We start from the raw sequence: 1,153,433 nt of genomic DNA on the forward strand, positions 1-1,153,433 counted from the left end.
CCATTGCACCCGAGTGCATCAGCTAGTTCAGGGGGGCGAATGTTCCCTGGTATATTTTGTAACTGTGCTCCGTAATATATATATATTTGTATGTTATTTTCACTAACATACCCATTTTGATACACACATGCATTTTTGTACATATAACTTGGCTGCAGAACTGCACTGCAAAGTTCAGAGAAGTGTGTATTTCAAATGATGGTTGTGTTTTGGTTCTCATTTCTGAAAATACACATAAAGTAGGTACCCCTTCAAATGCAAGCTGAATTTATTTTCTCCTCCCATCCCTTAGGGGGAACCTGCCTCCATGGAAAGAGGACAGCTAAACTGCTGCCTGCAATATCTACCCTGAGTCCGGGGTCCAAAGAACTGCAAGAATCCCAACTGTCACAGCTATGTGGCTGCTAAATCCAAGAACATTTCTTCTGAGCTCAGCCTCATACCTCACCCAGGTGAGCACGTAAATGGAGCAAAGGTTACCACATCAAATTAAAATAAACAAGATCCTGCTCAGAAATAATGGAATTGAGGGCTTTTTAAGCATGTGTTGAGAAAACTGAGAAAGCCAAGAGGAGTGGCAACCAGCCAGTTGTGGTACCACTAGAAAAGAGGGCTGGTTGGGGTTTTATTGACCAGGATCCTTAAATCATGGAAGTAGACCAGCCTAGCCAATCATTACTGTGGGCCCATGTACTGGAACCCTGTCTAGAGGCCTAACTCAACTGCTGTAGGTCTCTTCCACAGCTGGCTCTCAACTTCTGTAAGATTTGCTTCTTTTATGAACTCCATGTTCCCTCTCATCTTCTTCACCACCACCATCCCAGGCTTCACTTTAGGGATATATTATCAGAATCTCTACTTCTAAATCCACTGCTGTAATTAGAGTGCTATAATTGTTTCTCATTGATCTTTTGCATTTGCCATCAACACAGGTCAGAGCGACATTGGCTGTTAAGTCCTTTAATTTACACTTCCTTTCTCTTACACACAAAGATGCAAAATTATGTTAAATTAACAGGCTATTCCACAGTGGTCTGTGCAGTGGCCTCCTGCATGCCTAAACTAGTGTTCTATAATAAACAAATGCAAGAGAAGCCCTGCTGGATCAGACCAGAGGCCCATCTAGTCCATCATCCTGTCCTCACAGTGGCCAAACAGATGTTTACAAAAAGCCCAAATGCATGCATCGAATGCAAGAGCAGCCTCTCACTTCTGGAGGCAGAACTTGGGCTTCATTCAGACAACACTTTATTCTGTTTCCATGTAGTTTTATTATACTCTCCACATTCTGTGTGAATTCTCTGGAAAGCAAGTGGAAGTTTAGCACTCATTTCGATGATTTTGTTTCCAGAAAAACAACAACCCAAAACCATTTGCAACTCTGTTAACCCAGAAAAATAGAGGGAGTTTTGCACTGTAATTTCATGTGATGAAATTTAGGATGTTATCCCAGAATACAGTTCTTTCCCACCATTTAAAATTTAGTGTGACACTGTGGCACATCTATAAAAAAGCCACAGTTCCATAATGCACCAGGTAAACGTGACCCCTGACCGTTAGGTCCAGTCATGGACGACTCTGGGGTTGTGGCGCTCATCTCGCTTTATTGGCCGAGGGAGCTGGCGTACAGCTTCCAGGTCATGTGGCCAGCATGACTAAGCCACTTCTGGCGAACCAGAGCAGCACACGGAAACGCCGTTTACCTTCCCGCCAGAGCGGTACCTATTTATCTACTTGCACTTCATGCTTTCGAACTGCTAGGTTGGCAGGAGCTGGGACCGAGCAACGGGAGCTCACCCCGTCGTGGGGTTTGAACTGCTGACCTCCTGATCAGCAAGCCCTAGGCTCTGTGGTTTAACCCACAGCGCCACCTGCCTCTCTGATGCAACAGGTACTGCAACATAAAACAGACCTTAGAAATGAGGACAGAAGCACTAGCATTATAACCAGTAAAACTAACTCAATAAATGACCGTAGCCATAGTTAGTTCAATGTCTTTGCTTTCCATTCTTCTTGGACTAGGCAGCACTCTGTGTGTGCTGTTGGCCATGCAGAGACCTGGTTTGCACCATTCTTCTCCTTAAAATGTCCAAAGAGAGGCGAGCACCCCAAGTGGGCCTGCATGCCATCACATGTACAAATAGATGCCCAGTTCACATAGGAAACTGTGTGATGGAGGAAAGGAGCTTGGACCACTCTGCCACCACACTGCTACATATGTGGCAGAAGAGATGTCTGGCTGATACAGGGGTAGCCAAGGTGGTGTACTCCAGATGGCTCCAGCTTCCAGCAGCCCCAGTCAGCAGGGCTGAGAGTCAGGGATGATGGAAGTTATAGTCGAGCAGCATCTGGAGGGCAGGCTATTGACTACCCCAGGGCTGGTATGCTTGTGTAACTAAGCTAAGGAGTGGTGCAATTTGCTGGAGGTGTTTGGGAAACAGCATCAACTAGTAAATATTTGTATTCCATTTGCACGGTTAATGGATTCCTACCATTAACCTATTTAAAAGTGAGGCAATTATACATAGATGATCTACCTTTAAAATGAAATTATAACATGAGTTGATCCATAAATATAACATTTACGGATATTTATATGCTAGTGCTTGGAGAATGCCTGATTAATGAATATGACTGGCAAGAGAATACATGTCTTGTTATCCAAATGGTACTATAAAGGCAGCGGTAATCAGGCTTAGGAAAACAACACATTCATTTGATAGTCTCCAGTCTTTAGTATAGCCATTTCCCCCCTAATCCCAAGGCGTCACATATGAAAGGAGGCAGAATTTTGTCTACATATAAGCTAAATAGGATAGGTATCCAAAAGCATGCATACAAGCTGTCTTAAGAAAATGTCAGCATGGGACAAATGGGGTGGGGAGGGGCACTTTCTGCAGGAAGAAACAAATCACATACTTGCAAGTCGTAAATAACCGGAGTGGTGGAATGCATGTCAGAGATCCGGTTGTTGTGAAGATAAAATAGGGAGGAGTAAATATGCTGTCCTAAGGTTCTTGGAGGAAGGACAGGATAAAATATTGCAGTAAAGAAATAAGATGGCTTGGGGGTAAAAAGAGAGTGGAAATGTCACTACGAGTGTTGAAAGATTAGGTGGGATGTGGGGCAGCAGGGAAAGTCAGGTGTCTAAATCAGGAATCACGGAATAGGACCAACCCTGCTCTCTTTCACTTGAAATTCTGCTAAAGTTCACTTTAACCTCCAGTAGATTGCCTAACTGCTTATATATTTTCATTCCCATCTCTGCTCAATCATGAGGGCTACAAACTTTTTCTTTTTTTAAAGAAACCTAAGAAGTTGCTGGTTTAATTCAATATACTCAAATGAATATGACTTCTATTATAGTTTGGCCTGAACATTCTAGTAATGAAATAGTAGAAAGTTGGGGTAGTCAGTGGAAACAGAGTAGAAGGAACTACTTGCTGCCACAAGCGCATGATGTCCATGGTGCGGTGTGGGGCAGACCATGAAATAAACCCAGGAGATTGATATTTGGGTTGCAATAGACTGATGCCAGTAGGCTTGGCAAGGGCATTGGATATGTATCCAGTATCAAGCAACCCGCCTGTTGGTTGATAATCATGGGGAGGTTGGCCCTGAAGTGGGGCGTCTCCCCTGACATGGTCCAGGTGCCACAACCCCACCCTAGGTTGCCATTGGGAGGGATGTTTTTGCCCATTGGCCCCCAGACAGAGTCACTCCTCCTGCACTCATTTACCTGCTCAGTTAAGGATCCAACCCAATGTCTTATCTGCCAGAGTTGTGACAGTTGCTATGAGTTTGGTGAAAACCTGCAGACCGGCAAATTTATCTGCTGGAAAAATTCCTCCTTGGCCCTGAATACGCTGACTGAATAATACCATAAAAGGTAGAGGTAAAGGGACCCCTGACCATTAGGTCGGTCGTGGCCGACTCTGGGGTTGCGGTGCTCATTTTGCTTTATTGGCCGAGGGAGCCGGCGTACAGCTTCTGGGTCATGTGGCCAGCATGACTAAGCTGCTTCTGGTGAACCAGAGCAGCGCACGGAAACGCCATTTACCTTCCTGCCGGAGCAGTATCTATTTATCTACATGCACTTTGATGTGCTTTCGAACTGCTAGGTTGGCAGGAGCAGGGACTGAGCAACGGTAGCTCACCCCATCGCAGGGATTCGAACTGCTGACCTTCTGATCAGCAAGTCCTAGGCTCTGTGGTTTAACCCACAGCACAACCCACCATAGCAGGATCCTAATACCATCCTGCCCATTCACCTTCTGGCAGACCCCTTCCAACCTGGATGGGTGAATCCTTCACTGACCTCCCAAGAGGGTAACCTACATGAGGCCATCCTCTTAAATACAGTGGGGGCAGGCTTGGCTCACCCCGCTTCCATGTGACCTGCTAGACAGATCCCCCCTGTTGTTCTGGCATGGAACCTGGCTTCCCTCTCACCGAGACCAAGCAGAGACTGTGCTGTGCGGCCATTGCCACTCCCCCAGAGCCGCAGGTGAGCAGATATTCTTCATGCAATGCATAATTATCCTATGTTATTAATTACCACAGAACATTGCTTTAGTTACTATTGTAAATTGTTTTAATTAAATAATTAGATAAATACCTAGAGGGTAGATCTGTAATCAGAAGCACAGACTCTGTACTCAGCAAAGGTATATTCCTGACTATAATGGAAGCAGCTATGTTAGCATTCCCTCCTTATGAATATCCCTAGGGTTTTGCTTTGGTCGTTTCTCATGAAGTGGACCATTAGTTTGACTAGCATATCAATTCATCTGAGTTCTTAGTTTCAGTTTAATAAAGATTTTCAAAGCATTCTGCCATTCTAGAGCAGACTAGTGAAAAAGAAAGCTGAGGAAGTTGTTTGTAGCTGACTGAGTTTTACTCAGATTAGACAAATTGAAATTAATGGGCCAAAGTTGGTCATCTTCATTCTTTTTAATGGGCTTAATCTGAGTATGACTGGAAACAACCCACAGTTTCCATCTGCCTTCCCAATCACATTGCATCATCTATAGTGGGACTGATGACCTATGATTTTCCAGATGTTTTGAACTACCTTCCTTCATCCCTGACCACTGAACATCATGTTAACTCAGATAGAGTGTAGCAGAAGGAGGGGTACATCAGTGCTTCTGTATCCTGGCAACTGCATGTCTTCTGTCAGCGACTGGGCAGAGGAGGAATGGTGGACACTGCCGCCCCCCGGCTGTTCCAGGGAGGAGGAAGAGGAAGACAGTATAGATTTACAACAGGGGGTTGAGAGATTTCGCAGCTCGGAGGCAGATGAGGGGAAAAGTTGGGAAATCATGGGAGAGCCAGAGCAGCTGGCTGTCACATTGTCATTAGCAAGCATTCCAGACCCACCACCTTCCAGAACCTGGAGAGCCTCAAAGGTAGGAGAGCAAAGAGCTTGAAGGCAGAGGGCACTTAATGGCACCCATAGAAGAGGTGATGATGATGATGAATGAGGAAGTGGGAGAGACGGGTGGGTGGGTGGGTGGAGATTCACTCGGGACAATGCCAATATCCAGGAGGCTGGGGTCTATAGCCTCTCTCTGTAAAGTTTGAAATAAAAAAAGGACTGTAAGAAACTTTTCCTTGTCTTTATACTTTCCTGGGCATCCTGACACTTTCACATTTTCACCACCCACTTCTCGACTGAATTGTCAGAATGAACTTTGCATCATTCTGAGCTCGTTCAGGGTGGGTGGAAATTGACTGAACCACATTTCAGGGTGCTGGATTCTGCTAATGGTGGCCAGCTAATGACCCATCAGTTACGTGGTGCCAATGTTCTCAGATGTACATCGAAACACCTGCTTGTCAGATGTGTGTGTCAATTACTTTGGCAAATTTGCATAGCATGTCACCTGGAACTGCAGAGGGCCTGGCAAGTATGATTGACTAACATATATTATTGGATCAGGCAGGTCTGCTTTGCCATCCTACACACTTCTGCACTATCTTTCACCTGATACACATTTGCTGAAGGGAATAAAGGGAAATATTTATGCTTCAGATTGTATGCAGTGAATATATCAAGAGTGAAGCAGCTTCCTGCTGGGTATATTTGCATCTGTCAAACAGGAAGGAAAGCAAGAAGAGACAGCAGAAAAACAGAGAAGGACTGCTTTTGATCATTTCAGGTTTGTGACTGAGCGCTACTATGTCTCTCCAGGTAGATGAACACAACCATCTTGAGTTCAGTTTCCATCTGGATAAAATGATCTGTAGGCTACCTCTGATGATGAATTTCTTCCCCATAAAGGTAACGAATGCAAGAAGATTTAATGGAAATGCCTAGCACTCCACATATCATTGTTAGTAGCAAAGTTTGCTTGGCCTTCCAAGATTTAAGCCAGTTGTGACCAAGCTGCAAAACAGCAGCAGCCATTGTTCTGCAGCTCAAGTGATCATTATCAGATGAATTGGGCCTGTCTGAGGGTTTTGCCTAACTCACAGCAGTCGTCACAACGTTGGTGTATCTGGCATTAGGTTAGTTCTTAGTCTTTGGTGGTGGGGGACCTGTGACCCTCTGCTTCTCCCTTCTTGGTGGTGGGATATCTTGATAAAGGAATCCACTTGGAGGTGCTTCTGTGCATATGCCCAGGTGGGGACTAGGGCCATAGCATTCCCCAACATGGCAAGTCTGTGTGGGTTGTATCTCTTGCATATATGGCATAGGTCAACCCCAAATTAGGCTTGATCCACAGTATCCCTCCAGCAGGAGGGCTGGAGCCAATGGAACCCACCCAATGCCAAGCCAAACTCACATCTGTAATCAATAAAGTTGTGGCCTAATTTAACCCCACTAATGTTATCTGTGGTCCTTAGTTTTACTGATAGGGCCTGATGAGGGTGAGTTTATGGTGCCTGGGCAAGCAAGTGATCATCATGAGTCCTGAAACTTCATAGGGATAAAGTGACTTCCTCACAAGCTTTCTGGGCTCATCTGTAGCTTAGAATGAGAGCTGCATGTCCTCCAAAATCTGGAAAGGACCAAAGGTTCATTTCAAATGCCAACTCTTCAGTAGATTGCCTAAGTGCTTATACATTTTCAGTTTCTTTCCTCTTCAAGAAACAGGGCTACAAACGTGATCTTTTAAAACACACACACAAAAACAAACAAATGCCAGAATACACCAGAAGCTGCAGGTTAAAGTCCCTCCCACAGTATATTTTTTAATGGGATGTATATTCAAGTAAGTTCATACAGAATTCAATGAGAGACAGGAAGGAAAACTTAATAGCGCTTGCCATAACTATACATTCAATTTTAAAGAGATCATAAAAATCAAATAAACAAAAAGAAATAGAAAAATTCCATTAACAAAGATATAAAACCGTAACCAGTAATTATCCTCCATAGCTCAATCAGCATGAATAACAACACCATTACACATTAACAGGTTTCATAAACAAAATAAACAGTCTTTCATAAATTAGCTATTGGTTTCCAGGTGGATCATAGTTCCATGACTATTAGAATGTGATAAGACCTGTTTACTGCTTTAAAAGCACTGATGGTTCTTTAGGTTTGTTTTCCATAGGTATGTAGTTTGTAGTTTGGGGATTTTGACTATTACTTCCACGCTTCTGATGATATTCTCTTTCTCTCATGTCACCCACCAGTTTGGTGGGTGCTAGAGGCAATGTTCTGGCTATTTGCTGTTGGTTCGTACAGTGGGACCTGGGGTTACATACGCTTCAGGTTACAGACTCCGCTAACCCAGAAATATTACCTCAGGTTAAGAACTTTTCTTCAGGATGAGAATAGAAATCGTGCTCCAGCGGCAGCAGTGGGAGGCCCCATTAGCTAAAGTGGTGCTTCAGGTTAAGAACAGTTTCAGGTTAAGAATGGACCTCCAGAACGAATTAAGTACTTAACTCCCAATATACCACTGTATATTGAATGAAGTCATACAGAATGGCACTTGTTCTTTGTCCACTTACAACTTTCGTTTTTCTCCATTAATCTTTTCCCAGGAAGGCAACATGCCAGATTTAATTATATGAAACATATGGGGTGGAATTTAACGTTGCCCTACGGGGAGCATTCCATTGATACATTTCTGCTGGCCACATGTAATGATCTGCTGTCCTGAGGGTTCTCCAGACCCATCTGCAATGGAATTTGAAGGCTCCTCAGGGGGCACATGGGGGAAGGGGGAGCCCTGTTGTGCCAGCAGGACTCATTGCACTGTTTCCGGATAGCGCAGCTATTTAGTTGAATCTACGCCATGATCCTTTAGGTTTCCCCGCACTCTGACTATGACTGATCTTGCTGCCATTAGTATATGGCAGTAATAAATGGAATATTAAGTTCTTATTTTTCAAACTCATGTTTTGGTTGGTATATAAGTACCAGTGTGGTACCATATCAATATTCTGCAGGCACCAGGTTGCCAAAGGCTATCATTGGCCCGTTGGGCAACACCGTGTTGTGTTCTGGTCTGATGCCGGCAGATCCACAAGATGTCGTAAGATCACAAACAACGCCAAGTAAACAACTTACTCTGACAAAGGTTAGGCACAGACCGTTAAGCATAATTGTTTAATTGTACTGAAATATACTCGGAGTCGAGAGTGGATTTCATGCTCTTTATTCAGCTCATAGTGGTGAGGAGGAATGACTCTTCCCCCCAAATATCTGCTTTATAAACATTATTTACACAATGGGCTGCACGTGATTGGCTAATTCCGGGATTCTCCTGTAGGCCAATCAGATTAGTGGATTCACTTCCACCTGGAGCTGGATTGGATGGCTCCTGCGGACCAATCATACTGCTGCATTGTTCTAGGACCAATCAGCCTGCTGCATTTTGGATCCTATTGTTCTAGGACCAATCAGACTACTGCATTTTGGATCCTATTCAAAATGACCCTGTGTATGCCTATATGTGTATTGAAGCTAAGAAGAGCTCTATGAGCATCTAAATGGGTTGATAATTAACTTAGGATGTTAAGGCAACATTTGGGGAACTTATGGCCCTCCAGATGTTGCTGGACTTGGCCACTAGCCATTGCGGTTCAAGCTGGAGTCCAACAACATCTGGAGGGCCACAGGTTCCCTGGCTTGAAACCCATTGGAAAAGAATGCATTTGAAAAACATTTTCCCCCTCTAGATCTGTTAGTTAATACAACATGAAGTTCTAATCCATCTGCACTGATTGACAGACAATGAGGCTATACTCCATCTCAAGGCCACATCCAGAGTTCACATATACTAGATTAGGAATAAGAGAGGTCAGGAGGGATTCACCTTTCTATTAACAGAAACCACTACTTTCTCAGATAGGTTTGCTTCGGGTCAGCCTCACATAAGACCTGTGAATTTAGATGGAACTATATGCTGAGTTCTCCTTCTCTCTCTGTCTGTCTGTGATGTGAAGCAAAGTCATGACATCATCATGTTGTCTATTTCTTTGCCCCTGCCAATAGCACCCAGTGATGTGATTCGGGGGATGGTAAACTGCACTTATTCTTATTCTTATTCTTATTCTTATTCTTATTCTTATTCTTATCTTTTAGGAGACATCTGAAGGCAGCCCTGTGCAGGGATTTTTTTTTACTGTTTGATGTTTTATTGTGCTCTCAATATTCTGAGTGGCTCAGGCAATTCAGTCAGTTGTGCGGCATATAAAATTATTATGATAATGAAATTAAAGAGGGAGAGTAGACGTCAACAAGACAATGCCCATTTTGGGTGGTTGCACCATTATTTAGCATAATGTGTCAGTCATTAAAACTTCCCAAGACTGACAGCGATGGGCTATCTTTTTATTGGTCATTTCCCAAGGAAAAGAAATGTGCACACTGTGGCCCACAAAACTGCACAAACAGCAGCCCAGTAGGAATTATTAAATTCAAAATGATGATCATCACAAGCCTAGCTGAGTGATAGAAATTAATGCGCCATCTGAACAGTTCCCTTTTTTTATCTCCCTGCTCTGCACTGATGTTCCTCATTTGAAATGAATCTCTCTAGACCTGAAGGGTATTCGGAAACAGCTGATGAGGCCCATAATAAGGATTCCAATCTTTGTCTCTGCTCTGAAATTAGACATATGTCCTGGTGTGTTGACATTAATTTGCCCTGTTGTAGCTGCTATAGGGTTTATTTTGGAGCATTTTAATAGAATTGCAGGGGAGATAGCTGCTCTGTTGAAAAAGAAACCGGGGGGGGGGGGGGGGGGGGAATCTGCTGAGAAAGCGTAATTCCAAAGGTTAATTTGAAACTGCTTCACTTGTCACAGCTTTTCTCTGTTTTAATACGTTCAGAACAGGTATTGCAAACAGGTATTTCACACGGAATAGTGTTTCAGATGAGGTATTGCACTCTGGAAAAAGAAGGCACAGCTCACTGATAATTCATGTTACACTGTATTATTGCTTACAGGAGGAAGTTTGGTCGGTATTGTGCTATAAGCTGATCTAATGGTATAGTGCTTGTACACATGCACATCTTGCCTCAAAGTAAGCCCAATTAAACACAATGGGATTTATTTCTGTGTAGATATGCACAGAATTGCCTTCTAGGAATCTGATTTGTAAACCAAATTTTGCATGGCACTATCTAAGTCTCAGATCTGACTTGGCATAATAAGGTTAATATATTGACCTACCTTACAAGTTTATTGTAGTACTTACTAAGTTAATGGGTATTTGAATACTCAAAATTGCTACATACATGCTTAAGAAGAACAGCTGCACCAGTAATGTTTGTCCTCTTTAGACACCATAGATCCATCTGAAGGATGAGGTATTTTAAGGCTTAGAAGTCATAGGGAGTAATAAGAACCCACATGCAAAGTGATCAGCAGACAAATACTGTATACAGGATTAGCAATACAGTGGTACCTCGGGTTAAGTACTTAATTCGTTCAGGAGGTCCATTCTTAACCTGAAACTGTTCTTAACCTGAAGCACCACTTTAGCTAATGCCGCCAGAGCACGATTTCTGTTCTCATCCTGAAGCAAAGTTCTTAACCTGAAGCACAATTTCTGGGTTAGCAGAGTCTGTAACCTGAAGTGTATGTAACCCGAGGTACCACTGTATACATAAAACAAACAAAAAGTTCAAAATTAGTGTGGGTAAGCAATGGTACCAAAATGGTATTGTGTCCAGAAACTATAAACAGCCTTTTTCAGCCTATTAATGGCATTGGTATTATCTAGCAATGTATCAGGACCGGCTCTATCATTAGGCAGAGTGAGGCAACTGCCTCAGGTGCAAATGCTTGGGAGCAGCAAGGGCAGTTTTCATGGCTATTGCTGCTAAGACCCTTCTGTTGAAAGGCAAGAGTTGTGTATATCATAACTCAAGGGCAGTGAAGGACATTGTTCCATTGCCAGTGTCAGCACACACGCCAATCCAGTCAGCTTTTGTGTGTAGTATGACAGGGGGCACCATCTTGTCCTTTGCCTTAGGAGGCCAAAAAGTCTTGGGTTTGCCTTGCTTTATATGTGAACTTGCTCAGTCGATAACACTCAGTTCCATTACAAATGAAGTGTCATTTCCCCCAGAAGGTCTTCTGTTACTCAGAGTAGTAGAAGAGATTCTGCACCTCCACAATCAGCATTCAGCAGACCAGGCATTCCAAAAGCCAACAGCTTTGTAGCTGGATGTGCAAAAGTCCTTTTCATGTCCGTCCTTTACTTCCAATGCAATTTCTGTTAATTGCTGTGAAACTATGTGAATTGCAAAGTCAGCTTCTTTGTAGAGGCAGCCACAGAAGTTCTTTAATATTAAGCCTCGCTCTTGACAAAATACTCACTAATTACTGTGAACTATGTGACCGTGCCACCCAACCAAACAGCCTTTTATTTGGATGGATATATATATATATGGGTCAGTTCTTTGAATTGTTTCCTGAACAATTTTGATGTAGAGTCATTTGCATCCCACAAAACTTGGGAGGACAATTTATTGTGACTTTTTGGTGTGATATGATATCAGAGACCTGTTCTTGTTGTTGTTAGGGTTCTAATTATTTATCTATTTGAAATGAGAAATCGTCCATCATCCAAAAATGGATTTGGAGGTGGAGGGGAAGTCAAAATAAAAATTACAATAGAAAACAAACCATCAATGCTAAAAAAAATGCGTAAGAAGAAAAACCATCCAAGCAGCCAAAAAGTCATAATCTAAACTGGGCAAAACCAAAGGGTATATCAGCGGAGGATTTAGTCTTCTTCTTTCTGAGCTGAGTGTTTCCATTTGTTGCAGAAAATTGCCCATAGAAATCAATTGGGGCCATCCAAGATTTTGATATAGTTGAATTAGATGAGGATGTGTTCAGAGGAGACAAATCACCATCCTCACCCAGCAGCTCCTCAGCCACATGCTCATGCGTACATAACATGGATACTCTGCAACATTTGGTCACAGGGTCCTACTATCAAAGAGGATTTACTAATCCAGGGCCAGACTTAGACATTTTGTTGCCTGAGCCAGTACAGTAAATGGTGCCCACTCCCTAAAGGATGGTACATCCATATTACCCCAAAGTAGCCAAGTTATTTTCGTACGTAAGACAGAAAATTCCACAAGCACCTCCATCCCCACCTCCATTTTTTTAAGCAACAATACTAAATCAGCTAATAATTTAATTGCTTTTCCTGATACCGAAAAATCAGCTGCCTTAGGTGGCCAGTTCATTTTGCCTAATGGTAGGGCTGGCCCTATCTGAACCCAATGAGCAGCAAGACGGACTTCCCCTAACTCATTTGTGGATGAAAGTAGGTTCAAACATTGACTAGTTTGGTCCGCCACCCACCAGGGCCCTGATTGGCCCAAAATATTTGAATTTTAGCAGGCAGGCTGTGATTGTGAGGGGACTTTCTGCCCCCAGGCAGACTACCCATATTCCAATGTTCCCTACAGGAGTGGAATTACGGTTCAGCTCCTTTCCACCCCCAAAGTTTTCCACCCCACATTTCCAGTTAAAAATCATTTTAATAGGAAGCTTAACCGCTCAAGCTGACATGCTACTGGAAACTGAATGTTTGTCATTTGAGCTAGATTGTCCATTGATTTAACCTAGGAGTAAGAGATCTCTTTATTGGCAAACTCCTGCTTTTACAGTGAGGATGTTTTCCTTAATATTCCACTTAGGTCTATACCATTGCAACATATTCCATACAAACAAGGGAATCAATAGCTTAGTTACAGAACAGCCAGTGTTCCACCACAGCAACAAGAACGTAAAGTGTTGATGAAATCTCTAAATCAGATCCCCTGAAATGAGAGCTAATCAATTCCATTCCAGCTGACTAAATTTATGTACACAAGAAGAAATTATACTGCAATCTCCTCTTTTGAGACTGACAGAGAGAGGGAGAGACAGAGAATCCTCAGCAAAACATAAGAGGGTAAGCTCTAACTTTTGCTCTTCATGTAGTCTGGTCTTTTATGAGGCCTAATATTGATTGAAGGCTTTCCAAAGAAAAAATGGTGCAAAAGGTTCAAAAGAATACATGAATGGAAGTAAGAGCAAAATCAGGATTGGTTGCAAAATAAGGCAGTAGCAAGTGGCCTGAGAACTTACTTATATCTTTACTAACTGCATACTTGGGGTTATTGCATTGCCTGTCACTCACATCTAAACTAGATGTGATGACTGCCATGTTTCAGGATGTTGTGTAGATGGTTTTTGTCATACAAACCCCATAAGCCCACTTATAGGATCAATTTGATCAGCAGTCATAAGAGACAATGTCTTTCCTGTGCTGGCCCCCAGATTGTGGAACTTCCTGCAGAGGTGCAGATGGACCCCAGCTCTGCACATTTTAAAGCAGGGTTTAAAAACACATTTATTCCGGGCCACTTTTATTTATTTTTATATTTATATCCCACTTTACCTCCAATGAGTTCAAGTCCCCCCCCCCCCCCATTTTATCGTAAGAACAGCCTTGTGTGGTTTGGCTGAGACACGGTGACTGGCCCCAAGGTCAACCAGAAGCTTTGTGGATGTGTGGGGATTTGAATCCTCATCTCTCAAATCCTAGTCTAACACTTTACACACTGCGCCACACCGCCTCTTAATAAAGGCTAGTTCTTTAATGGATGACATTTGTCTTTCACTATTTCATTGTTTTGTAACTTCCCTGTTTTTAAAGACTCCTACCGCTGCTTTTAAAGTGCTGGTGTTTGACGTTAGTGTGTTTATATGAGATGTATGCTTCCTTGGGTGGCCTGTTCCACAAAAGACAGACTATAAACAATTTTATAAATTAGTAAGAATGGATAGGACAGGAGAGCTTGAGCCGATTCGAGACTGGGGCACCCATGGGAACTTCTCTGCTATTGCGAACAACAGGCGTGGGGAAGCTGGGCAATGAAAAAGAATTCAATCCTCAGTTCCTATAGGTGGTATATTTCCATTCATAATATTTCATGATGTGTTCAGACTACACTGTACAACATTTCTGATGTAAGAGAGCATTTTATGGGACATAAAGTATCTCAAAATATTAGGGTGCTGTTATAGTTTGTTACGGCATTTGGCTTATTAAGTCTGCAATCCTGGGTACCTGGGAGGAATTTTTATTTTTTGCTAAGCCAGCTCCAGGCTGGTGTAGCTGATGGGCACAAGGACTAGGTCCTTTAGGAGATCCATTCTCTGGATCCAGAGCCACTGATGCTGTAGCCCTGTCCTGCTTCCTTTAAAAAACCCCCAAACCAAACCAAAAAACAACAACACTACCTTTGGGGACTTTCTACTTACCACCAGCAAGAGAACCACCCACCTCTTCAAAGCTGGTTCTCTGATGTAGCAGAACCCCCTCCAAACAGCAGTGTTTGCTCCCATCCACTGATGGAGGCCAGTAGAGAGGAGACCACATGCAATCCTTTCACACAGCCATCAACACCAGGGGGGATTAATATTGCACTCTCAAGGTGGAATGTTATGCACATTTACCTGGGCGTGAGCACCCTTGAACTCAACAGGCCTTATTTTCAGGACTGCACTGCAAGAAGCAATTTGCTCACCTCTCCTGGCTAAGTGCAGTTTATTTTTAGAGGAGAAGGCGCTAGTGTAGGAATAAGGACCTCAAAGTGCTTGCATTATTATTTATTCAGTCCAACACACTCTGATTAAAGTCTTTGTTGGGGGCACAGCAATCTAGATACATATAATGGGAATTTTCAAGCAAATTTATTAATGGCATTGCTTACCCTTCCTGTGTTCTCCCGGTGGGCTGGAGGGATGGCTTCACATCTGCAGCTCCACCACCCAGGGATGGGAAGAAGCAAAAGGTCAGATACACACTGCAGTTTTCACATATTAAAACAGTCGTCAAATAGGTGCTGACATTACAAGATAATATTCCTTCTGGTGTGAATGTTCTTTATAGTTGTTACCTTATAATAACTGCTACTAACCAGTATTACAGTGAAAGCAATTAGGACTGTTAACTCCTGGCTCCCAAAAAGGAATGCTTATGGATTTTTAGATACAGGGATGGGGGTGAGAAATTCAGCTAGTGTGACTTACCGCTTGAATTTTCTGCAGAATAAGGACACCATTCAGGGATGGCAGTGGGGAGGGTCATCATTAGTGAGGGGAGCAGACGGGCTATCTTGAACTTCCCCCTACTGCTGGGGAAGCCATGCCAAAGTTTCTCAGAATATTTTGTTCCCCCTGAGAATACAGTTGAGATTTTTCTTTTTTGCACTCCCATTTTGTATCCTTTCCAATGCTCTTGAATGATACTAGATCCAGAGCATTGTGGGAGATGCAAAATAGTGGCCTGGTTACCAATGCAGGTGCCGATATATATATATGGGGGGGGGGGAATAAGAAGAAGTGCTACTCTCACCACTAATGGTGAGCCTCTCCCCTCAGAAACTATTGGAGAATTTCTCCCTGACCCACCCTCCTCACCAGAGAAATTGGTAAAGTGGTCTCCTCAAAAGAGGCCATTGGCTTACATCTTGATCACAAAACAGATGACCAAAAACCTCCATCGTTATCAGGAATGCTTGGATCTGTAGCTTTAATTTTACCTTGCTTAATCAGTTGGGGAAAAAAGGAAATAAGCAGTGCTTATTATAATGAATACTTATCATAGCTGGTGGTGAATGAAGCTGGCTATTGAGCATGCACATAACCTTATATTTTGTCACAGAGAATGCTCACCAGCTTCCTCTCCCTCTCCATTTCTCCACACTTATATTGATGTGGGTAAGAAGAGGAAAATGGAAGAAGGAAAGCTGAGTTCTGTACCTCCTGAAGGAAGCTGATTATGTGCCAGCCTACACTTTGGATGGGAATTTGGATTGGCTCATAACTGAACTGGAGAAGCTAGCTTCTGATGTCTGATCCGATGGGCATACAGAGATTGATGCACCCAATGTGGCGGCTTAGATTTTCATGGCACACTTCAGCTCCTCTCATGGAACAACAGGGTTTCTAGTCAAAAGATATGCAGCCTCCTGGATCAAGCCAATGGCCCATCTAGTTCTGCATCCCCAAGGTGGCTAGCAAGGTACCTATGGGAAGCCTGCAAACAGAATCGAAATGCAACAGAACTCTCCCTCTTTGTGATTCCCAGCAACTGGTGTACAGAGCCATACTGCCTAAGAGGTAGAACATAGACTTTGTGGCTATTAGCCATTGACAGCCTTATCCCCCATTTGTCTAAGCTTCCTTTAAAGCCATCCAAGTGGGTGGCCATCTCCACCTCTTGTGGGAGTGGGTTCCATAATTTAACTGCATGCTGTGAAAAGAAGTACTTCCTTTCATCTTTTCTGAATCTTCCAACATTCCGTCATGCTTTGAAAGCCATTGCACAAGGTTAACAGCAGCAGAGGGTTGAAGGAAGGGGGTGGGGGAAAAAAAACCTTCTCTCATGTTTGGCAAACTTAGCTGGAAGGAAAATGGAACGCCGACACAATCCAAATTGTGATCTTTTGAGAAATGAAATTTATTTGGAAGGCAGAGCTGGTGCAGGTGAGGCCACCACTGAAAAATAACACTATATTTTATTATTCTAGAATTGCATATGAAGGGGGGGGGGAGCCAAAAAAGCACACAAACTGTCACATTATGAAAAGCAAAAATAAATTATTATATGAAATTGTAGTTCCTGCGTTCCATATGGAAGTTTCAGCTGGGGTGGAGGAACCAATCTTTTGATTTTTATAATGCGTCTGCAAAGAGTGCACAATTCAAGTGGATTTTTGTGGCAATTCCCACTGTCTCCTGCACATTTCTGCTCTCCCTTTTGCAGTCTGCAGTTGTTTTGACTGTTTAATTAACTGATTCTCACTGCTCAGGTTAGGGTCAAGGGTGCCACATTGTCCAAAAGCTGCCTCTGTTGATGGGGAGAGGAGGCAAAGGGTTGTTTATCTGCAGGAGCTGTAAAATGCTTTTCTTTTCTATACTTCACAAGGCTGCAGAGTACATTCTTTCTTTTTTACCCTTTTTCCTTTTTCATAATTCTTTGAGAGCTGATATACTGCTAAGGCACTTGAACTCTATTATGATGTCAAGCATCTGCTACTTCTTTTATCCTTGGGACAAAAGCAAATCAAATCCCAGATACGTTCTCTAAGACTGAATTCCTCTGAGGTAATTGTGCCTCTTGCCCCGTGTGCCACCAAACCTATACAAATTAAAAGAGCTTAGTACCATATATATTTATGAACCAATATATTTCGCTCTCCTTCCAAATAACACAATTATGAGCATATAGCTGGTCTGCTGAGGACTCATTTTACCATCTTATTTCCTTCCTCGCAAATCCCTCAAGAAAAGATAAAGCTCTCTCTTTTTATCGACTGTGATTTGGATTTAATGACTTCTCTCTCCTCATCCTCCCCTTCCTTTAGGTCAGTTAAGAACACTCGTGTGTGTGTGTGTGTGTGTGTGTGTGTGTTGCCTTCAGTTTCCCTCTTTTATTATCCATGTTCTTCTGCACTATATTTCTTATCAGGTCAAGAGAAGAAACAAAACCCAGGACAGTAAGGAGTGAAGCCTCTCCTCTCAAGCATCAACATATCGGAATCCTACTCATTATTTTCTGGCTTAATGGCACAGCTAGTTGTAAGCAAAAACTAGTCTGTGTCTAGGTCACATCCACACCATGCATTTAAAGCACTCTTGTACCACTTCAAGCAGCCTTAACAAATTCATGATTCATTGGGGGGAAGCCATGCCTCTTAAACTGGTTAAGGGTTCTTTGGTATTGATGTGACCCAGAGCTGAGCTGAAACCACCCAGATCATTTGGGTGGCATTTTCACCTGCGGGGCAGGGATAGGAAAATGCCACTTTGTTTAATTTTATTTTAGGGCAGCTTTTTCCATGTTTTTTTTTTTTTTGCCAGCATTTAGCCATGCAGTCTGCAAGCAAGCCCTAAAGGAGTGGGACAACTTTTGCCCCATGCCCCAGGTGTTATGGGACTCCAACTCTCATCATCATCAGACAGCATTGCCAGTAGTCAGGAATAATGGGAGATGTAGTCTTAACACCTTCTGGAGAGCGGTAGGTTTTCTACCCTCTGCCCTAAAAGGATTTGCTAGGAGAAACTGCCCAGCCTTCCTTCATCTTCTTCCCCAAAAAACTCTTCTACATAAGGTAGCAAGACAAAAAAAAAAAAAAAAAGGTTGGAACTCCTGCATCTTTTTTGTTGTTTAGTCATTTAGTCATGTCCTACTCTTTGTGACCCCATGGACCACAGCACGCCAGGCACTTCTGTCTTCTACTGCCTCCCGCAGTTTGGTCAAACTCATGCTGGTAGCTTCGAGAACACTGTCCAACCATCTCGTCCTCTGTCGGCCCCTTCTCCTTGTGCCCTCCATCTTTCCCAGCATCAGGGTCTTTTCCAGGGAGTCTTCTCTTCTCATGAGGTGGCCAAAGTATTGGAGCCTCAGCTCCAGGATCTGTCCTTCCAGTGAGCACTCAGGGCTGATTTCCTTCAGAATGGAGAGGTTTGATCTTCTTGCAGTCCATGGGACTCTCAAGAGTCTCCTCCAGCACCATAATTCAAAAGCATCAATTCTTCGGTGATCAGCCTTCTTTATGGTCCAGCTCTCACTTCCATACATCACTACTGGGAATACCATAGATTTAACTATATGGACCGTTGTTGGCAAGGTGATGTCTCTGCTTTTTAAGATGCTGTCTAATAGTTACTAAATATCCATTGAATGTGCAGGAGCCCTTAACTCTCATCCCTCTCATCTGGCTAGGTTTAACTTCTGCACCTACTTCTCCTCCACTGCAGATATGCACAATCTTCCAATGCAGAGGCACTTTCTGCACCTCACCATAAAGCAAAGATGGGAAAATTCTATTTTGGATAAGGAGGCTGTTCTTTCTGTGCTTACTGCTGGGTCCAGGTGTCGAGCAGCCTTTGGGCACTGTGACCTGCACAGACTTGCCTCTTTCTTATTGCTATTGCACTGCTCGTTTGTTTTTGCAATATGACTCATAGGAGAGGGCAACACAAGAAGCGATTGCTGCAGGACCTTCTTCTTGCTCCTTGTCACTGGTTACATGCTGTCAGGCACGGAGAGTCCTCCCCTCCCTTTGGTAACGTCAGAGGTAAGAATTAACCAGCAGTTGATAGATTTATAGACTTTTTATTACAGTGTCATGTTGCAAGCACAAACACACAGCTCTCCGCAAGGAGAACGGTTGCCTAGTTTAATCATCCTTCTGGCTTCCACAGCCTTTTGGGTGCCAACAGGAAGTTCCTCCCTCCCTCTGACTCCTTTGTTCTCTGGTACATTCAGACTGTGGGATGTAAGAATCAGGTGCAGTCAAACACAACATTGCTAGAGTAGATATGAAGGTTGTCTCAGTCCTCCAGCCAGAACTTCATGCTTTCCAGGACTGAGATGTGTAACTTAAGATGGGCAAGTAGACAGAACCAGAACTACAGGCTGACGATCATCTTGTCTTTCTTGTCTCTATCGATGTCATCTTAACAACAGCACTACTAAGATGCACCCTTGGCTCCAAGCCAAGAGAAGAAAAGGGGGGCTTCCATATTCTTTATGGGAATAAGGAGATAGTCACCACATTTAAACTATGTTCTAACCTTTTAAGTCTGCCTTCTGGGAACCTTTTTGTGAACAGATGATTACTTGTGAGTAAAAGTTTCATACTTTACAGAAGACTGTGTAGCGTCTTATTTTAGGAGGGATGGCCCAAGTAGGAGGGATTAAATGGGGAAAATACCAGGAAATATTTACAGAGACTCTAATGAGTCTGAGCAAGCTATCTGCTGTGCATGTGTTTAAAAAGGGGAAATGTTAACTCTGCTGATTTTGTTGAACTTGTAAAGACAAGTTGGGATAGGATATCTTAGACAATATATTCTCCCCTGCATCCCTAAATATTCCCACACGGACATTCGAGTCTGAGGGGAGGGGGGTTCCCCACATTCTCAAGAGACATCTCAGCTAGCTGCCCCCTCCCTTCTGGTCCTGTCGTCATTATCTCATAACTGGGTAACTCCCCCCTAAGCTGTTTAGCTTCTGCCTGACTCTCTGCTTCTGAACACGCTGCGGACCGGGGGGGGGGGGCAATTCTTCCCCTTCCAGCTCTCCATCACAGAGAAGCTGGTCTGCCATAGAATGCATTCCCCAGTCCTCGACTTCAGAACACTCCCTGACACATGTTTAGAGAGGATATATGAACAGTCAGTAATAGCCAGAAGGAGGGAAAACAGCTCAAGGGAGATCTAGAAATTTGCACTGGACTCTTAATGAATTGTGGGCCTTGGCAAATGCCCAGTGACTCAGACCTATGACACCAGCCCTGTCTGCGTTATATCCAGACCCTTATGCCCTAACCCGAAGGGGGCAATGACAATAAAGATATTATTATTATTATTATTATTATTATTATTATTATTATTATTATTATTATTATTATTTTACACCTCTCCAGCTTCTCCTTTTAAGCAAACTATAGTAGAAATGTTGCCACAGGCCTAGGTTAGGATCTCTGCTGAGGAGCTATATAAATTCGTAAACAAACCAGTTAAGTTACCAACACTGGTTGCAGCTTGCATGCAATAATCAAAGGTTAACAGACACTTTTACAATCTCAAATTTGCCTCAAGCATTGTAAGGGGGAACAATCAGAAATGAAAGATAATAGGTAGGCTAGATTTCTGATTTCTTCTTCCATATTCCTCCAAAAGGTTATGGTTTAAGGTCTATTAAATCTGTATATCACCCTCCACTAAAGAATCCCAAAGTGCTTTACTGTAATTTATTAAAAGCATGCCATATCAAGTGCTCAGGGGAAAAAATGTTGGTCTCCTATCTATGCAGAGTGGAAGTGACACCAGACGTTGCTCATATTCTTGTGATTAGTTCAGAACATATTCAAAGTCATCCACCGGTTCTTTTCTTTCTTCTGAGTCAATAGCTTCTCTTTCTCCAAGGTGGCCAGGCTCAGATCACATGATGAAGGGGTGGTGTCAGAAGGCCAGTGCTTCTTTCATGTAGCGAATGACTACAAGATCTTATCTCCTGGTATACTTGCAGGTAGCAGGCCTTTTCTTGTTCTGGTTGCCAAGGAAACATTGGCTTTACCGACTTGAAACAGAAAGGGAGGAAAACAACAAGAACATAAATAAGCAAAATGGAGCAAATCCTATATGTGCTCTTTGAGAGAGGGTCCTTCTCTCTTCTTCTGTGTGCTAGAAGACTGGTGAAGAGGGGAAAGCTAAGGTCCAATAGAGAAGGTGAACTTCTACTCAGTCAACAGCCCCTTGGTTGCATGATAGAAGCCAGATCTGTTTACAGTGGTACCTTGGGTTACATACGCTTCAGGTTACATACGCTTCAGGTTACAGACTCCGCTAACCCAGAAATAGTGCTTCAGGTTAAGAACTTTGCTTCAGGATGAGAACAGAAATCGTGCCCCGGCGGCACAGTGGCAGCAGGAGGCCCCATTAGCTAAAGTGGTGCTTCAGGTTAAGAACACTTTCAGGTTAAGAACGGACCTCCGGAACGAATTAAGTACTTAACCTGAGGTACCACTGTATTTATTTGTTTTCATTTAAAAACACTTCCTATAGACTTTGTGGGTGACAGAAAGCAGCTGATTCGTGGTGCCTGAAAACAGCCTTTGGCTCAACTCCTTCTTTTATCCATAGGGCAGGTGGGCATCGCTTGGTCAAAATGGCCTCATGGACTAAACAGAGAGGCTCAGAGGCCAGAGATTCCCCACCCCTTTTGTAAATGGATTTGTTTGAGAAAGGCAAGTCACACGGAAGTGTTCCAGCAAACTGTGAAAAGGCTACAGCAGACTTGAAACTATAATGGAAAACATGGACCCCATCTGCCTGTAATAGAGTTTAGGTGCCATCTGTCGATAATATTTTGTCTGATATTTCTGTTGAAAAAGAATCCATTCTCATGTTCCTTAATCCCCTGACAAATCACATTTGATTATTTACACCACTGGCTTAGCACAAAAGGAACTGTGCTGCAACCATATGTGGGCGGAAAGAGCAGAGAGGTTATTATTAATGGAAAAAACATTGTCTTCCTTTCCCTTCCCCCCTCCCCATCACAATACCTTAATTAGCTTCAATTAGTGAAGGAAATCTGCAGACATTTTCCTGTGCAGAGCGTCTACCACCATGTATAAAAACACAGTGGCGTTTTAATAAGTGGAAGATTAAAGTGCTATGGCATTAGTGGTTAGATAGATCCTGGTGGTTTCAGTTTGCCTTGGTGGTTGGAAAGAGTTCCTGGTCACCTAGGAAAGAGCATGGTGTGGTTTAGGGCATCTTGGCCGCATGGCAAGAGTTACTCTGATTATTGTCAATATAAACAAAAGGGAATATGCAGAGTGAGGAAGGGCTGTTGAGATGAAGCATCATTGGGGCTATTATTAAAGAATCTAGAGCAGGGATGGGGAGCCTCTATCTGCCCAACATTGCTTCTGGGCAATGTTTGGGGGTGGCATGTACTCATGGTATGCAAAGCCAGTGGCAAAAGTGAGCATAGCAACAAACTGAATTTTATCTTTGTACAGCAGGCAAAGCTCTTGCTGTCATAAAGTTCTTCCTGACATTTAGTCGGAATCTCCTTTCTTGTAACTTGAAGCCATTGGCTTCAGAGCAGGAGAAAACAAGTTTGCTCCATCTTTCATGTGACAGCCATTTAGATATTTGAAGATAGCTGTACAGTGGTACCTCAGGTTAAGAACTTAATTCATTTTGGAGGTCCGTTCTTAACCTGAAACTGTTCTTAACCTGAGATACCACATTAGCTAATGGGGCCTCCTGCTGCCGCCGTGCCGCCGCCACACGATTTCTGTTCTCATCCTGAAGCAAAGTTCTTAACCCGAGGTACTATTTCTGGGTTAGTAGAGTCTGTAACCTGAAGTGTCTGTAACCTGAGGTACCACTGTATTACCTCCTCTCAGAAAATAGCCTGCTGTACAAAGATAAAATTCAGTTTGTTGCTATGCTCACTTTTGCCTCTGGCTTTGCATACCATGAGTACATGACATCCTCAAACATTGCAAACAGTGGAACAAACTCCCTTGGGAGGTTGTAGACTCTCCTTCATAGGAGGTTGGATGGCCATCTGCCATGGATTCTTTAGCTGAGAATCATGCTTTGCATGGGGTTGGACTAGACTCTTGGGGTCCTTTTCAACCGTACAATTCTATGATTCTTCATTTCTCTATTCTTCATCCAGGCAAGCAGGAAGCATGATCAGAGTTCAAATACACATTCTAGCTAAGTAAAACCCTCAAGGCGTATGCAAAGTAGAGCCGATAAGGGGTGTGGCCTGAGGAGGGTGGATGTGGCTGAGAAGGGGTGTGACCTGGGGAGACTCCCAAGGACCAGACACCAAAATTTTGCATTTGGCCCCCAAACCTACCTGCAGTTCCCCATCCCTTGAGAGCATGTACCTGCATTTGCAGATCTCAGAGCACTCTTTCAGTGCCATTAGGCGAAGATTTTGTGTCTAGGGCAATTTTTTCCCTTTGATTTAACCCCCTGAACAAGATCAGTTCTATCAAAGGCTCCCTCATTGCTGGAGCATCATAATCCAACAGTAACATACGCACATAATTCTCTCCCTTTCCTTTCCGAATATCTGGCTTCCGTGCATTCAGCAGAGTTGAACTGATCATAGAAAAGTATTTTAGCAAGCAGATCCCATTCTCTAGATGCGGGCAATTATCCATAATTTATCCAATTTTCATTCCCTTTAACTGTCTCTATTTAACCAACATGGTATCTGTTTTCTAAGAAGTAGGAGGATGTTCAGTTATTCCAGGATAAGGCTGTGTACACATTCCTGGCTTGAAACAAAGCTAGGTCATTTCTGTTTTGAATTCAGATCGAAGCTGGTTTGGGGGGAAATGCATGAAAATATAGCATTTCATTAAAATTGATGTGGATTGTGGTTAATGCCATGTGCACACGGCTTCCCAAACCAGCGGTAGATGCAGAGTAAATGGAAATGTGCAGAGATTAGAATCTGTACACATGCAATGGCGCGATGGGAGCAGGCAGAGTGGCCAGTCTCTGACCTGCTTGGCTTGCAAACTCTCTCTAGACACAACCTTTAGACACATTATGGAGCCAGCTGCAAAATTAAAATGCAAGACCTAACTGGAGTTAAGGCTACAATTTTATTCAATCTGAAATATACTCGAGGTCAAGAGTGGATTTCATGCTCTTTATTCGCAGGTGGCGCTGTGGGTTAAACCACAGAGCCTAGGAATTGCCGATCAGAAGGCCGGCGGTTCGGATCCCCGTGACGGGGTGAGCTCCCGTTGCTGGGTCCCTGCTCCTGTCAACCTAGCAGTTCGAAAGCACGTAAAAGTGCAAGTAGATAAATAGGTACTGCTCTGGCGGGAAGGTAAACAGCGTTTCTGTGTGCTGCTCTGGTTCTCCAGAAGCAGCTTGGTCATGCTGGCCATATGACCTGGAAGCTGTCTGCGGACAAACGCCGGCTCCCTCGGCCAATAAAGCGAGATGAGCGTCGCAACCCCAGAGTCGGTCACGACTGGACCTAATGGTTAGGGGTCCCTTTACCTTTACCTTATTCAGCTCATAGTGGGAGGAGGAATGAAAGTTCGCCCAAAGTATCTGCTTTATATACATTATTTACACAATGGGCTGCACGTGATTGGCTAATTCTGGAATTCTCCTGTAGGCCAATCAGGTTGTGGATTCACTTCCATCTGGAGCTGGATTGGGTGGCTCCTGCAGACCAATCATACTGCTGCATTGTTCTAGGACCAATCAGACTGCTGCATTTTGGATTCTATTCAACTCAGTACATAACACAATCCCAGGCATCAGAAACTGAAGTTAACTAATGCAACAATAGTATTGCTGACAAAGGGGGCAGGGCACTGGTCACACTCTCCCGCCTCTCTCTTTAGGCAACACCCCCCTGACTTCAGGCAACAGATCAGGGAGTTAACTACCAGTGCCTTTGCCTGCTCATGTGAAAATGATGCAAGGGAGGACATCAGAGAGGTTCATATCTCCCCTGCCAACTATCCAGCATTCAAAGGAATAAGCCTCTCAGGGACCCAGAGGAGCCCCCTTCCTATGCAGCCAATAATCTTTCCCACAAGGAGGTGACCTTGGGTGCTTACAAGGGCAGCTCAACTGAACCATCTCCATACTTGTAATCCCTGCCACAAGGGGGAGTCAGCATAAGCTTGGTCACCCCAATTTTCTTGGCTTAATTTTTGTCCTGGGTCAAAAATGGAGAATTGATGGTCATGGAGGGGCTAAATCTTGTCTTTCACAGACATTAAAAATCAGTATGTTTCCATGCCCCTTTTGCTTCTCCCTCATTTCAGGACACAAAAAGTAATTTACACATTTCCAAGCTAGCACAAGAGACTCTCTCTCCAGATCCTGTATTACGTGGAAGAGCAATCTCCAATTAAATTGGGCCCACTGGTTTTATCTGTGTGCAAGTGGTCCTGGGGGATAGCGGACCTGTCCCTGGAGTCGGCATCTCTCTCCTTGTGGAGACAGAATGTGATAAGAAGAAGAAAGTGGTCTTCCTTCTCAGTGGGATCCCAAGAGATCAAACTCAGTTTGTTGAAGAAATGAAGAGAATATTCGAAGTGCTAAATATTCACTTCCAAATCAGTAATAACTTGCAAATCTGTCAGTCATGAAATATGCAAAGAGACTGTTGTCTCTTTTCTTTCCCCTCCCCTTGTTTTATACTTGTTATAATACTTACAACAAAAGGTGGAGGAAAAAATGATTTGTAACCTCAGAACCTTTACCTGATCTTTCTCAGTTAATTTATTTCCTCTAGTTCCTTCCATCCATTTTTTGTTTTAGTAGGAGATTTATGGAAGGCTGTATTTGTTACTACATTCTTTTGGTAGAGGGGGAAATATATCCTTTAGCATTTAGACTAGAAACTATTAAGATTTAGGAAACTATGTCAAATACGTTGGCCTTGTTCACATGTCTAAGCCAAATCATACCTTAGGCTGAATTCACATGGCAGTTTATTTTATTTTCACAACTTTCACTGGTAAGTTCTGAGCTTTCGCATAGCATAAAAGCCACATCTGGAACGATAGTGGAAAGCAGTGCAAACTGAGTGCTGATTTGCATGTTATTTGCTTCCAGAAAATAATCTGTTCGTAAATAATATGGAACTGAGTGCTAAACCACATTCTACTATAGTTCCACAATATTCCACTTTCGTTCCAGAAATGGCTTTAACATTGTGTGAAAGCTCAACTATAATGTGGAAACTAACAGTCAGGGAAATGTCATGAAAAAGGAATAAATTTCCATGTGAATGCAAGGCCAAAAGCGTGGCCACTTTACACCTCCCTTGGTTGTGCTGCTGCCACACTTCCGGGAGGTGGGCCCTAGTCATGCAAATCCAGGCTCATGGTTTGTCTCACTCCCAACATGCCATCAGCAGGAAGCCAAGAACAAACCTTGATTACAAATTGCAAACAATGACTTAGTTCTGGGTAGTGCAGAAACAGCAGTACCAAGGGAGGAGTGCAGCAGCTTTGACCTTGACTCTGAGTAGCCCCATGCTTGCTCTTTCTTGGTGATCCAAGGTTTGCCTTAGCATGATGTGTGAACTGAGCCCACGAAGTAAGCATTTGCTTAGATAGAAATTAACTGTGAAATTGTGCGAAACTGAAATTGTATGCCCGAGGTAGGGTCTAAGGGTACAATTATTGAGGGGAAGACATGAGCCTACTTTCAGCCTCTTCCTTTTGTTTGTTTGGCATGTGAAGATGTTGGATTCAATTTTGTATTACAGAAGGAGATAAATAGGAAGTTTGGTTGTGCCTGGTGAAGATTTAGCCAGAGCTGAGTTGAAAGCAAAGGTTTTTATGAAGCCATTTTGGGGCTTCCTCCTTTTTGCTTTTTTTCTTAGATCACTGCAAAAGAAATGAAAATGTCCACCTATTCCAGAAGCATTACCCTCATATTCTAGACTAGCTAGAATCACCAATGCAGATACACAACGTTGCCTTCCGTGATGTGAGCATGTTGATGAATTTGATGAACTTTGCACTGCTATGACATCATCACATTCATTTTGTGGTTCCTGGTTATCTGGGTTGGTGAAGCATGATTTAACAAATGAGCGCTCTGACTTTAAAACAAACATATTTCCAATTTGAATAGAAGAGGAAATGAAACAATGAGTAGCAAAGATACTGCTTTTATTTTTTTCTCTGTGCTTTAAACTTTATGTCCCCCCCTTTTCAGGGGAAGGGGTTATCCACAAAGTGACATAGATAATTTTAAACTAACTATTTAGTCACATGTGTGTGCCGGAGGGAATTGTCACCTATGCTTTGCTGTCTTGTTTCATTATTTTGGAGAAAGAAATCACACCTATTTGTAAACTAGCTGCTTTTGTTTGATTCTAACACTTCTAAATAACTGCTGCTTTAACATCTGCAAAAATACAATAATCTAAAACTGGCTATGGTGTCTCAGGAAATTCACCATATTTCACACTATCTATGACAACATGAGGGACATGTAACCTTCAAAGGTACTTTTTTCTTTTCATCACCATTTGCCTACTGCCCAGACCTGAGTTTGAGTCTGTGTCAGGTCTCATCAGAAGCCTGATTTGGGTTCTGGGGTGCTGAGATAAGAGGGTAGTCCTCTTAGGCCGAAGTATCTGGCTAAGCCAAATTTTGTAGGATTTGGGGTGAGCAGGGCAGAATGAAACTGGGCAGCTGTCCATCTCCCTGCTCCCCCTGAAGAATGTCCCTGGGAATGACTGTGTGCCATCACATAAGAGGTATTCAGGTATTGCCTTCAATGCCTTTACAATCTGTATATCCAGGAACAGAAACCGTTGAGCGTTCTTTCCTGCAACGTGGCTGGCTGGAGTAGTAGTATTGCCACTTGATGTGGTAGCAGTTGTTGGCTAGCATTTGGAGAGCAGGACCGTCCCACACATGAGGCAGACTGAGGCAGACATTTTCGGCATCGAATCCCCTTTGCAGCTCCAGCGACTTCCCGCAAGATCTCGCAAGATCTCGCATGCTTTGTGAGATGTCGCAAGAGCTTTGTGAAGTCTCGATAGAACCCACTGCTGCAGTTTTGCAGATGCTACTGCGTGACCTAGGTAAAGGAGGCTTCAGCAGAGGGGTCTTCTGTGGCAGAGTGGCACCTACTTGTTTGACTTCAGGCGGCGAAACAGGATGGCCCTTTCCTGCTGGGGGGCCTGAAAGCTTGCAATCCCAGATGTATGGAGATAGGATATGTGGTTCAATGGACTGAGGACCATACTAGGATCTGAGAGAGAGGGATTTAAATCGCAGTTCAGCTGGTATTTGTCAGCAAACTACTGCCAGTCTTCTCATTTTCAGTTTTCCATGTGTGAAAAGGGAATAATGATGCTGAGCTCCCTTGTGCAGTTACTATGCATGACACTAGGTACCATAAGTATTAGTTTTTCCTGACTCCTGTTAATAGTGGAAGAAAATTGATTAATATTATTATTTTATTGATTGCATTTTCCCCCTCTTACCATTCCTTCAAGGAGTTCAAGGTGGTCTGTGTGATATAAGGACAATATCCACTTTATATAAGTTTGTATGTCCTTGGCATTAAAATTAAAATATATTTTTCTGTCTACATAAAAGGGGAAAAAACATGAAAGTTTACAAATAGAAGGTGAATCTTGTGTCTGGACAAGTTGAACACCACTCTTCTGTGTTATGGGAGTTAAGAAGAACAGAGCTTATATCAGTGATTAAATTATTCTTTCTAGTTTTCTTTTACTTTGCATAGATCTAAAATATATATTCTAAAATATATAACACAGCATCATCAGAAAATCCACCCGCAGTCCTAAAAACAGTATTGCTATCATGAGAATATAATTAAATGACATGCTGTGAACAGTGAACTTCAAATATTTATTTGCTGAATATCTGTGTATTTATGTACCCAGCCTTTTGATTTGTTTGCAGATAGAAAAGAATGGGAATTGATATAAAAATGAATGGGGAAAGGCTAGCACCCTTATGAGCTGCCACCCTTGTATTTTGAAGCACAATTTTCCATGCTGTTTCCAGTGCAGAATAATTAGTAGATTATCCCGACAAATGGAACTATACAATGGCACAATGGTTTTCAATAGCGAGTCACATTAGTGGCTTAGGTTTATTACACATATATGGGCATTATTAAATCTCTCTCTCATAAAATCTTATAACGAGGTAATAAACTTCAGAAGAAAAATTCATTTCGACAAACCTGTCTGCGGTTTCTACCATGTGTAGTCTGAGATAATTGCTCATGAGCCAACTGCTGAGACTCTGAGCACAGCAGAAATGGCACCAGGCTTGCTCCAGTCAGTTTTTATATGACAATGGTGGTTAACAGATTAGGAATCAGGCTTAGCAAATCCCTTTTCCTTTTTAACAGGTGCCCCCCTCTCAAATGTGTGAGTTATCTGTATAACCAAGGCCAGAGATGTTGATTCAGCAAGCCTTCAGTTCAGGGAGTGCAAATGTGATGCCCATGATCACCCATAGAAGTTTCCTTGGTCAACTCCGCCTCCAGAAATGGGGTGGGCTATGTTCCTGTCCATTCCCTCCAGTCTCCGTTTTTACCTAATGATGGGAACTATCTTTCATTTTAAATTGTCCACAATGCCCCAGAACAACACGACACTGTGGCATTGAGGGACACTTAAAATAATGGGCAGCTTGCAGTTGAACATTGCATTTGATAACAATGATTGATTGATTGATTTGAATGATTTTTACACTGCCCATTGCACAAGACAGAGGGTGGTTTACAACAGACAAATAGAGAAAAGATCCATAACATAACACAATCCCTTGGAAGCACCTTCCTAAAGAACCACTGCTAACGGGAGCAGCAGCGATCAGGTATCTCCTCCTCTACCTACACATCGAAAATGATGTGTCTCTAACTCTCTGCCTAAAATCCCTCTTCACCTCCCCACCCTCCGAGTGGCCATACAGCATCATAAAGCAAAACAATATAATTAAAACGTGACAAAATTTAAAACTGCTTAAAAAAAACCCCCACAATCAACTATTCAAAATATATTCAAGATTAATTTCCAGTTGTATGCAATAATCATGGCACTGCTGCTGCCATTAAGCTGCCAGGAAAGGACTCACAGATGTCCGGGTTATGAGTGCCAGATGGCACTTTATCAGAAGTCCACTTGAACCAATAATTGGCTTTGCTTCCCCCTCCTTTTTTTCTGACTAACCTATTTTCCTATATGCTCTCTTGCTATTTTCAGTTCTCTGGGGGATTAATAGATAGTTGTCTATCTTTCTGTATGCATACTGATTATTGGATTCTCTTGTTGATCAATAAAATACTATTATGCACGCAGGTGAGGAGAGTTTACTGCTGATGGAATGAGGTTGTCGCAGGCCCTTTCTTCACTAAACAAATCCAAGGTGTCTGGTCCCCCCCCCCCCCCCCGCCAAGTGATAGGATGCCAGTGAGCAATTTTGTAACAAAGAAAGCAGGCAACAGCCCAGTGAAAACCTCACTGAAAACTTCCAACAATGTGGAGAGGCTTATGTCAAACATGCCAAAAATAATAAAAGGAAAAATGCAGGCAATTGCCACAAATTATGCCCCTTCTCCAAAACCACATAAAGTCCAATCCAAAAGAAAGCAGAACAAGTCTGCAGTACACACAGTGAAATAGCTGTGTTTAAGAATTATGATTATACTGCAGAGCAAACAAATGATGGATGGTGTACAATCTCTAAAGAGAAACGTAAACATCATTTCATAGAAAATGCCTATTTCAAGTCGTCCCCCCCCCACTCCTAATGCATGATGACTTTCAATAACCAGAGACAAGAAAATGAAGCTATTCATTCAAGCAGATGTAGAGGGAAAGGGAAACAAGAACTAGAAAGAGAGTGTGTCATGGGTATTGTTCTCCCTTGTTTTGAAAAAACTCCTCTACAGGCACCAAAGAATTGCATTCGATTGCAATTTTAAAACACCACAAGAACTGCTGTGCCTAGATACATCACACAATTTAGCTGGAAGTACGGTAGACACAACATAATTTTGGGTGACCATAATCACTTTTAGCATTTAAACAAGGTTGCACGAGATCTCTTTGCAAAAATAATGTGAAATAAAAAGCCAGGTAAAAGGTGTAGCCCATGTTCCAAGTGCTAATGTAGCTTCCTCTTTTTCTGGGCCTGGAATGGAATCATATTATGGCTGTGGAAGACTGACAACAGGGATAGATTGCACTATAAAGAAAAAAACTGCATATGCCTTCAGGAGACTTTGCAATACTTTATTGGTTATGAAAATAAGAAAAAATAAATACATGGGATTGAATATTAAATGTATTACAAATAAAGTGGTGCCTTGGTTCTGGAACGGCTTAGTTGTCAAACAAATTGGCTCCTGAACGCCGCAAACCCGGAAGTAAGTGTTCTGGTTTGGAAACGTTTTTCGGAAGCTGAACGTCCGACGTGACTTCCTCTTGAGTGCAGGAAGCTCCTGCAGCCAATTGGAAGGCGCGCCTTGGTTTTTGGACAGTTTCGGGAGTTTAACGGACTCCCGGAATGGATTACGTTTGAAAACCAAGGTACCACTGTACTCAGCATTATGAAACTGAAAGTTTCTGTTCATTTGAGGGCAAGGTTAGACCCTGGTTTGATTCAACTAACTGAAGTTAATAAACCACAGCTATCCAAGTTTACATGTAATGGGAAATTGTGGTTTAGTAAAAAATGAAAGCAACTACACTCAGCTTTTTTTGCTGGGGAAGAACGAGAAAATGCACTCTCTACAGGGAAAGGCTTCAGAACAAACAGGGGAATAAGCACCAGCAATGAGGAAACAACATATGGACACCATAATGATTTTTTATTTTTTTTTCACGTTGGTTCTGTTCAAGATGGCACTTCTGGATCTAGTTCAAATGCTAGGGCAGGTACTAAGCTGCTTGTTAGAGCTACAAGAGAAGAGTGTTACCCTTTAGGGTTGTCTTGTAATGCTTTAACTTCTAGTGTTCAGAGAAAAAAACCCCTAACAGATTGCTTCCCACCCCCCAATACAAGGCGGGGAAGGCTGAAACTTGGAAAAAGTTGTCTGTGTTGATTGATGTCTCTGTTCTGAAATATTGATTGGATGTGCTGAAAACAGTCAAATAAAAAAGTAGCATTTGGCTTAGTTCAGATTGAAAAATTAATCTCTTGCAACCTTTTACTGATCAGCTCAGAGTGCATTATCTTTTGCTTCTTTGGCCTGGCCTGATATTAAAATGTCATAGATCCCTGATGAAAAGGCTATCTTGACATGTGTGGCGGTATTTGCTGAAACCCATTAACTTTTTTTTTTTTTTTGCCAACCTACTCTTTATTTTAAATTATATATTTCCAATTTTTCTATCAAGTAAGGACCTAAGGCAACATCTGCCCCAACCCAACCAAAAGTAAAATTTAACCACTGATAAAATGCCACCGGCATAAACCATAGCCTAATAGATCATTCAATTTTAGGTGACGATCCAGTCCAATGAAAGTTAGCCCTACCAAAGTCCAACCAAAATCTGTGGGTCAAGTTTCCTCTGTTTAAGTTAAGTCCCATTGACTGAAGTGGAAAAGTTTGCACCCTCACATCCATGAACTTCAAATGCATGGAAGGGGAGTGGAGTTGTACCCCTGACTTTGCTCATTAATGGAAGGTGAGACTCTATGGATTTTCATCTGTAAGTGCAACTTGTATTTTATTTCTTTATTTTGGAAAGAAAAAGAAGTAGGCAGTGTACATAAACATTATGTGGCAGTTCTGCAGATTGAAGCAGTTAAGTAAGTAGATATGGGGCAAGTTTTCAAGAAAGCTGGTTCTGAGCTGTTAAATTCGGAACCCTGTTTGCAGCCCCCCAGATCATGATCCACACTTTCATTGTGCTTTTCCCCAACTGGAAATTGTCCTTGGACCCTGATGATGCCTCTTGCTTGCTTGGATGGAGAGATGTTGGGGCAGGGGTGTAAAAACTTTTAAATTTGTGGGGCTGGAATAGTTTACAAAACAAAGGTTAAAACTCCCGTCTGTTGCCCTTGTCACTTGTTACCTCTGGCAAGTGGCTCCCAGATCAGTGGTCACTACAGTGTGGCTCTTAAAAGGATTCCCAGCTGTGCTCTATCCTGGGGCCTGTTTCTTTACATAGGTAAAGGTAAATGGACCCCTGACCATTAGGGTCCAGTCGTGGCCGACTCTGGGGTTGCGGCACTCATCTCACTTTATTGGCCGAGGGAGCCGGCATACAGCTTCCAGGTCATGTGGCCAGCATGACTAAGCCACTTCTGGAGAACCAGAGCAGTGCACGGAAACACCATTTACTTCCTGCCAGAGCAGTACCTATTTATCTACTTGCACTTTGATGTGCTTTTGAACTGCTAGGTTGGCAGGAGCAGGGACCGAGTAATGGGAGCTCACCCCGTCGTGGGGATTCGAACCTCCGACCTTCTGATCGGCAAGCCCTAGGCTCTGTGGTTTAGACCACAGTGCCACCAGCGTGTTTATAAAAGTCATTTACCATGTAGAGTTAACCAGCTGACAGATACCCCAGAGGAATTGTTGCAATTGGTCTGAAACTTGTGGCAGAAGAATCTCCTTCCTCCCACCAAATGGAGCTCCATACATAATAATAATAATAATAATAATAATAATAATAATAATAATAATTCATTTTGTGATAGCCAGAGAGCTGCAGATACCAGGAAATGCAATTAGGGCTGTGCTGAATGTTTGCAGGCTGTTAGCTGTGATGGTTATATGCAACCTTCAGGTTCAAAGTACACTTATGGATATCAGTTGTAGCATCAACAAGAGAGGCTATTGCCTTCAGACGCTGTTGCTTGTGGACTTTCTGATCACCTTGGAAGCAGAGAAAGATGGAGCTTTGGTGTGATCCACAGGGCCTTTCCTGTGTTTTAATATATTCAGTTTGACAATGTTTCTTGGAGATGATGAAATGCTGTATTTTTGCTGCTGTTCAATGCTCAATTAGCAGCTGCTTTGCCACTGATTAAAAACAATGAGGCTGCTTCATGCTGGCTAGGAAATGTGAGCCTGTTGATGATCATGCAGTTATCTTGAGGATATTATGACACAACAGTAGTGCCACAGAGCCAATGGCATTACAGTGTAACAACGCCACAAAGCCAATTTGGAGTGAGGACAATGCTTCCCACTTTCACTTGGAACGGGCAAACATTTTTTGCCCCTGTTTGCTGCTCCCCTCCAACTGCTGAAAAGCAGGTGTGCTTTTAGCAGCTTGGGGGAGTCTTTCAACCCATGTGCCTCTCTGCTTCAGCTAAATGTTAGCAGGCCATTACCTTGATTATATTTATTACTGAAGCGTAGCTGTTTTTCCCATCTCTAATTGGCTTTCTTCTTACATTATAGAAACATAATCCATTTGGTGCCTCTGAAAATTTTTTAACAATGTTATTGCACCATCTTACAGAAATGTAAAACCTTTATTAGGGTTCAATAAATCTAGGTGGGAAGCACTGCCAAATTGGGATAAAGGAATTCTAGCAAACATTTTGCAGCACTGACTGCATCTTAATTATTTGTCTTTGTTGCTGTTGTGGAAGAGACTTTCTCTGCTTTATCGACTGCAAGAGCGTGGATTTCCCTTTGTGTCTTGCTCTGTATTCTCTGGCCCCCTCCCCAAGCATTACCTCATGAAGCCATGATTGTGTTCAGTAAGGAATTTATTTTTATTTGGCAATATTGTGCAAATGTTTAAACTTCTCTGAGGAAGGGATGTGGAAGGAAAGCAGCCTAATCCAGATGAAGAGCTTTCTTGCTAAGTACAGTCATTTAGCTTTGTTATGATGGCAGACAAAACTAGTAGGTGCCAGGGTCCTGAGTGCCTCAATTACTCTTTTGCTTCAAGATGTTGCATGGAAAGGCAGAGGAGTTATTACATCGGATAGAAATGTACATCAGGAAAGTATTGCTGTAGCACACAGAGCCCCAGCTGGCCTATTTGGCTGCCTGGGATTGGAGAGCAGTTAGAAAATAAGTTCTTGTTGTGCTGCTGGTTGCTCTTTTTCCGTTAAACCATTCAGGGACATAAAATTACTTATCAGGTAGCTTTAGCATTATATAGCCACAATACCAGAGGAAAGAAAATCTACAAAACTCCAGCAGATTTATGACTGATCCCTTCCTCCACGTCGTGCTAAACTCACAGTTCTGACTTTCAGCCTCCAAAATGTCATTTGCCCTATTCAAGTTCCTTACCTAAAATCTGAGATTGCCCACTTGCTGGGTTTTGTAGAGAGTTAACCCATGTTGCATATATTGTTTACGTAGAAATGGTGAAGGCAAATGTAAATGCTGCAAACCATTCCTTACTTCACCTGCCCCAACACACGCGACTGTGATGGAGCACAATTGGAATTCCTTTGAGGGAGGAGTGTGGATGAAGAGAAAGGGGGGGGGGGACAGAGTAAGATCTACAGCAGTTCCCTCCCTACGCAGTGTTCCATAGTAGGTAGCTCCTATTTTGAGTTAAGGGACCTGCCAGTCAGAAAAACAACAGCAAACCTCTGAATTATGGACTATATGTCTACCACGGCAGGACTGAGTGAATGGGTGGGGTACCTTTGGTCCTTTGGATGCTGTTGGACTCTAACTCCCTTCAGCCCCAGATAACATGGCCAATAGTAAAGAATGATGGGAGTTGCAGTCCAACAACATCTGGAGGGCACTGGGATCCCCATCCTTTATTTACTGTATCCCACCCAAAAACATCCAAAAAGCACTCCCATAGCCCAAGGCAATAAGACAGTAATGAAGAAGAAGAGGTATCTAGCCAGATAGTGAAGTCCATAGGTAAAGGTAAAGGTACCCCTGCCCGTACGGGCCAGTCTTGACAGACTCTAGGGTTGTGCGCCCATCTCACTCAAAGAGGCCGGGGGCCAGCGCTGTCCGAAGACACTTCCGGGTCACGTGGCCAGCGTGACATCGCTGCTCTGGTGAGCCAGAGCCGCACACGGAAACGCCGTTTACCTTCCCGCTAGTAAGCGGTCCCTATTTATCTACTTGCACCCGAGAGTGCTTTCGAACTGCTAGGTTGGCAGGCGCTGGGACCGAACAGCGGGAGCGCACCCCGCCGCGGGGATTCGAACCGCCGACCTTTCGATCGGCAAACCCTAGGCGCTGAGGCTTTTACCCACAGCGCCACCTGTGTCCCAGTGAAGTCCATAGCCATATGCTTTTGCTTTGTTTGCTTTTAGAGGAAAATGTCCAAAAGGTCAGGGGGGAAATGGAGATCAATACAGACGTACCTTGGAAGTTGAACGGAATCCGTTCCGGAAGTCCGTCCGACTTCCAAAACGTCTGACTTCCAATGTTTGTTGTTTTTCTGACTGGCTCATTGTTAAAACCGTGTTTATGGAAGACAATCTTACTTGGCTACGAGTGACTGCCAAAGAAGAAGAAGAAGAAGAAGAAGAAGAAGAAGAAGAAAAGACTTCAGAGAAACTAACTATGGACTGATTAGGTTACAGTTTCCTCTGTGAATGTATGCAGCCAAGGATATAATGGCAAGAGTGCAGAAGGAAAACCTGAGTGATGTGGCAATCTCATTTGCTATATAACTTCCTGTCCCAAACTAGATAGATGAGGCCTTTTTCACTTAACATAGGACAGTGTGATTCTATGCTTTTCACTTTGGTGTACCCAGATCAAACTTTTAATTCAGTGGGTTTGTTTTGAGATACTGTTGCTGGTGTATTATGAAATACACACTTTTTTCCAATGGGGTAGGGACAGAAGAAAATGAAGTATGACATGGACCCATAACAGTGCTCAGACAGACAGCATGGATACTGTGAGATTGTGTTTTATCTGCTCTTCTCCACCTAGCTATCGTTGTCCTGTGCACAGAACACAAATCTTCTACATTTGAAATTTACATGTGGTCCTCGCATGTTCAGAAATGAAATGGCTCTTTAAAGCATGTAAGCCATTTGTGAATGTCCACTATGAATAAAAAACCTCTTGCAAGAGCTTATTAAAAACCCATGTCCTCCCCCCCCCTCTGAAAACTGTCTAATAGATGTTAGTTCAAGAATTTGCCAAGGTGGTCCTTCATGGTAATTATGCATCGCCTTCATTTCTCCAGGCTTATGTCTAGATGGTAGAAATCTCAGAGACAGCTCTCTAAGGTGAACCCTATAATTACATTTCAATTACTCAAGCTGGGTGTTTGTATTTTTGCTTGAAGCTGGTAGGTTACCTGTCAAGCACAGCCTTTTGAAGCCGAAGATAAATGGGAAAAGGTCAGTGCTCTTTTGGTGTTATTGGCTGAGCTTGTCTACCACCCTCAGTAAGATGTTGGAGAAATGATTTTACTAAGATAATCGTTTATTAAATGCTTTATTTAAAATATATTTCTGCAAGTTAAAAAAAATACACCACTACCACATGCTGAAGTTAATTTCTTGTACTTGATAATCCCAGATTTCTATATTAACAATCATTTACACTATCTTCTTCTTGTTCTTCTTTTGATGGGCCTCTTCAGTCACCTAAAATAGCTTATTAGTTCCTAGATTATAGAAGGAAGATGTGTTTTGATGCTGCTTTTTTTTGGAACAGATTCAGAATCTACATGGCCAGGCCTATCAGTAGATATTTTGTGGTGTGTGATCTCTAAGGATTGATGATGGTGTGTGTGTGTTTAGGGAGGGAATACATCAATACAGAATGGCAAGAGCTTAAATCGAGATAGCTGAAAATGTTTAAAGTTCATTAAATAAGCTTGTCACCAACTTCTTCCAGTTTCTTCCTAAAGTGGCATACAAAATTCACACCAGCACATAATCAGTAAAATATCAGTTTAAAACCTTTGAAACATCTGCTTCAAAATACTATGGAAAAAGTCAACATAACAGTAAATCAGCATAGCCTAAACAGGAACTGAGTCACAGCACCATTTGTTCAGCTTCATGTATAATCATCCACTGAAGTCCACAGTAAAACATTGATCTTCAAGGCTCATTGAAAACTATTGCAGAATGCAGCCTCCCTGATCTACAGTAGGATTGAATTACACATCACTAAATTGTTTAATTTGATTAAATATTAACAAAATAAATGACGACAACCTGAAATCAAGGGAGGTCCAAAATAATACATAATTCCCTTTCTCCGCTGTTGCAGACACAGACCACTGAACGCTGTCCCAGTGTGTACATTATCTGAAAGTGCCATATTCTATATATATGCCTACAAATACGCCTAGGCAGAATTTTCGGGATGCTTGTGAATTTTTTTCTGGGATTATTAACATTTGCAGTAATCATGATATTTAACAAATTTCAGACATTCAGTGTAGATGAATAAAATAAAGCTGAGTTACCAAGTGGTTTTGTTTGCAGGAGCAAAAGTGATTGAAAAGAATCCAGGTGACTTTTGAAAACTTCAAAAATCCCATTAGCCTTTTTGTTGCTCTTCTTGTACCACAATATTCAGAAGATGTTTACTGTTCCTGTATCACGTTATGTGGTTCCATCAAGATGTTTGTGTACTCTGGTCACTGCTTAGGGATGATGGGAGCTAGCGCCATAGCAACAGGAAGGCATAAGGTTGACTATCCCAGCTCTGTTACATAAACAGGGTGTTGTCTGCATGCATTTCTGTTTGTGGTAAATGGGATCATCTTAATAGATGATCCTGGTTGTGGGCAGGCTCTCAACCTGGTTCCCCCCACCCTGGCGTGGGTGAAGCTACTGCCCTCATGCCGGGGTGGTCCCACAATCACCCAGGGCTATTGCCCAATCATGCTATTTGGTGATGGTGGGGGAAAAGTATAAAAGCGGCAGCGCGACATGTGCCTGGCTCCTGCTTCGTGCTGCCAAACACCTGCCCACCCTCCCTTTAATTTAGATCCTTTGGCTTTGCTTTGGGCTTTGGTTGGTTGCCCATCTTGAGATAGGTGCTGGGTGGGAATTTTTTCCATTTGGCAAATTGGCACGGGCCACTTGGTTTTTGCCTACCTCTTAGCAATTGTCACAACTTTGTAAGGTTTGGCGGTAGGCATTGGCTTATGGTGAATGGGGGAGGGGAGGTCGGCCATCGCCGGCCCTCCATTTCAAGGGTATTCCATTAAAGGAATCCATGGCCTGGATCCTGTCCGAAGTCCACTTGAGGGGTAGGGCCATGCCAGGCCTCTGGGAACACCAGGGGAGATGCAGGCAGGTTCCCCCAAAGCAATTTTCCTTTGGGTGGTTTACCCTTACAGACTTCCTGCAAAGCAGGCAGGAGTCAGATATAGTCTTGCCAATGCCTAAGCCAATACCGCTCTCATTCCTGTAATCAATAAAGTTGTGGCCAAATTTTTGCCCAAAACCTTAAACAAAATATCCATTTGTGGTGATCATACAGGGTCCCGGGATGTTTGACGGTCTATTGATCCCTGTGCCACCACTGTGATTGCTTTCCCGCTGCCACCAACCCGTTTCTCTCGGGTACACATGGAGTCCAGACAGTTGTTAAGATTAACAAATAATCAAGTTTATTTTATAAGAGCCAGTGTGGTGTAGTGGTTAGGAGCGGTAGTCACGTAATCTGGGTAATAGGGTTCGCGTCTCCGCTCCTCCACATGCAGCTGCTGGGTGACCTTGGGCCAGTCACAGTCTCTCAGCCCCACTCACCTCACAGAGTGTTTGTTGTGGGGGAGGAAGGGAAAGGAGAATGTTAGCCGCTTTGAGACTCCTTAAAGGGAGTGAAAGGCGGGATATCAAATCCAAACTCTTCTTCTTCTTCTTCTAAGCATGAACAAGTTTATGGTTTCAGTTAATTTTTCTTAGCAGTTTCTTAATCTTAGTTTCTTTATTGACCTATACGTTCCTAACAACTTCAAACGGGTTATCCCAACTATCTGACTCCACCTAACAGTTCCTCTCACTCTCTCACAACACAACTTGACCAACCCACAGACTTATCCTCCCTCTTCCTTCTCCAACTCCCAACACTCAACTGACTTCCACACAACTCCAACTCTAACTCTAACTCCTCCCCTTGGGTTCCCACTGGCCAATCACTTCACACTCATTCCTTATGACCCACCTAGGAGGCAAACGCCACACCGTATCTGTGTGAATTTATTTACCTTAATGGGGGGTTGGCTTGAGGGTTTTGCTACACAATTATTAGGCTAGTGCATGCTATGAATTGCTGGGCAATTAAAAGAATCTAGCATCCGAGAGGCAATACAGCATGTTTATATCAGTTTATGCCTATCTGAATGCAGATCCAGGAAGGTGTGCAGTGCATAAATCAGAGGAGGACAGTGCCCTGAAATATGATTCAGAAGTTGCCTACTCTTCAAAGGAAGAGGCATCTGAAGGTGAAAGTTTAAAGCTTTTCTTTAAACAGAGGTGGGCACAAATCTGTCCCTGTTTTGAGACGGGGAGAAATTTATTTCAGTTTGCATTTAAAGGCAAACAAACCTCATTTGACTGTCCCGAAACAACCAGCAGACTGAAATGTAGCCTTCTTTTGACATTCGTACTTCTCCAAATATTGCAGTGCAGTTCTCCAGCAAAGTAAATTGTGCAAAAATACATATATTGGGGTCCATACTAACACCCCTATTAGTGAAAGTAACATTAAAAACACATTATATTAGGGGAAATGGCTTGCCGAAGATGTGCACATTAGACACAATTGGATACAAAAAAATGTCTTTCTTAGTAGAAATTCACAGTAAAAAAATCTGGTGAATTTTCACGAGGACTCTTTAAAAAAGACATTCACAAACTGATGTGAAAATGTGGAGAGCTCAAAATAGATTAACTTATCCCTACTGGGCATTTAAATAATTGCTAAATTTATTTTTTTGTTTTCTTTTCTTTTGTACTTACCTGTGCACTTAAGAGGTGCACAGTGAAGAACTCTTTCAGCAATAAGAAATACATGGTTTGGTTTCTTTAAAACATTCCTCTTCTCCAAGGCCTTTGGCTAATGAAACAAGATATGGTCTTTTAACTCCTGCCCACCTAGCAGTTCGAAAGCACGTCAAAGTGCAAGTAGATAAATAGGTACCACTCCGGTGGGAAGGTAAACGGCATTTCCGTGCGCTGCTCTGGTTCGCCAGAAGCGGCTTAGTCATGCTGGCCACATGACCTGGAAGCTGTACGCCGGCTCCCTCGGCCAATAAAGTGAGATGAGCGCCACAACCCCAGAGTCGGCCACGACTGGACCTAATGGTCAGGGGTCCCTTTAGTTTACCTATGGTCTTTTAAACTGGGGGGGTTAGATTGGTTGTTTCGTTTATTATTATGGGATGTATTTTTTGTGTTTCTATATTTTAAACCGCCCTGTGATCTTCAGATGAAGGGTGCTATAATAATAATAATAATAATAATAATAATAATAATAATATAGCAGCAGCTGTATCAAACGTCCCTTCTTTTTGGGACATTTGGCAGATATGAGTTGCTATCAGTACATATAGATCTTGGTGCTTTCTTTATTATATTACTTGCTTTCTGGCTTAACACCATTCTCACTTGCTGCCAGAGGGCAGCACTTCCCCATGGAGATCTTCACTGTACCCTTGAAAAGAGACACAAATGAGATCTGCGCCTGTAATGATTCTCAAAAACTGCTTTATAGTCTTTCCATCATATATGTTTCAAATGATCTGTCCCAGCCAAATAAATTGTCCGAGCCCAATTTCCAGGAGAAATCATTGTCAGAATTGCTGACCCAGTTTAATGCCAAAGCATACATTTATAGCAAGCTGTACAAATCATATTGCCAAGCATGGGTTACAAATCGGACCGGGGGGGGGGGGAGTTTAATCAGAAACGAGATTAGATTTGAAAGTGTAGAGTGTTGGTGGCTGCTGAAACTCATATAGGCAGCTGTGTCGTATATTCTTTTAACGGGTTTTAGAATGAAGCCTCTCTGGCTCCAGTCTAAAGAGCACTTCACATTTTGTGTTAAGGGTTGTGTTAAGGGATAGCAAAACCAGAAGTCCAGTCATTCTCAGTAGATACGTCCCAATGGGGAATAGTAACTCTCCAAAACTAGAAGGACAGAGTGACACAACCAATTGAAAACCAAAGTGTCCACGCTTTAAAGTTTTAGCATGTGGAAGTCTTGTAAAATCGGATTATAAACTTTAGTACTATATCACTGAAGGAGAGATGAAAAAAGTGGTTAAATAACACCAGGAAGCTTTTAGCAAACTCTGGAGCAAAAGTGAATCAGTTAGAAAGTTGGAGATGATCTCCGAGGGCAAGATCAGAGAAAGAGAGACCTAAGTTGTATTTTAAAAGGTAGTCTTTAGTACAGTATAATATCTGAAGACCAAATGCCTTTGTACATTTTGTGAGTGTTGCAGGTGTTCCGCAGTCAAGTTGAATGTTCTGACACAGCTTTAGCCAATTGTTGTTGGCACATCATCTGGGAATCAACTGTGCACCACTCTTTGCCTTTCTCAGTGCAGCGAGCATCATTCCACTTGTAGTTCACAAGAGCCTTGTGCCCTGCAGCGATAGCAGGCTCCATGTCCTTAATGCTGCCCCCAGCTACAAGCCACACTAGCTGTTTGATCGTCTAGTTTTGGAGATTGGGGCCCACCCCTCCTGTTTGGATGTTTTGTTGGTTGACATGCAGATCACTGCAACTTTGTGCCATGTCTGAAAGAACACATGCCTCCCATGAGGAGCTGAGGTACCAAAGTGTGGTGCAATTGCAAGGAGAGAGAAGCTCGTCTCCACACAATTTCTGCATGTTTTGAATGGACTGTGGAATAAAGTATGGTGTCTGTTGCTGAGCTGACCCAATGGAAAGAATTTTGTTGACATTTCTTCAGTCCTAGAAAAGTGATCTCCAATTACAGCAAAAAAATTAAAACCAAAGATTTGAAGATATCGACAGAGGGGAATTTTTATTGTTTAAATCCAGGCATCACTGTGCATCAGTGCAGAGCAAAGAGGGTTTAACAAGTATGTTAATGCACACTAGCACACATCAACAGGTTTTAAAAGAGTGCTTAACATGCATTAGCAAGCATGTTGTTGATCAACAACAAGCTCTAAAAAGCACATTTTAATGAACATTAGCTCATATCAAGATTACTCTTTTAATTCCACAAATGTTTTTTAACCATTTTAACAGTACACAACAAGATTTTAAAAATAATATATTTTAGCTCGCAGCAATGGGGCTGAAAAAGAATTGCAAACAAAGTCCTTTCCCACACAAAAAACCGAGCCCAGCACTCTAAAGACCAGGTTGAAATTGATTCTTCAAGAGTGCCCCTGAGGAAGAGCTCAGTTTGAAACTTGATGGACTAAAACAACAACAAAACACTTGTGCCCTTGGGAGATCAATTTTTACTTTTACACATGTGCGTGTGCGCGCACACACATACACACATTCTGACAAAGTAGATTCTATTGTGTGTAGCTGGGAAGGGGATTTCCACTGACCTTTCTGAACTCTTAAATTCAAATGGCAATTTTTGCACTGCAAACAGAACATCATGAAAATTCAGTGCAGCAATTATTTACTCTTGACCTTGTCCCCACACGGCAAAACAGGCTCCCTACACATGTAAGAACCTTGATTTTCCCAGTGATGGGGCTGGGGGAGCTAATGTGCTTATTCTTGATGCTACCCCCCACCATGTTTACTCCCAAGCATGCACCTGAAGATGGCTTCTCTCATGCTAATCCAGAATATACCCACCAGAATATCTCTTGAAGAACAAGGAGAGAGGGAGGAAGAGGAAGAGGATGAGGAAGAGAAAGAGAAAGAGAAAGAGAAAGAGAAAGAGAAAGAGAAAGAGAAAGAGAAAGAGAGAGAGATCTGTAGACTTAAATTTAAATTTAAATGTAATGGAGGGGGGAAATCAATTCAGGGATTACACTGTCACTTGAATGTAACATAAAATTATTGAGGCATCTAAATAGTAATACATCATTGAATAGACTTTGTGTCATGATGACATAAAGCAAAATGATGTACAGAGATGATCAGGACAAAATGGTTGATTCTCCAAAATTATATAAACCAAACCTGGAAAAAAAAATGTACAGGAGCATGATACAGTAGCTACAGTGCAGGATGCACCCCTTGTTAAGAAAGAAGGGGAAGGGAGGGTTAGTAGCAGACTGGAAGCTCAGAGAGTCAATGGATTCAGGACCATTGAATATGACTGAGGAATTTGGATATAGCTCAGAGATAATCATTGTATCCATGATATATCCCAGAGGGACCCATTAGTCAGTAAATAGTGTGTCACAGATTCACTGCATTGGAAATAGCTACTTTGGAGATAGTATGTCCTGTTCTTGCCAGTTACACTGACAGAAATTTAGGGCCAGGATTGTCTCTGAGGTCTCACAACAAGAGAATTGGTGTACAATTATGTTGCAGTGCTACTGATTCAAAAAGGTTCAGATATGTTACTGGGATAAAAAGGTAAGGTAAAGGACCCCTGGACGGTTAAGTCCAGTCAAAGGCGACTATGGGGTGCAGTGCTCATCTCACTTTTCAGGCCGAGGGAGCCAGCGTTTGTCCACAGACAGCTTTCCGAGTCATGTGGCCTGCATGACTAAACCACTTCTGGCACAACGGAACACCGTAACAGAAGCCAGAGTGCATGGAAATGCTGTTTACCTTCCTGCCATAGCGGTACCTATTTATCTACTTGCGCTGGCGTGCTTTCGAACTGCTAGGTTGACAGGAGCTGGGACAAAGCAACAGCAGCTCACTCCATTCCGTGGATTCAAACCACCAATCTTCCAATCAGTTTAGACCACAGCACCACCCTCTCCCTCACAGATATGCTACTACAAGCCAAGGGGCCCCACATGACCACTCAAATATGGCTGCCTTGCATTCTGCTACTACAGTAATGAGAAAATTAATTTAATTATCCTTTCTCTTCCACTGTGCTCTAGGCTCTGAAAAATTATAAGGGAATGAAAAATATTTATCAGTTGTTCCAGCATGTTAATGCAATAAGTAAATAAAACAAAACAAGTATTTCGGCAAATTAGGATGCCCAACACTTAGAAATCATTGTAGTGCATAATATTTAAATATTAAACTAATATCCCTGATCAGAGCTAAGACTTTATTATACATCTGCAGTGTGTCTTAGGGTGCTGATTTGGGGGGACCCAGATGGAAATGTAGTCCAGGTTTGAAGACCATCTGGCCACCTCATCAAATAGTAAATAGAAAATCTGTAGTCCTGTACTCATTTATCTCATAGAAAGCCCTACTGAATCCAGTGCAACTTACTTCTGAGTAGGCATGTATAGGACTGTGCTTACAGTATTCGTCTTATTCTTCCACTCCTTATACAAGCCCTTCTCAGTTCATCTGAAAACTCCCTGTGCAACCACAACAGGTTCTTTAGATGCCTCCCACTTTCCTTTCCTGTTGGAATTGTCTACGTTTGTGCCTTCAATGTTTCACCTTCAAGAGACTCCCATCCATCTTGGACTCCCTTCTCTTTGGGTATTTCTGACAATGGGACTTCACCCAGTAGCTCCCTAAGGTTTTTGAAATTGGTCTTTTTAAAGTCCATAGTGCATGTCCAACTGCACTCAGCTTTCCCCTGCCTATGTATAATGAAACCCAAGAGTCCATGTATGAGTCACCCTGGGACCTTGAGATGAAAGGCAGGCAAAATGATGATGATTGATGTGAGCAAGCTGAGATCCAACTAGCTTTTGAGTATTTGTGTGCCTACCCCCAAAAAAGATTAGGATTCAATCAGGTTTCACAATTCCCAACTGCCATTGTTATTGGACCCCATTTGTCTTGGTTTATAATCCTACATTGTGATCTGCACTAACTGAAGTAATTGTTTCAAGTGTGTGCATGTATGTGTGTATGCATGTACACACACACAGAAAGACACACACGCACACACACGGCATATGCTGACTAATGAATGTTCTCTTTCCAGTGTGTAAGAGGTGCATGTGAATTTGCTAGATCATGCTGATCTGATAGAATGCCATCAGCCTGACAGAGTTCTTTATGACAATTCAATAGCTGGAATAGATTCAATAAATATTCTGAGCCCTGTAGCTCAGAACACATTATATACTCATCTATTGCTGGACTCCTATGGTTGTAACTATTGACAGTTGTTTAAAGCAAGCAACCCTGTGCCATTCTGTAATGTCATTCCACAGCAATGTGATTTACATATACCAGGTGTAAGTGGTAATATCTGCTTGAGATATACAATGATTTTTTTTTTTGCTTTTATATCAAAAGAAGAGCAAATCTGACACCCAAATGGTATTTTATGACAAAATCTCTCTCTCTCTCTCTCTCTCTCTCTCTCTCTCTCTCTCTCTCTCCGTGTGTGTGTGTGTGTGTGTGTGTGTGTTTATGTCCACACGGCTGTGCAGAAAGCCCAATGCCACCTTTATTTACAGTCTGATCCGAAGAGAAATCATTCTGCCGGTTTCAGGAGATGCAACCACATTTCTGTCGGGGCAGAATGAGCAACACTGACATTTATGAGAGAATAGATGTTTCTAAATGGGTGTCGTATCAGCATGGCTCTTGTTACTTTTCTCCTTTTCCTGACATTCAGAGATGCTTTGAAGACAGCAGAAGCTTTGATTTGAGTCACACCAAATATATTGTTATGCCCATCCCAGTTTTCTGAATGGGGAGACATTCTAGGGGGCTGGAGCACTTACTCAGGTTGGGGTTCCTTTGGAAGGAAGTCACTGGAAGTATGTCCAGCCAGCATGTTGGAGAAAAAACAACCTGATCTGCACTTTCCAGACTAATATATGGATTAGGGCAGTTATCCTTTGGTTTTTGTACTTTTCCAGCAATACAGTTCTTGGCTCACAAGATGCATATAAAATGCTTAGTTTTAGGCGACAATGCATACTAACATCCATGTTTTATTATAAAATGTGTACATGTATATTTAAGGATAACATTTGTATAAAAATGTATTTTTCTGTGTTCCCCCCCCCCCCTAAAAATTGCAGATTGATGCAGACATGGGGTGGGATGAACCTATGAATGAGTTTGGATGGCCATCTCTCATGGATGCTCTGAGATTCCTGCATTCTAAGGGGTTGTAAGAGATGACCCTTGAGACTTTATAACTTTATAATTCTATGAACATATGTGAAATTGGTGCACATCAGAAATAGGTTTATAAGCCCCACCATCTCTGACCACCTGCCATGGTGCAGATGTATCACATCTGCCGCTGAGGTTCTTTTGTGGTCTCTATAGACATGAATGAATCTGGGCATATCATCTGGGTTTGATGATGTTAGAAAACAAGAAGAGCAACATAGCCCAGGCAATGTCTTCATAAAGATTTGGGAATTTTCCCGTATCAGTTTTAATAGCTAGCTCAGTTCTACTGAAAAGGGGGCCTGGCTGCTTGATGCATGCTGACTTTGAGCTCCTATCCATGACCATTTAACTCCACAGCTTGCCACCTGAGCCTGATCTGAGATAAAATCACACCTACTCCATCCTTACCATGCATTTGCATTTAAAGTATTTATAGTTCAGCTTTCACCAATACAGATGATCAGGGCAGGGTGCAGAACAGAAAATTAAAAAAACCCAGCCAAATAAATCTAAAAATAAACAACAATGCATCCTGAAATGCACCACCAAACAAATAAAAACAGCTAAAACATTTATTATTAAGACAACATGCCTCTGAGGAAACATTATACCGTATCTGCTTCTCACTGCCTGAATTTCATCACATGTTTCTGTTATTTGTCCATATGAGTGAAGGCTTTATGCCATCCCTTTGTGAGGGAGGAGTTGATTCAGCAGGAAAAAAATACCATATATTAGAACTCTTTGTGATGTGTAATAGCGCTCATTTTTAACTTTACCAAGCACTCTGTCAGTTTAAGTGATGGCAACGCGGTACATTTTAGATAAGGAGAAGAAATTAATTAAAGAGAGAAAAGGAATTCAACTTCCTCGGCTAGGATAGCTTCTCCCAAATTTAATCTGGATCCCATAGGCAATCTTGTCTCCTTGCTGCTTGAATCAGTGCCAGTTCTCCATTCTGGCTGTGCCCCTCAAAGGCACTTCACTTTATGAGGTACTTTGCCAACTTGAGGACCGTAGCCTGAGGAAGCAAATTATGCTCTTTTCTTCTTGGTTTAACTGGCATTAACTCATCGTGGACATTGGCTGTTAAGCTGTTCATGCTGGTGCAGCTCTACAGGCATGGCCTGGAGATAAGAAAACATCGAGAACATCTTCAAGACAGTTCATTCTCCTATAAGGCTAGGATATTTTTCCTTCAGAAATTGGATCAGTTTTGTCTTAGCTACAGGCCAGTTACTTTATTTCAGAAACTCTGCTGAGCATGCTCCGTGAGCTTTCTGGGATTAATATGTGAGAGTGGATTTACTCATCAAAGAGAATTGTCTTTGTAGCTGCTGAATTGAATAAGGATAACACAAGAGTGTTCTGTGTGCTCCAGGATATTTTTAGCTATGATAAAGCAACATGTTGTGCTTCTAAGGACAGAGGGAGAACAAATCTGGAGTACTATAGTGAGAATGTTTGGAAGGGAAGCATGGAATTAAGAGAAATGCTCTCATCATCAAGAAAGGCTAGCCAGTCAATGACATGGATTGGCAACAAATTTGGAACAAAGGGAAGTAAGTACTGTAGTGGAGAGCCAGAGAGCTCTCTCTCTGTTTGGGAAGATGCAGATCTCATGCCTTCAAATATGAGGTATGCTCACCTGAGCTCCAGTTTTGAAATTTGTTGTTGTTTAGTCGTGACCGACTCTTCGTGACCCCATGGACCAGAGCACGACAGGCACTTCTGTCTTCCACTGCCTCCTGCAGTTTAGTCAAACTCATGCTGGTAGCTTCGAGAACACTGTCCAACCATCTCGTCCTCTGTCGTCCCCTTCTCCTTGTGCCCTCCATCTTTCCCAACATGAGGGTCTTTTCCAGGGAGTCTTCTCTTCTCATAAGGGGCCAAAGTATTGGAGTCTCACCTTCAGGATCTGTCCTTCCAGTGAGCACTCAGGGCTGATTTCCTTAAGAATGGATAGGTTTGATCCACTTGCAGTCCATGGGACTCTCAAGAGTCTCCTCCAGCACCATATATCAAAAGCATCAATTCTTCAGCGATCAGCCTTCTTTATGGTCCAGCTCTCACTCAAACGCCAGCCAATTAAAAAGTGTCTAAATCAGAGCCCCTCCTGATTAGCCCTAGGCATGGTACAAAAATATAAATTGAAACCAATATTTGTTGTTGTTGGCATTGTCATGAAAGAGAATGGAGTGTGCCTCCAGGGGTGAAGTCAAACCGCTGCATTAGCAGCACTGAAGTGACCTCATTGGAGTGCAAACTTGGGCTGCGTGTATGGAGACCTTGGGCTGCCCAGACGACAAGACCCCTCCCTCAGCCTCGTTGATGTAGTCCAATGGAAAGCAGAGCAGTATGTTTGGCACCAGCTTGGCTGCAGGAGTTGCCAGAAGGAAGTGTACAAGGTGCCATCCAAGTGTCTGAGAGACTCCACTCTGGATTTGTGTAGGATTTACTCCTTAGCCTTTTCTTCTCTCAAATATATCCCATAAGGCAGCAGAGGTTTAGGATCAGAGTTTTGCTTTTTCTAGATGGGCTACGTTCCCAGGCTGATGAGCCCCATGTGCCCCTCACTTCCCTCAACAGCATGTGCAGAAACCACATTCTTGTTGGTTGGACCTACTATTGATCTTGTCCCCTCAATCTGCCAGAGTCTGTCTTCAGAGTGGTGTAGTGGTTAAGAGCGGTAGACTCGTAATCTCGTGAATCGGGTTCACGTCTCTGCTCCTCCACATGCAGCTACTGGGTGACCTTGGGTTAGTCACACTTCTTTGAAGTCTCTCAGCTCCACTCACCTCACAGAGTGTTTGTTGTGGGGGAGGAAGGGAAAGGAGAATGTTAGCCACTTTTAGACTCCTTCGGGTAGTGATAAAGCGGGATATCAAATCCAAACTCCTCCTCCTCCTCCTCCTCCTCCTCCTCCTCCTCCTCCTCCTCCTCTTCTTCAGATGCTGGAGAAGTCCCTCACTCACCAAGGGTTTGAGACCCATCAGCTACCCTCACCTGGTTTAGCCGGGCAGTCAGAGTCATTTCCTGGGGTGTAGACACTGTTGCATGTTGACAGATTCTATGAGCCACAGGTGAGAGCTGAGTGCAGGATGGGAACTAAAGGTGGACAAACTATCCCAGAAGGAGCACAATGTGTCCCCCACCAGAGGCACTACCCCTCCCCTAACACTCCAGACACCCCAATCAACCATAATGATAAAAACTATAAACCAATCAACATAATTATAATTAGAAATATTAAAGAAGTAGATAAATTACTTCCTGACAGTAAGAGCTGTTCGACAGTGGAATTTGCTGCCAAGGAGTGTGGTGGAGTTTCCTTCTTTGGAGGTCTTTAAGCAGAGGCTTGACAACCATATGTCAGGAGTGCTCTGATGGTGTTTCCTGCTTGGCAGGGGGTTGGACTCGATGGCCCTTGTGGTCTCTTCCAACTCTATGATTCTATGAAATTCACCCCCTTCATGGATCAGTGCCTTGTCGTGGCGAAGAGGCTTCACTACCCCAAGAAGCAGTGAGCCATGCTGTGCAGGGCCACCCAAGACAGACAAGTCATAGCCAAGAGTTTAGACGAAATGTGATCCACCTGGAGAAGGAACTGGCAAACCATTCCAGTATTTTGCCAAGAAAACTCCATGGACATAAAAAAAGGAGAAGCTCTGAGAAGAAAGTGAGAGTTTCCAAGGCATGCTCTGTTTCATGGGGTCACGGAGAGTCAAATATGATTAGGATGACTAAACAACAAGAAGAAGATAAATTCACAGCACCAGCAACAACAATAATAATAATCAAAATCCAGCCACGTTGTCAACCCATAGATTGTTGAAATAGGTAGGCCTTTAATTGATGCTGAAAGCTCATCAGCACTAGGGACATTCTATAATCAGGGCACCCTCACAGAATAAGCCCTTTCCTGACTTGCCACCTAACAGATGTCCCTTGGATGCAGAATAACCAGAAGGTCGTCAGCTGCTGATCTTAACACATGGGGCTGTGTACAGTCTCTGTTTGTGTATGTGCTTAAAAGGAAGCTGTGAGTTCTAAGCACTTCACAAGGGTACAATAGAGAAAAGCTGGCGTTCTGTCATCTAATCCAGGTTTTATTCACAAGGTCAAAGTAAATGGTGTCTAGTTCCTTAGCTGAACTTTGCAACTGAAGGAAAGAGGCCACAGACAGACAAAAGGCAGAACCCTCCCAGGACTCACATAATCTTACCTGCTGAAATCTCTTCCTATTATGATGCTGATCATCTTCATTCCTGTTCAGAACAGAGCAGGGCATTGGGGAATGAAGCAACATGAATGGACATCCCTCGTATAATCCTGTGAGAAATTAATTAGTCAGTGTTTGTAATTCACTCAGTGCTTCTCTGATGAAAGGTGCCAAGAAAGAGTAAAATATTATTATTATTATTAGAAATATCCCACATGGAAAATATTGTGTGTATATAGATGAGTGATTTACATCGATTTACATATAATTTGCTCCTCGTTTATTTAGCTATAAAGGCTGTATAAACTAAGATTTAAAAATCACTTTACATAATATCTGTAAACTAAAGCAAGCAAAATTATGCACCAAGAATAATTTATCCAGCAAATTTTCATTCCTTTTGTGTTCACGAGTTATCTATGAAAAGACTTTCAGCTTTATGAATTTATCCATTATTCATAGACATTTGATAACACTTTGGACAAACTCCTGGATTGGTGTGCGTGAGTTTAGCAACCACTGGCAGCTAAGAAGCTGTAGTGACCTACATCCATGGCAGATTAGCCTCATTGTGCAAACAAATTTCTGAGCTGTCTGTTGACTTCTCACTGATAAATTAATTGATGAAAGTCAAATTTTGTACCTGTTTTGCTCTTCAGTGTGTATGAAGATGAGACTCTACAAAGTACATATTCAGGATTACTTTAGACACAATTTTCAATCTAAAATAAAATTAAATTGGGGGAAAAAATGGCCATTTGTTCCCCAATCAGGAAGGGGAAAGGACATGTCTTTGCTGAAACTGCTTTGAGGAGGGGCAAATCCTACTGTGATAAAAAAAAAGTTTGTCAGTAGAAATTCAACTGGATTTATTTATTTATGTTATTTCATACCATTTATTTGTGACTTGATTGTAGGGGGGTGGGACTCAAAGCAGTTTGTAGGGAGAGATGTAGGGTTGATAGAAAAATACCCAGATTTTATCCAGTCTCTTTCAGTGTTTGAATCCAGCTTTTAGCTTGAACTGTTTTCTGCTACAATTTATAATGTGCTCATTATACAGCATCATTATTCCAATTGCTCACTGATGAGAGCCAATGAGTCACTCTTATGGGGTTGGGGAGCAACTTGGATTTGTTCCTGAAGTCAACAAGTCCATTAAGACTATAAAGTCACATTAAGAAGCAAACTGTATATTTGCATTTCTTTCTTTCTTTCTTTTGGCAGGGAGCTGCAATGTCATTGGGCTAGTTACAAAAACTGAACCTCCCTAAATAGCTAGTGATCTGTTTGTTCTCATAATTATTTGAGGGCGTAATTTATTTTTTAAAACTGAATTTTGGTGAGGTAATACATTGCATCCAGAAGAATCTCAAAATTCTGTTACATTATTGAAAGATCATCTCTTTGCTTGAATACCACGGAGCTTCAAATTCCACCCTGTGCGACAAAAATCAGGGAAGAACAAAGAACGCTGGATGACCAAAAAACTTGTGGAAACCTTAACTATCTCATTTGAAATTGAAATTTGAAGTGCCAAAGTCTTGAAATGGACACAGCCAATTAATAACACCTCTCTCCTTCTACTCCTGAACTCTTTTTTTACCGTGTGTGGTGCAGAATACAATGTGAAGGGTTGTCTAATGATCCAAGGAATCAGAAAGCTCTCCAGTGGTGTTAGAGACAGACAGTGAGGTCCAGATAGGCTGGTGCTTAAATTCCAGAGCAAGTGGACAAGGGTCCAAAGTGTCAGAGGAAGATGACATGGTCTAGGATGGACTAACAAGGGAGCATGGAAAGTGAGTTTAACCCTTTCTTTCAGACTGGAGACCAACCCTTAAAAGGGTCTTATATGAGGCCAGCAAGGCCCCTATTGACTTTCCAGGTCACCTGGTTCCTTTAATTGCAATCTCCCTTCTTATCACTGTCAATGTGGAGCGGCAAGGCTCACGCCAGCCAGTTCCGCTACCTGTGAACAGAATGCTTTTGGAAGGGCTGTAACCGAGAGGTAGATCACATGTTTTGCATGCAAAAAGTCAGGTTCAGTCCCTGGCATTTCCAGGGCTGGAAGAGAATCCTGCCTGAAACCTTGGAGGTGTTAGAAACCCTGGTCAGTGTCAATAATAGATGGACCAACAGTCTAACTCAGCATAAGGCAATTTCCTGAGCTCCAATGTCCCATTATGTAAGCACTGACACAGATAATGGTAAGGGTTAACCAGGGTTATAACTTATACAGATTGTTTACTCAGAAACAAAAATCAAGGCTGCAACAGGGAAAACATGCAACTCGGCTTTACTAACAGCAGATAGCAATAATAAAATCTGTTTGCCCACAAAGCTGCAATACATTTGCATACAAGACTCCAAGCACAACAGGGGAAACTTGCTGAACAAATACGGCTCACTGTACCTGAACCTTTCATTTCAAATAAGGGGAATGCCAATCCTCTGATATTTGGGTGAAACCAAGACTTGGCGTTTCCCAGTTATTCTAAGACAAGACTTCACTGATGGAACATTGATCCTATGATTCAGTTTGGGGAAGGGCAGTAGCTTAGTGGTAGAGCATCTGCTTTTCAGGCAGAAGGTCTCAGTTTCCATCCCTGGCAGGGTTGGGAAAGATCCCTGTCTGAAACCTTGGAGAGCCATTGCCTGTTCATGTAGATCAGTGTTTCCCAAACTTAGGTATCCAGGTGTCTTTGGAGTACAACTCCCATCATCCCTAGCCAGCAAGACCAGTGGTCAGGGATGATGAGAATTGTAGTCCAAAAACAGCTGGAGACCCAAGTTTGGGAAACACTGATGTAGACAATGATCTGTATAAGGAAGCTTCCTACTTACCATCCTGAAATCAACTTGTAAAAGCCTAAATGCAATATTAAATCAACCCAACTGAAGCTAACTCTCTTAGACAATTCTCACTTAACTGCCCCTTTATCTCTCCCCACTTGTATAAACCATTTTCCTGCGCAATGTTTCTTTCCTCCACCTTTTTTTAATTAAACGAGAGAGATAAATGACCTTATTCTTTGTACTATTTTCCATTTAAAGGCTGTATTTATTATGTGACATAGGATACTGATATAAATGTCTTTGTAAGCATTTGCCTGAAAGCTGAACCCTCCCATAAAATATGGAACAAGGGCCATAGTATTAATTTCAATTAAGATTTCACTGGACCTCCCAGCCATGTGGTGCTAATATCACATACAACCCCTTGCCCCCAGTAATCACCTTCACAACTCTTCCACGGGACCATACATCCGCTTTTTCTTACTGTTCCTTCCAAGTTCTGCCAAGTCTGCACAGCCTTTTCAGTTCAAACTATTTTTCACCTGTCATCATCTGATCAGAGCCTCATTTCTTAACCACAGGTCACTGACCCATAGTACATCACCCATGCTTGTATTCTATTAACTGCAAGCATAAGCATAATGTTTCACATGAATTCAGAACAATGGCTTCACGTCTGTCAGGCCCATAAGTGGTTTGCTGGGTGGGTCAGAGTCATGATGCTAGCTTCTCACCAGGGGGTTGCTGTCCCTTAACAAGAGGGAGATTGGGCAGGGTGAGGAGGAAGGGAACAGACATGGTTCAAACACACCAGCAGGAATGCAAGCTTGGTTCTGCTGGTGCCTGAGCACCTCAGTAATCCCCCATCACCTTGCCCAGTAAGCAAAAGTGACCCTTCTGGCAAAAAGCAATTGCTGTGACTTCTTCTTCACAGTGGGAGAGCCAGTGTGATGTACTGGTTAAGAGCGGTAGTCTCATAATCTGGTGAACTGGGTTCATGTCTCCGCTCCTCCACATGCAGCTGCTGGGTGACCTTTGGCCAGTCACACTGTTTTGAAGTCTCTCAGCCTCACTCACCTCACAGAGTGTTTGTTGTGGGGGGGGGGAGGCAAAGGAGAATGTTAGCCGCTTTGAGACTCCTTCAGGTAGTGATAAAGCGGGATATCAAATCCAAACTCTTCTTCTTCTCTTCACCCAGAGAGCTTCTAGGCAGGCAAATATTCTTACCATCCCAGAAAGGCTTTTGATACTTTTAACAGTATGAATGGTGTAACACAAGATGCCTCATCAAAAAGACTAGTTTTGAAGGTGCACAGATGTGAGATCGCTCTCATGGTTGTGCTTGTCTTCAACAATGTCAAACAATTCAATGGGGCTGACTGCAGGTGGTTGACAATCTATCACACAAGAGATCTTGGAAAAAGCAGGGTTGCAGTAGTTACAGAGCTACAGTTCCCAGAGTTCCCTGGGAAGAGGGGTTGATTGTTAACTCAGCCTGGGAACTGTCACTCTGTGAAGGTAACAGGGGTCTCCTAAGAACTCTCAGGACCTTTAACAAACTACAGTTCCCATGACTGTTAAAGTAGCATCAGCAATTCAAATGTAGAGTGGCACGCCACCTCAGTCTCCAAGCGGTGCGGCGTTCCAGGGTTTCCTGCACTTGCCCAGGGTGCAGTTAACTTGGAATGAGGGACAGCGCAGACTGGTGTCTTCACAATATATGGTTCATTTATAGCTGAGTTATGATGGAGGGGCTCACAGCATCAACGCCCCAGAAGGTCTTGCTTCTTCCATTGAAATCAAGCATGGCTCTCACTATGGCTTCTGCCAGCTTCTAGTCCAGCTCTCACATACCCTTGCCTTTTTTCTTTCTCACTACTCGCTAGGTGAGGTAGAGGGCCAACACATTTGCCTTCTGACACAGAGCACCTTCCTTTGTCAGACGAATAACCATACTTAGGTGGTAATTATGAGCCTTTCCTGGCTCATTCAGCAATGGATTCCTCCATTAGATTCTATCCCTTGGTGGACCCCAAGGATTAGAAGGGGCTCAGGCATCATGCAGCTGACCCCCACCCCAAATTCACAACAGTGTGGATGTGACCTATTTCATACTTGCTCAGCTACTGTAGTTGTGAGGAAACCACTTCTTTAAAACAAAAGTAAGGTGCTAGTCCTTGTGGAAATGGACAAAAATGAATACACACAATTGCATGCTCGGAAGGGGGCGGAATTGTTTTGTTTGAACATTTGATTGTTTTAAAGCAGTCTCACAGACTCTCCAAGTGTCCCTGTTTTCCAGGGACAGTCCCAGATTTACAGAAGCCATCCCAGTTTCTGATTTGATCCTGGAATGTCCACTTTTCCTTAGGAGGTTCCTATTTTGATTGGAGAAATGTTGGAGGGTATGAAGTTATGTGACCCCCACACCAAGGAGATACAACCTTTAGAAGACATCTGAAGGCAGTCCTGTATATGGAAGTTTCTTCATGCTTAATGTTTTATTATGATTTATATATGTTGGAAGCTGCCCAGAGTGCCTGGGGCAACCCAGTCAGATGGGCGGGGAAGAAGAAGAAGATTTCCCTATTTTAATCAGTGAAATTTTGGAGGATATGCTTTCATCAGAGTTTAGCTCTTGCTTTTGAACATAACCCTGCGTGAACTTGCAGACTTTTGCCATTCTGGCAAGAGATGCAGCAGGTGCAGGGAAAGATGAGAAGCGATATCAAGTGGCTAATCAGTCCTGTGTGGAATGCTGGCAAGCGCTCAATTATTGAACACAGACATATTCTCTTTCAGATTCCATATTGTGCAGGTCCGTGTTGTATATGCCTTCTATCTAAATAACTCACTGAAAAGTCAAGCTGAGTGAATGAAACAGCTGTGCCCCAAAACAGTACACTGTGCATACATAGATCCTTCAGAACGTTTCCTTGACCTCCCACTCCTTAAGCAGTTATCCGTCCCAATGGCTGGAAAGGGTCTAACAAGCTCCATGTGGCTGTTTAAAGACAGAAGGGAACTTAATGAGTCCTATATGCCATGAAGAATTGAATGTGGAGATCAGGCCCTCTGCTGGTTGGAGGCATAAGAGCTGAGAGTTGATGTTCCAGCTGCGAGATCAGCTCTTGCTTCAAGGAAGCTAATATAAATTCTCCTTTATGTGATTTATCTACAGATTTGAGAGCCAAAGGTTCTTGCTTTGGGATGAAGGAGGAATATATTTCTCATGCATGCCAGTTCACAGCGAAGAAATTGAAACAACTGAGAGAAGAAGATATGCTCAGCTACTTAATTAATCATATGCTCAAATCCCTGCACCTTAATAATATCTTAGTGTCCTTGTTTTAAACAACAACAACCCAAAAGCAGCCATTAAAAAGGAGTCCAGAATATTATCATGGACTCCTACTGATAATTATTCAGGCATTTTGCTAAAGGTAGTAAATAGGATTCACTCATGTGCCCTTTGAGACCTTGAGACAATTCAGTATTCATAGTAAATATATCACTGAACTTCGTAAGAGAACAGTTTTTTAAAAACAAAGCCCAGCTAGCTACTTAATAATTTACCAATACCGATAGCAAGGAGAATATCTAATAACGAGCTGAGATTGACTTTCAAATAAGATTTGGTTTTTGCAACAAAAAAAGAAAAGAAAAGAAAAATGTTTAGTTTTGTTTAGTTTTTAAAAATCCTAAGCAACTGACCATTATTACAATTAGAATCAGGTTCTTGTGACATTACTAGCTTGCTTTACGGACATTTGGGGCTGGCAGAAGCAGGAAACAAAGGCTTGTGCTGGAGGAAGTTGCAGAGCCTCGTTCATATATATTTCAGAGCATTTTTTTTTATATAAAAAAAATTCAAACAGCCCTTTCAGCAGCTCTGTGGAATCAATGCCTTCAGTGAGCATCTTTGTTTATAACCATTCCTTCACAGAAGCAGGGAAACATGGCCTTGGTAGAACAGGGGGCCATTCAGCATCTCTTATAGAACCATTACGAAGCAACCTTCACAAAAAAGGGAAAGACCCCACAGAGGAGAAGAATGCAAATTAATGCTGATATTTATATGGCGCTCAAATTATTTCCCCAAGCATTGTACGAGCATCCTCCTCCCTGTCAGCACTCCACTGGTTTCTAATAAAAGAAATTAAATTAGTGATTTATCTGCTAATTCCTGCCATTATTGGATCCTACAGGGAAGGGAATAATAGATGCTTTTTTGAGTATCAGTGACACTGGATTGGGCAGGGGGCACCTCTACATCATTCTCATTCATTATGGATCTCCAAGGAAACAGGAAGGTAGACTAGATGCACCTTTGATCGGATCCAGCAGCGATGCTCTTATGTTCTTATGATGGCCAGGCACAAAACCTCCCAGGAGACCGTGAATGAGTTGCACAAGTAAGGAAAGCATTTATTTGTAGTCAGTTCTGAATCTTCCCTGAGATACTCAGCTTTGACTCTCTCTAAAGGAGCCTTTCTCAAGCAGGTTTCCATCACCATTGCTACCACAACAGGAATGTAGAAGCCACACAATGAGAGGTCCTTCAGTCACATTACCTTCCTGGGGAAAATGCTAAAGAGTTTGGTTATGTTTATTGAATTCATGAATTGCTTCCCACAACAAGAAGTCTCAAAGCAATTCGTGAGATTAAAATACAGTAATACAAATATGCACACCTTAAACATAGTTAGAATAACAACATCCAGTCATTGGTTCTGTCCAAATGCCTGGGGAAACAAAACAAAAAATGCCTTTGCTTGGTGCTTCTGAAACATGGATAAATGGATAAGGGTTGGAGCCAGCATGGCCTCTCTGGTGAGATCATTCTACAGAAGGGGAGCTACTACAGAAAAGAGCTGCTCCCTTTGCACCACCCTCAGTTGTAGGAGGCAGAGAAGGGCATCGGATGACAATTTCAGGGTCCAGGCAAGTTCATATGGAAAAAGGTGGGTCTTTAGGTATAAAAGTAAAAAGGTAAAGGACCCCTGGACAGTTAAGTCCAGTCAAAGGCGACTGTGGGGTGCGGCGCTCATCTCGCTCTCTGGCCAAGGGAGCCAGCGTTTGTCCACAGACAGCTTTCTGGGTCATGTGGCCAGCATGACAAAACCAAAGCTCACGGAAATGCTGTTTACCTTCCTGCCACAATGGTACCCTATTTATCTACTTGCACTGGCATGCTTTTGATCTGCTAGGTTGGCAGGGGCTGGGACAGAGCAATGGGAGCTCACCCCATCACGGGGATTCGAACTGCTGACCTTCTGATCGGCAAGCCCAAGAGGCTCCCTTGGAATGAGACCAAGAAACAAATTGGCAGGCAGCAGAGATCTCTGAGCAGGAGTGCCTCAATCCTGTCAGCAGTCACACTGCAACTTTCTTGTAGTTTCTTGACCAAATGCAAGAGGAGCAACCAGTTGATCTCATCAGGTTCTCGAAGGCTCCAGGAGTCCTTCTGCCTCCCACATTGGAAGTCAGCAGCCTATGGACCAGAAAGAGTTCTGATGACCAGCTACTAGAGGATGCAATGCAGAAAACAAATGCACTCTCCTAGCCGACTGCCCAGTCACATGGTCGGCATGATTATGTGCACTAACCTGTACTCAGCTGACTTCAGAGTTTGACTTGTGCTCTACTCTTCGTCCAGCTTGCTTCAGAGCCCATAGCTTTCTAAAATATGAAGGAGCCATTCAGACTTCTGGGTATCGCAAATGGTTGTTGGCAATAAGTTGCTTTTTAAAAAGTGGGGATCTGGATTAAATTGCTCTTTGCTTCCTGTTTTTAATGATATGTTAGGTCGTAAAAGAAAACCAGTCTTCTCATTCCATGATGGCAACGTTTACTTACTCATTTTTGGTGAGGTGTTTTGTTAAAAGCTTTTTTGGACATCCAAATATATAATGTCTGTTTCCCATGGAAGCGGGCACTCACAAAGAACCCCAAAGATGTGCTATACGAAGGGATAATCAAATGGGTGAGTTTTTGTTTATCTCCATTCCTCTACCAATCCACATTTCCCCATCAGTTTGCAATTTTGGTAAAAGTCCCCATGAAAATTCATCAGCGATTTGGTGGACAATTTGCTAAATATATACATTTTTGCAAGCAAACATTTCCCTCTAACATTTTTGCATGTTATATACACAATAATACACATATTTTTTAGAACAGCCCCTCCTCTAATTGCATTATTGTACAAATTACTTGGTTGGAGAACTGCAAAATTCAGAGCAGTGTAGATTCCAACAGAAAACTGTTTTTCAGTTTGCACGTATTGTTTCGAGAAAGTGTGAATTAGGTAGTTTCACGTTAAAATGAGAACTGAAATAAATCTCTTCCCCATCCCTTGTCTAAATAGCAGCTTCACATGGGAGAACTGGGCTGGACTCAAGAGTGGCTACATCAACGAATACTGAGAAGTTCTAATTGACTAACCAAGGAATAGGGCAGCTTCCATTCTCCCTTATTAGCCTATTCAGCAACTGACAATGTGCTGCCCATCTGTCAACTTAGAGGTGGGATGGCAGGTGGACCTGAAGAGGTACAACCTGCATTACTCCTAAATGCTCAGTGCACAACATAAAGAGGCTGAGGGGCTCTGAGGATGAAGAAATGACGAGAAATGGAAGGAAAAGGCTCACAAAGAGTGACATAAACACTTCAGGACGACGGGGTTTGAACAGCCTAAGTTGTCACAAGATGGAATGGGCCAAGGGCTATTCTAAGAAAAGCCATCTGAAGGGCATGCTGATCTGTCGGAAAAATGAAGTTTTATCTGCATTTCCAACAATAGTGGGATAATTTTTATCACTGCGAGTAACGACTGTAGCTACACTCACTGAGATAATAAGGGTAATCAAATCTCATGCTTCAGGGCATAAACTGATCGCCTGAGGGGATCAGGAGGAAACTTATTCCCTCTTTCCACCTACAGCATTGCATATTAACATTACAGTGCGGGGGGGGGGGGATGTACCTCCCTCTGAAGCATCAGTGAATGCTGGAAATAGTCGCCTTGTTGAAATAGCCTAGGGAAATAATCGTAAACCAGTGACAATCATGCAAATCCTGCAGTCCTGGAAGGGACCTAAGATTCTAAATATTAAAAGCACAAAAGCTCTGTATTAGTACAGTTTCCAAGAGACATGTATCTGAAGGAGAATGGGAAAGCTGTTTCCTATTAACATTCCACTACAAATTTGAATTCTCATTTTTAGAAACATCAGCATTATGTGATTCGAGCGGCCAGAGGATTGAACTATAAGCCAGCAGAGCAGGGTTCAAATTCTATATGCTGAGTGATCATGAGGACTAGTGTGATGCTGCCGAATGGAGCGTAGATTTTGCTCTTTTCCTCAGGAACTGAAATGTGGGTGTTTGGATTTTCTGGTGATGAATGTGAATGTGAACTCATGCTTCCTGGTGCTATAGATAGCTGCTGCTGCAGCAGCAGCAGCAATAAAATGACTGTTTCTTCACAGAAGTTTATTGTGAACACAGTGTCTGGATTTGCTGTTCCCAACTTTTTGTTTTAATAGGTTTTCCACGAAGGTGGTAAATTCAGATTAAATGGAGAAAAAACACAGCACTGACCACAGTGTGTGAAGTGTGGCACCACCATTGCTCCATCCTCTTGGCTGTGGCAGCGCTGCCACTCACAAAGGTTGTGATGGTGGCGTCAGGGGTGTGGGAAACACTGGGTTGGTGACGGCAGCATTAGAATCTAAAAAATGACACCCCCCTTCAATTATTTTCAAATGCCATTTTCTTCCTCATGAATTGATGGAGAATGGCTGCATTGAAATGTGGGGGAACGTTTGGCACAGTGATGGAGTTTGTCCTGGCATGCTTGATTTTTTTGAAAAAATGTGGGTGAGGGGACTGGATTAGGGTTGTGGCATGGAAGGGGGGGGGGCATCAACATTTTCTGCCCAACACAGTCCAGATTGAGGCCTTTCCCTCAACTGTCACCAGGGAGCAGCCATGCCATCAGTTTGCTTCAGCAGAAGAGATGGGAAGTAGGGCTCTTTCCATCAGCTTTGCTGAAACACCAGCTCCATCAGGTACTGCCTACCCTTGAAATGGGCCAGCAGGTCATTATAAGAACAAATATTTAAGAATTGGTGCCTGGGTTTGCCCCGTCCCCATTCCACCCCCTCCCGTCCCCTTTCCCTCGTGTGTCATTTTTTTGTTAAGTCTGTGGGAAGGGAGTGTCTTGTTTTAATTGACTGTGTGTAAATCACTCTGGGAGCCTTTTCAGCGTAATAGTGGGGTACATATGCTCCACATAAACACTAAAGTAAAGAAATTGGAATTGATAGGCCTCATGCCAGCTATTTGAAATGGCAGGAAAGCGCCCAGTGGAAGCTGTTCTGCCATTGCTAACAGCAGACACAGGACAGTGGATACTGACTGAAACTTTAGCTGAGACTAAAGGTTCAGCCCTGCCTCATCTCACACCAGGGTCCTGATCTGACTGACTAGTCTCTCAACCACTCCCAACATTGGCTATGGATGGGACATGGACAAAAGCATCATCAGTAGGGAGTGGGCAGGCTGGTGTGACAGTACAGAGGCCCTTGGAAAGCCTTAGGTGTAACTAGGTCATTGCATTGACTTCCCCATATGCAATGGAACTTCCCCTCCCTTTCCTCTGCCTGCATTTCCTCTAAACTACCCTGTTCCTCAGGGCTGGGGCAATCCCCAGTCAGATATATTCACCTGCACAGTGACTTCACTGGATGCAATGGAGCTTATTATCAAATTCACATAGACACTGGTTCTATATTATTGCAATCTAGTACAGTGGTACCTCAGGTTCAGGTTACAGACGCTTCAGGTTACAGACTCCGCTAACCCAGAAATAGTACCTCGGGTTAAGAACTTTGCTTCAGGATGAGAACAGAAATCACACGGTGGCAGCGGGAGGCCCCATTATCTAAAGTGGTACCTCAGGTTAAGAGCAGTTTCAGGTTAAGAACAGACCTCCAGAATGAATTAGGTTCTTAACCCGAGGTACCACTGCATTTGTACTGACCAGTGTAGCCCCAAACAGTCTCCTAGATTTGAAGCATTCAGCCCACTCTGTAGAGATTTTTTTTAAAAAAAGAAATCCTGTTGCAAAGGTGAAGTTGATATTCCTGACTTATTGATGCACGGTTGCTTAACTTCTCCCTAGGCAAGGAGGAGTATATTAAGGCAAATGGTATGTAGGAGATCAGTGCCAATGTGTCAGACATCTATTAGCAATTTCATATTGCAGCCAGATTTTTAAAAAGACAGCTGGTATCTGTGTTTATGCTCATACTTAGCTGCAAATATGCTAACAACTCTGGGAAGAGAAGTTGAGGGGGGGGGGGAAGGCAGTTACTTTCAAGGGTCTTGAGTGAAGGCAGGTGGTTCAATATTCATCCTGCTTGACTTCTTTTCATTTGCTGGCAGGAATTCAGGAAGTCAAATAGTTCTGGACAGTTGTTCTTCTGGATGCTTCTTAGTGAGAGACAGCTCTGTAAAATCTATTCTATCTGAACATTTGCATTTTCTGATATTTTGGCGGGGGCGGGGGGGGGGGGGGAAAGAGCAGCTAACATTCCTCTAAAATTCCTCACCGGTGGGTGGGGCATAATATCTTTTTTTACTAGCTTGAGCAGCTGCTGAGCCAAATCTGCGTTTGGCTTCTTCCGCACAGAGCAGCTGAAGAAACTAAGAGGAGTAAGAAAGACGTTCAAGGCAGATCTCATCTCTTATACTGCCGGTGAGATGGGGGAAGTTGGAAAGAGATCTCTGCAGAGCGTAATGGGAAGTCACAAAGCCAAATATATATTTAACCAATCTGGAAACCTTTGCTGCAGGCGCAAACAGTTCAGTTAGAAGAAGAACACATTCACTTGCACTGGACATACACGCCGGCTAGACCAAGAGACGTAGGGGCTTGCCTTATTCCAAGTCAAACTATTGGTTCACTTAGCTCAGATTATCTGATAGCAACTCTTCAGGGTTTCCCACCCCTATCTGGGATTGGACCTGGGACTTTCGATATGCAACTCAGATTCTCTTCCACTGAGCTGTGGCCCTTTCTCATTTTCAGACAGAGGAGACTGCGTACTGACCCAATCCGCCTCTTGATTGTCGCACACATTAGAATAATTATTTAGCTCCAGTGTAACAGAAAATAAAATGGGAAGCCCTTTTTTAAAGGCTTTGTGGTTTAATTTTTTTTTTTTAAATATTTTTTACTAAACATCTCATGGGAAAAAACACTTTAACCTGCTGTTTGCAAGACATAGGTACAAACAAAATTAGTCCAATTCAGACAACAGCAGCTGTGGCTCAATGTCAAAGGCAAGGGTTACTTTTCTCCTTTATGCAATTTTTAAAATTAGATGTCTTTTGCTAGGGCATCAAATTTCTCCCATTGTTGAATCATGTGGAATGGCAGCCTGGGTGTGCATGGATTAAATGCAAACATTCCAGTATCAGAAGAAAACATATTCTAATTCCTTAATTGGATACAGCATGTCAGTGTTACCTGTTTTAAGCTGCAAATCTGATGCAGGCTTACTTGCGAGTAAGCCCCATTGGACAACATGCAACTTAAATCTATAGGATTGTGCTACATGTAATTTTTTTTAGCAATCACTTGGGATTTATATTTTTAAAAATAATGCATGAATAAAGTGAGTCGCTCGTACAGCATTGCACAGGAAGATGAGAAAATCTTTCTGAGTGCATTCATTAAACACGTCATCCAGTGCTTACAAGATGCTGGGCTTCCACCCACAGCCTGTGTTAATTCCCTGCCTGTCTGTCCAGCAGATGCTTCATGCTGGGAACTACGGACCGTGCAAAAGAAGAACAGCAGCCAACAAAGGGGATTATGTCATGGAAACGCGCAAACCCACATGGTACGCTGTCCATTCTTTTTCCAGATATTTCTCGTTTTGAACTAAAATAAGAGTGGGGAACCTGTTGCCTTCTAGATCTTGTTGGACTCCTGGTCCCATCAAGCCTAGCCAGTGTGGTCAGGGACGATGGGACTTCATAGAGTTGGAAGGGACACCAAGGGTCATCTAGTCCAACCCCTGCAATGCAAGAATCACAGCTAAAGAATCCCCGAGAGATTGCCATCCAACCTCTGTTTAAAAAAACCCAGCTGTGAAGGAGAGTCCACCACTATCAAACAGCTCTTACTATCAGAAAGTTCTTCCTGATGCTTAGGCGGAATCTCCTTTCTTGAAATTTGAATCCATTGGTTCAGTAGAATATGAGTTTGCTCCATCTTCCATGTGACAGCCCTTAAGATATTTGAAGATGGGTTGTAATCCAGCAACAACTGGAAAGCCACAGGTTGCCTTTGTCAGAACCAAAGCAGGGTTAAAGATTATTTATGAGTATTTCCGGTCTGCATTTGTAATGGAATTATCTTTAAACTGTTTGTATTGTTTGATCACTTGTTTTCTACCTTGGGGTCCTTTGGAAAGACAGTGCATAGATTCAATACTAATAATAATGCTAATACTCAGTGCTGTTTTTTCTGGGGGGTACACAGGGGTACACATACCCCTTAACATTTTGTGAACCTTTGTACTTTGTTCCATTTACTGTATTTATTTTTCCTGATTTGAACTATAAAATGGTGATTTTCTTGAGTCAAAATGAGAGTACTCCTAAATATATATTTTTTTAGAAAACAGCATTGCTAATACCAATACCAATACCAGAGTAGGGTGCACCTGCTGAAATTCCCACTTCTGCATAACTATTAAAGGTGCAAGAGTCCTGTTCTGTTATGCATCTGGCCACCCTATTTACATGGTGCACTATGAAATTAGTAGCACATTCCTATACATACTTAAAGGTAAAGGTAAAGGCACCCCTGACCGTTAGGTCCAGTCGTGGATGACTCTGGGGTTGCGGCAATCATCTTGCTCTATAGGCCAAAGGTGCCAGCATTTGTCTGCAGACAGCTTCTGGGTCATGTGGCCTGCATGACTAAGCCACTTCTGGTGAACCAGAGCAGCGCACGGAAACACCGTTTACCTTCCCGCCGGAGCGGTACCTATTTATCTACTTGCACTCTGATGTGCTTTCGAACTGCTAGGTGGGCAGGAGCTGGGACCGAACAACGGGAGCTCACCCCATCACGGGGATTCAAACCGCTGACCTTCTGATCGGCAAGCCCTAGGCTCTGTGGTTTAGACCACAGTGCCACATAATTACTTGGAAGTAAATTCCATTTTAGCTAGTGGACGTTAGGAAGGAAAATAGGGAGCTTCCTTATAGTGATCATTGGTCGATCTAGCTCAGTATTGACTACAGTAACTGATACTGGCTGTACAGGAACTCAAGCAATGTTATCTTCCAGATTCTTGTTTTGTTTTTTAAATCACTATCTAATTTCTTTTCTCCCCATTCTCCCTTTCAAGAGCTGATTCACACAACCGAATTTGGAGTCTATTTCAAGCCGCAATGGATACTTTTTTAAAAAAAATTAAGCCTCCTCTCACAATGCATGCTGAAGTGGCCATCCTGCTTTCCAACTTGGAAGCCATCTACTTAGCTTTACCGTGCCACAACAAATGTTCATTTGGAAATATTCACAATGGCACACTCTACTGGAATATGGATATATATGGTGCTTAGATGACTGCTTCAGTGGACTCACATTCAAGCCAAACTGATAGATGAGGAAAGCAAGCCTATATCCATATTAGAACTCCTCAAAAGATTCCATCAAAGGTGTCTCCAAAAATTTTTACCCATCATTTGGGAAGACAGGCAAACTAATGCCAATGTACTGGAAGAAGCAAATATCACCAGTGTTGAAGCAATGATTCTTCAACATCAACTTCGTTGGACTGGTCACATTGTTCAGATGCCAGCGTAATGCTGGTGGTCAACAAAAACAGTTTAAAGATTCTCTCCAGGCAAAAAAAATAGTAGTATAAACACTGGCCTGTGAGCACTCCAATTGGAGAACAACCTTTACCAAAGGAGTCATGGGCTTTGAAGACACCTCGAACTCAGGACGCAAGGGAGAAATGTGCTAAGAGGAAGGCATGTTTGGCAAATCCACACCGTGATCAGCTGCTCCCCGGAAACCTATGTCCCCACTGTGGAAGGACGTTTGGATCCAGAATTGGCCTCCACAGTCACTTATGGACTCAGTGTTAAGACCGTGTTCATGGAAGACAATCTTACTCGGCTACAAGTGATCACCAAAGAAGAAGACCCATTTTAGAACTGAGCTGTCCTGAAAGTATTAATGCTTTTTTTGTGAATATTTGCAGGGGGAAAAACATTCCTTTATTTGATAATTTGAAGGTAGGGTCACTCTTGGGGTGTGTGGGTGTGGAACCTTAAGGAACAATCCTATAGCAAGATCTATTGTGATGAACCAAAAGGTGCCCATGTGGGGATGTGTGGTTCGCAGCCCTTCAAAAATTGTGTGTTCATGGCCACGGCCCCCCTGGCACCTCCCCCCCCCACTGTGCCCCTGCATCCACCCACTGCTAAGATCCAGGCAGAGGACAGGGAGTGGCGGTGAGTGGCACTCCTGCCCACTCAGACTGGTATGGGGCCTTCTGAACCCCTGGTCAGGCCAACCCCTTGTGCTTGGCCTGTTGTTTACCATATGATTGCTAACTGGATAGGATAACCCATGTGATTACTCTAGGAAGGAGGAAAATGAAGCTGAGGGATAGCTCATTTGGGCTGGGGGTTCAAGCCCCACATTGGGTGAAAGATTCCTGCATTGCAGGGGGTTGGACTGCTAGAGGATCCTCATAGTTCCTCCTGACTCTACAATTTTAGGAAGCATCCAGAAAGAGAAAGTGGCAGCCAGAAGCAGCAGCCAGCGACACAATAGTGCTGAATAAGACGTTTTAAAACAAACAAAGCATGATGATGACATATATTTTCAGAGAAATTATTTGGGATAGCTTTTGTCCCCAATGAAATGTCTAATTTTAATCTGCATGCTGAAAAAAGATTATTCCGCATAGCTTTAATTGAAATAATAAGCCCCAAGAGTGGTTATATGAGTTTGCCATGATACAGAATGGTGTTAGTTTCATTTTAAGCTGAAATGAGCCAGTGTTCTGTAGTGGTTAGAGTGTTGGACTAGGACCAGGGAAACCAGGTTCCAAATCTCCACTTGTTCATGAAGGTCTCATGGGCCAGTCAGTCACTGTTTCTCGGGCTGCCCTACCTTACAGGGTTGTTGTGAGAGTAAAATGGGGAAAGCGGAGAACCAATGTGCCACCTTGAGTTTCTTCGAGGCGGGATATAAACAATAGCTAATGGTTAAAGGAGATTAGAGTAGAGGTTCAAGATTAGGAAGAGCAAACTTTAAAAAGGATGATTGCTCTCCTGGATAGCTCAGTTGGTTAGAGTGTGGTGCTGATAATGCGAAGGTTGCAAGTTCGATCCCCGTATGAGATAGTTGCAAGTTCCTGTATCCAGGGGTTGGACTAGATGATCCTCAGGGTCCCTTGCAACTCTATAATGCTGCAATGGGACTGGTTATAATTCACGGAGGCTCTGAATGTGCACCACACAATCCACTAATGATGAGAGGTCTGCTTCTTCTGCTCCGAGATCATGCACTTGTGTGAAGAGAGTAGGCTTTTGTATTATGGAGCACTAGCAGTTCCAGTATTTTCAGAAGACACATTTCAAGGAAGTGAAGTTCAGAATGTCATAGAACTTAAGGTATATTCAGCTGCAGTGCAGACCTAATGGGGAATGTGTCAGCACCATTCACAATAGATGTAGGTGCAAAAGAAACAGAGAAAGGTAGATTTTCCTCCTAACACTTCAACACCTGCGAGTAACCTGAGATAAACTCAGGGGTCTAACACAGCTGTCTTATATAAACTGTCTTTTGTACTACTAGCTGTTGCAATGAAAAGGCTTTTTCACCTGTTATAATTTAGAGAGTGATCATGATGAATAAGACTATGGACACCTACTGGCTGCTGCACAATCCTATGGATACCCACTCTGCAGGGAGCCCCAGTGAATTGTCTTGCATAATGCAAGTTGTGTTGGCTGCCTGGCTGCTGAGTCCCAACAAAGTGTGCCGGGAACCACAACCCTAAAATAGCACCAACCTTTCTGACACAGCGTCTCCTTGCTGGCTGGCACCCATTGAACTAGTTGTGACAGTTGCATTCCGCGCTCTTTTTTCATTTTGTGGTTTTTGCACAGAACATTGGAAGCTGCCTTCTGCTGAGTTGGACAGTGGCGTAGCGTGGGTTGTCAGCACCCGGGGCAAGGCAAGTAATTTGCGCCCCCTAACCCGTGGATTTGCACCCCCTAACCCCCAGATGTTGCGCCCGGTGCGCCCGCCCCCCCCTGCACCCCCACGCTACGCCACTGGAGTCGGACCATTGGTCCATGTAGTTTAGTACATTGACTGGCAGCTTCTCTCCAGCGTTTCAGACAGAAGTTTCTCCTGGCCCCACCTGGAGATGCTGGGGATCAAACTAGGGACCTTCTGAATATATGGCAGATGCTCTGTCACTGTGCTATATGGCCCTTACTGAGACAGGGAAATTCTTCAGACTGACTCTTCTAGTTGCTTTTCATTGCTATCGGCCAGCTTCTTGAAATGATTTAAAATTAGCTTATCCCCCTGGGTGGTGGATGCAATTTCTTCCACTTTGGTCTCACCTATAAATCTGGAGAGCAGTTCTCTGCTGCATTACTTCAGCGTTGACAGCTTTGTAGTCCAGGGTTTGGACTCCAGTGCTACACCAAGCTCTCTTATTATTTCACCTGGGTAATGTTCTCTGTCCTTCTTCTAAAATTGCCAGTCTACCCATACGTTCCTCATCTTTTGATTTCCTCCTCTCCCTGGCACTCTGCCCCCCTCGGGTTGCTGAAGGGGTGGTGGTGTAATATGGAAATGAGTTACTCTTAATGCAACAGTACCCCCTACTGGCCACGCGGGGAGTACCGCCGTTCCAATACACGGTAATCCATCCAGTATATTCGAATCAAGTTGCTGTGTGAAATTAGTGCCGTCGGCGGGGGGTCTTTTTGAGAAGGGAAAAAAAAAAGGATGGTGGGGAGGTGGGGATGGAGAGGCACTGTAGAGCGACGGTATGAGGCAGGATTATTAACAGCGCCATTAAAATAGCCGAGGAAGCTGCGCTCGTTAAATCGGAAGCGCTTTGACTGAAACGCACGCAGAGACCCCCACAGAGGAGCGCAAAAAAAGGCGTCCTTTGAAAGTTAAGAGATGCCATCAGAAACTCATCTCCCGCCGTGCCGCCGATGAAGCCGGGAATGGGGTGGGGAGAACTAGGGGGCTCTTCGGCGGCCTTTCTCCCACCCTCTTTCTCTCTGTAAACCCAAGATCGGGCGGCAGATGCGTCGCCACAGAGGTTCGCATTTGCGCGCTAGCTAGGTGACTGGATGGAGAGGTGCCGAGCGAGGCGTCCTCGACCACCCCGTGCACCCTTTACTTTCCGGAAAGCCGAGCAGGTCGTGGGCCACCTCGCCTTGCCTCTGCGCGGCTGCTTCGCGGGCGCGCGCGCGTGTGTTGTGTTGTGTTGCGAAACCTTGCGAGCGCGTGATGCCTCGGTCCCCGTGTGCGCCTGCTGAGCGTAGGTATTTAGCAGCCAACTCTATCCGAAGTTAAGTGAATAATGACGAAAATTACTATTTTCAACTGGAAATGTCTGTAAGCGCTTTAGAAGATTTGATCTAATAATGGCCTCCCTGGAAACCTTGCATTTTGGTGACTTTCATGCTCCTAGCAGGGGGGCTCATCTTCTCTTCTCTCTCCTTAGCGCGGCTTAACCGCAATCCTTATTATGCTCTGGCTGAGCACGAAAGGGGTGTGTGTGTCGGCGTGCGCGCGCGCGCGCCAGCGGGAAGGTTGCTCCCCCCCCCCCCCCCTTCATCGCTTTCCCTTCGCTCGACGTTTCCCCTTCTTCGCCACCACGAGAATCACCAGGCGGCTCTTCAAAGGAAACCCACCTCAGCTGCGCTCGCAGTTGCTTGTTGTCGCTGCTGTTCCGTTACAAAAGCAGTCGAGAGAGGCTCTTGGCACCGAGGTGGCACACAACGCAAACACGCTGGGTGGGGAAGCAACACCCGGGCACTCTTCCATTGATTTCGCTTTTGCGAGTGCTCCAACTCCTCTGCCTCCTTGCAGGAGTCCTTTCTTCGGCGTCGAGTTCCCGTGCAGAAGCATCATCTGCTTAATTACATTGATCTCCCCCTCCCTCCCTCCCGGATCGCCTTGTGCCAAAACAAGACGGGATGCATTATTGGGGTTTTTGCAGTTGCTGAGGTCAAGGCAAGTGACGGGAGCGAGTGCGTGGCATCCGCCCTCCCCTACTCTGAGCGAGAGACGGCGAGCGAGAAAAGGCAAGCGTTAGGACTCGGGGGAAATCTCTCTCTCTCTGCCCCCTCTTCCTCCTCCTCCTTCCCCCTTCGCTTCTTCAATCAGCTTGTGCTACTCATCAGATCAGGGATAGCTGAGGCTTCAGCTGTGTGCGCCAGAGAGCCGCTCTCCCAACTCCTCGGTCTTTCCAATGCAAGGGATGTTTGCAAGGCGCGCGGAGAACCACCGGCTGTGCTGCTGCTCCCGCTACCACCCTGGGCAGGGGATGTGAACTCCCTTAAAGAATGACTAGGATTGCCACGATTGCCATTCTTTTGCAGCTGTTGCAAAAAACCGGGGGACAGGTCTTCGCAGGTAAGGGGCGTTGGGCTCTCGTCGCGTGCCTCTGTGCAGCGGGAGGAGGTGGGTGTCTTGAACTCCGAGCAGCGCTCCTCAAGACGACCGTGGGTTGCGCTGCGTCGCGTCCTACCTTTCCTTCCGGGTGTGTAGCTGCGAGTGTGAAAGGCTAGGTCAGATGGCCATTCCTTGCACGTTGGAAGCTGGACTCCTGGCCCCGTTTACTTGGGAGTCCGCTCCATTGAACTCAGTGGGACTTGCTTCTGAGTCAACCTGTATAAGTTTTTTAAATATATATATATAAATGCATTGTATTGGCTGGCTGTCTAGGCTTGTGGGAGATTGACTTCGCATGATGGGTGTTCAGAGCTTATCTGGCAAGCTCTAGGTAGAAGCTGAGCTATAGGGAATATAGGCGTTTTGCGTTTTCCTTGCCCATCTTGTTACACACGCGCAGCCATAAAACGCCAATCAGGAGGCAGCCTCGAGCTTATTTACCCGGGAGTAAGTCCCATTGAACTCAAGGAAGCTTGTTTCTGTGTAGACATGCATAGTATTGCACTTTCTTCAAGTGTGGTGAAGACAGCTGAGGAACGTGGCTTCCACAGGCAACTGAAAATAGGGAAGCAGGTTAGAGTATTGTTGGCTTTCAGTATCAGAAATGGAACTTTCAAATAAACTCTGTGTTGTGTTTGGCTTCATGGGAATTTTTTGTTGGGGGGGGCACCATTAGACATGTTTTTATATTTTAGGGAGCCTGTTTTTTTTTGTTTTTTTTAATGTTGTGCCTTGTGTGATATTTGAAGGCACTCCTTCCTTTGCGGAGTCAAGGCTCTCCAGTCCTTTTTATAGTAAACAGTTGGTCTCCCATCAAAGGAGGAGGAGGAGTGCCAAGTGTTTCAGAAATGTGCCACATCAGGTTAAGGAGTCCGGCTGTACCTTTAAATCACAACTTGGGAATGTTTTAATTGAAAGTTCATTGGGTAACTCCTCCACCCTTTTCCCCACCAACCCCTGGGATCTAAAGGGCTGGAATAACTTTCTTTGGATGGCTGACAAGTCTGATTTGTTCTTTGACACTTGTCCCATCGCTGTCATTTTAATCTTGAGAGAGGTTGTGTCTTGGAGCATACACAGCCCTTTGGAATCTCATTCCCTTCATTCTTCAGTTGGAATTTCCTTGTGAGAGATGATTCCTCACATGGTTTCTTTATCCTGCTGTAAATTTCTCCCCCTCCCGCCGCCGTGTAGATTCCTCACATGCTTTCTTTGTCCTACTGTGGACTTTCTTTTATTTTTAAAAGTCTGTCTCAAAAGTAAATAATAATTACCTATATTTAAGAAAATGTCCATCTCACCTACCCAGTTATTGAAAATTATTATTTTAAATACCTACAATCCATTTATGGAGACAACAGCTGTAAGGCATGGCTACTTGGGTATTAGAAGTATTGAGGCTCGACTCCAGCAACCTTCAGGCTTGAGCGCAATTCAGCAGAATGGTCTTTTGGGCTAAGAAGATGCTGAAAGATCAAAGAACTCTTGGCTGCTCTGTGAAATATACTCCTATTGGCAGAGCATGCAAATAGGGAGATCACTGTTCAGAAGCCTGCAAAAAAATCTCTCCTTGAAGGCTTCTACTGAAAATGTTAAACTTAACTTTAAAAAAGGAGAGAATCATAAGAATGGAAGTGACCCTATTAAGCTCTGCAAAAGGCAGAGTGATCTGCATAACGGGGAACAGAAAGTAGCTGACTGAGTTACTGTATTCTGGACTTTCCTGGTCTGGTGTTGCTCAGATGTTTTGGACCACAACTCCCATCACCCCTGACCATTGTCCACACTAGCTGGGGCTGGTGGGAGATGTAGTCCAAAAGTTTATCAGATTGGGAGGGCTGCTATATCATTGTGGGAAAAGGAATAAAAAACTGACAAATTCACCATTGTGACACTCCTCCCACAAGAAGGGAGTTCGCTCAAATATCATTTCCACTGTTTGTGGCTGCTGAACAGAGGACTTCTGAGATGTGTAAATTTCAAGACAAGTTAAGTTTAGACTAACATCCTGTCAACATATTGACATGGAAATAATCCCCCATTTTCAGTAGACTTGCTTCTTCCTCTTTTAGGATTGTTACATGAATTATCAACTTATGCTTGGATCTTTACCATGTTGGATTCTGTAGAACTTGTTTCTTGCTTGCATCGTCAAAAAGCGGTGATCGTATGAGCATTTGTTCTGCACTAAGTTCCACTTGACTCAGCAGAACTTGCATAATATTTGTGTGTTGCCCGTTACCATTATTGGTAACACAGCTTGCCAATGGCAGATCCCCTACCTGGAGGGGCAGCCTGGAAGGGGGGGGGGAGAAGAATCTGTCAGATGGGGTAAGGGGGTAGATTGAGAGTTCATTATCAAACAGTAGCACTGTGGTCCTTTAATCTGAGTTTTGGTTCCACTGTCCAAACTTTTATAAAGCGGAGGTGGAGACAGAAATGGGAGATGGCGAACAAATGTAATTATAAAACTTAAAAGTGAATTGGGCCCCACAGATTATCCAACGGGTTAGAAGCTTCCATTATCACTGTTTGTTAAGGAAGAAAGCTAGTGTTTGCTTTCTGTGATTGTGAATGCCACCTTTCACCCCCTCCTTCAGTTGCCTGCTATGCTGCTGAAAAAGATAAAAGAATCTTATTTATAGAAATAAACATGACTTGGTGAGCCACTTCTGCAAATGAGGTTATGGGAAGCGCTGCCTGTTTTATTTTTAAGATTACACTTAACCACCGAAGACTTAATGCCCTGTAACCAATTTGCACAGCTAATACTCTGATAATGAAAGCAAAGATGAAATAAACGTTCACGAACGCCTCACCTCTCTGATGGATTTTCATGCCTAACCACATGAAAGCTTCCATCTGTTGCAGCCAGTGTATTTTCCCCGTTGTCCATCAGATGGTGCTGCCTTCATAACTATTAGATGCAATTATAGACTTGTCCACACAGGCTTTCCCATTGAGCTATGCTTTCAGTGCCTTTCCGTCTTCTGTCAAAACTTCCAGGGTGTCCAGTTCTCTGAAGCTGGCTGTTGGAGTTTTGTTACTTGTTTGCAAAAAAAAAATTGGATCGCAGAATGTGTGATCAAGATTGAAAAACCCAAAACTGAAGTGATATCTTGGTACTGCTTACATCTCCATGTTCCATAGAAGCCAGCAGAGCTGAGGCAAATGCTAATTACAGTCTTGTTTCTTGTGAAATTCTTCACCATCAACTAGTACTTAGGCTGCAGTCCTAACCCCACTTACCTGGAAGTAAGCCCCACCAAATTCAATAGGACATACTTCTGAGTTGACATGGTTAGGATTGCACTCTTAGAGCAGTACAGTGGTACCTCGGGTTAAGTACTTAATTCATTCCGGAGGTACGTTCTTAACCTGAAACTGTTCTTAACCTGAAGCACCACTTTAGCTAATGGGGCCTCCTGCTGCCGCTGTGCCACCGGAGCACGATTTCTGTTCTTATCCTGAAGCAAAGTTCTTAACCCGAGGTACTATTTCTGGGTTAGCGGAGTCTGTAACCTGAAGTGTATGTAACCTGAAGCATATGTAACCTGAGGTACCACTGTAGTTTTAAAACTTTGCTGCTACAGAGAACACATTCCACACACATTTATCTGCTGATGAACTGTTGTCTTCTGTGGACATTTTTAGGGAGGCAATGACAGCTTGTGCAGAGAATATGTGTGAACTGAAAGTACCTTCTAGAGGCACTTCTGAAAACCTCCACAGCTGCATATTGCATGGGGAAGATTGGTAGTGATGAACAGAGTGGGAATCTTCTCCATCATTACTGATTTTGTCACTGAGAAGCCCTTGGTAAGCTTGAATAAGAACAATCCAGCAATTTTTTTTTCATACTTTTGGAAAGACCACAAGTGGGACATGAAACCCGTAGCTTTCACCTGCTGTATTTGCCTCCAGTATTCTGTGGCCTGCTGCTTCTGCACATAAGAGATCCCATTTAGATCTCTCAGTGGCTATTAGCATTGATAGCTACCCTTCATGAATGTGTCTATTCATCTTACAAAACCATCTAAGCCAATAGCCATTACCACGTCTTGTGGCAGTGAATCCTACAAATTACGCATTGTGCGAAGGGCTTTGTTCTGCTGGTCCTGAATCTATAGCCAATCAATGTCTTTATGTGAGTTCTAGGATGACGGGCTTTCCAAAGTTTGGAAAGCTGCGTCTTAGCACTTCACATTTTGGGTGGAAACAAATGACTGTTTGCCAAATGGGAATGTGTCACAATTAGGATGCAACTGACAGCAAGCCAGGACAGTTTCCCCACACATCGGTGGAAGTTCTCACTTTGCTGTAAAGTGATCACTTCTCACATAGTTCTGTGTACCAATTGTTAAACAATCATCTGTACTCATCTACTGTTAGAAGTTCCTTGCCAGACTGCTGCTGATATTTCCTAACATGCATACCACTTGTGGCGAACAATCAGTGTTTTCTCTGCAATTGCTTGCTGGAGCAAATGTGCTTCTGCACTTAAAAAAAACAGCAAAAAGCATGTAGCTCTTCCCTTAGGACTTTCAGATTTGTTCCATGGGTTTTCTTTGCAGGTTAGAATAGTAGAATGTTTCTTGTACTCTTTACATTGGAGTAGTCCATTAGCTTCATAGTTGACATCTGTGGGGAGTGAAACACAGTATGTTTCATAAGTTCCCCTCAGACAGCAGTATTCCATTTCAGCATATATTAAATCTAACCACTGGCAGAATTCTTATTGGCACATGCAGTTTGCTTGAACTTCACCAGTAAAGAATGGAGGGGAGTCTCCCATGCTGTTGTTTACAATTGATACTGCTTTGGACTTACATATGAATATGTTCTATGGAAGATCCCTGAATTAAGCAATCCGTAGCATTGGATAACCACTAAGGGCATTGAAAATGGGTCGAGGATGGGTATTGCAGCATACCAATGACCCAAAACACATGGCCAAGGCAACAAAGGAGTGGCTCAAGAAGAAGCACATTAAGGTCCTGGAGTGGCCTAGCCAGTCTCCAGACATTAATCCCATCGGAAATCTGTGGAGGGAGCTGAAGGTTTGAGTAGCTACACACCAGCCTCGAAATCTTACTGACTTGGAGAGGATCTGCAAAGAGGAATGGGACAAAATACCTCCTGAGATGTGTGCAAATCTGGTGGCCACCTAAAAAAACCCTCTGTAATTGCCAGCAAGGGTTTTGCCACCAAGTACTAAGTCATCTTTTGCAAAGGGATCAAATACTTATTTCACTCATTATAATGCACGTCAATCTCTGACTTTTGTCTTCTGGGTTTCTGGGGGTTTTCCTGTTGTTATTCTGTCTCTCACAGCTACAATAAACCTACCATTAAAATTATGGACTGGTCATTTCTTCGTCAGAAGGCAAACGGGCAAATTTAGCAGGGGATCAAATACTCCCCCCCCCTCAATGTATATGTAAAACCATTCAATCTTCTAGCTACCTAACGGGTACTTACTTGGTGCCCAGCCCATCAAGTCATTTTCCTGATTTTTAAGATAGCTTCCAAAAAGCGTTGCTAGACTTTTGCCTCTTGGGGATTTTATTGTTTTATCTGAATAGCAGTTTTTAGTTTCACTGTATGTTGATATATTACCATGTGTGTGTGTGTGTGTAGTCATATACACAAATTTTTGAAAACCACTTAGAAACCACTTAGAAACTTAGAAAACACATTATTTTTTGCCTCTTAGAAAACGTATTTTTAATATGAAAAAATATGAAATTCTATAGGTATGAATTAAATAAATAAATGCAACCCGGTGCCTTGTTATCATCCAGAATGCAAGAGCGTCTGGGGGGAACTTTGTATGCCTCGAGGTTTGTTTTGCCCTTTTCTCTGACCTTTGCTTTACATTACAAATTTTAGCTGTAGCAGAGGCGTCATTTTCCTTCCAAATGTGTAGAATGATATGAACGCTTGGAATATTATCAGATGGACCATTGCGAAGAAAAATACCACATCATTGTATGAGGCAGCAGTTAAGGGCATTTTTGGTGGTAGAGGCAATGGAAGTTGGAAGTGGGTGGGGGCAGAAATGCAGAGAGATTTGGGAGTACAGTTAATTCACATTAATAGCCCCCTCTTTGGTATGTTGGTCCTGTGCAAATGTAAGATGCTGAACGTGGCAACTGTTAACAATATAGCAATTTAACTCCAAAATCACTTTCCCTTTCCTCTTGGGAACTCTTAGCTGTTCAGTCCAATGTTGTTTTCCTCTTGGCTGGCTTGATTTGTTTTTGCATAAAAGAACAATTAATGCTAAAAAGGCACTTGGAAAATAACAGCAGGAACTGGGTCTTTGCGTGTAAAAAGGCAAATGGTTACTGTACCTCCAATTTTGCAACTGTTTAGCCTTCTCTCTACACACTGTTTTGTCTTGTGTTCGTTTGAGGTAGCCCTAGAGCCTGCCACCCCATAAATGGTGTTTGGAACAATGTGTGTGTATTAGGCAATTATTATTGAATACTGAAGTATCCTTTCTTTAAAATAAGGGATCACTGTTAGTTGCCATGGAAACTACTGTGCTGTCCAAAAAGGTAGATCTTAGTTTTGTGGAGCAGAGATTGGAGCAAAGGTTATTTCTTCTGGCAACTACTATTTATGATGTGTATTAAAACCTTTTGCAGCTAATAGACAAAATAAGATAAATTGATTTTGAGTATTTGTGGCTTTGAACGCTCCCTTAGTTCATGGATAGTTCATAGTCCTTGCCTTTAGCTTTTTAAATGTCTTACTTAGCTACCCCTCTACAAACAACTTACTTCTAGAGAAGCTGCGCTGAAGTCCAGAGGGTTACAGCAGAGAAAGAGTAAAAAAAATTTGCTGTTGTTAAGCACATCCGCGGAAGAATGCAGTATCTGTTTCCCTTACTCTTGTGAGGACAGCAGGTCACCTTTGAATGAATGGTGCTAAGCTTGGCAAGTGCCCACATCTGGCCAGGAACAGGCTGTAGCTCAGTGGTAGATCATCTGCTTTGAATGTCAAGGTCCCAGCTTCATTCCCTATCTCTTCAGGTAGGACTGGGCGAGACCCCCTGTTTGAGATCCTGGAGAGTTAACTGCCAAGAATTGTAGGCAGTGCTAAGCTAGATGAACCTGGGATCTGATTCAGTGTAAGGTAGCTCCCCATGTCCCCATGTCCTTGGCCTAGGCCATGGTTCATTCAAGGCAAGTTCTTCCAGCTGAGCCGTTTGCCCCCAAAGCAGATGATGCCTCTGAGCAGACAGAAGCTGTGGTAGGTATGCTTAGACTGAAGTCCCGAGGGCCTTCTAGTGGATCCCTCACTGTGGGAAGTGACGTTACAGGGAACCAGGCAGAGGGCCTTCTTGGCAGTGGTGCTCTCCCTGTGGAATGCCCTCTCCCTGTGGTATTTATACCCTGCCCATCTGGCTGAGTTTCCCCAGCCACTCTGGGCGGCTCCCAATCAAGTGTTAAACACAATAGAGCATTAAATATTAAAAACTTCCCCAAACAGGGCTGCCTTCAGATGTCTTTTAAAGATAGGATAGCTGCTTATTTCCTTCACATTTGAAGGGAGGGTGTTCCATAGGGTGGGTGCCACTACCAAGAAGGCCCTCTGTCTGGTTCCCTGTAACCTCACTTCTCGCAATGAGGGAACCGCCAGAAGGCCCTCGGTGCTGGACCTCAGTGTCTGGGCTGAACGATGGGGGTGCAGACGCTCCTTCAGGTATACTGGACCGAGGCCGTTTAGGGCTTTAAAGGTCAGCACAAAGACTTTGAATTGTGCTCGGAAATGTACAGTATAGGCAGCCCTATATTGGGAAGTTTTAAATGTGTGGTGTTTTATTTAGGAGTTTTTACGAGTGTTGGAAGCCGCCCAATAAAAATAAGTGATGGAGACTGCAACAGCTATTCCTATCATCTTTTCTTCTTTGGTCCTCTCTCCTTCCACACCAACTTGTGGAATATCTGTAGCCCTGTTTGATCACACATGTGGGAAGGGAAGGGAAACCTCTCCTTGGAGGTGAGAACCCCATGGCTTGATTCAGTGCTGGGAGCTAAAGGAATTCCTGGTCACAGCCCTGCCAACAACTACCTGCGTGACAAAGATGGAAGCAAAATGCTTGGTTCTTTGGTCTCTGACCTTAAGAATGGTTTGCCATCTGGATAAGGTGGGACAAACTTTTTTGACGGCTTATTATGATACCACTTAAATAGTTACGTATTAATGTATACTGCTTATTATATTGCCTGATGGAGTTTTTTGGTTTATTTTAATAGAACAGACTGGCCGCCTTCTTTGCATCGTGTGCAGTCTTATTATATGCACTTTCCCTTTGTTCGACTCTTTTAATAAACTCCCACTTCTCATCATGTGGCGTCATTTAGTGTGTGGAACTTCCTCCTCCCACTGGCCATTTTAATAAAGGTTATGCCTTTTCCCTTTGGATAACCTTCTCCTTGCGGATGGACTCTGCTTTTGCCGTTGTGGGAAGGTCATACCCATTAAGACACAGCCATGCTGTTTCTAAATGAACAACACTCTGCATATAAACGATGACTTTCTCATGAGTCAGAGCTCTGTAGTCTGGCCCTGTGGGGTGCTGTAACAGCCTAAGCTCCCGCTGCAACTTGCTATTACAGCAGCCAAGGATCATATTTCCTTTATGGGGGGGGAGAGAGAGAGAGAGAGAGAGAGAGAGAGAGAGAGAGAGAAATGTTCTGTCTAAGCTAAGCATATCACATGCATCTTTTAATCAGGCCTTCTGTTTTCTCTCTCTCTCTTCCTAATAGCAGATAAGTGCATATAATCTTATCATGCAGTGATTCTGAAATGCAAAAAATGCCTAGAACCAGATCCTGGTGCATTAAATAATATCAGAAGAGAGACTGTGATGACTTTATTAATATATAATGTAGCCCTTTGCTATAAAGTGAGCCGGTACTTATTTGGTGTCTGCCCTTGCGCAAGGAAAGCAGAGCTTAGATTTTAGGTATCAGTTTTCTGCAAACAAGGCTTTGTAATGAGCAAAGCACAGACCTTGAGTCAGATCATTCCCCACTCGCTTTACTCTTTGTGTTAATGCTGAACTCTTCTCCTTGCCTTTTTATTTCACTCAACCGCACTGGAGCAGTAGGTTTTGCTTTACTTGTCTTGATTCAGAGTTAAGAATGGCAATGCTGGTGTTCAGTAAAACAAAGTGGCTGGTGGAACAATCCTGTGCACAGCTGCTCAAAAGTCAGTCCTATTGAGTTCAAGGGGGTTTATTGGCAGGTGACTGCATATAGGATTGCACCCTCAGCCATTTACTTGACACATGCGTTTTAGATGATGTGGAGTTTGATTGTGGTGGGAGAAGTTTGGTAGGGGGGCTGTTTGTATTGAGTAAATTAGTGAGAACAAGACCAAAATCAATATATTTCTATATGCAGGGTGTCGTGTGACACTTACTGTAACAACTTAATGGTTAGTAATGGCATATATTTTTCTAGGGAAAAAAGCACTGGGTGTTTTATTATTATTATTATTTATTTAAAGTTTTTTTATTTATACAACAAGAAAAACAAACAAACAGAAAACACAAATACCAAATTATACACAAATTACAAAAATAACCATAGACACATAATATTCTTAGCAAACAATAAAACATCTATTGGTCTTAACACTAAAGACCCAACCTCCCGTCTATTCCATACTTCAAATTCATATTACTTATTGTCAATACACATTTTTTTTTCATAATTAAACTTATTCTCATTAAATCTAATTTCTTATATCTACCTTACAACTATTACTGAAGTTCCTTGAATGCTGCAACTGGGTGTTAATCAGCTGGTAACTGTGGCTCAAAAGTGTTGACTTGCTTGCATGAATGAGCCAACAGACCACAGAGAATTTCCATATCCCCTCCAGCACAGGACATTTAAAACACCACTGCTAAGACTGTCTCTCCACCTGCCCTTCCTAAATGGGTTTCCAGTTACCTGATATTTGCACCTGTTTTAAAAATTGAATGGACTCTATGTGCTGTGCAGGAATGGGGAACCTGTGAGCCTAAAGGCAATCTGTCAATATATGTCTAAATCAGTCAGTTTTATTTTTTAAAAGTTCAGATTTCCACATTTCTGCATTAGTTTGTGCTTTTCTGTAGGTCTGCATAAAAATTCATCAGGATTTAGTGCAAATTTATAGTACTAATAATTTTCATTTTGCAAGGAATTTCGCCAAAATATTTTATATGCTGTTTTCACTAATATATGCATTTTTTACACATACATATTCACCAGAGCTTTCCAAACTGTGTGTCGTGACACATTAGTGTGTTGGCTGCAGTGTGTAGGTGCATTGCATAGATGCTCCCCGCGCTCTTTCCAGGGCTAGAATGGGGTGAGTTTAATCTCTGGTTTGCTAGTTACCATATTTTTCGCCCTATAGGATGCACTTTTCCCCCTCCAAAAATGAAAGGGAAATGTGTGTGCGTCCTATGGGGCGAATGCAGGCTTCAGGAAGCTATCCCCCCAGCCCGGCAAGCTCCCAGAGCGATGCCGAAGCTGCACGCAGCTTCGGCATTGCTCTGGGACCCGTTCTGGAGGCTGGGGCCTGGGGAAAAAAAAATATTTTCCCCCCTTTATTCCCCCCCCAAAAAAATCTAGGTGCGTCCTATGAGCCGGTGCATCCCATAGGGCGAAAAATATGGTAAACTGAATTACTGTGTTGTGAAATAATGCATGTCTAAAAACGGTGTCACCAACATGAAAAGTTTGGAAAACTCAGATATACACTACTCTGGTGCACATTATTTGTACGTAGAACTGTGGATTGCAAAATTCAGAGAAGTGCAAATTTCAAAGGAGAGATGTTTTTCAATTTGCATATTGTTTCAAGAAGTGCTAATTAGGTAGATTCACATTAAAATCCTGCCAAATGAAATTTCTCTCCCATTCCTGGTGACAATATGCAAAGATACCAGTTTGGAAATGTATGTACAGGCAAGTCGCTGGTTGCGTATTGTAAGGGATGCGGGTGGCGCTGTGGTCTGAACCACTGAGCCTCTTTGGCATGCTGATCAGAAGTTCAGCAGTTCAAATCCGCACAACAGGGTGAGCTCCCATTGTTTTGTCCCAGCTTCTGCCAACCTAGCAATTTGAAAGCATACCAGCATCAGTAGATAAATGGGTACCGCTGTGACGGGAAGGTAAATGGCGTTTCCATTTGCTCTGGCACTTGTCCTGTTGTGCCAGAAGTGGTTTAGTCATGCTGGCCACATGACCCAGAAAGCTGTCTGTGGACAAACGCCAGCTCCCTTGGCCTGAAAGCAAGATGAGCGCCGTGACCTCATAGTCACTTTTGACTGGACTTAACCGTCCAGGGGTCCTTTACCTTTTTACCCGTGTACTGTAGGAAACTGAGAATGGATGCATGAAGATCCCCAAAAAGAAATGAGAGAGAAAACGACTGTTTTCTCAAAGCATGCCAAATGTTACTGGTGACTTTTTACAAAGGATTCTTTTATTTTTCAGGGGGCTGATTTCAAAACTGACTTCTTCACTCAAAGGCATCTTTGGTCAAAATTACGTTTTCCTGTTACACTTTTGTGGTTACTGATTTTTAAGATGTAGGGAGCTCAGATGAAGGCAGCATCTGAGTCCTCCTTGCTTCACAGACCCCCTTCACTGAACAGAGATAATAGGCGTGTGTGTCTGTGTGCTCCTGACCTCCTGGTGTTCAGCAAGTGACATGAATGAGCCTGCTCACATACACTTGTATGTGCACAGAATACTATTTCATGATGGGGAACTTTGCTTTTCCTGAATTGTCCAGAGTTATGTAAAAGGTAAAGGTAAAGGTACCCCTGCCCGTACGGGCCAGTCTTGACAGACTCTAGGGTTGTGCGCCCATCTCACTCAAGAGGCCGGGGGCCAGCGCTGTCCAGAGACACTTCCGGGTCACGTGGCCAGCGTGACATCGCTGCTCTGGTGAGCCAGAGCCGCACACGGAAACGGCGTTTACCTTCCCGCTAGTAAGCGGTCCCTATTTATCTACTTGCACCCGGGAGTGCTTTCGAACTGCTAGGTTGGCAGGTGCTGGGACCGAACAGCGGGAGCGCACCCCGCCGCGGGGATTCGAACCGTCGACCTTTCGATCGGCAAGCCCTAGGCGCTGAGGCTTTTACCCACAGCGCCACCCGCGTCCACCAGAGTTATGTAGAAACAAACAAATAGAAAGCACCTGTCTAAGAAGTGTTCTGCTGGATCAGGCCAAAGGACAATCTAATCTAGCATCCACACAGACCAACCAGATGCCTACAGAAAGCTCATAACCAGGACAGCTCTCCTCCTTGTGAGTGCAAGCAACTAGAATTTCAAGGCATTCTGCTTCTGACAATAGAACATAGTCATCATAGCTTTTAGTCATGAATAGCCTTACCCTCCATGAATTTGTCCAATCCTCTCTTAAAGCTGGCCAAGTTGGTGGTCATCCACCACTATATCAAGTGGCAGTGAATTCCATAGTTTAACGGTATGCAGTACTTTCTCTTGTCTGTCTCAAATTTTCCAATATTCAGCTTCCTTACATGGCCCTGAGTGCCAGTGTTATGGAAGAGGAAGAGAGAAAAACTGTACTCACTTTCTTCACACTATGCCTAAGTTTGTATACATTTATCAATTTCTCTTATACTTGTCTCTTTTTCTTTGAACCAAAAAGGTCCAACTTTTGTAAGCATTGGGTAGTTGCTTCATGCCTTTTGTTGCACTCTCCATTCACGTTTCTGTGGTACCAAAATTTAGTCATCTCAATCCTATTTACTGGCTTATCCTTATTCACTGGCTTCTGGCAAATGTGCCACACAGAGAACTTCTTGTCAAAAGCTTCTGTAGGCTTAATAGTTGATCTAAAACTTGATGACACTCAAGCATCACTTCTGATTAAAAAAAAAAAGTTTTGCAAATGGTTTGCCCTGGAGAATTAAATTCTTTCTGGAGAAGCAAATATCTTAACAGCGCAGATAAACATTTAGCCTCGATACAGTATATTGGACTTCAATAACTGTAGGATATAGTTGTGATGACTCCCTCCCCTGTTAGATTTGTGTAGGCTTTGGAAGTTTTGATTTATTTAAAATCATTTAAACCTGCTCTTCAGCTGAAAAAGACTCCTAGCTTACAGTAATCAATAATAAGTTTGTCCCTGCCTTTGGAATTACAATGTAAGAGACATGACACAAAAGGAAAAGGAATTGGGAGGGAGGAGGAAAGCTTGGGCACTTCTTAGTTATAAGAATTCTATAAAAGTTCTCTCCCCCACCCCCGGGAATGAGCTGTTCCCTGTAGGAGTAAAATAACCTCCACGTATGGCTTATAATACATGCTTTGATTAGCTACAGGGTTTCAGACTGAGTCAGGTGGGTCTCTTTCTTGCTGTCCCTTGGTCCTCTGGCAATAGGTATAGAGGTGTCCTTCAGATATTTCCCTGCAGTACTCATTTGCTTCACTTTGTGGTGTGTGTGTGTGTGAGAGAGGGAGAGAGACGGATGGCTCCATGTTAGAATTCTAACCGAGTTTTAAATAGATTTTTTTTCTTTATAAATTTAGTTCTCGTTAAAGTCACAAGTGATTAAATTCACGGAGCGGTCTCCAATTAAATGTAGCTTGTTTGACACTGCGTTCTGTTAGTGTGACTGTCTGTAAAGTGGCCTTTGCGCATAAGTATCAAGCATTCAGCCGGATATCAAAGAGGTTATGCCGTGGAATGTCTTCCTCCACAAACTACTTCCATGCCAGTAGAAGATCTCCCTCCCCAGCTTCAGCTGTTTGCTGGATTTTGTTAAGTTTCTACAAATGGATTTTACACAGTTGGAGTTTTAACTTTTTGATTTGATTGTGCATACTATCTGGCATATTTTGCACGCCATAATAAAATGAGAACCTGAGCGAGCATGAGGATAAACTGGAACACGTTGGATACCAATTTGGGGTGGCAAACTCACCAATAAGCAAGCATGCTTTTTTATCTGGCACAGAATTAACCCCAGAGGCTGCCAGTGCCAGGGCCTGAGAAATTAGAAGTCAGCGAACAGCCTCTGAATAATTAGTTGTCCTTACGTGAACTTGCTAAGTAAATTGTATCTTTGCATAAGTATGTTTGTATAATACTATACATATGCATGGCTGTGCCTTCCTTCTCCCTTTGGTACAGCGATGAAATACCCATTATTTTAACAGTAGAGCTTGGTAGCGAAGTTGGAGAGCAGACGTTTTTAGCTTGGCAGTTTGCAAAATCTTGGGATCTAAATAAAAACAAGAGACATGGTTTTGATTAAACTCAGCAACAATAACCATCATGGCAGCTAAGCACTAATAATTTAGAGAGCGCAATTGTAGGTATGCCTATACTAGTCTTGATATCCAAATGGAAGGCAGACATCTCATGAACATCCCAGCCTCTAGCAATTGAGAAAAGACAAAAGTCCTCATTGTTTAAGGGATCAATTACACACCCACACTCACACCCACACCCACACAAATTTAAACATCTTGGTAGTACTGTATAGGATTTTAGAAGAATGTACCATATTCTCAGAGCAGTGGCAGTGGACTATAAGGACTGTAAGGAACATCTCCCCCTGAAATAAACTCTTTGCTGCCACAATATTTTGGAGGAGCAGAGCCAGGAGCCCCATGACACTGGATCTCACCCATGTGCTTGTGTAACAAGAATGTTTCTCCCCCGCCCCATCAGTCCTCTGTACGCCCTCACTATTGGCTCTGGAGGGTTGGGGTTGTCAAGAGCAGATTTTGAGGGCACATAGAGTGGTTTGTAATGGGCAGAAGGGAAACTGGAATACCCTTTGTGCAAGTGACTGGACATCACTAGAAGTTGCTCATTGTTTGTTGCCCTTGGAAGCACCTGGTATTCTTAAAGGTAAAGGTAAAGGGACCCCTGACCATTAGTTCCAGTCATGGCCAACTCTGGGGTTGCGGCACTCATCTCGCTTTATTGGCTGAGGGAGCCGGTGTACAGCTTCCGGGTCATGTGGCCAGCATGACTAAGTCGCTTCTGGCGAACCAGAGCAGCGCACGGAAATGCCGTTTACCTTCCCGCTGAAGTGGTACCTATTTATCTACTTGCACTTTGACATGCTTTTGAACTGGTTGGCAGGAGATGGTATTCTTAATGCCCCTGAAATAACAATACAGTATTATCTGCGTATTAATAGGAATTGGTTAGTGCAAAGTGTTGTACGTAGGATTTTTATACGGCGAATCATTATGATTGAAAAGCAGTATACAAATACTGATAATGGATCCCGAGTAAGTTGGTTACCCAGAGTGAGTAAAGTGCCACATTGAAATCAATGTGAAAAGTGAGTCATGACTAACGGAAGGCCAGTTAGCTTCAATGAGAATTAAGTGCAACTAACATAGGTTGCAGTTCTGTATACAAAGTTGTTGTCGTGGACATTATGTGGATGTGTCTTTTGATAAACAATATAGAGTAGATGGCTGGGTAGAGTGTGTGTATAAATTCAATGGTGGTTAGTTTATTTTTTGGTTGCTATTTTTTAATTTTGTCAGTATTGGTTTACAGATTATGAATGTTGTAGTATCCTATAATACAACTTTTGATGTAATTGTGCTGTTTAGCTTATTTTTTTAGTTGCTTTACTAATAGATTGTAATTGTTTTACTGATGGTTTGTCAATAATTCTATATGATTGATGTTGTATTTTTTGATGTTGTATTTTGTTACTGTCATTTATTGCTTGTAAGCTGCTTTGCCATTCATGTGAATGAGAAGTGGAATAGAAATTTAATAAAGTAGTCAATTAATCAAAACTATGGCTTCTTCCATAAAATTCTGTGAGTTGTGGTCTGGTCTGGTCTGGTCAGGGTGCTGAGTTTTGTTAGGAGACCCCCATTCCCCCCTCTGAGCTACAATTCCCAGAATGGCCCAACAACCAATCCCACTTCCCAGGGAACTCTGAGTATTGTAACTCTGTGAGGGGAATAGAGCTCTGATAACTCTCAGCATCCTTGGGAAATTACAGCTCCCATAAATCTTTGGGGGAAGCCATGACTCCTAAAGTGGAATAATAGTGCTTTGGATGTGTGGTGTGGATGTGACCACAAATATCTCTAGGAAGCTGACCAGTAGGACATGATGGTGTTAAGCAATTTACCATTGTTTGTTCCCAGTATCTGGCAATTAGAGGCATACAGCGTATGAACATGGAGTTAATGTGATAATGCAATTTTCTAAATTTTAATTGAGAGGTGCAAAACATTCTCTCCAGTGTAGTGAGATACTCTGCATATTCTTTGGAATAATTTGTGTGGTTTCCCAAAGTTAACAATGGCATTTGCATGATGATGATGTACTGCAATCATGACCCAATACAAATGCATTATCTATAATATGTAATTATATGTGGAAGATGATTAAAGAGTAATGCATTCCAAGATGAATATGAATTGAGGACATTTCCCTCTGCTTTCCTTAGCAGCTCTTTGTAGTGTTCACCATTAATTAGTCTCTAAGTCAGCACATTCTAGTTATTTTGAAAAATGAATCTAACATGTTTTCTTCAGTATCAGAGCTGTACTGAGATTATTTTTTGTCATCAGAGGGGGGGGGGAATGAACTGCTTGCTTTTCTTTAGCTGAATATGGAGTGCAGTTCTCTTAATACCCAGATAGGGACTCTGTGGGGCTCCAGATCTTATTGGAGTACAACTCCCATTATCCCTAACCATTGGATGTGCTCACTAAATCTGCTGGGAGCTGGGCACCAATAAAGTCTTGAGGGGCACAGCTTTCCCATCACTGCCTTAATGGACATATCTGTCTTCTGAATATATATTAAAGCTGTAAATTGTAGAAATAAGTTTCTACATGCAACTATTAAGCATGCACAGCCTTTATTTCACTAGGTAATAAAGAATGGTCTTCAAAGTTTTGAATGTGGAGAGTGAAATGCCTGAGTCTCTGGGCAGACGTTAGCCAGTGTGGTGTAGTGGTTAAGAGCGGTAGACTCGTAATCTGGGGAACCGGGTTCGTGTCTCCGCTCCTCCACATGCAGCTGCTGGGTGACCTTGGGCCAGTCACACTTCTTTGAAGTCTCTCAGCCCCACTCACCTCACAGAGTGTTTGTTGTGGGGGAGGAAGGGAAAGGAGAATGTTAGCCGCTTTGAGACTCCGTAAAGGGAGTGAAAGGCGGGATATCAAATCCAAACTACTCTCCTCCTCCTCCTCCTCCTCCTCCTCCTCCTCCTTCTTCTTCTTCCCCAACTTGTAAATTAGGGCTGCATTCACTGGGCAGTTCATTGAATTCACCTCACCTTCCCTAACCACATTATAAACCACTTCTGGGAAACTCATAGAATGGAGCACACAATTAGGGTTCATTTCTGTGTTATTTGATTCCATTGGGAGCACCATACCTCCAACACTTCTCTGGTGAAAATAGGGACGTCCTATTCCATCATCAGCATCATGAGAATTGTTATATACTGAAGTTCTCATCCTGGGCCAGCAGGGGGATACTGTAGATAGTTTTCACTCAGGTCCACATATGCAAATAAGGAATTGAAAGTGATGTTCAGTGATTGGATAGTTACAGAAAGTTGTTACTGTTGCTTTGTAGTTGAGCTCTATATAAGCAGGTTGGCTGAACCCCTCAGCCCAGTTCTGTTCTGGGCCTGTGAATAAACAAGAGCTGTTTGAAGAATCGGTGCGTCGTCTGATATGTTCACCCACAACTTAACAAGAATCATAATGATGATGATATTATTTATACCATACTCATCTGACTGAATTGCCTCAGACACTCTGGGTGGCTTCCAAAATATATAAAAACATAATAAAACATTAAACATTAGAAAACATTCCTATACTGCCTTCAGATGTCTTCTAAAGGTTGTATAGTTACTTGTCTCTTTGTCTCGGAGGTCACATAACCTAGAAAATTGTGGGAGGGAAGGGACGAAATTTGGGGTAGTTTACTGGTATATAGTTCTTTCTTGCCATTTTCATGGAGGAATCATGGGGGAGCAGAAGCACAGGTGTGTAAAGAGTAGGGAATAGCGATGTCGTCCAGTGATGTTTATTGTAGTGACACATCCCCCCCCGTGTGAATAAAATTTAGCATGACATCCCGGTCAAAACCCCACATTTCCATAAGACAAGAGGTACTGCAGTGTGAAAGTCAGGAAAACTAATTCAATATTACCCACATCTGAATACACACTAGATTATCTGCCTGCCTGACTTTAATGGACCTTTGGGGTAGAGGACCTGCTCTCTGATATTCCAGGCCAATTCCTAACATGTTTAACTTGTATTTTAAAGATACTAAGCTTCAAGCTTTTTTAATTAGTGAGATACAGGAGGGGGAAAAATGCACACAGCATCCTACTCAGAAACTTGCAAACCTGTTTCTCCTTTCCAAAGTTTTGCCAATGCATGCTTTGATCACTGCGATGACTAGGATGGCCCTTAATAATGTAATATTGATAACATTGCTAAGTATTAATTAGTATTTATTTAGGGATTCCCCCCCCCCAATTTTGCAACAACTCATAATTCACCTCTGCCCCAATGTGTATCCTGAGGCCTCCCATCATCATAAACACCAGAAGAAAAAAAGTCAGGCTTTGGGTATGCAACCAGTGAGTGACATTCTCCTCTCTAACGGTCTGGAAAGCCTGACATTCACATAGCTTTTAAATAGATGTTTTATTCTCTTCACCTTTGTCTGATAAGGGAATTTGTTTCAGGAATAGGAGTGGCATTTGTTGAACTTTAGGTTTACTGAAAATGGGTGGTTTTCCCCGCCTTTGGTTGGTTATCTCCTTAAGACATGTATGAAGTATGAGACATATGCAAATGTTGTTGGCTTTTGCGACAGAATACAATGGCTGTTTGAGGACAGTTGACAAAGTTATGCAGTGACATTAGTATCTGACTTAATGTGTCATATATGCAATGTTCACAGTTGTTGATAGTGGTCATGGAATAATGGTGGGTGTGCAAAATCATTGATGGGAAAATGGTAGGCTGACTCCCACCCAAGGCTTGGGCAAGAGGGACATCTTCATGTCCCTCTTGGAATGTCTTTGCTTATGGTGTTTGACTGTGTTCTGTTGCCTGGTGAAAAAGACTCTCTTTATTCCATCAAATGTTTGCTATAGTGGACAGATAATATTTTATCCAATGATTCTCACTTTTCATCTGCAATGCCTATTTCTGCATTGCTTTTTTTGTATCCTGTTAGTTTATTATGAAGTTGTGGTTTTAGTTATCATAAACTACTCTATGCACCATGAGGGTGGGATATATTCCCTCATCATCTGCAGGTTGTTGGTTTTCTCCCAAGTTGGTGAGGCTTATTTGACAACAGGATATCAAACTTTGCAGTACTATGGAACATTCTGCCAACAGAGATTCAGCAGACTTCTTCTGTTCCAACTTTAAAACACCTGCTGAAAACTTAACTATTCTGCCAGGCTTATGCTGGCAATTAAATATTGTGGAATAAACATTGTGATATTCTTATCTGATTTCTGATTTTAATTTCTTATATAGTTTTTATTGTATCTGTTTTCTTTATAAATTAGCAGTGTCTCCCTCCCAGTGTATAAATTTCAATTTAAAATAAAACAAATGGAGCAGTTAATGGTTTGCGGCACTTGATAAGTAACAGTTTTCAAAGGAACCATCTTTTTAAACCGATGATAGAGCTGATGGACCCAGTTAAAAGAAATTAAAAGAAACAACTTTTATTATTATTATTATTACTACTACTACTACTACTACTACTAATAATAATAATTTATTTATACTCTGCCCATCTAGCTGGGTTTCCCCAGCCACTCTGGGCAGCTCCCAAAAGAATATTAAAAACATGATAAAAGATCAAACTTTAAAAACTTCCCTAAACAGGGCTGCTTTCAGATGTCTTCTAAAAGTCAGATAGTTGTTTATTTCCATGACATCTGATGGGAAGGCATTCCACAGGGCAGGTGCCACTACTGAGAAAGCCCTCTGCCGGGTTCCCTGTAACCTCACTTCTCGTTTATATATCTTGCTGAGTAAGTATTTCTGTATTTCTAATAAAGGGGTAGCTAACCTTTGGACCTCCAAATGTTGCTGGACTACAGCTCACATTAGCCTCTGACAGCCTCGGGTATTATGGAAGTTGTAGTCAAACAGTACCTGGGGGGGATACAGGTTAACCACCCCAGCTCTAATGTCTATGATTGGTAAAGTCTATGAACAACAAGAGAGCCTATACAATACTCTCCAGATAACAGAATATCCTATTTGAATGAGGAGTTGAAGCACACCTTAATAGTCTTAATACGCTCTTATAATACTGCAACCCAGGTTCATCCAGCGAAGTTGACAAAAGAAAACCCTCATGCACAGCTTGGTGAAGACTTTAAAAATTCAGCATACATTTTAAGTGCATTTTCTGATTTTATGGTTAACTGGTTTCATGCTATGTCCACCACTGCATCCTTTTGGTTTCCACATTGTAGACTGCTTAAAAACTATAGTAGTGAGTAGTATACAAATTATTTTTTAAAAATGTCTAAACTATAGAATTCACTCTCATGTGATGTATTGATGGCTGCAAACCTGGATGGCTTTCGAAGGGGATCTGACAAATTCATGGGAAATAAGGCTGAAAGTGGCTGCTATTCATAATGATGGCAGTTTATGACCTCCAGTGTCAGAAGTGTTATGCCTTTGGATATCAGATGCTGAAGACCATGAATGGAGAGAGTGCTGTGGCACAGATGTTCTTCTTGTGTGTCTTCTTCTTCCTATAGACATCTGTATGGCTCTCGGAACAGAATGTTGGAATAGATGGGTTTTTCCCCCTGAACCAGCAGTGCTGCTCTTACGGGCTCTCCTCGTAAATGGATATGTAAGGTTTTTTTTTTGCACAATGCCCAGACCTCTATCCTCTCCTCTCTCCAACTAGCAGTGGCTCAATAGAATGCTTCTGGAACATTTAGCAAGTGTGAGTTCACTAGTTTAGAGCAGTCAGCAGTAATATCTATTTGTGCAATTACTTTTTAATTTGTTTTCCTATATACAGCACTGATCTATTACTTCAGGGATCATTCTGGGTTAATTAATTAGCAAAGGCATCCTGGGCTATTAGCAGCTGCTGTTTTCTTAGGCTGCTTCCTAGGTGGCTCTAGCAATTCACGTACAGAATATGCTCTACGTTAGAGAACCCTTGAAATGGTTGCATGTAGTGGATTCCTATGTTTTTTTCCTGATGTCTTCATGCCTTTTTTGATACGATGGTGTTGAAAATCTATTTGGAGTTTGTACATGCAAAATCTTCACTTGAACCCACTTCAGCTTTAGAATTGTTGACGAGATCTTGGAAGCATTCCAAAACAAATCAGTTGACTTAGTAAGAATTAAAGGCTCTGGAGAGAAGTAATTAGGTAAGCCAGGGATGGCCAGTGTTCTCAGACAATTCTACCAGGCATTATTCAGGGGGCCAGAACCATAAAATTAATGGTTGGCTGGTCAGGTTCTTGTTTATTAAAATATTTATATTTTAATAAATATCCTTTCCCCAAGGATCACAGTGGCTAATATAAAGCAATTTAAAATACAGTTACTTCTTTAGGTAGATTGAATGTTAACAGCCCACAATGGTTCGTCATCGTTTTGTCAATGTAAGCAAATCATAGAATCATAGAGTTGGAAGAGACCACAAGGGCCGTCAAGTCCAACCCCCTGCCAAGCAGGAAACACCATCAGAGCACTCCTGACATATGGTTGTCAAGCCTCTGCTTAAAGACCTCCAAAGAAGGAGACTCCACCACACTCCTTGGCAGCAAATTCCACTGTCAAACAGCTCTTACTGTCAGGAAGTTCTTCCTAATGTTTAGGTGGAATCTTCTTTCTTGTAGTTTGGATCCATTGCTCTGTGTCCGCTTCTCTGGAGCAGCAGAAAACAACCTTTCTCCCTCCTCTATGTGACATCCTTTTATAGATTTGAACATGGCTATCATACCACCCCTTAACCTCCTCTTCTCCAGGCTAAACATGCCCAGCTCCCTTAGCCGTTCCTCATAAGGCATCGTTTCCAGGCCTTTGACCATTTTGGTTGCCCTCCTCCTGACACGTTGCAGTTTGTCAGTGTCCTTCTTGAACTGTGGTGCCCAGAACTGGACACAGTACTCCAGGTGAGGTCTGACCAGAGCAGAATACAGTGGCACTATTACTTCCCTTGATCTAGATGCTATACTCCTATTGATGCAGCCCAGAATTGCATTGGCTTTTTTAGCTGCCACGTCACACGTCAAATGATTGAAAGAGAGTTGGGACGAAAACCCTGTTTCACACATCTCTTTCTAGGCATCCAAGGATGGACTGTCATACTAGATGGTGTTATGCATGTTCTTGTGGCAGGACATCATCACCTTGTGAAGCCTGGGTGGGCATCCTATCTTATTGAGCAGTGTGAAGAGTCCTTTTCAGCTGAGGAGGTCAAAGGCCTTTGTCAGGTCTTTGAAGGCGACGTCAGGTCTCTGCTCTCAGCATTTCTCCTGCAGCTGGCACAGTGAGAAAACTATGTTGACTGAGCACTCTAAAGCTGCACTGTGACTCAGGGTAGACCCTGTCCATGATTGATTGCAATCTATTGAGAACTACACGGGTGAAGGCTTTCCCCACAGTACTCAGCAGGGAGATTCCACATTAGTTGTTTCAGTCATGGCCGTCACCTTGGTTCTTGTAAAGGGTCACAGTGCTGGACTCCCACATGTCTTGTGGCATGGATCAGAAGAAGCCCATCTTCTCCAACACCGCAAGAGATAGCTGTGGAGGTACATCATGGGAAGGAGTTGAGGCCAGCTTTCAGCCCTGTGTTGCGATTCCATCCTGTCCCGGGGCTTTCGGACATGCCTGAGAGTTGATGGCATTCTTCAGTTTGTCAAGGGAGGGAGGGACACCCAGCTTTTCCAAGACAGGCACAGTCTGGATGCTGCCAATTGCTTAGTTTGAGACCATGTTTCCCCATGAGGACAGTGCTTGATAGTGCTTTGCCCATGGGCTTCCTCTGCTTGCTGCGGTCTATGATCGTCAATCCAGACATGTGGTGTAGTTTTCCTGACAGTTGGTGCAAAGGCTTTCTTCATGCCTTCGTACATTTTGCGAATGTTACCTTAGTCAGCGGCATGACACATAATAACGGAGCTGTTACCGCTCTTGGCTGGGGTTTACATTTGCATCAACAAATGCAGTGATCTCTAATTAACCCAAGGAAAGTATGGCTGAAAACACTCTGAAAGTCTTTGCACAGACATGAGTAGCATTCTGCCGATAGCAGCTTCCATCCGCACACCCTATAGCTCTAATTCTGACAGGAGCATCCCGCAGTTGCTATTTTTCAAGAAGAAAAAGCAAGGCATGATAAATGCATTTAACATATCCTCTCTCTTTTGGCCCTTAATCATCTTAAGCTGTGGCTGCAGCTTTGTTGTTTTTAGATTGTATAGTGGTTTTAAGAATATCATGAGCTCTCTTTTTTGTGTTGTTGTATAAAAAAGAAGAAGATACAAATCTTTTGGAGTAGAGGAAGCACGGTTGTTCTTAAACTCCTGTCTGTCAGTAGGCAAACCACTGCAAATTCAACATCAGCAGAGAAATTTCTTGCTTCTCTTTTAATCAAGTAAATGGAAAGTGGGATCACAGGCAGTGGGTGTGCCAGTGAGAGAGAAATAAGAGCTTCATGGAGAACAGTGAACTATATTCATATCATGGTTAAGGAAGGGCAAGAGGATTGATGGACTTCCCAGGTGCATTTAGCCACTTTTGGACTTTCTGTTCAGGCAAGTGGGGGAGGGAGATTTAGTACTTGAGGTTGTTAGGCATGAAATGTTGACAGTGTTCCATCTAAACTGTGCATGGCTAACTGCCTGAGGATTTATTTTATCTGTTTTAAACTGCCTTGAGTTCTTTCTGTAGGAAACGTGAGATGTAAAGAGACAGGTTGCATACACACTATAGATTAAAAGCACATGACTTCTCCCAAAGACTTCTGGAAACTGTACTTGACTCCCCACAGAGCTACAATTCCCAGCACCCTTAATAAATGACACTTCCCAGAATTCTTTGGGGCAGTCATGCTTTAAATGTATGCTGTGTGTGCAGCTGCAGTGTGGTATAGTGTAGTGGTTAGAGCATTGAACTGAGGAGACCAGGCCTCAAGTCCCCACTCAACCATGAAGCTCTCTGGGTGACGTCTCAGAGTTGTTCTGAGAACAAAATGGTGAGGGGGGAAGAAACATGTCTGCTGCTTGAGCTCCTTGGAGGAAAGGTATGATAAAAATATATTAATACTTGTGGTGATGCTTCCCAAAGGGATTCTCTTTGATTACAAGTTTCACTTCCTTCTTACAAGGAGTCACTTCCTTCTTAGGAACAGATCTCCACTGCAGTAATGTACTTCCCTCCTACCCTGAAGGTTCAAGCACCTCTGCCCCCATACCATTTTAACATAAAAATACTCTTACCTAATCCTACTCACTAATCACATCGTTGTGTTCATTTTGAATCCCTATTCTGTCATTTGTAGCATTGGCTACTGCTTTGGTGTCGGCTGCAAATGTGATGACCATCCTCTCAATACCTTTACCTGAGTCATTTATAAAGACATTGAACCACAACAGGCCCAGGACAGAACCCTGCAGCACTCCACTTGTCACTTTTCTTTTTCTTTTTTAAATAAACTTTTTATTAGATTTTCCACAGTGATAACACAAACCACAAAGCAAAATGATACACAAAAACAGAAAAAGGGGAAAGAGAAGGGAAAAAAGGGGGGGGACAATAAACAGATAAACAATAATAATATATACCGATAAATTCACACCCAAATATTTAACTTTTTTCACAGAAACAAGGCCTGTCCTTTCAGAAAGGGTTTTCTTTCCTCATTATCTAAGCCCCCCCCCCCCCTAAAACTTTGCTTTTGCTCTTGTTTAATTTAAATCCTACTACCTGCCCAAACTCTTGAATCAGCTCCAGTGCTTTTATTGCACTGGTTTCTGGATCTTGTAAAGTTAAAACCAAGTCATCAGCAAAGGCTTTTAATTTATATTGCTTGGATCCTACTACAATGCCTTTAACCTCCTTCTCTTTCCTCAACATGTTTAGCAAAACCTCCAGAACAGAAATAAATAGCAGAGGGGAAAGCGGGCACCCTTGCCTGGTTCCTTTCTCAATTCTGATTTCCTCTGAGACCACGTTATTAACTATGATTTTTGCTTTTTGTTCAAAATAGATCGTATTAATACCATTTAAAAATTCCTGGCCAACCTCAATTCTTTCTAGGTTTTTCATCATAAATAACCAAGAAACATTACCAAAGGCCTTTTCAGCATCAATAAACATTAACATTGCTTTGCAATTTCTTTTCGCTTCCAACCTTTCTAGTATATCAATTATATTTCTAACGTTATATTTCACATGTCACTTTTCCCCAGGACATTGATGGACCATTAGTGAGCACTTTTGGGGGTCGGTCATTCAAGCAGCTGCAAATCCACCTAATGATAAGCTCATCCAGCCCACATTTTACCAGCTTATCTGCAAGAATACAATGGGGAACTTTTTCTGAAGCCTTACTGAAATCAAGATACACTACATTCACAGCATTCCCCTTGTCTACCAAGCTTGTAACTTGTAACTTGTATATATAAAAAAAGAAATGAGAGTGTGTGACATGATTTGTTTCTGAGAAACCCATACTGGGCCTCAATAATCACAGCATCCTTTTCTAGGTGCTCACAGACCAACTGTTTAATTATCTGTTCTAGGACATTTCCTGGGATCAGCGTCAAGATGACTGGTTGATAGTTACCTGAGCCTCCCTTCTCCTTTTGCAAATGGATACAACATAGAAGAACACATGGGTACACCCACAAACAAACTCACATTCAAGCCTCTGAAAAAAATGTCAAGTAACTGGCCTTAATCCCAAAGACACAAACTCACTCTCTTCAGTCTCTTCCAATAATCCCTCACATTAATCACCCAAACATATTGGGAGATTAAGTTTTGCAAACTGGTGGGTCATTTCCTGTGGCTTGGCATGCTGTATCTGGTCCAAGGGCTGTGGGTTTGTTTTACAGCAACCCTGGTATAGCACAAGTTCATTTCTCTGTGGATGCCAACCTCTGTGGATTTTCCGGCCAAAAATATCTCAAGTCACATGTGATCCCGACAGCTTTGGGGCGTTGGGGAAGAAAGTAGATACTTCCTGGGCAAAGAGGAAGATAGCTATGGCTTGTAGAAAGTACCCCTGCGATTTTTGTTTTTCTTGCTAAGCAAGATTTAATTGCGAACATTGTGTGATTGAGAAGGGACCTGTCTTCTTTACGAAGTTTAATTGTGGAGCAAGAGACCAGACTTTACCACTATGCTTTCACAATTTTGGCATGTTTGTGTAATCCTGTGGGTGTTTGATGCTCCACTTGTGAATGTAGGGGCTGGCTTTCTCCTCAGAAGGATCGTCAAGTGATGTTAGAAGAGGATTCTGCCGAGACAACTCAACAAAGTGCCCTTTAAAGGACATTGTGATAGCAAGCGCATGAATGCTGGTAAATGCGGTAGTATTTGGAGAGGGTTGTAAAGAATGGATTTCATTTATGAGACTATCTCTTTCACATGTGACAATTTCTACTTTGTAGTGGAGGGAAAAGGTTAATGCATTTCTTCTGAGTGGCAAGAGCACTTATAATGGATTGGGGTCATTCTTCATCCTAAGTTTATGTACTTGACCATTTGCCACTTTATTCAGAGATGTTTTTCTTTTGATCTACAGAAGGACTCAAGTGCAAGTGTTGCTTCTTTGAGTCTTTTTCTTTTTTTAAGTGACTTCTGTTTTTGTTGAGTTCATCTAATTGCAGTAGTATGGCCTGCTGCCTATGGGTGAATTGTTTGCCTTTGCTGGCTATACAGTGTCTCTCTTCTTGCCATGTCTAAAGTAAACTTTGATTTTGGATTGTAGTTGAAGACAGCCAGTGAGGATCTTGATTCCCAGAAGGTTACTTGTCTTATAAAACTTATGTGCCTCTTGACTTGGCCTGCATGATGGCACATTGTGTGCTTCCAAACTGATTTACTGTCTTATTTCTGTCTGTCTGGGTGAGGAAAAATAATGCAATGTCATTGGGGATTATGCTGAAGGTTTTTTCTATAAAAAAATTAAGTGAAGTGACTTGGAGGGAAAGAAAGAGAAATATTTTATTAACGTGTGAGTCTTTTTGTTCAGAAACTGCAATGCTAATCGTCCAAAGCAGGTGTAAGGAACCTTTGGCCTCCCAGTTCTTGCTGAACCAGAACCCCCATCATCCCTGAACATTGGCCATGCTTACTGGGTCTGATGGGACTTGTAGTTGAGCAATATCTGGTACAGCATTGTATGGTACAGCAACATTGGTACAGCAATATGTCTGTACCAAACCAATTTGAAAAGACTAGCACCACTGGAAATGAGAATACATAATATGAGATTATGAGCAGTTGGCACTGAGAAAAGCAAGTACTGTAAAAAAGTAACAATAAAGTTTGTTTTTGGGAAGACAAGGAGACCTTGGAGGAATGAAAAAGAATTCCCGCCTTGTTTGGTGCCCTGGAACAAGACTCCATCTTGAGGCAAGGTGGATCTGGAAGCATTCATCAAAAGTAAATGGATCATATGTGTAATCAGCTGTTTTCAAAAGAGATCCCCTTATTATTGAATTGAAGAGCCTAAGAAGAGCCATGCTGGCTCGGGCCAGGGACCACCGTTCCAGCACTCTGTTCCATCATTCAGCCCGGACACTGAGGTCCAGTGCTGAGGGCCTTCTGGTGGTTCCCTCACTGTGAGATGTGAGGTTACAGGGAACCAGACAGAGGGCCTTCTCAGTGGTGGTGCCCACTCTGTGGAACGCCCTCCCATCAGATGTCAAGGAAATAAACAGCTATCTGACTTTTAGAAGACATCTGAAGGCAGCCCTTTTAAGGGAAGTTTTTAATGTTTGAAGTCCCCCCCCCCCATTTTTTATATTCTGTTGGGAGCTGCCCAGAGTGGCTGGAGAAACCCAGACAGATGGGCAGGGTAGAAATTAATAATAATAATAATAATAATAATAATAATAATAATAATAATATTGTTACAGTGGCCAACCAGATGATGTGACACCTGTAAGTAATACCTGAGTGCAACTCTCTCTCTACCTGTGATTCCCTACAACTGGCATTCAGAGGCATATTGCAGTGGAGTCAGCACATAGCCATCATGGCTAGTAGCCTTATCCTCCAGGAATTTGTCTGTTCTCTTCTAAGGAGGCCTTTTAGGCTTGTTTGATTTTCGTATTTAGAAAGCTGTTTGAAAACAACTTTTCCGCTAACAAAAGCTCTGGGGCTGGATTGGTAAATATTGCAGAACTCTGCTCGGAGTGAGGGGAGGTGGGGTCTAGCCTGCTGGAAGGCAAATGCCACCTCTGTGTGGTTAGAGAGCTATCATTGGCATATTTATTCATGACATTTTTATTTTGCTCACTCAGAGAGGTTCACACAAATCTATATTAATGATAACTGCTACTTACATGCTTACAATATTTAATAATAATAATAATAATAGGAGGAGGAGGAGGAAACGTATAAAATTAACCTCCTGACATTTCCTCTATTGAGTGAGTGGTTAAACTGCATTTTAAAAAATAAAACCACTTTTTGATGCTTAGCTCATTAGACACACAATCAACTCATTGATGGCCCAGGCAGTTTTTAGGGGACAAACTGTATGGACTACAAGCTTTGTTGAATCCTCTTATCTCTTCCACTAGAAGGAAGGTAGTTCAAGGTAATATTTCATAACTGTAAATGGAACTGCTGTAAATGGTTTTTTTTTTTAATCAGTAGATTCGGCTACTTTTTAAGAGATGTGAACCGTTGAGTGATGGTTCCAATTTGATTTCCTCCTCAAATTCCCTTTTATTGTTAGGGCTCTGCGAGTGGTAAGAAGTTATTTGCTAACCATAAACGGGAAAAGAGGCTTGCTGCAAGGATTGCTGGGGTTTGCACTTTTAGAACTTAGTCTTTAATTTATTAGTGACCTAGAAACAGTGCAAGGATTCCTTAACAGGAGAAAGTAAAGGGTGATTTTAAGTTTTTGAGATCTAGCATGAGTAGTGCCAGCACCTCGTGTCATATGTAATGCACCTGAAAGGTCTCTAATTTCAATTGCTAATCACCTTGAGGGGACCACACTGACATTTGACTTTTTCTTCTACACATTAATAATATAGAGCATTCACTTTACGGACATTATATCATTCACATTATCAACAAACTTGTAAAATGCATGACACTCTCCTCTGTATAGCTAGAGAACTGAAGCTGTGAGTGCCTTACCAAGGCCAACTAGGGAATTCATAGCATGATATGTGCCTTTGGACAGCATTAGGCTTGGTGGTCAGGTGCATGCTATGAATGATGATGTTTAATCCCCTGGCATCTCCAAATCTTTGGGAGCAAGGCTGAAAAAACCTGTGTGATGCTGAGAATCTACTAGCAGACAGAGTAGGTGATATTTGGTCATGGATGGACCAATGATCTACGTTGATATAAAGCACCTTTCATTTTATTGTGCCATCCATTGGTCTCTACACTGTTTACTCTAGGTATGTGAACCTCTACTGCTAATCTTGGTTACTCCCTTTTCATTTTAGTTATAGCATTGTACTAAATACACTTTACATGCATTTAATTTAGAAATGCAAGGAACTGCCTTATACAGAATCAGATCATTACCCCATTTGGTTCTGTATTGTCCACACTACAGTTCTCTGTGTGTCTACACTGGGTGGGATGTAATATGAGTGGGCATGTTTATATCAGTTTTTTTTTTTACAGTGCAACACCATCCCATGTCTTTTCTAAACTTCAGTCCTGAAGAATTTGTACAACCACACCACTAAGCTTTCAATGTTCTTTGTAAGAGTATCATTGTGTTTTGGTTACATAGTTAACATAGTTCCCCCATTCCCCAACCAGTATTCAGTTATTTTGTGCTATGCCACGACTGGACCTAATGGTCAGGGATCCCTTTACCTTTTTATAATAAAAGCTAGAATTTTACTTCTGCTTGTTTATGGAATTTAATCCAAGGCAATTAAGTCAAGTTTCACCTTTTCTCCAACATGGAAGTAAGGTTGTGATTCCTGTGCCTTGATTTCCATTCTGGAGGCATTTTATCCCCCTCCCTGGCACTATTGTTTTGCTGCTACAGTGGGTTAAGCAGCAGTTGCGACAGTGCTCCAGAAACCCTCCAGTTCTGTCCCTGAAGACATAGCTGCTTGCAATGAAGCTGGCAGCAGGAGCAGCTCATGTGCTCAGTACTGCTAGAGGAAGCAGCTGAGCTCAAGGCTTTAAATTGCTTTTGTTTGCTTTTATGGTATTTGGATCAGCTGTGTTGGCTTCTACATGTGGCTCCCCATCTGCTTTATCAGATTTCTCCTTAAATCTGCATGCATATAGTTGCAAGACAAGGACTAGAAATTAGCAGGATAAAGAGTCTTCATTGTTTTCTCTTGCAAAATTGATATTGATACTTGATGGATTTTAAGATTTCTCTTTCCTTTGGAAATGCACTATGGCGTGGCCTGTAGGAAAAATTCAGTCGCCTGCTGTTTTCTTTATAAAAACTGAAAATGTTTTTATAAAAACTGAAAATGTTGGGTTTTAGTATGACTACCTTATAGCTGAATCTTACAACAACCTTATAGCTGAATCTCTGTTTTAGAAAATTGAGAGCAGACTTAGCAGCAGTATCAACAGCACATGTTTTTAAAAATTTCCCTACAATTTACTGAACTGTCCTAGCCTCTTCCAAACGATGCAAATACAAACCTCTTAGCTTTTATAGGTAATTGGGCAGAGAAGGCTGAGAATATGAAATGAGAAAAATGGGTGGCCAAAAAAACAGAGCAGGGACAAGATAATCAAATTAAGCACACATCTGGCCATTTGAGAGCAGCTTGTAGGACAGCCTATCTCTATTTTATGTTTGAATATTCAAAGTGAATACAGAAAACACACACACAACAACTCTTGAGTGCCTGTTCAGTGTTAAGCTCTCACCCCAGAATCTTCCGTTTTACCTTTGGAGACTCATCTTGAATTTGGGATTGCTCAGATTCTTACTAAAGGTGGAGCTTGCTTTCAGTCCCAAATGTAATCCCTGCTTTCGACCGAGATCACTTGGGAGCTTGGATCAGGAGTTCCTGTGCAGAATCAGTCCCAGTAGGGTTTGTGTTTGGTGCCAAATGCAAGTCCCACTTGCAGGGGAACAATTGGGAGTGCACTCTGAGGTTCCCAATTGTCCTTTGCAGCTGAGAGCATTCATGTCTTAAGGCATCAGGTGTGGGGCAGGTGAGCTACAGGGGAGAAAAGAGGAAATTGTGGGCCAAATAAGGACCACTGTAGGGCCAAATGTGGTCTGCAGGCTGGAGGTTCTGCATGTCTGATCTAGAGCACTGCAGGTTCCCCATCCCTGCTAGAAGTTATCATGCCTCAAGCTCTCTCTCTCTCTCTCTCTCTCTCTCTCTCTCTCTCTCTCTCTCTGTGTGTGTGTGTGTGCGCAATATATACTGAACTTATTTCCCACCATAAAAGTTATTGTGAAAGTCTGGGATCATTTCTCCTCGCTGTATCATAGAGCAGATTTAACAGCTCCTTCTCCAGAGATTTAGCGCTGTAAGGAACACTTTCATAGACATGAAAGAAAACGCTTTTGATCAGGAGTGAAAGGGAAAGGGGAGGAGGATGCAATCCTGAGCTTTTCACTTTAGTCTCAATGAATTCTGAAAGCTTGTCCTGGTTCTCGTTCCCATTTGAAAACCTTATTTAGGTGGAAGGCGGACATTCTGTATGCTGATAAATGGACCTGTGGAATTCACTTACAGAACTACTGCGGGGAATCCTGTGCATTTTGTGATGGTGCGTGATGTAGGCTGAGGATGCAGCAAAGCACTTAGATGCAAATAAAAGTCAGCTAGAGGATAAAAGCCATAATGTGAGAGATGCCACTTAGCATGATTGAGGAGTGAAATGAATTCACTGTCTTCTTAATCCTTGTTAGCTCAGGGGGTTTAGAAATATAAGGTGTATCTTGCTAAATCAGACTAAGGTCCGTCTCATCCAATATTCTAACAAAGGATGGCCAGGTGCCTCTGGGGAGTTTCTAGCATGTCCCCAGCTTCAGCTGTTTGCAAGTACTAGTCTTGGTCTGCAACAAAATGTTACAGTATAGAATGCTTCTGTTCAAGTTTCCAGCTCCTGCATTCCACTCTCGCCCATTTCCCCTCTCTCACCTCCCTCTTAGTCAATATTAAATTCCTACTGAGCATGCTCAGACCTCATTGGGAATTCAGTTTCCCCCTCCCCATTTTTGCTTTTTTTTTAAAAAAAAGGAATGTAAGAGCCCTCTTGGATGAGACCAAAGACCAATTAGTCCAGTGTCCTTTTCCTATAGTAGCCAACAAGCTAACAAAGTTCTTATTGGGTTGTTTTGCAGCTATCTCCTTCTTTGGGATTTTTCTCATGACCTTTTTGTGTGTGTGCTTCTCTAAACCTTGGGATTACTGGAAATCAGAAATTCAGATGAAGCCTGACCATCTCATATGGAATCCATTGAAAAATGTAGAAGCGGGGAATTTAAGAAGCATCACTAAACTATTAAGCCAACTATTAACCCATTTGTGGTTTCTTAATTGGCTGTGCTTTGAATACAGTCAGAGTGAAGGGAGCAGAATCCTTTGAGGAGGTCTTAAGAGGGCCATTCTATTTTTTTTTAAAAAAATTAAATATAATAGATTGCAAATTGTTTAAAGGCCACTTAAATAAGCAACGTGGCTAGATTTTGAATACATTTGCTATTAATCATAAAAAGTAATGCTTTAAAAAGAGACCGTATACAGGCTACAGTCCCCCATAGAAGCTTTTAAAGCTAATAGGAATTAAATAGTTTAACTGTGTGCTTCTGTATAGTAATCAAAAAAGCTTTGCCAAGTGGGTCTGTTTTGATGGCCAGCTTGTGTTAATGGCACCTAACACAGTGCCCTGCAGTTCAAGATTAATGGAAATTGACAAAGACACTGGAGATGGGGCTCATAAGGGAAACCCCCCTTCTCGAAAGAAAAGTTGCAACCCGTTCCATGTTTCTCTAGACCAGGGATAGGAAAATATTTTTCAGCTCAAGGGCCATATTCGATTTTGGGCAACTTCCTAGGGGCCAGAAGCAAAAGTGGGCAGAGAAACAAATGCCAGTAGGCTAATTTCTACAGATTCGTATGTACTTCTCTGTCCTCTATCCAGGCAAGCAAACACACGTTTGGTCTGAACATGGTTTGTTCCTTCTGCCTTGGAGTTGAGCGGATTGCAGAGAACAATCTATGCATATTACAGAGCTGTGTGTGTAAGTAATGATGAACTGAAATAGTTACATTATCATTAACCCAAAAGTTCAGCATTTAAAATGTTCAGAGCCAGTTCTGCAAATTCCTGCTATTGAATTCTTGTTTTTATCTAGTTTCAGAATATTGTCTCACTGGATTTTATGTTCTGTATCTCTTTTTTTATGAAGCTGGGTTTTTGGTGTTGTATTTTTGTATAACATTTAGAGATTTTTAAATAGTAAGTGGTTTAAAAATGCTGTTAAATAATACAAAAATCATTTACTGGGGCCCAGTTTGCTGAACTCCTTCCAGTTACAGAAATTCTTTGCAATTACGCTACCCTGATATTAATATAGCAGTGTGCTATTCAACCTGGTATATATCCTTTCCTAGTGATGAAATGAGTCAGAGATTCTTTTCCTTTTCAGCCAGTTAATTGGTTTAGGAAGGCATGGACTTTGAGGAGGCAAATCATTTTGAAGTGGGTTGATTAGGTAGAAAATCATCTCAGCATATCGCGTCTTTTTTGGTGTTGGATGAATGTAAAATGAGACAACAGCAGCCAGCTTTTGCTCATGTAAAGATATTGCATGGGAATTACAGGCTGTCGCAGTCTGAATGGCACAGCACAGTCTTGGCTTAACAATGCAGGTTTTACAAAAAGAATCCAGTACCAAGAAAAGGAAAGGAGACATCTTAAGATATCTTGTGCGTGTGGGTATCTTGTCGGCATGCCATTTGTGGTAGTCTGTCATAGCACTTTAGAAACTTTACTTGGATCATCAGAGGTTCCAATGGAAGTCTAAAAAGATTGTGTAAGTGATAAGTTTTGCGGTACATTTTATAATTTATATGTTAAAATTAATAAAAAATATTATAAAAGAAGAAACTTTACTTTCCGTTTGTTTCCCACCTTCTATACACTTTGATTTAATAGTTCTAGGTTTTAACAGGAATCAATAGGGTTAACACAGCATTGCAAAAACAAAACAAAAACAAAACCAGTTCCCAATTATGTGAAGAGTGGAACAACAGTGGTACCTTGGGTTAAGAACTTAATTCGTTCCGGAGGTCCGTTCTGTACCTGAAACGGTTCTTAACCTGAGGTACCACTTTAGCTAATGGGGCCTCCCGCTGCCACCGCTGCCTGATTTCTGTTCTCATCCTGAAGTAAAGTTCTTAACCTGAGGTACTATTTCTGGGTTAGCAGAGTCTGTAACCTGAAGCGTCTGTAAACTGAAGTGTCTGTAAGCCGAAGTACCACTGTAATACTAAAGCCAGCCCAAGAATACTCTTATGGAAGACATGCAAATGATAGACGTGTGGCTTGACCACTCACTTTTTATGATCTCCTAACTCTTTCCTCATCCTCGGGATCAGTTGCAGAATGTCAACCATCTATTGCCAACAACACAACACAACACAACACAACACATCTGACCAGTTGCCCTCACTTCCCTGTACTTTCAGTGTGCATGCACTGTTTATTTCTCCTCCTCCACCCAAGTGTTGCAATACACCTTGACTACCTTTATACCACTTCGCCATAAGGCAAACTGCTATAAAGTAACCATATCACTCTCTGTACCGGGGACTCTGATTTCGTTATTTTATGCACCCTGCCAAATAGCTTCCAAATCAATGGGGGACATTTTGAGACCACCTGTCAATACTGTACGGTGCAAGAGCTGCAATCCATAATAGGAACTAAAGTAGGGTTACCATATTTCAAACAGTGTACAGTGGTATCTCAGGTTACATACGCTTCAGGTTACAGACTTTGCTAACCCAGAAATAGTACCTCGGGTTAAGAACTTTGCTTCATGATGAGAACAGAAATCGTGCTCCGGCGGTGTGGCAGCAGCGGGAGGCCCCATTAGCTAAAGTAGTGCTTCAGGTTAAGAACAGTTTCAGGTTAAGAACAGACCTCCGGAATGAATTAATTACTTAACCGAGGTACCACTGTAAATCCGGACAGAAAAGTTGTTGTGTTTTTTAGCAAAGTTGTTGAGCTACTTTTATGGAAAAGCGGTACAGCCAGCATTGGCTGCTAGATGTAGGGTTGCCGGGTGTATCTCAACCCTAGACAAAAGGCCTCATTGCATGGATGTGGGAATTGGCTTTGGACATCTGGTAGGATGTTAGCTTTAATGATTCCCACTCTGTGTGCACCAGTAGATTAAACTCAGAAAGGAATCCCATTGGAATAAAACTATTGTGCTTGTGGAGAACGGTGGTGTTCTAAGAATTCAGGCTGAGAGTTCTTGTAGAGTTCATGTCTGTGGTTAAGAAGATGAGCTGGAAGTTGTTAAACTCTCAGCTCTGTCATGAATAGTCTTAAGACAATTATTGGCTTGCAGCACAATCCTAAATGTGTCTAGTCAAGAGTATGGACTCATCACACTTCTCCTTGTCCCATGCTTAGAAAGCATGGCTCCAAGTGGTTATGCCTTTGCCTTGCTTCTTTCCATGCTTCTGTTTGCCCTACCACTTCCCCCCAGGAAAACCCCCCTGTTTATTGCTGAATTGGAACAAACGGGAATTGGGTTTTCTACGGATTGCCTTTTGTTCCGATTTAGTACTAGAGAGCGGGTTTTCCAGAAGGGAGTGGTAAAACTACTCAAACCTGTGCCTAGAAAGGACAGCACAAGCAGAAAACTGCTCAGAGGCATGTTTTCTAGGCACAGGACAAGTGGATAGGTTCAGTGGGGTTTGCTGCTCAGAAAGTGTACAGTGAGGTGGATGATACTGGCCTGCCTTGAAGGAGTGTTGCAAGAAGTACTGCAATAATGCATGTTACCCTTTTTCAGCTCATAGTAATTATATAAACACTCTTCTTAACTTCAACTGCTGTGTGGGTTCACTGGCTTTATTGATTTGACTCTTATGTTTATAAAGGTCCTTTCTGTTAAACACAGAAACCTAATATAATCAGTGCATCATTGGCCATGAAAGGAACTCTGTGGAGTCGGAGATGGCACAGTCAATAGAACAAAAAAATATGAGCAGATCAATAACAGCGGATGGCTCTTGTGATCCAAGCAGCTGCGAAACATTGATTTGCAAAGAAGAATATGTGCACAGCAGTGAAAATATGCCGGGTGTTTGCACTTTAGATAATAAAATAATGTGAAGCGCCCTGCGCCTCAATCAAAGGCAAACTGTAAATCAACAAATGGCAACATGCATGCATCCCCTCTAAAGAAAGGAAACCATGAAGCATGAAAATGAATATTAGGGCCTTGCAAAATAAAGTGACTGCAAGAAAGAGACTTAAATCCAGAAAGGCCCCCCCCCTCCCCATCAGTTTAAAGCTGAGCTGTCCTTGGTATTTGTGATGTCTTGTAAAAGGTAGAACATTAGCCAGCCCAGACTGGATGCTGAATTCAGACACCGTGCTGAATTAGCGTCTTTGAACCTTGCTGGGAGATGCTGAAGGTCTGCAGCGATCAACTAGAAAATCTATCAAAAGAGATTTGTCTTTGCATCAATCTGTTGGGTGTGTGTGAGGGCAGGGTTACAAGGACTCATTCCAGTGGGAGTTTTTCTAGCGCAGGCTCTATTTAAATGAATGGGTCTTCCACAGTAGCCCTTGAGTGAAGACGTGCCTACTGAATTGTGTCCAATATCTTTGTAAGTGAATGCAATATTTTCAGTTTCACTTGAGGGCTGAGTCCTCCACCCAATCACTGCCCCATTGCTTTTATGGCAAAGGTCAAGTATTTATTTTCTTACACAGAATCAGGAAATTCTATTTTTGCTTATTTAGAAGCAAAAGTTCAGACCTGGCTTTCACCCCTCCCTGTTGAAACTGAAAAATAGTTTTTTGGGTTTTTTTTAAAGTTGATACTTGACTAACAAAAGACATCCAATTTAGTAAACCCTGAAGTTGGTCACACTTGCTATGTAGTCAAAAACACATATCTTCAAAGACTTTGTAAGTGAAAATGCAGGTCTTGCCATCAAAAGAAATTGCAAATGTTTCAGTGCTGACATTTTTGGCAGAAGTGTTGCCTCCAGTTTTTGTTTAAAAAAGGAATAGACACCTTCTGTATGTGTGACAGGAGTCAATCAATAAGTGTTGATTGATCAGACATTAAATGTGGATTTGACATATTTATGAAGGGGAAAGCTGCAAATGTCTGCTTGTCTTGGAGGATATATGTTACTTCCAGTATTGGAGACACTAGGGCTCTGAATACCAGTTAAAGTGGAGAGCTTGAGCAAGAGATGGCTATTGTGTTCATTTCTTGTATGTGGGCTTCCAACAGATCTATGGATGTCCATTGTGGTAACAGAACATTGGACTAGATGGGACTTTGGTCAGATACAGTAGTGCTCTCACGTACTAACATAATGGATGTCAATTTAGTGGTGTCTTGTTGTGCTGGGCAAAAAACAAAAGGGGTCAGGATGGTGCACATTGAGTACACCCATTTTGGAAGCATGGGTAGGGCATGCCATCAACATCTGGAGCTTAAAGAGGTGGCACCTTGGGCTGGCTCACCCAAGTGTTTCCATCATTTCTTTAATGCATGATGTTAGTGGTCAATGGTTCCTAAAACTCCAAGCCTTTTCAGACTTGTGGGTATTTATGCAAGGGTATGCTGATGGTCAAAAGGGACGTGGGTGGCACTGTGGGTTAAACCACAGAGCCTAGGACTTGCTGATCAGAAGGTCGGTGGTTTGAATCCCCGCGACGGGGTGAGCTCCCGTTGCTTGGTCCCTGCTCCTGCCAACCTAGCAGTTCGGAAGCATGTCAAAGTGCAAGTAGATAAATAGGTACCGCTCCGGCAGGAAGGTAAACGGCGTTTCCGTGCTCTGGTTCGCCAAAAGTGGCTTAGTCATGCAGGCCACATGACACGGAAGCTGTACGCCGGCTCCCTTGGCCAATAAAGCGAGATGAGGGCTGCAACCCCAGAGTCATCTGTGACTGGACCTAATGGTCATGGGTCCCTTTACCTTTATGCTGATGGTCTGATTCACATGCCATACATTAAACCACCTTTTAAAATAAAATGGCTTATTGTGAACAAATAGCATGCTCATGACGTAAGCCCCATGCTATTGGGCATCTGTGCCAGCCGAGTTTGGGCAGCGACTGGGGCGATGGAATAAAAACTTGCCTACAATATCTTTGCTTACTTTTTATTTTCGAATAGATAATAAATCAACCGCTGCAAAAACACCCCTTCTCACCACCATTCCTCAACAGTTCACACTACACCACCATACAAAACATTTGGTTAACTTAAATACAGTTTTCAAATATTCAATTACCCTATCACATTGCTGCATTCCGTGCAGCAGGTAAACTCCCCCTCTAATTAGTTAAATTGTTAAGATACCAAAGGTGTGCTGAATTGTCAAGAGCTCTTGCAGATTATGATTAAATGAAACAGGCCATGGTCAGACTTGTCATGTCATAAGCCAGGAAGAGACCTTGGCTAACACTGTAGGTTTGTTTGGGAGAGAAAAAACCACGGTCCCAGGTTTGGATGATGTAACAAACCAGACTGTGGCTTGTTTCATCCAGTGCAGCAACAGGAAGTGGCCATCTCAGGCAGAAGATGCTGTAGCCTGCATCGGGTGCCCTAAGCAAGACTCAGCCACCCATCTGAGTGTCTTCTGTACGTGAAATGGTGTGGGATGTCATGTCTTACACCTCAGGGTTCAAAATATATTCTGCCCTGAGAAAGATTCAGATTACAGCTGTGCTGCATGAGATGTGCAACTTGGAAGCCTCTGTGGGAATGCACATAAGTACTGGAATAGGAAACTGAAAATTTAAACTTTGTTTAAACAAAACAAAGGTTCTCTTTTGTGGTCTTAAAGAAGACACAAGGCTTCAAATATATTGCATTCCTATGCTTAGGTCTCCACATCCCTCACAATGTGTACAACTCAATACATGACATGGCATGATTGTCACTGCAAGTTTCTCTACTCCCAGTGATGTATGCATTCTTAGGTGCTTTATACATTTAATAAAAAACAAAACAAAACAGTTATGGTGGGTGCTGGTGGTGGACTACCTCCAGGGATGCCAGTTGCAGCTTCAAACAGTTTTGCCACCTAACACTGAAAGTAAATGGGGGGGGGGGGAATTCTCATAATTACTTGGAAAATATTGTCTATCATAGCAGTGGTTTTGAATGTATTTCTAATTTTGTGCATGCATGCACACAGCAAAAAGAAAAGGGAAAGGGGCTTATTAAACTCTGGCATTTATATGTTTACAGTATGGCTCTGGATCAAAATGATTAACTGATGGTAATAATATGATACACAATGGAAGGTACAGTGCAATGTATATGTGGCCAAGTTAAAATTCAGGCAGGTTGCAGTGTGAGCCATTATATAAATAACTTATTAAGAAAGGCACAAAGATGTTTCTCTTAGCAAATTTAAAATAATCATTAGACTCCTTCAACAGATTGCTGTTAATTGGATTGGGAATTAAACAGCTTTGTATGAGTGCAGTTAATTAATAGCTCATTACTTTTTTAATAAGGCAAATTCACTTGTAAGTAAGGACGATGCCATGGAATTTATCACAGATTGGATATTAGACTGGGATTTAACATATCCTTATCCATGGAGGGAATTAATCTGTAACCTCGGAAGGCCTGGACTGTGTTTAGAAAGCCTTAAATTAGCTCATCTCATCCCCCAAACATTCATATCAAAGGTTTCCTAACTTTATTAGTTAAATCTACCACGGAGAAGGCAGTTTCTTTTCTTTTGTTGGTACATTTAATCTATACAAGGAGAAAACGATTGAATCAAGAAACAAATAGTCCTTCAAAGATCGGCTTAAAGATGGGAAAGATATATGATCAATATAGGAGGATGTTGCCAAACCAACAAATAAATGGTCTTTTCCGTTTATAGCTGCTTAAATGCACAGTTTGTGTGTATATGTGATGTGCATTTGAAATCTCTTATCCAGAAAGTGCTGTGAGGAAATAACTTGCCAGAACTGAACCTCACAATACGTTTGCTTGCTAGAAAATTTTGTATCAAACTATTATACTGCTTTTCAACAAATGTTCTCCAAATGGAACCCACATAAATTACTAATTGCAATGAACATTTATAAAAAGTTCTAATCTAGCTAAATCAATCAATCAATCAATTGTATAAGCACAGGACTAATGGAACCAGCAAGAATCAAGACCCCAAAGCATAACGACATCAGAGCAAGAGTATCCTCTCCAGAATAATATCTGTGAGGGAGCCTAATAAACAACTCATGTGGATGACATCCCAGAGTTCCAATGATACTAATGGAAAATGCATTCCTCCAGCTGCCATGTAAAATGTGGCTGGTAGTTACTTTGATCCTCTGCATCAAGGGAGGTTTTATTGAGGAGTGGTTTTACCGTTCCCTCCTCCAAGCAGGCAGGGATGACTTCCTCTCTCAGCACTCCCAGCTGTCCCCTCCCTGCTAGTTTTTAACCAGACAAGAGGGGCAAGGCTCCACACCCATCATTCAGCCTGAGATCCAGCTCCGAGGGCCTTCTGGCAGTTCCCTCATTGTGAGAAGCAAAGCTGCAGGGAACCAGGCAGAGGGCCTTCTCGGTAGTGGTGCCCGCCCTGTGGAACACCCTCCCATCAGATGTCAAAAAGATAAACAACTACCTGACATTTAGAAGACATCTGAAGGCAGCCCTGTTCAGGGAAGTTTTTAATGTGTGACATTTTAGTGTATTTTTGGTCTTTGTTGGAAGCTGCCCAGAGTGGCTGGTGAAACCTTGCCAGATGGTCATTGTACAAATAATAAATTTATTATTATTATTATTATTATTAGTAGTAGTAGTAGTAGTAGTAGTAGTATAGTGGTACCTCTGGTTAAGAACTTAATTTGTTCCGGAGGTTCGTTCTTAACCTGAAACTGTTCTTAACCTGAGGTACCACTTTAGCTAATGGGGCCTCCCGCTGCCACCGCACGATTTCTGTTCTTATCCTGAAGCAAAGTTCTTAACCCGAGGTACTATTTCTGGGTTAGCGGAGTCTGTAACCTAAAGCATCTGTAAGCCGAAGTACCACTGTATTTTCACACATGACTAGTCTCTCTCTGAAATGTCCCAGGACGAATTCACATATGTACAATCGTAGGGTCTATATACAGCTGAACAATCCAGAGTAGCATATTGAATGTGTGTGACGGTACCCTTGATGGTACAGTCTTCTTCATATCCATAGGAACAACCTGTAGGAAGTTGCTCTATACTGACTCGGATCATTGGTTCATCTAGCTCAGTTCTGTCAATTCAAACTGGCAGTGGCTCTCCAGAGTTCGGCAGGATCTTCTCAGCCCTGCCTGGAGACAACAGGGATTGAACTCAGGACCACAGTATCTGTGGCAGATGCTCTATTACTGAGCTACCATCCTAATAATAATCAGAGGTGCAGTTGAAACTCATTCTCATCAGATGCACAGTCAAATTTCCAGCGCCTGGATAGGAGGGTTTCCCAGGGAGGGAGAGCTCGAAATATCTCCTAGAAGAGATTATTAGGGCCCCCCAGCTTTTATTAAAATCCCTTTCCTGCTTCCCCAGGTGGTGACAAGCAGTTGTGGGGAAAGCAAAGAAGGTCTCTATCTCCTTTTTCTCTTTTGTGTATTGGGTACTGACTTGTAGCATGCCAGGACAGGTGACCATTTTGTAGCTCCAAACCAGGCGTTGAATTCCAAATTCTGTCGAAATTTCATTTAATCAGCGATTAAACTGCTTGACATAGAACTTCTGCACTGGAAATCCTACACAGTGTACAATTATCTGGTATATTTCTAACTTCAATGAATCTAAAATAAATTGATTCATTAGTAAGCGCCATTGATTTACTCCCTCCTCCCATTCCAGTGAGACTTGCTCATAAATAACAGTGTTTTGGACTTCAGGCCAAAATCTTTTGGGCTAAGTACAAATATTGTAATGTCCTCTGGGTTAATTTTCTCTGTGTAAAACGCTTTCACCACAGGTGAAATGGGAAGTATTGATGAGAACAGTGGAAAGCAAAGCATCATATTGTTCTACAAACTTCAGGAAAGCACATTCAAGCAGAAAACATCCGGATTCAGTTTTTCTTTTTTAAATGTTGCAATGGACCCCTGGACAGTAAAGTCCAGTCAAAGGCGACTATGGGTTTGCGATGCTCATTTTGCTTGCAGGCCGAGGAGGCCGGTGTTTGTCCACAGACAGCTTTCTGGGTCATGTGGCCAGTATGACTAAACTAAATTGTTTTGAACATTTACCTTTTTGTGCAAAGAGAATTGTGCCGTGTTCATTAGTCTTACTGTTGGAAAAATCATCTTTATTATAATACTGTTCCTTCTCCCTTCAAAAAATGCTGGTAGAGAATGTGTAGTCTCCTTTTCTTCTTAAAGCAAACATCATTTAAAGTGATGAATAACTGGGGTGATGATATTTGCAACCTCGGCAGGCTCTCTGCCACCTCCCACGCACCTCCAGCTGCATATAAATCTAAAAGATATTTTCCCCTTTGCAGGCACTGCTTCGAGATGTCCCTGTCTTTTTTTCCAGCAACTTCATTACACTTTAGAATTGCTTCAAATAAATCCTTTAAACAAACAAACAAAAATAAGGGCAAGCTTACAATGCTGGAGAAGGTCTTTCTACAGGACAACCTGGTTTTGTTTGCAGTATGTATGTGTCTTTATGTATGAGTGTGTGTGTGTACACACAGAGAGAGACAGCTAATCTGGAATGTTTGTGTATTTTAGGTTTGTGTGACGCAAGCAAGCTAAGTTCTAGTGGACTTGGGCCGACGATATTTTTCTTCCACGTCTTAGGGAAAATATTAGACTATAATAGGGAAAGATGCAACATAGGTGCCAACTCTGGAGGGCCCTGGGTACCAAGGCACCCACAATTTTTTTCTGTGGCTGCCCAGCTGGTTGACCCAATGTGATACATGCATGATGTCACACGGTATGCCAAGTTTTAATAGGGCTCATCACAGCTGTGGGAGTGTCGGACAGGGCCTGTTGCGCCCTCCAAAAGGTGTGTGTATAATATTATATGGCACGTTGAAGCCCAATGGGGCCTGTTGCACCCTCCAAAACACGGGCCTTTTGGAGGGCATGATGGTTACCATCGGGCCCTGTGGTGCTGTGTCATGTCATGTGTGTGCCGCACTGTGTGACATCACACACACACCGGGCACTGACAATGTGTGGTGAACCCGGTGCGCCTGAGGTGCAAGGTTAGGCCTTGACTCCAGTAGTTCCAGCTACTGAATATGGCAAAGGGGGATGCTATTTGAAAGTGCATTGTGAACATATGAAGCTGCTCCATTGGTCCACTATGATTATGGGAGTTGTAGTTCTACAACTTATGGCGGGCAGCAAGTCAGGGAGACAGATCTAACCCATTACTGATTCTTCTGAACAGCAACAGCACTCTGAGGTTTCGAGAAAGGGTCTTTCCTCACTCTGCTACCTGGGATCCTCTTTACTGAAAATGGTGGGGAATAAATCGGGGACCCTTTGCCTGTGGAATATGTGTTCTGCAGAGCTACAGGCTTGCAAGTTTTCCGTTTTGTTTTTAAGTCTAATTTTAAAAGTGAAGACGAATGCTTTAATGCTTTGATTTCAAGTGGGGAGGCAATGAAGCTGTTGATTGAGTCTTCAAAGGACAGTGCTGGAAACCATTCTGCTCCCTAGGGAAGGAGGCAGTGAGCAAAGCAAAGTAACTTGAGGAATCTAGGATAGCAGTAAATTTAGCTAAATGTGCACAACTCAGGTATCTGCATTATCATCATCATTATATTTATAAGGTGGGTTGCAGATCTGTATAAAGCCTTATTATCCAATGGGACTGAAGTACTTACTTTGATGGTCACAAATGAATGAGTCAAGTTTTCATATGGTAATGTCACTGGTGTGAATGTTGTACTCCCGAGGTTGCATAAGAATGTAAGGAGAGCCTGCTGGATCAGGCCAGTGGCCCATCTAGTCTAGCATCATCCCACCAAATTTTCACAGTGGTCAAGCAGTGGCCTGCGGGAAACCCACAAGCAGGACCCAAATCCTCTTGCGGTTCCAGCAACTGGTATTCAGAAGCATACAGCCTATGGCTGTGGAGGCTGAGGGTAGCCACCAATGGCCAGTAGCATGTTTTGAGAACTATATCACATGCTGAAATCTGGCTATTTAAAATTATGTGTTTCATGGGAAAAGAGAAACTGTTCTTGCACATTTGCTTCGTATGGAACAAGTTCTTCCCTTTGCCCTTTTGCCCTGAGGGTAGCATTGGAGTTGCACATAAGGCAAGTAGACTCTTTCTGTCTATAGCTATCGATGTGGTTGGGGAAACCTTTGGCTCTCCAGATGTACCAAGCATGGACAATGGCCAGGGATGATTATAATTGTAGTTTAGCAACATCTGGAAAGTTAAAGGTTCTCCACACCTGCTTTAGGTGATGAGAAACAGTGCAGTATACTGTTCCCTTACATTTTTTAAAAAAATGGTGCATGTTTATATATTCACCATAAAATAGGCTCAACGTGGCAGGGAACCCAGCCAAATTCCAGAAACCAACTAAAAAAAAAAAAAATTTTTTTGCATAAACTTTAACTGTTCCTGTCTTGCTAGACTAATATGGGCATGGCTTTAGGGAAGCATATGGGATGCAGGTGGCTCTGTGGTCTAAACCGCTGAGCCTTGGGGTTGCCGATCATGATGGGGTGAGCTCCTGTTGCTCAGTCCCAGCTCCTGCCAGCACCCCAAAGCACCCCAAAATGTGCAAGTAGGTTAATAGGTACCGCTCCGGAAGGATGGTAAACAGTGTTTCCTTGTGCTGCTCTGGTGTTGGTGTTCCATTGTGCGAGAAGCAGCTTAGTCATGCTGGCCACATGACCCGGAAAAACTGTCTGCAGGGCAGACAAATGCCGGCTCCTTCGGCCTTTAAAGCAAGATGAGCTCCGCAACCCCAGAATCGTTCATGACTGGACTTAACTGTCAGGGGTCCCTTTACCTTTAGGGAAGCAAATGCATCTGATACTCCAATTATCCCTATTAACCAGGACAGATCCCTGTTTCTTGTTCCCTTTTTTAATTTGACCTAATTTTTGGCTTATTGGGTGGATGCCTTGCTACATTTTTGGTACCGTGCTGTGTGTGAGTTGTCTGGCTTCAGGGCTGCATTTCTGGTTGGAGGGTCAATTCATTAGTGCACATGCATGTGCAGGCACATGTGTGAGCCTGAGAACGAAAGCACCAGGCAGTTGCTTGGGTATATTTTGAACTTTGATCACACTTTATCAGATAATTACATGTTTTAACCCCAGGAACAAATTCTGTCTTGGCTTTTGAAATCAGTAGGGGTCAGGGATTTGCAGAGAAAATGAACACAGCAGAAAACAGACAGCTTAGAGCTTTCTGGAATGTGTAATAGGCTGTCTGTGTATGTGTGGGTGGTCTGAGACTTGGGAAATGATCTTCCGTATGAGAATAGTGATGTTAACAAAGGTGCCCCAGTTTTCATCTATGAAATATTGCAGGGTACGTAGTGTTTGTTCAAGCACTGTCAGTGCTCATAAGAACCGCAAACAGAGAGATTCTTCCTCCTGAATTCAGCACCTTTACCCTTGCCCATACCCCCCACTCATTACATGCCTGTCATTTTTATTTTACTAAAGCCACACAGTGCATATCATTTTATAGCTGTTGACCTCTAGTTGTATTTTTAAAAATAAAAATAAATGCATTTGAACCCCCTCCCCACCATTTTATCCCATCTGGGAGAAGAGCTGTTGTCTTTCTGCCATCAAATTCCCATATCTATTTAATGCCACTTCCAAGCTGGCTAAGATGGTGTTGGATAGATCTCTGATCTTGTCATTTCTCATGTCAGTCTGTTTCTTCTCAAATGCATCTTTTGACCATTTAGGGAGTTAGTGCTATCCTGCCTTTGCAGCTGGTGCAAATCTATTGCCATTCAGATCAGGCACGGCCAAGATTCCCTGGGTGTTCTTGCCAAAAGGATCTAAAGAACAGTTTTAAAATTGCAGGGTGGTGATTCAGGGTGGGGGACCCCTCCTACTGGCAACTGGTTGCTGCAGAAATGGGCTGCTCTCATTTCTAAGCAGCCTTAGATCAGATCGTCTCATTATAATTTATTCTTTGACTATTTCCCCATTCCCCTACCCTAAACAATACAGGTGACCTCTTTACCTGTATGCCCACTGTGGTGTCCATGAAAGGATTCAATAAATATCCTCTAAAAAATGCACAGTGAATGAGAGATGGATTGCTTTTCCTGTTCCATTCTGTTAGAATTCCTGCATCATGATTGCAGCCATGGGATTTTTGTCTTTCACATGACGGTATATGTTTTGACTCCACAGAGTGGGAAGTGACGGAGACAGGATGTTTGTGTTATTGTGTTCCATGAAGTAGGACTATTGTCCTTTGTTCTTTTTTCTCTTTGCTGTCTTATGCTAGAGAGAGAGGAAGCCATGTTGCAGTGCTCCGTGTGTGTTTATATGTAAATAAAGTAGATTAGTCAAAATGCTGAGTTGCTGAGGTCTGTTACGCAACTGCGCAAACTCTGTGGATCCCTAAGTGTGCCGGTGTCAGTTGGCATCGGTAGCTGTGATGTTCGGGCAAAAGAAAGCTTATGAAGCTCCCGAACGATCGACCAGGAGGGAGGGAACATGCCAGTCGGGCATGCATCTCAGCCAGGGTCCTGTTCGAGTGTAGGCTGAACTCCTGACACATTCCTCTCTTCACAGCTTGGCTTCTCCAACATTGAACATGCCCCCTTAAACAGGCCCACATTTTATTGGATGCTGGAATTGAACACCCACCCTTCCATTCTGAACAGAGGAGAAGTTCTTTGAACTTCTCCCTAGGACCTGTTGTGGCAATGGCTGATATGGGTGCCCTTTGAAGGGGGTGAGGTGGGGATGCCTAAACCATTTTGTGGTCCTGTCTCTTTTTTGTTCTTTTTGAAGAGGCATCCATTTTGTATTCAGCAACACACACATACAACTGGCCATTTTGTGACTGACACAAACAGCACTTTCTTAAAACGTGCTCAAGGGACCCAAGAGATTAGAAACTCCTGCTGCAGAAAGTCTTGCCTGTTTAGAAAGAAGAAGAATTGGAGAATTGATGTCTGCTTGCTTTTTTGGTTGTTTGGTGCCTTTTTTTTCTAATTTCTTGAAATCTGATTTGTATTTATAGGCAGGGAAGAATAATAGCTCAGTGCCTTGCAGGCTGGAGGTCTCTGGTTCAATCCCTGGCATCTCCAGGTAGGTTTAGGAAAAACTCATTGCCTGAAGCCCTGGAGAGGCTCTGCCAATCAGTTTACACAAAACTGAGCTAGATGGACCAGTGGTTTGACTCAGTATAAGGCATCTTCTTATGTGGCAGTGAAGTAGATATGTACTGCACTACCAATGCCCTTTACACTGCCTCCTTTGATGTAATGTCAGTTCTTCTGTACCAGTGATGGCCATACTTGGCCCTCCTGCTGTTTTGGGACTACAACTCCCATCATCCCTAGCTAACAGGACCAGTGGTCAGGGATGATGGGAATTGTAGTCCCAAAACAACTGGAGGGCCATGTTTGGCCAACACTGTTCTATGCAGTCTGGCCACCAAAGGCCTAACATTAGTTCACATATGCTTGCGGGGCCTGCAAATTCTGTCAGCAACACTGGCTTCTGTTCCTGGAACCTCAACATCTCGGGTTTTTTATTTGCCAGTTTTCAGCCATAGGTTTCCCCTACTAGCCTTCCTAAGCGATCTGAGGCTCCTTTGTCTTGCCTGTCTTTGCTCCACCCTCTTCAATTCTCTGTATGTTCTGGTAGACCAGCGGGGAGTAGAGCTGGTCACAGCAGGAGAGGGAGACTCTCTGGCTTCTTCAGCAGCCTGCCTCATCTCTGTCTCCTGCCCCCCCTCTCCTGCTTGACTGGACTTCTTTCTGCCACAACCTCTTCCTGCTCACTAAACCTTCTTCCCTCTTCAGCTTCCAACATCACCTCCTCCAAGTCTGCTCCTTCTTCTCCCTCTGACCATGCATCATAATCCCACCACCGTTCTCCTAGCTCTGAGCCTTCTTCCCCTGCGAGTTCCCTTGGGGGTTCCCTTGCTCCCTTGTCTCCCACCACTCCTCTCCTTCCATCCAGTCCATGACAGAAGAATGTAAAAAGGCATTGTTCTCCATTGTACCCTGTATTAGTTGCATGTAGCGCTGGTTCTGTTCTGCTTCCGTTCACCTTCCACCAAAACCTATGTTATTCACCTCACGGTTGGCTGTGTGGAAATTACATGAGTAAATTATGTAATTATGTCATCATTACATTATTATACCCCATTCATCTCAGTCCAAATGAAGCACAATGCAATTTGGTTGAAATGTACTCAATCACATATTGTTTGTACACTGAAAGTGACAACAACAGCAAATACCAGTCATATTTGCTCAGTTGATTTACATTCCAGATATGGGACAAATTCTGTTCCTTTTTGTATTTTCATGCCAGGATTCTTTACTGCAAAGGTTAAAACTAGTACTGTTATTTGAATTGTATTCAGTAGTATACTGGTCACCAGTGAAGTTGTTTTTGACAAGTAATACAAAAGTGAAACAACAGCAGCCCTGAAATGAAACCACTCGGTGGGATTAGTATATCAGTGCTTGAAAAATGCAGGGCCAAATAAAGCATTTCTTTATAACAAATGTTTCTCATGCTATTGCAATAAACTCACTTTATCAGATAATGGTTCTTGGTTCTCTCTGTTGCAGACTCAAATAAGCAACTGAAGTATATTCAGCAATATTTCAAGTGCAATCGTGAGTAAAATTCGGGGATGCAGTTTGACTGCTACCTTCTCCAGCAGCCGTAATAAAAGGTTACAAACTCCAAAATCGAAAATTACATCTTCTGGCAATATTCAGAGAAAAGCGCATCAAAAAGCTGTTAAACCTCAGCATATGTCTTCAGCCATTAGCAATATAAGCACATTCCTTGACAATAGGCTGTGCAGCCTTACACAAATCCCCTACATCTGTATGCCAATGCCAGAAACAAGAGCTCCCACATAGAGATGGGCAACAGCTTGCTTTCTCCTCCAGGGGTTTTGACAGAGAGCTGATTTGGGAGGGGCCCTAACTCAGTGGTAGAGCATCTGCTTTGCATGCAGAAGGTCTGAGGTTCAACCCCCAGTATCTGCAGGTAGGGCTGGGAATGCCCTTCTCTTGAAACCTTGAAGAGCCACTGCCAAGTCAGTGGAGAAAATACTGAGCTGGATGGACGAATAGTTAGACTCACTATAATGCAGCTTCCTGTTAATCTGTTCTGACCTACCACTTGCTAGGGGTGGGGGAAGAACTCATTTTGTCTGCTTTTCACAGTGGACTGGCCTGATCCAGCATCCCAAAACTTCCTTGTGGATCAGAAGACGACTTCCAGTCAGAATACACATATTGCCATGCATTTTCTGTGTGCAAAAAGCATGCTCAGAGATACACATTTTATACAAAAGGTTCACACCGATTGTGTATTTTACCCATGAATGCATTGGAAAGTGCATATCTTATATAATAGGGTTGCCATACATCTGGAAGCAGAGTCTGGGTGGAAGTTGCTGAAATGTCCAGGAAAATCTGGATGTATGGCAACCGATGTCGGAAGTCTAGATTTTGGTGAATTTCCTTAAAAAGAGCTAAAATGCTTACTGCAGAAAAAGCTCAACAAGTTTGGGCAAAACTAAAAAAAAAAAAAAAGCTGAACAACTTTTGTGTCTGGATTTTTTTAAAAAAAAATATAGCAACCCTATTATATAAGAAAAATGCACAGAAATGCATACTGCAGAATGGAATGGGAGAGAATGGACCTCAGACTAAAGCAGAATCTCCACCACAAAGAGTACAGATCTGAGTACAATCGGCATGTGCTAATTTATATGTAGCTGTGCACATTTAGAAATAATTACTGTAATTAAAATAGAAATACGATACATCTCATAATGCCAAAACTCATGTATACAGTGGAAATCAGAAAGCAGTACTCGGTAGTATAAAATGTACACTCTTCTTTATTGTTTTTTTGACAGTCGCTAAAGACGTTCATCTTTCAATGAGTTCTCTAAATAGAGATCTTTATCCCAGTTGGTATCTTTGTTGGCTTTGAATTGATTTTGCGTATGTGCTATTGGTGTTTCAAACTGCTTTTATATATAATTGTTTAAAATGTTCTTTATCCATTTTATTTATTGTTTTAACTATTTTTATGCATGAAACAGCATTATGTATGTTATTTATTACTGCTTCGGGATGCCTCATGGGGAACAATTGATAAATCAAATAAACAGTGCAGGAATCCAAGGGTGAAGTAAACACCACTGCTTCAGCTGAAAACAGCAAATTCGAGGCAATCATAGGCTACCATGAATGTGCCCTTTTCTCCATTCTGAACACACCCATGCTTCTACCACCTGCTCTCGCCTATTCCCTCCACAAGGAAGGAAAGCTCTACCTTGGGGAAAAGGATTGTGGTAGCAGGTTGCACAGAGGAGAGTTCTCAGGCTTGTCTGCTCCCTGGAAAAAGAGGCATGTGACCTCTTTCACTGGGAATTATGGGACTGAACTAGAGTTATTTTCCAGCTGGCAGGGAAACCTGAAGCCTTTATCATGCAACAGAGCCTTCTACCACCTCCAACAGATTGCTCCTTTGTCCTTGGGAAGAGGGACAAGGTGTTCCAGCAATTGCAACGGTTACGGTTAAGAGTCCAATGCTGGGGTGACCTGAGCCAATAATCACAGCAGCGTGGAAAAGCTTCGATTTATTCAGACTGCAGAAAGAAGGTACAGGGAATGGATTCCAAAGACTGCACACCTTATGGGTGCCCGGGATATATTTTTTATACATTTTGCTTACATCAAGCCATCAGGAGGGTAAATTGTGTTACGTTCTGATTGGTTACAAAGCACTGACGTATATGTTGTCATAGAATCAATATATTTGCACACTTCAACTTTTTCTACTTCTTCAGCTCTGTAGTCAGTGTGGTGTATCGCTTCCTTATCTTCACCCTTGTTACAGGGGTGTGTGTGTGTGTGTTCTGATTGCTGCTCCTCAGCAGTACATGCCAAAGGAAGATTACAAAAAACAGAGCAAGCAAGACGTGACCCTTTCACTTTAGCATAGTGGCTGCTGCTGGTCTAAAGTGGTGTTTGTCTGGTTCTGATCCTCTAGACCAGGGTTTCCCAAACCTGGCTCTCTAGCTGTTTTGGGACTACAACTCCCATCATCCCTGGCTAGCAAGACCAGCAGACAGGGCTGATGGGAATTGTAGTCCGAGAACAGCTGGAGACCCAAGTTTGGGAGATCCTGCTCTACACAATCCACGAGTAAATGCTTGTTGGGTGCCCACCTAGGTTTGTGAGCATGCCCCAGTAATGTTTGCAGGACACAGTTGTCATTGTTGCACGCGCAGTGTTCTGCATTGTACTTGCTCATCCTTTTGCATGGTTGAAATCTACCTTTGGGATGGATTCATATCAAAGAACTGGTTGCATTTAACTGTGTTTAGAGGTGGTGAATGAAACTCTCACAGGGGATTACTTTTTTCATCTTCTGCTTTGTGGCACCTATTCATCATGTGCAAGTGTTGCTTGTTAGTGAAGAGTTTTCACATGATCATTTTATAGTAATTGGTACAAATAATGTGACTGACAAAGCGTGTTCTCCAATAAATGAGAGCACGTGTTGCGGTGTGGGCCACCGGGCCAGGCCTCTTGTTGCCAGGCTGGTTAATAGTTATTGCCTGGCATTTGTGATTGGAAACCCGGGTTGCTGGGGCAAATTATATGTTGCAAATTGGGTGGGTGGGACCATAGTCTTTAAATATTGGTGCACTCTGGTTTCTCTTTCTCTTTGCAGAGTGCATCGGATCACCCGCCCACCCGCCCTCTTTTCCGGTTGACCTTGCTTTGCCTGTCATGGGGGTCGTCTGCCTTGGCGCAGGGGCCTAGTAGGAATTTTGCCATTTGGTGATTGGCTGTGCCATTTGGTTTTTGCCTACTACTCTGCAATTCGTCACAACTTGTAAGGTTGCGGTTAGGCATTGGTTATAATATGCTGGTGGTGGAGGGGTCTGAACAGGCGGTGCCTGCCCCTCCTACTGCGCTGAAGGGAATTCTGTTAAAGGAATCCTGGGGCTTGCCATGTTTTCGTCCAATCCCTGTCATGGGACCAGGGCCGCCCAATCCCTGTCATGGGAATCCTTGTCATAGGACCGGGCAATCCTTGTCATAGGATTATGGCAAGCTTTCGGGGAGCTGCTGGGGAGAGCGGCGTGGGTCCGACGCTTAGCTCAGGTGACCCCCCAGTTTGACTTTCTCTTCTACTGGCTACCGATCGGACCTCGGGATGCCAGTTCTGTCCCAGGCGGGGGGACAGATAGTCATAACCAATGTCTAAACAACCACTCACTGATTTTGTATTTTAATAAAGTTGTGGCCAAAATAGTGCCCAAAAACCAAAACTAAATTACGTGTTATGTGTGAAGTTATTTGAGGGGTGGCCTGGGGACCTACACGCGCAATGTTGATAGTTGTTTTTGAGAATATTTGTACTGCATATGTATGTGATATTCCTTTTTTGATGGTGTTGATTGCAAACAGATTTCATTCTAGGAAAAAAATGCTGCTAAAAATGCATTAAAGTTTATGCTTCAAATTAATGATGCTGCTTATCTTTCCTGGTCTATAGCAGCCTTGGTGTAAACGAATTGTGAGTTTTATTGGCTAGCGGTTGGAAAACATCAATAATATTTTTGTTGGCAGGAAAAACTGGCAGAACTCTCTCTGTGTGTGTTTGCATGTAAGCACACACATTTGTATTATAGAGGGTTTTTTTTTAACTCCTGCAATTTTTGGTTTCTACAATTTCTGTTTTCTTCAGAAACTGAACTAATATTTACACCTCACAGTAGCTTTACTGCCGGGGAAGTGTATGTATGGGATGAAAAATCAGTTTCCCCGCTTCCTTTGTGAACGATGGAAAATGTGACTATTCCTTGACCATTCCTAGATTTTGACTTTCAGTAGTGCAGCTTTTGGCAGAGAGTGTTGTTAATTCTTCCCTGCCACGTTCCTGACATTGACCTCAAGAAACATCTAGGAAATGCCAATTCCTTTGTTTTCCTCAGCTGCAGAGCTGAGTAAATTGGAGGCACCTGTGCTGTTCTCTTGTATTCTGTCAGAGCTGCTACCACAGCTGGGCAAGGATGTAACTATAGAAATCTTTACAAGGAAATGTGTGGGTTAAAGGAATGTGCACACATACACACAGACACCAAGTTCCCTTCCACTGTCCCTGCTAGAAAATAAAAGAAAAACCCAGTGTATGCTTCTTCCTTCAAAACTTGAGTATCCCCACCTCCAGACTGTCAATATTTTACAGAAGGGATTCAAGTGCATGCTGGAAATTTAGGTTGGCGCAATTAAAGTGGATTAAAGTATTCTGTCTTCCTGGCACAACAAACTCACTTTGCAAACAAACAAAAAGCCTTTTTGCGGTCAGGAAAGTGTGGGATGAAAGAATGATTAACAGGAAGGCATATAAACATTGCTCAAGCAAATAGGAATGAATGCTGGGGAAAAGACTGGATACAGTCTAAGCCAGGGGTCAGCAACCTTTTTCAGCTATGGGCTGCTCCACTGTCCCTCATACCATTCCTATGGCCCACAAATAACCCAGAGATGCATTTTAAATAAAAACACATATTCTACTCATGTAAAAACATGCTGATTCCCGGAGCGTTAGTGGGCCGGATTGAGAAGGTGATTGGGCTGCATCCGGCCCCTGGGCCTTAGGCTGCCTACCCCTTGTCTAAGCTCTGTGTAAGCTTTATGGAGGAGTCCCCCACCATCCACAAATGCAGCCCCAAAGTTCTTATCCTGCTTAGTTCTCCTCACCTAAAAATGAGGTTCTTAATTTGCCCCAGCGGACGAGAGGGTGGTGACCAGGCTGGACTCAAGAAGCTAAAATCTAGAGTTGGAAGAGACCCTGAGGGTCATCTAGTCCAACCCCCTGCAATGCAGGGATATGCAGCTGTCCATATGGGGATCAAACCTGCAACCTTGGTGTTATCAACACCACACTCTAACCAACTGAGCAATCTGTTTGGAAATATTTATTTTAAAGATATCAGCAGAAGACGAGTAAATGTATTTCAGCTTATGTATTTATTTAGTACAAGCTATGCACTGCTTGTACTATGCACTGCTTGTTCGGTCCCAGCGCCTGCCAACCTAGCAGTTCGAAAGCACTCCCGGGTGCAAGTAGATAAATAGGGACCGCTTATTAGCGGGAAGGTAAACAGCGTTTCCGTGTGCGGCTCTGGCTCGCCAGAGCAGCAATGTCACGCTGGCCACGTGACCCGGAAGTGTCTCCGGACAGCGCTGGCCCCCGGCCTCTTGAGTGAGATGGGCGCACAACCCTAGAGTCTGTCAAGACTGGCCCGTATGGGCAGGGGTACCTTTACCTTTACCTTTTTATGCACTGCTTGATTGTAATTTTTTTTAAGAGAATCAAACAATAAAATTAGGACCAGAGAAGGAATGGCCACTGGGAGGAGTGGGGCAAGAAGAATTGCCTAAGATCGTTCAAGAACAGCAGCACTTGTGCAGTTGACTGGCTCAATTTGGGGAATATTGCCACCCTCAGTTGGAATGGGAGCACAATATTCAAAGCTTCTCATTGCATATGGCCTTATTTGTAGGTGCTATGTCATGGACTTCTGTAACTGGAATTTTTAGAGGTATCACAAAGTGTACCCACTTGCTGCTAGTACACATAGGATGTTTCTCTATAAAACTGTGTACCCAGTGACATTTGCAGGCAGAAAGAAAGGAAAATGTCTGAATAGTCCATCTGAGTTTATCCGTAGCTATAATTGGTGAGGCTTCAGCAACAATTTTGCTATGGCTTATCGTAATGGCAGATCTGAGAATTCAGTATGAACGGGAGAACCTGGAATACAAACAGTAATGTGGGCTTGCTTGCTGCTCATTCACTGGTGATTTGCAAGCCACTGATGAGCATTGGGTCCCTTTTCGTTAGTGGGGCCACCCTTCCCTAATAAACCTAATAAATAAGCTTTTCTGCTGTGCTCATGAAACTGACCCTGCTCCCCCCCCCCACCTTGATCCCATGTCCCAATTCCCACAGGCTCTGTCGTCTGGGTTGTGTGGCCTCTACTTAATAGATAAGCATGGGTTAGGAGGCTGCAAGTTCCAGAATTAGGGACTAATTAAGTTCTTGGACACGAATCACTTCACAAGCTCCACTTAGAGGATTTGTCTAATTGACTGAGGAAATAGTTTGAAGTGGAAGAACATTTCTTTTCATTAGTGTTCAAATGAAGTGCAAATTATAGAACTTTGGAGCCTTCATATTTCCTAAAGATAAAAGCTATAAAGTGTGGGGTGGGGGGAAAATCGGCAAATAGAGTTTTGTTTTCAAATTAGAAACAAATGTATCCCCCCCCCCTTTAATTTGGTTATTTTAAAAAAGAGTTTGGGCAATTTTCTGCATGAACTATATGAAAGGAGCTGGCCTTTGCTGTAGTAGGCAAAAGCATAATTTGAGGTTGCTTTTGCTTTGTGCACGTTCATAGATGTGGGTCTGGACTTGAGGGGAGACAGACTAGAAAGCGTTCTACTGTGGTGTGGGATTGACTTCTAGCTGCTAAAGTCTCTGTCTCATTCTGGAGAGAAGAAAGAGAAGGACAAAGGAAGGCTGTGTATTCCTTACCATCTTAAAATGCAGGGAGGTTGCCCTAACCCTGTGGCTTAAGTTGCATTTGCACCTTGTGGTACACATCAGTATGCTTTGATGTGTTTCCAAATCACCTAGTGCCTGTCCACACTAGTGGGAAGAGAGGAAGCTGAGATGTCTTCTGTGGTGTGAACTGCATGGATTGCATGCAGAAAAACAACCAGGAAGACAGCTCAGCATTTTGGACAATGTCATGTGTACACTGGTGGAAAACCAGTGGTGGGAGCACTAGTGTCAGAGTAAATGGTAATGTGAGGCCAGACAGTGTGTGATCTCTTTCCATACGCCATGGATGGAAGCATCACTTTTATATGAGAACAAGGCCATTGGTAGATGCCTTGCCACTTTGTGTGTGGTTGTCTTAAATTGCCTAGTAAATCCATGCCCAAACTTTCCTCTGAAGGGCTCAGATTTGGGCAGGCACTCACCTTGGATCTATGGAAGCTGTCCAGTCAAAGTGATTAAGGCAAATTTTCTTTGTACCACCCTGTGTCCCAAACGCATCATTGCGGCTAGAGGCAAATCTTCCCTCGGTAGAATTACAGATCCGACGTAGGACACTTATGTGAGGGGGACCAGAGCTTCTAGCATAGAAAGTAGCTGACTGGGGTCTTTGATTTATGCACACTCTGCATACACAGAGGGCAGAAGGCCAATTCACTGTGTTTACTCTGCTGTGCTCAGAGGTCCGAAGAAGCAGAGATGCGCATCGCAAGCCTGCCGGACCATTACCCGAGCATTCTCCAACAGCTTAACTATTGGCTTCGCCTAAACTCAAATCCCCCCGATCTAATATCCCTAGTGCGGCAAGACTGTCACAAGAGCGCCTGGACTAAAATTGTTTATCAAAAACTTCACTCTTGTGCTTTGTCACCACAACTGTTATGTACTGAAGTTCTCACCCTGGGCCAGCAGGGGGATACTGTAGATAGTTTTCACTCAGGTCCACATATGCAAATAAGGGATCGAAAGTGACGTTCAGTTATTGGATAGTTACAGAAAATGGTTACTGTTGCGTTCTAGTGGAGCTCTATATAAGCAGGCTGGCTGAACCCTTCAGTTCAGTTCAGTTCTGGCCTGTGAATAAACAAGAGCCGTTTGAAGAATCGCTGTGTTGTCTGATATGTTCACCCACAACTTAACAACAACAGCTACTCACTTTGGGTTTTAGTAAAGCAAACAGTCTAATTTGTCAGCGCCTAAATGATATTGAGCGTCAGAACAACTTGGCCACAATAAGGAAATTTTGCCCATGGTATGACTATGCCCATGGGCTTCCCATTTTGACTCTCTGGCACCCTATCTGCATAACCTAGCAATTCTATAATTTAGATGCGCTTTTACTCTTGCAAGATTGAATGTATTGCCCTCGGCTCTACTTGAGGGACGATTCCAACAAATTCCATATGAAAAACACTTATGTTCCTGTGGAGATGACAGTACCGAATAGGTGGCGCATGCCCTTCTGGCTTGCACTCTTTATAAAGACTTGAGGAATAGGATTATCACCCATCTTATATTGTCCATCCCGGGTTGCACAACCACTGCCACAGTGTCCTTTCTCTTGGCAGATCAAGATGAGCAGGTGACAGCAAAGGTTGCAAGATTTTTAGCTGGGGCAATCAGAATAAGATCCACTATTTGACTATTGATTCAAAACCCTAAAATGTATTTTATATAATTGACTTTTTATCTCTATTCTTTGTATATCGTATTGTTGTTTTATTGCTGTGGCCGATGGCTGATGCAAATAAAAATTCATTCATTCATTTTCATCTGAATGGTACTATGATAGCGTTGCCTCACAACCTTGACTGGAAGAAGGATGTGGTTGACTGGATTTATAGAGTGGACCAACAGGCTTAGCCAATGATGCCTTATGTGAGTTAGTTTTAAGTGTGACTGACCAAAACTGTGAATTTTCTATAGTTGTTGTTGAAAGGGCTATAACTTGATTGTAAAATTTAAGCTGTTTTTACTTAAGCAAATCCATCCTAATAATAGATTTACTGTATCAAGTCTAGTTTTCTTTCAAGATCCTATTAGTTTAACATATGTTCTCCATCAGTGGTCCATTGGCAAGGCAGATGTACTTCTGTGATTAAATACTGTTATTTGTAACATGGGGGTCACAGTTTCTTGCTGCCATGAAAGAATGTGGATGTTTTAGTATAATGCAAGTGAGGTATCTTGGCTATTATGGGCCAATAAAAAATTCCTAGATGTTCTCATATACTTGGAGACATTACTGATTTTTGTGCTGTTGTGATGGGACAGTGAAACAAGGGCATCTGACTTTTGAGCAGTCTTGCTTGATTCCCCCCCCCCCCCAATCCTTTCAGTATGTTAGTTTCACCAATGTATGCATTCTTGTTTACTCATTGCCCTAATATATGCATCATAGCATATTATTTCATTGGTACTATCTATGAGATGAACTCCCTTTGCTGCCAGTTATCTTCCTGCATTTTGCTGGTAAACGTAAGGAGTTTATGCTTTTCTTCCCTAACCCTTACCACAGCTTGAATAGAGAGGGAGGGAAGCTATGTGTTGTTGTTTTTTAAAAAAAGGTTTTGTGATTATTTGCCCATTTCTAATGTATTCCTCATAATGAGGGATGTACTTTTGGAGACTCAACATCATGAGAGATGTGATCTTCTTATATATCCAGAATGCTTACTGATGTATACTGTGATGATGATGATGATGATGATGATGATGATGATAAAAGAGTATGTTTTCATTAGTGGGAGAAATGATTGTGCTGAATACCACTGATGTAGCAATTGTAAATATTAAAAGTTTCTGTGATTTCTCAGAGTAGGCCAAGAAGTTATATATCCCACATTCAGTTACTCTATATCCATTTTTCAAGAATCTATATTGCTAGTTGCTGTTCATATTTATTTATTTAAAAAAACTATTGTGGCAACTTTTCTTGTACAGTATTTTGGTCTTATTTCTTAACCTTCGGAAGTATGCAATGTTATCTGCTTCAGTCTAGTGATACCTAGGTTCAAGCTTCCTGCAGTTATGTGTCTGCTAGCTCTCCGACTGAACATGGCAGGAAAAGGTTTACAGAATCTCTCTGGGCTGTATCACTTCAAGGGATTGCATATTTGAATGTGTTGCGATGTTTGAAAGGCAGGGGAAAGACTAGAGTAGAACTCTCGCCCTCACAAGCTGTCTTCCCAGGGGAAAGAAGCATCTGATGTATGGTAGAACATTAGAGCATGTTGGCACCTCCAACAAACTGAATTAGTACATTCCCAGGCCTGGGCATTGGCAGGATTTTTCCCAGGGGGGCAGTGGTGAATTTTAATATTGAAATGGGAAGCAGGGTAACCTCACACAAAAAAATGAGAAGAATCGTGTCCATTTATTTTGCCTCCTAACTCATGTTGTACAAATGCTCAAAATGTTTTAAAAATGTTTTTTTAGTAATCTGAGGATTAGGAATGGAATTCACCACAGGGAGGGGGCAATGTTCCCTTTCCCCAGTGGACACCCAAAGGTCCTCAGAAGTGTGCATCACCCTGTTTGTGTAAATCTGAAAACAACCTCTAAAATGTTTAGCTTCAGTGTAGAGGAATATTTCTGTCACTATAAATACATTTTTCATTTGCATAAGAGCCAAGGGGTGCCTTCAATCCAGATACTATTGTTGGCATTTGTTGTTTATCAGGGGAGGAGGAACATTAGATTTAGATTTAATATTTCATCTCCAGAAGTCTCTCAGGTCTCCTCTACCTCATTCTGCTTTCCTGAGATCAGGTTTCAAGTAATGTTTAATATCAATTGGGAAAAAATATATAGTCAATAATAAGTTGCAGAGTTGTGTTTTGCAGAAGTTAAAACACCTCAATGCATATTTATTTCTTTTATTAAATTTCTGTCATAGAACCCAAGCTTAGGTCCATGTGGTCCATCCAGGTATTGACCAGACCTAGTGAGCTTTAACCAGGTGGAAGCCTTTGAAGGTGACTTGGAAGGAAGGGGGCAGGGATGTAGGGAGTTGTAACCTAACAGCATCTGAAAACCCCCGAGTACCCTGCTGCATTTCACACTCTTCCAGGTTTGGGATGCAAGTGTGCTTAATTATGGTTTGTTGTGCTGAGAGTTGGGTGAAAATAGGATAAGAAGCCACATTTTAGTAAAGTATACGATGTAACAAACAAAAAGCATTTGCAATCTTCTACAAAACTAGATGAGCGAAGTCTCTGCCATGGGTGTCTCTGAATTTTATTAAATCTGTTTTCTGTGCTGATTTTTAGTTGTTTTCATTGTACATTGTCTTGAGATGCATGTGTTGAAGGCAATAAATAAACATTTTTGTAAAGACATTACATCGAGGTACAGGAAAAATTCCCAGCATTGATATTCAACGTTAACACACAGGCAATATCAAAGTGCAGTGTCAGCTGGATCAAGCACTTTTCCAATTGAATCTCTTCATCCAGACTCATTTCCTTTCAGTCCAAACAATATATTTGTAGCATTGTAGCCTGCATAGTATTTGCAGAGGCAGGGGGCTGGTTTGATCGTTGCTTCCCTTGCTAGAATTCCTTTAGGCAGGAGAACTTAATTTAGGCTGCAACCCAACGCATGCTTACTGTAAGGTGCATAATTTGCTAGTATCCCGTAATTTTTTATACCGCAAACATTGGGCAGTGTGTGTCTTGATTTTGTTGTACTTCAGTGCAGAAGTGTATTTGCAGACATTGGAGAACACTGGAGAGGAATCGCAGTCCAACTAATAAAGCAAAACGATGTGCGGATGGTCTACTATAAATTCACCACTTGTGCACTTATTATTGTGTCAGTGATATGTTGATCTGGAAAAAACCCACCAGTCTGGAGAGATACTAACCCAGCATTTTAAGGCAAAATTTGAAACCTCCTGAGCTCCATTGAAAACTAATTTGAGACACCTTGACCAATGTGTGTAGCTCTGTCAGTACTACATACAACAGTCACTGACTTACCCTACCAATACATTTAGATTGATCTGTTATAAATGGCTTCATTATAACCAGATTTCTTCGAGTACTGTGAGTGTACAAGATTTCAATGAATTTTAAGCTAATATGAAAAGCGTGCTCTATTATTGCTAAAATGATTTTGTGTGAAAGAAACATGATCCATTTTAAAAGCTAATCTGAGCTTACAATTGAATTATTGGATTTAGTTATAAATTTGCAGAAAAATTAATTCTGCACTTCCAGTCGATGTTTGAAAGGGATCTGTGTATTCTTTGCTATACTTGTGAAAATGGTTGAAATATTATTTCAGGAGCACGACAGAACTGAATGTGTATATATTGGACTGTGCTGAATGTTTGTTCATTTCATTTCAAAGCATTTGCCTCTTTTGATTGTTCTATCATACTGTTTTCCACCTCTGCTGCGTCAGCACCATCTTCCAGCCCTAGTTACTGGATTCTTCTTCTTCAGCTAGTCACATGGGCAGTCAGAACAAAATTTAAAAATTGCTTCCAGTAGCACCTTAGAGACCAACTAAGTTTGTTATTGGTATGCGCTTTTGTGTGCATGCACACTTCTTCAGATACCTCACATGGGGAGTGTGAGCCAACTGGGGAGGTTATAGTAAACAGCACAATGCAGTAAACTCACAACTGACACACATTTAACTTGTGCACATTCACCTTTATGTGCTTGGCAAAAATCCCACACAAATCAATAAAAACGGGGAGGACACCTTGGAAAAAAGACTTAGACATTGCACCCAATGTGGTTTGACTATATGCTATTTGGGCTTTAGGTTTGATCCCCAGAACATAACTCCACTGTAAGCTGAGGGCTTGCTGTATTGGATTTGGTTAATGCTGATGCCACTGATTGCAAGCAGAGCCAACTGCTGAAGCGCTGTCTTAGCTCTGAAGAGGTGCGCACAAAAATGCCATTTACCTTCCTGCCACACCGATACCTATTTATCTACTTGCACTGGTATGCTTTGGAACCGCTAGATTGGCAAGAGCTGGGACAAAGTAACGGGAGCTCACCCTGTCACACAGATTCAGATGGCCAACCTTATGATTGGCAAGTCCAAGAGGCTCAGTGTTTTACACCACTTCACCACCCGTGTCCCTGTTTTTGCAGGACTGACTTCAGGAACGAGGGACACTCTTTGCAAAATGTCTCCCATAGCCCCTTTCTGTGTTGATGCCCATCTCCCCCCACCCCATGGTTTACTATTAGGTCCTACCATAGAGCTGGTACCTAGTTTTTCTTGAACTGCAGTTCACATCATCCTTGACAAATGACTGCATTGGATGGCACTGGGGGAATTGGTAGTCCAAAACAGCTGGACTAGATTGGGGAAGGCTGACTGATAAAAATGAACAAAACACAGCTGCTACAGGCCCACAGTAAATCCTGAGGATTCTTGATTTCAGAATATGGTTTTGGACATACCTAGACTGGGCATACCTAGTTTTCAGTTCAGTGCTGTGGTGTAAATGTTGAGAGTGTAGGAATTGTCACAGGCAGTACTAATGGACCTGTGTGAATGCAGGTTGACTGTCCAGACAACTATCAAATAGTTGGCGATTCCCAGTTCTCAAACATCTGTTGTCTTATGATGGCACAGGGGCTTCATGCTCTGCCCCAGGAGTCCCGGCCTAGAAGGCCATAGCATGTTACGAGTGCCTTTTGTTGTTGTGTAAGTAGTCTGACCAGATGGAATTATCATGTTAACAAGGCATAATTACACACACTGTTTTGATGGCACAGATCCAAACTGCATGCCGCACACGTCTTTTAAGCTTCTTTTGAAGAGGAAAATGGGGCTCTTGATGCTGTTACGGTACAAATATATTTGCCTAGTATGGCGGTCCTCAAAGAAAATTAAACAGCTTGTGTTATGAAAGCTGCATGTAGTGAGCTGGGTCAAGAAGAATATCTTCCAACCTCTGTCTTCCTATTTATTCTGTTGTAGTTTACATGCCAAGTTTAGAAACCATCTGTTGGCCATATTCTTGGACAGGATTTTTCTTTGTTTCCTCTGCTCAGAAATTAAAATACATGCTTGAAGGCAAATTTGGAGCTAACTAAATAGGGTCTGGCAACTTGGTAGCTGGATAACTAACAATCAAGGGAACAGTTTGTGAACGTTTATGTTCTGCATTAAGTCTGAAAGCTTCTGAGATGGCAGTGCAGAAAATGTTTCGGGCTCTCAAGCGTTTTAATCTTTGATTAGTGTAGTGAAAGTAGAGTGACACTTTAAAAGGGAAAGTGCCTACAAGTTTGTTTACTCTGTCACATGCTTTATCAACTCTCCACTTGATGTATGATAGATGCACCTCCCGTGTAACACTTGGCAGCATAATACTGATGACCAACCCTAAGCTGAAAGAGCTCACCTGGAGGGGCTAGTGTATCATCATGTGTAATGGGCCCGTGTCATCTCTAAACATCTGGGCTTATGGGACAATAACGTTCATTGGGCACCAGAAGCCCAGGAGCAGATGTGCTAAGCCTTAGTACAACTTGAATTTACTCCAGAGTCATGTTAAGATGCTCATTTTATGTTCTAGGGTCATTAAGGCACCCAAGGGACAGGTACATTGAGCATCCACGGTTGCCTTGGTGAGTGAACCAGGTGGAAACAACCTGGATTGGATTCCCAAGTAAATTAAACAGTATTTCACTGTAACAAGTAGACTCCCGTCAACAATGCGGCAAATATTGGGGAAAAGGACTCACCAGCAATGACACTGGTCCATCTCAATGGTAAAGTCTTTGTCCAACAAATACCGTTGATTTTGCATACCTTTTGGAGTATATCCTGTGATAAATATAGTTGGTTCTCCACTAAAGGTCCTGTACCAGTATTCAACTAATTAGTTGTGCTAGTGCAAAGGGGTCCCCCCCCCACTCTCTGCTGCATGCCCACATCTCACCCTAATCTGCTCCAGAGGCTTGGAGGAACCCTAGAATAGATTTGTGGGTACCTTAGAGGGACAGATTAGGAGGGAGGAATTTCATTGCATATGGGGAAATCCTTGTGCTGACAGATTTATTTGCTGAACACTTTGTTGTCCCAAAGTTATACCATTGTAGGACACAGAGATTTATATATCTTTAGATTATGTGCCAGGAAAACCATTTCTCTACTGAATAACTCTTGTTGGTGAGTATTGACAGATCTGTTTCTCTGAAATAGTTACACACCCCTCATTATAGATTATTACTTCTCTGCACATATTGAGGTGATGAAGCTTAAATATAATTTAACTATGCAAGTCCTACATAGTGAAAATCAGGCTACAGTGTTCTCCAAAGGTTTGCTTCATTGATGAAGCTTTTATTGATGGCAGCATCCTTTTATATCAGTTGCAGATGCCTTTAATGGTGTTGTCCTAGTATTCTGTTATGTTCTGCAGAGTTGCAATTTATCTAGAGCAAAAGCAGCTAACTCCCTGTTTGGGGGTACAGCACAGTACTCCAAGTATTTTCCTCCCCCATGCAAGATCCTACTGATCTTGTCAGTAGGAGCAAACACACACACACACACACACACACACACACGGTAGGTAGAGTTCATAGGTAGAGTTCATTTAATGAGCAGGGATACATGATTGTCCCCAGCTCCTCAGCTGATCAGCAAAATATGGGGGGGGGGCATGTGTATGTGAGAGTGTGAGGTAGTCACACCCAGTTTTGGCCACGTTGTGTGTGTAGCCTGTCTTTTTAAGATACATGTCTCATTCTAATAGAAGCTACCCTCACCTCCATGAGTAGCTTTCCTTTATAGTTCAGTGGGAGCTAGTTGAATCTTGGTCTTAGCGGTCTAGCAAGTCCAAGCTGCCATGCTTGTTTATCGGAGTTGTTGTTCACAAATATATACAGCTATTGAAGTTTACCTGACTTCTTCAGTCACGGTATTAGGCAGACCCATTGGACGGTTTCCTCACACAGTTGGTACCCTTCCCAAACCTTACAGAACACTACTTGCCTGCAGCAACCCTTTGTGCTACCATAATGGATGGATATAAGTCCTGATTCTGAAGAACCCCATTCACGAAAAGTGTGCCTTTTAAATAAACATGTTTATTAAAGAAGCATCTGAAATATTTCATATTGTTTCTGGCAAAACATATTATGTGGCAAAGTAATTTAAGTGGAGTTTGTATCAGACCATAGGCTGGAGAATTTCTTGTTGGCCTAATGCATTTCCTTTAACTTGTGTAAAAACTCAAGAGCAGATGATTAAATGTTTTCTCTGTAGCAGGCGTAGAATGAGATTGGAAAGCATTCCTAACAAGAAAGAAATCATGGACGTTAACACAGACCTGATTTCAAATCTCGCTTGGAATAATCAATTTTTTATTCAGTCGACTGGCAACTCTCCATAGCCTACAAGAATTTACTCTCAGAAAGTGGTGATATTTTTGGAAAGAAATGTTTCTTTTCATCTGATAGCTAAAGGGTTCCTTTCACAGAGAGCAGTAGCAAGCTGAGCCTGGGAGTTACTTCTTAAATGCTAGGATACGTTTTATTGTGATTATAATGATACCTTGCTATGATATGATATGCTAATAATTATTCATGTATGCCTTATTTTTTACCACATATTCATGATACAAATGTTTAAAAACACACTTGCCAATGCTTTAGGGATGGTTTTTCAGTTTTAGTTACTAAATGAGATGTGATTGATGGTTGCTCTGCTGCTCTGTTTTAAATACTTCCTTCCTGGAGAAGGTGATGGAGAGGGTTGTGGCAAAACATCTGCAGACATTCCTGGATGGTACTGACTATCTAGATCCATACCAGTCTGGGTTCAAGCCTGCATTTGGGACTGAATCAGCCTTGGTCACCCAGATGGATTATGGTACATGCAGCCATGCTCCTTCTGCTTAGTCTCTCAGTAGCCTTCACTAGGGCTCAAGTCCATAGTGTGGCAAGCCCTGACCCATGCAATTCCCTGCTTGTAATAATAATAATAATAATAATACAGTGGTACCTTGGTACTCAAACTTAATCCCTTCCAGAAATCTGTTCCAAAACCAAAGTGTTCCAAAACCAAGGCACACTTTCCCATAGAAAGTAATGCAAAATGGATTAATGTGTTCCAGTCTTTTAAAAACAACCCATAAAACATCAAATTAACATGAATTTTACTATCTAATGAGACCATTGATCCATAAAATGAGAGCAATAAACAATGTACTACAGTCACACAATGAATCAATCAGTAGCTGAACTGGGTTCCACACAGTCACAAAAACAAAACAAAAAGAGCCACAAAAACAAAAATGCAAAATAAATAGCAAAAACAGATAGACCTCAGCGTAACACTCAAAACGGAAGTGTGGCACTCAAATCAGAAGTGTAATACTCAAAAGGGAGCACATTCAGCTTCCAAAAAAAGTTTGCAAATTGTAACACTTACTTCCGGGCTTGCAGTGTTTGGTTTCAAGTTGTTTGAGTACCAAGGCGTTTTAGAACAAGGTACCACTGTAATAATTTATTATTTACACCTCACCCATCTGACTGGATTTCCCCAGCCACTCTAGGTGGCTCCCAATAGAATATTAAAAATACAGTAAAACATCAAACATTAAAAGCTTCCCTAAACAGGGCTGCCTTCAGATGTCTTCTAAAAGTCAGATAGTTGTTTGGCAGCAGTTGTCCCTGCTTTCTTTCAGACATCTTCTGAAAACTGTACTGTTTAGATCAGCGTTTCCCAAACTTGAGTCTCCAGCTATTTTTGGATTACAACTCCCATCATCCCTAGCTAGCATGACCAGTGGTCAGGGATGATGGGAATTGTAGTCCAAAAACAGCTGAAGACCCAAGTTTGGGAAACACAGATTTAGATGGGCAAAAAAGCCTTATTTTGTTACTCCTCTTTGTGTGTTCCTCCTTCTTCTAAGGATCTTCATTCCTCTTCATCCCTATGCCTTTCTACAAAACATAAGGGAAATGTTAAGAACACAAGAATTACAAGTGCTGAATTATAACTCTCCCCACCTGTGGTTCCCAACACCTGGTATTTAAAGGCATACTAGCACCAATATTGGAGGTAGTATACAACCCATCATGGTCAGAAGGCATTTATAGCCTTATCCTTCATCAATTGGTCTAGCTACCTTTAAAACTAACCAAGTTGGTGGCCATCACTACATACTCTGGATTTTCTCCCTTTTAAAAATATGTATCAGAACATTATTTTCTGAATAATTTCAGATTCTTGCACTGCAGGGGGTTGGTAGAGATGACCCTTTGGCTCCCTTCCAACTTTCCAGTCTATGATTCTACAAAATGTTCCCTTCCTCTGATAGAAGGAATCTTCCTCCAGCGGAGGAAGAGAACTTTTTGAGTGCAACCCACAGGTGATGGCACATGATGTACCCTTTACATTTTTGAGGGTGTGATCTTATTGTTGGGATACTGCCAGGGAGACAAAGTCCATCTTGACTCCACGTCGTCTCCGGACATCCATCAATCTCCCGTAGACACACAGTATCAGCAATTAGCGACAGGAGCTCCAGAAATAGCTTGCCCCATTCCAGAGCTCTTGCACACGCTTATCAGCAGATAATGCACAGCAAAAGATGCACCCAGGAGAGCATTATATAGAAGTTTATTCAGCATTGATCAGAACAAAGAAAACCATGACTGCCTGCTTGAGAGCGGCAGTGAGAGAGAAACGAAAGCAAAGACACAACATAAACATCCTGTGAGACAGGAAATACGCAGACTCTGTGACTCAAAGCCTGCTCCCTTTTAAGGTGGAATGGAAATATCCTAACACTTATGCCAGTACAAGTATATCCTTGATTGCTCAGAACTGTAACACAAAGAAGAAAAGACACTTTTAAAAAAAGGCAATTCACACTTTGTAAGCTTATAACTCTAGCACCTGTTAGGATGAACCAATTGCCTGAATTTTGGTTTTGGTTTTTGTTTTAAATTGGAAATAACCAAGTTGTGGAAAAGCTAATAATCCTGAGATCCTTTTAAGTTAGGCACCATGTTTCATACTGCTCTTATTTAAAGTCAGTGAGAGATTTACTGGTGTTGTCAAAAAAGTAGGAAGAGGCCAGCTGAAGATACACTGCCACAGTAATGAATTACATAAAATGGACAAGGACCATCTCTTATATCTAATAACATACACATTTATAGCTTGCTGGGAAGGATTTTGAACTGGCAACAAGTACCCTCCATCTAATAGAGAAGAACTGTAAAGCTTCAACTGTGAATAATTTATTGACAAAATGAAGGATTCCAATTGCAAACTAAGCAAACTTGGCTTCATTCTTATGCTTTCTTAGTTTCAAATCAGTTCCATTAAAGTTAATGGTATGGGACTTCCAATTAAAATTTGGGTATCAAAGTGTTGGTCTTCTGACGATTTGATCCCCCAAATTTAATTGGAAGTCCCATACCATTATTCGAGAAACACTTAAGATACATGCAAATGACATTCGTATCCATGTAAAGATGGCCCTTTATCATCCATATAATTATACATTCCCCCATAGATCTTAAGTATTTCTTGCAGACACCCAGGGAAGGAATGTGAATTAGTGAAATTCATAATGGAATTTTCATTGTTTCAAAAATGAATCTTGCATGGTGCCAGAGCATGCATGTGTTGCAAATCAGACACCATTATGCTACTAGTTTCCATCTGGTTTGGTTTTAATTCACTCCTACCTCCCATTTCCACCATTAATTGACCTGGTTGCTTTTGTGACTTCTGTTGCTGTGGCTGGGAGATCTTTTTCTTTTCTCCATTCTCCCATGCAACTGGAACACCACTAAGGGCACAGTGGCTCTGGGGAGTGCATTTTCCCCAGGGCAACCACATCATATTGAACATTGTTGTTGTTTAGTCGTGTCCGACTCTTTGTGACCCCATGGACCAGAGCACGCCAGGCACTCCTGTCTTCCACTGCCTCCCACAGTTTGGTCAGACTCATGTTGGTAGCTTCGAGAACACTGTCCAACCATCTCGTCCTCTGTCGTCCCCTTCTTCTTGTGCCCTCAACCTTTCCCTACATCAGGGTCTTCTCTACTCATGAGGTGGCCAAAGTATTGGAGCCTCAGCTTCAGGATCTGTCCTTCCAGTGAGCACTCAGGGCTGATTTCCTTCAGAATGGATAGATTTGATCTTCTTGCAGTTCATGGGACTCTCAAGAGTCTCCTCCAGCACCATAATTGGACATTATGGAACCTAAATATCCCAGGGCTCCTGGGGCCTGAGATGCTGTTTGTTTGTCAAATAGTTGAAATAGCAAGCAACATGAACTGGTTGTGGGTGGCAGATTTGAGGGCTTACAGGCTATAGATTTGCTCTGATTCTGTCCCACTCCCATTGAGGTATTCAGAAATGAAATGGATTTCCTATTGGGATTGGCATAAATCAAATATTTCCCAGGTTGAAGTGGGAGTTTGGATTTCCAAGCCCAAGACTAGAGGGAAACGGTTTTGCATCATCACCGATGATAATTCTTCAGTTATCTGAATCAATCTGATATATAAAAGAAGGAAAATTTCCCTGTCACACATCCCAAGTGGTGTTTTATGGGAGACTGCCTTGAGTATATTAAATAATATGCACCTAAAATAGGAATATATTGCTTTTCCATACTGCAAATGCAGTTGTTAATGCAGTTAATAAAATCCATTGCTCTCAATACTTAGAGCAATCTTTGCTTCTGGGCAGGGTTTTTATGGACAAATGATAAATTTCTAGTTTCTTATGATTCTGTGAGAATCCTCTGCCAATAGTACGTCATTCTTTAACAGCAAGTGTCCAGTGGCAATTAGTGTCTTGTGGCACTCTGGCCTTAAAGATGATTCCTGCAGTGCAAGTCTCAAACATTCCAGCCTATTGGACATGCTTATGCTAGCTTTCTATGTGTTTTATGTTACAGAGCATTTCAGTTTTCTCTTGAATCAAAGAAGAATCATGTGGGCTTGGGAAAGAGTATTGAAAAATCACATATACCTGGGTCCTTGAAGCACAATAGTACAGCTGGTGAGCATGGCAGTGGATGAAGGGAGATCTGGGATACTGTCCTCATTTTGCTCTACACCCCACTAGTATTCTCAGTACAGTGGTACCTTGGTTTGCATACGACTTGGATTACAAACACGTCAAACCCAGAAGTGTGTGTCCTGGTTTGCAACCTTTTTTTGGATTACAACCCATTTTTTTTGGATTACGAACAATTTTTTTTGGGAGGCCCCATTGGCGAAAGCGCGCCTTGCATTACAACCTGTTTTGGTCTACAAATGGACCTCCAGAACAGATTATGGTTGTAAACCAAGGTACACTGGCTCTGTTATAGCTTTTGTGCAGCTTTTCCTGCTCTTTTCCTCAGGAGCAGTTTAAATACCTGCTGGAGCAAAGCATCAGCAGTAGATGTGGCATACATGTCAGTCAACCTTGTGAATGTGTAAAAGAGGTTTCCGGCATTCACCCAACTCAGTGGCATATATGCCACTTCAGGGTTTGCAAAAAAAAAAGCACTGGAAGTGAACAATGTTAACATTCAGCCACTCATCTGCTGCATCAAGGCATCAGCATGGAAGGGGTGAGGAACTTCACTGCTTCCACCTCTTCATGGATGACCTCTTGCATATCCTGGAATGCTTGACCAATAATATGATTTATAAAGTACTGTAATTTCTGTGAACAGAGTGATCTTCTGCAAATGCCACTTCACCGTCATGTCTTTGCTGGGCGTGAAGTCTGCCAGTCTGTAAGAGACACCTGATTTGTTGAAGTGAATGCTGCATAATTTGCGTTGAATGCAAGTTCAGTGACTGATTCAATATGAAGCACTTAAGGGATGTTTCTTTACTGAGCTTTTTTTGGGAAAACGGAGTGGGCTATAATGCAACTTAACCAATCAGTCCCATTTTAAGATGCGACTGTCATCACTATTTATTTTTTACATTGGCATTGGCTTATGGCAATAGCCATATATACATTTGAAAATTAGGGATGCCTGGGAAATTAGTTGGGTCCACATTTCGAAGAAAATCAGCCTGATCTTTACCCCACCCCAACCCTGCTTTTCTTTTAGGTGCTATGTTACCCCTTGAACTTACACTATAGAAGAGTTAACCAGTTTCCTCTTTGGAAAAAGAAGGCTTAACTTGTTAATGCATATTCAGAAACAAAGCACTGTTCAAGTTGTCTGTTCAGGATTTGCCTCAGAGGTGTGAAATCTCAAGCATTCTAGTTGGCACTGCTGAGTTGGCACCTGGAATATAGGGGTTCTGCACATAATAAAATAAAGCCAAGACTACTTCAGCCAAGTACAGTGGTACCTTGGGTTAAAAACTTAATTCGTTCTGGAGGTCTGTTCTTAACCTGAAACTGTTCTTAACCTGAAGTACCACTTTAGTTAATGGGGCCTCCCGCTGTTGCCACGCCGCTGATGTGTGATTTCTGTCCTCATCCTGAAGCAAAGTTCTTAACCCGAGGTACTATTTCTGGGTTAGCAGAGTCTGTAACCTGAAGCGTCTGTAACCTGAAGCATCTGTAACCTGAGGTACCACTATAATCTCTTGTTTAATGTCTATGATGATAACTAGAAGAGTTCTCAGTCATCTGTGGCTTGGTTTAATGTGAACCTTCAATGAAAGAAATCTCTCTTTGTGTGTGTGTGTTTGAGCTTGTGTGTTTGTGTACACACACACACACACACACACAAATGAGAGAGGAAATGATAGTCCGTGCCTTTAAATGAAACCAGGCTGCAAGTGCAACTCAAGAAAACTCAGGTGTGACAGAGAATATTCTGAATGCATCTTAGAGGAAATATGACAGCAATATGAAGCCCACAACAAGTAGAAGCAGATCTTAACTGAGAAGGATGCTGCCTCCACTTAGAAGGGGGGCAAATTTGCTGTACCCACCTCCCCCTATAAACAAGCTTCTCGTGGTTTCTCCAAGGATGGGTATGGAGTTAAACACATGTGCACTCTTTACCCTAATTGGGAAGAAGTGAAGATCAGGCTCTGCACTCTGCACTCTTCCTTTCACTGCACTCTCCCTCCTTTTACAAAGTGGCTTTGCTAGTTGCCCATTTTGGGGGTGGGGTGTTGAATATGATTTTTTTTGGGTGGGGGGGAAGCCCCTCGTTGCCCTTGGAACTCTATTTACTGTCTGTTTTGCACAGTTGGGAGTTTGCAAGTGTGACTAGAGAGGCTGCTTTCTGAGTTTGGCTCAAGCCCAGGCAGCTGAGAGGGTTGCATAAACACCCAACCCATTATTGACACTCTCTGGTCACTTTCCATTGCCTCTGGTTTTCAGTTTGGCATGCACAGCAGGGTGAACACTGGCCTGCAGGGCCACAGTGCACATGTCAGGCTCATGTACCCAAGGTGCACAGCAAGGATGGAGGAGCTCCGTTCAGTCCTTTGCTCTGTGGTTATAAACATGCTGAGTAGATGGGAACTACTGTATTTTCCCTCCCCACTTAGTCAATAACTCTCCTGCCTGGACTACTTTGATTGGGCTAACTGATTTAATTGCACATCCCCTGATTTATACTTTGATAAATATAACCTGTGTTCACCATATTTTATACTTTATGAATCTTCTTGATGAATGTACTGGCAAAAAAAGTTAGAAGGCATCAATACACCTTGTTCAGATCATGGCTCAACATCTTCCACATTACAGACTCATGCTAGGAAACAGTAAGACCCTGCCTTTACAAACAATTAAGCTTACTTTTGGGTAGCAGTTTTGGAAATAACTAATTTCTTCCAAGTATTATTCAGACTAGATAAGGAAAAAAGAGGACCACCCTTGAGCCAAGCCGGATATATGTTTTTCATTGTTACTAAAATGTAACATGTAGATATGTTGGAATAGTAAATATCAATCTGTGACTACTTTAGAGCCTAGGATCAGAGATGGAAGAAATCAAATATTGGCTAGTCTACTTCATTGCTCAACAGCATGAGAAACCATGTACCTCTTTCTAGACCAAAATTGCAAGGCAACAGCTCCAGGGTATTTAAAGCACAGGAGCCCAATATGCTCTAGGAGTAGCCTCTGAAACAGTACACTAGTCATTCATGGCTGTTAGCTCACTTGGGCTCTCATTTTATACGGACTCCAGATAGCTGGCCAGACGAACCCTGTATGAGAAGAAACCCTTCAAATGATGTATTATATTGGAAGCAGCACCTGGCATCTTGCTGCTTCTTGCAGTTTGGGTTCCATGGATTGGCTGGTTAAGTGTCCCACTGAGAATCAAATCCAACATGCAAAAGACCTGATACTACATTTTGAAATGCAATATTCTTTTATTGAAATAATGAGAAGAGGGGTGCTGGGGCCAATGATATTACAACAACATCCTTTCAGCTGCACAGAAATGCAGGAGGTTGGACTAGATAACACTCAGGGTCCTCTCCAACTCTCCAATTCTATGCTTCTATGACTTTGGGATCTGCAAGTCCTTCATGCCATGCCAACATCCTTGTTCTGCCAGAATATTCATCCACTGGTAATGACTCTTCTGTGTCATACTTTCCCAGAACAAATGAACCACAGTTATATTAGTCATTCTTTATCCATCAGTCAAAGTAATTTGTTGGAGTGCAATGACCATTTTGTTGCAGGAAGCTCCCAATGTTTATAAAAAAAGGGGGGGGGACCAACTTTGAAACACCCTTGCTGAACTGGCTTGCATATGACAAATGACATTAACTTTACCCTGAAGATTATCAGTTGATTTCTTCCTGCCTCCTGCTTAAATATGCAACGCTGCTAAAAGACTATTTTTGCTTTAACTATCCCTGGGCCCTTTTGTGTCCTAATTTATGCTACATTTCCAATTAGGCCACAAGAAGCTAGAAAAAAAGTTGCATTTATTTTGTCCTATCTGTTTAGATCTTCTATCTTAAAGCCCCCAGCCACTGCATTGAAGTAACCAGCTCTTCAGTTCTCTGAAAGAAAAAGGTCAGGGCTGGCCCAAGACATTTTGGCCAGGGAAGAAAGAGTGAAGATCTACATCAGGAGCAAGACAGAGAATCAAATCAAGCTTACTTGATGGTTGAAGTGGGAATCAAAGGTTGTTGCAGGTGAGGAGAACGGGCCAGCTCTGATCATGCCAGGTGGGTGTAGAGCCCAGGACACCCTAGAAAGCAGTCCCCAATGTATCCTTCCTAAAGTGTGGGAGGGGACCAACAGTGCCCTCTATTTGCCAAGAGGCCACTGTAGAGGTGGCACTGCAGGTGGACTGCTGAGAAGGCAGCAGATCTTAGTAGGTATCCGTTGTAGATAATGATTAATGATCAGTTTGGAGAACCCAGCTCTCTAATCCCTGGGACCTTATTTCACTGGCTTATCATTGCATTTGCCCCAGGACCACCTTTCAGAGGGAATTTGTAGGAGGCTACCTAGTGAGATCCAAAACCCTAACCTCCAGCCCTCGCTTTACTTATATCAAGGCTTTCCTCCCTATGTAGCCTAAGAAGATAAGCTATGAAGTACATAGCAAAATGTAATGGAGCTAAACCCCCTTTTTCTGCCCCATAAATTGAACAGTGTCTTGTTATTACAAGTTCTTGTAGTGCTGGCTCAGAAATGTCTGCATTTAGAAAAAGATACATTTTATATTCTGAATACAGAAAGAAGACTCCTTTTTTGGGCACTCGTCCTGCCTTGGCCCTCAGATATCACCCTGCTGAGCATTAGTTCAAGTTCACAACTCATTCATTATTGCTTAGTCTTCAATTTGCATTGTAACTCTAGGAAATGAGTGAACCATTGGAATGCTTGAAAGGCCTTCATTGCTGATTCACCTCCAGCCGCCTAAACTACAGATGAATTAATTATAAGCCGTGGTGATGGGAGAAAAATTAGACAGCAAGGATAAAAATCCAGGAACGGGAACAAAGCTTTGAGGGAGAAAAGGCAGCATCTAATTTTGAAGATATTTTCCTTTTTCTCTGTGTCTAGAAGTGTTCTGCCTAATTTGAATAGGCTCCCTTGCCACCAACTGTTTTGGCACATTTGAAATGTTATACTGAATTAGGATTAGTGTTTCAAGCAAAACCTGCAAGACTATCATCTCCCATTGAGTTCTAGGAAACGTTTCACAGTATTTCACAAGCCCCATTGATTTAATGATAGCATAACTCCCTGTAGGGGAAAGTTAGTGTTTTTGGTTTTTTTAACTGGACGTCTATAAAAAAACAAATAAGGACCTTAGCCCCACACACTGTTTCCCATAAAGTATTTGTTAAACTTCCTGCAACAACCATCAGTGGTCATTTATAACACACCAACATATAAAATAGGGTATGACATCTCTGTATTTTAACATTTTTAATGTGACTTGAAGTTGTTGATTTTTATAGGCTTCTATTGCAATGGTTTGTAGATAGACAGGTGAAGCTTTTTAAACTTGGCTTCCTTATAGTATCCAATTAGAGACTCTGTGGCCTTGATAACTCTAAAATTATTCCATCTGAATTAGGAAACATCTGCCCCGTCAGTTCCCACAGGAACACTTTGCAGTAAGGATTACAGAACAGATACTAGCTTTTTTTTAAAAAAGCAGTCACACAGGAATGATGCATTCTGGGAAGCTCTGTTTTAACCTTCCTTTAGAAAATAAACACTATAGAAGAAGAAGAAGAAGAAGAGTTTGGATTTGATATCCCGCCTTTCACTCCCCTTCAGGAGTCTCAAAGCGGCTAACATTCTCCTTTCCCTTCCTCCCCCACAACAAACACTCTGTGAGGTGAGTGGGGCTGAGAGACTTCAAAGAAGTGTGACTGGCCCAAGGTCACCCAGCAGCTGCATGTGGAGGAGCGGAGACGCGAACCCGGTTCACCAGATTACGAGTCCACCGCTCTTAACCACTACACCACACTGGCTATACTGTAAGGAAAGGTCATTGTATTCACCCTCTGCTCCTGAACTGGTTGATACCCTGGAGACTTACAGCCAATCAGTGTAGACAAACCTGAACTTGATAGCCCAATGGTATAACTCAGTATAAAACAGCTTCCTAAATCCCTATGCATACAGTGAGAGAATTTCAATTTTCAGTGATTCGTGTGCTGTATTCACTCACAGGATTCATTGTTTCCAAACAGTGATTACCATATCGAGTACTTTCATATAATATAATTTTAGAGCAAATATACCAATCCTTTGCACAGTGTGTAATTAAGAATGGCTACTGAGTTAGCAGATCCTTGCAGTTAATGACTGATAACATGGGCCAATCCAATTTTCAGTTGGTTTTCTGTGGTATTCCTGCATAGCACAGGGGTATCTCCTACTCCTGGTTCAATTATATAGTGGTATATAAAAAGTAAATAAAGTAATATTACAAAGGGTAAGCCTGCATTGCACAAACTATGTCAGACTGCGTAGCCAGTGCTTGCTTTGTAAAGTCTGTGGCACACGTGAGGAACACTTGTAATGGGTCCGGATCCTGTGAATTCCATGTATAATGGGTTTGCCTTAAACTCCCTCATACCTGTACAATGTTTGCAAAATATGCAGCAGTTCAAAATGTTGTCACCCTTGCAATCTGTCAAATTCAATAAAAAACAGAAATTTTCAGCAAACTGATCTTCTTTCAAACAGCTGCTTCGCCATTGAGCAAACACATTATCATCCTCAGTGAATTCCCTGCAGTTTGTTGTTGTTGTTTACTGTTGGCCACAAGAACCACAAATCCAGCCATTCTGTTAAATCATTTATTCTGAGGACTCTTGAGTCTTGCCTCTCTGACAGGCCAGTGTGATTTCTGGATTAAATTCTGTACGTTTCTCATCTCTCGCCCCCTTACCAGGCTCCTAGCTCTGTTCAGTGCAGCAGGCAGCCACCGGTTCCTGTATATCGGTACTCGGGCCTTACTGTTCAGGAGATGGCCATGATGCATCTGTCTGTCAAAGTGACAAGCACAAGACGGCTAGCATGAGGCGGCTGCTTATACTGCCAGTGTTCTAGGGTCAATGGATGTGGAGAGAGACGACCCTCTTGTTTCTGTTGCCTCGGTAGTTTGTATTTTTTGATCCTGTCATCTTTCCTGATAAGGCCTGAAAAAGCCCTTCATGCTATCCTCTCCCCAGCCCCAACCCAACTCCCCCCGCCCCCCCGTTAAAGCCGTGGGTAGATGAAGGGAATGCCTTCTCAGGGTCTGTCAAGGCAGGCTAGTGTGGGACTCTGAAGCTTTGATGGTATTAATTAATATCATTAATATTGTATTAGCTCATTATTTTTAATGTTAAGCCTAAAGTAATAGTTAATGATGCTGCAAAGTACACTAATAAAATTGCTTGTAGTAATTAAGGGAGAAGTAGGGAGGGTCTCGTGAGTATTCAGTCACATACAGTTACAAATAAATCAAGGCCTGGCTCACAACTTTGGACGGTATTTATTCTCTACTTTGCCACATCCTTCAGTTGTTTTTATCGTGGGTCCTGAGTCCTGATAGTTCCATATTGGAAATGCCGTTGAGGGCCTTACATCACCATGGGAATAGGGCCCATGCACATGATATGGTGGCCTTGTGGAACCTGCTTCAACATCTGCCTGGAGACACGTACAGAAGTGCATATTACTGTGCAAATTTGTACAGTAGTATCAGTAGTGATAGGTTGGCCACCGGCTTGATCTGGAAGGGGCTCAGGTAAAATGGTTAATTTTCTTAACTTTAAGCCCCTGCTAAGGTTCAGCTTGGCATGTTCCAGTGATGTCATAGGAGGCCTGATGAAACTTAAAGGTTTCCTCAACTTCTGTAAATTTCCCTAGTGTTCACACCTGCATACCTCTTCCCTTTCCCCAAAGTGCAAGTCTGGCAGCATGAAGGATGCAATTACATGCACACATACACATTGAAGTTCTCTTATATCTGGGATGTCAACATTCATGGGAGCTATGTTTTTCATCATGGAAGCATGCAGCATTCTCCTGGGTGTGAAGGTTCTATAGAAGATGTTGTTTCTACATGTCTCAGAAGTAACATCACGGGATATATTTTGCACATGGACTCTGGGATGGGAAAGTAAATGGGACAGCCAAAAAAATGAAAGAGTTACTATCTAGGCAAGAATGGAATGAATTTTTCATTTTAAATGAATTGGAACTGTCCGGGAATGGGTGCTATCCAGTAGCTGAATACAGTGTGGTTGAAGTCTTCACTATCCTCTCAAATAAGCAACAATTCTCCTGTTTTGCTACATGAGATGAACCTATTCCAAAATGGGTCTGAAGTTAGGGAAAGGTTGGGCTTGTATTTACTGGAATGGGCTTGGGAGGCAGAATATTTCAATTCACGTTCACTCTTTAAATGTGGCACAATAATAATTTTGGAGCTTTAGCACGTTGTTTGGATCAATAAACCACATAGATGAGTATTGTGGGCTGGCTGAAGCATGGGGCTCTAAGATGATGATGGTGGTGGTGATGGTGATAATTTTTAATATGTAAAATGTTACTGTATTTCATCTTTTCAAGAGGCAGACATAGTGTATATAATATATTGATTATTCTTTTGGTGATAAGATAATGTTACTTAGCACAAATGCCACTGTCCCTTTTTACCTTCCCCCTGCCCTCACAGAGTGGATAATTTTTGGATCAAGTAATCTTAATGCATTGAATAGATTTTATAATAGATAACAGGAGAATATAGCTGAATACCCTTGAGAGAGACATTTTTTGTTGAATATTCAAACATGTTTTGTAGCTTTAAGAATCACTTATTAGTATTTATGGATTCATCAGATGTCAATGGTAGCTGATTTTAGGTGAAGGGCAGGAAGGATAATTGAGGATGGAGAAAAGAACAGAGGACAGTATTTCAGCAGAAGGGGCACTGGTTTCCTAAAGCACAGGTTAAGTGCAATGTTGGATCTTACTGCCCTCCTCTTTTTTGTTTTAAAAGAAGCTTGAAATGTACAAAAGATAGAAGTGTTGTCAGATAAATATCTTAGGTTGTATTGTTAATCCTGCTTCCTAGACATTAAGTCCTCCCATTGGATTTAGTGTTGCTTATTTATTATTGTTTATCATTGAATCATTGAGTAATGTGTTTTGCATGCTCAATACTCTGCGCAAAATTTGGTATAGGATGGGTGGCCCAGCCTAAGGCCATTCAATGTCAGTTTCAGATTCACCTAACCAGCGCTGTCAGTAGAAGCCCTGCAGAAGGATTGCTCTTTTGCAGCAGAGCTTTCCCCTCTCCTACCTTCTCCCCTGCACACCTCTCCCCTCCCCCAAAAAACCTGGCTTTGTGGGGTTAGGAAGAAACCTCAGCACAGCATGTGTCAGGAGGAGAGGAGGGATTGTTCCATCTGGCAAGCTGTGGTGCTTGTGCAGATGGAATGATTGGAAGAGTGTGACACTCAATTCCCCTGTAACTTTTGAGAATTTCTGACAGCATGTTTTTGAAGGAGAAAGCTGTTTTGACCACAGCACCAACCTAAGACATTTTGGCACCTGAGGCAAAGCTCAACATGGTTCCTCCCTCCCTTCCAGAGAAGAAGGGGTGAGTGAAGAGCTAAATCAAGAACAAAGGGGTATAAAGATGTACATCAGGATCTGCTGCCCCTGTTGACCCTGATGCCTTATGGGTGAGCCGGCTCTGCTTGATCACTCCATGGCTTCCATGTTGCTTCCTTTCTCTAAACTCAGGTTAGTATTTGTGGAAGCATCTTTCACGGTTTATATGTTCTTCCAGTGAAATTCCCGGGAGGGAAAAACATCTTTTTATGTCTATTCTGAGACAGGAAATTAGACCATATTTTCAAAATAGTGGGGGAAAAGGCTAATGCTGAAGCAGTGGGAAGTGATATTTATTTCTAAGCCTATTTAGCACAGGGAGAAATTTGGAGCAATTGGCATTTTTTAAAGCAAACAAATAAACAAAACACTATTGAGTTGGCTTCAACATTAGCAAGAGAGATCGGGGTAAGGAGGACAACCTGGTTTATGAAAGTGCTGTCTGGGCAGATTGGAGTCTCACTTAATATTCATTGAACTGACAGCAAAGTCACACATTAAGATAGCACAAAGCTGACCTCGACATTCTTGTCTTGTTCTGCTTTAGGATCAATGAGTCGATAGTAACGAGCCTGATGAGAATCATGGGCTGAGTTCTAAACCTTGATTATGACATTTTTGAAGAGAAGATGTGTAGCTAATTACGCCGCGCTTCTTCCATATAATGATATGCTCCTAAGGACAGTGATTCCACTCTGTTATGGGGTTCGGCCATAACCATGGAATATATTGATAGTGGTAGCCACAGACATCACTATTGAGCTTCCAGGAAGATTCAGGTGCAAAACCCGGGAAGAATGTGTAATGTTCAATCAATATTGATTAATATTTTCTTTCTCCTTGCAATGTGACCAATGTGGATACCAATTCGTATCCACACTACCTCTTCATAGCTGTATTTTCCTACATGACTGATACTGTTTTTGAAGTGTTCTTTGTTATTGGAAAGGGGTGCTTTTGATGCAGACAAACACTTAGGTGAGTGCAGCTAGCTGCTTTCTTGACATATTTCTGCAACATTAGAGAACTCAGTATTCCTCACCAATTTGCAGAAAATCATGTCCTCCACTAACTGCTGGAGTATACATCTCAGACAATGCACCAATACCAAGAGCATGAATAGTGGACTTAATGTGGATTCTACAGAAATCTCTGCTCTATAGAGTCAGAGAAAATAAACTCTGAGGCAGAATAGAGAAAAATCTATTAATGGAATTTAAAAAGTTTACATTGAAAGGTTTAAAGTAATTTTCTCCTTTGCAGAGTCCTTTGTAAATAAAGCCTAAGCATTCCAGTGGCATAACAATAAGCTGTTTTAATGTGCTACTTTCATAGTCTTTTGTAAACTGGCACAGAAGAGCCTGTGCTCCAAAGGCATTGACCGCACAGGCCTTGAAGCCAGATTAAAAGTGTGTGTGTGGACTTCGAATGTTTTAATCAAATAATGCTAAAATCATATAATAACAGCACAGCTATGCTATGGCATTTTTGCTACATCAGTGTCATAAAAGCCATGTCTTGTTACTTATCCAAAACTAAGGCTCTTCAAACAAATTCTTTGTATTCATTAAGCTCAGTTTCGTATGTCTAGATTTGAGTTACTCTACTTTATCCTTAAAACAACCCCATCAGCTGCTTTTGTTAGATCACAACCCTTATCTGCTCTTTGGAATTGCTAGGCAATGGCCTATAAGAGGCAATAGAATGTCTTAAAGTTCCCTTTTTCCTTCCCCACCAGGGCTCATAATTAGTTTGTGTCCCAATCCATATCAATAAAGAGGCTTTGGCTTCTGTCAGCAGCTAGGGTTACTTCTTGGGCTACCTTTGTGTATCAGCTGTAATTACCAGCATTGAGCATTTTCTTCCACAGCATGTGGAGGATTTGTGGGTCTGTTAGCTTCTTGCTATGGAATTTAAGTGTCTTGTCCTTAGCTGCAGAAGGCCTTGAATTTGAATGCCAAATTATCGATCTTTGGTGCAACAGTGACCACATAAAGCTACAATGGCATTTAAATGCAAATGAGCAAAAACAGGTGAATAACTTTGGAGTCATGTGCTGCTGGCGACTGTATTGATTAGGCTTGGATTTAAAGCATGCTGTATCATTTACTGTGAAAGGCAGGTAGTGCAATCCAGAAAACTGAATTAAAAAACCAGGAAATGTGAGTATATATAAAATAACTATCTCTTACACACATTGGAATCAATACACTTCCCACTCACTCAAGAAGATATTTGGTGTTCTTATAAACTTCCTGAACAGGGGTAGCCAACTGGTGTCATCCAGCTGTTGTTGGACTGCAACGCCGATCATTCCCAGTCAGCATTGCCAGTGGTCAGTGATGATGGGTATTGTAGTCCCAACAGTATCTGGATGGTGTTGCATTGGCTACACCTGCAGTAGCGTGTGTGTGTGTGTGTGAGAGAGAGAGAGAGAGAGAGAGAGTGAGAGAGAGAGAGGCGAAGAAGAAGTTGACTCAATGTGAACTCACCGTTGTCCTTAGCATTTTGAAGGAAGCCTTAAGAGGCTTGTTGTTATGGCTTGAGTTATCGTTCGGTTGTGTAAATTAGAGCAAGGCAGTCCCTGCCGTTGTCTCACAATGCTTACGTTAGTAAACGTGTTTATCCTGCATTTGTGTTCTGGGCTGCTTAAAATAATAATAATAATAAAAATCCTGTAGCTTCCAAAAGTAATTGTGACATCCTTCTTGCTTTGCAACATTATTGCTTTGGGAAAACACGAAATTGCTTCTACTGCAATGTGGAAATTTTTCAACCTGCCTGGGTTAGATTTGAGGCACATGGTAAAAGAAACATACTGTGTGCTCTTCACCTTCACTAAGATTATGTACAGCCCTCCTCAGACATCATCAAAGCATCTACCATTGGCATGGTCAATCTGTGGCTCTAGAGATGTTGTTGGCCTCCAACTCGCATCATCCCCAGCCAGCCTGGCTAATGGCCAGGGATAATGGGCAGCATCTAGAGGTTTCCCACCCCTAATCTACAATGAAAGATATGGAGGAAGAAGGGTCAAGCTTGGGAGGCACCATAGTTTAATGCTGGTGGACATACATAGATATCTCCAGTTAAAAGAATAATGTTTCAGGTGAAAGGCCTCTGCTTGAAACCCCAGAATACTACTGCCAGAGTAGGCAATACTGGCCAATATGGACAAAGAGTCTGACCTGATATCAAGCTGTATTACATATTCTGTGCCCTGTTCCTAATTTCCACATAATGGTTGATTTTCAAACTGTGCGTTGGGATCCACTAGTGTAAATCATCATGTGGAGCCACTTTCAGGTGGACCTCAGTGTGGCACAACCTTCGCAATGCCTCCTCACCTCCATGCCATAGTCTATAGCTTGGAACAGTGCCAGCACCAGCAACTCCTTACATGTTGAGTAAAGGTAGCCGGAGACACAGAAGTTTGGGCAGGGGAGAAGATGCTGACCAAAATAAGAAAAAGATTAAAGCTTAATATTTGTTATTATTGTTTTCCTCATTGTTAATAAATAGAACAGGGAAAATGATTGTTATACAAAGAAGAAGTGAATGTAAAAGACCATGGAGCAGGAATGGAAGAATCTGGCAGAATTCAAATTGAATGTGAAAGGCAAACAGGAGAAGAAATAGCAGACGATGGGTAAAAATAATTTGAGAGTGTGGCTGGGAAGAGAAAATGTAAACAACAACACCCCACCCTTTTCCATTTACAGTGATACCTCGGGTTAAGTACTTAATTTGTTCCGGAGGTCCATTGTTAACCTGAAACTGTTCTTAACCTGAAGCACCCCTTTAGCTAATGGGGCCTCCTGCTGCCGCCGTAGCACAATTTCTGTTCTCATCCTGAAGCAAAGTTCATAACCCGAGGTAATATTTCTGGGTTAGTGGAGTCTGTAACCTGAAGCGTATGTAACCTGAAGTGTATGTAACCTGAGGCACCACTATAGAGCCCATTGATCTGCAAATTCTGCCTAAAATGGGGAGGTTGAGTCACAATACCTCCAGGGCAAGTGTCTATACTTAGCCTGAGGAAAGCTGAGCTAGGGAATTCCTTGCCACAAGCAAGTATGCTATGGCAAAGAATTTCCAAAGATGGATTCTAGCCCATCAGTGGAAAGTGATGTTAGCCATTGCCTGTGGATTATGCCCAACTCTGCCTGCATCTCCCACCATCTTTTGATGGGCTCTGTCCCTGCACCGCTATTGTGCGTCTGGTAGGCCTCAGTAATTTCCAGCCATCTCAAGTGGAAGTTGAAAGTTTGAGAACCTGTGTAACTGGGGACACTGCATAGGCTCTCTCCATGTGCTTGTGGTATTCACTTTCATGCACAAAAGAGATGCCACATGTTGGGACAGTCATTAGCAGACTGACTTATTCTTGAACGCCAGAAGGTGAAAACATATGACTTAGATGGTATTATGAAGTTGAATTTTATAATAGAGTTTAGGGATTCTGTAACATTTAATCCAGCACTGCTTGTGAAATATCTGTGCTCCCTCCTCTCACCTATCCACATTTCATGCCTTTGAATATTAGGGGACACTGTGTCCTATATTTTCTGTCCAGCAGCTAATGCCTTTATTTTATTTTTTTGGTCTTTTCCCATCTAATGTCTTACATATGCTGAATTCCTGGTAGGTTTGTTAGTAAGAATTTAATCCAAATTACCTTATTAATCCTCCTTTTGTAAATACCACAGGGGAAAAAAAGCAAATTTCATATTCATACGTCTTTTCACTATTATGGTAATGGCTTTCAAGTTATGGCTAATTAATGCTGCTCTGTACCTAACCTACCCCTTATTAGCAGCTGCAAACAGGGGAATCACTGTGTGTATGAATGGCTGTTGCTGACGTGAGCATTGGCAGATGAGTTACCTAGCTGCCTCCATTCCACAAAGGTGAAGAGGAAGAAAAATAGGCAGGGGGGGGGAGGGAGATGGAGCTTAACTTGTCATGGAAGTGCGTAAGACGCTTGCATTCACCACATCTGTTCTCAGCCACAACGACAGCAGAGTTTGTGTTGTGCTGTGATTTGTGGGGAGGAAGGGTGAGTAGTTTGGATGTCGGCTACTAATTAAATGCAACACACTTAGCAAATGGAACGTTATGAAATGCAAGCCAGCCTTGTGGAATGAGGAGGATGTAGAGAGAAGGTGGGTGGGAGGAGGAGGAAATATGATAATGCGGCACACAGACGCGCTTTGATCTTGGGTATAATTCAAAGCAGTCTAGTCCCACTGCCAGTGGCATTAGATAAAAGCACCATATTCCCTAGGTGGATTTTACTGGCACTGCAAAGTAATTAGCTTTTGCCTGTTTGTAAAGTGAACATAAACAGGTACTGGGAGAAAAATCACACTTTCCCTTCTGGATTAATTAAAGGCTCATCTGCCAAAGGGATCAACAGTGGTGGGGGCTTGTTCCTTTTTTCATTATTGTTAAGAAATTTGCTAAAAATGGGACATCAGCTGGTGATGGACAAGCTCTGAAGGTTCAGCACACTGCTCCTACTCCAACTCTCTTGATATTCAGATTACAGCCCAGGTTGACCATTACAGACAAGATCATGGTGCATGCCTCTACACCTGTGTTTTAATTGTGTTTTCCATTTCTAACATAAAGTATTAACTTATTAATGTTTTTATTTTATATTTTAATTGTATTTTTAATTGTTGCTGCCATGAGAATTTATGGGGTTGCCATGAGAATTTATGGGAAAAATACATCAATTAGGTAATGAATAAATGTCACCTCAGAATTAAGTTCCATTTAATTCAGTGGGATTTACTCTTAGTTCTGAGTCTATAAGACTGCAATGCTACCCTTATTTACCTAGAAGTAAAGTCCTTTGAATTCAATGGATTTTGCTTTGTGCAGATATGGTTAGGATTCTAGCCTCAGTCACTAAGCAAATCCCCCTACTTTCCTAAATGGAGGCATGAGAATATCTCTCTTAGCTAGGCTTACATGGATTTGCTGACCAAGAAGTAGCAATAGTTTGCATATTGGGGGCATGTTTGCAGGTGTATTTGATTCCCTTTCCTTTCTCTGGCTTCCAGAGTAGTGCTGTGCTGAAAATCCCCGCTCCTTATCATTCTGCAGCCAATAAATTATTATTATCAATAATAATAATACCCTGCCCATCTGGCTGGGTTTCCCCAGCCACTCTGGGCAGCTTCTAACCAAATATTGAAAACAATACAGCATCGTTGAGAAAGCTTAGATCCTTGCATGTTATTCACTAAGTTCCCATTCTGAAATCAACAGATCTGTCCTATGGTTGCAGCACACACTTGGGAAATACTGGAATAACCCTGATGTAACCCTAGTGGAGGGTGGGATAAGGGTAGTTCCTGACATATACTTCTAAAGGCACAGGTGTTTTAAGATGTGCATTGGTATCAGTGAAGAGTTTGTGTAATATAAATTAAAATACATAAGACAACCCTGCTTCTTTCTGCTTTCTGAATTGTGTTCCTTATTGTGGGTTTTGACATACTGTCCCTGAATCTCTTTAGTTTTTTGACATTGGTTTGGTTCAAGTTTGGGAGGTGGTGTGGAAAAATAGCCATAAGTTGTGTTTGGATCAGAGCAGCCTGAGGCCCTCTTATAACAAGGAAGAAGTAGCCATTTAACAGGGTTTTCTGACTGGGTGTCACTGGCCATACACTGAAAGATTGTCAGTGAACTACCCTGCATGTGGGGATATGGGCTGGGCTGCCTGCGTACACTTATATCTCGCAGTGTACCCCCATATCCCATTTATCCTGATGAGCCCCAGTTCCCCCCAGCTGGGGGGCTGGGAGGGATACACGCCGAAGGCCTAAGCCAAGGTCTTCCTACATTTGGAAATTGTGGCCTAATTTAGTTCCATATAATGTTGACAGAGTCTTTATTCCTTTCCTATGATCCCTGGGGGCTGGGGCTGTTGTGGCCTGGTCACACAATGAGGCAAAAAGCCCCTTTCTCTGAGAAAGAAGGGCTTTGAGAAAATGGAGGCTAGATTTCAGCACCATACTAGTCTTATAATTGTCTGCCCTACAAGTTTTTTTGTGTTGCTTGTGGAGAAGAAGAATGGTAAACATGTGAGCAGGAAAATTGGGGAATATTTTTGATGAAGGTCAGTTTTCAAGATAGTTCCCTGTCAAGTTGCTTCAGTTTTCTGTCTTTAAAATGCATTGCGATAATACTCAAGCGGAGGTGTTGGCTATTCTCCCAGTCATTGTGGCTCATGGGGTGGGATATTTTGTGCATCAGGAGAAATCATTGAAATCTCCACACCATATGCGGTGTAATATTTCTTTCATCATTTCATATTCTTTGATGGGGAAATTGAAACACCTGTACTTCTGCACATCCAAGAATTTGGAATAAGTTCAACAGTAATGATAACTGTGTGCATTTGTTGGGATTTGTCTCTGATGATTGTCAAACGAAATTTCACAAAGAAAGTCTTATAGTGAGGTCAGGCAGACTGTGCTCTTGGTGAAAACAATATTTAACATTGTAAAGGATTTTTTAATAGTTGTAGTAGAATGTGTATATTATCCCTTTTAGAAGAATCACAACCAGCAATCCAGCCTGTGTCTTTTCCCTAACATAAGGCTACATCTCCACTATATATTTAGAATATTAACATACCACTTTAAAAGTTATTGGCTTCCCTCAAAGCATCCTGGGAACTGAAGAGAGAGGGGAGTTGTTAGCAAGCCTCTTTTCCCCTCACAGAACTACAGTTCCCAATCAATCCCTCTTCACAGCCAACTCTGCAGATGGTAGCACTATGAGGTGCATACAGATCACCTAACACCCTTCTCAGCACCCTTAGCAAACTACAGTTCCTAGGATGTTTTTGGGGGAAACCATGACTGCTTAAAGTGGCATGATAATGCCTTCAATGTACAGTGGTACCTTGGGTTAAGTACTTAATTCGTTCCGGAGGTCCATTCTTAACCTGAAACTGTTCTTAACCTGAAGCACCACTTTAGCTAATGGGGCCTCCTGCTGCCGCTCCACCACCAGAGCACAATTTCTGTTCTCATCCTGAAGCAAAGTTCTTAACCTGAGGTATTATTTCTGGGTTAGCGGAGTCTGTAACCTGAAGTGTCTGTAACCTGAAGCATCTGTAACCTGAGGTACCACTGTATAGCACAGCTGGGGCCATGAAATTCCCTGTGCCCTTCAAAAATCTTCAAGGAAAAATATTCTATAGACTTATGAAGCAATTGTCACTGATGGATAATTTTCATAATGTGAAACCTAAAACTGTTACTTCCTTCCCGTCCTATTTTTCTAACACTTCTGGGGTTAAGACTTTAATTACAGATACCACAGAGAACAGATGATCATGCCAATGAAACTTTTGCAAGTCTGAATATTCACCTCATACTTCTACCTCCATGTTCATTTGTCACCATAAATTATTTAAATCAATATTGCTAGCCAGATCCTTTTCTCTCCCACAAAAGTGGTTTTTCTCTGCCTAGCTGTCAACCCTCCTCTCAGGGTCCCAAGATGGCCACATTTGTGGTGGGTGGGCAGCAGTTAGACTTTTGAGTGGGAGCCAAGTTTGGCTTCCAACCACAGCTGGCAACCACCATATTAATGCACCCAAAATGTTGTGTAGTCGTTTAGTCGTGTCCGACTCTTCGTGACCCATGGACCAGAGCACGCCAGGCACTCCTGTCTTCCACTGCCTCCCACAGTTTGGTCAGACTCATGTTTGTAGCTTCGAGAACACTGTCCAACCATCTCGTCCTCTGTCGTCCCCTTCTCCTTGTGCCCTCAACCTTTCCCAACATCAGGGTCTTTTCCAGGGAGTCTTCTCTTCTCATGAGGTGGCCAAAGTATTGGAGCCTCAGCTTCATGATCCGTCCTTCCAGTGAGCACTCAGGGCTGATTTCCTTAGGAATGGATACGTTTGATCTTCTTGCAGTCCATGGGACTCTCAAGAGTCTCCTCCAGCACCATAATTCAAAAGCATCAATTCAATGCACCCAAAATACATATACAGATAAATGTAATTAAGTGCTTTCTTTTGTCCCTCTGAAATCTGCTGCCATTCAGTTTTATATGAATTGCTATGTGAAGAAGAAGCAGCAAACGAGAGGCAGGATATAACAATAACCTGCAACACCCTTCGCCCACACAGCTTTTCTTTGTTGTGCTATGGCATCCCACGATAGTTTTATAATTCCAGGTACTGGGGTGTGCAACATTTCAATTTTTCAATTTCAATATGATCCTACCTTAGAGATTTCCGTCATATGTAGGAGGTAGTAGCCTTTTTATGATGACCTTTTGGAGCCTGCAAATTAAACATTCTAGTCACCGCTGCTCATACCCTTATCACCACGAAATAGTTTGCTGGGGTGGGTGCAGGGGGGAAAGAAGAATCAGCTTTTGCAAGCTAGTTTGGCCATTTGCCGCTTCACAGTGTAATTGTGCATGACTCTCCCTCATTAGACAGCAGTATTTACCTCTGGGAAATGGGGCTTTGCAGAACAAGATGAATTAAATTGAAACTTTGGCAAATGTTGCTGCAATTGGCAGCTCTGAAATAAATGAGCACTTTCTCTGTAATTTGGTAGGGCTGGGAAGGAACAAGCAACGCCTGGGCTTTTTCTGATAGGCTCCAGAATGTACATTATTAGAGGGTCAGCTGGGAAGTTCAATAGCAAGAATCTATGGGAGTAAAGGGTTTGTTTAAATAAGAATTAGGGCATTTAACCTGCCTTCGTTGCAGTGAACCAGAGAGACACTCAGAAGGCTTCTTAGCCAAGAAATCTATTTGTGCCACTTTGCCGTATCATGTTATATAGAAATACCAAGAGATTGTGGGTTGTCTCTTAGGGGTCCACATCTGTGATTCTGACTCAGACATGCACTAATAGCCTATCTTTGTTTGAAGCCAGAAGATGCCCTTTTAACTTGAGAAGATGCCAGCTGTGGATTCAGCGGTTCTTTTTAAGCTGCTTTATTCTTGTCGTGTGATGCAACAGGGTTGCCAGTTTGTAAACAGACAGTGAGAGGCAGGATGGCAATGCCCTAGGGTGGACCAAGATGGGATGCGATCAACAAAACAACAAGCCCCCGCTGAGTTCCTCTCTTCAGCCCCAGCTACATGCATTTATGGAAAAATGTGGTGTGACATCAATCACATTACAATCATGCTGGCTCCATGTTATTGGACGTCGCACCACACACTTAAAATAATTTCATGTTATAGGACAAGGGAGGAAAACAACAACATGAGTTGCTGTTTGTGGTGGCCATCCCATGTTTGTTGTCTCGTCTCATTCCAGCCAACATGCAAACACTGAGGCCATTTCTGACTCCTGAAGATTTGCCAAATATCCTGTTTTGACTATTCTGTTGTTTGCCAACCAGGTGCTTCAACATCTAGGCTGGCAAGGGCTGATAGGAGTCATCGCCCCAAACATCTGTTTGGTGAAGGCTAAACTATTATAATATTACCTTTAACAATGGACCTGCCTCCCACTCCTTTGAAAATTTATTTTTCAAAGTTCCCTTTGTTGCAGTGCTTGACTATTTGTTGAGGTTGATGTGGTTTTATTACAACGGTTTGTAAAAGGAAGGCGGCTTCACACAGCAAAATGATGTGGCAAAACCAACAGATGTGAGATGCAGTAGTAAGCTGGCTTTGAAATATTCCCATGTGTTTACAGGGAAGGTGCAACCATTGTGTTTTAATTCCTATGTGAATGGATTTCATGTCTAACTATTCTGCACTATATTCATTTTTCCGTTCTCTCAGAGGAAGAATATTTTATGTTTAAAATATATACTGTGAAATTTGCAAACCGGCTTAATTAACCTTCTTTGCATTTGTGGGTTTTGCCTTCTCATCACTTATCAGTTAAGAGAAGTGTTGTGAAGCCTGAACTGCTAGGAGTAAATGTGCTCCTTTTGCAAATGTCTTAGAATTGGCGAGGATCCTGCTTCTATCAAGCAAAGGATACTACTGGCTGGGAGGCTATACTATAACTGTAGCAAACCTTAATTGCTCCATAGGGTCTCCCAGTACAGATTTTCCCAACAGATTTTCAGGGTGTGCAAGGAACTGCAAGGGGAGTCAGCAAAAATCTTTTATAATCCATAGAGTTCCTTTAAACCTGAGCTTCTTGATCTTTGTTTTTTAAACATATTTGGAAGATCTAGTAACTTTATCAAAGAAAGCTACAGATACTTTGATTATAATTTGCACAGTTCACCTAACCCAGTGTTTCTGCTTTCATTTAGCATATCAGAATGTGATCTGAATGAATTCAAATATCAGTACTTGTTGAGTTGTGCAGTGGTGGGAAATTTGTGGCCTCCCAGATAATGGTGGACTTCAGCTCCTGTTGTCCCTGACCATTGGACATACTGTCTGAGGCTAATGGGAGATAGAGTCCAATGGCATGGGGGGGGGGCACAAGTTCTTCATCTGTTTGGTAACGGGAACAAGTGGCACCAAGGGAAGAGTCTAAACATCTCCTTAGTATTTTTAAAAAAGAATCTATACATCAGGAAGGGAACAGAAGGCTCTTCCCTTCTGCTATCTAGTCCTTTAGTGAAGATCTACTTTGCTTACTGTAAAAAAGGTAAAGGACCCCTGAACGGTTAAGTCCAGTCAAAGGCAACTATGGGGTGCGGCGCTCATCTTGCTTCAGGCCGAGGGAGCCGGCGTTTGTCCACAGACAACGTTCCGGATCATGTGGCCAGCATGACTAAACCACTACTGGCGCACAGAGAACTGTGACGAGTGCCAGAGCGCATGGAAATGCCATTTACCTTCCTGCCACAGTGGTACCTATTTATCTACTTGCACTGGAATGCTTTTGAACTGCTAGGTTGGCAGAAGCTGGGACAGATCAATGGGAACTCAACCGTCACACGGATTCAAACCGCCAACATTCTGATCAGCAAGGCCAAGAGGCTCAGTGGTTTACTGTATGGCCTGTTAACATCTGTGTTTAAAAAGATTCTTCTTCATGCTATGGGTTCCCATCCTCTGAATTCAGGCATGACAAGTTAATGAACAATTTGAGCTCCAATAAGTGATGATCTCCACTTAAGCTGAATAATGTGGCTGCAGCTGTCTGTGTTCCTGCCGTCAGCACTGATGGAGATGAGAAAATAGGGGAGGAGAAGTCTAATTTTATAGAAAGAAGCCAGGCAGGCTTGTCACAAGGAGGTTCTTAAGACTGATCGGTTTATATACAGGAGTGTGACTGATGGTGCTCATGCTTTGGGCTACTAAAGTATCTCTTTACTCAAAGCTGCTTCTTGTGACAACCGTGAAGACACCGGATGCTAGAAGGGGAAGAAGAATGAGATAGGAAGCAGAATGAAATCTGCTCTGCTGATCTGTCAGAAATACGTTCTTGCAATTAGCTCTGTGCAGTGTAATGCATCTGATACTGAATGGCTTAGGATCCATCTAATATATTGGGAGAATTAACTGTTTGGATAAATGGGAGTGCTGTCGACATAGGATGCATCATTGGCTTAGAACTATGTGTAGGATGCAGAAGGAAAATCAGGAGTTTCAGATCAGTGAAGATTGGATAACAGAGATCGATCACATTTATTCTATACTATAGTGACCCTGCACATGTTGTTCAAATCCCATAAGCCCCAGCTAACATGGCCAGCAATCAGGGATGATGGGATGTGCAGAACCACATGTTTCCCATTCCTGCTGTACATCATGCTTTTGGAATTGGCATAATTCATTGCCATCTGTCATGTATGATTTAGTTGAGATTCCTGCATTGCAGGGGGTTGAACTAGATGACCCTCAGAATCTCTTCCAACTCTACAATTATACAGTTCTATGATTCATTATTTTCCAGCCACATATTGAATGAATGTAACACTTCTTTGAATTATTATATTTTTTTTACATAAGTATGCCTGGCAGCACAATCCTGCACATGTTTCTGCAGAATTAAGTCCCATTTAGTTCAGTATGGCTTGCTCTCAAGTGGACATTGCATTTGATAACAACAACAACAACAACAACAACACATTTACTGTCATTGTACAACCTGTGTACAATGAAATTAAACAAGCCCACCCCTCCCAAACACTCAATCTCTTATCAAACAACACACCACCTCGCAAGTCAATTCCGCTATGTTATTTTTCGTTCAACAGCCTAACAGCCCATGGATAGAAGCTATTTTTTAGCCTGTTGGCACTGCTGATTATACTTCTATATCTCCTGCTCAAGGATAGAAGATTAAAGAGGTGATGGCTGGGGTGTGAGTCATCCCTGAGAATTTTTTTCGCTCTCCTAAGGCAATGATCCCTTGAGATGTCATCTAGCGGACTCAAGGGACAGCCCATGATATCATGTGCTGTATTCACCACCCTCTGTAGAGACTTTCTGTCCGTGGCTGTCCGTGGCTGCAGCTTAAATGGGGCAATGAGGCATAATGTGAGGTCTAAATGCTCCAGTTTAGGGTTTCAGGAAACGTCAGTGAAGTCCAGTGGAGATATCTTAGTAGGAACTGTCAGAGTAGGAGAATGAATGGGATGAAAATGGAGAATCGGAGTAATGGAATCGTGGGGAGGGTCTCAAACAGTTGTGGGGCACTAATCTGGATCCCTGGACTGACATGTGACCTGTCAAGGGGAGAGCCCACCCTGGTGCTCCCAGATGCCCAAGGCACCACATTACAGCAGACTGTTGTGACCTCAGCATCATCTCCTGTCAGCAAAAGGCCTTCCCTCTCTGGGGAGGTGGTTTCAGATGACAAAAAGTACAGCATAGGTCGCTAAGTGAATTGTAGTATATTTTGGCGTGATTTTTGTGATGTTTCATTCTCAGTCTATCACAGGCTTATGGAGCTGAAAAGAAACAAGAGCTGCAGCAGCCAGCCAGCATTACAAGTGTTGTAAATATTATTTATTAACAATTCAAAGTGCTCCCGGGAGGGCCCAAGTCAGTCTACTAAACCATGCTGTGAACATAGATTCCTGAATTGTATTGAGTATGTGGAGCAGATCAAGGCTATTTGACATGTGGAAAGATGGTTGTAGGATTCCTTTGCCATGGATGGAATCTTCTTGTTGTTGTTGTTACTACTATTATTATCCTACCTTTCCTCCAAAAGGAGCCCAGAGAAGCAAACAAGCAAATAGTTAAACAATTATCACCTAGACACAATTCCAATGCAGACTGGGAAAGAGCTCTACGTGTTGGAAGAGGAAGGTAGGCGCCAAATGGAGAACAGCCTTCTTAAGATTTAACAGAAGAAATTTCCAATGAATAGGTGCCCCCCAACCCACATTTAGCATGTTGCTGCTCAACCAACAACCAGGAGTTTTGTATTAATGCAACACCAGGAAATTGAGGATCGCCGCCCTTATCTGTTATAGCACTTGATTTCCATTTCTCCCAACATGAAGTATTATTTATAGCCTTTTATTACTAGATTTGCAGAAGGATCCAACAGGGAGAAAATGTCCTCTCCAAAATAATCAGAGGAAATGCTTTATCATGGTGGCTCATTTTGCTGTAGCCACACATAGGTTTAAGTGATGTTTTGTTTAGTTAAACGTCATAGATTGCACTGGTGACCTGTTGGCAGAAGTCTCCTGACAAAGCCAGGTTTGATGTGTTTAATATTTATATTTTGAACTTTTGTTTCAGCTTATTGGGCTTTGGATTTGCTATGGTTCTTGGCTAAACAAATAAGACTCTTGATGGGGTAGATTGCAATCTGTCCACATGGAGAGTAGGGAATTATACCACCAATTTACACTGTGCAGTACAGATCCCATCCACCTTTTTCCCTACCAATGCATCAGGTTGATTGTATGTATGAATTAGTCCTAATTCTAAATCATGGGAGGTGCTGAGCATAAGGCAGCTTCATGTGTTCATCACATTATTATACGGGAGCTGAATATTGCCAGGTAATTTAATTACAGGACAATCTTTTGCTGTTATAAACAGCTTTAACCCATTTCTAGCACATGGTGTAGTGTTTCAACAATTTCCACATTCCAAGTAGTCTGTGTAAAATATAGGTTTGTTTGAAAACAATCCTCTTTCCGCCTTTTTACAAAGCCCAGATTTGAAATATAGGTTTATTAATATTCACAAACACTGCTTAGCTAAGCCTGCTTTAATTTCTCTGTGTGTATTGTAAACAGGGATTACAGGGATGTTTGGATTTTGCATGCCAGATTTCTGGCTATTGTGTAAATCCTTATTATTTTCATACAAAAATAAATGTGATCTTTCAAGTCTGCCTACCCTGCTCCCTGAAAAGTATGACATTCTTATTTTGTCTCCTCGCAGTGTTGTTGCTGGAATGCTTAATTCAGTATTAGAAGCTGAGCCGCAGAGATATTTGGGGTGACTTGGAATCCCAAAGGCTGGAAACAAGTTTTTGCTCTGTGAGATAGGCATGTTTGGCAGGGATAGTGTAGCATTAATGCTAGGAAAATGAAGCCTTCACAGTTTGGAAAGCATAGCCAGTCTCGGAGAAAAATACCCCTGTTGTTGAATCTTCCATTAAACTGTAACAGTTGTAGGCATTTGTTCCAAACCTCAATAACCCTGGCCAAATGAGCTGGAAAGTGCAGCAGCTTTTTCTAATTACGTTCCACTGTTGGACGTCGTCTTGCAGTGAAACATCTGCAGTCTTAGCCAGTGGCTGGGTGCAGATGAAGGTAAGCAAAGCAGAACGTTAATCCCTAGCCCCCTTTTCTATCTATTTTCTAAAATAATAACTGTTTATGAATGTGTCATATTAATAACAGAGTTTAATTTGAAGTATGACTCGCTATAGCCATCCCTCAAGTCTGTTTTGATTGCCTTGGCTTAGTCTTGGAGCAGGCAAGATAATGATAAAAGAGAGTACCATCGCCACTGGAAAACCATGGGCTGCTGTCACTCAACTCAGATTAAGGACTCAGCTCCACAGCTGCATATAAAATGTTTTAAATATGTTGCAAAGTGCAATATACAAATGTGACACTAGATGGTGAAAGTGAGCTATGCAAAATTCAATGCATTTTTCAATTTATTTATTTTTTAAATGCATTTTTACAATGTATGTAGATTCCACATAGGATGCAGAGTTACCAGACAGAAAGTATGACTTCTGAGCAGGCCCGAGACCCAACATAGCTTTGCTGGTCAAACCTCTGATTTCTTGCTTTCTTATTATTGGGTCCAGCACGTTTTTCCTTCTAGTTCCTTCTGCCCCTGGTATGTTGTGCCTCAAGAACATTTAGTTTAAGAAGCCTTCCCCAGCTTGTTTCCCTCCAGTTGCTATGATTACCCTGACTTAGTACTGGCTTGGGCTGAAACAAATTGTCCAAAATGTCTGATGATGAACAGGTTTGGAAAGGCTGCTTTAAACTCTGTTCCTTTATGCCCTGTTACTGTACAAGCCTATTCATAGCTCCACAGAAATAAGTCTCATTGACTTCACCAGAGCTTATTCCCAGGTAACTGTGTATAGGACTGTAGCCTTAATATAAATTCAACATTATGGATAGTAGCACTTGACTTGCAGCTTGACCCAAATATGTAGGAGTGTAATCATGACTTCAGGACAACCTGACCCAGTTTGTGGTGGGGTTCTATCAAGGGCATCTGGATTTGCGATTAGAATATCCTTGGAAGAAGGTGAAATCAAGAAGTGTGAAATATGGAAAGTTCATTTTTCATGAACCAGCCTAGGTCTGAGCCTTTCAGTTATATGCTGGTGTAGAACTGACAAATACAAGCACAAAATGCCTAGTCGTCTTTTCTTGGATTTTTTCAGGGTTTAAGTGAAAATGAGTACATTTTGTACCCCCCAATTCTCCAGCCCCTGACGAAAATGAGATCCATTCATTTTAAAAAACAACATTTGTATGAAGCAGTGCCATTGCTATATTATGTGGTGGAAATAGCATATGAACTGCACCATCCACACCAGTTTCTGATTCCAGGAAGGGACAAAAATCATAAGCGCAGGCCCATAGTTATTATTCCAACATTGCTACTTGCGATGGTCAGTGGGATTTTTACTTCTATGTAGAGTTACTTAGATGTGGCCTAAGATTGTGGGTTTTGAGAAGGATATTGCGTGTCTATTTTAGATATGAAAATCAGAAAATAGACCAGCTTTATACCCTTCTGCAGAATCAGGGGGAAGTAGCCTGAAATAAACCCCTGGGCCAGTTTCTGAATGAGATATTGAAATGAACTGCCCAGTTGTGATTCCTAAAAGCTTGGTATCATTAATGAAAAGTGTAAAAACAGATGTTAGAGTTCAGGAGGCTGCCATTTGTTCAGAATCCTGATGAGAAGTCCCACCTCCAGAGGTGTCAAGTGTTTCCCACTTCATTCTGCTTCATTGTTGTGAGTGTTTCAGCTCTGGTTTGATGTGAGAAGGTGTTTGTTTCTTGCTTGCTTGCTTGCTAAATAATTAACTGCCTTAATCTACATTTGTCTGTCTGCTTGTTGGCTGTGTGTTTAGTCCATTTGATGTGTGCTGCGTGTGGATAACCAGCCTCATATAACCAACATGCTTAAGTCTAATTAATGTATGAAGGGATTAATACCATAGACTAAGCTGTCTATGGAGGCAGTGAGAGATTTTACCTTCTTGGGCTCCATGATCACTGCAGATGGTAACAGCAGCCACGAAATCAAAAGATGCCTGTTTTTTCGGAGAAAAGCAATGACAAACCTAGACAGCATCTTAAAAAGCAGAGACATCACCTTGCCAACAAAGGTCCGTATAGTTAAAGTATGGTTTTCCCAGTAGTGATGTATGGAAGTGAGAGCTGGACCATAAAGAAGGCTGGTCAACGAAGAATTGATGCTTTTGAATTATGGTGCTGGAGGAGACTCTTGAGAGTCCCATGGACTGCGAGAAGACCAAACCTATCCATTCTTAAGGAAATCAGCCCTGAGTGCTCACTGGAAGGACAGATCCTGAAACTGAGACTCCAATACTTTGGCCACCTCGTGAGAAGAGAAGACTCCCTGGAAAAGACCCTGATGTTGAGAAAGATGGAGGGCACAAGGAGAAGGGGACGACAGAGGGCGAGATGGTTGGACAGTGTTCTCGAAGCTACCAGCATGAGTTTGACCAAACTGTGGGCAGTGGAAGACAGGAGTGCCTGGTGTGCTCTGGTCCATGGGGTCACGAAGAGTCGGACACGACTAAACGACTAAACAACAACAACAAGCTGTCCTGCCAAGTTTAACTATGTCCTTCCCTTTCCTTCGGAGGAAATGGGTAATCAAACCTGTTATTGTAACCTCGGTCTACCTGTGAAACTCAAGGTGTGAAGAGGTTTGAGCTGGTTGCTCCAGTTCAAACAGCATGGCTCTCATCAACCATTCTTGAGTTCCTATACCAATAATTTAGGAACTTTTGCCACTTTGTAACTAAGCCAAGTTTTACTGCCTGTGCAGATGTAGGGAAAAACACAGGAACCAGAGCTTTGAAGAGTTTGCAAGTAAACCATCTTCAACTTACTAAATATGTGGTCTCTTTTGCTATGCAAGGAGAAGAGGGGAACTTGAAAAGATACATTTTAAGGTTTCACAGCCACACTTTACTGCATGTTTTGTGATTTTAAATCTCTGCTGAGGTTCTCTCACCAAAGAGTACTTGCCCCAAACTTGGATCTTGACATCTAGGGAATTCTCGTTTTCATACCTATTTTTTCCCCTTGCACCAACATGCTGAACTTCCCATCTACAGGTTTAAAGGGTTGATGATTGTGAGCTGATTGGCTACTCTTGAATATTCAATAACTTCTAGACCTAACACTGTTCACTCAATCATTTGATGGCTGAAAGGTCTGCCCCTGGCAAGAGCAGGTGTTTGATTTAAGGTGTTTTAAACTTTATAAAAGAAGCTTTATTGTATTATTTTAGTACTGACACACTTGCTGCCCAGGGCTGCTTTGGAGGAGGGTGCAGAATATAGATTTAAATAATAATTCAGATGGTGATGATTATTATTCCAGGCCAGACTATTTCACATCTAGTTCAGTTTTGTTTACTTGGATGGGCAGCAGCTCTCTTGGGTAGGGTTTTCCCCATCACCTACTATCTATATTTGATCCTGGTCCCTGGACATTTTAGGGGTTCAGCCTAGTAGGACCTTTTTGTCCTTCCCCCACATTGCATTTTGATACAAATTCATTGTACCACAAAAGCTGCATTACTTTGCTACGTCCCAATCTCTTAAAATATATTATAATATTTCAAAAAAGAGTTGCATCATTATACGTTTAGAAACAAAGAATGTTCCAAAAATGCTATGAAATGTGTTTATATGCTCCCATTTGGTTTCCAAATGTCTTTCCTTGGGGAATTCTAAGATAACTTCAATAATTCTTAGTCCCCCCACTTTCCTTTCAATCTTCTAAATACATCTTTTAAAAATTAAAAAATGAGGTGTCTTTGTGTGTTTGGTGGAGGAAGCAGAATAATAGATATTTTTGAATACATTTTCAGAAGCTGAATTCATCAGAGATAAAAATTCTAGTTCAATAAAGCCAATTGCTGCTAAATTAGTCATATTCTGCAATCCCTCTAGGTGTTGCAAATAAGCTTTTGATTTAGAAACTATTTTAAAAAATAATAGATAATCTATTTCAACTACCCACTAACCTAAAAGTTCAGAAGAGCTTGGGACTTGTTTGCTAAAGATTTTGTGCTATTAAGAGCCAGAAAATGTCATCCCTGGTGCCTTTTGACAGTTTGCAGTTCAAATTACAAATTTATTCCAATAGATTAGCACTGTATACATTTGCTAAGTCACCTTTACCTTGGAATATTATACAGCCATGAGTGTGGGTCTAAAGCAAAGTCAGGTTTTTCTTATTATGTTTTAAAACACCCTACCAAAATACGGCATCAAAATTTCCATTTTTGATACCAATATGTTTCCTTTTGGAAGCCATTCCACCCAAATTAGCATGCTCCATAATCTGCACCATTTCTCTAAGATTTCTCAGAAAGATGCTGGCTATATAAATTTTTTTACACAGCAGCTTTGCTAGATAACCCGCAGTTAGGCTTAACAAGGGGATTTACGCCAGGCTCACTGATGTCCACAGATACTCATATATATTAAAATTCATTCAAAACTCAGCAGTAGAAAAGTGAGTTTTCTGCCAAATGCGTCACTGAATTCCAGGGAGCGGCAGCTGTGAACTTGACATAACAGTGTTTCATGCGTTTTCCCCAAAGTGCTCTAATAGCACTTGACATCTGTGGACCGCTCTGGGTTGCCAAAATGCTACAAGCCCACAATGAGACCACATGCACATAATGGATGCCCCATTTTTGCGCTAACCTCCAAGAACTGCATAGTGATGAGTTGACCACTGATACTTTATTAGTGCCAGCCGTTAAAATGGTCTGTTTCCACCCCCACATCCTGCTGCCACCTTACTATGCCCATTTTTCACTACTATGCCCATGTGGTATAGATAAATTTATGATTTTGCTTGTTTGTTTTGATTCATTTTTTGTGTATGTTCTAAACTCTGAATGACTAAAACCAGTGCTTTTTTATTGGGGTACTCAGGAGTATGCATGCCTCTAAACATTTTGTGAATCTTTGCACTTTTCTCCATTTACTGTATTTATTTTTCCTGATTTGAACAATAAAATGGTGGTTTTCTTGAGTCAAAATGAGAGTACCCCTAAACATTTTTAAAGAAAAAAAAAACAATGACTAAAACTATATAGGCCTGAGGAGAACTTTGTTAGAGGCCTGATTTTTTAAAAAATAAATAAATAAATGTGTGAAATAGATACTGAAACCATTATTTGAACCGATAATTTCCTTTACACGAGAAAGTAAAATCAACCTTAGGGAAATTAAACGAGTTACTACTGCTTCTTTCTCATAGAAGAGTGACATAGGAACACAGGGAGCTGCCTCATATTGAGTCAGATCATTGGTCCATGGAGCTCTATATTTTATGATGGGAACCATAGTCCACCACCCATCCCTGCTTTAGCTGATGTTCATATAATTATGCAGATATTGGCATACACATGAGGCCAAACTTTGGTGTGTGTGTAAAGTGCTCTACTCAGTTATTGACCTAAAAAGAGAGACAATTATCTTTCCTCTATTGCAGACATGTCCAACCAGCTGATCGCAGTCGACCAGTAGATCGCAGGAGAGATCTTGATTGATCACAGGATTAAATAAAGCGGCAAGGAATGTCACCGCCCCCCCCCCCGCCCCCAGTGCTGGGTCCCTCTGCCATTGTAGCAGGGAAGGCCAGGCCATGTGGCCCAGCCCAGCCTTCACGGCTGCAGCGGCGGAGCCCAGTGCTGGGTCCCTTTGACAATGAAGGGGGGAGGTGGGGGGCAGGCACGACTGGGATACATGTCAGCTGTGTGGCTCCCTTTGACAGGGAGGGGGGAGAGATGGTGACTGGCTCCTCAGAGAGAGAACTTTTGCCTTCCTTTTCTCCCCCCCCAACTCCCCCCTCCTGCATCCAATTTGCCACCTCCTTGCGCACCTTGCGCACTCTCGTCATCCATCCAGTGGTAGACCACTGCTAGTTTTTTTATACTGGGAGTAGATCGCAGCCTTTCGGAAGTCGGACATGCCTGCTTAATAATAATAATAATAATAATAATAATAATAATAATAATAAATTTATTATTTATACCCCACCCATCTGGCTGGCTTTCCTCAGCCACTCTGGGCGGCTTCCCAAAAAAATATTAAAATACTGTAATACATCAAACATTAAAAGCTTCCCTAAACAGGGCTGCCTTCAGATGTCTTCTAAAAGTCTGGCAGTTGTTGTTCTCTTTGACATCTGGTGGGAGGGCGTTCCACAGGGAGGGCGCCACTACCGAGAAGGCCCTCTGCCTTGTTCCTTGTAACTTAGCTTCTCACAGTGAGGGAACCGCCAGAAGGCCCTCGGTGCTGGACCTCAGTGTCCAAGTAGAACAATGGGGTTGGAGACGCTCCTTCAGATATACTGGACCGAGGCCATTTAGGGCTTTAAAGGTCAGCACCAACACTTTGAATTGTGCTCGGAAACGTACTGGGAGCCAATGTAGGTCTTTCAAGACCGGTCTTATGTGATCTCGCCGGCCGTTCCCAATCACTAGTCTTGCTGCCACGTTCTGGATTAGTTGTAGTTTCTGAGTCATCTTCGAAGGTAGCCCCACGTAGAGTGCCTTGCAGTAGTCCAAGCGGGAGATAACCAGAGCATGCACCACTCTGGCAAGGCAGTCCCGCAGATAGGGTCTCAGCTTGCATACCAGATGGAGCTGGTAAACATCTGCCCTGGACACACATTTGACCTGTGCCTCCATGGACAGCTGTGAGTCCAAAATGACTCCCAGGCTGTGCACCTGGTCCTTCAGGGGCACAGTTACCCTATTCAGGACCAGGGAGTCCTCCATACCTGCCCGCCTCCTGTCCCCCCAAAATAGTACTTCTGTCTTGCCAGGATTCAACCTCAATCTGTTAGCCGCCATCCATCCTCCAACCACCTCCAGACACACACACAGGACCTTCGCGGCCTTCACTGGGTTCTGATTTGAAAGAGAGGTAGAGCTGGGTATCATCCGCATACTGATGAACACCCAGCCCAAACCCCCTGATGATCTCTCCCAGCGGCTGCATGTAGATGTTGAAAATCCTGTGTGGTTTCCCTTAAGCATAAGATTAAGGTCTGGCATGGGGGAGCACGTGTTGAGATTCCTACATTGCAGGGGATTGGACTAGATGATCCTTGTGGTCCCTTTCAACTCTCTAATTCTGACTTGATCAGAAATTTCATGTGTGCACACACATATATCTCCCACGTCTGGTTGTCGGATAGCTGCAACCCATAATGCATTTTTTATTTTAAGTTGTGCTGTATGAAAGTTAAGCGAATCTATAATCTGTTTATATTTCACCTGTCAGTCAATGCAACATCCTTAATCTGCTTGCCGGTAAGAGGCAGGAAAGGGGAGACAATTGTGAATGCATAGGTTGCATTGACTTGATTGGCACATAAAACAGGAACAGACAGGTGGCTGCTTTTTGTTAAGGGAACTCTGCCGGTTTGATTCCAAGCAATTCTCAAAACAGGGCAATTCCGTCTTCCAAGGGAAATGCCAGTCCTGATTTATCTGTGTCAGAAGAAGGTGAGGGAAGCCACCTTCTTTTAAATAACTGTTGCTATTCCACATGTCACTTTTTCAAGTACTATCATCAGAACAGCAACTCTTAGCCATCTTTTATGAACAGACAAAACTAAAATGTTAAGATTTCTTTTCTTACAGGGTTTTGTTTTGTATATTAAAAAGGTGATATGAAATGAGGTCATTAAGCTCTTTAATATCTAGAAACGAGTTTCTTGTCAGTGAAAATAGAACAGATATTCAAAATAGAAATACTTCTGTATGTGAACACACATACTAGGGTTTCTTCAGATATACAGTAGCTTTGTGTATGGAGAACTTAAACCGCCCTGGTTAGTTGGAGAGTGGCTTCAGAGTGACAATTCAAGCAAGAAAGCAAGAGGACTTTGTCACCTAAATGACCTGGAAATCATTTTGATATATGAGAAAGGACTAAAATACAATAGCATTCTGTCTTACCATTTAGTGCTGGCTAACACGCCCCACCTTTCTTCTGTCTGGGGATTGATTTCCTCACGTCTTTTTTTAAAAAATGTAGGCTTTTTGCAAAGCTTTCAAGGAAACACAGCTGTGACTTCCCTTTCTTGTTTGACTGCAAAACTGTCCTTGCAACTACAAGTTCCAGAAAATACATCCATACTCCTGTTGGCAACTTGGGGTTACACCCATTAATGATCATGTTCAGGGTTTATGATCTCTCCCTCCCTCCCTCCCTGTGTGTGTGTGTGTGTGTGTGAGAGAGAGAGAGAGAGAGAGAGAGAGACTTCTCATTCTGGCCAGCAGAAGGTGGTCCTTTTCAATGAATGGGGAACTTACCCACCAGGTGTTATGTACTGAGCTGAATCCTAGAACGATAGGATCCAGAATGCAGCAGTCTGATTGGTCCGCAGGAGCCACCCAATCCAGCTCCAGGTGGAAGTGAATCAGTGACCTGATTGGCCTGCAGGAGCAGCCATTCAGGCTTCTGGAGGATGTGAATCCGCAACCTGATTGGCCTGCAGGAGCAGCGATTCAGGCTTCTGGAGGATGTGAATCCACAACCTGATTGGCCTGCAGGAGCAGCCCGGAATTAGCCAATCATGCAGGGCCCATTGTGTAAATAATGTATATATAGCTAGACGTTTTGGGGAAAGTTTCATTCATTGCTACTACAAGCTGAATAAAGAGCATGAAATTCACACTCGACTCCGAGTATCTTTCACCAACCACCCCGTCTTCCCTCAGCCAGCCCCTGCCTCCCTGTCTTCTTTCTTCGCCACCAGTCCAGAAGGTGGCTCTACCTGTCAGCTTCCTCCTCCTTATGCTTGGCATTGTGCCTTCTTGAACCCACCAGGGAGGAGAAAGATGGTGGGTGGGTGGGAAACGTGAATCAGTTGTTTTCCTGGGTAGTGGCAACTGCCCTATTTTCATAATAATGGTAGCTATACAGAGTGAACTTCATCTTGAGACCAAGTGCCTACCAAGGTGGATACTCTTTTTTTTCTGTGGAGTTCTCTTAAAATATAGTTTTGGGGCCATTGTCTCTCCTTTGTCACGCTTCCAGAAAGAGAGTATAGATTTGGGGTTGCATTTGGCTCTCTGCTGGCAAAACTGTTGTCTCTGTGCAGTTTTCATAACACCAAAATAGACACATTTCAGGCACAGTTGTGTGAAATGTTTTGATTTATTTTTAAAGCAGTCATTTAGCACAAATCAGCCATGAGGAAGAAAGTTGCTGTTGCTGTTTCATTTCTTTCCTTGAGAAAAAAGAAAAAAGTCTATTGACATGCAGTGGGAGCTCACAGAGACAGCTAACCTAGAGGCTTAAGAGCTCTCAAACATGGTATGTCTATAAAAACCCCCAATGACTGTATCACACAGCTATCAAAAGAGATTTTCCATCTTCCGGCTGCGTTTTTGTCACATATTCTTTGAATCAAAGGCCATGGGACTCAGAGCTTTCTCTCCAAGGCTGCGCCTGAAATTTTGTCTTCCTTTAGGGTTTAATCTGATGTACTGGGTTCTCCTCCCTGTGTGGGAATATAATGGGACAAAGCCAGGGTTGGATGCAGATCCTTCCTCCGGGTATGTTTTGTTTTGGTGCTTTGAAGAAAAGGTTGGCTTTTGAAATTTAGAAAAGCAAATTGCTTTGCAGATATTGGCAACAATTTATTTTCTGGCACCGTTCATTGTTTAATATTAAAGTGGGAAATGCCCCAAATGGACAATCATGACATATTATAGCTCATAGAGGCATAGTATTGTAGAGTTGGCAGGGACCCGAGGATCATCTAGTCTAACCCCCTGCAATGCAGGAATCTGAACTGAATCGTACATGACAGATGGTCATGTAACCTCTGCTTCCTGATGATTAGTTGGAATCTCCTTTCTTGTAACTTGAATCCATTGATCCGGGTCCTAGCCTCTGGACCTCAGAATGTTAATTATTGAATGTATTAATAATCAAATGAAAATTAGTCACTATGACAATACTCTGTGCTGTTTTAGATTGCCTCTGAATCATCCAATGTACTTCTTACAGAGACTGGTGCTCTGATAGCTAATCCAATTCAGTGTGGATGTTTTTATGTTCATCCTACTCACTTGACGAGGGTACAAACAGCTTTGCTTCTGAATCAGTAGGTAGCAATAAAGATTATATTTTGAGTTTCAGCTTTGGAAAGAAAAAGTCATATACCAATTAGAGGCAGATGCACTTTGTTGTGCAAGACTTTGTATATAAAGCTGTTCACTGATCACATTAGACATTGTACTTGTGTTTGAGCAAATGCAAGCAGAAGCTTCCCTGCACACCTGTAGATATGTTTGGTAGGACATAGCTCTTGCAGATGTTTGTTTCTTCCTGCTTTTGTAAGCACCCCTGTTGGTCACATTCTGGACGAATGGGCCCTAAATAAGAAACATGCAGCTTGGATTATATCTGTTGCCTTGGTAGTTAAATGATTTTTAAATGGACTTTGAAATTTGCTTGCCAAGAGATATTGATGATTAAAGAGTGTAACTCCTAGAATTAACATATCGGGGACAAGTGGATTATGTACCTCTGAAGGCTTTTGAGTACCTGTACTGTAGCTGGAAGGGATGCAGGTGGCGCTGTGGGTTAAACCACAGAGCCTAGGACTTGCCGATCAGAAGGTTGGTGGTTCGAATCCCCGTGACGGAGTGAGCTCCCGTTGCTTGGTCCCTGCTCCCACCAACCTAGCAGTTCAAAAGCAGAGCAAAGTGCAAGTAGATAAATAGGTACCGTTGCGGCAGGAAGGCAAATGGCGTTTGTGTGCTGCTCTGGTTTGCCAGAAGCGGCTTAGTCATGCTGGCCACATGACCCGGAAGTTGTACGCCAGCTCCCTCGGCCAATAAAGCTAGATGAGCGCCGCAACCCCAGAGTCGGCCACGACTGGACCTAATGGTCAGGGGCCCCTTTACCCCTTTACCTTTACTGTAGCTGGAAACCACAGGAGGGGAGGTTGCACTTGGGTTCAAATCCTGCTTGAGGGTTTCCCACAGGCATTTGGTTGGCCACTGTGAGAACAGTGATGCTGGAGCAGGTGGGCTATTACCTGATCCAGCAGATTCTTCTCATGTTCTCAATTTTAATAGGATATGGACTTTTTCAGAGTGGTTTGATTACAACAGTATTGCCACAAAACAGCCATTGTTGTGACCTGGTACTCTTATCTGACTTTTTAAGCCTGTTGACACAATTAAACTTTACTCCCCTCCCCTTCCCTTTCACCCTTGTTTCACTTTTATCATCTGCCTTCTCAGTTATCTGATCGAAAACAGAATCCTGGATTTCCAGTAATTCCTGCGGGAACCAAGGCTGCAACAAAAGGGACATAATTGAATTATCAGAAGCTTCTTTCTTTTCCTTTCTTTTCTGTGTCAATCACTCAGGGATTATAGATATATTTTCAACTCTTCTTCAGTCTTTTTAAATTCTAATTTAAGTTATAATTATTTCCCTTAATTTCTTTCATTATTTTTAGATAATGGAGAAAATTGCGATAAAGTACTGCTAGAAATTTGTGCACCACTGTCTTGCTTGGAATGCATGCTTGGTTTACTTGTAGCTTTTTTCAAAGCAAAAGTATGGCCCATAAGTTTAGGAGAAGGTAATGAATGTGGAGAATCCCTTGCTTTTCATCCATCCTGGGGAAATAGAAAACCATAATGTGTGAACAAGGGCTCGGTTACTATGGCAATGAAAGCTCTAGCATTATGCAGCTCTGTGCTGAACTGTTAGCAAAGTGAAATATGTAGAAGGAAATCTGAAACTCTAGCTGTCTTGGAACTGTCCAGAGTGCTGAAATAACTAACTCTCTGAACATGTGGCAAGGAGTCTTTCTTAGTTTTGCTATTTAGTTACAAACTGTTATGTGGCCTCAAAAAAAGACAATTAGTGTGAGCTATATAAGTGCACTATTGCTGGAAGAAAAAGCTTTTGACTTTTTAAAATTTCCATGACATCATGGTACAGTTCAGCTTCAAGTGCACAATCTTGTCAATGTAGGGTATTTTTAAATCCACTGATTATCATTTGGAGAGATGAAAGCTTTGGCTTAACTATGCCATTGAAATCAATAGGGTTTAAAAGTGCAGAACTTCAGCTGGATAATTCCTTATGTATTGTTGTTTCTTGCACTGTACAATAGTCATTAAAACACTTTTGTGGTTGATTATTATTATTTTTTAATTTGGCATTTTTCTTAAAGGAAATAATGTGTTATTCAGATTAGAAATATAAAGTTGTATATTCTAAACTAGCTTTGCTTTTAAATTTTTTGAATTAAGTTTGAATCCACCCTCTCTCCAGACTTTTATGGAACTAATTTGGAGAACCTAAATTATTTTGCTGAACACATTCCAGAGACTTGGCAAACTTGGACCTCATCCTAGTTCTCCAAGTCATTTCCCCCTAGCAAGAAGAGTGCGTATTTGGCACCATTTTAGGCCTTCTGGCACCTATAGCATCTATGAATACTATTGCAAAAATATCTGGTAGTATCCATAGTTTTGGGGAGGTACCACACAGCACTCAGCATGAATGCTATTTGTCACTATGGTAAATAGGGGGAAAGGGAAGACATAAGGAAGCCTGCATTGGTTATTGCTTTGAGTATGTGCATTTGTGTGTGTTGGGGAGAGAGAATAGATCCTGTTTGAATTGGATCCAGAGTTCTTTATTTATTTTACTTCCCTTCCCCATCTCTAGTAATGACGTTTCCCCATAGTATGCAAAGTATTTTTTAATCTGCCAATCACACATTCCTTAAGACATTTAAAGGTCCATGAAAGTAGCAATCAATGAGAGAAGGACTTGTTGTCGTCTTCTTTTAAGAATAAGGACACATTCCTTGTAAAGCAAAACCAAATTCGAGTGGCATTCTGCAGTGCAACATTTAAGCTACCCATTTTTGCATAGTCCCATTGATGCTGCTTTCTGGCAAGCAATGTAAAGGTTGTGCTATTGGAAGAATGGCACTAAGTTACTTTCTGATCATAAAGGTAAAGGTAAAGGGACCCCTGACCATTAGGTCCAGTCATGGCTGACTCTGGGGTTGCGGCACTCATCTCGCTTTATTGGCCGAGGGAGCCGGCGTACAGCTTCTGGGTCATGTGGCCAGCATGACTAAGCTGCTTCTGGCGAACCAGAGCAGCACACGGAAACGCCGTTTACCTTCCTGCCGGAGTGGTACCTATTTATCTACTTGCACTTTGACGTGCTTTCGAACTGCTAGGTTGGCAGGAGCAGGGACCGAGCAACGGGAGCTCACCTCGAACCGTCAACCTTCTGATCAGCAAGTCCTAGGCTCTGTGGTTTAACCCACAGCACCACCCACGTCCCTTTCTGATCATACTAGACTCCAAACACCTTCATATTTCATGTTAGCATACCCTATGCAGAACATGTTTTGTGTAGCTTATGACGTGGATAACTATCATTATGGGCTGTGAAACAAATGCATAAATTGTGTTGCTTTTTAATCTGCTCTGCAGATTAAAAAGTCCATACTGTAGAAAGCCCTCTTTCAGTATTAATTTGGGATGACATTGGCTGGGATAGGAAGGTATTGATGAACTTTCCTGTTGCCTTTATGCTTTTAATTGTTCAGAAGCTGACCACTGCTGAGTCATAGCAGTCAAATTCTGAAGTGAGGGGGAAGATACCTCTTCCTCTTTTCCCACACACATATAAGCTTGACTGCCTTAAGCTGTAGCAAAATGAGGTAGAAATCTCTTCTCAGCAGTAAAACACTGCTGTTGAAGAGTTTCCCCACCAAGTGGCCAGCTACAGTGAATGCCAGTGTTTGTGACTGTGAATGGACTTTATCTTAAGTATAAACAATCACAGATAAGCGGCTTTTCCTACCTTGTATTTTGGGGAAATCTAAAAGAATCTTAAGACAAAGTCAGCATGTGGCAGAAAATGACGCTGTACATAAGGCATTGAAAAGCAAATTCAAAAATTTCATGCAGTACCGAGTCATTTTAAAGTGCAACGAACTGCAGGGGTGGGAGTAAGAATCACAGGAAAAGATAAGCATGTGGTGAATCATTATAAAATGCCATCCCTGAAAGATTACAGGTTGCAGACGAGATTGTGGTGGCTTGGAGGAGGGATTGATCTCAGAAGCATCTCAGAACCTGAGTTCAGTTGTGTTATTTCACTCTTTGTTGCCTCTAGCATGCCATTCAGCCATTGGACACTAAATAAATTGGGATTATTATTTTTTTCCATGTGACAGCTGTTTACGGAAGATTAGCATCTAAAGTTTGGGTGATATCTAAGGGTTATCATACTTGGAATAAACCTTTTGACGTCAGTGGGTCCATTCTGAGTATGACTAACATTGAATACCACCCACTATCTCTATATTCTGGCTTGGATTTATTTGTATGGACGGTCTTTTCCTGTCTCTCTTCCAAGAAATTGTAAAATGTATTTCGCACACCATATAGAATTATTTGTGCAATATTTTTTCTGCTTCTTTTAATTATTGACAATTAGTAAGCTATAGTCGGCATTAATATTTTAAGTACCAGCTATGTATTTAGATGCTGACAAAAACAGCACAACTTCCCCATGTCATGCCTTAATGAGGTCAGATAAGACAGTCCATTAAGTGCTATAACATCCTTTTGAAAAGTTATGGACCATACGGTCATTCACCACAGAAAGGATGTTTGGAGCAGCATGCCTGTGACAAGTGTAGCATGTTCACCAGCACTTAGTGTTGGAACTGTAAATAGATGCAAGAAAGGAGGATTTCTGTCTTGTGATTCCTTGTGATTGCCTGTGGGATTCAAGCATTTGAGTAAGGACGATTACAGCAAGCATCTATGAGATTCCACCTCTGTTTTTGACGTTCCATATTCCCTGAAATGACGTGGGTGGCGCTGTAGGTTAAACCACAGAGCCTAGGACTTGCCAATCAGAAGGTCGGCAGTTCGAATCCCTGCGACGGAGTGAGCTCCTGTTGCTCGGTCCCTGCTCCTGCCAACCTAGCAGTTCGAAAGCATGCAGTGCAAGTAGATAAATAGGTACTGCTCTGGCGGGAAGGTAAACGGCGTTTCCATGCGCTGTTCTGGTTTGCCAGAAGCGGCTTAGTCATGCTGGCCACATAACCCGGAAGCTGTACGCCGGCTCCCTTGGCCAATAAAGCGAAATGAGTGCTGCAACCCCAGAGTCGGTCACGACTGGACCTAATGGTCAGGGGTCCCCTTTACCCCTTTACTATTCCCTGAAATGTTTTTCTGGCTATTAATTATGGGAGTATGGATCCTTCTTTTTTCCATACCATTGTATTTCCAGAATCTTTCAGGCTGCAAGAGAAATAAAAATAATAATAACCTGCCCTCTATTTTCTATAGAGTGCTGTCATTGGTAGCATGTTGTGGACTGGAAGGGAGAGATGAAGTTAGAAAACACTTCTCCACTCTGTACCAACTACAACTGATATCTGACTGTAGCAAATCTGCAGCTAAAAGAGAGGGAAGAGTTTCCTTACAGTCCTCTTACTCTTTCAGGCAGTTCTGCATGTCACTGATCTTTACATGCTGAAACCTAACCAAACTAGAAAACCTACCATTCCAAACATATCAACAAAAACATCCTTCACAGCTTAGGTCTCAGAATCAAACACATCTGCAACAATTAAAAAAATACTGGGAAAAACCAACGAACTTAATGAACCCCCCCCCCCACCTCACCCCGAGAATATATCCCACATGTCATTGATTTCAAATCCACCAGATATCCATATTTTCTAGATAAACCTTTCTCAATGAACGTAAAGTTCTGGTCAACGAAGAACAATATATCCCATTGACAGAAGGCTTCTCCACAGCACCTCTAAGTATCACATGGCCATCAGAGAAATCTACCCATTGTTAGCAAACTCTGAACATCCCGTGGAAGCAATCAGCAAGCCTCCAGTTATACCACTTCACCAGTTTCCAAATCTATGCAGATTGTTTGTGAGAGCTGTACTTGAAGCACCAATCAGCATCCCTAGATCATATCCTTGTGAATTCAAACATTGTATCACCTGTGTTTATCTCAGGGCGACAGTTTTGTTCAAGAGCACTGTGACTGGCAGAACTTTATCAAGCCAAACATCACCTGCAAATCATGTAATGCAGTTTACATCATTGAATGCAAATTCCTAGGATGCATATTTAGTACATGGATAAAATAACTGATTTGCAGACATGTTTTGAGAACATAAATCCACTATGTTGAGCAAAAAGTAGAATAACTCATTGCCAAACACTTCCGTTTAGATAATCACAGCCTCTCTTAGCTCCCAACCTTGGACAAAAGACTTGGAATTTTGGCCCAGGAAATCCTGAAAAATTTATTAAGGAAGTCAGCATTTGATCCTCCATGTCAGCTCAGCATGCAAGTCACAAAGCTCTAAAGATAATCCTTGGAGACCAGGAACCATGGCTAGGCATAGGTAAAGACATTGCCCCAACCCACTCCAATTTTAAAGGAATGGGACAGGGGCAGTCATTCATCCAGTTCCCGTCACAAGCAAGAAGAGTGAGCTTGCAAGTGTGCACTCCTGCAGGTGGGGGGGGGGGAGGTTGGGTCTCTTTGTGCCTGTGCTGACACTGGCACATCCTTGATGATGGCGCTTGAATCCAACTTTCACTCTGCCTCTGACCTGATTGGCTGGCCAGTTCTTCAACTGCCGTGGGAGCTGAGTCTCTTTCTGGAATGCCTGGCTGTCCCAGGGCAGGACCCTGCTTCCTGTCTCTGCTTGAACTGTCTCCATTCAGGGTCTTCTTCCCACTCTCACTCCATGACATATGGACAACCCCTTTTTTCTGGAAAAATAGGTGCCTGTATTCACCATGAAGTTGTTGCAGTATGTGCCTCAGTTTATAACAACAACAAAAGATGTACCGGTACTGAGTACCCTTGAGTACCACATGAAAAGGGGGTCATGGGGCCCAGAACACCTTGATGCTTTAAAATCTATCTACCAAGCTAGACACGTTTTATGATCTGAATTGTGGTGAGCTCTTCTATATCTTCCAGGCCCGATTTGCCTAGATGGCTCGTGCCACAAAGTTTCCATTAAATGAATACGAAGATGTGTGACCAAGTGCAGTATTCATATTTTGCTATTTCTTTACTTTCTCGTTATTGACCTACATTTTCTCTCTCCATCAGCTGAAAGGGTACTGGTATTATCTCATTCTCTTTAGTGGAGTAACTCTTGATTTACATTGAGTAGATAATCAGATGCTATCTCACAAATTGAAAGTAAGGCAGACTCAAAGCCTTAGTTTCCCTTGTTGGCATTAAGAGAAGTCGTTCCAAAGAAGCGCCATTGCTCTTCAGCTGCCATTCATGTTCGACTCCCACAGTCCCTTTGGAATTGATCAGATTCTTTCCTCCTTAGTCTGAAATGTATGTAAAATACTCTTTGATGTGCTGATTTCTCTGTTTTTACTGGATTTAAGTTTCCTGCTTGAGGCAAAATAATAATAATCTGTGACACTCCATTAACTACCAGCAATGGTGCCTCTCGCCCACGTTATGAGAAACCAGCAAAAAAAAAAGGTTCAAATTAGTCATTTTTTACAAAGCCCTGTAAGTATGTGGTGCTCTTCCAGTTTCTATTCTTGGGAGGTTTATACTGAAGCATATTGTGCAAGTATAAATCCCAGATGGAGACTTTTAAACAACTTTTTTTTTGCAGTGTGGTATATTATACATTTTTCATGTTGTCTACAGTGTCTTATGCTAATATCCATTTATGGGGAAATTATCAAAGGAGTTACAGAATAATATATGCTTAATTCCTCTGAATGTCAATGATACATGATCAGGGGTACACTAAATGTTCTCCCAGTTTTAATTTTGGGGTCAATTTAAAAGTAATGCTTTAAGGGGGGGAGATCTCTTCAGATCATGAAAAGTATAAAAGTATTCACCTTTCAGAAATCCTGTCTCTCCCTTTTGGTAGCTGCTGTGACAAGACTTCTAGTTGCTGTACCTTCCTCCTCTGTAGTCACATAGGCATTCAAGGGTCATAGTGTCAACAGATTCATATAATGAGACTTTATAGGCAATCAGATTTGGCCATGTTGCTTATTTTATGGAGGGCAAAGGAAGCTAATTCGTAGTGCACTTAATGCTTCCTGAGCACTCTCAAAGCAATTACCAAATTATCGCTTAAAAGCGGGTATTTCTAACACTGATCTTTATATATATATATATATATATATATATATATATATATATATATATACACACCCCTCTGTCAGCTCAGCTCTAGAACCAATCACCTTATAACCTTTAACTCATCTGAAAAAAATGTTCCATTGCACTAGGAATTTTAGGTAGGTGCAGACTAATTGTTTAGGCTTAGATGAGAATTAAATGTTTCCCAAGGCACATCAGTGTTTGGTAAAAAGAGTGCACAATTCTAGTAGGAAACATGCTGAATGGGTTTTTAAAAACATAGATTTGTGCTCTACTCTGCTTCCCAGCATTCTTGTTAATAGTTGGCAAAATGCTTAAGGCAAGGCTTAGGTTTATGAAGATAAGGTGACATTTAGACTGAATCCATAAATATCCCAAATACTGTACTTGATCCATGGCAATCGGGTTGAAGCTACACATAACGTTGAAGATTTGCTTCAGTTGGATTTTCTGGTTTTTTTGTTTTTTGAAGGCAACTGCATTACATTTGATCAGAGTACCAGGATTGGGGAAAATATGCTCAACACTTTTCTGTCACTTTCCAGATATAAATTACTGCCCCCTGCAAAGCGGCTGTGTGTGCATGCATGCAAGTCATCTGAGCATTATTTGAATACTGAATTGAGCAGGTTTCACTGTTTGTTTAAATTCAGTGCAAATTCTTTTAAAAATAATAATAATTGCTTCATTAGTTTTAAAAAAACCAAAAAAGCAAAAGATAATACAAATTGCAAAAAGTTAATAGATTTCTTACAACACAACTACTATTATGACTTCCAGTCACACCATTGAGGGTCCTGGATTTCTTTTATGTAACACATTTTTTGTTATCACTCCAATCTTATCCCATATCTTTATTTTTATAAGATTATCTATGTTTCTACAGGGGTCATTCTAAGCCTGCCAAAGAATTCACATTTTTACAATGCCCTTTAAGATATTTTCATAAATATCCCACTCTCTAATAAATGTTTGGTCTGTATTGTCTCTAATTCTTCCTGTCATCTTTGCTAATTCAGTAAATTCTAATAATTTTGTCTGCCAATACACTTTGGTCGGGATGAAGAGTTTGGACTTGATATCCCGCCTTTCACTCCCTTTAAGGCGTCTCAAAGCGGCTAACAATCTCCTTTTCCCTTCCTCCCCCACAACAAATACTCTGTGGGGTGAGTGAGGCTGAGAGACTTCAGAGAAGTGTGGCTAGCCCAAGGTCACCCAGCAACTGCATGTGGAGGAACGGAGACATGAACCCGGTTCACCAGATTGCGAGTCCACAGCTCTTAACCACTATACCATGCTGGGATGGAATCTCCTTTCCAATTTTTGGCTGCTAAGATTTTTGCTGCCACTGTTGCATATAGGAAGATCTTCCTCATATTTTGGGGAATATCCATACCTGTTATACCCAGCAGAAAGGCTTTGGGGTGTTTTCCAAAGGAGATTTTAAACATCTTTTTGAACTCTTTATATATTAAGTCCCAAAATTCCCAAAATTTTCCAAACCCCATTAAGTTAATTAGTTAATTAGTATTTTCATGAAGGACCAAGAGATGTTATCAAAGGCTTTTTCTGCATCTACTAACATTAAAACGGTAGGTTTATCATTTCTTCCAAATATTTGAGTGCAAATTCTTATGGATATCATTTTTCGATATCAAATGATAATTCTCCTAGAATCTCAGTTTGCTATCTGTAAAATGAAAGTAACGAAAGTTAAAGGGAAATAAATGCATTGAAGTGTGTGAAGCATTTAGAAAGCAGAGATCATAAAATGGAGATAAATTACATTCTTTAAACATAGGTTTCTAACTTAAAGCATCACTAATCCACGTGATGTCACCTTGTTTTGGTTATACTGCCAATAGCAATCTAAAAGAATAAGAGACTCTAGACACCTCTATTACAATTCTAGATTTGAGCTGCCGTAGAATTATATTGTGTGTGTGCAGAATTGAGTGGAGTTCAGAATTCAGTACAAAAAATGTAGTAGAAATCAGGGAAGTGCCCATATCATTAGCAAAACTATTTAGCAATCACAGTGAAAACAGAAGTCATTCCTCAATATGCAAATAAGACTAGTGACTTGTTGTTTGCAATACCAAGTCAACACTGGCATGCATAATGAAAAGAAGTTCTGTTCTTTGGCAGAAATTCTGTGACCAGAAATTTACATATATCAGTGGTGCTGATGCACTAAATGGTGTGTAAAATTACAAGTGCCCAGGGTCTGGGAACAATTACTTGTTTTGTAAGTTGGTAATTGGATCTCTGTCGACAATGCTAAACTGTGATCAGCCTCTGTGTTTGTAGTGTTTGAAGCAAATTACTAATGTTAAAAGTCTGCACAGTTGCTGATCCGAGGTCCTGCCATTTTTTAAATCCCAAGCTTATATTCATGCCAGTCAAGAGGAAGACAGGGTTGCACAGTGCAGTTTAGCTGACACAGGTCCTCTGTTCAGACTCTTGCTTTTTAGCACAACAATTTGTCTGAGTTCTCACAAGTCAGACTTCCTATCAGGAAACAGCAGCATCTGTGGAACTAAAGTTCACAGCATGCGTGGTATAAAATTCTCCTGGGGAAGCTTCTTCTGTCAATCTGATAGTAGCGTGGTTAGCAAAGAGGAACCAAGATGAACACTCTTCAGTTTCCCACTCTTCTCACTATGGCTTTTAAAGGAAAATGTACACAACTTGCAGGCCATAGAAGGCTGTCTCCGGTGCCCAATGATATTGCCCATTCTGCTGTATTCATAAGGACCTGACGCTCTGCTAGTTGGAATATAATCAGCTGATTGAGGTGGTGCAGAGGATCAGGGAATTTTGTTAGCATTAATCCACATAATTTATTCTCTGATCTGAAACTTTACAGTGTAACAGTCTTGTTTAGTAATTTGCTTTTGTATTCTATGCTTTATTGTCAGCCTGCATTCAGTTCTGTACACCAAGTTCTCTGCCTTTGTAAGGCTTAAAATGCTTGATTTTGGCTGGCTTGTGCTCCCCTCCTCTTTGTTCCAGCTTTTGAAAAAGAAGTTTGCACACTCTTTTAACCACACAAACACCAAGATCTTGTGGTTGGGGGAATTTTAGCTCTGGAGAAAAAGCTCAGCTAAATATGAGTTTGTTTAATAGGGTAAGTCATTGCAGATGCTATACCTAGCTTCAACTCCAAACTGTTCCTGGAAGTTTTCATTCAATTTTCAGGAACTTTATTGTTTTCATTTTTCAGTTACATGCCTTTCTCTTTCCACTTTTGTCATTATTGATTTGCCCTTCATACGGCTCGTGTTTTTTAAAGATCTCCAAGGATAACAATCTACTGTTGGCTTCAGAGTGATGTATTAACAATCATCCTGCCCACTCCAAGAACTGTGAGATACTTGCCAAAGAGAAGGAAAGCGATGGAAGAAAAAAGGCTCATGCCCACCCGTTGCATAACCAAGAGATAGCTCAATTGGTAGAGCATGAGACTTTTAATCTCAGGGTTGTGGGTTCGATCCCCACATTGGGCAAAATATTTTTGCATTGCAGAGGGTTGTGCTAGATGCCCCTTGTGGTCTCTTCCAATTCTTTGTTTCTGTGATTTTCTATTGAGAGGGGGAAAGCAGGGAATCCTTCTTTTAATCATCAGTCAGTATGAATTTGTGAAAGATGCACAATGACACATGTAACATTGATTTGCTGAAAGGGCTAGTACCCCACTTCTTTGCAAACCCTAAAAATGAACAAATCTGGAATGATTGATGGAAGATCTGTCTAATTTTGCGATGCATCACCAGAGCAGTAATTACAGGGAGTGTGGAAGCAAATTGATTGGATGTGCTGCTTCTTTGTGGATGGCCGAATCTGGCAATTTAAGTTTCTCATTTATTTATTTTTAGTCATATGTTTGGTTCCCCACATTTCCATATTCATTTGTAATTTTTTCTAAGGTCCTCATCAGCATCTTAATGCAAATCCCTCCTAATATACACATTTGTATGCAATTTTACCTAATGTTCACATTTTTGCAACACATTTAGCCCTTGTATAATGCGTTTTTGTACACTATTTTCAGAAATATATGCATTTACATGCACACTTTAATATATGACTTTTTGTATGCATTACTTGGCTGGAGATCTGCGCTTTCAAATTTGGAGAAGTGTGAATTTTGAAGTATGACTGCGTTTCAGTTCTCATATTGTTTCAGAAAGTGCAAATTCAGTAGTTTGTCTTCAAATGTGAACCGAAATGATTTTCCTCCCCTATCACTATTCTTCTCTTGTCAATGGAGGGAGCCATGATGTTTTTTTCTGGAAAGCAAGAAACACAGCCTACCCACCCCCACCCTGTGGTCCTTTATGTCCTGGCTGGTGGCAGAAGCAGGTTGTGCACAGCTCCGCCTCTGCGGTCATTGGGCAGCAGGGTATATAAATGCCTTAAGGAAAATTTAATAAGAAACAATGACTGATGTTTTGCCAATTATTTAATAAGCTTCTCATAATATTTCACCTACTGCTTCTTGTTGATGGATGGGAAGTGTGAGTAACTGAAGCCCACAGGAATAACTCATGGCAGCGATTATGGAGTTTGATATTTATTTCCGTTTTTTGAGGATAGATGATCTCTAGGACTCTACCCTTGCATAGCAAAACAATATCCTTGATTGATCTTGGCATATTCACTGAGTGTTACACAGAGGGGTAAGGTTCATATTCCCTTCTCAGAAAGAACAAAGGGAAACCAGTCAGGATAAGAAGATTCTGGGATTGCACTTCTCATAAATAGTAGATGGAACTGACAGGGCAGGCGCTGAAGTCAGGAATGAGTAAGTAACACAGAGCCCTCGGTGTGTGCCCTCATACAAACAGCCACCTGTCTCTACAAAAACAATCTACGTTGACAGAATACAATATTTTTGTCCTCACTTTATTACAGTGCTTCTGTTTCTATGGAAACCAAAGATTTAAAGGCAGATAGAGTATCCTAGAGGGAAGTGGGGAGAGGGCAGTGGAAGCATTCACTGCAGTCTACAAAGATTTTTCACCCAACATTGTAGTCCTGAGAAACATGTAATAAAGTGGGCTCCTGTGTCAGTCAAAGGTTCCTCAATGCCAATGTCCTGTTTCCAGTATTGGTCATCTTTTCTCACCGTTGCCCCCTCCAGCAACTGGTGTTTAGTGCAATGTCTCTTAATAGGGAGATTTCATATAATTATTTCTATCAACTGTTCATTAGACATGAATTTGTCTGAACCCCTTAAATATACATTCATCACCAGGGCAGGCCCTACCATTAGACAAAGTGAGGGTGGGGGGCAGTGGTGTTGGATCATAGTTCTTGTGTCTATCCTTTAGGCAAACCTGTTGCCTTTTGCTGTTGATGGAAGCTGCTGCCTCATCGCCATTGTTCAGCTACCAGTCAGCTGAGGTACTGTACATGGAATGGGAGGAGCATCATCTTGTCTGTTTCCTCAGGCAGCAAAATGAATTGGGCAAGCCCTGATGATCACCATAGTAGCACAGTTGTTGTTGTTTAGTTGTGTCCATGACCCCATGGACCAGAGGACTCCAGGCACTCCTGCCTCCCACAGTTTGGTCAAACTCCCACTGCCTCCCACAGTTTGGTCAAACTCATGTTGGTAGCTTCGAGTACTTGCCTTGGTAGCTTCGAGTACTCGAGCACAGTACAGTATGCTAATTAATATATATGATGAATCCTATCTTATCTATATATATACTGAATGTGTGAAGAAGGTGAGGAGGGAGATCAGAATTGATTGCTCACCCTGCTCATATGATGTATGTGCCACTTGTCTGGCATACATACATTCAGTGAGATGCCTATAAGAGCACGTATATGTAGATGTATTTAATATACACATTTTTACTGTTAAAATGGAAAGGGGTCAAACCATCGCAAGAGGTGTTGAAATTTTGGGAGGCTGGATATTTACAATGGAATGGTATCGGTGGTGGGGTGCACATTTTTATTATTATTTATTTATGATTATTACATAATAATAATAATAATAATAATAATAATAATAATAATAATAATAAATAGGGGAAAGAATTTGCAAATTCTAAAGGAAATAATAATAATATGCATATTTTATATTTGGTCCTCCTTAGCTTTATCTCCAACTGTGCATGCAGAGTGAAAAGATGGATGGAACATCACAGGATTTAATTAAACAATTAGCAACCTCCTACATAGTTTAGAACCTTGGAGCTGGCAAAGGACTAAGATGTTTTACTCTGTGGCTTGGGTGTATGCATGAGAGAGAAAGGGGAAAGAGATAGTTTGGTGTGATAAATGAAGCATAAAACTCAGATCTTAGTAAATGTGATTTAAGAGAAAAATGCTGTGGTTTGGATAGAAAATGAAGAGAATTGCCTGCCAGTGCTGAAGACAGAGATGTTACGAGAGCAATTTGGAGTGATCTTCATCCTCACCGTGGTAATAGGTTAATGAAGGTGAGCGTGTAAGCTCCCTTAAATTTTGTAAGATGAATGTTGGCTTCTGGCAATGCATTAACGGTACTCCTATACCTTAGCATATTGCAATGGCCTATGACTTCCTTAGTGGTGGATAAATTGCAGTGTTCCGTGCTGATTCCTGTTGTTTTTGGCTGTGAAACAAAGTGATCTTCTCTCTTTTCTCTGCAGTTAGCATTTAAAAAGAATACGTAGAACTCTGGATTAAACAGGAGATGAATGTTTGTTTGTTTGTTTGTTTAGAAATGGCATGGCACATCCAATGTTAAACCGGTCCCCTCAACTTTAATGTGAAAATTATCATAGAATTGTATAATTGGAAGAAACCCCGAGGGTCATCCAGTCCAACCTCCTGCAATGCAGGAATTTCAGCTAAAGCATCCATGGCAGCTGGCCACCTAACTTCTGCTGAAAATCCTCCAAGGAAGAAGAGTCCACAACATCCTGAGGGAGACGGTTCCACCGTTGAATATCTCTTACTGTGAGAAAGTTCTTGCTGGTGTTTAGTGGGAATCTCCTTTCTTTCCAGGTTCTACCCTCTAGAACAGGAGAAAACAAGCTCGCTCCATCTTCCATGTGACAGCCCTTTAGATATTTGAAGATAGCTTTCGTATCTCCTCTCAGTTACCTCTTATCTTCTTGGTTTGGGCCCAATTCTCCAATCTTTTAAGGTCATATTAAATCCTGATTCTGGCATCTGTGGCATTAGCTACCCCTCCCAGTTTGGTGTTGTTTCCAAAATTGATGATTTTCCCCTCAATGCCTTCATCAGAGTTGTTTATAAGATGATGAACAACAACAGGCCCATGATAGAATCCTGTGGCACCCCACTTGTCACTTTTTACCAGGATGATGAGTACCAGGATTCATGAGCACTTTTTGGGTTCAGTTACATAACCTCCTTCAGACCACATTTTACCACCCCTTTTGCAAGAATATCATGGGGGACTTTGTCAAAAGCCAAGCTTGTAACTCCATCAAAAAAAGAAATAAGATTCCTATGACATGACTGTTCTAGGACCTTGCCCAGTATTGATGTCAAACTGGCTGGTCAATAGTTACCTGTGTCTTCTCCCCCCACCTCCTTTTTGAAGATGGAGACAACATTTGCTCACCTCCAGTCCTTAGAGACATTACCCTTTCTGCAAGAAGTCTCAAAGATTATAGACAGAGGTCTGAGATTGCATCCATAAGCCTCTTTGGTAACTATGGGTGAAGCTATGGGTGAGGCCCTGGAGATCTGAATTTGTTCAAAGCAGCTAGGTGTTCCCTTACCACCTGTTTTCCTGTCCTGACCTGCAGCTCCTTGCATCATTTATCTGGTTATAAGCAGGTTGGCCACTGCTTTCCTTTTGGGTGTTCTGCCTTCTCTGTGTCAGTTCCACCTTTCTCCATCTTCTGCATGCAGAGGTCCTACTACTTGCCTGTCCTTTCACTTGCTTCTAACATAACTAAAGAAATCTTTTAAAATTTATTTTCAACCTCTCTTACAAGCCTGAGTTCATTCTGAGCTTTGGCCCACCTGAGCTTCTCCCTGAAACTGTTGGCTATTCATGTACACTCCTCCTTTGTGATTCCCCCACCCGCTGATATTGGCAGAAGCTGTAACTAGTCACTTCGGCATAATCATGGGACAGATATTTGAAGTAATTCCCATTTGATTATAAATTAATGCAGTTTCTTAAAAGTAATTTAAGTTAAATTAGTATAACGGAACCTGAAGTAATCCATAGGGGTTTTAATCCTTCTAGCATGGGATCTTGGTTCAACAAATTTTGAATCCTGATGGATGGATGTTGTCTGCAGAGCTACAAGTCAAACAGAATATGCAAAAAGTGACACATGGGATGTAAAAAAGTGGAGTGCAGAAGTTAGAGTTAACTGGCTTTTGAAACAACTGAAGGTGGAGACTGTCTACTCTTATGTTTTAAGCTATTTCCTTCTCCAACTTTTTTTGTACCATCAGGATAGCTGTGCACCTTTTGACCTTCTGCTTGGGCAACCCTCTCTTGTGCAGGTAGAAAGTGACACGGCCTTGAAGTTTTTCAAATGACAGTTCAAGTATCTGCTGTCCATGAGAATGATGAACAGCTAGTTTGGGAAACCTCCTCCCACAAAAGGTCTTAAACTCTGTTCATTTGTCTCCCCTGGTACACAATGTACTTTTAATCTCTGTACAGTGGGAAGTGAAATCATTGTAGCAGAGTGAGAGAGAGGCACGAGTTGCTAAAGCGAATCTGTAATTATGAACAATGGCTTTTTTTGTTCTATCTCTTTTAGAATAATGACATGTAAATTTTGCTTATATTGGTAAAAATGCTAAATGATTATTTTCTGACATGGTGAATATTCTGTTAGTCTTCTCTTGTGACTGGGGAAGGAAGTTAAGGAGAGTCTTGTTTTATTCCAGTGGAGAATATTTTGCAAGTCTTTTTCAGATCTCTAACCACCCAGAAATCAGGGGCAGGAGATTAAGCAGTCTCCTAGCAGCAGTTCCCTCAGGTAATGCAGGATCATGGAACCTCACCTGCTGAGCTTGACTCACTCACCAAAAATGGTGTCATCTCACTGTTATACTCTTGATTTGTACTCTGTTCTTCTGACCACTGACCCTTTTCATACCCATCAGCAGTACGTGTCCAACAGATCTATTGTTTACACAAATACATGGTTTTGTACAATTGTTCTGGAAAACCATATACCAAGTAGAACCAAAGAGGGAGTATGTTTTTACAGAGAAGCACCAATTTTGGATAGTTACAATAGATTAGGCATTGGCAACATGGTGTCCTCCAAATAATGCTGGACTGCAATACCCACTGTCTCTGAACACTGGACATGCTGTCAGGAACTAATGGGAGTTGTGGTCCCATGACTTCTGCAGGAAACTGAATTGGCTACTCCATAATTATATGCATAGCTCAGGTAACCAAATCCTGCAGCTGATCCTGGTGTCTGCTTGCTCCTGCAGTGGTTGCACCTGAACATAACCCTTTTATCCTAATAGTTAATGGCTCATCCATCTACATATATGCATCTCATAAGCTACCAGTGCTATCTGGGCATTTGCAGTGGCCAAATTTGTAGCTATATCATGGGATGTTCACAACTGGATGCTAAACATTGGCATATATGTGTGCAACCCTCCCCAGATTCTTTATTTCCATCCAGAATGTTACCGTGCATGGAATTCTTTTAAAATGTAGTTTTATTAGAAGGCTGGATATTCCCTGACATTATTCAGACATTATGTAGATGGATGGATTGAGTAAAATATTCTGTCAATGATGTCAATTTGTCCACATTCTCTGTTTAACTTGCAGTTATATTACAATCCAATTAATGCATTTCACGAAGTAGTAGTCTACTCAAACCTATGCCACAAAACCTGCATTGGTCTCTAAGGAAGCATCTTGGATATTTTAGAAATTGAAATATGCTTTGGAAAAGCTGAGACATAAATGGTAAGAGCCTTTTAGTACCATAATTGTACTGCTTAACATGGCTAAAATAATGGACAGCACTGGATGTTTGCCTAATCTGACCATTTGTTTTCGCATCAGCCATTAGAGGCCACTGTGCTGTCTGCCTAAATTGCTTGAAGTTGCTTCGACCGCTAATTGCACATTGAAAAGGGTGGGTACCTTTTTAGTTTGCTATGTTCAAACAGAGCGGTCCATGACTTTCCCTTCTGGCTACCTCTTCCCTCCAAGCATACTAGCAGAGAAAGAAAGCTTTCATTTGATACCAACGTCAAATGCATAACCTTCCAATAGAATTTAAAGCCAGTGAATTGTGAGACACCTACCTTTTTAAGTTTCGGATTATTAACGTTTTGAATTAAATTATATTGTAAACTTATTTGTGATCCTCGGATGAAGGGCAGTATATAAATTTAATAAATAAATAAACTATATAAAATAAAGATTGACACCCAGCCTCATACGAGTTGCATTCTAACACATGTAGTGACTTCAAAGTTCTTTTCAACTCAAGGTGCATGTCTGCTATTATTGTGGGGTTAGCAGTTAGGTTTAGATTGAGTTTGCCACCCAATTTGGACTGCATTTTCCAAGCAAGGAAAAGGAAGGAAGGAAGGAAGGAAGGAAGGAAGGAAGGAAGGAAGGAAGGAGACCTCCAGGTGCACAATTGAACTCCAACATATTACAGAAAGAATTCTTCCTCATGAGTGCTCTTGAGCTACTGTTTTCAAACCAGTGTCTGTACACTGCTGCAATTAAGTTGCAACAGTGGCAGCAATTAATTTGCAAAGGTTGAAATTGTTTGCTCAAGAGTGCGTCTGAGGAAGAATTGTATTTGAAACAAGTTGGGCTCAATTTTTTTTAAAAAAAGTCTTATGCACCTGGAAGCTTCTTTCATTGTTTTCCCTGAGACTGATGCCTATTCTTCTAAACAACAATGGACTTCTAAACAACTAGAGCTGAACTGGTGGGGAAACCAATGATTCACATTTTCAAGCCATCTGACCTAATTCATACTTAATACATGGGTTGGTATATAATTACCTTGCAAGTTTCTACCTTTTAGGTATTGCATTATAGTTTTCAGCTCAAACGATAATGCATTAAAAATGCATATTTTAGGATAAAATGCATGTAGTAATGTGCATACTGTGATACATATCTAAATATGTATTTACATATCTAAATATGTATTATGTGATTAAACTATGCATTTAAGTAAATACTTAGAGCATGAATTTTCATGATTCTTAAAAAAAATTCTGATTAATGTGGAAAATGGGATGGAACAGACTTATGAAAAAGCTGTGCAAAACTGTTGTCGAGCAGAAATAGGCTGATTTCTCCATCCCTATTTATTTATTTATTTGAATATATTTTTTCTATTGCTGTATCATAAAGATATATCTCAGCGGTATACAACAATATAAAAACATTTTAAAAGTTTTCAGCAGGCATTTAAAAGTCGGCACAGAAGATGCTCACTGTCTCTCTGTTGGCAGGGTGTTCCACAGGACTGGGCTGATGATACTAAAGGCTTGATTTCTCGTTGCCAATGAAGCATTGCCAACTCGGGGAACAACTAAAGATGCTTCTGCAGATGATCTCAGAGATCAAGCTGGAATATAAGGGTTCTGGCAATCCCTGAAGTACCCTGGACCCAAATTGTTCAGGGCTTTGTAAATCAATAGAAGAAGCTTGAACCTCGCTTGGTAGCAGATGGGCAGCCAGTGCAGCTGTTTTAACAATGGTGTTGTTATGTATTCAGTGGTCTGTGTTTGCCTGAGCTTGAGTCTGGGCTAAGGATTCTGAGCTCCTGTGTTCTGATTCGATACATGATATCCAATCACAGGACATTTCAGGATTTGGGCCTCTGCCATTGGCCCTTAAACTCTGAGTCATGATTTGCAGATTGGAAGTTTAGACAGCCAATCACGTTGGGAGTGGGAGTGGCCCACGCCTTCAGAAATGTATATAAGCAGTTGCTTTGCCCCTGTTATCCAGAACTATCAATAAAGGTTCTTGCTGTTACCACGGTGTCTTGCCTGGTGGGAACCCACCTACACTTCAGCTGTCACATGCTTTCAACCAGAAGCTCCCACCAGCAATCTGGATGCAGCATCCTGTACCAGCTGGAGCTTCTGAACAACACCCATAGACAGCCTCACATAGAGCGCATTACAGTAATCTAGACCAAGGTTCCCGCTGCATGGAATAGAGTGGCCAGGCTGTCTTTGTCCAGGAAGGGCCATATTTTGTAAACCAGACAAAACTGGTCAAGGGCACTCCTAGCCACAGAGGATAGCTGGGCCACTGGTGACATATCCATGAATACCCCCCAAAATGTATCCATGAATATCCCCAAACTATGTACTTGCTCCTGTTTGCAACCCCATCCAGAGCAAGTAATTTGCCAATCTCCTAAACATGGAAACGATCTACTCAAAGAGCCTCCGTCTTCCTAGAATTCAAACACAGTTTATTGGCCCTCATTCAGCCTACCACTGCATCCATACACCAGTCCAAAGCTTTCTCAGCCTTTCCTGATTCAGATGTTATGGAGAAGTAGGACTACATGTCATCAGCATACATGTATCCTGGTTCACTACTAGCCTCCTTGCACCCACAGACACCTTTCAACTGTTTTGCAGCCTCTTGTATTTTAAAGTCAGAATGCTTAGAAGTGTGACATAACATGCATGACTTCCATTGGGCAGTTAGTGGGAAGCCGCACAAATTTGCCTGCAGGAAGACCCAGAGAAACCAAATCTCATGCTTGGAGTGCATCAGATTATGTTACTGTGCAATTTAGAAACGCCTCCGGAGAGGTAGAAGATTAGTCCTAAAGAAAAGGAAATTACTTCCCAATTAAATAGCTGCTGCGGCTTTCATTAGTTTATGGGATGTATATCTAGTCTTTGCTCCAGTTAACACAAGGGTGCAATCAGTACCTATGGACTATTCCGTATGCAAAAAAATGCCTATATGGATATTAGTTCTGTGTGGGAAATCCAAAGGTAAACTACATGTGTAATGAATGCCCATATATCTGTTTCAGCATATATACAACTCACATGTAAACTGTTTTGAGGTTTTTTCATTACTAACAGTGATATATAAACAGTGGTGTAGCGTGGGGGGTGCAGGGGGGGCCGGCCACACCAGGCGCAACATCTGGGGGTTAGGGGGCGCAAATCCACGGGTTAGGGGGCGCAAATCCACGGGTTAGGGGGCGCAGATTACTTGCCTTGCCCCGGGTGCTGACAACCCACGCTACGCCACTGTATATAAATTCTAATGAATGAACGAATGTGGCTTTTCTGAAAGTGGGGATGCTTCTAAAATTCTTATTCAAACTTTGCATGAAATGTTGGACATCTGAATTATCCAGAATTTCCCCCAACGTGATCCTAGTGCAGTAGGAACCTTTCACTGTTCCAGCCAGCACACATTTTGGTACGAGTTCAATTCATGTTGTTGTTTCCATTTCCTCCCACCTACCCACCACAATATCCAAGATCCCTGTTTCTTTCTGACTAAAGTTTGGTGCTGCAGGTGCTTGGTAGCTTTTCAGTGCGCTTACTTGGCAGCCGCCATTGTCCCAATGAAAGTTTTACTGTCACTCTGCTTCTTCTCTTCCTGTTATTACATGGAAGATGTCCCTGGAGCCATTTTGATGGCAACAGCTGCTAGTTTAAAATTTTTATCAGGCCTCTGGTAATTAAAACTCAAGGATCTATGGATATTTAAGTTCTATACAAATGAAGTAACAGATGTTTTGAACTGTGGTGGGGTGAGATGGAAAGAGGAGCAAAACGGTGAGTAAGTGAATGCTCTGAGGACTGAAGCAGGAAATTCATTACAAGTGTACATGTGGCTCATTCATTTGTGAGAATAATGCTCCTCTGCTGAAAGTTAATCACTCTGTTATCCCAGATCTTGAAGCTGTGTGTTGGATATCCAGCAAGAAGTCTCTGCATCCTTTTCCTTTGGGGAAGGAGCGACAGCTCATTGGTAGAACATATGTCTTGGGTACAGTCTCCACATAGGGTTGGAAGAGATTCTTCCCTGAAACCTCGGAGATCTGCTGCTAAGCAGTTCTGAGCAAGGTCAACTAATGGCCTGACTTGTTGCAATGTTCCTATGACATTTGGCTCCCATGGTGTTTCAGCGACTGCAATAGATGAGGTTTGTGGCATCTAGAAATGCAGTGTTTGTGTTTTGTCCTTGTGCAATCAAAGTTGGCTTGTTGTTGTTTTTTAAGTCCACAGCTCAATATCACTAAGGGTCCCAACTTGCCTCTTAAATTTCATCTGAAGTGAATAGGAGCATTCCTTGCAAGATTAAACATCTGAAGAAATTTCAAGGGAAGCAAGAAGAATGTCAGGGTGGCCCTTCTCAGGGTGTTCTGCACATCCCTGGTATGAACAAGAGCATGTGATAGGAGAGGGCAGCTGTTGTTTTTGGTCTAGATTTCTTAGCCCAGCCCAGCCTTGCCTTGCAGAAGATAACACAAGCAACTCACTTGCCAAGGCAGAGTTTCACTGAACTTTTTATCAGTCCTGGGTATCCTGCCTACTGGTCTTGCCTGCCTTAGGGGTTCTGTCATATTCCACCTCTGGTGTTGTTGAAGATTTGTAGCAACAGCCTAAGCAATTCTCTTTTTGGCAAAGGAAAACTTGCTGTGCTGTGATCACATTTGGATGAGCAACATGATGTGGGTGAGTCCTTTGGGCTTTGCATCAAATGATCACATATATGCAACCATAAAAGCCATTTCCCTCCAAGCTAGAAAACCAAGCTGAGAAACCCAGAGTGTGTTAAACAGCAGAAGGTATTCAGTACAACAGAGCCCAAGCTGCATCCTTAGTAGTTACAAGACAAGGGAACATATGAATGCAATTCTGCAAAGTTACCATAGGGTGAGCCCATGGGTGTAGTCCTTGCAGAAGGACAACAGCACCAGCAATAAGTGGCAAACATCATTCTGGGGTGATGGTCTGTACAGTCAGCTTTTTGTTCATATGGTACAATTTGTTGTTGTTGTTTAGTCGTTTAGTTGTGTCCGACTCTTCGTGACCCCATGGACCAGAGCACGCCAGGCACTCCTGTCTTCCACTGCGTCTCGCAGTTTGGTCAAACTCATGCTGGTAGCTTCGAGAACACTGTCCAGCCATCTTGTCCTCTATTGTCCCCTTCTCCTTGTGCCCTCCATCTTTCCCAGCACCAGGGTCTTTTCCAGGGAGTCTTCTCTTCTCATGAGGTGGCCAAAGTCTTGGAGCCTCAACTTCAGGATCTATCCTTCCAGTGAGCACTCAGGGCTGATTTCCTTCAGAATGGATAGGTTTGATCTTCTTGCAGTCCATGGGACTCTCAAGAGTCTCCTCCAGCACCATAATTCAAAAGCATCAATTCTTTGGTGATCAACCTTCTTTATGGTCCAGCTCTCACTTCCATACATCACTAATGGGAAAACCATAGCTTTAACTATACAGACCTTTGTCAACAAGGTGATGTCAACAAGGTGATACTTTTTAAGATGCTGTCTAGGTTTGCCATCACTTTTCTTCCCAGAAGCAGGCGTCTTTTAATTTCGTGCCTGCTGTCACCAACTGCAGTGATCATGGAGCCCAAGAAAGTAAAATTTCTCACTGCCTCCATTTCTTCCCCTTCTATTTGCCAGGCAGTGATGGGACCAGTGGCCATGATCTTTGTTTTTTTGATGTTGAGCTTCAGACCATATTTTGCGTTCTCCTCTTTCACCCTCATTAAGAGGTTCTTTAATTTCTCCTCACTTTCTGCCATCAAATCCAGTCTTTTGCATGATGAATTCTGCATATAAGTTAAATAAGCAGGGAGACAAGTTACAGCCTTGTTGGACTCCTTTCCCAATTTTGAACCAATCAGTTGTTCTATATGGTACAATAAGCAAGCCCTTTCCCCCAGAAACAGTTATAATAACATGTAACTGAATGTGATTAACTGAAAACTGTTTGGAAGAATGTTTGCCTCCATACCTGAAACATTCTGGAATAGGAGGGAAATGAGGACAATATTAGAAATCCTATTGTTTTTTAAATTATTATAAATCAATCAAAGACTGCTTGAGCAGTTCATTTCTGTGGAAGGTGGCTTGGTTGAGCTGTGGTCAGTTGTGGTCAAATCTTCACAGAAAGTACATCTTGACTACAACTTTCTCAGTTAGACTTTGATTCTGCTTCAGTAGAAAATACAAATGACTGTGGCAATGGAAAGTAGGTTGCAGGACCTCATTATTTTGAGGGCAATCCTTTGGCACCCCTATTAGCTTTTTACTTAGACTGGGATTTTTTTTTCCTCTTCCAAAGAGAGCTGTTTTAATAACAATGCTAGAATAAATAGTATTAGCCAGTGGAATAGAAAGACTGGAGTCAAATTGAAAAGTTTAAATGGAGCAGATCCCAAGCCACCTGATGGCCTTGACAGATTCCTCTCCACTTAGCAATGTCAATGATATTTAATGCCAGCGAATGCTACTATTGGAGCTTAACATGTATTTTGTACTTGTTTTATGAATGTTATTTTATGGTTGATTTTATGCTGCTGAGCACCGTGATATTTTCTCCTAATGTTGGCAACACAGAAAGTTTTGCAAATAAAGAAAATAAATGACCCAGAAAGCGTTGAAGTGCCAGAACCCAGTAGAAATTTGGCGTTCCAAATATTTTGAGAACAAGATCAATTAGTTCACTTTACTGCCTTCCAGTATCCCTGAAAGTTATGTTTGTTTCTTGCAACTGCAGAGGACCTCTTCTCATGACCATTGCTGGATTTATGTATAAGCTAAACAAGCTATAGCTTAGAGCCCTTCTCTCTTGGGGGCCCCCAAAAAATTAAAGGAAAAAAACTGGATGTACATTTCCAAAATATAAGATAAAAACAAATAAAATAAAACCTGTTAGCGGAGTCTGTAACCTGAAGCATATGTAACCCGAGGTACCACTGTAAATATACTTCTTAATGACATTTCAGTTCAACAATTACTTTGATAAAATACATATTTTGTTATGTGCAAATGGCTTTAGATACCTATTAGGTCCATAAATTACCATATGGCATATATTCAACACAAAAAAACAGCAACAATTTGTTGTTGACAAAGGACAGCTGGACATATAAAGGGCCCCATTACCTTCAGTAGCTTAGGGCCTCATCAAACCTAAATCTGGCCCTGCTCATGACATCTAGTAGCATTTAGGTTTCATGACTACACTGGGAATATTGAGTTGCCAGGTTTCACTAGGTATAAGTCCAGTGATAGATCCAGTGATACTTCTCTGTAAATAGATGTATATATGACTGCGCAGGAAGAGCTCTGTTCTGAGTAGATTTGTTGTCTGAAATGAGCATCAAATGCTCAAAGAACAAAGGTATGCATACCCTTTCCTCCCTAAAGCCCAAACTACATAATCTGCAGCAAAATGGCCATATGGAAGAGTGTTCACAATGCATGTAGATGTGGTAAGTGGAAGATAATGTGCTCATTGCATTCTCTGCCCACTGCTTTGACCCATCCCTGTCTCTCCAGCTTGGTCTCCAGAGTCGTATTTGTGACAATCTAGAAGCCCACCTGGCATAAATTGCACATTGTACCTCCTAGCAACCCTTGTTCTGAGAATGATAGTGTTACAAGCCTGTTCCTATTTTTATCTGTGAAATGTGTACATGTAGTTCTGGGGTTTGATCTGGTGGAAGTAAATAGGCTTGCAAGATAACTTGTTTGAATTGTGATTTGGCACCCCTGAAGGTTATACCTTTGAAGATGTATCCTCTTTTATTCATGGCAATATCATGGAGGGGGCAGGAAATAAAGTGGGGTGAGCAGTGCTTTGTAACTAAGCTGTGCAGATCAACGGATGGAGCAGTAATGCTAATCACCTACTGAACATCTGTGCAGAGATGAGGGAAAGGGAAGCTTTAACAATATAATGTGCCTGAACTAAGCCTCTGTGTGTGTCTGCTTGCGCCTGTGTGTCTATAACTTGTCTGTGTATTAAACTGTATGTATAACTACAATTTACATAATGATATATTTGAAACAGTTGATATTGTGGCTGATTCTGTTAACAGTGTTAGCCCACCACCGAAGAGTGGGAGAAAGACTGGTTTGTAGAGAGGAATTTCTAGATTATTAACACATTTGTGTAAGGATCTTTAAACAGGTATAGCAGGTATAGTTTCATGGAGCAAAACATGAAATCAAGTGAGACAGCTTGTGACCCACAAAGCCAAATGCAGCCCATCAGTTATGCAGAAATGGCTAACCAGGTGGGGTGGAGCAATATATGAGCCTTCGGCTCAGCTTGGTTAGTCGTAAAAGTTGTTCAGAGACACTTGGAAGTTCTTTTATGTTTTAGTAAATGCATGAAATGAAACTGATGACACTCTGAATCAAGTTAATCCAAGGATTTATATGGCTCTCATTTGAGGTATCTCCAATACTTGTAGGACTTCTCCAACCTCAAGAGATTCTCACGAGCCACTCTATGACAGTAAAATACCTACAGCAAGTGAGATCAGGTGCTTTACTCTCTGCACCAGCTAGCAAGCAGAGGGAACCGCTAGCCTGGTCTTTACTGTATGGAAGTGTCATCATGACTGATAGATCCAAGGTGTACTACAGCTTTAAGCCCAGTAGGGATCAGGTGAAACAGGAAGCCAATAATTTGTTCACCCTGTCTTTCATCCCCATATTGAGCAACTCATTGCTGAGGTACAAGCTAGACTGACTTCCTGCTTGATCCTCCACCAAACCAACAACCTGTTTCTCTCCTGAATGATCTATCTTCATCCTGGCCACCTGTGCTAATGTCACTCCTAGTTATCCTACATCCCCCCATAGGAAAAGAGGATTCTGGGTCCAAGTAAGATGCACAATAAAGCATGCAAAGTATATTAGAGAAAATAGCATTAGGTAAAATTGGTTTGCAAAAAAAGAAAAGGAAAAAAAGGGAAAATTTCATACTTAAGTATGTGTGGGGAAATTCACACTCAAGTGTTGCTGGATTTTCACAAGGATTCTTTTTAAAAAACTGCCAACTGATGGGGAGAACTGCGAATGAGAAGCTGAGAGAAAGCAAAGTTGACAGTTCTGCCTTTCCCTACTCTGGGCATTGCTGCTGCTTGCTGTAATGTCAAAGAGATTAAAAAAGAGATGGGGAGGGGAGGGGAGGGAAAGGGGGTGAAATATACTTATGCCACCTAACAATCAAAGGTTAGACCTTCACTTCAAAAATGAGTCAACTTCCATCAGCAGAAGGTTGGCAATATTTCCTCCTGTTGCTCCCCCCTGCCCACCCCCAGCCTCAGGAAAAGCTGTCAACAAAATATTTGTAGCAGTACTAGAAAAGAATAGGTTGAAATAAGTTTTGAGTCCATTGGACTTGTCACAGTTATAAATGAAAAAGTGTTCCTATGGGGTGCAGTGCCTTTAAGTCCACGACTCCAATGGCTGCAATTTAAGTACATGGTAGCAGTTGGAGTAAGAATGTATGAGACCCCAAAACTTGTATTTCTTTCCTTGGAATTATTATTTCAGATGTTTGGTTTGAGGAGGAACCCCCAGTTTCATACAAAATCTCATTATACACTTTTTTTTTAATGGTGACAAATTTCAAATCTGCCATTAAGTTCTTTCTCTACATTGAATCACTTTGGGAGGATGGGACCATTAATTGGGGATGAGTAAATTAGTGTGTGTGTGTGTGTGTTTTTGGTCACTGTCACTTTCAGGTGTGTTCATCCAAAATTAAGACTAGGACCTGGGAGACCAGGGTTCAAATCGCCATCGACGATGAAGCCTACTGGGTGAACATGGGCCAGCCAATGCCTCTCAGACTAATCTACCTCACAGGCTTGTTGCAGGGGATTAAATTAGGAGGGGGGACCATGTACATTACCTTGAACTCCCTGGAGAAAAAGTAGGATGCAATGCAAAATGTGATAAATAAATCTATTCTGCCTCATTTCTGCATTAATCTGTTACTTATTACTATTAATTGTTTTTTAAAATCTGCATCTAGGTCTACATACATTTGAGTGTTTTGATCTCTCTAAAAATGCACATTTGTAAATGTATTTCCATACTTTTTAAAAGCCAAAATGTTGCAACATTTGAGAAGTACAAAACCTGGAGGATAAGTGGGTTGCAGTCTGTACTGTCTTCTGGGAAGTCCTGATCAGGTCAAGTCATATCAGAATTCATAGAGATTTTAATCTTCAGTTGTAATACCTTGGTTTCTGCAACACAAGTAAAATTTGACTGTTGTGTAAGCATTCAACATGCTCTCCTCTAATTTAATAATGTTCCTACTATGTATACTGCAATTGTATTGTTTAATTAATCAAATTCATATTCCACTTTTCCTCCAAGAAGCTCTACCCCTGCTCTTCACAACAACCCTGTGAGGTAGGCTAGGCTGAGTAGAAAGTGAATGGCTAACGGTCAGCGGGCTTTCATGGCTGAGCTGGGATTTAACCCTTGGTCTCCCAGGCCCTGGTCTAACACCTTAATCACTTCACCATAATAATATGTAGTGTTTATATGCTAGCACCTCAGTGGCTAGGGCCAAATACTGCTGGCTTGCATGTGGCTCCAGTACATATGGGGAAACCATTTTTAAAAGATGGGAGTTTCATGGCATGCTTACACAAGTAGCGATTTAGCTGTGGCTCACTCATATCACATGTAAATCAGGCCAAACTTTGCCTTAGGCATTGCCTGCAAGAGAAAAGGGTCATTATTCCATGCAACAATAACATTATGGTTTGTTGTAGTTTCTCCTTTACAGCTTGCTTTTAATGCTGTTATGTTAAAAATTCGAATAAAAAATAATTACAGGGGGTGGAGCTCAATGGAATGCATTGAACTGTGTAACTGTGATAGGTGCTTTCATTTTTCCTTGGCAGTAATATTTTTTTTAATCTATTTATAAATTAATCATCTTCTACATGCATGACTCAAGACGATGTACAGAATGCAATAAAACAGCTAAAAAGTAGTTTAAAACAATGCCAAAACAACAACATATAAATTTTAAAACACCACAAAGTATACACCCATGGCAGAGACCTATTTATGCTGCTGGGAAAGCTTGTTGGAACAAAAATGTCTTCAGTTGTTTCTGGAAAATGCAGGTAGTGGGTGCATGTCATATCTCAACAGCTATGCTGTGGCACAGAACAGAGGCAGCCACACTGAAAGCCTTGCTCTGAGTGGCGTCAGATCAGGCTTCTGGTATCTTTGAAACTTCAGGGAGAAGCTCTCCTGCAGACCACAGTGACTTCCCAAGTGTATTAGGGATAAGGTGGTCTCTCAAGTAACTTGGTCTTAAGCTGCATAGCGTCTTATGTGCTAGTATAAAAACCTTGAACTCAGCCAGTGCAGATCCCGTAAGCAAGGTGTTTTTATGCTGGTGGTGGCTTGCCCCCACATGCAACCCTGGTGCCATGTTCTGCAGCTTCCAGAACCACCAAGGGTAGCCCCACACAGAGTTGTTGTTGTTTAGTTGTTTAGTCGTGTCTGACTCTTCGTGACCCCATGGACCAGAGCACGCCAGGCACTCCTGTCTTCCACTGCCTCCCACAGTTTGGTCAGACTCATGTTGGTAGCTTCGAGAACACTGTCCAACCATCTCGTCCTCTGTCGTTCCCTTCTCCTTGTGACCTCAATCTTTCCCAACATCAGGGTCTTTTCCTTCTCTTCTCATGAGGTGGCCAAAGTATTGGAGCCTCAGCTTCACGGTCTGTCCTTCCAGTGAGCACTCAGGGCTGATTTCCTTCAGAATGGATACGTTTGATCTTCTTGAAGTCCATGGGACTCTCAAGAGTCTTCTCCAATAGTAATCCAACCTTGACATTATCAATGAATGGACAACTGTGGCCAAGCTGAATTTCATCTCAGCGAGATGCGTATATGTCAAGTCAGCTTTCTTCAAGTTTTTTCATTAAATCCATGACTTATCTGTTATTTTGGGGTTGCAGTTATATGAATATGGCAGCTACATCCAGTGCTTTTTTCCTGGGGGGACGCAGAGTTAAAACGAGAGTACCCCTAAACATTTTTTTAATAGAAGTACTGGCTACATCCGAGTAGGTGCCAACATTCTGGACATTCTTAAACTGAAAGATTCAAGGGACAGTGATTCTCATTGTAAGTAGGTGTAAGAAAAGAGAAAAATATTCATATGCAACCCTTCCCCCCAAAAAAGACAGGAGGATCTTGAGGTCAATAAACCACCACTTTCTTAACTATATGAGAGGAATACATTTCTTCACTTTATTCCTGCTTTGTGTGAAATGCATGGAATAGAGGAATTTGTGAGAGGAATTAGGAAAGAGGCCTAGGGCACAGTTGATGCACAGTCAGGCAGCAGCTGACCGCCAGGCAGTCTTATTGCCTCTCCAGCCCACCTCATGGCTCCCCACCCAACCCTTTCATTTGTGAAGCTGATTTGGATTGTACCCGGCTCTCATTTTGTTCTTCAGTAGTTTGGAACCGATGGACTTAATGTACCAGTCACTCAGGCTCTGCCGTTAAAACTGCATTCGACATTAGGCTTCGTTTTTTAAATGGATTTCATCAACATAATTATTACACAGCTTTATGACAGTAATAAAGTAACTCCAGGGGGCCTCTACCGGGGAGGTAATTGCAGGAACCAAGGCACTCTTTATGTCGGCACATTCCCTCTGGCAGCCTTCCTGTGTTCACACCCCATAGTGTACTTCTGTGTTTCACTGTGCTGGCATAAGAACTTACCGCTTCCCATACTGCGGAGGCCCTTCACGTAGAAATTCAAACACCTCACAAAAACACACACACAGTTGTTTGAATCACAGTCTTATAAAGGGATGACACACTAGACATTTTGCCCTACTTCTGTTTTAGAAAGGAGTCACTTCCATTTTTTATTTTTTATTTTTGCAGACAGTGCCGTAAGCAATTTTTTGTACACGGGGGGAGATGTCCTTAGAATTTCAAGTACCTGGAGCAATTAATTTTCCTTCTTCCCCTCCTCCTTTAGCCAGGTAGCTTAAAAAAACTATTTGTACAAAGCCTGTGAGATAATACTTGACAGGGAACACACATAATCCCATGTGAATTATCTCCCCTACCCTTGGCGAATTTCAGGTGTTCTTAGAATCTAGGCAGGAAAATAGTTTTCATTGATATATTTTTTTTTAATCCTAAATGTAGCACAAGGCCTCAGAGTCACTTACGTTCAAAGTAGTAGCTGTCAGTGGATGACATGGTGGGTCAATGGCATGGGCCATCTCTGTTGACAGAGGTGTCACTGCTGCTTACCTGGACGGGACAGTGAGGTTGTGGCTGGGCTGGCACACCAGCACAACTTCGCCAGCACCCTGACCCATGCCTTGTACCATCCAACTGTAATCTCCAGGTAGATACTCCATACACACATCAATAAGCCCTGAAATAAGCCTTCTATTAGCTGCAATCGAAGATTCCTCTCAAGTGTAATTGTGATGGTGACATGTTTGTTGGCTGTCCAGGGAGCGGGGTCACAGCTAGCCAAATAAGTCACCCTCTTCTCAGTGGATGCCACCAGGTTTCGGAATTCCTTCCATAGAGAAGCTTAGACTAGCTCCTTCCTTGTTGTGAGTCTCTGTTTTGTGGGAAAGGCAGGATATAAATAACAAAAACCATCAGCATCTCTCCCTCCCCAACAGTAATTCCCCTCAGCTAGTGGCTGTGTCACAATTAGGCCTAAATAAAATTCCTCCTATTGCTATAATGGAAGGCTTCTTGGGGGCAGGGGACTCCTGATGTAGGGGAAGACCTCTGTGGGGCCTTAAGTATGTGTGAGCACCATGTTAGCAAGCTATGTGGTCTCTTACGACCTTAGTCAACTACCACAAAATGGAGACTGAACTGGGGAGGGATAAATGGCAATAATCTAGGGCAGGGGTTGGCAAACCAAGGTCTGAGGGCCAGATCAGGCCCAATTGCCTTCAGGATCCCGCCCGCAGACTGTCCGTGGATCGGTGTGGGGGTTCTTTTAGTTCGGGCTGTGCCATATTTTTTCTGCACCATTCCATTTCCTCCTCCCACAGACACTGCTGCGGCGCCTCCTCCTGGCTTCTCTCCACCCTGCCTAGAGGAGGAAGGGGGCTGGGCTGAGCTGGCTGAGTGCCATTTTAAGCAGCCCCTCTCCAGAGCTAGTCCTTTCGCACCGTTCATCTTCCCTCCGCCACTGCTGCCGCCACCCTGGTGCTCCTGTGGGCCAGACAGCAGAGCAGACAAACTCACTCTGCCTACCCACGAGAAGCAGCGGTGGTGGCGGTGGTGATATTGGTGGCAGCAGCCCCTGGGAAGGTAAGCGCAGCGGCTGGGGCTGGGTGGGTGGCTAGGAGTACTACTTGCCCCCCTCACCTCTTCTTCCAGCTGCCCCCCCCCCGTGCCTCTTCTGCGGCCCGCCAGAAGGTCTGCGGCTAAAATCTTTTGCCGACCCCTGATCTAGGGGCTGTAACTATCCTCATGCTGTATGACACCAGTTGCTTGCATTTTTTCATAAAATATCACCAACTATATCTGCTCTGAACAATTAGCTCTTTTCAAATATTTGTCTTCTTTCCCCCCCACTGAGAGACGGCAGCTTAAAAGTATGAGGCTTGGCCCACCCTGATTTCTGCAGAATTAAAATGGGAGATTAGCAGTATGTTAACAGAAGAGATGTGTTTCACTCCAGGTGTATTAATAAATTTGGATATCCTTCTTGGTAGAGGTAAATTAACTAGAGTTGTTAGGGTAATTAAAAGATGGCACAAATTTGACACCTGTCATGAATACAAGTCCACAAAGCCAGAAGCTGCAATTAATTCTTGAATTAAATTATATTTAATCTAATACCCTTAAGGGGGAAATCTTGACATAGGTTAACTATACTTGTATATGTTACCTTTCAACTGTCCTATTTTTAGAAACCTGAGCTCTCATGGTGATAGACTACGCTTTGGGTTATGTGCATTAAAATAAAAAATAAAAAACCCTGCAGCTTGACATTTCACAACATCACTAAATTGGAAGGAGAGGGTATGTGAACTTTTCATCTTCTGTAACTCCTAATGATCCACGAACTTGCATCTGAAACTACAGTATTACACCATACATTCCTGTCCTGGGAATAAAGTACTTATAATTGGATTCTCGCTACACATTAGATCACACTTTTTGAAAGGTGTTTCAATTTTTGCTGGCCTAACGTGGTCTTGAATATGAAGTTATACATTGGAGGATATGCTTTTCTGTACCGTGGGAAGAGACGTGCAGTCTCGGTGCTGAATTAAATTTTGCAGGGAAATGAAGACTGCAGGCAAGATCACACAGGGAACTATCTGGAGATGTGCAAAACTTTCCTATTATTTCCGCAGATGGTTCCACTTTGCTAAAAAGTGCATTGCACGTTCAGCACTTTGATTCACAAAAGCTGAAATGCAATTTTTATTTTATTTTATTTTATTGCAGCAGTAGAGTTTTCTAAAATGTTGCCTTCCATGTTACTTCCAATCTGTGACTTTCCAATCTGAAAGTCACAAAATCGTGACTTTGATTGTGTAGGGTTTCTGCTCTGGAAGTTAGTAGTTAGCTTTGCGCTTATTTTCAGTATGCCAAGTTCTTGGTTATTACTTTTCTAATACAGTGGTACCTCGGGTTACATATACTTCAGGTTACATACACTTCAGGTTACAGACTCCGCTAACCCAGAAATAGTGCTTCAGGTTAAGAACTTTGCTTCAGGATGAGAACAGAAATCGTGCTCTGGCGGCGCGGTAGCAGCAGGAGGCCCCATTAGCTAAAGTGGTGCTTCAGGTTAAGAACAGTTTCAGGTTAAGTACGGATCTCTGGAACGAATTACATACTTAACCCGAGGTACCACTGTACTCCAATTCAGTGTGCTGACTGGCTTGTTGTGGCTCTACTAGATTGCCATACTGATTGGTTTGCTATTTGGCAAGCCCCAAACAGAGATCCATTGAAAAAGCTCTTTCCCTGAGGTACATCTGATAGTGCTGCTGAAGGGGCCTACTCTGTGACTGTGGAATTCCCTGCCTCAGGAGATCTGCTTCCCCTTTGCTGGATCTTCATTGTGTCCTTAAGATTTTTTTGTTCCACAACTATTTATTTTATCTGCTTATGGTGTGCTGGTATTTCATCTGTATTTCATCATCTCTCTTACTTTTTTTGTTTTTAATGTACATTTTTATTGTGTTTAAATATGTTTTCATATTTGCATCATTAACTCTGATATATATTGTTAGCTTGGGCATTTTTCAGCTGGAAAGTGGGATAAATAACCACTTTTAAAAATAAAAATAAAAATAAACAGTGTATCTATTTTGGCTTTATATTTCAAATGAACAAACATGAACCAGGCAGAGGGCCTTCTTGGTAGTGCCGCCCGCCCTACTGAACGCCCTACCATGAGATGTCAAGGAAATAAACAACTACCTGACTTTTAGAAGACATCTGAAGGCAACCCTGCATTGGGGAATTTTTTAATGTCTAATGTTTTACCTTTTTTTATGTGCTTTATGCTGCCCAGAGTGGCTGGGAAACCCAGCCAGATGGGCGGGGTAATAATAATAATAATAATAATAATAATAATAATAATAATAATAGCCTTCCTTGGAGTCTCAGTTACTGCTCATGGGGAATGCATGGAGCTAGGTAGCTGTGCAATAACTTTCCCCCTTTATGGGTTTTTGATGAGTCTCCTGGGCTTTTTTGTGAGAAAGAACAGTATATAAATTTAATAAATAATAGGTATCTAAACTTAACATGGGAAAAGAAACATATGCCCAATCCAACCTATGGGAGAAGGCTGAACCTGGCTCTGAGTCAGAAGGGCTGAATTTGTTGGTTTCAGTTTCTGTGGTGGAGTCTCCTTCTTTGGAGGTCTTTAAGCAGAGGCTTGACAACCATATGTCAGGAGTGCTCTGATGGTGGTTCCTGCTTGGCAGGGGGTTGGACTCGATGGCCCTTGTGGTCTCTTCCAACTCTATGATTCTATGATTCTATGATTCTTTCAGTTTCTCATTTTCACAGTCTTAAGTACAGTTCTTCACAGTTCCATATCAGTTTATAAGGTTTTTGTTGTTGTTTATATATTAAATCAAAATAATACAGTGTCCACAAAAATACATAAACATAGCATTAAGATCAAAATGAAGTTAAAAGCTTAGTTCATAATTTTTTTATTTAAAAAATGCCCTTATGAAACTTCACCAACATTTTTGATATGCACATATTTGTACGCATTTTTACCTAAAATACACATTTTTGCAAAGCAATTTACCCATTAAAATTTCTATTTTCACTAACATAAGCATATTTGTAAACACTTCATCCTACCGAATGCATTTTTGTACATATTTCTTATACAAATACACATCTTTGTACACATTTGTAAACATGGATTTTGTACACATTGTACTTGGCTGGAGCACGGCATTACAAAATTCAGAGAAATGTCAATTTCAAAGGATAACTACTTTTTGGTTCATATTTTTTTTTTAGAAAGGGCAAATTAGGTAGGCTCACTGAATCTGAATCAGGTGTGACACCAGTCAGTTGAAACCAGGAGGTATGTGGAATGGGCTGCATGCAGATAGAAAAACGCTTCTGGCCTGTATCATTCCATTAAATTTGTTAAATGCAGATTTTGCTTTATTTTCATGGATTGTCTAAATGATATTTTGATTCCCACCCCCACCCCCCACTCTTAAATTTAAGGAGCCTACTAGCAGACAGTTTGCATGGGACAACAGTGAGCCATGCAAAGCACTGCAAATGCCTCTTTAACACTTCTACATAGATAGGTGGAAGAAGAATAAAATATTCTAATGATCTGAATGATGAGATTGCAGCCATGAAACATGGTCAGAATTAGCTTGATGATCCTGGCTTTAGATTACCTGCAATTCGTTAGGAGCCTCGGTTGGCCAGGGACAATTCCGAAGAGCAAGCTCAGCAGAATGATCTCCTGTGATAGATGAGGTGCAAGTAACAATTTTTATGCCTTCTGCTTGTAAGGTTAAGAGTTGCAATTGTGGCAGAGAGAATTGGAATCATCGGGTGGGAGTGAGGAGAAAGAAAAAACAGCCAGAGTAGTTGAACTCGAGCAGGTTTCTGCAAAGCAGACAAGAATCTGAATTGTTGTATCCTCCTCTGGCCATCAACAATACAAATGTTTCCAACAAAAGTTATCCGGTTGTTGTTTTTTATCCTTGCTTTCATGGCACTTCCATTTTTTTGATGTCTCTATGGAGGTACTAGACATTTTTTTGTTGCTGCTGTTAATGTTACAAGGTGTCTATTTCTTTTTCTGTATCCCACCTGCTGTCCTTGCTTTTAATAGCTAGCTTCAGATAGCAAGAACAGCTGGGGCTTTATATGTGTGCCATGGATCAGGTATTTTAAATCTGAGATCTGCAGCTGTGTATTTGTAAACAGAAAAGGAGGCTAAACAGATTACCTCTGTGAGCTTGGAAGAAGCCTCATCAAGTAAGGATTGTTCTGCCTGTTTGTGATGTTTTGTACAGGATGTCCAGTGTAGCAGGCTCCTTAAAATCCTAGCAAACTACGGTTGGTATGATGAGCAAATGTTTCTGATATCACTCATAAGATACATAAGATAAGAAGAACATAAGAATGGCCTACTGGAATGGGCCAAGAATACATATACAGTGGTACCTTAGTTCTCAAATGCCTTGGTTCTCAAACGCCTTGGTTCCCAAATGACGAAAACCCAGAAGTGTTCTGGTTTTCAAATGTTTTTCAGAGGCTGAATGTCCAATGCGGCTGTTGGCTATTGTTTCTGCGGCGCCTGCACCAATCAGAAGCTGCGCCTTGGTTTTTGAACATTTCGGAAGTTAAACGAACTTCCGGAATGGATTAGGTTTGGCACTTTTTTTTTTGCTATTTATTCTGCGTTTTTGTTTTTGAGGCTTTTTCGGTTAATTTGTTTTTGTGACTGTGTGGAACCCAGTTCAGCTACTGATTGATTGATTGATTGTGTGACTACGGAAATGGATAAAAGCCCCCCCATCAAAACAATGACTATCATGAGTGCAGGTAAAGAAAAATAATTAATTTTAATTTTTATCATCTACAATACCGTCATTTATTCTATAGTACAGTGCATTGATTATTGTTTTCATTTTATGGTTCAATGGTCTCATTAGATAGTAAAATTCATGTTGAATGGCTGTTTTAAGATTTGTTTTTAAAAGTCTGGAACGGATTGATCCATTTTGCATTACTTTCTATGGGAAAGCATGCCTTGGTTTTGGAACGCTTTGGTTTTGGAACGGAATTCCAGAATGGATTAAGTTTGAGAACCAAAGTACCACTGTAGTATTCTCAAAGTAGCCACCCAAATGCCTGCGGGAAACTTGCAAGCAGGGCCTGAGCCCAAGAGCACTCCCCCCTCCTGCAGTTTCCAGCAAGTGGTATTCAAAAGTATTATTGCCACCAACTGTAGAGGCAGAGCATAGCCATCATGGGCTGGTAGCTACTGAGATCCTTCTCCATGAATTTGTCCAATGCTCTTTTTAAGCCATCCATGATGCAGAAGGTAAGCAGCTTGGGGAGGTCTCAGAATCTAGGGAGACAGGATTGTTCTTGGCTAGCCAGGGGAGAACTTGACCATCAGTCCAGGTTTGGACGACACACTAAGCCAAACCTTGGCTTAGCTTAGCATGGTCTGGGAGTAAAAAAAGAAAAAGCTCCTCCTCTGTATGTTTGGGAGGTCCTAGTAAGCCATACTTTGTTCTTTGAATACAGTTGGCCCATACTATATCTTTAAAACATAACAGAAAAGTAGAGGAGCACCCCCCCCACACACACAAAAGGTGAAAAATAATATAGATTGGAAACCTCAACAAAGAGAGAATCTGCTTGCTAAAAATCTGCTATCATCTTTTTGTTGTCATAAATTATTTCCCTGAGGAGCAGCTTCAAGCTCAAAATAAACTGGAATCTGGAAATGTAGAATAAATAGTGGTTTAGCTGTGCAATTTCCTGCTTTTCTGTGTTGTGTTGGATCAGTTGGTGCCACCCTCTCACAGGGGGTAATATTTTTAAGAAGCAGCAGTAGTTTCTCAAAGACAAGAGCATACTCTTACAAGCTTTGGTGGGAAAGCTTTTTTTTCAGGTCAAGGGCCACACTTCCTTATGGGCCACATATTATTGGTGAACAGGAACAGGGGCACAAATGAGTAGAGTAATGGATATGACCCTAACCTTGTATAGTAGATTACAGTCCAGCCACCCAAAAGACAGCATCTCACATGCACACACACCATAACTCTATCCTTCATCCAAGCAAGTTAAGGGCATTATCACAGTTCAGTGCCCTGTTCCAGGCAGACAAAAACATTTGAGGAGGGCTTAGAGAAGGGCCAGTGGAAATCATGGCCTGCAAAGTGACAGTTGCCTATCCAGAGCCCCAAAGGCCACAGAGAGAGTCCTGGAGGGCTGCTTTTACAGCTTCCAAGTGTGCTTCTTGCCACCCAGTTTTATATTTTATTTATTACAATTACATACCACCTTTATATTCCAAGGCTCTCAAGGTGGTGTACATGATTCTCCTCCTCCCCATTTCTTCCTCACAACAAACCTTTGATGTAGGTTAGGCTAAGAGGGACACGGGTGGCGCTGTAGGTTAAACCACAGAGCCTAGGACTTGCCAATCAGAAGGTCGGTGGTTCGAATCCCCGCGATGGGGTGAGCTCCCGTTGCTCAGTCCCTGCTCCTGCCAACCTAGCAGTTCGAAAGCACCTCGAATTGCAAGTAGATAAATAGGTACCACTCCGGCAGGAAGGTAAACAGTGTTTCCGTGTGCTGCTCTGGTTCGCCAGAAGCAGCTTAGTCATGCTGGCCACATGACCCGGAAGCTGTACGCTGGCTCCCTTGGCCAATAAAGCGAGATGAGCATCGCAACCCCAGAGTTGGTCACGACTGGACCTAATGGTCAGGGGCCCTTTTACCTTTACCTAGGCTAAGAGAGGGTGACTGGCCTAAGGTCACCCCATGAGCTTCATGGCTGAGTGAGGATCCAAACCATGCTCTCTCAAGTCTTAGTGCAACACTCTAAACATTATGCTACACACAAGGGGTTTCAAATAATTTTGCAGCCACAATTTAAATAAAGCCAGGCTCTTGAAAGCTCTAACCATCTCAGCGATGTGTCTCCAGGCTGTGTCTTCCTTCACCCACCGTGTGCCAGGTAGCTGTGACCTATATTTCTAGGTCTAGTAGCATCAGCTCACCATCAGTGCTTATTTAGCAATCTCTCAACACAACATAATTGCATCCCCGTAACATCATAAACAAGTTAGTCATCTGTGACCTGGAAACATTTATAGGCTATCAGCTTTATTAATAGAGGAAGGGAGCCCAGCATTCAACTCCCTCCCTTACTCTATTAAGCGTGTTGACACTGAAGACCCTGGAAAGACAACAGCTGGCAAGACGTAATCAGTTCAAAGCCACATTGCTCTTTGCTTACTGAAACATGATGATGGCCACTAACCTGAAGATGTAATAGAGACTGTGTCCCTATATATGCTCCGCAGTTAATGTAAATTTAATAGGATACTTTTTGATAAATACAGTTGAGGGTTGATGAATATTTACTGACCTTCAACAGCTGCAATAAATGCAGGCACCAACCTGTAGTTCTCTCTTTTTTTGAAGGTTTATTACTTATTTACTTATAACACTGACCCTTCACCAAATGTTCCCAGGCTGGGAAAAGTATGCAATGAAACACCCTGAATTTTGTGTTTGTTGTGTGCCATTAAATGATAATCGAGTAATAAAATGATTTGTGTTGGGAGTTTAACAATGAAACGTGCCTGACTCATGTATTAATGTGCTTAAGATAATCTGCACAGATGCAGTCGATGCTTGTGGTGATTAGTGCTGCTGGTTCTAAAATAAATGTGCATTTTTAAACCTAATTAATCCTAGGTTTTGGAAACTATTCAAAAGATGAATCGTTGGAATTTATCTTTCAGGACAAAGGTCCTAAAGCTTTTGAGTTCTTTAGCTTAAGTCATCCTGTTGGAGGTGCGGAGCAGACTTTCAAATAATAGCTCAACCATTATGCAGACTGCTCTATTTTCTGCCCTTTCCTCTTCTGTACTACCTGTGCTCTATCTACTCTTTGCAGTTTTCAAGAATATACAAGAGCTAGGCCAAGGAGCTTCAGTGCTCTGCTGTGAAAATACAATACAGAGTCATAATCACAACCTCAGAGCTAGAATGCCTGCAGAGAGTTTATAGAAGGAGTCGGGGAGGAGTTTATCACTTCTGTGCTGCTTCTCTCTGTGTTCTTCCTTTCCCACAGAGGAAAGAAGGAAGGAAGGACAGCTCACTACCCAAGAGCTTTGCTATATATCCAGGTTAAGAAACCTCAGGCCCTGAAGCCAGATGTGGCCTTCCAAACCTACCTGGGCTGCAAGACAATCCTAGGCCACACTCCCATCTTCCCAGGCCACACTCCTCACTGGTCCTGCTTTGTCACCATCTATGAGTGCTTGTTCCAGGTCTGAATGTGTCCTCAGTTTCAGATTAGGCATCTTTCTTGCCCGGATGGGAAACAGAGGTGTCTCAATGCTTGTAAAGCTACTATACAAAGTAATAGTAACAGTTGCTACACCCACTTTAGCTTCTTACCATGCCCACCCTGGGCATATGGCCCCTGGAAGGTTTCCTAGAAAGGAACATAGTTTGAAAAAGAAAGAGAAACCTAGGGAGGAAGTTGGTTCACATTGGAATGACCTTGACTCCACAGTTATTGCAATTCCAAATAAGGTACCTCATGCCACAACCCGTGATGTATTATGGGATTGGTTTCGGTTTGTGCAGCCTTCGGTGAGGGTCAAGGTCCTTGTGGCTGTACAGCCAACCATGTGCTCTCTTGACCCATATCTAAACTGAGCAAAGCTTTTTATTGTTCATTTGAACCCACACCCAGATGAGAGAGTCCTGGAGGGAACTGCCCTGTACCAGCATGCCAGATGTAGGGAAGGTGGCCATGGCTTCCCCAAAACAGCCTCATGGACAAAATGGGGAAGCCTGACAGGCCAGAGTTTTTTCATACCTGTATTAGAAAATGGCATACTTCAGGTACTATGGTCATGAACGTCATAGTAATTTAAAGCTGAAAACCTGCACTTTGAACTAGGCCAACCAACAAATTGTCTAAGCATTGGAATCTAATGCTAATGTATCAGAACCTTTTAAAAATAACATCTGAGCAAATCTATGAGGTAGTTTAGGCTAAAATACTGGGTTGCCCCGGGCAAGTGACTCTGGAATGGACTGGTGGTTTGTTGGTTGGAACTGTTGCTTGCTGACCAGAAGGCAACAGTTTGGGTTGGGTTGTTGGTCTGTAGGCATGACAATTTGGGTGTGAATGACCTTGGATTTACTTTCAGAGGGACCATGCCATTAGCACTCAACACCAAGGCACATCCTATAAACTGTAAAAGGTCCCAAGTTTCCAGGCAATTCCAGATAGCAGGTTATGGGAAAGACAACCTGGAGAGCTGGGTAAACAGTGTTGGACCAGACAGAGAGACAGCCTGACCTGGTATAAGGCAGCTTCTTGTATTAACTGAGGATTTCACTCTGATTTTCCCTTGACCAAACTAGTATACCATACTGTATCCGGAGGATGAGACACTAATCAAGAGGCTTGACAACCATATGTCAGGAGTGCTCTCATGGTGTTTCCTGCTTGGCAGGGGGTTGGACTCGATGGCCCTTGTGGTCTCTTCCAACTCTATGATTCTATGATTCTAATTCACTATGTTGCAAGTTCAGGATGAAGCCCATATTCAGACATCTGTGACCTTAATTTTTTTGATATTTTATCATACCATACTTTTGACAAACTTTCCTAAATTATAATGTGTAAAGATATATTCTAATCAGAATAAATAGCATTCCTTAAAATCTAAAACCTCCATTTGTGAGAAATAATGTATCTCCTTCCTGTACGTTAACTGCAAAAGAAATGTTAATATAGAAAGTACAGCTAAACCTTCTCTTTACTTTAATCCTGTATTGAGTGTTGAGTTACAGTATTCTGAGAAATGACTAATACCTTAACTATAGGAAAGTAAATAAACCCTTAGAAATCTTCTTTCAGATAGGATTTTCAATAGTGAACTGTAAGAAAAAAATATAAGCACAATAGTTTATCTTGTCTCTTCTGATATGAAACAAAAAATCTGCCCCGATAGACTTTCCAGTGCTGACCTTTAAAGGGAAAGATGGAACAGATGGAGCTACACAGCTGTGTACTAAATAATAATAATAATAACAATTATTATTTTAGCATTTTTGTTGTCTTTTGTCTTAAATGTGTGTTGCAGAGTTTATGCAACATTTTTAAGACAAGAGACAACAAAAACAGCAAACATGAATCTTATGAATATCAGAAACCATTTAGGGAATCCATTCTGAGACCTGCACAGCTTTCTGTTCATCATTGCTATTTTTCTAGAAAAAGAGATGTCGGTACTCACCGTGAAAGTTTCCCTTGTTCTCTTAGAATGAAATGGTGCCCATCTGAGAGGTGTCAGAACTAAGCTCTGGTGAGTTCTGGCTGAAAAAAGGCCCTGCTTTTATAGTGTTATAGCTGCCGGTTTTGTTTTTGTTGTTCTACATGCTTCCATTATGTTATCTTTACTCCACCAACATCCAAAAATGCTGCAGTCATCAAACCACTTTTTCTTCTATTGCATTTGTGAAAGTTACAGAATGACTCCACAACACTCTCATTGTGTAGAAGGTGCTTTGTGCAATTTTCCACATCCAGCTGTTAGATTGAGTATCCTCTATTTCACGCCTTTCCCCCATCTTTTTGGGCAGGAGGCCTGTCACTGCAGTCTCTAAAATAGTGGATAGCTCAGGCAGACACTGTGAACTTAAGTAGCTCCTGCCTGTATTCTCCTAATACTGCCTTTAAAAAAAAGGTAAAGGACCCCTGACAGTTAAGTCCAGTCACGAATGCCTCTGGGGTTGCGGCGCTCATCTCCCTTTACTGGCCAAGGGAGCTGACATTTGTCCGCAGATAGTTTTTCCAGGTCATGTGGCCACCATGACTAAGCCGCTTCTGGGAAAACCAGAGCAGCGCATGAAAACTCCAGTTACCTTCCTGCTCGAGCGATACCTATTTATCTACTTGTACTTTGACATGCTTTTGAACTGTTAGGTTGGCAGGAGCTGGGACTGAGCAATGAGAGCTCACCCCATCATTGGTGGCACTGTGGTCTAAACCACGGAGCCTAGGGCTTGCCGATCAGAAGGTCAGCGGTTCAAATACTGCCTTACTTCTCCTAATGTTGTAATATCTCATGAAGTGAGCATTCTGGTATACCAGAGCAGCTTTGTAGGAAAATGACCCTCACATGAGTAGAAGATGCCGTCTACTTCCACTTGTGCAACAGGATGTTACTCTCCTCTCTTCTTCCCTGTAGCCTCTGATAGCCATCTAGAAACCCTCAAAATCTGCTCCAAAGTGTTAGGACACACTCTGAAATAGTTTTGGGGGTGCATGGGGGACTTCAGGGGAGAGGAAAGACAAGTCCTATTGGGTGAGGACAACACTGGATTCTGCTCAAAGTAGACTGGCAACTTATATATATATATGACCACTGAGAAGAGCACAAGAGAGAATAAATGTCATGGTGCATCTGCAGCAGCACAACTGTTGGGGTTGGCATTCATCTGTCTCAGGAGACTATGGAGGAGTGTGCCTTTGGAGGTGAGATCAAATGGTTGGAAGGTTGCAACACCTGCTGTGGCTGTAGAGACCGATACAGGAGAGACATGTTTTCTTGCAGCTGGGGCAGATGGGCAAGTGCCAAAGTCCGGCTGTAAAATGAAGTCTGGAGGAAGAATGGGGAGGCACACAATGCCAGATGCTTGAAGTCCAGTGTGAAGTTTCCACAGTCTGTGTTGATTTGGGGAGCCATGTCATCAGCTGGTGTTGGTCCACTGTGCTTCATTGAGTCCAGGGTCAACACAGCCGTCTACCGTGAGATTTTGGAGCACTTCATGCTTCCTTCTGCAGATGAGCTTTATGGGGATGCTGACTTCATTTTCCAGCAGGACTTTGGCACCTGCCCACACTGCCAAAAGTACCAAAACCTGGTTCAATGCCCATGGGATTACTGTGCTTGATTGGCCAGCAAACTCGCCTGACCTGAACCCCATAGAGAATCTATGGGGCATTGCCAAGAGAAAGACGAGAGACATGAGACCGAGCTATGTAGAAGAGTTGAAGGCTGCTATTGAAGCATCCTGATCTTCCATAACACCTCAGCAGTGCCACAGGCTGATAGCATCCATGCCATGTCACATTGAGGCAGTAATTGATGCAAAAGGGGCCCAAACCAAGTACTGAGTACATATGCATGCTTCTACTTCTCAGAGGTCCAATATTGCTCTATTTGCAATCCTTGTTTTGCTGATTTCATTTAACATTCTAATTTTTCTGAGATTTTTAATTTGGGGTTTTCAACAGCTGTACGCCATAATCATCACAATTGTAACAAAAAAAGGCTTGACATATCTCGCTTTGCATGTCATGAGTCTATCTCCTATATTAGTTTCACCTTTTATGTTGAATTACTGAAATAAATGAACTTTTCCACAATATTCTAATTTTCCAAGTTTCACCTGTATATATGCTGGGAAAATACAGTTTAATATGGGATTCTTGAGAGATACTTTATAGGTGGCTAGGCTCACTGGCTATCTAACAACAAAGGCATCTACATTTTAGAAACTTATATATCCACTTGATTTATATAAGACTAGAAGTGTTGCTTCCTGGTATAAATACATAAGAAATATGATAGCTGAGGCAAGAATATATTATTTACTTAATGTTTACTTACAAGACAAGAATTCTAGCAAGCAAAGTCAGATTATCTATACACTTCATCTTTGAATCCGATTTGATAAATTTCAAGAAAATGCCATATAAATCTTCAGTCTCTTGCAAAAGAACCGACTTTCCCAGGTTCTGGTGGTTTGCTGCTAGGATAATAAAAGGATGACTATTCAACTTTGGCTAGGCATCTTAAATCAAACGATGGAAAATACAAGCAGTTTGTCTACTGAACAAGAAAAATGCCTTGCAAGATAAACTGTGAGACTTCAGTAGGAAGGCCTGGGTTCAAATCACCACTGAGCCATGATGTGCACAGGGTTATCTCTAAGCTGAATTTACCTTCAGTTGCTGGAAAATGTGGGAGATGAGAATGCTGTTGTCTGCTGGCAGGCCTCCCATGGACATCTGCTTGGTCACAGTGAAAGCAGGATGGTGGACTAAATCGGGCCCAGTGGCCCGATCTAGAAGGACTAATCTTTTCTTCTTATGATTATTGTGAGTCTAAAATGAGAGGGAAACACCAAGATGAAGAGTCTCTACCAACTGAACCTCTATCCATCTGCCATATATGCTGCCTTCAGAGGAGGGGTGTAATGCATATTTAACAACTCTTAATACAAGAGAGACAAATGTGAATCCAGCAAATATGCCCCCTTACTGTATATCGTTGTTAATTATATGTCTTTGGTCAATAAGCCTCTTAAGTGAGTTCTCAGAAGATGACCTTGCGTGCCACGGAGAGAGTAAACCCCATAATAGGGATTTGGGGAGATCAAGCATGAATCTTTTTTTTTCTTTGGCCAATCCTCTTGCATTTTTTGATTTAATTTAGCACGGATCATTATCAGGCAAAATATTTTTGCAAAGCTTATACAGTTGGAGAGTTTTAGTTTTTTGTTTAGCATAGATGCAATATCTTGATTTATTCAAAACTGTTATATGGGGGGGGGGTGGAACCCAAAGACTATCTATAATATCAATTTATGGCAATGGACAGGTTTCTGTGACTGTTTCTATTTTCCATAGAAGTAAAGAGTTTTGGTATCTGAAGCTGTGATGTTGCTTTTCAGGCTACAAATTGCACTTAATTTTTAATGTTTACATCAACGTGATTTTGTCCGTTTGAACCGTATATCTTTTTCATTTCTGCTCCTTTAATTGTAAATAAAAAATGCCAAAAGAAGATTGCAACGAATTTTATCTTTTTGATGCTTTTTAAATATGCATCATATTATAATGCCGAGTCTGCAAAATTATTATCCATGATAGAAATATATACTGTGAAATATATACCTTGTGTTAAGAGCTGAGATAATCAAGTGTTCCTTTAAGTGATGATTGGTGTGTTTATTTTTGATTACCTTTTGCAATTTGACACCACAATATCAGTGTTGGCTATCAAAGTACTGAACTGAATCTCCCACTAACAATCAGCAGAGGATGGGGCGATCCTTATGCTGCCACAAATATTGCTGTGCTGACCGAGAGAGCTGCAGGGTTTGGCTCAGCGGTTTTGATAATCCCCACTCTAAACTACTCACTGCGACCTTTCTCCTGATTGGCTTAGGGCTCCCATAAATGCTTTCCAGGGTTATGCTGAACAATCCACATTTTGGGCATTGAAATAGACACCGTTCATTTCACATACCGGAGGCTGCTTCTCAAAACATCTGAATTTTTAGAGGAAAATTCAGTTTGAATATGTGAGTGCATAAGGACATATGCAGGCCAATTGTGGCCCAGCATCCTGTTCTCACAGTAGCCAATCAGAGGCCTACTGGTATACAGAGACGTACAGCCTCAAACAGTGGAGAAATGACACAGCCATCAAGGCTTGTTGCCATTTATAGACTTATCCTCCTTAAATTTGTATGATCCTCTTTTAAAGCCGCACAGGTTGGTAGCCATTGCTACAGCTTGTGGGAGCGATTTCAATGGTTTAACCAGAGTGACTTGATTTCTTTTCAGCCTCTCCTCTGGAGATTAGCCAAAACTTCACATTCAGAAGCTGCTTGAACTGAGTGAGGTCATTGGTCTATCTGCGCTGACCCCAGGGGCTCTCTGGGGTTTTAGATATGGAGTGTCTCCCATTACTATCTGAAAATGCCAGGGATTGAAGTTGGGACCTTTTTCACACAAGGCAGATGCTCTACCGCTGAACTACAGCCCTTCCCCAGATTATTCAGGCTATTTTGTACTAGCCCTTGGTAGATGAAGCTTATCAGGTGTGAGGGAATTTTCACAAGTTAAGAGTTTTACAGAGTATCTTGTGTTGGTTATATCTGAAGGAGTGTCTCCACCCCCATCATTCTACCCGGACACTGAGGTCCAGCACTGAGGGCCTTCTGGCGGTTCCCTCACTGCGAGAAGCCAAGTTACAGGGAACCAAGGCAGAGGGCTTTCTCGGTAGTGGCGCCCGCCCTGTGGAAATCCCTCCCATCAGATGTCAAAGAGAAAAACAACTACCAGACATTTAGAAGACATCTGAAGGCATTTTTAATGGTTGATGCATTACTGTATTTTAATATTTTGTTGGAAGCTGTCCAGAGTGGCTGGGGAAGCCCATCCAGGTGGGTGGGGTATAATTTTTTTTATATTATTATTATTATTATTATTATTATTATTATTAGTTATGTTTGGTTTATTAAAGTCTACTTTCCCACCTCATGCTGCAGAAATGTCAACAGCAGAACAATCCAACCCCCCCCTTTTTTTCATTGGGGTTTGGGTGGCTTCAGTCCTTTGCCAGACCCAGTCAGGCTCTTCCTGAGGAGTGATGCCAGCATCACTCTGCTGGCATTCAGCATCCTCTTATGGCTGCTGAAAGTGCAGGGAGATAGAAGTGCCTCTTGAAGGTATCTCACCATTGGAAAACCCCTAAACAGTGTTTTGGGATGGGAGGGGTCGAGCCGGCCTGGGATTAGTTAGATCCTGAAATGGCCATGCTGCCATCACTTTATGGTATGGGCCCTGATGCTCCACACCTTTTGCCCTGGTTGGCATGCTTGGCTGGGCTACAGATAAGCCCCACCCGGAAGTGGTGGGGTGAGGATTGTACATGAAATCATTACATCTGGGTTCTGATGGAACAACCATTTCCAACTTTTTTTTGAGCTCAGAACAGTCTATTTAAATCACCCTTTGGAGAAATATAATCAAATATGCAGTTTTGTGAAAGTGCTAGGACACAGCAGCTATGCAAAGGGTTCATTCTTAAAAGGATCTTCGTGGTGCCAATTAAAATTATAATTTAAGGCAAAGCTATCATAATTAATGGGCTTAGCATTAACCTAACAGAACCTTTATCATTCAACTGTTCAATTACTCTTGATCTGAATTTGTCATAAAATTTTAGGGTTTCAGGAAATCTTTGCTTCTATTAATTGCTACTGCAATGGCTTGTAAAGATATCCATTATCTTTTTCCAAGACATTTGCACTCGTTGGTATTGCTTTGACCTTCTTCCTTAATTGTGTGGTGTTGCATTGCAGTTCAGGGAAAGAGAGGCCAGGGGGTCCTTGCGTTCTGGAAAAATGCTTAGTTCTGTTCACATTTTTCTCCATTTCATCCTTATATCCCTGTTAGTAGGTGTCCTTACCTTTCCTGAAAGGGCTTGGAGAGATGGCCAAAAGACAGAGGACCATGGGTGTAGGAAGTGGTACTAGTGGCAAGTGTGCTTACCTGTTCTAGGCCCACTGCAAATCAGATGTGCTCCACTGGCAAAACTAGCTAGTAATCAGAGACCTAGAGCCTCTATAATGTGGGTGGATAGTTCTTAACATATTCTAAACTGTCAAACTTGGATTTAGCTCTTTTCTACTGAAAGGTCTGGTACAGATAATGGTTGCATTGATGCCTGGGAATAAAGGTTTGTGTGTGGAAGTAATTGAGCCCTAAATTAGGAATATTGGCGCAGTTACTGTCCTGCTAGAAAATGAATTTATAGATGAACCCAATATTCACAGTGTAAAAGTTTCATTCTAGTCGATAAAAGCTTTAACCATAGTAAATCCGTTAGGGTTGTATCCAGCCATATCTGTGCATCAGCAAAACAGAATTTCACTCATGCATCAGATTGAGTCCTTTCCCCTCTTACTTGCGCCTCTCCTGTGTGTCCTTAACATCTGCTCTGGAAGGTTTAGGGGAACTCTCCAGAGGAGATTTTGGGAGGCATGGGGAGGAAGTGAAGTCCCTTTGCATGAGCAGTCTCATCTCATGTGTCATTGGATTTCAATGGTTAGTCTTTAAGGTACTTTCCTGCCTTTCCAGCTGTGGATTAACACAGCAAGTGCCTGCTTGAGGATTGTGCTTGCCCTCAGCAGAGTTCCTTGTGGGTGAACATATCAGATGATTCTTCAAACAACTCTTCTTTATTCAAATGCCAGAACAGAACTGAACTGAAGGGCTCAGTCAGCAACTGTTGCAACTTTCTAAAATTATCCAATCACTGAACGTCACTTTCGATCCTTCATTTGCATACAAACTATCCAATCACTGAATGTCACTTTCGAGCCTTCATTTGCATAACTATCTACAGTATCCCCCTGCTGGCCCAGGGTGAGAACTTCAGTACATAACATTCCTCCTGTACAGTCCCTGGGGTCAAGGTTGTACCTATCTCAGTTTTCCAAAAATGCAATGCCACAGAAAGTTTTTCAATGTTTTTGTGAAGGTAGTCATCTCCTCTCCAAAAAGTGCTGTGATGCTCCAGGTTCAATCTGGAGCATCTCCAGGCGTGATACCAAGCCTGGACATAACTACCCTTTTTAATCTTAGGTAGGGTGTTCCCTACATAGGTTTAGGTTTCTACCCAATAAAGTTATCCCATGAGTGCAGGGACTTCTTCTCGCACAATAGAGCTTTCCTCTCCTTCCCCTCCTCTGCACAATTTAAAAGTAGTAGCGTTTACCCAATGAGCCTAGCTTAATTTCTTCTCCTTTTCCAGTGCTCTTTCTTTAGAGAGTCCACGAGTTTTTGACATTGGATGACTTTATAAAACATTCTACTAATTGGATTTGTTAAAATAAATAAATCAAAAGCTAATTGGTACGTGCCCTGCCATTATTTTTGCTTACTGAATTAGATATAATGGCGTGAAGTCCTTTTTATCATATTTGTGCACTTATTTAAACACCCCCCTGGCGCACACTTCTGCAAATTCAATTATAGATTCAAAGAAAGCACTCAATTTATGCAAGGCTGGTTTACATTTAATCCAGGGGCAAGACTCAGTAACTGATGATAGGTCTGTTCAAAATTAATTAGGATCATTCAGAGGAACGGCGGCATTGTTACCAGCGCACAATGTAAAACAGGGGTTATTTCAGCCTTTGCCGTAATGAGTCACAACTGCAAGCTTGTTGTGGGTCAAGGGAGCCTTTGTTTATTTGGGTTTCTCTTTCCGTGCTGGGAGGTCACTTGTTCTTTGTCTCGGCTTCATGCGGGACAGATTAATAAGAGGATTTCCACAGGAGGGTGCAAACAATGCAGAGAAGCTGAGTGTCTTCTTTGTTTGCATCAGTATTCACCCAGGAAAGTGTTGGGTGGGAACCCATGGCTGAGTTGTTTTGTTTTCTCCCCGCAGGAAGGGTGTCCAAAGAAGTAAGTCAGATGAAGGTGACATTCTGCAGCTCATCAACAAGTTGAAATTTAACGTGGCACATGGGAGAAAGGTTGCCTCTGTGCCAGAGGACTGGACAGTAGAGATACAGAGAGCATTTCCATAGGAGTGCCCTTGAAAGCACCTTTGGGAGCAGGTTCAAGGAGAGCATGGTTGAATAGATGCAGCTCCCTGTTGACAGCCAAGGTGCCTCTGAATGCCAGTGTCTGGCAGAGAAGGAACAGGGAAGGGACATGGTCTTCATGCTTTGCTCATGGGCTGACCATTGTTAGATTCAGGCTGTTGGACTAGATGAATATTTAGACTAGATGAATATATGTTGGACTAGATGAATATTCAGCAAGACTCTTTTTCTTTTCTCATTCATTTCTGTAAACTGTATCATTTTCTTTATATTTTCAACCAACTCTCAACTACTTTATTTATTTGCTGCAAGAAATATATCCTCTGTCCTCCTTCCCTTCCAAAATAACACTCCAACTGCTCATATTATAAATGTTTCTTAGGGGTATTTGAAATGTCTAAATGCACCCGTTAGTTAAGTGGTTGGTAGGTAGGTTTCTGCGGGACGCAGGTGGCATTGTGGGTTAAACCACAGAGCCTAGGACTTGCCGATCAGAAGGTTGGCAGTTCGAATCCCCGCGACGGGGTGAGCTCCCGTTGCTCGGTCCCTGCTCCTACCAACCTAGCAGTTCAAAAGCACGTCAAAGTGCAAGTAGATAAATGGGTACCGCTCCGGCGGGAAGGTAAACAGCATTTCTGTGCACTGTTCTGGTTCACCAGAAGCGGCTTAGTCATGCTGGCCACATGACCCGGAAGCTGTACGCCAGCTCCCTTGGCCAATAAAGCGAGATGAGCGCCGCAACCCCAGAGTCGGCCACAACTGGACCTAATGTTCAGGGGTCCCTTTACCTTTACCTAGGTAGGTTTGTACTTTGTTTTTAAGACTGTATATTGACTTCTAACATTTTCGTACCATGCCTGTTTGAAACCAATTGCACTGATAACCAATAGCTATGATAAATGTCCAAAATTGTAGTTAGCCTCTGAGTTGCTTTTGGTGGGGTGGGGCTTATACCTAAGTCCTTCTGCAACACATGAATGTACCATTTTGCAAGCAGAAACCTCTTAGGCTAGTGGAACAGGAGTGATGGATGGCTTATTGCACCATCCAGTGTGTTACCAAAACCCTGATAGCATGTTTTCACTCAAAACTCGGCAAAGTGGTGCCATCTAATTATATGCATGTGTACTTGCTCTTTTCCTTGTTCTTGTGCATTATCTTAACCATAATGTTGTTGAGGAGCACTCGTGTTGCCATAAGTAATTTTAGCAGCAGATGATAAATAATGCCGTAAAGAACATGATCTCCTCTGATCTACCGGTCTTTAGGATAGCTTAATAATGGTGATCACAATAAATACGTTGAATAATTATTTGAAGTGACATTTTCCCTGCAATAGTCTAAGCTTCTACAGAAAGATAGGAGTCTTTCCATGTATGTGCATAAAATACATTCTTCGTTATTAATTTCTTTTAAAATCTGTTAATCCTCTGAATGTGTCCAAAATCCAGATACTAGTGTCACTCCTTGTTAGCCCCAATTAATATGTGAACGTTCTTCCATATTCTTTGCAGCTGTCTGCTTCATGAGATAATGATGCCCTTTATGTTATTTCTGTTTACTTGGTTTACGTTGTGACATTGACAAGCAATTAAACATTGGCCCATTGTAGAAGTGTTTAATTACATTGTTAAAACAATTTACACCCCAGGGAACTCAGCCAGAGAACTCAGCCTTAGGGGGAATATTCAAGGTGGGACTTGGTATGAAACGGGTTCTTAGAAATCCATTTGACAAGTAATTATTTTAATAGTACATTAGAACTTTGTGAGCAGAATGGACAATGCTTATGTGTTTCTGCATATTTACGTGGAAGGCACAAAAGTTTCTGTATGAGACAGTTGGGCCCTCTTTGCATAAAAAACCCTGACGTTCCTGTTCTCAGCTCCTGACAATTACAACATTTTTTAATCTGGTCTTGAGAAATCTCATTTTGCCTCACCTTCCTCTACTGTTGTTGATAAAATAATCTTTGATTGCTTACTTCAGTTTCATTATCCTTGCAATTTTCCTTCAATTTATGGAGCTATTATTGCTTGTTTTGTTTTGTTACTTTTTACATTTTCATAGAATCATAGAATTAGAAGGAATCCCGAGAGTCTTGCAGTCCAACCCCCTGCCATGCAGGAATTTGTTTTGTTAAATATCTATTTATCTATTGTCACATCTCCCTATCAGCTCTTAGGGAAAAAAGGCAGGATCAGGTCCTGCTGTTGCTTTTCAAGGGTTACTCTAGATGTGGTGAAGCAATTGTTTGAATGCTTTGCCCAGTGGCCTATCAGCAGAAGCCACACAGAACATCCTCATTAGATGCAGTGGGGTGCATGGGTCAATGAAAAGCATTCATGTGGCCTATCCTTCATGAATCATATCAAAATTCTCTTTTTGCTTTCTTCCAAAGAAATCAGGTATGTTATTCAAGAAGCATTCCCCCAAAATGATCTTGACATTTTGCTTTCATTGAAATTTAGTTACACCTCTTAAAAATTAGCCCACAAAAGTAGCCATGCATAAAGATGCTTAATTACCTATCTATATTTGGAAGTCATCTAGAGTGCTTAATTAATTTAGCTTTGGGCAATCTTCATAAGGAGAAGTGAAAGCAGGAACTAGTCCCCCCCCCCAGTAGTTAGAAGAAGAATATGGGATGGGGGCCAGATAGTGACTGTTTGAGTAAGTCATCACCAGGCATTTGTGTTTTTATTTCCTTGCAATGTTTTTAAAATGAAGCAGATCGTGAATACTGGACAGAAAGACACTAAACCCTTGTGCTGACCCTCTCTTGTCTAACACTGAACCACTCCAGTTTAGTTACACTGTTACACTGAATTTAGTTTGGTTACACAAGTTACACTGAATTTATGAGGGTACGTACATGGAGAATGTGGCTTATAGGGAGGAATAGAAGTCAAATAGCAAACCTATATCCCTTTTGGTTGGCATCCTGCAGTCTTACTTGGGCGTTTCACTTGCAGAGCAAGTCAGGGGTGTTTTCAACCCTGCTAATTTGCTTTAAGAATTTCCTAAATTCCAAAGAGTGAACAGAATTCCAACATGACTGGAGGAGGAAACAAAATATGTCATACCTAGCATGACAGATGAATAAACTCCAGTTTCCGTAGGAGAACTAGGACAGGGATAGCTTACATTGAATACTGGATACATTCATTTATGACTTTTTCTCCTGAATGCTAAGCAGGTTTAATAGTGACTATGTGATTCCAGGTTGCATGTGGGCAATGTGGTACCATGCAGATTTTGTGGGCCAACCACTCCTGTCCATAATCGGTGGGGCTGATGGGAGCTGGAGTCTCACAACATTGGCTACTGTTGCCCTAGTGAGGAACATTCTCAAAGATGACAGGCAGAAGCTTGTGCTATGTAAACCATCCCTTTTCGGTAGGGACTGAAAGGTCCAGGTCTTCTATCAATAACCAGGTCAAGCAAGCATTCATTTCTTCCACACATGCCATGAAACCTAGTGTGGAGCAAAAGCACCTCTGCATGGGTACTGGTGACATCAACTGCTCATGGGCCGGATATGCTGGCCACTATAATCATCTCTCCTTCTGTGGCGACGTATTGTAAAACATAATTTGTTCTAGAAGGGCTGCTGCACCTGCAAATTTCATCCACTTTTGTGAAAAGGGGAGAAGTCATAGCAGTTTTAGATTCCCTATTAAACTGAACTGGGGGGCAGAGCTTTGTTTTTTAACAGATCTAGATTGTGCTAATACTTTATTATCAGTTTTATTATCAGTTTATGAAAATCTTGTAAGTTCATATTCATATATAAGCATGTGGCAATATCAATGCCAGAAGAGATTTCTTTTTGTTTTAATGCAAAACTCACCTGGAATGGGGGTGGGATTAAAGTAGCCCTTTGCTAATGCTACTAAAAAATAAATCTGGACCTTAGTGCACAAAAACTGGAATAGAAAGGCACATAAAATGAGGAAGACTTGTAACTGCAACACTCTTTTTTGCACTTTCAAAGGGAAACCAAAGTGGCAAGGGAGCACCAAACTTTAATGTGCTGCTTATTCAAATATGAAGTTGTCTCCTTCCCCTCTGCGTGATCTTTTATGAACATTAGGTTTTACTGCACAATGCCTCAGGGACCATTAACTGAGATATGAGCACAAATCTTCAGATTAATGTGTGGCATATGACACTACTATCTATATTGTGAAAATTTAAAGCTGTGACTAGGAAAAGTGACCTAAGAAACAATTGCTTATTAAGTTTTTTTAAAAGGCAAGCCATATGTTCCAAGTATACATTTAAGACTCAGAAATCTTTGCTATATACCCCCAGGGCAGTGGAAACAATTTAATGCTCCAGAAATTCATTTTATTTTCCCCCTGCAAGTTTTTTTTAATATAAAAGGCACTGATTTAAATGGAGTAACATAACGAGACAGAAGTAATTAAGACAAAAGTATTTATTCATCTCTTTTCTCCTTAGGTGGTTGTTCGTTTGATGAACACTACAGTAACTGTGGTTATAGTGTGGCTCTGGGGACCAATGGATTTACTTGGGAGCAGATTAATACCTGGGAGAAACCAACAATGGATCCTGCTGTCCCAACTGGTGAGTAAAAAGCATGCTGGGTAAGAAACAAACAAAATTATGTATCTCAGGGTGAGAACTTCCAAAACTGCGATATGGGCTGATGTTGGCTGATACGGTCAGGAATACCAAGTCAGCTTGTCATATCATTTTCCAGAATAATAGACATTACACTTTGACATTATAAGCTAGGACACTTCACATTGGAAGCCATTCTGAGTGTGTTTAGCTTTGGTTGTTACCAGTACTTAGTAACATTTGTCATTGCCCAGAGTATGTTGGTTTTGAATCCCATTTCCCCCACTTTCATGTTGCAATTTGGATTCAAAATGTAAAGGCTAATCACCTGTCAGTCAAATCCTCTAGGAGCAATGCTAACTGTTGGTTTTAAAGTCCTATATGGCTTAGGATCAAGGTATCTCAATTGTCTGCCTCCTTTCATATGAACTTGTATGCTGCTGAAGATCTGCTGGAAAGGCTTCTTTTTTTTTTTTTGTCAATGTCTGAGGCACAGTTAATGATGAGACAAAAAGGGATTTTCAGTGGCTGCACTCAGGCTTTGGAATTTGTTTTCCCCAGGTGATACATTTAGCCCCCTTCATGATGACTTCTCAACATCAGAGAATTAAACTTAACCTTTGTCTTTAAGAGCTGGCTTTCTGTTTCCTATTTCTTAATAGTTTTATCTAGGTATTTGTAATGGAAGTTTCACCTTTTTGAGTAAAATTGTGGCTTGGTTTTATTTGCTCTTGAAGTGGTTTGCTAGCTTTGCAATGTATGTTTGCGTTATTGTTTTTAATGGTTAATGCAAACTGCTTTGATTAGATAGGTAGGGTAACAATTGCTTAAATAAAGAACATAAATCAATTGTATTGTGCAACCAGTTAGGTCTTTAGAAAACTCGGTTCACATTTTTGTACAAAACCAAACCTGCATTACATCTGATTACTGTTTTTAATAGTAACATCTGACAGAGTAAAACAAGATTAAAGGTTGATACAATTATCTACATTAGTTTCTACAAAGGACACTCTCATTTTCTGTGTTGCCACAGCAATATTCACTGCATGATAAGTAACAAACTTGTCACTGTTAGACAACATATAAACAATCTAATAAGGATCATTGGCATTAATGAAGGAGATGAAAGTTTTCTAATATAGCTTTCCCCTGGGTCATCATACAGGCTGCGCCGGAGAACATAATGACAAATATTTCCAGGTAGTCTTTGATCTACATATGTGGGGGTTGTGGGGATGATTTCATTAATTTGATTGTATATTGATTTGGCTCTGAGAAACCCAGGCAATTCTCAATCCATTTTAGAGTTCTGGATGTCAACAAACCAGGGACACAATTTCCTAATTTTTGCACTCCCCCCATGTACTTAGAGAGATTTGTATCTGAAATAAATGATGACACTCGGATTAACTCTCAAATGTGTAACCTATCTTTGACACGCCTTTGACTTGATTTTGAGAGACAGCCAACTTTAATTTAATAAATGTGGTGCATATCACCTATTATTTTACTATATTATTTTACTATATTACTTTTCTCTGGCACCCCCTTTTCTGATAGGGCTGCCGTTGACTTTACTGAAGATATTTCTGCTGTAATAAACCAAACTGATGCTCACCGCCACAGTGAGAACCATTCAGCATCCACTAAAGTGACAAAGAATTCCATTCAAGTTGACTTTAGCAAAATGGGGGTTTCCCATTTTAACTGGTGCGAAACTCATTAATTGTTAATTATATTTCTTTGCTAATACCAGTATTGCCTTTTGGAGGACAGGAAAAGTTAATTTCTTAAAGGTTTAAGTGCAGTTTCTTTTTAGAGATTGGTTTGATCTGCAAAACGGTGTGAAATCATGACTTCCCCTGAGCTTTAGAAATGGTAATAATCAAGATGTTAGTTTGCTTTGTTGAAACAGAGAAAGAGAAACTTTCTTGTCACTCCAGTTCTAAATATCTCTGCTGACACAACTGCCTGTGATAGCAGCAGAATGCCACTGTGGATGTCGCTGCTACAATATCACACTTTCTGACATTGTTCTATCATGACTGTTGGCATGCCATATCCAAAACACTTCTAGCTGCAGAAAGACTGCCAGATCAGGTTGCAAGGCATACTTGAAGGGAAATTTATACTAGCTGCCTTTTCATTGTTAGTTCATGGGTGATATCTCATGGCTAGATGCTTATATTCTAGCAGTGCTCCCTTGTTTTATGCTATACTGGAGTGTGCATGTGCAGTCATGTTGCTATGTAAGTAATAATAACCTCCCTTAATGAGAGTACCATTAAGGCTGTGCTGATATTAACTGTGCATTCTTGAGTTCATTCCTACATTCCCTGAAATCCTCCCCATTCCCCATTGTATTTTTTTTTAAAGAAACACTCCTCTAAATAAATTACGTTAATTTCTTTGGCTAATACCTGAGTTTAAGCATGACATATGATTAGTTTCACAGACCTTTGTGGTTTTCTTTCCCCAGTATCAAGATATCACAATTTCATGCATTGCTACATAATGCCAACCTACTCACTGGTGGACATTAGACAGCTAGTTCATACGATAAATGATAAATATAATAAATATGACTGTTGGCGTCTTTTTCAGACTGAGTGTGCTAGTGCACACAGCCTCCTAAAAAGTGTTCAAGTGCCTGATTTTGTGTGTGTGTGTGTGTCACAGAGAGAGAGAGAGAGAGAGAGAGAGAGAGAGAGAGAGAGATTCAGTCAGTCCTCAGTGGCTTGTAGAGCTGTATGATTTTTGCATTTTTGAAAGATAGACTCCTCTGATATTATGTAAGCAAACCGCAGATGGTAATTCCAATGGGGGGAATTGCTCCAAAAATGGTTAGGGCAAAATAGCTACCAATAAGAGGAAATTTCCTAACCACTTAAAAAAAATAAATCCAAGGGTTTTAACCAATGAATTTGTCCCATTAGTGTCAGGACTTCCATTTGTACAATCCTATTCCTCTACTCTCCCTGGGGGGCTCCCATGCTTATAGATATAAGATGACAGATCAGGAGTATGTCCTGGATCTAAGTTACCATACAGTTACTTTCTCTTCAGATCTTCCTCCTTGCCTTTGGCAATATGTACCCTTATGGAACTTTTTAATTTTTTTAAAAAATAATACTCAAATATTGGTTCCTGGCAGCTTATACACAATGAACCTTTATGTAGGAAACCAGACATAGATTTATGTTTTCATTTCTCAAATAATAAAAAAAATCTATTCTGCAAGGCAGTAATGGTTGTAGAGGGTGATACATAAAAATGTAGAAAATTGGCAGTGTGTCTGGATTCATATGGTAAATTGTTAAGTGTTATGCCTTTACAACTTTGGCCAAGCTTTTTCTTTTTTCTTTTAAAGTTATTTAGTGATTCCATTTGTCAAGTTAAACCATTAAGTATTTTAAATAGTGTGTAATAAAAGCCCTGCGTAGTTCACAACTAATTTTGCCCATCAGCTGGGCACACTTTTGCTCATCACACATGCTTGTGTATCTTACTCACTTTTGCTGACACAAAGAGCAGAAAACTTCACATTACTGCCACGGAAACAAACAAGTTGATCACAACTGATCTAGAAAGTGGATCATTTTGTTTAGTTTTTAATCATTAAATTGATATGTAGCCTTTCCCATAAGAATTATGGTGTTAATGGTTACCCCCTCCCCTTACAACAGCCCTGTGAGGCTGACAGACACAGGCTGGCCCAAGTTCATCCAGTAAACTATTATGGGTGAGTGGAGATTAAAATTCTGCTTCTCACCCCAGGTCCCAATCTGACACTTTAATCCAGGGTTTCCAAACTTTGGTCTCCAGCTGTTTTTGTCCTACAATTCCCATCATCCCGCTGGCCCTGCTAGCTAGGGATCATGAGAGTTGTAGTCCCAAAACATCTGGAGAACCAAGTTTGGCAAACCCTCTCTAATTATTACACTACCCTGGCTTTCCATGAGATCCAGAACAATGGAATACCAGTTATGCATTTAAACACACACAAGTGAACTGCTTTCTCCTTCAGTTTGGCTCTTCTCGGGCATTATCCTTGTTCTGCCTTTGATTAACGAATGAACTTGTCAGGTATATGCAAAATATGAAATGCAATAAAAATCCATTCTGCCAGGAATCTTCATTCTCATTAGCATAACCCTTCGACTAGTTGTCAATTTAGTAATGAATCTATCTGCATGCCATCCAATATTATATAGCCCTGTTCTAAATAGGAGTCCCATGGACTGCAAGAAGATCAAACCTATCCATTCTTAAGGAAATCAGCCCTGAGTGCTCACTGGAAGGACAGATCCTGAAGCTGAAGCTCCAATACTTTGGCCACCTCATGAGAAGAGAAGACTCCCTGGAAAAGACCCTGATGTTGGGAAAGATTGAGGGCACAAGGAGAAGGGGACGACAGAGGACGAGATGGTTGGATAGTGTTCTCGAAGCTACCAGCATGAGTTTAACCAAACTGCGGGAGGCAGTGGAAGACAGGAGTGAAGAATAATTGCCAGGCTCACTCCCACGAAATCAAGTTCACACTGATAAGAAACTAGAAAGTTTCTTCTTTTTCACAGGAACTGTGAAAAAATAGCAGTAAGTTTAGTAAATGTTTAATGTAAACATTTAGTACCCAAGGGTACTAAAGGAGCTTGCGGATGTAATCTCCACCTATGATCTTGGAGAATTCTTGGAGAACAGGTGAGGTCCCTGCAGACTGGAGTTGGGAAAATGTGCTCATCTTCCAAAAGTGGGGAAAATAATATTTAGGCAACTACCAACCAGTGAGCTTGACGTCAATACTAGGAAATGTCTAAGGATAGATAATTAAACAGTCAGTTGGTGAACAAGAAGAAAATAATGCTGTGATTATTAAGACCCAGAATGGGTTTCTCAAAACAAGCCATGTCAGGGTACTATTAGGTGTATTCGTAGCTGGTTGTCTGGCCCAACCCAAAGACTTCTCACTAATGGTTCCTCATCATTCTGGATAAACGTGACAAGTGGGATGGCACAGGGTTCTATCCTGCGCGCATTGTTGTTCAATACCTTTATAAATGACTTGGAAGAGGGAATTGAGGGAATGCTCATCAAATTTGCAGATGACATCATACTCAGAGGGGTAACTAGTGCTGCAGAGAACAGAATATACGTTCAAAATGACCTTAACAGAGTGGAGAACTGGGCCCAAACTAAGAGAAATGAATTTCAGTAGGGACAATTTCACTCTTAGGCAGGAAGACCCAGCTGCATAAATATAAGATGGTGGGGGGACACCTGGCTTTCCAGTAGCACATGTGAAAAGGATCTTGGGATCTTAGTAGGCCACAATCTTAACATGAGTCAACAGTGTGATGCAGCAGCAGCAAAAAAATTCAACAGGTAATGTCCAGATCAAGGGAAGTAATAGTACCACTCTATTCTTCCTTGGTCAGAGCACACCTGGAATACTGTGTCCACAAGTGCAGAGGAGGAACAAGTGTGGAGGAGGGCGGCCAAGATAATAAAGGGTCTGGAAACCCAACCAAGAGCTGTTTGGCAATGGAATGGATGCCCTTGGTAGGCTGTAGACTCTCCTTCCTTGGAGGTTTTTAAGCAGTGTTTGGATGGCCAACTTTCATGGGTGCCGCAGTTGAGATTCCTGTATTGCAGTGGGTTGGACTAGATTACGCTTGGGATCCCTTCCAGCATTACAGTTCTATGATTCTATGCTTTAAAGACATGTTCTTAAGCAGCTGAACCATGGGTGTAATACAGTGTATAATCCAGTTAAATTATGGGTTTTCTGAGTTCCTGTAAGCACCTTAAAATCTTTGAAATCCTTGTTCTCAGCTATAATGAGCTTGTATCAATGGCTTACAGTGAGGGTTTTGTTTTTTAGTCCCAGGACACTTGATGGACACTAATTACTGCATTTCCCCCCTTTTTATTTGTTGAATAACAAAAAAACAAAAAAAATCAAGAACAATTTAAACTATTTCTGTTTCCAGCCACAAAATTGGGGGTAGGGGGAGACACTTTGTTTTAGATCATTACAAACAAATGGTTTTTATAATGGGTTTCTCAGGATTGGAAACAAGCAACAACTTAATTAGAAGATTAAGAAGCAAATATTGATTTCCTCTCCACTTACCTTCCTTTTGAATGAATGTTCTATTAATGACATTTGTAAAACTAGTTCTGGGAGGCTAATGGAACTTTAGTTCATTCTCTTGCACTTTGTCCCAGCTGATTTGTGTGAACGTTCAATCATTACCCCTCTGTTCACTGTGAGATACTCACAGCCTTATTTTAAAACATGGACTTACAATCTCAGAAATGGCTCTGTGAAGAAATCCAGGGACTGGGGAGCTAGAAGCTAGAGAACAAGATAGGTCATGGGACTCTTAGCACGTAAAAGGAAGAGGTGTGGGTAACTGATCTCTAACAACTCTCAGCACCCTTAGTAAACTACAATTCCCAGGATTCTTTGTGGGCATGTATGACCACTGAAGTAGTAAAATGGTGCAGTAAACATATGATGCTGATGTGACCATTGATGCTATGTTGCAGCCAAGGGCTGATTACATGTAGGTGGGTTAGTTGGCACTCTTGTAAAAGGGGGTGGTCTAGAAGAATCTTGTTTGCTTATTTTTGGCACGGCTTTAGAGCTTCTACATTATGCATCAGGTTTAGGGATGGGAGAGAGGTTGGCAAAACATTTGCATGTATTAATTAATTAATTAATTAATTAGTATGCCACCCTTCATCTGAAAATCACAGGGCAATTCACAACGTAAAAATACAAAATGAGAATACAACATACGTAATATAACAAGAACAAGATAGCCAGGCATTTGTTTTATTGGATTTATTTATTTATTATTCAAGAGCATTTATAACCCACTAAACCATTCAAAAATATCCAGCCCATTGTCTCTGTTTTACCTGGTGAAGTAATCCTGTTGTTTCAAGACTCCTGAAGCTATTTGTGTATTTGGTGTCTGCAAGTGTTATATTTTACCTTCAGTCAGACAGGTTGCATTAATGAAAATGAGTAGTGTGTATCTGTATAAAATTGGCTTCCTCTGCTTTCTCGTAGTGGTGTAAAAAACAAAACAAACCCAACCTTTTTATAGCCCATACTACTGACACATGTGCAATCTACAGAAGATAAATTTAGACTTCCGGGGGGGGGGGATTTGGTGCTGCATACATAAAAACATGGGAATGTGTTTCCTACTTATTCTTCTTCAGTACTTTGACCTTTAGCAATGCATGGCCTTGGATGCTAACCGGTTTGGTTCCGGGTCCCACAGAATGTGTCTTAGTTCACTCTTCCTGATCCCAATGTGCCCATGGGCCTCTGTTTTCAAAAGCAAGCCTCTATAATGCAACAAATAAAAACCCTCTCTTGTGGACAACCAGACAGAAATAGATTTTTTTTTACAAGGGAAGTCAAGATGCACTTAGCATTCCAAGTACCCCGGAGAAGACTTGCCAATCACTTTTTATAGCACCAGCAAATCTTCATATTTTATATGTTCAAAGTGTGTCATAGGCATTAACTAATTAGCTGCAGTGGAGGCCTAAACAGGGCTAACTTGATTGGCGTAATTACTTTGATATCATTTTGTAAGGACGCCCTGTGAATACAAAACCAACACTGCATTTCCTGTTTATGAGCAGTTTTACCAAAATGACCTTCAGTAATGCTGGCTATTAACTTTTCCGTTCCGCTACCACTAGACTTTTTTTTTAAAAAATACTAACAATCTGCTCAGTTCAGTACACAGTGCAGAAGTGGCACAGTCACCATCTACAAAACTTACTGTGGACATCTTAATGCCATTCTGCAAATCTATGGTACAATCACTGTACTGTTGGTACAGTTGTGGAATTGGAAAAGGTTTAGAAAAAGGGCAAGTGGAATAATCAAGGGATTGGAGCAGCCCCCCTATGAGGAAATGCTTTAATTTAGAGAAAAGCTAAGAGGTGACAGGTTAGAAGTTTGTAGAATTATGCACTGTGTGGAGGAAGTAGATAGATAGAGAAAAGTTTCTCTCATAGCACTAGAACTCAAATGCATCCAAATGAAGCTGCATTTTGGAAGATTCAGGGCAAAAATAAAGCAAGTTCTTTCCACATACACTTTTAAATGCATGATTGAATTGTGTGCTTCTGTTTTCATTTTTCCAAATATGTGTCAGTTACCTGCTTAAGCACCTAGATTGTTTAGAAGCTGGACCATTTATGATTAACCAAGGATCACTTCTCCCATCTGAATTGACATGGATCCTGTGATGATCATCTGGAGTCCTTCTTTGTGTTTCCCCCTCCATGAGAGGTCCAGAGGGTGGCAACATGAGAATGGGCCTTTTCTGTTGTGACTCCCCATTTGTGGAATGCTCTCCCTAGGGAGGCTTGCCTGACGCCCTCATTACATATATTTTGGTACCAGAAGAAAATGTTCATCTATAATCAGGTCTTTGGCTGATTAAACAGTCTATGGGCTTTTAAATGTCTTTGTGGGAGTGGGGTTATTGGTCTGTGTTTGTTTTTGTTTTATTTTGTATTTTCATCATGTCTTTTTATGCTATGTTCAGATAAGGACAGTATAGAAATTCAGTAAATAAAACAGTGGCAATAATAATGTGAACAGACAAAAGACCTCTCTACCTAGCAGACCTAGATCTAGAGTTGACCATATCCTGGGGTTGAGTTTAAATACAAAGCCACCTTGCCCCAGCCATCAACATCCAGCCTTGGAACTTGTAGGGCCTGATATGGTTAACATTAATAAAAGGTAAATATGTCATTTCTGTGAAATCATATCAAATTACAGCCATGTTTTATGTGATTGTTTTGTCTGTCTTACTCTCACAGTTGCAAAATGTTGATATTATGCATAGACTGCAGCTTCCAGCATGTGTTAGGGTTGCAAGGTGTCTGGCAATTCACAACTAATGCTTATTGCACTGTTATAATTGTGCAACTGTTATAATTATGCTATATGCATATTAACAGGGTCAGTTAGACTCCATATGCCATTTGTTTAAGTTTTTCTGCTTAGAACAGTAAGGTATTGTTAACATTCAACTATATTGATCTGCCGGTAAGTAGTGCACACTGAAACCAAATCCAAATGCAGATGAATGCATGGCAGAATACATGACTATCCACCTCAATCTGGCAGGATACAGTGTGACAGGACAAGCTGAGGAACAAACTAGGAGACATTCCGCACTAAGCAGGGAAATGGCCCAGAAGTGAAGTGGGGCCATACGTGACTTCATTCTGTGACATGTGGGCCAGACTAAGGGAGTGCAGGAGCAGGCCGTAGACCCATACAGCAGCCTGTGTTGTGGAACTGGCTCTCATTCACAAGTTCAGGAGTGTTGTAATCAACCAACTCTCTTGTCTCTCTTAGTAGTTACCTTCTTTGATCAACAGTCCTAGTGGTAAGCAAAGCAGGGAAACTGGTGCCTGGCTTTGAGGCAGTGGCGTAGCTAATTGCTCGGGCGCCCGGGGTGGCCCATATGCCCTGCACCTGGGGGCGGGGGAAATCAGGGCAGAGCATGCTGCATGGAATCTCCATGGAGTCCGCAAGCCCCACAAAGCCATTTTGGGCAGTGCAGAGCCTACAGGTGCCTGAGCCACTGTGTCACTCCCTAGGAGAGATGTGTGGCTTGGGCGTGCTGCAGGCCAGACCCCGTGGTCACCCCCCTCAGTGATGACACCCAGGGCAGCCCACACCCACCGCACCCCCCTCCTACACCACTGCTTTGAGGATCTTGATTTGAGCACCATGATAGCAGGCACCCTTGAATTGACCTCACGAGGCTCATAATTCACCACTTTCTGAAGAAGCAAGGGCAGCCTATTATGGGATTTTTACCTCCAGTGGTCTGTTTCATTGATTTGCATATCTGGCACAGTCTGTCACCTTGTAACAGTGTCCACATTAAACCAGAATGGGATGGAGTTCTTTCCATACTCGATAAATTTTTAGTACAGTATACAGCCCTGAAAAACGGTGTGTTTCAAATCAAACAGCTTGTGCATCTCTGAGACATTACATTTATCTTTGTCTTTTTGATCAGGCTGCATTGGTTGTCAACAGCTGTTAGAAATAGCATTTTTATTATTATTATTCCAGAAGCAATGCAATAAAATTATTACTATATTTTTGACTCATACCTGGATGCATTAATTTTTGCTTACAAGGAACTATGCAGACCTGTTAAAGGAACAGCTTTAGAATCTGACTGTGTACACATCATGAATTATTATTATCTGTTCTCATCTAAGCCTAAGGAGCATGAATGGTGGTGACGGCATTTTCTTTGTGTTTCCAGAAATTACTTAGGATGTACAAATAAACAGATTACTGTACAAGTTAGCATTGAGAGAACAACATCAATTGCAGCAAGTATTGTAAATGTAGGTCTGGAATTCCCCTGAAATTTAAGGCTCATGTATTTATTGCTTAGTAACAAGGCTTGGGCTACTTTCACCCTGTTTGGGGATTTGCCTGACTTGGAAGGAGCCATTTGGGATGAACACACAATAGAAATGTGGTTTCAGAGGAGTTGGGATGAAATGTTTTGAACAGAGATTTTTTTGGGGTGTGGGGGTGTGGGATGTGCTTACAATGGCTGTGGTGTTGGTGGCTTCCTTTTTGATTTTTTAAACTGTTTTAAAAAATGTTTTGATGGCGGAATTTCTTTCCCACCCACCCCGTTTTTGCTTAACTTCTGCTGCTACCATGTTTTCCTTCACAAATGCCTTTTGAATAGTGATAGAGGATCAGAAGCAGAAGTAGGATTTTTCAAATAGGAAAAGGAAAATAAGTGGAAGCTTACACTCATTTTGTGATAAAGCACCTCTGTGACAAAACAGTGTGGAACTACAACCCCCCTCCCCCCCAAGAGAACTATTAAAGCTGTCATCCCAAGTTTGAGATTGCAAAAGATTCTCCATCTGATCCTATTAACTTGTCTAAAGTATAAATCTCATCACAGAAAGCTAAATTTGTAATAGTTGTTTATAATTTTTTATTGGAATGTTGTAAATTAGATGTTCAGGATCTTAGAGAGGAATGAAATAGAGCAGTGGCGGGCAATTAGTTAAGTACTGCCCCTGTGTTTCAGAAGCCAAGCCCCCCCCCCCCCCCTTTTGAAAGTTTTGATATCTCTGTGATAGTTTTTTGCTGTGTGAATGGTACCATGGACCCCCTGGGTGGGTCATGTGGACCCCCTGGAGTCCACGGACCACAAACTGGAAACCACTGGAAAAGAGAGTTAAGAGTGTCCTGTTGAGCCAAATTAGTGGGGAAAATTTTTTAGCAGCTATATGTAGTGTTTCATTAGATTTAAAATTGAGCTTGATTCAACAAAAAATGATGTTTCAGGTAGCTTAGACTCTACAGCACCTTTATGGGAAGGAATTGACTATTTTACATAGAAGCTGGTGATTTAACACTGGCAACGCTCCTTTGAGGCATATGATTTGGGCATTATGATTTTGGTCCTGTGCCGTGTTAGAAACTGAGATATGAAAGCTAGGAGCTAAATGGCACCGCAAACCTAGGTTATGGGAGCAACAACAGAATGTCTAGGAACTTTTTTTAAAAATAACAAGAATACAAAGCTGAAAGTGAATGAACTCCAGCTAAAATATTATGTTCATTTTTTCACATGGTCTAGTCCTTCCCCTGCCCTCCCCCCAATATTTTAAAGAGGGTTTCTTCTTCAGTGTTCAAAGAGCAGCTAGAAGTGGGGAGGCAGAAAAGGGTCCTCCTTTCCTTCCACGCTGCAGTTTTAATCTGAAATCTTAGGCGCAGTACTGGGCCCACAGCTCAGAAACTGCTTGTGCTAATGAAATCCCCTGTTCCAAAATGCGCCTAGAACAATGGAAGTTTCGAACATTGGTCCTATGGTGTATTCTTTCTGGTTAGATATTATTATCTGCATTGACTTAGTTTTGAAGTAATTCTTACTATTTGCAGATGTTCACACACCCTTAAATTATATTTCTGTGCTGTGGAGACTAATGGATGTACAACAAAAGTGGACTTTGCAAGCATTTATGAGACTCGTATTGCCTAGTGGAAAGGACAAACACTAGACTTTTCCATGTTCCATACCACTTATAATAATCAATCTTGTTTAGATACCAATTTGACATATGGACGACTTATATTAACGTATGTGTTTAAATTAGAATTGATATAATATTCTTTTAATGTCAGCTGGTGCTGTGTTTACCATTCCCCCCCCCCTTTCGATATAGTTGTAAATAGCTGTTACAGTTAATATAGTGGAAAATAAAAATTCAAGAAGAAGAAGAAGAAATTGTCACCCCAATTGGCTACCTGTGGAGCTTGTGAATCAGGCCAGCTCTCTCTCTTTTTTTTCTGCACACCAGCCACTTTTGGCAAGTACAAGCTGCAGAACCATGTATTCCTCTCTCTGTGGGTAATTGAGTCTTGGCCCATTGGCAGGTAGATGATGAGATCAAGGTTATCGCAGTTTTGGACTGGAGTCAGGATGGAACACTGCATCATAGAATCACAGGCAGAACCCAGGTCTACAGCAGTGTAGGATAAGGATTGAGAACCTGTCTCACTTCAGACGATGTTTGACCACAACTCCTATGATGCCTGGTCACTGGCAATGCTGGAGTTTGGGTTCAACGGTTGCCATCCTTGGAATATTCTTCTAATTACAGTGGTACCTCAGGTTAAGTACTTAATTCATTCCGGAGGTCCGAACTTAACCTGAATCTGTTCTTAACCTGAAGCACCACTTTAGCTAATGGGGCCTCCTGCTGCTGCCGCACCGCCGGAGCACGATTTCTGTTCTCATCCTGAAGCAAAGTTCTTAACCTGAAGCACTATTTCTGGGTTAGCAGAGTTTGTAACCTGAAGCGTATGTAACCTGAAGCGTATGTAACCTGAGGTACCACTGTATTATGCTTGAATCAACCCATAAATTTTGGAAACTGTGGATAAGAAGGCATGTAGTTGGCATGTGAGAACAGAATGCTTGACTAGATGGGTCTTTGGTCCGATCCAGAGTGTGTGTAGCATTTCTTTCAATATATTTGCTTCCAACTATCCCACATTCATTAACATTTCTAGATAGATACCCTACAGGCAGGTGAGATGTGTCCAGACCTTCAAATGAACATATGGAAGTTAGAAGCAGATCAGTTCATCCCCTGTTCCACATGCATTCACTAAATATATTTAATGACTAGACCAGGGACAGGGAAGCTTTGTGTTCTTCAAATGTTGTTGGGCTGCAACTCCTTATCAGCTCCAACCAGCATTGCCAATGGTGAGGAATGATGGAAAGTGTTGTCCAACATCTTCTGGAGGGCCACAGGTTCCTCACCCCTGACCTGAAGGCACAGTCTGTTGGAACTCAAGAAGTTCAAGCAAAGAATCCAGAAACAAATGTGTAAATGAAGAGCTGAACAGAAGACAGGTAGGCAGATACAAAAAGGTTGGCATGCTGGGAGGGCAACAGGATCACAGAGAGTTAGGGATATCTAGATAGCAGTCAGGCAGCCACACATACAAGACCAGAATTTGACTATTTCTCAGACCAAGACCCAGGGCTGAACACAAAGTATAACCAATATAAGAGGAACCAGTGGTCTGCTGGGGAGATTTCCTCATGCCTGGGAGAATAATGCAGCTTCTTTCCCTTCCACCTTGCAGCCCTTAGTAGGCTTATCACAATTGGTACACAATTGGAACTGACCAGAAAACACCTAGTTTGAATCCTGAATTAACATGTTATTTTGGGACTGCTCGTTGTACACATGCACAGTTTAAAGGTTGGGGGAAATGATGGATTTGGTGTTTTAAAAGGGAGTTTAAATATCTGCTAAGTGCTCTTGAGTATATATCTGCAAAATACCTGGTTATCAATCATTGTTTAAAATCACTCTTTTCTTAATAAGAGGACCCTTTCACTATTCAGTTCATGTTTTCTTTCTGGGGAAGCATCCTCATACTGTATATTCCTCCCTTCCCCACCAGGTGGGGAAAAAAATTGGCAAGGTCAGTTCATGTCCAGCATATATTCCAGAAGCACTTTTGTACAGAAATCATACATCTCCCACAGAGTTGCAGAGACACTTCATCAGTTGCCCACAGATACCATCTCCCTAAAAATGCGGAGGGGAGAAAGAAGTGTGTTGCGAAAGTGAGACTCCCAGGGAGGCTTTTAATGGCCCAGAATGAATTGTTCTCCTCGGGGGTCCATAAAATCACTACACCCTGGCTGTGTTAAATGGTACACTTGAGCTATTTTCAGTCTGCTCCCCCCCTCCTGCTCAGTGAAAGCAATCAAGAAGTGAGCGCTCCTGGCTGTGATTGTTGGCACCTTCCCATTATCACCATTATCAGGCTGGTAGCAGCATCAAGGACTCAGGGATGTGACCTGGCAGGGAAGGAGAGATAGGAAGAGAATATATCTGGGTGTGTGTGTTTTTTAGCAAGTCCTGGATTGCCCAGTATCTTCTTTTGAAGCATCCCATATTGGTCATCTTCGGAAATAGCACCTTCCTATCAATCTAAAGGTAAAGGTAAAGGTACCCCTGCCCGTACGGGCCAGTCGTGTCCGACTCTAGGGTTGTGCGCTCATCTCACTTAAGAGGCCGGGAGCCAGCGCTGTCCGCAGACACTTCCGGGTCACGTGGCCAGTGTGACGAAGCTGCTCTGGCGAGCCAGCGCAGCACACGGAAACGCCGTTTACCTTCCCGATATAAAGCGGTACCTATTTATCTACTTGCACTTAAGGGTGCTTTCGAACTGCTAGGTGGACAGGAGCTGGGACCGAGAGACAGGAGCTCACCCCGTCGCGGGGATTCGAACCACCAACCATACGATCAGCAAGTCCTAGGCACTGAGATTTTACCCACAGCGCCACCCACGTCCCCTTCCTATCAATCTAGCAGAGGTTTATTTGCCATTAAAAGCAGGCGTTTATTAGGCAAGACACTCTGGAACTGCAGAAGTCATTGTTGGTGACTGGCTTAGTGAAGCCAGATGGGCGGGGTATAAATAATAAAATTATTGTTATTATTATCATCATCATCATCATTTAACATAAGGTAGAGCTTTAAAAAAAAAAATCCCCTTGTTTCAGAGGAGAACCAATAGTGGTAGGCAAGCTATCTCGCAGGAAGTTTGTAATCTGTTGCTGACCTTATGAGTGAGGAAACTCTGCTAATCTAGGGATCCCTGGATCTCAAGTGGGAAAGCCTTATTTATTTATTTCATAAAATTTATATACCGCTGGATTGCAGGAAGAACCTCAAAGCGGTTTGCAATTTGAGGAGGCAACAGTAGGCAATTCCATTGTTCGCAAGAGGGGAAAACATGCTTGACTTTAAAACAAAGAAACAAACACACACAGGTTTACTCAGCACTTCACTCAGGTTATTTCTGTCAGGAACTCGTCCTACACTCGAGTAGGACCTTGGCAGAGACACATGCCTGACTGGCATGTTCTATCCCTCCTGGTCGATCGTTCAGGAGCTTCAAAAGCTTTCCTCAGCCTGAATATCACAGCAACCAATGCCAACAGACACTGGCACACTTAGGGATCTGCAGAGTCTGTGCAGTTCGCGTGGCATACCTCAGCAACTCAGCATTTTGGCTAGTCTACTTTATTTACAGATAAACACACATGGAGCACTGCAACATGGCTCCCTCTCTCCCTAGCATCAGACAGCAAAGAGAAAAGAACAAAGGACAATAGTCCCACTTCACGGAACACAGTAACACAAACATCCTGTCTCCGTCACTTCCCACTCTGTGGAGTCAAAACATACACCGCCATTTGATAGACAACAATCCCATGACTGCAACCACAGAGCAGGAATTCTAACAATTTCTCAGGTGTCTGATGACAATATAAATTCCAGTCAGACAATGTTTCTTCCACCTCTCATGGAAACAGACCAAACCCAGCAAAAACCCCAAACCAAACGGAAATAAAAATGAAGTGGAACAGGATTGATGTGCTACAGTATGTCATTTTTTATAAAGTGGGTATGTAGGTGCAATAACTCGTATGGAAGTGACTTTATAGAATAACTGTAAACAGGGGAAAGTTGGCATGTGGGAACTTGCTTTCTTGCCTTGCTCCAATTGTGCATGTTGCCCATGATCCATGCCTACTGTGAGATCTGGAGCAGAAGCTGAGCAAGGCAATGCTGGAGCTGACACTAAGGAGCTCAATGAGGGCTCTTGGCTGAACCAGGGAGGAAACTTAAAAGACCAATATCCTCACTGCCAGCTCCTCTTTTTTCCTGATTCTGTCATAGTTTACCGCTGGATCTTCTCCCCCCTCATAAGCAGAACCCTGTTGGATTAAGCCTGTGACTAACACATAAGCAGGACCTGAATGCAACAGTGCTCTTCTTGTCACGGCTAAAAATTGGCCGCTGTTTCTTTAATGCTTAAAAAGCTGGGTCAGCATGAGTCAGGGGCCTGCAGTGACTCATGCAGCCTTTCATGCAGCACTCATCTCGCTTTGCAGGCCGAGGGAGGAGGCATTTGTCCACAGACAGCTTTCTGGGTCATGTGGCCAGCATGACTGTACTGCTTCTGGTGCAACAGAACACCGGGACGGAAACCAGAGCACATGGAAACGTCGTTTACCTTCCTGCCGCAGCGGTACCTATTTATCTACTTGCACTGGTGTGCTTTCGAACTGCTAGGTTGGCAGGAGCTGGGACAGAGCAACAGGAGCTCACCCCTTTGCAGGGATTAAAACCACCAACCTTCTGATTAGCAAGCCCTAGAGGCTCACTGGTTTAGACCACAGTGCCACCCTGGTACTCAACACATATACCTCCAACAGTGGAGGTACAACAGAGACATCATGGCTGGCAAAGATCAATAGCCTTATACTCCACAAATTTGTCTAATCCTCTTTTTAAAGCCATCCACATTGGGGGCCATAATTACATACATGTCATGGGAGCAAATCCCATGTTTATGCACTATGTAAGAAGTACAGTGGTGCCCCGCAAGACGAATGCCTCGCAAGACGGAAAACCTGCTAGACGAAAGGGTTTTCCGTTTTGGAGGTGCTTTGCAGGACGAATTTGCTGTGGGCTTGCTTCGCAAGACGAAAATGTCTTGCGATTCCTGGGGTTTTTTTTCACTCCCCACCCCCTTTTTCTAAGGCACTAAGCTGCTAATAGCCTTTTAGCAGCTAATCCGCTAATCCCTTAAGACTTTAATAGCCGCTAATAGCCGCTAAACCGCTAATAGCGCTAATCCGCTAATCCGCTAATGGGCTTGCTTCGCAAGACGAAAAAACCGCTAGACGAAGAGACTCACGGAACGGATTCTTTTGGTCTTGCGAGGCACCACTGTACTCCTTTTCATCTGTCCTGAATCTTTCAACAGTCAGCTTCACTTTATTTCCCTGACTTAGTTCTAGTCTTGTGAGAGAATGGGGGGGGGGGGAACAACAACTATCCACTTTCTCGTCACAATGCATAATCTTACACAACTCTTCTTGGGTAGACTCCTATTTGCAGAGAACCTCTGGCGATTGCTCCTTCTGGCAGCCAACTATGCTCACCGTGGACTTTCAATTGTAGGCTGGCTGGAACCCTGAATAGGAGCCCTACTGTTAGGAACTGAGGAGGCAATGCAGGACTCTGGATGTAATGTTTAGAAAGCTAAAAACACACACACACACAGAGTACTGTTCTGAAAACAAATGATTGCATAGAAAAGCACACTCCCATCATGACTTCTGAGCACACTCTGAAGATCAAATGAAGTAGGCTTGATCCATACCAAGCCGAACTATATCTCATTCTAGATAGTTTATTTAATAAGTCAACTTTACTTTGTGTAGATTCCACTTGATGAATAGAAAATGAATTCACTTAAACAAGTGTGCTATTTTCAGGAGGTTTTGTTATTTTTTTTGCAGAAGAGGCAGCTGATGATAATGGTGAAGAGAACATCCTCAGGGGAGGGTGAAATCTGTAGAAATCTTTTGAATTGTCTCTTCCCCCGGCACTCTTATCAGTATGGGTAGCAGATAGAGTGTCTGTAATCCTAGGAGATGTAAGCTGTAATATTGTAAATTATCACTTGTTTTGCAGTCTTGACTAGAAAAATAAATGCAATTATGTTTATGAATGTCGGGAAATGAAGCAGAGTAAAGCAATTTTGTATATTTTGAGGGTTTTCAAATAAAAAGCATTGTTCAGTGAATTCGAATAGTCTTTTGCTCTTGCATATGTTTCGTTATACAATTCTCTCTGAAGTATGTGAACAGATGTAACATATGATAGTAATGATATGAAAGGTGGAATTTAAAACAAGATTTGTTTCCAAGACTTTTAAGAAGCGTCATGCATAGGCTTTCTGGATGTGCCCAGTTACCTTTTTCTGTACTACAGAGACAGAACAGTATTCTCAATATCAGCAGTTCTTCCTGGTCTTCTACTCCACATGCTGTGCTTTGCCCATCAGTCTAGTTCCATATCAGATCTCCAACAGTAGAGTGTTCTAAATGCTTTTCAGGAAACCACAGGGTAGTTAAGGAAAGATATATCCTTGATTAAACACACACACACACACACACACACACACACACCTACACCTGTAAAGCATGGCTACTTATGCATCTGAATACAGACCACTTTCAGTTAGTGAAGTTTGTCATGATATGAGAAAAACCTTCTGGGGGTTCTAATGATGAAATATGGGACAATTAATAATTAAATGTTCCAGTAAAGTTCTACCAAGCTGCCCGATAGAACTTTGGGGGCTTAGTAAAGCTCACTTCAAACCTGAGATAAGCTTTGTAAGTTCCAAAGTTCATCTCCATCTCAGATTGTTGTATAAACCAGAGGAAAACTCCTGGCTTTTTCTCCTGAACCCAAAGTAATACTTGACAGTTCCCCTAATCCCCCTCACTTTCCTCAATTTGGTGGTGGTATGAGGAGACCCTCAATGCTCGTTTACTTGGTTAGCCTTTTCCTCTTAGACTCCACTCTTATTCTGTAGCTGTGGAGCTCTTGACATAGTGTTTAGAATTTTTGTTTTACCTCCAACAGCCTCCTTCTGAATTTTAATTAATTCTGCCATGAAAATGTCACAGACTTCTTGTATTATGATGGGGCTAATGCTGGAGGTATTCCCTTTTATCTATTACTGTTAAGTATCTGATAGGATGTGTATTCCAGAAGCCAATTGACTTGTTTTCATAGCATACTTTTAATTCTACAAGGGAAAAAAGATGATGATCTGATCTAATTTAATTTTGTTCTTAGCAAAAAAAATAAAGGGGGGGGGGGGGAGATCACTTGGCCAGCTGCTGTTCTGAGCACATGCAGAGCATGAAGGCTACGAGATAAGCTTTGAACTTTATGAAATCTCTCAGTGGTGTATGTTAATGAGTGCTGTTGGGAGACTTCTGAAACTTCTTGCTTCCAGTTGTATTAATTAGTGCACTGCTTCTGAACTGGCAAAACATCTTTTGATTGAGCTGTAACTCCAAACTAATAAGTACAAATGCATACAGTGTGTCTGTTGGTCCTGCTGCTGTGTAACAGATCAGGTGGACTTTAAGGGATTTAGCACTGGCAGGGTGACTGCTCAGAGTGTGACGTGCTCCAAAGGGCACCAGCTAATTCTGCAAAATATTTTTAGTGACAGAGCTTAGCACTGGAAGCTGAAGAGTTGCAACCTGCTTTTGATGCCAAGGTTTAGTATTGGCAATTGAAAAGTAGTAAAAAAGGAGAAATTCCTCTGTTTATGTGTAGAGTGCCTTTCTGGTGCCATGAGTAGGCATATCTAGCCTCTACAAGCAGAGAGGATTTGGGGAGGGAGGCTTTCCAGAGCTAAAAAGAAGGCAATCAGGGAAGCTTTGACTCTCACGCTTCAGAGATTTGCCTTGTGCAAGTCTACATTTTGCTTCTCAGACATTCAGATCTGCCTTATAATGAGTCAGACCACCAGATATAACCCAGTTATCTTTTCTGAAAAGTGGAAGGAGCTGTCCAAGATCTGAATATATGCTATATCATGACTCTGTAACAGGAAGCAAATGGAAGTTAATTTAACAGCTCTCAAAAAGATCAAGTGTTCAGCTAAAGTTAATGCTGGACTGTAGTCATATTTTGACTCTGCTGTCTGGGGCTGATGGGAGTTGTAGGCTAGATATTTTGAACTACAACTCCCATTTGTCTCATTTGGTTTAGCTGGCGGTCAGGCAGGATAGGAATTGTAGTCCAAAACATCTGGAGGAAATCATGTTGAGTCCTACATACTAATTTATAGCCATCTATGGATGTGTTATGTTTTGGAAGGCAAGCCACGTTGGTGAAGGGTCTGCAAATAGTGCAAAAATGTCTCATATGTCTCTCTTAATTCCCAAACATTTCCCCAGCATCACTTTTACTGCAAAACATATTGATGATTGGGGGAGATTTTCTCATACATGTAGATGTCTCTCCACCAAATATTAGGGAGGACCTTAAGAAAATATGCTCAAAGACTAAAAGATTCAATTTAGATATACTCCTGAAATTCTCAACTAAATTCTTTCTGTGAGTTGAAAGTTTTAAATTGCTTGTTCTTGTTTCTGAAGTGGAATAAATGCCTCGGGAATCCTCCATTGTTCCACTTACAATTTTCCAATCTTGAACAGAGCACTGTACACGCAGTTTCCTGCAGCTTTTAATTCCTTGAGTTAATTAATGTTGTCTCTCCATTTCTGTAGTACTATTGTATACATGCTGAATGTTAGAACACTGCAAATAATCGTTATGGTGTAACTGTATGTTATGGGTGCATCAAGATTCTTTTTTGTATGATGTTTTGCCATTCTGAAAGGGCACATCAACTAAACACCCAGGTGAAAGCTGCAGCAAACTTTGCATGCTCCATTTATGGAATTAATTCTATAAATCCCCCTAGTTAAACCAGAATTAGGGAGGGGTGTGATGCAGCACAGAGCACATCTATGAAACACTAAGGATATGAAGAAGGGAAAATCTGTTCTTATCCAATTCAGTCATGAATATATGCATCAGAATCTATGGCCAGCCATAGCAAAATACTTTGCAAGTGGTAGATGAAAATATAATTATTTATAGTACAGGCAGTAGTAGAAAGAGTTAACTTATGCACAGCTAGATGATGCCACCAAGAAGGGGCCACTTTGTCTGGAGTTACTTGTCACAAAGCACTTGGAACAATGCAGATCTGTCTCAGCTATCTTAAGAATATGGTTCATCTAGAAGTGGTTGAATCCTGTCAGGGGCTACTCATCAGAACCAAATTCTGCAAACTACAAGCAACCTCAGTTGCTCTTTAAACTCTCAGGTGCTCAAAAACACCATGAAGAACACAACAGCAGTTAGAATATACCAAGGCCTAGCAAAGCCTCTCTTCTCTTATAGAACTCAGGGACAATCCTATGAAGATGAATGTTGGAAGATTCGGGACAGACAAAAGAAAGTACTTCTTCTTAAAACACATAATCAAACTTTGGAATCCACTCCCACAAGAAATAATAATGGCCACCAGCTTGGATAGCTTTGGAAAGGATTAGACAAAGTCACAGAGGGGAAAGCTGTCATCAGCCACTAGCTGCAATGGCTAAGTTCTCTCTTCACTGATGGAGGTTGAGAATGCCCAGTAGGGAGAGTGCTGTTATACTTAGGTCCCAATTGCAAGTTTCCCCATGCACATCTGGTTGGTGTTTGTGGGAACAGGATGCTTGGCTAGATGGACCATTTGCTCGAACCAGCAGGATTTTTCTTATGTTCTTAAAAGAGTGAAAGAACAAGCTGAAGAAGGCCCTGAATCCACATCATAGCACACTTCAGCCCCATACAAAATGGAACCATTCACAATTGCCTATTAGTCCCCCGGAATCAAGGTAAAGGTAAAAGGTAAGGATCCCTAGACGGTTAAGTCCAGTCAAATGTGACTATGAGGTGTGGCACTCATCTCACTTTCAGGCTGAGGAGAGCCAGCATTTGTCCACAGACAGCTTTCCAGGTCATGTGGCCAGCATGACTAAACCGGCGGCTACCTATTTCTCTACTTGCACTGGTGTGCTTTTGAACTGCTAGGTAGATAGGAGCTGGGACAGAGCAATGGGAGCTCATCCCACCGCAGGGATTCGAACCACCAACCTTCTGATCGGCAAGCCCAAGAGGCTCAGTGGTTTAGACCACAGCGCCACCCGTGTCCTGATCCTCTGGAATAGGATGTACATGGATTAGGCACTTCACATAATCCAGCAAAGTCTCTCTTTAAACTCAAAAGTGGAAATGGAACAAGTACTTTATCCTATGAGGAATCGAGCTGACAAAATCCTGATGTTGGTACCACTCTTTGAAGAGAGGAACCCTTAGTATAGTGAAGTGGTAGATTCCTTTACAATTCATTTCATGGGGGGGGGGGGGGTGTGATTTATGGGCAGGTTCGATTTAACCTTCCCAGTCAAGGACGCTTGATCGTAGACTGCTTTATCTCATCTTTTGAACACAAAGAATCCTGTGATTATTGTATTACTATTTTTTTTAAAAAAGAAGAAGCTATTGTCCTATAATAGGACTTCAGGGTGATAAGCTGACACAATTACAACTGGATCCTGCTTTAGCTCTTCAAAAGGCCGATACATAAGCATGTTAAGCAACAACAAAAAGCACTCTTGGGCCTAATCAGTAGGTGTGGGTGTGCTGTTTGCAGAGACAAAGCAATACCAATCAAAGATGGATGTACATGTAGCATCCTCAGCATTCATCAATGCCATATGAAACAAAACATGTATAATAAGGGACCAGGCAAGGAAACGTAGCAAAAATCCAACACCTGCCTAAACTGTTTGCCCAGCAAGAGAAGTTATTTGCCAAAGGATCCCAAAGAAGGACGACTTTGCTGCAGTGTGATAGTCTCTTGTAGCAGTTCACATAGTTACAGAACTCATTTAACCCGAAGATGAAGCTACATTTGTTTGAGAACTCTATGAACCTTCATCTGACATGAATGTCTGGGTGACATACATACATATTAATGAACACCCAGTTGCTTTTTAAATAGATAGAGGGAACAGCAGCTACAGCTATGCAGCATTATTATTATTATTATTATTATTATTATTATTATTACTACTACTACTACTACTACTATTACTACTACTACTACTACTACAAGTCATACAGACATAGAATTTTCATCCCTGTTGCAAAAAAAAAAAAAATGTTTCAGAGACCAGGTAACTATGCAGTCAATGTTTTGGGATTTTTTATGGCAAGGGATGGGGGAAGAATTGTGGAACAAGAGACATATTTGCTCCACAATCTTGCTGTGCCATTCCATGGTTGCCAGCTGTTAAAATACTGTAATTTGCCCAAAGACTGAATGAAATAGAGCAGACACTATCAGTACAACATTAGTCCACAATGGGCACTTCAGTCTTAAAGGATATTGGCAAAATGTCAGGTGGTTACAAAATATGTTTGAAAGCAGATAAAGCTACATATACCATTGTGACATCCAGGCATGTGTTTTTGCCATAATTGAATACCACCCCTTTCATACAGGGATAGAAATTCTAGCCTGGCCTTCTTCCTTACATTCACATTTTCTTTGCGCAGGGATTTTTTTCCCCTTTGAGGGAGATTTCCATCATGAGTTGACAAGAGCCTCAGCCTTAAGAAAGAGAAGTGGGTATAATTGCATAGGAGAAATGGGAAAGGATCGTTTCCATAAGTATGATGTAGCAAACTAAATGCAGCCCTCCAGGCATAAATGGGAACCCACCAAGAATCATTCAACATTTCTGTTGCTTGTTTAACACAAATTGTGTGTGTTTGTGTGTGAGAGTGAGAGTGAGTTGCTAAGCACTTGGGCTTGTAGATTACTTCCAACTAGGTGTGTCACATGTTTTGCACAGGATATGAGCTGCTTTTTTAAGAAGCCTGTTTGATGCCTAAATTTCCTGATAGCAATGACCAATCAGACTTACCATTTAAGTGTCCTACTACCATTTTTTTTTTTTTTTTGCTAGGAACATAATTTAGAGGGAAACACCTCCTTCACAGCACTGAAGAGTTTGAGTTAATTGGATTTTTCTCCCAGGTGCTATCTTGCACATTGGCAGGAATAAGCAGTAAGAGATGGGAGTGGGTGGAATGAGAGGCTTAAAATTTCATCAACAATTGCAAAAAAGATAGTGGTTTACTAATTGCCTTTTTGTCATTTCCTGACAGCTTGTGTCGCTTATCGTTGAGCACAATCTGTCTCCAGGTAGTAACATGCAGATACATCAAGGCAGCGGGAGAGGGGAAAGCTTCTACCTGCAAGACATTCTTTGGATCACAGAACATCCCTGGATTCCCAATGCTGCCAACCTTTTCCCTTCCCTGAAAGAAACCCAACAAACCTAAAGTCCATACTCATCTTAAATTGTTTATTTTAAAATACAACATTTATCTATTAAGTTAAAATATTTATAACCCGCCCTTCTTTAGAATAAATGCCAGGGAAGGCTACAGAGTACAAAATGAAAAATACACTAATATACGCCATCAAAAAATTAAAGGTAGATTAACAATAGAACAGAACGTGTGATCCTTCCTGCACTGAAAAATAAAATGCATGCATAGAGGTTTAAAGCTGAAAGGTGTTCTAGGACAAGAGTTGTTGAAAGAAAAAAGGACATTATTCATGTATGCTACAACAGCGGCAAGAATCTTGATAGCTCAAAATTGGAAGACTGGAAAAGTACAATCAAAAGCACAATGGCAAGAAAAGTTGATGAACTATGCAGAGTTAGCAAAGTTAACAGACAAACTGCGTGAAAAGGACAATAGTGACTTTGAAAAAGAATGGGAACCCTTTAGAATGTATTTTCAGAAACAACAGAAAGAAATGGTCTCACTGGCAGGATTTAAATACACATTTACAATTTTATTTACAGAGAGCAAGAAGTACAACAATGTGATAACATCGTATCATATATATACAGTAGAATGTATCATCTGATGTAATAAACCAGAAATGGTAGTTGAGGGAAGTCAACAGGGAGGGGGGAAACTGGAAAATGTATGTTCAGCAATGATACTGAATATTTGTTTTGAGAAAAGAAAATTAATAAAATTTATTTTTTAAAAATAAATAAAGCTGAAAGGCAGGTTCATAGATAGTGCAAGGATTATTTGAACGGAATTGAAATTGCAGAAGTATAAGGAAATAGTACGAGTGGAGAAAGGGACACTCGCAGCTGTCAAATACCAACCCTCTTTTCATATGGGAAGGACTGAGACACAGAAGCACAGCATCTGCTTTGCATGCAAAAAGTTCCAGGTTCAATCCCCACCACCTCCACATAGTGATCCTAGCCTGAAAACCTGGAGATATTGTGCTAGCCAGCCTAGACAATACTGAGTTAGATGAACCAATGGTTTGGCTCCACATAAGGCAACTTTGTATGTTCCACCTGGAGCATAAAACCACCAATCAAAGAATTAAGTAATAATCACGCACTGGACTTAGGCTTGGAGAAGAGAACTGCTCTTCTCTGGGTCCAGTGGTTAAATAATTCCCTTCATATCAAGCAAGATGCTGCTGGATTATTATCAATTTAGGTTTCACAGTTTATATAGTCTTTAATTCATTTAAATGTATTAATGTATTAATTAAATTCATTTAATTAACATTGAACAAGCTCAAAGCATATGTAAACTGCTCTTCTCCAGAGAGTTCCTTCTGTTATGGATGCCAGGAAGAATGTCAGATGGTTTCAATAGCTTTTCTTTTTTTACCTCCATGAATGCATAACCTTTGTGTGCGTGTGTGTGTGTTCTGAGGGGTAGACTCGTGCTCTGCATGCTGAAGGTCTCAGCATCCATCTCAGACTTCTGCAGGCAGCACTGGGGGAAAGAAGTCTGTTTGAAATGCTGAAGAACCACTACCTGGCAGTGTCAGTAATTCTCAGTTAGGCAGACCAAGAGTCTGACTCTGGCTACATTCACGGTATACGCTCAAAGCACTATAATACCACTTTAGGTAGTCATGTGTCCCCATCCAATAATTCTGGGAGCTGTTAAGGGTGCTGAAAGCTCTTAGGAAACCCCTATCCCCCTCCCAGATCTCCAGAGTTGCTTCATCAGTCCCTCTTCACAGCAAACTCTGGAAATTGTAGCTCTGGGAATTGTTGTCATGGGCCAGGAGTCAGCTTCACCTGCTGAACAGAAGCCTGAATGGGGAGAAGGCAGAGTGACTCCACCTGGCCAGCCTGCAAGGACACAGAGGAGAAGGTGCTGATGAGAGCCAGCTGGCTTCAGCTTTCTTAAGCAGAGCATCCAGCAGCAGTCAGATGCTGGAAACAAAGCTTGTCATTCCTGCTCTGACCTTGCTGCTGCCTGCTCATCCGGATTGCCTGACCACATGGATTGCTGTTTGCCTGACCCTAGGACTGGATCTGACTCTGCCTCCAGGCAAGTACACCTCAGAGACTCTTCCAGTTGTCTGGTCTCCCACTCTACTGAGCTCTGCACATTGCTGCTAAGCAAAGAGACTATGACAATTGTAGCTTTAGAAATAAGGGTCTCCTAACAACTCTCAGCATCCTTAACAAACTAAAGTTCTCAGAATTGCGGGGGGGGGGGGAGCAATGACTGTTTAAAGTGGCATCATAGTGCTTTAAATGTATGGTGTGACTGTAGCCTGTGTGTTATAGAACACTGGGTTACAAATGTCTTAAATAAATACTAGCATGCATCTTTGCCCCCACGTATTCGGCAGTGCTTATTTCTGAACCCTGCTATTCAAGTAGTGCTAGGCTAAGGGGATGGATAGTGGCTCTTTTGTAAGAGATGCAGAGGAAACAGAGTCTGCCCCTGTTCTTCCACAAATGGATTTCTTCAGTTACAAAAAATCTAAGTGGGGCAGAATGTGCAGAGCTCTAACTACAGGATAGAGCCTTTGGAGTGGTAAAGCACAGCTTGTGAAACACATTTGCATGTGTGTTCGCTTTGGGTTAGAGGGGGAGAGAAAGTGGGAGAGCATTTGCCTCACGAGTAAGGATATAAAAATCTTTTATGTCAGGATGAGGGAAATTCTTTCTCAGATCTTTAAATTTTAAATTATCTGGGCTTAGAGATAGAATACATGTGAATCCTGTAAGTTCTGAAGTTTTCTCACCTTCCGAAGCTTTGATCTCCCTTCCAACAGGAAAAAATTCTGCCAGTACTTCTAAAGATACCGGACATTTTTTCTCCACTTTTACAGTTACTGGACTTTAAATGAATTTTCTTCTGCGCGACTGGAAGGGGGAAATGGGTTACACTTTTTGGCAATTTAAATACTATAAACCAGCAGTTAAGGAATGTGAATCTAAAATCCAATGAGAGACAAGTTATTACTCCCGTCTACTGAAGACAGTAAGGGAGAAAGTTCAAAATGTCCCAGAACATCAGCATCCTTGATGTACATTCTTCTTTGACAACCTGAACAGAGGCTTCACTTTGGATGAGTGTAATGTGTTATCATGTTATGCTTCTTGTCTCTTTAAAATCATACAATCCAGCTACAGCTGAAGCTGATGACAGGAGTGATGTGTCTCTCTGCCACAGCCAGACAGAGAGACAGGAAGGACCAGTCTCTGCTGCAGCAAGAGTAGCCAAGTTTATGAAGTGGTATTGGTGGAAAGATGGGGGTTCATTGGGAATTAGAAATATGAATATTGATCCCGTTGCTCTCTCAGTTATGTCTTAGGAGTTCCACAGCATCCAAAATAGGCTCACTATTGTGCCCAGAAATAACTGATCTGTTTTCTAACATGTGATCTCTGATCAGTGTTATTGAGACTAATGCAAGTTTGTGTCAGGAACACTCAATAATGTGTTAAGGTTCCTACGTTTGTCATGTGGTTCAAAATTCTATCTTATCAGCAAAGTAAAGGAACTGCTGTGAGACTTAGGGTGTTATTTGCTGAATTTTATGCAGAGCAGACCAGTTGAAATGAATGGACTTAACTTAGGCATGTTCATTAATTTCAGTGGATCTACTCTGAGTAAAATGTAATTGAATACCACCCTTGGATGATCATGGATCAATATGTTATAGGAAGCTGTGCCTTTGGGCATGTTCTCATTGGTCCAGGTGTGGTTTGGAACATGATGGCAGCTGTTTTGTACTGGCATCCACAACACTTTTATTGAAATATGAGGATAGACACTTCATTTTTTTATAAACAAAAAATCACTCTGTGTGTGGACAATTTTGGAGAAATTAAGTGGGTTACAGGGGGGTTGTAACACTTAACTTACTTTCAAGGAGGCCAGTGGGTGTTTGTTGTGAGTCCTTTCATTCTACAAAAGGTTTCTCCATTGGCTGTAGTCTTCCTAGGTGACCATGCTTCCTTGCTATCTTCTATTAGTCAATCCCATCCAACAGAACCTGGTAGGAGTTGTAGTTCAACAATATCTGGAGGGCCACAAGTTCCTTGCCCCTTATTTAGCAAAAGGATATATTACTTTACAATATTACACGTCCAACTCTCTGGAGACTGTGATCTACTCCCAGTAAAATAAAATGGCAATGATCTACCCATTGTCATTGCCCAGAGTTGTTGAGCTTTTTTTGGGAAGGAGTTAAGGAGTTATGATGGGCACCGGGGGATCTACCTGTCGATTGCAGTCGACCGATTGTACATCGAATAAGTGAAGCCATGCTGAATGGTGTGAAGTGCTGTAGAAGCATCACATGCACATAAGCACAGCAGGCCAGGTTCAGCTAACCCAAGGCACTAGTGGAAGCTAGAACAAGGACTGCTGCTGGCACAATGGGCCTTTCTTCTCTCTTCCCCTTGGCCATCTACATCTCCCCAAATTTGCTTGTAGGGGGTTGAGAGAAGACCTAGAACAATACACAGTTGGAGGAGAAGGGAAATAATTTAATATGGGAAGCAGACATTGAGTTCCAGCCAACGGCTGTTTTCTGAAGTTCAAAAGAGCTGCAATAGTTTGCTTTGACAAGGTTCAAATGAGATAATTAACTCTAGTGGATATGGATATTCAAGGTCATTCAGAGAGTTGTATAGCGTTATCATTTTTTGAACTAGAGAAACACAATTACTGAAAATCCACAGCGATCTTAAGGGCGGCCCTTTAGATTTTGTAAAGCGACAGCAGATTAGAAAGTCTTCAGTAAGGTGATAATCCAAGTCCCTTCCCCTCCCCAAGTGAATTCAAAAGGGAAATACAATCTCAGTGACTTTGTTTGGACAGGTAAAGGAAGGAGCAAAGACTAGGTCATTATGGACAAAGGCATGTAATGGAATAAGTTGATGGCATCAAACAAAGCCCCAAGTCAGACAAGGAGCTCTATTCTCGGCACATGTACAGGAGGAAGAATTAATGGGGGGCAGAGGGCAAAACTGCTGCCTTCTAGCACAGTGCTGAAAAGCATTAAAAAGCCCATTACAAAAAGCAAATACTTCTGGAATTAATAAAACTGGAAGATACCATTCTTGCTCCATATCAAAAGGCTAGGGAGGTCATGTTTCTAGGTAACCAATTTTCCGTGAATAGGAACTGTACTGGAGAACTGAGTTGTTGTACGATAGGAACTGGAACAGTCTGGTGCTTGATGTGTTACAAAACAAAACTTTTCTTAACCAGTTTGGCTCCTATATAATTTAGGGGGGGAAATTAAGCCATTAGCTCCTCTAAAGTGCTTTGAACATTGCCATGCATTGGGCCATCCCTCCTGCCAGCAAGATTGCTGTTACTTACCTGGATAGAATAAGGCTGGGGTGAGACAGTCTTAATGTTGGGAACGCATGGTTGCACTCCACAATCACCCCCCTTCCCTCTTTTATTCTTAGAAGTCCGGGGACAACAGATTATTGCAGTATTTAATGGCCATTTCTCTCCACTGATCCCAAAACTATGTTGTTATGCTTGATGATTAATTTAGATTGCAGTCCTAATCCAACTAACCTGGGTGTAAACCCATTGAATTTAATAGGACTTACTTTTAGTAGATGCAGTTAATATTGCGGTGTTGGTCACTCTGCTTGGTAGCATAACTGCCTGACCACTTTGTTAGGTATCATTCCTCATGAAACAGGAAAAGGGTGCAGATAACTTTAAGGACATTTTCTATGAGTTCTGGGTGTGGTTTTCCTGGCCAATTAGGCGCAGCTGGTGATGTGTATAAAGAGAGAAGTAGTTGCAGTTTGAATTCGCTTGCAGAAACAGAACACACACATGCTTTGTGTTTGTTGTTTCTATAGTCATAATAAAACTCTTGTTTGAGTATTTTACATCAGTCTTGTGGTTCTGCTGTCTGCTGCCAGGGAAAAATTCAACTCCCAATACACTTTTCCTAATAAAACTTGCTTGGAAATACAAAAGATCTAGTGAATGTGGAATGTGGAAGAACTATTAGATCCCAAATTCCCAAATTAGATCCCAGATTCTTACATTGATTACTTACCATGTAAATCCTTTGTATTTTCAATGATGTGGCTTTAAAAAGCACGAAAATATATGTATTCCTTCTCTATTCAGGTGTAGGGACTTCCGTGTGTTAAAGCTGTGCTAGTTAATGAGCAAAGACTGAAGAGGGTGCATTTTATTCTGGGCAAATATAACTGATGTAAAAAGGGTGGGATGTCATGCATGTTGCTGAAGTTAGCATGTCCATATTGCTCATGAAGCATGATTTCTGCCTACATTATATGCTTGAGGACTCTGTCCAGTCTAGTTGGGAGAAACTCAAGTGACAAGAGTTCCATATCTGCCCTGGGGTGATCATTTCACAGTCTAATGCATTTTCCTACAGAGAGAGTATTTTGTGATAGCCAACATAAATGTTCTTTTGCTCAGTTTCATCCATTTCCTCTTCACTGCACCCATTTGGAACTGTTAGTTTACCTGATGCTGAAAATGTAAATTGCAGAGTTTTCCACCTTGCTTAGGAAAGTATGGAATATCTTGACAGCAATTCCTGCCCCCCCACGCCCAATTTGCAGAAAAGAATATAGGTTGGGGAATCATACACTTCCTTTGTAAGCTTTAACGAGTCCGTACTTCAGATGAAATCGGCAACGTCCTTTTCAGTTAGAGCCGCTATTGCTTTAAACCCATCTATTTGTGTAGGCAAGAAAGCCTGGGCCCAAATGGAAATATTAGCCTTTTAAAACTCCTGTTTCTGTTTAAAGCAAGTGGAACTACAAGTGCCATTCAAGTTGTTTACAGAATTTTGAAAAGGTTACTTTGCTTAAGGTGCTTTTCTACAGTTAACATGCTTGGATTTTGAAGGCAGTTCCACCTGTATGCTTGAAAAATAAAGCACTGTAAGTGGGTGTCTGCTTCTGGGATACATCTAGCACAAGATGCTGTACCCATTGGTACCCATAAACTTCCTGTCGTAAATTGCATTGATATTTTTTGTTATATAGCAACATATAAATATTTTTTTTATAAATAAATGGAAAATAACTATTTCTATTCTGTTGAATGTGTCTTGGAGATAGAAGAAGGAAGCTCAAAGGAGGTGGAATGATAATAGAACCAGTTAATAAAAACATAGGATAGCCCTGCTAAATCAGGTAAAAGGTTCAGCTAATGTCGTATCCTGTCAGCCATGGTAGCCAACCCAATCCTTTCAGGAATCAAGGCATGAAGGCAATAGTCAACTCCCAGTACTGCTATTCAGTGGTGTAGTGCTTGGTGTTCCACATAGCCAACATGTGATACAGGTATCCTCCAATTTTCCTAGGAAATAATTCCAGAAAAGGTACCTTGAAGCCCACCCTCTCTGCAAATGTATCTGACAGGTGATGCAGCCCCTCTGAGGTTACCTCTGGGCCAAGTCTTTATTGGTTCCAAGTTGTACTATAGCAAGCGAAGGAAATGGCTGTTAACTTACCAAAAACGTGAAGTGACTTTATGTAGTGCTCCTTGAAAATTAGCTATATAGGACATGAGAAGGCTTTTTATAGAAACACTAGGATCCATTAGAATAGGGGTAGTCAACATGAAGTCCTTCAGATGTTTCAGACTATAGTTCCCATCATCCCTGATCACTTGCCACTCTGCCTGAGGCTGGTAAGAGCTATAAGGACAGGCAAATTCCTACTTACACACATTCTACTCACTTGTAGATACATATATGCACTGGGCTGGGAAATACTTTTTTAAAAAAACTGGATAGTCCCCATGACTCACAAGGAGACTCTCCCTGGAGCCCAAAGAGAGTGTCACTGAGGATGGAGGAAACCCCAAAGAGACCAGAGGCACAGTGGGACTTTGTTTAGCCTGCTCAGTCTCCCTGCCTAACAGCTGATGTGTGGGGTAGCACAGCAGCAGCAGCTACTGCTTTCCCACGTATTTTCCTGCCGGTCCCAGAGCTTCAATTCTGGTTTTGGATATTTTTGGGTACGGTATTTTTGTTATGGATTGAAGAGAGAGTGGCAGAGAGGGTGTTTAAAGGGTGTTTAGAGGGTGCTGCTCACTTTATAGGATTTCACTTACGTGTGCAGGAGCCCAGAATGCAACTCCCGTGTAAGAGGGGAGTCACTTGTAAAAGATGCCCTCAGCACTGGATCATACGTTTCCTATTTTTATGTTCATTTTTAAAAATTGTCTCTTGTGAAAAGCCTCGGTGTAAAACCTAACCTTCCTGACACAAGTCTTCTCCTTCTTCAGCTGTGGGATTTACTAGCTCATGATATAGTGATGGCATCCAACTTGGAAAGAGGATTATGTAAATTCATGGTGGAGACCAGTGGTGACTTCCAATTTGTCTCTGAGAACATAGACCTTTTGCCTGATCCAGCAGTTCTCTTCTTAGATTCTTAAGGAGAAAAATACATTGCAGTTCAATATATGAAATGTGCCTCTTGAACACTGTGTTTTACCACTTGCTAAGCAAATTGAAGTGAGATTTAATAGTTAATCCTTGGGAAAACTGGTGGAGCAGTTTTCAAGCTATCTATTGAATTTGCTGTCACTGCTGAATGATCAATAGTCTAGGTGAAAAAATGTACACAGGTACTTACATTAGGCATGGTGGGTGCAAATACAAGCTGGATTTTAGGAAGTTATTTAGAATGTTTGATCACATTCAGAGGGGAGTGAGCCTGTCCTTGTGTGCATGTCCATGCATCACATGTATGTATGCTCATATATCCTACCTTGTTTCCATTTGTAGAATGGCATGTGTGTAGAAACAGGCATGTTTTCTTCCGTTGAGAACTATTCAAATTGTGTTTCGCTTGAAAAGACCAATCTAAACTACAGTGTCACCTAGCATGTATCATTATTTGGACCTCTGCCATCTTAACATCAGAAAGTATGAATTCAACATGATAAGAAAGGAATGGTTTGTGCACATTCCGGGTTCACTGTCTCAGTGAGAATAGTTTTTTGCTCGCTGGCAGATCTAGCCTCTCAATCTGTGGCAGATGCAGTACTGTTCTCCTGAATCAGGCCATAGCACCCATTCAGCCTGTTGAAGCAAAACTGTCAGCAGCTGAATTTCAATTCCAGTCACAGGAATGAAGGCTCTTAAGGGGATTTTGGTTTATTGCACATGAGTACAATAAATTTTGTTTTGCTTAGACTGGACTTAGATAGATCTAATTTAACTATATTGCCACTGGGGCTTTTCTGTGCTGTTTGGCATCATATATTTATTGGGGAAAATGAAGGAACAAAATCAGCTTTGAGCAGAAAAGTAAATTTGCCCCACTAGAATCAGCTGTATAATGTCTACCTTGTGTTCTGAATTGGAAATGTGGAATGAATAATTAACTCTGTGTATTGCATAAGATGCTGGTCCAGGTTTCAGTTGGTATTTAGTATCCACGATGGGACAAGGAGCTGTGTTTCCAAGACATCCCAGGACCATGGATATCTCAAATATCTCAAGGGCTGTCACATAGAAGAGGGAATAAGCTTGTTTTCTCCTGTTCTGGAGGACTCGTACCAATGACTTCAAGTTACAAGAAAGGAGATTCCAACTAAACATCAGGAAGAACTTTCTAACAGTAAGAGCTATTCGACAGTGGAACGGTCTCCCTTGGGAGGTTGTGGACTCTCCTTGCTTGGAGGTTTTTAAGCAGAGGTTGGATAGCCATCTGTCATGGATGCTTTAGCTGAGATTCCTGCATGACAGGAGGTTGGAATAGATGACCCTTGGGGTCCCTTCCAACTCTACCATTCTGTGGTGGCTACAGCTCCCATGTCTTATGATCTCTAGATGTTTCAGGTGCACTGCACATTAAATACAGCAGCTGAAGCCTTGTTGAAACCAGCAGCCTTTGGAGCCAGGATGTATCCTTCCTCAATAATCCCCAAACCTCCATTAAGCAGTGCAAAGTAAGGGGGATTGTAGGAAGGGTCCCATCCATACTGGGATAGGGACAGGCCATTGGAAATCTGCTGATCACATCTTCCTCCCAGGAACATCATTTAGAGTATGAGAGGGCCTAAAAGGCTCAGATACATTCAGAATAATAATTTTGTTAAAAATGTATTAATGTAGAAAATAAGATGCAGGCCCTCCTAATTCATGTTAAATGGAGATATTATGAATCAAACACAGAAGTCCAGCACACGAAAAGGTCACACCAAAGTGAGGCAGCATGTTGATAAATGGTGCTAGATCTTTAACAGCCATGTTGAAAAGCCATCTACAAGCCAAGCCACGTTCACATAAAGGAGTCAATAAAATTACTGCAAATTCACAGATGACAAGCTGTAGATAATGAGATGATTCATATGTATACGGGGGTGATGGAGGAAAGACTCTGATTTTGTTGGGCAAATTGCTTGATATGAACATCTTGCCTTGCTCTAGTCACAACAATGAGTCACATTTTGCACCAGCTGTGAGCTTGTGTTGTTTTTCATTTTTTTCCTTAATGATACATTTTTGTTTAATATATTTACCCAGGAAGGGATTTAGATGGAACGAGCATTCCCCTGCCAGCTTGATTCCAAGCATTGACACTTGGCGACATGATTCTGATCAACAGGTGGTGGCGGCGGCACAAAATGGGCAGCAGGAAGGTGGGGGGAGCTGGAGTCTCTGCATTCATTAGTTCTAGCAAATGCGGAGTGTACATCTGCATGGGCAAGTTGAAAGAAAAGAAATGGAAAGCATTTCTGAACATATATGTGACAAGAGCATATGGAGTCCTATCAGAAAAGAGTGTCATAAAGAAGCAGAAGAGAGAAAAAACAGTATCAGCAGTGTTCCTTCCGATCTTCTGTTGTGTGATTTGCTTTTAAAACTGGAGGTTGTTTGTTTTTACGTGCTGTTGGCTTTGCTTCTTACTCTGTTCTTCTTTTTACGTATGTTGTACCTTTGTCTTGGGACGTGGGTGGCGCTGTGGGTGAAATCACAGAGCCTAGGACTTGCTGATCAGAAGGTTGGCGGTTCGAATCCCCGCGACAGAGTGAGCTGCCATTGCTCGGTCCCTGCTCCTGCCAACCTAGCAGTTATAAAGCACGTCAAAGTGCAAGTAGATAAATAGGTGTCACTCCGGCGGAAAGGTTAACGGCGTTTCTGTGCGCTGCTCTGGTTCGCCAGAAGCAGCTTAGTCATGGTGGCCACATGACCCGGAAGCTGTTTGCCGGCTCCCTCGGCCAATAAAGCGAGCTGAGCGCCACAACCCCAGAGTCGGCCGCGACTGGACCTAATGGTCAGGGGTCCCTTTACCCTTTACCTTTACCTTTGTCTTATTTTGTATTCTGCCAGTTTTGGGTAAAGCGACCTTGTGCACTTCTGTAGAAAGGTGGGGCATGAATTAATTAGTAATTATTTTTATTAGTGTATGCTTTTTCCATATATTATTTCTTTATATGGAAAGAATTGGTATCTGATGCTTTGACTAAGGCAATGGTAGCTGGCATGATGTCCTCCAGATGCTGCTGGAGTACAACTCATGTGGCCGGTGGTCAAGGGTGATGGGAGTTGTAATCCGACACCTTATGGAGGGCATGACCTGCCAGTCAGGGATTATGGGAGTTGTAGTCTAACAACATCAGGAGGGAACCACATTTGGTAATGTGAACTAAGGTAAATGGTGATTATTTAACAGTTATGACATGGTCCCTTCAGGAAGTTTCTGCATAAACCTACTTATTTTCTGTATTTTGATAACCTACAACTGAATGGGATTGTGCAATATTCACCTGAATCCTCTTTGTCAATCCATGCAGCCAACTAATTCAAATGATGATTTGTGCCAATCATTTGGGCCTCTGGGCAAAGGATTCAAACAGTTGCCTCATCACCCACCAGAATTAAGCCTTGCTAGTGGTGGTAATAGTTGTAGTAGGTAGTGGCAGTAGTGGTAAACAGTAATAGTAAATACGGAGAAAGCAACTGAAGTCTTCTTTGTTCAAACATGTGCAGTATTTTTACGGCACCATGAAACCACCCAAATTAGATACTACTTTTTTTTTAAGGTAGAGGAAGCCAATTAGCAAAATCTTTTACCTGTTACGATTGAGGTAATCCTTTTAGTTTCAGGAATACTGTCTCAAGAGTACAAATAGGCTTTGATGCAGGACATTCATGGTTCAATCTCCTGCTGTTCTTTTTAATGTTTTAGACCACTCCCCTTCCCAGGGGGAAGGAGTTGCTGGCAGGCTATGAGCCCTCCCCATGAACAGCAGGATTCCCAGCTGCTTCACACTCCATGGCCGACCAATCAGGTCAACCTGGGGGCGTGGCTCACCTGGATTTAAACCTCCACGTGGTTGGTCTTGGTCTCCTTTGCCTCCTGCACTGGATCTCTCACCCACCCGCCCCAATTTTATGCATTCTCCATTTGGCCTTGCTATGAACTACAGTTGGTTGCCTGTTTGCGAGGGCCAGGTATGAATTTTCCCACTTGGCAAACTGGCACCAGCCATGTGTTTTTTGCCTGCCTTGTAGCAATCATCACAACTTTGTAAGGTTTGGCGGTTAGGCATTGGTAAACCTGGTTTGTGGGAGGGGAGGCTGTGGCCTTCGCCTGCCCCTCCTATTTAAGGGTATTCCGTTAAAGGGATCTGGGGGTGTGGTTCCTGTCTGAAGCCCGGGCATGGGCTAGGGCCATGCCCTGACCCCATCAGGGACCTGGCGGGGGGGGGGCCCTCACAATTGATGTACATCAATAGGGCTTCCCCTACTGGTGGTTGACCCTTATGAGACTACCTGAGTGACGGGCAGGAATCAGATATAGTTGGTTCAGTTCCAATGCCTAAGCCAAAACCGCTCACATCTGAATCCAATAAAGTTGTGGCCTAATTTATCCCATTAACCCAGAACATTGGTGTCCATGTGTTTCATTAGCTAAGGAATGGGAGGGGGGGCTCGGGGAATCCAATCTTCATGACTTCCTATACACAATGCCTTGATTCTTGCCTCACAGACTAATGAGCAGATTGGAATTTAGCTATCCCACAAAAGTTCCGCTATCCTATGGTTGCGGTTCTTTAATTATTGTAAAAATGCCTCTAAGTTGCTTCACTTATGATTGATGTCAATGATGCAACTTATAGCACAGATGACTGTGATTTGTTGTTTGTCCTTTGGAATAATGCATGATTTATTCTTGGACATTAGTATTACATTAGTTTTAAAAAGGAGGCACAGTTTGGAAAGAGACAGATGTACCATTCCTTAAGACTTTTATAGCAGCCAGGAGGAAGCTGCTCCACAAGGAGGATCATAGGGTTGTATCCTGCATAGGGCTAAGTAAGGCATCCCATCAGTGCAAGGATTTCTGCTTCTGCAGTTGGACTACCCCCTCCCTCTCTGTTTCCCATAAATCTGTTATAGGGGTTCCTCAACCCCCTGCAGGAGATTTGAGGAGGGCTCAGGGCGAATCCAGTGGGAGGAGGGATCAAACTCTCACTACAGAAGTAGAAATTGTTGTACTGACAGGATGTATTGGTTTAATACAGCCCATGGTGATTTGAGATTGGGATTAATCCTTTGCCCAAATGGCAACGCTGACTGGAAAATTCAGGAATCAAGAGGACAAAACACTACAAAAGAATGGGGAAAAAATTATAACTTACCTAAGAGATCACTGTAAGCAGATGGAATCATTGGGAGGATTTTGATTTCACTTCTATGTGTAATAATTACCATGGACAATATGGAGTGATGTAAAATGTAGACTTTGGAAGAAGATGCAGTTTTAAATGCAGTTTAAAAATGGGACTCCAGGGGGGTGGGGGGGAAGCCCTGAGATTCAGAGGAATCTCTGTATATGGTGATATATTGGGATTTTTATAACTTTGTATTGGAAAAAATAAAATAAAAACAATTTCAAAAAATAAAATAAAAATCCTTTGCCCTACCATCTTTGCTGAGGAAAATTGCTTACCTTTGACACGTTTGTTTTTCCCTTCCAGTCAGAGGTTCCCCCTTGCTTCCCCACCTACTATTCCACGCCATTGCTCTTCTTCATTCGGATTTTTATTTCAAAAAATCCTACTGGGTTTTGTAGTTCTGAGGGGTGGGAGTTGTTTTGGAAAGAAACAAAAACAAAGACTGTGCCCTGCTGGGCAGCAAGTCTTTGCATGTCTATCATGGGAGTCCATGGATTGCAGCCATGGTGATTAACAAAGGGCATAATTCTGACTGTGTTTCAGCAATACAAAAGTGTAAATGCGGCAATAACAGGATAAGGAGTTTGGGTCAGAAATCTGTTCTTACATTTGTGATTTTCTTTGACCAGCTATTGTCTTCAGAGATTTCTCCCAATTAAGTGATGTTGTGCTTCAGTAATCACTAGGGGGTGAATCTTTCATTACATTTCATGAAATAAGGGACACTGGGGAAGGTTCTGCAAAAAATAGAGAAGTCTCCAGAATGCTTTTCAGAGCCTAAACTCCATTGAAACATGTTGTTGCAGGAAGTAATATACACCTGCTTCTTCAAAAAGGCAACAGATCTCATGTCAATGTTCAGTAGGCAATCCCTCTTTCCAGGGAATTTAGGGAATTGTAGCTCTGTGAATGGAATAAAAAGGTAAAGGACCCCCAGCAGTTAAGTCCAGTCGCGAACAACTCTGAGGTTGCGGCGTTCATCTCGCTTTACTGGCCAATGGAGCCGACGTTTGTCTGCAGACAGTTTTGCTGGGTCATGTGGCCAGCATGACTAAGCCGCTTCTGGTGAAGCCAGAGCAGCGCATGGAAACGCCATTTACCTTCCCACCAGAGCCGTAACTATTTATCTACTTGCACTTTGACGTGCGTTCGAACTGCTAGATTGGCAGGAGCTAGGACCGAGCAACGGGAGCTCACCCCGTTGCGGGGATTTGAACCACTGACCTTCTGATCGGCAAGCCCTAGGCTCAGTGGTTTAGCCCACAGCACTACCCGGGTCCTGTGAGTGGAATAGAGGTCTCCTAAGAACTCTCAGCACCCTTATCAAGCTACCGTTCCTAGGATTATTTGAGGGAAGTCATGACTGTTATGGTATAAAAGTACTTTTAAATGCATAGTGCAGAGGGAACCTGATATGGCAAATGCAAGACAGAGACTTGAGGCTCTAACAACTAACAAATATATTGTGGTGTAAGCTTTCCTTAGCTGAAACTCACTTCATTCACTCTAGCAAAATGGGCTTTGGCTCATAAAAGCTATATGCCATAGTAAATATTTTAGTCTTTAAGATGCTGCAAGACTCTTAGTTATAAATAGGCCACAAATTTATAGGCAGTAAATGCCTGGTTTTCTTCACAAGTAATGCCAGATGGCACAAATAAGTGCAAGTTATGTGCTCTGTGGGATAAACATAGAACTGATATGGGCCGATTTCCTGCTGGAATTTGGACACTTGATAAACATGTAAAGTTCTATTTTGGACCTGTGCAGTGTGCAGGCAATCCACATTTTTAGAACAGCCATACATATGATCCCCCAAAATGTACTGAAAATAAAAGACGCAGTTGCAGTGCTGGAGCTACAAATATTTAGGCCATATGGAAGAGCAGGGTGTAGGATATAAATAATAAAGTGCCCCCTGCATATTTCACCAAAGGTCAAGAGCTGTTAAATGGCACAGCCAAGTCTGATCTGTTTTCCATTTGCCAAAAAGACAGTCAACTTGAGCCAACTTGTCCTCTGTGGAAACTGAATGGCGTGTTAGTGCAACATTTAATAAGTGGCCTAAGCTCTTCCAATTTTCAGTTTTGGTTTGGCTCTTCTTCACAGTTTTTTTATTGAAGAGGATTTAATGCTGGCTCTGGGTCAAATTGTGAAAGTCTATTAACGGGATTTTACAGTCTTACATCCTGATTACATCTATGAATTTGGGACATTGTTAAATGCTGTCATCTTGCAAATGCCCTCAGTAAAATGGCTATGTTAAGGCATTGCTAATTGCAGCCTCAAATTTCTACAGATAAAAGAGAGTTATGTTTGAGGTCTTAAAAACATTCTAATCCTCCCCCCATCCTTTTTTTAGATCCTACTTATTTCAGTCTCCAGTGCCTTTTAATGGTTTTCTATGTTTATTTTGTGTAAGTATCTTGATTACAAAGCAGATAACACTGAACGATATCATTAAATGCATTGACAGTACTATGTGTCACCCCATTATCCATTCTGTATTTGCTGACAGCAAAATTTCCCCTAGGAAAATATCTACCACCATTAAAAACCAAGGGCTAGAGTCAACCCGAACTATCAACATGCCACACACAAGTTACACAAAAATACCACATGACTGATTTGATAAATGAATATTCTTAACACAATCTCCTCCATACACAGCATAGATGTGTGGACTGCACCATGTCTGTTGGTTCTCCCTTATCTGCACATTCAACCGCCCATCTGTCAAGGGACACACAAATGCAAACTTCTTGTGCAGAGTACTGACAAATGTAAAAGTGTACACACAAAGGCACACCTTTACAGGCTTTCCATTGAATGTGCAGATATCAGAGACAGCAGACCAGGCAGTGCCAATCGTGGGCCCAACAGGTGTGTGGTACCACTCCCACTCAACAGATTAGCGCTAATACAACAGGATTTTCCTATATGTATCCTTCACCATCCCCGTATCTGCTCAAGTGAGTTGGGGGAATGCTCAGAACAGATTTATGGGGTGCATGGGGGTAAGAGAGAGGGAGATTGTTCCATCAATGTAAGGACTTCTTCCTGAGCAATGGAACAATTTTGTTAGTACCACAATGAATACAGCCCATGTCTATGCATGGAAAGGACTTTGTACAGAGAACTGTGGTGTCCACCATCTAGTGTTCTATAAGCAGAAGGCAATAGCTATCAAGGAATCAGTGCATTTAAAATAATTTGGAGGGTGGGTGTGGATGCTTAAAATTGATTACAACAGTAGCATAGCACCATAGTCATTTTTTATAAGGGGGGGGAGAGCACAGTTACTTTCTTCCAAATTGTCTTTAGTGTTTTGACTGTATTTAGGCAACCAGACAAAACTCATCCTTTTATACACTCACTGTGGGGTGGGAAACACAGGGAACTGGGTGAGAAGATTAGCTGTTCAATCACTGTGCAATTCTCAGAAGGATAGCTGTTGAAAAAACAATTGTGTGTCTAGTGCTTTAAATGCGATTCAGTTCCATGTGCATCCTACCAAACATTGATGGAAACATATCTTGTGATAGGAAGAACTAATTATTTGCATCCTCCCTGAGACTCATGTAATGAAGAAAAATAAACTTAACAGTGCTAAATTAGACTGTTAATACTAGCAGTTTTTCCTCAACATTTTTTTTGCAGTATGGAAGCAAAAAATAGGGATGGACAAAATAGTCTAACTCGATATTGGGTCATTCCTTTCTATCTGATGCTGTTCAAGAATCATAATGCCATACCACAGCATCTATAATCTGTGCCTATGTCCTAATACTTGATTTGTTTGTACGCTCATTTTATTTCTGAAATTCCCAACCTTCAGCAGTCAGCTGGCATTCCCAAGGGAGAGCTGGGTCTTCCACTATACTAGATAATGGAAGTCCATTTTGGCTCTTCTTAGGCATTGCTTAGTAATAATGACTCTTATGATTTTTATTGGAAGTGTTTAGGAGAACCTGGCACACTTCTACTGCCATGTCCAGCATAATGTTCCTGTACTCACATTTTACAATTTGCAACATCATCTTGTGCTTTGTGTGGAGGAGCGGCAGTTCAGTTTTAGCATAGAAGCTTTGCATGCAGAAAGCCCCCAGTTACATCTTTGGTGTCTCCAGGTAGAGCTGGAAATGGATCTGACCTGAATCCCTGGAGAGCTGCTGCTAACCGTTGACCTCATTTTCTATAAGGCAGCTTCCTGTGTCCCTGTGTGACATTCTAGCTTGTGACTTGCCCTGCCCTAAGGCCTGAGGTGCTTGAAAGTGATGTTTAATGGCCCAGAAAAATTCAGATAAAAATGCATCCAACAGTACCAATGGTATAAGCAAGTTGCTTCAGTTTAACAGCCAGCTGTTTGCTTACTATTCATTGCCATTCTTTTCTTTATTACTGCTACTCAGGTTCCAAAGCCAAGCTCAGGCATTAAAACCAGTTATGAACCAGTGAGTTTCAAAAAAATGTGACTTAGGATGATCTAACACATCTCTAAAGTATATTTTGAAGTTTGTCAAAGCAACAGTGGCTGTTTTCACATAGCCCAAAGATCAGTTCACCTAGGTCTAACTTCATACTGCTTTGTTTATACACAGCCATGTGCAGTGGTCATGTATAATGATTTATTTAATTGGGCTGGTTAGTTACTGATCTAGAATCTTTCTCTCCCCCCCCCCAATATTTTGCAATGCTTCTATTGGTTGGTGGTGTGCAGCGAACGTGAGGTAGCCAGGGTGTGTGTGTTAAAACATGGCAGTAGCAAAAATGACAAGAAAACATCTTGGGATTGAAATGTCTACAACTTTATTCACCACAGGTGACAGTAGGCTTTGGTGTAGGGACTGAGTATGAATCCCAGATGAACCAGCCATTTAAGAGGTTTTGTGGCTCATTAGCCTCCATCTAGGCCTTTAGTGAGAGCTGGACCATAAAGAAGGCTGATCGCCGAAGAATTGATGCTTTTGAATTATGGTGCTGGAGGAGACTCTTGAGAGTCCCATGGACTGCAAGAAGATCAAACCTATCCATTCTTAAGGAAATCAGCCCTGAGTGCTCATTGGAAGGACAGATTATGAAGCTGAGGCTCCAATACTTTGGCCACCTCATGAGAAGACTCCCTGGAAAAGACCCTGATGTTGGGAAAGATGGAGGTCACAAGGAGAAGGGGACGACAGAGGATGAGATGGTTGGACGGTGTTCTCGAGGCTACCAGCATGAGTTTGACCAAGCTGCGGGAGGCGGTGAAGGACAGGGGTGCCTGGCGTGCTCTAGTCCATGGGGTCATGAAGAGTCGGACATGAATAAATGACTAAACAACAACAACAACATGGCCTTTAGACCAGTGGCGTAGCGAGGGGGTGCAGGGGGGACCGGCCGCACCGGGCGCAACATCTGGGGGGGGCACTCACACTCGCAGCTCTCTGCCCCTACCTGGCTCACTCACTCTCTCTCACTGCAGTGCTGGCTGTGCGAATCCGATCCGAGCCGCCGGGTCACCGCCCACTGTGGAGGGGAGGGTGCCAGGCGTGCGGTGCGGTGTGGAGAGAGATTGAGGGACTATCTGGGGGAGGGACAGTGAAGCGGGGGGGGGGGGCGCAAATTACTTGCCTTGCCCCGGGTTAGGGGGCGCAAATTACTTGCCTTGCCCCGGGTGCTGACAACCCACGCTACGCCACTGCTTTAGACAGAAACTTTCCCCCCTGAACTCCTTTACTAGGGTACATTTAAATTTCAACCTGAAATGGGCGAGGCTCCCTCTCCAACCCTTTTTCCACCAAAAATTGTGACAGTTGCTATGATCAAGGCAACACCCCCCCCCCCCGACTGGCTCAATTTGTCTGCAGGCAAATTCCTCTCTGGCTACCAATTTATTCCACAGCAAGGACACACACAAGCAATGCTCACTTACTTTTGGGCAAACTTACAGGGTGAGCGGGTGAGACCTCCAAATCTGACCGTGCTGCTTGCTTCCAGTGCAGCCGGCTTAAATGCTGTGGCATCAGGCCAGAGTAAGGACTGGCCTTACCCAGTCTGTCACCAAAGGACCCTCCTTGATTGGACAGTTTTATTTTGCACATTTTGGTGGGCTATCCTGTTGTCCCCTGTGATCAGTCGAGACCAAAGAAAGAGTTACCGGTCATGTAGCACACCCTCTCTGCCACCCTGCCCGATTCCATGTGGCTGCACAGAGCCACAATTACTGCTTCCCTTGAAGAAAGCTAAGCAGTCATTTTTTCTTTTCTTTTTTGTCAGAGGGCAAGCTGGAATATAAATGGTCTTGCTAGATCAGCAAAAATCTAAGGGCAAAGAGTCAGGCAAGGGGCAAAAAACCCACAAAAACTAGAAAGGGAGTTCAAGGGAGCATTGGCACAGAGCATGGCAAAGGACATGAAAGAATGAACGAAGTGGTATTAATAATAATAATAATAATAATAATAATAATAATAATAATAATTTATTTATACCCCACACATCTGGCTGGGTCTCCCAAGCCACCCTGGGTGACTTCCAACAAAGTATTAAAATACAGTGGTCTGTTAAACATTAAAAGTTTCCCTAAACAGGGCTGCCTTCAGATGTCTTCTGGTAGTTGTTCTTCTCTTTGACATCTGGTGGGAGGGCGTTCCACAGGGTGGGTGTCACTACAGAGAAGGCCCTCTGCCTGGTTCCCTGTAATATGGCTTCTCACAGTGAAGGAACCGCCAGAAGGCCCTCGGAGCTGGACCTCAGTGTCCGGGCAGAATGATGGGGGTGAAGACGCTCCTTCAGGTATACTGGACCAAGGCCGTTTAGGGCTTTAAAGGTCAGCACCAACGCTTTGAATTGTGCTCGGAAACGTACTGGTTCATAAGAACAGTTTGCTGGATCAGGCCAATGGCACATCTAGTCCGGCATTCTGTTCTTACAACAGCCAACCAATTGCCTGTGAGAAATCCATAAGCAGCAGCCGATCACAAGAGTACCCTTTACTCCTCGGATTCCCAACAACTGCTTTTACTGTCTCTGACGGTAGAGGCAGATAATAGCTAGTAGACATTGATAGCCTTATCCTGCATGGTTGTGTCCAATCCTCTTTAAAATCCATCCAAGCTGGTGGCTATCATTGGCAAGAAGCTCCAAATATAAACTCTTGACCAGCCTGCCAGCAACATCTTCCTGCTTCCTTTTATAAGGGCTTCTTCAAAGCTGGAACCTTGGAACACCGATGCTGTAAGAAAGGATGGTAGGAGAACTATTTCTATTCTGTCCATGTTCGTGGTTCCAATGGCTGTTCTCCAGAACCTATAATGCCAGCCCAAACCTCTTCATCATCAACCAGGCTTCTGCTAGTGCAGCATTTCCGAGAGTGAAAACTGCATAAGTTCCCAGCAGTGGGATATGATGAGCCTTTGCCTTGCTAAAGAGAAGTATAATTGGATGTGTTAAAAGCTGGAGCAGCAACCCATGAGTGTTAAAAATGGAAAGATGAATTTTTAAAATGGACTGCCTGTAGGCTGCAGAAATTGGATTCTTTCTCACAGTCAAATTTACAAAGCAAATTGTCAAAAAGCAGCCTGCTCGGAATTCTTCCCTACAGCAACTCATACCATGATGCCCCATGTGCAGGAGTAATAAAAGGAAGGAAGCCAATGAGTAAGCTTTGTGTGTTTGGGTTCTAAACGTTACTTTTACATTTAGACTACAAAGCAACAGTAGCCCGTCTTGAGTTAAAGCCCATTGTGTCCAATCACCGACAGAAGTGAGCTATGCTTATGAGTAATGTGGGATAAAGCATCACCAAGGGTTCTCTTTCAAGGTATTAACATTTCTATTATCTGCTAGCTAAAGCATATCCTCAACAATGGTATGTAATTACGGCACTGCGACTCTTTGCAAAGTTGGTATTTTCATAGCAATTGATCGCCTCATGGGTTGGAGTATAAAGCAACGCTTCATTCTCCTTCCACAGTATTGCATTGGTTGCCGGATTCATTATGTTTTATCTTCCCCTGGAAAAAAGGCGGCTGTGCACAGAGCACATCAAATTTAAGGGGCCGCAGAGGTTCTTCTAATGCAGGTGCTCTCATATCTTGTCCTTGCAAACTTCACCATATGTTCATCTTCCACTTTCCAGACACACAAGATGGAAATGCTAGGGAGGAAGAACTTTTATAGCAGCAAAGGCAGTGGATCCCACCAGGATAGCTGAGGATCTGGCAGACCTCTGGCTCCCCACACAACCACATGCATAGAGATGCCCAGATCAGCCTGTCTCCATCCTGTGCCAGTTCTGCATGTATAGACCCATCTCAGCTTCTTTCCATGTGAATTTTTAAGGGGGAATCCTAGACAATTCTGCACATTTTCATGCACTTTATACACAAAATGCTGTGTTTACAAGGTGACCTGGGGGCTGCCTTCTGCACTCTCTCCCTGAGGAATTGTTTGAGCAGAAGACTTGTCTGCCCCCGGTTGCTTTTTAGAATGCCTTACCGACATAACAGCGAAGTTATTCACTGCTCGAAGCAGCTCTGAAATGTTTTTTAAAAGAAAATGCAGAACCTTGTAAGTTCGGTTGTGGGAACAATGCATATACAATGGTACCTTGGGTTACAGATGCTTCAGGTTACAGACTCTGCTAACCCAGAAATAGAACCTCGGGTTAAGAACTTTGCTTCAGGATGAGAACAGAAATCGTGCTCCAGCGGCATGGCGGCAGCGGGAAGCCCCATTAACTAAAGTGGTACCTCAGGTTAAGAACAGTTTCAGGTTAAGAACGGACCTCCAGAATGAAGTTCTTAACCCGAAGTACCACTGTATCAGTTTATAGAATATGCAAACTAATCCACATGTCTTATGTTCAGCTTTGTGCATGCGTCAGTGGGACTGAAATGAGTGTGTTTGATCCAAAATATGAAGCAAACCAAAATATTCCAGCATCCCTGTGCTTGTGGCATGATAATTGAACACAAAAAAACAGTTATCTGCTGCATGTTTGAATAAACATAAAAATCTCCCAACAGCTGCTCAAGGATTTTTTACCATTTATATTGAGAACCAGTGTTTGGCCCTCTGCATGTTGCTAAACCACAACTCCCATCATCACAAACCAGTGGCTAAGCTGACTGGGGCGGATGGAAGGTTGAGTCCAACAACTTCTGGAGGGCACCAGATTGAGGAGCTCTGCTGGGTTGCCATTCATTGCTTGTTTACAAACAGGTCCCATGATTTAATGTCTTGTTTCTGTTTACCTACATACTGTGCCTTTGATATTCTAAAGGAGGGACCATGGAGAATACCCTACACCTTTTAGAAAATTAGAAGATCACAAGGGACTTCTGTGAGTATAGGAGGCTCTTTGTTTGCCCTCCAAGACATGAACAATAGCACACTCACCCCTAGGCTTCTCCCCGCATGTTTACTGAACTCAGACACAGAACTCCTGAAGAGGATTAGCATGGCTAATTTTTTAAGGGAAGCGCCTTCCGGTAGCATGTTAAGGAAAGTTCTCTAACAAGTTTTATAAACTGCTGTCTTAATAAAAGAGTCCAACACATCCTAAAGATAGACCTGAATAAATATAGATTTCCAATAATTTGTAATGGGAAGGTGATTGAAGTTTTTAAAAACATACGCTTTGGCCATATTTAATTTCTTTCCCTAATTTCCTTAATTTTCTAATCAAGCGTTAGTCTTTCAAATTGTTTCTATACATCTTGTTTAGGCTTATTATTTTTATTTCTGATTACGAATGAACATGGTTCATTAAGTAATCATTGTCTAATCATGATTCAAATGCATAGCCTGGCACAGATGCTCTGTAACTACATAAAGTATCATGGATTTTCATAAAGAAATTTATTTCAATAAAACGGTAAGACAGCTATTAAACCAATTCAACACTATGCCTCTCCTAACAGGGCTATAGGGCATTCCAAAAACTTTTAATTGTAGTTGAAAGCTTATATTGAGATTTAGTCCTATTCATAGTTACCTAAGTAAATTCAGTGAGACTTACAATGAATGGGATTGTGCTATAAGGATCCCCCCCATACACACACACACACACACACACACACTGTGAAGTACCATGTAATTAATTCAAAATTAGGGACAATATCCTTAAGATTTATCACAACATGGTATTACATTGTTCTAATTTCATTGCTAACATTCAGCACTAACATTCAGGGAACATATACATATAATGTCTTCGGCAGCCTCATCTTTTGTAAGGGTGGGGTGAAAGATGGTCATTGGGGTCAGCCCTCCATTTCCCCCATCCTTTTCTCCCCCAGTTCTCCCTCACAATCTGTTCTAGTGGGTCCTCCAACAATCCATGAGGTCTTCATGAAAATTCACCAGCATTTATCCTAATATTGTATGCAATTTTGCCCAACATACACATTTCCCCCCCCCCAAAGCAATTCCCTGAGTGCAATCCATTTTGTATGCTATTTTCACTAATATATGCATTTTCGTGGAAGCTTTACTGTAGTATATGCATTTTTGTACACATTGCTAGGCTGGCAAACCGCACTGCAAAATTCAGAGAACTGCAAATATCAAAGGATAGCTGTGTTTTGGTTTAAGTATTGTTTCAGAAACTGCGAATTAGGTATGTTCTGGTGGGATTAATGGGAGGGAGAATCTGAGAGGACCAGCAGAAAACAAGGCTACCTAAATCACAAGGCTTTAGTACATGGAAGTACAACAAATGCTGGCTGACAGGTTGGCCATTCAACCTCTACTTAAAAACCTCCAATGAAGAAAAGTCCACCACCTTCTGAATGAGGTTTTTTGACAGTGCAATGGACCCCCTGCCTGGAAGGTTGTGGGCTATCCTCCATTGGAGGTTTTTAAGCAGTGGCTGGATGGCCATCTGTCACGGATACTTTAGTTGAGATTCCTGAATTGCAGGTGGTTGGCTTGGTGACCCTCAGGGGTCATGATTCTCTATGATTCTAAAACATTTTGAAACATTACTACTTCCATGAGAATTGGCAATGTGAAGTAGCATAGATCTATGGAAACATGTCAAATTTGTACATATATTCAGAATGACACAGTAAGCTTTCAAAAGGCCCCCTCAAGCAGACTTGGCTCAAATTGAGTAATGCATTGGGCTTACCACCCAACTTACCCAATTAAAATTTGGGGTGAGCTTATCCCTAAATTCAAATCCAAGGTTTCAAGCTGTCCCTGTAGGCAAATTATCCACTGAAAGTGGCTTACTGTTGATGTCTGTGCGTATGTGTGCGTGCGCTTGTTTGTTATTGTAACCTGCCCTTCAAATACCTTATTAGATGAGATTACAATAAAACACCAAACAATAACTAATACTCTGGCTACTTCTTTGCAAAATGAATGAATGAATGAATGAAGATTCATTGTTAGGGAGTTCATTTCAATAATATCCATCAAAAACATGATTGAGGGATAAAACTACTGTTTATTTGCTGGATTATGGGCATCGCAACACAAAATGCTTGTGAGCATATGTATATTTTCTTTCTTTCTTCTGGAAAACACAGCATGTGACAACTACACCTCACTGGATTTGTATAAGAGGTATAATTTTTGAAGATATATGTGGTTTTCATTTCTGAAAAAAGGGAGGTGACTTCTCTGTAATTAACCATCATCCATCAAATGGAAGAAAATGTGCAATAACCTAGTCATATTTTTCAAATGAAAACATTTGCAATTAAGGCTGCAGTGATACACTCACTTTATGTGTTTCTGTTTTGCCAAGAGCAAAGACCTGTGTAGATAAAAATTAAAAGGAAGAAAGCAGGGGAGAAATAGTAGAAGTTGTCTTCCAAACTGGAATGGTATGCAAAAGGTAAGTTTCTGTATCTTTAAGTGAAGAAGATGCAGTTATACTAGGATCCAAAATAATAATGTGGAGTTCTGCCTCATGAAAATGCACAGCCACTTTCCTAAATTGTCATAATTACTGAGCTCACTTCATCCATATGAGCATAGGCTTAATTTTAACCTTGCATTGCTTTGTCATTTCGTATGCTTTGTCAACTGCATACCTCACAATTCCAGCTATGTGATGGTGGCCCTGCATGACTAATTTCATAAGAAGTAACTGTGAAAGTAGGGTTTGTTTTGTGATGATGTTTGTTGCTTATTCTATAGAAGGTTCTGGTGGCTTGTAACTTTTGGTCCTTCCAAGATACTGCTTCATAAGATAGCATGTGTTTTGTGTGAATAGTTGAGCATCTCATGGCGCACAAACGTTGGAAGAAGGACTGTTGGCAAGAGATCCAATAAATATTGGGTGTGCTCAACAACTGCCAGGTGTTATATATCCAAGAAGCAAGTTGGACAGCTGGTTGCCCCCAGCATAACCTGTTGAGTGAGAGAGGGAATCATAGAATCACAAAGTTGGAAGGGACCCTGAGAATCATCTAGTCCAACCCCCTGCAATGCAGGAATATGCAGCTGTGCCATACCAGTATCAAACCTGGCTGGTATCGTTCTCCTGCCTTCATCCCACATGCCAATACTCTCTTTTCATTTGAGCAGAAGAGCTTGTATCTTCATTATTGCTCTGTAAATTTGGATTAGCAGAATGACTTTAGATGTAGATCCACTTTCAATTTGCTGCCTTATTTGTCTATCCAGCTAATTTCATGATGGAAACAATATTAAAGAGCTCCTTTTTTGCATTTTAATTGAATTCTGATTTTTCTCCAAATGCGGCTTGACAAAAAGCATTAGTAAAACTTAATTATCTAGTAAATAACAGAGATTTTCTAACATAATGAGAAAAGTAGAAATTAATTACTGATTAAGCCTATACTGTGCAAGGAACTTGTTCTCAGTTTGTGTGCGTGAGCGTGTGGGGGCTGGGGAGGGGAGATTACCAAACTCTGTGCGATAAGTGTTAGTGGAATAAATTGATACATCTGTCAAATTATTTTTGATTTACAGATTGTTTGAGTTGGAATATACTTAAAATATGGCTCTGTGTCTGAATACACTGAGGAAGCAGCAGAAATTATCACCAGTTCAGTGATTTTTTTTACACCTCATTATTGCTTAAGACCTTTTCCTATCCTTCCGTTGCATAGTTTACTGTAACTTTCTGTGTGCAATACATAGGTTCAAGATAACAAAATATATAATTGCTTGAAAATTAAGGGTTTTGAGTTCTGTTTTAAGAACCTCAGCCCCAGCAAACTTAACAGCCATAAAATTAGGAATGAGGAAATGGACCAATTCCATTTTGTAATACTTCTGGGATTACACCTGGTTTAATTCTGTTTGGAAGTTCCAATTCCAGAATGTAGCCGGTGAAATTATGCACCTGTTACCTAAAATTAAATATATTTGCAGCTTCATTGCTGCACAACTAGAAGACTGTTTTTAATATAAATGAAAACAATAACGTTGATTTTTATGTGCAGTGGTGACATTGTTTGAAGATATTTCTTCCCATCATTAGAACTTTTGCAACTGTTTGTATTTTGAATGTATTTTGAATGAGAAGAGCCAACTGCCATGGGGGTGGGGAGAGACCCTGTTCTTTCAACAGCAACAAAAATTTCAGATTTTTCACCCCTCAAAATACAAACTGCTGCAAACTGAAGGAATCCTCCAGAATCTGTCATGGTTTCTTATTGCTGTGCAAGCCTATTTGCACAGATCCCCTCATCCAAGGAAAACTGAGCTGAGAATATTTCTTGCAAATTATGCTTTTATCACGAAGAATGGTATCATACTGAATCATGGAAAAGAAGTAAAAGTCCATCTAGCCCAGTTTATTAAACTGAGCCAGTGGTACTCAAAGAGTGTGGCAGGAGAGGATGGGAAGTGTGGCGGGAAGATTCAAGGACTATTGCAGAAACATTTGACATTTCAGTGTAGTATAGTATATATAAAAAAAATTACTTGCAAAATATGGATAGATAACTTTTCAAAATGAGAGCAAGAGCATCAAGTAATACTGAGAATACTTCTAGTACTTTTTTATTTTTAGGATAATCCTAGTGGCACTGTGGTCTAAACCACTGAGCCTAGGGCTTGCTGATCAGAAGGACAGTGGTTCAAATCCCCGCGACAGGGTGAGCTCCCGTTGCTCAGCCCCTGCTCTTGCCAACCTAGCAGTTCAAAAGCACATCAAAGTGCAAGTAGATAAATAGGTACCACTCTGGTGGTAAGGTAAACGGCATTTCCGTTCACTGCTCTGGTTCGCCAGAAGTGGCTTAGTCATGCTGGCCACATGACCCGGAAGCTGTATGCCGGCTCCCTCATCCAGTAAAGCGAGATGAGTGCCGCAACCCCAGAGTCATCTGCAAGTGGACCTAATGGTCAGGGGTCCCTTTACCTTTACTAGTCCTGATCCAGCATTACCATTTGAACAGAGTGCTGTAGGTGTATTTTTCATCTTTGTTGGAAGCCGCCCAGAGTGGCTGGGGAGACCCAGCCAGATGGGCGGGGTACAAATAATAAATTATTGTTGTTGTTGTTGTTGTTGTTGTTTTTATTAGTCTCATTTCTAATTATATTTTGGGAATTATTCATGTTCTTATGTATTGCATTGTATTATACTTGTGTTCTATGTTATAAATCAAGCATGGCCAGGGGTTTTCTTTCTGTTTTCCAATGTATTTCTTGTCAATAAAAATTTGGTGCCATGCAAAAAAATATTTTGAAAGTGTGGCCCAGAGAAAACAGGTCGAGAACCACTGTCTTAAACCTTTCTGGACAGCTTGCTTACCAGATTTTTTCAAAGCATGCTTTTCCATCACCATTGTGATCATTTGTGCCATTACGCTGCAGACCTCTTCCACCCATGTTTTTGGGGGGATTTCTCTTCACATGGGTTGAAGAGGAAGAAGAAGATATTATCTAGCTTTTAAGCATTTCAATGCTATTTCATGCCCCGTTGCTTCCTCCTCCCCATCCCCAATAGGTTGAAATTCAACCATTCCTTGTACAGTCTCCATTTTAAATTCTAACACCTTTGCTCTTCTCCTCTGTTGTGTAACTCTTACAAAATGAAAGCACACATTAGCTGGGGAAATATTTGATGCTGAATTTGAGTACTAAGGTTACTTCCAGTGTGTGGTGTACAGTATTATTACTGTTTTTCAGGTGCATGCCTTCATCTTATTTGCCAGTGGACAAACTTGCTCTGATGCTACATCTGCCCACTTTTAGTTTGCTTTTTCCTACTGTGCAGGCAGACCTCCTCCCTACCAGAAGACATTCATTCTTTCATTCTGTCTCAAATTATCAGTTGGCTGGAAGCCAGCGAAAGATGCTGATGATTTAACAATGCTATTATTTAGCTGTCAGAGGCCTTTTAAAACCAGCATCTAGCTTGATAATACCTGTGATTGACCAGTGACCACGCTTGCAAAGCCATTGAAAATGCCTGCAATCAGCTGTTGTTCAATCAGGGGCATCACCAAAGACCATGTGTGGGTTGCAATTATGAAGCTGTGGGGTAAGCCTGAATTCCTTAGTTCAAACCTTCTAAGGGACCTGAAGAACAGCAGTCTGTGAAGCTGCACATTTTTAAAAGGATGCTTTTGAGTGTGCAAACTGCTACGAAGTCAAGCAATTTTGTGATTGCCTTGTGAAATGATTCAATGTTCTTTTTAAAAAGAGGTCTACTGTTCGCTCGGCTGGTGTTGCCCCTGAGGGCTCCTGAAATGTTTTTGAACTCAATCAATAGTGTTCTTTACCATGCATGATTTTGGACCTGTAAGCTTTAAAATAAAAATAAAAATCCAGTATTGTGAAACTTTTAAAATGAGCACTGTGCATATTTAGAGGTCTTTCAGCCGAATAACAAAAAAAATTAGGACTGAAGGCACAATCTAAACTCCCTCTCATCAGCAGGATTTATGGAGACTCTTGCATTGCAGCCCTGATTCTCACAATGGCCATGGTGGAGAGTCGGGTAGCAGGAGGGTCTTTCCTGGTCCTTACATAATAACTGCATCAGTTCCAGGATCCAGGGCTGACTCAGCCTTCCCTGCCCTTGGAACACCTTATTTCTGGGCTTACCACAGGCTACCATGGGTAGGCAGCCCACCCATTGCTTGTCTGTCCGCCTGCACATTTGCTCAGTGAAAGGGGGAGGCCAGGGTCAAAGGGAAGTCAGCTTAGCCAGGAAAACTGGGGAAGGGGAGGGAGAACACCCTCTGCTTAATCTAACCTTTCCAGCTCAGTGGAAGTGGAGGTGGATGTCTCTGGTAACCCAGAGAATGTATATAAGCTATATATAAATTCAGTGCAGTAGAGCAAGATTGCAACAGTTTGAGTAAGTCAAATAAATATGAACACATCTCTGGTTTTCTCAGTTCAAAATTTGCACATTGACACATCTTGACCCTGTCCAGAATCTGCCTTTAAGAAGAGTTTGCAAAGATGTATCAGAAGGGCAACATTTCAGCCCATGTGCCCCAAAATCCCATAGAATTTGAAGCAGTTGTAACAGTGACTAGTGACTCTGTGTACTAGGAATAAGTTTTCTATGCTGACTCTTGTCTGGCATCACCACCATCATTATTTTGATTCATGTGTTTTAGTATATTTTAGTTGCGCAGTGGGGCTCATCCCCTTCCCCATGTGCCTCTTGTGAATGGCTAGGGAACGGGGGGTTGAAAGAGATCCCAGAGCAGTGTGCAGGGGAAAGAGAGGAAGGATCAATCCATCTGGCAGGCCGAAATGCTTTCCCTGATCGAACAATTGCCTTCTTGCGATGCTCGATCCCTCCTCTTCATTTTTATTTGCTTGTTTGCTACATTGCTAAATCTATTTCCTCAAATGTTGGGGTCATGGAGGCATCCATATATTTTAATGGGAAATTCCATTGTTTCGAAGCTGTGTTGTTATGTTTATGTTTGTAATTAAAACCTCTCTCTTGTCAATGATTACACCTGTTGAGGGTAGAAACACCAAATGTTGGAACATTGCGGACGCATTAAGCCACACATTATCCAGTCACGAAAAAGATTAAGCAGCATATCAGTTGATGTATTTGTGGCTGGGAATCAAGGGGGGGGGGGTGAGTTCAGCTCCATTCAGCTCATGCTTGCAGACTTTTCATAGGCACCTGGTTGGCCAATGTGAGAGCAGGATGCTAGACAAGATGGGGCTCTGGTCTGATACAGTGGGGCTTTTTTGTTGTTCTTACTTGGTTCTTACTGGAGTTGTCTTGCTTTAGTAATTCCTATCCTAATCCAACAGGCAGGAACAGTAGACCCCCTCCAATCTGGCTCTGTGGAAGAAAGGAAATAGGTCTTGGATTATCTGTATACAGAACTGCTGTGAACCGAGTGATTACAGTTCCATTTACTATACTTTCCCCGGTAGTTTTGTGGACGCAAAATGTACCATGTGAACCAGTATGACCAGTGGAAGTAGATTAAAGCACAACATGAAGTAAACAGATGTTTTGCAGTTAGGAAAGTGATGGGGAAATGTGTTGAAAAGTGTGGAACTACCGTATTTTTCGCCCTATAGGACACACTTTTTCCCCTCCAAAAATGAAGGGGAAATCTGGGTGCGTCCTATGGGGCGAATGCAGGCTTTCACTGAAGCTTGGAGAGTGAGAGGGGTTGGTGCGCACCGACCCCTCTCACTCTCCAGGCTTCAGGAAGACATCCACAGCCTAGGCAGCCCTGCGGATAGCAGCATGCCTCCCGGAGCGCCGGGCGCGCTGAAAGCAGAAGTGCCCGGCGCTTTGGGAACACATCCGCAACCTAGGCGAGTTCCCGCAGGGCTGTCTAGGCTGCGGATAGCAGGCTGCTTCCCGGAGCATCAGGAACACATCCGCAGCCTAGGCAGCCCTGCGGGTAAAATACGGTAAAAAATACGGTAAATGATTTAACAGGAAGATGCCTTAACAGCCTGTAAGCAAATCAGCACGAATGCTTATTGTCATACAACATCCCTGCAAACAAATCAGAACACTCAATAAGGACTGGATATATCTGTAAGCTTTGTTCAAGGAAATCTTGACAAATGTTAAATAAATCATTTGGAGGATCCCCTAGTCTAGGAGGCTCTCTTCTGCTCTCGTGTTAATGGTGTCTATTCTGAAGCCAAGTCAGAACAAGAGTAGAAGTTGGAAGCAATGCTTAATGTAAAATATTCTTTGGACAACAAATTTCTATCAACTTGACTCTCATTATAGGTTCCATAGTTTGACCTGCTCTAATTGGTCTGCTCTCTTACTTCTGTATGCTGGGATTCAATGACCATTACCCACTGAAAATACCTTGGTGAATTCTTCTGACTCCACCATTTAAGAATTGCCAAAGAAGGCTTTTTGGCATTGCCATCATCATCCCAAATTAACTGCACTGTTGAAAGAACATTTTTGTTAATGTAATTTATTGCTGTTTCCAGTTGAGCAATCCTTTCATTTCTTCTTTATTATATTTCTAATAAAAAATGAAATGAACAGGTTCTCTTTGTCCTCTATTTTATCACAAAGCATTGCCAATGCAGTGTTCTTGTTTGGATGATAAATTGTGTAGGCCCTTCAGTAAGTAGATTTGTGTGTTGGGGTTTGTTTGGTTTTTATCATTTGAGAATAGTATCCATGTTTTTTTCTGACACAAGTCTATTGATTAGCTTCTTTACGGAGCAAAGGGGAGGTGCCTTCAAGCACACCAGAGTTTGAAATTACTCCTTAAAATGGTCCCACCCCCTTGTAATTCAACATTAGGGGGATTCTTTTTTCAGCCCAGGGGATGTATTCCCTTCTGGCCACCATGCAAGGGGCACATGCTAGTAGTGGGTGGGACAAAGGCAAAAGTAAATGGAGCAGTAACTTTTGTACTGTAGGCTACTTTCTGCACCCACCTACCTCTATATCATCCATCTAGACAAGCAAGAGGCATTATTGGTAGTTCAAGGACACATTTCAGCCAGGCAAAAACACTTGAATCAGTGAGGTGTGTGACCTGAGAAGACAGAGGGTGGTCTGGGGTGCATTTTGAGGGCCAAAGACAGAGAAAGCTGGGGGGCTGCATTTGGCCCTTATTCCTGAGGTTCCCACTTCCCTAATTGATGTGAGCACAATTCAAAGTGTTGGTGCTGACCTTTAAAGCCCTAAATGGCCTCAGCCCAGTCTACCTGAAGGAGCATCTCCACCCCATCGTTCTTCCCGGACACTGAGGTCCAACTCTGAGGGCCTTCTGGCAGTTCCCTCACTGCGAGAAACGAAGTTACAGGGAACCAGGCAGAGAGCCTTCTCGGTAGTGGCGCCCGCCCTGTGGAACACCCTCCCATCAGATGTCAAAGAAATTAACAACTGTCTGACTTTTAGAAGACATCTGAAGGCAGCATTGTTTAGGGAAGCTTTTAATATTTGAAGAATTACTCTACAGTGGAACTTTGAGTTGCGGATGTAATCCGTCCTGGAGGTACGTCTGCAACTCGAAGCATGCGCATCCAGAAGCGGCATGTCTGCGCATGCATACAGTTCAATTTAGCCCTTCTGTGCATGTGCGAGCGGCGAAACCCAGTAGTAGTAGGAAACCCAGTAGTAACCCAGTAGGTTGCCGCGGGGCGCAACTTGAAAAGACATAACCTGAAGCAGATGCAGCATGAGGTATGACTGTATTTTAATATTTTCTTGGAAGCCACCCAGAGTGGCTGGGGAAACCCAGCCACATGGGTGGGATATAAATAAATTAATAATAATAATATCACAATAGTTTTTAGGTGCTGGAAGTTAGGTTTGTGCCAGAGTCATTTCACCTGCATCCTGTTAAATGTGCCTTTGGTACTCTGGTGTCTATAATGATTTAGCTTTTAAGCAGTGTGGCAGCTGAAAGGTGATACGGAAGCAGCCTCAACTGGGGTCCTTCTTGGTGGCTCATTTCTTCAGCTGTCATCTGCAGGAACACAGTCATGTAATCTTAATGAACAATGTGCAAACCCATTAAAAACTCAATTATGGCTTTCTTTTTTACTGTAGACATGAGAAAATGCAATCATAAAGTGCTGATGTGTAAACACAATAGGCACCATCTGCTACCAAGTACGATTTCGGCTCTGAAAAGAGGATATATGTTGCAGATGCATCAATAATAGGAGGCTTATCAAGGCATCATTATGCATCAAGGAGGGGGGAACTGAAATTTATGAGCATCTAGGGAGCACTTCGTGGTTTTAATCCCCCAATTTTAGTGATATATTCAATAACTGTAGCAATGCAAGGACCAGTTTAGGCTTCATTTTTTTTTAGTATATATATTTAAAAGAATTCACGTTTTACTTAATTCTGATGATCTAAGCATATATATTTTAAAAATCTTGGTGAAACTGGGAGCAACAAATATTAATTAAGCTAACCTGTTGATCAAACCACATAAATCAGGCAGACTTGATATCAACTTGCTTGAAAGACCATGTGCCCCTCTGTCTACATTAATAAGTACAAAAACCCTGGCCTTTCACAGCATGCAAAATATCTCCATTCCTCAGCTGTAGGATTATATTGTCTGTAGCCCTGACATGTTTGCAAATTTGAAGATGAAAATAGCAAATGGCAATATGGATGGATGAATGTTTAATTTAGGGAGGAAAATGATAAAACACAGATATAAGGTTGGCAGTGTTCCAGAAAACGAGCAGTGCTGGAAATATGAAGAGAAATAATATTTGATGTTATTCTCTGGTTCCTTTCTTCATTCAGATAGAAAGAAGTTCAGGTGATTCTTAATAGCAGCAAAATGATTGTTTATAATATAACCATTCAAGTTTGGCCAAAGTTTTCTTCTATGGCTGCAACTTTAAAGGCATGTTTGCCAACCAGCCGCATTCAACAATATGGCCATATTATCTGAATGCGTTTGGGAATGAGAATGGGTTGCCTACACTAACTCTGTCGCTTATGCATGTTCACAACTTCTGAAATAATCCTTCATACATAATCAGCATGCAACATGATGGCTCTGGTCTGCGTCCATGGTCAGAGGCTATAATCCTTTGGAATATCAGTTGCTGGAAACTACAGGAGGGGAGTGCGCTTTTGTGCTTGAGTCTTGCTTGTGGGTTTCTCAAGGGCATCTGGGTCGCCACTGTGAGAACAGCATGCTGAACTACATGGGTCATGGGTCATTGGGGGTCATCACTGGGGGGATGACAAAATGAGTGTTATTTTTAAATGGGCTCTCAAAACCTTTTAGGAGTGATGTGTTGGCTTAGGCGCCTGCAGATTCCACACAGCCTGAAACGGCAATGTGGGACTTGTGTCTGCCTACTTCCTCTCCCACAGCTGCCCCACAGCTGAGGGGGAGGTGGCAGAGAGGCTCCAAGCGTTGGAGAGGCTCACCCTGCTCCCATGGGTGGATCACCCCTCCCCCATCGGCAGCTTGCTCCACCCCCACAGATGGATTGCCCTGCCTCCGGCTGCAGGACACGCCCCTGCACTAGGCACCCAAGCGGCTAGCTGCGCCGCTGCCTGATCCTTCTTTATGTTCTTAGTAGTGGGCTAGGTCCAGGTCAGTTTCAAGGGTGTATGAATGTAGTGCTCCAAGTCTCTGTACATGGCCCATGTGACTTCTCCCAAGTCCCTCTACCCAGGCTGCATCCTCTTTTCTGATTGGAATGTGTTCTTAAACCATGGTAATGTTTCTTGCTTGCCTCAGTAGAGGACAAAGGATGGTATATTAGATCGGTACAGTCATACCTTAGGTTACAGACGCTTTAGGTTGCGCAATTTTGGGTTGCGCACCGTGCTGAACCCAGAAGTACCGGAACAGGTTACTTCTGGGTTTCGGCTGTTGCACATGTGCAAAAGTGCAAAATCATGACCCGTGCATGCGCAGACGCGGTGCTGCGGGTTGCGAACGCTGCGGGTTGCGAACGTGCTTCTGGCATGGATCACATTCGCAACCCAAGCATCCCCTGTACTATTATCCTCCATATTTTAGGTGTTGATGGAGGGTTGAATCTTAAATTCAGTTCTCCACATTTCTGCTGGAATACACATTTTAAAAAATCCTCATGAAAATGATTCAGCATTTCATTTCATTTTTCTTCATTTCATTTTCCTAAAAGCTATACATTGCTTGTTGTAAAAAAAACCCAACAACCCTCAAAGCCAACCCTCAAATCGATAAAAATTTACAACAATACTATCAAACACACAAAAGTTAAAGTACCAAAACAGATTAAAATTCCCTCAGCATTTCTAAGCATCTGGATAGGATAGTCTAAACCAGAATGTTTTTAGCAGATGCCAAAAAGAGTACAGTGAAGGCACTTGCTTGATATTGTCATTTTTATTGAAGCTTTTTCATAACACAGTACAATAAAAACACTATTCTAAATTACACACACACACACACACACACACCACCCTTGTCTCACACAGTGCCTTCTTGATATCAATAGGCAGGGTGTTTCAAAGCATAGATGCTGCCACACTAAATGATTGGGTTCTTATAAATGCAGAACAGGAATTATGTGGTACTTCTAGGAGTGCCAATTCCACCATTCGATTCGATTAACCAGAGTGCACGGAAATGCCGTTTACCTTCCCACTACAGGGGTACCTATTTATCTCCTTGCTCCTGGTGTGCTTTCAAACTGCTAGGTTGGCAGGAGCTGGGACAGAGCAACGGGAGCTCACTCCGTTGCAGGGATTTGAACCACCGACCTTCTGATCAGCAAGCCCAAGAGGCTCAGTGGTTTAGACCACAGCACCGCCTGCATCTCAACATGATTAACATCCTTCATCGTAAGTGGCAAGTGGCTAAATGGCATTGGTGATATTTGTACTGGGGACTTGCTAATTTTCCACAGCTTGGTATCTTAGGTATTTAGGATGTTGATTGATTGATTGATTGACTGAGAGATTAAATTTATATCCCTTCCTCTGAAAGAACCCAAGATATCATAAATGGCAAAATTCAGGCCTGAATATTTAACTCTGAACCCCAAGAGCACAACCTTATCTGCTAGAAACAGAAGTTATTTTCACTGGATCTTAAATCCTCTTGTAGGATATTTTAACTTTGGGATTTGGATTCAGAACATAGTTACTTAAAGCATTAGCTAATAATGTAATATTTTTAAAAATCTAAACCTACTGTTCAACATAAAAACAGTAAAGAAAATCATTAAAATAAAAAGACAGTATAAAACTAGTAAAAATATAGTATAAAAGCATATAAAATGGTAATTTGGGGGATTTAAAAGTTCCCAAAGGCTAAAATAAGTACAGATAAAGATTTTTCCTAAGATGGTGTCTGCTCCATTTCATAGCTGAATGCAGACTGCTCCCAGAGTACTTTGCTTGCTGTAAAACTGCTCCCCAGGTCCCGGAATATGTGATTTGGACTTTGGCCAAGCATCTATATGATGTGGTATGCTCATTCATGCTTTTTCCATTTAGCTGGGCTCTTCTCTTGAGAATCTGCATATTTTCTCTTGTCTAAAGGATGCGGTGTAGGTGGTTAGGAGATCAAGCAAGACTTCACATGCTTTTCCCTCACACCCCGAGTGTTCTCTTTGTATGCAAGTATGCCCACTCATTCTCTCTCATCTCCATTTCTGCTGCCCATTGTGTCGATATTTGGCACGATCCATTTAAAACAGGGAGAGTCACATACATTTCTGTTGTGTGTAATTGCAAAGCAGTGGAAAAGCTTATTTGGGCAAATGCTGCCAGCGTCTCCTTCTCTAAGCATATGGCTGCTCATTGATCAGAAATGATCAGAAAGTTTATCCAGCTCATCTGGGTGCCTGTCACACTGCTGCAACATGGCATACAAAAGAAAAAGTGAGGGGGGGGGACCCTAACTTCAATAGGTTACTAGTGAGGCAAGCTTTCCCAGATTCAATCTTCTATGAACTGCATGGGGGCCAGCAGAGAGATAACGTTTGTAGCATGACTTGGCAGCTGCATCGGAACTGAGAATGTCAAGAGGGCTGCATTTGATTAAAAATTACTATGCCTGACTGTTGAAATAGATATTCTTTCTTCTCTTTCTCTGCCCCCCTCTCCCAGTCTCTTATTACTTTTGCTGGTTTTCCTCAAGGCATGTGTGCACACATCCACAAAGCAGATCTTTTAAAGAGAATTAAACCAACAGTTCTCATTATTTTTATTGCTTTAGAGGAGTGTTTTTTGTCACATCACTGCAGCCATGAAAGGGAGAATTTTAAACGCCTTTCTCAAAATATGCTTCTGTGGATTCCCATAGTTGTATTTTGTGTGTGTGTGCGTGTGTTTGTATGAGAGGGAGACTAAGAGAGAACGTCAACTGTGTGTATGGATTGGAAAACAGCTACAAATGTAACTCTAGCAGCATGGTGGGATGGACTGTGGAATACAACCCTTATACAACTAATACAACTAATGAGGCATATTAGAGTTCTCAGGAGCACAAAGTTTTGAACCTGTATAGTACTGTATGTTGTTGTTGTTGTTTAGTCGTTTAGTCGTGTCCGACTCTTCGTGACCCCATGGACCAGAGCACGCCAGGCACTCCTGTCTTCCACTGCCTCCCGCAGTTTGGTCAGACTCATGTTTGTAGCTTTGAGAAAGCTGTCTAACCATCTTGTCCTCTGTCGTCCCCTTCTTCTTGTGCCCTCAATCTTTCCCAACATCAGGGTCTTTTCCAGGGAGTCTTCTCTTCTCATGAGGTGGCCAAAGTATTGGAGTCTCAGCTTCACGATCTGTCCTTCCAGTGAGCACTCAGGGCTGATTTCCTTCAGAATGGATACGTTTGATCTTCTTGCAGTCCATGGGACTCTCAAGAGTCTCCTCCAGCACCACAGTTCAAAAGCATCAATTCTTCGGCGATCAGCCTTCTTTATGGTCCAGCTCTCACTTCCATACATCACTACTGGAAAAACCATGGCTGTTACTATACGGACCTTTGTTGGCAAGGTGATGTCTCTGCTTTTTAAGATGTTGTCTAGCTTTGCCATCGCCTTTCTCGCAAGGAGCAGGCGTCTCTTAATTTCGTGACTGCTGTCACCATCTGCAGTGATCATGGAGCCCAAGAAAGTAAAATCTCTCACTGCCTCCATTTCCTCCCCTTCTATTTGCCAGGAGGTGATGGGACCAGTGGCCATGATCTTCGTTTTTTTGATGTTGAGCTTCAGACCATATTTTGCGCTCTCCTCTTTCACCCTCATTAAAAGGTTCTTTAATTCCTCCTCACTTTCTGCCATCAAGGTTGTGTCATCTGCATATCTGAGGTTGTTGATATTTCTTCCGGCAATCTTCCGGCTTGGGATTCATCCAGCCCAGCCTTTCGCATGATGAATTCTGCATATAAGTTAAATAAGCAGGGAGACAATATACAGCCTTGCCGTACTCCTTTCCCAATTTTGAACCAATCAGTTGTTCCATATCCAGTTCTAACTGTAGCTTCTTGTCCCACATAGAGATTTCTCAGGAGACAGATGAGGTGATCAGGCACTCCCATTTCTTTAAGAACTTGCCATAGTTTGCTGTGGTAAACACAGTCAAAGGCTTTTGCAGAAGTAAAAGCAGAAGTAGATGTCTTTCTGGAACTCTCTAGCTTTCTCCATAATCCAGCGCATGTTTGCAATTTGGTCTCTGGTTCCTCTGCCCCTTCGAAATCCAGCTTGTACTTCTGGGAGTTCTCGGTCCACATACTGCTTAAGCCCGCCTTGTAGAATTTTAAGCATAACCTTGCTAGCGTGTGAAATGAGTGTGATTGTGCAGTAGTTGGAGCATTCTTTGGCACTGCCCTTCTTTGGGATTGGGATGTAGACTGATCTTCTCCAATCCTCTGGCCACTGCTGGGTTTTCCAAATTTGCTGGCATATTGAGTGTAGCACTTTAACAGCATCATCTTTTAAAATTTTAAATAGTTCAGCTGGAATACCATCACTTCCACTGGCCTTGTTATTAGCAGTGCTTTCTAAGGCCCATTTGACTTCACTCTCCAGGATGTCTGGCTCAAGGTCTGCAATCACACTACCTGGGGTATACGAGACATCCATTTCTTTCTGGTATAGTTCCTCTGTGTATTCTTGCCACCTCTTCTTGATGTCTTCTGCTTCTGTTAGGTCCTTTCCACTTTTGTCTTTTATTATGGAAATCTTTGTATGGAATGTTCCTTTCATATCTCCAATTTTCTTGAACAGATCTCTGGTTTTTCCCATTCTATTGTTTTCCTCTATTTCTTTGCATTGCTCGTTTAAGAAGGCCTTCTTATCTCTCCTTGCTATTTTTTTGGAAATCTGCATTCAATTTCCTGTATCTTTCACTATCTCCCTCGCATTTTGCTTGCCTTCTCTCCCCCGCTATTTGTAAAGCCTTGTTGGACAGCCACTTTGCTTTCTTGCATTTCCTTTTCATTGGGATGGTTTTAGTTGCTGCCTCCTGTATAATGTTACGAGCCTCCATCCATAGTTCTTCAGGCACTCTGTCCACCAAATCTAAATCCTTAAACCTGTTCCTCACTTCCACTGTGTATTCATAAGGGATTTGACTTAGATTGTATCTTACCGGCCCAGTGGTTTTTCCTGCTTTCTTCAGTTTAAGCTTGAATTTTGCTATAAGAAGCTGATGATCTGAGCCACAGTCAGCTCCAGGTCTTGTTTTTGCTGACTGTATAGAGCTTCTCCATCTTTGGCTGCAGAGAATATAATCAATCTGATTTCAATGCTGCCCATCTGGTGATGTCCATGTGTAGAGTCATCTCTTGTGTTGTTGGAAAAGAGTGTTTGTGATGACCAGCTTGTTCTCTTGACAGAACTCTATTAGCCTTTGCCCTGCTTCGTTTTGAATTCCAAGGCCAAACTTGCCAGTTGTTCCTTTTATCTCTTGACTCCCTACTTTAGCATTCCAATCCCCTATAATGAGAAGAACATCCTTCTTTGGTGTCATTTCTATAAGGTGTTGTAAGTCTTCATAGAACTGGTCAATTTCAGTTTCTTCAGCACCAGTAGTTGGTGCATAAACTTGGATTACTGTGATGTTAAAAGGTCTGTCTTGGATTCATATTGAGATCATTCTATCATTTTTGAGATTGCATCCCAGTACAGCTTTTGACACTCTTTTGTTGACTATGAGGGCCACTCCATTTCTTTTACGGGATTCTTGCCCACAGTAGTAGATGTGATGGTCATCCGAACTGAATTCACCCATTCCCATCCATTTTAGTTCACTGATGCCCAGGATGTCAATATTTATTCTTGCCATCTCACTTTTGACCACATCCAACTTACCCAGATTCATGGTTCTTACATTCCAGGTTCCTATGCAATATTTTTCTTTACAGCATTGGACTTTCCTTTCGCTTCCAGGCATATCCGCAACTGAGCGTCCTTTCGGCTTTGGCCCAGCCGCTTCATCAGCTCTGAATCTACTTGTACTTATCCTCCGCTCTTCCTCAGTAGCACGTTGGACGCCTTCCGACCTGAGGGGCTCATCTTCCAGCGTCATAACTTTTATATGCCTGTTGTCTTTGTCCATGGAGTTTTCTTGGCAGGGATACTGGAGTGGCTTGCCGGTTCCTGCTCCAGGTGGACCATGTTTGGTCAAAACTCTGCACTATGACCTGTCCATCTTGGGTGGCCCTGCACGGCATAGCTCATAGCTTCTCTGAGTTATTCAAGCCCCTTTGCCATGGCAAGGCAGTGATCCATGAAGGGATAGTACTGTATAGTACCTATTTATTCAGTACACTGTTGCCCCCTCACCACCAGCTACCCATTGCTTACTCTGTTTTTAATATTGTAAACCATCCTGAAAACTTAGGGTGAAGGGCAGCTAAAATAATAATAATAATAATAATAATAATAATAATAATAATGCTGCCAAGGCAATTTTCTTTAACAAGAGGGGAATACATGCTAGACGATGCTAGGTGGAGCATCACAAGGTGATTTAACGTCCTTGGAATTGATCGGTTAATAAGTAGCAGGGTGTTGATCTGATTCAGTTAGGATGTAGAGGAGACTGCTTTTACATGTACCAAAATTCAGTTGCTTGGAGCCTTAGAGGATAGGATACCCTCCTTCCCTTCCTTCCTTTCAATTCAGGGTGGAAGCCAGTCAGGTTGGTACAGAATTCCAGTCTATGATTGCCAGCATTGGCCAGCTTAGCAGCTATAGACAGATAAGAAACTCAGTTACATTTGTTAATACAGTGGTACCTCGGGTTAAGAACTTAATTCGTTCTGGAGGTCTGTTCTTAACCTGAAACTGTTCTTAACCTGAGGTAGCACTTTAGCTAATGGGGCCTCCCGCTGCTGCCGTGCTGCCACTGCACGATTTCTGTTCTCATCCTGAAGCAAAGTTCTTAACCCGAGGTACTATTTCTGGGTTAGCAGAGTCTGTAACCTGAAGTGGCTGTAACCCGATGTACCACTATACAGCGATTTGAATGTGTTATAAGCATGCAACACCAGATGGCACCAGAGAGCACAAAACATTTCTATAGAATTTTTACATAAGTTTTTCTTTTCTTTTATTATAACGTTTTAATTTCTGACTTATTTATATTGGTTTTTTTCCTGTGTGTAGATCCATCCAAGGTGGATAATGGCAGACAAAGTGTGGGAACAAAAGGGAGGCTATCAGACAACAGAGTTTGGAACAGAACATAGTGGCCACTGCTTTAAACTTTAAGCTTAGTGAGACATAAACAAACCAACAATTTCAAATGGGTTATTCCACCTTTCCCCAAAATGAACCATAACGAACATCCATCACAGTTTGCCAGTTTGGAGAACACAACAAGCTGTGGATGGTTAAGCAAAAACGGAAGTGAAAGCTTCTGTGCTTCTCCTTGCATCTGTGCTAGAGAAGGAGAGGGAATGCACAACCTGCAAGGTCATTTAGTGTAATGTCTGAATGCGGCCAGTGCAGAGTTAGATTTAGGGCAGTGTGATCTGTTCCACTGCACTAGGTGCTGAGTCTAGCGGGCACTGCAAGGCATTGCAACTATGACTTAGTGAATTGAGTAGAAGGCAAGAAATGAGGGGGCACCAAATTGTAGCTTTGCATAGGGTGCTGCTGAAATCTGAAAGATCCAAGTCTGCCCCTAGCCCGTGTCTTGGAATAAAGTTTTATTGGAGTAGAATTATTATTCCCACCCGATTCTGGAGACCCAGTAAAAACTGTAGTCAGATTGGGACTTAGGTGTGGTGCCACAGGCAGTCAATAGGCAATATTGCAAGCCTGCAAAATGAAGAATTTAAATCAGAAGCTTCTGTCTCAGCTCATCCCAACTCCTTCCTTCCTTCAGGTTTTTTTTTTTTACTTTGCCTCGCAGAAAGTGGTCATTTGTTCATGAGACTCCTGGTGTTGTCCTTCCAAACTGGTTATTTCCTTGTTTCTTTTACCTTTTGTGGAATTTCTTTGTATGTTTAGCCTTATTTTTAGTTATTCTCAGCACTCCTTTCCCAGCTCCTGTGTTTTCACGCTGATTTCTTGAGACTATTCAGTTGTTGGTTTCCTTCTCTACAGTCTCCTTAGACTCTGTATTGTCCTTTGCGTTGCTGACTTCATCCATAGTAGCCTCTGGATTCCCCCCCAGCTTTTTGCTCAGTATAGGTAAAGCTTTTCAAACCTCTAGTCATTAGCTCTCTGTGGGAGGCTAGACAGTTTCCCGTGTTTTTTGCTAACCATCACCTAATGATCGGCTATTGTTCAAACAGCTTCTTTTCCCGCGCTTAAATGGAAAGGCACAGAAGAAATGCACACTCTCCTGCCAGGAGCGAATTGCAGCAGCAAAATTACAGCCCGTAAATGCAATAGACAATATTACAGGTAGTTCTCCATCTACCCAAGTTTTGACTCCAGCCTTCCACACTATGGTTCAGGAGCAGCACCTGCCACTTTCAACTCTGTTAGGCAGATCTTCCCAGCTTGCCAGCCTCTCCCGCCCCATCTCTAGGAGAGTTATATACAGATCATCTCAGAGCTAGATCAGATGGTCCCATGAACTCCCCTCATTCTGGCATCAGCTCTGAGAACCAATTGCAGCTGGGGAGGCATAGCCAGGGGAGTTGACCAGATAAGGGACGGGACTGCCCACCTGGCACAATAGAGGGTATAACCTACCTGGGAGTCCTCAGTCGACTCCAGAGCTTCTCCCGCCCTACCCTCCCTTAGTTTAGGACATTTATTGCAGGTTAACAGTTTCTTTACAGGTATGTTGGCGCTGCAATGGTCATTGATGGTTGCTGTTGAAGGACCAGGAAGGAATTGCCCTGCATTGGCAGGTTTTGCCTTCCCCGTAGCCAAATGTCACAACTTTGGTAGTTTCAGGCCTTGGGTGGAATCCTTTAGTCTATCTTCCCTAAATTGGGGGGGGGGGGGTTGAAGCGATCCCAGGGTTCCTCATTAAAGGGGTTGTGTTGACGGGAATCACTGGCCATATGCTGAAAGGTTGCTAGTGCTCTCACTCTGTGTTGCAGCAAAATGGGGGGCAGGCTCTCTGCTTAAACATACATCTTCCAGAGCCAGCCCAAACCCCAGACAGATTGATTAACCCTGGTGTGCCCCAGATCCCCAGCTGGGGCCTGGGAGGGATAAAGGCCCAATGCCTAAGCCAGGGTCTTCCTACATCTGAAAATTTAATAAAGTTGTGGCCAATTTTAATCCCATAGCACATTGTCATGACTCATTATTCCACCTGGGTGTCGCCTAGGGTCAGGGGGTGTTCGCCTGGGCACGCAATACAGAGCAATGCGGTTTGGCCTCAGCCTGGAGAGCATTCACCAAGGTACTGGTAGCCCTTGTTTCACACATCCACCTTCAGTGCATATTGCTTTTTCTTTACCTTGATAACATACTGATCGCCTCTGCATCAAACAAGAGGAGATATTTATGTGAACCTATCAGTCTTCTAGGATCACAACTTCAGGATCAACTACAAGAAGGGCCTTTTCCCTTTTTGCCAGTTGATTCATCTAGGAGGCGTCAAACACTTAAGCCAGTGTGGTGTAGTGGTTAAGAGCGGTACACTCATAATCTGGTGAATTGGGTTCGCGTCTACACTCCTCCACATGCAGCTGCTGGGTGACCTTGGGCCAGTCACACTTCTTTGAAGTCTCTCAGCCCCACTCACCTCACAGAGTGTTTGTTGTGGGGGAGGAAGGGAAAGGAGAATGTTAGCCACTTTGAGACTCCTTCAGGTAGTGATAAAGCGGGATATCAAATCCAAACTCTTCTTCTTCTTCTTCAAGTGGAGACAATTACATTATCTCCAGAAAAACATAACCAAAATTCTCTCAACTGTGTCCTCCATCCTACCCCATCATGCTATCATTTTAATGCTGTTGTCAAAGATGCTACGGCTAATGATAGCCGTAGGGCAAGCCCTACCAATGACGTTGTGGGGCAGACTTCGCTCTTATCCCAGTAAATGGCTTCTCTTGCACCATCAGAGATCCATTCACAAGTGCTTTTATGGGGTCTCCAGAAAAGTCTGTTAAACTTACTGTGAAAGGTATTTCTGGATCCCATAAAAGCTGCCACCAGAGCCCACGCACGCTGTCAGCAGCTGTTTATTCTGTGGCACCTCACCACTTTTTTGCTGATAGATTCTCCATCATACTTCTTTACCTTTCCTACCAGAGTGTCTCAGTGAATTTTTAAGGCAACCTCTCCTGTTAAAAGCCATCTTCCATGCTCTTCTGATACTGAATCTCCTCATTTTCTGGCTTGTTATTGAAAAACTGGAAAAGGAAGGAGCAGGAAGGAGCTAAGATGGCAGCTTCCTGTTTTTTATTTTATTTTATTCTTTGCTCGCTTACAATGTTACCTATTGACTGCTGGGAGGTGTGAAACCTTAATCCCAATCTGGTGGCTGCTTTTTACAGGATCCAGGAATACCTTGCACGATAAGTATAATGGACTTTAAAAAAACCGCATTAGAGAACACACTGTCCCAAAGAAGAGACAAAAGTCAAGACAAGGGATTGGATTTGGTGGACTTTTCTTGCTTTGAGGTTCTTAAAATAGCTGTTCTTAAAAGGTTGCTTTACAAATGGCAATACTTTTCAGCATGAATCATTTCCCTTCTTGCTGTGCTACAGCAGTGCTATCTGTGTGCACACTGGAACTGAGTTTTTGTTGATCAGAGTCTCAGCAGCTGTTACAGCATCCAGTCTCTAACTCTTGGGCTTAAACCAAACAGAACTAAAAGTTAATATTTGATTGTAAAACTAGTAACACTTCCCTGTGTGGCCTGCGTTGTGTTAACTTTCCTTTCTTTCTTTAATTCACGAGGAACAAAAATAACATTGATGCCCACTCAAAAATTGTGTTCATTTGAGTGATTAGATCAGTGACATGTACAAATTGACCATTCTAAATTGCAGGGACATGCACAAATTGATAATCCTTAATTACAGAGAGGAGTCATGCATTCAAATGGTGCATCAGAGTTGTGAAAGGGGCTACAAATGTGATTAAAATATAAGGAATTCAAACAGAGGGAGTGTCAAGGTAGCTGTTCCAACGTGGCTCCATTTGGTCTAAGGCTCTCCTTTCTACATCTTAAGCTGGTGAAACCCCATAGTAATCCATGGCCTGCTCAGTATTTTAAGCTGGTGAAACCCCACAGTAATCTATGACCTGCACAGCGGCTAATTGCTGCCGTCCGGTGGAGTGCAGTCGCACTCCTTTGTGTGCCACTGTGCCTTGCTCTTTTCCAGTGATGCATTACAATACATTGGTACAATACAAACCAATAAATTTAGATGTGTTATAAAGGCTGTCAGCTTCATACTGCTTGAAAATGCCACTGGGAGAGCCTGGCCACTTGGCAAGAGGTTTGTACAATGTGTATGCACTTCATGCTTGGTGTGGATATTTTACTGTCAGACAATTTGAAATCCAGGGTAGAAAATTTGAAAATAGTAATAAATAACCCTCTTTAAGTGATGGTGGAGGCAGTGGGTGCAAATTTATTTGCAGCTCCTGTAATTTTGATGTCTTCTTGTCTTTTTCAGATAAGTGTTGGCATAAAATAATAGGTTTTCAGTTCTTTGAGATGAATACCTGTTTTGTTTTCTGACTGCTGGGCAGATTGTTTAGAATTATTGGCTCTTCATCATACTATTGTTCCAGGGGAAGAGAAGGAAACCACTGACCTTATTTTTCTCTGCTATTGTCCCTCTCTTTGTTTCACATTTATCTCCAGGCTCCTTCATGATGGTGAACAGCTCTGGGAGAGCATCTGGGCAAAAAGCTCATTTGCTTCTACCAACCTTGAAGGAAAATGACACACACTGTATTGACTTCCATTACTACCTGTCCAGTCGAGACCGCTCCAGCCCTGGATCGTTGAACGTTTATGTCAAGGTTAATGGTGGACCTCAAGGCAACCCTATCTGGAATGTGTCTGGGATTGTTACAGAAGGCTGGGTGAAGGTAGAACTTGCAATCAGCACATTCTGGCCACACTTCTATCAGGTGTGTTTGAGATTTCCCCCATCTCTAAAAAGTTGCATCAGATATTTTGTGATTATATCATATCATATCCTATCTATTCTGTGATAATAACCACTTCCCCTTTCCCCCAGATACTACAGATAACTATCAATATGGTCTGTTTTGACCTTCATTAAATAACAGGTAGTAGTACTCAGAATCACACTCTGATTTAGCAGAGAGCAGCCATAGTATTTTCTCGGATTTGTCCCGATGCAAGTCAAGGAATGTTGGCATTTCTGTAAAAACTAAGATAAATGCTAGAAATGTAATTCAGGTGTTTGCTTGCTTCACCAGACACCTGAATTTACATAGGAACACGTTTACAAGTTTGTTGCTAATACAAATTTCAGCTTTAACAAACTGTTTTGTCGTGTTGTTGTTTGTTTGTTTTGCAGCAGAAACACTTAGCTGACATTTCCCCCACCATTCAGTGGTTCTGAGTACAATCGACACATGAAGACCCCGGGAGTAGGAGTGGTCACATTTAGCCCCTTGCCCCTATACAGATAATTATATGTGGAATGTGCAGAAGTACACTTACAGAAGCCTTGCTGGGAAGTACATGGAGAGACATGTCATGAAAATAGTAGCCATAGTCAAAACTGAGTATTCTTGAGGATGTGGGGAGCAGATGGAGAGAGAGTGTTTAGCTCTTTCTCTGACATGATCCTGACAAAAATGGCATCTCTGAAGCAGCTGTTTACTTTAGAGCTCCCATTTGTGCCAATGAAATAAGTTGGACATTAATAGGATTTGTGCAGTCAACATCACATTTGGTTTGGCACATAGCTGACCACTGTTATGTACCTAACAGTGAAGAGGTTGTCCTCTGGAAAGACGGATAAGAGGCAGAACTTTCTTCATCCCCTTGATTTCATCCCTTCTACCTCCTGTATCTGGAGCTATGAGCCACTGTGTGGATATCATTTCTTAAATATACACACATCTGATACATTGCATGCATGGACTAACCCAGGCATCCCCAAACTTGGCCCTCCAGATGTTTTGGGAGTACAGTTCCCATCATCCCTGACCACTGGTCCTGTTAGCTAGGGATGGTGAGATTTGTAGTCCCAAAACATCTGGAGGGCCGAGTTTGGGGATGCCTGCGCTAACCTAATGAGAGTTGCTATCTAATATCGTGATGGGTCAGCTCAATACAAAGGTCTTCTCTAGTGTAGTTAATACTAATTGAAAATTACATGCATTGTGTATTCCACATGAAATAAATGTGGCTTGCTATTTATTGTGTTTCTATATATATATATATATATATATATATCTCACTTCAAACATCCAGAGGCATCCCAAAGTGATTTACAATGATAAAATGCAAAATTCGTTTTTTAAAAAAGTTATAAGACAATATAAGTGTTCATCCAAAGAAAAAAAAGTAATCTAAAGAAGAATAGAATTCAGCCCTTTCCACACAGAATGAACACCAATATCCACTAAAAGCCCAGTCACCAGTGCTTTCCAGGAGCAGAATTACATAAAGGCAGGCTTCCTCAAACTCGGCCAAACTGCTCCTGCTAGCTAGGCATCATGGGAGTTGTAGGCCAAAAACATCTGGAGGGCCGAGTTTGAGGAAGCCTGTTTTAAGGTGTCAAAAAGCAACATATGCATCAGGTCTGGCTAGCAGCACTGAGTACTTGTAAGCCCTGACATGGAGGATATTTAATCATTTGAGGTAGATGAGATTTCAGTGTTTTTCTTCTATGGTCAGCATATTCCCTTAATATGGTTTACCTTAGGCTACTCTTTTCATCTTCTCTCTAGTTGTTTCAGTTTTGCCATGAACTTTCGCATTGTCCCAGATTGGATGTCAAAGTCACGACTCAGCTGTGTTGGGACATCCCAAAGTCCCAAAGAATGACTAATGCTGCATATTACATAAATCACTTGCAACAACTTAATACTCTCAGTAATATCTTTGAAAAGTTGCCTAAACCGAAAGAAATATTGTGTGTTACATCAAATGCTTTTTTTAATTAGGCATATGCATATGAATTAGAAATGAGAAATACATTCATTTCATTTCTGATTATTAATCCTTTAAGCATAATTATATTTTGACAGAACAGTGAAAGATTATAAATGAAATAAATGAGGAAGGTGACACAGTTTCATTTTAAACTGAAAGGGCTTCATTATTATTATTTTTTAAAAAGTATAATTCCAAACACAGAATATTTATAAATAAATTAACTTGGAAATGTTAATGTTTTTAAGAAGTTTTTCACAAGGTTAATTGGCAAACATTCCTCTATTGCTGTGAGTTGAATGCCTCTAAAAGGTGAAGAAGGCAGGGAAGCATCATTGGGCATGAAAGGGGTTGCCATTTTGATTTATCCCTTGTTTCAACAACAGCAAAGCCCCCTTCTGTGATACTTCCTGGGTGCTCTATTTAGGGTTCAGCTAGATGGGAGCTGCTATTGAAATCAAATTGGAGATAGTACTCTGTTCCAGTGAGTACCAACACAGACATACACAATTATCTTACAGATAACTTTATAAATTCAGTATTATTTTTAAAATATTACAGTTACCTATAAATATACTGAATAAGTATAATAAATGCATTGCATATGTACATACATCGCATACATGGTAAAACGTAAAATTGTCAAATTTATTATCTATTTCATATATCTCCTAATAACAAATATGGATTGACCAGATCTTGCCCTTTATCATTCCAACAAGCTCCATATTTCTGCAAAACTGACATGGCACTATTTTTCTTCTCTAATTAACTTTGTCAACCTAACCTACAGACAGATGGATAGTGACATGTTCTGCATGCCTAAATACGGCTCAGGTAGTTTATCCAAAGGTGTTCCCAGTATGAAGTTTCCCTCCTTAAGTGTTATATGCAATATTTAATGACTCATCATAAATATACGATGAGCTTTGGCATTTTTAATGACGCAGGAGGAGAATTTACAGGGCAGCCATTTTGTTTGCGTGTTTCTTATAACATAGAGACTGCAACCTAATTGCAGGGAGTAAGCCCCATTGAATTCAATAGGCCTTGTTCATGAGTAGACATGGTTAGGCACTGTTAGGCATAGTTCTGGCACTGAAATCCTTGGTTTTGTCTGTTTTTTATTAGCATTTAACCCATTTAACTTGGCTTCATGCTTATGCTTAAGAACAAATCAGTGTGGTTCCTCCCCTGCCCCGCCCCCCAAGGCTTCTCCCAAGTAGAAGTGTGATAGATATTTTCTGACATTATGTTCAGTGGAGACATATTGGAACAGGACAATGTGTGTATTTTTCTTCCCTGCGCATTAATGAATAACCTTCGAGGGGTTAAATTGGGTAGCTTATGAAAGCAATCAATATGTTGAGTTGTGAATCTCTGTCCCTGGATTTTGAACGTTTTCAGCTATGTGAGAAAGAATAGGCGAGAGATCCTTTCAGACAGCTTACTTAAGCAGCTTGTTTCCCCCCTGTGTATTTCAGGTGATATTTGAATCGGTTTCGTTGAAGGGACACCCTGGGTACATAGCTGTGGATGAAGTCAGAGTTCTTGCCCATCCATGCAGTAAGCATACTCCCCCCCCCTTTTCCTTCCTAACCGTAGTAATGTGTTACACTCGGCCTTGCATCAAGAGGAGTAATTCGCCCAATTCAATCAGTTCTGAAACATCTTCTTTTATCCTTTCCAAATGCTTACAGAGTGGAAGCAATCAACCCTGAATAAATACATAATTTATCAAGTTGTGCAACAGGCAGAACCGCTACAAATGTGCAGCTAGTGCCAAAATTCTAGTCCGTTATTAAGGAGATATAAAGCCCTGATTGTTAGCTCTGATTCAGGCCATTGAAGGAGAAGAATTGCAGGGTTCTGATGGTATCATATAGAAATAAGTTAAAGGGGGAATTTTGGGATGTGGGGGAAGTTCTTTCATGTGCACACAACTAAGCAAATTAGTGCAACATTCACTCTGGAAGAAATGCCCTGGAGTATACTTTCTTTAAAGAAATGTAAATCTTTTCAGTGGCTCAATGAAAGAATTTAAAGAATATGTATCCCTTTCAAAGCACTCGATTCATACTGTGAAGTATAGAATAAGTCAAAAGCTTGTTTCACTACATTCCCTCGGCTGTTGTATTTTGTACCAGCCGTTTTATCCATGGAAACACTCAATTAGGAATTTGTATCCATTTGTTGTTACAGATGTCCAATTCATAACATTCAGATACAAACTCCCCCAAATCCAGGACTAATTAAGAGGTAACACTAGGGCCATTTTTGTACTCATGGTACCTGCCTGGTATCTAGAAGCCAACAGAAAGCTTAATACTTGGGCCAGTGAAGTCACAATGAAGCATATATAAGTCCTTCTAATTTCAACAGGCAAAACCTATGTAATATTCTTTTAGAGACTTGTATAACTTAAAACGGATAAATATGGAAGATTTTGGGATCCAAAGGTGCCTTCTAATTTCAGTTCATGCTTTATATTTATCTGTTTATTACATTTATATCCTGGCTTTCTGCCAGTCACCCAACACAGTCTACAATTTTAAATGCTAAAATACGTAAGTGTAAAGTTGACTGAGGAAGGGACAGGACAATTCCAGCAATGTTGTTAGGGACAACACATATAAGGCATTTATGTTCTCTCAAAAATAGAGTGCTGTTGTGGTTTCTTATAATACTCACTTTGCTAGCTAGAATAGAATTAGTTTGACTTTATTAGAGTATTATCTTAAAAAACTTCTTGACCTTTTGACTATCAGGTATTATGCTACTGAGAGGGCCTTCTGGCGGTTTCCTCACTGCGAGAAGTGAGGTTACAGGAATCAGGCAGAGGGCCTTCTCTATAGTGGCTCCTGCCTTATGGAATGCCCTCCCATCAGATGTCAAGGAAATAAACAACTATCTGACTTTTAGAAGACCTCTGAAGGCAGCCCTGTTTAGGGAAGTTTTTAATGTTTGATGTTTTATCGTATTTTTAATATTCTGTTGGGAACCGCCCAGAGTGGCTGGGGAAACCCAGACAGAGGGGTGCTGTATTATTATTATTATTATTATTATTATTAATAATGTGATTGAGTTTGAACTCAAAGCCATCAACCATTTTCCTTTCCTTTCCTTTATTCATTTCTTCCTTTTGTTCCTTTTTAAAACTGTAGAGGACTCAGTAGCAGTAGCATTGCCATCAATTAAAAAAGGCCCATTTTGATACACTAAAGCTAAAAGGAATGGAAAATACCAACTGTCACAACGGTTTGCTGTAAATATTCTGCAAAAGCAGTATTGTTTTATATCAAGGCTTCTCCATTTCAGGTGACAGATGAATGACCCTGTCTCAGCCAACAGCTAGTACATCAATAAATTGTGACATGGATAAACTACCGGCCAGCTAAAAGGGATGGCATAACTCTCTTTGACTCTGCTGGCCAAGTGATACTGCTCACCAAATTGTAGCTGGCCTTTCATTGTGACAGAGCCTGTGAAGCTATGGTCCTCTGTACGTTGATAGACTCCTCATTATTATCCATGATAATTGATCATGGTAGGGTTGTGGGTGACATTGTGGTCTAAACTACTGAGCCTTGGGCTTGGCGGTTCGAATCCCCACAATGGGATGAGCTCCTGTTGCTTGGTCCCTTCTCCTGCCAACCTAGCAGTTCGAAAGCACCCCAAAAAGTGCAAGTAGATAATAGGTACCGCTCTGGCGGGAAGGTAAACAGCATTTCCGTGCACTGCTCTGGTGTTGGTGTTCTGTTGCACCAGAAGCGGCTTAGTCATGCTGGCCACATGACTTGGAAAAACTGTCTGCAGAGTGGACAAACGCCGGCTCCCTCGGCCTGTAAAGCGAGATGAGTGCCACAACCCCAGAGTCATTCACGACTGGACTTAACTGTCAGGGGTCCCTTTACCTTTAATTGATCATGGTGGCTGAGGCTGATTGGAGCTGCCCATTATGTGTTTCCCCCCCGTTATAGTAAATAGCAGAAAAGGGGAACGGAGGAAAAAGTTAAACCCTCCCTGTGCCAATGCTGCAGCAATGATCTGATTGCAGTACTTCAGAGCTGGCCCATTCATGAGGCAAGGTGAGGTGACCACCTCAGGTGTCACGACCCACTGGCACAGCAGATCTGAAGGAATTCATTGCCCAGTGCCGCTGCCACAGCAACAGCAACAGCTGTGTAGTGCTGTCTGGGAGCTAGATCTGCTGCCACCTTGGTAGTGCCTCTCCACAAAATAGTCATTTTACAGAAGGAAAAATGGTGATGCTCAGGGCTTTTCCTCCCCAAAACCAGGCAAAGAACCTACGTGCAACGCAAAACAAATAAAACATACAAAAAAAGCAAGGCACACTCCTGCAAAAAAAAAGAAAAAAAGAGGCAGCACCCCTTCAAACAACAAAGATGCCAATTAATCTCTTCAAAGATAGAATATTGGGATGGGCCTCGGGCCTTGGTGGGCACCACAGTGGGGTTATCTGAGGGTGTCCATGAGCACCACATTGAGGACCCCATATATAATGCCTCTATGCTCTGTGGACTTACTTGAATGTAGGCCCTATTGAGTTTGGTGGAATTTGGTAATGGTAATATTTTAATAGGGTTGGACCGTATCAAGTTGCTGTTGTTAACTGTCTGTGAGTAGGAACCCAGACCGCTTAGTAAAAAAAATATCTTGGCTCAGTTTTCCTTTGCCTACTTTTCCTTGTGAATGCTATATTCATTGATTTCGTACATAATATGTTATATGTATTACCGGTATATTTACATCCTTCCACAGAAGAAATTTGCTATTTGCTTCCATCGTATATTAACTGAAATTTATTACTAGGGAATGTTGAATCCTTTTGGTGTGGAAGTGTCATTTATAGCACATTATCAGTGCCGAGATGGTTGATGCTTTTGTTTTCATATCGTTAGCTAAAAGCCATACTGTAGGATTTAAAACAAACCCCAAACTCAACACTGCTATGATGAGTAGTTTGTTCTGTGGGAAACCGGACATCCTTGTTAAGAATGGCTGGTTCTCATAGCATGCATATGAACTGTGAAGCTCTACCCAGATAATATTTTGCATTTTTGTTAGGAAAAGCTCCTCATTTCCTGCGGCTCCAGAACGTGGAGGTTAATGTTGGACAGAATGCAACGTTCCAGTGCATTGCTGGAGGAAAGTGGTCTCAACATGACAAACTGTGGCTACAGGTAAAGTAGAATGAGACTTGATGTGTTATTTTTCAGAAACTCCAAAGCACAAATAGAGCTTCCTATTTTCTAAGATCACCAAACACAAATAGAGCTCCATACTTTCCAGGGTTTCTCTGTTCTTTTCAGTGACTGGAGTGATACTCCTCTGAATTCCTTGACAGAGCATTTCCCTTTGTGCAAAACCAGCTGCATGCTTCGACTCAATACCTTATTGTTTCAGATTTGTGCATGGAAATATTATTTAGCTGAATATGCTGGGAACATTAATCAATTGGGCACATTTATAGAAATTAGCTACCCTTGTATAAATGCACCCCCTTTTCCTAATTTAGTCCATTTGCAAAAAATAATTTAAAAAAAATCAGAGTTTGGCATATTAGAAGCTTGGTTCAAAGGCTGGGAAGACAAAAGAAAAACAGGAGATTAAAAGTTGGCAAATGAATAGTGTAGAAGGGGAAGGATGAGACATGTGGAAAGGAAGGCAGGAGTCTTCAAAGATTGAGTTTCTAGTATTCACGGTTGTTGAAAAACATTGAACACACATGTGCAAAATATGTTGAAATTCTGAAGATTGCTATCTGAATGCCCATAAAGTTAAACAAAGTAAATTTTCATTCTTTGCACTAACCTTTCATTATATACTATTTATGAAATAAATAGTTTAAAAAGCTATACATTATTTAATTAGCCATAGGCTAATGCTGCACAATTGGCACGACAATAATTTCCAGCAGAACCATGGCTGTTCCTAGACCAGTAGGCACCCAACCCTGTGGTTTTCCAGATGTTTGGTCCACAGCTGTCAGGGAAGAGCCAGAATGCACAGTTTTGTCAGTAGCAGGGGAGGGTTCTGAGCAGGAACTGGCAGAAGAGGAAGACAAGGAACTGATGCACGAAGCAGAGCAGGGGGCGAGGCATAGTCAGGAGGAGCAGGGGGTCAGGGATGGTGAAGAGCCCTACAACCCACCAGAGTTGGTAGGAGGAAGTTCAGCCTCAGAAAGGGGGGGGGGGGGCTTTCACACCAGCACAGGCAAGGAGGGAAATGAAACGTAAAGAGCAAAGATGTATCGAGAGGTTTTCATGCCTACTTTGTTGGCACCGAAATCAAAGGAAGCCACTCCCCGAATCTGACTCGACAGGTTCAGTTGCATGATTTTGAATTGCAGCTGTTCTTTGTATATATGTAATAAAGAAAAGACTGTAAATATCACGCTGTGTGTGCTGGAGTTTTACTGCGAAGAGGGAACACCACCTTTACAACAGCTGGAATTATCTCTGACTATTGGACATGCTGGCTGGGGTTACTGGAGTCCTACAATATCTGGAGAGCCATAGCTTAATTAACCACCCCTGTACTCAACCAAATATCCACTCTCCACATTAGAAGTGCCTTTGTTGCTTTCACTGTTTGTTCATTTCCCCAACGCCTTATTTCTGTTGCATTTGTAGCCCATTCAATAGATTCAATACATGACATGTATGGAAGATTAATCCCTGTCAGATAATAAAATGTATGGCTCTGATCGCTGTGAACTCACAATTGCACCATATGTTGAAAATGAAACTGATGTAAATTTTCCTGGAAACGATGGCTCATACCCAACATTGTGTGAGCAAAAAGTAGCTTGAATAATGCTTGTTTCCATTCCCCACCCCCAGCTATCTGCTCTCTCCCCAAGCATCCCTGGATGGTCAGTGGGACCTACTGAACATTGTGGCTGGGTTGCATGGGACTGCAGGGGGAAGCGAGAATCGGAAGTGTTATCTGCCCAAGTTTGGGAGAATCTTTCTTCCCACTGTAGCCCATACAATGCTACAGTGGTACCTCTGGTTACGAACTTAATTTGTTCCGGAGGTCCGTTCTTAAACTGAAACCGTTCTTATCCTGAGGCATGCTTTTGCTAATGGGGCCTCCCACTGTGTACGGCCTCCAGTGTCCAATTTCCACTCTCATCCTGGGGCAAAGTTCACAACCTGGAGCAGCTTCTTCCAGGTTAGCGGAGCTCGTAACCTGAAGTGTTCGTAACCAGAAGTGTTCGTAACCAGAGGTACTACTATATAAGGCTTGGTATGTCCTCAGACCCTCTAGGCAGAGGGTCTGGGCAGAAGAAAAAGGTAGAGAACCATAGGCCAGGTTTGTCTTCCACTCATACAGTGTTGGGCACAGCTTAAAAATAAAATGTTGTGCTGCCCATGAACATCAGGGTTTCCCATTTTTCTTTCAACTGTCTTGAGCAATCTTGAGTAAGCAGCCTATGACAAGCATTATCTAAGTTCAGCATCACCACCAGCACCTAGGCAATCATCTTTGTTTCCTGCAACTGAATCCAGCCCTGAGAGCAGCTCCTCTTTTTCATGTTAGTTTCCCAGATAATTAACATACAACACAAATATTAAGGAACTGTTGGAAGAGTAAGAATTACTGTGAATTTTCTAAAAGGACTTAAAGGCAATAAAGGTTACCACCATTCTTCTATCTTTCATAAGGCCATGCAAGGTCACAGGACATAATGGAACAAAATTCAGGCAAGCTTCTGGCTAGAATTTGTGCATATGTACAAAGTGAAATTCTTGTTATCTATAGTGTTGTTGTTTTTTACTTTATGTAGCAACTTGATTACTGCAATCCTAAAGAAGTTAATTACAAATAATTAACATTACTTATGCCGGATTAAGACTTCAATTAATTCAATCAGAACCACTTTGAAAGTTAGTAGGATGAAGACATTAGAATAAGCAACTGTTATGAACACAGTATTAAATGCATTACATTTACGTGGTTCATCTTAAAAATGTATTGTGAGAAGTTAAAGATGCCTTTTACAACACTGAGCAAATAAGCAGTATCTGTGTGAACACATTCCCACTAATCTCACTAAAAATACTAGAAAAAAGAAGCAGGGAATCTAAAAATAATAATGAATATAAGAAGCATCTTCTCTCTGGAAGCTAGAATTTATGTGCTATTGCTGTTTGTTTGTTGCTTTATCTTGGCCAAGGCAACCCAAAGTGACTTAAAACCAACCTACCAATCAACAAGTCCACCCATGGATATATTAAAAATAAGGAGGATGGATATATTAAAAACATCCCACCCACTTTAAAAAAGGCCACAGATAGTTAAAGACCTGGTTATGAGGACAGTCTTTGTCTGGCGCCTAAATAGAGGCCTGTTTGGGTGTTGCCACCCTCCAGAAGTGTCTCAGAGTAATTGGCCACAGGCCCTCCAAATCTCAGTCATAAGGTTGTTCAGTTGGCAGCTTTGGTACAGTGGTACCTCAGGTTAAGTACTTAATTCATTCCGGAGGTCCGTACTTAACCTGAAACTGTTCTTAACCTGAAGCACCACTTTAGCTAATGGGGCCTCCTGCTGCCACCGCACCACCGGAGCACGATTTCTGTTCTCATCCTGAAGCAAAGTTCTTAACCTGAAGCACTATTTTTTGGGTTAGCGGAGTTTGTAACCTGAAGCGTATGTAACCTGAAGTGTATGTAACCCGAGGTACAACTGTATTCCTACAAGCTGCTCATGTTAAGAGCTGGTTGTGCCCAACACATATGTACACTTTTACTTCATAATAGCTGACAATACATGCTTTATGTTTATTACTTTCTCATCTGAAGCTATGGAGGATTCCATGTCTTATCTATGAGCACAGGGCAGATTACCTTATGATCTGGCATGTCCTAAATTATAGGTTCCTGAAAAAGGGGGATTGATTAGCAGGTAATGGAGCATTCTGTTGAATTCTGTGCTTTCCTTGCAGGCTATTTTACACATCCCTGCCCAGCAATAAATAAAGTGTTAACTCAGAAATATGTCCCATTGTATTTGACTGCATTTAATGTGGTCTATTCCCCGACAACCACACAACTGTCTGGGAATAACTCCTATAATGGCACTTCTGAATCAATATGTATATGTTCCACTGCATGCTATTACAGCCCCTCTGTAGGGTGTTACAGTTCTCATTCAATGTTTTCATGAGCTGATTGAAAGATCCCACTAATGGAGGGGGGGGGGTAGAAACTATTCTGGTTTTTGTAAATGAACTGTCTGTTGTGGCAGCATTTGTTTATAGTGGCTTTTTGGGGGGGGGTACAAAACCCTTTAAGACAAGGACTGCATGTCTCAGTAGAACTATTGAGCTTGCTAATTTCTCAGTAGAAAATTATTTAGGGGACGATTTCCCTGAATTTTGTGTATGAATAAAAAACGATGAAGACTGAATCATAAATGAATTAAATGATCTCCTTGCATGATCATATCATATTTTCTCTCTCCCCTCCCCTCTGGTTGATTTGGCAGCAGTGGAATGGCAGAGACACAGCTTTAATGGTCACCAGAGTCGTCAACCATAGACGTTTTTCTGCTACAGTCAGCGTAGCTGACACTTCTCAGCGCAGCATCAGTAAATACCGATGTGTCATCCGCTCAGATGGTGGATCAGGAGTTTCAAACTATGCAGAATTAATAGTGAAAGGTAAGTGGCAGCTAATGAAGTTTGTGTGTACACATGTGTATTGTCTTCAGTACCTGCGCGGGACACAGAGCTCTGACAGTAGACCAATGAGTCCAATATTAAAACATTTAAGAGGGGAAAAACAGCACCCCCCAAACAAATTTCAGTCCTAGAATTTCAACCTCATGAACATGAACAGGAAGTACTTGCTGACCATAATTAGTGTACCAGATTTTATTAAGTTACTTTACTTTTAAAAATACATTTTAAATATTGTATTGATCTTTGATTTTTATGGACATCATCCTGGAATCCACATTTTAGATGAAGGTGCAGTTTAGAAACGTTGAGGATAATTTTAGAATTGAAATTTAAAAATATTACCAAGAAATAACAACGTGTCTTTATTACTAATGTTACTGATATTTATCAAATATGTGCAGAAAAGAACCCTGAAATATTGTCTAGAGTTAAACTTCCACAATGTGAAATCATTAATTCATTTAAAAATATGCATGGGAGAGAGAAAGAGAGAAAGAAAGAAAGAGAGAAAGAGAGAGAGATTGGTGTGGCTTTGAGACACGGACTGAAATTATGGTACAGCCATCTTCAGATATCTGAAGGAAGCTTGTTTTCTGCTGCTCCAGAGGGTAGGACCTGAACCAAAGTATTCAAACTACATGAAGTGAGATTCTGAACATCCCTAAGCATTAGGAAGAACTTTCAGATGGTCAGAGCTGGTCCATAGTGGAATGAACTTCCTTGGAAGGTGATGGACAGTTGACAGTTTTTAAACAGAGTTTGGATAGCCATCTATCAGGGATTCTTTAACAATGATTCCTGTATTTCAGAGGGTTGGACTAGATGACCCTTGGTGTACCTTACAATTCTACATTTCTATGATTCTGCTTGATATTTTGTTCCAGAATGGAAGTTTCCAACGAATTTCCCAGATGCCTGCCCACCTTCAAAATTTCTGTCAGCTAGGTGGATTTCCGTTGTGTTGTTACTACAACAGATTGACACCCCTACCCCTCTGCAAGTTGTGCTACATTGCTCCCGGGGATGATTTTATTTTGGTTTTTAGATTAGATAAGGGCACTAGTTTGAAGAGATAGGAATCCAATCCTTGACCCAAGGTAAAGAATATCAGTGCGTTCCCAGATTTCCACTTGGCTGAAGGAGTGTAGGAACTAAAAGCTATATAGTTACAGTACAGCTATTGTGTGATAAGCCTTAAAGCTGTACATTGTATATTTAGAAGTGCCTGAATCTATCCATGGAGAAGATGTTGGACAGTCTATGTGTAAAAAGAAGGAGCACTAGCTTCTGAGTGAAAGTATCTGTGGACATCTATCTTTAGATAGAGAAGTCAAGAGCTGGCCATTGATCAGAAACGTTGCTGCAACTGTAATCCTGTAATGCAGTGGTTCTCAACCTGTGGGTCCCCAGATCCTGTTGGACTACAACTCCCATCATCCCTGAACTCTGGCCTTGCTAGCTAGGGATGATGAGAGTTGTAGTCCAACAACATCTGGGGACCCACAGGTTGAGAACTGCTGCTTTAATGTGAGCTATAAACAGTGATGAAGTGATGAACACCCAGGAGTCAAGACATTGATAGATTTTATGTCGAGAGTAAACAGATGGGGAGGTGGAGGAGCTGTTGTGGTAGACACTGCTGTTTTTTTTTGGGTGGGTTGTTTTTTTTAAAGGGTGGGTCAAGATAATTAAGTGCAGATCAAGTATTATATTGCCAAGACTTACTTTTCTTTGTTTCCATCCTCTTATTGATCAGGTAAATTTGTGAGAGCTTGATGCGAGGTTAGTCTAATGAAGTACTGCTGTCCCTTTGTAATTGTATGGATCAGTGCTTCCGAAAAGACCTAATTTGGTGAGGGTAATATCAAATTTGTAATGATGTGCTTGCACAGAATTTGAAATGAAAGCAAATTGGAATTGCCTAATCCCAAAGAGCCGCTTATTAAATTGCAGTGATGTGTTTGGATATACATTATATTAGTTTGTAATTGAAGACTAGGTCAATTGACAGTCTCGTCTCTAAATCTGTAGATCAAGGCAAACTCAATTCACCCAAGTGCACAAAGGCAGAAGGGAAGTAAAATGTTACTTTTCTTTTGTTGAAGAAAATCCTGCATGAAATACATGGCAATAGATGTGAAAGGGGGGAAATGTGTTCACTTTAGAGAAGATGTAAAACAAGATGGTCACAATTGGGACAAATTTAACAATCAGCATTATGCCAAAAAACTGAAGTCATTTTCAAATGTTTTTTGAATTGGGGCAGCAACTTGATTAAAGAAAATTCTATTGATTAATTGTGTGGGTGATATCTAAGGTGACTTACCACTAAAACTGTCGGTGAAACAGAGATGGAGGTAATTTTGGCAATTTTCCTGCAGTACCCCATACCCTCCTTTATTTTTTTCTCAGAAGGGTTCCTACCTTCTGCAACAGATTAAGACAGGAACTACAGAAGGATCCCTGGGAATTGTCTTCCCCCTTTACTACTGATTGCATCAGTGGACAGTCACCATTGAGTATCACCTTATGGGTTTTAGTTGATTAATCTGTTGATCTGAATCTATTGATCTGAATCTATCTATCTATTTCACATGTCATAAAAGTGTGCATCACCTTAGAAGAGATATTATTTGTTATGAAAGAGAGAAAAGGGGGTTAAATACTCTCATAGGCAGTTTTATAAGCAATTGTTTAAAAGTATTTTTTTTAAGTCTACTGACTAATTAATTCATTTGATGATAAAGTTTTAAAATGTTTAATCTAACACTCAATTAGAGATTGCAACCTTTCTTAAATTTTTATTTAAATGTTAGAATGGAGTCTAGACTCCTTTCAGTCAAGAATTCCCAAATTGCATGTGGAGTCTCTCTCTCTCTCTCCCCCCCTCTCCCTCTCTCCCTCTCTCCCCCCTTCTAACTTTCCAGGCACAAATTAATATGCTGGTATTTATCTTTAAAGCCCTCATGGGTTTGGCCTATGTGTTTCCTAAGGACCATTTCCTTCTCACATGTTCGATAATTATCTAAGGAAATTCCCCTGATCCTCCAGTCTGGTGAGACACAGCTAACTACTATCAGGGCTGCCCATTTTCTGTAGCAGTGGAATGCTTTGGCAAGCAAGGTGTGTTAAGCCCTGCCATTGTACTGCTCTAGGAAGCTGGTAGAGACATGACATGACTCTTCAGAAAGACCTTCAGCTTCTTTTTTCGCTGGCATTCTGTTTTGTTTTGTTTTGGGTTTCTTATGTAAATATTGTTGAATTTTTACAATTATGTTCAATTTGGGGATCATTATGTATTTTAAATGCATAATGAAGTGTTGCTTTGTTAACTACCTTGTTTGTTGGATTGTGTGCTTTCTTTAAAAATGGAATAGGCAAGATATAATTGTTTGAAAAAGCATAACATTTTAAAACACATGAAATCTGGGCTGCGTGTACACTACACCTGTAAAACACATTTGGAGGACATTCTTTCCCTCAAATAATTCTGGCCATTATGGTTTACCCCTCACAGGCTTAAAATTCCCAGTAACCCGTAACAAAACAAAGTCTTAAAATGACTTTGTTAGTTGTTCAAGGCAACTACTAAGTAAGTGTTTATTCTGTGATGAAACAATATTTAAATGACATTTTTATAAGGACTTTAAAAAATGCAAATTAAAATAGGACAGGACAGATTTATGCAAATTTGACACTGACTGGAAATAGACACTGATCCATTTATCACTACTTATATGATCCCCCCAATTGGAAATAAGGATGCTAGTTAGATAGATTTTGCTTCATGAGTACCATCAAACCTTGGCTCCCGAATGCCTCCATTACTGTACATTTCGGCTCCCAAACGCTGAAAATCCGGAAGTGTTCCGGTTTTCAAATGTTTTTTGGAAGCCGAACATCCAGTGTCGCTTCCGCTTGAGTGCAGGAAGCTCCAACAGCCAATTGAAAGCCGCGCTTCGGCTGTCAAACATTTCGGAAGCCGAACAGGCTTCCAGAATGGATTACGTTTGACAACCAAGGTTGGACTGTAATCATCATCATCATCATCATCATCATCATCATCATCAAGGCTCTCCACATTTTCATGAACATTTTGTACCAACATTGCTTTCCACACAGGTTAAGCAACAGTAATGAGAGTTTATCCCCCAGGGTTGAATGCTACAATATTATATTTTCAGCTTCAAGAAATGTGACTCAGCCAGTTGAATATGAATGTATGGTTTGCTATGAGAAGCAAATCGTGGATTTGATGTACTGTGCAATGAGGTTGCTCCATTCCACCTCTGTGTGTGCACATGTGTGTGTGTGTGTTTAAGCTTCCATAAAGGATATTCTGTTCCTGAAATAATTCACACATCTAAGGACAGCTCTGCTGTTATTTGATTATAGGAAGGGAGAGCTGTTCCTTTATGTCTGCTTTTATTTGGCCATTGCAGTGAAGTGTTACATCATAGAATCATATAATTGTAGTGTTGTAGTCCAACCCCCTCCAGTGCAGGAATCCTGCCCACAGCTGTTCCTGTGTGGGCTTGAACCACCAATCTTCTGGTTAGCAGCCAAACACACTGCCCCACTGTGCCACAGACTGTTGCAGTCCAGTGCTGGGATTGACCTTGAAATAACAGGGAGAGGGAAGAAGGGAGCAGAACATAATTTTATTTTACTCATTCACTTCAATTTGTGTCACACCAGATTCTGAAAGTTCAAGGTGAATTTACACGTCTTTAAAAAAATAGTAGGGCAATAATTTGTGTCTCAACTGATTATTCCTGTTCATTTATAGCACTGTTCTACACTCTTTAGCTAAAAGACTCCCAGAGCAGATTCATATACTATTAATTAGAATGAAGTGGCCACATTTTTCGGGAGGAAGGCCGCATTGACAGTAAGACATCCATTCAAAGGCCATGTATTACTGGCCATGTACACACATGTATAGAAGACGCATGTAGACTATGTGCACACACACCACACATGCAGTGCAAATAGTAACCAGACAAGGAATGGGAGAGAAATCTGATTCAATTCTCATTTGTAGGTGAACCTAGTTCATTTATAGTTTCTGAAACAATATGCAAACTGGAACATAGCCATTTCCTGATCAGATTCAAAGATAAAGCTGCAGGGGCTGGCAGGCCACTCTCTGTGCATATACTGGCATAATTGTGTATAAAAGGTGTATGTTAGGAGAAATGTGTATGAATCTCCATGCAGACCTTTCTGTAAAACAAAAAAACAACCCTCAATTATTTTTGCAGACACTGTTGAAAACTGAAATTTACAGATTCCCCCCCCCCTATTTAGAATGTGGTTTTCCTTAATCTAAACTACTGAATAGGTAACAATGAGAGTCGGATCTAATGGTATTAATCCTGTTCCCATGAGTTCCCATGTGCTTAATCATAAATAATTTGTACGAATGTTGCAGACGAAACCATTGCTTTCTGGACATGAATAAAACACACTTCACTGAGAAGGGTGAGCACATTCGATTGCTGTCACATCTTGAGAATATTCTGAGCACTTAATCTCTCCCCTTCCCCCATGAAAACTTTGACATTTCTCTTTTTGAATTCCATTGTTAGTATATGCCCTGTTCTATGGGATTATTGTTTTTTTAACTATTGATTCTGATTTTTTTTTCTTTGCTCATCCATCCTCAACTAACAACAGCAATCAATTCGCTATTCATCTTCTCAGCACTTGGATTACACATCCTGAGTGTGGGGGAAAGATGCCCACAGTTTCAAATGGTGCAAATCACCTTTTGTAAAGCCATTAAGGAGACGTTCTTTTGTTTTTTTAAGACAAAAATCCCCAAGGATAATTTGATACTGTGTTTAGACTTCTTTAGCTGCAGCTGGCAGCTCAGAGATTCAGCCAGGTCTCCTTGGTAGCATATCTTCTATTTACACAGTGCAATCACTTAATTTTGAGTTTCAAACAGGAGCCAACAAATGTGCTAACTTTAATTTGTATGTAGTCAGAGGTGGTGGTGGTGGGCCATCCTTCAGTAGGAAACGTTTTATGTAAAATAGGTAAAGTGGAAGTGCATTGGCTATTTAGTGAGCCCTACACACCCCTTCTGCACAAGGGAAGCAAACAAATTATAGGCAACTCTCCATTTGTGTGGAGGTTGTCTTCCGGGTCATCACACCAGTGAAGTGCACATAAGCCTGCCCTGCCCCATTCCACCCTTGTTACACCCCCTTTCGATGCTAGAAATGGCATGTGCATCAGTGGTCACATGCCAATCAGATATACAGGTTGCTGCCTGTATGTTTCATTTATGAATACCAGTATTATAAAAGGTAAAGCTAAAGGGACCCCTGACCATTAGGTCCAGTCGTGACCGACTCTGGGGTTGCAGCGCTCATCTTGCTTTACTGTCCGAGGGAGCCAGCGTACAGCTTCCGGGTCATGTGTCCAGCATGACTGAGCCACTTCTGGCAAACCAGAACAGCAAACGGAAACACTGTTTACCTTCCCACCGGAGCAGTACCTATTTGTTTACTTGCACTTTGATGTGCTTTTGAACTACTAGGTTGGCAGGAGAATGGACTGAGCAACAAGAGCTCACCCCGTCGTGGGAATTTGAACCACCAACCTTCTCATCGGCAAGCCCTAGGCTCTGTGGTTTAACCCAAAGTGCCACCCGCATCCCTGTGGTATTATAAGTCAGTATAAAGGCAGAGCAATCCTATGGCAGAAGAATCACCACCCTGCTGGGCTAGAGCCATTCAAGATAGAGGGGTTGCATTTTACATTTACCTTTACATTTATCTCTTTTTTTGTACTTGGTTTTTCTTTTTCATTCCACCTTCCAATGGTTTCAGAGGGCAAAAGAACCTGCCTTATCCTGAGTCAGAACATTGGACCATCTTGCTCAGTACAGTGGTACCTTGGTACTTGAACAGCTTGGCTTCCAAACAAATTGGTTCCCCAACACCGCAAACCCAGAAGTGTTCTGGTTTGAGAATGTTTTTCGGAAGCCGAACGTCCAATGTGCTTTATGCAGCTTCTGATTGAGTGCTGGAAGCTCCTGCAGCCAATCAGAAGCCACGTCTTGGCTTTTGAACCGTTTCGGGAGTCGGACTCCTGGAACGGATTAAGTTCGAGAACCAAGGTACCACTGTATTTTCAAAACTGACCAACAGCAGTAGTACAGCGTTTGACAACAGTAGTACAGCCTTACTTGGAGAGACTTGGGACCTCATGCATGCAAAGTAGCTGCTCTACAACTGAGCTATGGCTCTTCCCGAATAAGGTAGAAGATTAATTAAACCAGCTTCATGGTTTAATGGTATCCCTTCCTTTTAGAAAACATATTAGGGGAACTAAAAGGCTTTGGATCCTGCAATTCCAATGACTTCTTTAATTTGCCCCCTTTCATCCTCCGCTGCTCTGATGGCAGAGCTGCAACGGAGGCAGATCTTTCTGCCTCTGTAACTAGGCAGGCCTCTTTTGGTAGATCTCCTCCTCCATCTTTGAACTCTCAGCATCCAGCAGCTCCTCACCTACCCTCTCCAGGAGCTTAGGATTTCTCTACCTAAGAGAGCTTCTAACAGCTGTGCTAAGAAAGATATAGGCGGTAAATTGCTCAGCCTTCATCCAGTAATGTTGATGGGTCTTCTGCAAAGGTTTGGTATTGATACAACATACAAGCAGAGTTCAGCACATGAAATGTAAGGGCAGCCTGTTGATCCAAGAAAGGTGTAAATGAGTTGCATAGAAATTTTAAATATACCTAATTGCCCAGAGGCGAACAAAAATCTAGACTTTCATCTTCACTGGCAGCGTTCAACAGTGGAAGTAGAATGGAGCTTGATTATGCTCAGTTGTACTTTTTATTTCGATTGAGCTATTCACCCTAAGCCATTTCCCCCCGTCTCCACTCTTTTAATGCTGCAAATGAGGTTGTAAAAGCTTGTTTAAAGTAAAGTGCTTGGGATTTTTGGAAACCAAACTATTACTTAGAGCTGCCTATGACAACAGTCATGTTTCTGATGAGAACAAGTCAAGCCTTTTTCCACAGTGATTTTTAAATGCACGGTTGTGCCCTTCTGAGCCATACCCATGTCAAAAGATTAATCAAAAGAATGTGTTCCATGGAAAAAAATTGTGAAGGGTAGTCCACGTAGTGAACGAATCAAAATCTACTCCAGTTGCTACTTTACATTGGTATGTGTGGCTATCACTTTTTCCTCATCTTCTACCAGGACTGATGAGCTTGGTATTGCATCATTATTCCCTTGCCTGACAGATTAACGCAACAACCGAGATGAGTATATGGAGAAGATTAATTTAGGAATTAGCATAAATTGACTTGGCTTTGTGAGCAGGTGATAGAGGTTTTAAAATGACTATGCAGCAGCATAATTTTGAAACATGCCTGTTTGAATTTTACCCAGGAACATGAAAGTGATAATTTGAATGAAAGGCTCACTGTTTGATAAAAGTAACATGCCCTCGACTATCATTTTGGTCATCATGGACCAAAAAAATAAAAATAAAATGCAAATTTTATTCAGGAAATTAAATGTGTAGGTTATCACATCTGTAACCCTTTGGATCTTGATGGATTTCATGCAGGTAATTGATGATGGATAGAAATATGTTGCCCATTATGATTTTAGGGAAGAAAGCCCCTTGTAAGGGGAATAGGGGTAGAAACATGGCCACATCTAAAAATCTTAATGTGAAGATAGGCCTTCAGGTTTTGCATGAAATACAAGCATCTGTTTCAGCATATTTGTGCCTGTAAAGGTAAAGGTAAAGGGACCCCTGACCATTAGGTCCAGTCATGGCCGACTCTGGGGTTGCAGCGCTCACCTTGCTTTATTGGCCGAGGGAGCTGGTGTACAGTTTCTGGGTCATGTGGCCAGCATGACTAAGCCGTTTCTGGCGAACCAGAGCAGCACATGGAAACGCCATTTACCTTCCCGCCAGAGCAGTACCTATTTATCTACTTGCACTTTGACGTGCTTTTGAACTGCTAGGTTGGCAGGAGCAGGGACCGAGCAACAGGAGCTCACCCCGTCGCGGGGATTTGAACCACCGACCTTCTGATCGGCTCTGTGGTTTAACCCACAGCGCCACCGAAAAGCTGCTTTTCATAGCCCACCAACCCTCTGCCAAAATCTGGCACCTCTTCTTACCTTAGAAGAATACATCCTCTGGCATGGCACTAAGAATTTAGGGTTCAGGAAACATGAAGGAGTGCTTGTAGGAAGGTCTTAGGGCTCAAGAACAGCATGGCATGACACCCTATAATAATCCATAATCCAACGACCCATAACATGGATTCAGAATAAAATACAGATTCATACAGACAACCCCCAGGGAAGGGAAACTGAAACCTTATTTGTTTAGGCATGGGTATGTTGATCTTTGATTTGTATGACTACTGAAAGAAACTTTGCCATGGCCACTGTGATATCATTGGACTTGTCATCTAGAAGATATTTGGTATAGTAGACTTCAGTTTGACCTGGCCGATTTGCCAATAGTGGTTTAATCAATAGTTCCCTAGCTTGATCATATTGTCCACAATGCAATAAAATATGCCTCATGCAGTCAACATCCTGAGAGCATACACAGATCCTATTTTGATAAGGGATACCTCTCAGTCTGTCATTTAACACTTCTGATGGGAAGACATTAAATCTGGCTTTGGTGTAAAGACCCGATACGTTGGTACAGACAAATTTCTAAGATGTGCAGGTGTCTGAAAATTGAACCCATAGTGAATTCCTACTGCTAATGAGATTGAGATCGGAGATCACTATGTGATATGTCCCAGAGTCTTTGCCTCAGAGATTTAAGGGTGGTATCATAGCCCAGATGGTACAGGAAAGAAGGTGTCATACCAATCAAAGTGGCTTTTCTAACCATAATTTTCATCCATGAGCTGGTAAACTTCTTGTTGTTTAGGTATGGAAGTAACCCCTTCCCTAGGCCAAAGACTGAGATCTTGAGCCAGTATCTCAGGGCAGCCCACCATGCTTTAGTTGATAGAGGACATTCACCTGTTTCTAAAAATAGTATTGCATTTGGAACTTGTAGGAGAGACTGGAGAAACTTTGTCTGGAAGCCATCGAACCTGGAGAATGAGCCATTGAACCAGATGTTTGAGGCACAGAGGAGTTGAGAGATATATTTTGCATTAAATATCTTAATGGCTGATGGAACATAATGGCCTCCCCTTGTCTAAAATAATGGAAGTATAGCCAGTTTGCTTACCTCTGCCTTTTGATAGGTGGTCTGCCAATGATGTTTCCAGGACTTGGAATGATGGAATAGAAGCCCTAGGTACCAGAAGAATTTGGTCTGCTCTAGTTTGTGACTATCCAGGACTTTTGATTTTTCATAATTGATGAATAACCCATTACCAGAGCAGTAGTCTGAGAATTTCATGACACCCTAGCAAGAAGACCTTAAGGTTGAGGAAACAGGAAGGGTGTTCCTTATAGCACAGATTCCCTGCCAGAGGCAGAAGAGAAACTTTTCTAAGATAAGAATAGGGCTTTGCTTTTCATTTTTCAGTCCCATGGCAGTACTGCAAAAGGGAAGAAAAAAGCTGTTGAGAACCCATTCCCTCCCAATTAGCAGAAGAGAGGGGTCTCTCTGAATATGTGTCTGTCTGATTGTGTGGCAAGTGTACATATGTGAGTGTGTGCTGTATATGTGGCTAGTGCGTGGTATATATGTTCTGTATGTGTGGTTTTCATGTCATATGCAGTGTGTGTATGTGTACATTAGCCATTTTGGCTACACATCACTGGCAAGTAGCTCTTAGTTAAAGAATGAGATACAATATGGAACACTTCCCTTAAGAATCTTCAGGAATTTAGCCTAAGAGGAGCCTTTACAAAACGAAGCTGCAAGAGACATATTTAATGTTGGTAACCAGAACAACTTGACCGTCTGTCCCTGGCTGCCCATGGACCACCTGTTCCCCCACCCTCTTTCCTTCTGCATCCTCTTTGGGACTTGTCCTTAGTCTGTCTGTCTTGAATGGATGAATTCCTTTTCTAAGGCTTCCCTGGTTATTTGTCTCATGTTCTTTGCCTGCACGGCAGACCTCATTCTGTCCTTGATCCTCTGATATTGAAAGGCATTTAGAGCAGTAAATATCCTGCAACAAATTAGTTTAGAGCCATGCACTCATAGTATAGGATAGACGAAGGGAAGAAAACCTTTATGTGATCTGACAGATGAAGGCGGGGACCTTCATGGGATATGACATTGCTATCACTAGTTGTGTTACTAGCAAAATTTCTGGGGAACAAATTGGGCTTTATGCAGATAAGTATTATAGTAGTTAACACTGATGGGAGGAGCTTACAGAGCAGGGCACAGTAAACTGGTGTGTCCTATTAGAGTTAAGGTTTCTTGCACTTGCCCTGTCTATCCCTTTGCCTTTTCTTTGGGCAGATTATAACCTTGTTTGTTTTCAATGTATTTTCTAGTAAGTCTGCCGCAGGAAGTGTGTGTGTATGCATTTGAAACAGATGCAAATAGCAGAAAATTCTTGGGTTATCTATCCTTAGATACCATAAATCAGACTTAGTGTGTGCTTTACTGCCCTATTTGGTAGCCTGAAGCTAGTATTGAATTGCACAACGGTACACAATATGCAAATTGTTTGTTCCTCAGCAGGCCTGCGTTGCTTTTTTCTGTTTTCTTTCTTTCCCCCATAACAGCAGATATAAACTTTTTGTAGTACCTCTCTGATCTCATTTTCCCTTTGAATTTTGCAGAAACTCTTGGAAGGTGCTAGCAACATTATTTATAAGTAATTTATCATATAAATATGATGATTAATCCAAAGTTTTGGTGAATTGGTGTCTCTTTACAGACAGTAGGTCATATACATTTTTCTATGCTGTTGAAGGCAGATTCCAAGAATGTTAGTGTGTACTTTTCCCATCCCTGTAATACATGTGATTATCTCATTGCACCTTGTTTCCAATTGCTCTTTATGTTTGACACTCTATCATGTAAGGATGGATGGATGGATGGATGGATCTATCCATCTACCTACCTACCAACCTATCTACATTACCTATGTCTGTAACCCCCCCCCCCCCCCAAAGACAATAGAAATGAATGTTAGCAATAGAACTGCTTCATTGAACACTGCCATCCATCATTCTGCAAGGACTTCACTCTCTCTATATGTGTGTCCTTGTGTAGATCTGTTTTCCCACCAGTTTTCTATAACCCTCAACACATGTTTGCAAAAAACCCACACCCTTTGCTCACCAACAGCTCTCAAAGTTCCAATAAGTGGAAAACTAGGCATCTGATTTAAGTGTTTTGGTGAGAGAGAAAGATAAAAAGGTAATGAATAACAGAAACAAAACCCTGTTGTCAAGAAGAAAGATTATACAGGATCTGTGGACTAGGTTGATAGAGGTCTAGTAAGGTCTAGTTTAGGGATGTGGGTGGCGCTGTGGGTTAAACCACAGAGCCTAGGACTTGCCAATCAGAAGGTCGGCGGTTCGAATCCCCACGACAGGGTGAGCTCCCATTGCTCGGTCCCTGCTCCTGCCCACCTAGCAGTTCGAAAGCATGTCAGAGTGCAAACAGATAAATAGGTACTGCTCTGGCGGGAAGGTAAATGGTGTTTCCATGCGCTGCTCTGGTTCACCAGAAGCGTCTTAGTCATGCTGGCCACATGACCCGGAAGCTGTACGCCGGCTCCCTCGGCCAATAAAGCGAGATGAGCGCTGCAACCCCAGAGTCTGTCACGACTGGACCTAATGGTCAGGGGTCCCTTTACCTTTACCTAAGGTCTAACTTAGTGGTAGAGCACCTGCTTTTTATTTGGGAGATCCCTCGTCAATATCCTGTAACGCTGCTGCCCATCAGTGTGGATAATACTGAGATAGATGAACCAATGGGCTGACTCAATATAAAATAGCTTCCTCTGTTCCTATGAGTTGTAACCTTGAAGAGTATTAGGAGAGCTGGTGCAGCATAATGGCCAATTGACTAAGTTGTGGATCCTGAATTATTCATTTTTAATCGTGCTTCTGCTATGGACTCGCTAGGCACTCTTTGGCAAGCTGCTCTCTCCCAGTTTCAGCCCCCTTCTCCTCTGGGAGATAATATTACTAATTATAAGGTCATTATAAGGATTGCATCCAGATAGTGCATTTGAAGAGCTATGAGCACTTACGTGCAAGTGCTGTACAAAGTGCTTATTAATTGTTTTTCTCCCGCTGCGAGTCTTGGTGGAAACATAGTGGAACATGGGAACAGTGAATGAAGATTAGCCACATATTATGAAATAGACAGGAAAATTATTCTATGACAGTGGGGTGAGGAGGTGCAGCTACCGCCGCACACATCGGAGAGACATCATGAGCATGGTTTATGAGTAAATGTTTAGTGGAGTGCAGCCAGTGGCTGCGTTCAAAGCATTATTTTTTGGAAGCAATTGATTCAATAAAAATCTGTGGGATCCTATTCCAAGAAAATAGGTTTGGATCTAGGCCAAGAAGGATGATTTCCCCAACTGTAGCTCCTTTTAAAATGGAATTGCTGTGATGGAATGTAATGGAAGGGTGGTGAGCAGAGGTTTTGACTGTGTCTAAAGTTTAGGAAAGACTCCTGGCTGAAACCCTGAAGTCTGCCAGTCAGTGAAGACATTACTGAGTGGGAATCAATTTTGAGGCAATAGTGGGAATCAGTTTTGAGGCAAAACAGCTTCCCATCTTCTTCTAAAAGTCATAGGACTACTTTGGCTACATGTGGAAATGTCACAAAAGAAAGACCAAACTGGTAACCTTGAGTCTGACTCTTCTTTCTCTACCCCAAAGCTATAACTTCTATAATTAACTTTCATCACTTTTCTCTGGCTTTTCAGCATATGACATGGATGAGTACCTATTCTGAGACACTCCATAGAAATAGGGACACAAGGAGAGAAGTATATGAGGCAGTAAGCTTTGCATATTCCTCAGATTTCCTTGATTTGAGTAGCTTTACTGTAAAGTGTTCAGGAATTAATGGAGTTGTGGAGGGGAGCATAGTCACAATGCAATGTACTGTGACAGGGTTGTGGGATTTGGGGCTGTCTGGCTTCCTCACTCCCACCAGCTTTCAGGGGTAATTTATATGCGACAGAAGCCATGAATGAAGAATTTATGTCCCCATGTGCCCACACCAGGTTTAAATGCATTTAACGCGTGTGCATGCTAGGGACGGATGGATCGGTTCATTTCTCCTTTCCCTAAGTTTCTCATTCCAATATTAACTTCAGTACTCCACATTTCCACATTGGTTTTCTTTCTTCTTCTTCTTTTGAATGTCCTCATTAAAATTCATTAGCATTCAGCGAGGATTTTTCTCATATGCACATTTCTACAAGCAACCCCCCCCCATGCTTTTTTTGTATATTATTTTCATTAATCTATGCATTTTGCGGGGGACACACAGTTGCTGACATAAGCATTTCTGTACACATTACTTGGGTGGATAACTGCATTGCAAAATCCAGAGCAGTTTGAATTTTGAAATTGCATTTATTATGCAGGTTTGTCTTTAAATGCAAACTGAACTGCATTTCTCTCTCCTCTCCCCTCTATTCCTAGTGCCAGCACACTGGATGTTCCCCATAGCTTAAGGCTGTGTGTGGGCCCATGATAACTGGAGTCAAGGAACAGCCATTGTACTCAAGTATGGGTTGTTTTTCATCTGGCTCTGCTCTCTGCTCAGTTTTTAGCAGGTTCTTGAAGCATTGCAAAGCCTGTTTCAAGACTAAGGTGGGCAAAGGCAATTCTGTTGTACCACCACAACAAGCCAGCCTGAAAAGCAGTCCGCTACTATAGAGGCTAACCACAAAATATGTTAACAAAGGAGATGTTGGATTTTTATTTTTTTTTAATGTTGACTAGTCACAGTTTTGTACTACAGAACCAGTGGTCAGGCCTGAAATGTGGATGCAGCAGTTGGCAGCAAAATTGGTAGAAGCAAAACATCATGTTGGGCTTAATGTGAAACAAGAAAATACTGTGCTGTTTACAATAAATATAAAAGGGTGCCGTAAGTCCTGATTTTCCAGGAAAATGTCCTGGAATTTGCCTCTGAAAATGGCCTCCTGGATTAATATTTTTTGGAAATTGGGTGATGGGGGTTAAATCATGCTGGAAATGCCTCAAAAAGCTCCAGGTTTTTTACTTTTTGAAACATGGCATCCCTAAAATATAACCCTGATTTAGTTAGTGACAATTATACTATCCCTTTTTTCAAGTTTTGTGGCTTAGTCTGCATGTTGGATTGAACTTCTTTCCCTTTCCTTTCTTATCATTAGAATATATATATATAGAGAGAGAGAGAGAGAGAGAGAGAATAAAATTACCAAAACTTTTGTATGCCTGTCATTTCCAACCATTATCATTATGTGCACACACAATTGTAATGATATCAGACATTCGAACTTTTATTACCACTTCAAAATGCATTTTGCAAGGGAGAAAGAAAGAATTGATCTTTCAGTCAAATACTACATAGTCCCTTGTGGAGAGCAAACTAAATTAAGAAACACGTTTAAAAGTTTAGCTTTCAACTGATCGCTTGTACATAAAAAGCAGGGGAGCTGGTCAGCACTCAGTAGCATGGACAGTGTTTCTGTCTTACCCAGGCTGACTCTTCATCCTGCCAAAAGTGGAAAGAGGAAAGTGGAAAACAGGGTTCCATGGGGGAAGTGGGGGGGGGTTGCCATTGACTTTGGCTCAAATGTACAGGCTACATATCCTCAAGCAAGCAGAACCAGCCACCAGGATTTAAAACTGTAGTATCCTATGTTTGCTAATTAGCTTTCCATTGCATGATGTTAATTTAGGCAACAGCTTGAAAAGGGGCTAAATATCTGGAGTGCAAGATTTCACCCTTGGTTGGTGTTCAGGAGCATACAGAAGGGTTTATCTTAGTGGACAACATGTCAAAAAATTAACACTGTACAGTGGTACCTCGGTTTACAAACAATCCGTTCTGGAAGTCTGTTCTTAAACCAAAACCACTCTTAAACTGAGCCGTGCTTTCCCTAATGAGGCCTTCCGCCACCGGTGCCTTTCCACTGTTTGGATTCCATTCTTAGACTGAGGTAAAGTTCTCAAACCAATACATTATTTCCAGTTTTGTGGAGTTTGTAAACCAAATTGTTCTTAAACTGGACTGTTCTTAAACCGAGGTAACACTGTGTTTGAAAAGACAAATCAGATAGAAGTCAATATTAAGATCTTCATCTCTGATATCAGGTGTCGGTCAGGAGCAGGTCAGCAATAAATCACACAGCATCAGTGCTGTTAACTCTTTATTCAAGGAGGGGAAATCTGTTCAGGAGACCAGGCCTAGTGAGCACAGCAACTTTTCCTGCAGATCTTGCCCCTATGAAGGCAGTTATGGGGACAGACAATCCCCTCCTTCCCACAGTTGTCTAGGTCTCTTCCTCCCCTGGCAATCCCCAAGCAATCTGAGACTCTTGTCACTATGCCTGTCTTTGCTCCTCCCCTTCATATCTCTTCTGGTTCCATGAGACTGGAAACTGGAGACAGGAGGGGAAGACACCCTGGCTTCATCACCAGCCTGACTCATCACTGCCTCTTGGCATCTCTTGCTTCCGCCTCAGCTTCTGGACTCCTCTCTGCCATAGATTCTTTCTGCTCACTAAACCCTGTTACCTCTTCAGCTTCCGAAACCAGATCCCAGTCTGCTCCCTTCTCTTCCTCTGACCATTCATCGTTGTCCCACCACCAATCCTTGGGCTCTGAACCTTCTTCCCTCGGAGGTTCCTCAGCTGCATCCAGCCAATCCTTGACACCAGGGTTCACAAGTAAGAGATATGATATAATTTATGTCAGCTTTCCCCAACCTGATGCTTTTCCATTGTTTTTTGGACCATAATTCTCATTAGTCCCAGCCAGCACATTTGTATTTCCTAGGGCTGATGGGAGTTGTAGTGAAAAATCCTGGGAAGGTGTCAGCATGTGTACTAAGAAAGATTATATTCAGGCCAGTGTCTTGCTTAAATGCCTGCCTTATCTATCATCTGTCACAATTCTATCAAAGCACTCGTCCATGAAGTTCAAAGCCCCATTCCTTGGTCAATCTCATTCTGTCTTCAAAATAACTCTGAGAGGTTAGGATGAAATCCTGGGCCATGATGATCTCTCAGTAAACTTTATGATTGCATTAGGATTTGAACTCAGGTCTCCCCATTCTAGACCCAGCAGTTTCCACCTTACTGCTTCTGAAGGCACATCACTAGTAGCAACAAAGTAATCATAAAGGTTATCTGCAACCTTTATGCTTTGAGGCGTAATCTGAATACATGTTTTCACCCCAGAATAGTCCCCCCAAGTATAGCATTGCACAAATGTCAAGGTACAAACAATTTCATTTCTTCTTGCCCTACTTGCAAAATATGGATTGTGCTGTTTGAAACAATTCTTATACAATTTATCACTAAGTTCTAGCTTCTATTCATTCTTGAGTCCAGCTGAAAGCTTTTGATAAAGGGAGACAGTGATTCTTTTATAGTGGCAGTTTCTGTAATTCTCTGAGGTCTTCTTGTTCCATGTTAACTTTTTCTGAGACCTGCAATTCCATTGAAAGACATTACCCATTTATTGCCATGTTTCTCAAGATCAGCAGGTTTAGCCATGGGAAGGCAATATTCTTTTTAGCAACTTGAGGGACATCTGAGGGAAAGGATAGCCTTGGGATTTTCTTACAGAGTGTACTTTTTATGTTTTATGCTAACAATAAAAAGTAGTTATTTTTTGCAGTACTGTAAAGGAAGAATCGTATGTGAAAACATGAATGATGTTGGTATATTTTCAAATAAGCAGTAGGACATTTGTAGCGGCCTTGTCTCTCCAACACACCCACACGCCCCGCCCCCCACTGGCACAGTCCAAAATAGTGACACTTGTTGCTCTGGGATTTCATACAAGAAAGCAAGTGGAAGATACTTAATGCAAGTGATCTGCTCTTCCATTTGTTTATGCACAAATATTGTCAGATGTGGGACTGTTTGTCTTCTATAGAAAAAACTGGAATGTTGATCTAAGCATAAGTAAAAACTAGATTGGAAACCATTCCCAAATCAGATAACTAGAAACATTCTGTCAATTCTTATGTCAATACTGGCTGCAACACAGATGTGTGTGGGCATATAAAAGAGAGCAATAAGAGGTGACATAAATTAAATTAACCCTTCTAAAATAGCTGTGGCTTCTCATTCAGAATGTGCCCCCCAAAACACTTTCACATAACTGTAATTCAAACATGTGATTCAAAACACATAGTTCAGAATATATTGTATTTTTTGCTCTATAAGACTCACTTTTTCCCTCCTAAAAAGTAAGGGGAAATGTGTGTGCATCTAATGGAGCGAATGCAGGCTGCGCAGCTATCCCAGAAGCCAGAACAGCAAGAGGTATTGCTGCTTTCACTGCACAGCAATCCCTCTTGCTGTTCTGGCTTCTGAGATTCAGAATATTTTTTTTCTTGTTTTCCTCCTCCAAAAACTAGGTGCATCTTGTGGTCTGGTGCGTCTTATAGAGCGAAAAATATGGTAATTGAAATTGCTGCTATGCCTCTCTACAACAGTGATTCAGTACTGAAACTAAGAATTTAATGGCCACCCAGTTCCATCTATAGTACAGTCTTAGTGGTGCAGCCAGCACATCGAGAAGAGTACACAGTGGATATTTCTCCCCCAGTCCTCTAAGATATCATGCTTTACAACTTATGCACAACCACATTACTGATCCATTAGTAAAATCAACAGCAACATAAGTCTGGCAATCCACTGAGCACCTGCAACCATGTACATAGTTTTATTTATAACCATGTTATTAAACTATAATTATGTGGGAGTGGAGGAAAGACACTCTGCACATGATTAAGGATACTCATTATTATTTCACACATCAATATTAAAGGCACATTTAAGATTTCTCTCTCGTTTCCATCCTGCTACATGCTGATGTGTTAGGGTAAAGTTGGGCAACTTGTATATTCTGGTAACCTGTATATTTTTAAAAACAAAAATGTTAAAAAATGTACATCAGTAACTATGTGGTTGTCTTATGGACTACTTGTGTCGTTAAACAAGGCACTGCCATGACCAGCAGCCCAGAAACCATGCACTGAATGACTCAGGTGATGGTAAGACTTCAGCTCTGTCCTTGAAGGAAGAACTGCCAGAATCATCTTCCGGAGCCTCCTGACCAAAGGACACATTCTTGCCACCACCCTCTAATTCAGAGAAGGAGTAATCTCCAGTTTCCTAGTCTCCCTGGTCCCACAAAGGCTCTGCAAAAGTAGCTGAAGACCCTTTAACCAGCCAGCACTGGCGCTCATAAAGCTTCTGGTAGGAAACTGGGAGCTCTCCAACGTCCTGTAGGTGCTCTGAGTGCCTTGACATTTGATGGGACACTACTGGGCTTTCCTTGCACAGTCCTTTCTGCAAAGAGGGAAATAAAATGCTTGGAGGCAGATAACATGTGTAGGATCAGTGCATCCATTGCAATATTTTACCCCCCCCCCCCAAAAAAAGACTTTCAGATAAGAATTATACTCCCTATAGGAAATATATTTTTTAAATGTGTGACATATGGACAAATGTCAAGAAAGCCAGGGCTAAGTTAATTGCATTTAAGGTAGCCTTGTAGACTTTCTCCTTTGATTCTTAGAGTTATCAGTTCCTGTTATCTCGAGTAGCTAAATGCAAGAAGGCCGCTAATCTGCCTCCAAGCTCCAAGTGTATATCACTTTTGACCAATTCGCATTTTATTTCCCTCTTTGCAGATAGGATTGCAAATTTAGTTAGTCAACAAATGCCTTTCTTGTTCTTTAAAGGAAGCCTTAGGAGGAGCCGTTTTCATTTAGGTTAAAATTAGATTCAGTGTTTTTAATAAGGTCAGTCTGGATATTGTAATGGTTTATTTTAATACAAGAAGCTTTCCTACAAACTGATAAATGAAAGTGCCAAACACCTCATTAAAATTATATCACTTCCATGGAACATTTTGCTGGCAGGGGTGGAGAGGAGAGGAAGAATTATTTAAGATATACATTAAATAACATTGCCATCTGTTCTCAATCATTTATTTATTTATTTATTTATTCAAAATGGGCTGGAAGTATGGTTATAAGAACTCAAGCAATAATTAAAATCATGTTAGGCTCTTCTAGACTAAATTGGGGGTTACCTAAGCACATTAAAGTAGATGCAATTTGCTGTAAGCTTTTCTTGCTTTGTTTGTATTTATAGCTTCATAATAGAAGAGAAATTGTGGGAAAGTAGCTGCTTAAAACCTGAGAAGGAGGACTGAGAGGACAGAAGGACAATTATTTGCAGTCAATGAACCTTGACAGTAATAACAGCTTTGATTCCTAAAACCATTTCTGCTTCCTAAAACCATTTAGCAGGCAGGCAGGCAGGCAGGCAGGCAGGCAGGCAGGCAGGCAGGCATTTATTTATTTATTTAGTTGGTTGGTTGGTTGGTTGGTTAGTTAGTTAGTTTGCAGAGGTCAGTGGCTCCCATGCAGTGATTAATGCGGGGAAGTGATTGTAAACTTAGATGCAATGTTGGCTAGTACTTAATTTATTTATTGCATTTATATACTATGTTCCTCCATGGAGCTCAAAGTGGCATACATGGTTTTCCCCTCCCCATTTTATCTTCAAAACAACCCTTTGAGGCAGGTTAGTCTGACAGACAGTGACTGGCCAGAGTTCACATAGTGAGCTTCATGGCTGAGTGGGGGATTCAGGTCATAGTCCAACACTCTAAGCATTACACTGGCTCCCTCAGTTAAAACATGGGAACAGAGTTTGTGAATATTTAGCCCCATCCTCTGATTTTTTTTCAAGTCAGTCTATTAAAGTAGGTGAATGTTTGTGCTTCATCCCACCCATGCTGCCATAGTCACATGCCCTTCTCCTTGCCAGCTGTTTTGCCCATGTGTATCCTTGACAGGCTGATTATATAGTGCCATTAAATGAATGAACAAACGTCACTGTTTCTAATAATAATAATAATAATAATAATAATAATAATAATATAATGGTATATTACGTATACCCCGCCTATCTGGCTGGGCTTCCCCAGCCACTCTGAGTGGAAGGACAGTAATTGTATAGCCAATTGGTTATGTCTATACAGTAGTACCTCAGAAGTCAAACGGAATCCATTCCGGAAGTCCGTTTGACTTCCAAAACATTCAGAAGCCAAGACGCAGCCAAATGGAACCCACAGAACCCACGTCGGACGTTCGGGTTCAAAAGAATGTTTGCAAAACACTCACTTCTGGGTTTGCAGCGTTTGGGAGCCAAAACATTCGACTTGTAAGGCGTTCGACTTCTGAGGTACGAATGTATAACAATATTGGCAAGGACAAGTTAAACTTATGGGTAGCGCCCTCACACTTAAAATTGCCTTCAGTGATGTAATCATTTAGATTGTACAATGCCGTTGGGGAATGTGGCAGTAGAAGGAAGTAAAAGTGACTGAAATAAAACAGCACTCCACGGGGACAGCAAACAGCTGTTAATTGCTGCATTGTTTCTAAATGATGTACAGTTTTGAGAAACTTCAGAAAACCATATCTGCAATCACCCTTTTATGTATGTAGTGAATTCATGCAGCCATTCATATGAGAGTGTCCAGGAAGACAATATAGATGAAGAATATTGCTCCTTTTACTGAATCCACATATGCAGTTGACCATATATTAGCACTGGAAAATAAACTGCTAAAAGATTAAGAGTAAAAATGGGGGGGGGGGGAATTACTGGCCTGGTGGAACAGCTCTGTCTTGCAATATAAAAACACATACCATAATAACAAACAAAAACAACCCCACCACCACCGTGACAGTTTTAAACAGGCATAGGCAAACTCCGGCCCTCCAGATGTTTTGAGACTACAGTTCCCAACATCCCTGACCACTGGTCCTGTTAGCTAGGGATGATGGGAGTTGTAGTTCCAAAACATCTGGAGGGCCGGAGTTTGCCTATGCCTGGTTTAAAAGGCTATAGATGGTTTAATTAGCCAAAAGCCTTGGCTGTGAGTTCTATTACTAGGGCACTGCATGCAAAAAGCCCCTGTTACATATCACCACCAACTGCAGCAGTCCTGGTGGTGGACTTGAAGCAGGGGCTTGAATAAAGACCACAATTGATGGACAGGCGTATGCAGCAGAAAGGCAGCGCTTCAAATACCCATGTCACAAGCAGGCCCAGCCCACCCATGAAGCAGGGTGAAGTAGCCTCCTCGGGTGGCAGAAGCCACTGAGGCACTGCCCCCCACAGGTGCCCCACCTATCCTGCTGCCTCCACTGCATATCAGCACCAGTGGTGCAGCTGGTATGGCAGTACCATTGTAAGTGGATGGCGATGAAGCAGTGTTGTTGGAGGCAGGTGGCACAGCAGCAGTGCCAGTGGTGCAGGTGGAGGGATGAGCAGAGCAGCATAGTGGGGTTGGACTTCCTGTTTGCCTCAAGTGCACCACCCCTGGTCACTGTAGGGATATTCCGTTCCAACTTAAGAACAGACGTGTGGAATTGTTGTATGTCACATGTCTGTTTACACTCCAGCACAGCTTGCTGGTAACTTCGGTTTGTGTATAGCTTTTGCTTATGCTGTCTTGCTTTGGGCATGAAGGAGATCGGACATGTTTCCTTTTGTCCTGATGTATGCTGAATAAACTGTTTGTAAATATGCTCACACAACTTCTCCTGCCACTTCTGTTGCGTAGCGGCTACTCTGCTGAGTAGTGTGCCCTAGCTTCTGAAGCTTGGGTCGCAGATGCTGTACCAAGGACTGGAGATCGCCCGGCACACCGTCTGGTGAGCTGGAGACAGCTGGGGGCCTGCTAATTGCCCCCGTTTCCTTGGTTGCATGCCAATAGTCACAAGCCATTTAGGAACTTCTAGATTGGTACATCATGAGAAGCAGAGTCTTTCTCAATGTGATCACAACATTCTGGAATGCCTTCCCCTGAGAAGTTTCTATAGCCCCTTCACTAACTGTCTTTACGAAGGGAGCTAAAACCCTCTTTTCCCAGCAGCTCTTGATGTATCTGGTTAGCTTTGCCCCTGTTGTATTCCATCTGGTGATTTTTTTATTGGTCTTAAAAGCTTTATATCTCTGTATACTCCTTTGGAAGGTTTTGTTCTGTTGTTGTTTTTTAATTAAAAGTGGTTATAGTGAAGTTTGAAAATAAATGAGTGAATATAGCCAAGGGAAAAGAGGTTCAGATTGAATTCCAGTCAATCTGCTGTGTTATAATATGATTTGCTTTGGATTAGATGGGTCAGTCTGGATAACCTGAAGATTGTCCCACACTTCTAGTGCCCAGGTAAAACTTAGGGTGGCTGCTCGATAAAGATTTAACACATTTTTAAAATCAGTTTGCTGTTTTTTTGCTTTCAAAGCTTTTTTGGTGGTCTCAACAATTTCCATATCCTAGGTAGCGATATTGATAAATGCTAACTCAAAGAATGATTTGTTTAAGTCAAATTGGAGAAAGCCTATTAATTATGCTGATTGTGGCTGGGATTTTGAAAATACTTAAATCCCATCTTCAGAAGCCTTTCTAGGAGCTTAAACCACTTACTGCAGAATAATCCCATAATTGGGTCTGAAAGCCCTCAAGCCATGATGAAGTCATTTGAACTCAGCCCAGAAAGCCAGAAGTACTCTGTGGAGAATAGTTGAAGAATTGCAGGGAAAATCTTTCAGAAAACCAGTAAGACTAGGCTTTGAAGTTAAAAGTGTCATAATGTATAACATTGTCTCGTGTGTGCACTGCTCCAAATGAAAGATGACCCATGATTCTGCCTTTAAGGTGTTAGCTATTGAAAGGCACATGTGGGAGACCTAACAGATGAAAGTGTGCTATATAATTTTGAAGCAAGTGTGTATGTTCTGAAATCCAAATGAATTTTAAACTGTCAAGAGAAACCTAATATTACAAAGTACTCTGCACTGCATTGTTTTTGCTTTCTGGAGAGAAGAGAAACTCTATACAAAGATATAAATATTTGAAAGACTTTGCATGTGACATTTACAGCTCAATCATATACATGCCTACTCTGAAGTAAATCCATCTGAGTTCAGTAGCGCTTACTGTAAGGGTAAGTAAGTGTGGGATAGCAGCCTTAAAGTGCCTTTGAGCCTCTCCTCTCCTCTTATTGTACACTTGTTTGTTTGTTTCATAAATTTATATGAAATATAAGCCCAAAGGGGCTCCTAGGACAGCTAACAAATCCAAAGAATTAAGGGCAACAAACTATAATCTTCAAGCACGATAATAATGGCAGAACAGCAGCATATGAGAAAAGGATATTAAAAGCAAATAAAAAGTAGGGCCAGTGAAAATGCAAACCATTATTAAAACAGCATAACAACAATAACAAAATGTTTAAGCCTGGTGCTAAAAAGATAGAAGGCACCAGATGAGCAGTCTCCAATTAAAATGACAATTTCACCACCTTAGTTTTTCTTTTTCCTTAAAAGAACATGTATGCAAAACAGCGCACGCGCATGCACACACACACACTTTATTTAAACAAACTCCCAACTCAACAGTTGGTGACGCATCCATGAAATTGAAAAGCTTTCCCCTGATACTGTTGATTTCCCTGGAGAGCATTGACTCTCTGGCACAGAGGGACGAGGGCAAAGGAAATTGGAATCAGCGAAACTGACAAGAAATTGAGAGGCTCAAGAGACTGGAAACAGTGAAGCAAATGGCAGTGGACATCTATGCAGACATGTAGGAGAGTCTCCATTAATGTTATGGTAGCTCATTTTGAGAGCTGGTTTGGTGCATAACAGTAACTTTGGGTCAGCAGACTGGGCTGAAAGGCCTATTAGCCTGCCTAATGTATACGATTCCATGATCGTCAAAATTGGAGAAACTTAAGCACAGGCTATTGGTTGCTTACATAGAGTGCTTGATTAAAACTCCATCATTCAACTGTGATTTTTGGAGTGCTAATGAGTGGTTGACTTGTTGTCTGCTTCTGTGCCCCTTTGCCATTGATATGGAGATGAATCTACACACAGTAACACACTGGTATGTAAAATATTAATGTCTTTCAATATGATAATATGCAAGAGAAAAATAAATCTTATACTGGGAGGGGAGGTATTTTTTTAAACCAATTTTGCCCACAAACTTATTTTGCAATTGCATAAGGAACCTATGTTTTACTCTTCCCCATTACCTAGTTCTGTCTAAGGAATGTTATACACACTTTTAAGACTGTTGAACTGGCACACAAAATCATAAGCAGCACAAATTTTCCCAATTATCCCACTCAGGGGTGCAATTAACTGCACTTTTCCTGGGTGTCTTCTTTCCTCTTAAGTGAAAATTACTAGGGAGGCTTTAAGCAAATCAGCCGTCATTTTCTTCCATTCTAACTAGCACAGGTCCTGAGGAAACCAGGTAGTTTTTGTGGTTGTTTTTGTCTCAAAAGCTGGAGAGAAAGAGAGAGAGAGAGAGAGAGAGAGAGAGAGAGAGAGAGAGAGAGAGACTTACCGAAGAACAATAGCTCATCAAATTCTTCATCTTTCTGGGAACAAAACAAAATGAATGTTGACAATTCTTACCTAAATCTTGATGTGCGTCTTGCTAAAACACACATCACCAAGTGCTCCATCATATCCTAGACAATCTGGCAGCTGTTTCTGCACTGTGGTGTGGTAACTCAAAGTGCAACTCAGAAAGTCCACCTGCATTGCGTTCCAGCGCTGACTGGAAGGAGAGAAGAATTATTGTTCCTATGATCAACATCAGAAGCTGCCTTATAGAAGGTCAGGCTGTTTTCCCACCTAGACCAGCTGTGGGAAACCTTTGGCCCTCCAGATGTTCCTGTACAACAACTCCCATCATCCCTGGCCATGGTCCATAGTTTCTGGGTGTTGTTCAGCAACATCTGGAGGGCCAATGGTTCTCCACAACAATATTATCTACTCTGACAGAAGGCTCTCCATAGTCTTGGGAAGTGGTCTTCCGCATCACTTGCTCCATCCTTTGAAACCAAAAACCAAAAAAACTGGAGATGCTAGGACCTGGAGAAGCAACCTGGGGCCTTCTACAGACAAATATGTTCCGCCAAGTAAATGACCGTATTTACACAAAAGTAATGTGCACATTTTCCCAGTAGTGATGTATGGAAGTGAGAGCTGGACCATAAAGAAGGCTGATCGCCAAATAATTGATGCTTTTGAATTATGGTGCTGGAGGAGACTCTTGAGAGTCCCATGGACTGCAAGAAGATCAAACCTATCCATTCTTAAGGAAATCAGTCCTGAGTGCTCACTGGAAGGACAGATCGTGAAGATGAGGCTCCAATACTTTGGCTACCTCATGAGAAGAAAGACTCCCTGGAAAAGACCCTGATGTTGGGAAAGATGGAGGGCACAAGGAGAAGATGACGACAGAGGACGAGATGGCTGGATAGTGTTCTGGAAGCTACCAGCATGAGTTTGACCAAACTGCTGGAGGCAGTCCATGGGGTCACGACTAAACGACTAAACAACAACAACAATGTGCACAAATTAGATTTGCAAAATTAGATTTGATGGTGTATTTACATTCACCATCAAATACTTTTTGGTTTCAAGGTTTTGAAAATTGAGGTGTGCATTAGATTCAATGATGCATTAGATTCGCGTAAATACAGTATGCTTCCTGTTAATAGCCTGGATGACTTCCCCTCTTTTCTAGCCCATGCTATGTCCTGAGTACACACGCAGCCCAAGGAGGACAAATGGCTGGCAATTTAATTCTTTATTGACAAAGCACAAACTTACAGTAGTAGCGCTAGAGGTGCACAGACCCACATGCTTCTGGTAGCTAGGCAGCTGCTGCCCTCCCTAATCTTATGCTGTGAGCTGAACTGTTGGAGCAAGCGGTAGCCAGGCCACCACCCTAAAAACCCTCACCTGATGGCATAAGCACATGCAACCTGTGACTCTTTTGATGCAGAAGTTGTCACTTTGCCTGCCTCTTCGGGCCCCTACTGGTCCTGGGGGACAGCGGGGGAAGGAGCAGAGGGAATTCCACCCCCTCTCTCTGGCACTGTCTCTCCCTCAGCTCCTGGCATCCTCCATCATCCTCCAGCTCTGACTCCTGCTCACAGGAGGCACAAAACCCCATCAATCACTATCCCCTGGATCAGTCTCTGGCCCAGCTACCTCTTCTGCCCATTCCACAGAGCCCTGCCAGTCCCTGACATCCTTTGACTTGTAGGGCAGAAAGGGCAGTATTGTAATGCGGCTTCTTGGATCATTCTTCAAGAATGGGGGATAAAAGGAAGGATTTCTTAACGCTGATGAATAAGAGCTTTTGCTCTCATTTTGCATTGAGCACAGCAGAAGTAGAGCAGAAAGTCTTCAGTGTGGATATCAAACGGGACAGTTGGAGGTGGCATCTAACAGAATTTTTCATTCATATTTCCTTAGTGTAGCTTCCAGCTTCAGCTTCAGTCTTAACAATCATTGTGAGCACCAACCTGTTCATCACTTTCTTTTTAAGCCCTGTTCTGTCTTTAAATCTCTGCTGTGGGGGATTCCCTCCATCTGCCTCCTTTTCTCTTTCTACTTTGAGAACAGATACCAAATGCTCAAACTTTTACAGGCTTATTAGATGTGCTCTTGAGATCATTCTCATGTAAAAAAATAATACTGTTTGCTTAAAACCAAATAAAAACTCTATTAATTGATTGAACTAGATTGTTCAGTCTCGATTGCATAGAGTTTTTAAAAGGACCATTCAATACAAACAAATGCTTGTCATGTGGGGGCAGGAAGATAACTATCTCTAATAATATTTAGATAAGAGATTTTGTTTTTCAAAGTAGAATGAGTCTTCCCCCCCCCCAGAAAAAAGTCATTTGTGTGCATCTTTTTTAAAAATACATGTCATAACCGGCAAGTGACACAGCTATTGCTAGAGTGAATAAGTGTGTTTCATTGTACAGATTAACAAAGCAGTTTAAAACTTAATTATTGCTGTGGTTCAGCATTAATGCTAATTGACTGTCAAATCTGCTGGTGCCAGTTTTGATGTGTTATCAAAATTCCTAATCAGTGTATTGCTTACTATGTCAACATTGCCATACTCAATCAAAAATGAATGAATAAGGTGGGAAAGTGCTTCAATCTGGCCTTTGTAACCTGATGGCTTCGTGCATGCAGCCATCAATGAATGTGCACATACATTGCTCTGAGCAGATCTCAGGTTTCCATTTAGCTAGGTTTGGATGTCTCAGCCAGGCAGGAACCCTACATGTTATGTCACCTTAATTTTTTCCCCAGCTTACAGTTCTCTGAAGCATTGCAGGAAGAATCTTCTCACAGCAAACACAACATTCTGTTACATGGATCACTGATTCTTATTCTTTCCCAGATGGACTGCCATGCCTAGGTGGGAAAGAGGCAGCAAATAATCTGTGTTCACTCACCAGCTACTGTAACAGATGAACTTGCACTGTGACTTCAAAACGGGTTATGATCCAGGCTGCAACTTGAATGCGCTGACTTCTTAAAATGCTTTTCCAATGAGACTCACACAATGCAAAAGCACACTATATGCATGTAATGACTGCAGCTGACTGGGGTGGTTGTGGGTGACCCAAATGAATCCGGTCATCCTCCGCTATTATCAGAGGGCCTTTTGTCGGTTCCCTCACTGTGAGAAGCAATGCTAGAGGGAACCAGGCAGAGGGCCTTCTTGGTAATGGTGCCCGCCCTGTGGAATGCCCTCCCATCAGATGTCAGAGATAAGCAACTACCTGACATTTAGAAGACATCTGAAGGCAGCCCTGTTAAGGGAAGTTTTTAATATGTGACATTTTAGTGTATTTTTCATCTTTGTTGGAAGCTGCCCAGAGTGGCTGGGGAAATCCAGCCAGATGGGTGGGGTACAAATAAATTATTATTATTATTATTATTATTATTATTATTATTATTATTATTATAAAAAATCTAGTGAATGTGGAATGTGGAAGAACTATTAGATCCCAAATTCCCAAATTAGATCCCAGATTCTTACATTGATTACTTACCATGTAATCAACCTTTGTATTTTCAATGATGTGGATTTAAAAAGCATGAAAATATATGTATTCCTTCTCTATTCAGGTGTAGGGACTTCAGTGTGTTAAAGCTGTGCTAGTTAATGAGCAAAGACTGAAGAGGGTGCATTTTATTCTGGGCAAATGTAACTGATGTAAAAAGGGTGGGATATCATGCATGTTGCTGAAGTTAGCATGTCCATATTGCTCATGAAGCATGATTTCTGCCTACATTATATGCCTGAGGAATCAGCATGGTTATGGTTACTATAATGCTGTACCAAAAAAGAGATGTAGCCTCTGTTGCTGGACTTAAGCCAAAGAAGGGAGAGTTTGTGTTTTTTTTGTTTGTTTTATTTTTAATGTTTGTGCCCACAATCTTCTAAGAAGCAAAATCTACTGAAAGGCTAGCTGCCAACTCCGTATTAGTGTGATGTGAATATTAATTGTTGTGTAAATAACTCCCAAGACTTATTGATCTCCCCAATGCTTGATTTTTCCCCGTTTAAAAGGTAATGTGACAAGACAATGCACAAAGATGCAAATGGACTAAGCAACATCAGCTTATTCTGTGTATAAATTGCACATTAGTATTCTTTCCTGCTTTTTAAAAAAAAATGCAAATGACAATGCTATGAAGAATCCGTTCCAAACTCTATCAAGGATGCACATATTACATTTCGTGTGTTAAGCATAGTCTTATGAAAACTATAGAAGCTTAGCAGAGTGCCCCTGAACACCAAGCTTCCAAGTAACATAAGCTGAATTGAAAGCTGATTAATTTGCTTTAAGCTAATGCTTTGTTGATAATCGCTCTTTCACATCCCTGATAAATTTAATGCACTGAAGGCTGCCAAGAAGCAAGTGAAACTTGCTTTGACTGACTGGAATTGTCTTGCTGCTGTTGGATTGATTGTTATTGAGGAGTCTCAGTTCTTAATATGGGATAAGGTATATGCATTTTCATCACTCATTTTCTTTGATGTCCAATACAGGGCATCTCTCTCCCCCCCCCCTTATTTTCCCCATTTGGCTGTGGAAGTTTAGCATTATAGGCTTCCTTGCTTTCAAAGAGGTAAAGGATAGTGTGATTCATTGATAAATTAATCTGAAGAAGTAATTAACTTGTATCAGATAGGATTTCATGGAGCCAACGCTTTCATGTGGCACTTTCCCTTTCATGTGGCTACTGTGGGTGTCTCAAGAGATGGTATTGATTTGAAGAGCCTGCATACAGCTATTATATTAAGTGCAGAGGTGGCGGCGTACAAATCAAAAAGGAACGTGCGGGTTCATAACATGCAATTTATGTGAAATCCACTTCAAAGATGCTTTCAGAAGTCATTAAGGTTGAGTTATTCAATTATCAGTGTTAGCTTATGCAGCACACTTTGACCAAAGAACGGTGGTGCTGGCTAGGATTTCAATGGGAAATGAGGTGCCACTGTCTGGGACTGACATCAGATATTCAGTCAGCATTCTTTTTGTCCATTTATTTTGGAAGTGCTGAAAATCCTATTGACCGATTGCATTTGCAAAATAGATTTCTGTGCACCAGAGCCAATAAATTCCTTCCCAAGTGCCTTATCACTTGGGCTTCATAGAAATGCACTAGGTAAGTTGTTAATAAGTCTTTGCCCTACATTTTCAGCCAAGCCAGCCTCTCTTTCACTTCTGCTCAGTCTAGTCTACACACAAATGGGAGCTATAGCAACTAATAAAAAGTGCTTACTTCCTTTCCTACACACAATTATACACACATAAAGCAGTGAAGTATATATTTTAAGCACAAATAGCAGCAGAAGAGGGTTGAGAAAGGGATAAACTTCTGAAAGCTTATCCTTTCATTTCACAAATCCATAATCCTTCTGTGGCTAAGTTGAAAGCAGGGCACTCAGGATATTTTTGTGTGGCTGAAATTGGCCTCTGACTGTGTGTTTGCGTGTGCATGTGTTCAATACTTCCATAAGCAAGAAGCAGGTGGGGCAAGTAAACTTTGTACATAAATTTTAGCAAAGAATGTTCATAGGATGCAAATGGCATGCTGTAACAAAGGAGGGTCTCTATTTTCATGTACCTGTTCCAGGTAAAACACTAGTGAAATGGGGATGTTTTAAACAAATGTTGTTAGCGTACATACACATGCATGGATACAGCATACACATACAGTGGTACGTCTGGTTGCGAACAGGATCCGTTCCAGAGGCCCGTTCGCAACATGAAAAGCCAGCAACCTGAAGTGCCGTATCTGCACAGGTGTGTAGCACGATCTGGCGCTTGTGTGCATGCGCAAGCGGCAAAACCCGGAAGTAACCCTTTCCAGTACTGGGATGCAACTTGAAAAAAAGTATCATGAAGCAAACGTAGCACGAGGTATGACTGTATAGCTATTTCAGTTCCCTCCCCCAGGATTCTGGCACTTAAATTTCTAAGGCTATGATCTAATACAGACTTCTGTGTAAGTCCCATTGAACTCCATGATAATTACTTTTGCATAGGCAGTATAGAGGACTGCATTGAAAGTGATGGCGAGGAGGAGATGAAATATGAGTGTTCTGCTTCTCTTCTGTCTGTTCAAGGTAATAAACGTCATTGAACAGTAAGTGTTAAAAATATATAGCAAGGGGGCATGATTGGGTTGTTGTTTTTATTTTGATTATATATTTTGTGGTTTTATATTATTTTGATTTTGTTCTGTGAACCACCCTGAGACCTAGGTAAAGGTAAAGGTACCCCTGCCTGTACGGGCCAGTCTTGACAGACTCTAGGGTTGTGCGCCCATCTCACTCAAGAGGCCAGGGGCCAGCGCTGTCCGGAGACACTTCCAGGTCACGTGGCCAGCGTGACATCGCTGCTCTGGTGAGCCAGAGCCGCACACGAAATGCCGTTTACCTTCCCACTAGTAAGCGGTCCCTATTTATCTACTTGCACCTGGGGGTGCTTTCGAACTGCTAGGTTGGCAGGCGCTGGGACCGAACAGTGGGAGCGCACCCCGCCGCGGGGATTCGAACCGCCGACCTTTCGATCGGCAAGTCCTAGGCGCTGAGGCTTTTACCCACAGCGCCACCCGCATCCCACCTGAGACCTAGGGCGGTATATAAATTCAATAAAGAAATAAATAAAAATAAATAGCAACTGGCATGACAGTTTAGCCCCAGCAAAGAGGTCCATCTTTAGTCACCACTTAAAGACGTTGATGACGTTGGCATCAGATGCAAGGACTAATTTTGTTATGGTTGCAGTTAGGCGTCTTTTAATATGTTGTAAGCCACCTTGAGGATGGTTTTAACTTTGGAAAGGCGGCATAGAAATAAAATGATTGATTGGTTGATTTATCTTAATTTGCAGGCAGGTACATATATGAAGAAATATTCCCTTGGGTATTTGGGTCCCAAGTTTGCATTAGCACCTCACATTGACTCAGAAATGTCTAGACAGTCAGTGCAGTTCCTTCAAAGGTGGTGGATATGGTACCAAACTCTGTGCCAGTTAACATCCAGGGAGCTACATTCAGTGCTATTTGCAGCTGTCCAACTCTTCAAGGAAAGCCCTACATAGACAACATGAAACCCTTCCATAGTAGGCACACACAGACCAAATGGGAGGTGACCAGAGAACAGGTTACTCTTGAAAGAGATCTTCATCTAGGAATGGCCATAGGTGGTGCACCAGCCTGAATCTTGTGGGAGGCACTCCTTTCCAGTGACACCATTTGGGCCCCCATGTGACTTTGGCCATTGCTCTTACTGACTTTCCTGGCCACCCTCCCTCTTTTTAAGAATTCATTTTTTGCTATGGACATTGACTAGCCACCAGCTGGCAATGCTTTAATTTTACCAGCAGTTGGCCTGTTCAGTGTGAGGTTGTTTGACTTTCCCCATAGCCTGTTCTCTTGCATCTCTGACACAGGTTGTTCCTTGCTGGCACTGGAGGCCAGATCTGTTAAAGTCACTAGCTACGATTGGGACTTCCCAAGAGATGTGCTCCCCATAAGGAATATTAGGGCAGTGCTTCAATGGCCTTTCTCAGTTTGGGGGCTGGCATATCTACCAAGCATGCAGATTGCAGGATGGATGCATGCTATCTGTTTGTGCCCTGCTGGGCTCCAGATTCCTCCCACTCCCACCAATGTTATCTCAGAACATAGGCTGGCCAATGACTGGATTTGATCTGTATACCAGTCTTTCCCAGCCTGCTTTCCTCCAGATACATTGGACATGCTGGCTGAAGCAGGTGGGTGATGTTGCAGTCCAAAACAGCTGGAGAACACATAAAATCACAGAATTGTAGAGTTGGGTCATCTAGTGGCCAACACTGTAATTGATAATCAATAAAAACAATGCATTGAAATGCATTATTGCCTATGTGTGGTTGTTGGCCCACAACAGACAATACCCACTAGATGTTGCTGGAGAGACTGTGGTGGATATGAAGCAGTGACTTTTGTGATAATTGGAGTGTGAGTATACAAACGTGTCTCTATATTCATCTGCAGGGTTAAAGGACATGTGAAAGCACCCATGTCCAGAGTTAATATCAGTGACAGCGATCCCAGAGTTTGTTGCTGAGACCAGTGATGAATGGCTGTATTACAGAGCCCAGTGATAAATTTTTGTGGACACCATCATACATCAATCTGCTCTTTGCTTGCCTGAATCATCTGGGTTTGGCATGCTTTGTGTCCTGCCCCAAATCTCTGTGTAGTCAAACTCCTTGCATCACTTGTTGAACAGCCACAGTATTGGGTTCAAAGGAAAGTGTCATTTCAGGCCAAACCATGGAGACAGAAAGGACAAAAAATAAATAAATGAGTGGCTAAATATCAGAGGAACTCTGCATACAGATACTACAGAAGACAGCGAGTTTTCAGATCAGCTGTAGGAATGCTGGAGACTAAAACATAGGTGCAAATGCAAACCATGTGTGAGAATATGTTGCTCATTGATTTTCTCAGGTATTATGCAATATTTAGTTTTAACAGTATATTAAAGCCGTCTGGAAGTTGGTTTGCTTTCAAATGGCAAATAGTATTTCAACTAGCACTCAATCACAGAAATCACAGATGTATGTGCATTGGTTTTAAATCACCATGCAAACTCACTGCATTCTATATTTTGCTCAAAGATCTTTCAATAAAACATTTATAAAAATAAAATAGAGCTGTCAAATGGGATTGCCAAGGGGAATTGCAAAGACACAGACAAAAACATGTTAAAGGGCTGCCAACGCTTTGTGGAAATTTATGAAACATATCTTGTTTGAAAACAAATCTGCCACTTTCTCTTCCGTGTTCAAAAATACGTTCATTATCACTTGTATTTAATTGCCCAGAGGGGGGGGAAATCAAATCTAATTTTTGCATAAAGAGTTTTGGAACATCTGATGAACCCTGCTGGATCAGGCTACTGATAGCCTTACCTTCCACAAATTTGTCAAACTCTTTTAAAAGTAATGGCCAAGTGGGTGGTCATTACTACCTCTTTTGAGAGAGAATTCCATATTTTAACTATGAACCGTCTTTTGTCTGTCTTGAATATTCCAAGATTAAGCTTCATTGGATGGCCCTGGGTTCTAGTATTAGAAGAGAGGGATAAAAATATGTTTTTGTCTATATTCTCTACACCATTCGTAATGTTATACACACCATCCCCCCTTACCTTATTCCTAAACAAAAAAAGGTCAGCATGTGATAAACCTTCCTCATTGGGGAGTTGCTCCAGTATATTGATTATTTGGGTTGCTCTTTCCTGGAAGAAAAAGAGTTTGGATTTGATATCCTGCTTTATCACTACCCAAAGGAGTCTCAAAGCAGCTAACATTCTCCTTTCCCTTCCTCCCCCACAACAAACACTCTGTGAGGTGAGTGGGGCTGAGAGACTTCCAAGAAGTGTGACTAGCCCAAGGTCACCCAGCAGCTGGATGTGGAGGAGTGGAGACGCGAACCTGGTTCACCATATTACGAGTCTACCACTCTTAACCACTACACCACACTGGCCCTCTTTTCCTGCTCTATATATCCTCTTTCAGGTGATCAGTTCACCTCACCTGTAGGATACTTGACACTAACCTTCACCCCAGTTTTCTCACAGTAACCCTGTCTTTTGAGCAGGACTGTGTCACATAATATGCTACATGTTGGATGACTTTTAGTCTGCCTTTAGAAGACAGAAATTGCTAGGCAAAGGCACATGGAGAAGCAAGGTTCTTCATACATATACAGTATGACAAAATCACTTCATGGTGGCTTTTCCATCTTGGCTAAACCAAAAAATATGCTGATATTTCCCAGACATTAGCTGGATGGTTGACTCACAGATTATATCTGGGATATATTGGCTGCTCAAACTGAGCCTATGAGTATTGGATTTTATGCATGCATAAATGTTGAATGTTACACTCATTCATGGAAGTCCTTGGCAGTGCATGTAGGATTGCTGCCCCAGTTGGAGAGGTGGTTTGAACTTGATCTTCACCATACATGCATAGGTGAGTGATTCAGGCAAACCACCCTCACATCAAATGGGATATGTTAACCAGACATCAGTCATTACTCAGATCAGACAAAAGAGAATGGGATTTCAATTGAATGAGGTTTTAGAATCATCACTTCTTAAGCCACTCAAGTGCTTCATATATAGGCAATGAAAATTTATGCCATGTGGCATCTTATTTCATCGTGTGAACCAAGCACTAGTGGTTTTTATTAGACGCCTTCCCTTCCTTCAACTTTTGCATCATCAAGGGAATAATGCTGAAAAGAGCTTTATGACTGATCCTCTTCCCTGCTCAAAATTTAGAAAGAACAAGTGAAACAAACCTACAATATTTTAACAATCCATATCTCATTCCACATTTCCAGCAGCCATGGGCAGTAGGGCCCAAGTAATGGGAAGTGGGTACCTCATTTGGGCATGGACATTCACAGATGAATTCCAAATTGAATGGATTCCAAACTCATGACCATGAGAGGAAAAATGAAGAAGAAGAAGAAGAAGAGTTTGGATTTGATATCCCGCCTTTCACTCCCTTTAAGGAGTCTCAAAGTGGCTAACCATCTCCTTTCCCTTCCTCCCCCACAACAAACACTCTGTGAGGTGAGTGCGGCTGAGAGACTTCAAAGAAGTGTGACTGGCCCAAGGTCACCCAGCAGCTGCATGTGGAGGAGCGGAGACGCGAACCCGGTTCCCCAGATTACAAGACTACCGCTCTTAACCACTACACCACACTGGCTGTGGTGAGACTCAATCTTCATTGACTATAAGGTCTGTGTTAAAGAAAGAAAATAAATAAATAGGGGAGGGATTTAAGGACCAATAACTCAATAGATGGCTAGAGTAGTAAGGTCAAGATTTATTTAAATGTCATGCAAAGTGGCTCTTTATCTATCTATTCTGTTCTTCACAAAAACCACTGTGCTGTGATAGAATAATTTTTGTAAGCTCTGAAATCTGTTGGAGTGTTTTTACTTCTGTAAGGGTATTTCTATTGTAGCAGCAACCCAGGAGATGTATTTCAGGCAACGTGCTTAGTACATTTTGAAACAATAAAGCTGTCTTGAATTCAACAGCTCCTAAACTGTGGAAGGAGCTGAAACATGGAATTGACATCATTCGACCGATTTAAGCAGATTCATTTACGCTTCTTCTTTTTGTTGGAAAGCTGCGCATTTGCATTTGTTTATCATTTAGTTAAATTTGTATCCCGCCTTCCACCCAGTGGTGTTCATGGCAGCTAGCAACAGTAGAATCCACAGTAAAATGCAAAATACAAAATAGCAATAGAAACTTTTTTTTAATGGGAAAGGTAGCTAAAACAAATAAAAACTGATAAGAACAGATTAGAACAAATGGGGCCAAAGGCTTATTGATCCAAAATGCATGTCATCAGCAGCAATACATAATCTGCATGATCTGCTCCAGAGTCAACATCAGTTTAAGATCCAAAGACCTAGTCAAATAGATATATTTTTCACTTTTGCCTGAATGTGTCCCTTTTCAGATTTGACCAAGCACAGGGGACTGGCTGCCATAGGAGTTAATGGACAGAAGGTGACTAGAATGAGACATGCCTTCCTACCACATTGTGGCTTTTGTGTTCCTATCCACAAGGACTGTTCAGCATCCTCTATATCCCCTCTCTACAGGCAGTGACATCTACTGCATTTCAGTTCCCCAGTTCCACTCCTACTCACTGCATTTAGGATACTAAGGGTTTTTCCAAGTCTTCAGGCTCAGAGCAGAGAAAGTTTAATTCCAAATATATATATATTTATTGATGGAGTATGGAATAGCATTATCATACCTTCCAACGTTTCTCAGAAAATAGGGGCATTCTACACCAGTATCACTGCTTTAAAGGGACAGGTGTCCCTTTTTGCCCAGAGTCTCTCGTCTCGCTTCTTCTCTGGCACTCTGCCACCCTCCCACCCCAGCCTGCTGTGGAGAGGGAGGAAATGTGTATGTGGTTGCTGCTGGTACTTCAATTTTCACTTCCATCTGTGTGCCAAAGAGAGAGAAGGTTTGTCTTTCGCATACTACTACAGGCAGCAAAAGGGGGCTGGAGCACTCAAGTGATAGGAAGCTGTGGAGGTGAAGGGGTGTGTGTGTGTGTCTATCTATCATCTGTCTATATCTATCTCTATATCTATCTATCTATCTATCTATCTATCTATCTATCTATCTATCTATGTATCATCTATCTCTATCTATTATCATCTATCTACATATATTGTTCTCTACCATTGCCTCTACTTCTCTCTTTTTCTTCTTCTCTTTTTTTATTTTCATTGTGCAAACCTACCTGGATGCTTGTCTCTATGAAAGCAAACCCCATGGAGTGCAATGGAATTTGCTCACAGGAAAGTGGTAAACATGTGTAGGATTGCACCTTCAGTTGCATTGTACTTTGAGTGTGTTGCAGGGGTGCCAAGTTGAATAAAATATTGTGGGGAGCCACATAATCACTCACATGATGCAGTGCACACACACACACCATTTGAATGGGAGGTGAGCCTCCCATTCAACTTTGGGGGGAGTCCAGCCCCCTCAATATTTCATTATGGGGACCGAAGCCCCCATGGGCCATAGGAGTTGGCTCCTATGGTGTGTTGTGCATATGATGCACAGTTCCTGCAGGCAAGGACCTGATTATTCCAACACTGCTCTCTGTATATGCAACAAAAAAATAAACATAGCAATAATAATGTATTAATGTGAAAGAGGTATTTTCCCCACATTGATATTGGACATCTGGATACCTCCACATATATATTTAAGGCTACAGCCCTTTGCAGTATACATTTACCTGGGAGTAAGTTTCTGTGAACTTAACTGTGTGTGCTTGAGTAGGTAAGGCTTGCCCTGTATTTTGAAACACTTCAAAGAGCATTTCAGCCAGATTCCTGGTTTGAATGAGTTGAAAACAACCATTGCAGGTTACACTTCAGGGCCACAGTTGGTGCAGAAAAAGAATGAACCTTACGTTTCAGATTTTTCCTAAAATAATTTTGCCATGGACTAAACATGTACTAAATTTCAGGATTCTTCTTCATTGTGAAGTACAGTACCTTAAAAATTCAACACTTGAGGGAGCGGGGGAGGCTCACAAATGCTTCTCATTTCTTATCATATATACATATCAGCAGCTACCCTGTGAGGGAATCTTAAGCTAAATAATGGTATCTAGTTCTAGCCCAAAGTCAATATGGCACTCTTTCTACTGCATCAGATTTGCCCATGATACAAGCAAATATTGTATTCATTAATCACAAAGCAGAACCGGATTTGAATGTTAAATTTTAGCTAGCAGAATCTGACAAATTATGAATAAGACACTCTGTTTTCAGCAGGAGACATGAGCACAACAGTACACGTAACACATGCTTCCTACAGTTTTTTCAGGATGAAATTAAAATGCTTATCTTAAGGTAGAATGCAGCGCTTGAAATCTGCATTTTGGATTTTTGTCAGGAAGCCTGACTGTCTAATAATCGATTTTAAAAAGCCAGCTGAACTGGCTGAAGGTGCTTTTGAATGTAGAATCAAGCTTTTTTTCCAAGTCTGTCAAGGAACTAATCTGATTTTCATATATGCATATATATTTGATATACCTATTTTTAGTAGCAGGTTGGTGGGGAAGGGAGAATATGGCCGTTAAGCAGCCAGTTGATACTTTCCTCAGCTGAATTATTTCTGAAACAGTGGCAGGGTTTTCACAGCCACTGCAAGCCTGTCAGATGTTTTTAAGCAGTTGTGCTTCAGAGGCTGCAGGCCTGTTCAAAGTGTGTTCAGGCAAATTGGAATCGTCAGAGAAAGCATTCTGAAAAATGCCTCTTTGAGCTGGCACATGGTCAGGGCTAAAAGGCCTCACTCCCGGGTGTTTTCTAAATCAGACCAGGCAGTAGAAATAATGGAAAGCTTTGGGTTTTGTCTTTTTAAACTTAGCTTCCTTGAGGGAATTTTCAAACAGTAGTTTAAAAGCAGAAGTGCAGTCAAGTTCAGGTGCCCTGTTGCTTACTCTTCCATTTGGCGCACAGAATTAAGTGGTCCATTCATCAGAAAGGACAAGGTATTGCTTTGTATTTTATAGAGCCAACTTTCACTTAACGTATTTTAGTAGAAATTTTTATGTGACTGGTAGTCACAAACAACTGAGACCAAACCTCCCTGTTAGGAACGTAGAAAGCTGCCTTGTGCCAAATCAAACTGTTGATCCATCTAAGTCAGTATTGCTTTCACTGACTGGCAATGGCTCTACAGGATTTCAGTCAAGAGTTCTCGCCAGCGCTCCTTGGGGTTGAACCTGACACCTTCTGCATGAAAAGCCCATGCTTGCTCTATCATTGAGATACAGCCCTTCTCAAGGATCAGCTATGTCTGTTGGTGGAGACATAGCCATGGTTTAAGAAAACTATCAATCGACCACAAATGTGTGTTCCTTTCTTTCTGGAGCACATTTCCCCCTTCATCCAGCTTCAAGTTAAGAGAAACATCAGCACAAGCTTAAACTTGTTTGAGAGGCAGGGAGTTAAGTCCCTTTCAGTGCAGTTTCACTATATTCTCTATGCAATATCTTGCTCTGAGAGGAAATTGCACCCTTGCCTCTGGTGTTGCTGCAATCCTGGGGTCAATAAAGCATGCTCTACTGTGCCATTAAGTCAAATATTCCCTCACCATCCTCGAGAATCACTGGCTGCTACATGGGTGAGACACCCATGCTGCTACTGGGTGAGACACTTGTCCCTTACTTAGCTTATTCACAGAATGACTTCATTAGGGTCTTCAAACTTACCCACAAATGGCAGAACATTTAATTCTTCAGTACAGTGGTACCTCGGGTTATATACTTAATTCGTTCCAGAGGTCCGTTCTTAACTTGAAACTGTTCTTAACCTGAAGCACCACTTTAGCTAATGGGGCCTCCCGCTGCTGCTGCTGCCGCCGTGCTGCCGGAGCACGATTTCTGTTCTCATTCTGAAGCAAAGTTCTTAACCTGAGGTACTATTTCTGGGTTAACGGAGTCTGTAACCTGAAGTGTATGTAACCTGAAGCATATGTAACCCGAGGTACCACTGTATGAGGAAGTCAGCCTCCTATGGAATCTGGACTGTGTGATGGGGACTTAGGGATTGCATTCCCTTCTCCTTTCTCTTCCTTCTGCCCACCTAGACTTGAATCTGCAAAATGAAATATTTGTGTAGGGTGACAGAAAAGGCACCAAATCCGAAAAGTGCCAGCGTTTCCCCACAAAGGAGCACACTCCGAGTGTATTCCCGATTCTTCCTTTGCAGCTGTGGCATAAATTCAAGCCGTGGCTTGATTCTTCCTTGAACTTGCCCAATGCCTGGCATCGCATGATACCAGGCCCAGGAAAGGTGAATGTGGTTTGCTTAAAGCACCCTTTCAGTTCAACCTGTGAGGCTTGGTGGGTCAAATTAGGCCTGCAAGCCAAAGATCCCCTAACATGGCCATAGACTATAGGCGGCGACCATTTTGCACGTGTTCAACTGACACACGACCGCCAATGTGTGGGTTGTTTTGGACCAGGAAAAGGGCAGAATGGTGGGGTGAAGGGGGTGGGCTTCTGTGCACTCTGTTGATGTGTGCAAATGCCCAGAATGCACAAACGGGGAATTGCCTGTAATGTTCTGAAGGCTCTACTAACTCCACATACTGTCTGGGCAGAATTCAAGATGGTGGGCTTGATGAACAACACTAAGCATACTTGATCCCGTATACCTTTGCCCTATATTTAGTGTGATGGTTTCATGTTTGGGGCCTTTTAAGTCAGGTCTTCAGGCCTGTGACAATAAATCTCACTGCGAGTGCAGCACAGTGTCACAATTGCTATCTCTACCCCACACCCCGTTTGAAACTATAAGCAACTGCTGCCTCAGTTCAAGTTACTTGTCTTTCTCTCCACTGTGGGCAGGAGCAGTAGGGAGTGGAGGGTAAAGGGACTCTCTGTTCCTGAAACTTTATGAAATATTCTGCCTTAGGCTCTTAGCTGCCAACCTAGCAGGTTGTTGCGTCTTAAACTGCATAATCAATCCAGACAAATTCATGTACAGAACTTTTGTTATGAATCCCTCCAGTGACTTGCTATTTCAGCAACTTGCAGTATAGGCTAACATCCTTTTCTTCCGCACAAAAGGAAAAGTGCCACACAGCCAAAAGTTTCTAATTGCCTCTATAGGTAAACGTTCTAAACTTCACTGCCCTAATCGCTTCCCTCCTTGTAAACAGGTAGCATAGGGGCTGATGGAGCTGCTTAAGCTCAAATTGACCTGAAATTACACATTTCACAGTTTGCATGGGTTCCCTCCCCATGGACATTATCTCCCCTCCCTTTTCTGCATAGTGCTTGTTGAGTGTAAATCGCCGGTACCTGTGGGAGATTAGCAGCTTGCTCTTGCAGAAAGCTGAAATGGATTTAATAACGTATGATAGACGAGCCAGAGCAGAACGCGGCACTAAGAATATGAGCCACAACTAAAGCTAGGCCAAACTACTTACTAGTGCAAAGAACCTTCCTTTTGAAAGGAAACCGGTGCCATTTGGGATTATATTAATCCACTCCACAGTAAGCTTCGCAGCTTTGCCGAGTGTCACTTCTGTATCCTTGTAACTTGGTTAGCCAGCTATCATGATTCAACAAATCCTTGATAGGTGTGGTATAATGTATACATTGGCACAGACTGCAATTGATCCCCTGCATTTCTTTTTACAAAACACTGGAGGATACTCATGCCGTTAAGGGGCACACACTCAATTTTAGGGGCATATTGATTATTGTCATTTAAAATATCATTTTGACGTGACCACTTATACTATTTCCCTTTAGAAAAGTCTTCCATTGCCTGGGTGGGAGGGTGGCCAGTGGGTGGGGGCAGGCAGAAGAAAGCATTTTGTCCCCTATTTTGTGAATGGGAGATGGGTGATAGGTAATTTGGGCCAGACATGTCACGTAGCAGTACCCACTTCCCCAGACAAGGAATGCACTTACCTCATTTCCTTCTTCCTAATAGCTGCCATCAGAGCAGTAGGAGCACTTAGATTTGGGTGAAATGGGAGGGAGTTTGAAGATGGTGGTTGGGTGTATAGGTGGATGAGGGCAGGACAGCAATTCCTCTTCAGCTCTAAGCCAGAGAAGAATGAAAAGGCCATCATGCTTACCTCAGGAGCATTAAACAGCACTGTAATTGATATTTCTGAGCCTGGAGATTAAGGAAACAACAAATTAATGAGTTAAAGATTTTGAAAATAAAGATATAACTGATGAATAATGGAAGGAAAGAGAAATAATAAATGGGGGAAAGTGACAGGTAAACCCAGTTTAATGCAACAATTTTATAGGCTTGAAAATTAAGTAAGTACAAGAATGAGAAAATTAAATAAGACACAGAGCAATAAATTTCTGAACTTAAAGGTAGGGAACTATCGACACACATGAAGGGGTGTCCCAATTATGAAAAGCAACAACACTAGGTAGTTCTTCCAAATGTTATTTGTCTGTATGAACTTCCTTTCATTTTTATTTGATCAATGTTACTGTAATTATTCCTCTTTGATTTACAATAGGAATGTTGAGAAGGCTCTTCCAAGTAAGACTTAGAAATGAACTGGGCAGGGAGGCTCCTAAAAGCCTGCGGCAAACCACAGCCAAGTTGTTAAAGCTCCAAATTCTTCTCAGACTCAGATAAAATCTAAGCCAAAGGAAAATTCCTGGCTTCCCACCAAACTACCACACTCCTCTTTCCCTCCAGCCATTACCTGAGTGCACAGTGGAGACAGTAGTGGCACACACAAGCAAAGGGAAGACAAGGATTCCTCCCTTCCCTCCTATCTGGTGTTTGTGCATCCTTCTGTGTTGTTCAGCTGGAGAGGCCCTCTAGCATGTCACATAAATAGTGGACACAGGAATGCAAAACCTTGGCTAGGAGCAGCGGATTGGTGGATCTTACCCAAATCTGTGGTGCTTGTGATGGCGAGGGCAAAAGGTGGAGATAGTTTTTCACAAGTTTTGTGCTGCACCAACTCTAGGCTGGTAGAGCTGAGGAACTCAAGGACTGGCTCTCCCCGTAAATCCACAAAGCTTTGGATCCCAAGGTCCTAGTGTCCTGTCCCAACACATCTTGTTCCATGGCTTTTTGCTGGTTGGTAGCAGCAGTAGTTCCCCATGCACCGTGGCAGACCTTGCAACATCTGAGTTGGTGGAACCCCATGTGACATTGTAACCTACCCATCTAGCCATCAACATCAGAGACACAGGTTGTGGAGATCTAATCAATACGCATCATTCCCCTCATTGACAGGTTTTCTTCAAAAGACTTACTTTGTTTCATCAAGAAGTCAGTTTTGCCTTCTGCTTGTCCCTCCCCCCCCATACTCTCCTCTTCTGTTGTCATACACCATTGTCTTGTTTATGATTTTATTATAAAATTTGAACTTACTTCAACTATGTAACTGTTCCTTATATTGAATATGCAGGGGGGGGGGGAATATGGAATCCTATTAACCAAAAGTGAGAAAACTGACCTGCGGAAAATAAGGGGCAACGTTGTACTAGGGTTTTATCATGCTTCCTTTGTGCGGACTGCATTTTGTGTACTTTTTCTGCTGTTTTGTGTGGTTTATGGGATGCAGGGAAGGGGCAGTTAACCTTAACTATGCAGTAGCGTTGCATGGTACATGCAAATCCGGTGGCCAAATCAAATTTTTATGCAGTTTCGCCCTCAGAATACCTCTCATATCTACAAGTCAAGGAAGGACTAACATAATGCAATATGTGTATATCTGCATAAATTCAGGCCTCCAGTTGATGCTCTTGGGCCTTCACAGCAATTTGATGTACAGAAATGGGCACCTGAAGGGAAAGGCTCTAGCTCTTTGACATAACATAGGCTTTGCCTACAGAAAGTCCCAGGCTTAACTTTTGGCATTTCTAGGTCGGGTTGGAAATGTCCTCGGTCTAAAATCTTGGAGAGCTCTGGCAGTCAGTGTAGATAATACTGAATTAGATGGATTAAATATAAGGCAGCTTGCCCTCTTTACAGATGCTGTAAAGAGTGCTGAAGGAGAGCCTAGTTGAAAAAAAGTTGGCAATCAGAAATAGAAGACTTACAGAAATGAATATGAACTAATGGTAACTTGTGGGCTTCCATATTTTCTTTGTGTGTTTGTGTGTGTGTGGACACACACTATATTTTAGTGATAGCCTTTTTAGGGTTTTATAAGTTTCTTTTTAATGCTTCATTGCTCTGTGTGATGTCTTTAGTTTATCTCTTCATATTTTTCCTTATAAGCCATTATCTTATTTTCTAAAGCTATTATTTTATTCTCCACTTCAGAAATTTTACTTCCTAATTTATTTTAACTCTCTCCTAAGAACAAAAGTGCTTACCGAGAAGTTCTGCCATCTGTTTAATGGCAAGTCTGTCCTAAATTTCTTTAACTATTGCTATATATGTCTTTCTTCCCTTCTTAAACTTATAATGCATCTTTATCTTTTTATCCATTAATTCTATATGTTTTAATTTCAAAATGAATTACTTGATAGTCATTCAGATTAAAGTTAATTTCTTACATGTAAATTTCAATTTAATTCCTTAAATTCAAAACAAGTTAATCAGCTTTTCCCACAATTACTTCAAAACAAATTAACCAGCTTCTACCATAATTATATTCTTCTCCTATCAATTAATTTAACTTACTGTATTTTGCTAATTAATCCACTTGTTTGGCTTCCATCCGTATTATTTCTTCTAAATTAACTCACTTCACTTAAATGCATTTACTTATGTCAATCAATATACCCCACAAGCAACAACCAATTCAGCTTGTAAGTGAAAGAAAGCTATTAACACCTAATATATCACCGCTTCAGCCATTCTTTATCTATTATAAATATGGGCAATAACTGATGGAAAGAATCTAGTTGATTAGCCCCATGTCTTATAATTGATTAATCAGTTGGTTTATGACTAATTGCAATTTAATTATTGCTAAATTGCTTCAGACTATTTCATGGGAAGGGGTTCATAAATGAAATGAAATAAATAATGAAAAATGTCATTGTTACAATTAATTTAATATAAATGAATTTGTGTATCATCAAAACTTAATGACTGGTATGTACTAAGGAAAATGTTCTGTCAGCACAAGGCTTTCTCCTTGTGCAACAGTTATGCTTACCATTGATGGTTTGCAGCATCCTGGCATTGCGGTATCGCACCACCATCACAGTCTTTTGACCAGTGGGAAAATAGGTTGAATCTGGCCCAGGCACAATTTGCCAATGGTAGCAGGGCCAGTAGGTGGGCACACACTCTTGGGGTAGGCCTGACTGAGTGCTTCAAGGACTTCACTCAGGTCCTCTCCCAGGGTATTTAAAGATAATGCCAGCAGCATGCTGAACACTTGGGGTTCATCGGTTCTCCCACCCTTTCTCCCTATTGTTAGGCTGGCTCCTACTCATTCCAGGGCTAGGAGAAGTTTAATGACCTTGCTATGGGTTATGATGGGCCGGGAAGGAATTTGCCCTTTGAGTCAATTGTATACCCAGGGGTTTTGCCTTCCTCATAACAACTGTCACAACTTTGGTGGATAAGGCGTTGGGTTAAGCCTTAGAGTTGGTTGGAGGGGAGGTTGCAAGCATAAATGGGGCATAAATCTTAGCCTTGTGAACATAACTGGTCTTCTTGAGCCTTCCTTGAATAGTAAGTACAGTGGTACCTCAGGTTAAGTACTTAATTTGTTCCGGAGGTCCATTCTTAACCTGAAATTGTTCTTAACCTGAAGCATCACTTTAGCTGATGGGACCTCCTGCTGCTGCCGCGCCACCGGAGCACAATTTCTGTTCTCATCCTGAAGCAAAGTTCTTAACCTGAGGTAATATTTCTGGGTTAGCAGAGTCTGTAACCTGAAGCGTATGTAACCTGAAGCATATGTAACCTGAGGTACCACTGTACCACCACCATATATATATTCCCACATGAACGCCTAGGTTTCTCAAAGCTTATTTCCTCCAGCTGCTCATAAGCCCCATGAACAAGATGCTAATATGAGTGATTACTCAAAAAATCTCTTTTTTACCACCAAGTTCTGCACACAGGTGGAGAAAAGTCCCGAATCTTCAATGTATGAAGATTATAAAAATAAATGAATGAATAATGGAATGACAATGACATGCTTGCAAACAAACTATAAAGGATACTGTGATGTTGTTGTTCTTTTTTGTAATGTTCCACAACCCACTTCATAAATTCCTGTATATACAAATAATGTGTGCCATCTTAAGTTGCTCAATTCCTTTCTTATTTTCTTTTTGCTATGAATCAGCTATATAGTTTGAGTAGGCCAAGGCCATTTGTCAAAATGGCAGGTGAAGACATGTCTTACAGAAATATTAAGCCCTTTTCCACCACCTGCCTAGCTACCAAAGTACACAACAACACTGAACTTTCCCTTAACATTTGTTATAAGGTTGTTTTCATGGTTGTTTTTTGTTGTTGTTGTTGTTCAAGCAAAAGTTTCTTTCAGTTTAGTCCAAGACTTTCCTCCCTCCCACATATGTTCTCATCAATGTTTGTAGGTTAGCTTTTGAGTATTGGTTGTTGTTGCAAACTAGACAACACAATTCAGAAAAAAAATGGCTGGCAAGATTGATACCTACTCTCTTTTTAACAGTTTTCAGAAAGGCGCAGCTTTCTATGAGAAGATGCTTTTACAACTCACATTTTTTGTATGGCTAATGTTCTGCTGTTTAAAAGAAGTAGGAGAATAAAATGCTTGCAAAGATGAAGTTCTGTGCATGTGAATAAAATGACTCATTGACTAGATATAATTAGTTTTGCTTATGTAGTCATGCACCATCCCTTTCAATTTGGCATTTTTTCAGTTCTTTTCTTTCAAAACAGAGCAGTGAAATCCATGTCAAAAGTTCACCTACTTTTGCAAATTTGATCAAACAATAACTGAGGTTGGTTTTACATTTCTCCATCCTCAAGCTCTCGCTTCAAGTACTGCTTTTACTAATACTGGCTGTGAGATGGCTCTGACATGTCTTGATTTCTCTTCCCCTGAAAAGCGCAAACAAAGTGAAGCATTCAGTTCTAATATATTTGAGATCCGTAATAAGCTTCACAATTAGAGCAACACATCTTCCATCTAATTCACTTAATTTACACTGGGAAATGAGATACAATTCCACTAATCCAATGCTATTTTCCACTTTATCAAAGAATGAAAGCATCCTCTGAAGCTGTGTTGGGATTCAGAGTAAATCTAACAGGGCGGGAAGGGAGGGGAACAATGATAGATTCATGAAATAGAATGGCTTGTTAATTCCCTCTTTTCCACATCCTCTGTCTTTACACTTTAAGCTTGTTACTCATTTATAGCAGTGTAAAATTCCATTTTGCAAATGAGTTTCAACCAAAGTAAAAAGGGGACAATAGAGTTGGGAAGCACTGGCCTAATAGGGTAAGGGAAGATACTATAATTCTACTGGAGGGCAGGTGGTTAGAGTTCTCTTTTCCATACTCTCCAAATCTCAAGGGAAGTTGAGTCACAAAAATTATTAGTAAGTAGCCTGTAGGCAGAAGACCATCTCTCTCTCTCTCTCTCTCTCTCTCTCTCGGCTCTGTAGACTGGATGAATCAAGGAAAGAAATCAAGACAGCCCCAAGGTGAGGAAAGAGGATAGATTGGTCATTGATAGATCAGTTGAGAAACTGACTACAGATTCATATAAACCTTACCTTCATAAATGAAGAATCTGGGATACTGAGCACTAGGGTGGTCACATAACATTTAGAAAGTGCCCATAGTACCAAGATAAGGATATGGTGATTGTATATATTTGCAAGACTAAGCTAGATCTCCTTCCCATTCATGCACATTTTATCAAGACTCCAATTTCCCACATCATGGTTTGAAATGAATTGCTAAATCGTGGTGAAACCTTAGCTGACTTTCATCAACTTTGGCTTATACAATGTGTTATTTCAAGCAAACATTGCCACCAATGCTGAGGTTGAAATAAGATGTCTTGGAGCCCTGTGCAGAGGTTTATAGTGATGCAGTCCTCTAGTGAAAGTCATAATAAAAATATGTGAGTCTTTTTCATCTCTAAAATAAAATAAAATATTTGAAGGTTCAAGGAGATAGCCAGTAACAGACACATCATGTTTACAGTGCGTGCCATAGAAATGTCGTGTAAGAATTGCCAGCATAAATACTCCAATTCAGAGAATTCTGGCTGCTGATTATTAAAGTGTTAAAAAGAAGAAGATGGGGGAAGGGAGAGAAAGCCCTTGGACAATAACTTAAAGTGAATGCTGAGGGGAGACTATGAAACGTTAACAGCAAGTAATAGTCATAAAACCATGTTAGTAAAGCAATACGTGAAACACTGCTGACATCCTCCAGCCCTTGGAACAAAGAACCAAGAGCCTCTAAATGTTCCCATTCTTTTCTGAAAAAAGCTCCGTTAACATTTCAAATCCAAATGGAAGAAGTCCATCATGTGTTACAGCAGCTTTTAGCTTGTTATTTGCCCTGCAGCTATTGAGAAGGTGCCTATACAAACTTGGTTGGGTAATGTTTACTCTGCTCTCAGTGTTGAAATCTTTCGTACTGCAGGCCTCTTCAGATGTTACGATATAAAGAGTCAAGAAAACATGTGAAGCAGGGCAGGGCAGATGAGTATGCTATCTGCATCACTTGTTGCCATTCCTGACACTTTCTCTTAGGGCTGTTCAGGGAAGCGAAGAGTGGAAACTTGCGGGTGTTGTGAACTTGTCACCACTGATGTTATCCCTGGTGGTTGGAGACTGTCTACCTGTCCCTAGATAGCACCCCATTTTGGGGCAAAAGTGTCCCATTTGGACTTCAAATGGGATGCCTCCCCCCCCCCATATTTGAGCTCAGCTGGCCCAAAATGGCAATTGCGTTGCTGTTGGTGCAGCTGATGAGGAGCCCAGCCTGGTGCAAGCAACAATAGAGAGAAGGGGGAAGGAGTGACCTTCTCTCCCTCCCTCACCCCCTTCTTTCCTTTCCTCTCGCTGGTGCTCCTCCTCAGCTGCTGCCCACCATTCTAGCAGGGTGTGGGTCCAACACTGCTTGGCCCTCTCCATCACCCCAACCTGACCTCTCCTACCTCCTGCTCCATGCTTGACTCTCTTCCAACGCCAGCATGGGCGAAAGGCTGGAATTGAGCCTCAAGTTGCCTGTGGAAGCCTGCCTGCCTACATGAATTGAGGGGAAGAGAGGGGCCAGGGGGTGGGGGTGGGGGTAAGGATTGGGTGGGAGACTAAAAGCAGGGAACCCTCTTCAACAATGGGGGGAGGATTTGGCCTCATGAGAGTGTGCGTGCCACCCAATCCCCACCCCCAGGCTGTCCTTTAGTTTGCCCAACCTGGCCCGTGTTTCGGCTGGTGAAAGGTTGCAACCCTATTGAAGGCAGTTTGATTAATTAAATTATAGAGCATAGGCCATGGGTAGGCAAACTAAGGCTGGGGGCTGGAACCGGCCCACACCTTCTAAATCCGGCCCACAGTGTTTTTACATGAGTAGAATGTGTCTTTTTATTTAAAATGCATCTTTGGGTTATTTGTGGGGCATAGGAATTTGTTCATTTTTCTTCTTCAAAATATAGTCCGGCCCCCCACAAGGTCTGAGGGACAGTGGACCGGCCCCCTGCTGAGAAAGTTTGCTGACCCTGGCATCTGCCACAGGGGATGGAACAGGTACATTATCTCACAGTAGGATCCTGCACACATCCACTTGCCTCTGAGTAATCCACCTGATTTAGAATACAAAAGCAGAGTTGCCAGCTAAATTTCCAGAGCCAGCTTTGGAGAAGATGTTCAGGGACTCATTAACTTCTGCCTTGAAGGAGAGGAGAACAGAGTTTTACACGTCCCAGATCCCCCCCCCCCCCCGGCTAGATTTAATTCCCATTTATTTCAGTGAAATTTAAATGCATCCTTGTACTGCACTCAGTGTAAAGATTAAAGAGCACTTTCCATATATATAATGAAAGAGAGAGAACAAATATCTTTAAAGTTTTAGATATTACCAGTTGCAGTTTTAAAGACTTCCTATAGAGTTTGACCAAGCAACTATCAAAGAGTTGGGGCTTTAACCATGTCTGCGGAATATAAAGAAGGATTAATTGTAATGATGAAATTGTTAGCAGCTTGTAAACGACAGGCTTAGTTCTCCTAGAGATGAAAGATCTGTGCTCTCTATCATATTACAGCAAGTAGCTTCTAATCCTGAATCAGAGGAATCACTTTGCATAGTTTCTATAGCTGATAAGACAAAAATATAATTCAGAGTGAATGCTAATTATACACAGCTAAATTTGGTGTGAAAGAAGAATTGCCTGCGTGGGTGTTGCCAGTGCAACAATATCACAACTGTAGGAGCAAGCAAGGGACTGGGGGGCTGAGATTACAGATAAAGTAAAGTTAGAAATTCTTCCATGGGTTTTGTGCAGCATGACCACAGCTTTATGCCAGTGATGTGGTGGAGTGTAACCATCTCAACAGAAGAGGATGCCATACGTAAGAATGTGGAATCATGCCTTTGAAGGGATCTATGTCAGAAAAGAGGAAGCCGCTGTTGTCTTGGCAAATTGTTTTCAGAATATATTAATGTTAATCCCACCTGTGCTGGAACATAAGGGCTTTTTGTCACAATAAAGTTTTGTAATATGGAGGGGGGGAGTGATAAACCACATGGGTTATTGGCGGGAGAGGAAGGATTCTGGGGAAATATATGAGCTGGATTTGTTTCCGTCTGTGTGCAGGAGAGAGGAAGAGGGAGAGAGAGAGAGAGAGAGAGAGAGAGAGAGAGAGAGAGAGAGAATGAATGTTTACTCATAATTGTTCAGCATTTTCAACTTGTTTTAAGTATGGGCTGCCTTTGATATACCCTGCGATGCTACTTCCATGGTGACATACGCTATTGTTTCTTTTGGGTAGAATTAAGTGTCACACACTTCCAGCCATTCTATCTGGGCAAACATTCAAACTTGCCAGGCAGAATAATACATCCCCTCACCATTTGCAGTTCTGGGGGTTCTTCTCAGCCCCCTGAGCCAATTTCAGGAGGTGGGAGAAAGAAAAGGGGGATAAGCTCTGTTGTGCAAGCAGAAGTCCTTGTGCAGGTCTTCCCTTGATGGGGTTGGTGAGGTGAATGCCATCCATAGTTTTCACACAGCCAGGGATATTTGTGCGCTCAGGTAGAATTTCGATCCAGCCTCTATACTCTCATTTAGCATTACAAGCTCTGGTTCATGTACACTCACGTTAAAGTTTCCAGCCAGCATAGCAATACATTTTGTCAACCTTAAATATTTACTTGGCATGGAAGTTTTTATTTCACATTTTAGTGGGGTCTTTTTAATAGGCTCTCACTGGTTACAGTGTGAAAAAGGCCTATACAGGAAGCTCCAGCAAGAGTCTATTTAGTCTCAGACTAAATATTATTTTGTCATAATATTTGCGAATATTGTTTTGTCATAATTATAAGGACTGGATGGTTGCACTTTCTTGAAGAGCTAATATTGTACCATTTGAAACAATGAAGAATTTTGTTGGCACCATAAAAACTATTTAATTGATTATACCATAAGACCTCATGGACTTTTATCCACTTGCTCAGGTGCATGAAACTTTACCCTCTGTAGGTATAATGCATGCAGATGTAAGGAGGGGAAATTGTAAAAAGTGGAGTGAAAATAGCAAAAACATGCAAAACTTAAAGCCTGTAAAACTTCAAAAGAAGCATTTGAAGTTTAAATGTATGTAAAAAATATTTATTTTTTTACTTAGATTCATATTCTTCATAGAATCATAGAATCATAGAGTTGGAAGAGACCACAAGGGCCATCGAGTCCAACCCCCTGCCAAGCAGGAAACACCATCAGAGCACTCCTGACATATGGTTGTCAAGCCTCTGCTTAAAGACCTCCAAAGAAGGTTCTTCCATTCATCACCTTTGTGATTCCAGAGTGGGGAAACAGAAAATTGAATATTTTAACAAAATTAAAACAAACAATTTACGATAAAACACAATATAATGCCCGCAACAAAGATCCTACCGTGACAAATTGTTACAGCAACATCTGACAAAATATCTCTGCAAGTCCCCACTAAAATCCTTGGAGAATAAAAATGTTTTTAATTGGTATCACAAGGTGACCAAAGATAATTTCAATCATAATTCATATGATTCACACACACACACACACAGCCTGTGTGCTAGCACAGAAAAAAAGCCCAAGAAGGAAACAGATATTTTACTGGTTTCTGAATATTGCCGCTTCTGAAGCCAAATCTGTGTCCATTTATTCTTTTGCATAGACAGGAGGAAAGTATGTAATAATGACACCCATCATGCTGGAAGACAAGAATGTGAATGAGCCCCACATGCTATGACGTCTTGCGATATTGATGCCAAGCTGGAGATGGACACAAAGTTGGCCTTTGGGTCTGGTTCATGTGTGTGTTTATGTGGCATGTGGTGCTGATGAGCAAATCTGTTAGGCTAGTGGGCTGTCTGTAAACAAATAGAGACTTATCACCAAGGGACTGTGAGGGGGGAAATAGCATCACCAAGAATGTGCAGCAGTGGTTATAGCTGTAAGATGTAAGTAAGAAGTGGTGTGCTCTCACTTTCTCTTCTAGGTTTTTCCTGTAGCAAATTATTGCTAAATACCAATCTGATGGGGTTTTTTTTTGGTTGAATGACCATTCCCCATCCATTGAGCCAGCCAGCGGTTTTTGGAAACATATTGATTTTTCCCTTATCCCCCTTCAATGAATGTCTGGTACACCTTTATTATAAAACCTTAATATCAATAATTACTGCCAGAATGATGTTGTCTGCAAATCTGTCCATAGGTGCAACTATAGTTGTCGCTTTCTGTGATACATAACTTGGATAAGAAATAAATTAGGGTACTGGTGGTCTATATGTTGAGATTGGAGTCCACCTATGGTGATAGTGCCAAAGCTTAAAACTATGGAGTGACAAGTTTGTTCATTTGGGTAGTAGACAGAAGACCCTTGCTCATGTCCTGAGCTGCGCCTGTGCAGATTTGCTGCTACACAACGGTATTATAACGTTTCATCAGGTCACATAATTGCTTCTCATGGTACTCAGTGGGAAGAGGCCTATAAAATATATTGTTAGAGAGGTGCACTTAGCATTTGAGGTGCCCATGGAGTTTCCATCATGATTGATAGTATAATTGTGGCTCTAGTCTTCTATTCAGAGCTCTTGCTTTCCCACTGTCTTGCTTGATACCAATCAGCATTTCCTTATGAGAATTTGTCCCTTGGCCACATTTTGCTCTGTTCTCTGAGCTGTTGCCCCTAGTTTTAATCACATCTTGCAGTTTCTGCCACTAGCAGGATTTATGGGTGCGAGGAGATATTGTTAATTTAAAGCAATAAAGATTTGTAGGCTTTTGTATGGAGGAGAGACACCTGCTGGAATAATGCTTCCCTCTAAGGCTTCATTTGGCATTTTCAGTGTGACACCCATTGTTGATTGGGCTGGTATCAGAATATAATGTATCACAGAGGCTAATTTTCAGAAGCAGTTTTACCTAATCTTTCTTCAGTTCTCTATAGATCTAATGATGTGCATTAATCAGTAATTCCTAAGATTACTTACCGTAAATTTCGCTCCATAACACGCAGTTTTTTCCTCCTAGAAAGGAAGGGGAAATGTCTGTGCGTGTTATGGAGCGAATGCCTACAGATGGCGGGGGAATCTGCTGCAGTCGTGAGCAGTCCGTGGCTCGCTTTGAAACAGCAAAGCGGGTGTAAGCGGCTCCTGTCAGCTAGCGGAGCCGGGGAGGAGGGAGAGAAGCCGAGCGGGAGTTGGCTGCTTTAAAACAACCCATGCTCTCTGTCCCTGCCTGCAGTTTTTTGCTGTCCGATTTTGGATTAGCCACTGTAGGGGCTGTGTGTGTGTGTGTGCTTGAGCTATCGTTCTCCTCTTCCTGCTTCCCCTTCACTCTCCCAGCGCCCCTGAGACTTTAGAATTGACACTCTGTGTGTCTGTGTGAGGACTCCTTCTCTTGCTTCCATTCACTCTCCCTGCACCCCTGCAACTTTAGAATTGACACTCTGTGTGTCTCTGTGTGTGAGGGGGCTCCTTCTCCTTCTCTTGCTTCCCATTCACTCTCCCTGCACACCTGCGCTCTCCCAGCGCCCCTGCGACTTTAGAATTGACACTCTGTGTGTCTGTGTGTGTGTGTGAGGGATCGTTCTCCTTCTCTTGCTTCCCGTTCACCCCCCCAGCGCCCCTGCGACTTCCAGGGCCCTGCGACTTCAGGGCCAGTTCTCTCTGTGTGTGGGGGTGTGTGTTTTGACCTCACTGCACTTGTTGGGGGAGAGTGCTGGTTGCAATTTTTCTTGATTTGTCTCAGAGTGGTTACTATCGTAGTTTCCTTGCCGGGGAGGAGGGAGAGAAGCAGAGCCTGCTTGTTTTAAAGGAGCAAAGCCGGAGAGGAGCCTCTCCTGCATTATTAGCAGCATCCTTCTCCACACACCCCACGTATGCTCCTTGTCCCTTGAGTGCTTTTCCTTCCCTCCCCACTTAAAACATGGTTACAAAGCACGGATCCACATGGATCCTCAGGATTTTTGCACTGGGTCACCCCAAACTCACCGTCAGTTCACATGTCTGTGGCCACAGCATGAACCACAAAAAACATACATCCACTGTTTCGTTTAGAATATTTTTTTCTTGTTTTCCTCCTCTAAAAACTATGTGCGTGTTATGGTCAGGTGCGTGTTGTAGAGCGAAACTACTATATACGGTAGTTTCTCTTGAAATATATAGAAACCACTATATACGGTAGTTTCTCTTGAAATATATAGAAACTACTATATACGGTAGTTTCTCTTGAAATATATATCTGGCTGCTATTCTGCCCTGGCTGACTATAAAAGGAAATTGCATATTCCTGCTAAGCAGCCAAATCATTCCATTATTGACATGACTCCAAATGTTTTATACAGGGATTTGTCTACTTGACTAGTCATCATGTTCTAGCATCCCATGTCTTGTTATTGTTTCTAAGTGATGGATTAGCCATTATGTTGAAATGACCTACTAAGTAGGGCTAAGACAAATGCACATGTTTTTTTTTTGTATTGTGAACTAGATCAAGCATGCAAGTGTGTATATCCTATCATAAAGCAGGGGGAATTCACCACAATCTTAGTTGAAAGTAACCCCTATATAAATAATTTCCTTTCTTCTTTTAGGACATACGATATGTCATTTGAGGCCAGAAATTCCTGTTTGAGTTCTCCCCGCAACACTATGAAATACAATATCATCATTGGAGACAAGTTGTTGTTGTTGTTGTTTAGTCATTTAGTCATGTCCGACTCTTCATGACCCCATGGACCACAGCACGCCAGGCACTCCTGTCTTCCACTGCCTCCTGCAGTTTGGTCAAACTCATGCTGGTAGCTTCGAGAACACTGTCCAACCATCTCCTCCTCTGTCGTCCCCTTCTCCTTGTGCCCTCAATCTTTCCAAACACCAGGGTCTTTTCCAGGGAGTCTTCTCTTCTCATGAGGTGGCCAAAGTATTGGAGCCTCAGCTTCAGGATCTGTCCTTCCAGTGAGCACTCAGGGCTGATTTCCTTAAGAATGGATAGGTTTGATCTTCTTGCAGTCCATGGGACTCTCAAGAGTCTCCTCCAGCACCATAATTCCAAAGCATCAATTCTTCGGTGATCAGTCTTCTTTATGGTCCAGCTCTCACTTCCATACATCACTACTGGGAAAACCATAGCTTTAACTATACAGACCTTTGTTGGCAAGGTGATGTCTCTGCAGCTTCTACAGGTCTTTCACCCTGAGGCTGGCATTACAAATAGTGGGCAGAAACAGCAAAACATAGTATGGGATCATTTGGCAGTGGATCTTAGGTATACCATCCATCTGCATTGCAGGGAGCAACTGAGCAAGAGAGAAGATCCATGACACCACACCACTAGCAGCATGTTCATGCTCCTATGCAGACAGCCACATTCAAGAGGCATGCAAGGCTAGTGCAAGAGGGATATATTTCTCTTGCTCTCACGCTTCCTCCCCACCCCGTTACAAGAAATAGAAGCAACTTAGGCAGCCAACTATGAATGGTTTGGGGTGGGGAAAACATGGCTGCCTACCATAGCGTTCTCCTGTGATTTCACTGGCATGATTTTGCTTCCGTGAAAAGAGAAATCAGAGTTACAGCTTTTTAAAAAAATTCCTCAATAGTGAATGGGAGAGGAAAAAAGCCATGTTTTTCTTGAAGTGGACTTAGTCCTCAAATGAAGTTTGGCAGCTTCCAAAGTGCTTTGGACCAAGACGAAATGTTTTCTTAAGTGGCAGTCAGTATCTACTGAAATTAGTCAGGAAGAAATTTTTGACATTAAGAGCTTTTAGACAATGGAACTAACTCCCTCGGGAGGTGGTAGACTCTCCTTCCTTGGAGGTTTTTAAGCAGAGGTTGGATGACCAACAGTCATGGGTGTTTTATATGAGATTCCTGTATTGCAGGATGGTGGATGACATGACCCTCAGGGTCCCTTCCAACTCTACGATTCTGTGATCTTGTGGTTGGAAACATCCCTATCAGTAATGAGAAGGTCCTATTTTCATGCATACAGCTGTTTTATTGCCTCATTGAAAAGCTGGCTATATCTATAGAAAAGCTTTAAGTACAATTTATACATACACTTTACACATGTTTTCCCTATGAGTATCGGGGAACGGGAATGTGGGGTACCCAGCCATCTGCAAAGATTGTGCATATGTCTGTTTTATCACTTGTACTTACATTGGGAAATTGCTGGCGGAAGTTGATTCTCAGTGTCTATAAAATGCACATAGTAGAATACATTTGCATATTCTTTACACATGAGATTGCGTGTGTGAGGTTCATCTGCTTTCCCTACTAATGTAGGGGAAAAAGTATCATTTATGCAATGCCCCCTTAGATGGATGATTCAGCAGCTAAAATACAGGATCTGGATTGAACCTTGGATTTCATCCTTTCCAAATTGGTGCCCCACTTTGAAATTACTGATGGTAGACTTGGAACTGCAGTGTGCTTTGCCTTGCCAGCGCTTTGCTAGTTTGTTTTGCTCCGTCTTTTGTTGTGCTTTACTCATTTGCAGTGATAGTGCTGCAGCTGTCTCTCAACAAAATGGAAAGCAAAACAAACATTTTAGCAGGTTCCTTAGCATGTCCTCCTTGCATTTTGGAGGGGATAGATTGCTAGAAAACCCATTTCATTGAACAGGTGGTAGCCCTGTCGTCCATCCAAGAACAATGCAATAGATTCAGCTATCAGCCTGGCATTCGTCCAAAGTTTTATAAATTAGAGGCCTTTCAGAGGGGCATTTTTATTATGGTGACCTGGCTAACTCAGTTTTAATCCCTGTAGTAAATAACATTGCTTAAAATACATTTAGAATTAATTATCGAGGAGGACAATTAAGGATAATTAAGATAGCATTTTCAGAACAAGAGCAGGCAGTTCATCTGTATACTGTGCAAGATAAAGGCCATCAGCAAGTGGACCTGTTGCAGTTTTTTGAGATTATAGCTTTATTTTAATATATTATGTGATAAAATGCAAGTGTAAATGCTTAATTACGATTCAGTTAATGTCAGTGTTAACTCCACAATTGACTTCAGTGGCACTGAAAATTAGCTCTAGCAAATCAGTTAAATAGAAGATTTCATTACTTACTGAAATGCATGGCACTTTAAGAAATTACTAGCATATTGCTATTTCAAGTGAGTAAGTCAGTTATTAGGTAGACTTGCCACCTATAGATTCTTCTATGTTAGTGAAACCAGGCCAGTTTCTATTGGTACATCATCAAATTTTGATTTATTTTTTTAAAAATGTGAATGTTACCTGTGAGAACTTCTGCACCTCTGCATATTTTTGCACCTTGTTTATTTTTTAACATAATATGCGTACCACTCAATTGTAATAAAAAGCCCTCTAAACGGTTTACAAAAATATAAAACGAAACATGAAAATTCTTGATTAAAAATCAGTTAAAATCAGGTATTTAAAAACATTCAAAAGATTACTTAAATAAACAGCTGCTGAGATATGAGCTTGTTCTGCATCCAGTGCAAAGTCTCTCTGCCGGTAACCCATTTTTGTCTTAGGCAGTTCCGTTCCTTGCCACCAGCCTCAGCTGCTTCCTCTTCCCTCTCCTTACTCAAATATTACCACCATCTCAGAGTGGGCTGGGTGAAAAAGAGTAGGTGAGTTGCACGTCAAGCCCCTCCCCCCATTTGCTGAATAATAAAACACACGGACGCCAGTATTTGGGGTTAATGGGATGATACCCAGCTCTACCTCTCCTTCAGATCAGAACCAGTGAAGGCGGTGACGGTCCTGTGTGAGTGTCTGGAGGTGGTTGGAGGATGGATGGCGGCAAACAGATTGAGATTGAATCCTGACAAGACAGAAGTACTGTTTCTGGGGGACAGGAGGCGGGCAGGTGTGGAGGATTCCCTGGTCCTGAATGGGGTAATTGTGCCCCTGAAGGACCAGGTGCGCAGCCTGGGAGTCATTTTGGACTCACAGCTGTCCATGGAGGCACAGGTTAAATCCGTGTCCAGGGCAACTGTGTACCAGCTCCATCTGGTACGTAGGCTGAGACCCTATCTGCCCGCGGACTGCCTCGCCAGAGTGGTGCATGCTCTGGTTATCTCCCGCTTGAACTACTGCAATGCGCTCTACGTGGGGCTACCTTTGAAGGTGACCCGGAAACTACAACTAATCCAGAATGCAGCAGCCAGACTGGTGACTGGGAGCAGCCGCCGAGACCATATAACACCGGTCTTGAAAGACCTACATTGGCTCCCAGTACGTTTCCGAGCACAATTAAAAGTGTTGGTGCTGACCTTTAAAGCCCTAAACGGCCTCGGTCCAGTATACCTGAAGGAGCGTCTCCACCCCCATCGCTCTACCCGGACACTGAGGTCCAGCACCAAGAGCCTTCTGGCAGTTCCCTCACTGCGAGAAGCCAAGTTACAGGGAACCAGGCAGAGGGCCTTCTCGGTAGTGGCGCCCTCCCTGTGGAACGCCCTCCCACCAGATGTCAAAGAGAACAACAACTACCAGACTTTTAGAAGACATCTGAAGGCAGCCCTGTTTAAGGAAGCTTTTAATGTTTGATGTATCACAGTATTTTAATATTCTTTTGGAAGCCGCCCAGAGTGGCTGGGGAAACCCAGCCAGATGGGCGGGGTATAAATAATAAATTATTATTATTATTATTATTATTATTATTATTATTATTATTAAGGCCACAACTTTACTGGTTACAGAATGTGAGTGGTATTGGCTTAGGCATTGGAATTGAAGCAACTATATCTGACTCCTGCCTGCCATGCAGGTAGTCTAGTAAGGGTCAACCACCAGTAAGGGGAGCTCTGCTGATGCACATCAACTGAGGGCTCCCCCAGGGTCCCTGTTGGGGTCATGGCATGGCCCTAGCCCATACTCGGGCTTCAGACGAGATCCACACCCCCAAATCTCTTTAACGGAATACCTTTGTGGGCGGCTGCTTAAATGGCCCAAGCCACGCCCCCGGTTTACTGGATTGGTCGGCCATGGAGCCGGGGGGCTCCCTGTGACACAGGTGGCATCGCCACGCTCCCCCCATGCACGGGGAGAGTGCGTGGCCTGGCTGCAACACTGCCCCCCCCCCCCGCCGGGAGGGAGAGCGACTCTAGCAGCTGTCATTTTCACCTACCATCGCTTCCTCCTCTTGCCATCACTGGACACAAGGGAAAGATATGTGATGGCCACGTTAAATTGCATGTGCTAATAAACCATGAGTTTCTTTCATTCTCAATGGATGCATGCACTTTTTAAAAAAATAGAAATACTTTAGATAAAAATATCATTTGGGGGGTGGGAGAGAAAGGAGGTAATGGTGGCAGGAGAGAGAAGAACTAACTTTCCTTCACTAGCAGTTGACAGGAGAGAAAAATATATATACTGTAAATGGCCAAGCTGTTTATTCTTCACCTCCCCCCCCCCCCCCCGGTTGGTTGGCAACTTTCTGGTTACTCATTTGGAAGTATAGAACTCTCATTATCATTATTCATGGCTCAATTAGCCATATTCATTATCTCTGTGTGTAGGTCTAGGTTTGTATAACCTCATGTAAACAGCACTCTTTTTTCTGATCTAATTATCTGACATATATATATATATATATATATATATATACACACACACATATAATTTAGCATGCTTATTTTAGTCTTGCTCTCTAGAGGTTCTTAGCTTGTCATTGCCAGTGTCTCTCCTGCCACCAACTCCATACACTGAACTTGATCGTGGTTTTGGGCGTCAAATATAAGTAAGCATAAATGATTCAAAGAGATTTGCCTGATCTCAGGCTTGACAGTAGATAATACATATCATCTCTGTGTCTGTGTATAGGAAGACTTTGTCTCTATTCTATCCAGGATATTTATTTATTTTTACTTTGTTTATTTATTACATTTCTATAGTACCCTTCACCCAACGATCATAGGGCAGTTTACAACATAAAAACACAAAAAAATACATAACATAGTAACAAACAAAACAATAAGACACACACCCCAACACAGAAAGTTTAAAAGACCATATATTATTTAATTAGCTAAAGGCAGGAGAGAAGAGGAATGTTTTTCCCTGGCACCTAAAGATATGTAATGAAGGTTCCAGGTGAGCTTCCTTCGGGAGAGCATTTCACAAAGGGGAGCCACTGCAAAAAAGGTCTGTTCTCATGTTGCCACCCTCCAGACTCTCGACATACGAAGAAGGGCCCCTGATGATGATCTCAGAGTCTGGGTTGGTTCATATAGTGAGAGGTGGTCCTTGAGGATATTGGATCTTACAGCGGTCATTGCAACTTACAAGGCACATTTGAAATCCCATCTGACATAGTGACGGGCATTTTCGGTGTTAGCATGGGATAAATGGGAAGAGGCATGTTATGCAAAGATGCTGAATCCCTCATATTGGATTAGCCACAGAAAACAGAGCCAGTGTGTTGTAGTGGTTAAAGAGCTGGCTGTTGGATTTCTATTCCTCTCACTGTGCAGATATGTAGGATTGGTTCATCACATGTCTGTGTTATGCATTCCAGCACCGACTGTTGGAATCATGGGAGCAGATGTTTACTGTACTCTTTCTGTTTGTTTTTGCTTTCACTTCTGACTTCTGTTTGAGGAGGACCAGAGAGAAGAGACATGTTTTCTTTTGTTCTGCCTTATGCTTAATAAAGTAGCTTTAGTGCTTATAACCTCAGCCTAGCTCTGACTGCATTTATCTCTGCTGGACACTGTATATGTACTCAGTGTCTCCAAGACATGAGTCCTTATAAATCGTTGGGGAAGGTGATTCAGAACTCCTTAGAGCTACACACTGATGGGAGAGACAGGCTGGAATCGTTCCTGTTGTATGCCTGGGGGTCGTCTTAGCCCCTGGCTGACCCGCCACTGGCTTGGGGCCTAGGGAAACAGATCTTGTGATCATTTGATTTATATGTCCTGCTGGGTCTTCAGACCACTCTGTGGTGACTCTCGACACTGTAGTGTCTTCCTCACGTAATTGTTGGCTTTTTGATGAACAGGAATGCGCTGGAGAAGCCTGACTTGGAGTGGCCACTACCGTCTCAGGTCGTGGATGATCTTCGATGTATGTTGATTCCAAGTCCGGCATGGAGGGGTGGAGGGGCGACGATTTATCCAGGGGGGTGTTATCTTGAGTTCCGTTCTTGGATCGGTTAATCACGGAGGGAACAGATAAGTCTATTAGAAGCAGGGATGAGTTACCAGCGTGAAGGGGAGGAGAAGAGTCTGCCTCCAGCAGTGAGACCTTCCCATCCAATGCAGACGGCACCTTATATGCTGGGTATTGGGGAGTTGTTGTTTCCAGTTCCATAGGGCATGGCACCGCTAAATTAGAGTGGGTATTATTCGTAGGAACTACGTTGCAGGCGATACTTAGGAGCTGAAGTTTAAGTAAGTCCAGCCTATTTATAATTTCTTGTTGTTCCATCGCTGGTAACTCTCCAAAGGAGGCGATAAGCTCTCTTTCCTCCTGGGGTGTCAAAGAGTTACTGGCACAATCGTAGTGTTTAGTTGTGGGAGTGGAGGTACTATGGGACTGGCCCAGGCATGGGGTGTACAGCTCAGCCCTCTTTTGTGGTTCAGGACGGGGAGGTTGTACCATCTCCTTGGTTAATCCCTCCGATAGGAGGGGTCTAATTATGGAATCCATGAAAACTCTCGTTGGAAAAATGCCAAGACTATTCAAAAACACTTTTTGCTTAATAATAAGAGAGGGGATTTTTGCAGAGTGGAAAGCCAGCATCATTCTCTGATATCTGTTCTGGCGGTTTAAGGGAAGCACAGCACAAAGATCTATTTCTGATGTCTCGAGTTTTAGAAGCCATCTGAGGTGCTCTTTAGTCCCATGTAGCGTTGCCCAACTTGGGTCCCTTTCCCGGAAGGTTAGGGAAATCTTCCTTGGATGTAGGGTCAGGGATTGGCGATTCAGTGAAGGGTTAAGATTGTATTTGCATTTCTTCATACGGTCAGTGTTTGGTGGCGCTTTCTGCCGGCACAATGGAACATCTACTGCCCCTTCTTGGGCTGTCTGTACCGGCTGGTCATCCAGTTTTTGCTGAAGGCTATACAGCTGAGAGGATAGGCCGTCAATTTTCTTGAATATACAGTTTAGAGTTCTAATTATTAGATGGAGTTGCTCGCATCCTGTGCAGTCCGCAGATTCAGCTACCAACACCTCCTTCGGATAGGGACCATCCCCATTTGTGTTACCATTAGCGTTTCCAATTTGTAGCGTCTCAGGGGCCTCATCTTTTGATGTTGTTTCAAGGGCAGTTAAAGGATCGAAACGATTTTGAATTGCTATTGAGTAAGTACATTCCTCGGGGCCGCTCCCTCCTTTAAGTGAACCCTTCCTCGATTGCTTAGGCTTAGGAGAGGATAATGCCTCGTCAGAGTCTCTTGGGCGTTTTCCATGGCCCATAAATCAATTTTGCAGGGGAACCGTCGTGGGCACTGTGCTAAAAACTAAAAGGAAAGAGCTGGTCGACAGGGCAGAGGATTTATGCCCAGGAGAACCTTTCACTTATCTCTCCCAGTTAGGGAGGCGGCGGCGAGTCCGGGGCGTCGGAGCAACCCAGATAAAACAAAAATAACACAAGTGGAGAGATATTAAAAGACAGCCAGCACAGCCAGCAGATCATTAAAACTCTCGGATAAAAACAAGGGAGGATAAAAACCGCTTAAAACCACTTAAAACTTTGATAAGGGTAAGCGAAATTACTTAGTAACTACCTTTGTCGCCATGTTGGACTCCGCCCTCCTGCGCATCTAGGGAAACAGATCCAAATCTCTACTTGGCCATGTAGCTCACTGGGTGACCTTGGACTGGTCATCTTCTCTCAGGCTAATATGGCCCCCAGCCTTGTTCAATAAAATAAAGTTTTTGCACAAAATATACTCACCCAGTTTTTTGAGTCACTGAGACGCCAATTGCACCTGCGAATGTCTGCAAGCCTTAGTAGATGGACTGAATGGCAACACTCAGTCAAGGATTTTTGGATATCCATTCTCAGGGCCAGCCCACCTATTAGGCATGGCAAGGTGGCTGCTTCAGCATGGCAGGCTCCCAGAGGCACTGCAGCTGGGCTGGGCACTCATGACCCACCGCTGGGTGTTCACTGCTGCTGCTGCTGCTGGGTGCTCTCCTCCTCCTCCGCCTGTACTGCTGTAGTTGTACCCCCTCACCACTGCAGTCACTTCACCTCCTCCATGGCCCACCCACTGCTGTGCCTCCTCCTCCTCTGCCTGGAGGTGGGCTGGGAAAGCCCCAGTGTGCTGAGGGCAAGGAGCATGGCAGCAGGCGGCTTGCAGTGGTGGGGACATGACCGTGGCAGGGTGTGGATGCAGCAGCAGAGGAGGAACAGGAGGTGGAAGGGAGCACACAGTGGTGGTAAACACCTGGCAGTGACAAACTGGAGACTGGGGAGGGGTGTAACAGTGGGCGGTGCCTCTAGGGGCAGGAGGTGGTATTGAGGGGTGGGGTTGCCTCTAGTAGTAAAACATCCCATCATTCTTCTCTGTTCACAGAAAGATCTTAGCGAAATGTGTTGTTGAGGGTTGCCCTCAACATTTCTGAGGCACAATGTTATGGGCCTCCTTCAAAAGAATAAGTGAAGTCCTCAGATTTAATGGTTGGCTTCAATACCAAGCTATCATATGAGAGGCAAGCTTACACCTGTCTGCAGCCTGTGAGATATGCTGACCAACATTCAGTCACAAGCCTTCATTCTAATATGAAAATTTTGCAGCTGATGAACAGTTAGTGCTGTACAAAGAGTGCTGTCCAAGGGGCAGTATATACCATGCAACATGACATCAACTTTGTGTGTTTATTGATGAAGACATATATGTGGTGGGGAAACTGAAGCTAGCCCAGCAACTCAAAACCTAAGCCAGACAGTTGTTGAGAAACTGTTGATACATTTATAATGTTCTGAATGGAATATTACAAATTGATAACATCTTTTCCAGTGTCCCACTGGCCAGAGTGTTCACTCAGAACAACCTGACTCTGGCTCATGCATTCAGAAAAACAAACAAACCAAAAACCCCAGAGTTCTTTGTCCACAAAAACCCAGAAGTGTCAACAGCAACTTTTTAAATAAATGATGCATTGAGACTTTCCAGGACAGAGTAAGAAACAAAATCAAAGCAAACTAGTAAAGAAAACTTCCAGAGAAAATGAAAAGAATGTCTTAATAATGTCCATTTCATTTAATGTTTTCAGTCCCACAAACTACAGACAATACTTTGAAGGTTCACAAAGTGTAAATGGATTGCCAATAAAATAGTAATAATAAAAATGATCAGGGCAGGGACTGTAGATGTTATATTGATTTTATCAAAGGGTGCTGAAGAGATGTGCTTTTATTAACTTACTCTCTATTTTCCCACAAAAGTAATAGTATCTGATTCATATCTCCTAATGCTGTAATAGAGATCTTTCTTGCAGAATCCATAAGCATTTTGAAGGCTTAGCTAAGTGCCCTTGAATATGAAGTTGCAAAACTTTTCTTGTTCTTGATTCGCATGGAGTGAACATGATGCATTAACAGTGGTGACATTGTTGGCAACTACTCTGTTGTAGACTGAAAAGTACCTTTTCCATGATGCTGTTTCATCTGGACTTTTTCCTCCACCCTCTATTTTAAGAACACTTTTAAGGACAAATGCCAACCCATATGGGGCTGGCAAGGTACTTGGATATGCTTCAGAGGACCTGATCATCTGTAAGGCTGATTTAGCTGACAGGCACAAGAGATGTGGCTTTTTCCGTGATGGGACCCCCCAAAAAACCCTTCTTTATAAAGAAACAGGGTTCATCTGAACCCTTTCTTCAAAATAAAGCAGTACTGATTGTCTCATTAGCATGTGAAATGTTGGTGTCATGGATAGTTAATTTCTCTGTATAACTCTTGTATGTTGTCTACTGCTCCCATTGCATTGCATAATGACAACCCATCTACTCCCCACCTATCACCCACAAATATCTCCATTCTTCTTGCTTGCAGAACCTCCCACGCCTATTGCACCTCCAGAACTTCTAGCAGTTGGAGCCACCTATCTATGGATCAAGCCAAATGCCAACTCCATCATTGGAGATGGACCTATCATCCTGAAAGAGGTGGAGTACCGTACAACCAATGGGAACTGGGCTGAAACCCACATTGTTGATTCACCCAATTACAAGTTATGGCATCTAGACCCCGATGTGGAGTATGAGATCAGAGTGCTTCTTACCAGACCTGGAGAAGGAGGAACTGGACCTCCTGGACCTCCGCTCACAACAAGAACAAAATGTGCAGGTAAGTCATATTGATTTTAAGACTCTGCGAGTGTCATACAAACAGGGGCATGTTATGGTATATTAGGCTGGTTTTCTGTTGACCAAATAATCAGATGTAGTATATGGCCCAAGTAAGTTCCTCCACTCTTATTGTACATCCCCTGCCTGCTGCATATTTCCCGCCCCCTCATTTTTTTAAAAAAGAGGATATGTATTTCATTTTATTTTCTTATGACCTTATGCCCATCCCTATCCCATAAGTTCAGGTTGTTTTATAATCAGTGCTTTTTTTCTAAAAAAATGTTTAGGGGTACTCTCATTTTCCTACTCGTATTGAAATACTGCCCATCAATGAGACCAAACTTAGATTCACAAAAAAATTAGGGGTATGTGTACCGCTGCACCCCCCCCCCCCCGGAAAAAGCACTGTTTATAATATATTGAAAAGTTTAAAATATCTGAATTGTGGTACAATATAAATGACTCTGCTTTGTAATCACATTGGTGTATTCCATTTTGATTTGTGCATGCACATGCGCGCACACACACACAGTCACTCACATAATGTGAGAAGGAATACATGGCAATGTAAGTGATGTGGGCTGCTCTTTTCTTATATTTCCTTCAAAAAAGAATCGGGAATCATTGGGCCTCAAGACTGAAGTAAGTCAGAGAACAGGGGTTTTGACCAGAGTTTTTCATTGTACTTCCACTTTTTGGAGGGCTCTTTCAAGAGTCTTCTCATTGTGATGGGACTTATGTAAGAAGAGTCGTCCATGTCATGTATGATAAACTGCATAATACAACACTGTTAAATCAGCTTGTCCTCTGGCATATCAATATTCTGCATCTGAATTTATGGTTTCTGTGTAGAAAACTGATAGTGGGACTTCAACATTGTACTCTGATGGACACATTCGCCTTACTGCATAGGGTTTATGGACAGTTTTATGGATGAACATGAAGGACAAAACAATGGGGCTTCTTCTGCTACCTATTCGTTGTTATGCCAGGAATATTAGTAGCATGAGAATTTGGAGAGTTGCAGTGTAACACCAAGCACTGTAAGTGGGCCCTTGCGGGCAGCCGGGTACACTTATCCTGGGCCTCAGAGGGCAAAGCCAGTTGGGGCAGCGTGTGGGACTTCCAGGGTTCTGTTGAAATTAGGCTGTCATGCCAAGCATACCCCATGCCTCCCAGTCAGCCAGGAACTCCTGACTCTGGGCCTCAGACAAGCTCTACATGAGCCTGACTATAAACATACATTCAGAATATGCACTGTCCTGGTTTGCATGTTGTGGTATGTCAGACTATGGTTTCCTGGGACCACACGAACTTGCAGGCTACTTAAGAGATTCTTGTAGCCACTCTGCTCGTCCCTGGCCTTCTTTACTCTCATACTAAGCTAGGCTAAGCTAAGCTAAACTAAAGCCAAGGTTTGGTTTGGTTCAGTATACCATCTGAACCAGACTCATGGTTAAGCACTCTCTTCCCTAACCACATGGGGCAGCCAAGAATAAACCTTTACAGTCATACCTCGGGTTGAATATGCTTCATGTTGAGCACATTCGAGTTGCGCTCCATGGCAACCTGGAAGTAATGGAGCGTGTTACTTCTGGGTTTCGCTGCTCGTGCATGCGCAGACGCTCAAAATGATGTCACGCGCATGTGCAGAAGTGGTGAAAAGCGACGTGCGTGTGTGCAGTCGTGCCGTCGCTAGTTACGTTTGCTTCTGGATGCGAACGGGGCTCTGGAACGGATCCTGTTTGTATCCAGAGGTACCACTGTATATTTTTTGGAGAAGACAGTGAGAAGTGATTCACACTGTTTTTGAGTAGGCTATTATCTCTATAGTGGCACTCCATAAAAGAATGATGGAGACAGTAACAGACAGAGCTCTGTGAAGCAGGCGACTTTTTAAAAAAGTGTTTAAATAATCATTTGCAAAATAAAAAGGGGGGGAGGGAGGTGAAAGGCTTCCCTTCCCCAATGCAAACCCACTTCTCATATTGGGGGATGAATTGTAGGCCTTGAAAGGGTACCCAAAGGGGCACCCTCAACAGGCAATGGATGGCTGGATGGGCTGGTTGAATTGAATGTGGCCACTTCTGCCCTAAGCTCAAACTCTGTGAAAACTTTGGGCCAGATCTTGCTTCATTGGTGGTCTTGGAATATAGCTCAGGTCTTTCCACTTAGCACCCAGGTGTGGGTTGTTGTTGTTGTTGTTTTGCTTTTGTTTTAATGTATTACAGGCAGTAATCAGCAGGTGGCTTTCAGAAGCTAGAGGGGAAGGACAGGTTTTCTATCGTTGTTGCTGGTGGTGTGAGAGGCACAAAAAAGTGAAAAAAAATAAACTGTCATCCCAACAGGGCTTGTTATCTGAGAACATGCCAGTCTCATCTTCTGTAAATCCTCCCAACGATGAAGTCACTGTCAAATCCTACAGCCTGAAGCCAAATTTTGTGTTGTAAAAGATTGTTTCAAATGACTCTAGTGGAAAACAGAGTGATTCTGAAAAGTCAAAGCTGCTAGAGATGGGAGGCTGGTTGCTTTATGAAACAGGATACTTGCAGCTGAGACTTGGTTGCCAGTCACAGCTCACAGTTTCTAATGTGAGACTTCACTATTCACAAGAGCTGACAGTTAAATGACAGGATGTGCATGCCCTACGAAGTAATCTGATATGATACTCTGCATCTGCTGTGCTTCGTGCACCTTCCATTTTAGTGTCTCATCTCCCCCGCCCCCCAAAGTATTTAATGCTGTCCTAAGTTGGGCCATAAAAGGGAGAATTTCCAGCATTTGTCTGGTTCTCATAGAGAAGAAAACCCATGATTCAATATTTGTTTTACTGTAAAGGAAACATTTATAAGAATGTTGAATTACAGAAAAACTACAAGAATTTCAAATCTCTCACTTATTCAAATCTCAGAGTTTTCTAGAGGAAACACAAATTTGCCCTCTCACACCTGTTATGTCCCATTCTTAATAAGAGAGCAATCCAGATAAATTAATAAAGGTTTTACTGTTGTAACAATTGTTTTCTCAAAATGTATCTTCTGTATCATGAAAATAAATAAAAACAGTATTATTATTAATAATAATATTAATAATAATAGTTTTTATGTTGTCACCAACAACATTTGGATGTAGCCCACCTTTGCACAGGCTAACTAGCATTGGTACAGTTAAATATTAAATTGGGTAGTGGAAAACAGTCACATAGACAGTAATAGATAATTGACATTTGCTCACTTGCCACCTGTCTTTTCTTGTTGAAGAAAAATTCACCATCACAGAGATTTCACTTAGGTAGTGTCACGCTTCATTATTTGCTTTTTGATGAGAATGAGAATTGAGACGGAAGTTCGCCAGTTTCAGATCATGAGCCTCCCCTATGTCAATACAATTGATTAAATGTTCTTGGCTCTGAAGACAGAATAGCATGATAAATACCATTCTCTAAGTATGTCTTCAGCAGTTACTATCATTATCATTACATATATATAATTTTATCCCGCTTTCCCCCCTAATTTCAGCTGTTACAATAAAAAACAGCAGCCACCCTTTCATTAAAAGCAGTCAATTCCCAAAAGCCTGTTAGAAGAAGAAAGTCTTCACCTGACAGCAGAAAGACAGCAAAAAGGGAGCCAGTCTAACATATTTAGGGTTGGAGTTAAGCCTGGGAGCAGCCACCAAGAAGGCCCTGTCCCACATCCCTACCAAGTATACCTGTGAGGGTGGCCTCTCTACCTGACCCTTGAGTCTCACTTCAGATGACACCCTCTCTCCTCAGGCCATAGCCCTCACTCATCCTGCTTTGTAACCCAAATATTTTTGCTTGGCTGGAATATGTCAATGAACCATGATAGTGCTCCTTATTTGCACAGCAGCAGGATGAGAGAGGTGTGCGAGTGTGTGTAGACACTAGTCTACTGTAGAAAAGTAAAATTTACATTTGATTTTCTACTGGCTGTTGCTTTTGCCTCCGCTCAACACTGGCATGTGGTCCTCAAAAGGTGGCCCAGAAAGAAATGTGGCTATTGGGTTGAAAAGGATTGAAGTAAGTGCTGACAGAGATAGTTTCAGCCATGCCTGATATATTCATTTTCCCAGAATTTTGGTACTCTGGAGAAATCAGGGTGTTGGGTTTGGCTGGACTCTGGAACCACTTTCTCTGGTGCTTCCATGAACTGTTCACCCACTTATCTCCCCACACCATGAAATAAATGAAAGTGGTGGTTACTGGCCTACAGTACTACATACATTGGCACCCCAAACATCTGACACTGTTTCTGAGGGTCATTTGAGGACCCCCAGGACTTGCAGGGTCCCAGACCTAGGCTTCACAGGCCATGGACAATGGCAGTACAGAGTGTAGAATTATTTTGCTGCATTTTATAAAATGAAGTGAGCCAAAATGCTCTCATACTGAAATCTTATCTTTTAAAAAAGGATCACAGATATATAGATCCACAATCCTCCTAGCCTAATATCATCTACCAGGCTTTTCCATGGATTAATAACTCGCTATACCAAACTTGATTTATGTCTGCTGTTACAATATATCAATGTGCTTTATGCATCTTTCTCTTTCCCTCTCTATTCTGAGCATGGCTCTGTTGAAGTCATATTTATGGGCCCCCAAGGTGTCTGCAGAAACAAGAGTGCACTATATTGATGATACAATTAATACAATATCATTATCTTTTTCTAAGACGGCAGGTGGGCAGCATCACAGTATATTAGTGAAATATTATGTGATTTTGAGATAAAATTCCCTGAGACTGAGGGGAAAGCATCATAGATGAAAATCTCGTTTTTTTTCAAATGCCTAATGCTCCAATCGATACGACCAGGGACTGCAGCATTTTGTGGCATTTTTTTGCCGGTTTGTCATAAGATTTTGCTCTCCAAAATAGGATTCTGTTTAGTAGAAGGAGGCAGTTGTTTTCAATGCATCCTCTTTTTCTTATCTATTAGCTACAAGTGGAGCACAGTACCTGGGAAGACTTGGTTGTTTTTTTCCTGCTTCAGTGGTAAATTTGGAAAGTGACTTGATTATTATTTTAATAAATGCTCAGAAAGACAGGCTGTAACATGCCTATTCTTGCGGCTCATATTATCTCTCCAGCTTGAAACCTTTAAAACAAAAGATGTTGCTATTATGGTACAATGAAATTGAAGCAATTTGCTGGTGCAATATTTCCATAACATTTTCAGTCTGATAAGAACGGAACAAGAAATGTGAACTTTACTTATCATCATCATCACAATAACCTTAAGATGTAAACCCCTTGAATTAGCCTAGTCTCTTCTTCCATGTACAGTGGTACCTTGGGTTAAGAACTTAAATTCGTTCCGGAGGTCCGTTCTTAACCTGAAACTGTTCTTAACCTGAGGTACCACTTTAGCTAATGGGGCCTCCCGCTGCCGCCACGCTGCCACCACACGATTTCTGTTCTCATCCTGAAGCAAAGTTTTTAAATTGAGGTACTATTTATGGGTTAGCGGAGTCTGTAACCTGAAGCGTCTGTAACCTGAAGCATCTGTAACTCGAGGTACCACTGCATCTCTTGTGCTTTCTGACTTCTTTACATAATGCAGCCTATTAATTTGTTAGTTTCTGAGCCTTTTCCATGTCCCCACCTGAATGTTGTCTATCTTCCTTTCACGATTATCTCCTCTTAAGCACCCAGCACATTGCTAGAGTACTACTTCTTCTTCTTCTTCTTCTTCTTCTTCTTCTTCTTCTTCTTCTTCTTCTTCTTCTTCTTCTTCTATCACTTGTAGCTGACTAAGATTGTCTTCCATGAATATGGTCTTAATATTGTGTCCATAATTGACTGTGGAGGCCAATTCTGGATCCGCACAACCTTCCACATGGGGACAAAGGTTTCTGGGCAGGAGTTGATCACAGTGAGGATTTGACAAATGTGTCTTGCTCTTAGAGTACAACAAAGACCTGAACAACTTGAGCAGTGCATTGTTTGGAACCCCCTGGCAAGGAAGCAAGTGGCAGAAATGAAATTTCACCAAGTGACAAGAATTGTTGCATTCTACATTTGGTTAGTTGGTTGTGGATTTCCATAGCTGAAGCAAAGGGGAAATGTTTATTTAGGACTTGTTCCATTTGAATGACAAAAGAATTACGCATTCACGTTTTCCCTCAGTGTGAGAAGGGAAAACCTTTACAAGACTTGGAATAAAAGTTTCCCCTGTTGCTTCTGTCTCTGTTTTGCGTTGCTGCAGAATGGGAAGCAGTGCAAGTTGTACTGTGAGTGCGTGGATGCCTCAGTCGAGAAAGGTGGCTCTTTTCATGATCAAAGGTGTAGCATGCCCTGGAGCAGATTTTGATGGGAGTCATCAAAATTGTGTGTTTGTCTCACTATATTTTTCTTCATTTTCCCATTCCTTTTGACCTCCCTTGGCCCATAAAACCCACGTGTTCAAACTGCTGTGGCAGGAAAAATACAATGTACTTGCTGATGTTTATTGCCTGTGAAATAGTGAGACCTGATTCACAGTTTGTCTGTCTTCTCCGTAGAACTAATAATACTGGCAAACATTGTTATGTAAAGGAAGAGGTGTTCTCAGTTGCCAAATAAGTCTTCATTTCACATGTAGTTATTCATCATTTATTTTTATATACCACTTAATGCCAAAATAGGCTTCTAAGCAGCTTAACAAAGTATAAAAAACAAAAAACCACAAATAATCACTATCCATAATGAAAATATGCAATAAAACAATTTCACTTAAGCTACACAGCTAGGAAAATCAGAGATTGGGGTCCAGAGATCCAGGGAATACCTGAGGAAAGAGGTGCATCTTATATTTCAGCAAAGGGTGCATTCCATAAATCTGGTACCACCAGTGAGAAAGCACTGCAGTAAACTGGAAACCATCAGGACCTGGCAAGACTATCAGAATTTGTTGATCTTCATGCCCTTACCAGGCACTGGAGATGATGTCAGTCTTTGACTCAGGGCCTTAGTAGTGTATTATCCTTGAGACCTGGAAGAGGTGAAAAGTAGAGTGCATTTTACACACACACACACACACACATATCAATATAAATATCTTTTTTGTTCTCAGTGGCAATGTGTTTTAAGAAGTTATCTTTTATTTCTGTAACTGCCGGAAAACACACACATACACAGTTCTGAGATTAATTCCATATTCAGTACTTGTGGTTTAAGTGGCCTCACCAGGCATAGTCATATATTGTGCAATGGTGCCGGAACTAAACTCAACTATTGAGCATCCCTCAATGGACAGATCTGTCAGTTTTGATTTCTCTCAGTTTCTCTCTTTTCCAGTCTTATTTTCTGTTATCCACCGTCCCGATTTTTTGTGTGTGATATATCCTTTTTAAAGCCCTCCAAAAAATCATCAGCATTTGGTCTCCCATTTCAGTGCACTTTTCTCCTCCTATATACATTTGCATTTGGGATGTTGCTTTATACACACACTTTCGTGAGCCATTTGCCCTAATATAATGCATGTGATATGTTATTTTCACTGACTTAATGGAGTCAATGGAGCACACTTTTTGCTCCAAATATGCATTGTTTGCACTTTATTTGGTAGGAGAGCTGCCTCACAAAATCCAGTAAAGTACAAATTTGAGAGTATAACTGCATGTCAGTATGAATATCATTTCAGGGACTGTAAAGTAGGCAGACTCACAATAAAATGTGAATTGAACTGAATTTCTCCTTTATCCCAAGCAGGGAGTAGATGGAAGCAGAAAAATAGGAGCCACACGCCAAGCTAGGTTGAAAACACTCCTCAATTTTGTTCCTGGTACACGATAATTAATATATTAAAATACACAATGAAACAACTCCATTGAGCATATTTTCAATATAATCGTCCATATTTAAAATATTGAATGAAGCAATCCCATTAGAATTCAGTGATTAAAACAACAGGTCAACGTTGCTGACACCCCAGCAGTTGCTGACAGGAGAAAACCAAACCATCTTGCTTGTTGGGTTAACCGGGGGACAAAAGAGGGTATTAAGGCAAAATATGTTGTCTGCAGCCACCAGTTTGAAGGTTTGGTTGGTTTCCTATTTCAGTGGTGGACTGAGCTGACCACTCAGACTAGTAGGCATGCTTAAGCCCCTCCCATTAAGATTTGTGATCCCTCCCATGCCCTCCATCTTGCTGAGTTCTGATAACATCACTTAAGGTTGTATTTAGCACAGTGCTAAAAAAGTGTCTAGATTTCAGGATGGTGGAGGCATGCAAAAAGCGAGGACAGCTGGGAGAATCCATTGTGCTAGCACAGGAGAGGATAACTTTTAATAAATATATATATATTTACTGTATTAAAATTATATACCACTCTTCATCTGAGGATCACAAGGCAGTTTACAGTATTAAAAATATATTTAACACAAAAACAAACATAACAATATCCCCCTCACACAAGGCCATAGATTGTTTAATTAGCCAAAGGTCTGGTAAAAGAGGAATATTTTCACCTGGTGGGACTTAAAGGGGAGGGAAACTTGTAGAAAGGGTTTAAGACAGCCCTCACATTCTTGTTTGAGCCCCTGGAGGCTCGAATGGGAGCACAGGAGCTGTCTTAAAGTCTTTGTCAAAGCCTCTTTGATGCACCTTACGCACACTTTTGCACCTGGCTTTAATCTCACTTGGTGAGTGCTGATTAAATCCTGTTGCTTTGCTGTGTGATCTTGAGACCTGCTTGGAACGTGAGTGCCCAGTGAATGCAGGATTAAATTCTGTCCTCCTGCTCATCAGCTGAGACCACTAGTGACATCAACTAATGGATGAGTGGCTATGATTTGAGAAAACAGCCTTGTGGGCCAAATTAGACTCCCTGGTAGGCCTATAGGCCAGAGACTCCGCACCCCTGCACTAGTGCAAATGATTGAGCTGGCACAACAATTTGGTTGAATGCCTCCCGTAGTTGTGAATCAAAACCCAGGTCTTTCCAGTATCTCCAGTTTGGGTGGAAAAGCGAAATAATGTACTGCCCTTTACCTGGATTTTCTCCCCTCTCTTTTTAAATGCCAGGCATAGACAATAGCAGAGTCTACTCCCCTCCAATAATCCAACTCATTCCCAGCCTCCAGCTAACAAGTCCTGGCACTGTTGCTTACAGTCTCCCCCTTGATCTCCACCATGTCAGGAAGAAAATGGTTGCTTCCTCCTAAGTGTGCTTCTTCAGTTATTTCCAGATAATTAAAGAACACACATTTATCTTTGTGATATACTTTTGCTGGCTATGATCCAACATCATTATCCTATCCCTGCATGATGGCGGCAGCCTTGCTACAGGGGATTTAGTCTTGCTGTGAATGAATAACAACTTCTGATCCTAAAGTCCTAATAAATCAGGGCAGGGGCAGATGCTTGCAGCAGTACAGGAAAGAAAAGGTAGCAAAGCATTCCTGAAATAGCAGGTTATTGCTGTGGTTTGTTTGTTTGTTTTTATTGTACAGTGGAATCTCGGGTTAAGTACTTAATTCGTTCCGGAGGTCCGTTCTTAACCTGAAACTGTTCTTAACCTGAAACACCACTTTAGCTAATGGGGCCTCCTGCTGCCGCCACGCCGCCGGAGCACAATTTCTGTTCTTATCCTGAAGCAAAGTTCTTAACCTGAAGCACTATTTCTGGCTTAGTGGAGTGTGTAACCTGAAGCGTCTGTAACCTGAAGCATATGTAACCCGAGGTACCACTGTATGTCTATACAGCCCTTCATCCAAGGATCACAGGGCAATTTACAATATAAAAGGACATATCATCGTAACAAGCAAAAACAACCCCCTCCCCACAGTTTAAAAGGCAATAGATTGGGGCAGGGGGCAAAATATATAGTTCATTTTGGCTGGATGCATAGCTCCAAATTGCTATGCACACTCTCCACTAAGAGAAAGCTCCAAGCAGAGTTTTAAAATCACAAAAAGCAAGCAGCAGTACAGCACATAAAACCTTTCAAGTATCCTGTTCTAGGTACTACCAAAGCTTCCCCAGTTCTACCCCTCTTAGCGTTCAACAGAACACACACTTCAGTAAGTTTAAAAATGTTTTACTTACAAAGTTCCAAAGGCCAAATGCATGCATTTATCCTAGCAGCAGCAACTAAACACGGACAGAAATCTTGAGATATAGTGAAATAGCTCTAAGCTTGCTTCTAGAAAGCAAGCAAGCTCAGGCACATCCTACTTCACTAAGTTCACATGGTGAAGAAGGGAATGAAGAAAGAAGCTTAACTTCCTTCCAGGTGAGGGGCATGACCTAGCTCAGGCTTCCTCAAACTCGGCCCTCCAGATGTTTTTGGCCTACAACTCCCATGATCCCTAGCTAGAAAGACTAGTGGTCAGGGATAATGGGAATTGTAGTTTCAAAACTACAATTCAAAACCAAGTTTGAGGAAGCCTGACCTAGCTGAATCGAGGAATAAAATTATATGATCCCAGTGCCTATGCATTAACTAGCCCTAACATTGCTACTTATAGTTGACTGCAATTTCCCACAGATTGTTTAATTAGCCAAAAGCCTGGCTGAAGAGGAATGCTTTTGACTGGCACCTAAAGGGGTATAATGAAGGTGCCAGGCGAGCCTCACTTGAGAGAGCATTCCACAAGCAGGGAGCCATGGCAGAAACAGCCCATTCTAATGTTGCCACACTCTGAACCTCTAGCATAGGAAGCACATGGAGAAGGGCCTCAGATGATGATTGGAGGGTCCAGTTTGTTTCATATGGCCCTTGAGGTGGTCCTTGAGGGATTGGCTGGGTGGGTGAGCTTTATGGGTAATAAATGTTTTGATTATTATTATTATAAGGCTGGATGAGCTACAATCAATTCAGTGACATCTTGTGTGAGCCCTAACCTTTCTTCATCATTAGGAACATCGCTGACACTATCCAACAAGTGCCCTTGATACGCACACAGCTATTTTTCACACAATGTTTCAGCCATAACGGAAGGACATTTTTGGGGGGTGGAGTGAAGGAACTGTTAGAATTCCTGCTCCATGACTGCAGTCATGGGATCACTGCTGGGAAAACACCATGTTTTCAAGAGAATTCCTCACACCTCCAGAGCAGATTTTGAAGGGAGCTTTCAGGAGGGAAGAGAGGGAAAATGGAGTTGCGTTGTGCCAGTGGAAGTCTGCTCTTCTCATGCATGGTGTAAGGGACTGGACTGAAGGGGACAAGATTGAGGAGGAATGGTGGAGACCACCCCCCTTCTCCTGAAGCTTCCAGAGGAGAGGAGGGCAGGACTGAATTACAGCAGAGGTTTGAGGAAGGTCACAGGCAAACAGAAGAGTTGGGACGTGTTGGGAGCAGGGAGTGGGGAGCCAGAGCCAGGAGAGCTAGTTGACATGTTATCACTGGAGGGTATTTCTGACCCCCCCCTTCTCCCAGAATGCAGCGTTCATTGAGAGTGCAAGAGCAAAGGAGTCAGAGACAATTGGCCATTGGTGGGCACTGTAAAGGGAAGTGCTGTTGCTAGGAAGGGAAGGGGGAAGGAACTCGGAGCAGCACGATTATCAGGAGGCAGATTTCATTCCTTTGTCTGTCGCTGTGATGATGGAATAAACTCATTGGTAGGATACTTCCTTGTTTTCTCTCCTTCTTGCTGCCACCGGGGGAGGGATAGCATGGACAGTGTTGGACATGACCCAAAGAGGCGATCCTCACAAGCTGCTAAAGGAAATTTCATAAATTTATTTGTGAAAGCCCACATCATTTTCAGTTATGCCTTACAGATATTGAGTTAACAACTCTTTGTCAGACACAGTGGTCTGTTGTCTGCTGGATGGCGGGTTTAGGATCTAAAAAGGTAGTAACCAAGACGAATGATATTTGGATCCCTGTAACAAATAAGTGAACAGCTGCACCTTGCATCTGGAAAGAGGCTGTGAATCTTGTCTTTCCTTGCAACAATATAGGAAATGGGCTTATATCAGGCCAGGATGTTTGCCTATCTATCCTAGTATTGCCTACTCTGCTTAGCATTTAAAGCAGGGGTCAGCAAACTTTTCCTTTGGGGGGCTGGTTCACTGTCCCTCAGAACCTGTGGTGGGCCAGACCACACACACACACCTTCCTTCCTTCCCTCCCTCCCTCCCTCCCTCCCTCCCTCCCTCCCTCCCTTCCTCCCTCCTTCCTTTGGAGACAGAGTGGCTGAGATACCTCCACTCTCCGCATTCAGACAGAGCGAGCTGGGCTGAGGAGGGGCCAGCCTGCCAGCACTGGGTCTTGGCGTGTGCAGAGGGGCCGCAGCCACCCCGCCGGGAAGGGCCCCTACCCTGAGGTGTCCATGACCATGCTGCTAATGTGCCACCACCGAGCAGCACAGAGGAGTCCTCCTCTTCCTCTTCCTCTTCCTCTTCCTCCTCCTCCCTCCTCACAGGCTCTCTGCTCCCGCTTCTTCCCACCCCTTCACTTCTCCTCCTCCCTTCTCAGAGCTAGACGTCAACAAGGTGCCCTGCCCTGCGCCTCGCCCCGTTTGGAGCAGTGAGCCTCTGGAAGGGTCACCATTGGCCACCGGCTTGTGTGAAACCGGCCAATGGAGGGGAGGCCTGAGGTTACTAAGGCTTCAGATTGGCCAGCATCATGGAAGTCCGAGCAACCTTAGAGCATGCTGGCAGATGTAGTCCCAGGAAAGTGCCTCTCCGCAGAGCTAAACTGGAACTAAACCACCATGGCACGACAACTGACCGAGTGGGCAGCAGGCTCTGCAGGCCGGATTTATGACCCTGGTGGGCCTTATCCGGCCCCCGGGCCTTAGTTTGTCAACCCATGATTTAAAGCAAGCCTTTTGCTTGTGAAGCAGTTGTTATTATTTTCTTTTTTTGTTCTCAGAGCACAATATTGTCTCCGAGTAATCTTTGGCACTGTATTAGTGCAACATGTTTGTCATCACAGGCAGATGTCTGCTTGGTTTCAAATGGGAAGGTATTTAACAGAAAGGGCACAGGTGTGTAATAAAGTGGCTGGGTGCACCATGGGAGATGGAAAAGCAATGAAGTCTAAGCTAATTTGCCATAGCCATGTCACAGGAAGTAGTGATGAATTAACCAAGACATATTGTCCATCAGTAGAATTTAGGAGCAGAAAGGGACATGAGATTAAAAGATAAGAAATGGAGTTTGGGGGGTGCTTAATACGATTTGTCTAATTCTCCTTGGGATACAGACACATTATGGATCTAATGCTTCCGTGGAGATGAGGATATCCAGAAAGGTAGTGTTACATTCTTAATTGGATATAGTGGCAGCTTCTGCAGCACGTTAGCCTTGGAGGGGCATTTCGTACACTAACAAGACCAAGCCTTTGGCTCTTAGAGAAAGGAGAGTAATTCGTGGGATAGGAAGGTGGTAAGGAGAATCACATAATAATTGCCTTGCTGGTTAGGATAGGATTCTTCTTCTTCGTCTTTGTCTTCTTCTATTGGGAGGCCCAAAGGGACCTCAGCCCCTAGGAGTTGGCTCCTCTTAGTATATCTGAGTTGCTGTTCTGGATGTTCTGCAATCATAGAACTGTAGAGTTGGATGGGACCCTGAGGATCATCTAGTCCAACCCCCTGCAATGCAGGAAAATGCAGTTGTCCCACCCAGGGATTGAACCTGCTATCTTGACATTATCAGCACCACACACTAACTGAGCTATCCAAGCTGATTGATGATTCCCTGCTCCTTGCAATACCCCTTACAAAACTGTGACCTGTTCTGTTTTATCTTCTGGGACATTCATCCCTGACTCTTAAGTCCACAGTACTCACTCACATTGATTCAGAGACCCCACCCATTAAGGAATAATTTTTAATACTAAGAACCTGATACTGAAGCTTTCTGAAAGGTCTCAGCTCTTCCAAGTACAATCTGCAGTCCAATCAAGTCTGTTTGGGTGGTTGCAGCACTCAGTCACATAAAATGGCAGAATAAGGTAACTCACCTGCTTGCTGAATATAGTGATTTGAATCATGATGCAAACATTTCTGTATACATGAAGCTAGGAATTCCTCACAATCCCTTCTTTTTCCTGATCCGTGCATGAAATCAGCTTGTGTCTGGAGCATGAGATTTAAGTATAACTGTGTCTCGATGCACACATAAATGCAGCCCTTGTAAATGTTATTGAGAAGCTATCATCATAAGAGCATTAGGGCTTCCTTTATTCCCACAGAGATGCTTGCTAAAACTGGACAAATACTAAGGGATTTATTATTAAGAGTTGATTTTCTTTTTCTAAACCCAGATAAATAGTTCGCAATTCTTTTCACACATTTTGTTTTGTGTTTAGCTATTCATTTCCACGTCAAGCTGTGTTTCCATAAATTATTTTTGGTGTTTCGATTTTTGGCTGCTTTATAGCAGAGTGTGAATTTAGCATTCTGTTCTGAGCAGCTAGAGACATGGCAATTAACAGGTTACCCTCAAGGAAGGCATGGGGTCTCGTGTGGACCTTATGCTGTTGTCACAATAAAAATATAGATGATATCAATAAAATGGCCTCTATTTGAAATTGCTCACTATACTTTGTAGACCATAAGTAGAATAAGCCGTTTTCCATTTCTTTTGCATTTTAGGACATTTTAGCTACATCCTGCATCCTTCGAGGAGCCCCCCCCCCCCAATAAATAGTGGCTTAAGCCCACAGTTTTGACAAAGATTAATCTGAACCAAGATTTCGCCTCAACCCTGTTTCAAATGCCAGGGCTTTTCTCTGGAACATGTGAAACTGTGATATGACGAATGTTTGGATAACTTCTGTGTCACCTCTGAGTAACCTCAGTTTTCTGGGACTATGGGAAATTGCTTCCATTATAGAGGATGTGGGTTCAGTGTGGCCCTTGTGTTGAACACAGTTTATCTGTGAAGCACGGAAGTTGGACAGTTGCGTGTGAAGACCCCCAAACCCCCTCCAAAATAAATCACAGGAAACAGAATATTTGTTTAGGATTTTTGGCATTAATTTGACCACAACTTTCTTGTTTACAGCATGTGAGTGTTTGCTTAGGCATTGGTTCAGACTACCTGAACCTGCACTGGCAGGAACAGGAATGACAACTGGAACCTCCAGAGGTCAGTAAGGGAAAACATACTGGGGGAGCCCAGAGGCGGATTTCCGCCTCTTAGTTCACCCCAGATGCTCCCAGGAACCCTGGCATGGTCCTACCCCTGAGAGGGGATCAGACAGAGCAAATTGAGCCCCTGGATTCCTTTAATGGAATTCCCTAATAGCAGCAACAAAATTGTGGGGCAGGCAATCCATAATCCCCTCCACCAAAGAATGAACCAATGCCCAACCGCCAACCTTACAAAGTTGTGACGATTTGCTACACGGTAGGCAAAAACCAAATGGCACCAGCCAATTAGCCAAGTGGCAAAATTCCTACCGGGCCCTTGCTCCAAAAACAGGCAACCACTAGACAGGCATAGCAAGGTCAAAAACACAACCTAAAATTATAGGGAGGGAGGGTGGGAGATCCGCTGCACGGTGCAAAAGAGGAAGTACTTGGCCACCTGCAGCCCCTTAAATAGCCCCTCAGTTGCCAATCAAACCCCAACCGACAGAAATTTGCCCCAGCGACAAAGGGGCGACCAATGAGGCAAGGAGGTCATTCAAACGGGCCCACCCCAGAACAAGAAGGCATTTTGGTGATCTCACCACAACATGTGGCTCTCCATGATTTGGAGGACACGATTTGTCAAGGCCCAGCAGAATCAGCAGCAAATGGGGTGATACATTCAGGCCCATTGCAGAGGCAGATTTAGGGCAGCACGACCAGTTCCGCCACACTGGGCACTTGGTGTCCAGGGCGCCACAGAGTGTTACAACTATGACATAGTAGTGAATTGAGCAGAACGGAAGGCGAGTGGCAAGGAGGCACCAATTTTTTATCTCGCACAAGGCATCGCTGAAATTTGACAGACCAGAATTTGACAGCCCCTGTGTGTGTGTGTGTGTGTGTGTGTGTGTGTGTGTGTGTGTGTGTGTGTGAAGTCAAAGGCCTGGGTGAAGGGGAGCCTCTTTATGAGTAAATGTAAGGCAAGCCAAAAAGGTGTATGGCCTAAACAAACCTCTATAGACATGAAAAGAAAGTTCCTTCTGTGCAGATCTGTTAAAAAAACTAGTGTTTGTATGTTTTATTTAAAACAAAAAATAAAACAACCCATGGGAGAAAAGAAAGGAGCATGGAAGATAAAATACAATTTGGCAAGTACATTCTTTTTCACATCTAGTAGTAAAAATGCTTTCAGTCCATAACAAATTGCTTATGAGTGTATTGTGAATACTTGTGAAAGGACTGGAGGGGGAAACCTTTTTGCATCTTAATATCCCTCCTAGCCAACAGATGTGTCTTATGTGAATTTACCAAATGAAAATATTAACCTGTCATTTATGAGGATGTGACTTGACTCCCTCCAGTATTTTTTATTAAATATGATTTTTTTAAAAAAACACCTTGTCTTTTCAAACTGCATTTTAATAAGTATAATTACATTGAGGCAGTAGAATTGCATCAGCTGAGAATCTTCCCCTTCCTGCAATTTACATCATAATGTAAACTCTTAGAGAAATAGGAGAGAAATCTTTTCAGTTGTCATACAATTCTCAACTAAAAGCAGTTTGCTCAAATTGCATGGTGTCTTGTACTGCTTGGTTAAGTGGCACCTTTCTTAAGCTGATAGTCTTCCCGTGCCATATTATTATCATTGTTTTTGTGGGGCGACATATGAAATTAGGATTCTATATGTATTTTGCAGTAGAAATATGGAAAGTAAATGATATTGGATGAATTCCCAGATGCTAAGCCATAGCATAGATGCTGTGAACATGTTGTTAAGACTTTATAGGACATTTTCCATTGACATATGAAGTTATTTTAATCAATCAAACAAACAAATATTGTTTCTGTTAGCTGCTGCCTTCCAAGGTGGCATATTTCCTCCAAAAAGGTTACTTTTTCCTTTCTGCACCATTCATATAGGTGATCCTAGAACATCAGGGATCATAGTAAACCTGCTAGTTTCACAACGAATCAGATTTTACTCAGAATATAAAGCATCAGAGTAAACAAGCTGGCTTCATGAGGAATTGGATTTGACTATGTGCTGGCATCACTGTGGACCATTTGTGTTAATGTAGATTCAGTGCATGCTTCCTTTCTGACTGATAATTGGCCAATCAGCGATCCATAGCTACCGTATTTTTCGCCCCATAGGACGCACTGGCCCATAGGACGCACCTAGTTTTTTTTGGGGGGGGGATAAAGAAAAAAAATTATTTCCCCCCCCCCCCCAGGTGTGGGGCTGGGGTGGGGGAAGCCCGAGAACAGGCTGCTATCCACTAGCCGTGGGAGAGCCGCGCGGAGCGCTGCACGAAGCCCCAAGCTTGGGGCGTGCTGAGCTCAGCGCGCCCCAAGCTTCTGGGTGCAGGCAAGCTCTCTGCTAGCCGTGGGAGAGCTGCGTCTCCCATGGCTAGCGGATAGCTTCCTGAAGCCTGGAGAGCGAGAGGGGTTGGTGCCTGCATTCACCCCATAGGACGCACACACATTTCCCCTTCATTTTTGGAGGGGGGAAAATGCGTCCTATAGGGCGAAAAATACGGTAAATGATCACATCACATTGGTCAAATAAAATCAGTTTAAGGTGGAGGCAATGCTTTCTGAATTGATGCACAGTTTTTGAATTGTCAAAATGGGGAGTATTTTTCAATACGGATAGTGAGCAAGTGTAGATCCAGTGCCTGACAAGAAGTTATCCCTTATTGGGTAAGCAGCTGGAAAGTAATCTAACTTTTATTTCGGAGAGACAGAACTAAATACAATGGTGGAATGACCACTGCATCCAAACAGAAACTCAATGGACAAAAGATCCAATGGATCGTTGATCAGCCCAGATCCTCCTTGCACCCTCAATGATGATGATGATGATGATGATGATGATAATAATAATAATATATTTATACCCAGACCATCTGGCTGGGTTTCCTCAGCCACTCTGGGCAGCTCCCAACAGAATATTTAAAATACAATAAAACATCAAACATTAAAAGCTTCCCTAAACAGGGCTGCCTTCAGATATCTTCTAAAAGTCAGATAGTTGTTTATTTGCTTGACATCTGGTGGGAGGACGTTCCACAGGGCAGGCGCCACTACTGAGAAGACTCTCTGCCTGGTTCCCTGTAGCTTCATTTCTTGCAGTGAGGGAACTATCAGAAGGCCCCCGGAGCTGGATCTCCCCCCCCCCCACACACACACTTTGTTTTGTAGTTTTCTGCAGGCTGCTTCCAGGGGTGGGGCACCAGTGGTAGTTTCCACCCTTCTGCACTTACAGTGGGAACCTTCATGGGAGCAGAGGCTCCCCATCTGCAAACCTGCCAGAGCTAAGCAGGGAAGGAACACCTCCACCATTGCAGAAGATTAGGGGTTTAGATTGCCCTGTTAGCAAAGTCCTTGGGCACTCACTTAAGTAATAACTTCCAAGGCCCTTTACTTGAGTGTGGCCAGACCTGACATCTTAATGCTGTTTCTGTTACTTACTAGACTGGAACATGTTTAACCTCCAGACAAGTGCAACATTATTTTGTTCCCTGTCGTCTGTTGTACAAACATGTACACAGGCAGCCCGCCTGCTCACTATATATCCAACAAAGTAATAGGGAAAATATCCAAAAGTTCAAAACATTAAAATGCAGCAGATATTTGATAGTTGGTCGCAGGAATTCTATCCTCTTTCCTCTACCCCCTAGGATAAATGAGAGTAAAATTTTGCTTCAAAAGTTCTAAGGAACATCTGCAGGTGATCAAATATGTGTAAAGCACAAAAATTATACGAATCTTAAAACACAGATTGTGTTTTTCAGTCAACACACTTACAACAGGAAAGTGTTGAAAGCTGTTCTCCAATTTCCTGCTTCTCTGTTTGTACCTTTCGCTTTTCTGGAGACAGCTTGAAGCCTAAATGACGCTTCCATTTTTTCAAATGTATTTTTAATGTGCACAACTCTGCATTAAAAAGCACTCAAATAATAAGAGGCATTTTGGTTTACACACTTAAAGTGCCCAATTTTAGACATTACACAGAATAAAGTGCACTTTAATCGGCTTTTTGAAAGCTCTAATGTGCAACACAGAAGGTGAGAAAGGGGCCGGGTTTTAAAAGGACACTGTTAAATACATTTTTATAGAATTACGCTTTCAACCTCAGATATGTAAGCCATTTTGGAGTGAATTTTTTTGTCGCATATTGGATTGATTTTCATTATGGCAAAGATGAATATTGTATTGTTCCCTTAACCTCCATCCCATGAATCATGAAATCTTGCATGGAACATGGAGTTTTGTGTAACCTTACACCATTCAGCTATTGCCATGGACTCAGTAGCATCAACATTTCTCCCCTGTAGAGCAACTGAATATGTATTGCTGATATAAAGCGAGTAGCGCAAGGCAACGAGCACAAAACAGCCAGTCACCCATGAGTGCTTGAGATAAAGGTCTGTACCTTGTGTACTGCAGCAGTTCCAATTCCTTGTCACAGTTTTGCATCAGCATTTTCTTTGTGACACTGAAAGCACTATGTTTCTAAAATATGTTGGATTTCAGCTTCTGGAAGTAATGTTGGAATGATGTGATGTTGCCTTCCAGCCATGAAAAGAATCGCTTGGAGCAAACATTTTGCTTCTAGCAACGTGGCAAGACCTATGTAGCACATTACCAAAGTAATGTACTGTCTGAGCATCCATGTCAGATTTCGTGATATTTAAATTTACGCAGGGCCAGCTCTACATGTTTTGCTGCTGTAGGAAGAATGTCTTGACCCCACCTCTGCCCCCACAACACTGCCCCCCAGATACAGGTCCCCATCCCACCCCCTTCCTGGACCCGTTGTTTCACCCACGCTGCTGCCAGCCCCTGTGGCTGCACCAATACTGCCACCACAATGCAGCAGCAGTGAGGGTGCAACAATGAGGGCATTGGTGGTGTGGGCGAAGCTCTGGGTGGGCTTGCAGCCTTGCAATGGTGGGGAGAAGGTGCTTGGATCTGCCTCCTGAAGCAAATGGCTTCACCTCACCTAATGCATGGGCTACTCCTGCATGTATGAGATAATTCACTGCTCCAGGGTCTCTGGAGAACACCCAAGAATGACCGACCGACTGCATGTACTGCCTTTCCTTGAAGGTGCTCAACGTGATGCAGATGAGGTTCCCAGATGGTCTCCTTTCCCAACACACCTTCATAGCTGCAGCAAGGTTGTTTCATCCTTAATAATAATATCTCAAAAGGCGCATAGATGTCCTCCCTGCAGAGACTATGCCCGGTGATCTCCTGGTCCTCATATAGCTTCTTGTTTCATATCTTCATCTGCTGCTTCTTGTACCAGGGATGATAGGAGTTGTAGCGCAAAACATCTGGAGGGCATCAAGTTTTGGAAGGCTGGCCTAAGTTGTGCTAGCCATTAGTGGCAAGCAATAGATGACTTCAAAACAGGCAGTGTGTTTTTATTTCTGTCACTTATTCAAAAAGAACAATGTTTGCTGGAGATTTGGAAGTGAGCTTCTTTCAGCAGCTCTTAGCCTTGTGGTTAGTGACTACTGAATAAAGCTAACCTGCTTTTCACTAGTAGCCACAGACTATTTTCCTTGCTTTGTAACTTTTTTCCCACCTCCACATTTATAAGCTTATCTTTATAACCATGTCAGCTAGAAATATTGTGAAAGTTGGGGTGTCCATAATTCTAGCAAGAGCCAAAAACCATCACCAGCCTTTAGGGGTATGAGGGCATTATTAAGGATGTCTCTAGGCTGTTACTGTTTTATGGGAGGGGTTGAAGTGCTTACTGGAAATTAAAGTGGATTAAAGCACTCTGCTGCCTTACTGCAACAAAGCCACTTGATTAAACTAGAGAGAACTGTTTGCAGTTAGAAAAGTTATGGGGAACCGGAGTGGAAAATGTGACCTGAACAATGGGCAGACACAGAAGCACCCTGCAAGCAGATCAGGATGAATGCTCATTGTCATATAAACTCCCACAAACAAATCTTAGCAAACCTTCAGTGAAGAGCAGATATATACCAAACGCTGTGTAAACTTTGTTCAAGCAAACTGGGAAAAGTGCTCAATAAACAGGTTGTCTGGATGAGCCCTAAATGTTAATTTTGCTGCCTCTCTTGATAAGAGCTCTTGCTGAATAATGTTTCGAATCTGGTTGCTGTCAGAACAGCACATACCTGACACATGCTGGCTACATGTGGCTCTGTGCATTGGATATGAAGTGTGCACCCTCTTCTAATCTGTTGTTGCCAGCCATAGAGGACTACTGGCCAACGTGCAGCATCTTCTTGACCTTGTTGGCAAAATAGAGCAAATATTTACTTTTTTCATACTGAAGTTAATTTCTCACTGTACAGGGATATGTAATGTTTTTCCCCTTTTTCCTGCAATTAGGTGATGCATAACATCTCATCATTTTTACATAAAATGATTAGTGCCTTAATCCGAGGTGGGTTCCCCCCCTTTGGTTTATTTGTTCTACTCATTGATGCATCTGGACTCAGCCAGCTTCCTGCACACTAACCTCTTCTAACTGATTAGAACAGGCTCATTAGTATGAATGACTGTTTGTCTATCTTTATCTGTGCAAGCTTACAGCCAGAAGATATCCTCAGATGTACTAAAGGATAATCTCCAAATCTGATCAGGAAGACACAGGCTGAAAAGAATATTGTTTTGGTAAATTGCACTTTATCTTTAGGAAATGCACCTGCACCCAGAAGCTACAGTCATTATTTTATTTCAGATTTTGTCTAAATTTGCCAGATGGCACAAAACTCAAACCCATCAAACAGCAGTGGCTAATTTCTAAAGAGAGAGCTGTCTGGAAGTTGCATCCTCAGACCTGGAAGCTGTTAAATCATGCCCCATGTGTCGGGGCTGCTTGTGATTACTCAGTAAGGTTGAGGAAGACACTCTGCTTTGCTCAGAAACATTGTCTGGGACACTTAAAGCCCCAAATAACCATCCCTTGCTACCATGCTTGCTTGGGGGCATATGTATGTCTACACATGTCTGATGACTACTTCTCCATCATCAGAGAATAACCCCTTTTGTATTGGATAAACAGGGAAAGTTTAGGTCAGATGTGTCAGAGGCTTAGTGCTGTCCAGACTCCAGGCTCCCAGCCAGTTCCAAACAATTGATTTATTTGACAAAGTTCAAACATAAATCTCCAGCATTTCCATTAACCTCCTTCCCCTTGTGCGCAGTTGCTCCCTCTAATGTTACTTCCTCCTTTTCCACACCCAGCATGCAAGTCTGCGAAAACTCCTCCCCTTACTTCCTCTGTGTACAGCATGACTTGTCCCAGGCTCATCCTCCTCCCCCTCTACGTCAGACTGACTGTCAGACGACAAGCTGCTGATAATCTCTTTAGGCTCTCTATAACTGCTGGTTTCTGTCCTTTCATCTTTTCCCGTTTGCCTCTCCCTGACAAGATGTGTTAAGTCAGGTGAGAGTAACCTGCACTTCATGCAGGTGGCAAGAAGAGGCAAAGGGGGAAAGACGAGAGAGGCTATGTGCCCCATCTGATTTTGGGTCTTGTCTCCCACACTACATTGAGCCCCTAATAGGTTGTATCCCAATAGAACAGTTCCTGTGCTATGAGAACCCACTACAACTCTGGCTGTGTCCTTCTGGAGACCTGATTATTATCCAAGTCATTGTCCCCCCTCATCCTTGGTGGGGGGTTTTTTGTCCTGGGAAGTGTTGGTCTTTAACTACTTTGGGAAGAGTAAATTTAAAGGCCATTTACTATTCTCAATTTTCCTTCATAAAAGCAGTCATTAAAATCCTATGCTTTAGATCATTTTCTATATTGAAGGTTTTTCTTATCCTTTAAAATGTATAGCAAAGTATTTAAAATTGTTGTAGAAATTCTCTATGATCATGCACACTCATCCTTCAGTGTTTATTCCCCTCACTCATTTACTCCCTTTGAATCACAGTTTCAGGTTATTTAAATCTGAATCCAATCCATTTACCTGCTAACCTTGTACTTTTTACAGTTTGATGCCATCAGGACACTCTGATTGTTATTTTCTCCTTTGCTCCCTGCTGGCTAAGTCATGACTTTATAATGCTACAGTTGTAATAGCAAGGTTGTTTTAATGCAACAAACTCTGGCCAGTAAAATCATCATTCTGGGTCTAAGGGAAATGCATTTTGCAAACAAATAGTAATGCAAATAGGTTTTAAGATACGGGGGAAGTTATTATTTTCTTTTTCAAGGCAGGCTGTTACAAAAAGAAAAGAATAGCTCATAAAATCAAAAAGTTGTTTGAAATTGAAAGTCTTTCTTTTATAATTTGTACAAGTTCATGCCAAGAACTTTCAGGGCTTCGAACATGGGAAATGAAAGAGAGTGCTGATTGCAGCATGTGTAGAAATCTAATTATTGTTCTATGGGATCAGACAAAAGATCTGACTTGCCCAGTGCTCTGACTCGAAAAGTTGCCAACTGAATGTATGTACCCAGGAAATTTATAAGCAAATATGGTGGTAAAAGAAATGGCTTGTGTTGATGTGTGTATACAGAGAATGAGAGAGATACAGTAACTCTGAGCAGAGAGGTTCCATTTTAGTTAGCACATCAACTGCCCCCCCCCCCCCCCCGTATTTGTAAGGAACTTCCTGTGATGTAGATCGTGAAAATTCCTGCTTTACAGAAGGGAAATTGAAGTTGAAAACATGCAATTTGACCAATGCAACACAATTATTTAGTACATCGATAAATATAAAACTCTGTCCAGATGGGCATCATCTAGCATGAGGGGAAAAGGAAGAAAACTACAAGGAACAAGCTCTAAAATTGTGTTTGTATTAATTAGGCATTTCACCAGAAAATCCATAAAGGTAAGGTGTAATTTTGGTTGAAAAACAAAGTGTGTCAGAAGGCAATCTTGACTGCCATGTATATATCATGCTAATGGGATATTAGTATGAACAAATCAATTTCCTTTTTAGGTTTGTGGGGAGTGGGGAGTTGACCTCTCTGTTTCACATTTGTATTTAGAAGGGCACACAGTGAAGTTTTCAATCCAGCAAGGGCCTTTGAACATTTTCTTCATTTGAAAAAGAAACTGGAATAAACTGCGTTTGCAATAATTATAGAAATGGATGTTGATGCATGTTTTGACTTAGCAGCAGAAGTAATATTTTCTCCTCTAGCTTAAATAATTTCTTTTGTTTCTAAACAGGGGCAGGGGGAGGAAATGGTGATTTTAAGAAATGTATAGATATAATCTGACTTGTTACATTCATACTGTGGCAGATAGATGGATGGGGGAAAAACTAATTATTCCGGTAGAATATTCATTGTAGCATAATGTATGTTCACTCAAGTGATACGGTATTATTAAATGTTCTGCGTGAATCATTAAATGCTGTGCAAGTTTCTCAGGAGCTGTTGACCTGGCAGATAGTTTCTCCTGCGTTTTGATAGCTCAGCTGTGCAGGAGGGCAATGCAACAGTATTTCTTGGATGATTTAAAATTGCAGTGGATATAATTGAAATTACCGTGACAACTGAATTCCTTGCTGGATGCTTCAGAAGAAGTAGATTACCAACATTGCCTAGAATACATTACCTGTAGACGTCATTGAGGAGAGTTCTTCTCAAACCCATTGAACACCTTCACCTCCTTTCTTAATCACTCCCTCTAGTAGCAAACCCAGGTCGTGAGCACTGAGAGAAACTGAGCCAACAGATCCATTGAGAATCCAGGCAGAGTTATGAGCATGTTTTGGGGAACTCCGCGGAAGAACATATCAGAGTGTGTAACATAGGGACCAGCCTTAATCCAACTCAGACAATTTGTTCATCTAAGTCAGTACAGTTTAGTGTCATGGCGACTTTGCAGGGTTTCAGGTAGGGGTCTCTCTTAACCCTCTCTGAAGATGATGGGAATTGAAACTGCGACCTTCTGGATGCAAAGCAGATACTTCTGTGGCTCTTCCCAAATGGTGTTTGGTGTCTTGCAGATAAACAAGGTGATAATAGGAAAGAGCATTGATGACTGGCGGTGTAGTGGGCTGCGATCAGGCAGGCTGATGGACAGCCATATGAAATTTGGTGGTATTGATTTTGATGGGGTTCAAACCCAGCACCACTCTGAGCCAGGAAGAAGCTTGTGGTAATATTGCCTCCTGTTTAATGCCTGATCATAAAATGTTGAGGCAATGGTTTTCCTGACAGCGAACAAGAGAATTAGTTACTTTTCCTATTGCTTTTCAAATTAATCTTAACAATGACTGAGAGAATAAAGCTGATGTTACATTATTAGCTACCTTCCTATCACGCTTATCTGCACTGTTATATGTTTATAAGGACAGGAGCAAAAAAAAATCTATAAAACTCTGAAGAATTTATTGTACTGTCATGCATGTCTGAATAGTATGTAGATCATAGCACAATTGGAAGCCCAGATGCCCTTAGAATAACTAGTTTGGAACAGGCCGCTATCTAAAAACGACAGGTACTTGGTAACAGTTATTTGTTCAGTGCTGGTTCTCTTGAGCTCCAAGCCTTCCTTCTGTTGGCTGAAGAGTCCTCAATGAGTATAACATAGGTGTGTTGCTTGTGCTGCGTGGGTGTATAACTCAAACACAATGCCACCGGTCAGGAAATGACACAGGAGCTGCAAACAAGTCATTCAGATACCACAAAAGGGTAACAGATTGTGGTTTGTTGGGGGGTTTTTAATCAGATTTTCCTCAAGATTCAATTGGGGTGGGGATTGTGGGCTGGTATTTTGATGCCAACAACATTGTGTGGATGCTTAAAAAAATGTTTGCATGCATGGGCAGCGCTGCTCCTACAGCAGTCATCCACCAGGAATGTTTATCCATTCAGTAAATATATAACCTGCTTATCAACTTAGAGTCCCATAGATGCACATCACTCTACAATTCAGTGCTGGCCGGCCCTACCATTAGGTAGAATAAGATTGCCACTTATGGGGACAGATTTGGTTTGGTGTTTCTTGGTGAGGTGTTGGAGGACAGAGCTGTGCATTCCACTTTGACTGCCCTGTGCCTCCTAAGATATTCTACTGCAGAGTTTCCTAAACTTGGGTCTTCAGCTATTTTTTGGACTACAATCCCCATCATCCCTGACCACTAGTCTTTCTAGCTAGGGATGATGGAAGTTGTAGTCCAAAAACAGCTGGAGATCCAAGTTTGGGAAGCCCTGTACTCTGCCCTACTGTCATAGGTATAATGGAGAATGCTGCCGTCTTACCAGTGTTTAAATAAGGGCTCATCCAGACTTCTTTTTGTGCCATGTTTCTAAGCATAGGTTAGTGCTTTAAAGCTCCATTTCCAAGCGTCCCCCACCCCCACCCAGTGCTTTCTCTACAAAAACTTGCGCTTCACCGCTGAATCAGAGTAAATGGAAATCTGTAGAAAACTCAAATTGCCATTTGTTCTGATTCAGTGTTAGAAAGTGGGTTTTTCTGGTGAAAGAGATGATACAAAAAAAAGTGCTTGGGCGCAGAGCTTTAATGCCCAGATCTGTTCCTAGAAAGCTTGGGACAAATGATAAGTATGAATGAATCTTAAGATTCACCTGCTTGTTTGGTTGACTTCTGGAGACGAAATGGAAGGACAAGCCTGATCTTATCCTTCACCCAGGCAACCAAATATTTTAACCCTGCTTCAGTTGTCAATAAAATCATCTTCAGAGCCATATGAGGGGTACATTTTTTTTCCCCAGAGCAGAAAACAGTGGATGAGATAGATTGACCTAGCAATCTATCTGCAATTAATGTGTATGCGAAGGTGGAGATGGATTATCGATCCTGGATTGCCAAAAGCTGACATACTTTAACTAGGGCTGCATAAATTTGCACTCAATTTTTTTTTTTTAAGTGAAAGAGGGAATGAGGAGAAGAAATGCAGGTTGAACGCTGCCCTTCAGCCAATAAAGGTTAGCTACCCCGCTACAGATATTGGCAACATGATGGCATTATGTTCTCAAGCAGTCAATCAGATTTTGACACATTGGGAACCTGCTATGCATATGAGCTGTGGTGAGCTTTGAGGTTTCATCTCCCCATCTGTTCCCCACCTCCTCTTTCATGGATCAGAAGCTTTTGGGTTGTATTCAACCTACTTAGTCCTACTAGTCTAGAGACACTGAAAATAATGAACCTCACCTGGTCATCTCAATTGACTTCAACAGGTCTACTCTAACCAGGATTAGTACTGAATACCACTTTTGTTTCCTGCTTTAAATAAATCACTTTTACTGACTATGTCCAGACTTTGGGAACTGATTTGTTAAAGAATGACAGGATTTCAAATATAAATAGTATGGCTGAGGAAATCCATCCCAGCAATTCATGTAAAAGTGTCGAAAGTTTCCTAGCTGCCGCCTGAACCTTAAAAAAAGTAGCTGTTACATTGCGTACTAATTTATCCTTTAATAAAGAAGTGGATAGTTTTAGCAACAGTAGCTATTTTATTTAATCATTGAACAATTTCATATTAGAGTTCTTTAAGAACTCTTGGAGAATGGCATCACTACCAATTACACACACACAATTATGAAAAATTGTGAGCTGGAAGCTCTATGGAATATATGGTGTATAACACCTTGTGACCTTGACTGAATTAGCAAATGGAGGACAACTGAGTGTTAACTATGTCAAGACTCTAAGCTATATACTGGATACATTCCTGTCTATTATTTTGACAGGAAACTTTCAGCTGCATTTCATTTTAGTTTACCAGCTCCTTTCTAAGCTAGCTCACTTTTCTGAGACAAAATGCAACCTTTTGAGTCAAAGTGCTCACGGAAGGGTCAAAAAGTGGTGGGAAAAATGTCCAGCAACACTAATGTTGCTTATGGAAATCTTGAAAAGCATCACTTGAGGGGCAGCAGTTCATTGAGGTATAGCTCATTGGTTTTGGAACACCCATAAAAACGGTAGGGCTCAGGCAGGCAGGAGTAAAAGAGGACTGAGAATTTGGGTTTGAAATAGGATTGGGTTTCAGCCTAGGCTGAAACAGAAGGCTAGGTAGGAAACAAGTCTGGTCTGGAAATGAGAGGAGTTCTGTTGCATAGGCAGAAATTATAGGCTGTAAGTGCTAGAGTTCACAATGTTAAAGAGTTTATCACAGGCTTCCTCAACCTCGGCCCTCCAGATGCTTTTGGCCTACAACTCCCATGATCCTTAGCTAGCAGGGATCAGTGGTCAGGGATGATGGGAATTGTAGTCTCAAAACATCTGGAGGACCGAGGTTGAGGAAGCCTGGTTTATCACATGTAAGAGCCCCAAAATGTTATTCTATTGAGGTTGTTTGGGCACCAAAAACACAGAGCCAGGGCATTTTTTTCAGCCTGAACTCACCAGAACTCAGTTCTGGCACCTCTCAGGTGGATGCCATTGCTATCATAAGAGAACAAGGGAGGCATTCATGGTGAGATCCGACACCTCTTTTTCTAGAAAAATAGCACTGCACAGAGCTGGGATGGCCGAGCAAGCAAGATTCTGGCCTTATTTCCAAAATGGCTTTCTAAGAACTAGCATGGTTAACAATGGCTTTCCACACTTTTTCTGAAGGGGGGGGGGGCATAGTGACCACTTGGCTACCTTATCACTCTCTGGACTAGCACTGTAGCAATAGATTCATCTGTTGAGAGAGAAAGGAAAAGAGGAAGTAGCTTTGCCCAGGTATTGTCCCTCTGAGAGATTAGGATTCATCTGTTGGAACTAGACTTGCCAACTCCTGGCTTTTTTTAAAAAAAAATCAAGTTACTGGCAATAAGACTAGTTTGGTCCATGCCCCTGCAGTTTTTGGCAGCTCTGGGACTGAGATAAATAGTTCCTGGCATCAGTAGCTGGCACATTGGGGCAGTAGTGCAGAGTGCAATTTGCTGGAATTGTGTGGGACAGTGCTATTTTTCTAGAAAAAGAGGTGCCGAAACTCACCACAAACACATCCCTTGTTCTCTTAGAATGGCAATGGCGCTCACCTGAGAGGTTCTGGAACAGATTTCTGGTGAGTTTTGGCTGGGGGGAAAAAGCAGTGGTTTGGGGGTGGGACAGGTGGCAGTGAGTTTGGGGCTGCACTGTGGCACTGGTGGAACCAATTCAGTGTTCCCAATGGTGTACATCCACAGGCCTTTCTGCGGCGTGAAAGAGGAGAGAGTTTTCAGTATGAATACAGTTGTGCCATATATATCTGAGATATATATTTCCCCTTAAGCTTTGTGTTGCACTTTTAATTTGGAGAGAAAAATGCTTTGTCCTAACTCCATGAAGGCCATTTGTAAATCACCTGAGGCACAGGGCAGATTCTTTAATGCAGAGTTGTTGTCCAAAAGTGGTTGCATGAAAGGGATTTGGGATAATTTCACTCAGCAGGTAGCTGCTTAGACCAGGCTTTAAAAGGCGCCATTTAGGTGGGAAGGGAAGAGATGTTCAAAGCTGGCATTTTTCAAGTAAATAACTCTTTAACTTTGATATGCCTGTATCATGCTGCCTTGTCAGTCTTGAGGGAAAACATACCCTAAATCAAAGTAGATAGCTGAGAAGAAAAGCAAATAAAAGCTTATAATAAAGAGAAGAAACACAAGGCATGGTTTTATCCCATCACAGCAAGCACCCCCAGGAATGAATTTCTAGCATGCAGGCTAGAGTGGGATTCACTGGTGAACTTTTTATCATTGCTTATTTAAAACTCTGTAAGGCAATATCAAACATGGCAATACGAAAACCCCTACCGTGTATTCTCCATTGTTGTGAGTTTCTGGTATTGTTAACAACAGCAATCAGGGGTGAAAAGGCACTCAAATTGCAAGTAGCTCTGAAGCCTGGGAATGGGCATTTCCCCATAGCTTCATATGTTGTGTTTGTTTGATCCAAATGCTTTTAGCAATGAAAAAAAAACCAAGTACAATTAAATATTTGATCAGAATATTAACCAGCTGGTGATTTCTGGTGAAAAGGAATCTGAATTTGGTTGATACTGTGAACAGGAAAGGGTTTATTTGCCACATTTTAATTTAAATTTATGAGGAAGAATGCAATGGTGGAGTACAGTAAAATAATTTAAAAATCATAAAAAATACAATAATAAAATACAGTGCAAATGATCAAAACCGAATCAAATTAGTTATAAAAAAAATGTTTTTGTCAGGCGACAGAATATCCAAATTGTAGGTCCCTGTTTAATTTCAATAGGAACCATGTTTCAAAACAATGGTGGAATCAATAAAAATGGTGATCAGGAGGGCCTCTCCAGATTATCAGGGATCTAGCCAGTATACAAGGGACAAGGTGGTCCTTCGGGTAACCTGGATCTAGGCTGTTTAGGACTTTGCACACTAACATTAATACTTTGAACTTAGCTAGATAATATGCTGGCAGTAAGTGCAGAGCTTTCAGCACAGGTGTAATATGCTGATACAGGGCTGCTCTGGTTAAATGTCACACTGAAGCATTTTTCACTAGCTGCAATTTCTGAATTGACCTCAGGGGTAGCCCCACACAGTGCCTTGCAATAGTCCAGTCTAGAGTTTACAAAGGCCTGCAACACTGTGCCCAATGGTCTAGGAGTCAGTTCTTATGTTTCCTGTTGCTTAAAACTGTGCACTGACTCCTTTTGGAAGTAAAGCATTGTCCAGACCCATGGAAATATTATTCAAATTTTACTAGAAGAACTCTTCAAAACAAAACATAAGCATGAAAAATACAACCAAAATATCCATACAGTGTCTTGTGCTGTCCAGCACAGGCTCAGCATCTTACAAGATATGAAATAATTCCAGCAGACCCAGAACCCAAGGTTTCTGTCTCCACAACTGTATTCCAGCCTTCATTGGCCTTATGCTGTTTACTCTTCCTTCAGGAGAGCGTAATTCACTTCATGGAGTTTGGGAGACAAAGACTCAAAGACAACAGCCTTCAAAATGGAGATTTGTGACTCAATACCTTCATCACATGATCTAAGGTTACAACACTCACATGTTAGCTAGCAGAGAACAACAATCAGTTAATCATTAACTCAGCAGGAGCTCAAAGTGGTGTTCTTGGCTTTAATATAACCCCATGTTAACAATACACATTTAGCCATTTTCCATTTTAAACCTTCATTAATACACATACATTTTTCATTTCTGTCTGAATTAAATCAATTATACTTAACAGCCAAACTCTCCTTGTCAGGGAATGGTTGTTGATGGCAAAGCAGGAAGAAAGCACTCTTAGCCACTGAAGACCTCTGCGACTGCAGCGACTGTCTAAGACTCTAAGAGTACTCCCAAGCTTTGCACCTTCTTCTTCATATTGGTTTTAACCCATCTTCTTCAGGGAAATGGATTGATGCTGTGCAGTAGGGGTCAGCAACCAGAGAGCTCTGAGCCAAATGCAGTTCCTCCCCCTTGGCAATTGCCAAACTTAAAGGCAAAAGTGAAACAGGAAAATGGGCAAAATAACAGATTGGCACAGGCAGAATCATGTTACACAAAGCGCTATTTCATGATATCTAGTGGCCTTTCAGGACTGTTCAGCCCATATTTAGGATGTTTTGAGTCAAAATTATGTGTACACAGCATTCGCTTCTGGGAGAAGGGTAACTTTTGTCATAAATACCTGGAACAGAAGTTGAGACAGAGTAAGTGAAATGGAGAATTCTGTGGTTGTGGGATATTATAAGCAATGATTCTAATGGAGATATTCTAGGATGCATTCCGTACCCCATTTCAGCAAATGACAATTGCCCCTCTGATTGTAACAGAAGAGGATTGAGCTGCATATCACTTTAGGAAAATGGTGCACTAATCACATTTAATACAGGACTATTATCTAGCGAGTGGCAGCAGTAGTAGTGGTGAGAGAGCACTATAATGTCTCAGAGAAGTCTGCCAGTAGCCATGTGCTGATTAATGGATTATGTCATGCATATTTCAAGTATAAAACTCTCTGATTAAGCCACTTGATATCTAAAGTAGATGATTTGCATCATTAAATGACCTGCCAAACAACAACAAAAACTCTTTTCCTTTTTGTTCTTAATGAACCTGAAAATCTATTTACATTTTTTTAGGAATGAAACGTTGATGTGGCGGAGGTTGCAACACTGTATATGTGTTCTGATGGTTCTGAAGGCATGGTATTTGGGGGCAGAAAATTTATGTTCTTTGGTGCATCACTTCTAGGAAGCAACAATTGTGTTTTGCTAAGTTCCCTTCCCACCAGCTGAGTGTTTTAGGCAGCTGGTTGGTGTCACAAAGAGCTTCAGAGTGTGTGTGGGGGGGGGAGAGAGAACCTTTAGTAAATGTCCTTGGAAATAGTGAACTTCGAGAGCAACAAATATCAGTTATGCTGCCATCACATTTTTCAATTTCTTCTCCTATCAAGAGGCAATTAAAAAAACGCATGACAATTGTGGTGATTCTCACAGTAAAGTGCTCAGGGAACTAAATGGAACTGGCAACAGCAAAACCTTTTCTGAAAAGAACCCTCTCAGAATCATGCCATATTGAAGAATTACCGTATTTTTCGCCCTATAGGACGCACTTTTTCCCCTCCAAAAATGAAGGGGAAATGTGTGTGCGTCCTATGGGGCGAATGCAGGCTCCTTGGCTTCAGCCAAGCGAAGCCCGCGCTCCGGAGGCTTTGCGTTACTTTCGCTGAAGCCAGGAGAGTCTGCTCTTTGAGGCTGGTGGTAGGGGAAAGCAGCACTTCCCCCCACCGCCAGCCCCACAAGCTTGGGGGTCAGCGGGAAGGTGGAATTCCCCTTCTCCCTCCTGCGTGCTTTTGCGGGAGGTGGGGGAATTCCCCCACCTCCCGCAAAAGCACGCAGAAGCCGCGCGCTCTTTAAAGGCTGCGCGGCTTCTGCTGGCTTTTCTACGAGGTGGGCGAATTCCCCCACCTCGTAGAAAAGCCTGCAGGATGCTGCGCACCCTTTAAAGAGTGCGCCACTCTTGGGGGCTTTTCCCCGAGGAGGGACAAGGGACTGACTGGCCGTTTCAGTCCCTTCTCCCTCCTGGTCGAAAAGCCCACAGGAGTCACGCGCGGCTCCTGTGGGCTTTTGCGGGAGGTGGGGGAATTCCACCACCTCCCGCAAAAGCAGGGAGAAGGTCTTCGAGTAGCGGACAGGCTCCACGCACAGCTGCGGGGGGGGGGTCATATTTTTTTCCTTGATTCCCCCCCCCCCTGAAAACTAGGTGCGCCCTATGGGCCGGTGCGCCCTATAGGGCGAAAAATACGGTACAAGTTTCTAACACTCCAATTTTGGACAGGTGATTCCAACCCATTTGCAGCTTTTTCTCTATGATGTATAGAATTTAGATCCATTTCAGTTTGGTTTTTCTCCTAGTTTTGGGGCTGCGACAGCTTTTGCCCCTTAGATACCAGAGATATATGGAGCAGAGCCCTATTGGTTCTACTAGATGTTTAAGCAGTTTTTGGTACCATTGTACATGGCTTTTTTCTGGTTTTCCTGGCTGTGATAGCGATTGAGGGCACTGTTTTCTGGTGGTTTCAGTTTTTTCTAGATAGTAGATTCTTGAATATGGTGCCAGGGGATTTTCTTCTTCTTCTCTACACCTTGTCCCCCTGCTGCTTGACAGGTAAAAGAAACCATCGAAGGATCTATGGAGTTAGTTGCCATCAATCAATTTCATCCGGAGTATTTGAGATTCTGGATCAGTGTCTAACAGCTGTAGTGGACTGGATTTGTGCTAACAAACTGACATTTAATCCAGACAAGAGAAGGCAAGAGTCATTTTGATCAAGCTCATCCTGCTCTGAATCGGCTTGCACTCCCTCACTCAGATTCCACTATATCTCGAAACTCATTGACTATGTGAAGTTTTATAGTTATACAACTGGAAGGCCAACTGTCCAGATTGTGCCACCATTGAAAAGAGTGAGCATACCTATCTGCCTTTCATTTGGGCGATCTGCCCTTCAGAAACTTCACATTTCTCAAATAACTTTTTGTCCTTACCCAGTGTTTGGCATCTTCCACTTCTAGCTCGTCAAGTCTTCCTTAAGTTCCAATTACATAAAATGAGGCCCATTCTACACATTATGCATTGTTTCTAACAAGAAAGTACTTTCATATAGGAAAAAGAATAGGGCTAGGGAACCTATGGCTCTTCAGAAGTTCTTGGACTATATCTTTCTTCTGCCCTGGCCATTGTCTATGCTGCCTGGTGCTGATGGCAGTTGGAGTCCAACAACAGCTGGAGGTCCACTGGTTCCCAGACCTGATGTAGACAATCACATATTACTGAACCTATATAGTATTTCAGTATATTTTGCCTTTTACCTTTACCCAGTATTTCAGTACTAGAAAGTAATGGCAGACCAATAACATTGCAGTTCATAAGTAACTAGTGGATGTGTAGTGAAATGCACATGGGATTGCCATTGTCTAAGGGTGTGTTTTATATTCTCTTGTTGTTGTTTAGCCATTTAGTCGTGTCCAACTCTTCGTGACCACATGGACCAGAGCACGCCAGGCACTCCTGTCTTCCACTGCCTCCCACAGTTTGGTCAAACTCATGTTGGTAGCTTCGAGAACACTGTCCAACCATCTCGTCTTCTGTCGTCCCCTTCTCCTAGTGCCCTCAATCTTTCCCAACATCAGGGTCTTTTCTAGGGAGTCTTCTCTTCTCATGAGGTGGCCAAAGTACTGGAGCCTCAGCTTCACGATCTGTCTTTCCAGTGCGCACTCAGGGCTGATTTCCTTAAGAATGGATAGGTTTGATCTTCTTGCAGTCCATGGGACTCTCAAGACTCTCCTCCAGCACCATAATTCAAAAGCATCAATTCTTTGGCACTCAGTCTTCTTTATGGTCCAGCTCTCACTTCCATACATCACTATCTATTCTCTTAGATGGAAGTAGCTTTCATGTCTGACATGTATTCTACTTGAGATGGCCCTGAGGGACATTGGGGGGAAACAAAGGGAGTCAAAAATATCCCTTTGGGGGGGGTTCTCAATCTTAATCTAAATAGATAAAAACAAGTAGATAAGGTTTGTGAGGCTGGCAGATAATGTAATATTTGTGTCTTCCAGGGCCATACGCTGCTGTAGGTTTCTGTAAAAGCAATCGCGAGCCTCAGCTTTTTTAAAAACAGCCGCCCAGGCAGATCTGAACTCTCATGATCAAAGACAAAAAATCTTAAAGTGATTGAAGAGATTTTGAGTCAAAAACTTAGAATGTATGTTCTAGTTTTAACTTGTCAGTTATTCCAGTATGTTTGCCTGCATATGGTGGCATGGAATACCAATTTAACTTCCTCCACTGCTGCATTTCTTCCATACTGAATTTCATCTGTTTCTGCACATGGTTGTTTCTAATTTGGGCAGGAAATGAGGATTAATAGTGCAATCCTGTACATGTTTACACTTAAATAAATCCCACTGAGTTCAGTAGAACTTACTTCCAGGTAAACTTCTCCCACTGAAAAAAAAAATCTGACGTTTATGATTGGATGGTTCTGCTGTATTTTCATTGGTGGTTTGAGCAATTTCCACTTCATGTCTTTCCGCCATCTTTTCTGACAGGAGGTCTGTCACTGCAGTCTCCGAAATGGTGGGTAGCTCAGACAGACACAATTGGCTCAAATAGTTCCTGCCATCTAATGTCTTAGGATGTAGTCCTCAGCTCAGATTGTCCTGGGTGAGAAGTTTAGGATCCAGCTGCCATCTAACTGGGGAACAGATGGGTGACACCAGAGGGCACCAAGCAGCTCCATGGCACAGACTGGGGCGGGGTTGGGGAGACACTTCATGGCCTGAATAACTCCCTGGCTATTATTTCAGTGGGAGAGTTAGTTGCAGTAATTGTAATCAATTAAATTTAGAAGCGTTTAACTTTGGTTGGTTTGTGCCTTTGATACTTGAATTTACTGGTGTTAATATTTTCAGCTGTCTCGTCTGTAGGGCATAAGGTTGTGTTTTAAGTGGGGGAAAATCCCTCATTGCATTGTTTTTCACAACATAAAAAGGTATGTTCTTCCCTCCCTCTAGTCTCAGTGAAAACAAAGGACAGGAAAAGGTAGTGTCTCACTACACTGTGACCTTGATGTCTTTCAGGCAAACTTTCAAATGAATATGCCTTCTTAAAAAAATGCCAAGATTGGATGCCATCCTGGAACTGAAATATTCCGAGTACTTAAATTAGAAAAGAAATCTGAAATGCACACATGAGCTTTACCGCCCAGGGCTCTGTGGAGTGTGCTCTGAGTAGAAGAGGCTGTCAGCAAACAATACAGCATGTTCCAAGAGAACAGTAAAAGCAATTATCTTCCTTGGCACCCTTGCTTTGAAAAACAACAGTGTTGTAGGGCAGGGAGCTAATTGTTCCATCTGTTGCGTTGGGTCTGCGATGAAGAAAGTGCTGTTTTGCTTCATTGTCTCACGCTTGCAGTGCCCAATATGAAGAGGGCTACCATAGCAGAAGGTGATGGGCTGTGAGCTATAAATGCTAAATTTGTGGCTGCAAAAAAGTGAGGACATTTTACTGTTTTTATTAGGCCCATCTGGGAAACATATTTGCTGTAGTGAGGTGTGATTGCTGCAGACTTTTGTGGACTTGCCGAAGAAGGAAAAATTACATTCAGGCGGTACAGGGAAGTCCTCCTGAGAAAAGGCATCATCTCCTTCAGGGTTGTAGACATCTCCCTTTTCCTTCCAGCTAGCTGATTTCAGTAATGTCAGCCAAGGGTCAAGAGATCATGTGGAATTATGAACCCCTGCAAGTGTCCTGTCTACATCCTAAAGCTACAATAACTTAAACTGATTCACAGAATGAGACCAGACAGTACTCTGGTCATTTCAACCAGACAGGCATCAAATACGGCATCAAGTTTGGTGTGAATGTGAGTGACTTGATCCTCAAAGTGCTTTGCAAATTTGTCACATCAAGCTTCTGAGTGTTCCTGGACCAACTTTTGACGAACATTTTCACCACACTAAAAAGCACTGCAGGACAGCTACTTAAGAATGCAGTGGTTGCAGAAAAGCACAACTTCTTTGCCACTGCCATATGGTATGCACAATTATGTGCTTTCACCTGAGCTGAATTATAGTCACTGGGCACCTTGAACTATCTCCCAGTTCCTTCCTGTGAATCTGTGTGCATCTCACCTGACCACTTCCAACCCAGGGGGTTATGACTGACATGGTTAGGCAAGATGAAGATGTAAGGGCCAATGGTAGCCTCTTGTTCAAGAACTCTGGGAACCTGGAGCCAGTCCTGGATGGTTCCAGGTGCTAATTTCATGACACATAAAAGATGTGAGATGAAGAAAATATCCATGTGCTGATAGTGATAAGCAAACTCCCCTCAGGTCCATTTGGAAATGGGTCAGAAATTACAAACATCTAGCAAGTTATTGTTGCTCAGTGTCACTTTTTTAAACAAACGTTTAGGAAATTAGTATACCACATTTCTCCATAAGAATGCACTCCAAGCAGCTGAAAATAACTCCATTAAAATAACATTAAAACAGTCACAACAATACAACAGAAGCAGAAACAGCGGAAAAAATATCAGTATAGCAAAAAAGATAAAATAAACAGGTTACCAGCAGATTAACAATAATTCATCCAACTTCAGCAGCTTCCAAGAAATGCAAGGCACAGGGTAAACCACAAACATATCAAAACTTCTTTCAGAGTAAATATTCATCTGATTCAGCTCTAAGTCTTATTAAGATTGCAGTCCTATATACACTTACCTGGGAGTAAGCCCTGTTGAAAGCCTACAGCAGCTGAAAAGCGTCCAGTTCAGGATAAATATTCCCCAAAGTTTGACAGTGAAAATGCTTGTGATTATCCATTGGGAAAGCAGTATGAAAGTGCAGGAGGAATGTGTTAGCAATTCAAAGAGACCAATGCACCACTGGATTAAAAAAAATATGCCAGGGACATTTGGAGAGAGCCAACATATTTATATGCTAACACTAGAGGCCTGTGACCCAAACTGGGTAAGCTGGAATGCTTGGTTTTAAAGAAGAACATAGATTTAATAGTAGCTAACTTCAACCCTGCCATGTGGGAATCCTTTACAGATGACTGCAGTGTCTGAAGACAGATAGTCAGGTTGTGTATCCATAGCAGTGAGCAGAGGATGAATGACTGCTGGGAGGAGCACAGAGTGAAGAAACGCCATGGTGTATCTGCTGCAGCACAATTGGACACCTTCACCTGCCTTGACTGCAACCAAACATGTCACTCCTGTATTGGTCTCTACAGCCAGAGTAGGTGCTGTAACTCTCAGATGGTTTGACTTCACCCCCCAAAGGCACACTCCTCCATTGTCTCCCAAGACAGACAGATGCCAACTAATGGAAACCTGGTGGAATGGAGAGAACCAATGGGATGCATTTACATTTTGATGCAAACTTTGGGAAGGGCATGGTGGAGCTAGTGTCTCTTGTACATCAAAGTGGACATAAGTGTTGAACAAGCTAGCAATCCTGAAAGGGCCTGAGTATTTCACAGAATCAGTATGGATGGATAGCAATACCAGTTCTCATGAGTAATGAGGATGGTGATCACAAATAACCTTGAAGACTTATTTTTCCATGGTGTGGGTTAAAATGTTGCATCTAATTTATATCGAATGCTGTAAAATTAACAGCTGCTTGTCTGGAAATACTCTTTCTAAATTCTTGCCGAGTTAATTTTAACAATGGAAATTACTTCCTCCTCCTCATGAAACTATTCTTAAATTATGTAAGTATAACCTAAATAAGAAGCTACTTTCTGTGTACAGTATCAGATTCCCCAGAGTAGAAGTTTAAGGATAAGTTCTGTTATAGCAACCACTTACAAAAAGGTTATTGAGCAAGGGAGGAATAGTCTCCTTCCTAATACACATTTAAATCTTCCTAGAAACAGAATCTGGGGTTCATGGGTTGGTACCGGAGGAAGCGAATAGCAACTCAGTTGGGCAGCAGTTCTATTAATTACAGTTGATCAGAGACAGAAGTGTGCTATGCAATTGCTCTTCCTAATATTTCTGCCATGAGAAAATGAAGGAATATAGGAACCTGGCTTTCACATCACTCTTCTTTACCTTTCCCCATTGATTTCTTCTTCAAGTGACTGGGGAGCGGGTGTATAAACAAGTCTAAAGCTGTTTAGGGCCTTTTGTAGGATTCATTAATCTGGATCATTAATCTGGATCTTTTCACCTGGTCATATTCTTGAATTAGTGGTCAGAATCACTAATGTCATTTAGACTCCCCTTTCTAGTAATGAAAATGTAGGGGGGGTGCCTGTCACTTTAAAATGTTGTCTCTAAATTTGTTCTGATAGTATCCAAGAATAGTGCTGATCAGTGCTACTTTTCCAGAAAAAGAGGTGCTGGAACTCACCATGAAGGCCTCCCTTGTTCTCTTATAAAGGCAATGTTGACCACCTGAGAGGTGTTGGAACTGAGTTTCAGCAAGTTGTGGATGAAAGAAAGCCCTGGTGCTGATCCACATTGAATGATTTTGTGCATGATCGTAACCTTAATGAGAGGAAGGATGCCTTTCTTGCCACCATTTTTAGGCCATAAACCAGGGGTAGCCAACATGAGGTGCTCTAGGTGTTGCCAGACTGCAGCTCCCAACACATTTGTCCATTGGCCTGAGAGCTGGGACTTGGGAATTGGAGTTCAACAACATCTGAAAGGCACTACCTTAGCAACCCCCACCATAAGCAATTTAATCATTTGTTTCTTCTGTTTTGTTCCTCCTGCTGCTTAGCTGGTCTCTTTTTCTGAGAGAATGATGGCATAAGCATATCAATTTATAATAAAGCCATAAGAAACTAATGAGTGAAACAATCATTTAAGCACACAGTTTTAAAACATAATTAATTTTAAAGGCCAAACTGCAAGCAGCATAGACTTTATAATCAAGAAAATGGTACCATATTTGACCACTTTACAAAGGGTAAAACCTTCTGTAATGAATCACTGTAATGAACCTGTAGACTTAAGCAGCCTACTAAAGGCTAGTGCATACTGTATCAGTTTTTGTTGTATTGTGTTTAGAGAGAGGAAGGGGAGGCAGTGGAGAGTGGAAAGCAAAACAGCAGAATAAGGAGAGAGAGAGAGAGAGGGAGGGAGGGAGAGAAAGAAAGAGTAGAGAAAAAGGTGAGAAGGATGGTAGCCATTAGAATGACAGCTGCTTCAAGGAGGCACATGCTGAATGGAAAGGAGTGCTCATTGTCATAATACCATTTTAGAAGTCTAGTGTGCAAGTGTGTTTGGAATACAGAGTACAGTTCTGGTTGCCTCACCAGTTATTGTAAAATGGATATTGCAGAGTTTGAAAAGGTTCAGAAAAGGGCAACCAAAATGATCAAGGGGATGGAGCAAATTGCAGTATTCAGGACTTCTTTGTCTAGAGAAGGCAAGTGAGAAGAAGAAGAAGAGTTTGGATTTGATATCCCGCTTTATCACTACCTGAAGGAGTCTCAAAGCGGCTAACATTCTCCTTTCGCTTCCTTCCCCACAACAAACACTCTGTGAGGTGAGTGGGGCTGAGAGACTTCAGAGAAGTGTGACTAGCCCAAGGTCACCCAGCAGCTGCATGTGGAGGAGCGGAGACGCGAACCTGGTTCCCCAGATTACAAGTCTACCGCTCTTAACCACTACACCACACTGGCTCGAGAGGTGATATGATAGCAGTTTACCAAAATTATGCATGTTATGGAGAAAGTGGATAGAGAAAAGTTCTTCTCCCTCTGGAAATCATGGGCATCCATTGAAGGTGAATGCTGGATGATTCAGGACATATATAATAAATGACTTCTTCATGCAATGTATATAGTTAACTGTGGAACTTGCCCTCACAGGAGGCAGTTATGGCCACTTGGGTAGCTTTAAAGAGGATTAGAGAAATCCATGGAGGACGGGACTATCCATGGCTACCAGTAATGATGGAGGCCATGCTCTGCATCCACAGTCAGAGGTCGTGTGCCTCTGAACACCAGCTGCGGGAAACTGCAACAGGGGAGAGTGCTATTGTACTCAGGTCCTGCTAGTGGGCTTCCCACAGGCATCTAGTGGACCACTGGTCTGCTAGACTAGATAAGCCATTGGCCTGATCCAGCAGGACCGTTCTTATGTGTTTTTTTGAGGGAAAGATGAGAGGTTGCAACAGGGTGTCACCCCAGCAGGGGACAGCAAGTAACAGCTTATGACAGAAGGTTGCTAGTAGGCCTGGGGTGTGTGTGTCATTTTATCCCTAAAAGGACAGCCCCGATGACAGGCAGTGACAGACCCCAAGAACCAGGCACAACTGCTCAAGATCGTCCTACCTTGGTTTTTCCTACTGCTCCTCAGAAGGGCCAGTAAGTCATTTTCATGCACTTCCCCAAGTTTCCATATTTTGTTTCCATTACTCAGTTATGGAATATGGAGGGTTTGATGTACCCTTCCCAAGAGAGCATGTGACAGCCACATTTTTTTTAAAAAATGAACCACACTGTAAGAAACTTTTGGGGCTTATTATTTGGGCAACCCAGAAACATGATGAACTATGATTAGTATATCTAGATTTCTTGTTGCTTTTCTCTCAGTTGAATCCCACAGAATACAAGTTGTAAGCTAAGTTTGTATTGTTACATGCAACTGTTTCCTGAATATATGCAAAGTGGTTTGCTTAAAACTTCTACACTTCAGTAATCATTTGGGCCTTCATGCTGCCATCATGTTTCTTCTTCCCTTATTATTGAGACAGCTGTGTAAGACATGGGCAGCTCACCATTAGAGAATAAATATGAAGTTTAAAAAAAGTTCCTAAGCTTTCAAGAAATGAGGAAGGACTGCCTTGAGCTCTGTGCTTGTCATGTACAAATCTTTTTAAAAGTCTCTCCCCCCTCCCTTAACTGAATTTATTTAATGGCTTTTCTGCACTAGCTTTTATTTCCGTTTCTCATGGAGAATAAAGTTGTAAACGCACATTTAAGGCTGGTGAAAGTCAACAGCTTGGCAGCCTTTTGGAAATTGTCTTCCAGACAATTTCCCTGAAAATAGTAGCAAAATAAGCTCCTTTCTTTTGTCTTGCTTTTCTCCACCTGCTCTCACAGCTGCTGCAACTCCACACATATAGGATAATTAAATATTCTCTGTCTCTGTCTCTCTCTCTCTCTTGTTTTGTACCCCACATTTTTTCATAACTAGCAGCACAATCCTATCATGCCTACTCAGAAGTACAGTTCAATGGGGCTTACTTCCAGGTTAATAACTATCGGATTGCAATTCAGCAGACTTTGGACATTGTATGGACAGATGTGAAGCCACCTTGACTTGGCTTCCAAAAATCGTTTGGGTATCTGAGCAAAACAGACTCCTTTTGCCTTCTCACTGAGACTTTCCAAATCTAGTTGTCAGTGATAAGATTTGTTTTGCTAAAGAAGGAATGCAGATTTTAAGTATTGCAGGAACTCAGGTGATAATGCTCTTCACATCACTTTCAGAAGCCTATAATAAAGCACTCTAATGAGTTACGAGTGTGCTGTAATCACAGGTTTTTCTACTCAAGAATGTGAGCCATTGCATCTTTAGAACTGCTAGGTTTGGGTTTTTTCCCCCATTTGCTCTTTGGTATAATCAGATAAGTCTTTGTGTAGATCCTAAAATTTAGCCAAAGTATGAGTCTTCATACTTAAAATAATTTATCTGGTGAGATGACAGCGACAAATATAGCAAGTAGCTGTAGCTGTTATGGCTGGCATCACATTCTCTAACATTTCACAAGCACATGTATGTACTATAATACGGCTAAAGCCTCTTACAGGGGGTTCCCTAAATGAGCACCCCCTCCATTATTAGACTTCGTTTAAATCTTTTCACACCCTTATGTGTGCTGCCTGAAACTCTCCTTCCATAGCTAACTGTTCACTGGCTTCCAAAACTTTGCACACTCACACACCCAAAAAGAGAGAAAACAACAACTTCAGAGAGGGGAGAAAGAGATAAAGAGGGAGAACAAAACAGCAGCAAAACATCTGAACTGCTCAACAGTCTGCTTCCATCTCATAATTTTAATATGATTTGTACTGGTTGCCAGTTTCCAGGCTCATTTCAACTTTGTGGCTTTAAAGCCCTGAACAGCTCGGGACCCGGCCCATTCCCTTCCTTTGCCACAATGCCACAGGCTTATTCATTTCTCCTTGCATCTGTTTCTTATTTCCCCTGGCTTATTGCACCTCTGGCATTCTCTTCCTTACTTCCTGATTTGCCTCTCATTTCGCTCCCCTCACCTTCTTGTAGCTCTGTGGCTCGTTGCTTCTTCCCTTCTCTCTGCCACTACTCTAGGGTGGCCATATGCCCTACTTTACAGAGGACTATCATCTATATATGAAGGAGTTCCCTGTCTGAAGTGCTGTCTGATTAAAAAACAACAACAACCCAAGAAAGGAGAGCAGGGGTCTTGAAGCTCCCCATCAACATCATCTGGAAAGCAGACTGAGTAGACAAACAGGCCACCTGACCATAATGTTAAGATGCATTATTTTTCTATTAAAAAACATAGTATTTTTTCCCTAAATGAGCATCCATACATATAAATTAGTCTATGCAAATCTGTTTCATCTTTTGTCCTTTCATTTTGGTGATGTATTACCCCTCTTTTGGCAATGTGTAGGCAACCTAGGGACGCGGGTGGTTCTCTGGTCTGAACCACAGAGCCTAGGGCTTGCCGATCAGAAGATCGGGGGTTTGAATCCCCACGACGGGGTGAGCTCCCTTTGCTCGGTTCCTGCTCCTGCCAACCTAGCAGTTCGAAAGCACATCAAAGTGCAAGTAGATAAATAGGTACTGCTCCGGTGGGAAGGTAAACAGCATTTCCGTGTGCTGCTCTGGTTCGCCAGAAGCGGCTTAGTCATGCTGGCCACATGACCCGGAAGCTGTCTGTGGACAAACGCTGGCTCCTTCGCCCTATAGAGTGAGATGAGCGCTGCAACCCGAGTCGTCTGCGTCTGGACCTAATGGTCAGGAGTACCTTTACCTTTAGGCAACTATCCTAAACTGCTCTCACCTCCTGCATATCTTATTTCTTCCTAGACTCCTTTCCACTTGTATCTCACATTCCTTCACCTGGCTTTAGGAGATGGGGAGGACCTGTTTGTGTATGTGCAAGGTCCAGCCCTGTGCTGAGGGAAAGTTACTAGCCAAGGATGCTGAGTGCATGCACACCTAGTTCTCAACACCCAGTGTGGTCTGTGTGTGTGCTCCTTTGAGGGGCTGAATTTTAAGTGTTGTGTGCACACCCTAGGGTTCCTCTGGGTATGCTGAATTCTGTGGTTTGTTGGTTTATGAGAAGAAATGATACATGGACTAATGTAAAGAGACTGAAAATAGTCCTCATTTCTGCTTGAGATTTTCTGCCTGTACCATAGAGAGATGTGAACAACAGATCAGCATGGGGTACCATTGCAGGCACTTGGGCACCACAAAAAGAACAGTTAACAATGGGACCACAAACCTTGAGGGATTTTATGTGGATTACAGCTGTGAACAGTTACATTTCGCGCTCTTGAGGCAAAGTATTATTTACAACAATAATGTTGTTTGAAATTTACAGAACGGGGAGGAAAATCAGTTTAGGCTGAAATAAACACATTTTGTTTCCATTAGCCCACAATGTTTCCTCCCTGCTCCACCTTAAATGTTCCATATGATAAAACTCCACAGTTCCACTGTTTCATCTTCTCTTAAACCTTGACATTTCTTATCAGAATTTAGTTTTGAACATTGTTTTGCCAAAAGTATTTAATGGTACAGTTTGAACTTCTTTTTAAGAAAGTACTTTTCATTAAGAAGGAAATGAAGGTGCTTATTCCCTCAGCATTGTGCTGAAGCAATCTTGACCCAATCTGCAACTGCAGATTAGCCCTTTCTTAGTCCTAAAGCTGCCCTTGTTTTAAAAAGAAAAGATTCATTGGAAATGCATTGTGGTTTTAAGAAAATCAAGAGAACTTCATTCAAGCATTCAGTGTGAAAGTTTATTCAGATGGGAAAAGATCCATCAATTTCAAATGAATCCTTAGTGAATGAGAGGTTGAGATAATTATTTTCCATTGTGAATAAAAGCTGAACTGTATAAAGCATATAAGACATCTAAGGCTCAGTTTACGCTTTCCACCATTCTGTGGTGGTGGTGAGTCTTCCTCTGTGGAGGTCTGAGAAAAGGATGGGATTCAGAGGGCTGGATTCAACTAAACAATTGCTTTAGTGCAAGCCAGCACTAGTCTCAATAGCCAACTGACCTTTTCCCTCCCACTCCTTTGCTGTGTGTCCCTTGCACCTGTCTCCCAAATCAGCTTCTAAGGGTGGAGAGAACCCCTCCCCCCCCAAAAAAAACCATTCTGTGTGGCAAACACAAATGTTTATGCCGGTGGAATGACTGTAATAGTGTGGCATTGAATTTGACCCTGAGAAAAGAATTGAACTAGTCAGCCAAGGCAATAAAGGGCATTTGCAGAGTACATCATCATAGTCTTGTCTTCTCGGTTCAGAAAGAAGATATCGTGCATTAGCAGTGCACAAAGAGGGAAGCAACAGCAATGTCTTCTGGTGGTGTTGTTGCTGCTCTCTGGGACACGATGGAGTGTGTCAAGGTGGCAGGAAGATTGGAGGAGCTCTGAGCTGGCATTGGTGCTGTAGGTGTGCAGACCACCAGGGCTACCACAAAAGTGGAGGTCCCTCAACCTTTCCCATTCCAATTCAACAGACACTGCTGCCATCTGGAGGGTGCTGCCACCACTTCACACCTTCATGAACTGCTGCTTGGGCCATGTTGTTGATTAGTCGTTTAGTCATATCTGACTCTTCGTGACCCCATGGACCAGAGCACGCCAGGCACTCCTTTCTTCCACTGCCTCCCACAATTTGGTCAAACTCACACTGGTAGCTCCGAGAACACCATCCAACCATCTCATCCTCTGTTGTCCCCTTCTCTTTGTGTCCTCAATCTTTCCCAGCATCAGGGTCTTTTCCAGGGAGTCTTCTCTTCTCATGAGGTGGGCAAAGTATTGGAGCCTCAGCTTCAGGATCTGTCTTTCCAGTGAGCACTCAGGGCTGATTTCCTTAAAAATGGATAGGTTTGATCTTCTTGCAGTCCATGGGACTCTCAAGAGTCTCCTCCAGCACCATAATTCAAAAGCATCAATTCTTCAGCGATCAGCCTTCTTTATGGTCCAGCTCTCACTTCCATACATCACTACTGGGAAAACCATGGCTTTAACTATATGGACCTTTGTTGGCAAAGTGATGTCTCTGCTTTTTAAGATGCTGTCTAGGTTGCTTGGGCCATACTGTTGCTGATTTCCCCACCCCACCCCACCCCACGCCCAGCAGTTGCTAATTTGCTTTGTCTAAGTGTGAGAGGAACCTAATGTTTCAATGGAGCAGGCAGGAGGCGCTCTAGATGCCAGAATAGTGCCTAGCACCTCTAGGAGGTCCCTCAAGCACCCTATTTTTTTTCCTGAGTACCACAGTATGCCAAGGTGGATATGATATTAGCCTCAGACTAGGTTAGTTGAGAAGTGGGGAACACATGGCCCTCCCAGTGTAGCTGCACAACAACTTCAATCCCATCATGCTGGCTAGGGCTGATTGGGCTTGGAGTTTGTTTGATGAGGCCTTGCATGCAGCCATGTGTTAGATGTACTGCAGGTAGAATTATATTGCCCATTCTGGAATACATGAAGGGTCGATGCCACTGACCCATTGCCTGCTGCACCAAACCCACCTAAAATATCTGGTGATTCCCAGCTCAAGTTGATAGGGCAGTGATATTACCTCCCCAATGACAGCTTCAGAGTCATCAGAGCCAGGAAAAGAAGATTGACCATGGTCCGGGAATAGTCTCTAAATCTTTGCCAGGCTTGCAGTCCTCTGCTGCAGAGCATGTGGGCTTTATACATGTAGGTATAAAGTGCGCAAGGGACTGGCCAGGCACATATATGCCCCACTCTCTCTGCCACCACCTGTTCTACTCCTAACCTTCATGCATTGGGGAAAATTCTGAGGTGGCTTCAAAGTATTTTGGCTGATCACACATAGAAGCCTCCAATAATCAGGGTTTGCTCTCTTGAGGAGACTTCTAAGTGTGTTCAGCCAAACATGATTAGCAGCCTACGGCAGATCTTCCTTCTCAATTTGGAAGAAATGGCATCAAGGAAGAATGCCCCCAATATGCAAAAATGTTGGGGACCATGTACATACACCCAGTGCTCCTGCACAATTTATGCCCACACATTTCCTTTTTGAATGCATAAAGAAGGCTATAGGAGTACTCAAATAATCTATTTTGGTGGTGCAAATGGATCTAGACACACATGAGTGTTCCCACTGATTTGACCGGGACCATACATGTTTTAGCGTAAATATGTCAGGTTAAACAATTTCCTGACCACACTGTAAAATACTCTGACCCATTTTCCAGATAAAACATCTGAAATCAAATGCTCATGGAAGCAAAAGCCTTTTTTTTTTTAAAAAAAAAAAAAAGCAACCAAATATCCATGGAATTTGAGTTACTCATTTTCCAACTGATGTTGGAAATTGGGTCTATAGGAAAGTGATTCAGGACTTAATTTCTCGGAGAGATGCTGCCTGTATTGTCTGTTCCAGCCATCAAAGCACATCTCGCTTTGATGGAGGTAATATTTGTTTTAATCTGTCTTTCACCATGATGGATAACACACTTATTCAAAAGCTCAGTACATCAAGACGAGCAATGTATAAAAGCAGGAATGGCTTATTCCTTAGTGTTATAAAAATAGATACCATTTCAATCTACACTGCATCAAAATAATATCACAAGGAAGACTCCCTGAAAAGTATATTCATACCAGTGAGAATGCTTGTGTAGAAGAGTGGCTGTTTTAGAAGATTTGCAGTGGTTTATAAATTAATATGGCTCAGTTTGGGGATTGATTTGTTCATCCTAAAGAAGTGTTCATCCCTAAATGTGAGCAGGGGCAAGTGTGCTAGGTCCCATTGACCACATCACTATGCCTGTCACTCTTGACAAGTCTGAATCAGGCAGCCTCTTTTGCTCCTGTGGATTCCCTGCTTGATTTAGAACCCCAGTATTTCAAGGTTCTTATGCAAGTGAGCTCCCCACTTCACACACACAAATGTATACACACAGAAATACACCTCCCCTTGAACAATGCTAGGGTTAGCTCAGAGACCATACAGCTTTTAGAGCCTTAAAAATATTATTGGGTTTTGCTTCATGTTTGGGACTCGGATTTTAAAAATAAATAAATGCTTTTATATCTAGTCAGCAGGACTTGCAACATTTAGTCTTTTTAAACTGTTTTTCAGTAATAGAAAACCGATAGCTTTGGCTAACTACAAATAATTAGAATTAAAGTATGCTATCATGGTTGTTCTTTATGCTGTACGTACAACCTTGTACAGACCACTGTAGAATAAACATAAGCAATAAATCCAGTAATGCACTTTGAATATTCAATGCTTTTCTGCACAGATTAACCCATAAAAACTAAGGTGTCAAGTTTCCTCTATAAATACTTCATGGTTATTTAAAAAATCTTGACAATACTGTAAGTGATTTTGATTTGACTTATTTCACTTCTTCCATGTCTTAGGCTGTTCAATTCAATTTCCCCCATAGAGGAAAAAATACATAATATGATGCATACATCAACATAAAAACACCTTCCACAATGTGAAATTATTGGGGAAAAATAAGTGTGTCAACAGTAATCCTATGCACACACTTGGGATTAAGAACCTTTGAATTCAGTGGGGCTTCTCAACATGATTCAGATTGTGCAGTAATTGAAACCTATATAGAAGCAGGGCAACATCTCTGCTAGGTGCTTCTTACAATGGCACTTTTGTGAAAGCGTACACAGTGTGCCATTTTAGCAATACTTCTCTGCATAGCCAGTTAGCAAAAATACGGTAAAAAGATCTATAGGTCATATTGTTGTTATTATTTCCAAAAATAATGTTTCTGGATAAACCTATGTGTTAGAAAGGATTTTAAAAGGGTAAAGGACCCCTGGACAGTTAAGTCCAGTCAAGGCAACTATGGGGTGTGGCACTCATCTTGCTTTTCTGGAGGAGGGAGCCAGCTTTTGTTCACAGACGGTTTTCTGGGTCATGTGACCAGCATGACTAAACCGCCTCTGCCCCAACGGGACACCTGAGTACCAGAGTGCATGGAAATGCCATCTACCTTCCCACCACAGTGGTACCTACTTATCTCCTTGCACTGGTATGCTTTCGAACTGCTAGGTTGGTCAAAGTTGGGACAGAGCAACAGGAGCAAACCCCATTGCATGGATTAGAACCACCGACCTTCCGATCAGCAAGCCCAAGAGACTCAGTTGTTTAGACCACAGCACCACCCACATCCCTTTTTAGAAAGGATAAGATCAGCTGAAGTTCCTCCTGCCATACCCCAGTCTGCAGGTTGATGTTCCTTCTGATGGTCCACAGTACACTAATGTACAAAATGTTCAGCATTACTGTCCTTGTTAGGCTCCAAAATGACTCCAAGAACATACAACACATTGATTTTCTCTGGCCTGGCCTGGCTATAAATGCTTCCAAGTGGGGCCTGAGTCTTTTGTTAAAGCAACATTCAATGTCTTGCATGTTGGTTGCAGCCAGCCTTAAGCCTGACAGTTTCGCTGCTTCTCTGCTACCTTCCTTTTCCCTTGGACTTACAGCTCAGCCTGGATTCTGGCCAATGAAGCATTTGGCCATTGGACATCCCGTTTGAAATATATTCCAAACCAGGGCTGGGAACCATGAAACTGTCCACATGTGATTGAACTACAATGCCCATCATACTGGCCATTGTCCATGTTGGCTGGGACCGATTGCTGTTAGAGTCCAATACAATTTAGAGGGCCAGAGCATCCCCAGACCTTTCTTAAACCTTGGAGTAATGGCTGCTGGAGCTTCTTAGCCCCTGACTATGCCTGTGACCGAGCACTGACACCATGGCACACTACATGGTGAGAAAGCACTACACAGAGAAAGATGTGTCAAAAATGGACATGCACACCCACTCTAATTAAGAAACACTGGACCCCATAAATCTCAGTATGAACTGTCAGCCAAACCACCTTAATTCTGTCATAGTTTGGCAGGAAGGTATCTAACTAAAACTTTTGATCTATTAGCCAATTCCATGAGTTTTCAATAGCCTGACATTGTGAATGCCCCCCCTTTTTTAAGCAGACAAAAAATTCTGAAGAAATACAGGGGTTGGGATCTTATTTATATCTCTGGCCCTTGGCAAGCATAGGCTGCTATAAATTCTGTTTACAGTGGTTAGATCTTCCATGTGTTTGCAATGTTAAGAAGAAAGGGTATTATGCCATAGAATCCAAGCATGAATAAAACACAAACTGATGGGGTACCAGGAGGACATAGGAAAGAAAACAGATTTCTGGAAGGCAGCAATTCATCTACAGAAAAGCAAGGAAGATAGATGAGTGGACTGTAAGATTACAGTTATTTCGGCCCTTGCCTTGATTTTTCCATATCTTTTCAGCTCAGTTTTCTGAAATGATGTGCATATCATCTTGAGGCCGTGCATAAATGGTGTTTTTTTTAAAGTATTTCTTTTCCTTTTCCAAAGATAACTCTAAAAAATGGTGGAGTAGATAAAATAGACTGTTGTGTCTTGAATACTAGGGGTTAGTTACACAACCTGCTGCAGTATCATCCTTGAGCCAAATGAAATGGATTATTTCCAGAGTACATCTACACCCTTTTTGCACCTTTGCACATGCAAATATTTTATTTTATTGTGTTTTATTTAATTGTGCAGTAGGCCTCAAAAATACAGAGTTATGATTTGAGACCCAACACAGCATCTTTCGATACTTAGACGCATACCTTGAGCAGGTATATTGGGAAATCCGGTGGAGAGCTTCTTCTCCTCTGACATTTTTGACCTTCACACATTAAAAATGTCAGAGGTGGACTTTGGTCTGTCAAATTTCAGTTGCGCCCTGTGCAAGGCCAAAATTTGGTGTCCCCAGATCTCTCACCTTCTGTTCTGCTCAGTTCACTACATCATAGTTGTGATGCCCTACAGTAACCCCTAGACTTGGCACTGAGTGCGGCAGTGCTGCCCTAAATATGCCTGTGAAAATGTTATTCAGTAGACCATCATAATCATGGCCCAATTGTCAGACTGTGAGATGAAAAAGAGGAGCCCATTCTTAGAGGGTGTGATGATGAAGATAAGAAGAGCTCTCCTGGATCAGGCCAGTGATCCATCTAGTCCTGCATCCTCCTCTCAGTGTCCTACCAGAGGCCTACTTTGAAGATCAAAAGCAGGATCTGAGCACAACAGCACTCTCCCTTATTGTGATCCCTAGCAACTGGTATTCATGGGCATTGTGTCTCCAAAAGTGGAGGTAGAACCTGAAGATAAATATTACTGTAATGGATATTCTTATGATTATCAAAAGTCAGTGAAATCTCATCTGGTATACAATCCTTCTATGGAAGAGTATTGTCTATTTATTTTAGTTCAGCTTGTGAAAGAGAAGATTTTAATATGTTACACCCGTTAAATCCTACTATACCTGGGTTGTGGGGCAAAGATAAGCCAAATAGTGATGTTCTCGTGCAAATAACTATCTGTCTGTTACTGTGAAGGAAAGGTAAAAGTATTTTGGGATTTTCTGCCTCAAGTGTCAAAATGATTTGAGTGGCTTAGGGTACAATGCACTTTGCGTTGTTCTTGGGTGGGTGTGCAATTAGCTGTTTCATTTCAGGCACTGCATTTTGCCCATATGCTTCCCTCCCTGCAGCTCCCCACTCATTGTGCATTGTAGATTGTAAACAAGTTGAGAAAAGGGACCTATGTGCATTTCCTACATAATGCTGTAAGGTGTTGTGCATGCTGATAGCTCAGCTGTAATGTGGATAAGTTATTATGTTTTATAATTTGACTGCTTTGTTGCTTTCTCGGTAAATAACTCTGAGATGCTGTGTGAAAAGTTAACTAGAAATGTTTTAGATAAATACACATTTACTTTGTGTAGTTTATCAGATATATTTGCTGTAGTTTGAAGTCTGTTTTTACGCCACATCGGCAGATTTCCTGTTTTAAAAAATGGCATCACAGTTATTTGTACAGATGTTGGGTTGTTTTTTTTAACACCATCAGCAAATAAATGGGTACCCGCTTGTGTTGGTTTGAACATGTGCACTGTCCTCCTATGCAGTAGGGACTCCTACACAATCCATTGTATGTGTGCTCCACTGGGCTGCCCAAGAGGCAGGATGAGGCAGATGCCTCACATTGCACACCCCAGGGCTGCAATGCACCCCCCAAGGCACAGCCCAGCTTTGCCACCTGGTCTCCCCGGTGTCTAGGGGCAGATAGGGACTGGAGGCAAAACTCTGCAAAATGCCTCCCCTCCTGCCGAGTAAGCAAGAGGGGAGGCATTCTGCCACCCAGCTTTTTTACTACACAGGAGGGGAGAGAAGTCCCCCCAGTCAAGCGGGGTGGTGAAGCTTTGCACCAGCTTTCCCCAAAGGAAGAAGCTGGTGCAAAGCCCTGCCACTGAATGGGGAGGGGGTATCTGGAGAAGCTCTTTTGGAGACCCCCTCAATTGTGGGGGCGGCAATGAAGTATTTCACCTCAGGTGCAAAAACGTTTCCGACTTCACTTGGGCCTATTTCAAAAAGTGAACATCTGGACAAAAATGTTATTGACCTTTTTTTAGTTTTGCCCAAAGTTGTTGGGCCTTTTTTTTTTTTTGCGTGTTCAGACCCAGAAACCTCCCCCACTAAATAAATTCACACTTGACTCAAAATTTTGGCTTGGTTTTTGGCAGAATTTAGTCCACAACTTCATTGATTACAGAAAGTGACTGGTTGCATAGGCTCTGGTTCGACTAGCTCCCTGCCATGCAGGTAGCGCTGACCCAGGGCACCAGCATAGGTCAGCGGAAAACCAGGCATGGGCTAACTCCGCCAACCAAATGTCCCCTTGGACTCAGGCACGGGCACAACCCCCTCACAGGGGCTGACCAAACCATCGAGTCCCTGGATTCCTTTAACGGCATACCCTTCACATAGGGATGGCGAGAGCGTTCTCCCATCCCTATCACATGAACCAGAGCCTATCCGCAACTTTACAAGTTGTGACAATTTGCTATGTGGCAGACGAAACCCAAATGGCAACAGCCAATCAGCCAAGTGGGGAAAATTCCTGCTGTGCCCCTGTCCCAACGACAGACAACACACGACAGCATAGCAAGGTCAAGCGCAAAGCCCTAAAAGTAGGGAGAGGTGGGAGGGTGTTCTGAATGCACACGCCAAAAGAGGAAGCTCTGGGTCATGTGCATGGCCATAAATAGGTCACTCAAACCATTTGGACTGCGTCCCATTGGCCAGATTGTACCCAGCTTTGAGGGACCAACCAATCGGGTGTTGTGGCTAACCAATTGTACCCACCCACAACACAGGGTGTCGGTTGTCCAGGTCTACCGCAATACTGGCCCTCTTTAAGAGAAGACCCGATTTGGCAATTTTGAGCTATTTTAATGAAAAATTGGCGAAAACAACACTGCTGAGGTAGGTTGCCATACATCCAGAATTTGGCAACCCTAGTGAAACACAATATCAGGAGCAGGAGGTGTGCTCCCACTCTCTATCCATGCATTTTACATAATTTGTAGAGGGCTCTGACATTCCTTCAATTCAGCTCTTTATCTCCTTAAACCAAGTTGTGGTCTGTTGACAAGAGTTGCCAAGTACTAACTGGAAAATGTGCTGTGTCAAAGTGGGAGGGGCATCAGCACAGCTTAAGTTCTGCACCCCATATATAAGTTCCTGCCTTGTTCGTGTAACATTTAGAGTGTGATTTCCTACGACAGGTAAAAATAAGATTGATGAAGGCACGGGTTGGACGAACCACACCTGCAGTTTTGCCCACTTGAGTTGATACTTTTAAGGAGCACAACAGGCAACCCTGTTGACTGACTGTGAATATTTTGAATTATAGGTATTTTAGTAGCCAATGATGAGAACCCATGCGTACAGTAATTTATATAGAGTGCTTGGTTAAAAATGATCTCTGGAGATGCTGGGCTTGGAATGCAAGGGTTAAAACCAAAATAAAGTAAAATTTGTTTGGCTTTTTATGTGTGAACAGTTTTGCAATGCAATAGTAGTAGAACAAAGTGCTTGATTAAAAAATACAAGAAAAATCACCATTCTACTTCATATAAGAAGACATTTCCATTTATTTTACTTTTGTCATACCCTGAAGCTGCTCTGTTCATTTAACACCTTTAATAGAATTCAGAAAGTGTGCTAAATGGAAAATGTAGTTTGTTCATTTGTTTCTTTTCTGTTCTTGAAATGAAGGAAGATGGGGCCATTATTCTGAATCTTTTTGACTGGTTTTGGTTTTAAGTGAATATTTCTCTGCACACACCCATCTTTGCAATACACATCACTCAGAATATTAGATCTATACCTTAAAACACATATTGTCTCTCTTCAAGGAAGTGTGTGTGTGTGTGTGTAATCTCTTTTTATACTTGAGGAGAAGATTGGTTTCACCTGCCCAAGTGGAATAATTGGAAATACATTTTCAAGTAAGACTCTGTTTCACATTGAAGCATTTATTCTTCTCTTTTAGTTATCCTACTTATTTGCATGTATTTTGCCCTGTTTTAGAAAGATCAAGTTGATGAATTACCTGATTACCAATTGGTGTCATGGCAGGTGTATCAATAAAACCCAGTGCCTTCCTCCAAGCACTGAGGCCTAGGCTGTACTTAGTCTTAATTAGTAATAACTCATGGAGCTGTGTAAGAGATGTTCAAAACAGTTTTATTCCTAAATGGTTGCTTGGCACCTACCGATCTATTATAGCGCATTTAGTGAGTTGCAAGGATACAGTTAGTATTATCCGTTGATCATATTTAGAATGTAGTAACATTTATATCATTTTTTTTAATAAAAAATGGGAATATTGTTGAGTATTAACATGTGCTGCACGATGATGTATCTTCATGAATAGGGGATAGTTTATTTACACACACACCCCGCCCTGAGTAGTAGAATTCCATGAAAAATCTGTTCTGCAAGTCCCACTACCTGCCTGAAGGGTGTGTATGATGCTGGTTGTTTTATATGGAAGTTGTAGCTCTAGAAAGAACTATGTGAGTCCAACTGTAGGCATGAATTTGGGGGAAATTGTGGAGAAATCATGCTGTGTGTGCCTGTATGTTTGTGGTTTGTATCATGCCCACAACAGTTTATTAGGCTTCCATATGTGCACACAGAATTAGAGTTTGCAACCCCACACATGTCATAAATTATGGTCCATAACAAACTGTTTATGAAATGAAGGTGTCACAATATTGGGGGTTTTTTTCTGCAGCAGACTAACAGAGCTACCCCTTTGGAAACTGATTGGACCCAGGCCAGTGACTGAAAGGGGGTTGGTTAGCATTTTGTGGCTTCGTATAGCATTTTGTGGCTTCGTATAAGTCAGCAAGGCATTTCAGAACACCTTTCGGACTTACGGAAACTGTAACTTTTGACCCAAATTTCACATTTATGGAAATAGCCTCTCCACAAGCTAAGAAAAGAAAGGGGCAAGCATGGGCTGCCCCGACCTTAAATGCCCCTTACAAGTACTGCCCCCGCCGCCAGCCGATTGGCTGGCGCGGTGAATGATGAATCTTAATGACCCCGGGATTCCCCAAGTCCCGCGGGGCTGCAGCCAGCCACGCGAGGGTGTGAATGGGGCGTGAGCCCGCAACCCCCCCCCCTCCGTATGTCGGGAGTGGCTTTCTATTAAAGTTGATAAAGTTTTAACAGAACATGTAGGATGTTAATTGCACTCACACAGCAATGCTTTTAAAAAGATAGATGGTATTTTATTCAAATTAGACTATACTTATAACTATACTTATACATTTGTAGTAATTGTGTTTAAAAAGCAGAAGCTAGCCATTGTGATTGGAGCCAAGATGAATATTGACATTAAATACCTTTATAATGGGACTGCATTCATTCAAACTTAAAATGTGAAACTCAACACTGTATTTATTATCCTGTAAGAAAAGAAAATTGCATATGTTGATGTTATTTGAATTTACCTCTTAATATTTCCATATCTCAGGTATTCATGCATATCTACACAATACAGACACATTATCTTTCTACCCATCTATTTATGCACACACATACAATTTCCGTGTAGCAAATTGGGCCAAGAGAGTCAATTGTTCTCTAAAACACAGTGGTGGCTGAAAAAATTCTCCGAGTAAACTTTTGTCTGAATTTGGGGCCAGAGGTCAAGAAAAATACAGTTTCTGAATATTTTTTAAAAAATAAATTTCTATACCACTTAATATATTTAAAATATCTCTAAGCGGTGTACAAAAAACTGAAACAGCAGCAGAAAACACAGTTACATTTAAATATGTTGCAACAAATGAACTTTTTGGTGGAGCTGGAATAAAAGCCCCTCTTCATTTTGCCACCCCATTCACAAGCTGCAAAAGGCAGGGTGGGTGAGTGGTTTGGAAATTGTGATTTGTTTCTGAGTAAGCATGTGCAGGATTAGATTACATGTCAAAATGCAAAACACAGAGTGAGGGCAGGCATTTCTTTTCACTATTATGGAATCCCATGAGTTGAACTGAGAAACATCTTGTATAATCAGATTTCATTCCTTCAAAGGAGAAGCAGGATTGCCAACAATTGTTGAAAGATCAACTTATCTGTTACTTGCAGAACAAAGAACAAGAATTTCCATTGTTGAAGAAAAATATTGTTGGGCTGTTTTTCTTTTTCTTTTTAAACCCTGCGTTCATTGAATAGACCCCTCTCAGGAGACTTGAGAAATGAACCACAATCCCAAAAATGCTTCTGCTTTTTTTAATGTGAGAGAAATGGGAGGAAAGTGCTGTACACAGAATACAATAGCCAATTCTTGGGTCCTCTTTTGTGTGAACTGTTTTCAGAATGTGTTCTTTCACAACCCTTAGGACAAAATTATGGACTGAGTGGGAAATTTAGGGATCCCTATAGCTAAAGCTCATGACCTGGAACTCTTCAATTACCTCAGTGGGTCACTAGAAGCCTTTATGTTTGTAAGATCATTCACCCCTGGTTGAAGTACAAAGGTAGGAGGTCACAGAGATTCACTGGAATAGGAGCACAGAGTGCTTTGAATAGCAGCAAAGCTATTTTCTTAGGGGCACACACTTTGAAGAGATAAGCACAGAAAACACAGATCTGTCAAAGTGTACATAACCAAAGAATACAGAATGAGTGGAATTTTCAGATCTCAGTTCTTTGAGTGCTGATGCTTAATGTAGCCAAACTGGCACAACCACATGCTTAACAGGAAGGCACCATCAGGTTTTGGGAACCTCTCACGCAGACCACTACTGAGTTCACAACAACCCTGTAGTACTATCTGTTGCAGGGTTAGGCAACCTAAGGCCCATGGGCCGGATGCAGCCCAATTGCCTTCTCAATCCGGCCCATGGACGGTCTGGGAATCAGCGTGTTTTTACATGAGTAGAATGTGTGCTTTTATCTAAAATTCATCTTTGGGTTATTTGTGGGACATAGGAATTTGTCCATTTCCCCCCCCCCCCCCCAAAAAAAATATAGTTCGACCCACCACATGGTCTGAGGGATAGTGGATCAGCCCACGGCTGAAAAAGTTTGCTGACCCCATATCTATTGCATTTATTCCCATTTTGCAGCTTGGGCTGAGAGAGTACTGAAGTGCAGTATTGTTCATGGTTATTTCCCTTTTGCAGTTGAAGGACTATGCTGTGAGAGAGGAGCTTATGACAACCTTGCAGTGTAAGGTAAAGGTAAAGGTACCCCTGCCCATTCGGGCCAGTCTTGCCAGACTCTAGGGTTGTGCGCTCATCTCACTCTATAGGCCGGGAGCCAGCGCTGTCCGCAGACACTTCCGGGTCACGTGGCCAGCGTGACAAGCTGCATCTGGCGAGCCAGCGCAGCACACGGAACGCCGTTTACCTTCCCGCTGGTAAGCGGTCCCTATTTATCTACTTGCACCCGGAGGTGCTTTCGAACTGCTAGGTTGGCAGGCGCTGGGACCGAACGACGGGAGTGCACCCCGCTGCGGGGATTCGAACCACCGACCTTTCAATCGGCAAGTCCTAGGTGCTGGGGCTTTAACCCACAGCGCCACCCGCGTCCCTTACCTTGCAGTGTAGTCCACTGTTATAACTAAATTGCCCTTTCGCTTGCACATGGAAACCTTCTGCTCTGTTGATTTGCACGTGGGCTAGTTGTGCTTTCAAATGTTCAGTAATTAAATAGATAAATACTGTATATTTTTTGCACATGAAGCAAATAGATAAATACATTTTGCACATGAAGCAAGACCAAAGAACAGGGACTTCTGCCTTGTATGGTAACTTTTATTTGGTTTTTCCAACTCCCTCAGATGACACATGTACACACCAAGGATACATTTGGTCATAGGGCCATCACTTTTTAAAGCTAACATCTGGTTTCTAGGGGCATACTTGCTTTGCTATTCTGTATGGATCTTGTCAACAGGTAGAAAGGAAGTATATGTCAGGAATTAGCCAGCTCCCAGCAATGGTTTGCAGCCAACAGCAGAAAGCAGCCAGGAACAGAGAGGCTTAGATATTAGTCAGGCAGGGGAGAGCTGGCAGCTGCAGGCTTCGGCTCTTCCTGACCTGGATGGGCAAGCTGATAAGGCAGTAGCTGAGAGCAGGCTAGAACACAGCCAAAGCTCACAGGAAGCACAAAAGGTGCGAACAGTCTCAGAGACAGCCTCTCAGACCAGGAATAGGTTGGAGCTGATCCGCTAAGTCCGAAGAGTCGGCAAATGGGAGGGCTGCTAGATAGGAAGCAAAACAAGAGATGTAAAAGTCGTAAGTTCAGTATATTCTGTAGATGCCGGAAGAAGTCTTCAGAAGGGTCATCTTAAGTAATGAGGCCAGAGGCTTTGTTAGAGCTGTCCGGAGCTATCTGTTTGTTTTTGCAATAAATCCTCCTTTTTAATTACCTACGCTTACTGTGTTATCAAGCTGAGAACAGGGACTCCTGACAGTATATAATTGAAACCATATTACTTTTCTAAGGCTTTGTAGTGAACCTTGCATGGAAATAGCTGGTTGGAAGGGTGTTGGAATTGGAGATGGTGGCTGAGTCTAAGTGGTTAATGGGGAGAATGCATGAGGTGGGTAAAAATAACATTTGAAATGGGGCAGATGGTGAGTGTGGAGAGAGAGGTGGGGAGGAAAGTGGACAGCTGGAAAAGATGCCTATTTATGATCTAAGGAAGATCTGAGAAGAAGGCGCGAGAAGGATGTGGAAGCTAAGGGAAATACTTTGTAGAGGAAGCCCTTTGCCTTCTGGTTCCTAGAAAGAAATCCTCATGCCAAAGAAAGGACTGAGAATGGAGTTGGGAAGATCCAAGAAGTTTAGGAGAAATTTTGACTTGAGTGGAAAGATACACCATTTGCCACGGTAAAAATAAAAGCTGGGAAATAAAAATCAAAAGACTGTGTTCTAAAATCAAAACAAAAAAAGACAAGGAAGGAATAGCATAATGGTTTGGGGAGGATATGGGATTATGGGGATAGGATTATGGGGATATATAACCAATAAGCTACATGAACCATGAGGTTTTCACCTTCCCCAGAATATGGATGTGTGTGTGTGCGCACACATGCATGCATGCATGTTAGAAGCCTAGTTATGTTTATGTCACAGATATGGCAGGAGAGGACATTGGGCAGGAGTCATAGTTTACAAGGGGCTGCACTTCAAGACTTCCGTTCTAGCTTGGTTTGGAATCAGCTGTTGCAAACCTGAGGAGCCTTGGTTTGACTCATTCATTGTCTCTACAAATATCATTCCTGTATAAACCATATGGAGGGAAGACAGTGGTTGAAAATTCCAATCTTCCATAATATGTATCATGTTAACTTGTCTGTCACTTCACTGCCTCCGAGCCATTTTCTTCTCTCTCACCTTTCAATCTCTGTTTTAGTTGAATCTTTTATAAATCAGAGCTTCTAATCCTGCAATTATATGCGCAGCTGGCTGCAGTTTCCACTGTGTCCCTGAGCAAATGACTACCAGGGCCCCCTCTAACAGATTTCCTTACAGCTTACATGGAATATCAGGTGTTTATAAAGGTTCCCATCATGTTCTAGCAGCATCCTTCTGTCTTGGGAGACAGTGAAAGGCTGTGCTTTTGGGGGTGAAGTCAAACTGTTGGAAGGTTGCAGTGCCTGCTTTGGCTGTTGAGACTGATATGGTTCTGCTTTGTTACAAAATCCCCCCCAGTAAATCAGCAAAGCAACCCCGCAAGTGGATTGGGAACAACTTAGATACTTTCATATACATGACCTGTGACTATTTATGTACTATTTATATACATGACCTGTGACTAACAGTGAACAGTCACTGTTCACCGGATTTGGAATATGTGGCTGTTAAATGTAGACCAGCCTATCTCCCTAGGGAGTTCACAGCTGTTATGTTAACTGGTGTGTACGTGCCACCAGATGCCAATGCCAACCTGGCTTCGGGATGCCTGCAGAGCCTTATCAGCAGCCAGCAAGACAAGTATCCTGAAGCTGTGCACATCATTGCGGGAGACTTCAACCATGTTGAACTTAAAACAGTGCTCCCAACGCTCTATCAGCATGTGAAATGTCCCACAAGAGGGGACAAGACACTGGATAAAGTTTATTCGAATGTAAATCACGGCTATAGGGCTTTACAGCTGCCACACTTGGGCCAGTCCGACCATATGTCTCTGTTCCTGGTACCAGCATATATCCCACTTAGGAAACGGGCTCCCACAATATTAAAATCTGTTAAAATCTGGCCTGAAGGTGCTATTCACCAGCTGCAGGACTGTTTTGAGAGAACCAATTGGGATATTTTCGATCATACAGACCTGGAGGAACACACGGCGGCAGTTCTGTGCTATATCAATCACTGCACAGACACTGTCACAGTAAATAAATCCATCCGGTTTTACCCCAATCAGAAACCCTGGATGAATAGAGAGGTCCAGTGCCTGTTGCGGGAAAGGAACAGGGCTTTTAGGTCAGGCGAGGTGCAGCTTTACAGTGTGGCAAGAGCAAACTTGAAGAGGGGTATTCGACGGGCAAAATTGGATTATAGGCTGAGGATTGAGGATAATTTAAGGAGCAACAACACAAGACAGATGTGGCAGGGGATTCAGCATATTACCAACTACAAACCTAACCTTGGTGCTGTCGACGGTGACCCTTTGCTGGCGGAGGAGCTTAACCTCTTCTTTGCTCGCTTCGAGAGGAAGCCACCTGAGACGCCGGTATTACAGCCACCAGCCCATGGGGGCCCCTCATTCACGGTAGAGGAGCATGAGGTGAGACAGGTATTGAGGATGGCGAATCCGAGGAAGGCGGCTGGACCTGATGGCATCACTGGAAAGGTGTTGAAGGGCTGTGCGGATCAGCTGGCGAGGGTCTTTACTAAGATCTTCAATAAGTCCTTACACCAGTCTATTGTCCCACCCTGCCTGAAGTCGTCAACTATTGTCCCTCTGCCTAAAAAATCCACAATCAGTAGTTTGAATGACTACAGACCAGTTGCACTGACTCCAATCATCATGAAGTGTTTTGAGAAACTGGTGCGCCGTCACATTATTTCCTGTCTTCCATCAACTTTTGACAACCACCAGTTTGCATACAAGGCAAATAGATCCACAGAAGACGCTATCACCACCACTCTCCATGCTGCTCTGTCCCATCTGGAGCAGCCGGGGAGTTATGTGAGGCTGCTGTTTGTGGATTTTAGCTCTGCTTTTAACACTATCCTCCCCCATAGACTGGTGTCCAAGCTAGAGGCGATTGGACTCTCCAACTCCACCTGTCTCTGGGTTTTGGATTTTTTGTCAGAACGTTCTCAGAGGGTTAGAGTAGGGTCACATATGTCCACAGCCCTTAGCCTTAACACCGGCTCACCACAGGGTTGTGTGTTGAGTCCCCTGCTCTATGCTCTCTATACGTATGACTGTACAGCCATCTATTCCAGCAACAAAATCATCAAGTTTGCTGATGACACTACGGTGGTAGGGCTCATTTCAGGAGGGGATGAGTCCGCCTATCGGGACGAGGTGGAGCGGCTCTGTGTTTGGTGTGGAGAGAACAATCTGGCTCTTAATACGGCTAAGACCAAGGAATTGGTGGTGGATTACAGAAAAAAAAAGGCGGACATTCAGCCCTTGTATATCAACGGGGAACGGGTGGAGAGGGTGGCGGAATTCAGGTTTTTGGGAGTAACTATCGATCAGGGCATGACTTGGAGCGCAAATACCACTGCTCTGGTGAAGAAGGCCCAGCAGAGAATTTATTTCCTCAGACTTTTGAAGAAGAACAATCTGAGTGAGAGACTGCTGGTGTCCTTCTACCGAGGCTCCATAGAGAGCATTCTTACATACTGTATTTGTGCTTGGTTCTCCAGTTGTACAGCTAGGGAGAGGAAGGTGCTCCAGAAGGTCATAACCACAGCCCAAAGGATTATTGGTCATCCTCTCCCATCTTTGGAAGAACTGTACGGTTCCCGTTGTCTTAGGAAAGCAAACAACATCCTGCAGGATTCATCTCACCCGGGACACAGTCTGTTTGCACTACTGCCTTCTGGCAGGAGATATAGAAACATCAAGTCAAGGACAAATAGACTGAAAAACAGTTTCTATCCAAGAGCTGTGGCCTTTTTGAATGCTGTAACTCGATAGTGTGACCTGGGAGTGTGATGGGTGTTGGTGTGGGTGTGGCTGGAATGTGGTTTGTTTGGTTGTTGTTGTTGTTTTGCTTTTGTTGTTTTTAAGGGATGGCATCCAATTTCGTTGCACTTGTGCAATGTTGCACTTGTGTAATGACAATAAAGAATCTATTCTATTCTATTCTATTCTATTATAAAGCAATTACGTGCATCAGTTACTTCTGAATACCTAATTATAGGTACAAATAGTAGACTATGTCCTCAAAATGTGCTTCATTATTTTGTATTTGCTTATTGTTTTGTTTATTTTATGTCTTGAATCCCACCCTGGTATCTGTACACACGAAGCACAGATTACCAATAAGTGTAATTAATTAAATAATCTAACTAAATCTACTGGCCTGGTAGAATACCAGTTTTTTTTCTTGCATTCATGCCAGAATGAAACATTTTGCATATATATATGGAATTTTAATTAGAACCAGGGCTGTAGCCAGATTTTTTTTTTCTTTTAAGAGGGCAAGAAATCCTGCTGGGGCTGGTTCTTTTGTGACAAAATGTTAATGGGTGTGTGCATGGACTCCAGGATACTTCACGTGGGCAGAGTTTTAATGGGTTATTGCTGGGTCTGATGATGCCCCTAAGGCTTTCTGCTGTAAAAGCACAGCACCCACCTCCTTTTTGCCACACAGAATCATTGACTGGGAAAAATTTTCCAGTGGCAGATTCAGTCAATCCACCGTATGGGTGAAGGATGACTTAGGATCCTTGTTATTTTCCCGGTTGATATATGGAAATGTAAAAAACTGATAATCTTGGTAGAACTACCTAGCCGAGGTAAAATGTTGGTCGTACCCTGTGGTTAGCAGTGGGAATGAAGAGAACAAAGTGGGGGGTGGGGATAATGAATTACCGTATTTTTCGCTCCATAAGACACACTTTTTTCCTCCTAAAAGGTAAGGGGAAATGTGGGTGCGTCTTATGGAGCGAATGGCGCTGTGCAGAGAGGGAGAGCTGCACAACGCCCGTTCAGCATAGCGGGAGGAGGGATGCTGCGCAGCTCTCCCTCTCTGTGCAGCGCCTCTCCTGTGAAGGAAAGGTGCTGTGCAGAGAAGAACTGCACAGCGCCCCTTCAGCGACGCACCTGTCCTGGCTTCTGCCCTAGCAGTGCACAGCCTCTTCGGGCAGGGGGAGCCTTCATCCCGCTGCCCTGAAGAGGCTTGGCGCGGTTATCCCAGAAGCCAGAACAGCCACACAGTATCGCAGAAGCCAGATCCCTCTTGCTGTTCTGGCTTCTGGGATTCAGAATAATTTTTTCTTGTTTTCCTCCTCCCAAACCTAGGTGCGCCTTATGGTCTGGTGCGTCTTACAGAGCGAAAAATACGGTATCTTACTTAGCTAAGGAGTTGGGGGAGCACTAGTTTTCAGATTAAACATCTAGCAATATGCAAGCAACTTACCTTCATCATTAAGAATTCAAGCACATTAGGCAATGTTGTGGTAGGTGATACGTTTGGCCTCAGCTGACACTGTAAGGCACAAGATCAGAAATTGATTGCTTTTAGCCACCTGAGAACTTAATCAGTCACTTTGCTTTTTCCTCTTTGAAGTGTTTTGGTTACATGTTCAAAATGACAATGCTACGCTACGCTGGCAGTGGGAAGCGTGCTGCCCAGATTGAATAGACCTTTTCATGTTGCATTTATGATCATCCACCATGTGAATAAGGAAAGGGAGGACATGAGAAAGAAACTGGCTCACAATGAAATGTCCCACTGCTGGCTATAGAGGTCAAAACATTGCATAAGCTTCTCCCCAGAAATGAGCACTATCAGCAACCCATCTCATGGAAATCTCACTCATCATTAAAAGCATTTTGCTCTTGGATGTTTCACGAGGACAGCCATCCACACATTTGCTGTGAAATCTTTCTTGGAGGGAAATTGGGTGGCAGCTACAATATGAGGGTGTGAGTGAACGCATGCAATTATCCATTATGATAGCTGTACTCAAGATGTTGTCATCAGCAACTTTGCCAATGATTGCAATAGTACAAATATTTTAATGGTTCACAAGGCCCAACATTGACCAATTCTAGACTCACATGAGAATCACGTGAGCAGTTTTCTCCTTTCTGCAATGCAGATCACACTTACATGCCTAAATGATGCCTTCTCCACACGGTGGATGATCACAGGCCCCTGTGTTTCTGCTGGAGCAGATAGACACTAAACAAATGGAAATGAGCTTCAAGGTAAACCTAGAGAAATACCCCAGCATTTTCTGACTTCCCCAGCCTATTCCTAGTTACTCTGGTAGCGAGACCTATAAAATGATGGGATCAGGTGCTATTTTCCTTTGAAAGGATATTTTAATATATTGATGTGCACTGTTTACCAAGTAAATTATTATTTTATCAGTGGGTGGAGAAATGCAAATGTGGAGGGCTTGAACGGTGGGAAGTATTTTGTTTCTTCTGTTACCCCCTCCCACACATTCTGGGAGTTTTCCTTTAAGAGCCATCTTCATAAACTAGGTTTAAAAAGGTAAAGGACCCCTGGACAGTTACGTCCAATCAAAGGTGACTATGGGGTTGTGGCATTCATCTCGCTTTCAGGCCGAGGAAGCCGGCATTTGTCCACAGACAGCTTCCCGGGTCATGTGGCCAGCATGGCTAAACCACTTCTGGTGCAATGGGACACCGTGATGGAAGCCAGAGCACACGGAAAAGCCATTTATCTTCCCGCCGTAACGGTACCTATTTATCTACTTGCACTGGTGTGCTTTCGAACTGCTAGGTTGGCAGGAGCTGGGACAGAGCAACGGGTGCTCACTTCATTGCAGGGATTCAAACCGTCAACCTTCCGATCGGCAAGCCCAAGAGGCTCAGTGGTTTAGACCACAGAAAGTACATCAGCTCCAGGACGGGGACAGATTGCCATTCATGCTAGGAGGATGCTGGGGAACAGGAGAGCTTTGGATGCTGCAGAACCACAGCCTCACTCAGCATCCTCCTAACACATGTCCTTTTTGCCTGCCGCAGTGTTGGAGCACAAGCTCCTGGTGGGAATTAATTTTAGTTTTTGCTTGGTATGAGCAGTTTTTGCAATTAGGATTTATTCAAATATAATAGCCTACTCTCCGTTCAGCTGTTGATGGCCACAAACAAGCTTGTCCCAGTCAGGACATGACTGACATGGAGTTACAGAAGATAGTTCCGCTTGTCATCTAAGATATGATGCCTGTCATCTCTGTGTGTTTTTTGTTGGATGAAATATAATTGCTCCTGTGGTTGACATTGATGAATGGTGTTGACTGGAATGCATTCTTCTGATTGCTTCAATGAACGATGCGTACACCATGCTGATTTCTGAGTGACATTAAAAAAAATCTGCTTCTTGGAGCAGCCTTATGATTAACCTCTAAACAATGGCATTGCTTTTGGGATACTAATATTTCAGCAGGGTTTTTGTTTTTTGTTTTTGTTTTGTCAAAGTTCTTGCTTGTAGAAAGGTTAAGTGTTCTGAAACAGAAATTGTGTGGATAAGTAGATATATTAACTTTGTGATCAGTCTGTTGCACTAGGAATCACATTAGAGAAACATCCTTAACCTAAGAGCTGAGCATTCCCACTATACTGTCCCACTGTAGCCGTAAGGAAATGACCTTGCATACTCCAAATATTTTGAGCACTCCCCCAAGGTTGATTAAATAGGCTGTGCAAATAAATGAATTTATACCAAGGAAGCACTTCTTCATGCAATGCATAATTAAACTATGAAACTCGCTCCCACAGGAGCGAGGTGATAGCCATCAAATTCAATAGCTTTAAAAGAAGATTGGACAACTTCATTGAGGATAAGACTATTGGTGGCTACTAGCCATGATGGATATGTTCTGCCTCCTCAGCCAGAGACAGTAATGCTTATGAATACCAGTTGCTGGAAAATGCAGGAGGAGAGTGTGTTCTATTGTTTGGGTCCTGCTTAAGCATTTCTCACAGGCAAATGAGCAGCCACTGTGTGTGCAGGATGCTGGACTAGATGGGCTATTGGCCTGATCCAGCAGGCTCTTCTTCTGTACATGCTGTTCAAAACATAATTGCTATAGTACTTGTTGTTGTTTAGTCGTTTAGTTGTGTCCGACTCTTCGTGACCCCATGGACCAGAGCACGCCAGGCACTCCTGTCTTCCACTGCCTCCCGCAGTTTGATCAAACTCATGTTTGTGGCTTCGAGAACACTGTCCAACTATCTCGTCCTCTGTCGTCCCTTTCTCCTTGTGCCCTCCATCTTTCCCAACATCAGGGTCTTTTCCAGGGAGTCTTCTCTTCTCATGAGGTGACCAAAGTATTGGAGCCTCAGCTTCACGATCTGTCCTTCCAGTGAACACTCAGGGCTGATTTCCTTAAGAATGGATAGGTTTGTTCTTCTGGCAGTCCATGGGACTCTCAAGAGTCTCCTCCAGCACCATAATTCAAAAGCATCAATTCTTTGGCGATCAGCCTTCTTTATGGTCCAGCTCTCACTTCCATACATCACTACTGGGAAAACTATAGCTTTTCCTATACGGACCTTTGTTGGCAAGGTGATGTCTCTACTTTTTAAGATGGCAATAGTACTAATAATATTCAAATAGAGAGAGTGCTTTATCCAGGTTTTCAAAGCACTACAAATATGTTCTCGGCAATCCGTACAAGAATCCTGTGAGGTAGACCAGTAGCACTGTCCTCAAGCTACAGATGTGAATGACAGTAGCTGTGTGATTGATTGATTGATTGATTGATTGATTGACTGATTGATTGAGACTACCCTGCAAATTCATCATGGCTGAGATGATATTTCCATCATGGAGCGCCTCACACAATTTCTTTACTTCTCTGTGTTGCATATTGATTTTAGTAGTCCTTCACGAAAAAGGATTTCTGTTACCTAAGTGATAAGGACAGTGCAAGGATAAAAGGAAGAGCAAGGCCTAATAAAGCAGTAAGGAAAGATGCCAGTATGGTGTAGTAGATAATCCAAGATGAACACCTGAAGAAGGCTTGTAGAGATAAACCATTCTGATGTCATGGGTTTGCTGTAGAAGGAAGGGACTGATGGAGTAGGTTGGTGTTAGAACACACAAGCAGAATGAGCTCCATTTACTAAAACAGCTAAAACTTTGTTTGGGCTCTGAACAGACATGGAATCTAAGAAATGGTCCATGTCCCATTTTTGTTTTGGGTTACATTTGTCAGGCAATTCACCTCAAGCTCATATATCTACTTATTAAATGAGAATATAAAAGCAGCTGAAAAGGAAGCAATTAAAAGAGGCCTAGGGCATCCACTCTTACATGTACTTGACAAACTCATTTTCTACCCTGGCTACTCATAATAACCTACTTATTTCCCCCACCCTTTCTTCTACCTGTTTCCCCTTTAAATTCTTGCTTCCACACACTTAACGTAGTTTGGCAGGGTTTTCTAGAGCTCTCATATCTAGCATTGGCATTGTACCGGCTTCTTCTCAGTTTCCAATTTCCAGTGTGGTATAGTTGTTAGAGCATAGGACTAGGACCTGGGAGACCAGGGTTCAAATCAACACACAACCATGAAGCTCACTGTGTGACCTTAGGTCAGTCCACTGGTGGAGGAAGAGGAGTGGGGGGGGGGGAGCGCACCGCCCCCAGCAGCACGATCCCAGTGGGGTGCCTGTTGGGATGTGTCTGGGAAGACGGGGGCATTTGGTAGGCCCCCAGCTGGCTCCAGCCACCGGCCAGAAGCCGAGTAAACTCTGGTTCTTAGAACAGCATCAATCAGTGACAAAAGCCTCAGAGACCTTTAGAGAGTTGGCACGCTCTAATCAGCAGAGTGAATAACTTCTCACAACGGAAGAGGCAGACAGAGACATGTGTAGGCATTATTTACAGGCGTTTATTCAGCATAGTTCAGGAACAAAGGAAAAAACATGTCTGCTTCCCTTCGTGTCTAAGCAAACAGCCATATAGCAAAAGCAATATACAACGGAAGTTCCCAGCAGACTGTGCTGGACTGTAAACAGGCATGTGACACACAACAGTCATGCCTGTTCCTTTTAAGGTGGAACGGAACTATATCCTAATAGTGCCATTGCGGCTGCTCCCTGCCTGAGCTGGGTGCCGTGCCCCTGCAGGCGGCCTGCCATGCCTCCAGGACACACACCACACCCCTGTGGGTGCCCTGCCCCCGGGATGTGTGCCAGCCCCGCCCCACCTGCTCCCTGCCCCCCAGTGCCGGAGCATGAAGGAGCTCACCCCATCATGGGAATTCGAACCACCAACCTTCCAATCGACAAGTCCTAGGCTCAGTGCTTTAGACTACAGCACCACCTGCATCCCTTTGTTATCTTAAGCAAAGGCTATTAGCACATGATGAAACAGATGTTAGACCTGTGGCATCAGAGACTGGGTATGTGTGTTCTTCCAGACCTAGCTCACATTTACAAAGACCTAGATGGCTTCTATTTTTTGTAGTTCCAATTAAGCACTTCAAGCTTAGCTAAAGATTTGGGACAGTTTTGTGTACCAACCATTATGATTATGAAGCTAGTGTTGCCTGGTAGCAGAGTGTTCTTTTCTAAGCTAAATATTCATTCTTCACTCATACAGTTTATAACTGATTTATATTGCACTGAAAGCATCAAAGGATGGTATACATTTGCAGGCAACACTATAAAAATGGACAGGCAGTTTAGCAGGTTGAGGGAAGAAAAAAAATTATATTAATAAGCTTTGTGAGAGGCACAACATGGCTCTTATAAAAGAACATACATGAATATTTGACATGGAGAACACACACAAGTTTATACATCATAATAATATACCCAACAATAGAATGCTTAATCTATTTGCTTAACAAATAACACTGCACACTGCGAAAAGGAAGAATAAGAGGACTTCAGAAAGAAAATACAGCAAGGTGAAAATCCAGCTGAAAATATCAAGAGCCTTAAAATATGTTCTTGGAAGAACTTTAGTTCAAATTGTAGATTGATAAAATGAAATTAGCCCCCACAATGAAAATTTGCCAAATGATATCTAGGTAAAGTTAAAACTGAGGCACAAATAGGAATGGGAGAGAAACTTGTTTCAGTTCAGTTTTTCATGTGAAACTCCCTCATTCACACCTCTGAAAACAATAGTTGCATTTCAAGTCCTACAACGTTTGAAATTTGCATTTCTCCAAAATTTGTGATGGAATCATCCAACCAAATGTTTACAGAAAAGATAGATAGATAGATGATAGATGATAGATAGATAGATAGATAGATGATAGATAGATGAAAACAACATACAAATTTCATTTTATTAAGGAAAATAAAAATTGTCCTTGCAAAATCTGTAATATAGGAGAAAGTCGTACTAAAATAAAGATGAATTTTCATAGAGAAATTTAAAACAACCTTTGCATACTTGATGTGGAAATGTGGAGAACTGAACTTTGTAAAAATTAGAAACTGAGATAAACTAAAATGGACAGATATGTAGACACAAACTAGACAAAGAGAATGACAAATCATATTATTCCACACAATGCTTGTGCTATCTCATAGACATTACCTTTGTTGTGGTGCCATGGTATCCTACATTTCCATAGTTCCCATCATTTCCCTCATTGGCTTCTCACTTAGCTGTTGCAGGCACCCTTGGGTCACAGAAAGATGATTCACACAGGGATGACAGCAAGATTTCTATCTTGATTTAGTCCCATACTAATGCATTCATTCTAGCACACACTTGACTTCATTGTTTTCTTCACAGTATAATGTGCACGCAAGGTTCGCCTATTTGAATGCAAAATAAAACTCTCAGAAGTAGATGTAAATTGTCCTCAATTTGTATTCAAATACAAGAAGGAAACTATTGAAATACAAAATAAGCAGTGCACTAACAAATATGCAAGCAAACAAACGTAAATGTATTCATGCTTAGCAAGGGAGATTTCATAGTTTGTTTTACGGAACCTACCATACCAGGACAATTACACAGAAACTAACAGCTCACCCTCAAGTATTTGTTCTGTGATCTTATGCATGTAATTGAAAAGCCACAAGCATGCCAGCTATTTTCTCTGTGGTTTATATAAAGATGTAAATAATCCACTACTAAACGTCATAAGGGCACCAGCCAAGATGCTTGATGGTTCAAGAACCATTTGTCTCCAAGGTAACCTTTTTAGACAACAGATAACACACCACAGATAGAAATTTGCGGTATCTTTAGGGAAACTAAAAACCCCAATAAATATGATTTAAAAGTTATCATCTTACTCCACTACAACTGCTTAGATAGTTCATAGGAACTCTGCTAACATTGAATACCCATCTCAGAAACAAGTGGGACCTCAGAATAAAATGTTGAAGGGTATCTATCCATAGTGTGTATGTGTCACTCCAATTTGTGGCATCAGAGTTAGTTCTTGTGTGGCCGCTGATGGAAATTAAGTTTTTTTAAGTCAACACCCTTAACAAACTACAGTTCCCAAGATTCTTTGGGGGAAGCCATCCATGACACTTCCAAGTGGTATGATACTGCTTAAAATGTACAGTACTGGTGGGGCTCATGTCAAGCATAGGGAGGAGATGGGGAGACAGAGCCAATGGTCATGACATCTGCTTGCTCAAATTTAATTGGGCTGTTACTTGAAGAGTGGGCTTTAGGTCTCCCCACTTTTTTGCACTTCTGCAAAGCTTTGGGTTTCTCCAAGATCACCAGTACCTTCATGATGTGTGTGGGTGGTTCTGTTTGGCCTGCATAGGAATTGAAATCTGTGGCAGCTGCTCAGCATTACTAGGAATGATGATGACTAATTCCTGGTTTCTTGCTAATTTCTAAGAGTTATGCTAATAAAGCTGTTATAAACCTGTGCCTTTATGCTGCCTTGTGGTAAAAAGCCCAGCCTTTTTTTGCTTCATTTCATTGAAGCTGCTGTAACCATCTTTAAGATCCCCATAGTCTTCAGAAACTTTGTGCCAGAGAACTTTTGAATAAGGATCTACTATAGAATGTCTTGAGCTCAAAACATGTTTTTGTGCTACTGGAGGTTCTGCCCTACTCTCCCCCCTTGCAATTTCCTTTTTTGTTTTGTTTACCAAAGTTGTGCCTGAACATGGAGCAGATTGTAGCTTCTGCCTTCTAATTAGAAAGTGGAAAAACTTTTGAATTAAGGTGACTTTCTCTCTCTCTCTTTGGAGGGTGAGATTTGTATTGGAAAGGATTGGCTGAAGGACAGATTTTCAAATGTCAGGAATAATAGCAAGTCATCCAGTCCACTCCCCTGGGTAAAGGTTAGTGCTCATTTTCCTACCCTGGAGATTCACACTACTTAATTGTTCACCCTACCCCACCCTCTGTCAGGATTTTGTGACAGCCAGGAGCATGTGGGGCTTGCAGCTGAAAGGAAATGTCCTCCTCCTTATGCTTATTATATTCTAGGTATAATATGTCAAGTGCAGCTCTGTCATTCATATTCCTATCATGCCTGATTTAAGAACAGGCTACACTGGTGTTTTCTTCTTTCTCTCTCTCTCTTTATAAAAGTCATAAAGGACTGGGTGTATAAGAAATTTGAAGCACAGCTAAGGCAAGAACCTATCTCAGAAAGCTAATGCAATCCAACCCTTGCAGCCAGCTGTATCCGACTACGCACATATAAGTATGCCTTGTAATTTAAAGCCTTGTTTGCAAAGGACTTCAAAGGAAGTTTTTTGCTGGATCAAGCTTAAAGTGCTGACTACCTGCCTGGCAAGCATCCATAATTGACATGCTTGCAAATGGCATGCTTTGCCCTCCCACTGGGTTTGAGTAGGGTGACAAATGCAGAGTTGAGTTTTGAACAGAACGGGTTTCCTAACGTTGTCATTATTTCTTAATACGAATAGCAGGCTGCAAGCACCGCTTCTCCTCTTCATATGCAATTAGCAAACCTGGATTTACTGACAGTACAGGCTTTCCTCCCCTTCTTCTCCTCCCCCCCCAACCCCATTGCATTTGAAATATCAGCTTGGAAATGCCAAAATGCATTCTCGTGTACAGCTGGTATTTCAGCTGATGGGGCTCAGTAAGGCTGATTTATAGTTATTTCTACCTCGGTATTAATTTCCTTTTACAAAGCGCTAGACACATTCACAGCCACTGGCTGCCACATGCAGGCATTCACTTTTCAAAAACATCTCTTAAGAAGCATCGTTTGTCACAATCTCGGATAGAGGAATTAGCTACAGGAAGATATTAGGCCTGGGGTTAATAATGTTGAGCTCCCTCCTTTTCTAAAAACAAAAAAAAAACCATCCCCCCTTCTCTGTTTCTTTCCATCCTGGGGTGATCGTCAGTATGAGACATACATGTCTGTTCATTTTCTAATGCCTGCTGATCAAAACCATGTCCCTTTGGGAGGGAAGAGGAAAGCTCATTCATCTTTATTATTAGGCCACCAGATTTGCATATTTTTGGTGCTGTCATCAGTGCTGACAATGTAACCACTGTTCTTGCAGGAAGCCTGCCCTGTTTTGTAGTCTTCTCACGAATTCTGACAGCAAACTGTTGCAGTGTCAATACATGTCCTTACCACATTGGGGAAGGGATAGATTGATTAATATGTAACATTAATTGAAATATTTAATGCAAAGCACTGTGAAGTATCCCCCTCCCCTTTTGTAATAGGAACAGGATTTCCTGTATACCATTTAGCACAATAATTTTCCATCCAGTCAAAGAAAGCAACAGGCTTTCTTCCATGATTCCTCCTCTGCCCTGTGCTATCCTCACAACAACTCTGTGTGTGATTTAGGTAGAGGTATAGAAACTCATGACAGAATGGCAATTTGAACCTGGGTCTCCTCAGACATAGTCTGGCACTCTAGCCACTACACTGGTCTGGATCTCAGGTGGTCTGCCTGAGTCACTTTACATCATAACCTCAAGTTGGCCAAAACTGCATGCTTTGTTTGGCATGCCCTTGCATACAATCGAGGTTCCCAAGCATGCCACTTATGGATACCCAGCTAGATACACAAATAGTCAGAGAAATTTATAATGTTTGAGGTTGTGTTTACTTTCATGGCATGTGATTAATCCATTCTACATATAAGGTTAATTCAGTAAGCATTGTGAATTTCATAATATGTGATGCACTAAGTGGTCATGTTACACAAACATACAGTAATTAGTTTTGCAGATATTGGAGGCGGGGGGGAACCTTATGTCAGCCATAACAAAACTTGGTCTTTGTAGACTCCCAACGAGATTAACTTTAGATGCTGGACAGTTCTATAGGATAGTCCTAGCTATAATGGCAGGAATAACAACTTGCTTCGTACCAGCTAATGACTTGAAACTTGACTTGCAAAAATGAAGCTCCTTTGTTGGTTTAATCTCAGCCCTCCCCTATTTCCCCATAAGGAACAGGGGTTTAGGATTATGCTGCTTAAGGTCTACAGAAGTGCCACTAGCTCTAAAGTCTGGCCAAACCAGAAATGCTAGCATGGAGTACAGATGGAAGCGTTATAAAGAAACTTTGCTGGGCATCAGATGCGGTCCCAGAATCAGCACAAGGGAAATGTTCTCTCAAGTGAGAATTAGTTTAGTCAAGGCCCTATACATCTCAAGACCAGATTACTTGAGAGACTGCCTTACACACCCAGTTGATTTCTGTGGCCTGCATGAGAGTTCTTAAGCTCTCAGAAACCTAATCAGCATTGACTCAGTGCAGGGCTTTCAATATGACTGTCTCTGCTCTGTGGAACTGGAGAACAGCATGCTTGTTGAGATACAACAGGTGCTCACTACCTGCACTTTCTGGAAACAATAGAAGACTTTTTTGTCGCAGCAGGCTTTCCTGGACACTACCAAGAATTCAAAAAAGCTCAACAATTGTGTGGGTTCCCTAAAAAAATATCTCCACAACTTTCGGGGTGTCCTGGTTTTTTACTTTTTGAAATATGGAAACCCTATAAATGGGTGTTCGTCACAAATTTCTATTTTGTATTGTTTTAGTTTTGTTTTAAATGCCTCGACCGCTCTTTGTATTTATAACAGTTTTCTGCTGTTTTCATTGTGAATTACTTTGAAAATTGCATAAAAGGGAACTGACATTTTTGTTACTACTACTACTACTACTAGTGGGCAGTGCCTGAAACTGGCTAGGAATTTATATAATCTAAAAAGTATTCTGTTGTTGTTGTTAATTTGTCTTTTTAATGGATAGTGTAATTTTTGAGTTTGGACCAGGCACACCAAAAATCATGTGATGTCACACCAAAGTCACATTTTGATCTGCCATCCTGATTCAGAAGAGTGCTTGGCATCCAAACGTTGGCAAAGACTGCCACTCCCACCTCACGAACCCTCAGTATGGCAATGATATTTTGAGAGACAGGCAAACCCATGCCCAAAAATTGGGCCAAGTTACACCAAAGTAACGTTTCAGTCTGCTATATTGATTCAAAATGGCAGCTAGCATCCAAACACCGATGAAAACTTCCACCCTCACATTGAGAACACTCAGCCAAATTTGGTGATGATATTGACAATATCTAAGCCTGCAGAGAACTAAAAGACAGACAAACCACTTTCCAAAATATGTAGTAGATTAACAACAACAGTAATAATAACAGAAGCTGTACTACTCAAGAAAAATACCAAAGACTTCAGTATACTGAGCCAATAGATTTTTGTCTATCAAATGCTGAGAACATTGATGGTTGTTCTGCCCATCATATTGCCCTTATGAACCAGTTGATCACTGTCAAAGGTAGAATTGTAAACAAGATGAACTATTAGTCTGGTCCAGAATATCAATTCTTATCTCAGGCTTGAGCGGCCTCCCCTCATTCTTCATTTTCAACGAGTGCAGAGATTGTAAGCAACTTTATGCTAAATGTGAATCATGGGTTTGATTGCAGGTGATTTCATAGTTTATTTAGCAGTCTCAGTTTCATCCCATGTGTAAAGGCTTCCACTTGGCTGCTTTAATGTTTCATTGTAGGTTTTGAGATGTACTTTGCTTTGTACATTAATGCTTTCAAGATCAGTTCTGCTGTGCATACCATGATGGGCATTCAACATGAAATGTGTGGCTACACTCAAATGCAGCCTCCTAAAAAGGTGGGGGAAATTAAAGGGAATGATGGAGATGGCTGGTGTTTTGACGTGCCTTCTTGCAATTTTCATTATGAGCATGTGAGAAGAATGTTTTATTTCTGAGAATGGTAATGGCTATGCAATGGTTCGTGAAAAGAAGTGCAAGTAGCAGCACAGTGTGTGTGTGTGAGAGAGAGAGAGTGTGTGTATAAACACTGGGTTTCCCCAGCCACTCTGGGTGGCTTCCAACTGAATATTAAAAACAATACAGCATCAGACATTAAAAACTTCCCTAAACAGGGCCGCCTTCAGTTGTCTTTTAAAAGTAAAATAGTTGTATATTGCCTTGACATCTGCTGGGAGGGTGTTCCACAGGGCAGGCGCCGCTACTGAGAAGGTCCTCTGCCTGGTTCCCTGTAACCTCACTTCTCACAGTGAGGGAACCGCCAGAAGGCCCTCGGCACTGAACCTCAGTGTCTGGGCTGGATGATGGGGGTGGAGATGCTCCTTCAGGTATACAGGGCCGAGGCCATTTAGGGCTTTAAAGGTCAGCACCAACACTTTGAATTGTGCTTGGAAACGTACTGGGAGCCAATGAAGATCTTTGAGGACCGATGTTATATGGTCTTGGTGGCCACTCCCAGTTACCAGTCTAGCTGCTGCATTCTGGATTAATTGCAGATTCCGAGTCACCTTCAAAGGGAGCCCCACGTAGAGCGCATTGTAGTAGCCCAAGTGGGAGATAACTAGAGCAGGCACCACTCTAGTTTGGAAGAGGGAGGAACTAATTGACGAAGTGGAAGTACTGGGAACCTTGGAAGGAAGGGATCATGTTCTCTTGGGTTTCATGATACAGAGGTAGGGCCAAATTTAGGTGTGATGAGGCTCTAGGCTACTGAAGGTAATGGGGCCCTTTATATGTCCACAATTTGTCAACAACAAATTGTCAGTGTTTTTTGTGTTGAATATATGCTATATGGTAATTTATGGACCTAATAGGTATCTAAAGCCATTTGCACATGTTGCCATGCAACCAGTCCCTGTAGAATGTAGGCACCCTATATATAGAAATGAGCAAACCCGTGATATTTTAGGAAGCAGATGTGGGCCATTACTTACATCATAGGAGCCTACACAACACAAAACACTGTTGCTATGTGTAGGTTTTATTTTATTTGTTGTTTTTTTTTATCTTATATTTTGGAAATGTACATCCAGGTTTTTTTCCTTTACATTTTTTTTTGGGGGGGCCCAAGAGAGTGGGGCCCTAAAGTATAGCTTGTTTAGCTTATACGTAAATCTGGCACTGTACAGAGGCAAGGGAAAGCTGAGTGTAGCCAGGCTTACATTCTGGACTTGAAGTCTGATTTCAGAAAGCTTAAGGAACTACTGATTCTTAAGATCCCATGGGCAGAAGAGTAGAGAGTCCAAGATGAATGGGAGATTCTGAAAGGTGAAATACTGAAGGAAGAAATGCAGACATTTTCGGGGGGGGGGAGTGGGAGGCATCTAAAAAAATCAGCAAGCTGCATAAGGAGCTTACAGCTGAGCTGAGATTTAAGAAGGGCATGCATAAGAAATGGAAGAAAGGGGAAATCATGAAGGAAGAATATACATGAGCAGCCAACAATTACAGGAAGAAGGTCAGCCGGGCCAAAGCTCAGAATGAACTCAGGCTTACAAGAGAGGTTAAAGAGGATAAAAAACAGTTTCTTTTGTTATGTTCAAAGCAAGAGGAAGAACAAGCATGTACAGTGGTACCGCGGGTTACATACGCTTCAGGTTACATATGCTTCAGGTTACACACTCCGCTAACCCAGAAATAGTGCTTCAGGTTAAGAACTTTGCTTCAGGATGAGAACAGAAATCGTGCTGCGGGGGCGCGGCGGCAGCAGGAGGTCCCATTAGCTAAAGTGGTGCTTCAGGTTAAGAACAGTTTCAGGTTAAGTACGGACTTCCGGAACGAATTAAGTACTTAGCCCTGCAATATTCTGAAGCTGAACATTCTAAGCTTGTGTTTTACTTCATTATTTTAACTCCGTATTCTGCTTCTTCATTCAAAGAGATTGCAGGACAGTTTAGAACACAAAAATACAAAAACACATAACATAGTATGTGCTTTATGTTACCCCTTATCCTATTTCCCCCTTCTTTTTCTTTCATTTCTGCTTTCATTTCTTTGTCAAATAGGCCTCTTCATTCAATTGCTTCTAGAAACGTGCCTGCCACTTTTAAAGCATTACATTTGCAAATTTATTGCTAATGGACTTTTAAACATGCCTCTCCATGTTGTAAAGTACTTTTCCTTCTTCTACTCAGAAAAGGCATCCTTGTCAATATAGGGAACCTTTGTTGTTGCTTCTGTTATTATGTTTATGATAGCATTCCTACTGGAATCAGTGATATTGTATGAGTTCTCCTTCTTTCTTGAGGTAACTTCATGATCCCTGTGGCAGAGGAAGGGGGTGTGGGGGTGCAGTTCACCCCGGGTATCATTACTGGGGTGTGTGTGACAAAATGAGTTGTTTTTTAAAAAAAATAAAAATGGGCTCATGAAACTTTTTAGGAATGACATGATGGCTTAGGCACCTGCAGGTTCCATGCTGCCTGAAATGGCAATGTGGGGCTTGTGTCTGCCTACTGCCTCTCCCTCAGCCACCCAGCTGAGGGGGAGGCAGTGGAGAGGCTCCAAGCATTGGAGAGGCTTGCCCCGCCTCCACGGGCGAATTGCCCCATGCCCATGGGCACAGATCACCCCGCCCCCAACTGCAGGACACGTCCCTGCACCCATGCGGCTAGCTATGCCACTGCACGATCCTACTATTTTATGTGTATAATATTTGTTAGAATTGCAGACTTTAGGTACAGATAGGTCTGGCCACTGTGATGGGCTGAATGAGGGTGAGTTTTTCATTTGAGACCATGAGAGGCCTTGATAGTGCCTGAAACATGCAACAGAATTTGCTGCTATTGTTACTACTACTATGGCATTGGATTTCATTTTCAACCAGAGTCTGGACCTGAACCATAGGTACCAGATGGAGTGATCCCACCTCCCCACCTCCAAAGACTACACAATTCACACTGGAGTTCTGGTAGAGCAAATGATTTTACCCCCAAACTCCATCAACATCTCCTGGAGCAATGTGGAGCAACTCACCCCTAACTGTAGACTGTGATTCAGCAAAAGGAAGTGAACAGATGTCGATTTGCTTATAGATGATGTTTAACTGCTACTGAAATTTTCTCTCTTCTGTGGCGTTTAAAAAAACAAAACAACACAAAAATGTTTATTTACTTATTTTAAGGCTGAACCACTCAAAGAGTCTACATATTGCAGCTATAAGTTTGTAAAGGAAAAGTCGCAATCACCTATTGGAACAAATGTCCATATGTTTCTGCTACTCAGTGTTAGGGACTGGCTCCCTTGACACTTATTTATTAATCGCATGGTCACCTCTTCATTTTATTCTCACAACAGCCCTATGAGGTAGGCCACACTGAGAGTCAGTGATTGACTTTCTGGCTGAGTGGGGATTCAAACCCATGTCTCTCATGCTCGCCATCTTTTCTCCACCATGAACCCAAAGGAAAATTATTAGCAGCTGGAGGCAGGCAGTAGATCATCAGAAAGAGACCATCTTCATTCTCTCCATGCAACATGTGCATGCATTCATATACATGCATATGCTACTAGAGAACAAAGGGACTGTATGCCATGTCTTCCCTTTGCAGAGCAAATGAGAGAAAAACATTGTCTCGGCAAGCATCCACAAAGGCTGCCTGGACTAGATGCACACAATATTACAGCTGTGGGGGAGTCATTGAAGCTTTGCAGCCTAAACTTTTCCACATCTGTTCAGTAAAGGCAGACGCTGCTTTGTATGCTCTCTTCTTTCTGCTGCACTTTCACAGTGTAATGCACTGATACTGTAAAACATTGGTCAGGGGAGCATTAGTGTGAAAATGGTGCTGGAAAAAGAATTTGCAGGTAATGGCTGTTTCTGCACTGGGCTTTCTAAGTTCCCTGGACAGCATCACTTTCAGCAGTTGGCGCTCAGAGCTTCACTTAAAGCAGTGAGGAGGAAAACTAATCTTTTGTGCTTGCTTTTCTTCAGTGGCCCTGTCTCATACTCTGATCCTAATGGGGCGGAAATGAGCTCAGCTGCCTAATTCTATTAAAAACGCTGGCTGTTATTTGCACATGGATGCTCATATGCTTGCTTGCAGCCTTGCTGCTATAATGCCATAGCAGAATGGAAGTGAGCCAAAGTCCCTTACAGTCTGGATCTCTGTCTGTCTGTCTGTCTCTCACTGCACCAACACTACCCACACAAACCTTTCCAGCAATCTGCAATGAGATAAACCATTGCACAGAGGTGAACTTGAAAAAACGATACATGAAATCCCACTAGTTAATTCCCGAAAAGAAAGATGTCGTGGCCTAGAACGCACATTCTCTACTCTGGATGCAAGAATCCTTAACTCCAGATGGGTAAGGCGGCAATCCAAACTATTGTCAGCTAGGCTAAGCCTCCCAAAGTCTACCTGAGAGGGATCAGGATGAGGCAGAAGTGTAATTCTGCTGGCAAGGCACCTCTCGACAACCCCTGGTACACTTGCAGAAAGTTACATAGGTAGATGATCCTGGTGGTGATCCTACCAGTGCAAAGGGCTAAAACAGGACAGGTTGGAAGTGTTAGGTTTCTGTTATGCCACTGTGCAGTTCTTGGAGTCACAAGACTCTGTTGACATTCCAGACTGTTGGAAGTCTCACAGGAGATGGGAGACAAATGTTGATGTTACTGGTTTCCTGTTTCTTTGTTCAGTTGTTTTCTGTCTCTCACAGAGAGCAGATGCATATTTTTTTCTGTCTTGCATAGTTAGAAACAAAGTAGCAATGTAGCACATATTTCTGGCTCTTTCTGCTGCTGTCTGGGTACTCTGCGCAATGGAGAGCATGCCTGAATCCTCATACAAAGGCTTAGGTCGTGAATCACCGTCGGAGGAGAGCCTGGATGGGTTCTGAAGATACGGCCGGAGGAGTAGCCATTACAACTTGATCGTGCGGAGGCTATGACAGGAAGTAGCCTGTAACCCACAAGATCCAAAGACCTCACACTTCCTAAACAAATCCACCAGATTCATTGCTTCATTGAAACAGCCCTGTACTGTACCCCTTAACTGTACTAATAAGGCAGAAGCTGGCTAATTTCCCACTAGTTCCAATGGAAGCAGAGGTGTAGGAAGGTCAGGTGGTATCTGGTGTGGAAAATTTCTTGTCACTCCCCCACATCAATTTTTTATATATTTTTGCCTGCAAAAATAGTTTTACATTATTTCCTATTTTCTTACAAAGGAAATAATAATAATAATAATAATAATAATAATAATAATAATAATAATAACTACTTTTATTTATATCCCGCCCTCCCCGGCCAAAGTCGGGCTCAGTGTGGCTAACATCAGATACACAACGTTGGTATAAAATCAAACAATAATTAAATTACCTCCTAAAAACACGTCAAAATCAAATTAAAGACTCATTAGATGGCTTTCCGCAGGGTTAGGGTTGGGTTGGGAACAGTAAGTGATCCACTGAATTGAAATTTCAGCTTCACAACATTTACCACCAATCTCTCCCCTACCCCATAGTTAAGATTGTTCTTCCATTAGTGCTGGTTTTAAGTACTGGATACAGTAGAACTCTGTAGATTTCAGGCAGGCAAAAGCATTCCCCTCTTTACATATACCTGCAAATATTTTGTGAATCTTCTGGGGTAGAGGAGGGAAATTTTTATAATTTTTGTGTCGTCTTTAAATATGAGGTTGTTAAAGGTTTGGTTCCCCCCCCCTCCTTTCTTTTGCAACAAAAAAGAATAACTGGCTTCCAATCATTTGGAATTTTGGTTTGGCTTGGTTTAGGCATGCCATTTTCTGGACAGAATGCTCTAGGGAATGATGCTACATCATGATGTAGAATTGATTGCATTGGCATTTTTCATTTTTCTTTTGTGGGGTTGGTTGCTTCAATTGTGGTAGGTTTTTGTTTTGTTTCTTTGTTTAAAAGGGAGGGAACGCTTGACCACTTTGCATTTTAGAAAAACCCCCAACCCATCAAATATCACTCCATTTTTGCAAAGGGCAAATGGCCCTGCAAAAGTGGAGATGGTATATTTTGTGCATGTTTAGTATTGATGGCTTAGCTGGTTGCAGAGACAACTCACATTCTGAGAGACACTCTGCTCATTGCTGTTGTTTAACTTCCATACTCAACTTTGGGTTATACAGACTCATCTTAAAAACATTTCTCTTTAATTTGTTTTTGTTTTAATACTGAATATGCTCTGTGAGTGGTTCTGTTATTGTTTACATAGTTATGTGTTAGTTTGCACATATCTTTACGACAAATCAACTAAAAAATGATGAACACTAGCGCTGACAATGCATCTTGGGGTTGAGCACTGACCAGTATTAAACCCTATAAGGATGTCTGCAAGACTACTTTATATTGATCTCTCATTCTCACTCTTTTACTGTTATGATCATTTGCAACTAAAGCCCACTTTGAGTTTCCTAAGTGGGAAATGTAGATTTCAGTTGCCACCTATTTCATGCTGAGCCTTCTGTCAATTTATTCAGTGTTTAGTACAAGTCAGGCTTGACGCTTCCAGTATAAGAAATGCACAATTCTGTACCTCTTGCTATGTCAAATGTTGCATCCTGAACTAACTCAGAGCATGCCCAGGTAATAGATGTGTTCAGTCATGCATTTCTTGCCAGGGGACTATGGGCAGATTATAGGTATTAGAAGCTTTAAAATCTCAAGTGAGTCATTTGCTGAGGAGGTAATTAATCCATTGCATTTTTTTTAAAAAAAAAAGCTTATGGGTTTTCAGCAAAGTATGCTTGGACTTAAAAGAAAAATCGTGACTTAAAATATAGTGGATTTTGTCAAGGCTATAGTAATTTCACTCCTGTGGCCCGCATAATGCTTCTTGCCAAATCACATTGGGAATACCAACTCTGGAAGCTAGTTTACTTCAAAGGATTCATTTATTTGAATGGGAAAAGAGGATAGATCCTTAAAAGTTCACCAACGTTATGCAGAGACGGGAACATTCATGATCTAAGTTAGCCAGTCTAAATTGCATAGATTTTATGTCATTTTGGTTGTTCTGCTAAACCTCATTGAACAGGACAAGAACAAAGGTGTGTGTGCATGAGAACATCAAAGTATAATAAATGTATATGGGCAAGGCTTGGTTTTCTTGTAGCTGTATGCTGTTGATTTTATATGTGCATATGTGTATGTGTATATATAATTGCACACTTAGTCAACTGTGGGGAAAATCAAAGTATAGGACATTTAATGTATGCTTGATTTACTCTGCTTCAGCTAGCCATGAGACAGAAGTCATGAAGGGCAATAGTTCTTGGTTTCACCAAGCAATGTACAGACATTTTCAAGCAATAAATGCTGGGAAACATAGTTTAGGGCTGTCATACATCCGGAATTTCCCAGACATAGCCAGGATTAGTCCATCAAAAATGGCGTCCAGGTGAAAATTTTGGCTATCGTTTAAAAAGCTCAACAACCTTTGTGTCCGGATTTTCACTTTTTGAAATATGGCAACCCTAACATAGTTAATTGGACGCGGGTGGCGCTGTGGGTAAAACCTCAGTGCCTAGGACTTGCCGATCGTATGGTCGGCGGTTCGAATCCCCGCGGCGGGGTGAGCTCCCATCGTTTGGTCCCAGCTCCTGCCCACCTAGCAGTTCAAAAGCACTCTTAAGTGCAAGTGAGTGGTACCGCTTTATAGCGGGAAGGTAAGCAGCGTTTCCGTGCGCTGCGCTGGTGGTGGCTCGCCAGAGCAGCTTCGTCACGCTGGCCACATGACCCGGAAGTGTCTTTGGACAGCGCTGGCTCCCGGCCTCTTAAGCGAGATTAGCACGCAACCCCAGAGTCGGTCACGACTGGCCCGTACGGGCAGGGGTACCTTTACCTTTTTTAACATAGTTAATCTGTGCATAGCAAAATCCAGAAAATGGTATAATCCAAAAGGGAGTTTCATTTTGATGTGCAAGCCAGCTGGGGAGCTTCAAATCTGCTTGATCTGCTGTCAAAGGTAGACCAAACAAATTCCTTTCTCATCCCTACCTGGACAAAAATATATGAAAATGTAGAGCATTTACTTGTCAAACAAGAACTCTCATGGGGTAAAGGTCTCAAGGGGTGGGGAGCCTTCTCCAAAGACGCTTGTAACTGATGACCTGCTTCTGCACCAAGCTGAGGGGAGCGTGTCCATAACTAATTACCCTTGACTTTCCCAGTTTTAATCTAATTATATGCAGATGCACAATAAATGCATAGGCACATATTGAAAGCTGAGCAATGCCTTCTATTTTGGGCTACAATCCTAACCTCCCTTCCCTAGGGGCAAGCCCCATTGAATTCAGAGGGACTTCTGACTAGTCATAGTAAGGTTTGCAGCCTAAAGTCTTGCATGTGCATTCTCATATGTTGCACATCAGAGACTCCTGGAGCTTCAAAGGAATTCTGCCCTGGACTGGAACCCAACGTTAAGTAGTTTCATATGGACCAGTTGGCTGATCTTTAGGTACCATATGGACAGATGCCGAAAGAACAATGTTGACAGTTCTTGTGTTATCACAAAAAAGAGGGAGAGCTGTGATGAGGCGGGGCTGGACTGAGCTCAGCCAAAATGGTTGTTCTTTTGGCTAAAGTTGACAGGTACAGGTCATCTGTGGTGTTTGGGACACTGCTATATCCAGTGCTATTTTTCTAGAAAAATAGGTGCTGAACTCACAATGAACTCCTCCCATGCTCTCTTAAAACGGTAATGGTGCCCACCTGAGAGGTGCTGGAACTGAGTTGCAGCTGGAAAAAACGCCCTGGCTATATCTGTCATGTTGACTGCTCTGAGAAGGCCTCTCTGTAGTGACTCTCTATCACCAAAGAAAGTCATTTTGGGAAGAACATAATGGATGGAACACTGCTGCAGTCTGATGGTGAGCTTTTTCATCTGTTGTTTTGAGAAAGAGAGAGATGCCATCAGTACACTAAATACTAATGGGAACTCTCTAGTTAACTCATACCTGAACCATGAATTCACTTAGGTGACCTTAAGCAAGTCACTATCTCTCAATCTTGGCCTCCCTCTCTCCTGCATCTGTGATATGTGGATAATAATAGTAGCCTTTTTGACATGATTGGAGCTAGGGTTTACAGAGTTTTGGATGTTTGCTGTGTTGTATAAAATGCCAAGCAGTATTATTGCTGAAAATAAATAAGCTGTTAACATTAAAGTTTGAAGGTTGCAGGCAAGTTATATGGAAAAAATAATTCTACTAGACACCGTAGAGGAATAACCTCTTATAATAACCACTTCAATAAGATCATGTCCCTGCCTGTTAATTAATGAAAGCAATAAGAATTGGTTTTGTTTCTTCTTTGGAAGTGTTTATATTTGTGATAAAGGAGCCCCATAAGTAATTCATGTAAGCAGTTTTCTGTTTTTCTTATTAGCATTAGCTGTTTGACATAATCATCCTTTCCCCAGGATTGTGGTGTTCTTGTTCCTTGCAAATATTTATCAGCTGAAAACTGCTGACAGAATAGTGGCAGAGGACTCTTGTCAGCAGGTTCTTTAAATGGACACTAGGAAGATGAAAATCATATGAAAAGTCATTCCTTGTCTGGCAGTTACTTGTAATGCCCTGTCTTATGAATATTTTAAATCACTTGATGAACATTAGAGCCAAGAATGCAGAATTGTGTATGCGAAAAAGGAAAGAAAAGAGGATTCTCATTAGTATGTCTAATTTGTGTGCATAAAAACCCAATTGCCCATTTGTGCCCATTTGTTGTGTTTGAATATGTAGAATGAAGTTGAAAAATGATGCTGAGCTTAAACCAAAGCTCCATATGAGAAAACGCAGTGATTGTGTGTGTGTGTGTGTGTGTGTGTGTGTGTGGATTTCACTCTGACCTTTCCCCATATGTGGCCTAATTGTTTCAGGATGTAGAGTGTCGACTTTTACACTCCCAGTGGCCACAATAACCACATGTGCTTGCCCGTCCATTTTCATAGCAGGGCTGGCAGGCAGGCAGGCAGGATCACCCACAGGTCAGAATGAAGACTCAAGACTCAACAGGAAGTCAGCTTTTTTATTCAGAAATGGAAAGCACAGCAGAGTTCACCCAGGCTCAACTACCCTAGTTGACAGGGCTGTCTTAAGCATATGCGGCACCGGGGTGCAAAAATATTCCTGACCCCCCCCCCCCGGTTGCCCAGTCCCAGGAGCGCGGAGGCGGCTAGCCGCCTCAGTGTCTCACTGGCTCGGTTGCCCCCAGAATTGTGGTGCAGAAGAGCCCGCTGCAGTGCTCCGACCGATGGGTGGGCTCTTCCCCGGACTCAACTCTCAGGCCCTGGACTCTCGGCCTGGTGCCCCTGAGAGCCCAGTGCCTGGGTGCCCCGCACCCCTAGCACCTATGGGTAAGACGGCCCTGCTAGTTGAAGATGTTGCTGGGACTGGGGTCTGGTTCCTCCTTCCCTCTCTAGCCCTCTGCCTCTGGAATCCTCCGAAGCAGACGTAAACTATGGTGAGGAAGAGGGACCCTCCCTCTGGGCATGTCTGGCCCATTGCTCAGCAACGTACAAGGCTCTTTGCAATGATGATGTCAGTGGATGAGGAGAGTCCACTTTAGAAGGACTTGCCCACTGCTGTGAAATTGAGGCAACGTCTGGCTCCTCTTGGTCAGAGTCAACACTCCAACTGAGATCCTCTGCACCCCGTCCTGTCCTGGGAGGGTGTTCTTCTTCTGACTCCCCGTGCTCACTCCCAGCTTGTCCCCTCCTGTGCCCCCTTCCCTGTGTCCCACCACCACTGCCCTGGTTCTAAGACTTCTTCCTTTGTGTCATCACTGGGGGGTTCATGGGCTGGCACCTCCCACCGCTCTTCATCATCCAGCCGGTTCCCAACAGTTACATATAAATCAGACCCTTGATTTTTTTTTAATGTTGCAAACAATGTATTACTCTTTGCTCCCTAAAAAAATTGAGAAATCTTCCTGTCATGTAGCCCTGTTACCATTCTTAATCGTTCTTTTATAATTAATCCTCAGAATAGTTAATAATGTAGATTCCATTCCTAGCTTTGAAATAATATCTAGTTCGGTGAATGTATGATGGATGCTTTTAATAAAGTCAGTAATTATCTTTTATTGTTGATGGGTGCTGGTTTATTTTTAATTGTTCCTTTTGTTCTTTTGTGGTTAGAGAGCACTAGAGTGTTGGGTTTGACAAAGGATTGAGCTATTTTTAAATCTTTATATAATGTGGCTACAATGAGGTTAACAACAGACTAATATATATGGGAGGGGGGACGTACAAAAAAAATAAATCAGTGTTTTTGAATGGTGCCTAATCCAAAATGTATTTAAATAGATCCAAGCTGAATTATAGCTATGTAAATTGCCTCTTGTGGTCATGTTCTTAAAGGATTCATTTGCTAAAGGATGCTCTTCCCATGCCAATTGCATGTGCCCCAGGCCTAATCTACATCATCTAGATCAGGCATAGGCAAACTCGGCCCTCTGGATGTTTTGAGACTACAGCTTCCATCACCCCTAGCTAACAGGACCAGTGGTCAGGGATGATGGGAATTTTAGTCTCAAAACATCTGAAGGGCCGAGTTTGCCTATGCCTGATGTAGATCATACCATGCAGGAAGCAGAGGTGTGAATAAAACTGCCCGTGCCAGTGGCAGCTTCATGGTTTACCATCAGCCTTCTCCAACCTGGTCTCCTGCAGGTGTTATGGACTCCAATTCCCATCAGTTACAGCCAGCATGGAAAATGGTCAAGGATGATGGGAATTGTAGTCCAAAACATCTGGAGTGTTAACAGGTTTGGGAAGATAATAGCTCACACAAATGAGATTAACCACATATAATGAACAAAATAACCAACATTGCCAGTTAGTTTGGCCTAGAGGAGAAATGATTTCCTGGCCTCAAATGTGACAGTTGTGAATTATGAAGAACGTAACGTCCTCACAGCTACATAAAAAGCCCTTCAAATGAATGGAAGGGAAATATTAGAATTTAAATACCTTTGTGAATGAGGGTCAAAATAAATATAAGCTTTGAATCCCCATGGCTTGCAACTGAAAGACTAATTTTCTGCCTGATAGAACTCTGTCACATACTTCTAGACTAAAGCAGTAGAAGATAATATTCTTTGTTTATTTTGTGTTTCTTATACTATCTGTAAAATATGGCATCAGTTGTGTATATAAAATTGTAGCTTATACATTGCTCAAACAAACAACATTCATAACCCTCCTCCTTGCATTTATGGTCAACAAAATGTTTCATACCCAAGTTTCAAAGAGAAGGAAAACTGACTGAAATGAATACAAGGGATGTGAACCATGGAATTTTTTTTAAAAGAACTGATTGCTCTTTTTTCTACTGCAAGATTCTAATTCTGTGTGACCATATAATTTAGAGAATATTTTTGTTTGGTTTTTTTGAAGTATGATTCCTTTTCAATTCAAACCACTTAAAAATATATAGCGTAGCTTTCAAAACAGAAAAAAGAGCTCTGGTCTTAAGTCTCTTGTCTGTTTGATTCCTCCAGTGGTTTGAGAATCTTAAAAATCAGTTCTGCTCTGCTTTCATTACCAGGAGTTCTGTAGTTCCTGGATTTGATAGAATATGTTATACCACCTCAGCTTGCTTATTACAACATGGTAATGAGTTATTTTTCCTCAAGAACAGCCTGAGAACAAGCAAGAGAGGAGAATATATTTTCAGTCCTTTATTTTTAAATCAATTGGCCGTCAATATATTAAAGTGTGAAATGTGTCTAGTCAGGTTCTGATCTTTGGAATGAAGGGCATTCTTACCCAGTGCAGTATGGAGGCTTTATGCTAGGGATGGAAAACACTGCATGTCAGTAGCGACATAATTTAATGAAGTGCTGAAGCCACTACCACATTCATGCCCATTTTTGGGAGGAAGACAATGGGACAGTAAGTCTTGTGCAGCAATAACATCAAAAAAATAAAAGCTGAAGAGCTGAAGCAGAGCAACGGATAAAAATCCAAATAACAGGCAGGAATATTACAAGATCAAACCACAATTAAAATGACCTCCCAGAGCAGACTCAGTAATAAGTAGTAAGAAAATAAGTAGGGACGCGGGTGGCGCTGTGGTCTAAACCACTGAGCCTCTTGGGCTTGCCGATCAGAAGGTTGGTGGTTCGAATCCCCACAACGGGCTGAGCTCCTGTTGCTCGGTCCCAGCTCCTGCCAACCTAGCAGTGTGAAAGCACATCAAAGTGCAAGTAGATAAATAGGTACCAATCTGGTGGGAAGGTAAACAGCATTTCCATGCGCTGCTCTGGTTTCTGTTGCATGAGAAGTGGCTTAGTCATGCTGGCCACATGACCTGGAAAAACTGTCTGCAGACAAACACCGGCTCCCTCGGCCTGTAAAGCAAGATGAGCGGCGCAACCCCAGAGTCGTCTGCGACTGGACTTAACTGTCAGGGGTCCTTTACCTTTAGCTTTAATAAAATAAGTATAAAACATACACTGAAAGGGAGTGGCATAGTTTCTTGCAGTCATAGTGAACAATGGCAGCAAACCTGGACTGAATAATTCATTTAGAGTGTTATGAACCCTTGGCAAAAGTGTGGGTGGGGTGGGGAGGGGGAGAAGAGTGGTGTGTGACTATGGGAGGAGGGCATGGGCATATATACCTGGTTGCACCAAGACTTGCTAGGAACAGTTAGTGTAAAAATGGCTGAAATTTGCCAAAAGATGGAGACAGTGCTGGGTAACAGTGAGTTCTCTTGTGTGTTTTCAGACATGGAGAATCAGCCATTGTTATGCTTCTTGGCCCCAGCTGGTTTTTGTGCAACCTTACATGGAACCAAAAAGCCTGCATTTAAATGTCTGCTATCTCTCCTGCCACTGCATATTAAGATGGACCAGATGGTTTCAACAACAGCCAAAAACCCCTTTTCTTTCTTCTCCCTGCATTGCACTGCTTACCACCTAGCTTGATTAAGAGTACCAGAGAATTTGAAAATTTGCACACTGTTTTGTGATGCTGTGGTTGGCTTAATTAAGGTATTGCCCTGTTGTGGATTTAGAGATTGTTATGGACTAACATGACTGTCTATCTTTACTTTCTGTGTGATGCTGAAGCACTTTTTGGATAGCTGAAGCCAATTACCCCTTCTTATGCCTTAATTGGATCTCTCTCGTGCTATAATACTGTCTTCTGTTTGAAGGCCCCAATTTCCCCTTACACTGATGACCTCATTATCATCTCAAGAAAAAAGTTGACTGTTGTGAATCTGCTACAGTTAGAAGCATCCCACTTTCTGCTATTCCTTTTTCTTAACATTCCTTTTTGACGGATGAAGATGATTTTCTTTCTTGTTTCTTTCCTGTTCTGAGATTTCTGGTTTGTAGCAAGCTGTGGGATTGGGAATTTTGATTTAGGCTCTTGTTAATAACAGCTATCTGCTTTGTCTCCTACTGCCAGGCAAGCAGAGGGGGAGGGAAGGCAGAGCTCCTATCAAAGTGTAGCGCTCTGAATGAGAGGCTTCAGCTGAGCAATGGAGCTAAATGGAGACAATCAGCCACTGCCCTTTAGGTTAACTACCTGCTGCAGGAGTCTAATTGCAAGAAATTGTTCCTGTCACTAATGAAACAGCACTACTGAGTAGAAGATGTCCATATTGCTCTGAGCCCCCCAAAGCCCATCTTTTGTGACCCTGTCGATGGCACGCAGCACAGTTTATTAATGGTGTAGATGCCTACTGATTAAATTCTGTTTCCTTCCAGTAAGTTACACAGGGACGATTCGGAAGGAAAAGAAATGAGCGTGACATATGGAATAGCTTTTAAAGAGAACTCCTCCACCTTTGATCTCTCAGATCAATATATAATACTGCTAAAAAAGGAGAGATGAATGCACCTCACATACTGATGCTTGCCCCCACTCCATGCCTAAGAAACTGAGCAGGGGACGTAGAATGCCTTGACTTGGGTAAATTCTACTGGGTATCATTAGATGTGCAGTTGGCAGTAACTTATGTGTTTCAGATCAATCCAGCTTAATAGTGATTAGATAGATAGATAGATAGATAGATAGATGCTGCACGTTAAGCCACTATATTATTTATTTATTAATTAATTTTGTATACTGCCCTTCATTCAAAGAATGAAGACTGTCTCGCCAGAGTGGTGCATGCTCTGGTTATCTCCCGCTTGGACTACTGCAATGCGCTCTACATGGGGCTACCTTTGAAGGTGACCCAGAAACTACAACTAATCCAGAATGCGGCAGCTAGACTGGTGACTGGGAGCGGCCGCCGAGACCATATAACACCAGTTCTGAGAGATCTGCATTGGCTCCCAGTACGTTTCCGAGCACAATTCAAAGTGTTGGTGCTGACCTTTAAAGCCCTAAACGGCCTCGGTCCAGTATATCTGAAGGAGCGTCTCCACCCCCATCGTTCTGCCCGGACACTGAGGTCCAGCTCCAAGGGCCTTCTGGCGGTTCCCTTACTGAGAGAGGCCAAGTTACAGGGAACCAGGCAGAGGGCCTTCTCGGTAGTGGCACCCGCCCTGTCGAACGCCCTCCCATCAGATGTCAAAGCGATAAACAACTACCTGACATTCAGAAGACATCTGAAGGCAGCCCTGTTCAGGGAAGCTTTTAATATTTTAGTGCCAGCCAGAGTGGCTGGGGAAACCCAGCCAGATGGGCGGGGTACAAATAAATTATTATTATTATTATTATTATTATTATTATTATTATTATTATTATTATTTCAGGGTAGTTTACAGTATAAAAACACAAAAATACATACCATAGTATCAAACAAAAACAATGCCCCACCCCCCAGTTTAAAAGACAATAGTTGATTGAATTAGCCAAAGGAAATAAACAACTGCCTTTTGAAGACATCTGAAGGAAATCCTGTATCGGGAAATTTTTTATTGTCAAATGTTTTACCATTTTTTATGTGCTGTAAGCTGCCCAGTGTGGCTGGGGAAACCCAGCGAAATAGGCAGAGTATAAATATTGTTTTAAAAAATTATTATTATTATGCAACTGGGGAGCCACCACAGAAAAGTCACATTCTCATGTGGATGCCCTCCAGATCTCTCACAGAGGTGTCACACAAAGAAGGGCCTCAAATGATGATCCCAGGGTCTGGGTTCGAATAATGATGGATGTTCATGTGGGGTGGTTTTCTGCAGAATAGTTTTGAAGCAACCATCAGTATAAATGGCTGCTGGTAATATGAACACACCTTCTGAAGCTAGGAAAAGGCCATCTGACAGCAGTAAATGCTGCTTACGGGACCTAGGAAGTATTATAGGCCTGTGTACGTGCAATGTTGCATAATCCTTATGAGTAATTAATAACAAATAGCTAACGATTATGATTTATAAAGTGCTTGCACTGCACAGTAACAAAAGTTAAGACAGGCACTGGTCACTAAGAAAAGGAAAAAGAAATCAGAGGAACCCACTAGGAAGGGGAAATTAAATCACCAATGGGTAGCTCAAGGTTACTCAACCTATATGACTGCCAGTGCTCTATAGTTCGGGTCTGCCCAATAAACTGTGTTCTGCAAAGCTAAATGCAGCTTACCGGCCACAGTCTGTGACTTATGAGGTGCTTGGCAACCAACAACTAGCAAAAACTGAAACACGCAGGTTTATTAACCCCACAGAGGGACATCAAAGATTGCTAGTGGGCTGCACCTGCCTTGGAGAATCACAGCTTGGGAAGACTTTGGCTGTGGAATTTATGGTGGTTGATTCCTGTTCTGGAGGACAAGGGTCAGCACTGTCTGAACTGCTGCTTTTGGCTACAGGTGGGAATGGCAGGTGGGAAAAGGTGCTTGAATCATGTGACACTTTTGTTGCTTCACTTGATTCTCCATGAAGTACTCTGTCACTGTCTTTATTCTTCCGGAGGTTGCTCTTTTTGCAGAAATGTACACTTTTAATTGCCTGTTAGTTGGCTGCCGAAATATTTCTTGTTAACATTTTGTAAGCCCCTGTTGGCTAGCCATCTGTGATAAATAAAAGGATGGTGTAGAAAGCAATTTTTAATGTCAACCAGGAGAAGAAGAAAATAGAGAGATTGATCTTAGTTCTCATCTTTGTCTCTCTCTTTTTCATTTCTAGAAAAGTCATGCTAAGAATCCCTCTTTGATTAATTGCTTTACATGCTTATTCTGTTGTGCTTTGTGCAGTATTACAGGAACCATGGGGTTGGAAAAGCTATCAGTCTCTGCATGAGAAACCTGCACTTGTTTAACTGAAGCATGTGGATTTAAATATTGTTTAGTTACATTTGGGCAGATGCTCGGAATGACACTTTTGAAGAAATAGCAACCTTTGCTTCAAACAAAACAGGATTCTTAATTTCATGAGCCTAGTCTGCACAAACCGGGTTGTGATTCAAGGACCGCCCCCCCGCCCCTCGCTTGGGGATAAAAAAGACACAAGGACACAGTATATAAGGTTAATGGGCTAGAAAAGGCCACAACTTTATTGATTACAGCATGTGAGAGATATTGGCTTAGGCACTGGATAAACAGCAGAGCTTGACTCCACCCCCTCAGGGAGGGGTGAGTCTAACAAGGGTTAACCACCAGTAGGGGGAGCCTGTTGATGCAAATACAACTGTAAGCTCACCCCTGATGTCACTGGGGGTCGTGCCATGGCCCTAGCCACCAGCATCAGACAGCATCCATGACCGCCGGATCCCTTTAACGGAATATTCATAAAGTGAAGGGGTAGGCGATGGCCACACCCTGCCCTTCCATACACCAACAACATATTCCAATGCCTAACTGCCAATACCAGAAAGTTGTGACGATTTGCTACGAGGTAGGTGTAAAACCAAGTGGCCGGTGCCATTTGCCAATTGGGTAAAAACTCCTACCAGGCCCCTTGGGCAACCAAGGTGACCAATCAGAGGTCCATAGCAAGGTCACGCACGAAGCGATGAACTAAAGGGAAGGGTGGGTGGGTGACCCGTTGAAACCCGGCAGCACAATGAGAGGAAAGAGCTGCCGCTGTCGCATTTGAGCAGCTAAACCCCGCCCCCGAGCTTCCCTACAATTGGAAGACTAACTGGGGAGCGTGGCGCAGCAGCAATGACGGTAAGCAGGGGCTGGAACGCCCCCTGCGAAGCGCGGGAACTGCTCCAGATCACAACCCCTCCCCTCTGGGAGGAGGAGAGGCTTTGTAAACAACCCAGGCTCAAAGTCCTAGAAGACTCGAACACAACCTTGTCCTTGACAGCCTTGGACATCCAGGTGAAGGGATACCTGGCTATCGCTGTCAGGACCAAATCGCTTTGAGTAGGTGGAGTGTACAGGCCCCAAAGTATGCCAGTTCCAGATCTCACTTACCATAGTAGTCTTGATATTCAAGTCTAGAAAAGAACTCTTTCACAACCGAAGGGTGGCCATGCAATATATAAGCAATTTTAAAAATGGGGGTTCCACAATTAAAACCTCACCCTCTCTGGTTGTCAGTGACCTGAATTTGGTGGTACCCGAGGAAAACCTCATCTGCTGACCTAAGTTCCTAGACAGGTGGATGTGGGAACAGGTTTTTGTTTTTTTTCCAGGTACCAAAGTCTCAGGCAGGTCGGGTGGTCCTAATGCTTGTATTCTCTTTACCCTCCTTGTGATTTAAGCTGGGTGGCAGTACATTTCCACACTTGCCTCCTTGTGAATAGTCCAAATGCCTATTCCCATAGGCAGGCCTTATTTAGTTATCCTTTTTGAATACAGCTATTGGATATTCTAGAGCAGAGATGGGGAACGTGGCTGTCAGGGCTGGCTCCGGGTCCCAGCTCACCAAGGACCAACGCTAGCCGATAGTACAGTATCAAAGTCTTTATTGAAGAATAGTCTCCATTTACAAGTCTCAGCGTCCCAGCCCTACGTCTGGACTTTAGACCGGCGAAGCTCTGTCTGCATCTCCACCCCCTGTGCACCAGTTTAAGACTCTAATCTTACTCCACCTCTTCCTTCTCTCTCTCTTCCTCTGGGTCTTACTACCCCCCGGGGTCTCATTCCTCCTGGACTCTTCCGACGCAGAGCTTGACCCCTCTGACTCCTCCCCCTCTCTTCGGCGGGCTTTAGGACCTGGCTCCCTACCCGGGCTGCCCACCTTGCCGCCCTCCTGTACATTTGAACTTGGCGCGCGCGCGCGTTTTACTTTCCGGATGACCGTTTCCTCGCTCCCTGACGAGGGTGTGGCCACTCCTGCCTCACGTTCTCCCTCTGCCTGCGCGCTCCCTGATCCCGATGCCTTGGACTCCTCCCCCCTACTGCACTCTGGGGGGGACGCTGGTCCGGATTTCCAGCTGCTACTCTCTGAGTCCCCTCTGGCCCCTTCTTCCCGAGGTGTCCCCCTGGGCACTCCCCTTGCCCTGACCATGGGGGCCCCTTTCTGTGAATCCTCCGAGTCACTGGAGAGACTCAGAGACCTTGGACTACTGTCGCCGCTGACATTTCCTTCCGACTCCTCCCCCTCGCTCTCCGTTTCTTCCCTCTCCTGTGACTCTGCTCCTGAACCCCTGACATCCATCCCCCCCTCGAAGCCCCCCCTTCCCCCCTCCCCTTCCTCCGGCGGGGGTGCTGGGTGCTCCGTCGTTGTGGGGGTGAATGGTGGATACAGTTCGTCCCCCGTGGCGTGCATCCAGTTAGAGAAATCCGGCTCGTCCTCCATGTCTTCGCCGACCTCGTTCTCCTCTGCTTCCATCTCCGTGCCGCCATGCTCGAACCCAACGTCCTCCCCCATCACGTCCATGTCCCTCTCACCCTCGTTCCCCTCTGGGTCCGTTGCCTGCCAAGGGCCCCTCAGCCACCTCTCCTCTCCTCGATTGTCCCACCAAAACGAGCGGTCTGAGGCAAACCCCGAGGGCGAGCCCTCCGGTGAACGTGTGTCTAATGCTGGTTCTTCGTCCGAGGTGAATCCCTGGAACGTGCTGGTAGAAAGCGTGGGTGTGAAAAGCCAGTCGTCGAAATACTCGGCTGGCATGGGCCTGTGTGGGAACAAGGCATGAAACTCCTCTTTGAGGAGAGGCTCGTCCAGGGCATAGTCCGGCACCCAACTGTTGGCGCTGGCCGGGGTACCTTCCCTTGCGAGAAAATATTCTACTCCCTCTTCCCCCCATCTCGAGTCCAAAATCTCTGTGACCTGGTTGATGGGTTCCCTTCTTGGCGACTCCCTCCTTGGGGGGATCTCCTTATACTGGTCTGGTGCCGTGCCCTGCGCCTGAAATCGGTGAGGTGCTTTGTAGGGCGTGAGCACCGACCTATGGAATACTGGGTGCATTCTGGATCCTTCCGGAAGTGTCAACCGGAAGGCCACCGGATTGATCTGTGCCTCAACTAGGTAAGGTCCTAGCTGCTTATGTCCGAGTTTCTTCTTAGCTAAGGATCTGGTCGGCACTGCGTGGGCCGCTAACCACACCCAGTCTCCCACCTGTATGTCTTCACCAACCCTCCTGTGCTTGTCAGCCTGCAGTTTGTATGCGTGCTTTGCCAGCTCTAACTGCCTCCTAAGCTGCTCGTGGACTTCCTGCAATTCCGCCGCCAAGACTTCCGCTGCCTGTGGCTCCCCCTCCCCCAGTCTCTCTAATCCCGGGAAGGTTCTGGGATGCCTCCCGTTGTTGGCGAAGAACGGCGTCACCCCTGTGGACACGTGCTTCGTGTTGTTGTAAGCGAACTCAGCGAGCGGCAGGTAGTCCACCCATGTCGTCGGCTGTTGATTTGCGTAGCATCTCAGGTACTGCTGCATGACGGCGTTGACGCGTTCCGCTTGTCCATTGGTCTGCGGGTGTCTCGCCGACGCTAGGTTGATCTTGACGTTCAGGAAACCCATCAGCTTCTGCCAGAAGCTCGAAATGAACTGGCGCCCCCTGTCGGACAAGATAGACCGTGGCAGTCCATGCACTCTGAAGACGTGGTCTATGAACAGTTTGGCGGTCTGTTCTGCCGTGGCCACCTTCGCGCACGGAATGAAGTGGGCCATTTTAGTGAACATGTCCACCACCACTAGCACTGCCGTTTTACCCCTTGAGCTGGGTAAATCCGTGACAAAGTCCAGGGCCACCCTCTCCCACGGTTCGCTCGGAGTCTGCAGCGGTTCGAGCAGTCCCGCCGGAGGTTTGTGCACTGACTTGGCCCTTTGGCAGGTGTCGCACCTCGAGACGTACTCCGCGACTTCCCCCCGCATCTTGGGCCACCAAAAATCTCTGGCAACGAGTTCTGCCGTCTTCTCCTTGCCAAAGTGCCCGGCGGTGGGTGCGTCGTGTAACTGCTGCAGTACTTTCGCCCGGAGGTCGTCTCCCGGTACGTAGAGGGCCCCCCTGCGGATGAGCAATCCGTCTCGTACTTGGAACTCGTTGTCCTTCACCGTGCCCTTGTGCACCTCCTCCATCTTGGCTTGTGCAAAGGGGTCCCTCTGCAGTGCTCGACGGACCGCCTCCAAGTCCACGGTTGCTGCAGCGCACGCCCACGCTTTCGGAGCGAAAATGTGCTTGGCCGCTGCTGGTGCCGCCTCTTCGAGGTATTGCGGCTTCCTGGACAGTGCATCCGCCATGATGTTGTTGTCGCCTGGGATGTATTCTATCCTGAAGTCGAAATCCGCGAAAAATTCCGCCCATCTGATGTGCCGCTGGTTTAGGAATCTTGCCGTGCGCCAGTACTCCAGGTTCTTATGATCCGTGCGGACCTGCACGGTGTGCTTGGCCCCGACGAGGAAGTGTCGCCACGCCTTGAATGCTGCATGAATGGCCAGCAACTCCCTGTCCCAGATGGTGTAGTTTTGCTCCGACTTGCTGAGCTTCCTAGAGTAGAAGGCACACGGTCTCCAGTCCCCATGCGGGTCCTCCTGCAACAGTACGGCGCCCACGGCTCTGTCTGAGGCGTCTGTTTCAACCCTCATCGGTTTGCTGGGATTCACATGCAGTAGCTGCCCTTCGGACGAGAAGAGACGCTTAAGGTTCTGAAAGGACTGCTCCGCTTGCTCCGTCCAGATGAACTTCTTCTTCTTAGAGCTGAGCGTGTCAGTAATGGCCGCCGTCTGCATCGCGAACCCCTTGATGAACTTGCGGTAAAAGTTGGCGAACCCCACAAACCGCTGGACCTCCTTCCGATTGCGCGGGCTCTTCCAGTCCAACACTGCGCGAACCTTGGCGCTGTCCATGGCAAGCCCCTTGTCCGACAGCTTGTAGCCCAGGAAATCCACCTCCGTCCTGTCGAACTGGCACTTCTCCAGCTTGGCATACAGCCGATGCTCCTGCAGTCTCTGCAGAACTTCCTTGACGTCACCTTCGTGGGCCTCCTCAGATTCTGAGAATATCAGGGTGTCGTCCAAGAAGCAGACGCATGTCTTGTAGAGGAGACCCGCCAGGACGTGATGCATGAAAGCTTGAAAACAGTGGGTGCCATTTTGTAAACCGAAGGGCATAACTCTGTATTCATATGTGCCCAGGGGCGTGAACATGGCAGTCTTCCACTCGTCTCCTTCCCGTATGCGAATCAGGTTGTACGCCCCTCGCAGATCCAACTTTGTAAAAACGCGTCCTTTCCTCGCCGTCGCCAGCAGGTCATCTATCTTGGGCATGGGAAAGGCCGCGGGCTTGGTTCTGGAATTTAAAATTCTGAAGTCTACCACAAGTCTTTTTTGGGGCGTGTCCCTCTTCTTCACAAAGAATACAGGACTGCCCCCCGCTGCCTTCGACTCCCGGATGAAACCGCGCTTCAAGTTGAGGTCTATGAACTCCTTGAGCTCCTGCAGCTCATCCTCAGACATGGAATACAGTTTCCCGGCTGGCAGCGTCGCTCCTGGCAGGAGGTCAATCTTGCAGTCATAGGGCCTGTGGGGGGGCAGCTTGTCCGCTTCCTTCTCGCAGAAAACCTCCAAAAACGCTGCGTACTTGCGCGGCACTGCTTGCAGCGTGCCTAATTGTAGCTGCGGGTCGTCCCCTTGTTCTTCCGGGCTAGGAAGGATGCAATGTTCCGCGCAATAGGAGGAGCCGAAGGTCAGTTGGCGTTGGTACCACGCCAATGCTGGGCTGTGCCTGTGCAGCCAACTCATGCCGAGGACTACAGGCGTGTCCGACAGGTGTGTGACATTAAAGCTGATGACTTCTCGGTGATTTCCAATCCGCATCACCATTGGTTGCGTTTGTTGCACCACCTGCCCCCCTAACAAGTCTCTGCCATCCACCGTGACAACGTTCAGGGGCAGCGTGGCTGGTAGCAGTGGTATATTGTGCTGCTGAATGAATTCCAGTCCTATAAAGTCAGCGTTGCTGCCGGAGTCAATGGTGATCGGCACCTCCAGAGTGCGTCCATTGGGCAGTTGGAGAGACGCTGTAAGCTGCACCACTGGTTTGGGTGGGAGGGGGTCTGTGGGTTGCAAAAGTGCTGGGGATTGTTTCATTGACTTGTCTGGCTGGACCCCAGTGCCTCTTCCTCCAGCCAGACTCCGTCGTTTAACTGTTGCTGCGTTTTCAATTGAGCTGCTTCTGCGACTGTTGCGGAGGCTGCAGTGTGCTTGTGGAGCCTCTGGGGACACTCTTTCGCCATGTGTTGAGCACTGTCGCAGATGTAGCACTTCCTGTTCCCTCTAGGAGGCTTCGTTTTGGCTGCTCCCGGCGTTAGGGCTCTGTTAGCTGACTGAGCCCTGGCACCTCCGATTTCCATCGGCTCTTCTCCCCCTCCCTGCGAGGGTGTGGAGTGCGCACGCGCTGCTTCTCTGGGAAAGAAGGGAGGTGCTCTGGCTGGTGCCCTTCCCCAACGCCCTTCTTCCCTGTTCCAAGGACGTTCTTCCAGATGCACCCCGATCTCCAGAGCCCTCTGGACTACCTGCTGGGTGCTCCTTGGTCTCTCCCCTCTTCCAATCTCCGCTTTTACATCTGCATTCAACCCCTCCCAAAAGAGGTCTCTGACTGGCGCAGAATCTTTTTCCCACCCCAGGGCATGAACCAGTCCGAAAAATCGAGTATGGTACTGCCGCACGCTGGCTTTGCCTTGTTTAAGTCCATGTATGTCCCTCCTGGCAAGATCGACGTCTACCTTTGATAAAAAGCATGAGTCCATTGCTTTAATAAAAGCCTTCGCATCTTGGAGCGCTGGATCATTGTCCCTCCATAGATTCCGCAGCCACGTTTTGGCTTCCCCATGCAAATGGGACAAGATAAACCCCACTCTCTCTCTCTCATCTCTAAAGTCTTTGTCAAGTAAATCCAGCGCAAACAGCAGGTCTGCTCTGAAGTTGGGGTACTGCTGCAAACTCCCGTCGAAATGCGATACAAGGCTTCCTCCCCTTCTCCCCAAGCCTATGCCTTCTGCCTTGGATCCCGTTTGCCCCTGTTTGGAAAGCACGTCCAACCTGGCCTGGAGATCCCGGCAGGAGGTAACCATCTCCTCCTCTCTCTTCCTGGATGCAATTACCTCCGTGCTGAGTTGTGTCACCGCTTCTTGCAGGGCTTTTATCTGCTCTTCCGTCGTCATCTTGCCTGAGTTTTGTGAGCTCTGTAAGCACCCCTCCTCTGTCCTCGCTGCGCCGACTCACGTGGCGAGGTTCTTGGTGCCAAAACTTTAAAATAGAGACAGAGCTTACTGTCAGGGCTGGCTCCGGGTCCCAGCTCACCAAGGACCAACGCTAGCCGATAGTACAGTATCAAAGTCTTTATTGAAGAATAGTCTCCATTTACAAGTCTCAGCGTCCCAGCCCTACGTCTGGACTTTAGACCGGCGAAGCTCTGTCTGCATCTCCACCCCCTGTGCACCAGTTTAAGACTCTAATCTTACTCCACCTCTTCCTTCTCTCTCTCTTCCTCTGGGTCTTACTACCCCCCGGGGTCTCATTCCTCCTGGACTCTTCCGACGCAGAGCTTGACCCCTCTGACTCCTCCCCCTCTCTTCGGCGGGCTTTAGGACCTGGCTCCCTACCCGGGCTGCCCACCTTGCCGCCCTCCTGTACATTTGAACTTGGCGCGCGCGCGCGTTTTACTTTCCGGATGACCGTTTCCTCGCTCCCTGACGAGGGTGTGGCCACTCCTGCCTCACGTTCTCCCTCTGCCTGCGCGCTCCCTGATCCCGATGCCTTGGACTCCTCCCCCCTACTGCACTCTGGGGGGGACGCTGGTCCGGATTTCCAGCTGCTACTCTCTGAGTCCCCTCTGGCCCCTTCTTCCCGAGGTGTCCCCCTGGGCACTCCCCTTGCCCTGACCATGGGGGCCCCTTTCTGTGAATCCTCCGAGTCACTGGAGAGACTCAGAGACCTTGGACTACTGTCGCCGCTGACATTTCCTTCCGACTCCTCCCCCTCGCTCTCCGTTTCTTCCCTCTCCTGTGACTCTGCTCCTGAACCCCTGACAGTGGCTTTCCAGATATTGTTAAACTGTAGCTCCCATCAGCACCAGCTAGCTGGGCACTATAGTTTGCTAAGGGTGTTAAGAGTTGCTAGGACACCCCTCACAGCCACAATTCCCAGCACCTCTAACAAAGGATGGTTCACAGGATTCTCTGGGAGAAGCCATGGCTGGTGAAGCAGTATAAGAAGTGTGTTAAATGTGTGGTGTGGTTACTAATTTTTAAGTCAGTCTTAAAAGCCTCTCTCTCTCTCGAAACACTTCCTCTTAAAAGCTGCTATCTTAGCATTGGTTATTTTAGTATTGACAGTTATGTTGGTTGGGTTGTAATTTATATTGATATTTGTAAATCATTCCAGCTGGCCTAGGTTTTTAAGATTGCTAGCATCATTGTTGTTGTCATGTTTATTTTATATGGGTCATATTCAACTGTCCAGTTCTGGTAGCAAAAGCAAGGGGCTTCTCCTCTCACACATTCCTTTCAACTCCACCAAAGAGTTGAGAGCCAGTGTGGTGTAGTGGTTAAGAGCGGTAGTCTCGTAATCTGGTGAACCGGGTTCGCGTCTCCGCTCCTCCACATGCAGCTGCTGGGTGACCTTGGGCCAGTCACACTTCTTTGAAGTCTCTCAGCCCCACTCACCTCACAGAGTGTTTGTTGTGGGGGAGGAAGGGAAAGGAGAATGTTAGCTGCTTTGAGAAAAAAGGGAGTGAAAGGCAGGATATCAAATCCAAACTCTTCTTCTTCTTCAAATCTGCTCTGGAGAGTTAGGAGAACCCTTAAAAGAGAGGGAAGGGAGAGGAAAGAGGAGTTCATTCTGGTGGGCAGGCAGAAAGGCTTCCACTGATGGAACAATCTCCTTAGTACTATGTTGAATTTTATCCCACCCAGGGCCGTCTTACCCATAGGTGCTAGGGGTGTGGGGCACCCAGGCACTGGGCTCTCAGAGGTGCCAGGCCAAGAGTCCAGGGCCCGAGAGTTGACTCCAGGGAAGAGCCCGCCTGTCGATCGGAGCGCAGCAGCAGGCTCTTCTGCTGCGGGCGGCTCTGCGCTGCGAGTTGGGGGGCAACCGAGCGAGTGGGACGCTGAAGTGGCCTTCCAACTCTGCCCTCCTACGCGCCTAGGGCTGGGCAGATCTTTGCACCCCAGCGCCGCATATGCTTATGACAGCCCTGACCCTATCTGTACTGTTTTATAATTTTATGAGTTGTTCTGGCTTTGCCCAGAAGTGCAGCACACAAGATACTTTAAAAATAAAAATAAATTAAACACTTCTTTAAATAGCAGCACACCGGGCCTGTTTCCCCATCCATGCAAGATAAAATTATTTTGCATATTTAGAATGCTGAGCCAAATTTGTATTTGTTAAAACAGGCTTCAAAATAAATGTGACTATATTGAAGCTTTTTTTCTTCAAAAAAAATGGTCATCTATTTCATAGATAGGAACAGCACACCAGCTGCTCAACAAATCTATTCCTTGTTCATGAGAAGTAAAAACAATGTTTTGCTTGTTCTCTTCTGCAACAATTTTTAGATTTTCTTCTTCATGTCACATGTGATTTTTAGGACAGATGTCTACAGGTTTCCTTAGGGTTTTTGTGTGTGTTTTGTTATTATTATTTTTTAAAAAAATAAAATACCTTTCTTATATATTTTGCTTCTACAAACTAATACAAGGAGAATATAGAATTAGCAGGCAATATAATTTTATAACACCTTGAAATATTTTTTTATTTAACAAAATGTAAATACCACCTGATTGCAGTAACACCTTAAAGAGGTTTGGAAAAAGAAACTCTTTAAAATTATCAGTAAAAACAGTTAAAAGTGGGCATTTAAAAACATTCAAAACTCATTAAACTTATACAATAAGCTAAAGTCAGATTTAAACACATGTAACTTCTACATGTCCGGATAGGTATGCTTTAACAAAAATGCTTTAAGTAGGTGCCAAAAAGAATACAGTGATGGCACCAGCCTGATGTCAGTAGAAGAGTTATGAGAAACAGAGGAATTATGAGTGGAAATTACCAGTATATATAATATATCACTATGTTATGCATGTCCATATGTGCTCTCATGGTGAACAGTTGGTGAATACAGTATTTGAGTTTTACTGTACACAGTATCGAAATGCACACAGTAATATTGTATATTATTGCATTCATAATAATGTACCACCACTGAGTTATAGCTTGTTTAGCTTATACGTAAATCTGGCACTATTTGGGCTGAATTTGTGTTGGCTTTTCTACAGATCTCACATCCAGTGATGGCAGTCAGGCATGGAGCAAATCCAGTGGAGATAATCCTTAAGACACACCCATAAACAGCATTCATCTTCTGCATGGGGCTTCAGCTGCTACAAAGCAAGCTCCATTTGTTGATCTTATGAAAAGAATCCCATATATTGTTGGTTTTCTGTTCACCACATGAACATACATTGTGGCTTGGATGCATAATGAGGCAGGAAATCTGAGTAAATTATGACCAGGTTACATTTTGCAGAGGTCACAAAAAGCCAAAGAGAATGCAATTTTGTCTCCTTGTAATTACTTTTCTCTTCTAAATTACCTCCATACAAGAACGGTGGCTGAAAAGCACCAGGACATCTATTTAAATGAGTTCAATAGCCCTGTTAGTGTACACCAAACATTCTTAATGCACGTTAATGCTGGAAGGAAACTATTTACCTAATCCAAACAACAAGATGTTATAAGAACTGAAGAAGATTCACTGTGCTAATATGTCTGCAGATGATATGTCTGCATAGGCTTTATGGAATGAGTCAAGCAACACATTACATGGTCATTTTTTCCTTTTTTCTTGCTGTATCAATAAAAAAAAAATACATGGTCATTGTCATTTGTTCAAAGCATTTTGCACACACTGTTGTAGAAACCATAAGAGTGTTGCGAAGTTAAAAATACATTTCTGGTATTAAAATTTTTCTGCATCTTCATACTAGTGATATTAGTTACTGGTCATGGTGCAGGTATGAAATTTTGTTTTATGCTGTGGCGTTTGCCCTCCTAGGTGTGTGACATCATACTGGGTTCATAAGGAAAGGGTTAACTAATTGTAAAATGACTTACCTATAGGAACCCAAGGGGAGGAGTTAGAATTAGAGTTGTTAAGAAGTCAGTCTGGAGTTAGAGAAGAGAGAGGGAGGATAAGTCTGTGGCTTGGGTTAGTCTGATGTGAGAGAGTGAGAGAATCTGTTAAGAGGAGTCAGTCAAACAGTTGAGATAATCAGTCAGAAGGTATTAGGAAGGTATAGGCCGGTAAAGAAACTCAGGTTAAGAAACTGACAAGAAAATTATCTGAGAAACCATAAACTTGTTAATGCTTATAAAATAAACTTGTTTATTTGGTTTAATTTTAACAACTGTCTGGACTCAGTGTGTACCCGAGAGTAACGGGTTGGTGGCAGCAGGGAAGCAAGCACAGTGGTGGCACAGGGATCAATAGACCGCCAAACGTCCGGGGACCCTGTGTGATCGCCACATATGCTAGTGTTGTTTTATTACGCATTGTTTGCTTTTCATTGTTTTGTACACTGCTTCGAGATTTTTGTACATTAAACTGTTTTATAATATGAATTCATACTTCCCCTGAGAGTACCCAAGGCATTTTGATCCCTGACAAAGAAATTCAAATGGCAACTTCTGTGGTACGAAAATATAATAAGTGACGTTATTGACCATTCGTTGACCCAGGCAATTCCATCCTATGAGTCTTTCAGTTTTTCTTCCATATGATTAATTCTCTGTTTGACCAAAATAACTGAGTTTTTCATCAAGTACTTAAATAGAACAACTATTATTTATTTATTTAAGTAAACTTAATGTATTTCTACCAGCAAACTTAACAAATGAGAAGAGAGAAAGGTGTACCTGTTGAATGCCTACTTACCTAAAGATCATGTGCTTGCTTCACAGATCCTGTACATGGTCCACAGAATGTGGAGGTTGTTGACATCCGATCTCGGCAGCTGACCTTGCAGTGGGAGCCCTTCGGATATGCTGTGACTCGTTGCCACAGCTATAACCTGACAGTCCATTACCAGTATGTGTTCAACCAGCAGAAATATGAGGCGGAGGAACTAATTCAGACGTCATCACACTATACTTTGCGGGGACTGCGACCATTCATGACTATCCGACTGAGGTTGGCTCTTTCAAACCCAGAGGGCAAGATGGAGAGTGAAGAGCTGGTAGTTCAAACTGAGGAGGATGGTAAGGAAAAAAGAAAGCGCTAATGACTTAAAATGTTAAAGTAGTTGAAAACACAAGTTGTGACTATCAGTGTGTACACGTGCATACACATAGACAGCCACAAAATGCAAGGGAGGCAATAATAATAATAATAATAATAATAATAATAATAATAATAATAATATTTTATATCACAACCTTGTAACTAGCCTGAATGCCCTATTTAAGTAGATGACCTGTGCAATTCTGAATACTCCTTTCTTGTGGGTGGAAATTTTAGAAGAAGGTAAAAAATAACTGCTTTTTCTCATGTCCTTCCTAGTTCCTGGAGCTGTTCCCCTTGAATCGATTCAGGGTGGACCTTTTGAAGAAAAGATCTATGTTCAGTGGAAGCCACCAAATGAGACTAATGGAATAATTACACTCTATGAGGTAAGGGGACTTGATTGTTAGATGATGCAAGATGTACTTAAACCTGTGGTGAATGTGGCATAGATGCCTTTTAGGTGTTGGCTGTGTGTCCCAAGGCCTGCACCTGGTGTTGGGAAGAAAAATCTATGAAAAATACTGCAGACTAAAACTCTGGAACAGAAGAGGCCTAGGGGCTGCCTTATTTCCAGGTATAATTAGCACTACATGAGTAGTTTTATTGCATTGCATGTGCAAATGCATTTATTCTTACATTTGTGTGGTTGATATTGTCTCATGCCCACCAGTTGGTGGTCATCTTCTGATGTGGGTTCATAGATAATGGCATCCACGTTGCACCCTCTCTGTGCAGTGTCTGGCATTTGCTATATGACAATGTATTTGCTAATAACTGCTGGGAATCTTAGGGCCTGCAGACCACATCTAGTCATTTTACTTCTCACTGTAATTCCTTTTGTTCTGTAGGGAAAAACAAATATCCTCTTTTCATATGAGTTGAGTTGTTGTTGGTAGAAATCCTTTCTAGGTTGGAAGCAACCCACAGTGCTTACAATATGTACTCTTGGCCTGCATACAGATTTCCCTGAGCTTTTCTGTTAAGTGAAATAATAGTCTTTTGGGATCATTATCCACATCATAATGGATAATGGCCATAGCAGAGAACTGGGGTGGGGGTTGCCTGTGGGCAGGATATCATTATTACTTTAATTTTAATCCACTCTGAGAGTCCTGTGTGCTCAAGAGTGGGGCAATCATTACCAATATAAAATAGAGGAAGTGAAAAATCAGCAGTGTTGACAAGGTAGCCAAATGAAGTTCATGAACTCCTGTACAAAACTTAGGTCCTGAACTCTGTATGACGGCAGCAAGGGATTAAATGTGAATACTAAAATTCCATCTAGTTTCCTGCCTATAATTTTCTTGAAAGGCCCATTTGATGCACTGGAAAAATATATTTTAAGGCAGAATACGATCTTGCCTGTTGCGTCTCATTTCAACCACTTCTATGACTGTAGCAATTCTACTGGTTGTCTGTGCTGTAAAAACAGATGGCAGAGGGCTGGCTGTTTGCAGCAAGGTTAATGTGCTGAGCCTCTCACATCTGGAAACATGATTTTCGAAAGTGGTTTGGGTCAAAGTAAGAAATTGAGTTGAATAGTTTCAGCTGAGTCTCTGGTGGATGTTTGCACATGTCACTAAAAGGCTTCCACAATTTGTTCTTCCTCGCAATGTCTGGGCAAAGGAAATCCTCAGCTACATGAGGCATTAGTGTTGAACATTGCAGCTGAGGCACATGGCAGATTGGTACATGGGAAATGGTTTGCAAATGAATTAAGACAATACTGTTTTGTTTCACTGTTTGGCATGACAGGTGTGTTGCAGATCCCAGAACGTGAAGGCAGATAATAAGCTGCACACTGAATCTTACCTCAGTGGAAACTGTTTTCTGGGAATCTGTATGATCTTGTGAGTTACTATGAAAATAAAAGAGCATCAGTTACAATGAAAAATATAACACCTTGTAATTTTTTAGAGACAGTTTGCCATTTACACTGCCTGCAGGTACAGAATACTGGAAGGATTTTCCCACTCCTGAAGTTACTTATCCGACTGAACAGATATAGAGTGGGGGTGATGCATCATAAAAATCATCTTGGTTGATTCCACATAAAAGTGTTTAATTGATAATGGTCATCATTTATTCATTCAGCTTGTTATAGAGCATCCAGATGAGATGGCTGAGAATGTGCACTGACCACAAAATTGGTTCAGGCTCTACTTCAGATCTGTTGGTCCGCAGTGATTTGGAGATTTTTCCTGTGTGTGTGTGTACACACACACAATTTTAAAAATAAATCATGCAATTATGGCCAAATTAATAATAAATGAATGAACAAGAAACTTCCCACACTGCAAATAAATAAGTTAGAAAGAATCCACCACCAGGAAACAAGAAATTGATAATTAAAGCCATGTTGTGGCTGCAAGGGGAGGAAATCTGTGGTTTAACAACTGTGAATGTGTGGAGAGGAAATTCACCTCTTACTGGATTTCAGGTGGGGGAGCAAGGGACCTAGGTCATCATGAAACTCATCTCCCCTCCATTTCCCCCTTTGCTTTGCCCTTCAGTCCCAGGCATGACATTACTGATATCACCTATTTAAGGAGGCATTTCCTGTTTCCTGACGGTCTCTTTAATTACTTCATTTTATTTTATTTTTAGGGTAATTGCATAGCTGCATAATTATGATTATAAATTGGTTTTTTTAAAAAAAAAACAAAACGAGCAATTAAATAGTACACGTAGGGTCATGGTGGTGACCCTACAGTGTGCAGAGTTGTGTCCTTAATGAATGAGCATTTCTTTTCCCCTGGCACTTACACTTACCTAGAAGTAAATCCTACTGAAAACTACCTTCTAAATATATATGCTTAGGATAAAGCTGTATTGGGCAGATTTTCATGTGGTGTCGTGAAGTGAAGTGGTCACTCCCATGAAGTTCGTTCATCATTTGACAACCAGGAGAAGCAGAATACATCAGAATGGAAGATTTGGAAGAGGGGAAGCTACTGCTGATATTTATCAAGAGTTTGTCGAGTGGATTTTATAATTTTTAGAACTTTTGTTTGTGTGTTCTGTTCTGTTTTTATTTTGTATACCACTTTGATGGTCTTATGTTGTCAAACAGACTATAAATTTGTATAATAATAATCTAACCTGCTGTCTCATAACTGATGCTGACATAAGATTCAGCTCTCAGTTTAGTTTGACTTCTGTAAATTGAGTGAGGACTACCTTCTCCTTTGCCTCAGGCAGTAAAACGGTTGCCATCCTTGGAATATCCTTCTAATTACAGTGGTACCTCAGGTTAAGTACTTAATTCATTCCGGAGGTCCGTTCTTAACCTGAAACTGTTCTTAACCTGAAGCACCACTTTAGCTAATGGGGCCTCCTGCTGCCACTGCACCGCCGCTGCATGGTTTCTGTTCTCATCCTGAAGCAAAGTTCTTAACCTGAAGCACTATTTCTGGGTTAGTGGAGTCTGTAACCTGAAGCGTATGTAACCTGAGGTACCACTGTACATCCAGATACTGTATAGCTAAATAGAGCCATGAGTGCCCGAAGGGACCAAAAAGCCATCAACGTAAACCCACCCTTCAAGGAGATCATCATGTTAACAACCTGCAGATCTAAAAGCCTAACTATCTTCACACCCCTAATAAGACTTCTTAGGATATAGAACACTGTTAGGCTAACACATGCAGACCAATGGTGAGAAGGAAGTTGCCAGCATCAACCTCCAAGCCGAAGTAAAGTCATGATAACTTTAGTCAGATATGTGAAAGCTTTGGCCCTCCAGATGTTACTGAACTACAACTCCTATCACCCCTGGCCATTGATCATGGTTGCTGGGGTTGATTGGAGTTGTAGTTCAGCAACATTTGGAGGGCCAAAGGTTCCTTGCACCTGACTTTAGTTCATAAATAACTACCTCAAAGTGTAAAACACTTTATACTTCCAATGTCCCCAATGAGACTTTTATGACTCCCTTGCAGCAGTGTGGTGTATTCTTCACACAAACACTACTTGCAGTGTTTAATAAATCAAAACTGCAGCCTAAGAAAGTGGTTTTAAAATGTTGAGTTCCACTTTTTCCAGTGATTCATTGAATCCAGGCAGAAAGGGGTTATAACACACATCACACAGAATGTACACCCTCAGAACGCAGACAGAATCTATTCCAAAGTGGCAGGTAGCTAACTATTCAAGGCAGGCAGGCAGATGATTGTGGATGTGATGACTAGAGGATGTTGAGCAGACGGAGACATGGGTTACAAGAAAAAAGAGAGATCACAGTTGCATTTTAACATCAGTCAGGAAAGAAAACTGATAGGTGACAGAGCTAAAGAGAGACACTTGATGTAGCAATGTGGAATGATTGCAGGCATGCCTGCGCAAATGTTTAAACTATGTATCCGATAGGCAGTGCAGCTTTTGCAAATAAATAAATGTTTAAAATGGTGCAGAATGGATACTTTAAGTCTGATCCTTTAAGCATCTGCAATGGTGGTGGGGCAAAGACACAACCTCTGAACCCCAGCAGAGTGATGTATTAGGAATGGTGTGTGTGTGTGTGTGTGTGTGTGTGTGTGTGTTGAGAAGCATTATATGGATGCTCCGTTGAGTCCATTTCCTATCTAGATGTGAATGGCAGACCTAATACAGTTCATTAAGGTTTCTCTATTCTTCTGAAAGCTTCCCTCCTATGAGTCAAACGTTCAAAATGCCTAAGAGGCATCACTCTGAATGATGTAGACTGCATTATGAGGGCACTCCTGCAGCATTAATGTCATTGTCCTGAATTTGTAAATACAATTATGTGGAACTTATTGAAGATGATGATGATATTTACCCTAACCATAAATTTGTAAGCCTCGTAGCCACAGCCGTCTGCATTTCTGTGCCATGTGTCTGTGTGTGTGTGTGTGTGTGTGTATATATATATATATATATATATATATATATATATATGTATGATGGAGGGAAGTTTTAAAGGGGACACAGATTTTCACAGGTTTTCATGGTATCTTGAGCTGTGTTCTAAGAACTAGTGTTCTTTGTTTTTGTTTTTTTTTTAAATCTAAATTTGAAATCCTTTTTTTTTTTAAATCACCATGACAATCTGGAGTAATGCAAGCATTCTTCTGTCCATCTTTCCCAGAATACCTAGTTAGCAGAAGAGAAGAGGCAATTAAGGCAAGCAGGTAGGAGTGGAATTAGGGTATCAATAACGCAGATGACAAAAAGAGGGTGGGGGGTCCAGCACTGGCAGTGGGATCCATAAATCAGGATCTTCTTATGTTCTTAAGATGCTACATCAGGGGTAGAGGAATAGGTTGTTCCACAGCTGATGTGTCAGCAGATCATGCTGCCTGCATCCTCTTGTTAACCTTCACACATCCTTAAAATCCTGTAGTATCACTCAAATGTCATATGAGTGAAGCGAGCTATTGATATGTGACTTTCTCAGTTAATCTAATTGTGTCACACATTTCAAATTATGGCAATTTAAAGATACCACACATGGGGGGGAATGAATTAATTTTTAAGAGTCAATTAAGCCTTGGCACTATTTAAACACGTATGTGTGTGTGTGTGGGGGGGGTAATATGTGCCTATCCTATATCTGAACTTAACCTTCTTTCTGGTTTTCCTTCTTATTGCGTTCATAGCAATTCTGCAATTGTAATTAGATGAATCTAGTAGAATGTCTAATGTTTTCAAGGGGAAAGAGTTGGGATTCATTTTAAAGCATTTCTGCTTCTATCTCAGTCAAAAGGAGTTTGTAGTTACTGGTATGTATTTTAGCTTGCATTTAAATGCAGGCTTCTAGAATACCTCTGGGATTAATACAAGCCAGAAAGGATCCCCATCTCCACTTTTGTCCTTCAGGCTAGATGGAATGTGTACTAGTTTTCTTGCAGTTCCTTATTTATAAAAAATCCCCACCACCACCACCAGTAGAGAAGAAGAATTGGTTCTTAAGGCAAATTTGAATTGGTTCTTTAAGGCAAATTTGGGGGAATATAAATAATGTTATTTTTAAAACAATACAACATCTCCAACTTTGCATTAGGACACCATCACTACTCTAAAATGGAACAAAGACTAGAAAGCATGGTATTATTTCTTCAGTCAAACTGCCTTTACTTTGGCTCAATATTCTTCATCCTCAATTTAGCAAATAATGCACTTTTTAAAGGGAAAAAGAACTGATTTGGGTGTTGAGCAATTGGCTTAATTGTACGGGGGGGGGGGGCCAGGAAGCAATAGTAATATCAAGGTGATATTCTTCATAGATATGGAGGGAAGGCAAAGAAAATCACAATGAAATGGATAGCTGGGCTCCACCAAAATGCAGTCCAGAATCCCACCCCCCGTACCAAAGTGGTGGAAAATTGGTTTCTACAACAAAGCAATTATCTGATTGCTTCATTATTTGCCTTTCAACAATGTGGTGAACAATCCACATTCTACTGAGCAGAAAGGAAAACTGAGAATCCTCCCAGAGTGAAAAATAAATTTTAAAAAATCACACTTCAATTTTGTTTTTTAAAAGCCAGTCCAGGACACACATTCAGTTATGTGAAGATAACTTCTCAACAATTGAAATAAAAATCCCAGGCCTGTTTCTGTAAGTACCCAGCCATAACTATGGGATGAGAAAGAGGAAAGGGGCTCTGTAGAGCAAATCCTGGAACAAACCCTGAGGAGCATCATAAGGGAACATGCCTGTCTTTACTTGGGAAATGGTTACCTTATGGGCTCCATAGGCAGAATCAGTTTAACCTGGCTCCACCAAGCTCCAAGTTACCCTCACGCCAGTCCTGGTTCACCCTGTTCCAAGGTAATAGGGAACAAATGATGGGTATTCAGTCCCAAAACAGCTCTAAAATAAACTTATCTGTAAATTCTAAATACTGCAGTAGCTTCAGATGCTGTGTACCATTTACAGCAAAAAAGATGAAAGGAGAGAGAGGATTAAAAGCATTATGTGGATCATTTCTTCAGGATATTTAGAATCAGGCACATTCCAGAGTGATCTCTCCTGTTACTGATGCATTGTGGAATTCTGCATACTAGGTTTGTTAACCTCCTTCTGGAAACATTTTGCTGCTTCTCCAAATTGTCTTGGCTTCCTCCAGTTCAGGAGTATGGCCAAAAGCTCTTCTTATCCATTTTTTTTTAATTGAATTGCTGAAGCAGTGCAAAGTGAAACTAATCTGGATTGTACCACTGTAGACTGGAGGTGGGCAAGTGCATGACTGAATGTTCTGCCCACTAAAAAGTTATCTGCGCACAGAAAGGAAAACGTCAGGGGGAAATGTTCTCGATTCACTGTCTCCCCGGCATAGAGATGGATGAACCCACTGTAGTCTGGCCCATTTGACTTCAACATAGGGATGGGGAGGTACATAAAATTCTGCAAGAAATATGATTAAAAGCACATTGAGACAGTCTGAAGGTTAAAGCACTGCCCTTTAAAAAAACCCTTTCTAAAGACTACCAAAATAATGTCACCTAAAGATGTCACCCCAGCCTGGAGTAATTATTATGCATATTGCTGTCATACCCTTTGAGTTAGAGCAGGTATAGGCAAACTACAATTCCCATCATCCCTGACCACTGGTCCTGTTAGCTAGGGATGATGGGAGTTGTAGTCCCAAAACTTCTGGACAGCCGAATTTGCCTATGCCTGAGTTAGCGTGATAGTACTTGTATGGTACGGGACACGGGTGGCGCTGTGGGTTAAAGCCTCAGCGCCTAGGGCTTGCCGATCGAAAGGTCGGCGGTTCGAATCCCCGCGGCGGGGTGCGCTCCCGTTGTTCGGTCCCAGCGCCTGCCAACCTAGCAGTTCGAAAGCACTCCCAGGTGCAAGTAGATAAATAGGGACCGCTTACTAGCGGGAAGGTAAACGGCGTTTCCGTGTGCGGCTCTGGCTCGCCAGAGCAGCGATGTCACGCTGGCCATGTGACCCGGAAGTGTCTTCGGACAGCGCTGGCCCCCGGCCTCTTTGAGTGAGATGGGCGCACAACCCTAGAGTCTGTCAAGACTGGCCCGTACGGACAGGGGTACCTTTACCTTTACCTTTTTACTTGTATGGTGGCAGGGGCAGGGCAGAGTGGGGGCAGTGGCAGAGCTTATGCCCGCGCTGCCCAGGGCAAGCGCACTCCTGAGGGTGCTGGGGCACCCTGCCCTCCCAGGCACGGGATAGCTCAGGGGTGGAGGAAGGGGGTGGGGGTGGGGCGGATGGCCCCGGTTGTCTTCACTGAGGGGGGTGACATTTAGCGCAGCGCCCGCCTGCGACTCCCAAGCCTCCCCCAGCTGTCAAAACTATGGCTCGGGGTAGGCTTGGGAATCGCAGGTGGGTGGCGTGCCAAATGTCACCCCCCCCCCTCAGAGAAGACACCTGGGGCAGTCCGCCCCCACCACCCCTCCTTCCTCCGCCCCTGAGTGGGGGTGGGGATGTTATATTCAACAGGAAAGTCACCTGACTTTGGAAAATCAGACAAAGCCCCACCTTAAGAGCAAGGCACAGTGTGATGTCAGGCCCAGGTGCAGCAACCTGAGGCAACCAGACAGGCACCAAGGTGACTTTGTTGTTGTTGTACACCCTTAATTTCTAACACACTTGAAACATGGGCCCATATTTAAGAGCATTTTTTGGTTTCGCTTTTTCTACATGCATTCCTGCAGTACTGTAAAACAATTTACAGATGAGGTATTCTCTGTGCTTTTCCAAGGAGCCTATTTTTTAAAAAGAAAAAAAAAACTTATACAGTTCACAGGAAGCGCTGGCACAGCAAGTTGTATGTGTATTATAGCAAAATATTCTTAGCCCCAAGGACTGAGAGGGGTACAGTACAGGAGATTGAATAACCTCTAGATGCTTTAATCTTATCAAAGCAATTTCTATAGTTGTCATTTTATGTGCTATTAAACTGAACAATGCTGTTCTCCAATAAAGCCATTTGAAATAACAGCTCATTAAAATTGCTTCTCTAATATATAGCTTTCTAATTAATGTCAATGGGTTACAGAGCTTGGGAAGCAGAATTGACTATAATGTTTGGGAAGTAGGTAAAATAAAAAATAATATATATTTTATCACTAATGACCTTTTAGTAAACCTAATGAAATCCTTAATGGTCTGTATACATCACAGTAGAGCTCACGGTTGCTTTGTTATCCACTTCATTTTCCCACTTTACGTTTACGTTGCTCCATTTAGCTTTATTTATAGCCAATGAATAAAACACCATTTCAAGGAAGCATGAGTAAGACGGCAAGAACCCAGAAAATACAGTGGATTATGAACAATACACTGTGGTCCCAGTTTGGGGGGAAAGGAGGCAGTTAGCTATGGATGAGAGGCACACCATACCTCCTTGTCTTCATTAGTATTGTTAGAAAAATTGGGTGCCACCCCCCCTCTCTACCAAGCTGGAGCGAGATTCCAAAGGGTTCCAGGCATTCACCCTGGGTCTATGGTTCTTTGCAGGATTGAGACATGGCAGTGACTGTCATTGCTTTAAGAAATATGGTTTGTTCACCTACCACCTTCAGTCTTTATGGAGGGAGTTGAGATCTTACAGCATGGTCATTTCAAGAGGGTCTTGTACTCCGCAGCAGTGCAGCCCTGGATTCAAAGGCATGTCTCCCATCCAACCAGCAGCCAGCCAGCCCAAGATGGATCCCAGTCTTCCTTCTTTCCTTCTTCCCAGCAACACTTGCTCAATAATCTTTTTCTGTCACGTCACACCTTGGCAACCTTCCAAACCCCCAATCTCTCTTTGCACCTCAGAGCAAGGGGGGGGGGGACCACACAGTTCTGTTGCATTGCCAATGGTCCTCAGTGGCCCTCTAGTGTTTCTTAATGGCCCTAGCTTGGCCGAGTCATTTTGCATAGGCTTGCCCAGAAATTCCTCTGCAGCTTGTTTTTCTCCCATCACATCCCAAATAATCAAAATCCCACCATTTATAAATTTCTAGAGTTTAGGGGAACCCTCCCAAATCTATAACACTGACCCCCCATTTAGCAAAAGGGACAGATTTACACAGCTATGCAGCAGAAAACAGTACAGCTACTGGCAACATTCAGAGCAATCCACCAAAGCAGATAATAGCATAGTGACACATTAACACAACAAAAGTTCCTCTCTACGTGATCTCCAGCTTCTTGGATTCCTTCAGGACTTCTCTTTCCTCCTGTGGTACCCTCTGGTCACCATTCTACACCCCAGTGCAGCTTATTCAGTCACCCACACTTGGCAGCCAAGATTCTTGGCACCCACACTTGGCAGCTTCCATGACATGTTTAAGCCAGGGTGTCTTCGTCAGTGCCAGAGATGTCTCGCCCACAGACTTGGACTGAATAGTTTTATTTTCAGAAAGTAATCATGGTTTGAGGTTGCAAGAAGGTTAAAACATAACAATCTTAATACTGTCACCATCCTGCCACATAGCCTCCTGATGTATGCCTAGCTGCAGTAAAGTATTAAATAAATAATCAATCATTAAATTGTCTGGTAGTACCTTAGAGACCAACTAAGTTTGTTCTTGGTATAAGCTTATGTGTATCTGAAGAAGTATGCATGCACACGAAAGCTTAGTTGGTCTCTAAGGTGATGTGTCAGACCAAGACAGCTACCTACCTGAATCTAGCTGCAGTAAACGGATCTTCTCCCCCAATCCATGAATTTCAAGAGGAGCATGAAAATTGTAGGTGGGTGGATACAGTCATGTACAGATTGCAATTGAAATGGTAATACAGTGGTACCTCAGGTTAAGTGCTTAATTCGTTCTGGAGGTCCATATTTAACCTGAAACTGTTCTTTAACCTAAAGCACCACTTTAGCTAATGGGGCCTCCTGCTGCTGACGCGCCGTCGGAGCACAATTTCTGTTCTCATCCTGAAGCAAAGTTCTTAACCTGAAGCACTATTTCTGGGTTAGCGGAGTCTGTAACCTGAAGCGTATGTAACCTGAAGCGTATGTAACCTGAGGTACCACTGTATTTTGATTCTCCAAAGAAATTACCCTCCCTACAAAAAAGTTCAGGTTTTGTCTAAAATTCAGTGTTATTCTTGACCAACCTTTAAATAAATTAGACCCCATACACAGCTTTGCTCCCAAGATACTTTGGTATAGTTGACTTTGTTCCTATTCTGTATTTTAGATTATGTGAGCTAATCTTTGAGATGTGATGTAATCTACTTTGGGGTTGGAATTAGGATGGAATGACTGCCTGAAATTAGGATAGAATGGTTGCCTACCATCCTTAGGCAACCAAATCTTAATATTACTGATATAATTAGATACCTCTGATCATATTACAATGACATAATCATCCTGTTAAAAAAATATGGAGATATCACATTTACCCAGTTAGCTGCTTAGATAAGAAGTCACAATAATTTATTTGTACTTCACAAAATCCAAGCTTTCTTTCAATTTAGTTGTCCATAATTTTTTTATCTTATTGGTGTGGACATCTCCTAATCCCTAGCTTTACCAAAGAAAACTATATTTATACTGTCCCTGTTATTTGATGTTAAAATAACCATTACTACACAGCTACTGTGTGTGTGGTGTGTTGTTGTTTTTTTGGTGGGGGGGGGGAATCACCAAGGAAATGTTTGCTCACTTGTTTCCCATGAAGATTAGACATCTTGGCTACTGCACCACAGCAGTGTTGGCAAGGGAATCAGCAAGCCCATTGCACTACTAATGCATGATGTTCTAATGACCTTGGCTAGGCAGAAATAATGAGGCATAGCCTTGGGCTATAAATCACACTGATTTGGGAACTGTAGGAACTCATTCTGTTTCGCCATCGGCAAAGGTCTGCTCTGCTGTCAGCAGAGTTTCTTAGACTCCTAGCTTCCTCTGTCATGGTAATCAAGTGCCAAGAAGACGGCTTATAAAAAGAGTTTTTAGGAAGCCCCCAGTTACCGTACTTACTACTGGTTTAACTCGCGTAATCCCAGCAGCAATACGGCTGTGCCAAGAAGGATGGTGTTGCTTCTCTTAGCTTATTTTGTTGAGAGGTTTTAAATAAAGAAAACATTATACACTTTTACAAAAAGCCTGCTTGGACCACAAAATCCCCTACAGCAAATGTGTGTTATTTTATTGTCCACAATAAGTCATATTGATGAACTGCTATCTTTCCTTGTAAGGAAAAAATAAAAAAAGCCTGGGGTTTGTTTGTTTTTCAAGTGGTTACTCTTCATTTAGCAGCTTGTGGTTTCTTTAAGGAACAATAAAGATAATGGGATAATGATAACAGTTTAAAATCTCTAGCAAGGAAAGTATAAGGTGGTTGTTGTTTTTTTGATGCTTTCAAAAGCATAACAGCTTAGTTGGAAACCAATATTTTAGAGGCTTGGGAAGCATTTTTTAAAAGTGTCTAGTTAGCTGCAAATGTTTCTTATGCCTGCAGAGGATATTGGGAGAAGTGGGGAGGCCAAGAAGGCTGCAAGTTTATTGTGTATATCCAGCCCAATGAAGCATCCATGTGTAATAGCCAGGGCCCCAGGAGTGTTTGCCTCAGCAACCCCTAGCATGAATTAGAGGAGTGTAAAATGGAAAGTGAATGGCTTCCGGCAGAAGAAGACGCTGCCTTATGTCATCTGCTATTATCATCCCTCTGGAGGCGTGGCTTATAGCCTTTCAGGTCATAAGTCTTTTCTGCAAAAACAAAAAACCCAAAAAAACCAGACACCAAGATATCCAAAGAAGCTATGAAAATGTTTTCAATGAAATAGCCCACAAGCCGGTTATAAATTAGATGTTACATGACATCTCTGTGTAGTTCTCTGCCCTTTTTTTTTAATGAAATAGAATCCAAAGGAAGTGGTGATCATGGGTAGAGGAATGATGGAGTCAGAGGCTGATTAACCCTTTATTATCTTGTTATTTTGACTCTAAATCACCACCCAATTTGGTTTCCATTCAGGGGGCAAAAACCAAGTATCTTTTCCTAAACAACTGGGGAGAAGCTTCAACAGGGGGTTTAATTGGAAGCAGCTGGCATGGTAGGGTTTGGTGGGGCAGGATGGCAGTAAGCCCATTCCAGCACTGCCACACAGACTCGACCTTGCTGCCATCCTGCCCATAGCTGTCAACGTTTCCCTTTTTTTAAGGGAAATTCCCTTATTCCGAATAGGATTCCTCGCAAGAAAAGGGAAAAGTTGACAGCTATGAATTCCTGCCACATCCCATCTAACAAAGCAGCATTGATGCTACTGTTGCAAAATCTGCAGAGCAGCACCACCAGCTGCTACTACTTTTGAAATATTTCAAATATGTGTTGCTTTTCTATAAGGCAGTTTATACTCTTTTAAAAGTAAATGAAAAGAATATAATAAACTATTTTTTTTAAAAAAAACCAAAACCACATACCTTTGCATATCTTTCGTTTTGTTTCATTTTTAATTGGTACATTAAAAATTAATGAAGTTATATTCATTTAAAAAAAAAAAAAACAGACATACAACCATTAATATTTTTGAGTTTTATAAAACTCAGGAAATTGACAACAAGTCCATATCAAAAGGCTGTTGATCTGGTGTAAGGTAAAGGTAAAGGGACCCCTGACCATTAGGTCCAGTCATGACCGACTCTGGGGTTGCGGCACTCATCTCGCTTTATTGGCTGAGGGAGCCGGCGTACAGCTTCCGGGTCATGTGGCCAGCATAACTAAGCCGCTTCTGGTGAACCAGAGCAGCGCACAGAAATGCTGTTTACCTTCCCGCCAGAGCGGTACCTATTTATCTACTTGCACTTTGACGTGCTTTCGAACTGCTAGGTTGGCAGGAGCAGGGACCGAGCAACAGGAGCTCACCCCATCACGGGGATTCGAACCGCCAACCTTCTGATCGGCAAGTCCTAGGCTTTGTGGTTTAACCCACAGCTCCACCCGCATCCCTGTTGATCTGGTGTATGTCAACATAAAAATATATTGCTTTTCTGTGCAAGAGAAGAAACATCAATATAGAAGATGGGCGCAGGGTGTGTTAAAAATACTCTTATTAGAAGTAGTATAGCTTGGGTGAGATGGGGTCTAATGAGAAACTCAACAAAATATTATTGTTTTTACTTTCAGTTTATCTAGGAAATCCAGCGACTTTGTAGGGCATACATATAAAAGTGTGGGTGTGTGCAATCAAAAAGTGCATTGCTATTCCCATTTCCTTTAGCTTCTGGCCTTAGAGATTTTGCATTTTAGCCAATGTAGTTCTGTTGTGCTCTGTACTGCATTTAACAACATACCACTCTCTGGCTTCACTGCTGCAAAACATTTTCGCTTCTAAAATTTATTGCTTATAAATATTGCCAGCAGCTAAACACATTGCAGTCTGCTGTAAGCCCATTCTGCCTTGGCAGTGCCTTGAAAGCCGACTTCATAAAACTTAGGGAAGTGCTGGGTGAGATCCCATGGACAGTAATACTAAAAGGAAAGGGAGTTCGTGATGGCTGGGAGTTTGTTAAGAGGGAGATAGTAAAAGCACAACTTCAGGCAATACCAATGAGACGGAAACATGGAAGGTGCCTAAAGAAGCCAGGGTGGCTATCTAAAGAACTTTTAACTGAGTTAAGATTAAAAAAGGATGTGTACAAAAAATGGAAAAGGGGGGAAACCACCAAAGAGGAATTCAAACAAATAGCCAGCACGTGTAGACACAAAGTCAGAAAAGCTAAAGCACAGAATGAACTCAGGCTTGCTAGAGAGGTTAAAAGCAACAAAAAAGGCTTCTATGGGTATGTTCGTAGCAAAAGGAAGAACAAAGAAACAGTGGGGTCACTCAGAGGAGAAGATGGTGAAATGCAAACAGGGGACACAGAAAGGGCTGAACTCCTCAATGCCTTCTTTGCCTCAGTCTTCTCCGATAAAGAAAACAATGCCCGACCTGAAGAATTTGGAGGAAATGATTCAGCAGAGGAAACACAGCCCAGAATAACTAAGGAGATAGTACAAGAATACTTGGCTAGTTTAGATGTATTCAAGTCTCCAGGGCCAGATGAACTGCATCCAAGAGTATTAAAAGAACTGGCAGATGTGATCTCAGAACCACTGGCAGTCATCTTTGAGAATTCCTGGAGAACAGGCGAAGTCCCGGCAGACTGGAGGAGGGCAAATGTTGTCCCTATTTTCAAAAAGGGGAAAAGAGAGGACCCAAATAATTACCGCCCAGTCAGTCTGACATCAATACCAGGGAAGATTCTGGAGCAGATCATTAAGCAAACAATCTGTGAGCACCTAGAAAGGAATGCTGTGATCACCAATAGTCAGCATGGATTTCTGAAAAATAAGTCATGTCAGACTAACCTGATCTCATTTTTTGACAGAATTACAAGCCTGGTAGATGAAGGGAACGCAGTGGATGTAGTCTACCTTGATTTCAGCAAGGCATTTGACAAGGTGCCCCATGATATTCTTGTAAAGAAGCTGGTAAAATGCGGTCTTGACTATGCTACCACTCAGTGGATTTGTAACTGGCTGACTGACCGGACCCAAAGGGTGCTCATCAATGGTTCCTCTTCATCCTGGAGAAGAGTGACTAGTGGGGTGCCACAGGGTTCTGTCTTGGGCCCGGTCTTATTCAACATCTTTATCAACGACTTGGATGATGGACTCAAGGGCATCCTGATCAAATTTGCAGATGACACCAAACTGGGAGGGGTGGCTAACACCCCAGAGGACAGGATCACACTTCAAAACGATCTTGACAGATTAGAGAACTGGGCCAAAACAAACAAGATGAATTTTAACAGGGAGAAATGTAAAGTATTGCACTTGGGCAAAAAAAATGAGAGGCACAAATACAAGATGGGTGACACCTGGCTTGAGAGCAGTACATGTGAAAAGGATCTAGGAGTCTTGGTTGACCACAAACTTAACATGAGCCAACAGTGTGACGCGGCAGCTAAAAAAGCCAATGCAATTCTGGGCTGCATCAATAGGAGTATAGCATCTAGATCAAGGGAAGTTATAGTGCCACTGTATTCTGCTCTGGTCAGACCTCACCTGGAGTACTGTGTCCAGTTCTGGGCACCACAGTTCAAGAAGGACACTGACAAACTAGAACGTGTACAGAGGAGGGCAACCAAAATGGTCAAAGGCCTGGAAACAATGCCTTATGAGGATCGGCTAAGGGAGCTGGGCATGTTTAGCCTGGAGAAGAGGAGGTTAAGGGGTGATATGATAGCCATGTTCAAATATATAAAAGGATGTCACATAGAGGAGGGAGAAAGGTTGTTTTCTGCTGCTCCAGAGAAGCGGACACGGAGCAATGGATCCAAACTACAAGAAAGAAGATTCCACCTAAACATTAGGAAGAACTTCCTGACAGTAAGAGCTGTTCGACAGTGGAATTTGCTGCCAAGGAGTGTGGTGGAGTCTCCTTCTTTGGAGGTCTTTAAGCAGAGGCTTGACAACCATATGTCAGGAGTGCTCTGATGGTGTTTCCTGCTTGGCAGGGGGTTGGACTCGATGGCCCTTGTGGTCTCTTCCAACTCTATGATTCTATGATTCTATGATTCTATGAAAAGTGCTCATTTTTGTAATGAAAAGTTAAGATCTGATGTGGCAGAGCTCCTCACTAAGGTTGTGACTGTTTTGCTTGTCCAGTATCATCCCGGTAGACATGTCCCTGGATAAATATTTAGATGAAGGAATAGTGCCTTCCGTTTGACAGCATTTGTGCTATATACAAAAGGCCCTGGAGTTAACTCTTTTTGTTGCAACATGCCAGATACCTCGTACTGTGAAGAAGACGTTCAGTTTTATATCAACGTTGCAGTCTTAAATGAATCAGATCAGAAAATGAGGAATGGAACATAAATGAGTATTAGTCTAACTCCCATTTTGGCTTACTGGAAGTGATTAGGAGGCAGCAGAGGTCCCTCTCCACACAAAAGGGCATTTCCTTCATAGTGGCACCTGCTTTAAAAGTACAGTGGTACCTCAGGTTACATACGCTTCTGGTTACATACGCTTCAGGTTACAGACTCCACTAACCCAGAAATAGTGCTTCAGGTTAAGAACTTTGCTTCAGGATGAGAACAGAAATCTCTGTTCTGGCGGCGCGGCGGCAGCAGGAGGCCCCATTAGCTAAAGTGGTGCTTCAGGTTAAGAACAGTTTCAGGTTAAGTACGAACCTCCGGAACGAATTAAGTACTTAACCCAAGGGACCACCGTATGGAGTTCACAATGGCAGTTCTTCAAGTCATTAGTAGTCAGTGTTATGTTTCCACATGGGGAGGTAGGGCAGGAGAGACACTAGGATAGGGGCCTTCTTCTTCACCAGCTTAGAGCTGTAGTAACTACAGTCATACCTTGGGTTGAATACGCTTCGAGTTGAGTGCGTTTGAGTTGCGCTCCGCGGCAACCCGGAAGTAATGGAGCGCATTACTTCTGGGTTTCGCCGCTTGCGCTTGCGCAGATGCTCAAAATGACGACATGCGCAGAAGCGGCAAAAAGCGATGTGCCCATGCGCAGACGTGCCGTCGCTAGTTATGTTTACCTCTAGATGCAAACGGAGCTCCAGAACAGATCCTGTTCGTATCTAGAGGTACCATTGTAGTTGCTTCCCTGCTGGGACCAAAGGACACTTAAAAAATAAAATAAGCAAACACAATTTACTTGTTTATTTAAAAAATGTCCTTTTAAAATGTCTCTTTAAATAATAAATAAAAGATTGCAACTTTTATAGTAGCAGAAACAGGACATGGGATGAAAGTGAGTATGTTCATGCTTTAATTAATTTTAAAAATGTGTCATGTCTAGGGAAAGTATATCTTTAAAATAATCTTTTTTATTAGACGTGTTTATGGAACCTGAATTGATGTCATGCTCAGGTTCACAAACTATAAATGTTACATTCATGGTTTATGTTTATTTTAGTGTTGGCTTATTAGAATTATTCTCTGGAATTATTTGTAGTCGGAAACCATAAGGATATGTTTTGGTCTTAAAACTTGCACCTCTGAGTGGAGTAGCAATAAATGTATTGTAGGGTGTTAATAATATTTATTCAGGTATAGATGCCTTGGAACATATAACGTATCCTAACCATATGTATAAAATGGTCAAAAAGTGTAGTACGTAAGGTGTAAAACTATGTATTCAGAAATTCCTAAAATGTGCATAGTACCATGTCTTACGTTTGACTAATGTATTATACTTTTCACTTTCTTATTCTTGAAGCAAATGACTAGCTAAGGCTGAGAGAGGTGGTGATTTGTCCAGAACTTCCCATGAAGCTTCATGGCTGGGCAAGGATTATATCATGTTGGTTCACATTCAGACTTAGCCCTGTAACCACTAGTCCTCATTGGCATTGGTCTCTTAGAGTGTATGATGTATAGGGCTTTCTCTGTGACACCGGGGAGGGCTTTTCTTCTAGAAAAAATGGTGCTGGCACTCATCATAAAGTTGTTACAGTAAATGCCACACATTTAACCAGTGTTTTTCTTCTAGAAAAAAGATGTACCAATCAGTATACCCAGAAGAAAAGCAGTGGCTATGTTCTGTGTGTGATGGCTTTCAACTAAGCCTTCCAATGTTTATCAGTTGGTAAAAGATCCCCATAACGTTTTAAGGCTCTAAATTTTCCACATAGACCCCTTTTCCTGCATGAAATGACAGAGTGTAACACAAACTGTGAGTTAGCCTTCGACAAGCAAAGTCTGAAGATAATCGGTAGGATCATAGCATTGATACAGAATTTCTTGTGCATCTTTGCCATGTCAGGGTATTATTGTTAGGCGTAGGGTGATGTACATAATCTGATGTCGTGATATAGAGGGAAAATATGTTCATAGAGATTGAGTTAGGCTGAGTGACTTGAATATTCCTAAACAGATTAGTTTGTATCACATGCTGTCCCTCCAGTGACAGAAGGATCTGGGATCCAGTGGAGGCTGTCAGCAATGGAAGGATTCTACCCCCTTCCAGCACACTGAGCCATTTCCTGCATTGTTCCAAAGGGTCCCTCATCTCTTGGAGTAGGGTTTGAGACAGCGATAGGTGCTGCTGGGTGCAGAGAATGAATATGGGGAAATTGACTTCCTTCTCCATTCCTCTGACTGAAGCCCCCACTAGTTCAGGCAGTATTCATTCATCAGAGGAACATGGTTGGATGTCGCCAACTCCCTACTGAATGAAATATATCTTCTCCTTACTAGGATCTACAGTGCATTCCCTCACAATGGCCAGGAATGCAGGAAAAAAATTCTGCCACATTTCTTGTCACTTCTTATGAAACCATTCAGAATATGTAGCACTTACTCATCCCAGTCATCAGTGATCCATGTTTGAAATGCAATGCAGAATAATTTTTTTAGTAGAAATTAATTACATGGCTAGTAATGTTCAAAGAAGACTTGAAGGTGCATCTTCAATATTGAAATACCAATAAATGCTGTTTCATATAATAACTTCTCCAGAAAGAAGACATTTCAATATCCAAGAAGCGAAAGTTGTTTTATCTTGTAAAATAAGAAGTTTGTACAGCAATCAAAACACACTCCAGCAACTCTTTGAAGCCCTATCATTCCTATTCCTACCAAGAAATGTCCTTTCATTGACATTTCCTTTTAGTTGCTTGCATTGTTTCCTCAATCTTTCAGCTTGAAAATGTAGCTGCAATAAAACAAAATGTCAGAGGAAAAAGCAACTACTGTATAAGTGATCTCTTATCCCAGTTCTGATTTATTTTTGTACAGTAAATTGCATGCTTTGCTGATATTAGGTCATCTTTTATTCTTGCGGACAAAGGCTATAGGATTTTTATCTCTTAACTAAACTTCAGCACAGCTTTCCCAACCTGGTTTCTTCCAGATGTTTTGGATTACAACTCCCATCAACCACTGCTAATATGGCCGTGCTGGCAGGGGCTGATTGGAATTATTTTATTTTTATTTAATGAATTTTAATGCCACCCTTCTTCTGAAGATCACAGGGAGGCTCACAACATAAAAACACAAAACACAAAACACAAAATAAAACAAAAACTGTAGTTCAAAGCATCTGAAGGGTGCCAGGCTAAGGAAGCATGTGTAATGGTTTTGGAGTCAAAAATCAATTGAGGGTATTGTTATTGTGTATGTAATGGTTATGGTTTAGAATGGTGTAGGTTGTATACCGAAAGTGGTATTGCAAAGTAACAACTCTGGCTGATATTTATGGTCAGTTTCACATGGCCTTGCTTCAGTTTTGTATGTTCCTTTGACCAGTGGCGTAGCGTGGGTTGTCAGCACCCGGGGCAAGGCAAGTAATTTGCACCCCCTAACCCGTGGATTTGCGCCCCCTAACCCTAACCCCCAGATGTTGCGCCCGGTGCGGCCGGCCCCCCCTGCACCCCCCACGCTACGCCACTGCCTTTGACATGCATATTTTTGAACTTAAGCCACCAGGCAGCTTTTTGACTCTTGTTGCTCTGGGACTAAACTCTTTCATTTATATCAGTATTTAACAGACAATATGCTGCTTATGTGAATGTGATATGGATATCTGCCTTTTCATGTATTATACACGTGCAAACTAAGATCTCGCCATATATGTGTATCTGCTGCACTTGTTGCAAGGTAGCTGTCAATTTTATAACACGCAAGGCTGCCTTCTCTCCCCAGTGCTGAAATTAGATGTTTTCATATCAGAATCAAAAAGCCACCGCCACACCATTTCTCAGCTCATATTTAAATGATGCACAGAGATGGAGGTTGAAGGCAGTATAATATTATTCCCTCTGGTGTCTGCCACTCAAAACAATTGCTTCATGTTTCTTCATGGTCACACCAGCCTAGTTTTGTCTGACATTGTCTCTATCTCTTAGGCTTCTTTTCACAATTGCAATGCCTAGAAGAGAGTTGGGGAACCTCCCCACCCCAAGTCAAATTCAATCCAGGAAAAGTGGGAACGGATGCCCATCGACTCAAAGTGGGTGTGGGAGAAACACCCAAAATATCTATCTATCTATCTATCTATCTATCTCTGCTGACACACAGACACCCTGAAGGGATTGGGCCATGGAGGAAGCTTCTGTCACTGACAGATTCCTTTGTTTAGTCTCCATGTGCTGAAAAAATGGCTTCCTTTTCTCATTGTTTGGAGAGAATAAATAGTAGTGTATGGGATATGATGGGAGAAATCAGGTGGTCTAGATCTGGTGTGTGGGCTGAAGGGTCAGAGGAAGTGGCATAATGCATCCTGAGCTAGAAGCCAAATTATATAATGTGTGGAGCTGATACTTAGCTGTAGTGTCTTTTGCAGAGGCCTCTAATAAATGAGATAAGAATTAGCAGTAGATTCAGGATAGAAAAAAAGGCATAATTCAAATATGAAAGTCAGGGCTCTTTTGTATAGTCTAGGATACAGTAAGATACCATCCTACTTAATACATAGTAAAATAATAATAATAATAATAATAATAATAATAATAATAATAATACTTACTGAAACTTTCTGATGCATCCTAGTTTCCAAACTAGTGGTTGGAACATGGTTCTTGTAGAGCTGTACGGTCAGATAACAGCGAGGAATGCAATTACTAGTTGCCGCAATGGCTACTGTAGTTCTTCACAATACTTAGTGAACTTCCAAATCCACTTCCAAATCCACAGAAAACTCTGAACTAACGTGAAAGTCCAAACACCCATGAAAGTAGTTACTTGTGCTCAGAGGGGTCAACCCCTGCCCTACTGATTTGTAATAGGCTTCTTTATAAATTACTCTTTTCAGAAGGATATGGCGGAAACACGGGTGAGTTAAGAGGTGGGACTTGTGGATTTCATTACTAGCTTCCTTACCTTCTCCTACCAATCATTCAAGCATTTTTGGAAATAGGGAACTTTCTCAATCAGTTGGTGGTGTGTTCTGCCACTCTGCTTTTCAAAGCAAGATTAAAAAAAACACACTAATCGTCATGCATGTTCATTGATTTGCAAAAGCCTTTGAATGCCAACCATGGTTGGTTTCCACAGCATAGCAAATGCCATATTATTAAGCAGATGTGGCCGTTAAGTAATTCCAAAACACCAAATGTATTCTCTCTTTTGCAGTGAGCAAAAATTCGGCTGACGGATACAAAAGCTCCAATTATTTTGTTTAGAGTTCATGGTAGAGAAATCGTTAACTTCTGTTTATTTAGGTCAATCAACTGGGCATCATTTGACAATCAAAAGCAGCGGGGGCACATGTATATATAAAATGTATCAAAGCTTTCTTCAGTTGCTGGGTCTTTAGGCAATCGCTTTGATGCAAATCATTACTTTTCCAATAATTACTCTTAATTTGAATTAATTACAAAAAAACCTTGATTTTCTATTACTTTGTGATGATTTCCTCACTTCCGCAGTGGATTGGTAATCCTGTTTAATTTTCAAGCTTCTGGTATTTTCCCATAAGAATAAGTAAAAGCTGTTTGAAACATGTTTCTTTCATAAGTATTTAGTCACAGGCAGAAAGACTGCAATATCACCAACTTCAAACAATAGTCAGAATAACATCTATTCCAAGTTGGAATTGACTTTTTATAGTTTTGGGGTTTTTTACACTGTCAGGATCTCTTTTGTACTTCATATTGGAGTCTCGTGTGCTAAAGGGCTCACACAGGACCTGCACCCTGTTTTGAAGCAGTAACACTGGATATTGTTTGCTAAATATTCTCCCAGCGATGAGAAATTATCTACCACAGTGGTTCTCCAACTCTTTCCACCCCGCACAGAGCACTTGAAAATTGCTGAGGGTCTTTGCAGACTATTTAATGATTTTTCTGGCTGTTGTAGCAATTATAACATACAGCAATAAATTTACAGGCACAGGTTCTGAGAAAAGGAAATCCAAGACATATCGCATTACAGTGGTACCTCGGTTTTCAAATGTAATTCGCCCTGGAAGACCGTTTGCGTTCTGAAATGTTCGAAAATCAAAAACTCAAAACGGAAATCTCAGTACAGAAGCCGCATTTCCATTTTGGCTTCCGAGGCACGTTCGAAAACTGAAGGATTTCCTTCTGGGTTTACAATGTCCGAGTTCCGAAATGTTCATCAACGGAGACGTTTGAAAACCAAGGTACCACTGTATATCCATGCAGCAAGTAATGACCACAAAATTATGGCTGTCAGAAGGTCATTCCAGAGGCTCTTTGCATCACTATGTTTCCAAATCATGGCTTTTGCCCTCAAAACAGTACATTTTACATTAGTATTAAAAAAAATCCTTTTTTAATACAGCGATGAGACAAGCTGCATTAAAAGCTTTGTCCCTGGCTACACCTCAGGGGTAGCCTATTGCATTTCACCACCTGAGGTGAAATGGGAATTGCCCCCTCCTGCCCCACTTCCGCCACCGCTGTGCCCCACTGCTCGCTGAACTTGGTGGGACCCAGAGTGCTCCTCAAAGTGTTGCCAATTGGCTCACCTCCTGCCCTGCTTGGGGGGGGGGACATAGATAATTGACAGCTGGATAACAAGGACACCCCAGCTCTCACTGAACTCAACAGGAGCTGGGGCGCTCCTCAATCTGTTACCATTTGCTTAGCTTCTCTGCTGGGGGGGGGGGGGGCAGGGAAGACGAGCAACAATGCTTTGTTCCCAGAATGCCTCCCTCTGTGGCAGAAGCAGTGGGGGTGCTGCTGCTCCAGAGAAGCGGACACGGAGCAATGGATCCAAACTACAAGAAAGAAGATTCCACCTAAACATTAGGAAGAACTTCCTGACAGTAAGAGCTGTTCGACAGTGGAATTTGCTGCCAAGGAGTGTGGTGGAGTCTCCTTCTTTGGAGGTCTTTAAGCAGAGGCTTGACAACCATATGTCAGGAGTGCTCTGATGGTGTTTCCTGCTTGGCAGGGGGGTTGGACTCGATGGCCCTTGTGGTCTATTCCAACTCTATGATTCTATGATTCTATTCTGCTGCCTGAGGGAGGGGAGGCTCTTCACCCCAAGTCCTGGGCAGGCTGACTCTGGTACAACTCATGGTCAGCGAAGGAAGAGCTTAGCTACAAGTCCCAGTTCAGAAGCCATAGAATTGTAGAATCAGAAGGGACCACAAGAGTCATCTAGTCCAACGCTCTGGAATACAAGCATCTTTTGCCGGACGTGGGGCTCAAACCCATGACCCTGATATTAAGAGTCTCATACTCTACCGGCTGAGCTATCCGTGCTTAAGGAAACTTTGGCTCAGGTCATCACAGCATGATAGTAAAAAGGACCAGAGAGGAGCAAAACCAACTCCTTTCTGGAGCCCATTTCTATGGTCTTGCTAAGCCACCATTTGGCTTGTTGTGTTGTGCAAACTGGCATCGTGTGTATGTGTGTAGAATGGAAGGCAATTTACACACACAAAATGGTGCAGAATATTTGGAGAATATTCTTCAAAGTGGCCATCTTTTTGGATCAGTTGTATTTTTTTTAAAAAAAAAAAAGTCTGATTTTACATGCTCTGCGGTTTTACACAGGGCAGCAAATGCTACGGCAGCACAGTTCCCCTGTGGAGAGAAGCACAAGTGCGGGAACAGCTTGCGCAGTGTCCCATGAGCGGAGCTACGAAGCTTGTATTGAACTTAGCACTTGTTCTTCCTGTTACTAAGTGGAATAGGAACACTACAAAGAGACAGGAAAGCTACTCCTCAGAGAAAGTGTGCATTATGACAAATGCGTTAAAGACAAGGAAAATAATTTCTTCTTCAGCAGGGAAATTGTCCAAATGTCTCCCTCTCTGACTTTCCAATTTTCCTTTGCTACTAAAGCCTAATGAGGTATAACTTTTAAGGAACCGCCAGATCCTATCAAGATCAGTTCAGTTCCGAGACTCTCAGTGTGAGAAGCTTAAGCCTACATCCTCAGCAATTAACCCCGCTCACCTTCACACCACTCACAAGTTTTAAAATGCTTGGCTTCCTCTGTGGGCTACTCACCAAGGTACAACTGTTCCAAGATTTACTTACTTACTTATTTAACAAACCCTTGCGCTGCAGCACATTTGCAACCCGTGGTATGGACAGCGACTGAGCACCTGCGGGGCAGTGAACAAATACAGTGGTACCTCAGGTTAAGAACTTAATTCATTCTGGAGGTCCGTTCTTAACCTGAAACTGTTCTTAACCTGAGGTACCACTTTAGCTAACGGGGCCTCCTGCTGCCGCTGCGTGGCCGCCGCGCGATTTCTGTTCTCATCCTGAGGTAAAGTTCTTAACCCGAGGTACTATTTCTGGGTTAGCGGAGTCTGTAACCTGAAGCGTCTATAACCTGAAGCATCTGTAACCCGAGGTACCACTGTAGTACTCTCTCTTCTTCAGTGTTTACTTATTTACTAGATTTGTATCCTGCCTTTCACAATATATCTCAAAGCCACCTGCAGGAAAAATAAGACAAAACATACAATATACAACATCAAAACCACCCATTAAAATACCAGAAAATAGCAAGCATCGGGGCAGGGTTCATGGTGCGAAGGCCTCCTGAAATAAAACCAGTTTAAACTGGCATCTGAAACTCAGCCTGATTTCTTATAGGATGCTGCCTGCCTGGTTTCTAATGGGAGGGAGTTCCGTAGAACTGGGTCCAGCACAGTGAAAGCACGAAACTTCATTTGCATGAGTCTTGCTTCTGGGCCATGGAGGACCACTAATGAGGCTCCCCCCACCCCTGATGATGTCTGTACACTGGCCAAAATAAGTTGCTAACTAGGAGACCCCCCCAGAAAAGTTTTTTGGGGGGACATGATGGCCAATGGTTTCATAGTGCCAAAATGAAAACAAACGAACACCCCATTCAGGTTTTCTTTTTCTTATTGGGCAATTTTTTGTTTTCCATCTCTAAATCAAAGAGTTCTGGAGAAGGGAGCCCCTCAGTCTCATCTGGCAGCTTGGAGGAGGATTTTCCACCTCATTAGTAAAAGGGCAAAAAGCTGATTCCCCCCAGGGGGAAGGATTAAAAAGCATATATTCATATTCAGCTACACTTTCATTCTTTTAGTGCCTGGCTAATTGTGATTTGGTTTGATTGCACTAAAAACAAGCAAGGCTGCGTTTTATAGGAACTCTTGATGGGGGGGGGGGATAGTTTTTTCTCAGTTTAAGCATTCCTATAAAATTACCTTGTTGCATGGTCAGTAGGTCTTTCTTACCTGGCCTAAATTTTCAGTTCAAGGAAATGGGTGTAGGAAAGGATGGTGCACAAATGAGTTGTGTCTTTTTGTCCTTATTTATGTAAATAATTTCTACCCTGCCTTCCCTACACTGAAGTGTACAAACCCATACTGCAGATACAACACAAATACCTGACATGGTTTTAGGGCATGTAAAATGAATCTGGTTTTAGAACATAGCTCTTGTCAACTTCATTCTGACAGACAAAATCTACTCTACCTGTTCCTAGTTAATTTTGAATAGGTTGAATTTCTGTGGTTCTCAAACTGTACATGGCTAGTCAGGCTATACTTTTAGGAAATTATTGCTGGGTGGGAAGTGTATAGGTATTAATTTTGAAAAATAGAAAAATAGGGCTGGGAAATTGCACAGGCTATTTCCTTCTTTCTCTTGCATTGAAACAGCTTCTTTTCAATCTTTCTTGGCGAGTAGAAACTCAATCTAGGACAGCTTGACAGTGTAACTTGTGAAGGCACTTATACAAACAGCAATCAGAGTCATTGTTTCGTACAGACAATGACAGGAAATGATCACACCTTCCACTTTTGTGCTTTTTTTCTCTCACTCTGCCATCTTGGGGCAAGCTCAGCGGTTAACTATAGGAGTAGATAGAATTATTCTTTTCAGCCAGCAAGGCTCCTTGATTGGCTAAATCATCTTTTTTCTTGCAAATACCCATTGAGGATGCCCCCTACAAGGGAGATTCAGATTTTTCATTTTCTCTCTGTACGTCTGGAAGAAGAGAGCTTTGTGAATCCCAATGAAATCAGTCTGGATACTAGCCAATGTGGTGCAGTGATTACAGGGGCAGCCCACCCGATTTAGCTGCTTGAAGTGAAACAGGAACGTGCCACCGCCCATGGCTGCTGCTGCTGCTGCCTCCCCTGCCCCTAACCAAAGCCAGAGTTGCACAACTTACCAGGTTGCATGGCTGCATTGACAAGCTTCTGGCAGTGGGACAGTGGGTGAACTTGGGTGAGTCACTGGCACTCAAACTTATCTACCATACAGGATTGTTGTGGGGATGAAGTGAGGAGGGGGAAGAACCTTGAGCCCATGGCAAGGGGGATATCATGCACATCTCCACACCAAGACAAAAGTGCACCAGGAAGATCTTGGGCATCACGTGGCAAGACAGAGTCTCAAACAAAGATGGGCTTTCCCAAGCTGACATTTCCAGCATGTTTGCCCTTCTGTCTCATGATGTCTAGGCTTTGGTCATATCCACAGAATGGAAGATAGCAGGATCCCCAAGGATGTGCTCTATGGGGAGCTGGCTTCAGGACCACTGGCAGAACAACTCTGGGTTACAAAGACTCTGCAAATGGGATGTGGATAGATAGATAATTTATTACGGTCAAAGACCAGCTCGCACAACACACTAATAATAATAATAATAATAATAATAATAATAATAATAATAATAATAATATCTTTATTGTCATTGCCCCCTTTGGGGACAACGAAATTACTTGGCTGCTCCATAAAAACACTAATTAAACAATATAGTAAAATACAGCAAGGGAGATTAGATGACTTTCAAAGTCCGGGCTTCCCATTCAGGGCCGAGATCACTCTGGAGAAGAAGCTGTTCTTAAGACAGCTCGTTCTTGTCTTCATCGTCCTGTATCTCCGTCCCAACGGCAAGAGCTCGAAGAGACAGTGACCAGGATGCGATGGATCTTTTACTATGTCCAGTGCCTTCCTATGGCACCTTGTGGCATAAATCTGCTCTAAGGTGGAGAGTGAGCAGCCAACAATGCTCTCTGCTGCCTTAACAACCCTGCGCAACCCCATCCTGTCCTGGGTAGTACAGCTTCCGTACCACACATAAGCCATAAGTGAGCACGCTCTCAATGGCACAGTGATAGAAGGCAAGCAGCAGTTTCTGCGGAAGATGGTTTTTCCTTAGTATTCTCAAAAAATACAGTCTCTGCTGCGCCTTCTTCACAAGTCCCCTTGTGTTGACACTCCAGGACAGATCCTCTTGTAATTCAATGCCCAAAAATCTGAACGTTGTTACCCTCTCCACACAGACCCCATCAATCAAAAGTGGCGTTCATAAAGATAAATTATACAATCAGAGCAGATTGCAGCAATAGTTCGTGAGTTAAAATTGAGGTATATACATACACCCGTACAACTGAGATTTTGGCTACCATAAAAATTGACCCTGAGGTGCCCCAAAGGGTGACTTCAGCATTTCCCTAGTAAGCTATTTTATTCTAGAGGATGATCTGTGCCTACAAATCTGGGCGCAGAATCTGACTACCAGCCAGGTCGTCTTGTTATCTTTGCCTAAGAGGAGAGAATTAAGTTTAGGCTTATCTGAAAGATTGGCGAGCCTCTTCAGCAAAGGATCAGTGGTGTCTCTACGACTCTCAACATGAAAAGGAGATCTAAAAAATATATGTTCGGGGCTTCCTATCTCCCCTAATGGGCAGGCGCAAAGTCTCTGTGCGTGCGGAACACTTCTATAGGAGCCTTCCAGAACTGGTGAGGGCAAGGCCAAGCTTCTAGCAAGAGTGAAAGCCCTTCTTGCGTTTCTGGATGCGAGGAAATAGAGATATGTTGCTGGAGCGACTACGTATCTCCCTAAATGGGATGTGAAGACTGGCAACGTTAACCCCACTGTATGGGAATCCCTTGCAGGTGACTGCTGTGTCTGGAGACTATCATTCAGGTCGTGTGTCCACAGCAGGAACCAGAGAAGAGGAGGGAGGAGCATAGGGAGAAGAAACACCATGGTGCGTCTGTAAAAGTGAAATCGGATGCCTTCATCTTCCCCAGCTGCAACAGTCTTTGCAGCCACAGCAGGCACTGTAACTCTCCAATGGTTTGGCTTTACCCCCAATGGCACACTCTTCCATTGTCTCTTGAGATAGATGGATACTAACAACAACATTTAAAAGAAATAGTGTGAGACACATTCCTGTGGTGGGTGGCGGCTAGGGACAAAAGTGGGCTTGCCCAGAGGCAAAACAGTTCAGGGCTCAGCACTTAAGACTGACATTCCCCACTGCTGTACTAAATCATTGGAGGAGGGGCAGGGAGATCGGTAAACTCAATGAAATCCTAGGTACATAATGATGATCAGCAGCTTGCTATAAAAAGGTAAACAGACACATCTTTCGCTGCCTGGTTGAAGAGGAAAGTTTTTGCCTGGCACCTAAAGGTGTATAACGAAGACACCAGGTGAACCTCACTGGAGAGAGCATTCCACAAATGGGCAGCCACCGCAGAAAAGGCCTGTTCTCTTGTTGTCACCCTCTTGACCTCTCATGGAGGATGCACAGAAAGAAGGGCCTCAGAGGATGATCTCACAGTCCAGGTAGGTTCATATGGGGAGAGGTGGTTCTGCAGTCCTGAGCTGCTTACAGCTTTAGAGGTCAAAAACAGCACTTTGAATTGGGTCCAGAAACTAATTGACAGTCGGTGTAGAACTCTGCCATACTCCCTGGCGGGTACTATGATCTGTATGCAAGATCACTGGTATGTTCAGCTGTTTCAGATTATCTTCTTCTAATGAATTTTAACTTCATGCTTAGCTTTATGAAAAACCCAAAACCGGGCTTGATAGAGAAATCCCTGAGCAGCAAATAAATAATCCAAGATTTAGCTGTTAAGTTTGATCTGGCTCTGCCTGCTAATGTTGCTCCACATAGGGCATTGTGTGATGGCTACACAGATAAGTTTTATATGCCAGTTAGCTCAAATTGCATTTCATGTCACATCACATGAGGAAGTAGCAAAAACTGACAGGAATGTGGAAGCACTGAAGACTAGGAGGGCGGGAAGTGTGGTATTCTCCTAAGACCAAACTCCCTTGTCAAAGACAAAGGCTGAAATCAAAGAAAACACTTCCTTCCCAAAGCACCATGAACTCTAAATCTAGTTACGGTTTCACTTTGAGATAGAAATGAGTTAGCAGCAACTTGGCAGGAACATGTCAAATTCCTGGAAAAACAGACTCTGGGCAAAATAGGCTACCTTAATTCTTTTTCTTTTATATTTTGAAAATGGAAAGTAATCTTGATACAGGGAGCTTTTGTTAAGAAGCAGGATTATGAGGGCTTATTTGTTTGCTACGTGGAACAAGGAAATCAAGATTGCAGCTGATGTATTTACATTGGAAGCTGTTTACAGAATTGTATTGCTGGTTTTATCAAATGCATCAGGGTTCGAGGCGGGTACTGAGCCCCATGATAATGACTTTGGTTTACAAGGCCTTAATACTTAGAACAGAAGGCCAAAGTTTTGCCGTCACTAAGCAGTTCATACCCAGTGGTGCTGTGAAGGCTAGGCTGCAGGTCTAAAGTCCAGGCCCTGCAACTCTGAAGGTCCCCAAACAATGACAGAGAAGAAGTGGTTGGAGAAGAAGCAGCACCATGCAAGTAAGTGAAGCATCCCACAAGCAGCTAAGACTGTAGCAGAACACATTTCCTCAGGATGAAAATGTCAGTGAGCTCAGCCAAGCACATTCCACATTTTGAGCTAGTGAGCCAATGAGGGCACCAGAGCAATGTAAGGGTGTGTCAACCCCACTTTCCAGCATTCTCACTAAGCCTGTGCCCCTAATCCTGTGGAACACCCTCCCACCAGATGTCAAGGAGATGAGTAACTATATAATTGCATAACCTTTAGAAGACATCTGAAGGCAGCTCTATACAGGAAATCTTTTTTTTTTTTTTAAATGTGTAGTGTTTTATTATATTTTTATATATGTTGGAAGCCACCCAGAGTGACTGGGGCAACCCAGTGATGTGAGTGGGGTACAAATATGATGATGATGCAACAACTATGCTTCAATCCTGGGGCAGGACATAGAGAAGCAGCAAAAAAAAGAAAGAAAGGGGGTAATTCAGTTCTAGGCTGTATCAACAGAACTATAGTGTCCAGGTCAAGAGAAGTAATAGCACTGCTCTATTCTGCCTTGGACAGATCCCACATGGAGTACTATGTCCTGTTCTGAGCACCACAGTTTAAGGATATTGACAAGCTGGAGTGTGTGAAGAAGAGAAGGGTGGCCAAGATGATAATGGCCTTATGAGGAATGGTTAAGAGTGTTGAGTATGTTAAGCCTGGAGAAGACAAGACTTAGAGGTGACATGATAACCTTCGTCCAATATCTGAAGGGCTGTCACAGTGCAGCTGTCACACAAGCAGTAGAATGTAATTCCATGGATGAGCACCGACCAACATATTTGCAACTGCATTCTGGGCCAACTTGACGCTTCAGAAGAATCTGTAAAGGAAGTTCCCTGTAAAGCACATTGCAGGAATCCAACCTGAATGTAGCTAAGGTGTGTGTCATAGCAACCTTTTATTTCTGACATTCTTCCCCATAGGAAGAATGCTTTCATTTGTGATAGACGATCTCATGCTTGGGAAAGCAGGCAGCTCTTCTTCTTCTTTTTTTGGTACAATGCAGTCATAGGATTTATGCCTCGATCAAGGTCATTAATGTCAGGAGAGATTTACTTCTTTTTGCCAAAGGTGAGCCCAGCTGAACTGTCACCAGTCTACTTTTTGAAGAGCGGCAGACAGAGACAACTTAGTTGACCTGCCTCAAACAGGGACTAGTGATACCACCAAATTAGACATTAATGAGCCCGCAACAACAAAAATTATAAGCTTGTAGTACTGATATATATTCAAAGGAGACCCCTTTCATTCCATCTCTTTCTCAGAATTTAACTTGAGATTATTTCAAGTGTGTGTGCTGATTTTGTGCCCATACAGTGTGCATTCATCTGCTATGCACACTGGCAGCCACAGTTGGCACATGCTCAGATTGCTTTAACCCCTTACACTCAATTAAACTGTGTTTGATTGCTGAGATTTACTCAAGCTTTTTGCCAAATTGGAAAGGCAATTTGCAATACTACACCTTTGCTCCAAGTAATCCAATTTTGCAGAGAATTTCTAAAGTTTGAAAAGGTAGGTATGCCTCCCCCCCCCAAGGGTGTGCAGCATGTAAATGGGGAGTTTAAAGCAATTCACAAGTCCAGCAGTTTATAAAAAAACGAAGAGCATTGCCTCATGGATGCACCATCTTTCTTTACCGTAAGCCCTGCAATTCCCAAATGGCAGTGTGAGTTACAATCCAATTAAGAACTTTGAAAAGTAGTCAACTTCAGGGGCAGATCTCCTATGAAACTAATGAAGCTTCAGCTTCAGGGCCTCTCATCCCAGAGCAGCCCCAGACTTGACTTTAGTCCACAATGCTTAAGAATTTTGGGTTTAGTAGACCCAATCTGAGTCGCATTGATTTGAGTCAAATTTTTAAAAATATATATTTCAACAATCCCAAAGTTTGAGAGTCAGTAGCACTGACATTGTAACCGTGCAGTGATCTGTCGTGGAACAACCCCATTGAAGAAGATAACAGTGGTTACCCAGACTTTGTTGCTGGTTGTGAAGGGGGCCCCATAACAGTTCAAGCTTCAGGGACCCCAGAATGTAAGTCCACCCCAGTCAACTTATATGTGCTGCTCTCTGATCATTCTGATGGCTGTTGTTATTATGTTTATCACTGTTATAATTTATTTATTTACTACCTTCTAAATAACCAAGGCAATATACACTAAAGATAATTTTGAAAAAAACAGATAAAAACACAAAACCAGCAAATACATTTAAAACCATACTAAGTAGACACTGGTGGTTCATAAAACCCCATTTATCCAGTTGGAAAAACCTGTTGGAGTAAAACTGTAGGCCTCTTATGCCCTTAAACTGGGTTAATTTTCATTTAAGATGAATGCATGGCAGCTGTAAGAAGTGTGTTCTGCTGCCACCACATGTTGACTGAGAGCAGGGAGAAGAAAATGTCCTATGAGGGGAGGTTGTATGTCTGTGAGAGGGAGACTGGCATTTGTATCTTCTGGGACCTCAACCATGAACTCAGCCCTCTCTCCCTCCACTGCCCATCAGGTTTGCCAAAAAGTTTATAATACTAGTTAATTAAACAGGAATTGTGAAGTGTGTGTTAAATGATTCCTCTATTTCGAAATGTGTATCTTATATTGAAAGCTACTCTAGATGTTGAAATGTATATTGATGCATTTTTTTGTTTTAAATTTCCTTGATGGGTTTAAAAATTCACATAAATAAATAGCAACCCTTTATTTCAGAGTATCAATTTATTGTAGAGTAATTGCAGAGTATCAATGAACAATATGGATAACCCTTGTTTCATAGTGTCTTGGAACGCAACAGACTAGAGATGGGAGCTCAGCCATTATCTTTCATTTTATAAATTTTGATCTAGTGACCCTAATTACCCCAACACTGGACTACTTAACACAGCTATAATGGGCAAATAATTGTTAACTGATTCACAAAAACAGCAATAATCAAGGCTTCAAAAAAGAGAAATGCTTTAAAAATCCATCAGTCATTTAATTAGCAAAAGGGGGGAAACAGTCAGGAAATACAGTCCGCTGCCTTTATTTTAATCTTGCGGGGTTCATCAGTGCTATCCACATAATGAAGGATTATTCGTGGATCTACAGGTGTGCTTGAAAAGCATTTATTATTCAATATTCACATTTGTCTCAAAGAAACTGTGTCAATGGTGGTTTCTAGGTGGGCGTTAGTTGTGGAATCAGCATTCCTTGTACATCCAAGCTTATCACAGCATCCATGCACCATTGTTGACTTGCCAGATCATAAAAAAACAACAAATTCAGACTCGACCTTTATGTGGAAAATGTAATAAGTTGGGGGGAAATTGCCAATGACCTGTTTCTGATATCTGAACAACAATGCTAAGTCCAGTCTGGAAGGACCCAATACGTAATGCTAGGTGAGATGTAAACCGTACAAACTGCCAATGGAATGAATGAGTGTGCTGTTGTTTCTTGTTTGTTTGTTTTTGTTTCTTAACCTTAAATGCTTTAGCAATTGAGCTCACTTCTGTAGCAGCCACCCGATAATCCCTAGTTTATTCTCTCAACTGGTCTGCTCCAGCTATGTGTACAAGGCTGTGACAAGCCTCAACATATAAATAGCTCTGTTTCCAGGGTTTTGGCTCCCAGAAGAAGTAAAGAATTGGTTTCTTTGTTTTGTTTTGTTTTTAAGCCAAGAAGAGATGCATTCCCCAGAGGGCCAGAGTTCAGATGCTGGCAAGGTCACAAATGCAGTGATTTCTTAAGTCTCCCCTTTCCCTGCTCCTCACTTGTCAGTGTCACAAGACCATTTGGATTTTGTGGCATGAATAAACATTTGCAGCTTCTAGACTCAATATAGCATTGGAATTAGGGCAGAAAGGTTAGCCAGGCTGTGTCCTGTGATGGGAAGTACACAGAATTGATTGCAACCTATATAGGGGAGGGCAATGTGATGAGGCTTATATTGGAGTTACCATAATAATTTGCATGCATTATAGTGGTGATTAGGTGTAACCTGCACCAGAAATACCCAATTTCAATGTAAACAAATAACCACTTAGAGCAAAGCATATTGTTCAAGCAAATCTGTACATACATACTCTGGGGAAAACATAATTATTCTGCATCTAAGATTATTCACTATCTTTCCCCGTCTCCTCCCCACTTTATTTGTCTCCCCCCCCCCGCCCCCCGCACCCTTTGACAAAAACTGGAGCTCTAATTTAGCCTGGCCTGGAGCTGTCCAAGGTACCATTGGAGCCCAGCCTGACTTCTGTACAGCTAAGGCCATAGCTCAAAACTGAACAGTGGTTCTCTTGCTGGTGGTAGTCTGTGGAAAACCCTCTAAATGGGATCTTTTGTGGTGGGGTGCAAGCACTGGCGGAGGAAGAGGAGTGGGGGGGCACACTGCCCCTGTGCCATCCCGGCAGGGTGCCATCCCAGCTGCCCGCCTGCACTGGGCACCCCACCCCCGCTGGTGACACACCACACCCCCAGTATGCACGCCACATCCCTGTGGGTGGCGCACCAGCCCCACCCCCTCCTGCTCTCCGCCCCCCGGTGCCAGAGCATGAAGCTCCGCCACTGGGTGCAAGTGGCTTTAGATTTGCAGGATCCAAAACCCCATGGAAACCATGAGAAACTTGCTCCTAAGGCTACTTAGCTGTGCCTGCTTGGAGCTGACAAGAAAAGCAGAAATCAATCCCTACCTTCTGACCTGGCCAGTCCCTGCCTTCAGGTATGATGGTGAATTTGCTGCTTAATTCAGCTGCTCCCTGGATGGGTTTTGTATTGCTCTAGTAGTTCTCCTCTTTGATCATACTTGCAGTCAGGCTGATAAAAGGGTAGGTTTTCTATCACTGCAAGCAACAAGGTAGCTACTGCATTGGTGGATGTTTGGAGCATGTTCATTCATTGCTAAAATTGACCTAAACTTTTAAAAATGGGCACTGTGCAATTCATTGTGTCTCCCAACATGTTGTGTCCTGAGGGCAGGGCATATATCATGTAAGTGTGACCTTTACAAATGCAAGTCTGACGGTTAGAAAAACAAACACCTTCAATCATTTGGGAGGAGGGGAAAACCTCATAGAAATTCTTGTCTGAAAAAAAACAATAATCAAAATACAAATTATTGGGGACCCACAGTATGATTTACTGGGATCAAATCACACAATATTTACCAACTATGGGGTAGGGTATATTGGACCATGTATGATACATGGCAACTACTGAAATAGAGGGAGTGTTGCACTCTTGCCTAGGTAATGCACTGACACCAGTGAGAAGTTCCCATCTAAGAAATAGCTGGAAAAAGTGATCCAGTTTAGGACTGTCTCAAAAAGCAATCTGCCCCCACCCCCCTGCCAAGTATACACAGATTAGACTCAGAATTGGTGAGCATACTTCACTTCAGGAGATGAAGATCAAGTCAGTTCATATTGGACTCCTCAGTGATCAAATTCTCTGCCACCCCTCATTTGGCAACCATTGGAATTGGATGTTAGAGACGACTCAAGAACCTAAGCATCTGTTTTTTAATACCTTCATTTCTCTTGCAAAAATCTTGCGGCAGGGGATTAATTTTGTCATGGGAAGTAAAATCCCATATGTATTTTTATTAGCACTGTTGCTTGCAGGACAAGGAATGAGTGTTTATTTTATACACCAGCTTGTAAAATTCCATGGCACTTTTTCTGAGCCATGTCCAATAGGCAAAGCATGGAATGCAAAGCCAGGCACTTTTAGATGCCATTGAATTCAATAGGAGATGGTTAAGCCTTTGCATAACACCTTCGTTGATATCAACAGGATGCAAAGGTGCTCACCTTTAGCTGGAATAAATATAAGAAGCCACTTTACACTAAGTCAGAACATTGGCCCATCTAGCTCAGCACTGTCTACACTGAACAACAGCTACTCTCCAGGATTCAGGCAAGGAACATACGCAGAGATGCCAGTAACTGAGCCTGGGACCTTCTGCATGGAAAGCGGGAGCTCTACCGCTAAGCTTCCCATGGGCCACTTAGTGTATTTGTTGCCTGCAGAAATCTCTACATAACAATATGTTTGGCATTGATCAATCGGTAGCACATTTCCTGATTAAATCCATTTGCTTTAGATAATAGAATCAGCCACACTTTGCAACCTTTCCCCATTCTCATGCCACCCAGGTGCATTATTTAACATTTCATACTTTCATATTCAAAGGATTTTGTTTAGCTGTTTGTTTGGCATGCAATATGTTCCTCCTAATATAAAATAGTGGTTTCTTTCCCCCACCCCAAGACTTTCTTATAACCTGTGAACTTGATTTTTGTGAAGCCCTTCATAAAAATTTGAAGGTGTGTGTATATTAACATACATTGATTTATTCACAGTGTTATATTACATATAAGCGAGGATCCTGTAATATCAAGAAAGGTTAAGGGAGCAGTAGAGCGTGGTATATTTTATTGACAGTTCCACCGAAATTGAGCCACCTTTATATTGAATTTGGAACACAGAAAAGAAATTAGCTGGTAAATAAGTCATGAGGTTTACCTCTGAATATGTGTGTACATCTGCACAGTGGCCATTGATAAGTATAATGGAACTTGGACAGAATTTCAAAAGGTGTGCTTTAAGCTTGTAGCTCTCCAAAGGGGTGTTAGTAGCTGCAGCAACATATTTATTCATGAATATTTGCTTGGGTTTGTACTAAAGTGCCTGCTTTCTGAGGTGTATAGCAATTCTGAAAGCCAAGGACAGTGATCAGAAGAGGAGGAGGAAGAATCAAGGAGAATTGAATAAGTGGTCTCTGGCTTGCAGCCGATGCTTTCTCAAATATAGAAAAGCACTGAAATGCATAGCAAAGGTTTATTAAACATTTCACTGTTTTGTATTTGACAAGCACTGTAAGCCAGAGGCCATTTAGCCCTAATGAAACATAATGAAGTTAGGGTTCTTTCATACCTTCTTCTTCTTCTTCGGCAATCACTCGTAGCAGAGTAATATTATCTTCCATAAACATGATTTTAACAGTGTCTGTAAGTGTCTGTGGAGGCCAGTTCTGGATCCACACGTCCTTCCACAGTGGAGACCTAGGTTTCTGGACAGGAGTTGATCACAGTGAAGGTTTTCCAAGCATGCCTTCCTCTTAGCACATTTCTCCCTTTCGTCCCGAGTGCGAGCGTCTTTGAGTCCCATGACACCTTTGTAAAGGCTATTCTCTAATTGGAGTGCTTGCAGGCTAGTGTTTTCCAGTTGTTTGTGTTTATGCTACATTCCCGTCATCAAGACCCAGCATTGTGTGGCCAATGTCCTATGTGAAACATCAGCTATGAAAAGTAGCTGCAAAGGTAGGAAGATACCCACCCCATTGTTGCCAGCTCATTTGAGTTGGGGAGCTTCCTCAAGCTTGGTTAGAAAAGCTTAGGGATTGCTCATCTTCCTTGGTCCTAAAAGCTTTCCTATGCCATACCTGTGTCAGTAGCTCAGAGGCTGCCTAATTCCCCAGATACATACAAACCAACTATTGTATGAGCTGTGGTTGCTACTGGAATGGGGGGGGGTGTCAAATAAGACACTTTGGGGGTGATTGCAAAGGTTCAAGGATCTTGCTTTACACAGTCCCAGTCAGATGTGAGTTTTTTAGATAAACAACTTTCAATCCATATATCAAAGCACTATGAAGTGGAACATTTGTAATCTAATTAAGATTGATAGCGAGATCGCATGTTACCAGACCAAACTGGTCTTGGATATCTATGAGACGAGTAAATTTAGCAAAAAGCTTTGGGTCAATCTTGAGATTTATTGATAAATAGTATCATTTTCTGATGTTTCCCATTAACCTGCTAATATGTTGCAAATCACTGCCAAAAAACAACAATTAAAAAATGCCCTGTGACATTTACTATAGCATGTACAAACGGTGTAATTATGATCTGATGAGAAGAGCCGCTGGGTGCCAAGTTATCTAACTTAGGACAGTTGCATTCGTATCACATCTGCTGTATAGATTTTTCCAGGCATTCTAATTGAAAGTTAGATCTTTATGGGAATAGGAAAGGGAATTAGTAAAACATTACAAAATTACACAAGGCCTCTGATTTTCTCTTTCCTTCATTTCAGATTACATACAAGGCTGTTGGGTCCCTAGATCCCACCGCTGACCTGTCTAACCAAAGAGGGAAGGTCTTCAAACTAAGGAATGAAACTCATCATCTCTTTGTAGGGCTGTATCCAGGGACTACTTACTCATTCACCATCAAAGCCAGCACAGTAAAGGGCTTTGGACCCCCCATCACCACAAGGATTGCAACTAAAATTTCAGGTACTATACTGCAAAGAAAAGAGAGATTTCAGTTTTCACAGGGGTATAGCCAGTGGGGTAGTCCTTTAGAAACTCAAAGCTTGGGTTTTGTATTCAACTGGGGATAATCTGGGGAAAATACAGGCTTTTAAGCCAATGTTGGTTATACTCAGAGTAGACCCACTGAAATGATTGACATCACTCACTTAGGTCCATTAATTTCATAGAATCATAGAATCATAGAATCATAGAATCATAGAGTTGGAAGAGACCACAAGGGTCATCGAGTCCAACCCCCTGCCAAGCAGGAAACACCATCAGAGCACTCCTGACATATGGTTGTCAAGCCTCTGCTTAAAGACCTCCAAAGAAGGAGACTCCACCACACTCCTTGGCAGCAAATTCCACTGTCGAACAGCTCTTACTGTCAGGAAGTTCTTCCTAATGTTTAGGTGGAATCTTCTTTCTTGTAGTTTGTATCCATTGCTCCGTGTCCGCTTCTCTGGAGCAGCAGAAAACAACCTTTCTCCCTCCTCTATGTGACATCCTTTTATCAGTGGGTCTACTCTGAGCGCAAGTTGGATACAACACTCAGTTTCTTTATATCTGCTCTAGCAGTGAAACTAGGGGTACAACAAACCATCTAGCACTGTCAAGGCTAACAAAGAACTAGTCTCAAAGGAAGCTCTTCAGCATTTGTGAAATGTGGTTTTTTCTCCCCCCAGTCAAGCACTGCTTCCTAGATCCATTTACCATAAGCCAGGGATTGCTCTTGAAAAGATGCAAAGCATACACTCTATCACTGAGCTTTGTGCAATCTCAGTTTTCACCTGCGGAAGCTCCTAGTGGTAAATGTCTTTGAGATTTATGACTAAATTATACTAGTAGATGAAAAATGTTTGCATTTTCACCCAGCGAGGTGGCATGGTAATACTACCTCCCTAAACATTGGATATTATGAATTATAAGTGATTGCCATATAGAACTCATTGTGCAAAACCTTTTGCCCATCCCCAGCCACTTTCTGCTTAAAACATTTTGTGATTGGGGCTCATGGGTGCTTTTCTTTTGGGGTGTAAATAAGAGCATGAATATTTCTTCCTGGCTACTAAGAAGGCTTAATCCTGGTTGTGGCCTGTGTAAAGTTCTGTTAATATCACTCCAAGCTGTGTTTAATACCATAGGTGGTTTGCTAAACATATGGGGAATGGAGCCTTGTGGGTTCCCATTACATGGATCCCATATAGTAAGGGATGCAACTCTGCGGTGTGTTTAAAAGTCCAGCAAGTTTTAATTGTAGAACTACAAATTCCCTTAATTGCATCACTCTACTACTACAGTTTTACATTTATTGTACAAATATGTATGTGGATAGAGGGGGGAGAGATGGGTTTAAGAGATGGGTGAGTAGATCAGCCCCAAAGTTCTCCACAGATTGGCAGCCATAATCTGTCGGTGGGTGGACCACTCATTGGCATCTCTCAGAGTTTCCCTCCAAAGAATCCCAACATGGTGTTTTGATTATCCCCAGTTTATCAAGCTGTTTGGGACTGTAGTACAGGAATTTACAGAATGGCAATATGCTGGAGCCATTCGTTGGATAAAAGGCTCTGGCAAGAGATCAGCTGCAAGACAAGATCTGAAATTGCAGGGAGAGCAGAATAATAAAAAAATTTCTTCCGCATCCCTTAAAAGCATTATATAGGAAGCTGAGTAGAATTCAAGCAAAGAATTGCTTGGTTCCGAACCCCTTTCATTCACGGATGGGACCAACATCCAAGAGAGGAACCCGCTGGGGAAAGGGGAGAAGGCAATTTCTGTCTAACCCTGCAGAACTCAATGCTGTTTTAGAGAGCCCCTCAGCTATTTAGAACAGATTTGTAGGGGGACTTAGTGGGAAGGGAGACTTGGCAGATGTAGATATGAGTGTTCTGTGAGTAGCAATCTGTTTGGGGGAGACTTCTCACAGTGGGAGCCAGCGGCCAATCGGGTGCCTGGGTGGCATGTGTGCCAGCTGCCCGTGGGACGGGGCAAGCCGGGGCAGGATGCTCTGTGGGGCCTCCGAGGAGTCTGCCTGCCTCCTCCCACTCAGCCGCCCAACAGCTGAGGGGGAGGCAGTGGGCGGACCGTTTGATGCAGCGCGGAGTCTGCGGGCGCCCAGGAGAGGCACATGGCTTGGACACACTGCAGGCCCCGCGGTGAGTGCCGCCCAACATTTTGTCACCCCCTTAGTGGTGACACCCAGGGCGGACCACCCCTACCGCACCCTCCTTCCTTCACCCCTGGTAGGGGCAAACTTGGGATCCCAGTCATTTTCCCTTGGAACTTTAAACATATCCAAAGCTATACTAAGGTGTCTTACAGTACTAAGGTTGAAGTCAAGAGTGGCTAAGAATAGCTTAATGTCCAGCTCTTCCTAATTGCTTTAAAATAGTAATCAGGTGCCCAGGTCATCACCATCCAAGAATTAAAATTACAGTGTTGATTCTCAAATGTCAATGTACCGTGACTAGCTTCAAATCTCATGACATGAAAGAGATCATATTTAACCCATGGATATCCCCTCTACTCCACAGCACCATCAATGCCTGAATATGATGCAGACTCTCCTCTGAATGAAACAGAGACAACCATCACAGTCTTGCTGAAACCTGCACAATCTCGTGGGGCACCTGTCAGGTAACATGCGCTTCTCTTCTCAGCTCTCTCTTCTCCCTTCTTTTACAAACATACAACAATACATGCTTTTTTTATATTAAAACACGGCTTATTTTAATTCCACATTTTAGTTTTCAGTGTGGCTAACAAGAATTGCAACGATATTTTTTTTGAAAAAAATGGAAACAACAACCAAAAAAACGCTAATAAGAAAAGCAAAGAAGCAGAGTAAAGCAGTGGCAAAAGAAAGCAAAGGTAGTCCATGAAAAGCCTGGAAGAATAATGTAGCAAATGTCCTTCAGGAGAGGTTAGACAAGCTAAGGGCAGTTCTGTTTCTTCTGGACTTCCTGGACATTGTGTTTCAGAAGATGGAAAATTCTGTTTTGGAGGCATTTGTTTAGCTCTGAGTAAAAGTTTGTGCCCAGTTTGTGGACAAAAAACTGACTCCCCACCACCACCAAAAGTGTATGCGGGAGGAACCACCTACTATAAATATATGTGGAACCCTATTTTACAAACTGAGAGTTTGAAGAATGTGTCCTGTCTAAAATGTTCTGAGCTAGGCAAATCTTCATTCTGAACCACATAATCAACAAGAAGGTTCAGAGAGGACACTAATCTGCACTGGTGCTTTTGCTAGCCATACTTAGCACCAAACCACAGTTTGTAATTATGGATAGCTACTTAGCCATGTATGCCTAAGGACTTCAGTATTTCCAGTGGATATTTTGAACTTTCTGTGAACAGTAGATCCCCATACCATAGCCAATATTTGTATATGTTGTTTCCAACATATGTTGTCAATTTCCAGTTACAGCCATCATGGCCAATAGTTAGGGGTGGAGGGAGAAATACATAAAAATGACTGCACGGCACCAGGTTGGAGAATGCTGGAATATAAAAATATACTTCTTTTTTGTTGTTTAGTATATAGGATGGGAAACTTGTAGCTTTATTAAAAGTAATATTCTCTGGTATAGATACAGTACTGTATAGCAAATGTAACTTTAGCTGACTTTGAGTGATTTTAGAAAGATATTGAAAAAGAGAAAATTCCAAAAAAAAATTAAAAATATTTAACAATATTTTTTTCATATTTCATTTTACCACCTGCTGTCATAAGCGTTGCTATTTTCTTTCTTTTTTATTGAGCAATCTTTACACTCTTCACTTTTTTAAAAAGTCTAATTTACCACACTTTTCCTATATTCAATAAATGTCTCTGTGGAAAAATGAGGCCATTATGAAAACCTTTCTGAGAATACACACACACACACACACACACACACATATACACAGAGATTATTAATTTACCTAGGGTTTTAATAGGTCACAAGATTTTATGGTAACCATATTTGTAATGTATTTTTGTTGGTGTTTGTCCTTTGATGCTATGGCCTGTCGGCTACGCAAATAAAGTCTACTACTACTACCACACATACACATGGGGACACACACACACATTATTATTTGACTTACTATTCTACTTATACAGAGGTAATTGAAATGTCACAAATATTATATACATTCTTTCCAGAGTTTGATATTTCTATTACATTAATAATATTTTCCTCACATATAAGACACGGGTTCTTTTGAAAAGTTAACAAGGGTCATGGAAGACTTTTCTTTCCTCAACCCCTACAAAAGTTTGCATCGACCTGAAAATACACCTCTAAGGAAGGGAATGCAGTAAATAGTTTTTGTTCTGTGATGATGGTGGTATAATCTATAATTTAGCAATTATAAAGTACCTAAAATTATCCAAACACGGTATGTATATTCATTTGGTAATTTCCAAGGCGGCTTCAAAGTGGTAAACAAGTGTAAAAACAATTACAAACACACACAATTAAATACACAATAAAGCAAATTTTCAAAACATTGAAACAAACTACCACAATTAAAATGTACAATAAAACATCCTGTCAAAACAGCACAACAATAAAAACCAGTTACAATATTAGTTAGAAAAATTAAAACAGGGAATTCGAGACAGGGAATCAGGGAGATGCTTATTTAAACAGGTGTGTCTTCAAAATAATTTGACATAGGTGAAAAAACAGTATGAACCAGCAGAATGCCAATAATGATGGGGTTTCCCATATTCCGGCAGGAGAAGCATTCCACCATTCTGATGCCACCAATTAAAACTCCACCTCTGTGCCACTGCAAGCAGATAATTAACCACCAGGCCGTTGCAAAAATAGTGGGTTTCCATTTGTTAGTCTTCATGCCCTTGCCCAACAATGGAGGGGAAGACAGTCTTTCAGAGTTGCTTATATGTAAGTAGGCAGGATAAAATAGTCCCTGCTTAACTCACAATCTAGTAGATGTGATATCAGGGCATAGCTGTCAAGTGTCCCTTATTTGAAGGGACAGTCCCTTATTCCAGCGCCATGTCCCGCTGCTGTCCCTTATTGATGGATGCCCCTTAAATGTCCCTTAAATTTCAAAGGAAGCAGCTCCTCTCCCTCCCTCCCTGCCGGCCAGGGAGGAGGGAGGCTCCAACTGTGTTGCTTGGCTGTGTTGCTCACCCAATAAGAAGTCTAAGAACAACTGGGAGGTGGAGCTTGCATGCCTTGTGTGTGGCTAGTTAATGCAAGCTGAGGGGTTTTTTGAATGCTGGACGCCATTTTGTTGCACGTGCTGCTGCAAACTTTGCAGTGCAAAGCCAGGCTGGGGAGCCATCTTAAGTTGAGGCTGCATAGGCCTTGTGGTGCATGTGATTCAGATTCTATTCAGTTGAACCTCTGGTTACAAAGTTAGTTGGACAGTGTTCTCGAAGCTACCCAGCATGAGTTTGACCAGATTGCAGGAGGACAGGAAAACTGGAGTGCCTGGAACAGGTGAGGCTGCAGGTCCCTTATTTTGGCTGCTGGTCCCTTAGTTTCAAGGCTGCTGGTCCCTTAGTTTCAGATCTGTAAGTTGACAGCTATGCATCAGTGGAAATAAATGAGGAGGGAAGAGGAAGGCAAGCATTGGGTCAGCTGCTCCTGCAGCAGCCAATGGATAGTATTGGAGCCTCAGCTTCAGGATCTGTCCTTCCAGTGAGTCACCACAGAAAAGGCCCATTCTCCTGCTGCATCCCTCCAGGCCTCTTGCAGAGAGGGAACCTGAAGAAGGATTTTAGATTATGATTGCATGGTTCAGGTAGGTTCATATGGAGAGAGGTGAAGAAGCAGTTCTTGAGGATTTGAGGCATTTAAGGCTTTATAGGTCAAAACCAGCACTTCTGAATTGGATTCAAAACTAATTGGCAGCCAGTGCAGTCAGGCCAGGTTTGGTGTAATATGCTCAAACTGTCCTGCTCCACTGAGCAACCTGACTGCTAAATTTTACAGACGGTTTCCAAACTGTCTTCAGTGGCAGCCCCACATATAATGTGCTGCAGTAATCTCTGCTTATGTTCCATGAGAAGTGAGCCCTCCTTGCCACCACAATCCCTCTAGTACAGGCATAGGCAAACTCCGGCCCTCCAGAAGTTTGGGACTACAATTCCCATCATCTCTAGCTAACAGGGCCAGTGGTCAGGGATGATGGGAACTGTAGTCCCAAACATCTGGAGGGCCATAGTTTGTCTGTACCTGCTCTAGTAGGCAAGTGTCAGGCAGACTTACAGAGAGTCCCTACTTGAAAGTCTATGATAGGGGCGGATAGCACAATAAAAAGTCATTTTTGTATCAGACCTAGACATTCAACAGCCTGACTTCCAATGAAAAATGTATCCATTTGCTTCAGAACACCAAGTACATTTTTGAAAACTGACTTGGTGGTGTCTGATGCCTTCCCTGGTTTGGACACAAATGCCCTTTAACAAGAATTTCACTGGCAGAAAACTCTAGCTTATAATTGCCATATAAACCCAGCTCACAAACTCCCATTCCACCGTGCCACTATCTATTATATATGGTAGTTGCATCAAGTATCTTGTGCCTAAATGTTCTGAATGCATAATGAACAATCCAAGGAGTGTGAAACTCCTGTTAAGTAATATTTTGGAGGCAAGTTCATTATCTCCAAGGTAATGTTAGTGTCAGATGTTGATCTTCTAGCTGCTGCTGTAGATCAGATCAAGAAGTAAGCTAAGAATCATTGCATTGTTGAGATTTCTATGCAAAATGAAATTGATATTCACCACTGATGAGGCATGCAAGCAAGAGCTTAGTGCCAGAGCAGGTTCATCATACAGCTCTCCATTAATTTTGAATGACTTCTTCATTCTCTGTTTGTCTTCTCTACCGGGGGGGGGGGTGTACATTTGCTCTATACAACCATTAAACAAATACAGGGGAAATATGTTTACAGAGAACGGGTAGAGAATAGGTAACGTAAAGGTATAGGTGGAAAAGGACAACATGAATTTTCTCTTGTTCTGCATACATCTGTTGCCGTCGATCTGTCGCATACTGATATCACTCAATAGTAGAATCCAGAGCACAGCTATGTGGTTATTCTGAGATTGAACTCCCATAGTGACAAGGGGCAGATGGACACAGAAGGCCTGGCCTGACCGGATGACCCTCCGGGCAAAATTAAGGTGCCCTAGGATCACCTGCAGGACACGGGTGGCGCTGTGGGTTAAACCACAGAGCCTAGGACTTGCTGATCAGAAGGTCAGTGGTTTGAATCCCCATGACGGGGTGAGCACCATTGCTCGGTCCCAGCTCCTGCCAACCTAGCAGTTCAATACCATGTCAAAGTGCAAGTAGATAAATAGGTACCGCTCCGGCGGGAAGGTAAACTGTGTTTCCAAATGCTGCTCTGGTTTGCCAGAAGCGGCTTAGCCATGCTGGCCACATGACCCGAAAGCTGTACACCAGCTCCCTCGGCCAATAAAGCAAGATGAGCACCGCAATCCCAAAGTCAGCCACAACTGGACCTAATGGTCAGGGGTCCCTTTACCTTTACCTAGGATGACCTGCAACTCTTGAAAATTACACTTCACCCTGCTCATCATTAAGCCCTGGTGGTGCCTAGTTTATCTTCAGGAAAGATAAGAGCAGGCTCGAAGAGTTTAACTGGATGCCCCAAAAATTTCACATACCTGAAGGGTCCTTGGGTTTTGTGGGGGGCAGAAGTTCTGGCAGCCCCATTGCCAGCTGCCACCACTGCAGCCTTTATGCGCTCTGCCACACCTGGCCTGAAGTTCTTGTCAAATCTCACATCTTCCCACAGTATCTTATAAGAGTTTGTTTAGGACAGGCATCCCCAAACTCAGTCCTCCAGATGTTTTGGGATTATAGTTCCCATCATCCCTGACCACTGGTCCTGTTAGCTAGGGATGATGGGAGTTGTAGTCCCAGAACATCTGGAGGGCCGAGTTTGGGGGTGCCTGGTCTAGGGGGAGGGGGTGGATCCCATGATCCAGAGCTGCCACGTTATTGGGCCATGCAGCAGTGATTTGCTGTGTGCCAGCACTTTGATTCTCCCCCACTCCTAATTGCGTCATGTAGGCATGTGGTGTGTTTCCTCTAAGCCTTGGATTCTACTCATGGTTTGGAGAGAAACAAACCAGGAACACAGCTATGACTCTGACTTGTTTCATCTCCCATGCAGCACAGTCAGCAGCACGAGAGAAGCAAAATGCTTGTGGGAATTAAACCATAGTTTGCTTATGAGCTATGATTTTATGTTATGTGCAACTGGGCCATTGGCTATTTTGTAGCCTGTTTACTGAATCTGAAGAAATTGCTTTTGAGGTTTTCGCTATCTTCTTGGATTTTCACCATCCTGAAGAGTGTGGTCCCATCTGTAAATTTGTCTTCTGCACTTCTCACCCCTGACTCCTGATCATTTATGAAAAAATTGCTGTGGGATCCAACAGCAGATTCTTTAGATCATGTTGAGAGCCAAGTCTCTGATTAGACAGAGAGTTAACTCTGTGCATCTTTTCAATGCTTATATCCAGGCCACCTGGTTCACAGTGCACCTAGATACATTTGCACCTCAATACAAAGAAAGGGGAGATTACTCAGCTCCACTTCTGCTGCTGTAGACTGAGGCATTTCAGGACTTAATTATACCACAGGTATATAAATTACGGAAACATGTTAATGTTCCCATGATTAAAATTATAGAGGGCCTAATTGAAAAAGCATAAACTGAATTGAAGAATTCATAATTATAGTTTGCTTTGCAGTGTTAATTTTCCACCATAATGAATGCATAATTTCTTGGAACTAGAAAAGGGGGCTGCTGCATTAATGCGTGGGCTGCAGATGGAATGAGGGGATTATCATAAATGCACAGCAAAGATACAAAGGAAACCACAGCGGCAATTATGGCATTTCAACCAAGAATTCTTCAATAGTTCCCCTAAAAGCAAAAGCAAGACTTCCAAGAAAGCATGGGATGGGCTTCACATATACAATACCAAATCTAAAATTGAGGATTTTTATATTTGCCTGACTATTCTGCACCCCAAACCATGTGGCCCCTTTGGTAGAAAAATTGAATATTTCAGAAAAATCAGTGAATGTTTATAGGAGAGGTTAAGAATTTATTCACATATATAAATGGCAGAGTTTTTATATTTGTCTTTCTACTTTTGGAAGCACATGATTTAGGTGGGCACATTTAAAAGATATAGAACAGAGCTTGGGGGAGTTTCAGTTAGTCTTTAAGGTTCCAGAAAAGGCTCTCTTGGTTTTGTTGCAACAGACTAAGATGGCTACCCTCTGAAGATCATTCCAATTTCATTTGTAAGCAGGGCCCTTGCTCCAGTATTGGGAGCTGGCCTGTACTAATGTGCAATCAGTTGGGGGGGGGGGTCTTATACAAAATGCATATGCATTACAAATGCGAGGGGCAGAAATTTAGTAGGGTCATATGCTCCACTCTAAATCTTCTGATCTTCCTTACAGCTCTTAATGTTGATCCTATGCCCATTGTATAGGTGGTCATCCCCTTGGTCTTTTGAAATTGTTTAGTCCCCATACCAACAATGCTTTATTCCATTGGCGTGAATCACCTTTTGCCGCATGCCCTGCATATGTCCATTTTAGCTTTGCGGCTTTCCCCACTACATCTGTAACTACATAACACACTTTGTAACACACTACAGGTAATATGCACATATTGGACACCTTAGCTTTCAAGTCTAAGGAAATCTTTTTTATTTTTCATTATAAAGCTTGAGTTTCCCCAAGACTGTTCATGATGGTGTTAGTCTCCTCTTTATTTCTCATAATATAGCTGTTGTTACTGTTGTTGTTGCTGCTGATGTTGCTGCTACTGTTGTTGTTGTTGTTGATTTATATCCCTCACCCTCATCCAAAGAAGTCCAGGGTAGCAATATTACTGTTAGTATTGTGACAGAATAACATTCATTGAAATCAGGTTGTTTAGGCTGACACAGTGTTTGCTTTTTCTTCAAAATACCAGATATTTGACACCTCTGCCTATGAGCTTTGCACATGGAGGATAAGTTCTGGAATTTCCACAGTTGCTATATGCCACATTGGGTTCTTCCAGACAACTTGGCTAGAGCATCTCCAGTCTTTGCTGAGTATTTGTTCTGATTTGTTTGTGGGGAGGTTACACAACAATATGCACTCAGCAATTACAATTCATCCTGATTTGCTTGGGTAGTAGTTGTGCACTTTCCCATTAATTATTCTTCAATTCCAAACTTTTCAGCGCATTTCACTGTCACTTTCCTAACTCCAAAAAGTCTATGTATGTGTATGTATGTTTAAATGGATTGGTCACACCCAGGCAATAGAGCATTTTAATGGTGCAAACTTCAATTTCTGGTCCTGCAAAATACTGACAATCTGGACGCGGCCAGTGTTTTGTCAAAATATGTCATCTACAAAATGTTTTGGGAGATAATGTGAGCTTTGTCCCACATTCCTGGTAATGCAGGCTATGTGAACACAATTTAACATGCTGTATGGATGATAAACTCCAGTGTAACATTTTCATGCATATTGATCCATATGAATCATAACATAAAGCAGCCTCAGGGGTTTTAGTGTGTTGCATACATATCAGCTCTTGTCCTTGGATATTTCCTTGTCACTCTGAAATAAAGCATTGGGTACCAAAAAAAAGACTAGAAGATCCCAGCCAACAAAAATCTGCTTAATGCTCAATGACATGAGCACCTTTTGGTTGCTCTATTTTGCAAATCAAATGAATAACAGGTGGTTCACAAGGGGAAAGGCACCTCTAAATCCACTAGCATAGCTCCTCTCACAGCAGGTCGTAGCTGTAGACAGTCATTATCTTTAATCTGCCAGCAAGGAGTAACATTGAACTGGAATGATAGGGGCCATGGAGGCAGCAGCTATTATGCCTAATCTGTGTTACAAGGCAGGTCAGGTTTATGGAGAAGACTGTGATGTTAGAACATGCAAACTTGAGATGTCCGCTGCTGCTTCTCAGTTCTCTCCAGGTGATTTTGATGTAGAAAAGTGGAGCAGGAAATTTTATGCTACACTACAAACATGTATTTTATGAAAAGCTATATAATTTCACTCACCTCGTGTGTGCCGTACACAGGTTCAGGTAAAATGAATGTGTAGAGAGAAAGGTGAGCATTAAATTCACCGCCCCTGCTTCAATTGATCTCAGGTGATTTCCCCCTTCTGCTTCAGCCCTGTATGACACAACCTACACTGTTCCCCAGGTCACCCACAACATTGTGCAAAAGCTTTCAGGGGGTTGTGGGTTGGGGAAGAGAAGGAAAATGCTGCTCTCTAAGTTGCCTTCTGCTTGCAGAACACTGACTACACTTTATTTTGTTTTCCATTTTTATTTCCTAATCTTACCTGATCCAAATTTTCATTGCCCCATTGAGCTGCACTATTAATTTATTATGATAAATTTACTTGGGGTTGACTTGACTGTACACATTTCTCTGAAACGGATTACACATCCCACTTTGTCTGCTTGAAATCCTTGAGTAGATTGATCAAAGATAGCAAAAGAATTAGAAAATTGCATGAATGCAAATTACTCTGAATACCTTGCCACAATTTTAGAAATAGGCATTTGAATAGCATTTCTGAGCATCTCAGCAAAATGGTTGTTGCATTTATAACTAGATTTCTGACATAATCCAGGTTTTGAAAACTAGGAAGTTCTTTATGATTACCTGTATAAAAATCTCCTTTAGTTTGAAAGCTTTTTGACTGATTCTTTATGGATTAATTTTATTCTTGAGAGGAATCAGGGTTGTTGGGATTAGAAGAGTGTTTGTATAAAGGAGGGAGTTGTAGATCTCTGACCCCTCCTCCCCTGAGGAATATACACTTTAAAAACAATTTTTGAGCACTTTTTCTCCCAGACACTTCTGTTTTAACTCCAAATTGGGCTCTTTTAGTTTATAATGTGTTCTCAGTGGCTCCATTATGCAATTTATTTCATCATTTTTAAGAATGCTACATGACTAATTGAACAGTTATATCTTAAAAGTCCAAGCCACCCTCTGAAGACTAAGAGTTTGTAAACTCTGTCGAGGTTTCTTTGAAAGGGACTTCAGTTTCATAAGTTTGCCCTGCAGGCTGCTTAGCTTTCAGAGCCAAAGTAATTTGTCCAGTTTGAAGGATTATAATGTTGGAGTATTCCTTACAAGTAGGAAGCCAAGACTCATTTTGTAAAACATTATTTAATTGGAATTTTTGTTTGTACTGCATGCATTGGCCTGTTTCAGAGTGGCAAGGATATGCACATTAGCAGGGAATGTTTTTTGGAGTAATTGTACTTGACTCCTTGGTAATTAAAGGTAAAGGGACCCCTGACCGTTAAGTCCAGTTGCGGACGACTCTGGGGTTGTGGTGCTCATCTCGCTTTACTGGCCAAGGGAGCTGGTCTTTGTCCAAACCAGAGCAGCACACGGAAACGCCGTTTACCTTCCCACCGGAGCTGTACTTATTTATCTGCTTGCACTTGACGTGCTTTCTAACTGCTAGGTGGGCAGGAGCTGGGACTGAGCAATGGGAGCTCACCCCATTGTGGGGATTTGAACCGCCAACCTTCCGATTGGAAAGCCCTAGGCTCAGTGGTTTAGACCACAGTGCCACCCACACCCCTTGATAATTAGGACCTGTTAAAAACAGGTTGTGTCTGAGCAACACATTAAACTGGAGTATAGAATGACATAAAGAAGCCTAAGGAGGCAATGGGCTCTTGTGGAGGATTCAACTATCTTGGTTACTAGTTATGATAGCCCTGTTACCTCTATTAACAGAGTCAGCATGCTTTTGAGTTGCTGGGAATCACAAGTAGGAGAGGATGATCTTGCTCATGACTTTGTTGATGGGCTTCCAAAAGGCATTTAGCTAGCCACTGTAAGAACAGAATGGGCTATTCAGAAGGTCTCTTGCATTTTCTCATCACTGCTTTTATTATTATTTTAGCTTGCCTTAAAAAAAAAAATAATTTTTTTAGACGAGTATGTCACAGAATAATATAAAGGAGACAATGATTGTTCCAACAAGTGAGCTACATGTTCAGATTCTTTTTCTTGCTTTAGCTGCCATTCCATTGTTTCCTACAATAACATTGGCGAGACATTACTCGAAATGTTTTGGGCCCGTCTTCCTGCCACAACAAGCTTCTGAAAGCAGCTAGAATGATGGGCTACTGGCTGTTCCCAGGCCTTCCATCGATCTTTCCTGTCTAACGAGACAAAGAGCCAGCCTCATATAGACAGCTGAGGGCAGCATATATGAATACTCTGATGAGAAGAGAAGCGACTTGCAGTGATACCTTTCTCTTTGTCAAATGGGCGACTAGTGTTAAGACTCAAGTATGTCTGCCTCCGCTGCCAAGTCTGAGAGCTGTAGGAATGACAGGGAGAACAAGACGCTCTGTGGCTACATTCACATGGCAGTTTATTATTATTTCCTGTCGTTTCTCTAACTTAATTTCCACAGTATAGTTGAACTTTTACACTGTGTAAAAGCTGCTTCCAGAAATATAACAGAATATTGTGCAAGTTGTTGTTGCTGTTGTGGTGGTGGTGGTGTGTGCTGTGTCTTTCTGCAGTGCTGCTGTTAAATATGTATTGGCCCAAATGTACAGTGGTGCCTCGCAAGACGAAAAGAATCCGTTCCGTGAGACTCTTCGTCTAGCGGTTTTTTCGTCTTGCAAAGCAAGCCCATTAGCGGATTAGCGTTATTAGTGGTTTAGCGGCTATTAGCGGCTATTAAAGGCTTAAGGGATTCGCGGATTAGCTGCTAAAAGGCTATTAGCAGCTTAGTGCCTTAGAAAAAGGGGGTGAGGAGCGAAAAAAAAACCCCAGGAATCGCAAGACATTTTCGTCTTGCGAAGCAAGCCCATAGCAAATTCGTTTTGCGAAGCACCTCCAAAACGGAAAACCCTTTCGTCTAGCGGGTTTTCCGTCTTGCAAGGCATTCCTCTTGTGGTGCACCACTGTACAATCACATTATCTTTTTGCATTCTCTGATGTATTAATAACACTCACATCTGACAAAGCAAAGTACTGTAACAGACATGCATACTGTATGTGCTTTGATGTGAAATTGCTCTAAAACTGATGGGTGGTCTTTTGAAACTTGACATGACTGCTTACCTTTTTATAGTTGTGTTATTGAATAATTACGCTATTTGCTGGCAACATGCTATAGTTAATAAAAGTTAATTTGAGTTATTTTTTTTATAGCTACTGGCTTGTCTGCACTGGCAACTTGCCTCTGGCTTACTGCTGGAGCTATCGCTCATATCATGTTTTACTACTGATCTTTTGTAAGCCGTTCTGTGAGCATTTTTGGTTACAGAGCAGGGTAGAAATCCTTCACATAAATAAATGATTATCACTGTGGGGTTTGCACTTCGTGAGTAGTAGTTTGGTCGTAATTTGATCAGTTTACTAGTGCATCTTTTGAGATTAGAAATACTGTCCAGTTACATCATTCAGCATTCATTATTGGGCTGTGCCTTGGCAGAACTCGCCCTAGGCTTTCAGGTGAGTGCACCATGTTTCTAGACTATGACATCACATCGCATCACATCCTGGCTGTGACATCTTAGCACATCAAACCTGACAATCCACACTTCTGTTGTGATTGGACCTGGGGTATGGAAGCTGGTTAAAATATTTTTATTTTTATTTATTTTGCTCCTTTGCCTTTTACTTTGACATGTTTCATCCCTATAACTCCAGCCATGCTTCTGGTGCTTTAGGAAAACTAGGAATGTGCTGTTGCCTCCACCATGTTAGACTTACACAGGTATTGGGGGGGGGGGACTTCCATCTGATTTGAGATTTTTCTATAGGCAGATATTTGATTATTATTTAGATTAACATTTTAATTTCATGTACTTTAAAAAATTATTTACTGGATTGGGAATTCTTGGTTTACTCAAACAGAGTCTTTTTTTGTGAAGCATTTTGCTTTGATTACTCACATGGCCCGTTCATCCTCAACTTGTTGAATAGTGCTGTTCTTTCTCTTTCAGTGTTTATCAGCTTGTTGTGAAAGAAGAGAGGCCACAGAAGTCACGAAGAGCTGCCGACATCATTGAGTGTTTCTCTGTTCCAGTGAGCTACAAAAATGCTTCAAATCTCGACTCTCCGCATTACTTTGCAGCCGAGTTGAAACCAGTCAACCTTCCTGTCACACAGCCCTTCACGGTGGGAGACAACAAAACTTATAACGGCTACTGGAATGCTCCGCTTTCGCCACTGAAAAGCTACAGCATTTATTTCCAGGCACTCAGTAAAGCAAATGGGGTAAGTGTTTAACTTTCTGGCTTCAGCCAGCCCCGCAATTGTCATCTCTGGCCTGGCTGGGATGAACTCAGTTCCATCCAACATTTTGTTAAGAATAAATGCTCTGGTTTTCTAAAATAAGATATCAGATGAAAACCTTATAACACTATTAGTTTTTAAGGTGCTGCAAGGCTGCAGTCATATTTGCACCATACATAGGAAGTGCATGGCTTCCCTCAAAGTATCCTGGGAACTGTAGTTTATCCCTGACAGAGCTGTAATTCCAAGTACAGTGGTACCTCAGGTTAAGTACTTAATTCATTCCGGAGGTCCGTTCTTAACCTGAAACTGTTCTTAACCTGAAGCACCACTTTAGCTAATGGGGCCTCCTGATGCCGCCGCGCTGCCGGAGCACAATTTCTATTCCCATCCTGAAGCAAAGTTCTTAACCTGAGATACTATTTCTGGGTTAGCAGCGTCTGTAACCTGAAGTGTATATAATCTGAAGCGTATGTAACCCGAGGTACCACTGTACCTTAATAAACTACAGTTCCCAGGATCCTTTGTGGGAAGCCATGTGATCTCAGTGTGCTTTAGATGTATGATGTGGATATGATCTCCTTGTGTTTATCCTCTGACCCTTTCCTGGCTCCTATTCCCCATTGCCATATATTCCAATTGTCATTGGTTCTTCTACAAAGTTAAGAAAAGCTTGCATAAGCCTAAAATATCTGATGACAACTGATTTAGGCCATGCAACAAGAGAGGAGGAGTGGCGACTTACACAGTCCTGCACCCCACACTACTGAATCATAACTGCGAGGCTGCAGTTCAAACCTCCTGCTTCAAGGAATACTGTTTGAAAAGAATGAATGCCTACACTTTTAATATGATGTAATCTTCCGCATCTATATCTGCCAGGATAGTCCATTTGCCAGTGTGTACCCCAGCCTTTGGGATTTGTTTAGAGCAATTATGTAATATGCAGTTCAGCTTCAAACAAGAATTAGTGGCGCAACGAATGTAGAAAGTTACCATGGTTTCGTCAAGCAGCATTGTTTGCGTTCAGTATATTTGTGAGGGTGGGGTGGACCTGTGTGGGAAATTAATTTGGGACAATTGACTTGTTTTGGTAAAAGAAGCTGATTGTATTTCTCTCTCTCTGACAAGTAAGAAACTTGGCTTAGAATTTTGTTTTGTTGTTTTCCTTTTTATCAAACTCTGACTCATTTCAGTTAAGCATCTGGCTTTTGGCAAGCCCAAGGAGCAAAATTCACACCATTCAGAAAACAGGTGCTTTGTATAACAAAGCCAAAGAATATTCTGTTTCACACATGTTCTATTTAGATTACCTTCTGGGAGAAACACCAGATAGCCCAGCTCCCTCGTGACAGCCTGCAAGAAGAACTCAAATGAGTGTCTGTCTTATCCTACACCCAAATATATGCGCATACACACAAATATAGTGTTGCATAACAAAAGGCGAGAGAACTTGTGATCGAAATCAGCTGCAGTTTACCACATTTGTTATATAACTGGCTATTAATTGTGCTGTTTTTCAGTGCAGCCCTCACAGCTAATGGTAACAGAGATAATGAGAGCTTGGAACTGAGCTCCCTTTGCTACAAAGTGTAACAGTGAAAAAAATCTTACACTACTGTTATTGCTGTTTAATCCAGTAGCTTTTAAAGTGCTCAATTAATTTATTTCAAATAAAATTTTAGCAAAGGTTTAGAATAAAACAAAAATTTACCCCCCCCCCAATATTTGTACACCTTTTTCATTTCCCAATGGACACCTGTAGAATAACACATGACTAAATTATAGTTTGTGGAGTTGCCAAATTTGGAATTGGTGGATTCTTCTTATTTATGTATGTATTGTTAAAACATTTTGTGCTTTTGAAAACCTGGTCAAAAAGGTTCACCACACCTGTAGTTAGTACCTGTGATGAGCAGAGATAGTGTGCGGCAAGAGTAGCCAATATAACCAATGCAGTGATAGACAACAGTTCTCATCTTCTCTGAACACGGCCTAAGTTTGCGAGGGCTTATGATAATAGAAAAAAGGGTCCGGAGCTCTGAGCACCAAAAGTGTTCTTCCAGGATGTTTTATCAAATATTCCACTACTCAACAGCCACCTTTTGCTGATTCTTAGTTGCCTGTTGGAAGCGCTCTCTCTCTCTCTCTCTCTCTCTCTCTCTCTCTCTCTCTCTCTCACACACACACACACACACACATACACATACACACACACAATCCAACAAAAAAGACAAAAAACCTATCTCCAGATGTTAAAGAGTATTGCACTTTTTCTTAATGCCCAGTGTGTTTTGGCCAGAACAGACCTTTCTCGAGGGCTTTTATGTTGGAGGGCTAGTCATTGTTCCCCAGTTCTGAGGCTGATAAATTAGTGGGAAGATTTTCACTTGCTGATGTGGAGGTCTAAAATATTCCTAAAGCTTGCACAAGTAGTGCTTTAGGGGGAAGAAATCATCAACATCCATGCCACGAGATATAGAGGCATATTTTTATCTAATCCAGCCCATGGAGAAAAATATTTGCCATAAGGGGGTGTTATTGAAACTGAACAATATTTTCGTCTTTTGAAATTACTGTTCAGATATGGTGATGTAGAAATTTCATACTGCAGTGCCATGCTGATGCTTGCAAAATGTGCACAAAACGTATCCATATTAATGGGGCCCTGTTTCCTACAGTAATTTATGCAGTATTCATTACACCAGAGACAGTGTAAAAACATAAGTGGAAAGGAAAGCCTGTAGCCTATTACTGCCTGACAAAGTAACTTTTCAGAACCACAAAGGCTTGCTATGTTGCGCACATGTTCATGGGCCATATGGGTGTGATCTGTGTCAATAAATAATGTAGCGAAGGGGGGGAGAGATTCTGAAGACTGGCAGTAGCACATATTTACAGTGAATTAGGTATTACTATTATTAGAAAGGGTGGTCCACAACATAAAATCACAATATATAAAGCACAAAATACATAATGAAAACAAACAAAAAAAAAAAAAACAAAGACAACCCAATAATAATATTAATAATAATAATTTATTATTTATACCCCGCCCATCTGGCTGAGTTTCCCCAGCCACTCTGGGAGACTCCCAATTGAGTGTTAAAAACAATGCAGCATTAAATATTCAAAAAAATTCTAAACAGGGCTGCCTTCAGATGTCTTTTAAAGATAAGATAGCTGCTTATTTCCTTCACATCTGATGGGAGGGTGTTCCACAGGGCGGGTGCCACTACTGAGAAGGCCCTCTGTCTGGTTCCCTGTAACCTCACTTCTCGCAATGAGGGATCCGCCAGAAGGCCCTCGGCGCTGGATCTCAGTGTCTGGGCTGAACGATGGGGGTGGACCTGCCCCCCCACATTTTAAAAGGACATTGGATGCCAATCAGCCAAAGGCCTGGTTAAAAAGTTTTTGCCTGGCATCTAAAGGTGTACAATGAAGACGCCAGCCAAACCTCCCTGGGGAGAGCATTCCACAAATGGGGAGCCACTGCAGAAAAGGCCCATTCTCGTGTCTCCATCCTCCAGGCCTCTTGTGGAGTTTTCTGCAGTTCCGGGGACAAGGAAGGGAGTAACCATAATCTAAAAATACCTATGTCTACTAGCCGTGATATGGGACACGGGTGGCGCTGTGGGTTAAAGCCTCAGCGCCTAGGACTTGCCGATCGAAAGGTCGGCGGTTCGAATCCCTGCGGCGGGGTGCGCTCCCGTTGCTCGGTCCCAGCGCCTGCCAACCTAGCAGTTCGAAAGCACCTTCGGGTGCAAGTAGATAAATAGGGACCGCTTACTGGCGGGAAGGTAAACGGCGTTTCCGTGTGCGGCTCTGGCTCGCCAGAGCAGCGATGTCACGCTGGCCACGTGACCCGGAAGTGTCTCCAGACAGCGCTGGCCCCTGGCCTCTTAAGTGAGATGGGCGCACAACCCTAGAGTCTGGCAAGACTGGCCCGAACGGGCAGGGGTACCTTTACCTTTTTACTAGCCGTGATGACTATGCTCTGCCTCCATTGTTGGAAGTAGTAATGCTTCTGAATAGCAATTGCTGAAAGCCACAAGAGACAAGAGTGCACTTGTGTTCAGGTCCCGATTCCAGGTTTCTCACAGGCATCTGGTTGGCCGCCTGTGAGGACAGGATGCAGGACTAGATAGGTCATTGGATTCATCCGGAAGAGCTGTTCTAACATTCTTAGGAGGAGTCAGAGCCTGCTGTCAGTTAAGCTGGGCTCCTTGTCTGAACAACCACTCACACTCATTGGATGTGCTTCTTCAGGACCTTCTGATCTCCTCCCATTTGGTGGTGTCTTTAGGCCTGAACTTCAGGACCCCACAGACCAGAAGCCCCCAAACAAGCCCTAGAGATAGTCTACAAATGATGGGGATGGCTGCAAAGAAGTCCAGCTTTCACATCTGGCATGCAAATATGGGGGCTGATACAATGTATTGCAACATACCATTGTGTAAAATATTACTGATTGTATGTTTGTGTGTGTTTGCAAGGGACATGGCTACCTTTAACAATACATTATCAATGGCTTGCATCCAGTGCTGCACATGTGGAGGTCCACTCATGCAGTGGGACTTCCCCTTCCCCTACTCTCCTTCAGTGCCCCCCAAATCTGCCTACCAACCCATTGAAGGAGATTTTGAGGGTGGCGGCTACAAGGATAAGTTCCATTGTGCAAGAGGAAGTCCATTGTACAATGGAATGACAGCAACGGATACAACTCATTATTTTTAAAAGAGGGCACTTGCTTTACTACTTTTGTAAATGGTACAATAAAACATAACCAGCAGATATTTCTGTAGTACATTAATACATAGAGTCTTTTGGATTAGTGCAGAAAAGGAATGGTTGAAAAGCAGCTCATGCTGATATATAAATCATTTAAGAAAATAGGTACCTAAGGGGAGACATATTTTTTTCTAGTATCTGGTAGACATCTTCTAGGCTTATAAGATATTATTGCTTTCAAGTGTCTGGTGGTGAAAGTTTTAATAGAGTGTTTTGGCTCTTTATGTGAATCAGTTAAGTGCTTATCCCTACTTTTCTGATAAATACTGTATGAGTTATTCAGCAACATCTTTTTCAGAATAGTTTCTATCTGAACAGCCACCCATCAGTTGACGTGATACTCATAAAGTCATATTCCACAAGGCAACTGCAATAGCTGTGGATGCTATTGCAGTATTGGTGGGCATTATCATTTCCCCCCTAGGTATGAAATACTGTTGCTTGAATCCCATTGATGAAGACGTGCGATACCCTTGCAAGAGATGTACAACATCTGAATTTTGCACAACAATTTTCCACTTACTATGCTACACATTCCAACGGATAGTTCAGAAAGACACTGTCGTCCAGTGTGGCTCAGAGTGCTACTTCTTAAATTGTTCTTAAACAATTTAAGACATACCTGATGCTTTTCCATATTCTGTCATTTTCAGGAGACCAAAATCAACTGTGTCCGGCTGGCAACAAAAGGTATGTTGAAGACCTTTTTTTTAGAAAAACAAAACTCCTAGTTCTAAGCATAATGCCCATATGGAAACCAGTTCTGTTGTGATTGAAAATACAGCCACCAGGTAATCTTTAAGGTGCCATAGGACACTTTGTAGTTCTGTTGTAATGGAATAACTTGGTTCTCTTATCAAAAGTGGCTTCTTTCTTTTTTTTTTCCCTTAAACTATATGTGGTTCATTCAGAAAAAGTGAGTTATCAAATATATTTGTGGGATTTGGGGAAGACCTGCTTTTGTTTGTTCATACAGACAGACCATGGTTGTTGTTTTAACTTCCCAACATTTCCCTTTTGTTTTCTGTAGCTTCATTCCTACAGTTCTTATTACTCTTGTGAGAATATAATCCTCTAGTATCTTGGTCTTCATTATGGATGGGGAGTGAGGATGGGATATTCAAACTTGCAAACAGTTCAAAGATAACCGCATGTATTAATTCCCAATGGGGATGGATTTAACAGTTTCTTAAAAAGTCAGTCTTGTCTTGATACTGGTTGGCAGTTGTTCCTGGTTTATCTCCAGTGACCTTGACAAGAAAGACTTCAGATTAAAACTAATATGAGACAAGGAATCAAACCACTGGCCACATACCAGTGTCTAGCTTGAGCCAAGTGAAATGGCAGTGCTTTGTTAAAATAATACATTTGTCACCTCTCAGTCTAAATGACAAGGTTGTGGCTCCTGTGGGAAAGCATTATATGTGTCCTAATATGTTTTTTCGATTATAGTAGTTCCTATGAACCTCCTGAGAATGGAAGAGAATCACCCCGGAGGTAGCTTTGCTAGCAAAGGTGTCAATAAAGCAATTTATTTTGTAACAAAATGTAAAGAAAAGAAAAAGAATATCTCTCAGCCAATTCTACATTCTCAATAAACATGCCCTTGAACACAATTGTAGAAATGAGGAGGGGAATTGTGGTTAAAAAGACTGCCTGGCAAACAGCTTTGTGTTGTCAAAATTTTGCCCAACCTTTGCACTGATATCATGCTGAATAGCATAATGATCATATAGCCCAGTTTATCTCAGTGTAATTGACATTGGGCTTCACAGCTCTTGCACAATTTTTAAAACTCATATCCTTTCTTCTGCCTACATATCCTACATTTCTTGTAGTCACATGTGAAATGTTAGCCTATTGTTTGGATACTTCTATGCCTTATCAAATTGGTCCAGGACAAGCCCAGCAAGGAAATCTCAATGTACAATAAACCATCAAGGAAAAAGATGGTGGTCAAATGATGGGCATGGAGTGATATAAAAACTGGAATGCCCTTGACTACTCTTAACCTTTGGTTTCGGTTGTGTGCCTTATTCGTTGCCAATGTAGGTTTAACCAGAAAATGACTTGCTCATATGAGCAATTAAATTGTGTGTCTGGGTCATCCCTTTTCTGACAAAAAAAGTATTGTTTCTCATATTGATTAATAATAACAATAATGTATCAAAACAAGGTGAACTCTTCGATAATTTCTTGCTTACATGTGAATGTAAGACTGCACCTAGCACACATGTGTACACACACACATACGTCAGGTGAAACACTGAAGCGACAACTGAGAGAGTACCTATCTATGATCTGCTACCTAAATCATATGGGAAAAACTAGTTTTCCAAAGCTCAGGCTTGCAAGCCAGATCTGAGCACCCACAATACCCACTTCAAAAGGAGAAGGGAAATTCTTGTCTGGCTCATATTGAAATTGGAGCCAGGCAGGAATTCACAGATTCCCTCTGCCCCACAACCTGCCTTTACCACCCCAAAGTTCTTCCCCACCAGTCCTTTCAACACATCCACACTTTCCTTCCCTCCCAAGCACCAGTGAGAGCTTACATGGAGAAGGGAGAGGGGAGATTCTCCCCCCCCCCCCCACACACACACATCTGGAAACAAAGCCTGATGGCTGAGAGGTCTGTGTTCTGTCAGCCACCCAGCTTTGTTCTTTGACATACTGCTAATCATCATGTCAGGAAGAGGACAGGAAGAGAAGAATGGGAGAAAAAAATGTATATATTCTTGCATGCTGCTATTGCTTTTCTCAGCACCACTGGCATTTGGAAAGAATGTAAAGGGTGATTTGAAGGGTGGGGATGACTTTTGAGGATGGAGAGGAATGATGGAAATGAGAGTGGGCATTTTGGCTTGCAATCTTTTAAAGAGGTTGCATCATTTCTGTGCCAAAACAGAGGAGAGCTTTGTAGAGCTTTCTAGTCTCTAGTAGCAGCCCATAGCAGTTCTGTTGCATTTAGCAAATGCCACAGAACCTGGTAGAGATGCTGAGATCATAAACCTGTTAAGATGTGATGCAGCCCATGGGTTATGTCATCCCTCTATAGCCAACAGAGTGTGTTTCCTTCTTCTCCCTTGCATGCTGTTGTCTTGTGGAGTTGTTTTAGTATATTGCTCACACTTTCTCCTTGTCATTTTCCTCTGTAGAAGTTCTTTGTCAATGCATTACCTTAACTCCTATGTATGTAGTAGCAATAACAACAAAAGCAAAATGGGTTTCAAATAATTTATTTTCTCATGCCCTTGCATTAAAACTTTAACAAACACCGCGAGATACAATAATACCATTGAAATTATAATGTTAATTCTTTTTAACTAGGCTTTCTTCCCCCTGCCCTGGATTTAGCAATCCTGAAACCATTTTTCACCATGTGGGTATATGATGTCCTGTGTAGGTCGGTGCTTGCCTGTCTTTACTCCCAGTTTCATTGAGCGCATGGCACAATGAGCAGTTAAGCATCACCCAAAAAGAGGGAGTCTGTTACCAACAAAGAGGACAGAGATTTGCATAAAATTGGCCTGAATTAACATATGCAATAGTTAACAAATGCAATGACATAGTTGCAAATTTAATAATTACATGTTTGTTTTGTGGTTGCTTGCCACATGAAGTCTTGATGTACAAAGACAAAATCCCACCACACAGGGCAAAAACAGCAACAACAACACAAAAAACAATTGGACACACTTAAGGCAAAGAGGCCATAAAAGCAAATACCTCCATCCTTCCAAAACAGGCTTCATCACCAAAAAAAAAAGGCCAAGGGGTTGGGGGGGGGGGAATCCATTAGCTGATATAGAAGATTAACACTCAATGCCTGGAAGAAAATTTAACATCTTTGTCTGATACTAAAAAGCTGTTAGCACCAAGCAAGACTTCCTGGGGAGAGCATTCCCATGGCTGAAAAGGCCAATTCTCTTGCTGCTGGAGGGAGGGACAGAGAGAAGAGATGCAATGAAGACCTTTGGGTTCTATATCTCCAGAGTTTAACTGGAGAGCTGTTTAAATAGAGGACTTCTTCAAATAGGGAGCTGTACTCTGTAAAGTAAGACACGCAAATGCCCTGGCTCATAGTGATCTGGATTTGCCATGAACCTGAATGAACGTGTGCCACCAGTAAAGCCCTAATATGATGTTGTGGTAATCTATTTCTGTATATGGTGTAGACAATGCATTTCTATAGTGACTAAGAATGAACATGCAGTTGGTTTCTCCTCCGGATCACCATGAACAGGCTGGTTCAAGATAATAAGCTCTCACGTATGTTTGGATTATTATGGACTGCTTCCACTCTCTTTACTGTCTGATAGCAAAGAGGATTTGGTGGAAAGATAATTTGGACATGGGCAAAAATATATGGAGCAGAAAAGATACTTAATGAACCTTCTTCCAAATTGCCATCGGCAGCTACTTTTCTAAAATAGCTCAGACAGAAAACTTAAAATGTCCTTTTAAAGGCAAGCCCTGATGAAAATCACTTGTTAATTTTGCAACGAGATGTGAAAGCTGGAAGGTAGATGTGGGAAGGGATGGTGAACAAGTTTTATTGATTAAGATAAATTAAATTAAATAAAATAGTCTGGTTTCAATTAATCTTGAAAAGAAGTGAAAAGCATTATTCCCTTTGTTGTGGATGCATGCAAGTATTGGAGTTACTCACATAAATAGGGAAAGCATGGTGACAGGATGTCATTGCCATTTTCTGCAGAAGCTTCCCATGACACTTAGAGACCTGGATCAGGCCATCTGGAACAGGTTCCCTGCTGCACATGTTGTGAAAAACATGGCGGGTGGGAGAAGAGCCATATGACTTTGATGGGTGGGGCAGCCCTAAAACCCCTGTTGGAGGGGTGGTCAGCAGGGACTGATGCCTCTGTGGACCCTACCTCCAGGCAGCAGCATCTCTACTGCTTACCTGGATGCCATTGGAGCCAGTCTAGCATTGAGGTCAGGAGGCAGGTGCCTATGTAATGGAACAAGCATCAGATTGGCTCCACAAGTGCACGGACTCCACTCTGACCTCACCCCCCCCCCCCCGCTTCACCCCTGCCCCTACACAGTGGTTGGGAGGCCAGATCTGCAGTGCCACCTCTTCCTGCCAACCACTTCTGCCCTGCCATCACACGTATCCTCTTCTCATGTACAATATACAAAGAGGGCTAAAATCTTATTCAAGAAAGGATACATGTATGCCACCTGGAAACCTTTTTCTTTAATGTAATTGTATCTGATAAGGGGAGAGTTTTGTGGATAATAATAGTAATAATGTAGGTTTTGCTGATAATAATAATAATAATAATAATAATAATAATAATAATAATAATAGTGGAAGTTTAAAATGGAATGTAAGCATGAGCAGTTCTCTGTTATCAATGGCTACTAGACATTATGTCTTCTTCTTCTAATATAAGTATGTGTTATAATACTAGTATTATATAATCTCAAGGGTGCTTCCATGTAACTGGAGATGCAGTCCTAATGGGAGGAAACCCAGTCAGCTGGGTGGTGTATAAGTAATAAATAATAATAATCTTCTATTATTATTATTATTATTATTATTATTATTATTATTATTGAACTGAACTCACCATCCAGGCATTAGCTAGTTGTAATGGCACAGGGGCTCATTTAGGCAAGGGTTCTAAAACCATTCTGAAAGCTACTATTATTCCTAATCCTAAATCAAATCAAATCTTTATTTTGGTCATAGACCAGCATATAATGCTAAATCCTTCAGGAAAAGGACATGCTTCTCTACAGCATAAAACAGGAAAGATTTACATAGTAGTTGGGTTCTTTAAGAAAGGAACGAAATACTGTTCCCTAAAAGGGCACAATTCTGTTCACCACTAGTTCTCCCTTCTTGTGCATGCATCATGTGCCTTAGAGTTATTTTTTTCATTCTAGGCTCTGCTGTAGTCAGACCACCTGCTCTTTGTTTGGTGTTTATGTCTTGAACTGGAGACAGTCTGGAATGGCATCTTGTTCCTTTAGCCATTACCTTACCCTTGGAAAACCACAAAACAGCTTGATCCCAAACAGCTTAACCAATATACTTTCCTCAGTCCTCCCCCTTGCATGGCTGCTCACCCTTCCATTCCTGCATAAGTTGGGAAGATCTCTGTCTCTCCTGTTTTGTGAGCACCAGAAGCTCTAATTCTCTTTCTCCTTGCCCAAATAATACATGAATTGAAAATGGTGCATGACATCCATCCAGCACATATCATGCCAGTGGCACCCTGCATGCAACTCTACAATATGAATCTCCATGACAATTTAAAAGAACAAAGGAACTAGGACCAAGCTGATTTCATTTCACTTTACTAAAAAGGTAAAGGTACCCCTGCCCGTAGGGGCCAGTTGTGTCCGACTCTAGGGTTGTGCGCCCATCTCACTTAAGAGGCCGGGGGCCAGCGCTGTCCGCAGACACTTCCGGGTCACGTGGCCAGCGTGACAAGCTGCATCTGGCGAGCCAGCGCAGCACACGGAAACGCCGTTTACCTTCTTGCTAGTAAGCGGTCCCTATTTATCTACTTGCACCTGGGGGTGCTTTCGAACTGCTAGGTTGGCAGGCGCTGGGACCGAGCAACGGGAGCGCACCCCGCCACGGGGATTCGAACTGCCAACCTGATGATCGGCAATTCCTAGGCACTGAGGTTTTACCCACAGCGCCACCCGCGTCCCAATTTCACTTGACTAATTGTAATAATAACAACAACAATATTTTATTATTTAAACCCCGCCCATCTGGCTGGGTTTCCCCAATTGTGAAATTTGGGGTGGCATGTTGGCTAAAACTTCAGTTGAACTAAAGGAAAACTTCCTAACAATTTGTGAAGTTGGGGAGCAGCTCATTGCAGCACACCAAGGTGGGAATGTTCCCAACCTTTCTTTTGTTGCATCCCACCCCAATCTCCAAGCAATTCCAGGGGTTCCAGGTGCTTATCCAGGGTTCACGTTTCCTTCAGAATGGGGGACAGCAGAGGCTGTGTTGTCTTTTCAAACCGAGCAGTTCGAAAGGATACCAGTGTGAGTAGATAAATAGGTACCACTGCAGCAGGAAGGTCAACGGCATTTCCATGCACTCTGTTACATGTCACGGTGTTCTGTGCACCAGAAGTGGCATAGTCATGCTGGCCACATGACCTGGAAAGCTGTCTGTGGCCAAAAAGCGGCTCGCTTGGCCTGAAAGCAGAGGTGAGCACTGCAACCCATAGTCAAATTTGACTGGACTTAACCGTCCAGGGATACTTTTACCTTACGTTTACCTTTACCCTTTAGGATATATGGTTTGTTTACCTTGGATACAAGCATAAATCAGGCATGTCTCTACCTCAAAGGATTTTAGCTTCTAGCATACACATACACAACTCAGCTCTCTCCTTCTTCTAACTAACTATCATTGAGTTGAGGGAGATGAACCACCCGTTTGTTCTCTGATACAGAACCACTTCTATGGTTATGTTAACAACCCAAATTTAGAGGAATGGCCATATTATTATTATTATTATTATTATTATTATTATTATTATTAAATCAAGTTAATATACCACCCTTCATCTGAAGATCTGAGGGCAGTTCACAAGATAAAAATACAGGATAAAGCACAAAGTAATTTCTGGCTATTCTAACAATTCAAACCCTTCCTTAGATTTTAACACTTGCTGGGTCCAGGAATTATGTATTGGCATCCAGCCTACCCACCCACCCCGCCAAACTCATAACACTATGTTTTCTTTCAATATTATTTCTTTGTAATGGTTTGTTTGATTCACCACCTTCAGCAGAACCCTGGCCACTGCTGTCAATATTTGACCCTCCTGGAAGCCCTATTCAGGCATCTGGTACCCGTGAGTACCGAATCTGCAAAGCCCCAGGGCACTGATTTTATAACTACCCTACCCCAAACCACCCTGACACAACTGCTCCAATGCTACCTGTGATTGAGGTGGCGAATTGGGGGTGAGCATTATGGCCCGCCTTTGATAAAGATGCAATAAATAGTGAATTGTTAAATCAGTCTGGTGTTCTGTCTCGGAGAGCTACCAAACATTTGTTGTTGTGCATAATCTTGAGCACTTATCACATGATCAACCCCACTCCTCACATGTTTACTGAAGTCATTTTTAGAACACCTGAATTAACATGTTTCTCTATTAGCTAAACTAAAAGGTAAGACTGAATACTTGCACCTGCTTTTGTGCCCTTCCTTCTGGACTTACTATTTCCCCCCACAATTACCATAAATGTACATTCACATTGACATGTTTGTTTTAAAAATATCTGTGTTTTGCCTGTTTGTCTGTGACTACTTTATATTCACTTACACTGTCTGCCCATTAAATCCAAAATGATTTTCCTTCTTCTTTTTATTTACTGATGGTATTATCTCCTTTGTATCTTTTGCCTTTTTCATCCATAAAATGGTACCCACCAATTAAATTAGAATGAAGTGGGGGGTCTGCTGAGGAAAATAATAATAATCTAACAGATTTGGGAACCTGAATGCATATCATTTGTGTAACAAGAACCCCTTTAATATCAGCTGATAATTAAACCCCAATTTGCCAGTTCTGTGCTACAGAATTTTAATTCAAAAAGGATTTTTAATCAGTTTTTGCCCCTTTAGTTTCCTTAATGACATGTATTTTATGTTCTTATTTTAATTTGAGCCGTTCTTTTGGCATGAACTGATTTCCCCCCCCCCCCTCTCCCCAAACAATATATGTTAGTATTGACACTTTATTAGTGAAAATTGCATTCTCTTGCTAAGGGGGAAACAATTACCTCCTGTGTTCTCAAAGCGTGTTTCATTAATTTTACCACCTAATTGAAACGAAGGCAGAGGGCTCATAAATGGTTCCATATCTCTCAAGGTTCATTTTTTTCTGAGTACAAGTTCTTGGAATTAAAATGCAGTTTTATTAAGTGGCACAATTTTATTTTTATTTTCCTTTTTTCTTTTCTCTCTTGTGCATGCTGCCTGGGGACCGTTTTCCTTGTTCTTAGCAGTAATAAGTAGGCAACAGGTGACTACCCGAAACCCGCCCAGCCTCATGAGCACAGGTGATTATCAGTTCAGGAAAGGGGGTGTCATAAAAATGCAAACCATTTTGGCAGTTGCAAGATTGTCATGTCATGTTTTGCCTGCATGCCGAAACAAGTATGATGCCAGGCTGATTTGTTTACAGGAGATTTAAAAATACTTTCTGCATTAGGCCATCTCAAATCCAATTTGAATGTTTACATGTAGTAGTTAAGTGGATTGCTGCACTTAGAATGGCACCCAGAACCACGTGGAGATAACATAGTATTGCCAAACTATCCTTGAAACGTTAATTATGGTTCAGGTCCTAACGCCAAGAAAGGGTGACTCATCTTTTCATTGATTCCATTTCTAGATACCTTTCTAGTAGACAATTAAAACGTGAAGGCCACTGGCACTACTATTCCACTCTCAGGAAAGTAGCAGGCAGAAAGGTCACGAGTGGCTTTTGAAGGGATGCTATAAGATATCCTTTCAGGATATCTGCTGAAATGTTTGGAAGGATTACATCAGCAGACATGCAGTCCAATTTTCAACTTGCACATCCAAGAAAATATATTGATGACATTCTTAAAACCATTTCCCAATAGATGTTGTCATGGCCATATCCATGCACACAGCAGGGCATACTGAGCTACACACAACATGCACACTAGTGGGATAGCCCTTGAAAGCACAAGAGTAATTTGTTAAAGGGCTAAATCTCTATAAATTGGCCAAGCTTGTCAGCATTATATTGGGATACTAGATAATGAAGTCTGCATTCTATCCAGAGTTTCTTTGTTACCTCTCACCCATTTCAGGCACCTCTCAGCTAATTCAGACACCTGTATCTTTAAGATTTCCAAAACTATGAAAGGAAAAACATGTTGGTGTTATTACTCTTACTTCATGAGGAAGGTGAAGACACCTGAACAACATCCCTACAGCTAACATCTTCAAGAGACAGCCCTCCATTTCCCAATCTCCAGACATCTTCTTCTTCTTCTTCTTCTTCTTCTTCTTCTTCTTCTTCTTCTTCTTCTTCTTCTTCTTCTTCTTCCCTCTCCTCCTCCTCCTCCTTTTCTTTTATCCGGAATTACAGTCATGACCTCTTTCCACTAGTTCTTATTGCTGGATGGATTAACAGAGCTGTTGCGCAATATGAAGTGGGGACATATTGAAGCATTCTGGAATGGGTAGATTAGCCATATTCACTTACAAGTTGAATGCTTAAGGATGGGAGAGGATGGTATGTGTCTCTGCAAATAATGAGAAATGCCATCCCTGGACATGGAAAGAACCTTCTGAGCATTAAATGTAGACTCTATGAAATACATGCATTAAACTAATCATACATAGATACAGAGTGTGGACAGTGCATGTGATTCTGCTTTCTGGCATTACAAGCAAGAAATGATAGGAATAACAAACTAGCTTAGAAAATGGGAGGAAATAACTATCCTTCCTTGTCTCAGAAGAGTTGAGGCTAGAATATCTTTGGTGTGGTTAATAAGTTTTGGTGTTGGGTGTTGGTGTTGTTTGTAGACTGTAGTCTGACAGTACTATTTGATTGTGAACTACACATGAGAACTGGGAAGAATTTTCTATTCATTTTGGTTTGGCTCTTATTCTTGCAGAAATATTCAGCAGTGGATCAGGTAGATAAATAAAATGCTACCGAATGAGTTCCTTGAAATATTATGGATCCTATTTTGTTTAATGCTTTATTAGCAAAAAGCCATGCCATGAAATAGCTGCTTTGGAGTGCATAGTATTAGCAGCTTGCTCTTTGAAGATCTTTCCCACTGACTTTAATTGGGGGGGGGGCAATCCTGTGCACTTATTGTCACTGTGTGCACATGGAAGTGTTTGCAACAAAGTCAATGGAAAAGTTATATGACACAGGAAGAGCATATACTAAACTTAGTGCAGATTGAATCAGTGACAGGAGCTCAAAAATGCACAGAGACCTTAATGTACTGATTGCAACACATAAAATCAATTTCCTGTAAAATAAAAAGGAAATTCAGGTTGAACCCTCTCCTCAATCAATACATGAATAACTTTGCAACATCAGAAAGCTGTTCTTTAGAAAGGTTGCTCTTTTAATAGGTCTTGTTCGTTCAGATTAAATTAGAACAGCTCTATTGTTTTTCAAAATGTATTCCAGCTTTGTAGACAGATAATGCATCCTTAAAACAGACCTAATCTCATGTCAAATTTATTATTGCAATTTATCTTTTTACACTTGAATGCTATTCCTTTGACAGGTCTATTTCATTACAAACTCATTTTCAAATGGCTTGCTGCATTTCATCCTAGGCTTGATCCATGAATATTTTCCTTGCGTCACTTCTATTCTTTCCAAAAGATATTTTGAGTCTAGGCTCCTGTATCACCATGATGAAGTATTAGCAACAATGGTTTATAGAACTCTTACCTAGTGATACCCTAGGTCAGAAAAACAAATCTGCTGAAATGCACATATTTGTTTGGTTTATAGGGACACTTTTCTCCAGAACTTCAGCGCCCTGCCCTTCCAACTTGTTTGAAATGTACATGTTGAGAACTTGCTGCTTCTGTAGCATAGTCTTACAAATGAAATGAATGTCAGCCTAATTGAGTTGGGGAGAGGGGGATTGGAGGCATTCTGACATGACTAGATCCAGAAGTAGAAAACAGGCTATAGGAGTACGTTTGAAGATGGCATGGACAACATCTCCATTTATTATAACAAATGGAGTACATGAAAAAGGTGTTTAGCTCAGCCAAGGCATCTAGCACCCCTCTGCATTGCATAAAGCTTTAGCCAGATGACTGCCATAAGCATCAAGGCAAAAGTGTGCATCAAACCAGAAGGAATATTACAGCTTTAAAAGAATATATCTATGAACAGTCACTGGATTGACATTCTCTTAATAATTTACATGCCTTAGCACCTTTGCTTGAGGTGTGCTCGCCTGATCCCGAAGGAGAAAAGCTGTTTCACTGGAACAACATGAATTACAATTGTTCATCCTCTCTGGGTTGCTTCAAAAGGTTACCATGAATATATGATTGTCATTAAATGTCCATAAAGTTAAGCTTCCAAAGGCATGACAAGCCCGAAGCTATTATTATTAATACATGATGCCTTAGTTTCTTAAATAGGGTAGATTTCTCTGGGAGCCCATCACCCGCTGCAGCCATTATTATTAATGCATTTAGGTTCTTATTTCAGGTATAATGTCTAAGAACTCTGTAACAGCAATAGACTTTTAATAATGATGAAAGAAACAGGCAGCTGTTGAAAAGAGAGGGCCTAGCCAGCAACCCACCCACACAACATGAGTACCTTAAGAATACATGGGGTTGTGGCTGATATTGCAGTCGGGAAGTGTTTACATGGAAGATTTGCTTTGTTTCAATTGGTGCCTTCACTTAAAGATCAAACAAGTGGCTGTTACAGTTTGTGCCTCTGCAGATAAGATGTTTTCCTTGGGCCCAAGGGGGGAAAGGGGGCAGAATCAAAAACCAAGAGGAGCAAGAGGCGAAACCTCAAAATGGTGCTAAACACCAAATCATTATAACTTATGGTTCTTATACTGAAAAACCCAGCGTGTTTCATTTGCCTTCTGCCCATTTCACCCACACCGCACAGGACTGTAGGGAGGCTCAGATGTCATTTCAAGCTCCATCTCTCCATAGAACACTTAACTGCAGTTATTTGCTATGCAGGATCTGCCAAAGATTATTTCCCATCTGGGTTGGGGAGAAGGAAAACATTTCAGTGCTTGGAGCCCTTTGATATGTAAACCAAACACTACTGAGATGAAATGGCTTCCTTTTGACTCCAGGGATGATTGCAGGTTCTGTAGTGCCAACAGTTGTACTTAAGTAGGCTTTGTTTTCCCCCTGGAGTGAGGAGGATAAAAAAGAAACACCTTTCCCAACATATATTGTCAGCTGGAACAGGAAAATTGGGCACAAAAGACCAGAGCATTTCCAACAATTCATCCCAACAAGCAACAAAAGTGTGCAGTTATTACATCAGGCTTTAATGTAATGCCATTCAGTTTTCTCCTCCTCCTTATTTGTGAACTTGGGTGGCTGTGGTGATACCAGAACCTTCATTAATTTTCTCTTATATCATAGGAACAAGATACAACTTTCACTCTTATCTCTGTATCATATATATTCTTATGAATTCATTTCCCCCTTTAGTTTGTGATTGCAACTTTAGTTAAGAAATCTTTGGCTCATTGTCTGTATGGCATGCCTTATTATCCTAAACTTTTCTTCTCTGGTTACTTCTGTGTAATGCACCAAGTTATTTTTAAAGGAAATTCATTTTACATATTACGACTTCTTCTGAGAAGACAAATACTTAGCCTGCTAGTTTCTTACTTCCAGATTGTATTACAATCCGTTAACTCTCCAGCTGAAAAAAGCCAATTTAAATATTTCCCAAGGCCGGAATCTTAGCTAGCATATTAACTCCTTATGCTTGCCTTTCTTTTTTTATTTGATATCCCCCTTGTTGTTGTTTAGTCGTGTCTGACTCTTCGTGACCCCATGGACCAGAGCACGCCAGGCACTCCTGTCTTCTACTGCCTCCCGCAGTTTGGTCAAACTTATATTAGTAGCTTTGATATCCCCCTACATATGCACATATCATTCTGCTGCACAGCCAAAATATGCATCAGAATAATCTGTAGAAAGTCTAGGCTGCTCCATTTTCCTATGCTAAGCTAAATTCATAAAAAAATGGCATGCGTAACCACATTCATTTCTATGGCTATAAAAACAAATCTTCATGGGATGTTCCTGGAGTTGTGCTGGGGACTCCTTCAATGGAAGTTGGCTTGTATTTCTCTTTTCCAAGAACTTTCCATAAGCACTGTTTGTACATGGAGTTGGTCACATAGCATGCCTTGGGACTGGATTTTGCTTTTCATCTTTTGTCCTGTTTTCCCATTCAGTTACTTTATAGTTAAGAAATGTGATAGCTAACACCTGCTGGTCATTTTGTGCATGTATGTATGCATATATTCATGACGGGAGCAGCTTAAAAGTTGCTAAAAGGAATCTTCCCAGCAAAAAGTGATATAAAAGTTTTGAGAAATATCTAATTGTTACAGGAATGCTATCAGATCCTCCCTACGATTGATTTTAATCCTTGTTAACTAAGTAGCTTAAAAATGTGTCATCTTCATATCCTAAAATAAGAATCATGAATTAAATATTTTATTCATCAAAGCCATAAATAGGATTTAGCTGCTTTTCATTTTATCAGCATCTCAAGGATCAGTTTAGCATCTTCTAAGTGTCTTTGCAGAATTCTCTTGATCACATTAGTATGAATAAAACTCAGTGTTAACTAGTAGAATAGAATGGAGGAATGTAGTGAACTGTAATGAAACTTACCATATATTGTGTAGGAACTGCATCAAAACATCCTTAGTATAACACATTGGTTGAGGAATGAAAAGTGAATGTAAGAAACCACTTTAAAGCAAATCAGATAATTGGAGCATCTAGCTCTCCAGCATTTTATGCAATAGTCTGTTTAAATGCTGGGGGGTGAATGTGATCTGTCACTGAGCTACATCCCTTTTCCACAGACAAGGAATGTCCTATTTCTCCCTGTATTTCAAATTTACTTGTGTGTTTATTTATTTTTGAAACATTTCTATGGTGCCTTTCAGTTTTGTGCTTGCAAAAGCAGCTTACGAGAATTTAAAATTAGTTAAAAGATGCAGAGAAACACATATCAAGAATGCAAAATGGCAGGGATCCTTTCCTACAAATGTTAGCGACCCCTTTGCAGAAAGGGAGCTTACCCACATACATAATTGACATAAATTGGTGAGGAATGTATTCTGTCCTCAGGATACTAAGGAATCCTTGCAGCAGAAGGAAACACAGAAGCATAAAAGGTCGGTCATCGACAGTTTTATAGGATAAAAAGAAGCTTTCTACTTCTTTGTTTCAGCTTGGGACCTAAAGAGGGCCACAGAACTGGACTTGTACTCAGAGAACACATGACTTTGAGCTCAATTTCCACACCGTAGGGAGTCTAGGAATCTCTGCTGCTGAAATGTGGCAGCAAGGAACAGAGATTTTCCTTGAAGGGCACTTGCTGTCCCCAGAGGATCATCTCAGTGACAACTGCTTATAAAGACTGGCCTCCTCTTTTTTAAAAAAAATATGTTTTTATTATTTTCTTCCTTAAACAATATTTTCAACAATGCAATAACAAACATAAAACTTTCTGCTCTGCCGAGCATAGGACTTCCCTCCTTCGCTTCAGCAAGTTTTCCACTGTCAAGTCCTGTCTCAAATTTTAGTTCTTTTACTTCTATTATCCACATTGTAGGATTTATTTCAATCCTGCTAGCGTCTTCAGATTTTTGCAATTATGATTGAAATATACAATAATTTACTCCAGTCCCTTTGAAATTTTTGATCGTTCTGGTCCCAAATCCTACAGGTCAGTCTGGCCAATTCCGCAAAGTCCATCATAGAATCATAGAAGAGTTGGAAGAGACCACAAGGGCCATCGAGTCCAACCCCCTGCCAAGCAGGAAACACCATCAGAGCACTCCTGACATATGGTTGTCAAGCCTCTGCTTAAAGACCTCCAAAGAAGGAGACTCCACCACACTCCTTGGCAGCAAATTCCACTGTCGAACAGCTCTTACTGTCAGGAAGTTCTTCCTAATGTTTAGGTGGAATCTTCTTTCTTGTAGTTTGGATCCATTGCTCCGTGTCCGCTTCTCTGGAGCAGCAGAAAACAACCTTTCTCCCTCCTCTATATGACATTCTTTTATATATTTGAACATGGCTATCATATCACCCCTTAACCTCCTCTTCTCCAGGCTAAACATGCCCAGTTCCCTTAGCCGTTCCTCATAGTCCTTCTTGAACTGTGGTGCCCAGAACTGGACACAGTACTCCAGGTGAGGTCTGACCAGAGCAGAATACAGTGGCACTATTACTTCCCTTGATCTAGATGCTATACTCCTATTGATGCAGCCCAGAATTGCATTGGCTTTTTTAGCTGCCACGTCACACTGTTGGCTCATGTCAAGTTTGTGGTCAACCATCTTCGCCTGCCACTCTGCAATCGTAGGTACTTCCTGTAACTTCCACTTTGGGGCCATTAAAGTTCTCACTGCTGCTGTGACGTACATAAATAGTCTTTGATCTATCTTCGCAATTTCCTCTCCCGTCAAACCTAGCAGAAATGCTTCCGGTTTTTTTGAGTAAGGTATATCTAAACATCTTTTCTATTTAGTTCATTATAGATCAGTTCCCAAAATGTTTTTACTTTATCACACGTCCACCACATATGATAAAAATCTCCGTCTGATTCTTTGCATTTCGAAGACTGGCCTCCTCAGAGTGAATTACTCTCAAATCCTTTCAAGTAGTGAAAGGGACTTGCAACAAAGACACAGACCCATTATCTGTATGTGTTTAATTACTTCTTTTATTTTTTCTCAAAACCTCATGTCATCAGCAGTGAATATCTTCAGGAAAAATTACGTTAGATGAAGATTTTGCACGTGTAGTTCAAATTCTAAAACAATTCACCATTAACTTGGCAGTCATTACAGCGCCAGGTGTGTTCGTGGCCAAAATCAAAAGAATGAGTTAGAAAGGTTGAAAGCTCTGGAGAGCTTTGAAACCTAACATCCTGACTCAATTCAAATCTCTTTTATCAAAGTTGCATGTGTATTATGTATTAGATTGATGGGTTTTGAAATTGTATGGATATCATTTCAATTGTACACTTGTTTCCTGTGGATAAATGATCTATCACCTTAAGACATATTATTTTCTGGGTTGATGAGATTTGTGACTTTTGGGCAACAGTATCAACAAACTTTTGAGATTCCATCTGAAAAGGACAATTCTCAAATGTATGTAACTTCGTCATGCAAATCAAGATATGCAAAAGCCTCATGCAAAGAACATGAGGAAACTTTAGGGACACTGAACCAAGTGAAATTAATTGAAAAACATATACATTCTGTTTGAGCATAAATACCAAGGTTAGGTGATACTACAGTTCATAATGAAGAAAACAAAGACACAAAACACATAAAGGAGAATTGTACAACGTGAGTACAAGTTCAATGATCCACCAGAATGTGCATGATTGGAGACATTAATATCTTCCGGATTCACTAGAAGCAGTGAGAGTTTGAAAACTGACTTTAACGAAAGAAAGATTGCACATGTAATTTGTGGACTAAGATTGATTTTCATTTCAGTTTTGATCAGTGCTTTTTTTCTAGAAAAAGAGGTGGGGGTACTCACCATGAGGTTCTTACACTAAGGGCCACACTTTTAACACATCCTCCAAATAAATGCAGTCACAGCTCTGACAGGAAAATATGGAAAAAGCAGCCAGCCGTAGAACCATAGAATTTTAGAGGGACCCTGGTTCTGATCATTATTTTTATCTAGCACGGCAGCTGTTCCTTTACATTTGGAACATATATGCAGCAGAGCATTCTGCAATGTGATGTGAACCTTTATTGCTCAATTTGATGAACAGCTACTTGTATGCCACACATTATGGGGTATTCTATACACCCTGAATTTACTGCAATTTGTTCTTTCGATATTCCACATTTACTCAAATGTGCTCAGCACAACAGATGGTTTTATAGTCAACTATACCCAGAACTATATTGATCATGTATGATCTCCACATGCTTCTTGGGACTGCTCCATTATGAAAGCAGCTCTTCTGCTACTAAACAAACAACTATATAGAAATCTGAGGGAACTTCATAAAGACTTCTGGTACTGTGTGTGTGGGGGGGAATTAGTTTGGGTGGATGGAGTATGTGTGTGTGTGTGTGTGTGTGTGAGAGAGAGAGAGAGAGAGAGAGAGAGAGAGAGAGAGAAAAGAGAAATCCCTTTTGCACTCAAATATCCAAACTACAAGAAAGAAGATTCCACCTAAACATTAGGAAGAACTTCCTGACAGTAAGAGCTGTTCGACAGTGGAATTTGCTGCCAAGGAGTGTGGTGGAGTCTCCTTCTTTGGAGGTCTTTAAGCAGAGGCTTGACAACCATATGTCAGGAGTGCTCTGATGGTGTTTCCTGCTTGGCAGGGGGTTGGACTCGATGGCCCTTGTGGTCTCTTCCAACTCTATGATTCTATGATTCTATGTATTCTAAAGGATCCTGGACAACAACGTACTGCCATATTTCCTTTCCATTTTCTTAGCATATTTCTCTTAACCAAATAATACTGCTCTAGCCATGTGATATAATGGGAATATGTATCATTATTATTATTTTTTACATTGGGCTATATAAAATTTGGAAAAATCATTGCAAGTCTTCACAGAAGATTTCTGGACAAGCTCTGATACCAATACTATAAATTTTCTTCAAGCATATAATGCCTAACAGCAGCTATGGGCTGAGCACCTTTCTGAGCACCTACCCATATTTTGATTTGATACTACCCAAAGCAACACTTAGAATCTAGTTTTCATCTGACCTTCTCAGTTGTCACAGAGAGATTCTACACTTATTTTTGCTTCGTCTTGCTATTCTTCCTCCATAGCCTTTCTAGATTATTCTGTCATATAGCATCCCTTTAATCTGGCCCTTCTGCTGAGGATAGCCTTCCTAGTTCCACCCACTTGCTAAGTATAGAACCAACCACAGAGGTCCTCAAAAGCATGATTTTTTGGGTGGACCTTTTGTTTGTTAAAGTACTAAACAGATACACAGAAATGCATCGAGAAAGTGCTGCTATAGTTTTATGCAGATTTCTGCAAGATCTAGAAACCCACCCGCTCTCTATTCAGTTTGTCTGCCCTTTCAAACTTGTAGGCTGAGAATATTCATTCTTACCTCTATGGCTTCTATTTCAGGTTTAGCTTCTATTTTCTGCCAGTATTAATACTTCTTTCCTAGATGTCTATTTGAGAAGTTAGTTATTGCAGAAGTGGGAGGATGAGCTATGAAAAGGTGTGAAACATGTAGATCCTACCTGTGGTTTTGAGATAAATGCACAATCCATGTTTTTCTAAGTATGTAGCCAAATCTACCTTGTAGATCCAATCTCTCATCTTTTTTATTTACTCAATTTCTTTTCACAGCTACTCAAAGTGACTTTCAATAAACAATGCAGCATAATGCAAACAAGACTCTTCCACTGTAGATTAATAGCTGAAGACTCTTCATATTTTTCTGTTGGTTCTCCACCCATCCTCTTAAAGCATCTTCTTTCATTGGCTTTGCTTCTAGCTTCATTTTATTTTGTTTAAATGCCTCCAGATCATGAAAATCCACTTTTGCCACTGTCATCAGAATTCCCCATGATTTATTAGGAATCTCAAAGGACACAAGAAGCTCCTTTGATATTACAAAATGCTCTTGGACAATTGTTTGAGATGGATGAAATACAGTTTATTCAAACGGTCATCTAGTGACCAGTATTTGGAGACATTCATTGATGGGGTATAGGGCTTTTAAGAGTTCTACGGGCCAGCTGGAAGGTTGGGTAGAATCAGGACAGTGTTTTAAATTTCTGGCAGGCATCTCCCAGCCTGAGAGCTAACAGTTAAGTAGGGATGGAGGAGAAAACCATCGGGTTTGTATTTTAATGAGAATTTACCCAATTTGCACTTCTCAAATCAATACAAAAACCAAAATACAGCTTGCCTTTGAATTTTGTACTTCTGTGAATTTTGTAATGCAGTTCTCCAATCAACGCATGCACACAAAACATGTGTCTTAGTGCAAAGAGCATGCAAAAATGCATAAATGAGTGAAAGCAATGTACAAAAATGCATTCTCCTATGGAAAAACTGCTTGTCAAAATGCATACATTAGGCAAAAGGTGCATATATTTGGAGGAATGTTCACAAATATGTGTACAAATTTTCACAAGGAAAAATGAACGTGAAAATGGGGTGAACTGAACTTAGGGCTAGAGAAATGAGAAACTGAGATAAAGCAAAATCAAGAGATTTGCTCATCCCTACTTGAAATATTTGCTGGTTGGAAAGAGAGAAGATTTAGGGTACCTGTTGAAGCCTTATTAGGTGGACAGAGCCAGGTTCATATTCTCCCACTTTCCAGCCATTCAGCTTTGGCAATTCAGATAGTGTTCCATGATGGTTGATGTTGGTGATGAGGAGACAGAACAGTTGTTGAAACCTGTGGAATGTGATGTGGGAATGTCAGTTGTAATTGTTTTATAGAAACGAGTCAAAATGAACTTTGTCACAAAGAGCATGTAAAGTAGAGACATAAGGATCTAAGGAAATAAAACTTTTCCATTTCATTTCAGTCATCGCTCAATATTCCATAGTTCTGATATCTACAATACAGATATTTCATACTATAAGTGTGTGCTGATGGTTTATAACAAGTGACTCTGAGAGCCTAGAAAGCAATAGTAATGGGCCTTAAAACCATCAGATTCCCTTTGGGAGGAGAAGCTGTAAAACTATTTGGTTACATAACTTTGCAGCATTTACTTAAAGTCTGCTTGCTATTTAGTCTCTTGTATCAGTGTGTAATTGTATACCATCTATGAAAAATTTGCCTCATATGTTACATCATACTTGGAATAAGGGTTACGTCTTCCTTTCTCTGATGATCTAATGTAGGACTGGTCTTCTGAAATGTTACCGTGAAATTGTTGTTGAAAAATGATTTGCCTGGGATATTTCAACAATACTTTTTATTGTCATTATTATTTCCCTTTTTTCTACAACTTCTTAAGGAGCATCTACACAGAATTCCAATGCCGTGGAGCCAGAAAAGCAGGTTGACAACACTGTGAAAATGGCAGGAGTTATAGCTGGGCTTCTGATGTTTGTAATTATCCTTCTGGGAGCAATGCTTACCATCAAGAGAAGGTAAGTTTCTAAGATCTCTAATTTGCTTTGCTTTGGGAATGGTTAATACCTTTTGTTTTAAATTTTCATACCTTGTTTGAGCATATTTTATGCTCATTTGGGGGAGCAGAGGCATAGATAGGTTAGGGCTGTTGTTTTACTTAAATGGAGTTTTAGATACATGCCTGAAAAGCTAATCTGCCCTTCATGTGCTCACTGAATATGTGGGAATCACTTCTCTGTGGTTGTATCCCACTGGCTGTGATGCGTGGTGTTTCTATTTCTTGTGTGCACAATTTGATGAGGGCAATGATTTGGGTCTTTCCTGTCTCCATTGGCATCTTTCTTTCTGGCATGGTAAGTGTGTGAAGAAGATAGAACATTTTGGATTTTCATTTTCCAATATGAATGTACAAACATATAAGCATAACAAGAATACAATTGGAAGTCCTGAGTTCTAGACCCAATTCTATCACTCGGCATATCCACACTGCAGACTTATATTGGTGATGTAGTCACTGCAGACTTATATTGTGTGTGTGTGTGCTTTCTACCAGAGTGCTCAACACTTCACCAAACTACAATTCCCAGAATTCTTTAGTGGAGCTATTAATAAAACCAATATAAGTTTGTAGTTTAGATAGGGCCATCTTGTACTATCTGAGCAAGTCATTTCACTTAGCTATAAAAAGGAAACAGTGCCTCATGGAGGTGCTGAGGAACCGAATTAGCAAGCACTTCCACTCTCTCAGATGATAAGTAGCATTTCTGTAAGCGTAGAAACAATGTTATTAAAGCTGAATTTCTTCTGTTTTCATACTGGAATAGTAAATTATGAGGACACGGTCTGCAAACTTTATTTTCTGATTGTGTAAGTGTTGTGTATAAGTGTATTTAGAGAAGACAAAATATGCAAAAAATGAATGTGTATGGCGTTTCCCATCTGACTTCAATATTACAAGCTGTGAAATGTGTGGGATGCTTCAAAAAACTGCCTTTCTATTCTTTTTTGAAGGAGCGGTGCAGTAGACCCAAGGTGATTATTAACCTTCTAAGTGTGGCTTGACTGTGCATGCTCACTGACAGCCATTTCCTCTGGACCGTCCATTCAGATGGACAAAGTTATTAAAAACTTGCCTGGGGAAGAGAGGTTGTCTGAGGATTTGTTTCAACCCATATATGATCTCACCACTTTCTGAAGTCGTTGCTGGCATGTGTTGGGAACAAAGTTATCAAGCAGTTCCATCTTTTTTTGCATCTGTATATGCTTTCTATGTGAACCACTGGCTATCACACTTTGAACCAGCATGGCATGTCAGCTGAGTTTCCTTGCTGTCATTTTATGATCACCACACCTATCACGTACTGTGAAGTAGTGATTCCGTTGAGCTGGTATTTTAAAAGAATGGGGGCGGGGTTGTCCTTGTTTAACACATGTCATTTTTTTGACATTATACTCATATTTCCCAAAGCACAGTTTTAAAGGAAGCCCATAGTTTGCTACATCCCAGCAATGCGATGGTAACGTGAGTTTGCACATGCAAGTAGCTCAGTCTCCCATCTTTAGTCACACTGTTTGTAGTGTTGTTGTTTTAATTGTAGGAGTATGACTGCTTGATAATGATTGTAGCTATATTTGTGTTGTCACTGTGCCGTAAAAGCTGTCCTGGGGCAAACATTATGGCAGGTGTAGCCAATGAGGTACCACCCCCCAAATGTTGTCAGACTACAATTCCTACAACCCCTGAGCATTGGCTGATGGGAGATGTAGTTTAACAATGTCCGGAGGGCATCGTGTTGGCTACTTATGTGTTATTGTCTCAGGAAAACCATTTCTACAACTTGTTCAATACACTTGTTCCCATTTTCTGTACGCTCATTTCTGAAGAGCTGCATCTTCAGAGTTGCAAAAGCAATCACTCCACTGAGAACCATGAATAAAAGAAATGCTGATGCACTAAAGTTGACCTCAGCTTCCATTTGCTTCAGTAAACGTTGAAGATGCTTAGAAACTCTTAAGATAATATCTGCAAATACGACTTTGTACATTAGGATTAGGACATTCTTCTGTATCCTGCATTCATTTTCTTGTATTCATGTTTAAAATTCAGCCTCGTGTGTTCTGAATCCCTTATACTCTTCTGCCTCTTTAGCAGCTTTTATAATCCATGAGAGGGAAAAATAATAATCCCCTTTATTGTGAAAAGGAAATTTAACAAGAGTCCTGTGTGCTTGTCAGGTTACCAGAGCTTTTGAAATCTGATAACATCTTCCTGTGCTCTTGTTTATTGTCTCAAATTTGTCTTCATTCATGTGAAGGAAAATACCATTTCCCCCCTTTTGATAGGATTCTGGGAGTTTGTGCTTTTCATATCTGGAATTTCCAAACCTTAATAGAATGTAAAGAGGCTGGAACAAAATTACAAATAACAAAGATTATATTTTTCTGCTACTTCTATTTTACATTTTTAGTACAAATTTGGCAAGTATACTAAGCTAATAACTGTACAATGCTGGTTAATATTAATTCAAAAATTGGGGAGATCAATTAATTCCCTCTGATTTTAATAGTTTTAATGAGTGGCAAAGCATCACAAACCATGCTTTATCCAAATAACATTTCATATTGATTTGTTATAACTTACCTTTTTTGTTTTTTGTTTTGCTCTAAACTCCTAGTGGCATCATATGTGTGTTAAATTGCCTTCTGCTATAATCCTTAACAGCATTCACTATTACCATTGACAAATGTATGTAAAAGATCTGTACTAGGGTATGGTTTTTAAATGGATGCAGGTTCCATTTATTTCAGTGGAATTTGTTTCTAGGTAAGATTATTTATGATCAGTAGTAAAGTTAAACTGCAAGTTCAAGTGCAGAATTTAAAGTGGCTAATGGACTTGGTTTCAGTTTCTGCTGAGTTTTCCAATATACGGTATCTTATGTCCACAGAAACTCCACTGAGAGTCTTGTTTTAAGAACTGCAAGCACACATTGCTCATTGGAATGTTCTCCTGGACGCGAACCCAAATGTGGATGTTCTCCATTCATTTATAAATATGGCTGCTGCCCACTGCTTCAATACAATGTACATTTAAATGTACATTTCCCTATAGCATATCCCATTCATAAACACCTGCACAAGAGTTAACACATCTAGCTACTTCCCAACCCCTGATAAAAATTCAATCAGATAAAAACTGAGTGGTGTAAAAGTGCGCATCTGCTGAACTTCTGCATCCACAATGGAAGTTTACATTTCTCAATTACTTTACAGCATTCCTTGCCTTAGCATATATTTGTCACCAACAGATCACTCTAACACAAGCTGTAAGGTGCTTAGTTACTAATATCAAGTTGTGATATGCTTATAACTACTGCAAATAAAGACATTGTTGTTTGATTTACAGAGGTCAGTTAGAGTATTTGGTTACCAAATTTTACTACAGTGTGTTGCATAATAATTTCCATAAACTAAAGTGGTCTCCTAGATGAAGACTTTGAAGCATCCTAGACATTTTTAAACATTGGACAGGACATGAGTCCATTTGTTAATTCACCCTGTGCTTCTAAATTACCATGTACTGTTCCACATTTCTCAGTAATGATATTCATGCCTCCAAAGCTGATTTCGAAAGTTGATGAATGGCAGTGTTATAGCGCGTCCCATTATTTCCAGCTATACAGAAGATGTAAATCCATTGTTGAGCTAGGTTATCAAGCAGAGTTAAAAACCCAGTGATTCCACAGCTAAACGAAGATTTGAAATCTGGCCACAAAGTCAGCCATCAGCATTCCAAATTGTTCTGCACTCACCCTCATTCTGAATGTTTGACTCAACTGAAAATGGGGAAAGCTAACTTTCTTTCACAACTACCAAATCAACATGATTTTCAGAATTCCAGAAATCTTCCTTTAACTTGTAAACCAAAGGCACTTAATTGATACTGTGCAAAACCAGTCTCAGAAAATTCAGAAGCAAGCTTTAGAAAGTAAAGGCTGTTGTACCAGAAAGTCTGGTCCAGCCTAGACTTTTAAAGCAGACTGTACTCATACCATCTTATTGTTATACAAACAAATTTGTGAGAAGCCCCAGGGATGGAAAGGATTTTTTTTGGCATTTGGTTGGGGTTTCTTTTTGCCTTTCCCTCAGTGAAATTATAGCTTTCTTTTGTTAGGCAGAAGAACATTGTTTGTATGAGGGTGGAAATGGCATTGGTCATGATCAACATAGTATGGGGGGGCATAAGGGGGGCTATGGGAGGATTGACCATGGCAGAGCCAAATAGGAGTTTGGTATCTGCCTGGTTGGAATCTGTAGCCTGGTCCTCCAGTGAGACCTTGCCTGTTTGGCTTGCACCATGACAAGGTTCAACATTGGCTGACTCCCGTCATACAGGTTCAGAGCAATCCAAACCCAGCAGATCCATTCCATCAACATGGGGCTTTTGGAATGATGAACTCATCCTGACACCCAATGCCAAGACAACCCTTGCCCTGCCTGTTAATAAATATTTAGCCTGATTTTATCCCATCACCGTTGTACAGTCTGCTTATTTTGCTGCTCTCATGGGTCACATAATACTCCTGCCTGAGCAACATCAACTATATATTTTGGAAGGTTAACTGTTTGTCTGTTCGCTGTACATTTGAATACCTCTTGAGATATCATAACCAGATTTTGCATGAAGATATCAAGGAGCAGGATTTAATTTATCTTTGGATACAGTTGGTTGCCATTTTGAATCATGATTGTGAAACGAACCCTTCAGAACTGTGCTGATTTTAGCCACTGATTTCAAAACTGCACTATTTTTTAATTATTATTATTTCTCAGAATCCCAAGCAACATTGGATATAGTATATTATAAACTTTAAGAAAACTATGGTAGGGCTTCTCAGCATGAATGAGCCAAAGTGCTTTAATCTAGTTCAGTTGCTTCCAGTCTGTACAATATAGATCAGTCTTTCCCATCCTAGCTCCTTTCAGATGTTTGGGACTACAGTATTTGGATTTGGATTCAAATAAATGCATCTATGTCAATTAAAAGTCAGAAACATGTTTGGAAATAGAACAGGGAAGGAGAAAAAATAGCAAGTATTATTCTCTGTCCCACAGATTGCTGACCACAAGTGTACAGCTAGCATTGTCCTCTGAGGTCAAAGCCATATCTGAGTTTCATTCATCTTCAACTTATTTGTATGAAAGCCTTTTTCCCAGGGGAATCTGTGTTCCCAGGGTTATTGGACTAAAACTCCCACCATCCCTCCCCATTGGCCATGCTGGCTGAAGCTGGTGGGGGGCAGAGTCCAGAATTTCCAGATGGCACCAGACCAGGGACGCTTGTTAAAGATATTAAACTGTACATAAGTATGGACTCAAAATAGGACCCTCTTCTGCACTAAACCAGTTGATGCCCTCAACAAATTAATATTAAATCTGTTCATCTGATCATTTTGATCTGAAGTTGCACAATAGGATCATAGAGTCAAACTGAGAGATGCATTTGCCGCATGTATCTTATTTCAAAGCTAATGCAGATTAAACTACAATGAGATGAGAAACTATCCAAAATATTGATGGACTGGAACAATCTGTATTATAAATGGATTATTTCTTTTTTAAAACGGCAACTCCTAAATACATAAATTTAAAATAAAGATTAGTCCTTACATTATACAAAAAGAAAAAAACAACCATATGTGTCTTAGCTACATTGTACTCAGACTTCCAGAATAATCTCTTAGCCCACAGAGAAGCTAGTATGAGATTCTCTTGCTTTTCAAGGCAATGAGGCAGAAAAGTAGTGATTTAATTAGACAAACTTGAGGCACTACCTTCAGACATCAGAGTGACATCTGCTCATGGCCCAGGGCATTATAACTGATCAGTAATAGATACATCTGATTTTTCTGAATGTAGCATTTGCTATCCAAATGGGGGAAACAATGGCATTGTGGGATTGTATAAGAAGAAAATGTTTCAGGGTGAAAAAGACGCACTGCCAGAAGAAGTAAACATGACTGAAATTAAATCAAATGCCTAGGTCAACAGGAATGTACAGTGGTACCTCCGGTTGCGGACGGGATCCGTTCCGGAGCTCCGGTCAGATCCCGAGGTTTCTGCAACCTGAGGACCCCTTCTGTTCATGCGTGTGCAGCAGTACCCAGTAAAATACTTCTGGGTTTGCCACTTTCGCATTCCAAAGTTTACATAACCAGAGGGTTATGCAACCGGAGGTACTACTGTATTTAGTTTCCTTTGAATATTGATAATGAGGAATACATGTCGGTTTGCAAGCCCCCTCCACAGAGGCTGGCCCCTCTCAGTCTTCGGAGCTTGCTTACCGGTAACCTCCTCTGGCTGACATCCGGACAGACCAGAGGGATTTTGATAGGCGACATTTTCCCAAGCGTGGGGAAATGCACACCCCCACCTCCTGCTTCCGCAGGGGAAAGAAAAGTAGTCAGAAATCTATTTACATGATGTTTATTTCTGACATTACAGCACTACAGATAAACACGTCCTTTCAGTTCAGTTCTTCCAGCACGTCTGACAAACTTCCTGTACATGCGCAAACGGAAGGTTTCAAATTACACTCCTCACAGAGCCTTTTCCAGCCTGTGAACTTCCGGGGAAATTCCTTCCCACAGATAGCCGCATCATGTGATGTCAACAATCTGGCTGTTTGCAGCTGCAATGTTTCCATATACTGACAAGCTGCACCTTGCTAAGTGGAGAGATGCTACTGAGAAGATCCTTACATGAGTCGGCACCATGAACAGGGTCTCTCATACCCACACATGAGAGTGACTGGGGCACCCCAGTCAGATCGGCAGGGTATTATTATTATTAACACATTGTCCTAGACGCTCATCTGCTCACCCCTAAAATATCTTCCACTGAAATGTCTGTTGACCAGAGCCTATCACCCATGAAGATCAGCAAAAGTCAGTATCGGTTGGAATATCCTGCATATCTGGACTGCAGGCATCAGAAATGCTAAATTGTAATCCCCCTTATCCCTAAAGTAAGATTTAAATGGGCAAGGCCAAGTGTCCTAACTCCTGTACTTTCGAAGCCTGTGATGGTTATCCATTATGTGTAATCCCCAAAAGTCAGAAATGAAGTTAGAATATGCATAGGCCACCCCTCTGAGTAACACACTCTCAACGCAGTTTACATAACAATTTTAAAATTACAGCTTCAAAATAATAGAATAAAAAATGCAATACAATTTCTTCTAAACACCCACAGCATGCATAAAACAGCAGTACTAAAAAGTAGATTTCCATCCCAGAATATCATATACATTTTCAACAATGTAATCTGCTAAAAGAACTGCTGTACCAAAAAGAAAATATTCCTGCATAGGCCAGCTGAAACAAACAGGCCCCCATTGGGTGCTTAATAGAAAGACAAAGGGGCTTACAAAAGGGGAACATCAGCTTAAGAACTTAATTTCTTAACACACACATCTGTTCACCCAGTTCTGAACAAAAACTGTTTTTTGGAAACGCTTGCTAAATATTCATAGAATTCATAGAACTCATTTTAGGGGAAGATATGAATGTAGTTATGGATAATTTCCCTGATAAAATAGGAAGAAAAGGAAACACTTAAACCTTTGAATACATTATTTAAGAAAAGGCATGATGTATTTTTAGAGGCTATCTGTCAGCACATAGAAAATAATGATTATATGCTTTTTTCCAAGGCAAGAAACAGTTATTCCAAAATCAATACATCCTTCATTTCACATGCATTGGGTAATAACATTATCAGTGATATCAGAGAGGTTAACCTATGCGAAATATTGGAGGGCACTGGCTCTTCCTTCAATAACTGAATGGAAAGATAAAATGTGTGAATATGCTTTTCATGTCAAAATTCACACTATATTAGGATGGAGGAAAGTAGTCAAGGATATAATAGCTTTGCTTGAAGCGTCATTTAGTTTTATTTATATTGGCAACAATACTCAAACTACTAATTCTCTATGTGGAGATGATTCTGTACATCCAGCATACATGGAATTGAAGCTTTGCAAAGAAAAGTGTATAAAACTTAGTTTTAACAGACAACGAGCTGTTTAGCAAAAGGTGAATATACATTAATGCTGTTCTGTGAACTCTTGCACAAGTAATAGAAGGCTGCTCATAGACAATGCACTGAAATAATATACTGATGGTATATTATAGAATAAATATGTGTTAAGTTGCTATTTCCATATTCAGTGTTGTTATTTATTGTGTTTTCAACCAAGTATGCTGCTGTTAGCCTCCTTGAAACTTTGGTGGGAAGGCAAAATATAAATCCTGAAAATAAATAAATCCTGTAAATAACATGAATGAATAAGGTTGTAGCATATCAGCTCCAGTGGACTGAAAAAGCTTATGAGAAGCAACTTATGCAAGAGCCTGCAGAAACAACAACAACTTTTTTGGATGGGGTGGGGTCACTTTTCTCATACAACCCTCTCCTGCTAAGTTTGAAACACCCCTTCAGTGAGCAGAAGAGGGCTCTTCTAGAGGAACCGTTCTAGAGGAACCATTCTCCACACCAAAGCATGTTCTCCATGTACAATAGGGTAGTGGCCAGGGCATTCCAGGACATCTTGTGCATCACTGGATAGCATTGTAGTGGACTTGCTTGTAATAATTATCATATAATGACTGAGACAGAAACAGTAACATTTGTCCTGTCATCCTCAGCACCTGTTGACTGTAGAGGTGGTCCAAGGGAGTATGAAATAGAACAGGAATAGAGAAAACCTGGTCCCCCAGATGTTCTTGGACTCCAGCTCTAATCATCCATAGCCACCATTGACCAATGGCCCAGGATTGTGAGAGTGGTAGTCCAAAAACACTGGGGGGAGGGCACTAGTTTCAAACCCCCAGTGTAGAAACTCACGATTCACAGAACAAATAACAGTAATTCTACTTCTACAAGCCCTGCAACACTTACTTGGAAAGTATACAAACCTGGGATGGAGAGGAAGGAGCAGTTGGCTCTTGCAAATGCCTAGCAACTACCAAGCAGAGGAGAGATTAAATGGCTTCTATCCATGTGAATTCAGCATGGCAACTGAATTATACTTAAAATCTGAGACTTGAGAAAATGTACCCTCATCCCTGCCTGCAATCCACAAACCATTTATTCTGAACCAGTCTTCCAAAATTCTTCTCATCTGAATTTCTCCTCATATTTTGGAGTCATAGAGTAGATGCTTCCAGAGTGGAATCTGTGCATTAGGGAATCTTCTGTGGTTCCATGGTTTTTTTGTTTGCTTTGTTTTACAGAGCAATGGTCAGTGCATGTAGTCTTTCAATGCCTTCAGTTTATTGACATCTTTCCTCCATTTCGAATGTGCCTATCTGCGTTAATAAAACACTGCAAAAAAACCCAAAACCCAGTATCTAACCACGGGTTTGATTACACTGTGATAGTTTTTATGTGGTGTTTTAACAATGCATATGTGCACTTTTGTGCTCTGATAAAACACTGTAGTAAAGAATCTTGATGTGATTGTACATACAGTTATGTGAGTAAGCTTTTTCCTTGGTAGTTTACCAATGTACAGGACTACATATGTATATCAGTGAAACACCTGACAGAATGTCATTCTGATGCAGTCATGTACATGATCGCATGAAGATCTCTTTGTTCCAGTATTGTATTGATGGGTACATGCTCACTGGTAACATAGAGATGGGTAAGGAGGCAAAAGAACTGTAATCTGTAGCAAACTGCATGCTTCAGTTCCAGAGTTAATTTCAGAAGTTTTCCTAGTTAAACTGGAATTCAAGAGAAATAGAATGCAGGGCAGACTAAATTAATGGAAGAGGTAAGGAAGGGAATGGGGAAAATCTTATCCCTAATCTCCTCAACAAGACCACATGACAACTCTTAATTTATACTAGAGCAACTGGTTTGTTAATTGCAGACAAAATAGTTCAGACTGTAATAGCCATCTTGCTGGTGACAGTGTTCAAGAACTGCCAACCTCCTCCATTTTTTTTGGACACAGAACACTGTTGCAATCTTTTCAAGTAGTTCTGTGTTGAGCTGAATTTCCCTGTGTTTCATTGTACTGTTCTCGCTCTTGTCTGTTCTCCTATGACAGTGTGTCATTGTCATGTTTGTCAAGACAGGACAACTTCTACCATGATGCATTGCTACACAGGTCTATGTTGGGGCCAAACTCTCAGATGTCCAATGCAAAAGAACACCCCAAATTGTATTAACAGTACTTTAGAAGTTGAGAGATAGTGTGTTGTATATTGTCAGTAGGGTAGTCTTAGAAACTATATACGTAGAAGTGGATTGCCCCTCTTAGTGAATAATATTTGGGGGATAAGAAGCTCTTATTTCAAAATGAGACAATAATATTATGCACTCTGTTCCGGGACTATAATTGGCTGCATTCCCACAGTTTGTATGCAGCACTGCCAGGGCTGGGCATGTCCAGCTCTGTTAAACAATCGACAATCACAACAGTTACCTGTTTCATAGAGAGGATGAGAAGATTAAATTGTGTCCCCCAAGCAGCTTATTGGCATGATCACTGATTTTCTAAGTGGGGTATGTGAGCTCCAGCAGACTGAGGAGTCTTGTGGGCTCCTTTTGTGTATCGCCATAGCTGTTTGGGGGCTGGTGTATAATAATTGATAATACATCACTATTCAAATTAGGCAATGCATCAGTGGAATACTATGCACAACTGTACAAGGTGTATATGCATGTGTGATCATGATGCATGCAAATCTACATGCAGGTTTAATTCTCATTTCTAAGAACAGGAGATTTCTCAAGAAGAACACAGCTTAAGTGTGTGTGTGTGTGTGTGTGTGTGTGTCTGTAGATAGTGGTCTGGGTATTTTTTCCAACTCCTTTTCAAGCCAATACACTTTTAAATGAATCATATTATTGTGAAATATTCAAAGAGGTATCATTTATGTATAGAATACATAATTATGCATTTTCATATCTGCAGGGTTTTTTTAAAAAAAAACAGAAACAATTCCATATACTAGCAATATACATTTTGTAGAGCTGAGCCAAAAACTCTCCTACCTTATCCACATTGTTGGCACCCTACAAACAGGGGGTCCTTCTCTCATTTTTTTTTTTTTTTTGGGGGGGGGTATCCCTACACACAGATACAGCAAGTTTTCCTTATTCAGTCTGGTGCCACTGCTTTGGGGCATTATTTTATTCATTTTTTTAAAAAAAAAAATCAAGACTCCACACAGAGTGAGGGCAGAAAGCATTGCCCTCACTCTGTTTTGACTTCAGGTGCCATGTAGCCAAATATCGTTGTGTACATTGCAATGAGATTTGACTATGTAGTAACATTAGAAGCCAAATCAGAGTAGGGACAAACCATGCCAGCCTTGTTCAGTTTGGAATCCTATGTGCAAATAATAACTGTGGAAAATTGTGCTCTGTGGCAGCAGGAAGGGCGGTGCACTGCTGCTGTCAGGACCACAAATAAGCAACCAATAAGGTTAGCAGTGAGTGCTTTGTGAACTATTTTAGCCCCTGAAAGCCCCTCTTTTCAGAACTGAAGCGTTTGCTAGTGATCTTTCAGTTCTATCCTAGTATTAAGTTAAAACCTCCTACTATTACAGTACTAAACGTGTTGTTTTTCTCCTTCACATTTTTCATTGCTAGACTTCCCACGGATAGACTTAAAACTGTTTTGCAGCAATGGGTAGTTTCGTGTTACTCCTTGGTGAGGAACTCAAAGCACAGTGAAGTGACTTGCCCAGGGCCGTGCAATGCATTAGTGGCAGTTATAGCTGTAGAACCCAGGAATTCCTGTTCTCGGAGATTAGCTATCAGACCTTGGAGCACTGCTCAGAAATCTATAAAAGATAAAGCCAAACTGGGTGAAGCGCTGCAATACTGTGTGCATTTCAAGCTTAACATAATGGATATAAAGTCTAATCATGCTTTTTTTCCTTCTTCCCCACTTTTGGACATTTTCTTCATCTGACTGCATATTTAGAAGAAATGCATATTCCTACTCCTATTACTTGTAAGTACCTAGCTGAATATGACTTTTCTTGAGCATGTTCATTAGAGTTGCAGGGTTTTGTTTTGCTTTTTAATTTTTACAAATTACTTTTTATTTTACCAGTCACATTTTCTTTTCTTTTTCTCTTTGTTCGTTTTGGTTTTTGTAGCACACTACATTTTTAAAGCACATCATCTATCCAATATCCACACAACCACCTTTTTGTATTCATGAAGCATAAAAAAAAAGTCATGGGGACTCAATATGGCTACTTCCATATTGAGAGCCAGTGTGGTGTAGTAGTTAAGAGCGGTGAACTCGTGATCTGATGAACCGGGTTCGCTTCCCCGCTCCTCCACATGCAGCTGCTGGGTGACCTTGGGCCAGTCACACTTCTCAAGTCTCTCAGCCTCACTCACCTCACAGAGTGTTTGTTGTGGGGGAGGAAGGGAAAGGAGATTGTTAGACGCTTTGAGACTCCTTAAGGGGAGTGAAAGGCGGGATATCAAGTCTAACACTTCTTCTTCTTCTTCTTCTTCTTCTTCTTCTTCTTCTTCTTCTTCTTCTTCTTCTTCTTCCTTTTGCAATTAAAACCCATGCCTTTATATCTCACTCACCCCTTGCTGTCTTGCTGATAATCATTTCTTTCTGGTGTAAACTAATAGGAAAATAGCAGGCTAAGCACCAAGTTACTGTAAACTGTCCTTCACTTTGAAAAATACTGTTTCCAAAAGCAGGTGGTGAGCATCTAGGGTACTCACTGTCTTCGCTGCAACTGCTCAAGAATTGTGAGCCTTTCTCTTTTCTATCTGATGGGAAAGGAGGGTTTAGCAGCAGTGGCTGGTGTCCATTGGGACAGGTAGGGTGGAAGGGTGGGAGGCCAACAGTAGGTGGAGCTATAATCAGTGGCAGGCAGAGCCCTGTCCCACATTATCCTTTCTGCAGAGTTCTACAAGGAACCAAGCGCCAATCTAGATGTGATGTGGGACATCCATGATTAGGTTCTCCTGCATTGTAATCTCCTGTGTTGTTTAGGGTGGCAGGGAATGCAGCCTCCCCTCCCTCAACACAGCTTTCTTTCAGAAGGGACTCTTTCTTGTCAACTTCATTGCCCAGATAAACTCTAATATCACATTGTATTGCGCTAATATATGACTATGGAGACTGTGAATATAGTTTCTAATTTTTATTGTTTACTTTCTTGTTAATTGTTCCTGGAAAACCATTAATGAACATAGAGGGGTTTTTTTTAAAAAAAATCCATGGTGGTGGAAGTTTCAGATAAGAACCACACTACTTATGAAACTGCAGGTTCCTAATACCCAGATGTATAGGGAGACTAGTTATTCAGCGGATTGGAAAGCACATATAGTGCATCCTCCCGGGCACTCTTCTATTCAAGGAATTTGTTTAAATAGTGGAGCAGACATGGTAATGAGGAGGATGGAATAGTCTGTCTTGCTCTCAGATAGCAAAACCCTTCTATCGAATAGCACCACCCTTCTGTCTTGCTTTCAAATGTTTCTGGGGGCTGCTTGGCAAATGATCAGTGACTGCGCAATAAAAAGGTGCCCTTCAGGGGTTCAGGGGCACTGTGAGATGGAAATGAGTTGAAATGAAATCAAAGGCAGGTGGCTCTTTCATGGGGGAAGAAACCTTTCAAGAAACCAGAGGACAGATTTCAGCACAGCACTAGATAAATTAATGAGGGATGGAAGAACCACATAGCACATTTCCTGCCTCATCACTTGTAGAGGTGCCACACCAACACAGGATCTTTCCATATTACCTGTTGCTCAAGTCATGTTGGGATCTACAATTTGTGAGTGAAGTGTAGCTACAATGTTCTTTGAACTGCCCTGAGGCCTCCGGGTATAGGGCGGTATATAAATTCAATAAATAAAATAAAATAAAATAAATAAAATGTGTGTTATGCAGAACACACTCCTGAAAGCTGATTAAAAAATGCTTGTCTCAGTTTTTAATGAAGGTGTGTACACACTCCCATTTACTCCACATCTAATGCACTGTTACCACTGTTTTGTGAAGCCATGCACACACAATATTTGCTAGAACCTACATTGTTCCTGTTGTGTGTGTTTTTTAGAAATACTGTGTTTTGATGTGGTCCGCCACCATCAGCTTACAACCTATTAGAAAATATAAGCTATAAGGAGCATCCATGCCCTCCTCTCTGCCCACTGGTGTGACTATATAGGATATGACTTGTAAACACATCCAGCCATGCTGATGTGTACAATGAGGTGCAAATGTGATTTGAAATGCATGTGTGTCTGTGACCTTGCTGCATTTTAAGCTGGTAATGTGTACACAGCCTAAGTTTGTTTTAAAGGGTTAATTTGTTTCACAGGGAATTCCCATGTGCAGTCACTTCTTACTGAAATAATAATATTCTAGACATAAGGTCTGCTTTACATGTTAATTGAAGCACATGGTTCCTGTGACCTTTGTAATTGCTCCCATGCTGCTCTGGGAATGTATAATCTTACACTCGTATTGTTCAGCTGCACTTGCATGTTTACATAACATGCCACTGAATCCCTGGGGTGGTGTGAGTTACTGGTGTATGACATAAACACTTATGACAAGTACAACCAAACAGTATGGACTTGAAGGTTCGCTATACTACTTGGAGTGTAATTGGAGCAGCCACAAGTATGGCAGCATGCCAGGCAATGTGCAAAAATCATCCAAAGGTATAAATGCTGGTGGGCAGCTCTGAGTTCAAGTTCAGATACAAATTTCAGGAGCAAATGGAATAGACAGGGACTTTACAAAACCCTGAAATTCTTCTGCAGCTCAGATTAAAATCTGAGCCACAGAAGAATTCACAACTCTGTTGTGAATTGAGCATCCAAAACACACTTTCCTTTCTTTCTTTCCTTCCTTACTTCTTGGCAGATAACGGCAGCAGATAGAGGCAGCAGGAGGGATTAAGTTGATAGAGTTGCATACAATTCTTAATGACTATTATTGTTATTGGGGGACGCGGGTGGCGCTGTGGGTTAAAGCCTCAGTGCCTAGGGCTTGCCGATCGAAAGGTCGACGGTTCGAATCCCCGCGGCAGGGTGCGCTCCCGTTGTTCGGTCCCAGTGCCTGCCAACCTAGCAGTTCGAAAGCACTCTCGGGTGCAAGTAGATAAATAGGGACCGCTTACTAGCGGGAAGGTAAACGGTGTTTCCGTGTGCGGCTCTGGCTCACCAGAGCAGCGATGTCATGCTGGCCACGTGACCCGGAAGTGTCTTCGGACAGCGCTGGCCCCCGGCCTCTTGAGTGAGATGGGCGCACAACCCTAGAGTCTGTCAAGACTGGCCCGTACGGGCAGGGGTACCTTTACCTTTATTATTGTTATACCAATATTGTTGTTGGAGTGTAATATAGGCTAAAGCCTCTTCTTTTGTTGCATTTGGCTATCATTATGAGTTTGAGGAATCTGTGGCACTACATCTTGTCTCATCTAAAATATTTGGAGACTTCAACAACTCCAATATGAATTCCCAGCCACCATTTCACCGCACACTTAACTTCTACTGTAGAGAACTGGTTTTGTGCAGGGAATACTTTTCATTCTCACTGCAATCACATACATAAGGCAATATATGGAGTAGTTCCTAAAGAATAATTTGGGGGGAAATTATACCTGCGGTTTTGGAAAATGGCACCATTTACATGCTGAATCTATTTCTTGTTTTCTTGAGATACATGAAGTTAAATAAAACATCGATTCTCTTTCTAGTTTGAAGAAACCTTTGATCTTACATACTTCACATAAGGTTCCCATGCCAAGCCCCTTTGAGATCATTGAAAAGAAAACTGCACAACGGCACTACCTATTAGAAGGATTACATTTGGGCAGACCCTCTTTATGGGTTGCTTGAGCAGTGGCCAGACAAGCAAGTGTTTCAGATGGAATAGCACTTTGTACAATGGAAGTGAAGCAGAACAGATACCTTCAGAGAGACAGAGCCTATTATAAACAAGGCTCATTTTCTCATTGTGTCCACACTCACACATTTCACCTCCTTCACATATGTTGTTCAGCCTCGCTGAATTTATCATATTACTTCTGCCTAGTTCCCATCCTCTGTCTCAGCCCTTATGAGTTGAGGACATAATTTTGTAGCTTTTATATCACTGTCTTCCATCACAGAACCCAAGGTGGAGAACATGTGGTTCCCAGGTGGTCACCACCCAGTTCCAGACCTGGTTAACTTCAAAAAGGTGGTGGCCTCATGTGCCTTCAGACCATATACTGGAATAGCCTTGAACAGAGAATGTCATTGAGAAGACTAGAGCAGAAAGGTTCTTCATCCCCACATAATTTAAATAAATAGCTCTGTAGCGATTGCACATCTTAATTGAAACCTGGTCCTTATTAGGTACTAATTATAAATAACTTCTACCCTGCTGCCTGAAAAGCATTCTGATAGACTGCATCCCCACATTCTTTCTTTGCTCTTGGGCAAATGAGCACAATACATGCAGTAATTCTTTGATATCGACATGTTGATGTTAAATTTATGTCAGCACACACTGGTTACTTCTGTTACATTCTTCTCTGAAGTATCCATCCAGCAGCTGTTTCTTCAGACACTTTCCATTTACATAATGAATGAAACACACACATACAATAGTGAGTTTCTTGCTAGCTTCACACTTTATACAGCCTATGCTCTGTGATTGACATTAATGTGATGAAAGCCACTTCCCCTGGATGTTCCAGTTGTTGTGTTTATGGGAAACTGGTCAGGGAAGAGAGCAGGAGTTGTCATTGATACAGGTTGTCAGGACTTCAGAGATAGCATTTCAATTGCCTTATTTGTAGAAGGGCAGCATTTTCAGATAAATGCTTCTGTCACTCTGAAGACAGCTCAACACACCGGCTGACTATCCTCTGCCTTGGTTCTGCATGTTAGTTAGAGCTCAAGGTCTAGCAATGGTAGTTGCTTTAACTTTTTTATCATTTTATTTACCCTGCCCCAAGAAGGATCTCTGTGCCTTCAATAGCTTAAAAAGCAACAAACTAATTTGAGTTTGAGAATTTGAGTTGAGTTTGACTTTTTCATTTGGGTTTTGGTGGCTGAAGAAGGGTCTCTAGATATTGAATTAATGGCTCTTTTTAAAAAAGCTGTCAAAAGCTGTCTACTTTTGTATGCTTTCCCCCCTCTTGTAATATCTCTGCATCTTGAATCACAAATGCTCACTCCAAAGTAAAAGTGTATTGTTTTCACAGTTCTGATTTACCTTTTTTATTGCACTGCCACAGACACAGTTAGGTGGAAGAGTGAACTCTTTTAGTGTCACCTAAATGAGATACTGTTGACACCTCTTCTAGAACCATCAGCAGCTCACCAACATATTTGAAATTCATCTGAAAACAGATGATTTTGCACATAGTAATTGAATAGTTAACTCAGAGACAATTCAGCAGAGTGGAGATGCTGACAGCTATGGTCTACTGGGAACACATGATGAACTGGTTGACTATTAACCATATGCCTTATTTCAGCGTGGATCAACCCATGTCCTGTGTGAAATGGCTTTCAAGCAAGCAAGAGTAGAGGCTGCTAATCACCATTGGAGTGCCTTCTATGACTTGTTGTTGTTTAGTCCTTTTCGAATCTTTGTGACCCCATGGACCAGAGCACGCCAGGCACTCCTGTCTTCCACTGCCTCCCACAGTTTGGTCAAAGTCATATTGGTAGCTTCAAGAACACTGTCCAACCATCTCATCCTCTGTCGTCCCCTTCTCCTTGTGCCCTCAATCTTTCCCAACATCAGGGTCTTTTCCAGGGAGTCTTCTCTTCTCATGAGGTGGCCAAAGTATTGGAGCCTCAGCTTCATGATCTGTCCTTCCAATGAGCACTCAAGGCTGATTTCCTTAAGAATGGAGAGACCGGATCTTCCTGCAGTCCATGGGACTCTCAAGAGTCTCATCCAGCACCATAATTCAAAAGCATCAATTCTTTGGCGATCAGCCTTCTTTATGTCTACATATCAGAGTTTATTTTGGGAAGGGCTGTAGTTTAAGTAGTAAGCACAGGCTTTGTATACAGAAGGTCAAGAAATAATTGTCTGAAACCCTGGAAAGCCACTGTTAGATGGCCCAATAGTCTGACTTATGAAAAAGCAGATTCTTCTGTTCCTAGAATTCCGTACCATGCAGTATAACATTCATTCGAAATTCCCTCATTCTGAAATGTTGAGCCACAGCTCTTATAATGATTAGGAAAGCCATGAAAGTTTCAGGGAGGACTGGAGTACAGCTCAAAGAATGTTTCTTCACTACTTAGCTCTCCTAATGTTCAACATGCTGGCCCTCATCTATGCAGGGCAGAAAACTGAGCTTTGGCTTTGCTTTTCTTAGTGCTAAGCGAACGGAACAGAACTCTAGCAAATTCCAGCAAACCTCTCTGTTAGTGTCCAGGTTAGTGTGTCTCAGAAACCCCTTGTGTCCACTACAGGAAAGAGAATCACTTTGCTGGCTTTGGAAATGCTTTGGTGCACATGCATTTGAAGCCAAAATATTCCATTTTGTGGGGACTATTCAGTCTCAAAACAGCATTGTTCATTTCCTGCAAAAGCAAACGAAGCCTGCCAGATACAGCCCTTTGTCATTATCAACATTGTGAAGAAGCTGAAGCATCAGAGCATCCAGCTACCTATTGCCAGAGATAATTTAAGCTGAATTTAATAAGCAATTCTCAGCTTTGTTTACAAACCCCTTTTAAAGCCTCAATAGTGGCCCAGAGTGCTCATTATTAAGGACATATTCATTTTAGATTAGCATTTCCCACTGAGAAATCTGACAAACTTCTGGTGCCAAGTAATTTATGTACCTGTGTTCCATTAGCAAATCCAGAAATCTGCCATTATTCCAGATCACACAGACCAAAATACTGAAGTCATGTATGGTAAAAAGATATATAAAAACAAACTTCACTTGAACATTTACTGCAATAATATGGCCCTTCTGCGATATATATAATATCCTCCTGTAATATCTGTACATTGTTTTCTTGGACTCTCAGCTCAGTGCTTTTGTGCCAAGCTTGAAACAACAGAAAATAGAAAGTGGGTTCCTTTTTCCATCCACTGAAAATGTGATAACTGCCAGGCAAATTACACCACACTGGTACTGCAGCCACCCCTGTCTGTCATGCCGGGATAAGCAAAAGAATGGCATAGGCTGACATCACCAGTGTGTGTGGACTTTGGGGACTAAATGTTTAACTCCCCCATCTGAACAGCCATATATTATCACCCTCAGCTTTTAGTACTGTGCACACCCTTCTGAGAGTGAGCTCCTTTGAACTCATTTGGGCTTATCTCAGAGGGGACATGCATTGTATTGGGCTGTTGTATGAAGGCTGATACATCACCCTAAGGTTTGTGTCTTGAGAACATAAGTGTCAGTAGGAAATGGTTGGTGATAACTGGTTTTGCTATCAAGTAGTTGGCTTTTCGGTGAAAGGGGTTGCAAGAATGGTGGAGTAGAGTGGTGGAGATGTCCTCCTGAGAGTAGTCTCATGGCCACTTACCATGATGGGGCACGGCCAGGGGAGGGAGACTGGCAGAGCTGGCTGAAGTAGAATCACAGAATGAGCCATCTGTTGTTGTTGTTGTTTAGTCATTTAGTCGTGTCCGACTCTCTGTGACCCCATGGACCAGAGCATGCCAGGCACTCCTGTCTTCCACTGCCTCCTGCAGTTTGGTCAAACTCATGTTGGTAGCTTCGAGAACACTGTCCAACCATCTCGTCCTCTGTTGTCCCCTTCTCCCTGTGCCCTCAATCTTCTCCAACATCAGGGTCTTTTCCAGGGAGTCTTCTCTTCCCATGAGGTGGCCAAAGTATTGGAGCCTCAGCTTCACAATCTTTCCTTCAAGTGAGCACTCAGGGCTGATTTCCTTCAGAATGGATAGGTTTGATCTTCTTGTAGTCCATGGGACTCTCAAGAGTCTCCTCCAACACCATAATTCAAAAGCATCAATTTTTCGGCGATCTATGAGCCATAGAAGCATAGAATTGTAGAGTTGGAAGGGACCATGAGGGTCATCTGGTCCAACCCCCTGCAGTGCAGGAATCTTTTGCCCAACGTGGGACGGGAACCCATGACCCTGAGATTAAGAGTCTCATTCTCTATGCATCATGAGCTATCTTGAGCACCTTAATTCCGCTGAAAAGTTATGTAGTAGTTGATTGTTTCTTTCCTTCATTGCAAACAATTGAAATGTTCAGAATCCTATAATAAGATTGTGATGGTGTTCATTAAAACTCACTAAAGGTTGTAAAGGTACATCAGTGGAAACAAAGTGACATATAGTGATCGCTTCTCCTGCTGGAGCTCCCTTTGTTTCAGAACCATCTCAGATGTAAGAGCAGCACTCTGAAGGTGTTTGTTGCCAAAATTGCCCCAAACCAAAATACTGCAGGACCACTGATGTACAGACACAGCCTTAGAAACTGCGAGTTTTCCCATTTCAGGAGTGGCTTGATATTTTAGATGTCCCTTCCATTGCAATAAATAAAGAAGCTCACATTAGTGACAGCTCCTCCTCAAATGTGCACTGGACCTTCGTTCTGTACAACAACCCACTAAGACTGGGATTATATATCCTGTGCTGCTGGAACTGCTAATTTCAATTCATTTCACTAGGGGTTGAACATAGCATCCCTTGTAAATATTTAGGTATTGATGTTCTTTCCATTATTTATACTCTGCATTTTGACTCAAGGCAGCTTGCAAAAATTATGGCTGCAGTTTACACAGCTAGTCTTGGGTCTGGCTGCCCATATTTGGTAAACATGAAATGTAATTGAGGCTCCAAAGCTTTAATGTCTCTATCCAACTTCCTGTCAAAAAGGATTAACAGCAAAACAGACTGAGGCTGCAGTTCTGAGCCTGCTTACTAAGGAGTAAGCCCAATGGGACTTACATCTGAGTAAATATGATTTGGCTTCCACTGACAAACCTTTTTAGTGCCTTCCCCTCTCCCCTCATTCTCACATTTTGAAATAAGTTGATTTACATTTTACTATATTTGTTCAATGTTTTGTCCCCCCCCCCAAAAAAATACAGAAGATTAGTTACTTTATTGCACAGTGGTCAGCATTAAACCAAAAGCAACACATTTGGATATATATTTTAGCAGTATGTGATATTTTGAAAAGTTTCTGCAATAGAATTGTCTTAGAGGAGATTCTAGGTCCTATTATTTATCTTTATATATTTTCAATATTTCTATGCTGCCTCTCAGGACAAGCCCTCTGGAAGCAGTCCACATATAGGAATGAAGAAGAAATTAATTTGGTTCCCATTTTAATGTGAACCTAGCTACTCGGGAATTTGCAGTCCCTGAACTGATAGACAAACCCAAATGAAGCTGCTTTAACACACACACACACACACACACACACACACACACACACACACCAAACACACTTTTCCAAATGCAGTTCTTCAGCAAAACTATGGATACAAATTGCAAAAAATACATATATTAGGGGAAAGTGCACATGGAAATGTGCACATTGGTGAAAGTAACTTGTGAAAATATATAAGGGGAAATTGCTTTCAAAATATGTACGCCGAGCACAGCATAGGTCAGCATAACAAAACAGAAGGAACCATTTAAAACAGACACATGTTTTCAAATTAAAATAGGCAGCCCAGAATCAACACAACAAGCAGATCAGAGCAGTCTCCCCAGCAGCACAAACTTTCTGAACCTGCTCCATTCAAAAAAGTGTGGCCATGTCATTGTTGTAATCAAAATGCTGTATGCAAATGGCATTTTCAATCCCTGGCATGGTTCAAACAGCCATAGTAGAGAGACTGAGGGAAACAGACAACGGCAGTAAGCTCTGGAAAAGCATGTGATTCCTATTTGTTGCCTCACAGCAAATGAATGCAAAGGCCACTCTGGTAGGAGTCATCCCATTAGTTGACAAGGCTTCAGCAGTCACCTTCTTCTGATGTTTAAATGTGATTCATTGTCATTAAAATTTCAGTTCTGTTGTGACTTTTCTAAATTACGAGCAACCTATGGTCCTAAAGCAGCCTTCCCCAACCTGGTGCCCTCCGTATGTTGTTGGACTACAACAACAACAGCATCCCTAACCGATACCCATACTGCCTGAGGGCTGGTGGAAGTCACAACCAAGGCCAATCTGTAGGGTACCCAATCAGCTTGGGGAATTCTTTCTAGGTATATGTGCAACCATGGCTTTTCAGCAAGGCTTCCTTGGCAGACTGCAGTATTAAATAAGCATGGTTGATAAATAATTGAAAAGAAAGATTTTCTATGCAAGGATCCAATTATTTTTTCCTTAAAGATGGAGGCATGTTTTAGGCTCATCATTGATTGTGAGCAAGTCAATTTAGTTTGTGGGAAACTGCAAACTCTTAACATAATTTAATTACATTATTCAGATTTCAATAACAAAGAAAATAAGATTAAAGTCCCTGCTTACAGTAATCTTCCTTTCTTTCCTTATATTTGTTTGTTTTATTTTCTTATCAATGGAGGCCATGTGAGCAAACTTCTTTGCTGGTGCAGAAGATTTATGTGGTATCTTTCCGGGCTGCTGGTTTATAGAATGTCAAATATTCATTCTGAATGAGTCCCCCCACCCCACCCACCACCTTCAGATATGAATGAAGACTTGAGCAGCCAAATGTCAACAGAAGCATAGTTGATCACTCTTCTCCATTTTGATACAGCTGGTAGTCAGAGGCAAACAATGGGATCTCCCATTGTTGGGTAGGTTTGGGGTGGGGGCGAGGAGAGCAATTTTAGAGCTGACAGTGGACTGGTTGTTTATTATTTCAAAGGTTTTGCTGTCACTCTTAATCATTTCTGATTTTTACACTCAACGCAGGCAAATCTCCTGTAGAAGGGTGGTTAATTTAATGTGACTTCTCTCTCTCTTACAGGCCTAGTGCCTTATTTTAGGATATTTCTGCAGTCCATTTTAGGAAAGTGTGAGAAAGAAGTCACATACAGTTGCTCTTACACCAATTCTGTCTCAGTGGGTAACTTTGCTCTGTCTAAGTGAAATGATGAGCCTCGTTCAAAGAATTGCAGTCACATCCCAAAATGGTTTATGGTGGATAGAGGTTGGGTAGTACACTACTAGTAATTCTGGTGAGATGTTATATCTCCACAGATGAATATGACATCTCAACATTTGAGACCAGTGCACTGAAATGTTTCTTTTATTTATGTTTCTTGGTGTAAGACGAAGAAAAAATCATGCAAACATTTTTTATATAATATTACTTGGCCTCTTTTCTCATATTCAGTTTTAATGTGGCAAAGCCAACATAAGATGACATTTCTCAGGTGAGCTGTTTCTTCTCAGTGAATTTCCACAAGGAAAGAGTTGGGACCTAGTGTTTACTAAAGAGGGGAACTTCTAATTCACATCAAATTCACTAGTAAAATAAAGAGAGAAATAACTCTGCTTATTTTCTGACCAAGTACATTTTCAGAAATACATTAGCCTACTCTCTTACAGCCTCTCCCTATCACACACACAACCTCGTGGACCCCAAATAACCATTCCTTTTACCTTTTAAGTGATGTTCTGTCAGCTATGAAGGGGAAGGAGGGCTTCTTGCTCTCCCCTCTATGACAGCATATCAGCAGCATGTCAGGTGTCAGAAAAATGAAGGTGAGAAAAGCTTAGTTTGTTCTGCTGCTAATGCTCCTTTGTTGTGATCATTTAGGTGCTCTCAAGCCTGTATCTAGACTTGAGTCCAGTGTGTGTCATTGACAACAGAGGCACCAATAATTTCCTGAAGATCCTTGACATGTAGAGGGTTCACAAGGTACAATAAATACAGGATTTGGGGATCTTACGACTCATAGTGCTTACAAAGAGCACCAAATATCCTATGAGCTCTGCTCCCTATTCCTATCTTAAGACCCTAGAAATGTACCTTGGAGAAGGAAAGGAGGTGGCATTGGTAGGTTCTCCTCAAGGCCCCATCTTCTCCTGCCCTCATACATACTAATACTGGATCATTCTCACCACATGGGAACAAATTCAGGAGAACTACTCACCACCTGAAAATGATAGGTAGGAATTAATCAGTAGTATTTTCAACCAAATCTGATGTGTCTATGAAATGTGGACTGTGTCTTCTGTAACTAATGTGGTATATGTTTCTGTTTAGAAATGGCAAACAGGAAATTACTAGGTGGCACTCAGTAGGACATTTTAAGAACATAAGACTCCTGCAGTATTAGACCAAGGGTCCATCTCCATAATCCTGTTTCCAACAGTGACCAGCTAGATGCTTTCAGAAAAAGTCCACACACAAATAATGTGTGAAGGAAACAACCTTATTCTGCTGTTTTCTGCCTTCTCTCACAGCATCTAATATTTAGATGGATATTGCCTCTGGAAACAGAGCAGTGGTGAGGAAACTCTGGCCCACAGGACAAATTAGGCCCATGAGCCTATCTAATTTGGACTTCAAGGCTGTTATGGGAACAACCAAGAGCCTCAGAGTGCACTACTGATTTCCTTGGCTTGCATTTTTGGACTGTTTAAATTGGGCATGGAATGTAAGCCCTGCTGCCTCAAGCAGGATCATTTCTACTCAGGAGCTCCCCTAAAACCGCAACTGCAAAGGGACAATTGGGAACTTTAGAAAGTGTTGTCAGCTGCTCCTTTGCAGCCCGGACTTGTATTTGGTGCTGCTTCAATTTGGAGCCAAATACAAACCTTATTGCTTTTGGGGAGTCTGAATCTATCTGATGCCATATCACACCGTTGAACTTTTCCCCGAGCCAAAACCATGATGTATGTCCTCCAGGATCTGCTCCCGGGTGAGTCTCGTGACCTGTGTTATGCTCTCAAGTGCTTTATTCAGGGTGAGAGAGCAGGGCATGAAAGTGTGAGAGAGAGTGGCAGCCAAAATGGCCGCCGTGATCTCACACAAAAAAAGGCCAGGCTGTCCCTTTTTTCGGAGCACTTGCGAAGTATGCCATATCATGTCAGGTAACTAAAACAAGTGTATAGGTCAAATGTGACCCACAGAGGGTTGCCACTTTGGATCCTGCCCGTCAGATGAAAACTTGTGAAACCCATGACATCAAGGGTTTCACAAGTGAATAATACCCCAAACAAGAATGTTTATCGGCCCAGGATATATATAAAGTGTCACCTTTCCTCTTGATGTCGTAGGAATCAGGGAGAAAAACATATATATTTTTATAAAAAAAATATGTAAATACAACTATTTAATGGTAGCTTTTCATTTCATTTACACTCGGGTATGGAGAATCAAAAACTCAGTTTAAGCAACTGTGTCAACAACACCTTAAAGAGTGTTTCCTTTTGTGCGATACCTGCTCTTTTCTGTTAGGCTTCTTTGGAAACAAGGTAAAGGGACAAAGCCCCAACCTGAGATCCCCACACATTGCCCCATGGTGACAACCAGCTTTCCACTTGGGATTGGTATATGGGGAAGAGACAAGGCATTTCTCAAGGGAAGTAGATTTGGCCCTGGACTTTTAGGTATTGATCTAGTGTAAACTTATCACTGGGAAATTCCAGGCTGAATTTAGGCAGTTGCCTGGCATTTTCCCATTAATATCCCATTCTGCCGTTTCCTCTTTTCCTTGGCTCTACTTTCGTTTGCTCTCAGTTTACATGACACTCCATTGCTAGTTTCCATATGCACTCTCCATTGCTAATGCTTACAATGGAGATGCAATGTGATGCTTCCTCACATTTGCAAATAGACCTGCATGTTGCTCAAAACCGGAAATATATTTTTTTCTCTCTTTTAAGGTATTATTTTGTCGGCTTGTTTTCTTTCAATTTGATCAGTTAAGAAATGGTAAAACCGAAACAAAAACCCTAACAATGATTTCTTCCCTCTTCAAAACACCCTGAAGGAAACTAGCCAAGAAGCAAAAGGAGACGCAGAGCAGCAGTCAGAGAGAAATGGGCCCTGTTGCTTCTTCAGACAAGACTGCTACGAAACTCAGTTCTGCTCATAATGAAGAAGCCTTTTCTTCAAGCTGCCAAGATGTTAATGGATTCAGTAAGTTTTACTTGTTTGCAATTGGTACCTCCATATTCAGAAAGCTTTGTGGTAATTAAAACTCTTGGATCCCATGGGAACAAAAATCTTAAGGATTTGAAACGTATTGTAAGGGAAACAACAGTAATAAAAATAGCTGGGAGAGTGAAATGTCTCCATTTCTGTTCCTGAGATGTTTCTCTTTCTGCTACAGGTCTCTGCTTTTTCTAATGTCACTTGAATAAAAGTATGAAAATAATTCATTTTAGCACCTGAGCAATTTAGGCAAGTTTCTGTTTCACTGAATTCTGACTTAAGTAGAACAACTGCACATGGTTCTTGAACTGGCTGTGCAACCCCCAAACAGACAAACCAACCCCAGGGATATTTGGAAGTTGGGGTTCCTAGTGGCCATACAGCAACCATACAGTTGCCACAGTTCATCAGAGCAGGAACAACAGCTCCAGGTCAGGTGTTACATGCCCATAGCAACCTATTCCTCCATTACTAGGTCCAGATCAACCTAGCATTGTTACACAGCTGCTGATCTCTGCCACATCCCTTGCCTGTGGTTTGACTTCCCCCTGCCCTGGCACTGGAAAGGAATATCAGATCAGTACAGTGCAGCTGATGATGGTGCTGATAGAATTTAAATTTCCTCTAAGATTGAAGGATATGTCTTGCTGGACAGCTGAGGAAACACACAGAAAACAGAGCACTGCATTTTTGTTACAATCCTCTGTGCTTACTTTTCTCTCTCTCTCCAAAACAACACATGGCTCAGTTATTAATCAATACTATCTAAAACTATGCTAAGCTGTTTTAGTTAGAGAGTGCAGGTTCACAGGCAAAGTTAGAAACCAGAAATGCGGTCAGTGTTAGAGGATGCCTGGAAACCACAGACATTCCACTTCCACCTGCAACCATTCTCAGTAGCTGTTAATGGAAGGGCTGTAGCTCACTAGCAGGGTATTGGCTTTACATGAAGAAGGTCCCAGGTTATATCCCTAGCATGTCTAGGGAGGGCTAGGAGCCACAGAAACAGAAATGGCCTCAGCTTTTGTGCTCATTTGTGGTCAGGAATAGGACTCTGGTAACTGTGAGGGAGCCAGTGTGGTGTAGTGGTTAAGAGCAGTAGACTCATAATCTGGTGAACCGGGTTCGCGTCTCCGCTCCTCCGCATGCAGCTGCTGGGTGACCTTGGGCTAGTCACACTTCTTTGAAGTCTCTCAGCCCCACTCACCTCACAGAGTGTTTGTTGTGGGGGAGGAAGGGAAAGGAGATTGTTAGCCTCTTTGAGACTCTTTCGGGTAGTGATAAAGCAGGATATTAAATCCAAACTCTTCTTCTTCTTCCAAACTGTAATGTTTTAAAAACCAGGAAACATAAAATAATTTTGTGGAGTGTGGAATCTGCCATGTAAGAAGCCTTGTATCGAAGCTGCTGTGATTTTACCCAATACCCTATGGAAGAAATGGATATAGGTACCTACTCAGTGAAAAAAAGAGATGGCAAGGAAGATCAGACTAGGGAGCTAAAATTATCCACAAGTATCTGTAGCATCCATTGAGGTGCATTACACAGAGCACATCTCCTGAAGCCTGGCATCCCATGAGCATGATGAGTGAGACGCCGTATCAAATGAACAATGATACACTAATGATCCATCCAGCACAGAGGCACTGCTGCGCTGACACCACACTGATGGACTGTCATGCAGTAGGTCATACATAAAGCAGATTTGGCAGGAGTGGTCCAAAGGAGTACTCTGTATCATGGACACAACCAGGTTGACAGCCGTTGGAAAGTAAGAGAAGAAAAAGGAAGATAAAGTTTAGGATTTTATCACAGGTTGCTTATTCAGGAATCTCAGTTTGGAAGCCAAGCAGTTTTGCTTTGAAACTAAAGGGCGTGAAATATTCACTTCTGAAACAGAGGACATTGCCTAAGGAAGTCCACGGGAAGGTGTTATGCTAGCATGACATCTGATGTTGCATTCAAAGCCATGCTGTCATGTGCAGTTATAAAGTTAGCATTGCCTACTGGGATCTTAGATGGGAACAATAAGGGCAAAGATGATGAGTACAGAAAAAAGTTCCTTATGAGTATTATTAGAGCTGACACTGAAGTTCACCAGTTGTGAAATTCAGGTTGAATACCTAACTCCTGCAGTAGCTAAAGCTTTCCTCCAGATCCTGAAAGCCTCAGCAAAAGCTGCAAAACTTTCAGCATATTTCCTCCACAAAAATCAGTTGAGTACATTCACTATACTGTGTATAGAACAAGAGAAAGGATGTGATTGTTCTATTTGTCTAGAATAGTAAACCCTTGTTAGTTTGGGGGCAAAACAACACAGTTGGTGGTACATGAAGGGGTTTCATCCTCCCAATTGTTGTGTGAGGCTGAACTTGGGTGGGGATGGGACAATGTAGGAGTAGCAAATCTTGCTGCTTCACCCTACCTGATCCCTGTCTAAATAAGCACAACACGATCACTACTGGGAACACACTACTGCTTCCATATACACACAAACCCTCACAAGCCACTGCTGTGCTGCTTTGGAAGCACTGGCAAACCCATTCTTATATATTAGAATTCAGCGTTTTAAGGTCTGTATGACACAGTATGCTATCACTTTGGGTTATATCCAATGTAGTGGTAAAGTAAGCATCCTGTCAGTGACAGAATTTCTGCTTGTGCAGCTGGACTTTTTCTCCCTTCTCCCCTTGCATATCCCCTAAATCTGTTCTGCGTTTCCCCCCAAGCCTCCCTAGGAGATTTGGAGAGGGGGAGGGCAAGAAGAGGAGGAAAGTACCATTGTGCAAGGGGAAACCCTTGCACTAATGAGACGAGGAAGTTGAGTACTTCCCTTTGCCTTAGCAATCTGAAACTGTACAGTGGTACCTCGGGTTACATACACTTCAGGTTACATACGCTTCAGGTTACAGACTCCGCTAACCCAGAAATAGTACCTCAGGTTAAGAACTTTGCTTCAGGATGAGAACAGAAATCGTGCTTTGGCAGCGTGGCAGCCAAAAGCAGGAGGCCCCATTAGCTAAAGTGGTGCTTCAGGTTAAGAACAGTTTCAGGTTAAGAACTAACCTCCGGAAGGAATTCAGTACTTAACCGGAGGTACCACTGTATTTATTGAGGCACTTTTGTTTTGTTTAATAATAATTGAACAATTAACAATAATTAATGATTTTAGAAAAAGAGAGAGGTTTCCATCTGGAAACCCTGGATGTCCCAAACCTTGAGAACAGAGTCTTGTGTAAGGGGTGTGTGTGTGTGTGTGTGTGTGTGTGAGAGAGAGAGAGAGAGAGAGAGAGAGAGTTTACTTGATTCTAGCTGCTCTTTGTCAGCTCAGTTACTAGCACAATTTTAGCCCTGACTCAGGACTTCCAAGCATTCAAAGCATCTCTTGGTATCTTATTCTGGCTTGTCTTACTTCTGAATCTCCTATTGTCTGCATAACTGCCAGGGCCACTTGGAATCAGAGACAAATGGTCTGCTACAGGGTGGGCACAGGTTAAAACAATGACAAGCTTGAAGAGCCAGGTGCAGGCACTATAGACCACATCAGGCCAATGATTAGGTTACAGGGAAGAGAGGCATCGGCCAAGAGAGGCAGGCTCTGGAAGGCTGGAGAGGTGATGCAAGGCACAAGATTGTGTGACTACTCAAACAACAAATTGCTTAGATTTGGGATGCAAAGGTTAAGCGAGATTTTACACAAAGCCAACAAGACTTCTGAGTCCTCTGGGCTGGGAACAGCAAGGCCTTCAAACTGTCCTGGTGTCTGCAATAGCAATAGGAAATCTAGCCTTTGTTCTAAGATTTACTAGTTTATTTTTCAATGGCAGTTGAAGTCACAAGAGTCACTTGCATTCACTGGATAATTCAGCGTGATGCTGCCTATGGTGCTGTAGAACTGGGTTCACTAGTGAATTTTAGGGTTTCCTATAGAACTTGTTCGGGAGATGTGGGTGGCGCTGTGGTATAAACCATAGAGCCTGGGGCTCGCCGATCAGAAGGTCAGTGGTTCGAATCCCTGCGATGGGGTGAGCCCCCATTGCTCGGTCCCTGCTCCTGCCAACCTAGCAGTTTGAAAGCACATCCCAGCGGGACGGTAAACGGCGTTTCCATGCACTGCTCTGGTTGGCCAGAAGTGGCTTAGTCATGCTGGCCACATGACCCGGAAGCTGTACGCCGGCTCCCTCGGCCAATAAAGCGAGATGAGCACCGCAACCCCAGAGTCGTCCACTAATGGACCTAACAGTCAGGGGTCCCTTTACCTTTTTTATAGAACTTGTGCTGAAAGAGCACTAGCAGGTCAAAATAATCCCAGTCTCGGTATTTTTAAAAACTAATTTGCATTCTTAGTGTAATTATTTAGGAATGTTGTTGGACTCCAACTCCCATCAGCCCCAACCAGCATGGCCAATGGTCAGCATTTATGGAATCTGAAGGCCAACAGCATCTGAAAGGCTGCAGGTTAGCCATCTCTACTTTAGGCGATGGTTTTTAAAGACTCATGTGTTCATCGATACATATCCAAAGAGCCAGTCTATCGAGTGCCTATATGCTTAGTAGTATACACTTCCTTTTCTTAAGGAAAGACTTTGGCTCCATAAGAGATTTGTACAACATGTGAGTTAGGTGCATTAAATGCCATCAGTGAAATCTTACGCGGTACAGTTCCCTTGTTATAAACAACCTTGTTAACAGTAGATTCTACTGGCACACTAGCACTTTGTTCAGTTTCCCATGGGACAATACTTTGGAAAATTGCTTGACCTGCTTTTTTTTAAGTGTAATAGAAATATCTGTAGGCTTGATACAACTCTACCTGGAGTCTGTTAGAATAGCACTGTTCACCCCATGGAGTAATTCTGATGAGCTTTTATTCATTTGTAAATAATGTTTACTCTGGAGATCTAGAAATTGCTTCTGAAATTGCTTTGATGTATATTGGATTTTATCTACTTTTATATGGTATTATGGAACAATTATTTCTATTTTATCTATTGACATCTTTCTTTTTAATGTACTGTGGGTTTTTTGCATTAACTCATTTCCCGTCACAGTGAAGGTGAAGACAAATATATAATTGTAACACTGGAAACAAATGTGAAAGGACTGCAAACCACATTTTCTGAGACCAGAGTACCATAAATCCTTAAATATTGGCTGGCCCATGTAAAGCCAGCTTCCAAGACATATTGAAATGTAAAAGTGTTGCATAAAGTGTTGCATATACTATGATTTTGACTTGATTAAAAAGCTTGAAGATTGAAGGAAGACATCTTAAATCTAGAGACAGGGTGGGTTTCTTGTTTGAATCCCCGCCCCCTGCCTCCAATTGTGGGGGTACCTCTCTTCATGTACAAAGCTGAATTTGATCTCACCACCCCACATTTATAACAACACTCATATCAACATTTTGCACTAGCCGAAGTCTGTGAATTCTCTTCAAGAGCAGTCCCACATAAAGCACAAAGTTGATCCTTAAGGGTTTGGAGAAATAAACGTTCTTTGGAAGCCGAATGTCCACTGAGGCTTCCGCGGCTTCTGATTGGCTGCAGGAACTTTCTACAGTCAATTAGAAGCCGCGCTTTGGAAGTCGAACGTTATGGAAATTGAATGGACTTCTGGAACAGATTCTGTTTGACTTCTGAGGCACCACTCTAATGTGTGTACATGCAGTTCCTGGGAAATGGAATCAGTTGGCATCAGGTATCAGCCAAAATGCAAGTAGGATGAGACAAAGTTGGCTTAGAAGAGCCTTGGAATATGATACTAAAACTGACTCATAAGAAGGGGAAGAAACTAGCTTGATGAAAAGTGAAGAGGAGACTGTTGCAGCTATAGAGAGCATTGACCACCAGAGATATCAGATTCCAATAACAATTCCAATAACAACAGAAAAGGGAGCAGAAATTGCAGGTGTTTGCTTATTCATCCCATGTTCATTCCTACTGCCCACTCCAGTCTCAATATCCAGAAAAGTTAACTTCAAATTCTCACAGAATTTCAAGCCAACGTGTGCTGTCAAGAACCATCTATTTGAGAGTCAGGTTTCTGTTGCATCTGATAATTTCCTTCCAATTTGTGCTTTTTGTGTACATATTTAACATTCTTCACCCCGTCAACCCAAATCCATGAACCTGTTTAAAAGAGAACTCCCTAATTTTTATTTTGTGAAAGTTGTGATACTGCACATTGATAATACTGATAGACATGGCTGGAAGTCCACCTCCATTAACATGTTTTAGTCCAATGCAATTCAGATAACTTGTGTTGTTCTTGTGGGTTCCAAACCTCAACTATGGATTTATGCTTCCATGTTCTTATTCTGCAGTCTTCTCCAAATGTATGTGTGGTGTTTGGGAAGGAGGAACATATGTAGCTTAGCAGGAGTGCCCTGTATGTGTTATGTTGCTTGTCTCTGCTGCATATGAGCAGTTCTAGGGTTTTTGGCACCCATTTTATTTGTGTATTTTTATTTATTTTTTAGATACCATATATTAGTGGTATTAGAAGACTGTTTGCTTCTAGGCAGTTTAATTATGTCACATCCAGTGAATTAAATGCTACTCTGTTCTCTAAGGAGCTTTTCTCTCTGTTCTGTTATCTTTCTCTATACATTTCTAAAGCTTCTTCCTTATGTCTTTCCTACCTAGCACCATCCTCTCCTTGTTCATTTTCTGTCCAAAGCAAAACCCTTCAGAGCAAATCTTTGTTGAATTCCTACTACTCAGGTACTTATGTAGACTTTATTCTTGATTGTGTGCTTTTGTGCCTTTCCCTGTAGATACATAAATATGGCAGTAAAGAACCGAGTCTTTGGGATGTTGGAAACAGCTAACTTTGTGTTTTTATTTTATTTTCCACATTATTTTTCTCCTGTTGACCTTCTGTTGGGTTCCATTGATCCGTGTTCTGTGCGCAAATGGAATTTCATCTCAAAGTATCATCAGACACTGTTCCATCGACCACAGTGTTAGGTAAGAGGACTGTTATGATGCACAATAGCCTGTTGATGAGAAAACACATCCATTCTATCTGAAAATGGCTCAATAGAATATTGGCAGACATATTCCAAAACTGTTGTTTGTTTGAGGCGGCCCCCATTTTGGATGGTAAACTTCTCCTCATCGTCACCAAAATGTGTAACTGATTTTACCATATGCTCAGTGTCAAAACTCTGCCACCTTATCAGTCTCATTCCTTCAAAGGCTATAATGCAGTCTCAAACGATAATTAAAAACACATACACACTCTCCAAAACAGCATTGTGGGGATGCTGTTTGAAAGTTAAAGGATTAGAATTAACCCCAACGATGAATCTGAGGGACTTTGATTTGGAAGAAATTGTTAGGAACATTTGTTCTGACTTCTACCAATACAGAAAGAAAAAGAAAAAATCACGAAAATGTGGCTCTCTGCTAAGCCCCCGAATGAAGAACATTTAAATCACATAATGGAATTCATTTCTTTTTTATTGATTCCCCTTTCAATAAAAAAGATTGGATTATTCCTTTACTCTCAATTCTTGTCATTCTGTTTTTCATTTTTTAAGATTAGATATTTGTATGCTTAGGGATAAAAGGCTTAAAAATATGTTTGTCTTTTTTGCACACCTAGTAGAGCAAATAAAATAGGTCGCGCCTGCAAAGCTGATGCACAGATGTTGCATGTCTGAAGATAAAACCCAGGACCCCTGATTTGTATAAACAGAGCATTGATTTTTTTAAAAAAATTCCTCTATGGTGTATCAGAGAGCAGCACATTGAGTGGTTCCAGAGGCTGAGTATTGCTGTAGGCAGAAACATAACACAAGCAAGGTGCTACCATTAGTGCATTAAAAATAATCCAAGGGATAGGGAAGTAATGGAGGAAGGAAGGACCACAAGGGTAGGAGCCTCACAGACCCAGAGATTTGTCTGCATGCTGGAACCATAGGATACTTGAGCAACTCTTCTGGAATATAAAGGACTTGGATATATACTTTAATTCACAGGAGTTATCCTCATACTAGAGGAATTGAAGGTGGATGCAATTTTCACTGACCCCTCCTTTCCCTCAGTGGCCCTCCCTGTGGCCACTGAAAACATGATCTGGAGATTTGTTTCTATGGGCTATAGAAAGAAGGGGAAATCAGTAAAAATCACTGTCCCACATGCCCCAGAGGCAAACCTCCATTGAATCAATCACCAGTTATGATGGCTGTGCTCTGCCTCCACATTTGGAAGCAATTGCTCTTGTGCTCAGGTACTGTTTGAGGGTTTCACACAGATATCTGGTTGGCCACTGTGAGAACAGGATGCTGGCCTGATCCAGTAGGATCTTGTTTTGTTTATATAATCCTGATTCTCTCCCTCAAATGGAAGGAGACTTGGAGGAGCAAGTCTGGATCCAACCCACAATGATTTTTCCCAGCCACACATGGTAAACCACATTTTCTTGTGAAATCATAAACAACATTTTCTTGTGAAATCAGCCACAACTGGAAGCTGGGCCAACCTGATCTGAGCCAAAAATTGAACAAACAAAACATCACAACATTCCTTTTTTTTAAAAAAAAGGACTTCTCCCATTTTTTATTTTTTATTTTGTTTGATGATTTCAGAATGAAAGCTAGGAGAATATCCTGTGCAGGATAGATCTACTAAATTCTGTATCCTCCTTGAAAAAGAACAGTGGTTTGGAACACCTCTTGAGGAAAGTTGTACTTATCATGTGTGTGAAAATAGTTGAGTTCTGCTCCTAGCCCTCTGTAGGGTGTGGTGTTTGGGGGCCCCAGATTCCAATGTGTAGTTTCAAAGTGGGTTTTGAGTGGTCAGAGGTTTATTGGTATCCACAAGACAAAATAAATATTGTATGAGGCAGGCAATAGATATTTTGAGCAAAAATTATTTCCTATCCCTATTGATGGCTTACCTGATGGCTCGCCTCCATCTGTAGCAACCTCTTAGCACAGCTCTTTGGACGGTGAAAATGGGAAGTCTTCCATCATTATGCCAAAGCTGCAGGAACAAACATCTGTTTAAGGTCCAGGAGCCGACTAACGATCACAAGTTCCCCCTCAGCTCCGGTTCCCAGTCCAACCACTGAAGGCCACTACTGCTTGCTGTCATTTGGTTCCCACGAGTGACACTTTCTGTGGCCTCGGCAGGGCACCACTGTTGTTTGTGAGCCACATGCTACTCATTCACTCATCAATATGTACCTGCCTCCCCCAGGTCCCAGGCCCGTCTCCATTTATGTAGGACCCAGGACTTAAGTTTCTTTGCTTAAAGTTGACATTATTTATAAAATTCCATGATCACAAAGCTGGAATCTCTAAGCCAGCAAATGTTATTCGTTTAGAAAACATTGTGCATTATAGACAGCACACCATGGTATTGTATATTAATTCCACCATAGATGTCTGTGATGTTGCTTTACCACACTCCATAGTCATGTTCCTGTTTCTTGACAATCTGTCCATAATTTTGTATGTGGCATAGTTATTCACCGTAATATATTGTAAATAATTTGGGGAATTATTGGTATAACTGGAGGTGGACTGAGCTGTGTAATTCTGCCCCATTTCAGTTTCACTAACACTTTGTCATAGGCCCATTCAGGTCCCATTTTGTGCAGAATATTTTGAAAGAACACATGAAAAAATTGCATTTAAATTATACTCATCTTGTACAAATTGTATTTGAAATTTCCATGTAATATAAGCACATTTCACATTTTTAAAAAACAACAACAACTGCTTTGTTTTTGACAAAAAGTCAAAGCAAGAATGGTTTTGGTTCCATTCTAGAGAGAATATGCAAAGCAATTGATAAAGATGGGTGAGCTCTTTCTTGTTTACATTTGATTCAACCTAAATGATTAAAGTGCTTTCCTTCCTAAAAAAAAGCTCAACAACATTGACCTGAACCCCCAAAAGGGGGGTAGATCACTGCCAGTTTTTATTCTGTGAGTAGATTGCAGTCTCTTGGGAGTTGTCCACCCCTGAAATAGATCTAGGATAATTTCCTGAGCCAAAGGAAGTCTTGGAAAATGACCTCCTTCCACACCAACCTTTGGGGTTCCCAAAACACAATCACTGTCTAGCTCCTATTTCCCATAACATATTTTCCCCCTGTCTTATTACTTACCCAGCCAGTGGTGATAAGAGTGGTGACAGCATGAGAGAAGGAAGCCAATCCACCTCTGTCCCATGTCAGCCTGTCACCAGCAATTGTGGAGTAGCAGCAATTGCATGTGAGGAGTGAGAGGATTGAGTACCCCTTCCTGCTTTCTTACTATTGCACTGATGGCTCATTGGATTTGTTGTCTTCCCAAGGGCTATGACAGTGGTGATGGAAGACAGAATCCAAGGTCCACAACACATTTCCTTGAGGCCCACTTCCTTGCAGTGTGGCACAGTGAAATAGAGAAAGCATGGAAGGGACAAACCGCTGGCCTTTCCTCATTCTGCTTCCTAGCAGTTTGAAGTGCAAGTAAATAAATGGGTACCACTGCAGCGGGAAGGTAAAAGGCATTTCCATGAATTCTGGCACTCGTCACGGTCCTCCATGTGCCAGTAGCGGTTTAGTCATGTTGGCCACATGACCTGGAAAACTGTCTGCAGACAAACGCTGGCTCCCTTGGTCTGAAAAGTGAGATGAGTGCCACACCCCATAGCCGCCTTTGACTGGACTTAACCATCCAGGGGTCCTTTACCTTTTTACCTTTACCTTGGCTCATCCTCCCTCAATGCTGCTGGCCCGATAATTAAATAGAAGGTAGAATGGTGCTTTTCAGAGTGGGGAATTCACAGATGCGGTTGGCAGGGCAGTCAGAACTTCTCTGGCTTGATTTTAACACAAGATGCAGAGAGGGAGAAGGTGCCTTGTAAAGCTCTTCCCTCCTTGGGATGTGAACATTTATGTGTTCCCGAAGTTCTCTTCTGTGACACCACCTTCAGAGAACTTCACTTGAAGCTCTACTCATAAATTCACAATGCACGTGAACAAATACATAGGTGAACAAATAATGAACAAACAGGTGAAAAACAGCTGCATTTTGTAGTCTTCTAGCAAGTGCTGCTATATGCATCTAAACAGCTGAAAAGGCAAAGTTGATGATGGTGTGTTATAACTGAGTTTCAGCATCATTAGCTTGATCTGAAGATTAGATTATTTTATAGTGGGGTTTTTTATTTTAAAAAGTGGAAGTTTAAAAACTGACAACTCAATACATGATACATTAGCTGCCATGCTGCAGTCTATTCCAGAGTTTATGCAGGGACAGGATCCTAACTTCATCTGCAATGAAAAAAATCCACTGATATGTCAAGGCAAAGTGATTGATGAACCACTTTAACAATATTCCACTATACAATTTTGACTCATTTTGAGGAATTTAGTAGATAATGATGGGTATGATACAAGGGAAGTCCTGCCAAGGGGGGGAATAGGGCAAAATTGGTATTTATTTATTTATAATAAAAGGGTGGGCTATTTATAGTTTTCAGATATTCATGCAATGCCAGAAATGAGAGAGATGGACCAGTTGAATACCATAGCCAATGCGGATATGACAAAAAGCAGGGAGTTAATTACATAGGCTATACTATTATTGGGGGGGGGGGGAATCTCACTATAAGAAGAGTTCATCAATGGAACAAGTTTCTGAAGTAAACTATGGACTCTCTTCCATTCAAACGTTCAAGACAAGATTTGACAGACATATTCATGCGGAAAAGACATATTTTAAATGGTGAAATATAAATAATATTTTGGTATGAACTGCTTTCATTTTAAAATAGCCATCCAAAATAATGTCTTAAGACATTACTTAGACATCTTGAAATTCTCCACCCCATTTGTGAGCAGGGAAACTGAAGGTGCCATTTAACTGAAATTCTCTGGGTGTGGGTGTGTGGAGATAAGTTATCCTACAGTTTCTCGTAGTTGGGACTTACCATTTGAAGTGGCGATAGTACAGCTTCTTTTCTTTTATGTTGCCATTGTCAGTGGCAGCAGCAGCATCTGTGTTGACAGACTGGCCGCCATTTTGCATCACCCCCAATGCAAATGACATTCTGGGGCACTGTGAGGAGAAAATGGCAGCTGCCACATGCACACACATGAAGGTTGAGACTAATCAGATAATATTCTGCAAAGCTGCCTTCTTTTTCTAGGGGGGTAGGGTTTGGGAATTTTCTGAGAAATGTCAGTCCAGCTAAATAATTCTTACTTTGCTCCTAGGAGTAGGATCCAATGATTTTCTACTTAGGTTGATAGCTCCAGATTTTACCATTGGCACCAGATCCCCACAGGGTATAAATGTACCCATGCCTGTGTTCACACTATTAAAATGATTGCCAGCATGGTGCTTGTGGGAACCAGTGTGCCTACCAGTGCCTCCTATGGTACTTCCAAAGTTCCCCTCTTTTCTTAACATAGAAAGTGATCATGTTTTGTGAATTAAAAATGGTTTGCTTACAAATGCTTCAAAGGTCAGATTCATGTGCTTTTCCATAAAGCAGCAATAAAAGACAGGTAGTATTACTAAGGTTGCAACATGTTAAGAGTTTCTAAATTACTTGTATAGAAATACAAAGATTGTTTGCTTAAGCTTGGAGCATCCATCTTAGACCTCCTTACTGGTAGGGATCACAGGATGGAAGCATGGAAAGTGGGAGTTTGGTAGCCCTTCCTCCCAAGGTGAGGGGGTGTGTGACCTGGCTAAGCTTGGTAGGACAGCTTACTCTATGGTCTTAACCCCTTCATGCATTAATTAGAGTTAAGCATGTTAGTTATATGACGCTGGAATGGCATGTAATTTCTTTCTCTGACCAGCAGCCTCAGTTTCAGAAGCTAATGGTTGATCCACTGGGTTTTTGTATGAACCTTGAAGTGTCTGGCACACATTTTCTTAAAGCGCATGCTTAGTTGTGTATGATAGTTTTTCACTTTGGGCCATGTTTATGTTTTATTAGCATATCACCTTGAAACGAGTCATTTGTCACATCATAACCTAGACGCGCATGAAAACAAATAAAACCTGTAAGCCAATTTTGCAAGTGTTTCCATTACTACTGGGGTAATACAGAGAGTGATATTAGCCATTCTGGAGCCATCCTTAGGAGATGTCAAATAAATGACAACCCTTTACTCCAGGAAAGTGAGATTGGATGTGTGTGTAATTAAATCCATTGCAGACACCAGCCCAAAAATAATTTATTTTGTGCAAAGGATGTCTTATCATGTTACACACTTGCCAAGGCTAACCGAATAAAAATATAAATGGATATGATAGCCTTATCGTGTCAAAATCAGAGAGTCTATGGATATTAAAGGAAGAGTTTTGAAACAAAACTTTGTTTTTTGTATTCAGGGCACACTCCATTGTGGTAGTGCTTGAGATGTTTCCAGCAGAGCTTGGCCTTATCGTTGACAGGCTTCCTCTTCCCCCACTCTCCCATCCTATTCTCATTTTACCAGATTAGTAGTATGGATAGAAGAAAGAAATATCGGGATTATTTTATTCCCTGCTAACTGTGCAGGTTTCCCCCTCCATTTTATTGTGATCTGTGAAGCAATATTAAAAACTGTTTGAAACAGTAAATGATTAGCTATGATGATAAGATCAAGATATATGTTAGTGTGTTTTACATCAGGAATAGCTAATCCCCCTTTTGAGAATCCTGATCTGGCCCACCAAGCAAATTTTCATGGCCCCCAGGACTCCTCTGATTTTGGCAGCAGTAGTGGAAAGGAGAGTGAATAAATTATTATTATTATTATTATTATTATTATTATTATTATTATTATTATTTCTTCCCATCCTTCCTTCCTTGCAGAGGAACCAGGGCATCAAACACACAAACATCTAGAGCAATTCCAATACAGATGCAGACTGGGAAAGAGCTCTAGAGAAAAGACTTTCTTCTTCAGTAGGTACCAAAAAGACAACAGGGATAGCACCTTTCCAATATTTAGCAGGAGGATCCGATTTCCATATAGTGCAAAATGGGCCTCCTGATAAGATGGTATTTGCAGGAGGCCCTCACCTACTGAGTGCACTAATCAGTTGGGTATATAAGACAACACTAGGATGGGATGTAAATTGCCCCCACGCTGCTCATCCAATTGATAATTTGATGAGCAGAAAGGGGGTGATATCTGATTTGTTGGATCAGCTGTGGAGGTGTGGCTGCCTGCCTGTGTATTTATGCTGGTCACACCCATTTTTTGCCTTTCCCATAACTGATATGGGCCCCTTTGGGGGTTGGCCAAGGTTGAAAAAAGGACCTCAGGCCAAAAAAAGGTTAGCTACTCCTGTTTTGCATTATTGCTCATATTACAGCACCTTGTTGTTTGCCTCTGTCTGTCCTGGGAGACAATGGGAGTGTTTGCCTTTGGGAGTAAGGTCAAACCATTGGAAAGTTACTAGTGCCTGCTGTGACTGTAGAGACCAATATGGGCGAGACATGTTTTATTGCAGGTGAGGTAGATGAAGGTGTCCTCTTTCACTTTTAACAGGTGCACCATGGTGTTTCTTCTCTCTTCGTTCCTCCTCTTCCTCTGGTCCCTGCTGCAGATACACTGTCTGTCAGCACACTTTCTGTATTGAATACATATAGTTAAGAAGTAGACAGCATGTTGCTTTTATAGATCAACCCTATGTTCTGCTGTTCAACTAAAAAAAGCTGATTGGATTTGGTGTAATCGCTGATACACAAATACAGTACTGCATTGTATAAGAAGAACAATGTTCTTGCATTGATGTGACTCAGAGAGGTTCTTGTGCACCACAAAAGGTGCTGAAGGAATCGTATGGGAGAGGGTGGGGTGGGGATGGCTGAGCAGGGCCAGCCCAAGGCATGTTGACACCTGAAGCAAACCATAAAATTGTGCCTCTCACCCCTGCCAGGGAAGAAGGGGTGATTGAAGATCTACATCAGAAACAGAGAGGGGGAAATAAGGATCTACATTGGGATCAGCTGCCGCTGTGAAACCTGCTCCCTTCCACATACATGTGCATCTCAAGGGAATGTACAAACCGCAGTAAAAACAGCCTCAAAAAGAACAGTTAAAACAATATCCAAAATAACAGCAGATTGATTTTATTTTATTTTATTAAAAAACCCAAATAGACGCCCAAGACAGATCCATCTGGGAAGGCTTTTTGGGACAAAAATGTCTGCAGTGGTTTTTCAAAAAGACGAGGGACAGCCACAAGAAAAGTCCTACACCGAGTTACTGCGGCTTCTGAGATCTAAAGGGATAGACCATAAATTTTTATCTGCAAAGGCTGTTCTTCTTAATGATTATCTTAAATTAGAAATAATAACTTCTTCTTCAGTTAGATATTGAATTGTTCATACAGGTATTGTAATCAGCACTTCTAAAATGTCCAGCTAGAATGTATCATTAGTCTTGGTGGCATTCAGTCTTAGACCATGATTAGACATATTGCAAGCATCATTTTTCTCGCACATGCAGAGTATTTTAATACCAGTCTCATTTTGCAGTTTGTCTATGGGGAAATATCTTTTTCTGCTCGCTCTTTTACAGAGAGAGAGAAAGAGAGAGAGAATCAAGATCTGGCTGCGATATCAGACGTTGTCCATTTTGTGTTGGCACAAAAAATATGGTTTATGGATACTTCAAGGAATCTGGGGCAAAGAATACAGACTCTTTTATCTCTTTCCCCTGTTGCTTTGGGATGAGTTTAGAACCTCTATTTCCACTTCACTAGCAAACTTGGCTTGGTGTCAGCTATGTCTTATGAATTAATGGAATAGTATATAGTTGATTACTTCACAAAAACAACAATCACATCCAGTATGACATTCTCAAGTGGTAGAGCAGTGAACAAGAGTGTCTGAAAGTTACAATATAGGGTTTAGAAAGAATCAGGGATTTATTTGGAGGACCCGTAAGTAAGTTTGAGCCAAGATGTATCTTAGGCTGGTGATGGCCAGCCCCTTCCTTATGGTATAATGAGATGGAGGGTTGGATCAAAACTTAGCCATCCACAAATGGACGCCTTTGATCTATGGAAGGCATTTGATCCAGATGATGGATCCTGCAGGTGGAAAGGAGGAGGTTATTTTTTGCAAATTTCTTGCTACTCTAAAGCCTCCCCTTTTCAAAATTATTCTCCAATACTCCAGTCCAGAACAGATTTTTTTTGTAGGGCTCAAGTGGCTGCAGGCAGATTTGACAAAAGTCACCTTCCTGTTTTTTACCAGCTGGAATATCCCCTGAGTGGAATTCCATTCAAGAAATGGAATTGAAAGAGACACCAAAGTCTAGTTCCGAGCTTCTATCTCCTGTTGGGTAGGATTCACCTAACAAACCTCATCAGTGGAAGACCCTTTCCTCTCTCTGCACGCTCTCCACCCCCACTGACATTGACTATGGGGTGGGGTGAGGGATCAGGAAGACCCCTCCAGAACAGTGCATGGGGAGAGGAGAAGAGGGGTTGTTCCATCTGGGAAGCTGATATGCTTGTGACAAATGAACATGCCACTTAAAGCAATATTGAATTCTGCTCCTTCTTTCTGTACCATAAACCCCTACTGCCATATACTTCAGCTGTTATATTTCCAACTATAGAACTGGAAAAGGAGGCTATCAAAAACAAAAACAAAAAAAAAAAGCCCAGAATAGAATTCATTCTGAATATGGAAACTAATGATTACACCTGAATATGCTGAGCTGAGTAGCTTTGAGTTTAACTTTATGACAAATCCAAAGGCCTGAGTGTGCTTTTATAGGCCAGCTCATTACTTTGTGTTTTGTTGCCTTGGTTGTGACTCCTTCTTGGAATGGAAACTTTTAATGTTTTTAAACTGAGGCTGATAGAAGATTAGGGTCCTTGGAGAATTCAGTTGTGCAACTGGGTTTGGATTCAACCTAATGGTAGCAAATTAAGCAGATTATGCAGCCTATTGCAAGTAGTTCACCATTTTTAAAGAAAATGGTCCCATTCTCTATTGCAAAGGGTTAATGGGGAACAGTAAATATGCATTGGGAAAGTAAATCCAGCCCGGAGAACTAATAAGCCTTGAAAATACCCTCTGTTCAGAGTCCTCACATTATCATTAGTAACGGCATTAGGCGGGTTATTGTATAAATAAATGCTTAGCTTTGCTGTCTGGCTTCCCCCTAACACAAAAAATGGCTTTCTGCAAGCTTGCGAATATTTGTGTTTCATGTCTAATTAATATGCTTACACTGATGAAATTTTGAACTTTGTGTTAATACTCAGTGCTGTATTCTATAGATGCAGATTTCTTCGTCAGGAGTTGCCGGGACTTTGGCAACCAAAAAATAAAATAAAAACCAATCTATTCTCCTTTATCAATATCGGGAGGAGAACCTGTAGGGAAAGTGTTAAGCAATCCTTTTCTCTGCCGTGCTGCTTCAGTGAATTTAGAGTCTGCTTCCTACCTCCCTGGCAGCTGCAGTAAACTGAAATCAAAAAATCATGAAGAAACATAGGTGTCTCCTCCACATCATGTTTAGTGTGACCCAAAAGCCCTGCCCCCATCATTATGTTGTACTTCATCTTCCTTAACTTCCCAATGACCCCAGAAAAACACCCTTCTTTCCCCATTGCAGGACTTAATAGAAATACAAAGGAATACAAAATACTACTGTACACTCACACGTACAAACATCCCAGTCACAAAATTTGGGATTTGTAATAAAGAATTCTAGTTAACTTCTCCATCATTTCCTATCCCCTGCCCAGTCCCCATTCAGAATGCAATATATCAAACTTTGTTCCATGGTCTGTGAAGCTGTATAAGGAATTATGGCAGGCACATCACCTAAGTTGATTCTGCTTTTGGAGGAAAAGTGCAGAATAACGTTCCAGTACATGCAAAGTTTGAGAACTAGTACAGCATAAAGCATCCCTGAACCACCCCTTAAAGGAGTGTTTAATTTAGGGTGGGGAAATTCTGATCCTCTGGAGGTTGCTGGACTACGAAGAGTATGATCCTTGTCCATTGGCCAAACTGGCAAAGGCTGAAGGGAACTGGAGTTCAGCTGGAGGGCCACATGTTTCCATCTCTGATCTAATGCTAAATCAGTACAGATGAGCAACAAAGAGAATTTGCACACATACACCCCCTGCCTTCTAGCTCTCCTGCTAGGGTTCCCATCTCTTATCCTGAAGCAGAACCTGTTGCTTTCACATGTCCAAGGCATGGAACCATTGCATCACAGAGCATTTCAGGTTTCCCTGCTGTGATACTGCACCTGTCTGTTCTTCACTCTCTCCTTCCTGTCTACCTACTGAAAAGTGGCATTGGAGTCTTGCTTGGCAAGGGATAAAGGTAGGAGAACTGACCAGAGGCAGGATATGCCCTTTCTGTATAGCCGTTCTGCCCTCAAGCTGCAAAAGCAACAAGCAGGACAAGAGATGGGGACCTTATCGGATGTGATTAGGTAGCATGAAAGAAATTCCAGTTTCTGATGTAATGTGCATCAAATAACCATATTTCCTCCTCCTGTTGTTGTCACCGTTGGGTAATTTGCTGCTTCTGTGTTTTCTTCATTCCCTGTCACACAAAATCCAGCATGTGTGTGCATTAGCTTTGGGGGGTGGGATGGCTCTGGGCAGGTACAGTTTTCCTACTGTGCTTCATTTCAGCCATGGGAGGGAGGGGAATTAACCTTGGGGCGGAAGACAACAAATAAATAACAGCTGGGTGAAAGTTTGTTTTGCCTCCCTATTTTTTAAAACAGACAGTAGCCATGGGGAGATGACTCAGCCGACACTGACAATCCAGACCCATCCCTATCGAAGCTGCGACCCAGTGGAAATGTCCTACCCCAGGGGACAGTTCCAGCCAGCAATCCGAGTGGCCGACTTGTTGCAGCACATCACTCAGATGAAACGGGGACAGGGCTATGGATTTAAAGAGGAGTATGAGGTGAGAGCAACATTCACTCACTTGAATGCCGAGCTAAAGAATGAAAATTAAGGCTATTGTCAAATCGGAACAAGTGTTCTTGAGAAGCGTCTCGATAGCTTAAGTGGCTTATTTTATATGCTAACCAGAATGCCTTCCCCCCTATTTGCTCCTGCCTCCTTGTCTTGAGTCCTATTTCTGTTATATGTAGTGGCCGTCATCCTAGATGTTTCTGCCCCAGTCCACTGATGTGGGGAAAGGGCTTGGCTTTTCCATAACGGCTTCCCGGTAACCCCACTTATGGAAAAAGACATGGCAAAGCTTTCTCTTTTCATTGAAACTCTCACACAGCAGGGCATACTGGGTTAGGGATCATGGCGCTAGCCACCTTATATCTTGTATAAACTCCACCAAACCATAATATGGTGTAGTATAAGTGCAAACCAAATACTCACTGTTTTGAATTTATTGTTAGTTGAACTGCTCAGAGTTTGTTCACACAGCAGCCTCTGGACCAGCATCCATATGATGAGAAGCCTCCAGGTGGCTGTAGTATCTAGTCCTGCTGACAGCTCTCTCTGGCAGAGATGAGCACGCAGCTCCCTTCATCATCACTTTCTGCCGACAGGACCAGGTGCTGCTGGAGGGTAAGCAGATGGATGACAGACCTGACAGTGTTGGTAAGAGGCTTTCCACAGGTGACAACCGGCTGTCAGAAGAACTGCTAGCTGGTACAGCCACCCAGAGGCTTCTGGCTCTATGAAGGTTTGTTCAGAGACTGTTTTGCGAACTAAAGATTCCTGAAAATCTAGTCATTTCTTCCCACTGCCCCCAGGAGTGTGTCAGAGATTGGGCTGGGAAATGGAGCAGTATTTCCAGATTTGGGGTGCCACACCAACCATATCACATTTGAAGAAACACAGAGCTACATTGCACTGGGGAAATATTTTTTGGGTGCCAGAGAGATGAAAATTATATTCCAAAATGTATGGAGGAGACCACATTGGCTGCCCTGCCTTATTCCCCAGCTACTTTCACGTATGAAGTGATGAAATACAAGTTTGCAATTTAGGGAGGGGATTTGCTGATAGCATGGTGAGCAACTGGAGTATCTCGGCTATTGGCCTTCCATTTAAACAAGACACTCCTGGCTATGTCAGGACTGGCATCAGCACCTGGCACCTGCCCGCTGGCAGCCCCATCAGGCTCTGCTGGTGCTGACATCAGCCCTAGACTCGCATGCTTACCTGGTGGTGAGAGATGATCAATTTAATTCCCCATTACTTTCCTAATGGAGCATTTGAGGACATAGTGAGAAATTAAAATTGCAGCCCCTGAGCATTCTGGGAAATTAAAGTGGCTGCCCATTACCGCTGCTGCCAGAGGGCTTTCTCAGACTTGAAGCTGCCCCTGGCTATCTATATATATATGTGTCTCTACCCTTCATCAATGGATGAGTTTTCAGACTGTTGCCAAACAAGATACTGAGAGGCAGGAAGGCTGCTTCTGCCTGGGTCGGTGTGTGCTGCTAGAGCCTTGTTGCTGCAATTAAACCGTTATTGTCTTTGGCAGAAATATTGAATCCCTATAATCAACATCTGATAGATGTGGTATAGCAGCTGTGATCAAATGCCGGCCTGGGAGATGGCTGGAAATATTTTCTCTTGGCTGCCTTTGTTCCTTAGTTGCGTATTGCCCAAGGCTTTGCAGAATTTCGCCATGATCAAATGCAACGTGGGATGTTTGAATTTAGTTCTAAGTTTGGGCAAATCCAACCTTCAAGCCCCATGGAAAAACCACTGAATAGTTTATAGAAATGGCATTAGAGGCAGTGAAGATGCCTGGGACTGTATTGGAATAGTAATGGTGGAAAGGAGAGAAATAAGTAAGTGCAAACTTTCCTGTGACTCGGCTCCCCAGGCATTGGAGAGAAAACTGTAGCTGAATAGGTGTTGAGGTGTCTTGGGGTTAGCTTAAATATGAGATAACCACACACATTTTTGGCTATCTACCTTGACACACTGTGGTCATCTATCATATAACATGTACAACCTTTATTGCCAGGTTGGGGGACCACAGGCCTAGGAACCAAATGCAGCCCAATAACTCTCTATGTGGTTCTTGAGATACTCCCCACATCAGACTCCCTTTTCCCAGACCTGGCACCAGCCCTCCTTCACACCTTCCTTGAGTGTTTTTGCCTAACTAGACTGTGTCCTTAGACTCTGAGAAAGCCTCTTGCTTTCTGGGATAAAGATGGGTATGAGTATATGTAGAAACTAGCCTACTGTTGAAAGCTAAAATTTACACTCCTTACTCTATGCACTTTTGTTCCTGGCCCTCGCTATTGGCATGCGGCCCCCAGAAAGTTCCACAGAAGGGAATGCAGCTCTCAGACTGGAAGAGGTTCCCCAAACCTTGTTTACAACATGGTAGTGGGGTTTAGTCTCTCCTATCAATCTCCGTATAGCACATTGTGGTGAAACGGCTCTCCACAGCGATATTTGGTGGCCATTTCTAGTTTCCAACAAGCTGGGGACCAAGATTTACAAACAAAATAAAATAGATGCTCATTCCATCCCATGCCAGTCTTACTGTCAGTGCAGACTTTCAGGTAAATCAGATGAACAAAGAGTGCTCGGCTCGATGAAGGATGCAAAGGGGAATTTTCTCTTGCAACTCCTGGTTCCTTTGTGTGACAAGTGAATTGCATGTGTGGTTCTTGAATTATGAAAGGACAAATGTTTGAAAAATTGTCTCAGTGCTGAAGGGGCAGGTAAATCAGTGGCTACTACAATAATACCATACAGTATCATTTATCTGAAGGGCTGGTATGTCATTGAAATCTATATCCTATTTCAAAGCTTGTGGACATGATTCTAAGGTACTTCCAGGGGTCAAACTGATGTGGTTCAGACCTTAAATTAAACTGTACTGTCTTTAGATGTCTAGAAGAATTACTGTTAACCTCCATTTGTTCTTAAGGGAAAACAACTGTCACAAGTCAGTGAGCAAGTGCATGTTCAGAGTCTGTACAATTGAATTAAAACTGGGCAGTTCCATTTTGTGGGATGGGGTAGAGGAGTGAAAATATTGCAGCCTGGTGGAAGCAGCTGATGGGGAAGAGGGGAACTGAGTTCCGGTGAGTTCCTGTTGAAAAAAAACCCTGTTTAAATCCATGCATCTTGTCAATCTGTCACAAAGCATTTACCTCTATCCTGTTTCGTGGGAGCACAAATAGATCAAGCCCTAAAAGAATTATGTGCTTTGTGTTTCACATTGGGGATGAAGCTGGATTCTGGGTCTGAAGAAGTCTATAGTGATGAAGGAGATAGTGAGCAATCATATGCTCATCTGTTTCGTCCAGAGGAATGTGTACATGTTTTGGGGTGGAATATAAACTACTAATATAAGGACTGCTTCTGTGCTGTCATGTTTTTCAGCTTCAGTTCAGTGGGTAATGGAGAGTGAACTTTCTCCCATAAGGTGACTGCACATTTTGGGATATACTTCCATAATGTGCCCAGTCATATAACTTAATTATTTCCCTCACTGAAGGTGCTGACTCTAATTTTGCACACCTGAAGTTTTATTTGTCCTGTAGAATATGTCCTTGTATGGCTGACTTTGTGGCTCATAATTTCAAATTACCATACTTTAGCCAAGCTTGCATTGCAGCTTCTCTTTGAACAACAAACAAGAGCTGAAACATGGTTTTCATAATTTTACAATTACTGAGCTAGTCTACCTAATTTGGTATAATATGGGGGTGGGGAATGTGACTAGAAGGTTGCTTCCGTAATTTAATATTTATTGCAAAATTCTGCACTTTCAAAGTGCTACATAAATAATCAGTAGGAATTTTTTATTTTTATTTAAGTTTAGATGGCATGATGCCATCCCAGATTCATGAAAGACAGAAGATTAATGGCCTTATCTTTGATGTCCAGGAGCTGTATTTCAAAATGTGATGTATTCTAGCTTGGTTTCTGTCTCACATACAAATATACTTGGCCTTTTAAGATATATTTTTTGTCCTTTACCCTGTAAACAAGTTTCATAAATTACGGTCTATTTAGTGACATGGTACCAAATAATTTTTCTATTATGAAAACGCTCTGTGAGTTGCCTTCATCAATCACTAACTCCATTAGACTCCCCCCCCCTCATTTCTTGTCTCAACTATACATAGTCTTTCCCTTTCTCCCCCTCGCTCTTTCTCTTGAACAGTCTTTCATGCAAGCACACACACACAATTGATTTTAAACCAGATCCCTTCCCCCAAGTTTGAGAAGTAGTTTGGTAGATATCCTGGGAGTCTTGCTCAAGGCTAAACTGAAGAAGACCCACTTTTGGGCTTTCTACATTTTATTTGTATTTGTTTAAGGATATTTACATACCGCTTTTAAGGCAAACCTCACAAAGCAGCTTATATAAGATTGTTGTAACAATAAACATCAATGTCTTTTTAAAAATAGCTGCAATGAAAGAAACCTGGCTTGTTTTCTAGAAGTAGCTGGTAGTGCTTCTTCTCCCATCCCATTCCTTCAGGGCAATGCATCCGCTCGAGCTTTCTTCTCCGCTCCTCTCAGGCGGCTATTTCTGGACATTTTAATTTATTTGTTCGAGACAGTGCCGGATTTACATATAAGCTAAAAAAGATCTCTCTTGGCCCCCCCCCCCAAAGCCGATCCAGCAAAAGATGCCAACTTATAGGACACCATAGCTGCAATCCTCAGCACAATTCCAATAATATTTCTGAATCTGGTTCTATGCATGCAGCAGAATACTGGGGTAAAGTCAAGACCTGGAAGAAGGGTCAGTGCCAATTAAAACTGGAGCTAGAACCACTTTTGAATGTTCTCCCATGTTAAAAAAGCCACGCCCCAAAATAAACATTTCCTTGCCAGAAGAATACTAGCATAGAAGGGGGAAAGGTTCAAGCCAGTCATCTAGCTGCTCTCTTTGTTTTCTACCTACAGGGAGAGATTTGGGGCGGGGAATGGGACCAGTGATAATGAGATTGGTGCCTGAAGGTCCCATAGACTGCCTACATTTTTCTGATTAATTTAGAATGCTAGTGAGATCATTGGTGGTACCACTATTGCTCTTAAAACTGGTTAATTGTTGCTACAATTCTATTGTTAAGTTGACAACAGTTATGAAAGAAGTGCAGATTAGCCATACTTAGTCAGTGCTGGCAGTGATGTCTAAAAAATTCCTGATTTTATCTGTTTTGGATACATTCTTTATTCCATTGCACTTTGCTATTTTTCTCATTGTAACAGGTTATTGTTCCATCTATATCAGTAGTCTGAATTTTCCAAGACAAGTTTACCAGTTCTGTCATTGTGTTAAGTGCTTTAAAATGACAGCAAACAGTGTGAAGAAAATTTGAAGAAAAGAATATAGATATAGACCGAGAAGTTTAATCCATCATTACTATAGTTGTTGAAATCTCAAATGGCATTTGATTTTATCATGAGCTGTTTCTATACAAATCAGTGGTTCTCAATCTTCTTTTCCCATGGGCCACTTCCAAATTACTGCAGGTTGTTGTGAACCACTTAATGGTTGTTGTTTTTCTGCCTGTTGTAGCAGTTGTGCTAACTCCAGGAGGATTTTTAATTGTATTTTTGCAGGCATATGACAGACCACCTTGTGGACCACTGATAGTCCATTGACTGCAGTTTAAGAACCCCTGGTGTAAATCATACTATAGCAGAAAGTTTTATACATATGTATATCAGAGATTTGATTATATTTTTAGTGAACAGAAGGGGCATATGTTTTCTATACACACACTGGATCTTTGTATTTTAAAGCAAAAACCTGCTGTTTTGATAAGATGCCTATTGATCAAAGCAATTAATAGCTGATAATAGCTGAATTGGGCATTTCTTTGGAAAAGTCACTTTTACCATCCTATGTATAATGCTTAGAAGGATTTTGTTCCTTCCTCATCTTTTTTCACATCAATAGCGCATGATGAGATCCCAAATGACTGCTACCATTCTCTGAGCAATCATTTGTAACTAGACTCTAATGTACAAATAACGCGTCATTTCTTCTCTATCTTTGATGATAGAAATGGGATCCCTAATTTATGTTTTTTGTGCTGCCCCCCTCCGCTCTAAAAATTCGCCACTATTAAGCGGCACTTTCTTGGTACAAGGAAATAGGTGTGTGATCAAAGATCTTCCCGTTTGCTGACACATTACTTCATACATGTGGAGATTTGAGCCAGAACTGCTTTTATTATCCTTCTCTGACACAAACAGGATCCATAGCGTATCCTGACATTATTTCCAGAGGGAACCATTTGTGAACTGTGGTTTCGCATGATTATAATATCATTTTTAGCACATTTCACCACCATCAGCCAGCCCAAATGCAATGGCTAGCACTACAAGAAACAAACAAGTGCAATTTCTATTTTGTTTTTTTAAGCAAATTATCTGTTATTGAGCAGCAGGAAATGTGCTTTCCTACGAATGGGTATGTTATAAAGATAATTATTATTTGGGCGTAATTTTTGAACACAGAATAAGGTTTCAGAAACCATAAAAAGCGTCATCTTTAAAGCATGCCAAACAAAACTGGGTTTATGAGTGGAGCTCCCTTTTACTATCTTCATCGCAGGAAAAGGCCAAAATATGGTATCAGTTCTGTGAAACGGGAGAAGATCCTTCAGTGTTACTCAAGAGTATCATGGGCATTTCATCTTGATTAGACTTATTATCAGCCTACCATTCTCAACATGAAGGGGAGTTCATATGGTTGCATTTTAATGAAAGCAACCTAATTTTCACCTCCTGACCACATGGGTCAAAACATAATTATCATTTGGATTTTGCACTTCACCAGATTTTCAGTACAGTTCTTGGCTCGAAAAAAGGGGGAAAAAGCCAAAATGCATCAAAATGTGTACAGTATTTAAAAAATTCATAATGGATTTCTTTTTGTACAGAGTGGTTTTTAAAAAAATAGATAATCACTGATTAAGGCGGAAGTCAGAAAAGGAAGAATGCTAAGAATGTATCTTGTGCTCTTGTGATATAGACTTGGTGGGTTGATTTCATGTATTTCTTCAGCTGAAATTAAATGGAAGAAAAGTCGTAGCTCTCTAAATCAAAGGAGCCTTGATTTGAATTTAATCAGCACTTTGAATTGTGCTCACATTAGCAGGCATCACTATATACAGCTACAATGCAGTATATGGATATATTACATGCGACATTCAAATAGCTCGTGAGTTTGAGAAACCTTTATGCCTTGTTTTATATTACAAAAACATTGCCTCTGTCCTCTGTCAATTTAAATATTTTACAAGGCAACTTGTATTTCTCAGAGGCAAAAGAGAAGCAATCTATGTCCCTGTGTTAGAGATGGTGCATTGAAAAAGAACCCAATGATTACAAAGCCAGAAGCAAAATGTTTCCCACTTGTTTTTAGTGCCATTTGCATTGGGAAAGCAATTGTAAGCCAGCTTAAGCCATAGGATGCTAATGGTCTCTTCATCATTTTCTTATTAAATGTGCCCTTTCCTTGAGAAAAACAGTTGGCTTGGCTGGGTGTTAAATTGCATGCTGCCTTTTCCCCTACCCCTATTTCGTTATGTTAAAACACCTGAAGGCATTGGCCATTTCATATAAACACTCTGCTGTTGTTTATTTTGCAGGCTCTACCTGAGGGGCAGACAGCATCTTGGGATACAGCCAAAGAAGATGAAAACCGCAATAAGAATAGATATGGCAACATCATCTCCTGTAGGTGCAAATTCAAACTGAACTGAACTTCCTGTGTGTATCTGTAAACATCTAGCTGAGAGAGGGGGTATGTCTGTCAGCGTAACTGTGAAAAAGAATAAGAGCACAGAATTCTGAGCACTCTTAACCTTTCCCGTTTGATAATTTCATGTTTTTTTGTTGCCATTCTCACCCCCTTCCTCTCCACTTTTTCTCCCTTTCTCTTTCTAATATTATGGGATTCTTATTTTTCTCAATGAACTGCAATCCCAAAGCCCTGTCCTTTCTTTCGCTTCCCAAATATAATAGGTTATGTATGAAAATGGGGGGGGGGGATGGTCTCAGGGCTGAAGGTTCTTCTTCTCTCCATGTAGAACATTTGAAGAGGGTTCTGCACATATCCCCCTTCATGCAATCATTTTTTATTTTGTTTTTTTTTTGCTGAGTAAACAGACCTGCTGATTGCATTAAATAGCCCTCTGCATGTGCACAGGGCTGTCTTTACATATTCTAAAGATTTGGGAATATGTCCATCACCACAGGCTATTATTTCTCCTATGCGCTTTTGCAAAAGCCGTACAATATCTGAAAACAGCAGGGATAGGGGGAAATGTGCTTCTAGACGTTATTGGACTTCAGCTTGCACCATGCCTAGCCGGTGTAGTCAATGATAATGGATGATGGGAATTTTGGTCTCAACACCCGGACAGTCACAGGTTCACAGACCTAGAAGAGTCTTTCATAACATGGGTTGTAACCAGCTTAGACACTGAACGAGCAGAACAACTTCCACTTGTGCAACTGAACTTTCCGTTCTTCTTCTCTGCCCCACATGCTCTCCACACACACACCCCATCTGCAAATCTGGAGAGAGGGGAGAAGAGGAAAAGCAAAATTTTGTGCAATGACTTCATTAAATACAACCCGAAGAAGAGTTGAAACTCAGTTGTGGCCTTGATTACAGAGAATTGTGGCTTTAGACTAATGGTCAGAAGTTTGTGGGACACAGAACAATACTTGTTGTTGTTTTTTTCCTTCAGTGCTCCTATTTTCCTTCAATGCTCCTATTTTCAAGCCTTTTCCTGACCTTTAATTGACACAGATTCTTTCTTTGAACCAAAACCTGAAGCATTCGTCTTCATGGCTTTACACGACAGGGAGCGCCAAGGGGCTAAATGTACACATACTTTCTCATTTTATCTCCTTTCACCATTTGTTGGCATTATCTATACATATTGGAAGCTATTGCTTGTGACAAACACTTCTAGCTCCGGTGCTCTTCACTCCTAAAAGTGCCTGGGCCTTAAGGGACAGGTTTATCACCTCGCTTACAGATAAATGGCGAGCACAAAATCTCTAGGTACTAATCACATCGGCTACTTCGTCTTCCTTGCTGTGGATTCTGACTGAGGAAGCATGGGGCATCTGCAAATACCAGGTGGAACGTAATGATCCTCAAGCAATAAACTTAGATGAATTCACCAGGGAGGAATCAAATCCAAGAAGAATTGAAAAGTTAAGAACTCGAAAGCAGCGGAAAGGAAACTTAGGCCAAGAGGAAAACTATTAGGTTCCCTCCTGTACTGGGCTGCTGTGCCTTTCTTTTGTTGTTGTTTAGTCGTTTAGTTGTGTCCGACTAATGGAAATAATAATAATAATAATAATTAATAATTATTATTATTATTATTATTATTATTATTATTATTATTATTATTTATACCCCGCCCTCCCCAGCCAAGGCTGGGCTCAGGGCGGCTAACAAGCAATAATAAAAACAGGAAAGGAGAATTCTACCTGGTGCAGCTTGCACCACACTTGCAAAATATATTTATTCCTACAGACTATTTGCTATTCATGCTGAATTTGGTGACTCTAGTACTCAAGCCTTGTGTGTGGCATTGCCACACCCTCCAACACTTCTCTGATTAAAATAGGGACATCCCATTCCATAATGATAACTTTAATATTTATACTCCACACATCTTTCCGGGTTGCCCCAGCCACTCTGGGCGGCTTCCAACATATTTAAAAATTATAATAAAAAAAATAAACATTTAAAAACTTCCATATACAGGATTGCCTTCAGATGGCATGGGGGTCAGATAACTCCATACCCTCCAACATTTCTCCGATGAAAATAGGGACATCCTAAGGAAAAGTAGGACATTCCAGGATCACATCAGAAACTGGGACAGCTTCTCTAAATCAAGGATGTCCCTGGAAAATAGTAACACTTGGAGAGTGCATTACTAGCAGGCTCAATCCTTAAATGGGACTGGTCCTATTCACATTGAGTTCCACATACTCACTGGAGCACAACATTGCTTTCAATTGCAGGATTTATCTGGCTTTCACAAAAGACACTTCCTCACTCCCTTAGTTATAAAACATTTCTATATAGCATTTACGTTTTTTAGCACTGCTGCAATGATTGATGATCCTGAGTTTGTGATCTCGAGAATTTGTTGTGCATGTGCAATGAGGCTTCCTATCAGCAGCACCACAACAACACACAGCTTCACAAGCAGCACCTGAAACTTCTCTAAAACACAGAAAATGCCCTCATAGCAAATTTCAAAAAAGCTAATAATAATAATTACGGCTAAGGGAGCTGGGCATGTTTAGCCTGGAGAAGAGGAGGTTAAGGGGTGATATGATAGCCATGTTCAAATATATAAAAGGATGTCACATAGAGGAGGGATAAAGGTTGTTTTCTGCTGCTCCAGAGAAGTGGACACGGAGCAATGGATCCAAACTACAAGAAAGAAGATTCCACCTAAACATTAGGAAGAACTTCCTGACAGTAAGAGCTGCTCGACAGTGGAATTTGCTGCCAAGGAGTGTGGTGGAGTCTCCTTCTTAGGAGGTATTTAAGCAGAGGCTTGACAACCATATGTCAGGAGTGTTCTGATGGTGTTTCCTGCTTGGCAGGGGGTTGGACTCGATGGCCCTTGTGGTCTCTTCCAACTCTATGATTCTATGATTCTATGATTCTAATAATAATTTTATTATTTATACCCCACCCATCTGGCTGGGTTTCCAGTGAACAATCGGAATAACAAAAGGAACAACAATGATAACAACAATACTATTGCAGCTATTTGCAAGTTAGGATTAGTGGTACAGGGCTGAAGAGCGAAGTGGAAGATACACATATCTAGCAGTTGGTGTGATGATTGAACAGTCTTTTCGCATGCGTCATTTTTCAGTATCTCAACCTCTTTTCTGTTCCCGCTGTTCCACTGAAAGTCATCAGTTATTAATAATACATAAACGCCTTGCAGCCTTATGAAATATATGTATCTTCCCAACACCTTCCAAACAGATAGAAATATAAAATTTAAAAGATAAGTTATGCTGTTAGTCTTAACCAAGCATAGTCCACTAAAAATATGAATAAAATAAAAGGCCTCATTACCTTCTGAAGGTTGAGCTGTGGTCGTTTATATTTCTTAGCCTTGCTTTCGAAGCAAAGGGTTCTCCCGTGCCATTCACACTTTTGAGCAAAAGAACTCCCCACGGGAGATAAAACATTGTGAATGTTGCAATGTTCAGTCACTTGGCAACAAAATTAACCGCCCAGAACTGTTGAAAACCAAACAGGACACAAACATTTGAAAATCTCCCTCATTGTCAGAATTATTTTCTAAGTTCAGGATAGCATCTTAAATAATCTCGCAAATGTTTTCCCCAACAGTACAGATTTCCACTTGTCTCACCATAAAGCTACAGCTCTCCATCCATATATATATGCCTATTAACAATCTATTTATCCATCCTGGCATTCTGATGCTTTCTTTCTCCCTTTCTATTCTCTCTTGTATCCCATCTTCTGCATAGTAGCACAGGAGCCAAAGTCTATTTTTTAAATTAAAAAAACCCACTGTGCACACCACATCATTGTAGATGCATGAACAAATGAGTTCTAATAATCAGCCTATGGAAAAAACCTGAATCCTAATAATTTTCATCTATCTTCATTGTGCTATGAATTATCTTCCCAGCTCTATATCTACCTCATTTAACAACAAGTGTTTTAGCTTGCACCAAGCAGGCTGTTTACAAAAATAAAATAAAAATATGGAATATCCCTAGCCTGCCTAGAGATAATTCTTATGCAAAAAAGTTTGCTTTTTGTGTCTGATTCAACTGCTTTTCTGCAACGATTCAGCTGTACAATCCAGACAAGATGTTACAAAAGGTGCTAGTTTTTCAGAACTTTTTGAAGGAAATACTAAGACCAAGAAGTGTGTTAATTAGATCAGAAATCATACTAAGGGGTGTCTGAGAAATGTGAATTTTATGAGTTCAAATAAATAACAGACAAGCTTCTGAATAACTCAGGCAGGCACTGAGTTGAAGCAATGTGCATTTAGCAGTTGAAGAAACATCAGTTAGTGTTGAAAATCCTTTCAGCCTGAATCTTCTATGTTCTTTCTTCTTTCTGCTGTTCCTATTTTCTTTGATACATATGTTCCTGCCTTCAAGTAACAAAACAACATATTTTCTTTGATTATTTTCAGATGATCACTCCAGAGTGAGACTGCAATTGCTGGAAGGAGATCCCCATTCAGACTACATAAATGCCAACTATATAGATGTAAGTGCTATGGAAACTTTTAAGGATCTTAATGGTGGGTGGGTGGAGTAAGTGAGGTGATAATGTTTCTTCTTGGATCAATGCCTTGAAGTAAAATAGAATTTGGAGCCTCCAAGACTTTTTTTTACAAGCTGTAACTTTTCAGTCCCACCTGAAATAATCCTTTGAAATGCTTGCAACATTCCAAAATGCACAGGGATTTTATCAAAGCCCCAGCCCCGTGCAAATGTAGTGACTTCTTGATCTCCTGACCAGGATGATTAGATCAGAAACAAGCTCCCTTCTGTTGCGTCTCTTGTATCTATTTGTTCCCTATAACTAGCACATGCAAAGTGTGAATTGACATAGTAGTCATTTTTGTCTAATGGAAAGCAGGAGACAGTGGGAGATTGTGATTTACAGTGCAATGGTCCCGCCTCACATTATTTGTTTTAGGAAAGAGGAAGCAGCCGGACCAGGTTAGATTATTTGTTCATCTAGGTTGGTATTGTTTAGTCTGAAAGGCAGCAACTCTAGGGTCTCAAACAGGTTTTTTGTTGGGGGGTTTTAAGATTACCTGTCAGTTTATCATTTTTAAGTGGAACAAGGCCATAGCTTAGTGGTAGAGCACATGCTTTCCATGTAGAAATCCCAGGTTCAGTCCTTGCTATTACTATAAAAAAAAATCAGGTAACAAGTCATGGGAAAGAGCTCTTCTTGAACCCATAGAACAAGTGTGGAGAACCTTTGGCCCTCCAGGTGTTGCTGAACAACTCCCATATTCATCACCTTCATCATCATCTATTAAATTTGTATACCACCCTTCATTTGAAGATCACAGGATGGTTCACAACATAAAAATACAAAATGAGAACACAAAATGCATGATAAAAAACAAACAAAAGAAAACCAATAGCTCACCTCCTACAAAGACATTTTAAAAGGCCATAGCATGTTTAATTAGCCCAAGGCATGGTTATAAAGAAATATTTTTTGCCTGGCACATAAGGGTGTGCAATGAAGTCACCAGGTGAGCCTCCCTGGGAAGAGCATTCCACAAATGGGGAGTCACTGCAGAAAAGGCCCCTTCTCGTGTGGCTGCCTTCCGGCCTCTCATGGAGTGGGCACATAAAGAAGGGCCTCAGAAGATGATTGTAGGGTCCAGGTCAGTGCATATGGAGAGTGGCAGTCCATGAGGTATGGCAGCCCTGAGCCATTTAAGGCTTGAATAGGGCCCAGAAACTAATTGGCAGCCAGTGCAGTAGGGCTAGGATTGGTGTTATATGCTCAAACCACCTTGCCCCAGGGAGCAACCTGGCCCCTGAATTCTGCACCAGCTGAAGTTTCCAAACCGTCTCCAGCGGCAGCCGCATGTATAATGTGTTGCAGTAATCTAACCTAGTGGTTACCAGAGCATATATGACATAAGTTAGGCTATCCCTGTCCATATAGGGGTGCAGCTGGGTCACCAGCTGAAGCTGATGAAACCAGAAATACCTCTAAGCTATGTACCTGCTCCTTCAGAGGTGTGTAACCCCATCAAGAGCAGGCAGCCCCCCCCATCCAATCCCATCCAATCCCCTTTAACAGTGCCTCTGCCTTATTGGGATTGAGCTTTAGTTTGTTGGCTCTTGTCTAGTCCACTAACAAGGCAAGACACTGGTGCAGCACTTCCACTGCCTCACCTGCAGATGTAAAGGAGAAATAGAGCTGTGTGTCATCCGCATACTGCTGAGCACATGCCCTCAGACCCCTGGCCATTGGTCATGCTTGCTGGGAATGATGGGAGTTGTAGACCAGCAACAACTGAAGGGCCACAGGTTCTCCATAGCTGCTCTAAACAAATTCCTGTGTTCATATGATTAAACCTGGAACTTGTTGTGTTCTAGGCATATGCCCAATTGTCGAGCAACGGTCCCTTCCAAACACTACAGAGACAAGAGCAACTGTGTCTAATACAATGTCTAGTTTGGCTTTGAACTCAATGGGACTTTTCTACCAAGAAACAAAACAATCCAACTCATCAGGTTGTGTGTTTGGGTTGTTCAACTGAGTGGAAGTGTCCCTCTGCTCACCTCTGTCGCTTTCACAGCCATCAGATGTCCTGGGCTTGACACAGACCTGATCACTGCACCGTCCTGGCACTGAGATTAGGCTCAGTTATTTGCTCCCCTCTAACTGCCACTGAAGTTGCAGAGAATTGCAGAGCTATGGGATGCTGGGGGGTGGGGTGCGGGTGGGGAGTGGGGAGTTTGGCTTGTGCCCTAAGTATGCAGCTTAGTATTTTGAAGCACAGGGCATGTAACCACTTGTATGCATCCTGATAATGTATAGCAATGGAAAGAAGGATGCAGACATCGTTTTGAACACTTTCCATCTCATTAATAGAGAGCTGTGGATTCGTGACTAAATGGAAAATGTATTAAGCAAAGTATTTAATAGCAGTCCTGTTTCTAATGTAAGTCTCTTTAATCCTTAATGATATCACAATATTTTAAAGAGATCCTTCAATTAAGGGAAAGGAAAAACATATTTAATATAGAGCAACCCACACAGTTTTAAAAATCACTGATGCCTGAGTCAGTTTTGACAAGAAACAGATGTGTTGTTTTCAGATGAGGGGACACAGATTTCTCCATGTTCAATCTATTAATGACTAAGTAAGTAAGTCTTCCTAAAGTGAAAGCAGTTTTAATAGAAAATATGAAAATGGAAGATCTGGCTTTCATGTTTGCAAGGTCACATAGGGTGATGTTCCCTACTGGTCCTACTCAGAGTAGACCCTTTGAAGTTAATGGGCATAAGTAACTTAGCATCATTAATGTCAGGAGGTCTACTCTGAGCAGAACTTGATTGAATAAAACCATTCTCCCCTCCCTTTCTTGCTTTTGAAATATAAATGGTTTCAGAATTTTCACGACAGAAAAAAACATTGAAGCAGTTCCTGTGATGAGTTTACTGAATCATCAATGATACCGTGTGCTTTGGCAGCCTCATTTGAAGGCCAACAGATAGATAGTGAAGTGGGAAGTGCGTCAGCAGTAGAGATGCTGGTGAATCGTGCTCCATCCCAGCTCAACTTTGACCTTTGGGAGCCTGTATTTCTCACCTTAAAGAGCCATAAATTGATCTTCACCTGACATTTAAAAGCTAGAGAATCATTCCCACCCTTTTCCCACCCTGCTTTTTCCACTCTCCCACAAGACTCCTCCCCTCAATCCACATCCATCACTTACAATTAAACCACATTTACTGAGCAATTACAAGCAGCATTGAACCTCTGACCATAGATAGACGGTTCTCCTATCTCTGGCACCTGGAGCTCTATGTAGAAATGAACCACAATGCAGTGTTCTTGTGTTTCTTGGGAAATGTCGTTTACACAGTATAGTAACATACACAATGCTCCAGGTAGCTAAGGAGGGAGGGTTCCCCCTTCCCTCTCCCCACCGCAGAGCACTACTTCTCTTTCAGATGAACATTGATGTGCATGGTACCAAGCAAGCTTCTAACCTTATAGATGCATATCTGAAGTGCCCCTGAGATGGTAGCCTACAGAATTCCTTTCTTTTGTTTTCTTTGCAGGGTTACCATCGGCCTCACCATTACATTGCAACTCAAGGCAAGTATAGCGAAACCACTCAGTTGTCCAAATGACATGGTATAAACATTTAAAAATAAATACATAATAATTGACCTAAAGATTTCTAGAAGTGACCTGTTGAGATTAATCAGTAATAAAGGCACATTCACAATTCTAGGTTTCTGCATTGATTGATGTATTTTTAATGAAATAAAATAAAATCTGAATGGATGGCTAGTGGATGAATGGTGTTCATCTTTGTGCAAATGTCTGTGGTAGAAAGACAGAATAAATAGATGATGAGTGCTGTCTCAGAGAGAAAACTGGTGTCCCTGCCTACTTTGACTTTGACTTTGCCCATTCTTTGGCTTTGACCCTGACATGACCAGCTCCGATCGCATTGGTCATCAATGTCTGTGGCCCTTCACTTTTGTTTAATTGAAAAAATGAATTCCTAGTGTACACAAGCAGATCTCCCTCTTTTGCTAGGTCAATCTACAATAGCAGTGAGCACTGTTTTCTCCTGCCAGTGGTAATGATCTGTCTGCTCCCAATGTAGATATTTATTTTCCCCTTGTTTTGGAGGTAGATCTTCACTCACCCCTTCTTCCCTGGTGGGTGGTTCACCTCAGGTGTCAACATTTCTTGGGCTGGCCCTGGATTACTCTCAAATGAGTATAACAGGTGTGGGGAACGTGTGGCCCTTCAGATGTTGCTGCGCCCCAACTCACATCAAACCCAACCAGAATGGTCAAGGGTCAAGGATGATGGAAGGAGCCCATGTTCTCCTTCCCTGTTATACAGATTATATATTCATATAACAGATCAATGCAGCTACTGTTCTGGAAAGCAATTCCTTTCTGACTTTAGTATGTTATGTGTCAGAAGCGCGGACCACTGGGGGAGGCAAGCTTATTTGCCTCAAGCCTGGAAAAGATTATTTTTTATCAAATAAAATAGTGCCTCTTTCAATTGTTCTGAGACTACATAAAAAGAGGGAAAGCGGACTTTTAAAAGACAGGAGACATAAGGAGGAAATAAACAATCTGACGGGATGAAGAAATGGACAACTTAAGGAGGTATCAAAGGCCACACTGAGATGGGGGCCATAGGCTGCCCATCTGTGATCTACAAGAAATGAAACAATACAAAATCTCAGAGCTTGAAGGATAATTTGTCTTCTGCTACAGAAGCACACACTGTATCATAACTGGAAGATGGCAGAAAAAGCCTGTTTGGTTTATGTCACTCCAGAAAGCAGAGACTAAAGAGATTGGTATCCCTGCAGCCTACACATGAGAAAAGTTTTAAAGCTCCAAGAGGCAGGCTGATAAAGCTGAGGAGAGACTATAGATTTTTGAAGACTCTTTAATGTGGTGTGATAGATCTTTCGCTGCCCACTGCTATATACATTCAATAAACAACAAGAGCTGTTTCTGATCAGAGGCCACAACAGGGAAAAGAAAATGAATATGTATACTCACGGGCATCAGGAGTTCTTACTACCTTCAAGTCTCCAAAAATCTATCTTTTATACATTTGCTGAAAAGGAACAATCTACAAATATATACCTGAATTTCTCGGGCTGTTATTGGAGTGGGTGATTCATTTTTATTACAAACTGAACTTTTAGTGAGCCCATTCAAGGGGACCCACAATGATGCTTTTGATTAAGGAAAATAATCCAACTTTTTGCCTTTGATTTCAACAACAGGAAGCCCTTTTCAAGCCACAATATTCTTAGCACTACGTTTCAGTACTGTTAATGATACTTTCAAAAATAAAGTAATGCGGGACAAAGTCATAAATATGAAAAGAAGCATCTAGCAACATATCCAAGGGGAGGCAGCTTTCTGTTAAATGCCACACATTTTAATAATTAAACAACAATTACGTTGTGACCCAGAAGTGTTAGGTTGATTCCAATGAAGTCTTTGTACAAGTGGAATGACTTCTGTTCATGCAATAGACGACCTCACCTCAGCCAATTTCACCTCACACATGCTCAATATGTTCTGGAGAGCCCCCAACCTTTTGGAGCAGATTTGAGGGAGACAAGGTGGAAAGAAATGGAAGGAAAGTGATGAACACTGACTTTGTTGGATTGAACCCACTATCACCAAAAATCTCATCAAGTAACTTGGGATTCTAGCCCGCATGTTTATCTAGTAATTACCCTTCCCAGGCCCAGCACTGTAGATTTTATTTTGAGTTGTGTCTTCACTTCCTTCCTCATTTGTCTCCTCCATGGCTCCAAATTGAGCTACCAGTGTATCATTTTACATTCTGATCACTTCGTTGATTTAATGTTTTGTCACTCAAGAAAGCACACATGCAGTCCAGTCCACGCTTTAGGAAGGTTGGCCTTTCAGCTGCGGTGGAGAAAGAAATGGATTGTGCTGCAATCAGCACATGGATGTGCATTCTCTCTCACACACTTCTTTTCGCCCTCAGGACCAATGCAAGAGACGGTCAAGGATTTTTGGAGAATGATCTGGCAGGAGAACTCTGCAAGCGTAGTCATGGTCACGAACCTGGTGGAAGTTGGCAGGGTAGGATGATGATTGTTCAAAGCAAATGTGGGGACAGATCTTTGTCTCCTCCCACTTTGACAGATGGACAGGGCAACCAACATATCAAAGCGTTGACCTGCAAGGTGGGGGGGAAGGGTCTCCTTCACTGAAGGTTTTTAAACAGAAGTTGGATGGCCATCTGTCAGGGATTCTTTAGCTGTGATTCCTACATTGCAGGGGTTGGATTAGATGACTCTTGGGATCCTTGCCAACCTATGGTTCTATTTGTAGCCATACATAATGTGCTAGCATTCAGTTTGTGATCTTTATTGTCATAGGTGAAGTGTGTCAGATACTGGCCTGATGATACAGAAGTCTATGGAGATATTAAAGTCACCCTAATTGAAACAGAGCCATTGGCAGAATATATCATACGCACTTTTACAGTTCAAAAGGTAAGGACACACTAGCCCTCCCCTCACCAGCAGATTCTTTTTCTTGCCACTAGGTCAAAGCTGTTCGACATTTCATTCAGATTACTGATGGGTAGCTACGGAGTTGCCAATACTATTTCTAAGTGTACTAGAGACAGTTTAAAGGAGGATAACACTGTCAGTGACAGCTATATTCTACCCAGTGGCGTCGCTATGGGGGGGCGGTGCATTCTGGGTGCCATATCTAGGGGGGTGACAAGAAGGCACCCTGCGGGGGCTCGTTGGGCACAAACAGTCATCGCGCAGCTGCAAGCAGAGGATCCCAGCGCCGGCAGGAAGCCACTATGTACAGCACATGTGTGGCATCGCATACATGCACTGTACATAATGATGCCACACATGTGCTGTACATAGCGGTTTGCCACCAGCTCCTCTCGAGCGCTGTACAGACGGCAGTGGGATCCCTCCAGTGCCGCTACAGCCGCATATAGAGTTCACGTCTGTAGTGGCGATGGAGGGATCCCGGCACCATCTGTACAGCACTGGAGCGCCGCCGGCGGCAAATCGCTATGTACAGCGCATGTGTGGTGTCACTACATATGACGCATGTGTCGTACGTAGCACGCCGCACATGCGCCCTACGTAGCGATGCCCCGCCCCGGATGTCACGGCGCCTTCGTTCGCCCCTGATTCTACCTTCCAGAATCAGAGGCAGCATACCAGTTGCTAGATGGCACAAGCTGGCACAATACTTTTGCCCTTACATCCTGCTTGTGGGTTTCCCACTGGCCTCTGGTGGGGCCACGGTGGGGAAATAGAACGCTAATCTACATAGGCCTTTAATCAGACAGGGGTCTACTTATTTCTTAAGCATTGTTCCTATATGGTGACAATGGTGATGGTTAACTTTTATTTGTATATCTCAGAGAGGTATAACCTGCTCTCAGATTTAGAAAATGTATACGTTTAAGCTTGTGTCCAATGCAGCGCTAAGTAACCATCCCTTTTCTGCAAGGATTTATGCTTACGCAACAAGCCTTTCACTTCTCTCCCACACCTCTAATATGTTATGGGAGTTTCCCCAGCCATTTTGAAGCAGATTTGGAGAGGACACAGGACACATGCAGAGAGAGGAGAGGAAAAGCCATGTTGCACAAGTGTATACCTTTGCACTGATGCGACAGTTACTTAGTGCTGCATTAGATACTAGCCCCCCGCTTTGTTCATTTTATACATTTCAATTAATTCAAGACAATAATATATTTTAGAAGCACAAGTACACACAACACCAAAGAGCAGAAGAGAAACTTAAAAACAGAATTAAATTAGTGAAAACATTAAAAGAGTAGATCAAAAGGAAGACCACTGCCATTTTCACTATGTTAGGATTTTCTGAATTGTTATTCCTCATTTCACTTCTGTTATTAATTGGGAATGTAGCCTAACTGAATATGGTTCCCCATTGAAAGGCAGGGAGGCCTGGCATAATTGTGTACCATTTCTACTTTGGAAGAAGTCAGATCCTTTCATAGCCTGTTTTTTTTTTAAAAAAAAAAATCCAGCTTGCTGTTGGGTAGGTTGCCAGGCCATTTCTCACTATGGCATAAATGTTCTCCATTCAAAGCTTGGACCAGCTTTCAACATATTTCTGCATGCAAAGGCTTAATCAGCTTGCTAGTGTTCATCTTGTTCCCCACACAAAGCCCTGATTGGACTCGGGCTATTGTGTATCCTTTCCTCTTCTGTGAAATTAACTGTTCAACATCTCCTGCTAAAATGAATCCATCATAACTGGTTGGAAACCTGTTGTTGTCTTAGAGCCATCAAAGTGGCTTTTTCAGTTTTTCTCCTCTACCATGAAAAGCTGTGTATACAAAGTATATATGAAATGTTTTTGAGTGGAATTGGGTTTAAAATGTGACACCATTGTAAAGAAGTGGCTGGTTGCGGTGGGTGGGAAGGGTAGATGGCAGAGAATTGATGGTGGTGGTGATGATGATACTACTATTACAGAAAAAACACTTTTTTTTTTTGTATCCTTCTTAGAAAGGCTACCATGAGATCCGAGAGATCCGCCAATTCCATTTCACCAGCTGGCCGGACCATGGGGTTCCTTGTTATGCCACTGGCCTCTTGGGCTTTGTTCGACAAGTGAAGTTCCTCAATCCACCAGAGGCGGGGCCTATTGTTGTGCACTGCAGGTATGCCTTTAATTCTCTCCCTCACTTTTTTTCATCCATTTTCCTCCTGGTTGTGCTCATTCCCTTGGTCCAGAAGGCACTCCACCACCTTGCCCTAGGGGGTCATGGGAATGAATATTGTGCAGCCTAAATCCCTGCTTTATAACAGGATCCTCCCCCCAAATTTGCTTCATGCATTAGCCTACTGCAGATTAACCCCTATTAGGTAAGTGTGTCACAACCAAATGGGAGAGATGTGTGCTGTCACACAGAAGATGGAGCAAGCTTGTTTTCTCCTGCTCTTGGAGGGTAAGACCCAAACTAATGGATTCAAGTTAACAGAATGGAGATTCCAACTAAACATCAGGAAGAACTTTCTGACGGTAAGAGTGGAATGGACACTTTCAGAAGGTGGTAGACTCTCCTACCTTGGAGGTTTTTAAAGTAGAAGTTGGGTGGCCATCTGTCATGGATGATTTAGTTGCAATTCCTGGACTAGATGACCCTCAGGGTCACTTCCAACTCTACAATTCTGTGATTTTGTGGTAGCCCCCTGCCTGAGGTGGTTGCTTCAGCCTTCCACATTGGTGGACCATCCTTGATTGTGCTACACATTTCTGAAGTCTTCCACTTGGAGGCTGGGTGGTGGAACTTACCCATAATAAGCTGCAAAGTTTAAAACAGGCATCTTTCCTTTGCAACAGTTATTTTAGAGGGGGGCAACTTTTTTTTCTTTTCAGCCCGAGGGATGTGTTTCCTCATGGGCAACCTTTTGGGGTCTATATGCTTGTGGTGAGTGGGGCCAGGGACAAATGTGGCAGAGCCAGAGGCAGAAGTGGGTGGAGCAATGGATGTGAATCTTCCCTCTGTATGCAAGATCGTTCCAGCCATACAAGACCCAGATTTATCTTCACACACACATTTCTCCGTCCTCATAAGCAAATGGCATTACCACAAGTTCAACAACACATTGCAGCCAGGTGAAACTCTCAAGGAGTGCACACAGTAAAGCCAAGGAGGAGGGTGGATGGCATGGAGAAAGTCTCAAGGGCTGGAATGAATGGTCTGATGGGTCATATTATTTCCCCAGGCCTGATGTTCCTCATCCCTATTTTAAAGCATGTCGATAGCTAGCTGCTGGTTCAGGTCATGCCCTTAGTGGCACTGATGAACCCGAACATTTGATTCCTTTTCTTTTTAATTTTAGTGATCAAATGACATTCCCTCCTTTTAAAAATTTAAATGACTAGCCCAAAGTAGTAATTACTAAATTTTCCCTAATGCTTCCTTGGACAGTATTACTGTCATTCAGTATTTATGAAGTGCAGGGTTCCTCTAAATATAGAAATCTTACAGCTATTTGTTATAATTTTGAATTGCAGGAAGAGAGTTAACGTTAGGGAAGGGCCATTTATTCACTAAGATTATTCATATTATTCCTTCCCAGCTGTCGATTGATCTGGGCCATTGATTCATTGCCATTAATGTTTCTCTGCTTTGCCCATACTTCCTGCATCTGAAATTTCTCATGCCTTTAGGAAAAAGAGAAAGACTTTCTAGTTTCTTCTGTTCTTTACAGATTGGGAGAAGGGAGATCTGTGATAAGGCTTGTATTTACAGCCTAAACATTTGTTCATCCAAACCTGAGCTTTTGTGCCTGGGACAAGTAGCTGGTAGATGTTACTGGGACCTGTTGATGGTCCTGTGGATCAATGAAGGGTAGAGGTGGTGGCTGAGGGGTACAGCAGTCACCACTGTGGAAATGTGTGGTTGCTAGCAAACCTTTCTTTTCCTGGGGTGAATAGTCAATCAGCCACTGAGTGCTTGCCCAGTATTGACTGAGGTGCAGCCACCACCACCTCCCAGCTACTACTGGTGCCACTTGCCAGCACTGATTGTCCCATAACAGCAGCCAGCGAATCCTATGAGTGGCCTTCTTCACCAGCCAGTAATAAGTAGCTACTTCAGCACCACTTTACTTCAGCACCATATTCAATGCTCTGTCTCAAAATCTGGTTTTCAGAAGCTCGTGTCTTGAATACTGGAATTAATATCAGATAGAGCATCCTGGGTAATGGCAGATCACATCACCCTCATCACAAAAAGGCAAACTACAGAGCCAGAATCCTCACAATATGTATCTGTTGGTGCACTGCATGTCTTCAGATGATAGGTTTATACATTTCAGTTAGAAGGTTTAGAAATTCCTCCCCACAGCGGGCAAGAAACAAATGCCTGTGAATACAAAATTAACATGTTGGGGAGAAAGGTCTAGACCAGCGGTTCTCAACCTGTGGGTCCCCAGATGTTGTTGGACTACAACTCCCATCATCCCTGAGCTCTGGCCTTGATAGCTAGGGGTGATGGGAGTTGTAGTTCAACAACATCTGGGGACCCACAGGTTGAGAAAGGCTGCTCTAGCCCATATTGGCTGTGAGTCCTGAAAGACCTGCACCCTACCTTGCAGGCCTTTTTATACCTGGCCTGGGAGGATGGGGCCCTGACTGACTCCAGCTACAAAAGCCAAGGCTGCTGAACAGAGTCTTGGGCTGGGGTGCTGGTTCGGAAGGGGGGGTTGTTGAGGGGACGGTTGTTTGCTGTTTTGCTGTTTGATTTTTGATGTTTTAAAATACATTTTTAATTGATATCTATTGACTGGTTTTATTATCTTTTGCATGTTGTAATCTACCTTCAGTATACTATATAAAAGTGAGGCAATATTTAAACAAATAAATAAGTGCAAACATTACTGGACAGTCTTAATACCCCAGATACTCAGAACGGTGAGATGCTTGCTTTGAAACTTCTTGCGACCAGGTCTGGATATCCAACCTGTATGATCTGAATAATTTGCATAGGCCAAAGATTAGAAGGAAACCACTAAGCATTGTCCAAATGTGTCTGTCTTGGAGAAAATAGAAGTTTGCATTTAAAAAATGAAAAGCTGAAGAAAGACCCCTTTGAAATCTGACTTCAGAGTCTATCTCTCTCTCTCTCTCTCTCTCTCTCTGCTTGTCAACAGAAATGAGTTCCACACCTGCTGTTCCAAGCTGTTCAACATACATATGTGTTTTTGTTTTTGATTTAGTGTATTGCAGATAGTACGACTTGCTATCTTGGGTCTTCTTTTCCCTTTTGGTATTTTCTCCATTCTTTCTTTTAATATCTCTGCTCCGTACCTTTTCCTGAAGTTTTCTAGCCTTGCCGTCCCCAGAGAACTGGAGTGGCACTGCAGTGCTGTCCAGACCTTCAGGGCAAAGAGGGACTAATGAAGGAAGACAGCTGAATTTACAATGCTCATTCCCACCACCACCACTGAATGCTCTGCCTTTTCATGGTCCATTGATCTGGTCCCTGTTTCTCTCCCCCCCCCCCACCTCTCCTTCAGTGCTGGTGCTGGGAGGACAGGGTGCTTTATTGCCATTGACATCATGCTTGACATGGCAGAGAACGAAGGTGTGGTGGACATATTTAACTGTGTGCGGGAGCTGCGATCCCAGAGGGTCAACTTGGTGCAGACGGAGGTAGGTGTAAGGATGCATTTTCTTGCCTGTCAGCTTGTTTCCAAGAAACAGCTCCACACTACCAGATGGCTGTAGCCTATATAATGGAAGAAAAGGCAAACATGTGAGCGTATCTAGTATGCCTGTGAAGCCTGGTCAATTAATCCCTTGGTGCAATTTGTGGAATTATGTTGAAGGGTTTGCAAAGTGCCCCTAATTAGTGGGCCAGCAGATATAATTTATTAAATTTATATCCTGTGCCCTTCCTCTGGAAGGAGCCCAGGGTGGCAATAATCTATATTTATTTTTAATACAAGTACCTAAAAAAGCACAGGCTGCTGGCTCTATCTGAGAAGAGGCATTTCATGCACACATACAAGGAAATGTCTCATAATCTAGTGCCTGAATATGACATGCACATGCATCATTGAAAAACAAAGTCTGCTTTCATCACTGGAATCACACAGCGTAATTTGTAACGCGCAAGCTAACATTAAACATCTATCATTAGCTTCCAAATCCATCTCACAAAGCTGCTGCTATTAAACCCACCAGTTTCCATTAATTGAAACACAGTCTGAACTCTTTAAATTTCCCCAGCAATCATTCAATTCAAATCTACTTTTTAGCTGGGAAAATCTGAGGTGGCCATAGTCTTTGTTTTGCATTCAGCACCTGTAATCCAGGCAACCTCAAAATGAGAGATTTGACAAGATCATCATCACAAGTTCGTATACATTATGTTCATCCCACCACTCACTAGAACCGGATGTCTTAAGTATTGGGTTATTTCACACATTACACCTCTTAGCCATACACATATTTTATATTTATACACCAAATGTAAGAGATTATTTTGACAAACAAGTTTTTGCAAACATATCACAATGCAGATATGCGGATCAAGGGTCAGCATCCTGTTGAACGTAAATATGGTGGCAAACCTGGGTTTGTCTCCACTGACATAAGTAGTGAAATGGCCCTTTTAGAAAAAGCAGTTATGTTCTCAGAATAATCAATAATTAAAAACCAGGTAAAATATTTTATAGGTAGAATATGTCGCCGAATAAAAGTCTATGTCCACTTGTACGCCTTTGCTTAAGCATGTACACCAGGAATTGTAGTTACATGTTGTAGAATGTAAATTGCCATATGCATGAATTGTGCTATAGAAATAATTAACTGGGATCAGTTTTAATGCTGGAGATGGATTAAGAGCCAGGCAAAACTTTGCCTATCATTCCACCTGCCCGAATGCTTTTTAAAATGTATCTGTTACCCATGTTTTGACATGTGTTTGCCTTGGCATTGGGTTTGCTTTTATCCAGGAGGGGAAAACACACACACACAATGATAAAATGCAAGCACTTCCCACTCCAGTTGGACGGTAGGAGTGTTTTGTTGACCCGAGAACTCTGAGAGGGAACGTTGAGCATTTCATTATTAAAGTAGGATGTGTAAGATTGATCCTGAGGAAACTGACAATGATCAATGTACAACTTCTTACTGCGTAGGAACAGTATGTCTTCGTTCATGATGCCATTCTAGAAGCATGCCTTTGTGGCAACACAGCCATCCCTGTTTGTGAATTCAGATCCATATACTACAACATCAGCAGACTGGATCCGCAGACGAATTCCAGCCAGATTAAAGATGAATTCCAGGTAAAATAAAAATAAAAATGCAGACCTTGTATTTTGTCAGTCATGGAATAGGAGATGACTGGCATGTCTCAAATTATAACAGGGTGCCAAGGATGCTCGCATGTATATTGTCAAAATGTCCACATTTGTCACCTCCCGTGTATTAGATACAAAAGAGAGTGTACATAGCTCACAATGGTATATAGTCAGATTATAGATTTTCCCTCCCTTCTGGGAATGTGGAAGCACCATTTATAGTAAAAACACATGGTTCAGTAATGGAAACCAAAAGAGGGTCAGGCTGAAAAGACAGTGGCTATTGGGAGGGACCCGTTGCATGGATATGTAAGTATGAATAAGTATGTTCATGTATAAGGAGTGGGGGAGAAATTTGAATCAATTCACATTTGAAGGCAAACCTATCTAGTTCACACTTTATGAAATGCTACCATCTTCCAAATTCACACTTTGAATTTTGAAAGTCATCCTTCAAAATTTGTACTTTTCTGAATTTTGCACTGCAGTTTTCCAGGCAAGTGAAGTGTACAAAAATTTATTTACAAGAGTAAAGTATACAAAAAGTGCATAAACAACTGGAAATAACATTCCAAATTGTTAAGGGTATATCAGTATATTAGAAGAAATGCACACCAGAATACTCGTTCTTACTTTTACTTCTACATAACCACAGGCTGTCCTCACACACCTGATGTTATGGGACTGGGCTCCCAGTCAGTATGTGTTTAAGCCAGGCATAAATTAACTACTGAGGTGAGTTTCTTGGTTTGCAGTTTTGTTTGTGTAGCAGATGTCTGTGCATCAGATTATTTCTCTCCATTTGCAAGACTGCTGAAAAGTTACAGTTCCATGAATCGAAGAAAAGGTGATCAACGGGTACCACAACTTCTGCTGCAGATATTTAGTGCTTACACGAAGGAAACATTTAGGTTGAATGGACGCTTTCGCTAATGTTTGCCTGGGGCTGTGAAACAAAAATGTAACCATTTCTCTCACAGCAGTGAACAAAATGTTCTGCTTCCATTCACCAAATTGTTTGTAAATTGGTTTATGTTACAAAGCTCACCTTGCTTCATCTGAAAATGGCCATTATGAAGCTAGAAGATGGACTTTCTCCCTTTGAAGTATGCCCCAATCTCATTAACATTTTGTTTACAGCTTTTCTGTTTGTTTCTTCGCAGAGAATCGAAAGGTCATATATCTCTTCCAAAACACTGCTTTACACAAAATAAAAGTGCACTTTTAACCAATAGATTCCATCAGTTTGCTGCTGCCCACTTTTGAACAGGGTCTGGTGGGAAACATCAGCGATTTTGCTGTTTGGCTGAACAACATTAAGATGCCCTAATTTAAGTTTCACAATCCTGCTTCAGAACCATCTCCAATATGCACAAGAGGTGCATTCCATATATTATTTGTGTAGAATGTTGCAAGCGGTTATGAAGATCTGGTTTTAGGGAAATGTACTATGCACCCCATAAGTTACTACAGCGCCCCACTCATCTTCTCTGATTCAGAAAAATAAACACCTTCCTGGCTCTTTGAAAACTGCAAGACCAGTATTCAAAGCACCAAGAAGGTAGACAAGCATCTATCTCCAGTGAGATATTCTCATTGTATTTGCCACAAGGTAAGAAGTTGGACTGTGTAAGAAGTTGCCACCAGGTAAATGGTTGGAGGCTTGCTGGTGGGGGATATCGAGACCCTATCAGGAATGTGGTGGTGTCAGATCTGCACCAGCAGAGCCATGTTGGATCAGGTCAAACGCCCATCTAGTCCAGCATCCTGTTCTCACAGTGGCCAACCAGATGCCAATGGGAAGCCCGAAAGGAGGACCTGAGCACATCAGGAGCTCAGGTCCTGGTTAAGGGCTAGATCAAATCTACAGATCTGGGCTGTGGCACCTTCTTTATATAAATGATGAATGGGCTGGATCTCACTGTGAAACTCCTGTGTAGTCACTATGCAATGTACACATTGAAAAAGTGGCTATCATACATAAAACTAGAGTAGATTCTGATTTATGATCACTCTATGTATCTGAATGACACCCAGAGGCCTTTGTTGGTACCATGACTTTAGTTTGCTGATCTGTATAAAAAAGATTTAGTTTCCAGCTCCTGCCTCTTAAATAAACCCTATGTGCATTAACTGAATGGCTGCAGGGATGGAGAGAAGAGACCAGGGTGACATTAAAAGGTGCAGGTTTGCTTGTTTTTACAGCTAACTGCATGATCTGGAGCTGTGGGCATGCTTGAGTGTTGGTTTATCAAGATTAGTGGGAAAGAGACATTGATGAATCACTAAGAGGCCAAATGTCTAGCCCTTCTCATGATGCAGCTCATCATGCGCATCCGGGCAAAGGAGTGTCATTACAAGGAATTTTAGGTTCTACTTTGTGCCAGACAGTTGCCTGAGAGAACTCCATCAAAAGGATTTAGCGCTGCAGGAGAGCATTCTGGCCTAAATAATTTTTTTTGGCTGGCTCTAGTTATCTATAGCATGCATCAATTCCCACTGAGATCACAGATTTGAGCATCACACATGGCTTTGACAGTTTGAAGTCTTTTTATTCGAGTTCTGATTTTAATGTTTGGAATACCATGGATCTATGTGAAATAATAAATGAGTGTTATTCAGTATGGTGTTGGTTCAATCAATTTAATAGCTATGTAGGAAAAACTGGTTGAGCTTCCAACCTTAATATGCTTTCTTAGATGAACCGTAATGATTTTACAAGTTTAAAGGCATGAACAAAGGCTCTGAGTGCACCCATTTTTAGCAAAAGCTGATATAATCGAAAGATACACAGTACCTTCTGGTTTGCATTTGACTGAGAATACAGAGAATACAGAAGTTCAAACATCATATTAATATGTCACTATGATACAGAATACTGCTGAGTAATATTCCTTGATTTAGCTCTTTAAACAGGAAGAAATGAAAACACCCAATAACATATGAAGTGTAGCTGGAGTACAATGTAATAATAAATATGAACATTTAAAGCTGAACTTTATTCAAGATGGGCAGATTTCACCTATCACAAGCTTGGAAGCTTCAGTGACTCTTGCATGGTATGGACATTATCTGGTCTTACTGTTAGCATAGACATCCAAAATAGCCACAACTAAGGTGATATCAGAGATGACTTGCACCATTATGTTTTATGTGTTGTCGCTTGGTCATATTTTTCATGCTCTTTGGCTGCTCAGTTACCTTATTGGGTTCCTGCAGAAAAGAATATTAGACAGATACATTGTCTGAAATATTAAAAATAGTCTCAAAGCAAGTGTTCTGTTTTTATTTAAACCTGTAGTTTTCAGCACTCTGCAAGCACTGGGGAAGTTTCAAACCTGAATTATGAAAGAAGGTGATTCTATCCTCCCTCACCCCAATGTAGCAGTATGAGTTCCAGCCTTGCATGTTGAGAAGTTTTATGAGTTCAGTCTGGCCGCTGTCAGATAGATTGGCAAAAGAGAACACTTGCATTTTATGTGTAAAATCACATCTTTTTATGTTAAACACTAATCAGCTCCTGTTTCTTCCCTTGCCTACAGACCCTTAATATAGTAACGCCTCGAGTACGGCCAGAGGATTGCAGCATTGGACTCTTGCCAAGGAACCACGACAAGAATCGCTGCATGGATGTACTCCCCTTGGACCGGTGCCTCCCCTTCCTTATCTCCGTTGATGGGGAATCAAGTAACTACATTAACGCTGCACTCATGGATGTAAGCAAACCTCACTCTGAGGTCACGTTTTCTTCTGTATAGATAATTAGAAAATGGGCAGCTCTAGCTAAATACTGTCTGCCTGTTACAGTGGTATGTTTAGTAGGATAATTTCTCACAATAATGCTGACAAGTTTTCCATAATGATTTTTAAAAATATGAAAGCTGCATGGTGGCACATCTCATTGTCTGAGTTTGCTCTTACTGTCTGCTGTGATACAGCCCAGGCACAGGTTTCCCACCACAGTGAGAATTAAGCAACAGCAAAATCTCTGTAAGAGAGGGCAGTGCTTGTCCCAAGAAGACTAGGAGAAGGCATCAGGCTGTCATTTTCTTAGAAATGAATCAAAGGGTTGCAGCTCAGGGGCAGAGAATGTGCTTGGAAAATGAAAGGTTTCAGACTTAATCCCTGGAATCTTCAGTTAAGGTGTGCGAGGACCTTGGCTTGAGACCATGGCTAACAGTACCGAGAAATGTAGCCCATACTGATTAATGGTCTGCCTCCATATAATGCAGCTTCTTCTGAGAATAGAATCATTCAACTGTATGATTCTGCAATGTGGGAATCTCAACTAAAGCTTCCATGGCAGATGGCCATCCAACCTCTGCTTAAAAACCTCCAAGGAAGGAGAGTCCACCATCTCCCAAGGGAGACGGTTCCACTGTTGGAAAGTTAGAAAATTATTTCTGATGTTTCGTCAGAATCTCCTTTGTTGTAACATGAATCCTCTCTTCCTATGGATGGTCATTCCTAAGAGCAGTCTCCACTGCAAAGTGGCTGCAGAAATATCCCCCCATAATTGGGAAGGGGGCACTTGTGTGTGTCTTCCTTGCAAGCACTCTCATATATTTTCCCATTAGGATGTGTTTTTATCTTCCAATTGATTTTGTTGTTATTCCCTAAACTGAGTGTCAATCGAAATGAACCACAAGCATACTGGTCCCGCAAACCTGTCTGCTTATTCCTTTTCCATTGTCTGTTATGTGCTCAGTTCAGGCTATCGTTGTTGTGAGAACCTCTGCTGTACAATCAAATGTTTGCATCTCTTACCAGAAAAAAGGCTTAAGATACATTCAGACACAGTATGTAGTCTTGTCAAAGTGATTCAGAGGCACTGTGATAGTGGGTACATATCCGTTATCTCACAGCCGAGTGAGCAAAGGCCTTTACTGCTCCACTAAGCAGAAGCTGTTTTCTGCACAACCCGTCTGTGTCTAACTCTGAGTTGTGCTGCTGCCAGCAATGAAACCGCTGTATTTTTCACATTTACAGAGATTGGACAGTGATCAATTCCACTATGAAGCTGAGATCATCCTCATGTCTTACAAACCCCTTCTGATCTTTCACCCCCTGCCCTTATTACAGACTGGAATTTTTAAAAAGTGTTTATTGACTAATAATCAGTAGTGACCTGTGAGGGGGTAGAGGTGTGGCAGGCAGAATAGGCCACCATTTTTGGACAGGAATTGAGGGGAAGGGAATGCAATACAGACACACACATAAGGGCCTGGCGTCCTTAACTGTGGTTCAGATCTATGTCTGCGTCAACATTAACAGTGGTTCATTGTTTCCCAGATGTGCTTCTACCCTGCATTTGAACCAAATTTGGTTTCAAATGCTGAGTTAGAGGCATTTCATAGTTGGGATGAACTATGGTTAATAGTGCAGGCATAATATTAAACCATGGCTAATGGGAAATTGTATAATGGAAGCAATAGAAACAAAGGGGGAGAGAGCAAAGATCAAGAAAGCAGGCAGTATTGTGGCCCATTCCCAATCTCTTAATGTTTGGCATTACACCAGCACTAGTCCTGATCCACGTTGGTCTGATCTCTATTTTTGAGTAGGAACAGAAGGTTATGTATCCCCCAATTACACTGGCCAATTGTTTCAAGGAGTTAAATGTCTGCTTTTTAGACTGATCCCTTATGCTAATCCACGTGCACTCTACAGATGTTTAGAAGGGATTGTTTACTCACTTAAACCGTAAGCCAAAGTCAAAATACAATAATGCTTTACATATGTAATCTCTTTTCATGCCAGCATTTTCTTATACTTTAAAGGACAGACGAAGCACAGGAATTTTGTAAATCCACGTGATGGCAAAGGCATTGTCAATTGCAGACTCTGGGCATGGTGGGTAGGCTAATCAGAACAAATAATGGGTAGCTCTTCACAGTTCTGTAGAAGAAGCAATATTGTCAGGTGCAGTTTGTCAAGTGTAGTGTTTCAGGCAGGAGGCAAATTGCACACACCCAAACTCCTTCTTCTACATAGCTATTAAAGGTACTTATGATATGTCCATAATCTTCAGAATACAAAGTGGTGGGGTTTTGTTGTTGTTGTTAAAAAAGAAATAAAATTAATTGCTCAAAATGGTGAAGAAAAAATGTCAAGCCTTCAGCAAATGTGCAAATAGGATGGAGGGGGAATTTAATCAGTTCACAATTATGGGCAAACTTACTGAATTTCCCCTTTCCAAAGCAATGCATAAACTGAAAAACAGCCATTCTTTGAAATTTACACTTCTCTGAATTTTGCAAAGCAGTACTCTAAGCCAGGTAATGTGTGAAATTTGCATTTTACTAGGGCAAAGTGCATAAAATTGCATATATTAGTGAACACAGCGTATAAACATGCATTGTTGAAGAGAGAAATACCGTACTTTTCGCACCATAGGACGCACTTTTCCCGTCTTAAAAACTAAGGGGGAAAGTCTGTGCGTCCTATGGAGCGAATGCAGGGGGGAGGCAGGCAGGAAAAGCCCCCAAGAGCCCCACACAAGCTTCGCGCGGCTCTTGCGGGCTTTTCCCCAAGAGGGAGAAGGGACTGACACGCCAGTCAGTCCCTTCTCCCTCCTCTAGAAAAGCCTTGCACAACCTCTCCAGCCGCGGGAGACTTCGCAAGGCTAAAGAGGAAGCCAGGGCAGGGAGCGCAATCCATCCCGTTCGCTGCCCTGGCTCCCTCTTTAGACTTGCGCGCCTCTCCAGCGGAGGTGGGGTGGGGGGGTGGGGGAGGCTTCGCAAGTCTAAAGAGGAAGCCAGGGCAGGGAGCGCGATCCATCCCGTTCGCTGCCCTGGCTCCCTCTTTAGACTTGCGCGCCTCTCCAGCGGAGGTGGGGTGGGGGGGGTGGGGGAGGCTTCGCAAGGCTAAAGAGGAAGCCAGGGCAGGGAGCGCGATCCATCCCGTTCGCTGCCCTGACTCCCTCTTTAGACTTGCGCGCCTCTCCAGCGGAGGTGGGGTGGGGGGGTGGGGGAGGCTTCGCAAGGCTAAAGAGGAAGCCAGGGCAGGGAGCGCGATCCATCCCGTTCGCTGCCCTGGCTCCCTCTTTAGACTTGCGCGCCTCTCCAGCGGAGGTGGGGTGGGGGGGTGGGGGAGGCTTCGCAAGTCTAAAGAGGAAGCCAGGGCAGGGAGCGCGATCCATCCCGTTCGCTGCCCTGGCTCCCTCTTTAGACTTGCGCGCCTCTCCAGCGGAGGTGGGGTGGGGGGGGTGGGGGAGGCTTCGCAAGTCTAAAGAGGAAGCCAGGGCAGGGAGCGCGATCCATCCCGTTCGCTGCCCTGGCTCCCTCTTTAGACTTGCGCGCCTCTCCAGCGGAGGTGGGGTGGGGGAGGCTTCGCAAGGCTAAAGAGGAAGCCAGGGCAGGGAGCGCGATCCATCCCGTTCGCTGCCCTGGCTCCCTCTTTAGACTTGCGCGCCTCTCCAGCGGAGGTGGGGTGGGGGGGGTGGGGGAGGCTTCGCAAGTCTAAAGAGGAAGCCAGGGCAGGGAGCGCGATCCATCCCGTTCGCTGCCCTGGCTCCCTCTTTAGACTTGCGCGCCTCTCCAGCGGAGGTGGGGTGGGGGGGGTGGGGGAGGCTTCGCAAGGCTAAAGAGGAAGCCAGGGCAGGGAGCGCGATCCATCCCGTTCGCTGCCCTGACTCCCTCTTTAGACTTGCGCGCCTCTCCAGCGGAGGTGGGGTGGGGGGGTGGGGGAGGCTTCGCAAGGCTAAAGAGGAAGCCAGGGCAGGGAGCGCGATCCATCCCGTTCGCTGCCCTGGCTCCCTCTTTAGACTTGCGCGCCTCTGGGGGGTGGGGGAGGCTTCGCAAGTCTAAAGAGGAAGCCAGGGCAGGGAGCGCGATCCATCCCGTTCGCTGCCCTGGCTCCCTCTTTAGACTTGCGCGCCTGGGGGGGCGGGCTTTGCCTCCCTCTTTAGACTTGCGCGCCTCTGGGGGGGGGGAGGCTTCTCAAGTCTAAAGAGGAAGCCAGGGCAGGGAGCGTGATCCATCCTGTTCGCTGCCCTGGCTCCCTCTTTAGACTTGCGCGCCTCTCCAGCGGAGGTGAGGTGGGGGGGTGGGGTGGGGGAGGCTTCGCAAAGGCTTCGCAAGTCTAAAGAGGGAGCCAGGGCAGTGAACGGGATGGATCGCTCTCCCTGCCCTGGCTTCCTCTTTAGACTTGCGTGCCTCTCCAGCCGCAAGAGATCTACCAGAGGTAGATCTTAACCCTTGCCTCACCTGGGAGCTTCTCTGGGCAGGAATTCCCTCAGCTTAAGTGGGGTGGGGGAAGTGGGGCAGGTAGGGGGGTACCTACCTAGACACTGAAGCTACATGTCTCTCAGATGAAAATTGGGAGTGGGCATTGTGTGAAGTGGCTGTGGATCTCCTGCTGCAGAACTGTAGTATAGAGTTGGGAGGGCCACCCGAGGGTCATCTAGCCCAGCCCCCTCACAATGTAGGAATCACAGCTAAAGAACGCCAGGCAGATGGTCCCCCAACCGCTGCTTAAAAGCCTCCAGTGGTGGAGACCCCAAACACCTTCCGAGGTCATAGAATTGCAGGGTTGGAAGGGAACCCTAGGAGTCATCTAGTCCAGCCCCGGTGGACAGCGGGCGCAATCCATCCTGTTGCGCAAGACTAAAGATGCTGCACAAGGCTAAAGAGGAAGCCAGGGCAGCGAGTGGGATGGATCGCGCTCACTGCCTTGTCTTCTTCTTTAGCCACGCTGGAGAGGTTTAGCTCCTGGCTGGAGAGGTTGCGTAGCTATGGATCCCGCGCGCTGTCTTGGCTTCTTTGCCCTTTGGGGCTGGTGGGGGAACCCGGGCTTGCCCCGCAGCCCCAAGAAGCTCTGGGAGAAGCAGACAGGCTGCGCGCAGCCTGTCCATTGCTGTTTGGGGCTGGGGGGGGGGTTAATATTTTTTTCCCTTGATTTCCCCCTCTAAAAACTAGGTGCGTCCTGTGGTCCGGTGCGTCCAATAGAGCGAAAAATACGGTACAAAGATGTGCATGTCATTGCATACAAATGCATATATTAGGAGAAATTTGCACTGGACCTGATTCTTTTTCTTTTCTTCATAAAGCAGCCTTCGCAAACTGCATCACAAACTGGTTTCGGAACTGTGTGGAATTGAAAGAGTAGCCTTTGTTACAACACAGGGCTGAATTGTTAAATGAAAAGAAGTAAACAACTCCTGTTGTGGCGGGTGGGCAGCTGTAGCAGATGCCCATTCTGCAAGCCTGCTTAGATCTTCATATTCTGGCCACTCTGCTTTCGATGTCTTTAGGAAAAGGGAAGTCCTTCTTCCAGCTGTCCCCTTCAGTCATTTCCTCAAATTATCGTCATTATTTTGCTGAGTCTTGACACATAAATAATTCATAAGGGATAATCCTTGTTCTTATGGCACTTCTTCTCTAATGAAATGTCTTCATTGGGATCCCATTACAAAGGCTTCATTCATTCAATGTGCAGCGATAACAAGGAGTGTGAGGTGCGATTTGTATAATCTGGTTACATGGCTTCGTTTGCCTGCCCACAGCCTCCTGGGTTTAATATTCTTCTGAAATCAATGGTGATTGATTTTCCCCACTAACATTAATCCCTTCTTTTTCTTTCCCTCCCTCCCCGCCAACTCTTTTGTCAGAGCCACAAGCAACCTGCTGCCTTTATAGTTACCCAGCATCCTTTACCCAACACAGTAGCAGATTTTTGGAGGCTGGTGTTTGATTACAACTGCTCCTCTATTGTGATGCTGAACGAAATGGATGCTGCACAAGTAGGTAGTTTCTTTGGGGGGGGGAGTTGTGAGTTCCTACAGACCAGGCATCTTCCACCAGTCTTTTCTCGGCTAATTACTCTGAACAAAACAATTAAATATATGCATCCAAACTGATTTCTAGAAAACTTATTTATTTCAAAGCAGTTGCTTCTCAGGTAATCTTAAGATCAGAGATAAGCCTTGGCAGTCATGGGCTCCTCCCAGATTTCTTTGGACAATTATGCTGATCTTTGTTGCAGTGAGGGGAGAGATTCTCACATGCTGAGACTGCCATATCTGGGGTTGGCTCAAGACTTCAGGCAGTATACTACCAATCTGTCACATCAGCACAAGGATTTCTGCTTGGCAATGAAACATTCCCCTTCATCTTCTCATGCAGGCCCTGCACCATCTCCAAATCTGATCCGGAGGGTTGAGGGGGGACCCCTAGAACTGATTAAAAGGATGTACAGGGGGACGGAGGTAGCAGAAATTCTTGTGCTGATGGAACATTTGCCTTAGTGCTATGTTGGATTCCACCTTTGATTTCTACCGTGGCAGTCATGAGGCTGTCTCATCACAACATGTCATTGGCCTACAACATGTAGCAAGGCACACACTCAATTTGGTTAGCTCTGTCTTGAAGGGTCCTGTTGAAGTGATGGACCCCCAGAGGCTAATGGATTCTGAAGGATTCCAAGGGGCTCTAGCGAATTTTCATATTGATTCAGCTGATGCTCCCTATTGAAACTTTGGCACTCTGAGGAATGTAGGGACCACTCTGGATGCACTCTCAATCCCAAATTCAATCTTGAGGCTTCAGAGGAGAGTCTAGCTGCTGCTTGAAGCACCATTTAGACCCCTTTCTTGCATAGACAGAAAGAAAGGAGATACCTTGGCCATTTCATGTTTAACGCTAAGTGCACTCCTGAAAATGTCTTGGAATCACTCCCACGTAAAAAAAAAAAAAAAAAAAAGGCACTGATATGCCCCCTCACACCATGTTCATGGATGACAAATAGTCCCACAAAAATATGGAAGGAAATTTTTTTACTTTGCCTTATGTGTGAGACACTGTTGAAAGCTTTATCTGAAAAAAATCACTTCTGGCTTCATCCAACAAGAGTAAGCTACAAGGCATGAATCAGTTTGCTGGATGCCTTTGCCTTACATAGTTCTGGGTTCTGAATAGCATGGAGAGGAGAAATGTTATCAAGCATCTGCTCTTGATGGGTTTTCAAATTCCCATGCATGCAACATCCTCTAAGAAATTATTGGTTTGGTCAATTCTGATGATTGCCAATTTGATGTTGGGGGTCAGGAGGCTGAATACAGGCTCCCCCCCATATTCTATATTCATTATGTTATATGTAGATGGCAAATCATGTTAAAGGTTTCACTATTATAACTGGCTATTTTCATCATTGGATGTAATGGGTTTTAGTGTAAAAGCTGGTATGTTGCGTTTTCCTCCATCCTAATTTTGGTTTGTTGTGTGCTTCCCTTTTCTCTCTGAGCAGCTCTGCATGCAGTACTGGCCAGAGAAGACATCCTGTTGTTATGGGCCAATCCAAGTGGAATTTGTTTCTGCTGATATTGATGAGGACATCATCAATAGGATATTCCGGATCTGCAACATGGCAAGGGTAAAAAGATACAATCCCTGGTTTTAACACTGGCATTTAGTCTGGAGTTGGTCTCCTGGACAACTCCATCAGATCATTAATCTTTAAGTATACAGAGGTCTGGCTGCAAAGTTCTCATACACAGGAATAGACTTATACCAAGTCAGATAATTGAGTGGCAGTGGCACTCCAAGGTTTCAGGTGGGGGGTATTCCCAGCCCTCCCTGGAGAGGTCAGGGGTTGAACCTGGGACGTGAGTTACGGCCCTTCCCCAACTTGCTTCTTCCCCACTCAGGTGGGCTTCTACCACAGGCTTTGTGAGCTCTCTCTTCCTCTCTACTCCCTACTCCCCACACCGAACCTCAGCTTCTACTTCTTATGGTTGAGGGCTCCCTCTCTAGCTCCCTAGCAGTTGTGGTCTCTTGTCATTCCACAGCTTGAGTTATCTTTAAAATACTATTCACACTATAGCTGCAGCATATCTCCTTCTGCCTCCAGTTCTGTTTCCCTGGAGACTACACCTCCTTCCAGTTGTCCTTGAATTCCCCTGATTGCCCTTGATCTTGGAGGAGCTACGCTGAGCAAATCCTGCAGCAAGGAAGTGGGCAGGAAGGCAGGGTGGGCAGTGCTAGTGGGAGGCAAGTGCCTTCCCAAATCAGGAGTTCATGCCCGCAGCCCTCCCCAATTGCTGGACTCCTGTCATTAACAAACCTGGTCCCTCCCCCACCCCACCGAGATCTTACCATGTAAGACACAACTTATCCACCTAGAAATATACTTTGCCCCTTTTGTTCTCCCCTCCCCAATTAATTTCCATTGCCATCACTGGATGGATCCAGGATCTGCCATAGGGATGGTTAGGGAAAGGATCTGAGTCAAATTCAGCTTCCACATTTTCAACGAATTTAATGTTGCTTTTTAGCACTCAGACATTTATTAGTACAGAAGGGTCATTTGAGGTAAAACTTTTTTGCCATTTCCCAGCATCAGGAACTTGCATACCTCCCCCACATATTACTAGCATGTCCCTACACACTCTTCTGTCTCTAGATGTGACCCATTCCTGGCAAATGTCTGATCCCTCTAACCTGTTACCTATCCTTATCCTTGAGCCTGAAGATGAAAGGGAAACAGAGTGCTTACAAACTATGATTCTCTGAAAAGTCTCATGAAATCTTGTACTGCCAATGGCAAAGATTACATTGATGTTCACCATCCGTCAGAGTAATTTGTCCCACGCAATTAAGTACCAACTCTCTATTGATTGCTTGTCTGTTAAAAAGGTGGTCATAGTGGGCCTCGGGGAGAAAAAAAGACATACCTTTTTTGTCAGCTACTGTATAAATCAGATACTAATTCCAAGAACTAGCTTTCTGCAAATGTTTGCTCATGACATTCAGGAGAGGAAATTATTGATCCTGTTAGCTACCAGCCATCCCTTCCATGATCTAAACCAGCAGTTTTCAACCAGTGTGCCATGGCACCCCGGGGTGCCTTGAACAACACTGGCCTCCTTCTCACCCTCCTTTTTTAAAATAACATTTTATTAATTTTCCAAAAATAACAAAAACATCATCAAAAAAAAAATTTAAACCATAATTTTGCTTGACTTCCTTCCACTCCCCTCTTGTTTAGGGGTACTCTCATTTTCCTACTCATATTGAAATACTGCCCCTCAATGAGGCCACACTTAGATTCACAAAATGTTTAGGGGTATGTGTTCCCCTGCGTCCCCCCAGAAAAAAAGCACAGGGTGAGAGGCTGCCAGCTCTGCAGGCAAGGGGAGACATAACTGGGTTTCTGAGCCCCACAGGGGTGCCACAGAAAGAATGCAGTTGGTCAAGCGAGCTGTGGACTAAAAAAGGTTGAAAACCTCTGTTCTAAACTGTGGATGAGGAACCTGTGGAAATTCAGGCACTGCTGGACTACAAATTCCCATGAGCCCCAGCCCTGTTTGCCAGGAATGATGGGAGTTTAGTGATATACACACCATACATTTAAAACACATTTATGTCACCTTAGCAGTCATGGTTTCCCTCAAAGAATCCTGCAAACTGTATTTTATCCCTCACAAAGCTATAATTCCCAGCACCCTTACCAAACTACAGTTCCAAGGATTCCTTGTGGGGGGGACCATGACTGTTAAAGTAACAAGAATATTTTACATGTATGGTGTGGATGTGACCCTGGAAACCAATATCTGCAGAACCACAGGTTCCCCACACCTTGTATAGATCCTATGTCTCCAGACAGTGATTACAAGAGGTCTGATTTGCCTTGTCTTGACATGGCACCTCCAGCCTCATTTCCTCAAGCAGGAAAAATAAGCAAGTAAAAATGAGCAAATCTTGCATCAGTTCATCTAGCATAACTGAATACCTTCCTGTTCTCATTGTTTGCTTTCCTGATGTGCCAACATGAATAAACTTCTTTGGGGAACCTTCCCTGCAAGTGAAAACAGCCTGAGGTTGCTTCCATTGGTCTCCTTTTACAGTGGGCAGTAGGAGTGGGAAGTAGGAAGCCTCTTTCTTACAATGGGATATAGAGGAGGACTCTCAGAAGACCAGAACATGGACTTCTGAGAGTACATAAAAGGTTTCATACAAGTCCTTCACACAGTCCAACCCAGATGTATTTCTTTTCTTTTAGCCCCAGGATGGGTACCGTATTGTCCAGCATTTGCAGTACATTGGTTGGCCAGCATATAGAGACATACCTCCTTCCAAGCGCTCCCTCTTGAAGGTGGTCAGGAGGCTGGAGAAGTGGCAGGAGCAGTATGATGGGCGAGATGGGAGAACTGTGGTCCATTGCCTGTAAGTAGTTTGCCTTTGTTTTCTGTGCTAAATATTGGTTACAAAGCAGAAAAGCACTGCTGATGAACTGAGCCTTCAGGTTTGCTGCTTTGATGGAACACCATACCCTGCATTTGTACATGTGTATGCCATAGTGCTGCTGATCCAAATGCCTGCTGAGCAGAATTGCATGGAATTGAAGGGCCAGAAAACATCATCTAGTTCAGGGCTGGGACAAGTTGAATAGGCCTCCTTTGTCCATTGGTAGATCCTGGGGGCTTATCAGGGGAGAGCAGCAAGATCTAGTCACCACTTAAATTTCACAAAGTAACCCCAAGCAAGCAGTGTTCCAGGGCATTGTTGGAAATCTAAAGAGCAGCTAGATCTGGTATGCATCCATGCTGATGAAATGCTAGACAGGAATGTTTTGTTTTTGTTTTTTTATGGCCCTGATCTGCTTACGTATTGGTCTGCTAAGATCCTTCAAACCAAACACTCCTGATCTTTAAAAGAATATTCCAGTCTATCAGTCTATACAGCCTGCTCAAACCTTTGGAATATTTGTGTATCCCTCTCAGTTCATGAAGGAGGGAAGCGGATCCCATAGTTGGTGTCTGCTACTTCCATGGGCAGCTTTGCAAATGCAATAGGGCACATTGCATGGCAGGGTGGGGGGGGGGGGAGAGACAAATAAGCCACTCCTCGAAGTCCTCAGCTAATACAAATTCCCCTGCTTTCCCCATGTCTTTCCTTATACACCTAGGAATGGGGGTGGCCGCAGTGGCACCTTCTGTGCAATCTGCAGTGTGTGTGAAATGATCCAGCAGCAGAACATCATTGATGTTTTTCACATAGTGAAAACCCTACGGAACAACAAATCCAACATGGTGGAGACACTGGTAAGTACTGCAGGCTGGGTTAGGGTGTAGGAATGCATCTCTAGTGAGATGCTTACACAACGGGCCAGTTTTTAATTAAATTCTGTGGGTGGAATTCAACATCAGGCTAAGGAGAGCCGTTCCATCAGCCAGCACAAGCATTTGTGTTTGCAAGATGAAATGAGCTACCCTCCCGGCCCTGCACACTGAGTTCTCCTGACCCTTCTGAGCAGATTTGGAGAGAACCAGAGTAGGTCCCATTATGCTAGCGGGATTCAACATGCTGGCTTCTGCTAGCGCAAGAACTTAGTTGAATTTGGCCCTATGCTTCAGCTCGGATGCTTTGTGTTTTTGGAGCGATTGCCAATTAATTTGATTCACTTCCACCTCACCCTTCCTTGTTGAGGCACTAGGCACCAACTTAAACTGAGGTGCCACCACACAGAAGGCCCTCTAGTGTTAATGCATAACATACCATTTCTGTCTGTGGAACATTGAGAAGGGATCTCAAAGGCCTCTTATGTTGGCCTTTGGAGGAATACAAGTGAAGGTTCACGTAACAAAGAGACACAAGTATTAGAAATGAATAGTGCTGGGTATGCATTATCTTGGCCACATTTCATTCTGGATATTGAAAGATAAAAAAATTTCCCCTGAAAATAAACAAATGTTATCACCCCCACTGCCACCTAGCTTCACTTGGTTGTGACTGTCTCCATCAGTTTCAATAGACATCAGACAGCTAACAAGGAGCTTTAAAAGCTTTATGTTTCCTACATGTGCACACATAACTCCTCCCAATAAGTTGCAAGCCATAAATATTTGTGCTATAATTTAAAGCCCTTTTAGAATTACATGTCAACATGCATAGCCCATTGGAACTAGTGTGCCCCCCTACTAGTTTGCAAACGTTAAGGAAATAATTATGTTATTTACTGCATTGTTTTTGATGTTTAACCTCTACTGAAATTAATCATGTCACCGCATTCCCAGCCTCAGAACCTGATTTCTGGTGGTACCTGATGACCTCATGAGACCTCAGAGATGCTTTCCGAGGTCTTGCCAGACCTCAGAAGTTGCATGCAGGCCTTGCGGTGTGGGTGCCAAGCACCCACATTTTTTTTGTGGGTGATTCAAGGACTTAGAGCCACCTATAGTTGGCACCCCTGAAATGGATGCAGTGCTTATCACAATAAACCCAGGACTGGATGGAAATAACCAGTGCTTTTTTCTGGGTGGACGCTTACCCCTAAGCATTTTGTGAATTTAAGTTTGGCTTCTTTGAGGGGAAGTATTTCAATATGAGTAGGAAAATGAAAGTAACCCTAAACACTTTTTAAAGAAAAAAGCAGTGGAAATAGCCATCTCCTTACATCCCTGCTCAGAGTAGACACATTGTCCATTAATTTCAATGGGCATACTCTGAACAGGACTCATATTGGAGACAATCTAAACTCACGTGCTCAAGTAGAACAGGAGGATGAGGCTTGTAATCACTCTTTTTTCTCATTAGGCTCTCTTTTTCTTCTCTTTTAGGAACAATATAAATTTGTATACGAGGTTGCACTGGAATACTTGAGTTCATTTTAGCCCATGAAAGGTGGAGAGCTTGCTGAATTCCCAAAGCCCTGATGTCTGAAGGGCATTGGTTCCCCTCGTACTTAAAGGGAGCAATGGGGTGAGGAAAGCAAAGCTCTTCACCCTGGAGCGAGAGACCAGGTCAGATCTCAGTGCCATTGGAAGGAGGAGGGATCTGCTACCATCTGCTTTCTCCAGGAACGTCTCTCACTTTTTAAACAACCTACTGTACAAATTGGCAAGCCACGAGGCAGGCTGGAAGACTCTGATTTCTAATCCTTTCTGACTGCTTCACTCTGCCATTTTGGATGTGTATTTTTGTTTCTCCTTGATACGAATGGGGAAGGGGGATTACTGGAATAATCAGTCGCCTTTCAACTCCTCTTTCTCTTCGCCTCCCCCACAAATCCTCACTTTATGTTTTTAGTTTTCTATATCAGCCATTTGGCAAAAGAGGAAAGCTTCAGTAGACCCACGTTAAGGCTTTCAGCACAGTGAGTCTTTGTGATCAGTTTTTCAAATGAAAAGGCCACTGCAATGAAGCTGTAATTTTCTGTCTGCTCCCATTGTCTTAGAAGCAGGCCATGGAACCAAGAGGCTGTTGGTGAATTTGCTGCCTTGGTTGCTACACAGTGCTACTCAATTTCCAATGTTGTGCATGGGTTGGTTCATAGCGGCTGCAGCACTGGTGAAGCAGTTCTGTTAAATTGCACCTCCTAGCCATCTAAATCAAAGACACCCTAAAATTATCTTCATGCTTCAAACAATTATTGGCCTTTGGTTTGTAATGAAGTTAATTGAGTTTTACCTTAAGTACTTGTTTGTGTACAGTGTCTCTTTAAAAGCAGGATGTCATGGAGGGGCAGGCTTGTTATATATCTGCTGGTTGTTTTGCAGTACACACAGCTTGGAGGTTGTCTGCACCTTCTATATAGTCATTTTCTGAGGGCAAGTTCTGTAAGAGAATAGGTGATAATGGTCAGTCTGGCAGGCTCATCAGAGATGCAACTCCCTGTTTTGGCAAGGGGCACTGGTCTGCTATAACTGAACCTGTAAGAATGGGTGACAGAAGTTTCACACCATCTAATGAACTGAGTTATTAGGGGAAATATAACATGTGAACTCATGAGTTTGCAGCATAGGTTTACAGGTTTACAGGTTAACCTTGCCAATCAAAATTCTCAAAACAAGCAATGTGATGTAGACCTATCTGACTGTGAGAGTCGAGAGATGATGTGGAGTATTCATAACTCAGAACAAAGGAGATTGGTAAAGTATAGAATTGTCACAATGTACGTGAGATCTGACAGCTCTCCAAACAATCCGATTCCAGATTGGTACATGGTAAATTGATGGTTATGCCTCAAAACAGAACACTTAGCTTTTCTAAATTTGTAAAAGGCAAGAAGAGTATGCTATACCCGTCTCCAAATATAGGAACTGTTGTTGTTTTTCCCTTTCAAAAGGACAGAATTCAGGTAGAAGTTGGCAAGCACACAGAGAGGGTTGATGTTGATATATTAAGGAAGACAGGGGGGAAGTTTTATTCTGCAGATTTTTCTGTGAAATCCTAAGAAGCAATTCTTGGAAACATACACTGAACAATTCTGCCTTGCTGTCTCAGGTCAACAATTATATTTTGAAGCTGTAGAACCGTGTGTAAATTGGATAATATGAAATGGCTGGTTGCTGTTTCATCGTGGGCAGCCAACCCTATTGAAATGATGCAGCTGTTATAGCTGTTCATGTATTTTTATATGCTTAGCCATCAGGCTTCTTTAAAGAGGTGCAGAAAGAAAGAAAAAAAAAATTGTCTCCATCGGTTTCAACCCAGTCCATCATGTTTGCTAGTGTGGGGTTATGCAGCAGCAGCAGCTCTATCCTCCCAGATGACAGGAGCCATTGTGCAAGATGTGATGGCCAAACCTGACACATGACAAGTATAATTACCTGGAAAGTAGTCTTAGCTGTAGCATCTCCCAAGAGCTCTTCGCCCATCTTGGCTCATCACATGCCAGCTTTATGGTCTCACAGATGCCCCTTTACATTTTTATCTTTCCAAATGCTTGCCTCATATATTCTACCAAGAAGTAAGTCTGAATGATTCCAGTGGGCCTTACACTCCAGGTAACTGTATTTAGGCATACATGCAAAAGAGGATATGCACTGCCATATTCACAGTGCATTTTCCCATCGTCATTACACACGTAACTGGCGTCGCCGTACATCGCTTATCCTATTTGAAAGCACAGAAGTCTCTAAAATACTATAATGTAGGCCTGAACCATTATCACTCATTGCATCCATATAATTTGCAAATGTTCAACAATTTTCACAGGTGATTAATGCTCCCACCATCCACTCTGGTAGACTCATGCGATTCTGGTAGACTCACATCACCCCAATCTCTGAGTAATGCGAAATTCAAGGGGTTCCAAGCAGTTACCCAGGGTTCGTGTTTCCTTTCTTTCAAACCAACCACAAGCTGGGAGAGGGCTCCACCCATTTGCCACCTTGCACAGAGCCCCTTTCCTTTGCTTCCCTTAACATCACCTCAACAGAAAGCTAGCCTGGCTTATATTTTACATTTGCTGGATCCAGGGGTTAGGAGGGTCTCCGCATTCAGCCTACTTTCCCCCTCCCCAAACCCATAACGATAATATTGTCGAATTACTTCCTGTACAGGCTACTTGTCTGCAACAGGAAGGTCAAACCTGCCTAGAGTTCAATATACTTTTAAAAATCTGTTTCAAAATAGAGCAAGAACACTGTCTTAGTCAAGTAGAATTAGGAAGCTATTCCACAGTGCCCCCACAAACTGCACTAATTGGGACTAATAAGCCCCAGAACCCCAAGCCCAATCAATTCCTATTTCAGTCTCCTCATGAAAACTCCAAACAGCTGGGCAGAAAGTTGGGTTGTTGTTGTTGTTGTTTTTTAACCTTTGTTGAAGATTTCATCAGAAAAGCTGACAATTGAAACAGATGAACAACAAAACAATTAAATACACAATAATATTCAACAGTTCAGTCGGGAGTAGATCAGTCATCAAATAAATTTGAGTCACAAAATGCTCCACTCAACAGAGAGTGCAGGTGGTAAAAGCTGAGAGATGAACAAAGAATGGGTTTTACAGTGGGGTGGGGTGGGAAAGCGTGTTGTGTACTGTAGTAAAAATGCTGATTGCTTGACTCAGGTGACGCAGTTTAAAATCCAGCCAATTTCTCACACAGGCCAGAGCTGGCATCCTGGCCTGATCCCTGCAAGGAATCAAACCAGACATGATGGCCAAGATGTGTGGACATATCCCATGCCATGTAGTTTTCTCAATGAAAATCACTGACCCCCAAAGCTGCTATTTGTCCAGATCAGAACAACATATAGGAAACCGAACTAAGGCAGGAGGATCAAATCCTCCTCCTTACATGTCAAGTCCGGAGGCTCATGACATCTCTTTTTCAGCATTTTGAAAGTTGCACCTTTCTTGAAACATTTTGTTTGGCCCTGATTATCTGTGTAAGAAACACTTGAATTGCTGGCATGGGTATTACTACTTTCCTTGGCTTATTCATTTCAACTGCAGGTTGGCGATTGGGGGGGGGGGAGTTTTTCTATTAATCAGAAATAATTCCATACAAACCCCTGCTGATGTGATTCTATCCTCTGGTCATTTCATTAATAACTAGGCACTCAGGCTTTAGACACATTGATTTTTGGCCTTTGAAATATAGTGTTAATTTCCTTTTTTTTAAAAAAAAGATATAATAAATAAATAAATAACAGTCGCAATACTGCAAGACATTTTAATTTAGAAGGCACCTTTAATTAGTAATCCCTTTTGCTCTCAAGATATATATTTTTACAAGTTCACTGGGAGGGTAAAATCATTAAATCCCAGTGAAACAAACTCTGTTTTAAATGTGGAAGTAAATAACACTATTGCAGCTAAGGAAGTTGCAGTATTGAAAGCCAATGTATCTGATACAGGGGTGATGGTGGAACCATTGTGAATTGCATACCAGGCCTTTCATTGTCAACACAGTGGGGTCATGTTGCAATTCCTCTGCACCCAGGGAGGGGAGAAAACCTGTTTGGGGCATATAATAATCTGGAAGAAACAGATGGCTCTGGTGTTGTTGGAAACATGTGAACCTGTTCTTTGGTCAAAATCTGGAGCTGATGAATGGCCCATTTTATGATCAGATACTGGAATCAAGAATCACAAAAGGTGAACTATAGCATACATATGTTCAATGTTATTTAGAGAGAGAGAGAAGGGACATGGAAGAAAGGCAGCCACAAGAATGAGCTGAAGATATGTCTAAATGGGAGCATCCCATGCTCTCAGTTTGGCATGGAGCCGGAAGTAGAGACAACAGTACCTGAAAACAGGTACTATGGTATGTTTGATGCTGCATGCCATTATCTAGTGCTAATCCCTTTACTAATGTTGATCCTCTGATTCCACCCAGTCTGCTATGCACACACCAGTGCGTGTAGACGCGGTGGGAAGATCCACATTGGCTCATGGCATGAAGTTGGTGGGAATGGTGCACAGAATCAGCACACCAGCCCCGAAAAATTATCAGGTTGGGAATGCAAACAGTGAAAGGGCGAAAGAGAGGGGAGGGGGAGGTAGAGAGGAACAGAGAGAAGAGAGAATAGAAGTATCACAAGTGAGAGTGCAGCCTTTCTGGGAATTCAGTTGGTAAAAGGAAAAGTACAGATTTGAACTCCTTTGTTTCTGATGCTGTATGTGAGAGTACAAAGAGAAGCTTGTGCAAGTCAAGAATGTCATTATTAGCTAATGTACTTGGTCACAGACCTTGTTACATTGCACCAGGAAATGTTTTGTGAACTCAAAGCACTGGCGCATCTGCTTGGTAAAAACATGATGCTGAATGAGAGAGCTCAAGTAGAATCAGACCTTCTTTTTTATAGCTCAATGTGATATATGCACACATATTTCAAATCTAAGAAAATGCACTTTTTTTAAAAAAATCACATCTATAAATTAGAATATCTAAAACCACATTAAATCAGGTTAGCAGCTGAGTGGCCGGGGTGGGGTGGGGGGAGGGACGCACTAAGCAAGATTCACTCAGCAAGGTTGGAGACAAGACAACAGACCTGAAGAGCATTTTGAAAGTGGTATGAAAGAGGGAACACTGCCATGGTAGACTCCTTTCAGGTCACTGCTGATTAAACTGATTGTAGGTCTTGTTTTCTTAGATTTGTTCCCTGTACACATTAAGAACAAGTAATGCAAAGCAAACCTCTCCATGATGTCAAATAAATGCTTTTTTTTCTTCAGCTGCAGCATTCACATGGCAAAACTGTGTAGGAGGTCTTATTATGATTATTTTCTAATGACATAATAGCAGAAGTCCTTGAGATGAACTCCCAGCTTCCAAAGGGGCTCCATGTGGGCAGTTAATTAGAACAGATATGTATAGTGTTTACTGGTGTGTGTGTGTGTGAGAGAGAGGGGGGGGCAGAAATGTGACCTAATTTTCTTAACTGAGCTAGGAAAAAATGTGTACTGCATTAGACTGTACACAGATGATCGTTATATTGACCATTGACTGTGCATTAAAGAGCCAAAAGGCTGTGCTTGATATGTTCCTTGAAATTTGAGCATCAGTAATACAATAGTGTTGAGTGATGACTCATTGGTATAATTGCTGTTATTTTTATTTACTTATTTTTATTTTGTTTTTCTGCAAACCTTAGCGCAAGCTTTGTTTTTAGCAATTACAATGTGCAAGCTTGTTGTCCTTATCAGAAGGCCATCTCCAGCTAATATCCAAATGTACTTTCCCCCAAATCCTACTGGGCAAGCAATCCATCCTATCATCATTTATTGCCCCATATATAACATTTTAAAAGAATGCAACTCCCTTGGCACATCTCGTGTGGAATGCTTTACATTATCTGATTCATCAGCCTTACGAGACTGCTCACTTTTATTTTGCTGTCACAGGACAACGAGCTAGAGAGCAGGGGCTTCACCATGACTACCTAACGGACTCTTAATGAAGCTCCAGTAAGGATAGCTGTGGGAAGCCTGGTAAAGTTGGGATTGCAGTTGAAATATATTTGGAGTCGAGAGTGGATTTCATGCTCTTTATTCAGCTCATAGTGGTGAGGAGGAATTCCCCCAGAATGTCTGCTTTATATACATTATTTACACAATGGGCCCCATGTGATTGGCTAATTCTAGGATTCTCCTGTAGGCCAATCAGGTCATGGATTCACTTCCATGCTCCTGCAGACTAATCATACTGCTGCATTGCTCTAAGACCAATCAGACTGCTGCATTCTGAATCCTATTGTTCTAGGACCAATCAGGCTGCTGTATTCTGAATCCTATTGTTCTAGAACCAATCAGACGGCTGCATTTTGGATCCTATTCAACTCAGTAGATAACAGCAGTGGATTTTGTTGCATTTTAAATACTGGCAGGTTACACTTGGTTTCCACCATTGTGTGGAAGCAGAATCACTGGTTGTCGAGAAATATGGCTGCCTGAATCCAGCAATAGTGTTAACAAAATTTATCCTACTGCAGCAATAGTCCAGGTATGTGTATACCGTGGTACCTTGGCACTCAAACTTAATCCGTTCCTGAAGTCCATTCCAAAACCAAGATGCGCCTTCCCATAGAAAGTAATGCAAAATAGATTAATCTGTTCCAGACTTTTAAAAACAACCCCTAAAACAGCAATTTAGCATGAATTTTACTATCTAATGAGACCATTGATCCACAAAATGAAAGCAACAAACAATGTATTGCAGTCACACAATCAATCAGTAACTGAACTGGGTTCCACACAGTCACAAAAACAAAACAAAAAGAGCCGCAAAAACAAAAATGCAAAATAAATAGCAAAAACAGACAGACCTCAGAGTAACACTCAAATTGGAAGCGTGTCGCTCAAATCGGAGCACGTTCAGCTTCTGAAAAAAGCTTGCAAACCAGAACACTTACTTCCGGGTTTGCAGTGTTTGGCTTCCAAGTTGTTTGAGTACCAAGGCATTTGAGAACCAAGGTACCACTGTATATGTGTTAGGGAAAGAGGGATGGGGAGAAGTCAGAGAGAGGGAGAAGGAAGGTGAGTTGGAGTTATTGGAGGTTGTAGTTTTGCACAATCTGGTTTGTATGCCATGTCGTAGAACACAAATAGTCTCTTCATGCTTGGGTCATGGTAACTACACAGAATCTTTCTACACATGGAATCCAAAGTTAAGAGATTTACCATGAGCTGCATCTGGGACATTCCAGAGAGAAAACTCTTCTGTGGTATATAGCACAATCCTACACTTTTCTACACATCCTGCTGTATTAAAGGAGTTGTACTTCCAGGTAATGGCAGCCTTACTTGCTGCTCCCTGCATCCCTCACCAACCTATGCTTTAGTTCATGCTTGCCCGCCATTCAAGGCTATAAAGCTCATTCAGCAGTGCCTTTGAGAAGAGTATTGATTCTGTATTGTTAAAGATTATTTTAGGCTTGAGGAGTGCTTGACATTCTCCAGCCTCCACCACCCTTGAAATAAATGAGACAAGCTGAAATGAAATTAATATTGAGCACAGGATGATGGGAGTGGGGGGGGGGGGACCTATTCAAATTATGCCAGTATGCTGTATGTGCTTCTTATGTGGATGCTGACAAGTTGGCCTTGAACAGATCAAAAAGTGCATTTAGGTTTCAGCATTGTTCCTCCGCCTTTTTGGCAGAGATATTTCACCAGGAAGAAATTTCCCAATATGCCTCACAACTTTCAAAGTCAAAACGATGCTGCCTTGGAACTAATTAAGCAACACCGCTGTATTCTTCTCGCTCACCTTTGTTATGTCAGGAATAGAACTGCAAATGTTAGCGTCTATTTTTCTATCACAGTCTGGCTGGGGAGGCAGGGTGGTGGAGGAAAAACACCTCACTGAGGAGATGAAGAATTTCACACACACAAACACACACACAGAAGCGTTTGTTCGAGGTTTCGTGCACAGTCAATGTGAACATCTCCTCACCTTATGATTGGCTTACTTTCTTGAGGAGCTCTTCACAGACCTAACAGCTAGTGACTATTTTTAAAAGTAGCTCATCTGTTTTTTAAGAGAAGGCGGCGGCAGCTGCGGCAAGCGCCTGGCTGAACCCAAACACGGTAACAGTAAATCTCTGAAATCTCTCTGCGCCACTAGAAACCAGATTGCCCTTTACGAAAAAGAGATCATTTTTCTTGTACTTTTTCAACAAAGGTGTCTCTGCCATAAATTCTTGCCCATGTCTCGGACACCAAAACAACTCAAGCTTGGTAATGAGAAAAAATGCATGACAAAAAAAAGGTGGTGTTTATAGGTTTGGGGGCAGAGTGAATGTTTGAAAACTAAGGCCTGAACACACTTCTCCTCCTTTTCAAACCCAAAGAACAGTTTTTGCCACTAATTTGGACCTCGTGCTGGTTTCATTCATTGCAGTTATTCATCCCAATGGCGGTAGCTTTAACTGATCATGTGGTGCTGTACTAAGAAGGTGCATGTAAAACACTGATAACAGCTTGAGGGTATGGGGGAAAATATGGAGGTTTGGTGTCTAAGAATCCCACTGCCTGCTTTGTGTGTGTAGCTTTCCAGAAGCAATGTTAGGTTGCAGCTGCAAAAGGAAGAGTTAACATGTCTCATCATTTGCTGTTTGCCAGCAAGCTTTTGGTAAAAAGTCCAAGCAGTTATGGCTGAAATTAATTGTTCATATTTGTGACATTCTTGCCCTATTATCATCTCTCTCTGCCATTCCTTTCTTTTTAAATCATTTAAGACCCAATTCAGAGAACCCTTTGTGTCTGAGAAATGTCACACAAAGGTTACTTTTACAATTGGCATCAAAAAGCAGTCCTGTAAATTTTGTTTAGAATGCAACTTACCCTATCCTGAAAAACATACAAACACACATACCCCTACTGTGACTGGGTGTGTGTATGTCACATTTTGGTGGCTTTTCCCCCAGTTAAAAATAGCTTTGAGAATCAGGTCCTATTCACACTTAAAAAAATAATAATATGAAATTGCAAATTCACTTCAGCTGGCCTACACAGATCATTTAGGAAGGGTTGGGTTAATAGGAAGGGTTGGATCAATGCCTTTCTTTTTCCTCTTTTCTCTCCCCACTCCCCACCCCCACCCACTCCTTGTTGAAACCATGAGGTACTGGCATCCAACAAAGGCATTGTGCCAACAGCATTCTTCTTATGTTCTCCCTGCAAGGCTAAGGGGGTTATAACTGTGCCATCAATATCCCAAGCTAGCTAGAAGTTCCCTGTATTAGCTCCTTTGATCCAACTCTTTGCTAGCTGGGAGGGGTTGTTGCATGAGAGCTAAATTTATTTTCATTTGCAGTATCCCCTGGATGCTTAAGGTTACCAATTAAGCTCACTTGTACAGTTTGGATGTTTGATAGATAAAGCACGTATTTAAAAAAGGGGGGAAAGAAAAAATATATAAATACAAAAAAATCAGCACTGTGCGTTCAGAGTTCTTTTCTTTCTAGTTTACAAGAAGGGAAGGTAAAAAAAAAATGTCAAGTCAATGAATATCAGATATATTTTTTGACTGTACATTACAGTGGTGTAATCTTTTTTTACAACTGCAAGTCCATCTTATTTATTCTTGTAAATGTTTCCCAGACAATGTTTGTAAAATGGGCTGTGTTGCAAAATCCATACAATAAACCTGTGATCCAAGATTAATGTTTTACTAAGAGATTCTTGCACTGGTGCTTTTTTCTTTTGCATGGAATTCAGTGAACGTGAACAGAAAGGGGATTTCAAAATCTGGTTGCCAAGAACAAGGCACGCTATGGTCCTCCTGTAAAGCTTATGAAGAAGATAAGCCTTGGAACTACCACTGTGTTTACAATACAGAAGGGTCAATGCCATGCAAATCTGTCTGGGAAGCATGGGAACAAATTCTCTAGGTTGGTGTGGAGCAGATGCATTCCTAGGCTGCCTTGCACCCTAGGCAAGGAACTGTATCCATGTGCCCCCCCACCCAAAAATCACTTTACCACAACATCCACATTATTTGTCTAAAAATACTGCTAAAATGAAATGAATCCCCATCAATTTAGTTGTGAATGCTTTAATTCTATGGGTTAACTGTTCCATGTGGATGTGAAGGTCTGATGAGGGCTGGTGTGTCCTAGCATTGGGTCACCCAACAGTGTTCAGGCAATGAGTACACTGGCTGAATTTGGGCTAAGAAAGGCAACCCAGAGCCCACAGTCTCTCATCTGCTTAGTTTGTGGAACCAGGGGGCTGAAGACACAGGAAGAAAAGCAGCCCAAAGTGGCTGTTGGGAGGGGCTGCCCTGAGCTTAGACTCTCTTAACACTTCACAGCCACTCTGCACCCCTCCCCACGAAATAAGGGGTACATGATGGCCAACAGTCAACTTTGTAATGTTTACGTGGGCACAATCCATTCAATGGGACCAAGGCTGCAACCCTAGCCATACTTAACTGCCTTGTTAAATTCCTTTACTTCCAAGTATGCATGGCTAGAACTGAGCTGTCACTTCCTAGCTACCGATCGCTATCCATACTTACTGGGAAAAGCATCGACACTGACTTAGGACTGATAATCCTCACTGAACGGAGGCATGTGCAGCCCTCCTTCATAACTAGGCTAGAGCAATGAGCTTCCCATTGAATAAAGCAGCTTGAGAACTGTTGTGCTGAACCCCAGGAAGCTACAGACCAGAGAGGCGCATTAGCGGCCTGCAAAAGCTTAGAGGTCTCAGAGTCCTGAAGTCTGGCAATTCTACAAGTTTTCTCTTATATGTGCAAAGTATTCGGCTAACTTCACAGTTCTGCAATGATTCAGTCCTTCCTGCCAGTGACCAATGGCCCACTTCCAAAGATGCACAGCCCACAATGTAAGATGAGCCCCTTTATACACAAAGTTATATGCCTAATCTGTCCAGTAACACCGACAAGGAAGTGAGCAGATTCAGTCAAGTGCATCTCAAGAATGAGAATGAGTCAGCTCTTCGCTCCTTAATGCAATTAACCCATTAAGAACTGCACTCCTTAACAGTCTTATCCTGCATGAATTAGACATTTAAAGTCATCCAAATTGGTAGCCATCACCACCTCTTGTGGGAGCATAGGTTCATTATGTGCCAGTGAAGCAGCAGTTTGGAAAGTGAAAAAGCTGGGTTGGAAAGCACTTTGGCTGTTGGGCATGTTCCTTTAGACCACAAGAAGGAACCTGCCAGATTAGACCAAGGCCCACCAATCTAGAATTCTGTTCCTACAGCAGTCAGCCAGATGTTTATGGGGAGGGAGCACACTAGCAAGACACGAGTGCAGTGGACTTCTCTGGCAGTTTTTCCCTAGCATCTGGCGCATAAATCGTGTCCTCCCTAAAAGAGGGAATGTGTTGCGGTGAGATCTGGAGACTGACCTCTTGGTTGTGGGTGGGTCCATTGGATAGCCACAACACCCGATTGGTAGGTCCCTCAATGCTGGGTTTCAATCTGGCCAATGGAGTTGCAGTCTAAATGGATCGAGGGACCTATATAAACCCATGTACGTGACCCAGAGCTTCCTCTTTCGGCTTGTGCATTGGAACACCCGCCCACCTCTCCCTATATTTCGGGCCTTTTGTGATTGACCTTGCTATGCCGTCGTGTGTCGTCTGTCGTTGGGACAGGGGCACAGCAGGAATTTTCCCACTTGGCTGATTGGCTGTTGCCATTTGGGTTTCACCTGCCACGTAGCAATTCGTCACAACTTGTAAGGTTGCGGATAGGCACTGGTTCATGTGATAGGCATGAGAGAACGGTCTCGCCATCACTATGTGAAGGGTATTCCGTTAAAGGAATCCAGGGTCTCAACTTGGTTTGGCCAGCCCCCGAAAAGGGGTTGTGCCCATGCCTGAGTGCAGGGGAGCATCTGGGGAGTGAATAGAGTCTGCTCCCAGGCTTTTCACCTTCCTCAGGTGTTCACTCTTGGCTGACCTATGATAGAGCGCTACCTGCAAGGGTGTAGGGAGCTAGTCAAACCAGAGCCTATGCAACCACTCACTTTTCTATAATCAATAAAGTTGTGGCCTAAATTCTGCCAAAAACCAAAACTAAAATTTGAGTCAAATCTGTCTTTATTTAGTAGGGAGGTCTCTGGGTCTGAACATGCAACTGCATATGTTCCTGAAAGTAGTTTATAGCCATTGTGACTAATAGCCATTATTCGTCATTTAATCTCATTTTAAGGCCAAATTGGTGGCCATCACAACATTGTTTGGTAGCCAATTCCATCATTCAACTATATGATGGGTGTACTTGCTTAGAAACTGCATGAACCCTTGAAAATTATCAGTTTTGGGGGAATGAATGTGATACACACACATAAGCTAATATTTCCTATATCCAAAAACAAACCTTTAGGAATAGTCTGGGTTCAATCCTACTCAAAGCAGGTTTCTTGCTTTACAGACACTGCAAACATTTAGCAAGTTGTTGGGTTCCCCCCACAAATATATCAAAAACTCCATTAACTGTGCTGTCACTTTGTCATGAAAAATATTTATACCCTAATGGCCTAATCCTGTGACCTGCTGCACCAGCAACATGGTGCTTAAGAGGCAATGACCAGACTGCTGTGCCAATGTACTGTCACAAAGCATGAATTATGACGGGTTTTACAGGCAGATGTGCTGATTCAAACATTTAGGGTCAGCAGGCCACTCAGGATGAAAAGACTGCTGGAAGGGATTAGAAGTAGTAGTTAAGCATAGAAGGAACATATTCGCTCTGTCATAGAAGAGTAATCTCCAGGAAATAAATTCTTAGGTGGGAGTGAATCAGCTACTGAAAATATGTGGCTTTTTGACATCTCCCAAAAGGGGGGGGGGAGGAAAAGAGATCTTCGAAGGGAGATTAGGGCCATAACTTAGTGATAGAAGATCTGCTTTGCATGCATAAGGTCCCTGGTGCATTCCTCAGCACCTCCAGATAGTTTACCATATCTGAAACCATCAAGAGCCACTGTCAATCAATGTTGACAAGGAAGAGCTAGATGGACAAAGGGTCTGACTTTGGTATGAAGCAGCATCCTATGCTCCTGTGTAAATAGCATCTACTGTTGAATGGTGCTTTTTAGCTTGGGAAAGGACCATAGCTCAGTGGCAGAGCATCTGTTTTGCATGCAAAAGGGCCTGGACTCAACCCCCAGCATCTCCACTGCCAAGCAGTGTAGACAGTTCTGATCTAGATGGACCAAGGTTTACACAGATGGCAAATGAATGCCACTTTAGAGTAAGCCCTACACAACTCAATGAGTTAGGATTGTGATGTCAGGCTTCCATTTATAAAAGTTATGGAGGAGCCTGATCCAGTCCTAGAAAGATGCTTAATATAACGTGTTTGAGTAGTAAAATCAATATACGAATGGGAATATATATATATTTCATATGTTCACTTACTTTCATGGGACAGGGAAGGAAAGAGGTATACATAGCTAAGCCAAAATGCAATTCAGTGATACCCAGTGTACCATTCCGTTTTCTTTCACTTGAATTGCTATTGCACCACTCACAATGCCACAAAATAGGAGTTTTGCATGTGCATTTCTTTATCACACACGTTCTGTATCCCTCCTTTTTTCCAAGGAGGCCATGGGATAATACGTTCTGCACATCACAGCAGCCATGTAAACTGATTTTGACTAAGAGTTATCATTTGCTATAGGTCATTCAAAGAGCGTCATGGCGCAGCAGAATTTGAATCCCAGTCCCTGCAGTTCAAGCTCAACAATATATCCTGTTTCACATGGGCTCTGCACCATACTGGCCACAGTCATCCCGATCCAGCAGATCTGGATTATAATATTCTGTTACCAGGAATAAAGCATACAAACACTCAAACCCTGAGAACTGTAGTTTACCCCTCACAGAACTGCAATCCCTCCCCTTAGTAAACTAAAGTTCACAGGGTTTTTTGAGGGGAATGTATGCTTTAGATATTATTTAAATAAGTGTGTAAGCAGCCCAGAGAAAGGTTTGCTAAAGCAGCCTGTGGCACATTTGCTAAATCATTAGTTCTTTTTATTGTTATTTGCTAACACTGATTTATTTAGTAATTTCAAGAAATTCACTGATAATTTAATTAGTATTAATCCTCAATTCTCCAGGGATGAGTGATATAAATAAATGTGAACTAATTTCCTTCACGTCATGGGGAGATCACATTTAGGGGATCAATGGAACGGTTACCCAATCCTGTTTGTATGGTTGTGCAGATGCCGAGACTGTTCAACCCACTCATTGGTTCTAACCACATGTTTTAGCTATTGTAACATACTCTCTACTTTTCTGAGCTGTGAAAAGATCTAGCCTGGCTTAGGACATTCCTACAGAGTTTGTATGAAAGAGCAATGAAGATTTGTGGAAGCTTCATGTTTTCCTCTTTTATTTAGAAATAGAGTATACACGAAGAACAGATAAGCAAGCAATCACTCCTACAGCAGGTAAGTACAGTTGCCAATCTTGCATCAGGGCCGCAAAGAGCAATGGTACTTGAATAATATTTCAGTTTTGTACAGGTCACAGATCTCTCTTCCACATAAATTCCAACTACAAAACTCCCCAAAGGTTTTGTGACCCTCCTCTCACTACTTGTGAGAGCCTTCTTCTAAAACAGGGAAGATAGGCTTTGCAGCCGTAAAGGCACATTAAGATTCTTCAGTTAATTTCATGGTGTGCATTGCAGACTGCAGGAGGGATCAGAGGTTCAGCCTTGGTAGAGCAATTAACACTGGAAAATCACATACAATTCACATCTCACATATCATAACACCTGTATTCAAGCACTGCTTCCTCCACTTAGTTAAAGCTTGAACTGCCCATTGAGCAAATGACAGGTGATGATTGCTAACCATTTGCAACCAAAACAGCTTGACAAAGGATAGCCAGCCAATATCCAGAGCACCATATTGTATTGTGACACCTTTTGCATAGAACTGAGAGTGAAACTAAGGTATTAGGCTGTCAACACTCTACTTTTTACCTTTTTCTGGTAATGTCCTATCTTGTATTACACAATGTGATGCCAATGCGAGTTTCCTCACGCCACAAGATTGGTTGTCAATAGCAGAGAAGAGGAAAAGGCACTGTGAGATAATGTCACATCCAGTATTGTGTGATAGAGGTCTGTATCACCTGTACTTAAAAAACTGAGTTTTATTTAGTGCTTCAATTCAATTAAATAAATGTTAATGGAATACCTTATGACTGATCAATCAGTGTGGAAATTCCATCATTGCTTACATTTTTTGTGGAGGCTCCCCAGTGCATTTTGGAAACCTGGAAAAGCAGAAGTCTAAATTATTTGTGAAGCATTCATGGATTCAAAATGCTCCCCACTTCATATAGTCACTTTCCATGACGTGAGGAAAATATAGCAATGGAGAGGCAGACCTAGTGTGGCCATCCACACTGCCCTCTGTAAAATGCTTCAGTGCCCTTTTTGTGAGTCCTGAGAAGAGTTATTGTCTCTCCTTTAACGTAGCCAGTGAGCTTGGAAAGAGAAGGTCATCTCCCACTAACTACTTGGAAGAGATGCCTGCTGTTCCTCTAAACAGCATCAGAAAATAGAAATTTTCTCCCTTTTACATAATTAGAGCCATTCAGTGAAGCCAAATGCTGGAAGACTCAGAACACACAATAATCAAATAATTAAACTATGGCATTCGTTGCTGCAAGATTTAGTGAAGGCCAACAACTTGGGTGACCATGAGAGGCTTTATGAAATATGCCAGAGGAATAAAGTTGGCAATTACTATTAACCATGATGGTTGTGTACCAATTTCTGCACTGCAGGTAGTATATCTCTGGGTACCAAGTGTTGGGCTTTACCAGTAGGCTTGGTGCTATTGTGCTTTATGTCCTACTTGTGAGCTTCCCAAAGGCCACTGGTTGGCCACTAAGGGAACACAATGATAGATATGATGGGCCTACAGCTTGATCCAAAAGGACACTTCTTATTTTCTTAGCTTCTGGGGGGTGGGGGTTGTGTACTGCTAGATGCTCTGCATCTAATGAGGAGCTCTTTCCAGGCAAACTGGCAAGTAGATTTGCAGGTGCTTGCCATTAAATAACTAACATCAAAAACAAAAAAAGCAACATCTTGGTGTGAAAAAAATCTAATGAAGAAATGAAAGCAGAACGCATAACAGAGCTGTATATATCTTTTTGTGATGGAGGCCACAACCACTATTGTGTTCGTTCCTTAGCAGCCTGCAATTCCTGCCTTCACAATAATTATCTCTATTATGACACCAAATGGGGGCTCAGCAAGGAGTTCTCTGGGATCTTCTATCTGATGTAATTTCTAAGTTAACGGGGAAGCACAAGATGATCTGAGAGTAGCATACATTCCAGGGGAACGAATCATATTTTTATGGTGATAAACCTGTTACTGCAGGAGGCAATTATTTCCAATTTGGTTCTCTCTCCTGCCTCCTTGCAGAAATGTGAAAACAGGGGAGGCTTAAGGGTTATCAAACCCATGGCAAGCTCTTTGGGTTTGATAAGAGTACACTATACCTACTGAACTCAGAGATAACCTTTAAAAAAATTATGCTTGCAGATGGATTTAATCTTTTTGAAAATGAAGTTATTTACTGTGGCAGGATCATCATTAGAAACTTTGCTTAACAGATTCCACCTACTCTCAAGAACCAGCTCACAAATCGCTGTTCTCTCACGAACTTTCTCTGAGGGCCAAGCTACATGACTAACCTGGCATACAGAAAATGTTGGTTATTCAGTGGCTCTGTAGAGAATTGGTATATGGGAACAAAGTCCAAGAAGAAGAAGAAGAAGAGTTTGGATTTGATATCCCGCCTTTCACTCCCTTTAAGGAGTCTCAAAGCGGCTAACATTCTCCTTTCCCTTCCTCCCCCACAACAAGCACTCTGTGGGGTGAGTGGGGCTGAGAGAATTCAAAGAAGTGTGACTGGCCCAAGGTCACCCAGCAGCTGCATGTGGAGGAGCGGAGACGCGAACCCGGTTCCCCAGATTAGGAGTCCACCGCTCTTAACCACTACACCACATTGGCTCTCAAGGCAAAGACTTGTCTCCAGAGTTGACCTATTGAAATAAATGAACCTAAGATCATCATGTTTATTACTTTCAATGAGCCTACTTTGATTAGAACTAACACTGGTTACAACTTCCAAATATTTAAACAGGTTCACATGTTACAGTCAATGAGCGTACAGTCACTGTACACAATAGTTGTGCTGCGCAACTCAACAAGTGTACACTTTCACAGAAAAACTTGTACATGCATAAAAACCATGTGTTCTTTTATTCATTGTAACACGTGAACAAGCCTTTGAGTTGAATGTGTAAGCCGTCCTAAAGAGAAGAACTGAGGGGGGCAAGGAATAAAGATAGTCTTTCTTCTCTTTTCCCCCAGCAGTTCCTCACCTTTTCCTATTTCTCTTTGAGTTTGCATCCAGTCCAACCTAGTCATTGCTCTTCTTCCCAATTTTGACTCATCTGTACATTTGCAAATGCGATAAGCTCATATTCCCCTGTTAAGAGAAACTGAGATGACATCAGGGGTGGGTGTGTTAGCAAATGGATGAACGCTGAAGAAAAAAGCTCACATTTAAAAATCTGAAGACCTTTAGAAACATGCTCTTACCTTTGTGCTCTGCAGATAAGGACTGACCACTGCATGAACTCCTGCAATGAAAATTTGGCATGACAATGATGTATTTGGATTGTAAAAAGATTATTTCTTCCACCCAGCCCCCTTTCTCTCACACACACTTTCAGTGTGGGATGATAAATGAAAAGTTCATCTTCAGCTTTCAAAATATATATTTAAAATGTTGCAGTTGGGGGTGGGGTGGGGGAATCAAAGGTGACAAAGAGCAAACAAGGAGCCTAGGCAAACATCAGTAGCCATGCCAAAAGAAAATGTTTGTTGTCAAATGTTGTCACTGGCTTCGTCTCCTATACCTCTGAGTCTGGGGACAACTTTGACGTTAATTTTGGTGCAAAATTTCCTGTAAGGAACTTGAGCTCCCCCCCCCCCCGGACCTTTCCTTGACATCCTGGGGACCAGAATTTATATGAAAAGCAAGTCTGCTAAGGAATTGCTCCTTCGTTCAAAGGCCCACCCCACTGCACAACACCTCCCCATTGTTGTGAAGCAATGTCAGCAACAAGCTTGAGGTTTCTGACAGACTCTAACCCAAATTTCTTCTTCTTTCAGAATAAAAAGTTTTTCGCACCATACTGAATTTTTATTGATGAAAAATAGATTGGAAAAACAAGAAGAAACAACCCCTAACAGTGCTTGATTTATAACACAGAACATAACTGCTTTATAATATGATCATGGGACATCCACAAAGTATAAAATAATGCAGGTGCATAAGAACACGAATCTGCAGGGATTCTCGCTTTTGATTTTCAGGCATGTCTGGAAGTCCCTTTTATGCCAACAGGCCTTTGGAGCTGTTTAAATTTATTAGCCAGCCACTATCAAGATTATTTGTATGGTTTTTAATGGTGTTTTGTTTTTTACTGCTCTTCACCAGTGTTTCCCAAACATACAATGACTGTGTAATCCTTTAGAAAGTTTAGTCTTACTGGGGTGCCCCTTCTTCGGCAAAGATAATTTGGAGGTAGTTTTAATGACACTATTTTATCTTTGAATAATTTTCTGCAGTTAAAACAACTGTGATCATGATTTACATTTTTTTGCCATGTACCCTTTGAAACCATTTCATGTATCCCTGGGTATTTGAGTACCACACTTAGGGAAACAGTGCTGTACATCATATTGATATTTTATGATATGGTGGTGTAGGAATACTGTTATAAATGAATGAATAACTCCATTGGACTCCACAAGTCATCCAGCCGTGCTTGTCGGGCTCCCCAGTTTGATCTTAGTCGGGGAGCAAAGTAATTCCTTCCTGCATGCTCTCTTCGCAATGAAAATCTGACTCTACATTTCCCTATAGTGGTTGAGGAAAAACAAGATACATAGTTGCCTCCTATGGAAATTAAGCACATAGCTCATCTGGCATTTAGTGGCAAATATCTGAAAAAAATAGGCATGGCTCCCAGGAATATAATTATATGAAACAAATAATTGCAAAGTTTGATGCTGTCTTCTACTTCCAGTGCTATTAAACAGGATCAGCCTATAAAAGAGAGAAATCATCTTTGGAGGAAAGCATCTATCGCAACTGTTGTGCCCAAAATTTGGTCTCTCTCCCTCAACTTTCACTAACCCGTATTGATTACAGGTACTATTTGCACAGAATCAGATCTATAAGCCCAAATAATTCTGTATTTAATAGCTCTAATAAGCATTTTCATGTCTTAAAGTTGTGACAGTCCTCATTGTTTTGGCATCCCCTTCAATATCCTAAACCAGATTGTCTCTGCCTAGCACTGTAGGCAGAAACATTATGGTGAAGGGGAACTTTGGCAGCAGTGAATCACTGCAGAGCAGCCAAAACATAAATATAAGGAAGCTAATATGTTTGTTGTTTGATTGTGTTGCTTAGTGAGCAACTGCCTACAACACTGCCTGTGTGCTTTTCCTTTTATCTTATTTTAGCTATACAGTGGTATCTCGGGTTAAGAACTTTTTCATTTTGGAGGTCCATTCTTAACCTGAAACTGTTCTTAACCTGAGATACCACTTTAGCTAATGGGGCCTTGCTGCCGCCGCCACACAATTTCTGTTCTCATCCTGAAGCAAAGTTCTTAACCCGAGGTACTAATTCTGGGTTAGTGGGGTCTGTAACCTGAAGCGTCTGTAACCCGAAGCGTCTGTAACCCAAAGCGTCTGTAACCCGAGGTACCACTGTGCAGTTTTTTCTTTTGAATGAAACCTGAAAATTCATGGATGGGCTTAGGGAGGAAATCATAGAGCATTCCTCAAGGGGACAAGCCCTAGTGGAAACCAGCCTTATCCCCACCATTCATGTCATCAGTTTAAATGCCATCATACCATGCAATGTTAATCATGACTTTCTTCTACCACAGGAGTGGGAAACCTTTGGTCTGGGGATAAAAACATAGCCCTCCAGTCCTCTGTAACCCAGCCCAGGCCACATACCCCAATTTCCATACACTTCCATACCCTGCAGATGAAAACTGCAACAACAACATTTATACCACATCCATCTGACTGGGTAGCCCCAGCCACTCTGGGCAACTTCCAGCCTATACAAAAAACATGATCAAACATTTTAAAACTTCCCTGTACTGGGCAGCCATGAGAAGTCTTCTAAAGGTTGTATAGTTACTTTTCTCCTTGGCACAGGGGTCGCATTTCTCCCATGAAAATAGGGGTGTCCTACCATACTCTCCTAGATTTCTCTGATGACAATAGGGACATCCTAAGGCAAAGTGGGACATTCTGGGATCAAATCAGAAACCGGGATGGCTTCTGTAAATCCGGGACTGTCCCTAGAAAGTAGGGACACTTGAAAGGTCTGCACTTCTCAGTGGCTCCATTCCACATCTTCAAGTGCTTCTGCACATTCTTGAACTTTGAGAGAACCTCTTGCTTAAATGGAAAGATGTGTGCATGCGGGTCAGTACACAAACCCACAACAGAATGTAGGCTACACCTTTTGCTCAGTCCACTTTTGCCTCTGGCCTTGCCCACCAGTGGCATGTAGCCTTCAGAAGCTTGAGCTGTAAAAGGTCCCCCCACCCTCCCCTGCTCTACTGCAGACACTGATATGGTCCAGTCTTGGCAGATGTTGTCTAGCCTTTACTGAATACGAATCACAGCCTTGGAGCTATCAGAACAAGACCCAGCAGTGGCAGCTCTAAGCCACTTAGGAACAGAGTGCACTTTCTGCCAGAGTTTCCACAGACACGAAGTTTCATCAATCAACCAACTGTTTGCAGGGATCTCTTTTTTAAAAAAACCCAAAAGCCATTGATGGATAGAACCACTACCTAGATCTTTAGATTCAGGTGGATGCATGCAATCCTCTGTGAGTACTTAAAGCATCTTTATTTTGGGGGGAAGAAACACAAAAACCTTTTATCTTCTTACATATGACACACAATGTGAGACATTGGGGAAATCTATATCATAGGATAAACCTGAAGAGACAAGACACAGAATAGTCTGTAAACCTTTTCTGCAAACAAAAAGTCATGTTGTGAGGTGACACCAGGGATCTTGTTCAAATCAAAGCAACCCAACAAACACAAGCTGATTCAGAGCAATAACTGAAAGGGTATCAAATTCCAAAAGACTAGCCATGAAGTGGGCTATGAAGCTGGGAGTTATAGATACCTGTCAAAGTTCATTAGAAAACTAACCAGGATGCCAAGCAGAAAACTATGCAGTAGCTACAAGTGGTGGTAAACTCCAGATTTTGGGCCCATTTCACAGTGGAGTCCAGATCCTTTTAGGTTAGAGTCGAGTCTGAAGTAGATCCTGAAACATCCGAGCCCATCCATGCCATGAACATGGCCTGCCTCACCCCACCATTTTGTATTGGCCTAAGTAACTACATGGCGCTGTGGGTTAAAGCCTCAGCGCCTAGGGCTTGCCGATCGAAAGGTCGGCGGTTCGAATCCCCGCGACGGGGTGCGCTCCCGTTGTTCGTCCCAGCGCCTGCCAACCTAGCAGTTCGAAAGCATGTCAAAGTGCAAGTAGATAAATAGGGACCGCTTACTAGCAGGAAGGTAAACGGCGTTTCCGTGTGCAGCTCTGGCTCGCCAGAGCAGCAATGTCACGCTGGCCACGTGACCCGGAAGTGTCTTCGGACAGCGCTGGCCCCCGGCCTCTTTGAGTGAGATGGGCGCACAACCCTAGAGTCTGTCAAGACTGGCCCGTACGGGCAGGGGTACCTTTACCTTTAAGTAACTACATACAACTAGGAGAACATGTTTTGCCATATTTCCATCCTGTGCCAGGCTCCATCTTGTCCCATTTGTGGGTGGATCTTTTTAGGGAAAATTCTCAAAAATCCTTTATAAAAACCCATATAGCTTTACAAACAAATAAACATTTGTTTACTACAAGGAAGTCTGAGACGGCATCTTTCTTTCTTTTACCATTTTACAGCTGCTTGGAGCAGGTCTGTTGCTGTGTAGTAAAAATATCTGCATGTAAACAACTGTACGTATGTACAGCTCAACTTCTTATGTACACGGGTACGCAGATTGTACATCTGTTGAGTGTAATATGTAAACAGCCCTATTGTGTGATGAGTTGTACATGTTCCTAGCCTATTGTGCGTACATCCAGACCAAGTTGGAAATAATGTATTGTTCCCATGGCCCAACCCTTCCCACTGGCCCTTGCTAAATGGGTTATTGTGCAGGCAGCTTCAGGGAACACCTCTTCCCCTGTTGGGAAACCTTCAGTCAGGGCTAATTGGAGTCAGGGGTTGTTTCTTGCATGTGGGAGCTTTCTATTCATACATGCAAACAACTCTTTTAAGTGAACATCAAATGGACATTCATTGGGGGGATGGGCCTATAACTGCCTCTGTGCATTCATTCAGTGAGCTCAGTGCAGTGGGAGACCAGCCAACCAGAAGAGTCTCTGAGGTGTACTTGCCTGGAGGCAGCATCAGCATACAAAGTTAGGTCCAGTCCAAGGGTTGGGCAAACAGCAATCCACATGGTCCAAGGGTCAAGGAATCCAATAATTATGGGGTCCAGGGTCAAGATGAGCAGGAAGCTGCAAGGTAGAGCCAGGAACTACTAGCAGTGTTGCCAGCATTTGGCTCTGCTTAAGAAGGCTGAAGCCAGCTGGTTCTCATCAGTGCCTTCTCCTCTGTGTCCTTGAAGGCTGATCAGCTGCAGGTGGAGTCACTCCCTCTCTCTTCAGGCTGCTGTTCTGCAGGTGAAGCTGATTCCTGTCCCATGACAGTATACCCGGTTCTCTATACTATTGAGACATCCCCATGGTTTCAGCATTTTCCATTATTGCTACTGCCTGATTTTGTCCATTGTTGCATGATTTGCTCGGCCCTTTTGTTCTTACTGTGCACGTTTTAAAGTTTTTCACTGTTAGCTGTATTTAAACATTGTTTTATACAGTTCAAATTGCCTCAGAAGGCCATATATTGAGATCTAATATTCATGGTAGTGATATCTATATTTTATAACTTGAAACAATAATGGCCCCACGACCATCAATGTACCAGAGAGGAAGAGAGAGCAAGCATAAAACAGAGCTGGAATGTAAACTCTCTATATTAAAAGGTGCCAATAAATATGCATCCAGCTGGAGGTTTGCATAAATGCTGCCCTGGTATTATGACAAAGGGCTGGATATTGTGTTTTAAATTATTAAATGGAAAATATGCGCTAACAAAAAAGAGCAACAAGCCATTTGGCATTACATAATTCCCAAACAAAATGCTAGCTTTCTTTTTTTTTAATGGATTAAAAATGCAAATAAACTAGCCCTGTACAGCTTGAGATCAACCAGGCCAAATGGAGCTATGAACTGTGGTGTGTGAAGCTCACTGGCCTCAAAATAAAATTGAGATACCATCTGCACTAAGCATTGAAAGCAGTATTGTACCACTTCCTCCAAAGAATTCTGGGAACTGAAGTTTGGTCAGGGCCCTGACATTTGTTATCACAAACCCTATTCCCCTCAAAGAGTTACAGTTTTCATAGTTTAAGCACCAATCCCTCTTCCCAAGGGACTCTGAGTGTTGGAACTCTGTGAGGAGAACAGGAATCTCCTAGCAGCTCTTGGCCCCCTTAACAAACTATACTTCCCAGAATTCTTTCAAGGGTGCCACGGCTGTTTAAAGAGGTATGATGCTGCTTTAAATGTATAGTGCAGATGGGGGCTGCATCACAAATTGCATGAGTCATGAGCCCTCCTGTTATGTACTGAGTTGAATAGGATCCAAAATGCAGCAGTCTGATTGGTCCTAGAACAATAGGATCCAAAATGCAGCAGTCTGATTGGTCCTAGAACAGTAGGATTCAGAATGCAGCAGTCTGATTGGTCCTAGAACAATGCAGCAGTATGATTGGTCTGCAGGAGCCACCCAATCCGGCTCCAGATGGAAGTGAATCTACAACCTGATTCGCCTACAGGAGAATTCCGGAATTAGATAATCACGTGCAGCCCATTGTGTAAATAATGTATATAAAGCAGATACTTTGAGGGGACTTTCATTCCTCCTCACCACTATGAGCTGAATAAAGAGCATGGAATCCACTCTCGACTCTGAGTATATTTCACCTCCTCACCTCACACTGCTGATCCTGCACACAGATATCCTTTGAAACCTGCACTTCTACATGTTTTGCAGTGAGATTCTCCAGAAAAGTAATGTGCACAAAAATGAATGTACTGAGGTAAAGTATGCATAGAAGTGCTTATATTAGCAGGGGGGGGGGGAGAGAAAAGCATTATATTAGCGAAATAAATGTTTATATTAGGAGAAATTGGCACTAAAATGGTGATGGATTTTCATGGGGTCTTAAAAAATATCACAGATAAAGGGTTTTGCTGTGTTTGTAGAGTTCTAAAATAGCTTTAAGTATTTTGCACATGCTCACAATGATGCCTAGGATTTGTTATGTAGGATTTTATATATCATTTGTCTTCACAGTGATGCTTAGGACTAGAAAGCAATGGGTTCCCTAGACCAGAAGGCTTGTCCTGGCATCCAAACAATTGCCTGAAGCTGCAAGTGGCTTATGACACTTTCACCATCATGTTCTACTTCCATTGTCAGAGGTGGCATGCTTTCTGATGTCAGTGGCTGGGAATCAAGTGGGGAGAGTGTTGTTGTGCACAGATCACACTTGTGGGCTTGTCAAAGGCATCTGTTTGGCCACAATTTAGTATCATCAGCAAAATGGTCAGGTATGATGGGAGCTGCCAGTTCGACAACACCTGGAAGGCCACACATTGGCTCCTGCTGAGCTAGGTGGACCAATGGTGTGACTCAATATAAGTCTAATCCCCAAGAATCAGTTCCCATTGACCAGTCCAACTCAGATTTACATGCAGAGGCATCTTTCCTTGTGCAAACCATGTTTGTTGGAGAAGGGACAATTCATTTTCACTGCTTTGTGGGGAAAGTATCTTCTTCTAAAATTCTTCATGGAGTTCAGTGTTAGAGTTCAGCAACATCAAACAGGCTACACACACAAACACACACATTCCCAGAAGCCTGGAACAGCTTATTTAGCTGATGGAATATTTCACAAGACAATTTTTTTTGTAATTGATTTTATTGCACTCTGACAACACCTCCATATTTCTTGGCAGTATAGAGCAATTAATCTGCCTTTAAGTGGTTAATTGGGTACCATTTGTACAAACTGTATGCACACATCCCATTTTGCAGTGGTGTTCTTCTTGAAGAAAGCAATTGCTGTGGGCTCTTTTCACTCTTCAAGCTCTATGGGAGGAAAAGAGTCCAACTCTTGACTGCAATAATTGCTTTTAATTTCTGGTTGTTGCTTTTCATTTAAGTTTTTTGAAAAACTTACTTTTCTTGTCCATGAGTGATCATTCTAAAAATAGCCAGGTGAGGGATTAATTTCTTTTGTCTGAAAAACAAAACAAAAAACTGAAGACCAAAAAGAATTTGCTGTTGTTTGGGTTATTTTTATGTATTAATTATAGGTCATGATACTTGCCGGCTGCTGAAATGTTTGCAATAATAATAATACTACTGTGAGTGCTCAATCAGGCCAATTCATCCATAATCAAGAGTCTTTTGAGGGGCAGATTGTTAGCAATGAGGAAAAGTATCCTATTCACTGGAGTCACAGGTCAGACTCTGTCATGTCAGTGCTGGATTGCCAGCAGCATCTTTGAGTGGGGTGAGGAGGATAAAAATATGGGCAGATGAGATGTATCTGCCTGGCTACTTGGTGCAGCACCGTTCCAGATCAGAGGGGCAGGCAGGGGAATTGGTGCAGTCCATAAAAATTCAATCTCCTTCACCAGAAGACTTCACTGTGCCTGGGTTTCTGGGATTGTTTGTGGTGATGGGCCAGAGAGACAGAATGGGGGGTGTATGATAGTATACTATCCACCCACTTGTTCTACAACCTCCTTGAGCAAGCTGATGGAAGTAGTCTCAGATGTGGTGCTGGAGAGCTCTTTCATGGTAGTGTTGAGGGATTTCAATATCCAGGCCAAGGCTGCCTCAAATGGGGCAGCTCAGGACTTCATGGCCTCTGTGGCAACCATGGGGCTGTCTCAGTATGGAACTGGTCCAACGCATGAGACATGTCTGGTGCTAGGTGGAAGAACACCGTAGAGTGGTACAAGACGACACCAAATAAGAGTACAAAGAGGCCTAAAATTCAGATATCTGATGAAAAATTAGAAATAATTTACCATAATTTAAATAGAAGTACACTTCATCTCTGCATAGTGGGGAAGACTGTGACCAGGTGATCTATCTATTTAGGTGCTAACTTTTGATGGGCTTCTCCATAGACCCTGCTCTCTGTTCTTATGGTTCTTTTGCTTTAACTGGACTTAGACCAGAGAGACATTCAACTAAAGAACACCGTCAAATAGGGAACTATCCTCTGACAGTCCTTCAAATAATGGACTGTCCTCTATAAAAATGTCACTGAGATGTTCTCTTTTGCATTTCATTGAAGGGTGGAGGCTACTCTGTTCTGTTCTGTATCGCTATCCTTGGTTGCCAACCCTTGCCAGTTTGGCAGCCAGTGATAGACAAGATGAACCCTGAGAGACAAAATGGAAATATGAGAAGGAAATACAGGCATTCTTGCACCACACTGCCCTTGTAGTGGGTAGCTTCCCATATTTGGAGTCAAGAATAATACAAATCTCTATGATCCCTTGGCGCAAATGGTACCTTCACATCAGGAAAACTCAAAGGTGGTGTCACCAGACTCAGATTGGGACTGTCTTATTCAAAGATGGGAATTTGCATTTTCAGCCTCCACTTCTCAAAAAAAACAGCCCAAAAAACCAACCCTTTCCTGATCTAGAATAGGAGAAAAAGATTAGTGATTAACAAAATTGCGGCAATAATAAATAATATGACAGCAAACTGAGAGATAAACAGAGAAACTGAAAGCAGTGGTGGAAAGAAGCCAGAAAAGTCCAATAAATATTTCTATTTCCTATATGAAAACAAAACATTCCCATTCAATTATTGTAGTAATCTGCTTTCAGTTCTCATCTGTAGAGCAGAATAAATGAAGTTCATTGAAAAGAGCTGTCACTTTCTTCAGAGCATCTTTGAAGCGGCTTCGTCGTCCTCCCATATATTATTAGAACCATTCATGTTTAACTGTTTGTATTTTAACAATACTTAAATGCTCACAACCAGAGGTTTGTACAAATGTTAGGCAAATGCCAAGCCCATTTCATCGAGAACTTGTAGAATTTCAAGAAGCTTAGCAATTGAAGTGTGCGTGCAATATTCCAGGTTTAAAATAAATAAATACAATAAAAATTTAAAAATAACTTTTATTTATATCCCCCCTACCCGGCTGAAGTCGGGCTCTGGTCTGCTAAGTCGGGCTCTGGTCTGCTAAAGTTAGCAAATCCTTTAAAAAAAAGGTTTCATTTTAGTTGTAGGAATTTCATCAGGTTCAGTGATCATATTTAATTACTCATCCCTATGGTCCCTGGGGAATTTCAGGTCTCCCTCTCCAAGGACAGAGAGAGGTCCAACCTTGAAGTGGGAGATATAATCTATGATCCCCCAGCTATGCCACTGCATAAATGTCCACTGCTTTTGCCCTAGTGATGTTGGAACTCTGGGGTCATTAGGGCTGAAAATGGTGTGTGTACAGGATTATAAAACAACAACAAAACAACAACAACTACTACCCTGCCTATCTGACTGGGTTGCCCCAGCCATTCTGGGCAGCTTCCAGCATACACAGAAACATAATAAAACATCAAACATTTAAAAAACCCCATGCAAGGCTGCCTTCAAATGTATTCTAAAAGTTGTATAGTTCTTTATCTCCTTGACATCTGATGGGAATGACGCGCAGTATAAATTAATAACAGAGTTTTTAAAGAATAAAAGCTTTACTGAGTTAAAATAAACTTCTTCATAAACAACATGGTTCCAAACTGTTTGACTGAGATTACATACTGACTGTTCACAACTGAGGCAGACAGACTCTCATTGAAATCTTACGCAGAGAGCACAAAGAGAAACTGGCTGCTAAGTCACATGTCAGAGTGACTCAACAGTTAGCAGTTAGGCCTGAACAACTTCAGTAGGCCCAAATGATTGTGCAGTCCCAGCACTTCCCAGCCTGCTTTTGCTGCTTCTGCTTCATGTGTCTTTGTCACATGACAGGGAGAGCATTCCACAGAGTGGGTGCCACTACCGAGAAGGCCCTCTGTCTGGAGCTTCCGAGTCGACGCGCTGGCTAATGGCGGATTTCCTCCGCTGCGGAGGAGACTGCTCCCTGAAAAGAAGGGTCTGACCGCCACGGCGAGGCGGAGACCCGCTAAAAACCACGGTCGGAGGAAGACCGTGGACTTGGGGTTCGGTAGGTGCCTTCAGTGCCCCCCCTACTCGCGGGGAGACCCCGGTTTCGGGGCTCCGGAGCGACGTGGGGTGAGTGGCACGGCACATCGGATCAATCGCTGTTTTCAGGGAGTGAAGCCGCACAGCTGTTGCCAGAAAGCGCCGACTTTTCCTGTGAACATTTGGACTTGAAAAGACCTCGTAAGTAACAGAATTGGACGATAAATTATTTGAATTTGGCATTTGAACGTGAAGGTATAAACAGGAAGCTCACCTTCCGTTCTGCATAAAGACTAAAGCAAAGACGCTAGAATCCGGAGCTTGGGAAAGGTGTCTTTTAAAGCGAGGAATTTTACCATCTAAGCTTGCCGACCCTCCCTCGGAAGCAGGGGAAGAGGGGGAGATCTTTATCTTTTGAGCCCTGCAGGACAGAAAACCTGACCTGGATTATTGCCGTCTCAGAACCTGGGACCGGGCTGTCAGCCTGTATAATTTAAAAACAACAATAATGGTGGAATGGACTATATCTTAATGAGAAAGAGGATCAGAGACATATACTTTTTGGCACCGACTCGCAGGTTTTGAAAGAAAAAAGGAGTGGAAAGGCAGATTTTTACAACTGAAGTGAATGGAAAATCACCAGAGTAAGTTGTTGCCAAAAGTTTCTAAATGTTGCCTGCTTGGATAATGGGACTGTTACATAGTTACAGCAGATGGAAAATTTTGACCAGATGGTAGACAAGAAGTTCTGAAGTGACCTTGAGAGGCAGCAGACAATACTGGGAAAACAAGCTGGAAGATATGGCTCAGAGAATAACAGCTCTACTGAATGACATTTTAAATAAAGTGAATATCTTTGAACAGAGTGTTTCTGATCTGAGGAAGAATGTAATGACTTTGGTACAGAATGGGAACAAACTAATAACTGAGGCTCGAGAAAAGGAACCAAATTCACAAAGTCAAGCACTGGAAAAGACGAGGAAGCAATTAAAACCGGCCTTGATTTTGCAAGGGGAAGCCTTAGGAGCAGAGTCCCAAACTGATGGAGACAAATCTGACTTTGAGGATACTGAGGTTGAAAGACAGAGCAGTGTCCCTCATGGACTGAGTGACGCAAGATGGATGATAAACACTCTGGAGGGGGACACTGCGAGAAAGTCTGAAAGGATGGACGATTGTTACCCCAAAGAAACTGTGGAGCACGCCTTGGAATACTTACTGGTTTACGAACTGAATTATGAAGTTTGGGCGAGCGTGCTGAAGAAAATTAAAGAAGACGTTGAGAGAAAAGCTCTTTGGGACTTAACTTTAGGCCAGAGAAGAAACTTGCAGGCAGTACAGGGAGACGATTTGAGGGCCTCGGACATAAGGGAACCGGGTTAGGAAATTAATTTTGACTGATAAGATTGATAAAACTGGTAAAAAAGACTGGCAGTACCTGATACCAGGGAGATGAGACGGTGGGGAAAATTGGGAAAATAAAAAACAGTATTTAAATAATATGGTATAATTAAGAACAAATGGGAGATGGTGGAATGATTTCATTCGGCTTTTGTGGAAACAACATAAGGAAATGAGGGAATAAGATTTAAAGGTATATGAGTTAAAAGTATAAGTTTTAAGGTTTTTATTGTGGTTGTTTTTTGTATCTTCTTTTTAACTAGGGAATTGGAGTTTAGTTAAATTTGTTTTTAGGCGCTTACTTGAACTGGGAAGATAATAAGATACAAATGGATTAAGTAAATAAGTGAGTAAGCAGTAAAAGACGGAAAGAATTTGCTGATCTGATTAATAACTGGAATGCAGAAGGGGAGAGGGGAGGAGGCCAAGGAAATAAGTTATTTGAAAATAGATGTGGAATGATGGAGATTTATTCTTTTTTTGTTGTTGTTGTTGTTTTTTGTTTTTTGTTTTTTGATGTTCTTTTTGTATGTTTTGAAGGGAAGGGTGGAGGGAGGGTGTGGGATTCTTGTTTGGGTATATTTTGGCTTTGCTTTTTTCCCCCTGCTTTCTCTTCCCCTCCTTTTTTTTTATCTTATTGTATGTATCTCTTTTTTATTATTATTTCTAGCTTTTCTCTTTTTTGTACACTTGGAAAATTAATAAATATTATTATAAAAAAAAAAGAGAAGGCCCTCTGTCTGGATCTCAGTGTCCGGGCTGAACCAGGATGAGCCAGGGGAAACCATAGACCAGATGCACCTATAGACTTGCTAGTCCTCCAACATGCCCTCAAGCAAGTGAGAAAACTACACCCTGGAGCTGGGGTAGTTCATTTCTTTCTCATTGTTCGAAGTGGGAGGGACATTTTAAGGAATGAAAGGTAACAACAACAACAACAACCACAGAATAGAACACAGTTGTGCAAAAGTGTTGCAAGGAACATAGGAAGCTGCCTTATAGCATGTCAGAACATTTGCCCATCTAGCTCTGTCCTGTCTACACTGACTGGCAGTGGCACTCCAAGGTTTCTGGCAGGAAGTCTTTTCCAGCTCCATCTGGAGATGTTGGGGATTGAATCTGGGAACTTCTGCTATCAAAACAGATGCTCTACAAACTCTCTCCACCCCCTTTCTAGAAATGCAGCCTTAATAATGCTGATTATTTATTTTATAATGCTGATTGTTCACAACTTTGATTTGTAGCTAGAGGCTTCTATGAATAAGGCACATATGCATTAGGTAAAGGTAATCAGACTCTGCTATAACTTCTCTAGTTGAACAGAGGCTAATAAAGTTCAAGACTGATGTTGGAAATGTCAAGAGGTTGAAGGTACATTCTTTCACCTTTGGTGGACATGCCCAAGGATAAAGACATTCTGGGAGATGATTTATAACGAGCTGAAAAAAGTTTTTAAATACACATTCTCGAAGAAACCAGAGGCCTTTCTCCTGGGTATGGTTAGCCAACAGGTGCACAAGAAGGATAGGACATTTTTCATGTATGCTACAGCAGCAGCAAGGATACTCATCGCACAGTATTGGAAGACTCAACAGCTACCCACACTGGAAGAATGGCAGATGAAAGTTATTGACTATATGGAATTGGCAGAAATGACCGGCAGAATCAGAGACCAGAGTGAAGAGACGGTGAAGGAAGACTGGAGGAAATTTAAGGACTACTTACAGAAACATTATAAGATAACGAACGTTTGATGACATCGGATTGAGGGTGAATGGGTATTTGGGAAAAAGTGATCAGAGAAAGATTTAATATTTTGTCAGATTTAAGGAAATGCAACTATTTACTAGACTTTAAGAGTATCAGAAAATCAAAATATGATAGAGGAAAAGAATTTGCAGACAGAATATTTGATTTGGAATACAGAGAAGGAAGGTCTGGGGAAGTCGGAGAAATAAGTTAATGTAAAGAATATAAGGAGACAAAAATTGTTTTTAATATGTTTATTTTCTTCGATGTATTTTGCTGTTTTGTGTTTGTGTGTTGTAGTACCTATTTTTCTGTTTTTTCCCTTTCTTTTTTTTTCTGTTGCTGTTCTGAGGTTGTTTGTTTATTGTTGTTTTAAGTTTTTGTTGTAAAACTCAATAAAATATTATTAAAAAAAAAAATAAAGTTCAAGACTGTTATTAGACTGTATAAGCTTTCGTACAATGGCTCTGTATGAAGTCGAATGATCTGTCCTTGCATGCTCCACTGAGATATGAATGGTCATTGCATCTAAGAACAAAACAGAGATAGTGGCTGATGTATTTTAACCACTTGTGCTCAGAAGGCACGCACAAACCTCCCCAAACTCACCTAACTATTTCTCTGCTAAATTCCATCTAGATTCTCAATAGCACAACATTTACAATGCAATCCTACACAAAGTTAGGCATGCCTGCATCCACCCCAGTCAATAGGCTTACAGGAATTTAACTCTGTATAGGATTAAGCATCTAAGAGTTCTTTCTTTTTGCTGTTTCTATTAATATTATTACCCTACCACACCCTGAAAATAAGTATTGCTTTAAGCAGCCAGAAACAGCTCTTAATCTCCTGTAATGAAAATAGATTTAGAGAAATACGTGCAAAAGGCATTGTCAATGCACTGTGATGATGATCTTAATGGCAACAACAGGAATATGCACCACTGAGTTCAGAAGTGGCACTTCGTACCTGCAAAGTTCTTACCTGAGCATTGCTTTTGGATGGGGCCCTTCCTGAGAATGGAGGTGAAAATTCCCGCAAGAGCAGCTGCTTCGACACTTCTTGTACTATGTGTACAGCTATAAAGAAAGAGGTTGGACTCATCTCGTCCTTGATGTCATAATAAGAGACAAATAATTTGTTTTCTCTGTCATTTTATGGAACTTGGGGACAAGTTCCTTTAAGGGTTTTTTTCTTTTTCTGAAACTTCTCTTCAGCGAAGGGAGGAAGTTATCCTCTTTTCGAGACACATTTTTTATGAGTTTAATTATAAGCAGGTAATGGAGTCTATGTAAAAATTACCTCTTAACTCTGCAGTAAAAATACAGTCCCCCAGAGCAAAACAAATCTATAAAATGGAAAGAGATCACCATGGCGAGCCTATGGGGAAAGTGTCTCTGAAAAGAAAGCAAATGAGATTCACTTACTTAAAAACCCATGTGTCTTCATCCCTTGGCATAGGCTTTAGCTTCTTTCTTGTTTATATCTGTTTCTATTTCGGTTAATATCGGTTCCACTGGGCAATTACAACTTTATATTCAAAACTCCCTTGTTAAACATGTGGGGCGGAATTTACTTAACCAGTCTCGTCCACAGAGGCCCTGCTCAAGGATTTCCACTTGTGCAATGGGGCCTCCCCCTCCCCTCCTCTCCCCACGTACCCCTCCACCCACCAAAACTGACTCAGGGGGTGTCAGGAGAATCCCTAGAACAGTGCATGGAGGGAGATGCTGGGATATTGTCCCATCTGGCAAGCTGGAATGCTTGCACAAATGAAAGGATTGGAAGAGTATAATGTTGCATTCCATCTGTGATTTCTGGGTTGTATAGCTGATCCCCCGTTCTCCATGTTCTCCCTAGAGTAGCCATCTCTCATGTGTAGAGAGAGGATGCACTGCGCACACAAGAGCCTATCTTCGGTCCTCAGCATCTCCAGGGACAGACTAATCTGTCAACTTCAATTGATACGGGTTTCTCATTTTTCAAATCTTAAATTCAGTTTGCACCATTTCCATATCAGTTTGCAAAGAATCAGCATGAAAATACATACAAATCTTTGTGTGCATTTATATTAGGGGAAAAAGGCTCATATAATAATAATAATAATAATAATAATAATAATAATAATAATATAATAATAATAATAATTTATTATTTATACCCCGCCCATCTGGCTGGGCTTCCCCAACCACTCTGGGCGACTTCCAAAAAAATATTAAAATACTGTAATACATCAAACATTAAAAGCTTCCCTAAACAGGGCTGCCTTCAAATGTCTTCTAAAAGTCTGGTAGTTGTTGTTCTCTTTGACATCTGGTGGGAGGGCGTTCCACAGGGAGGGCGCCACTACCGAGAAGGCCCTCTGCCTGGTTCCCTGAAACTTGGCTTCTCGCAGTGAGGGAACTGCCAGAAGGCCCTCGGTGCTGGACCTCAGTGTCTGGGTAGAATGATGGGGGCGGAGACGCTCCTTCAGATATACTGGACTGAGGCCTTTTAGGGCTTTAAAGGTCAGCACCAACACACTGAATTGTGCTCGGAAACGTACTGGGAGCCAATGTAGGTCTTTCAAGACCAGTGTTATATGGTCTCGGCGGCTGCTCCCACTCACCAGTCTAGCTGCCACATTCTGGATTAGTTGTAGTTTCCGGGTCACCTTCAAAGGTAGCCCCATGTAGAGCGCATTGCAGTAGTCCAAGCGGAAGATAACCAGAGCATGCACCACTCTGGCAAGGCAATCTGTAGGCAGATAGGGTCTCAGCTTGCATACCAGATGGAGCTGGTAAACAGCTGCCCTGGACACAGATTTGACCTGTGCCTCCATGGACAGCTGTGAGTCCAAAATGACTCCCAGGCTGCACACCTTACCCCAGGGGCACAGTTACCCCATTCAGGACCAGGGAATCCTCCACACCCACCCGCTTCCTGTCCCCCAAAAACAGTACTTCTGTCTTGTCAGGATTCAACCTCAATCTGTTAGCCGCCATCCATCCTCCAATCGCATTTAAAAGCAATTTAAAATATATATGCATTTAAAAGCAATTTCCCCTAATATAATGAATTTATGTATGCTATTTTCACTAATACTGTATACATATTTTGTGAAGTTTTTCCTATTGTATGTTTGTGAACATTTTGGGGGAGTTGAGAACTGCATCGTAAATTTCAGAGAGGTGCATATTTTGAAGGAAGGCATTATTTCAGTTCCCCTTAAAGCTGAATGAATGTCTTCCCCAACCCTATTGGTCATTGACCAAGCATTCACACAATCAGTAGAAGCAATCTAAGCGTTACCGCTTTGAATCCCAAGGCAAAACACATTTAAACAGAAGTAAAAATATTTATTCTAGAAAAGAAAGAAGACATGTAGTCACATCATACTTTTTTAAAAAAATGCATCGGTATAGAAGGTTTTGTCTTTTTAAAATCTAAATAGGGGTGGGTGAAATCTCCCGTCCTCAACCCAGTAAAAACAGCAAGCTGTTTCCATTATGACTGACGATAACTTTCTCTTAAGTCAGAATCTACCATTGCTACTTTAAGTGTCTGATTTTAATGCCCTTTATGTAAAAGCAGAAGACTCCTTTCTGGGTTTAATGAAGTAAATTTATAGGTAGTCAATATGAGTTCTAATTGCATGCGGAGAACGGCAGGATTGATAGCAAGAGAAGGAGTAGGGCAGGCAGTTTGTGCTGGGTGACCATAATTAGTTGTCACTTGGCTCTCTCTGTAAATCATTTATAAACATATTCCAAATGTTATGGCCTGTCAATAGCACATCTAATGGTTAATGAGATGCCTTTTCACTTTGCAGATTGAATGTCATAACAGCCCATGTGTTTTTCACGGCCTTTTAGCTCTAGCTTTGTTCCCTGTGCAAAGAAGCCTGTACAACTCCATCAGTCTAGCTCTTTGGGTAGCTATTTCTTTCTTTCTAGGAACAGAAACAGGGTTTCACCTTAATATATATCTGTTTTTCCTTTCACCATTCCTATGGCATTGATTTTTGGCAAAAACTTGGGATGATTCCTTGAGAGAAGTGAGACAGGGCCAGCCCCAGGCTTAGGAGGTCCTCAGTATGGTGGGCCCCCTCCTATCTTGCATTTATTTATTTATAACAATATTTAGGTAACACATTTCATAAAAAATATACAGTCATACCTCATGTTACGGACGCTTCAGGTTACGTGTTTTCAGGTTGTAGACTGCGGGAAACCCAGAGGTATCGGAATGGGTTACTTCCGGGTTTCGCCACTCACACATGTGCAGAAGCGCCAAATCGTGCCTGCGCAGACGCGGCGCTTCAGGATGTGAACGCTGCGGGTTGCGGACGTGCCTCTGTCATGGATTACATCCACAACTCGAGGTTCCACTGTAATAGCAATCTATAACAAGTATACATAAAACCATACAATAAAAACTATTTGAAATGTTGCAATCAGAAATGCATATACAGACATACATAATTGTCTTTGTATGCTTCCTTTCTATAGTCAAAACCAGGCTTCCTCAACCTCAGCCCTCCAGATGTTTTGAGACTGCAATTCCCATCATCCCTGACCACTGGTCCTGCTAGCTAGGGATCATGGGAGTTGTAGGCCAAAAGCATCTGGAGGGCCGAGGTTGAGGAACCCTGGTCAAAACCATGCTCAAGATAGTTTATAAAATGGAAGAAAATACATAATTAAAAGCATTGTAGTCATAAAGAATAAATAAAACAACAAAAAGGACACAACCACATTAAGCATATTCCAGATAAACCATAGTAAGATCTAAAATAAAGTTACAAAATAATAATATAAACAGCAACAACAACTCCCCAAAACAAAGAGTCTGTTCAACAGCCTCAGCTTCTGCAGCTGGAGTCAGTCAGGGCCCCACCCTCCCAGGCCAGATGGGAAAAGGCTTGTAAGGCAGGGAACAGTTCTTCTAGGACTCACAGCCTCTCGCCTCTTCATAGCAGCCTCAGCTTTTGCAGCTGAAGTCTGCCATTTTCATTTCTCACCAATGTCCCAGAGCAACGTTATGTTGAGGGCATTCTGGAATGTCAATATGGCAGCTCCCAAGCCCAGCTGCCTGGTGCAAACCTTTAAGAGTAAGGTATCAGGACTAAGCCTTGCTAGGGCTCTGGGACCCTGACAACTGTCAAATGATGCTACGTGACACTAGGCCTGCCTATAAGTCTTCGCTGCTTATTTGCTATAGGCTTTCTGAAACAGAAAAGAAATCCTTTATGGACTATGCCTGTCAGACAGAGGGGAATTTGTATTAATAGGAACCCCCACAGAGACTGTAAGACTTGGTGAAAGAAGTCATGAAACTTGTAGTTCAAAATGAATTGGTAGCGCAAACCTACATATTACATATGATGGCTGGTGTAGAGCCCCCCAACATGTCAAAATTGATCAGTTAAGGGCTGGGGTTGTAATGATTTGGACCACTGGCTGAATTCAGCTCCCTGTTTCTTTCGGTGGATAGGTAGGTAGGTAGATAGAGATGCATTTAAAAAACCCATCTCTTTGCAAATATTTGCAAATAAAGCCCTAAACGGCCTCGGTCCAGTATACCTGAAGGAGCGTCTCCACCCCCATCATCCTACCCGGACACTGAGGTCCAGCACGGAGGGCCTTCTGGCGGTTCCCTCACTGCGAGAAGCCAAGTTACAGGGAACCAGGCAGAGGGCCTTATCGGTAGTGGCACCCTCCCTGTGGAACGCCCTCCCACCAGATGTCAAAGATAACAACAACTACCAGACTTTTAGAAGACATCTGAAGGCAGCCCTGTTTAGGGAAGCTTTTAATGTTTGATATATCACAGTATTTTAATATTCTTTTGGAAGCCGCCCAGAGTGGCTGGGGAAGCCCAGCCAGATGGGCGGGGTATAAATAAAGGAATTATTATTATTATTATTATTGTTGTTGTTTGTTGTTTGTTGTTTGTTGTTGTTGTTGTTATTATTGTTATTGATGTCAGGGCTTACCAGAGCTTTAGGCAAATGTCTAGCTCACGAGAATGTGGAAAAGCTGGAGTCAGTAGACACTACTCTATGGAATAGGCAAGGACTACTCATCATCAATGTTTTGTACTCCTTTGCCCAGAAGTATGAATTTCTGCTGCTTGTTATGTTCTCCCATAACAACCCTTGAAAATTCTACTACTCTGAAATGAAGTCTTCCCTTTGATGGCTGTGAGCCAGGTGCCAGCAGCCCCAAAATATGAAATTTCTCCATTTGTCAGTAGCGCTAGAAAAATTATATCTCCCAGTGCTTCTGGCACCTGGCTTGCAGTTGTAGCAAGAAAAAGGGGGCCAGGGGAGGGACACAGCATCCTTCTCCCCCCCTCCCCACTGCCACTGGTGCCGCTGGAGCAATAAGCAGGTGGTTGTGAAGAAAGAGGAGGCAGAGGGTTTGAAAGCTCTCAGGGAAGGCTGGGGAAGAGTCAGACCCCACTGTGCTTCCACTGATGTGACAGGGTTTAATTTTGCTCAGAATTGGGTTCAGAAGTGGGTAGGGGCAGCAGGATCAACACTGGGTTCAGTGCTGCAATGGAGGAGACTTTTAAAAATCCAGTGGAATAGCTGATGCTCTTGTGAGAGCCTATAAAAAGCATGGAACTGTAGAGGAGGGGGTGAAAATGAAAGGAAAAATGTGTGCAGGCAATGCCTGCCTTGAAGGAAATGTTGAAGGGAGGTCACCAATTGTGCTTCATACCTGCTTCTGAATGCTTGCTTTGATTACAATGTGTGGGTACATGTTGGAGGAACTTAAAACTTCCGTGTGTGTGGTGGTCACACCAATGTAGAGATGGGCTAGTACTGTATGTCAATTTCAATTTCTCTCAGCTTCTCATTTTTCCTATATTTAGTTCCATTCTCTATATTTCCACATCAGTTTGCATTTTTAAACAAACAAACAAACAAACATGTTCTTTTTAAAAAACAAACAACCCTCATGAAAATTCATCAGCATTTTAGTGTGGCTTTCTCCTAATATATACATATTTAGAAATGGCCCCCCCAGCCTAATTCAATGCATTTTTGTATGCTATTTTCACAAACATATGCATCTATATGCCCACTTTACCCTAGCACGTGCATTTATGTACATATTATTTGGAGATTTTGAAGGATGCCTGTGTTTGAGTTTGCATATTATTTTAGAAAATACCAATGAGGTAAGTTTGCCAGTAAATCCAAAGTGAATTGGATTACTTCCCCATTCTTACACACATGTGACTGTGCAGCCCCTATGTGTGTGCCCCACACTCACTGTCCTCCACTGCTTGTGGCTCACAGGGCCAAAATGATTGCCCACTCCTGCCCTATCCCATTTCAGGGCGCTCACCAAGCTATCTTCCTGGCTGAGAACATAAGTTTTATGATTCAACACCAGAGTCCCCCACATTCAGTCTCTGAGATCACACATCTGTTTTTGTCTTCTTTCCTGATAACTTTGCACAAGAACCGATGGACTTTGATGCACACACCTGATAAATAAACCATGGCACAATTGAATGAGGAGTTGTTACCTCCGTTGACAAATGACTTTCCTTTTTAGACATTCTCCCCCAGTCTGCCAATTTTGCTTACACTAGAAAGGGGCCAGAATGTCACCGGTTTGATTTCTACAGTCCCTTGGAAGCTGTTACATGGTGTGTGTTTTTTGCAATTCATGGAAGGAAAACCCATTTTATGGAAGGGAGGGTGCTATTGTTAACCTGCATGAAAAGGAAACCTGCCATTTTCTTTGGCGAAGCTTTCCTCACAACCTTTTTTATTTCCTGGTGAGAAGGCAATTCTATTAAAATTACATTTTGTGTATTTCAGAGACAGAGAGAAGAAAAAAGCTAGAGAGAAATGAGAAAATGAGCTCAAAGAGCTAGACATACTTTTGAAGTGGGTTTTAAAAAACACTCTTTTCTCCTGAAACATGCTACTCTCAAGGACAGAAATGCTTATCTCAGCCCTACTGAAGTTTCATTGAATGATAAGGATCTCTTTAAAATCTGACGCTCCATAAGGCCTTTCCTAAATTGTTTGTGACTATCTATTTAGATGGAATTGATATCTAATCTCCTAGGGATTCATTCCCTTCCTTTCTTTTTTTTACTATCCCCCCCATACCCATACTCACACTCCATCATCTTCGGCTCTCACCCTCCCAGATTATATTAAGACATATCACAAAGTACTTTAAACATTTGATTCAGATGCCATTCAAACCAGTGAGGAAACCTTTTCACTCATTTAGAACAACGAGACATATTCCTAACCTGTCTCTGGGCTTCTGTCAGACTTATTTCCTTCACACAAGGATTATTTCACCAAACGTTTGTCATTTGTTCTGTCATGTCAATAGCACCTTGCAGGGTGCTGCCATTTTCTCCAGTTTGATCTGTTGTGTAAGATGGGACTTGGGTTAGGGGATGTCATATAGGTGACGCTTGAGAGAGGCAGGGAACAAAGCAGTGGTGGTTATCCTTTTCAACAAGTGGCACAAGTCCCAAATGTATTTTATTCCATTTACAGTATCTCCTTCCTGACTTTCTTCTGTGCAACTAGGCATACACCGCTTAGGCACAGAGCTGCTTAGTTGTAGCAATGTTGCTGCATCATGTGCATTCAGAACATGCCCTTGGTTTTGAGAAATAATGCTCCATTGTGTTTGCAGCCCTTGTGCCTTGCTATAGTATTGCAAGGAACAGCCCTTTGTTTAAACCTAAGACCTTGGTCAGGGAGGGGGAACCTGTGGCTGCCCAAATGTTGTTGGAGAACTACGTCTCCCATCATCTCTGGCCATTGTTCATGCTGGCTAGCGCTAATGGAAATTGGAGACCCACATCTGAAGGCTCACAGGTTCCCCATCCTTGGTTTAATCAGATCTTTTAGGAGTCCTCAGTACAGCTTGCGGCATCCCTCGCATAGTTTACCCAAACTATTCAGTCTTATTCAGGTGCTACGCCACACTTTGTTATGCATCGATTTATGCAAAGAAACATTGTCCAAGTATAATGTACCCACCAGATACATTATCCTGAATATTTTTCATAATTCTTATTTGAGGTCTGATTAAGGGGTTGAAATTTGGCAGAACTACAATTTATTTGGAGAGAAAGTTATGGAAGTTGCCTCAAAGATCTGCTTTGGGTTTGAGTAATAAACCAGCTGCATACAATCCATTATGTAGTCCATTTCCCTATGCAACCAATTTTCACATGTGCCTTTGTTTAATTATTGTTCTGAGGTCTGTATTAGAAACCTGTGTGGCAAGACATCCTTCAACCAAACTTCTCTCTGAAGCTCTCTTTTAAATTAAAAGCAACATAGAAGGTAAGAGGCAAATCAATCCTTTAAAAATCTTTGTTCTGCCAGTGCAGACTGAAGTTTGCATAAGGCTTAACAATTCTCCCCAAATGATTGGTGCTTTCTTTTCTGGGGGATTGATTTTATTATGCTTTTAATAACCTTTTACAGCAAAGCATGATGATTATAATAAAAATAAACAACAGTTGGTCAATATTGCTTTGACTGTGTCTGTAGTGGTCCAGAATGAAACACCATGAGCCATTCTGCTTAGGAGCATCACTGTCAAGATAAAGATAAGCAGCAGCAAAGGCCCAGGTTTTCAACTTTGCACCAAAGTGCAAGTATAGATGATTTTGGAGATTTGCTTCAAGATACCGCAGTTGTGATTAATTTACTTGTTTTTTGAATTTAAAAAAGGCAAAGGACCCCTGACAGTTAAGTCCAGTCACAGATGACTCTGGGGTTGCAGCGCTCATCTTGCTTTGAGGCCGAGGGAGCCGGCGTTTGTCCACAGAGAGTTTTTCTGGGTCATGTGGCCAGCATGACGAACCCGCTTCTGGCGAAACCAGAGCAGTGCACAGAAACGCTGTTTACCTTCCCGCCAGAGTGGTACCTATTTATCTATTTGCACTTTGGGGTGTGCTTTCGAACTGCTAGGTTGGCAGGAGCAGGGACCGAGCAACGGGAGCTCAGCCCATTGCAGGGATTCAAACCGCCAACCTTCCGATCGGCAAGCCCAAGAGGCTCAGTGGTTTAGACCACAGCGCCATCCAAAGTGCTTAATTTCGAGTGACTTTAAATTCTTAATTTTTCACTTGTTTTAATTTATGCGCCTTTAGCAATACACCAGTTCATACCATTACTGTAAATGAAACAAAACAGAAATAGAGACACTTTTGTATTTTGGTAGCAGGGGACAGGGAAACAACACCTACCCACACCTGGTAGTAGGTAAATAGATGTATTTTTAATTCTGGGTTAGCACTAAGGCAAAAGCCAGACAGAGGACCTAATGCAAAGAATATTAAATCCGTTTGCTTAAGTGAGCATGGCTGGCTGGTGGCTACTAGCTTTTACACACATCCCACCTGCTTGTTTAGAAAGAAACAAGTTGGCCATTGGGAGCTCTTACACCTGCCTAGCATACAACAGTGGAGAGGGCATGTTGTTTGGTTTGGTTTTGGGGAACTGATGCTGGTCCTGTATGTGTGCTTTTCTGTACCCCCATATTCAAATTGCACATTTGTAAATAAGTATACTATTAAAACACACAATTGGCTTCCTCATGTCGAATTGCCTGCAATTGCATTAGACAGCCATGGTAAAGGGAATGGATGTACGTACACAATTACTCTCATCCAAAGGAACATGCATGCTGTAGCTATAGAAAGCTAAAGTCTTGCCAGTCTGCTGTTTTTCAGGAAAGGAGAGTGCTATGGATGTTCAGCAGCATCGAGAAGCAAGAAGGAGCCTCCCCACCTCACTGTCCTGGAAATCTGTGATTTTACTAGCCTTGACATTTTCCTGAACACTGAAAAGGTTTAAACATCCCCCCTTTCGCTTTGTATAGATTGGGCCCATCAGACTCTCTTTCTCCCTCCTTCTCTCTCTCTCTCTCTCTTTAATTTTGATCAGCCAGTCTCCTTAATGGTGTGTGTGTGTGTGGTTTTAAACCTGTATGGGTGGATCTACACAAAGGGAAAAACCCACTATAAATAAGTCGTAAACGAAATTGTTATAACAAAAGAAAAAACCGCTATGGAAAATCACATAGATTTTTTTTACTCTCCATCGCCATCTGGTGCTGCATGTTTATAACGCATTCAAAACACTGTGTTTTGACTAATGTAGCTGAGTCCGATGTCATCCAGATGCTTTTATGCTATGGGAGTGTAGAAATAAATAACAATATTGCAATAGTTTTATCTGTTTTGTTAATGGTGTGTTGTGTTGTTGTAACCTACCCTGGGACCATAATGGTGAAGAGTTAGGGTTAAAAAATATCACGAATAAATAAAAGATTGGATCTGAGCTGGGAATATGGATCCAGGGTACATGCACATGCATTTTGCCATCCTATTGGCTCAGGGTACATAGCGCTAAAATGCGAACTCCTTATAGAGCTCAGATCTAAGATATTTCAAGCAGCCTTTGCCAAGCATTAAGGCTATTTTGTTACCAAGTTAATGAGTTAGGAAAGTTTCTCAGTTAACTCCAAATATAACAATACGGAGCATTATTATTATTATTATTATTATTATTATTAATTATTTTCTTTACACAAAGTGCTATTATTATTATTATTTATAAAGAGAAGTAAAAAAGAAGAAAGAATAATATAGTATATTACTATAAAAAATATGAAGCTTGTTGTTATTTTTAATTACCTTTACCATGGGCAACATGTTTGGGGAAAGAGGTTGGGGAACTCCAGGTCAGAGCGAGGAACGTGAGCTCCCCTCTCTCTTTATTTTAACAGATTAGTAGGTATGGACTCAAATGCCACCAGAAGCAAGATATACACATTTAAATGAAGAGCCACCAGCTCCAAGGCAAAAGCTCTCCAGGGAAATGTGAGTGAGTACCTTGATCAATTCAGCCATAGTTGCTTCTTATTCTCACCCAGCCACTACACAACCTCATTTACCATCATAAGCCTGGTATGTCAGATTGAAAGGAAAGAGCTTCAAATATCACTGGTGTTGCTAAATTGCTCCCCTAGGAAGTCAACTGCACGGGTGCACCTGACTTTATTACTGTTTCCTGATCTTAATCCATTTATTTATTTATTTATTTATTGCACATCATTTGTTCAAAGCAAACCAGTAATTTTGCAGGAACATTTCTGGTCTGCATTTGCATTTGGATCTGAATAGCCAGAACGTAAATCCGCTCACCTTTTCATCAGTGGGCAGCATTGCAGCCAGGCAGCCATGCCTCAATGGTTTTCCAGCTTAGGAGTGGAGGCAGGCCACCTCCCCCCTACGTCACAGCTGGCTGTGTCATCTGTGCTGGGGGACAGCCCTAGCCAATCAGCTGGCAGGGTGGGTGGGGCCGCAGTTAATTGAATTGTGGCATGGCCGGCTGGCACCCTCTTCTTGCCTCTTTGTTGGACCACCCTACCCCCACACACCATCTTTTCATGCTTTGCTCTGATATGACCTTGCTATGGCAATTGTCGGTCGCCATGTTGTTGGGGCCGCATAGGATTTTTTCCCACTTGGCAAATTGGCACCAGCCATTTGGTTTACACCTACCTGGTAGCAATTGTCACAACTTTTGTGAGGTTAGGTATTGGGTAAGCCTTTGCTCAGTTGGAGGGGAGGTTGACGCCTTCGCCAGCCTCTCCTCAGTAATGGTATCCTGTTAAAGGGATTCAGGGTGTGAACATTGTCTGAAGCCTGGGTATGGGCTAGGGCCATGTCACAGCCCCTATGGGAACCCCTCGGGGTGCCACTATTTGATGTAAGTTATAGGGCACCCCTTAAGACGCTGGTGGCGCTGTGGTCTAAACCACTGAGTCTCTTGGGCTTGCCAATCAGAAGGTTGGTGGTTCGAATCCCCGCAACGGCATGAGCTCCCATTACTTGGTCCCAACTCCTGCCAACCTAGCAGTTCGAAAGCATGCCAAAAAAAGTGCAAGTAGATAAAAGGTACCGGTCCGGCGGGAAGGTAAACGGCATTTCTGTGCGCTGCTCTAATTTCGGTGCTCCGTTGTGCCAGAAGCAGCGTAGTCATGCTGGAAACATGACCCAGAAAAACTGTCTGCAGAGAAACGCTGGCTCCCTCGGCCTGTAAAGCGAGATGAACGCCGCAACCACAGAGTCGTCTGCGACTGGACTTAACTATCAGGGGTCCTTTACTTTTACCTTTATAGGACACCCCTTATAAGTGGTTTACCGTTCAGTGGACTCCCTGGAGATGGGCAGGAGTCAAGATATAGCCTGGCTTGACCCAACGGTGGAGGAAGCCACTCAGGTTCCTGGGGCGGTGCGAGCTGCCCACAGGGGTGGGACAAGCCACCTATAGGGGCAGGGCACACCATGGGGCCTCCAGAGTCTGCCTGCCGCCTCCCACTCAGCTGCCCTACAGCTGGGGAGGAGGCAGCGGGCAGACCATTTGGGCAGTGAGGAGCCTGCATGTGCCCAAGCCACTGCGTCTCTCCCAGAAGAGATGTGTGGCTTGGGTGTGCTGCAGGCCCCGCGATGAATGCAGCCCAGCATTTTGTCACCCCCCTCAGTGGTGACACCTGGGGCGGTCCGCACCCACTGCATCCCTCCTTCCTCCGTCCCCGGCTTCACCCCAATGCCTAAGCCAAACCGCTCACATCTGTAACCAATAAAGTTGTGGCCTATTTGAATCCATAAACCAAAATACTCAGTGTCAGTGTGTTTTATTGTTCTCTTGGGAACTTTGTGGTTCAGATGCCTTGGCACGCAAATAAGCAATGGCTCACCATCCATAGAACAGGAATTATGAAGGAGAGTTTTCCCCCCTTTCCTGAGTGATGCCAGATTTTACATTTCTTAGGGTTTCCTAAGATTTCCACTAGATTTCCAGATCAGATTCCTAAGATTTCCACTAGATTTCCAGATCAGGTATTAGCTCTGGAATTCCATCTGCGACGAAACTGGAAAAGTGCAGAGTTAGAAAGAAGGGCTGCAAATTTTTCATATGAAAGGAAAAGAAACAATAGGGGCACTTCTAGACTGTCACTATTTTGGTTTGGGATGCAGTCACATCCCAGCAGGTTCAAGCTGTGCAATTAAAGCAGATTTGCAGCTCTTGCAAAACAATCTTCCCTCAAAGTTCAGAGTTTTAGTGATGAAGAAAGTAGTGAGAAAATGCAATGGAAAGTGTGGGATAACACTTGGCTTGGCACAACACCATCTAATCTTCCCCCAAACAAATCAGGCTGAATGTTCTTTAAATAGTTGATGTTTCCTAATGCCCTTGCAAACAAATCAGGCTGAGTGAGCATTAAACAGGTTGTCTGGAAGTGATGTAGGACTTTCCTCTATTTCCTGCAAATGGCACTGTGTCACTATTTCATGTGCGTTCTGGAGAGACAAGAACTACTGTATTGTGAATCTGCTTTCTTGGAATGGGGGGATATACTGGGAAGGATTTCTCTTTTCAGCACCCCTGTCAATGACTACATACCCCCTGAGCTCATGCATTCCACACAGCTCAAGCCTAGGTGATACTAACTTTACTGAAGGCTGTAAGGGTCTGTAAATACGCTATTTTGTTTCCAATAAAGAGATATTAGAATAGAAGAAACGTCTGGACTTATTTACTGCCCTTTCTACACAAAGATGCTGTGCAATTCTGCTAATTGCTTTACGACGCTCCGAAGCTACACTGCGTAAACAGAAGCTGCAGAGGTCCGCAAGGGAAGCGTGGCTGGGCGCCAAACAATAAAGCAATAAATCTATTGAACAGAGCTTAACTATGCTCTATGCAAAGTAGGGCAGAGGTGATTCTAGTCCCTGGACTAGAGAACAGTTTGCTACAAAAGAGGGCCAAACCCATGCTAAACTGTTCTGATGAGGACTTTGATGCAATACCATGCTTGAGCTTGGTTTTGGTCCTGAGGTTTTAGCAGACCTGCAATCCTAGCTTTTTAATATTCACCTTTTCTCCATGCACACTACTGTTTCAAACGAACACAGGTTGAATTTTATTTTCCTGTGCTAACCAATCTCCACAATGCAGGAAGGTCTTGTTCCATAATAGCCTTGCTATGCTTCAATGGTGCATCAAGTAGCTCTTGCATAACAAGGGCCTGATTCCAGCATCACCCGCACTAATATCAGTCAAGAGTAACTCCACTAAAATCAATGGGCCTTGCACGGCTAATGCAAGAGGAGAGGCAAGCCCCATCATTTACAGAATATTATACTGGAGAGTATAAAGGTGCAATAGAAATGCAAGGTATTATGGCGCTATTTATTACTGTACATTAAATCCATGTACCGTAGAAGTGCAAGTCAAATATAAGTGCTAGGTGCAATTTGGTGGGTTCTCGGGATGACCGTTGCTTTCTTTCTCCATAGAGCGATGCCATGAATAAAGAGATCAGAGATATAAAATGCATATGGCCTAATAAAAAACCCCAGCTTTTCTTTATAGTACTGTGCCAAAATTTGTGCCTCAGTTCCTCAAAAAAGCTTTCTATTTCTGTGAAACAGGCCTCGGTTTTCTGCCTCATTCTCATGGTGCTTTATTACAGAGTAGCATGGGAGGTATAGGCCTTTTCCCCACCTGTGAACATTTCCTCACCACTCTGTAGCCTCCCTGGCTGCCTTTGCTTGCTGATCTGAAAAAGTCCCATGGGAGGAGTCGCCTCATGATGTCTTGCCCTGGACTTTATTTGAATAGCAGAAGGGGGGGAAGTTACAGAGCACAGACCAGTGAGGAGAGGCTTTGTAGAATGAAATAAAGAATGTTCATCACCCCTTAGCTACCTCAAAAGTAAGGTAAGTGCATTAACAAACACACACACATTCGCAAGATTGTCAGCAAATTTTTCTCTTCCTTTTGGTAATTTCTGAATGCAATATTTTTTTTCATGAATAGATGAAGAATGGTAGAGGGCGGGGAATAAAGGAGGGTTTTGTGTGTGTGTGTGTTGCACAAGACTAATACAGTGGTACCTCAGTTTCCAAACGCCTCTGTTGTCGTATGTTTTGGTTCTTGAATGCTGAAAACCCGGAAGTAAATGCTTCTGTTTTTGAACATTTTTCGGAACCCGAACGTGTGATGCGTCTTCCGCTGACTGCAAGAAGCTCTTGCAACCAATGGCAAGCCGCGGCTTGGTTTTCAAACGTCTCATAAGCCAAATGGACTTCCAGAACGGATTACATTTGAGAACCGAGGTACCACAGTAACTGGAAATTTCAGCAACATCTTCTCTTTGTCCTCATGCTTCCTCCTTTTCATAGTCTGATCGGCTAGGAAGAATGTTCTGCCCAAGCTTCTGTAACACCCATGTTCACTTACCTTTATCCAGTTTTAAAGGTACCTAAACGCAGTGGGGGGTTTTTTCTATAAAAAAAAAATTAGGGGTATTCTCATTTTGACTCAAGAAAATCATCATTTTATAGTTCAAATCAGGAAAAATACAGTAAATTGACAAAAGTACAGATTCATGAAATGTTTAGGGGTATATGTACCCCTGCACACCCCCCCCCCCTGAAAAAAGCATTGCCTAAACATATCCCTCATGAGAAGAGAAAACTCCCTGGAAAAGACCCTGATGTTGGGAAAGATGGAGGGTACAAGGAGAAGGGGATGACAGAGGACAAGATGGTTGGACAGTGTTCTCGAAGCTACGAACATGAGTTTGACCAAACTGCAGGAGGCAGTGGAAGATAGGAGTGCCTGGCTTGCTTGGGTCCATGGGGTCACGAAGAGTCGGACATGACTAAACGACTAAACAACAACAAAACATATCCCTCACTTCATCTGTTTTGTGGCAGATATATTACATGTATAGAAACTGGGTTTTTAGAGTCATAGTTCCAGTTCTCTGGGATAAATTACCAGCCCAAATCAGACTGGTGCCTAATGAGATGGTGCTTAGACACCTACTGTATACATTTTTGTTGTTTAGGAAGGCTTCCTGTGAGGTATTTTATGAAAAAAAAAACATTTTATATTTGATTAAATGTTTTCATTGTTTTTAGAGTTTGTAAGGGTGGTTTTATTGTTGTAGAATTTGTTGAATTGATTTTATTGTGTGTGATTCTGTTTCTTACCCTGTACACCACTTTGATGACTTCATGCCATGAAGTGGTCTATACATTTGTTTAATAATAATAAAATGATATCAATATTAACAACAACAACTTGATTTTGTTTACAGAGGGAAATACACAGGCTGTCCAGAAGTCTTAAGACTCCATTTTCCATCTGTTCCAGCCAACATGGCCAATGGTCATGCATGATGGGAGTTGTAGTCCAAAAACATCTGGAGAGTCACAGGTTCCCCACCCCAATACAGACAAAGGACAGTTGCTGCCATTTTGGACTTTTAACATGCAGCAGTTGAAATACAACCAAAGCACATTTCCCCATGGGGAATATATTCACAAAGCAGGTGGTAGCTGCACCTTTCAGAACTTATTGTTAAATGAGGACTAGTGTAATGAATGGTCCACATGAGACTGCCTCAAAATGAGGCATATGTACAAAGGCAAATCTGTTTCCCACATCCTACTAGTGTAGGTTTTCTTTTCTCTCCACTGCTCTTCTATACACAATTCTCCTTGGGCCATTGGGCCTTGATAGCCTTAGTGATATACATGGGCGGTTGTCCATCATCCATCACTTTTCAAATGAAGAATTGCACTGTAGCTCATTCCATACACTCCGTCAACTGCTTTATGATTTACTTCAGGATTTTTATGCACTCATCCCAGACTCAGCTGATGTCAGGAGTAACAGCATCTTTGAAATGAACAATATGCCATGGTAGATCGAAAGCTCATGCTATTGTTTAATGTACCAAGTATAATAGGCAGTCCCTCTTACTTTGACTTTTATCTATATCCTTTCTGCTTGAGCGTTCTGAGTGCAAAATGCCAAGTGGCAAATAAAGGAGCCACAAGGTGCACTTACAGTGCATATATTTCCCCTAAAAGATCAACAGAAGGACAGTGGTTGCCTTGTTTGCATTCTTATGAGAGCAAGGCAGCTTGCACAATTTGGGTGAATTTCACGTGTTCCCCTGCTCAACATATGTGTACCTCCAGAGAAGCAAATATACATGGGAAAGACCATAGCTCTTGTATAGGTGCAAGTTAATCATTGGCATCTCCAGTTAGCAATATCAGGTCATATAAGTCTTCTGTCTGAGACCCTAGAGAGCTGCTGCCAGGCAGAGTAGACAGTGCAGGGCTGGATAGACCAATACTCTGACCTATTATAAGTCAGCTTCCCATGTTCCAAAAATTTTGCATGACCTCCAACATCTGCCCTTTGTTGGTGTTGGTGGTGTTGTTTAGTCGTTTAGTCGTCTCCGACTCTTCATGACCCCATGGACCAGAGCACGCCAGGCACTCCTGTCTTCCACTGCCTCCCGCAGTTTGGTCAAACTCATGCTGGTAGCTTTGAAAACACTGTCCAACCATCTCATCCTCTGTTGTCCCTTTCTCCTTGTGCCCTCAATCTTTCCCAACATCTTTTCCAGGGAGTATTCTTTTCTCATGAGGTGGCCAAAGTATTGGAGCCTCAGCTTCATCATCTGTCCTTCCAGTGAGCACTCAGGGCTGATTTCCTTCAGAATGGATAGGTTTTATCTTCTTGCATTCCATGGGACTCTCAAGAGTCTCCTCCAGCACCATAATTCAAAAGCATCAATTCTTCGGCAATCAGCCTTCTTTATGGTCCAGCTCTCACTTCCATACATCACTACTGGGAAAACCATAGCTTTAACTATATGGAACTTTCTTGGCAAGGTGATGTCTCTGTTGGTAGTCACCATTTAAATCAGGGATGGGGAGTTCTCCCGGTGTCATTGGGAATGACAGGAGGAATGGCTGGAGTGGGGGGGGGATACTGCAACACACACCGGTGGCGCTGTGGTCTAAACCACTGAGCCTAGGACTTGCTAGTCAGAAGGTCAGCAGTTTGAATCCCCATAATGGGGTGAGCTCCCAATGCTCGGTCCCAGCTCCTGCCCACCTAGCAGTTCAGAAGCATGTAAAAGTGAAAGTAGATAAATAGGTACCACTCCGGTGGGAAGGTAAACAGTGTTTCTGTGTGCTGCTCTGGTTCGCCAGAAGCAGCTTAGTCATGCTGGCCACATGACCCAGAAGCTGTCTGCAGACAAATGCTGGCTCCCTTGGCCTGTAGAGCGAAATGAGAGTCACAACCGCAGAGTTGTCCATGACTGGACCTAACGGTCAGGGGTACCTTTATCTTTAACGACAGAGCTGGTCCCAGAGACATTGGGCCATCTATCTCGAGCCAGAAAAGAGGACTAAATGAGCACTGGTTCAGTTCTGCAGAACTGTTCTTATACTTTAAAACCACATGGTCTTAGGATGACATTAGAATAGAATTCAGTCTGCTTTCACAACAAAGTGAGTGTGGTTAAATGACATGTTTTCAAGATGCATCCCGGATGCATCTTGGGGACATGACTGACCCTATCATTAGGCAAAGTGAAGTGACTGTATCAGGCGGCAGTTGCTGGGGAGGGGGCACCACTGGCAGCTCGCTGGGTGTCCCTCCTGAACCCCATGCGTGTGTGTCGTGTGGCATGTCCTGCACCCCCACAATTAGCCTGCTATTCTGTGGCGTGTATGGAAATAAGATTCTGTTACAAATTCAGATGACTTCTGTACATTGATTGGCGAGGGCGCCATCTTGTAGCAAAATATCCTGGATCGGCCATGCTTGGGGAAGTTGAAACTTTGTAAATCTGGCTATAACACAAGCTAGTAAGTGTACTTTGTGATGATGAGGTTCAGTTATATGTATAAATGCTGTGTTTGTGTAGCCTACTTAGGGATATTGACTGGCCTTGCATGGTAGATTAAAACAGGAACCTCCCCCACAACACTCCATAATAACTGTTTTCATTGCATAAAGTGAAAAAAAAGGATAATCAAATTTTATGCTTCAGATAGCATGTGCAGGACTCCCACTGAAGTTGATAAAAGCTCTGTGGCTACTCAAACCCTTTATTTTTTCTGCTTTACTTGTTCAGAGTGGCTCAGGATATTTGCCAACTGTTATTGAATTTAAGCACTGAACGCTAACAGAGTTCAGCTGACCCTGAAAGAATATTTTTTTTAAAAGCAGTGATATTTTTGAAGTACTTACGAACAGGCCATAATTGTCTCCCATACACTTCTGTGTTTTGGGGTAGAGAGGAGTACATTTAATGCTAATTCTATGCAAATTGCTTTAAAAGCACAGCCGGTCCATCTCTTTAAAAGCAATAGCAATGGCATCATCAAAAGGTGCTGGCAAATATAATTAGCCAACTGAAGAGCTTCTGCTTCCAACGCTAGAATCAAAGAAAGAAGTTGGAGCAATTTATGAAAAAGAGGGAGTGTAGAAGAAGAAGGTCCAGGAAGCAGCAGAAAAGACAATGTTCTTCCCAGTGAGACCACTCTTACCAAAGACTTCCTTGTAGCTAAGACTTACTGAGATCACACTCGCTATGGCGCTCAGATCCAGTACAGTGGTACCTCAGGTTAAGTGCTGTGTCCACCACAATCAGTGCTATTTCCGTTCCACTGCAGTTCGACCTATGTTGTTGTGTGCCATGCTGTCTGCTGTTGCCCAAACTACTGTAATTATGTACAGTGGTACCTCGGGTTAAGTACTTAATTCGTTCCAGAGGCCTGTACTTAACCTGAAACTGTTCTTAACCTGAAGCACCACTTTAGCTAATGCCGCCACACCGCCGAAGCATAATTTCTGTTCTCATCCTGAAGCAAAGTTCTTAACCTGAAGCACTATTTCTGGGTTAGCAGAGTCTGTAACCTGAAGCATATGTAACCTGAAGCATATGTAACCTGAGGTACCACTGTAAATAACTCATTTATCCCGGCCGTTGTCAGCAGTGCCTGGAAGTAATATAATCTAAGTCAGGGATGGGCCACTTACAACCCTTAGCCTGATTTTATACAACTTGAGCTTTATTTCATTCAGGTGGAAAGAACAGAGAAAACAGGTGGGAAGAGGCTGGCAGAGAGAGGTGCCCTGGGCCTCACTTTTGGTTCTCGTCCCTCAACATTTGACTTTGGTTGTGCAAGTAAGAAGGTGGCATGACAGATGTTCCATTAGTGGCTGCTGACCTTCACCCATACAGAGAAGATGCCAATGAAAGACATCCTGGATGAGGAATCTAGTCCACAGGAGAGGGCAAAGCTTCCTATGAAGGAACACAAAAGAGCCAATTACATTTCTTTCTTTTTTTTACCCTTCCCTTGTGCAGGCTGTACAAGACCTGAAGGGAGAGGTTGGTCAACATAGAAAGTGATGAGGGAAAATGTATCTGGGCAGAGACTCATGTGCAAGGAAAAAGTGATAGAGCATATATTTTGACAACATAGCCACAAAGTCCTATGATCTACACCACCTTTCTGCCCTGGTAAACATCACATTTCTTCAGCAGAGTGTATTGGGCTGTATTCAGACATGAGGATTATTGCCGGTACGTTAGTTTTCATGGTTATAATGCTAGTGCTTCTGTCCCAGTTTCTAATGTTCCTTTTACATTGCACCCTGTTGCCTTATAGAACTGTGGCTTTTTTAATCAAGATACTGCTATGTTGGGCTGCATTTCACTCACACCAGTGGACATGATGTGACACAACGACAGACTTCTTTAGACATCTCAACACCTTGTGTGCTTGCATTCGCCCATGAAAATAGCAGGAAAGAACTGTGTGCTGTGTTATGGCCTCATGATTTTCCCAGTTACCAATCTTTTATTGTTGTTTTACTTTTCTGTATGTCACTAATAGAATTTATTTTAAGAACTGGTTATCTCTCTCTTTTCTTTCCATATCCAAGTCATTGTAAAATTGTGCAGCCTTTTGTCTTCTGTACTTTAAAATCCAAGAGTTTTACTTTTCACTTGAAACCATCTCATCTACACTATTAAAAACCCTCTTTGATAACCTTCCCCGCCAACAATCTCCCCTTCAGCCAATTCAACAGCCATTTCTCTCCCCAACCTAAGAAGTATGCATGCATATGAATGAGCAAAATGTGGATTTTAATTAAAGTAGTTCCTTGCAAACAGTTTCCAATATCGATTCCATCTTTGCAAGCCATCTATGAATTACTCTTCAGTCCCTACAATTAAGGTCATTTACCTAACAATAAATTATGTGTCTAGGTGGTTAAATCACAAGAAACGGATGACTTCATTGAATATTGTTCAATGAAAAATAAGATAGAAAAAGTCCCTTTGAAAAACAATTTGGCTTCAGTCAATGGTGTGATTAATTTGTCTCACTGGTTTCATTGGAACTTTGGTACTGTGCTGTATTCAAACACAGTGGCTTAACTGAGCACTGTCCCATTATTGTACAAGCAACAACATTGCCTGCCTTGAGAATCCATCACCTCTTTCTTTCCTCGGCCTAGAAGGAAGTCAGCTTGCAAACTCAGATTAGTAACCCTGCTGGAAGCTGTATAAAACCCTGCCAAGAAGTTACCAACACCTAAACAGAACCTAAATTTCATAGTCAAGGTTCAACACATGTATGATTAACTGTAGTTGGTTAGGTAGTTAAAATAAAATATTTAAGAACGTGAATTTGTTCATCACCACTGGGTGTTGCCCTGATTGTAGAAAGTATGTAACAGAGGGGCAGGGACCATTACAGGCTAATGGGGCAGATAGCTTCTGAAGGTCCTAAACGTGTTCATTTGGAAATGCAATCCAATCCCACTTATTAATTTCATTGTATTTATATCCCTCCCTCCCTCCCCAAGGATCTCAGGGCACAATTTGAAAACGAAGGGGTGCTGGAATCCTGAAACATTTAAAATGCTCTAAAAATAATTACCATTAAAAACATCTAAAAGCAGTTACACTTAAAAGCATTCTAAAAGCAATTCCAGTTAAAAACATTCTTCCATCCAATGATCTTGGGGTTGCCAGGAACAGCATTCAGTATTATATTCCATGGTGCACAAGGTGCTCTTTAGGATTACATCATCTTCTGCTTATCATTTGATCTCTGTTCTTTCTAGATGCTATAGGTGAACGTTTCGCTTTTAGGAAAATGAGCCGCAGCTGATTTCTAATACCTTCTTCAACAATAGGTGTGAAATGGAATTCCATGGAAGCTTTCAAATTACGGCCCACTTACATGTGTGCATTGTATCAGCGGTGACACTTTGATATATTGATAGCGGGCTGACAGTTCTTTTGACTGAGTAGAATTTGCCCCAAGGACTGAGAAAGCAGGGGCACTTGCAGTCACAAGACGTATTGCATGCACAAACCGAGATGAAATTTTGGTTAAACAGCTACATGAGGCTGTGTCTTGAGAGTAAAAGGTTAGGCAATAACATGATTAGGAATATTGTGCACAACACAGAAAGCAAGCAGAGGCCTTGCAGTGCTAGGCTGAATATTCCACCCAGAGTGATCTCAGTGATTTTTGGGGTTGGTAGTAGAGTGAATCCCTCCCTAAGAACACATGTGGTGGCATGTTCAGGATGGGATGGAGGACTTTGTAGAGGGGTGCATTATGTCCTTTCTGTTGTTAATGAATTGCTCCATGAGGTTTTTCTTATTAGGTTTAAAAGCCATGCCACTCAGCTGTAGGCTAGCTACCACATTCTTTGAAACAGGGCTGCTCTGAGAAGGAAGCAACATGGCGACATAGTGTTGCTGCCAGGGACACAGTTGTCTGAGGCTGATGGAGTTGTAGTCGAAAACATATGGAGGGCACCAGGTTGGGGAAATCAATCATAGCTAATAGGCACTGGGAAGCCTATGCTTCATGAAATTGTCTATTCTTCTTTGATAGCCAACTAAGCTAGTGGCCAGCAGCAAAGGAGGTGGTGAATCTCATTGATCAGGGAAGGAGAATCTGAATCAATGGTCAGGGATTATGGTCAATATCTGGAGAGCTACAGGTTCCCCAGCCCTGCCAAACGTCAACCGTTCACCATGTGAGCAAATACTCCTGTTCTAAAACTCTGTTTCATTTGGGTGGCTCTGGAATCTAGTGTTATAAGAGAGGGAGGAAAAGCTGTTCTCTATCCACACCAGGAATAATTGTGTAAATCTCAATCATCTCCCACTTGCTTTTGGACTAGCGTGCCTCAGACCTTGCAACTTTCTCTTTGTTTTGACTGGACATTTTGGCACCTTTCCCACTGTTTTGTGAGATGCCGTGGTCAGAGCTGTATGATGCAGTATGCTCTATATTTATTTGTATAAAGGCATGACAAGACTGAAAAGTTGTCCCACATCACATTCAGTCAGTGTCATAAGAATAGATCCAGGATAATGATCTTACTCCAGTTCCTTGAAGTGCCAAGATAGGGCAGTCTATTAACATAGAAAGGCTTGAGAAGAATTGTACAGGTTAGAACACCATCTAGGACTTTCATGGAGAGCTAGGTATTTCACACAGAGACTTGACTTTCTTTTGCTTCATTTCTAAGCTATAACTCTCCTGCCTCATTAGATATCCTGAAGACACCAAGACTGGGAAGAAATATCATCTCCCATGCCCTCATTATGTTGCAGACAACTAAAACACATTTATGGCATTTTTGTTTGTTTGCTTGTTTCCTGTTCTGCAGCAAACCTCTTACTGTATTTATTTCCGATTCTTCATGAACCTCATTGCCTCATGGAAGAGTGATTGCTGCAGCTCTGCTAATGGGGTGAGATGCCTATTTCATTATTTATTCTTCTGATATCTAGGTGTATTGAAGTGAGGGTGAAATTATAATTTACTTAGGATAGCCTTTTTTGTTCTCTATTTTTGCACTCCAAGAACAAGGTTGTTTATGTCTGATGCTTCTTTATGTTGCTTAGGGTTGCCACTTGATCATTCTCATTGCTCACTGCAAATTTGCCCATGTTTTGGATTAACAAAGCACTAGGCAGCACAACAGCAATTTTAATAACAGGGTTACACTAGACACCTAGATTCTGGCTAGGACAGGAATTATCTGTCCATCTGTCACTCATTCTTTCTCTCTCTCTCACACACACACAAACATTTAAAAACAACATAATTGTACTTCAGGAGACGCAACTGCTGTACAGAATGAAAGCGGTTGGGAACTAGCTTTGTCTGTTGAGATGTGTGTGGAAAAAATGAGGAGAGCGAGAAACTGGATAGAGCATCCTGGGTGGCTGTTTTGTTTAAACCAGTGTTTCCCAAACTTGGGTTTCCTGCTGTTTTTGGATTACAATTCCCATCATTCCTAGCTAGCAGGACCGGTAGTCAGGGATGATGGGAACTGTAGTTCCAAAACAGTTGGAGACCTAGGTTTGGGAAACACCGGTTTTAAAGCCTGATTAGTCATTCAATATTTGTTGCAGGTCCAGCAGTGGCTGGTGCCCATTAGGGCTGGTAGTCAAGTAGGCCAACAGTAGGTGAAGCTAGAAGCAATGAGAAGCAAAGCCCATCCTCTTCCCTGATGAGTTCTACAAGGGCAAAACTGTGATTAAGGAGGAGGAAGCTGAGAACCAAGGCTACCCTCTGGGCTAACTGTATTTATTTATTGAAAATTTATCACCGGCTCTTTCAAAAATATAACAAGACAGCTTATAACATATAACATGCAATAAACTCACTGTATAAAAAACATAATTTAACATAATTTAAAAACAGGAGATGTAAGAAAGAAATAAGTTTGGGAGGGAGGAGGGAGGAAAGCAAGCACAGTCACTACTTTATAGTTACAGTGGTACCTCGGGTTACAGACGCTTCAGGTTACAGACTCCGCTAACCCAGAAATAGTACTTTAGGTTAAGAACTTTACCTCAGGATGAGAATAGAAATCACGTGGCGGCGGGGCGGCGGCAGTGGGAGGCCCCATTAGCTAAAGTGGTACTCAGGTTAAGAACAGTTTCAGGTTAAGAACGGACCTCCAGAATGAATTACATTCTTAACCCGAGGTACCACTGTATAGAATTTTTGTAATGATGAACTGGAATGGTGAGATTTGGAGAAAATGAGTTTTCTTTTCACTCCTTTTCCTAATGATCTGTGGCATTGAATTTTCCATTTTCACAGCTACTGCATACTGGGTTGACGTCTTCATTGAGCTATCCATGACATCCTCAAGTTGTTGTTGTTTTTTTAATTGTTAATAGTTGTTAAATTAAATAAATTGATAAAAAGGTGGGGGAGAGAAATGAAAGGGGTGAAGTAACATAATGAAATTATCTGTGCAATTTCTGTAATTACGCAAATTACGCAAGTTGTGTAGTTTCACCACAGTGGACAGTGAGACGAATAGCATAGTTTTTGGTGGAAGGCAAAATGCAGTGTAATGGAAACAGTTCTGCATCTGGCAAATCAAGAGGGGAATGGAAAGTGATGCCTTCTTACAGCCCTATCTGCCACTGAGCCACACAGCCCTCCTTCCTTTCTCAATGACACGGGAGACAATGTGACTTCCAAGAGGGTGTCTCAAGGATCTGCATACCTTATCTAAAAGCAGAGGATGTTTTTTAATACATCCCTAATGATTGTTTTGTTCAAAAATTAATAGATAGATTAATTGATTTAAATCCACATGATTAAATTGAGGGATATTTAATTGTTCCCTCTTAATTGGGTGACAGCCCTGCTTCTCATTTTTATGTAATGAGAGGGAAGCTGACTGTATCTTTTCCCAAGGTGCTTCTTTCTATTTATCGCAAGGACAATGGCTAGTAGAATAATGATTGTTAAAAACATGGATTGCCTTCCTAATACTAGTTTATATGAATCTACTCCTTTGGCTAGAAATCAGATTGCTGGAAAGCCAGGCTTTGTTCTGGAATTTATTGTATTTCCTGCAGATGTTGGGGTTAGACATAATGTGAGATCACTGCAGTGTTCAATGACAGCATCATTGCTGCTGTATATATCACAGTTGGATGAGTAGTAAGAAATAATTGATTTGCAAATAAAAGCACAGAGTTCAGCATTCTGCTATGATTCACTGGGTCACATAATTTATTACACACAGGTAGAAGGGCAATAGAAGAATAATTCACAACAACATGATTTGCAAAACTAAAACTTTTCATGGATTTCAGCATGATTGAATATTCATCTAAAAATTCATGCTCAGTAATACTTTTTATTTTTAAAAAATTATTATTACAACCAGGGATGCTTGAGAAATCCAATTTATGTGAATTCCAGTGCTAACTGACCTGATTTGCACCATTATCCTTTGGATTTTGCAAATTTTGTGAAATGGTTCTCAGCTCAGAAGAAGTATCGAAATACATTAAAAACCACATATTTCAGGATTAAATACATTCAGAAATGCATGCATTAAAAAGCACATTTAAATAATATCTTGTGATCTAATGTATATTTAAAATATGTACTTAAATACAAAACTTTGTGCAGATATTTTTTAAGGCAAAAAGCATAGCTTAATGTGGAAATGTGGCAGAACTGACTTATGAGTGAAAACATGCAAGGCTGGCACAAACCCGTCATCCCTAATTACAACTATATATTTGCAAACCAATCAAACACATGTATAATTTTTGAGTATGGATATCTACAGGATCCGTGCAAGTAAGCTGGCCAATGGGGTTCAGTAACATTCATCAAAATGCATGGAGTTATTTCTGGATGAGGCAGCATGTTCTGGGAATTATCCAAACAACCTCAGAGCACAAATAATGAACAAGACAACAAAATAAGCGAGTAACAAACAACTGATGCCAGAGGCAGAAAAATAATTTCTCCACATTTATTGGCAAATACTAACAATGCAAGCATTCACGAAGAGCCACGAGCTGTTTGTGATAGATTTGCTAATCCCAAAGCAGTTAGCTTAGTTATGAAGTGTATTTGAAACACATAGTTAAAGATCTTCATGGGGAAATGTAGGGAAACATATAGAGGAAATTACAGGAATTAAGGAACCATGGCAAAGTGTTGCAAACTGAGAAGGTAAATTCATTACTCATTGCAAGTCTGCTTAGGTTTGTGTTTTGTTAACCTACAATCATACATTTATTCTGTTTTCTACTTAAATCTCATATTTCTGCACCCCCTAAGTTTTTCCATTATATAGTGGGAGAGGAGTTCATTGAAAAAAACCCAACCTGGGAACACTAAATGATAGAAATGGCCATTTCAACAAAGATTCTGTGAGCGCAGCATACCATGCATCTGAAAAGACTGTTCAAAGCAACACTTGATGTCCATAGACACACATTTGCTGGACTGGAGGAGGTGGATGTGTTCCTCTGTCTGGTATTGTTGTCATGAATGAGCCAGCTCCCAGGGAAGGTGTGTAGCCAGGGAAGAGTTGCTGCTAACTGAAGAAAGCAGCCAGGAACAGAGAGGATTAACAGCTATGCAGGATGAGCATCAGCTAGTGCCAACTCCCCTGCCCCTTGGAATGCTGGCTGATAAGGGAATAGCGGAGAGCTGGCTAGAATGCTGTCAAAGCTCACCAGAAGCACAAACAGGTGGGAAAGAGTTAAGAGACAGCATCTCAGAGAACAGAGAAGAGGTGGGAGCTGACCCACTCTCTCTGAGGTCTCGATGAATGGGAGGGCTGCAAGACAGGAAGACAAAAGACATCTGAAGTGAAGGTTAGAGCCGTCCAGAGATATCGGTTTGTTTTTGCAATAAATCCTGCTTTTTAATTAGCTACACTTACTGTGTTATAAGGTTGAGAACCTGAACTCCAGACAATTGCCTATGGAAGCCAAACTCCCCCAGTGAGGGAGCTGTGCAACCATGAGGCACCTCAAAGTGCCTTCCCAAATGGTGGATGGGCAGAAGCTACCAATAGTGGTAGCCCTGCCAGACGTAGCCAGTGGAGTCCCACAAAACAGGACAGCTGGGCTGCCAAGGGACCTGATGGTTGAAGATCCAGTCATGCTGCCTGTCACCACATGCCTCTTTTCCATGCCATCCTGGGAGATGGCATAGCAAAAAGACATTTTGCCTCTCCCCCACCTGCTCAGTTCTGCTCTAGCTCATGCAATCAGTGAGGCTGTAGGTGCAGCAGTGATTGTGCTGATACATTAAGCCCCTCTGCTGCCATAAAATGAGGACATACAAAGACCCTGCTGGATTAGGCCAGTGTGGCCCATCTAGTCCAGCATCCTATGTGCAAAAAAAGCATATATTAATGAGTGCATAAAAACAAACATACAAAATGCACTGTAGGAAGGAATAGTGCTTGCAAAAATGTGTCTATCAGAGAAATTGCATACAAAAAATGTGTATGTTAGGAGGAATGTGCATTAAAATGCTGACAAATTATCATGAGGACATCTTAACAAAATCACAAATTGATGTATAAATGTGAGGAACTGAACTTAAGCTTTTAAAAAAAGAAGAGAGAAACTAAGAGAAACAGACGTTTATAGATTTGTCTAAAAAGCCCATTTGGACATAAGAGAATATTTTAAAACTGGATGAGATGTCAATGAGATGTTATAACTTTTGTAAGGGACACATGGTATCTGCAATAAAATGTTGTGGTGTGGAACAACACTTACCACTGCAAACAATTAAAGATGATATATTCTTGGTGTGAGTGACTAAGTCCTACTAGAAACACAAAATGCAATTTTGTGTTAATCCCATTTGCTAGAATCAAGACAAATGGTCAACAGAGAAAACTCCACAAGCTGAATTTTGTGGCGTATTGAAAAGCCTCACAAAAGAACAACTAGCTTCGTGCCAACTCTTGAAAATGTGTTCTTATTAAGTGGAGCTAGCAGCTAGCATTTATCATTTTTGGTGAGCCCCACATCAATGCTTCACTAAACAACTTAGATTATTTCCCTGTAATTGCATCCCCAAGCTACCTAATAACCTCAATTCATTTCCATTAAATCTCAGGAGGGTTAGATCATTTAGCAACTCTACACCCATTCCCTGCTTTCTCACTTTCTCCCATTCTGTAAATATATGCAATTGCTGTCATGCAAGTGGAGAAGTCCAAATAGAAACAAAAGCAATGGCAGCAATCTTTTTCGTTTTCTTTGTGGCATATATTTTCCTTTCATTGTGCTGTACCGCACATGTCAGTGAACAGCAAAAACTGAGTCGCGAGCTTGCTTGCTGCTGGCTCTCCAGGAATTTCTCAGCTGAATTTTGCCTTCGGTGGCTTTCCCCCGTCCCCCAATTAACAATCCTTTCCTCCCAATGTTCCCATCCCTGGTTTTCAAGTGAGAATTACGTGAGCCTTGAAAAATGGATAGACCTTCCATCTCCAGTGCAAAAATATTTGAGATCCTGTCATTTCCAAAACACATTAAAGTTTCACATTAACTGTACGCTCTTGACCCCACCAACCATCAACATTTGACCTCTGTGAATCTTGAATCTCCATTTCTCCTCAGCCCTGGCAAGCCTCAAAGTAGTTTTTTCCCCACCTTAGTATGTCCCAAACCTGATGTACCAGTCCAGGGAATTATCCACCATTATGGTTTTCCCAGTAGTGATGTATGGAAGTGAGAGCTGGACCATAAAGAAGGCTGATCGCCGAAGAATTGATGCTTTTGAATTATGGTGCTGGAGGAGACTCTTGACTCTATGGACTGCAAGAAGATCAAACCTATCTATTCTGAAGGAAATCAGCTCTGAGTGCTCACTGGAAGGATAGATCCTGAAGCTGAGGCTCAAATACTTTGGCCACCTCATGAGAAGAGAAGACTCCCTGGGAAAGACCCTGATGTTGGGAAAGATGGAGGGCACAAGGAGAAGGGGACGACAGAGGACGAGATGGTTGGACAGTGTTCTCGAAGCTACGAACATGAGTTTGACCAAACTGCGGGAGGCAGTGGAAGACAGGAGTGCCTGGCATGCTCTGGTCCATGGGGTCACGAAGAGTCGGACACGACTAAACGGCTAAACAACAACATAAATATAACTCTGGGTGCTTCCTGGTTCCCTTCTTTGCCCTCAGGTTATGGGAGCCCAGTGCATCCCCCCCCCCCACCTTGGTACCTGACTTCCGGTGGCACCAGAAGTCAGATGCCAAGACCTTGTGAGACCTCAGAAAGCATTGTGATCAACCTATTTTACTCTCACCTACTTCCCCTGGGTGCAATGCAGATTAGGCACACACAAACATTATTCCCATAGCCAATCAGGTATACAGGTAAAACATTCTGACTCAGTCCTCAGAGCCAATCTCCCTCTCAAGGGTGGATGATATGATGTTAGGAAATAGGACCAAGAAGTAGTAGCACTCAAGGTCAGCCCAAGACATTTTGGCACCTGAGGCAAAATGCCCCACCACCACCACAAGGGGGGGGGGGGGCGTGAGGCTCTACAAGGTCTTACCCGCAAGGAAATGCTCTTGCAAAATTATACTACCAGGCAGGATGGGTGCCAAACTTTGCAAGCCTTTGGAATGCCTCCCTCTCCCTGAGATTGGGCGAGAGGAGGGTGTTCTGCAAAGCTTTGCTGCTGGTTTCTCTCTGCCCCTCTCTCTGCAGAATGTTGTGCTGCTCTGCCACTGCCAAAGCCTCCCTTACCTGAGTTGTTTCTCCAGCAACAGAAAAAACCTACCTCATGGGTTGGCTGGCTCTGGCAGCTCTGGCTTTTATACACAAATGTCCAACCTGTGTGAGTCCACAGGCAATTGCTCAGTGCATTTGCATGCTTGCTGATACTGCCTTACCTTTTCTTGAGAAAGGTACAAAACTGCCTCCACTTCATCTGTCATTGAGATGCAGCTGAAGGAGGGCATTCCCCCAATGACACTGGATTTGATTACCCATGGGTAGGCAAACTGAGGCCCAGGGGCCGGATGCGGCCCAATCACCTTCTAAATCCGGCCCACGGACGGTCAAGCGTGTAGAATGTGTCCTTTTATTTAAAATGCACCCCTGGGTTATTTGTGGGGCATAGGAATTCGTTCATCCCTTCCTCCCCCCCCCCCCAAAAAAAAAATAGTCCGGACCCCCACAAGGTCTGATGGACAGTGGACAGTCCCCTGCTGAAAAAGTCTGCTGACCCCTGTAACCAAATACCTGTATTATTCTAGCCAATTCAGGAAAGGTTTTTTGTGAGTGTAATCAACTCACATTTTGAAGCATTAAGGTTCCCCAAAAGGGTTAATGCAATCTGAACCCTGGGCTTTTAAATATAGCTCCTCATACACTATGTTCCCATTTAAAATCAAATCTTTGTTTCTCATCATTCTTCCAGAAGTTCACTTATTACAAGATGCTCCTTATTCTTCTGATAATTGTTATCACATGAACATATTATCAGCCATTTTAAAATCTCTCATGTCCTAGTTATTATTCTGGTTTATTGCGGTTTCTTTTGAAGTTCCCATGACCAATATGTTCATTAATTTGAGATCCCAATCATCCCCATTGCAATTTGAATTGTTGATTTTATTGCCATTTGGGGGGAAAAGCTGCAGAGAATCATTGGCCAGGATTAATTCCCATCTGATTTGCTGTGGGTCAGCCATTCTCTAGAGCCTTCTGGCTGCCAACTAGTAAAAGGGAAACATAAACTAACTAGCAAAGTATGAAAATGTCAGATATCGGGCTGAGGAGTGCTGCTCTGAGAAGGAATGGTAGGAGCCTCCCCTTCTCCATGACCAGGATCCTGAAGCTGCCCAGGAACAGTGGAGCAGTATAGATTTGGAGTAGTGATTTGCAGAGGGTCATAGTTCGGAAGACAAAAGCTGGGCAGAGCTGAGTGGGGAACAGCTAGGAGAAGAAGAACAGAGAGAGAGAGTGTGTGTTAACAGACTCCGGTTTGCTGGAAAGTGTCCAGCTGCTCAGAGAAGGCACAGTGGTTGTGAGATCAGGCTGCAAGACGAGGAAGTGGCTCAGGTGACTCGGGGGGAAGTAGGTGGAAACCTTAATTGGGAGTACCTTTACTCCGAGTATGGAATCTTTATCCTTTCACTAAAAGGATCATTAAAATCTATTTAAATGGTAAGAGACTTTTTTGTTCTGCTTATCCATGGCTGAAGAGAGGGAAGAAGCTGCTTCCCCAAAGCCTGACAGAAAAAGAATCAGCACATTTTTCATATAGATTCCGTTTCCCTCTCAACCCAATGTAGGCAGGATTCATTGTACCCAGTGCACTAATGGAAACCAGTACCAGGACTCCCATTAGTGCAACAGGGCTTTCACACTGCAGCCTCCCCCGTCTGCTCTGGAGAACAGGTACAACACCTAGAGAAATGTTTGAGAGAAGAGAGGGCAAGCAGAAATTATTGTGCTTATGGAACAAGCATAATAGCACAGTGTTGAATTCCATCCTCAGCAATATTCAGGTAGGGATGCTCATCAAAGGAGACCTGCTTATCCTTGTGCAACTGCCTAGAGTAAAATCAGAAGCAAAGGCCCCGTCAACAACTTCATTTCAGAGCCTCTTTCTTGAAGCATCTGACTAAAAAATAATAGCAGAAGAGCATAACACAACACAACCCCAGGATAGAACGAAGAGCCCTGATGGATCATACCAAGCGCCAATTTCAAGGGGGTGGTGGTCAGGTCTAAGGGCAAAAGGTAGCTCTCTAGGCATTTCTGGGAGACCCATGGCTTCGTCCCCAAGCCATGTCCCTTCCTTAGGACACTCCCTTCGCTAGCCCTGCTTGAGTGATTTTGCCTGACTGGAATGTCCTTAAGCTCTAATAATGCCTTTTGCTTGCCTGGGCAGAGATGTGCAAAAATTTTCTCTGTCCATGTTTGCTTCAGACCCTGCCCACCAGACATGCAGCACCTGGGAAGTTGCTAATGATGGGATGGGCCCCTCAGGTTGAAAAACGTTCCTCATCCCTGGCCTATCAAGTCCAGCATCTACTTTCCCAGCCAGGTGGCTATGTGAGAGGCTCGCAAGTACAACATGAGCCAAATAGCCCTTCCTTGCCTTTTCCTCCAGCAACTGGTATTTAGGACCGGCTAGTAGATCCTGAGCAACCACTGCTATGCAGCAACTCAGAGAGAGAGAGAGAGAGAGAGAGAGAGAGAGAGAGAGAGAGAGAGAGTGCTCCAGGAAAGACCTCTCCTGAGCTCCATGGAATTCAGAAATGGGATTGATGTGAGATTTTTCTCTAACTTTCTTGCATATGCACTGATAGCAATACTGTAGCTTGGTAGGCAGAGGGGAACTTTTAGCTCAAAGGAAACATAAACTTGATGCCTGGCTGACTAATGTAAATGGACACCTGGAAAGTCATCATTCCACTGCACAAAGCCTTTTTATTTAAATTCCTTAAAAAGAAAACACAGTCGATAAATCCTGGATTATAGTATCTGTGCTTTGTGTCTCTTATACCCTGTGTCAGCCCAAGAGTGTCACTGTGTAGATCACATCCAGCTTTGCTAGGCCTCCAGGGCTATTAAGTCAAATGAGGGATTGCTGCAGACTCATTCTCAAACAGCTGCTGATGTTTAATTTTTTTCCATCAAATGCACTGGAAATGAAGATATAATGCACTTAGCATCTGCTAGACTCTCTTTTGCTTGTACCTGGTATGTGAAAAATGGGGGGCGGAGGTCTGTTTTATCTCCAAATCTACTTCTGATGTGCAATCTCCCTTGAACATCTAGATACCCATTTAACAGCACGCTCCAAGCCCTCAAAATCACAGCGTGAGTTACTGGACTTTAAAACAGTCTCAAGTCTGGGCTCATATTCCAAAGATAGCCATGCTTAGTTCAGCTGCCAAAAACTGCTTCAAAGCATGCAATCGTTTTTCTTCTCCATCATTTATGTACATCAAAGGATGATGAATTTTGTTTTCCATATCATGAGAAACCATATAGCATGTTCTCACTGCTTTCTCTGACATCCTCATTCGCTCCCCCTCTCTCTCCCTCTCCCTCTCTCCCTCTCTCTCTCCCCCCCTCTCATACACACACACACACACACACACACACACACACACACAAACAAACAATATGGTCACTTATGGCAAATTTACAGAAGGAAAGGCCTGAGGAATTTTGACAGGTTTCAAAGTAGGGAAAGGAGTCACCAGGGCTTTTACCTCATTGGAACACTAGAAAGAAACAAGTGATGGGTTCTCCCAGTCAAGGTGTTTCAAAATTATTTTTATCAGACAGTCCACCCCCCCCCCCCAATCATAACAGGATTCCCCTTCTTCTCTTTACCCTTCTCCATATTTAAGATTCTGTAGTGAGAGGGAAACACTCATTACATTGCTTTGCTAATTGCTTTGCAGCTAATGCATTTTTTTTAAAAAAAGGTACCAATCTCCTGTAGGGCTGAAAACAAAATACTTGGAACTAACATAAACCTGGATCCACCACCACTGTTCCACAATAAACTCTGGATTTTAAAATTATCAGAAGTGAAGTAAGACTGAGCTGAAACCACTCAGCTTGCAAACAATCCAGGGTTCTCCGAAAGATAGTCTGAAAATAATAATAATAATAATAATAATAATAATTTTATTATTTGTACCCTGCCCATCTGGCTGGGTTTCCCCGGCCACTCTGAGTGGCTTCCATAGAAACCCAAAAACACTAAAATATCATACATTAAAAACTTCCCTGAACAGGGCTGCCTTAAGATGTCTTCTGAATGTCAGGTAGTTGTTTATCATTTTGACATCTGATGGGAGGGTGTTCCACAAGGCGGGTGCCACCACTGAGAAGGCCCTCTGCCTGGTTCCCTGTAGCTTTGCTTCTCGCAGTGAGGGAACCGCCAGAAGGCCCTCAGCACTGGACCTCGGTGTCCGGGCAGAACGATGGGGGTGGAGACGCTCCTTCAGGTATACTGGACCGAGGCCGTTTAGGGCTTTAAAGGTCAACACCAGCACTTTGAATTGTGCTCGGAAACGTACTGGGAGCCAATGTAGGTCTTTCAAGACCGGGGTTATGTGGTCTTGGCGGCCGCCCCCAGTCACCAGTCTAGCTGCCACATTCTGGATTAGTTGTAGTTTCCGAGTCACCTTCAAAGTTAGCCCCATGTAGAGCGTATTGCAGTAGTCCAAGCGGGAGATAACCAGAGCATGCACCACTCTGGCGAGACAGTCTGCGGGCAGGTAGGGTCTCAGCCTGCGTACCAGGTGGAGTTGGTAGACAGCTGCCCTGGATACAGAATTGACCTGCGCCTCCATGGACAGCTGTGAGTCCAAAATGACTCCCAGGCTGCGCACCTGGTCCTTCAGGGGTACAGTTACCCTATTCAGGACCAGGGAGTCCTCCACACCAGCCCGCCCCCTGTCCCCCCAAAACAGTACTTCTGTCTTGTCAGGATTCAACTTCAATCCATTAGCCGTCATCCATCCTCCAACCGCCTCCAGGCACTCACACAGGACCTTCACCGCCTTCACTGGTTCTGATTTGAAAGAGAGGTAGAGCTGGGTATCATCTGCATATTGATGGACACCCAGTCCAAACCCCCTGATGATCTCTCCCAGTGGCTTCATATAGATGTTAAAAAGCATGGGGGAGAGGACGGAACACTGAGGCACCCCACAAGTGAGGGCCCAAGAGTCTGAACACTCATCCCCCACCACCACTTTCTGAACACGGCCCAAGAGGAAGGAGCGAAACCACTGTATAACAGTGCCTCCAGCTCCCAACCCCTTTAGATGGTCCAGAAGGATGTTATGGTCGATTGTATCAAAGGCCGCTGAGAGATCCAGCAGAACTAGGAAAGAACTCTCACCTGTGTCCCTAGCCCGCCGGAGATCATCAACCAGTGCGACCAAGGCAGTTTCAGTCCCATGATGAGGCCTGAACCCTGATTAGAAGGGATCCAAATGGTCCGCATCCTCCAGGCGTGCCTGGAGTTGTTCAGCAACCACACGCTCAATCACCTTGCCCAAGAATGGAAGATTTTAGACTGGGCGATAGTTGGCCATACTGGCCGGGTCTAAAGATGATTTTTTAAGAAGCAGTTTAATGACCGCCTCTTTCTGGGAATGTTCCCTCTCAGAGGGAAGCATTCACCACCCCCGCAGAGCCCATCGCCCAGCCCTTCCCGGCTTGCTTTTATTAGCTAGGATGGGCAAGGATCAAGGAGATAGGTGGTTGGTTTCACGCGTCCAAGCAGCCTGTCCACATCCTCGGGGGTAACGGATTGAAATTGATTCCATGCAACTTGACCAGACAGGGCTCTAGCACTCTCCCGTCCCAGCCCTGCTCCCATGGTGGTGTCTAGCTCCTTCCGAATATGAGTGATTTTATCTGCAAAAAACTTTGCAAAGTCATTGCAGGAGATTATGTGGCCCGTACTGGGCCCTGATGGAGCAGGTGGTTCCGCTAAATTGCGAACCACCTGAAAGAGTCTCCTGCTGCTGTTTTCCGCAGATGCAATAGAGGTGGTGAAGAAAGTCTTCTTCGCCGTCGCTATCGCCACTTGGTAGGCTCAACATTGAGCTCTAACCTGTGTCCAGTCAGATTTGGAGTGAGTTTTCTGCCACTGACGCTCTAGCCGTCTCAGCGATTGTTTCATCGCCCTCAGCTCAGAAGAAAACCATGGGGCTGTCTGGGCTCCGTGCAATCGGAGAGGGCGCTTCGGAGCCAGTCGATAGCCCTGGTTAACTCCGCATTCCAGCGGGCCACCAGGGAATCAGCTGAAAGGACATCAACATGGGGGTAAAGCATCCCCTACCACTCTCTGGAAACCATTTGGATCCATTAAGTGGCGGGGGCGGACCATCCAAATTGGTCCCACCTCCCTGCAGAGGGGAAGGGTCGCAGAGAAGTCCAGTTGCACCAGGAAGTGATCTGACCATGGCACTTCTTTTGTTTCACTTTTACTTAGTGTCAGATCACCCACGTCACTAGAGGTGAATACCAGGTCTAAGGCATGTCCATGACTATGAGTTGGGCCCAACTTATTCAGGGACAGCCCCATGGAGGCCATGCTTTCCACGAAGTCCCAAGCGGCCCCTTGTAAGGTCGTGTCGGCATGGATGTTAAAATCCCCCAGGACAACCAAGCTAGGTGTCTCCAGGAGAACATCCGCCACAACCTGAAGCAGCTTGGACAGGGAATCCTTGGTGCAGGCTGTGTGGCAGTTCTCTGAAGCTTAAACAAATCAAAATGAATTTTATTTTTTTGGAAGAAGAAGAGTTTGGATTTGATATCCCACTTTATCAATATCCTAAGGAGTCTCAAAGCGGCTAACAATCTCCTTTCCCTTCCTCCCCCACAACAAACACTCTGTGAGGTGAATGAGGCTGAGAGACTTCAGAGAAGTGTGACTAGCCCAAGGTCACCCAGCAGCTGCATGTGGAGGAGCGGGGAATCAAACCCGGTTCACCAGATTACGAGTCCACCGCTCTGACCACTACAGCACACTGGCTCTGCATGGGCCTGCATCACCAAGAACACAGTTCCATTGGAAACAGACCTGTGTCCCTCAGATCAGCCCACACCCAACCACCCTCATAAGAACAGTTTCAGAAGTGAGAAAACTGCTTCTCACCATTAAAAGCTGGTAGGAAGGGTGTGTCAATTTGTTGAGACATCACTGCAGCTTTCACGCAGTCTCAAACTCCTGATATTGTTCTTGAATTCTCTAGCTACACCTTTGATGTTCTGCGCCTGTAGATGTTGCTAACTAGTTTTTTCCCCCTACTAACAGATAATAATTTTGGTCATTGGGGGCAGGAGCCAGGGCATTCCTTCTGACTGTGAACACTTTTATTTTTTTTTTTAAGAAATAATGATTTAGATGCACTTAGCTACAGTAGTCTGTAAGCAGCATAGTGATTATGCAGAGTTTCTCAACATGTGTTGATGGTGTTGGGAAGGACCAGCAGGGGGTGTAATGGCAGAGGTGAGTCAGCTGGCTCACCACTACATGGCTTGCAATCATGGGGAATGATTGCCTGAAAAAGGCTATTGAAATCTTAAAATACCTGACACCACCCTTGTGGGAGTCCAATGAGCAACTGCCCATTATTTTCCCTTTCTATAAAAACAGAAACCGTGTTTATTCCTATCTAACCATCTAGCACCTTTCTTGTCCCCTATGAGTATACAAATATAAATGCTAACGACTTCTCGATTTCTGCAGCAATTTCCATCAGCATCCTGGGGTGTAATTCATCAGCCCCTGCTGGCTGAATTCATATGCATTGGACAAATATTCTTTAATTTGCTGCATTTCCGGGGCTGACCTACAAACCTTCCTCCACCTTGCGTGTTGTTTGACTGAGATTTACATTTGCCTTTGAAGTCTCGTACAAAGTAAAAGTTAAGCAATTTCTTTCTGTCTTGCATGAATAGTGGTTTTTTTCCTCAAGCTGAGCCATAAATTAAGACATGTTCTCACTTTGTGTTGCCTTCCTTTTGCTTCTACCAGATGATTTGTTCGTAGAAGACTTTGCAAACAGCAATTTGTTGTTCGTTAGTACTTGCCTGGCTGGATTTGACATCTGATACTAATTCTAACCATGCACCAAGTTCTGTCAGCACCAGTATGTTCCCATTCATGGCCTGTCAGGTTCTGTGGGTGATACTTACAAAATGCAGCTGCTGAATGGTAATTATGGTGAGGGGTGACCTGTCCATGGTGCTGAAATCCTTTCTTATACAGAGATCTGCACAACTGGTAGCATTATGTACCTCGCTGTCCACAGTTGATGCTTGGTAGCAACTGTTCTGTGGCTACTCTTTGGGTTCTTTCAATGACCTGCTTGTAAATACCACAAAGTCCTCTTCTCTCCTTATTAGCCTCCATGATCATCACTTTCTGGGTTATATAGAAATACGTCCCAAAGCTCTGCCACTTGCCTTTTGCTCGAAACTTCAAAACCAATGGACAAAACCAAGGCTGCTTTCCTACCAGCTGTATTTTAGTATAGTAGAAAGGAATCCAGTGTGATGCCCTCCAGGTGTTGTGGACTACAACTCCCATGAGCCACAGCCTGCATGGTCAGTGATCAAGAATGATGGGAGTTGTAGTCCACAATATCTGGACTACCTGTGTGCAAAACCTCCCCCCATTTGCTGTTGACTCAGAGACAACATACAAGAAGACATGAACAATTTAAGCCCAAATGTTGTTTTGTGATTAATTTGTATTCACTTGGATAAATTTGTATTCAGTCGTAACTAGAACTTTATTTGAAGTTTTACATGAACAGACAGTCACTTAGGACCATGTCACGCTAATGTGTTTGGGATGTGTGTGTGTTTTATCCATAGATTAATTTTCTTCAACAAGATTACTCTTGGTGAATAGGATTTGTCTTCTAATGCCTTAAAGAAAACATATCTTTGGTTGGCTCTAAGTTCTTTTAAGTATATCTCAGAGTAGATTTGTTCCAACAAAGAGTTCGTATTGAAGAAGGCTTTGAAATACAATGAAAGAGACAAATGTATTTAGTGTGTCAGGCAGTGTATACTAAATCAGAATTAATGAAAACAGACAAATGAGCAGGGAATTATCATGATCAATTAAACATATGCATTAATAATGGGGCGGGAGGGTAAGTTGACACAGAGTGCATTTCTGGAGTATATTTCCTAGTATTAAATTTTCTATATTAAATGACCTGCTCTATGAAGATTGGAATTTGCCTACTATGGATTGGATTTTGCGTTTCTCTGAAGGCTGTGTGGCAGTTCTCTGAAGCTTAAACAAATCAAAATGAATTTTATTTATTTGGAAGAAGAAGAGTTTGGATTTGATATCCCACTTTATCAATATCCTAAGGAGTCTGAAAGCGGCTAACAATCTCCTTTCACTTCCTCCCCCACAACAAACACTCTGTGGGGTGAATGAGGCTGAGAGACTTCAGAGAAGTGTGACTAGCCCAAGGTCACCCAGCAGCTGCATGTGGAAGAGTGGGGACGCGAACCCAGTTCACCAGATTACGAGTCCACCACTCTTAACCACTACACTATACTGAGACAAAATGTGCATTTAAAATATATATTTTGAGAGGGTTTTTTTTGGGGGGGGGGGTAGTGCAGATTAGCACAGAAACAGGATAGAATGGAATGATGAGCATCAGCATGTGAAAGAGATTTTTCCCTCCCTAAAATGGAAGAATGGTAAATCATTCTCTCTCCCTCTGAAGTTAGAATGTTAAAAGGTTGTGTGTGATTGTTTTGATAAAAAGCACACTTCAAATTAAAAATGCTGTAATCTATCAGCTGCCAGATCCTAATGTACCAGATATCACTGCATGCTCTCAATTAAATGTCATTAGATTAAAAATGCTGATAATAATAATAATAATAATAATAATAATAATAATAATAATTAATAATAATGATTTATTTATACCCCACCCATCAAATGGTCAAATATAAGATGTCACTCATTTTCAGACTATTTTTCTGGGAACCCTGGATCGCAAGCTTAATATGAATTACTCAAGGAGGAGATCCATACAGGTGCACCAACATCTGCAAAAGAAAGCTTGACCTTTCACTGCTATGAAACAATTGTGTAAGCTTTTAAGGAAGCATTATCGGGGCACAACTGGGGATTATGAAACTGGATAGAAACCTGTATATTAATTTATTGTTTTATTTATTACATATATACATTGCGTTTTCTCTAAGAAGCTCAAGGTGCAGCGTCCACAAGATGAGATGGGCAAGGGGTGGTGACTTGTCTACAGTGTCTCATACTCAGGCTTCTTTAGAGTGTGGCACAAATTCTTCTGTACAGTTGCAGCATCGGCTTGGCAGATCGAAGGATTGTTTAAACCTGCATTCTGAATGGCACTTTGTAAATGATACCAAAAGCATCATCATTAGCACAGGTAGCCGTGCCTTACTGCTGTCAGAACAGATAGCTCTGCTATTCAGTACTTTCAGAGTTCCAATAATAATGGCTGAATTACATTGCATGTGAAGCATCAAATATTGTCAGATATCAACTATCGGGTATAAAATGTGCCCCCCAAATGGTTATGATTACATTTATATCCTGCCTTTCTTCCATCCTGGAATGCAAGGCGGGATAAATGGGGTTACCAAGTGGTTATCCATCCAGACACTAACCAGACCCGGACCTCCAGCTGTAGTCAAATATTCAGGAAACCTCCCTAAGTTTTCTGCCTGGGATGGTTTTATATCCATTAGTCAGTGAACATTAGATAAAGAAATTATCAGAGGACAATTTGGGAATGCTTTAGCAGTGCAAATTCGTTGTAGCTCTGCCCAGTATAATAATGCCCCCTTCATTCAGCTTTCATACCATTGACATGGACTTTGAGCACCAATAACCTTTTAAAACAAATGTTTCATGTAAGCATCTAATAAAAAGAAAACCTCTACGTGAAGAATATTTAACACTAAATGTCACAAAAGTGTTAAATATTCTCTGCACAATAGCTTTATTTGTCCATTGATCTTTCTTTTAAAAAACAACAACGAAAGGCTTTGCCAGACAACGTGACACATTTTCCTTTTTTATTTATATACACACAATAGGCAAGGAATCATTTCTGAACAAGTAAATCCTTCCTCTTCCCATAAATAAAGAATAATTTGGCATGGGGAGACACATGGATTGAGGGTGGGTGGAACTGAGTAATAGAGCTCTCAGTTTTTCTGTAAATTAGGAACGCCCGGTTTGACAACCAACAAGTTGTCTTCATCAATTTGCTTTCTCCACACAGCGCAAGTCCTCAAAAATAAAGCTTCCTGTCCATTTCATACCTAATCATGTATATCATAAATCCAACAGAACAGGGACTGCTTGTCAGGCTCAAAAGATCACCAGGGGCGTTTGTGTGGAAGTGTGATAATGGCAAGACGTTTGCTTTCATATTCTCAGTCTTCCTTAACAGGATCATGGAAACTCAAATGCTCCAGGGAAGAAATATGTAGTAATTAGTGCTGTGCTGAAAATTTATCCCATGTTTTTCCCCAACCACCACCACCACCATTCTCTATCAGTGAAGGAGAAAAGAAATTGGGTTCAAAACTATCAAAGAGCAGGGAGAAAAATTCAGTGAAACTTTCAGGAGTAGGTATATTTTAGCCTTATTTGCCACTTGTCACATCCTTGTGGTGAGCTGATGAACTGTTTGATCCTCAGCACATCTCTTCTGTATCTTATACATCCTTTGATAATGCCATGGGTATGGTGTGCTACCAGGGTCAGAAAGTTTCATATGGTAAGAAAGGCACAATGTTTGGTTTCTGCCTCCTGCCAGTTCACACCCAGAACTTTGATGTTTGTTTTCCCTTTAATGGCACATTTTATGTTGATAGGGATTTGCCTATGGGATGTTCTGTCTCATGCATGGCCTTTGAGATGTTTAGCGCAGTGCCTGAGTGGGCGGTGAGGTCATAGGAGCCAACTCGTAGGGGTCAAGGTCCCTTCGCCACGCCCAGTAAAATATTTGAGGGGGCTCCCCCCAAAGTTGATGGGCATTGCCATTCAAATGGTGTTTGTGCACCACATCATGTGATCAGTTATGCAGGGCAGGGCTTACCTGCCCCCCCACAATAGTTTATTCAAGTTGGCATCCCGGGTGACACACAGGATTGGCTCTGAGTTTGTTTCCCATTATTTGTATAATTTTCTCTTTGCTGGTGTGATGAACTTGGATGATTGTTGCTGACTTATTTGCCTAATTGGCATTCAGTGTGGGTAGATAAGGAAAGGTAAGATCTGAATTTACTGCAATTTTGAGGCGTTGTGGGTGTTGGGGTGCTCTTGAGTTATTTCCCAAAGCCAGAGGCTTGGGGGTTCCCTTAGTGCATGATGTGCACATCATGGTGAACGTTTGTGTGGCCCAGGTACACCAGTTGGACTTCACTTACCCAAGGCTCACTTAGCAAGGAGGGAATATTTTTTCTCCATCCTTGGCTGGGGAGCAGCTAACCCATGTTACATGCCACAGTGTGGGGGATAATTTTCTTATGTGTAAGCATTGACTCCCTCTATCCAAACATAGTTGTTTGGCTAATTTGGCAGATCCTCACATTTGTTCTATTTTAATAGATATAAGCCTTTTACCACTTATTAAAGTTTCTTGAGTCTTCTTTCTGGGTGTAGGGGCAATTCTACCTTTTAATTTCCTCCTTAGCTATATCTCCATAGCACAGTCCTTGTTTGGAAAGGTTTATTTTCTGTGCTAGGTGTTTTAGAGAGGGCTAGTGTTTGCTAGTTTACAAATTCTTCCTCGTTCGAGCCTTAATTTCTCTTGTAAATTTCTAACTGGGGTCATCTCAGCAGGGGCTGGGAAAGGGAATGTGCCTCATTTCATACAAAGCACTACAGCCAATATAAGAATTGATGCCTAACTACAATTGTTCAAGTGGAACTAGAGTAACCTAAATGAAGCTGCGCCTTGGGAGACCAAGCTGAACCGACTGCGAGCAGAGGCAAAATTCCCCAGGCAGATGGCAAAAGTTTTGCGGCTGAGATGCTTAAAAATGCAGCAGTACTTCTTCAGTCCCATAGAGTCCAACATTAGCTCCATAAAGCGCTGCTATTAGGGAGATGGGAGCAGCTATAAGTGTCTCTTAATGCCAGTGGGGAGGCAGGGAGCAGAGCGAGAGAGAGACTAATATAAAGGAAAGAGGAGTACATTCACCAAATTAGACTGGGCTGCTTGAGGTCTAGCTGCTGAGGTCTGCTTATTTCAATTAGCAATTGTGCAGCAAAGTTCCCTGGAGGCTACCATTAGCTCTCAACATGTTTCTTTACACAAAAATATATACAGCAGCAGCAGCAGCAGTGTAGGCTAGCTTGACCATATCTATATAAGAATTCTTCAGTGTTTGGAAGGAACTGATTCAGATGAAGTATTGCATTGTATTAATTAAAAAATCTCTTACTCCTATAATTTCTGAGTGAACTGGACATGAATCATATTCCTCTTGCAGTTCAACTGTGGGTGATTTTCAGTTCAGTTCAGTTTTAATTTTAATTCATATAGGTTTCATTGCTCTTAAATCTCTGTTTGACTGTGGCTGTTGCATTTGCCATTTTTCCTGTGTGAAAAATGATGTGGCTGTTTAAGCTTAAGGATCATAATTGTTGAGGAAATTAATAAAACAACAGTTCGCTTTACACAGTGTAACTGTGTGGGTGTTTTGATGTTTTCTTATGTATATTTTATACTTTAGCAGAGCCGCTTGTGAAATTCTGAAGGCTGCTGGAGGGGGCGGGAAATACGGAGGAGCGCACGAATGAATTGTGAAGTGAATTGTGAAATGAAGTGGAATGGAATTAGGTCCATTTTGGAGGAGGTAAACTGGAAGTGGAACTAATTCCTTTTTCAAAGCAACTTTCCAAGCACAAGAATGCTTACTCTCCAAGGTGTATATGCAAATAGATTCAAGAACTGACCTGGGGGACAAAAAACCTGGCCCTGCCTTCTGCATTTAAAAGTGGCTTGGAATGCAAAAAAAATGAGCTGGTTATGCTTTTTACAGCATGGAGGAAAGCAGAATCACCTGTATATCAGACTGCTATGAGCATCCACTACTGCTGTGTAGATTTGAAAATTTGGTGAGAAACCTGCTGCTCTGCCAATTGATCTTAGTTCCCACACAGGTTCATGCAGGGAGACATACTCCTCAAAATATTTAAGTTTCAGATCATTCAGAGTTTTATAGGTCATCTGCAATATATTGAATTTAGCTCGGAAACATATTGATACCTAGAGTCAGCACTGGGGCAACATGGAGTAAGATGGCCTCTGCTGGTAGCTGCGCTCAAAAGAACTGCCACATTTCATGTTTCGTTCAGTTTCCACACCATTTCCAGAGACTGCCCATATCGAGTGTGTTACAGTAGCAGGTTACCAGAGCATGCATTATTGTGGCCAAGCTACCGCTTTTACAGGAACAGACACAGCTGGTGCAACAGCCCAAATTGAACATAGGCACTCTGCACTGCTGTTGCTCCAGTGACAGATTCACATGAGGATTACCTATGCACCTGTCTTCCAAGGCAAATGAAAGTCCATCAAGAACAGGTCATTCTCTTGTTTCCTGGACCTTGCTAGCTAGGAAAAGGACTGGTAAGGAGGACTGATCTCACACATTTCCCACTGTATTAAGAGAGAACACACTTGCCGGCCATGGTAGTAAATGATGTTAGTTAATGATGTTGTTTATTGCTTGTATCCTGCCTATCGGACTGTTTTGCCCCAACCCTCCACCATGTTCCACACAGTCTGGCCCTACCACATTCCATGAATTGGGGCATTTATATTGTGAACCACCCTGAGATTCTGTGATGAAGGGCAATATATAAATCTAATAAATAAATTTACAGCGCTGAATGTCTGCAGCAGGGAGCTGGCTCTAGTCACAGGGGCTTCTTGTGGAAACACTGCTTCAAAACTGTATGGGGAGCATTTATGACTAGAGTCGGCTCTCTGCCACAGATATTCATCTCCACAATGCATGGAATGCAGCTGAGCCAGGCAATCAGGAGTGTACAGTGATACCTCGAGTTAAGAACTTAATTCATTCTGGAGGTCTGTTCTTAACCTGAAGCTGTTCTTAACCTGAGGTACCACTTTAGCTAAGGGGCCCTCCCGCTGCCACTGCACCACCGCCGCACGATTTCTGTTCTCATCCTGAAGCAAAGTTCTTACCCCGAGGTACTATTTCTGGGTTAGCGGAGTCTGTAACCTGAAGCGTCTGTAACCCAAGGTTATGGCACTGGGGTCAGCCAGTGTGCCTTCAGTCATCCTTTGCCCACCACCGCAAAAAAAAAAAAGTTGCAAACTGAAATTCCTGTTTCGGTTACCTGTGGAAATAGATTAAAGGATTGGATTCTCTGACAGTGTGTGGAAGTCACATGGCTAAACCTTCTTCCTTTTTTTCTGCACAATCATTAGAGTGGAAGGAAGCGTATCTTCTGAATGTGGTCACCATACCCAGCATATAAAGGTAAAGGTACCCCTGCCCGTACGGTCCAGTCTTGCCAGACTCTAGGGTTGTGCGCCCATCTCACTCAAAGAGGCCAAGGGCCAGCGCTGTCCAAAGACACTTCCGGGTCACGTGGCCAGCGTGACATTGCTGCTCTGGCGAGCCAGAGCCGCACACGGAAACGCTGTTTACCTTCCCGCTAGTAAGCGGTCCCTATTTATCTACTTGCACCCAGGGGTGCTTTCGAACTGCTAGGTTGGCAGGCGCTGGGACCGAACAGCGGGAGCGCACCCCGCCGCGGGGATTCGAACCGCCGACCTTTCGATCGCCAAGCCCTAGGCACTGAGGCTTTAACCCACAGCGCCACCCGCGTATATACCCAGCATATACTTGCCAGTAAATGGGACAGCAGTGGTATAGTGGTTGGAGGAGGGTTCAAATCCCAACTTAGCCTTGGGCTAATCACTGTCTCCCAGGCTGACCTACCTCATAGGATTATTGTCAGATAAAAATAAATTTGGGAATCAAAATTTCCTTCAGTGTCCTGTTCTATAAAAGTACTACCTGCCCCCTCCCCCTCCCCCAATGAAGCAAGCTACTTTGGTTTGTTCCCTGAAACCTCTAAATCGTTAAATATGGATGCATAAAAAAAACAACAAAGGGTTGTTTTTCTTTTAGATAAAGAAAGCAAAATTATCTTTACGGCTGATATATTTCAGTTATGTGGAAATAGTCCTATGAGGAGTATATCTCCAAATTGCTTTAAATACGTAAGTAAACAATAAACCAACGGGATAACTTCTTCCGTGCCAGACATATGTATCTGCTGCATTCAATAAAATTACAGCGGGGGTAGGATTTTTATTTTTTTAAAAAAACAACAACACAAAACCCTCTGCAGTTTATTTTCTCATTTTCTTTTGTATGGCTTCATTGAGTGCTGCCGCATTGAGAAGGAGCTGGAAGCCATTTGAAAAACCCAGGGTGGCAATTTAATAAAAGTTCAACAGATGTGAAATGAGATGAGAGGGTGGCTTTCAAGATGTTTTAGAGGCCCGTACACTACAAAGCTCTTTAGACACTGGCAGTTAACACACACCTTGTTCCCGCTTTGCTTTCTGACTCCTGTTCCCTGAAGGAACAGAAAACTAAATTAAGGGCATAAGTGTAAACAGTTCCTGAACCTGTCTCTCCACTCACTCTCTCCTGCAAATCAACATGAAAGCAGAATGAGGAAATCATCAGTACGGACAGAACATTTACATGGGGCAAATATCTAAAATTTGTAGGCCTGGCAACTTTTCCCACCAGCTAAGGTAACTTTAACAGCAGATTGATGTGGAGACATTAGCAGGTGACAAGACTTGTCTCAGTGTTGTAGTTGGACTGTCCTGAAATGCACCCCACCCCCCACCCCCAGTATAGTTTGTAGCCCCATTCACAGGATGTGATAATAGGAGCAGTGGAGCAGGGCTGGGGAGGTATGTGGGGAGAAACACAGAGAAAGGAGCAAAACTCAATCGTACCTCACATGAACCAAGTGTGCGCTATAGAACACTCTCTGGAATCCTATGGAACATGTAGGAGTTCCATGGAGGAGCCACATATGAAGCTATGTTGTGGAAAATGTTCCCTAAAAGTAGAAAGTTTAAAAAGTTTGGTATCCAATTGTGACATATCAGCTATTGATGTTTTCAAAACTTAAATATCATTATACATCTTATATTGAAAACAATAGCATTAGTCAGCAAATGCAGGTATCCAGTAGAATTGTGTGTGTGTGTGTGTGTGTGTGTGTGTATGTGTATAAGGCAGCAAGAGGCTATCTGGACATATTTGAAATACACACACACACACACACACACACACACACAATTGTCCAGCAGCACCTTAGAGACCAACTAAGTTTGTTCTTGGTATGAGTTTTCTTGTGCATGCACACTTCTTCAGATACACTGAAACAGAAGTCACCAGACCTTTATATATAGTGAGAGGGGTATTACTCAGAAGGGTGGTGGGAATGGGTGATTGGCTGATAGGTGTGGTAAAACTGTTGACGACTGTTAACGACTGCAATTGGTCTTACAGGAAAAAGCAAGGGGTGAGATGGCCAAAAATAGCTTTATCATGTATACTGAGATAAGAATCCAATGTCTCTATTCGGACCAGTTGTAATTCAGCAACTTCTCTTTCCAGTCTATTTCTGAAATTCTTTTTGTAATATGACAGCTACTTTGAGACCTTGTATAGAATGTCCTGGGAGATTGAAGTGTTCTCCTACTGGTTTCTCTGTCTTGTGATTCCTGATGTCAGATTTATGTCCGTTTATCCTTTGGCATAGAGTTTGTCCTGTTTGTCCAATATAGAGAGTTGAAGGGCACTGTTGGCATTTGATAGCATACACAATGTTAGAAGATGAGCAATTAAATACCTGAATCTAGACATATTTGACACAAACAAGATCAGAATGGAGATCCCCACCCCCCTTGCTTAAATTCATCTCAGATTTTTCTAATCGGTGGGAGATTCTTCTGAAGAAAGAACTGTGTTCATGTCAAGAATGCTATGTACTCCCCCCTCGTGTGTGTGTGTGTGTGCGTGCGTTCATATCCATGCCTGTGTAAATGTTTGTGGATAGCAACTGGTTTTTTTATAGTATCAAAAGGGATGTCATCTATAGTTTCCTCCTTTCAAATATGAAGATGGTCTTAGAGTTTATGCAGTATTTTATATTTTAATGTGCATTTGATTTGATTGGTTTTATTGTGATTGAAGACTTAAGATGTGGAGGGTTAGAAATTTAGCATTAAAAATAATAATAACTACAGTGACTTTCTGTCCATCTCTCATAACAGAATGCTTTGTAGTATACTTAGGGGTTCCCAGATAGCCTCACATTCAGCCACTGATAAGACCTGGACTTGTTTAGCTTAAGTGAGCTTACTGTATCACATGCCTACAGGCCTTTCTATTAAATCACAGTTACACTGAAATGCAATGTTCATGAAGTCCCTAGACATAAAGCATTAACATTCTTGAAGTACCATGTCCCCTATCCAGTCTCTCCTACCCAACACCCAATATGACTGTGTAGGGGGGACAAATGTCGCAAATCTCATCTCATCTCATAAACTTGGTCCTAAACTGCTTCCCTCTAATGACTTTTTTTTTGGGGGGGGGGACTGTGAAGCTGTTAGGGCAGGATTTGCAGACAGAAATCCAGGGCCCCCGCTCAGCAGGAGGCTGTCCAAGCGCAGCAGAACTGGCTTGCCAGATTTTGAAGTAACTGATGTAGTACACATCTAAAGAGAATAGCAGTGTAAGGCCATTAAATACAAAATCTAAAATTATTTAAGTATTTGGGGCATTTCTATGTCTGTGTGCAAAAGTGATGTTGCACACCACAAATCTATCACATCTACAAGGGATATGGCACAGGGAACTTTTTCACATTTAGGTTTCTGAGTGCCAAGCACAGCTATTTATTATAATGCTGTTGTACATTCTCTTTGGTTCCAGTAAAAGTTTATAGTCTGTTTAATTTCCTATGTCACAATGCCAGGAGAAAACAAGGTAAGAAAACAACACTCATAAAAGCAATGACCTAATAAACTTGGGGAGAATTTAGCAACTTTTGTTTTCCTTCTAAGACTTCATGTACGTGTCCGTGTGTAACAAGAGACAGCTTCACTCCTCCTCCTCTCTCTGTGGATTCTGCGGAGACATATTTCACTGAAAGAACTGCTTGCCACAGGATTTGACACTAAGAGAAAATGAATGATTTGAAGAATCCAAAAATGGTTGCTACAAGGAATGAGGAGCAAGGACAGCTATTTTTATTCTCTGGGCCAATTGTGGCATGGTTGTCTGCTGCTTCAGTTGTGTTTGACTTGTTCACAATGCCCTTCTCTGTAGGTCTCTCATACATTAGGATTAAAGGCATAACCCATGCCCTGTATATGACTTAATTAATATCAGTCATATTATAAATAACTTGCCTGTAAATAGCAAATGGCAGGGAAAAGGCTGGAGGCTGAGCAACTGTAGACAGCAGTCGCATGCAACCTATTCAGCCATTCCCAGGTCCTGAAAACCCTTAGTTCATCCTTCTCCAACCTGCTGTGCTGCAGATGTTTTGAACTACAGCTCCCATCAGCCCCAACCAGCATGGTCCATGATCAGGGATGATGAGAACAGTAGGATGGGTCCTAGCTCAACATTCTAAACATTACCCCACACTGGCTCTCGTATATCTTTAGACAAATATTTTCCTCTATACTCAGGTCTTTGGCCTTTAACTATCTGTGGCCTTTTAGAAGTGGGTGGGCTGTTTTTAAAATATTTCTTTTTCCTCTTAGTTCTGATGTATCTATGTGGGGTTTATTGCCCATTTGGTTGGTTGTAAGCTGCTTTGGGTTGCCCTGGGCAAGATAAAGTGACTGACAAATTTAATTAATAATGCTAATACTAATAATGCTACTAACACTACTACTACTACTAATAATAATAATAATGGCTATGCTTTGCCTCCACAGTCAGAGAGGGCATTCTGGTGGTTCTCTTACTGCAAGAAGTGAGGTTACAGGGAGCAAAGCAGAGAGCCTTCTCAGTAGTGGCCCGCCCTGTGGAACGCCCTCCCATCAGATGTCAATGAAATAAATAACTGTCTGACTTTTAGAAGACATCTGAAGGCAGCCCTGTTTAGGGAAGTTTTTAATGTTTGATGTTTTATTGTGTTTTTAATATTCTGTTGGCAGCCACACAGAGTGGCTGAGGAAACCCAGCCAGATGGGCAGGGTATAAATAATAAATTATTTTATTATTTTTATTATTATAGTTGCTGGAAAATGAAGAAAGAGAGAGTGCTTTTGCACTTGAGTCCTGCTTGTGGGCTTCACACAGATCCAGCAGTACTATTCCTAGCATTTTGTGATGTGGGGTCTGGATACTGAACACTGGCCCAGCAGAGCTGCCAAAGCATATTTTGTCCAAAGACATTCATGGAAGTTAGAGATAGCAGGAGGGAATTCTTGTTTAGTCTACCCCACATATTGCAGGTGGGGAAGAGATGATAAGAATGGAAGGTAACTTCCGCATGGGCTCCACAATTCTAAAGCCAGGACTGTGCAGACACTCAGTGCATCTCAGTATGGCTTCCTAGGCACTTAACTGCTGTTACTGCAAAGGCAACAATTTAGGCCTGAGCTGCAGAGCTCAATGTGTAGCTTTAAAACAGGAATGTTTGCACTTTTCACAGGAACAAATCGCACATTGATGCGGTGGTGGGGAGATGAGATGTCAGCAATTAGATTAGATGGTCAGACAATTAAATATCAAGAACAAAGAGATGTTACAGTGTAGAGCAACTTTCTCTTAACTCATTTAAATGTAATTGAATGGAAATTGCTTCTATGTAGGCCACAGATGAAAGAGCAAAGGGCCTCTGTTAATTATTAGCCTAGATTTCCATATCCTCCAACATTTCACAAATGAAAACCAGGACATGTTTGTATGAGCATCCTCATTTCTATACCAAGTTTTGCTGCCTGAGCCCTTTGTACTATATTATACATTGTTGTTGTCTCTATTCCACTGGCTCTATGTATTTGTTTTGGGGGAATTGTTTTTGAAATACTCTATCTTCTATTGATTTCAAGGCCAAGAGGATGTTTGTTCTTTTGATTAAAGATAAAGATAGCAGCGCAATCCTATAAATGTCTACTCAGAAGTAAGTCCCAATGGCACACCGAGTGCTGTGTGGCGAATAGGGATGTTGGAGAATTTGATGGAAATGGAAATTGCTGCAGTTCACATGTTCACCTGTTGTCAGAAACAGAAAGCAGCCAAGTGAATATGATCAGCAATCACTCACATTCTTGTTTATTAAAGCTAGCAAACAATACATTGTTAATGACTTTTTTTTTTTACATTGTTTTGACATTTCCTTTACACTGAAATGTGGAACATATTTTTATCTTTTTAAAACCAACAGTGGTGGAGTTTTCAAAACAATTATTTTGTGTATAACTTTATTTATTCTTCCATTCTTCCATGACAGAATCTATCCCAACATCCCAAGATGGAGACATGCTGCCAGAATGCAACTGAAAATGGATGAAAGGGGTGTTGCAAACTTAGGATAATGGATGAATGGAACTGAAGGAATCTATTCATCCCTAATTTTATTTCAAGAAAACTGCATGGTGATAAGGGTTAAACACTGCCCTTAAAATAAAAATAAAAGCTGAGAGTCGCTGAGGAATCTTCTACATAAAAACAAGAACACCAGGAAATCAAATCATTGAGCTCCTACATGACGTGTAATGTGGTCATGGATGTCAACAAGCACAATATTTCAGACATTCATTGCCTGTTAACATATGGAACATTTCTATAAACAACTGATAAAGATAGCATTAAACTGTAAATGGCTTGTTGCCCTATTTTGTATTTCAAGAAGATTATTCAGAATTAATGTAATGGACAGATGCATTTGTATGAATCTGCCTTTTACAGAGACACAATGTCTAGTGGTATACAATTGAAATGGAGCCATTTTAAAATTCAGCTTGATCCAGGCGACCTCTGTCAGAAGAAAATAATCCCAAACAAATGTGCTCAGGATTAGTAGTGCTGGGAATGTGAGACAGCCCAGCAGGTCAAGTTCCCAATTATGCGGTTAAGCAACGTATTCCACTAACGGAATGTTCTTAAAATGATATGATAGGAGCACTGCTCTAGTTAAGGCAAGTAGCGAAAACAAGGTTCTGTCACTATAAGCCTCAACATTTGGTAGCTTATACAAATGGCATCTGCTCAGCTAATAACCTGAAACTTGGCAGACATGGTCTAATTTGGAAGTTCTACAGAAGTCCCAAATTTAACACTGATTTGATAAAATTGCCAATGATATGGCAAATCAAAGAGTGCTGAGAGTTGACATTTTGAGCTCCTTTTTCGTGTCATTAAAGAGCATCTATATTTTTTTTCGGTTTTGCTGAAAAAACTACTGATGTACTTTATACAGGCTTTTTGCAGAGTATATTCTTTTCCTGGTTTGTCTGCAGCTGGACTATAGTCCTGCAATAAAAAGTAGTACTGAGCACACAGAAAATGATTACCATACTCTTAGTTTCAGTCACCGCAGTCCTTGTCTTCTGAATTAATTTCACCAAAAAGTAATTAGCACCTCTATTAAATTAGTGGCACTTTTTAATTTAGTACCATTTACCATGCATGACAGGCAAAACAAACACTATTGGCACCCAAGAGTGTACAGTCAGTATCACACCAGAGATTAGCTGTTAATGCATGTTAAGAACAATGTCCTGTGCAAGGGCAGGCCATCTAAAAAGGAATCAAAAAATGAATTTCCCCATTCTTTCATTTCTGGTACCCTGAGAATTTTAATCCATGAGACTGGGATGCCAACCCCTGGCCGTGTCACTGAAAACGTGCTTGCAGATATGACAAACCAACTTTTAATTGCAATGTTTTGGTTAGCTTGCTAATGTGGATTTAAATATCATTATGACGTTTATGCTATATATATATATATATATATGCGTTTATGCTATATAATTTGTTCACCATTCTTGTGGGCCGCTTTGAACTTAAATGTGGAAAAGTGGCATATAAATAAATTGACGATAACAAAAGGGAAATAGGCCCATTTCACTCACCACAAAGACATAAGGTAAGTGTGTGTGTGTGTGTGCCCATTACCCATCTCAGCAAAAGATCTTGGGAATAAAATGTTTTATTTTAAATAATGCAGAAGCAGATTTAGTTGTATCCACAAAATCCTGCTTAATCCATGGATTTGTATCATTTGCTGACTACGCTGAGAATTTTGCCTGCATTTAATCCTTCAGCTTGTGAAGATAAATGGTTTATTTAAATATTTAGCTGCACTTTGTCAACATCAGAGGAGTAGGGGGGAGGGGGGTGATGGATGGCAGCAATTATACAGGGTGCATCTCCATTAACACACAATTTTTGTCCAGGTATGAAGTCTGCCTCTCAGAGGAGTCGCTTAATGATGAGGACTCAAAAGGAATTTTAATTACCACTTTAGAGTTATCATGCTCATTTGCAGTTGGATCTCAGAGTAGTTAAATTTGACAGTGGTTAGACGTCTAAGTATAGTTAGGTACTGTATGTGAACTTTTGCTTATCTACTTAGCAATGTTAATTTCCAATGCCTGGGAGTTAAAGTAGGCCATCACCTGTTGGAACCAAGCTCCTCCATGCAAGATGTTAAAAAAACACACCATTGCTGGCTCTTGGGAAGGAGGAGCTTCTCTCTTCATCTGAACATCAGTGACTGGCCCACTTAGAAAAAAAGAAAACCAATGTTGTGGAATTGCAGGTTTCTTCCACCCAAAGAAATACCCTTCATTCTGGGAGACTATGAGCTAATTCAAACCTCATGTAACAAGCAGACATCTATGTAGACATCCTAATTTCTGAAGAATCCTTGCATTGGTGCTAGTGATAGGGATGTAAGGAGACAGCTGTGTCCACCACAATCAGTGCTATTTCCATTCCACTGCAGTTTGACTTCCGGTAATACCTATGTTGTTGTGTGCCATGCTGTCTGCTGTTGCCCAAACTACTATAATTATGTACAGTGGTACCTCGGGTTAAGTACTTAATTCGTTCCGGAGGTCCGTTCTTAACCTGAAACTGTTCTTAACCTGAAGCACCACTTTAGCTAATGGGGCCTCGATTTCTGTTCTCATCCTGAAGCAAAGTTCTTAACCTGAGGTACAATTTCTGGGTTAGCGGAGTCTGTAACCTGAAGCATATGTAACCTGAGGTACCACTGTAATCAGTTTTGAGGGAGACAGCATAGGGCTAGTTAGTGCACAAAGGGGTAGAGGACCACAGAGTTGTATTGCTGCTAGATCACACACCCCTATATATAATGAGGCCACCAGAGGCAAAGTGTAGCTCCCCACCCAAAAGTTGTCACAACAAACACATGAAATAATAAAGGAAGGATAGAAGGGAATCCTTTCATCCTTAGCCAGCAACATGAATGTAAGATTGGGGCCATTTATATGGTAATTACCATTTATATGGTAATAATATGATACCATCCAGATCTGGATAAAGTATGAAGGAATGCCCATGTGCTTAGTGGTAGGTGTGTAATTCTAAAACTTCAAAAGATAACCTTTGATCATCTGTTCGGTATGGTAGATGTGTGGAGACAACTTGAAATGCCTCCTCATGCCAGTAGCTCTGTCTTGCTGCTGTATCATATAGATTGTGGAAAGCATCCATCGGAGTAAATGCACATACCATGTGACTCTATTGCCAGACAGAAAGATCTGCAGAGATTTCCATCTGGCTGCTGTAACATTTCAATTGACCTGCATGGGAATGTAAACCAGACATTAAATCCTATAAAAGCAATGTGATTACTCTTCTGCAATAAGAGCATAAGAACATAAGATGAGCCTGATGGATCAGGCCAAAGGCCCATCTGATAATGATGGTTAAGTAAGAGGAGGATCAGAAATTCTAACAGAGTCTGCTCCAAATTGGAAATGTTGAGAAATCTCAACCCTTATGGATCTACACTGGAATGGACTGGGGCTTAATAGAATCTGACCAGCACCACCAAGAACTGGCAAAGCTTCATCAGTACAGGAGTCAATACTACATTCATTTACCTGAGAGTGCTTGGGTCCTGCTTGGCAGTTTCCTACAGTTATCTGGTTGGCCACTGTGAGAACAGGATTCTGGACTAGATGGGCCCCCTAGAACTCAATGAGACCAGTTTCTGAATACTGTAGAAGTGATAGGATTGGACTCACAATGGCTTCTTGGTTTATTTCTACAGTGGTACCTCAGGTTAAGAACTTAATTCATTCTGGAGATCCCTTCTTAACCTGAAACTGTTCTCAACCTGAGGTACCACTTTAGCTAATGGGGCCTCCCACTGCCGCCGTGCCACCGCCGTGCGATTTCTGTTCTCATCCTGAAGCAAAGTTCTTAACTCGAGGCACTATTTCTGGGTTAGCGGAGTCTGTAACCTGAAGTGTCTGTAACCTGAAGCATCTGTAAACTGAAGTACCACTGTATATTCCATGGGTTCCTGGTTAAACTAATATTGCTAATGTTAAGGTCTCTGTTAAGGGATGCCATAGGATTTAGAAACATTTAAAAAAAAACTAGGGACATTAAAAGCAATTGAATTATAACTTAGAACACAGCAAGCTTCTGCCAAAGTAAAAAAAAGAGGAAGGAATACAAACCTTTGAATTCTGTAAATAAAAACTACGCTAAATAATATATTCAAATTATTTCTGTGGCTATAGGGCAATGTTTCTATCGACAAGTCTAAGAATACAATGGCTACTAATCTCAATTCTGTATTTCACTTGCTGCTGCAAAGAAACATACAGTAGCCTCCTTAAAAAGTAATTAAAACTAGACCACACAATATATCTGCCCAGCATTGCCATCCATTAATGGGAATGATGGATGCTCTGCATTAATCCTGCCACAGTTACAGCCCTATGTCCAACGTGAAAAAAAGCAATGTGATTCAGTAAAGTTACCTCCTGCAAATTGTGTCCATATTTCACCCAAATAGCAGAAATCCTGTCTTGGTAGACTAATTCTTGCTTTAACTGATGCAGGGCTGAGCTAATCTCATGTTACTAAGAGATACTGTGAGGTTCCTGACAAAGCTAACGGTGGTACTGGTTGCTGGCAAACAATACCAGTTGCTGGAAACTGCAAGTGGGGATAGTGTTACTGCACTCCTGTCCAACTTGTGGACTTCCCATAGACATCTGGTTGGCCACTGGGAGAACAGAATGGTAGACTAGTTGGGCTATTTTCTTATGTCTTTATGGCAGCAAAATCTGTCGTAAGATAAGTAGCAGCTGTTGACACTAAGAGTGGTGCTTCAATTATGAAATGGAATATGTGGGGTGGTCCTCAAAGAAATCCACAAGCCCCACCCTGAATGCCCTCAGCTTTAATCAGATGGTGACTCCTGGTAGACTTCCAAAGACAGTAGTAAAGAGGGTCATCACAAAAGGAAAGATGGTGAGACCACCTCTGGTCACTGTGTAACACAAACATTGATCATAGATATTTCCTGATAATCAGGGGGAAAACAGCAACACTAACATATTTGAAATATAAGGAAAGCCATGGTTTTTCCAGTAGTGATGTATGGAAGTGAGAGCTGGACCATAAAGAAGGCTGATCGCCGAAGAATTGATGCTTTTGAATTATGGTGCTGGAGGAGACTCTTGAGAGTCCCATGGACTGCAAGAAGATCAAACGTATCCATTCTTAAGGAAATCAGCCCTGAGTGCTCACTGGAAGGACAGATCCTGAAGCTGAGGCTCCAATACTTTGGCCATCTCATGAGAAGAGAAGACTCCCTGGAAAAGACCCTGATGCTGGGAAAGATGGAGGGCACAAGGAGAAGGGGATGACAGAGGTCAAGACAGTTGGACGGTGTTCTCGAAGCTACAAACATGAGTTTAACCAAACTGCGGGAGGCAGTGGAAGACAGGAGTGCCTGGCGTGCTCTGGTTCATGGGGTCACGAAGAGTCGGACACGACTAAATGATTAAACAACAACAACAACATATTTGAAATATAAGGAATTAAAGGCCAAACATCATTATTTGCTGAAGTCACATGAATAATCTCCTGATACGTATGTGCGTGCAAGACACAATAGTAAGACAAGACACAAGGTTGTTGGGTAAACTAGGGCTACAATATTTCACAATATGATCTGCAACTTAACATGCACAGGGTTCATACACTTACCTAGCTAGTTTGGCTCCTGGGTTTTGGGATAGTCACCCCACTATTGCTTCCCTAGTGGCCACGTGTCAGAGTAAACAGAGATACACAATCAGCAGCAAGATAAAAAGGCAGCTACCAGTTTGCCTGATACAAGTACCAGGTTGGAGAGCAGAGAAAGTGGGAGAAAGTAAGACATTAGCAGGAAGGAGATTAAGAGAAGCGGGATGGAGTTAGAACGAAACAACAATACCAGGAGGTGAAGGAGAGTCTAAAGTGAAAAAGAGCAGAGAGCAGCAGTTACTAGGTTGATAGATGCTGACAGAAAGGGTAACATAGAGGAAGCCGCCAAAGACCAGGAGAAGAGGAAGGAGGGAGAACAGAATGAGAAGACCAGGAGCAATTGGCAAGCTCTTCTCCAGGAGTGAAAGAATCACTAGCCAAGGAGCTGCTTAATGCTATCACTCATCCTGTCATTCTCAAATTTTCCCTCAAAATTTCCCTCAAAATTAGTGGTACTATAGGTCTATGGATATTCTGAATTAAGGTTTAATTATTTTTTTTACTTCAATCCATCTCAATGTATTATTTACTTTAAGATTTTGCACAATATTTTTGGTTTTATTTTATATGTGTATTGTGATTTAGTATTTAGTCATTTTTATTCGTAGTAGTATATATAATTGGTAGTTTGATTAGTTCGTCTTTTTATTTTATGATTTTGTATGTTACATTGGCTTAACACCATATCAGTTATTACTAAATATGGAAATTCCAATTTACAGCTTCTAGTTTAGAAATATGTTTGTGGTTCTTACTGATATATATATATATATATATATATATATATATATATATATATATCCCCCTCCATCATCAGATGCTTTCCAACCTGCAAGAAAATAAAATGAGGTCCTTGTGTCTTTTCTGCTGTGGGAAGAAAAGCTGGATGATTCTGAGCAAACAAATATGACACGGGGAATTGTTATGTAACCTATTCTATTTCCACGGAAACTGACAACTTCCAAGCCTGCTTTTCATTTAAAAACCAAGCAGGAGGCTATTAACTTGCTTACAAGGAGGGAATCATATCCAATTCAGGGGTCCATTTAGCAATAACCACACGAGGTCTCAGGTATTTCCCAACCCATTTCCCAAGATATTGGGATATATGCCTCCCCTTCCATTGCACTATACATCCTAGGGCTGTTCTCATGCTGGTGTTGATCTAGCCGTAGTCCCTGTGATATCCTCCTACCCAATAATGCCTGAGACTGTAGCAGGGGACTTATTGAAGGTGGCATATGCAAAGGTCAGTAGAACACACTGCTTTCAGAAGCAATGAGTGCAACCTTTCTCTTGTTTACCTGGAAATAAATCCCACTGTGTTCAATGGGACCTATCCTCAGAGTTTGCATAGGATTGCAGATTAATCCTGCATATAATGAAGGGCAGGTCTTTGCACTTTGCTGTGATTCTTTCATCACTGTCATCCTGAGATGAAATCTATTTGATTCATCCCTTGAAACGGCATTTCTGCAGTGCACAGTGAAGAGAAAAGGGAGGAATTAAAAGCAGAGCCCTGGCTTTGGAGTACAGTGTTGATGCAGGGGGGTAGCTTTTTAGTGCCTTGACAGAATAATACTAAACAATATATTCTCAGAGTTTGCTATTTTAGGAATGTGTAGAAAAGCAGCCATGATCCATGAGAGTAAGCAATCTCTGGAAACCACACAGAGCACTAAGTTCTATTGGCAGTACATTTGAAAATACAGGCGGGGGGGGTTAATATATTTTCCAGAAAGGCGTAAAACCCAGAAGGGTAAGCAACCTTTGGATGCCAAGTTTCAAGAGTCGCATCTAAATTTTACTAAAATTGAGGAAATTCATCATAAGCTGTTGGCCAGAGGAGAAGGCTCTGAGGTTGCATTCAGACATGGGGTTTACTGCAATAGTTTTTAAAAAGTGTCCAGCAGCACCTTAGAGACCAACTAAGTTTGTTCTGGGTATAAGCTTTTGTGTGCATGCACACTGCTTCAGAAAACTTACCCCCAGAACAAACTTAGTTGATCTCTAAGTTGCTACTGGCCTATGTATTTATTTATTTATTTATTTATTTAATTTGACTGCATCAGACCAACACAGCTACCTACCAGAATCTGCAATAGTTTTACTGATTCTTATGCTTAGTGCTTCTGTTCAAATTTCAAGCATTCCTTTTACACTGCTGTACCTGTTACACTTTGGATCAGGGGCTTTTTGATCGATACACCATCATGTCACTCTAGATTTTAAACAGCAGGAGAAAACTCTATGCTGGAATATCATAGGAAATTGCAGTGTAAAAACTCCTGTGATTTTCCCAGTCAACAGTGTTGGAAACTGCCCCCCCCCCGGAACATTTAACACAGAAATCAGCACTAAACTCCCACTAGATTTCCAGAAGTGGCTTTTGCATTGTGGTGAAAGATCATGCCGAACACAGAATGTGTCAGGTAAGTAAACATCAGGAAAATTAGGATAAAGTACTGTTTAAATATGCCTGTTGTCCATGGACCACTGTTCCCATCACTTCCTGGCAAACAGAAGGGGAAGAAATGGAGGCAGTGAGAGATTTTACTTTCTTGGGCTCCATGATCACTGCAGATGGTGACAGCAGTCACGAAATCAAAAGACGCCTGCTTCTTGGGAGAAAAGCAATGACAAAGCAGAGAAATCACCTTGCCGATCAAGGTCTGTGTAGTGAAAGCTACTGTTTCCACAGTAGTGATGTATGGAAGTAAGAGCTGGACCATAAAGAAGGCTGATCGCCGAAGAATTAATGCTTTTGAATTATGGTGTTGGAGGAGACTCTTGAGAGTCCCATGGACTGCAAGAAGATCAAACCTATCCATTCTTAAGGAAATCAGCCCTGAGTGCTCACTGGAAGGACAGATCCTGAAGCTGAGGCTCCAGTACTTTGGCCACCTCATGAGAAGAGAAGACTCCTTGGAAAAGACCCTGATGCTGGGAAAGATTGAGGGCACAAGGAGAAGGGGACGACAGAGGATGAGACGGTGGGACAGTGTTCTCGAAGCTACCAGCATGACTTTGACCAAACTGTGGGAGGCAGTGGAAGACAGGAGTGCCTGGCATGCTCTGGTTCATGGGGTCATGAAGAGTTGGACACAACTAAATGACTAAACAACAACACTGTCTGAATGCAGTCTTGGTCAAAGGTAACCATTGTGGTGTTCTCCAGTTGTTGCTGGAGTCCAAATCACATTAGACTCAGCCAGTATGGTCAGTGGTCAGGTATGATGGGGGTTGCAGTCCTGCAACATCTGTATGGCCAAAGGGTCCCCAGCCATTGGTGACTATGGAAGAACATCATTCAAAGCCTCACTGCTGTGCAAGGGCAGAATCAGGAAGTGAGTTCATGGAGTAGGTAGGGAGGCCCTTCAGGCCAGAGATGTCCTACCTCTGCTCCAAGTGTTGATGCAGTAATGATATAATTGGTTCAAGCCAGGGATTAGAGGTCCCTGTGTAACCTGTATGCTCTGAATCAGGCCCTTCTGGAAAGGACGTCTGTAGAAACAGAGAGGACCCTCTTCATGTCAGAGCATGTATAGCCTTTACAACATCCACAAGTTACCTTCATTCCTGAAGTGCATGCATGTTCCTGGTATCCAGACACATGTAGCTTGATGGGAAGCCAAACTCCTTTCCATTGGTGTAGTGAAGTGCATGGCTACATAGCGCTAGTTTGGAATGCAATGCCTACTTTCATTCTTGACCATAGTCAGGACTTTTTGTCCTGCCGAAACTCGACCTCTCAGGTGGGTGCCATTGCTATTCTAAGAGAACAAGGAAGGCATTCATGGTGAGTTCTGCCACCTCTTTTTCTAGAAAAATAGCACTGACTATAGCCAAGTTAAGTATATATATGTTTTTCCTTTGCCCCTAGAGTCTTCTCATTTGACTTATTTTCCATCTTGCATTTCTCAGTCATTTCTGGTTTGCAGAAAGTAAGGTCGGTAAGTTGCCCCCATTGATGAGCACTTGGCTGATTACAGGATACAATTGTCATCTTAGTGGGAAGGCAATCAAAGTATGGAGAGAGGATACTTGCTAGTACTTGGCAATGCTCCTTGATTAAAAAGGAAGCTCTTAGCTATCCCAAGCCGGAGGAATGTAAACAACTAGACTGGTGAGGAGGCGTTCATTATATCATTGTTCCTGAACTGAGTGCTTGCCTAGGTTCATGTATGATTCACCATGCAAAAGTAACCTTTCTGTATGAGGGCCATACATGTTATGCTGAAGATTTCCAAACTAAAATGAATTGAAGAAGGTATAGGGTTATAAAGGCCAGGACTAGCCGCCTGAGAAACAGTTTCTACGCAAATGCAATTCTGGTTCTAAACACAGCATAAGAGGTCTCTATAGTATAGTGTGTTTTAAAATGGGGTTTCAGAGTTTTTAGGGGGTTTTGAATGTTTTATGTAGTTTTGTAGTAGTTTTTTGTAGTTTTGTAGTAGTTTTATGTAGTTTTTCAATTTCATTGTTCTGCATGGGACAATGACAATAAAGATATTGTATATCATATATCGTAATAATGATCTGATCATGTAAATGTTTACCAGTGTTATAAATGGAGTTTTAAAAACAAATAATGGTGTTCTACTTTATGAATTTGGCCACTCCTGCCAATTTATAATATACTTAAAAAAAATTATTCAATCTTTATTACGGTCCAGAGACCCAACAAATCATTACAAATCAATACACAATTCATACAGCCTACCTCCAGGTTAAACAAGCATTTTGTTTAGAATATAGGGCTCATTATTCTTGCAACCAGCAATAAAAACTATGCCACTGCTAACGTTCTAGCATTTGTCCGGTCTTCCAGTAGGAACCTGACATAGTGAGCCTCTGATTTTCCCGGGAAAGGTACCAGCAAGGGTAGTATAAGTTCAGCCCTGGCCTGCTCGTATTTTGCAAAATGCAACAAAATATGTTTTATGGAATCGATGTCTTGAGCACACGAGCAAAGTCTGTCCTGGTAGGGAACTCTTCTCAACCTGCCATCCAACACTGCAGAGGGAAAGACATTTAGTCTGGCTTTGGTGAAAAGCGATAAACTTGCTCTGCACGGACCCCCAGCACACTAGACTCATGCTGACATTTTCTGACTCAGCTACCCCTAAAATATACTTTAAATCTTGAATGTGATATGGTTTGTCACATCTTTCTCATTTACTTGGAATATGAAATATGATCACAGATGTCCATCTATCAGAACCATGAAAATTATCTCTATGTGGCAGGAGGGCATTCTCCCTCTAATAACTTTATCTAATAACTTTAGGATATTTACTTCTACACTTGGCTACCATCTTTGTCCTTTAAAGTTCATTCATATTTAAGCATTAGAACATAAAAAATTTCTATTTAACAAGAGTTTAACAAAGACATTTCATACCATGAAAGTAAGAAGTCATTGCTTAGTTATTTTACTACCAGTCAGTTCTCTGTCATATCCTAATTCAGAGTTAGGCATTAATATGAATAGCTCATTCTGGGCTTAGGTGGCAAGCACTCATTGCTTCTGCTTTTGTAGTCCAACGGATGAGAAAGTCTTAGCTAAATGCATGTGGAGTTTTAACAGGAGCACCCCCCCCCCAATAATGGCCACGTAAGTGGTTATTCTTCCAATACTGGATTGTAACCAATGTAGCCGTTAACAGTAAATGTATTGTAAACTCCACATGGTTTTTATGTTTATCCAACTACCATCTATACTAATCATGACAAAATTGGAATTTGGGGATTCTCTGTAACAGTGTGGATAACAGAATGCCGGTTTGAGTGTTGGGGAGGGACCTTCAATTCAAAACAAGAAGAGCCTTAGATGATTGACCAATCTCTTATTTTGCAACCAAGAGAAAGAGAAAGAAATATGTAAATCAGTGAGATCAAGCCCTTCATCTTGCTAAGGAGAAATGAAATGTTGTTCTTTGCCAGATGACACTGTAATAATTACCTGCTGGACCTTTCAAGTCATCTAGATAGGCTCAGATCAAAAGAGTATCCTTACACTCATAATTTCCATGTGTTAAAATACATGATGTGCTATCAGTTACCATTTCAAAAGAGACTAGCATAAGAACCATTAAAATAATGTTATGAATTGCTTGAGCTCTAGGATAATTACATGACTGATAAGAGGTTTCTAAAACTTGCCTATATATTTTCATTAAGAAATACCACCACCCGAATCTAAATACAGAAAACTTACTTTTTTTTGAAGGAACGTTCACTCATAGTTCCTTATTGATAGACTTCAAAGAGATAGCTCCATTCCTTATTCACAGTTGACTAGTTATGATAATTATAGTGAAAGCAAATTGCAGCTTCTTAATTATCAATGACTGTTTAACCTTTCAGAAGATTTAAGAATGTGGTGGTGGCAGGAAGAATGTGTTCTCTGCTTAGCACTGAAGTTTCTCCAGGCAAGCAGAAATGAGGACAATTCTCCTATGTGGCATTTGGGAATGGACCCAGGGTGCAGGAAGCATAATCCTGAAATGGTGTGACATTCAATCATCATAGAGGCTGAACAAAATTCAGCCACTGCCACCCAATTCTCAATGGAATTTCTATAAAGGAAAATGTTCACATTTCTCGTTCTGCTCCCATTCACTACAGAAGAATTTGAGAAGAGCCTGGCTTGAAGGGGGTTCACCTAATCTTGCTAAACTGTAAACTTGTCCGTGTGGTTTCTGAAGCACTCTGTAGGAGGCAACTAAAAACTCATTTGGGCTTATCCATTCAGTCTAACTTCATAAAGAAAACCAGAAAATTTGATAAACACATAGAAGTAACTCCATTCCATGCTCTTGACCTGGATGGGTTTGGATTGGGTTAGCAGCATTGCGTCCAGCCTTGAAACAGGTAGGATATGTTGGCATCACATGAACACATGTGTAACAACTTTGAACGCTCACTAGGGTAGACACAGAAAGCCCTATACCACTCCCAGCAGACTATAATTGACAGTGGTCGCATCACCGTTGCTGCTGCTGCTGCTACAAGTGCTGTTGTGATGGCTTGTTTGTTGCTTGTTACCTGGATTTCACTAAGTGACTTACAGAAAAAACCCCAGAACAAAGCACCCTCCATAACAGGCACAGAAAACTTGGCAGCACACTAATAACAAAGCAACACCATCTCAATCTGTCAAAAGCCTGGAAAAAGTGATAAATCTTTACCTGGTGCCCCAAATATGTCAACCAAGGCACAAAGCAAAACTTGCTGGAGAGAGCATTCAACAAATGGGGAACCACAACTGATAAGGTCCTCCATTTTGTCACCACCCTCTAAGCCTTCCTCAGAGAAGAAACCTTGAGAAGGGCCTCAGAAGGAGATTTAAGGAACTGGGCAGTTTTCTGTTATGTTTCAAGTTAATAAAATTGTGTTTTATTAGTTAACACAATGACAAATGTCTTGTCTCCTTAGTCCTAGTTTCCTAGTCAATTGTATACATTGCCTTTTAAGTGTCTGAACTGTTAAGTTAGAACTAAATGTGTTCCTGAATCAAATTTGAGTATTGATTTTCTTTGTTGAACACTTACATTCAAATTCGTACACTTTGAAAACTTTCAGCTTCTATCATTTTCTCAATTCAGATTTTAATAGAAGACAGACTTCAGCTTGGACTAGTTTGATTGGTTTGACTGGACTGTTTAAAACCAAACTTAATTGGAGTCAAACGTCTACTGTCATTAAAATGCCAGCATAGTAGTCAGAAAAAGGTCGTTACTGAATTGTTCCAGCCATACAGTGAATGTCAAGGTTCCAGCGAAGTTCCTTAACTCCCCTAGATATTTTGATGGATAACATATAGATGAAATCATAGTTTTAAATGGAAATAATGATGCTTTGTACTGACATATTGTGGAATTAGTAAATTACAGCTGAATTAATTTAGGAGCCAGAACAGATAAATTCAGATGAAGCTTGTGATATTTCAAATATTTATTATATTTATTATATTTAATTTCCCAGACTGAGTTACAGAGTTACAGTGCAATCCTAACCTCTGGTCTGTGGATCTCATATATGTGTGTGTGTGTGTGTGTGTGTGTGTGTGTGTGCGAGCTACAATTCCCAGAGTGGTTTAACAATCAATCCCTCTTCTCCAGTGGTAGCATCACGGGGCTTTACATGCACAGTGTGAATGTGGCATAGCTCAATTTTGTCCATACTGACTGGCTGTGGTTTCTTGGCAGGACGCCCTCCCCTACCTGGAATTGGACCTGAAACCTTCTGTGTTCAACAAAGATGCTCTGTGATAGAGCCACAGCCTTCCAACCTGTCCAGATAAAACCAGGACCAACTGAATTTCCAGTGCAGAGGCTGGAAGAAGTACAGCGGAAATGCCAGTTCATTCATCGGCACAGATGGGTCTTATTCACATTAAGCAGCAGAACTGAGATTCTAAACAATGGCGTTTGGGCATGTTCCCAGTTTAGTAAAATAGTTGCAATACTTGGAGCACTTCAGCCTTCTTTGAGCACAGCACTTCACATTTTCCGGGAGGAAGGACCTGTTAGATATAGTCCAACAGCTTTGCTGGCAGGCTGACTGAACCTCAAAATCAAAGCGGGTTCGCTGCATATAATGAACAGCTCTTCTGAGAAGGGGGCTGCTGCATCAGCACCCACTTCACTACACCAGTGGAAAGGAGTTTGGCTTCCAAGCATGAGTAGCTGTCATCAGCCGTCAACATTAAAAAAGGGAAAGGACTAAAAAGGAAAAGGGAAATGCTTTTATAAGCAGAAGCAGGCTGCAGAATCCTGTTCGGATCTGAAATCTTCTATTAAAGAATGCAAAAGTGAGGATTGACTTCTTGCCTGCAATTTTGAACTATTATCACAATGAAAATCTGAGTGCTGTTACATATGCAAAGGATAATGTTGGATCACATGCGGTCATTGCCTTGCCAATTTGTGTCATGCACGTCACAAATGTTTGAGTTACTAAGAAGCTTCCGTTTCTTATTTGTTTAATGGTGATGTGGCTCATTGCCAACATACCAAGACTCTAGACAACCAGAATGTGGGTAAACAGACTATATTTATTAAAATATAACAACTGTTGTGCAGCATGCAAAATGGTGGCCATGCTGTCCCAAAGTGGTGGTGATGCAAACAGAGCTACAGTTCTCTTGGTGGTTTAACAACCAATCCCTCTTCAAAGGGAACTGTAGGAATTCTAACTCTGGAATGAGAATAGGGGGTCTCCTAACAACTTTCAGCACCTATAATAAACTACAGCTCCCAGAGTTCTTTGGAGGAAGCTATGACTGTTAAAATGGTATGATAGTACTTTAAATATATGGTATTAATGTGACCCCTGAAAGGTTTGGTAGAGACAGTAGTGAGGAGGCTAATATGCCCTTCTCCCTTGCCCTAGAAGTAAATCCTTTTATGTATTTTTTTTTGCTTCGTTTAAAAAAGCAGAGGATGAATAGATCTCTCTGTGTGTTTAACAGATTAAAACAATCTTTGTTGCTTCATTTAACTAAAGCATTTTTCCAGGCAAGTTCCCCTGCTCAAATGTTCCTTCTAATTACCATTTTCTTTTTACAATATGTTGTGTCACACTGTTTGGGAGGACACACATAGTGAGAGAGAGCACCGGGGTTGCATAGGAAATATGCCCTGGCTATTAGGAAGTTCAGTGAAGCGCTGGTTTTTATATCATCATGTAGGGACGGGTGAAACGGTCCAGAAAAAAACTACCCCTAGCTGGGCTCCTAGGTCGACTGGGAAAAACAGAAAGACTAAACTGTGTGTGTGCTTTTTCTAAAACAACTCTCTGTCATTTGCAAAGGGCTTCTGCACACTTTCTAATGTTTTCACTCTAACAGTGTGGGTCTCAATGATGGAGATTTGTTGATATCTGAATTTGTCTAGCCTCTCTTACAGATCTCTTCAGTCATGCTGTTTTATGCCAGGATTATTGCTGAGCCTCTCATTAGGGCCAGATAGAACCATTTCTTCTATCTAAGAAGAAACAAGCTGATAACCCAGTCCTCTGGATGCTTACTTGAAAGTAGGTGCCACAGTGTTCAGTGGGGTTTACTCCCAGGTAAATCTGCTTGCAGCCTTAGAGTAGAATTCAGAAACTTTCACTCATGTCAACTTCCTGAATCATTCACAGCTGTTAGTTTTACACAGTTAAGAATGCTAATCTTCTTAAGGCAACAGCATCTGTTGCAATGTTTTAGACGATGCAGCCCAGATGAAAAGTTAAGAAGCAATGGGAGTTCAAAGAATAGGGATTGGAAGATCGGTGCCGGCATGTCTTCAAAATAGAATCAGCATGGTATCCATGCTTCTTAATGCAATATGATCGCAGATAAAGTTTTTCCATTTTCCTCTCAGCTGCAGCCCTCGGGGTCAACAACAGTGAGCCATTTGGGCTGTACATAGGCAAGGAGGCACAGGAGATATACAACACCACTGGGGATGCCATTTAGAAAAGATAGGGGGAGCTGTGACTCAAACCCTCTGTGATTATTCCAAATTATTAACTCAAGTTGACCTTTGCTTCAATTGAGCTCCAAAGAGCGGGTTTTTGCAGGGAAAGCTCCGGGGCAAAAGCAACAGCAACAATCAGACACCGAGCTTTTAAATGTGGGTCTGTGCCTGGAAAGAGCAAGGCAAAAGGTAAGTGTGGTTAAGCCCTTAGATTGTGGCTGAAAGTGGAGTCAAGGATGAGCTGACAGTTAGGTAGCTCGGTACTTGACCCTTGCTTTGCTTTAGGTCATTTAGCTGAGAGATATATGAGATGCTTTGCTAATGGTCTGTATCAGGGATGAAGAACCATTTTTCATCCAGAGGACTGCATTCCTTTCTGAGCGACCTACCAAGGTCCACAAAACTGGCAGAGCAACAAATGCAAATTTTGCCTTTGTACAGGAGGTTATTTTCTGCATGCGCTCACACACAAATACCCCTATCTATCCTCTATCCAGGCTAGTAAAAAGCATTATGAGAGTTCAAGGACCAATCCAGCTAGGACAAAAACATTGGAGGATGTGAAGCAGAGTCAGTAGCAGGTGTGGGTGGAGAGGATGTGTGATCTCAGGTGAGTTCTGAGGTCCACATAAGAGATGCCTGGAGGGCTGGCTACATTTGACTCCTGGGCCATCCCTGGTATGTTTGCTGCTTTCATAGATTTGAAATTTACCTTCATTTCCAAGGGATAGATTATGAGCTAATTGTGCCTTGTGTCTATTGATGGGAGCTTGCTTTGTCTTAATTTATATCAATAGGTAGCTCCTAGTGGTGTTTGCCAGGGTTGCATACATGTTCCCATATTGTTTAATACTTAGATTGCAGCTTCCTCATCTTCTGATTTTCATTTACCTTATGTGCAGCCCCTGCTTTTCTTCTTTCTTTAAATACGGTGGGCCTGAAACAATTACTTTATACAGCATCCTCTATAGTAACCCACCCTCATTGTGGAATATCCTCCTCTCACAATTTTGCTTTTTGCCAACCTAGATGGGTTTTAAGCACCTTATAAAGATGTTTATATTTAGGCATTTGGTTAGTTAAACAACTCTGGGAACTGTAGCTCTGGGCACATGTCTCAGCACCCTTACCAAACTACAGCTTCCAGAATTATGTGGGGGAAACCACGAGTATTTTAAGTGGCATTATAGTGTTTTAAATGAATGTTGTGAATGTGGCTCTAGCCATTCCAGAAGCTTCATACTATCTAGCCAATCAAGAGTCTTAATACAACCTGCCAGTTGCAGGGTTCACTTTGCACACTCTATTTCTCTCTGCAACTGAAAAATAAATAAAAGTGAGGCTTTGTCCCTTTCAAGCAGATTGCCAAGCCAGGTCCAAGCACCAGACCATGAGATTCCTTGTTCAAGCTCCAGAATACTGATCATTCATAGTGTTATTTGACACTCTAAATTTAGCCAGCTTATTTGTTGTATCAAACTGCAATGTTTTCCTTTTTGTCACTGATGGCAGTAAGACGTCTACACCACATACCCATGGCATTTTGGAGGACAAATTCAAGATTGCATGCAACAATACCCCGCAAAGTAAATTTCATTGATATTTGGGTTTCAGAGGTGGCTTTGGACCTCTTTGGACCTCTTTGACATTTTCCTTTTGGTCTCCTGGCCACATCTAGGCAAACAAAGTCAAAGCGAAATGTTGAGATGCTCATGAATGCTGTTTAATAGGTTGTGCTGTGCCCTGTTTTCCCACTCTGCTTTCTATGTAAGCTTGTCACAGCTCTGTTGACGTGCTAGAATACTGAAGGCTTTAAAAATAACTTTTCATGTACTTGCTCGCAATTATTAGTAGCAGTTTGATACAATGGATTGAATTTTTTTATTTTTTTATTTGCAATGAGGTTGGGAGATAAGGTTTTCTTGAGAATGATTTTTCTATTTCATTTGCACAAAGTTACAAACAGACGTCCTTGATTCCAGCATGCCTTTTGTATCACTAACAAGCAAAGGAGACTGTTTCTTCGGTGCCCTAGAAGAAAGAGCTGGATCTAAAGGCCTTAAGTTACAGGAAGGTTCAGTTTTGGTTTGAACATTAGAGAAACTTTATAACAGTAAGAGCAGTTTGACAATGAATCCAGTTACCTATAAGGGACCTGGGCTCTTTCTTGCTGTAAGTCTCCAAGCAAAGGTTGGACAGCCATCTGCTGGGCATGTGCTAACTACTTCTTCTTCTTCTTTTTCTTCTTCTTCTTCTTCTTCTTCTTCTTCTTCTTCTTCTTCTTCTTCTTCTTCTTCTTCTTTGTTGAATTTATACACCACCCTATATCTAGAGGTCTCAGGACGGTTCACAGAATAAAATCAAAATATAAAACCACAAAATACATAATCAAAATAAAAACAACAACCCAGGAGTAGGCAACATAATACACACACAATATTATTATATTGTGGAGGAATCACCTGCACTATCCTAAATCCAGCACTGTACAGGGACCATTTCAGGGCATACTAGAGTAGTGAATGGACTTAGATTTGGCAGATCCAAGGTTGTCCCCAGCCCACACTTGAGATGTCCTGAATAGTCCCTACTGCCAGTGAGAATTCCACCAGATATAAACCTGCAGAGTTTTCTGTGGACATACTATGTGCCTCTGGGTAAATGTGCTACCCTGCCAGCAGAGCCCCTCTCCAATGACACAGGGCTCTTCTCAACCATCCTAACTCCCTCAGCCTGTGGTGGGGGTTGTGATTGCTCCATTATCCCAGATCTATAGGAACATGGGGAACTGCCTTACACCAAGTCGGACCACTAGCCTATCTAGTTTGGTATTGTCTGCATGACTTTTATGGCTTTCTGACATTTGAGGCAGGGTTCTCTCTCAGTCGTCCCTGAAGGTGTAGAAGATGGAACCTGGGACCTTCTGGCTAGAAAGCAAGTGCACTACCACCGAGCTACAGCCTTCCCTAAACTTAACTCAGCTAAGCCCCATTGATTTGAAGGGGACTAAAGGATGACTAGCTCAGTCTGGATCTAACCTTAGAATTGAGTGTAAAGTTAACATATGAGAGAGTGCTGGAGGTGAAATAGTTAAACAGGTTGCCCAGTCAGGGCCCAGGGAGGTGGAGTCACTGGGACTATAAAACCAGCTCTAGGAGGGGCAAAGGAGGGGGTTCGTTGAAGAGTTGGGTAGTTGGTTGGAGTGGGAGTGAATTGGGATAGAGTTTGTGGGTAGGTTGAGTTAGTGTAGCAAAATAGGCTGAGTCAGGAACAGTTAGGGGCTAGTCAGACAAGTAAATATCTGAGGGGTGGTTTAGTGAGTGAGAGCAGGTAGCGAAAGTTCTAGGTCTGGATAGTCACCCCATGAATGTAATTGACTGATCCTGTTTATGAAACCACACGCTTGTTAAACTGCAATAAACAAACAGAAGTTTATGTTTCAATTTAACCCTGACTGGACTCAGTATTGTCCCAGGTAGGGCCTGGGTGGTGGCAGCGAGAAATAAAGTGGTGGCACAGGGATCAATAAATGGTGAAACGTCCGGGGACCCTGTGTGATCGCCACATTGAGTACTCTGATTTTTATTTCACAGGCTACAAAAATGCAAGTATTGTACTAGAATGATACATTTCACAATAATATTTGACCATTGGGGTTGGACTCGATGGCCCTTGTGGTCTCTTCCAGCTCTATGATTCTATGATTCTATGACCACATGCACCCCTCATATGATTATTTTAAATCCTGGCATTTTGTGTGGTATATGTTTGTATCTACTTCCTATTTTAAGAATTCTAGGACCTCTGAGTACCTTACAGTAGTCACATGTAGTAACATCCACAATAGGTTTTATCATACAAAGGCAGGTGTTTTTCAGACAAGGGAAGAACCAACAATTGATGCTTATTTACAATGGCTCCTATGAATCAAAGCACTCTCTGGGCACATGTAACGGCAAACAGAAAGGAAGTGAAAGCTTTTAAGAAATCTTCTTTATAGTGCCGCATTGATGACATGCATTTAAATTTTCTTCATGCCATCAAATGTGAATTCCAATTTAAATGTCAGACTGGAAACTCAAACTCTCGTCCTTTCGTAAAATCATTTGTTACCCTCCAGTACCTTGTAATGAAGGAACAGAGATATAAAAGAAAAACTAAGCAAATGAAAATATGATTTTAGGACCTAAAATCCTAGAAAAATCCCCTGCCCTTCTTTTTATACCTTCCCTTCAGAAAAAAAGAGGATTTTAAAAATAAATGAAAAATAACGAAGCAAAAATATCAGTTTTAGAAAGGTAGTGGAAAAACAAAGACTTTATTCCCTCCCTCCCCCCAGGTTAAAATGCCAGCTGTAATCATACAAAATATCATTTCTTGCTCATCACTTGACTCCCATCAGCAGATGATTTACCTCTTTATTTATTACTACTGCTATTGTGATGAACTTGAATATGTGCTGCTGGTGGAAAGTCCTTAATATTAAATATGCAGCTTTTGCTCATCCTTTCATGCAAACTTAATGAAAAACACTCCAATTCCTTGCCACCTTACAAAAACTTGTTTCAGCTAAAGTCATTTTTACAAAATGACTTCAATATTTCCTGATTTATTGTTCTTGGGGAAAATCTGACTTAGTGTGAAACAAAGCAGGAATACAGAGATCATATATACATGGGGGGGATACTTTGATCAAAGGGATCATTAGTAATATGGTTTGTACAGTGATTGATTGTTCAGCACTAGTGATCACCCAATGTCCAAATCCAGGCCAGGCAGGTTCATCATGGGTTTTTAATAACACTTCCATATAAATCCTTAAAATTACACACAAGCACTGACAAAATATCTGAGTTGTGAACACTTACAATATGGTCTGAGGGCTACACCCCTTCTCTTGCCATCATGCACATTGAAACCAATATAGCAAGTCTGTCTAGGAGTGATGGCTTTTGACTGGATTCTGATTGGTTTAGAATGCTTTCAAGGGGTTGCAACTATTTTTGCTATAATTGTCTGATTGGTTAAGCAGTAATCGCCTGTGTAGTTGGACGTGTATTGATGATACCTGACAAGGTCAACGTGCAGCCTCGTTTTTATATTTTAAGAGGCTCACTCTATGTACGTTTATATTAACCAAGGCCTAACTTTTAACTTAAAGCTCATGTCTATTGGTGTTCCTTTGGGGAACCCCAGTTAGGGTGAACACTTTACAATTTTTTTCCTAACAGATGTACCATCCCTCTCAGGGGTAATTTTATGTACGAGACATTCGATTTCCCCAGAGACTATAAAAGGGAACATAAAGTCAGTAAATGTACATAAAACACATAGATGAGTCAGACTCAATGGTCCATCTAGCTGGCAGCACCTCTCCAGGGTTTCAGGCAGGGGTCTCAACCAACCCTACCTGAAGATACCATGGATTGAACCTGGGACCTTCTGCATGCAAAAACAGAAGCTCAGCCACTGAGCTACAGTCCTTTCCCCTGAGAGTCGACAGCACATCAGCAAGGCCCATCGCTCCTGGAATGGGATGTTACATTAAATTCAATGCACATGGTAGCAGGAGCTAGCTGCTTGCAAGGGGCTTAATTTATACTGAAAAACAACAAGGCAGATAGGCAGTCATCAGATCACTTCATATGTGAATCGAGAGGGCGAGTGGGAATCCAGCAGTGTGCAACCCTGCCCTGATCCCTGAATTGATTTGTGGAGATCAAATCCATTGTATCTGCTTTGGCACCATGCCCAGGTGGATGCATCTCCAATCTCTGCTCAGTGATACAGAGCTGAAAATATGAACTGACTTCACTGAAGGTGACATATAAACTGACATTGGATGACATTAAACATCTACCTGTGGTGTTAGATCAGTGATGGCTAGCCCTTTCAGGTCTGTGATCAGGTCTGTGATCTGAAAGGACTAGTGGTGACTGAATTTGACTGAATGGTCAAATGTTTAGTGGTGGGGGTGGGGCGGGGAATTCTGCTGCCTGGGAGTGTTTTTTTCTTCTTCTTTTTCTTGCTCATCACTTGAGGGAGTATTGCTCATCACTTGAGGGAGTATTGTTCCACTGATATCAGACTGAGTATATACTCTCTGAGACTTTCTGAGACATTGTTATAATGCTGATACTATCATATTATGTTCAAGCATGTGTATCTGAATACAAGCCTATTCTGCCATTAATTATTAGTGGTCCCTTATTTCCATGCACCACAGCTGTGGCACAGATCCTTCTAAGTAGACCCCCATGAAACATATGACATTTCTGTACTTAGAATAGTAAGTGTCTCCTGTTCCAATTGGAAAAAATCAAAGCTTCAGTAGTGATGCCATCAAAGGTTCTAATTTCCTGGTTGGAATATGAAGTTGTCCTGCTCGTAATGCATTGCAAATCAAGCGTAATTTCTTCAAGAAATTATCTGGCCCAGAAAGTGTTACTGTACAGTCAGTGAGTTTTCAACTGCCCATCAAAATACTTTGTAAGGCATCGTAGAACTGACTGGTCTTTGAGCACCTGCTCAAGGCATGCTGTTCAGGAAAGAACCTCAGCCCTGAGAGCAAGGGCATTGTGTAATCCCTGAGCTTGTCCGTTGAAGCTTAGGTAAACTCACCAACCAAAGGTTAGACCAAGGATGAGAAACTGTGCTCTTCCAATATTGTTGCACCCCAGCTCCCATCAACCCCAGCCAGTATGGCCAGTGGCCAGGAATGATGGGATCTGGAGTCCAGTGACAATCTGGAAGGCCACAGGCTGCCTTTTCCTGGCTTAGGCAGAATACCTTTGCAAACCTCAAACCCATGTGAGCCTAGCAGTCGTGCTAAGAGCACCACCCTGGCACCAGCTACAATCACATAGTCTAATAAGTGATCATATAAAGACCAGCATTTGGACAAATACATTGCTTCATGTGATTATCTTCTAATTTACTTCATAGGAAATACATTTACACTGCAACTAATGCAGTTTGGATGAGTAAACCAATGGCAACCAATGATGTAGTTTGAGATTAAGCTAAGACCACTGTAAACTGACAGAAGGCAAGTTGCATGAGTCAGATATTATGGATGAAGCTGATATCCCCTGCCCCCAATATCTCAGCATGAAAACACCAACTTAATTAGTGTGGGGCTCCAGATGTCAAGAGGCCTTACTTTGCAAACTAATTGCCCAGACGACCGTGAGAAGAAGGCTAGTTACAAGGGGCCAGCCCTTGGGGGATGTGTTGGAACTATTGGCAACCAAATTGGAGAGAAAAGAAGGAGCAACAGCCAAAAAGAATGGCTGCTTATCCATCATCTTCCCTAAAATTTGTCAAGTTGCCTCAGTTATAATTCATCAAACAAATTGTGGGAATTATGGCAGCCCTGTAAATGGAGAAGAATCGTGCTGACAATTCCAAAGCTCAAAGAATATTCTGCATGAAATGTTGCCTTAGCATCTCTTTAGGCAGATATTTGCCCTGCTTCTCCTTGGATGCTGTTGTGTCTAGACTTCAGGATCTGGAAGTGCTGAAGCAGGATATACCATATTTTTTGCTCTATAAGACTCACTTTTTCCCTCCTAAAAAGTAAGGAGAAATGTGTGTGTATCTTATAGAGCGAATGCAGGCTGCACAGCTATCCCAGAAGCCAGAACAGCAAGAGCGATTGCTGCTTTCACTGCGCAGTGATCCCTCTTGCTGTTCTGGCTTCTGAGATTCAGAATATTTTTTCTTGTTTTCCTCCTCCAAAAACTAGATGCGTCTTGTGGTCTGGTGTGTCTTATAGAGCGAAAAATACGGTATATAAGCTGTGAAATTTGGACCGTGGCCTATCTGGATCTGGTGAGCATGAAATCTCTTGTGAACATCTGCAGTTCACCCTTCATGCAAATACATTGTCACAAGTGTTCCCCAGCCAAAGGAATCCATGTGGCATATAGTTAACTTTTCATTCTCAAAAGCAGATACAGTAATTTCTATGGCTCTGAATACCCATGCAAACCAGTCAAGTGCCCAGGCAGCTACTGACTGGTCTGCACTCCAGGGAACAGCTGCAGCAACTGGGGACCATGCTCCCGCACCAGTTTATGTACCTTCCCCCGCCAGGCTGCATGCACACAGCCAGAGACTATGCCTGCATGAAAGCTGTCTCTGCTCTTCCCTCTTCAATCCTCTCCTGGTTCTGGGATATAGTGGTGCAGAAAAGGTTGGGGAAGCACCCAGCGCTTCACTTGCCTGACCTGTCTCTTTCTCCTCTTCCTCTCACCCCTCAAGTGCGCCACCCTCCAGCTCTGAAGCCTCCTGGCTGATATAGGTCCCCACAAATCACTGCTCCCCTCTCCCAAGTCAGATTCCAGTCCCCCTTCCCCCAATGCACTCTCATCAGAGTCCTGCATCTATGAAGATTTTGGCAGAAATCTCCTTATCGTTGAATGAGGGCATGGTTTAGGGAAGAGAATCCACAGGTTTCAAGAACAAGACCAAACAAGTCAGAAAATACTGATCATTTAAAATATTTGATCTATGAATCACATTAGGAATGGGGGAGAAAATCAAAATAGGTCACATTCAAAGTTGGACCTACCTAATTTCCACTTCCCAAAACAATATGCAAACTGAAACATTTCATTTCTCCAACTATTTCAGTGCTGTTCTCCAGCTAGGGTGTAAAAAATATATATGCATAATTAGGATAAGATGTGCAGAAAAATAACACATAAGATGCATTATATTATAGTTGAAGTTTCTGAGCAGTTTTATTTTTACAAAAGGATAATGGATGATAATACAGAAGAATATGTAGTCTGAAAATAAGTCGGCTGTAGGAAAACGTCATGATAGCTACAGGGAATTGGTGAATAGCTACTTAGCACTTTGAAATTTTACATATAAATACATATAAATAAATTCAGTATCCCACTAACTCCTGTAAAGCGTGTTCTCATTAAAGGAGAGCACGTGTTGCGGCTGGGACCAGACAAGCACCCTGTAAATTGCCAGGCAGAATTGAAGGAAGGGGCCTGGCATGGATTGGTTGTGTTGTTGCTGGGGCAATTTGTATGTTGTCAATTTGGGGGTGGGATCAGAGGATATTTAAGTAAGGCCCACAGCAAGTTGCTTTCTCTTTCGCTGTGGGCATCGGATCACCCGCCTGCCCTCCCTTGTTTGGGCTTGCGCCTTGACCTTGCTATGCCTGTCATGGGGTCGTCCACTTTGATGCAGGGGCCTGGTAGGAATTTTTCCATTTGGCTGATTAGTGTGTGCCATCTGGTTTTCGCCTACTGCGTAGCAAATCGTCACAACTTGTAAGGTTGGTGGTTAGGCATTGGTTTAAATTGGTTGGTGGAGGGGTAAGGATTGGCTGTGCCTGCCCCTCCAGAGCTGCTGCTGCACGGGAATTCCATTAACGGAATTCAGGGGCTTACCATCCTTTCCTCCAAACCCCTGGAATCGGGTTTGGGCCGCGTAAGCCCCTAGGAGCATGCGGTGAGAAGCTGAGGGTCTGTGTTGCAGCTCCAGTTATCCCTGATCTTGTTCCTCCACACTGGCTTCCGCTGGAATCCGGGAGTCAGTGCTGTCCCCAAGGCGGGGGGGGGGGGGACAGATAGTCATAACCAATGCCTAAGCAACCACTCACAATTTGTATGTTGAATAAAGTTGTGGCCAAAATTATGCCAAAAACCTTAAACAAAAATTATGTGTGAGTTATTGGGGTAGGGGTGTTTGGGGGACCTCAGCACGCAACCACATTTATTTACCCTAATTTTACCTGTGTGTGGGTTACAGTTCAGTGGTAGAGCACATCCTTTGCATAAAGAAGGTACCAGGATCAATTCTTGGCAATAAGAACCTGAGCTGGCAGGGTCTCTGTCTGACCACCTTGAGAGCTGCTGCCAGTCAGAGCCTTGAGCTTAATAGACCAATAATCTGATTCAGCTAAAACTGTCCAAATATGTTGGTGATTTCCAACCAACGTGGAAAATTGTTCTCTCTTATTTTAAGTAGAACTTTCAGAGCCTAGACTCCTTTGTCAGATACATGAGTCTGAAGTTGTGCGGCTAACTCACGGACATGAGGTGTACATATCCAGTCCTGAATGGAAGAAATAAAGGTTAATAGATGCAGATGAAGGAGCAACTGATGCTGTCAGGAAGTGATTAAACTGCAGAATAATCTTCCACCTGGAGCTGTCATGCCGCAGCCTGATGTTTCACTCTCACCACTCCTGATGAGTAAATGACAGAGAAGATTTGAATTAGGCATGTGGCTGAAACTCAATGCTGACATGTTCAGAAGCTTCCCTTTCTATTCTGCTGCTGTTCTTTAAGAGACGTTGGGCTATTATTAACACACCTATGGGTTGGAATTACAGGTGGGAACTGGAAACAGTCGTGCCAAACCTATGTTATTTCTTGCACGGTACTGATAGTGATGGCCCACTATTCTTGCTTCAAAAATTACTATTGGGTTTTTTTACAGTTACTTTCTCAATTTGTCCCATTGTTTTCCCCCTTTTATGAACTGAACTTCACGACATATATCTTTAATAAATTTCAATCAATGTAATTTTTAAAATAAGAAAATTCCAAGTTCTGTGCTCTGTGCATGACACATTTCATTCTCCCAATCCATAGTGAGACATTTCATTGAACACAAGGCAATATTATTCTATGTGGAAATGTTCAGGATGGCAGGAGAGGATATATTGTTTATTAATATCCTTCCTAACTTGTGCTAGCAAGTTCCTTTACTTAGCAGAGTGCATTCCCCTTTACACAGCAGAAAACTAGTTGCAAACTCGTGTGAGTTTCTTAAGACAATAAGCAATTCAATCTGGCTTGTCCTGGTAAAGGTAAAGGGACCCCTGACCATTAGGTCCACTCATGACCGACTCTGGGGTTGCAGCACTCATCTCGCTTTACTGGCCGAGGGAGCCGGCGTACAGCTTCCGGGTCATGTGGCCAGCATGACTAAGCCACTTCTGACGAACCAGAGCATCGCACGGAAATGCCATGTACCTTCCCACCTATTTATCTACTTGCACTTTGACATGCTTTTGAACTGCTAGGTTGGCAGGAGCAGGGACCGAGCAACGGGAGCTCACCCCATCACGGGGATTCGAACCGCCGACCTTCTGATCAGCAAGTCCTAGGCTCTGTGGTTTAACCCACAGCGCCACCCGCGTCCCCTTGAATTCCTCCTAAAAGAATAAAGACACCACAGTCTTATTCATAAGCAACAAAAAGGAAGTTTACTCATGATCAGGCAGAGCATAGTGTGATCCCTGAGGGCAGGCTTAAGGCTTAAAGTTACAAGCATATACAAACTGGTTTACCCCATATGTGGGTTGACCTAGTGACTGCAGTTAGCAGTCCAGGAAGTTCGCAGGATGAAAAGAAGATGGAAAAGAGAGAGAGTAGCAGCATGCCTTGGCCTTTTACCAAGTCTGGAAAGGTCACGCTCACCCACTAGTCACATGCAAGGAAGGATGCTCCAGGCCAGGAGGAACAGGAGGTTTCAACTGGCTGGACCAAACATTTCCTTGCATGCCCACTCTAGCAAAACAAGGAATGTTGCATTTGACTGCTCCCAGTGGATTACATCCCACATTCATGATGGCTGCTAACATTACTGGCCACACTGCATCCAGAAGCTGTGAGATAGCGGGTTATTCAGTTTCCCTGCTGACCAAGAATCAAAGCATTGCCAGTGTGGTCAGTGCAGCACATTAAGCTACCAAATAGGATGCTGGGTTATTTATTTTAAATGGTATATGTAAATATATGCCCCAGCCAAGCCCCCGCAAATCCCCAAAGGATTTACAAATGACGCAAATGTGTGGGCTCCCCAGTCACAGCATAAGAGGGGTCCAGGATGTGCCTTTAATACCTTTAGAATAAATCCAAACCTTTTACACTACATTAAGTTGAAACAAAAGACTTTGCCTGACTAAAGTAACCCATCTCCTGTAATCCCCTGGAGCATGGAGAGTGATTCACTCGGCTGCCTTGTCCTTAGCCTTCCGCAGGCTCTTATTTATATATGTGTTTGCTCTTTTCTTTGTTTGAACCAGTGATATTTCAGGCTGTAAGGAGGTCATACAGACGAGGTCTCATCTCAAGCCATCTGTCTCTAATCTCTACCCTGTCCAAAAATAAGAAATTGCTTTATACTCAGTTAGTCCCATGGTCTCCCTGGTTCAACGCCTGTGATTAGTGGTAGCAGGTCTCAGACAGAAGGTCTTTCTCTGGAAGTCTCCAGAACTTCATATTTTCTATTTTGTATTCAGGAGCCCGTTTCTGAATAAAGAACAAAAATGGTGTCATCAAGGGAAAATTGTATGCACAGTACTTTTTTCTGGGGGTATGCATACCCCTAAACATGTTTTGAATCTAAGTTTGGCCTTATTGAGAGGCAATATTTCAATATGAGTAGGAAAATGAGAGTACCCCTAAACATTTATTTTTTTTAGAAAAAGTATGCATATTGTGTGCATTATAGCTCAACCAAGCCATTGCTTGGGGTGGAATGTAGCAGCAGCAGCAACAACCACCAGTAATGTAATTCCAGCTATTGACAGATGTCAATATGTTTTCAAAATGAAATCAGGGAACATGACTCTCACTCCAATTGCATCATGACAATGCCACATGCAGACACAGTGTTAACTAGAGTGAGGGCAATGCTTGCACTCACTCTGGAGAGCTGCAGGTAAAAAAAAAAAGTGTGCACCAGCAGCCAAGATCACAATGACAAAAAAGATGAACAGCCCAGTTAATCTACAGCCACACTTGCGTATGTCAAGGAGAAGTAGAGCTGTGTGTCATCGGCATATTGTGGACAACGTACAGTGGTACCTCGGGTTAAGTACTTAATTCGTTCCAGAGGTCCGTTCTTAACCTGAAACTGTTCTTAACCTGAAGCACCACTTTAGCTAATGGGGCCTCCTGCTGCCGCCGCGCCACCGGAACCCAATTTCTGTTCTTATCCTGAAGCAAAGTTCTTAACCTGAAGCACTAGTTCTGGGTTAGTGGAGTGTGTAACCTGAAGTGTATGTAGCCCGAGGTACCACTATACTCCAAAACTCCACCCAGCTGTTTCATGTAGATATTAAACAGTATGGGGGATAAGATAAAACCCCGAGGAACCCCACATTGAAGACTCCACAGGGCTGAAGAGTACTCCCCAAGCATCACCTTCTGTAAATGACCCAAGCCTCTGCAAAGAGGTGCCATCCACCCTCAACTCAGACAACCGCTCCAGAAGGATCCCATGGTTGATTGAGCATCTGCTGCTGAAATGAATATAGGCACCAGCTTGTTAAGGAATGGGCCTCCATTCTCATCTACTCTGCATGCCAATGTCATAATGTATATATGTGTGTTCTGTTCAAAAACGATGCTGTTTCCAGCACCTTGCAAGGAACTGCTTGTCATGACCATGCCTGCTTATTGAATTTGATAGTACGCAGTTCCACACCAGAATCCTAAATAGTGATTACATTAAAACAAGGAGTGAACATTTTCCCTTGAGCATAGCCTGAAGTAGTTTTCTTCAGGGACTACCTCACCACATATAAAGCGTACTTGTTGAAACTTTTTTCACAGTGACATTCTCTGACTGAGACATGGAAAAAGAGGGCTTTTGCCCCAGTTACAAACAACAGAAATTATATTTTAAAGTAAAAATGATGTGGTAAAGCGTGTTCTCCATAGGACATAGGCTGGGGATACAGGCCACCCTATTGTTGCTGGGCAGATTTTGGAGCAGGACCCAGGCAGCAAAATGGTTAAATTGAGTTACTGGGGAGAATTGAATGTTGCTAAATTTGGAGGTGGGATCAGAGGTTTTAAATGCTGGACGCCCAACTCTGGGCATCCTCTTGGCTGTTTGCACCGGACCACCTGCCCACCCTCCCTGTAATGTTCCAGGTCGTTCTTTTTGTTTCCAGAAGGCAAACTGTAAGATTAACTGGCTGAAACTGGGGGATGCCATGGTAGAGACGATTTGTGACAATATCCCACAAGGACTACCCTGTGGGTCTAGAAATTCATTGTGGAGATGTACCTAGGGTACATTTTTCACCCAAGAAAACTGGATGCTTGAAGCATGCAAAACAAGGACACAATCCAGCTGAAGTTAAGCACTTTTTGGTTCCATTGATTTCAGTGGGAATAAGTTGAAGCACATCCTTATCTCTCCCACTAAAATCATCGGGAAGTAAAAGTGCTTCATTCTGGCCAAATTGTGGTCAAATTCTGCAAATCATATCTGAGAAAATAGATGTAAGCTGGCTATTCATAAATAATTTTATATGGGGCACAGTGCATCTGGACTAGGATCAAACTTCATGCCTCCTTGCAATAAACACACTTTAACACAGTGTATTTAAACTGGTTGCTTTTAGTTTTTTTTAAAAAAGCATCTTTGGGACTTCCATGTGAAATATGCTTCCAATCCAGAGAGGGGGTTGATGGCAGGTTCTACTGAAAAATCCTCGCCCCCGCCCCCCAGCAATTTGTTCTACAAAGGTGCTTTGTACAGCAGACAAGCCCATTTAGGAATATATTCCAACAAGGCGGGTAACTTTCAGCAGGAAACTTGTGTGGAATGGGGTCTACAGCTGCTTTTTCTTCACAATGGGAGCAATCAATTTCCTTTTAAGCGCACTTTTTCAAGGCAGTGTGTTTATTGCAACAGGCAGGCATGGCTCTGCTCTACACTGGGGGGATGGCATCCCTGTGTTTTCCCCAAAAGCAGTCTGTTTTCTTCAGAGAGGGTACATATCCGTCATTTCTCCTCCTCATCTTTCGTTGATCACTCAAAGTCAATCCGTTTTCAATGTGTTTTTTAGATTCGGTTACAAAAAACCCGCTAATACTTTAGGCTGCTTTTTGTAATCCGCTGAGAGGCTTTCTGTTGAGTAAGCGATATATAAATTTGGCTAAATAAATAAATAAATTCCCTCATTCTCTACCACTTTTCTTTTTGCCCTCCTTTCTCTTAGCTTCCCTTTGATGCTTCCTCTCTGCTTCTGTTGTATGCTGCTCATGCCTCGCCATGAGGAAGAAATTTGATTCAGTTCACATTTAAAGGTAAAGGTAAAGGGACCCCTGACCATTAGGTCCAGTCATGGCCAACTCTGGGGTAGCGGCGCTCATCTCACTCTATTGGCCGATGGAGCCAGCATACAGCTCCCGGGTCATGTGGCCAGCATGATCAATTCGCTTCTGGCGAACCAGAGCAGCACACAGAAACGCCGTTTACGTTCCCGCCGGAACGGTGCCTATTTATCTACTTGCACTCTGACGTGCTTTCGAACTGCTAGGTTGGACTGAGGAGTGGGAGCTCACCCCATCGTGAGGATTCGAACCGCTGACCTTCTGATCGGCAAGTCCTAGGCTCTGTGGTTTAACCCACATTGCCACCTGCATCCCTAATTTGCGCTTTCTGAAACAATACAGGAACTGAAACACAGCCATTCTTCAAAATCCACACTTCATCGAATTTGGCAATGCACTTCTCCAGTCAAGAAATGCGAACAAAAATGTGCATCATATTAGGGTAAATTCTGCATATAAGTGCAAATATTCATAAAGACAGCATATGGAAGTGCTTGCAAATTGTATGTCAAAGCTGCATCCAAAAATCTGTGTATTTGGATAAATCCTCACTAAAATGCTGGCAAATTTTTATGAGGATTTTAAAATAAATAAATAAATCACAAATTGCTGTAGAAATGTGGAGAACTGAATTTAAGGGGTTTTTTTGTTTTTTTGTTTTTTTTTTTTGAGAGGGGGGGACTGAAACTGACAGATTTTCCCAGCCCTGCTCACTTAGAAATTGTTCACACCTTATTTAGGCAGCTGGACACCCTATGGAAAGAGCCAGAGCGAGACAGTGAGGCTTCTTTGCTGACACTTTCCTTGTTTATATGCATCTTGTCTCCACATGTCTTCTGTTTCCCCTGATTTACCAGTGCTATGTAGCCAGTAAATCTCTCAGCAAACAGCCGCAGAGCTAACATTTTGAGAGTTTGGGTGCCCCACTTATTTATAGGGAAAGAGAGGACGGGGAGGAAGTGACACTGCAGCTCAGCCTCAATGGGAGATGGAGAGGCTGTGGACAATTGATTCTTCCCTTATTGTGGCTTGTTTCCCCCAGAGGCTGAGGCATGGATTTGTGACTTCAGTCCCCCTTGGTTATTGACTGGCCTTCACTTTAATGAGCACTCGGAGGGCAATTCAGTATTACATTGCAGCCTAAAGGGCACTGCATCTGGGGAGATTTAAGACTTCACACCTGCTTTTCCAGGGACGGGCCTGCTATAATGCTTAATCTTTCTATGACAGTAAATAGAAAACCTTAAGGAAAACAAAGTTTTCCACGGTTTTACCATGCAACTCCTAGCTGTCTTTCTTAGGCCAAATCCATACCATACATGTTACCATACTATTAAAAGGTAAAGTAAAGGACCCCTGGATGGTTAAGTTCAGTCAAAGGCGACTACAGGGTTGTGGAGCTCTTCTCGCTTTCAGGCCAAGGGAGCTGGCGTTTGTCCACAGGTAGCTTTCTGGGTCATGTGGCCAGCAGGACTAAATTGCTTCTGGTGCAGTGGAACATCATGACAGAAACCAGAGCGCACAGAAATGGTGTTTACCTTCCCGCCACAGCAGTACCTATTCCCGTGTGTGTGTTTTTCGAGTATTTAATATTTGGAGTTCCACACCTATTTCCGGCTTTTGATCAAAAACAGCATTTGGCTACAATTCTATATAGGTAGCTCCCCATTTGCGTGCAAACAGGGAGTTGCCTGTACACACTTACTTGGGAGTAAGTCCACTGAGTTTTTGAGTAAATGTGCACAAGATGGGGCCTTTAATGAAAAAGAGCTTTTCACGCCTGCCTATGTTCCAGAGTTCCCAGAAAAACAACACTTCACATCCATCCTATCTTTGAAGTGCTCATGCAGCACTTTGGAATATTCCTAAGAAGAGCCTGCTGGATCAGGCCAACTGCCCATCTAGTCCAGCATCCTGTTCTCATAGCGGCTGAACAGTTGCCTGTGGGAAACCAGCAAGTGGGATTTGACCACAACAGCCCTCTCCCCTCCTGCAGTCTCCAGAGAATGCTCTACAATCTCTTTTAACTTCCAAAGGGTCTGATCCATGGATGCAGAAGGGAAGGGGTGAAATACATGGCTGCCAGGCTTCCTTCCCCTGCATTTGTGACTGGTGGGTTTTAGGCATCTGGGAAAATACATGGGCGTAATGAAAGTTTGCTCTGTCTATCATTCACTGTTTGCGTGTCAAGGTCCCCAAGACACCCCCCCCCAAAGAAAAACACAATTGACACTTAATTTTTGTTTAAGGTTTTTGGCATAATTTTGGCCACAACTTTATTCAAATTACAGCAATGTGAGTGGTTGCTTAGGCATTGGTAGCACTAACTGCCCCCGCACGGGGACAGCTCTGACATTCGCACCCCCCACGAAGTCAGCAAGGGTAAGTCATCTGGGGAGAGAGACGGGACTGGGAACCATGCCTCACCTCACCCCAGAATGCTCCCAGGGGCTTGTGTGGCCCTAGCCCCTTGCCAGGGGGTTTCGGACAAAAGCATGGGGAGCCCCTGGGTTCCTTTAACGGAAAACCCTTGAAGCAGCAGCAGCAGCAGCAGCATTTTGGAGGGGCAGGCACAGCCGAATCCATACCTCTCCACCAGCAGCAGCATTTTGGGGGGCAGGCACAGCCGAATCCATACCCCTCCACCAGCAGCAGCATTTTGGGGGGCAGGCACAGCCGAATCCATACCCCTCCACCAGCAGCAGCATTTTGGAGGGGCAGGCGCAGCCAAATCCATACCCCTCCACCAACCAATTCCAAGACCAATGCCTAACCACAAACCTTACAAGTTGTGACTATTTGCTACGCAGTAGGCAAAAACCAAGTGGCACACACTAATCAGCCAAATGGACAAAATTCCTACCGGGCCCCTGCCCCAAAGCAGAAGACCCCATGACAGGCATAGCAAGGTCAAGCAAACAGCCTAAAATTAGGGAAGGGAGGGCGGGTGATCCGAAGTAAGCAGCGAAAAGAGGAAGTTCTTCGCTGCGAGCATTGTATTTAACAAATAGGGCTGTCAATCAACAAATGGCAACATCTAGAATTCCCCAGTAACAGCCCGCCACTGCTTAAAGGATGGCCAAAGCATTTGCCTAGTAACAGTGAGGTGTCTTGTCAGCCCCGCCCGCAACCTGTGCTCTCCATGAGGGAGAACACACTAAACCAGACCCCTCCCACCCTCTCCCAGGACCGCTTCCTCTCCTTCTCTTTGTTAGCAGAGCACAGGCACACAATGGTATGCTGCTCATCCTCTTGCTTATTGTTGAGTAGCTGACTGGGCAGAGATCCTGCACTGTACCGGAAGCAAGAGTCAGGTATCTGGGGCATGCATGCATTTAACTGAAATCATTCTGCTTGCTTTGAGAGATGAAGCTTTGCTAATGCTACGCAGATTCACTTTTTAATAAAGTGGAGGAAAGCAAAAATGGAGGAAGTGAGAAAGGGGAAAGTGAACTCCCAGCGATCATTAACTGGCGGACTCTCTTTGACATGCAGGTCTTAGTGAGTGTGCTTGTTGAAAGTTTAGTGGTGGAGACAGTACACCTAATGGGATCTCAAGGGAGGCATCCTCTTGCCCATGGATAACATACTGAAGAGACAAAGCTGTCAGCTTGCTCTGATTTACTTCTTCCTCTAGCAGAGGAGAGAGATAAAAGTTCCCACATCTCCTAGCAAAGCAGGCAAGTGGCTCCTGGCAGAAACAGTACATTTGTTCGGACTGGAAAAAGGGCGCATGTCAGCGTTGATCGGAGATGTGATGCGACCCTTAAATGAGTATGAGGGCAAAATAAACAAAAGCAGAAGCGACTCACCTGCACAGCCAGTGGGAAAGTATATAATGAAGCAGAAGAATCTCTCAGGCTTGGCGAGGTGCAGAGAAGGTCCAATTCACACAATATTTTGAAGGTAAAAAGCCACACGCACATACAGATTACCCTCCCCACTATTTCCACATGGTAAAATAGTATTGCAAAGATTCTCTGTAAGGTTAAGAATGCAAAATAGCAAATCTCAGACACTACTTTTAAAAGGGGATGTGGTAGCATGATGATACTATTTGGACTACCTTTAACAAGAGTGCTTTCTCATGAGAAGAATAAGGGGATAAATATTAATACAGCCCGAGCTGAAAAGCCACTGAGGTGTAGTGGTTAGAGTGCTGGGCTTAGACTTGGGAGACCAGGGTTAAGTCCCTGCTCAAATATCAAACACACTGGATGACCTTGGGCAAGTCACTATGTCTCATCCTAACTTACCTCACAGTGTTGCAGGAAGGAATAAATAAAGAGACAGGGGACCATGCATGCCACCTTGAGCTCCTTGGAGGAGATGTGGGATATGGATGGATGGATGGATGGATGTTCTCATGGCAAATGACTTAGATTCAGTGTGAAGCAGCAATGGATATGGAAAGAAGGAAATGGAGATTGTGACTCCTTCTTTTGACCCTATGAGTACACCAAAAGAAAAAAGTAGTTGCGCTAGTGGAAGCCCCACCCATGTGCCCCAAGCCCAAATTGCCTTCGGGGTGGTGGTATCAGAACTACCTCCAGAATAGCACGTGGAGGAAACTCAAGAGCAGATTGTGTCACTCAGGCCAGCGGTGGTTAGCAGGTGGTACCGCTCAGTTGGTAGAGCACGAGGCTCTTAAACCTTGTTAATGTGTGCAAGAAGAAATAGAGATGCTCATATGAAATAAACAAGAGAAAAGTGAAAGGACTCACAATGCTCTCCTTTTGTGAGTTGCGGCAGCGTGCTATTGGTGTTCTGGATCCTTTGTTACCTATAGATATGAAGTCTGAAATAACGGCATGGGAAAGATGCAGACTGAGATCCTAAATGCCAGTGACTAGTATCATTTGACCATGGCTCCCTAGGTCTGATGAATGCCTAACCTTAAGAGAGTGCCCGCCCACCAAAAAAAACCAAAAACGTGCATGCCTTTTGAAGAACCTTTTTCAAATGTTCTTCTGAAACTTCTGATAATAGAAAATCAAGCATGCTAAGGATTTTTTTTTATGCCAGACCTCCAACCATTTGAATGCTGAGAGTGTACTTTTGCTCTACAGAAAGAACGTTTATAAGACAGTGGGTAGCAAAAAAATTATACAATCAGTTCCCCGATACCATCATGGGATTAATTAGAAATACCATTTAACTAAAGAGTTCTTCCTGCTCTTCAGTTTTGCAACCCTCCCCCTTCCTGGCTGCATAACTTTTTCATCTCTCATCTTACGACAAATCTTTTCTCCCCTGACTATGGTGCTTAATTTCCCTCCCTCCTGCTCCCATCTCTCTTTCTCTTAATGGCTTTGCAACTCGGTGCTTTGATTTATTCTGTATATTGTGCTTTTCTATAATTTGCATCATACCCTCTTGTTTGCGGGCTCTTATTTAATTCTATAGAGACACTATACCTAATTAAGTTCTATTGTACAGACGTCGAGCCTATTGGAATGCTGTGACTAATATGCAGAAAACAAATGGTGAGAAATGAGAATTAAGACGGCGAGGGCAGTGGGGAAGTAATAAATAATGACGCCTAATAAGAAATCATACATAGATTCGCAAAGCGTTTTGCAAAGCCGGTGTCGGTTTTCAATATTATTGTTATTAAAAAGGCCAGATTCAAATGATATGCTGGTAGTGCACAGTTGCTGCCAAGAATGCAAAATACATGGCTGCCACTCAGCACATAAACTCTTTGTGTGAAGCTGTGGTTCAAGCAGATTTTAACTAAAGCTGTACCTGCCAAATGTTTTCTCAGCTTTTTAGGTTTAAAAAACAGTCATTTTTCTGCAGTAGAAATGTTCCCAAATTTCCCCAGATAGTGTGAATGTTTTGCATCCCATTCCCCGCTTTTAAAATCTGTTTAGCATCATCGTATCAGCTGGTTTCTGCTTCTGTACTATCTCTCCTCTCCACACCCTGACCGGTTGTGCTTCCTGGATAGCATCAGTCAGGGATCATATATATATTTTTAGTACACAGGGTGACAGGAGTGCCAACTTGGCCCCATGACTGTGGATGCCCAGGGGCCATGGGTGCCATGCAACGTGCATGGCCCTGGCACCAAGATTTGTGGGTGCCTGGGCACCCAGGGCCCCAGGGAATTAGCACCTATGCAGGGTGAAATCACAATGCTGCACAGCCAATCAGGTTCATTCATGTTATTATGGCATCATCCCAGAAGGCAAATGAAGGCAATGGGGAGTGAGAGAGTGTGAGAGCAAATATGGGGACTGTGGATGAATATTGTTGCATGCCACCCCAATCTCTGAGCAATGCAAAATTCCAGGGGTTCCAGGGACTTACCCAGTTAGGTCAATCGGAAACCAGTCTGAACATGAATAGCAAGGGAAGAACAATCACACCAGAGTTCCCAGTCACACACCAATCTGTATCTCAAATGTTAAAGATACTACTGGATTAGGGCTGTTATCACGGTCTGGCACAACGTTCTGGCTTTTCTGATCTAATCCTGATGCAATCTGACTCTGCTTTTTTAATTGAAGAATAATCCATCATGCCCTGATTTTGGGCAACGTTAGATGTTGACAAATGGGCTATCTGCTGCAGTAATAACAGACTGATTGATGACTGGAGTAGGAGAATTATAGCCACCAGGGCTCTGGCATGTGAGTAAGAGGATGTCATTGTCGCAGTAGCAAAAAAAAATTTTAGAGGCTAATGTTTACCATCTAATGCGATGAGAGGATGAGCAAAATTGGAATCAATCATTCCTTCAGAAGAGGCTCCTGAGAAATAACGTTTTGTAAGCAGTATCCTGAGCAATGTTCCTCTCATAGTAGCTATGTATGACTGTCTGGCTGCCATATCTGGAATGGGCTGCTGGTATCAGTAAGGAAGGTGTTGGGAAGTGTGCAATTTGCACACAAGTATTCAGTTCTCACATGCAGTCCCAACACTCCTCTCGGGAACCCTTTGACACTGAGACCTGAACACACCTCAGAATTAGACCATGTGGCGTTTGCCCTCCTATGTGTGTGACATCATAGTGGGTTCATAGGGAAAGGATTAACTAATTGTAAAATGACTGACCAATGGGAACCTGGGGGCAGAGTTAACGGTGTATAAGATTTAAGCACGGAGGTTTTTAGAGAGTTAGAGTTGTTGAGAAGAGAGCCTGGAGTTAGGAGAGACAGAGAAGATAAGTCTGTGGGTTGGGCTAGTCTGGTGTGAGAGAGGGAGAGAATTTTTTAAGAGGAGTCAGTCAAACAGTTGAGATAATCAGTCAGAAGGTATTAGGAAGGTATAGGCTGGTAAAGAAACAAAAGTTAAGATACTGACAGGAATATTATCTGAGAAACCATAAACTTGTTGATGTTTGTAAAATAAACTTGTTTTCTTGGTTCACTTTTAACAACTGCCTGGACTCAGTGTTTTATCCGAGAGTAACGAGTTGGTGGCAGCGGAGAAGCGAGTACAGTGGTGGCACAGGGATCAATAGACTGTTAAATGTCCAGGGACCCTGTGTGATCACCACAGACACCCTAAGGCAGGGCAACCCGACTTTTCATACCAAGTGGGCCACAAGAGAATTTTGATATGGAATCCATGAGCTGCGCACTGCCTTGTCGTGCAGGGGAAGGGGGTGAGGCGCAAGCACGAAATTTGACACCCTCCTCAGTACTCGTGCTGCCTTCCCAAAGCTGTCTAAGTGAGGCACCAGGCTTTGGGAAGGAGGTGCAAGGCTGTCAATGTTCTAGTGCCCTCCCACCTCCTTCCAAAAGGTGGGAAAGCACTACCTAGGCTTTGGGAGGAGGGTGTCAATGTTACCAAGGGCTGCCAAAAAAGCCCTTGAGGGCCGCATGAGGCCCTTGGACCTCATGTGTTTGACCACCTTGACGTAAGAAAGTATCACATTTGTCACATTCTGCTGTACTTCATTTTCTGCCCAAAATGGCATTATTTGTCTCACAATGCACAATGGGGAAAATGATGTAACTCACATAATTTAAGTAATTAATTGCATAAAATTATGAAATCGCATTGTCATTAAGTTACCCCATTCGTTTCACTGTAAAGGAAATGCAATGCAAATGGTGATAAATGTAATCAGGTACATAAATTTTGTGGACTGAAAGGAACAATTGCAAATACCAATCATGTTTGCTGGACTGATTTCTGTTCCAGACAAGGGATGAATAAGTGAACACGAGTAATTTCTGCTTCCATTTCAGTTTTGTTGGAATTCTCCGATAACCCCTAGTTGGGGGTATTTCTGTAGCGACAGAATGAAATAGAGAAGGGGAGAAGGAGGAGAGAAGTGAGGGAGGGAAATGAGGACTCTTTGGTGTCTAAAAGATTCCTAGTGGGTAAAATTAAAGGCATAATCTTTCATGCTCCAGTTGGGCTTAACAATTAAAACAAAGACAAACACTACAAATCCTGTCTTCCTGGCAGTGACCAGGTGTTCGAAAGTTTTCAAATGGTGCCAGTCAGGAAGAATTTGTCCTAAATGTCTGAGAAATGGCTTCTGAAAATGCATGTTTATTCTGCTTTCCCGCTGACTGGTGGAAAAAAGGATTAACATATATTTCGGGCTTCTCTGTCGGGATCCTTAGGCCATTGGAACTTCTGGGTTAGCTATGGTAGGGAGGGGGAAATTGGCATTTAGGTGATTTGTAGACTTAACACTCCTAGAAGGAATGCAATGCTCCTTTGTTTACTTTAAATTTACAAGTGGGAGCAGTGATTTACAGTGAAAGAGGCAGCAATCCATGGATTTACCAGAAGGCAATGCAACTCAGCTTGCTTGAACATGCAAGAGCCTGGGTTCCTGTAACTGTCAGGCTTTGGGGACTTGGCTTCCTCCCACCCCCACCCCCTTTGGCTGAAGATAAGCAGGACAAAGCAAAGGGAGTCGCTTACCATTTGAAGAGTCTTTAATGATCACAGCAAAAGAACAAAGCACCCATTCTCAGAATGAAGCTGTTCCCAATTAAGGTTTCCATCCACTCCCCCCCCCCCCCCAGGCTCTTCCACTTCTTGCAACCTGATCTTGCAACCATTGTGCTTTTTGTGTAACCACCTTATCTGCTCTACGTGACCATGGACTGATAGGGTGGACACTTTCCAGAGGGAGAGTCTGTTAGCTCTCTCTCTCTCCCAGTCCTTCTTCACTTTTGTCTTCAGAACTATGCCCATCTGCAAACCACTGTTCCAAATCTATATTGCTCCACTGTTCCTGGGCAGCTTCAGAATCCTGGTCAGGAGCAGGGTGGAGGAGGCTCCCACCTTTCCTCATCAAAGCAGTACTGGTCTCTGAAAATAGTGGAGACACAACAGACTCACCCAGGTCAAAGCAGGCCCTCCTTCTTAGGTGCAGACTACCACAGCAAAAGATGGATTTTATGGGTGCTTTGCAAAGGTTGGCCAGTCAGCAAACATGCATTTGCTGAATGCTGAGGTGCATTCTGCCTCCACCACAACTTGTTAAATTTCAGGTAAGGGCAGGAAACCACCTTCATCTTCAAACACCCAAGGCTCTAGAGAGGGCAATCTGGTACCCAGAGATCTCAGGGATCCGTGTTCCCCCACTAACCCATAACATTATTTTATATGGTTTAAAATTGCTTTCAATGCTGTAAGCTGACATGGGGAAATATAACATTTTGGATGGTGCCTAAGAAATTTATTAAATAAATATAAATTATATATAGCTTGCAAATCAGGTACCTAGGCACCCAGTCTCATATCTAAGAGTCCTCTGGATTTCACATCAGGTCTTTAAAGGGGGGTGATACCAGCACAGTCAGACCACTGACCACCAGTGTTTGCATCTTGTCCAGCACAAGTGTTAGCTTTTGTCTGCATCCAAATCCATCACTGCTCATACACACCTGCCATGGGAATTCACACCCACATCTGGGTCAGATAGAGGGAGAAGAAGCAGCTCAGATAGAGAACCTTTGACATAGCCCTATGATGTGTGCAGTGCAGTTCCTTTCACTTTGATAAGTAAACTGTTAGATAGAGGGGTTTTTTATCCATTCAGCACTTTTAAAATAGAATCAAAGGATACAGCAAGTTAAACTGTGAGTGACAGATGTTTGGTAATAGATGATTGCATAAGAAGTCAGATACAGAACGTGCCCTATCTTTTAATTGGATCTCTTCTTTTTTTCGCTCCTCTCTTTCTCTGTCCTTTCTGCCTCAAACAAAAGATTAATTTTATGGATAATGACAATATTTATACTTACATTAGATGAGTTAAAATAAGTTAGTGATATGCATCCTCATGTAAAGGATATAAACCAACCATCTGTAATCATGGTTCTCTCTTGGATCACTCTAGGAATATTATTACAGAATTGTTCACTGATACTGCTATTTCATGTGCCAGTGGTATAACCTGTTGACAATTCTTATGAAGATGCATTAGCTGAGCCAGATGCTTCAAGGATTGCTAACTTGGTGTGTACAACAAGCTTACATAAACATCTGACAAAACAGTCACTTTCATGCTCTTTGCAGCCACCCGCCGCCCCAAAACCAATACACAACTCTAAAGAGAGGAAACATCTGTGAAACATGTTTCAATGTCATCCAAGACAGGCACCAGACGACAGGAGAGTCCCATTGTGTTTTTGCCCCAAATCAGTGTTATGTGTGAAGAGACCCAGCTGAATGTCGACACTACCACTGCCAGGATAGGAGGACCCCCAAAGGCATGGGCTAAGCTTCAGAGATGCAGCCATTAATCCCAATCTGTAGCTTTTGTTTCAAACAATAGCCAGGAAGCATCTCAAGTCACCTATGACCTCTCCATCAAATAGCTTCTTTCCAGTCCACCAGCTGCCTATATAACCCATCCACCCTTTAAATTATATTTTCCTTTTTCTAGGCATCACCCACTGATTAAATCTCCAGCTAGCTTGTTAGTTGCTTTTAGCAAGCCTCCTGCCCCTGCCAGCCTTACCAGGTCCTGCCATCTTCAAGCAGGATCCATGGAGAGATGGTGCCACTACAGCGATTGCCCTTCTCAGAAGTTACCGAGGGTGCCATGAAAGGGAGCCTTGGTGACATGTTAGGGCTAAAACATAACATGCAATACTGTGCACTGGAAACATTTTTCATCTTCAAAGTGATTTACAAGCAATTAATTAATCACTTCTCCCAGCAATATTCTGAGGCAGATAAAGATCATAACAATTTTACAGAATGCTGGGAAAGTGAAAATCTATGCTTCTCCCATCACTTTGCAAAGACTAAAGCTTCAGGTTCACACACAATCCTGAAGCTTCGTCACTTTCTTGCATTTTGTTATTTTCCTTGTTATTTTCTTGCATTTATACTCTACTTTCTTCTAACATGGAAACCAATGAGGCTTCCCAACCAATCACCCATCTGGACACTGACCACATCCAAACCTCCTTAACTTCAGGAAGATATTTGCCTTATGTTCCTTAAGACCATAGTCTGGGACATGTGAACACAGGGCTCATCCAGACATCCTTTTGTGCCATGTTTCTAGGCACAAATCTATGCTTTCATAGTCCATGTCTGAGCACTTCGTCTTATTTTTTTTTGCCTCTGTGCTTCCCCCCAAAAAACTTGTTCTTTATTGCCAAATCAGAGCAAACAGCAATTCGTGGAAAACCCTCACTAAAGTGAGGGTTTTCCTGGGGAAAGCAGTGGTGTGTGTGGAAGTGCTCATACACAGACTGGGACAGCATAGACTAGAAAGCAAAAGTACGCATGAGCTCACTATAAATGCATGTCCACAAAAAATCCCATTGCATAATGCATATAGAGATGCTTGGGACTGACTGGCTGACTGAGGTAAGAAAATTGTTCGACTGTTTCAGTTACATTGGAAGTTTTTAAACAGGGGTAGGATGTGAGGAGATTTCACCCCTCCCATACTCAAGAATCACCTCATCAGTCTCCTGACTCGGCAGAGAGGAGGAGGCGTGTTCTTATATCTGCATGTTCCACTCCAGCCTCAGATAGTGACTCAGTGTGAGAGAGAGACTCAGAGAGAGAGAGTCAGCCAGCGAGTGAGTGAGTGAGTCAGCAAGTCAGTGTGTAGAAAAGACTGAGAATCTCCATTTGTATATAGTGTATAGAACAGTAGCTGTTAGAGAATAAAGAAGATATTCTTCAGCACTGTCGTCTGAGTATTTTTGCTCTGCTGAACTCTGCTGCACAACGACTGTTTTCTTGGTGAAGTGATTTGCGGTGCTCACAGCTCTGAGTTGTGAGTCCACGGCACTTGGACCTGTTCTACAGAGGAAGGTGGTCTCTGGAAGTGCCATCCAGCTCGCCTAGCCCAGTCGGGGCTGAGGTGGACGAGTCCAGTTGGTGACACTGGCTCGAGGGCGATGCTGACATCGGTTATGGGCCCAGTCGTTGTTCCAGTCGTCTGACCAGGCGGTGTTCCAGTTGTACCAGTCATCCCAGTCGTCCCAGTTGCCAGAGGTTTCTGTTGCTGATTGCCGGACAGCGGAACAGAGGCTGCATGCTGGACTGATTTGTGGTGCCCAGAAGCAGAGCTGTTTTGGAGCAGAGTGTTCAAGCTGCCGCTGTTGCTGTTGCTGCTGCTTGATTTATGGAGGTATGTTGCTGACTGCAAAAGAAAGAAGATAGCATCCCTGTTTGCCTGTTAATTGCGCTCTGAGTGGGAGAGAGAGTGGCTGAAGGAGTCAAGGCTTTATCTGTGTTGCACGAGGGAAGTGTCTTGCTCTAAGTAATAGCAGACATGGCCTATGCACATTCTGGCCAGATGGCTCTGTCTTTTCCTCTCCTGACGCCTGCAAATTATGCAGTATGGCAAGTGAAGATGAAAGCGCTTTTACAGAGGGAAAAGCTATTTCACACGATAGAAGATGACCCTCCTGATAAGGATGATGATGAATGGCCTGAGTGGCATGCTGCAGACATGAGAGCCCGAGGGACAATTGTATTGAGTGTTTCAGACCACTTGCTGGTAAACTTGGAGGGTGAAGAAACTGCACGAGCTGTTTGGCATAAGCTGAGAGATATGCATTTGAGGCAGAATGCTGGTTCCAGCGTGATTTTCTTCAAGAAACTGTGCAGGCTTGAGTTGGAAAAAGGTGGTGATTTGCCTAGCCATCTATCTGAGTTAAAGCGTCTCAGACAGGACCTTGTTCAGCGAGACCTGGCTATTTCAGAGGCTGTGTTTGCAATGCTCATGATAAATAGCCTAGATGACTCTTATGATAGAGTAGCTGCCCAGATTTCTACAATGCCTTCTGACCGGCTGACAGAAGATTATGTGTCTAGCGTGCTCCTGAATGAGTGGGATCGCAGACAAGCTGTTAGAGAAAGCCGGGAAAATGGTGCTGTTAAAAATGTGCTTGAAAATGTGCCTAAGTCTCCAGCAGGGGAAAGTGAAAGTGAAACTGCTGCTGTTAAAGCACTAAAGTTGAAGCGGTGCTTTTCGTGTGGAGCACAAGGCCATTTGAGTTTTCAGTGCAGCAAGAAAACTTCAAAGAAGAAGGGAAACTTCAGAGGCAGAGGGGGAGGAGGACGAAACCCCCAAGCACCTGCTACTTCAAAGGCTTTGATCTCTCGCTGCTGCAATCAACGTGGGCGGAGTTTCTTCGTGGTCGACTCTGGCTGCACGAACCACGTAGCCAAAGATAAGGATCTCTTTGTTCAGCTTGAGAAGCAAGAGAAAGAAATCAATCAAGCAGATGGGACTGTTCTCACGAGTGTGGCTAAGGGAACTGTGTTTTTAAAGAGCCTGAATGCAACAATTAAGAATGTCCTGTATGCGCCTGATATTCAGGACAATTTGTTGAGTGTTTCCCAGCTTGAGCGTCAAGGGTTTAAGGTGGTGTTTGCTAAATCTCGCTGTGAAATTCGTCGAGATGGCAAGCTCATTCTGTATGCAAAATGTGTTAATGGTTTGTACCAATTGCCTTTCGTTTCAGGTACAGGTACTGCAGAAGCAACTGAGAAAGAGTGTTGTAATTTATCTGTAGATAAGAATGAGAAGTTGCATGACCAATGTATTCATTTTTACCACCGTGTTTTTGCTCATTTGAATTTCCAGGCTGTGGCAAAAATGCCTGATATGGTTCAGGGTATGAAGTTGAAAGAATGTCCCTACCACATGAAATGTGTTTCTTGTGTTGAGAGTAAGGCAAAGCAAGCTCCCAAAGGTACAGAGTCTGGGAGAGAGGCCAAGAAACCATACGAAGTCATTCATGCGGACTTAGTGGGGCCTCTAGCGCTCTCTAGAGGCAATTCAAAGTTTTTAATGGTTTTGATAGACTCCTATTCAAGATATGTATGGGTCTATATGCTGCAGAAAAAGTCTGAAGCCTTTACCAAGTTTTGCCAGTTTTGTAAATGGCTCAGAAATGTACATAATGAGAACGTACATTGTCTTTTCACCGACAGGGGAGGTGAGTTTTGTTCAGAGGAGTTTGAGAGTTTTCTCTCTGAACAGGGCATTGAGCATAGGACGGCCATGCCCAGATCACCCTGGCAGAATGGTTTATGTGAGAGAGTAAACCAGACCCTGCAGCAAGGAATCAGGACACTGTTACACGATTCGGGGCTGCCCAATCCCTATTGGGCCGAAGCTCTTTCGTTTTTCTGTCATGTGTCTAACAGGAGGTACCAGTCCACAGTAAATTGCACACCATATGAGATGCTTCACGGAAGGAAGCCATGTGTAAAGCATTTTAAAATTTTTGGATCCGAGGTTTGGGTGCACACCTCGCAGGGTGACAAACTGAGCAAGCGTGGAGAACGTGGTGTTTTCCTAGGATATGAGAAAGGGTTTTATCGTGTCCTGATCACAGACACGAAAACAATCAGGCTGACCAGGAGTATTGAGGACAATCCACAATGGGACAGAGTTGGCGTTTTTCAGTGCCATCCCATTTGTGATGATGGTGCAAAAGGGGCAAAGACAGTTAAGAGGGAGGCAAGTTCTGATGTGATTGATAATCCTGATGCCGATGTAAATTCGGATGGTGGCACAGATTATCAGAGCCCAAAAGCCTCAGGAGAGTCTGACGCAGATGCAGACTTAGCAGCTTCATATACTTTAGCTCCCCATTCTCCCAAAGAGGAGGAAGCACCAGAACAAGAGGATCAGAGAGTTTTGCGCAGATCCGAGAGAACAACCAAGGGTGTACCACTGAAAAGGTTTTCTGAAGACTTCGCCAAGACTGCGGTCACGAGCAACTCTGGTGGGGTTTTTAAACCAAGCAGAAAGTGTGCTGGGAGTAATAGCACAAAACGCTTTATTTATTTCCTAACCTGACCTAGAATGGCTCATGGATAATATGCCTAAAGGATCAGGATTGAAGGAGCAAATGTGTTTGAATACTGAAAGTGGTTTGTTCAAATCTGCCTAATTGATAATGTAAATTTGTATCAGAGAGAAGAGAAACGTGTATGAAGATTTTTCTAGAAGCTGCTTATTCATTTGAGTGTTCACAATGTGTATTTTGTGTGAACTGCAGATTGAGGTTTATGTTTTAACTCCTTCCTAATGGACACCGAGTGGTTACAATGTTTGTTTAATGGTATTGTTAAAGTGTCTTAGATAAAGGGGGAGAGAGGTAACTGCAGATATGTTAACCAAGGTTGTAAGCAGAGAACAACTTTTTGGTGTGTGTAAATTGCAGTTATGTTAAAGATTCTTGAAATGGTCGGATGAAATGGGGGAGGATGAGGAGATTTCACCCCTCCCATACTCAAGAATCACCTCATCAGTCTCCTGACTCGGCAGAGAGGAGGAGGCGTGTTCTTATATCTGCATGTTCCACTCCAGCCTCAGATAGTGACTCAGTGTGAGAGAGAGACTCAGAGAGAGAGAGTCAGCCAGCGAGTGAGTGAGTCAGCAAGTCAGTGTGTAGAAAAGACTGAGAATCTCCATTTGTATATAGTGTATAGAACAGTAGCTGTTAGAGAATAAAGAAGATATTCTTCAGCACTGTCGTCTGAGTATTTTTGCTCTGCTGAACTCTGCTGCACAACGACTGTTTTCTTGGTGAAGTGGTTTGCGGTGCTCACAGCTCTGAGTTGTGAGTCCACGGCACTTGGACCTGTTCTACAGAGGAAGGTGGTCTCTGGAAGTGCCATCCAGCTCGCCTAGCCCAGTCGGGGCTGAGGTGGACGAGTCCAGTTGGTGACACTGGCTCGAGGGCGATGCTGACAGGATGGTCATCTGTCAGGGATTCTTTAGCTATGATTTGTGAATTGCAAGGGATTCTATCAAGTGGCCCTTTTCCTTTCCAGAGCTCTATGTACAGGGATGTTTTGCTGCTTTTTAAAAATGTTGTTAACTGATGAGGTTCACTTGAGGGCCTGAGGCAAGTCACAGTCTCTCACCCTAACCCTGCTACAAAGGGTTGAGGTAAGGTTAAATAGCTTGGAGCAGGGGCACCAATTGTAAGGGGCTCTGGGTGCCCAAACACCAACAACAATTTGGAAAGCATCTCTGAGGCCTCACAAGACCTCGGAGATGCTTTCTGAGCTCTTGAGAGGTCTCAGAACCTAACTTTTGGTGGCAGCGGAAGTCAGGTTCCAAGGCCGGAGGGGAGGGGTTTGCACATGATGTCATGGCACGCATATCCTGGGACCCAAGTTGGCTCCACTGGCTTGGAGGAATTTCAGTATACAAATGAGGTTAAGGAAGTTGTGATGTGTTGTTGGGCTACAGCTCCCAGCATCCCTGGTCACTGACCATGCTGGATGGGGGTGATGGGAGTTGCAGTCCAAAAATATCTAGAGTGCCACTTGTTCCCTGTCCATATTCTATAGCTACATCCATAGAGTGGCCTCTTATAGGGTGGCTAAAGCAGTGGACAAAAGAGAACACATATTTGCAAACACAAATTTATACATAAAGAGGCAAATTTGGGAATAATGGCTTTAAATAGAAATACACTGCTCAGTCGGTTGCCCAGGTTGTGTTTCTGCTCAGTCGGTTGCCCAGGTGCCAGCAAGGCCTGTCCTCTCCCTTCTTGGGGCTCTTTTTCTGTAAAAATGGGCAGCCCTTCAAATAAAGGTCATGTTCAAATGCTGGACTGTCCTTGGACACATGAACAGCCTACACCTTCTTCTCTGCAAAGATGAAAGGACTTCTCAGTCCTGTTTTGGAGAATGATGGTGGTCTTCCATGTCTTCTGAAAACCAGAAACCACGATTGCAGCATTTAGTCAACAGTAAATGACAGAGCCTCCCAGAACAGATATTAGGTGCCAGCTGGCTGGAAGGCAGAAGGAGATAAATGAATGCCTTTGAAATAAAATGCAATCATCAAACCATTAGCAATTTTTCTGATAAGGTCATGGCTAGCAGCAGAAGCATCAGAGAAAACCTTTGATACCCTAAGAAAGTTTTCCCTGCACACTCCTGACAGCTTTCAGAGACTGGGCCTTCTATCACTCAAGACTAGCCATGGGCATTAATTCTCTGATTTAGACGGCCTTGAGGAATCATCTGTCTAAATGTCAGTTTCTGAGTAAGGACAGATAAGTCAGAAACAAAAGGCTATGCAGCAGAGGAGCTCTTTGCACATGGAAGTGGAGAATTTGATGCTTACATGAAAGAAGGAGCTGAAAGCCTTGTCAAGAAAGGCTGGTACGGACTTTGAGATTGTAATGATTTTGAAGCCTGGGATAGCTTTTCACTACAATCATGGGTTTATGTCTTGAACATGTCCTTTGTATCATATTTCTACAGACTTGCATTAAAGTTCAACACAAGACGTATGCACCAAAATCAAGATTTGACTCAGGCACCACTACAATGCTGTGACAGAGACACCTTGGCCTGAAGCAGAACTTCTTTACAGATAGCGTGAAGCTTTGTGTCTCCCCATGAAATATTATGAGGAAATGGTATGGGTGTGTTGAATCCCACCTCCTGGCAAGGACTCTTGGGGCAACAGGGTTCTTGGCAGGTTTGTGCATAACCTCTTCCAGGTGTCTTCAGAGCTGCAAGCTTTTTTTTCTCATCGTGTGCTGGATGCTGGAGTAGATGGGCCACTGACATGATCCAGCAATGCTCTTCATATGTTCAAATTGGTTTTTGTGCAAACCAATGAAGACATATGTACGTGTCTCCACTGGTTTGTATAGGGTGGGGGGACAACCTGCATTCCCAGAAAAGGCTGTTCCTTCAACAATCCTTGATAGATCCTGAACTTTGTCCCTTATCAACTGTTTTCAAGGGTGCAATCCTTCCCTGTATCAAGTGCTTGCAGCACTGGCTTCATTGCATCCCTTTCCAAGAGGTAAAGTGAGACACTGAACTCAGGTTCTGGATTTACAGACATCTTTTAGGGTGGCTGAATATTGAGATCCTGCAAGCACCAATATCTGGCTGTCCAGTGAGCAGCCCCACTTCTCCTTGATCAGTCACTCCAGTAAGCTCATCAATAGACTCCCCTTCATCTTTCCTTGAAAAGAAAGTCTGTAAACTCTTTCCCCATCTCCTATTGGTCATTGATCAGGAGGACCAAAGCTATTTGGGAGCCAGTCTGAAGCCTGAAGTCAAAATGAAACAAGTCCAGACAATTTGCTTCATCAAGACACCTGTTTCAACACCATATGGCATTTTGGACGTTTTAAAAAATCTATTACAATATATAGTTGCTGTAGTAGTAGATTTTCCAACAGCGGCAGGGAGTTGGACTTGAAGGCCCCTTCCATCTCTGTGATTCTAATATAATATAAATATGAAATATCTTACAGATGTGAAATTAGTCATCATAGTTGTACAAATCAGCAAAACAAATTGCCATTTAAACCAACCAATAACTACTGATGTTTAATTGATATTTTTAATTTCATGTTTATAGATAGTTTTTCTGATTTAATTATATTTTGTATAATACCCTGATATATTTTATGAAAATATGAATTATACATGTTTCAGCTATTAAACAAACAAACAAATATTCATGGTCAAAGGCAGCTTCACTCTGAATATCAGTTGTTGGAAATTGCAGGAGAGGAGAGTGCTGTTGAGCTGAGGTTCTCTGGTGGCCTTCCCATGGGCATTTGCTTGGCTTATGGGCTAAAAGCCCAGTGGGCTCTTCTTATGGTCTTAATGAACACTCTTTACAAGACCAGTGAAAATCCAAACTGTGCCATTTTTGTGCAGTCTCACGTTCATGTCCAAGCATGCATACAAGGCTGCTAGAGCTTGTGAACACCAGGTGTCAGAGACTGGGCAGAGGAGGAATGGTGGAAACTGCCTCCCCATCCTGACCTTCCAGGGAGGAAGAAGAGGAAGACAGTATAGATTTACAGCAGGGGTTTGAGGGAGGTCGCAGCTCAGAGGCAGATGAGGGGGAAAGCTGGGAAATAATGGGAAATCATGGGAGAGCCAGAACAACACCCAGCTGACACATTGTTATTAGAAAGCATTCCAGATCCTCTATCTCCCAGAGCCTGGCGAGCCTTAAAAGTAGGAGAGCAAAGAGCTCAAAGACAGAGGGCATGTAGCAGCACCCATATAAGAGACGATGAGAATGAGGAATGAGCAAGTGGGAGAGACGGGGGGTGGAGAGTCACTCGGGACAATACCATTATCCAAGAGGCTGGGTTCTATAGCCTCCCTCTATACAGATTGAAATAAAAAAGAAACTTTTCCTTGTCTTTATGTTTTCCTAGGCAACCAGCTGAGAGCTGCTGACAGCATCCTGACATCAGGGGGAAGAGAGAGAGAGAGAGAGCATAGGCGCTGTGTCTACTGATATTCCTGGTATCAGTGAAGAGCAGCAGTGGGTGGGTAGGTGTTAGCAGGTACCCTACTTGAGTCTTCATACTTTGCATCTTTTTTCCTTCTTCTTTTTTTAGGGCACACACTCCCATTTTCTCATCTGTCTTTGTCCTAGCCACTTGTTGGCCACTGAAAGTAGCAAATGGGAATAAGCCAAATATGCTCCAACTCCCCAGGAGTGTTAGGAATGTCATGTGGCTAGTTCTCTTGCAATCATAGACCTGTGCAATGGAAAATGAAACTCTTTATTTCTTTTTTCTTTTTATTTCTTCTTCCAAATGAAGTTTTATTGGACGCCTCTCCCAGCCAGTGTGAAGTTACTAATCATCTCTGTCTTGGATGATTGATAATTGATTAGGAAGGCCATGGAAAAAAACACATGCACAGCCTGTCATCTGTAAGAGCTGAAATAGCTCCAACCCAATGTAGCAATCGACTTTGCCTCATAACCCAAGCCAGCTCCTTATCGCCAACCCCTGATATGTGCTGCGCATCAAATCTTCCTGCTGAATTAAATGCAACGACGCAGAAAGCGCCTCAGAAGCATTGTAGGAGCTGAGCTTCAGTCTGCTCTTTTATTCCCCATTTAGAAGTGAATTCAATACCATCCTTTATACTCCACTGTGCTTAGAGGCCCAAGAAACTATAATTAGACGTCATAAGAATAATGATTTCATTAAGACTTATTGGATGGATTAAGTCGTGTACAAGGCAGGGTGTTGTAAGACACCGTCAAACAGTTTATCTTTCTGCTATAATTGGAGTTGCAGGGATTACAGCAAAAGAGCACCAAAAGGTAATTTCCAATTTGGCCAAGGCTCTCCCCAATTCCCTCCAGGCCCAAATTATCATTTTTCTTCTTTGAATCAGATCTCCCCCTCCATTCTCAAGCTGCTTTGAGCTCAAAGCTATTAACAGCAAACTCTAATCCTCACACATATAGCGCTGGAGTCATCTTTCCCTCTTTACACAAGCCCCACATTTCCTGCTGAATGGCAGCAGGGATGCTAATTCAGGTAGCAGGAAGGCAAAGGAAAGCACCCAGAACTGAAACACAACATAGCAAACATTATTTTAAAGACCCAATGATAGGATGCTTAGGCCTCATGCAAGAACAGGCCACAAATCATCTGATTCCATATGGATCAGCCGGAAGCCACTTGCAAAAAAAGAAAAACCTAGCTCGGAGACCCTAGCAGCAGCTCAACATGAAACCTTTGCAAGTCAAACACTGTAATTCTATTAATATGACTATCTCTGTCACATTAAGAATGAAGAAAATAGCGGGATGACGCTTATCTCTGATCTCAGAGCTTATGTGTATACAAATGTCTGCATATAGAATCTGAACTGTTTGGAACCCTGCAAAATGCATGCGCAGGAGTCATGCAGGGAGACCCTATGTGGTTGTTGGGATACTGCCAGGGAGACAAAGGCCATCATGACCCCACGTCGATTCCAGACGATCCATCGATCTCCCGTAGATACAGTATCAGTCAATTAGCGACACGAGCCTCAGAAATAGCTTGCCACATTCCAGGGCTCGTGCACGCTCTATCAGCAGAGTTCGCACAGCGAAAGATGCACTCAGGAGAGCATTATTTACAGCTTTATTCAGCTTTGGTCAGAACAAAGAGAAAACATGACTGCCTGCTTCAATGTTCAGGCACAGAGAGAGGAAACAAAAGCTATATACAAAAAACAGAAACATCCTGTGAACAGGAAATACGCAGGCTGTGACACAACAACCTGCTCCCTTCTTAAGGTGGAACGGAAATATCCTAACATTTTTCTATGCACTAGGGAGGAAGTTAGCAATGTCCGTTCTGTCATGCATTTGCCTGATGAAGAGCTGATTCCTTTCTGCTGCAGTTCAATTTCTGCAAAAAACACCATTATTCAACTCACGTTTCCCTATGCTCAGAACTGTACATACTTTTTGTTGTTATCATCACCTGATTTCATGTCGAAGTGTTTGCTGCTTCTTCTGTGTTTTAGAATTGCATTTTTGAAGTAAATGAAGTAGCTAATGACCCATCAAGATGCCCAGCACACTTGGACAGTTGGAGGAGAATGGTAGTAGCACAGGCTGCAAGCGTAAATATGTCTACTCAGAGGCAAGACCCATTGAATTCAATTGGGCTTACTTTCAGGTAAGGAGTTAAGGATTGCAGCCTCAGTCCTATACACAGAAGACAAGAAGGAGCAGATATTGACTAATTTCAGTTGTGCCCCATGCCTTGAGGGGGCTAATGATGTTCGACACAGCTAGAGATGACCGGGGGGGGGGGGACTGAGTAAATTTCTCACAGGTGTTGTTTTTTTTTGGGGGGGGGGGAGTACAAATGTACAAATTGCAAGCCTTCTCTACTCAGAAATAAATGCCATAGAATTCAATGGGGTTTATATCCAGTTATGACAGTGGTTCTCAAAAGGTGTGGTGCACATATTTACTCAGAAGTCACTTTCAATGGAGCTTATATCCAAGTAAATGTGTCGAGCATCATAGGACGCACAACAAAAAGTTAGAATATAGCAAAGGGTACAATTGACAACCATCACCATCTCATCATGACAGGAGGAGTTGAAGAATATGTAAATTGTATTTATCTTTTCTCTGCCATTGTAGTCTACAGAATGCAAATGCAAGATTAGTAACCATGTTAAAATAAACAGCTAATCAAGCTTCATTAATGTTATTAATTGCATATCTGTGAGGGTGGGGGTGGGGGTGAATCTACTGGCAACAAATGCAACCTCCATTTTCACAATCCATTCCTGACAATGAGCAAATACATGAACAGAAAAAATTCTGCACACTTTTTCTTTTCGGTTGGAATTCTGTGACATCCCAAACCATGACACCACCCTGTTCACTTGTGATTCCCAATTTCTTAGTTTAGTGAAAGTCTTACAGCAAATTGCAAAACAAGAAATAAACATACAGAAGGTACAATATATAACCAGGCATCCGTTAAAAGAATTGTCTGGGATGAGCCATGATGCCTATCGGGAAGAAGATGCAATAATGAGAAGTGGAGGAATGATGCTAAACCATAACAGAGAGGAGAAATAATGAAAGAGACCAAGACTAAAGGAATACTTTCAATAGGAGAACATTCAGTTCAGTCCTTATAGTCACAGTTGAAAATGCCTTTAGCACCATTTCTCCATACCTTAATGTGCTTTTACTGACACTTTCATCATTGTTTAGTTAAATATCATGGCTCTGTCTTGATTTAAAAGAAAAATATCTCCAAAACTTTAATTGATGAGGAACTTGCAAAAGGCAACAGCAAGAAATAAGTGCCAAACATTAAGCTGCTCGGAAATGGGACAGCATATTAGAAAAGAGCTTTGATGCAGCCGTTCCAATGAGAAAAGGAAAAGCCAACTTCAATAAAGAACAGTTTGTCCATTAAAGGACGTGACATGGGTGGAAAGAGCCACCTTTCAATAGGAGGCATTTAATGTAGCCATTTAAAGGAGGACACAATTAGAGCTCAGTTACTCCCCTCAAAGCCAAGAGTTGCCAAATCAGTCCACATCGGACTTTGCTTGGCTTTAGCGTTTGAAGATGAATACTTCTTTGTGAAGGTTCTCATAGCAATATCACAGCATTCTATGGCCAAAATATTTGATTTTCCTGGATAGGCTTTAATCTCTCGCTTCTGGCATGAGTTATTGAGATAGATAGCCATCACACTAGTTGTATCCTATATTCATGTCACCCTACATGCAGCCTTTCTGCTTTTAGAACTTAGTTTACTTTCATCTTTATTGACGATTGTCACTGTAGGTTGGTTTTTTTATATATATGAAAAAGTTGTTTAATGCGTTGATTTTCTTTTCTTTTTATAAAGTTTTATAGTACACCATAAACAGAAGGGAAGCACATTTACTTTCTGCTAATGGCAAAAGTTGCAATGAAAATTGCAAGCATTCTTTATGATTGTATGCAGTTGTGAGAAAGTTTTAGTAACTTATTTATCAGTATTTCCAAGCAAAGGCTGATATCCAATGCTCTTCTCTGGGAATTCAGGTCCACCACAATATTGTGGTGAGACCTAGACACCGACACCCTGTGTTGTGGGTGGGAACGATTGGTCAGCCACAACACCCGACTGGTGGGTCCGTCATAGCTGGGTGCAATCTGGCCAATGGGACACAGTCCAAACAGTTCAAGGGATCTATTTATACCCATGCACGTGACCCAGAGCCTCCTCTTTTGGCGTGTGCATTCAGAACACCCCCCCCACACACACCTCTCCCTACTTTTAGGGCTTTGCGCTTGACCATGCTATGCCTTCATGTGTCACCTGTCGTTGGGACAGGGGCACGGCGGGAATTTTCCCTACTTGGCTGATTGGCTGTTGCCATTAGGCTTTCGCCTGCTGCGTAGCAAATCTTCACAACTTGTAAGGTTGCGGATAGGCTCTGGTTCAGGTGATAGGGATGGGAGAACGGTCTCGCCATCCCTATGGGAAGGGTATTCCATTAAAGGAATCCAGGGACTCGGTGGTTTGGTCAGCCCCTGAGAGGGGGTTGTGCCCGTGCCTGAGTCCAGGGGGACATTTGGGTGGCGGAGATAGCCTGTTCCCGGCTTTCCGCTTATCCAGGTGTTCACCCTTGGCTGACCTATGCTGGAACCCTGGGTCAGCACTACCTGCATGGCAGGGAGCTAGTCGAACCACAGCCTATGCAACTATTCACTTTCTGTAATTAATAAAGCTGTGGCCTAAATTCTGCCAAAAACCAAAACCAAAATTTGAGTCAAGTGTGAATTTATTTAGGGGGGAGGTTTCTGGGACTGAACATGCAAAAGCTTTTAATTCAGTGGAGGTGTCTGTTTAAATGGAAGAAGGGGTGTGTGTGTGTGTGTGTGTGAGTGTGTGTGTGTGTTTATTTTTTTGACAACTCCCTTTTCTGGTGTAGCTCCCTACACCCCACAAGCAACCTTGCACACTGGTCTGGTGGGTCCTGCACTTTGGTGGGGGGTGTACACAGGGGGATTCCATGGGGATGGGAACTTGGGGGGAAATGCCTCCCCTCTGCCTGTGTTACTGATTACCTCTGCCAGTTCAAAGGTCATTCCACCAGTGGAATGGCATCATCTGATATTGCCTGAAATGCCCAACTAAATTTAATGTTGTGCATTATGCTCTGTGTTTGTAGGTAAAGCTGAATATTTTAAGATTAAAAAATGTAATGGGGAGCTGAGTTCTGACTGAATTTTGAAGGCAAAGTATAGTGGCCAGAGGGAATGAATTACCTATGCTAAAGATGAATTGCCCAGACAGTGCGCATAGTAAATAGCATGTCACAGCTGAAAGATTTGGACCCATTCCATAGACCTAGATGCTCAGCAGTGCATATGCATGCAGTGACAATATTGTGTTGGGAGGAATGAAAAAAAGAGGGGGTGCATGGATCCAGTCTCTTTCACTCCAAATATGCCATTGGTGCATGCCTCTTCTGCATTATTCTTGAAATCTCTGTTCTATAGGGGAAATAGTCCACACTGCCCTGGGGGCTGGATATGGGGATCTAGCAAGATGAACCACCCATAGGTAGGTAGGGTTGGGGTTGAAATTTGATCCTGTTCACATTTAAATGGGGACTTACCTAATTTGCAACTTGTGAAACAGTATGCAATCCAAAACACAGCCATTCTTTGATTTCTCTGAATTTTTCAGTGCAGTGCAAATAGTGTGCACAAAAATGCATATGCAAGGGTGAAGAGTGTGTAAAAATGCAGATATTGTTGAAAATAACATCTGTTAAGGAGAATTACTTTGCAAAAATGTGTCTATTAGGCAGAATTGCATACAGAAACGCTGATGAACTTTCACGAGGACCTTTAAAAAAGCAAAAGGCAAAGTGATACATAAATGTGGTGAATCACATGGAAGATTAAAAAAAAAAAACTGAGACACAGAGAGAAGCCACAGTTGTCATATTTGTCCATTCCAATCCATGAAAGAAACATTCTAAAGGAGGAACTCTGTAGTGGAGGTTATGGGCAGGATTTCATATTTCCTAAACTGTGCGCTCCTTCACAGCAAACTGGCAGCCTTAGAATCCTGTTTTATCTGAACAGCATCTGAAACAAAGCTATCTTCAAGGATGCAGACAAGATGCTGCTCAGTGGTGGAATCATGGAGAACGTAAGCCTTGTTCCCAATTGATTTAGCATTAACAAATCAAACCTCCGTGAAGGATTCCAAATTGCCATCTGCCCATTCCTCTCCAGCAAGCTGATCCCCCTTCCCAGTGTGCACTACACACATGCAATGTGCTCTGCTAAAAGCATTTAGAATTGGATACCTTCCATCCCTATGAGTACTTCTCTTCCCCTGAGCCAAATCACAGAAGCAAGGAAGGAAGGAGAAAGGTGGTCACAGCAATGACATATATTTGTTTGAACTACTAAAACGATTTCTTGCCTATCTGCAAGGTGAAGTGACTCTAGCCTATGGAGAGTTTAGTCCAGGGGAAGCCAACATGGTGACCTCCAGATGTTTTGGAGCTCCAGCCAGTATGGCCAATGGCTAGGAATGGTGGGAGTTGACACATCTCCTCTTGCCTTGATTGATCCTCCGATCTGTGATCACTGCTGCAACTGCGATGGATCCTCAGGACTGTGCCTGCACCACTGGTGGCTCTTGTTCCAGTGCCGGCTCCTGCAAATGCAAAAATTGGAAATGTACTTGGGGGGGGGGGGGAAGATGCTGCTCCTGTTGCCCAGCTGGATTCAACAAATGTGCCAAGGGTTGTGTCTGCAAAGAGCCGCTATCAGATAAATGCAGCTGCTGCCACTAAAAATGCAGTTTTCTTGGTGTAAATATTATGTATGATAATGGAAAAGAGACAATTTTCCTATTTTGTAACTGCTCTTTTGTGCAGTTGAAAGGAAGAAAAATGTTGTTTTCAGAAAAATAAAAGTATTCTAAACTTGAAAAAAAGGAATGGTGGGCGTTGCAGTAAAAACATGTTGGCTACCCCTGTTCCTCCATATTCTGACATTTATTTTATTTACCTGTCCTTACTTCTTTAAAATATTTGATACTGTTTGGTTTACAAACTTCCAGAGTATCTTAAAGCAGTATTTGAATGGTTCTGAATAGCCACCTTCCTGTTAAACATGGCATGGAAGAACCCACTAGCCAATTGGCCAACTTTGTATTCTAAACCAAAGCCCTCACTACTCCTTTCAGGGAACAAAAAGAGCTTTTGTGAACACGGTGAGATTTGTTCCTCTCCCCTTTAAGGCTTCTGCAATTTTCTGTTCATGGCAGAAACTGTGTAGGATTTGCAAAGCAGGGTGGGTGGGTCTAGGAATCCTGCAAAACCAACAGTGCCTTGACAACACTCCCTACTGAAAACATCACTTAACTTGACAAACAACCTGTAATAGTGCATGTGAAAATACAGGGTTAGACAGGTACAGAGATAATGTATGAAGAACATGCTGAGCAAATAACAGCCTTTTGAGAATCAACATTAGCATAATTGCTAAACATGGATAATTGCTGAAATAGCATTTGCTGGCACCGTTTGTATTTCCAAGTGCAACTGCTTTTTCCTCCAGCCCATGTTATATTCCACTAGAATCCGGCTTTAGTGGAGAACCATCAAGAGGGAATTGGCACTATCCAAGAGCCAGGGGCAATGAGAGGGATAAACTTGTAAAACAAGCGAGAGTCCAACCATCCTTTTAGTCCTAGGTTGTCATTTCCAGCATTCTAGGCTTTGTTAAAATCCATACGCAGTACTATCTTCTCAGTCAATACCTGATAAGGCTGGACATTTCAAAATCAATTCCCATTGATTTCTTTCTACTGAAATAGGATAAGAAGGTGGCAGATACAATGAACATTTAGTAGAGTGTATTGAACCAGTCCAAGAGCTAGCAGAAACCTGGCTGTAAAACAAGAGGAATAAAATGTAAAAATATGCAGAGGAAACCTTGGCTACCATTGCTATGATCAGCCCATTCTTTTCTTTTCTTCTTTTTTTTAAAAAAGCATTTGGCTATTGCCTAGTAATAGCCAATCAAGAGAGCCAATGAAGTTGAAAAGGCAAATAAATGAGGTATACACATTTCTCCAGAAGGCAGAGAAAGACAAACTGCAGGTCTCTGACACCAAAAATACATGCTCAGTGCCCGCTGGGCCCCACCTTGCAATCAGGAATATTCCTGAGTTTGCCATCCTATATAAATCACTATGACAGAAAAACAGGAAGAAATGAGTGTGATGTTAGCCATTGGTCATGAACACATTTGGCCAGTGCCATAGCTGACACTGAGCACCTGCATTTCCTGAGACAGAGGTTTGGCTGCTATGAATGTGGAAGAAGCATGGGGCATCTTTCTGACCATTGGGAAGGCAACAAATTTGGATGCAAAGACAGAAGTGGACAGTCTGTGCATGCGGTATGTCCAGATCCAGAAAGAATGAACACATGGGCTGCCATCTAGCTATATGGTAGCAAATGGTGCAATGACAAGGGTAAGTGCCCCATGTACTCATAGAGTTCCATCTGCCACAGTTGGCAATGGGTTTCCTGTGCATACTTATTTGTTTATTTAAAATATTTATTTCCTGCTTTTTACCAAAAATGTAAAACACAACATAAATAATAAGCAGGAATAAAAACCACTCTCGGCAAACAGTAATTCTGAAACAATAGCAACAGGCATATACACAAACTGTAATACCTCTAAAATCATCAGCAGATGATTCATAAAGCATTAGGCATACACCTTCCTCTTGAGAGTAGGGATGGGCATACAAAGTTATTTCTGATCTGTGTTGTCTTAAAATTTGCATCTCACATGTCAAAGGCCAGGGCAAAGAGGTGTGCCTTCAGCATCTGATGAAAACTTCAGAAAGAAGATGCCAGATACACCTTTGCGGAGAGGGAATTCCACAGCTTAAGGGCTTCTACAGAGAATGCCCTCTCCTGGGATGCCACCTCCATATAGGGTGGAGAACTTCCAAAAGATCCTCACTCTGACAATATTAACCTGTGACATGGACTTTGGGGGAGGAAATGGTATTTCCAATTTGGGAGGCCAAAAGGTTTAAACACTGAGTACCTTGAACTGAGCCGGAAAACAAACTGGCAGCCAATGTTTTGCTATATCTGATTCAAGATAGATGAGATATGCATGGCTTAATTATACATTGAGTAAATTAAAAGTAAATAAATAAATATGGTGGCTCTGGTTTCTTCAAAAATGGCATTTAAAGAAGTTATTTCTTTATAGATGTTCAGTCTTTTGCTGTCACTTATTAACAGTTTACCAGACAGGTATTGATCTTGTTGTGTGGCCTGTGATATACTCTAATTGTTAGAACAGAAAATCAAGTTGCTGCAGTGCTTGACATTTCTTTTCTGAGAGGCTGGCAAAAGGATTACAAGAACCTCTGGTAGATAGGTTCATTAATTTACCTGGTATGAAAAATAAAAAAAAGATGACGGAGGCTACAATTCTCTAGCCACTTATTTGGGATAAAGCCTCAGTAAAATCAATGGTGCTTCTGAGTAGATATGCAGAGTACTGCGCTATGAAACATCTTACACAGCTTTCACAATCCTATTAATTACTACAGAAGAGCTGCCCATTGCCCATCATCCTTGGGTTAGCTTGCCTCTCCTGACTTTAGCAAATTCTTCTAACATGACTTATATGGCTACTTCCATGTTAAAATCAATTAGCATAAAATCTGTGTGCCCATGTTGAGATGTATACACCAATAGTTATCCAAATCTAATAATCAGTGGGTATGTAGTGCATGTACAGTGATACCTCAGGTTAAGTACTTAATTCGTTCCGGAGGTCCGTTCTTAACCTGAAACTGTTCTTAACCTGAGGTACCACTTTAGCTAATGGGGCCTCCTGCTGCCGCTGCGCCGCCGGAGCACGATTTCTGTTCTCATCCTGAAGCAAAGTTCTTAACCTGAAGCACTATTTCTGGGTTAGCAGAGTCTGTAACCTGAAGCATATGTAACTTGAAGCGTATGTAACCCGAGGTACCACTGTGCCTGTGTGCTCAATAGCTCAGGTGAACAATTCAACAAGTGTCATCATCCCCAACATAATTTTATTATTTGTACCCCATCTGAATGGGTTAATCCAACCACTCTGGGCAGCTTCCAACATATATACAAACATAGCAAAACACTGAACATTAAAAACTTTCTGATACAGCGCAGCCTTCAGATGTCTTCTAAAGGTTGTATAGTTACTTATTATTGCCTTGACATTTGAAGGGAGGGTGTTCCACAAGGTGGGTGCCACTACTGAGAAGGCCCTCTGCCTGGTTCCCTATAACCTCACTTCTTGCATTGAGGAAACTGCCAGAAGGCCCTTGGAGCTAGATCTCAGCAGGTGAACATGCTTTCACACAAACATGTGTACATGAGTACAGACAGTTTGTACATGTGTTCGGTGTAACATCTGAAGAAGTCTTTGGTCAATGAATAGTGAGCTGAAAATTGGTCTTCCCTGAGATCACATCAGCAGCACAGATTCTAACCATGCTCAGAAGCTTTCATTGCAGAGTTGAGTGATTTAAAAAGCCTTCTCAGCCGTTGTTTTGTCCTCCCCTTCTTCCCCCCATCACAACTTGGTAAACTTGAAAAAAAGGAAGAAAGGGAGAAGAGGCTGGTGCCAAACCAAAATTCAGAAGAGGGTTGGCCTTAGGTAGTAATGGCTGGATGGTTTCTGTAATTCCTGACCTCACTCATTTCCAAAATACTTTTCCATCATCCGCGAGAAGATGCCTTTTCCATTTATGCAAAAATGCTTGGTACACAGAAGTAAACATGCCCAACTTATTGATGAGAAATACGTCAATCAAGCTGCTGATGCGGCTTCTGGAAACAATTATCATGAGATGTTTTGACTTGTGTGTCTTCCAACTCAAGCTCTCAGATGAATTCACACTAGATTTAAAAATAAACTGCTACCTGGGCCTATAGATACATGGTGCTGCAGAGGTGCAAGAAGACATCAAAGTAGCACCAGCAGCACCATGAAATAAGTGAAGCATGTCCACTCAATGTGTCCTATCAATTGCAGTTTGATTGTAATAGGGGCATTTAACCAGTGCCCCTGATTGTTGCTTTCCCTACATGGAAATGCATATACAGTGGTATCTCCAGTTATGAACTTAATTCATCCTGGAGGTCCATTCTTAGCCCGAAACCGTTCTTAACCTGAGGCGTGCTTTCACTAATGGGGCCTCCCGCTGCTGCCACACCACCAGCGCACGACTTCCGCTCGCATCCTGGAGCAAAGTTCGCTACCAGGAGCACCTACTTCCCAGTTAGCGGAGCTCGTAACCTGAAGCGTTTGTAAGGAGGATGGTATGTAACCCGAGGTTCCACTGTACAGTGTAGTCAGCACAATATGTGAAGTAGGTTCAGCCCAGACTCTATAGACAACTGGTTTTCAGCAGCAAAATTGGTCCTGTTGTTTTTTTCTACTCTTTCTTCAGTTCAGTGAGACAGCTCATTAATAACTGAGCAGGGATCACATTTACTGAACCCTATAAAAACCCTATAAAATGGTGCTGGAGGAGACTCTTGAGAGTCCCATGGACTGCAAGAAGATCAAAAGATCAAATTCTTAAGGAAATCAGCCCTGAGTGCTCACTGGAAGGACAGATCGTGAAGCTGAGGCTCCAATACTTAGGCCACCTCATGAGAAGAGAAGACTCCCTGGAAAAGACCCTGATGTTGGGAAAGATTGAGGGCACAAGGAGAAGGGGACGACAGAGGACGAGACGGTGGGACAGTGTTCTCGAAGCTACAAACATGAGTCTGACCAAACTGCAGGAGGCAGTGGAAGACAGGCGTGCCTGGCGTGCTCTGGTCCATGGGGTCACGAAGAGTCGGACATGACTAAACGACTAAACAAGAACAACATAAAAACGGGAATGGTATACCGATAGCATTAATGATGGCTCTTTGGTTTTGCATCACTCTTGGACCAGCTTTTACAAAAGATCTTCCTGAATGAATCTGGAAAATGCAACAGCACACCTTTTGGGATTACAAGGCTGTTCAATGAGAACTACAGCGCTGCAGCAGCAAGACACAATCTTACTATGGAACATTGCTGAAAAGCAAATGACTGACATGAAGAAACTTAAAGACCCTCCTTTTCTATTCTTTTTCTTTTTCAATATGGGATCTGCAAAAAGAAAAAGAAAGGCATAGGAAAGGACTTGGGTGGGTCTTCTATGGGAGGAACTGGGCTCAGAGAACAAACACCCGCAGATGCACATTCTTCATGACCAAACTCTCTCCTTGAAATACCTTAAATCACACACAAAATATTTAAAGGATCCTATAGAGGAGAGTCTGTGCTCCAAACCCTGATTGGTATTAGCTAATTTAAAAGGTAAAGGTAAAGGACCCCTGACAGTTAAGTCCAGTCGCGAAAGACTCTGGGGTTGCGGCGCTCATATCGCTTTACTGGCTGAGGGAGCCGACGTTTGTCTACAGACAGTTTTTCCGGGTCATGTGGCCAGCATGACTAAGTCGCTTCTTGCAAAACCAGAGCAGCGCACGGAAACACCGTTTACCTTCCCACCTATTTATCTGCTTGCACTTTGACGTGCTTTCGAACTGCTAGGTTGGCAGGAGCTGGGACTGAGCAACGGGAGCTCACACTGTCGTGGGGATTTGAACTGCCGACCTTCCAATCGGCAAGCTCTAGGCTCAGTGGTTTAGACCACAGCGCCACCCACGTCCCAAATTTTGGTATACAACCATACATTTCAACATTTTTCACACCCAAAAAACAGGACATGCATCTTCTGGGGTGTACCCTTGGGTGAGTCACGTGACCCATGCTCACTCTCGCCCCCCAAAGTATTTTTGGGGGGTGACAGTGTGGCACCTAAAATGGCCACCACAATCTCGCACAACAAAGCAGGATGTCGGGGGGTTTTCTGGGGCACTTGGCAGGTATGTATAACATGTTTGTATGAATGACATTCACTTCACTAATAGGGCAAGTGAGGCTGTAAACAATGAATTCCCTAAAGAGAAGTGAGTTAGCCATTAAGTCAACTTGAGTTGCCACTGAAATGTAAACAAAAGTGAAATTCAAAGCAAAGTTCTTCCTGGTGCAACAACTAAGGAATCTCAAGAAAAGCCATGGGAGTTTTTGTTGTTGTCTTTGTCCATCGAGTTTTCTTGGCAGGGATACTGGAGTGGCTTGCCGGTTCCTGCTCCAGGTGGATCACGTTTGGTCAAAACTCTCCACTATGACCTGTCCATCTTGGGTGGCGCTGCACGGCATAGCTCATAGCTTCTCTGAGTTATTCAAGCCCCTTCGCCATGGCAAGGCAGTGATCCATGAAGTTTTAATAAGTAGTAAAATATATTGACTTGAAAAAAGAGGTGCTAGGTACTCTAAACTATTGGTGATGGGATGAAACTTATTGGCTTCAACAGACCTGAATCAATAAAATGACAGCAGCATGCAAGAAAGAGAGAGAAAGATAATAATCTACATTGTAAAATCTAAGACAACAATAGAATGAAATTGCTTGAATTAAGACTAACAAATCTTTCCTTTACTGGAAATTGTCTACTAGCTCAGTATGCCTTTTTACCTTGAAAAAATGTGCTGCAAAAGAAAAGGGGGAAAAGTGACATGGTTATTATGCAGCAACTACATGATTGTCCCTACAAAGGAAAATGTCAGGTTCATTGCCAGTGGTGTCTTAGCAGAATGTTACATGAATTTATTTGGATTTTTTAAAGCCTTCCCTATAGTGACTCAGAGCAGATAAGGTAATAACTTTTAGAACAGAATCTAACCAGTTCTATCTTAAGAAAAATGAAACTGACTTTTAAGAAGAGTAAAATCTTCCCTGCTCCAACTATTATTCAGGATGTAGGTGCATTCATTATCAGATGCTACGCAAATGCCATAAACCCATCATTAAGAAAGGCATTGATAAGCATACCTGGAAATACTGGAAGAAACAAGATCCTTCTGTTATTCTGCCTAGTCTGGTATTCCTATTGATCCTTTGTTTCCTGTGTCTGTTTAGACAAGGACTTTGAAGGATGAAAATTTGTTCACACAAGGATCTCAGGTGTTTTCTTTTCCCATACTGAAGGGCCAAATATTTATTTTGTTGCAATTGAAACAGAACCCAATTAACACTGGGAAATGCCAGAACAATCTTTTAAGGACCCTTAGAAATTAGGAATTCACAGAGAAGAGCTAATTAATTTGAACCAGTAACTTGCTAAAAGGGTAAAGAGAAAAAATACAGACCTTCCTTCTTTTTCCTGATTTGTACCCAATCCTATGCATGCCTACTTGAAAATGAGACCTAATGTTCTCAATAGACCAAGTAAGGGCTTATCCACACTTATCTTTCCTCTGCACTTTCCAGGCATGGTCCATGCTTTGAAGCTCTGTGTCTGAGTGCCCCCTTTTTTTGCTCTGGATCTTTCTCTGTAAAAATTCACTCTTTAAAGCTGAATCAGAGCAAATGGTAATCCATGGAAAACCCAAATAGCCATTTGCTCCAATCCAGCTTTAAAGAATGGGTTTTTGCTGGCAGAGCTCCAGAGGGGGAAAAAGGGAGGCACTCAGACACAGAGCTTTAAAGCATGGACCCGTGCCTGGAAAGAGTGGGTCAAATGTTAAGTGTGGATAAGCCCTAAGTGACCATCTACTTTTCTCTCCCTACTCACTCTCTGTGGTCACTTTCAGCCTGACTTATTTGCATAGAGCAGGCTTCTTCATCCTCTGCCCTCCAGATGTTTTGAGACTACAATTCCCATCATCCCTGACCACTGGTCCTGCTAGCTAGGGATCATAGGAGTTGTAGGCCAAAAATATATGGAGGGCCAAGGTTGAGGAACCCTGGCATAGGGCTTAGACAATTTCAGCTATTTAATGCATATTAATCCTGATTTGTGGGGTTGTTACACATTGTTGAGTCAAAGCAACACATTCCAATGCATAGTCTGGTCACTTTCCATATTGCAAAAAGGACTTACCTTTTTCTGAAGAAGGCTTGTTTTGCAAGAGCTTTAATTGTGTAGTCTGAATTTGCTGGGATGCAATGAATCCCACCTGAAAACAATGACAGTCTAGAAGTGCCCTCAGTCTTTTTGACTTTGTGACATTTTCTTCCCTCTCAGTTTTCCTCCCTTCTGCAGTCTGCCCTCCTCTCTGTCTTTCGATGTGGTAGTCAATCAGTTTCACACAGAGTAGAAATGCCTGTACATGAGTAAGTTAGGTCCATTCATTTTGAGGTGCCCGTTCCGAGTAAAACCTACCTGAATACCTCCCCATGTCTCCTCATGCCATCCCATGTCTTCTTCCAGCAAAACCTATCATAGTACTGCTATGTAATTCGGTTCCAGTCCACACTGGCCTAGTGATGCCATTTATTTGTGATATCATTTCTGGGTGACAGGCCAGTCAGTTTCTCTCTTGGGGTGCGGGTGGGTGAGTATGAATATTTAGCAATTCAGTCTCTTTGCATGGCACAATCTGAGTTCAAAACTGCACCTAGAGGTTCTGCAAGTAGAGAAGTTTCCTCTCCTTTCAAACTCACGAGGGCTGCAAAAGGTAAAAGGTGACGACACACTAGATGTGAGGAGACAGGAGCCTGGAAGAACCCCCCCCCCACCCTTCATGTATTTGTTTACATGTGAGGAGACTCACAAGTGAGGGTTATTGTATGATGGCAACATACAACATCATGACTGGTGTCTAGGACTTGGCCCTCAGATGAGTGAGGTTTTAAACCAAATTAGTATCAGCTGCATACACACTGTATACTTAAATCATATTTCCTCCCCCACAGAAACCTGGGAACTGTGCTTGACCCTTCAGTGAGCTAGAATGCCTAGCATCCTTAAGGAGCTACAGTCCCCAGGATTCCTTGGGGTAAGTCAAGTGCTTTAAATGCATGGTGTGCACATAGCCATAGTGCAAATTAACATTAGGAAGGTCATTTTTCATTCCAAGCTGTAGAAGAATTTTAAGCAAATAATCTTCAGTCTGTATTACTTCCAAGTATTAATTACATGGTGAGCAAAGCAGGTAATTGTGAGTTTTGGGAACACCACAATATGTGGGAAGAACCACATATAAAGAAAACAAATTATCTTGACCTTTGCTGCAGTGAAATAAGCAATTTTCCCAGACTGCATCACATTCTGCCTAAGAACACCCCCCATTTTCTGTGCTCAGTTGTGTCTGCACAACACAATGCCCATCATTCCAGGCATCTTGTCAGAAAATAATGGTAATCTGTCTGTAAATGATCTTATTGTTTGCAAATCCTGCAATATTGCAAATCCTGCAATATTAAGTATGGTGTGGAACCACTCTTTTAATTCCACTTATGGATGATTGTGTTTAGCAAAGACCCAGTAATGCTAAAGTGTTCCAGTATGAAAAAAAAGCCATGATTCAAAACCTTTGAATCCATCCTCAATGTGGCATAGTTCAAAGTCCTTCCTATAAGCAATTTCCATGCTATTCAAATAACCTTTTTAAAAAGGTATGAAATTTCAAGGCAGCTTTTTTTCCCCCAGGCACATTTGTCTTCAGTTTGATTGCATCCTTTAAAATAATCAATGGAGGAAAAACAATAAAATTGCAGATCCTCAGCAGACTTATTGTCTTGACATTCTATCTGACTTCTGATCTTAAAGACCCAGACTTGTTCTGAGAGTTTAGTTCAGAAACCAAATGCCAGAGAGTGAGAAAAGAGCCATTGCCAAGTAATAATTTACACAGGGAGGAAGATGACATAATGAGAGAACAGTTCGATATTGGGAGTCTAGTCATTAAATGGCTCAGAAGATAGCTTGATGAGGATAAATAAAGAATGCTGGTAGTTTAGATGACAAGACTCTGAAAAGAACATTGATAACAACTAAAAATGGAAAGAGGAAAGGATGCTGAAGTTCTTGCAATTATTTAGGATAATCAGGTCTTTAACGTCCCTTGAGGGACAGCCAAATTTAAATAACAATTTGACACATAGCTGTGAGGCATTTGCGAGCTTTTTTGCGGAGAAGGTCTTGCTGCTCCGCCATGACCTCCCTGCCAATTTGGATACAATAAAGGAACTGGAGGCCCCTCGACTGTCCTCGGGTCCAGTATTGGACCACTTCAACCGGATATCCCCAGCCGATGTGGACAGACTCCTCCGAGCTGGAAAGCCCACCACCTGTCCTCTTGACCCGTGCCCGTCTTGGCTGATTAGAGCGTGTCCAGACGAGGTGCGGGCCCTCCTGGGGGATATCATCAACTTGTCCCTTGGCACGGGGACATTCCCAGGAGAATTGAAGGAGGCAGTGGTGCGCCCGCTCTTAAAGAAAACATCATTAGATCCTTTAGATCTATCCAATTACCGCCCAGTTTCGAATCTTCCGTTCCTGGGTAAGGTGATTGAGAGAGCGGTTGCTGAACAGCTTGGTGGGTTTCTGGATGAAACATCGGCTCTCGACCCATTCCAGTCCGGCTTCCGCGCTGGTCATGGGACCGAGACGGCTCTGGTTGCCCTAACAGATGATCTTCGTAGACAGCTGGATCGAGGTGGGTCGGGGCTGCTGATTCTTCTAGATCTGTCAGCAGCTTTTGACATGGTCGACCACGAACTTCTGGACCACCGCCTTGCCGACGTGGGGATTCAGGGCACAGCCCTTCAATGGCTGCGCTCGTTTCTCTCTGGTCGGGGACAGAGGGTGGCGCTTAGGGGGGAATTGTCATCGCGCCACTCCTTGGTGTGTGGAGTACCTCAGGGTGCGATACTCTCCCCGATGCTTTTCAACATCTTTATGCGCCCCCTCGCCCAGCTTGTCCGGAGTTTTGGGCTGGGCTGCCATCAGTATGCTGATGACACCCAACTCTATCTGTTGATGGATGGCCATCCTGACTCGGCCCCAGACACACTGACCAGATGTCTGGAAGCTGTGGCTGGATGGCTACGTGGGAGCCGGTTGAAGTTAAATCCTTCGAAGACAGAGGTCCTGTGGCTGGGACGGGACGATATGGGATTGAGGGGGCAACTCCCATCTCTTGCGGGGGTGCAATTAGTGCCAGCACCGTCCGTTAAGAGTTTGGGTGTAATCTTCGACACCTCCCTTTCAATGGAGGCGCAGATTGCAGCTACAACAAAGGCGGCATTTTTCCATCTCCGCCAAGCTAAGCAGTTGGCTCCTTACCTCTCTCGCCCTGACCTAGCCACTGTGATCCACGCGACGGTCACCTCCAGACTGGATTATTGTAACTCGCTCTACGTGGGGCTGCCCTTGAGACTGACCCAGAAACTCCAGCGGGTGCAGAATGCTGCAGCGAGACTCCTTACGGGGTCTTCGCTGCGAGATCACATTCACCCGGTGCTATACCAGCTGCACTGGCTCCCGGTGGAGTACAGGATCAGGTTTAAGGTGCTGGTTTTAACCTTTAAAGCCCTATACGGCCTAGGACCCTCGTACCTACGGGACCGCCTCTCCTGGTATGCCCCACAGAGAAACTTACGGTCTTCAAATAAAAACATCTTGAAGGTCCCAGGCCACAGAGAAGTTAGGCTGGCCTCAACTAGAGCCAGGGCTTTTTCGGCCGTGGCTCCGATCTGGTGGAACACTCTGTCACAAGAGACCAGGGCCCTGCGGGACTTAACATCTTTCCGCAGGGCCTGCAAGACAGAACTGTTCCACCAGGCCTTTGGCCAGGGCACAGCCTGACTCCCTCCATTGGCAATCTTCGCAGCGCTCTGGCCCAATGGTTGCCAGTGGCTTGAATTAATTAATTTTATAATGAATGATTTTAAAGTGTTGTTTGTGCTGTTTTACTGTTGTTAGCCGCCCTGAGCCCGGCTTCGGCTGGGGAGGGCGGGATATAAATAAAATTTATTATTATTATTATTATTATTGTTAAGCCTTCAAAACAGAATAAAACAGCATGGATTTTTACATAGGTGGAGTTTGGTGTACAGGTGTCGCTCACCACACAAATGCATAATAATAATAATAATAATAATAATAATAATAATAAATTTTATTTATATCCCGCCCTCCCCAGCCGAAGCTGGGCTCAGTAACTAAGTTTTGGCCAAAAAACATATGAAATAGAAGTATTTATACCTATATGACTCTTTAGTTGGGATTTGCGTGTCGAGGTCCCCAGGTCCACCCCAAATAACTCACACATCACACAGAAATTTTTGTTTAAGATTTTTGGCATAATTTTGGCCACAACTTTATTAAAATACAAATTTGTGAGTGGTTGCGTAGGCATTGGTTGCGACTATCTGCCCCCACCATGGGGGACAGACTGACATTCCGCACGATGCGAAAGTCAGAATGGGGGAATACACTTGGGGGTTACGCGGAGCAGGGAACCTGCCCTCACCCCAAATGCAACCAGGTGCGACTATCTGCCCCCACCATGGGGGACAGACTGACATTCCGCACGATGCGAAAGTCAGAATGGGGGAATACACTTGGGGGTTACGCGGAGCAGGGAACCTGCCCTCACCCCAAATGCAACCAGGAGCTCATTGCTATGCTCCGAGCCCCCTTGACAGAGTGGACAAGCAATAGTTAGCTCCCAATTCCTTTAACGGAATCCCTTGCAGCAGCAGCATTAGAGGGGCAGGCACAGCCAATCCATGCCCCTCAACCAACCAAACCATAAACCAATGCCTAACCGCGAACCTTACAAGTTGTGACGATTTGCTACGCAGTAGGCAAAACCAAATGGCCCCAGCCAATCAGCCAGATGGACAAATTCCTACCAGGCCCCCGCTCCAAAGCAGACGACCCCATGACAGGCAATAGCAAGGTCAAAGCGAACAACCCTAATTCTAGGGAGGGAGGGATGGGCAATCCGATGCACTGGCGAAAAGAGGAAGCCCTAGCCTCGTGCAAGGAGTTTTAGTATTTCTGGCTGTCAATCAATAAATGGCAACATTAACTTCTTCCCAACAACAAGGGAAGCCCCAATCGCATCAGTGGCCAACAATCAATTAGCCCGCCTTCCAACTTTGGAGTGTCCTGAAGGCCCCCACCGCAACACGTGCTCTCCATGAAGGAGAACACGCTTTGCGTGTCGAGGTCCCCAGGTCCACCCCAAATAACTCACACATCACACAGAAATTTTTGTTTAAGATTTTTGGCATAATTTTGGCCACAACTTTATTAAAATACAAATTTGTGAGTGGTTGCGTAGGCATTGGTTGCGACTATCTGCCCCCACCATGGGGGACAGACTGACATTCCGCACGATGCGAAAGTCAGAATGGGGGAATACACTTGGGGGTTACGCGGAGCAGGGAACCTGCCCTCACCCCAAATGCAACCAGGTGCGACTATCTGCCCCCACCATGGGGGACAGACTGACATTCCGCACGATGCGAAAGTCAGAATGGGGGAATACACTTGGGGGTTACGCGGAGCAGGGAACCTGCCCTCACCCCAAATGCAACCAGGAGCTCATTGCTATGGTCCGAGCCCCCTTGACAGAGTGGACAAGCAATAGTTAGCTCCCAATTCCTTTAACGGAATCCCTTGCAGCAGCAGCATTAGAGGGGCAGGCACAGCCAATCCATGCCCCTCAACCAACCAAACCATAAACCAATGCCTAACCGCCACCGAGCACTCAAGCTCGCCGCCAACCACTCACAACTGCAACCCTTCCTTCAATCCCAAAGCAACCACATCCAGCCAGGTGTCGTTCCCCATAGGGGAAAGATGCACCCCATCTGCCCTAAAGAGGGCAACAGCCTTGAAGGAAATAGCAGGGTGCAATATCACAGAACCACCTAAAGCAAGGACCTATTTTATTTTATTTTATTGGTTATTTTATTTTATTTTATTGGTTATTTTATTTTATTTTATTGGTTATTTTATTTTATTTTATTTTATTTTCCACCGCCTTATTAACATGCTTTCTGGCCTGCTCGGTGGTTCCGACTATCTGCACCTGACCTCAGCAGGGCAGCACTGACGACTGGGCTCCACCATATCGTCAGTACAAGCAAACATCGTGGGGGAGCAATGAACCAGGATCAGACTCAAGCGCACCCCAAATGCTCCAGGGACCCTTGCGTGGCCCTACCCCTCGAAAGGGGTCGACAAAAGCATGGCAAATCCTTGAATTCCTTTAAAGGATTACCTTTACGCATTGGAGGGGACAGGTGCTCCGACCCCCTCCAGACCACCTTGAGCCAATGCCTTAAATTATTTTGAGTCCAGGGAGAGCTGCCATCAACTCATCCAAGTCCTCCTGCATGCAGGAACGCAAACTTATGCTGTAAGAAGACGGCAAGTCATTCTCGTCCAGCTGCACCACTAGCACTGCGGGAGGACCTGCACATGTCACACTCGACCGCACCAAAGGAAGGAACTCCTTCCAAAGCATTCCGCATCTGGACACCCAGTATATGTTCACATGGGCAGGAAGACTGAGATGGCGCCCCAGTCCAGACTCGTCAGCGCGCTTGCCAGCCCAGTGTACAATGCTGTGACCGACAATCCAAATGTGCACAGCTGCTCCTATGAAAAAAGGAAATAACAGACAGGCATCAGCACAGACATCATTGGTGACACTTCCTGATGTAACCCTTGTCAGCATCAGACTTCCAATGACCCATATTCACAATCCTGTCTACTGACAGGCCCTCAGTGTGCAGCCTTTGCAGCAGCCCCATTCGGAAGGAATGAGGCGTGTTCAGCAGTAGGCAAGCCGCAGGCCGTAATAACTGGTGCACGATGTAAGCACATTGATGCCTGGCTAATGGGAACCCATTTTCATGGACTAGGAGCAGGCCAGCCCCCAAGGGAACGAAAAGCCAAATATTTCTGGTATCCATAACTGGGCAAAAGGCCCTCCTCACCTGTGAGGGGAAGCCTGATGGCGGCACTCCTGCCCACTAGGTCTGTTTTAGAGTTCCCAACTCTAATGACCAGCTCCAAAGCAGATAAGGAAAAGTCCTGAAGCAATAAGCCTCCAGACTCTCAGCCCCGTGCTGGCTCCAACACAATTTCCCCAACCCTCAGTGCACCAAAATTGCAATGGAATACTGAAAGAAGTCTCGCCTTGATCTTTAACCAGCAGACAAGTTATAACTTGTTGCAGATACTGCATAGGTAAAAACTGACCGACTTCCTGCCCACTGTCGTATGAGGTTGGAGCCTATTCCGACCTTCCAAGGCCCTGCGCACGACAGACTTTATACAAGGGTCTCTGCAAATTAAAGCTTTACTATAACAGACATTGCAGCGGACTGAATACTGATAGTTTTAACAGCACATTCAATCTGCAGCAGGTGGACCAAATACTGCAGGATCTGCTCAGCGGATGGGGGCAAGTTCCTCTGAATGGCCAAGGGCTGTCAACTAAACCCTAAGAAATCCATCCAGGCCTTCTCATAAGAGCTAAAAGCAGAAGGGGAATGGAAACTGCTACTCCCTGTAATTACTAATTGTTGTCAAAGTGCAACAGGTGGTCCGGAAAAGTCTGGCAATAGCTGAGGGTCTGGAGCCCAGGATCTGAAGCACTCCATCTGAAAATGGGTTAGAGTGTCAGCAATATCATTAGAGGATCCCATAATCAGGTGAGCAGCAAGCACAATATTAAACCTTAAGCAGTGCAGCTCAAAAGCGTGAGCGGAGGGGCGGAGACTCTGCTGGAGCGCGAGGACTGTTCCGCCAAGATGCTCACCACTGCCTGGTTATCAGACCAAAAGCAGATCCAACGGTCACTGAACTCCTCGGTCCAGATGTGAACTGCTACTACAATGGGGAAAACTCAAGCAAAGTTAGGTCACATGACAGCCTCACCACACCAGGCTTGAGGCCATGGCTTTGCACACCAACAGCCCCTGAAATAAAAACCAAAGGCCAAAGATCCAGCAGCATCAGCATGAACCTGAAAATCACTGTGCAGGTTCAAGGTATCCTGCCATGGTGAACTACTATTGCATCCATTTAGGAACTGCAACCACCGCATGAGATCTGCCTTCCCCCTCACTTGGTAAGCGTACACGAAGGTAAGGGGACCTCGGGCCACAGGCAGCCTGGCCAAGTGGGAACGGAAGGGGTGGCCTGGGGCAACCAATCTGCATGCAAAATTAATTTAACTGACCTAGCAAATGAAAGGATTTGACAAAGCAACACTTGCTTCAGAAGAAGTATAACAAAATAACTTCCTTGAAGGCAAACAGCTTCCCCACAGGCAAGCAGACGTTTGAGTAACGGTATCCAGCTAACCCCCAAATATTAAGAGGGGGTTCCATCCACTGCCTATGAAACACTCAGCTCCTCAGAGGGAATAAAGGATGTCTAGCAAGCCTACACAGAGGCTGGTGTCACATGAACCAGCCAGTAAAATAATCCAAAAATTGGTACCCCCAGTTAAATGAGTATAGACTCGCACTGTTCAATCCAGAAAGGCGCTAAAGGACTCGAGTGCTACACAGTCTATTGCGCAACCCATCGGCATCGCCTTATCAATTTAAGGAGCCCCGTCCAATTTAAAGCCCAACCACTTAAAATCTCGCGGGAGAACCAGCAGCAGCCTAACAGCCGATTCAATATAGCATACTGCCAACAAGGCACCTCTTCCAATTTTGTGGTAAGCTCAACCACCTGCTCCAAAGACGTGAACTTCGCGGAACAATTCCTTAAGGATAGCGTCATTCACTGAGGTGCCTTAGGGATGCGATAAATAAGGATCAGACGGAATTATATGGGGCTTTCTTAGGGGTCCCACTTATGTCCCAATGCAAGCTGCTACCTGACCTTCATTCTGGCTACCTCAGGTGGCTCTCTAACTGACTTTTGATTTGCTGTATTCCGAGCCACTGGCTGAAAAGCCAGAGGAATCCTAAACCTTGAGAAAACTCTTTCCACAAGCACAAAGTCGCTGACCCCTCTAGATAACCTTTTAGCCAGGCTTTCGAGGGAGATAATTTTATGGGAATATGGGCCAAAGATGAGGAGCTATTGCTTGCCAGCTCCCAGCCCCCGCTTGGGCAGGGGGCGTCTTGTGCTGCCACCTAAGATGTGTGAATTTACAGGGCTGCCACTGTCCAGAACCCCTAAACAACAAAGTTGCCGCCGGGCCAGCTTCCTGCACACCAGTTTCAGGTTCTACTGCTCAGGGAATTTCCATTTGAAATGTGGAGCTGCGTAAGTGGTCCACACGTCCCCGTCCCTGCGATCCCAGCAAGCTGTGGGGATGATGGCAGCCCTGTGTCTAACATTCCCATCATAGTGAATTGCTACTTATAGAATCATAGAGTTGGAAGGGACACCAACAATCTTCTAGTCCACTCCCTAATAATAATAATAATGATAATGATAAATAATTAAATAAATATAATATAATATGCCCCGCCCATCTAGCTGGGCTTCCCCTGGGTGGCTCCCAACAAAATATTAAAATACAGTAATGCATCAGACATTAAAAGCTTCCCTAAATAGGGCTGCCTTCCAATGTCTTTTAAAAGACTGGTAGTTGACATCTGGTGGGAGGGCTCTCCACAGGACAGGTGCCACCACCGAGAAGGCCCTCTGCCCGGCCCCCTGCAACCCGGCTTCCGTCCAGTTAGAACGATGGGGGAGCATGCAGCTGTCCCATACAGGGACCAATCCTGCAACCTAGGCATTACTGGCACCATGTGCTGACCTGCTGAGCTAACCAGGATGATCCTTAAAGACCTGGGAGAGCCTCACCCTGACCCCATAGAGGTCCAAGGTGACGTCTGAATCGTCATAAGAGCCCAGGGATGAAACACCTGTGAGGAAGTATCATCTCTGCTCTTCTTTGCCCTCCCCTCCTGGATCGCCGCCTCTGAAGACGCTTTCTTCCAGAAGAAGGCACCTGGGGCATCAGCAAAACATCCTCTGCAGGAGAGGCAAGCTCTGGAGGCATCTGCAAAGGCCCTGCCATAGTCTGCAAAAAACTAAATAATGTGAGGAACCAGTGAAACCAATGCTTTGTGCACCACATGGGGACGCTATTCAGGTCGGAAATTGCTGCCAGAGGCCATCGAATTCTTGAGCAAAGCCCTAGGATCACCTGCTAGGCCAGACATAAAATGCTTCCAATTAGATAACAGACTTGAGGCAGCCCACTGCCTGTCCAGGTACCCCTGCTTGCCCTTTTAGAGGGAAGCATCCCCTCAAGAAACCTAAATTTATTTTGATTTGTTTTGTTATAACAATGGCTAAGTGAGGGATATGAACCCTGTCTCCCAGGACCTAGTCCTGCACTCTACCCACTAAGCCACAATGGCTCGTCTCTAAAACATTTTCTTTACAATTAAATTACACAGGCTGCAATGCTCAGAGCGGCCATTGTCAGCCTAAAATAATGCAATAAAAACAAGCGCTGCAGTAAACAAGCGCTGCAGTAAACTATGAGAGCAAATTAGGCCTCAAAAATGGCGCTCCCGCCAAAAGAAGCAGGGAAAGTGGCAATCACAACGGGGCCTGCTCCCAGGCCCCAATTAGGCCACGCCTGCCTCCCTGCAGCCCTGGCAGACACCAGGCCTCCCTGCTTCACAGGGAAGGCCTGCCAGGCTAACAAGGCCGAAATGGCCCTTTAAATAATAGGACGGGGGGCCTCACGGCAAGGCCTCATAAGGGCCTGGCAAAGGCCTCAGCCAGGCCCACCCTTCACCCGGGACTGGCAGAAAAGGGGCAGCCGGGGCAATAAATTAAAGAAAACAGGCCTTGGAGGCCTGCCACCAAATTAGAAGACCCAACGTTAAGGTAAGCTAAAGGAGGGGGAGGGGGGAGTAGGGGGGAATTAAAGACCAAAAGGGGGGGTGGGAAAGCTGAGTAAAAGTAAAAGAAAATATTACACAGAAAAAAGAAAATATAATAGGACTAAAATAACAATTAAATAGAAGCTAACGCAATTAAAGCAGGCCAAAGACACAAGGTAATTAGTAGAAAAATACAACCGTCTCCCTTCGCTGTGATCAATCCGATGCACTGGCGAAAAGAGGAAGCCCTAGCCTCGTGCAAGGAGTTTTAGTATTTCTGGCTGTCAATCAATAAATGGCAACATTAACTTCTTCCCAACAACAAGGGAAGCCCCAATCGCATCAGTGGCCAACAATCAATTAGCCCGCCTTCCAACTTTGGAGTGTCCTGAAGGCCCCCACCGCAACACGTGCTCTCCATGAAGGAGAACACGCTTTGTTAGTACAAATGTGGGATCTTTAAATAAGCAAGTTGAAGGCTTTGCAGATCAGAGAAAGTCTTTTTGCAGGGTGGCTGAGGGAATAGAGGTTTTCACAATCAACCACTAGGCAATTGTAGTCCCTGTTAAAGTTGCTGTGGTCCACGTTTCCCTTCTAACTGGATGGGGGCTCCAATAGGAATCCTCAAAGCTATCTAGCAGACATAGGGCCAAACAGATTCCTGTGGAGTTTTCCCTCTGAGCCTCTCCAATGGTCTCTGAATATGCTAGACTAGACATAAAGGTAAAGGTAAAGGTACCCCTGCCCGTACGGGCCAGTCTTGCCAGACTCTAGGGTTGTGCGCTCATCTCACTCTATAGGCCGGGAGCCAGCGCTGTCCGAAGACACTTCCGGGTCATGTGGCCAGCGTGACAAGCTGCACCTGGCGAGCCAGCGCAGCACACAGAACGCCGTTTACCTTCCCGCTAGTAAGCGGTCCCTATTTATCTACTTGCACCTGGGGGTGCTTTCGAACTGCTAGGTTGGCAGGTGCTGGGACCGAATGACGGGAGCGCACCCCGCTGCGGGGATTTGAACCACTGACCATACGATCGGCAAGTCCTAGGCGCTGAGGTTTTACCCACAGCGCCACCCGCGTCCCTACACTAGACATACTTTAGGTAAAAATGCCACAAAAGGCCACAATCAAGTGAGTAGGAAGATTGTGCTAAAGTGTGATGTCCTTCTTCTTTCAGACTTCCTTGCTTCTTCCTCCTAGCCAGGTTGGCTAATGATGCTCCTAGTCATTATACTGACCAGACAGACATAAGACCTTCCTATATTCCTTTCTAATGTTGGCCCCTTTTGGCCATGAGCACAGAGGGAATGGGTACCTGGTAATAGACAATGTAGCACAAAAGTAGCAACGTGGCGCCATTGAGATGTTATTGCACTACCATTTCTATCAATCCCAGTATGCATGGGCAGAGGCCAGGAATGATGGGAATTGTAGTCCAGCGTCATTTGTGGCATATTTATCTCTTTGAGGGGACTCCCTCCTGCTTGCTTGGGGTTGAGCTTGTGAGGGAAAATTGATAATTTTGATTTCTTTGGATGCTAGGCCCAAACACATATGTCCTGACACATCACTCCTAATAAGTAGGCTGCCAATCATGTGCCCCTATTAATATTAGGGTGCATTCCCTAATTCCAGGTCTTAACCTGCTCTGCCTTCCTGAAAGCTTCCAAAGAAATACTCATAATGCATTGATAGCGGGTGCTACCACTAATAACATAAAAGCTAGCTCACCCAGGACTTGAGTGCTTCAAATCTAGATGGTAGTACCTCACAACCCAAGGTCAGGAAGCACTGAAACTTTTCTCGCTCTAGTGTTGCAAAACCATATAGCCAGTTGACATTCACACCACATACATCAATTGTTGACTACAGAATCAAGAAATGACTTCCAAGCGTGAGTGGACCATCTACCGCCACAGAGAGCCCTTTTGTATCACCTTGACAGTACAGCAAGGGTATTCTTTACTTATCAAACGTATCACTGCTTCATATCAGGATGAAACTTAAAGTAGAACACATGGTCCACACTGAGAGGTTTAATTTTGTGGGTACCTCTCACAGCCATTGGTTATAATTGTCATTCTATAATGTTACCGGCAATTCAACAAATAAATGAAAAAAGTTCTAGATTATTTTTTTCCCAGACTGCCAATCTATTTCCTCTCTAAGTTATCTCAGTTTTATGTCACTGTAGTAAATGTGTACCTTGGTTATGTTGTTAATATTACATTAAAGTGTACCAATTCTCATTTTGCTATAATATGTTCTAACATTCTCCCCCCACCCCCCTTGGTACGATATGACAGAGATCAATTACAAAACCATTAAACATCAATTAGCGTCTTCGGAAACTATATACAAAATGATCTTGCAAAAGCTACCTTGTTATATGCCATTTGTATGTGGAAATGCTGGTTAAATGTTTAATGAACGTGTGGGGAAAGCAATTAGCAATTGCTCTGCTTATATAGTGTAGAGTAACAAATTCCATTAGGGTTTGTTTAGACTGCCAAAGCATAGAGGCTAGACATTTTTATGACTGAGTGACTGTGGTGATTGATGCCTTGGCTGGTGGAGGGGGGCGGGGAGGTTCATCTTGGGCTCTGTGTCCCCAACCCATCCCAATCCAACCAGAAATCTGTATTCTCTGTGGATATTATCAGGCAGTTTATTTTGAGCAGAAGAAGAAGAAGAAGAGTTTGGATTTGATATCCCGCCTTTCACTCCCCTTCAGGAGTCTCAAAGCGGCTAACATTCTCCTTTCCCTTCCTCCCCCACAACAAACACTCTGTGAGGTGAGTGGGGCTGAGAGACTTCAGAGAAGTGTGACTGGCCCAAGGTCACCCAGCAGCTGCATGTGGAGGAGCGGAGATGCGAACCCGGTTCCCCAGATTACGAGACTACCGCTCTTAACCCCTACACCACACTGGCTCTCCAGTGTGCCAGGAGTCCCAAGACAGGCAGAGATGGATGAGGAGTGAGGAGAGAAGGATGCAAGGGGGGGGGGGGCGGGGACGCTGAGGCCAAGGAACAGAGGCTGGAGAAAATGGGTACTTCTCTCTCCTAGGATACAGCTTCTCTGGATGCAGAAGCAGGAGTTCTGCCTCCTCACTTCCCTCCTGAGAAGAGGAGAGCTTCAGTGGAATGAAGGGAGGGTGTCAACTAACTGTTGGGGTGGAGGAACTGGAGCCAGAAGGGCAGTGGCAGACCTAGGTACCATGGTGTGAGGTGCCCTGTGTAAGGTCAAATTTTGCCCCCAGCCCTCTTGCTGCCTTCCCAAATCCTACTACACAAGCTGCCAGGCTTTGGAAAGGAGGCATAAGACCCTGACAAAGTCCTAGAGCCCCCCTCTCCTTCCCTAGCTGGGAAAACACTTACTAGGATTTGGGAAGTAGGTGGAAGGACTCTGGGACCCTGCCAGAGCCTCACACCTCCTTTCCAAAGCCCAGTGCCTCACTTACCGGGATTGGAGATGGTGCTTTCTTGGCCCAGTGCCCAGTGCCCAGAATCCATCCCTGGGAAGGGGAGGGGACAACTTGGTCACCCAGGACTTGGTGGCACTCCTGGCACAGGGAACAGACCCATCCTCTCCAACACAGTGCATGCCTGCACACTCAACAGTATTACAAGGCACAGGAGTCCCACAAGTGAGATCACATTGCCTCACCTTTGAAAAGTTGGCAGGTGCCATTCCCCTGGGACAGCTCTGTTGCTTCCCTGCTGTTCAGAGTTTCTTGCCCTGATCTTGGACTCCTCAAACTTGGACCTCTGCTTCTAGCCCACCTAGTCTCACTTTTCCTGCTTCTTAGCCTGCTGTGACAGTATCACTCCCTGTTGCTGAGCCTATACCTTTCCTCTGCCTCAATAGAAGTTTTTTTCCTTATTGTCAAGTAAGAGCCTCTGTTGTGGTGGGAGCCAAGGCACAGTGCTTCAAGGTAAGATCAGGATATCCAAAGTATATTACTACTGAGGGTCTAGAATGGGTAGAAAACAGACAGCAGTGACGCAGGGTGAGGCAGGACAACTAGGGATGGTTCCAGACATGGAACAGGTGCATAGGAATCTGCCTTACACCAGGTCAAACCATTGGGCCAGCCAATGTCTACATTGTATTGTCCACATTGACTGGCAGTGGTTCTCCAGGATTTTAGACAGGAAGTTCTTTTCCCAGGCCTACCTGGAGATGCTGGGGATTGAACCTGGGATCATCCACATGCAAAACAGACATTGTGCCACTGAGCTGCAGCTCCTTCCCTCTAGGAGTGTGAAAATCAGTGCAGATCCCAAGAGTTATTTAATAGAATATTAAATAACGTTTCAGACTCAATGGCACCTGCAAAGCCTCTATCAACAATCAAATACAACAGTACATTAATAATACCCAAGTCCATACATTTCAAAGTAACAACTAATAAATAAGTAATAGTAATTTATTTTTACGGTCAAAGACCAGTTTAGAAAAATAATAAATAAAAGCATCTAAACGGACTACAGCAGCAGCAATAAATCACAGTGGCCAGAATACATAGGAATCAAAGTAAGCAGAGGTAGGCAAGAGCAATAGGAAGGAGGTAGTTAGAGGGTGGCAGGGTAGAAGTGTTGATAAGATAAGCTAAACAGGTATTCAAAAGTGGACCAAGGAGTGACGGCATCAGAACCTATTCGGCCCAGAGGTTGTGCTCACGACTGATTTGGCAAAGCTCTAACCAAACAAATCAAGTTCAAAACTAGGATGGAATCTACACACATATAAAAACCATTCTGAAAATGCTTTTTTAAAAGTGTTTTTAAAAATACATTGAATTTTCCATAAGGCTCACCATTGCCAGCTAGTGCCACATTGTATATTGCACTTAAAACATTTTATTTGCAGTTGTATAGCTGAGTCCTAGGTATCTCTTGGTGGAATAAGCTTTGGGCTTCAGTTAGATGTGTTGGTAACAAAGTCTCTGTTTTCTATGTTATACATATATGGGACTTGTTCATTATCCTTATAAGTTCCTAACACCACAGCAATTCTCCTGGGATGAGAACAGTGACAAGATAGGCACATTGGCGCTCAGGTAATACTCCAAAGGTTTGGTGGGGAGAGGATCATTATGCTTCATGTGTAGGCACAACCAAATTCACAGACAGCCAATAGGGAAGAGAAGGGCTGGTACAGCCAGGATGAGGATCCCAAGGTCCAGAGAGTGAAAGAAATGATCCCATTGTCAGGGTAAAGTGCAGCCATTTTCTCACTATTGAATGACCTTGTGCAATAGGAAGCAACAGTACCAGGACATAGGCACTGGTGGCAGGAAGAACATTTTTGTGCCTCATACAATGGAGTTTGTGTAGAGAACGTCTATCATTGATTGATGCTGAACTAATGTTCACAGCCAATTTCAAATTCAACAGGTCTCATCAGTTTGCCTGATGCGAATTCAAATATGCATATTTGTCAAAGAAAGTACTGCCCAAGTTTGATTTGTGAATTAATTTTGCCATGAACTTCTAGTGTGATGAATTCCCTGGGTTTGTATGGCACAACGCTGTATCGGGAAATTCATTACGATTATGTGGCTGGGGAAAAAAGCCTACTTAAATGTCACCCAACCCAATCTCCTGTGCTGACACCAGATTTCTCATGCCAAAGATTTCTAACATTATTTGAGCACTAAATTCCATTTTGGAAATTTTGTAAGATCCCTCTCTCTCAAAATGCCATGCAACATTTATGAAGCAAGTAGGCTTGTGATTTCATTAAGGATTCAGCTTTAATAATTTAGCCAAAATTGCTGGCAATGCAACAGGCCTAGTACCTAGGTCCTTATAAAGTTTCTGTTTTTACAATTGGGATAGCCCCTCTTTCCTCACATAATATCTTAAATTATATTAAAATAGAGGTAGATGAGCCTATTCACTAAGTGATTTTCACCTAGGCAACTTAAACGTTGGGGAAACAAGAACAAAATGTTTAAATAGAAATACCTCTCACTATGGTGGATAAGACTGTGGCCTGGTGTCCTGAGTGCCGGCTTTGCTTGCTGCCCAAGTGCTAACAATTGATGGGCAATTACAAAGCCCTTCCTGCTCTCCTTTCTTGTGGTTCTTTATCTTTAAACTGGACTCGGACTGAGTAGCCCTTCAAATGGAGAACTTCCACAAAGGGCTGTCCTCTCAAAGCCCTTCAGATAGAGGACTGTCTTCTGTAAAGTAGAAGGGCACAGGAACATAGGAAGCTACCAAACTGAGTCAGAGTTAATCTATACTCTGTATCATCTAAACTGACTGGCAGTGGCTCTCCAGGATTTCAGGCATGGGACCCTGCCAGCCCTACCTGGAGATGCCAGGGCTTGAACCTGGAACCATGATGACCACATGCTGCACTCCTGAGCTATGGAGTACATTCCCTACTTCCAGCATTAGCAACGATGCATTAGCAACGATGAGAGAGGGAGGTTTGGTTAATTTCATTGTACACAAGTTGTACATTGACAATAAAGGTATTTATTATTATTATTATTATTATTATTATTATTATTATTATTTGTGGGTGCAAAAAAGGTGGCAGGCTTTCAATATATCAGAAAGGCTATTTCTGGAAGCTTTGAGCACAAATATTTCTGGGAGATGAAGTTTACCAGGCAGTTCACATCCTTACTAAACTTTCCAGCTGAGGAGTCACCCTTCTCCCCCATTTGTTGTTATTGTTTGGTTGTTTAGTCGTGTCCGGCTCTTCGTGACCCCATGGACCAGAGCACACTAGACACTCCTGTCTTCCACTGCCTCCCACAGTTTGGTCAAACTCATGTTAGTAGCTTTGAGAACACTGTCCAACCATCTCGTCCTCTGCCGTCCCCTTCTCCTTGTGCCCTCAATCTTTCCCAACAACAGGGTCTTTTCCGGAGAGTCTTCTCTTCCCATGAGGTGGCCAAAGTATTGGAGCCTCAGCTTCAGGATCTGTCCTTCTAGTGAGCACTCAGGGCTGATTTCCTTCAGAATGGATAGGTTTGATCTTCTTGCAGTCCATGGACTCTCAAGAGTTTCCTCCAGCACCATACTTCCAAAGCATCGATTCTTCGGCAATCAGCCTTCTTTATAGTCCAGCTCTCACTTCCATACATCACTACTGGGAAAACCATAGCTTGAACTATACTGACCTTGGTGGGCAAGGTGATGTCTCTGATTTTTAAGATGCTATCTATGTTTGTCATCACTTTTCTCCCAAGAAGCAGGTGTATTTTTATTTTATGACCGCTGTCACCATCTGCAGTGATCATGGAGCCCAAAAAAGTAAAATCTCACACTGCCTCCATTTCTTCCCCTTCTTGTTGCCAGGAGGTGATGGGACCAGTGGCCATGGTTATAGTTTTTTTGATGCTGAGCTTCAGAACATATTTTGTGCTCTCTTCTTTTACCCTCATTAAGGGGTTCTTTAATTCTTCCTCACTTTCTGCCATCAAGGTTGTATCATCTGCATGTTGTTGTTGTTTAGTCGTTTAGTCGTGTCCGACTCTTCGTGACCCCATGGACCAGAGCACGCCAGGCATCTGCATACTTGGTCACAATTGTTTGTAGCCCACACACATTCAGGAGAACACCTCAGCTGCATCATTAACATTTTGAGAACTGGAGAAGCAAGTTTTGGTTGTGTATCTGCTTTTTAACAAGGGAAATATCATCATGTTCTTTGTTGAAAATATGGCCTCTGGTGGGGATTTTTTTGCCCTCAGGAGAAGCTTTTTTTTATTGTGCAAGTCTCAGAGGACTATAACTTGTGAATCATTGTTATTATTGTATAGTTACTAAAATACTCGAGCTCTGATCCTTCAGAGGAGCTCTGCATGGATTTTGTTTCCCAGGTCAGGGGTACAATGTATATCTAAATACAGATATTGTTTATCACTGTTGTTTTCAATGGAATATACATTCCAATGTGATTTGCCATCCACATTCTGACACAACTAATCATTGGCCTGAGACGCTTAAATGCACTCATACAGGGGAAATGGAGATAATATTTTGTTTTTATTTAATGGCTATAGCACAAAGTGGAACTTTCTTAGGTTGTTTGAGTGCTCAGAGAGCTGAGTTTGATAATTAAGTATCTTATCTGATAAATGGCAGCCTCACGATCCCAATAATGAGAGATGAAATGAAATGTTACTTGCTTTGACAGACAAAATGTGTTTATGAGTCCCAAGTCACATTTAAGCAGCCTGGGGCGGGCGGGCGGGGGAAACCATTACTGCAAATTAGAGTTTCATATTCCCCTCATTTGAACAATACTAAACTAACTTGAAGCTAGAAATGAACAAGTCTTTAAATAGTATGAGCCTGTGAATACTTAACAGCTGTGGCTTACAACAATCTCAACGTGACCAATGAGAGACCCCCATTAATATGGCAATTCCCACAGATGGGGACGTAAAGAGATATTCTTGGTGGCCACCTCCAAGCTCCAGAGTTCTCTTCCCAAAACTTATTAATCAATCTTTTGGATATAATGTAAGATGCTGAATTTGTTAAGTAGCTCCCAACTAGTGTCAGGGGTTGGTCAGAGTTGGATGCCAGAAATTTGTCTGACTCTTAAGATGAAGGAATGAAGTCACAGACAGAGCAGCCTCTGATAGAGGAAGAAGGGAAGGTTTTGCCCCCCCCCCACTCCCAGCAGTACAGTGGTACGTTGGGTTATAGATGCATCAGGTTACAGACTCCGCTAACCCAGAAATAGAACCTCAGGTTAAGAACTTTTCTTCAGGATGAGAACAGAAATCGTGCAGCAGCAGCACAGTGGCAGTGGGAGGCCCCATTAGCTAAAGTGGTGCTTCGGGTTAAGAACAGTTTCAGGTTAAGAACGAACCTCCAGAACAAATTAAGGTACCACTGCATATTGAAAAGCCGTACAGTCTGGAGAAGAGTTGCACGGCTTTGAGATAGAAGCCAAGCAACCAGGAGATAGGGAGCGTTGGGAAGGCTCTTCATTCAAACGTGGGGGGGAATTCCCTCCCTCCCCCCAAACTTGGAGGGCTGAAAGGGTTAAAGCACAACAGAAGTACATGGGAGGGAGAACTGGACACTGGCACACTTCTTGCTGCAGAAGGGGAGGGGATTCAGAGTGACCAACTGCTATCCTGATGGAGGGTGACTCGGGGCTGCTCTCTGTATGTTGTTGGCTCATTATGTCAGAGGCTCATTAATTCTTAATGGAAGCTCTCTGAGAGAAGGGGAAACTCCCATGCCCACCACCATATCTGACAACTAGAGATGGAGGGAGAATCCAGTTGAAATGAATTTGTACATGGATTTTGATGGTGCCAACCCAGGTGAGCTTTGCTCACATTGGACCACCTCTTGCATTAAATGTGACTTAGCTCTGAGCCAATCACACATTGCTGTTACTTTTTCAGAAGCCTGCATGCAGAATTGTCATTATTATTATTATTCATTTCACTGACAATTCACTTCCCACCTCAAAGCAATTTACAATAAAAACATATATAAAACAGATACATATGTAAAACAGTTAAAACAACTGCATATATAAAAACAATTTTTAAAACCAATTACAGATATAATAAAGCACATACATATCCAATACACATACTAACTGTTATCTATCAGCAATAGTGGATGAAATGGAATTGGGCAGACACTGAGCTGAACCAGACAGTCTATGAAGTCTGTTGGACCAAGGTGGGCCGTTTTCTGAAGTGCTAAATCAGGGCATGAACCAATACTTGTGGTCTGTGCACAGCTCACTATTTCTCTGCCTAACATGGTTCTAAACCATTGTTCTGATCTCAGTTAGCAAGGATAGGATACAAATGAGTTGGGCAGGTGACATCAACTTCCATACTGGAGAGAACTGAGGAAGAAACCATTGCGGGGGTGGGGGGGTCCATGTGTTCCATGACACATTACCTTGAGCTCTCAGGATATGGCAGGAAATAAATATAAAGTGCAGATATGAAGGGAGGTGGGAGGGAATTCTGCACTTTGCCCTCCTTAAGGCACTAGGCAGATGTAGCATTCAATATGTCAGCTATTACTAATAATATGCAAAGTGTTCAACAGATAGGATTAACATTTGTGAGAAAAAAACAGCAGAAAATACAACTGGTCCTCCTAAAAGGTCAAATGGCACCCAGAAGCATCTCACCCACTGAAGCAGAGCCACAACACTTGCTTCCTGTCTGATGTGTGATTGCTACTTACCAACAGGGAGAGGGGCAAGGGTGTGAGCATGTTAGCATTGGTGTGGGTGCAAAGTGGTTGGAACAATGCTGCTGGAATAGTGGGGGTGATTGCCCTTTCGCTGTGTTATTAGTCACCCTCCCAATATCCTGTCAATGTCACAGCATTTAGCAAGAGGCACCCTGGAAAAAAAATTGCATAGGGGAAAGCTAAATCCACCTCCTCCTCCCTAATCTGTGTTTGTGATCTGTATTTCAAACTAGTTTGCATTTTGTGTATTGCTTTCATGTACGGATGCGACTTAGATACATCAGTGTGAAACAATGGATAATAAGTAAGTAAGTAAGTAAGTAAGTAAATGAGAGCTATCTAATTAGCCCCCATTCCAACACTGTCAAATAATTTCAGCACCATACTGATTGGTTGGAAGATAGGATAGCCAATTAGGGACTGAAGGCTCAGATTAGTTACAGTGGACCCTATGGATATGAATGTAACTCGTTTCAGGGGTCCGTACATACCCCGAAAAATCCACAAATAGAGGCGCCGCTTTTGTACATGCTTGCAGGGCAATAGAACACTTCTACGCATGCGACGAAACCTAGAAGAATACACTTCCGGGTTTGCTGCGTTTGCAACCCAAAAGTTACGTTACCCAAAGGTAACATAACCCAAGGGTCCACTGTATTTAATAACATTGCAGCCTCGGTCTAATTCCAATCTGTTTCCTATACAGTGGTACCTTGGGGTTACAGGCGCTTCAGGTTATCGATGCTTCACGTTACAGACTCCGCTAACCCAGAAATAGTACCTTGGGTTAAGAACTTTGCTTCAGGATGAGAACAGAAATCATGTGGTGGTGGCAGTGGGAGGCCCCATTAGCTAAAGTGGTACATCAGGTTAAGAAAGTTTCAGGTTAAGAACATACCTCTAGAACGAATTAAGTTCTTAACCCAAGGTACCACTGTGTTGGTATCTTCTGCCTTTCTTTTGGGGTGCAGGGGCAAGTGAACAAGTTTTAAGTAGTCTATGTTTAAGTATGAGGAAAGAAAGAGAAAATGACTAGGGAACAAGAGCAAGAGAGTCTGCTGAGCAAACAGGCTGATTACGTCAAGGGACAAGAAGAGCAGCACTTGGAAATCAATACAGATGAGGCTTTGAAAAGGTTGACTGAGTGCACTGGATTAGCTATTGATTTTTGTCATTTTCACAGCTAGTGCTGCGCTCTCCACCCGCTGAGGCCATTAAACACGGAGACCTTAAACCTCTAATCCCTTGCTAATAACAAACAAGACAATGGCCCTGAAAGCTAAGGATCTAACAGAATGTCCAATAGCTTCAGAGCTGTATTGAGTGCTCTGCTGCCTAAAAAGCAATCCAAAGAAAGCCCAGGGACACTGGTTAGAAACAAAATGCTGCTGCAGATAGAGACATGGATCATTAAGCTAGAAATTGGAGCTTAGACTTTCACTGTAACCAACTGTGGCCTGTTTCCCATCCATGTGCTTTTGGGAAGGTGGGATATTTCCTTTTGTTACACTCACTCACTGGCTGTCACCAGGGTTGCTGACTCTTGAAATAAAAGGGTGAGGCATCCTTTGGATCAACGTAGCGGAGCCCACAGTGAGTAGGGGGTAGGTCTAGGGTTTTGTGCATATCACCCAAAAAGAGGGTACCTATTTGCATGAAATGTCCTATGCAACATTTAGGCTATGCATAATCTGAACCAATGCTTGGAAAGAGTGATGGAGTGGATGAGGGTCAATAGACTGAAACTGAATCCTGCTAAGACAGAGGCATTGCAGGTAGATGGTTCCCAGTTTGGAGAATTGAAAAGTCTGGCTCTAAATCAACTGGTACGCAGTTTAGGGGTGTTCTTGTAAAAACCCTTGTCCATGGAAGCTCCAGTTGCCTTTGTGGTGAAGAGCACCTATCACCAACCTATAAAACCAATGGAATCTGCACCAACATATTGGATTTTCTTATCTTGCAAGTTTGCATACCGCCTCAAATCCTAATATGCAGCTTTCTGGTCCCTGTGGTTAAGCTGTATAAGCATGCAAAAGCATAGCAACAATAAAAGCCATTATTTGTGCATATGTTTGCATTCACAGACATGCAAAGAAAGTCTATATAGAGCACTTATGTGGTCATCCATTGTCACAGGGTGTGTGTGTGTCATTTTTATGCAGATACAGAATAACCACATGAGACTAAGCTTTGACACCTAGCCTGATGTAACACCCTTGGCCCTCCCTGCAAGTTGACATGGATATATTGATGATTATCATGCCAGGACTGGTGGACTGAAGGCAAGCAGGCAAATCTTAGGATAGATAGATAGATAGATGATAGATGATAGATAGATAGATAGATGATAGATAGATAGATAGATAGATAGATAGATAGATGATAGATAGATAGATAGATGATAGATAGATAGATAGATGATAGATGATAGAGAAAGATAGATAGATAGATAGATAGATGACAGATAGATAGATAGATAGATAGATAGATAGATAGATATAGGTGTATTAAGTTTCCATACTTCTTCATCTGAGGATCACAGGGCAGGTTACAATATAAAAACACAAAAATGCATAGCATAGTAACAAAACAATACCCAGCCAAGCAACAATTTGCTCAGACTAAGAAGTAACTTCAGAGTCAGCCTTGAGTCACCTGATGTCTGCTAAGTTGGACACTGCAATACCATCATTTGGCCACCTGCAATGGTGGAGCTGAAGTGGTAGCATCTCTCTCTCCCCCAGACAATCCACAACAGAGGCATAGGGAATAAGGTGTTTAGGTCCTTTTTCAGTCCTTAGTTCAGACTGCCGTTGCCTTATTGATGTCAGCATGCACAACAGGATTTCTGAGGCGCTAAGTACTTTGTAATCTCTTATTTTTCTCCAGCTGCATTAGAGAGGATGGGAGGTGGGGGGTAAAGTGAGACAACTTCAGGTGCCTTTGAATGCCTGCAATTTCCACTTCCCTTGCAACCTGGTGGTAAATGATGATTATTGCCAGTATACAACACAAATGGGCTCTGCTAGAATTCATCATTCTCTGGAATAAGAGGAGTTAATGCCTTTGAAATACCAGGCATCCTTGGGCACACACATGAATGGATAACAAAGGCAACTGGAAGGCATCATGTGAGAGACAAAATGCCGGCATGTTCACAAATTACTGTCAAATCCATACACAGAGTCGGGATGCTATGTCCCCTGATCTTCAGTCAGGGGAACAGAACAGAAATTCCACTCAGTTGTTGCTGAATGAAATGTTACTGGTAGAGGACGGAAGCAACGAGCAAGGACTGAAAGGACAAAAGGACCGTGCCCATTTCAACAATCTTAAACTCCATGGTATGGAGAAACAGTTCTGCTTCAGATTCTCCGTGCTGTTTCCAGGCAGTGACATGCTTTTTTGGGGGAGGGATTTTGCTGGAGAGCTCCCTGCCCCTCACCCCAAGAAAAAAAAATTCAGAGAGTTCCTCAGAAAATTGTTTTCTTTTAGGCCTTAGCTCTCCGACAAACACAGAACAATATCTACATGACCTAGAAGATTAAATAATATTATTTGTTAGGATTTCCATTCAAAAACCAAACTGTTCACTCTTGTCTTCTTCTTTGCAACCCTGGATATTTATGACCATTGGTATCGCCATAGTATCAAAACACCTGTGTGGCTCTGATATGGCCTTATCTGCTGTGTCCGCATAACCCCTTGAGAAGCAAGTCCTTTCCCAGGCTTGGTTAAGTAAGCCTTTGCAAGCCTCCCCCCACCTTCTCTCATGAAAAACTGGCATTCTTGCCTGTCCAGATCCTATTGTGCTCCGAGGCCCTGAAAGCCACAAGGTAACAGAAACACGCAGCTTGCTATTTATTTCACAGGAGGTGGAACACATTTTTGTTTTATCTCTTTCCAGACAGTTAGCTTGGTTTAATGGACTGTCTTTCAGTCTGTGCATAATTCTTCTTCAAATTAAATTCTCTTAGAAGCCCAGCATAATACACACCGGGTTGTCAGCTCATTACTTTTACATCCTTTCTTGTTCTGTTTATGTGAGCAGAGGTTTAATTAACAATAATCTACTGTGTAGGCAACAGGAAAAGAGCCTACCCGAAGGTGTGTATTTATGTCCTATTATTATATTTTGGAGCTCTTTCTTATAGCACAATAATTTGCTTCTGCAGATGGGCCACTTTCCCCCTATATAAACACTGGCATGGAAACCTTTCTTTTGAGAAATGCTTTATGCATTAATCCGTTACATTCTTAATACGGCATTGGCAATGACCTAAAGCTATAATCAGTAATGTTAATGTCTCAGCATTACTGTGGACTGTATGAACATCATCACAATGACTGGCAGCCTGGAAGAAAGAATCAGCAGTTGCCTTGATTTTGTCAAGAGAGATCAGGAAATTGCCCACTTTTAATGAATTAGGAAACTTTACTTTCAGGAGAAAATAGTACTATATCTCAAACTCATTCCAGAAGAAAGGAAGGAGTGGATGCAGTGGCAAAGCTCATTAGAAATATACTTTTAAACTTTTTTAAAGGAGATTTTATTGAAATGTGGTTTCCTTTCTTTGATTATATAAAACAAGTCTGCTTCTACATTTCAGCTTCCAGCAATGCACGACTCCTTTTGGAAAGATCTTCTGAAATGAGGTTTATGATGGCCCTTTTGTACTATATGGCTGTCTTAATGTGGGAACAAGTTTTGTTTGTGCAGCTTTTGTATGATGTTGTTCTGTATCACCTTAAAACAGATGATTAAGCCTCCTTCCACCCTTCCAGAATGTAAACAGACCATTCTATTCTCAAACCACCTCTTTGTGAATGAAGAAAAAAGTATAGGAAAAGGTGATTCATTTGATTCCTTCTTTGGCATAAATGTGGACGCGGGTGGCACTGTGGATTAAACCACAGAGCCTAGGACTTGGAGATCAGAATGTTGGCGGTTCGAATCCCTGCGATGGGGTGAACTCCCGTTGCTCGGTCCCTGCTCCTGCCAACCTAGCAGTTTGAAAGCACCTCAAAGTGCAAGTAGATAAATAGGTACCGCTCCGGTGGGAAGGTAAACGGCGTTTCCGTGCGCTGCTCTGGTTCGCCATAAGCGGCTTAGTCATGATGGCCACATGACCCGGAAGCTGTACGCCGGCTCCCTCGGCCAATAAAGCAAGATGAGCGCTGCAACCCCAGAGTCAGTCATGACTGGACCTAATGGTCAGGGGTCTCTTTACCTTTACCTTTGGCATAAATGAGCAAATCCTGTTTGCCGGTTTCCCACAGGCATCTGGTTAGCCACTGTGAGAACAGGATGTTGGACTAGATGGGCCATTGGCCTGATCCAGCAGGCTTTTCTCATGTTGACAGTGATAAGATATAAGTGGCCAGGCTACTAGCTAAGGGCAAACAGTTGTTGTGGGTGGTGGCAGCAATTTTTTCCTAATAGGTATGGGGGAAATATTAAAAGTCTTAAACTTGTGTCCCATTCTGCATTTCCTCTGATCAGCATGGCTTCTTTTAGTTGTGGGGTAGTGATGGTTATCTCATTGTCTTACCTAGTTTGGTCCTATCTCATGGTTTGTCTGGAAGCAAGAATATTTTTGTGTATTCAGGGGATTTAATAATAGCCAACATTCCTGGAATGCTACAAAATTCATGGGGTGGAATTCAACATTGTGCTATGGTGAACATCCAGCCAACACAAGCATTGCAGCTTGCCAGATGGAATGATCCACCCGTTTACTCCTCCTACTGTATTGTTCTGTGGGTTCTCCCAACCCCATTGGAACCAATTTCGGGGGGCACTGGAGGATCAGAGAGGAGAGGGGTAAACCCCATTACATGTACAAAAGTTTGCACTGGCAGGACTCATTGGGTGACTTCTACCCATGGCTTATAACTTTTAACCATGAAGATCTGCAGCACATAGTCTTACAGGAATAAATGTGAAAGTATGGAATTTTATACATATTTTATCTTTTCCCCCAAATGTAAGAATGAATCTCCTTATCCTGCCAGATGCTCAGCTCCTCTAACTTCTCATTGAAATCGGGATGAGCAGAATGTTGTACTCTTCATGCTGCAGATGCTTAGCAGTATGGAAGATTAGGCCATAAATTCCAGGCCATGGTATTATTAGCAAAGGAAGACAATATAGGATATGAATTATGGAGCCCCCTTCATTCCTTGTGAATTATTAAGTGTAAGGCCAAAGACTGAAAATATTCTCAGCACAACAAGGACTTAGTTAATAAACCATAATTCAAGGAGTAGAGTGTCTGATTGCAGCACTGAAACATTATGAAGTGTGGTGTGTTGTGTGTGTGTATGTGTGTAAGTAGACATCTATGTTAATTAAGATAGTGGTTAGTTCAGAGTAGTAAATTACCTTGTGTTATTTTCACTGCCAGTGCTTCTCATTAGCCCATGTGATTGCTTGATTTCGCCAGCTTGTTTTGTAGCAAAGCTTTTTAACAGAACAACGGAGTGCCATGTAATTTACTTATGGGTGGCTTTTGCTGCATAGAGCAGTGCAAAGGCCTTGGAAGCCATTCAGAGGACCAGTTCTTACATAGACCATGCATGTACCAGTTTCTGCACAATGAACTAGAAGGTATGAGCCTCTGGTCTCCACTCATTACCACCAAACGCAATATATCATATGGAATACAAGTCCGACACACAAATTCCCCACTCATACTTGCCCCATGTGAGTGTTTGTCTCCTCACATGTAAACAAACTCGTGAGGAGAATCAGGGGCATGCTTTCAAGTGCCTCTTCCTCCAGCCTCTAATTTTTACCAAGCTTAGAGCCCTCCAGAAGTTTGTGGGTGAAGCAGAGATTCTCATCTAGTCCTGGAGGCACCTCTCATTGCTTGGAGACCCCTCATGGGAAGAGTTGTTTGTTGTTTAGTCATTTAGTCATGTCCAACTCTTCATGACCCCATGGACCAGAGCACACCAGGCACTCCTGTCTTCCACTGCCTCCGGCAGTTTGTTCAAACTCATGCTGGTAGCTTCGAGAACACTATCCAACCATCTCATCCTCTGGCATCCCCTTCTCCTTGTGCCCTCCATCTTTCCCAACATCAGGGTCTTTTCCAGGGAGTCTTCTCTTCCCATGAGGTGGCCAAAGTATTGGAGTCTCAGCTTCAGGATCCGTCCTTCCAGTGAGCACTCAGGGCTGATTTCCTCAAGAATGGATAGGTTTGATCTTCTTGCAGTCCATGGGACTCTCACGAGTCTCCTCCAGCACCATAATTCAAAAGCATCAATTCTTCGGCGATCAGCCTTCTTTATGGTCCAGCTCTCACTTCCATACATCACTACTGGGAAAACCATAGCTTTAACTATACGGACCTTTGTTGGCAAGGTGATGTGTCTGCTTTTTAAGATGCTGTCTAGGTTTCCATGCTGTCATGGGAAGAGAAGTTCCCCCATTTTAGATCTTCAGGCTCACATTCATGGAGAGTCCTAAACTTCGTAAAAATGATATGTTGGAGACTGTGAAACTTGGCAGCGCACCACCCCACCCCAGCTTTTCCTTGAATGTTTGTTTAAACACAAGGAGATTGAATGCCTGGAAAACTATCTGTCCATGTTCTTGTCCAGCAGGGACAGATTGCATGGGTGGATTTACCCGGTTTTTATAGCTGGTGGTGGGGCTCAGCATCCCACATCATACTCTGTACACAGTAGGATAGAGGGCATGTCTGTGTCTCAGCCTTGCTTTTGACACTAGAGCTACCAGTCATCTCAGAGGCAAAAAAAGGAGACATTGCAGACAAATTGATCTGGGGGCTTTTGGGCTAATTGATTACAAGCTTGACTTGTCAGTCACAACAGCACTCTTCCTCTGCAGCCTCTCCTCTCTCTGGTGTTATGGAATTATTATTAGCTGAGAGACATGGTGTCTACTTTTAGCAACTGCCTGTCTATAGCTATCTAAGAAGAAGAAGAGGAGGAGGTCTGATCACTGGGGCAAGCCTGCATCAGGGTCCCCACTTTGACTTGTGCAGACCTCACTTCACCTCTGCCAAGCCAAAAATCCCTCTGAAGCACCCAATGCACACTGTTACCTAAAATAACAAGGAAGAGAGGGATGTAAAATGATGACAAAACAACAACAGTTTACCTGCACTGCTATTTTCATGCTGGTTCTTGCTCAAGTATTGCTGAGTTTATTTTCACTTTCCTTGCACAACAATTCAGTAAAACAGATCACCCATAAGAGGAAGACACCTTTATGTGGAAAGGCACCACTAGATACAGCATACTTGCTCCAAAGGAAAGGAGAAAGGGAATCTCTACTGTTTCAGCAATGTTACTTGTTATCATCAATGGCTGTGTTTTCAAGTGAAAAGCGAATTGAAACCATTGCAGTCAACTTGGAAAATCTATGTGAGTCTACATGTGAGTAGATTCTGCACCTAGACACATGGTCAGCAGATGGGGCCAGACTCAGCTCATGTGTCGCACTAGTGGCAGTCAGAGCTTGCACAACAGGGCTGTCCCCACTCTCCCTCCTGTATACCCCCTGCATCACCACCCCCAGAATTTCTCTGAGGGTCAGAAGATGCTCCAGAACAGTACACAAAGGGATGAGAGGGGGGATTGTTTCATCTGGCAAGCTGAAAAGAATGTGCTAATGCAACTCTTGCCATAGTGCTATGTTGAATTCCTCCTCTGGAGTTGAAGCAGACAGTGAGCACAATCTCTTTCTCCACATGCTGATTAAGCATTGAATCTAAAAGGAGATGGGGGACTACAGAGGACTAATGTTATTTGTTTTTATGACTTATGATGGTTCTCCACAGTTCTGAGTGGTCTTCTTTCTCACTCCTAATATCACAGAGTTGTTATTCTAAAGCATTAAGCTGAAGCAACGTTTCTTTAAAATTCTATTTCACTACTTTGCCTCCAAAAAACAAACCCAAGCTGGCTCATGTGCTCTGCCCAATTTGCTCTGCCCATTTAGGACTGGTTGTGAGCAAATAAGCAGTAATTTTGTGTTTGTATGTGTGTGTTCCCTTTTATGTCACTGATATTACATTTGCATATAGGATGCTATTTCATACAAAGAAAGGAGGAGGCGGTTGCTGTTTAATCACCATCTCACCTTATCATTCTGGACAACTTAAAATGAAATTAGCATGAAATAACCACATAGAAAATATGATAATTCATGTCAGTTAACTGGGTTGCTATAGAAACATGACCAATACTAAGTAGAAATTAAAGATGGGTTCAAGGTGAATGGGAAATGTAAGTGTTTGGCAAAGTGATGTTTCTTGAGCCTATTAGGCTTTTAGCCCTGAAGGCTAGCAACCAATTATCAGTAGCCTTTAATCCATTTAATAATCCAGCAATCATGTTAATCCAGTTTGCTTGGCAGCTGCACAAAATTTGTTGTCCTGTTTAATTAGTAATTGTCTTCTAGGCAAATAAGCATCATCTGATTGCATATTCTTCAGCATTTTGAAATAGATAGTTTTCTGCTGCAGAAAAATTGAATGCGTATATAAGTGAATCCTTGTACATTATGAATGCACAGTTTTAGCAGAATGTGTCCTTTCAATATCTTTAACTGGTTCCACCAGCATGCCTGAAAACTGGAGCCAAAGTGAAGAACACTTTACCCACCTGTGAATAAAATTGTAATATTGGTTTCTTCTCCTAAACGGCCAAATTCATATTATCCAGGGTAAAAAAGAAGGGAAGGAAAGAAAACCAGCACACTGACTGACCTTCCTGGGAGTATTCGGAAGAGAAGAATGGACTTAGAGCAAGAAATTTATCAAATACAATGACACTGGATTAATAATGTGCTTACTGTTAATCAGTACCATTATGTGTTCTGCACATACCCAAATAAAATGAAATTTTAATTTCCAGGGGATGAAAGCACATTGGCAACTGATGGCATTTTCCTAATATTTCCTTTGCTCACAATTCTACATGTGAAGCATAAATGAAGACAAACAAAGCCCTAGTTGCAGGCAGAAGATCCTCTCCCCCAAGCATAAATTGGGTACCTCTCCAGGGCTACACCCACAGTTTTAGCTGACCTAAAGGTAAAGGTAAAGGTACCCCTGCCCGTATGGGCCAGTCTTGACAGACTCTAGGGTTGTGCGCTCATCTCACTCTAGAGGCCGGGAGCCAGCGCTGTCCGCAGACACTTCCGGGTCACGTGGCCAGCATGACAAGCTGCATCTGGCGAGCCAGCGCAGCACACGGAATGCTGTTTACTTTCCCGCTAGTAAGCGGTCCCTATTTATCTACTTGCACCTGGGGGTGCTTTCGAACTGCTAGGTTGGGAGGCGCTGGGACCGAACGACGGGAGCACACCCCGCCGCGGGGATTCGAACCGCTGACCTTTCGATCAGCAAGTCCTAGGCGCTGAGGCTTTTACCCACAGTGCCACCCGCGCTAGAAATGCTTAATTCTTTCTCTTCCCCCACAATGACAGGTGAATTGCCCATTCAAGAAACATTCACAGTCATTAAGAAACATTAACATTCCATTGCCACAGCTCTGACAACTCATTCAGAGTGATCAAGTCAGTTGACTAACAATAATATTCTGCTTCTAAATATCAACTCCCTCATATGAGGTTGCATTTTTTTATATTTACCAGTGCTTTAAAGCAATGAGAAAAGGATTAAATGAAAGTCAGAATCCAGAGTGACTTCAGTGGATAGCAAGTTATGGTGTGCCCTTCTCCAAAGATATTTCCCCGTACTCCTTCTGGTGCCCCACATCTCTGACCCCAAACAAGCACAGTTCCATCAATAACAGCAACTAAGTCCTGGATTTAATTTTATTGTGTGACCATCACAGTAAATCAATGCAGGTGTGACTGGTGTAGTGGGGGCTAGCAAATGGCCCTGGATAATAGGCTGTCAAACATATATTGGACCTGGACATTAAACAATAAAGAGGATTATCCCAAATCTCACCTCCTTGCCCCTTCACTAATAAGGCAATGGGTTATATCCCTTGGTTTAGAAACTATGAACCATGGCGTGCTAGTAAAACATCTGGAAGGGCCTGGTTGGCAAAAGCTGGTCTAACCTGGTTGTTTTAACTGGAGCTGCTGGTGTCTGAAGCTGGGATTCTCTTCAGGCAGTGTATGCACTTTCTCACTGAACTGTGGTCCCTCTCCAATTATTTTAAAGGTACAGCCCCCTTCTTATCCCCACTTAACAAGAAGGTGTTTGGCCCTTTCACAATGATACCTGGAAAGACACTTAAATCCTGGGCCTTCGTATTTAAAGTGTGATGCTGTGATCTTCTTCTTTGCAATCATTCATAGCCGAGTAAGATTGGCATCCATAAACACGGTTTTAACAATGAGTCCGTAACTGACTGTGGAAGCCAATTCTGGATCCACATATCCTTCCACAGTGGGGACATTAGTTTCCGGGCGGGAGTTGATCACAGTGTGGATTTGCCAAGCACGCCTTCCTCTTAACAAGGTTGGTGGTTCGAATCCCCACAATGGAGTGAGCTCCCGTTGCTCTGTCCCATTTCCTGCCAACCTAGCAGTTCGAAAGCAGGCCAGTGCAAGTAGATAAATAGGTACTGCTGTGGCAGGAAGGAAAACGGTTTTTCCGTGCACTCTGGTTTCTGTCACGGTGTTCCGTTGTGCCAGAAGCGGTTTAGTCCTGCTGGCCACATGACCCGGAAAGGTGTCTGTGGACAAACGCCGGCTCCATCGGCCTGAAAGCAAGATGAGCACTGCAACGCCATAGCTGCCTTTGACAACCCTCCAGGGGTTCTTTACCTTACCTTTGCTGCAATCCAGGGATGGGGAATCTCAGGCCTCTATTTGACCCTTGGCACTCTTCCAAGGCCATAACCCACTCTCTAAGCTAGCCCATCAGCCTGGCAAAGTTGCTCAGCTGATCCAGTGGGCCTGAACTCACCACCCAGTAGTGATAGCCAGTGACATCAACCCTTTTCTCCTTTTTATTGCACCATCAAGTTTCCTGTCAGAAACTCAGTCAATCCAACCATGTCTCTACCTGCCCTCCATCTGTCAGGTGTGGAGAAGATCACCATGATTTGAGGGAAATAGTCTCTCAGGTCAAACCAGAACCCATTGTGGGCCAAATTTGGCTCATGGTTCAAAGGTTCTCCACCCCTGTTAAAATCCCTTACACTATCCATCTTTTATAGTAGAGGGTGCCTGATACCCTCTCTCCCTCCACCTGCATATTCTGTAGCCTACCAGTTAAAAATAGTTGCATTATAGTCCCTGTAGGATGGGCTGCGTGCATTCAAGCTTAAGAATGCAATAATTATGGCAGCTGATTGGCGCTGAGAGAAGCACACTGTTTCTCTGCCCAACAGCATAGCAAGCTCTAACACAAACACATTTAAATACGATATGGGTTTGCCTTACTACCTTGGTCTTTAGAAAACAAACCTTTGTCTCACATTTTATAGCGTTCCATATTCAATCACTTACAAGAGAATAATTGCCCATTCCACAAGCAATTATTGCTGTGAACTCCGAGTCAGTATAATGCTTAGGGTAGGAGGCTTGTTCCCAATAATTAGTAATTAGCAGTAACTGTTTTGTGGAGCAGTTGATTACTGTTGTTTCATCATCTGGCATGACAATGGGAAACTGCTGGCTTTGGGAAAGAATAGGGCAGGGCAGGAGCTTGGTTGTCCCTTGCTTTAACTCACTGGTGGCTGGTGCGTACTGGGACTATTAGGGTGGACAGCAAGGAGACCAACAGCAGGTAGGGTACTGGGACTATTAGGGTGGACAGCAAGGAGACCAACAGCAGCCAGAGCCAAGTAAGTCTACTTTTATCCCCATCCTCCGCCCTGCTGAGTTCTACAAGGACAACGCTGAGACTAAGGGGGCAGGAAGCTGGTGGGCAGTTCCACCTCCTGGTGTCAAAGAGCATGCCAGTCAGTAATCACCCAGTCCAAAGTTGGAATTAATTCTTCATTAGCAAAAATATGATCACCACAGATTTGACTGAGTGCCTGGCCTAATGAGCACAGCAGCTTGTTCCTGGGGTTCCTCAGTTGCCAAGACTGAAGTCCCCCCCTCCCTACAGTTGCCTATGGACCCAGCTAGATTAGTAAAGAAAAAAGTGTTTTACAGTGGTACCTTGGTTCTCAAATGCCTTGGTACTCAAACAGCTTGGAACCCAAACACTGCAAACCCGGAAGTGTGTGTTCCAGTTTGCAAACTTTTTTTGGAAGCCGAACGTGCCCCGTTTTGAGTGTTATGCTTCCGATTTGAGTGCCATGCTTCCGTTTTGAGTGTTACACTTTCAATTTGAGTGCCACACTTCTGTTTTCAGTGTTACGGTGAGGTCTTTCTGTTTTTGCTATTTATTTTGCGGTTTTGTTTTTGTGGCTCTTTTTGTTTTGTTTTTGTGACTGTGTGGAACCCAGTTCAGCTACTGATTGATTGTGTGACTGCAGTACATTGTTTATTGCTCTCATTTTATGGATCAATGGTCTCGTTAGATAGTAAAATTCATGTTAAATTGCTGTTTTAGGAGTTGTTTTTAAAAGTCTGGAATGGATTGATCCATTTTGCCTTACTTTCTATGGGAAAGTGTGCCTTTGGTTTTGGAATGCTTTGGTTTTGGAACGGACTTCCAGGACAGATTAAGTTTGAGAACAAAGGTACCACTGTATATGCTGAAGTGTGTCTTGGAACGCTTGCCTAGATGAAGGACAGGTAAGGAAGTGTGAGAGTGTGTAGAAGCTTGGCTATTATACAAAGATATAAGTTACATCCATTGCTCCACTCACCTTTTTCTCTGCCCTCTTAGCCGCTGGTGTGTGTGTGGTACCCAGAGGCTGAACAAGGTTCCTTCTCCTTGCTCTACATTCTGCATCATTCACAGTTGTTCCATTCACAAACTTGGATTTGGCCATGAGGATGGGAGTAGTGAAACAATCTTCCTAATCCCCATTGTTGTCATATCAAAATCTTCGTAAGTGATTCTGATATGGTGTTCTCTGTGTGTACTGCACTGTGTATTTAGAGTATGGATGAAGAACCTGTGATCCCTCAAAATCTTCTGGACTACAACTCCCATGACCGTTGGCCATGCTGACTGGGGCTGATGGGAACTGGTGTCTAACAACATCTGGAAGGCCAAAGGTTCCTTCTGCCTTTAAGTCCACTACTGCATACAGCACACAAAAAACAAAAATCTAAAAAACAGAAATGAGAATTAAGTATTGTTTGATTTAGTATAGCTGTTCTAATGGAACTGAAGGGGTTAGCAGCTACTAAAACACATCTTGCGCTGATAGCAATGGTAAGAACATGGGATGCGTTATCAGGGTGTCATGTGTCTGTCCTCTGGCACCTGTGAACCAGAGACAGGCACACAGATTGATCTCTCCAGCGTCTGCATGCCTGAGCGCTGTAATGCTGGCTCATAAGCCTAAATCCTAAAATCAGGCACTTCACTTCTGCCAAGCTCAAAATCTCCTCAGTGCTAATCTTTGGAAACCTGCTCAAATTCCACTGCTGAGCATTTATGCTCTGATTCCTTCCTTCCAAAGGCCTGGCTAGGTCCATGAGCCTTCATTTCCTTTCTCTTTTGGTGGAACAAAGCCTGAGCATTTCTGTGCACTTGTGTGTGTCTTCAAACAGATGACCTGGCTAGCTGCTGATGTCAAGCACTGCAACCCGAAAACCATGCACTTTGATGAAAACTGGGCCTGCTGCCAAAGCTAATTTCTTTTCCTGTCTCCTACATAAATTCAACGGGCCCTTTTCCTCTATGGTACAAAGTGTGATAGTATCGAGGCCAAGGAGGTGGAGGGATGCACCTTTAAGAAGAAAAGAGGCAAATGTTTTGTCTTCTCACAGTATTTGACCAGTATTTTTTTCACCTTTGGGTTTATATTAGCTTCCCTAAAGTTCTCCTCCTCCTCCTCCACTTTCCTGCCCCATTTTCTGCAAGATAGCTTTCTTGTAAATGATAGTGGGGCAGCAAGTGTCCTGAATACAAAAGGGCCTCAGATTCACTGTGTCATTAGTGCTTAAGAATAGGCAGCCTGTTTCTATCTTGAAGGCCAAGAAAAGCCCCTCAGTGATAACAGCCTAAGAACAGATATGCTAGACTCCTAGCCCAAAAATGGAAACAGGAAGAATTACCGACGATCAAAGAATGGAGACTGAAATTGACGGACTTTGCAGAATTGGATAAATTAACAGGGAAGATTCGATATTTGTGAGACCAGAAGTTAATCGAGGACTGGGGAAAATTTACACATTATCTGAAAAGTATATGTGATGAGCAGACAATGCTTGTAGTCAGTCTGGTCCAACACTGCACACAGCCAGATGCCTCTAGGAAACCTAGAAGCAGAGCAAGTGGGGAGAGATGGGGAAAAATTAGATTCAGATTGCATTTAAAGGCAAACTTGCCTAGTTCACATTGCTTGCCCTTTCATCCATCAGAGGGTTTTTTAGGGTAGCACGAGGGGTGCAGTCTAGGGGGAAGGGGAAGGGGGCACCAAAACAAAGCTGCAGAATGCAATGCAAAAAGGTGAAGGGTGCCTAATTTTAGCGTCCCACAGGGCGCCCCTGAAATTTGAGAGCCCAAACCACTGCATCCATGAATTTCTCGGAGTTCCTTTTAAAGCCATTGAAGCCAGTGGCCACTGCCACATCTTAAGGTATTTAAATTAAGAAAAGATTTCTCAGATGAGAGCAGTGACAGTCTCAGCATCAGGTAGAAAATGCACCAAAATCTGAGATGAAAGAATCTTCATTCATTTGAAAAAAATGGGAGACTATTCAGTGTCCCCGAGGCCTGAAAAAACACCTCCCTTTCATTTTACTGGAGGCCTCCTATACTTCTGGATTGTCCTTGAACCTTCCAGGAAGCAGTAGGCCCTGGCAATTATATCAAAGTGGTAAATTTCTCTGCTATAACTCGGTAGGAAGATCAAATCCATTTACTAAGTGTTTAGATGGAGACATCTGTAAATTATGACTCCACCCATAAACCCTCTCCCTAGCCGATAACATCTCTTTTCTGACAGCCCAATCACCAAGATCATTCAGAGGAGCACCATTCGCTGTCCCTCATGTCACAAAGGCCTGACTAACCTCAAACCCCAAGCCAGACATTTAGTGTTGCTGATCCCATGCTGTGGAACATGCTTCCAGTAGAGATGGGGCAAGCATTCTCACTTTCAACTACTGCTAGAGTAATTTTTAATACCAACAGGCCTGTGCAGTCCACACCCCCTCCCAAAATCCCTCGCTTTATTGATTATTCTGTACTGCTTTTAATGGTTTTTTATCGTTTTATATTACTGTACACTGCCCTGATATATTACAAGAGGATGACATTACATTTATACATAAGTAAGCAAACAAAATGTCTTTTCGTGTCATAAAATCCATTCACTTCTAGACATATACACCTCCAAATCTTATACGCTCTCATGTACAGCTCCCCAGTGATCCAGGAGTCAGACTCGTGCATGTTCTCTATAACAGGCAAAAAGAAAAACCAAAAGCCCTGTATTGGATGCTGTCTTTTATTTACCTTTGTTTCTAGTTACTGAGTTGAAGATCAACTGCCACCAGGTGATGGGCGTCCCTGATCAGTATGCAACAAGGTTGTTCTACCACTAAATCCATTCCACGTAACAGCTGCACCAAATGCCATCAGATAGCTTAGTAACAATTCTGAAACACCAGCAGGGCTCTGCTTTTAAGACCGGAAATTGGACCATAATGGTGCTGTATCCCACTAGAATAGAAAATAAACCTTTACTGAATTACCCTGTTACAAAGGGCTTGGCAGAACAAGGGAAAAGTCTGGGCAAAGGTCACAAGAAGAAAGAGAGCTTCCCTCCTCCTATTTTCCATTTATGTTTCCCTCCTTTTTAAATTACAGTAAATCTATTACTTTCCCAGAATGCTACCCCTACCATTTGTGATTGTGTGTGTGTGTGTGTGTGTGTGTGTAGAGTATTGATAATGGCATGCGACATGGAAGGAAATAAAATGCAAAGGCTGTGCACTTTAAGTGAGTATCAGAGCTAGCTGGCCAGTTTGTCATCATTTGAAACTATAAGTTACTCAATGCCAGCGATACTCAGAGTAGCCCCATTTAAATGAAGAGATCTATGCAGAGTATGATTTATCAAGAGTATGATTTATCACCCTATGTGCATCTCTTTCAGATTCACATTTCAAACTCATAAATCTGAGTGTGTCATTTCCTTCCAAAATAAGATGTAAACGAAGTGCTACTTTGCTTAAAAATTCATTGGTGCACGTTCTAGCTCCTCTTATCCTGACATTTCACATCACAGCAATAACACAGGGTTTTAATAATCAGGTATTAGTATCAGGGGCTCCTGTCTCCATTTTCAAAGAAAACAAATCTTTGGTGGTATTAATAAATTAGACACTTATTTTTTTTACCATTAACAGGAAGATTTGCCTGAAATGCTTCCTAAGAAGAAAACTGAAGGCACCCATGCGCGAAGCCAAAGGGGGTCAAGGCGGGGCAGCTGCCCCACCCCCTAAATCAATAAAAAAAACAAATAAAATACATAGCAAACTGAAATTCTGCCTTCCCCCCTAACAAAAATCCTGGGTACGCCCATGATGGCACCTCAGGTGACACAAGACCTTCTGTCGCAAGCCTGCTATCTAAAGTGACTTGCATTTTGAATGGCATATAAACTATTAAATAAGCAAGAGTTTCTTGCCCATCCATGCTACCACTTGGCAAACGTGCTTCTAAGAGTTTAGGACTCCCCATAATTACTTTCTTTAAAGTTCTTTTGTCAGAGGAATTTTGAGGCACTCTAGGTTTCTGAAGTGCTAGATTGGGGTGGGAAAGCTCGTGCCCTGGGGTCCAACACAGCCCTCCCAGCCTTTCTATCTGGCATCTTCTTGGGCCACACTTTTTCCTCAAGCTGCACCACATCTCCCCAGGCCATCTCCCTTACCAGTGTGTCCTCATTGAGTGCTTTCGGCTGGCTGGGATGTGCCTTGCGCTGTGATCATGCTTGTTGCTTGCTTGGTTAAAGAATAGAGTCATGCGCAGGTGATGGAGAGAAGTTGGAGTGATTTGTGTTTGTAGGAACCTTAGACATTGGTGTGGGTGGCATATACAAAGCTAAGCCTCCCATTTGTTGCTCCACATGGGGTATATTCAGCCATCGGGGATATGGCATTAGTTTTCCTGATTATAATGTTAGTGCAACCATCACATTTCCTAATAACTTTCGTTTCACACTACAGTACCTGTTGCATTATGGAACTGTAACTTTTGACCAATATCTTGGCTTGTCACATGAAGATTCGTTTACACCAGTGGTAATGAAATCCAACGTAACAACTAATGACACTGGACAACCCTTTCTGTGCATGGATATTTCTGTTCCCCCCATGAAAACCACAAGAAGAACTGTATGCCAATGTACTGTCCTAAATTTCACTTTACTCCCACAGTTTTCCTGGTTAAGGGGGCTACAAACATTTTTTTTCTGGAATAAAAAAAAAGGAGTACTAAAACATACACTATATTCCATTAGTTTTCTGAAAGTGGTTTTTATGTCATGTGAAAGCTCAAATATAATGTGGAAATTAAAAATTAGGGAAGCATCAGGCAAGTTGAATTTGCCTCTGGCTCCACCCACTTTCCCATCTGACCCTACCCAGCACTGGCATGAGGCCCCTGGAAACTTGCCCATGGAGGAATTTGGCCCTCAGGCTGGAATCCTCAATCCCTATGCTAGATGGATTCATTTTTATAAGGTTTTTTGGGGTGTGGGGGTCTCTATGCCCTTCATTTGTCCCTTTTCCATTACCATACAAGCATTGCAGAGACAAAAAAAGTATTCTGGGGGATAGTGTCAGACAGGATTTTCTTCCTTTCCCTATTTGTGCCCTCAGAGGAAGGTTTGGTGATGCCTACTTTGAGCACTAAAGATCTAAACTCTTATTCGCTACATCCCTTAAGAGAGCACTTTCACTTTTCGTTACAGTGAGATTATATACATATATATATATATATATATATGCAGGTTTTGGTGTCCTCGGGTGTCTTCCCGTGTAAAAGTTGGGGTGTCTAGGCGACGTTTCGACGAGGTCTCACTCGTCATCTTCAGGCTGGTGCTTTCGGCTTCTTGTTACTGGAACAGAGCAGGATCTCAGTGTTTGAGTTCCTATAAATACTGTTGAGGAGGTGTGGTGTATAGCCTCCAATGTTCTGGGCAGAGAGGAGGTTCCCAGGCTAGTGTGCCTTTTCTTCTTTTGTTCCTTAATTACTTGAGGGATATCTTGAGTGATTTCTTGAGTGATTTCCTGAATCCCACTTAGGTGGGTCATTAGGTGTGGATTAGTTGCTAAAGCCTTCGTGTCTTGAACTCTTGAACTTTGTGAAGAGTTTTTCTGAGAAGATGGCTGTACTGCACTTGGTTGTGCTCTGGCTTGGCTTCGTGTATAGGGGCGAGCTGTGGTTTTGTGGCCTGTGCCAGCCAGATCTGTGTAGGGATTGCAGGGGGGTGCAGCATCCGGAGGTGCCACCCTGGTTTGGCTACTGGATGGTGTCTGTAATTTATCTGTGGAGAGGGTCTGGGTTTGGGTCTGGTGTGGTTGATTGGTGATGGCGTTCTGTGTGCCTCTGGATCTGGTGTCAGATTTTGTGGGGAGGGCTAATTTCCAGATGTCTGGCAAGCGGGATGTGTCGTCACGCTTGTTCATGTTGTGAGGGTGTTTCTCTATCTCGATGGCTTCCATGATTATTCTCTTGTGGTGATGTTCCATGTTAAAGAGCAATTTGGAATCTGCAAAATTAATTTCGTGTCCTGTTTCTTTCATGTGTTGGAAAAGAGAGGAAGTTTTTTCTTCTTTTTTGACGGCATTCTTGTGTTCTGCGATCCGTGCATTTATTCGTCTGTTTGTTTGTCCAATTTACACAAAGAAGAACAGAAAGCACTCACCAACCTGAGGAAAGACAACAACATAATCATTCTCCCAGCAGACAAAGGTAATGCCACTGTTGTGATGAACACATCGGACTACCAAGCAAAACTATCAAATCTACTCCAAGACCCTACCTACCAACCTATAAAAACAGATCCCACCACCTATCTGGAAAAAACCACCAAATCCAAAATAAAAGCCTCTCCTATCAGTGAAGAAATCCAGCTAAGAATCATCCCCAGAGAAAAATCATCCAGATGCCCCAAACTCTACGGCCTCCCCAAGATACACAAAGAAGGAACACCACTCAGACCAATAGTCAGCTCCATAGGCTCACCTCTACAAAATCTCGCTAAATTTCTCGCCAAGCAACTTCAGCCCTATGCAGAATCCATCTCTTCACACGTTCCAAACTCCTTCCAGTTCATAGAAACAATAAAGAAGCAAAACCTACAACCCAATGACCTACTTGTGAGCTTCGATGTTGTATCTCTCTTCACACAAGTGCCCATTAATGAAGCCTTGACAGCCATTCAAAACAAATACAATCCCCCCGAATACATCTTGGACCTGACCAACCACTGCCTAACCAACACGTACTTCATCCACAATGGACAAAGATACAAACAGATAGAAGGAGCACCTATGGGATCACCCCTCTCACCGGTCATCGCTAACCTGTACATGGAACACTTTGAAACCAATGCTTTAGACAAGTCAGAACACAAACCCAAACTTTGGCTCAGATATGTTGACGACACCTTTGTAATTTGGCCACACGGGAAGGAAAAACTGGATAGCTTCCTCACACATCTCAACAGCCTACACCCCAAAATACAATTCACTATGGAAATAGAAGCCAACAACCAACTTCCCTTCCTTGACGTCCTAATCTACAAAAAACCTGATGGCTCCCTAGGACACACTATCTACCGGAAAAAAACACACACCAACCGCTACTTACATGCACAATCACACCACCACCCTGCACAAATAAACTCCGTAGCCAAGACTCTCATCTCCAGAACCAAACGCCTGGCTGACGAAGACCACTTGACAACTGAGTTACAGAATCTCTCAAATGTGTTAATTGCCAATGGATACCAGCAAAACAGGGTTACGAAGCTAATCCAAAAAGAAACACCCCCCAAAAACCAAGACACAGAAGAAAACAATGGCATAGCCCTCCTTCCTTATATCAAGGGCACTACAGATAAAATTAGCAAAATCCTCCATAAACACAATATCAAAACAGCCTTTTGCACCAACCAAAAAATAGCCAATATCCTCAGAAACCCCAAGGATAAAATTCAGTTGGAAAACCAAGGGGTCTATGAAATACCCTGCAAAGTCTGCCCAGCCACGTACATTGGACAAACAAACAGACGAATAAATGCACGGATCGCAGAACACAAGAATGCCGTCAAAAAAGAAGAAAAAACTTCCTCTCTTTTCCAACACATGAAAGAAACAGGACACGAAATTAATTTTGCAGATTCCAAATTGCTCTTTAACATGGAACATCACCACAAGAGAATAATCATGGAAGCCATCGAGATAGAGAAACACCCTCACAACATGAACAAGCGTGACGACACATCCCGCTTGCCAGACATCTGGAAATTAGCCCTCCCCACAAAATCTGACACCAGATCCAGAGGCACACAGAACGCCATCACCAATCAACCACACCAGACCCAAACCCAGACCCTCTCCACAGATAAATTACAGACACCATCCAGTAGCCAAACCAGGGTGGCACCTCCGGATGCTGCACCCCCCTGCAATCCCTACACAGATCTGGCTGGCACAGGCCACAAAACCACAGCTCGCCCCTATACACGAAGCCAAGCCAGAGCACAACCAAGTGCAGTACAGCCATCTTCTCAGAAAAACTCTTCACAAAGTTCAAGAGTTCAAGACACGAAGGCTTTAGCAACTAATCCACACCTAATGACCCACCTAAGTGGGATTCAGGAAATCACTCAAGAAATCACTCAAGATATCCCTCAAGTAATTAAGGAACAAAAGAAGAAAAGGCACACTAGCCTGGGAACCTCCTCTCTGCCCAGAACATTGGAGGCTATACACCACACCTCCTCAACAGTATTTATAGGAACTCAAACACTGAGATCCTGCTCTGTTCCAGTAACAAGAAGCCGAAAGCACCAGCCTGAAGATGACGAGTGAGACCTCGTCGAAACGTCGCCTAGACACCCCAACTTTTACACGGGAAGACACCCGAGGACACCAAAACCTGCATTCCTGTACCCGTGAAAATCTACGAAAGCATATATATATATATATCAACAACAGGCTGGCTTGAGTTCCAATTGATTCTATTTGAAATGTGTGAATTGTTGCACGGTAAAACGCTAGCAGATATTTAATGAAATCAGAATGCACATTTCCAGCTGTAGAGCCCTATAATTTACCATTGTGGGTGATGCTTCCATTGCTGATAGTTATGTGACTACAAGGTGCAACAAGGGTGAAGCTGCAATGGCCGCTAATTGTTTCCTGAAATGTTGCATTTTGCACTTACATTTGGCTCTGTTGGAGCATTTTTTTCCCCTGTCTGGTTATTCGAGCAAATAAATTATATCAGCAATTTAGAGCTGTTTGCATTAATGAGACAGTCACCAGGCAAGTTTGATTTCTTTCACTGCATTAGCTCTTTGAAAGTGATGGCCAATTGATTTATAGGGTTTAATCACTCAGGCCGGTTGCTTTTTATAAGCTGAAGTGTGTGATTGGCCATCAGTGACACATGGAATTGGTTCACCTGTCTGACTGAGGATCTCCAGTATTTGAGATAGGAGAAATGGGGAAAATAATGACGACTTGGCGAACAAAAATGTGTCACATTTGTTGCACATTTCTGCCTGTTGTGCCTGGAATTAAATGTGTAACACTCCTCAGCTAACACATAATGGAGGCTGGCCTATTAGGGGAAACAGGGCATCGCCTCACCAACTTCAGCCAGCCAATAGCCAGCCCCCACCTCTCTGCCTTCTTGCTTACAACCATTCCAGAGGGTGAAAGTGACTGTCAGTCTAGTCTGTGTCACTCTTGAATAACTCTGCAGAGTTATTCCACACTAGGAGTCCAAGAATGCACCGGTCACCACTGCTACTACACAGCCCTTGACAGGGAGGGAATCTGCTTCTCTGGGGTACAGTGCTATGTCCCTGGGAAAGTTGCATGAATTAAATGGCTGCAGGAGCAGAGCCAATCAAATGGGTCTCTCTCATCTGACTGGCACCCTTATATAGGTGGGGGGGGTGTACTGACCCCCAAGAGAAGGAAATGACTTTCAGGCAATGCCCTTCCCAGCAAGGTCTATTAGGGGAACGCAATGCAGGAAATATCAGGGTCATCCCAGCCAGGCAGCAGGGTAAATCAACCAACTTCAAGGGAGCATCATGAATGGTGAGGGGAGATGAAGGCAGGGTTTGAGGGCCTGAAATTATTTATTAAATGTACATACATATCCCTTCATCTGAGGATCACAGAGCAGTTTACTGCATACAAACACAATAATAAAAAGGTAAAGGGACCCCTGACGATTAAGTCCAGTCGTGGCCGACTCTGGGGTTGCCTTGCTTTATTGGCCAAGGGAGCCAGCGTACAGCTTCCGGATCATGTGGCCAGCATGACTAAGCCGCTTCTGGAGAACCAGAGCAGCACACGGAAATGCCGTTTACCTTCCCGCCAGAGCGGTACCTATTTATCTACTTGCACTTTGACGTGCTTTCGAACTGCAAGGTTGGCAGGAGCAGGGACCAAGCAATGGAGCTCACCCCGTTGTCATGGGGATTTGAACCACCGACCTTCTGATCGGCAAGTCCTAGGCTCTGTGGTTTAACCCACAGCGCCGCCTGCGTCCCTACACACAATAATACGTAATAACTAAACAAAACAATGACCCCCAGTTTAAAATGTCATACAGTCATACCTCAGGTTGAAGTAGCTTCAGGATGAATATTTTTGGGTTGTGCTCCACGGCAACCCAGCGTTACTTCCGGGTTTTGCCGCTCGCGCGTGCACAGATACTCAAAATGACGTCACACGGATGCGCGGAAGCGGCGAAACGCAACCGCGCATGCACAGACACGCAGTCACGTCTCACGTTTACTTCAGGATGCGAACGGGGCTCCGGAACGGATCCCGTTCATATTCCGAGGTACCACTGTAGATTGGTTTTTTAGCCAAAGGCCTGGGAAAAGAGGAATATTTTTGTCTGGTGCCTACAGATGTGCAATGAAGGTGTCAGGTGAGCCTCTGGGGAGAGCATTCCACAAATGGGGAGCCATTTAAAAAACATGAGTCATTCTCATGTTGCCACCCTTTGGACGTCTCAGAGAAGGGGCACACAAAGAAGGGCCTCAGATGATGATCACAGGGTCTCGGTTGGTTCTTGTGGGGAGAGGCAGTCCTTGAGGTATTTTGGTCATGAGCCTTTTAAAGATTTATACGTCAAAACCAGCATTTTGAATTGGGACCAGAAACTAATTGGCAGTGAGTACAATCAGCCAGGACTGGTACTAAATGCTCAATATGGTGTAGCATGAATGGTGCAGCATGACTAAGAAGTGTTTTTCCTAGCAAGGTGAAGGGCTCCACTTGAATTCTGGGGTGATAACCTGAGATTCACATTAGGCTTCAAAATCTTGAGCTGGCATGGGGTGAAAAATCTCTTCCCTCAAGACGACAGAATAGGGGACAAAACAGCTGGGTGAACTGCCAAGTCCCTCTCCCAACTGCCTTATACCGATTCAGACTATGGGTCCATTTAGCCCTGTATTACCTAGTGACTGTTAGTGGTTCTCCAGAGAGGTTCAGCTAGGGAGTTGTTTTCCTGACCCTCTCTGGAGATGCCAGAGATTGAGCCTGTGTCTTTCTGCATACAAGGCAGATTCCCTGCCACAGAGCTATGGTCTTTCATGGGGATTTTGAGGAACTGTCTTGCACTGAGCAGAGAAGAGAAGAAGCAGATATGCAGAGGTTGGGAACCTGTGGCCCTCCATATGTCCTCTCTTAAAACCTACCTACTTCCCCAGGTTGTTGTTGCCTACTAATTTCCTGCTTGGAGTAAGATATATGGCTGGCTACAGCAGGAGGGATTTTATAGTGGTTTTCTGTTTAGATATGTATTTTATCTTGCTGTATTTTGTGAACTGCTCTGGTGTTGCTCAGATGAAAAATTGTATAAAATAAATCCTTGACCATTGGCTGAGCTGGCTGAGGCTGATGAAATGCAATCTCAGCTGGAGGACCACCGTTTCCTCGTCCCTGAAATTCAGCTTCTTCAAAATGAACAGTTGCCTTTTCTGCTTTTTTGTAAAAAGTAGGCATATATTGGTGCCTAAAGTGATCGTTGCAATTATGCGACAACTCACTTTGCGACGGCCACCTGGAAAAAAAAGAGGTATATAAAATGCTCAAACAAACATGGCAAGGTTCCCCAGATACACAAACATCTGTGCAGAAGGCGGGCGGGGAATACACTGAGCTTTAAATTTCCTTTTCGCATCTAAGAGGAGCTTTAGCATCTTAGCATGATGTAGCAAGATGTGGGGATGGTGTCAGAAAACATACATTGTTTTAGGGTTTGAAGCAACTGGAGAATGGATTATTCCCCTCCCCTCCCCCCAAAAAGAAAATCAATTCTAAAACATAAGATTCATGGATAATGGCAGGTTCATAGCGGATGTGAGGTGTAGCGTGAATGTTCATTTTGACTGCAACAATGAGAAGCCGACCTCTGAGATTTTGCTTTCCCTCCTTCAGACATCACAGTTCTGACCACACACACAACACTGATGCTCAAGATGCGGGGAGGGTGTTCGTCTCCAGCTGAGAGGGATTCTGACAAGGCTTTGATGGAGCTCTCCAGCTGCCCTTCAGGCTTCCTGCTGCTGCTCCTGCTGTTTAACACGGACCGGTGAAGGAAGCATCAAGAGAGCATATCGATGCTCACTCAGCATAGCGGAGAATAATAAAGGTTAAAAAAAGAAGCCGTCTGCATATTACTCCCGAATTTTCTATTATTACTGTATCGCTGTGTTAAAATTGAAAGCCGCGGTACGATTTCTCAAGAGGAGCCATCCATAATGCATTGCTGTGTATAGGTGTTTCTTTTGAAATGTGTTTCATTCAGGAACCAGTATATCGTATATACAACCCTAACATTATTAAAAGAAATTGAAGGCCTGGTCTTCTCTCCCTAATATATTCATTATTCGTGTTATAGTCCTTTAACAAAAACTAAAGCCAAATGCATATTCTATTTGGTCTCTCCCTCTGCAAGTTACCTGCTATTCATCTCTAGTGTCCAATGAAGATGAAACGTCCTCCCCTTATTATTCCCGTATTAGTTTCTGACAGTTCAATTTCTCTGAGTGCTATGCCTCAGACAACCTTAAAGAATCACCATGAAGGTAATTGCTTTGATCCAAATTTCGTCTTACCAAATATCTTAGATCTAATGCAGATTGCAGGCGGCAGAATGTTGACACATTCCGATGCAGCCCAGACAAGTGATGCTACAGGGATTTTTCTGCTGATAAATATTATTGGAGGAGTTCTCAATTCACATGGTTTTAAGAAATGTAAAGCTTTTTTTCATATATGCTTCATAATGTTTCCTCTCCCCACCGAAGACTTAAGTTTTCACTTACACTGGTATGTTGCAATTTGCATGCACAACAATAATTTTTATAAATTACCAAATGGGCTGATCATTCTTAAAGTTTGCACAAGCAATTCCCAATTCTTCCATTCCAGAAACAGAGAATCATGTATTTATTAGCTTCCCTGTGATTGACTATCAGCCATAGTGGTAGAGCACATATTTTGCAGGATACTGGTCACAGGTTCACTTCCTAGCATCTTGCAGGGTTTACGAAGATCTCCACTGGAATCCTTGGAGATCCACTACAGTCAATGCAGAGCTTTCTATGTTCCTAAAAGCTCATTGTGAGCTTTGGAATTCTTTGCTGTCATCCCAGCCGACAATCTGCATAGTTTTGGTGCTGTGCATCTTCTGTTTCAGGGATCCTCAGTAGTTTGCAGCCCATGGGTATATTTCAAAAATTGGGAAATTGTCGTGGGTACCGCCACCCTACTCCTAAAATTCCAAACTGACCCAAGCAACATTCACACCCTCACAGCCCTTTTTCCAAATCTCCATGCAACACAACACTTTTACCTGCCTTCAAGACACATAAAAGCAACACAAAATCGCACACTACTTGAAAACAGGCAACGTTCCCTGGTGTTCTACAGCACCCCTCAGAAGCTCCTGCCTCTCTGACACTTACAATGGATCAATGTAACCAGAAGGTTGGTGGTTCAAGCCCACCCAAGGATGTCTGTGGGTAAGATTATTGCACTGCAGGTGGTAGGACTAGATTACTCTTGGGGTCCCTTCCAATGCTACAGTTCTATGATTCTACAAAGCAGCAGGCTTTTTCTTTTTCATTTTCTCCATGATCATCTCCTTCTTTTTGTTAAAAAAAAAAGCAGCAACCACCAGTTTGGGCACTCTGGAAAACAAAGCCCTGTCTTTTCCTTTCGCGTCTGGATAATGCCTCTGGACCAATGTGAGGCCGGGGGGCATTTTGAAGAGAAAGAAGCAAGAGGGTGAGAAGCTGGAACTTGCTCAACAAATGTATTTTTTTTCTAAAAAACAGGAGGGGCAATGTGCCTTGGGTCAGTATGATAAGGATGGGTGAATCTGTCCACTTTGGTTTCTTTCAGTTTCTCATTTTTCCACTTTCCCCGCTCATATAGCTTACTGTTTACACTTATTTATACAAAGAGCAACATTTTTCAAATTTTAAGCTCAGTTCTCCACACTGCCACATCAGTTTGTGATCGTATTTTATTTTTTAAAGTCCTCTTGAAAGCTCATCAGCATTTTACTGCAAATGTCTCCTAACAGTCACAGGATTGTATGCAATTTGCCCTGATATGCACATTTCTACAAAGCAATTTCCCCTAATTTGATGCACTTTTGTATGCTATTATCACTGATATATGCATTTTTATGCACACTTTATTATGTGCAACCTTTTTAACACATCACTTGGTTGAAGAACTAGTTTGCAAAATTCAGAGAAGTTGATAAGACTCCTATGAATATTCAGCTTAAACTCTTTGTCCCCAACGCACAACTAAAACAACTCCCTTTGCCTTTGCGTATCATTTTGTGCTACATCCTCTGCTTTCTTATTATCTATCAAAATTTAAATGATAAACTGCTTAAGGCACCCAACTGTATGTTTTGCTTGCATTGCTTACTCAAGCACATTGATAGCTATATAATAATATCTATGTGTCATATAATCTTATGTTTGTTTTGTTAGACATACACCCACCCACACTCAATTCCAAGATTCTGTTACATTCTAGTATGGCCAACTAACAGAAAAAGCCTGCTGGGTTGTATTAATGTGTTTATTGTATTAGCAGCAAGCAAGGCATGCTGTTTCCAACAGAGGCCAATAACAGACAATCCCAGGCGTATCAACATGCAGAGCTTGGAATTCCTTGGGCCTCCTTTGCTCTGCATCCTTTGGTTGTCAGTGATTTAGCCTCACCTTCATTGATGGAGCCCCAGCTGCTTTGCCTAACTACCACAATTTTTTGGAGAAGCAATTTCCCCATACAGTGGTACCTCTGGTTACGAACTTAATTCGTTCTGGAGGTCCATTCATAAGCTGAAACTGTTCTTAACCTGAGGTACCACTTTAGCTAATGGGGCCTCCTGCAGCAGCTGCGCCGCCTCCGCCCAATTTCTGTTCTCATCCTGAAGCAAAGTTCTTAACCTGAGGTACTATTTCAGGCTTAGCAGAGTCTGTAACCTGAAGTGTCTGTAACCCGAAGTACCACTGTATTCAGGCAGGCCTTTGGAATGTGAGCTTTTCCCCCAAGTAGTGTTTACTGACGTATGTATGATTTTTCCCTGTGGTGTTTCCATTGATCTGATTATAATGTTGTTGCATATTGTCTATGGCCTTGCTGTATTTTTTTATGAAAGCACAGCCTTAAATAAACAAACAATACATTGTGAGAGTCCCCCATTTCATCTCATGCACAAGCCACATAAAACTGAACTGAAGGCAGGTCGGCTTCCAACAGCCAATCTGAAGCCAAGGCATCATGACTCAAATGCAGAATTCCTGGGAGCCAGTGCCAGCTCATCCCTGCATTCTACTTCCCAAGTGGCATTGTGCTAATTTGCATGTACCAAAAACTATGAGCAAACTGGAGCCATCTCTCTGCACACACACAAAATCTTTTTTCCTAATCATTCATGGATGGAACTCATAATTAGTGGTCCAAATATGATTTGAGTAGAAAAGGATTGGCAGCACGCACTCCAAATAAAATAGAGCAGATAAGGACAGACACTTTAGTTTGATGAGAAATGAATGCTGCACACTTGGAAAATAAAACAGTTATCTGTGGCATATTCTTTGGAGTGTGCAAATAATAAGAATACATCAGTGAGGACCTATAATCAGTTACTAATTTGGCTGCCAGTTGGCGATGGGAGGGAGGAAACCCTTCTAGACATTTTAGCTGGCTCCTTGTTGGTAATTGATTTACTAGATTTGAGTGAATCACCAGTGATAATCACATTATCATTTCCATTAGTCTTTTTTTTAGCCTTATTTTCTAGAGTTTTTATAGCTCAGTGATTCATGCTGGCAAATGCTTCAGATTGTTTTCTGTGGGGCTAGAAGGAATTTATGTTCAAATTATTATAAGTCAGCTAATTTCCCACAAGTCAATGATTTTTTTAATCCCCCCACCGCTGCCCTGCTCCTAGACACCATTATAGTGGAATATAAAAACCAAAGAGAAAACTGGAGGACAATAGGAGGCAAGGAAGAATAATAATCAGGTACATTGTACCTTGGTTGTCGAACAGAATTCATTCCGGAAGTCCGTTTGACTTTTGAAAATGTTTGACAACCAAGGCACGGCTTCCAATTGGCTGCAGGAGCTTCCCACACTCAATTGGAAGCTGTGCCGGACATTTGGCTTCCAAATAACATTCACAAACCAGAACACTTACTTCTGGGTTTGCGGCATTCGGGAGGCAAAACGTTCGAGTCGCAAGGCGTTCGGGATCCAAGGTATGACTGTAGAATCATTGCACACTGATGGCTCAGTCAGATGATCTTGTCCTCAGTAAACAATATTCCTACATGCATACAACATTCTAAGCAGTCTATGAATGTAGGGATGTTGAAGAGAAGAAGAAGAGTTTGGATTCGATATCGCACTTTATCACTACCTGAAGGAGTCTCAAAGCGGCTAACATTCTCCTTTCCCTTCCTCCCCCACAACAAACACTCTGTGAGGTGAGTGGGGCTGAGAGACTTCAGAGAAGTGTGACTAGCCCAAGGTCACCCAGCAGCTGCATGTGGAGGAGCGGAGACACGAACCCGGTTCACAAGATTACGAGACTACCACTATTAACCACTACACCACACTGGCTCTCAGGGCCACCCCATAGAATGCTCCCATAGATCTATACTCTTTCCTGAATGGGAGTTTGAAAAATAAAGGACGTTTCTTGAGTTTTCAAAACAACAACACAATGACAAGTCAAACAATAAAAGAACAAGAATTGTGTGGAGCACATTACTGTAGTTTAAATAAAACAGAAGGTTTAGTACACTTTTGCAGACAACATAAAATAGATTCCACAAAGCAACATTTTGGAAGTACGAGTCACATCCATGCACAATGCCCAGGCTTGTGCCCTGGGATGGTCATTTTGGTGCTACTAACGCTTTGTTGTCTCTCAAGACAGACAGATGCCAGCAACACTTTGAGTATGACTAGCATGGGATCGTTCTCATTTCATCGCATACAACTGAGCCATACTCTAATTCAGGCTTCCTCAACCGTGGCCCTCCAGATGTTTTGAGACTACAATTCCCACCATCCCTGACCACTGGTCCTGCTAGCTAGGGATCATGGGAGTTGTAGGCCAAAAACATCTGGAGGGCCGAGGTTGAAGAAGCCTGCTCTAATTAGATTCACTGAAACCTAAGTTATTGAAGCATACTGACTTCACTTGATATACTCTAAGCAAGCCCATGCAGAGCTTGTCTGAGGCCCAGGGCAGGAGTCTTGTTAGTATAAAGTTATAAACTGAAACAAAAGAGCAGCTAGTCCATGGCTGCCCCCCACCCCGACCAGCTGAGCCCACCAAGGTCCAGGTACCCGGTAGCCCACCACCTCTTGAGTGCTTGAAGTGTTCATTTACAATGCACTTCTTCTAAGTATTAAATAAAAAAGGAGTGGTGGGGGTGGAATGAATGGAAAATGGCTATTCCAGTGAGACAATAAAGTTGACATAGCATTATTAGATTCAGTTCTAAACAAAAATGTTAAAAAGTTCCTGAAATATATATAGTATTGTTATAATAGAGATCTGTTGAAACACCGATTTCTTTTTTAACGCTTACTATGGTGTTTTAAAAATAAATTCATTTCAGGTTGATAATACATCTAAGAATTACAGTAGCACTTTAAATTAAAATGTCAGCTGCAATAATTTTCATCACAAGCAAAGCATAAATGTGTCATTTAAAAGGGAGCATTAACCACACCTCTCTCAAATTTAATGTGAAGGAAATGATGATTTTGCACTAAATTAAGAGTATGATTAACACCGTTATGCCCCCACCCCTAATATTTACCAACATGTACTTTGATTTGCATAGTTGACAATTTCACATGAACTTGTGTAAATAGCCTTTATAGTTTGCAATCCGCTCTTGGTTGATCTTGTTTCGGTTGGAGAGAAAAGGCAGCAATCTTTGCCCTTTAACCTGCCTCTAAATTTACCAGCCAGATTACGGATAAGTAATCCTAAAACCTTGCTCTCTCTGTAAACTCACCATCATCTCCTTTACCACCATACCTTCTTGGTTATTTTAACAGACGCACACACAGATATATATCCAGTTGTTTTATATACATTTTTATTGTGTTGTGAAATTGTTTTGAGATGCAATTCAAAAATGAAATAAGTGTAATAAGTAATTAGACTAATTAAAGAAAAGCAAGATTGCTACATAATCAAAACTTGCCTCTTGTTTCCTTTCCTACCCCAGCTGCAAACTCCCCACCCCCACAAGTTATGTTGCTTAGGATAAACGTTGTTATAGCAGTGCAAAAGGAACCTTTTTCCTTGAGTTTTGTAGTCCAAGATATAGGGTTAGCCCAGGGGTCAGCAAACTTACCGTGGCTTGGGACGGTGTCTCCAGCACCGATCGCACGGTGGGCCAGAGGGTGGGGGAGTGCATGCCCATACGCGTGCACACATGCTATTGTGTGGGTCAGAGGAGCACCGGAAATAGCTTGTGTGCATGTGCACGGACCTCCTCCGACCTGGATGTGCACCAGAAACTACACTTGCGCATGCACAAATAATGCTTCCACATGCACACAAGCTATTTCTGGTGCTCCTCCAACCCGGAAGTGGGCAGCCACGCAGCGAAGCGCCGGTAAGAGCGGGCGGTGGCAGGCGGCAGGGGTTGCCGCAGGCCAGATAAACAAGTCCCTCAGGCCTTATCTGGTTTGAGGACCCCTGGGTTGGCCCTACCATTAAACGGAGTGAGGCACCTGCTTCAGGGGGCAAATGTTGGCAGGCAGTGGGAGAAGTCCCCTTGGCTGTTCCTCCAAGCCTGCTGCCTTTACTCTTCTGTTGCAGAACAGAATTGTATTTTAAGCCCATGTGCATTCAGGATGTCTAAACTGTATATTATGTTAACATTAATTTGAAAACTGGATGATCAGAAATGTAGATGCATTTCAATTGGAATCTAGGGTGAAATCATTCAGCTGTGTTTGAGTGATCTAATCCCTATATACTGGCTGCAATTACTCTCTTTTCTAAAACTCCAGAGATGTTACAGCACATTCGTTGCTGGAGTCTCCTGCTTTGAGGCTGATTTTTGTCTCATTGAATTTGGTTATTACTTCACCGGATTGAAAATGTAAACATCACATGAGTTAGAGGGCCATATTTGCCACCAGCAAAAGTTTAGGAACCATGCCTATAATTGTTCACTTAAAAATATTACTTGCCTTTGAAACTTACATAAATTTTACCTCAGTTGGTCATTAAAATGATAATTGATTACTGTAACTCTAGGAAATTTGCTTAAACAGCATAACAACCAAAAGTCATTATGGATATATGCATTTGCCCTACTGCATCCTAGAGTCCCCCCAAAGCCAAGTATCTCTATCCCAAAGCTATTGGCTATTGCCCTATAGAAAGTATCAGCTTCTTAGTCCTGAAATTGGCTCAATTTCTGTAGAGTTTAGCTGGAACCATACTGGGATCCTTAAAGGGACTGATATGCCCCCCTGGGTTTTGTATTTAAACATCCCTACACTAGCCTTTTGATGCAAGCTAAGTAAACTTGCTTTGCAACTACATTTTTCTTTTTCTTCAGGCCTGTATAATATGATATGCTCATCTCCTGTGTACTACAAACAAGAGGCTAATAAATCTTGCAGGGACGTTAGCCTTAAAGAAGCCTGATAGGCTCCCAGTTCTGCCACTATCATTCTTCCAGAGGATCAGACTCTCTCTCCAGCTTGTGTAAATGGCAACATACCTAGTAACTTTGCTGCTGTTCTCCAGTAAGTGCATCTTGGCAGTATCTGCTTGACTGTCACCCACCATCTGCATTTCTTAAATTAACTTGCATGGCTAGATCTCCAAATAAAGCCATTTTCCGAGTGCAATGTACCATAGAGAACGATTTGTTTCCTTAGAATTCTGCACAAAGCATCAAAATCAATTCTGATTTCCAGGATGGCAGCTATTGGCAAGATGAGTAATTTGAAACTTAACATATTTCTCCTCCCAAAGATCTGAGCACATTAAAACGAGGTGCAAAGTGCTTCTAATTTGTCAATCATTTCCTTGTATAATTCTATTCCTCCATTACCTTGAAAATTGCCCAAGAGGAATTTTGTTTTGTTCAGCTCCCTTTCATCAATCCACTGTTCACTTCTTACGTGGGCAAGAGCCACCCCCACACCTTCCTAGGTGCCCTTTCTTCCACAGTGCCAGCTGTTGCTCCAGATGGTGTGTTGCCAGTGCCATCTGTAGCAAGGATGGAGGAAAAGAGCCCATATTTATTTAGTGGGTTGTTGTTGTTTTTTTAAGAACTGGATGCAACCTTAAAAGGTAAGGCAAACAGAGTTAAGGCTCTTGCCAAATTTTCAGTGCATCTGTAGGCTAGAAAACAGGGAGAAAACCCAGCTAAATACAAGGATACCTTGGATATGTTGGAAGCTTCAGCTAGTCGGAATGGCTCCTATTCACTGACAGAAGTGGAGAGAAGAGGAAATATTCAGCCAACTTTCTCTCAGTTGCACTGGCTATTGGGATGTATTCAGGGATCTATTTATTTAATAGAATTTATCAGTCGCTGCTGAATAGAATAAAATACAGCCATAAAAATACATGAGCATATTAATAGCCTATTCAGAGTAAAAACATCCAATCATCGGTGCTGCCCAAAGGCCCAGGAAAACAAAAATGTCTTAGGCTAGAGCCAAAATGATGCAAAGCTGGTGCCAGGTGGGCCTTCCTGGAAAGAACATTCCATAAATGTGGAGCAACCACAGAAAATGGTTTCAGGTGTTGACAAAGACAGGGGCCAAGAGGGTACCCTGGAATAAACCAAACCATGTAGGTCCAGAATGTGTGTCTACAGGTCACACAAGCATTGCAATAAACCGAAAGATGTGCTGTGCTTTCCTACATGAGAGTCAGAGGCAGCATGTTTCTGTATACCAGTTGTTGGAAACTGTCGTAGTCTCCTTGCTATGCAAGTCTCAGTGGAATGGGAGGCCAACCAACCAGAAGAACCTGTGATGTGTACCTGCTTGAGAGGCAGAGGCAGCATCCAAAGTCAAGTCCAGCCCTAGAGTCAGGTGAACAGCAATCCACATGATCAGATGGTCCAGGGGTCAGAGAATCTGATAATCATAGGGTCAAGATGAGCAGGAAACAGCAAGGTAGGACCAGGAACTACCAAGTATTGTTGCCAGCATTTGGATGCTGCTGGAAGCTCTGCTTAAGAAGGCTGGAGCCAGCTGTTTCTCATCAGCGCCTTCTCTGTGTCCTTGAAGGCTAACCAGCTGTAGGTGGAATCACTCTGCCTTCTTCCCCTTCAGGCTGTTGTTCAGCAGGTGAAACTGACTCCTGTAGGAAGGGCTAGTCCTGTTGTGCTGAGGTCCTGATTTGGGCCACTGCAAGAACAGGGTGCTGGATTGGATAGGTTGCTGGCTTGATCCATCAGGCTCTTATGTTCAAGTCCTGATCATCTGCAGGTTGGGGATGACCCTTTAGATATCAGTTGCTGGCTCCTGATATAGAAAATGAACTCTGGAAGACTAGCACCTAACACTGGGCTGCACCTGATAGGCATATTTACCTTGTATTATGTACAAGAACAGACAAGAAGGAAAAGTACAGTCCTAGAATTTGCTTCTTTCCCTAGGAAGATGGTTCTGTCTATTCAAATCTCATGTTTTCCTGAGCTTCACATGAAAATGGGCTGGGGATTATCACGGACAGCATCACATAGCCTGCAGATTTTGTGCCATGAATGAAGTTGTCCCAGCCTTGGTGGTGGTAGCTGGATCTAGATGCTCTTTATGAATAGATCAAAGCCACCAGGACTCCACACAGTCTCCTATTGTGCTCCTACAGAATTATTAATAGGATATACTGCTTTCTTAAAATCAGCAGCCTATAGTTTTATTCCTAGTGCTGCATGTAATTGCAGGCATTATTCATGGTAATAAAATTATCCAGAGATGTATTTTTAATGCAACCACAATCTTGGACTCCTTGATTTCGCTGGCACAATGAGTGGCACATGCTGATTACATTCAGCATGAAGAAAGATAAAAATAAATAAATATGCCATTGACATAATGGGAGTGCCTTTCTCAAGCTACCACATTGTAAGCCTGCAGTAAAGTATAATAAGTAGCATTTTGCATGATCCTCTTCCTTGAATATGTGTTCAAGTCCTTTTTAACCCACAGGCTGATCCAAGACAGAAGTGATGGCATATGTGTCTTCTTAAGAAGCAAGCTTCTTGCACAGATTCTTCCACCACATCTCCTTGTATCAGGGTGGGAAACCTCAGGTCTAGGGACCAGATGCAGACCTCAAGAGTTTTCTGTTTAGCCTGTGGAATTCTCCCAAGGCAACACCACTCACTTGCCCTACTTCATATCCCTTTAGTTTTGCTTCGCTAAAATAGGTCCTTGAACTTTGATGTTGATTCTTGCTTGCTTGGATAAGGGCTGGAGAGTGGTGAGGGTGTGTTGAAACTACTCTGCTGTACAAAGTTAATATTGGCATCCATTGTTCTGTCTGTTTTTGCTTCTTGCCCTGCCTTCAGAAGGTTTTTAGAAGGAAATGGGCTGAACAAGGTCCTCCAGCCCCTCCTTCTGGGATACTACACTGTTCCTGAGATTAAGGACTGCATTTTTGTTATTGGAGAGACATCACATATCTAATAATAAATTAGCTAAATTATCTGTGATTGTAAAACAACCAGTGATCTTCAGATGAAGGGCAGCTTATAAATTTAATAAATAATGATGATACAAACAATTTTGTCGTCCTAGAAATAAGCCCAGCATTGCACACACAAAGAAAGTTTTCCTGTATTGAATGTCCAAACTGGTGTGACCTCATGAGTTTAAACCAGTAGCATTTCTTCTCATAATTATGCAACTGTGATCCTACAAGTTTCACCCTCTGGTAGATAAAGAAAGCTTTAGCTCATGGGTAGGCAAGCTAAGGCCCAGGCGGGGGGGGGGGGCTAGATCTGGCCCAATCGCCTTCTAAATCCGGCCCATGGATGGTCCAGGAATCAGCGTGTTTTTACATGAGTAGAATGTGTCCTTTTATTTAAAATGCATCTCTGGGTTGTTTATGGGGCATAGGAATTCGTTCATTTCCCCACCAAAAAATATAGTTCAGTCCCCCACAAGGTCTGAGGGACAGTGGACCAGCCCCCTGCTGAAAAAGTTTGCTGACCCCTGCTTTAGCTTCAAGAACTTTTGTTAAGCCAGCTACTTAGTGGAGTAATTATCCAGTGTGATTGCAATATAGAGCTATTCTGTTCAGTGTTGTGTTTACTTTTGGACATAGGCTTCTAGGTACAGTAGCAATAAACATATATCAGTGAGTGCTTTAGAGCATTGGGGATTAGGACCATGCTCATGGCTGGGCAGTGCTCACACAGAGCCACAGTTTGTAAAAATTGACACTCCATGTGGAGACTGTACCCATGATCACCGAGTTTTGTGGAATTACAGCTTGCCTTTACAGGGCCATGGGGATCATGGAAATAATTGTAGCAGCTTTTATAGTCCTCATGAGGAGATGCCAATTTTCATAAAGGGTATGGTGCCACCATAAATGTTAATTGCCTTAAGATATAGGAAAACAGGAATACTTGCACTCCAAATATGCTGTGATTAAACTGTGACAAGGATAAGGGGGATACATCAGTCTTACATTATAACCAGTTGGGTCCAGTGAGGACCCAAAAATAGCAAAAACATTGTTGATCTTCCTCACAATTTGCCCATCACCTTTGAGCCAGGGACCTTGTCCTAAAGGCAGAGATCTTTATATTGTTAAGGCAGATTGAATGGCTCCCCACAGCTGTGAAGCCTTCGCAGATGAAGTTATAGATAAAAATAAAAGTCCACTGAAAATAAGATACAAGATTAAACATCTGAGTTGTGTTTGTCCCAAACAATCAAATATTTCATGGAACTGCGCAAGCTGCTAGAATGAATGATTGCCGCACAATAATATATTTTCACCGCACCACCCTGGAATCCAAGATAACCCTTTAAAAAAATGGTCAGGAAGAATGGTTGTAAAATGGCATCACTGTGTCCCTGTATTTATTCGACATCTGTTCTCTTTATATCAATTTTGTTCAGTTTACAGATCCAAACTAGATTTTATTTTCAGTCATTTGGCAGGGCTTAGGAAGGGCTCAACATTTCCAACTGAAAGCTAAACTATGTTCTGTTTTATGGAAACACCAACAAAAACTATTGGAAACTGTACTTTGGTAGTAGCTGGTAGATTTGGGGATGATGCTTAAAGCATGATGGGCAAATTGAGTTAATTGTCCTTCAAGCTGCCTGCACAATCTGGAGAACAACTGAAGTTTCTCTGTGCTTTCAAGCTGGTATTTAAGGCTTGTGCTAGCAAAACCAGACATTCTACATTTGTGCTAACAAGCAGGCCAAGAATGCTATTTTATTTGCAATAATATGGGCATACCAATGCAGAGGACCTTGGAGTTCAGACAAGTGCAATTTTTTTGCTTACATGGCTGCAAGATTTGCATTGTGGCTGTCGCTGAAATACTGCTAACCTTAGATTCATATTGCCCATCACCTCCTGCTGCAAAATGACTTCTAAATAAAAATAAGCACATTGGCATGTATTGCACTGATGTGCATAATTTATTCTGAGTACAGAATTTGAGTGCAGTTTTCAAGTATGTTATGTAGCATAACAACCTCCTGAAATCTAACGAACATAAATAGGTTTTGAATCCAATCCAACAGATCATACACAGAGCATCTGGGCTGCTGTGAGAAACCTTTACATATAGCTGGCATTTCACTGATAAGCTATTTAGTGGGGACAGGGAAACAATGTAGACTGTATTCAGCCCCTCTGTGCCTCCTTCTAAATAGCTGATTAATAAGATTTGAGTTTAGATTCAAGTTACAAACATACAAGGCCCTGCTGGTTGGACCAGGCTGTTTGTGGTATAATGGTTTTGGCCTGTCTTAATTACTTTGAAGGGACGCAGGTGGCGCTGTGGGTTAAACCACAGAGCCTAGGACTTGCCGATCAGAAGGTTGGCGGTTCGAATCCCCGCGACGGGGTGAGCTCCCGTTGTTCGGTGCCAGCTCCTGCCAACCTAGCAGTTCGAAAGCACTTCAAAGTGCAAGTAGATCAATAGGTACCACTCTAGCGGGAAGGTAAACAGCGTTTCTGTGCGCTGCTCTGGTTTGCCAGAAGCGGCTTAGTCATGCTGGCCACATGACCCGGAAGCTGTACACCGGCTCCCTCAGCCAGTAAGGCGAGATGAGCGCCGCAACCCCAGAGTCGGTCACGACTGGACCTAATGGTCAGGGGTCCCTTTACCTTTACCTTTTTTAATTACTTTGAAGAGGTTCAGTTTCTATCTCTGATTCTGGACTTCTCTCTGACAAAGACTTTCCCAGCTCACTAAGCCCTGTTACTTCCTCAGCTTCTGACACCTCCTCTTCCCAGTCTCCTCCATCTTCTTCCTCTGACCACTCAATCTTGTCCCATCACCCCTCCCTGGGCTCTGAACCTTCTACCCTTGGTGGTTCCCTAGCTGGTTCCTCCCACCATTCCTCTGTGTCCAACCAGTTCATGACACCAGAATAGGAGTTATATGTTTGAAGCATCAATACCCTGTTGCTAGTTTGGCTGTACATTAGCTACAGTTTCCACATAGTTTTCCAAGGCAGCCCAACATATAATGCTTTGCAGTAATCTAAACAAGAGGTTAGCAAAAAGGTAGACAACTGAAATCAGGTGATTCACATCCAGATAGGAGCCTGTCTGGGCCGTCTGCCAAAGCTAATAAAAAAATGCTCCCAGCTACTTAATCCTGCAGTGATGGTAATGAATCCAAGTGTGTCTCCAAGCTATGAACTATGCAACAATATTTCAGTACAAAGTTTACTTTCCCTGCCAATGAAAAATTATTTACATATTCTTTTAATTTTAGAAAAATGGCCTGAAAAACACTACACAATATGTTCATTTCTATTTACATACTATGGCTAGCCACATAACTTTATGGATAGAGAGATAAAATTTCATTGGCATAGAAATAAAAATTGGCACAAAGACTATGGTCACTGAAATAAGCATGCCTTCAACAGAATATATAAGAAAGGAAATTAAATATGCCTTCCGTTTCTTTGACTTCTGACATATAGGTCATCCTTTTCTATTTTCATAGCTTCCTTTGCTGTTGCAATGGCAGATTTTTTTTTTTTCATTTCTTCTGAAATTGCTGGGAATCAGACAATGCCAATTTGACCACTGGATGAGATAAAGTGAATGGGTTATTTTACAGGACAGGAAGAGAAAGTATCGAAGATGTATCTTAATGCATTTTCAAACACCTGTATAATATTTATTTTGGGGTATTTCTTGCTGGTCTTTTCTTAAAAGTGGAGAACCAAGGCAGAGTATAAAAAAAATATTATTGAACTATCCGAGTAAATTAAATGCAGACCTTTTAAAATCACATCACAATTTTAAAATCTCTTCCAAAAAAATAAAGGTCTTCAGTTGTTTTCAGAATCAATGGAGGATTGTGCATGGGGAACAACTCAAGGGAAAGAGTTCAACATTTGTGGTGTCACAACAGAAAAGGCATTGCTCTCTATAGCGATCAGCCTAAACTTTGATTTTGGCAGCATGTGAAAGAGGGCATCACTAGGTGACTTTAAGGACATAAAGAGCAATGATATAAGTAGAGGTGCTGTTAACAGAGCCTAAGCTGTTTAGGGCTTTAAAGGTTTGCCTGTGGCAGCCCTTGAATGAGACTGAAAGAAATTGGCAAGAAATGGGTGATCTACAAATACTTTGTTTCTCCAACCCTGTTCCTAACCTAATCTGTGTTCTTGAAAAATGGATGGCATATTCAATATCTTTTACTTGGTGTCAAAACATTTTTTTAAAAAAACTAATTGCTGATTTGCAAAAATTCCGTGATCTGCTGCAGGTCTCCTAGTCATTAATGCTAATTATCAAAGTTCTGCTAGTAATTAATGATAGCAAAACATGTTTCGATCCTCAGATGAAAAGATATACAGAAGGGGCAAAGCATCGTTAATGTACTCATTAATTTTTTGTTTCAGTGTATGAAGAAAAGAAAAATAGTTTTCTAATGCTTCTTTTCTTACAGGTACTTTCATAAATGAATCCCTATGATTTGATTCACTTGAAAATGCACATTTTTTAAAAAACTTAGGCACCAGTCAAACTGTTTGAAATTCCTCTCCAATTACATTCTCATTAGATTTTTTTCTCTAGCATGGGTGAGCAGATCGTTCTCCGATACTGGGGGGGAAATCAAAATATAAATATAAACTTCAGTGATTGAAGTTTTCAGATAAAAAGTATTCCAATCAGAATCCTTGCAGAACTGAAGATCCTATCAACTAGTGTATCAAGAGGTTATTAACAGTTCTCGGGAATGAAAGCAGCTTCAGATAGTTATCTTCTTTAGTCATCACATTATCATACTGTAGATAAAAAGGACAACCAAGTTTTGTAAGTTATGAACTCCTGGTGCAAGTTTTAGCATATTTTCTCTTTCCATCAGATACGTACCCATCTAACTAGGGGGGCATGCATGCATAGACCCTTTCTCACTGCACAGCACAGAAGCCAAGAGAGGAGAAGAGCTGTGACACAGAGAGGCTGGCATGACACTAGGAGGCTGAAGAGATGGTCCAAAAGGCCATGTGGGCTGGATTTGGCTCATGAGCCACTATTTCTCCACTCCTGGTTTAAAGAAATGAGAGTGGATCAGAATTCAAAGAGGAAAAGAAATCAAAGTGTAGATATTGCTATAGTGGCATAGAGTGGGTTGCTGGTGCCCAAGGCAGGCAAGCTGCTGACACTGCCAGAGTCCCACCATCACCACCAAGCCAAGTGGGGCTGTGCTGCACCTCCTGCCTGTCCTTGCAGAGGGGAAGCCTGACTGGCCAATGCAGCTCTTGGGGGGCAAATCCTTGCAAACATCTGCAGAGAGGATTGCTGTGCTTTGCTGTGCTGGGGTTGCCCCTTGCCTGCCTCCCTCCATCCATGCCCACTCACCATGGGCCTGAGCTGCTCTGCCACCTTTGCCACAGCAAAGCAGGGATCCCTGTGGAAGTCAGGGCCTTCTTGGGGAGAGCTGGTTGTGCCCCTCATGCGCCCAGGGCCATGCCCCCCCCTGCCCCCCATGCAACACCACTGTATTATTATTCCAAAGTGATGAGGAAAGGGCCTTCTTTTTTGATTCTCCAAGAATCTGGAGGTTGTTATCTGGTGCCAGGCCACTGATGTTGCCCTTTCACGTCTCTGATAACCCTCTCAGATTCTTTCAGTCTTGTGCAATATGAGGAACAAAAGCCATCTGGAGACTTGAATAGAGCAAATACAAAAAACTAAGGTGAAGATGAAGAAAAGATAACTGGGAGATGAGGGTAGGGTGGAAAGTGAAGTTTACTAATCCAGTCCAAGCCCGTCTGGACACTGAATTCTAGTTACCTACTTCTCTTATGAGTTTAGTGACCTGTGGGAGGTTTCCAAGATCAAAGTGGGAGGATGCTACCTAGAGTGCTAGTAGGATCTACCGTATTTTTCGCCCCATAGGACGCACCGGCCCATAGGACGCACCAGGTTTTTTGGGGGGGAAATAAAGAAAAAAAATTATTTCCCCCCCCAGGCGCTTGTGGGGCTGGCAGCGGGGAGAAGAGCTCTTCTCCATGCCACCCGCCTTCAGACCAGGTCCGGGGACAGCGGGAAGACACGCTGCGCCTTCCCGCTGTCCCCGGAGCTTGCGGGGCTGGCGGCGGGGTCTCCCCACTGTCAGCCTCCAAACCACTTTGGGAGACAGTGGGATGGCGGCGTTCCGCCTCCCTCTGTCCCCCGACCTTGTGGGGCTGGCGCTGGGGCTCTCCTGAAGCCTGGAGAGTGAGAGGGGTCGGTGCGCACCAACCCCTCTCGCTCTCCAGGCTTCAGCGAAAGCCTGCATTCGCCCCGTAGGATGCACACACATTTCCCCTTCATTTTTGGAGGGGAAAAAGGTGTGTCCTATAGGGCGAAAAATACGGTACATTTTCTCACAATGGGTGGTGATGAGCACAAAATAAAATCATGTGCACAATTCCTAGCCTTGATGGACACCAAGCTGTTTTCCTGTGGTTGCAGTGTCGCAGGTATGGATCTTTCCTTCACCAGTGGTTTTGGATTATAAATAGCTTGGATGACTTCAGACGCTCTTCGGAGCCCAACAGTCCCTGACAGGCAGTCCCGGTATTGTTGTAATGTACTTCTTTATCCTTGCTCAGCTTACCTATCATTCACTTTTTCAACATTAAGAAATCACACTTTTCAGGTTTAGGCTCCCTTTGTGACTCTCCCATGATGGCTATGCAGAGTATCCTGCACTGTTGAAGGCAGGATACTCTGAATGTAAGTTTCCAGGGATCACAAATGGTGGTGAGTGCTGTTGGACTCAGGTTCTCCTTCTGGGATTCCCAAACATCTGGTTGGACACTGTGAAAGCAGAAGGCAGAACTAGATGAGCCTCAGGCCTTGTGCAGCAAGGCTCTTTTTATGTTTATGCACATGGCTACACACACACGGCCATGCAGAAGTCACTGTCCTGTCTTTCAATCTCATGCATGAGTAAAACAGTCATGTGAGGGGAGCCAATCACATGGCTTTTGAAGGGAGAGACCCATATTATAAGCTCTGAATGTGTGGTTGTGATATTTTGCAAGCTACAAAGGGCTGGGACACATGTATCTCATATTCAGAAACAGACTGGGTGTATATGAAGGGAAACTTAACTGTGGGATTCATTTGAACTATCCATTAGTTTTTATGAGATCTTCCACGTTGCTCATGATGGGCTGGAGCCTCCTGGGAATTTGTGATTGCCTGACAAAATATAGTTGTACAGTTTCAAAAGTGTCTTTGCTTTTGTTATAAAACACATCTCTTATCGGAAGCTTTTTTCTCTCAGTTGCATCCCTGTGCAGTTCAATCAGTTATTCAGCCACAATCACTTTTAGAGTCATTAAGAAGGCAAACATGTACTGTAAATTCTGGCACCTCGGCGCTTAAAAGCCCAGATGGCCATTTACCTCTAAAGATACAGTTTTTATTAATGAGTTATTGCTTTTTTGTAGTTGTGCTTTTCCATATAAGAAAGAATCTTCTATCCCAATAAAAAGGGATCTTGGGAAATCTCATTTAAATTTCAAGGACCTCTTAGGGGATAGTTGCTAATGGTTATGCTAATTGGCATAGGGTCTGAGTGACAGTTATGTCAGAGAATGATTTGCAAATCACATTTTCTTGGAGCTTATTAGCAGACTCATTAACTGTACAACAGTACATTACTTCCAGAAACTCAGATCTAAGCAGAAAATTAAAATTATTTGCTAAATGACCTAATAAAATTGAATAAAATGTGCTGAGAAATTGAAAACAAAAGTGTATCGAGACACTAGATTTTGACAAAAAAAAGCAAGCATGCGCATTGGCTGCTCATGTTGAGCTCTGTTGGACGGCATCTGCACACCATATGGAGGTTATTAAAAGGTCATTCAACTATGGATGATGAAGGACTGTGAGAAATAGTAACAATCCTGTTTCACCACACCCCTGAATCTACTGAAGCACGAGGCAACAGAGATGCACTCAACCTGCTAGCTCACTCCCCTCCAACTGCTTCTCTCACAGCACTTTCCAAACTTCGCTCACATTCAGTGGCAACTCACACACTCCTTCTTTAATGATCCATGTTGTGTCCGTTCCATGCCAAGCTGCTAGAGGAAGAAATCTCAACCTGCCAGGGCACTCTGGCTTTCTGTAAGAAGTCATACCCAATACCTACTTAGAAAAGAGCCACCTCATGTGGATTATATATGCTCTGGCCTGGTTCCCTTCCAATTCTGACCTTCCAATCCCTTCAATTGTCACTGAAGCATTGACTCATTCTCAATAGGCAGATGAAGCAGCAATACCCACCCTGCCTTTTCATGCTTTACTGTTCCGACACAATCTTCTTCTAGTCAAGAAGCATACTACCCCACCTATCTATGCATGTTACTCAGAAGAAAACTGTTGAGTTGAACTGAGCCTATTCCTAGATAGGAGTGTATAGGATTTCAGTCTCACAAACAGCTTGCATCATAAGCTTTTGTGGACTAGAGCCCACTTGTGGACTAGATGCATGCAATGTATTCTTAGTTAGCCTACCTACCTATCATCCATCCATCTATCCATTTATTTATATGTCTCTTCATGTAGATCCTGAGTAAAGAGAGAAATTCTAACTAGGGCCATAACACTATGAAATATGCAGCTGTGACATTTTCCTGCAATGCTTATAGGTAACATGATTACACGAGATAAGGACAATCTTACTCTTCACAGGTATTAGCACTAATGGGCACAGTGCTTATCTTGTAAGCATTTGAATTTTGCAGGGAAATGTCACAGATGCTGCTGCTTTCATTTTTTAGCCTCTTTGGATCAATGGTTTCCAGTTTTTCTCTATATCCATGCATGTCACATGCAGGCACACATACATGTATGTGGACATCAAGAAGAAATGTAAACTGTAGGCAGATAATAGAGATATATAGGTAAGGAGGATTCTACAAAAGCTTACAATACTTTTTTTAGACACAAGATTTTGTTGTTGTTTTTGCTGCAACAGACCCACACAACCACCCCCTCTGGAAAGTGTTATATATTGTTGTACGCCACCCAAATCTCTGAGCGGTGTGAGATTCAAGGGGTCCCAAGTGCACACCCAGAGTCTGTGCTTCCTTTTGGAAATGAGGCAGAGTGGATATAGTGATATAGCCCGTCTGGACTTGAGGTGTCATGAGACAACATGGAGAAGTACCCCAAGGCTCTGAGGAACTGCGGGTTTGACAGGGGTCCTGTCAGAACTCCAGGCCCTCTCCTGTCCTCTGGCTGTGTTGTTGAGATAATGACTGGAAGTTGGGAGGGGACATCTTGACATTTGCCTCAGAGACCAAAATGTCTGGGGTTGGTCTTGGAGAAGGGAGGCTAACCCTTACTTCTCCATTTGTGATACTCTAAAATCTGCCTCCTTCTCTCACACAGAGAGAGTACAAGGTAGAGAGAGAGATTCTATCAGAGTGAGATCCATGTCTCAGTGTTTATTTTCTATACTATACAAGCTAAGTTTTTGTTTATCTGCTCTGATGCAGTTATTTATGGTGAAGTGGATTTGATGAGCACTCCATCTTGAATACAAACCTTGATTCATCATACTAGCCCAAACACGGCTAAAGTGAGTTGAATTGCTGTGAATAGCATCTCGTCCTTGTAAAAGATTGCTCATAATAACCACACTTGCCCCAATCACACTTGGTTCCAAATTGATGCAAGCAAGCAGCATGTTTGATCACCAAAGTGGCAGATCATATGCAATTCATATTTACACATTATCCCCGTTCTTTTATGTACAGTGATACCTCGGGTTACAAACACTTCGGGTTACAAACGCTTCATGTTACAGACTCCGCTAACCTGGAAATAGTACCTCGGGTTAAGAACTTTACTTCAGGATGAGAACAGAAATCGCATGGCGGTGGCACGGCGGCAGCAGGAGGCCCCATTAGCTAAAGTGGTACCTCAGGTTAAGAACAGTTTCAGGTTAAGAACGGACCTCCGGAATGAATTAAGTTCTTAACCAGAGGTACCACTGTACTTTGTAAACTGGGCACATGAGTGACAGTTTGGCGTTCAGGCACCGTATGGGTGAGTAGCACCATTTGCAGATACAAAACCCCACTTGGCTGCGGCAGGAATAACTCAGGGTGGAATGAGTCAAAAGGAACCAAACAGAGGGGATCCTCTCCTCCTTACTTCTCAAAGCGTTGTTACATAGACAATGTGTCTATGTATGCAGTCTGCCTCCCATTGGTTCTGTGTAGCATTCAAGCTCTCATACACACCACCTGCTATTATAATAGTTATTTTGCTAAGACCTGTTTCGATGCTCATTTCTGTGTAAAAAACATTCATGAACTCAGGATGGTGGTAGAGGGAAACAAAAAGGTAAAGTGGCCATGTGTCCTAGTTTACAGAGAAATGTCCTCTGTTTTGAAAGGTTGTTAGAACACTGTCCTTTCTTTGGAATGTTGCCAAATCCTTAAAGGGTAAGGAACAGGAACCAGGAAGAGACTGAACAGGTACACAAGTCACTCACCTCAGTATGGTGTGAAGTGTTCTTTAAAAGTCTATTTAAATGGTGGTAATTACTGGTATTTCTAAATTTGTACCTATGCATATAAATGACCACTTGCACATTTTATGCAAACTGGGCCCTGCACCTCTCAGGTTTAATGTCATTTGCTCAGGGGTCTTCAAGCATATATACTCAAACAGACATAGGTCACAGAACCATGTATATTGATCAGTATACATGTATGTTCCTGTGTAAATAATGCCATGCCAATGTATTGATTTGGGCGAGGGGAAGACAGCAAATGAGAATGACCCCAATCACCATCTCCAATTATACCATTTGAATGCCAAAAAGGGCCCTCAGATTGAAATTAACAGGGCTGTCCTCATGAACGATCTTCATGCCATTCATCCTTCTTTCTCATCTCTCCAGATTTAGAACTGACCCTCAAAAACATGATACTGCTGCCATCTTCACTGAGATGGTTAGAATGTGCAGTACTTAAAATTTGAACAGTTAAAAAGCAATAGCTCACTTTTTGCAGTTTACAGAGTAGGAGTACATCTCTCTCTCTCTCTCTCTCTCTCCTCTTTCCTCTTTCTCTCTCTCTCTCTTTTTAGGAAACTCTGGATTAATGAATTTAAACAATGGAGCCACTCTGAGGGAGAAAAAAGGTAATTGCTATATATTCAGTTCTTTTTGCAGTGCTCCTGGGACAGCTAAATGGGTTATAATGCTGTGGAGTGGCTTGTGACAGGGTGTATTAACCTTTTTCTTCTCCCTCCAGCCTATGCCACACAACATTAATTTGCGTGGGAGGTTAATATGTTGTTCGAGCAAAATAGGATATGAGAAATAACCATTGCTGCAGGTTCCTTTTTGCAGCATATACATTCTGGGGTGTGTTGCCTTGATGACTTTAATTTTCTCTTTCTTTTAGACTGCTGATGAACCACACCTGATGGATAAAGTACCTAATTGGCAAGACTGGTGGCCCTGACAGAGATCAGATGAGCCTGGGAGGAAGCTTGAAAAGGCTGAGGGAAAAGAGGATAATGAGTGAACAATGTACGAGCCTTAGTCTTTTCTCCCTAATAAGCTTGTTCTGGCATTCCCCACAGACTCAGAAGTAAAAAAGGGGAAGCACAATTCTTGGGGTTCAAATATGTACAGCGTTATTAAGAGCTTAAAGAATATACAGTGAGGTAAATCTGACCAACTAACTCCTAATCTCAGGGCCAGTATTGGGCTGAGATAGCAAATGTGCAGTGATTATTAGGCCCAGTTCAGTTTGAAATCACTGTGGCTCAGAGCCTAGGATCAGCGTACATAGAACTTTGTTTTGGCTCTTCACAGCCATATTCTACAATGTCTTCAGGGACATGGCACGACACCAGCACCCCTCCAAGCACATTTGGTTTGAATTGGTGAGACAGGGAGTCTCTTCTTGAGCCAATAGCCCCATGAGGCAGCCTGAGGCAGCCATCTTGGACAGTGGAATCCTGTGGGACAGTACCCCTGCCACCAGCAGAGAAGTGAGGAGAAACAGCAGTAGATCTCACCAGAAGCCATTACTGCTGTGCAACCCAAGTAAGCAAGACTTAGGCAGTGAGACGGTGGCAGTGAGGTGGGGACGCCTTCCCATTTCACCTCAGGTGGCAAAACAGGACATGCCACTCCTGCTAATAAGACAGGGGTGGCTAATGTGTGGCCCTGAAGTGTTAGCAGCATCTAGAAGGCCATAGGTTAGTCATCAGCTGTGTAAGTGTTGCCTGTTCATCCCCAACATGACTTACTTCCTATCCTCTCTGCTTTACTTACACAGACCCTGCCTGATGTGACCCATTTAAGTCATGACCTACTCCCTTCTGGGCATTGGGTCCTACAAAGTGGTGCACCCCACAATGTAGTACAGAGAAGGGGAAAATAAACCACTTCTGTCAATACAGGTTGAAAGAGGGGGGATCCTACTAGACCCCAGGGGTGAATCTTATACTGTAGGGACTGGCTCTTGGGGCTATGAAGATTGTGGAAACTACATCACACTTCCACCTGCAGTACAGGACAAGCGGAAAAATGCACAGAAGGATTATTTACTTGATTCACACTTCATGGGTCCCCAAAATTCCATACTATGGCCTCCTCTGCACTGTACAATTAAAGCATGCCACTTTAAGCAGCTATGCCTTCCCCCAAAGAATCATGGGAACTGTAGTTTGCTAAGCATGTTGAGCATTGTTAGGAGACCCCTATTGACCTCACAGAACTACAATTCCCAGTGTGCTTTAACAATCAACCCTTTTTATAGGGGACTCCGAGAACTGTAGCTCTGTGAGGGAAATAGGTGTCTCCTAGCAATTTTCAGTTCCCTTAACAAACTAACTTCCCAGGACTCTTCAGAGGAGACCATGGTTGTTCAAAGTGGTATGATACTACTTTAAATGTCTAGTGCAGAGGGGGTCTATGTGTAGGAAAGAAGAAATAAACTCGAAAAAAAACTTTTTGGCTCCAGAATTTAGCTTTCTACAGAGTTTAACCTGTGGCCCCCTAAAGATGTCCCAGCTCATTTTACTATTTATATTTTGTTTTAGGTTGCCTTTAACCTCAGGGTGACATGTGAGGTAGGTTACTGTTATCCCTGATGTACAGAGGCTTGAGAGCAACTTCAGAAATTATAGGAAGTGCAAGGGCTCAGGCTTCCTGTCCTCCTCATTTATTTTGAACATCCAAAGCTGAACTCCCCTTTCAGTGAGATGTGTGAGCACAGGTACAGAGACAGATCTTGCCTCTTATAATGTTACAAAACCCAGCAAGGAAAAGGAAATATGAGTCCCTTGTGTTTCTCATGCCGCTTTCTTTACAAGTTACAATATCAAAGTATTCTAACATAGCAAAAAGAACGACAAGCAAAAGACATCCAGTTCAATCATTTCAATAGTTCCTGGGTTTGTGTAACTTGTAGGAACACTGAACCTTACTCTTTCAGTGAAAACCTAAATTTTTGGCTGATTTTTAATTTTTTAAATTTTTGGTGGGGAGGAGATTTGGAATTTGAAAATCCTCTTCTTTTTTACAATGTTTTGATGTAGGGGCAATTTAGGGCTCCTCTCCGTTCTTCTTGGCTGGCAGCCACCATTTTGTTTTCCCAAGAGTGCCCTGAAATAACACAATGCCATGACACAGCACCATTCTATGGAGTCTTCTGGAGAATACCAAAGAGAAGACAGTGGCAAAGAGAAGCCTGGAGGGTTGCTATTGAGTTTCACTGGTCCCCTGCATTCATGGCTTGATAGCAGGGCTGCAAAATTAGATGGAATAATTCTGGCCCAGCACTAAACTTCAGAAGTACAGATGGAATGTTTATTTCATCCTGTATTCACAGGGCAAGGAACTAACTGCTTATGTTGAATACTCTGCCTGTGTGCTTGTGGTAAAATGGATCCGTGCTGCATTTCACAAATGAGGGATACACATTTTTACAACCAAACAGATTATTTCCTTGAAGGAAATGTGTAAAAAAAAAGCAGCCCTGAATATGTGATTAATTTGGGATTTGAATCCTCACACCCAACTCATTGTCGTATGTCGTGAACTGCACTCACTGAAACCTAGAGGTATAGGGTGGTATACAAATTAAATTAATTAATCAATTAATAATAATTGACCACCCTCCAAGTTTGCTAATAACATGAAGGTCTATTAGTTCTTCCCACATAGAAGACCGAGCAGTCATCACAGTCAGTTGGCTGACTCTATATTAATTATTCCTTCTAGGGCTGACCTTTCTGCTGTCGCAAATCTATTGGGTTTTTGCACCTTTATTGTATTTTGACTTCAGTTGTCAACAGTCTACACTACCAAGAGCACAAAGAGAGTGAAGTTCAGTCTTCCTACAAGTTATGTAAGATCTTGAATTAATTGAACTGGATGTGTGTCTTTTCTCAAATGGCTTGAGTGTCTCCTGGTGATCTTTCCCTTTTTTGCCAAGTTAGAAGACTTCATTCCACGTGAGGAAAGGTTAACCAGACCCTGGAGAAAGCTCAAGGGACAGATGGGCAGATTTCTATTGACAAGTATACTGTAGGGTACAGCAAATCTACACACATTAGACAAAAAACTTTTGATTGGTCAATGAGCATTGAAAAAAAGGAGAATAGAGCTACAACAGATCCAGTGAACTTTGCTTTCTTTAAGACATGCTTATAGCATCTGGATCTACATCTTCTGCAAAGCAACTTCCATGATGCACCTCCATCACACTCTGGTGGGCTTCTGATGGTCTCTGATCTGCATCATTGTAAATTGATCTGTGAAAGGCTGGGAAAATAATTATCCTGTCTCACAGGATGTCTTCCACCAACTTCCCAATGATGTGTAATAGCAGAAATATAAAATATGGAAGTAGAAACAAGGTATAACATTCTTTCAAATAAAAAAAGAACTACATACAGCGGTACCTCGGTTTAAGTACTTAATTCGTTCCGGAGGTCCGTTCTTAACCTGCAACTGTTCTGAAGCACCACTTTAGCTAATGGGGCTTCCTGCTGCCGCCGCGCCACTGGAGCATGATTTCCGTTCTCATCCTGAAGCAAAGTTCTTAACCTGAAGCACTATTTCTGGGTTAGCGGAGTCTGTAACCTGAAGCGTATGTAACCTGAAACATATGTAACCTGAGATACCACTGTATATAAAAAGTTTATTTGCTATAAGAATATATGCCAATGGCCTCTGGTTTCAAAAACAATAGAAAGGAATTGTCTAGCCATAACTATTAGCTAATACAGCTTAGTCGAACTTCCCCATTCATAAGTAGGATATCTTGGCTTGTGAGATGTGGGGCAAGCAGCAGGGAACAGCAATTTTCTTCTGCTTGTGAGCTTCTCAGCATCTGATTAGTCACCATGAAAATGACTTTGGTGAACTCTTGGCATAGGAAGTTCTTACCATCCCAAGGGTCATGTGCAATGATAAGATCTATGATGATTCTCAAAGAAGTGCATTTCACCTTAAAAATGTGGGACATGGCATGTTTTTCCTCTTGTCTTTTTCTTTTGAAGTCTTCTTCCTCCGAGTACAAAGATTCTATTTTAATCCGCAAGTTACTTCCTCTCTTTAATTGTATTCAAATTTCTCCAACTTGTCAAGTGGAAGCCAACATCCCAGGTGGGAGGAGAAGACCCCCATTTCTTCAAAGGCACTGGTAGAAGAAGAAAGAGGCACTGGGGAGATGGAATACAAGGCAAAGTTGCTGATGAGAAAAAAAAGGATGGGGGGAGGTTCTTTTGTTGTTGTTGCTTACTCTCCCTGTTTCTTCTTTGGAAGTAGCAAGAAAATAGCATCCATAAAAAAAGCTATAAGTCTGTAGCTTACTCTCTCTCCAGCATGTTGTTGCTGCAAATCAGTGCAATGCATTTTGAAATTTATTATTATTTCTTGTATTTATAATGGAGCCTCCGAGCCAAAGGTTTCCAGGGCAATACAACATAGCATTGGAAGGCTGATTATGTGGGGAACAGCATATTTTTCAATGGGAGGAAGTTTCACAGTTGGGTCATAACAGATAAGGCCCTGGTCTGTGCCACTGGATGTTTCCTGGAGCAGAAAATAGAACTACAAGGACAGCCTCTCCTTCAAATCTGGGTTGTAGGCAGTGGAAAAGATGTGCGTTCAAATACCTGGGTCCCTAGCTGTCTAGGGCTTTATACACCAAGGTCAATAATAGTTCTCTGTCAAAAATCTATCCTGCATCTTTCAACCCTTCCCCATCAACTAGTGAGAAGAGAAAGGGGAGGTGACATGTTGGTGAAATTCTCATGGTTAGGATGCAGGATTTTTGTGTGTTTACCTTACTTCTGAAGTGGTCAAGGGTTAAGGTGGTTTGTGAATACAGTGGTATCTCAGGTTACATATGCTTCAGGTTACATACGCTTCAGGTTACAGACTCCGCTAACCCAGAAATAGTGCTTCAGGTTAAGAACTTTGCTTCAGGATGAGAACAGAAATCGTGTTCTGGCGGCGCGGCAGCAGGAGGAGGCCCCATTAGCTAAAGTGGTGCTTCAGGTTAAGAACAGTTTCAGGTTAAGTATGGACTTCCGGAACGAATTAAGTACTTAACCTGAGGTACCACTGTATGAGCTTCATTCTACAGATCATCCCACCAGTGGTCAAAACTCTACAGTCTTCCCATGTGCCCATGTTTCAATCAAAGTTCAAGGTGAAATGTAGTGAGATACCTTACCTTTTGGGGATTTTTCAAATCAGGAAGAGGGAGCAATCAGTACAGCTGCAGAGTACTCACTGGGGGTGGGGAGGAGAATTATACTACTCTTGACCGCTTTGCGGTGCTTGTGTGTGTTTGTGTGTGAGAAGCAGCCCTGTCAACTGGCCATGAAAGTGAGGGGTGGTGGTTCAGTGACATGCTGAGAGCGGGCAGAAAAGACCTTTTGAATTTCCAGAAGAAAAAAGGGGGGAGCTACATAACAATAAAGGCAGAGGTAGTACTATAATTATACTGAATAAACAAAGAAAGAAAGAAATTATTTTGGATGGAAATTCTGACCACTTGCACTTATGGAAGCCACCATGTTCTTCCATAAAGCCACATTTGTAATGATGCTGCATCATAAGCCACGTTCGGTACTCAGTAAGCACTGGGCACCTTTGTCTGGCGGCACTGTGGTCCATAGATAGCAGCAAAATACTGGGCAAGCTGGAATGAAGAGCAAATTCAAACAACTAGACCCCAGCTAGGCTCATTCTATGAGTGAAGAGGCCCTAAAATAGCAACTTATCTGAGAAACATGGGGAGAACAAGGCAAATTCACAGGCATTCATGATGTATGGTGACAATTTTTGCTAATACACAAAGTAAATGCGAGCAGTTACTCACAGATAATATGAAAACCATTTTGTAGGTGTCTCTATACCGTTGTATTTTTCCAGTCCGCATACATTTCTGGAATGATTAATGTTATCACATCTTTGTACTTTATCATTCCGTATAGATAAAATACTTGCTAACGTTGGTAGAGATCAGGGATTCACAAACTGTCAAAGCAAGCCTCCTTAGTTCCAGGGAGAATTGTCTGAGCTTCCTCGAGTGTAAAGCAGAATATAGATATCACATTCTGTATTGTGATTAAAATCACAAATGAGTCTGTGAGCTGAATATTTTCTTTTTCTTTTCCAAAAATCAAAAAGACAGAAAAAACAGTGAAAACGGTGAATGGAAGGAGAATTTTGGTGAACAGCTCTGTGTAGGATCTGATGGGACTGTATGCAGGAGCTGTATTATTGACATCAAGGAGCATTAGGAACAACGGTACCCCTGTCATTAGAAGACTTTGATTTCCCTTTTCCCTTTTGCTACACTATAATTTTTCCAACTCTTTTCTTTCGCATTCCACTTCTGAACCACTGCTGTGCAGTTGATAAAGTGCTGGGCTTGGGCCAGTCACTTTCTCTCAGCCTAATGTTCCTCACAGGGTTGTTGTGACAGGGAGCCATGTAATAAGCTAGATGCAATGCTATTTTTCTAGAAAAAAGAGGTGCTGGAACTAACCATGAATTCACCCTTGGCAATGGCACCCACCTGAGTGCTGCCAGAACTGAGTTCCACCTGAAAAAAAGCCCCGGCTAGATGTCTGGAAGTATACATACCGAGAGCAGTGGAGACTTCACCTTTCTTGCATCTTATCTGTTGGTTTTGGCTAGGCATGAGTGCATTGCAGCAGGCCTGGCTACTAGTTTGGTTTAATATTTGTGGCCCACTTTTCTGTTAGAACAATCAAAATGGCTAAAAGTAAGAATAGGGAGATATAGTAGGCAAAAAAATCAAAACAATAAATCAAGGATAACCACTAGAAAAATTAAACTATTAAGCCAGCAGTACAAAACGAGAAACTAGAGGGGAATAGTGTTAAAAGGTTAAAGCAGCAGATCATGTATTAAAAACTGACTGGGAAGGATTCTACCTGTATTAGACTTTTGTAAATTTTCTTTTCCACATGCCAGGACTGAATTATGAACAGAGGGCTGAGGAGAGTCAGAACCAGAACCCATGAGACAGCTCAGTGGTCAGAACCAGGAACGGCTGGCAGGGTCAGTAGCACGCACCTGGCCTCCTGGCATTGATGCCACTGTAGCTTTCCAGGAGGCAGAGTGGAGGGACAAGGGGGCAGGAAGATCACTGCCGTGCAAGCAGTGGAGCCAATCCAGCACTCCTACTGGTGCATCTAGTTCCCAGTGCTGGGATGCTATGTGTCCAAAGCTGCCCCACTACCTGCTGACCACCCCCGGGGCATGATCAAGGAAGAACTTGGGCATCAGAACCAAAGAGCAAGTCAGGGATGGAGGACAAAGTAGGAAGTAGGACAGAAAATAAGAAATCAGTGTGACAGCAACATTCAGCAAAACACAAAGTTGGAAAAGAACATCTTTTATTATATTTCTTTCTGCCCAGAAATATCCAGTTTGGTTGGGTAGAGTCAGTCCATCTGCACTCTAGTAGTCCACCACAAGGGGCAATCACACACAGATTACTACAGCTCCTGTGGGCTGACAGGTGGCCTGTACAGATATTGTATGATGAACCAATTGGCTCCTCACCAAAGTGGTGTGTGCAGGTTATTCCTACTGGAGCACCATTTACATCCTGTGTGGTTCTGATAAAAAGCTGGAGGATCACTTAAACCCTTGAAACTGCCCTGAAATCTTGCACGCAGTCCCAGGATTTAGCATGAACTGAAGGTGTATTTTTAAACCATGACATTTTTGTTAAGTTTTTGATGAACCAAGCAAGCTGTGAAATAAACATCCTTAGTTTCTCTGTCTTCCTCCACACACAGCAAAGCAGACATGGCTAGGACTTTCCATTTTTTGGGTGTGTGGTTATAAAGGCTGAGAAATGAAACCATGGGATGCAGTCTTGTGGTTTAAGACAAAGGAAAACTATATGAGGCAATCTTTCATCTCTGACCCTGTACACTGGAGCATATATAAGATATATTGGCTCTGAATGGGGAACATAAGAGAGTGGATATAAATCATAAAATTATTGCTGCACCTTTATAGCCAGGAACACAGAAATGCAAGGGAAGGAAGGCATAACCAATATATTTCTTCATATCCCCTGTTCCTTGAGCAGTGCCAAGTTCTGGGCAGCCTTTACACAGGGTAAATGTCCTTTGGAGGAGAAAGCATAGGAGCCTGGAATAATCTATCTTCAAAAAGGCCGTTTGAGCAGGCATTACGGGACTGCAGCAGCAAGCTTGGTCCCAAAGTAACCCTGAAAATGGAATCTACAATTACCTTTCCCTGTTACCTGGAGCAGGAGTTACAGCATCTTGACACTGTTCACACTGTTAAGCAACAGAGTTTCATTCGTTGGGACAGTTTACAAAGATCTAATATTACCAGCTGAGTCATTCCAGGAGTTGATCCTGGATGGCTATGTGCCCAGCTTTTCAGAGGACAGTCCTCTATTTTGAGGGTTGTCCTCTACTCGAAGGAATCAGCTGCTTGAAGGGCTGTCCAAGTCCAGTTTAAAGATGAAGAACCATTATAAAGAAGAGCAGGGTTCTTCAGTTGTCCACCAATACCTAGCCAGCAGACTGAGAGGGCCCCTAGCTTACCTGGCCAATCTTCCCCACTATGGTGAAGTATATTGTATTCTATTTACATTATCATGTTCCTTTTTAGATTTTCCATCTATCCTTATAAAACCACATATGCAAATATTTTGCAAATCTGTGTCCTCTTTTGTGTCTCTGTGTTGTTTCCTTCTTAGGGGTGATTTGAAAGCTCTCATCCTAAGGTAATCATGTTGAGTTGATGCACCAATCTTTGCTAGGGCCTTGAAGTGGGAAGAGCAGTGCCAACTACCAGGCAGGAGAAGTCTCAGGTTATGGCTGCACAACCTGTCAGGGGAGGATATATAAGCCAGCAGGGAGGCGGGGTCTCCCTGTTGCTGCAATTGCTCTGCAGGGCCTCAACCTGTGGACAGCTGCCTAGTTTTTGATATTCGGCTGGAGGACGCCCAGAGTGGCTGGGGAAGTCCAGTCAGATGGGTGGGGTATAAATAATAACTTCTTCTTCTTATTATTATTATTATATAGAGGCAAGAAGCATGTGCATATTTGGAGCACTGTGGGAGCTGCTGTGAATGCTTATTATTATCAGTAAAGAGTTAAATATCAGATGTGTGCCTTCCTTGGCTAGGGAGAGCCAGGGCATAAAGCTTGTGTCTAAAAATCCATCAACAACAGGGAGCTTTGTGATTTTTTTAAAATTTGAAGGTTGGTACGGGAATGTGAGGCATGACACAAGCTGACCTTCACATCTTATCTTATCTTACCTCATCTATCTCTGTTCCAGGTCTGGAGTTTTCTCTAACCGGCATATTCCAAGCACCAGACACAAAGTCTGCATGCGATCAAAGCATGTAATGGCTGCCTTTGAATCAAAATGGTCTGTGCCCTTAGGCAGAGGAATTTGTCCCCTCCCCTGAAAACCTCCCAGGCACACTATCTGACTGTCAGGCTGTGGCCAGCATGGTGTAGTGGTCAAGCACGGTAGACTCTTAATCTGGTGAACAGGGTTCGTTTCCCCACTCCTCCACATGCAGCTGCTGGGTGACCTTGGGCTAGTCACACTTCTCTGAAGTCTCTCAGCTTCACTCACCTCACAGAGTGTTTGTTGTGGGGGAGGAAGGGAAAGGAGATGGTTACCGTAACCGCTTTGAGACTCCTTAAGGGGAGTAAAAGGCAGGATCTCAAATCCAAACTACTCCTCCTCCTCCTCTTCTTCTTCCTCCTCCTCCTCTTCTTCTTCTTTCAGGAACCTCTGCAAGAACAAGGCCTAACAAGAGGTCCTCTTTCCATAATTAGAGCATAGAATCCTTTAGTCTTTTCTTCCCTATAATGGAGAGGAAGACGTGCAGTGGTGACTCCCCCCCCTCCCCCCCACAGCAGCGATTCCAGGGTCCCCTCTTAAAGGGGTGGTAATATAGGTTTCACTGACCATACACTGAAAGGTTGTCAGTTGTTACGGCTTGGTCTCTCTCACAAATGCGAGACGACTCTGGCTGGTAATTATTTCAGATTTATTGCTAAAACAACAAACTAGGACAGAGCTCCTCTACTAATCGTCCTCCCCAGAAGATGGAGTTGCCCGGACTGAGCTCCTCCCCCTTCCCCAGCCCCCCCCCTTCTCTTCCGTATCTTTGCCACTTTTGAAATCCTGCCAACATCTGTCTCTGTGATGGCCTGGGAATCTGATTCAGAATCTGAACCTCTCCCAGCCCTGTCAGGGGAAGGTGAAGCTGCTCCTGGGTCCAATAACCCTCCACCCTCTCCTGAGCTGCAGAGGCTCAGGGCAGAGAGGCGGAGGGAACTGGTTTCTCCCAGGAGGAGTGCTCGCCTTAAGGCCAGGAGAGGCGGGTCACCTGTGGGCCAGAACCGCCCCTGGCCTCAGAGGAAATAAAGGCCAGTCAGCCCAGTCCCAGGTTGCGGGAGCAAGTCGTTGGAAACCTGTTTCTGCCAACACCCAGACCTGTTCTTCCAGAGTTCCCGACCACGCCCGGCTTCTTGCTTTGGACCCCGCCTCGCCCTTGGTGGACAGTCTCCAGACCCTCGACCCAGGACCAAACTCTGACCACGCCTCACGGTAACCTCCCCCTGGGACCAGCACAGTCTCACTATTGGAGCTGTCTGTCCATTTGTTCAGAGCTCAAATTACAGCTGGTCTCCCCCTCCTCTCTGCTGCTAACTGTCCTCTCTCTATGCCTGCTTCTTCTCCTCCTGTCAGCATCTGAGCTTCGCTGACATCAGTGAACTACTCTGTGTGAGGGGATATAGGGTGAGCTGCCTGCATACACATACATCTTGCAGAGCACCCCCATTTACCCTGATGAGCCCCAGTTCCCCCGGCTGCAGGGCTGGGAGGGATACATGCCCAATGCCAAAGCCAAGGACTTCCTACATTTGAGAGTTTAATAAAGTTGTGGCCAAATTTTAATTCCATAACATATTGTCACGAGTCATTATTCATTTCTGGTGGTCCCTGGGGGCTGGGGTAGTCGCCGCCTGGTCACACAAAGCAACTCCCTATTAAGATGCATTTCAATGCAACATACTTTAAATGCACTGATATTAGTGCAGTGTGCAGTAGGACAAGAGGTAGTCTCCTTGTTTTCTTGCTTCATCTTAGTCTTTGCACAAGAAGTCAGCTGTGATGGGCCAGAACTAGGAGCAAGAAATGTAAGTGGACAAACTACATGTTAGGTTGCTCTCTGTGAGAACATGATGTTGGACTAAATGGACCCTTCTTATGTTCTTATGCTGGAAAACTAGAGCATTGGCAGGTTCAAACAGACCGGAGAATAACAAGCATCATTATTTTTTTTACAAGTGGAATGGCGAGTCAGGGAATAACGGAGCAACGAGGGTGATTTGTCTACGTGGGAAGATATTAAAGGAAATTATGAAACAATCATTTTTAAATACCTAGAGGACTATGTGGGTGATTATATTACACTGCACAGCACAAAGTGAAATGATTACCTAATGTATTATATATGCTGTTCATGAAAGTTGCTTAATGGCTGAATCTGTGAAGAATGGAGGAAAGGGAAAAGGGGAGGGAGAAGGGAAACAAAAGAAAGGAAGGGATGTGTGCAACGTTCCTCTAAATGTCCATTAGGTAGTTTCATGTTTTCACAAGAAACAGTTCCCCAACCATGAAATAAGAGACCTGATGCCACCTTCCAGAAATGTTTTCCCTTTAACATTTCAGGACAGAGCAAAAGAGAAATGGCAGCTTGATTTTCCAGGGATTAAGTCTGTAGAAAAACTGCATTCAGTAAATCTCCTATGGAGATTTCCCTTATCAACCACTGTGTAATGCCCCATAATGGCAGTGAATAATTCACTTATGAGCTACAGCAACTCCTAGTTATCTGTGCATTAAGAGTTATTTATGAGGTAATTTCAACAATTTCACACTAGTTGGTCATTGTGTTTCTGGATGCATAGTGGTGGCATTTCCCATATAAGAAAATGTGTGTATGTATTTGTGCTTATTCCCAGTATTGTAGTGAACCTGGTACACTTGGTGTTTGTGTGTGTGCTGCAGCTCTTAAAAGAACAAATCAACAGAAAAGACATCTACAAAGCCATTATGTTAGAAAAGGAGTATGCAAATATTGCAAATAAGATAAAATACTTTATTCTTACAGGCACGTTTCTGGCCACTGTGAAAAGTGAGTGCTGTAATAGATGGTCTCTTCTTCACCTCTTTTGGCCTAGTGAGAAATTTCCATGATTAAGGAAACTCCTTGCCTTACAATTAGGCAGGCACCCTTTTTTTATTTAGACAAGACTTCCCAGACATGTGATTTTATTATGTACGTGTGTGTGTGTTTTCACTGTTATTTCATTCTATATTTTGATAATTTTATTATCTCTGCTGTTTGTTTGTTTAAAAAAATTATATTTGTTTTTAATGACTAGTTCATACATTTGCATGTCAAACTCTTAGAAGGCTTCCCCTCCCCCATTATGAAATGGTGTGCAGATCCTATGAGGTAAATAAATAAATGAAGCTTATGCATAGGGAGAACTCAAAGCAAGGGGAATGAATGGAGGTGGAGGGAGAAGACTTAAAAAGAAGGAAACCTAAGCCCTGCTTGCTGTGCCAGCCATGTTTTGGGGCCTTTGGGAAAGATGCTTTTATAGGGAACCTTCTCTGAGTCAAGCCACTACAATGGTACCTCAGTTTAAGAACAGTCCTCTTTTAGAATTATTCGGTTTACGAACTCTGCAAAACTGGAAGTAGTGTCCTGGTTGCAAACTTTACCTCAGTCTAAGAATGGAAGCCGAAACGTGGAAGGGCACCGGCAGTGGGAGGCCTCATTAGGGAAAGCATGCCTCGGTTTAAGAACGGAACTTAATCCAGAACGGATTAAGTTCGTAAACTGAGGTACCACTGGAGTCCATTTTCTCCAGTCACTGCTTCGCAGTCACTGTCCCCTTCCTTTGGTGTCAATCAGCCCACTGCTAGGATGACCAGGTGCATCCTATTTTACAGAGGACAGGATGTGAAGGGCACCTCTACTTGAGGGCTATTCAGTCCAAATCTGGTTTAAAGATAAATGAACCATAAAAAGAGAGCGATTAAGAGTCTTGACTGGTAGCATTTTGATAGTAAACCTACAACAGTGCAACCAGCTGTAGCTTCATAGTCTTCTTTCATAGTCTTCTGTCAGCCTTTCCAGAATTGATGGTGAAGAAAACTCCTTGCTCACACTGTTCAGTGTAAAGTGTTTCATTGCCTCAAGACACAAGGCAATTCAAGCACACTGTATACCTAAAGTTAAGAGATGCTGGTGCATAATAAGCTATGTTACAAAGTATAGTAGCCTGGTCTTAGAGTTTAAACTGAAGAGATCCAAATATACAGAGAGATCCATGTTTGGAGACAGATCCACCACCGCCACAATTCATGACCCACTACTCCCACATTGCTGCTAAATGCAGCCTTGGCTTTATTCTCACCAATGAACATACACACATTCTTTGGAGAAAGGGAGGGTGGATGAGTCATGCCAGAGGCCTGTGGCCTTGAACTGTTTCAAGAGGCCCACCACAGCTGGTGTCCTAGCCCTGAACGGAAATCAGATGAAGGGGAAGGGAAACGTGAGACCCAGACCAAGCAGTTAGTGCAATTTAGCACATATTTCCAAATTACAGCAACATTGACATTGTGTATTATTATTATCAGTTGACAGGACCTAGTCAGCTGTCTAAGCAGGCAATATTTCTCCTTCTTCCTGTTTCCAGCTCTCCTCCGCCACTGATCTGCAGACCTGACCTCAGATAAGGAGAAGGAGTGAAATCCTTTGTGTAAATAGATTTATAGGCGATACCTCTCGGGTAAGTATATTACATGGCTTTGGAGCTTCTATTCAGATAGAAAACTCAAAATAACTTTGGTTTCCCCTATCCACATTTTCCCCTAAGATGATTTTCAGCCCTGAGGCTGGGTCTTTTAGATATTTTCCAGTTTAAAGCTCTTCTTCAAGTTCCACCTCCCAAGTGAATCTCACTGTGTGAACTCTAGCAGTCAAAGGATGAGTAAGGGTCAGAGTTCTATATGAAGCAATCCAGAGAAAGAAAGGAAGCTTTAGACAAACTTTCCCCCACCCTGGCATGACACCTAAGTTGTTCCCTCCTCCACAGCAATATATCTTGTTTCCATTCTAATTCTTGCTATGAAGGTTCCTCTTTTCATCCTAGGGGTTGAGGAGGAGGGGTTGTGGGTTGCACTGAGCTTGAAACGGGTGAAAGTTAAGAATTATGTGACCTTGTTGGCAACCTGTTAGTTTAGGACAGGGAAGAGGAAGCTGTGGTCCTCAAGATGTTGCTGGACTCCAACATCCATCAGCTGCAGCCAGCAAAGCCGATTGACCAGGAACGATGGGAGCTGTGGTGGTCCAGCAACATCAGGAATACTAATGGATTTGCCTCAAGGCTCTCCTCTTCAAGACCTTTTGGGAAGCATTTAAACAGCTCTGTCTAGCTGCCCATGACTAGGAACAACCCCCCCCCCCCAAAAAAAAACAAGAACCATATAGACTACTGTGGTATCTTGGGTTAAGAACTTAATTTGTTCCGGAGGTCCGTGCTTAACCTGAAACTGTTCTTAACCTGAAGCACCACTTTAGCTAATGGGGCCTCCCGCTGCCGTCGTGCAATTTCTGTTCTCATCCTGAAGCAAAGTTCTTACCCACTTGATCTAGTCCAAAGGGAGAAAAGCAATGAGAGTGAGCAGGAAGAAACAACAGTGCCACTACCTGTTCACTTCTCTACCCCTTTTTCTTGGGGAAGCATTGGAGACTGGCAGAGGGAGAACAGGTGGGGGACTGTAGGGAGAAGACCACTCAGGACATCTTGCCTGGAAGCCTCGCAAAACCTAGAGCTGCCATTGTTCCTATGAACTGGCCTTTAATTATGCATGTTCTTTGATTTATAGCCTTTGCCAATAAGTGGCTGCATGTCCCTTGATAAACTAACAAATTTGATTCTGAAATATCTCAGCTGACTATAAAAGTCACAAACCCTGTATATTCTATAAAGGAAAAGGACATTATAATGTTCTGGAAACATTCCCGTAAATCCGAGCACAGCTTTGATCATTCTAAACTCCAAATCAATTGCACAGCAGTTTACCCTGAATAAAGCATTTCAACCTTTCAGGTTCTAGCTTCATGTCTATGAAATAAGAACTGAAACATACTTTTAAAAATAAAAAAATGGGAGAGGTGATTGCAGAAGAACCATTTTCCTAATTTTCCTTTCTCCCTCAATCAGAATGATGCCTTGATTGGGCTGAATCATTCATCAGTATGGAACTATTAATTATATTACCCCATTCAGATGTCTATCAATCCACTGCCTTATACCGTAATATGGAATGGGAGTGAAATGTCTGCTAATGGCCATTAATATGCTATTTGTAAGAGCACTGCAACAGTATTTTGGAGCTATTCAAATGCTCCCCAGAGAGTATCACAAAGTTCTTTGGGGAGTGAGGACAAGGGGCTGAGGAGGGGGGGGGGTGAGAGAGAGTGAAAGAGAAAGGGAAAGAGAAAGAGAAAGAGATATTTTATTAAATCTACCCTTTAGAATTTTAGAATTTGGCCTTGATTGCAATGATAGAATTCAGGTAGAGTTGCAAAGAGCACTGATAGAAAAAAAGTTGTATTAGTAAAATCAGATTTTGGCCTATTTCTTATACAACATTTATACAACATTTCTTTTAAGAGCAATACTGAAATGATTTCCATGAGTGACGTACAAAAGAGGCTGCCTCTCTGCACACAGCTCTTGAGGGGGTAGGGCATTAAGAGAATATTATGTGGGAAGATGGTGTAGGGAGAATATCAAACAAAATCACAGGAGCCCCCCCAAAACAATGAAAAGTGTGAATAAATATTTGAAAATTGTGGATAAAGATTCATTGTTTTTATTGCTTGTTCATCCACAAAATTTCTTACCTGCCCTTACAGTAAGATCAGAGGGTGGGTTAAAACAATAGAAATATTGTTATTTTTTTAAAGAAGAAAAGAGCATTGAAATTTTAAAACACACAAAACCATTCCAAATGGAACAAAACCGTATAAATTTGGCAAAGGAGGTTGTTACGAAATTGTTACGATCAAGATTTCCTGGCTTCATCCCATTTCATGCTGCATCAGAACCACTGCTTTTTGGGAGGGGCAGGGATACGCATACCCCTAAACATTTTGTGAATCTAAGTTTGGCCCCATGGAGGGGCGGTATTTCAATATAAGTAGGAAAATGAGAGTACCACTAAACTTTTTTTTTAGAAAAAAGCACTGATCAGAACAAAATGGAGAATAAACTTTGGCAACACATCTATCTAGCTCAGTATTCTCAAGTCAACGCTTACTGGCAATGGATCTCCAAGGTTTTGGAAAGGAGAGTTTTCTGGGGCTACCTGAAAATTCTAGGGATTGAACTTGGAACTTTTCACATTTAAAGCATATGTTCTACCACTGAGCTAGAGCAGCTCACAGACTGGATAAATATACTTGTATTTTATACAATGATATCGGCCTGTGTACGCAGTGAGCCCAATCATCAACCTTTGCTTTTAACAATTCTTGACCTGCATTGATAACATTGCTCCATTTGTAAGTTATTAAAAACAATAAACACAGCAAATGCTCTCTTTTTTTGCAATTGAATCACAAATGGATCTAACAGTGGGCTTTAAATGTGTCCTGTATACTTTTCTTGGTGAAATCTATTGCTGCACCTTCAAATCAAGAAGGGGATATGCTACTTGTCTCCTCTGATTGTGTGTCGAGGTCCCCAGGGCCACCCCTATAACTCACACATCACACAGAAATTTTTGTTTAAGGTTTTTGGCATAATCTTGTCCACAACTTTATTAAAATACAAAAATGTGAGTGGTTGCTTAGGCATTGGTTACGACTATCTGCCTCCCCCCCATGGGGGACAGACTGACATTCCTCATGCCTGCGAAAGTCAGAAAGGGGAATCCACTTGGGGGTAGCGACGGAGCAGGGAACCTGCCCTCAGCCCACCCCAAATGCAGCCAGGAGCTTTTGCAGTGGCCCGAGCCCCCTTGACAGGGTGGACAAGCAATAGTTAGCCCCTGATTCCTTTAACGGAACCCCTTGCAGCAGCAGCATCAGAGGGGCAGGCACAGCCAATCCATGCCCCTCAACCAACCAAACCATAAACCAATGCCTAACCGCAACCTTACAAGTTGTGACGATTTGCTATGCAGTAGGCAAAAACCAAATGGCCCCAGCCAATCAGCCAGATGGACAAAATTCCTACCGGGCCCCTGCCCCAAAAGCAGACGACCCCATGACAGGCATAGCAAGGTCAAAGTGAACAACCATAAATATAGGGAGGGTGGGACAGGCAATCCGATGCATGGGGCGAAAAGAGGAAGCTCTAGGCCTCGTGCAGGGAGTTTTAGCATTTCTGGCTGTCAATCAACAAATGGCAACATTAACTTCTTCCCTACAACAAGGGAAGCCCAATCACATCAGTGGCCAACGATCAATTACCCCCCCCCCGCAACTTTGGAGTGTCCTGTCGGCCCCCACCGCAACACGTGCTCTCCATGACGGAGAACACGCTTTGTAAAGAAAACCTACAAGACGAGGGGGAAATCTAAGTACTAAGCAGGTTCTACATAGTAAAAAAGATGGCAGGAAATTGGGTCTGCTCTATGAAAATGCACATAGTTCTGTTTCTGCACCGAGAAGGAGAGAGGATTGTGACTGTAACAGATATACTTTATTATAGACATTTCCACTTGCTCGCCATCAGCTTAACAATATCCCCCCCCCCCCCGTGGTTCCCTTCAGGATTCCTGCTTGAAGTCAAGATGACCATCCTGCACACCACTGAGCAATTGGGCCAATCCTTGACACCATGATAAAAGAGGGCGACACATGATGAATGACTTTCACACAGGGTTATGGCTTCCAGCAGGATACCTGGAACACACCATCTTTTGTAACAACAATAGCTCTGCAGCATTCTGCTTCTCAGTGATATTCCCTAGCAGTACAGCCAAAATAAATTGGGACAGTGCATCTGCTCCTTGCCACCTTTGTTCATCTGCGATTGACCTCTTTTGTTCCTGTCCTGCCACTGTACCTCTGCCATACTGCTCCCTCCGCCTCCAATAGCCACACCGGCGGCACATGTGGATAAAGCCTGCTCTCTATCTTTATGCTCCATTTCAAAGCTAACTTATTACAGCTGCACCTCCATAGTTTGTTTCGTTCCCTCTCTTACCACTTAATCCTCTCCTTGACCATCTGTCATATTGCTTTCTCTATTCCTTTCCTATTCTCATTCCCTCTGTTCTCTTCTTCTTTCCAAAACAGACAAGAATCGCACAGCACTTTTCTGTTTCATGCAATGCTCAGTATGCTTTGGACACCAAAGAAAGGTTTAGCAGTAGTAATATTGGCAGCAACTATATCTTATTATGATATTACATCTATCTGTCTGTCTGTCTGTCTGTCTGTCTATCTATCTATCTATCTATCTATCTATCTATCTATGTGGAGGTACAGCTTTCTCTCTTGCTCTTGTTCTCTCTGTGTATGTACACACACACACACACACACACACACAGTGGTACCTTGGTTCTTAAATGCCAGCTCCCTAGAATCCAGTGAGTTCTAGAGCAGGCACCCCCAAACTCAGCCCTCCAGATGTTTTGGGACTACAACTCCCATCATCCCTAGCTAACAGGACCAGTGGTCAGGGATGATGGGAATTGTAGTCCCGAAAAAACACCTGGAGGGCCGAGTTTGGGGATGGCTGTTCTAGAGGTTTTGCTGGATATCATGCTGATGTGTCTTGTTGATGTTATGGTTTCAAAACAGCACACACTGTCTTTGTGTGTGCATAGCATCCAGTGACCAGTACTCCAGACCTGTAACTGAAACCACTAGATTAAAGTCCTAGATCAGCTCAAAGTTTTATAGCTATTATCTATTGGCATAACTATTTGGTATAACTTTAGGAATAACTATTTGGCTTCAAATCTAGCAAAAGATCCTATTCTTCTTAAATGAAATGCAATCAGATTCTATTATACCCCAAAACAAGATGACTAGCATTTCTTAGACATAGATGGATGCAGAATCACAAAGGGGCTATTCTATGATTTGGCAACCTGTGCATCAAAAGTGCAATCTGGTATCTTCCCTTGGGACATTACAGGTTGGTTGGATGGAGGGTGGGATAAAAATGCAATAAATATTCTCCTTTAGCTGAAAACAGCAGGGACTTAGAAATCCTGTTTTCTGTTAAAAATACCTGGGCTTTGATAATAGCAGCAATGCTCCATAATCATTCAAAGCTATAAACATTTGACAAGGAGATTTTCAGAGTTTGGGTCCACAGCCATATCATCAAGTGTGCAATCCAATATCTTCCTCTTATTTGAAAGTTGAGGCTCACAGCAGGCGTCACCCATCCTATTTTGCCTACAAATGAACAAACTTGATAATGCCAGAATTAATCTAGAGCCATTCAGGGACAGAGGGTTTCTGGAGGAGATAGTCAGCATTTTTTGCCCACATGTATATCATCAAGTATGCAATCTTCTGTACAGTCTTCTTAGATGGAGTCTGCAGCTCCCAGCAGGAGTTCGGAAGCGTAGGAAGGATAAACAGATGCTATCAGCGCTCTACCTTTTCAAAGAGAAATGCAGTTTCCATTTCTGATCCTCTCAATCTGGTGTTTTTGCTAATGTAGGGCATATAAAAGGCATCCTCCTTATTTTTTTATTCTTATTTTTGCCCTTCACATTGGGAGCCACAGCACCAGGAGCAAGACAAGAAAAAGGAGACTCTGATAATAACTCAGGTTACCCTCCTGGAATAACTCAGCCTCTCCTTTGGCAAAAGGGGATTGGAAACAAAAAGAGTTCAAAAACCATTTGAAGACAAGAAGCAACAGCTTGTATTTATTAACCTGACCTTCTCCCTCTAATTCATAGGGAGATAGAACCATTTTCTGTTTCATCCTGAAAGCAGGCCAGCATGTTGCCCTATATTCTAAAAAAAAATATGCACATGGAATTATGTCTATGCAAATGCCATTTGAATCACCCACTTCACTGAAGTGGAACTCCATGCAATGCACCTTCTCAGTGTCATGCTGCTGTTTATATATTGAGAGAACAATTTCTGTGCCAACTTTACTAAGCAGAATTAAGATGACTTTCAACTTTCTGCAGATATTAATATTGTGCAGCATGAAGTAACTGGATGCATAAAAACTGAGTCCTTTTGGAATGAAGCATTGCTCAGACCCATGAAAATATTATTCCAGGCTTACTTTGCAGAACTTTCTTTAAAATAAACAGTAAATGTTGCATCCAAAATCTTGTGCATATCCAGCACAGCATTCCAGCCTCCATTTTCCCTGGAACTGTTTACATGGAGAGCTTCATTTACATCCTCACTCCACAGAGTTGGGGAGAACAAAGAGCCAAAGGCAACTCCCTGAAAAATGGAGATTTGCAACCAAATACCTTTGTCAAGTGATCTAGGGTTAAACACCCATGTGTTAGCTGCTGCTAGAGAATTATTAACCTGCAAAAAGCTTAGAGAGCTCTTCTTGCTTTTCTAACCCTTCAGTGGAATCACTCCATGTTAAACCTTTTTACCAATACACAGGCGTTATCATTTCAGTGTGAATTAAACCAATTATACTTAACACATCTCATTTTCTAGAGAGTAGGACTCAAACCCATGGCTTCAAGTTACAAGAAAGGAGATTCCGACTAAACATCAGGAAGAACTTTTTGACAGTAAGAGTCACTTGACAGTGTAGCGGATTCATAGAATCATAGAATCGTAGAGTTGGAAGGGACCCCAAGGGTCATCTAGTCCAACCCCCTGCAATGCAGGAATCTCAGCTAAAGCATCCATGACAGATGACCATCCAACCTCTGCTTAAAAACCTCCAAGCAAGGAGCGTCCACAACCTCCAAGGGAGACCATTCCACTGTTGAACAGCTCTTACTGTCGGAAAGTTCTTCCTGATGTTTAATTGGGATCTCCTTTCTTGTAACTTGAAGCCATTGGTTCGAGTCCTACACTCTAGAGCAGGAGAAAACAAGCTTCTTCCCTCTTCCAACCCTTTATATATTTGAAGATAGCTATCATATCTCATCTTAGCCTCCTCTTTTCTAGGCTCTTTCAACCGTTCCCCATAAGGCTTGGTTTCCCTTGGGAGGTTGTGGACTATCCTTCCTTGGAGGTTATTAAGCAGAAGTTAAATGGACATCTGTCTTGGATGCTTTAGCTGAGATTCTTGCACTTGCAGGGGGCTGGACACTCAGGGTCATAGCTGTCAACGTTTCCCTTTTTTAAGGGAAATTCCCTTATTCCGAATAGGATTCCTCACAAGAAAAGGGAAAAGTTGACAGCTATGCGCAGGGTCCCTTCCATCGCTACGATTCTATGTACACAAGCCAGTTACCAGTTTATATTGTTCTCACATTCTAGGACTAAAACAAAACAAAACAAAACAGGCAACCCAGAGTGGGTCAAGGTTAAGCAATTAAGAACAGCTTCAGTTTTCAGCAGTTCACATTGCATTCTATGGCCTTCTAAATCTTAAGACTGACCAGCACATGTCAACATTCATTGGATTTCTGACATTCCTTGGACTGTACACATTACTTAATTAATTACTCTCAACTCATAATCTAGTGGCTTCCGATGGAGCATAATTGGATTTGACTTTTTAATTACTGGCAAAAAAACATAATTGTGACAGTTTTATTAAGTCAGTGGACAAATGGTTATTGTTTGCTGTATATTCTAGAATCATAACAAACTTAGTTTTTAAAAAAGAATTTGACATAAAGTCTTTTGTGTTTGTGTCTGCACATGCATGTCAGCTTCCCTATCCATATTAAATTTCATTTTATCAGTTTTGGAACCCACAACTTAACTATTGAAGCTTGATTTCTAAACCATAAATGCTTAGCCAAAGTCCTCCCTATCCCATCCTACTTTCACGACCTGGCTCTGAATGGATTGTTAATGTATGCCTCTTATAGATAAGTTCTCACACCCCATTCAGAAATCCCAAGTCCATGGCAGTTCTTAGCGGTATTGTATGGATATTAAATTTGGATGAAATTACTTGAGAGAAAGGTGTGTTTTTTCAAGTAATTTACTTCGAAATACTAAATAATGGTTACATAATAACAAGATATAATATGACAGCATAGCACATGTACAGGACTCATGTAATAAGCAAAAACAAAAGATTTCTAAGAATTCTTAAGGAGCTCGCATTTCTTACCCAAATGGACTGAGTTTGTCCCAAAGAAGGTGAGAATAGGAGAAATCATAATGATGTGAGTGTTAAGGTGTCAAAACTCTCATTCAAATTCTCTCTGAACCATCTCTAATTATACCCTCCAACACATATTGATATTTATTTGGGAAAAATGCCTTTGATCATCACTCTTAAATAATGAATTGTTTGAAGTTCAGTTTATTGCTCACATGTCATCATTTCCTAAATGATGAGCTTTGCTAACGTCCAAAACAAAATACTTAACTTTAGGTCAGGTAAGAGTTCCCTGTCTGTGACCTTCAATATAACTGCTTTAAAAATATTTGCATTACAACTTCATCTTACTGTGCAAGCAAGCAATATTAACAAAGTTAAGCCCCTCAACAGACTTTCTTGCTCTTCTGGTGATAGAAATAAAGCAGGTGAAATGCAGATGAACAAATATCTAACCATGTTGGCAGGCAATGACTAGGAAACACTGAGTTATGAGGAAACAGCTAGCTGAGGAGGACAGAATGAAAAAGGCAAAGACAAAAGGATTAACTATGAAGCACAAGCTTAACAAGATATTGAATATAACTCATATTTTCATTCTCTCTCTTATTATTTCCTATGAGCTCATAGACAACAATCCTGTCAGAAAGCAAATATTACTGTGCAGGCAGTGAGAATTGACAAAGTTCACTTTAATTAAGTAAATTTATGCATTAGACACTAGTGCAGAGACTTCTGAGATCATATTATCAATATATTTTGCTGTAATATCCATGAAAAGACATCAAACATAAGTGCCTGGAGGCTACTTTCTGGCATTCAGGATTGTAATGGCCAGGATGTTTAGATCTGATCCACCTGATAACTTTCAAAAGAAACCCCGGCATCTCTTGAGAGTTATCGTCTCATGTTATTGTAGTGGCCAGTTTCACCTCCCACAATGTCCACTTCACATTGCTATACTTTTCCTTTTACCAACTCTTTGTTAGAACTTCTGTTTCTTTCTCAGAGATGTGATTCAGTAAACCTCCCTCTTCACATGTATGTGAACAAGATTTTGCTTTCCTGATAAGAAGAAAATGAACTGTCATTGGTCCTTCACTCCCTGCTGGCAGGTTTCGCCCCATTGCTCATGGCTGAAACTTAAGACAGAAATCTGCCTGCTTCCTTGTTGCTGGTTTGTCCAGTGACAGTTCTGTTACCAGTGAGAAATGAATATTTATATGTGCAGCAAGGCCAGTCTGCTAGTAGGCTAACAGAAACCCAACTAAAATAGGACACTACACATGTCTGAGATCAGTTCCTTCTGCCTCTCCATGTCTCTTTACTTCTCCCAGAATGCATTTTGCTTTGCACAAGCCTTGAATTCCTCAGAGACGTTTGTTATACTCAGGTGTTCTCCAAGTTTTCAATTTTTCCTCTTTCACAGCCCGCCCCACCTTGTCACAGCAACACTCAGGTATGAGCATTCTGTAGACTTTTGACTAAAATCTAGTTAGCCATTCTGCCTTTGACAGATCACCAGCACTAGGCAGTTCAGGAGAGAGTGGAGTGAATGGATTTTTCTTCAGCAGAAAATTCTAGTCTGGTCTGGGATTGCGCTCAAGATCTTAGAGCACTTTCTCAGAGAAAGTAACTTATATGACAGTCACTGCGATTCATAGCTTTTACCTCAAGTCTTATAATTCAAACTTAGTTTCTCAATTTCCCTTTAATGTCTATTTGAAACCTATAAGACCCTCTAAATCAGGCTTCCCCAACCTGCAGCCCTCCAGATGTTTTGGCCTACAACTCCCATGATCCCTAGCTAAGAGGGCCAGTGGTCAGGGATGATGGGGATTGTAGTCCAAAACATCTGGAGGGCCAAAGGTTGGGGTGCCTGCTCCACATTATTGTGGCATGCTTCTTCTCTAGATCACATGTTTTCATTGGTCCATGTGAGAACAACTAAATTTTGTGGCTCAAGTCTCCAAGATCCATGTTATTATATGAACATGTGTGAGAATGGTTGACATCTGAAGGCATCCCTGTTTAGGGAAGTTTTTAATGTTTGAAGTTTTATTCTGTTTTTAATGTTCTGTTGAAAGCCACCCAGAGTGGCTGGGGAAACCCAGTCAGATGGGTGGGGTAGAAGTATATTATTATTATTATTATTATTATTATTATTATTATTATTATTGAAAAATTGGGAATAGTAACATGGATCGAAGTAGCTGAAATTCAGATTATGTAGATAGCTACTGATGGATAGGGTTGAAAATGGCATTCCACCTGCATATTTTGCAAATGTCTACTTTCAAATGCTTGACACTTCAGAACCTTGGCAATACTAAAGGGAGAAGATCAGAGGTGTACAATAGGCTGGAGAGATACTGGGATGTTCATTCTAGGAAGCATTCATTTCCTACTTCAGCCGCATGTGTGGGTTGAGCATGAAGAAATAAAAGCATGACAAATAAAAAACACTAACAATTAGAAAATTGGCAGGGCAAGAGATAATAGAAGCAGGGCACTGAAAGATGTCATCTTAGCAGTGCACTGTCACACAGCCACCGCAGCAAGAATAAGAAAATGCCTGCGGGCAAAGGCACTATTTCATAACTGCAAGGTTTTACTTCACTGTTAGGAAATGAACCATTTTTGAGAAGCCAGCAAAGGAATGGGGCTCTTAATTTCTCATCAGCCAGCACAATCCACCCCCTGCAGGATGATGGCTAGCACCTGCATGCTGCCCTTGGAGGTGGCTTGAGGGGGGAAATTGATCATTTCAACCTGCCAACAATTTTCAGCAAAGACAGGATGAGGTCCTCTTCCATCCTGCCTGACCTCTAAATGTGCTACCTTCTGAGCCTCAGGAGGTTACAGAAGACAAGTGAAAGTAAAGCTGATGAGCTGCGTCCTTTTCCCTTTTTTAAAAGGATAATTCCAAAACTCAGTTTTTATTACTGGACAGTAGCCATTTTATAAACAACCAGTGCTTTCTATATGTAAAACTGACTGTAAGGAACATTCTCTCCTCTAGTGTTCGGTGGAAGTGTTTGAGTGTTTGAGTGGAAGCTCCAGTTTGCTCATTTTGGCAAAGACTCTCCTCCTGCAAGAGAGGGGAGTGGTTGTGGTCGGGAGCCGGACTCCGCCTCAGGCACCCAACCAGGTGCCTGCGAAGGGGCGTGTTTAGCAGCCTAAATTGCTGCGGCAACAGCCTTCTGGCCTCACTTTTTGTCGTCCCGTCGTGAGTCACCCACCCTCCACTCCCTTAGAGCTCAGGGTCTCAGTTTTCTTTTGGCCTTGCTATGGACCTTAGGTTGGTCACCCTGGTTGTTTGGGGGGCCTGGTAGGAATTTTTCCATTTGGCATTAGGCTTTTTGGTTTTTTCGCCTACCTCGTAGCAATCATCACAACTTTCGTGGTATTGGTGGGTAGGTTAAGCATTGGAATAATGTGTTGTGGTGTGTCGAAGGGCTAGGTGTGGCCATCGCCTGCGCCTTCAATTTTGGGTATTCCGTTAAAGGAATCCGGCGGTCGTGTATTCTGTCCTATGCCTGCTTGGCTGGAGGCCATGGCACGACCCTCGGTGACATCAGGGGAGAGCCTATAGTTGGATTAGCATCAACAGGCTCCACCTACTGGTGAATAAACCCCCTTTGTTTTGGACATCCAATACCTAAGCCAATACCTTTTCACTGCTGTAATCAATAAAGTTGTGGCCTTTTCTTGCCCATTAACCTTATATCACGTGTCCTTGTGTTTTCATTCCACTACACGGGGATCGGGTCCTCGAACCACAAGCCTAATTGCCTCATGTTAGATTTTACAAGTTCCCCTACATTTTTTTCTCTGGAGAACATGACACGGCTACCTAAAAAGCAAAGCATTAATCCCTGTCAGAAACATGTCCGTTTTTTTAATTCTATGCATGCTTACTCCAAAGTAAGTCCCACTGAGTTACTTCCATGTAAGGATGCTTAGGATTGCAGCATTAGAAATTCTTACTTAGTGGGCTCCACTCTCTAGGGCAAAACATCTGAAAAACTTGGAAGAAAGGAAGAGTTTTGATCAAACCAGCAAAATATCTGTGTGCTTGCAGATCCTTACTGGGATAAAAAATAATAATAATGAAGGTCTACTTATTTACATGCTTATTTAAAATTTTTTTATACATTTCTTCATTAAAAAAATAATTTCAATGGTGTACATAAAGTATAAAGCTCAACAACATACAGACCATCCTAACTTAAACGTAAGTATACATAACTAAAATATGGGCTATATTCAACTAAGTAGGTGCAATGGCAGGAGCCAATAAAGGAAGTCCTTCTAGTGTAAAAAGGATTCCTCAGTGTGCCCTCTCAATGGGCTCAGTGGGAGGGGGGAGGCGTTCTGGAGAATTCCCAGCGTTTAGGGAGAGGAGAGGAGAGGAGAAATTCCATCAGAGATATGAAATTAAATGCTTGTACTGATGGAACGATTGAAAGCGTGTGGTGTTCAATTCATCCCTATATGTCTGGACAGGGTTGTTGAAATAATAAGAAAGGGTTTAGAAGGCAGCCAAGAATGCAATCCTAACCTTTCTCTATATTAGCAGGACTTTGCATTGCATCAAAACCACCACAACTGCATGCTCACAGCATTCACAGTGGAAGGAAGCATGGCAGGGATGCCAGCTTAGGGTCCAAATCAGTCATACCCCACCCTTCAAATCTCAGAGCCCATTTTGGAGATCTGGGCAAATATAACAACTCCCCCTCCCTATTTTTACAAAATAGCAGCACTCACAGTAGATCTAATACACAAATAACCTGCCTATTTTATGAAAACAAAAACAGTCAAATATTGTTTGTATAATTTATGCCCATAGAATACTGTGAGGGCACAATTCTGGAGCAGATTTTTTTGATCTGGAACGTCAGATCAATCTGGACATCAAACTTGCTCTTTGCTGAACACATGAACACATTGCTTTATATGGCATGTGCCAACAGGCCTTGCCAATAGAGTTCTAAGGTGATACTATATTAAATTATATTTTAATACTCTGTTTGATCATTCCTAGCATACTGAGCAGTTGTGAAAGACTCTTAAAATGAGGAACAGCAGTGAGCTGTTGCCTGTTTTCCATGGTTTATCTTTTAGAGCAGAAGGTCTGCTGGTTTGGCAGGTTACCCTGACACCTTTGCCCTCCACCCACCCACTTCAAGGCCCTTGTTTGCAACTGGGCAAAGTAGCAGAATTAATACATTATCTGACTGCTCCATAGGAACAGGGGAAAACTCTCACCCTTCAGTTGAGCCAACACTTTCAGCTGACATTGCTGGAATTGCCAAGTAATAACTGAAACTATCAGTAAAGGTTGTTAACAAGTTTACTACTGTGGGTACCAATTTCATCTTGAAAATAAAGTATGGCACCCAGTTAACCTGGGAGACCTGTGATTCAAAAACCAAAGAATGGTACATTAACACTGTTTTGACAATGTGAGAACCTCACATTGAAATCCTAGCAAATGTAAACCTTATTCACCTGAGCCCCTCATACTTTTCCCATCACATGACAGGGAGAGTGGGATCATGCTTGATGACCTTTCCTGCCTGGTGATCCACCACCCTCCACACTTTGGGGCTGAATATCTACCGCTTGGAATCTTTTCTCCAGAGGCCCACGGAATTAGAATCATGCATGATCAGGGTTCTGCATCACACAGGGATCCTCCATGACTATAGGCAGCTCACCAGTGTAGATGCTTATCCCCAAAGCATGGGGGGCAATGAGGGCAGGACATTAGGACTAGGGGTGGGGGTGGAGTGGCTAGACAACATTGCAAGTGTTATCCCACACCTTCTAGTGCATTTCTCCATCACTTTCCTTATTGCAAAAAGTCCCATTTTACTGGGGAAGCAGATTTGTTGCACAATACTATGCAATCAGCTATAATTTTGCAACCTGCAATTATGATTGATTCCCACCCCCAAATACCCATAGTTTTGCTTTCAGTAGATACTGTTGGAAATATCTATCAATAAGCTTGAACTTATTGATCTCAACAAAATTTGTGTTGGCCTGTAAGTGGAAAGACCCACAACATGTGCCATTAATAGGGTGTCTTTTGAACTGTTTGGTTCTTGCAGAGATTGACACACTAACAGAATTGATAACCTAGAAGGTGTGGTAGTAATTGGATAGTGACTGTTGCTGGAGGGAAACAAACATGCTTTATGGATAATTGGGAGGAACAGTATGAGAATATAATGGGAGCTTATCTGTGTGAGCTTAAATAACTTTCTGTATGAAAGATTACTTTATATAAGTTGCAGCTTAAACAAGTTTCTGTATGAAAGATTACTTTTACTGAATTTGTTTCCCCCGAAAAATAGCCAACACTGAATTCAAGCAGTATTGCCATGAGCCAAGCCATTACTGTGCAATCAGATGCCTTGTGCTGAACTCTGCAGGACTGGATGGTGCTGGCATGCACACAGACAGTTCAGGCCATGCAGCTGGAACTAGTCCTGTGCCAAAAATTTCTCCCACATTTCCCCCCAACCATTTATAACAATTAATAAGGAAAGAATATGCACCTGAAAATTATCAAAAAGGGAGAGAAAATTTTAGAGAAATTCTCATGGGTGAGTGAGATGTGCGTTGCTTTGGTCATCCTAACGTTACTTTTGAGTAGGCTGAGGAGTGTCTTCTATTATTATTATTATTATTATTATTATTATTATTATTATTATTATACCCCGCCCATCTGGCTGAGTTTCCCCAGCAACTCTGTGAAGCTACCAACAAAGTATTAAAATACAGTGGTCTGTTAAACATTAAAATCTTCCCTAAACAGGGCTGCCCTTGCTTTCATTCCCTTGGTCTGCAATCTGCAGTCTTCCCAGCTTCCTTTCACTTCAGCGAAAGCCCAGAGAAAGACATCATAAGGTAACTTGTGTGGGATAAGCAGCCTCATATAACCAACATGCTTAATTCTAATTAATGCATGAAAAGGTTAATGCTAGAGAGGAAGATGTCCTGCCAGGCTTCAGTATGTCACTCTTCCTTACCTTGGGGGAAAGGTAGCCAAGCCTTTTATTCACTCTCCAGTCTACCCAGTCTGCATGGCTCTGTTGTTGTTGTTTAGTCGTTTAGTCGTGTCCGACTCTTCGTGACCCCATGGACCAGAGCACGGCTCTAGTCAGCCTCTTTACAGTTCCTATACCAAAAATGGAGGAACTTTCATCACTGTATCTAAGCCAAGTTCTACTGCCTGTGCTTTCTCACTGATGTATGGAAAAGCACATGAACCTGACCTTTGGAGAGTTTGTAAGCAAATTATTTTTAACTTACTAAATGTGTGGCCTGTTTCAATACTAAGTGAAGAGGGAAGTTTTGGAACTCACAAGAGCATATTTTAAAGGTCTAACAGCCTATATTTCCACACTTTGCTGCATTTTTAAAAAAAATCTGTTGTGGTTCTCTCATAAAAAAGTACTTGCTCCAAACCTAGATCTAGGCATCCAGGGAATTCTCCTTTCTGTACACTTGATCCCCCCTTTGTGTAACCCAATAACTATTTCCATGGGACTTTTTCAGATCAGGAAGTGTGGGCAGCCAGGGAGGCTGTGGAGTGCTGGAGAAATATTTCAGTTCTCTTGCATAGCCAATGGCCTTCAATTGTTTCTTAATGGCACTAGCTTAAAGGTAAAGGTAAAGGTACCCCTGCCTGTACGGGCCAGTCTTGACAGACTCTAGGGTTGTGCGCCCATCTCACTTAAGAGGCCGGGGGCCAGCGCTGTCTGGAGACACTTCCGGGTCACGTGGCCAGCGTGACGAAGCTGCTCTGGCGAGCCAGCACCAGCGCAGCACACAGAAACGCTGTTTACCTTCCCACTAAAAAGCGGTACCTATTTATCTACTTGCACTTAAGGGTGCTTTCGAACTGCTAGGTGGCCAGGAGCTGGGACCGAAAGACGGGAGCTCACCCCGCCGTGGGGATTCGAACTGCCGACCATGCGATCGGCAAGTCCTAGGCACTGAGGTTTTACCCACAGCGCCACCCGCGTCCCGTGGCACTAGTTTAGCCAGATCATTTTCCATCGGCTAGCCCAGGAATTCCGCCTCAAAATCCCTTCCAACTCTACAATTCTAGGATGAAAACAACTCTTGGCCACCTCATAATGATGAGGGAAGCTGCAAGCCCTGAACCCACAGCAGTTCTAAATAAATTCTAAAGAGCCCGAGAAAGAGGCAGAAAAGGGAGATGCCTCTTTCAGAGAGGAATAAAGCATCTGAGAAACAGGACAACAGTTTTTGGCACACAGTACTTGCTGGAACGATGCTTGGGTTAAAAGCACTGATAGTCATGAACTGAAACAGTTGCAAAAGTTGCTCTCCAGAGAGAGGCCATTCTTGGCACTACATCTCAAAAGTGAGATTTATATGGTTGTATCCCAGTATAAGTTCAAACAATAACAGGTTATCTTTCTAGAAGCTGTGTTACTAAAGAATCCAGGCTTTCTTAAGAGCTAAATCAGGCATAGGCAAACTCTGGCCCTCCAGATGTTTGGAACTACAATTACTATCATCCCTAGGTAACAGGACCAGTGGTCAGGGATGATGGGAATTGTAGTCCCAAACATCTGGATGGCCAGAGTTTACCTAAGCCTGAGCTAAATATTCCAGAGACCTCTTGCACCCCTTGGCTGAAAGCAAAATGAGAATGTTGTTTCTGTTAAGCAAGAAGCTGAAGAAAGCTGTGGATAATATACATAAATGTGTCTATATTATCTGTATCTAAAGGATTTTTCTGTGACTTGGTTCAGGTGCTCTTGGGGCCCTCATTCACTTGCCTGGGGGCAAACCTGAAGAAGCTTGCTGGCTTGACCTGACCAAGATCATGCAAAAACATGGATTTTAAGTAAAAGGCTGCTATGATTCATCCAATAGCATCAGCTCAAAGGGGGCCAATTTTGGAAATTGCAGAAGCCATGCATGTAAAGTTCAAGTTCAGGGTTTCCCAAACTTGGGTCTCCAGCTGTTTTTGGACTACAACTCCCATCATCCCTAGGCAGCAGGAACAGTGGTCAAGAATAATGGGAATTGTAGTCCAAAAATAGCTGGAGGCCCAGGTTTGAGAAACCCTGCTCTAATTCATCTCAATAAATTAAACTGAAGGCTGCCTTCAACTTCCCTCTTGTTATTATAAATGCATAGCTCCCATAGCAGGCCCTTCGCCGGTAAGGAAAGACTTGAGGAAGGGCAAGGAAAGGACATATGATTTGTGTGCTTCCTCCTTTGCATCAAAACATGCAAATAATTAAAGGAAAAGATAATTAAAAATGAAGAGCTTATAGCAATTAAATGGCAGAGCCAAACCTAGCACCCAAGTGTGCTGAAAAACAATGAACTGTCCAGTGCCAAAAATAGTGCTGGCTTTGGCAAAAGACAAACTGCTCAATTACTAAGGGAGGTCCATAGCTAAGGTTTGTAAGTTTGGAGCAAAATTTTGAATCCAAGCATCCCTCTAGTGGTAATAATGGTTTAAAAAACAAGAACCACTGAACAGCAAAATTTTCAGTCTGTCCTTTTCACATCTTAGTAATTCTAGTGAATCATTCCAGTGGTGATTATTCTCAATTATCGTTATTTATAGAATACTGGTCCATATGGAAATAGCAATTCTGAAATGCCCTTTTCCTATAAATATAGCAACTCTGTAATTATCCTATGGCTGATTCATTGTCTATAAGGAATGAGGACAGTCACATGCTCCTTTGTTAGTATTCATGGCGATATAATCTCAGTACAGCATTTAACCCTTGATGCATCCATCCCCATGATTATATCAGTCTTCTTAAAGAAAATATTGGTGTAAGTGGGAGAGATCACTTAGATATCAAAATATTTAATAATGAAGATCAGCTTTATCATATTAAACATGACCACAATTGCATTTCATATTAAGTCTAATTTACAAATGAATGTACAGATTTTGAAGTAGGCTGCAAACCCCACACATTTCCGACTGTTGTACAGCTCTTACCTACATGCCCTCTCTTTCTGCACTTTCTGTGGCAATTCCAATCCTTGCACTTGTGGTGCTGTGCTAATCATGGAGGACAGAGAGATTCATCCAGTTGTCTTGGCAAATGTAGTGCATCCCCTGTTTTCCCACACTGCACTGCAAAGCTGGGTAATGAATCCACTGTGCTGGAGCACAGCAAAAGAAGAAATTTAATTCATTCCCTCTCCCTTGAACACAACCCACCCTAAAAAACATAATCGAAAATACTAAATCCTTTCCACAGACTCCAAACAAAAAGCAGATGCCAGTTGTTTTGGCTTAGCCCTGAGTTTCTTATATATTTTGTTGAAAAAAGTATAGCCTGATTTACCGTATTTTTCGCTCTATAGGACGCACCCGACCATAGGACGCACCTTGTTTTAGAGGGGGAGAACAAGGAAAAAAATTCTCCCCCCTCTGCTCAGTGCCCCTTCCATGTCTCCTCACTCTTGGCTGAAGGGGCGCTGCGCAGCTCTCCCTCTCTGCTGAAGCCAGGAGAGTCTTGCTCTCCCAGCTTCAGCAAAAGGAACCCGAAGCCTCCAGAGCACAGTGGGACCTCCCGCAGCGCTCCGGAGGCTTCACGCGGCTATCCCTGAAGCCTTCGGAGCACAATGCGAGTTCCAGCTGCGCTCCGCAGGCTTTGGGTTCCTTTTCTTGAAGCCGGGAGAGTAAGACTCTCCTGGCTTTAGGGAGAGAAACCTGAAGCCTCCGGAGCACAGCGGGAACTCGCACTGCGCTCCGAAGGCTTCAGGTGGCTATCCGTGAAACCTGGAGAGCGAGAGGGGTCGGTGTACACCGACCCCTCTCGCTCTCCAGGCTTCAGCGAAAGCAACGTGAAGCCAAGGAGCATGGAAGGAGCGCTCCCTCTGAGCTTCGGAGGCTTCGCGTTGCTATCGCTGAAGCCAAGGAGCCTGCATTCGCTCCATAGGACGCACACACATTTCCCCTTAATTTTTCGAGGGGAAAAAGTGTGTCCTATACAGCAAAAATACAGTATATATAATTAACCCAAATCAGCTTATAATGTATAAAACACAATAAAATCAGGTTTAAGATGTCACTACTGCTTTTCATTATCAAAAGATGCCCCAGCACTTGTTTCACTATGTCCTCCCTATTTACAGTCATCCAGCCATGAAAATTCAGCAATATTAATAAAAACCAGTGTGATGCATCCACATGGTTTTTATTGGGCTACGATCCACAGCTGAGAGCTCTGACCTTGACCTCTATCATTGTAGGGAATTAGGTCCCTAAGTGTACATGAACTTGGAGTAGCCGTATGAGAGCTGAATGAATCATAGAATCATAGAGCTGGAATAGACCACAAGGGCCATCGAGTCCAACCCCCTGCCAAGCAGGAAACACCATCAGAGCACTCCTGACATATGGTTGTCAAGCCTCTGCTTAAAGACATCCAAAGAAGGAGTCTCCACCACACTCCTTGGCAGCAAATTCCACTGTCGAACAGCTCTTACTGTCAGGAAGTTCTTCCTAATGTTTAGGTAGAATCTTCTTTCTTGTAGTTTGGATCCATTGCTCCGTGTCCGCTTCTCTGGAGCAGCAGAAAACAACCTTTCTCCTTCCTCTATGTGACATCCTTTTATATATTTGAACATGGCTATCATATCACCCCTTAACCTCCTCTTCTCCAGGCTAAACATGCCCAGCTCCCTTAGCCGTTCCTCATAAGGCATCGTTTCCAGGCCTTTGACCATTTTGGTTGCCCTCCTCTGGACACGTTCCAGTTTGTCAGTGTCCGTCTTGAACTGTGGTGCCCAGAACTGGACACAGTATTCCAGGTGAGGTCTGACCAGAGCAGAATACAGTGGCACTATTACTTCCCTTGATCTAGATGCTATACTCCTATTGATGCAGCCCAGAATTGCATTGGCTTTTTTAGCTGCCGTGTCACACTGTTGGCTCATGTCAAGTTTGTGGTCAACCAAGACTCCTAGATCCCTTTCACATGTACTGCTCTCAAGCCAGGTGTCACCCATCTTGTATTTGTGCCTCTCATTTTTTTTTTTGCCCAAGTGCAATTCTTTACATTTCTCCCTGTTAAAATTCATCTTGTTTGTTTTGGCCCAGTTCTCTAATCTGTCAAGGTCGTTTTGAAATGTGATCCTGTCCTCTGGGGTGTTAGGCACCCCTCCCAGTTTGGTGTCATCTGCAAATTTGATCAGGATGCCCTTGAGTCCATCATCCAAGTCGTTGATAAAGATGTTGAATAAGACCGGGCCCAAGACAGAACCCTGTGGCACCCCACTAGTCACTCTTCTCCAGGATGAAGAGGAACCATTGATGAGCACCCTTTGGGTCCGGTCAGTCAGCCAGTTACAAATCCACTGAGTGGTAGCATAGTCAAGACCGCATTTTACCAGCTTCTTTACAAGAATATCATGGGGCACCTTGTCAAATGCCTTGCTGAAATCGAGGTAGGCTACATCCACTGTGTACCCTTCATCTACCAGGCTTGTAATTCTGTCAAAAAACGAGATCAGTTTAGTCTGACATGACTTATTTTTCAGAAATCCATGCTGACTATTGGTGATCACAACATTCCTTTCTAGGTGCTCACAGACTGTTTGCTTAATGATCTGCTCCAGAATGTTTGAATTCCTCTTTGGTGGTTTCCCCACTTTTCCATTTTTTGTACACATCCTTTTTTAATCTTAACTCAGTTAAAAGTTCTTTAGATAGCCACCCTGGTTTCTTTTGGCACCTTCCATGTTTCCGTCTCATTGGTATTGCCTGAAGTTGTGCTTTTACTATCTCCCTCTTAACAAACTCCCAGCCATCACAAACTCCCTTTCCTTTTAGTATTACTGTCCATGGGATCTCACCCAGCACTTCCCTAAGTTTTATGAAGTCGGCTTTCTTAAAGTCAAGAAATTGAGTCCTAGTATGCTTGGCTGCTCCTTTCCGCTGTATAGTAAACTTCAGAAGAGCATGATCACTCACGCCTAATGATCCTTCCACTTCTACCCCACTAACCAGGTCATCAACATTGGTTAGGACCAGATCTAAAATGGCTGTTCCTCTTGTTGCTTCTCCCACTTTCTGGACAATGAAGTTGTCTGCAAGGCCAGTGAGGAATCTCTTTGACCTTATGCTCTTGGCTGAGTTTGACATCCAACAAATATCCAGGTAATTGAAGTCCCCCATTACATTATATCCCTTCCTTTTGCATGCATGGCCATCTGTTCCAGGAAGGCATCATCTATGTCCTCCGTTTGGCTTGGGGATCTATAGTAAACTCCCACTATGAGGTCTCTGTTATTCTTCTCTCCCTTAATTTTGACCCAGATGCTCTCACTTTGGCTTTGAGGTTCTAAATCTTGGATCTCTTCACAGGTATACACATCCCTGACATATAATGCCACTCCTCCTCCTTTCTTGTCTGGTCTGTTTCTCTGAAATAGATTGTATCCCTCCATTATTACATTCCAATCGTGGGACTTATCCCACCAGGTTTCAGTGATGCCTATTATGTCATATTTAGTTTGCTGTACCAAGAGCTCAAGCTCATCTTGTTTATTTCCCATGCTTTGCGCATTAGTGTACAGACATTGAAGTCCATTAATCATTCCCCCGTGTCTCTTATTTAAGGATTTTTTCCTCCCACCACTAGGTCTGCGTGCTGTTTGCTCCATTTGGTCTATGACATTTGGATGATCATCTTCCAACCCAATTTACAAGCTTGTCCATGATGTTGCCACCATGCTTCGTAACTCATGGTTAGCTACTTGCATGGACAGGCACGTACAAAGCACATGCAAATTACAGTTAGGGATGAGCAAACATCACAAAAATAGGGGGGGGGGACTCAAAAGAACAGAAGGAAATGAAAAATGTGCTAAACTGAGCCTGCAAAGTCCAGAAAGAAACACAAATGGTATCTTCCTCCTAGTGTTGCAGCAATAAAACTACTAGCACATTTGCAAAGCTAAGCAGGCTTCAAATTGATGGGGGAACGCTTGTTGGGATTCCTGCATTGCAGGGGGTTGGACTAGATGATCCTCAGGGTCCCTTCCAGCTCTACAGTTCTAAGATTCTGATTCTAAATAGGATCAGGTAATTTGGAACCCTAACCAAAATCCAAGAGGAAACTGGGATAGGGAGAATTTTATAAGTATTTTAAATTACAACCACATTGAGGAAAGCTTGCCTCTTTGGGACAAGGTTGTAGCTGGTCTGAATAATATGGGTACCAATTAATGCAAAAAGGTTTGTGGTCGCTAGTGCAATGCGTACATTTTTAGCCTCCAGCTTGCAGCCTTGAAAGAAGTTGGCCAAGTGTTCTCTAATAATGTATTGCTCTGTAAGCCATTCCACTTCACCCTACTTCCTGCATATTTATAACTCCATCAAGCACCTATGTTACAAATATTAGAATTTATTTTGCTCTCTGTTCCCCTGCAATCTGTACTATTGTCATGACAGTGACAAAGAACAGGGCCTGAAAATAATGTAAGCTATAGAATGCATTGGCAGAGTGCAAGGTTGTCAAACAAGTCCTTCTATCTGGTTCTTTGTGCAAATGTCAAAGTCTGTTAAATTTGAAGATTACATCATAATAGTCCATAATTAATGTTTGTCATTTTTCTGGAGATTGCTGAATTATCATTAGCTCATCTCTTGTGTTTGCAAGAGAAACTGTGCAAATCATCAGGAAATTATTTACAATTATGCTGTTAAGAGCTGTTGGCTAATTTCACCTATTAATTAACACAACTTTCATAAGTAGACAGCTATGAATATAACACTGAATTTGTGTCATGTTTGTGCCAGATCTCTCATTTGAGAATTGGAAGAACGACTTTTTGAAGGCTGCTTATGAGACAGTTGTGGAGAGTTCTGCAAAATAATAACAACAATAATAATCTTCTGCAAAACGGGACAAAAATGTTACTTATTCAGAGTGAGAATAAGGAGCATTGTAGTTACTCTGACTTGACTTTGTTATGTGATTGAAAGGAGCCCCTGTCTGAAAAATGATGCTAAAGTTCCAAATTGGGGGTGGCACAGTTACAGTAAACAGAATGCAAAACAGGTATACAAAGTCAGGGTTCGTTAAATATTTATCTCCCAAAGTTTCAGCCCCAAATATTTTCAGCATAGCTGGAATGAGATTTTTCTTTCTTTCTGCACAAATGAAGCTCTTGCCCAAAACACTTGGGGGGGATGACTGCAACTGATATTTGAAGACTCATGTTCATAACGATGTATTTTAGATCATAACCACCCTTGAACAATAGTAAATAAATAGCCCAGAGATCTGAATACACAGACCCTGTAAGTATCCCTATTTTCCAGGGACGTCCCTGATTTAGAGAAGCCGTTCTGTTTTCTGATTTGATCCTGGAATGTCCCGCTTTTCCTTAGGATGTCTCTATTTTCATTGGAGAAATGTTGGAGGATATGGTAGGATGTCCCTATTTTCGTTGGAGAAATATTGGAGGGTATGGAGTTATTCAATATGTTGGAAGCTGCCCAGAATGATGAGGCAACTCAATAATATGTGTGGGGTATAAATAGTGAAATTATGGAATGGAAAGTCCCTATTTTCATCGGAGTAATGTTGGAGGGTATGGAATACATACATAAACAACTCATCTGTACTGGGTGACTTTCACCTGAAATCATGGATGGGCAAATATGCCAATTTCAAAGCAGGATTCAACTAATGAGCATTTTCCCCTTGGTTCTGTCATGTGATGAGGGGAACAAGATGTACAGTGAAGGAGATAAGTACATAGAAGGTTAGTCAGGGCTCAATGAAGTCTTTAATAGTATTGTAGCCTTTCAGACATTGGGCAACCTTTCTTAAGCACCTTGGAGAAAGAATGTGGTTTTCATTTTGTTTTTTACAATCATTTTTACAATAGGAATTTTATGAAATAAATAAATACCTATGAATCATAGGCATCCCTCATTCCTTCCTAGAAAGGATTTCTGGGCTACAGATAAGGGCCCTGTGGTGTTACAATGGCTGGTGTCTTTGGAATTGTAATTTTCTAAAATAGCAGGCAGTAATTCTGGTTTTTCTCCCCCCCCCCCTTTTTTTTTTCACAGCTACTGTGAAGTTCTGGAATAAACCCAATTTCCTTAAATTTAGAGACATTCTTTCGAATAATATAGGCATCTAACAATCCCATGCCTCTGGAAGTGTAGTCTGCCTGGTTTGCTCAGACTGATATCACCTTCTTCTGTCCTTTTTCTCTAATGGTTGTGGTTTTGTTTTTTTATATAAATAAATAAAAACACCTCTCTGAAATATCTCAAAATCTTGTGTATTATGTTATTTTCCCATTTTGGACATTTCCCCACCTGTCTTCCCTTTCTCTCTCTCTCTCTAAATGGTGCATTGCCAGTATTATACTGCCCGTAAGGCTATATTTTTTTTCCTGCACACTCTTTGAACACTCCCATGCATTGCCCTGAGGATCCACCAATTTCAGCTTTTCCTATATACTCACAGATGAAGTAGCCTGATAATACGCTACCAGATAATTTCTGGTTGTTTTTGTTAACAGCACCCAGAATAATCTGTGCAACGTTGCAAAAGGCACTCAAGCCTGCACCAGCCACGAGAAGTCATGAAGTCTGAGTGTCAATCTAAGCTGGCATTTCAGCCTAGCAGTTATGGAAGCAAGACAGTGAATTGCCTGTTAACAATCCTCAGGGAAGGACATTCAGACACTAGCAAGTGTCTCTGGATGTGTATGTATGTTTGCATTCTGTCTTGATAAGTCAGAGGCAGGAATGACTCTGATACGATCCAACTTGCAGCATCTCCTCTGGGCCAGCAGATATCAAGAATATGTGATGTGATGAGAATTGAGAAAGGAAGTCCAGACTTCGCAAGTATGTATTTTCCAGGCAAGCTTAAAAAGTCAGCCAAATAACAGTTTTTCCCTCTTTCCAATTGAAAGAACTCACATGTGTTGATGTTTTATTTTTATTCTTTTTGGTTTGGTTTTGTATTCCTGGAGTCTGCATGAAAAGACGCATCAGCAGACCACTGGTGCATGTCAAGATATGAGCCATAAAGCACTGCCTCATTAAACACTTGAGTGTTTGGGGTTCAAATTATAGGCCAGTACACACAAAAGAGACAGGATTATAATTAAGATCAGGACTCCTGAGTGGTGAATCACAACACAGTATTATATACAACAGAGTCTTGAGTCGCTGAATGGGTCAAAGGCCAAGGAGCATTACTAGAGGGAGTGGTTACAGCTACTGGGTGGAATATTTCACATTTCAGTGCTGCCACTGCATTCTTCAATGTTCTTTGAAGTGGCACCAGAGCTTGGTGATATTTCAGATTTCACAGTCTTAATGCCCCTATAAACTTAAACAGGGCAATTCCTCAATAGACAGTCTGCAGGCCATGTCAGGCCCAGCAACCTTTCCTGATGTGTCTGTCATGTCTTTGCCTCTTTCCTACATGCTGTCAACATTTATCCCATATCTTTCTTTGCTGTTTCTTTTATATGGCCAGTCCTATCGTTAAGCAGAGTGAGGCAGCCACATTAGATCAGAAGAAAACGTTGCAAGACCAACATTCGTGTGCCACAGAGCTGGTCTGCTGCCCTTGGATGTGATGGAAGACATTCTCCTGTCACCAGTGTTCAAGCAAAATTCAATTTTAGGCTGCTATTGGCTATCTTCAGATGAGCAGGAAGGATGCCATCTTGTTCTGAACCTCAGTGTAGCAAAATGTCTACAGCCATCCCTGTATTTTGAAGATGACAGTCTCCCCTTATGAAATAACTCATGCATGCATATGCTGCAGATTAAAAAATAATAATCTGGGCCAGGACTGAAGGGACCACCAGGAGCAGATGGACCAGCATTAGGGATGCCCTGCCTTTCAATGTAATTAAGTGTGCCATATTATTATTTGGCATTATATACAGTGGTACCTCGGTTTACGAACTTAATCCATTCCGGAATTCCGTTCTTAAACTGAAACTGTTATTAAACCAAGGCGTGCTTTACCACTGTTCGGATTCCGTATAAAATACTGTTTCATTCCTGGCATTGCCCGTGAACCAGAGGGAAACTGTAGTTTTGAAGTTCGTGGGTAAGATCAGTGCAGTTTCAAAAGGCTCAGTCTATCATCTTGACTCAAATGGAGTTCAATTATATTTAAACATAGACCGAAACCTGCTCCTCCAATTCAGGCAACGTCACACTGAATTGGGCAACAATATATTCAGAAATGTCCAAATCAGTGCAGTTTGGGATGGTTCCTTTTGCCATCTTGATTCAAAATGGTGTCTGACTGTTTCCAAAGACCAAAACTCACTGCTCCATCTTGGGAACCATCATGCCAAATTGGGTGATGATGTCTTTGGAAGTGTCTGAATGCACACAGAACAGACAAACAACTTTCCAAAAATATATAATAGATCCTAGGAAGCAGATGTGAAGAACCTGTGACCCTCCAGATTTTGCTGGACTACAACTCCCATCGTATCTGTGGTTGAGACTGTGGTTGATGGGAGTTTGAAGTCTAACAGCATCTGGAAAGTCATAGCTTTGTTGAGGTATGAACAGGTAAGCTTCCAAAGTGTGGTCTGAAAGCACAGGAAGCTACCGATTTGCTGAAGCTGAGCACGTCTGGATCTGGTCAATGCCTGAATGGATGTCCATGTTCATTGCCTTGGGTTCTGTGATGGAAGGCAGGGAGGATATAAATGTAAGAAAAGAAACAAATAAAACCAGCAGTTATCATTAGCAGCAGTCATAAAAAGAAAAGAAGGATCATTTGTCCAATCTGCAATAACTTATTTCATGAAACCAGGCAGTCTGGATAATCCATGCAGAAAGGTTTATTGCTTGCCCGATGTGTTGTTCAATTATTTTATTCTCACATCCAGTTCCCAAGACCTGCAAAGGAAGAGGTTTGGTGCTGATAAACCAAAGGAAAGTGTGGTGTGTGAGGTTATAAGAGAATACAATATATGAGACTGTAGAACATATGTCACTGCTTACATAACATACAAATTAACTTAGAACTTTCATTAATGTGTGTGTGAGTTTGTTATAACCATCCTAACTTTTCTCTTAAAAGCAAAGGTTTTTTGATCTTACAATTCTTGCACAGGATGAACCTAATTCTGCCTTTAATATCCCAAGATTTGCTAACAAAATCCATTGCTGTGTAATTAGTACTACAAATGAGTCTCTTTTATCTGTGAAATATTCCCTGAGAAAAATTCAACAGCTTCCAGAAGACTGGTTTAAAAGCCTAATGTATCTATTAGAATTAGGGATGACATCAATAAGTTCTGACATTTGCCAGCTCTGCTTAGAAATTCTGAGGCCATTAGCAGAACAATGTGAAAAGGGCAGGAGGCAGATGCCTGCGTTTATCAAAAAGGCACTTTCTTAAGATGGGTTGTACGCTGATACTGCAACTGCAGAATAGAGAAAATGAATGTTGTCCTATCCAAAACAAAGTCCCTGCACATAGGAAAAATAGCAGGTCAGAAAGAAGGGTTCTAACGTAACCTTCTTCAAAGTTTTTGATGTTTTAAATGTGGGAGGTGTTCATACATTTATCTACTGCCTCCTGCTGTTTGAAGTAAACTAGGGGGACCATGAGTGCCTCTTAAATCTGAACCCCTAGTTCCACCCTCATGGCTATAGTATATAGTATAAAAAAACCATCCAGTTTTAGCCCATTGTTTTAGAAACACAATTGTTCCAGAGGTGTTGCTTTTCATACCAACACCCTATGTTCTTAGAGACAGCCTACTACATACATTTGAAGCCCTCATTATTGTGAGGCCCCATTTTCCACAATAGTTGTTAAGAGACCTGTTCTCCATCCTGTCCCATTCTCCACTGAGTTCCCTGGGAAGAGACATTGGTTGTTAAACCACTCTGGGAATTGTAGCTCAACAAGATGGAACAGGGGTCTGCTAGCAACTCTCAGGATCCTTAACAAACTACACTTTCACGTGTGTGTGTGTGTGTGTGTGTGTGTGTGTGTGTGTTGTGGAGGGAAACATGATTGTTTAAAGTGGTATGATACTTCTTTAAATTTATAGTTCAGATCATTAATTCATTTAGCCCAGAGTGTTTATTCCGACTATTCAGTGGCTCTCTGGGGTCTCAGGCAGACATCTTTCCAGGCCTGAGGTCCATTAACTAAAGGTGCTGGGGAGTGAATCTGCAACTTCATCCATGTATGAAAAGCATGTGCCCTAACCCCAAGCTATGACCACACCCTTAAAATTAAAATAAATCCATTTAGTTCTTGGAGCTCTCCATAAACTACCCATCAGATGCAATTATTTTAAGGCTTCCTCAAATTTATGTTCTATGGTGCTTCCAAAGTGAGGACTTTAAGCACTGCCCACTCATTGTTCTGCTAGCTGCAGAACTTTCCATGCTCTAGCCAGTACATTTCCTATCATGTCAATGGTTCCTCACTTTTTACAGGGAAAAGATGGGCAATTCTATATTAAAACACCTAGGGCAGCATTCCATTACAGCATCTCATCAGTGCAAGGATTACTGTCACTTCAGCTAAACTTCTCTCCCTCTCCTCCCCCTGTGTCTGCCCCATACCCTCTCCAAATGTGGTATAGAGGGTTGGAGGAGCCCCTAGAACAGATTTAGGAGATGCACGGGTTGAGAAGGGGTGAATGTTCCATTGCACAGCCAGAAATCCTTGCTGAATCCTACCCCTAATGTAGAAGTACCCCCATTGCCCATATTTTTCAGCAACACATACTTCCTGGCTGTTGGCTTCAACCTATAGTAGATTTCACAATAACCCCATGTCACTGGGGATTAAAAAAACACAGCTATGGTCTGCTTTACCTATGCCGTCCACTCATCTGAATTTTTTGCCACAGCATACAACATTAGCTATCTTAACTATGTACAAGTACAGCAGAAGGCCCAGAGGTCCAGACTCATTATTCGGTTTTATTTACCATTTTCCTCATGAACACAGTAACCTGCACATTGTAATTCAGTATGCGAAGGACTGGCTAAACTTTTATGAACATTCTAATATGTGTAAATCGAATTCCCCCATTTGAATGCATCCTGCCTGCAGCGCTTTCCTGCCTTTAAAAACATAAGAAATAATAACAATTACAACTGCATATTTCAATTACAAAATTACCCCACTTCTTAACCTCGGGTGATTTTGCTGTCCCTGCAGAAGTAAGCACTGACAGTGAACAGACTTGGAGGTGGCTTGGAAAATGTGTTGTTTCTCAGTTCAATGGTGCTGATTAGGGAAAGTGATCCAATGAACTGGATGAAATGATATTCACGGGTAGATCAGTTGGAAGGCTGGTGCGATCAATTAAAGCATCAGAGAACAAATACACATTTAGGCAGTGAACAGTTTCTACTTTTTAGTAGGAATGTTTATGGCGTGCATGAAATGAATGAAAACCAGGAAAAGAATGCTTCTATACTGACTGTCCCATAATCATAGTAATGTAGACGTGACAATCACTTGCGATGTGTGTGCACTGCTCCTACTAACTTGATTCATATTTGGCTTGGCATTCCTGAGTTTTTCAGGGTACATTGTGTGGCAGTTTCAGCTTTTGTAAGCGTTCCCAGAAAGACCAAGTCATCACTGCTATGCCATTACTATCAAGACCCCTAAAGGATCCGCTGCTGCTGGAAAACCTGAAGACTATAGTTTTCCAATGCCCTGGCTTTTAATCTGTTTAGCTTGAATGAATGGGAAATAACTGCTCCCTGGCTTCCCAGCTGCTGAGTTTGAATGGTGCCAACTCAAGCCTATCGTAAGCAAGGCCCAAATTGGGGTGGGCATTTGGGTTTGCCTTGTCATGAGATCAGAGGGTAGCAGATTGGCAACTTTGTTTGTTATAACCAGGGTCTCGAGCCTCCCAAGCAAGCAAGGGAAGCTGGAAAATGGCTCTTCCATGATTTAGATGTACTGTTTCCATTACCTATGTTTTAATACAATTGTCTGAGCATGTGGAAATTCAAACCTGCAGTATCTGAAAGCAGAACAAAATACAGTGGTACCTTGGTTCTTGAACTTAATCCATTCCAGGAGTCCATTCGACTCCCAAAATGGTTTGAAAACCAAGGCATGGCTTCCGATTGGCTACAGGAGCTTCCTGCACTCAGTTGGAAGCCACAGAATGTTAGGCTTCCAAAAAACACTCGCAAACACTCATTTCTGAGTTTGCAGCATTCAGGAGCCCATTTGTTTGGGAGCCAAGCCGTTTGAGTTCCAAGGTACCACCTCTGTCAGGTGGTCCTTAAGCAATTGAGTAGCACAGGAGTGGTTGGTGCGGAGGAACAACGAGGTACACAGCACTTAACTCCTCGTCTTCTTGTCCCCTTCCCTTCCAGTAACCTGCAGTGAAGCTGGAGCTAGGAGGCTAGATGTGTACTGTCACCCACCCTGCTGGGATTCCTCTCCAGAAAACACACACACAATCAGAAGGGTCTACAAAGCAAATGCTGGCAACTTTAACAGGGGCTGCAACATCTCACTGCTTTCTGCACCTCAGCCAAAACAGTCTCCGTGATTTTCTATGGATATCTACTTTTTGAAAGAATTGCTGGTCCTGAAATTCTGCTCTAAAAATGATGACTTATCCCCAGGTGGCATAATGTCACTCTACTTCAAAAAGGCTATGGCAAACTTCAGAGGGATGAAGGAAAAAATATGCCTGGAAGTGTAGACAGATGCCTTCAGAGTGAAAATATGATGATGTTCAGAAGGATCTGTTCAGCATATTAGTGAAAATTTAAAATGGAATGTGACACTGGTTAATATATAAAAATGTTCGGGATTCTGAGTTAAAGATTCTTATCTACCCTTCATTGGTATGGCATGCATGAAAGCCAGCCCAGCTGTGCATCACAGTCTAGGTAGATCCCATTTTCAGAGACATAAAAGAAGCTCCTTTTTATTTAAGCTGTAAAATCATGGTAATCTCGATTGAAATTGAAACCCCCGCAATCTAGTACTGCCTTCAAGTTGCCATGTTGTAATAGAATAACACAACCTGTTCAATTATGTATAGATCTGTGCAATTTGTTCACCAAACAATTGAAATGAAAAGAGGAAAAAGGCTATCCAGCCAAATCTGTCTTCAGGACAAGGCTATCCATCCACCAGGGCTCCCAAGCATCAATCTGCACTGCAGGGATGTGTAACAAGCAAGAAGGAGGTCCACTGCAGTAAGTTATCTGAAACAGACCATGCTGCATACTACAGCAGAGTGTATCACAATCTGCAGCATGTTCTTGAGAACATTATAGTGTAAGTATGCAGTATAACCTAGTATCCAGTATCATGTGTTCACGTTCCAGAGCCTTCATGAGGCATGGAATAACACCAGCCCCTGTGGGAAGAAAGCGATATAAGACCTCTGGGTTAGCTGGGCTAGATATAAATCTTGGAAGCCTAAACTGTTATTTGTTATCAGATAGAACCACCTGCTTGTTGCAGCCTATGCTCTAGTTTCCAGCCTCCCACTCCTGACTGTTGGGAACCTGGATTGGAAGGTCTAGTACCTAAGATGACCACAGCTGTTCCCGGTGCAGCCTTGGTTTAAGACACAGATGGGCAGAGTGTCATAGATGCCATCTTCACCATACCTGAGACCGAGCTTTCATCCTCTTTCAGTCTAGCCCTTGCTTCATCACTTTCCCATCAGTTGTTGCTGACAGCTGATGCTGTGGCAGGAAAGGTGGACATTGTGAGTAAAGATACAGGTAACTCCTGAGCAAAGCGGCAGAAACACGATCACCACCACACCTGGGATCAGAATATGTGCCTTTGCAGTACTGTTAAATAGCCATTTAGCAAGTGACGCCCTACTTTGACTAACCATTTAGCAAGTGACATCCTATTTTAATAACTTTAACCTAGATTCAGTACATTACACACACATCTGACTCACCCTTCTCCCCAGCAAAAAGATGAGAGGTGGACTCTGCAGCAAGGGTAATGTGGGCAACTGTCACAGTCCGGGTTACGGGCAGTCAGAGTCCCGGCTTGGTACGTCAGGACTGGGGTACAGGTCAGGAAGCAGGAATCAGCAGTCCAGGGTCAGCAGTCCAGGGGTCAGGAAGCCAAGAGTCCATGAATCAGGAAACCAGGAGTCAGGAAGCCAAGGGTCAAAGAGTCAGGATACCAGGAGTCAGGAAGCCAAAGCACAGCTAGGTGTGTAGCATGTTGCTGTGGCAAAGAGCCAGAGGGAAATGCTGGTCTTATATACCCCTCCCGGCCCTTGCCACCAGGTGCTACGAATCTTCTGTCAAGCCTTACCTGTGTGGCTGCACCTTGCCCTTCCAGGCCAAACTCAGGAAGGCCCCAGTCCTGCGAGGCCCTACCAGTCACAGGGCCTGGCTCCTGCACGCACTCCTGACAGCAACCCTGTTTAGGGAATTTTTTATGTTTGGTGTTTTTAATATTCTGTTGGGAACTGCCCAGAGTAGCTAGGGAAACCCAGCCAGATGGGCAGGGTATAAAAAATAAATTATTATTATTATTATTATTATTATTATTATTATTATTATTATTATTATTAAAGTCTATTCCACCCCACACTCTCATCTCTTCTCACTGAGACCCACCCTCCACCGTTTTACAGTGTGGGTTCTGCTAGTTGCCTTCTTTGAGGAAACAGAGTAGGATTTCTTTTAGTTGACAACTCTCTTTTACCTACTTCACAGCTGGGTGTTGTCTGTGTGACTGGCACAGTGTTTTGTTTGTATTTGGCTACTTGCCATTTGGTCTGGGCAGGTAAGTAGATTCATAATTTGAACCAGAGTGGTGTTTGAGCCTGTCAGGCTCACTAGTGTGAACGTTGGCCAGTGGTTCATATTGGCAGATTCTATATTTTAATAAATATAACCTGTTACCCATATTTTTTTTCTTGTCTCAAGTCTTCTTGGGTGTGTTGGCAATGAGACAAATGTAATAATTCTTGTTGATTGTGGTACTGTTGTGGGTGGGTGGGTTGGAGCCTCACTGCCTCAAAGGCCTTTCTGACCATGAAAGAACTCTTTCCATGCATGGATTGAAATCTATGTATGCTATGTCATTTTTATTTCATTCAGCTTTTTTTATCCTCTGAACACTTTCATTATGTGGATAATGAGTGCATTTGGGAAAACAGTGTTGACATTTGGGGAGTGAACTGCTATAAGCTACTCTCGGCCAATGAGAGATAAATCTAATAAATAAGTATTTTTATTGCTAGCCAAAATTTATTCCCCAATTCACCAATATTAACGAAACAGATTTTAAGAAGGAAAACACATGCTTCCGTTCTCCCATAACGAAAAGTTATTGGACCACATTCAGCACATTTTGTATGAATAGAATATATAAGCATAAAAACCCATTGATTAACTCTTGAGAGTAGAGATTGATATTCTTTATTGGATGAGAACAAAGAAGTCTAGAAAAAGGTTCAAGGAAGCAAATTCAAAGGAGGAAAATCACTGCTAACTCGAAGCATCATGTTACACAATACACAATTAACCTGTGTAAGCACCTCCTTGTTACACAGCAGAGAGGCCAAGAGCTTAATTAGATTAACATAGACCTTCTTGTGAACCCATTGCAATGACAACACCAAGAATTATTAGACCAACCAAGATTAAAAAATATTTACAATGCAAGCTCATCATGTTTCATGGCCCTAAATGATGAGAGCTGCACAAAACAAATTAATAGGCCTACGACCAATAAATGCATCATTGCAGAAGCTGCCTTCTACTGAGTGAGACCCTTGCTCGATCTAGCTCAGCATTGTCCACACTAGTTGGCAGTAACTTCCCAGGTTTTCAGACTGGAATCTCCCCAATCCCACTTGTAGATGTCATTGATTGAATCTAGGACCTTCTGTGGGCAGAAAAAGTGCTCTGCCACTAAGCTGTGGCCCTTTCTTTGAAGAACCTATGTTTGTGTTTTGCTTCAGCCAAGCTAAGGGCTGGACTACTACTGCAGAACCAACTTGAGGCACAAGGCAACCAGTAGCAGAGAACACATCTGTAACTGAGGCCCAGTTGCAAGGCATTTGGTTAGGCTTAGGTACAACAGGACCTGGGACAGCTCCCCAGGATACCAAGAGTTGATCCACTGTGGCCCAAAGCTCAACTCCATTCTTATATCCAGAAACAGCACATGATGACTTCCAGAATTCTGCCTACTAGGAAATTTAATGGAAAACATGCATCTTTCTACCCATTTACTATAGCTCCATTGACTGGACTTGGTTTAAAGTATTTTTCACTGAATGTATGGCAGGGGGACAGGATCATGATTAGTGGACCCCACATTTGATATTTATATGGTCAGTAGGAGGAAAGCAATGACAAACCTAGACAGCATTTTAAAAAGTAGAGACATCAGCTTGCCAACAAAGGTCCGTATAGTAAAAGCTATGGTTTTCCCAGTAGTGATGTATGGAAGTGAGAGCTGGACCATAAAGAAGGCTGATCGCCGAAGAATTGACGCTTTTGAATTATGGTGCTGGAGGAGACTCTTGAGAGTCCCATGGACTGCAAGAAGATCAAACGCATCCATTCTTAAGGAAATCAGCCCTGAGTGCTCACTGGAAGGACAGATCGTGAAGCTGAGGCTCCAATACTTTGGCCACCTCATGAGAAGAGAAGATTCCTTGGAAAAGACCTTGATGCTGGGAAAGATGGAGGGCACAAGGAGAAGGGGACGACAGAGGATGAATGGTTAGACAGTGTTCTCGAAGCTACCAGCATGAGTTTGACCAAACTGCGGGTGGCAGTGGAAGACAGGAGTGCCTGGCGTGCTCTGGTCCATGGGGTCACGAAGAGTCGGACACGACTGAACGACTAAACACACACACACAACACAACACATGGTCAGTAGGTGTAGCTGGGGCTTCACACAGGGCCTTCCACATGATCAGAAACCCTGATCATCCAGTCTTCCCAGTCATATGAAACACCTGTACAAATAATTACCCGTGCATAAATTCCCCCAAGATCAGAGGCAGGGCCAGCAGGTGTGTTGTGACTCCCCTCTGCTCAGCATTTATTTATTTAAAAATTCTCTATCTTGCCCTTCTAGCTCACTTCCAATATTGATACCCAATTTCAAACTGATACCCAAGGTGATCAAAAAGTCATATAATATTAAAAGAAGCAATACACTAATATAGTATATGTGTGGAGGGAAGATATAAAAGGCAGTGTTCAAAACTCCCATTGTTCTAGGCACATTTTGCGACAGGGAATTTCATCAGCACGAGCAGTTTCTGAGTTCTGGGAGCAGTACTGTGCCTAAGATTTCAGATTAAAACTGCAGAGTGGAAGGAAAGGAAGACCTTTTTCTAACAACCCACTTCCAGCTACTCTCTGAAGACAGGAGAAGAAACCCTCTTAAAAATATTGGGCAGACGGGCAGGGGAAGGACTAGACCACATGAAAAATGAACACAATATTTCAGCTGCAGTTCATTCATTTTCAGCTTTGTATTCTTGTTATAAGAAAGTGTGCCTAGACATTCCATTGTTGCGCCCATAACCCAGGTTTAAGGTGCCATTGAGCTCCTAGTTTTCATATCTCAGCTTCCAACACTGATCAAAGGGGATTGTGTCTTTTCCCTCTATCACTTGGAATATGAAGAAAGAAAGCTGCACTGGAGTGGTGAACATATTACTTAGACTCCTCTTCTCAAAGGTGTGAATTGCTATTCTTCAGTTGGGACTCTGATCAGGGCTACCCAAAGTAGTGCAGCAAATCCCCACCCACTTAGGTAAAGGTGCACAATACCCATGTTATTTCGGGCAGAAAATCCCAGAAGCACCTCTCAGCCCCTTAATGGCAAAAACACAACATATACAATGCATGAAATATCTAACAACTTGCTGTCTTTTCATGACATCTCAGTGGTCACCTCCACCTGCTTATTCTGAGATCATTCTGTAAAGCCCTCTAATGCTCTGCCTGGCATGTTCATGGGACACAAGTTCTCTTGAGCAGATGATTCTGGCTTGAGCCGATTATCAGAAGACACATGCTCAAATGAATCTGGGAGATGAATCTCAGCAGATTGGTATTCTCATGGCATTACGATCTGCGATTGAACTGTCCGCTTCCATGAAATCTGTTAATGTGTGAACCAGCAATTTGTTACAACATAGAAAAATGTGTGTGTGTTACATAATTACTACCATTGTGATAAAAGGGAGTATTAGCATTTCCTAATATTACAGTATCCACCTTATACTTGGGGGGGGGGGGATAGTTAGCAATAAATTTGTCTGCTAGACAATGCCTGGCATCCCTAAAAGCCGGTGTAAAGAACAAAAACATCTTTGAAGAAAAATTAACGATGGGCCCCTCCCCAAGGGACACCCACCCCAAAGACAGAGATTTTTTTTGCAAATAATTATAGGATGTTGGTTAGGGCTATTGTACCAGGTTTTTGAATTTGCGTTTTTGATGCATTAATTATTTCCCCAACAGGCATGAATGAGATCTGATGTTTTTAAAGATTGTTGAATGTAATTATATCATTAGAGTCGCAGGATCTGACAGCACTTCCAGCTATTCCCTGGGCTGTGGCACTCCTATCAGAGTTAATTATCTGCACAGAGAGATGGCTTCCTTATAGCCCTTGAGGAAGGGTACCAGATGCACTGCCTAATGTCACAGCCACAGATTCACCTTCATTACAGGATGGGACCCAGAATAATCTCTCTTTTAGGGAAAGCTGTTTATTGACTCCAGAGGGAGTGGTAAGCATTTGATTCCTATCCAATGCATTTATGAAACATGGATGCATATGAAAACAATTGCCTTGAGAATCAGAAATTGCTTTCTTCCTTTCCCAAGTCTCCTTCCTATTATGAGTTCCAGGGAATGGCTGGAGGAGGACCAATGGTGTCCTGCTGCCACTTTATTAAACATGACCAGGGAGATCTTGAGAATGGATACTGGATGACCTTGGGATCTCAGGCTCAATTAATTATTTGTAAATTGGGAAAATAATAGCTGGGTTTCTTAGGATAAGATGCATTACAACTGGTTTCTGTATGCTTAATATTATATTCTCTCTCTCTCTCTCTCTCTCTCTCTCTCACTCTCACTCTCACTCTCACTCTCACTCTCACTGTAGTTCACCAAATATAAGTTGGACATTCCCTGGGAGCTATGACAAATTGTCCTGTAAAGAATAAACCAGCATATCTATAATATCTATTTTAAGCTAGGAAAACATTTTTAGCCTTGTAATTATCATCCATTTATGGTAGTATCAACAGATCTGTTTCATTTTGATTTGTTAATATGCAGAATGAAACTTTCCGCTTCAGTTTGGTATACATTAGAATTCCTTCAATAACCTCTTACATTTAGTGCCTGTCCTTTAACAATTATTATTGATAATATTTTACTGAGAATATTTCAACTGAACAAAATATAATGGAAATAAAATGTGAATAAAAAATAAGCAAAAGGGGAAAGTTATATTATATTACTATATATGCAAACAACTACAATTCCATATATGCTTATCTAGTACTGTATAGTATAATAAATGTTATTATCCAAAACATATATGGTTGTTTATACCCTACTATGGGTTTTTTTATGAACGCCTTATGAATATCGCTATCCTTGTCCATACAAAGTCTTCAAACAATCAGTTCATAAGCTGTGAGTGTTGCCATCCATTGACCAATGGGGACCCTAGATTTTTCTTTACAGTGCATCAATATCAGCCTCTTGGCCGCAATAAGGACACAAGGAATCCATTTATATTATCCAGTTGTCAAATTCCATACAATAGGTATGTAATTCAAAATATTTTTCCGTCTGAAAATTTTAACTTTCTCTGCACAGTTAAGTTTATACAATCCAATATTTTCTCCCAAAACTTACTAACCGAAGGACATTGTAAAAACGTATGTTTCAAAGAATTATTGTCCTTATTACATCTCCAAAAAGTGCTGTCCTTTTCTATAGAAATGTAATGGAGTCCAGTAAATTCTAAATATTATTTTTCAGCTACAAAAGCTAAAACACTTCCCCACTGTCGAGGTAATATAGGAACCTCCAATTCTTTGTTCCACTCATTTCTTAAAATATGCATATCGAATTGATGTCCTTCGACAAATCTAATATCTTAAATTTTGAGGTGAATGATACTTAATAGGTCTGAGATATTCAGCCTACAATTGTCTCTGTGAATAAAGAGTCTTCCATGCAATTACCACATCATACTTGTTTTGTATGTCCAACTAATTTTTTCCCTTAACAAAATCTGGGGCAATGTTCAATCATTTGAGCCACCTTCTGTGGCCTGAAATGGTACACAGTCCAAAAGCAGGTGTATCAGCTCAGTGAGAACTGAGCCGTTGTTGCACAGTCTCAGGGCCAGGTCCTAATACCCTATGCATACTGTATTTTTCCCTGTATTAGATGCCCCCATGTATAAGACTATTTTGGGGGACTCAAATTTAAGAAAATGGGGGGAGATGGCCCAGAGTTGTTGAACTTTTTTGGGGGGTTGTGCTGCCCAGAGTTCTTGGGCTTTTTTGGGGGGGGACACAAACACCAGAGATTCACTAACCTGAATGGCAAGCGCTAAAAATTGCATGCATCACAGAAGCCAACAAGCATCTGTCCGCTCGCAAACAGCAGCCTGCAATCGCACAGGAAATTGCCTCAACATCAGCCAATCCAAAGCAGCCCTTGCCTCAGACACAAATAAACAACCAAATTGCCGCTTACAAGCTGCAGCTCATGGCTGCAACCAATCACCAGCCACCCAATGCACTACCCATGTATAAGATGCCCTTTAAACTTATTTGACAGTTAAAAAAAACAAAACCTAGTCTTGTACATGGAAAAATATGGTATCTGTTCAGAAATAAGCCCCACTGATTTCTGTGGGGCTTACTCTTGGACCACTGTGTAGGGTCTGCAGCTTTAACCCTCAGCAAATGAATCCATTTCCTCCCGGCAGCTAACTAGGTCTCTTCTGCTAGGTGGGTCACAAGTGTGCAATTTCAGCTCCTCTGTTACTGTGAATTCTATTACAACATTGCAAAGAGGAATGATTATGGAAAAGACAGGGCCCGCAGCATGCCTTCCTTTATGACAAGGGTGGTGTGTGTGTGTGAATTGCATAGATACACAATTTATTTTTCATTGCTCTATGATGAATATGAATTCAATTATGCACAGAGAACTGTGTGGCAGTCCATCAGAATTATGCACAGCTACTAGTGAATATAATGGCTTTTAACAAGGAGAGCTTATCATCCAGGTTCAGACAAGCTTGAGTCCATGTTGCACCAGATGAACCAATGAAAGGAGATGATGCCAATCAAGGCAAAGGATTAATGTGGCTTTCTCACAGCTCCGGACGGGGAGTGGGAGCAAAATGCTAATGGAGAACTCTATCCGCTGTAAATCCATAATGCTAAGCTCATGTCAGTGAAACCATGATTTCCTAACACATAGCAGATGGTTGGTCCACATTACTATGAACATTATTATTTGTTATGACTGTTAACCCCATCCGGTCAGTATATAGGCAGTATATAGGCAGTAATCTTAACAAGAGGGGGGATCCATATTCTATGCTGTTCCAAGAAAGGAAAAGGGAATAAATTATGTAAATGAAGACAAATTGGCAAATCCGTTGCTTACTGTATTCTGCTTTTGCTGCCATGCATGAGAGGAACATTGAAGTTGCCTTATACAGAGTTGGACCATTGCTCCATCTAACTCAGTATTGTCTCTATTGACGAGCTCTACGGAGAGCCAGTGTGGTATAGTGGTTAAGAGCGGTAGTCTCATAATCTGGTGGAACGGGTTCGATTCCCCGCTCCTTCACATGCAGCTGCTGGGTGACCTTGGGCTAGTCACACTTCTCTGAAGTCTCTCAGCCTCACTCGCCTCACAGAGTGATTGTTGTGGGGGAGGAAGGGGAAGGAGATGGTTGGCCACTTTGAGACTCCTTAGGGTAGTTATAAAGTGGGATATCAAATCCAAACTCTTCTTCTTCTGCCTGGAGATGCAAGGGATTGAATTTGGGACTTTCTGCAGGCAAGGCAAGTGCTCTGCTGCTGCGCTATGGCCCTTCCGTAAAGAGGCAAGAATTCTGGAGCCTGACCCTTCCGAGACCACTAGGAGTCCTGTTCAGTTTACTGAGCCTTATTTTTATTACCCTCTCCCCAAAAACCTATTACACAGATTTGAGAGGCATTGTTTCCCCCCAAAGAATCCTGGGGACTCTTTTGTTTGTTATGGATGCTAGGAGTTGTTTGGAGACCCCTATTCTCCTCAAAGAGTTGCAACTGACAGAGTAGCTTAATCAATTCCTCTGGAAACTCTGGAAATTATAGCTCTGTGAGGGGAATAGAGGACATCTCTCAACACCCTTAACAAACCATAGTTCGTAGGATGCTTTGGGATGAGCCTTGGCTGTTAAAGTGATACCATAGTGCTTTAAATGTATGGTGCAGATGTGGCTAGAACTTCCTTTTCCCTTCTCACACTGCAGCCTAGATTAGCACAGTTGGCTATTGTACATGGAATTTAGAAGGAGACCCCATCTTGTCCTTCATTTGAGGCACCAAAATGCCACAAGCAGGCCCCTGCCACAGGGCGAGAACCAAAGGCTTTGGCTCTGGCAAATGATTTCACTGATGCAGATATTGAAAGCCAGCCTGTACAGGTCTCTTAGAACCAACTAACTGTTCCCTGCTTAATATCTTTATTTCTCAAATAGGTGGCAAGACATGGTTCAGCACTGATGAAAAGGGCTCTTGAGTGAGTCTTGGTAAGGGTAAATAAATTAAACCAGTCATGGAACAGGCTGTATACTTGTCAGGAGCTCTTTATGGAAAGGCAATAAAGAAGATTTCCAGTTCCTCTCTCTGACTTATTCTACCTCAAGGAGTAACATTTTAACCTGTTTTTGAACTTCAATGCAATTTCCATTAAGAGTAATCGGGGCTGAAAAAACTTCATGGGGAGATCATTGTTTCCTGACATGCAAATAATTTATTGCTCAAACTTCATAATGATGTGCTAGAAAACACCAATTCTCAGATAATAAATAATACTCAAGGCTCCTTTCAGTATACATTCCCTATAGTGTTCCTTGATCATTATTAATTTCTTTGTCCATAGCTGCCTTGAGGTATCGTTCGATTTTATATAATACTTATGCGCCGCAATCACATTCCACAGTCAATAAATACACCACAACTGCTGCTTACAAGTCTTTCTTCAAGATTGTTATTCCCATCATACAGCAAGTGACTTTATTCATATTGTGGTTAGGGCATTCAAATACTTTGAGCTAAGAAGGGGCCACATCTCAGTACATAACCACCTCAAGGTTACTGACATGTAATTACCACATTCATATGGCACCTTCCTCCAAAGATCTGAAGAAGGTGTGCATGGTTATCCTCCCTTAGCTTGATTCTCACAACAGCCCTGTGAGCTAGGTTAGGCTGAGGGGTATTGGCCCAAGGTCAACCAATGAGCTTCATGACAAAGTGGGGATTTGAAGCTGGATCTCTCTGGTCCTAGTCCAGTACTCCAGCCACTAAACCACACTATACCACATGCTTGGGCTGAAAGCTGGAGGAAGTTGGAACCTGAAGCTCTGTTAGCAGAATAAATTGATCTGCTGATGAGGCACAGATACTAGACTCCCAGTACTCATACTAGATCTGGCCTCAGGTTCAAATTTCAGCATCTCCAGGTAAAACAGGTGAGTCAAATGTACCTTCCATGCCTCTTTGTCTGATCCTGTGGACTCTCCCCAGGCCACACCTTCCTGGCTCTCTCCTTTTTTGCCTGGCTGGCATATGTCCTTGAACTCCGATCATTCCTCTTTCTTCCTCAGATGGAGGACAGAGAGGCTTGTGTGTTTGCAGAAACCAGATTGTAATACAAAGGTAATAGTCACATGTATTGTTCTGCCTTTTTTTTGCCTCCCAGAAGGTTGCCCAGAAGGGAATGTGACCCTTGGGTTGAAAATGCAAATGTATTGTATGTCTGATGACTCACAGCACCATGTGTCGGCTAAATTCAATGAATAATTTTATGTTTGAGTTGACATGATGTTATTTGGAAGTTCTAGTTGTAACATTTGATTGGTAATATACAGGACGCTCATTCAGGCAAGTCATCAATAACCGAGTGGTAGTCAAGCTGAAGTAAGCCAGACCTAACTAACTTGTCCGCAGCCTGTAAAGGTTAAGCCTCGCCAAGCATTTCTTAATGAAATATGTGTCACTTGTCCCTGCTTATGGGAGCTTACAAACTAAACAGTCTATTATCCATGCTGGCTGGGGATGATGGGAGTTGTAGTCCAGCAACATTTGCTAGGCACCAGCTTGGCAAAGGCTGTACTCTAGCATAAGCTGTTGCAGACTGCACTGCCGTCCAATTCGTCAGCTGCACTTCACTTCATTGCAGTGCCACAAGATCTTTGTTCATTTTGGAGGGTAAATCATTTCTTCCCATTCTAACTAGAAAAAACTCATTTGATAAAGTTTAGAAATCAGGGACTTTTTTGTCAAGTGAAGCAGGGATTTCCCCTCCCAGAATGCGTTTTGCATTTTTCCTCACAGCAATTCAGATTTATTTTTAATGTTTCTTCCATCACTGACAATGAGGTGGTGAGACACCCCTAAAATACTAGAATTCTCCATAGATGGGATATGTAGATATGATCTTTTGACTCCCACTCCTTTGCTGCCTGGAGAGTTGGCTCAAATCTTTCCTTCCCATGAAATAATTCTTCTGCTTTCATCCTTTCCTTCCAGCATTTCAGTCCCTCTGGACAAAAAAAGGAAAAAGAAAATGTGCTACATTACATGGATCCAAATCTCTGCACAAGCGTTCTGGGGTTGGGACAGGAGAGTGTGATATTTATGTTAATTTTCTTGTGTGATTGCTGTCCTATGTATGTAAAATGGGCTGTATCCAGAGGTGAATTCCCAGGTGCCAAAACATGCTAAGCCCTGAGGGATAAATTGCTGTCTTCTCTATTTGTATCTGAATCCACTGCCCCTCCCTTTTAACACAATTCCATTGTCAGCCTATTATTTGAACCCTTCTAACATCTTATGCAAAGTAACATCTTAATAATATCCTGCTAGGTAGGAAAAATGTATAGGGAGCAACATATTTGCCCATTGCTTCCAAACAAGATAATAATACTGATGCAGGTTAGTAGCAAGCCTTGAGTGACATACCCCCATGTCGTGATTTGCATCCGCTGGGGCCCCCACTTGCCTAGTGCATAGTGCAATTTATCCACCGTTCTTCTGAGCCCTTCCAAAACCTTTATGTGTGGATGCACTCTAATTAGTCCCAGATTCACCAGATGGAAACCTCTTGAGCAACAGCCTTCTCTGAAAGGGAACAATTATTCTGTCTCCTGCTCATTGTCAGAATAAGCAACAAATGGGACTAGTCATCAGACAACATCACTCCCCACTTGGCATGGCTGTTCTTTTGTATATCCAGTAAAACCAAGACATGAGATGCTTGGAGTGGGACTCATGCTCTCCAACTTAGGAGGGGGGAAAGGAGCAGAGGATTGCAACAAGCCAGTTACAAATCACAGATGGCAGATGTTCAGTTCAGTCCCCTTTGGCTGTCAGCCATGGCAGATTCAGAGCTGTTGCAGAGTATTAATGTGCTGCACCCGAGTACTTAGCTTTGGGAAATCCTGACTGTCTGTTCTCATTCACTCTCCTGTAGCCATCTTAATTCCTTTTCAAGGTTGCCTTTTGGCTCTCCACTTGCAGTTCAGCACTCAAAGGAATGTCAGCACCAAGCAACCTTGTTCTGGATCCTCAAACCTACTTATTTTAGTTGAATTCAATAGATTTCAGTTGGTCCTCTCTGGACTGCATGGTTTCAGGACTGATGACTTTGGTCTTGTCCACAAGTTACCAGCATCACACATACTTTGATCAGTTAGATCATGCATGACAGATGACGTCTGAACGATGTAACATATGACCCAAGAGTTCTAGGATGTCAGCCACAGCTGCTTCTGCAAACAGGGATGCTCCAAACCATATTTAGAAAGTATAGAAGTTGCTGCAGGAGAGACCCATGAGCTGAAAGTCAGGTGTTCCATGACTCATCTGAACAGTTGACTGTCTTGAGCATGAAAAGTGAGTGCAGGTGCCACACTGTCACAAATCATAAGCACATCATCACCTATCAGACTTTCTGATGTCTTAACCCGAGGTACTATTTCTGGGTTAGCGGAATCTGTAACCTGAAGCGTCTGTAACCTGAAGCGTTTGTAACCCGAGGTATCACTGTACTTAGATTGTAATCCTGTGGTACCTATCAAGGCAAGAAGGCCATAGAACAATGCACCTTCCCACACCTTCTGTACTGTCACAGTAGGCCAGGAGGGCATAGGAAAAAACCCAATTGATCTTCATTCCTGTCTCTTCCCCTTTGAATTTCTCTACCCATTTTTTATTGGTTATAGCTGTAATTCACCTATTTGTTTAGTTATTATTTAATAACTTATGTCCCTTTCCCCACAAGGTGAACTGAAAGCCGCTCAGGTGATAAAACACAATGCATAAAACACATCCAATCGCAACGTAGTTTTAACAAGAAACAAAACACAGACAAGATATAAACCATCTTTTGTAAGGCTACATATATATAACCGCATAAAAGATACAGAATGAATGACTGCATCAGGCAAACAAAGGGTATCACTCATGTTTTGAAATTAATTGATAAATACCTTTACTGTTTACAGCTACAGTCTAAATGTATTATTTATAATAAATCATTGCAGGTACTGCAGCAAATAATGTCATTCTGTACATAGTAAATATATTTGTGTTTTATAGTAGACCACATATTCTTGAATAAGCTAGCCAGCCTCCATCAAAGGTCCATATCACAGAAAGGGCTCTTTCTAGGGCATAGTGCTAAATTTGCTAGACCATATTCCTTGCTAGCATCACAACCTACATTCCAGTTTCTGGTGGCCAGGGATGGGGGTGAAATATGATTCAGTCCACGTTTAAAGACAAACTTACCAAATCTGCACCGTCCACAACAATACTTGAACCAAACCACAGCAATCCTTCAAAATCTACACTTCTCTGAATTACTCATATAGTTATTCATGTGCAGCATTCGACAGCTGTACAGTCTGTGTGCCTGTCCACATGACAGCTAAGTGTAACAATTCAACAAGTTACACTCTTCCACACAAATGCTTATACAGGCTTAAAGACAGCTTGTATCTGTGTCCATCCAGTGAGCCAAAACCGAGACGTGCGCCACTCTCTCAACCTTGAAAGGGTGCTTTTTTGGAGTGAATTCTCACGTGTTGCCACAAAACATACGATCTTGGTGCCATGCAAGATCACACCACCAACAAAGGTCCTTTTCTGAGGCCAGTGCATGGTGTGAGAGCACACAAGATTACAGTGCTCAAAATGGCCACCGTGATCTCACATGAAAAAACCGGGTTTTCCCCCAGGGTGCTTGGGAAGTATGGAACAAGCCTATAGTCAGATGGCAAAAAGGTGAAACAGAAGTGGTGTTGGGGAATCCTACTTCCCTCAGCTTCTAAGGAACACCAAACATGAAATGTGGATTTCCTGTTAGGAAAAAAGGAAAGACAGACTTCCAAGTCCTGTTTAAAGATAGGCCTTGCCCCCACTCAAAGACAGAAGCATTTTATGTAGCTGGCACATTCCATGAGTGGAAGACTAGCACTGAAATAGAATTAAATCAAAGCTGCTAATTAGGCTTTTTCAATTCATCTGGGGTGAGGCTGGATCTCTGTGCTTAAATCTAAAGGCCTTAAATAATTCACAACAAACACTGTGCCACTAAAAAGAGAGAGGCAGGAGTCCTGTTATGAAGTACTTTGTATTGTTTTTGTTTATTAGACAAGTCAGGCTGAAAAAGAAATATTTTTTTTCCTGTAAAGTATGTATTCTTATTAATTACAGCAGTGTGCAATGTAACATTGCCGCAAGAGAGAGTTTGCAGGGTCCTGTTGCCTTCTTAATTCCAGAAAGTCCCCCTGTGCCTTCTCTGCAAAGGATTCAAATTGCTCATTGTCCTAATTGTGGCTGGGGGCTTGCTTAGGAAGCCCATTTGGACACTCCCCTTATTATTCTGATGATTGGTAATACTGTAAATACCTATAAAAATGTCACCTCGCATGCAAATTTCAGCCCCAGGAGCTGAATCTCCTCTTGCTGTTGCCAGTGCAAATTGGGAACAACACGGCTGATATCCACGGCGTTTCTCTTGCACTGGTATATAAGATGCAAAGGACTGAGTTGGATGCTGCTTGCATCCTGATCAGGCCATTCTTCCTTCAGAGGAAAGGCACTAAAGCAGCATTATCAATATTTTGTATGGAATAGCTAAACAGCTTCTCATTGTTGTTTTCCAGAGATGCATTCAGCAAAGCATCGCAACACCAGCTGCCACTGTTTGCCCACATATGCAGGTGCTGTCTTGCTTTTGCCAAATGGAGGCAAAGCCCTAAGGGCCCACATTTTCAGTTGTTGTGCCCTAGGTTTTCATGCACCCTTGGCACTATGTGTAAATGGTTCTTGTACACAGGTTTCTTTTGCATGCAAGTGAGTCCACAAACATTTCTCTCATTGCCATTTGATTAACATTAAGCTTGTGACCAAGTTTTCCCCAGGAGGGAAATAAAATGGGCATCCCTCACTTACACATTTCAATACATTTAATGCATGCCAACAGGGGATAAAATTGTTCATTTACCAACATTTTGGTTAATCTGGGCATGATGGGGTGGGGAAAACACTTGAGGTGGATCAAGTCTGGATGGTTTAATCAGCAGCCAGTTGGCAACAGGAAGTATCTTGATGAAAATATCAATGTGGGAGTGAATAAATAGTTTTCTCTTGTTCACCATGTTGCAATTCCAAATCCAGAAAAAGAAACATGAATTCTCATGATGTCATTCAATTAGTGCCATTGAGAAACTGCCTCTATGATGAGCCAAGATAAGGATGGTGATGGATGTTGGAAGAGTGTGCCCTCCTATTTCTTTATCTAGGGATGCATAGAGTTCTTCATCCCAAGGACAGCATCCCTTCCTGGAAAGCCTTCTAGGGGTTGCATACCAGTGGTGTGCAGGGCCAAAAGCAAAGGTGAATGGAGCCACATATGTAACTGCACAGTAGGCTACATTCCACCCATATAAAACTGAGAGATATCTACTATGGGTGGGAATAGGCCCCCAGATCTGATTTGGGGCCCAATCTGGCACTTTGGAATGGCCCCAGTCTTACCTCAGATGATCTGGGGTTGACCCAACTTAGATTTGGGTTTCAAAGACCAGAAACAGTGTGGATGTATGAAGGGTGTGTTATAAGCAAGCACAATTTGCAACACCATTACTGATCATGGGACATGTCTGTTAAGCTATTAGCCTTCGTTTCCCATTTCCCAGGGTTGATCCAACATGAGACAACTTTAATGCTGATCTTAAACCAGCAGGCTTTGGGGGGGGGGGGGTTTCACTGAATATGATCGGTGTACCATGGTTGTTGCTTCAATGTGGCTCAGTCCCACAGAACTCTAGAAATGTATGCAATGCAGTGGAGATTCACAAAGAATAGACATTTCACATGAAACTAGTAATCCACCCATCCCACATGGGTCTCTTTTAATGAATCTCCTTGCAAACTATTTTTACACAACTGGAAGGACAATACCATCGCTATTAACATATTCACACTCGATTCAGATTAAAACACAGCAAGAGGAGAATCCAGCCTTCAGGCTACAGTTCTCATGAGAGACTTCTTTGTTATATGAATTTACAGTAATGCTAATGGTCAGAATAACAGAGATGTCTGGATGGATTCTCAGAGATAACCCTCAGCAGCAATTAGACTTGTAAGTGATCACAATCCTTTTGCATAGAGTAGAGCCATTGGAGGAGAGCAGGGCTGGAAGAATGAGGTGGAGTCAATCTCTTTATTACATTTTAGACCACATATGGTTTATTGCTCAGGAGCATTTTATCTTTGGACATAAAAAGGTCAACACAACAAATATTCTTAATATATGCTGCCACCACTGCCGCTGCCACTACCATGGCTGCTGCTGATCCGCAATGTTTGGGTATACCAAAGTGGAGATCAGGAAACCTTTTGTGAATCTTGCACACAACCTGAAATCTTTCTGTCTCTACCCCCCACCCTTGGGCTTCAATGGAAATGTAAACACCCAGTAAGGATATGAAGTGCAGTCCGCTGGTGAAATGCTTTGTGAATGAAGACCCCCCCCCCAAACCACCCCCAAATAAATACACAATAGACACAGAATTTTAGTTTAAGGTTTTTGGCAATAATTTTGGCCACAGCTTTATTGATTACAACATGTGAGTGGTTGCTTTGGCATGGTTCCAGACTACCTGAACCTGCACTGTGGCAGGAACAGGACTGACAACTGAGCACCACCAGATGTCAGTAAGGGAAAGCATTCTGGGGGAGCACGAAGCTGGCTTCAGTCTCTCAGCTCACCCCAGATGCTCCCAGGGACTCTGGTGTAGCCCTAGCCCCCCGACAGGGTTCAGACAAAAGCAAGGCAAGCCTCTAGATTCCTTTGGAGGGACAGGCACAGCCAACCACTTCCCCTCCGAAAACATTGAACCAATGCCTAACCGCCAACCTTACAAAGTTGTGACGATTTGCTACACAGTAGGCAAAAACCAGATGGCAACAGCTAAACAGCCAAATGGCAAAATTCCTACTGGTGCACGTCGCAAGAAAGAGGAAGCTCCCAGCGACATACAGCGATGTACAGCAACTTAAATAGCCCCTCGGTAGCCAATAGGCAACCCAACAGGCCAAATTTCTACCCCAGCAACTGAGGGGCAACCCATGGGGTGTTGTGGCTATCCAACCAGTCCCACCCCGCAACAAGGAGGCAGTTTTAGGTGATCTCACTGCGACACGTGCTCTCCATGATGGAGGACACAATTTGTAGAATGGAAGGACATTTGCAAATACCTACTGCAATTCAGCTACTGCAAAAGTAAGAGAAGTGCAACTACTTGGTAAAATGAGAAACAGAGAGAAACCAAAATTCACCCATCCCTAGTCCCTTTACTACAGATATAAAGCAAAATAATGCCTTGGCAGGACTGTCCATGGTAAGTGGATGGCGCTACTACTTGCTGCCTCCTGAGCCTATCTTACCCAATTTCCCATTCCTTTCCCCCTCTTTCCTTTCCTTCTGCTGCTGCCTTCCTTGCTGAAATATGTCTAAGTCTTTGAAGCTTAGAAACAGAATAATATTTGCAAAATGAGCAAATTTGTACCCTTTTACTTAAAAGGCACCGTTGATTGTAATTGCACAATCTGAGGGTCCCTTGACTAACACATATCCTTTATTGTCTGAAGCACTAGGAACAGGAATGACCCAAAATACATAAGCAAACTTAAAGTGCACTTTAAATCACTGCATTCTGCTCCCCCCTCTCCTTCTTCCCCTGCTGTCCGTCTCACCCCCACCCCCCCCACCCCCATCTCAGAGATTACCAAAAATCCTTGGGGAAACATGTAATATCCTCCGCTATTCTGTTCACTTACATGGTCCTAAGAAATGTTGGGAACAGTAGTGATCCTGACAGTGACAAATGACTCGGAGCAGCCTGGCGTTAATAAAACATATTGCAAGATGTGGCGGCTACCGCTAAAAGTATCTGTTTGCATGTTTAATATATGATGCTCTAAATCTCAATATGTTGTACCAAGGCGAGCTACGAGCCAGCTAATGGTGCCTAATGTCTAATACAAGAGGGGAGAAGGTGAAAAAAAATTTATCCCACTTAATCTCAGGAAGTGCTGTTTAGAAGATATCAAGTCGGTTGTCAAATAGAGAGCACAGGAGAGGAAGACACCAATGGGACAGGGAAATCAAAGCAGAGAAGCGAGTGTTAATCGAGAACATCGGTGGGGCTATGCACAAAACAGGGAAACAGGGAATGTAAAGGGAGACCTTATGTGGAAACAACGCAATATATCTGGTGCCTTTTACATAATGCTAAATAAGAAGCAAAGTCACATTTGGTCCTTTGCAGCCAGAGATGAGGAAGAGAGAAGAAAGGACCAACTGCAGTGGTTTGTGAAGCAGTACATCAGAAGAACCCTGTTGCATCAGGGCCAGTAGCCCATTGAGTCCAGCATCCTGTTCTCACTGTGGTCAACCAGGTGCCTATGGAAAGCACACAAGCAGGACCTGAGCACAACAGCACTCTCCACTCCTGTGCCACTGGTATGCAGGAGCACACTGCCTTTGACAGTGGAATGCAGCCATTAGGGTTAGTAGCCACAATAGCCTCATTTGCCATGAATTTGTTTAATCCTCATCTAAAGCCTTCCAGTGTTGTTTAACGATTCTGAAAAGCACTTCGGAAAATCTTTGCCTCCTTGTTCAGGGGTTTCTCTGAAAGCTCCCAAGGGAATTTAGCCATGGTTTGCCTAAATACCTTGGTCCCTGCCCCATAAGTCCTGCATTGTGACCTTTAAAAGGCCTCATATTCAAGGATTTGGGGCCATTTGCTCAGCAGAGAGCTTAAAAGCACTTCTTGTGTCATGTCCATTTGGGTTACTTGGGATAGAGAGAAATTTTACACTCTCTGTCTTGTATGTGGGGTGGGGTGGGGGAGGTAAGGCCTGCTAAGTACACTGCGTCAGGAAGGCTATTGATGCTCATATGAAGCCGGTTTGTGTATACATATTTTTGTGTACACATAGAACACTTGGACCCGAACCCCTTTGTAATATGTGATCGTACTGTATCGGAAACAGTTTTATCCAGTAATTTAGTCTTTAGCAGAAGTACTGAAATACATACACTCTTAAATCTTGGGTGGGAAATGCAGAACTACTGAAATACATACACTCTTAAATCTTGGGTGGGAAATGCAGAACTACAGAAATGCCTCTTTGCTGCATAAAATGGTGTGGTCTTTAATTTACCTTTGTTGTGTTGCCCCATTAGGCATGGCTTTCTCTGAAGTTGCAGCATCACAAGCTAACCAACCAACCTTGTCATTGCAATTTTTCACAATTTCTTCTGTTTGTGTATCTGGGAACTCTAATTGCAGTACAGGTTCATCTCCCTAGTGTACTTTCATATGGAGCAAACTTCCTAGGCAATTACAAGGTAAAGACGAGCTGGAAGTTCCTAACATAACTTTTTCAGATAGAATTTTAAGCTGGGGGGCTGATAGAAAGGCTTCCTGAAACCACACTCCTCTCAGCTTTATGACTGCTCTCATCTGCTCATATGGTCTTGACAGTGGACTGTGCTTCCTGCTGTTGCTGCTGGGCGCTATTTATCTACTCATAGCTGCTGGGCGCTATTTATCTACTCATAGCAGAGGTGGTTTGGGGGTAGTGCAACCGGTGCAGTCGCACTGGATGTTGTACTGCAGGGGGCGCCACAACAATGCTGCAGAATGGAGCATGAGAGGTGGGGTGTGTGCCAAAATTAAGTGTCACATAGAGTGCCACTGAAATTTGAGAGCCCAAAGTTTATCACTACTCATAGGACTCCAAAGGGCAGGAAACATGGCAGTTCTTACCTATGGGGAGAAACAATATCCCACCCATAGATGGAATGAGGGGTTAATGTGGAGGGGATTGTTTTCATAGGTTTTAGATATGCAATATTTTAGCTATTTTTATATATGTAGATGTTTTACATTTGTTTTTATTTTGTTGTGAAATCATTGCTTGTTATGTATCATGGGAAGCAGTTCAGAAATGAAATTAAGAAGAAATTCAAGCCCTCCCCTGTCTTCATGGCTACATTTAGGACACATACATGCCCATATATGGAGACTGTTCCTGTATCTCTCACATATAATCTAATTTGCCATAAGAACCTCAGTTCCAAAGCCTAGCATGTTTTGTCTCCCAAAGCATTAACATTCACTTAGAATCAGAGGCACCTTGTTCCAGTTCTATCCACTCAAACAGCAGGATTTGTAAGCCTTCCAAGAACAGAGGCATGTAGTATTGACAGAGTCTAAGCCACATTGTCACAACCAAGACATATACTGGAAATGTTGGAGCCATTCTTACCTTACCTTAAGAATTCTGAAGGAGGTTGCTGAAATTTAAGCATTCTCGTTGTGACTTAGATTGTGGAACAAAAGACAACCCAACCCAGTGGGCCCAAGCAAACAAACCAGTCCTCCTAAACATGAGTGGGCAACTTTTCTTTCAAATCATGTTTCCTGGGGTCCTTGTCCCTGTAATGTACAGTGGTACCTCCGTTTTCTAATGTAATCCATTCCGGAAGACCATTCAAGTTCCGAAATGTTCAAAAGCCAAAAACTCAAAACAGAAGCCTCAAAACAGAAATCTTAATATGAAAAACTTAATACAGAAACCGCGTTTCCAGTTTGACTTCCGAGGCACGTTCGAAAACCAAAGCATTTACTTCAGGATTTACAGCGTTTGAGTTCTGAAATGTTTGTCAATGGAGATGTTTGAAAACCAAGGTACCACTGTATTTAATCTCAACAAGCCACTTAGAACATTAGCAATTCAGCAATCTCATTTGGGTTTTCTGTCAGTCAATAATGATAGAAAGCTGGACTGTGTTTATGCATCAGAAAGCAGTGGGCTTGTTTTTGTTTGTTTTAATTTCCTCGACAGTATTGCAATGGGCAGGCACCAAGTAAGGAACTGGAGATAGGCTGTGCTTCTATAATGCATCCCTTTGGTATTACGGCTTTCATCTCAGCTTTGCTTGGCTTGGTTGGCGTTCTTTCACTTTAAAACAAAAATATATAATGTGAGATGGCCCTCTTGAACAACAAAGCACGTGTCCCAAAAAGCAGAGGCCAAAAGCCAGGCAAAATTTCCCTCTGATGTTGTTATTTCCAGTGTTGTCTGGCAGATGCCACAGGGAAGGGAGATGAGCAGCTGTGACTAGGCGCGGTTGCAAGCTGCTACAGGCCCAACCATTTCAAAGCAAAGGACATCAAGTTTTGCATGAGATGGTCTCCAGTAATCGGGGGGGGGGGGGGAGCCGCTATTTGTTAGCCCCTCGTGGTCCCTTGACTTTGCATCTTGATTAAAAATTACAGTGAATGATGGAATTAGCCGTGTTGTGACAATAATCTTTTTCGGTTGGTCCAGAATCAGTTGCTTGGCTGCTGCTCGCACACTCTTCCTCAGGGCTACCAATTAGTGGCACCAGCTGCTAGCCTAGGTTCCAGGGCCAGGAGCGATTACACACAGACCATTAGCTTTCGAAGGCATTTGGAAGTTCTGACTATGTTGTTGGGGACCATGCGATATGAACATACTGCATGGCCATATGCAACTCGACTGGCCTCCCTTGCAGTCATTCCTCATCCAAAAACCTGTTGGTGAACAGTTTGATGATGCGGGAGGAATGCTTATAAAGTTCAAGTGGGCACCTTGCAGAGGAAAGAGTTTCTTTATTTTCAGTCATCAGGTCAATGTCATCTTAACTTTGCATGACTGAAGTGGGCACCTACTTAAACTGGTTAAGGCTACAGTTCTGTGTATACTTGGCAAACAATCCATACAGAAATTCAGAGGATTAATGGAAGCTTATCCATTAGGGCATTTGGGACACTGACCCACCAACCTCAGCCAGCACCCACCTATTTGCCTTCACAGATGTGCCAGACTTTTTTGGGAGGGGTCTAACATGTTCTCACTCTCCTCAGTGTGGTGGGACATATCAGGAAAAAATCACTGTCTGATCGTTGTTGCTTCTGTCTGTCAATACCCATAAAATGTGGCGTGAAAACCCAATGATGTAATTTGGGCCAGATACCCAATATTCTGACTTGTTGTCTTGAGGCTTATGTCACCTCCTGGCATTACCAGTTTTGTCATGGTGTGTTGTGACTTTAAGTTCAAGAACCAAACACATGTTCCTTGGGAGTACGTAGGTAATAATGTATGTGTAGATGAGGACACATAGAGTGATATCCACTAGACTATCAGAAGTCCACTTGTGCAATGGGCCTTCCTCCTCCAAGCCTCTGGAGCATATTTTGAGGTCATATGGGCAGAGGAGAGGAAGAAGTCCCTCTGCACAAGCAGAACTCCACACAGAGAGAGCACTAAATACAACGCCTTGTAACAATCTGATATTGCTCATTATCTTTGTTGGTCCAGTTAGCTGATATCCACGCTGTGGTCTAAACCACTGAGCCTCTTGGGCGTTGCGGATTGGAAGGTCAGCAGTTTGAATCTGTGCGAAGGGGTGAGCTCCCGTTGCTCTGTCCCAGCTTCTGCCAACCTAGCAGTTTGAAAGCATACCAGCGCAAGAAGATAAATAGGTACTGCTGCGGGGGGAAGATAAATAACATTTCTGTGCGCTCTGGTTTCCGTCACGGTGTTCTGTTGCACCAGAAGTGGTTTAATCAGGCTGGCCACATGACCTGGAAAGCTGGTGGACAAACGCGGGCTCCCTGAGCCTGAAGCGAGATGAGTGTCACACCCCATAGTTGTCTTTGACTGGACTCAACCGTCCGGAGTCATTTACTAATATGGCATTACTAAATATGGCATGAAAACTAAAGGTGTATTTTGGCTGCAAATATTTGTAAACTGTTTGACAGCAAATGCCACGCAAAACCAAAATCTGGGCCAATGCAGGTGATGCTCTTAATTTATAGCTCTAGTCAGCATCTCTATGCAAATAACACTTTGAAAGGCATGAAGGAAATGCTGCAGAGTGCATAAAGGAGTTGTTACAGCATAAAAGAAAAATAAGCCTAGTTGGCTATATAGATTTTATTTTTTGCCCTCAAAATAATAATCAGAATCTAGGATCTGGATAACCAGGCAGACTGCGATATAGGAAAGATGCCTGAGAGCATTATCATTTCACAATGGTACTAATTCTGCCCCATGACTCATTCATGCACTGATGCATACTTCGCATGCAATGCCTTCCTGTAGAGGGGTTAATCTCCAGTTGGGATGTTTCGGAAAGGAGATATATTTTCCCTATATGTCATTCTAATTAGTTCGGAAATGGGAAAAAAGCAAACAGGGAATGTTAATAAGGGAAAGTTTATACAGTCAGAAGAACTAAGTGTTATTTCTGGAGTGCAGGCTGCAGTTAGATGATAGATTCCTGATGCTCTATGCATAGGAAGTGTTGGGGGAACATGCTAAGGAGAAGAGTCTTGCCTATGTTTCTTTGTAACTAATAACAAGCTATATTTTAGTACAGTGGTACCTTGGGTTACATACACTTCAGGTTACAGACTCCGCTAATCCAGAAATAGTACCTCAGGTTAAGAACTTTGCTTCAGGATAAGAACAGAAATCGTGCTCCAGTGGCGCGGCAGCAGCAGGAGACCCCATTAGCTAAAGTGGTGCTTCAGGTTAAGAACAGTTTCAGGTTAAGAACGGACCTCCAGAACAAATTAAGTACTTAACCCGAGGTACCACTGCATACAGAGAGGTCTCTCCCCACCTCTCGATAGGGGAGTGCTCAGAAATGCGAAACTACTGGCAGCCTGAAATGAATCATTCTAGAAAAACTTTACCACTTAAATATACTCAACACATAAGCTGTCTTCAATCATAACAAGGTATGAACCAAATCAACAACCAAAAAGCCTGGGGGAAAAGGAATGTCATAAACTACCACATGAAAGTTGACAGTGATGGTGCCAGGTGTGTTTCCAGCAGGATAGCATTCCATGAACGTGGTGGCACCACTGAAAAAGCTGAGTGTTATTTTTTGTGTTATATCACATACACAGAGCAGCCATTTTGCAATATACCATGGCCCATTGCAGCCATTTTGTGACTGGTGTCCATGGCACTTCCATAATGTTCTGCCCTGCCCCGCTGCCACCCCACCAATCCCCTTACCTGGATTCCATGACAGTGTCTGTGAAGCGATAGGGGTGATGGGTTCAGGTGCAATCCTGCCAAAAATTGTGGAATTTCAGTCAGCGCTTCTCTGCTGGCAACGGAGGTGCTGGGGCACCCATTGAGGCACTGCCTCTTGGGCTTTCTCCACTCAAGGCAGTGGCCTCACCTTGTCACATGGGCAGGCCAGCCCTGTGTGTTCCCGTCATATAGATTTTGTTTAAATGAAGGTGTTGGGAAAGCTGCTGGGGGTTTAGACCATGTCAAGCTGCTGTTTGCTAATAGATAGATCAATAGATAGATGATAGATAGATGATGATAGATGATAGATAGATAGATAGATAGATGATAGATAGATAGATAATAGATATAGATAGATAGATGATAGATAGATATAGATAGATAGATGATAGACAGATAGATGACTAAGCATTTTCAGGTGACTAATAGTCAGGCTTTTGCAATTTTCCTGGTTTCTCCAGTTGTTACTGTATTTTTATTAGAAAGTCAATTTTATTTATCTTGCTTTAGATTCCTATAAACTGTTTTGGATCCCGGCAATATTGAAACAGAGATGCCAAGCCCAAAGCTTTCCTATTTTAACTCGAAACAATATTTTCCTGCAAAATGAAAAATTGAATTTTTGCATCAGAATCTCTCCCTCAAACATTTGAACAGTACGGAATGACAAGTTACCTGCCTTCTATTTGCCAATGCATGTTTCAGCTCTGCTCTTTACATTTCTCTTATTGGCCATATTAGACTGCCTCTCTCACACACCCCTTCGCCTAGTCTTCCCTGACTATGCCCACATACAGTACAATTTTATTTTCAATGCTACTTGTGTTGAATAAGAACATTTTCAGTTTTGATTTGCATTTTCAGCCAGCCGACATTCTTCTGATTCAATACAAAAATGTCGAGAAGACTGTATATTTTATTTCCATTTGCAATCAGCTCTAATATTTATACATCAAGACTACTGTCAACCCGGTTAGGTCTACTGTGCATGTCATAAATTATAATAAAAAGTATGATAATACACCTGGGAATCCTCAACTGTGTCCCTGAATGACATTGTCAGAGGCAGAGTAAACCCAGCACCTCAACAGTTACTATTTTTCCTGCTCCTTTATCAAGACAGCAAGTGTTTTATTAGTAGGGAGCAAACACTTCCTTCCTGATTCCTCCGGCAGCTGAAGAAGCCTCACGCACATACAGATGTTGTCTCCTTCACGCCTAAGGACAGGAGCATGTAAAGCTTTCAACATAAATGTGTCATTTCCCATTACAGACCACCACTGGGGCACATGCTGTGACCAAGCCTGCATGATCTCTGGGAGTTTTCTGAGGGCAGTGCTCTCAAAGTACATGCTGATTTCTATAGGCTGTTAAAGAGCAGTGTCTTAGATCATTCTTATCAACTGAAATGCCATGAATGTTACCACATGTGGCAGAGCAGGGTCACAGATTTTCTGTATACAAGTTGCAGGGGCACGGCTGACTTTTACATTGTGCCCTTCCTCCCCCTCCGCCTCCTTTTGTTTTTGCAAAGCATGAAATGCCATCTTGCACTGTTTTTACAGAAATATTGCAAAATTAATGAATGTTAGAAAAATATTGGAATGAAGTTATATGGTTTTAGCAGAAATGTTATAAAGAATTAAGTAAAAATTGATTGTTAATGGATCAAAGTGGAAAACTTAAAACCAGATTGTGTTGAGATTAATTATAGAACAAAAAGTTGAGAAAGAGGGAAAGGATTTGCTGAATTAGTTAATTTGAACTAGAATACAAAAAAGGGAGGTGTGAGGTAGACGAGGAAACAAGTAAATGAAAGATAAAGATATGGAAATTGGATGTTTCTAAATGTTTTTGTTGTCTTGTATTGTTTTTTCTTTTTCTTTTTGATGTAATTTTTTATTGTCTTTTTTCTTCTCTCTTATACTTTTTCTTTTTTTTCTGTAACTATAAAACCTTTAATAAATATTATTTTTTTAAAAAAATAAAAAAATGAAAAAATGAAATGCCATCTTGCATAGGAACTGGGCTGAAAAAATCACAAGTGGAGCTACAGTACAAATGATCTCTCTCTCTCTCTCTCTCTCTCTCTGTGTGTGTGTGTGTGTGTGTATCTGACATGCTGTCACTGATCTGAATGACTTAGCCACCTCCAATCACTTTTGTGGGACACATTTGTATATTCCCCTCTTCATTTGCCCACTATTCCACACTGCCATCTGATGGAGAGCTCTTAAGAACTCTAGGGGCATTTTTCTTTAGCTAGGCTCAGAAAAACTGGGGTACGGGGCCTCATACAAACCCAGCTCAAAGGAGAGGCAAGCTTTTAAAACCCTCATGTTCTTTTCAGAATGAAATTCTCAGGTTGAAATCTGAGCAGAGGCAGCAGCACAGGTTTCCTTGGTTTGGGCAGAGCTTCAGCATATAATTTGTGAGCCAAGGGCTGGGCGGGGGAGGGGATTATCCCTCTTAAAATTGTCCTTATGTGATGTAATGAATCTAGACCATTCCACTCCATTATACAGGGTGGATTTTAAGAGGTGCACAGATTAAATCACGAGGTGGGTGCCAAAAGTCACTTTCCAATAAATGATTTGTGGCAGGTAGATTTTGGCCTCAGGCTCTGATTTTAGCTCTGCATTGTTTCTCTCACTCACATAGAGACTAATGGAGGCATTAGTTCATCATACATTGGGAATAATAACCTCAGGGCAGTTCACAGGATAATAATATAGATTATCAATCATTAAAACACACCAACTGCTATCAGTTGGTTAAAACATATTAACCAGAATCAGATATGATAAACATTTCCATTGCATTCAGATGTCAACAATAATATAACCAGCAGCTGCTATATAAAACATTTTTCAGTGGAGACAAGGCCAGCCCTATCATTAAATGAACTCAGGCACCTGCCTCAGGCAGTTGGTTGTGGGTATCCTGAAAGGACAGCAAATTTGTGGCTCTCTAGTGTAGTAGTATTGCATTTTTATTATGTGCAGGGAGTACTTGTGGGATTTTCTATCTCAGGTGCTGAAATAACTTGTCCAGACTATGCAACTTACCAGTAACTTCGGGTGGGATGCCATTTCCTGCCCCGCCTCAAGCAGCAAAATGTCTTGAGTCTGCGCTGAATGGAGGCAGTGACTAGTAAAAACATGAGGGCCAGGGCATGCCTCCTTTGGCTTTCGTGTCATTATCCTTGCCGCCAATCACTTTCACCACCACTGACTGCCAAGCCCACTCGTTCAGAGACACTTTGAAACAACCACGTTAGGAAGACTTATTTGAACAAAGGAAGCATTTCTGTACTGGCCTGGCTACTATTTTGAATATACAATACATGCATGCCAAGCCCTTGTGAATGGCAGTAGCAAAATTTGCAGCATATATGAGGACAGAGAGCTCCAGACTGCTGGCAGGTGACAATAGCTTGGGAATGTGAATTGGCCATTTCTGGCCTTACCCGAAGCTGTGTTTTCAACCCCTAATTCAGTTTATGTTGGAATACGAGAAGAAAGTTAATAAGCAGAGACAGAAACATCGGAAAACAACATATAGCATGAGCTGCTGTCTCATGGAAGCTGACATCATGTTTAAACTAGACCTCATGCTGGTCCCATCATTACCAAATAGCAGAAGTCATCCAACCTCTGTTCCTGCAGGGGATCTGGACCCTGGTCTAAGCAGGTGTAACACCAATGAAATCCGTTGTGCTACATATGTTTGCAACAGGCCTGAATTTGGCCTCAGAGCATTCTTGGCATGGCATCGGGATCTGTGCAAGAACGGAACTGGAATGGGGAAAATATTTGGCTCTTCATTGCAATGGGTTTGGCAAACGAGACAGCTGCGTGCCACTTCTCTCAATTTCACGAGTCTCTCCCTGTTTATTGCAGACGGATCTCGAAATGGGCTCCCTGCCAATGCCATACATTTTTGTTGTTCTCTTGGCTGCAGCCTCTTATGCTATAAATGGAGATGACCTGGCTGTATTAATTAAAGGCTGTTTGCTCTACAAAAGGGAGCCAAGTTTCAGAAGAACCAGGGAGGAGGAGATGGAAATGTAAAGTCGCATCTGCCTAAAGCCGTGTCATTAACAATCATCTTTGCTTTGAGATCTCATAAAACCGGTCACTGACATGCAACATGTTCTAATAGTGATTTGCTTTGTCTTTTTAACATGGGGGGGGGGGAGGAGCACCCTACTCCCATGAACAGGATGGAGCAGGTGAACAGAGGTGTATCCCAAAGCCAGTTGGGGAACACCCCAAAAAATTATGCTCAACCCCTGCAAAGGTAAGTGGCTAACAAGAACATAAGCAGAGCATCTTGTTCTCAGAGTGGCCACCCAGATGCCTGTGGGAAACCCTCAAGCACAACTCTCCGCTCCTGCGATTTCCAGCACCTGGTATTCAGAAGAATTACGGGAGTCAGAGCAGAGCCATCGTGGCTAATTCCACACTGCTGTTAAGGGATGGTGAAGGGAGGGGACAAGCTGGAAAAGAGCCAGGGGGAGAAGCGCCTTATAAAGGCTAGCACCCATTCATCAGCCATGTGTCACCAGCATACCCCTCTCACATGCCCCTAGATTGTGGCCTTACTGAGTGTAGAGGCAAATCCATTTTGCTAAAGAAGGCAAACCTATAATGCTTCATCTACAGCCAATCGACCATATGTTTGGGGTCCAAAACAGGGCATGCATGGGCACTTTGACACCCTCAGACACCCTACTCGGTGCCTGCTCAAACTAAAAATTGAGAGGTTTTCAAAAATTTCATTTTGTTTTGAGAGTTGCCTCTTTTGAGTGGGAGTTGACTGCATTTCTGTCTGTTTTATTGTGTGGGGGGGTGTATTGTTTTGCCTGTAGTTTTGGAGGAGCGGTGTTTCTTAAAATCACCACTTTTCCTTCTGTCAAATGGCCATTCTGTGGTGCCCGTGACTGTATCTCAGATTCTTAAATGTTGCTTTGGGGCCAAAACAGTGATTTTTCCCATTACCGGCATAGAAAGGGAATTTGCAGCAGTATGACAGAAGAGCTAAAATGTAATCAGGAGTGTTACTTGGTAGCTCTGTTGACTACTGATTTATTAGATCAATTGTCTTTATTAATAGTGGTGGGCTAATGGGATACAATGAGTACAGTGCAGTAATACGAGCAATGGTATTATTTATTTGTTATAGCTGCTCAAAACTAAGCCCGTTTTTGAATATAATAGCTTAAATAAATGAGAAAAACAAAACACCACTGAATTTAAAGTAGCTAAAACAACATTCCTTTAAGCAGATTAAACATTTCTCTTTCAATGGGGAAAATCCATCATTTGAATGACAGGGCCATTCCATTGACTTTGATAAGTGGCCACTGTGACTCAGGGAATGAAAACCTGGCTATTTCTTTTACATGAAAATATATACAAACCATTTTCCCTTTGCTCTGTGATATAGAATATAGATCTGCTCCAGACTTAATTTGTGCTAAAGCTCACCAAAGCCTAGCCCTGGAACTTGTTTTAAACCTGGCTGAACATAAGCTGCACATACCATATTTTTTGAATATGATTCATTCTATTTTAGTAACTTGCTATTAAGTGGTAACTCATGCATTTAAATTTCCATCACTTGCCTTACCTCTGATTGGTGGCCACCATTTGCCCTCAGTGGTCATCACACAGCCAGAGCTGGTTAGCTGTGTCAACCTATGAGATTCTATTTGCTCACATCTCACAACATCAACATGTCAAAGCACCATGACATCATCCCATTCACAATGTGATCTATGAGTGGATAGTTCATCCATGTGATGGAGTTCAAGAAGAAGCAACCGTGCACAATAGTGACACTGATGGAACTGTCGGCATCCGGGGGTCGAACAGCCAACTGGCTAGTCCCCAGTTGGATCGTCTCCTTCCAACCGTGCCGCTGCGAAGATCCCTCAACCTCTGGTGTGACATAAATCAGCGACTCAGGCCTCAAGACCCGAGCACACTATATTCAGCAAAGCAAAAGAGGCTTGTGGCTTGTGGAGACTTACTAACAAACTACGGATTTATTAAACATGAATCAGGACAAAGAAACATGTCGTCTCTCTTTGCCGTCTCTTACGAGAGAGAAAAGCAAAAGCAAAAACAACACAGCGGAAGTTCTGCTTACACCAGCAAAACTGTGCTGGAATGTAAACAGACATGTGACATGTAACAATCCCACGTCTGTAACTAAAGGTGGAATAGAAAATCCCAACAGGAACAGTATTGAATAAAGAGAAATAAAAAATGATATATTTTTTTTATTTAAAATGTTTATTAAGAGTTTCATGGTACCAAATAAACAAAAACATAGCATCCATTCTCAGACAATTATAGCACCTCAGGTTGCAATTATAACAGCATAAAATGTCCACAGCAGTTCTGACCTCCACTTGATATTTAAACTCCTGGAAACATCATTCCCTTCATTTAGCTTTACCATGACTGAAGACCATTCTGAATACATCCTGGTGTCTCATCTTATCATTCCTTGGATCTAGTTTAATCTCCATTCCTCTAGTAGATATGCTCAGAAAGGTTACCGTATCTATCGAACTACTTTTCTTTCATGTCCCTTTAAAAACAGATGTGGTATGTCAACCAATTTTTGTGTGTGTGAGAGAGCAGAGAGATTGCAAAGATTTGTTTGGGGAGGGAGGAGAGAGAAATCACATTTTTAGGGAGGGCAGAAAATTACAAAATACCAGACTCTTGAGATGAAATCAGATTAATCTGAACTTTCCCCCAAATGGGGAACATTCTTCAAAAGTCAAAACCGAAGTTTCAGCCTGTGTTCTCCCCAGTAACCTTTAGAGTCGAAAATGCATTTCTGTTCATCCCCCCCCCCATACCCCCAAACAGTGGCGTTTCCAAATGGCACAAACATTTGAAGATTATATGTGCTTTCCTTAAATATAACACAGGCTTGTGCATGTACCTTGTAACAATTTTCTCCAGAGCAAGTGCAAGTGCAATTTCAGCCCACTGGTAGCTGTCATTGACTGTGTCATCTGAATCTTTTCCAGCTTAGATGAGGAGAAAGGTCACCTTCTATTCCTGGTGTGTTCCCTCGAAGTTCTAATTGGAGAAAGAGTGAGTGAAAACTAGAGTTTTCATTTCTCTGGCAAAGTATAAATCCTTTTCTTCTTTTCACATTTCATCTCTTGACAGTAAAACAATTCAGAAATAGAAATGGGGGGAAATCCCTGTGTTAGACATGACAGCATGTGAACAGAAGTTTACAAAAGCATTTGGTGGTGATTACTTTCCGAACTGGAAGAGCTTGTGGGTCTCATTCCAGCATCCTTTTACACAATGCCCATTCTCATTGCCATGAGGAGATGGACACACTCCCAGACACTATTGTTGTGTTCAATTAAATGCTTCTGTCCTTCTACAGTGTGTGGTCAAGGGCTGTGAAGTATTTTCCAGCCTGTGCTCCAAGAGCATCATCTTTACATTCTACTGTTACTCCCACTTTGTGAAGGGAGCAGAAGGTATCATCAGCGACACGCTGGGATCAAATCCCTATCTTGTCTAATGGGCACAAAAACTGCTTAATATCTCTTTGGGGTAAGTTTCAGATCAAACCAAATGAACTGGTTCCGAATAGCCAAGGTGCATAACTGAAGACTGCAGCAGCTTACTGTTCTGTGGTGGTCCAAGATATTTCTACCTGAAGCAGAACCCAAAAGCTTCCCTGCTAAAGCCAACATTTTAGAAAGTCTTGCTACACAGTACAGACACTAATTCCTGCCTTCATCAATATACACACGCAGTTCATGATGTCACCTGACATAGGTTGCTTCACCCTGCTGAATGGTTGAGCTTGTATGGCCCAGAAGATAAGAAAGAAAGTGACAAATCTGGGGGCTCCTGGTTCATATCTGACCTGTGCCATGATCTCACTTTGACCAGTCATTCTTTTTCAGTACCCACGATCTGTAATATGGGAATAGCAGCAGACCCTGTTTTCCAGGGATGTCCCTGATAAGCTGTTCTGGTTTCTGATTTGATCCCTGAATGTGCCCGTTTCCCTTAGAATGTCCCTATTTTCACTGGAGAAATGTTGGAGGGTATGGAGTTATCCAACCCCCAAGCTGGAAGGCAATCCTGTATACATAATTTTTCCAGAGCAGACAGTGGGGTGAATAATGTAGTTTGGGGGGAAAGATGAACTGTAGCAGAACAGAAACAATGCTGCATGTGAAAATACCAGGTAGAATAGCAAATGATACCTTCTTACGTTGCTATATTGCTGCTGCTTACCTAGATGGGATTGGAGCAGGCCAGCGCACTGGGGGGGGGGGGGAGGCTATGTGGATTCACTAGCATGAGTGACAGCCTCAGCCTTTATTGTTTTGTTGACTAATTTCACTTCCTTCCCAGGGTGTTCACTTTCCTCTTCCAGTGTTCAGAAGGTGGCTCCATGGCTCGGACTCACCATTTGCACCACTATTCCAATATAAAAAGATCTCTATATCATTTTTATCCAAGTGTTCCTTTCACTGTATGGTGCGAAATAAAGTGTTTTGTGGAATTCTTTCCAGTTATACTCGGGGGGGGGGGGGGAATGTCTTTCCTTGAAGAACTTTCCTGCCCTGGCGGTTGGGGGAATCTACAAAGACACACCCAGAAGCCCTTGCTGTGGATTTGTATAATAGAAACTCTAAACAAAGTGTTAATTTAAAATCCGAAACAAATGTCCATGTTAGAGCTTTTGAAGAGGAATGAACCAAACAGGTCTGCTGTTGGTTGTGTGTAGGGTGAGTTTAAATATTTCACAGCAACAACAACAAAAAAGAAAGAAAGCAAGTTGTCCTTGCATTATAGCAAGAATGATAGCTCCAGGCACCAACATTTTTGAACCGATAAGGAGTGACTAGGCTCCACAGTCTTTGGAAGACTATTTGCTGCTATTCTCTTTATTGACCTTGCTATAAATTAGAAAGGATGTTGAGGTTATTACAGGCATTCAGATATAGAAACTATGTTCTTTTATTTCATTGTAACCAACCTTTGTGTTGACATCTAAGAGAATCCAATAACGGTTTTATTAGCTGGAGGAAGTGTAGTCAAGACAACATCATATTCCAGCATGACAGCCTTCTAAGAACGCTTAAGACATATGGACTAGGAAGAATAACTGTGAGAGCTCTGGGTTTGTTAAATATAGCATACAGAAAGCATAACAATTAGACATCAAACTGGAAAAATGTATCAGGGGGATTAGCAGACCAGATATTGGGTTTGATGCTATTCAACAACTTCATTCATTTTTACCTGGTTGAGTGAACAGTCCACATATCAAATTCTTAGAGGATACAACTTGGGGAATAAGATCAACAATTTTAGAGGAAATTATACTGCCAGTAAACCGGGGGGCTAGGAAGCTTCAATGAGACCAGTACAGGGAAATTTAGCTGATATAAATGATTATATACAGGGCAAATAAGAATGTATAAGCATATAATGAGGGGTGATTCACTAGTGATCAGCCAAAATTAAAAAGAAATGAGAGATTCACTAGAAATATTTCATTGTTCTTTTCTAATGGACCTTTCATACATTGTTTCTTCTGATAGTGAACTCAAGTGGGGAGTGCTGACAGGATTGGAGGCAGGATTGGGTTACTGAAAAAAAAAGTGTGTGTGATCTGCTCATGAGAATTCTGGGTTGTCCAGGTACAAACTCAGGCATCCTTAAACCAGACTTGGACAGGACTGTCCTTCAGATAATGGACTCTTTCAAATTGGAGAACGTTCTTTTGTAAAGTAGAACATATGGTCGGCATAACTGGCAGACTAGAGAACAAAGCCATGGGTGCTGATCTTAAATTTCAGGTAGCTTCATGCAGGTGTAAATGTCCCTTCATTCAATCTGGCCCCAAACCATTTAGGGTTTTAGAGGCTAATTGTTGTTGTTGTTTAGTCGTTCAGTCGTGTCCGACTCTTCGTGACCCCATGGACCAGAGCACGCCAGGCACTTCTGTCTTCCACTGCCACCCGCAGTTTGGTCAGATTCATGTTTGTAGCTTCGTGAACACTGTCTAACCATCTCGTCCTCTGTCGTCCCCTTCTCCTTGTGCCCTCCATCTTTCCCAACATCAGGGTCTTTTCCAGTGAGTCTTCTCTTCTCATGAGGTGGCCAAAGTATTGGAGCCTCAGCTTCACGATCTGTCCTTCCAGTGAGCACTCAGGGCTGATTTCCTTAAGAATGGATGCGTTTGACCTTCTTGCAGTCCATGGGACTCTCAAGAGTCTCCTCCAGCACCATAATTCAAAAGCGTCAATTCTTCGGTGATCAGCCTTCTTTATGGTCCAGCTCTCACTTCCATACATCACTACTGGGAAAACCATAGCTTTTACTATACGGACCTTTGTTGGCAAGGTGATGTCTCTACTTTTTAGAATGCTATCTAGGTTTGCCATTGCTTTCCTCCCTAGAAGCAGGCGTCTCTTAATTTCGTGGCTGCTGTCACCATCTGCAGTGATCATGGAACCCAAGAAAGTAAAATCTCTCACTGCTTCCATTTCCTCCCCTTCTATTTGCCAGGAGGTGATGGGACCAGTGGCCATGATCTTCGTTTTTTTGATGTTGAGCTTCAGACCATATTTTGTGCTCTCCTCTTTCACCCTCAATAAAAGGTTTTTTAATTCCTCCTCACTTTCTGCCATCAAGGTTGTGTCATCTGCATATCTGAGGTTGTTGATATTTCTTCCAGCAATCTTAATTCCGGCTAGGGATTCATCCAGCCCAGCCTTTCGCATGATGAATTCTGCATATAAGTTAAATAAGCAGGGAGACAAAATACAGCCTTGTCGTACTCCTTTCCCAATTTTGAACCAATCAGTTGTTCCATATCCAGTTCTAACTGTAGCTTCTTGTCCCACATAGAGATTTCTCAGGAGACAGATGAGGTGATCAGGCACTCCCATTTCTTTAAGAACTTGCCATAGTTTGCTGTGATCGACACAGTCAAAGGCTTTTGCATAGTCAATGAAGCAGAAGTAGATGTCTTTCTGGAACTCTCTAGCTTTCTCCATAATCCAGCGCATGTTTGCAATTTGGTCTCTGGTTCCCCTGCCTCTTCTAAATCCAGCTTGCACTTCTGGGAGTTCTCGGTCCACATACTGCTTGAGCCTTCCTTGAAGAATTTTAAGCATAACCTTGCTAGCGTGTGAAATGAGTGCAATTGTGCGGTAGTTGGAGCATTCTTTAGCACTGCCCTTCTTTGGGATTGGGATGTAGACTGACCTTCTCCAATCTTCTGGCCACTGCTGAGTTTTCCAAACTTGCTGGCATATTGAGTGTAGCACCTTAACAGCATCATCTTTTAAAATTTTAAATAGTTCAGCTGGAATACCATCACTTCCACTGGCCTTGTTATTTGCAATGCTTTCTAAGGCCCATTTGACTTCACTCTCCAGGATGTCTGGCTCAAGGTCAGCAACCACACTACCTGGGGTGTACGAGACATCCATATCTTTCTGGTATAATTCCTCTGTGTATTCTTGCCACCTCTTCTTGATGTCTTCTGCTTCTGTTAGGTCCTTACCACTTTTGTCCTTTATTATGGTAATCTTTGAACGAAATGTTCCTTTCATATCTCCAATTTTCTTGAACAGATCTCTGGTTCTTCCCATTCTGTTGTTTTCCTCTATTTCTTTGCATTGCTCATTTAAGAAGGCCTTCTTGTCTCTCCTTGCTATTTTTTGGAATTCTGCATTCAATTTCCTGTATCTTTCTCTATCTCCCTCGCATTTTGCTTGCCTTCTCTCCTCCGCTATTTGTAAGGCCTCATTGGACAGCCACTTTGCTTTCTTGCATTTCCTTTTCATTGGGATGGTTTTTCTTGCTGCCTCCTGTATAATGTTACGAGCCTCCATCCATAGTTCTTCAGGCACTCTGTCCAGCAATTCTAAATCCTTAAACCTGTTCCTCACTTCCACTGTGTATTCATAAGGGATTTGGTTTAGATTGTATCTTACCGGCCCAGTGGTTTTTCCTACTTTCTTCAGTTTAAGCTTGAATTTTGCTATAAGAAGCTGATGATCTGAGCCACAGTCAGCTCCAGGTCTTGTTTTTGCTGACTGTATAGAGCTTCTCCATCTTTGGCTGCAGAGAATATAATCAATCTGATTTCGATGCTGCCCATCTGGTGATGTCCATGTGTAGAGTCGTCTCTTGTGTTGTTGGAACAGAGTGTTTGTGATGACCAGCTTGTTCTCTTGACAGAACTCTATTAGCCTTTGCCCTGCTTCGTTTTGAATTCCAAGACCAAATTTGCCAGTTGTTCCTTTTATCTCTTGATTCCCTACTTTAGCATTCCAATCCCCTATAATGAGAAGAACATCCTTCTTTGGTGTCACTTCTATAAGCTGTTGTAAGTCTTCATAGAATTGGTCAATTTCAGTTTCTTCAGCACCAGTAGTTGGTGCGTAAACTTGGATTACTGTGATGTTAAATGGTCTGCCTTGGATTCGTATCGAGATCATTCTATCATTTTTGAGATTGCATCCCAGTACAGCTTTTGCCACTCTTTTGTTGACTATGAGGGCCACTCCATTTCTTTTATGGGTTTCTTGCCCACAGTAGTAGATATGATAGTCATCCGAACTGAATTCGCCCATTCCCGTCCATTTTAGTTCACTGATGCCCAAGATGTCAATGTTTATTCTTGCCATCTCATTTTTGACCACATCCAACTTACCCAGGTTCATGGTTCTTACATTCCAGGTTCCTATGCAATATTTTTCTTTACAGCATTGGACTTTCCTTTCGCTTCCATGCATATCCGCAACTGAGCGTCCTTTCGGCTTTGGCCCAGCCGCTTCATCAGCTCTGGATCTACTTGTACTTGTCCTCCGCTCTTCCCCAGTAGCATGTTGGACGCCTTCCGACCTGAGGGGCTCATCTTCCAGCGTCATAACTTTTATATACCTGTTGTCTTTGTCCATGGAGTTTTCTTGGCAGGGATACTGGAGTGGCTTGCCGATTCCTACTCCAGGTGGATCACGTTTGGTCAAAACTCTCCACTATGACCTGTTCATCTTGGGTGCCCTGCTCGGCATAGTTCATAGCTTCTCTGAGTTCTTCAAGCCCCTTCGCCACGGCAAGGCAGTGATCCATGAAGGGGTTAGAGGCTAATAGCAACGCCTTAAATTAGGCCAAGAAACATCATTGTAACTGTTGCAAGATAACTGTAACGTGACCCAAATATTTTGTTCTTACCTTTCTATTCCAGCTGCCAACTCCAGCAGTTATTGAACTTTCCAGACTTTAAGGTGGTCCTGTATAGAGTGCATGGCAGTAATTTGGACTGGATGTAGCCAAAGTATTTTTCACTGAAGCAAGGTCTGCTTGCTTCAGAAGAGTCAGTCTGACAATCCTGCTGGCGTGTTCACACCATGTCAACCCCTCTGCCCCTCAGTGCCACCCCCTCTACTCCCAGTAAGCAGCAGCAATGTGACCAACCAGAGATCAAGTGAGCGTTGGCACACCACCAACCATTGTTCTATAGATAAGGTAGCCGCTGGAAAAGCAGCCAAAGCTTTTAAATGGAATTTCTGGCCACTGGAACCACCTTCTGCTCTGTAGATGATGGCATGTCTAGAGCCATCTTCAGGCATTTCTCTCCATGGAGGCCAGTAGCAGGTGCAGCCAGAGCCAGTGTGACGGAGACCCAACTAATTCGACTTCCGGCCCATCCTCTTCCCTGTTGCATTCTGCAATGGCAGCACTGAAACTGAAGAGGATGAAGCCAACAGCCAGGACCACATCCTGGGAAAGCTGTAAGAAAGTGGGGGGGGGGCTGGCTGTTGGCAGACAGAGCTTGGTGGAGCAACACCCCATTTGCCTTACTCGGACAGCTTCCACTGGCAAATGCATATAACTTGTCCCCATTAGCAGGGGCTCAGCCTTCTCCCACAGTTCTCCCAGTTCACAGGGGTAGGCTTCATGCAGGGATGGCCCAACCACGAGGCAAGGTTGTCTCAGGTGACAGGATCCACAGGGGCAGCAGATCCTGATGTAGAACTCCTCCCCGCCCCCTTGTTCCTTCATACACCCATTGTTCCCTGTTGGGGAGAGGAGTGCCGTTTTGTGGTTTGCCCCAGGTGCCAAAAAGTCTTGGGCCATTCCTGGCAACAGGCATTCAGAAGGCTTCCCCTCTTCTGACCTGTCCTCAACACATGGGGCACAGTAGCAAGTGCACATAGCCCCACTATTGTTACCCTATGAAGGGGGCATGGAAATACGCCAGTCCTCTTTTGCCAAATAAAGACAGCAGCGTTGTGGAAAGAGTTCATATTTATTGCAGGCTGCAGCAAGAATAAATGATCCAGAGGAACTCTCCAAATTCTGGACCCCAAATGCAAAATTCAAGACACTTTTACAACAATTACATGCGTGATTACCTTGTGCACGATTCTTTTCAGGATCACGCTCCACTTAATCTCTTATTGCATACAGATAAATGAGTGAAGAGTGCTTGGGATTACTTCTAAGAACCTGCCCCTTTTGAGGGGTGGGAGTAAAAGGTTCTATTTGCTTCCCTTACAGACTTCTTGTAAGGATTACATAGGTAATGACTGTGATGTGCTTTGAACACATGAAAGCACTATACATATGTTTAAGTGTCATTATTAATAATAATCAGAGTCCCAATATATCTATATATTGGCTAAAAATGTGTAACTAGGATCAGTTGTTATAATAATTATTAAAACTTATTCCCCATCCCACCCCCACCCCAAAAAGCATAGTTTTACCTTTTAAATCCATGCCTTGTGGGGGCGAAGTTTAAAATTTAGCTACTGTGAGATTCAAATCAGAGTCACGAAAAGGAAAATTATAGCTATCCACTTATTAGTCTCCAGAGCTATTTAGGCTCATCTTACTGAAACAACTGGGAAAGGAATAAAAGCAATAGCATAGTCAAGGCCATATGCAGGTAGTAGTTGTGGATGCGGCTTTCCCAATATAAAAGAACACAAGTGTAGATATTTTTATTGTTAGCTTATTTGTCGTACTTGGAGTGCAGCAGCCTCCTGCATTCCTTTTTATCAGTGATTTTTTTTTAATAAAGCACGTTTGCACTTCCAGCTCTTTAAAGTTCTCCTGTGCCCTGATAGACATCGGATCACTTTATGACTGTGTTTGTTGAGTGTCCAAATATTTGCCAGCACAAGTAAAGTTTGCATAAGCTACATGACGAACCTACATAGCAGGAAGTCATATTTGAAGAAATGTGCAGATCATATCCTCTAGGGAGCAAGAGAAATGAAAGTAAAGCCTGGTACTTGCATTTAGCAATGTAAGGACAAAAGCCAGAAGCACTTTCTCTACAACATTCATTTTTACATAAGCACATTATGACTGCCCAAAATACTTTATACACGGTCTTGGGTCTTCAGTTTCAGCATATTGTTATTTTGTTTGTACAGTACTTTTTAACGTGCAAAGTATATTTTGCTGGCCTTTTTTTAATGGCAGCAAAATCGTAGAAAGCATCGTTAAGCTATATAATTTGCTCCCACAAGAAGCAGCGATGGCTTCCAGATTGGGTGGCTTTCAAAGAAGATTAGACAAATTCATGGAGGAGAAGGCTAGCAATGTCGACTAACCCTAATAGATATGTTCTGCCTTCTGTCAGAGGCAATATGTTTCTGAACTCCAGTTACTGGGAACCAAAGGAGGACAGAGTGCTGCATGCTCAGGTACTGCTTGAAGACATAGGTATCTGGTTGATCGTTGTGAGAGCAGGATTTTGGACTAGAAGGGCCATTGGCCTGATCCAGCAAGCTCTTCGTATGTACTAAGCTGCCTACCCTTTCATCATATACTGATGTCCAGTTCATACAGTACTTTCCTTGCATGTACCTTTCACCATACTTCAGAATATGCTTATATGAGGAACATAATATTACAGACAACATCTTAAAAAGCAGAGACATCACCTTGCCAACAAAGGTCCATATAGTTAAAGCCATGGTTTTCCCAGTAGTGATGTATGGAAGTGAGAGCTGGACCATAAAGAAGGCTGATCGCCGAAGAATTGATGCTTTTGAATTGTGGTGCTGGAGGAGACTCTTGAGAGTCCCATGGACTGCAAGAAGATCAAACCTATCCATTCTGAAGGAAATCAGCCCTGAATGCTCACTGGAAGGGCAGATCGTGAAGCTGAGGCTCCAATACTTTGGCCACCTCATGAGAAGAGAAGACTCCCTGGAAAAGACCCTGATGTTGGGAAAGATGGAGGGCACAAGGAGAAGGGGACGACAGAGGACGAGTTGGTTGGACAGTGTTCTCGAAGCTATCAACATGAGTTTGACCAAACTGCGGGAGGCAGTGGAAGACAGGAGTGCCTGGCGTGCTCTGGTCCATGGGGTCACGAAGAGTCGGACACAACTAAATGACTAAACAACAACAATATTACAGAGCTCAGATAGATTACTTTTTTTATTTCCCCACCCCACCCATATTCTACCAAGCATCTCTTGCTGAATAAATAATCTTCCTTGTGACTTAGCAAGATGAGACACTGGGCATCCAGTGGTATTGATTGACAAGAGATTTGGCACTCCTTCATACAATGCCCGGGCTTAAGCTTTTGGAACGATGTGTGAGGCTCCAGAAGGACCCTGGAGCCCTCCCATCTCCTTCCCAACACCCGGTAAGCACTTGTTTGGCTTTGGGGAGGAGGTAGGTGGACTCTAGGACCTTGTTTGAGTTCACAGATCTCCTAGCCAAAACCAGGCAACTGCTTACTGGGCTTTGAGAAGGTGCCCTCCTTGGCTGTGCACCCAGTGCCCCTGCATCTGGCATGGTGTGCTTGCTTGAATGTCAAACCAGGCCTGAAGGGTCTGGAGTTCAAATTTTGACTCAAGTCAATTTAGCTCACTGAATCACGCTGTCAGGGGTTCAGGAGCAGAGTCACTGGAGAGGGAAGAAACAGAGAGCGAGGGGGAGGAGTCGGAAGGAAATGTCAGCGGCGACAGTAGTCCAAGATCTCTGAGTCTCTCCAGTGACTCGGAGGATTCACAGAAAGGGGCCCCCATGGTCAGGGCAAGGGGAGTGCCCAGGGGGACACCTCGGGAAGAAGGGGACTCAGAGAGTAGCAGCTGGAAATCCGGACCAGCGTCCCCCCCAGAGTGCAGTAGGGGGGAGGAGTCCAAGGCATCGGGATCAGGGAGCGCGCAGGCAGAGGGAGAACGTGAGGCAGGAGTGGCCACACCCTCGTCAGGGAGCGAGGAAACGGTCATCCGGAAAGTAAAACGCGCGCGCGCGCCAAGTTCAAATGTACAGGAGGGCGGCAAGGTGGGCAGCCCGGGTAAGGAGCCAGGTCCTAAAGCCCGCCGAAGAGAGGGGGAGGAGTCAGAGGGGTCTAGCTCCGCATCGGAAGAGTCCAGGAGGAATGAGACCCCGGGGGGTAGTAAGACCCAGAGGAAGAGAGAGAGAAGGAAGAGGTGGAGTAAGATTAGAGTCTTGAACTGGTGCACGGGGGGTGGAGATCCAGACAGAGCTTCGCCGGTCTAGAGTCCAGACGTAGGGCTGGGACGCTGAGACTTGTAAATGGAGACTATTCTTCAATAAAGACTTTGATACTGTACTATCGGCTAGCGTTGGTCCTTGGTGAGCTGGGACCCGGAGCCAGCCCTGACAGTAAGCTCTGTCTCGTATTTTAAAGTTTTGGCACCAAGAACCTCGCCACGTGAGTCGGCGCAGCGAGGACAGAGGAGGGGTGCTTACAGAGCTCACAAAACTCAGGCAAGATGACGACGGAAGAGAAGATAAAAGCCCTGCAAGAAGCGGTGACACAACTCAGCACTGAGGTAATTGCATCCAGGAAGAGAGAGGAGGAGATGGTTACCTCCTGCCGGGATCTCCAGGCCAGGTTGGACGTGCTTTCCAAAGAGGGGCAAACGGGAGCCAAGGCAGAAGGCATAGGTTTGGGGAGAAGGGGAGGAAGCCTTGTATCGCATTTCGACGGGAGTTTGCAGCAGTACCCCAACTTCAGAGCAGACCTGCTGTTTGCGCTGGATTTACTTGACAAAGACTTTAGAGATGAGAGAGAGAGAGTGGGGTTTATCTTGTCCCATTTGCATGGGGAAGCCAAAACGTGGCTGCGGAATCTATGGAGGGACAATGATCCAGCGCTCCAAGATGTGAAGGCTTTTATTAAAGCAATGGACTCATGCTTTTTATCAAAGGTAGACGTCGATATTGCCAGGAGGGACATACATGGACTTAAACAAGGCAAAGCCAGCGTGCGGCAGTACCATACTCGATTTTTCGGACTGGTTCATGCCCTGGGGTGGGAAAAAGATTCTGCGCCAGTCAGAGACCTCTTTTGGGAGGGGTTGAATGCAGATGTAAAAGCGGAGATTGGAAGAGGGGAGAGACCAAGGAGCACCCAGCAGGTAGTCCAGAGGGCTCTGGAGATCGGGGTGCATCTGGAAGAACGTCCTTGCAACAGGGAGGAAGGGCGTTGGGGAAGGGCACCAGCCAGAGCACCTCCCTTCTTTCCCAGAGAAGCAGCGCGTGCGCACTCCACACCCTCGCAGGGAGGGGGAGAAGAGCCGATGGAGATAGGAGGTGCCAGGGCTCAGTCAGCTAACAGAGCCCTAACACCGGGAGCAGCCAAAACGAAGCCTCCTAGAGGGAACAGGAAGTGCTACATCTGCGACAGTGCTCAACACATGGCGAAAGAGTGTCCCCAGAGGCTCCACAAGCACACTGCAGCCTCCGCAACAGTCGCTGAAGCAGCTCAATTGAAAACGCAGCAACAGTTAAACGACAGAGTCTGGCTGGAGGAAGAGGCACTGGGGTCCAGTCAGACAAGTCAATGAAACAATCCCCAGCACTTTTGCAACCCACAGACCCCCTCCCACCCAAACCAGTGGTGCAGCTTACAGCGTCTCTCCAACTGCCCAATGGACGCACTCTGGAGGTGCCGATCACCATTGACTCCGGCAGCAACGCTGACTTTATGGGACTGGAATTCATTCAGCAGCACAATATACCACTGCTACCAGCCACGCTGCCCCTGAACGTTGTCACGGTGGATGGCAGAGACTTGTTAGGGGGGCAGGTGGTGCAACAAACGCAACCAATGGTGATGCGGATTGGAAATCACCGAGAAGTCATCAGCTTTAATGTCGCACACCTGTCGGACACGCCGGTAGTCCTCGGCATGAGTTGGCTGCACAGGCACAGCCCAGCATTGGCGTGGTACCAACGCCAACTGACCTTCGGCTCCTCCTATTGCGCGGAACATTGCATCCTTCCTAGCCCGGAAGAAGGAGGGGACGACCCGCAGCTACAATTAGGCACGCTGCAAGCAGTGCCTCGCAAGTATGCAGCGTTTTTGGAGGTTTTCTGCGAGAAGGAAGCGGACAAGCTGCCCCCCCACAGGCCCTATGACTGCAAGATTGACCTCCTGCCAGGAGCGACGCTGCCAGCCGGGAAACTGTATTCCATGTCTGAGGATGAGCTGCAGGAGCTCAAGGAGTTCATAGACCTCAACTTGAAGCGCGGTTTCATCCGGGAGTCGAAGGCTGCGGGGGGCAGTCCTGTATTCTTTGTGAAGAAGAGGGACACGCCCCAAAAAAGACTTGTGGTAGACTTCAGAATTTTAAATTCCAGAACCAAGCCCGCGGCCTTTCCCATGCCCAAGATAGATGACCTGCTGGCGACGGCGAGGAAAGGACGCGTTTTTACAAAGTTGGATCTGCGAGGGGCGTACAACCTGATTCGCATACGGGAAGGAGACGAGTGGAAGACTGCCATGTTCACGCCCCTGGGCACATATGAATACAGAGTTATGCCCTTCGGTTTACAAAATGGCGCCCACTGTTTTCAAGCTTTCATGCATCACGTCCTGGCGGGTCTCCTCTACAAGACATGCGTCTGCTTCTTGGACGACATCCTGATATTCTCAGAATCGGAGGAGGCCCACGAAGGTGACGTCAAGGCAGTTCTGCAGAGACTGCAGGAGCATCGGCTGTATGCCAAGCTGGAGAAGTGCCAGTTCGACAGGACGGAGGTGGATTTCCTAGGCTACAAGCTGTCGGACAAGGGGCTTGCCATGGACAGCGCCAAGGTTCGCGCAGTGTTGGACTGGAAGAGCCCGCGCAACCGGAAGGAGGTCCAGCGGTTTGTGGGGTTCGCCAACTTTTACCGCAAGTTCATCAAGGGGTTCGCGATGCAGACGGCGGCCATTACTGACACGCTCAGCTCTAAGAAGAAGAAGTTCATCTGGACGGAGCAAGCGGAACAGTCCTTTCAGAACCTTAAGCGTCTCTTCTCGTCCGAAGGGCAGCTACTGCATGTGAATCCCAGCAAACCGATGAGGGTTGAAACAGACGCCTCAGACAGAGCCGTGGGCGCCGTACTGTTGCAGGAGGACCCGCATGGGGACTGGAGACCGTGTGCCTTCTACTCTAGGAAGCTCAGCAAGTCGGAGCAAAACTACACCATCTGGGACAGGGAGTTGCTGGCCATTCATGCAGCATTCAAGGCGTGGCGACACTTCCTCGTCGGGGCCAAGCACACCGTGCAGGTCCGCACGGATCATAAGAACTTGGAGTACTGGCGCACGGCAAGATTCCTAAACCAGCGGCACATCAGATGGGCGGAATTTTTCGCGGATTTCGACTTCAGGATAGAATACATCCCAGGCGACAACAACATCATGGCGGATGCACTGTCTAGGAAGCCGCAATACCTCGAAGAGGCGGCACCAGCAGCGGCCAAGCACATTTTCGCTCCGAAAGCGTGGGCGTGCGCTGCAGCAACCGTGGACTTGGAGGCGGTCCGGCGAGCACTGCAGAGGGACCCCTTTGCACAAGCCAAGATGGAGGAGGTGCACAAGGGCACGGTGAAGGACGACGAGTTCCAAGTACGAGACGGATTGCTCATCCGCAGAGGGGCCCTCTACGTACCGGGAGACGACCTCCGGGCGAAAGTACTGCAGCAGTTACACGACGCACCCACCGCCGGGCACTTTGGCAAGGAGAAGACGGCAGAACTCGTTGCCAGAGATTTTTGGTGGCCCAAGATGCGGGGGGAAGTCGCGGAGTACGTCTCGAGGTGCGACACCTGCCAAAGGGCCAAGTCAGTCCACAAACCTCCGGCGGGACTGCTCGAACCGCTGCAGACTCCGAGCGAACCGTGGGAGAGGGTGGCCCTGGACTTTGTCACGGATTTACCCAGCTCAAGGGGTAAAACGGCAGTGCTAGTGGTGGTGGACATGTTCACTAAAATGGCCCACTTCATTCCGTGCGCGAAGGTCGCCACGGCGGAACAGACTGCCAAACTGTTCATAGACCACGTCTTCAGAGTGCATGGACTGCCACGGTCTATCTTGTCCGACAGGGGGCGCCAGTTCATTTCGAGCTTCTGGCAGAAGCTGATGGGTTTCCTGAACGTCAAGATCAACCTAGCGTCGGCGAGACACCCGCAGACCAATGGACAAGCGGAACGCGTCAACGCCGTCATGCAGCAGTACCTGAGATGCTACGCAAATCAACAGCCGACGACATGGGTGGACTACCTGCCGCTCGCTGAGTTCGCTTACAACAACACGAAGCACGTGTCCACAGGGGTGACGCCGTTCTTCGCCAACAACGGGAGGCATCCCAGAACCTTCCCGGGATTAGAGAGACTGGGGGAGGGGGAGCCACAGGCAGCGGAAGTCTTGGCGGCGGAATTGCAGGAAGTCCACGAGCAGCTTAGGAGGCAGTTAGAGCTGGCAAAGCACGCATACAAACTGCAGGCTGACAAGCACAGGAGGGTTGGTGAAGACATACAGGTGGGAGACTGGGTGTGGTTAGCGGCCCACGCAGTGCCGACCAGATCCTTAGCTAAGAAGAAACTCGGACATAAGCAGCTAGGACCTTACCTAGTTGAGGCACAGATCAATCCGGTGGCCTTCCGGTTGACACTTCCGGAAGGATCCAGAATGCACCCAGTATTCCATAGGTCGGTGCTCACGCCCTACAAAGCACCTCACCGATTTCAGGCGCAGGGCACGGCACCAGACCGGTATGAGGAGATCCCCCCAAGGAGGGAGTCGCCAAGAAGGGAACCCATCAACCAGGTCACAGAGATTTTGGACTCGAGATGGGGGGAAGAGGGAGTAGAATATTTTATCGCAAGGGAAGGTACCCCGGCCAGCGCCAACAGTTGGGTGCCGGACTATGCCCTGGACGAGCCTCTCCTCAAAGAGGAGTTTCATGCCTTGTTCCCACACAGGCCCATGCCAGCCGAGTATTTCGACGACTGGCTTTTCACACCCACGCTTTCTACCAGCACGTTCCAGGGATTTACCTCGGACGAAGAACCACCATTAGACACACGTTCACCGGAGGGCTCGCCCTCGGGGTTTGCCTCAGACCGCTCGTTTTGGTGGGACAATCGAGGAGAGGAGAGGTGGCTGAGGGGCCCTTGGCAGGCAACGGACCCAGAGGGGAACGAGGGTGAGAGGGACATGGACGTGATGGGGGAGGACGTTGGGTTCGAGCATGGCGGCACGGAGATGGAAGCAGAGGAGAACGAGGTCGGCGAAGACATGGAGGACGAGCCGGATTTCTCTAACTGGATGCACGCCACGGGGGATGAACTGTATCCACCATTCACCCCCACAACGACGGAGCACCCAGCACCCCCGCCGGAGGAAGGGGAGGGGGGAAGGGGGGGCTTCGAGGGGGGGATGGATGTCAGGGGTTCAGGAGCAGAGTCACTGGAGAGGGAAGAAACAGAGAGCGAGGGGGAGGAGTCGGAAGGAAATGTCAGCGGCGACAGTAGTCCAAGATCTCTGAGTCTCTCCAGTGACTCGGAGGATTCACAGAAAGGGGCCCCCATGGTCAGGGCAAGGGGAGTGCCCAGGGGGACACCTCGGGAAGAAGGGGACTCAGAGAGTAGCAGCTGGAAATCCGGACCAGCGTCCCCCCCAGAGTGCAGTAGGGGGGAGGAGTCCAAGGCATCGGGATCAGGGAGCGCGCAGGCAGAGGGAGAACGTGAGGCAGGAGTGGCCACACCCTCGTCAGGGAGCGAGGAAACGGTCATCCGGAAAGTAAAACGCGCGCGCGCGCCAAGTTCAAATGTACAGGAGGGCGGCAAGGTGGGCAGCCCGGGTAAGGAGCCAGGTCCTAAAGCCCGCCGAAGAGAGGGGGAGGAGTCAGAGGGGTCTAGCTCCGCATCGGAAGAGTCCAGGAGGAATGAGACCCCGGGGGGTAGTAAGACCCAGAGGAAGAGAGAGAGAAGGAAGAGGTGGAGTAAGATTAGAGTCTTGAACTGGTGCACGGGGGGTGGAGATCCAGACAGAGCTTCGCCGGTCTAGAGTCCAGACGTAGGGCTGGGACGCTGAGACTTGTAAATGGAGACTATTCTTCAATAAAGACTTTGATACTGTACTATCGGCTAGCGTTGGTCCTTGGTGAGCTGGGACCCGGAGCCAGCCCTGACACACGCCCTCTAAGACTAATCTACCTTGCAGAGTAGCTGTGGGGGCAAAAAGAGGAGCAGAAGAATTGCATCTATTGTCCTGAGCTCATTGGAGGAAGAGTGGAATGAAAATGTAATAAATAATAGTGACTGACGGGCCTTGTGGGTATTCCAAACCATTTCCAGTACTGACAAGATCAATTGCCTACTTGTTTGTTTCTTTTGTCTGGGCTGAGCAAGCTGAAGTTTCAATGTGTGCATTCACAAGATGAGTCACCACGCCAACAAAATATCCCAACTCAGCATGGTCATGTATGACTTAGCCTCAATGGACTTCTGACTTTTCTGGCAGATATAGGCTATAATGATTTATCACCCATGGCATTTCCACCCAGATTGTACAGACCCAACTCCTTCTGAACTTTTTCTTTTTTAAAAAAGTCTCATTTCCCCAAATACTTCTTGCATTTTTTTTAATTTTATTGCTCTCTGAATTCATTCCAATTCATGCTCTTTATCTTAAAAGCTCAGCTGTTCAGAGCAGCCTACTTTCCCAATGGCTCTGAGATGTGTGAAGTAATTACCCCACTTGTTTTAGGCCTCGGTTGGAGTCCAAAATTATACACTTAGGCAATTATGATTGTTGCTATCATTTTGTTTGGTTTCTATAGGAGCATGCAAAGTAAGATTTTGCACTCCCCATCCCCTGAAAAGCGTAAAAAGAACTAACTTTCAAATGCAGGATAAAAACAAATATGAAAATTATTTCCTGTGGAGATGGTCTGTGGTATGAACACTCCAGATGCTGTTCAACCACACACCCATTGTCCCTGACCATTGGCCATGATGGCTAGGGCCGATGGGAGCTGGCAAATCAGAACATCTGGTCACCGCCAGAGGCAGTTTTCAAGGTAAAGGACCCCTGACAGTTAAGTCCAGTCGCAGACGACTCTGGGGTTGTGGTGCTCATCTCACTTTGCAGGCTGAGGGAGCCGGCATTTGTCCGCCAACAGTTTTTCTGGGTCATGTGGCCAGCATAACTAAGCCGCTTCTGGCACAACAGAACACTGAAACCAGAGCAGCGCACGGAAATGCCATTTACTTTCCCGTCGGAGTGGTACCTATTTATCTACTTGCACTTTTTGGCGTGCTTTCAAACTGCTAGGTTGGCAGGAGCTGGGACCGAGCAAGGGGAACTCACCCCGTTGTGGGGATTCGAATCACCGACCTTCTGATCAGCAAGCCCTAAAGGCTCAGTGGTTTAGACCACAGTGCCACCCGCATCCCTAGACGCAGTTTTAGGGCAGCGCAACTGGATTGGCCACACTGGGTGTCATGCTGTAGCGGTCATCACAACAATGCTGTATAATGGAGTGCAAGAGGTGGGAGGGGGGCACTGAATTTTGGCGTTGCACAAGGCCCGCTGAAATTTGTGAGTCCAAAGTCCACCACTGTCACTGTGTTATTTCTAGAAGTAACTGGAATCACACTGACGGGACCAATTGCGTGCATATTTCCTACTTAGTCATCAGCTAATATGCAAGCCATACCAATTGGGTTAGTAAAATAATATTGTATGGCTTGGCTTTGGTTACTGATAGAAGGTTGCTTTTCTTGGCACAATTTCACAGCTTTCCTAGCAAATATTTATTTTTGGAATTTTAATATTTTGTGTGGGATATGCTGCAGCACCACAAAAATGCATGCATTTCAGCTACTGATGGGGAGAAAGTAAACTATTTTCCTAGAACTTAAACACTGCTTGGTAAATTCGAAGATGAGCTGCAAATTCAGTTTGAACCCCACAGGGTGCCTTGTCCAAATATTCCCTGCCCCCCACTTCCCAGCTAGCGCTTTGCAGAAATTCATCATGGCTTGAAGGGATGGAAAGGCATACAGGTTGTTCTGAACACCCTGAGACATCAGTGCAGTGAAGGGAGGTTTATTTTAATGAAGTTCTCGTGCTGAACTGCCTTAAGGAGACCTGGAGGTAGGAAGTACACTGTGAGCCTTGACATATTCATCGACCACAAGGTGTGGTGGCTCACGGACTGATGATGCTGACAGAGCATCCCTGGTACACCTTTCATGTCTTTAGGCACTGAAGAGCAAAGACTAGTTATATCATTCATTCAATGCTTGGACTAGTGGTAGAATCACTTCCACACAACAAGAACCAGAAGATGCCATTTCCAAGCTCTCAAATAGCAAATATAGCTGTACTAAGTCAGGGTAGGTAGGTTTGGATTAATTAATGATGCAAATCAGACTTATGTATTAATAATAACCCATTTTGTCTGTTACGTCTAACCATATGAAGACAGTAAAGGAATAAAGGGAGATGTCTACTTACCCATATCAGCAACACATTCCATTGAATAAATACAACTTACTTCCAAAAAGATTTCTATTAGGATTGCAGCCATTTTTATTCTAATTCCATGTCCATGTTCCATTAAGTTTTTATCTTGGATTGGATTGGGGGGGGGTGCACCATGCTGATGGTTGAGAACCATTGCAATTCACAATTTATGTCACGATCCAAGAACTAATTGATATTCTTCACGCATGCAAATGTTACAGTGGTACGTGAAACTAAATGAATGTGTGACAATACACAACAGCCACCTGGTTGTTTCTAATTAGTGCTGTCAACCAAGTACAGGCTGTTTTTGTTGCTGATTAGGTGTTTTGCTTTTAATCAGTTCATATAAATGTTGTAGGTGATACATTCAGAATCTTGATGGAAGATTAAGCCTGGAGTGACATCATCTGGGTGTGGCAATGCCCTGTCTATGGTGAAGGATCCAAAGGAAGGTTGCTGGGTGTGAATCCTATATAATGAAAGGGAAATCCTCTATAGATAGGAGGGGAATATGGAATGGAGGCCTCCTCGGGTGCTGGGAGCTTGAGTTAGCTTGCGTAATTTAGCGCAGTGACCAAATTGGTCTTGCGGGTTTTTTTTTTAAAAAAAAACTTCTGCCAAAGATTCTTCCATTTTTTTCTGCCTTATTCTCAAAGCACCCAGAAGAACCCAGAAAACAAATTTTGGCACAATGCACCTGGTAATTGTACACTTAGACTATTGCAATGTGCTGCATGTGGGATTGCCCTTGAAGACTGACCAGCGACTGCCTCCTTCTGACATTCTTCTACCGCATATTTTGATTTCCCCCCATTTTTCCCACACTTTTCCAATTTATTTATAATGTTGTGATCATATAAGTAAATTGAGCGTAACCTTTTGCAGGTTTACTGTGAACTCACTGATATGGAGTACTGGGAGCCATTTTGTGGTGGCACCTGTGACACTTTTATTAAGATATTCCTCTTGTTTCTGACAACAGCAACAAAGCACTTTCTAGGACCACAATCCAGGAGAAGAAAATATCATATGGTTTGCTTTGATTTTCAAAAGAAAAAAATCAGACAGAAAAAAACCAAAGACACCTTTTTACCAATTAAAAACAAAGAAACCCACAACACAATCAACAAACAACTGATCAAAAATGTAATTTTGCAGTGAAGCGTGGGGTGGGGAGACACAACCAAATCAGCCTCACCAAAGTGCTTCCTAAAATACTGAAGCATACTGAATACTGAAACAAGATAGTAGAATGGAAAATGAAGAAGCCAGGAAGGTTTCTCTGGGGAAGGCATTCCAATTGAACAGGCTCTTCTCTTAAAACTCACCTTCTGTATTTCCATTGGCAGGGGAGAAAGACTTCTTTTGTTGATCAGTCTGTGGCACAGAGAACACATGAGAAGAGATGGTCTTAAACGTTAAAAGTAAAACTAAGCACTTTGAACTGAGCCCAGAAATAATAGGGAGCCAGTGAATCATCTGGTTGGAATAATATACAGTGATACCTCGGGTTATGAACTTAATTCGTTCCGGAGGTCTGTTCTTAAACCGAAACCGTTCTTAACCTGAGGCATGCTTTCGCTAATGGGGCCTCCCGCTGACAATGCGCCGCCGGTACATGATTTCCATTCTCATCCTGGGGCAAAGTTTGCAACCAGAGATACTACTTCCGTGTTAGCAGAGTTTGCAACCCAAAGTTTTTGTAACCTGAAGCGTTTGTAACCCAAGGTAGTCCTTTGCACAAGTCCTGGGCAACAATCTGGCAGTGACATTTTGGCTCAATGGATGTTTCCAAATGCTTTTCACATAGAGTCAGTACAGTAGTGCTGATGCCCACCCAGAGACTGAAAAGCATGAAAAGCACTGGCCTCCATTCGGAGCTGTGTTTTTGTTCTCTGCACTGTGATCTGGGTTCTATTATTAAGATGGCCTCTGTGCATTCCTTGGTGCTTTCATGGTACAAATGCATCAGAACTCTGCCAGTATTCTCTCTTGCTCCTTTTCTTATTTCCATAGACACTAGATCGCTGCGTGATGGAATCAGTGAAGAGTGAAGAAGAAAGCAGCCTACCAATACAAAAGGTTGGGAGAAGTTAACTTTGCATCCCTCTTTGCCGTGAGGCTTCCTCCCTCCTCTTCTCTTCAAGCTTCCTGTGCATCCTTTCCCCAGAGAAGCCTGGGAATAAATATGAAGTCTGCAATGTCAACTGATTTCTCCTCCCCGCTCACCCTCCCTTGCCTGCTCCTCTTTCACTACCTTAATAAATTAAGCTGAACAACAATAGAGATGAAAGGAAGCAGGACAATGTGGTAAATGTAGCAGAAAGAAATTTGAATTGTAATGAGGAGAGCTAATCAGGAAAAGAATGGACTATGTAGAAAGCACTAATGAGTTTCTAAATAAATTCAAAAGGTTAATATTGCTCTAACAGATACGAGGAGAATCTTAATGTGGAAAAAAAGAGGAGGCTTTGCTTTGTTGCTGTGTAATGGTTGTTCTATGTGGTGCTTTTCTATATCATATATGTTGGATTCCGAGCCATTATCAGCAGAAACTGGCAACTCTCCCAGGCACCCGGCTCGGTCTCCTGTTGACCTCCCGGTCTGCTCTCCCGGCATAGACCAGGCAGAGGTCGCGATAGGCGATCCTTCTCAGCGTGAGAAGAACACACCACTCTTTCCTGCCCCCCCCCCCCCGGCAGGGGAAAGAGATAAGACAGAAACGTATTTACATGGCTTTATTCCTGTCTTTGCAGTGTTACAGAAAACATGTCTGCACTCATCAACCTCCAGCAGACGACTCACCAAGCACTTCCTGTGCAGCTCATATTACACTCTGAGCTAATTCCGGTGCTGTCTGTTTCCCACAGACACTCCCAACAGCACATGACTTTTCCCAGCAATCAGCTTGCAGCATCATTGCTTCAATATCGTAACATCCTCCCCCATTTGATTCAATGTGTGCTGCGAGATCCAGAGAAGAAAACAAACAGTTGTTATACATATAACACTCCCCTGTTGTTTCAGTTCCACCCTTGGAACTACCCGCCACTGGTTTCCCCAGTGTACCTCTCTGGTTGTCTGATTTCCAAGGAATGAGTGCATCTGCATTTCCTTGGCTAGGGAATGTAGTGTTACGCTTAGCAACTCCCTGTTGTGTCTTTGTCTCTGACTTAGACACAGCTTTAACCTGTCTTGAGTTGTCAACAATAGTAACACACGCTACAGCTGAGTTAGCAAACTCAGGACTCTTTGGAGAACCAGTTCCAATCAGTGGTTCATCTTCCACCTGTGAAGGTCTGGCCATTGTGTGAGATTTCCTCTCAATGACTGTGTCAACTGAGCTCTTCGAGCTATCACTGTCACTCTCAGTACCACTGTAATCAGTAAAATCATCATCATCATCTGAACTGTCCTCAGTGGGAAATGTATGAACAATTACTCTCTCCTGTTCAGGAGCACTCTCTAGAAATTTTGTGAGAATCACCTGACCAGATTCAGACAAAATTACTCTGTAGAGACCCTTTTCATAACCCACAAAAATGCCTCTGGCATTTTTCACCCCATCTGGAGTTTCTGTTCTGACTTGAGATCCAAAAACCTTAAAATGCGCGACAGAAGGTTTTCTGTGGAACAGCTTTTCAAAAGGCGAACATTCTATACCTTTGGAAACCTTTCTCACCCAACAATAACAATAACATGATAGGGACTCCGCCCAAAACTCATGTGGCAAATGTGAACTCAGCAATTGCGCCTTCATCCCATTTTGCAATTCTTTGTTCACTTGTACACAGACACTTCTGTTCCATGCATCTGCTGAAACAGCAACCTTGTGCCTTATTCCTTTCTTATGCAGGAAATTCTGAAAATCCTGTAAAAGAAAAACTGGCTTTTCATCTGTGAAAAGACAATCAATGTTAGCATCATGAATATCCTTAACCTTGCCACAAAACTCTTTAAACCTTTCTAAGGCTTCTTGTGGTCTGTTCAACATCAATAACCACACGTAATGAGAAAAATGATCCACACACACAAGATAAAATCTTGCATTGCCTCTAGACGGTGCTAGAGGACCAATCACATCAGCATACACTCGCTGAAAAGCTTTGGTTACTCTCGTCTTCCGGACATTCTTCATTGTACCTGCAAGAGAGATCATGTTAGATTCAGAAGCATTACATTTTATGCAATCACTTTCATCAAAAGTCAACAAATACAGTCCATCTTTCTCTCTGGCAGAAAGATACAGCTCTCCGTCTTTGAAGATTTTGCAGCTTTCTTCATCATAGGACAATTTCAGTCCTTTCTTTGCGATCTGCGAAACACTCAGCAGATTGTACTTTAAATCAGGAACCAAGTACACATTGTTTATAGTCAAGTTCAGACTTTTAAGATACACAGTCCCAAACCCGATCGCTTTCAGCTCCTGGCCATTGGCCAGTTTCACAGTGAAGCTTTGCTTCTTAAACGTTGAAAACAGTCCTCGGCGCGACGTCATGTGTTGCGTGCAACCCGTGTCAATAACAAAAGCGTTCTCCATTGAAATTTCGGCTTTCGTTGACAGCAATGCTTTTCCAGGTTTCATCTGGGACTTGGTACGACTTTTGCCTGACGCCTCAGGCTTTGCAGAGCTCCCCTTAGCTCCTTTCTGTTGACGTGGCTTCTTACAGTTCCGCTGAAGATGCCCAGTCTGTCCACAATTGAAACAACGGACAACGTTCAAAGCAACAGCCTGTTCTTCACTTGCCATAGCAGTGGGGGTGTCAGGATTCCGAGCTTCTCTCCCCCTGTCTTTGACATCTATTGCGGCAAGTCTGTCTCTCTCGTTCAGAACGACTGAACAGATTCTTTCCACAGTTAGATCGGCCGCTGGTAGCGAACCAAGCTGACTTGCAACGGTTTTATAAGTCCGATTAAGGCTGTTAATAATCATGAAGCAGAATATCTCTTACTGTAGAGGGAAATTGCGTTGCGCCATCTGCTGGCGTAAGAATTTCATCTCTGTCAAATGCGCTTGCACATCTCCATCAGGCGCTAGCCTCAGATTGGTTAGCTTTTCAAAATGCAGCAACGCTGAAGAACCAGCATCTCTTTGATGTATTCTACGCAGCGTTTCCCAAATCTCACGTGCGTATTCCAAATCCTGAACATGCACGAGTTGCTCATCTGAGACACACAGAATTATGGCCGTCCTGGCTCTGACATTCTGTGAATTCCAACCTGGCGTTGGTGCAGGAGGGATGGGGTTATCAATCACCCCAAAAATCCTCTGATTCTGTAGCAGGGCTTTCATCTTTATAGACCATGAGGCATAATTGTCATTAGTCAGTGGAGGTGGGTAAGGTAAGCCTCCCCCCTTCTTGGTATCCATTTTGAATCCAAGCCTCAGCTCTCACTCTCGAGCCTTGTAAAATCCAAGAGTCTGTTGGATTGTTTACTGCCTTTTTGCACCTGGCAGCTAAACGCAGGCAGCTCTGGAAAATCCCTTCCAAGAGTAGTGAGATAAGTCAAAACAAATGCTGGGATGTTTACTCAGTGTTTTTCCAGCCTCTTCACAGTCCCAGCCTCTTCCGGTTGGCCAGTGATTTTCCACTTCCTTTTCAAGCTAGCTATCTCCGAAGTAGCTGAAAAGATTGACGTCTCGTTGCTTAGCAACTGGACATTCCAAACTTGAACAACAAGCTTCTTATCTGGGCCCTGGTATGCGAAGTATGTGGCTCTCTCTCAGTGCCGTTTCTAATCCAAGAAAACAGCTCTCGTGAACCAGAGAATCTTCAATCTGCGTTCACCCTTTTAGCCCATAAAATCAGCATACCTTGGGGGTTCCGTTGCTTGTTAGCTTATCAGCAAAAACGATTGCTCCGGTGCTCTGCCGGTCTTGCAGATTCCATCCGCCCGCTACCATATCTTCCCTTATCTTCTAGCAGAGGATGACGTTACGATCCACCAACCTCTATCGCTGCTCTCATGGAATGAAACCATCGGCGTCTGCTACCAGATGTTGGATTCCGAGCCATTATCAGCAGAAACTGGCAACTCTCCCAGGCACCCGGCTCGGTCTCCTGTTGACCTCCCGGTCTGCTCTCCCGGCATAGACCAGGCAGAGGTCGCGATAGGCGATCCTTCTCAGCGTGAGAAGAACACACCACTCTTTCCTGCCCCCCCCCCCGGCAGGGGAAAGAGATAAGACAGAAACGTATTTACATGGCTTTATTCCTGTCTTTGCAGTGTTACAGAAAACATGTCTGCACTCATCAACCTCCAGCAGACGACTCACCAAGCACTTCCTGTGCAGCTCATATTACACTCTGAGCTAATTCCGGTGCTGTCTGTTTCCCACAGACACTCCCAACAGCACATGACTTTTCCCAGCAATCAGCTTGCAGCATCATTGCTTCAATATCGTAACAATATATTGTATACCTTTCCCTCTGGCTCTGAGGCTGCAACCCAGTCCTCACTTACCCACGAGTAAGTCTCGATGAATGTAATTTGGCTTGCTTCTGAGTAGGCACATATATAGGAGTACTCTGCAAGTCTTCTTCTTCTTTGGCGATCACTCATAGCCGAGTAAGATTGTCTTCCATAAACACAGTTTTAACAGTGAGTCCGTAAGTGACTGTGGAGGCCAATTCTGGATCTACACGTCCTTCCACAGTTGGGACTTTCCCTCCACAATGGGGACATTGTTGGGTTTTTGGAAGACGCCTGTGCGTGAATTTGTTTTATGTGTGCACGCTGACCAGTATTTGCAGTAGGGCTGTGTTCCGATGGCATGAAGTGGTCACAACAAACTGGTAGATTCCTATCTGCTGCAACCTTCATCCGCCTTCACAGCCATTATAACATACCACTTGTTATCATTCGCCTGTTCTGCCATTGAGGACTTCTTGGATCATTCTTTGTCTGGCTCCTTCCCTTTGACCTTACCACCTTGGGTGACCCTGCTGGGAGTACGAGATTCCCAAGGCTTCGCTCACAAGAGTCATAGGAACATGCAAGCCCACTCACCACAACAAAGTGATGATCCAGCGAGTGGGACTCTGCAAGTACTGAGTGATGTTGTCAGATTTAATTTCATTTGACTTCTCATAGAATCATAGAATTGTAGAGTTGGAAGGGTCCATGAGGATCATCTAGTAGTCCGTGCAGGAATCTTTTGCTGAATATAGGGCTCCTTGAACCCATGACCCTGCAATTGAGACTCTCATGCTCTACCAGCTGAGCTTTGCTGTTCCATAATTGATTTTCATGTTTCAATTTCATACACATGTATTTCTCCCTCTTGAATGTGTGCAACTGTGTTCAAGCACTTATGTCAAGGACAGATAATCTGTGGCTCTCCAGAACTTGCTGGACTTTAATTTCCATCATCTTGATCACTGGCCATGCTGGCTGAAGCTGATGGGAGTTTAAGTAAGGGCTTGTCCAAGGGGGAGGGAACAGCTGCAGTCGCCTGCAGTTCCTGCGCAATGCTTGCCATCTTGCCAAAGGTTGCAGGCAGCTTTACATGCAGCAATTGCATGTTGATTGCCCTCCTAAAAGACAAAGTCCAGCAACTGGAGGAACGTGTAGCTACACTCCAAAGAATTAGAGAGCTGGAGCTCTTCTTGGAAGCAGCAGAGCATACCGTCTCCACCAAGGAGGAGACAGGAGACTCCCCTGGGAAGGAGGCTAGTTCACCAACACAGGAGCCCGATATGTGGAGAAACGTGACTCAAAGAAGTAGGAGGCCCAGGGTTCGCTCTGATTGTTTAGAAATACACAATCGCTTTCAGGTCCTCTCCCCTAGCATGGAAGACGAAGAGCAGACTCCATTTGAGGATCTCTCCCTCATTACAGTCGATCAGGTATATGAAGATGAACAGCAAAGTCAGTCCTCAGAGAATGTGCAGGCGACCTTGGAACGGACCACTCACGGAAGAACCCCGACCAAACCTAAGAGGAGGCATGTAGTGGTGATAGGGGATTCCCTACTGAGGGGAACAGAAGCAGTGATCTGTGGGCCTGACAAGATGTCTCGGGAAGTGTGCTGTCTCCCCGGGGCTAAGATCCAAGATGTAACTGAACGACTGCCACGAATCATAAAACCCACTGACAAATACCCCTTCCTCTTGGTTCATGTGGGAACCAATGACACTGCAAGCAATAGCCTCCAGAAGATCAAAAGAGACTACGAGGCTCTGGGCAGGAAATTGAAGCAATTAAATGCACAAATCGTCATCTCATCTGTCCTCCCAGTTGAACGACGTGGCCCAGGGAGAGAGGGGAAAATAGTGGAAGTAAACAGCTGGCTTCGCAAATGGTGTAAACAGGAACGGTTTGGATTCTTAGATCACGGACTGCAGTTTCTTGAAGATGGACTTCTGGCAAGCGATGGGCTGCACCTCACAACGGTTGGGAGGAATGTTTTTGCCAAAAAACTCAGAAACCTCATCAGGAGGGCTTTAAACTGACTAATGTGGGGGAGGGAGACAGTGCTCCTGAAGGTAGGAGTCTATCAATTGATGAAGATGATCATCCAAATGTCATAGACCAAATGGAGCAAACAGCAAGCAGACCTAGTGGTGGGAGGAAAGAATCCTTAAATAAGAGACACGGGGGAATGACTAATGGACTTCAATGTCTGTACACTAATGCACAAAGCATGGGAAATAAACAAGATGAGCTTGAGCTCTTGGTACAGCAAACTAAATATGACATAATAGGTATCACTGAAACCTGGTGGGATAAGTCCCACGATTGGAATGTAAAAATGGAGGGATACAATCTATTTCAGAGAAACAGACCAGACAAGAAAGGAGGAGGAGTGGCGTTATATGTCAGGGATGTGTATACCTGTGAAGAGATCCAAGATTTAGAACCTCAAAGCCAAAGTGAGAGCATTTGGGTCAAAATTAAGGGAGAGAAGAATAACAGTGACCTCATTGTGGGAGTTTACTATAGATCCCCAAGCCAAACGGAGGACATAGATGATGCCTTCCTGGAACAGATGGCCAAGCATGCAAAAGGAAGGGAGATAGTAGTAATGGGGGACTTCAATTACCCGGATATTTGTTGGATGTCAAACTCAGCCAAGAGCATAAGGTCAAACAGATTCCTCACTGGCCTTGCAGACAACTTCATTGTCCAGAAAGTGGGAGAAGCAACAAGAGGAACAGCCATTTTAGATCTGGTCCTAACCAATGTTGATGACCTGGTTAATGGGGTAGAAGTGGAAGGATCATTAGGCGCAAGTGATCATGCTCTTCTGAAGTTTACTATACAGCGGAAAGGAGCAGCCAAGCATACTAGGACTCAATTTCTTGACTTTAAGAAAGCTGACTTCATAAAACTTGCTGGGTGAGATCCCATGGACAGTAATACTAAAAGGAAAGGGAGTTCATGATGGCTGGGAGTTTGTTAAGAGGGAGATAGTAAAAGCACAACTTCAGGCAATACCAATGAGACGGAAACATGGAAGGTGCTTAAAGAAGCCAGGGTGGCTATCTAAAGAACTTTTAACTGAGTTAAGATTAAAAAAGGATGTGTACAAAAAATGGAAAAGGGGGGAAACCACCAAAGAGGAATTCAAACAAATAGCCAGCATGTGTAGACACAAAGTCAGAAAAGCTAAAGCACAGAATGAACTCAGGCTTGCTAGAGAGGTTAAAAGCAACAAAAAATGCTTTTATGGGTATGTTCGTAGCAAAAGGAAGAACAAAGAAACAGTGGGGTCACTCAGAGGAGAAGATGGTGAAATGCAAACAGGGGACACAGAAAGGGCTGAACTCCTCAATGCCTTCTTTGCCTCAGTCTTCTCCGATAAAGAAAACAATGCCCGACCTGAAGAATTTGGAGCAAATGATTCAGCAGAGAAAACACAGCCCAGAATAACTAAGGAGATAGTACAAGAATACTTGGCTAGTTTAGATGTATTCAAGTCTCCAGGGCCAGATGAACTGCATCCAAGAGTATTAAAAGAACTGGCAGATGTGATCTCAGAACCACTGGCAATCATCTTTGAGAATTCCTGGAGAACAGGCGAAGTCCCGGCAAACTGGAGGAGGGCAAATGTTGTCCCTATTTTCAAAAAGGGGAAAAGAGAGGACCCAAATAATTACCGCCCAGTCAGTCTGACATCAATACCAGGGAAGATTCTGGAGCAGATCATTAAGCAAACAATCTGTGAGCACCTAGAAAGGAATGCTGTGATCACCAATAGTCAGCATGGATTTCTGAAAAATAAGTCATGTCAGACTAACCTGATCTCATTTTTTGACAGAATTACAAGCCTGGTAGATGAAGGGAACGCAGTGGATGTAGTCTACCTTGATTTCAGCAAGGCATTTGACAAGGTGCCCCATGATATTCTTGTAAAGAAGCTGGTAAAATGCGGTCTTGACTATGCTACCACTCAGTGGATTTGTAACTGGCTGACTGACCGGACCCAAAGGGTGCTCATCAATGGTTCCTCTTCATCCTGGAGAAGAGTGACTAGTGGGGTGCCACAGGGTTCTGTCTTGGGCCCGGTCTTATTCAACATCTTTATCAACGACTTGGATGATGGACTCAAGGGCATCCTGATAAAATTTGCAGATGACACCAAACTGGGAGGGGTGGCTAACACCCCAGAGGACAGGATCACACTTCAAAACGACCTTGACAGATTAGAGAACTGGGCCAAAACAAACAAGATGAATTTTAACAGGGAGAAATGTAAAGTATTGCACTTGGGCAAAAAAAATGAGAGGCACAAATACAAGATAGGTGACACCTGGCTTGAGAGCAGTACATGTGAAAAGGATCTAGGAGTGTTGGTTGACCACAAACTTGACATGAGCCAACAGTGTGACGCGGCAGCTAAAAAAGCCAATGCAATTCTGGGCTGCATCAATAGGAGTATAGCATCTAGATCAAGGGAAGTTATAGTGCCACTGTATTCTGCTCTGGTCAGACCTCACCTGGAGTACTGTGTCCAGTTCTGGGCACCACAGTTCAAGAAGGACACTGACAAACTGGAACGTGTCCAGAGGAGGGCAACCAAAATGGTCAAAGGCCTGGAAAGGATGCCTTATGAGGAACGGCTAAGGGAGCTGGGCATGTTTAGCCTGGAGAAGAGGAGGTTAAGGGGTGATATGATAGCCATGTTCAAATATATAAAAGGATGTCACATAGAGGAGGGAGAAAGGTTGTTTTCTGCTGCTCCAGAGAAGCGGACACGGAGCAATGGATCCAAACTACAAGAAAGAAGATTCCACCTAAACATTAGGAAGAACTTCCTGACAGTAAGAGCTGTTTGACAGTGGAATTTGCTGCCAAGGAGTGTGGTGGAGTCTCCTTCTTTGGAGGTCTTTAAGCAGAGGCTTGACAGCCATATGTCAGGAGTGCTCTGATGGTGTTTCCTGCTTGGCAGGGGGTTGGACTCGATGACCCTTGTGGTCTCTTCCAACTCTATGATTCTATGATTCTATGATTCTATGATTAAGAGTTTACATTGTGTTTGCAGCTGTTTGCATTCCCATTTAATTTGCATAATCCACTTTACATTACTCTCCAAAAAGCCACCAATCTTGATGCTTCTTCCTTGTAAATTCGTTTACACAATACATGAAAAATCCAACAAATTGGGGAAAATTGGGCTTCAAAGCACTCCCTCTAGGGCTGCAGACTATTTGTTTTGCTGTTTATAGGTGGGCAGTTCTATGGTCAATTTCTGTTACGCCCCCTTTTTATGCTCAGAATTCCTCATTTCTTTTCTGGTCATGCTCACAACTATTTCCAATGCTCTCCTGAAGAGAGGAGTACTCTCCTCACCCTTTTGATCCCTTAGATTTGCACAAAACCAGAAAACTGCACAAACAACATTAACAATTTCCACCCCACATATATTGGGCAGCAATTTGAAAAGTATGTGCATAATTTTATATATTTTCCACCATGCTCGTTAGGGTGTGACAGCAGCTTAAACTTTTATATGTATATAGTTTTTGTTTGATACCTCAGATTTGCACAAAACTAAAAAAACAGCACAAGCAAATTTAAAATGGCCTGACTGTGTACTTTGCACACTTATTGGGAAGGGCTTTATATATATATCTATACAAAAGGTGCACAAACAGCTATCTGCACATATGCCCTGTCGGTACTGAATTGACATAATTGACTCACAAATTAGAAGGAGGGGAGTTACTCAAATGCCTACTGGTATGAAGGGAGAAACCAAAGCTGCTTCCCATATGCATATTCAACTAAATGTGGGTATAGGCTACTCCAGTCTCATTTGAATGGGAGTGAAGTGCATGTGTGCAGTTTGTTCACCTACTCAGCAGCAACTGTGGCAGTTCAGAAGTCACACTAAGTGAAGCTATGAGCCGCTAGCCTGAACACACTGGCTGAGCCAACCGTGAAATATGACTAAGGTGGCAGAGTCAGAAACTTTGGATGCATGGTCTAGAACTCTGATCACTGTTGCCCACCTTAGTTCCCAACATGGTGGAGGAAAGCAACTGGGTGATTACAGCACCTGTGGGCCTGGCAGCAGCAGCAGCAGCAGCAAACCCAGCATTTCCCAGCAGTGAACCCAGTAACCTATGTGCTGGTACCAGGCATTGCAAGTACAATGTTGCAGAGATTAATGGAAGAGCAGCGATAGCATTTCCTCTTTTAAATGGTGGTCGTATGCATAATTGGTAAGGCTTTGATGTATGCCTGAAGTGTCAGTACTTGAATTTTAATTTGTTTTGGGGAGGGGGGAGGATATGTCACCCAGTGCGTAATAGGGATTTATTTATTTATTTTGAAATAAAGGCAGAGAGAGAGTGGAATTGCTAACTGTGAGTAAACAAGATAGTTGTGCGGCTCATCATAGCCCTAATGAACCTCTTTAAATCATATAGGCCTGTCACCTAGATCTATTGGTTCCATTAGAAGACTGCCGAGCTCAGGAAATGTGCAGACAATGATGTCTAAAGGGGGCTTGGAGCTTGTTGAGGACTCATCTAACAGGCTCTAAAACAGATGGAGAAATATGAAATGTATGCAAATTCATTGTCAGCAAATGTAAATAAGCAAATGTAAGTGTGTGTGCATGTGCACAGATCTTCCATTAAGCAAACCCAGCAAACTAAGCAAAGATAACAGGGTTGCTGTAGCTTCATCCTGCATCATGAATTAGGTCAAGATAATTGGCTATGGAGGCACAGAGAATATTAAAGATTTTTTTTACATAATAATAATAATACATTTTCACTTGGAACATCCTCCTCAGAGGAGGTGCATTGGGTATCTTTTCCCCCTCTTCTTCAGATGGATAGTGAAAACAAAACTTTTTCACTGGGTTTTTCTCTTTTGGTTCTTTAGTGAAATGAGACATTCCTAGAACTGTATGCAAATGGCCTCTTGAAATTCTCCACCCTATTTGTGGACAGAGAAAGGGAGAGTAGCATTTCAGTGAATGGCTCTAGGGAGAGAGAAAATAGCCAACAATTTCTTGTGGAAAGGGTAGCGTTTTCGCTATTGGCAAAGCCTCAGCTTCTGTCTCGTAGACTGTCATCAAGGCTTGGCTTCTGCATTTGAAGCTTAGTGGACACTTTTAGATCTTCCCGTGGAAGCATTAGCAATTAGCACTGACCTTTAGGGAACAGCAATGATACATTTTCTTCAGGATGTAGTATTGATAGAGGCAAGTGGCCATGCTAATAAAAACTAGCTGCTTGAGTTGTATGTGTGGGATATCCTCATGCTTAATTCTAATTAATGCATGAAGGGGTTAAGACCATAGAGTAAGCTGTCCTGTCAGGCTTAGCTAAGTCACTCCCCCTCACTTTGGGAGGAAGGGCTATGAAACTATTTGTTCTTTCACTTTTCACTCTTCTACCATGTGAACTCTACCAATAAGGAGGTCTAAGATGGATGTTCCAAGCTTAGAGTCAATGGCTTAAGCAAGCCATCTTTGTGTTTCTATACAAATAATTTTGAAACTCTTACCATTTTGGAACCTAAGTTATACTGCCTGTTTCTTTTTGCCGCTGTGTGGAAAAGCACATGAATCTGACCTTTGAAGTGTTTGTAAGTAAACCATTTTTAACTTGCTAAATGTGTGGTCTCTTTCTATATAGGGGAAGTGGGAAACTCTGGAAGGAACTTAGAAGGGGGTATTTTAAAGGCCCAACAACCTAAATTTCCACTGCTTTGCTTAAATAGTTTAGTTTTACTGAGCCCAAGTAACATCACACTGAGTTCAATTCTGCTTACGAGATCCCCCCGACAATCTTTCTGTTGCAGTGAAACTATCTCTTGGTGTGATGTTTTCTCCTGCTGGTGGACAGCCAGGGTTCAGGAGATCTGTCTCATCTCTGAGCATTTGGATACCCACCATGGGAGGCAGACATGAATTTGCTGACTTATTTTGCTTTTTGGCAAAGTAATGTTCACATTAATTTCAGATTAGGGCCAGTTCCCTAGGTCCATTCCCTGACACCATAGTGCAATCATTAATCTAATTTCATACTCCCATTCCTTCTTTAGCTTTGCCTCTATCTTGCCATCTCTTGCTCCAATTTCTGTGGGTCAGTGGGTCAGCCTTCCACTTTAACACCCCCAGTGGGTGCCAGCCACTATGGTTTTCAGGTGCATTTTTGCCCCTTTGCAGGCAGTGATTTTCCAGAGATTTGCAGCCAATCTATGCTCGGTCTAAGGCTGGTGAGAGGAATGTGCCAGGGAGTATTATTTGTGGTGCCCCCGAACGCAGAGCGTATGGGACCCTAAACTTGGGCCCCAAAGTTTGTGCCTAGGAGCATTAATGATCTCTTCCAATATGTCTGTGGCTTAAGGATGGCAGAAAATACTCATGAAAATGGAAACAGGAGCGGAGATTGCCAGCATTCACTTATTCATCCCATTTCTGGAACAGAAATCAATCCAGTGAATACAATCAACATTCATTGTTGTTGCTTTCAGTCTGCAAACAATACATGATTGATTGCATACACCCACAACCCCACACACCATTTGCACCCAGTTCCCTTTGCATTGAAATGAATGGGATGGGCAAATATGACTAAGTGATTTATATAATTAATTATATGCATTACATATGCTAGGTAATTTCAGCACAGCCAACAGCAAGATGAATAATGCAGTTCTTGGTGGAGGATGAACTGCAGCCAAATGGAAACAGTTCTGCATGTGTCAAATCCAGGGAACAGAATGCCTTCTTAAATCCTTCCTCTGGCTTAGCCCTTTTTCTCTCCACCTCCATAGAAAGCAGTGCCTAAGCTTAACTGCATTTCTGTACATTATTCTCCTACTACCCTTGCCTTCTCTTTCCCTCCTCCATTTCCAATCTTTGTTGTTGCCATCACTGTCAAAATCTCGAATGCAAGTTCCACAGGGAAGAGACCCATCTCTATTTTTGCTTATTTTGCATCGATGTGCAATAAACACTTCTGTTGTTAACTAGCTTTCCACAACACTGAAATTTCCCAAAACGATTCTGTGCAACTGCTATGCTTTTTTGTAACTTGCAGGATATCAGAGCATTACCAACAGAGTGATAAGATTATTTCCTATTACAAGGCTTGTAATGAAACAAATCAAGTGTAATGATTTCTGTTGCCCTGTGGTGGTTGCTATTATTGATTGTTTTAGCATGCAGGCACGTTCCAAGGAGATCGGCGAAAATGAGCAGCGATTTAAGAAAGTGGAAACTCAACTTTTAAGCCATAAAAATTGGCTCAGGTTTATTGCAGCGTTTGGGCAAATATTTAGATTAACTTCATACCCTTAATACTTGTCAATGATGGCTCTTACCAACAATGCATGTCAATTTCCCAAAATATAGCAGACGATATGAAAACAAAAAATAAGAAGCTCTTTCATTCTTATTTTCTCTCCCCTGCCCCTTGCAGCTGCAAATTCTGTCTTAATATTCTCTGCCCTATTTGGCCCTTAATATTTCACATTAAAAGGTGCCCCCCTCACTGATAATAATAATTAGGTTAGATTTGTTTCTGGCTTCAGTTTCTCCAAGTGTACATGTTTGAGGGAGGACATGTATGGGTTTAAAGGTAGATACTTGCTCACCTCTGAAATTTCCCTCCCATTTTTTTTCTAGATTGGGTCAGTCACAAGTCAAATTATACATTCACTTCTCCAGGTATTACAAAAGGTAAATGAGACAAGTGATTATGTTCAGGAATAATGATGCAATTTCTAACCATTTGTAACCATTTCTTCCTCTCTCAGGTCATCCCCCAGAGGTTTTGAAGTTTGTTCATTTATTTATTTCTTTAAAAAATTCAAAAAGGATACACAAGGCAGCTCATAACCATTTGCAGTTAAAGCAGTCTAAAACCATTTGAAACCAGCATAAAAATACCTGAGCAAGAATCTCACATGTCAGAGCCTCTTGCTAAAAAAAAAAAAAAAAAAAAAAGTGGAGTGGGTTTGAATATATTCCTTTCAAGAAAAAACTTCTGAGATTTTTCCACACTGTGGAAGCCGGGAGAAAGTGTCATGTGTGGCAGCAGTGGAACACCTCAGTGCAGCGATGGACTTGATACTCTGTTGGACATGCCATGACACAGAATGCACACATGGGAAAAGATAAACCAAGAAGGGGAAAGTGCTTTCGACAGCTTCTCTATCCTAATGGGGGCAATTGTCTACTGCTTAAGAATTGTAGCTGTTGGCTAGCCTGCTTATGACAGACAGCCAACCATTACCCAGAGGGACGCAGGTAAATATGTTCTGAGCAGAGATGAAACAAAGGGACACAGCACTTTCCGCTCTGCTGATATGTGGGTGATGAGATGACAAAAAGGCAGCAGGTTCGTTGGAAAAGAGTGCAGTGGTGTGAAGATTATATATATATATATATATATACACACACATATATATACATAGTGAGTAATTGCCCATTTTATCCCATCCTTTCATGCTGCATCAGTTTGAATTGGTGCTTAGCATTTATCTGTTTATTCCATGAAATGTATACATCGCTTGATTGTAAAAAAAATAAAGAGATAAAAAGATAAATCAAGAACAATTCACAATTACTCTTTAAACTATGCAAAAGTTAAAATACTGATACAAAGGTTGGACGCCACCCCCAATCTCTGCTGAATTGTGGCAAGATTCCAGGGGGGTCCCTGGTCCTCACCTGGGGTCTGTGTTCCTTTGAGAATCAATAAGAAGCAGATGCTGTCACAGCTTTAAGAAATATTATTTATTCACATATTTACACCTGGAGGGAGTCCAGATCTTACAGCATGGTCATCTCAAGAGGCGATTGTTCTACACAGTAGTGTAGCCCGGGACTCCAAGACATCTCTCCCAGCTTGCCAAGATGGTTTTGGATTTCCAGCATGGAGTTCTGGCTTCTCCAGCAGCACATTGAGGACTCCTCTGTTCCCCTTTCTTCTTCCCAGCATACCTTGCTCAAAACCCCAACATCCTCCCGTAACCTTGGTAACCTCTGCTTCGCACAGACCTGAGGGATTCCTCTTGGGCTGATAACAACTGTCTATTGTTTCATAATGACTTGCATTTAAAGTAGCCCAGCCAGGAGAACTGCTGCAGTCTGTATTTTCCCCTTCATTGTTCCAAATATTAGCTGGATTCTGAAATCCTTCAGGGGGAGTGCAACCACATCCAGGGTAGGCAACTGACCAATTTCTCGAATGCAGTGCCAGCATTCAAATTCAGCATATTTTACCCACCACTGTCTCCACTCTCCCACAGACTGTATGACCTCTTCTGTTCAGACGTTATGGAGAAATAGTGCTGAATGTCCTCAGCATACTGATGGCACCTCAGCCCCCAAACTCCTAATGATCACTCTCAAAGGCTTCATGTAGATATCAAAGAGCAATGAAAATAAGATCATCCCCTATTCTAATAATTGACTCTCACCTTCCTTTCCAGGGTTTGCTTTTGACCCAGCTTGTAGCTGCCATGAATTTTGCTTTCAGTCTACAGGCCATGACTGCCCAATCATCTCTTGAGCTTCAAATTCCTCATTCTGGTTGGCGAACTGTCACTTCACTTTACATAAATGATTGCATAATTTGTCTTTGTGTGCCGTCTGACCAACACATTAGTTCTCAGTTCTCTCAAAGTGATGGCCAGTGCCATCTGTTCTAGCCTCCTACAACTTGCCTTGAAGCACTTTTCCCATCCAAATGTTCACAGCAGGATTGATGACAGACAAGATGCACATGTACAGTACTGCAGAGTCAGAAGATCTGTCTAGGCAATGTAAGTACAGAGAAAGCATACCTGGAGTGAACCTGGGAACACACCCACATAACGTCAGCACATGTACACAAATGCTGTCTTGAGGAATGAGAATAGGATCCTGACCAGCTCCCTCTACCATACATTATGTTTTGCATTGCCCTTATGATATCCACAAGCATCAGCCCTCTAGCAAAGTTTCAGGGAATTTCAATATTTGGCTTGCACCTCGATTGGACTGTCACCATCCCTTTTGTATCAACTGGGCTACGATACCGCCCTTGTATCCCTGAGGCAAAGGCTTTGGGACATCTCACATAGCGACCTGCGATCCAGATCCAATGTAATCTGTGGCCCGATTGCAGCTGGAATCCAATACAGGCATGACTTTCAGTTAGCCTCATATCTTAGGAATTTGTCCGTACCCACCTATCGGCGTTTATTTACCAAAGCTAGATTAAATGTATTTCCATTGGAAGTTTTAAATGGCAGATTGAGAGGCATCCCCTATAAGAACAGGCTTTGTTTATGTTCTCAGGATGTCGACTGCATGAACCATATCCTACTGCATTGTGGGTAGTACAAGCAAAGCAAGGGATCAACTGACCAAACCCTTACTAGCAAATTTGCTGGGAAAATCTGAAGCCTCCCATATTAAATACCTTCTGGAGGATAGGTCAAATGATATTACACTGACCGTGGCAAAGTTTCTTCTGGAGGTCACAAGAAAAAAAAGACCTTCATGCTCCAGACATAACAAAATGACTACCTTAGTCTCTTTAACTGTATCTTGTTTTGAAACTGTTTTGAGGGTCTATGGATCGCAGTATATATTTTTTAAAATAGTCAACTGAGGATTCCAGGTAAGTTCTGCCCTCTATTGTGTGGGCAGGGCGGTCACTCCCCTTACCTGGCCAAATCTCCTGGAATAGGATAACTGGCAGAGGTAGGTGGAGACCTCCAGGAGACCGGCTGGGGGGGGGGGTGCAAAGCCAGGCTGTACTACTAGGAGCCGCATAGGTTTGGGGGGCTGCGTGCAACCATGCAAAAGGTGTCCCCCCATTTGATGTGGGGAGCGGTCATTCTGTATTCATTGTTTGGTTTACACTTGTACTTTCATCCATCTCCACTGGGGACCCCTCAAAGAATGTGTTAGAAACAGTACTTGGAAAGAACTACTTCAGATTAACTAATTCACTGAATTAATTAAAAAATCTATGAATTACATCGGAAGTCATTCTTATACTTTCCAGGTCAACTGAATGTGAATTAAATTTCTTTTGTGGTGGAACTTTGGGCAGTTTTAAATTCAATTCAATTTCATAATGCTTCATTACAATTGGTGTTTGATTGTGGCAATTGTTTTCCATTTCTACCTATGTGAAAAATGATGCTGCTGTTTAACTTTAAATATCATAAATGTTGGAGGAAATAAATAGCAGTAATATTGGCATGATATTGTTGGTGTTGATATTCCCCCCCCCCCAAAGTATAGTTTAGCAACACAGCTTGTAAAATTCGGGGGGGGGGATGCCAAGGAGCACATGAACGAAATGTGAATTGAACTGGAATGGAATCAGAATCAGTTCTTTTTGGGAGGAGGCAAACTCTAGAGCAAATTTTGGGGCACCAATAGTTGGGGGAGTGAGGGGAAAGAGAGGAAGACCCGTTGCATATCTGTTCGCAATGCGTGGGATACAAGCCATAATGCCCTGCTAGTGCAAGCCTGTTACCACACTTATTCTTACATAAATTCACTGGTGTAGCATATCAGAATCCTATCCCATACAGGACAGGCATCACTCACAGATAGGATCACTCTGTGGTTTCCAAAACACACTGCAAACGCTGTAAAAACAATGGTGACATTAGCATTCATGGAAATGTAGTTGGCAAAGCAATGAAATTCATCACAGAGTGGAGCCATTAGACTGACAGTACCCTTGTTTTCAAAATCTGAGTATGCAGGCGTGGAATATATATTACACAGCAATCTCCATGCACAAGCTCCATCTACAGGCTATGAAAGAGAATTAGTGTCGATGGGAAGGAAGCCCTCCCCCCCCTTCTTTTTACCAGCAAAAAAAAGTGCTGAAATTCACTGGTTGAAAAGGTAGTAAATGTAGTCTGATTCAGAATCAGGCAAGAAAGTACCTTTAACAGTTCTCTAGCCTTTTCTCTAACAGTGAAGATAAAGGGGAAGGAATTAGGTTTATGAATCATGATGAGGGCAAGCACAATTTATCTAGCTAAGTCATCTCCAACATTGTGCCCTCCAGACAGAGAAGGGGCATAGCTCAATTGTGGACAATCTGCTTTGCATACAGAAGAACCCAGGTTCCATCTCCAGCATCTCGAAGTAGGGTTAGGAATGTTTCTTGCCTCAAATCCTGAAGAGCTACTGCCTTTCAGCGTGGACAGTCCTGAACTAGATGGACCATTGGTCTGGCACAGTAAAAGGCCACTTCCTGTATTTTGGACGTCAGTCCAAAACTTCAAAATGGGAGGGCACCAGGATGGCTAATGGTGGCTGAGATTTATGTCTTGCTGTCAGGGCAGCCCAGGACCTCCATGCGTACTACCCAGATTTGCACCCAGATAGGTCATTTCAGTGCTTCTAATGCAGCAGAGACAACACAGGAGGCAGCAGTTATTTTTATTTTTTATTTTTTTTGGAATATGTGGTTTTATTTCTAAGAAATGTCATCATTCTTAAAAAATAAGTGAATACACAAACAACTTTCCAAGGCAGTTAACAAAAGTCACTATAAAAAAAACCAACCAACCACCTCTCAATCAGATTAAAATCCGTATCATCAAAGACCAACAACCCAAAAGATAAAACATGTTGAGCCATAAAAGGAAGGCTGTGATTCTAAGTATGCCTATGTGGCTGTGCATCCCATAAGAGCATAAGAAGAGCCTAAGAAGAGCCTGCTGGGAGGCAGCAGTTATGAGGTGCTGGTCTCCGCAGCCGCAGCGGGCGCTGTGATTCTCCAGCAGATTGACTTTGACATCCTCAGGCACATTCCATTGTCTCTCGAGACGGATGCCAGCAGCAGCAACATACTGTTGTGCCTGTAGAGGTGTGCTGCAAGAGGAACTGAAAGTTAAGCAGTGAGCAAGGCAGGTGGTAACCCTTTTCTCCATATCTGAGGACTCTTGAAAGACTCTTGTTCCCTGTTGGAAGTAGGCGCTGTCTCCTGGCTGTTTGCCAAGGCCAGACTTATTAATATGCTGAGTCTTTTCCAGGGGGCAAAACAGAAGACCAGGAAGGGCAAGAGGTTCCTGCTTTTTAGGATCATTAAGATCACGCCCTAGCATGAGAGGGATCGTGTGACCTTAGAAGGAGGTGAAGGAACACAAAAGTTCTCTGCCACATCTAAGTAGCACATAAAAGGAAAGAGGGGTGTAAATGTCATATGTCTGCAATAAACCACCGCCTTGATCTGAGTCCATTTAAAGCACAACGGAGTGACCACATTTGCAAAGGTAGGTATGAACTCCCTTCTCCCATTCTCATCCATGAACATAAATGCAGAAGGCTGCAGGAAATGTCGATGGAGAACAGCAGCTCAAAGTCATCTCAAGCGTAATTCAACTTTGGATGCAAAATGGAAAAGGAAAAAAAAAATCACCCGGCTTGAGTCATTAAAATTTAATTACAACAGACAGCTGGATTTGGTTTTAAGGTCTGGCTCTGAGGACCCAAGCAAAAAAGTGAAACTAATAGTAAAAAAAAATAATAACCTTACCCAACAGCAGGCTGTCCACTACTGGGAAAAGGAACTCTAGCCAAATACTGTTCTTAGCCTAATGAAAGCAGGTACTGGCAGCAACAAGCTAGATCATACAGCCGTGCAGTTGGTGTTTATTGAAATTCTTCAATAAAACTCAATTCCATTTATTACCGAGATGGAAAGGTCAGGTGTTTTAGGCTGACTGTATGCAAATCTTACCACTGGATGTGGAAGCTTTTTTCAGCCCGAGTGCCATATTCCCTTTTGGCTATATGCCACTGAAGGGCGGAACCAGATGCAAAAGTGGCAGGAGCAACAAATGTGAATTTTGCCTTTGGGCAGTAGTCTAGGTTCTTCGCCTTGGCACCTCCCTCTCTGTCTTCCATCCAGGCAAGCAAGAAGCATTAAATTCAAGGGCACATTCCAGCCAGGCAAAAACATTAAAGGAAGGTACAGAGAAAGGCTGTGGTGGGGAGGGGCTGTTGTTTGGGAAGACTCATGAAGGTGCATTTGAGGACTCCAACACTGAGGTTCCCCAGTTCTGCCTTGCCATGTGTTACAATGTTGTTGTTGAGTGTGCTCTTTCCCTTTTTTCTGTTTCGGAAATAATTTCTATTGGATTTTACAAGTGTAGAATTATAACAATACAAAATACATATCCATATTTAGAGATTTCTCCAAATCTCTGGACTTCCCACCTTCCCCCTCCATGGGCCCTATTGTCAACCTTTTCAACTGCATATTCTTTAGTAATCCATATTTTATGTCTCTCCATTTTGTCCATAATATTTGCTATTACAGTGGTACCTCGTGTTACATACGCTTCAGGTTACAGACGCTTCAGGTTACACACTCCACTAACCCAGAAATAGTGCTTCAGGTTACGAACTTTGCTTCAGGATGAGAAAAGAAATTGTGCTCCGGCGGCACGGCAGCAGCAGCAGGCCCCATTAGCTAAAGTGGTGCTTCAGGTTAAGAACAGTTTCAGGTTAAGTACGGACCTCCGGAACGAATTAAGTACTTAACCCGAGGTACCACTGTATTACAAGTGTTATTGCAATCCTGCTAATGTTTCATCTGCTTACACTGGTCTCCCAGGTAAATTATAAATTTCCCCATTCTTTATTAAAGTTTTGGTCTTCTTGGTTCCTGAGAGCTTTCCGGTCAATTTTGCCATTTTGGCATAGTCTAACAGTTTAATTTGCCATTCTTCTCTGGACTTTGTCTTCTTTCCATCTCTGGGCTAGTAACATCCATACGGCTGTTGTTACATACATAAAAAGTCTTTTCTGCTCCTCAGGAATCTCGGTAGCTACAATTCCTAATAAAAAAGCTTCTGGGTTTTTTAAAAAAATAAAAATTATTTTAAACATTTTTTTTTCAGTTCATTATATATCATTTCCCAGAATGCTTTTATTACCTTGCACATCCACCACATATGATAAAAGGTGCCTTCAAGTGTCCTCTTTCCTTGGCACTAGATGCAGAAATATTAACAAAGGATCAAAGTTCATATTGCTTGAAGGTTCCCTGCACCATTAACCAAACAGCTCTTTTTAAGTTGCAAGGCATATCTAAGGAGGCAGGGGTTGTATCAGAAAGTAGTTAAAGCAGCTAGGTGTAATGTCAAGGAAAAGATAGGTGGCAATGGAAGGCTTAAACAATCCCTTTCCCCTTCTTCACCGCTTTCCCACTGCAAAGCACTCCCTACCAAGAGCACTTTGTAATAGAGAAAGAGCTATGGGGCTCATATGCCAAACAGATGCAATGTGACTGATAGCTTTGGCTTAAGTGATTCATCACTTAAAGACTTGAAGCTGAAGATGTGAAATGCATCAATTGATGAGTATTAAGTTCAAGGTGATATCAGCTGACATGAGAAGCTCATTTTGTGGCGTTTGATTTATGAAGGTTATTCTGTATGTTCAAGTAACTGTTTGATACTGCCGTCATTGAGTGATGAACATGTATGTGTGAACTCACTCTTAAAGTACAGGGAATTAGATCAGGCTGGTTCAATTTCACAGTATCTGTAATAATTCTGAATTTGGGATGTGGCAAGTATTCGAGAATGGTGGGCTAAAATGGTTCACACACACACACACACACACACACCTCATTTCAGATTTGGACCAGGCTGCCATCAAATGGCTCACATCTCACGGCACACAGTCTTCCTGCCAGTGCTCATTCACTTTCACCCTTACCTTGGGGAAGGTGCAGATGGTATCAGAGAATGGAACAAAATGCATTAGTAGATGTCTTGTAGGGCCTCTTCTCAGCAACAAATTGCATGCTCCATGGTATTTTATTAGGAGATGAAATACAACAGTGAATTCTGTCTGAGTTGGGGTGAGGAAGGAGAGAATTTTGCAATTAGTTTACTCTGGACAGAATCCATTTCTAGTGCACACACAAACACACATTTCCAGTGCACACACAAACAGCAACAGCAGGTGCCCATCAAGAATTTCCAAAGCAATTGCCTCCAAGCATTTCTGCACAGTTTAAGAATTCTAAAGAGAGAAGAAACTGCAAAGAATGCACAGAAAACAGGATTGAAAATATTCACCAGTTATGCTACAGCCGGGCCAATCTTGAAACCTTGAAAAGCTGGAACAATAAAGTGGGTTGTAAAGAGATTTGTTGTGTTGGGCGCATATTTCTTTCCACCAAGAGAAAAACAACAACAATGAAGCAAGAGATGTCTAGAATTTCAGTTTATTGGAACGCTTCCTATAAAAGTACATAAAGCATACTTCACCTCCGGCACACGACTAAACATTCAGGAAGCTAAACGTGCCTGTTTTTTGAACTGCACTCTTTTCACCAGCATTAACATGTAACATTAATGTTGTAACTAAAGAGCTGCTAGATGCGGAACAGAACACAAATAATGATGATGATGATAATAATAATAAGGTTCCAGCCCAGAGAGTTTGCAGTCTAACAGGGGTAGCCAAGACATGGATGGGGAACAGATCAGGGATTCAAACAAGAGTAATGAGCATTGGATAGGAGATAATCAGGGGATGACAAAGGAGCAAGTAAGATCCAAAACATGTCATCACAACCTGTTGCTAAAACTGCACTCCTGAAAAGATCTGTCCCCAAACATTTTCTCCATGCCTTTTCCCCGCTGTTTATTGTCCCACTTGAGAATGGCATTGGCACAGCCAGCACAGCCTTTAGGCAGGGTGGATCTGTTGCAGAAGATCTCCAAGCCACACCTTTGTCAGCGGCAAAGAAGCAGTGCCACCAGCAGCACCGACATTGGGTAAGATTTTGGATGAGATTTTGCCTGAAATCAAGTTTTGCGGAGCATACAAGACCTCATATGTTTTGGGGTGAGGTCTCACCTAAAATTGGTGCAATCTTGTCTGAAATTGGCATCAACTGTGGCAGCACTTCTCCACCAGTGGCAGATGCTGCAGGATGCATGGCGGCAGCAGAAGCAGGTAGGTGGTGCTGGAAGCAGCGGCAGTGTGGCACTTCCCATTTTGATTCAAGCAGTGAAACAGGACACACTGCCCTGAGCATTGGTGTTCTTGTTGCTTATGCAATCAAGCCAATCAGAGATCATGTAGTCAACGCAATGATGCCACAGTGCACACAGCCAATCAGATTGCTATGTGACCATAAATGAGAGGGACAGCAATGTTTCTCTCTGCCGAACGGCAGGATCTTTTCCCCCCATTTCCAAGGCCCACCACATTATCATGGAAACTGGTGACACATTTTGCAGGAGTGATTTCCTCTTCTGCTTTTCAGCTTAGCCCTAATACTTACAGAGACCAGAATGGGAGAGGGATGCTAAAAGGTCTGGGTGTTGCATTGCACTGGGGGGAAATGAGAGCAGATTCACTGACCCCCATCATGCGCCTGGAAACAAAACTTCATCATTCTTCTGCAGCAGCTTCCTTCATACTATATAATGCATTCACATCATGAACAAATGTCTGTGAAAATGAATCTAGGTGAATAAATGTCTTAAATATCTGAAAGCACAATGTTGTCCTTTCAACCTTCATCCTCTCCACTGGAAAATGCTTTTGCAAAGGGTAACAGGGTGCACCGCGTAGCTAACATATGCCAGGAGCTCAGGTCGAGAGTCGAGGCAGGAACTTGCATTTGTTTATATTATCAGGTGGCTCTTTCAATTATTCTGATGCTCCCTTTATCTTTGTCATCTTTCAAGCCTTTCATTTGGACAAAATAGAGAGATCTTTTATTCCTGCTCTGCTTTGATGGAAAAAAAGGACATTTTCTGAAGTCTCCGCTTGAATTCCTTACACATGGAGCTGAAACTCTGGCTGCTGATGAGGGCCATGGCTCAGTGGGAGAGCACATCCTTTGCATGCAGAAGGGCCTGGCATTTCCACCTATGGCTGGGGAAAACTCATGTGAAAGCGTAGAGAGATGCTGCTGCTCAGTGTTCACAATTCTGACCTGGAAGGACCAATGGTCTGACTCGGTATAGCAGCTTCCTATATATATATAGTTGCCAAAGGAGCAAAAGGTGCTGGTCGTATCTTAAGGACTAGCTGTTTTATTCTGGAATAGTTGGGTACAAATAACCACATAAAACCACAACTTGTAGATTTCACAAGTTGTTTTTCCACTGCCACAGATGAAATGACTCATCTAAAATGTATTACCCTAAAGAGAATGGGTTAACCTGCATACTACATTAAATGAACTTTCAAAATGTGTATTTCAGAGGTTCCTGTATATTTTCTTTCACTAACTAGAGAGTGGAAGATTGGTGTGAGGAAGGGTGGGAATTACCCTTCCCCCCTCCTATGAACAGCTTCAGGGGCAAATCACAGCTTTGTGGAAGTGATTTTTAGCAGAGAGAAATTCCCTTCACCATGCCATGTCCCAATCTTGATTGCATGCACTGCCATGGTCGCCATGAGTGAAAAAATATAAGAGAAGATCATTCCAATCTCAAGAGTCAAAGACGGAGCATTGTAATTAGCCTCAAAAAGTTTTAGATAACCTCAAGGAGTTTTGGATGGCTTCAACCGGATTTCAAAGGGGCTTTAGAAGAGCCTCAAAGGAAGGGAGGATGTTTAAAATGCTGTCCAGCGACTCCCGGAGTCCTTATTTGGCTGGGATATAAGCTTGTTTTCCGGGAGTGTGTCTTTTCCCCTTATTATTGTTTAAAAGCTCCTACTCACTCTGCTGAGGCTCACAGGAGACTTGCATCAGGCACCATCTTCTTTCTGGAAGTCAACACTGAATGTACCAGAGAGATGGATAAAGGATGAAAGAACCTGGTAATTGGGGACAGGAATAGGGTTCAAGTTAAGGGTGGAAAGAGAAGGATTCAAAAACGCATTTAATGCTATGTATAATTCTTTCTGAAGAACAATCCTTAACACACACCTGGAATGTCTGACCTATAGTTTGAACTTTCTCCCATTCTACAGAGAAAAGGGGCAGAAATGAAAGGTGTCTTGTCTGTAATGAATCTGGCCAGTGGCCATGCATAGGAAAGCTTAGGTTCCTCACTCCTGATCTAAAAAATGCCATTTTAGCGTGTTTATATTTTGTTGTTGATTTTAACTGTGGAATGTAAACAAGCAGTTTTCATACCATGCTACTTTAAAGCTGATTGACATTATATTTCACTTCAACTAGAGAGTATCATGGGAATATAAGAACATAAGAAGAGTCGGCTGGTTCAGGCCAACGGCCCATCTAGTTCATCATCCTGTTCTCAGTGGCCGAATGAAACTCATAAGAAGGATTTGAAAACAAGAGCACTCGCTCTCCCTTCCTGTGGTTTACAGCAACTGGCTTTCAGAAGCATTGCAGCCTCCAACTGCAGAGTACCCCAGATGCTCAGTTTCATCACTGTTTTCATCTGCCCTGCATGAAAGCATTATAGTGACTCAGGTCAAGTTGACCAAGCATGATCACTGATGGAGAGCGTGTAGACATTGCATAATTTGAAAGCATCAAATAATTGATGCAATTTTCCCCAACTTTACTGAATTTCACTAATTCGCTAATGATCTGCTATCCACTGAGTCAGCTGGAAGTTTCTGAATAAATGTGCATTTGCAGCATCCCTCTACTTCCTGAAGTGGAACCTTCCCCCCCCCCCCCCTTGATTTGTAACTTTTGCTCTGTTTTATGGAAATAAAGGTGTCTTTCCTAGAGATGGGAGTGGAATCCACTGAAAATGAACTACCAACCAAATTTTCTTCCATCTGCCCATTTAACCCTAATTGTAGCATAATAATTATAATTATAATTTTATTATTTGTACCCCATCTATCAGTCTGGGTTGCCCCAGCCACTCTGGGTGGCATGAACTCTTGCTATAAAAAGTGTTTGCCGTAGTGTTCTAACACTTTTTTAATATTCACCCTTGTATTGTTCTTCATGTAAATTCACTGATATGTACAGATGTCTTTGCTTTTCTTGTTTCTGAAGTGTTGTTTGTTGCCAAAGGCAGCCTATATTCACTAAGACTAGCCATGTCTACTCAGAAGTAAATCCCATAGAATTCAGTGATACTTGCTCTCCACTTTATTCCAGGGGTTAGGATTTTCACCTCATGCTGTGAATTTTAAAAACCAATGGAATGTGTCACTCATTATTGTACTTTCACATGGAAAGTAGTGATCTCTTTTGCTACCTGTGGATTTTATTTATGCTCCTCACTTAAAGCCTTACCCCCTTTCATAACATGGGGATAACCATTGGGATTTGACTGCTCCTTTTCACCACCCTAAGTCCTCGTTTTAAAAACTGTATGACCTTCTGATGAGACTTTCCTTCTCTAATGGCCAGTGATAGAAAGATAGTCTAAGTACTGAACTGAAAATTCAAGATATAGTGGCTGAAATTCTAACCCTTCTTCTATGGAAGAAAGCCCCAGAAGTAAGGAATAAGTTTTTACTTAGGCTAATTCAACTCTGGTGTGTTAGAGGAATGAAAGCGGAAAAATAATACATTCAAGGTGACTCTTTCCTTTTAATCATGAATAATAGCTTTTGTTTATTAATTTAAATTCTTTCAATACAACAAAAAGGCATCAATGCTGAGGTTTGGTGATATGCAACTTGATTAACTACATCATCTAAGAGCTTTTACCCCTGCTTACCTGTTCTGTAGGGATGTGGGTGGTGCTGTGGGTTAAACCACAGAGCCTAGGACTTGCCGATCAGAAAGTCGCGGTTCGAATCCCCATGATGGGGTGAGCTCCCGTTGCTCAGTCCCTGCTCCTGCCAACCTAGCAGTTCGAAAGCAAGCAGTGCAAGTAGATAAATAGGTATCGTTCTGGCAGGAAGGTAACAGCATTTCTGTGCACTGCTCTGGTTCTCCAGAAGCAGCTTAGACATGCTGGCCACATGACCCGGAAGCTGTACACCGGCTCCCTCGGCCAATAAAGCGAGATGAGCGCCGCAACCCCAGAGTCGGTCACGACTGGACCTAATGGTCAGGGGTCTCTTTACCTTTTACCTGTTCTGTATTTCTTAGAACAGATGAAAATACTTACATGATACTGAACCAGTATACAATATAAAGCAGAGCTCTGATGAATTTAATGAGCGGAAGAATAACACTAGCATGGACCCACCTCTGGGACTTCATCAGACTTCTGTTTTTTATTGGAGTTTTCAATTTTCCTTGATATATTTGGATTCCTTCATACTCGTTTACTTTGCAAGGTATGTGGTGGCCTCTAGTGGCCCATGTGTGCAGAGAAAACACCACAGTACTTTCTTAATTTATCTCCCATCTCCATTGTAAAAAAGCACTCGGGGAATAGCAGAGCTTAAGTTTCCTACCCAGTCCCCAAAACTCTTGCACCACTGAGCTTCCTATTGAAGTTAACGTTGCTTGCATTGGCAAAATGTATGAGAGCTCAAACTCAGCATCCTATAAAGCAAAGGCAAATTCCCAGTGATAATTCAACTCCTTTCATATGAGCTAGGATTTGCCTTCCAAAGACAGAGAACTGTATAATTCAAAATGTGAAGCACTCTCATCCTGCAAATGTGAAATATTAAAAAGGCTAGTAGAATTATTAATTGTAAAAGGTTAAATCAAAAATAAGTAAAGCAATTAATATATAGCTTTTCAGCTGAATATTCATGAAATCTGCAGGCCAATGCATTCTTACCTGGTTTATTACCCCAATAAACTTACTTCTGAGTAAACAGGTTTATGCTTTCCAACTCTATCTTGCTTATCACTATGATGACTAGCTGCATGCCTTACTTTCCATCAGGCATAGGCAACCTCAGCCAACCAGATGGTTTGGGACTACAATTGCCATCATCCCTGACCACTAGTCCTGTTAGCTAGGGATCATGGGAGTTGTAGTCCCAAAACATCTGGCGGGCCGAGGTTACCTATGCCTGCTTTCCATGGTCATTCTCTCTCTCTCTATATATATATATATATAAAATAAATAGAGGGTTGTATCTTGCTGGATCACTCACTGATTCAGTCACAGGACACTAGAAATGAATGTCTGTGCTGTGGATAGTTCTATAATACTGTCAAAAATTGCTTTATTTATATCCCAATTTACTTCCCTCTTGTAATTCAAGACAGCAGAATGCTTGTGGTTTCCCCTTGGTTTCCTACCCAGGACCTCACTAGATGGAGCCCTGCTTAGCTTCTGCAAAGTGGTATCCTCATGTGAAATATATCCCCCTCACAGTTTTACTTAGCACTATAGTACATACTTTGCATGCAGAAGATCCCAGATTCAGTCCCCAGCATCTCCAGGTGGGGCTGGGAGATAACTCTGCCTGAAATCCTGGAGAATTGTTGTCAGCCAGTGTTGACAATACTGAGCTGGATGGCCCAATGGCCTGTTTGTCAGCTTTCTGTGTTCCTACGATGTTTCAATTGTTATTCACTTTGGGATGTTTCACTGGAAGCAATTCATAAATGAAATAAACGCGCCTTCAGACCATACCTTGAGCCAAAAGTACCATGACTATCTTTAGCCCTGCGAAATCATGGTCCCCGTACTTAATGACAACTTTGCCTTTGTTAATTGCATATTTTTCATGGCAGCCTGTGTACCTTTAGGAACATATAGACCCCTGATAGGCATATTTGCATTTATTATCTCCAATAATGCAGCAGGGTTTGCCGTGCGTTCACCCTATAACTCTGGTAATTGAAGCCGAACAACACAGAAAATGGATCACTTTTCTCAGAGGGAATTTAAATTGAATTGGCCAAGAAAGAAACTGATAACAGGGCCTGGGCACAGACAGTAAAATAGAAACAATTTGCCTTGCCACGTCCAGCAGATTTCCCAATCTGAAGATGCCTTTTACTCTTACGGAATAGGTTTTCACTAAACATTAGAATTAGGTTCCTGAAGTGTACTAGCAGTTGTTAATAAAAGGCATGCTTTCCCTGGGGTTTGTCAGCTCAGCACTTCAAAGCTCATTTTACAAGCCGGCCAGCTTTGTATTTAAATGGGGGATGTTAACATAACGCTCTGTAGTCAAATGAATAAAAGTGTTGTGCTCTCTCTTTTTTTGTTTTATTTCCCTTTAATGTTAAAAGATTGCAAAATGGGCTTTGGTGAGAGCTTTTGTTCCCCACCTCCCTCCCAGACACCTTAACTTGAAAAATAAAGAAGTACAAGTCTTCTGCTGCATTGGTGTTGTTCTTCTCCCTTTGGGGCTACGCTGTAGTTGGCTGCAGATGACCTGCTGTACTTGTGAGGTACCCAAGGGTCCACTGCCGGCACTTTCCAATGGTGGCTCCAAAGGATTTGCTGTTGTGTGGCCACCCACAGATAGCAAGTTTCCTAAGCACACATACATACATGGGATTTAGGCATCGCGCAGAATAGCTCCTAGGATGCATTTCACTCAAGCACATGACAGCTTATCATTTGCTGGCAGCAAGAGGGAAGAGGGGGGCATACCAATGGAGTAACTTCTCTCTTAGGAATGAGAATTACAAACATAAGCAAAGAACGAAAAAGCACATCAAATCCCTCGGATCTGGAGAGGATGAAAGAATCAGAGGGACACAGCAGATTCCTCTATGGAGCTCCATTTCTACAAATTGTGTCTTAGTCTGTAATTGCAAAACAAGAAAACAGAAGCCAGAAAAAGATCAAGAAGCAAGGGAGCATTCACATGTCCAAAGGGATTTTTATTTCATTGTTTTCTTTTCAAAATGTGTGTGGTTGGTTGTTGTGTATAGGTGTGTCCTGCTCTTTTGTTTTCTCTTTCTTTTTTTGACTAAGGTTGACGCTGACATGGGCTGTGCAGGAAATAATTGATGGAGCTTGAGGCAATATCTGGAAAAGGAAGAAGAGCTGCTGGGCAGGGAATACCAAGACTTTATTCACCTCTGATCCACATGGCCAGATGGCTTTAAAGAAACTTGCTCTTTCCCGCCATGTGCCCACCATAATCTTTTCTCCTATTCTCCTCTCCCCACTGAGCACAAGCAATATCTTTCTGCTTGTTTTACACATGCCTTCCGTGTTGACATGAAAAGATCTTTCAGAATATTCATTCCCCAGGCACAGTTCCTTTTGCTCCCATTGCTGCATTGATATAGCTAGGCTTAGACTCAGTATTGCATACTGCTGTCATCTGATTAGTGACAGGCAAACTCATCTCAGCTGAGAACTGACAAGCTTTCTCATAAGATTCATGTGAAAATCTAATCTGTTTCCAGAGAATTATCTCCAGTTCATATAGTCGCTTTTGCCTAACTCACACTTTGTTGTTTAGTCATGTCTGACTCTTCGTGACCCCATGGACCAGACCACACCAGGCACTCCTGTCTTCCACTGTCTCCTACAGTTTGGTCAAACTCATGTTGGTAGCTTCGAGAACACTATCCAACCATCTCGTCCTCTGTCATCCCCTTCTCCTTGTGCCCTCCATCTTTCCCAACATCAGGGTCTTTTCCAGTGAGTATTCTCTTCTCGTGAGGTGGCCAAAGTATTGAAGCCTCAGCTTCAGGATCTGTCCTTCCAGTGAGCACTCAGGGCTGATTTCCTTAAGAATTGATAGGTTTGATCTTCTTGCAGCCCATGGGGCTCTCAAGAGTCTCCTCCAGCACCGTAATTCCAAAGCATCAATTCAAAGTAGACCCATTGAATCAGTCACTTTGGATCACAGAATTGTAGAGTTGGAGGGAGTCCAAAGAATCATAGAATCATAGAATCATAGAGTTGGAAGAGACCACAAGGGCCATCGAGTCCAACCCCCTGCCAAGCAGGAAACACCATCAGAGCACTCCTGACATATGGTTGTCAAGCCTCTGCTTAAAGACCTCCAAAGAAGGAGACTCCACCACACTCCTTGGCAGCAAATTCCACTGTCGAACAGCTCTTACTGTCAGGAAGTTCTTCCTAATGTTTAGGTGGAATCTTCTTTCTTATGGTTTGGATCCATTGCTCCGTGTCCGCTTCTCTGGAGCCGCAGAAAACAACCTTTCTCCCTCCTCTATGTGACATCCTTTTATATATTTGAACATGGCTATCATATCACCCCTTAACCTCCTCTTCTCCAGGCTAAACATGCCCAGCTCCCTTAGCCGTTCCTCATAAGACATCATTTCCAGGCCTTTGACCATTTTGGTTGCCCTCCTCTGGACACGTTCCAGTTTGTCAGTGTCCTTCTTGAACTGTGGTGCCCAGAACTGGACAACTGAATCATCTAGTCCAGCCTCCTGAAATGCAGGAATAACAACTAAAGGATTCCTGAGAGATGGCCATCCAACCTCTGTTTAAAAGCCTCCAATGAAGAAAAGTACACCACTTGCTAAGGAAGTCCAGAAGTTATTCAAGACTAGGGATGGAAGGATCTCCTCTCCATTTCTCGTTTTTAATAAACTTTAATTCAGTTCTCCTTAACCTGTCTTAATCTGTGATTATTTTTAATCCCAAGGGAGCAGAAAAGACTATTTATGTATGTGACCATGGCTGCATGGATGTTATTGGCCCAGAGATGGAAGGAAGATAAAGTCCCTACCAGAGAAGAATGGTAGATCAAGTTGATGGAATATGCTGAAATGTCTAAAGTGACATAAGGATCAGAAATCAGGAAGACCGAAATTTTAATAAGGAACGGGGAAAATTTATAATTTATCTTAAAAACCATTGTAAACAGTTAAAATCATTAGTAGGATTGGAATAACACTTGTAGTTTAATGGTGAATTTTGGACAAAACTTAGAGGTAAAAGATTTGGATTATTTTAAAATATGCAGGAGAAAATGATTAACAATAGGACCAACAAAGGGGAGGAGGGAAGTCCAGGAGATTCTTTGAAATCTTGTTTTTATGTTGGATACGTGACAGATATAAAATCTATGATTATTTTTAATTGTACTGAAAATTCAGTACAAATTCATTTTAGTCCAAATTTCTCCCAATAATTTGTTATTATTTACTGAATTTGTGTACTGCCCCTCAACTGAAGATGACAGATTGTTTGCTTGGAGAACTGCATCACAAAATTTGGATGATTGCAAATTTTGGATGTTTCCGTTCTCATATTGTTTCAGAAAGTGCTAATTTCATCAATTTGCCTTCCAATGCAAACTAAGTCAGATTACTCCTTCATCCCTGGTTATGACACATAGCTTCATGCAAGTGTGCATTAATCTGCTGCCCCATGGCAATTGCACTTTCCCCTTGCCTACTCTGGACCTACCGCATACTAGCAGCAATGGAAACAACCATCTGGAGATTAAGAACCCATAGACAGACATCCCTGGGAACAAGAGAGGGTTGTAGATCTGAACAAAGAATGACTACATAAAACATTCCCAAGAAATAATCAAGATAATTGAATGAAACAAATGTTAACCAACCCAAAAGCTGCTTGATCAGGAAGCTTTGTCCCACAGTTTACAGCAGTCAGTGAGAGTTTAATTGAGAGTAAGGGTCTAATATTAAAGAACTTTTGTATATGCCTACAAAACAGCTGGTCTGGAGTGCATGGTCTTCTGATCATTAACCTTGTGTGTGCATTATCACATTTTCTATTTGAAGCCAGCAAAGTACTTTCAGAGGAGGAGAAATGATGCTCAATTCATAAGACATCCAATCATGGCATACTGGACAGGTTTGTATTCCAAACCAGGTAACTGCAAACTTCAGTGATGTCTCTATATCTGATGAGTTTGCTCTCCAGTTAGTGATGGGCTGCCTTGGAAGGGCCTTCTGTCTTCTAGGGTACAAATACTGTCTGAAATATTTACTATGCATTTGTTTTTGTTTCCAGTTACATTTTTAATCAGATAGTACTTATTAAGACAGCAGTGCCCTGCTCCAGAATGGGACAAAGGAAGCTGTACCTCTTTCACAGATAACAGCAGTTATGAGACACAGAGAGATGATTTCCAGATCACAGCACAGTAGCAGCAGCCCAGGGAATCCTATCAAACCTGCTGCTCCTTTTTGTTTGCAAAGTGAAGCAAAGCAATAATTCCATCTACAGGCAATTAAAGAAATAGCTACACAGGCATGGATTTCAGTGCTGTTCTATTAACGTTCACTATGTTTTGAAGGAAACTGTAAAACCCATCCAGAGAGGTAATAATGACTCCAAATGAAACATAAATGGCTGCTGGAGGGGATTTAATCATTAGTCTATGGCTATTGCATTGCATAAAGAGAAATGAAAAGAACCAAAATAAAGTTATAGTGATCAAGGTAGATGTTAACAATGTGTGTCCATGCACTACAAAGTTAGAGCAGCAATCAGATCTAAAAAGAACTCGCTCCTGCAATTGTCAGTGTTCAGGACTGACCACCAATTGCATTTCTAATATTTCTTAATGATATAAGCCACTTTGGGTTTATAATAATAAAGGAAAATACGCTAACAACAACAGCACTGGCTGGGATTGGGAAAAGGAAACTGCTATTCCACTACAAATCCCACTCTAAGAAAATGTTGGGAGAATTCTCATCCCAATGGTTCCCCTAATTTCTCTTCTTACAAACAGGATAGAGACTTTCAAGAAGACATTTGTGCATAGCTCTAAGTCAGAGCATTTGTACAGACACCTACAATATCGTAAACAAAAGCCAGTAAAATTGCTTGTAGCAGATAAACTTTCCTTGAGGTGGCATAGAGCACCATGGAGAATTATGATGGTTGGCATTTTCCAGTTTTTATCTTATTTACTCATCACAAAGCTTTCCTTCTCTCAGGCTACTGTTGTGCAGACTTAGAATTTGTTTCAGCCTCCATTACATGGCTAACATACTCTGACTTTTTTATTTTTCAGTAGGTCTTCCTTTGTCCTTGAGATCTATCTACATGGCTGAATTTTGAAAAAAAATTGAACTGAGTCATCTCACAGCAATGACATGAACCAAGACAGAGATGACAGGCCCCCATACTTCAACCATTTGTCTCTACTACTAAGAATAGAGAAGAGCAAGTAAAAGAAGTGCATTATAGTTGGGAGGCCTAAAACGACCTATTCAACAAGATGGAAGTATTACACAAATCTGCACTGGCAGAAGTGCCTGGAGCCAGAGGGCAGGTACAGATAAACTGACTTAGATTTACAATGAAACACAGTGAACTGTGAGAAAAGAACCTAAAGGACAGCAAATCTGTGCACAGCAAGGCAGAAATGCAATCCAGGCAGTTCAGAAGAAGGTAGAACAGGTAACCCAAAATGCTAAAGAAAAATCTTCTACATGAAGCATTTGTCGGTTCCCCTAGTCTTGCAGAAGAGAAAGCAGCATATAACATTCATTTATTTATTAAATATGTATATGCCACTCTTCATCCTAAGACACAAGCAATCTGCAACACAGAAAGCTTCCTTGTGTCAAGTAAGGCTGTTTGTCCATTTTGCCCAGAAATGTCTACTCAGACCAGCTAATGGTTATTTGGGGTCTTAAGCGGCAGCCTTTGACAGCAGCTTCTAGCTGATCCTTTTAGCTAAGGGATGGGGGACCTGTGATTCTCCTGAAGTTGTTGGACACCAGTCAAGGATCATGAAAGATGGGTGACAGGTTCCCCCATCCCTGTTTAACAGGACATACCAGAGATTTAACTTGGGATATGTTGCTTTGGATATGTTGCATGTAAAGCAAGGGCTCTACCACTGAGCTATGGACCTACCACTACTTTTTTGTTGCACTCAAAGGCACAACCATCTGCGCAGTTCTCAGTATTGTAGACAATACTGAGCTAACAAAGACTGACCTGATTCAATATAAGGCAGCTTCCTATGTCTCTATGGCTATTTGCAGATATGATTAGGGTAGCACATGATGACCAAGAGCTATACTTATATTTCTGATATTTGTGGTGATGGGTGGATTCAATATTCCATGGCTCTATTAGTTTACACGCGGGTGGCGCTGTGGGTAAAAGCCTCAGCGCCTAGGGCTTGCCGATCGAAAGGTCAGCGGTTCGAATCCCCGCGGCGGGGTGCGCTCCCGTCGCTCGGTCCCAGCGCCTGCCAACCTAGCAGTTCGAAAGCACTCCCAGGTGCAAGCAGATAAATAGGGACCGCTTACTAGCGGGAAGGTAAACGGCGTTTCCATGTGCGGCTCTGGCTCGCCAGAGCAGTGATGTCACGCTGGCCACGTGACCCGGAAGTGTCTCTGGACAGTGCTGGCCCCTGGCCTCTTGAGTGAGATGGGCGCACAACCCTAGAGTCTGTCAAGACTGGCCCGTACGGGCAGGGGTACCTTTACCTTTATTAGTTTACAAGCCTGTCAGCCCCTGCTGGTCAAGTCACTCATAAGCCAGCTATCTGTTCCTCATGTCTTCTCTGATTTCAACGTTATCTTTCTTTATGCTTCACCGCCATATATGTGTAGCTAGCTGTGCCCCAGAATCTTTGACCCCAGTAGGCAGCCCTTGATGCTCAAGCTCATGAAAATGTGTCAGCCTGAAATTTTGTAAGGGCCAGGGAGTATCCCACTTTGCCACAACTGCCTTGCAGTTTTCTTAAAGCCCCTCCATACTGGTGGGTATTTGGCAGATATCTTGCACAACATGTAATGGGTGCAATAATATTGCATTAGTGGTGAATGTATATGGGGCAATCCATCCATCATTCTGCTTCATTAGTTTATTAGATGCTTCCCTGTGGCCACCACATTATTGGCATCGAGAGGGCCACACACAAAGGTGGAACTCAGAAAAACGCTACAACTCCACAAACCCCCAAAGGTCAAATTAATCTCTTTTATAAACTAAAAGTCATTTTTTTTTGTCAGATACAGTGCCATTTGGAATCTCATTTAGATTTCAGTTTGGAAGACTAAGCATCTTTTGGAGTAGTTGACTGGGTGGGTTGATGAGATTAGGTTGTGAGGAAAGTTTAGCCATATTGTTTTATTATTATTATTAAAAAACAAAACTAGGAACAGTCTATGATATAGACTGTTGACATAGAATCTGCCTGTTTCTATCTGAGGATAGGAAAAGACCAATAAAATTTAATAAAACAAAGCCACTACACTTAATATGGGGTAGGGAAAATAAAAAAACAAACAGATTTCTGGCTTCCAGTGGAAGCTGAGGTTATTCATCTTTCTCTGGATAGTTTACATTGTCTTTAATTGGAGCAATATGTTATTGATTGCCTTTAACATTTTCCTTATCCAAATATGTAGACAGCTCCCCTCTGACCCACATACACCCCAAACTGATCATCTATGCTTGGTTCATCTGGAAAGCTGGCTGCGAATGATTTCCTCCACTAGCTACTGTGTCAGTCTTGACAGCTGATGTGGTGAAGAGTAAAAAGAACGAAAGGAAAGAACCTGACTATGGCAGACCAAGCAAAGGATTTACAGTTGTACTTTGTAGCTAAGACGGCACTGGGTCACCATGAATCATAAACAGTTTTACAGCACATAAAATTTAACAGACCCAAAGAATATGACGGTAGGGGCCATAAACGTAAAAAATTAACTACATGAGCACTCTGCCATTAAATGGGGATCAGGAAACTAGCTAAAGAGCCCGAATTAGATCAAGGGGCTGTCAAGGAAATTTGAATATTTAGCAAACTGCAGCAAGAGCACAGGAGCAGCTTTGCTGGATCAGACTGGAGGTCCACCTAGTTCAGGGTCATTCTACCCACAGTGGCCAATTGACGCCTCCAAAAATAAGGCTATAACACAATTTCCCTCTTCCACTACTGTTCCACAACAATTGGTGTTCAGAGATGTATTGTCTTTTAACCTGGATGATTCATAAAGTCCTCAGTGATGGAGCTAACTTATGTGAATTTGTCTAATCACCTTTTTAAAATAGGCCAAATGGTAGCAGATTGTGCAAATTATCCCTCCACTTATCAGGGCTGGCCCAAGACATTTTGCTGCCTGAGGCAATGGACAAAATGGCCTCTCTCCCAACCCATAAACAAAATCCAATCAGACTGGTAGCTAAATCCTACCATGTCCTACACTGCACTGAACTCAACAGACAAGCTTTGGGAGTGCAAGGCAGGCTGCATGACACACACAGTTTTTCCACTCACCACCCCTGAGAAAATGCTACCTGAAGCAGCCACTTCACTTTGCCTAGTAGTAGGGCTTGCCACTTAGTTATCTTTTCTTCTGCAGCACGCCTCTGCTTACACTGTTTGCTATCATGATTAGAGCTGTGCATAATGGCTAAAAGCACACCACAGTTCATGCCAGCAGCAACCCACTAAAACAGGCATAGGCAAACTCGGCCCTCCAGATGTTTTGGGACTACAACTCCCATTATCCCTGACCACTGGTCCTGTTAGCTAGGGATGATGGGAGTTGTAGTCCCAAAACATCTGGAGGGCCAACTTTGCCTATGCCTGCACTAAAACTTAAAGCATTTTGTAGTTGCCCCAGCAGTGACTGTAGCAACACTGCACTGCCCTAACACAACACTATCACTCCTCCTCCACAGTTTCTTATCTATCTATTCACCTGTCTGTTTTATATAGTCATCTATTGTCCACGCACACACCCCTTCATTTTCTCAATTACCTGTGAGGTAAGTTAGGTTGAGAGATGATGACTGGCACAAGTTCTTTCAGTGAGTTTCATAAGTAAACAGAAATTTGAATGCTGGTTTCCCTAGTTCTAGTCCAGTGCTCATCACATTGCTTCAGTTGTCCTTTGTGTAACATTTTGCTAATGTAAGAAGAGCTGGGGCTGATCCTAGCCCACCCAGTTTCCCTGATGATAAATTCCAACTCCTCTCCAATCTTGCAGCAGCAGCAAGTTTCACCAGTTCTGCCACTCATAATTTAACATGCAGCATGTACAAATCCTTGAGGCTGTAATGCAATATAAACCATAAAGTCTAAATCACGCGCTTTGCCTTAGCCTGATTTTCTATGCAACAGCTCGGCAAGATTAATTACTTTATTGCCCTCCGTAACAAAGGTTAAGATGTCTTTGCTTTTGGCAATAAACCGAGGTGTGGGAAAGTTAAACCACAATGATAGTCACTCCAATTGTGATCGATTTAACTCTCAAGTTACATGAAAATTAAGTCTGAAACAGGAGTGCATGCACACGAAAGCTCATACCAATAACGAACTTAGTTGGTCTCTAAGGTGCTACTGGAAGGAATTATTTTATTTTATTTTATTTATTTTGTTTCGACTATGGCAGATCAACACGGCTCCCTACCTGTAACCGAAAACAAAGACCATGTCTCAGGAGGCTGACAAATTTTTATTATTAACCCAACGATGAAGAAATGTGTCAACATATTAAGGTGTGGTGTGTCTTTTAGGCAGTGTGGTACCACCTTCCCCAGTCAGCATGGGCAATGGCCAGCAATGATGATAGATGTAGTCCAATCCAATGCCATCTGGAGGGCACCTGCATGGGCTATCTCTGCGCCAAAATAACAGGATGCTCAAGGTACTATGTTCTTCTACTGGGACCTAAAGCCTACCAGGGAAGTGGTAGTGATTACCAATGGCCAGTCAAGACAGATCAAGATCATGGGCAATTTCCTGTAGATCCCACTGGCTAGGGAAGACATTATCTCAACCAAAGGACAGAGTCATCTGAAGGCTTAAGACAGCTGGCTGGACCTTCCGTAGAAGTGGCTCCACCCCTAAATCTGTGTGCAATCTGTTTAAAGATTGTAGCTAATTCTTCAGTTGCACATTCCTGCATAGCTGTAGAGCAGAAACTTTAATGATTGTCGCCAATTCTTCAGTTGCACATTCCTGCATAGCTGTAGGGCAAAAGCTGTAGAGCAGAAGAGGGAACGCATCCTGAAACTGAGGATGGTATTCAGTACCTATGGGACAGGCCTAAGGAACAGGAAACAAGGGAGCTAAATTCAGAACTAAGGCTAACTGCCAGATAGATAACGTTAGGCTGCATGGATTAGCATTTCCTAGAAAGCACATACAGGATGAATTCAGAAGAGATTTTGTTCTTCACTTTCTTAGGAGGGCATTGTGAGGGAAAGACCATAAAGTCATTGGCCTTGAGCAAAACCCTTTGGAGTATGTATCCATTTCTACTACCCCCCTTTAGCACACGTGTGTTTGTCTTTGCCAAGTTTGCTATACTGTAAGATACACGCCGTACCCTCAGTTTCACATTGTGAAAATCGTTCATGTCTTTACCATGTCAGAGAAAATTGCTTTTCTTTGGCGGATAATGCGCTCCATTTTGGATAGCCTTTAAAGATCCTCCAAGGGATGGAAACATTACATAAATGTCTTATTAAACTGAAGCTTCTGGATAAGGGCTGAAAAGAGAGAACTAGGGAAAACAGTTTGCAAATGCCACCTCCCTTTACAAGCTGTAATTGGAATGCACTCTTTAAAAAAACATAACTAGCCAAAGGAGCAAAGGACTCTACTAAACCAGCTGATTTGCTACATGTTTTACAATACCCAGGGAGAAAGAAGCAAGTTAATAAATCTGGGAGCTGGTGGCCACTGCAACAAATTGTGTTTTCTCCTCTGGATGGCTTTCTGCCCCCACCAATCAACTGCAATTACTAGAAACCTTGGGGTAATATAGCACAGGATAAATTTATTTAGCATCTGCAAGGTGATGATTCATTACCATGTATTACATGGAGGGCTCATTTGGATGGCCGGTGAAAAAATAAAAACAACAAAGGCCCTAAAATGTTTTGGCTGTTTTGAATTATTTCCAACATCTGTTAAAGGGGATAGAGCTTTGGGTTTACAAAACAAACATCTAGTATAATTTTGACTAACCTATGGAAAGGAAGAGAAGGAAGAGAAAAATAAAAGCATTTGAAAAGAGGGAAACTGGAACAGAGAGTTAAAACTGTTCTTGCTTGAAGGAGTCGATCTGGACTTCTGAAGCTGTCTAGATTCACAGTCTTTCAGACACAGCCTCATATTAGAATTGGATTTTCTGTGCATATTCTGTTGGAAAATAAATCTGCGATATAGTTTGTTTGTTTTTATCTGCGATATAGTTGTTGCTCATGTCCAAAATTTCATCAGTTGCTCAGTTTGAAGGCACAGAAGCACATGAGATGGAAAGCAAAAAGATTCTCTATAGCTTCCTGAGTTCCTTCTGGCTAGAGTAAAATTATATACAGGCTTTCATTAGAAGAATGACCCTGCGTGATTTTTCTTTTTGCACAATCTGTTTTATTCATCTAATCTGCCAGGTTGCTTTTTATGCTAGCAAATGGGCATTAATAAAATTGCTAGTCAAGTTAAGCCTCATTTTCGTCACTACATTTGCAATTCTCTTGCACTTGGCATATGTTTGCATAACATGAGATTGGCTCAACCTAGCCCACCTAGGGACTTGAAACTCAATTTGCAATATGCAAAAGTAACAAACACAGGGAAACATTGTGATTGAGTGCCTGATGGCCTCCTTTGCTTCTAGCCATCTCATTGCGGCTCTGCTTGTAATAATAGTGGGTTTTGTTTTGTTCCATTTTAGATAAATAATAAAAAAAAATAAGGATTAGAGAAACCACCGAGAATGGGCAGAGAAATATATACTTCATGTCAAATCTGCAGAAGTTACTACACATTATATTCAGGTAATCTGATATTATAGCCACATTTGTATCCCCCTGTCTCCAAGGTGCTCAGGATGATATTCATGGAATTATTCTATTGTCTTCTCACAGCAGCCCTGCAATGTAGTTTAGCTTGAAGAGGGATAGTGACTAATCTAAGAACATTTCAGCAGGTATTTGAACCTGTGTTTCTCTAGTCCAAGTCGATTATCCTACCCACTAGCTAACACACACACACACACACACACACACACACACTGTTTAGGAATGTTTTTCTTGAGCAAAGCAGTCCTAATTCAGTAGATGCGAATGAATCCATTGCTGCTTCCTCCCCTCCACCCTCTGTTCCTTTCTAATGATCAAATAACTGAGTTACAGTGGAACATTTCCCTACAATATGGAACTTATTTACATATAGTACATAACTGTGAATGGAATAAAACTGTGGTACAAATAGCTTGAAGTAGTGCCTCAATTTGTGGTTGTTTTACATCAGTATGCTTTATAGCTGTGTTTATTCCTAACTGTGGAGGAAAAAAAGAGAGAGAAACTTTAATATTTTACATATTCTGAGGCTAAATCTATTTTATATTGAGCAACAGTTAGGGTGTATAAAAGCTACTGCTACTTGCTTTCTACAATTTGCTATGATGCGAATGTTACAAACCACACAGAACTTTTGCAATCGTACTTAAACTGTGCTTGCAACCAGTCATATGAATTCCCATGTTCAAGGGTCCTGATGGGGTTATTTAGGCTTGGATCAAATTCACATCTACTCAGATGCCAGTCCCATTGAGTTCAATGGTAATTACTCCCAGTTTAAGTAAGTACAGTGGTGCCTCAGGTTACATATGCTTCAGGTTACAGACTCCGCTAACCCAGAAATAATGTTCAGGTTAAGAACTTTGCTTCAGGATGAGAAATCGTGCTCCAGCGGCATGGTGGCAGTAGGAGGCTCCATTAGATAAAGTGGTGTTTCAGGTTAAGAACAGTTTTCAGGTTAAGAACGGACCTCCGGAACGAATTAAGTACTTAACCTGAGGTACCACTGTATAGGATTTTAGACCAATCCACCCCATACATTTTAAAAGATATTCAAAGCACATGAATCCCCACAAATAATCCTGGGAATTTGTAATCTCCCCTTCTCAGAGCTACAGTTTCCAGCACGCTTAGCAAACTACAGTTCCTGGGAAAGGTTGCTACAGGGAAGCTCAGCCTCACTGTTGTTTTAAGGATGCCCCTAGCACACTGACTCCAAAAATCTCAATGCAGATGCTTGAAACAGCAAGGACAAAGTTATAGTTTGAGTCTGCAAACCTCAAGTGATCAGTGAGGGATTCTCATTGGCTAGTCATACCAGCAATCTTCTGGGCAAGGATGGCTAATGAATTGAAATGAACAACCAACAACAACTTACATTTAGAGCCAGCCAACAGATATTGTTAAGTATAACATCTCACCTAATGTGCAATCCAAACGCCTGCCACACCAGTGGAACAGCAGAGCCACTGGTACATCTATAGATCAGCTACTCACAGTGTCCACAGTGGAAGGTCAGAGCAGGGGCAGATCAATCAGTCCTGGCTGCACTCCCACTTGAAAATCCCCGCTGGAGAGATTCATCAGCTGGGCTCCCACCTCCACATCCTCAGCCAGCGGGAGGCCAGTTTCACCAGCAGAGCTAACTCCACTGAATCCAACCCCCTACCAGCCTGGTGCAGGAGTTGGGTGTGGGTTATTTGAGCTATCCCTTTACTTGGAGAGCAAAAGGATAAAATATCGACAAGAACAACAGCTACATTCAACCAAGCAGGCCTACAGCTTCCTCACTGGTGCAATCTCACAGCTCTAGAGTCAACAACCAAGCTTTTGTTCCTTAAAGCTAAAAGGTAAAGGTAAAGGACCCTGGACAGTTAAGTACAGTCATGAACGACTCAGGGTTGCAGCGCTCATCTCACTTTACGGGCGGAGCGAGCTGACATTTGTCCACAGACAGTTTTTCTGGGTCATGTGGCCAGCATGACTAAACTGATTCTGGCAAAACCAGAGCAGCGCACGGAAATGCCGTTTACCTTGCCGCTGGAGCGGTTCCTATTTTTCTACTTGCACTTTGACGTGCTTTCAAACTGCTAGGTTGGCAGGAGCAAGGACCAAGCAACTCACCCTGTTGCAGGGATTCAAACCACTGACCTTCCGATTAGCAAGCCGTAGGCTAAGTGGTTTAGACCACAGCGCAACTTGTGTCCCATACCTTAAAGCTACAGCAGTGCTATTTTACAGAACTGGTTCATACACCGCAGATGTTGGCACACAGTACTCTATTTGCACACTGCATAGCCTTACATTTGTCACCTTTCGTGGTCAGTGATGATGAGTGATTAGTACATGAGGCTGTTTCCCCAAAGCATACCCATATGTCCCACACCTACCATCATATGTGGAGCTGAGTAAAGATGCAGCATTAAAATGAATACCTGGTTGTTCCCAGTTAAGCAAGTCTGGGATTGACTGTATCATGGAGTTCAGAATTAGGAACTTCATGGTGCAGCTAATCTTTAACCAAAGCAATGCTTGATGTCAACACTGACCCACTGATTGACACTGGCAGGAAACCCAACAGGGAAATTCTTCCTTTGCCTATGTGGTTTGAAATCAAACCACACTGGGAAAGGAGGGGAGGTTTACAGCAGCTGTTATAAGCCCTGTTAAAAAAAAAAGGAAATGCTTTCTTTGACCACGTGGTTTGAAATCAAAGGATGCAGGGTTCAATTTTAATGCACAAGTGGCTCAGAAATAAGTGGGTGCGTGATTCACGACAGCAAGAGGTGGTTCTGTGTGGCTGATGCTGGGTTGGATTGGAGCTAACAGATTTCATTTACAAATCTGTTTAAAATTGATTTCTCATTCATGCCTATTATACACACTTCTTTACAATGTAATAACCGCTAGGAGATGGATGTTGTCCAGTAGGTTGCTTCCTGCTACCACCACCACTCCTTGTGTGGTGCATGAGACCATGAAGAAACTGCAGACCACATATGTGTTGTAGCATAAAGTCCCAAAAGCAGATGGTGTCAGAAGTGACCAGCTTTGCAGTGATCTGTAAACCTGTCTACGTGGCTCTTCCTTCTTTTCAGCATTAAGTTAGTGGGACAGGCTGTCTGATTTTACCTCCTTTCTTTAAACAAGAGCTGAGATGCAAATATGATTTCCCAAGAGCTTAAAACCCCAGGGAGTCAGATAATAAGCAATTACTCTAACCAGAGAATATCAACATCTAAAATTTAATTTCTGTGTTAAAGCATGACCTTTTAAAAGTTCTGACTTTCAAAGCGCACTGCAGTACCTTTTTTAAAAAATGAACATAGCCGTGCAATTAAGCTCCATGGACATCTGTATTTATGCAACCCTGTGATATATTTGAACTCCGTTTGCATAGATGTTTTCAAGTCTACTAGTAGTGACAGTGTGCACCTTTAATCTAATGAAATGGGTTGATCTCATAGTGCCCATTTGTACTCAAAGAGCTGAATAAATATCTATTTGCAAAGGTCCATGGGGATTTTTCAGCCTCAACATTATACCTTCCAGTAGGCAATTCAATTCCTTTAAGGGCCCATAACAGTTGGCATATCTTTAAAATAGAGCAGTCATATGCATGTTTATTCAGAAGGAACAACTATGCCACAATTCAATATATCACTATAAGTAACCAACAATTTATTTGCACAGGGACAATAAATAGTCCACATATAGAGATGTCCTGCTTTGCAACGTTATTCTATGCAGGTTTATCCAGAAGTAAATTCCTTTGTGTCTAATGGGCCTTACTCCTCAGTGTGTTTAGAATGGCAGACTTCATCTGGAATCTAACAGATGACCCTCAGGAAGTGGTGGGGTGGTGTTTTATTAGCAAATTCTTATCTGTCTATTTCCTGTGGATCTTTGCTTTGAGTAAGGGCTCATGTAGAAGGTGAGTTGTGTCACCCCCCACAACTACACCTTGGGGTGTTTTCTTAAGGAGCCCTAGGTGATTTTGTTCCAGCAGCTGGAACAAAGTACAGCCACATCTCCAAGAGAAGGGCCGAGGGCTTACTTGGCTCTGGGTTTTACCTACAGCACTATTCTTTCTCCTAGGCTAGATGCATTCTTCTGAGGTTCCTGCTCTCATGCACCCTACTCTGGGTACTGCAAATTATGATGATCTGTTTTTCTCCCACTGCCAAGTTTGATGCCTCATTTTCTCTTTCCTGAACAGGGAACATAATGTAGATCCCTTGCCCCCATCAAATGAGAGACTTCTTTTGTTTTTCTGTCACAGATTTGCCAATGAAACTGTGCTCACTCCAGACTCATATTTTACATCACATTGCTTCATATAAGGGACAGCTGTAGCCTAAAGTAGAGATTGGGAACCTGTGGCCCTCCAAATATTGCTGGACTCCAACACCCATCATTCCTGACCATTGGCCATGCTGTCTCAGGTTGATGGGAGCTGGAGTTCAACAACATCTGGAGGGCCACAAATTCCCTATTCCTGGCCTAAGGAATCTATCCATAGACACTCACACGGTGGTAAATACAAGACCACAGATCTTCTAGTGATTTCCTCTTCTTGTCTTCAAATAGAGATATATGGATATATAAATAGATATGTTTGGATGTTGCATATAATGTGTTGAAAGATTGTGTACTCTGTTCTGCTTCATTATTTAACTGGGTCTACAGAGTGCTGTTTTTTTGTGAAGCTCTGAGCTTCTCCACCTTTCCTTTCAGTTAATATCACTGATCAGTATATTTTCTCTACTTACTATTAAATTAATGGTCATAGTTCTTCATTTGTTTATCTTTCTTATTTCGAGGGGGTGGGAATCCTGATTGCAAACTGCTGCACTTAACTCTTTATGATTTCAAATAAAAACAGATAAATGATGGCAATGTTTTGCCAGCCTTCCAATTTAGCTGAAACATGTGCCGTACATCTTCATTATGTCATGTTTTATTCCCCATCTTATGAAGATGCCAGGGAGCAATGTACTCTGACAGCAAGACGAAGAAGCAAACAGCATGTTCCATTGACAGGGTGTTTCATTTTTCCTGTTGGACTTTATGCACTCACAAATACCCGGATTAACTCCCCTTTACGCTTAAAACAAACATTCAACACAAACCTAACACACACACACATGTACACGGATTTGCAAATTTAAGTTCCAAATTGAATTTTCATTTCCAAATCAAACTGTTGTTTAGATTGGACAGGAATCCTTTCACACACTTTTTTCTGTTTGCCTCAGTAGCTGATTGATGGTTAGTCAAAAGCCCTCTCTAGGCATGCCTCCACATAAATGCTGAAACAAGGATTTCCACCAGAGTGCCAGTATCCCTGGCAATGCCTGCGAGGGTGCCTCTGAAAAGGTCCCAGTAAATAACCCCTCAGAAATCCACAATCCACAAGACACTGTTTGTTCTTCCTACCCCATTCCTATTTGCATTGGTTTTACCTCTCTTACATTAAACACAAACCATTAAACACCTAAACAGAAAACACCCACTCCTACCTTTGTTCTGAACAGAGAAAAGTTGCAAAGGGCTTATCTATGTGAGTGATGATGGCTGATGCTACCTTTTTTGCTGTTGATTGAGGGGTTGTGGGTACGTGCCTCTACCATTTTGTAAACTGGTCTGTTTTTCTGCTTTCTTTTTTAAGCTGTGATGCCATTTTGTCTTATGCCATGCCCCCACAGCAGCCATTTTGTCTTATGTCACACTCCCATGGCAGCCAATCTGTGAATGGCATCCATGGCCCTCCCACAAGCAAGACTTGAGTACAAGAGCTCTCTTCCCTCCTGTGGTTTCCAGCAACTGCTATTCAGAAGCAGGACCAGTGCAGCCATTAGGTGAGGTGAGGCCACCGCAGTGGTATAAATGCCCACCGCTTGCCTTACCACTTCTGAATGGGAATGCCCATCAACATTGTGCATGAAGGTTCCTGAGGTAGAAATGGCAGTTTTTGCCTGCATTTGAACACCGGACATGATCTGGACTCAAGATGGTAGACCCAAATGTGTCTTTGTCATGGCTTTGACCAAATTGGTGTGGCGGTTACAAATGAGGTATCTTGAGGTGGAGGAGACATTTTCCACCTATATTTGGATGCTGTCAGATGCAATGACCCATGTAGCAGTGTGTATGTATGGGCCTGGATGTCAGGCTTTGGGGAATCAGCTTCCTCCCCCCCCCCCAATGGCAGTAGATAAGGAGATCAAACAAAAGGAACATCTTACCAGTTAGAATCTTTAATAATCACAGTGAGAGAACAAAGAACCAATCTCCTAGAAATGGCAGTGCTCCCAGTTAAGACTTATACCCCCTCCGTCCCTATTAATCTACGTCACTCCCACGTCTTGTAATCTGAGTTTGTACCCTCTGTGCTTTCTGTTCTGAGACTTTCTTAGCTCTTCGTGACTTTGGGGAGGGTGGTGGAGGAATGCTGTCCAAAGACTGTGAATCTGTTAACCCTCTCTCTTCCAGTGTTACTTCTGCTAGCTGTTCCCCATCCTGTATTTCCCAGCTTCTGCCTTCTGAACTATGCCCCTCTGCAAACCACTGTTCCAAATCTATACTGTCTTCCTGCTCCTGGAAAGATTCAGGATCAGGGGGAGGGGTGGCTCCCACCATTGCTTCTCAGTGCAGTCCTCCTCAGCACGGTCCCTGACACTGGATAGCTCAGTTGGTTAGAATGTGGTCTGATAACACCAAGGTTGCAAGTTTAATCCCCATATTGGACAGCAGCATATTTATGCATTGCAGGGGGTTGGACCAAATGATTCTCAGGTTCCCTTTCAGCTCTGCAATTCTTTGATTCTATACACAGCAGCCAAACCCACAAATTACATTATCCAGTAAAAAACACCCTTTCTTTCTTTCTTTCTTTCTTTCTTTCTTTCTTTCTTTCTTTCTAGTCCTGAGCAGTGCTGGGCTCTCCCTGCTAGTTCAGAATAAAATGTACTTGCATAAGTTTGATCCCTAAATCCTTCCTTACAAAAGAAAGAAAGAAAAGATAAACAGTAAAAAGAATGTTAATATCAATGCAGCCATGGATCATAAAAATAATCTACCCTCCCAACCTTTGGTATATCTGCTCAGCTGCAAAGGTACGTAAATACATATTTCAGGTATTTTTTAAATAGAGAATAAAATTATTCCCCTTTCTTTTCTGTGGAAGTATATTTATTTGTACAATGTGATATTGGAAAGCAAGCAGTGAAAGGTACTTGACTTTAACTAGTCCTTGAGGCTGAATGAGAATTTTCCTTAGAATAGTTACAGCCTGATATTGACTTCATCTAATTGACTCCAGACAGTTACATAGAGAAGAAATGCATTGCGTTTCTTCATACAAATTGAATGGTTGAGAATTCCTGCAACATTGACCTCCCAACTTAGTGAAGAGGATGAAGCAAGAGCCTTAAGAGGAAGCATCTTTTAAGTCTATTGGTGCAATAAAGGCTGCTTGCCACATCCCCACTTCACTTGAAGAAAGTCTGCAACTAGAACATTTAATCTTCAAACAGAAAAAAAATGAAAGTGAAGCTCCCACGGGAAGCAGTGCTGTCCACCAAGCAGAATAGCTTCTAAAGAGGATTAGACAAATTGGGGGAGGAGAAGGCTAGAAATAGCTGCTAGCCACGATGGCTTTGCTTCCTCCACGGTTGGAGGCAGTTGTGCTTCTGAGCAAGGGTGGCGAATCCCATTTTGCCTCTTGAGGTGAAACAGGAAGTGTGCCCTGCTCTGCCGCCACCACCTGTGCTACCCACCCCACCACCTTCACCAGTGAAGAAGCGCCATTGGTACTGGCACTAATCTCAGGTAAGATTTGAACTGATTTCCAGTGAGATCTTGCTGAAATCCAATGAGATCTCACACACTCAGCAAGGTCTCATGCAATGTTGGTGAGATCATGCCAGAAATTGACATGATCAGTGCTGGCAGATAGACAGATAAGCCAAAATATATGCCAAAGCATTAGAAGACTGTTCTTTTAGTATTGTTGTTGTAGGTTAATGTTAGCGGATAAAATTCATATATAATAAAACAGTCCACCTGGGATAAATAATGGTCCCTTCGGGTATTTTCTTTGTTACATAAGAAAGCAAAGGCAGTAAATAATAAACCCAATTCTTCAATCGCTTGCAGTAATAGCCCCAATGCATTTCATTGACCAGATGTCTCCCACTGACATAAGAACTTCGAATATTGGTCTCATGTCTTTCCCAAAGTCAAAAGATAGATTCATTTCCATTACAAAAGCTTTGACTCACAGCTAGGGGATATTGACATATGGAAGCAAGCTTCCATCACTGGTTTGATGTGGAATGTGACCACAAATGGGTGCTACACATACATGACTACCCACTTTCCTCAAGTAGCTGAAGCAACACATGTAAACAAAGTTGGAACTGACCAATCAGCTGTGGGGCTTTTGGAGATAACCTCTGATGGTCCATTAGTTTTGGGGGATTCCCCCCACCTTGATGCTACTGCTTGTTGTTGGTGATGATATCTCAAGAAGCATCCAAATCATCACTCTTGTGACCCATCATGCCAAACTGAGTAGAGCACCATCTCAGGAACCGTTGCACTGAGTTTGGGGACAATATCTCAAGAGGTGGTTAAACCTGTGCCAAAATTTTGGCAAAGTAATGCCAAAGTCATGTTTTGGTCCACTACCTTTTCACTCATGCCAAGAGCCAGTGAGTTCTTGCAAATAGGCAACAGTGGCAAGACACAGGATTTACCACATATCTCCTCTGGGCCTTGTTCCCTGCCCCCTGCACTTTGCTTTTGCTAACCCAATGAAGCAGATGACCAAGCAAGGAGGAGGAGGAGTGGTTGGTCTGGAGTTGGCAGTGGGCCACTCCACACAGGGGCGGAGGAAGGGGTGAATGGTGGGTGCGGTGTGCCCCGGGTGTCACCACTGAGGGAGTGACAAAATGCCAGGCAGCACTCACCATGGGGCCTGCAGCACGCCCAAGCCACACATCTCTCTGTGCTGCCCAAACAGTCTGCCCACTGCCTCCCCGCTCCCAGCTATAGGGTGGCTGAGTGGGAGGAGACAGGCAGACTCTGGGGGCCCCGCAGTGAGTCCTGCCCCTATGGGCGGTTTGCTCCACCCTCACCCCGCCCCTGGGTGTCGCCCCAGGTGCCCCGGCAGCTTCCTCCGCCGCTGCCTCCACGGCAAATGGGCCTCATCAGCTGCACATCAATGTGAACTCTTACTGCCAGTCCTGGGGCTCGGTCTTCCTTACACACAACATACAAGGGATTATCCCATATCCTGGCTGTATTCCTGTTTTCCTAATGTCCTAGAGAGAAGCCAACACTACGTACATCAGGAAACTGGCATTCACTTCAACACTAACTGGCTCCCCCCTCCTCACTCTCTCTCTCTCCAAAGAAGCATCTTTTGCTCTGTAACAAATGGTCCCCTTGCAAGGCAGTTTTCCTTGCACTCTATTAATCTCCCTGGCACCTTCAATTTCAAAGGCTCACCTTAAGTTGGTTCAGCAACCTGACAACTGTCACTTCTACTGCATGAGCACAAAGAAAGGGCAATAAATTAGGTAAAGTTGGGTTTGACTCCTCATTAATCAGGCATCGGCAGGACTTTATTAATAGCGGTAATTAGGAGAATTGAAGTGCCATGGCAGCAGTGCAAGAAAATTCCCCCATTTAAATGCTCCTTGGTATTGACCCACCAAGTGCCTCCCTGTTAGAGAGCATCATGGATCATTTCTGTTTTGTATCACTAAGGGAGAAGAAAAGCCTTGAAATCCTAAAGCGCTTTATATGCCAGCAGCGGCATTGCTTTTTCAAACAGCTTCCCTTTACTGCCTGCCTAACTTAGAAATAAAAACTTTGATTAGGGATGGGAGATCAGGCTTGCCAAACTTAGACAGGATATAAATTTCATCCCTGCTACTTTTGAGACAGCAGTTGAACATTCTAACATTGGGAATTTGTCATGATTTTCAGCAAAGCTTTTAGGCATCAAAGATCCAGGATCCCTAATTGTAAATTTTTATGTTGCTAGACAAGAATGTGGGAGGATTGTGTGTGTTAGTCACACATGCGCAGGCATTATTTAAAAAGTCAGCGTGAGTCTTTCAAAGTGGAGACACTCTCCTACAGCACCGACTGCAGGACAAAGAAGCTAAAATTTATTTTAGTTATTTCTTCTATTTCCTAAAATTTATGTACGACTTGTTTGTAAAAACAAAAACAAGCAAAACCTTCAAAGTTGCAGGGATAGAGGAGAAATTTAAGTAAATTTAGGGCTTATCCACGCCTTCATTTGCCACACCACTTTCCCCTGGAGAATTCCGCAGTTTAGCAATGAATTGGAACAAGTGGCAATCAGTATTTCCACGGATTACTGTTTGTTCCAATTTAGCACTAAAGAGCAGGTTTTCCAGGAGAAAGTGGTGGGTCAAAGGAAAAACCACTTAGACGAGTGCCTAGAAAATGTAGGACAAGTGAAAAACTGTTCAAACCCATACTTTATAGGAACGGGACAGGCAAAAGTATAGATAATAATAATAATAATAATAATAATAATAATAATAATAATGGTAATATTTATTTATACCCCGCCCTCCCCAGCCAATATTAAAATGTAGCCTCATCGCAGAAGGAGAAGGGGGGGGGAGAATAAGGGGAGGGAATCAAATTGGCTCCAAGCCAAAGGCCAGGCAGAACAACTCTGTCTTACAGGCCCTGCGGAAAGAAATCAGATCCTGCAGGGCCCTGGTCTCATGAGGCAGAGTGTTCCACCAGACCGGAGCCAGAGTTGAAAAGGCCCTGGCTCTGGTTGAAGCTAATCTAACTTCCTTAGGGCCTGGGACCACTAGGGTGTTGCTATTTATGGACCTTGAGGCTCTCCGTGGGGCAGGGAGAGGCGGTCCCGTAGGTACGAGGGTCCTAGGCCATGAAGGGCTTTAAAGGTCAAAACCAGCACCTTAAATCTGACCCTGTACTCCACCGGGAGCCAGTGCAGCTGGAAAAGCACTGGGTGAATATGCTCCCATGGCAGAGACCCCGTGAGGAGCCTCGCTGCAGCATTCTGCACCCGCTGGAGTTTCTGGGACAGCTTCAAGGGCAGCCCTGCATAGAGCGAATTACAGTAGTCAAGCCTGGAGGTGACCGTCGCATGGATCACTGATATGATATGATCATATCTTCTATGGATCATAGATGAGCCCTTTGGGATGATGTAACACATTTACCCTTCTGTATCCTGCATCAAGATAAGCAAAAGTCATTATTGGAGTTCCAGAATATATTCCAGTCAGGCAAAAATATGCACGGTGGTTGCGACTGGGGAGGAAGTGTGGCCTAGGGAGAGTCCCATGGGCCAGGCAAAGAGGCCTGGAGGGTTCACGTTTGTCTTCCAGTACTGAAGTTCCTTATCCCCGGTCTATAGCTAGTGCACTGATGTACTTGCTTTTTAAAAAAAGCAAAAGGGGGAGGGAGAGAGACTTGTATTTACTCAGGCACATGTTTACTAAAACAACTCCCTCCCTGCCTTCTATCTTTATCCATTCTTTATATCTACCACCTAACAACTATGATTGGCATTTCTAGCATTTACTTCATTAGCCCCCTTCCAAATTGATCGTTTCTGAAGAGACAAGAACGGGTGAGAAGCATGAGGAAAACACAATTACATGGTTTCATGGGAGGGGGGAGAAATAAGGAAATGCCCCCCTCCGGGTTTGATCAATAATGCAGCACTTGTTATCTTGATCTTCCTAATAAACCACAAACAGCCTAGATAAATTTCTCTGCGAAATCAATCCCTTGCAAGAGTTCTGTCACTGCATTGCCAATATGGGCAGCCGCAAAAATGCAAAATAAAATGAGCCAGTTTTATTGACCATATGTTATCTAGCCCTTACAGGATATGTAGATTATCATAATAGAGATAGACATGGAAGTATGTGAACTTGTCTTAATTTCCCCTGATTTGTTTGTGCGGGGACCCATCTCTGGGAGGAATTCAGTCGAGTGCTAAGCAGGTTGCTCAGTCAGCTGAAGCACTTTTGCATGCCTGATGGAATGCTGGAACGATCTGCCCTCCCTCCCAGTATACTGTTCTGGGTGTCCCAACACCCCCAGAGTCTGTGTGTGTGTGTGTGTATGTGCAAGGGAGGAGAGGGGGAATGTCATGGACTTTATGGATGCAGAGGAATGGTGGGAGGACCCAGCAGGGACCCAGCAAAGGAAGAAGGGTCAGAGCCCAGAGATTGGTGGAAAGTGATAAGCAAGGCTGTCTTAAGCATATGCGGCACCGGGGTGCAAAGATCCACCCGGCGCCCCCCGCCCACAGGTTGCCCAGAGTTGTTGACCTTTTTTTAGGGAGCTGACACCATGTTTATCTCTGCTCAGGACGAGATAACAGGAAACATAAGGAGCCCAGCACAACAAACCAGCCTGAGGCGTCGGTGTCGGCTCACTGGCTCACTCGCTCGCCCCCCAACTCGTGGCGCAGAGCAGAAAAGCCTGTCGCGGCACTCCAACCGATGGGCAGGCTCTTCCCCAGACTCCAGCTCTTGGAGACACTCGGCCTGGCGTCCCTGAGAGGCCAGTGCCCAGGTGCCCTGCACCCCTGGTGCCTATGGTTGACAGCCCAGGTGATAAGTGGCCAAAGGGAGAAGAAGGAAAAGACAGGGAAGAGGAGGTGTCAGAAACTGAAGAGGAAACAAGACTTAGTGAACTGGGAGAGTCTGTGGCAGACAGAAGTCCAGAATCAGAGGCAGAAGCTGAAGCTGAAGCAGGAAGGTGGTGGAGAGAGAGGCCAGGAGGCAGAGATGAGCCATGGGTGTCTCTCCCTTCTGCTGCAACAAGCTCTGCTCTATCCTCCCAGAAGCAGAAGAGGCATAAAATGGGGAAAGCAAAGACTGGCATGCAGACGCAGTTTCTGTTTGCTTGGGGGAAGACTTGGAGAGGAGGGGACTTAGATGGCTGTGAGGAGGTGGGGGCTTACAATCTCAGCAATTGATTTCCAAGGAGTAAGACCACCAGGAGTGAGCTGTTCTGCTCAATAGGCTTGAAACCCAATCAAGGACTCAGCTATACAGCTGCAAATATAATGTTTTAAGTGCATTGTACAAAAGTGACACTACATGGAGATGGCTTATGAGAAATTCAATATTCTTTTCAAAACGTGTTTTCTTTTTTAGCATTTTCACAGTCTTTTTCATATGTATCTAGATTCCACCCAAGTCTAGGGGATTGTGTTTTTGCTAATAAAGAGTTAATTCTGACTTTGAACTGCGTGATTCCTGACCACCACATGCCTGTGACAGGGAGAAAGCTGCACTGCAGAAGTGGAAATCCTTGTGCAGGTTTCCCCTGGTTGAGTCCCACTTAGTTGCATCCCACTTCCCGTGTTTGTGCATGTGTGTTGAAAAACAGGTTATGTTGCCTTGGGATTTCAGGCTCCCCAACTCCTTACTGTAACGCAGAAGGGGGAAAACTTATGTTCTAGGAAATGTGGCTCTCCATGCCTCTCTATCTAGCCGTAAATCATGCCCATCCCCAGGCCACACCCCTGAGTAACCCCCTCCTTGAATGCTTTTGCCTGGCTAGAATGTGTCCTTTAAGTCTGATGATGTTGCTTGCTTGCCTTAACTGAGAGATGTGGATATATAAATCTTTGGTTTATACTGTGCTGGGAGTTTCCTCCCTCTGCAGTCATAGCTCCCTCACCCAAATAAAGACACTTGGCAATATTTGAGATGAACCAGGGCCACAACTCTATTAATACACTTATCCATGAAGGGTAGTGTGGCAATTTTGTGCTGTTCCAGATGGCAAAAACTGAGTCTGACAGTTACATTTTTCACTTTTGTTTCCTCTGTAACAACTGCCACATGGAGGTGGGGGAGTTAGACCCCCCTCCGTTTCGGCACACAGAAAATCTAGTGTCCAGGGATGAGATTTCAGGCACATAGTGTATACATTTCATTTACTTAATAGAGCTTAATCAGGAACTACAGAAAAGAAGATGAATGAGCATAAAACATTACAAAATATTAGCATTACAAAATTAAAGTATTCATTACTGATGCAGAGCTGAGAAACTCTACTTAAATTATAATTACCTGAATCAGCAAGGCTGGAATTGGGTAGCAAGAAAAGGTGATCTGGGCCTCCCAAAATAAAAGACTGGGAGATGCTCAAAAGTGGGAAATATTTGTGCCCTTCTTTTTTTTCTTTGAAGGAAGTGAAGTTTTCTAACCTTACTCAGTTATCAAAGAAAAATATTCCATAAAATATCCAGCTTCATGAAAGGATTTTATAAATCATATGCCTAAAAGATATACCGTACATTGCAGCTTCTGCACGACTTTTAATTAAACATAATTTGCTATCATCAAAGCAAAATAATTTTAGCAACATCTAATAAAACTACATCAAATGCAAACAAATGCTATTTTTAAAACGTGTATCTGGACAGAAGTTTCACAGAAGTTATCAAAACCTAAATTGTACAAGAATGTGTTTAGCTCACATCTGAGTATGCTGAAAGTATCGATGTTAAAAATAACATTCACTGTGAAAACAACTTGTTTAACAATAAAGGTGGATTGATTAAATCAGGCCAATTCAAGATTTTCTTTTTCTAACAGGAGACATTTGCACATTGGTGCAAGATAGGAACTGGGGACTGCTGATTATACCTGTTAAGTTGTGGGTGAACATATCAGACGACACAGCGATTCTTCAAACAGCTCTTGTTTATTCAGTGGCCAGAACAGAACTGAACTGAAGAGCTCAGTCAGCCTGCTTATATAGAGCTCCAGAACAACATAACTGTAGCAACTTTCTAAAACTATCCAATCACTGAACATCACTTTCGATCCTTCATTTGCATACAAACTATCCAATCACTGAACATCACTTTCGATCCTTCATTTGCATAACTATCTACAGTATCCCTCTGCTGGCCCAGGGTGAGAACTTCAGTACATAACAATACCAGTCTGGTATGCAAGTTTGACCTATCTCTGAAGAACATCACAAAAACAGAAAGATGCATTTTGCTCCCATTTTAAGAAGTTTAATTGTGTTACACTGGGGTAAAGATAATCAGCTATGAGGTCTGTTCCAATGTCTCTGGAACCAGGCAACTTGAGTGGAAAAAAACTGAATATTTGCCATGGTGAGATAAAGCCCACTATCACCCCGTTTCACCAATCGGCAGTGGGAAATGTCAGTATTTCTGAAATCTGATGTATGAGGCTGGGGCTGAAGATCCTGTGACAGGAGCATGAAAGCCAGCATGGACGTAATGCCTATATACATAGTAAAGGGTAGGATAATAATAATAATATAGAGGGTGGGAGGCAGAGAGGAGAGCAGCTAGTGTGCCACCCCCTGTAGAATTTCCATATTTCTATTACACCTGAACAAGGGCCGAGGTCTAACTTATAACCATATTTGTGACCACAAGGAATATTCCACAGATTAGAGAACACTCAACCTATGACACACACCCAGGCCAAATACAGCCCACCAGCAATGTACTGTGGCCCAGTGCCAGGGATAGGCTCTGGTTAGTAATCTGGAGTGAATCAGGAGTTGGGAACAAGGAAGAGTGAGACAGACCAATGGACAAAACCAATAAGCAATACACAATTGAGGAACAAGGCAGATGTCAGAATCAAAGAACACGTCAGGATCACAGGGCAAACCAGGAAACAAGACAAACAATACTCCATCAAATGGCATTGAATGTGGTAATATTTGCTGGCTGTACCAGTTAAGATCCTGGTGCACTTGTATGTTGGCATATTTCAACTGAGTATATTCTAGAGGTTTTAATTAATTGTCATATTTTGTATATTTGATTTTTGTGAAGAGATAAAAATAGATTATTTCCATGTATATCTATGCATATTAATTTGCAGATGTATATACTCATGCCTAATTTTGCATTATGGTTCATCATTTGAAGGTGAGTTGTGTTTTTTTTGCATTTCCTTCATGTTTTTTATCTTTGACTCAACAGACCCAGTGAGAACACCTTGCACAAATCATTGGAACTAGAATGTGGGGGATTGAATTCAGTTAATTCAGATTTAGTTATAGCTTTTTCCAGTTCAAACCAGTCATATTTGTTTTTATTTAAACTATAACTTTTAGAGTTACAGTTCAGTAATATTTGTAAGACAGAAGGCATTATGGAAGCCTCTAAAGAGCTTCATGTAAAAAATCCAAATAGCATACAGTGCTATTACTGATTTGCAAAAGTTGGTGGAGAAATTAGGCAAGCTGAATTTGTCACTACGAAGAATGAAGAATTAGTTGAGATTGTGCAATTACAAGTTTGTAATGACTTTTTTTATTTCTTCCACAACTCTTTAAGAATCATAAATAACCACTGCAGATGCTCTCGTTCCCCCATTTTTGTGGTTAATCATCTAATAACTACACAGCTGTAATAATTACCTTCTTCCATTTCAGATAAAATGTTTTTTTAAAAAAAAAATGTTGTGATCTCACTGTGAGTCAACGAAGGTTTTGCAGTGGGTGAGTGAGTGGGATTCATGATTATTGTCTGTTCTGGCCAATGCTGCACCAGAATCTGTCCTCCAATCTCTTGAAATTTTTCTTCTTCTGTGAAAGAGCCTTGTGCCTCACTCTCAGGACACTGGAGAGTTTCTTTATAAATCTTGAATAATTTTTGTTGGCACATCACTTTAGCTGTGAGGTGGCCAAAGGTGGCATATGTGTGTGGTCCCCCCCCCCCTTGTAATTCTTATTCCAGCACATTGTAGCCTCCCTGGCTGCATGTGCTTCCTGATTCAAAAAAGGCCCTTGAGAGGAGTCACCGCTTGATAGCTTCCCCTAGGCTTTACTTGACGTGTAGTCACCTGGGGAGGCTGTAGTGTGCGAACCATTGATGTGATGATTTGTAGAAAGAAAGGACGCTCGCAAACACCTCTCAGCCACCTCAAAAGTAAGGTACACATGACAAAAACCTTTACACAGTACCCACAAAAATGCCCCCTTCCCTTTGATAATTTTAGAATGCAATTTCTTTTCTTATTAATTGATGGAGAATGGTTCAAGAAGACATTTTTAAGTCAGCATTACTTCTGGCTCAGTCCTCCCCCGATCTCCTTTTTGCCTGAATAAATAGACACTGGTTCTTGGAAGAAGCACTGGAAATATTCCTCAGATGTGCGGTACCAGTTTGTTTTCCAGTGTCCTAATAGCTGCCTATTTTTTGTTGGTAACCTATAGAAGTTGAGGTGGAGAGGGTTCCATCACACAATTATTCCCCACCTCTTCGATAAATTCACTACAGATACACACATGCCATTATATATGTAGATGAACATGCTGTGAGAGGGTAAGTTTCTTGAAGAAGAAGAAAAAGCTAATCCCATCAGCCTCGTGATCTGTAATGAGCTTCTATTACACCCTGCTGACAGTAGCAGCAACATCTGAAAATTGCTTTTGCACTGTCTACAACCAAGCAAACATATCCTTTGTTAAACACAGGGATGAAACTGACAATTTGAGGAGGATTTTACAGTCCCAAACGAAGTTCCTTTTTTAAAGAATGGGAAGGGTTATCCAAAGAAGATGCAATTGACTAACACTTCATTATTACTGGGGAACAAATAGCAATGCAAATTACACATGTAAAAAAGACTTATGAAAAAAATCAAAGAATTCTCTTTTAAATGTAAAAATTTGTAATACTTGCCAGGATATTTTGTTTTCAATTAGCATATTTGGTGGTGTTAGGAAAAACTTTATTTGTCCTTTATCCAAAGCAACAGCACTGGCTCTGAATAACTATAATATTTGTTGTTATTGTTAAAATTATAACTTAAGATAGGGTAGGACTTGTCTTCAGAAGAAGAAAAACTTTGAAATTTATGTTAACACATTATAAGCTAAACACATATAATTAGCAGATAAACACAGTATATGTCTTTACATTTTTAGCTCACCCTAATCTCCGAGTTACAAGGAAAATTCCCCAGTTTCAGTTTGTTAATTTTCAAGGCAAAAACAGCACTATCAGTGAAATGGCGGGGGGGGATCTTAAGGAAGGGTTCCACCAGAATGGCAATGGGGAGAAGTGGTGCAGAGGTGGGGGGGGGGCAACTTGTCCTTGAGCCATCCCTGACACAATGAGAACATCATTTATACCAGTTTCTTTTTATAGTGGAAAGATCACCTGAAAATTTCAAAAAATGCATCTTTTGGAATCTTCTGACATGGCATGTTAAGTATAATGCAAACCATGTTGGGACATATTAATTGTTCGCCTACCGCTGCAGATCATTTAACAAGGATCTTTTATATTTGGCACACTTATTTGAAAGTATTGTGGAATGTGCAGTGAGAGCAAATGTGTTAGGCTCAGAAATGCATTACTTGTATGCATACCATTTCTAGGTATGTCTTTTTCTCCAAATTGAATTTGATACAGAAACACCAGTAAGGGACTGTGTTTACCTGTCACGGACTGGACTGAGGGGGCTGAGACTGAGGAGGAATGGTGGAGAATGACCCCCCCCCCGAACTTCCCAGAGTAGAGGAAGGCTGTATTGAATTACAGCAGTGGTCTGAGGAAGGTCACAGCTCAGAGACAGGCAAACAGAAGGGTTGTGAGAAGAGGAGACAGAGACAGAGCAGCCAGCTGACATGTTACCACTGGAGAGCATTTCTGACCCCTCTTCTCCCAGAACCCGGCGTGCATTGAAAGTGGAAGAGCAAAGGACTCAGAGACAATTAGCCCCTGGCAGCCACCGTAAGGGAAAGTGCTGTTGCTAGAAAGGGAGGCGGGAGGAGCTCAGTTGGAGCAATGCCATTTTTGAGAAGGCTGCATTCCCTCGTCATTCTCTGTGAATTATTGAATAAATTGCTTGGTAAGAACTCTTCTCGTTTCTCTGATTCCGGACTTCCCCATGGGAGAGAGCTGATTCCCCAAAGCCTGACATTACCTTTACATTTATGCTTCTGTAAAATGAAATATTTTCCAACATTGTCTGGGTTGTGATCAAGACGACAACAGCCTTAGTATAAAATGTGCTAGTACAGTGAATAGTGTTTGGAGCCTCCTAGCAAACACACCCAACCTGTCAATCCCATCTCTCTGACTTGGTCCACACCTAATGAAGAATGAGGTGGCAGAATGGACTGGACCATTTCAGACTCTGGACGCAGTACCGCATTTTTTACTGCTTCCATGGCCACATTCGAACCATAAATTTAAATCACTATTGTAGCATTTAACGATCATAGCTTCTCCCAAAGAATCCTGGGAACTGTACTGGGTGCTGAGAGCTACAGTTCCCAGAGTTTAATTCCCACTGTTAATCCACTCTGGGATTTGCAGCTCTGTGTGGTGAATAAGATCTAACAACTTGTCTAACACCTGTAACAAAGTACAGATTCCAGGATTCTTTAGGGGAAGCTATGACTATTAAAGTGGCATAATAGTGCTTTAAATGTATGGTGCAGATGTGGCCAGATGCATTTTGTATTAGAAACTCTCTGCAAACAGCAAACCAGCATTGCAGGAAAAGGGCTTGCCTAAACCCTCACCCCACCTGATGTGCTAGCTTTCTCTTTGCAAGCAATTTTTTGCTAAGGGAAGCAAGAGGTTCTCTTGCTGCTTGAAGTGGCATATTTCTGCTGCTCTGCTCTATCCTGGAGTATGTACAGTCCTGTATCCCCACTACTGACATCATCAGCATCTCTTCCAGGTACAACTCCAGTAGGTGGAAATTGACTGCAGCCTACTTAAGGCCAAGAGGAACAGAACCATTTTTATCAGCAGCTGAGTGCTAGATCTATATGCATTTCCAGATGTCAATGATGTCCCAGCTCTTAGAGAAACTCTCAGAGTTAAACCCAAATGACTTACCATATTTTTCACTCAATAAGACACACCCGACCATAAGACGCACCTAGTTTTTAGAGGAGGAAAACAAGAAAAAAAATATTCTGAATCTTTTATTTCTGTAGAGCCTCTTTTCAAAAGCTTGATTTTGCAAGTGAACAGTAGAAGCATTTTAACAGGCATTAGTGCTTGGATTTCATTCTCTCACAGAAAGCCCCAGGGAAAAAAACGGGATCATCTGGCCGTTTGGAGAGACAGAGGCACATGGTTTGGGCAGTGATGGAATCCAAGACTGACTGAAGAGGGAAAACAAGAATAATGTTCTCCTGTCTGTTTGTTAAGTTGCTCAGGGGGCTAAACAAGGGCTATCACATAACAACCTCAGAACAACCCAGTGAGGTTAAGGTGGTCCTCTCTGCGCAGCGCCTCTCCAGCAAAGCGGGAGGAGAAACGGAGCCCCTTACATTTCTCCTCCCGCTTTGCTGAAGGGGCGCTGCACAGAGAGGGAGAGCTGTGCAGCGCCATTCGCTCCATAAGACGCACACACATTTCCCCTTACTTTTTAGGAGGAAAAAAGTGTGTCTTATGGAGCAACAAATACGGTAACTAACCTGAGGGCCTACGTACATGGTGCTTGTATGCATGACTGAATCCTGACACCCCCTCTTTCAAAGACAAGCCTGCAGAGAAATGCTGCGTATATAGCTGTCTATTTATGTTTTATGCTTTGAGAAATATCCCTGTGACCTCTGTTGTTATCAGAATGTATCTGTGAAAGATCAAGCCCTGGGGATGTTTAACACGTTGCAGGAATGTTTCACAGTAGCTGCTTGGTGGCAGGTTCTGGAAGCAGGCGGCGGGAAGAGATAGCCATTTTTAATATTTATAGATGGTAAATAGATCAGGTAGATTCATTCTAATTGGTCTGGGAAACAATAGACCCTGATTGGCTGGAGGTCCTGGAGGTCAGTGAAGAATGGGCAAGTTGTGGATTTTTCCACAAAGCTACTTACAGAGTGGTTACTGTGTACATACATTAAAAGCCCTCTCCCCCCAAGAATCCTGGGAACAATAGTTTGTGAAGGTGCTGGGAACTGTAGCTCTGCGAGAGGAAAATTTTGTACACCAGGGGTGCCAACTTGAATAAAATATTTTATTAAGGTGGCTGAAGCCCCATCAGCTCCTAGGAGTTGGCTCCTATGGTGTGCACCCCATACATTTAAAGCACATTTCCCCCAAAGAATCCTGGGAAATGTAGTGGCACAAAGCAACACATCCCGGCATCATTAGCAAACTATCATTCCCAGGGTTCTTGGGGGGAGGGAAATGTGTTTTAAATCTATGGGTTATATGCACCATGAATGGAGTGGGGAAGCAGTGGCTGAAAAGAAATTTGTACCCCTTCCGCGCTCACAAAACATGTTTAGAATACTTCACAGGGAAAAGTAACACGGGGAGGGCAGTATTTGGAGCTGTCAATCACACTCACTTCAGACTTTCCCCTTCTGAAGCAGCATTTCCTAGGGCAGGAGGAATGGATTGCTGGTGTTCAGATGCGTCCTAGTTAGGGCCATCACCTCTTATTCTGTTGCTCAGAAACAACATGTTCCTTTTTTTGTAGGTGCTTTGCTCTCTCTTCATGAAGGATGAAGGAGAACCAATCAATACATACCTCTCAGAGACCCATATGCCCATGCTAAAAGCTATCATTTATATGTCTGAAAAACAACTTTGCTTTCTGTTTGGTAGGCTGCCGTTTTCCTCTATTTGATGGGGAAAGGTGGGCCATCATCAGCAAGCTAAACTGCACATAAAAGCTTCATCAAGCAAATGGAGAAGTGGATAATTATTGAAATAATAGCACAGGCTGTCCCAGAAGCAGAGGTTGCTTAGTTTGTTGTTTAGCAGGCAGTAAATGTGACACACATACTGTTCCCACAGAGGGCTTTTAGTGATATTGTCAGTGGCTGAGCAGAGGAGGAGGAGAGGTAGACACTGCGTCCCCATCCTGACCCTCCCAGGGGGGGGGGGGGAGAGGAAGGCAGTATCGATTTACAGTGGTACCTTGGGTTACATACGCTTCAGGTTACAGACTCCGCTAACACAGAAATAGTACCTCAGGTTAAGAACTTTGCTTCAGGATGAGAACAGAAACCGCGTGGCGGTGGCGTGGCAGCAGCGGGAGGCCCCATTAGCTAAAGCGGTGCTTCAGGTTAAGAACAGTTTCAGGCTAAGAACGGACCTCCGGAACGAATTAAGTACGTAACCAGAGCTACCATTGTACAACAGTGGTTTGCCGGAGGTCACAGCTCAGAGGCAGATGAGGGGGAAAGTTGGGAAATAATGGGAGAGGAGGAACAGGCAGAGCTGAAGGAACACCTGGCTGACATGTTGTCAATAGAAAGCATTCCAGGCCCACCTCCTCCCAGAACCCGGCAAGCCTTAAAAGTAGGAGGGCAAAGAACTCGAAGACAGAGGGCACTTAGCAGCTTCCAAGAGAATCTCCACCACCCTTCTCTCCCACTTCCTCATTCGTCATCATCTCCTCTATGGGTGCCACTAAGTGCCCAGACCCTGAAATCACCCCCCCTCCAGTGTCCTCCTCCTTTGCCCAGTCCCTGACAGATATTGATGTTCTCTGGTGGTTACACAACAAAGGTAAAGGTAAAGGGACCCCTGACCATTAGGTCCAGTCGTGACCGACTCTGGGGTTGCAGTGTTCATCTCACTTTATTGGCCGAGGGAGCCGGCATACAGCTTCTGGGTCATGTGGCCAGCATGACTAAGCCGCTTCTGGCGAACCAGAGCAGCACACAGAAACACTGTTTACCTTCCCACCGGAGCGGTACCTATTTATCTACTTGCACTTTGACCTGCTTTCGAACTGCTAGGTTGGCAGGAGCAGGGACCGAGCAATGGGAGCTCACCCCGTCACGGGGATTCGAACCGCCGACCTTTTGATCGGCAAGTCCTAGGCTCTGTGGTTTAACCCACAGCACCACCTTATTTTAAGAAAGCATCAAGACCAGCAGTGCAGCTTGACAACAGTTCTTAATGGTTTTCATTGCCCTAGGTCTGGCATGTCCAAAGTCGGTTTTGGGGGCCTAATCTGGCCCGCTGGCCGGTTTAATCCGGCCACTAAGGCAGTTTATTTCCTGAGGTAAAATCCTTAGAAAAGCTCAACAACTTTGGCTGGTCCTTTGGTTGGCCCTCACGCATGTTCCCTTCATCAGATCTGGCCCCTCTTTGGAAAAAGTTTGGACACCCCTGCCCTAGGTAGTCCCTTTCTGTCTAGATGTGACTCTTCCCATATCGTGGAACCACTCGTAGTGACTCCTTCCCCAAGAGCAAAGCCTAGCCTGCAAAAGGGGACAAACGGGGACATTGTTCTGGGATTTAATATGGGCCATAACTTTCTTGACTCCAGAAGCAGGTTGGATTTGGCTCAGGCATTGGGTGTAAATCGTTTTCAGCTCCAAGGTGGAGGGCTAATGCATGACAGGGTTGAGCACAGGATTAACGGGTCATCAGCAAGATGCAGGTCCATAGTGATGGCCCTCCCAAGCCGCTGAAAGAAGCTCTATGACCCATCTGCCACATGTCTTTGTGGCAGTCATCTAGTTAGAGACTTCCAACGAGATCCCTCTAACGGGGTACCTTGCTATTGCACTGCAGCTTGGTGAGAATGACCTCATCACCCGAAAACCATGGACCTAGTGCTGGCCATAATTTCCAAGAAGCTGCTAGAAGCCATGCATAAATTGTCCTATACAAATTTCCATTTAAATTAGCGGGAATGCCCCAAAAAGTATGTTGTATGAGAGGGAGGATCAAGAATGAACAGCAAGAGAGATGATGGCATGATTTCCAAGAGAAAGAATGGATTCTCTTAGAAAACATGACACTTTAAGGCTCTTAGAGAATATCAGCTTCCAGTACCCCTTAACAATGAAGACTAGGCTTGTCAAAAATAGAGTTGTGAATCAGAAGAAGAGATTTTTTAAAAAACAGACACACTGCTGTGACATTTTCATCTCCATGCAAGCGTCTCCATGCACATATGTGCAAATCATAGTAGCATCTGGTTTGGAAGCTGGTGACCTTCCAAAGCGAAAAAAAGTATCAGAACTGTACTGGAAAGAGGGCTCTGAAGAGTGGCTGTGATTCTGCCAAATGTGTAAGATTTTTCACAATTAACCGTGTGTCTTTATTTCTTAGAAATCCATCCCACCATTCAATCTTAGCTATTGATACTAGATTAACCTGAGGGTAGAAATTTGATAAAGGGTTTTGATAAAGGGTAGAAGTCTGATAAAGGATTTTAATGCAAAGCTACCTAATTCACCCCTTCTGAAACAATATGCAAAGCAAAAGATAGCTATCCTTCGAAATCCGCACTCAGTTTTGAAATCAGCTCCACAACTGCTAGAACTTGAAAGATTTTAAAAAGTTTGCCCTGGTAAGCAAGCTCCCTCATTCAATTTTACATATCAGATTAGCTCAGAAATAAGTAGAGTTTTATGTGTGTATGTTTTAAAAAATTGAATTAACTTTTTTCTGAGCCAATCGGATGTTTGGTAGGCCCAGAAAAGTGAGGGAGGATGGGACAATTCTTCCGAAACATTCTCTCTCTTTGAATACTGCTGCTGGTTCTGCCGAGCCTTTAAAGTTTAAAAGGGAATAAGCAAAGAGGTCTGGGGGATCTGGGAGGGCTGGCAGGAAGGGTGGTAGAGAAGGAGCCAACAATATTTACCTAGTTTGGAATTATTAATCTGAGACGGGGAAGAATGTAGAAGCTCCTAAAGTTCACCTGGTTTTGAGCTCCAGAAGCTAGCAACTGGACCTGGATATGCATACGTAGTTCTTCAGACAGAATTTTCATTTCATTTATTTTTCCATTTGTGCCTTGCTTCCTATGAAACATTATGAAGCATATTCCATCAACTGCTCGCAATCTATGCTTCTATCTAAAACAGATACATTGCGCATTTGCAGAAAATATTAAAACCTTGTGCCATTCCTCACAAAGGAGGCCCATGGTGGTAGCTTTGCTTCAGGTGTGGGCAATATGCTAGCAAGCACCAGTACGTTCATCATAATGGCCTCTGTGTTGGGGACTGGGCAGAGGAGGAATGGTGGAGACCGCCTCAACAGCTTGACCCTTCCAGGGAGAAGGAAGACAGTTTAGATCAGGGGTAGGCAACCTAAGGCCCATGGGCCACAAGCGGCCCATGGGGATTGTTTAACCGGCCCACAAGCCACAAGCTTCCGCGGCACCGGAAATCACATCTGCACAGATGCAGACACCAGAAATCACCGGTGTGATCCAGCCACAAAGGGATCTCTGCTGGAGTGAACCGGCCCAGGCGAGGTAAACCTAGCCAACCCCTGGTTTAGATTTACAACAGATGTTTGAGGGAGGTCAGAGGCAGATGAGGGGGGAAGTTGGGAGGGGGAAGGAGGATGAAGCACCAGGGGGGCAACAGCTGACAGACACAGTGTCTTTAGAAAGCATTCCAGACCCCGCCCTCTCCCCAAACCTGGCAAGCCTTGAAAGTAGGAAAGCAAAGAACTCAAAGACAGAGAGCACGTAGCAGCACCCGTAGAGGAGACAATGAGAATGACGAATGAGGAAGTGGGAGAGAAGGGGGGATGGAGATTCACTTGGGACAACGTCATTATTCAAGAGGCTGGGTTCTATAGCCTCTCTCTGTAAAATACTGAAAAAAAGGCAGACGGTAAGAAACCTTGCCTTGTCTTTGTACGTTCCTGGGCAACCGGCCGGGAGTTGCTGGCAGCAGCCTGACAGTCTGTAGGCAAAGCACAATAAAATAAAAAGCATCATGGGAGGAAGCCTTGGGGAGATTTGTCTGCAATACTGAAATGCATACATAGAGGAAGACAGCCTCCCACAGATGTAGCCAGGAATATCCTCAACGTGCAGTGTAACAAATCTGAGTAATTTATCTGAAGTCCATGGAAAGACGGAGACATTTTTCGTACAGCCTTCACGACTGCAAATGACCTGAGTAGTTGCTGTCACATAATTGCGAAATTTCACCATTCCCACTATTAGGAAATATATAGGTATACTAGTTGAAGCAATAGTGTCAGATTTTAGACAGATACAATCACAATGTCAACAGAAAGTGTAAATCACTCCAATCAATACTGCCTAAAGTTAGATCTTTGGTTGCTGCTGTCTGTCAGTCATTTACCTTTTACAAGTTAGTGACTTCCTTCAAAATATAATTTGAAAGAAGAAAGTACACACACACACACAATATTGCGGGTTGTTTTGCTCCTTTTTATTTAAAGCAGAAGGAAAGTATTAATTACATCCTGTCAAGTTCTGCAGAGAAGAATTCAATATTGTCTTTTACTGTGACTAAGAAATGAATTCAGGCTTGGTTCCAAGATCCAGCAACAGCAGCAGCAGCAGCAGCAGCCCCCGACTTTGACACGCCGAGGAAGATAATAACTTTCATCACATACTAATTGTCTTGTTAACATGGATTGTTCAGCCAGCCAAATAAATGTCATTCAGATTTATTTATTTATTTCCACGGAGAAGAGCATAAATCCTGAAATCGGAAGTGCATCATGTGTTTTCCTCCTCTCCTCCCCCCCCCCTTGATTTTTCAACCTTGTCTACGTTTTGCAGCCTAAAATAAAATTTGCATTTTTAATCCAAACAAAACAAAACAACATTCTGCAGCGGTATTTTGTTTCTCCTGAGAGATGACAAATATAAGGTGAATTTAAAAGCCAACGAGTCTGATTCCCTGAGACACTACAGCTTGCTGTTTTGCTTAAATCAGTGCGCAATTCCAGCAACCAGTGTGTGAGACGTTCAATAAAATCAAGGTGTTAACACAGTCAAGCAGCACTTCAGCAATCAAAACAAATGTGCTAGACCTCCCTGCATCCAAATGATGCATCAAGTAGTCTGGGAAGTGTACACCTGCTGCACTTGGAATCACCTGGGGGGCATGTTTTTCTTGTTCATGTCACAAATGCACCATTGCTAAGGCAAAAGTCATGGGCTGGCCGTACCATTAGACAGAGGGAGGCATGACTGCCTCCAGCTGTTGATTTGGGGTGGCATGAAAGGGCAGCAAATTGTTTGTTGCTTAATTTATTACTGTTGTCACTGCATTTTTGCTGCACACAAGGGAAAAGGGCACTTGTGGGATTTTCTGCCTCGGGTATCAGAAGAACTTGACCAGCCTGGGGTACTACAGCTTGGAGGGCTTCCACCTCAGACAGCACAATGGATTGGGCCAGCCCTGCAAAAGCCCTGGATGCATTAATTTTCCAAAGGATTTCTTTCTAATAATCCAAAGGCCTATTCTGAGATCACCTGAGATGCATTGCTGCAACTTTCCACAATCAACAATTTACAAAGCATATGATAATGTGGGCATTTGTGCAAGGAAAATCAGTGTAAATGTTCTGCCCCTTCCAGAACATGCCCTAGCAGAGAATAAGAGCTTCCTAGTATTCTCTGAAAGAATAAGTTTCCACATCACTTTTTAGGATGGTTTGACCAAGTTCTCTTTTGTATCATTTGGCAGCAGGCAATGGCTCACTACTAGGGCTGCCGGACGTCTGGGTTTTGCCAGACACATCCGGGAATTGGATCAAAATGGCGTTGGGGCAGATTTGTGCTGAATTGGCAAAATGTCCGGGAAAATCTGGATATATAGCAAGTAGGGCAATTAATAAAAAAGCTTTAGAAATCTGAAAGAAGAAGCCCCAAAACTTAATTTTCTGGGGGAGATGTTCTCCAAAAAAGCTCAACAGCTGTGACCAAAAACTGGTGCCGGCGGGAGCTCAACAACTTTGTTCAGATTTTCATTTTTGGGAATATTGCAACCCTACTCACTACATTATCATGATTCATGGGGGTGTTCAACTCTGGCTAAGAATAGAACTTGAAAGTGTGGGCCCTTTGAAGACGCAATCCATGAATTTGTGGGACATTCACTAGGGGGGAAAGTCTTACCATTAAAAGTACATATATTAAAGACAATCAGATTGCAAAGCTCTCTGATCTTTTCCTTCTCTGAGGCTTTTTTATTCATGGAGCGAAGCTGCTGTTGCTGATCAGAAAATGGCCCAAACCATGAGAGAAGGTATGTAACCATCTTGATTAGACTTCTCAGCATCTTTTTACATCAACAATTTGGTGTTCTTCTGAACCAGTTGTGTAAGTTGGTTATAAGGCATTACAATAGTTCTGTTCTTACCTTGAGGGATGGATCCAGGAGGTGCTGGGAAATGACTGCTCTTTCCTTTTTTAAAAAAAATATTAATTTTCTATTTATTTTTCCACATATTTTTAAACATAACATCCAACCTATGTATAACATAGCTAACATTTGGTTACACGAGCCAATGACTTCCATCCTCCTCAACTGATGGTTTTCCAACTTACTCTCTGATATTCCATTTTGTTATTATAGTAACTACTATCAAGTCCTTTTCGTGAATAAACAGGTTGTAAATTATATTTCGTAATAATTAATTAAAATTATCCTTACAAAACTTCTTGTAACCCTACTAGCGATGTCAGTTGTTTACAGTTGTCTTTCAAATATACCATAAATTTATTCCAGTCTTTCAGGAAAGTTTGGTCTTGCTGGTTCCAAATTTTCCCAGTTAATTTAGCCAACTCAGCATAGTCCATCAAATCACTGCTCTTTACAATGGTATTTCTGCCACTGGGTTCGAAGAACTTAAGATGAGCCTGATGGATCGGGGCAATGATTGTGAACACTGCATTTCTTCACAGCACACAGTTAAGCTAGGAAACCTGCTCCCACTTGTGGCAGTGATGACCACCAGCTTGGATGCCTTTAAAAAAGGATTTGACAAATTCATGGAAGACAAGGCTATCAATGGTTACTAGTCAAACCGGCTATGTTCTGCCTTCACTGCTCCTCTGAATACCAGTTGCTGGAATCGCAAGTGGGCAGAGTGCTGTTGCACTCCACAGGGTACTGGTCCAAACAAGAAATTAATGACTTCCCAGTACTGTAAACTGTGTTATTCCTACCCTTGATTGTGAAAATGGCATCCCCATTTGCAGTCCAGAATGATGCAATCCATTCAACACTGTTAGAATTTTGCCATCCCATTTTCCTGTATGTATGGATCAGACCGCATATTCTAGAAGTGCTGATATATTCAGAATATTACCCTTTCGTTGTGGATTTGTTCTGCACAGCACTGATGTTTGCTGCACTTTTGTACTGTGGCGGCTGGTTTCACTTTATCGATACCCCATAACAAAATACCATAACATGCAGGCACTTGGCTCTCTGGGGGAGCTATTGGGCTGGAAGGCCGTTCAAGCACAACTTTCTGGAAAGACCCAATTAATACAAGCCCTGTAGTTTTCAATTAACTCTTCTTTGCAGCAGCATAGACTTGGAAAACACTCTTTAATAGATCTCTTCCACTACAGTGCACAAATTCTATTGCAATCGCTTCACCAATTATTGAAAGTTAGTAGAGTGAGGCAGTTCTCTCACAACACTTTCAATTGTGATTTGAGGATCTGTCTGTTATTATCCAGGTGGTTCGTGTACTGAGAGTCTAAGCATGTACAGCCATCTTTCGCCATTGACTTCCTATTTTAAGCCACCACCCTGCATTGCAGCTATTTAGAGGGATGTAGTGTGTTCCCACCCACTGGACCAACAATGCACTGTAACACAATTCTATGTTCATGTCTGCTCTCAGGAAGGATGGCTGAACCGAGATGGGCATTCCCACATGACAGGTGTTTGAAGCTCTGGCTTCAAGCTAGATGTTTTAAAGAGGCTTGAATGTAGTATAATAGAGCCACTGCTTCCTGCTTCGTTTGTATAGCAGTTTTCCTTGGCCAAACAGATTTCACAGGTTTCCAAAGCACCAAAACCAAAAGCCATCCCAGTTTCTGATATGATCCAGAAATGTTCTGCTTTTCCTTAGGACGTCTCTATTTTCATCAGAGAAAGGTTGGAGAGTATGAAGTTATGAGACCCCAGAACCAATGAGATAAGTAACTATACAACCTTTAAAAGACATGTAAAGGCAGAGGAGATTTTTAATGTTTAATGTTTTATTATGTTTTTATATGTGTTGGAAGCCGCCCAGAGTGGCTAGGACAACCCAGTCAGATGGGCAGGGCATTAATAATAAAATTACTAATATTATTATGGAATAAAATGTCCCTATTTTCACTGGAGAAATGCTGGAGGGTATGTTGAATCAGCTCCCAGGCTAAGCTACTTTTCTCCTGCCTTTCCTTGGGGCTTATAAACCTATGAAGTTGCCTTTTACTGAGTTAGGCTATTGGTCCATCTAGCTGAGTATTGTCTAAACTGGCTGGCAGTGGTTTTCCAGGATATCAGGCAGGGAGTCTCTCCCCGGCCTACCTAGATATGCCAGGGATACAAAACAGATGCTTTTGCCAACCAAAGGCCTGGCTGAAGAGGAATGTTTTCGCTTGGTACCTAAAGATATGTAATCAAGGTGCCAGGCAAGTCTCCCTAGGGAGAGCATTCCACAAGTGGGAAGCCACCAGAGAAAAGGCCTATTCTTGTGTTGCCACCCTCCAGACCTCTTGTGGAGGGACACAAGAAGAAGGGCCTCAGACGATGATCACAGTGTCTGGGTCAGTTCATATGGGGAGAAGTTGTACTTGAGGGATTGTGGTCCTGAACCATTTGAAGCTTTATAGGTCCAGAAACTAATTGGCAGTCAGTGCTGTCAGGCTAGGATTGGATGTTATATATGCACAAATGGTCTTACTCTGGTGAGCAACTTGGCTGCTGAATTCTGCACTAGTTGAAGTTTCCAAACCATCTTCAGAGGTAGCCCCACATCTATCCTGGGGGAGAGGGTGTCCCAACCATTCTCATGGACCACTGATGTCATTTCAGGTGTTGATGGCATGATGATGACAGTTCTTTGTCCATAGCAACCCTCTGTGTCTCATGTCTCCAGTGCACTCAGTTATCATCTTAATTTGCCAAAAATAATAGTCCAGTGTGTGTGTGTGTGTGTGTGTGTGTGTGTGTTACAAAAACTTGAGCCACACACTGCTAGAGTATTGCCTCCCAGTACTTCTGTCCCCCCCATCCCCTCTGTGCTATGATTATAAATGGAAATTTATTTCCTTTACCATTTAACTTACTGGGAGAATTTGTGTGACAGCTATACCTAGACCAGAGAGCTTCTCCCGGAGATAAATTCATATGACAAGTCATTTCTGGATTGGCGGGTTATTAATGAAGAGCCAGCACGGGTCAGATAACTGAAGACTGTTGTAATTTGCAATTATTTATTGCATTTGAGCGTGCCCACGAAAGTCGTAGCATCATCAAGGTTTGGGAGGATAGATTGATGCATATCATCCGATTGAAATTGTATAGAAGACAATTACTGTAAAGACATAGGGTATTAAATGATAAACATTGCTGGTTAGGAACCTCATGTAAATTATTTATTCCCATCCTTTACAGCTTTATGTGTTTGCTGATTTGCATCTAACACTGCCAAAGAAGGATTCCCGCTAGGCAGGAAACAGACAACATAAAATGGTACAAAGAGATAAATGTTCTGTAGCTAAGGCTTGAATAGAAAGCTAGAGCAGAGCTTTGTTATCAGAATGGGCAGAGGATAACTGTGCTATGCAGAACAGAAATAATACTTAAGGTGCACCCATGGGGAAGTTGTCTGGGTCTGGGAAATGGTCTGAAGGAAATATGGTGAAGTTAAAAAGATATGAAGAGCCTTGCAGGATCACACCAAAGGGCCCATCTAATTGAGCACTCTGTTCTCACTGTGGCCAACCAGACGCATATGGAATTCCCACAAGCAAAACTTGAATTTGCCTGTTTCAATACAATGCTAAACAATGGTTTAGCACTACATGAATGAATAGAATCAAACCCTGGGCTCATGTCCTCATCATCCCCCCTGGTGCAGCCAGAAGCATAGCATAGGTGTGCCGGGGGGGCCATGGCCCTGGGCACACAATTTTTGAGTAGGTACAAACCAGGTGACCCCACGCAGGCGAATCCAGTGCAGCCTGGCCTGGTGCTCCTCTCCACCTATGTCAGCCAGCCAGGCTCCCCTCTGCGCGGGCAGGCAGGTGGCTCAACGCAGCTCTGCTTTGTTCCAGTGGGGTTCGCTCCAATGGCATCAGTGGCAAGGGCTGAGCTGGTGCCCCACCACCCGATGAACCCCCCTCCCAGCACACACATGCCCCCCACCCCGGGTACCGACAACCGATGCTATGCCACTAGGTGCAATCACTGAGATGTCTGCAGAGAAAGGATCATGTCTAGGTCATTTTTTATGTGTAGCAATTAGCTGTCTGACCTAGTTAAGCATATATTTTCACTCTCCATTGTTTTTTATTGTGTATGTCCCATGCAAGAAAGTTAGCTACAAAATGTCAAACCACACAGGTGATGGCAGTCAACCATAAAAAAACTTTTCCTTGGAGAGCGTTTGAGAAAGACCCTTTTGACATGCTGGGAAGCACCTAATGGCAGGCAGAGGAGTTTGTTGTCAACTTCCATTGTTGCTATTGCCACAGCTTAAGGTACACCATGCAATCCATCGCAGCTGCTTATCTCTGCTCCAAGCGCCATCCGAAGGCTCAGTAATGAAAGTAGCATAATTGGATATGCTGCCACAGCAGTGGATGACAACAAAAATCTGAAAGCATCCCCTCCCCAACCGCATTGCCAAATGATTACATCTGATGTGATAAATTGGCATCTCTCCTGAGTAATTTAACCTTCTGGGAAAGCTTTTTTGTTATTGCAGAATTGCAGGCATTTAGGCAAATTTATTTCCATCAAACTAGGGAGGGGGAAGACCTCTGAATTTTCTTTCAACTGTTCAGTAATTCAGCCCCCTTGGAGGAAGGATGATATGTAGGTATGAAGTGGGAATTAGAGAACAGTCATTACTGAGCACTGTTCTGAAAGGATAGAGTCAAGAGGAACATACCTAAATGTACAGATACATTGATGAATGATGCATATTATCTGAATGTTCTGTGGTTGTAGGAGCATCCCCTTAATATTCACTGTGTGATATTCACATTTGCCATACAAAGGATTTTGCCACATTTGACTGTGCCTGAAAGCTAGCAGAACACAGGACCATGTTTTTTGGCTGCATTTCACATGTCACAGCAAATATCTGTCGAGATTTGACAGCTGACATGCAGTAGCAGTCAGTATTTGGCAGTGTCTGACATGCAGCACAGACAACATTTGGGAAACTGATAGGTGGCATGCAGTAGAATATGGCAAATGCTATTTTTATTTCATTCATGTAACTGGGGAAAAAAACAGTTCCTCATATTTGAGATGACAGAAATCAAATTTCTGGATGAGCCCTTCAGACTTCCAAGCAATATTTGGGGGGGGGTGTCACCCCCATCCCAAGTGCCCTACACTGAAAGGAGCTTAAGAGTGCTTGGATCCAAATCCAAATTGCATTGCTCATTAGCACATGTCTGTACAATGGAAACAACAACAAAATGTGCACGTACAAAATGCATTAATCCATTCTAAATGATGATTAAAAACTGTTCCATTACAACAACTCTTTGGCATATGTTAACATCTGAAACGGTGAGCGGCTCCCACTTCCCTAAGCCCAATTTAACAATCTGTCATGAAATAGTCTGTTCCAACCAATATAACTAAATTTTGCTCAAAGGAGAGTCATTTCTAAACCTTAGAATAAGGGGCTTGAGATATCAGATCCCCAGCTCTGAATACAAAGGGCGTTCTAAGAGGAAGTATATCAGGTCCTCTGCCTTCAAGCATTCAACTTGGCAATGGCTACAGAGTTCTGGAAAGTCCCACCAGAGCATTCAGTCTGCTTTTGCTCAGAAGCCATCTCAACTCACATGAGCAGCATGCCTCTGGATCACTGCACCTAGAAGCCCTTGCACAGACAGGAAGAAACCCTGATAATGCTGGGCTCCTGATCACGCAGAGGCTTCCAAGTGCCTTCTGCTGAATGTGATTAGAATGTGATTCTGCACTGAATGTGGAAAGAAGGTCAGGCCAGCAAACAGCTCCTCTACCTTCCTGCATTCAGTCTGAACACTTGAAGAGGGCTGTGGTTACACAAGTGGGGATCACAAGTGGATGAAGGCAATTAAATGAAAAATAATTGTGGCTTAGGAGAGTGGTGGTCACTCACTTTTCCACCATACAAGGAAGATTACTGGCTGATACCCTCGTACTACGGGACCGCCTCTCCTGGTATGTCCCACAGAGGAACTTACGGTCTTCAAATAAAAACATCCTGAAGGTCCCAGGCCACAGAGAGGTTAGGCTGGCCTCAACTAGAGCCAGGGCTTTTTCGGCTGTGGCTCCAATCTGGTGGAACGCTCTGTCACAAGAGACTAGGGCCCTGCAGGACTTGACATCTTTCCGCAGGGCCTGCAAAACAGAGCTGTTCCACCAGGCCTTTGGTCAGGGCGCAGCCTGACTCCCTCCTTTGGCAATCTTCACAGAACTTTAGCTTAATGATTGCCACCAATTTGATTTTAATTAATTTTTATAATGAAATGTTTTTAGAATGCTATACTATTTTATTGTTGTTAGCTGCCCTGAGCCCGGCTTCGGCTGGGGAGGGCGGGATATAAATAAAATTTATTATTATTGTTGTTGTTGTTGTTGATACATTTATATAATGGGGATTGTGGGTGGTGATGCTTTTAGTTTACTCAGTTTGCTTTAGAAAGCTTCAGAATATGTGAATTGACTTGATTACATTGTTATATTTTCAGTTATTCTGGGACTAGGAGGGGATGGTCTAGGAACGCTGTACTGCTTGAATTGCTCTTCAAATTATTTGCCAACCTGTCACTTTCTAAATAAGCAGAATATTAGATAAAGTGCAAAACTGTTGTGTGCCCCGAGAAAATTACTCCTACAGAAGCTGCTTTGCACTTTGTATTGACCAGGGAAAGGAGAACCGAATATTATTCTCGAAGAAATATTTTGCTTTGCTTTTCAATGAGCTGTTTTTTGTTCATATGAAACCTCTGTATGAAAGAATGTCAAAACTGAACTCACCATAATATAAACACATGCATCAAGCAGGTGTTTGCCTATTCCATCTCCCCTATAAATCACCCAACAAAACCATATGTAGGTAATGAGGAAGGATCTGGAAGGAACATGGCTTCCTGGCTGGGGCAGTAGTCAACAAGGATCAGGTTCCATCTTTGTTTTCCATTAAAACAACATGAGCTGGAGATGAGATTTACAAAAAGGGAACTGAGGTATAAGAAGATAAAAAGAGCCTGCTGGATCAGGCCAATGATCTAGTCAGCGGTCAGGCCAATGGCCTATCAAGTCCTTCTCAGTGGCTGCTCCTGAATTTTGGAACTCTCTCCCTAGAAAAGCTAGACTAGCTCCCTCCTTGCTGTCCTTCCACCAGCAGATGAAGACTTTCTTCTTCCAACAGGCCTCTGGAAATTGACTGCTTTTAATGAAAGGGCTGCTGCCATGCTGTTTTCATTGTAATCATTGGTATGTGTCAGGGGACTGCCATCAGAACAGGGCAGGGAGGCAGGGGGCCCGTTGGGATACAGAGAGCCTCCAAAACTCCTGAGGAACAGTTCCTCTTCCAGCAGTGGGGAAAGCCACACCTCCAGTGGAGAAGAGAGGGAAGGGGCAAGCCAACCGAGGAAAGGGCTCGAGGATACTGCTGAGAGCCCCAGCGCCTCACCTAGCCAGGCTGGCCAGGAGGGACGCACGCCACTTCTGTCACCCACCTTGCGCAGAGGGGTGAAATGCAAGGAGGGGAGGCGGAGGCTTGGGGTGCTGAAGTTCTTATGTTGGAGGAGAAGTCGGAAGGGGCCACTCCCGGATTCTGCAAGTGACTGAGATGGACATGAACTTGGTATCTCCGCACTGCAAATAGTTTGCACAATAAAACCTGTAAAAGCCAGGTCGGAGTCCTGCATGGTTACTCACGAGCAACCACCATCACCATCTGACAGTATGTTTTTAACAGATTTTATATATGTATATAGTTTTAATTCTATCAAAGCTTAATTGTATTTTAATTATTGTATATTAATTATTGATTTTCAACTGAAGCACCTATATCTAATGTCAGGCTACTAGAAAAGGAAGATTTCCACTCAAGCAGGGTATAAATTCTTATCTAAAACTTGTCACATTGCTGGCATTAATAAACCAATCTCCCTCTTCTATATTTTCCTTCAATTTTCCTTGTGCATCTCCTGTCTTTTTTATTTTGTCCCTTTCTTATTGGGAAGAAGATATTTGCCTGAAAAGTGAATAAAATATAAGTACTGAAGAAATAAACTATATCCCTGTTTCTCTTCTCCTTGGGGCAACTAGAGTATTACTTTGGAAAGTAGGTATAGATCTCAGAAACCTATTTAGCAGTAGTTCAAACATCATCATATTCCTAAGTTCTGCACCATATACTATCTAAGAGGAAATTTTCAGTTTCAGCAACTTTAAGGTTGGGCAGATTAAGTGGCTGCCTCTGCTTCTCCAGAATTTTAAAAAGGCCTAGATTGATTTTTCCACTTGGAGTTTAGTGCAAGTTAGATCCAACTTTCACCCTTTGGAAAATGAAAAATGTACCTCTAAATATTTAAAAGACTGAACTTGCTCGATGGATGCTGGACTCTGATTCCTTGCATAGAAAAGAGGATTTCTCATTCTCCAATTGTTACTTTGGGTTTATCATAACCAATGACAAGTTGTTTATGCACACAGAAGGACCTTAAGCAATTTCATAAACCTACCTTGTGAGAAGGGCATGCAAATCATATTGCCTGCGTAGAGTAGAAAGGGAATTTTACGTGGGATGACAGAAGAGGCAAAGAAATAGAACCCTTGTAAGTCAGTTACTGTACTATTATGGCAGGCTCCAGATGAGTTTAATGGGAATTTACTTCTAAGTTAGTGCCTTTAGGATTGCACCCTAAATCTCTCACACTGAAATCAATAAGAATTTGATGTGCTTAACTTTGGGAGTATTGTACTCCTAAAAATTCAATAGGAAAGGGAGCAAGAGGACAGCCCTGCTTCACATCATGTAAGAACATATATTTCTGGGTAGTCCTTACCATCTGCATAGGGAGCCTACCAATGTAATCTTCTTCGTGCTCCTTCTGAAATCATTTCCACTGCGTTCAGTGGGTACCAGCTTCTTCCTAGTAAGTGTGTTCAGGATTTCAGCCTCAGTCAAACACAAAAGTCCAAGAGCCAATGACACAACTGGATGACTTTCCTTGGGTCTGCAGTAAGAAAATACAGTATTAAGGGAAGCTTTTAATGTTTAATAGACTATTGTATTTTAATATTCTGTTGGAAGCCTCCCAGAGTGGCTGGGGAAACCCAGCCAGATGGGTGGGGTATAAATAAATTATTAATAATAATAATAATAATAATAATAATAATAATAATTATATGCTCCCTCAGTGATGGCCACCAACTTGGATGTTTTTAGAGCTTTAAAAAAATTTATGGAGGCATGTTAGTGGATATCACAGCAGAGAAGCTGGATGTCTTTGAAAATGCTATCGGAGATGCATCTCAAAACCACATACCAATGGTTCTGAAGATTGTGGTGGCATCCCAGAACTTACTGTGAGAGTAAGGGGGTGTACATGCATTTATTAAGGGAATGCCCAACAGTGGCATAGATTTGGTCTGCAGCGACATGGGAAATACAGCAGTGGTATAATGACTGACATGTCACCAGCATGTGTTAAGGGGCAAAGCAGCAGCATAAGGTCTTTGTGGTATTTGGCATTGTTTTATTGAATACATTTCATGGCTTCAAACAAAAAAGATCCTCCCTCAGTAATGCAAACATGTGTCTGGCTGTTGGGCTGACTCTTCCTGCGAAGCTATTTGCTGGGAGGGGGTACTTCATGCCTGGACCTCAGAGGCTCAGATCTGGATGGAGGAAAAGAAGACAGGATCTTTATTACTGGTCTGGTAACAGACTAGGGTAACCTTTATCATAGCCTCCACAGGAAGGACTGTGTGTTTTATTTATTTTATTTTAGACTTTTCCTTCCCCTGTCATCTATTCTGAAAAACAAAGCTTTTGAAAATGAAAATAAAATAGTTGGACTATTCACAAGAGTCAGTTCAATATGAAGCTCATCACAGGCTGATCGAGAAAGAAGCATGTGGTGCCAGAAGAAGCATCTGACTATGCCTTTGAAGAGGGGGTGCTGTGGGAGCTGTTCCTCATGATATAGCTAGGTACCACTAATTAATCTTCTTTGTTCGGTGCCAGCAGGGTGCTAGGCTTCAGCATACAAAGCTGAAATGGAAATCAGATCAGTTGGAGCAGGGCAGGTCCAAAACAATTGGACGCAGTTCTGATTAATTACATAAGCCTTAGAAGTCATCTAGCCCAAACTCTTTCCACCAAAAAGTTGGAAAGGACTCTGTAAACATTCTCAACTACAAAATGGTGATTGGAGAGGAGGCAAGTGGTTCTTTTTGCGGGTGGGTAGGTGGGTGACTATGCACGTAAATTTTTCAGCCCTACAATAATGGAAACTGCTGCAAAACAACCCACTGCCCACCATCAAATCTGTACAGGCATGGTGTCTTGGCATGGTATGAAGCTGTCGATGGCAAAACATTCAAAGGAAGAAAGAAAAAATAGCAGGGGCTGGAGAAACCACCTGCCCATCATAGCAAAAACTGTGAAACAGAAGGATGGACAGCAGCACAATTAAATGAAGAGGGGGAAATGCCCCCTCTATCATTCAATCTTCTTCACTGCCTTGGGAATGGTAGGTTAGGGTTCCCACACAAAGATAGTTGCACTCGCCATTCCTGCATGGTGAGGGGAATTTGGGGTTCTGTGAGTAACAGGGCTTTCCCCCTATAAACTGAATGCCTTCCTGCTTCCTCTGTGTCAGAGAGATGCCCATTAACTGTTGACTAATAGGAATAGCTCAAGGGACGCGGGTGGTGCTGTGGGTTAAACCACAGAGCCTAGGACTTGCTGATTAGAAGGTCGCCGGTTCGAATCCCCATGATGGGGTGAGCTCCCGTTGCTCGGTCCCTGCTCCTACCAACCTAGCAGTTCGAAAGCACATCAAAGTGCAAGTAGATAAATAGGTACCACTCCGGGGGGGAAGGTAAACAGTGTTTCCGTGCACTGCTCTGGTTTGCCAGAAGCGGTTTCATCATGCTGGCCACATGACCCGGAAGCTGTACGCCGGCTCCCTCAGCCAATAAAGCGAGATGAGTGCCGCAACCCCAGAGTCGGCCATGACTGGACCTAATGGTCAAGAGGTCCCTTTACCTTTACCTAATAGGAATAGCTTAGCCACTTCACAGTTTTCCCATATTGCAAGGCCAAGGAGCAATCACTCTGTTGGGCATGAGTGCTCTGTCCGTATGCCGTGAGATGCTTTATGGAGGATGGCTGCAAGGTGCTCAGAGGTGTTCAGACATGGTCTTCGCCTGTTTGCTGTGTTCTCTTACCTTTGGAGTCCCCAGTGAATGTCTGTGTCTGAGAACTCTGAGAACAAAAGTTACCCATCTGCCATGGTTATCCCCTGCTAAGGGACGCGGGTGGCGCTGTGGGTTAAAGCCTCAGTGCCTAGGGCTTGCCGATCGAAAGGTCGGTGGTTCGAATCCCCGCGGCGGGGTGCGCTCCCGCTGTTCGGTCCCAACGCCTGCCAACCTAGCAGTTCGAAAGCACTCCCGGGTGCAAGTAGATAAATAGGGACCACTTACTAGCGGGAAGGTAAACAGCGTTTCCGTGTGCGGCTCTGGCTCGCCAGAGCAGTGATGTCACGCTGGCCACGTGACCCAGAAGTGTCTTCAGACAGCGCTGGCCCTTGGCCTCTTTGAGTGAGATGGGCGCACAACCCTAGAGTCTGTCAAGACTGGCCCGTACGGGCAGGGGTACCTTTACCTTTACCTTTATCCTTCCCTGCTGGGTGTTTCTCATCCCCGAAAACCCTCCCTTTTTCTTTTCTTTGGGAAATGTGGTTCCTTTGTACAAAGATCCCCACCATTAAACTCCCACATCAGCTTGTGCTTCCCTGGAAAGAAAGCTGAGATTTAGCCATGTGACACCTCTTCATATGTCATCTGTGGCTCTTGAGCCTGTGCTGTAATGGCTCGTGGCATAGTCAGAATACTGCTCTTTGATATGACCATGGGGCAGCTGTCTGGGGCTCCACATTATTCCACTGGGAGTGTTTGAGACTTGTGCTACCTCTTCCATCAGTGTAATGTTACACCAGCACAGCAGCAAGCAAATCTTGAAGAAGCATAGGATTCTAAGTAAGGCTGTCTCCTGCCACAACCACAACACTATCTGGTTTTCCTCCTTCCACTGGCAGTGTGTCACTGTGTAGGAGTTTCACCACCAATCACCTACCCCAGTACAAGTTTGGATTAGATTACCCTTGGGATCCCTTCCAAGTAGATTTCCCTGTTAGTCACTTAGGGCTCAGTTTACATGCCCCTCCCTCCATTGTCTAAAAGATGTTGTGCTGATGACCCCACAACACCCCCCCCCTTAATCCAATGTCATGAGTCAGAAGGACACAGAAGATCCACTGTCTTCTTCCTTCTAGCAAAAGTGCTGAGATGGGAAGAGAGAAGATAAGTAAAGATGGGTGAATCTGTCGATTTCAGGTTCATTTTCTCAATTCAACTCTTAACATTTTCACATCACCTTGCAATTTAGTTTTTAGAAGTCCTTGTGAAAATTCATCAGCATTTTGATGCAAATTTCAAAAACACACATTTTTGTATCTAATTTTGTGGAATATATACATTTTCTATGTTATTTTCTCAAATATATGCATATTAATGCACATTTTACCCCAGGATATGCACACATTATTCAGCTGGAGAACTGCATTGCACAGTTCAAAAACGTGCAGAATTTGAAGGCTGTCTGTGTTCTGGTTCTGGCATGGTTTTGGAAAGTGAGAATTGGAGAAGTTCTCATTTAAATGCCAGCTGCATCAATCCCCCCCCCCCATCCCTAAGAATGAATGAGCAATAAACAGCTCCCAGACATGACAAGTAGACCTATGGCACCCTCTTCAAACAACAGCAGCCTGTTGGAAGAGGTCAGGCAAAGTAAGCGCATAGATAGCAACGAATCATTGTCATGACATCTCAGTCATGGCCAGCATCGAGATCACTTGAACAAATGTAGCTGTAATCACTGCTATTGATCCTACAAGCTCCATCTGCCTCTGACTTCAAGAAACTGCATGCCCCAATAAAGAAGGGGATTCAATCATTTCACCCTCTTGACACCCCCAGGCCTTTCACATTTGCCTGGCCTGGTTCTTGAGTCCAAGTACCACATCATGCAACACTGAAAGGCAAGAGGATTAGCTCAGCAATATTACTGAAACCCTGCTGCTAACAATGGGGCATTAAGCTGTGTACAAATAATGAGAACACTGGGAAATGGAATGCAGACAAGAGATTATTAGGCAATAAATTATCAATGCGCCCAAACTGCTCAGTGTTATTTCTTTCTCTCCTCCCACACTGCTTGCTCTAAGGTCTCAGGAATGTGACAATTATACAAATTAAAGAGGTTAAGTTTATTAAAGTCCCTTGATTCTTCCTTTTTTTTACTGTTTTTTCCCCTTTTTTTTAAAAAAAAGGAATCATAGAGGCAGCTGATTGCAGGAACATCGCAGAATAAACTTCTTGGCTGAAATAGACTGAGCACTCCGACACCATCCCTAGGAACTCTACCCAAATCCACCAATCATTTGCTGCTTATGGACCCCACCAAGGGCGCAGACCTCTCCACTCTGGCTCAGAGTGTCTTGGAGCCCACCTGCCAGTCTGTGTGCTCCACAGGCTGCTCCTCCACTGCTCTGGGCAGCTAAGGAGGTGCTCTGGCACCTCGGCAAAGAAATCCAGTTGCTGGCATGGGCCATCGCAGCAGCCCTGTGGGGCCCCCTCCCCAGTCAGCTGGCAGCATTATTAGAAGTCTGTGCAGAGTGCCCAACAGGGCTCCAAGGTTACAAGGGATGGGGGGGGCGCCAATATAGCTCCTAACCTAAACCTTTACTGAACACCAGGACGCGGGTGGCACTGTGGGTTAAACCACAGAGCCTAGGACTTGACGATCAGAAGGTTGGCAGTTCGAATCCCTGCGATGGGGTGAGCTCCCGTTGCTCAATCCCTGCTCCTGCCAACCTAGCAGTTCAAAAGCAAGCAGTGCAAGTAGATAAATAGGTACCGCTCCGGCAGGAAGGTAAACAGCTTAGTCATGCCAGAAGCAGCTTAGTCATGCTGGCCACATGATCCAGAAGCTGTACGCCGACTCCCTTGGCCAATAAAGCGAGATGAGCGCCGCAACCCCAGAGTCGGCCACGACTGGACCTAATGGTCAGGGGTCCCTTTACCTTTCGCCTTACTGAACACAGACCTGTTGGAACAAACAACCACAAGAAGCTCTGGTTCATTCATTACGATGGGTTCATTCTGAGTAAAAGTTAGTTGACGGCAACAACCCAAGCTGCTTCTTGTCCTTGCCAAGGAGAGATAATGGATATGAGTAGAAACAGGAACAGAAAAGCTCACAGGGTGTAGAACCAAGAGGTGATGGAGGAGGCTGACTCCTACCATGGAGGCACATTGAAGATAACCTCGGTACAGCAGACTACTTCAGAGTGACATTCCGGATCAGTTCAGGGAGTGCGAATGAAAGCTATTAAGTACCTTAAAAGCAATAGTGAGAGAGGCTGCTGCCCCCTGGTAGGGCTCTCATTATATGAGAGATAGCGGCGGAGTGAGTGGGCTGCTAGAAGTAGGGAAAAAATGGAGTGGAAACTGTTGCTAAGACCACGTGTTTGAACGCCCTTTGTTTTGTACCTAGGTATTGGTAAAACTGGAAATGTCAGTGTTTGCCCTTGTTATATGCTTTCCTTGTTGAACTTATGGCAGAATTGCTAATTTGTTGTTTATTGGGCCTGTTTATATGACTTTGTAATTTCTGTGCGTTGGTTTTCCCCTCTGTTTATCTTTACTACTTTGATCCCTGCTCTGCGACTGAAAATATCCAGTGAAGAGCATGCTATAAAAAACTATAAACAAACAAATAAAACACCATTCGCTCAAGCACAGGGAAGAAGGATCTGAAAACTATGCCCACTTCAAAAGCCTGACTGGAAAGTCTACAAGGAGAAGGCTTGCCACTGAGGTGTCCCTTGAGGGAAGGCAATTCCCAATAGTATGTGATATGTCCCAGGCACCAATCCTATTTGGGGGACTTGCACTAGGCCCAGAAACCAGAGACATGAGGTCATGTATGGCTAGTGCCAGTCCCAAATCCAGAAGCAAAGTCAGGACCACCAATATGTCAAGGCCAGAAAGAGCAGTGGTCAAAGTCCTAAAGGCAAACAAAGAATATAGACTAAAAGTCAAAGAGTGAAGGTAAGACTGTTGCTCCAGTAAGCAGCAAACAGAGACCTGGCCTTAAATAGGAGTGCAGCTACATTTAAGCTGTTGAGTGGAACCTCTTACTCTTTAAAGCATCCAGTCTGTTTTAGGAGCCATGGGCTCCAGCAGCAGTGTGGAGGCCTTTGGCATGAACCCTCAGATTCTGAAGATGATAATAGGCAACATCTTCAAGCTAAAGAGGCATTGGCATCATGTGCTGCCTGGTGCTGGAAGTTTCAAGGAGACAGAGATGCCACAGGCTAGTCCAGAATGCACATGTATTGTAAAGGCACTGTAAATTTTACTTGAAATAAAAAGGATGTGTGTAGAATTGAAGAACTGGGTTGTTGATGCCCCGATTCCTCAGTCGCAAAAGGAAAACAAATGCAATGTATCAGACATTTCCAAGAAGTCACAGAATTACATTTTCTGGATTTTATAAGGTAGTTCTAGACCAGATGTAAATGAGGATATGTACCAGGAAATCCAGGGAGCCCAGCTGTTCCAGACAGACTAGAGGACCTTAAGGATACTTCTATAATTTGTCATTAGATCTACGTTTTACATTTGTTTTGCAAAAACAGCTTTGTGTTTTATCAAGTGTCCTTTTTAAAAACAGCATAGGGGGAAATTTCTTTGAAATACAAAACAGATCTGGAAGCAAAGTGCTAATGATTATCAGTATAATTTCTGGTCTTGTTTTAATTAGGCACTTTGCAAAGCCCTGCCTGTGACTCACAGGAGCAGTTTTATCAACTGGTGGTACCATATGTGTTATAATCATAATATAACGCACAAGAATTGGAGACAGAAGTTAAAACGGTTGCAAAGGGCACATCTTTTGGACAACTGCCAAGAACCTCATCAGAGAACTAAAACATCAGCAGAGGGGGAAATGGAGAGTAGTGTTTAGATCTCTGTATATTTCTGTGACTGGCTGAAGAAGTGCACCGAGCCTACGGTTCTTGGGCTTATTTAAAATTGGATGCAGCCTAGTATCTCCTGCTCAAGAAGTGCTAGGACTACTATGGCAATTAAAACCATGTAACATGTATGATGAGGTTAGGAAGTTGAATCATAGTTCAGAAAATAATTTTAGCCTCCGGAGCACAGGTCATCTACATTTACCTGGCTCTGCCTCCGTAGCAAGTGCCTTGTCTTGGGATACACCCAGTGAAGTACTGAAAACATATACAGTGGTAGCCTGGTTGTCAAACAGCTTGGCTCCCGAACAAATCGGCTCCCAAACATTGCAAACCCGGAAGTGAGTATTCTGGTTTGTGAACGTTTTTTGGAAGCCAAACGTCCAACGTGGCTTCCACTTGAATGCAGGAAGCTCCTACAGCCAATCGGAAGCCACGCCTTGGTTTTTGAATGGTTCCAGGAGTTGAATGGACTCCTGGAATGGATTAAGTTTGACAACCAAGGTATCACTGTAACTCATGCCTGTTCCAGGTTTTAGGGGTGCACTGTGTGGACTCTGTTCTTCCTTGCCACTTGTCACTCCTGCCCATTCATGTCAATACTTCTTCTGAGACCAATGTCCATGGCTGGCCAGAGGGAGAAGGCAAGGAGAGCAGATGCTGGTCCTGACACAGCTTGTTCGTTAAGGCCCCCCATCTGCATACATTTAAAGTTGCATCATTGCAGGGTGTTGGACTAGATGGCCCTTGGGGTCCCTTCCAACTCTGGGATTCTATGAGTCTATCATATCACTTGAAACAGTTGTGGCTTGCCCCAAAGAATCCTGGGTAATGTAGTTTGTTAAGGATGCTGAGAGTTGTTAGGAAACCCCGTTCCCTACACTGAACTACAATTCTCTGGCACTGTAGCTCTGTGGGAAGGAACAGAGGTCTTCTAACAACTGTCAGCACCATTAACACACAACAGCACCCAGGATTTCAGAGGGAAAGCCCTGATTCTTTGAAGTGGTGTAATAATGCTTTAAATGCATAGTGCAGGTGGGGCCTAAGAGATCACAGGTAGAAACTGCAAGAGAGAAGAGCAGAGGAGGGGACTTAGGAGAGGGTTGCCAACATGGTGCCTATGGGTGCAATGTTAATATTGAGGTCTTGCCATACTGTGTGCAAAATCTCTTGCCCGCTATCCACTCCCTGCATTCTTGGTCATGAAGTGGTGAGAGTGGTTCCTTCTTTCTTCCTTGAGCAGCTGAAGTAGGAAGTTGGAAGAGTGATGCTTTCTCCCACTTCCTCTTTCAGACCTATGTGTTTTTCAGGGTTAAGTTTGATTATACTTAATCGAACCTGCATATATTCAGATTGCTTAGAAAAATGAGAGGTTTTGAAGGGGGGGGACAGAACTGAACAGAGGGGGGGTGGCTCCCACAGCACTCAGAAATCCCATGTGCCCATTGGCAACCCCTAGCTTAGGGAAATAGGAGGTTTTCTCTCTATACAGACTGGCAGCAGCTCTCCAGGTTCCTGACTAGGAATGGGCCAATCTGTCACTTCTGGTTTCTCACTTCCTCATTCTCTCCAACCATAAGTTCAGTTCATCACATTTTATGGTTCTTGCATCCACTGCACCCTACTGCATCCCACAAAGCCAAAAGGACCCTCTGGGAAATTAGATAAATTTCCCACTTGCACAGGACATCTCTGGATCCAAGCCAAGATCCATGAAAACTCTGCTAGCTATGGGGGGATTCACACACTCACATAGCTGTTTATATCCTGGTGAACATGCACTCAGTAACACTGTCATTTCCTTTTTCTCGATAGCAAAGCTTGCCTGGTCCCCCTCAAACAAGTCTATCTTCAGCACAGATTACCAGTTTGCAAATGATTCTGTGTAAATCAAAGGGGACTAATATGCAACCCTATTATGCACATTTCCAATTACGTATCAAGTCAGAAGCTACAGAACTAATCATCTCTGCTATTAAACCGTCCGCACTAATATATTAATAATGGTTTTCAAATGTTACTGTGCATTATATAGTAACTTCTTTTTATTACTACCGTAACTGTGCTTTGATGCATAGTTTATTCTATATAGGTTTGAAAAGAGCAGAGCAGTTCAGAGAGAAAGCAGGTAACCCTCCTAAGTGTAGTATATAAACACTCTTAGAAGCTTAGAAGTTATCGATTCTGCTCTTAAAATAGGGACACTACAAGCTGGTGCCAAATGTATTGCTCTGGTTTCCTTTGAATCACATCAGCCAAGCCAAGAGGGGTTTTTTGTCAGGACCTCCATCCACACTGCCCAGGCTTGTGCCCCAGGAAGGTCACCTCAGTCCTCATAGTGAAGCGATTTGAATTCACCACCAGAGGCACACCCCATTGTCTCTTGGCACACTTGACTACACACACACAGAGAGAGAGACACACATTTTGATTTGGGGAAGATATGGGTATGTTTTTCACTTTAAAATTGGAACACACACACACACAGTTCATAGCTCCATTCCCAGTTCAGCTGTTGACTTATTGACTGCTACTTTAGTCACAGGTAGAACTTCCTTGAGGTATAAATTCTGCTTGACACTTTTACAGGGAGGGCGTCCCAAAAAAATATTGTTAGGCAGCTGGGAGTGGGTAGCAGCAAGCATTATAAATACCAAGAACTAATTCATCTTCCAACTTTCAAAGGGGAAAATTAAATCACTTAAGAATGCCAAAGCCTTCAAAGAATTGGACTTGCTTGCATGACTGCAGGGTTTCCTTTGCAGTGAGAAAAACAGCACAGATAAATTAGCCTGGATTGGTTTTCACTTGCATTTAAAAATGGCATTTACCATTTTGCCACCAGTGGGGTAAAAAAGGATTCCAGCTAACCACAGTAAGATCATGAGCAACTGGTGTGCTTTTAAAAAATTGTTTACTTATTAAATCCATAATTAGAAAGCAGGTCATTAATGCCTAGTGATCATCATAGTAGCTTTCTATTCTACGCAGTGATTTCAATTCTCAGTGGGGATGGCAAACAAAAGAACACTATGCATTATATTTCTCTAATGCAACTTAGCCTTATTAGTTTTGTTCTTCCCTTTTTTTCTTTTGAAAGCATGCTTGCTGCTAGGAGTGATTCTATCAAGAAACTGTGGTTGTTAGCAGAGCAAACCTAAAACAAGGAATTTATTTCATGGGCTTTGATGCCTGGAAAAACCATTACTCTTCTCCCAGACCTTTGGCTAGTTAAACAATCTATGGCCTTTTAAAGATGGTGGGGGAGAAGAGAGAGAGTTGTTTTGCTTTGTTATTATGGTGTGCATTTTTGTGTCTTTGTGATCTTCAGATGAAGGGAGGTATAGGAAGAAGAAGAAGAAGAAGAAGAAGAAGAAGAAGAAGAAGAAGAAGAAGAAGAAGAAGAAGAAGAAGAAGAAGAAATTTTCTTCTTCTTTGGCAATCACTTGTAGCTGAGTAGGATTGTCTTCCATAAACACAGTCTTAACAGTGAGTCCATAAGTGACTATGGAGGCCAACTCTGAATCCACACATCCTTCCACAGTGGGGACATAGGTTTCTGGGCAGGAGTTGATCACAATGAGGGTTTGCCAAATGTACCTTCCTCTTAGCTCATTTCTCATTTTTGCCCTGAGTTTGTGCTTCTTCAAATTCCATGACACCTTTGGTAAAGGCTATTCTCCCATTGGAGTGCTCGCAGGCCAGTGTTTCCCAGTTATCGGTGCTGATACTACATTTTTTAATATTTGCCTTGAGAGCATCTTTAAACCTCTTTTGTTGTCCACTGGTATTTTGCTTTCCATTCTTAAGTTGGGAATAGAGCAGTTGCTTTGGAAGACGATAGTCAGGCATCTGAACAACATGACCAGTCCAAGGAAGTTGATGTTGAAGAATCATTGCTTTGACACTGGTGATATTTGCTTCTTCCAGTACACTGACATTAGTTCGCCTGTCTTCCCAAGTGACGTGTGAAATTTTATTCTAGCATAGACAACAGCATCACCATTCATTTCACTGGAGAGAGTTGATCTGTGCGCACATTCCATTGCCTGCATGAGACTCTTGGCTGAAATAAACAGGGACCTCCATGAATACAAGGAATCCACAAAGGCCTGTGAACATCTAAAAATCTTTAAATCGGAGTAGGAGTGTCAGATGAATCTGCTGAAAATCAACTAATCAAGCTGATTTCCTTCTGTTCACATAGTCATCCCCCACCAAAGCACGTACTCTTACTGTGAATGCTTTTCACCTTCATTCTTTACAACAATTTTTCAACATGCACACATCATACATAAATAGATATGTAATATGCTTTGCAGTCTACATTATTTACATATTCACTGATATCTTATTGCTGCTGCCCATACATCTACTATATCACTTTTCTTTTCTTTTTTCCTGAAGTGTTATTTGTTGACTTTAGGATTGCAATAAACAACTTGCACAACTTGGAAACATGTCTACTCAGAAGTACGTCCCACTGACTTCAATGGGGCCTACACAGTGCTTTTTTACTGGGGGGACATGGGAGGATGCATACCCCTAAACATTTTGTGAATCTAGGTTTGGCCTCATTGAGAGGCAATATTTCAATATGAGTAGGCAAATGAGAGTACCCCTAAACATTTTTTTAGAAAAGAAAAAAAAGCACTCGGCCTATACCCAGGTAAGTAGAGTTAGGATTATAGCCTTAATCCACTTCCTACTGTGTATTTTAAAAAAATCAAAAACTGAAATGCATTGTTCATTACTATTTTTACATAGAAGGAAATGGTTTCTTTTGTAACCTGCAGACTATCTCTACACCTCAGTTAGGACTGATCTACACTCATCATCTAAAATGTTATAAATGCGTTATTAAAATGTGAAACAAGAGGTCACTGCAGAGCAACGAGCCACCAACAATGGGAAACTCCTATCAAGCTTTATTAAAAAATATATTTTAAAAAAACGGTTAACAGGTCAATGTAGATCCAGCCCAAGTCTCTTTATCAAATTGGGAAGAACCACCTAGATCTCCCTGCTCATTTTTGATCATCCATCCTTTAAAACTTTGTTTTAAAATATTGGTTTTAAAGGTATGTTTCACTGCATAACAAAGCACATAAAATGGAGCAGGTAGGCTTGACACAAAATGTAGAGCTTGAAATTTTATTAAGTGCATGTTTTTCAATAAACAGAGAATCAAATGATAAATTTTGAAATTTATTTCCTAGGCTTCACTAAAGCATTGCCATTAACACAAAATCATGTTTACTACAAACATTTAAAACATAAATTAGCTTGTGCATTTTGTTTCAGCAGCCGCACACACACACACACACACACACACCATTTTCTGACTAAAATATGCACTTATGGGGGGATTGCAGTCAGAGAAGGAATTATATGTGGTTAAATGTCATAACAAGAGTGAAGAGGTAAATCATACAACCCAAAATATAAAGGGAAGAGCAAAATATAAGCAGAATGCTGAACTGTTCTTCCTTGATGTCTAGGTGAGAGAAATGAGACAAAATTGTGTTCATACTAAACTGTGAAATCAAATTAGCAAGATAAGCTGCCATGCTAACCTTACTTACCTGTAAATAAGCCCCATTGTATTCTGAGTAGAATGGCAACCATATATAACTTTCTGAGGGGCCACCAACTTTGTCTTTAAGGTGCCACAAGAGTCTTCATTTGTTTTTCATTTGTTTGTTTTGCAGGAAAATTGCTAACAAAGCTACCTCTCTAGCAATGTATTAACTTTTGAACATGAACACACAGAAGGTAATTCATTTGTAAATAACTGTTGATGGCTGAGATATGCACACCTACTGTGTGCTATTATATGCATAACAAATATGTATATTTCCGCTTCAGCAGGTAACGAAACAGAAGAAAGAGTTGTGCAAAATAAATCAGTAGCTGTGGAATGGAAAGTAGCAGGTCAAAGAATGGAATGAACTGTTCATCCCTAGATCAGTACTGGCAGGAGAATGTTGCATACTCCAGAAACTGGTTAAACTCTCACAATCAAACATTTGCTTTGCTAGATGAACACTGTGCCCATAGTAGCTATTTTGTAGTGAGTCATGGCACAGCATTCCTGAGATAATGGGGAGGCGACTCACAAAGAAAGGGGGAGTCTATCCCTGGATAAAGATGAAAATATCTTGTTTATGTTCATGTGTTTTCTGTAGAGGAGGGCCAAGCATCCCTGTCAAATAGGTATGGAGATGAACTGGCTGAAGTTCCTGTTCTTTCTCTGTTTCTGGTAACTGACTCATAGGGGACAAGAGGTTTCTTGTATATACCAGCAAAGAAATGGCTCTTCAGATTCAATTGGTTACGGCTTGTGCTTTCTCCCATTCAATCCTCTTCTACAATGCACAGTGAACAAAAGGATCCAAAGCCCTCATCTGCTAAATGCATCAAGTTTAGAGAACATCCAAATGTAAACATCTTCCTAAGAGTCCAATTATACCTGCAAATATTAGTCTTATGGGCTTTCTAGCTAAATGCTCTTATCTATTAAAGACTATGAACTGAGCCACAGCAGACAAAGAAGGATCAAAAACAGCCATAGGACAGGGCCAAACAAATTGTAGCTATGCCAATGGTTTAGCCCAAGTGTATTTTGTTTTGGTTTGGTTTTTGTTATTAAAGATTTCTTAGTTTGCAAAAATAGGTGCATTGTCTCTTTTTTCAAGTTGCGTTTTCTACAGATTATTATTATGATTGGCAGGTGGGTGGCCCCATCCATGTGTCAAAGTTAGTTCATGGAATAGGGGAAGTAAAGATCTGACCCACCAAGCAAAAATGGTTCCCCAGCCCTGTGCTATGGTGTCATGGTAGACCTAAACTTCCTTTGTTTAGCCTCCCAGAGTCAAAATTCAGATTCAAAAGACCTTATGGTGGAGACCTGCACTTTTTTGGTTTTTGTTATTCCATGTTCATTATTAGAAAGTAAATCACGAATGGCTTTAAAATACTTCCAATCCCATCAGTATTTGGAACAGATTTTAAAAGTGCGTTGGCACTTACTTCAAATGGCAGCTAGCTTCACATGCTGCCTGAAGAAAATTATGGTGATTAAACCCTGACATGCGAAGTTAGCTGAAATGGCTCTTAAGTAAAGGCAACATTCACCAAGTTGGTGTCTAATGGAAAAATAAAAGGAAATTAAAGTAGCCAGAGAAAATGACTGAAGCAATGGATCCAAACTACAAGAAAGAAGATTCCACCTAAACATTAGGAAGAACTTCCTGACAGTAAGAGCTGTTCGACAGTGGAATTTGCTGCCAAGGAGTGTGGTGGAGTCTCCTTCTTTGGAGGTCTTTAAGCAGAGGCTTGACAACCATATGTCAGGAGTGCTCTGATGGTGTTTCCTGCTTGGCAGGGGGTTGGACTCGATGGCTCTTGTGGTCTCTTCCAACTCTATGATTCTATGATTCTATGATTCTAAGCTTGGGGATAACATCTTCCCACTGAATGATTCTCATAAACAGAATGACTTACAGGAAAAAAATAAATAAATATGAAATGTATTGGTAGCTAGAAAAAAAATAGGTATAAGAGGATAATTCATGGATGCCAAGACTCAAATTTGGGGCAAGTACCCTTTGGTGAGAGAATCCCAACAGATATTTAAAATTGCAAAATATGCAACAAAGCAAAGCATGGAAATATAGACTCTTTAAAACATGCCCTTGTGAGTTCCAAAAACTTTCCTCTTTTCTCAGCATAGGAAAAGATCATACACTTGCTAAGTTTAAAAATGATTTACTTAAAAACTCTTCAAAGGGCAGATTCACACATTAGTCAGAAAAGTTGCACAGGCAGTAAAACCTAGCTTAGATGCAATGTGGGGAAATTTCCTAAATTATTGGTATAGAAATTCAAGAGAGGTTTGTTAGAGCCATGCGGTCTGAGCTTGGAGCAACCAGCTCAGCGCTCCTCAGACGTTGAACTTCTCAGGTAGACTGCAGGGTGAACAATAGGCTTCATAGCCCGGTCCGTCCTAAGGTGAGCATTAATTAGACTTAAGCATGTTGGTTACATGAGGTTGGTTATCCCACAAAATGCTGGTCATGAGATAGAAAAAAGTGAGATGTTTTCTTTTAAATAACATTGCAAAGTTGCTTGTGTGACTAAATGTGGGGTTTTAGCAGTGCTTTTCGGGCTTTAATCTTATTAAGATGAGTTAAAGTCACTTTGCTAGGCCCGAGGCTAAAATCCATCTTAAAAGGTTGCAGTTCAATAAATTACCATTCCATAACTGTGCATCTTAATCAAATTGAAGATCATATCTAGAGTTCATTACCATAACCATGTATTTATTTTCTATTAGCAAAGTGATGCCAATGCTCCCAATAGAAAAGCAGCACCCCAAGACCCTTATTTTCCCCTCAACAGGCATGAGAGCAGCAGTTTCCTTAACAGCATCATCACTGGAAAGAAACAGCTACACCAGGCATATAGTATTCAAATACTAGCAAGTGTCCTGGAAAAACTGGACCATCCATTTTTTAATCGCAAGAGAATGGTGGTTACAGTTGTATCTTGGAAGTTGAACAGAATACGTTCCCAAAGTCCATTCGACTTCCAAAACATTCAACTTCCAAAACGTGGCTTCTGATTGGCTGCAGGAAGCTCCGTTGGACGTTTGGCTTCCGAAAGAACATTTGAAAACCAGAACACTCACTTTCGGTTTTTGATTGTTCGGGAGCCAGAATGTTCAACTCCCAAAGCGTTCAGGAGCCAAGGTATGACTGTATTTCGGTTGCTGTGATCTCTCACAATTTCATGCCATGCTCCCCCCCTCCCAAAAAAAAAAAGTGTTTTATTGGGACCACAGTCTCACTCAACAACCCAAAACATGTGTTTATCAGGCCCCATGCCTGAAAAAAACATTTTTTGGGGGGGGCATGGCAAAACAATGGTGCGAGGTCAAGGCAACCAAAATGGCCACCGTACTCTCACAACAAAAAACTGGAAGATGACCTCCAGGAAGGTGGCGACCCCGAATTTGGCTTCAAAGTGTTGGAGGATATGCATTCCTTCCTATTAAGACCCTGTAGAGGAATGGCTAACACTCAAGACATGTAACCACATTTGTTCTTCCATTCAATGGCACAAAAGTGGATTGTAAAAACATGTACCCTATTTCAGGACATGTTTTTTGGGATGTTTTATATCATATGGTCATCCATACTATTTAGATGGTGGTTTTTATCACTACTGATGCTGGACCATACCAGTAAGGAAGAAATTGCTCCCATTGCTCTGTTGGAAAAACGCCCTGGGAAGGCTGCAAACTTACCAAAGTCTCCAGAGCGTTCCCCAGTGGCTCTCTCTGACTGTAAATCTTCTTCAGTCCAGAGCAGCCGGTAATGAGTGACTCTTCTCTCCTGAAAAGAGCACGCCAGTCTTCTGGCATATCAAAGCAGAAGAAAGACTCAATCGTAGTTCTAAAACTACTTTATTTACAGTCTTATATACGAGACTCCATATGTACGTCTGTGCTCTCTGAGCACCAGTACAGAACTGTGACATACACAGAAGTGAAACCAACTTCCAATAGTACTCAGAAGGAAGAGATAACACAGACTTCCTTTCTCACGCTTTCTCAAACACTCACATGATATATACAAATCATAGTACCACTCGCTGGAGCAGCATGCTCCACACAGTGGTAGACCTTGGGGGTCTCAAATTTCAGCAGCGCCCTGTATGGCACCAAAATTTGGCACCCACCTCCTCTCATGCTCCATTCTAAATAATAGTTGTTGCAACATTTGCAGGCACCACCAAGGCTCCATACCCAGTGTGAGCGAACCGGTCATGCTCCCTTAAATCTGCCTCTGCTCCACACAGTGTTGGGTGGCATGGTGGCTCAGCATCACACCACTGGAGTCTGACACTCCAGCATGTCTGTGCTTCAATGGCCTTACTGCTGCCTTGGCCATCCCCTCTGCCTCCTAGTAAGTGGCAGTGACATGACCAGATGGAGGTCAGGTGAGCACAGCAACCCCAACACACCTTCTACCTGTGAAAACTATTTGGGAAAACTGGCTGACCCTTTCCCACCACTTAAGAAACACAGAGCTTTGTGAACTGCTAACAGCATGTGAAAAGTGATGACCGATCAGCATGACGTGATCAAGGGACTGTGCTGCACCACAAACTCAATGTTTTCATTGCTTCAAAAAATACTGTGAATTCGATTGGCCCAAATAATGCATGAGACTGCAGTCTCTCTTTCCCTTATAGAAAGGTGCTACAATCAGAGGTGGAGCTAGCTGCACCTGGAGCAGCACACATGCTGTGCACCCGGGGTGGGGCTAGCTGCCCGTGGGGGCAGGGCAAGCATCCCAGAGGGGTTCCATGAAGCCTTGGGTCCCATCCTCCCACTCATCTCTCAGCCCCCCAACTTTGCATCCTTTGCATCCCCCGTTGCCCCAGAGCCTACCAGTCACCCAAAGGACTCACCGCCCCAGAGGCCTGCCAAGATAAGCAGGGAGAGGAAATGAGATGAGGCGGGGACACAGAGAGAGGGGGCTTTTCCGGTCTGCTCTAGGGAGCTCAGCTCTCTTGCTCCCCTTAGCCCTTACATGGCCTCGCCACTTGGGGATTCCTGCCCAGGGGAAACTGCTAGATTCAGGACATGACTCAGCAATGCTTGGCTAGGCTCCTACGCTGGGAAAGGGGCATACATAGGGGCCAACTCCCAGGGGCCAACTCCCCAGCTCCCTGGGGGGCGAGGTGATGACATATCAGAGAGGCAATAGGTGGGGTGGCTCAGTAGGTGCTCGGTTTTTTACACGGAGCTCTCTGAGGCGGCAAGCAAGGAAGTTGGCTTTAAGAGTGCGTGAGAGGAGAAACAAGTCCATTTCTGTGCTGTTTTTCCTCCCCACTGAGATTTGTAAAATTAACCGAGCTGCTTGAGAGAAGAGATGACATGTGCCAAACCCCCCTCATTGAGGGAAGGGAGAAGGCAGGTGGAGGAGGGGGGGTGGGAAATAGAACAGGGTGCTCCTGCCAGTCCACGGCAACACACGCACAGCCGGGCCATCACTTGGCCTCCCTGAGAGGAGGAGAGGAGGAGACGGAGCCGTGGGCTTGATGGTTGGTGTCCTGGAGGTTCAGGCTTGCGCTGACCTCTCCCCACCCTCAGCCTCCACCCCCACCCAACCCCACTTCTCCATTCCCACTAGGGCAACCGGCGGGGGCAGAAGGAGCGTGGTGATGGTGTTTGCCCAAAGCAGCTGCTTTCTTTCATGGGCTGGGAGTGGGTGTGTTTAGCTGGCATTTTGTCACACACACCCCCTCGTGATGGCACCCGGGGCGGCCCGCCCCCACTGCACCCCCTCCCTACACCACTGACTACAATGTTCCCTTGTAAGGTAGAGAGCAAAGGATGCTTAGCCCAAATGCTAAGTCTGCATTTCCTTGCTCTCAGCATTACATTCTGTCTCCCCCTCTCCTGTTTATGCCTCTGCACTTTGCATTATTACTGAAAATTTATATTCCCTTTGACATATCATTTGCCTCAGTCTGCATCCTCAAAATTGTCATGTCACTTTCCTTGCTATGGGAGTTTCAGACATAAATCAGAAAGGCTGCCTCCTCTCTATCAGCTGCGAATGGGTAATATTCTCTCATGCCATTTTCTCTCTTTTAAAATATCCCTGCACTTCCATACCACCTAATGGGGCACTTCCAGACAGCATATATTATTCATATCAAACAACAGAAGGCGCCTCTCTGAGAGCGCTAGCTGCCATTGACAAACACTTAAGATTACAATACAGAAACGGAACTGCTGATGGGGCAAAAAAGAAGGGGAAAGAATGAATGGGCTGCTGTTCAGCAGGTCAGTCCAGTTCATAGCAATATGGTCTTCTGGTTTAGATGGCTATCAATGAACTGGGCTGCACAATAAATAACATGTCAGCCATCTCTCCTACCTTGCAAACAGGATGGTGAACACTTCTCCATTAGTCAGTTCTCCCAAGCATATTTCTACCTACTGATCCATGGTAGAATACCCTCTAACATTTCTCCAATGAAAATAGGGACATCCCATTCCATAATGATAATTTTACTATTTATACCCCACACTTCTGTTGCCCCAGCCACTCTGGGCAGCTTCCAACATATATAAAAATATAATAAAACATTAAAACATTTTTTTAAAAAATCTTCCCTATACAGGATTGCCTTCAGGCAGCTCAGAGGTTGGATAACTCCATACAGGGGCGTCACAAGGGGGGTACGGTCTGCCACGGATGTCATGCCTAGGGGGGTGACAAAATCCCCCCGGTCGGATCGGTGTGGCAGTGCTTGCACCCCCGGCGGGTGGATTTTCTCAATTGGCGCAACTGTCATCGTGAAAATCCACCCGCTGATCACGCAAATACACCTGGCGTCCCTGTCGGGCAGCACTGGCACCCTCGAGAGGATTGGGTACTGCCTCTGGCACCCCTGGGAGGATAGGCACACTGCTGATGGCACCCCCGGGAAGATCAGGTGTCGCTGATGGCATGTCGGGAGGATTGGGTGCCGCCAATGGCGCCACCAGGAGGATCGCCGTGCCCCCGTGGGCAGATCGTCCCACCTCCATGGGAGCATTGCCCCACCCCCGGGCGAATCACCCTACCCCTGGGTGCACTTCATGTTTGCCACTCCGGGTGCCCCAGTGGCTTCCTCCGCCACTGACTCCATACCTTCCAACATTTCTCCAATGAAAATAGGGACATCCTAAGGAAAAGTGGGACATTCTGGGATCAAAGCAGAAACCAAGCATTGCTTCTCTAAATCAGGGATGTCCCTGGAAAATAGGGATGCTTGGAGGGTCTGCAGTAGTATTATGGTTGGAAGGCCTGTATCTGCTTCATAATGTGTACTTGTACCTTAAAGAAGCAATGCTATGGTTGCTCAGTGCCACTCGGCTTCCCACTTTCTCTGCTTCTACAGCATGCAGAGAAAAATCTGCAAAACTCTTATTGCATACAAAAAGTCAGCATGGTGCTGCTTTCAGAAAACAATAGCCGATTTGCACCTCACTAGCATGCTGATAATAATTTTTCTTCTGCTCGCTTTTTACCAGCCACATTACATGACAACAACAAAGTCAATTGAAAACCAATGAAAAGGGAATATGCTCTATTCTCCAGGTTTTACTTTTTGTTCTTTTCTTTATTTATTCAATTATTATTTATTTATTTATTCAATTCGTATACCGCGCTTCAGCCAAAGGATCTCAGGGTGGTTCACAGCATAAAAATAGAAAACAAAAACACAAAAACAAGAACAAAACAAACCCATAAGCCCTTCCCTTCGTTGTGTAAAAAAAGAGATACGAAACAGTAAATCATCTGCCTTTTCTCTCTCACTCTCTTTCTGCACTAAATTGAAATCTTTTGAAGATTTCAGGTCACTTTTTTGATTAAGAATGAACAGAGGAAATATATTGAAGGTCACCATCAAGCATTATTTCGACTGGATGTATGAAATTTAATGACTATTGGCTTGGGTTTATGAAACATGGAACTTCAGTGCAACAAACGGAAGTCAGTTGTTTGATTGCTATTTACAACATGCCTGACTAACCTTTTTCAGCCCAAGGGTTGCACTGAACATTAGCCTCTCAGGCAGGCATGTGAACACATCCCCACACTCAGCAGAAGTGGGGGAGGGGGTATCAAATGAACAACTTATAAACAGAGATTTAGCAGAGGGGAGAACAGCAGACCCTCAACAGGTCACACACAGCATCAGTAGGGTCTTGGCACGTGAAGGTAGTGCTGGAGTAAGAGGAGGAGAACCTCTCTTCTGACCCCATTGTGGGATGGGAAGGCCTCTTCACATCTTTCATCAGGTGCCTGTTCTCCCCCTGGGGTGCCACCTTTGCAAGAGGACCCCCTAGATGACCCAAACAGCTAGCCAGGACTAACAAATAAGAGGAGAAAGCAGAAAATAGAATTCAAAAATTAGGTAAAAATCTGCTCCCATCCCTGATGTTCGCTTATAGGGATCCTGCTGTTGGCTGCGACGTTATGGGCATTCAGCTAGTTTGCCTTCTCTGTTACATTTTCTGCCTTTTTTTAAGATCCCCCCTACAGCTCTGCTTTGCTTCTCCGTCCAGCTCAAATTTGTACAGCTGTTTCCACATGTGTGTTTGCTAGAGACTAATTGCCAGAGTCCCCCATGGATCCTTTTCAGAGGGAAGAGAGATTCAATTTTGCACTCGGGGCTGTAATGTACGCATGAACACCTCACATGATTATCTAAAGCAGGCAGGCTAATTAGGTATCATGAAAAAGGAGAAATTGTTTGAAGTTAGAGAGAGATTAAAAATGAAATGTGGCTGAACCAAGTGATAAGGCTCAGAAAGATGGCTATGCTCAGCTAAACTACTGGAGGCAAATTAGCATTCAGCATATCATCGCGAAGCTAAAATGACATCAAGGTGAGATGGCAAGTTTTTTTTGGGGGGGGGGAGGTCCAACCTGAAAAAGGGTTTAATGGTTTTTAGATATTCTCCCTCCCCCCCCCTCTTTTGTCACACTTTCATCTTAGTGAGTTTCTATAAAGCAGTTGCAAATATATTTTCCCCATGCTTCATATAAGGAGCTATTTATATATTACATGTCTACCCACGTTTCCTATGGGGAGTTAATAGCAGAGCACAAGGTTCTTCTCTTCCCGCCCCGTTTCTTATCCTCACACATTTTAGTTCCACAATAATAGCATTAGGTTAGGTTGAGAGATAGTAGCTGGCCTAAGGTCAAGTTGTGTGCAGCAGCTGTGAAGAAAGGCACATTCCTCGCTAGGGATCATTAGGAAAGGAATTTAAAATAAAACAGCATGAGAATGCCATTCTACAAATCTATGGTGCAGCTGCATTTGGAATACTGTGCGCAGCTCTGTTTGCCATGCCTCAAGAACGATATCACAGAGCTGAGTGAAGGTCTAGAAAGGGGCAACCAATATGATCGAGGGGGTGGAGCAACTCCCATTTGAGACTTCTGGGTTTAGAGGAATAGTAAGTAAGATCCATTCTGAAGGTAGTCAGCCCTGAGTGCTCACTGGAAGGACAGATCCTGAAGCTGAGACTTTGGCCACCTCATGAGAAGAGAAGACTCCCTGGAAAAGACCCTGATGTTGGGAAAGATGGAGGGCACAAAGAGAAGGGGACGACAGAGGATGAGATGGTTGGATAGTGTTCTTGAAGCTACCAGCATAAGTTTGACCAAACTGCGGGAGGCACTGGAAGACAGGAGTGCCTGGCGTGCTCTGGTCCATGGGGTCACGAATAGTCGGACATGACTAAACAACAACAAGAAGAAGTAAGAGGGGGCATGAAAATTATCCACAGCATGGAAAAAACAGGTGCAAATCTCTCTCTCTCTCTCTCTCTCTCTCTCTCTCTCTCTCTGTTGGATATCTAACAAAGCTGAATGTTGGAACTATGGCAGTCACTCTTTCATGAGACAGCTTGGATGGCTTTAAAAGAGTTAGACAAATCCATGGTGGACGAATGCATGGAGGACAATCATCAGCTACTAGCCACAACGGCTGTGTTCTAATTCCATTGTCAGAGGCAGCATGCCTCTAAATATCACCTGCTGGGAATCACAGGTAGGCAGAGCATTGTTGTATTCATGCCTGCTTCCCATAGGGATCTGGTTGGCCACTGTGAAAACAAGACATTGGGCTAGATGGGCCATTGCCCTGATTCACCAGGCTCTCCTTAGATTCTTGGTGAGTTTTGTGGTATGAGTAGAGATTTGAACCTAGGTCTTTCCAAACTTAGTCCAGTGTGGGATGCTGGAGGAATCCACACAGGACAAAATTATTATTTTTACCTTAATGGCCCTATCAGCACCATACATTCAAAGCACTCTTATCACACTTTGACAAGCGTGGTTCCCCCCAACCAAGAATCTTAGAAACTGTAGTTTGTTTCACCTGCAAAATACATCAGGTTCAATCTCTGGCACCCACATGTAGGTCTGGGGAGAACACCTGTTTGAAACATGGCAGTGTAAAAGATACTGAGCTGGTTGGACTAACAGGCTTGGTATAAAACAGCTTCCTATATATAGTGACATCAGAAAAGTAACGCTAGCAGTTACAGGTCAGGGGATCTAGATGTGCAGCTGCTGTTTTTAGCAGTGGCTATACCAGGCATCCCCACACTCAGCCCTCCAGGTGTTTTGGGACTACAATTCCCATCATCCCTGACCACTGCTCCTGTTAGCTAGGGGTGATGGGAGTTGTGGTCCCAAAACATCTGGAGGGCCGAATTGGGGATGCCTGAGCTATACACACACCATCTAGTGTGGCCTTGAGAGAACTCTCCCACAAAATATTTACAATATTTTCACCCAGAGCTAGGCAGGTTAGTTAGCGTGCATGGATGAGTTCCATATTCCGTAATTTTGAATATCTGCTGCCGAGTACATCCAGGAAACTGGAAATGCTCCATAATAATCATCGTTATTATTTTGTTTACCAAAGGCAGCCAGCCTGCAAGCTTTGAGGGTGCCCTGTGGAGATCTAGAGGCAAGAATGGTTAAGCAGAGACATTTCAAAATCCATGTAATTGCATAGAAAGTTCATGTTTGGCTATTGGCAAACACCTTTAGTGTTTTCTCACGGGGAATTCATTCACGGACACACACTGTTATTTCAGAAATTGGAATTCTTCATTTTGAGCCATGCAGCTTGATCCTATGCAGCGTTAAGCATGCTAAAACCCAGTGGAGTTCAATGGGTTTAGGCTCACCAAGCTCTGGGTAGGACGGCAGCCTTGAAGGCACTTTCCACCTCCCTTATCATTCATTCCAAACAGCAACTCCAGCAAATGTAACATGCATCCATGGGATTTCAGATGTTTGTCTAGGCAGAGGGAAAGCAACTGCCTGGGGTCTCAAGACCAACCATCAATATTCTGTAGCTTTAACCACCCCTCCACTTCCTTGAAAGAATAAGAAGTGTTATTTGTGATTTAAATTAGAGTCTTCACATAACTGGAAAATGGCTTGCAATTCATAAAACATGAATAATCTTGCATAATTTTCTCTTGCATCAAAAGCTTGTCTCCTTAGAACACTGTCTGCAAGCAAGGGAGGAATCAAGGTTTTTTTAAAAAAAAAACACCCTTCCAGCAATGAGGAAAATGTGCGGTGCATTTGTTACTTTAAAGTGAAATTAATCATTTTCTTCCAAAAGAATTAAAATGAACCTAAGGGTTGAAAGTGACTAGGATGCAGCCCCATTCATAACATCTTGTGATGCCGACCAGTGCGGCATGTCACATGATTCAGCAATTGATTAGCTAACTTAGCAGAACCTCATATGATCTAGTGAATCAGCTGACCTAAGATGCATCGTATGGGTACGGTAAGGGGGCTGATCTGAATGCAGGAATACGAAAAAAGAAACTTTCAGTGCGAAAACTATTTAGGGCTGAGGGGAAAGTTACAAGTTAACTTGTTATATAATACTTACGCCTCTGCTAAGATGCCCTCCTTCCCTGCTGTCTGCTACTGTATGTATTTGGGAGTAAGTGTCACTGAAATCATATGCCTAGGATCAAGGTGTATGGTTCAGATTAAGCTTTCACTATTCACGTTAAAGTGCAAGTAGATAAATAGGTACCGCTCTGGCGGGAAGGTAAATGGCGTTTCCGTGCGCTGCTCTGGTTTGCCAGAAGCGGCTTAGTCATGCTGGCCACATGACCTGGAAGCTGTACGCCGGCTCCCTCAGCCAATAAAGCGAGATGAGCGCCGCAACCCCAGAGTCGGTCACGACTGGACCTAATGGTCAGGGGTCACTTTACCTTTACCTATTCATACTATACCATTTCAAATATGTATTGGTCAAGAGATGAAGATTTATTAGTGACAGAAGAGGAAGAATTATAGACTCTAGTTCAGCCCTTTGCAATGCAGGAATATGAAACTGCCCATGGGGGTTGAACCTGCAACTTTGGCAACAACAACAACACCATGCTCCAACCAACTGAGCTATCTCAAGGCCCCAGAATGATTGCCAATCCCATACCAGGAGTAGAACCCAGGGCACTTGGGTGAAAACCAGGAATCCTAACCACTAGACCATATGGGAAAGAATAATGAGAGCCAGTGTGGTGTAGTGGTTAAGAGCGGTAGACTCGTAATCTGGTGAACCAGGTTTGTGTCTCCGCTCCTCCACATGCAGCTGCTGGGTGACCTTGGGCCAGTCACACTTCTTTGAAGTCTCTCAGCCGCACTCACCTCACAGAGTGTTTTTTGGGGGGGGAGGAAAGGAAGGGAGAATGTTAGCCGTTTTGAGACTCCTTCGGGTAGTGATAAAGCGGGATATCAAATCCAAACCCTTCTTCTACAATCCTATACAAGCCTATACAAAACTGAATGTCATTGTGTTTGATGGTGCTTACTCCCAGATAAGTGTACATAGCAGGGATGTGGGCCTTTTTTCAGTTGAAGGTCACATTTGCTCGGGGATAATCTTTCAGAGGCCACATGCCAGAGGTAGATGAGGCCAAAGTCAGCCATAAGTGAGCAGGATCAGAGATCATAGTGGGTATGGCACTCCTTATCTCTCTGTGTTTCCCACCCCCGGACCAATTTCTCCTCTTTTGCTACCCACCTGAAATTAGGCTAAGGGAGGCATGAAAATTGATCAAGGGCAACAGGTTGTCTATGCCTGGCATATGATGAGGATTTCAGCCAAAGTCACCTCAAGCAGATGTACCCATTTGCCCTCTACCTGATGGGCAACCTTGTCTCATGTTTGCTAAATGGGCACGTCACAAAATGGGATACTTGTGAAGACAGTTTTGTGATGTATGAGATGGCACAAATGCTCTCTTATATTAAATGAACAGTTGCCCAACACTCTGGCTTCACACAAGCCAGCAATGCTTATCATTATTCTTTTTTGCAAGAGTGTTGTTTGATTGTTGTTATAACCTTGAAATGTCTGAGGACCTGAAGAAAATGTTACCTTTGAGGTTAGATCTATTCATCTTCTGTGGCAGGTTCACCAGGCCAACTAGGGTTTGATTTTGTTTTGATATTTAATGGCGATGGTATTAAGAAAATTCCCAACCATGAGCAGCTTGAGTCCATTTGAAAAGAAAAGCGTTAGCGCTGACATTTCCCAAAGTAATCTTTGAGGGCCATAACAAGGTTCACTGCAGCACTGACTCTGCATGATAATGAAAATTACCGGCCACTTTAGTCTGATTTGTGTAAAATATTCCCAACATATTCCATCCTCTGAAGAGTGGAAAGGACAAGTGAAATGTCATTACCACACGGAATGAATGACTGCAGCTGAGAAACAATACTGGAGAAAGGAAGAGGAAATGACTTGAGATGAATTCTACAGATGACCAAAAACTCAAGAGAGATGCTGTTGAATATTAATGGTTACCTGAATGAGGTTGTATGCATATAACAATGTGTGACCCAGCAAGCAGGAACATGCACCAGCAAATATTCCTCCGGGACTGTCAGTGCTCACCTGTGAAAGTTGACATTCAACAAATTTTGGACCCTCTCATATATTCCTTACACCCAATTTCTGAAAACCACCTAATGTTGATATTCACATATCAGTGTTGGTAGTCGCAGACAAATATGAATATCCAAACAACTCGGGGCCATAGTACCCATGGCATTTAGCACCAAGGAGCCCTCCAAACATCATTTTTATCACACATGGTCATTTGTGCCCACAATGTTTTCAGGGCAGTTCTGCTTTCAATACCATTTGCCCCTGGATGGGACAGCCACACTGCTTCATTCCCAGTCAGTGCAGAAATGGCTTCAAGTTACAAAAAATAAGATTCCGACTAAGCTTCAGGAAGAACTTTTTGATGGTAAGAGCTGTTCAACCATGGAACAGATTCCTTTGGAAGGTGGTAGGCTATCCTTGGAGGTTTCTAAGCAGAGGTTGGATGGCCATCTGTCATGGATGCTTCAGTTGAGATTCCTGCATTTTAAGGAGTTGGAATAGATGACCACCTGGTTCCTTTCCAATTCTACAATTCTACGGTTCCATGAACTCCAAAGAACTGGTACCACAATGCTGAAAGCCTGCACCTGAGTCACAGCCCACAATGACCAAGCAGTTGACACACCTTCCTTACAAGCCTTTGAGGCTCGCCACCCACCAACCTTCATTTTTTTAAAAAAGGACAAATAAGGACATGGCAGAGATTCCTACAATTATTCACAGCATGGAGAAAGCAAACAGGGAGGATTTTTTCCCCCCTCCCTCTCCCATAATACTAGAATTTAGGATTTAGGACAGACAAAAGAAAGTGCTTTCTCACAAAACACCAGCACACAATTAACTTATGGAAATGTGCCCCCGGTGCAAGACTGGAAAGATTTGAAAGGTGATTAAAAGGCAAGATTAAAACATGATTAGACATTCACAGAAGAAGCTAGGTCTATCAGTGGTTATTAGCTATGATGACTAAAAATGAAATCTCCCAATGCAAAGGGTGCATACCCATAATACTAATTTCAAATACAGTACAGGCAGCCTGAAGCAGATGAATATAGGTGTATTCAGACAATGAAAATACCTACTGCAGCTGTGAAGCCTGGTCTGGGAGAAGCAATGGCAGAACTTCCTTTTGGCAAGAGTATGGAAGGCACACACCTCCACACACTATTCTTGCACAATGTGCTCTTCTTGGGTTTTTCTTTTTCTTTTTAATGTTCCACTTATTCTACTCATGCATTCATGCCAAAGAAGGCAATGGAGCAGCCCAGCTCAATTGTCCTTTAAATCCTCAAGATTGGGGATGCTAGTTAATCACCTAATGGCGGATTAGGAACAATTATTCCTTGGGAGGCAGTTCTGAACAGCTGGCCAGGTATTGCATTAATTGGTGTACTTTCGCAGGCTCTGAGCCAGCAGATTTTAACCGCTGTAAAATTCAGAGAGTAAACTAGATACCTTTGGTTTATCAGCCGAACTGTCACAAAGAAGACAGCAGGCGCAAAATGGATTTAAATAGGCTGCAATTTTATCGGTGTGAAAAAGTGAATAATTACGATTTTAATACAGCACCCCATTGTCTGCTGACACTCAGGGCGCTTTACAAAACTCACTTAATCTGACTCAAATTCAGATTTCCTGGTGCTTACATAAAATAACAACATTACCTTGGAATAGCACTGTGCTGGAACTTGTCACCATTTTCTCAAAAGTTTCATTCTCCTCTGAAATAGGTTTCTGCTGCTGCAGCTGTTGTTTTGCTTCATTCACAGGATTCCCATGAGTACAGGGCTGAGCTTAACTTGTTTGTTAAGGGAAGTGCCATAGCTCAGTGGCATCATTTCACTCCCTGGCATCACCAGCTAGGACTGGAAATGTCCCATCTGAAGAGGCACTGCTAGTCAGTGTGGACAGACCTGAGCTAGATGGACCAATGGCCTGAGAAAGCATAGGGTGGCTGGTTTGTGTGCATTTCTTTCATTAAGAATTTATCCATTGATCTGCAGCCTCCTGGCTGCCTCTGCCTCCTAATCTGGTGAGGTGGGTAGGAGGATGCACCATGGGAAGAGTTACGTCATGGTGTCATCTCCTGGACTTCAGTTAAAGCACAGAAAGCCTGAGAGGCTGGCTAGCAAGTGCACTTGCTGGAGGGTGTGTGTGAGCAGGATAGAGTTAGTCTCATCCAGCTGTGGCCACCTGGGCACTCAGTAAAGAATCAGGTCAGACTTGAAGGTTGGAGGGTGTTGTAGTTTATAGAGTTACCATCTCTTTCTCCAGGCTTTGTGTCCAGTAGAGTGTTTGTTCCTGGCACTATGCAGTTGGGGCACATCATGGATTCTGCTGGGTTACTGTCCACCCAACAGTCTCCCTGCCTGAGCTGACAGAGCTGGTCTCAGAGGCAGTGTTGAGGATTTTCAGACTGCTAGTGTTGGGGAACTTCAACATCCACATTGAAACAGTTACCTTTGAGGTGACTCAAGACTTCATGATGGTCATAGGGTTGTCCCAACATGTCATCGGCCCAATGCATGTGGCAGGTCACACTCTGGACCTTGTTTCCTTGGTTGGGCAGGAAGCAGGTGATCTGTAAGTGGGGGGGGGGTGTTGACATCAGTCCTTTGTCATGGTTAGATCACTACCTGTTGAGGTTTAGGCTCTCAACACCTTTCCTCCTCTGCAAAGGTGAAGAACTGCCCATCTGGTTTCTGTAATGGGCAGGCAAGTGGTTACGACAAAAGTGGCCCCAGCAACAGTAATAGTGGCCCATACTGGATCCTGGAACTTGCCTCAGTTTGTGGCATACTGGCACCCGACTTATAACAGATGATGGGAATTTAGAGATCCACTGCCAATAAGCAGATGAAAGTAGACTAGGTAGACATATGGTCTGCCCTGGTAGAAGCCAGAACCCACACAGGGCTGCCATAAGTCCAGAATTTTCCGGACATTCCCAGAATGCTGCAGCCGAAAGCAGTGTCCAGGCAGTAATCAGCTGAATGTCTGGGAAAATATGGATGTGTGGCAACCGATGCTGCAGTGTCATTTTTGCAGATTTCCATCAACAATTTTTGAAATATGGCAGCCCTATCACCACATGACTATTTGGATCATATCTCCTACCTTGTACCATAACCCCACAGTCACATGGAACAGGTATAGCCCCAGAGAAGGTCTGGTGAATGTCAAATAAACAGAAAATGCAATTGCACTTGCATAAGAATAGAGACTTTGTATTGTTACTGAATTATCCACATATCTGTGTGACTCAGGATTCAGAGGTGCTGTGAATCTGAATCAGGTAGAGCATCTCCTGGACTGCTTATCTTCACATCTCGCGGAGTTGCACAGTTCCTTCCATAATGATCTCCTAGAGCCGCCGCTGGGATGAATTTACTATTCGGTTGGCTGTATTGCACATTAATAATTCAAATATATAGGACAATATATCAGAGATATTTAAAATAGTGCAAACTTGCCACATTTTTATGCTGCTTCAAAATTGATAGTGGGGGCAGTGTTTTAAATGCACTCAAAACCTGATATATATTTAATGGCTGCTGTACTTTGTCATAACATCCATTTTTAATTATCAAGAATATTGGCCAAGTTGCTAATATTTCTTAAGCAGATTTTATATATTGTCAAAGTAGTTAAATTACCGACACACACTTCATTTTTCACTTCATTTTTTTAAGCATAGCATTTCAGGAGAGAGAGAGAGCTCTGTCTGGATCTTTCCAATTAAGGGTAGGTGCAGGTTACTGAGGTGGCAGAAAGAACATGCAGAGATTATCTGCTCTTTAGCCAGGCATGTGGGGAAACGCAAGATCTGTGATCCTTTTTGAACAATGGAAGCAAGGAATAAAGAAATATTTTGATATATTTCAGGATTGCCAACTTGAATAAAATATTGCGGAGGCCCAGGTAAGCCCCGCCCTGTACAATCGGTCACATGACGTGGTGCACAAACACCATTTGAATGGCAGTGCCCATGAACTTTTTTGGGGGGACAGCCAAATATTTTATTGTGGGGACTGAAGCGCCCATGGCCTCTAGGAGTTGGCTCCTATGATACATTTATATATGCATTGTTGCATGGTGGCCCAACCTTCTAGCTGAGGTCAGACAAGACCCCTCCTGCTTGATCATCCAGTACCTACTGAACTCTACGCAACTCTGCTGAGCAGGGTTTGGATTTGGTGTAATTTTATGCTCGCTTAATTTACACCAGCTTGCTGAATGGAGAAACATAATCACTAGGAAAACCAGAAATTTGGGGAAATGCTACTGTTGGCTAAGACCAAAGTTGGGCAGCAGGAGTTAAAATGGGGTATACGAACTGACCAGCAAGAAACACAGGAGAACTAGAAAACAGAATAAGCCAAAATAGAATTTGGTCTTCATGGTGAAAGAGATTCCTACTCTTTAGGTAAACATTTTTGCTCAGCCCCAGCCCCCACTCTAAATCATACCTTCCCATCACTTCTTTGCAGAGAAGAAGTTAAAGGTTTAGTACACCATGTGAGCGTGTAGGGTTTTGTTTTTATTTCCAGATACTATGCAGATATTATTTCCAGAGTTCCCTGCATGGTGCTTGGCTCCTTCCAATGCTCCTGGATTAGAGGTGCATCCAGTGTGTAGCCACACCGGGTTATTATGGGCTTTCTTTCACTCTTTGCCAAGAATTGGGCATTTGCAATTGCCCACTCCTGAAAGCAAATTAGCAAGTTTTGTATTTCATTCTATGTCCTTGGTTGGCAATTGCTTTTTAATTAAGAAGCTGTATTTTGAATTGAGCAAGGAGGCCAGAGTTATTGGCGTAACCACAGACATGCTCCCTTGTGAAACAGACACAGTCAAGGAGCCCTTTAACCCTTTCATTCCCCAGCCCACGGTGAAGAACTAAAAGTATTAAGAAACATCTGCAGTGTTTGCCTTTTAGTGCATCTCAGCTGCGCTAAAAGATGTCTACTGAGTTGTGCAAGGAAGCGCTTTGCCAAAGGAGGGGGCTATAGGCAGCACAATATATTTGCCACTGTAAATAACAACAACAACAACAATTTATTATTTATACCCTGCAAATCTGGCTGGGTTTCCCCAGCCACTCTGGGTGGCTTCCAACTGAATATTAATAGCACAATACAGTAGAACCTCGACTTACCACCACCCCTACTCACGAACAATTTGACTCGTGACCATGGCAAACCCTGAAGTAAGTACCGGATTTGCCATGATTCATGCACATACAGAAGTGGCTTCTGCTGTCTGCATATGCACAGAACGGCACTGCTGCCAAATGCGCACGCACAGAACGGCACTTCTACCAGCAACCTGGATCAACTCACGAACAGACCTCCGGAATGGATTCCATATGTGAGTAGAGGTTCCACTGTACAGCATTAAACATCAAAAACTTCAGATAACAACAACAATACCTTTATTGCCAATGTAGAACCTGTGTACAATGAAATGAAATGAGCCTCCCTCCCCCTCACTCAAACACTCAGTCTCATTGCACTCTGTGTGCTTATCGCACAACACACCACCTCGCAAGTCAGTTCGGCTATTTTATTTTTTGTTCAACAGCTTAACAACCCACGGATAGAAGCTATTTTTTAGCCTGTTACACTTCTATATCTCCTGCCCGAGGGTGGTGGCCGGGGTGTGAGTCATCCCTGAGAATTTTTCTTGCTCTCCTAAGGCAATGATCCCTTGCGATGTCATCTAGTGGGCCCATGATATGTGCTGTATTCACCACCCTCTGTGGAGACTTTCTGTCCATGGCTGTCAAGCCAGCATACCACACTGTAATACAATATGAAAGGACACTTTCTATTGTGGACCGGTAAAAGGAGTTCATCAATTGTTGCGTAACATTATTCTTTCGCAAGACCCTGAGGAAATGGAGTCTCTGCTGGGCCTTTCTGACCACCTGAGGTATGTTGATTTTCCAAGTGAGGTCCTCACTAAGGTAAACTCCCAGGAATTTAAAGGAGGAGACTCTCTCCACACAGCCCGCTCCCCCCCCCCCGATATACAACGGGGCAGGTTCCCCTCTCTTCCTCCAGAAGTCCACCACCATCTCCTTTGTCTTACTAATATTTAGGTGCAAGTTATTCTCTAAGCACCATGTAGATACTTTTTGAACTCCCCCCCCCCCCCCCGTACGCTGTTTCATCTCTGCCTGCAATGAGGCACATTATGGTAGATGGCTTTTAAAAGTCAGATAGTTGCTTATTTCCTTCACAGCTGATGGGACGGCGTTCCACAGGGCAGGCGCCACTACCAAGAAGGCCCTCTGCCTGTTTCCCTGTAACCTCACTTCTCACAGTGAGGGAACTGCCAGAAGGCCCTTGGCGCTGGACCTCAGTGTCTGGGCAGAACGATGGAGGTGGAGATGCTCCTTCAGGTATACAGAACCAAGGCCATTTAGGGCTTTAAAGGTTAGCACCAACACTTTGAATTGTGCTCAGAAACGTACTGGGAGCCAATGCAGGTTTTTCCCAGTACAAAACAGCCTGACATCCTACCTCATGGTAGGATCAATGCTATTGGAGATGGAACTGGACACCCGAGACCTCTAGCTGCCTTTGCTTGTGCTACATTGTTTCTTATCATAGGGAATTGTCATTATTATGAACCAGGCTCTGGTGATCATCTTAGTGAAAATGCATCCTGTCGTACAAATTTATGCTCCTTGTAAACTATAAAAGAAGGGCTTCAAGACACTTCCAGGCCATCGTTATTTCTGAATGAGATTGAAGGATGTACCAACAAATTCAGGTTGCACAATGATAGTTGATTGGGAGGGCTACCGTTAAAGGGTTTTAAAAAAACTTTTTGTGGTTCTATTGTAAGGTTTTATGTTTTTATTGCTGTAAACCACTTTGTCCTGCCCTCCAGGAATTGAGCTGTGACTACTTTTCCCATTCACTTTTATTGAGAGAAAGCTTTGGTACATTAGCCCCTTGAGGCACTTCAGACAATACACATAGATAAGCCTTTATTCTTTCCTACACAATGCAGGCTTTGCTAATCCTCTCTTTTGCTATCCTAACAGCCAAGCTGCGCTCTAGAAAGTTGAATGGACCTTGTAGCTGGGGCAGACTGGTAATATGTTGCCCAGAATGAGGACAAAATTTGGTGCCCCCTTTTATTTATGATTTATGTTATTTATTAGATGTTTACATTAGATTTATTATATTATTAGTTATTATTTTGTGCCCCCCTCAGCTCTGTGCTCTGTGTGGGAGAACCACCCAAACTGCCCTAAATCCAGCACTGCTTGTAGCCTCTCTGTCAGCCCTAAATACCAAGGGGGTTGAAGCAAGGATGTTCTCTCAGATGGTCACTCTGTTTTTCCATCTGTTGCCCCATCCGCTGCCTGCATTTCTCCTTTGTGATCAAGTGAATAAGGCTGGTGTTATGTACTGAAGTTCTCACCCTGGGCCAGTAGGGGGATACTGTAGATAGTTTTCACTCAGGTCCACATATACAAATAAGGGATTGAAAGTGATGTTCAGTGATTGGATAGTTACAGAAAATGGTTACTGTTGCGTTCTAGTGGAGCTCTATATAAGCAGGCTGGCTGAACCCTTCAGTTCAGTTCTGTTCTGGCCTGTGAATAAACAAGAGCTGTTTGAAGAATCGCTGTGTCGTCACCCACAACTTAACAAGTGGCACCTCCAAGAATTGCTCTTCCTACTGCAGGGAGTAAAACAAACAAACAAAAACCCTGCTTACTCTGAACATGCAGAGATTGTCTCACACACCTCCTCCTCTCTGGAAGAAGCTGGCATGGGGAGATAGCATAAGGTTGCTGGGGTGAGGGCATGAATAGTCTCTGATTCTTTCCCTCACAGCAGTGGGCCCCACCACAACCTGCTGGGCTGCTACCAAGGATTTTCATTTCCCATTCCTGCACTCCTCCCCACCCTGGACTCATTCTCTTCCTGGCTCTGCTAGCCCCATACACACTTAAATACAGTGCTTCTTTTCTGGGGGGGGACGCAGGGGTATGCATACCCCTAAACATTTTGTGAATCTAAGCTTTGCCTCTGTGAGGGGCAGTATTTCAATATGACTAGGAAAATGAGAGTACCCCTAAACATTTTTTAAGAAAAAAAGCACTGCTTAAATATATATACTTTTTATGATATAGCAGTATACAAATATTTTAATAAATAGCAGGTAAGGATTCGAACCACCAACCTTCTGATCAGCAAGCCCAAGAGGCTTGGTGGTTTAGAATGCAGCGCCACCTGCTCCCAATAGCATTTATAATTTGCAGGAAGTTAGACTAAGGTGAGCCTTGGGGTCACTTCCAACTCCACAGTTCTATGATTCAATGAAGTAAAATAATACGTAAAATATCCCTAAAGATGAGTGTCAATTATGGGTGGTATCCAGCTAATGCATACTGACATGCAGGGATTTACGCTTGTGAAACAGAAGTTTTCCCTCTCTTTCCCCTTGCACCCTCTAACAAAACTGTTCTAAGGGTTCCTCCAACCCTCTAGAGAAGATCTGGAGAGAGTGGGGGGCATATGGTGGGAGAGAAGATGGGAAAACTCAAATGTGCCAGCATAAATCCTTTCTCTGACAGGACACATTAGTAAGATATTGCCCTCCATTTTCTTGGGCTGAACCCAAAAACGTTTTGGAGAACTTGTTCATTTACTGAGTGTTCTGGCTAGTGAAAATAGGATAAGCAAAATTCTGCGCTAGTTGCTCTGGGTTTTTTTTTAAAAAAAAACAATTTATTTATTTTATTTTTTTATAAATAGGCTAGCTCTGCTGGGTGCAGTTATTTTTCTTTCATGACTGCAGTTTGAACAAGCTGCCCCAGGGAGTCATTATGGAAGCAGTTGCAATGTTTATTATCAGTGCAGGCAGCTTTTCTTATTCCTTTAGCAACAATCCATCATGTCCCCTTTGATTAGGCACTATTTCTCATTCACTCTGTTTGACGGGGCTGGAAACCTTTCCTTTCCTTTCCTTCCCCCAAACTGGATGAAGCATAGCAGTTTGAGCTCTGGAGCCTTCTGAGTCCAAATGCATCTTAACTGAAAGAAAGTAACTAAACCATCTTTCAACATCCTCTCCATCCACAAGGCTGTGTCTGTTGCTATTTTTGTTGATTTGATTCATCAGCAATTAAAACAAGAATTCCTTGGATACCTAGATCCTGGTTTGGGGCAAGTACTCCTTGGTGAGAAAGCCCCAGCAGTGATTTAAAATCACAAAACATACAGCAAGGTAAAGTGTGGAAATAAACGCTGTTAGACCTTTAAAATCTCCTCTTCTAAGTTGCTTACAAAGTTCCTCACTTCCCCTAGCATAGAAAGAGATCACACGTTTGGTAAGTTAAAATTGGTTTACTTACAAACTCCTCAAAGGTCAAATTCATTTGCTTTTCCCTATAGCAGGGAGAGGAAACCAGGTAGTTGAACTTACATTACAAAAATGATAAATGCTTCTATATTATTGTATAGAAACATAGTGATGGCTTGCTAAAGCCATGCAGTCTAAGCTTGGAGCATCCAGCATAGATATGGACTGGACAGTTCACATGGTGGAAAGAGGAAGAACAAAGGCTTTGGCAACCATTCCGCTCAAGGTTTGACCTAGCTAAGCCTGGCAGGACAGCTTTGTCTATGGCCTTAACCCCTTCTCACATCCATAAGAGCAGTGGTTTTCAACCAGCGTGCTGTGGCACCCTGGGGTGCCTTGAAGGATGGTCAGGGTGCCGCAGGCAACACTGGCCTCTGTCCCACTTTACTTTCTTCCTGCCTCTGATGCCCTTTCACATCTCTGCCTCACAAAGGCTTTCGTGGCTGTTGGTTGCAGCAGCCCTGGCTACCAGCTCCGTGGGCAAATGGTGCCTCTGGGGCAGGTCAGGGGTGCTGGTTGCCAGGAGCTGAGGTGGCCTCGGTGTAAAGAAGCAAGCAGGTGAGGAAGCCCAGCCAGCCAGCCCTTGCTGTTGGGAATGGACAGATAAGTCCCAGGCCCTTGTGGGGCAGTGTGAGGAGACACCTCAGAGATCGGGGCAGCGGCAGCAGCTGCCCGGAGGACTCCCAAGGAGAGGGAAGAGGAGAGGAGGCTGAGGGAACAGTCCACAAGGGAGGATGTTCAAAAAAGGGTGAGAGGCTGCCAATTCTTCAGGCAAGGGGTGACATAACTGGGCTCATGAGTCCCACAGGGGTGCCACAGAAAGAATGTAGTTGACCAAGGGAGCCGTGGACTCAAAAAGATTGAAAACCTCTGCATTAGAGTTTAGCATGTTGGTTATATGAGGCTAGGTATATCCCAAAAAAACCTTTCTCATGCAAATATGACAGCAGCATGCACAATTAATGAACCACCCAGAGTCCCATCTTCACTCAAAGGTTCTCAAAACTGTCTCTTGGTAGGGGCTTTGTGAGAATATCAGCTGTCATTTCTTTGGTTTGACAATACACCAATTCAACAAGTCCATATTGTATCACCTCATGTACATAGTGGTATTTCACCCCAGTATGTTTGGTTCTTGCTTTGAGATCATTTCAAACAGCTTTGGTTGTCCTCCATCAGTCAGACAGATTTCTCACCATACACCCCAAAGTCCATCATTAGTTGGTCAGTCCAGACCCATTCTCTGCATGCCTCAGTTGCAGCTATGTACTCTGACTCTATGGAAGATAAAGCTACAGATTCTTGTTATAACTGGCCCAGGAAACAGAACCATTTCCAAACATAAAGAGAAATCCACCTGTTGATTTGTGTCTCTGGTCCAGACAGCATCCATGTAACATAATAGTTTTGGAATGGCTGGGCAATTTAAGTTTACAGTTTCACAGAAGTCTGCAGTGGTCAGGCTATCATGTAGTTACACACCACTCTGAGGGATGAAATCCAGGTTGTAGCACTTATTCATGTTCGGTTTGCCCTTGGAAGACAATCTCTAGGTACTTATTGACATTTTGTAATGTTTGTATTTGTTAACAAGCATCGGTGCATACCCACAAATTAAACACACCAACAGACATCCAAAGTCCACTGTTCCCATATTAGATCTTTTAGAGAAACACCTAGCCTTCAAGATGCTTTTCAAGAGCCCAAACTCAGCAGACTGTATCTAAGAATTTCTCAGTCATTTCTTCCCCAAACATCAGCCTGTCTTTGGTAAACACATACCTGAATTGCATCATCATTTGCTATGGGGAGCGTGTGCCTCAGACTCTGATGGTTCTTTCTATTCAGAATATGCCTCAAAAAGGAACCATTCGTTAAGAGGCATCTAGTTATGCATGGTTATGTATCTAGTTCCCATAGCAATATATTGCTTTTCTTTGCCTAACAAAGGAATGTACCAAACCAGAGCTATCTGGCAAAGTTGCCAATTCCTCCTCAACCCTGCAAAAATTACATCTGTATACTTGCAAAAATGAAATAATTTTGCATGCCAACTGTGACATGAAAAAAAATTGTGTGATTATTGCTAAGGTGCAGTTGCAACTTGTCTTTCCTGTTAATCTTAATCAAATTTCGAATCATGTTCCCAAACCATACATGTAACACATAATGAACTGTAGAGTGCTGGTGGTTGTTCTTTATTTATACAACTCACAACTTTTTTATCCAAAGAAAATACATGACACAAAATCATCACAATATAAAGAGGCAACACATACAAAAAGGAACAGCAACAACAACAAAAGATTCCTGGGATATTGTGAAATGTAAAACTAAGAAAAAAATAAAGTTTATGCAGCGGTCTTACTTTAAACTTATCTGTCAGGGAAGTATTTAGTCACATTTATTTATAAAAATGAATTTATTTTCCATATCTTGACTAAAAGGCTCTCAAAGCTTATAACCGTCACTTAAAATGCTAAAGTAATATGAAATGATAAAAACAAATCATAAACAGACAAAAGCATAACTAATAAACAGAAGCTAAAAGCTAAAAGAAGGAGATTGCCTTATTAAATTAAATGTCTTCAAAAGCATAGTGAAAAAGACATTTCAGGTGATGTGTAAAATGACAGTAAAGGATTCAATCCACAAATGCTAGAAAGGGGTGCCAAATGGTCATGGTCATGGCTAAGCCAGCTTTTTGCATCCACAATATGATAATAAAATAATGGAACCGCAGAGACAAATCTGTGTCTTCATTGTAGATGGGTTTCAAAGTGTGCTGCTATTTCTGCCCAGGGCTTTTTTTGAGCTGAAACTCACTGGAACTCAGTTCAGACACCTCCCAGGCGGGTACCATTGCCATTATAAGAGAACAAGGGAGGCATTCATGATGAGTTCTGGCACCTCTTTTTCTAGGAAAACAACATTGTTTCTGCCCAAGCTGCTCATAGTGGATAAGCAGTTTGGTCCTTATACAGAACTTTGTGAAGGGCTATAGCTCATCAGTAGATCATCTGCCTTTACATGCAGGAGGACACAGGTCCAATCCCTGGGATTTCCAGGTAGGGGAGGGAGAGACACCCTTGCCCCATCTGAAACCCTAGACTAGTGTTGGCCAAACTTAGGTCTCCAGCTGTTTTTGGACTACAACTCCCATCATCCCTAGCTAACAGGACCAGTGGTCAGGGATGATGGGAATTGTAGTCCCAAAACAGTTGGAGACCCAAGTTTGGCCAACACTGCCCTAGACAGTGTTGCCAATCAGAGTAGACAACACTGAGCTCAACAGACAGGTGACTGGCTACTCAAGAAATTTTAAAACTGCATAGGCCTGTCTACATAAACCTGTCTGCATAAAATGGTTGGCATAAATCACTTAGAGGCAACAACAACATCAACAACAACAACAACAACAACGTCAACTTCAAGGCTTTTCTCTACCTTCTTATGGGTTTTTTGTATTTATTTTTAAGCTGGAACTGAACCACATATCGCTTCAGACAGAGAACTCTGTAAAATAGGGCACACAGCCACTGTAGCTAGCCTTCATCATATTGGCACATTCAACCCCCTCCTTAAGATATTTCATATGCAGTTTCAATCTATGCAATTGGTGCCCTAATTTCTACTTATTTTTGGCAGATGATTCGTCTGAATGCCCATTTCAAAGACCTCACCTAGCTGTAGCTGCCACCTCAACTAATTCAAATACTTCCTAAGTGAAGGCTTCACAGAAGCCAATTCCATTTTCCATTTCCTTTTTGAAGGGGCCAAGCTGTTCTGTCATGCTAATTCCTTTAGTAAGAGGACTCAGCTTCTTTCAACAATCTCTGCTGTTTTGGTGCCATTTTTCCCCCAGACAGATCTTCATCCACCTCTAAGCCTGACACATCATCATGTTTTATAACGCTGAAGCTTCCCCCCTTGTTCTGGCAACAGAGAATCTCTGTCTTGTATCACGTAAAAAATTATCGAAGCCAGAGCTGGACCCATGAACTTTGACTTTGTTATTCAGTCAGGGAACAGAACTCTGGGAGTAAGGTGCCAACCTGACTGGATGATCACACACACACACACACACACACACACACACACACACTTTAACAAGCTATAACATTTGCAAGCGACCAAAACAAAGTTGCATTTGGCAAAAAGACCTCTGTACTTAATGCACACCAGTCTCTCTTCCCCTTCTTTGTGCTTCCCTTCTTTATATCAGACACATTCAGGCAGCTGGCAGCAATCCAGGCCTCAGCCGGGGTCCATAGCGACTGTGTCTCTGTGTGTAATATTTAGAGATGTGAAGGGCAACTGTTCAGAAATCAATACTAATATTGTCTCTGAAAGGTAGATGAACTGGACAAGAGAGCAAATTGATTTGGGCACCCGTAATTACTTAAGAACTCATTAATGCCTAGCTAGAATCACTTAATAAACCAGACATGGGAAGTTGTCTGAAAACTGTCAATCAGGGAGGGCAGTGGAGTCTGTCATTCTTTCCCTTTCTTCTTCAGAGAAATGCTTCCTGTGTAAAAGCATCAAGCAACACTTGAAATTTAGAGTGCTTCACATGCATTGTTTTGTATTCCCGAGGTGGGGAGCCTGTGGTCTTCCAGGTGTTGCTAGATTCCTCATCCCTGGCTGGGGCTGATGAGAGCTGGAGTCCAACAATGCTGTATGATTGGTCAACATTATTATCTCCATTATGAGGGATCCGAAAGAGGATGGCTTGCCTGAGGCTCCTTTGTGAGTTCATGGCAGAGATGATGCTTGAACTCAGGACTCTGACGCGTAGCATAGGCTCATCACCACTATGCTATACCAGCCCTCTAAACCCTGAGGGAAGAGGTTCCGGAAGGCTGTATATATTCTGCAAAAGTGCACAATCTGGTGTTCTTTGTGTATCCTGACCCCCTTTCCATGATTAGGAAGGGTGAAATAACTTAGAAGCATAGACTCAGAGAATTGTGGTATTGCAAGGGTGCCTGGGGGTCATCTAGTCCAACCCCCTGCAATGCAGGAATCACAACTAAAACATCCATGACAGATGGCTTAAAAACCTCCAATGAAACCTCCAATATGACTCTACAAGCTCCTGAGGGAGGTTACATATCATTAATATGGTTACATATAATTAACATTAATGTACATTTAATTAATATGGTTCTACAAAATCAAATTTTTCCTTTTTGCAGAATCTTGATCTCTTTCTCCCACTACCAATAATGCATACAAATCAGGCCTATATGACAGAAGTGCAGACGGTTCTCAATCTAGCTTTAATTTTTAGCCTTTGCTTTGTGCAACAGTTTGGATTGTCTATATCTGAGAATGGTTGGATTGTCTTAAGATAGTAGGATCATAGAATCATAGAACTGTAGAGTTGGAAGGGATCTCAAGGGTCATTTTGTCCAACCGCCTTCAATGCAAGAATCACAGCTAAAGAATTTCTGACAGATAACCATCCAACCTCTGTTTAAAATCTTCCAGTGAAGGATGTCCACCACATTCCAAGGGAGTCCAGCTCTTATCTTCGAACAGCTCACACCATCAGAAAGTTTCTCCTAATGTTTAGTTGCAAACTCCTTTCTTGTAATTTGAATCCATTGGTTTGGACACTCTGGAGTGGCAGAAAACAAGTTTTCTCCTTCTTACATGTGGCAGCCCTTCAGATATTTGAAGACGGCTGTCATATCATCTCTTGGACTTCTCTTCTCCAGGCTAGACACAGTAACCTGATGTATGGATGGTAAAGTATGGCAGGGCACCTGTAAACACATCAAACAGAGTTCTTTTTACCAGGTTGTCTCCTGGAAACACCATGATAAAATTGGGGGGAGGGTAGCTGACTGCTTTTCAAGGAACCGATCTATCTAACTATATAAAAACTTATTTTCAAATTTGGTAATTAAAACAATATGACTCCAATATTTAAAACAGCAGTGGCTAGAGACACATGATTATATGGCTACATGACATGACTATGACTACTTGGCCACATAAAACCTCTGATGTCCTACATCACTAATTCAGTGACTAGATAGATTGTCTATAATCAAAAGGTGGTGATTCTCTTCAAGTGTCAGGAACTGAGGAAAGAAGTGAAAGTCTTATGAAGCCAGTTACTTAATGAAAACATCTTCTTCAATAATGCAGCACTGAAGAAAAGTGATGGTACATTTACTCCTGAGAAGATAATGAGAAAAGTGAAAACTGGAGATGGAGGGGATAACAGAGGCGAGTAGGAGAAGGAAGATGGAAGCAGATCAATTCCCAAATGGATTCCTAAAAATAGTGTTTTTAATAATAACAACAACCTCAGGAGGCACAGAGACATCCGCTGAAAAATGTAGGCTGGCCCACAAAGAGGCAGCAAACATGTCTAATGAGCTTCCACATCCTTTATATTATTCTAACCTTTAAATAGTTGTATTCTTATTCCTTCCTGCCTTGGCCAAACAATACAGAGGGATGAACCATGAGCAGACAGAAGGGAGGGATGAGAGTGCTCCCAGGTCTAGATATGTGGTGTGTGGTTAACTCGGGGTTAAATATGGTAACCTGCATGAGAATAGGAATATCAGATGTTGAATGAGTAGTCAATTCACACACTCAGGTATGCAAGGGGGGGGTGCTTCCTTGTGGCACAATCCCCCATACCTGCAGTATATGTGTATATCCAATAGCTGATGCAAAAAAGATCATGTGTGCATCTTTTCTATCCAACTGGCCAGTGGAGAGGAGACTCCATTCTATCAAAACCTGCCACAAAATGTCCAGTTGCAATTTTGGCACAAGAACAACAAGGAAAATCAGATCACTTAGGCCTGGTGATAGTGGCTGACCAAAGGTAAAATTTCTAATACTGTTTAGACCTCACCAGTAAACTTTAAGCCAGCCTTTCTCAACCTTGGATCACCAAATGCTGTTGGACTACAACACCCGTCATCCCCGACCACTGGTCCTGCTAGCTAGAGATGATGGGAGTTGTAGCCCAATAACATGTGGTGAGGGGAAGAAAGAACAGATTTGGGGTTAATGTAATAAATGTCGGTGGTTCGAATCCCCATGACGGAGTGAGCTCCCATTGCTCGGTCCCTGCTCCTGCCCACCTAGCAGTTCGAAAGCACATCAAAGTGCAAGTAGATAAACAGGTACTGCTCTGGCGGGAAGGTAAACGGCGTTTCCGTGCGCTGCTCTGGTATGCCAGAAGCGGCTTAGTCATGCTGGCCACATGACCCGGAAGCTGTCTGCGGACAAACGCCAGCTCCCTTGGCCAATAAAGCGAGATGAGCGCCGCAACTGCAGAGTCGGTCACGACTGGACCTAATGGTCAGGGGTCCCTTTACCTTTAATAAATGCTCAGAAGTAATGTAGTAATGTTACTACCTTTCTAATAATGGCGCTTTCCTCTAATGATATTTTTTATTATTGCCACAGCAGGCAGTACTGCATTGAAATCATAACCTGGTTCCCTGTTATAGAGCCTTCTTTACAGAACCAGAACATTTAATGTCCTTTTAAAAATTTAAGATAAGTTAACTAACTAATTGCGTCATTATTGCAAGGCTGCTAGCACACCTGCTTAGCCGCCCACAACAGTTTAAAAGAACAGCATGGTAGGAGGGTTTGTTTGCTCTTTCCCATACCAACTGTGAACAGAAGCCTGCAAATGTTTCCAATAGCCCTTGGCCTAGAACAATCCTTACTGGAAACTCTTAACACTTACTCTGCACATTAGCAGTCAGGCAGCAACCCAGACTGTATATTTGATTTCAACCTTATTTATGACTTCCAAAATGAAGGTAGAAAGAAACAGATGGAATCATCGGAAGCTTTACTTCTAGCCCTTTACAAAGAGTCTAACAGAAAGCCCTGCAAAACTGATTCCATTTGGCAGACTTTGACCAGATTGGGCATACTCTCCGAATGCAAGATGCCTAGGGAGGTACCTGCCAGCTGTAACAAATAATGGTGAGATGTGCCAACATCTGTGATTCAGTTTTGTCTTAACAGCACAGTTTGTACCTTTAGAGTGTGCTGTTTCAGCTTCCAGCTTTTTCCTTATAACAAGCTCACAAACACTTCCACTGAGGGTTCAAAGTAACTGAACAGTGGTGATGATGGATCTACTTTCTACCCTAGCTGTCTTCCCACCTTCCATCCCCATGTTGGTCGTGGTGCCCTGGGATCACCTCAGACTGCTCTGCTTTCAGACCAATTTATTATTATGCCCTTTTCTTCTTCCTCCATCTTTCCCCTTGTCTTTCTTTTCCCGTTTCTCCCAAAGCATAGTGAGATGCCTAGTCCTGAGAACCAGGGTATTTTTCTATGAGAAGCCATTAACCTACAGGAAACATCCATTACAGCCAGAGGCAATTGTGGGAACAGAGTTCTCAGCATTGCAGGACTCAGAGCTGGGATAGATGCAGGATTCAAAGGTGGGATAGATGAGGCGGCAATCAGTTTGCATTAAAGTGGTTTTGAAAGTGCATGATAGGAGTTGAAAAAGATGGCAGGGCAGGAATAGGAGTAAAGAAGGGCTGCCATACAGTGGTACCTCGGGCTAAGAACTTAATTCGTTCTGGAGGTCCATTCTTAACCTGAAACTGTTCTTAACCTGAGGTACCACTTTAGCTAATGGGGCCTCCCGCTGCTGCGCTGCCGCCATGCGATTTCTGTTCTCATCCTGTAGCAAAGTTCTTAACCCCAGGTACTATTTCTGGGTTAGCGGAGTCTGTAACCTGAAGCCTCTGTAACCTGAAGCCTTTGTAACCCGAGGCACCACTGCATTTTAAAAGGTTGACTTATATTTCAATGCAGGGGGGATGAAACGGTGTAGCAACAATGATCAAGGGTCCAGTTCTATGCTTGTTTACCTGGAAGGAATTCTCATGGCGTTCTCCAGGGAATAACCCCTCACTACATAAAAGATATATGAGGATATGACATTGTCCTATGCCCACCAGAACTGGGTATTTTAATGTTATTTTCACCTCAGTCTTTTTCTTCTCCATTAATTGTCTCCATTTGTGCATTATTTATGGCTGCAAGAGCCATTTATGGATAAAATACAGGTGCAGGACATTGGAAGAAAAACAGAATTGCACCGCTCTGTGATTTTATTTTTACTTTATTTATTTTTGGTGCCAGAGAACCTTAGGCACAGCACTTGAGTGCAGAAAAGTTCGAAATGCATTGCCAGTGCTGGTTCATCATTTTCAAAGTACCAATCTTCCAAGGGAAAGTGGTCCTCCAAAGGGTGCTGCTGCATCCCTCCCCCCCCCCGCCGCCTTTTCTTAGTTTTTAAATGCAGAAGCATTACAGGGAGAGAGGGAAGGCATTGTAATTCATGGTTTTATTTGTTTTTCCAAGGATATGCCTGTGTTAGTGGTTGCACACCATCCATTCTTTTGACTGCCGTAGGCACAGCGCCGTGATGCTGCCTACACTATTAACGTAATGCAATTCAGCTTGCTTGAACAGTAAGTTGCACAATGCAGCCGAAGGAAGCCTGGAGAAATATCAGGCCGTATGACAGCATCGCAAGAGTCAGAGATGGGAAAGCTAAAAACTCAACAATAAAAATCAATGGCTTTTAAAATATAGTTTGGAGTCTACCCATTATGTTTTTTGGAACTGATATGTAATTATTATGGTATGGTGCTACCTAGAATCCACTTATCTTGGAATCATAGACTTGTAGAGTTGAAAGGGATCCTAAGGATCACCTAGTCGAATCCTGCAGAAATATGCAGCTGTCCCATATGGGGATCAAACCTGCAACCTTTGTGTTATCAGCACCATGCTCTAACCAACGGAACTATCCAGGAAATCCAGGATCTTATTATTTACTGAAAAGAATTGTGAGTTGAACTGCATTCATAACTGTATGATATTATTAAGGCTGTGCTCAGCAAGCATGGCCCATAGGAAGGTGGGCCTTCTTGGCTGTAGCACCCCAGTTATGGAGCTCCCTTGCACTGGAACTTGGACTGCCCCCCCCCCCCACACACACAGTGTTTTCTTTTATGTGAAAACTTAAAATGTCTCTATCTTTCTGGGACTTTGGCACATGACTTTCGGAGGGGAGTCAATCATTTCATTTACTGCTGCTGCTCTACTGTATTTTATTATCTTATTTTATTGCATTGTGTATAGGCTTTAATCATTGTCCCATGCTGATTTTATTTGTATGATTCAGGTAGGTAGCCGTGTTGGTCTGACGCAGTCGAAATAAATAAAAAAATTGTCCAGTAGCACCTTAGAGACCAACTAAGTTTGTTCTGGGTATAAGCTTTCGTGTATATGTTCTGGGTATAAGTTTTCATGTGTATGCACACTTCTTCAGATATATACCTGAAGAAGCGTGCATACACACAAAAGCTTATACCCAGAACAAACTTAGTTGGTCTCTAAGGTGCTACTGGACAATTTTTTTTATTTATTTTATTTGTATGGTTCTTGTTAGCCACTCTCGACACATTTGGAGGAAGGTTGGGGTACAAGAACAAAGAAATGAGTTAAACATAAATAAATCTGCACAGATCCAGTTCACGAATATTGACATAATTTTCACAGGTTGCACAGCCACATGGTTAAGGGTTGTTCTGAAAAGAGAAAGCACAAATCTCTTGTTTTGGCTTTTTGTGAGTGTCTTGAATCCACTCATGCTTAAGTGCAACACAATTTGAACGTGGAAGATAAGAATCGACACACTCCTACAAGCTAAGGCACTCCTGGAGGGCTAAAGGGATGAGGTTGGTACCTTGCCAATGCTAGGCACACCATCTCATCTTGTGACATTGGCACAGCAACCAATAGAGCCAATGGTTTGCTGCTATGTCAATTGTGTTTCTATACGTTACACACAACACAGCCACAACACCAGTTTCATTTTAAAGGAAAGCATATCTGGGAGATGGAAATTCACAGCAGAAAATAGGCAAGGGGGAATGAGCTGCTTAAACCCTTTCTCACCTGCTCAATTTCTGTTCCATATTGCCTGCCCTGTCCCTCACCTGTGCTCCTTCCCTGCCCCGCCAGGTTCCAGATGCGTGTTTGCATATTCACAGGTGACAGGTGGTATGACTGACAACCCATGCAGAAAAACCCAAGAGCTGCCAGACTGGCCTCAGGTCTCCTGCACTGTGGATTTTGGACAACAAATATATGTTAAGACTGGGCCATATGGGAGGAGAAGACACGGCAGCAGTACTGAGAAAGTATATGTCAATATGCCATATCTTCTGAGCTCAACAAATGTCCTTACTTCACATCCCAAACTTTTTTGCCTGGTTGGAATGCGCCCTTGAACTCTTACAATGCCACATGCTTCCCTGAATAGAAAGACATTTGTGAGTGTGTGTAGAAACTGCTGCCCAGAAATAAAATTTAGATTCATTCATTTCATTATGCACCCATCACTGGCATGTGGCCCTCAGAAAGTCACCCAGAATGGAATGTGGCCCTTGAGCTAAAAAAAAATATCCCCCAGATCAATAGCCTGACTCAGTGTAAGATGGCTTTCTGTGTATCATATATATATTCTTACTGGTTCCACAGCAACCTATGAACTTAGGTTGAACCCTTTCTTACCCTTAAAGGATGACAGTGGGTATCTATGGGCATGAAAGAGAGTGTGGATTTTACCACTTTTCTGCCTTCTTACTGCAAAACTTTTGAGCCTTTTTCTCTCCCATAAGGAAAATTTCAGCTGAGTGAAAACCATTGGCTGTAGACAGGGTATTGATTGATTGCTTTGAAAGTACAGCTGTCTTGTTGCTGGTGAGCTGCAAGCCCAATACGTAGCTGCGATATCCTGTCTCAATTGTTCTTTGATGGGAGGAGGGTATGGTCAAATGTATACCACAGTAATAGGTACTTTTTTATAATAATAAAAAACAGTAACCATACAATACTGTTCAACTCCTTTAGAAAAATGCTTTGTATATACTATTTTAGACTGAAAGGTAGTGATTGATTGATTGACACAAACAACATTTCCCAACCAATTTTGCAATTATGCTGCGCTCTGGGAGGTAAAATTTCAATAGCAATGCTTCTTGTCAAGCATAAAGCAATAAATACTTGACAGACCTGCAACTATACATTTAAAGCACATTTAAAGCACTTGATTTCCCCTCAAAACAATCTTGGGAACTGTAGTTTACCCCTCACAAGAGCTACCATTTCCAGCACCCTTAACGAACTCAAGTTCCCAGGAGTCTTCAGGGGGAAGTCAAGTGCTTTCAGTGTGCATTGGATATGCTTTAAATGTATAGTGTGGATCTGCTCAAATGCAAATTTGGGGCAAGGGGCTAAAATCCACTAGAATTTAAGCAAATATTTTTCTAGGGACAAAGGGAATCTAAATACTACTTTTCCAATCAGGTAAATGAAAGAAATGTTTGCTGTCTTTTTGCTGTCTTGCACAAGTATTGCAAAAAACCGAATCATAATCTCCTAACAGTTTTGTTTTTAAAAGCCCCACACTGTGTGCTGATAGCTCAGTGAAACCCTTAAATTACACATGGCCACCTCAAACCAGCTTCACTCCCTTCATCCTCCATTTCCCATCCACATGTCTATAGAATGTACGTAACATTTCATATAGACTTGCCCTACAAGCAATACCCATCTCATAACTGCACATTGGGTGATTTTTTTAAAGGGTTGTGTCTTATCTAACTTCTGTTAGGTTGCCTCTATTAGGGTCAATCCTTATTAATGATTAACTTAAGTTTGTTGATTTAAATGGGTCTACTTTGAGTATGACTCGGGTGTGTACACTCCAATATTTCTGCACACACAGCCTGCAGCTGTGCTGGCTGGGGCTGATGGACGCTATAGTCCAAAGCAAATGCAGAGCTTCAGGTTGATGACGGATATCCTACAGTCACCGGAGCTGTCACAAATCAGAGATCAAGAATAAATCATGGGGATGGGTGAATCTGTCAATTTCACTTTCTCTCAGGTTCTCATTTTCCCCCCGCGTCTTAATTTCAATTCCCCACACTTCCACATCAGTTTGAAAATTCATCATCGTCTTCCTTCAGATGTCTGCTAATATGCACATTATATGTGCAATTCTGCCTAATGCACGCTAATTTTTTGCACACAATCTTCCTCTAATATAATGCCTTTTGCATGTTATTTTCACTGATGTATACACATTTTCCCTAGTATATGCACATTATGTGGCTGAAAAATTGCACTCCAAGATGTAAAGGTAAAGGTAAAGGGACCCCTGACCATTAGGTCCAGTTGTGGCCGACTCTGGGGTTGCGGCGCTCATCTCACTTTATTGGCCAAAGGAGGTGGCATACATGTGACCAGCATGACTAAGCCGCTCCTGGCGAACCAGAACAGCGCACGGAAACGCCGTTTACCTTCCCGCCAGAAGCACCTTGATGTGCTTTCAAACTGCTAGGTTGGCAGGAGCAGGGACCAAGCAATGGAAGCTCACCCCGTTGCGGGGATTCGAACCACCAACCTTCTGATCGGCAAGTCCTAGGCTCTGTGGTTTAATCCACAGCGCCACCCACGTCCAAGATGTGGGTAAGTGCAAATTGGAGGGGGGATGTTAGGAAAGTTCTCCCTTGAATGTGAACTGAACCAAAATTATGCCCTGTCCCAAACTGACCCTAATTGAGGCAAGAGAACAGAAGTTACTTAACATTCTTCTTGGGTCCAAAATAATAATAGTCAACTAAATAAAAGGCAAGTGCTCATTTGTATGCAAGCAGCTGGTTCTGGCAGGCCTATTTGTGTCTGCTGTGCCTCCCAGCTACAAAGATTTATGACTCAGCACCCAAGGGACCTTTATATATCTATCCAAATTCATGCATTTTTTCCATTAACCTGTGTACTAGCATCTTGTACAACATGGCAGGAAACAATGATATACACTTTTTGCTTCTGTTCAGGCATGAAAGGCATGGAGGACAGTCACCTTTCAGAAACTAATAATGAGGAGGAGCGGGAGCTGAGCTTGAGCCACATCTGAGCTAGTTTACTGAGATGTAATTCTGTTCAAAGGACAAGTCTTCGTGCCTGGTTGTGGTACACAATTCGATTCTCTCTCCTCACCCCAAAAAGAACCCCCTTATCTTTGCATATCCCAGTGATGCAGCGGCTCTGTTCTTTTCTCTGGCAACAGTGCCGTGAGTAAAAGAATTGCAATCTATAATGCCATTAAAACACACACACACACACACAAACATCTGCAGTGTGGAAATCTAGAAAGACAAGAAAGTTTGTCCACAGTCGTTTTTAAACTCACAAAAAGTCACTGCCTGACGTGAGAGATGGAAAGCTGGAGGCATAGCTAACGCTATGTCTAATGTTAACAATAAACACTTTTCATCTTCCAAATAGCTTGCAGACATTAACTAATCAATCCTCACATGTCCTGTGTCGGTTAGGGGAGCATCATTTTCCTCACCGCAGAGCCAAATAAACCTAATAAATGAGGCACAAAAAGGGAGGGATCTGTTGCTTCGTGTACTCAGACATTCGGCAGCTTTCTGTTTAAGTTGCACAATATTTCACCCTCACTTGCAATCCACTTAAACCTTTACTTACACTAGGAGAAGCATGAGGCTTAGACTAGGCATGGCAGAAGCCCATCTGCCATCTCAACTCTACCTGCTTTCTGGGCTTCTTTGGGGGAAGCCATGTTTGTTGTGGTGTGATACTTCTTTAAATGTACACTGCAGCTGGGGCCTGTGGAACTATTCCAGTGCTCCTCTCCTTCCTGCAACACTTCCCTCTGTCCTCTCTTTTCCCTTCACCATTGGTAAAGAGTGGGTTTTCTTAAGAGAAAGTGGCGGGGGAAATGGAAATCTGCCAAGAAAGCACGAGACAAGCAGAAAAACACTCAGCCCCATGCTTTCTAAGCACAGGACAAGTGAAAGTGTGGACGAACGCCAAACATAGCAGAAGAACACAACAGAGAAACCTGATATCTCATCACTATGATTTACCCAGATGGCAGCTTCTCCCAGGCTATGAGTGACTTTCTATAACAGCTCTAACCAAGAAATGGGGCAGGGAAGAAATAAATAAATAAATAAAAGTAGTAACAACTAAAATGTTGGGGAAGATTTGCCAGTTTGCCGCTCATATTGAAAGTGATGATGATGATGATGATGATGATATACAGGGAACCAAGCAGAGGGCCTTCTCGCTGGTCTTCTAAAAGTCAGATAGTTGTTTATTTCCTTGACATCTGACGGGAGGGCGTTCCACAGGGCGGGCACCACCACCGAGAAGGCCCTCTGCCTGGTTCCCTGTAACCTCACTTTTTGCAGTGAGGGAACTGCCAGAAAGCCCTCGGAGTTGGACCTCAGTGTCCGGGCTGAATGATGGGGGTGGGGATGCTCCTTTAGGTATACTGGGCCGACGCCATTTAGGGCTTTAAAGGTCAGCACCAACACTTTGAATTGTGCTTGAAAACATACTGGGAGCCCATGTAGGTCTTTCAAGACCGGTGTTAATGGGTCTCGGCGGCTGCTCCCGATCACCAGTCTAGCTGCTGCATTCTGGATTAATTGTAGTTTCCGGGTCACCTTCAAAGGTAGCCCCACATAGAGTGCATTGCAGTAGTCCAAGCGGGAGATAACTAGAGCATGCACCACTCTGGAGAGACAGTCAGTGGGCAGATAGGGCAGTGCATTCACACTAATCCTTATTGACTCCAGTTTCCCTGTGCTAATGGGAAGTCAACATTTCCAGTGTATTCTTTACCACTTCTGCAGCACACGAACATGCAAACACACACACACACACAGTATGCATACAAACACATAATTCTTCTAGACACTGGCTCCTGGGAGTTGCCCTTCCTTATGCATATTAGAGGCCCTAAAGCAAAGCTGTAAAACAAATGTAGTCATTGGGTAAGGAACCTTGGGCATAAATCTCTGCTATAATATATCTTATTCCCTCACATCCTTGTGTAAGTTTTATGTTTAATAACACATGTTCAGGCAAGATGATCAATCTTGAGAGAAAAGGGCAGTTTATATATATTCACACACACTCAGAGAGAGAGAATTCACCTTAAACTTAAGCAATGTTCCACAACCATTTTTCTCACATTAAAACATGGTGCTGAACCAAAGAATAACAAGACCGCCATTGCTGCTTCAAGCAGCAGGCTAGATTTCCCTCATGGTGTGACACTGTTTCCATGGGGTATTCTGTCTCAAATTGCCAGGCCACCGAGTGGTGTTTTTTTTCTCCTCTGAAGCAGAAGGCGGCACAACCTTGGCCACCTCATGCTTAAAAGTAAACAGGGTTGTGCAGCTTAAAATCTTAAAATCTGGCTGCATTGGCTTCTGGCTTCCAGTGGCAGGGCAGCCACCACCACAGTAGATGCAGGAGCAGTGGACCAGAGAAGTTCCTGCCGCCCACCACTGGAGAAGCGAGGAGAAGGGGCTGAAGCACTGAGAACTTGCCAGACTTTGCCACTGCTTCACCTCACTTCTCCAAGCCAGGAGAAGTGACAGAGATACCACCAGAACTCCACAAGAGCTTGTCGGAACTTCTGCAGCCACCGCTTCTCCAGAGGTGGGTGCCTCAGTGTACCTCATGCGTGGTACAACCTTGGTCTTGGCCACCTCACAGAGTGCAATCCACCCAACACAGCAGCTGATCAATCTCCATTCTTCTAATGCAGGCATAGGCAAACTCGGCCCTCCAGATGTTTTAGGACTACAACTCCCATCATCTCTACCTAACAGGACCAGTGGTCAGGGATGATGGGAGCTGTAGTCCCAAAACATCTGGAGGGCTGAGTTTGCCTATGTATGTTCTAGTGCATGGGCTTCTTGTTGGATTCAGCGATACTACAAGCAGTAAGACTGAACACACTACCCTGATACTGGTTGGTGATAGGACAAAGGATCCTTACAGGAGAATGCTGCTTATAAGAGGCAGGGCAAGGGAAGATTGTGTTACCAGCCCATGCTGACCACTCCTATTTACTTTCTTGGCATGTGACTTGCACCATAGAGTTTAGTGAAGCCCTGGCCTGCTCCTTGCCTCCACTGCCAGTGGCACCCTTCAGTAATGAAAGGAAGTGCTTAATTCCAACTTAAGACACTTTGCAGCTTCACTGACTACACACCTCTCCTCATTTCAAAGTGGGAGTTTCAAACCTACTTCTAAATCATTATTAGCTAATCTTTACAACCCTGCAAAATTACCTTTATCTTAGTTAAGATGCATATTAGTCAAACAAAGAGAACACAGGAAGCCAGTGACAACTACTGCATTCCTTAGATTGCTTTCTTCCTGTTTTAATGTTTTATTTAAGTAATAGCACACATCCAACCTTGGCGCTGATTTGCAACTTTTATTTTCTGCCTCAATGGTCCCAATCCATGGCATAGGAAGGGAAGGTATGAATTCCACCTTGGGTTAATATGATTTTGATCCCCAGTCAGCGTTACGATACCAAAGGCTGCATGAGAGATGCACTATAATCCATTCATGCCCCCATGACACCAGTGTGATGCAAGAACCCAGGCTTTATATCTTCAGAGAGCTAATGAGAATTCACCTCCTTGAAAGGCTCAGCAACACATTTGCCGAAGAAAATTAAGCACTACATCTTCCCCTGATAGATTCCCTTGCTCAGCAACCAGTCATAACTCTTTATCCCCCCCCCTCCCCAATCCCAGGATATGATATTCCGTACACTTTAACACTTAGAGACTAAATTAGGTCTCCGGGGGACAGTTCATTCTTAAAATTTAATTTAAATATTCATTAGATGGCAGGCTTCCACCTAGGCCCATGCTTCTCAGCAGGACACAGGATAGGCTGATGGAATGACAGTCATACATAAGCTATTAATGCCTTGCTGTTGGGTTCCAGAACAGTATGAGGCCTCACTTCCTGTGCTCAATCAGCACGGTAATAGCGGTCGCCAGAACATCTAACATGAGAGAGAAGAAAGTATAAATTGAACGAGAACAAGAACAAAAACATGACCTTCCCAAAGCTGAAAGCCAACTGCCACACGAAGCTGGCCCGGTTGGCGTCATTTCTATAAATACACCCATCTTCGCTCCCACCCTCTTCTGAAAGCTAGGTGGATCACACACAGTTTTACTGAGTCTCCATGGAAACCAGGTCAAGGGGGGTGCAGATATTTGTGTCTCCATTTTATGGCTTGAAGGAAAAGGGTGCTTTTTAAAAAAAAAAAAGCCAAGTGTGGTTTTATTTATTTATTTATTTGACTGAAATAATTCTGTATGGTGGGAGGCTGCCATTTTGAATGAGAAGACTTTCTGATCACGTAGAGGAAAATGACCACTAGAAACCAGAAGACTTTAACCAACTGCCTAAGGCTGCATACACACCCTACATTCACGGCACGTATTAAGCACGTTACTTCTCTTAAAGAATAATGGGAACTGTAGTATACCCCTAGGTAAAGGTAAAGAGGCCCCTGACCATTAGGTCCAGTCACAGACGACTGGGGTTGCGGCGCTCATCTCGCTTTACTGGCTGAGGGAGCCGACGTTTGTCCACAGAGTTTTTCTGGGTCATGTGGCCAGCATGACTAAGCCACTTCTGGCAAACCAGAGCACCGCATGGAAACGCCGTTTACCTTCCCACCAGAGCGGTACCTGTTTATCTACTTGCACTTTGACGTGCTTTTGAACTGCTAGGTTGGCAGGAGCAGGGACCAAACAACGGGAGCTCACCCCATCGCAGGGATTCGAACCGCGACCTTCTGATTGGTAAGCCCTAGGCTCTGTGGTTTAACCCACAACACCACCTGCTATACCCCTAAAAATCTACAGTCCCCCCCCCAAAAAAAAAATTTTGCAGGAAGTCATGTGCGTTGAACGTGTGGTGTGTACATAGCCTTAAATGCTCTTACAATGCTCCTGGGGTATGTTAAAGATCAGAGGTTTTACCGTCTTGGTTACACACCTGTGAATTGCAGCATGGATCTTGTTAGCAAAAACCTGGGGGGGGGCAGCATACGGACAATTTATCATTGAATGAGGAAGATTTGGAACATCATGGTCATGAATAAAGCCACCTGTCAATTAGGGGACAGAAGAACCCAATCAGTAGAAGAAAAAAACCCCAGATGTTGTTTCTTCTGCAGTGCAACTAAAGCAGACCAGATGAACTAGTGACTTTGGATATACAAAGTAAGAGATATGCTATTGTACATAAAAGACTGTATGTAAATAATAATAATAATAATAATAATAATATCCAGTTTCTTCACACATAGCCAGCTTCACATGATGTTCCAAGCCACTAGTGAATCGATGGTTTTCAGTGTGCCACTACATTGGATTTTCAAATAATAGACATTGGCGAAACTGTTTCATTCCAAACCATTGCACAACCATTTTGTTCTTTTTCATATTGAATATATCTAATGAATGTTTCCACATTGATTCTTTAATCACCAGTGCCAGGATACAGATTTGCGCCACTATTTCCCAGTGTCAAGCGGCAGCATGCAATTTACAGCAAACCAGTCTGTATGCAACTACCCATCCTGAAGAATTGGAAATACAAAGAGCTTAACTGTCAGACAGGTCACTAGTCATAGTCAATTTATTTATATACTGTAGAGATTACCAACCTTTTTGGGCCAATGGGTGCACTTGCAAACTGGAGGAATTGTTGTGGACATTATGCCCAGGCAATTGCCACAACCTATTCTATTGGCTTATTTAAAACCAATTTTAAGTAGGAAAAGGGAAGGGTGTCCTGTGAGTGCCCAGGAAGGTTATAAAATATAGGATCACCATATCTTGAGAGTAAGATTCCTGACACCCGCAAAGTTGTTAAGCTTTGGGAACTGTTTCCACTGCTTTTTCCACCGCGTTGCCATACATCCAGGTTTCCCCTGACTTTTTGCCAGTGGCAAAATTACCCCCTGACACCATTTCTACACCCAACAACCAGGACGTGTCAGGAAATTTCCTGATGGGTGACAAGTCTATAACATAACCCTAGGAAAGCTCAGTTCATAGACCATGAGACTCTAATCTCAGAGTCATGAGTTTGATCCCCACTTTGGGCAAAAGATTCCTGCATTGAAAGGAGTTGGACTAGATGGTCCCTATGATCAGTGCTGGATTTACGTATAAGCTAAACAAGGTATAGCTTAGGGCCCCACTCTTGTGGGGGGGGGGAATTAAAGGGGGGAAACCTGTCTGTACATTTCCAAAATATAAGAGAAAAAACAAATAAAATAAAACCTACATACAGCAACAGTGCTTTGTGTTGTGTAGGCTCCATATTAGGTCCATAAATTACCATATAGCATATATTCAACAATTTGTTGTTGACAAAGGACAGCTGGACATATAAAGGGCCAAATTACCTTCAGTAGCTTAGGGCCTCATCAAACCTAAATCTGGCCCTGCCTATGATATATAATCTATGGCATAACAATAATAATATATAATGCTAATCCATCCCTCTTTTAACTGGAGTTGCAAAGAATGGGGACTTTATGTATGTCCCTTTACCCTTTCCTAGAAGCCAGGGCATATCATGGTCTGCCCACCCATAACTCCTGTAGGTGGGAAGAAAATAAGCTATATGCAATTTGTTTCCTAAAGAACATGATGAATTTTGTGCCTCTCTATAACTGTTCTAACTGCATCTCAATATCTCTCTCAAGTTTGACAAGAAAGGCATAGCTCTACTTAGTCTAGCTTTGTAGGTGTTCAGAAAACAGTGATTTTCTTGACTAAATGGATGGGAGAGTTACAGAACATGATGTCAGCTCACTAAGTGCCTCATCACAGGCTTACACACACAATTATTCTCTCTCTCTCTAAAAAAGGCAATCCATCAATTACTGTCTTTTTAACACCCCCCCCCAAACTTTTCTATTATTTTCTACTTTTAATATATCGCTTGTAATAACGGCATGGAATTACAGCACATATATTGATTTTTCCATTAATCTTGCTTTAGTTGAAAGTCTAAAAAAGTAAAACTAACAATTTCTGCCACAAGCCAAGCATGGGCAGTTGTTAACCGAGCTATCAGTATTCCTGGTTGGTGGGTTGTAAAACAGTCTTTAATGACTTTATGTGCATGATATCCAGAAGAGGTTCCTTGGGTGTCATATGAGCTTAGAAGGCCAGAAAACATGCAATGAAAAACACAATGAAGCAGGCAAGTTTAGGAAGGAAGGAAGGAAGCTTATGTTGGCAAGTCCATCTTTAATCTTGGGGGGGGGGGATATGAATGAATAAAATGAATAATCTCACTATATGAATATCTCATGCCAGAACTGGAGTCAATATAGCTGGGTTGGATCCAAAATAAGTTAGTTGAACTGAAGTCAATGGGGCAAGATTGTTCCTAATGAAATAAATGGGACGTAATATGTTCAATTAACTTAGCAAAGTGCTTCAGAGGATGTAGAGTGTAGAGTTTGTCAGAGACCTATGACACCCTGGCAATCCAGATGTCAAAAAATCCTATCAACAAGTGTTTCCTCAAAGCAAAACTAAAATTCTCTAAGCTTACTGTATAAAGACAATGCTATATATAATGAAAATGCCAGGGTGGGGTGATGGGTGAAGAGAGAGCAAACATGAGCATGAGAAAAGGGAGAGGTGGATTGTGACTGATTAGTCAAACTTGAAATCAGAGGAAAATATTTGATCCAGAAAGCAAATCCCTTTTAATTCTTTAAACATGCCTTACATAAAAGCTGTAGGACCTATTTGTCTGCCATTTAACAGTCTTGTTACCATGTGCACCTCTCTCATACCTGAACTACTTCCCTCAAATCATCTCCTTTTCTTCTTTACCACATTCTTGAAATCCATCTTATTGACAGGAACTATTGGACTTTGCCAGTGCAAGAAATTTAGAGCTAGACTATCTAGGCTGTTTAGTCAGTGCCTGAAGACCTCCAGCAAGGGAATGCCCCCCTTCCCAGAAATTTGTCCTAATGTTCCACCAAAACCTATTCTCCTCTAACAAAGTCCTATCAGACTTAATCTTCTCTCTAGTACAGAAAACACAAGTCCTTGCCTCTTCTGTGTGACCATATTTCTGCCTTCCTCTATGCCCATTCCAAGTCTAGTACAGTGGTACCTCTGGTTGCGAACGAGATCCGTTCCAAAGACCTGTTCGCAACCTGAAAAGAACGCAACCCGCATCTGCGCACGTGCAGGTCATTATTTGCCACTTCTGCGCATGCACATGATGTCATTTTGCGTGTCTGCGCATGCGTGAGCGGCAAAACCCGGAAGTAACCCGTTCTATTACTTCCGGGTCGCCGTGGGACACAAAGCCACTCCCGATTTAGAGAGGGGGTGGGGTTGCGGGCTCTCGTCCACGAACACAGTCTCGCGGGGTATTGATATGCATATGAGGTCGGGGGGGAGGAGCGCCATCACCTCCCCCACATCACGAAGGGTAGTTCGTTAAAGGACTCCGAGGGGCGTCGCCTCGTCCAAAACCTACAGAGGCTAGGGCCTAAAGCGCGCCCCCCCCGAGCGGTAACCCCTGGGGGAGCGCCTACGGATGTGCATCACGGGGGGCTCCCCCTGTTGGTGCTTAACCCTTCCCGGTTAGACCGGATAGTCTGTTAGGGGCCAATGCCTAAAGCCAATACCTCTCTTACCTGTAATCAATAAAGTTGTGGCCATTTACGCCCATTAACCTTAATTCTGGTGTCCGTGTCTTTATTTCCTACATCTGTGGGAGGGGGCGGGAATTGCCACACAAAGCCACTCCCGATTTAGAGAGGGGGTGGGGTTGTGGGCTCTCGTCCACGAACACAGTCTCGCGGGGTATTGATATGCATATGAGGTCGGGGGGGAGGAGCGCCATCACCTCCCCCACATCACGAAGGGTAGTTCGTTAAAGGACTCCGAGGGGCGTCGCCTCGTCCAAAACCTACAGAGGCTAGGGCCTAAAGCGCGCCCCCCCCCCGAGCGGTAACCCCTGGGGGAGCGCCTACGGATGTGCATCACGGGGGGCTCCCCCTGTTGGTGCTTAACCCTTCCCGGTTAGACCGGATAGTCTGTTAGGGGCCAATGCCTAAAGCCAATACCTCTCTTACCTGTAATCAATAAAGTTGTGGCCATTTACGCCCATTAACCTTAATTCTGGTGTCCGTGTCTTTATTTCCTACATCTGTGGGAGGGGGCGGGAATTGCCACACAAAGCCACTCCCGATTTAGAGAGGGGGTGGGGTTGCGGGCTCTCGTCCACGAACACAGTCTCGCGGGGCTAGGCAGCCCCGCGGGACTCAGGGATTCCCCAGGCATTAGTATGCATCTCCCCGGGCCAGCCAATCAGCTGCCGGGGGGGCGGTCCTGAAAGGTCCTTTTAAGGTCGGGGCAGCCCCGGCTCGCCCCTTTCTCTTCGTGCCAGCAGCAACGATTTTCCCACCCACCCTCCCTTTAGGCTTGCCTTGGACTTTGCTATGGGCTTCGGCTGGTCGCTGCAAGGGGCCTGGTAGGAGTTTTTCCATTTGGCTAATTGGCTATGATTTTGAAGCCTCTTGGTTTTTTCGCCTACCTCATAGCAAAACGTCACAACTTCCCGGTTTTGGGGGTTAGGCATTGGCAGGGGTATTGATATGCATATGAGGTCGGGGGGGAGGAGCGCCATCACCTCCCCCACATCACGAAGGGTAGTTCGTTAAAGGACTCCGAGGGGCATCGCCTTGTCCGAAACCTACGGAGGCTAGGGCCTAAAGCGTGCCCCCGAGCGGTAACCCCTGGGGGAGCGCCTACGGATGTGCATCACGGGGGGCTCCCCCTGTTGGTGCTTAACCCTTCCCGGTTAGACCGGATAGTCTGTTAGGGGCCAATGCCTAAAGCCAATACCTCTCTTACCTGTAATCAATAAAGTTGTGGCCATTTACGCCCATTAACCTTAATTCTGGTGTCCGTGTCTTTATTTCCTACATCTGTGGGAGGGGGCGGGAATTGCCACGCAACCTGAAAACGTGCAAGCTGAGGCAAAGGTAACATGAGGTATGACTGTACAGTCAAACCTTGGTTTTCGAACGTCTCGGCTGCCAAACTTTTCAGAAGCTCAACGCCGAAAACCCAGAAATGAATGCTTCCATTTTTGAATGCGCCTCAGAAGTCAAATGGCTTCCAAGGCATATTTTTCTTTTCTTTTCTTTTCTTTTCTTTTCTTTTCTTTTCCATTGAACTTGCTGACAGCTCTTTGATCCTCGGTTTTAGAAAGTTTCGGAAGTCGAATGGTTCCACTGTACATCATCCAACTCCATTGGCATGTGAGATCTCCTTTTGATCACATAAGAAATGCCCTGCTGGGTCAGGTCAAAGACCCATTTAGTCCAGACTCTTGTTATTACAGAGGTCAGCCAGATGTCTATGGGAAGCCCACACGCAGGGCCTGAGCTCCCCAGCAACTAATATTCCAAGGCATGTTGTTGTTGTTGTTGTTTAGTCGTTCAGTCGTGTCCGACTCTTCGTGACCCCATGGACCAGAGCACGCCAGGCACTTCTGTCTTCCACTGCCACCCGCAGTTTGGTCAGATTCATGTTTGTAGCTTCGAGAACACTGTCTAACCATCTCGTCCTCTGTCGTCCTCTTCTCCTTGTGCCCTCCATCTTTCCCAACATCAGGGTCTTTTCCAGTGAGTCTTCTCTTCTCATGAGGTGGCCAAAGTATTGGAGCCTCAGCTTCACGATCTGTCCTTCCAGTGAGCACTCAGGGCTGATTTCCTTAAGAATGGATGCGTTTGATCTTCTTGCAGTCCATGGGACTCTCAAGAGTCTCCTCCAGCACCATAATTCAAAAGCGTCAATTCTTCGGCGATTCCAAGGCATACTGCTCCCAATACTGAATGTAATAAACAATCATCATAACTAGTAGGCAGAAAGTGAGGAGGAATTAAAGAACCTTTTAATGAGAGTGAAAGAGGAGAGCGCAAAATATGGTCTGAAGCTCAACATCAAAAAAACGAAGATCATGGTCACTGGGCCCATCACTTCCTGGCAAATAGAAGGGGAAGAAATGGAGGCAGTGAGAGATTTTACTTCCTTGGGCTCCATGATCACGGCAGATGGTGACAGCAGTCACAAAATTAAAAGACGCCTGCTCCTTGGGAGAAAGGCGATGGCAAACCTAGACAACATCTTAAAAAGCAGAGACATCACCTTGCCAACAAAGGTCCGTATAGTAAAAGCCATGGTTTTCCCAGTAGTGATGTATGGAAGTGAGAGCTGGACCATAAAGAAGGCTGATCGCCGAAGAATTGATGCTTTTGAATTATGGTGCTGGAGGAGACTCTTGAGAGTCCCATGGACTGCAAGAAGATCAAACGCATCCGTTCTTAAGGAAATCAGCCCTGAGTGCTCACTGGAAGGACAGAAGTGAAGCTGAGGTTTGGCCACCTCATGAGAAGAGAAGACTCCCTGGAAAAGATCCTGATGTTGGGAAAGATTGAGGGCACAAGGAGAAGGGGACGACAGAAGACGAGATACTACAAACATGAGTCTGACCAAACTGCGAGAGGCAGTAGAAGACAGGGTTGCTTGGCGTGCTCTGGTCCATGGGGTCACGAAGAGTCGGACACGACTAAATGACTAAACAACAATAACAGCAACAACTAGTAGGCACTGAAAGTCTTATCCTCCACGAACTTGCTGAAACCTTTTTTTAACCACCCAAGTTGGTTAAACCATCACTGCATCCTATGGCTGTCAATGCCACAGTTTAACTCTGCTGCATCATTTCCTAGCAAAAACAAGAAGGAGGGCCAAATCATTCCCACATCACAACACATGAAGTTTACTCATCATCAATTGCCTACCCCTCACTATATTGCCAGTGTGTTGTAAGGACCAGACTAAAACTAGAACTGACTGAATAGCCTTTACTATATTTCCAGATTTACAGTTCGTGGTATTATTTCTCAGCAGAAAACCCAATGCCGCATAGCAGAGGAAGGTGGGCCCAGTTCTCCCTACTTCATGACAGGTTTCCTCTGTCTCTAGGGGGAGAATAGAGAGGGAGGGGTGGGCTGAGTGCTCCCGTTCTTCCTCCTGACACTGCTTTTGACATTTCATGGAGCTTGAATGAGCTTCTGCTCCTATCTGTAGGTGCCAATAATTACCATTCATGCTGATAAGTCTGATAGCAGCAGGTACAGCGATTATCCTTCCATGCAGGGCATTGCAAACAGAGCTTTAAAATGGCATGGTTGGGTGTTAAACGATCCTTCAAGCTGTCCTATTATTTCACACAGACGCTATGCCATCCATGGGAGCCGAGAAGATGAGGAGCAGTAAGCCGTGGCTCTTTCTTTCTCCCCTCCGAGTACAGAAGATTAATTCAGAGGATATTAATTACATTTGCATATATGTCTCTAAGACAATGTAAGCACAGAAAAACAGGCAGAATTCTGTCAGCAGCGGTGATCTGCCAACCCCACATGGAAAATTACAGGACAGGATCCTTCCCTTCTTTTATGGTGGGTAGGGGGAAATGACAGACAGCACAGGAAGGACAGAGACAAGAGTTAATTGATAATAACGTAAGGCCACACTCTTAGCAGGGCTGTGATGTTACAATTGAGAGTTTTCCTTCTATCAGCTTAAAAGGTCTGTGTGATCTGGTGGGACTTCTCACATGGGTCCAAGAGGCTATAACATGAACAGAAGAACAGAAGAGAGGCCTACAGGATCAGGCCAGTATTCTGATCTCACAGTGTCCAGCCAGAGATGCCTGTGGGAAACCTGCAAGCAGAAGAAGAGAAGAAGAAGAGTTTGGATTTGATATCCCGCTTTATCACTACCCGAAGGAGTCTCAAAGCGGCTAACATTCTCCTTTCCCTTCCTCCCCCACAACAAACACTCTGTGAGGTGAGTGGGGCTGAGAGACTTCAGAGAAGTGTGACTAGCCCAAGGTCACCCAGCAGCTGCATGTGGAGGAGCGGAGACGCAAACCCGGTTTTCCAGATTATGAGTCTACCGCTCTTAACCACTACACCTTGCTGGCTCTCCAAGCAGGACATGAGCCCAAGAGCCCTCTCCTCTCCAGTGGTTTCCAGCAACTGGAAATCAGAAGCACCACTACCTGCCGCTGTGGAGGCAGAGCATAGTCCCCATGGCTAGTATAGAATCATAAAATCATAGAAACATAAAGTTGGAAGGGACCCAAGTGTCATCTAGTCCAACCCCCTGCAATGCAGGGGTCATCAATAGCCATCCTGTTCACATGCTAAGTCTTTTGTGTATGTGCCCTCTGATGGTAAGAGATGGTATTTACCCAGGCAAATTCAGAGTTCTCCCTGGTATACCAGAAGGAGCAGCCAGCATGGTGGGGTGGTGTCAACAGCATACCCTCCAAACATGCCCCAGAGTAAAACACATGTCTTTCAGGGTTGCGACCTCATGGAAACCAGGTGACTCATGTGAGAGCAAAGCCCCGTCCCCAATGAAGGTGCAAAACAAATGGCAATCTTTTCATTTCATTTCTCGTAGAAGAAATGCCTGAAACTGACAAGAGACATGGCATTGCGTTGCATAGCAAATTGATAAATAATGTTACATCCTGGGAACATTCTGTAGGGAAGGAGAGGATCTTGCAGCCCTCTGAAAGTGACAAGGAATTGCCTGAGTGGGGCAGTCAAGCAGCTATCATGTCTCCTGATTGAGAGACCACACATTGCAATAGACACTCACTCTATCCTTGGAGGAAGAACTGCCAGGGCCATCTTCAGGTTCTTCCCAAATGAAGAACACAGCCTTGCCACTCTCCTCTGATTCAGAGGAGTCTCCTGTGGTATCCTTGCTTCCACACATGAGCCAAAGGCTGTAGAATACTTTAAAGGACCCTCTAACAACCAGACAGCAAGCTTTACTGAACTGCAGTTCAGGCAACAAACATATATAAGGCTTCAGTTAGAAGCTAGGTGCCTACAGAGACAACAGCTCATATAGCTATTGCAGATGGACCCTGGATGCTCTCCAAGGTCCTGAAGATATGTTGAACTCTTGCCTTAAAACTCTTGGAAGAGATACCGTACCTATGAGTTTCTTCTTGGTGGAACAAACAGAGCAAGCCTGATCCAGATCTTTGGGAAATTGGAGCTTGTCCCCTGAAATAAGTGCCCATTAAGAAGACTGTATTATTTTCAACTGCTCACTTAACACTAGCTCTGCAACAATAACAGCTTTGCCGTTCTCTCTGCGTCAAATGAGAAGTCAGTCATTCCTCTGAACTGAAATATATCTTTTTTCCTTGATAGTTCTATTGTCATATTTGGATCCACTGGGTATTTTACATTTTCTACAGAATGTTGAGATGGAGCTTGGCACTCATTCCAGAAATAATATGTCAAGAGAGAAATACCAAGTCTAGCACCATGCCAGGGAACATATTTTTTTTTCTATGTGAAGGTTAAATTATAACTTCTCTGACAGCTATAATAGGGAACATAACACCTCTGAAAATTAGCAGATTTTTTTTTAGTTCTTCCTTAACTGTTAAAGAGCTGTTAGCATTCAGTGATATTCCCAAATGTACATTCCACCTTAGTGGAAAGTAACCTAGCTAGAACCAGTAGTAATTAAACAGAGTGGCATGACACCCATTTCAGACTTAAAGTGTCACAAAGGGCTCGTTCTTGCTATCAGTTACTCTGGTATACATACTTAGGAGGAGGGAAAGTAATGGGGGGGTGAAAGTGTAATAAATACAGGAGCAGATGGTGTGGTGGAACAGTGGCACTCACCTGACCTGTGGCTGGCCACAGTCACATGGCTGCTGATTACCAGGAGGTTGTGGGACTCCGCTGGTGTGTTTGCACCATGCAGACTTTCCTCCTTCCCAATAAGTCAGTGAAGCTGCTGAGGCCAACTAATGGTGGACCTTTCTTGCCAGGAAGTCTGAGATCTAATCTCCCATCCCACTAATTTATCTGGCCAAGGACAATACAAAACAACAACACCCATTCTTCTTCCCCTACCATTTATTCAGATTTTTTACCTACTCTGAATAAATTATTCCAGTGTCACCCCTGTTGAGTGTATGTTAAGAGGCATACTCAGTACTAGCTCCCAGGTTACAAGATCTATTCCAAACAGTTCATTTGGGATAGATATTTATTACTTTCTAGGGTCAATGTGACACTTTGGGCTTAGCTTAATATATTTACATCCTACCTTTCTTCCATGGAACTCAAAGCAGTGCATAAAAGGACCAAACATAGCCTTGCATTCACATACAGGCCAGCCCGAAACTTGTTTTGCTTCCGCACAGTTACTGCCTCCAAGGTCTTCATGTCATGCTTTTAAACTCTTGAAGGAACAATGCCTGTCAGTAAGGGTAATGGCAAATTTGAAGGTTTCTATATTTAGTTTGCTGTGCGCCAGTTTTACTGTTTTTATTATATTTTATGGCTAGTTTGATGTACTGACATATTGATCTGCTTCTGGGGCATTGCCTTCAGCCATGGGTTAGCGACATAAAAATCCCCCCAAAATAGGAAATACAAATATGCTGACTCCCAACAATTTTTAAAACTTGCCACTTGCAATAAAACTAACTCGTATCTTTATGTCACTTTCACAAGAGACGCTAATTTGATTTTAATTGTTAATTTTCTATGCTGAGCAATGATGTCACATCACATCAAGAATATATTTGGATGCTAGTAACATTGTATTTTGTCATGGATAAAGAACCCAGGAGCTACGTTTATTTGTAAATGGGAACAATCAAGTGTTGTGTAGTGGTTAGAGCGTTGGATTCTAGTCCCCAGTAAACCACTGGGTGATCTTGGGACAGTCACTGCCTAATCTACCTCACAGGCTTGTAGTGAGGAAAGGGACAACTATATACACCACCTTGAGCTTCTTGGAGGAAAGGTGAGATAAAAGTGTAATAATAAATAAATAAAATGTAGTTTAACCATGATGCCAAACAGACATGGCTACTGAGTTATGCCAACCAAAATATGCCCCACAATCCTGTGCAGTGTGCAGAGATTCTGTGTGAAGTATTATTATTATTACAATTATTATTTTACTATTTTTTTAATCCCATCCTTGTGGCAGACACACAAACAATAAAACAATTAGAGCATTATAAAAATAAAAAAAATCTAGAAACAATTCCAATACAGATGCAGATGGGGGGGGATCTCTACTTAAAAGCCTTGATGGAACACAAAAGTCTTCAGAAGCCACTGGAAAGACAATAAAGACATTAGCTGTATAAAATTCAAGGGGAGAGCATTCCAAAGATTAGGTGCCCCAACACTAAAGCCACAATTCCTACATTGTGGGGAAGGAACAGACTTCCTAGTAATCCCTCACCTGTGAAGTGCACTGATGGATTGGGTATGCAAGCAAGAGATTAGATATTCTTTCTAGTACCCTGGTGCCAAGGTGTATAGGGCTTTGTATACCAAAATCAGGACCTTGAACTTTGTCTAGTAGCTAATTGGCAGCCACTGTAGGGCAGCCTTTCCAACCCGGAGGTTCCACATGTTTCAGACTGCAACTTCCATCAGCCCTGGCCATTGACCTAACTCCTTTGAGCAACAAGGTCTTGTTGACTTGTGGTGCATTCCTGTACTCTTGGTTAGTCTCTGGTCCTGCCTCCTGGCCTATCCTCTAGCCTCTTGCTTTTTGACAATGCTTGCCCTGTGCTTTCAACTTATTCTTTGGGTCCTGACTAGTCCCATGGTTCCTGGTTTCTGGCTCACCCCGCCCCAGATATCCCAGATATGACACAAGGAAAGCTTTCCCTGCAGGACACTTGACAGATGACTATTTTTCCTCACATGATGATGGTTTCCATGCCACCGGCTTCCTAGAATATGTTTTCATGGCAAAGTAGATATTCAAGTAGCCTTAAATGTGATGGTGTGAATGTACACTAATTTGCCCTACTTGAGAAGTACGGAAAGATAGTTGCGGGAAATAAACCAAGAACATGGTAAAAGCAACAGTCTATAACAGACACCCAAAATCACTGAGCAAAAGCAGGCTTTGGTGATGTTAAACAGGAATGAGCAACCTGTTGCCCTTAGCTGCTTTTCCTGTGGCCTACCAAGCCCCAGGAAGACTTACTGGTCTTTCCTCATTGCCCAGCTGCTCCGCCATAAGCTGAGCAGCAAGGAGAAAGCCGACGTCCCTACATAGCTAACAGTACCACAGGGGCAGCATTCTTGCATACATCACAAGGGTTGTTGGGAGGCATTAATCTCTTCTCCCCGTGCTTTTCATCCACCAAAGATCACTGTCCCTGGGCAGCTAATGGCAGTGCAAGGACAGCAATCTTTTTATTGATTTCAATGGGGAAATAAACATGCAGGGATGATCTGTATGAATCTATCTCTCCCCGAATGTGTGTATGCATGGATATGTATGAGAGTGAACATTAATGGGGGGGGGAGCTAGCTCCAACCATGCCTACTGACTTGCAATCCCTAGTCTCCAACCCATCCATCACTGCATACATTTCAGCTCCAGGGCTAAAAAAGTTGCCCACCCCAAACTGAATCAAAGAGAAAAACCAAGAATATTGGCCACTACCCCCCTAGCTGCTTTGTTCCCAACTGCAAACTTGCAAAGCTTGACTACTCAAGAAACACTGTAGCTTCATTTGGGGAGGTACGGAGAAGCAATAAAATCTGGAATGAACTGGCTCTTGTTCTTGTGTAATAAGACATCCAACGCTGCGGTTATCACTTCGGCATTACAGGAAATGTTAACCTTTTTCTCTCACTCTCTTCCCCTGTGTTCAGTCTATTTTTAGAACCCACAAGATACCATCAGGAAGAATCAATATAACTGGTGTTGTTTCCCCCCTTCTCTTGATATAAAGCATTCCATCTGATTCTGGCCCCTCCAGATCAAAAGGCAGAATGTTTCTCTTCCAACCCTGGGAGAGGAGTGCTGGGACAGGCCATACTGGGGGTGCCTGAATGGGGGTGCCTGCTTCGTGCCTCCTCAGAAATCTGTGCCCCCGGGCCATGGCCCCTCTGTGCCCCAGGCCATGCCCCCCCAGGCTACGCCATTGTTTCCTGGAAATCAATCCCATTCTCTCATTCTCTCCAAAAGTTTGCAGATCCGCTTCTGTGAGTCCTTAATTCCTGAGGTGTCACTGAGTACTCCAGTCCTCGGAATGCTGAACAGATTTATGCTAGATTATAGTGCAGGTATCCAAGTGACAACATGCAAGATTTAAATAGGGAGAGAGGGCAAATGCAAGCCTTGCCCCCCAATGTCCCTGCAAGTGTTGACTTCATTTCCTATCCTGCTTATTTAGTGTGGAGGTCTGGAGTCCTTGTGTGCGCTTCTACTGATGGGACTAATTAGCTGACTCCCACCCAGGGGTTCTATTTGAACAAGGTTCCTAAAGCTAGAGGCTATAAAGATGTCAGGGCAGCAGGGAATTTGGACAGCAAAGGGTTTAGCTGCTGAGGATTCTACTGTGAATGATGACTCCATGTCACAAGAGTTTTAATTTCCATCTCAGAAAAGAACTGGAAAGCTGAGTGCCAACCAATGCAGTCAGTTGTCTCAGGCTCCTGTTGGTTTCATAACAATATTTATTTCAAGAACCAACACATTAAGCTGGTGTCATGTTGCAGCATTTCATTAAAAGTGCCGGGCTGTTATGTGCAGCAAGCGTCAAATGCATTTATTTCATTTCCTCTCTGGTTGGCTGTACCCCTCCATCCTTGCATCCTCCCTGGCTTTCCTTTTATACTCCATGCCTTCTCAGCTCTTTCCCCTTATTGCATTCCAGCCCCTGTGCCCTCATCAATAGCTATGCCAAAGAATATATTACAGCCATTCTCCTGTGTTTAAAACTCTTACAGCAATCGGATGCGGAAAGTGCAATCTCAGTGCTGAGTCTTCTGAAATTACCTCTTAAATTCAGTGGCGGTCCTGTGTCCTGAAGTCATATGGGGATTGACCAACTGCCCCATTGCTCATCGGTGACTGGTGGATGAGGCCAAAGGCAATATAGGTGAGGGATGGAAACTGATTGTTCTGGGGCTGCTGTGACATCCCCAAGATCAAAATATACACAGTCCAGGTCCTCTGTTTAAACTCCTGCCTGAAATCTTTATTTAGCTCACAGAGTCTTCCTGATATTATTATGCAGTGTTATATTGGTGAAAATGCTTTCTCCCCCAAGTACTATTTACAGGAATCTTCACCAGCCAAGCTGCTGATTGCTTTGCTAGCTCTTCACTGCCTATTTAGCAAAAGATTATCTCCCTTGGCCATGAGAAATGAAAAGGTTTATGGGTGTTAGTTCTTCCATTAAGTAGCTAATCTGACTTCCCTAGGAGGGGAGATTTCAAGAGGAAATATCCCTAGAAGACATTTTTGGGGGACATTTCACATGTCTACCTACACCCTGGCAAATAACTGTTTTTCATACACAGAAAACGCTTGCAGTGCAATAAACTCTGGTGTTGACCACACAAAACAGAGATAGCCAACATGGTGCCTTCCAGTGGAGATGGAATCTGGGGCCTTTTGCATGCAGAGCATGTGCTCTACCCAAGCCTATGCAGAAGGAGGGCAGCTGGGTAGACTTGCCCTGAGCCTCAGAGAGCTAAGCCAGCTGGAGGGGCACCAGGGGCCTGTTGGACTTATGCTGTCATGCCAAGAAGAAGACTTCCACCCCAGACCTCAAACAAGCTCTGCATGGGCCTGGCTCTACCACTGAGCTACAGCTCTTCCTCTAACCTCCCTTTAACAATAGCTCGATAACCCAGAAAGGCTGCAGGTGATGTTTTGCCATCATTTATGTCCACGCTAGGAATGATACTGGAGGCAGAGAGCCCTAAATGTTGTCAGCTCTTCCACATTGGAATCCAATAATAATCTAGGACAGTAGCAAACTGTGAGCCAGGTGGTTTCAAGGACTCTGGTGGTTTCTTTCTTTCTTTCTTTCTTTCTTTCTTTCTTTCTTTCTTTTTTTTTTCTTTCTTTCTTCTTTTTTTAATTGCTCTTAGCCTGGTTTTGCATTTGGAGCTGGGGAACAAGAAGCCAGAGGAAGCAAAGTGACAAAGCCGCACAGGGGCTTCCGGGCTAAGGCACCTTTTATTAAGCTGACATTTTGAGATGATGTGTTTGGAGAAGATTTTAAATGCAAGGAGATAATAGAAGCTGCATGAAGGGGGTAGGGGGTGGAATTGAATAATTCAAATGTGCATATAAAAGCTTCTGTCCTCCAGACACCTTGGGCAGAAAGCTACAGGTTTGTTTCCATTTCAATCATTTTCTTTTTCAACACGCTCAGTTCCTTCCACTTTATTTCTTCCTCTGATTACTGGGCCCCGTGAAACTTGTCCCCAGTAAGAAGCTGTTCCATTTCAGCCTCCATATTAGGAATAAAAGAGATCCAAATTCCCTCCCTCTGCTGCCACTACAACACAGCAATCATGCCACACTATGAACATAATAGCTATAATAGCAGAAAGAGTTTTCATTCCAGCATGTGGACTAGAGAAATCACCTAGGGCTGGCTTTTATGTTTACTACCCTGAGCTGGCAACTTCTTATGTCAGTTTTATATACATGTTCATAGGCGTCAAAAGAGCTGGTTCACAGATGCACATTCACCATCTGATGACTCAAGTCATTACTTAACTATGCAAACCATCAGGAATCATCATCAAAGCTGAGTTGATGCCAACTCAGATCCAATATTTTTCAGTGGAGATTTCCCATGTAAGGGTCACCCAAGCCTTTTCATGCATTAAGAAAGGAAATAAAGAACTCCAATATGGCAAAGAGAACAGAGTGCTGGTCTAGGGCCAGGGAGACTTGGGACTCAGCTGCATTAGTTAAAAAAATGTGTTCTAACACTGTGACACTGTGATGGTGTTGTGGAGTTCCATCTTTTGGCAATGTGATTTCCCATTATGAGGTTTACAATGCGTTTTCCTGAAATGTTTTTTTGATGTGTCTAGATCTAGTCTTGGCTGAAATCCCTGATTAGCCATAACATTCACAATATTTCAATATTTCTCTTTTTTAAAAAATATTAATCTGTATTGGTTTAAAATCAACACATACACACAAAGAACATTTGGGGGGAAACAAAGAAGAAAACAAAAATAAAACAGACAAAGAAATAGCAAAATTACACAAAAGAAAATATATATATTACATATTTTACAAACAAAGATATGTAACTATCAATATTTCTCAACCTAATCTCAGGTTGTTGTGAGGATAGGGGGCAGAGGAGAACCACATATGCCTCCCTAAACTCTTTTGGGGAAAATAAAATTAAAAGGAATAAATGTACATAGGAATGTGTCAGCATCTAACAAGGCTGTCCCTACTGCTAGCAGAGTGAGGCAGCTTTAAGTGGCAGATCCTAGGAGGCAAGGCAAGGCCTTTCCTTAAGAATGGGATCAGCATATGTATATGAAACCCTCTTCCCATACTGTTTTCACTCATCCTTGCATTTTTCTGCACATTTTACCCAAACATGTGCATTTTTGTACACATTACTTCACTGGGCAACTGCATTGCAAAATTCAAAGAAATGTGAATTTTGAGAGAAGGTTGCATTTCAGTTTGCATATTGTTTCAGGGAGTGTGGGTTAGATATGCAATACACTCATGAGAAGCTTATGTTTCATCTGTACAAACCATTAGGACCTGTTTTGTGTCAAGGGTAGGAGTGGTTTCTACCTGTACTCCCTCCCAAACTAAGCAGAAGGCCAATGGCTAGGGGATATCTGCTTGGGTCTGAAAAGCTAGCTAAGGGTAATTGAAGGTGGTTTTCTTGTGGTCAGGCTTGCTGGTGCTAAATAAAAACACCCTCAGAAATTTCCAAATTCAGAGTTTTAAAGCACTCAATCTTCTAAAGCATTTCAAAGGCTAGATAGCAAAATCCCACTTTCTTTTTAGTTGCTTCTGGGCTCCACAGAGGAAAGGGGAGAGAGAGAGGAAAAATTCACATTGCATTATTCCAGGGATCATAATTTCTCTCTTCCATCTTCAGCAGATTTGTCAGTAGAGTGGAAATACATCCCCAAGTCTTAGCTATATTTTCCACCTCTGGACAGATTGCAACCCTCCCTCTTTCCTTGCAGGTGCAATATGTTCCATGTCACACCTGGCTCCATGGAAAATGAAGCTGAGGGAGAGCATTAATATGCTGCTGACCCTTCCTCTCATTTTCAGACGAGGAGAGAAATCAATGAGAAAGTGCCAGAAGAACTCTGTGATGCACTTATGTTCAGGCAGGGCTAAATCCTTCCACCTTATCCTTGGCTGACAGGCCAAGTCACTAAAGCCAGTAGAGGGGCTAGTCAGTTTGAAGTGACAAAGGCAGCTAAGCCGATAGCACCATATGATCCATTACTTTGAAGATGGCCACACCAGGGATCAATCTAGGGGCCTTCAGATTTTAAAGCACAGGGACTGAGAGGTTGAGTTAAGGAACTAAGCTTCTTTGCGTGAGTTTGATCAGATTCGTTTAGGCCATATTCACACCATACATTTAAAGTGATTCAACAGTCAATCGCCTCTTCTCGGGGAATGCTAGGACCTGTAGCTCTGGGAGGTGAAGAAAGGCCTACTAACAATTCACAGCACCATTAACAATCTACGGTTCCAAAAATTCTTGTGAATCCATGACCGGTTAAAGTGGTAACACAGCACTTTAAATGTATTGATCCAAGTCTGCGCTATGCAGGAACAAAACAGAATTCAAGATGTTTAGCCCTTGAAAGTACCTCGCTTCTGGCGAGTAGAACACACACACAAACTACAAACACAAACACAAGATTCCGCTACGAAGGCAAATCTTAAATGAAAATATTGCAGAGTTTTTGTTGAGGTCTCTGGATTATATCTTGTTTCATTAGTATGTCAAAAGCGACATGGGGACTTTCTCATGGTTGGCAGCTGAAAATAGACCCCTAGTATATTCCAGAATGTGTTGTCTGATTTGAATCATCCAAAGTCACTTAGCCAGCAGAACTTCCTCAACAGGGTGTATTGCTCTCCAGAAGCGTCAACGCTTAAATCAACAGGGCTGCTGCACAGCTGCTTGTGCAGTAGTGCAGATGGTTGACTCATGCCAATTGTTGCATTGATACAGAGGTGCTTTATGCTCTGCTAAAGACAGCAGAAATGAAAAGGTAGTCAGAGAAATGATAGCCCAAGTAATTGCATTCCCAGGGAGGGAGATGAGAACACACAAGGAGAAATATGTCCAGTGGACAATATGGGATAAGCCACTTTGATGGGGGGGCAGGAGCAGGTATCCAAGGGACACAGGAAGCTGCTGTACATGGAGTCAGGCCAATGGTGTTGTCCAGGCTGACTGGGAGTAGCTCTCCAGGGTTTCAAACAGGGGTCCCTTCCTAGCCCTACCTGGAGATGCAGGGGATTGAACCTAGGACCATCTGTGTGCAAAGCGAATGCTCTACCACTGACCTATGGCCCTTCTCATAGAATCATAGAATTGTAGAGTTGGAGGGGACCCCAAGAATCATCTAGTCCAACCCCCTGCAATGCAGGAATCTTCTGCCCACAGCCATCACTGGGTGGGATCAAACTGCCAAACTTTTGGTTAACAGCCAGATGCACTGACCCATTGAGCTCAGACAAACATCTATCCATCAGGATTTATCCATCCTGTAGCGTGATAGACGGCCCGCCATCTCCAACTCCTCGAAAGAGTCCATGAATGGTGTCTCCAAAAATTTTACACATCACTTGGGAAGACAGGCGAACTAATACCAGTTTACTGGAAGAAGCAAAGATCACCAGTGTTGAAGCAATGACTCTTCAACATCAACTTCGTTGGACTGGTCATGTTGTGTGGATGCCTGATTATCGTCTTCCAAAGCAACTACTCTATTCTGAACTTAAAAATGGAAAGAGTAATGCTGCTGGTCAACAAAAGAGGTTTAAAGACTGTCTCAAGGCAAATCTTTATAAATGTAGTATAAACACTGACAACTGGGAAACACTGGCCTGCAAGTGCTCCAGTTGGAGAACAGCCTTTACCAAAGGTGTCGTGGGCTTTGAAGACACTCCAACTCAGGACACAAGGGAGAAATGTGCTAGGAGGAAGGCACGCTTGGCAAATCCACACTGTGATCAGCTCCCGCCCAGAAACCAATGTCCCCACTGTGGAAGGACGTGTGGATCCAGAATTGGCCTCCACAGTCACTTACGGACTCACTGTTAAAACTGTGTTTATGGAAGACAATCTTATTTGGCTTACAAGTGATTGCCAAAGAAGAAGAAGAAGAGACTGGCTGCTGATAGATTACTATTGAAGGGGGAGCTTGATGAAGCTGATCTTTCAGCAGAACATAACTGTTTATTTGTTCTGTTTGCATTTAACATGCATTTCCTTGTTTAAACATACAAATAGGGGTGGGGGTGATAATAATTGTAACCATATCAGGTGCAGAAGGTAATTTTCCTTCCCCTGCTGTGCTCCTGATAAAAACACACCTCTGAGGAATGTATTTGCATCAGGATGAAATCATTCATTGGAGCTAATGGAAAGAATTAAGCTTTCACATTTGAGGACAGGAATTACTGGAAATATGCAATAGTGTGGTGCCAGTGTGGTGTGGTTAAGAGTGGTAGTCTCGTAATCTGGGGAACCGGGTTCACCTCTCCGCTCCTCCACATGCAGCTGCTGGGTGACCTTGGGCTAGTCACACTTCTTTGAAGTCTCTCAGCCCCACTCACCTCACAGAGTGTTTGTTGTGGGGGAGGAAGGGAAAGGAGAATGTTAGCCGCTTTGAGACTCCTGAAGGGGAGTGAAAGGTGGGATATCAAATCCAAACTCTTCTTCTTCTTCTTTCCTAAGGGTAGTTTGAAATCTACTGGACTCATAAATAAAATGTACTGTCTATATTAATTGTATGTCCACATACACAATAATATTTTGCAACTTTTCACGTGTGGTACTTTTATTATGTAACTTTCGTAGCTGAACAAGTTGCTTGACATCAATACAGGGTGTGTATGCATGTATATATTTTTACATCACTCATGCCACTAGGGGTGACTGAATGTCTCTGGCAAATATCCTTGCAGACAGACAAGAGGGGTATTCAAGCAGGAAACAAATTGCTTATCTGAAAAGCAACAGCAAGTTAAATCTCATGCCACAAATGAAAGAAAGGCAAATGCAGGGGGGGCGGGGGAGAAGGATTCTTCCTGAGTGTCTTCTTTTGATGCCATAAAGCTTCAAATGCGCCAACAGCAGTTTGAGAAGGTGGTTCTCAAAATGAAGAGCCAGAAATGGAGGAAGAAGGAGAGGGCTGATTACAAAAAGAAAAGTAAATGTGGGTAATTGAAGAGGGATGTGGTCTGAAATCTCAGCTCTATTATTTAGTGGATGCAGATGAAATGAAATCAATCAAACCGAAAGCTTGAATTAAAGCCCACTTCGATTTGTTCAAAGGACATTTTTGCAGCTGCAGCCAAGAGGCATTATGGGAAGGGAGCGACGCTAAACTCTTGCTGTTTGGAATTTCTTCTCATTCACCATTTCTCTGGAGGAAACGGGGCTGACAGGGAACCCAGATGAGAAAGGAGGGCGGGGGGAAGAGGAGGAGGTCACAGTCTATCTCACCAGTTGCAAGACATCATAGGCTGGCCTCAGACCATACAGCGAAGTCTTTCAAAATTCTGTTGCATCTTTATTATTATTCTCTCCCATTGCCTTTCCCTCCCCAGCTCATCCACCCCCTTCTCTTTTTTTGTTTCTTGCAAGAACGCATGAGATTAATTTCCTTGGATCCCTTCTTTGCTCACGTTTGAGAAATTTCCTATTAAGCACTCTGCATAGCATGTGCATTTTGCTGCCACTCTGCAGCCGACCTCCCTTGGCTTTCACAGCAGCTGTGCTGTCTAGATACCTTTTTCCAAGTCAAGGCACTTGCATACATTGTCTCTTTTTTATCGTAGTTTATGGAACATCTGCTGTTTCTGAATTATTTCCTTTGAATGCTATAATCTTTTTAGTTCTGTGCTCCAATAAGCAACTTTGAGCAGCTAGAAATTGCAGTAAGCATCGTTCTCAGCTGGTTCTTCCTACAAACTCCATCTGACAACAAAACAAGCCATTTTCCTCCAGTGTCAAATACTCTGCAGAATGATGCTATCCCCGATTTACACTGGTTTGGGATGTGATCACTCCAAATTCCCCTGCTGTCATTGAAGTCTGAATATATGGCACTATAGTAAATCTATGCCATTAGAGCTACATACTTGCGCAGTCAGAAACCAGTGCCATGGGATTGACAAATCTGTCAGTTTCAGTTTCTCTCTATGTCTCATTTTATCAGTCTTAAATTCAGTTAATCCCACTTCTACATCAATTTGCAATCTTTAAAAATAAGTCCTCATAAAGAGTTGTACTAATTTTTGGGCGGCATTTATCTTAATATACACACATTTACAATCATTTTCCCTGTTATAATGCATTTTTCACAAATTTATGCATTTTGGTGCATAATTTCCCCCTATGAAAGCTTTTTGTGCACTTTTTTTTGTTGGGAGGGAAGAGGAGTAGCACTTTTTGTAAAGGATGTGTACACTTGAGAAGAGATCTATGACCTGCAGCATGGACGCATACAAGACTTGGGCATAATGCCTTCCTAGGGCAGATTACCAAACATTCAAAAAGGAAGGATATAGTAGTCATGAAGGAAGAGTATACACAAGTGGCTAACAGTTGCATGGAGAAGGTCAGACACGCCAAAACTCAGAATGAGCTCAGGCTTACAAGAGAGGTTAATAATAATAATCAGAATCAGAATATATTTTCAAAGCAAGAGGAAGAGCAAGCAAGTAGTAAGTCCTCTGTGTGTAGAAGACAAATAAATGCTACTGAGTGACACAGAGAGGGTGGATCTGCGCAACACCTACTTTACCTCTGTCTTCAACCAAACAGAAAGTAGTGCCCAACCTGGTGATAGCAAAATAAATGATGCAAGTGGGGGACTGAAGTCCAAGACAGGGAAAGAAATGGTAAGGGAACACCTAGTTACTTTCAATGCATTCAAATCTCCAGTACCTGGTGAGCTGCACCCAAAGGTAATAAAGGAGCTTGCAGGTCTAATCTCAGAGCCTCTGTGTATAGTCAGAGAACAGGTGAGGTCCCTGAAGACTAGAGGCCAAATACTGTCCCCTTATTTTCCTAACCAGAAACCCTTGTTTCACTTAAGCTGTGAGAGAGATCTGGGTAATAACCAGACTTACCTTTTCCAGAATGGGAATCATCCATGGCTGCTTTGTCCCAGCATCCTAGCAGCAAGAGGTGAGCCTACGCAGCGGAAGGCTTTGGGTCTATCCATCATCACAGTTTGTCAGATATGTTCATGCAGCATATTCATACAAACATTTGCGCATAGAATAAATTTTTGTCTTTGTTGTTATCAAAAGTTCTCCTGCGTAAATAATGAAAGTCAATGAAGTGTGCTATTTTTATTTTATTTATTAAGCCAATGTCTTATATCTAGATATCAAAGCATACTTGCCTAGTGCGCCTTATTATTTATGACTTCTTTGATGGTTCAGTTTTGTTGTTTTTCAAAGATGAAGGAAAGAAGCTAACTAAGCCTTTGGGGAGTCTTGAATCTTCCCGTTACTTATTAAAAAGAGATAATTGTAAAAAGACAGTGAAATCAATATGAGATTATCAGTGCCAACAATCCAGGCACTGAATCACCTTGATATAAATCATTCCTTGCATCACCTTGTTAGCCAGCTTATAGGTAAACCGATGATCTATGATGAATATTAGTTTTGTGAAACATTAGCAAGCCAAAATAACATATCAGTACATAAATAAATAGAGAGACTAAGTTTTCATCTAATTCTAAGGTAAGCTCATACTTTGCACAGCTGCTAATGGTCATATAACAAAGGTTACTTTGTGATGCTGTTGCCCTCCCCCCCCAAAAAAAATCAATCACCATTTGGGACTCTGTTTGAAAAAAGCATTATATACAAGAGAACATAAATCCATGTAATGGAAATTCTATTGTGTGGTACCAAGGGAAGACACAGTGGTGGTTTTAATAATTTCCTTGAGTAATGTATTCTGATGATCAGGACATATTTCTTAAATGATCATTAATATCTACAACATACATTCATTTCATTTGTTCGTTCGTTTTATTTATAATCTGCTTTTCCACACAATAAATGCTCAAAGCAGCTTACAACAAAGAAATAGGGATGCATTTCAAACAAACACTGCAGAAACAATTTCATAATAACATAGCAAACCAGTAGCAAATATAATAAGGTAAAGGTAAAGGTACCCCTGCCCGTACAGGCCAGTCTTGCCAGACTCTAGGGTTGTGCGCTCATCTCACTCTTTAGGCCGGGAGCCAGCGCTGTCCGCAGACACTTCCGGGTCACGTGGCCAGCATGACAAGCTGCATCTGGAGAGCCAGCGCAGCACACGGAACACCGTTTACCTTCCCGCTGGTAAGCGGTCCCTATTTATCTACTTGCACCCGGGGGTGCTTTCGAACTGCTAGGTTGGCAGGTGCTGGGACTGAGCAACGGGAGCGCACCCTGTCGCGGGGATTCGAACCGCCGACCTAACGATCGGCAAGTCCTAGGCGCTGAGGTTTTACCCACAGCGCCACCCGCGTCCCAGCAAATATAATAGTATACAAAAAAAGCACGTTCCAATAGTAGAATAAGATTACTTAAACAACATGCAGCATCCACGAGCAAAAATAACAAGCTGCGGTTTATGTAGCCAGAATGGCACCACCCAGGTACAAGATGGAGTTGTCAACCAGGCTTGGTGGAAACCAAGGTTTGCATAAATATAAAAGATCTTGGAGACGGGGGAACCTTAAGAGGGGAAACATCCAAAACCTTCCCAACAAGGAGTGAGCATGCTGAGTAGTCACAGAATGCTCACTGCCTGTTGAGATGGAAGATGGAGAAAACATATAGAGGAGTAACGAAATGGAGTGTTTGGAATCCTGAGCATCAGCACTCCACACTGTGGAGTGAAATAATTGAAATACTTGCAAACTGCTTAGATGCCTAATTTTGCATTAAGTGCTTTATTCTTTTTACTCTTTTGTAAGCCAACTTAAGTACAGAACTAAACATACCCTACCAATCAATGCACTGTTTCCTACAAAGTGCATGATAAGACTGACCATTCTTCTGCTTTTACACTCACAACAGCAACAACAACAAAAGCCAGGAGGTTTACTGAGCCACTTATAAGCTTCCATAAGTGGTTGTTGAGTTGCGTGTGAGTCACAGGTTGTGCTGGCATAATGTATTTTAATAGCACAAACCCAGCATGGCACCCCAGAGACAAACTTCGGTAGCTGAAATGGGCTTCTGGCTCGAGCTGTTCTGCTGCCCTAGGAGCAATGAATTCCTCCCCCTCCCCCCCCACTCTAGTCGCCTGCTAGACAACACAATACTGGCACATTAAATGATGATGAGTTCACCAGGATACTGTTTTTATATTCCGTTCCAGTAACACTGTAGTACCGAGACGATGAATTCTGAATGCGGGGATAGGAGGTAGTTATTCTAGGTTGATATGCATGGACCAGGATGTTTTCCTCTAACACTATGTATGGGGAGTCCTAAGAAACTGCTAAACCAGATAATCACCAAAAAGTAAAGGAACATTTCAGACATTAATTCAAAGAAAGGTTGTGATTAATTTGGCCAGGACCAACCAGAGGAAAAACCTCAGCATTCAATGCTCAGGTCTGATCCCAGCTGCACTAAAAGGTAAAGGTAAAGGTACCCCTGCCCGTACGGGCCAGTCTTGACAGACTCTAGGGTTGTGCGCCCATCTCACTTAAGAGGCCGGGGGCCAGCGCTGTCCGAAGACACTTCCGGGTCACGTGGCCAGCGTGACATCGCTGCTCTGGCGAGCCAGAGCCACACACGGAAACGCTGTTTACCTTCCCGCTGGTAAGCGGTCCCTATTTATCTACTTGCACCCAGGGGTGCTTTCGAACTGCTAGGTTGGCAGGCAGCCAAATTAATGAGTCCCAGTAGTGCAACACAGTTTTCGCCCCTTTCCTCCCCCTGCCAATTGACGTTGGGCATTCAAGAGATAGAACATCTGTGCTGGATGTTTTTTGTGTGCTGGAAGCCTCCCAGAGCAGCTGGGGAAACCAATCCAGATGGGCGGAGTATGAATGAATGTATTATTATTATTATTATTATTATTATTATTATTACTACTACTACTACTACTACTACTACTATTACTACTATTATGTGGGGGGAGGGGAGAGAATCCTACATCTAGCAAGCAAGAATGCTTGTGCTGAAGGAACAATCATATTAATGCAACATTGAATTCCACTCTCAGTCCTGATGTATGCAAAGAAAGAATAAGGAAAATGCCTGGACATCCATACCAATGCAGGAGGAAGGAGCAGTTAGAATGAGATTACTCTAGGCAACATTAAGTCCCAATACTTTTTTTTAAAAAAAGTCAATGAAAAGAAGGCTGTAGTTCCCCTCTGTGATGGAGTTTGTCTTAGAAACTAGGTGGCACTGAAAAGTGTCAGTCCAATGCTAGGTTGAGATTGACATAGACAATCTTACCATAACACAGAATCATAGAATTGTACAGTTGGATGGGACCACAAGGGTCATCTAGTTCAATCCCCTGCAGTGCAAGAATCTTTTACCCAACATGGAGCACAAACCCACGTGAGATTAAGAGTCTCATGCTCTACTAACTAACATATCCAGTTGTATAATGTTGGACTCCAGCTCCCATCAGTCCAGCCAGCATGGCCAATGTTCAAGGATGATCGGAGTTATAGTACAAAATGGGGGGAGGGAGAGAGAGAGAGATGAGAGGATAATGAAGTATGAACTAAATAAGATATCAGTTTAATATGAAACGATAGCCTTGTGTCAGGATGCTTTCAGTGGTTCCCAGCTGGTTGCCCAGGAAAGTATAAAGACAAGGAAAAGTTTCTTACAGTCCTTTTTTATTTCAATCTTTACAAAGAGAGGCTATAGAACCCTGCCTCTTGGATAATGGCATTGTCCCAAGTGAATCTCCAACCCCTTCTCTCCCACTTCCTCATTTGCTCTCATCATCACCTCTTCTATGGGTGCCATTAAGTGTCCTCTGTCTTTGAGCTCTTTGCTCTCCTACTTTTGAGGCTCGCCGGGTTCTGGGAGATGGTGGGTCTGGAATGCTTACTAATGACAACATGTCAGCCAAGTGTTGCTCTGGCTCTCCCATGATTTCCCAACTTTTCCCCTCATCCACCTCTGAGCTGTGACCTCCCTCAACCCCCTGTAGTAAATCTATACTGTCTTCCTCTTCCTCCTCCCTGGAAGGGTCAGGATGGGGAGGCAGTCTCCACCATTCCTCCTCTGCCCAGTCCCTAACACCTTGTCTTCGTTTCGTAATTTACTTCACTTGGTTTATCCTGTAATGTGTCTGACAAACTGTCATGTACACAACATTCTCACTACCTTAGTCTATGACTGACAGCATGTATCACCTCTGTTAACACATCTACACTGGCTCTAAACAACTTGTGCCCAGGATACCTTAAGGCCCACCTGAGCCCTTATATTCCAGCCTGATCACTGAGATAATCCAGAGAAGCACTGCTAGTGGTCCGCCATGTTACAGTTGCTCCTCTACTGAACCTTATGAGAGCCACTGACTTACTAAACCTGCTAAAGGCCTATTTAAGCAACAACACCATCCCATGATGATGATAAACAACAACTGAATAAGGAATATTTGCTTTTAAATGATCTACTATGCAAATTCTGGCTTTAACAACATTACGAAGTCACAAGTATTATACATGCACAGTTCTGAATAAGAGTATTCTTCAATTTAATTTTCACCTGGTGAAGAGCTGATTCAGGTTTGAAAAAGGCTCGTTGAATTTCCATAATGAATCTATCTCTGCACCATATTACCGCTTCTTTGTTCCCCTTATCAACAAATTAAATATTTTCTTTTGAAACAGGGACTCCAGCCTTTTCAGACTTTCACAGCTGGTACTTTGAAGCAAATAGGCATAAGGAAATATTATTAGGTAATTTTTATACCTTCTAAAACAGAGGTGGTGTAGTGCAAATTGATTTTGCACCAACACATTCCCGTCTCTTTCAAACATTACTCCTGTCATTGTCCTTTATTATTAGGGCCGGTTCATTCATTGGCCTGGTAGCCATGCTTGTACAACGTGCCTATTTCTCACCCAAGTTTCCTCGTGGATTTTGGCATTTCAAATTGTGTTATCTTTGTTCTGAAGCAAAACTGATGCCTTAGGAATTCCCTATTGCTGCACAAGAACATAAGATGAGCCCTGCTGGAACAGCCAAAAGGCCCATCAAGTCCAAAATTCTCTTCGCACATTGGGCACCAACCAATTGCCTTGGAGAAGCCAGCAAGCAGGACCTGAGTGCAACAACACTCTCTCTATTTGCAATACCCAGCAATTGGTATTCCAAGGCATACTGCCTCCAACAATGGTTTCTTCAACTCCTTCATATACCATATGTTTTGCTCTATAAGACACACTTTTCCCCTCCTAAAAAGTAAGGGGCGTCTTATGGAGCGAATGCTAGCTGCGCAGCTATCCAAGAGGCCAGAACAGCAAGAGGGATCACTGCGCAGTGCTCCCTCTTGCTGTTCTAGCTTCTGGCTTAGCTGCACGACGCCTCCTCAGGGCAACGGGAGTCTTTATCCCGCTGCCCTGAGGAGGCTTCGCGTGGCTATCCCAGAAGCCAGAACAGTGAGAGGGAGCACTGTGCAGTGCTCCCTCTCGCTGTTCTAGCTTCTGGCTTAGCCCCTCTGTCCCTTCCCCCACCTCCCGGAAAAGCCCCCAAGAGCCGCACTCCCTTTAAAAAGCCGTGTGGAGCGTGTGTGCATCTCTTGGGGGCTTTTTCCCGAGGAGGGTGAAGGAGGGAGTGACGGGCTGCCCTTCTCCCTCCTTGGGGAAAAGCCTGCAAGTGCCGCACACACGCTCCACACGGCTCGTGAAAGGGAGCGCTGACCAGAGCCTGGGATGCATACAGGCTCTGCTCAGCGCTCGCTTTAAATAATACTTTTTTTCTTGCATTCCCCCTCTAAAAACTAGGTGCGTCTTATGGAGCAAAAAATACAGTATTTCCCATCTTCTGCATCACCAACAGGTATGTGGGCACTGATTAAATACTGCAAAAATGCAATATTGATGTGACTTTAAGGACAGATACATCTGGATTATTTTCCTACAGTGTTTTACTGGTGCAGTTGTACACTTGCAGGTGTACAAAAGGAGTAAATTTTTATGTGATTTCTTTTTATCTGTTTGTATCAGTATTCTTTTGTGTGTCCTTTTACCAATGTGCAGGACTGCATGTGCACATTGTTAAAACACCATGCAAAACAAAACAAATCCTGATATAACAATCTATACGATCACATCAAGATTGTTTTGGTGCACTGGTAAATTTGGGGAGGGGAAAGAGGGATATAAATGAACTAAAAGTTCTGAAAGGAGTGCTCTAGTTCTGGAGGGGGAAGTATAGAAATTCTCATTGGTAAACCTGAATTTAAAAGTGGCATGCAGGGCAGAATGAACAAGAGAAGCAATAAGATAGCAGACTGGGGGGATTCACTCACTAGCCAATCATTTTTCCCAAGTCCTGGGAAAAGAGGTTAAAACACTGCAGCTGTTCCAGCAGTTGGGCAAAAATAACCCACAGTTTCCCCATGTATGGAGCCTCTGCTAACAGCAGTGCTTTGCACCCACTGTGTTTTGTGCAACATAGGCCCAAGGGTAGGAAACCTTTCTCAGCCCAAGGGCCACATGGCCTCCTGAGCAAAGGATCAGAGGTCACATACAAGTGGCGGACATAGTCAGAGGTAAAAAGTGGGGAGAATGATAGGCTATATTCAGTGCTATTTTTCTAGAAAAAGAGGTGTTGGAACTCACTATGAACACCTCTCTCGTTCTCTTAGAATGGCAATGGTGCTCACTTGAGAGGTGTCTAAACCCACATGAGAGATGCCGGAACTGAGTTCCAGCTGAAAAAAACACAAAACCCTGACTACATTCAAGCCTTGTAAAATCCCAAGGTTTCTGTGCACACTTCCCTGTTCAGATAATTAAAAGTTACACCAGACCCCTATTCCCCACACAAAGCTGCAATTTCCAGAGTTCCCTATTAAGAGGGATTGATTGTTAAACCAATCTTTAAATGTATGGTGCTTTAAATGTATTGTGTGAATGTGGCCAGAGAGGCTTGAAGGACATATGGTCCTTGGGCCTGAGATTCTCCAATCTTAGTATTCATTCCACCTTAGTTAGTCCACCTTTCACTTTGTTTTACAGATACAGCTGAAAGTTGCATTCAGCCAGTCTACTACAGAAAAATGAAGAGTGCCATTGGTACTCCCAGGGCCATCACCCTAGAGCAAATCCAAATGCTTGGTTTTCCACAGTTGCATGTGATCAGTTTGCAGGTATGAAGACAGGTATAGTATAAACCAGAGATAAATTCTCACTCAGTTTCTGCCACTTCTCATTTCAGACATATATGTTGAGTTGGCTACATAGGAATCTGCCTGTGCGTTTGTTTTTGTGTCTGAGAATAATTTCACCAGTTTACGGAGCAATTTGCTGGATCTCTTCTGCTCAGTGGTTTAGTATGTAATGAGCAACCCTTACAGGGTAAAGCTTGTTGCATTTTTAATGGTGGAGTTATGACTTTAGGGCTGCATTTTTATCCTCTCCCCTTGTTTTTAACACTTTTTCCCCACTGTGCAGCTGTTGAAAGATAAATTAAAAAATGATAAAAAATGAATAAAAACGTCTGGAAAGATCAAGATGCTTTATGCAAGCAATGTGACTGAGACATAACTCGCAGAATTAATAGCAAACTAGGTGAAGCAGAGGACTTCCTTTCCTCTCTTTTTTCCAGAGGAAAAGCTAGCAACATCATTCGCAATTTGCATAGCTCTGCCCGTGGACAAAAGGTTTTACAAGATGCCAACGGGAATACTCCCTGGACTCATTTCTGTCCTGTAAACAATATGTTGGACTGCAACGTAATACAGTGCATTTCCTGGAAGTTTCACTAGCACAGCTGCACAAACATTTTTGCTCAGTGATTAGAGCAGCCAGAGCCAAATCTGCAGTGCTCCTCCATTGACCGGGTGTCATTTTTGCAGCAAAGGAAAGCAAATGAGGAGAACACCATGAAAAGCTACAGGCAAGAAGCTCTGCTTAGACAGTTTCACTGCCTTTCACAGGTGCTGAGCATGTTTCACAATGAGGGAATAGCAAAGCATTGGGATGCACTGGGGCAGGAAGTGTTGTTGTTGTTGTTTAGTTGTGTCCTATTCTTTGTGACCCCATGGACCAGAGCACGCCAGGCACTCCTGTCTTCCACTGCCTCCCGCAGTTTGGTCAAGCTCATGTTAGTAGCTTCGAGAACACTGTCCAACCACCTCGTCCTCTGTCGTCCCCTTCTCCTTGTGCCCTCAATCTTTCCCAACATCAGGGTCTAGTCCACTGATGAAACCTGTCTATGCCCCACTTAATTTCTTTGGCGTAGCACTCCAAGTTGGAAGATTCAGGACTGATAAGTGAACTATGGGATTCACTCCCACAGAAGGCAGTGATGGCCACCAACTTGAATGGCTAAACAAATTCATGGAAGATATGGCTGTCAATATCTTCTAGCCATGATGGCTCTGCTTTGCTTCCATGGTTGGAGACAGTAATTGTTATGTACTGAAGTTCTCACCCTGGGCCAGCAGGGGGATACTGTAGATAGTTATGCAAATGAAGGATCAAAAGTGACGTTTAGTGATTGTATAGTTTTAGAAAGTTGCTACAGTAACGTTCTACTGGAACTCTATATAAGCAGGCTGACTGAGCCCTTCAGTTCAGTTCTGTCCTGGCCTCTGAATAAACAAGAGCTGTTTGAAGAATCGCTGTGTCGACTGATATGTTCACCCACAACTTAACAGTAATGCTTCTGAATACCGGTTGCTGGAAACTTCAGGAGGGGAGAGTTCTCTTGTGCTCAGAAGCTGTTTGCAGGCTTCCGACTGGCCCTTGTGAGAACAGCATGCTCAACTAGATGGGCTGCTGGCCTGATCCAGCAGGCTTTTCTCATGTTCTTATGTAGGTAGCTGAACTTAGTTTCCCACAGCGCTCCTAGCATCATTCCAGTGGATTGTGGGAAATTAAAAGGATGGCCACCCGGCACTTCTTGAGGTGCTGCCAATACTGCTTGGAGCACTCTTCCAGCACTGCCAGATAAGCCTGCCAGGTGTTCACTTACAGTGGACTGGGGAGGGGTGGCACCAGAGGACACTTTGCCCAGGGTGAAGCCTTGAGCTGTGCCCATGAACGAAAAGTTGCCATGTCTACACACACTGACCAACGGCAGCTTACACAGTCTGTGGCATATTCTTTTGTGATGGATAATAGAATGGAAATTGGTCTGGGAGATGTCACAATCGGCACCAGACTTCAAGGTGCCCTCAGCACAGAGCCATCACACCCACTCCTCATCACACAAACACACACACCCACACCAGGGTTGATGCACTTTGTTCCCTCTCCTGCCTCCATTGCCACAGCACAATATCACTTATCACCCGCCTCTCTGGTCTCTCATGTGTTGCTGTGGGCAGGTGGAACTGCCACTTTTGAGCAAGAGCCAAGCTTAGCTTCCATCCGCATTTGGAGTAAATTAAAATGGTGGCTGATCACCACAGATGGCAGCCATCTTGGTTACCAGTCCCAAGTGGCACCACTGACCAACCACTGCTAAAATGGCTATGGGGGGCAGTGTAGAGGGTAGGAAGCAGAATAATCAAGATCTCTTTAAGTCCTAACCACTCAATTTCCAATTTCAAACCTCAGATTTCAATTTTTGCATTTACAGTTTGAATGGCACCCTTGCCAATGTTGGCAAGTTTTGAATTTATGCAGGATTTTGTTTTCAGTTCAGTACGCAATCCCTTTTGCACTTTGAGAAGATTATGTGTGTAGGGCACTAGAACTTACCATCTGTGCTCTTCTCCTGGTGGACTAGAAAATGGTAGGCATGTTATTTCTAAGAGCGTAAAGATTTTGACATTTCAATTACACATAGTCTGTGCTACTGTAACACAATTGCACAGATGCGGGAATTTAAAGGAACAATTGTAGGGTCTCTTATGAAATTGCCTAGCAGAGCTCAAATCTGTAATGGAAAAAGTTAGAAGCACTGACGGAATAAGCTTAGGAGCCAGTCATCATAAAACACATGGGCACCCATATTCACACATTCACCACATGGCATGTTTAAACAAACTCTGATGAGGGTCTATAGTTCAATGGAAAAAAAATATATCAATCTTTAGTTAAAAGATCTGAGGCACTAGGGCTGAGAGAGGGGAGCAGAACATGAGTAAGGCCACACCCCTTACTGGTCCTGCATTGATCCTCCATCAGTGTTTTTGCCTGGGTGGGGTGTATCCTTGAACTCTGATAAAGTCTCTTGCCTGCTTGGATGTAGGAATAGAGAGGGGTGTGTGAGTGTATGTAGAAACTAGCTTGCTGTACAATGGTAAAATTCACATCCGTTGCTCTGACCACTTTTGTTTCTGGCCTTGCCCACCACTAGCATACAGTGACTACCTCAGGATGCGGGATACTGCTGAGATCCTGAGACGGCATATCCTACCACTGAAGATACAGCCTGAGGGTGCCACTTGGGTGGGTGGCCTGCTGCTGAAGCAGCTGCCAAGGCTGGTTACAAAATGGCGCCAAGGCTGTTGCCAAGGCCTGTGGCCTACCCGGGAACTTCTGGCCTCCCCGGCAGTGTCGACTTCCAGCTTCTGACAATGCCCGCCACAACCACCACGATGGGAGAAGCAGCAGTGGCTTCTGGCAATATCTCACCAGAATCCAGAAACCATTGTTGCAAGCCAGAAACCTGATAAGCCATGCAGGCAGGGGGGGGCTGCAGGAGGCCCATGGAGGTATCAGTGGCCAAGGGAGGCAGCATGTTCCCGTTTCACTTCAGGGGACAAAACAGGACAGGCCGCCCCTGGTTCCCAGGATTCTTCTGGGGAGGCAAAGTTATTTAAATATATGGCATTGAAGCGCTGTTGAAAAGCCACCAGCAGTCAGTAGCTAGGTGGACCAGAGACCTGTCTTAATATGAGGGAGCTTATGAAGGCTTATGGAATGGTTTCAAAAAGTGTTTTATTTTCTTTTGATGAACTTTTAAAACACAGACCTTTCAAAACCTAATCCAATAATGCTGTTCTTTTTTAATGAATGCCAGTGGACTTGCTTTTTATTTGGTACCTTATGCATTTACATATAAATTGCTACATAATGGCTCTGCCCTCTATCTCTTTAGCATTTGATGTTAATGAGCTGGAAGAAAGGTCATTGGCTTGAGATTAATGATGTTTTGGGGCTATCGTAAGAGCACCGTCCCAGAGAAAAGGATTCACCGAAACCGTTCCCGCCACCTTAAAAAGCATGACCTCCTCAAATCCAAGCAAAATTTTTATTAATACTGTGCAGACATGTCAGTAAAACCAACTGTCGTCCAAGGCAAACAGTCCATGAAAAGGTTGATAAGTACTGAGAGGATGACAAGGCAGTTCAAAGCCCAAAGCTTGGAGCAGGAGATGGGTTCTAGTTGCCTCCATTAAGCAGTCACAGTGATAGCTTTATAGGAAGCCGTCAGAACAGCTATGTGGGAGAAATACTCCACTTTGTAAAACAGCATTTGCTGGCCCTAGAAACAGATTTTGAGATTAGAGTGTAACAGATACAGAAAACTGCCAGAGGTGGGGGACTGGTTTAATAATGCATGTAGGGGCTGGATTAGTGATTATGCTAAAGTCACCATAATGGAGCCACTTAAATCTCTGAGCTCCCTTCCAAGGATAACTATTTCCATTTCTATGTACTGTTCCTTTAACTTTCTCCATCACCCCCAGCTAAAATAGTTGCTGCCTTGGCATATCACAGGAGAGCAGAGTTCATGCTTCCTGTTCTGGTATCTGCTTCAAGGAGCCTTTTGAAAACGATTTTTAAAATCTCCTTGCTATTGTCACACAGTAGGTCATTGAATGCACACATCTTCCCACAAAGGACACTGGGAACTGTAGTTAATCCCTCACACAACAGTAGTTCCCAGCACCCTTAACAAACTACAGTCCTCGGGACACTTTGGGGGGGTGGAGGAAGTCATGTGTGTTAAATGTATGGTGTGGGTGTGACTCCATCAGTCCTAGACATCTTTGCTATTAGTTGGTGATGATGGGGGAGGTTGTAGTACCACAACAGCTGGAGGTCCTTAGATTCCCCACCACAATTTATAGAAACCATAGATTCCTGTTGTTGTTTAGTCGTTTAGTCGTGTCTGACTCTTCATGACCCCATGGACCAGAGCACACCAGGCCCTCCTGTCTTCCACTGCCTCCCACAGTTTAGTCAAACTCATGCTGGTAGCTTTGAGAACACTATCCAACCATCTCGTCCTCTGTCATCCCCTTCTCCTTGTGCCCTCCATCTTTCCCAACTTCAGGGTCTTTTCCAGGGAGTCTTCTCTTCTCATGAGGTGGCCAAACTATTGGAGCCTCAGCTTCAGGATCTGTCCTTCCAGTGAGCACTCAGGGCTGATTTCCTTAAGAATGGATAGGTTTGATCTTCTTGCAGTCCATGTGACTCTCAAGAGTCTCCTCCAGCACCATAATTCAAAAGCATCAATTCTTTGGCGATCAGCCTTCTTTATGGTCCAGCTTTCACTTCCATACATCACTACTGGGAAAACCATAGCTTTTACTATACGGACCTTTGTTGGCAAGCATAGATTCCTAAGTCCCTTCAATTCCCAGAATTAGTGTGCTGCAGCAAAAGCAACCAAGAGTTTTGTGGCCCTTAAAGACCAACAAATTTATTATGGCATAAAGTTTCATGGACTAGACTTCATCCCTAGGACAGCTCATTTGGTAGAGCATAAGACTCTTGTGGGTTTGAGCCCCACCTTGGGCAAAATATTCCTGCATTGCAGGGGTTGGACTAAATGACCCTCATGGTGCCTTCCAACTCTACAATTCTATGATTCTAAATGCAAGCAAGCCACAATAAATCTTCTGTGGTATTTGAGGTGCCACAAAACTCTTTGTTGTTGCTTTTTAATGGGACTTATATTAGTCACTTGTTCTCAGTTTCAAATTATCCACTGAGCTATGGCCTCATGCTGGGGCTGATGGGAGTTAAGAGTTCAGCAATATCAGGAGGTCCACTGGTTTCTGAGTCCCTGTGCTAAGGTTCAGCTCCCAAGAGATAAGGAGAATGGGGAGAAAGCTTGGAAGGCTGGTAGTCATACAGATAGAACTGCTAGCTGCTGGAGTTTGCCACCCATATTCCTTCTCCTTTAAAAAGCTGGTGAGGTGACCTATTTTCTTTGGGAAGGGCTTGTCACTAGAACTGGATAAGGCTGCCTTTGATCAAAGCAGGACTCTGTGAGTGAAGTACTTCTTTGTCCATAAAGAATTAGCACACAGAAAGGGAAGGATTGGGGGAAGCCTTGTGCAAAAAGGGAGTGGAAACAAATTCCATCAAGAGTGATTGGCTTTGATGTGACAGAGCCAGAAGGTCTGTGCCACTGTGAAACAGCACAAATATAGTTCTCTAACAAGACCAAGGAGTCTCTGGGTATGATCAGGACTTGGGATATCAAACAACTCTAACAGCAAGAGATTCTTGATCACCCACATCAATATCTTTCCTTTGTAAATGGATTTACAGGTCTCAAATAGTTGTGCATATGGCATTCCTCTCCTGGAACTTTTCCTGTTGCTATTTGTACTTAGGACACATTAACACAACACAACTAAACCAGTTTCAAACCAGGGGTCATAGCCGACTAAGATTGTCTTCCATAAACACGGTACAATTGTCTTTTATGACTGCTAGGTGGTGACCCCACTGGCTGCGGCAATCCAGTCAGGGGAAAAGGGAGGCAGACTATGTTTAGGGCACCTTTTCTAGCCCCCCCCCCCCTTTTCGGGGTGAGCAGAGTGGATCCTAAAAGGGGCTGCTCAGTCATGGATACAGCTGCCAAGCTGTTCAACTGCCTCATTCCTTGAGTCAGAACGACTGAATCTGTATCCACCACCCATGTGCCAGTTCATGACTAGGGGCTTCCAGATTTCACGATCCTGCCCCCGTTACCATTTGCCGATCACCATGGGACTTTTGGGGTTTGGGTTGGGTTTTTGGAAGATGCCTGTGCGTGAATTTGTTTTACGTGTGTAGATCGGTGCATGCCGACCAATGCACAGTCTTCGCAGTAGGGCTCTGTTCCAATGGCATGAAGCAGTCACGACAAACTGGTAGATTCCTATCTGCTGCAGCCTTCATCCGCCTTTACACCTGTTGTAACATACCACTTGTTATCATCCACCTGTTCTGCCGTTGAGGACTTCTTGGATCATTCTTTGTCTAGCTCCTTCCTTTTGACCTTACCGCCTTGGGAGACCCTGCTGGGAGTACGAGTTTCCCACCAGCTTCACTCACAGGGGTCATAGGAACGTCCAAGCCCACCTCACCACAACATGGTGATGACCCAGTGAGTGGAAGAAAATAAGGAGCAGGTATGCAGGGAAGAATGAAATCAGCACTGAGTGCTCACTGGAAGGACAGATCCTGAAGCTGAGACTCCAATATTTTGGCCACCTCATGAGAAGAGAAGACTCCCTGGGAAAGACCCTGAAGTTGGGAAAGATGGAGGGCACAAGGAGAAGGGAATGACAGAGGACGAAATGGTTGGACAGTGTTCTCGAAGCTACCAGCATGAGTTTGACCAAACTGCGGGAGACAGTGGAAGACAGGAGTGCCTGGCGCGCTCTGGTCCATGGGGTTGCGAAGAGTCAGACACGACTAAATGACAACAACAACAATGCAGGGAAGAGCAGAGGACTAAAAGATGCTTCACAACATAAAATTACAGTATAAAAAACAAAAAATACATAACAAAAATAAAAACAATGACAACCCAATAATCCTTCCTCCCGCCATATGTAATGCCTTCCAGATGTTGCTGGACTACAATTCCTCTTGGCCCCAACCAGCATGGCCAATGCTCAGGAATGGTGGGAGTTGTAGTCCAAAATATCTGGTGGACACCATGTTAACTATGCCTACCCTAGAAAGTCATCCCATGTGAAATGTCATGAGTCTTACCCCTACTATAAAATAAAGGACTGTTTGTGTCTCTAGAGTCTAGATAGAAGATCTTAACAGCCAGAGAACTAGGATTCATTATGGCAGCCTTCACCAACCTGGTGCCTTCCAAATGTTTGGGGCTACAACTCCCACTAGCCCAATCAGCATACGGAGGGCACCAGGTTGGTGGAGGCTGCAATTTAGCAATAGTGTAACGATGGCCTGGCGTGCTTTTTTTCAACCTCTGCTTTAAAATGGGCACTGGGAATCTTTTCATATTGTTAGTAGTTACATTTTTGCATATTAATAGAGACATCTGTCTCTGGGCAGATAAAAAAAATATGATACATACGGTTCACTCTCTGCTCACATAAGCTTTATTGCTACAGCATTTTAGGGTTTTTTCCTGGGAAAAAGCTGGAATAGAACGAAAAACTTGGCAGATAAAAGTATATGGCAGTGTTATGCTGAAGACATTGTTTCTTACTATAGCTGGTAGAATAAATAAGGAAACTCGTGGATTTTCCTTATCGTTAAATAACCCGTAGAAGAATTGTAAGTCGGGGATGAAAAATAGTTGTTTTTATTCTTTTAACAAGAAAGACACTTATCGCCACTCAACCTGATCAAATGTTTCCAATTATGATCTAAAGCTGCAGCCTTGGCGCTAAAGAAAGGGTTTTTAAAAAATAAATAAGTAAAGGTGTCGTTCTATTAAAGCTACAACATTATTTCAGGCTTCTTTTTCTTTTCTTTTTTCTTGCTCTTACTGCCAGGCAGAGAGAGAAAGAAATCTGTCAAATGCTTTAAGAGGGTGATATTTCCCCTCCATTCTCCTTGCAACACTGTCAGAAGCTGTCTAGAGAAGAACAAAATGTGTTCTTGTCTGCTTTGTGCTAGTGTGTCGCTTACTAGTTTAGCGTGTCTGGCCATGTCCCCAGGTACTGGCTGAGCCATAGGATCATGGGAATATCCTATGGCTGGGATGGGTTCTCTGTCAGAAGTTATCTTCTTTGCTCAGCTCACAGCTTCTACACCACCGTCAGCTATCAGGCAGCTCAGAATATTGTTATGTGAGCCCCATTTCCCAGCCACAGTCTGCAAGCAATGGCAGACAGGTCCACTTTCTGCTATGGAAGAAGAAGTGTCATTTCATTCATAAAAATTGCCCATGCCCATCAGAGATGGAAAACCTGTGACCCTCCATATGTGGTTGGACTCCAACTCCCATAAGCCCCAGCCAACTTGGCTACTGGTTATGGATGATGGGAGCTGTAATCCAACAACATCTAGAGGGCTACAGGTTCCCCATCCCTTGTCTAGACTGACCTAGTAGTTAGAAGGATTGTGTCCAAAACCCACAGGCTCCCTGGGACAAGGGAACAAGATTTGATGTGGTACCAAGAATTCCATGCAGACCACATTCAGACCATGTGCACATTTCAGGGGCAGTGCTTACCCAAGTTTCCTTTCTGTTGGAGATCACTGGAGAGTTAAACATGTCCATACTTTTTGCATTTATTTACAAATATACAGTGGTACCTCAGGTTACAGACGCTTCAGGTTACAGACTCCGCTAACCCAGAAATAGTACCTTGGGTTAAGAACTTTGCTTCAGGATGAGAACAGAAATTGTGCAGCGGCGGCATGGTGGCAGCGGAAGGCCCCATTAGCTAAAATGGTACCTCAGGTTAAGAACGGTTTCAGGTTAAGAAGAGACCTCCAGAACGAATTAAGTTCTTAACCAGAGCTGCCACTCTACAAGATGAGCAAAAGCAGAAGATCACTGTAGCAAAACCCTCTGCTCCAATGTCAGATCTCCAGTGAGAGGCATCTGCATCTAAAACTCTGTTTAGCCCTTCCTGTCCATTTCTCAAAACTACAATTTATTTTCTTTTTTAAAAAATGCATGCATTATGTGTTCCATCACTGGGTAGGGTAGATAAGAAGTATATGCCCCCATTCAGAACAGAGCAGTTCCGGATCTTCCAGCTATTTCTAGCCATTCTGTTGTAGTCCAAAATGCTTCTTCACCCAAAAGAAGTGCCAGCACAGTCTGTTGTGTACGTTGCCTAAACACGGTCTGTACAGAATCCCTCGTACAACAGTAGGTCTGGTTCCTTTGTCCTAAGGAGAGTATGGGTTCTAGACAGAAGCCTCCTAGTTACAGGCCATTCTAGTGCAGGGATTTGACCCTCCAGATGTTTTTGACTACAACTCCCATCATCCCTGTTGCCTAGGGCTGATGAGAGCTGCAGTCCAACAACGTCCAGAAGGCCACAGACTCCACCCTGTGAATTTTCACTGCAACTGAGAAATTTCATGATTGTCAATAAACAAGCATGAACTGCAGAAAAATCAAGCTCTCTTAGATTGAATGAATGAATGAATTTATTAATACGGTCACAGACCAGCTTCAACACACACAATATCACAAATAATAAAAATATCAGAAATACAAGTGACAATATGACAATGACAAGGATTTAAATATAAAAAATAAAATTAATTGTTAACGTGCCCCCTGTAACTAACATTTAGGGGATTGGGCATTGTGGGATACCACTTGCTTCCTGCGATTGATTGCAGACGCACAGAATTTAGCTACATTTAATGTAATCATGGGCTTCTTGTCCTCTAGCAGTAGTTTTAGACTATGGTATTCCGATTCTTTCCTAAACTTTTGTAAAACAGGTGTAATAAAAGTCAAACGTATATCCTCATAAAGATGACAATGTAATAGTACATGTGAAGCAGTTTCAACTTCCAACGAGCCACAAGGACAGACCCGTGTTGTGTATGGTTTACCCTCAAATCTGCCCTGAAGTAAGGCAGAAGGGAGAACGTTAAATCTGGCGAGGGTAAAAGACCGTCTATATTTGGGTATCTGTAGACCTGACAGATGGTTAGCTGGAGAGAAACCTCTCCCATGGTCCCTTATTGCTGGATGTTTGATCATTTTGCTCATGTGGCAAATCTCTCTTAGATTTGACCATCTAGTGCAGGGCTATCTATTCTGTGTGTCCAAAACCCACAGGCTCCCTGGGACAAGGGAACGAGATTTGATGTGGTACCTTCAACACCCACCATCCTGCCCATTGGTCATGCTGGTTAAGACTGATGGAAGCTGGAGTCCAGCAGATTTTCCATCGCTGCACAAGATTATAGAGTGTGCAGTTGTAGTATGAAACTCATTTCTTCCTTATCAAAGTTACCTGAAGACTGTGGCTGTTTTTTCCCCATTCTAATTGGTTGCTTGTGGTGTTTAGGGCTTTGATTATCTTGATGTGGGGTTGCTTTCCATGCCAGCTATGTCTGATGGGAATTGTAGTTCAAGATATCTGGAGACCACCGTTGGGAAAGGCTGCCCTAGAGAGTCAGCAAATGCAAGAAATAAAGACAAAACATTTCTCTAATGGTAAGTTTTATGTTTTGTATATGTGCAGGTTAATCGAGCACATCAGTGCAACCCAAGTGTTCGGTTTGTGTGTCTTAAATGATAGATCGACGCAAATCTACAAAGATGGTGGACTTAATCTGTACATAGAGGGTAATAACAATTGAGGTTTTAGGAAAATGCTTCTCCTCCAGTCTCACATTTACAGAACTCCTACAGACCTAAGCATTTAATCAGCAGAACTGGGAGAGAAGTTGATGGGAGTTCTGAGGCTGGTCTAGAGGCAGTTGGTTTTGGCAAGGATCTGATAACAGCAAGTCCATCTGAAGTGGCATCAGAGAGGCTGTAACCAGTTTCCAATTAGCAACGCCTGGGGCAAGGCTCAAGGCTCTTCACTTTTCATCAATTTGTACTTCAAAAAAATCCCTGCTTTGAGCTCTGGCACTGAATAAGTGCAGTGGCTAAGCCCTGACACTGTGACTAATTTGCCCTCATTACCTAGGGTAAGAGCCAAACCAAGCAGTATGTCTAGGCAAGCCATGTAGGGGAGAAACAAAGGGCTGTAAGGGTGGATGGAACCATGCTGGGACCTAGGGACATGTATTATCCCTGCAGCTTCAGAGTTGTTGTCTGTCTGTCTGTCTGTTTGTTTATTACCCACCCTTCACCCTAAGGTTCACCAAAAGGGGTGCCAGGGAAGAGAATAGGAGTGTTCCTAGTTTGAATTCCAGCTGAACTTGACGTATGCAGGACATGAATTGCCATTAAACCGCTCCAGCAAGCAACAATCAGAACCATATTTCTGAGGTTTACAAGAACAGCTTACATTTAGAGTTTGGCAGTAAGTAAAAGCAAACTAGCAAGCGGGAGGACTTAGATCCACTTTAAGCATCTTTTCCCCTGTGGGATACATTTAAGGACAGCACATCAGTCCATTTCAGACACCAAATCTGCAGAAGAGAGCATTCCCAAAAGACATATCAGAGGGAGGGAGGGAGGGAGGGAAGGCAGGGAAGGGGGGAGAGAGAGAGAGAATCCATAAACAACACTGGCAAATACTGCCAAAATTGTCAGTGGTTTAGGACAGTTTAGAGGACACCATTGTCTAAGGCCACCAATCATTTCACCAAACCAAAAGGAAACATGGAGGGAAGGAAGGTGGTTGTAATAGACCGAGTGATGTTCTGTCAATCCCAGCAGGGACACGTTTTCTCCCTTTTTATCATGGCTATCCTATACTCTCATACAAATAGCTTCCCCAAAGAAACAAAATGTTCACCCAGTTCAATTGCTGAAATTTTTGTTACAGCATGTGGGAGCAGGTGGTCTTGCTGGCACTGCTTTGACTATTGTCAGAGAAGCCTCCAGGGGAACCCATGTCTGCTTCTGTTGGAAGGAAATGGCAGGCATGACTCATAACAAAAACCTTACAAGCCTTATTATTTGTAGCGCGGTTGTATCTACACATCAATATAAAGCCCCAGAGTGCTACATGCTGTCTGGACAATAAGAGGCATGGCCTCTGCCACAGAGAGATTACACCATAACTCCCTAGAGGGAAGAAACAATAGCTTCTTGTATAAAGGGTTGACCGAAAGCTTATTAGAGAGATAACCTATTATGAATGAGCTGCTATTCCACATGATTCATTAGATGCACAAACCTATTGGAACAGAACCATCAAAATGTCATAAGATGGGTTTTAGTAAAGAGGCATGAACATTTGGCAGAGAACGTTAGACGATCAGGCCAATGGTCCAACTAACCCAGCATCCTGTTCTCACAATGGTCAGCCAGTTGCCTATGGGAAGCATGTAAACAGGACCTGAGCACAACAACACTCTCCCCACCAATGATTCCCAGGAGCTAGTATTCAGAAGCATAATGCATCTGACAGCGGAGGTAGAACAAAGGCATTGCAGAGGCACAAACTCACCTTCACCATTTCTAAATACCTCCTGAGAGGCAGTTGGCTGAAACAGACACTTCCAGTCCACAACCCCATTCATAGTTGGCAAATTGTCAGTTAACTGAGGTTTATAAACCAATTAAAAAGCTTGGTTAATAAGCAACCTTTAACCATAGTTAATAAGACATTTTTATGCTGCTGGTCTGGGTTCACACACAATGCACAGCCATGACTTCATAGTTTAATAAGCCATGGTTCAGCATTATGTGTGAGCCAAACCATTATCTCCATCTCTTGAATGATCACCAAAAATATGATAACTGGGTTTAAAACAAAGAAAAGTGCCCATCCTGATGTTCTGCTTGAACACTAGCTCTTTCTCCAATTCAGGAGTAGTAAATCTGTAGAGAGGGCATTTGTTCCAGTCTGGTGGGCAGTCAGAAATTGCTGCATACCAGGATCTCTTGGCTGAAACACCATCACTCTCTTCTCCAGGCATAGAAAAATGTGGTCACTGGTTGTCAAAAATCTGTACTTGTCAGGATCTCCTACTGGGATACTAATTCTTTCTCCATCCCAGGATCTCATATCTGGAACAAGATCTCCCTCTCCAGGTCAGGCACAGACATATACAAGTATAATTGTGAAATTCAGGTCTGAGCTAAAGTTTGCAAAACTTGAAAAAGAGGGGTCTAGAGTCCTAATAAACTTGTTCAACTTAAAGTTTGTTTCATCACACTAAAGCAAATGGGGAGTTCTTTTTAAAATACATTTATAATAAAAGGCAAGCACATGGAAGTTATTACATTCCTGTATTTTTTAACCAACATACATCCTTGCTCATTCTATAAACCCGATCATGATCTGCTTATATCCACCACAATACACGAATTCTTAAAATTATATCAATAAGGATGGACATGTAAATAGGTAACTAACTGTGCCTACTCAGACGTCCTATTTAATTCAATGAGGCTTCAAGTTTTGCACATGTAAAGTGGATTAAAGTGCTCTGTCATGCTGGCACAAAAATTTCACTTTAAAAAATGCCCAGAATTTTTGCAGTTAAGAAAGTGATGGGGAAATGCGCAGAAAAGTGTTAGAAGAAGTAATGAGAAAATGTATAACTACCATGCAAGCTGATCTGGAAGAATTCAAGATGAATCCTCAGTGTCAGATATAACCATTCCATAAACAAGCAAAAATGAAAGCTTAATAAAGGCCATACATAGTCTAATCACCACTTGAAGGTTGAGGCTAGCTTAGCCAGCAGCTGCCCTCCTTCTAAACAATGTTTGCAATGAACCAGCATAAGTTCTGTCAACTTCCTATACTTAAATTTGTTCTGTAAGTGATCCTTCAGAAGGGGCATGCTGTGCAAGCAGCCTGCATAGGGCACAGTGTCCCCAGTAATGCGAACGTATGATTTAAGATGGTCCAAACCTTGTTTTGAGATGCAGCATTTTTTAAATCCCAGTTCCTTATTCAGGCTGATTTGGCAGCCCTGAATTAATAAGGAGTTACCAGTTTCAGCTGCACCATATATCCAACCCCTGAGGCCATCCTTTATCCAGTCCTGGCCAGATACTTAATTCTGTTCTGTTTCTCATTGAAAGAACAAGCCGAAATTCTTTCAGCCCTTTGCTCACCTGCTGAGAAAAAACCTCTCTGTACAGTAATAAATGGGCACAATTCATAGCAATTAGTATTTCCACAGCAGGTAGTTAACCCCCAGAATAAAGTGTGATTCTCTCTAGTTTCTCTTATTCAGTTATGAATTCAGAACAGGCACTTTATAATGCTTCCTCTATATATAAATCTCTTGTGTGTGCGTGTTTTCTCACCTCCAGAACAGCCATCATCGCTCACAGTCTGATGCCAAGAATACTAGTTATGCTAAGAGGCCCTCTACCTGCACATGTGCCCTATCCAATTCATTTGTTATTTTGCACCAAATTACATTTGCCCAGCAGATGTAAAAAATTCAGTTGCAGAGGGATTTTTTTAAATAATCTCACTGTGCAGTGCTGTCTAAAAAAGGTCACTGAACATGTGGAAAGAAGTGCAAGTAGGAAGGGAGGGGTGAGAGGAAAGCATAAATGAGTGAGCTGAAGCTTGTCCACTAGCCAGATTTCAAAGGAGCACATTCAGATCCAGGAATTTAGGTCCCCAGAACTACTGATAGTACAGTAGTACCTCGGGTTAAGAACTTAATTTGTTCCGGAGGTTCATCCTTAACCTGAAACTGTTCTTTACCTGAGGTACCACTTAACTAATGGGGCCTCCCGCTGCCTCTGCGCGCTTTCTGTTCCCATCCTGAAGTTCTTAACCCAAGGTGCTATTTCTGGGTTAGTGGAGTCTTTAACCTGAAGCGTCTGTAACCCGAGGTACCACTGTACACCTCTAACCTATATAAATCTGCTCAGAAGTAGGGATGGGGGAAATTCAATTCATTTCACATTTAAAGTCAAATCAAATCAACCTCTTTATTCGACCGTCAGTCAGAAAAGAAACATTTGTCAGTACATAGTTAAAAACATCGATAAAAATTTTAAAAACTTAACCAACACTAAAATGGGTTAAGCAGATAGCCCTATATCAATACAGTCAATTATTGTCTTGCGACGCTTAAAAGCTAAAAAAAGAAATTTGGCCACCAAGGAAGGTATAGCTCCAGTGACATTATTTAGCAAGCGTAAAACCTGGTTTTCTCCGGGTAGGGAGCTAAATTGACGTAGAAGTGGGGCTATAAAATTTTGTCTAAGCTCTGCATAAGAAGGGCAAGTCAAGAGAATGTGTTCAGTGGACTCAACCACACCCATGGCACAATGACAGGTTCTCTGGGCATATGGTACTCCCCTGTACCTTCCCCACAATATCGCAGAGTCAAGGACATTTAATCTAGCCGCTGTAAAAAGTCTTCGGTATTCCACATAGTGGATTTCTGCAAGGTAGGGAGCTGGTATGGTCCGGTAAATCTGGTCCCCTAGGAACATCCCTGGTTTTACCTGGGCTATGTCCTCTTGCCTGGCAATGTCACTCAGTCTCCGGGAAATCACAGCTCTAGCTTGATTATACG

The 1,153,433-nt window shown here is 42.6% G+C and overlaps 1 protein-coding gene and 1 long non-coding RNA gene across 2 annotated transcripts; both read left to right on the forward strand.

The window, feature by feature from the left end:
• Positions 1-71,586: 71,586 nt before the first annotated feature.
• PTPRT (protein tyrosine phosphatase receptor type T) lies at positions 71,587-666,376 on the forward strand. The gene is made up of 37 exons (XM_083446701.1): positions 71,587-72,398; positions 233,304-233,429; positions 304,675-304,946; positions 308,436-308,517; positions 312,040-312,155; positions 316,468-316,642; positions 382,987-383,280; positions 488,601-488,897; positions 489,199-489,308; positions 527,533-527,734; positions 530,290-530,392; positions 542,804-543,077; positions 548,540-548,576; positions 556,908-556,964; positions 568,676-568,811; positions 569,806-569,826; positions 580,805-580,834; positions 594,749-594,897; positions 601,560-601,637; positions 601,848-601,883; positions 613,638-613,825; positions 621,486-621,573; positions 626,076-626,152; positions 629,717-629,753; positions 632,169-632,266; positions 632,566-632,682; positions 634,708-634,862; positions 638,230-638,365; positions 639,859-640,008; positions 643,566-643,739; positions 649,634-649,765; positions 651,268-651,393; positions 654,022-654,185; positions 654,928-655,063; positions 656,579-657,749; positions 657,812-662,707; positions 663,053-666,376. Exons 1-35 carry the CDS (start codon positions 72,329-72,331, stop codon positions 656,630-656,632), a joined length of 4,497 nt encoding a protein of 1,498 aa, XP_083302827.1. The 5' UTR covers positions 71,587-72,328; the 3' UTR covers positions 656,633-657,749; positions 657,812-662,707; positions 663,053-666,376.
• Positions 666,377-670,874: 4,498 nt separating this feature from the next.
• On the forward strand, positions 670,875-680,873 carry LOC310680033. The gene is made up of 3 exons (XR_014512626.1): positions 670,875-671,142; positions 674,904-678,182; positions 678,543-680,873. It is a non-coding gene; the product is annotated as an uncharacterized lncRNA (long non-coding RNA).
• The last annotated feature ends 472,560 nt before the right edge of the window (positions 680,874-1,153,433 follow it).

This window comes from Podarcis tiliguerta (assembly GCF_965153285.1).
Source record: "Podarcis tiliguerta genome assembly, chromosome: 6".
Taxonomy (NCBI): Eukaryota; Metazoa; Chordata; class Lepidosauria; order Squamata; family Lacertidae; genus Podarcis; species Podarcis tiliguerta.

Bases quoted from the DNA above. Each gene is read 5' to 3' on its own strand.
- PTPRT (XM_083446701.1), top strand. From the start codon at position 72,329: ATGACTAGGATTGCCACGATTGCCATTCTTTTGCAGCTGTTGCAAAAA. The intron at 530,393-542,803 runs GTAACATGCGCT...TTTCTCTTTCAG, and splicing joins TCTCGTGGGGCACCTGTCAG to TGTTTATCAGCTTGTTGTGA. The intron at 654,186-654,927 runs GTAAGTAGTTTG...TTATACACCTAG, and splicing joins AGAACTGTGGTCCATTGCCT to GAATGGGGGTGGCCGCAGTG.